Here is a 1,126,357-nt window from a genome sequence, read left to right as displayed (position 1 = left end):
CGCTGCCGCAGGGACCTGGCGGGCCTGGCCAGGGGCGCGACTGCGCAGCGTGATGCTTGTCCCAAGGCCCGCGGACAGGCTGCCTTCTGTGCGAGGTCTGCACCCCCGAGTCCCCGAACAGCCCCCGCGCTTACTGGGGTCCCTTCAAACACTGGATCGCGTGTTTCCCGGGATCTCTCCTCACCTTACATGAGAGGAACGTCCGTTCCACGTCCTTGCTTGGGGAGGGCGCGAAACGGTCACCGTCAGCACTGAATACATGTAGGAAATAGGATTTCAGACGCTAGAGTGTACTGCAGTGTAACCGGGTTATTTGCAGCATCCGCTTCCTAACTGCAGTGGCCGACATGGGCTCGGTGTTCCAGGACGAGCAGCCCCGCGTCCCCTCACCGGAGGGCTGTGACCTTCCTGACACTCTCTACTTGGCACCTAGAGGGAAACAACTCTTGAATTTAAAGTTCAGACCGTGAGTGGACCCAAAGCTGAGGGAGAGGGCAGCTGCGGATACGGCTGTCTTCGTGCTACCTGGGGAGTGTCCACTTGGTGGCCCCACGTGGTTGTGATCCCTGAAAACACAAGGATGGGTGCGTGAAGGGGCGGGGCAGCGATGGCACCTGAGCTCGGCCATTGGGTGGGAGAGGCCAGGAGAGCAAACTGGACCTCAGGGGAGAGGTGGTGTGGACACAGGCCTTGGCCATCTGGGCCCCGGCACTCTGGCCTGTCTTGAGCCCTCCCGTTGCGTATGGGCACCTGCCTGTGGATTCCCACCCACGTCCCACAGGGCCCAGCCCCAGCCTCCCACAGGAGCCTTGGGTCCAGTGTCTTCACCCTGGGACTTGTCACCTGTGGGCTCCTGAAGCACCCGCAGTGGCTGTGGTGTCACAGGCCGGGCATTAATTAATGCAGTTATGACGCTTGGCTGCCATGGTGCCTGGACTGGTTTCCAGCTGTGGAGCTTCCTGGTGACTGGGGTGACCTGGGGTATTAGGATAAGGAGGTTGCACAAAGCTGAGGGCAATGGAGGGAGGGGGGTCTGGGCTCTCCAAGGCAAGAAGGTTCTCTAAGTTTTCAGCTTTGGTTGCAGGGAGGAGGGGGGAGCCACCTTCCAGCTCTTCCGAGGAGGGGTCCACGCGCACCGCCACAACTGCAGCCCATGGAGGTCTTGGGTGGTTTCACGAAGGTGCCAACGAGAAGGGCTGTGGAGGCTCCAGCCTGACTGCAGCGGTGACAGGGATGGCGTGGCCAGCGGCAGGGAGCGGTGCAGATGGTTCCCTAAGTAGTGCCTAGACTCTACTGTCCTCTCCTGATGGTCCTCAGCGCTGGAGCCAATGTCCTGTCCTTGTCATGGGGGGGGGGGGGCACGTGGAGCTGGTGTCAGGAGGCCTCTGTCCCCCAGTCCCAGAGGCCTTCCCATCTCATGGGTGGCTGGACTGGTGGGGTTGCCGGAGTGGTGTCCCCCGCCCTGCAGCATGTGGGTACGGGCCTGCCAGAGGCCACTTCAGCCCCTCCGCATGACTGTGGGTCACTATTAGAAGGCTTGGCTTCAGGAGATCATTTCAAAAGTGTTTTTTTTCTTAGAAGACATTTAATTCTGATCCCAGGGGTGAGGGCAGAGTGAAGGGGGAACAGATCCTCTCCCCTCCTACAGCAGCTGACGTTTGGTTACCTCTCTAGTTCGGTTCCCTTGGAAACCAGGTAGAAGTGGGATGCCAACCGCTTCAAGGCGACGTTGCTTACAGTAAGAGTGAACCCTCCCTGTAAATCACCTGGATGGGGACGCTGGCTTCAAAGCCACGGCCCTGGGCCTCCCTATGCAGAGGCTCAGTGGGCCCGGGCCTCGCAGGGACCCGGAAGCGATGCCTCCAGAGTTGTTATGCCTACAAACTAGGGAGTTACGGTCCCTCGGGGCGTGATGCTGCTAGGCCAAGGTGAACCCCACTGCTCCCCTTGCACCTGAGCTGTCACCTGGATGATGGTGGGCTCTGCAGGGACTACCCCAAACAAGACTGCTTCATGCTGTCCTGCGGTGGCGAAAGTTTCCATCTCACAGCCTTCAAGGTAGCCTGTGGAAGCCCTGAGTCTGACTGGTCAGCAGGATCTGGGACGGCGGCCCGGGAGGGTGTGACAGGCACCCCTGATAAGCTGTGGAGTTTGGGGTCAAGTAGCTGTCCAAGCTGTAGCTTCCCCACTTGCAAAGGGTGTGGGGGGAGGGGCGGGCATGGTAGTCCCTCAGGGTGACGGTGAGGTTTAAACAAGACTGTGCATGAGTAAGTCAGCACGAGCAAGCTGGTACACTATGCTCTTGGCGACCAGCAGGCAGGAGAGGCGGGAGCTGGCCGGCTCCACCAGGGCAGCCCTGCAGGGTATCTGGCCTGCCTCCACGTGCTGGCGCTACCTCCAGTCCCTGCGTCTGTCTCTTGGGGAAGGATCACACCCAGAAGTTCATTGTCAGGGGTCAGTAAGGCTGTCTCTGGACGGACGGCACGCCTACCACACCCCATGTCCAGGAGCCTGTGGAGAAGACAGTCCTGCTCTGGTTCAGGAGCCTGGACCCAGACCGCACGACCGTGGTGAGAACTCACAGGGGCCAAGTGTAAAAGACATAAATTACTCCCCATGTTGACGCCAGCCATGGCGAGAATTGGCAGGGCCATCATCTGAAGCCCTCATGGCCACGTGGGCCCAACAAAGGGAAATGACCCAGCCAAAGCCTTACAATAAACACACTCACTAGAACTTCAACCTTGGCCTTGGTTTCAGAGTACTTGGCTCAAACACCTGCTTTGGTGCTTCCTGGGACCTGACCTTACATTTCCTCATCCAGAAGATGGGTTTGCTGTGAAGATTTAATGGGCCAATTCTAATTCCTGTGGAGTAGTTCACGGGCCCACAGTGACACAAGAGTGTCAGCTATTATCAGATTTTCCTGCATGGCGCCGCTGCCCCTACACCACCTCCGGTGACCCCAATAGAAATGAGGCCATGTGGCCCCGGACTGGAGTGGGCCCCAGGTCGCCACAAAGGGTAGAATGCAAGCTGGGTGAGCCTGCATCTCACCTCAAGGCAGTGACGAAGAAGATGAACCCAGCCACGGAGGTTCTCAGAGCCGCTGACCCAAATACTGTTCTTCCTTTTTTTTTTAATACTGTTCTTCCTGCTTGGACTTCGTGTGGCTTCTGTGCTCCCCACTGTCTTGCTGCACCAGAGCGTGGCCCTCTGAGGGCAGGAATGAGCTCCACACGGCCTTCCCAGTAGGCATAGGGAAGACAGTCTGCTTCTGGGGACTGCTGGAATCAGAAGGACTCTTGGGGATCACCTTGTCCACACACCTCCTTTAAGAATGAGGAAACTAGGGCAAGAGAGGGGAGTGCTCTGCCATTGGAAGTGCAGTGCTCTGTCGACTGATTAAAACCACACTGGCATCTATATTGGTTTTTATTTATAAACAGATTGACATAAAAGAAGTCTGGATGGCAGCAGGGGCAGCTGTGCTGCTGACTTGCTTATAAAGGAAGCATCTGGATGACGGAGAGGGTACAACTAGACTCCAGCCTGCAGACCCTTCCCTTCCATCCACCTTACGGCCTTCGTGACCTAAAATCATGGGGCCTAACCTCCTTCGGCAGTAGTTCTGGCCAGGGCAAGGAGCTATGGGGCAGGGGACTCCCATTCCCACAGTGGAGGTCCAGGGCTAAAGGGCCCAAGGGCAGAAGAGGGAAAGGTGACAGGGACCCTCTCCTCCCCCCGCTGAGTGATATGGTCATGGCCTGAAGGATCTGTCCATCCTACAGACAACGTGCCCTCGGGGGATGGCCCTGATGGCCTCTGAAGAGGGCCCATGTCTCTTGGGGACCAGGGCCAGGCAGTCTCCCTTCTCCTGAAGCCCAGTGTCAGGAGTGAGAGGAGTATGAGCTGGAGGGCTTGCCCAAGTGCCAGAAACAATACATTTAAACAATAAGAAAAGATCTTTTTTAAAAAAAGGTAGAGGTCTGCACCATGAGTTTGGAGTCTGGGGCTCTCATGAGGTGGTGGTGGGAGCTGCGGGGCAATGGGGTGCCACGCCAGGCCCAGCAGGTGGCAGGGGGATGGGGCCCAGGTGTCAGTCTAAACGCCCTGTGAGAAGCCAACCAGGCTTGAGAAATAAATACAGAGGGACCTCAGAGCTGAGGCAGGGCTGAGGGGAAGAGAAGCGCCAGCCCTGGGCCCACACTCTCCCCTTGGTCCTTCATGGAAGGACATATCATGGCAGGAGGGGGAGCGGTGGTGGCTCCGCACAGCCTCCGGAGTCCTGAGGCGGCCCTGAACTCCACTGAGGCGCCGGCAGTGGGCTGCTGGCCCCCCTTCCGGGGAGAAGAGTGCTGGCCCGTTCTGGGTGACCCCTCGGTGGTCTAGGCTGCGTCTCCCGGTTCAGAACTTGCCCTGCTTGAGCCGGTCAATGTGGAAGGAGAGCTTGAGTGCTGGCCCCAGCTTCAGCCCCATGTACTTCATCATCATGTCGCTGCGCAGCAGGAGCAGGGCCTTGCCGTCGATCTCCTGCGGGGGGAACGTGCCATCAGAGGCCTGGTGGCCTGACCCCCTGGGAGGTGCCAGGTCCACAGGGCCCAGTGAGTCAGCCCCCCTCCCCCACCCGCCACTCCTCCTGAGCCCAGTGGGTGCTCCTCACAGCTTTACTGCCCTGCTGCAGCCTGAGGCAGTGTCCCCACCCTCCCAGCGGCTGATGGCTGACCGCTGATGGCTGACAGGCTGACCTCTATGTTCCAGTTCCCGGGAGTCCCCACCCCCCCAGTCCTGTGCTGGAGCCCCTCTCCCAGACTGTTTCTCTGGGAGCCACCTTCTTCCTGGGGGGCAGGGACCCCTCTGTGTGAGCTAGGCCCAGAGCAGGCCCTTACTGAGCAGCTGTGAGACTTTCAGGCTTGACCCAAGGGTGCCCCGAAACCCACCAGCACGGAAAAGTGAAATGATTCATGAGAGGCAGCACATCTGTTCTGAGCGCCCAAAGGGCAGAGCAGCACCAAGCAGTGGGGGCTGCGGGGAAAGGGGTTTGCACCCCAGATCAGGAGTATGGTCGCTGCTGGCAGGTCCACAGCAGTACCTGGCTGCACAGCCAAATAGTCACAGAAGAGATGCTGCAGGCTCACAGAAGAGCAAGGACAGGATGGGGGCTGAGGAGGTCAGACAGTGGGAGCCATGTGACAGGAACTCTAAGTTGGGCTGAGGCCGCTGGTTCTCAGGCCATGGCAGGCAGATGTGTGAGCAAGCACTCCTAGGAAAAGAGGAGAGTCCTTGCCCTGGCCCTGAGGCCCCTGGCCATGCAGCCAGCAGGAATGTGACACTATAGGCACAGGCTGGACTCGGTGCCCAACCAGGGATGCTTGAGACCCAAGATTCTGGCTCTCTTTTCATTGGGGGTCTCCTGTGCTCAGTTCCATGGGGGCTTTAAGCATCTACAAGTTGAGGAAGCAAGGCTCCCGGTGGACACAGGACTGGTCGGGCAGGGGTACCTACATGTTTGCGAAAAAGGTCAGCGTGAGGTCCAAGCTGAGGATCAGCTTCCCGGACAAACTGCATCACGTCCTCCACTGTCCATGAGGAGGGGTCCCGGCCACTCAGTCGAGAGGTGTCCCGGCTTTCCAGGTATCGGTCCGACCCTGCAGGACAGGAGGGAACCTGCCATAACGGGTGGGGACTGGTTTGTAACGCCCCACCACTCTCCGTGGTGTGTCCCAAGGGCCCTGTGGGTGAGGCTCGTGGCAGTGCCAGAGCAGAGGAACTGGAGGTGACCGAGGGAGGGAAGGGTTTTTCTGCAAAGGGATGAAGCTCTGAGACTCTTCTTCAGTCAACTCTTTGTTCTTTTAGATCTGATTTTGGAAAGGGTCAGAAGGAATTTTACATTAAGGTTGTGGTTCAGCCTAGAACGGAGTCTGGTAACAGTGAGTAAGGGGATGACTTGGGTTCAGTGGGGGCCTGGTGGGGAAGGCTGCTTTTGTCCTGGCTCTGGAGACCATTTCTGGGGAGACTTTGGGAGATGGGGAAGGTTAAAGCCAAATCCTTGGGATCTAGGGAGAAAAAAAATGGTGGCTAATACCCTATGCCTCCTCCAAGGCCTGGAGAGTGGCTAACCTCGTCACAGCCTGATGATGCACAGAGGAAGAAGACAGCTTTGCCTGGGCTGCGAGGAACCTCGTTAATGTAGTGCTCTGCTCAGAGCTTCTGTATCAGTCTTGGCTCAAGTACAGATCCTCTCCTTTCCCTGATGGGATCTGGGCTCTCTGAAATCTGAACTCCTTACCGCGTGCATGGTCTAGAAGGAACCCCATCATCTGGCCCTTTCTACCTCTGACTGCATCTCAACCCCCTACTCCCACCCCTTCCTTTCCACACTCCAGACACACTGGCTTTTTCCTGCTTCTTGAATAGGCTATGCTTTTATTCTTTGACCTTTAATTTCCTCTGTTTGCAATGTTCTTTTCCTAGGACTTTGCATATCTGATTCCTTCTCAATATTTATCTCAAATATCAATTCCTCAGAGATCGTCACTGACCTCCTAGTAAAAGTACTCCATTCCCCCCAGAGCCATTCTCAATCCAATTACTCTTCTGTTTTCCCAGCACGTATCACGACCTAGAATAATTCATGTATTTATGTTTACTGTCTGTAGTCTATTTTCTGCCCTATTTCCTGGTGATACTGTGATTTTTTTTAAATACACTATTTTTTTTAAAGATTTTATTATTTTTTTTTAAATTTTTTATTTATTTATGATAGTCACACACAGAGAGAGAGAGAGAGAGAGAGAGAGAGAGAGAGAGAGAGAGGCAGAGGGTGAAGCAGACTCCATGCACCGGGAGCCCGACGTGGGATCCGATCCCGGGTCTCCAGGATCGCGCCCTGGGCCAAAGGCAGGCGCTAAACCGCTGCACCACCCAGGGATCCCTAAAGATTTTATTTATTCATGAGAGACAGAGAGAGAGAAAGAGAGAGAGAGGCAGAGACACAGGCAGAGGGAGAAGCAGGGCTCCATGCAGGGAGCCCGACGTGGGACTTGATCCTGGGCCTCCAGGATCACACCCCAGGCTGAAGGCGGCGCTAAACCGCTGAGCCACCCGGGCTGCCCGATACTGTGATTTTTAATAAGAAACATACACATGTGGTCTTTGTCCTGTTTCTGGCACAGAACCCTAAAATTCTTTGCATTTCCTAAATGGTAAGAGAAATAAAGATGTCTTTTACTATGTGTAATAATAAGCCCCTTTCAGTCGCACCTATGTTCATGAGCTCACTTCTGGAAAACCCCTGAGGATGGGGCTGGTTGCCGACCTCCCTGGGAAGAAGTATCGCCAATGACTTCATCAACTGTGCCTGTGTAATGAAGGTTCCATAAAAAACTAAAAGGATGGGGGTCGGAGAGCACCTGGGCTGGTGAGCACATGGAGGTGTGGGGAGAGCAGAACCCCGGGGCGGGGCGGGGTGGGGCGTGGAGGTCCGTGCCCCGCCTTCAAGCCTTGCCCTGGGCAGCTCTTCTATATCCTTTCATAAAAAGCTGGTAACTTAAGTAAGGAACGGTGTTCCTGAGTGAACCCGAGGAGGAGATCGTGGGAACCCTTGTTTACAGCCAGTCAGAAGCACAGGTGACAACCTGGAGTGCTGTGTGGCCTGGGGGCGGGGGGGGCAGGCTTGTGTGACGGAACCCTTACCCCGTGGGATGGGACACTCTCCCAGGTGGAGTGGCACAATCGCTTGGTGTGTGGAGAACCCCCGCATCTGGTGTCAAGGGTGAGGTCCTGCTGAGTAGAGTACTAGGAGTAGGGGAGACACACGGGGGAGCAGGGTCTTCCTTCACGGTCCCCAACATGTGAAAGATGCCTGGTCTGCCGTGGCAGATGTTCAAACGGGTTTGTTCAATGAATGAATGACCGCACATAATAGTTATTTGTGTATTTTTGTCTCCCCCACCAGACGACGACGGCGTTGAGGCAGGGACCTTGCCTGCTCATGTCTGTATCCTTACCACCCAGGAGATGCGGCACACAGCTGAGAGGTGGGCTGAAACACAGCTAAGAAAGCAGAAGGGTGCACTCTTCACCTATCTCTTACAAAGGCTAAAAATCTCCTCCATTTCCCTTCACTCTGGGTCCCAGGTCTAAAAGTTGAAGCACACTTGGCTTGGCCTGCTCCCTGGGGAAGAGACTCCAGCATGTTCTATCTTAGACTTCTAGCTGGGCACTGGCCAGGGGAGAGGTGTGCTGGAGCAAGTAGGGTGTTACAGCCACAGAGACTCCAATGGCCTTCAGAGCTGGTGGTCGGCAGGAAGCTGGAGGGCTCTGTGAGCCAGCCACTTCTCCTGGCCCGCCCTCACAGTCCACCGTGACGCTAACAGAGAAACCAGCTAGAGGTCACGGACAGCAGAGAGAAGATACATCTTGGGTGTGTCCTTGGACCACCTAAGCCAATTCCTCAGCCCCTGGGGACCAGAAATAAACACACACTCCAGTCACATATACTATACTATTATATATTATGAATTTGTCTGTCAGCCTTCTTCTGTTAGAATACACGCTCCAGGAGGGCAGGCAGCAGGTTGGGAGAGACATCTCTGAAATGATGATACCTGAGCAAGACCCTGAGGCAGAAGAGTGACTGGTACGTGTAAGGTGGAGCCAGGAGTAGAGTGAATCAAGAGAAAGGGGTAGGGGATAACATCTGAGAGGCAGTGTGTGTGACGGGGTGGGGGGCCTGGGGGTGCAGGTAACAGAGGACCTTGTAAACCACTGAGAAGCCATTGGCTTTTCTATGAAGTAGGTCGGCTCTGAGCAGAGTGACTTGAATCAGCTCACAACGGAAAGAATCACTCTCAGAGTCCATGCAGATAACAGGCTTAGACTTTGGGTAAGGGCAGAGTGGAGACCGGTACGCTGCTGTCACGGTCCCAGTGAGACATGGCTGTGGCATGCCCCAGGTGGTGGTGGTGCCGGTGGGGAAGCAGGGTCTGAATGTGAACATCACCAAGGAACCCTCGCCCCCACTGTCAGCTTGTTTGCCCCTTAAAACAGCCCTTGAAGGAAGTAGCATCATCTTCAGTTTGGAGATGGGGGGACGGAGGCCCAGAGAAGTGAATTGACTTTCCCAAGACCACATGGCTAGGAAGAAGGCAGGTTGGTGCCGTGAATCTGTCTTTTCCCATTCCTATTTCTACACACAGACTATAGCGGGCCTCTCCCCTGCTGTCCAGTGAGTACAGCGGCCCCTCAAGGAAGACAGGGAGTCTGCGTCTGAGAATGACTAAGGCAGGTGAGGTGCATCTAAGGCAGGACACCAGACTAACAAACTGATGCCTACTCATCCTCCATTAGTGAAATAAGAGGGACAGACAGACTCAACATCTGAATACTTTGAGGGAAAAAATCCTAGTGCCAAATGTGGAATCCTTCATAGCCTTATGAGGTTCTTCGAGGTCAGAAGAGATGTAGACCATAACCTGGTCAGCAGACTCAGGCATCCCACAGGGGGAGTGGAAGTGTCCTGGAGACAACAGTGGCCTCTGAGGCCAGTGCCGCACAGGGCAGCAGTCAAGAAGCACGGCTAACAGAGAGGGTCCTGGGAGGCAGAACACGGACAGTAATCCTCACACCTGGGCAACGAGTAAGGCTTCCCGAGGGACCCCATATCCCTGCTTCCATTGTGAAAACACCAGGCCACTATCAGCACGTCTGCTGTGCATGAGAGGAATGTAGGGGCCTGAGAGGGGAGTGGACGTCCCTCAGACTCAAGGCAGGGACTGCAGAGCTCCCCACGTTGCCTTGTGGGGTGAGGGCTAGGGGGTGTCCCAGCCTCTTCCCACCCTCCTCCTGCTCAGTCTCCCTGAATACTCTCTCTCCTGAGGCCACTTCTCTCCTCTGCAGGCCTTGTCAATGGAATCTTCCCCCTGTTCCACAGCTAGGGCTGCAGGAGGCCACAGCGGGGGTGTGGAGGTGGCATTCTCCTGTCTCTCCACGGCTGCTTTTAGGCCGTTCTCCTAGGAAAGTTCATGTTCTTCAGAGGCCAGATATGTCCCCAGCCATCTGCTCTTCCTCATCACTGCTGCCTGCTGACCCCTGGGCTTCTATCCCTTGCTAAATGAAGACTGTTTGCTACACTGGTCACTCCCTCGTGCTCCAGCCAGGTCCTATCATCATCTTCAGAGGCACACACCATTAAGCCACCATGCCTCCAGTGACCTTCACCTCGACTCTACTTCATTTTTTTTTTTTAAAGATTTTATTTATTCATGAGACATACACACACACAGAGGCAGAGACACAGGCAGAGAGAGAGGCAGGCTCCATGCAGGGAGCCTGATGTGGGACTCCATCCCGGGACTCCAGGATCACGCCCTAGGCCAAAGGCAGGCGCTTAACCCCTGAGCCACTACTTCAAATACCTCCTGCTAAGGCCACTGTCTGCTTCTTGCCATCACTTGGAACAGACCCACTTCAGAAATTCAAACATCCCTTTCTCTGATCCCAACCTTCCATCTCTGCAACTGTCCTGGACGTAAGTCCGTTAAACCCGTCACCTCACAGGGAGATTTAGCACATCAGACTTACAAACTCCCCCATCCTTCAGCCTTGTCCCAGCTGTGCTTCTTCCCTGCCCGGCCCAAATCCGGTGCTGCTAACCTAAACAACTGTCCCTCCATTGCTATCACTCCTTCGCACACTCCCTCAACCCAGCCCTCTGGCCCTCCTAGCTCAACAGAAAACTTTAATTCTCAGGCTTTTCTAGGTTTCTAAGAACCATAGAGGAAAATCACCTCTCTTGCAAACTGGCAGACTAGTGTCCAAGCACAGCTGGGCCTTTGGTATTTCCTGCAGGCCATTCCCTTCTCCTCACTCCATTTCCTCCCTCTTCTCTTGACCAGTCCACTCTGGGGGCACCCCTAAGCCCTCTCCTCCTCGGCCCCCTCTCTGTGCCCTTGTGGCCACTGTCAATCTTCCCTCCAGTCTCAGAGGACAATGCTTAAGACTGACCCATCTTTCTGTCTGTACCCTTGATCCCTAACTCTTCCCACCACATCCACACCTTGCTCTCTCCTCTCTCCTGTATCTCTTCTTCTTGGAAGGCTCAACTTGTCTGCTGATACCCAGTGCACTCCTGCTCTGGAAGACCTTCTTTTGAAGGTCACTAAACCCTCCCTAATAGCCCGCCATGCAACCTGTCCTCATCGCCTTCCACCACCATCAAAGCTGCTCTTGCTAAGGCTGTCAGCTGCCCTCTAATCTCCACATCGCAGGGGCGGGGGGAATCCTTGCTTTACCAAACCTTTGTATGGCTGTGCTATCTTTAAAATACTCTGTCATCCTGGCCACTGCCATATCAAATTTTGATTTTCCTCACATTTGGTTACTCCTTTGTCTCTTTCTGGGATCCTCTTCCTGAACCTTGTTGGCCCCAGGACCTTATCTTTGGTCAATTGTTCTTTTCATTCTACAATAATGCTCCTGGAAAGTGGCTGTCATTCACCCTACAGCTTCAACTACCATCTAGATACTGATGACTCCGAAATATTTATCTTTGATTCGGTCCACTTCCCTGAGAATCAGACCTGCAGAGCCAGTGCCTGCTGGGTATCATCTAGATGACCCATGGTCTCCTTCCCCTTCTTTCTCTTCTGTGGTTGGTCTCTTCTCTCCAGTGAGGGGCACCACCATCCCCCCTGCCACCCTCTAGAAACCGAGGAGACAGTCCTGCTGCCTTCTTTCTCACAATCCTTAAATCTGTTTAAATATACCATGTGAATTGTTTTTTAATTGATTCAATCTTCTATAAATCTATCACCATCCTAGTCTAGGCCTTTATTTGTTCTGGTTTGGTCCACTCTACAACCTCCTAACTGGTTCTCTGATCTGTCTTTCCTTAGATGCATCTTCAACACAGTAGCCTATGATCTACTGAAAACACAAACCTGTTTAGGTCTCATCTCTAATTAGAAGCCTTTAGCAGCTTCACATTGCCTGCAGGATCCACTCCAAACTCTACCATGGCATTTGGGTCCTCTATGAAGTAGCCTCTGACCTTTCCAGGCTTTTCTGCTTGAAGTCCCAGTATGACATTTTATGTTCAACAATACCAAAGTGCATGCAGTTCCATGCACACCACCTGTACCGGTTCTTATCCCTTTGCCCTTGTTCCTGCTACACTCTCTTTCTGGAGAGCTCTCTCTCCCCTACTACCCTTGAGATCACCATTTATACAGTCAAGCTTTTATTTATTTATTTATTTATTTTATTTTTTTTTCAGTCAAGCTTTTAAATCAGAGATGGTGTCACTTCCTCAAAGAAGCTTCCCCTGGACACCAAGCTTGGGTTAGGTGATTCTTCTTACAGTTTTCATACTACTCACAGCATATCTCTGAATTCAAGATGATGTTTTACAATTACGTGTTGCAGTACTGTTTGTTTCTCCCCTAAGACTGTGAGCTCCTTAAGGACAAGAAGTGATCCATTTTTGTATTCCCATGCCAAACACAGATGATGTTCAAATAAATGGGTAATAAGTGAATGTGTATCCCTTCCTGTCCCTTTGATTCTAGGTCTTTGGCTCTTAGTTTCCATTATTCTCAAGCCAATTCCAGAGCTTCAGTTGCCCCCCAGATACCTAGTCAGACACAAATGGGTCTAGACCCGAGTCCAACTACCAGATGAGGGGCAATCAGATCTGAGTGAGGAAGAAGGAAAGAGTGAGGGAGGGTGGGAGTGCTGGAACTCCGGTCAGCTTACCTCTGGAGCACAGCCTGCGCACAGCTGAGGCAGTACTCAGTGGGAGGCCACAGGATGGAAGCAAAGGCCGGTACCCATGGGTTCGAAGGTTTTGGGAGCCGCTGACAAGGTTGGTGGGATTCAAGGTAGAGTCCATTGAGTCTGAGTGTGGTTCCAAAGACCGAGTCAGACTATTCCCCAAGACAAAGCTTTCACCTGGAAAACAGTAAAGCCAGAGTTAGAGCAGGAACTACCCTGGAATGATTGGCAGGGTGCTGGCTTCCCAGGTACCTGTTTGGAGCAAGAGGCAGCAAAACAGGAAGCCCTGGGCTGTGTCTCAGGCTCTCACTAGGTGGCCTTGGTCAAGCCCAATGCCACTCTTTGGGCTTGGATCTCCTTAGAGATTCTTCGTTTTAGACTAGTGGTCTTTGAAGTTTCTTCCAGACTGGCTGTCTTATGCTTTTTCTGGATAAGGAAAACCTTAAAACAAATAGAGCTATTTTAGGAAGAGGCTGCCTCCCTGCACATGAGATGCAAGTGCAGGGGACTGGTGCTGGAGAAGAGATACACTTGCTTAGATGAGGGTACTTTAGAAGGTGACCCTCTCAGCCAGCAGGACATTTAATGTTGCTCTTCAATGCCTGGCTAAAGGTCTGTCTGTGAAAGGTCCGCTCCTATGTTCCCTCCCCTCCTTTCTTATTTGCCTTGCTCAAGAGAAACACTCCAAGGAAGCCAGGCTTCTGCAATTGTGAGAGTAGGGCTGTGGAGACCAGAATCAGGGTTAAAACTTGGCTCTGGCACTGAATAGGCAAGGTGCTTCTCTAGGAGCCACACTCTCATTTAGAACACGGGAAGTGCCTTTCTTTTCTTCTGAGGTCCAGCAGCAGGCAGCAGCCCCTGACAGTGCACTCCAGAACCTGAAGCAGGTTCCCTCTCATGACTGGGGTCTACCTGCAACAGGCCAGTTTCTCACCCTGGTCACAGCATCTCTGCCTATGGAGGGCATCCTGGCTCCTGGGGCATCATACCACTGTCCTCTGTGGTTTTTCTTAGAGGTCTCGGCTATTTAGGTAATGTTTGGGACTCACTTAGGGCCTGTGGTCAACACTACGGTTGAGCACAATGTCTGGCACATAGTAAGACCTCTGTGGATTCTAGGACTACTTTCTAATACTCCCCTGAACTTGCTTGGTAACCAGGGGCATAAAGTCAAGTCTAGCAGGAGAGAGCTACTGGCCCTTCTCTCAGGGACTGGGACTGATGAAACCCTTCCCCAGAAATGCTTCTGAAGAGAGAAGCTTTGGGTACCTGAACCACAGCCCACCCCTTTTTGCAGATGAGCTTTCAGATTCCTGTTTTCTAGAAGAGATGACCATAGCAGCATCTCATTTTGAGACAAGAACAGGCGCACAGACCCTCAGACAGGAGGCCTGCATTCTAGGCCTGAGCTCCTGCCTTTCACTAGGTATTTGACCTCAGGCAAGCTGTGTTTTCTCAGCACCAGCTTCCTCATCTGTAAAATGGGGGAAAAACATCACCCTTTGACATGCTGAAAACATCAGATGAGAAGATGCAATGGGACGGACTTTATCAAGGTGGGGACCTGCCATTTTTTTTATTCTTCACTCAGAGTTAGAATGGCAAACCCACGTCCTCTGCAGTAACTCAAGAAAAAGCTGACATCTAGTTTCTGCATGTGTCGGCAGGGTGATCTCACCTTTCTAGACCTCATCTTACCCAGCAAAGCCTGGGGCCAGTACCACTTGCCTACCCTGCGCTAACAGATGTGAAGAATTATTATGACAGTGCCAGGGCCTCACCAGCTGCTGATGCAAGTCAGTGTGTCTTCCTCTCAGCAATGCTAGGAATGGCACCTGAGCCCTGGAGTCTGAGTTGAGGGGCCTGGAAATCTGGATGGGTAGCACCTGGACTGACAATGTCATCAAACCTCCACTAATGAGATGTAGTGGCCAAATGAAGACTCATGTCTAGGGCTCTGGAAGGTCCTAGTCCACTTAAGGCCAACTGAACAAGGCCCTGGCTGCTTCAGTAAGACAATGCTGTATAGAACACTGCAGTGCTTTCAAACTGCTCCACAGAGCCCTGAGGACTTCCACAGGAAGGCCAGCTTCTAGCAGAATAGCTCTGGTTTTAACTTTTATACACCAGAGTTCTCATATAATCTTAACTTTGCAAAAAGGAGTTCTACTACTGAAACAAAAGAAACTTTGTAACCACTGGCCCAGGGCTCAGAAGTTAGGGCTGAAAGACTTGAGTTCAATTTCTGGCCTGATCACTGGTTGGTGATCACTGCCTTTTTTCTGGGATTCAGTTTGGCCATCTATGAAAAGTTGCCTCATAGGGTCAATTTATATTAAATTTTCTATGGATGTGCTAGAGACATGAGAAGAGTCAGTATGAGAGGGAGCTCATTCCTACATTCAACGAACATTTGTGTACTAGCTGCTATGCTAGGGAGGGGGTGTGCAGAGGTAAACAGACAGATAAGGAGCTTTCCTTACCCACTGATTTTCAGTTAGAAGCAGATTTTCTCTATCACCTTGCAAGGCTACCTTAAAAACTAGAGTTCCCAGGGGAAGATGGCAAGACTGGTGGGGAGAAGTCTAGAAATCATGCAAAGGAGAAAGAGCCTGGGAATATAGAGTCTGGAGAAAAGTCAGGGGAGACAAATACCCTAACGGCAGTCATAGGAAGGGAAGAGAACTGGAGGCAGATTGGCCTTTTTGAAAGGCAGAGAGTAAAATGGGGGAAAGGAGTTATAAGAAGACCAATTTTGGCTCAAAAGGGAAGGCATTTTAGCCATCAGAAGTGTTCAACAAAATCGACTGCCGAAGGAGAGGGTGAGCAACCTGTCATCGGGAGCACTTAAGCAGAAGTCAGATAACTACCCTCATCTGTTGGGCTAGACACTAGATCACCTCCAGAGGACTCTCCACTTCTGAGATTCAAGGACTCTGTGCTCACAACCACGCTTTCCCCTTCCAGGGGTGAAATGAATGAATGGACTCGTGCTATGTATCTAAGAAAATTCTTCCACCAACACAGGACCCAGAGTTCTTGTGTATGCTTAAGTTTGTCTCATTAAAAAAGAATCCTTCTCTGAACTGTATGTCCGACATTCTCTACTACACTTTCATTCAACAAATATTGTTAAATACTTGCTATGTGACAATGATGGATATGGAGAACGATGAAAAAACCAGATACTGTCCCTCCCCCTCCTCATGGAATAAGTAACCTAAGTGGGAAGGATGACAAGCACAAGTTTATAAAAAGTGAGAACCTACTATAAATATTACTAAGCAGGGCAGCCTGGGTGGCTCAGCAGTTCAGCGCCGCATTTGGCCCGGGGTGTGATCCTGGAGACCCGGGATGGAGTCCCACGTTGGGCTCCCTGCATGAGAGCTTGTTTAGAGGTTCTAGCAGGGGAGCGCAGCTACTCGTATACCCTTGACGAAAGAACGGTCCTCCTCTATCGGGGATGATCGTCCTCTTCGACCAAGCGCGCAGCTTCAGGAGGGACGCACATGGAGCGGTGAGGGAGGAAGGGGACACCTGCCTAGCCAGCCAGATTAGCCGAATCAACCCTGGCGATCAATGGGGTGACAGATGTTGCAGCCAGATCGTCCTCACATCCCGGGTTCCCTGCACGGAGCCTGCTTCTCCCTCTGCCTGTGTCTCTGCCTTTCTCTCTCTCTCTCTCTGTCTCTGTTTCTCATGAATAAATAAATAAAATCTTAAAAAAAAAAAAAAGCTCCCCTTGTTATTTTCTGTCTTAATATCCTATTCCTTTGCTTAGTGATATATTTTTAAATTTTTATTTATTTATGATAGTCACAGAGAGAGAGAGAGAGAAGCAGAGACACAGGCAGAGGGAGAAGCAGGCTCCATGCACCGGGAGCCCGATGTGGGATTCGATCCCCGGTCTCCAGGATCGCGCCCTGGGCCAAAGGCAGGCGCCAAACCGCTGCGCCACCCAGGGATCCCAGTAATATATATTTTTTAAGATTTTATTTATTCATTCAGGAGAGACAGAGAGGGAGAGAGAGGCAGAGACATAGGCAGAGGGAGAAGCAGGCTCCATGCGGGAGCCGGATGTGGGACTCGATCCCAGGTCTCCAGGATCCCACCCTGGGCTGAAAGCAGCACTAAACCGCTGAGCCACCAGGGCTGCCCAAGGGGAGCTTTTTTAAGATGAGGAGACCTTGAGAACTGTTCCTGACAAGTTGATGTTTAAAAGCTGTGGCCTGAAGGAGAGTCCAAGTGGAGGTGTGCTAGACAATGCTTGGTTTTAGGATTCACTGGTGGCCCCAATGAATCCCAAGCATTACCTAACCACTTGATCCCTAAGAAAAATTGCAAAGGACAGAAGCATGACCCAGGATGCCAACGAGAACAAAATCATTAAAAAAACAAAACACACACACACACACACACACACACACACACACACACACACCACAACTGGATTAATCCACAGGAAGGCAGAAAAAAACACAGGATAGATGGAATAAATCTCTCTACCAATAGCTTTTGTCTTTGTTCTTTGAGTTGCTGAAAGTATAGATCTGTGGGCTACATGGTTCTTTCATTTATATAATTACGTTGTTTTATTTATATAATTATGGTTACGAAAGACAAGGTCAGGGAAAACAGAGACCAAAGGAAATGAAATGATTGTGTATGATAAATTAATTTGGAGTTGCCTGCTGGTAGCTGGAAAAGGAGGAGGATGGAAGGAATAGAAAATAGAGAAGAAAATCCCCCAGGCCCAGAGTGGGTCCTGGAAATGGCAGCAGGCTGAGGCCTAAGGTGAAGGAGGCCAATAAGATATATCCTATAATAGCTATAGACATTACTTTTTTTTTTTGAGGGGGGGTTTGTTTCATTTAAGAGAGAAAGAGAAAGGGGCACCTGGGTGGCTCAGTTGGTTAAACGTCTGCCTTTGGCTCAGGTCATGATCCCAGGGTCCTAGGATGGAGCCTCACACTGGGCTCCGTGCTCTGAGAGGAGCCTGCTTCTCCCTCTCCCTCTGCCTGCCGCTCCCCCTGCTTGTGCTTCCTCACTCTCATGCCCTCTAATAAATAAATAATTTTTTTAAAAAAGAGAGAGCACATGAGTGTAGGGGGAGAGTTAATCTCAAGCAGACTCCCAGCTGAGTGCAGAGCCCAACGTGGGCCTCAATCTCATAACTCTGAGATCGTGATCTGAGCTGAAACTAAGAACTGGATGCTTAACTGTCTGAGTCCCCTAGGTGCCCCACTGATAAACATTAAGATTAAAACAAATATGTTAAAATGCTTTCTGTTCTTTGTGACAATTCTTTTTTACCTCCTGAGCTTCAAGTATAAGTTTATTACACTTAGCAGCCTTGTATTCATTTTCCCTTAGGGAAATGAAGGCTGAGGAACTGGATCAAAAGTTGGGACAAAGGAGCTTAGGGAGAGATGGTCAGCTCTGAGAGTGGTCAGGGAAAGAAGAGGATAAGAATTGAGTCAGAGCAGGGAACCTAGTCTGAATTACATGGGGTGGGGATTCATTTTATGTTATTCAGATTTGGATATCAAAGGAAAGGATCATCCCGAAATCTAAGAGGACTCACAGATCCACAAAAACCTCCAGCCAGTCTCCCTGCCTACCGTGTCTCTCCACACCAAGCCATTTACCCACACAGGATCCTGAGTGACCTCTCTGAAGCACAGGACTGACCGTGCCCCTTCCTTGGGTCCTTACTGCACAATGAGGTAAAGCCGCTAACATGGTCAGTTAGAGCTTTTCCAACTCGGCCGCTGCCTCCCTGACGCTGTGGTTCCCAGCCCTACAGACACCCAGTTCCTCTGACCTGGGTTGTGCTCCCATTTGTCCCTCACGGTCTCACGTGCTATTGAGTTAACTGGAGCATTCTTCCTCACTCCCCTCCTCCATCTCCTTGGGTCTGTGGCATCTTCACCTGATTATCTTGCTCCTTCAGGGCCAAGCTTAGATATATCATTTCTTCTGGAAAGTCATCCCTGACATCTGGTTTGAACTGCTGAACTCGGAACTTGTCCTATTAAAGTATATCACCACAAGTTCACTGTTCACTTGTTTGTTCCTCTTCTTTACTAGGCTGTAAACTTGGTGTAAGGACCTGGACTCCTAGTTTACTGTGGAACTCTCTGTGCCTAAACCAGAGCTTGGCATTGTGCAGTGAATAAATTCTGATTGACCGACTGGTTGAGTAATGGACTAAATACAGGTTCAATGAATTATGTGTCATCTTAGAATTGACAGTTCTACAAGGAAACTCTGTATGAGGATGAAGGGGCATCTTAACAGAGTTCACAGTTATTTGGCTTTAATCCTGTGAATGTTAGGATTTTGAAGGAGAACCACTTTATAAGCTCAGAAGACCTGGCATGGCAATTTAGAAAGACAGGCACAGGGAGCTTACCACCATGGGACAAATGAACCCCTTCCTCCAGCAGAGAGGAATCTGGGAAGTCTCTAAATATAAGACCTAGAGGTTAACGCTGGGTAGTTGTAATAAGATTAAGAGTTGGGATCCCTGGGTGGCGCAGCGGTTTGGCGCCTGCCTTTGGCCCAGGGCGCGATCCTGGAGACCGGGGATCGAATCCCACGTCGGGCTCCCGGTGCATGGAGCCTGCTTCTCCCTCTGCCTGTGTCTCTGCCTCTCTCTCTCTCTCTGTGTGTGACTATCATAAATAAATAAAAATTAATTAAAAAAAAAAGATTAAGAGTCTGTGGGACCAGCTATATTAGCTATCTCCTGTCTCACTGTTTGTTCTGAGGGCTGGAAGGAGCTCCTTGTGACCTCACCTTCACAGGCCTCTTACCTGTCACTGCACCCCTAATCTGGCACTGCCTCCCCCAGGAACTCTTTTTAACCTCCTCTTTCACCTTGCCCATTGCTCATCATTCCCGGCTCATACCACAAGTATGTCTACCTATGCCTCTCTCTTAGCTGGCACGCTTTCAGAGAGGGGATGGAGTCTGTTTAATCTCTGGCTCCTCAGGATCTGGCACAGAGTGTTTGACAACTGGCTTGGACTTGTAAAAATGCCAGTGTCATGTTATGGAAGGTAGAAAACAGTATGGAAAACTGCTGTAGATATAAGGGAACTAGAGATAGAACAACTAAATGTAGTGGATGACCCTTCACTGGATCTTGGATTAGGGGGAAAAATAGCTAAAACTACATTACTGGGACAACTGGGGAGACTTGATACAAACCATATATATATCAACTAGTAGAGTTGATTAATGTTACATTTCTTTTTTTTTTTTTAACGTTACATTTCTTGAGTGAGATAATAGTACTGTGTTCCCTGCTTCTAGGAGATACATAGGAAAGTTTATTAAGGATTAAGGCTCTCATCTGCAGTTAACTCTCAAATGGTTCAATAAATAAAAATATACAGGCACTAATATATGTGCATGTACTTAGAGAAATAAGTACAGTAAATACTGCAAAAAGTTAAGTGGTAAATCTAGATGAAGAGTGCATGGTTGCTCACTGTACTATTTGTACAGCTTTTCTGTAGGTTTGAAGTTTTTCAAAATAAAACACTAGAGGAAAAAAGTGAAGTCTCAACTTAGATATGGAAGCCTAATGGGACCTGCTATACCAGAAATGCATGGTCAGTCAGGTCCAAACCCTGAGGGCTAGGGTAGTGTGGAGACAAGCTGTAGAGAAGGGGGGGCGGGGGCTCCAGTAAGTACCTAGATAAGAGAGCTGGTAGCTTTGGGTGTTGAACTAGTATAAGTACGTAGCCAGGTAGAAGGGCAGCAGTGATAAACTCCAGATCCAAGGGGCAAAGCAAAAGACAGCCCTGTGCAGACCAAGCTGTTTGGCAGAGGCTGGGGTAAGTAAACAGGAAAGTACAAGAAATAACAGATGATCAGAGGTGGAGCAAAGGGTCAGTAAGGCAGGCAGGCAGGTAAGCAGGCAGGAAAGATAAGCAAAGGAGCATAGAGGAGTGAGAAATCTAGGCAAAGCTCTGGCTTGTCTGGGCACAATTAGAACGCTCACTTCAGGGAAGTAAACAGAAACTGGGGTGAGAGCAGCCAAGTTGCTGAGCACCCAGGATGGGCCACAGAAGTTACAGAGTGGGCAGAGGAAGGCACAGAGTTGGCTGAATCATCTGGAAATGAGGGCAGGAATAGGGGCAGCCAGTGGTGGAATGTGATAACCCTGGTCTTTGTCTCTTAGTTGATGAGGCAAGAGGGCAGAGTGGCCAAAGCTTGCTTCCTCCTATCTGGCAGCTGAATCAGAGAGATGCAAACTGAAACAATTCCCAGGAAATACCAGGCCTTGATTCCAAACTCCCTCCATGACTGCAGGCCCAATACACCCCTCCTGGCCTCTCCATGCTGCTACCAGTGTGATTCTCTTCGCTCTTAGTGATGATACTCCACTTAAAAATTCTGGATTCCTGGTTCTTTGAGAAATCTCTTTAGACTAGCAGCTAGCCTTGGTGCACACTATCTCCTCTCATGATATTCATCTTCCAGAATCTCAGGTAGGCTTCACTTTCATTACTGAGTGCAGCTCAGAGTTCCTGAAGGCCACCAGCTAGGGATATTTAACAACTGCCTTTGTCTGCCCCCCTCCCCGCCATGCCCAGCCCAGATCCCAGTGCAATATGATAAGAAAGCTCTTTTCTGTTCTCAGATTCTAATGATGAAAGCAAGTAGGGGAAGAGGTTAAAGAAGAAGTTCCCTCCCAAGAAATGGATCAGTGAGGGGGGCACAGACATGTCTGCAGGACCAGATGGTCTGGCCCTCCCAAGGAGTACCTGAAATTCAGCTTGTCTTTTTGCCCTGCAGGTAAGTCATATGAGCAGCGGTCTTTGGGGTGCACAGACATAGATGGAGGCAGGGTTGGGGAGCTGAGTGAGAAGTCACTTCCCCAGGCACGTTCTCTAGAAGTGGCACTTTTATCAGGAGTGACTCCATTAAGATGACGATAAAAAGATGCTGTGGAACAAGACTTGGGCAGGTCAGAGGCGTGGGCACCTCTCTGACTTTGGCTCCTTCAGCAATGAGCACAGCCCTGGCACTGATGGCACCACCTCTCTGCTCCTCTGCCCAGGATGAGTTCCACGAGACTCTTCTCAAGGGCCTTTGCTCCCTCTCTCCACAGTGACCTACCTCACTATGTGTGGGGCCGAGCTCTCCTCCCCTCCGTTCTGTGTCCAGGGCAGCAGATAAGCAATGCTGATCTCCTTTCCCTCCGTAACCACTCTCGGAAGTGCTTAGTCACTGATCTGGCCAGGGCCACGTGGCCTCCGCCTTCCTGCTGTGGGTCTGCTCTACTAACTGAGAAAGTTATTTTCCACCTCAGGTCGAGATGGCAGGAACTTGAATTGACTTGCTAGACAGGCAGTGCTAGAGGAGCTAGGGCCACGCGCCAAAGGAAAGAGTGGACGGCCAATCACGAGGGAGCGCATTTCTCAATCTGTAGCCTGAGACTAAACCTTCCTGTTGGCAAGGGAGAGCTCCCTTAGGCCTTTGCTGCCGGCTTCACCCTAGGAGGGGTGCTGTGACTTCATGGTGGCTTCACGTGCTGCGTGGGGCTCAGAAAGGGAATTGTGAACCACTATTTTCTAGGGATAAAAATCCAGAGGAGAGAAGGTTAATCCTAGAGATAGGAGACAAAATCCTGGAAAGAACAGTTTGGAAGAGACCAAGGAGTCCCAGGAATGGCAAAGGCAAGGAACAGAAGGCCAGGTCTCTGGAGCATAGGTACCAGGCTGGCAGGTGTGAGGGCCGGCCCCAGGGCCCTCACTGGCGCTGCTGCCAGCTAGCCCTGTGCCCCGTTCTTAGCCCCGGCCCCATCCCAGCTCCTACCTGGTAGGTACCTGTCGTGGCTGTGGCTGTATTCAGTGGTGGTGAGTGGCAAGTGAGTCTGTGTAAAGGGCTGGTTGCCAAACAGATTGTCACTGCGAAGGTTGTGGCAGAGTTTCTCCAAGAAGCGCAGGACGTAGGTGATGCTGTTGACTGCTGGGAGGTTGAGAGTATGCTGCTCACGGTCAAACACGGCTGTGGAATTAAGGAAACAGGGCCGAGCACGTCAGCCTGGCGGTGCAGGGCAGAGCGGGGCAGGAAGAGCCCAGCCTACTGCTTGCCTCCGGCTTACCTGGTTACACAAAGCAATCAGTGCCCAGGATTTTCCCCTCCCTCCCCTCCCTTCCCCTCCCTCCCTCAAGGGTTTGGTTTTTGCCTCCAACTCCAAAGGCCTGGCAGTAATGGGAGTGGCCAAGCCAGGTCTGCTGCAGGGGCTCTGGTGTGATTTCATTCAACTTGTGAAAACGACTGTGAACATGACTCTATCTGCTCCATCAGCTGGCTGGGCCTCCTCCAGGAAATCTGCTCATTTCGGGTTCTATTTCCCTAAGAACTGCCGGAGAACAGAGAAGCTGGGCAGATGAGAATACAGCTGTTGCCAGTAATGGTTTAGGTGCACAATCTGATCTGTATAAGGGTGCTAGAGTTTCAGTAACGTTTGGAAGCATCCCACGCCTGGTTTTATTTTACTCCCTATCTATTTCTATTCAAGGAAGTATCTGTATAAGCCTTACAAAGCAGGCTTTTGCATTTGTCTCTAAGGGCAGCAAGGTAATGAGGAGATAGGCCATTCCCAAGAACCAGTTTTGGAGCAGAAGAGGAACCCTAGAGAAGGTGTGGGCAACAGTAACTCCACAGAGGAAGCAGGGAAGGTCAGGTTCCCGCAGACTATACGGCACAGAAGTCTTCCTCAGAAGGAGGCTTGATTTCCCAGCAGTCCCTCAGGCTTCTAGAACAATGCCTTTCATGCCTGCTCCCATCCTCCACACAGCCAACTGCTCCCTAGCCTGGGCTCCCACACCACCCTATACACATTTCTCATACATCAGAACACCTCTCACCTATCATCTTTCCTCCCTCTCCCCTGGCCAGGATCTGGCAATAACCTCAGACATATAATAAACGTTCACTAAAGGTTTGCTAACAAAATAAGAATTATTTATTGGGTCTTCTAAAAGAATTCAGGTATTCATGGAGTCTTCCATGATAGCTGGGTTTCCTGAAGCTGATACTGCAACTTGTTAGAGGGAAGGGGTATGAGACTATGTAGTATCGTGCGGTTGAGACTGAAAGGCTCCAGGTCAAGTCTTCATGGGTTTGATGGGTAAGGAATAGGGTTCTGGACTTGGAAACACTGAAACAGAACCAGGGCACAGGAGAAAAAGTGAATATTCTCAATGACAACAAAAAACACAGTGCAGTTGAATCAGACACAGCAGGAGAAAGAGAGGAAATGGTTTTTCCCACTCTGCCCTGGGATTCAACTTCCTTGTAACAGGGCTGGCTTGGGACCGGGTGGCTAAGGAGTCAGAAGCACATGATAAGAGTCCTGTGGTCCCTCCAAGGCTAGGCAGGAGGCTGTGGCAGTCTGGAGAAGCTCCTGTTGCCACAGTGCAGCCCCTCTGGATTCTTTCTTCTGGAAAGCAACACACATCTACTTTCTGTATGCAGGGGCTGAGCAGGTAGCAGGACGGGAGTCTGCCCAGGGGCTTATAAGTGGAGTCTGTGTGGGTATTCTGCTTGGCAGAGGTGTGTGTAACGCTCAGAAGGGTCCCAGGAGTTGAAAAGCAGGACTCTCAGAGGAATGGAATCCCTTCCCATTTCAACAGAGCCTACAGGCACAGAGTAGGAACAGGGATACTTTGCCAGAAATCAGCCAGTGAAGAAGGCCTGCCCCTCTGACTAGGAGGCCACACTGGCCCAAGGGCACTTACCTGAGATAACTTCACCACCGTGGCCCTGTTTGAGGAAGCTGAAGACGGTTTTCTGATGATACGCACAGTCGATACAAGCCTGGACAGCCTGCTGCAGCACCACGGAAGCGCGGGCCGGCCCAAAATGGTCAGGGAGCAGCTGGACCTTCTTCTTATCTAAGTGGGGGCCTGGGCTGCCATTCTTGTTCAAGTAAATACAAACTGCAGGAGACAAAGAGCCAAAGCAGCTTACAGAGCGTCTGGGTTACAGAAGTGATAGAACAGTGCTCTCTTCTGTCTCTCGCACTCTGGGCTCTGGTCCCTCGCAAGACTCTCAGCTGCTAGGCTGGTGGAACACCAGGAGGGGGGTGGGGGTGGGGGCCTGCGTCCAGCTGCAGCCAGCCCAAAATGCATGACCAAAGGCTCTGGGAACACAGCCTGCTGGAAGAACAGTCCAGACCAAAAGCCAAGGCCCAGAACTTGTACTTTGTCTTCTGTGCACGGAAAAGGGAATCTAAACAATTCCTGCAGATGTATGCACTTTCATGTTCAATACTTGGTCACCTCACACATTCTTTGGATCTCTTATGTTATGTGTGTTGGAGTGGTAGGGACCATGGCAATGTTAGCCAGAATGTGTGCTTGTGTGTGTTTGGCCTTGCACTTAGAATGGTCACGCCACAGGTCACCTGCCTTGATTTTTGTTCTGGGGCTGGGAATCTATTTGTTATCTTCTGCATTAGTAGTCAGGCCCAAAGAAAGTGGTAAAATAGACAAATATGGGAATAAAGAAAACCATGGAAAGGGCTAGAGGGTCCCATGTGGAGAGTGTTGCTCATTTCAGGAGTCTCTCCTGTCAGGCCAGCAGGGCTCTCTCCTACTGCAGCCCTCTACCTGGCATGGTGCTAGGCAGGGAACAGAGTGGGCAATGGAGGTACTTTCTTGGTCTCCAGAGGGGACCCATGGCAGCCTGGCCAGTTATGACATTCTCTCTTCTGATGTGCCTTTAAGGCCCCATTTGAGCAGGGGTACTCTGCTTTCTCACACTGCCATGGATCACTAACTAAAGGAGGAGGTGGGCAAAGGGCCTTTCTTGCTATTAAAGGCAAAAAAAAGCTAAGTGCATAGCTGGGTTGGCTGTGGATGGACTACTGTTCTCATGCAGGGGGCCTCAGTTTTAGCCTCTGGAAAGTGAGGGGGCTAAGCCATGTGCTGTCCGAGGACTCCTCACTTAATTCTAAGGCAAAGCAAGATGAAGAGAAGGAAATGGAAAATAGTGAGAAAGGCAGGGTGTGGAAGGTGACAGGTGGAAAAAGAAGAAGGAAAAAAGGTAAAAGGTAAGCAAGAGGAATTGAAATACACATTCAACTTCCTTCTCTCCTAAAACCCTCTAAAGTGAGTCAGACAATAAGGGAGATAGCTAAAAACTTTGGAAGCTGGAAAGCAGATAAACAAAGTAGCAATTGACTGAGTGACTCCCAAAAAGTGGAATCCTTAACCAACAATGGGGAAAAATAAGAATCAAGCTGTTTTTTCTTATAATTCACAAAAGGCCCAAGAATGGGCAGGTGCCTCTGGAGGTGGGTGTGAGGCAGATCTACTGAAAGTAGCAGGTAAAGTGGGTGATATGACTCTTTCACTGGAAATAAAACAAGTAAAAATGTAGGAACTGAAAGGAGTAGGAAGAGTAGTTAAAATAAATGAAGACACAGATCTATGAAAAGACACCCATAAGAATGGTCATAGCAGTTTAGTCATAACAGCAGAAAACTAGAATCGACTCAAATGTCTGTCAACAAGAGAATACATATACAAATTATGGTGTATTCATTTATCAGAATAGCACTTAGCAGTACAAAAGAATGAACTATTGATAGGGTGCTTCTCAAAAACATTATTTTTAGTGAAAGAAAGCAGATACAAAAGGTATATATAATTCTATTTATATATTAAGTTGAAGAATAGGAAAATCTAATCTACAGTGATAGAAATCAGAATAAAGGTAGGAGAGAAGGCTGATCATAAGGATGTATGATATGACTTCTAGGGGCAGTAGAAATGACTTTTATTTTGACTTGGGTTGTGGTTACATGGTGCTTACACAGATTAAAACTCATCTAATTGTACATTAAGATACGCACACTTCACTGCATGTAAATTTTACTTAATTAAAACATATGAAAAGAAAAAATATAACCAGCCCAGTGATGATTATAAAAAGAAATTCTACATGAATTGAAGTGTGAAATACAAAAGGCAAACTATAAAACCTTTAGTATTATTTTTAAAGATATATTTTTTTATTTGAGAGAGACAGAGTCAGAGCGAGTGAGCATGAGTGGTGGGGAGGGGCAGAGGGAGAGAGAGAATCTCCAGCAGCCAGAGTCTGAAACTGGGCTTGATCCCACGACCCTGAGATCATGATCCGGGCCGAAGGCAGATGCTTAACTGACAGAGCCACCCAGGTGCTCCTAAACTATAAAACCTTTAAAAATGTGGCCCTCCCCACAAAACAACTTTCCGCTTTCTTGGGACATTCACTCTTAGAACCCAACTACCATGTGTGAGTAGAACCCACCACCTTGTGGCAAAGTCCACATGGAGTGAAATCCATAGCTACAAGTGACTTGTTAGCCACTTGGTGGAAGTGGGTCCTCCAATCCTTGTCAACCATGTCAGCTGACACTGTGTAGAGCAGACACAATTGGTGGTGGTTTGCTGTGTAGCAAAGGATTAGTGGAAGGGACTGTGGTACCAGAAATAGGGTGCTACAGTAATAAAAGCATAACATACATGGCTTTGGCTTTGGGACTGGGAAGCAGAAAGCAGCAATACAGGGCCATGAAAAGGGTAGGAGTGAAAGCATAAAGGGCTGAAGTAGAAGCCTGTAGAATGTGGCAGAATCAAAGGATTCTTTTTGTTTTGTACTGTCTCTGTCCCTGATAATGCTTTTACCAGAAGGCTTCTTTTAGAAACTTGAGAGTGGAAGCCTACAAGGTTTTGAGGAGGCTGCCAGTGAGCACTTAAGGCAAGTGAGGAAAATCTTATTGGAAGATGAAGGATGGGAGACACTTGCAAGGTAGTGATGCAGAGTTTGACAACACTGTCACCTGCAGTAACGTGGAACCAGGAAGTAAGTGTACCCGGTGGACTCAGTGAAGTAGATAGAGATTTCCAGACGAAGTAATTAAAGTGCCAGGTGGCTTCTTACTGCCTATGATAAAAATGCAAAATGAGAGTGATGAGTTTAAAAAAAAACATAAAAAATAAAAAAGCCCAGGACTCATAGATTCCACAAATAAAAGTGCTTCTCATTTCTAGCCCTTCCAGAAGACAAACAATTCTAAATTAAGAAAGGATCAAATACAGAGTGGGGCAATAAAATAATTTATTAAGGGGCTAGAATGACTTAAGACTATGCTTCATAGATTCCTTCTGACCAAAAGGCCCTCCATGAATCTTAAGGGTCAGCTTTGCAGATTCTTTCCCTTAAACGGTAAGTTTTTAAGAATCCTAAAGGCATTGTCTCCTAGCAGCCATACTGGAAGCCCAAAGTAGGGAAGGGCTTACCTTTAAAAGATTCAAGGTTGTGATTTTTGTCTAATGAAGGAAATCTCAATGGTAGTCACAGAAAACCCCTCAAGTTTCTAAGAGAATCATTCATAAACACTGTCAGCTCAGATTAAAAGGGACAGAAATGGTACAAAATGAAAGAATCCTTTAGACCCAAACCTTTTCCAGATGGGATGAAGACCAAGAAAGCAACCTTAGTTTTCTTATGGAAAAGGAAGGATGATTCAGAAGACAAAACTAAGACCCATGGAAAACCCCAGGAAAGTAGTATTGGATCTAATTAAGGAACTGGCAACATGTGCCCAGCTGGATTTCAGAATTTCTACAAGCCAGTGACTGTTCCCTTTTGAATGGGTATATCTGTAAGTTATCCTATACCTGTGGGGAGTGGACAACATTTTTCTTTAGTTCACAGATCTTCAGATTGAGAACAAGTACACTCAAGGAGCTACTAAACTTGAGAATTGCACCTGAGAGGTTTCATTTGCAACTGGATCTGATATAGCTGATGAGATCCTAGATCCAGAGCCTGATGTTGTAAAGGGATGGGACTTTAAATGGAGAATCTTGCAAGAAGAATAAATTTCCCAAGCAGGCAAAATGTAAATAATTTATGTCCAGAGAGTAGAGTGAAGGGATTTAAAAATATGGTCCATAATTCTTTGACCCTCTTCTCATAGAAGAGTACGGTCTATTCTTCTCTTGAATCTGAACTCTACGACTGCTTAAGTAAGTAGAATATGGTGAAAATGACACTATACTAATTTTGGGGCTTAAGTCTTAAATGGAAGCCTCCACTTCCTGTCTCCTGGGACACTTGCTCTTGGAATGCAGCCACCATGGTATGAGGAAGCACAAGCTACCTTTTAGAGAGGTCTGTGTAGAGGAACCAGCACCAGTTTTGCTAGCCATGTGAACGAACCTTCTTGGAACTGGATCCTCTGGCCCCAGCTGAGCCACCCCAATGATGCCATGTGGAAGAGAGATGAACTGTCTTAATTTTAATACAGTTGAATATATTGATATTACTCTTTTTGGTATATGAAAGGTTATATACCTTTCTTTTATGGGTCATGCTTTTGTCTTGTTTTGAAATTCTTTTTTTTTTTTTTGTTTTGAAATTCTTTCCCTATCTTAAGGTTGTAAAGATATTTATAACTGTCATGTTTTGGTTTTGTGCTGTGCCCATGAAATTAGAGGTTATAAAAAAATTGGAGAAGGATTCAGTATATAAGGAGCTTGGAAGTGGCCACTCCATCCTAACAACAAATGAAAAGCTGAACAAATGAAAAGATTAACAATCCTTTTTAGATCCATCAGAGGAGTGAGGTTACAGGATAAACTGCAGAGATAGGTGAGTACAGAAAATCACATTTTGCCAAGCAGAAACCTCCACAGTAACCAGTGCCAAGGTAGGAAAATCTAAACTGTAACTGACCAATTGCTGGAAGTTTAGTGTGGACGAGTCTAAGAGTTAAAGACTCCAGGGGGACCCACTCAGGGCGGGGGTGGGGATGTCCCATACTTTTCTAAGAGTTTTACCTTCAGGAGATCAACTAACATTCTCATAGTGAATATTGGAGAAAATCCCCTCATGCATTGGGCATGGAAAAGCATTGGGCATGGAAAAGGAACCATTTAAAAACATGCTAGAGTGTTCTACTCTTCTTAACAAGGCCTGCCCTCCGGAAAAATTATTTTACTAGAGCTTGCCCTGCCAGGATTTGGTCAGAGCCTAACCTAACTAGGAGAAGGGAAATACCCAATTCCAGCCCTCTCTAGTCATCCTGTCCCATCTAAGGGCAAGGGAGGATAAGAAATACTGGTGAAGTTCACAGCATGGGCCCCCTAAAAGACTGAGACCTAATCACAGGACTATAGAATACTTTCTCCCTCAGCACCTTATCATCATATTACTAAAGCCTATTTACAACAATTCCTTTTACCTACTACTTTATGTCTGGCTATCAAGAGTAAAATTACAAGGTATACTAGAGGACAAAAACTGCAGTTTTAAGAGATAAAGCACAAGCATAAGAAACTAGTCTTAGACTAGAAATCATAAGAACTAGACTCAGACATAGCAGGGATGCTGTAAGTATTAGATTGGAAATTTAAAACTATGATGAATATGCTAAGGGCTCTAATGGATAAAGTAGACAGCATGAAAAACAGATGTGCAGTGTAAGCAGAAAGATGGAAATTCTGAGAGAGACTCAAAAAGAAATGCTAGGGATAAAAAAATACTATAATAGAAATGAATGCCTTTTTAAAAAAAGATTTTATTTATTTATTCATGAGAGATACAGGCAGAGGAAGGAACAGGCTCCCTGCAAGGAGCCTGATGTGAGACTCAATCCCTGGACCCCAGGATCACAACCTGAGCCAAAGGCAGATGCTCAACCACTGAGCCACCCAGGTGCCCCAGAAATGAATGCCTTTGATGGGCTCATTAGTAGACTCATTAGGGGGCATGGACAAGAAAAGAATCACCAGGCTTGATGGTATTTCAATAGAGATTTGCCAAACTAAAAAAGGAAAGAGAAAAAAGACTGCAAAACAAAACAAAACAAAACAACCCAAGAGACTATCTAGGAATTATGGAAACACTACAAAAGGTATAATATACACACAGTAGGAATACCAGCAGAAGAAAGGAACAAAAGACATTTTTGAAGACAAATGACAGAATTTCCCCAAATTAGTATCAGACACCAAATCACAGATTCAGGAAGATCAGAGAATACCAAGCATGAAAAATACCAAGAAACCACCTACAATAAGGCATAGTATATAAAAATGCAAAAAATCAAAAATTAAAAACAAAATCTTGAAAGAAACCAGAGGTGAAAGCCCCCTTATGAGCAACAATAAAAATTAACATCCTTAGAAACCATGTGAGCAGGAAAAGACCACAGGGAAATACTGTGGTATAAGTGTTGAGGGAAAACCAACCTAGAATTCTGTACCTTGTGAAATTATCCTTCAAAAGTGGAGGAGAAATACTTTCTCAGACCAAAAAAAAAAAAAAAAAAAAAGAGGGAGTTTGCTGATAATAGGTTACATTGGAAGAAAGGTTCAAGGGACTCCTTAGAGGGAAGGAAAATAATACAGATCAGAAACTCAAATCTACATAAAGAAAGCAAGCACTAGAGAAGGAATAGATGAAAGCAAAAAAGAAACTTAATTTTATTATTCTTAACTGGTCTGACAGATAACAGTTTCTTCAAAATAAAAATAACAACAAATGTATTTGTGTATGCTTATGTGTGTGTATATGCTTATTTATACTTATGTATAAGTAAAATGAATGACAGCAATCATACAAGGGATGGAAAGGGGGAATTAGGATTATTTGTTATATCTGTGATGTGGTACAGTGCTGTTTGAAAGTAGACTTGGATTAGTTATGAATGTATATTGTAAACTCTAAGGTAATCACTAAAAAATAAAAAAGAAGTATAACATATACTAAAAAGGAGAAAAATTGGACTCCTATAAAATGCTCAATTAAAACCACCAAAGACAAGAGAAAAAGGGGCTCCTGGATGGCTCAGTCAGTTAAGCATCTGCCTTAGGCTCAGGTCATGATTCCAGAGTCTTGGTATCAAACCATGCACTGGGCTCCCCGCTCAGTGGGGAGTCTGCTTCTTCCTCTGCCCCTTACCCTGCTTGTGTTCTCTCTCAAATAAATAACTAAAATCTAAAAGAAAAAGGTAGAGAAAAGTGGAAGACAAAAATAGACATAAAGAATAAAGACAACACTGTGATGCCTGGGTGGCTTAGTGGTTAAGTGCCCGCCTTTGGCCCAGGGCGTGATCCTGGAGTCCTCAGATCGAGTCCCACAACAGGCTCCCTGCATGGATTCTGCTTCTCTCTCGGCCTGTGTCTCTGCCTCTCTCTTTGTCTGTGTCTCTCATGAATAAATAAATAAAATTAAAAAAAAAGAATAAAGACAACAAATAGAAAACTCAACAAAAATGGAAGCTATTTAACCAACTATAGCAATAATCCCTTTTTAAAAAAAGATTTCTTTATTTGAGAGAGAAAGAGAGAGAGAGAGAGTGAGCAAGTAAGCACAAGCAAGCAAGGGGAGGGGCAGAGGAGAGAATCTTTCAAGCAGACCCGGCACTGAGCTCAGAGTCTAATGTGAGGCTCAATCCCATGGCCCATGAGATCATGACCTGAGCAGAAACCAAGAATCAGACACTTAAGTGCCTGAGCCACCCAGGTGCCCCAATAATCATTTTAAATACCAATGTCCTAACTACACCAATTAAAAACAGAGATTCTGAAAGTGGACCAAAAAACAAGAACCAACTATATGTTGCCTACAAGAAATCCACTTTAAATATAAAGAGACATATAGATTAAAAGTAAAGAGGTAGAGAAGGATATACTATGCTAACACTAATCAAAAGAAAGTGGGGATAGTTATATTAATTTGAGATGGAGTAAACTTCAGAGCAAGGAAAGTTACTGCAGATAAAGAGAAACATTACATAAATGATATAGAGGTCATTTATCTAAGGAGATATATCAATTCTTACCTTATATGCAACTAACAAAGGACCATCAAAATATGAAAGGTAAAAATAGAACTCTAAGGATAGACAGATGGATCTACTATTATAATTGGAGACGTCATCATCCCTCTCAGAAATGGACAGATCCAGCAGGCAGAAAATCGCTGAGGACATTGAAGAACACAATCCTACCATCAATCAACTGGATATAACCAATATCTATAGGATACTTTACTCAACAACAACAGAACACATATTCTTCTCAAGCTCATATGAAACATCATGAAGATGAACCATATACTGGGCTATAAAACATATCTTAACAAATTTAAAAGAACAGAAATTGTACAATATTTGCTCTTAGACCACAATGGAATTAAACAAAAAAATCACCTGTAACAGAAAGACAGGTGGAAAATCCCCCAATACTTGGAGGTTAAACAACATATTTATAAATAACACATGGGTCAAAGAATAAATCTCCAGAGAAATTTAAGTATATTTTGAACTAAATGAAAATAAAAACACAAAATTTCTGGAATGCAGCAAAAGCCATGGATGGGAGGAAATATATAGCACTGTATGTGTTAGAAAAGAAGAAAGATCTGAAATCAACAATCTAAGCTTCTACTTTAGAACACTAGAAAAAAGAGCAAATTAAAACTAAAGTAAGCATAAGAAAAGAAATAATAAAAATTAGAGCAGAAATCAGTGACACTGAAATTGGAAATCTATAGAAGAATAAAAATATCAGGATCCCTGGGTGGCGCAGCGGTTTAGCGCCTGCCTTTGGCCAAGGGCGCGATCCTGGAGACCGGGGATCGAATCCCACGTCGGGCTCCCGGTGCATGGAGCCTGCTTTTCCCTCTGCCTGTGTCTCTGCCTCTCTCTCTCTCTCTCTATGTGACTATCATAAATAAATAAAAATTTAAAAAAAGAATAAAAATATCAATGAAACCAAAAGCTGGTTCTTTGAAAAGATTAACATCAATAACCCTTTAGACTAATTTCTTAAAAAGATGACACAAATTACTAATATCAGATATAAAAGAGAGGACACCACTATGGATCCATGGTCATTAAAAGGATAACACAGGAATACTATGAATAATTCTAGGCCCACAAATATGATAATCTAGATGAAATGGACCAATCCATGAAATCCACAATCTCTCAAAACTCATAAAGAAGAAAAAGATAATCTGAATAGGCCTATATCTATTAAACATATTGAATCAATAATTAACCTTCCAAAATAGAAAGCACCAGACTCAGATGGATTCACTGGTGAATTCTACCAAGCATTTAAGAAATACATTTTACCAGTTATCTAGAGTCTCTTAGAAAATAGAAGCAGAGAGAATACTTCTTAACTCATTCTAGGAGGCTGGCATTATCCTAATACCAAAACCAGACAAAAACATTACAAGAAAATTAAAGATCAATGTCTCTCATAAACACAGATGCAAAAATTTTCAGCAAAATTATTAGCAAATCGAATCCAACAATATATAAAAAGAATTATACATTACAACCAAATGAGATTTATCCCAGGTGTGCAAAGCTGGTTCAAAACAGTTAAAAATAGATTAATGTAATCTGTCACATGAGCAGGCTAGAGAAGAACTATCACATAATCATATTAATAGATGACAAAAAACCTCTGGCAAAATCCAAGACCCATTTATGATTAAAAACTCTCAGCAAACTAGGAATATAGGAGAACTTCCTCAGCTTGATAAATATCTAGAAAAAAAACTTCAGCTAACACACTTAATGGTAGGAAACTAGAAACTTTCCCACTAAGATCGGGAACAGGGTAAGCATGTTCCTTCTAACCATAACTTCTCTCTTTTAAAAAAGATTTTACTTATTTTAGACAGAGAGAGTGAGCAGGAGGTCAGGGGGAGCAAAGGGGTGGGGGGAATCTCAAGCAGACTCCATACTGAGCATGGAGCCTGATGCAGGGCTCAATCTCATGACCCTGAGATCATGACCTGAGCTGAAATCAACAGTTGGATGCTTAACTGACTGAGCCACCCTGGTGTCAAGTCACAACTTTTGATCATTGTATTGGAAGTTCTTACTAATGTAATAAGATAAGGAAACACATTAGGAAGGTATACAGATTGGGAAAGAAGAAATAAAACTATCTCTGTTCACAGATGACAGAAATGTCTATGTAGAGAATATGAAAAAATTGATAAAAAAATTCTGGAATTAATAAGCAATTACAATAAGGTTGTAGGATACAAGGTTAATACATAAAAGTCAATTGCTTTCCTATATAACAGTAAGGAGCAAATGAAATTTGAAGTTAAAAACACAATACCATTTACATTAGTACTTCTAAAAATGAAATACTTAGGTATAAATCTAACAAAATATGTACAGGACTTATATAAGGAGAACTACAGGGGCACTTGGGTGACTCAGTCAGTTAAGTATCTGCCTTTGGCTCAGGTCATGATCCCAGGGATTGAGCCCAGCATTGGGTTCCCTGCTCAGCAGAGAGTCTGCCTCTCCTTCTCTATCTGCCTCTCTCCCTGCTCATGCTCTCTCTCATTCTGTCTCTCAGATAAATAAAATATTTTCAAAAAAGGAGAACTAAAAACTCTGGTGAATGAAATAATAATAATAAAAAGCTCTTAATACAGTTAATACTATAATTAATATTATAATACAGACTAAATATAGACTATTAACTATAGAGAACAAACGGTTTGGTTACCAGAGGGGAGGTCGGTGGGGGGATGGGTGAAATAGGTGATGGGGATTAAAGAATACACTTATCATGATAAAATAAAATAAAATATAAAAGAAGAGAAAATGAAATAAATGGAGAGAGATCCTATGTTCATGGACGGGAAGACTCAATATTGTTAAGATGTCAGTTTTTTCCAATTTAATCTACAGATTCAATGCAACTTCAACTGAAATCCCAGCAGGTTATTTTATGGCTACTGACAAACTGATTATAAAGTTTATATGGAAAGGCAAAAAAACCTCTAAATAGTCAACACAATTTTGAAGGAGAAGAACAAGTCTGGAGGGCTGATACTACCCAACTTCAAGACTCACTATAAAGCTATAGTAGTCAAGATAGTGTGAAAGAATAGACAAATAGATCAGTGGCACAGATAGAAAGCTAAGAAATAGTCCCACATAAATATAGTTAACTGATTTTTGACAAAGGAAAAATGGCAATATAATAAAGAAAAACGTAGTCATTTCAACAAGTGCTAAACAACTGGACAGCCACATGCAAAAAAGAGACTTAGATATAGACTATACACAACTTTTTTTTTTAAGATTTTATTTATTTATTCATAGAGACAGAGAGAGAGAGAGAGAGAGAGAGAGGCAGAGACACAGGCAGAGGGAAAAGCAGGCATCATACAGAGAGCCTGACATGGGACTTGATCCCGGGTCTCCAGGATCACTCCCTGGGCTGCAGGCGGCGTTAAACCACTGCGCCACCGGGACTGCCGTATACACAACTTTCACAAAAATTAACTCAAAATAGTTTACAGACCTAAATGTAAAATTCAAAACTATAAGACTCCTAGAAAATAAACTAGGAGAAAAATGAAATGACCTTGCGTATGGCAGTGACTTTTTAGATACACCACCAAAGAAATAACTGATAAGCTGGATTCATTAAAATGAAAATATTCTGCTCTGTGAAAGACAATCAAGATAATGAGAAGAAAAGCCATAGAGTGGGAAGAAATATCTTTAAAAGGCACTCCGGATAAAGAACTGTTTTCCAAAATATACAAAGAATTTAAAAAACCCTCAATGATAAGAAAATGAACAACCCAATTAAAAATTGGGTCAGTGCTGTTAAACAGATACCTTGCCAAAAAAGATACACAAATAGCAAATAAACATATAACAAGATGCTCTCCCCTGTATGTCATTAGGGAGATGCAAATTAAAACAATGAAATACGACCACACATCTATTAGAACAGCCAAAATCCAGAACACTAATACCACCAAATGCTGGCGAGGATGTGAAAAAAGGAACTCTCATTCATTGCTTATGGGAGTGCAAAATGGTCCAGCCACTTTGGAAAAGACAGTTTGGCAGTACCTTGCAAAACCAAACATACTCTTACCATATGATCCAGAAATCTTATTCCTTGGTATTTATCCAAAGGAATTTAAGATTTATGTCCACAGAAAAACCTGCACATGAATGTTTATAGCCACTTAATTCATAATTACTCAAACTTGGAAGGAACCAAGATGTCCTTCAGTAGGTGAATAGATGAACTGTGGTATAGCCAGACGATGGTATATTATTCAGCCCTAAAAAGAAATGAACCATGAAAAAGACATGAAGAAAATGTAAATGCATATTACTAGGTGAAAAGGCTATACATACTGCATGGTTTCAACTTTATGACATTCTGAAAAAGGAAAAATTATAGAGACAGTAAAAAGATGAGTGGTTGCCAGGAGTTAGGGGGCAAGGAGGGATGAATAGGCATAGCATGGAGGATTTTTAGGGCAGGTAAACTATTTTGTATGATCCTAGAATTGTGGATACATATCATTATACATTTGTGAAAACCCATAGAATGTACAACCCCAAGAGAGAACCGTAGTGTAAGCTATGGATCTTGAATGATAATGATGTTTCAATGGAGGTTCATCACTTGAAACAAATGTAGTTACTACCCTGGTAAGGGATGTTGATAATGGAGAAGCCTATGCATGTGTGGAGACAGGGGTATATGGAAAATCTCTGGACCTTCTGCTCAATTTTGCTGTGAACCTGAAAAAACAGTCTAGTAAAAATTCAGAAAACAAAAAAGAGCTAGCAGATGCAAATATCCAAGAGTGGGGAAGTAGAGCATAAGCCTTTCCTAAATGTATGTGACAAATATCCTAAATGTATGTAAAATTCTTTTATGCAATCATTTTGCAGGACTGGTTTCCCACCAAACACCCATTGGAAAATGCCACTAGAGTAATGAATAATGATACTTAAAAGTAAGATGCTAGACATGAGAAACTCAATACAAAATTTGGAAGATAGAGTTGAGGAAAGCTTTGAAAAAAGTTGAGCAAAAAGTCAAAGAGAATAAGGAGAAGATTAAAGAGGGTTAAGAATATTATAGGACAGGTTCAAGAGGTTCAACATCATGAACAATGTGTGTCAGGAGGAGTGCAGAGAGACAAAGAAGAAGGAGAAAATCCCTGACGAAAGATTTTAAGAAAATTTCAAGAAACTAAATGAATGGGCACACACAAGGGCCAGCATGGCAGTGTCTCATCCTAGGTAAGACTGCAGAACACTAGGGATGAAGAGAACATCGAAGAAAACAAACAGGTTTCATGTAAAATTAAACATGCAATGTAAGATTTACATGGGAAAACAAAGACAGGGGAAGTAGCAAACTGGGAATAATACGAAAGGGAGGTAAAGAAGATGTCAAGGAACTCAGCAGGCTTCAGAAGAGACTCTTCATGACAGTATGAAATGATAGAATATATAAAGTGCTTGGACATAAAGAGATATGTACACAGTAGTGAGAGCTTAAGGTTGAATTAGTACTAGCAAAATACACACATAAAGAAATCAACAAGATTTACTCTGAAAACATGTGCAACAAAGGAAAAGTAATCATAGTACACTACTTGGCTCAGTTGAGAACAGTATGCCACAAATTACAATGACAAAATACTGGGCGTCCCGGGTGGCTCAGAGGTGCCACCTTCAGCCCAGGGCATGATCCTGGAGACCGGGGATTGAGTCCCACATCAGGCTCCCTGCATGGAGCCTGCTTCTTCCTCTGCGTGTGTCTCTGCCTCTCTCTCTCTCATGAATAAATAAAATCTTAAAAAAAAAAAAAGACAAAATACTGAAATCTAATCAAAATTATAATATCATGGTATTAAAATAGGGAAGTATGTGTGGGTGGGTAAGGGACAAGGAGATTAAGAAGAGTTAAATTTTCAACTTCTAAAGTGGGTTGTCAGTTAAAAAATACCTGAAGCATAAAAACAATTAGCAATATCAACACGCCATTCACACATCTGGAGGTAAATAAAAGAATAGCTGAATTAAAAGTGATTGCATTTAGTGAGAAATGACAGGTGGAAAAGGTGACCAGTCTGTTTTGTTTTTGTCGTAATTCTTAAAAACATATTGTTCCTTTAAATTATGAGCATGTATATAACTGAAAAAAAAAAAACTAACTCTTAAAAAGTGTTGTGCAGTTAAAAAAATGAGAGGGAGGTATAAAGGATACAGTGTGGCACATAGCTTTCAATCCATGATAGCTTTTACTGTTCACATTTGAAGAGTCTGTAAACGGTAACTTCATCTAATGTTTCCACTGCATAAGTGTGGAAACTGAGGCTTAGAAAGGGAAGTGATGTCAAGGACACACAGAATGAGCCAAGGCCCAGGTAGAGGATAGCCACACAATGAATGGTCAAAACTGCTATAGTCTGTCCAGGAGCAGGAAACAGAGATGGAAAGCAAGTTCCCACTTTTCTTAGGCTGTGAGAGTCAGGTTGAGGAAGGGATGCCAGCTCAGTGACGGTCAGATTTTAATGGAACCTGCATCCCTTAAATGGAATAGTGAGGTACAGTCATTGCTGTGGGTCTTCTAGGTAAGGTTGAAAAGGTGCACAAGTCCCTTAGTGGTATCTAGAATGATGTGGATAAACCAAGCAAATATATAAGCATCTAGGGGACATGCCATGAGGTTGGAAAACATATAATCAGTATGGTTACTAAGGTGTTTATCTGTTTTTTCTTCCTCATCCATGGAGCTTAGGAGCAAAGGCCACTGTTCATTAATTTAATGATACTCTTGCATGAAGCTAACCCAACAACTGGCTGGGCTTAGATGCAGATAATATATTTGGAGAAATTTTGTAATAGGACCCAAAGGTTATGTGGAGAAGAAACCAGAGCTGGCCTTCCCATGAAACTCAAATGTTCTAGGATTTGGGTGGAGACATACTTAACTCCTAAGAAAAAGACTCTGCTAACTTCCCTGGAGATCATTCCAATTGCTTAAAGAAGGTGGAGGATCTACAGAATAACCAGAGTGAGGTTTCACATGTCTCTTTACAACGTAAGAAATGAGTCTTGTTCTTTACAGTAATCCCATTGGGATTCCAGCGGTGTAGCTCTTCTAAAGTTACCTTCATAGATGGCTGGTTTATGAAATGGAAACAGATATACATAACCCTGGTTTACTACCTGCCCACTGCAGCCACCACACTGCTCTGAATCAAATGTTCACTGGCTGGTCTCCAAAATCAAGTTCACTCTCACAGTACCAAGGTTTGCCACTATCGAGGACTTAAAAGAAAAATTAGCCAGAGTTTTGTTTGGGATTTTACAGACTGGTTTTTGCCCTCATCATCCTGAAAAGAAGGTGAAGGCTCTCACTGGAAATGAACTGTAGCTCTGGATTTCAGTGTTGGTGGACGTTCTCTCCAGCTTTCAACAGACTTTGTGGAATCCCATCCTAAAATGTCAGCCAGTGCTCTCACGTAACTGTCCCATGACTTCTTCAAGAATGATTTTCTAGAAGTTGTGGATTTCTTGAAAAGTTTAACATTGAAGAGTAAAGATGAGAAAAATGGAATTCTTCAAGTTTCAGCTGCTAGTAAGAGGAATTAATAGCATTGTGGTTGGTGCCTCTTCTGCTTAATCAGTTGGTGTGTGCAGAGCCAGCAGCCTTTAAGAGTTTTCTTCCTCCCCTGCTTGACCCCATAAAAACAATGCACAGGGAAAAACCCCAGAACCCCCCTGCCTGCTCTTGCTGGCTCTGTTCCAGTCCTAGGTGAGCCCCGTGCTGCTCCAGCTGTTGAGGTGAAGCACATGTGGAACAAGCTGCTGTCCCACCTGGAGGCCAACATGGAGCGATTCATTCAGGAGCACCTGAAGAAAGTCACCTTGCCACACGTGTCACCAGGCTGGCGGGATGCCAGTGATTCCATTGTGGCAGTTACTCTTTACAGCCCAGCAATGCTGGTCTACTTGGATTAGAGGTGATGGTAGGAGGAGAAAGATATCTTCAAACACACTGTTTCCAGTTCTATGAAAACTATTGACCCTTCCTGATGGTGGATTTTCTTAGCCTACGTAATGTCCCATGAATGGAATCTCAGATGTAAAAAGTACCTCAGAACACAGTGAAAACTCCTTCCCATCAAGGTCTAAAAAGGCTGAAGAGGGGCCTTATTAGAGTGAGCTAAAGGGGTCGGCAAACAAAACTGTCCATGTATATATCTGCCCCACAGAAATGCTATGACGCTGCCAAGTCCTCGCTCACTAACGAGGAGATGCGGGATGACTTTGAGCTCAGCAGCTAAGACACTGAGATATACTCTGGAGGTGGAACCATGGCTGCAAAACCTATTACCTCGGGGAGCAAAAGGCATTTCCTCCTCTGCTTCCATTCACTGAAGAGTCCAAGCTTTTAAGATCAAGCTTACACCAAAAGACCAGTCTTGCACAAAGTGGGGATGAGCCAGATCAAACCAAGCCACTGAAATGTGTCACAAGAAAGGAGGCCTAAGGTTCCATCAGAACTGAGTTTAGGAGAGTTTACCAATTCAAGTAAAAAAGAAGCCAGTACAAGATCCTGAGTTGGACTGTTTTGCTGATACGATCCCAGAAATGAAGCCTGTAACTGCTATTCTTATTTTACCTGATTGAGAGCAAAGTTCTCAAGGATGATGTCTCACCAGTCATGCAATTTTCCTCAAACTTTGCTGCAGCACAAATTACTGAGGGAGGGCCTGAAGGCTGGGGAGGGGAAGGGACCTGAGCTAGGAAAACAATAACTATGACACTGTGTGGCAGTTACACTATAGGAAAAAGGATTCCTTTAGGGGAAAAAAATACCACATGAAACTAGTACCTCAAAAGCAGGCTCTGCAGACAATGCCCCCCAGAGCATCCTGTTTCTGCGGTAGCAGGAGCTCTGTGCTACCCGCAGTGTGCACCCCTGAGTGCAACTAAGAGCCCCAGGCAGTGAAGAGGCTCACAGCTCTGGTTTCTCTGAGGAAAGGCTGCGTGGGTTTGACTAGAAGCTCTGTGAAACACAAGTGGCTGTTGAAAGGCTGAATTCACTGTTACTGTTTTTCCTCCAGTAAAGAAAGAAAATAAATACAAAAAGCCAAGCTGATTAGCTTAGTTCTGTGCTATTTCTTTAAGTCAGAAGAGTAAGCTCTACTATGAAATAAAACTTACAGAAAAAATTTTATCTATAAAGTATATGAATGATTTTTAAATTGCTAAGCTTTTCCTATGCAGCTAATGGGTGTCTAGTTGTGCTGTCGAATGCATAGCCCTGTGGGCACTGGGCAGGTACTGACTGTCCCACATGTGTTATATTGTACCAAAGTTCTTAATGAGCAACATGTCCCACAGTCCTGTTTTCTAAATATTCCATAAAGACTATTTTCACTAGAAAAAAAATCAGAGCAATTGCACACATATTGGAGGGATGGCAGGATTATTGTAATGCTAGAAAGGATCAGTAAAAAGGGAGCACTCAGAACTGGAAAGGATGGGTATTAATACAAACTGGGCACGGGGTGGGGTGGGATGGGGGTGCTCCTGGTGCTAGCTCCACTTCCGTCCTATCCCCACACCCCAGCTCCCCAATTCCGAGTTCACAGGATATCTATCCAAGTTTCTTCCATTGTTTTGAAAGGATGAAGGTTTCTCTGAAACGATTTCAAATGCCAAAGATAAAACATCTGTTTAAAGATTTGATTTAGGTTAACTGGGGGGCTAACTGCTGGTGCAAGATAAGATAAAGGACAGATAGGGGGGCCTGGGGCTTGTGGCAGCTGATCCCATGATCTGCTCTTACCTGTGGGGGCCTGCATGGCTGAGCTGGGGATGGTGGCAGCATCTTGGGGTACAGTGCTGGTATCCGGTTCGGGGGTGCTGGTTGTTGGTGAGGTGGGTGGTGGGTTCAGCAAAGTCCGAGGCTTCCTCTGTCAAAATGGATGGGGAGAAGTTTGCTACCCGTGACAGGTAACTTGTCTTCTGATTCCTCTTTCCTAGCCCTTTATTCACCCATGGGATGGAAATATTTCTGTGGACGGGGCTGTGTTTTATCTTGGTTTTCCATACAGAATCTTGCTCAGCACTTTACATATAGTAGTGGCTTAGTAAAAATTTTCTAAACTTATGTATAAGACTCTGGGCTCCTATTGAGCTGGAGCTTAATGCACAGTCTTTTATACTAGATTCAATACTATCCTTTGAAATTCCAGGTTCTTTATCAGTTGAGCAGACAACAGCAAAAACGGGAAAAAAAAATGCTGAGGTTTTAAGTCTACTTTGATGTTATTTTGTACTTTGCTTCTCCTTCCCCTAACTACAAACTCGTTCTTCTGCCTACCTCTAGCTCATCATCTGCCATTTCCAATCTTAAACTTTATACTCTAAGGTTTAATCTCTAACTAAATTACTTCTCTAAAAACCCTGTGGTTTTACCTCGGCCATGCCTTTACAGTAATAAACTGTCTTTTCTTCCCGGAATGCCCCTTCTTTCTTTTTTTTACTTCATAAATATATGTTTTTCCAGGAAATATTTCTAGATTTCTTCTACTGTCTCTTTTGTGCTACCTCTGTACTTTGTGTTGAATCTGTCACAATGTATTGTCATATATATTTAGACACTGGTGTCCTCTGTTAGCCTGGAGCTCCTTGAGGTTCTGAGTCTGAGTACCATTTCTAGCACAGCAACTGCCATATAATAAGTCTCAATAAATATTTTCAATGAGGCACACAGTACAGAAACCCAATAATGGGGGAAGTAATGAAAATGATTCGAGAAAAATCTAATATCTTCTCTATGCTGTTCGGGGCAGTCTCTAGGGGAATAAGATCCCAGAAGGTTCCTTTCAAGAAATAAGTTTTCTAAAAGCCGTTATGAGTGCAAGAAAAACATAATCATCACTGAGATCCAGAAATCCCTTTTTTACTAAATGTCCTATGTAGGGTCCACTGCTGGGAGGTATATAAATCTGTCTGCCTTCTAGGAGTGTATTATATAAAGCAATAGTACCAGTGACAACGGGCATATATAAGATGGCCTTGTCTGTGGAAGCTAGCATGCAAACACTTAAGAAACATTCAAAGCATACATGGGACATAGACATTTCCTCCTTATTTTTTTTTTCTAATACTGCTAAAAGTAAAAGTCTAAATATGCAAGGGGTCAGGAAGGAAAGGAAATGGCAGTTCATCTTCATGGAATTAGTGGTAGGATTTCATGGGGTCCCTGAAGGAAAATGCCTGGTGCCCAAATATAGTAGTAGAAAACAGAGAGATGGAAGGCATTACTGTTTTGAGATAGGTGCATTTACACTCATTATATCTCTTCATATATTACCTCATATCCACTTTATTGGTGAGAAAACTGGGGCTCAGAACCTTATTCAAAGTTTCCCACAGTCACACATGTGGTAACAAATGGAGATGAGATATAAACCTGTTTGTTGGCTTCGAAGCCTCTGCTCTCATCATGAAACCACTCTGCTTCAGAAAGGAACAGAAAGGTCATGGGTTAAGTGGAAGGCATATTCATTTATAAAAGTAGGCAAAAGGATAGGAGGGAGAATTTGCGAGTCAAATGCCAGCCCATAAAATACCGGATAAGAGAATTCTTGTTTTCAAGAGGGTTGGAAAGAAAGGAGACTTTGGTTATTACTATGTTTAGGACTGCTTGAGGAAGCAAAGCAGAGGCAATCACAGAATCATAGGCCACTTAATCCAACCATCCCTCTCCTACTTCCCTCTTCCTGAAAACATCCCTCCCATACGGGTCATCCAGTCCCTGACAAAATGCCTCTAGTGATGGTACATCACTATTCCTCTCTCCTTCCTTCTCTCTTTCCTTTCCACCTTTTTTTATTTTTCAGGTCAATACATCTGTTTGGGATAGATTTAACTATTCCTCATATGTTGATACAAAGCCTGTCTGCTTGAGTTTCTACTTTTTGGTTCTGGTTCTGTCTTTGAAACCTTACAAGTTTTCTCCCTCTTTAATCTGATGTCCTCAAAATGTCTTCACATCATCGAATGCATGGCTTTTCTGGCCTTGGAATCTTTAGAGCCTTCAGTCTCTCTCCACAGCAGAAGAATAAGAAGAGAGTAGTGGAGACAAAAATGAATCAGGACCTGGGTTAGGAGTTAGTGGTAGATAGATCAGGATCATATGTGTTACACAGAAAGATCAGGATGTGATATCAAGAATTCAAAGCCAATTAAGAGATAATCCCAATTAGAACATCATAACTAAAATCATCCATCCTGCACATATTGAACATCTCCAAAGAGACTGAGATATAAGGTACCACAGGAGAAAAAGAGAAGAATAAGATTAGATTCTTGACCTTGAGCAGCTTATATTCTAGAGGAACTGAAGTCAGCTGAAGTTAATAAACAGAACAAAACCAATCAGTCAACCATTTAACCAACCAACCAAACTTAGGAAGGAACTCATGAGATTAGGATGGGGTGCCCAAAGAGAACTAGCTATCATTTCCACATTAAAATTGAGGAAGTCTAGTTCAGGAGGGATCTGCAAAGAAATCCCTTGACAAGAGGTGAGTGGAGAAGGTGATGCTAAAGGAAGCTGTAGAGAAACAGCTGAGGAATTTTCTTATCAATGGTTTCCCTAGGGAAGACATGCATGAAAAACTGGTCATGACTAAAAGGTGGTACTTGCAGTTACAGTGCTCAGTGAAGCTTAACTCAGTAGTCTTTTCCTGCACTAGAGATAACTGTTATCTTCTTCAGGAAATGTGGGAGAGTGCTCATGGTACCCATGGTTGGGCAGCAGTGACCATGGAACCAGAACACCTGGAGCCCCATCTCTGGCGCCTTTGCCATTTATTAGCTATGTGACCTTAGGGAAGTCTTTTCACATATCTAAGTCTCAAATTTCTTAACTATCAGATAACATAAACACTACTCATCTCCTAGGGTTTTGTGATCATTATGTAATATGTATGTAATGGTGTCTGATACAGAGTCCGATACTTACAAGTTATTCAATAATTCTTTCTTTTTAAAAAGAAGGGGCAGGGATAGAAAAAGAAATACATTTATAGAGTCAATTTTCTCTTTCTTTCTGTTCATGTGCCTGGGCATCCACTCTGGGTAGCTTAACAATTAGGAGTGGGGTCTTCCATCTAGGGAAGACATTAGACCAGAATTCCCGCAAATGTGAGTAGCTTTCAAGGTCAAAGTTTGTTTCTTATCCATACCATCCTATCTCTGATATTACTAACACCCAGATAAGTAGCTAAGCAGGGATGACAATCTAGGAGATTCCTGTTAAAAGCATACACAAGGTGGAAAATAGGGCCAGACATGCCCCTTTCCAAGATGGATGGATATGGGTGAGTTATCCCTTTAAAGCCCATTATCCCTTTCTAGGAAACCCACATTTTTACCTACCTTACTGCCAGGTTTGGGACCCCTCTTCTTTGGGAATTTCAAAGGTTCAGCTGACTTGGATGGGGTAGAGATGGGGTGGGGAATTAGGGGCTTGGGTGTCCGGCCCCGCTTCTTTCCTGGTTTACGCCCCCTCTGCCCTGGTTGATGGTCCAAGATAGTTTTGGTGCTGCTGTGGATGCTGGGCTTCTCAGTGTTCACATCAGATGCAGGATAGGGATTCTTTGGAATCACAACTGCAAGAAAAAGACTCATTCTATCACCCCCTCCTCCCACCTGTATTCCCATCCCAAAGAGAGGGGGAAAAAAACCTTGCTACTTCTGCTTGGGTAGTTTTATTTCAAGAAGCTAGTTTCCTGGCATCTGACCTAAATGTTAGAAAATCTCAGAGGAGAACTGAATTTAGATTGGTTAGAATTGGAAGTTTTAATTATTTCTGACAGATGCAGAGAAAATATTAAATTTTTCTCCCCAAGGCATCTAGTTAAAGCATATAAACAGAACCATAGGCTCAGAGATGGAATGACTTTTAGAAGCCTACAATCCCTTCCTGCTAAGAATGAAGTTCCAAAGCTCAGCAGAGGAAATGACGCCTTATCCGGGTTATACAGTGAACTAGGATGAGGACTTATATTTTGAAACTAGGCCCTGACAACCAAGTTACACATTTTCTTCACCAATCTACGTAAAGTTTTAGTACGATTATTGCAATGAGGAGTAGTGAAACACATGGAAATACATCTGACAGCATCTCTCCTTACTTCAAAAATCTTTGCTCCATATTACCTTTAAGGTAAAGTCCAAATTCTTTATCCTGATATCCAGGGACTTTTGTGACTTTACCCTTGCCTTGCTCTCTGGTGATGTCTGTTGTCACTTCTTGACACACAGCCCTCCCTATATTCTAGCTCAATTGTTTTCTGAAAACCAATTTATTCATATATGTTGAGTTCCCTATTCTTCCTAGTCAAGTAAAAATCAATACTCAGATTCCAGCACTCAGTTCCAGGGCCACCTCCTTACTGAGGTCTTGTCTGATTATTCCCCAAATAAGTCAGTATCACTCTACCCCCAAAGCATTCTGGAGACATTTATGTTAGAGTACTTTCAATTTTACTCCAACCATTCATCTATTCTTTAAACCGAGAATACTTCAAGGTAAGCAGATCTAATTCATCCCACAAATAGTTACTGAGCACTTATTATAAGTTAACAAAACACAGTTGCCACTCTTGTGGAGCTTACCTCCTAGTTGAGGAGACAGAAAACAGACAAATAAATATACTGTATAATGCCAGGTAAGTGCTATGATGAAAATTATGTGGGGTAGTAAGGAAAGTTCTCTTTGAGGAGATGACATTTACACAGAACTTCCAAATGAAATAAAGGCAAAGCCATGTGAAGATCTGAAAAAAAAAAACCCTCCCAAGTAGAGGGTACATAACAAGTGCAAAGATTCTGAGATGGGAACATGTTAGTGTATTTGAGAAATGGTAAGGAGGTCAGTACAGCTAGAATTGAGTGAGCAAAGAGAGGAGTGGAGGGGATTCAGGTTAGAAAGGAAGTAGCAATAAGATCGTGTAGGACTTTGCAGATGGTGAAAATGAATCTGAACTTATTATAAGCATGAAAAGAAGCTGCATGAGTAGAACTAGAGAGACTACTTCACAAACTAATTACAATGGGCAGGTAGAGGGTAACGTTGATTATGCTTCTAGGTAGAATGTAACAGATTACAGCAGTGCAGTGTTGCTGATTCAAAAATTAGGAAAAGTCAGATACTTCTTTGAAGTGACACTGCAGTGTTGTAGAAATCACAAGGACTAGATGAACTGAGTGAGGAGGGCTTCTGAGATAGTTGTCAATGTTTTCTTTCCTGAGGACATTTGTCAATTTGGGGCATGAATGGAAGTCAGAGGACCTCTACTGGAGGAAAAAGAAATCCAACAGGCTGCTGTGACAGATTGGGACTAGAACTCCGTGTGTGGCCAATTCTCCCCACGGGACATTTGCTGAGTTCTGAGCCTGCACATTGGACATGTGAAGCTAGGCTGAGAGCTTCTAGAAGGCAGAATGAAATCTCCCATAATCCTGTGACTTTAGGGGATAAATAGAGTCCCACTAGAAGGAGGGAGGTCTACCTCAGACATGTATCTCTTCTTCAAGATAAATGCCATATTTTGAATTTAAGAGGTTAAAGAACTAAACCCCCAACCTCTAAAGGTAGGACAATCTCTTGCAATTTTTCAGGGCTGAGGAGATAGAGAGACCTATTAGGTTCTCAAATCAAGAGCCCAGGAGGGCCCACATCCAAGAAACAGATATAAACTACAGGTATAATCCAGAGCTGAAGTAGCTCAATCCAGGATTAGATTGAGAGGATCAGCCCTTATCCTGTTAGCTTAAATAGGGGAAAGGAAGAATTCTTTCTGATGGAAGAGATTAGCTGATGCCTCAACAGTTCTTTTATATAAAATATTCGTATATCACAAAAAAATATTAGATGTAAAAAGAGGCAGAAACAAGTGATTGGTAATCAAGAGAAAATACAAAACAATAGAAGGAGACTCACATATGATCCATGTAATGGAATAGAGACTTTAAAATAAGCATAATTAATGTGTTAAAGAAAGTAGAGGAAAAGATGAACAAAATGCAAGAAAGGAAAACACCCAAGAAAATAGGAATCTACATAAAAAAAACCAAATGAACATTATGGAATTATAAACGTAACATGAGGGGATCCCTGGGTGGCGCAGCGGTTTGGCGCCTGCCTTTGGCCCAGGGCGCGATCCTGGAGACCCAGGATCGAATCCCACGTCAGGCTCCCGGTGCATGGAGCCTGCTTCTCCCTCTGCCTATGTCTCTGCCTCTCTCTCTCTCTCTGTGTGACTATCATTAAAAAAAAAAAAATTAAATGTAACATGAGAAATTAAGAACTCATTGGATGGATTTAAGGGAAGATAAGATCTAGCAGAAGAAAGGATTAATAAACTTGAAGAAAAATCCCATAAAACATCTAAAGTGAAGCAAAAATATGGAAAAAACATTAGAGGATTAGAGACATGTGGGCATGGTCAATGGATCCAAAATATGAGTAACTATAATCCCAGAGGAAGAAGACAGAGAGAATTAGGCAAACATAATATTTAGAAACAAATGAAAAGAGGAGCTCAGCAATCTAACAAGCAGAAAAAAAAAAAATCCCCCAACTATATCAAGTAACTGTTAAACTGCTGAAAATAAAGAAAATAAAATGAAATGACATAAAAAAATTTTAAAGTAGTCAGAGAAAAGAAGCATTACTCTTATAGAAACACCAATAATACTGATGGCTGACTTTTTAACAGAAACTATAGAAGTCAATATAATGATACATAAAAGGGCTAAGATTTATAAACTGCCAACCTAGAATTCTATACCAAGTAAAAGTATCTTTTAAAACTGAAGGTAAAATAATATTTTCAGACAAATCAAAGTTGAAATAATTTATCACCAGCAGACCTAAACTACAGGAAATAAAAAGGAAGTTCTTCAGACTGAAAGAAGGTAATCCCAGATAGTGAGATGGAATTGCAGGAAGAAATGAAAAGCATAAGAAAGGGAAAATATGTGCTAGATACAAAAGAACTAGACTGACTAAAGAACTAGACTGACTAAAGAACTAGACTGACAAAAGAACTAGACTGACTAAAGAACTAGACTGACTAAAGAACTTAGAACAAGAACTGACTAAAACAAAAACTTATAAAATGGTTTATAGAATTTATAATGTATATATTATAATTATAGTAAATTATATGAAAGCAACAGCATAAAGGATGGAAGTAGGGGATAAATTGAACCAAACTTTGTTAAGGATTTTACATTATTTGGGGAGTGCTTGCTAGTTACAAAGGAGTGGTTACAAAGCACTTATTTAAAGAAGATATTGATGAGTCCAGAATACAAGTTTCATAGGATCACTAATTAAAGAATGTATCACTAAAAGCTAAGGAGACAGAAATGGAATAATAAAATACACCTGATTAATCCAAAGGGCAAGAAAGGAGGAATAAAGAAATGAGGAAGAACTCTGACAAATAGAAAATAAAAAGGAAAATGGCAAAATTAAATCCAAATAAATAATTAAGATTAAATACAAGTGGATTAGGTAAAACAACAGGAAAAAACTAACATACTGCACCAAAACCCCTCAGTACCTAATAAAATCTGTTTATAAGAGGGCCTTGAAATATAAGGACATTTGAAATATGACACAGATAACAAGATAAAAACAAACAGATGGAAAAACATATACCCTGTAGACAGTAACCAAAAGAAGGCTCATGTGGCTATATTAATATCAAACAAGTTAGTCTTTAAGGGAAGAAGTAGGTCTAGATTAAAATGGAACATTTCATCAAGATAGTTAAATTTATATATATGTAATAACACAAAACATATAAAGCAAAAATTTAGAGAATGAAAAGGACAAACAGACAAATCCAAATTATGAGTTGGAGATTTTGAACATATCTCTCTCAATAACTGATAGGTTAGGAAGTTGAAAAAAATCAGTAAGGATAGGAAAAATTTGAATAACTCAATTAAATGATAAAAACATAAACAACCAATTAACCAATCAACTTAATTTATATCTGTAGGACACTATACCCAATAAGTATAGAATGCACTTTCTTTTCAAGTACTTGTTATATGCTGGGTGAAAGAGCAATCCTGAATAAAGTTCAAAGAACTAAAATCATACAGAACATGTTCTCTAGCCACAGCAGAAATAAGTAATTAATTTAGTCTCAGCCACAATCTTCAACATTTATTTTTAGAAAACACTACTGCTTTGGTGTTTTAGGAAAAGTTTTATAAATCATTCTATATTAACAAATTCCAATACAGCAGGAAGATAAACAAGTTAGTGTGTTCAGCTCTACTACCAGTAATGCAGAAAGACTTATAGCTCTAAAAACAAAGACCTGTAAGCCAGAACATAAGAATTTGCAGATTTTTTTGTACTAACTGATTCAATTCATAAATTTGCATTCATTTGTTTATTCTAATCACTGCTTAATAACTTTATGTTAATATAGTTATGCATAAACTATATGTCTATCTTAGAAGAGAAATGCAAAGTGTCAAAAGGAAGAATCTTAAAAAAAAAAAACAAAAGGAAGAATCTTAATATATTTCTGCCTTGATATCTTGCGGCTTTTTCTTTTTTTATTTTAATTTTTTATTTGAGTATAGTTCGCACACAGCGTTACCTTAGTTTCAGATGAACAACACAGTGATTCAACATCTCTATATGTTATGCCCAGGGCGTGATCCTGGAGACCTGGAATCGAGTCCCATGTTGGGTTCCCTGCATGGAGCCTGCTTCTCCCTCTGCCTGTGTCTCTGCCTCTCTCTCTCTCTCTCTTTCTCTGTCTCTCATGAATAAATAAATAAATCCTCCCAGACTCCCTTTCACCCAACCACAGTGGAATTTAAATAGGAATCAGTAACAAAAAATTAATTGAAAACCCCCAAATGCTAAGAAATTAAGTAACATATCCTTGTAAATAACTTAAATATCAGAGAAATAAAAACAGAAATAAGAAAATTCTTGGAACTTAAAATTCATGAAATATGACAGATCCAACTGTGTGAGATTTAGTTAAAGCAGTGCTCAAGAGGCAAATGTATAGCTTTAAATATTTGTATCAGAAGAGAAGAAAGGTTAAATATCAATAACCTAAGCTTCTATTTCAAAAAGCTAGGAAAGGAACAGCAAACTAATCTCGAAAAAAATAGAAGTAAGGAAATTATAGAGATGAGTGGATAAGTCAATGGAAAAAAGAAAGCGGACATACTACAGAGAAAATCAACAGCCAAAGTCTGATTCTTTGAAAAGATAACCATTTAACAAGCCTTATTAAGAAATATAAAAAGACAAATATCAAGAATGAAAGAGTAGATTTCATTATAGATAATTCAGGCATTAAAAAGATAGTAACGGGACATCATAAATAACTTTATGCAACTACATTTGAAAATTTAGATGGAACGGTGCAGCTTCCTTGTAAGAGCAGCTTATTAAAATGGAGAGAAGACCACAGAATATGAACAGCTGTATACATAATAAAGAAATTGCAATTGCAATGAAAAACCCCTCTGCAAAGAAAATTCCAGGCCCAGATGCCTTCATGGGTGAATTTAAGCAAACATTTAAAGAAGAAATAAAAATGACAACAAATTGTACGATATCTGTTCAAATAAATGGAAAAGGAAAGATTCCCCAACTCATTTTAGGGGCCAACATAATCCTCATGCCAAAACATGACAAAGATATTAAAAGAAACCAAAACTATAGACTAACATCCTTCATGAACATAGATGCACAATCTTTAACAAAGTATTAGCAAACTGAATCCAGCAATATATAAAAAGGATAACATATCATGACTAAGCAGAATCTATCCCAGAAATACAAAGATTTTTTTAACAATAGAAAAAAAATCAGCTGAATCTATCACATAAGCAAAATAAAGAAAATCCATATATCATCTCAATATATGCAGATAAAAAAGCATTTGACAAACTTTAACACTCATTCATCATAAAAAATATCAGCAAGTTTGGAATTTCCTTATAGAAAAGGTCATCTATAAAAAAATCAATAGAGGCAATAGCAAACTTAATGGTGAAATATTGAGTACTTTCCTACTGAATTATGGAACAAAATAAAAAAACATTCACTATCACCACTTCTATTCAACATTGTATTGAAGGCCAATGTAACAAGGAGAAAAAAAAAGAAATAAAAGCTATAAATACAGGTTGTAAAAAAGAAGCATTGTTTGCATATAACATAATTTTTTTTACATTAACTGTACCCCCCCTCCCATCTACAAAACCTATTAAAAAATGAATTTGGAAGGGCCACTAGATAGAATTCAAAATACAAAACTTTATTCTATTTCTATATATAACAATTAGAAAATGAAATTTAAAAACCCCAAGTCAAATATTCAGTGAAAGACATGCAATATATCACAGTAAAAACTGTAACACATTCCAAGAGAAATTAAATAAGATCTAGATACCACATGGCCATGAAGAGATATATCACAATCGTGAATCAGAAGATTCAAGTTGTGCTCTCAATACTCATCAAACTGACTTAGAGTCAATGCAATACCAATCAAAACCCAGCAGTTTTTCTTTAATGTGCATGTATACAAACTGACAAGTTAATTCTAAGTTTTATTAGGAAATGCAAAGGATCTAGAACAGCCAAGTTAATCTTGGTAAATAACCGCAAAGCTGGAGGGAGTATTTACATCATTAGAAATTAAGACTTATTATAAAGTTAGAGTAATTAAGACATGTGATATTGGTGTTAAGGATAGTCAAATGGATCAATGGAGTAAAACAGAGTCCAGAGATAGAACTAAAATATACACAGTTGTCTTATTTATAATAAAGGTGACCCTGTAATTCTGTGGTGGTGGTAGAGGGGAACACTTCTTCAATAAAATTGTGGTGAGTTGGGCAGCCTGGGTGGCTCAGCGGTTTAGTGCCACCTTCAGCCCAGGGCGTGATCCTGGAGACTTGGGATCAAGTCCCACATCGGGCTCCCTGCATGGAGCCTTCTTCTCCCTGTGCCTGTGTCTCTGCCTCTCTCTCTCTCTCTGTCCTCTCATGAAATAAATAAATAAAATCTTAAAAATAAAATAAAATTGTGTTGAGTCAAACATATCTATATGGAAAAAAGTGAGACTTGAACCCTGCATTTTATATCAGATACAAAAATTAACATGAAATCTAAAACATCAAACTTTTCCAAGAACACAGAGGGGAGTATCTTCAAAACTCTGGGGTAAGCAAGATTAAGCAGGACAAACAGGACACACAAAGATTAATTATAAAAAGATTGATTTCTAAAAAAGATTGATTTCTTTTTCTCAAAAGACATTAGGAAAGTGAAAAAGAAAAAGAAATCTTGCAAGTGGGGAAGGATATACAAAACACATGTCAGAAAAGTAATATGCAGAAAATATGAAAATCTCCTAAAAATATGTAATAAAGACTAACAATTAAATTTTCAAAAGATGAGACTTGAAGAACCATGTCACAAAACCGAATATACAAATAGCAGATAAAGATATGAAAAGTTGCTGAATATTATCAGTAAAATGCAAATTAAAACTATAAGACACTGTATCTCCACCAAAACTGCTAAAATTAAAGGGCTGACAGTGCCTATATTGGTGAGGAATACAAAGCAACTAGAACTGTTGTGCATTGCTGATGGGAATATAAATCACTTTGGAAAACCACTTAGCTTTATACTCTCACCCAGCAATTCCACACCTTGGTACATACCCAAGAGCAATGAGTGGCATGACCACCAAAAAGACATGTACTAGAGTGTTCACAGCAGCATTTTTCTGAAGACTCTCTGGGAGACATTGTAGGCATTATCTAAAAAAGTCTAAAAGATGTACATATTCTATGATTCTGGAATTCCAACTTTAGGTATAAACTCCAGAGAAATTCTTGAACATGTACACTTCAGATATGTGTAAATGAATGTTTACAGCAGTGTTACTGTAGTAACTGAAAACTTGAAATGATCCTATGTCCATTATTAGTAAAATGCACTTAAAAAACACAGTTTTTGGGCAGCCCGGGTGGCTCAGCAGTTTAGCACCACCTTCAGCCCAGGGCCTGATCCTGGAGACCCAGGATCGAGTCCCATGTCGGGTTCCCTGTATGGAACCTGCTTCTCCCTCTGCCTGTGTCTCTGCTCCTCTCTCTGCCTCTCTCTATCATGAAAAAATAAATAAAATCTTTAAAAAAAAAACAACAAAACCCATAGTTTTCAGAGTGTGCTCTGGGAGCTCCTTCAGGACCTTGAAATCCTTTTAGGGGTAAAATGAAAATTATTCTCATGATACTAAAACATTATCTCCCCTTTTCACTCTCAATCTCTCACAATGGAGTTTTCCAGACTCTATATGTGATATCATTATTTTGACAGCTAACAGAATATACACTTGTATATTCTTATATCTTGAAAATTCTAAGTTTTCATTTCTAATATAGTGATATGGATAATATCCACAAATAGAAGCTCTTTGGGGTCTTTAAAAATACCAAAGTTTCCTGACACCAAAGAGTTTGAGAACCACTGACCTATAATTATAATCACTTCCTTGCCCCTCTTTTCCCAACACGCATGCCTAGAAAAAGTCCCAGTCTAATTCTCTACTTATTCTACACCCAAACCTGAGTAACTAGACATGCCAAATAAAATATTTATTTATTTACTTTAAAAGATTTTATTTTATTCATTAGACACACACACACACACACACACACACACACACACACACACACAGAGGCAGAGACACAGGCAGAGGGAGAAGCAGGCTCCATGCAAGGAGCCTGATGTGGGACTTGATCCTGGGACTCCAGGATCACGCCCTGGACCAAAGGCAGGCACTTTACCGCTGAGCCACCCGGGTGTCCCCCAAATATTTAAACTGATTACTCTAAAATCCTAAGTTGTCCCCTGTATCTCTAGTAAGACCATGGAGTCTGAGTTGGGCAAGGAAGTAAGGGATTTACTTTGGAGTTCCTGCCATCATATGACAAGGTACCAAGTTCTTAGCTGGGACCCAGCACGTGTTTGTAGAATAAAAAAAGAAAACAGAGATGAGATGAATTGAACAGGTCTTTATGTGGCCTTCTAACAATCAGAAGATAGTTCTTCCCTTAAAGCTACACATAAACGTCCATGATGCCAACTGTCAGAGAGGCTGCCCTCTCTGACCTGAAAGATCTGGGCAGAAGAACTAACCAATTACATTCAATAGTTCAGAAAAATCAGGGCATTCAGGTCACGTGTGAGAAGCCAGCACTGAGATTAAGCTTCATACTAATTTAAAAGCTTCTTAATAATGGATTTCTTAAACTATCCTGAGGGACTCCAGGATTTGGAAGTTCTTCCCATCAGGAAGTCCTCTTCTGCCACATTCTAACTTAATTATCCTAGTTGGGGAAAAAGAATTGGAGTGATGTCAGGGGACTGGGGATCTAATTCTAGTTCTGTCCCTTATGGTATGACCTTGAGTTTGTCATTTAAACACAATCTTTTCTTATTTTTCCAAATGTAAATAATTAAATAATTTAATGACTGTCCTACTTCAGAGAAATTTCTGTTAGAAAGATCAGAATATTCTCCAACACATTTGATGCTACTAAGTTTGACAGGATTACACTCTTAATCAACAAAACTTTGACAAAATTCTTGCATATTCATGTAGCCTTCGTAACAATCTTGTGAGGGTGACGTATCATCTTTCTTTGACAAGTAAGGTAAGCAAGCCTCAGAGGAGTGAAGGTGGCAGAGCCATGCAAGATTCTAGTCTTTGGTGCACACATTCTGTCTGGTAGCCTAGGAGGAAGGAAGCAGTCTTTCTTCCTTCAGGAGTCCAGGAAGGGGCAATTCATATGTTAATTCGTTTGACCACATCAGTTGACAATTTAGTAAATGCTAAGTATCAAGTTTGCCAGTTGTCTAAGGTGAAAACCCAACAGGATTGTTGTCCTACAAAAGCACAATGTTGAGAAGGTTCGTTACCTTTACACAATAACAACTCAGTGGGTACGGACTGGGATCGGGAAGGTACAAGACAAACCTGGAACATACTGGTCAGAAAGTAATGGGGATGCTCAAAGAGCAATGGGGACATGTCAAGAGGACACCAGGAGCCAACTTCAAGGGGCTTCTACTGGCCAAATCTGGGACAGTTTGAGCATCAAAACAAATAATGACAATAAACTATTATTGAATCAAATAAGTGTGGGACCCTACTAAATGTAACTAATGCATTGAAAAAAAACATAGAAAAGGGGAAAGCTGTTGCTTATAGTAGAACCCCAACTAATAAATATGAAAGTGGGTGAAAACTTGGTGAGACACAGGATATTTATAGTCTCAGAATATTTCTCCACAAAGGAATGAAGTGAAGAAACTTGGTAGATACTGCCGGACCAAGTAACCAAAGTTACTATAGTAATGAAACGAACAGATTATCATGTGCTTTGAGAAGAAAGTCACTGCTAGAATATGTGTGTCAAAAATATACACTCTGAATCTAATCATGAGGTAACACCAGACAAACCTAAACTGAGACCCAATCTATAAGATAACTGAACAAATATTTAGAAGGAAATATTAATGAGACAAGTAAGAATGATAGAAAAAAACGGTTCCAGCTAAGTGGTTCCAGCTACAAGGACCTGATAATTAAGCATAACTCATGAACTCCAATTTTCTTATCCCCAAAGGACATCATTGGGACAACTAGCAAAATATGAAAAAAGTTTATAGATTAGCTACTGGTATTGTATGGCTAGTAATTTTCTATTTAAAAAAATTTTTTTTATTGGAGTTCAATTTGCCAACATATAGCATAACACCCAGTGCTCATCCCTCCAAGTGCCCCCCTCAGTGCCCATCACCCAGTCACCCCAACTCCCCGCTCACCTCCCTTTCCACTACCCCTTTTTCGTTTCCCAGAGTTAGGTGTCTCTCATGTTTTGTCACCCTCACTGATATTTTCACTCATTTTCTCTCCTTTCCCTTTATTCCCTTTCATTAATTTTTATATTCCCCATAATTTTCTGGTTTTAATAACATTAGAAGGTCTACAGATTATCTCTAAATACTAGGTCAACATTAATTTTCTGGTTTTTAAAAATATTTTATTCTTAAGTAATCTCTATACCCAACGCAGGGCTGGAACTCACAACCTGGAGATCAAGAGTCACACGCTCCACCAACTGATCCAGCCAGGTGCCCCTAATTTTCTGATTTTAATAATAGTACTATGCTTACAGAAGAGCATGCCCTTGTTTTAGGAAAGTATACACTAAAGTCTATCATAATAAAGGGACATTATGTATACAAGTGATTGTCAAATGGTTCAGAAAAAATATGTATTATTTATTGAGAGAGACTACTAAGGCAAATGTGCTAAATGTTAATACTTAGAGAATTCTTTGTATTTTTGTTACGATTTTTCTGTAAGGCTGAAATTATGTCAAAATAAAGTTTTATTTATTTATTTAAAGAGGCAGAGACATAGGCAGAGGGAGAACCAGGCTCCCTGTGGGGAGTCTGAGGCGGGACTTGATCCCAGGACCCTGGAATCACGACCTGAGCTGAAGGCAGACGCTCAACCACTGAGTCACCCAGGTGTGCCCAAATAAAGTATTAAAGGTGATTCATGAGTGTGGTACCAAAATGTATCCATATGCAGGGGTTTTAAGAATCTGGAGGAAGGAGTGACTAACTCTGCAAGGGAAGGGAGAGGGTGCAAGGGAGACAGGCAGGGGAGACTTCTCAGGCAAGATTTCATAGTGACATTTTAACAAACCTTTGAAGAATGACTAGATCTTGCATTAGGAAAAGGGCAAAGGTGGAGGGTGAGAGTACTTCAAACAGAGGAGAAAGTACATAAAAAAAGCACAGAGCTACAGAAAAGCATGTTCTGTGTGACTTACGTCCATAAGAAGGAGAAACAGATAAGGTTAGAGAGAGATGCTAAAGCCAGCTTGAGAAGAGTCCACAGGACATTTAAGGGGTGCTAACATACAATGATTCTGCCAACAGATGCAGGGTGGGTACTATGACCCTACATATGGAAAAAGTAATGGTGAGGTTCATCATAAAGGCAAAAGCACATCTAAGGCAGGTAGTAGCATATAAAGTTGTATAGAAATGATCTCTCCTTGACGAACTTTTTTTGATCTGTGCACAAATGTGTATATCTAATCCTTATTCCCTTGGCCATAACAATGACTAATAAAGTTGCTAAAAGGCAGACAAACTGTTAAGGCCAAGAATGGAGAAAAGAAGCAGTTTACAAATGGGTATCTCCTAATGATGCAATTAAATTTACTTAAATGGAACAGACATTTATTTATTGGGCACTTATGATGAAAGAGGCAGTAAGGCAATATGGACAATTATCATTGTCAATAAAATTTATTAGGGTGCGTAAGACCTGTATATACTGGCAGTTAAAACAATGGGCTTTGAAGCCTTGCCTATGATGCAAATGTCATTATTTCTATTTAATGGATGAGGCTACTAAAACTTGAGTAACTTGGCCAAGGGCATGTAACTAATGAGGCAAGGCTGGAATTCAAATCCAGAATGTCTACCTCTAAAATCCTTGCTCTTTCCATCATACCATTCACTCATCTGTACATTCATTCATCCAACAAACATTCTCTATTAAGAATATATTATGTGGAAGGCTCCAGTATGAAGCAGGAGTAGAAGTACACAAATTAATCTCAGATGGTGGTTAAGTGCTATGAAGAAAAAAACAGAGAATGACAGAGAGATCATCAAGAAAAGCTCTTAAGAGGGTGACATTTGACCTGAGCCTGGCACAACAAGAAGAAATCAAGCATATGAGGATCTAGGGCAGAGTGTTCCAGCAGATGAGACAGCAGGTGTATAGGCCCTAAGAAAATAATGAGCGTGACTTCTTTAAGAAACTAAAAGAAGGCCAGAGAGACTCCAGCAGAGGGAATAGAGGAAATAATGGCACAAGAGGGAGTCAGAAAACAGGTGGGGTAAGATCATGCAGGGTTTTTTGGGTCATGGTAAGAACATGATCTAATTTGCTTCTGAAATATATCTCCCTGGATGTTCTATGGAGAATGGATTATGGGAAGGCAAATATCGGAACCAGGGACATTGGGTAGGATGCTGACTGTAGAAGTCCATGCAAAAGGAACTGGAGGGTATTATGCTGAGTGAAGTAAGCCAGTCAGAGAAGGACAAACATTATATGTTCTCATTCATTTGGGGAATATAAATAATAGTGAAAGGGAATATAAGGGAAGGGGGAAGAAATGTGTGGGAAATATCAGAAAGGGAGACAGAACGTAAAGACTGCTAACTCTGGGAAACAAACTAGGGGTGGTGGAAGGGGAGGAGGGAGGGGGGTGGGAGTGAATGGGTGACGGGCACTGGGGGTTATTCTGTATGTTAGTAAATTGAACACCAATAAAAAATAAATTAAAAAAAAATAAAAATAAAAAAAACAAAACAAACAAACAAAAAAAACCAAAAGGTAACAGTGATGGAGATTAATGTGACAGCCATGAAGGTACAAAGAAGTGGATAAAGACAAGACAGGTTTTGTAAGCAGAGCTCACAGATGGAACAGAGGGAGGGAAAGTGATTCAGGATGAATTTTAGGTCTTTGATCATTCACCAAACAGGGAAGACAAAAGGAGTTGGAGGTTTGGGAGGAGGTGATTGCGACCTGAGAATCTGTTCTAGTTGTATCATGTGCATCATTTATGACTTAGATAGTAGAGATAACAAGTAGGTAGTCAAATAAATGAGTCTGGAGTTCTATAGAAAGGTCAAGGGTAGAGATAATTTTGGTATTAATTTGCATACAGACAGTATATAAAGACAGGGGACCGACTGAAATCACTTGGGAGGAGAAAAAGTATGTAGAACAGTACAGGAGAGGGCCTAGGACTGAGCCCTGGAGCCCTTTCCCAACCAGAGGCTGAAAAGTGGAGAAGTCTAGCTAAAGGAAACTGGCAACGCATAGTGAGTGGGACAGGAACTGACAATCCATTGTGTGTAACATCCCAGGAGCTAAGAGACGGTAATGGTTCAAGGAGGAGGGAGTGCTGGAAATACTGCACAAAATGAGGTCAGAGAAGGCTTTGTCAACAAGGAGGTCAATGTGTTCTTGCTAAGTGCAGTTCGCCAGAACAGTGGGGACTGAAGAGCAATTGGAAGGGGCTGCGGAGCTCATGAAATAATAGAAGTAGAATGATTACAGATCAGGTTTTTTTTTTTTTTTTTTTTAAGAAGTTTTATTGTGTGTCGCTGGCAGAATGGCCTTCAGCTATTCATGCCTTAATTTTAGAACCTGTAAATATGTTACATGGCAAAAGAAATATTGCAGATATAATTAAGGTTGAATTCTTAAAATAGGGAGTTATCATAAATTATTTAAGTGGGCCCAATCTAATCACATGAAGAATCCTTACAAGCTAAGGTCATTCCCCAGCTGGAAGTAGGGGAGATGAGGCATAAAGTGGAAATCAGAGAGATTCAAAATGTGCAAAGGACTCAATCCTCTGTTTTGACTTTGATGATGAAAGGGGCCACAAGCCAGGGGATATAAGAAGCTTCTAAAAGCTAAGTTTCTCCCTTTTCCCAGCAAGCCCCCCCGCTCCCCCAGACATCAGATAGCAGGGAAATGGAGATGCAAGCCTACAACTGCATGGACTGGAATCCTCCCAATTCAACCCAAATGAGCCTGGAAGCAGATTCTCCCCCAGATGCTCCAGGCTAGCTAATACCTTGACTCTGGCTGCGTGAGACTGGAACAGAGAACCAATGATCTCACTCAGACTTCTGACCTGCAGAACTGCGACATCATAAGTTTGTGTTGTTTTAAGCCACCAAGTTTGTGGTCATTTACGACAGCAGCCATAGGAAATTAACATACTGTGAAACTTCAGAGATGCACGGCAGAGCAGTCAAGGGAGAGTTTTGAAAGATGGAAGTCATCACAACTTGACCGTATGCTGATGAGAATGTTTCAGAAAGAGGTTGCAGTAAGAAACCAGTGAGGTAGATGAAGGAGAGGCAAGAGAGGATGCAGTAAAGGGAACAAGTGGAGGGTTGGCCTCTGTTAGGCACAGAGGCTCTTCATCTATTGTAGTAACAAGCAGGCACCATAAACCATGCCATGGCCTCCCTATGCTGCTCTGCCCAAGCCTGTAGCTGGGCAGTCAATGGTGATACTGAAACCCTTCTCTTCCAAGTGTTCTTTTGGCCCTTTAAATGTAATTCATTCAGATCCAAAGACCTTTTTGGAACACAGTGTAGGAGTGTACCTGACATTTCTTTGGGGCTTTTTTTTTGTAGTGAATCAATTCCAATTTAACCTGAATCAAGAACACTAATGCTTGTGCTTTGGAGTCAGAAAGACTTGGATTTAAATTCCAGCTCTACTACATAGTAGGTGTAGGACAGGGGGCAAGTCACAAACTCTGGGAATTTTTTAAAAATTAGGATTATAATATCTACCTCACAACACTAAAAGAACTAGGGATAATGTAAATTACCTTATATAGTACCTATCACAGAGCAGATACTCCTACTCAGCCTGTTCTTTTAAATGTTTGCAGTACTCTCCTATGGTGCAAAAATATTGGCAAAAAATAAACTGATTGATAGAGCCTAGTAAGACTGGTATGATTCAAATGTCAGACCTAGTGAAAAGTTTATGGGTTTTGGAATCAAAATGATCTGGTTTCCACCTTGAATCTGCCATCTCCAAGTGGTATGATTTTGTACAAGTCATATCTCATTTCTGAGCTTACTATCCCCTTTCTAAAATGGGGAATAATCTCACTCACAGAATCACAGCATTGTTGGAAAATTATATGAGCAGTTATAGTAAAGTGCCTGAGACATATAAACTCCACAACCAATGTTTATTTCCTTCAGTTCTTTCAATCTTCAGAACAACTGAACAAACATATACATGTTCTCATTAATTTTCTCTTGAGGTCTTGGAATCCTGATAAAATAAAGTTGGTATTTTGCTTTTTAGTTTTTCAAATTGCTAGTACTAGGCATTTCCTTTAGGAGGGAAGAAACAGCAAGAGTAGATAGATAATTCAGGTCTCTTGATTCCTTATTCAATATTCTTTTCCCATCTAAATGGGTACACGCATGTGCGCACACACCCACGTATTTCCTTTGGTATATTGGGTCTAAATCCACTCTATTGCTTTTTTTTTTTTTTTAACTTCCCAGCTTTGCCTGTTTCTTATCAAACTCTTAACTGTTCTAAACTTTAATTTGCATGATGGCCTCATTAATCTAATAGTATTTTGGCTAAATACTACATTAACATAACTTCACATCTTGGGGGAATAGGAGGAGAACTGTTCATTCTCTAATTACTTTCACTATTATTAAGTCTTATCTCTCCAACTAGCTATATAATTTAACCAGAGCATACTTTTTTTTAGTGCTAGGAGTATCCCCACCCATTTCAAATCTGCAACAGCAGGCCCACTGGATCCATAGTATGGCAATGTCTGGGAAACATCATTTAGACTTCCTTCATGTTCTATATGTTCTTTGAAATTTGTTATAAGCCTTTGGTATCTAGGCCTTGCTAATGCCTGATTCATGTACTTGGCTTGCTCTCCGACCTATTCTTCAACACAGCTTTGGTGACTGGCCTAGAGTTCCTAAGGTCTGATTTTGGCCTATGGTTTGTTTTCGGCCATACCATTCTCTTATCTATGTTGATATCCCAAAAGAACCCTATGGCCAAAGTTACATGGCATGTATCCTAACACCCTGAATTATGCCAAGCACATGTTATAGTAGTTCGTTCGAATGTATCAAATTGGCGGTGGGGAGCAAGAGAAGGTATAATCATTAAAGTAGAGGTTGCTCAGTCTCTCTGCAATAGGACAATGTGTAAAAAACAGTGTGTGAAGTCAGCCTAAAACTAGTCTAGAAACTGGGAAACTAATCACACTTTCTTGAGGAATAAGACATAAGGGAATAAAGCTTATAGCTATTTCCATGGAAACATATGATGGCTCTCTTTGGTATTATATAACCAACAAATTAAATAAAGTCAAATATATTGGAAAAAAAAAAAAACAAGAGACCTGGGGTCTTAGGAAAACTATTACATAAAGCCAGTATTCTGGAAGATCCCAAACCAAAAGATGAAAAGAAATCAGGGAAGGAAGAAATAAATCTCCAGCAATCACATTTCAATGAACTGTGGTACAATAAAAAGAATAGTGGCCCAGGACATAGCAAACATAATTCTGTTTCTGAAGCTAAAGTGTTATATCACTTTGGCAAATTTGTGCTCCATTTTTATGTTCTGCTATTCCTTCAACATGTATCTCTTCAGAATAAGGTAAGGGTATACTATTCCATATAAGCATCATAAACTTGCCACATGGAGTTATAAATATTTCTATATCCCCACCAAAATAGCAATTATTAGAGAGTAGAAATTATAGGAAATGCAAGGAAAAACAGAGTAACACTAGTAATACAATACTTTAACACACCATTTTCAGAATAAGACAGGTCAAGAGGACAAAATAAAAGTAAAGATAAAGAAGACCTAAACAACACAATCGTCTGAAAATCTATTAGTTATTCTGAGCATATGTCTATAGCTAAGCTCCTAGTTCTTCCACCTCTTGCCTTCAAACTTGTTCTTAGTCTTTTCTGCTTCATTTCATCTTCTAAAATGGCTCGGGCTAAAATCCTTGCAGTCATCCTTGACTCCTCTCTTCTCATATTCCATGTCCCCAGCAGTAAATTCCATTGGCCATAATTTTCATATGTCCAAATTTGGGCCACTGCTCACCACTTCCTCTCCTACTTCCTTGGGTCTAAGTCATCATCACCTCTAACCTGAGTTATTGCAATAGCCTCCTAAATGGTCTATCCCTGCCCCTCTAGTCTAATTTCAATACAGCTACCAGAGTGAGCCTTTTAAAACATGTCTCAGGTATTAGCATTCCTGTGCTCAAAACCTCCAATAGCTTCCTGTCTTACCCAGAGTTAAAGCCAAGTCCTCATGCAGACCTACTAAACCCAACATAATCTGATTCCTCATTACTTCCTTGACCTACTTTCCCACCACCTTCCCTCAATTACTCTACTCAAAGCTAGGGATTTTCAAACTGTTTGGTCTTGGAAACTCTTTAAATGCTTAAAATTTGGGGGGATTGCAAGGAGCTTTTGTTTATCTGGGTTAGATCTATCATATTAGAGATTAAAATTGAGAAATTAAACATATTAATTTTAACCTAACAAAACATGTTTACATAATATATTTTTATGAAATTTAATGTATCTTCCAAAAGAAAATAATTTAGTGAGAATGGTATTGTTTTACATTTTTGAAAATCTCTTTAGTGCCTGACCTAATACAGAAGACTGCTGGATATCTCCACTTCTGCATTAATTTGTTACTGTATATCTTTTTGGGTGAAGTATGTGAGGTATACGAAGAAAATATTCTGGAGATATGTAGTTGGAAAAGGGAGGTGTGTTTAAATAGAATTTTCAGGTAATCGTGTATATCATCCTTTACTATTATACAAAACTCACCCAGTGGTTGTTTTCTTACATGTTAGCTGAAATATGAAATCTGAAACCTTACTGATGAACTTTTCATATCCTGTTAATGTTAATATCCACTGGTCAACCTTATACTTTGAATGGATCTTCCATCCAAAGTATACATGCATGGATTTCGTAACATCATGCATTGGTCATTTGGAAAATATGGTTTCACTGAGTTATGCAGATTTCCCAATGTTGGCACATTTATTATGCAACATCAAAAATTTATAATACTTGACATCATCATAATCCTAACTTAAAAATCTGTATTAATTACTAGGAAGCTGTCAAGATCCATGGTGGCAGACACAAGTTTTCCAAAATTCAAATTTACATTTGAAAGCCTGAATTTTATCACTGTCAACAAATGCTATTAGTTGTCTTCCTTGAAGTGGCAGGCTCCCTTAGTTCATTTTTGAGAAAATGTCTGCCAGATACCAAATCTGAATAATCACAGTTTGCCTGTTAGTCATTCTTTTAAGTAAAAAAGGTGACCCATAAAAAAAGTAAATAATTCAACTGACAGCTCAATTTTACAAGTGCTTTTTCTAGAGACAACCAAGTACTTTGATGTAAAGCAGAACTGCTTTATTCATACTTCCCATTTCTCATACAGAATATTAAAAATATATGTACTCACAGATTGGAATTTGATAAAATTAACACATTTTACTGCTTCATCAAGAACACTCTTAGTGAGTCTGGCATCTCTGCCTTGCCCCAATGTGTGGTCATTGCCTTAATTTGTGCCAAGCTGCCAGCAGTTTTACTTTTACTCACTGTTGTATTTGCACTGCCAGTGCAAATATCAACTCAGTGAAAAAGGCAAATAGAGTTAGTATTATTATGAAAATACTTTGGATCTTAGATCCTGTGAATGTATCGTGGGGATGCCAAAGATCCAAGGATCAATTTGACAACTGCTGCACTAAACTCTCTATTGCTTTTGTACAGTTAAATTTGCAGCTTCCTTTGCCAGGAAAGAATTTCTTTTGCCCAATTATCCATATGGTACCTTTCAGTGAGGTTTTCCCTGATCATCCTATATAAAATAATACCTCCACTCACCCGCTGGATCCCCCATCCTCTGTCACACTCCACTTCCCGCTTTCCCTTTACTCTACTCAATCTTTCTACAGAGAAATTATCACTTGCTATTTATTTTCCATTTCCCCCAACTAGCACAGAAATTTCTAAGGAAAATGCTGTTATTGCCACCTCCTAGAATCATCCTTTATACAAGGTAGATGCTCAATAAATCTTAGTTGAGGAATTAATCTAACTCATAATCTAGCATTTGATTCCAGGATTTTGGTTTGCTTAGATTGCTTTTTTGGTTACTTATATCTTATTTCCCAAACAGAATATAAACTCCAAGACCAGAGGCTAATCTACATTCCATGTAGTCTCCAAAGCTTCTGGCACTTGTCTTGGACATACTATGTGTATTCTCTTCCCTAGGGAATATTTGTAGTCCCATAGTCAACTCTGTTCATAGCCAGTACACATGTGGAGGAGCAGAAAATTGGCAAAACTTTTTTACCTATTTCTTTCTGGTTTGCAACAATTTCTACTGTAGAAACACTGTAATTGGTATATAACAATGATGACCTCAGCTCAGTGGCTCTGTGTTTCCTAACCAAAAATGTGGGAAACAAAAAAAAAATTGCCATTCTGATGTTTTCTGGTTGGTCTTAACCAGAAGGTTCTTGGTTTAACATGCAAAGGTTTATTTTTTAAATGAGCACACTTGACTCTGTGCAGCCAAGACCTTTAAACATATTCTAATTCTTTGACTTAATCTTGCATTTCTGGGAAGCTAACTTAAGAATATGTTCTGCAGCACTGAAAAAAATGCTTACATGTTTATCAAAACATTATTATAAAAGTTGGACCATCAAACTAGGGGAATAATTAAGCAAACAGTTGCATATCCATTCAATCAAATTATGTAATCATTAAAAATGATGGCTATAAAGACTGTGTAAAATAACAGAACTAGGCAGATGACATCCTTTAAGTGAAAAACTATAAAACTTAATATTCAATGTGATTAAACTGTATTTCAAAAAAGTATTTGTAAAGAATAAAAATAAGAATAAAATATACAAATTGTTAACAATGGCAAAAGAGAGGAGGAAGATGGGAAGCTCAGATGAACAGAACAGATCCAATAACAAAAACAACTATATGAACTAATAGACACTAATGTATTATGTCTTATTCCAATTACTAACTCGATATATCCAAAACAGTCTTAGAACTATTTAGAGTTGGTCGGGACTTGACATATCATGTAGTTTAATCTCCTTCTTTTAAAAAAGAAGAAGAAACTAAAGATGATAGAGAAAAAAATACTTGCTTAAAATCTCCCAGGAAGTTAATGGCAATGCTGGAGTGGAACCACGGACATGTGGACATGATGTGTGATTCTGAGGAAGTAACTTCTTCACATCTTTGCACTATGGCTTCTTCATTTGCAAAACAGATAGTAGTATTTACCTAAGTGGCTACTGCCAAGGTAAAATGAAATAACAGGATGGGACCACTATAGTGCTGCCTGCATGGTATTCAATAAACATTAGCTCTTTCCCTTCTGATTCTAGAGAACAGTTTGTTACTATGCTGCTGCACAGGAGGTAGTAGGGGAGAGCAGGTTGGGGAGGGCTGGAAAGAGAAAGGAAGAGAGGAAAGCAGCCAAGGGACCCTGATAGCAAAACAGTACTTGTGATCCTCATGGTTCTGGGACCCTGCATAGATGTTATAGCAGAAAAGACAGACAAAGGGAGTCCTGTCCTAAGACTAAAGACGGCCACTCAAGACTGAAGAGGACAACCCAGGCCATCCTCCTATCTCCCCTTGCCTTGCTTTTTTGTGCTCATTCTCATGCTGATAATTACTATAAAGTTCTTCTAGTGCTTTCCACTTCACGGAGAGTAATTTGGGCAATATTTGGGACCAGCTGCTTTAGGGGATATGCACATTAGCAGCAATTTCTAGCTTTTTAACCTAGTTCAAAGAAATGCCATTTCTTCACATGTTAGCTTTTAATCATTCTGGGAACCTTCAATTCTGCTCCAACTCTGGTAATGTGCAGGATATCTAAGTGAGGAAAGGGCAAGTATATCTTATTTAAAACAATGGATGTACAGTAGTTATTTTAGTGTCTTTGAAATAAAAAGTATGTCTAGAAACCAAATTAGCCTGTCAGGAGGTGGTTCAAAGTGCTATGCCTTTAAGGTTGGAGAAATTGTATCTTTCATCACAAATTCATCTGAGCAACTGATCTTCTTGATTTGCAACAGTTGACTGATTTCAGATTCAGTTTTCTAGTTTTTCTGTCTGCCTATAGATCTGGCATATTCTGCTGATAACATGGTCTAACTTAGCATTTATTCTATTTACTTAGTTTGACATCAAGTCCACGATTTATAAGATTCTCTAGCACTGGAAGAGCAAAGCAATATGGCTCAAGAAAAGCATGGATTTTCCCAGATAAATTGTCCCCTGATGTTTCAAATTCATTTCTTTCACGCTGATCCCACCTGACATTACCTTAAATCAGAGTCTCATCATCTTTTGCCTTAATCACTGAAACGGTCAACTAGCTGGTTTCCCTCCTTCTAACTCACTTGCACTAATCATTATCTCTATCCCTTACGTGACAGGTCATAGAGAGCTGTCTACAACACATATAGGATCACATCAGTCCTTTGGTTAAAATCCTTCAATGGTCTCTTCTTATCTTCTGGGTCAAGTCCCCTTGAGCAGGCTTTGTTTATTATCCTATCCTTATTATCTGATTTTAGTTTTCTGACATATGCCTTTTTTACCTTGTGTCTTGTACCTGTGAAATCCCCTCAAATATGCCTCCCCAGCACTTCCTCAGGTGGCTATCAATTCTAGGTGTCCTTCAGTAAATGACACAAATCCCAAGAAGCCCTCCCCAACTTCCCTCTTTTCACTGATTCAATCTGAATGATATTTTGAACTTAATTTATTTGTGGGTAACTCTTAAATATTTTGTTCTATTTTTGACAGCTATTTTACAAGTGCTTATGTAACATGTAACTTACAAGTATTTATGTAAGACACATAAACTGAAAATTTTCATATGACCCATGAAAGACCACCTTATTTATCATCATAGGGAAAACACACATCATCTAATAGCTAATCCAAATAAAACCTGATGAAGTGACTTACTCTTCCTAGACCTCAATGTTCTTGTTTAAAAAATCACAGCCATCAAGCGAGGATGACTTAATAACTCACATTTTTTGGAGAGTTTAGTAGGTGCCAGCCATTGTTCTAATATACAAACTCATTTAACTTCTTACAACACTGTAAGTAGGAACGATTAATGCCTCCAATTTATAGATGACGAAACTAAGGCTAATAGAGGTTAAATAATTTGTTTAGTCACACAGCTAGTAAATCTCTAAAAAGCCCTTCCATTTTGAAAGTTCTATGAGAATTCTATGGTTCTAAAAATACTCAAATCTAAACTGAATGCAGAAGAAAGTCAAATCAGTAACAACTGTTTCTACTTCATATTCTATTTACCTATATCTCATCTCCTCTAATAAAATTATATTCCCTGTTATACCTAGCATACTGGCCAATACACATATGAACTCAATATTTTCTAATAAATTAGTGAAACTTCAATTTTTAGCATCATATATTACACTAAAAGCCAGGTACAGATCAAAAGACATTACTGGGAAAGATAAGATAAAGAAAATCCAACTACTCCTCAATGTTAATGTGGAAAGTAAAATTAACATTGTTTAAAGATTTTGATGGAGTTGGGGGTTAGCTTCTGCCAAGTTAATTAAGATGAGAATATTATTTCATTTGACATATGTTAACATGATTTTGAAAACAAAGACATGCATAAACAAATGAAAAAACAAAGTGTGGTGATACACTGTCACTAAAATGTACAAGTAACTAGATAAGTGTTGTCAGTCCCTATCCACATAGGCTTCCAGGTGGTATAAAGCAGAAAAAGGTCATGGACAGCTAGAGCAAGAGTAGGAAGAAGAAATAGAGAAACTTGCATGTACTCAAAATATCCTTGGGGGGGGAGGGGATCCTACCCAGTGTCCCTAGATGGCTTTCTCCTTCTATTTTACTTCCATGAATGTTAAATTTCCCAGGAATATCTCAATTGGCATAGTTGACTGCATAACTATATAATATATACAGGTGGCTCTACTCAATTATGAATGATTTTCCCTGTGAGAGCTACTATATTTCATTTTCCATGGATGAACAGCTGGCTATGACTGGCCTGGAAAACTGACTTCTGATGTTCAGATGTATAGTGACTAGCTATTGGTGCTTTGAAAGGTCTATCTTCCCACTCTCATTCCCTCTCATTCTACCCCAAACACACATTTCAAACTCATCCCACCTCAGCTGCTAGGGTAAAAATGGGCCCTGGAGTTTCTGGTCAATTTCACCATGCATTTCCAAAATCACTGATGGAAACCTCTCATATGAGAATCACACATCACAATTCTCAAATTACTTTAACATTCACTAACTCAATCTTATTCACAATTATCTCAGACTTATTTACCTAATGGGTATCTCTAAAACTTGTTTGAGGCATAGAGAAGTGTGGTACAGTAGAAAGAGCATAGATTTTGAAGTTAGAAACCCATGGAGATAGGTTCAAGTCCTTACAAATCATTTAATCCCTTTGAGCTATGGGTTATTATGAGGTTTGAGAAAGTTTGATGATGTGGATATGATAAGCGCTGTGTCTGAGATGACCTAAGGACTTTACTTCTTATCCCTTCTGGTAAACTTCCTGGCCTCAGTTTCTTCATATGTAAAACAAGGTTAAATATAGTAGTTCCCCTTTATCCACAGTTTTGTCTTCCATGGTTTCAGCTACAAGCAAATGATCCTCCTGATGTACGGTCAGAAAATCAACTATGTAACACTATATCACAACGTCCATCTCATCGTGTATGCATTTTATCATCTCGCATCATCACAAGATGAGTGAGTGCAGAACAACAAGATACTTAGAGAGACAGAGACCACATTCATATAAGTTTTATTACAGTATGGAGTTATAAGTGTTCTATTTCACTAGTCCTGTTAATCTTTTACTGTGTCTAACCTATAAATTAAACTTTACCATAGATATGTATGTACAGGAAAAATCATAGTATATATAGGGTTCAGTATCACCTGGGGTTTCAGGCATCTACTGGGAATCTTGGAACATATTCTTTGAGGATAAGTGGGGGACGATTGTACTATAAACCCTACAGGGGCAGTTGGGAGATTCACTGAGATAATGTATCAAAGTGCTGGCTGTATTTGGAACCTTATATGGGGCACTGTAAAGGTTAACTTCCTTTCTTATTAGAATGGTGCTCATTAAACATTCTTCTAAACGACATTATAAAAGGTTTAATGTAGTACTAAAATAGCAGATACACAGAAAGGTAAGCATTTTTGTTGGGACGCCTGGGTGGCTCAGCAGTTAAGCATTTACCTTCGGCCCAGGGCATGATCCTAGGGTACTGGGATAGAGTCCCACATTGGGCTCCCTGCATAGAGCCTGCTTCTCCCTCTGCCTATGTCTCTACCTCTCTCTCTCTGCGTCTCTCATAAATAAATAAAATCTTAAAAAAAAAAGGTAAGCATTTTTGTGATCTACATTCTTTTCCATGGAAAGTTACAAATAAGACTGTTTTAAAGTATACTCTATTGACCATGGGTACATGGGCAAATTAAGCTCTAAGGCCACCCTCCATGTTTCTACACAGCTGATACCATATGATCCCTACTGGTCTGAATGAGGAAAAACTATTCTTGGGAAAAAGGTGGAATACATTTATCTGGTGAAACTTCCCTGAGGAAGATACTTGGGTGTATTGCAATCTGGACAATGTGATTAAAAAAATTGTAAAAGCATGTTCCAAATCTTGTATTTACCATCCCTTTAGTGGCAAAGATAAAAAAACCACACTACCAGAAAATCCCTTCTCCAACATGGCCATTATGTTCTGAAGTTTGTTTCAACTTGTGCTGAGACTTGATAAGGGGTATCATTAAACATCTACTCTAACCTTTTTAAATATATAAAAAGAGACACAATGTAATCCCTTATCTTCAAGAAGCTAGACTAGTGGAGTCCCCTCTTAAGGGAAGTATAAGTGCCACTCCATCCTGCACTTGTTAGACCATTCCTGACGTGTTGAGTTCACTCTGGGCACAACACTGTAAGCTAAAATCAGTCAAGAACCGAGACCAAGCTGATGAAGGGCTCAGAAACTATCCAATTTCAGATATATCTGAAGAAAAAAGGCCCAGAGGAAAAGAGTATCAAGAGCTATCTGAAAAAGGTTTCAGGTGAATTAAGAAACAAAATTAGAGCCAAGAGATAGATAATGGGGGAAAGCAGATTTTAGCTCAAAATTTAAAAAAGAACATTTTTGGTCATTAGAGCTATCACAAATGGAAAAGGCTCACCTCTGGGAAGTTACGATCTCCCCATCTCTGGAAGAACTGAGGTAAGGGCTAGATGCATAATTACAGGGGATGCTCTCAAAGGGAGCCCTCAATCAGGTGGAAGTTGAATTTGATGACTTCTGAAGTTCACTCTAACCCTGAGATCCTAGGCTTCTATGACTTTTTACTCCCTGACACTTCATATTTAATATTTTTTTATTTTTTATTTTTATAAATTTATTTATTATTGGTGTTCAATTTGGCAACATAAAGAATAACACCCAGTGCTCATCCCGACAAGTGCCCACCTCAGTGCCCGTTACCCAGTCACCCCCACCCCCCGCCAACCTCCCCTTCCACCACCCCAGTTCATTTCCCAGAGTTAGGAGAACTGAAACTAACCAAAGCAACTTTGAGATAGAAGAGAACATGGCAAAGAGTGACTCTGAAGCCTTTACATATTGGGAAGATAAGCTCAGGTTGGTAGGTACAAGTATCCCCAAAATCTGATTTCACTTGAAACTTTAAATTTCTCATTTATAGTAAATGCTTATAGATTATCTTCCTTGAAGTTACCAGCTCACTTAATTTTGAAGGAAGAGTCTGTCAAATATCCAAGTCAGTTGTTCTTTTAATTAGAGATGATGTTCCATGAAAAAGTGGCTACTTGAGCTTGCAACTCAAACAATCCCACAAGTGCCTTTTCCTGAGGCAACCATTCTACTCGGATATCTTAAAGATGGAGAAACTGAACTCACAGAGGTTGCCAAAGCACACACAGCTACAGCAAAGATTTGAACCTAGATCTTTTTTGATTTTCAAAGTTCATGCTCTTTCCACTCTTTTACCCTAAAACTGATAAACAAGAGTGTATCCCCCAAATAAAGGGTAGAAGATAATGAACCTATAACATGCCTAGTTATAATAATGAAGGGTATCAGGGTATTACTGATTTCTAGGTTTCTCCAATAATCCTTAGTTAGGAGTCTTAGTTACTCAAAAGGATTCATTATCAAATCTCTCCTCTCTCTAGCAACAACACAGTATATGGGATTGGAAACTGATCTGTAAAATGTAAGTAAGTGCAGCTTGTGTGTGTGTGGGTATGTATGTGTCTATATGACATAGAACATGAACAATGGAAAAGAAAAAGGAACAGGGGGAAACCCATTTGGTTTATCAGTTTCCTGGACTGGGATCTTGTTTTCATTCACAGCAGTATATCATTGGCCTTGGCATAGTTACTTAGAGGATGTGTTCTTTATTAGCTTTGCTCAACTTGGCTGGGTTCATTCAGCAATGTGCTTCCAGCTGGGTTGATGCCAAGGCTGAAACTCCAGTCCTCTAAATTCAAGTTCACTTAATAAAGCATGGGTTTCCTTTTGCTCTGATCTAGCCCAATTAACACTTTCAGTTCTCCAGATCTAACTCTTCTCTCCCTTCTGACTCTAATTCCTACAGCATGAAGAGAAAACCTCTGCAACTATAAAGACATTTCATGTGTTCTTGGGGATTTTTTAGGCTGATAAATCTATAGAGAGTGAGGAAAAGAGAGGATAACAAAATCATACATGATGGGACCACAAGCCAAATTTAAGAACCTTCTACTACTGACATTCAAAGGAGTGACTGACCTTAGCTATCTAGGACGATAGGTAAGAGGATTTGGGACCAGTTTCTTCAAGTGTAGGGCTATTTGCTTTCAGAAGAAGATCTGCAAACTGGTCTCATGAAACTCACAGCCCTCCGAGAGGCAGTGTGAGAGCACACTATGATGAACCACACGCTGGTCAGCCATGAGCACATTCCAGCTGTCTTTAGAGTAAAACAATGAATCCCAAAAGCTTATAGTCAAACTCCTGATTTCTTGCTGTAGCACCCTCAAAATCTGTTTTTTTTCTTTGCTCTGTTGAAGAGTTTGCCAAGTTTTCCTCATCTTTTTTGATACACTTGAATGTTTATGTTTTTTTCCTACTTAGTAAGTCATTATTGAGATTATAACTGTAATATTTTCTCAAAAAATCATAGATTTAATTAAGGAAGAGAATGTAGTTACATGGAGTTTATATTTTACTGTTTCCAGTATGGCTTTCTGAAAAACCACATACCTTATTTAAAATAGGGGACTTTGCAAGCTGATATGTATTGCTGGTGGCACACAGTAGGTGCTGTATGTAATAAAAGCTTGCCAAAGAAAACTACATGAGTCTAAGAATTCTGAAGACAACAGCAAGTGTGGCCAAATCTATGAACTGCCTAAGTCGCATCCCACTATTTTCAGGAGTTTGAGAGATGCCAGTTGTTTCATTACATGTGCCAAAAATTTGCTACCATTCTCAGGCATCTGTGGCCTTCACAGCCAAGGAATTGCGCAGAACCTACATGCAGCTTAAGGAAGCTAGAAGAGAGGCCTGGGACAGGATTTTTCTGTCCCTTAGCAGATAGAATCAAAGGGAGAACCCAGATCCCCCACTTCATAATCCAGTGTCATCAGGTCTCTTCCCCATTTACCTATTTTTATTTGTGTACCATAAGCATCCAATGAAGAGAAAACCAGTTGGGGATCCCTGGGTGGCGCAGCGGTTTGGCGCCTGCCTTTGGCCCAGGGCGTGATCCTGGAGACCTGGGATCGAGTCCCACATCAGGCTCCCGGTGCATGGAGCCTGCTTCTCCCTCTGCCTGTGTCTCTGCCTCTCTCTCTCTCTCTCTCTGTGACTATCATAAATAAATAAAAATTAAAAAAAAAACCAGTTATGGGAGTACTGGTTCACTGTACAAACCTTATCTCTTAAGTATATGTATTTTTTTCTAACCAAAATAGAGCATTTAAATGCTTCTGTGCATAGTTCCCTTTTCTTGGGATGTCCATGCATCTCAATTCGGATAGAAATAACATATAGTGGGCATCTATCATGTGCTACTTGGTGCTATACATTTGCATGCTCTTTCTCTTATTTCAATTACTCACTCAACCTGGGAAGTAGGCACTTCTCTATAACCTCCCCTGAGCCCAGCATTACTTAAAGGAGACTGCTCTACAACTGTCGGGCACATGGATGAATAAAAGCCAGAGCTCGTAGGTGTGAGTCGAGTACCAGGCCGAAGCTGGAATAATGACAGAGATTGTATGTGCATGCATGCAAATGTGTGGAGGGAGGAAATGATATATCAGAGAAGGCAAGGCCTAGAGATAGAATATCTGAGAGGGTAAAAAAAACAGCCAAACTGCTGAGAGGCTGTCCTCATTAAAGGTACCAAAGAATTTGTCTCACTTATTAATCAGTGTGCCTGCACCTTTTCTGACATGGTTTAGTGAACACACCTTCTCAGGGGACAAGCGGGGTATATCGGCTGTGAGAAGTTTCCTAGAGAGAGGACATTCTCTTGTTTGCTGTGGCTTAGTAGCAAAAGAAGTTGGGTGGAAGGCAGCTATAGAGCTGTACTAATGTTTCTGGAAATGAGTGCTCTTTCTTTCTTTTTTTTAGAGAGAGTGAGTGAGAGAGGAGGGGAAAGGAGAGAGGGAGAGAAAGAATTTTAAGCAGGTTCCATACTCAGCACAGAGCCTGACACAGGGCTCCATCCTGTGACCCTGAGGATCATGACCTGAGCTGCAATCAAGAGTTTATTTCATATGTTTATTGCTAGTGTGTACACATCTAAATGATCTTTCTATGTTGATCTTGTATCACAGGATCATCCTGAAATTACTTATCATCCTTGGAATTTATATAGTTATATGTACATTTGCAGTGTTCTTTGTATTTTTCATGTAGATCACTGTCTCACCTGAAAATGGAGAGTTGTCTTTTCTTTCCTTATGGTTCTTTCTGGAACATCCAGTCCTGTGTTGAATAGTAATGGAGGGACTGGACATGCTTGCCTTGGTCCCCACCCTAGGGGGCGATGTTTTCATCTCCATGTGTGGAAGCTATAGGTATTTTATACTTTTGTTTAACAAGCGGAAAATGTTCTCTCTTTCTCATTCCCTGAGATTTTTTGTCACAAATAGGTTTTGAATTGTGTCAAATGCTTTTTCTGTATTGACCGATGAGATTATGGATTTTCTTCTATAGCCTGTTAATAAAGGAGATTACATTGATTGATCTGAATATTGAACCAATCTTTCATCCTTACAATAAACCCCATTTGGTCACAGAAAAAAAAAAAAAAAGAGTTGGTCACTTAACTGACTGAGCTACCCAGGTGCCCCTTGCCACTCTTTTGGTCGTGAGGTTTCCCAAATTTAAATAACAAGACATTAATTTAAATAGATTTGAATCTGCTATTAAAATGAGAGTAGTACTCTCACTCTTGTAATTAAGTGATTAGTGGCTTTAGATGTTGATGAATAGAAATGGCATCAGAAATAGCACAATCTGGGATGCCTGGGTGGCTCAGTGGTTGAGTGTCTGCCTTCCACTCAGGGCGTGATCCTGGGGTCCTTGGATCGAGTCTGGCATCAGGTTCTTTGCATGGAGCCTGTTTCTCCCTCTGCCTGTGTCTCTGCCTCTCTCTCTGCCATGAATAAATAAAATCTTAAAAAAAAAAGAAATAACACAATCTAGTTCATGCAACAAATTATTACTGAATAACTACCATGTGCTAAGTGCTAGGGATATAAAGATGAAATTAATAAATTAGTTCCATATAACGAAGACTCCAGGAAGTAATGAATCCTAACTTCCTAGACAAAACAAAAAGAAGAATTTTATTTTTTTTTAAAACCTGAATTTTTTAAAATTTTTATTTATTTATGATAGTCACACACACACATACAGAGAGGCAGAGACATAGGCGGAGGGAGAAAGCAGGCTCCATGCACCGGGAGCCCGACGTGGGATTCAATCCCGGGTCTCCAGGATCGCGCCCTGGGCCAAAGGCAGGCGCCAAACCGCTGCGCCACCCAGGGACCCCCAAAAAGAAGAATTTTAGCTCTCTCAATGTGCATACTGAAAAACTGGCAATATTTTACATTATAGGGGTAACTACTTGTTATATAAATAAAATAGTTATGACAGGTGTTGAACTGTAAGAACTCATATTTTGGCTCTTTATTCAAAGAATATGCCCCTCCCCCAATCGTTTTTCCCTTTTTACCATAATGTCACTGCCTCAATTCTTTCACTGGAACATTATAACAGCTTGTGAACGGACATCTCTGCCTCCAACTTCTGGAAGCCATCTGTCGTCTCACTGCTACCAGAATGATTCTGGAACACAAATGTGACTTGTAACTCTACTAATTAAAGCCCATTCAATGGCTTTCACTGCTTTTAAGGCAAAGACTCTGATCTTTAAAATGGTCTAAAAGGGAAGCTGTATATTTCCTGTGCTACTTCTCCAGCCCTTCCTCATTCTATTCCTCTCTTTATACTCTGCAATCTAGTTTAAACATTTTTCAGTTCCCCAACACATTTTTAAAAAAAAAATCTTGGGCCTCCACTCCTCTGCTAGCTAGAATTTTTCCCACTGCTAGCTAGAATTTTTCCTCTACCTCCCCATTTCTTTCAATTTCAGCTTAGAAGTCACTTCCTTCAGAAGCCTCCTCTGACCTTCACCTTCTATCCTCCAAACTAGGTTATGGGCCCTTCTGTACTTTATTACTTCAAAGCTATAATTATCTACTTATCTATATGCTCCCCAATCTGTAAACTCTAAAGGGAGAAGCTCCATTGATTAGGCCAATTACTAGCACTCAGCTGTGATTTGATAGAACTTGAATGAATGGCTGGCTGGCTGAAGAAAATCAGCCTATCAGCTAACCTACATGCCATGACCTACAGATTAGCCTGGGTTGTGTTATTCTTGCCTCTATCCTACTTTCCCCCTGCATATAGTTTAGGGTTACAATTCAGCCAATTCTTTTTCTGACCCAGAATCCCAAAGTGACTAAAGTATAGTTTCCTATGTAGTTTTACAAGATGAAGAGGCCATCCATAAAGTATGGGAAATACTTTTTAAACGTTTTACAGAAACAATTGGAAGAGACAGTCTAAAGTTTTGTTTTTAAGCTCAAATTCTTACTCTCTAGACCAGGGAGTATATGGAGAGCAGCCGGACCCAGCTCTACGAAGTCACAAGACAGTGAAGTATAATCCAGAGACCAATATATTAATTTATAATAAAAATGTAAATGTGGAATAGCTTGTATCTCATGTTCTCTTCCTATTGTAAAATTGCACAGGAAGCTAAATCAAGACTATAATTTAGAACGGGCTTGCCCAGCTTGAAAGCAGTGTGAGGGGGAGTTAGGTGGATTGTTATGATGGTGAAAAGTCTAATTTAGCATTATAGTCATGCCAAGTGGACTAAACATTGTTTTTCAAAATTTATTTATTTATTTATTTTTTTTGTTTTTCAAAATTTAAAGAGTAAAGCTTGCCTCTGTTTCAGTTTTATGTTAAGTTACACACACACACACACACACACACAAGCAATGTTAAAAAAAAAAAAAAAAAGCTTCTACCTTTTATAATCAACTACACCCTGGCTTAGTTGCAAGCCTGGTATTTGCTGCTTATGAGTGCTGGCTGGGCCCCAGGAGTTCAGGAACTCTAATAAGGATACTACTTCTTAGCAGAGGAGAAACAGCCAGCATGCAGGAATCCCTGAGAGAGGCAGAGCCCAAGGCCAGTGTGGACCTGGAACCAAGCAGGAGACAGTCACAGGAGACTTGTTACCCACCCATCACAGGGTGGGAGGGCCCTTAAGGGTCATCTAGTTCAAACTCTCACATTAGGAATCACTTGCTCAAAGATATAAGACAAGTTTGTGGCCCAGTTGGGATGAGACCCGATTTAAAAGCTCTTATCGTATACAACACCACTTTTTTTTTCTATTTTGTATCAGGAACTGGATGCCAAAATCCAGGATCTCATATGGAGCTTTGAAGAAAGCCTGAAAGAGAATGGGGAGGATACAGGGCATAAAGGCAGTATGACTCAAAACAGCCCCAACAGCTGGCCCTACTGGAAGATCTCCATGACTTCTCCCTCTAGACTCAGTTATCAAGAGAACTAGGTCACTTAATCCTCTGGACCTCACTTTTCTCATAAATAAAAGTATTTGAGAATAATTATACTACTGCAGAGTTACCAGAAATATAAATGAAATAATGCATGTAAAACAACATTAAATAAAATCGGTATTTCTTCCTACTCATTGTGAGCAAGAAACTATCTCATATTACTTTGAGGTTTTTTTTGTTTTTTGTTTTTTTTAACATTTACGCACTACTGACTAGAAGGTAGAAAGGGAAGAAGAGACAGTATGATTAGAAAGAGAACAGGCTTACACAGAGAGAACATCTTGTTTTGAGAAATGAATTGAGTAACCACATTTTTTCCACATTGGATCACTTGCTCCCTCGCCAGGACACTGAGGTGGCTAAAGTTCCGCTGTTACTGAAAGCTACACTACAGAACCTCCTGAGGGCATGAGGAGGGGGGCAAGGGAGTCACTGGAGGAGCCCTGGCTGCTGGAATGATGACCAAAGGACCCGCTGTGGAAATGCCTACAGAAGGTGGAAGAAGGTCTCTCTCCACCTTCTGAGCCTGGTCCTCCTGGTCACCTTCTGTTACAAATCGAAGCTATCCACAGACACACAGCAGAGGATGAAAACAGTCAGCAAACACCTCTGGAAGCATCAACCACAGAGTGAGTCATGCTTATCAGCATGGTATACAGTCAGAAAGGAATGCTCGCCCAGCAACTCCTGGGCACGAAGGCTCCCAGCATTTCTGGCTTTCGAGAACAGCCTAATTGCTCTAAGACATTTGCTGATCAAAATAAAAAATTCTCTATGCAAGAAAGTGAGAAAATCAACCTACTCACTGAACACAGCCTGGAGCACTGAGGGTTATCCTGTTTGTCTCAAGTAAACAAAAAATGACTCCGCTACCACCTCCGAGGCACGTCTCTTCTTGCTGCTTCCACAGAGATACCGCCTCACAGGGCTTGCAGAAGGACGGCAATGGATTTCTCATAGCAACCTCAGGGCACTTGTTTCTTGAAGCATAGAGAGGAATAGCACTTTCCTGAGGCAAGAATTGTGTCTCCCCACCTGCCTGCCCCCACCTCAAGGTCTCTCAACTTCAGTGCCACCCACCTAATTCCAGCAACCCTCACCTCTTCCTGTCCACTTAGCACGGCGCCATCCAATCTCCATAGCAGCCCAAGTGATTTATTTTTATTTATTTTTTAAAAATATTTTACTTATTTATTCATGAGAAACACAGAGAGGAGAGAGAGAGAGAGAGAGAGAGAGAGAGAGAGGAGAGGCAGAGACACAGGCAGAGGGAAAAGCAGGCTCCATGCAGGGAGCCCGACATGGGACTCGATCCCAGGTCTCCAGGATCACGCCCGGGGTCAAAGGCGACGCTAAACCTCTGAGCCACCTGGGCTGCCCCCAAGTGATTTTTTAAATGACAGCTTTATTAATAGATACTTTACATACCATAAGATTCACCCCCTTTTAAGTGTATAATTCAGTGTTTTTAGTAGATACACAGAATGGCAAGTATCACCCTTATCTAATTTTAGAGCATATTTATCATCCCTGCACCTATCAAAGTCACTTCCCATTTCCTCTCTCCCTCAAGCTGCTGGCAACCACTAATTTACTTTTGTCTATTTTTGCCTCTTCTGGACAACCCATACAAATGCAATCATGCCATGTGTGGTCTTTTGTGATTGGCTTTTTTTTTTTTAAATAAGGTTTTTCAAGGTATATCTGTGGGTGTAGCATATTGTAGGACTTTATTTCTTTTTATTGCTCAATAATATTTCATATGGATATACCACATTTTATTTGTCTGTTACATGATGGACACTTGCGCTACTTCGACTTTTTGGCTACTATGAATAATGCTGTTGTGAACATCCATGATATATTTTTCTGTGGAAAGATTTTCTATCTCTTGGGTGTATACCCATGAGTGGTATTCCTGGGTCACAGGTAACTCCATGTTTAACAATTTGAGTAACTTCCAAACTGTTTCTACAGTGGCTGTATCACTTTACAATCCCACTAGCCATGTATGAGTGCTCCAATTCCTCCAGATTCTTGCCAACACTTGTTACTGCCTTTTGGTGAGATCATACCCACAGGTGTGAAGTACTATCTCCTTGTGGCTTTGATCTGCATTTCCCTAATGGCTAATGACCTGGAGAATCTTTTCAAGTGCTTATTGGCCTTTTATACATCTTCTTTGGAGAAATTCTATTCAAACCCTTTGCTCATTTTTTTAACTGGGTAGTTTTTTTCATTGTTGAGTTGAATTCTGTATACAAGTACACGTGACTCTTTAAAAGTAAGTCAGATTTTGTCATTCCCTTACATAGTGCCCTTTAACAATTCCCACTATGTTTGGAATAAAATCTGAATTCTCACTCTGGCTTTCAGGGTCCTACTGGGTTTTGCTACTTTCCTCCTCACACAGTGCATTACAGTAGGAGTAGGCTTCTCTCTGCCCCTGAAACACATAAGCTCATTCATGCCTCAGCACCAGGGTGTATGTATGTCCCATCCCTGCTTGGAATGCTCTTTCTTGTTATTCAATTCAAATATCACCTTTTCAGACAAATGTTCCTGAAAAGAAACTCTATCTAACGAATCTCCCCCTCCCACCAAGAGAAAAAAGGAAACTTTTGGCCATGATGGATATGTTCATTATTTTGACTATGGTCATGGTTTCATGGATGTACACATATGCCAAAACCTTTCAAATGGCATACTTACAATATGTGCCATTTGTTTCACTTCAATTACACTTCAATAAAGCTGTTAAACAAAAACTCCCTTCACAATCACTCCTTCACTGCCACTACCTCACATACTTTAGTCCCAAGGAAAAACTGATCTTAAATCAGCTTATTTCTTGATTTCAGTGCTTATCAGCTATCTCATCCCTCTAGAACAGAAGTTCCAGGAGGGCAGAAATCTTTTTCATCTTTCTAACTGCTGTATCCTCAGCCTGGCTCACAATTAAGTGCCAATAAATATCAGGTGCCATGAATGAATGAAATTGACAGAGGTTTAGAAAAGAGACTGACAGACCACAGGAAGGGTGGCTTTCTATTCCCTCAGATTAACTAGTACTTTTAGACTTCAGGAATGAGATGCAGCTACCTCAAACTCTATCCTGGATGATGTCCAACTCTAATCATCATTAGAAATATAATTTACTATTTAACTATCCTGTGGTACTCTTCCAGTATTTCATATATACTCTTCCATTGGGAGTAGTTATTTTTATAATAATAGCATAATAATAATAATGTGGCATAATATATATTATATAATAATTATAAGAAATATAGCATATAACTATAATAATAACAGAATATAATAAAAACATTTGTTTAGCATTGGCTATCTGCCAAATAGTATGTAAGCATTTACCCACGTCATCTCATTTATTCCTCACAATAACTTTATGAAGCATGTGTTCTTTTACAGACAAGGAATTTGAGGTTTAAAGAGGGTGCCCAAAGCCACACAGCTGGTGAAGAAAAGGCAGAGCTGGGACTCAAACCTAGGTCTCAAAACTCACGCTTTTCCCACTGTGCTACAATGCTTCTCAAGTGTTCTGACGACATGGTGATACTTCAGCTCATATACAAAGCTGAGACCCAAGACAGAAGTGCACCCTGAGACAATACTACGCAAACTCTGAAACAGGCCAGGAACCAAAGTCACAGAGAGGAAAGGCTGGGTGCCTGAGAATAAACCAGGATCTCTAGAGCAAAGAACGTTTACTTTATCCCAAACTCCACGTCTAGCTTCCTTTGATATTTAATTCTTATTGTTTCTAATTACTCTCTGGTAGACCTTGGTTTTTACCTCAGTTGCTTACTGGTGAGGTTTACTGAAGAGATGCTGACTATGGGAGATCCAGACAATCCCCCTTCCCGACTTGGGTCCTGATTTCAAGAGCTCACAGATGAGCCTTTACCTTTCGTGCCAGGCGGCTGTAGGTTGTCTCCAGTCAAGGAGCACCAGCCCACAGGGAAGATGTCCCGGGAGTCGAAGCGGCACCAGTAGTCAAAGGCCCCTCGCCACCCGTCAAAAGTGACAAGCACCTCTGAGCCCCGCACCTCCCCAATAGTGGCTGGGCAAATGAAATGAGGGTTCTTCCTGTCCACAGCTTCTAGCTTCATTCCCATTTTGAAGAAGTTGTGGGAAGGCGATGGTGGTTCCTAGATGAGAAACAGAAATATGCAAACCTAGAGGCAAAGACAGAGGCTGTGTACGCCAAAAGACTGTCACCATATTTGGATGATGACAAAGTGACTGGCTGCTCTTGAAGACTGATCACGAAGGTTTAGTTTTAGTTTTAAAATTTAAAGTTTGGAATTTCAAAGGGTACCAAAGTATTACTTAAGTCCTAACATTTTACCACTTTTGATTCAGACTTTTAAGAAATAAAAGGTAACCGATAAAGTTCAATCCCTTTTGTGCCCATGCCTCATGCATGTTTTCCGATTTAACTATATATACATACATATATATATACACACACACATCCACTTACACACTTTAAAATTTCATATAAATGATATTATACTGTACATATTCTACAACTTTTTTTGGTGGTAACATTATGTTTTTGAAATTTATCTCTGTTGATAAATGCTAAGTGCTAACAGTATTCCATTATATGTATATATCACTATTAATTCATTCTCTTCTGATGGACATTTAAGATTCTTTCTAATTGTTCACTATTTCAAGATTTTTAATGACCATTCTTGTACTTGTTCCTCTACACACATGGGGAGGGTTACTGTAGGAGCAGAATTGCTGGGTTATAGGACTGATATATACATTTTACACTTTATTAAAATATTGTCAAATTGCCCTCTTAAGTGGTTTTAACATCGCACACTTTCTCCAGCAGTGTGAATTTGCAATGTAGTTCCAAAGATAAAGTTCCCAAAAAGTACTATACACTCTATTCTTTCCCTAGACTTAGACTCTGATCCTGCACCAATAACACTGTCTTACAAAATGGGTATCTGGGAGAAAAAGTCCCCTACTTTGTCATTTTTTGTATGGCTTTGGCTATTATTGATCTTTCACATGAATTTCTTATGATCTTTCATATAAGAGCTGATTTCAAAAAATAAGCTTTTTAAGTCCATAGAAAACCCCTATTTGGATATTTTGACTGGAATCCTAATGAATTTATAGATTTAGGAAGAAACCTTTGTAAAACTAATATTTAGCATTCTCATCCATGAACATGACAGTATTTTCCATTTACTAAGTATTCTTTAATGTAGATTTCTTCTTTAATATGAATTTAAACATTTTCTCCACCAATATCTCATGCTTTTTACTGACATTTTTCTAGGCATATTACAATTTTATTGCTTTCTTCTAAAATTTTTTTTCTAAAATTTTTATTTTCAACCACTTGTTGCTGTTAAATAACAATGCAACTGATTTTTAAAAACTCATCAGCCAATTTAGTACTGAGTAGCTTATGCTGATATATCAATTTCCTCATCTACCTGATTTATCAATTAATGAGAGATCTGTACCAATATATCCCGTAGCAATTGTAGATTTTCCAATTTGTCCAAATTCTGTCAAATTTTGCTTTCATATCTGAGGCACTGTTTTTCAGAAGCATGTATTTTTTTAATTAGATGGCAGCCTCTTTAGAATGTCTTTCACTAGCAAAGTCTCCTTTGCCTAATGTCAGTATGGTTAGGACTGGCTTCATTTTGATGAAGATTTTCCTGGTATTTTCTTTTCCTTCCAACATTTTGGTATCATATTTTAGCAGTGTCTCTTGTAAATAGCATGTAGCTAGATTTAAGAACAATCTAATGTATTCTGAACTGATGAGTTTAAGCTCATTTTTTATAACTGATGTATTTAAATTTATTACAATTATCATATTGCCTAGATTTCTATGTAACGTGATTTTTCCAGGTTCCTTTACAATCAATTGAATTTTCTTTCCTTTCCACCTCTCCATTGGTTCAGATGTTAATCATTTTCTTTATAGTTCTTTCAGTGGATCCCCTTAAGATTGTAACTGTATAGTTGACATAATTAAATCTAAGCTCATCTTTATGTACAGTCCCAAACAATATAAAGACTTTAGACTATTTTACCTACTCCTGAGTTAATAGGTGTTTGATAATTTAGTTCCACACTGTTATTATATTTAGTTTATATAGTTACAGGCAATGCTTGATTAGGTTTACCCACATGTTAAGCAATCTTTCCTCACCACTACTTCTTCCATTCTTACTTTCTGAGCTCACTCACCTACTTCCTGAAATATATTTTGTTGTTCTTTCTGCATCTATGTTAGCAGTTACTCGTATTAGTTTGTTTGGAAATGTTTTGATTTTACATTCATTTTGAAATAACATAGGTAGATATAAAATTGTAGGTAGACAGTAATTTTTTCTCAGTACTTGGAAAATACTGTTCTAATATCTTTTGGCTTGTACTGCTGTCAGGAGATGCACTGCCAGCCGACCAGGAATCCTCTGGAAGGTGTTCTGTGTGATTATTTGCTCAGATCTTTTCTTCGGGCTTCAGTCATTTTGTGATGTTTTAAAACATACTCGTGCTTAATACACACTCTGGAGAATTCTGTCAATACCTTCTTGAATATGACTCTTCCCTATCTTTCTTACTAATCTTTCTGAAGTTCATGTTCAGCATATATTGGACCTTCTACTATTCTGTCTTTTCTCTTTAATATTTTCCATCTCTTTATCTCTCTGCACTGCATTCTGGAGAAAATCGTTACACATGTCTTTCAGTTAATTCTTCACAGAAGTCCTAGTTTCTTATATTCCTACTCATTAATTTGTTCTTTTTTTTATTATTTTTTTTTATTATTATTTTTTTTAATTTGTTCTTTTAATCATTAAGTTCATTTCTAGATATTCAATTTGCTTGTTTTCAAATACTTTTGGAAATAGGGCTTTGTATTTCTCTCAATTTTTAAATTCCCTCTTTTCATTCTTTATTTTTAAATACTGAATTTATAATCTCTATCTGATATCTCTATTATCTGAAAGTCCTTGGGTTTATAGCCTTACTGCTTGTTGGGCCTACTGATGTCCCATTGTGTTGGATCTGTTTCAAGAGTTTTTGAGGGCTCTGGAATTCTGAAATGAACTCTCATTTTCAGGGGTGTCTCACTTTTGGGACTTCTAGGACATTGGGTTGAAAGCAACCAAACCATGTAGAGAGGCTTTGGGTTTGCTTCTGTAGGCACTCAGAAATATCTCCATACACCTCTGAAGTTCCCAGACAACACAGGCACTATATCTGAACCATGGACCGGCATGGGCGAAGACCGCTTTATTGGAGAAAGTGACTCCATTTTCACTCCTCCCTAGAACCCCAGTGGAGACTTCCCTTGCCAGTGTTAACAGTCCTTCCACTAAGTAGTTACCAGCTGAGGGACCTGATCTGGTGGTCTACATGGTAGTCTCAGGCCTGTTTCCCTGCCTTGCATGGGCCCAAGTGCTCATCTATCCTACTATGGCTGTTAAAAGACTAGATCCTTAGAAAGTAAGACTGGCAATGCCCCTTAAGGCATCTACAGATGTACTACATACATTTAACTCTGGTTCTCCTTCATTCTGGCCTCTGGAGAGTTTTCTACCTTTCTGATAGCTTGATAAAGCATTTCAAAGAGTATTTGTTGGTCCCTCTAACCCCACCCCACCATTTTGATATATTCTGTAGTGAAAGGGTTTTTAATTTGCCCAGTACACTATATATTCTGGTAACCATATAGTGCTCTTAGGGCTTAGACTTTACTAGCAGCACAGGTAATGCTAATTCAGTCCCCTCTACCTCATTAAATAATTCAGCTGAGAGCAGACTGATTGCTTCATGCCTTGAAAAACAAGCAAGAATGGATACAGGTTTTAATCCCTGTTCCACCCTACTAGCCATGTGATCTTGGGCAAGTTCTTTATTCAAAAGTATTTGTTTCCTTAATTATTAAATGAAAATTGCAACTCTTGCTTCAGAAAGTTAACTGTGGATATTAAATGAGATGGTGTATATCAATTCCAAACATACTGTAGACATTCAAAAAATAGTCTCCTTCCTCTTTGTTTAGCATATGGACCTTAGGGAATTCCAAGATCTAGGATAAGAATAGCTCCTTCAGATTTATATTATATTTTATATGTTTTACTGATAAACACATTTTAACTTCTTAACAACCCTGTGAGACAGAATCCCACTTATAGATGATGACAAAAGGGCACTGATTATTATTGGCAGAGCTGGGACCCAAACCCCAGGAATCCTGACTTATAGTGAAATTTCCTCGAGGGATAGTTGCTGCTTCCTAAGATACTAAAAAATCCTCCCACTGAACTAGTTTCTGAAAAGGCATCCTCAGGCCATAAATATAAAGTAGACATCAGGGGCTTAGTAAAATGCAAGAATGGAATCATGTGACCTTAAGCAAGTGGTGATAACTGAAGGACACCATACCTTGTGGAAAATCCTGATGGGAGCCATCTCTGCTCCATTTAGTGTCTTCAAAAGGAACATGGGCCAAGAGGAGGCATTCAGCCGAAATCCTGCAGCAAACATAATGGGCAACAGGTAAAAAATATGTTTCAAAGGGACTGGTGATATTAAGTTTTCCCTTGGCAATCCAGCTACTCCTGCCACAACCTATGCTGTGATAGTTACAAAATCATAGACTGTTAGGAAAGGACTTAAAGGTTAAATAGAAGAAATGCCTCATTAGACAGTCGAGGAAATGAGGCACGGGAGAGGGAAAGTAACTTGCCCAAGGTAATGTTGCAGATAAGCAGTGGAACAAAGTCCTCAATAAACTTTTCTGACTCTATGACAAGTATTATAAAATATGTATTATGATGTCTATAAAGCTTTTCTTGAAAAGTCCAAAATATATGTGAGATAAGATTAACCAATACTTAGAAATGATCTAGACAGTAAAGTGTGAAAGGGGATAGGATAACATCTTAAGAAGAAATCAAATATGTGAACCGATACACCCAATATATCAGTAAATCTTTTTGGTTTATTTCAATATAAACTAACTCACTATTTCTCTTTCTCACTTTCTCTTCCTTTCTCTCTTTCTCTCTCTCTCTCTCTCTCACATGCGCACACACACACAAAAACACAGAGTACAAAACACTTTCTGATATTCATTTTTACTTAAACAATTAAGGATCAGACAATAACGAAGATTTTACTCATTTTCCAAAAGAGTAAAAAGAAGCCCAGAGAGATTAACTGTCCATTGTCTTTCATTGTTATCATAGTTAGGCCTTCCAAGTAGAGCTCCGAATGCTTCCTTCTCTTTGGCTCCAACTCTCTATTCTGAGATATTCAAAACTAGTGCTTTTTGAGAGTCTCCCCATTGCCCTCAGCTTTCCCATCCCTGACAGAAGAACAGACAGGCTGCATCAAAGCTGCAGGGCTGGAAATAACAACTGTTATTACTGAGGAGCCTGCTGTGTGCACAACACTGTGCTGATCACTTTCCATAGACCACCTACTCAAGACAACCCAAGGAAGTAAATATTATCTTCATTTAATAGACAAGAAGGGAGGTATAAAATAAACTTCTTAAGATTTCGAAGTGAGCAAATAAGAAAGATGGAAGTGAAACCCAGTCCCTTAAGTCCACACTATGGACTATGCTAAACTATCAGCATGCAGGTAAAATGAAAAAGGAAGAATCAGCTTTGGGGATTAAGTATTAATTAATGACTATAACTGAGGAGGAGGTCATGAAAAGAGAGAAAAAAAGAAATAAGAGAGTTACTACCCCATTTGATTTAAACTTTACATCTCAAAGCTGGCTAGGCTAAGCCGAGCTGCCCACGGTGAGAACTCATTGATATCAACAATGTTGACAGCAATGCCGACGTTCCTATCACTTCATCTAAAACTGCTATTGTTTACTTCTTTGCTTGCCTAGTCTTTTTTCCCCTCTGGAAAAACCCTATGTGATTTGATGTCTATGGCATGACTCTACCAACCTTGCCATGGAGTAGAAAATCATGCCATTTGAGGGCACCAGATTGCCCCACACCAAGTTGACCCAAGCTGGGTCAACTGTTTTCTGACACCATAGGCATGTCAGATCAGAGTCTTTGGCTTGGCACTGCTAAATGGAAAGCATAACTGAGAATAAAGCCAAGGTAGAGCAAGAGACAGGGAGCCATGAGAGTGTTTAAAATCCTGTGTCCAAACACACTCAGCAGCTGACCTTAACTTCTTCGTTATACAGAGTTAGTAATTCCTCTTTCCTCCTTTTCTCCTCCTCTAACTTGGTGTGAGTTGAGTTCTTGAATTCACAGCCAAAGGAGTCTTGACTACTTTTCCTTTGATCAGGGTAAAAAAAAAAATTTTTTTAAATTTAAATTTCTTCAGAAATTCAGGCCTAATACGTATTGACTCCTTACTACATGTTAAATTCTTCACATGCAATTTCTTTCTGGATATCTGAAATAATACCACAAGGTATGCACTATTATTACCTTTAGTTTGCAGAAGATGAAACGGAAACTCAAGATAAATATCTTGTCCAAAGTAGTAAGCGATGAAGATTGCCAACATATGACAGTCTTACTCTAGACCTCAGGGTTTCTAACTATTCTGTTTCACTACCTCCTAGTGAGAGTAGCAGGGCAACACAGAAATGATACCAAACCAAAGAATTACTGAGGCACCTTATTTCCCCAACCCCCAAGGTGATGTGGGGCCAAATTAAAATGTATCCATAATCTGTCTCGGGCAGTCACAGATAGCATTTTAACATTGAAAGGGCCCTCAGAGACCATATAGTAAAAAGATTTTATGTTGCAGACTATAAAACTAAAGTCCAGAGAGGCTAAGAAACTTATTTCTGGTCACATAAGTTGCTCTTGTAGAATCAGGCTGGACCCCTAGGACTTTTCATTTGCTCCTCTTTCATTACACTATGCTACCTTCCAAAGAAAACATTTATTATGCACATATGATATGCTAGGCTCTATGTGCTATGCACTTTAAGTGGGTTACCTCATTTAATCACTACTACAACTCTGTGCATCAGCTATGAGAAGAGTAGCCAGGGAAGTTCAGGAGCCAGGCTGCCTCGATTCAAATCTAGTTCTGTCACTTAACTTACCTGATGTGCAACTTAACGGCAAATTATAAAAACCTCTCTCTGGTTTTAGTTTCTTCAACAATAAAGTGGGATAAAAACAGTAACTAGCTCAATGGGTTGTTCTAAGGATTAAAATAGGTTAAGACATGTGAAAAACTTAAAACCCAGCCTGGTATATAACAAGTGTTAGATAAATGCTAGCCATTATAGATGGAAATACTGAGTTAGAGAAATGAAGTAAAATATCTGAGGTTATTATGCTAATAAATAGCAGAGGCAGGATTTAAGCCCAAGTCCTCTGTCTCCAGAACCTTCATTATCAATCAGCAAGTTAAGGTCTTCAAATATTTCATCACTCACCCTGCCATAGCGTTCTCACTGGTAAAAGGAGTTTGGGTCATAAAATTGTGCAAGAGGGAAGAGAAGAATAAAAATAGTAATTTGAGGATCTCCTCAAATTAAGCAGTGGCCTGAGGTGCTTGTGAGGAAAAGAACAGGTGGGTCAGAAATCCCAACCTTTGAGAATGGGAGCACCTCGGTGCTCGGCCACCCATTTTCCTCTTCTTGGGTCTCCAGTCTCCTCTTGGCAAATAGAACTACCAATTTATATCCTGAGCTTAAATCCCTGCCCTGAGTGTCATGCTCAGATTTCCAACTGCCTTATTCTGTAAGTCTACTTGCATGCTAAGAGGTCTCAAAACGAGTAAGTCTCACGCAGAACTCTGGATTTGCTGCCTGCCCCCAACTTGCTCTTTTCTCCTGTCATCTCATCTCACTTAATGGCATCACTTATTTAAATCCAGGTGGCTGAGATCAAAAGGCCTAAAAATCACCTAGGATTCCTTCCTTTCTAGCACCCCTCAAATACAATTAGTCAGCAAGGCTTGATAGCGTGTGCATCTTCAAACCATTTTCTCACCATTCAAGATTTCTCAACAACCAATGACCACCTCTGATCTCACTGTACCTAAAATGCTCAAACAACTTTCTAGCTGGACTCTCTGCCTCTACTCTTGCCTCTATGGTTGTATTTTTTTTTTTAAACTATCAATCAGATCATATCACTGCTACGCTTACATCCCATTAAATAAACCTTCGGTCTTCAGGTATGTTAACAAGGCTTACATGGTCTAGAACTTGCTTACTTCTCATAATTCATCTCCTGACACTCCTCTGCACCCCATTCACTGATCTTTCTGTTCCTCAGACACTCCAAGCTATGTCCCTCTGCCTCAAACACCCTCCCTTTTCTCAAATCTTTGTTAGTTCTTGGCTGAAATATCATCTCCTCAGAGAGGCATTCTTAGACCATTTTCCCTAGAATAGCCTTCTAAATCCTGCTCCCTTTTATTTATCCTTAGCCCTCACTGTTGTCTGAATTTCCTTTCTTTTTTCATAGTAATGTGTATGCATTTTCCAACTAGAATATAAACTCCAGGGGATCCCTGGGTGGCTCATGGGGATCCCTGGGTGGCTCAGCAGTTTAGTGCCTGCCTTTGGCCCAGGGAGCGATCCTGGAGTCCTGGGATCGAGTCCCACGTCAGGCTCCTGACATGGAGCCTGCTTCTCCCTCCTCCTGTGTCTCTGCCTCTCTCTCTCTCCCTCTCTCTGTGTCTATCATAGATAGATAGATAAATAAATAAATAAATAAATAAATAAATAAATAAATAAATCTTAAAAAAAAAAAACTCCATGAGAGTCTTACTGAACAAAGGAAAAATGTCCATTTAGTAAAAAGGTTATCAAGAATTGATGGATACTTTGTTATTCCATTTAATATTCACTAAACCCCGGTGTGGCAGAGTTTATGAATGATCTAGCAGGTGAGGCAACTGAAGTTCAAGGTTAAAAGTCAAGGAAGAGCAACTTATCAATGGCCACATAACTAAACTTATAAGTGGCTGAGCTAATATGATAAAGCCAGGTCTCTTTAATTCTAAACCCAGGCATGCTACAAGTGTTCTGTGTTTGTTTACCTAGGATTTCTTTTAAAAAATATTTATAAAGAACCAGTTATAAAGAGCTTCTAGATATTCCCAAGACGATGGGACACTGAGTGAGTTAGGATCCAGCTGTTTAAACAAACTTTGACCTGAGGAAGCTCTGGACTTCGGCACAGATCAGCAGGTCTACAATTTAGTCATGGTTCATGCCCTCTGGTGGCGAGTGCCAGAACAGCACTCACACCAGGAACCACTTGGGTATGGGCTCCACTCTCTACCAGGCCATTGTCCCATCTAATAATTCCAAGCTTTGTGAAGTTATTAGACTTTATCCCTGTCAAAATGATGCTCAACTCATTCTCTTCTCCCACAGGAGCTTTACATAGATACATGTCTACAAATTCATGTACAGAAACATGCCACTCACTGTACGGCCCTGAACAACTTACTTCCCTTTCCTTGTTTCTGTATTTGTCAGATGACGACACTGAACTAAATAAAGCTATGCTTCCAAACCGAGGTTGAGTGGACTATCTCAATTTTACCCTACACATGAAAGAAAGGAGAAATGAAACTGACAGAGAGGTGCTGAACACACAGGGTGTCTTCCCTGAGGAAGAAGTGAAGATCCAGCCGGACTATCAGGGAAGACTGGATTCCTTTTAGCTCTGATACGATTCCATCCCTATATTGCTGGGAGTGTAACTCCCAAATATACTCTCAAACACAAGTTAACTCAGATTAATTTAATTTAATTGGTTGTGACTAATCTTGAGATAGGTATATACATGGGTCTGGCAGGGTCCTTGCTGTAGAGAAGAGGGAGTTTAGTGAATATTTTTTAAATTGTCTTTGTAAAATAAGCATTTAAGACAACATGGTTAAATAAACTTCCAAAGTTTTGGGCTATTTCTACCCCCACAGGTTTTGTAAAGAGTTCAAATTCTGTGATCACAAAAAAAGATGTGTATCTTTTTAAAACCCCTTTTCTATTGACAGGCCCTGGAGGTTACTTAGCAAATGAAAAGACTGGTCAGGGACAGAAATATACAAAGAGTTCCTTTCAAGTCAAGGTACCACATATACCCCAGAGCATGTGACAGCTTACTGACTAGGCCCTTGGTACTGGGATTCTGACACATTTCACTGGGGGCGGGGGAGGGAAGCCTCACCAGAAGCTAGCCTCTGTTATAGACCAGGGACTCTCAAATGTGGACACTGGAATCCCCTGGGGGAGCATTAAAGAATACACTGGTTCCACCCAGAATCAGAAATTCTGATTTAACTGATCTGAGGTAATGCCTAGGCACTGAAAGTTTTACGAGCTCTCTGGGTGATTCTAACTGGCAGCCAAGTTTGAGAACCAGTGATCCAAACAGTCTTGTTTAGAAGAAATAATCACAGTCTTGAGTAGCAGAATAGGTCAATAAAACAAAGGAGTGTGAGGAAAAGGTTGGCAGCATTGAGCTAATAATGTCACCTGAGGGTCATTCTACCTTTCCACCTTTTCCCCTGGAGGACTCCGTAAGGGAGTATGAATCTTCCTTTTGTGAACAGAACACACATACATACACATAAATCATACAAGATTTTACAAGAGAAGAAAGCTCTTCTAGAGCAATGTTTCCCAAATATAGACCAATTTTGTTAAGAGTCTGGGGAGAGTCATTTTACCATGCAGAATCCCAAGCCCCATTACCTAGAGATTCTGATTCAGCAACTCTGGGGAGAGGTCCAGAGGAGGCCTGGGGAACATGAACACACACACATATATATGTATAATTACATACATAATTTATTTAAACTTTTTATTTTGAAAAATATTAAACCTAGAGAAAAGTAGCAAAAACAGTACATGAACTATGTACTCTTCACCTAGATTCAACAACTAATAACATTTCACCATATTTGTTTTCCATCTATCTACATACTTTGTCCTCTGAACTATGAGAAAGTCAGAGACATAGTGACACTTCACCTCTAAATACACCAGTACATTTGTCCTCAGAACAAGGACATTCTCCTTTAAAACTGTAATATTGTCATACCCAAGAAATTTCATTAAAAATATCCTCAATTCTCTCCAAAATGTCCTTTATGGCTGTTTAATTTTTTTAAATACAAGAATTGATCAAAAATTACATTTTGCATTTGGCTGTCATGTTCCTTTAGTCTCCTTTAATCTACAGCAGTCCTGTTGGCTTTTGTTTTTCATGAAACTGATATTTTTGAAGACCGTGGGCTAGCTGTTTAGCAGAGTATCCCACAACTCAGATTTTTTTCTGATTGTTTCCTTATGTTTACATTCATACTAAACAGTTCTGACAAAAACACACGTGATATTGAATACTTCCCACTTCATTTCTTTAAGAAGCACATAATGTCAGTTTGTCTAATTATTGATGATACTAAATTTGATCACTTGTTAAGGAGTGACTGACAGATTTCTTCATTATAACTTCTCTTCGTAATTAATAGGTAATCAGTGGTAGAAAAACATTGAGACTATGTGAATATCCTATTCTCTGGTAAGCTTTTCTTACTCAATGCTTTTAGCATTCATTGATTATCCTCACCTGAATCAATTAAAATGGTGGTTGCAAAATGGTAATTTTCTATCATTCTTTCTATATTTATTAGCTGGCATTCTGTAATTAGACCTTTTCCTGAAACTCTAAAATTTTTTGTGTCTACACTAGGGACCCATGGATGTCAATACCACTGTTCTTTTGTTTTCATTATTCTTTCTGATATTCATATTGTTCCAATTTTGGCTGGTCAGAGCTCCTTCAAGCTGGCTCCTGTGTCTTTCTGCTATGTCCTCATTATTCTTTGAGACTTCTTTTCTTTCTGGCATAATAGAATGTTCCAAATTCATCTTACATTTTCTCTTCTGCTCAGCCTTGGAATAAGTCATTCCTCCAAGGAGCCATGATTCCATCTAGTGAAGAATGGGATTTAGAAACCACATTGCTACTAAGGTGTCATTACTTTTAGACCTTTTCAATGAACATAAGTTATAAAATTATAATACAACTATATATAAAATTATATACATTTTTTAAGTTTAGGAGTTCATATAGATACCTCCAATTTCAAATTCTATACTACAGGGTTCTTCACCTTCCACATCTCTCATTTGTATCTTATTTACTCATTTGCTCTATCTTCAATGCATGCAAAATCACTTCAGATTATTAAGGATAACCCACTAACATTAAGAAAACATCAGAATTTATCTGAAGTTTCCATTTTTTCTTTGAAATATGTCCCCTCAAGGGTATACTGTGAAGGTTTTCTTTTCAAGGTACTGGAATTAATTTTTTCTTCAATGTTGTTATGATATCCATTTGATACACAGTTCAGTTTGTTTCTGTTTGTAATCAATTTTAGGTTATGATTTTTCTTGTTTCTGGTTTAATTTTGTTTTTTGAGTAAAATATTTATATAACACAAAAGTCAAGAGACTATAAAAGAGTATTCTTAGAAAAGTCTCACTCTCATTGCTCTACTTTCGACCCTATTCCCAGACACTCCCAATAGGTGATCTTTTCTTTATTTTCTGACTTAACATTCCTATGTTTCTTCTTATAAAAGTATGTATGCAAAATATATAATTTCATGTATAAGATGTACATGTGTGTATATATATTTCCCTTTCTCAAGAGTGGCATCAAGGACATTCACATTGTTGTACAACTATCACCACCATCCATCTCCAGAAATTTTTCATCTTCCCCAAGTGAACTCCGTACCCATTACAGAATAATTTGCCATTCCTCCTACACTACCAGCTCCTGGCAACCAGCATTCTATTTTCTCTATGAATTTGCCTTAATTAGGTATCTTGTATAAGTGGGATCATACAATGTTTGTCCTTTTGTGACTGGCTTATTTCACTTAGCATAATGTCTTCAAAACTCATCTACATTGTAGCATGGGTCAGAATCTCTTTCCTTTTTAAGCTTCAATAATATTCCATTGTATGCATATGACACATTTTGTTTAACCATTCTTCCACTGATAGACACTTGAGTTGCTTTGATATTTTGGCTATTGTGAATAATGCTTCTAAATATAGGTATACAAATATCTGCTTGAGTCCCTACTTTTAATTGTCTATATACCTAGAAGTGGAAACACTGAATTACATGGTAATTCTGTATTTCATTTTTTGAAGAAATGCCATATTGCTTTCCATAGTGGCTGCACTATTTTATATTCCCATCAATAGTGCACAAAGATTCCAATTTCTCTATATCTTCACCAATACTTCTTATTTTCTATTTATTTGATAATAGCCATCTCAATGGGTATGAAATAGAGTATCAGTGTAGTTTTGATTTGTATTTTCCTAATGATTAGTGATGCTGAGATCTCTTCATGTGCTTATTGATCATTTGTATATCTTTAGAGAAATGTCTATTCAAGTCCTTTGCTCATTTTTATATCAGGTTGTTTGCTTTTGTTGTTGAGTTGAAGGATGGTCTTTTTGGTTTTGTTTTTTAATATTCTGGATATTAACCTCTTATCTGATACATGATTTGCAAATATTTTCTCTTACTCTGTGAGTTCCTTTTTCACTTTGTTGATATTGTCCACTGATGAAAAAGATTTTAATTTTATGTAGTCCAATTTAACTATTTTTTTTCTTTTTGTTGCCTGTGCTTTTGGTGTCATTTCCAAGGAATTACTGCCAATTCCTATATCATGAAGCTTTTCCCCTGTATTTTCTCCTACGAGTTTTATAGTTTGAGCTCCTACATTTAGGACTATCATCCACTTGGAATTAATTTTATATATATGGTCCAGCTTCATTTTTTTGTTATGTATATCTCCAGTTGGCTCTGCACCAGTTACTGAAAATCCACTGAACTGTCGTGGTACCGTTGTTGAAAATCAACTGAACATAAATGTATGAGTTTAATTCTGGACACTCAAACTTAATCCACTGATCTGTAAGTCTATCTTTATAACAGTCCCACATATCTTGGGCACTGCTGCTTTGTAAGAAGTTGTGAAAACAGGAAATATGAATCCTAGGTAGTATGCTAATTTCTGTTAAAGGTCAGATGACTTTCTTGCTTAGCTATCTTAATGTGGTGAATTTCACTAATGATTTCTCTAAAGTTAAACCTTCTTTCATTCCCAGAAAAAAACCACTATTTTGATTTGATAAATTATTGTTTTTTAAATATGATGAATTCTAATTCCTAATATTTAAGACTTTTATAAAGATATTCATACAAGGAATTGTACATATACGTGTGTGTGTGTGTGTGTGTGTGTGTAATTTAAATTAGGCTTGGGTATCAAAATTCTACCTGCCTCATAAAAAGAATCTGGATGTTTTCCTACTTCTCTATTACCTAGAACGGCACTGTCCAGTAGAGTAGCCACCAGTCACATAGGCTTTTTAACTTTAAATTGCAATTCAACAAAATTAAAAATCCAGGTGCTTCTTTAAAAAAAAAAAAATCGGTCCTTAGTTGCAGTAGCTTTGGAAAAATTTTCTTGTAAGTATTAGTTGTTTCATTGTTTAGTTCGTCTTCTTCAGAGGCTCTAATTATACATGCATATATACATTCACATATATGCACTGAATCTTTGTTGACTATGTTCTATATCTAACAGCTCCTTTCTGATACTTTTAAACCTTTCCTAATATTTATATTTATTCTCTTGGTTGTTTTTATTTCTCTTCTCAATGTCCCTTACTATATTTTCAGTTATACCTACTGTCCATTGGGCATCCTAGAATTGAGTCTGCAATTGAGATTATTTTGTCTTTAATTTTTTTCTTGAGCTTGGACAATTCTATTTTCACATCTTCCTGTATATTGTACATTTCTAGTCTGACTTTTAGAATTTATGATTCATGGTGCTTTTTTTCATACCTGTCAATACTTATTTAATTCAAATTGGGTTGTTGTGCAAGAGTTTTGTTCTGGTTAGTCATTGATTTTGGCAGAATTTTCAGTAGTAAAAATGGTTTTATCCTCATCTTTGGTTTTTCATCATATAGAACCTTTTAACAGATGTTGACTGCTATTTCTTAATAATTTGTAATGTCTTATATTTTCCTGGACCAGCAAAAACAGGAGGTTCTATTTTGGCAGGGATCTCGGGTTATGAATTTTCTGTTGACATAATGAAATGCAGTTTCTTTAGTAGATGAGCCTGTTGGGATAGGACAGGAAGACTGGTGTGCCTTTTGACTTTATGATTCTCTTCTGTTTCTGTATAATTCTGAATTACAACCCCTGCTTCCTTTTTCTCCTTTAACATAGATCTACCCTTCCCCAAAGACAGTTATCTTCTCAAGAGTGCTCTCCCTAGTCTCTCACACTTTCAATTTACTCTCTTCCTTTGGATTCCTCAGTAGCCAATGCTCTAATCAAGTAGGTCTTAGCTCTGTTCTCAGTATTTCCCACTCTAAATTGGACTATCTTTTCCTGGAGGTGATTTTGATTGTGTTAGGCCCCCATTGCCCTCCCCTCTTTAAATGCAATTTCTACCCACATAAAACTATTATTCTGGTATGAGTTAGGAACTAGCTCTAATGGTTTCAGACCTTTATATCTGAACAAGTAGACAACATGTAATTGAAATCTGTGGTATTTTTGACTCCCAGTAATATTTAAACATGAATTATGGGTGGGTTGGTTTGGTTTCCTTTTTGATCTGTTTATTTCTAGAGAATTTATCAAAAGATTGTGATTTAAATCATCACCATTATCCTCGGGAGCTTATTAGTTGATCCTTGAATGATGTGGGGGTTAGGGATACTGACCCTCCCTGAAACCCATGCACTAAAAAATCATGTATAACATCTGACTCCCCTAAAACGTAACGACTAAGCTTTAGTAGTTAAAACCTTAATGATAAAAAAACTTAATGATAATGTAAAGATATACTTATCGAAATAAATCTATGTATAAAATGGAACTGTGCAATTCAAACCTATGTTGTTCAAGGGTTAACTGTATTTTTAATAGCCTATCAAGATGTTTCTAAATAGCAATTCATAGAGCAGATTGAGCATTATACAGTGCTATGCAGGAATGAGAAATATTTCCATAGTACTAAGAAGTCATCTTTAAGATATTTCATTAAATAGAAGAAAACAAGGTTAAGACAGTATGTATAGTATGCTGTCATTTGTATTTAAGTGGGAAATATATATGTATATATGTACACACACAGACACACACACAAATATATTTGTATTTTAATAAATGGAGTACAAACTATAAAATTAAAAGAAAGTGGCTGCCTATGGTAGGAGAAAGGAATAAGGTGAAGGGGATTTCTCTGAACATACTTTGTTTTATGGATTTGACTTTAAGAATGATGTGTATAAAAAATGATGTATTCCACATATATATTTATAAAGGAACATTTCTTAAAAGCAATCTCTAATAATTTTTTAAAAATACAAGCAGGGATCCCTGGGTGGCTCAGCGATTTAGTGCCCACCTTCGGCCCAGGGCGTGATCCTGGAGTCCCGGGATCGAGTCCTGCGTTGGGCTCCCTGCACGGAGCCTGCTTCTCTCTCTGCCTGTGTCTCTGCCCCTCTGTCTCTCATGAATAAATAAATAAAATATTTAAAATAAATGAATAAATAAAAAATACAGGGGCTCTTGGGTGGCTCAGTTAGTTGAGTTTTACTCCTGATTTTGGCTCAGATTGTGATCTTAGGGTCGTGGGATTGAGCTTCACATTGGGCTCTATGCTCAGCAGGGAGTCTGCTTGAGGTTTCTCTCCCTCTGTCCCTTCCCCCACTCACATGCTCTCTCTCTCTAAAATAAATAAATAAATCTTAAAACATGCAATAAACGAACCTAAGTTTATATCAAGTTGGTGGCACTGCCACCCAGAGAGAAACCAATCCAAACAACCTTATAATGAATGTATTATTGACTATACTTCACCTGAGGGTAAGAAAAAAGAAATGCAAGTAACTCAAATACTGTCAGTAATGATTACAGTGGTAAATGTTTGTATTATTATTCTGAGACTCTTGTATGTGTACTGTAGGATAAAACAAATGGGTTATTTTGTTAATGACATGGAAAACTAGGGTTTTGTTGTGATATAGAGGAGAGACAGACTTAAGACAGTAAAGACAAAGTAAATAAAAACACCATTTGTCCTGAATTTTGGCAGGAAGTATCAATTATGAACTAATGATTTTATCTTTACTACTACTAATAAGGCAGTTCCTATCTATGACAAAAAGATGTAGAAAGAACGAATTAACCCAGTAGAGGTGAGCACTCTAGCGTTCAGATTATAGTCTCTAAATATCATTTCCCACTAAAAGGAACCCAGGCACTTAAAAGATAACTGACTCCATATTGGGGGTAGATAATATAGAAGATGAGCCTGGAACATTTTGAAATTTTAAAAATCCAAGAGAGCTATCAAGCAATAAAGAGTCAGGAGACCATTTGATGAGGCTCCTATACAGCCAATGATGGGACAAATCAAGAATCAATAAGAATAATTAGTGTAATGTAATAAAACATCAAATATGTATTAATTCTTGGATTTATGATACTAAACAGTAACAAAAAAACTGTCCTAAATATTTTTGAAGGATGGTATTAAGCCAATTCATTATTTTGAAAATTGGTAAATAAAGAAAAGAATCAAGCATTTAAGCTTTCTTCCATGAATGATATCCTCATAATATCCAAATAAATGATGTAAGTTTAATAGACATATTCCATTTAATTTATGTGGATGGGATTATAAGACTAAAATTCCCCATTTTGCAACCATAATGAATTGATTGATCTAAATCAGGGGTCAGCAAATTATAGCCAGAAGGCTGGTAATCTGTTTTTGTAAATACAAGATTTTGTTGGAATACAGCCTTGCTCATTTGTTTATGTATTGTCTATAGCTACAATGACAAAGCTGACTAGTTGCCAACAGAGAAATGTATGGCCAATAGGCCTGAAAGTTTTGCTGTCTAATCCTCTAAGAAAATGTGTCAACCCTTGATCTAGACCACAAGTAGTAATGGCTGCTACATTATAAAATGAAAGATAACAAGACCATATATGTTTCTTATTAGAAATAAACACCACCACCACCTATGAAATATTCTTATGAAAAAATTAAACCTGAACCTGATCCATCCTCTAGATCTAGCTGCCAATTTCTAGGAAAGAGAGAACAGAGAAACATGTCAAATGATACCACAGAGATATAATCAGCAAAATCTAATTGTGAGGGATATGAAAGACAAATTATTTAGGTTCTTTAACATGTAAATTGTGAGAAAAAAATAAGAGAGAAGGAGAACTCATGGATTAAAAGAGACTTAAAGGACATATCAACCAACTACAATATGTGGATCTTATTTGGATCCTGATTCAAAGAAACTTAAGAGAGAGAGAGAAAGAAGGAGAGACAGACAGACAGACAACAGGGAAAATTTAAACACTGAGTAAATATTTGTGGTTATTAAGAAATTATCATTAGTTTATTTACATATGATAATGTCATTATGATTACATTTTAAAAATATTATCTATGAGACAGAGTTACTAAATATTTAATGACAGAATGATATGATGTTTGGGCAATTGGGCAGGAGGGGGCAGGGAGTATGTGCAGGTACAAATAAAATAAGATTGATTATGTACTGATAATTATCAAGGATAAAGAATACATGGGCATTCACTGCGCTACTCTACTTTTATGTTTGGAATTTTTATATTACAAATACATTTTTTTTAATGGGGGATAATATTCAGTAACTACCTGTGGTCTCCTGCAAATGACAGCTGTCTCCTAATGCTCAATTTACTACAACCTTCTGAGGGGAACATAGCCCATAGCTCATCACCCATCTCTCTCTCTCTCTCTCTTCTCTGTTGAGACTCACTCCAACAGTGATTGATAGTAATTGATAAGATGGTCTAAATCACTTCGATATACTGAGGAGAAAAAAAGGTAAAATCTAGTGGGGTTATTAGTTTAAGTAAAATAATACAAAATTAATTCAAAGTGAGAATATGACAAGGACCAAGTGAGAATTTAGGGGAAAGGAAAGAAGGAACCCCAATAACAGTCATCATTTTACTGGGAAATTTTCTCTCACCTCTTGTAATCACTGTAGGATTTGGCAAAAGCTCTGTGGTTTTCTGAGGCAGGTTAAATGGTAAGACCTCCTTCCATTCTGTCTCTGAGGGTAAATAGGAACTGACAAAGAAGGATGGAAGGTGTGGTTTCTAGTTGGAAAAAGGAGAGCTTAAGCGAAGTTTGGATATCATAAGCTAATGTAGAGAAGAATATGTCCAGATTTTACAACTCATTTCATTTTGGGTGGGCCTTTTCTTTTGGCCATATGAGAAAGAAGGAATAGGCGGGGGATCCTAGGCTTTCCCATAATAGGATGTACAATTTTGGAAGATAACTAATTGGCTAAGGAGAGCTTGGGTCTAGTTACTCACCCAGAGGGGGCTGCAGCATACCCCCATTCTTCTCACAGTTCCCAATAGGCTGGATTTCAGCTGAGTCAACCAGCCGCCAGAAGTCATTCTTGTTGTCGCTACCATCAAGGCGAAGGCGGAGGCGGGCACCTGTCAGTCCAACTACTGTGGCAATACATGTGGATGTGGTGTTCCTGGGGTCCTGTGCTTCCAATTTCATGCTGATCTTGAACTCGTTGCTTGGAGGTGTGTAGGACTGAGAAAAACAAGCCATGGGGATTAGGAAGACTAAGAGTAAATGGCATTTTCAGTAAGGATGTTACGAGATGGAACCTGACAATTTATGTTTTGGACTGAAATTGGTTAGAGCTGGCCTGAGTCAACTGCCTTGAACTATTCCCTAATCCTTAGGAAGGGTTTCATGTAAAAGAGAGACTAGAAGGTAAGATGAAGGGGAAAAAAATTACTTTCCAAAGAAGCATCAAATACTGACTCTCACTAGTAAGAAAAGCACAGCAGTGTCTCAAATGGTCCTGATTTAAATGCTTTCTCATCCTATCTTCTCCAGCATCTTAACTCTCCAGGTAGTCATAAAATTTTCTTCTCAGAAATCATCCTATTAAAATCTCATATCCTTAGTGTCTCTTAATGGAGCATTTCAGTGTGTTGGTTTGTATACTCACCACACAGATTATTGGGGGTTAATATTTTTCTTCTTTTGACACTAACTTATAAATCAATTCATATTTTAAAACAATTTTAATTATAATTGACATACCATAAACTATACACTTTGTTAAATCTGGACATATGTATACACCCATGACAGCATATACATCACATACACCCTTGAAGCCATTACCACAATCAAGATAATGAAAATGGACACACTCCCAAGGTTTCTCATGTCCCTTTATAATCCCTGTCTAGCCCTACCCAGACTCCTGTCACTTTCTATCACTGTAGATTGACTGGTTTGCATTTTATAGTCTTAAGAGGAATCATAGAGAATATATTCTTTCTGTGTGTGTCTAGCTTCTTTCACTCAACATAATTATTCTGATATCCATATTGCTGAATATATCAACAATTCATTTTGTGTTTTAAAAGACTTTATTTTTTAGAGGAGTTTTAGGTTCAGAAGAAAACTGACAGAAAGGTGAAGAGATCTCCCATACACACCCTGGCCCTACACATGCATAGTCTCCCCTGTTATCATCCCCCGCCACAGCAGTACATTTGTTACAATGATAATTACCCAAAGTCCCTAGTTTATGTTAGGGTTCTCTCTTGGTGTTGTACATTCTGTAGGTTTGGTCAAATGTATAATGACATTTATTTGTGATTATAGGATCATACAAAATAGTTTAAATGCCTAAAAAAATCCTCTGTGCTCTGCCTATTTATCCCTCACCCACTCAACCACTGGCAAACACTGATCTTTTTAGGGTCTCAATAGTTTTGTCTTTTCCAGAACGTCACATAGGTGGAATTGTACAGCATGCAACTTTTTCAGACTGGCTTCTTTCCCTTAGTAATAGGCAGTTAAGTTTTCTCCATGTCTGTTCATGGATCAATAGCTTATTTCTTTTTAGGGCTGAAGTACATCCCATTGTTTGGCTATACCAGTTTCTTCATTCACCTACTGAAGGGCATCTTCATAGCTTCCAAGTTTTGGCAGTTATGAATAAAAGTGCAATAAACATCTATGCACAGGTTTTTGTGCAGATAAAAATTTTAAAATCCTTTGGGTAAATACCAAGGAATGTGATTGCTAGATTGTATTTAGTAAGAGTATGTTCAGTTTTGTAAGGAATCACTAAACTATCTTACAAAAACGGTTGTGTAATTTTGCACTCCCACCAACAATGAATAAGAGTTCCTTTTGCCCCACATCCTCACCAGCTTTCAGTGATGTTAGTGTTCTGGATTTGGGCCATTCTAATAGGTGTGTAGTGGTATCTCACTACTGTTAATTTGTGTTTGTTTCTCTGAGGATACATGATGTGGAACATCTTTCACATGCTCTTTTGTCATCTGCCTGTCTTCTTTGGTGAGGTATCTATTAAGATCTTTGGCCCATTTTTTAATCAAGTTGTTTTCTTTTTTTGAGACTTTAAGCATTCTTTGTATATTCTGGATAACATTCCTTTATGAGATATGCCTTTTGCAAATATTTTCTACGAGTCTATGGCTCAACTTCTTATTCTCCTGACACTGTCATTCTTAGAGCAGAAGGTTTTAATTCTAATGAAATCCAGCTTATCAATTATTTCTTTCATGGATAGTGCCTTTCTAAAAAGTCATTACCTCACCCAGAGTCATCTTGTTCTTCTCCTATGTTATCTTCTAGGAGTTTTATAGTTTTGAGTTAGACATTTAGTCTCTGGCCTGCTTTGAGTTAATTTTTGTGAAGGGTGTAAGGCTTCTATCTAGATTCCTTTTTTTTTTTTTGCATGTGGCTGTCCAGTTGTTTAAGCACTATTCATTGAAAAAACTATCATAGCTCCAATGTATCGGTTTTGCTTCTTTATCAAAGATCAGTTGTCTTTACTTATATGGAACTATTTCTTGACTCTCTATTCTGTTCCACTGATACATCTGGCTCTTCTTTTGCAAATACCGCACTGTCTTGACTCCTGTTTATTTACAACGAGCCTTTAAGTTGGATAATGTCAGTATTCCAACCTGTTTTCCTTCAATATTATGTTGGTTATTCCAGATATTTTCTCTCTCCACATAAACTTTAGAATCAATTTTCCACAAAATAACTTGCTGTAATTTTGATTAGGCTTGCATCGAATCTATAGGTCACATTGGGAAGAACTGACATCTTGACAATATGGAGTCTTTTTTTTTTTTAAGGTTTTATTTACTTTATTTATGAGAAATAGAGAGAGCGAGCAAGCAAGTGGGAGGAAGTGCAGAGGGAGAGAGAATCTCAAGCAGATGCCACACGAAGCCTGATGTGAGGCTCAATCACTACACCCTGAGATTATGACTTGAGCCAAAATCAAGAGTTGGCCGCTTAACTGACTGAGCTACCCCAGAACCCCAAGTCTTCCTATTCTTGAACATGGACTATCTGTTTTTAGCTCTTTGATTTCAACACCAGAATTTTATAGTTTTCCTCATATAAATCTTGCATATATCCTGTTAGATATATACCTAAATATTTCATTTTTGGAGGTGCTAAATGGAATTGTGTTTTTAATTGCAAATTCCACTTGTTCATTACAGTATAAAGCAAAATGACTGACTTATATATTAACCTTGTATCTTGCAAACTTGCTAGAACTGCTTATTAGTTCTAGGAGGGTTTAATTATGTCATCTGCAAAAGAGTTTTAATTTTTCCTTGCCAAGCTGTATATTTTTTATTTCCTTTTCTTGTGTTTTTGCAGTATCTAAAACTACCACTATGATACTGAAAAGGAGAGGTGAGAGGAGACGTCCTTGTCTTGCTCCTGATCTTAGTGGGAAAGCTTCTAGTTTCTCACCATCAAGTGTAATGTTGGCTATAGGATTTTTGTAAATACTATCACTCCACAAACTATTCTGATTTCATTCATATTGTTGAAGGCATCAATAATTTACTTCTTTTTATTGCTGAGTAGTACATCATGTTGATAAGCATTTGGTGTGTTTCCAGTTTTTGATTATTACAAATCTTCTATGAACACCCATGTGTAAATCTCTTTATGGAAATATATTTTCTTTTCTCTTGGGTAACTATCTAAAAGTGAAACGGGTGGATCATATGGTATGTATTTGTTTAACTCACATACCAGAAAATTAACCTTTTTACAGTGTATAACTTGGTGGTTGTTAGTATATTCAGAGTTGTGCAAACATCACTTCATCTAAATTTAGAACATTTTCATCATCCCTCCAAAGAATTCCTATACCTATTACCATACTCTCCCCATTCTGCCCTTACCCCAGTCCCTAGAAACCATTAATCGTCTGTTTCTATGGATTTGCCTATTCTGAAGATTTAATATTGTATGTGAGTGGTTCCTTTCTTTACTTAGAATAATGTTTTCAGGGTTAATCTATGTTGTAGCATTTATCAGTACTTCATTTTTATTGATGACTAATATTCCATTGTATGGACATACTACATTTTGCTTAACCATTTATCAGTTGATAGATATTTGTTTCCTCTTTTTGGCTATTATGTATAATGTACGTAACATGTACAATATTATATAACATACAATATATGTATAATGATGCCATTTGTGTGTGCTTCATGTGGTCATATGTTTCCCCTTCACTTGTGTATAACTAACAGTGAGAATCCTGGGTCATGTGCTAATTCTATGTTTAAAATTTTGAGGAACTTCTAAACTTTTCTAAAGAGGCTATTGCATTTTACAATCTAACCAGTAATATGAAGGTTCCAATTTCTTCATAGCCTTTTTATTTTTTAAAAATATTTTATTTATTTATTCGTGAGACACAGAGAGAGGCAGAGACATAGGTAGAGGAGCAGCAGGCTCCCCGTGGAGGGACTCTGGGATCACATCCTGAGCCAAGGCAGACTTTCAACCACTAAGCCACCTAGGCATCCCTATTGTCTGCCTTTTTAATTTCAACTACCCTAGTAGACGTGAAGTGGTATCTCACTGCAGTTTTGATTTGTATTTCCCTACAGATTAACGATGTTAAACATCTGTTATGTGCTTATTGGTCACTTGTGTATATTTGGAGAAATATCTATTCAAATTCTTTGCCCATTTAAAAATTAGGTTGTCTTGGGATCCCTGGGTGGCGCAGCGGTTTGGTGCCTGCCTTTGGCCCAGGGCGTGATCCTGGAGACCCGGGATCGAGTCCCACGTTGGGCTCCCGGTGCATGGAGCCTGCTTCTCCATCTGCCTATGTCTCTGCCTCACTCTCTCTCCCTCTCTGTGTGTGACTATCATAAATAAATAAAAATTTAAAAAAAAATAAATAAAAATTAGGTTGTCTTAACTACTGAGTTTTAAGAGTTTTTCATATGTTCAAGATACAATCCTTAACAGATATGATTTGCAAATATTTTCCCATTCTGTGGGTCATCTTTTCACTTTCTTGATAGTGTCCCTGGAAGCACAAAAGCTTTTAATTTTTATGAAGTATAAACTATCTTTTGTTGTGTTTTTGGTGCCATATCTAAAAAACCACTGCCTAATCCAAGGTCATGAAGATTTACTCCTACGTTTTCTTCTGAGGGTTCTACAGTTTTAGCTCTTACATTTAGGGCTATCATCTACTTCGAGTTAATTTTTGTATATCATGTGGAGGTAGGGTGCAACTACATTCTTTTGTATGTGCATATCCAGTGGTCCCTGCACCAATTGTTGAAAATACCACTGAACTGTCTTGGCATACTCATCCAAAATCAATTGAACATAAATGCATGAGTTTATTTCTGGACTCTTGAGTCTAATTCATTGATTTATAAGTTTATCTTTATGCTAGTACCACAATGTCTTGAGTATTGCAGCTTCATAGTAAGTTCTGAAATCAGGAAATGTGATTTTGTTCTCCATTTCCAACATTGTTTTGGCTATTTTGGTTCCATTGTGTTTCTTTAAGAATTTTTGGATAACCTCAATTTCTAGAAAGTAGCTACCTGGGATTTTGGTAGGAATTACACCAAATTGATTGATTATTTTGGAGAGCATTGCTGTCAACTGTCTGATTTGCCAATATTTTCCAAGACTATGGCTTATATTTCCCTCTTTTACCAGTGTCTTTTGAAGGGCAGAAGTACTTAATTTTGACAAAGTCAAAGTCAATTTTTTTACTGAATCATGCTTTAGGTAAGGTGCTTTGCATATCTGTCAGCTTATTCATACACACACACACACACACACACACGTAATATATTTGGAAGTTTTCCAAATAACTTTTTCATATTAATTTTTATTTAATTTCAATGTAACCGGAGAATACACTTTATATTACATATATGTATGTATATACCTATTGCAAATGCTGCTATTGTAAATGAGAGTTTCTTTTCTATTATGTCTTCTATTGAGTTACTTTTAACTATAGTACTGAGGTATAAACAGTTTTTCAAGTTAAAGATGTATTATTCAATTCCTAATTTTGTGGATTTTTTTTTGGCTCAGTAGTTTGAAGTTTTTTGCAAACTACATTTTAAAGCAATTAAATAATTGTATGTTTTCACCAGTACTTTATGAAAGTTCCATTTACTCCACATCCTTGCCACTATTGGGTATGGTCAGTCCTTTTTATCAGAGGCATTTAAATAAATGTATAGAGATATCTCATTATAATTTTTTAAAAGATTTTCATTTATTTATTCATCAGAGACACATAGAGAGGGGCAGAGACACAGGTAGAGGGAGAAGCAGGCTCCCTTCAGTGAGCCTGATGTGGGACTCTATCTCACAACCCTGGGATCACAACCTGAGCCAAAGGCAGACACTCAACCACTGAGCCACCCAGGTGTGCCTCTCATCATGATTTTACTTTGTAGTTCCCTAATGAAAAAATGTTAACCATCAATTTACGCACTTATTTGCCACCCACATATTTTCCTTGGTAGTTGCTCTAATCTTTCGATCAGAATCCCTTTCTTTCTTTCTTCCCTTCCAACCTCCCTTCCTTTCCTTTTTCTTTCTTTCTTTTATTTTTTTGCCTGGTCACATTCTCAGTACAATATTGAATGAAGTGGCAAGAGCAGACATCCTTGTCTTGTTCATGACATTAAGGGAAAAGCATTTAAATTTTTACCATTAAATATGATATCTTTAAGTTTTACATAGATGCCTTTTAGGGTGTAGTATTTAGGAAATTCTCTTCTATTTCTTATTTGTTGAAAGTTTTTATTAGTAATAGACAGTGGACTTTTTACATCTATTGAGAGGACCAGACTTTTTCTTCATTAGTGTGTTCACATGGTGAAACACTGATTGACTTTCGGTTTTTTTTGTCTGTTTTTTGCTTTTAAAGATTTAATTTATTCATGAGAGACACAGAGAAAGAGAGCCAAAGGCACAGGCAGAGAGAGAAGCAGGCTCCATGTAGGGAGCACAATGTAGGACTCAATCCCAGGACTCCAGGATCATGCCCTGGGCTGAAGGCAGACTCTCAACCATTGAGCCACCCAGACGTCCCACCAATTGACTTTTGAATGTTTAATCAACCTAGCATTCTTGGAATTAAGCTCCACCTGGTCATGGTTAAATTATTACATATCGTTAGAATTAATTTCCTAGAATTTTCTTTAGAATTTTTACATGTATTTTCATATGGGATGTTGCTTTGTAGTTTTCTTTCCGTATCTTTACCTGATTCTGGTATCCGCATAATACCCGCCTCGTAGAATGAGCTGGAATGATGTGTTCCCTTTTCTTAAACTTTTTGGAAGAGTCTGTGTAGAATATGTATTACCTTTTCCTTAAATGTTTGGAACAATTCACCCGTGAAGTCATCTAGGCCTGAAATTTTCTTTGTGGGAAATTTCTTAACTACGAATTCAACTTCTGTAACAGAAATAGTGCTATTCAGTGAACTTTGGTAATTTGTGTTATTCATGAAAATTATCCATTTCAACTAAGTTGTCAAATTTAAAGGTATAAATTTGTTCATAATAATCCTTTATTATCCTTTTAATATTCATAGAATCAATAGTGATGTTACCACTTCCAGTTCTGACATTAGTAATCTGTGTTTTATTACTGATTAATCTAGTTAGAGGTTTATAATTTCTATTGATCTTTGCAAACAATCAGCTTTTGACTTCAATGATTTTCTCTATTATTTTTGTTTCTTCTATCATTGGTTTATGCTCTGATCTTTATTATATCCTTTCCTATGCTTACTTTGCAGTTAACTTGATTTATTTCTCCCCTTCATTATTTAAAATGAAAGCTGAGGTCAGAAAACGAAACTCTTCTTTTTCATATCAGTGTTCGGCACTATAAGGACTGCTTTAGTAGCAATCCACAATTTTGAAATGCTCATTTCCATTTAGTTGAAAATATTTTCTTTCTTTTTTTTCTTAAAGATTTTATTTATTTATTCATGAGAGACACAGAGAGAGAGAGAGGCAGAGACATAGGCAGAGGGAGAAGCAGGCTCCATGCAGGGAGCCCAACGTGGGACTCAATCCCGAGTCTCCAGGATCACACCCTGGGCTGAAGGCAGCGCTAAACCGCTGAGCCACCTGGGCTGCCCTGAAAATATTTTCTAATGCCCATTTTTAATTTTTCCATACCCAAGGAGTATTTAGAAATGTGTTACTTAGTTTCCATATATTCGGAGGTTTTCCAGATAACTTTTTGCATTAATTTTTTTATTTAACTTCAATGTAACCTGAGAATATACTTTATATTACTTACATCCTTTTAAATTTATCAAAACTTACCTTATGGTCCAGAATATGGTCTAACTTGGTTAAACATTGTGTGCACTTGAAAAGAATGTACATTCTGTTGCTGGGGGTGCTCTCTACCTGTCCGTTAGGTCTGGCTGGTTGACAGTGTTGCTGATGCCTACTATTCATTTGTTGATTTCCTACTACTTGTTCTTTAATCATACAGGGGAGTATTAGAACTCTATCTATAAATAAATTTAGATGTATTAATTTCTTCTTATATTTCTATCATTTTTTGCATCATGTAAAAATGTCTGTCCCCTTTTCATGATGAAATCACCTTTTTTATCCCTGGCAGTATTCTCTACTCTGAAATATACTTTGATATTAATACAGTCATTTTAGTTTTATTGTGGCTAATCATTTTCCATCCTTTTACTTTTTAAGTTATTTATGTCCTTATATTTAAAGTATAATTTCTTGCAAGCAATATATAATTGGATCTTTTTTTAAAATTCAATGTGATAATCTCAACCTTTTAAATGGGCATTTAGACCAATTATAATTAATTTGATTACTGATATGGTTGGATTTAAGTCTACCAGCTGCTATTTATTTCCTACTATTTTAGTGATTGCTTTGCTGTTTATAGTTAACATGTTTAACTTATCAGTCTGTCTTCAAATAATATCATACTGTTTCAAGAATCTTAACAGTATGTTTAAGATTTCTCCTCTCTTGGGCATTTATGCTATACATTTTACTTATACATCTATTATCACCTCTACAATAACAATATGATTATTATTGTTTACACAATTATCTTTTGTAGAGATTCAAATAATAAGGAAAAATCTTACATATCTGCCGTTGTAATTACAATTATCAGAGACTTTTACTCCTTTTTATAGATCTGTAATTCCACCTGGTATTGTTTTTGGAAGATCTTTTTACTAAGTATAGAATTCGAGGTTGACAGTTTTTGCTTTTGGTACTTTCAACATGTTATTCAACTTTCTTCTTTGCATCATTTCCAACAAGAAAATATAATGTTCTCATCTTACTTACCCTGTATGTAGTGTCTTTTTTCTCTGGCTGCTTTTAAGATGTTCTCTATTGCTAACTTTTGAGCATTTATGACGTGTTTATGTAGTTTTCTTGTCTTTTATTTGGGGGAGGGGAATCTTAGAGCCTCTTCAATCTGTGGATTTACATTTTCCTCAATTTTGGAAATTTTTTAGCCATTAGATCTTCAGATACTTTTTCTGTCCCTCATCTCCTTTGCTTTAGGCACTCTAATTAGATGGTCTATGAAGTTATTCCATGGAAAGGGAAGTTATCCTTTGGCTCACTGATGTTCTTTTTCATCTTTTTAAGATTCTTCTCTGTGTTTCATTTTGGATAGCTTCTACTGCTATGTCTTCAAGTTTACTGATCTCTTCTTCTGCCATTAATCCCATCCAGAGTATTTTTCATTTTGCACATAGTAGTTCAATATGAGTCTTTTTATATCCATGTCTCTGCTTAGCTTTCAAACACATGGAATTAAAAGAAATGTTTTAATGTTTTTGCTTGCTATTCTAAGATCTATATAGGTTCTGAGTCTGTTTCAACTGTATGATTATTCTGCTTATGACTGATTATGTTTTCCTCTTTACATGCCTGGTGATCTTTGACTGGATGCCAGACATTTTGACTTTTTCCTTGTTGGTTACTGTTCATTTTTGCATTTTGTCTTGTGCTGTGCTCTTAGATGCATTTAAGTTACCTGAAAATAGTTTGATAATTTTGAGTCGTGTTTTTTTTTAAAAAGATTTTATTTATTTATTCATGAGAGACATACAGAGAGAGAGAGAGAGGCAAAGACACAGGCAGAGGGAGAAGCAGGCTCCATGCAGGGAGCCTGATGTGGGACTCGATCCCGGGACTCCAGAATCACGCCCTGGGCCGAAGGTGGCACTAAACCGCTGAGCCACCCAGGGATCCCCTTGAGTCATGCTTTTATAATTTGTTAGGCAGGTCCAGAGAAGTGCTCATTCTAAGGCTAATTATTTCCCATTACTGAGTAAGATCTTCCCAAGTTTCCCACCTGATGCCACATGAATTATGCGATTTTCTAGTCTGGCTGGTAGAATCAGTCAACATTCCCAGCCCTGTGGGAGTATGGGGCTCTATTCCTTCCAGTCCTGTCAGATTTTTTTTTTTTTTCTGGATTTCGGGTAGTTTCCTCATCTGCATACATGGAACAACATCACTCTGCTGAATACTTAAATAGGGCTCTCTGCAGATCTCTGTGGTTTTCTTTCTGTGCAGCTCTTGGCACCCTGTCCTCCAAATTCTAGCCACCTGGTTTCCCCACTCAGCTCCATTTCTTCAAATTAGAGAGCTACTGGGCTCACGCTGGGCTCCTCTTTAATGGGCCATTGTCTCTAAATTCTCTTAAGACAGCTGGGAAATCATAAGGGGCTCAAGTCATTGTTTTCATCCCTCAGAGATCACTGTGCTTGGCTGCCTAATATTCAGTAACTTGAAAACCACTGTTTAACATATTGTCTTTTATTATTATTATTTCAGGTGGTATTATGATTTTAGTCCCTATTATTTAAAATGAGCAGAAGTCCTAGATTTTTTATTTAGAACACAAAATTCAAAGTGAAATGCTGACAATGCGAGGAAATAAACACTTGGATAATAAAGGAAGGTATAAATATCTTCCTGATGTTTAGCTCTGTTTAGCAGCAGTACACTTCTTTGTTTACCAGCCTTATCATGCTCTGATACAGTCAACATTATCTATGCATTGTGTGGGACACTTAATCCTATGTGGGAAGCTCAGAGTGACCTCTAGTAAGGTCCTAACATACTCTCCAATGGAACTCGTTGCCATTATTCTGTTTTTTTTTTTTTCGTTGCCATTATTCTTATGGAAAGGTAAGACTGGCTGGGGCGTTGTGCAAAGAGAAATGAATACTGCTCCACTTGCAAGAACTGTCAAGGAGCTATAACTCTGTCTCCTATCTGTCTGAGTTAAGAGCTATCATAAAAATTGGGTATTGTTCTTAGTAGTAAAACATATTCTCAAAGGGGTTAAGAAAAGAAAAGGTATTATTTGGGAAGAAGTCGGAGAGACTGCTGCCAAAACTCATGAGTTTTGAGCCTTGAGCTGTATTCTTACCATAGAAGTTTACTCTAGAGCCTTCAGGTGAGAAGTCCAAGGACTCCTACCTCATGTTTTACTTGTCCTAAGGACCAGAACAAATCTACTTGTCTCCCACCTACTAAAGATGTTGAGAATCAATTACCTGCTTGAAGCAATGGACAGGCGCTGGGACTGAACATGTTTCTTTTAGGTATTTGTCCCAGGTAAAATGACCTGTAAAGGAAATAGAAATCTCTATCACAGTCAACTTCCTCAAAAGTCCTTTTGGGCTGTAATCTAGACTAAACATTAGGTGTAAGAAAAAACTTATTTTCCCCTACTGGGCTCAAGAGTAGAAATCTAGGGGTAGAAATCTAGGGGTAGAAATCTAGGTGACCAGAGTGGATCATTTTAGGTCAATGTTTTAACATCATGGTCTGAAGATGACCTTACATGTTCTTCATGTTAGTCCTTAAAGTGATCCAAATGCCAGAGCAAGATATATCAGAATCTCACAGAAATGTCCAGGAAGTTTGTGGACAGCAGAACAGCAGACATAGAGTGTGGGTGAGGAGAATCTTTCTGAACACCTGACTCCTGAACAGATCCCTTAATACCATCAAATGATAGCTTTTAACACCCAATACAGTTGGATCCCATCATCTTAGCTCAGAAAGAATGAAGGAGAGAATAGGGTAAAATGGTTTGATGGCATGAAAAGCCAGAATAAGTGAGATTATACTTGAATCCTTCCTCTCTCTCTCTTACCCATCCCCAATCCACTCCCATTCTTGCCACAGCTGTGCTGCTGAGGTGCAAAATGACAAAGATCTGGTACTTTACAGAAAAGTAGGTCCTTGGTAGCATTTCTGATGAGAGTAACTAAGAATAAGTTAGGGACTCTACAGGATCTTTTAGCCTCTTAAAGTGGCTTTCAGAGCCTCTCAAAATTTGAGGAACACTGCGCTAGAGAAAGTCTTCAAGGTAACACTGCTGGGGTCAGGGAAAACATTTTAACGAACAAGCGGTTAAATATATATATATCTATCTTATAAAATCACAAAAGATGACTAAGTTCTTTATTAAAGGTTAAATCAATTACCAATCTCCCCCTAATACCCACCTAGAGGTGACCCCATGATGGTGCAGGGAAGATCCCAGAGACTCTCACAAACTAAAATACTGTAGCAAACCAGCATTTCTTGATGTTTCCTCTGCAGTGGAGTAGCACAGGGCCACTTTGGACCATGTAAAAAGCACTAGATGTTGGGAATAAAAATGATTCACTGAATGATGAAATCTAAATCACTTCAAAGATGTTGCCAAGACTTTATATACTCTATTGACTTTACAGTTTCTGTTTTAAAACTGGTCCCTTTCCCATCATCCTTAAGCAAGCCAAATAGATTTGGCCAGAAATCACGATCAGTTCTGAACCACTTAATCTACTGGCCAGTGATTAACTATCGTGAATACAGAGTCCATAAGGTAAATGGGATAGATATTTCTTGGAATCAAGATTTAAAGAGCTTATCAGAATGTAATAAAGAGTTTGCTCTTAGCTGAGACATCCCTACACCAAAGAATGAATATATTTCATCACTATTTGCTGTTAGAAAAAGAAAACATTAAAAAGTACTATCCCATTCTTACAAATAAAGGTTGAGTCACATAGAAAGTCTGGGATTTGAGTGAACTGCAACTCCTGCAACTCCAGCATCTATGGCAGCACTGTCCACTAAAACCTCCTGTAATGACAGAAATGTTTTGTGTCTGTGTTGTCCAGCAAGGCAGCCACTAAGCCACGGGTAACTACTGAACACTTGAGATGTGTGAGTGAGAAATTTAAATTTAAATTACTTTGATTTAATTTAAATTCCTACATCTAGTTAACAGCTACTGTATCAGACAGCGCAGGTCTAGAGGTTTGGTCAGTCCTGGGTAATTGCTTGTAGTAGCTTGAGTTCTGACCACAAGCACCCAAGAGACTTTGGTTTTAAAAATTATGGCAGTATCAGGGGTACCAAAATAGTTGAGGTATTAATTATAGTTCTCTATTACACATCAATTTTGGTAATCAGTCCCTTGTTAGGCAAGAAACCTCACATCTTTCTCCATTTAGAGAACACCCTATTACCAACTGAATGAAAATGAATCTGTTTGTTAAAAGCAGTTCACCAACTGTAATTGAACCATACCTAGATTAGTATTTTTCTTAAATTTTGCTGCTTATGCTTCCTAGGGCTTAGTCTCTTAATTTCAGGTAAATTGCAAACAAGTTAATTTTTATTGACTCAATAAGAATGTTTGAGCACCTACTGTAATGCCCATAATGGAGCCAAATGTCATCTCCATATGTCTACTACATCTCCAACTACACACACAAAAATAGGACAGGCAGCAAGGTATAGATCAGGGAGGGGTCAGCAAGCATTCTGTAAAGGACCAGACTGTAAAAATTTTACCCTTTGTGGGCCACACAATCTCTGTCACAAATACTCAGCTGTGCACTGTAGCCTGAAAATGACCACAGATAATATGTACATGAATCAACATGGCTGTGTTCCACTAAAACTTTATTTATAAAAATAGGCAGTGGGCTGGATTTGCCAACCCTTGGCATAGATCATTGATTCCCAAATGTTACTTAGCACCAGAATCTCCTAAATAATTTTTCTCATTTCTTTCAATCAAGTTTTGGGCCCCATCTTCAGAGGTACTCATTCAATGGGCTTTGGGTGTGGTCTGAAAATCTGTATTTTCAAAGGTTCCCTAAGTAATTCTGATTCACATCTGTGTCTAGGAATTACTGGTGTAGTTAAAATAATGTAATATTGAGAGTCAGAAGAAGCTGGATAAAGTGTTGGGTTTTTTTTTTTTTAAGATTTTGTTTATTTATTTGAGAGAGAGAGAGAGAATATAAGGAGGGAGGAGGGGCAGAGGGAGAGGAAAAGCAGACACCCCCACCCCCCACTAAGCAGGGAGCCGAATGAAGGGCTCAATCCCAGGACCCCAGGATCATGACCTGAGCTGAAGGAAGATGCTTAACCGACTACACTCCTAAAGTCTTGTTTCTATAACTATCTTGGATAAATTATTTAATCCTTCCAAGTATCAGTTTGCTCATCATAAGGATAGAGATAGTATCTATCATGCAAAATTGTACACACACTTATTCATTCAATAAATATTTATTAAACTCCATCCAAGTACAAAAGCACTGTGTTAAATGTAAGAGGAATAAGACAGACATGGTTCCTAAATTCATGGAGCTTGCAGTTTAGAAATAAGCAGAGATATTAAATAAATAATAACAAATAATCTGATATAATTATGATAAATTTAAATTAATGAGGTAGTATAGATTGCCTTGAGAATGCAGAACAGGAAAATTTGATCTGTTACTGGGGTCAAGGATTACTGTGATGATTAATATTATTAACTCATGTAAGTATAATGTTTTATAATTTACAAAATGATTTCAATTATTCATTCAACTGATGTTTGAATATTCCTCTATGTGCCAGGTAGTATTCTCAGTGCTGGGATAAGACAAGTGGTCCCTGCCCTCATGGAATTTACATTCTGGTAGATGAGACACAATTAACACATAACCAAATAAATAAGTTAATAAGTGGTAAGTATTTGAAGGAAATAAAATAATGTGATGGACAGAGGCTAGGAACTATCTTAGATGGCGAAGTTATGGACAGATGCTCTAGAAAGGAATCACTGGACCTGAGACTTTACAGATAAGAAAAAAAGTCATCTCGTTTATATTACTGAATAACGCTTATGAAAGTATCTTATAAACTCTAATGCAGGGATCCCTGGGTGGCGCAGCGGTTTGGCGCCTGCCTTTGGCCCAGGGCACGATCCTGGAGACCTGGGATCGAATCCCACATCGGGCTCCCGGTGCATGGAGCCTGCTTCTCCCTCTGCCTGTGTCTCTGCCTCTCTCTCTCTCTGTGACTATCATAAATAAATAAAAAAAATTTTAAAAATGATAAACCTCATTAAAAAAAAGAAATACTTAAACTCTAATGCATATGACTTGATAGTTATACTTATTAGGAAGTGAAATCCCTGCCCTGAAGAGACACACTACATAGAAGTACCTTTAAAAAATTAAAAATCCCCAAAATGTCAAGCACAAGGATCCACCAAGTCGAATGCATAAATACCTTTCTTTAATACTCATTCATTCAACAAATACTTACTGCACACCTACTAAGTGCCAATCCTAGCTCTAGGCACTAGTGATATATAGCAAAGAATAAAATAGCCAAAGTCTCTGTCCACATGGAGCTTACTTTCTAAAGGGGAAGAAAAACAATAAATAAATAAATATGTCAGTTGCTTTAGAGGACAATAGAGAGACACATTTTATGTGGCCCCTGTTTGGCCTTTTTCAAATAAAGAGAAAAGAAAGCAAGGTAAAAGGGAAAGAGTGCTGAGGTTATGTGTGTCCTATGTTAGGCAGATAGTCAAGAAAGGCATTTTGATGGGGTGATATAAAAGTTGAGACCTCAAGCTCCCTCTAGCCTCTGCTTGAATACTTCCAATGATGATAAATTCCTTATTTATTTATTATTCCATAGTACAAATGGATAGACCTTAACCTTTATAGTCGGTCTAAGTCTGCTTTCTTTTAACCTCTACCTACTGGTCCCAGGCATAATATACACAACCTCTCTTTCTAAATATGTCCCAAATCCCTCAAATGCTGCTAATTTGACCTGGTTACATGAGGCACCTCTACTCATGCTGGTTACTATTTGGCCACATTTCTCTACAAGAACTCTACCCTCATTCCACCTTAAGTGTGGAACCTAAATTCCTAAGAGAAATAAAGATAATCATAGTCTTTAGGTCAGAAATTCTTCCCCAAGATTACTGTCTGAAAACTGTTCCACAGTTTATATGTGCCATAATTTATATTAGTTAACAAAAGTATCTGTTATATGCTCTCAATGGTCATATAAGCATTTTCTAATTGTTTTTTAGCATTTTCTAATTTTTGATGAGTATTTTTTGTATATATCTTTTAACATTTTTAAGATTATCACTTTAGGGCAAGTGGGGGGAATGAATGGACGAAGAGCAGACATATTTTATATTTTGATACAATATAATTCCTGCCAATAGTGCATAAGAAAATGTTTCTTTTTTTAAAAGATTTATTTATTTATTTATTTATTTATTTATTTATTTATGATAGAGAGAGACAGAGAGAGAGAGAGAGAGAGAGAGAGAGGCAGAGACACAGGAGGACGGAGAAGCAGGCTCCATGCTGGGAGCCCGATGTGGGACTTGATCCCGGGACTCCAGGATTGTGCCTTAGGCCAAATGCAGGCAAACCGCTGAGCCACCCAGGGATCCCCAAGAAAATGTTTCTTATATCCTTGATAAAACTGCTTTAATAAAAAAAAATAAAATAAATAAAACTGCTTTAATAATCTCTATACTTTGGTTAAATCTTACCAGAGAAAAAACAAAATACTATTACACTTTTATTTTCAATTCTTTGATTACTAATAAAGTTGAAGATCTTTTTAGGCTTTTTAGTCCATTTGTATTTTATTTTTATCATTTTTTCACTGAGGTATTCTTTGGTTTTCTCACAGATTCTAAGAGTTCCATGTAGATTAAGGATATTAATCCTTTGCCTGTCATGTATCTTGAAGACATCTGTCTCTATCTGCTAGAATTTACCCTTCAATTTCTCTGTCTTATTCTTTATGACTTCTTGGCTTTTACATCATGCTTTCTTCAATATTTAAGAAACACTAAACCATGTTTTCTTCTAGGATTTCTCAGGTTTCACTTTTTTTTTTTTTACATTTAAATGTCTGATCTATCTCAAATTTATTTTCAGAGATAAGGCAAAGATGCTGCTTTCTTTTCACCTTTATTCAATAAATGTGCTCACCACAATTTATTGAATAAATTACCTTCTCCCCATTGATTGGGGACATTGAAATGTCACCTTGATCACATATTAATTTCTTATATACATTTAGACCTATCTCTGGTCTCTGTTCTGTTCCTCTCATTAGTCTGTTCCAGCACAAGGAGCACTTCGTTTCATGTAATTTCAAAACCAATTTAAATAGAGCAAGTATTTTTTATAAGGCATACCCTAAACCATGTTTTTTTGGCACTTTCAAATGAGTAGTAAGTTATGGCATATCGAGCACTAATAAGACCTAGACATTTTTAAATGCCCAAAGCTTAAGTTTATGAATACACAGTGGTTCATTCTCAAAACAGTGTCCATAGGCCTTTGAGATTAGTAACTTGATAATTTTTAATCCATCATCTAAAGATAAAACACCATGCCAAAAAGAAATGTCTGACTCTCCCTGTTTCCCAGAACAAATCCCAACATTTCCTAGCTTCTGTAACATCCTGTTCATACCTTTATTTTCATACTTTTCACATCATCCATTTATTTAAGCTCTTTACAGATAGCAGCTATCTTTATTATTATTATTTTTAATCTTCATTGTTTAACACAGTGCCTGAAACTTACCACTGGCTCCATAAAAGTTTAGTGAATGAAAAGTGAGTGAAAAGTAGAAGCAAGCATGCAACAGTGCTACTCTTTTCTGGACTAGTGAAATCACACCTGGGATATCAAATTTAGTTCTAAGAACTAACAAACCAAAGCCTAAATGAAGCCACACAAAATCACATCACCTGAGGAACAGCTGAAGGATCAATGAACATTCAGCTTGAAGAGGCAAGCAAAGTCTTGGAGCCATTTTTTCATCTAACCATCCATTCATCTATCCATTCAACAAATCTATTTATCATGTGTATCAAAGCATTGTGCTGGGCACTGAAGATACAACTATGATCAAAATATTGTTCTTGCCCTTACAGAGCTTCACTGAGGGCCAGAAATTAAACAACCAACTATAATAAAGTATGATAAGTACTATAGTTGGCTACAGAGGGTGCTCTAGGAGGGCTTGTGGAAGGATTCCCAGAGGAAGTAACCTCTACACTTCTAAATTAAAGTGTTAAAATGATAAACAGCAAGTCGGCCAAGACAAAAATTTTTTTAAAGATTATTTATTTGAGAGAGAGAAAGAATGCACAAGCAGAGGGGAGGAGGAGGTAGACTCCCCTCTGAGCGGGGAGCCCAATGTGGGGCTGGATCCCAGGAACCTGAGATTATGATCTGAGCTGAAGGCAGATGCTTTAACCGACTGAGCCACCCAGGAAACTTGAGAGAAAATTCTTTGAAGAATCTTTTGTTTTAGTCTGAAAGAAAAGCATGTATAAAGACCCAGAAGTAAGAAAAGGTACCTCTAAAGACTGAATATTTTGGTATGGCTAATGGATAGAGTTTAAAAAAAAGAGAAGAAGAAAAAGAAAAAAAAAAAAAAACCCAAGACGAAATCAGAGAGGGAAACCCGTAAGAGACTCTTAATCATAGGAAACAAGCTGAGGGCTGCAGGAGGGGAGGGTGGTGGGGGACAGGGTAACTGGGTGATGGACATTAAGAAGGGCACAGGATATAATGAGTACTGGGTATTATATAAGACTGATTGGGGATCCCTGGGTGGCTCAGCGGTTTGGCCCCTGCCTTCAGCCCAGGACGTGATCCTGGAGTCCCAGGATCAAGTCCCACATCAGGCTCCCCGCAGGGAGCCTGCTTCTCCCTCTGCCTGTGTCTCTCATGAATAAGTAAATAAAATCTTAAAAAAAATAAAAAAGACTGATCAATCACTGACCTGAGTTTCTGAAACCAATAACCCATTATATGTCAATTAATTGAATTTAAATAAAATAAAAAATAAAAGTAAAAAAAATAAATAGAAACTCATGCTAAATTAAAAAAAAAACAAAAACAGAAAAGAGGTTTTAGATCAAAGTGGTGTTCAGGTATCAGAAAGTCTCCTACACCACATTAATAAGAAGCCCTGAAGGCTCTGGGGGAAGAGTCATTCTGTCTACAGTGTGAAGGAAGGATTAGAGGAGGACAAGGCTGAAGGCAGGAAGACTAATTAGGAAGCTATTCTAATAACCCAGGTATGAGATAATGGTGCTTCAACTAGGAAGGTAGCATGGCAGTGAACAGGCAGTCCCTAGAGGTGCTTTCTAATAACTAGAGGTTGGTGAATGAAAAATTGGCTAAACTATTCCATATTGCCCTGAAAGTTGTAAGTATGATTGACAGAAAATTTACAAAAAAACAAATCAGGGGCCCAATAAATATCTGTCTGAATATGAAGAGAGTTCCTGAGGATGCTGTAAGTCCCCAACAACTTTGAGGATTTCAAGACAAGGCATTTTATAAGATACTCAAAATGTCAAATTTGAAATGCTGGGCCAAGTTAGATTACCTTAAGGTCTTTTCCAAACTTGGAGATTCTAAAAATCTACTGAATTTCATTTCAGTTTGATATTTGGGGTTGCTCTCTATGCCTGATGGGCAAAATGAAACCTGCAGGATCAACTCATCAGAGGCTATGCCTGGCTATGCTTGTGTTATGTTGGCACAGCTTCTACTCCTTGTACAAGGAAAAATATACTCTCAAATTTTAACATTGCTCTATGTACTCCATGCTAAATTGAGTATCCACTTTTTACAATTACCTACCAACAAAATAGATTGTTCACAGCATACCTTGTCACTGAACCATATGTAATTGTTACCATATTAGCAACAGAACCAAAATCAGCAGCAGCTCTGAGTACCTTCCATTTGCCTACACCATGCCACACAGTGTTCAATATCTCCTAAGTTCATTATAACCAGAAAAGTATGTTTTATTGCCAGTTTAAAGATGAAGAAATAGGCTCAGAAAGATTAAGTAATTTTCTCAAAGTCACAAAACTGGTAAGTAGGGAACAGGGATTTGAATGAAGGGCTATCTGATTCTTATGTCTGTGCTATTTCTATCATACACCAATGCCTTAGCTTGAGGCAAGATTTAAGTCCTTAAAAAGTGATTCTCATTTATTGTTTATCAAGTGCTAGGCCCTTTACCTACATTATTTCATTTCAATCATTTTTTTCAGCTCACATTCATAGAACACTTCACTTCAAAGAATGTTCCAAGATTTGACTTAGAGTAATTATCTGAGGATAGTTCCTCAACCGAATGAAAATAACAACATCCAAAGGTGAAAAGTATTTGAGAGGTTTTAAGATGCTTTCACATCTATTAGCTCACATAATCTTCTTAAAAACCCTGTGAAGTAGGGAGAATGGGATTATTATCCCCATTTTCCAAGTTAGAAAACTAAGGATCGTCATCACAAAGTTATTAAGTGTAGCGGACTTTCGAAGAACCCAGGAGTTCTGACTCCTAGTCTAGTGTTCTACGCTATCTTTTTTGTCAGTTGGCAATAAAAGTAATGGTTTTGGAAGAAAAGGCAAGAGGGAATAAAAAGATAGTGATCATAATAGAGCTGAACACATGAAGTTGCAGTAACAAAATATATAAAAATATCTGAACAAAAACTGATAAAGGCATTAGGATAATAATATTTATATAATATAGATTTTAAAGGACTAAGAAGTTAAGACTGAAGTTTATGTAGAAATCCTGAAGGCTGATTAAGAATTATTAACATTAACATTATTTCTTGAATCCTAGTCCTGAGGTACACCCTGTAGGGATGAAAACTAAATGTAGTAGCACTTTGATTCTTGCTATTTCGATTGTTAATATTTCTGATTGTGTTTAGTTAAAATTTAAAGAAAATATTTAGGTTAAATTTCAGTTCAATATATCTCATGAATAATTTCTTTTGGGAAAACCCCACCAAATTCTGATTTATGGACCATCAGGGTTTGTTTTAGTTCTAGATTCAGTGAATTAAGAGTAACTTCCAGTTTGGGTCAGCCCCTGTGCCTCCCCTACCCCTCATCTTTGTTAGCTTGGTCTGCACCTCCTGATAAGGACTGGCTGCAAAGGCTCCTAAAGCAGATGAGCACAGGACTCACTAGCCCATGGGGAACACAGCATAGCATTCTTTTCCAAGTCACACTCTAATCTCTGGTTTGGTTAGTATTCATATTTAACAGAAATACAAGAAAGAAGTCTTACCTAGTTCCAGGATGTCAGTAGCTTCTATTAAAGAAAAAAATGTTACAGTGTAAGTCATGACAAACATGCCAAAATGATAGAAAGGTAAAGTTCTGGGATAAAATGAAGGCTTGAGAGTTTGTGTAATCCAACCCTCTCATTTTAAAAGATACTGAATGTGTTACTAGTAGTTGTGGAATATACCACCTAATTCTGCCTCACTCCTAAGGCTAAACTCTTAGAAACTGGAAATGCAGACAGGCCAAGCAATCAGGCCTAAGGCTGGGAAGCTAATTTGGAATTACCTGTATTTAGAGTCCTGATTTCTGGTTCAAAACAAAGCAAATTGCTTTTGATAGTCACCATTACAAACTCTAATGTTTGCTTGTGCTTTAATAAGTGAGTTCTTTGTACCACAGCCCTCTAAGAACAGAGGTTTCATGGTAAGAGATGTCAAACTAAATTTTTCCATGCTACATAGTTTTTTTTTTCCTTACCTTGATATTGGGATGCAGACTCTGAGAGATGACCATATTTGTGTTTTCTAACATCATTCCAGTCTATTACTGCAGGAAGAGAGAAAACAGTCACGTGAAAAGAAAATGCAAGATTCAATACTTCTCTAATTTAACAGTATGTATTAACAGATTTTGATAAAGTAATCCACTTATGAGATTGTATTCTAAGGAAATGCTCAAAAATACAGAAAAACGGCTTTATTTAAAAAGCATTAGTTTTGTTTATAATAACAAAAAACTGAGGGGATGGCACCTAAATGTCGGGAAGACTGATGAAGATACCACAATACATTGATCACTTGATAAAGTATTTTGCAGCTGTTAAATTTTTCCAAAGGCTACACAATGAAATAGGAAAATGTTTAATGTTATCTGGTAAAATATCAGATCAAAAATTATATTTATGGAATAATTGCAATTATGTAAAAAAACTGAAAACAAAGAACAGCCCTGTTATGAACTGAATTGTGTCCAACCTCCTTAATGTTCTAATGTGATTGTATTTGGAGATAGGATCTATAAGGAAGTAATTACATTAAAATGGGATCATTAGGGTGAGCCCTAATCTGGTAAGACTAGTGTCCTTATAAGAGGAAATCTGGACATACACAGGGACAAAGAAAAGACCATGTAAAAAAGGGGAGAAGACAGACATCTACAAGCCAAGGAGAGAGGCCTCAGAAAAAAATAACTCTACCATACCTGATCTCTGACTTCCAGTTTCCAGAATCATGAGAAAATAAATGTGTTTAAATGACTAAGTCTATAATTTTTGCAGCCCTAGCAAACTAATACAACCTTACAAAGTTACCACTAGAAAAAAAGAGAAGAAGAGGAAGAGGAGGAGGAGGAGGAGGAGGAGGAGGAGGAGGAGGAGGAGGAGGAGGAGAAGAAGAAGAAAACACAGCAAATATAAACATCTGATTATGGTTAGGCAGTGATCCTATTTTTTCCCCCTATCTTCTAATCTCATATATTTTTAAATTTTCTATAAAGAGTATAAGTTACTTTCTACTGACCCTACCACTTTCTTGCCATTAATTACCCATCATTTTTTACTTCCCTTCTTACACAGTTCAAATTCCATGGTCCCTCATTAAAAACACCTCCTGGCAAATACTCTTCTTTCCCATCTCTTTTTTGTCAAATTTGCCTAGGAAAGCCTCAGTCTTAACTCTGGTTAAAGCCACTTGTCCACTTATCTACCATGCCTAACCCAACAGCTCACAAATGCTGAAGAAAAACAAACGCAAGCTTACTGGTCTCACTTTAAACTCATGGCCATAATTCTCAAATGCAACTTGACACCATCGAGAAATCATACATTTCCCTACTGTGTTTGCTTTTCCACCTTCAAAAAAAAAATTCATATATTTTTCTCTCTTCTCATACTCCAAATATTCCCTCCCTCATTTTCACTCTTAGAGATGATGTTTTCCGTGTTCATTGAGAAAACAGAAGGGACAGGAACTTTCTATATGACTCATTTCAGGAAGGTAGAGATCTGATTATGTTTAGTGGTATATCCTCCATGCACAGTATAGTAGCAGGTGCTCAGTTAGTGTTTGGTGAATGAATAATCTACTCATTCATCATTCTTTCTGACTGCTCTCTATTGTTGTGGATGAAGTATCTATTTTTATCAAAAAGCAACCCTCCAGTTTTGCTCCAGATCTCATTTTTCTCGCATCCTCTCAAGGACTTTGCAAGTATTCTCTATCTAATAGACTGTTTGCATCCGCATCCTTACTGCTCCATCATCTCCTATCAAAACAAACACACAAAACAAACAAATACCCCACCTCCTACTCTCAATCCCACATATATCCCTCCTGCTATATCCTCTATTTCTCAGGGAAACTTATTTTAAGAGTTGTTTATCATCATTGCCTTCTCCCTTCTTCACATTATCTCTTCATCCAAATAGGTTTTTTTTTTTTTTTTTCTGGTTGGTTATTATTCCACTGAGATCACTCCCAAATCTATATATTTCTAGCATTGGCCTCCTCTTGGAATTCCATGCTTACATATATGACTACCTATAGGTCATATATGACCCATCAAATCAGACATTTCAAACTTAACATCACGGAAACAGAATGCCATGTCTTACCAATCTGTTCCTCTTTTGTTTTTTAAAGTTTTTATTTAAATTCTAGTTAGTTAACATACAGTGTAATATTAGTTTCAGGTGTACAATATAGTGATTCAACACATCCATACAATACCTGGTGCTCATCACAAGTACCCTCCTTAACCCCCATCACCTATTTCATCCAACCCCCTAATCCCCTTCCCTCTGCTAACCATTATAGATTGCTCTCTATATATAGTTGAGTCTGGTTTTTGGTTTGTCTGTCTTCATTTTTTTTCCTTTGCTCATTTGTTTTGTTTCTTAAATACTGCATATGAGTGAAATTATATGTGATGGAGATGCCATTTACTGGTTTTGGGGAAGATAATCTGTTCCTTTTTGTCTTCTCTAAACCAGTAAATGGTATCTCTGTTACCGAGTTGCTCAAGCAAAAAAATCCCTGAAGTTGTCTGTGATGCCTCTATTTCCTTCATACTCATACCCACTCAGTAAACTCTGTTGGACCATGTCCCAACCCATCTGTCACTCTCCTCCCATGGTTCACACTCCAGTTCCAGTCACTGTCCTTCTTACCTGGACTGTTATGACAACCTGCTAACTGGAATCCCTGCTTCACTCTTGGTCTATTCTAATCTACTCACCATACAGGGCTCAGAGTAAGCATTTTATTTATTTAAAGATTTATTTATTTATTTTAGAGAGTGAGAGTGAGAGAGAACAGGGGGAGAGGGAGAGGGAAAGAATCTTAAGCAGACTCCCTGTTAAGTGCAGAGACTGATTTGGGGGAGAGGCACTCGATCTCATGACCCTGAGATCATGACTTGAGCTGAAATCAAGAGTCAGATGCTCAACCGACTAAGCTACCTAGGTGCCCCAAGAGTGAGCATTTTTATTTTTTTATTTTTTAAAATATCCTATTTATTTATTCATGAGAGACACAAAGATAGAGAGGCAGGGACATAGGCAGAGGGAGAGGCAGGCTCCACACAGGGAGCCCCACGTGGGACTCAATGCCCAGACTCCAGGATCACGCCCTGAGCCAAAGGCAGATGCTCAACCACTGAGCCACCCAGGTGTCCCAAGAATGAGCATTTTAAAACACAAAACAGATGTCATTCATCTGCTTATGGATGGCTTCCCAATAGCTTCCCACTGAGTTACAGGTGCCTTGCACAGCAAATGCAGGATTTGGCTGCTGACACATCTCTGATCTCAGCCTGTATGGCTTTTCCCTTTTCCACTATACTCCAGTCACACTGGCCAGTGTTCCACCCTAAGTGTCTTCTCTCCTAGTTGGATGTCCCCTGTCTTTCTAATACCTGCCATGTTTGTTCTCCCCTAAATCACTGATAAAGATTACAAATTTGATCAGGCTAAAAAACTGGTGACAGAGACAAAAGATATTAGGGTATCATAACTGATTTTATATTAAAAAGTTTTCACAATTTAAAAAAATTTTATACTTAGGATGTATTCTTAAAAATTAAATATATAATATGTATTCCACTTATGTACCAAAGTTTTCACTATCATCACTCAAGTAAAGATGAGCTATCAGTATACGCAAAACAGATTCAGGAAGCCACAATAAATAGAAACCGGGCTATAAGATCACTAATAAAATAATTCAAAAGCAACCAACCCAATTTAGGAAAAAAATTCTCTAGTAAAGAGAAAAAACAAAAGCCAGACTCAATGATGAAGCAAAATGAACAAAATAATTAATAAACTTAACTGGGCAGAAAGGCATCAAATAAGGCTCCACAAGACAATGAATAAAGGAACTCCTGAGAAGAAATACTTGAAACTCCTGGCACAAAAAAGTGGAATCTGGAAAGCAGCCTCCAGAGAAGAAAAGGAGACAACAACTACATTCATTACAAATTGCTTAATTATTTTTTGTGATTTCTTTTTTTTAATTTATTTTTTATTGGTGTTCAATTTACTAACATACAGAATAACCCCCAGTGCCCGTCACCCATTCACTCCCACCCCCCACCCTCCTCCCCTTCTACCACCCCTAGTTCGTTTCCCAGAGTTAGCAGTCTTTACGTTCTGTCTCCCTTTCTGATATTTCCCACACATTTCTTTTCCCTTCCCTTATATTCCCTTTCACTATTATTTATATTCCCCAAATGAATGAGAACATATAATGTTTGTCCTTCTCCGACTGACTTACTTCACTCAGCATAATACCCTCCAGCAAATTGCTTAATTTTTAAGCATCACGATAAATTACTCAGTAGATTAGGGAATCATCCCTGTATCAATTCCTAAATGAACAGAATGCAGCCTCTGATAGGAAAAAAAAAAAAGGGAGTTAGTTATTTTTCAGAGCATTCTAAGATTAATGGCCATGTTTCAGAATATATTATGATATGTAGCTACTATTTTTAAACAATCAGTCTTATTTTATTCTGTCTCCCCACGCAGTATATTTCTTCTCTGGTCTTCCCTCTTCTAGTTAACAGCGACAAATCAGAAACCTGGAGACCTCCTTAATTGTCTGTTCTCTTTTGTCTTCCAGATCCAACCAGTTACCAAAATCTGTCAGTTCTCCCTCTGAAATGACCATCTCCTCTGTTCCTACTCTGAGTTTAAGATTTCATTCTCTCTCACCTGCCTGACAGAAACAGTTACTAAAGTCCTGTGTGGGACCCCATCCCTCTCCAAACCATGCTCTAGTGCTCATTTTCTAAAATACAGATTAGATAAAACTTGTCACTACTCCTTTAAATATCTTCAAAGATCAAAATCTAAACTGTCTCCATAATGAACATGCCATATTGTTTTCTGTGTCTGGACTTTCACTTTTCTACTTGGGAGATTCCCATTTATTCACTATGGTCCAGGATAATGTTACTTTGTAATAGCTTTCTGGCAATATCTCTAAGCAGAGCACTATTGCCACCTTCCACTTCTATACCAGCTCTACAGTGTCACAGCTAAATACTACTAATCCAGTTTTTGGGGCTTGGCACACAACACTCAAAAAAAAAAAGTTTGTCTTTTTGCCAAACTCAGAAAAATATTAGGCAATGTGAGAAAATCACACATATTAAGAAGTCAATGTTTATTTTTAAAAAAGATTTTATTTATTTGAGAGAGAGAGAGAGAGCAAGCATGAGCAGGGGGTGAGGCAGAGAGAGCAGGAGAAGCAGATCCCCACAGAGTAGGGAGCCTAACTTGGGGCTCAATCCCAGGACCCTGAGCTTACGACCTGAGCCTAAAGCAGCCGCTTAACTGAGCCACCCAGGTGCCCCAAGAAATCAATGTTTAAATGCAAGCTTTTATCAAAACAATTTTGACACATAAATGGATACTTAGATACAGAATCCAGCACAATTAGATATTAATTATTCATGTTAAATAGGAATAATAATTTAAAAACAGGTCATCTAAAACTGCATATAATAGACAAATCATTTATATACTGATTTTGGAACTTTTTCCAAACAGATTTACTATTTCAATACCTAGGCTAATATTAAAAACGTGCTTGCTATCATTTAATGCATACAGAGTTTCGGTTTCAGTTTTGCAAGATGAAAAAAGTTTGCAGATGGAAATGGTTGCATAACAATGTGAATGTATTCAATGGCACTAAACTGTACACCTAAAAATGGTTAAAATGGTACATTTTAAGTTCTATGTCTTTTATCACAGTTTTAAAAAAATATTTTATTTATTTATTTGAGAGTGAAGCAAAAAGGAGAGCCTGAGCAGTGGGAAAGCAAGGAGACAGAGCAGGGAGCCTAAGCAGGGGCTGGATCCCAGGACCCAGGGGTCATGACCTGAGCTGAAGGCAGATGCTTAACCAACTGAGCCACCCAGGTGCCCCTTTGTCTCAGTTATTAAGATTCATTTAATTTAAAAAAATGGACTTCCATTTCTGCGATGTCAGGAGGCCACACTGATTCCATTTCAGATTCTACCAACACCTATCATTACCATATACCAGGCCCAGCACCAGGCACTTTCACACATATCATCTCAGGTATTACCAACATCTATTTGCAGGTGAATAATAAGAATCTGAGGCACATAAAGTTTAATAGTGCCACAGAGGGGAAGGGTTGGTGAGGCAGCAGCAATGAAAGATGTGCAATAACTGTTCACAAATAAAAAACTGAATTGAATTAATGCCTGAATCTGGTTTATATAGACTTATTAATTCAATAAACATTTATTATTTGTTATTTGTCAGGCACTGTTCTAGGCACTGAAGATAGGTCTTTAAAAACAGATTAAAAACTCCTGCTTCTCATGAAGTTTACATTCTATACCACAGGTTCCACAAAACGTGATCTTTTGACTGGACGCATTTGAAATAGCATTCATTGCAGGGAAGCAGATGTCAGAATGAGAATTCCTGGCAATGAGAACTATCCTACAGAGAATGGGTTATTCATTCCTCAAAGAGTACAAATAGAGAGGCTGGATGATCACTTATCACCAAAGATGCTGAAATTTTTCCAAGCTGTGAAGGAATTTATGGGTAGGAAAGGGATTAATTACCTAACTTCTAAGATCCTATTCAACTTTGGAATTCTATTTCACTAAGCAACAAACAATATTATGAGGCAGCAATACACAACTATATCTTGTGTGTGTGTGTGTGTGTGTGTGGTTGAGCATATGCACACATTCTATGAACTATTTAGCTATAAATTATGTCTTTTTTTATATCAATTATGTCTTATTCCCCTTTACATCTCATGTGTTTAAGTCCATGAAATGAATGAATGAATGCGATGCCACAGGCCTATAAGACAGTAGATTGCTTCCTATTAAATCCTGTTCAATTTGACATTTAAATTCTATTTCCAATTTGCTATTTTCAAAATAACCCTCTAAAGTCTTTCCTATTTCCAGATTGAAATTATAGTCATTCACTCTTTAAACAAAAATTCTTTGACTATGCAAAGGTTCTAGCCTTGTGCCAGATAATGTGGGGTTCAAAAAGCAATAAAGTCTCCTTTCAGTCTAGAAGAGGGAGAAAGATACATGACTAAGTGTGATAAAGTATTATAGGTGCTGCATTAAAAGTATATGGGGGCTCAGAAGGTAGAGGAGAGGGGAGAAGACAGTTCTGTCCAGGGAGAAGGTGGAAGGAAAAATTAAGGCTATGAAAAAGTAATTGAGTCTTGGGGTTGGAGTAATAAAAGTTTATCACAGAGAGAATAATGTAAAGAAAGAAATGATGCCATAAAGACTACGTTAGACCTGCTCTGTCTAATATGGTAGCCACTAGCCATATGCAGCACCTGAAATGTGTTTATGTAACTAAGTAAATATTTAATTTTAATGTTTTATTAATTTAGATTCATAAATGACATTCAGTACAGCTATAGGAAAAACTTTTTTTTTTATTAGTTCCATAGGTAGAATTTAGTGATTCATCAGTTGCATATAACATCCAGTGCTCATTACATCAAATGCCCTCCTTTCTCCCACCTTGTTTGGAATAAAACTGGGTAAGAGAATCTACTTTTTCCAATGAAAATTGTTGAAATCTTTAAAAAAAAAATTGTTGAAATCTAAATATAGATAAAGTATTTCTGATAAAACTTGGTGTCTGAATTGAGATGTGCTATTAGTTGTAAAACATGCACCAGATTCTGAAGACTGAGTATGAAAAAAATGAATGCAGAATAGCTCATTATGTATCGTTATATTGGTTACATGTCAAAAATAGTATTTTAGATACACTAGGTTAAACAAAATAATTATTAAAATTAATTCCTCTGTTTCGTCTTTACCTTTTTCAATGTGGCTATTAGAAAATTTAAAATTATGTATGTGACTTGCCCTCTATTTCTATTGGACAGTGCCATGTTGGGCAACTGTAGTATAATGTGGCTGGAGGAAAAGGCATGTTAGTGGGTATGCTAAGAGAAGTAAAATGTGGTCAATGTCAGTGACTATATTTTTTACTATAATGGAGAAAGCAGATCTACTATGAGCAAAAATAAGCCAATGGGCAGAAGTAGAGGTGAGGGACAATGTAAAGAATACACTAATGGCTATGGGACCTTGGTTCTGGAGGCTCACTACACTCTTGCTTTTCACATGGCATAGCTGTTCAACCTGTCTAGTAATTAAAGGAATCCTAACTATTTCAGATGTACAGATAGATGAAAAGACTTTAGAGAAATTCCCATGATTTTCATGTCAAGTAGAAGAGCAAGATTAACTTAATCTTAGACAAGGCAAATCATCTCACCTCAGGAAATCCAAAGCAAAGGATAAAAAAAGGAGTAAGACATAATAAACTAGAAACCTATGCTTAACAGAGAGATTTTATATATTTGAAGATTCTTGATAAGGTTCTTAGTTTCTATAAAGCTAAAAGTTTATTTGGAATCTAAACTCTGAAACTTATGAGATATTTTTATTAAATTCAACTAATACTATTAAAAATATTGCTATAAAAATGGCAAGAATACATACCTTCCTGATATGGCTTTAAGTTTTAATGACATTTAAATATTTAAACACTAAAGAGTCTAGCGGCCTAACAGAGAACAAATTCATTAAATAATAGGTTTTTCTTTCATTTCTTAATAATCTTGAGTGTTACAAAAGTCTTTAGGAATTTAGAAAGCAAGTTCCTTCCATGAACTGAAAAAAAGACATCATGGCTAAAAGAAATGGATAATGAATGACAAAATTAGCAAGAAGAATTCCTAGAGTCAGTCCTTGCTAGATCTCTTAATCCCTCTTACCTCCAAAATAGGGTAAAAAGATACTTACCACTAGGCTGCATAGTCAATGGACTTAAAACTGGTCAAGGAATTAAGGAGTTTGGGATTTATCCCTGGATCCACCAATACCTTACTCTGACCTCTGACAAGTCAGTTTCTCTGTATGTTAATTTCTCCATCTGTAAAATGGGGGTGGAAGGAAGGAGGACACTTATTACCCCTTAATGTACTGAGACTTAAGTATTAACAAGTTGACTACATTATTTAAAAAGGACAAAAATTAAAAAATAAAAAAATAAAATAAAAAGTAAGGACATTTAAATATATCTTTTTTGCTTATTAGAATAGCTCAAGGTGGACAGTACCTTGTAACAAGTTACCACAGGTTTAACTTAACTAAGCCTCAATATTCACAGAAATCAAAAATACAGATATTTGCTACATTTGGTCCCATGCAAATACTGCATATGAATATAATTTCCAACTAACCAGGTTAAGCCAAAAACTCAAAAGATACTAAAAATCCATTATGGACTGAATGTGCTCCCTCACAATTCCTATGTTAAAGTCCCAACTCCCAATAAGACTGTATTTGGAGACAGGACTTTCAAGGAGGTAACTAAAGTTAAATGAGGTCGTAAGGGTGGGGTCCTAATTTGTCCTTATAAAATGAGGAAGAGACATCAGAGATCTCTCTCTCTCCACAAACATACAGAGAAAAAGGCTAGGTGAGGATGTGGCCAAAAAAGTGATTGTCTATAGGGTGAGAAGAGGCCTGACCAGAAACAAACCCTGCTAGCATCTTGATCTTGGACTTCCAGACCAGAAACTGTGAGAAAATAAATTTCTGTTGTTTAAATCACCCAACCAGTGGCACTTTTTTTTTTTTTTAAGTGAAAGTCCAAGCAGACTAACACACATGGTCACAGGACAAAAGAGGCTGTAGTCACTCTTTTTTAGAATAACTACCCCATGCAACACTATTCAGTTTTCAAGTTGCCCTAAGAATCTTCACTCTTTTACTATAGTCTGACTATAAAATAAAGCAAAACAAAATAAAAACAAAACAAATATCAAATTGGAAATTAAAATTCTATCCTGTTTTGAATGTCAGCAGTATTTTCCCTTTAAGGGTATTTTCCTTTTAAGATTTTAGGCAACTAACTTAACTGCACCGAGCCTGTTTTCTTATTAGTAAAATAGGGATGGTAATCCCAATGCTACTTGCTTTACTAGGTTGTTGTAAAGAACAAATGAAAAAAAAAATGGCTTTAAGAGTAAATAACACAGGGCAGCCTGGGTGGCTCAGTGGTTTAGTGCCGCCTTCGGCCCAGGGCGTGATCCTGGGGGCCCGGGATCGAGTCCCACACTGGGCTCCTTGCATGGAGCCTGCTTCTCCCTCTGCCTGTGTTTCTGCCTCTCATAAATAAATAAAATCTTTAAAAAAAAAAAAAAAGAGCAAATAACACAGTTAATAGGGATTATTAAGAAAAACTTGCTGTTTGCTACTTTTCTAAGAAGGAAAACTGAGATCCTGAATAATACAATGTACTTTAGAACCTCCTATTACTAGTCAGCCCCTAAGGATTAAAACACTTGATTTTTGAGCAGCGACTCTAAGGAATATCTGCTAGAATTATTTCTACTTTGCCTCTTTGCCTCTTCTCCCTTTGGCTTCCTCTTACTGTTGACTGGAACCTTTAAAAAATTATCATAATGCAATCTTCTTGGGGGAAGCAAAAGTGCCTATATTTATTCCAAAAGACTGTAATGACACTAAGAGACTGGAATAAGAAGAGTAACCTGAATCCTCAAAATGCATGTTTGAAGCCCTGAAACACTAAGAGAGAAATCTGTAGAACATTCTAGAAAACGTATCCTCTTTGCTTTCTGAGAAAAGAGCACAGGAACATAGACTAGTAATATAAAGTGGTGGTGTCCTACTGAACTTTCTTTGATGCCAGAAATGTGTTATCTAATGGGTAGATGCTGTGGCTCTTCAGCACTTGAAATATGGCCCGTGTGACTGAAGAGTTCCATTTTTGTTTGTATTTAATTTTACTAAATTAAAAAATTTCACTTAATTACAGTGGTGACTATACTGGATAGTGCAAGATCTAGAGAATGTAAAGATTCTGGTATTTCTGGAAACCCTTGAGAGAAAAATAATATGTAACAGAAAAATTTACAAGGCTATGGAAGCATCCTTTCAACACGTGGCAAAACAATCATAATAGGTCATCCCCTGAAGCAGGGAAAAGTAGAAGAAATTCTTCATATATTAAGAAAAAAATTTAATTATAAATTATCATTTATATATTATAACAGCAGTATTATTAATATTATATAGCTATTATTTTAAGTGTTTATTATGTACCAGATATTGTGCTAATTATTTCAATAAAACCTTCTTGTTAAATCCTCACCAGTATGATACCCCTTAGTATGGTATCATTATCCCTTTTTAACCTACTGAGGAAATAATACCCAGAGAGGTTGAATAAGTTCCTAAAAGGCTACAGTCAATAGAAAAGCCAGTATCTGAACCCAAACTTTGCTCTTAACTACACTGCTTCTCTCTCAAAAGAAAAAAAAAAAAAAAGAAAAAAAATACAAGAAATAAACCTTACAAATGCTTCTAACATAAAATAGCCCAACTTAGATATTCTACCCACTTTACTACAGTAAAGACTGAAGCACTGATCCTTATTAGTTTGACCTGAACACTGAATTAATATTAAGCATAGTCTAGGATTTAATGAGGCAAAACTCGATTAAATGGAGGATGTTCAAAGGTACCATGTTTTAAATATTCATTGAGCTTGGAAAACACAAAAGAAGTAATGCAGGCTTACATGCACATATCAATGAGGGGGGAGGGAGAAAGGGAAGAAGGGACAGAGAAGGAGGGATGTTTTTCTCAGAAATATAAACTGGAAAAGAGGAAAAAGAAGCATCAAACATACTCCTGAAAACTCATGAAGACAAAACTCTTTCAATGTTAGCAATGATAGTAGTTATGATTTTAATAAGCCATAATCCTATGCCAATAAGCACAGAGATCAAAAAGGAAACGCTGGGAGCAGCATACCTGCCCCACTGTGGTCACGGAGGACAAGCTACAAAGGAGGCAAGAGACAGACAAGGGACTAGTCAGGGATGTACCACTCTCTCTGAGCCATTCTCTCTTATTAGCAACTATTCCTAGTGCCTTTTAGCTGATTCTCTGCCTCCAGCTCTCCTTCATTTACTTTTATTCTGTTCAGAGATAAGTGTGATGAGATGGTAATATTCCTCTGGGATGATCTGCCAGAAGAGGGGGAAGGGGAAGCAAGCTAGGCAATCTCTTTCTCAAAGAGAGCAATAAATCCTGTCTTGTGCATGCAGCAGTTGTGAACAAAGAAGATGGAACAGATCTCTCCTTGGCAATCATCCCTGCCCCCACTCCCTCTGTAGCAATTATACATCTCTGCACGTGCACAGAGAGAGAAGAACCCCAGAGAACATCAGCATTTCCTTTAACAAGCAAGGCAGCTAGCAATGAATGGCTAATGAAAATGCAGAGAAGCCATAACTCCCTCTGTCTTGCAGGCAGACCTAGGAGACTTCAACTATGTATAATGTGTACCCCTTCCAGAGGCTTACAGAGGTGTGATCCAGAGCATAAGAGAGGCTGATGCTTTCTATAAAGCTTCTGGCTCATGTTTCCTGAACAGGGAAGAAGTTTAGTGGTACCAGTGGTGCCACATCATACTTCCTGGCAGAAATATATCGATCTCATGTCATGAACTAAGTAAGGCACCACCACCACCACCATCATTCCCATCAGTATCCAGAAAAAAGTAAATAACAGTACTGGATGATCTACACTGCCAGTTAGAACACTTTGGAGGTAGAGTTTTATGTTCAAATCTAGTTCCTATACTCTGAATGAGATATAGGAATACAATTCTATTCAAAGGAAAGCAACAAGGAAAGTAAAGGTTTAAGAAACTGTGGAGTTTTAACCAAGAGAAAAGAAGACTTGGGGGAAACAGGAGAGCTGTTTGCAAAAACCTGGTGTGTTCTCATGTAGAGGAGAGATGAGATTTGTTCTATTTGCTCAATATTACCCCAAGGGACAGAATAGGACTAGTGGGTAGAAGGTACAGGTAGACAAGCTTCAGCTCATTACTAGGAAGGACTTTCTGGCAGTCAGAGGTATCCAACTATCAGATAAACTGTTGGAAGGACAGGTGTGAATCTGCTATCATGGAGGGTATAGAAGCAAAGGTAAAATAACCTCTCAGTGAAAGTATTAAATCATGAAAAGGAAGAGGGAGGTTAGACTAGGTAACCTTAAAAGGCCTTCCAAATCTGAGATCCTACAATTTCATGGAGGTATGGACCTCCTGATTTCATCATTTTAACACTGTACAACTTTAGGTTTGCAGTATGGACAATATATATTTCTACAATACCAACTTTTCTCTGAAGGCTTACAGAAATGTAATGTGGGGGCAGAAGAAATAAAATCATCATCTTCTTCTTCTTTCCCTTCTGTGTCTTCATCTGCCATGTACTGGCACCACAGAAGGCACTTTACATACCTTAGCTCTCATCTTTGAGAGTCAAGTTCCAGCTAGGCTACTGTGAGACTGAGCCAGTAACACATGATCTTTGGTTTTTACTTCATTTGTAAAATAAAGAGGCTGAACTTCACTCATGATCTGTAAGGTCCCTTTTAAGTTCTATCATATTGTGAGTCTATGAGCAGCAGCATCAAGGAATCAGGCCAATTATTTACTCTGTATTTGTTACAACTTAAAACCAAGCAAATAACCTGAAATAGTTTCTTTCTTTGAAGTAATGAACAGTGTGTGATGCTTTTATTTTACATAATAAATACAAAATTTAATGTAAATGGAATTCTTTTATAAAAAACGAAGTCTATTTTGAGCACAACAAGAAATCCTATTAAAATAAGCTCAATTTCTTACTACAAAGTAACTTGTTCTATAAATTTGGATTTTATACATTGGATTTTCTCTTATACTACACTGTCTTCCACTCAAGTCATCCATGCCAGTCACATTGACGTCTTTTCCTTTGTGCTTGATAATCAGTCAGATGGTATAGGACTACAGGTTTGGAAGGAACAGTAAAAGCCATTTAGTTCAATGCCTCCTCCTCCCCTGCCTCCAATTCTACCAATCCTAGCCAGTGTTTGAATCTTCTTTCTAGCATGCCTACCAAGTCTCTTCTTATACCGCCATTGATAAAAATTCCACATCTCCCCAGGAAGTTCCTTCCATTCTTGGCTGTGGATCTTGGCCTTAGGAAAGTGATTCTTAGTATTTTTTCTATCTCAGTAACCACTAGGGAATGTCAGCATACTTTTATTAGTAACAGTAGTTTCATCTACAACTGAACTTTTAAAAAAGGTCTCTCAAGAGAACAAGAGAGTAATGGGAGGAAAACTTTCTCTTCATTCAGTATACTTCTGTTGCCAAATTTTTCACAGTGCTTATACATAATTTTAACACATATACATATTAAAAAGAAAAGTGGTTCAAAGGAGTAAAGGTTATCACAGCAGTGGTAGGTAATTAGACAGGAACAAGTCCCCTTAGGGAAACAAAACTGAAAGGGAGAGAATGGCATGTGTTTGATGTGACACCTCCCTTAGGACTCTAATATACTTGGGTGGGGGGAAGGTGTTGAATGTCACCTCCTTCCTTGAAAATCACTGCTCATCTCTATCACAATTGACTATGCCTGCTCTTTAGGCATTATGGGGCAGCTCTCAGGTGTGCAGGGAAAGTTACCTGCTTCCTGGTCTTATCAAGGTGAAACTCAGTGACTAACTATATAACCTGTCTCATTGTATAATGTATCTGCTTCTTGGTCCCTCTCATTCCACCTAATCCAGAGTAAACTATTCTGATTGGACACTCTGCCTTCCAACATTACTCATCTATGGTCTGTTTATTTTCACTTCACTGTGATGGGTTAGCACACTTCCTAATTATTTAGACTAATTACCTTAGTTCAATCTCAGGGATATTTTTACCAAATATCCCTAGATTTCCTTCCTCTCTTATGAAGATTCTACAGCAATACTGCCAGGGTTCGGATCTGGTTCTATCACTTACTAGTTGTATAACCTTGGCCAAGTAACTTAACCCCCTGTGCCTTGGTTTCCTCATCTGGAAAATAAAGACAATAATAGTAATTAGCACATTTAGGTGCAAGAATTAAATAGGATACATAGAAAGCACTTAGACCAGTTCCTGGTCATTGTACACACTCAATCAATGTTAATTTGTATTGTTGCTTGCTTCTTCTCTGTCATCATCACCCTCATGCCCTGCTATTAATTAAGAAACTTAATTAAGAAACTTACTACAGATCCAGACTGTTTAGTTGGTCATTTCCTTCCATTGAATTTCTATGTCCCTTCTTTACCAATCCAAAGCATTCTTAACACTTCAACAAAGCTCTTGTTGATAAACCCAATTAAAGTGGAACTTTCTCACTTAGCATATCTACTACTACAACCTGTTTTCATTACATTATGATATACACTCATGCTTCACCAATTCACGTTCCTTTTCTCTTCAAACCTCTATTCAAAAGGGCCAAAGAATAAATAATTTCAATTTTATGGAACATATAGTTTCTGTTGCAAGTTCTCAACTCCACCACTGTAGCATGAAAGCAGTTATAGGTAACACATTAAGAACAAACGTGGCTATGTCCCAAAAAACCTTATTTACCTAACAGGCAGCCCACAGGATTTGACCCATGAGCCACAGTTTGTTAATCCCTTATCTAGAGGAATTCGTCCCTAAATAATCCTGCTTGGCTATGATCATCCCTCTGTTCTACTTCAAGCATGTACCATGTTTATTTACAAGCTTCTAAGTTTTGTATGTGGTCAGTCTCCCACTAAGACTGGTATACATATCTTTAAGGAGAGCTAGTATTCAATTCTTTAAACAAAATGTATCTAAGCCTAGAAGTAATGTGGGGGCAGTAAGGACACAAAGAACTCACCGATTAGTAGGACAGATAGCAATACAAATACACAATCATCACATAACATGAATTTTGCTCTAATAGCGATGTGCTATACAAAGCACTCTGGGAAAACAGAAAGGAATGATTAACCCTGCTTAGGGAAGTGGGGAAAGCACCACAGAGATCAAGTTTTACTAGGACTGTAGAAGAAAGATGAATAGGCATTTTAAGCAAAGGGAATATAAAAGGTACTAAGGCATGAAAATGGACAGTGTGTGTGGACAACAACCAGCAGTTTATTATAGATAGAAAAGGGCAGGGTAAGCTACAGAGATAAAGTGAGAGGAGAATCGAAAAGTAGGAAGGCAGCAAACACAGAGCTTCATTTGTCACAGTAAGACAATGGTATATTACATTACATATTGAGGCATCTCATGTCATCTCAAAGATTACGTTAGACATTCAATATCATGATCTGACTTAATTAATGATATTTTACATCCATACAGGGATTTTAACTCTTTTTCACAGATTTTTACATACATTATTTCCCGTATTCATACAGCTGCCACACTTACTACTTCCATGCCTTCTAAATTCTGATACTGATCATGAATTTGTGATGGAGTGAGAAGAAAAAGATTTAAAGGCAAAAGATCTAGAACTAAATTATACAGCAGCACATAGTAACAAGATTTTGAATAAGTCTCTTAACCCCTCATTGTTTCCATAAAACAGGAAACGTAACTGTACCTACTTCACAAGATTACTGTAAAGACTATGTAAGACAAATTACATGAAGAGTACTTTGCAAACTATAAAGAGCTATATAAATGACATGCAGGATTTGTTAAAATTGCAGGATAAGTTGGCAAGAAAGGGTGAGATTCTTTTATTCGCTCTAATAGCTTTTTGAGACACATACATTCATATACAATCTAGTAGAGGAAAACTATTTCCATTATATATAAATACAGGTTCTGACCTTTTCGAGGATCCGATTTTTGCATGGTACCATCAGTTATATCAAATAGGAAAGTGTTCCTCCTTAGCAAGATGGAGAAATCTGGAAGTAAAGGCAGAAAAAATTAGAAATGTGAACTACTGTAGATCAAAGAAGACATGCAGTAAAATCAGGTTTTTATTAGAGGAAACCAACAGGCAGGACACCCGGACAGGGCTTCCCAAAGGAAAGGAAAACCTATCCAAATAGGATCCAATTTCCAGGATCCTTCCCTCAGCTTTGTGGGTTCAGAACACTGATTCTGTTAAAAACAATATATTCTTGAGGGTAGTTCTATAGGTCATTAAACAACGATGGGTAAATTAGAATGTTAACTTATTAATTTACTGTAGAAATATAATAGCCACATGAAGTAAAATATTGTATGATGAAAACTACAAAACACTGCTGAAAAAAATAAAAAAAACATAAATGGAAAGACATTCTGTGTTTATGAATTAGAAGACTAACATTGTTAAGATGACAATGCTACCCAAAGTGATTTAGACTCAATGCCATCCCTCGCGATATCCCAAAGATGTCTTTTGCAGAATTATAAAAAGCTATCCCAAAATTCATGTAGAATTTCAAAGGACCCTGAAGAGCTTAGACAACCTTGAAAATGAATAAAGTTGGAAAATTCACACTTTGTGATTTCAAAACTTACTACAAAGCTAGAGTAATCAAAACAGTGTGGTACTGGCATAAGGACACACACACTGACCAATGGAATAGAATAGAGGACCCAGAAACAAACCCTAATATATAAGGTCAAATGATTTTCAACAAAGGTGCCAAGAACATTCATGGGAAAAGGATATTTTTTTCAACAAGTGATGTTGGGAAAACTATTCCCATATGCATAAGAATGAAGTTTAAACTTTCCTTATACTGAATTCAAAAATTAACTCAAAATGCAAAGACCTAAACCCAAGAGCTAACATTATAGAACTCTTACAAGAAAACATAGGGGAAAATCTTGACATTGGATTTGACAATGATTCTGTAACATCTAAACCACGGGCAATGAAAAAAAAACAGATAAATTAGATTTCATCAAAATGAAAAATATTTGTGTATCATACGACACTATCTGAGTGTAAAAGACAACCTATACAGAATAGGAGAAAATACTGGTAAATTATATATTCAAGAAGAGATTAATACCTATAATATATAAAGAACTCCTACAATTCAACAACAAAAAACCCCTCAGACAACTCAATTTAAAAAAATGGGCAAGGGACTTGAATAGACATTTCTCCTTTTTCTATACAGATAGCCAATTAGCACATGAAAAGATACTAAGCATCATTAATCAATAAGGGAAATGCAAAACAACATCAGGATGAGATACCCCTTCACACCCATTCAAATGGCTATCATAAAAAAGGAACAGAAAACAAAAATAACAAGTCAGAATGTGGAGAAATTAGAATCTTGCAAATTACTAGTAGGAATGAAAAGTGATGCAGCTGCTGTGGAAAATCTAAAAGAAATAAACATAAAATTAACATATGATCCAGCAACTCCATTCCTGGGTATACATCCAAAAGAAGTGAAAGCAGGGACTAAAACAGATCCTTGTACACTAATGCTCATAGCAACATCATTCGCAATGCCAAAGGAAAGGAACACTCCAAGCGTCCATCAGTAAATGAACAGATAAATATGCTTTATACACACAATGGAATATTTATTCCATAAAAAGGAGTAACATTCTGATACTTGCAACAACACAGACACATCTTGAAAACATCATTCTAAATAAAATAAGCCAAACACAAAAGGACAAATACTGTACGATTCCACTTATACTTGGTAACTAGAATAAGCAAATTCAGAAATGGAAAGTAGAAGTACTAAGGCAGGGCAGAGGAGGGAATGGAGAGTGATTTAATGGGTACAGAGCTTCCGCTTGGGATGATGAAAAAGCATCTCCCCTGGAGATGGGACGCCTGGGTGGCTCAGCGGTTGAGTGTCTGTCTTTCGCTCAGGGCAAGATCCCAGAGTCACGGGATTGAGTGCCGCATCATCAGGCTCCCTGCGGAGAGCCTGCTTCTCCCTCTGCCTGTGTCTCTGCCTCTCTCTCTGGGTCTCCCATGAATAAATAAATAAAATCTTTAAAAAAAAAAAAAAAGAAAAGAAAAAGAAAAAGTTCTGGAGATAGAGAGTAGTAAAGGCTAAACAACACTGTAAATGTACTTAATGCCTTTAAGTGGTTAAAAATGGTAAATTTTATGTTTTATATATCTTACTACAAAATAGAAGAAAGAAGAGAAACAGGTAACATGTAGATTTGCATCACAGTCCCATTCAACCATCTCATAAGAGAAACACAAAAAGCTGCACAGGGACTTAAACTTACGTTCTGGAGTCATAACATTCTCTTTCCTGGGTAATTCTAGATGCAATCAGCCAACATCAATTTTCTTTATGACCTTCCATTTCACAGGTTTCTAAGCTATCTTCCCATAGATACATCCTTTCTTTGGATAAAATTACTATCTATATAAAGCATGTGGTACAGATGGGCTTTGAGTTTGAATAACAACTCTGTCACTAGCTTTGTAAACTTGGACAAGTTACTAAATGTCTCTAAGCCATAATTTCTGCATCTTTAATGTAGAAATAATAGTGTCTACTCCAAAGGGTTTATGAGGGTTGAATGGCATTATCTATTTTAATCAATGTATATAAGTAAGTAGCTAACAGGTAATAGGGTATCTAATCCCTGATGAAGTCAGTCAGGTCTCTCTCTATTGGCTCCATCAGCATTCACACAATCATTGCCACAGCTCTCTGTGGATTCAGTTAGGGCCTTGCTAGTCCTGGGATGGAGCCTCCATCAGGCCCCCTGCTCAGTGGAGAGCCTGCTTCTCCCTCTCTCTCTGCTGCTCCCCCTGCTTGTGCTCTCTCTCTGTCAAATAAATAAAATCTTTTTAAAAAATAATAAAATAAAGGGCCTTGCTAGTCCCTCTGTGAAAAACCTTCTCTTTGAAAGTCCAAGTTTTCTCTCCAAGAACAAAGACATCCAGAAGACCAAAAGTAAAGATAGGTTCATTTCTGCCTATCTCACAGACCTCTCCTGCAGGATTCTACCCCCGAGGGCAGAGACTCTAATAGGCTTATTTTATATCCCACACATAGCCTGTATCAGAAGAAATAACTTTCTGAGTTTTTAAATTGACTTTTTAACAATTCTAAGTTTTTTTTTATAACAAGGCTTTGCATAAATTTCCAAGTACATAAGTTCTGTTTCTATACTTATAGTACAAAGCAATAAGGTAAAAACAGTATGTATGGTTTTCTTTCAGTGATGAGAACTAAAGCAAAATATATGAGGTGTGACAGGGTGTGATGGTGACTATTTCAAAGCCTGCTATACTGTAATCGACTTGTATTAAAAATGCCAGAAATAAGAGAGTAAGTCCAATGTTCCACCATTAAAAAACTCAATAATGAACTTGATTTGATATCAGGCAAAATTAAAAATACATTTAATCTCCACTTAAAAAGCAAAATATCGGGCAGCCCCGGTGGCACAGCGGTTTAGCATCGCCTGCAGCCCAGGGCGTGATCCTGGAGACCCTGGATGGAGTCCCACGTCAGGCTCTCTGTATGGTGCCTGCTTCTCCCTCTGCCTGTGTCTCTGCCTCTCTCTCTCTCTGTCTCTATGAATAAATAAATAAAATCTTAAAAAAAAAAAAAAGCAAAATATCACATCAAGTAATCATCAGAGCATCAAATCAGAATTCATATTGCTGATTTACTCCTAAATCACAGCGGTCAGATATTCAATTGCACCTTACCTGACTGATCTAAACCTTCAGCTACACCAGTTGGGATTATCACTGTATATAATTATTAAACATGCCTAGGTATAAGATGTAATCAGGAGATAGAGGACTGTAAGAGAACAAAGAAACTGAGAGGTTGCAAGGAAAAGAGGTTAGGATCAGTTTGTTAAATAGACTTTCATAATGTGAACTTACAGAACCATCATAGGAGAAGGGAATCAACTATGTGCTACTTTCTGTACCAAGCACTTTAAAAATGACTTTTTAATAAAGTATAACATACTGAAAAGTACATAAATCATAGTATGAAACTCAATGAACTTTTACAATGTGTCGTCAAACCAAGAAAGAGATTGTTACTAGCACCTAAGGAAGTACTCCTTTGTGTCCTCTCTCAGTCAGTACTCCACCCAAGAGTAAACACTGTCTCAACTTCTGTCATTATAGAATAGTTTTGCTTGTTTTGAACTTTAAATAAAATATACCACATATATTCTTTCATGTCTACTTCCTTCCACTCAACATTCATCCGTGTTGCCCTTAGCAGGCACTTTTACTTTCATTACTTGACTTAAAGGACCCAACAATTCTAGCATTTCCCATTCAGTTAAAAATAAAAAATTAAAAAAATAAATAAAAAAAAAGCTGAGGTTCTGAAGTTAACGGAGTGAATTAAGGCATCCAAGGCCACATAGCTACTAAATGGAAAGGCTAAAATTAAAGACTAAAGACTAATGTCTAATTGGAAAGTCCATGCTCTTTCTGGTTACATTATGCTTGCTTACTGTATTTAAAAACAACAAAAATTTAATTCTTTCCCTGGTTTATTTATCATAGGCATATATATGTATATTTATCATATCATATATATGTACGGAGGCTTGGCAAACAGTCAAGTACTATGCAAATGGAAGAAAGTGTTGTTAGCACAAGGAAGGAGTTACCTAGTGCAACGGCTTTCAAATCTTTCATGACTGTGACCCACACAGGCTTAACTCCAGTCATTTATATACAACGATATGCATTCCTGAAAACCCTGCACTTTGTAAACATTATGCACTAAAAATGGTCTTGTGGGAAAAACAGTTAGGAATAGACTAAAAAGCCCACAGAGCTTTGTATCCTTTACACATACACACACCCCATAAGGATCTGAGTCATTAAGAAAAGATTAAATTAGGCTCAACAAGCTGAATTAAAAAGAAGAAAGGTACAATTCATTTTAGGATAATTTCCAACTAAAATGATTTTTAAAAATAAAGATTTAATGTATAATCGAACAAACCTGTAGCTATCCAGAACCTTAAGCTTCTAAGAGAGTCTTATTTCCCCAAGGTTTCCTTGGAGTGAAGATCTGAATGTATGTCACCATCTACAGACAGGAACCACTTAATAACAGCTTTTCATAGTGACAAAATTAAAATCTGAGGTCAGACTCAGATGGCTTTGGGGAACAGTAAAAGACTATTAACCCGTTTACCACTTTTTATCTGTTCACACTGCCCAAGCAGCCCTTTGAAAAATATCTACCAGGTACCAGAGATCTCAAGATCAACTTAGAATCAAGTTAATAAAATTGAAGTCTAAGAAGATAGAGTCCCGTACAGAAAACTATCTCCTCCCTAACCCCCCCAAAAAGAAAACTACCTCCTTAGACATAGAGTCTTGAGAATAGATTAAATCCTCACCTGCTTAGGTCACTGAGAGAGGTACATAAAGTAATTTGGGCTCCAGGACAGAGTGGCATCTATAAACCATTCTAGAAATCCCCCCAAAGTCTAGGGTCTTTTTTTTTTTTTTAAGATTTTATTTATTTATTCATGAGAGACACACAGAGAGAGGCAGAGACACAAGCAGAGGGAGAAGCAGGATCCCTGTGAGGAGCCTGATGTGGCACTTAATCCCAGGGCCCTGGAATCATGCCCTGACCTGAAAGCAGATGCTCAACCACTGAGTAACCCAGGTGCCCCTATCCAGGGTCCTGTATGAATCTTACAGAATTACAAACTTGAGGTAATTATAGTTTCTCTGTACGAAGGAACTGAGCTGCAGCTTAGGTCTAAACTTGGGCTGGTTCATTCCAGGTCACCGAGGAGTCCCTTCTTCAGGGCTTCAAATTCTTCACCAGAAAACTAGGAGGTGAAAACTCTATAGCGCATTCCCAAGCAGGTCCCATATTTACTACAAACAAGCTGCATGCCTGTTTTCTCATTATCCACCCTCCACAAGTGTCTGATTTTATGGCTTCATAGAAAATTCTGTTGTTAATGAAGTAAGGGAACTTTATCAAGTGCAGTTGTCTTCCTGCAAGCTACTTGGGCAACTGCCCTGACACCCACTTCTGGTTGGGAGTCTTTGAGACTACCTCTTTCGTCTCTGTATCAGTAAGGCCAGAGACAAAGGGGCTTCCAGTGAAATGTGTCCTCTGTGAGTCTGAAAGTATAGCAATCTTAGAAAAGGGCTCTCTTCTCTAGAAGAGACTGAAAGGGCATGGAATAATCTTTGAAATGTGGTATTAAATTGAGGCATACCACTGATTTTATAAAATTATTTGGGGATAATAAAGAATATAAACATTCCAAACAGCAAAGGCAGAAGAGTGGTGCCATTTGCTAATAGTCATCCATATTTACTAGGAACCTTTTTTGTGCTAACAAGTCAGAAAACCTTTCTATATAACCACAGAGCCGGCAGGAACCAAGAGGCATGAGAAGAAAAAACATGTTTTTTTCAGAAATTTATTCAGAGATAAATTTCTGGTTGCTTACCTTTTTGAGTGGGTTTTTTTTTTTTTTTTTTTTTTTTTCCCAATCCTGGAAATCTAGCTTTTAGGACACAAGATGCTTTTCTCAAATTCCTCAGCTTTTGACCAGCAATTCACTTCTTAATTAAAATCTACTTTAATTTTTCCTCATTTTAAGTCGCTGGGGTCCACTGGGCCAGGATTAGTGGTGGATTTTATTTCAGAGAACAATCTTACATGATGATACTATTCCAGAGAACTCCAGAAATCTACTTAATCAAAACCATTGATAGATGTAAAACCAGGCAATACACTTTAACACAGTGCAGTGATTCATAAATTTTTTCCCCACTCTGACACACCTGAAGAATACAAAACACTATCAGGATGGCAGGTTCATAAATGCACTGATTTTCAGCAAAAGGGTAAGAGAAAGGACTTCTCTGATGGGGAGTCTCCACTAGGTAAAAGTGTTTTGGAATCTCCAAGGGTATTTGTGTAATTACAAAAAACACCTCCCTCAGCTCAAATGCTTCTCCCACTGCTCTCCCTTCTGACCCACAGTCTAGAGCAATGCTGCCCAACAGAAATATAATTCAGCGGGTGCTTGGGTGGCTCAGTTGGTTAAGCGTCTGACTCTTGATTTTGGATCAGGTCATGATCTCAGGGTTGTGGGATTGAGCCCCATGTCAGGCTCCATGCTAAGTGTGGAGTCTGCTTAAGACTCTCTTTCTCCCTCTCCCTCCACCCTGTCCCACCACTCTCTCTTTCTCTCAAAAAAAATTACATGTAATTAAAATTATTATTATTTTTTTGCTTATTTTTTTAAACATTTTTTAAAATCTTTATTTATTTATGATAGTCACACAGAGAGAGAGAGAGAGACAGAGACATAGGCAGAAGGAGAAGCAGGCTCCATGCACCGGGAGCCCGACGTGGGATTCGATCCCGGGTCTCCAGGATCGCGCCCTGGGCCAAAGGCAGGCGCCAAACCGCTGCACCACCCAGGGATCCCCATGTAATTAAAATTAAAGAAAATTTACAATTCAGAACTTCATGGCTGTCATGGCTATCATGTTAGATCACCCATATCTAGAGGAAATAAATTATAAGCTTAAACATTAAGTACTTAATGTGTTCTTACCACTTTACTTACATTAAGTTGTTCAATTCTCACAACCCATTAAGGTAGGGTCATTCATTCATTCATTCATTTAGAGAGTGAGCATGTGAGTCGAACGGAGGGGGAGAGAGAGAGGGAGGGAGAGAATTTCAAACAGACTCCCTGCTGAGTGCAGAGCCTGACACAAGGCTCAATCCCATGACCCGACCAGAAATCTAGAGTTGGATGTTTAACTGACTGAGCCACCCAGGTGTCCTTGGGGGTACTATTATTATCTTCATTTTATTGAGGAGAAAATCCATACAGAGAGAGGTCTTAGAATTTGCCCCAAATTACACAGTTAGTAAATGGTGGAGCTGTGATAATTTGGCCAATCTCTTGTCTCTGAGGCTTGGGTTTTTTCCAGGAAAACTAGGCCATTTTAGTATGCCCTAGGAGTAAATGCAATCTTCTGCCTCCGGTTAGATGCTCTCAGCACTGGCAAATTTTCTCCATCATATGGCCCTATCCTGGTTATTTGTTAATATAAGTTAGATCATGTCCCTCTCCTGTTTAAAATCTCCCAAAGGTTCCGCCTAGCTCTTCAAATTAAATCCAAGTCCTTTATTACCCTGACCCCCATCATCCTTCATGCTCTGACCCCTCCCCCTACTCCTTTGCTCCTACATTCCTCCCACATTCCCGTTGCTCCAGTCACACTGTCCTCTGCTCCAGAAGCAAACTAAACTCCTCACTACCAGAGGGCTTTGGCACTACCCAGGATGTTCCACCCCATATTCATATGGCTCACTTCTTATCATTTAGGTTTCAGCTTAAATATCACCTCCCCAGAGAAGCCTTTCCTGACTACTCTATCTGAAGAAGTCATCCAGACTTCGTTTGATACCACGTTTAGTTCTCCCCAACAGTTAGCACTATGTAATATTTTCTCTTAAGATTTTATTTATTTATTTGAAAGAGCATGCATGTCAGAGTGTGTGAGAGAGAGTATGAGCAGGCAGGAAGGGTAGAAGGAGAAGCAGATTCCCCACTGAGCTGGGAGCCTGACATGGGGCTCTATCTCAGTACCCTGGGATCATGACCTGAGCCAAAGGCAGATACTTAACCGACTAAGCCACTCAGGTGCCCTATGTAATATTTTCCTTGTCTATTCATTTGTCTGCTCCACTGAGACTTCGTGTTGTCCATTCAGCACTGTATTCTAGCACTTAGAATAGTGCCTGGAATGGAAGAGGTACTCAGTAAGTATTTTTGAATGAAATGAATGAATGCTAATCATTAATAGAAAAAAGGCATAAAATATGAGAGAGAAACAGTTGAGGGCAAATCTCTCAAAATAGATCAAAACAAGCTGGGTCCTTTTAATATCTCTAAGTCAGTCTCAAATCTGACAGGACCATTACAAACAGGTAAGGAGAGGATGAAAGCAGTTGAGAGACATAATTATGAATACAACTTGGTTTTTCAAAAACTTTTCTGAATACAGTCCTCATAGCCCATTAAGGAAATCCACCTAACACTTGGCAGCACTGGAAAACAGGGAAGAGTACCATCAGAGAATCAGAAGCTCTGAAGAATTTCTGTCATATGTAATCTAAATATGGCTATGTAATGGAGAAAATCAATCAATGCTAAGGACTTGTAACCAAACATAGGTAAAAAGGTTGTATTTACTGGTAGGGCATACTAAATAGACTAACTATCCTGGGAAAAAGCAACACTCAGAAACAAAAAATTGGAGATAATGGGAAGTGCTGGGATACCTGAGCTCTGAAGACCTGGGCAGGCATTCCATTCTACACAAACAAAGCTTCTAGCTGTAGTGGTTGCCACCAGACACAGAATGCACACCATTGTTTCTTACTAATTTTTTTTAAATTTTTATTTATTTATGATAGTCACACAGAGAGAGAGAGAGAGGCAGAGACATAGGCAGAGGGAGAAGCAAGCTCCATGCAGCGGGAGCCTGTCATGGGATTCGGTCCCGGGTCTCCAGGATCGCGCCCTGGGTGGAAGGCAGGCGCCAAACTGCTGCGCCACCCAGGGATCCCTCTTATTAATTTTTAAAGATACTTTCAAAGGAGAAAGAGACAACAAGGAAGACTATGTAAAGCCTACTCTAAATATGACACTGCAAAGAGGATCAACTGAAGGCATTCTCAGGAAAATTCAATGGGACAATTTAAGGTTGAAAATGATAATGTAGGAGTACAAATAGTAGAGACAGATTCAAAAAATAAGTAACTAAAAAAAAAAAAAGAATAACTCAGTAAATAAAATTCTTCAGAGGAGCAAAGCAATGTAAATAAGAAAACTGTAATTTAATTACAAATATCTAAAACGGGGGCAGCCTGGGTGGCTCAGCGGTTTAGCGCCGCCTTCAGCCCAGGGCGTGATCCTGGAGACCCGGGATCGAGTCCCACATCAGGCTCCCTGCATGGAGTCTGCTTCTCCCTCTGCCTGTGTCTCTGCCTCTCTCTCCTCTCTGTGTATTTAAATAAATAATAAAAAATCTTAAAAAAAAAAAAACAAATATCTAAAACGTATTTGTACTCCTGGCTTCCAAATTAGTTAAAATACCTCCATTAAAAAACCTCCTTCAGCAAAGTCCTAGAGAATCACCAGAGAAATTTCAACATAGCTGGGTGGGTAGAGGGACAGATAAGCAGATATGTGACATTTACAAGTAATGGTAAAATTTTGGTGGTAGACATGGGGTTTTTCATTGCAAATCCTTTTTGATTTTGTTGTATGTTTAAAATTTTTCATAACTAAAAATAAACTTGAAAATATCCCAAAGAGGCTGCTGTCTCAAAGCTTAACATCAGGCAATAGTGAAAAGGTAGGTAACATAATGGAAAGAATGAACATTGTTGTTTTAGCACTTTTACATATAATGACCATTCATCACAACAAACCTGAGGTACATGACATCATCTCCATTACACAAACTACACACATACATCACAAACACACACAAACACAGACTCTGTAGGCTCAAAGAGTACTTTGACATTTACTTGGATATCAGTGAAAATATAAAAAAATGCATATATACTTAAAAATATACCTAAAACCTTAATCTATCCTTATCATTTATTTTCCACAGGTATCCAAGTGACTCTATTTTACCTCTGCTTGGAGAAGCACTTTAAAAATAGTAAGAACATGTAAAATGCACCTTGAAGCAACTGTTATAAGACAGTTATTTTTTACAATATATTATACAAAAATATGACTTCCAGTTTCAAAGTCCTTTATAATGTTCAGTGTTAACTGATTCACATATTATCTTCTTGGTACTAGAGTTATTTATGTACATCTTTTATAGTTCTTTTAATGCTATAAATCCCTTGAAATTAGGATCCACATCTGATTCATTTCTACATTCTTTGTAGTAGTACCTTGAATAGTAGTTTAGTGAATGTTTACTTATGGAAAGGATGTGACCCTCACAATAGATACACAAGGTAGCTAGGAAACCTGTTCACATTATTCTTATTAACACTTGAAGAAACAGAGGCAGAGTAAACTCTGCTGCTATTTCTTAGCTAAAAAGCTCATTTATTGAACTAGAGCTCCAGTCTTTTCATATTGCACCACTGACTCAAAAGGACCTTAAGCTTAATTCTCCAACTCAGAGTCTAGCAGGTTGTCCAAAAGAATAAACTTTAGTTACATTATTTTTTAAGTATTTGAAAAATCCTGAAAGATGGATCTAATGTAGATAAAAAGGTTTGTAAACCTCTTGATTTCTATTTTATTAAGAGAATGATACAAAGAAAATTAAAGTGCTTCTTGAAAATCGTAAACTCAGTTATAGGTTACCTAAACTCAACAAAACTAGAAGTTGATATGTAACAGCTAATATTTATATTCAGCTCTTTGGACCAATTCCACGTATACAGGTTATTTCATATGATTTTCCATAATACCTAGTGAGAGATTACTATTATTCTCATTTTACTGATGAGGAAATTTCAGAGTTGGAGTTAGTAGGTGGTTAAACTGGGATCTGAAACAATCTCAGTCACTGTTCTTTGCCGTATACTATGTTGCCATTTGCTTGCACAAAACTAGCCTTCTAACTGGTTTCTCTCTACTGTCCTCTATCATGTGTATGGCAACTGGAGTAATCCATCAAAAATAAAAATTCCATAACCTCATTTCTCTGCTTAAAATCCTTTAATGGAGGGACGCCGAGTGGCTCAGCGGTTGAGTGTCTGCCTTCGATTCAGGGCGTGATCCCCAGGGTCCTAGGATCAAGTTCCGCATCAGGCTCCCCACAGAGAGCCTGCTTCTGCTTCTGCCTTTGTCTCTGCCTCTCTCTCTGTATCTCTTATGAATAAATAGTATCTTTAAAAAAAATCCTTTGATGGATCCATGTAGCCTATGGAATGAAATCTACCAAAGTCCTTGGCATTGCATACATAGCCTCTCAAAACCAAAATTCTTTAAGATTTAGCCCCTGACTACTTCTCTGGCCTCATCTGCCCATCTTCTCCTTCTTACTTTACTTTCTTTAAGTTATTCTAAATGATCTACAGTCCCTCAACGCATCTGCAAGTCCCTCTTCCCATTATGCACTCAACTTACCAACTTAACAACTCATCGTTCAAAATTTAACTCAGTAATCAATGAATCTCTCCTTCCTCAGCCCTCTTGGATCTTTTCTCTAGATAATCATTTCCTTTTCTATTCTATGTTTATATCTGGTTCATACTAACAGCATTTAAATACTGTATTACAATTATTTGTTTACATATCTCCCCCGCCTATTTGACAGCAAAGCTAAGGGATGTCTTAGTCATCTCTAAATCCCTAGGGTCTACTACAGTGCCTGACAGTAGCAGGCATCAGATACATACATGTTTGTTGAGCTGAATTCAAATGAACTCACTTAAAAAGTACAAAAATATTAAAACAGGATTTGGATTTTTTAAAAATATAAATGTTTCAAAGGAAAAAAAAAGGAGCCTGAAACTCTTTAATAGAAAAGTGTGTAACAATGGCAATTGCCTGAAGGTCCCTGCTGGCACTCTGTGCCCCAGCTGGGCCTCCAGAAGGTTCATTACTTTCATATTATCACTGTGGCAATTTATTAATGAGCTCAACACAAGCAAGACAAATTGAAATGACAGCCCTGGCAACTAGCATCTCTTATTTATCACTAGAGCTAGTCTCTCACCAGCAGTGTCATGGGTAAGCTATTTTAATGCAAAACAATATTTATAGAGTATCTTCTAATAGACTTACAAACACTGTGATTGGTACTAAGGGGAATTCAAAAAAAGTACTGGTCCTCATTTTGATAGAATGTGTTCTTGAAAAATAACTAACTCAAAACTGAAAAACATAGACATCTATTAGAAGTGATGGTAAAGGACTCATTATGTAATCATCATTTATGGGTCAATTACCTATACAGGGGCTAAGTGAAGTACCACTGGGGTTCCTCTTGCTTCACCCTGATTGAGGCAGTATGCCTGAGAACCAAGAACCAGTACTAGGCATTCTGGCAGAAGGAAGGTCTGTAAAACTCAAGCCACCACTCCTCTAAAAGTTAGAAGGCTTCTTGTTACCATAGTATTCCTACCAATGATTTAAAATTGCTTTCCTGAAATAAAAGAGAGGCAAATCATAAGCTGTCAGCACACAAAAGTAAACTTTAAGTACAACTGGACATAAATATGGTTTTAAAAGAGGAACAGCAAGAAACCCTGAGGATATAGGCAGATACTACACACTCACGGTCTTTCATTGATGACTTAGTACCTCCCAGTAATACCCCTGTTTTGGCTTCTTAAGCCTGCCATAACAAAGTACCACCAACTGGATATAATAAAGGAAATTTATTCTCTCACAGTTCTAGAAGCTAGATGTCTGAAATCGGTGTGTGCTGGCAGAGTCAATACTTTCTCTAAACCCTGCGGGGTAAGATACCTTTCTTGCCTCTTTTAGCCTCTGGTAGTCTCAGGAAACTAATAGATTTTGATATTGATGAGAGTGGGGTGCTGCTCTAACAAATAGTTAAAAATGGAGACGTGCCTTCGGAATTGGATAATGATAGAGGCTTAATTAAAAAAACCTATACTGCCTTGAAACAATGTTTGGTACATATATGAACATTAAAGATGCTTCTGGTGAGGCATTTGAAGGAAACAACACGTTATTGGACATTGGAGGAAAAGTAATTCTTGTTATAAAGTGGCAGAAAATTTGTCTAAATTGTGTTTGGTCATTGGGTGAACTTGTGATAAACTTGGATATTTAGCTGAAAAAAATTTCCAAAGAAAGTGTTGAAGTGTGGCCTAGGTGCTTGGTGCTTACAGTAAAATATGAGCAGAGATAAATTGAGGAATGAACCATTAAGAAGGAACCAGCACTTGATGATTTGGAAAATTCTCTGCCTAACTAGACTGCTTGCTCTGGAAATAGGGCCAAGGGTGTGGCTGGACAATCGTTTGCCTGTGACTCATGGATATAATCAACCATCTCAAAAGCTAGGAACAGAGATATGGTTATCCAGGAAACCTCTTGTCAGATGGTTTGGATCCCTAAGAACTACATGGAAGACTGAAAGGTTTTTGAGAATTTAATACCAGCAGAAGTGCTGTCAGTCTGGACTGAAGGGAACAAAGATGGGATAAAATGAAGGAAGAATAACACAAAGGGCAAAGTCACAGAGGTCAAGGTCTGGGCCAGTGGGACCTTCTAGGTGTAAAAGGGTGGGGCTGCCCTATCAGGCCAGAAGACAGAGCATCAAGTTACAGAGAATTACTCTCAGGCCTTGAAACCTAAAGGAATTTGCCATGATTGTGAATTTGCTTTAGACTGGTGGCCTTTTTATTCCCTCCATTTTCCCTTTGTAATGGAAATGTCTTTCCTATGCCTGTCCTACCTTGTATCTTGGAAGCAGATAACTTGTTTTCTAGATCTAAAGGTCCATAGATGGAGAATTTCATACCAGGATGGACCATACCAGAGTCTCACCCATACTTGATTTAGAAAATGAGATTTGGGACTTTTTGAGTTGATTATATTTAGATGAGATGCTGGACTTAAGAGCTGATGCTGGAATGAGTTAAGACTTTGGGAGGATGTTGGGAAGCCTGAATGTATTCTGCATAATGAGGGGTCATGAATTTTGGGGGGCCAGGGTGTGGATGCTACGTGTTGAATTCACTATCCATCATATTATAAGTTGTATTCACCAGAATTATGTACTCCTGGTACCTCTGAATGTGACCTTATTTGGAAACTGGTCTTCGTAGATATAATCAAGCTAATGAAGTCATAGGGTGAGCCCTTGCCCAATCTGTTTGGTGTCCTTAAAGGGGAGGAAAGCATGTGGAGATAGACACCAACAAGGAGAACACCACAGGATGACAGAGACTGGAGTGACATAGCTGCAAGCCAAGGAATGTCAAGAATTGACAGCCACCACAGGCTAGAGAAAGGTTCCACTCAGTCTCTGAGGGAGCATGACCCAGCTGACTCCTGGATTTTAGAGTTCTGCCCTCCACACTGTAAGAGAATAAATTTCCATTGTTCTAAATCACCCATGTGTGGTACTTTGTTACAGCAGTCCTAGGAAACTAAAATACTCCTTAATACTAATATATACTCAGGACTTAATAAGTACGAGGTACTGTGTTAAGTGCCTTACAATTCATGAGGAAAATAAAGTAACTTTCTAACACACTATTCCTAACCACTATGCTAAACTTTCTCTCATGTACATATGCTGTATAATAATTTGTATGGTCTTTGTCCCAGGTTCTTGGCATAGAGCTTCTAAAACTCCTATAATCTTCCAAGTGACAAGAATATCTTTGTTATTCATAAGCCCCTTGGATCACACGTGACTTTGTACTAATAAGATGGCTCAGAATGGGGGCTGGTTGTCAGAAAGACCAATCATGCGATTAGAGGATTGGGGCTTTGGGCCAGCCTACCTTCCTGGCCTATATAATAGAGCCCCAATCAATAATCTGGACACTGAGGCTCAGTGGAGCTTCCTAATTGGTAAGGTAAAGGTAAAAATTGGTGTGGTAAACACATCAATGTGCCAGGAGGATGCCCTGATTCCATGGAGAGAGGATACGGAAGCTCCGTGTTTGGGACTCATCCAGACCTCACCTTATAAGTCTCTTCATTTGTACCAGATTTATATCTTTTATAACAAACTTGTAATCATAAGTATGGTGCCTTCCTGAATTCTAAATTGTTCTAGTGAATTACAAAACTTGGGAGGTCATAGGAACCATCAGATTTGCAGCCAGTTGGTTAGAAGTATAGGTAGTCTGAGGACCTCACTTGAGGCTGGCATATGAAGTGAAGGCAATCTTGCTGGGCATCATGTTCCCTTAAACCTATGCAATCTGACACTAATTCTGGGTGGTTAGTATCAGAATTGAATTGGATTATACCAGGTGGTGTCAGAATAGTTGGGTTAATAAAATGGAATATCATAACTGAGTCCTATGGTGGCCTGGTATACGTAACAGTAACCAGTGATAAAAAAGAGAAAACATGCTATCAAGAAAAAAGTCACTTGGTCTCTGCTATTTAACTTTCATGTATCATTCCTTTATACATTATATATTAATACCCTTAAACCTTATCATATGTAGAATCAGGCTTTTCATTATTTCTCTTAAGAGATAATGGTTTTTAGCTAATGTGTAGTGGAATGTCTACCAGGGAACGGAATTGGGGCATTTACTAGGTATTTGAGGATTGAGGCTCATTTGCTCATACAACACAAGGACTTCATCCTCAGCTGGAGGACTCCTTGCCTGACTCAGACACTCTTCACTGATTCCAGAGTGGCAAGTACCACTGGATTGTGGGCAGGCAGCAGCTGAGGGAATTTCACCAGGGGATATATACCTGTATTTGGAGGGACTGTTTCCAACCCCTTGACTCATGAAGTAATGATGGTTAATTTCCCCCGAAATGTTTTTTATATGAACTAAGCTTTAGAAGTAACTGAAATACAGGAGATCTCTGGGTGGCTCAGCGGTTTGGCACCTGCCTTTGGACCAGGGCGCAATCCTGGAGTCCAGGGATCGGGTCTCTTGGCATGGAGCCTGCTTCTCCCTCTGCCTGTGTCTCTGCCTCTCTCTCTCTCTCTATCATAAATAAATAAATAAATCTTAAAAAAAAAAAAAGAAGTAACTGAAATACAAAATGACTTTTTAAAATGAGCCACTTAAAGTCAATATGTGTAATAACTGACTCTAATAAGAATCTATTTTGGTGGGGCACCTGGTAGGCTCAGTGGTCGAACATCTGCCTTTGCCTCAGGTCGTGATCCTGGGGTCCTGGGATGGAGTCCCACATGGGGCTCCCCACAGGAAGCCTGCTTCTCCCTCTGCCTATGGCTCTGCCTCTCTCTGTGTGTCTCTCATGAATAAATAAATAAAATCTTTTAAAAAATCTATTTTGGTGATGGTAATTTTTTACATGTGTCATTTCCAACTAGACTCTATACTCCTTGAAAGCAGGAACTATACTTAGAGCTATCTTTATTTCAGAGACCAGCTTACTTGGATAGGAAAGAAGGGGCAGGTTGAGAGAGCATATAGTTTGTTAACATGCATTCTTATGACTTCTAAATACCAAGCCTATGTTAGACACTAGGAATACAAGAAAAAAAGATATGGCTGTTTTTGATAAGAGCTCATAACCTAAAGGAGTCCAACATAAAAGTTGATGTCTTCTTACTGGAACTTTCTTTGCACTACTTTTTGGAAATCTGAACAAGGTAAACTGGTGGAGGCCATGAAAAACAGGTATTCCCTTTCTGATGCTGTCCCAATATGGGCTGTAGTCAGGCCTGCTTCATCAACTTCTGGTGCAGTAGGCATAGCAGGCGCTTAGGAGAACACAGAATAAATTCTGCATCTGATGCTTCACATACCTGTGACCCCAGATAAATTTAATCTCCTTAGCCTCATCTTCTTCTACTGTCAAATGAGGATGGGTAGGTCATTTCTTGGCCAACAATGCAAAGATTAAGTAAACAATATGCCTGTCCACCCCCAAAAGTTAAATACTAATCGTTAGAATTACCATTACTATTATCATCATTAGTACTGCATTTCAAAATTCAAAAGGGCATGCAGTTACAAGAGAACAAATGTCTGATTCTCCTTATCCGAAGTTCCCAGAGGTTAAATTCAGAGGGCAGAATGGTAGTTGCCAGGGTCGGGGAGGTGTGGGGAGTTTTTGTTTCTGGGGACAGGGTTTCAGCTGAGGAAGATGAAAAAGTTCTGCAGATGGATGGTTGTGATGGATGCACAGCAAAAGAATGTGTTTAATGCCACAGAACTGTACACTACGTGTTTTTTTTAATTTTTTTTTTTTTTTTAATTTATGATAGGCACACAGTGAGAGAGAGAGAGGCAGAGACACAGGCAGAGGGAGAAGCAGGCTCCATGCACCGGGAGCCTGACGTGGGATTCGATCCCGGGTCTCCAGGATCGCGCCCTGGGCCAAAGGCAGGCGCTAAACCTCTGCGCCACCCAGGGATCCCTACTACGTGCTTTTTAGGAGTATCTTAATTCTCACGATAAACCTAATGACATTCATTATCATTCTTCTCATTTTATAGGGGGGGAAAGCTGAAGTACAAAGATTTTAACTTCTCTGAAGTCAAGAAGTTGATAATAAACAGCACATTTTCTGGGCTTTAGCTGCACTTTCATATCATCTGCTTCATTTGGTCCTCATAAGCTTGTACGGTACAAACGGCAAATACTAGTATCTGTGCATTAGAAATAAAGAAAATAAGGCTCGGACAGTTTAAATAACTGGTAATACACAGTAATTGCTAAATCTAGGATTAGAATATCTAAGTTATGTGACTTCAAATCTTGTACTTTTTCCATAGGCCAGTCTTTCTTGCCAGAAAGAGATCACTTAAAGGTCATTCATAAAACTGCAAGAACAGATAAATGCAATTAATATGAAACAAAACAAGAGTGCTATTTAAAAAATCAGACTGAAAGCTTTTCAATTAAACCAATTTCAAGGCTACTTCATTTTTACCCTCCTCTGTACACCTCCCACCCTCCTCCCTGGGAACTTTAAGGCATGTCCACACAAGATATCTGGCCATAAGGTTCTTATTTGTATCTTTTTCTTTAAAGTAGGCTCCACACACACTGTGGAGTCCAATGTAAACCTTGAACTCATGACCCTGAGATCAAGATCTGAGCTAAGATCAAGAGTTGGACACTTAACCAACTGAGCCACCCAGGTGCCCCTGTATTTTCTAAAATACATATTTCAACCCCTGTTATATATGTCATTTTTAATATACAAGTATAGGTTCCCTAGTGAGAAGAAAATCATCCAGCTTGTCCAAGACCAAATAAAAAGTTTCTCTGTCTGACATATGTACAAAATATTGATGACTTTCCCTTTATCCAATCAATACCTATTGAATACTCTATGTATCAATCTCTGGGTTAGGGATATAAGGATGGATAGGACTTGAACCATGTTAATTTAGAAGTGGAGAAAGTGCAAAATACATTACAACAGAATCTAACATATAGTTATCATAGGTATGTGAAAAGTGGAGACCAACTTCATCTAAAGGAATTGAAAAAACCTTCATAGAGGAGGTGACTTCTGAACCAGAATTTGGAGAATGCATCTTATTCCAGACAGAGAAGGAAGTTTAGGAAATTCTAACTAAGCAAAGGGAAGTAGAAAAGCAATAAGTAGTGAAAGGGCTTCTATGATGTCCTGTGGAAAATGATAGATAGCTCAAGCATAGAATATATGGCAGAAGGCAGTGACAGAATTAGAAAATCAAGTTAGAATCAGGGAAAGATCCAGGAATATATTCTGCAGACCTTTTTAAGTCAAAGAACCATCTTCAAACAAATTTTTATGCAAAACACAACAATATATAATGACTACAGAGCTTATTAGATAGAAGGGAAGCAAAGATTCAGTCTATACATTTTGTCTCACCCTGACACCCCATCATTGGGGCTCCCTTCACAGAAAACTGAAGTGGTGCTAGTATTCAGCATTGTAGTCCTCCTCAGCAAATGGTTATTAATTTGTAATAAGTAATTAAGAATAAGCATTCTGAAACTTTGTACTACAATTTAACAGAATACTTTTATGTTAATAAAATTCTGAAGTCTATACTTGGATTTTTAAAAGTTTCATCTAATATTTTATTTTTATTTATAAAAGTATCAGTCTAAGATGAATGGAAAATATTGCTCCTTTGCACCAGGTGTTGTATGTTAAGTGTTGAATCACTAAATTCTACTCCTGAGACTAAGTATTATCCTGTATGTCAACTAACTGGAATTTATTTATATTTTAAAGATTTATTTATTTATTTGATAGAGAGAAGGTGCACATGCATGAACATGTGAGCCGGGGGTGGGGTTAGGCAAGAGGGAAAGAAGCAGACTCCTGGCTGAGTATACAGCCTGACGTGGGGCTCGACATGGGGCTCCATCTTACGAGCCTGAGATCATGACCTTACGCAAAATTAAGAGTCCACTGCTTAACTGACCAAGCCACCTAGGCAGCCCAACTAACTGGAATTTAAATAAAAACTTGAAAAAAAGGGCACCTCGGTGGCTTGGTAGGTTAAGTGTCCTCCTTTTTTATTTTTTTTTTAAGATTTTATTTATTTACTTATGAGAGACAGACAGACAGAGAGAGAGAGAGGCAGAGATACAGGCAGAAGGAGAAGCAGGCTCTATGCAGGGAGCCTGACGTGGGACTCGATCCCAGGTCTCCAGGACCACGCCCTGGGCTGAAGGCAGCGCTAAACTGCTGAGCCACTCGTGCTGCCCCAAGTGTCTGCCTTTAAGCTCAGGCCTGATCCCAGGGTTCTGGGATTAAGCCCTGCATTGGGCTCCCTGTTCAGCAGGGAGTCGGCTTCTCCCTCTCCTTCAGCCCCTTCCCCTCCACACATGCTCTCTTTCTCTCTCTCAAATAAATAAAATCTTAAAAAAAAAAAAAAAGAACTTGAAAAAAAATTATGGCTCCTTCAACATGTGTAGCTTAAAAAGCACTGCCCTAGAGGTGCCACACTGATCAGATCTGTAATTTAGAGAATTAGAAAAATAACTTTAGTGGCTATTTAGAAGAGGAAGATCAACTGGAAAACATAAAGCATAAATAATATAAAATAATAGAACATTTCAGATGACATAAGGATAACCTGTGTAAATGTTAAGCATCTGGCAAGTGAATAAAAACATTAAAGTTCACAGAAAAAAAGATCTCTGCAAACTAAAATAGTTCAAGGAAGGCTCAGACATGTTTAGTAGATTTTTAGAGGAAGAAAGACCTGAAGCCATCAATTTCCAGGCCTATGGACACCTGGGTGGCTCAGCGATTGAGCACGTGCCTTCAGCTCAGGACGTGATCCTGGAGTTCCGCGATCAAGTCCCGCATTGGGGTCCCTGCGTGGAACCTGCTTCTCCGCCCTCTGCCTGTGTCTCTCATGAATAAATAAATAAAATCTTAAAAAAATTTTCCAGGCCTAAATTCATGAAGTCAACAGATTTTAATATTCTTTATTATATATGGAATGTTATTGACTGAAACACTGACTATATACCAGGTGCTGGGGATACATACTGAATGATCTCTGCCACCAGGGCAGACATTAGTCCACCAAAATACATAAATAGATGTGTCATTTAAAACTATTATAAGTACTAAGGGGTGCCTGGGTGGCTTAGCTGGTTAAGTGTCTGACTCTTGATTTCAGCTTAGGGTTATGAGATTGAGACCATGTGGCTTGATCTGAGTGTGGAGCCTGCTTGGAATTCTCCCTCTCCCTTTCCTTCTGCCCTTTACTAACCTCCCCCCCACTCTTGTTCAAAAATTAAAAAAATAAAAAACTATTATTATAAGTACTCACAGGAAAGTCGCATGGCACTATTAAATCATGTAATTTAAGAGATTAAATCGATTCTGGGAAATTAAAGCAGTATATCCTAAAGAAATGATGTTTTAGTTGAAATCTGAAGGATGAGTGGAAATTAACCAGGCGAGGAAAGGAAAAGAGCATTCTTGGCAGAGGGAATGAACAGGCATGAGAAAAAACTGTGAGGTGAGATGGGGCATTGACAGTCCACGGAACAGAAAGAAAGAATCACTAATGCACAGAAAGCAAGAAGCAAAGTGAAAAGAGGTCACAAAGGTAGATGGGCTAGGTCATTAAAAGTTCTAGAAGCAAAAACATTGATAAAGACATAAGCGAAATAAGGCAGTCACAAAAGGACTATATGATTTCACTCATATGAAGTATGTGGAAGAGTTACAAAGACAGAAAGTTCTGTCATAGAGACAGAAAGAATCGTAGTTGGAGGGGTGGGAGGGAGATACAGGCAGTTATCGTTTAATGGGTACAGGGCTTTAGTTCTGCAAGATGAAAAAAGTTCTGGAGAGGAATGGTGGTGAAGGTCACACAAAGTGAATATACTTAATGCCAACAAACTGTACACTTAAAAATGGTTAAAATGATGTATTTTATTATGTATATTTCACCATGATTTTCAAAATTATTTTTTAAAGTTCTATGAACTACATTAAGATCAACAGGAAGTATGTGAATAATTTTAGTGTAATTATCAGACTGTAAGTTTTTATTTCAGACTTCAGGTCTTTAAAAATTTACCCTAGAAACAACATGGAAAATGGATTAAAGGGAGTCAGAACAGTTGTAGGCAGAATAGTTAGGATGCAATTGTACTAATTCAGGGGAAAGAGGACAGAAGCTTGAACCAGGATGGTGGCAACGAAGATTCATTCATTCATTCAACAAATATTTAATGAATGCCATTATATGCCCAACACTGTGATAAATGCTAAATATAAGACTGGCAAGGGGATCCCTGGGTGGCTCAGTGGTTGAGGGTCTGCCTTTGGCCCAGGGTGTGATCCTGGAGTCCCAGGATCGAGTTCCACACTGGGCTCCCTGCATGGAGCCTGCTTCTCCCTCTGCCTATGTCTCTGCCTCTCTCTCTCTTTCTCTCTCTGTGTGACTATCATAAATAAATAAAAATTAAAAAAAAAAGGACTCATTATTGTTGATGTACGTTGCAAAGAGACATGGTAGGGAAAACGCAGATGTGATATGAATTGGCTCAATAGGTGGCCTTCAATCAGTTCCTATAAAAAAGAAATTGTTTAATATGAAATAAGGGAGATACTAAAAATATTAAATAGCCTATAAGGCCATACCAGTGAATAACGAGGAACATCAATCCTGAGTTAAGCTGGTCAATCTGAAAACACTGGGTAGGAAATATAGCTTTTCTTAAAAAGTTTCATTCTGCCTAGAACCTGCATAGGAGGCTTGCTGAACTGTAAAATCACCCAGGGCTAAAAATGGCACAAGGAAAGACAGAAAGGCAGGACCTACAACTATGGATAAGACTGAGACATAAGAGTCTTGATTCCCCTAGGGTCCTTTCAAGCACCTCTGTCTGTTATGCACTTCTTGCCTGATAAAGCTGAGATACAATCTAGAAGGAGTTTATTAATAACTCCCTTCCCCAGACCCTATTTCAAATTAATTGAGCCAATAATTTCCTTTTTTCGCTTCAATCCATGTTAGTTGGGTTTCTGTTCTTTACAATCAAAAAGTGTTAATATACTACCAACATTTAAAAAAACTAGTGCACATTTAAAAAAAACTAGTGCACTGCTTTTTTTCCAAAAGGATCACCAGAGGCACTAACCTCAAATCTACTAAAAACAGAATTTCCAACTCAAGGTATCTGTTAATTCTTAATGTGTGCTCCAGATGATCAAACAAATTGGGAAAACAAAAGTCTGGTTGTCTCTTCCCTTATTCATGAAAGAGTAATTGTTATTTCCCAGCAATACAGAGAAAGAATATTATAATAATTATTATTTAATTATTTATTTATTTACACTAAGAGCCCACCACCATGTCAGCATCCACATAGTATGCATATAGTGAGGCATGAAAAGTGTAAGATGTGGCCTTGCTTAACTAGGATCTTGTGGCCTTTAAGTCATGGAAAAGGCAATACGTACATATACATACAATGCTAAATGTGTCTGATCAATGGAATAAATTAAGTATCTTTTTGGTAGATTAGGGGTGAAAGACATAAGATTTAAACCCCTTTCCATCAGACAACAAATCCATTTTCAAAATATGGTCAGTGTAAAATACACTTCCCTCTTACTATAAGGTGAAGGAGCACAAAAAGGAAAAAAATGTACATAATGGAAACAGTTCATTAATTCTAATTTTGATTTAACCAACATATATTTGAGCACTTACTATGTAAACATTTACTGTATTAGGCACCTAAATATAGGTTTTCATTGATTACTAATATTCAGAAACACCAGCAAATTAGCAAATTGTCTGAAATGACATTTCTCTTTTCAGCCTAATGGTTTATTTAAATACCATCATTAAGGAATTTAACATATCAAAAGAAAATTGTCAGTGCTGAGAATAAAAAAGTCAACAAAAACATTACTTAACATTTTACCAAATTCAAATAGCAGGTTCTCAAAAAGACAACTTTGACACCTAAGTGTCCAGGTCAGCATAAAACATCATCCACTCATTGTTAAGGCTGTTAATAGAATTCAGCCCAAACAACCAATTCTTGTTTATTCACTAAGTTGCATTAAGTAATTAAGTCAGAGGAATAACATCTCTTGGAGAGTAAGTTCTGAAGCAAGAAATAAGCAAAAGAATTGCTGTCTCTGATGGTATTTGTTTAGCAATATTTTCTAAGCTTTCTATATAGAGAGAGGATATCTAGGGTCATTAATAATTATTTACAGAATGTGTTCTTGAAGATAGATTTCTATGAATGGTTATCTTTAAATGTAGGTACAACTACAACTGATGATTAAAATATACTTAGTAGAAAACTATAAACTCTGTAATTAAGCGACTTCTCAAGTTTTTTCTTGGGATGTCTGGGTGGCTCAGTGGTTGAGCGTCTGCCTTTGGCTCAGGGCCTAAGGAGTCCCAGGATCTGATGAAGTCCCACATAGGGCTCCCCGCAGGAAGCCTGCTTCTCCCTCTGCCATGTCTCTGCCTCTCTCAACATCTGTGTCTCTCATGAATAAATAAATAAAATCTTTCTTAAAAAAAGAAAGTTTTTTCTTAAAAACTAAATCCAGGACTTCTTATCAACTTATATAGCATCTGCAGAAAAAATAACTATGCAACTTACACACACACACACACACACACACACACACACACACATATATTGGCAATAGGTATTAGCGCTATTTTAGGGTCGCTCAAATAGCTCAAATACAATAACATTCCTGTATGAACAGCATCACTTTTGTTCAGAAGCAAATATGGGAACTTATCTACAAAAATTCTACCAAATAATGGCATGGTGCTTTCACAGGCAATATTATGCGGTAAGAATCTTTTACATTTTTCTGAGTCCTCCCTGTTGAGTAGCATTTGGCATATTTTTGTCATCTACATGTATGAGACACTGAGATTTAAAAAATTTATATGGATAGTATATGGATGGGCATCTCTGAATGGGAAGAGGGGAGCAAAGACTGGACGTAATGCTGGGAAGAGCACAATGGGACTTCAATTACACAGAAGTCCTCCCTTAACTGTGGTTTCAGTTAAAAAAAAAAAAAAAAAAGAGTTAATTCTTACAAGTCTACTTTGCCTCCTGTACAGAGAGTCTTAGAACTACATCACACTGCTTGTGACGAAGTGTGCACGGTGAAATGCAAAGAGGTCTAGGGTTGAAGTGAGCCTGGTCTGGGTTTGAAACTGAGTCCTATCACTTATAAATGCATGATTTGGGCCACATATCCTTTCAGTTTCAGTTTGCTTACGCATAAAGTGGAGCTAATAATACCTTTTTGCAGGTGGGTGAGAACAACATACACCTGCATGTTGGAATATGTCTGAAGGATACTCAAAAAAAGTTATTCTCTTTGTTAGTATGGTACACTACACAGAGTTGATATGCTTTAAATACATCCTGGAATAAAGTGGGATATGTATAAATAAACACAGAAGATACTGGCTGTTACTTTTATACTGGATAAATAAATTGTGAGACAATTTCACAAGCCCTCATGTTTTTTTCAGGTACCAATTATGTGCCTGACATAGAGAAGCCACTCAAATGTTTGATGATTCCTCTATTAGATTTCTTTGGTCAAGAGAATGAGATTCCTGTTTTATGACCCTGGACAAACCACATCCCTTTTCTTTTCTTTTCTTTTCTTTTCTTTTCTTTTCTTTTCTTTTCTTTTCTTTTCTTTTCTTTTCTTTTTTTAAAGATTTTATTTATTCATGAAAGACACAGAGAGAGAGGCAGAGACACAGGCAGAGGGAGAAGCAGGCTCCATGCAGGGAGACCGATGTGGGACTTGATCCCAGGACCTGGGATCACGCCCTGAGCCAAAGGCAGACGCTCAACCGTTGAGCCACCGAGGTGTCCCCCACATCCCTTTTCTTTCTTTTTTTAATTTTTTTTTTTTTTTTTTTTATGATAGTCACAGAGAGAGACAGAGAGGCAGAGACACAGGCAGAGGGAGAAGCAGGCTCCATGCACCGGGAGCCTGATGTGGGATTCGATCCTGGGTCTCCAGGATTGCGCCCTGGGCCAAAGGCAGGCGCCAAACCGCTGCGCCACCCAGGGATCCCCCACATCCCTTTTATAAGCCTCAATTTCTTCACTGAATAGTTGACTTAATAGTCATGGAACTTATGAGTTGGAAGAAATTTTAGACATCACCTATTGCAATCCCCTTGCCTAAATTAGATACAGTGAGGGGCAGACTGGGACTTCACTGGAAATCCCAATCACCAAGTCATAATTCTTTCCACACACCTCAGATCTCTTTCACCTCCTTATCTATGAAATATTGGAGACTGAAGTACTGATTGTTGGAATATTATCCATTTCTAAAAATCCACTAAGTCAATAACATCCTTACTTCTACCTTTATTAAAGCCAGAAGACAAAGAAGAATAAACAAAGCTGTCAATATTAATCCTAGTTAGCTAAAATGCTAACTAGGGAAACTATGATACAGACTGCAGAGGATTAAAATTTTCAATTGTGTTGATATTTCAAATACTTAAATATAGAGACGATCTATTTTGAATAGTCTGACTCCATCAGAGTGTAAATGGAATTACAATCACTAGTTCACAGAACTGGTAGATGGAGTCACTACTATTCTGAGTTATCCATCTATTATCTTGCTAACCCTTTACAAGATCTTACTCCTTCTGCCTTAGCAGTCAGTTGTTCTTGCCCTTGTGTTCCTATAGCACTCAATATTTCAATGAGAACACTATTTATAATAGATTGAATGAGGTTGAACCATTTGAAATTGCTTATTAGACCATTTTAGACCAATAAAAATAGCAATTTTACATGATTCATCCTAATAACATCTCTTTATATTTCTGCTACTCCCTTCCTCCCTGCATTACACTCATAACAAGAACTACACACTATTTTTTTTTAATTTTTATTTATTTATGATAGTCACAGAGAGAGAGAGAGAGGCAGAGGGAGAAGCAGGCTCCATGCACCGGGAGCCCGATGTGGGATTCGATCCCGGGTCTCCGGGATCGCGCCCTGGGCCAAAGGCAGGCGCCAAACCGCTGCGCCACCCAGGGATCCCCACACTATTATTTTTTAAAAATATATACATAATACTTTATATATAGAAAAAGTTATAAAGCATAATGGGCACCCATATATCCACAGCCTAGCTGAAAAAGTATTTGCCAGTACACTAGTCTCCCTTAGCTGTGGGGTAAATATGTTCCAAGACTCCCAGTGGATGCCTAAAACCACAGATAGTACCAAACCCTGTATATACTCTTTTCCTATACATACATACATACATACATACATACTTATGGTAAAGTTTAATTTAAAAGTTAGGCACAATAAGAGATTAACAACAATAACTGATAATAAAATAGAACAGTTATACTATAATAAAAGTTATGTGAATGTGTTCTCTCTCTCTCTCAAAATATCTCATGGTACTGCATTCACCCTTCTTGTGATGATGTGAGACGATAAAATCCCAGTGTGATGAGATGAAGTGAGGTGAATGACAGAGGCATTGCCACATAACTTTAGGCTACTACTGATCTTCTGACCATACATCAGAAGGAGGATCCTCAGCTTTCCGAACATAGTTGACTACGGGTAACTGAAACAGCAGTTAAAGGAGGACTACTGTATCATGTAAGCCTCCTGTGTGCTCCTCCCAGCATTATTCTTAGTCTTTTCTCCCTGACCTGCCATTCAGAAATACCCACTATACTTAAATTGATATTTATCAGGACCATGCAATTGTTCAATTATGATTTAAGTATGCTTCCCTAAATAATATATGCATGTTAAACTTCATGTAAACGTGTTCTGCCATTTGGTTTATTCACCTTGTATTTGTGATATTTATCCAAGTTTCTAGATAGGTCTAGTTCATTTTTATTATTGTATAGACTTCCATTAGGTAAATATACTGTAATATTTTCTCTCTTTTATTGATAGACATTTGTAATAGTCTGAAGTTTTTGCTATAATAAAGTTGCATGAATATTTTATGTCTCTTTATACATACACTGGAGAGTTTCCAAAGGGTACTGACCTAGAATTGTTGGACTATAGATTATATGTACTTTAGTTTTAATAGATACTGCTCAAATTGTTCTTTGCCATGATTGTACAATTTCTATTCCCATAATAGTATCCAAGAGTTCTAACTTCATATCCTAGCAGTGTTTGAAATTATCAGACTTCTTAATTTTTGCCTAATAGCTATGAAATGACCCCTCATTAGAGCTTTAATTTCCCTTTAATTATTGGTCAATGGCTAATAAATATTTAGGTTACCTCCTTTATGCCTTGTTATTTTTCTATGAATTTGTCTTTTTCTAATCTATTTGTGGGAATCCTTTATTATCACAGATAGTGATATTTGGCTGATTCATGTACCATATATATTCTTTAATTTTGTGACTTGTTTTTGCATTTTAAAAATTATAGTGTTAAAAAATATGGCACTCCTCTTTGTTACTGTATGTAGCACTATGTCTAGCAGTCAGTAGATGCTGAATATTGAATGAATGAATGAATGAATGAATGAAAAACTGAACAAATACAAAGAAATTAGATGTTTTAAAACTTCTATATTCCCTTAATTTGGAGTTATGATTGTCTATGCCTATTAGGCTTTATAAACTTTTATACTCCCAGGGCACCTGGGTGGCTCAGTCAGGTAAGTATCTGCCTTCAGCTCCTGTCAGGATCTCAGGGCCCTGGGACAGAGCCCCTGCATAGGGCTCCCTGCTCAGCTGTTCCCCAGCCCCACTTGTGCACTCTCTCTCTCTTACTAAAAAAATAAACTTTTACACTCCCAAATTCATATTTAAAATTCATTTATATTTAAAGAAAAAAATTTAATCTGGTTTGAAGACTTTCTGGCAGTCCCTGCTAACTGGAGGTAACTGGAGATAAAATAGCATACTAAAATATCAAGGTTGGAAGTCTAACATTCTAAATCATCTAAGACAAATGATTGCTCCCTTCTTAAATATCTCCAAGAACAAGTATACTGGCTCTCATGTTTTCTATTATACTTTACAGGACATAATGACTAAAATAGCCTTTATTTCCATCATGTTTGAATGCCCCAGAGGAAAATCTACACAAGCACGAGTGTAAAGCAATTATAACAAATAAGAAAACACTTGGAAATATGTTATAATATGCCAATGAGCAACAGACGTAGTGATTAAAATGAATGTACAATATGCATATGCTTTAATTTTGATAGCTAACAATTGTAGTATAGTAACATTTACAGTAGATGCAGAGAGAAAAAACAAATGCAGCAGCCTTAAATGTTTCAAAATATACAGAAATTAATACATGATGACTTGCAACAGAAACAGAAGTTCAGACAGCACAGGTCTTTTTTTTTTTTTTTATTTTTTTTATTTTTTTTATTTATGATAGTCACACAGAGAGAAAGAGAGAGAGACGCAGAGACACAGGCAGAGGGAGAAGCAGGCTCCATGCACTGGGAGCCCGACGTGGGATTCGATCCCGGGTCTCCAGGATCGCGCCCTGGGCCAAAGGCAGGCACCAAACCGCTGCGCCACCCAGGGATCCCAGACAGCACAGGTCTTAAAAAGGAAGTCACAGGAGGCAATGAATCATTCTGGACAAAGTACAAGATTTGTAGTAAGACGACATAGTTTTGAGTTGTTCTGACATTGACTAGCCATTTGATATTGGACACATCATTTACTCCACCTGCACCTCAGTTCTTTATCAGTATATAGAGTTCATAATGATCTAGCATCCTACCTAACAGGGTTATTATGCATTTCAATTTAAATAAGAAAATGTATGTGACATCCTTCAATAATAACCTTCCTCACATCCAGTGTCCTCTACATCATCCCTGAAACTCCCAGGCAGAACAAGATATAAAGTCCTCTGGAATGGATATTGTATTTGTCGGCTCAGGCTGCCATAACAAAGACCACAGACTGGGTGGCTGAAACAACAGGAGTGTATTTCCTCACAGTTTCACAGGCTAGAGGTGTTGGCAGGGTTAATTTCTTCTGAGGCCTCTCCCCTAGGCTTATATAGACGGCTGTTGTCTCCCTCTCTCTTCATTCACATGGTCTTTCCTTTGTGTCTGTGTCCTAAACTCTTTTCTTATACTATGACACAAGTCATAATGGATAAGGGCCCATCCATATGACCTCATTTTATCTTAATTACCACTTTAAAGGCCCTATCTCCAAATACAGTCACATTCTGAAATACTGAAGGTTAGGACTTCAACATAAAAATTTTGAGGGGAGTGGGAGTGCAGGAGACATAATTCAGCCCATAGCAAATACGTAGAAAGCAACCATGCAGCACCCACCACTGCTATAGCACTTAGTATATTGTAATAGAACTACCATTTTTGTCTCCTCTAGTAGGCTATAAATGCCTGCACAGAACTGAATATTTCCTTTTTTAAAATTTTTAAAAGATTTTATTTATTTATTTATTTATTTATTTATTTATTTATTTATTTGAGAGAGAGCAGAGGGTGTAAGGGAGAGGATCACAGGGAGAGAGACCAGCAGATTCTGCACTGAGTGCACAGCCTGACGTGGGGCTTGATTTCATGACTCTGAGATCATGACCTGAGCCAAAATCGAGAGTTGGACGCTCAACCAATTGAGCCATCCAGGTGCCCTTTGAATATTTCCTATTAATCTCACAAGTGTCTAACAGAGTGTATGTTCAACAGAAGGCTCCAATAAACTGCTGGTAACAACCTATGACACTTTCTATCAAGGAACAATTAGAACTAATCTAGCCTACGAGAATTTTTTTTAATGGAGTTTGTAATATGCCAGAGATTTAAGAGAGAGGACAAATTTTTCACTTTTATCTTTCCAAAAACTACTTTGTTGCCAAGTTCTCATCCTTTCCATCCCAGGCTTTATTCTCAGATTACGTATGTTGAACTTTCCTTAAGCAATGAACCTGGAGACTACATGACCACCGCAGAAGTCAGTGACTTCTCCTCCACTCGGCTGAACTTCTGGAGTGTTTAAAGAGTTGCATATAAGAGTTAGTTATGTGTCTTACCTTCCCCTTATAAACAGTGAGTTCCCTGAGAGAAAGGACTATACCTTAAATGTCTTGGAGTGATCAACAATAACTATTTACTGAATAAATGTAAATTTCTCTAAAACAGATTCACTCTTGTGGAAGAGAAATATTCTTAAAAGAGGTGGGGCAAGAAAAGTGGCAAGGTTGAGTTCAGTCTGGGACATACTGACTTTGCTTTAAGCATTATCTCTCACGAAATATCTTTTTATTAGGTCCATTTCAGTGTCGGAAGGTTTTCACTTAGTATATTAGGACCTGTAGTGATGGGACATAGTGATTTTAAAGTAGGTATGATACCTAGCTACTTGTGAAGCTGACTATAGGTAGCTAAATATATCGTTCTAACACTCAGAAGAGATTATCTTGACTATAGATAGAAATTTGAGTCATGAGCATATAGATGTTACTTATAAGTCAAGTGAGTGGATGAGATTGCTAAGGGAATGTACAGAAGGTGGCTTAGGACCAAAGACAGGCAAGAGAAGGGAGGCTCTCATCTGGGATGAGAATGGCACTGGATGAAGTGGCCAGGGAAGAACCAACGCGCTGAAGTGCATCAAAGCCAAAGGGGGGTGGGGGTGGGAATACCATTCTGAGGAAGAGGGAATTATCATGAATGTAAAATGCTGCTATTAAGTCCTGAAAATGCTTGCCTCCCCCTGGCATTAACAACAAGGAGAAGGCTGATGACCCTGATGAGAACAGTTCAGAGACTATACGATTTGGACTAGTTTCTAACTTTTATATCTTAGTTTCCTTTCTTTGCAAAATAAGGAGACTTGTCTCCTCATGAGTGTTTTGAAGATTAAATAAGTAGCAATAATAGCAAAAGTAACATGTGAATGCAACATATATAGCATTCTACAACATACTGGACACTGTACAGAGCTCTTTAATACAGATTCTCTCACTTAAAAAAATCACGCATACACACACAAAAAACACAAAAATCTTAAGGTACTATAGTACTTAATAAGTATTATTATCATCCTCATCTTCAGATAAGGAAACTGAAACTTACTGATAGAGACTAGAAACCAGAACTTGATGAACAGGTAAAAATGAGAGTTTATATATTAAATGTATATAACTCAAGAAGTTTGAGTTAAGGGTAGGTGACTAGATGGTACCTGGAGGGAAACATGGACTTAAGATTTTATTTATAAGATTTACCTGAAGATGGGAGACATCTATAAACAGATTTTGGGAGATTTAAATAAACAAAGAAAAGAGCCGGAAGAGGGAAAAAAGGTTGAAGGCAATGAAAAGACAGGGGTCAGAGATGTAGCCTTGGGAAAGAAGCAGCAGCAAGAAAACAAAGGTATGGTTTTAAGAAACAGGTTTGACGTAAGATCTCATAGAGACCAGGCAAAGAAATAACTAGGTATTGAATGGCCCAATGGCAATAATCTGTATAAGTGTGTGATTTTCTCCAGTAGGCCTCAGAGCTGTAACTACTGCTAAGAAGAAAGAGGTTCAATTCAACAAGGTTTGAGATTTTGCCCAGAGAAGGACAGAAGAACAGTAGAGCAAGGGAATAGAGGACTGATGGCAAGAAAGTGAATGAACTAAATTATAGACTGAGGAAGTTAAGCTGGATAGGGAAGGAAGTGAAGATAGGCCTCAATGAGAACAAACAGAGCTGGTGGGGATAGCCAAGGTCAGGCAGAGGCACTGTGAACAAAGCTGCATGTCTTCATTTATAGCTTCAGAGGCGGGCCATCTCTGGGTGATAAGGCTCATGGTGTGACTATGAGAGTTGATAAGCTAAAAACATGGTCACTTGAGTTGAAGAAGCTATTGTGATAGAGTAATAATAATCTGTGTGAATACTGAAGTCACTCAGGGTGAGGATGGAACCTGAGGTGGAGAGGAAGACTGTACCAGCTAGGTCCTAAGTGATGGAGAAGATCTACATACAAGATGACAAGAGTTACCATATAGCCCCTGTGCACCACAGAGCACAGGGATTTTAAGAGGATGGACAAGTAATGGTCAGTTAATAGTGGTGCACAGAAAACCACAGTCATCCTTGTCTCTCTCATTTTGTACAGTGTGGGAGAATGCACTGCCCCCTTTTAAAAGAATTACAGTGCAAGTGACAGTGTTCTCCATGACTCCTCAGATGAGAGGCCTGACTTCCATTTAAGGCCAGAACACACAAGAAACCTAGTAAGATGGGTAACAGGGTAGGAAGGAGGGGTTTGAGAGAGCAAATGGAAAGGTATGAGAGGGAACAAACAAGCAGGGAAGCAGGGTTGGGAGAGAGGAGGAGGAAGCCGAGGCAGCACAGGAAAAGCAGTACAGAAGACAAGTGAGTGGAAGGGATAGGACAAAGATAACAGATGAGAAGACTTGCTGGCTTTATATGGCCATAAGGTTATCAAAATAATTAGTTCTAGCAGTGCCCTGGTGGCAAGGGAGTTAGCACTAAGACCTTGGCAATGGTTTGAGGGGAGGGGCAACATCTGAGTGCCTATTATGTAACTGACATTATGTAAAGTGCTTTACACTTCCCATCTTAGTTAAACCTCATACCTAACAAAAATCCAGGAACTGAGGACCAGAGAGGCAAAGTGACCTGCCCAGGGTTGTACAATTAATATTTAGTGATATTTTGCATAAAAAAAGACATTTTGAAATCAGAGCATCCTTAGTCACTTTCTACCAATAAGGGCTTATATGTTTCTTAACTCCATTATGCCTACACCAAACAAGGTTATCTCAGGCATTAAGCTACAACTATAAAATCTGGGGCAGCCCGGGTGGCTCAGCCGTTTGGCGTCGCCTTCCGCCCAGGGTGTGGTCCTGGAGACCCGCAATCAAGTCCTGCGTCGGTTCCCTGCATGGAGCCTGCTTCTCCCTCTGCCTCTCTCTCTGTGTGTGTGTGTGTGTGTGTGTGTGTCTCATGAATAAATTTTAACAATCTTTAAAAAAAATAAAAACAAATCTGAAGAGTTATTTTTTGAAGCTAAAACTGGCCTACATATGAACTTATTTTCAAATGTGGAATTTCCTACTTGTTTTACTTCAAATAAAAATCCCAAGTTTCTGAAACTATAAATTTTAGATAGGAAACTGAGGTAGGGGAAAGAGAATGTACAATCTATGGTTCCCTAGTCTATCTAGAACCAAGTCCAAACTCCATAGTTACAGGTCTTTAATACTATGGCCCCAGCTCATCTCTCCAGTCATATCGGTCATTGCTGACTTCCACAATAATACTGAGATCTGTGGCAACGATCAATTTTTAACAAACATACCTGCACTTTTCCCTCTTTGTAACTCCATCTAACTACTTAATCTACTGAAATTTGTTCTCCAAAACCCAAATGAAATTTATTTTTAATGTGAAGCCTAACCTTGCTTCCAGATATTGAGGAATGATGGCTCCCTCCTAGGAACTCTGTATCCCTTTGCTTTTTCTTAGAGTACTTATTGCCTTATAGTTTAAATTAGCATGAGAAAAGTTCCACCAGCAGAGCATAAGTCCCCTAAACGTAGCTGAAAGAGAACATTTCCTTTAAATTGCTTTTCTAATGATTTTATACACATAATTTCATGTAGAATTTGTGACAACCTATGAAATAGGAATTTATTTTTTACAGGTAAGGACACTGCAAGTCACACAGGTTAGACAATATGCTTATAGTCCTAAAGTTAGTAGGTGACAGAGCCTATATTTGAATCTTGGTCTTTCTAACTCAAAATGTAGGCTCTTTCCAGAAACCATGGGTATAATCTCACTGCTTTATCTGACTGCTTCCTACCTACCTACTAATCATCAGTGGGGAAACCTCCATTGACTTTTGTCATTAACAATCAGCAAAAAGGATTGATATAGGGTATTCGCCTTCCTACTTTTGAAGACAAAGAACAGACTCTTGAGAGCAAAAAGAATGATTAATATGAGTCCTAAATAAAGCTGAAGAGATCAGAATCCTGCTCCCAAGAAGGAAAGTAAAAAAACACTACTTTTCCACTCTTTAAAAACTCCTCTTCCTTTGAGGTGTCCACCATCTGGCTGTATCACTCTCTACCCCTCCTCCTCATCTGTCATCCGCCACCCTCTCGATTAATCCCTTCCCTTCACTGCGCCTGGGTCACAATCTTCCTCTCTTCCCTAAATCACTTCACTATCCACACAGATGACCCATTCAATACAACAGCCTCGCAGTTGCTGTCACACTTGGTTTCACCAACCTTCACCTCTGCTGTACCTCAGCACAGAGACCGAGCTGTCACTTGGAAGGGCTCCACACCACACAAGTTAACTCCAATATCCCACCTTCTGACCACAACCTCCCTTTTTTCTGGCTTATTTCTGCCACATCTATTCACTAATTTAACTCAAGCTACTGAAAAATCTTCAAATTCCAAAATCGAATTCATCATCCAGTGTTTCTTGTCTCAGTTAATGTCACCACCATCCCCCTAGTCACCCAAACCAAAATCTGAGCATCATGCTGGACTCCTGGCCTTCTCATCTACACATCCAATCAATCATAAAGCCTCACAGATTCTCAAAACTTCAATCTTTTTTCTTTTTTTAAGGATTTTATTTATTCATGAGAGACAGAGAGGCAGAGACACAGGCAGAGGGAGAAGCAGGCTCCATGCGGGGGACGGGGAGCCCCATGTGGGACTCGATCCCAAGACCCAGGGATCACTACCTGAGCCAAAGGCAGACACTCAACCACTGAGCCACCCAGGCATCCCCAATCCTTTTTCCTCATCCCTATGACCACATTTTAAAAGTGTTATTCCACCACGTCCGATAAAAAAACCTCCAGTGATATAAAAAAAGAAAAATCACCCTCGTATACAAGTACAAGGTCTACTATCATATGGTCTCCACCTCTATTTGCAACTTTATAACTTACCATTTCTGTCTTTACTGTTATATTCTTAGCTTTCAAACTGCTTGTGGTTTTCTATGCAAGCCGTTCCTTTTCCTTCTCACATTGATGCCTTTCCTCGAGCGTACTTTTTACCCTTCTCTGCTTGCCTGGCTTCTACTTAACCATTTATCCTTTGGGTCAGGTGTCCTTTCTTTTCCAAAACTTCCCTCAAGTCCTAGGCTAAACACCCCAACGGTGGGGCAATCACAGCATCAAATGCATCTCTCTCACCTTTTATTCTGAGATGAGTTATTTGGGCATTTAATTTGCCAATTCCACAAGGATTGAAAATGTAATTTACTCATCTCAGTACACCCAGCTAAAGGCTGGTGTCATAAACATAGTGTCAGACGCAAAGTAGATACATAGGCTTAGAGCACTAAGTTTAGTAAATGCCAAGTGTAACTCTGCAGCAGTATCTTCACACCAGTTCTTTCTCATAGAGTTTTCAGTATTTCCAACCATTAACTTCAAGTTCTGTGAAGGGAAGGAACCAGAGCCTTTCCTGAGCCTGTATGGCTCTGTACAGAATGGTTCTATACAAAATTTACCCAAGTGACGTAAAAGGAAATAGCATTTGCACAAACAAACCAGAAATCAAAACCTGACGTGTGCTACAAACTTCAAAACCACTGACCAATTTAAAAAATAAAGACATAAAAACAAAGATAAAGAGCCAATTCTGACTGCTGGTACGTGCTTGCCTACATCATAAAAACAGTGAAAGTTTGCTTAGAATTTGAACAGGGTCCCCAGACACAAGTTTGGCATTTTATCTACACGGCCATCACATCTCTGCTGGACTTTAAAAATTACTAACCTGCAGGGCTGCTTAGGGTTGGACGTTAGGACGCTGGTAAAAGGCACTTTTAAAAATTTAACCCTCACATACCAAGGCTGAGTGATGAAAAAGCAAGAAAAAAATAATGCTGGTAAATGAGCAACAGAAAATGTTCTTTTTCATAGTAATTTTGGGCCTTCTGCTGGCAGTTAGAAACAGAGCAAAGAGTTCGATGTAATAAGCATTCCCCTCTCCAACTAAATATTGAACTGCAGTCTGGCCCCAAACTAGGTCTCAATCCTTTTTCAGGGTAAAAATAATCAGCTCTCCTATTTGCGCGCTGCACTGTCTGCCACACTTTGATACACATCGGCTCTCTCGATAAAGTGTTGACACAGTTGTTTGTTTTTATTTTTAATGAGGGGGGAAACCCAAATAGCTTCCTAAAACAAGATCTCTTTTTAGTTCGTTTGAACACAGCACTGGTCTTTTTTTTTTTTTTTTAAGTTCAAACTACAGCACAGAAATGAGGAAGGGGGGGCGGGGAGGGGGGCAGCCCGGGTGGTTCGACGGTTTAGCGCCGCCTTCAGCCCAGGGAGTGACCCTGGAGACCCAGGATCGGGATCCAGTCCCACGTCGGGCTCCCTGCGTGGAGCCTGCGTCTCTGCCTCTGCGTGTCTCTCATGAACAAATGGTAAAATCTTTTAAAGAAAGATAGAAAAGAAATGAGGAAGGGAATACTTTTTTATTATTATTTTTTATTTAAGCAGGTCAATCCGTGGGACCAAGGAACTTCTTGGGGAAACTTGTAGGTTTTGTCTCCTCACACAGCGAGAAGCCCTCCTTCGAGGCGGACGCGGGCAAGCTCCTTCAGAGGAGAGACCGGAGTAAACCGCGTTAAAAACACCCGAAGGAACTGGAATTAGCTGAAGAGAAGACACGACTCCGGGGACGGGATCCCTACCTCAGACACCTCACAGCTGCCCATGAGGGAGAAGAACCGCTTAGAACGTGGGACCGCGGTTTCCCTCAACCGGAACCGGATTTCTGGGACAGAACGGCTTTCCCATCCCTGGACGAGGTGTTCGGACGGGTTCGTCAAACGGGGAGGGTGTTTTGGGGGGTGTTTCCCCGAGGCCTCGGGACGCGGCGGGAGCGCCCCTCCCCGTCAGGGGCTGTTCTGGGGCTCACCCCGCGCCCCCCCAGCCCCTCCCGGGGCCCTCGGGCCGGCGCTCCGCGGCTCCACACCTGCTCTCCCCGCCCGTTTCCGGCCCCGCCGCCCGCGACCCCCCGGCAGCCCTCGGCGCCCGAGCGGAGCGACGGACCGACCGACCGACCGACAGCCGCTCGGACGGGGACCCGCCGCGACCCCTCCGCACGCGCCCCCCGCGTCAGGGCCGCTGAGGCGCCGCGGCCGCCGGGGCAGGGGGCAGGGGGCGGGGGCGGGGGCGGGGGCGGCTGCCGAGGGCCGCGCTCCGAGCGCAGCCAGGCCCCCGGCCCGACAGGCAGCGGCCGGCCGGCGGGCCCTCAGGGCGGGGGCGGAGGCGGAGGCCCGCGGGGCCCGTCGCCGCCTCCTCGCCCCGGGCGGCGCCCGCCGGCCCAGGCCCCTCAGGGCGCGCGCCCGCCGGGGAGCGGAGGCGGCGGCCGAGACGCTTACCTGCGGGCGCAGCGGCGGCGCGGGGCGGCTCACTCCCTTCCCGCCGCCATGTTTCCGCTGCGCAGGGAGCCCGAGCGGACGCGCGGAGGGGCGGGCGGGCGGCCGGGCGGGGGCGGCTCCGGGGCCGGCGGGCGGGCGCGGGCGGGCGGCGGGGGGCTCGACCGCGGCGGCGACGGCGGCGGCGGCGGCGGCGGCGGCGGCGGCGGCGGCGGCGGCGGCGGCGGCTCCCGGGCCCCGCCCCTCCCTCCCGCCGCGGGGTGGCGCGCGCCTCGGCCGTTGGGCCCGCGCGCGGGGGGCGGGGCGGCGAGGGCGCCACCGAGCGGCCCGGCCCTCCCCCCGGGGGCCCGACCCGGGCGGGTAAACTGAGGCCGGCAGAGGGCGCAGGGCTCAGGTTCGAGTCCCGCCGGGGGCGAGGCGGCCGGGCCACGAGCGTTCAGGTCTCGGCCCCGCAGCCCGACTGACGGGGCTCGGGTCCCCGCCCCGCCGCTGACCCGCCGGGTGATGGATGACCTTGAGCCAGTGACCTCGCTCCTCGCCCGCCGGGGGCCGCGTGTCACGTGACCGTGCTGTACTCGGTCAGCGCAGGCCCCGCCGCCCCCGCAGGGCTCCGCGGGCGCGCGTGGGCCCCCAGGGTCGTGGTTCCGGCGCCCGCTGGCGCCCCGCCGCGCTCCCCGCCGCGCTCCCCGCCTCCTCCGCCCCCATCCGCCCCCATGCGCCCCCATGCGCCCCGGATGGCCCCACGCACAGGGGGACACCGCTGGCCCGGGGTCCGCCGGCGAGTGAACGACTGAGGGGGGAAGACTGACCGCCGCCTGTCTGACCTCGACGCCTGCGTACGCTCCGCCCGCAGGGAGCGGTCGGCTCCGCGGGGGTCCAAGGAGGCCCGAGAGCCCGACACGGTCAAGTTGGCTCTTAGCGGAGCCTGCGGGGTGGGGGTGGGGGGGTGGGGGCTGATTTGGGGGCAGAGAGAGAAGGATGGATGCAAAGGCGTAAAGACGTGACGCCGTGTGGCTGGCTGGTGGGAGCGGCGTGGCAGGAGTGTGGAGACCTATGGACCGGGTGGGTGGTGATGCGGCTGAAGGAAGCCAGAACCCGGGAGGAGGCGTTTAGGGGGTCCAGAAGGACCTTGGATGTCCTTGTCTGTCTACCTTAGAAGTCACCCTGTAGGCCAGTGGTTTTCATCGCGTGGTCCCCCGCGACCCCTGGATCTCCCTCGGATCCTTCCCGGGGTCACTGAGCTCCGAATTATTTTCAGAATAATGCTAAATGTGGTTTGCTTGCTTGCTTGCTTTCTTTCTTTCTTTCTTTCTTTCTTTCTTTTTTTTTCACCCATTCTCCCACGAGTGTACAGTGAAGTTTTCCATACAACATAGGACATACTGGGAAGCCTGGGTGGCTCAGCGGTTGAGCATCTGCCTTTGGCCCAGGGCGTGATCCTGGAGTACCAGGATCGAGTCCCATGTCGGGCTCCCTGCATGGAGCCTGCTTCTCCCTCCTCCTGTGTCTCTGCCCCCCTCTCTCTGTGTCTCTCATGAATAAATAAATAAGAATCTTTAAAAAAAAAAAAAAGAATATAGGACATACGGTATTGCAACAACTTAAATGCAGAAACAGATTTTAGGATCCAGCTGTCTTCTTTTAAGCCAGTCGTTAAAGAAATTGGCACAAATGTAAGACGCCACTCTTCCCATTAATATTTTGTTATAGAAAATGTAGATTTCTTTTTCATTAAAAATGTGTTTATGTTAACATGTAATGAGTTTATTACTGTAATTTTTAAATAAATTAAAATTTAGAAATTTCTCAGTTTTAATTGCTAATGTGGTTAATCTTGACAGAAGGAACAAACTGCATAAAAACAAAAAAAGCCCCTCAAAATCCTCAATAATTTTTACAGCGTGGAAAGGGGTCTGGAGACCAAAAGATTTCTGAATGCCCCTGCTGGAGCATTAAGAAGCTACTGAAGTGTTAAATGGGGGAGTAACTTAATCAGCTTTCTTTCTGAAAGCTTCTTCAGAAAGAGCTTTCAAGACCCAAGCCAGGGCTTGAGGGATATGTTCCCAAGGCACCTGCATACCAGGCAGAAGGATAGAGAAAGGAAAGTGCAGGGCTGAGAAGCAACAGTGCTAGGACACTGGATGGCATCAGTCTTTTTATTCCTAATTTGGTGCAGCCTCATCCTCTGACAGGTCAGCACCAGGGCAAGTGTCTTATTCCTTTATTTCCACTGGGCCCCATGTACTGAGGATTTTGCTCATGTTTTCTGTGAATGCTACTCCTTCTGACCCCAGTACACCTTCCTTCTTATTGCCTGTTTTCTTGAGAAGCAAGTTGTCAGGGAGGTGGATGAGAGGAAGGGAAGAAATTGCTGAAGACAGCCTGAGTAGGCCTGGGAGTCCTGGCAAAGGGTCCTCTAAAGCTCCACAGCCCAGGCTATCCTCCACAAACCTCTAGAGCTCTTTAGGTAGTGAGGGGGGAAACAACTGAATTAAAAGCTCTGCTGTCTGGAAAGCTGCTTTTGAAGAGAAGTTCCCCCACAGTGCTGAGAGTCTATTCCTTTAACATTAAAAAAAAAAAAAAATCCATACCAGATGAAAATTTTTTAAAGGTGTATTAGGAACTTCCTAGCCATACTAAGTATGCAGAAATAGATTCATTATTTTCTTGATTTGTTATATGTTCTGGTAGCAATATCGCACTTTTTTTACAAAGAAATCCTCTTGAGCTGTTGGAGAGTGAAGGATTATATTCCACTTTAACAAATACCCCAGAATGCTATGCTTTGGGGTTCTCATGATGGCTTCTTAAAGTTTCAGGTTGTTAGCTGCCACTTATCTTATGGGCATAATGGTCATTATGCCCATCCCCTTCCTACCTGCTTCTAATTTGCTAAAGCCAAGAAGGTAAATAGTCCAAGCTCCCCAGAGCATCAAATAATCTCTGAATAAGGGTCTGAGGGACTGTCCTAGGGTGAAGCCCTGTGAAAGCCAGCTGCAGTGGCAGTAGAGTGGGGTGGTTGATTATGAGCTGTGGGGTTGGTTAGCCTTAACTTCTCTGGTTTCAGTTTCTTCCTCTCTAGGATAGAAGGGGGATAATCATGTACCTGTCACATCAAGTTGTTGGAAAGAGTAACTCAGAGCATGTCATCTAGGTCACCAGCCCCCACCCCAACCTTTTTTGTTCTTAGCTCAGTTCCATTAGACAATTCCATCCAGAGTCCTTAAACTTCATGGGTTAAAAAAAAAAAAAAATCATGACTCTCCATCCTAAACCTTCTCTTTCTAGTTGTGTTCCCCCGTTTCAGACAATGGCACTGCCATCCTCCCGGTCAGTCAGTCTTAATGCCATGATAGTGCTTTTTAAAATGCTTCCCTGTTGTCTGTCCTCCGCATCCAATCCATTTCCAAAGCACCCTGCCTTTTCCCTAGTGGAGGCTCCATTCCATGGACTAAATTCCAATTAGGTTAGGAATTGTAACCTAATTCAGACTCTTCTCCCAAACTTACCTCCTACAAGCTTCATGCCAGTCCCCAGTTTCTAAAACTCCGTAAGTCCTCAGTACCTATAGGACAAAGTCCAATGCCTTAGCCTTGAACTCAAGGCTCTCCATGATCTGGCCATAACTTTCCTTTCTAAATTCATTTCTCTCCATTCTGCTTTACTTGGCTCACTTGTACTTTTCTACATTTGTCCTTTGCGACTCTGGGCTTTTCCAGGAACTGCTCTGTCTTCTAGAATGCCTTTCTCTCTATTTCTTATATGTCCTGATTCTACCCATCTTTGAAAACTCTGATTTCATACTGCCTCCACAAAGCCTTCCCTGATCTTCCAGTTTGAATAATAAAAACCAACATTTTATGTAATGCTTACTTTGAATCAGGTACTTTTCTACATGCTTTACATGTACTATCTTAATTAATTCTTGTGACAATTTAATTTTCATAACAAACCTAGTTAGTAAGCATGACTATGACCTGCATTTTACAGATGAGAAAACCAAGGCACAAGAAGGGAAAGTAACTTGTCCAAGGTCACATAGCTAGTAAATGGTGGAGTCAGAATAGGAACCCAGGCAGCCTGGGTAGAGTCAGAATAGGAACCTCTACAGCCCATTTTCTCAATCACTGGACTAAAATGAAAGGACTTTTCCCACCTCCACTCCTGTTAGTGCCCGTGGCAGGCCATTCAAACATCTATTAGGGTCTTTAACCTTTTCTACCTCATTATCAGTTAGCATGTTTTATCTTGCCCTCTTACATAGTGAATTTCTTAAGAGCAGGACCAGTGTCTGATCTAAAACAGTGCCTACTAAATTTCTTGACCCTCTAAATATTTAGTAACTTTTTTAAAGGCAGACTATTCCATAGCAATAAGAATGAATGATTTAAAGCAGGATTGAGGGACGCCTGGGTGGCTGGGACACCTGGGTGGCTTAGTGGTTGGGCGTCTGCCTACGGCTCAGGGCATAATCTCAGAATCCGGGATCGAGTCCCACGTCGGGCTTCCTGTGTGGACCTTGCTTCTCCCTCTGCCTGTGTCTCTGCTTTCCTCTCTCTGTGTCTCTCATGAATAAATAAATAAATCTTTTTTTTTTTTTAAGCAGGATTGAAAATCATGGGTCTTTGGGCCAAATCTGGCCTGACTCCTGTTTATATATGGCCCAGAAGGTAAGAACATTTACCTTCTTTAATGGTTGAAAAAATCAGTAGAAGAATATTCATGACATGTGAAACTTATATGAAAATAAAGGTCTATTAGAACCCAGTCAGGTTATCTATGGCTGTTTTTTGTGCTACCATAGGCCTTATGATCTACAAAGCCTAACATATTGACTCTGTGGCCATATATAGAAAAATTTGCCAAACCCCAATCTAGAGCCACATGTAATAATATGAAAATATCTTAGAAGTAGCATTCAACCAAAAAGGAATAAGCAGCATGTTGCCACTTATATAAAGTTTAAAAATAAGCGAAGCATTATCAGTTTTGTTTAGGGATCGCTTCTCGGCCAATTTTGGCTAAGATCAAGTGTAGTTTTGTTTAGGGACACACATACACATGTAGGAAAACATAAAGACAAACATGGAAACTGTAAGTTCAGGGGAGTGGTTATCTCTAGAGGGCTGAGGGTGGAAATGCTATCAGGGAGAGTGCACAGTGAATTTTAACTATTTTCAAGCAAGGTGGAGGGTGCACAAGTGTTCACTGTGTTATTTTTTTAATATGAATAATAATGTTTCATAAGAAATGAATAGATGAGATTCAAGGGCTTATTTACTTTTATTTTGGCTGATTGAAAATCTATTTGGCTTTCACCTATAGCTGAGATCTCCCGAGAAATAGAAATCCCAAGAGCCCCGCTGAGATGGGTGTGGGTATTATTTAGAACATGGCGGGACACTTGGGTGGCTCAGCAGTTTAGCACCTGCCTTCAGCCCAGGGTGTGATCTTGGAGTCATGATCGAGTCCCCCACGTCAGGCTTCCTGCGTGGAGCCTGCTTCTCCCTCTGCCTGTGTCTCTGCCTCTCTCTGTGTGTCTCTCATGAATAAATAAATAAAATCTTAAAAAAAAAAAAAAAAAAAGAACATGGTAACTCTCAGGTCACACAGGGACTCCTGATTAACGATGCCTCTGTGAACAGTGCTCCTTGAAAACAAGTCCACCAAAGCCAAGTTTGGGGCTGCAGCTGGGATAGCTAAGGCCGAGTTACTTGGTTTGTCTGTAGAATAGGCCTTGGAGCACTGGAGAGAATGGGGGCCTCCTCCTTTTGTCTGAGCGTTGGGCCCAGCGTCAGTCTCCCCGCTTTTGGGAGGAGGGAGTGGGCAGAGTGTCTCAGATCTTGATCTGCATCCAGGTCCTCATCTGCATCCTCGAGTCGCCTTTAAACATTCATTTGATGGAATTTCAGGGAGTACCTGTCTTACTAGTAGCCTAAGGTTATGAGGATAATTAGATGTGGCCTGGATCCAAGGAGCACACAGTTGGGGAAACTGGTATATAAACAGCCAACAAGAAGACAATGTTGTTAAGTGCTTATTGCTTCATAACAAATTACCACAAATTTAGCAGTTTATTTATTTTAAGATTTTATTTATTTATTCATGAGAGACACAGGGGCAGAAACACAGGCAAAGGGAGAAGCAGGCTCCCTGTGGGAAGCCCCACACAGGGCTTGATCCTAGGACCCCTGGACCATGACCTGAGCCAAACGCAGACACTCAATCACTGAGCTACCCAGGTGCCCCACAAATTTAGCAGTTTAAAACACCACCATTGAGCAGCTCACAGTTCTGTAGTTCTGAAGTCTGGTGAGGCATGGCTGAGTTCTCGGCTCAGATATCATATAGCTAAAGTTAGTGTTGACCAGCTACCTTCTTATCTGGAGACTTGACTAGGAAAATGTCCACTCCAAGCTCCTTCTGCCTCTTGACCGAATTCATTTCTTTATGGTTATAGAACTGAGATCCCCACTGCCTTGCTGGCTGGCAGTTGAGGACTTTCAGGTCCTTAGCACATGGCCCCCTTTCCATCTCATCGACAGAGACTCTCTCACATCAAATCCTGCTCACTCTTTGTATCTCTCTGGTTTTCCCTACTTCAACAGTCAGAGAAAGCTCTGAGCTTTTACAAAACTTGTAATAAGGTCAGGTGAAGCCCGGTAATTCCTCTAGTAGAGGCCAACAATGCCACAGCACGTACACCTAATCTGGAGAGTAAAACATCATATATGCTGTCTTGGGGATTATGCAAGGTGCACAGACTAGGGGCCAGGAATCTTGGAGACCTTCTTAGAAGTCTGCCTACTAGGGACACCTGGGGGGCTCCATGGTTGAGTGTCTGCCTTCAGCTCAGGTCATGATCCTGGGGTCCCAGGATCAAGTCCCACGTCGGGCTCCCTGCATGGAGCCAACTTCTCCCTCTGCCTGTGTCTCTGCTTCTCTCTCCGTATCTCTCGTGAATAAATAAATAAGATCTTTTTAAAAAAATTCTGCCTACGACACCCAGGGAGAAGCATTCTCTTTAACGGTCTCTATGAACTCCCCTGGTGCTTTCTTCTGAAACTCCGTGGCATGATATGTGCTGTCTTGCCATTATTAGGGTACATTTTTAAACTCCTTTTCCGGGCTGAAAGTCTCTTGGGATCGGGAACCTTGTTCACACCTGCAGCTCCAATGTCTCAGATGAGGCTTCTTCTGGAGCTATGCCTCTGTGTTTGCTAAGGAAATAGAAAAGGGTAGATACTGTCTTTTGGATTCTGGCTTCTATTCTGTCCCCAGGTCAAAACGTCTCTGACACTCCTCAGGAAGAATTCCTTGCTCCCTCCTCTGTGCTGTCACTTGGTAAATATGTCTGCATGAAGTGTGTCATATTGTAGTGGCTTAGTCCATAGGGGAGCGCTTCCCATTTATTCCCTTTCGTATCCCAGGGCACAGCGCATCATAGATTTCCTTGTTTAATGTACGAATTTCTAAAAAGGAGACATAGTTATTAAAACCAAGAGGCGATGGAGAGTGGATTTGGGCTGTGAGCAGACCAGACCCTTGGGAAGGATTGCAAGAGGGGCAGAAGCCCAGAAGTGCTGAGGCAGCAGAGAGGGAGGAAAATAGGGGGAAATTTTTTTCTTTTTTTTTTTTTTTTTCCCCAAGAAAGAATGCTAGCAACCCCCAGGCCTGCTGTTTTATACATAGCATTAAGGACTAAACTTGGCAGAGCTGTCCATAAGGGACAGCAAGAAAGTGTTTATTTGGGGGCTGACAACCAAGGAAACAGTAGTTTTATAGTCCAACATTTTATTTTCACTTTTGGGTGGCAGTGATCCCCAAGGGAGAAGTGGTGAAGGAAAAGGAAAAGATGGCTTCTGGAGCTTAAGACAAGTGGGGTGGAGGGGGCTGGGGAGTGGGGCGGCCCTGAGACATAGCAGGCTCTTGGCCTCCACCTTGATATGGATGTTCGCCCTTTCACACCTTCCTCTGGTTGTCGGCCTTTAGTGACTCCTTTCTGCGTCAAGGCTGCCTAAGATCATTATGTCAACAGCTCTCATCTGTATACTAAGTCTGGCATCAGAGGAGCAGTTGGAAATTTTCTGATCAGGTTCACCAGGAGCCCTGAACCTCCTAGAAGCGATTATGAAGATAGGAGAACAGAGTGAGCTGCAGGAGCCAGAGGTGAGCTCCATGCCTCCCCTGGGTTCAGGACGAGGATGCTAGATGGCCAGCGATGAAAGAAGTCCCGTTCTCCTTAGATGAAGGTCCAAGGGCTGGTTTGTTTACCCAGAGGCACTTCACTTACAGCCTGTGTGTTTGCCGGGCAGCTGACCATCTGTTACTGAGTGCCCCTGTGCAAGACCCTTGGGAGAGACACCCACATAGCATGGCATTCTGCTCACGGAGCTTACAGTCTTGTGAGGAAAAGTATTACTATACAAGGCCAAAAGTTATTTTATTTATTTATTTATTTATTTATTTATTTATTTATTTATTTATTTATTTATAGTGTGATAGAGAGAGAGGAGGAGCAGGAGGGAGGGGCAGAGGGAGAAGCATGCTCCCAGCTGAGCAGGGAGCCTGATGCAGGGGATGTGGGCTCCATCCGGGGACCCGGGGACTATGGCCTGAGCTGAAGGCAGACGCTTAACCGACCGAGCCACCCAGGTGCCCCAAGGCAGGAAGCTCGAAATGCAGTCAGAATGTTACGGTGTTTGGAAGAGATTCAGGGAGGGTTTTATAGAGAAGGTGGTAGTTTTGGTGAACCTTGAATGACGGGTAGGAAAGTTAGGGGCAGAAGAGGGAGTGTTAGGGGAATGAAGCATTGTCTGGAGAAGATAGAGTGAGATAGGGACAGAAAAGTGAGGGAGCATGTAAGAAATGGCGAGGAGCTGTGTGTGGCTGGAGCAGAGGGTCCACGTAGGAGCAACGTGGGTCAGTAGGCTGGACAGAGAATGAGGCTCAGCTCTGGAGAGTCTCAACTGTCAGCTAAGAATCCTGAGAATGGGCAGTGTGGGGTGAGCAGAGGACGTGCAGGGGGGAGTGGGGCCGCAGGTGGGGGGAGCAGGACAGTTTTTGATTGGTTTGCAGGCTCTTGCTGCTTCCTTCGCCTGGGCTGCCTCTGCTCAGCATCTTCCTTGACATTTTGTGCACCCTGTGCCCATCACAAATGCCTCCTCCTCCAGGAAGCCCTGCTCCAGCCTTTCAAGCTGGCTCTGATCTCTCCCAACCCTGAGCTCCCCACAACTCACCATCCTACCCTTGTCAATGGCATTTATCATCGCCCACCCTGCCAGATAGAGATTTTAATCTGGGGTGTGTGTGTGTGTGTGTGTGTATGTGTGTGTGTGTGTTTCTCTCCTGAATCCTGCACACATTAGAAGCTTGGTAAACATGTTCAAGTCTAATAGAATTTACTTCCTCTTGAATACTTGGCCTGTAACTTGGGGAAATGGGACCATGATGCTCCATCAACCTGACTAGCATTTCTGTAAACATGGTAGACAGACCACAGAGTAGAATGCCTTCCCCTCGGTTAGGCCAGAGCTGAGATTAGGTGGGACCTTGGAATCCATCTAGTCCTCATTTTACTCATGAGGCCCAGAAAAGTGCAGCCACTCCCTCAAAGTCACACAGTTGAGTTGATGATCTGAAATAATGTGTTTTGCATGTGAGTGTTCTATCACAGTGCCTAACACGCCACACGCACTTGATAATCCTGTCTACTTCCTCGGCCTCTTGAAGTGTAATTAAACACCGAGCTGCCTGTAATTTTTTTTCCACACTCTGGGAACTTTATGCCTCTGAGGCTCTGCTCATATCTGGAACTTCTTCTTTCTTCTGTCTCTTCCTCCCCAGGTTAACTTATGCTCATCCATGAAGCTAAAGTTTCTCCTGATCCCTTGTCTTCCACCCTTGCCCAGGATAGGTTAAATACCCCTCCTCTTGGGGATCCCTGGGTGGCTCAGTGGTTTAGCGCCTGCCTTTGGCCCAGGGCGTGATCCTGGAGTCCCGGGATTGAGTCCCACGTTGGGCTCCCTGCATGGAGCCTGCTTCTCCCTCTGCCCGTGTCTCTGCCTTTCTCTGTGTGTCTCATGAATAAATAAATAAAGTCTTTAAAAATAATAAATAAATAAATACCCCTCCTCTTGCTCTCCTAGTAACCTGTGCACATCCTTTCATCATTATATCACTAGGTCATGTGCATATCCTTTGCTTCTGCACCTGTCTTCCAGCTGATGATAAGCTCCAGAAGGTTGGAACTGACTCTGCATTCTTTATTACACGCCCAGCACCTCACACCATACCTAGAACAGAATGATGCTCTGTAGATATTTATGGAATGATGTGTGCGTAGGGTCCTCGCAGGCCCAGGCCATAGACCAGAGGGGCAGCTTCCTCATTGCCTACTCTATAACTCACAGTCCCCGGCCCTACCCACCCACCCCCACCCTGGGACTGGCTGCTCAGATTCTGATGGTCTGAGGGCTTTGCAGAGGAGTGCTGAACCCAAATCTCACTGTTTATTAAGACACTTCTGCTCCTTTTCCTTCTGTAAAATACCAAATAAAAATAGTTCCAGGAAGCTATGTGGCTGAGAAATTCCAGACTCTCTCTGAGGTCCTAGATAAAGGCTGTTATTGTTAGGAAGTTGGTCATTAATCCAACCTGCCTTTTCTCTGTGCTGGGGTTCCACACTCTTCTAAAGGCATGGATCCTGTTTGTCCTCAGTTACTCTTAAGCCTGTCACTAGCTGCTAACAGGAAAAAAAATGACTTGACAGCAGTTGACGTCAAAATGAGCTCAACCTATCAGTTGGCCACAAGTTCACTTTGTGCTCTGGGCATGTGACTTCTAAGTTAACTTGCTCTCAAAGTACCTTACCAGATGGCTAATATCCTCATCTATAAGGCAGGAAAAATAGCACCTGCCTTGCCAGATTATTGCATGAGTGAAAGAAGATAAGATAGGCAGAGATGCCTGGCAAACAGAAATGGTTAAAGAAATGTAACCTCTGAATCAAACAGTAGGAATCCTCTTACTTTGTTCTGCTGTAGCCAGATTTTATCTAAGCTCCTGTTTGTCCTAAACATCATATTTTAAAAGAAGGATATTGACAAATTGTCACCCAGAAGAAAATGACCAAGATGATAAGACTCTGGAAATCAGACTTTTTTAAAGAATTTATTTATTTGAGAGGGAGAGAGAGAGAGAGAAAAAAAAAGAGAGAGAGAGAGAGAGAGAGAAAGAGCAGGAGCAGGAGGAGGGGCAGATGGAGAGGGAGAAGCAGACACCCCACTGAGCGGGGAGCCCGATCCCAGGACCCCGAAATCATGACCTGAGCCGAAGGCAGCCACTTCACCGACTGAGTCACCCAGGAGCCTTAAGAACCTGGAAATCAGGCTTTGCAAGAAACAGCTAGAGGAACTAGGACTCTCTGATGTGAAGAAATCACTAGGAAAAGAATGACATAGACAGACCTCAGAGGGGTCTTCGAGTAATGGATTCACATCCAGGAAAGGATTAAGCATCAGTCCTATTCCACAGATATTTATAGTATTCACTATTAAGTGTCAAAAACTGAGAATGCAAAGCAAAGTAAAATACAATCCCTGTTCTGAAGAGTCTTCTTAGACGATGCAGGACCTAACAGTGCAAAAGCGGGCATGTGTGATGTGCTGGGGGAAGGCAGAAAAAAATGAATTCTGCAGGGAGCCTGGAAGGCCCACCAAGGAGGTGACATCTGTGTGGAGCTTTAGGCAGAGGAAGAAGGGAAGGGCGTTCAGGCAGCAGGTGCAGACGGAAAGGCATCCTCATTGGCAAACCTCAGATGCCCTGGCAGGGTAGAGAGAAGAGACTTGCCTGCAAGTCCGGCAAGAACCAGATTGTCAAGGGCCTTGGATATTAAGGTAAAGAGCTTGGACTATTTACCTCGAGTGGGTATTGAAGAGCCATCAAAGGCATTTAAGCAGGGGATTTTTATTTTGAAAGGATGCTGTAGTGTGGCAGGCCGAAAGGCTTTATGGAAGAGAGACAGAAAGCAGAGGAGACAGGATACTCCAAAGAGTTACATGTGGGCTTGAATCTTCCACTTATTGTGAATGAACTTGAGCACATTATTTAAACTCTCTATGAGTCTGTTTGTCTTTTGTTTCTGTTTTTTTTTTCCCCAGTCACGTATTGAGATGATCACATCTGCTTTAGAGAGACGTGTTAAGAACCAAATGGGGTCATCTACCCAAGCCCCTCATCTATGCCTGGTACCTGAATGGTGCTCAGTAAGTCAGCACCCTTTCCTTCCTTCCCTTTCTCTTAATGGATGGAGTGGACGGAGAAACAGAGCTCTGCTCAATGATAAGTGGATTCCTGGCCACCCAGTGGGATAAATTCCCTTGGGAAAAGTAAAAGCATTACTGGATATGCTCAAGAAGGCTATTTCTCTGGTGGAAGGGAAGTTGAACAAGATGCACCTCTAAAATCCCTTTGTACTGGTAAGTCCTGTCACCTTCAGGGCCTGAGTCCTAAAGGCATGGTCAAGAGCTTGAGACTGAAAAAACCTTTTGGTATTGACCATGTTAAAAACGACCAATTGGACCTAAAGGAAATGAATCCTTTTCGAAACATACTGAAGTATACAATTTGAAAAGACCCACCCTAAACTTTTAACAGCCCCTCAGGAGTAGGCAACCATCATAGAGGAGAAAGAGCCCTGCCCAGACTTGATGTTTACAGACCTGCATTCCAGTGTCAGATTTTGCTGTATGGTCTTAAGCAGCTCATTCCCCATGCCTTGGCCTCAGTTTCTCCATCGGGAAGATGTGGAGGCTGAACTTCTGCAGGGTCCTCCCTCGCTAACATTCTAGGATTCGGGGAGTTATAGATATTAGGATCATGCAATTATAGATGTAAAATGTTAGACGGTTCTAAGAGCTCCCACAGCAACGACCTCCCCCACAGGTCATAATATGTCTCAATTTAATAGCATCACACTCTGTAAAACATATTTTAAGATGTATCTCATACGTGTGATTGGGAATGAGACTCATTTGACATTCTTCTTAGAATCAGAAACTTTAGAATTCAGTGCATTTCAATTCTCAGCACTAACTCAGCTGCAAATTGGATTATTTCATATTTCTGGTTGAGAGAGAAGGCACTTTCTCCAGTGTGACAAAGAAATAAAAATGTCAGTCATCTGTCACAGATGGAAGATGCCGTCTTGTCTCTATTAACATCAGGGCCTAGATGCCGCCCTGGATGTCTGGAAGCAGACAAAATGAAGACTAGGTGTTAGGACAACCTGCTTTGTGCTTGCTGTTCCCTCTGCCTGGAAGGTCCTTCTGGCCATTACTGCTCATCCTGTCTGAAGCCTTTCCTCCTCTCCTCCTCCTCCTCCTCCTACTCCTTCTTCTTCTTCTTCTTCTTCTTCTTCTTCTTCTTCTTCTTCTTCTTCTTCAAGATTTTATTTACTTATTCATGAGAGACACACAGAGAGAGGCAGAGACACAGGCAGAGGGAGAAGCAGGCTTCATGCAGGGAGCCTGATGTGGGACTCGATCCCAGGACCCCGGGATCAATACCTAAGCTGAAGGCAGATGCTCAACCACTGAGCCACCCAGGCGCCCCTCTTCCTCCTTTTCTGTATAATAGAACAAGTCCCTCCACTCACTCTGCTCTCCCAGCACTTCCGATCTGTTACAGCACTTGTCACAGAGGGTAAGTATCACCACGTGGCGAGTGATTCTCCGTGGGTCGGGCAGGGACACAGCACCTGCCATGGGCCAGGAGCCTATATCCTCTCACGTAACCCACACTGCAGCGCTTAGGAAGTGTACACTGTTATTCCCCATTTAGCTGCAGAATCTGAGGTCAGAGAAGTTAAATTACTTGTTCAAGGTCATAGAACTGATAAGTAATGGTGTCTGGCTTTGAATCAAACTTTTTGATTCTAAAGCCCATGTGCTTTAGATTTTTTCATGTCCTTTTCTTGTCTTACTTGTCTCTGTAACCTCAACTCTTAGAATAGGCCCGGCCTTTGGTATACATCAATTATGGTTATTGAATGACAGTCCAATTCTATTCAATCAATCAGTGAAGATTTACTGGCGGGAGCAAAGGGCTAGGGGAACTATTGAGGAGAATGTAATTGGGTGGGGATCTAGCTTGCCTTTCCTTGACTTGCAGTGAGCTTCTGGAGACATCAACTTTGAAATAAATACTCTCATTAACCTTGGTGGTGTCTCAGCTCAGCAGAAGAGACTGTGGTAGTCTCTTGACAAGGCCAGCTGGCAGGATAGACTTGTTTAAACCAAATTAGTTTCATATCTTTCTAATAACCCTGCTCTAAGGTCCTAGTTTCACAGGAGAAACAGAACTCAAAAGCAACGATCACACATATGAAAAGGTATATACAGCAGACTGAACGAAATCCCAGGACAGCAGATTGGGGGGGGGGGGGTGATTAGTTCTGCCTATAAGAATTAAGGAGGGTTTCACCCGGTGAAATGGTGGCATTTGAGCTGGGACTCAAAGGATCAGTGGGTTTATTTGTTGCTTTGTTTTGTTTATTTTCCAGGCATAGAAAGAGAAAGGCATTCCTGGTGGGAAAGTGCACATAGTTCTCTGTGATGGAACATACCAGGGGGAGATAGTAAAAGCTAAGACAAGAAAGCTTGGTTGGACCAGACAGTCAAAGGGCCTTGAATGTCATGCTAAAATTTGGATTTATCCTGTAGGTATTCCAAGACATTCCAATATCCACTGAGCTAGAATCTTCAAAGTGTCACCTAAATTTTTGTTTGTCTGTTGGCTCCAAAGTCCTAACAATAAGCGGGGAGAGAAGCAGTAGAGTGGAAATTGGGGGCGGGGGGTGTCCTAGATTCCAGTCTGATTCTGCCATCCACTTACCGGTGACTCAGTCTCTCTGGGCTTCCGTTTTCTCCTGTGGAAAGTGAAACGGTTATAGGGTATCCCTCAGACCTCTACTGTCTCCCAGATCTGTCTGCCAGCTTTACAAGGAAGATCCTTCATGAGTTTCATCTGAGTTCCTGCGGTGGACAGACCTGCTGGCATTCATGGCTTAGTGCAATTCCGCCCACTTGAGCATAGGCAGGATCTGGGACTTGCTGCTAACTGGTAAGAATATAACAGACACAATGGATTAGACGGGATATGCATTATTACATAAGTGGTTACCCGGTTACATGACTTAAAATTGTAGGACTCATCTTGCTGGCATCTCTCTCTAAGTCCCTGGCTGGCTTTGAAGAAACAAGCTGCCAGTCTATGGAATGCCTATGTTGGGAGGCGTATGTGGCAAGGAGTTGCAGCAACTCTAGTTGCTGAGGGCAGCCTCTGACTCATTGCCAACAAGAAAGTGAAGTGCTCAGTCTTATGGCTGCAAGGAACTGAATTCTGTTAATTGCCCTGAGTACAGAAACAGACCCTTCCCTAGTCGAGCCTCAGATGACATCGGAGCCCTGGCTAACTCCTTGGCTGTCTATTTGTGAGGCTCTAGGCAGAGGACTCAATTAAGCTACACTGGATTCCTGCTCCACAGAATCTGTGAGATCATAAATGTGTGTTGTTTTAAGCCTCTAATTTTGTGATAGTTTATTACGTAGGCGGTAGATTCAGCTTCCTACCCTACTACTTGAAACTCCTGCCCCCAAGCCCTGTGCTCTATTTACAATTTCATGTCACCTCTCTGTGAGTAATCCCATGCCAGTATCTGTGTGCATCTATGTGTGGGAGGCTTTATCTGTCTATATCCACGTGTACGCCATACATTCATATTCAATCACAGATCTTTAGGAAATACTTATTATGTGCGGGACACACACAGAGATAGGCAATCCCAGAGCCCTCTCTGAGGTGCTCATAGCCTGGAGAGGGAGCCGGTTCCATGGTGCTAGAGCTGGGGAGGGTCCACCCCGCAAAGAAGAGGACGCCAAGGAGATAAACGCGTGTCTAGCATTGTATAAACGAGTCTGCCTTCCCCGGGTTATTTCATTTAAATCTTATAAACCCCTGGGGAGGATGCTAAAGGCAGCTAAACCCCAGAGAAGTTAAGGGACTTGCCTTAGATCACACACCTAGGGGAGACCATATCCAGGACTCTAACTTGATCCTTCTGCTTCAAATTATTTGGACAATTGAAACTCAGCTATACGTTTTCTAGATTCTACTAGAACTTTCCAGTAGGCAAACTTACATGGAACTCTCTGGGAGGTGACATAGGTGGAATTTTGCCCAATTCTAGTGTCACTGTATCCCTGAACTCTCTACATCACCTCAGAGACAGGGGGAAGCAGCTAGAAGCAGACTTTCATCCACCCTCAGCTAACACATGGTGAACATTCAAGAATGGAGGCTGAATTGAATATTTTTGTGGGCCTAAACTCTGCCCTCTGTGTCTGAGCACTGTGTAGTATGGCAGTGAGGATGTACAGCTGTGATACTCAAACTCAGGAACCAAGAAAAATTCACCTGAGGAGACCTATTGAAATGCAGATTCCAGAGCCCCACCTGCAGAGCATCTGATTCAGTGGGGCGCAGGAGACATTTTCATCAAGACCCTCGGATTATTCTGACACAAATAAATCACCAAGCATATGGCTATTAGTGACAAAATCACAGCCACGCCAGGCTGAGGTTCAGTTTGCCTGTACTCTGGTGGGAGCTGTTCTCAAACACATCCCCGCTACTGTTCACAATTCCTTTTCCTTACGGGAGGGAGGAAGCCAGGGCTGTGCTAGTGAATGTTTTAACTGGCTCTCTTCAGAAGGAATAAAAACAAACAAGCAAAAACTCTGATTTATAGCATTTGCCAATATCCATGGTGTAAATGCTCATACCACGGCTGGTAGCAAGCTACCAAAGGGACATCGCTGAACACTGAGTTAGGATATGTGGCATGGCCCCTTGCAAGCTGGTAGGAATCAGCTCTGGCAGCTGTTGGAGGAAGCCCCGGTAGGGGAGGGCACTTACTTCCCTGGGCCTCAGTTTCCCCACTTATAAAATGAGAATGCACAAAGGGCTTCTGATCTCTGATAGAGTATGCTTTACTCATTTCTGATTAGTAGGCCTTACCCAGGTCTGTAGGTTTAGAGAAGCCAGATTTAGGGGGTCTGGTGTGCCAGGGCACTCAGGGACAGGGACACGGACTGGTCGCAGTTCTGCTCATTCCTTCGTCCTTAGGAGGGCAGAGGAGCTCACAGGCTGGATGGAAGGAGCATGGGCTTCAAACCCTGGCCAAACACTTACCGAGCTTCTATTTTTTTTTTTTTTTATAAATTCAGCATTCTTGCTTCTTTTTTATTTAATTTTTATTCATTTATGATAGTCACAGAGAGAGAGAGAGAGAGAGAGAGAGGCAGAGACACAGGCAGAGGGAGAAGCAGGCTCCATGCACCGGGAGCCTGATGTGGGATTCGATCCCGGGTCTCCAGGATCGCGCCCTGGGCCAAAGGCAGGCGCTAAACCGCTGCGCCACCCAGGGATCCCCTTTACCGAGCTTCTATAAGCCTCAGTTTCCCTATCTGTAAACTGCAGGAAATAACACTGTACCTACCCCCACAGAATGGCCGTAAGGACTAAATAAGATAAAGTCTGGCACATGGTAAGATTTCCATAAACATAAGTCTCTCTCCTTGTCTCTGTTTCTCCCCTTACCTGTGATGGTTATTTTCCAGATTTTACTAGAGCCTGGTTGGACCAAATAGCCAATTTCATTTATAAGCAAAATAGTGAGTCACCCACACTGTATGATTTGAGGTGAAGATCCTTCAGACAAAAGCTTAAGATATATATAATGTATATGCATTTGGATATACACACATGGGGTGTGTGTGTGTGTGTATGTGTGTGTGTGTCCCTCCACTACTCTAACATGGGGGCTGAACTCCCAACACTTAAGTCTTTGTAAATGACTTACAAAGCAAAAGACCACTAGGAACACACCTGTAGTGAAACAAACTTGGGGTCGTTACTTGCTGCGTGAAGGACACGGCACTCCGTGTGGCCACTTGGGCTGTGTCAGGGGGTCTAGGAGGGGCTGGTTGTAAGCAGGAGTTTGCTCTGCATTGGGTGTTGTAGAGCTGCTCTATCTAATATGGTGGCCACTAGGCCCAAGGCACTACTTACATTTAAAATCATTAACATTAAATTAATTTAAAATTCAGTTCCACGTTTCAAATACACAAAAGGCCCTGGTGGCTAGTGGCCACCAGATGGGACAGCACAGATACTGAATGTGATCATGTCGGTAAGTTCTATGGGCAGTGCTGTACCAGAGGCTTGTGGTTCTGAGAAGGGAAGAGATATGTCCCATCACAGAGCAGCCTCTCCAGCCTCCCCACTTGCCTGTTCAGAAGGAGATCCCCCAAAAGAGGGTAGAGTGGACACACCATTCTACTGCCCAGCCCCTGGTTCCTGTCACATGATGACCCAGCCCAAGAAGACAGGGGTTCTCTGTCCCTTCGTCAGTACACGCTACGTTCTGACTTCACCAGATGGAGACCTCTCATGGCACCTTGCCCATAATAGGGGACTTCATAAATGTTCAGCTAGTCCCCCCTACCCTGCCTCAGTTTCCTCTTGAGGAAACCAAAGTCCAGAGTAGCCTTGTTCAGGACTCAGACCTCCAGATTTCCGAGCTATCTAGAAGGATGAGATTTTGGGTACTTTAATGGTCTTAGGCCATTAATGGTCTCATTTTATCTTAGGCATTTCGGGTTTTATTTAAGTCGTAATCCAAGTGATGCCACTTGTATGTCAATCGTGTGACCTTTAGTGTTGCTTTATCTGGGGCTACAGGTGTGACCGTGCGCTGGAGCTCGCAGGAATCGAACAACGGAAAACGTTGTTTGTGCTGCACAAGACTCGTACAGGATGTGGCTCAATGGCTTGACAAAAAGAATTAAGTGGCAAGTAGAATCCATATTTTGTTAAAAGGACAGGAACTTACCACCTACTCTGTCTGAGAGGGCCTAACAGATAAGTTAGCACCCTGTAAGGGAGGGAGCGAGCGGCCTCATCGTCCTCCCTCCACAGACAAGGGCACAGAGGCTGGGGTACCCGACCTGCCCAAGACCTCACGACTACCAGGTGGTGGAGCTCGGTCTCACACACGCAGTGGCCTCAGCACCCAGAACATTCATCTGGACCAAGAACCCTCTTGACTCTGCTGGTGTTGAATATCAGGACTTGAGGGAGGTTCCAGATCATCTAGTCCAACCCATTTCCTTAATCACATGGATGGTGAAGACCATGGAGGGGGGCATGCCCAAGGATGGGAGGAGGGGCATCCTTCAGCACGCTTTTCAGGGCAGACTTTAAACCTGAGCGTGGGTCTCCCGACTCCCGTTTGGTCTTCCTTTTGCTTCACTACTTGCAAAGAGCCTAATAACTAAAATGACCCCTGAGCATCTTCTGGTTGCCCAATTTGTGCTGGATGCTTTTGTGGGAAAACCAAACCCAAACCTTGGACTGGCAGAGAGAAGCCCTGGCATCAAATCTTACCTCGGTTGCTTACCCAGGGACCTTAAGGGACTCGATTTACATCTCAGCCTCAATTTCTCCAGATAAAGAATAAATATCTGATTACCGAAGCAGAGTGCTTGGCACAAAGTAATTGCTCAAGAAATAGGAACTATTTCTGGGTTCAGAAATAGGGTTCTGAAGATGCAGGGCCTGCCCTTCAGGGTATGGAGGCAAGAGTCACAACACGCAAGGAGGGATTGGGGGACCTCAGGCTCGCTTGTCAGGTCAGACAATGAATGTTAGGATGATCAGGGGGCGATGGGGTTGGCTCTGTCTGGCACAGGAGCCTTTAACCTTGAGCTGATGGATTCTGGAGAAATCCTATGGAAAAGGCTGGCCTGCAGGAAGCAGATAGGACACTAGGTGGCACTGGTGGCCCACCTGGGAACAGGAGAACTCAGCAGGCTGCTCCGGAGCAGGGTGACCAGCGCTTCCATTACGGCTTCAAGGAGCAGAGGGATCCGGCTTCAAGGAGCAGAGGGATCCGGGGGTCTACAGAGGGAGGGACCCCGGGTGCTGTGCCCCGGGAAAGGATAAACAGGAATTTCACACTCCCTACCAGCCACTCTGTCAGGTATTATCTCAGTGTTCCACATAAGGCGCTGTGACTCAGAGAAATTAATTTTCCCCAAGGGATACTATGAAGAAGTGGATTTGGGATTTGAATCCAGGTCCTCTGCTTGCAAAGCCCACCATCTTTCCAGGAAATAGGTTGCTACCAGCCAGTGGAAATCCCTCTATTGAAAGAGGCCACCCAGGATGTTACGGGAGGTAAGACCAGGAATTAGGAGGCAGAATTAAAACCGCCTCCTCTCCTGTGATCTTTCTGCACTAATTCCCAGCCCCTTTCACATGGGCTGCTGCAATAGCTTCCTAATCTACTTCCCTGCTTCTGTTCTTACACCCCTAACGGTCTGTTCTCTAAGTGATTGTATTAAAATCTCTTAAGTGATTGTATTGATTGTGAGACCGCATTATTCCCCAGTTCGAAACCCTCCCATGGCTTCTTATCCCAATCAGAACAAATTCCTTACCAACCCTACAGGCAGTGGTGTGCTGGTAAATGCTTAATAATGGGCTCTCAGGGGTGGGGAGCCCTGATTTGTAGCATTTGCTAATTGTAGAGTGCCTTCTCCCTCCAAGGCCAGTTTCAAGCTTCCAGTATGACATCACTGGACAATGAGTGCTCCAGAGCCCGTCTGAGTTGGCTCCAGCACAGTGCTTCACCAAGGCCCCATGTGTAGGAACTGGTCCCAGACTACTTCTCCAGAGGAACTTCTTATCCTACTCCCCCTGTTCCCTCTGCTGGATCCCTGGGTTTCTTAATGTTTCTTGGATATAGCAAGCACACTTCTACTTCAGGGCCTTTGCACTTGCTCTTCTCTGTGTTTGGGATGCTCTTGCCCCAGATCTGTGCGTGACTTGCTGGACTTCATCCAGTTCTCTGCTCAGATGTTGCTGAGAGGCCTTCCCTGAACAACTCACCTAATATATATATATATATATGAACCCCTGCCCTCTGTCACTAACTCTGCTTTATGTTTCTGTAAGGGCACCAATCAGTGGTGATAAATGTTAGACTTTTTTATACTTAGTTGTCTAGGTCATTATTGTATTCCCATCCCTAGAACAGGCCAGACTCAAAGAATGCACTCAATAAATATTTATTGGATTAATAAATGAGTAACTGTCTTTCCTCTACATGGAAGGGGACCCACTTGCAGCTTGGGCCAAACCCCACTCAGGCTTAGTGACTAGACATCTGAGACCCTACTAGCATCACAGCGTGGGAGTCTTGAGTCATTGGCATTAAATGTGGTATGGATGAGGCCCCAGAGGCCTGAGGAGAAACCATCAAACCACAAGACAGGGTGATTATGTAGAGAAAAATTAATCTCACTTACGAAAAGTCTACATACTAAAATTCCAAAACACACGAGGAAAGCTAAAGCTAATAATGCCAACAAAATCAGTAACTGGTAGAATGACTCCACTACAGACAAAAGCAAGTAAAAGAATTATCTAAAAACAACTTCAAAATCGATGTTGAAGCTCTTCAAATAACATCCACCCATAAAAAGAGAAACATAAATTATAATATTAAAGCAGGAAGAAATGAAAACCATTTCTAAACTCTGGGGATGAGAAATACGGTCATGGAAATTAACTGGGGAGACAAAATAAATCTGGCTTGGACACACTAGAAGATAGGATTCATTATTTGGAAGAGAGAATTGGGGATCTCACCTAGGATGCAACAGGGATAAAGGGCAGTGGAGAAGTCGGAGGGGCTCTACGGGCCGCAGAGAGGTTGCAGCCCGGGTTGATGGGTGCCCCTGTTCCCTTGGCTGATCCTTGCAGTCACCTGAAGACCGCTCTGTACAGGACCACACCCTCGGCCTTTCCACCTGGGAGCATTGTCTGGCTGCAGGAGCCTGCTCAGCTTGCACAAAGGGTGGACAGAGTGCTGGGGCATTGGCCCCAGGAAAGACCCTCAAGCAATAGGGGACATTAACTAATGTTAATGGATAAATGCTTCACCTTCCTTGCCCCTTAGTGGGACAATTATGCAGCCTGTTTCACACAATCTCCCATAGCCTCCCCCCCCCCCCCATAGGACCTCAGTGACTCCCAACAGGAACCTGCTCGTGGTCAATCCTATATCTCTCCTCTGTCTCATTTCCCCACTTCTTCACTGCGCTTCCTGGCCTCATTTCCCAAATAAATGACTTGCATCCCAATCCTTGTCTTGGGATCCGTTTTGGGGAAACCCAAACTAAGGACAGGAAAATAACTGTGGCTTACACAAGATACAAGTCCATTTCTCGCTCATGGAGTAGTGGCCCATCATTAGGAAGTTTAGGGCAACCTCATAACGTCATGGAGACGCCTTCTATCTCAATTCTACTTTAAGGTCTAAGATGACTCCACCAAGCTCCAGCCATCTCGTGCATTTTCCAGATGGCAGGAGGAAGGGCAGGTCAGAGGGTAGCATTTGCTTTAAAGACATTTCAAGGAAGTTCCCTGAGACTCATGCTTTTACCCATTGGCCAGAACCCAGTTATTTATCCATTAAGTAGATAAAAGGAAGAAGTATAGTCATTATTCCAAGCGGCCGTGGGCCTAGTTACAAGTCAGAGATTCTATTTCTAAGGAAAAGGGGGAAAATAGATACTGGGGAACAACTTGCATTATATGCCCCCAAGCAGTGAAGAAGTTTAGGTCTACAGAATGCCATACAGGAGTTCCAGGAGGGCACGGGGAGTGCAGAAGAAGCAAGATTAAAAAAAATAAGGCTGAGAATTTTCCAGAATTAAAGACAGACACGAGAGCTCAGCGCTGAACGGAGCAAGGAGAAGTAAATTCACACCCAGATGTGCTGTAGTGAACCTACAACATACCAAGGATAAAGAGAAAGCACGAAAGCCACAGCAAAGACACCTCGGCCTCCTGGGGCCCCTCATCCAGAACCAGGCCTCATGCCGAGGGGTCACACGTCCGGTCACGGAACCTGAGTGGAGCCTGGGCCCGGCCCCACCTGAGGGTCCTTCAGCCCCTCAGCCCCCCAAGGGAGTTGAATTCCTGGCTGCTCCCCCGGCTTCTGCACCCACATCTCTAGCTTCCATGTTACCTAGCCTGTTGGGTGTCTCTTACATTTCTGGGCCTTAAAAATGTTTATCTTGGATTTGAGCACGACTTTTCCTGTTTTGAATTTATCTTTTTTTTTTTTCTTTAATCATTGCTCTAAGTTTAATGCATGGAGGTGGGATTCAGAACATGAACGTATAGTACCGTCTTGACCAGAAGTCTCTGGATCCTTTGGATCTCCCCAGAGTGGAGACCCTCTGCCTATGAAGAGGACTGTTTCCAGCAGCCAGGCAGGCAGATAGGGGGAACAAAGGAACCTGCCCTTCTGGAAGCTTCTATTTTCTTCTCCAAGGAGACGCAGGCTCTGGAGGACCCAGAGAGCCCCCCTGAATAAGGCTTCTTTGGGCCTCCTGGCCTCCCAGTCTCCTGGTTCATTGCCCCCTGACTGTCCCAAGTCATTCCGTCACAGGGCTCCCTGCCAACACTCCACCTCAAAGGTCCTCACTGATGCGGGGCTTTAGGTGTTCATGGCCATATTTGAATTTCAACAAGGGACTCATAAAGATGTTTTCATCTTTAAAATGTACAGGAATGGAATTCAAATGGTGGAATGACAGGCTGTGTGTGGGGTCGATTGGCTGGGTCAGAGACATCACACCTGGCTGGCGGGGAGAGCTTTCTGACGACAGGAGCTGTCCAACAAGGCGTGGGCTGCTGTCACTGGAGGAACTCAAGCGGTGGACGGCTGACCTTCCACTGGGCGCCGGGCGGGGCCCTGGATGGAAGGATCTGGAGGCAAGACGGAGGGTTCTGGGAGAAGCAAAAGAAGCAGCTGAAAAGTGTCACTAAGATGTTCTTACTGCTCTGAAGCCAGCCTCGCTCCCCATGCTGATACGTTTCCAAAAGCGTATCCTACGCTGGTACCCTGAGAATGGGGCGCCTAGGTCACCTTTTGGGGGTCTGGCCCCTGAATGACAGGGTTGGACTCAAGCACAGGGGTTCTCAGAGTCTCCACCAGCAGATCTTAGGGTCCAGGCCACGAGGAGCTTCCCCTCTGCTCCCCAGAACTCAGCCCCCTCAGTCTACCCCACGCATGCTCACCCACCTGCGTGACCCGTTCAGAAGAGGTGATCCCAGCTGCCGGTGCGGCTGTGCTTCAAAGCCTGTGTTATCTTTCATGTTTCACAGTTACCATAGCAGTCAGATTTATCTTCATCTTTTACAATTCAAAAATACTAATGGAATTACTGGTTTTGTCTGTGTTTTAAAGCCATAGCATCTTTTTCTTTCACTGCTATCCCTTAAAATGTCCTCAAAGGGATAAATGTAATCCCAGAAAGACCTTCTCAGGAAAAAAATGGGTATTTTCCCCCCAACTTTAGTGGGGTTTATAGCATGACTGGCAGCACAAAAGAGTTTCTATAGCATGATTGGTGTCATACAAGGGGGTCTCCTAAGGGCCCTTTCACTGTCCACCTCTCTTCTGGGCCCCGGCAGGTGAAGGCAGGGTCCCTGCCGGCCATTGCACTTGTCATTGCTGGTGGCTTCTTGGAGGAAGGAATTGTGTGCTTCGTCTTTACAGTGCAGTCCCATTCTTCCCATTTTACAGATGAGGAATCAGGGCTGAGAGAGGTGAAGTGACTTGCCCAAGGTCACACAGCCAGGGAGAGGCTGAGTGCCCTACTCTCTCTCAACCATGTTCTCTCTACATCCTCTAGTTGGTCTCTGTTTGACCTTTTCTCAGAGAGGATTTCTGCCTTTTTTTAAAAATAGTCTCTGTAGAGACTGGCAAATATTGCCAATGCTGACCGTATTTCAATTCCTCACCGCAGGGTATTGGGAAAAGTTTTCAAATAGCAATGATTGCACCTGGGAGAAACCGCATTTGCTGCAATCCTGCCACTGCGCAAAGCTTGGGAGGATTTTTGTTCTGCTTACGCAAGAATTTCTATGTGAATTTTTTTTTTTTTTTAGGATTGTATTTATTTATTCACGAAAGACACAGAGAGAGAGGCAGAGACACAGGCAGAGGGAGAAGCAGTCTCCATGCAGGGAGCCCGATGCAGGACTCGATCCCAGGACCCCGGGATCAGGACCTGAGCCGAAGGCAGACGCTCAACCACTGAGCCACCCAGGCACCCCTTCTATGTGGATTAGAGCCCTTAGGTCACGACACAGTGTCTTCAATTTTAGCTTTCAGCTGTGTGGCACTTTGCATTTTGAGATACCTTTTCTGATTATCAGTATAATATGCGATCTGTTCTTTGCTAACTTTTGGAGGATAACTCTTTATTTTAAAATAATTATAGATATGTAGGAAGTTGCCAAAAATAGTGCACAGAGGTCACATGACCCTTCCTCCAGGTTTCCCCCCCCCCCCCACAAAGGGTACCTATCAAATCAAACCCAGGAAATCCGCACTGGTACAATGCGTGGGTACAGTTCTGTGTCATTTTGTCACACGTATAGATTTATGTCACCACCATTGTAACCGAGATACAGAACATCCCATCACCACGAAGTTCCCTCATGTTGCCCTTGACTCTTACATCACGGACTTTCCTCCCACTCTCTCGAAGCCCTGGCCATTGCGAATCTTCTCCGTTCCCATCATTGTTTTCATGTCTAGAATGTCATATAAATGGAATCCCACAGTCTGTAACCTTTTGAGATTGCCTTTTTTCACTCAGCGTAATGCCCTTGCCCTCTGTCTGGGTTGTTGTCTCTATCCACAGCTGGTTCCTTTTTATTGTTAAGTAGTACTCCACAGGGCCGGGGGTGGGTACAGTTTTGTTTTGTTTTTTTTTTTAAGAACTTGGACGTCCAGAAAATATACAGAAAAAGATAGGGAAAACAATCCCAAGCCCCCAGATTGGAGGGGGGAGTCTCCTGGTCTCCCTCTGGCCCAGGTGAGGACTGGCATAGGGAGAAGACAAAGCCGCGTGGCTGCTCCCTCTCCTCCCCTCCGTGGAACTCCAGCTGGCTGTGAGGACTCTCTCTCTCTGCATCTCTCTTTTCTTTTTTCCCCTCTCTTTCTCCTCACCCCGTGTGTCTCCATCTGCCTCTCTGAGTCAGTCTCTCTCTTTTTCTCAAACCACAAAACATGGCTAAATGCAATTTCCATTGAGTGCAAAATCTTGTGTCTGTGCTTCATTATTCTGTCTGGATTCGTACATGTTTTCAATTGCATAATTCCCCTCCTTCCTCATTTTCTCCCCAAGACTTTCTCCCACATAATATGAGCATTTGGGGGCCAGCTTTTGACAGTTCTGCCTTTGAATGTTGTGAAAAGTGGAGCGAGTGCCTCTTTCAGCCCTGCACCACCAGGGAAGCTTGGTTGGCAAGCTCCCCGGGGCTGCTGCAGTGCTTTGTCCCTTAGGCCAGGCCCGGGTGGCGGGAGTGCCCCTTTACCAGCCCGCAGGAAGGCCAAGGTTGCAGCACCTGCCTTAGAAGAGTCCAAACAATATTCTGACGGCCAACTCCTGACCCTCCACCCCACTGGCGACCACAGCGTCAGGGCCAAAATCCCCTCCCTGGCTACTCAAGAGTCTTAAGCATCTGGACCGACCCTCTTCGTTCATTTAAGCCTTTGATCCTTTATGACTGGAAAGTATAGTCTTTTGCTCCAATAGCCACTGCAGCTTTGAAATGGAGTGTCTCAAAAATAACCTAGACATCCAAGAAGTGAATAGTTAAATACATCGTGAGATGTCCTATATAGAATCAAACATTAGAAAGTCACTAAAAATCATGGTTTGGTAACTCAACAGTTGAGCATCTGCCTTCAGCTCAGATGGTGATCCCTGGGGTCCTGGGATCGAGTCTCTCATGAGACTCTCCCTGCAGGGAGCCTGCTTCTCCCTCTGCCTGCATCTCTGCCTCTCTGTGTGTGTGCCTCTCGTGAATAAATAAAATCTTTAAAAAAAATCATGGTTTGGAAAGTTCTCAGAATGGGAAAGTATGCACAATATACCGTTAAAATCCCAATGATGTAAAAATACTTAAGTATGGAAGAATGGCTTAGAGAAAAAGCACCAAAGTGTTAAAGGTTCTTACTTCTGGATCGAGGGATTATAGACGACTTTTCAATTTTCTCTTAATGTTGGCAATAAACACGTTTTATCTTTACAATCAGAAACAAATATGCGTTATTAAAACTAGATGAAGGCTGCTGGATACAAAGTCACTTCCCTAACCCTCTAGTCAAGTGGTGTTGGAGAGCATCTCCTCCCCATGGGGAGGGCAGACCCTTGTCCAGGCACCTTTCCTGGAGCTTAAGCACCTGCTGCTGGGCCAGGCAGGTGGAGAGCAAGTGCTGGCTGCCCTGTCCCCACCCTCCCCACCACTTATATTTTTAAATGGACTTTGCAGCGGAGTGGGCAGGTCCTGCCTGGCATCTGCATTTCCACATGGCACTTCTGGAGCCAGGGACTGTCCCACATTTCTGATGCAGTGTCCTCGGTTGTCCTCATGGCCTCCAAGTGGATTAGATGATCCCCTTCACTCAGGGCAGCCATGTAGTCTGGTTTCCTGGGAGCTGGCATAGGCATTGGCCTTCCAGACATATGCATAGAACCCAGAGCTCCCTGGTTCCAGCTTGATGTCCTAGAAAGAACATGGAGTTCTAGAAGCCTGGACCCTGCCATTAAGTCCTGCCTGAGAGAAGGGAACCTGAGAGAGGACAATCAGTCCCATTTGCAGGAGGAAAGTTACATCTAGTGTCTGGGGACCATTTTCTTGACCCAGGGATTTTTAAGCCAGTTCTAAGTGCAAGCGACAGTCTGTAGTCTGGCTGCTGTGGTAATGACTTAGGGCTGGGCTCTGGGGCCAGCCTGCCTCGGCTCTAATCCCAGCTCCACCACCTTGGGCAAGTTTTCTTCCCCTCTCTGTCCCTCAGGTCCCTCAACTGCAAATCGGGGGTACCTACTTCATAGAATCATGGCAAGGAGTAATGAAGTTGATTTGTGTAGAGTCCTGAGAGCCGAGCAGCGTAGCCCACAGCGAATGTTAGCTATTATTCTTATTATTCCACCATGCGGTCATGGGAATGGGAAAGCAGGATATTCGACATTGGGGCTCTCCCAGAAAAGCCCAGATGTAAGTCTCTGTGATGAATGCCAAATGAGGATTACCAATTAAAAGCCCTGCCTCAAATCTGCTCCAGAGTAGGGGGGGTGGTATGAAGAAATACAGGCCTTGGTGTGGGTCTGGGGGGGTCCTGAGCAGTGGGGAGGCCAGGGGGCACAGCCGGGCCTCGAAGGAGGCTGGGGGCAGATAAAGGGGCTTGGCCAGGACGACGGGTAGGTGGGCGCCTCTGCCAGCAGAGCAGGGGGAACATACCAGGCGCCTTCAGAGAGGATGGAATTCCAGCTGGGGCCGGTCCCCATGGGGCAGGGACAAAGCCTCTGCTTGGGACACCCGGCCCTTTGCAGCTGCTTTCTTGTCGCAAGGGCCCTGCAGGGTAGATTCGCATACAGAGGAGGACATCAGGCTAGATGGGACCACGACTGGCTGGGGACCCTGAGACTGGGAAGGAGGGAACTGAGATTTGAATCCAAGGTTGCCTACCTTCCCCCTGGGGGTGTTGTGTGTGTTTGGGGGGGAATGAGGCCAGAAGGCTTCGGCTCTCTGGTGGGGGTAAGGAGGGCTGAGGCCTTGCGAGTAGCCTGCTGCAGGGATGGGGAGTGGCTGAGGGAAACCCAGCCCCAGGTGTGGGGAGCCCCCGCCTGCTGGGCAGCCACGTGGGGGAAGAGCAAAAAGTAGGTCAGTCACGCAGGAGACAGAGCATGAAATTAATGAGCACCCAGGAGCTGGAGTAGTCACCTTCCAGGAGGGCCCTGGAGGAGGAATGCGATCCCCAGGGAAAGGTAGTGGGGTCTGGGATGGGGGTCCGGGGTGGGTGGGGGAAGGAGGCCTGCCCTAGCACCGCTTTCTCTCCTGGCCCCTCTGCACTGGGGGAGCTTCGTGGGGCAGGATGGGAAACGATGGCAGAGTTCAAGGGGTAGAGACCTCCTAGGCAGGAGGGGCCTACCCGTAGAAGCCCTGTGAGGGTAGAACCATGACGGCTTCCTTTGCAGCAGGCTGACCCCTGCTGCCTAGGACAGTGTCAGGTAACTGCCCCACCTGAGTAAAGACGTGATTAGAGAGACGGCTTTGCTGTGTACGTTGTGGGTGACCCAAGGAAGGGAGGCCTTTGTTCCTCACTGGCATTCAGGGAGCTTTAACCGAATTTGGTAACATTTGCCAAGTACCTGCCACATCCTGGGCCCTTCCCTTATGAAGCTCACCATCTAATGGAAAGACAGGTTAGCACGTGATTATAATACCATATGCTAAGCAAGGAAATGGATAGAGACACAGAGAATAGACAGTTCTGTTGGGGGTGGGCTCTTGGTATGACTTCTTAGGAGAAATGACTCAATAGCTGGGCTTGGAAGTCAAGGACAGGGCTACATTGTGATTTTTGTGGTCTGAACTTGGCCTCTGTGGACCATTCCTTATGCGCGTGCACGCGCACACACACACGTGCACACATGCAAATAAATATACATTATTCAAACTAAATGATGCAATGATACACACAGAATTTAAAAGTATATTAAAAACAGAAAATATACATGAAAAAGGATATTTTACAACCGTACTAGTGTAAAGGCAATTTATTAATGTTACATCTTAAAACATATTCTTTGACCTGAAAGTTTATTTTTTTTCTTCTGATTTTAAAATAAATCAAAACAGGAACACCTGGGTGGCTCAGAGGTTGGGCACCTGCCTTTGGTTCAGGTCATGATCCTGGAGTCCCGGGATTGAGTCCCATGTTGGGCTCCCTGCATGGAGCCTGTTTCTCCCTCTGCCTGTGTCTCTGCCTCTCTCTCTCAGTCTGTGTCTCTCATGAATAAATAAATAAATCTTTAAAAATAAAAAAGGGAAATGAAAACATTTTCATGGGTTGCTAGAAGTGTTTTAGGCCCGAAGCACGATGCCTGTTAGGCCTAATGGATAAGCCAGCCCAGGTTAAGAAGAATTGGCTCAGCCAACAGGACAGGGAAAGGCATTCATTCCCAGGTAGAGAAAACAGGATGTGGAAAGACGGGGAGGAGTGAGGGTGCCAGCAGGTTCTAGCAAGAGCATGTGGTCCTGGGAGGTGGAACGGTAGGTGTTTAAAGAGACTGGCAGGCAATGGATAGGAGACTTCAGGTGGAGGTGCCCAGCCTCGAATGCCTTGTTATGCGCATCCCCAGAGGTTCTGGAATAGGAGCCAGAGGTTGCCTGTGAGAAGGGCCAGTTCCTGGACCTTGATTCCAGAGGCTGTGCCAGGAATGGTGCTAGGCACTTGCTGAAGTCTCTCCCAGCTCCAGGGACTCCCCCATACTGGCTGGGACTGGGTGTGGGGGGTAGAAGAGAGAGGATCCTAGCTGGCTCCTGGTTTCTCTCCATAGGGCAACATGGAGTCCCTTGGGGCTGGAGGGGCTTTCTCCTAGAACTGCTTCTCAAAGGCGCTTCTGACCCCTGGCTGGAGGGCATGTAGGGTGGTTCGGTGGGAAGGTGGTGGGCTTTGGTAAAAGACCTGAGCTCAAATCCTGGAGATGCCACCTATGAGCTCTGTGACCCTGGGCCTAATGCTTCACCTGTGAACCTCAGCTCCTTTGTGAATGTGGGATGTAGCTGTTCTTGGCAGGGCTGTTAAGAGGATTAAATGGGATTGCATACAAGGCCAGGACAGGGACCAGACACAGTCTGGAGCAACAGAAATATGCATTTGTTTTACCAGGTTCCAGATATTATATGATGGTGAGCACCAGGGATGTGCCCTTGATCCCTGTAGACATGGTCCTGTTCTCAAGGGGCTCCTTCCTCACCCCCACATCACCTCCAGTCGTCATGTTGGGGCCAGCTTGTTGTTGATTTGGGCCGGATCCTGCCTCAGAGGCGACCCAGACGCTCATAGCTTGACTGCGGCCAAGGTAAGTGGAGATTCTCCAGGAAGCGTCCTTTCCAGCTGGGAAACTGACTCTAAAGCCTATTGCTGGCTCTGAAACAGGGAAGACGTGGGCAGAGCTGGGGAACTCTGAGCCTGTGAACTGGCTGATTCGAGCCCCCTTCTCCTGGGAACTCCTCCTCACCTCCAAGCCCAGTTCTATCAGCCCTGCCAATGAGAAGGCGGGCGGGCCTGCTGGGTAGAGTCACGGGGACCCAGAGTTTTCTGGCCCTCAGCAGTCAGCAAATAGGAGGCCTTACACATGCCATGGTAGGCACTGGGTGTGCAGAGAAGAACCTGACACTTCTTACCCTTCTGGGAACTCACAATCTAGAGCAAGCTTTCTTACCTTGGCTCTCTTGACACTTGGGGCTGGATAATTCTCGAGGGAGGAGGCTATATATTACAGGATGTGTAGCAGCATCCGTGGCCTCTACCTGCTAGTTGCCAGTAACAGCCCCCCTCCAGTTGTGACAACCGAAGATGTCTCCAGACGTTGCCAAATGTCCCCTGGGAGACAAACTCTCCCCACTAGTTGAGAACTGCTGGCTTAGAGAGGGAAGGAGGCTGACCCATCAGTACAGTGTGCACTGTGGTGAGCATGGGTGCCTCGTGGCCCAGAACCCAAGAGAGGCTTTTGGGAAACGACCTGAATGATGGCAAGGCCTCAGGTTGTACAGAGCTGGGATTCCAGCCCAGGATCCCTGTGCCCTGCTCTAGTGTTTCCCTCCTGGGCACCTGACTTCTCTCCAGATCCATCTACTCTCCTGGACTACCCCCGCAGGAGCAGCTTCTGTCTAGAGAGCTAGCCACACTGGTTTGAGCAGTCTGGCTGTGTCTGCCCTGGGGTTGGTCTCATGGCCCTGCCATAGAGCTGGTGCCCAATAAGCTTTCACGCATGTTAAGAAAGGCTCTGCTTGTCCCTTGGGATAGCCCTCTGAAAGCTGGCTGGGTGGCCACTTAAGTACTGTGCTTATGCTAAGAACAATCCTTCAACCAAGTACTTCAGTGTAAGCATTTCCAGGTTCTCTGCTCCACAGAAGCTGCTGGAACGTGGGAAGCAGAAAGCTCTGGAGCCTCTGAGCCTGAAGACTGGATCCTCCTCGCTCTGCCCGGCACCAGGGGTGTGACCCAGACACAAGACCTCCATCCTGCAGGGCTTCTGCTCCCTGACCTTCAGAGTAGGCACGGCCACCATGCTCTTCACAGTTTCCTGGGGATAATGCTCAATGCTTTATAGGAAACCAGTTTTTATAAACAGAAAAGTCTTATACGTGTTCATTATTTTCTGAGTTTCCAAGAGGCATTGAGGGTTGATGTTCTGATTTTTCTCTTTCTTTCTCTTTCTTTTCAAAATTATTATTTGAATATTTGAATTGTCACCCACACATTTAACAAATATTTATTGAGCCCCGCCTATATGCCAAGAGCTCAGCAGTGAACACATGGAACAGGAGAGAGAATAAATAAGAGAAGTGAGTTACGTATAGATAATGTGTTAGATGGTAACAAATGTGAAAGGAGACAAACCCAAATGCCTGTGGGTTGGTGGGGGCATGTGTTGAAATTTTAGGCAGGGAAGGCCCCTCTGGAGGCTGACATTTGAGTAAAAACCCAAAGGAGGTGAGGGAGAAGCTTATACCAATGTCACTCCAAACAGAGGAACAGTAAACAACATACCCAGATGTTTAGGGATGGTGAAGAGGCCAGGGTAGGGTGTTGAGGATGAGCTGGGCAAGTGAGGTTGGCAGGATAGAGGAGGAGCATGGTGAGGGAGGTGAGGGAGGCAGCTCCCAAGTGGCCTCAAGGCCGCCAGAGGGACTTTGGCTCTTACTCTGGGTCAGGAGGCCAGGGGAAGGTTCTGGGTGCAGAGGGTCGGGGTGGCTCTGACTAACTTGCTGAGGCTGGTCATGTGTCCCCTGTTTCTCATACTTGGCTGCTAATCCTTCCAAGAACCCAGCAAAAAAGTCAAACCTGCTTTGCAGGTTGTTCCGAGACTTCTCTCAGGTGGGGGATCAGGATAGCTCAGCTGAGCCCTTGCTAAGGGCCAAGACTTGACCCCTAGTCTATCCCCCAGGTTCTGATGTTTTCACAGCCGAGAGCAAGGCCCCACTCTGCCCCAAGTGCTTGTCACAACGAACAAAATACATTTCACAGCGATTTAAGATGATTTCTGCCCCACTAGAGGGTGGTTGTTGAAGACTTACTCATCACTTATGTGTTAGCTATCACTCCACCAAGAGATACCCTTGGAACGGGGAGGAAGGAAAGGCAGAATTCTAGAGCTTGCTAGAATCTGGAGGCCTGGGCTCTGGTTTGGACCCTGCCACATGGTGGCGGCTTGACCTCCTCAGTGTCCTCATCTTCAGAATCCCTGACCGGCCCTTCTAGAGGCTGTAATGAGGACCCTGAAGACAAACAAGGGTCAGGAGCGTGCTCTGGTAGAGGAAGGAACCCCCACATCCCTTCCTCCTTCCTACCAAGCTGCAGTGGGAGCCAACTGCCCCTAGGTGGCGCAGTTTTTCCAGGCTGAACCTAGCTGCTGTCTCCCAAGGGGGTGGGAAGATTTGGGGGACGGTGCAGGATACAGATAATACTGGAAACCAAGGAAGTGGGCATCTGAGGTCAAAATCTGCAGCCGATGATCCCTGCTGCTCCTCCACCGGGCGCCATGGGAGTTAGTGGAGCAGGGCACACGCATTGCCACTCTGGCCATCAGACTCTGAACCTTAGGGGCCGCAGTCCTTGGGGTCATGGGATGAGCGACCAAGATGTATGCAGGGCAGCATCCATTCTCTTCTGGATGAGGAAGCTGAAGACCGGAGAGGAGGAGGCTTGCCTCATCACCCTATGACTCAGGTGCCCAGCTGGTCCCTCTGCTGACTGAATACAGGACACCTGATGAAAGCATGAAGTGCCACCCCCTTGGGCGGCCATCCTGCCTCTTGAACTTCTTCCCGGGCTGGCCTTCCTTCCTTAGCCTCTGTGGATGTTCTCAGAAGAGGCTGGGAGAGTGGTCTTTTGCTCCTCATATAAAGAATGGGTCTCTGGGCAGTGGAAGAACACAGGCTGAGGGACAGGAGGCTTGGGGGTACCAGCCACCTTGTCACTACCTTGGGAGCATGTGCCTTTAGCACATGGCTCTTTTCTCCCTGCCTCCTGTGTCCTTATCTGTAAAGTGCAGTGGGAAAGAAAGAGAGGGTTGGGCTGGAGAGCCCCAAGGTCAGTTTCCGACTGGGACATTCTGGGTTGCTCTTGAAGCTCTGGGTTGCACTTGAAGCATTGCTTCTGTCCATCAGGGAACAGGTAGGGGAGGGAAGGGCTTTGGTTCTCTCATTTAAAAACAGGGGGAGTGGACTAGATGATGTGTCATTCTGGCTCTGACATCTGCTTGGCAAGGATGAGAGGCAGTCACAGAGCCAAAGAAACCCCTCTGGGCTGCCAACACATGACGACCGCTCTGGAAGGTGCAGACCTGCTTCCTACGAAGGCCTCCAGGAGAGGCCCTGCAAAGTGGAACTGCAGGCCCCAGCAAGACTGGCCTCCTTCCGGAGGCTCCCTCTGGAGGAGAAGCTCTTCCTCCCCCTTGTAGAGCTGAAACCCATTGGCACCTCCAAAGGGTGTTCCTTCCTGGGCTTGATTACTAACTGTCTGCCTCCCTGACCAGACGACCTTGGGATCTTTCCAAAATCAAATCTTCCTTCGGAGGAGGCAAGAGATTGGTCACCACTCACCACTGAAGAAATTCAGAGATTGACAGCTGGTGGAAGATCTGCGGGGGGGGGGGGGGGGGGGGGGGGGGGAAGCAGCGCTCACTGTCAGCAGCCTGGTGCTAGGCTCCGCAGAGGCCCCTTCCTGTCTAGTAACTCGGTTAATCCCGTCACCCACAGATCAAGTATTTAAATGCCTTGTTTTCAGATGAAGGACCATTGCACAGCTAGTGAACTAAGGAGTTGGGCTTTGACCCAGGTCTCCGAATCCACAGCTCGCCCTTGTGCCACTTGAACATCCTACCGTGGGGGGAATAATAGAACATGGATCTGGAAGCCTGGCTCCTGGCTCCAGTCTGGGAGCCAAAGGGTCATGTGATGGCTAATGCTTGACAGCATTTTGTAGTTTCCAAGTGCCGAACTACTTAGTGTCTTGTTTGGTTCTCAGATCAGTCCATTGTACAGATGAGGAAACTGAGGCTCACTTGGGTCTACTGACTTGCCCATCTGTGCCCATGCAGTGGCTGGGCTGGCTTTAACCAGATCTTTTGACCCTAGAGCCTGTGCAGCTCACAAATAATTTTTTGACAAGTCAAGCCTTCTTGTCTCTTGGATTCATTTTCCCAGTCTGAAAAATAAGGGGTTGGATTAGATCAGTAGGCAATCGGTAGTTCCGGACCCCTTTATTTAAAAAAAAAATCGAGGAACTCATAGAATTTGGCAACATAAAATTGAGTAAGGATACTTAAAACAACATTTTACCTTCAAAAAGCTAGGAGGATATAATCACAGTGTAGCAGGGAGGAAAAAAAAAAACAACTGAGAACAGAATTCCTCTTAGGAATTAAGTAAGTTGTGTTTAGCATAACACCTTGATGAGCCATTGTATTCATACCTAATAGCTCCGTGGGTCTGGCTGGAGTAGGCCTGAGGGGAAATGGAACTTCTAGAAGAATTCTTTGCAAAAGGATGACTCTGCAGCTGAGGGCTTGGAAGGATGATGACCAAGTGAGTGACTTGAAGCGAAGAGGCTGAAAGGAGTCTAGACATAGAGCAGCGGTTAGACATGGGGCGTCTGGGTGGCTCAGCGGTTGAGTGTCTGCCTTCGGCTCACGGGATCCAGGATCGAGTCCTGCGGGCCTGCTTCTCCCTCTGTCTGTGTCTCTGCCTCTCTCTGTGTGTCTCTCATGCATAAATAAATAAAATCTTAAAAAAACAAAAAAGAGACCCAGAGACAACAACCCTGCAAGCTCTCAGTGGAAGGCAGAGAATGACCAGAGGACCCTTAGGAGAAGGGTGTCTGGTATGCAGTTCCAACTAGCAGGTGTCTGCTCTCCTGCACCAGTCACCCGGCTGATAGCCTCCCATCCGGTCCAGGGGCCCTTGCTCGGTACGTGCGGGGTGAGCAAGGAGGGTGGCCCCTCGGTGGGAATGCTTGGGGTCTGGCCGTCCCAGCTCCATCATTGGAAGTTACACAAGCTCTCTGAGCTTTAGCTTCCTTCTCTGTGAAATGGAAATAATATTCCCTGCCTGAGAGGCTGATCCGAGGAATAAGTGGGACCGTGAACTTAGCATAGTACTTGGTACTCAAGCCCTCAGTAGTAGCCACTTAGCTGCCTATTATTATTAACCACGGTTGTTTGGATATTTACAATTTAACTCACTGAGGTTGAGCTTGTGGGAGGCTTTTGTTTGTCATGTTTGGGGAAGGGGGTAACTTTTGCTGCTCTTAGATCCAGCCAGGATTCGGCAGGAGCCTCATCTGGAAGGAGAAGGAGGTGGGTGGGGTATTAAACTTGACACTGCACGCCTCCCCCCCACAACCCCCCCCACCCTCCTTGCTTTTTCAAGGCTGAGTGCTGTCTGTGTCTGAGAATCTGCTCCCTTGGAAATGACAGCATCTCCTTCCAGGGCTGAGCCCAGAGGGCAGGGCTCCTGCCAAGGACAAGGCTGAGGGTTGGGGGAGAGGGGGAGAGACAGAGCAAAGGGGGAGTGAGCAGGACAAGATGTGACGAAGAAGGGAAGGCGCTTCCAGGACTGACAAGCAGTCGCAGAGGCAGAGAGAGGATGCATGTTTGCACGCGTGCTGGAATATGTGACCACACGCGTGCATCAGGTAGCAGGTGCGTGTGGTGTGCGTGTGTGGGTGTGACTGTGTATGAATGAGCATGCACGAGAACCCATCAACCTATGAGCGTATCAGTGCCTGACTGCCGGTGAGTGGTGTGTGTGTGTGTGTGTGTGTGTGTGTGTGTACGGAGTTCATGTGCACATGTGCCTGGGGTCAGTGTGAGCTGGGCTAGTCAGTGGGGTCCACTCTCTGGGTGAGAGAGGAACCTCAGCTCTGTCCTGTTAGAGCACCTGGGCGGGGGCCCTCATATGTGGGGGGTCTAAAAGGAGGGACCATCTGTACCTTCCTTTGGGATCCCCTGACTCCCCGCCTCACCCCACCGCCACCAACTGACAGTCTCCCTTTGGGGGTCTAGGCCAGCCCCCCCATCGGCCCCCCTGCTGGCGGCTGGCCTCCACACTGGGTGGGGAGCGGGAAGGAAGGGAGGGAGGAGGGGAGGAGTGACCGGCCTCCTAGCCCCAACCCGCCTTGCTGCCAGGGAAACATCCTCCTCCCACCCCCCACCCCCAATCACCGTGATTCCTGCTGTGAGGGAGAGAGGAACCCTCCGTTTCCATGGCAACCTAGCAGCCCTGCTTCTCAGCCTGAGCCCAGGCTCCTCTGAGCCATGGAAGGAGTGGGAAGAAAGCCCCTCCTCGGGCTGTGGAGCCCCCACCCAGCGCCTCCCCTCTATCTCCAGACCCCCTTGCTCCTCTGGCACCCACGGCCCCACTGGGACGGTGGTGTGCATGCCCCAGCAGCACCCCTGGGGCCTGGGGACCTGTCTGGTCTGCACAGGACCCGAGCTGAGCTGAGCGGGAGCTCTGCAGAGTGACAGGATGGGCTGAATTCCAGTCCTCGCCTGTGAAATGGTACTGATGTCACTACCTCGCAGGGCTCTTGTGAGGAGAAATAAAATAGTGCTTGTGGAAGTGCTTCGTGAAATCAGAGCGCAGGGTCAGGTGTGGGCCGCGCGGTGGGCAGGGCGGCTCAGGCCCTTTGGAGGGGGGCAGCCTCTCCCCTGCAACCCCACCCCGGCCTCCATTCCGGCCTCCCTGCCTCCCTCCCTCCTGCAGAAACGTGCACTCAGGGCAGCACCCACCCCACGGGGCTGCTGGGGCAGGGCGCCCTCCGCCCTCTGATAGTGCAAAACTGGAAACAACCCCGACGTCCATCAAGAGAGAAGTGGTTAAATAAATCATGGCCCAGCCACGGCCGTGCAGTCTTCAAAAGGGAGTCGGTGCTGACAGGGCACAATCACTGAGACATACTGCTAAGTCAAAAAATCAGGTTGAAGGAGAGGTACAGCATGATCCGGTCTACTGGGGTGTGGGCGAGGGTAGGTGTGCAAATGCCTGGAGGGGCGTGAGTGGTCAGGCCAGACTGCTGGCAGGGGTCACCCCACGGAGGAACGAGCCTGGACAAGGGCCAGCGAAGGGGAACTTCGACTTTTCCCTCTATAGCTCTCTGATCTGTTTGGCTTCGCAGCAAACGTAATTTAAAAATTAGGTGTCACTGTTGTTATGGTTGAAGAGGGAAAACACCCTAGAGACACTCCAAGGACGGCACAGGGGAGTGCAGAATTGCAGTAAGTGGGAAGCTTGGAGGAGAGAGGGAAAGTCAGGCCGGCTTCCAGGAGGAGGAGGAAGGCGGCTTCCAGGAGGAGGAGGAAGGCGTGGAGGAAGGCCAGCTGGTTCTCAGAGCAAGAGTAGGGCCTGGAATCAGAGCAGAGCTGAGGGCGATCCAGGCACAAGGGAGAGGTCGGAGGTGAGGGTGTGGTCAACACTGACCTCAGTTTGGGGCAAAATGTGAAGAATCAGATAGATGTGAGATTGTGGTTAGTTTCTTTGGGGGCCCAGGGAGAAGCAGGCTGGGTTGCACCTTGGCCGTGGCCAACCCTCCCCAGCCCGATCTGGTCAAGGCCCACACTCACTCGAGGTGGTAGGACATGCGGAGCCAGCAGGAATTCTTAAGCATGGGAAGGAAGGGAAGATTCCCAAGATGACAAAAATCTTCACTGAGGATCCACGTTAGGCCAATCATGAGCTACGCAGGTCATTTACCTATTTTTTTTCAATCTGCACAGGCACTTCTTGGGGCCAGGATGCCCATTTTTACAGGAGGGGAAACAGAAGTTCAGGGAAGTTCATTCATTCAGCAAACACTGATTGAGCGGCTCCCATCCGGGCACCGTTCTGGTTGCTGAGCAAATGGGAAGTCCCTGTCCTCATGGAGCATACAGCCTGGTAGGAGAGGAGGACATGAAAACAACGTGACATCAGGTGACAATGAGTGCTGTGCGGAAAACAAAGCTGAGTGAGCATGGGGTGGGAGGTGGGACAGGTTGCTTTGACTTTAAGAAGAGAACTGATGGGAATCCCTGGGTGGCTCAGCGGTTCAGCACCTACCTTCAGCCCAGGGTGTGATCCTGGAGTCCTGGGATCGAGTCCCGCATTGGGCTCCCTGCATGGAGCCTGCTCCTCCCTCTGCCTGTGTCTCTGCCTCTCTCTCTGTGTCTCTCATGAATAGATAAATAAAATCCAAAAAAAAAAAAAAAAAAAAGGAAAAGAACTGAATGAAGCAATTAGAAGAACACCCGAGCAGAGGGGATAGCTGGTGCAAAGGCCCTGAGGTGGGGGCATGCTCATGGCAATCTAGGTGGTTAAGAAGCAGGTGTGGTTGTGGTGTGGGGGAGCAGGTGTAGTGAGAGAGAGTGGATGAGGTTGGAGGGGACTGAGGGATGTAGGGGTACAGACTGTACAAGACTTTGGAGGTCAAGCAAGGACTACGGATTTAATCCTATACATGTTGAGAACTGGAGGGGTTTCGACCAGGAAGGTGACATATCTCAGCTTTATGTCTTAAAAAGATCACTCTGGCCACTGAGAGTAGATAAGACTGTAGGAGCCTGCGTGTGAGTTCAGGGGTCATTTGGGATGTGAACATATGTGTCCTGGTGAGAAGAGAAAGATGGTTTGGACCATAGCGGCAGATGCAGAGGTGGTAAATGGAGTCAGATTTGAAATATATTTTAAAAATAGAACCAACGGGTGTTCCTGTTGGCCTAGACGTGAGCCACGAGATAAGGAGGGGTGTAAAGGGTGACTCTAAGACTTAGGGCCTGAGCAACTCGGGTCAGCGTTGGTGCCACTTTCTGAGAAGGGAGAGATGGGGGAGGAGCAGGATTGGGGACAATCAGGATGCACTTTAATTTTGAGATCCTGGAGACGGCTACATGGGGATGTCAGGCAGGTAGCTGGATGTATGTGATAGGAGTTCACGGGGGATGTCAGGACTGAAGATATAAATTGGGAAGTTGTCAGCATATAAATGTTTAAAGCCAGGGGACGGGATGAGATCACCCGGAGAGACAGAGAGTGTAGACAGGGAGAAGGGTCCCTGGGTGCGTCAGCATTTGCAGGCCTGGAAGAGCGGGGCCTCAGAAGGTTCATTGCATCCCGGGAATCATTCGTGCCCGCCAGCACCCCCGGGGCCGCTCCCCCAGGTCCGAGGTGGGGCCCAGGGCTTGCCGGGTGAGGCGGACACTGTACCTGCTGCTGTGGAGACCGCCCCTTGGGGCCCACCGCTTGGTCGAGGGGCAGGAAGCGTTGCCGTGACAGCGTAGATTTTGAAGCCGTGCGGCACCGATTTCCAACCCTGGCTCTACCACGATCTTGCTCTGTGATCGTGGGCAGGACGCTGCCCGTCCCTGAGCCTTATTAGTGTCCTTCTCTGTAAAATGGGGACAAGAACAGCCGTTATTCGGGGTTATGGTGAGGGCCAAGCCCATGAGCTTGTTCTCAGCTTCGAGCTTGGGGCCTAGACAAGCGAGGGTTCAGGAAATGTTATCTCTCCCCCACACACAGGAAACACCGGGGATCTGTTCATCCACGAGGCTCCGGGAGGTCAGCTGGAACCCGAGGAGAGACAGCCTGGAGAGCCCGAGGTCGCCCAGGGCGCGCCTGATGCCTGGGCCCCCCGAAGATGTGCAGTGCACTGCAGGGTCACCCGGACCCGGACTCCGCTGTCCTCCAGGAAGGACCCTCTGCCGTCCAGTCTCTCTCTCCCCCGCCCAGGACCCTTCGTGTCCTGACCCTTGGAGGGCTTCGTGTCCTCTGGCCTCCAGTGGCCAGTGGCTGCTTCTCCTCACCCTCGGCCCCCACTGCCCCCGGACCTGGGCACTCAGCCTCCCCAGGGAGGGAGCGTGGCCCGGCCTGGAGTCAGGCTGAGGAGGCCGGAGACAGCAGCGAGGGACAAGGGACGGGGCCAGCTGGCTCTCCCAGGGCCGGGGAGGTGGGGGTGGGAGGTGGGGGTGGGTGGGTGGGAGGGGTGGGGGGCTAGGGCTACGTAGCCAGGGGCCGAGGGCCTGTGAAGGGTGCCAGCCTCACGGTAGTCAGCGTGGGGCCTGGGCTCCCCACCCCCCCACCTCCCCACCGCTCCCCACCACCCCCAGCAGACCAGGCCTTCCTCCCTGCTGTCTGCGGGGCAGCGGGCCTGGGTGTGCTGAGAGGAGCCTGCCTCCCCATCCCCCGTCGCTATTTAATGCCGTTAACAATGGATTCATTAACTGGGATTAATCTCATATACCAGCTCTCTATCCCCTTGGCTATTAATCACTCACTTCATTAACAGGACAGCATTAGCCAACCTGGGAGCGAGACATGGCGCCCATACCAAGTACCTGCGGCTGCACCTTCTCGCCTTCCCTCCTCCCTGGCTCACCTGCTTGGTACCTTTCTGCGTCTGGACCGGTTTCCGTCTCGGTCAAGCAGGGTGTATGCATCGCTCTCCCCACGCTTCCCGCAGTGGCCTTGTCTCTGCCCCCCTGATTCATCCAAAGAGGGTCCATTTCTCTCTTTTTCCTCCCAGTCCGAGGCCTCCCAGGTCGTCGTGGGGACTCACGGCAGGTTGGGCGAACGAAGCGTGGGGAGATACAAACAAGGGGGCGCCGGGAGGCTCATTTTTCTTAAACTGCCTTTGCTGTTTACAAAGATAATATATGCCCACTGTACAAAATCCAAACGACACAAGAAAGGGAGAAAGGAGAACATCAAGGTTCCCTGAAATTCCCACCATCTCGAGATAATAACCTTTAGCGCTCGGTGAGCATCCTCTTGGATCTTGAGTGATATATATATAATTTTACCTAAATGGGATCATACGATGCATGCTGTTTTGCAACCTGCTTTTCCACTCAACAATATGTTGTTGAGCTCTTTCCGTATCAGCGAATATAATATACTCATACTTTTTTAATGGTTGCGTAGCATTTCTGCTTCACGGACACAAGATAATTCAGTCAATGGATCTCCTACTGATGGATATTGATACCGTTCCCAGTTTTTCTCTGATACATTTGACATGGGGAGCCACATCCCTGTATATATATCTCTGTGCGCTTGCCTAATTAACTCCTTAAGATTGATTCCCAGGAGTGGAATTTCTAGGACAAAGGGTTTGCACGATTAACATTTTGGTATAATGTGGCATAGCAGAGCCAGATGCCGGTACCAGTTCTGTCGTCGTCTAGCAAAGGGATGGTGGGCAAATTACTTAACCTCTCTGGGCTTCGGTTTCCTCATCTGTAAAATGGGGATAATAATAGGATTTATCCTGTGGGATTACTGTTAGGATGATGAAGTGCTGGGCACTTAGAACGATGCCTGGTGCGCGGTAAGGGCTGTATCTGTTAGCAGCTGCTACGGGGACACGGGCCCACCGGCCTCTGGAGCCCCGGGACCCGGGCTCATGTCTCCCTGCATCAGTGTGGGAGGGACCCCCGTCTTTAAACCATTGCCACAGGTGGACACCCTGGTCGGGTTTGGTTTCTTTCTTTTTTAGCTTTTCTCCCTCAATTTTTTTTTTTAAAGATTTTATTTATCTATTTGAGAGAGAGCAAGAGAGCATGACAGAGTGAGGGGCAGAGGGAGAGGGAGAGAAGCAGACTCCCCACTGAGCAGGGAGCCTGATGTGGGGCTTGATCCCAGGACCCTGGGATCATGTCCCGAGCTGAACGCAGACACCTGACTGACTGAGCCACCCAGGCACCCCTCATTTTTTTTTTTATTGTGGTAAAATACATACAACACAAAATTTACCATATTAACCATTTTTAAGTGTATAGTTCTGTGGCGGTTAGTACGTTCTTGCACAACCACCCTCATCATTCAACCCCAGAATGCTTCTCATCCTATAAAACTCAAACTCTGTATCCATTAACCACTAGCTCCCATTCCCCACCCCACCCGCCAGGCCCTGCAACCACCATTCTAATTCCTGCCTCCGTGATTTTGATGACTCTCAAGGCCTCATCTCAGCCGAATCATATATTTGTCTTTTTCTCGCTGGCTCTTTGCACTCATCATAATGCCCTACAGGTTCATCCACGTTGTAGCCTGGGCCAGAATTTCTTTCCTTTTAAAAGCTGAATAATATCTCATCATATGTATATACCACATTTTGTTTATCTATTTATCCATCAGGGACACTTGTGTTGCTTTCACATTATTCACATTTGAATAATGCTACCATGAACATATTTTTTTGAGACCTTAGTTTCAACTCTTTTGGATATATACCCCAAAATGGAGTTGCTGCATCATATGATGATTCTATTTTTAACTTTCTGAGAAAACGATTCAGTGTTTTCTGCAGTGGCCGCGCCATTTTATGTTTCCTCAACAGTGCACCAGGGGTCCAATTTCTCCATATCCTTGCCAACACTTGTTGTTTTCTGTTTTGTTTTGTTTTGTTTTTAGAAGCCATTCTAAAGGGTGTGAAGTGGTATCTGATCGTGGTTTTGCATTTTCCTGATGACGAGTGATGAACATCTTTTCATGTGCTTATTGGCCATCTGTATATATTCTTTTTTTTTTAAGATTTTATTAATTTATTCATATGAGAGAGAGAGAGAGAGAGAGAGAGGCAGAGGGAGAAGCAGGCTCCTCGCAGGGAGCTGGATGCAGGACTTGATCCCGGGTCTCCAGGATCACACCCTGGGCTGGCGGCGCTAAACCGCTGGGCCACCGGGGCTGCCCCCATCTGTATATATTCTTTGAAGACTTGTCTTTTCAAGTCTTTTGCCCATTTTTAAATCTGGTTGTTTTATTGTTGTTAGTTTTGAGCTGTAGGAGTTCTTTATATATTCCAGACATTAACCCCTTATCAGATATAAAATTTGTAAATATTTGTCCTAGTCTGTAGATTGCTTTATTTTTTTTACTCTCTTTATAGTATCTTTTGATGCACAAAATGTCTAAATTTTCGTGAAGTCCAATTTCTCTTTTTTTCTTTTTCCACCTGTGCCTTTCGTGTCCTATACAAAAAAATCATTGCCAGATCCAATGTCATGAAGTTTTTGCCTTGTGTTTTCTTCTAAGAATTTTATAGTTTTAAGTCTTACATTGAGGTCCTTGATCCACTTTGAGGTAACTTTTGAGGACATAATGGTAAGTAAGGGCCCAACTTCATTCTTTTGCTTATAAATATCCAGTTTTCCCAGCACCTTTTATTGAAAAGACTGTCCTTTTCGCATTGAGTGGTCTTGACACTTCTGTTAAGAATCGTTGGACTGTCTATATCTGTGCTCTCTTCTATTCCATTGGTCTATATGTCTGTGTCTATGCCCCTACCACACTGTTTTGACTATTGTAGCTTTGAAATAAATTTTGAAATCAGGAGGTGCAAGTGAGTCCTCTAGCTTTGTTCTTTTTCATGATAGTTTTGGCTTTTCAGGGTCTCTTGAGATTCTAGATGCAGTTTAGGATGGCTTTTCCCTTTCCTGCAAAAAAAAAAAAAAAAAAAAAGTCATTGCAATTTTGGTGGGGATTGTACTGACTCTGTAGATTGCTTTGGGTAGAATTGACATTTTAACAAAAGTGAATCTTCCAGTCCATGAACACAGCGTGGGAGAGAGCTCCTTTCCTTACTCGGTTGCCAATGACAGACCCCCTTGTCAGATTTTTTTTTTAAGATTTTATTTATTTGAGAGAGAGAGAGTACAAGTGGGGGGAGCAGCAGAGGGAGAAGGAGAGGCAGATTCTCCGCTGAGCAGGGAGCCCAGGGCAGGGCTTAATCTCAGGACCCTGCGATTATGACCTGAGCCAAAGGCAGATGCTTAACAGACTGAACCACCCAGGTGTCTCTACCCTTGTCGGTTTTTTAAAAAACTTTTGCCCACCTGCTAGGTCACAGCTGATACCATTTTTAAATTTGCATTTCTTTGATCACTATTGAACTGGAACGTATACTCAGTTCTTAACGGCAATCACATTTCACTTCTGAATTGTCTGGATCATGTTCTTTGTCCATTTCTCTACTGGAATATTTATCCTTTTTTAAAAAAAAAAATTGTATTTGCAGGACCTCTTTTACGTATTAGAGAGAATGGTCCTAATGTTTTCTACTTTGTCCTGACTTTCAATCTTATTTATTTTTTGTCTTTCATAAATACTTGATTCTCTTGTGGTCTAGTCTGCCAAGCTTTTCCTTTAGAACTCTTGTATTTTGTGTCATGCTTAGAAAAGCCACCCTTCCTTTAAACAATACAAATATTCACACTTTGCTTTAGTACTTGTGTGGCTTCACTTTTTTACGCTTGATGTTTTCACCCTTTTGAAATTATTTTTTTGTGTAAAGACTCCAGCTGTATTGTTTTCCAAATGGTTGGTCAATTATCTCCACAACATTCGATTATTCGATCTTTCCCCCAGTGAGGACAGAGAGGGAAAAAGGGTAAATAAACAAGGTTCCAAGACAGAAAGGGATGCCAGTAGGTCAAAAGAGCAGTTCAGACAGGATTCCCCAGTCCACTAGCAGCCAATCCCTGTGGAATCTCTCTTCACTGTGGACTCGCTCACTCTTAATGGGCAGAGGCAGGATGTTACAGGGTTTGAGACAGACCGTCATTACTATCAGAGCCCTTTCCAGAAGGCTCTACGTGTGCAGCCTTATTCCCAGCTCTCAGCAATTAAGGAGAAAATCCGACCTTCTTGTTTTGGGCTTAACAGTAGATTGCCGTGTAAGGTTGGATCTCTGTTAGACTGTCACCTCCTCCATCACCTCCCACCTTCATCTGCTCCAGCCACCACCCAGATCCTCCACACCACCACATGAACATATAAGGAAGTTGTGCCATCTTACTCATCCACCCTGCCACTGCCCTCCCAGTGAGCATTAGGCCCAGGGATTGCTCAGGAGCTGCCCGTCCTCCGCAGGCCACAGCCAGGGAATTCTGTGTGTGTGTTTGGAGGTGGGGAAAAGGGAAGGCAGAGTGATGGGAGCAGTGGCTTCCAGGTTGCTCATGCAGTAAGAAGTCTGGGTTCTCACAATTGGGGCTTACAGCCAGGTTCTGGCTGTCGGCATCCTCTTTGCCAATTTGTTGAAGGCAGCTTGGATGTCAACTGTGGTCTGGGTCTGGGCACAGAGAGGAATTTGTCCTGGAGTTCCTGAATAAGTAGGGGATTCTGGAAGATGTTGGGGTGATAGACACATCTTGTGGTCCTCTGTCCTGGGAAACAGAGCCTTATGTGACCTCTATCCCCTGCTCTCAGCCCTAGCTTTATTGACACAGTTTGGATCTGGGGCCAGGAGGACAGGCACAGCCAACCTGGAGCTTAAGGCAGGCGTATCGCCAGGCTGGACAGTCATCTTGTGGGCACTGAGGGTGAATTATGGCACCAGGGTCCACGGAGCAGGCACAAATCACGGCTGTCAGGAGCAGGGGAAAGGCGACGCCTGCCCTCCTCCCCCAGTAGGATTTATGGGTTCAGGGCCTGGGTCTGGGTTCAAGATGATTAGACTTTACCATGTTTCATTTCCCCAGAACATTCTTGGTGAAAGGCTTGTCGCCTAGGACCGTGTACGTGTGAGTATGTACGTGTATTTATCATTATGCATGACTTGCTGTGATGACGCAGGAGTGTGAGTTTCTTTTCTGCATAGCTCTCTGTGTGCTTCTGATTTTATTTTTGTGCGGCTGGACATGCATGAGTTTTGTAGGAGTGTGAGTTTTGTATTATGTGGCCAAATCAGCTGTTCACGGGGTGAAGATCTCATGGACCTGGGGCATCAGTGAATTCCATATGTGTGTCTATTGGGGAATGGGTTGGGGAGCTTGAGTTGGGGTGTCTAGGTAGCCGGTGTGGCTACAACCAAGAATAGGGAATTGAGGGGGGAAAGCAGGTTGGGAAGGACAGTTTGGGGTGTGATGAGTCTGAGGTCTTGGTAGAACATCAAAGGGACACATCTAGAAAAGCAGGGACTGGGGCTTAGGGGAGAGCGAAGGACAGGAGGGCCCTGGCTTGGGCTGCCTTCCAAATACGTTCAGATGACAATGCATGATGTGGCATTTGGCTAGAATGAGGCAAACACGGACACACACACACCCCTGAAGGCTGAAAGGATACGTGCTGTGTTCATCCTAGCTGGACAGCATTCAATAGGAAATTTCCAAGGGTGTTGGAATGGCATAAATTGTGCCCAATAGTGACAGTCAGGGAAAACTTCCTGGCAGAGGTGGATATTCAGTGGAATCAGAAGGAAAAGAGGATGCAGATGGAAGAGGAGTAGTGCTGTGGCATTAGGGCTGGGAGGATAGGGACAGGTTCTAGAACACGAGGGGTGGGGGTAGCCAACAATTCTGATGACAGTGAGCCCCTAGACCGAAGGGGCCATGGTGTCCTCATCACAGCATTTCCAGCACCTTGCCCAGGAGCAGGTGGTCTGTATATTGAGTTGACTTGAGTCAACATCTGAACCACTTTAACTCAAGAGAATCCAGGTAGTTTACTGAAGGGGAACTTTGAAATTGACACAAGATACTGGGTAGGGACTGATGGGGTGGGGCTGGGATGTTAGCTCCACACAGGGGCTATTCGGCCCTGCCCAACTCCTTCAACCTGGCCGAGCTGCCCCATCACGGACCAGTTTTTAATCCAGATAGGCCTCTATACACTCGCTTCCTCCCTGACTTGCCTCTAGAGCTCTTGGTCCTAAACCGCCATCTTGCATTCCCCTTCCTTGTTGCTTCTTGATCTTCCCAAGCTCTGACCTTTTTTTTTTTTTTTTTTATTTATGATAGTCACAGAGAGAGAGAGAGAGAGAGAGGCAGAGACACAGGCAGAGGGAGAAGCAGGCTCCATGCACCAGGAGCCCGATGTGGGATTCGATCCCGGGTCTCCAGGATTGCGCCCTGGGCCAAAGGCATGCGCCAAACCGCTGCGCCACCCAGGGATCCCTTTTGTTTTTATTTTTTTATTATTTTTTTTATTTTTTTTATTTTTTATTTTTTTTATTTTTTATTATTTTTATTTTTTTTTATTATTTATTATTTTATTATTTTATTTTTTTTATTTTTTATTTTTTTTAATTTTTTAATTTTTTTATTTATTTTATTTTTTTATCCAAGCTCTGACCTTGACTCAGTTTCCTGTTACAGCCTTAGCCAAGCTGTACATGTGTAGCAGCTTCTGTCTGAGCGCTTGCTGAATATGCCAGGGAACCAAAGAGCAGTTCAGCTAGAGAGCACCTGGAACTTGGGAAGGTTGTGTTTATTCTCAGTTATAAGGGCATAGATGCAAAAGGTACAAGTTATGTTTGAGGGATCCAAGGCCCAAGGTGTGGTAAGAGGTCTAAAACAGGCCTGCTGGGGGCTAGAGGGAAAGCGGCCTATGGTGCCAAAACTGGATCATCAACAAGGTGGGTGGTCCTGACAGGTAAAAGGGGAGCTGCCACAGGGACCCTGAAAGCCTGGGGTCGGCATAGGTATATATAAACAGAGGTGGGGGTGCACGTGGTGGGGGGTGGGGAGGTGCCTGAGACCAGAAGACCTCTAACTTGGGCAGCCCGGGTGGCTCAGTGGTTTAGCGCTGCCTTCAGCCCAGGGCCTGATCCTGGAGACCCGGGATCGAGTCCTACGTCGGGCTCCCTGCATGGAGCCTGCTTCTCCCTCTGCCTGTGTCTCTGCCTCTCTCTCTCTGTGTGTCTCTCATGAATAAACAGATAAAATCTTAAAAAAAAATAAAAAAGAAGACCTCAAACTCAGCAGCCTTAGATACTGAGAAAGAATGCATCCTCTCACACAACAGGACCTCCTCCTGCAGAGGGAGGGTAGGCTCCCATGTGGTGGCTCAATGATGTCATTAAAGACCCAGGTTCTTTCTGTCCTTTGCAGCTTTCTTGAGTGCTTTGATTTTGTCCTCAGAATGGCTCCTCTCATGGTCACCAAAGGGCTGCTCCAGATTCAGCCCCCCTATCCTGACTCCACAGTGTCCAGTGGAAGGAAAAGACCCTCTTCCTCTGGGTGTGTTTGAGTGAGAATCCTTTCCTAGAAGCCCCGGCTTGGGCTCCTCCTTGCATACCTGTGCCCAAGCTGGTCTCTGGCCGGAGTTGGGGATTGCCAATACTGACTCTCTCGTGCCAGTTAGGATTCTCCCTGGGGCTGGGGCTGGGGCTGCTGCTCTGAAGCACAGGTCCGATAGGAAGGAGGACCGCTCAATACAACCAGGCTTCTGTGAGGAATAAGGGGCGGATGTTGGATAGACAACAAATGATCTCAGTTCCACCAGGCCTCCACCAGTGCCGGAGAGATGGGTGCAAGGCAGATGTGCAGGAAGGTTTTGAGGCAGGAGCTCCACACTTTGGAACACCCAATCTAGGAACGAGTTATTTGAGATGAGGCCCTGTGTCCAGGTGGACTCAGCAGACAGGTCAAGCTACTAATCACAAACCTATTATCACTGTTTCTGCTCCAACATATCCCATGCCCACTTCAAGAACCAGAATCCCTCCCAAAGTCTACAAAGCCCTACATGATCTAGTCTACTTTTTAAGTTCCGTTTGGAGTTCCTCTCCTTTCCTTTCATATTCTGTGTTCCTTTCTACCTCAGGGTCTATGCACATACTGCTCTCCCTCAACTTTTCCCATTTCATTCACCTACTTCTTCCCTTCACTCCTCAGTTAGGTCACTCCTCTTCAACATACTCCCATAGTTCTCTACAAATCCCTTTGGTACCCTTAGGGAACTTGTCTATTTACCCTACTAGATTACAGGCTCCTTATAGTCAAGGAAGGTGTCTCCTCTCTAACCCAGGGCTTGGCACTTAGTAGGCATTTGATAAATATTTTTTGAATAAATGAATAAATGAATCCCTACAACTAGGAACAGACGTGGACCTACCTTTGGGCCAGGACAATGGGTAGGGGATTGATGAGGAGCCTGGTCTACTGGCAGCCCTTGATGGTTTCTAAGCACAGAAATGGCAAGTCCACCATAGGCTCGAGGGCAGTGAGGACACCAATGTGCACAGGATGGGTAAGGAGGTCAATCAGGACCCTGTGCTCATCATCAACCAGGTACAAGGTTCTAGTTACAGAACCATGTCTTGTGAACTGGCAGTGATATTATAGAAACAAGAGGAGTCCCTGGTGCAAAATAAGAATGGTATTTTTAAAAAGATTTTATTTATTTGAGAGAGAGAGAGAGAGAGCATGAGTGGCAGGGGGCGGGGGCAGAGGGAGAGGAAGAGGCAGACTGTCCCTTGAATGGGGAGCCCAACATGGAGCTCTAGCCCAGGACCCCGAGATCATGATGCCCAACCAACTAAGCCACCCAGGCGCCCCTGAGAATGGTAATTTTATTTACCAGCAGGAAGAGTAAATGAGATGAAGCATGTCAAGAACTTAGTCTACTGTCAGTAGGTGCTCAGCAAATAACTAAGCCTTGACTTTGCCCTTACCAACTTCTAATGCTAAATGGTTTCTTGCCCCTGTTCCTCATCCCAAGCCCAGATAAGCAGTTCTGAATTAGTCCTGGTTCTCTTTCTCATCCCAACAAGAACTCTCTACCAGTGTGGCTGCACCAGGGCTGTACTCTCTACCACGCTTAACCTTTCTTTTTTTTTTTTTTTAATAAATTTTATTTATTTATTCATTCATGAGAGACACAGAGAGAGAGAGAGAGGCAGAGACACAGGCAGAGGGAGAAACAGGCTCCATGTAGGGAGCCCGACATGGGACTCGATCCTAGGTCTCCAAGATCATGCCCTAGGCTGAAGGCGGTGCTAAACCGCTGAGCCACCGGGGCTGCCCACACTTAACCTTTCTGAGCTTCTGTTTCTTCTCCCAGTTTAACGGGAGTAAGTGCCCCCCTCACCCAGCTGGCATGAGGGTCAAATAAGATAACACATTTTAAAGAGTGCTTTAGAAGCTGTAAAGGACTGTAAGGAATCACTGTTCTTATTATTTCGTTGGAGTTGGGCTCATTCCTGGGCCTGGCATCTGCTCCGACTTTCCCAGTTCCTGTTTCTTGCTCAGTCTCCGTTTTCTTGTAGCCACCCACGTTTCTGGCACTGACAGCATAAGGATATAAGATGACATACAGGGAATGAGAATGTAGAAGAAAAAGGAAGGAACGTGACAACAACCAGCAGCCCTCTCTCTTGTTCCCCTACTTGAGGATGACCCCACCACCTTCCCCAGACCCCAAACCTGGGCATCATTCATGTTCTGGTTCGCTGTTGCTGTATAACAAACCACTCCAATACTTAGTGACTTAAAATAGCAATGTATTGGGGTGCCCGGGTGGCTCAATCAGTTAAGTGACTAACTCTTGACTTCGGCTCAGGTCATGATCTCAGAGTCGTGGGATCAAGCCCCACATGAGGCTCCGTGCTGGGCATGGAGCCTGCTTAAGATTCTCTCCCCCCATCTCTAAATAATAATTTTTTTAAAAAGAGAGTAGCAATGTGTTGTCATCTTCCATGGTTCTGAGCGTTGACTTGCGTAGGTAGTCCCAACTCATGGACTCTGGTAGGCTTGTAGTCAGAGGGCGGCTGCAGCAGGAGTCACCCAAAGGCTTGCCTGGACAAAACATCTGAAATGGCTTCTTTACTCGTGCGTCTGGTGCCTGGATTGGAGCGGCTGAAATAGCTGGGGGCTGGCCGGGCATCTCTCTCTCCATGCAGTCTCTCTGCATGGCTACCTTGGGCTTTCTCATAGTGTAGGGGTTTGGGCGTATTTAGCCATCTTACATGGCAGCTGGCTTCTCCCAGAGTAAGCATTCTAAAGGACTGAGGGGGGAGCTTTATGGCTTCCTCTGATCTAGCCAGAGAAGTCAGGAGGGATCACTTTTGTCACGTTTTGTTGGTTACAGGGCCGGCCCAGATTTGATGTGGAAGGGGAGTGCACGAGGCCCTGGCTGTTGGAAAGGCCTGGCTTGTGTGGGAGCCGTCTTTGGAGACTAGCTAGCAAGATCCTAGTCTGGATTGGAACACTCCAATGTGTTCAGAGGAGCCCTCTCAAAGTTCAGAGTTTGGGAGACCGGGCAGCAGTGAAACTGCTGAAGCCCCCCAATTTTATTATTTGATATTTATTTATTAGTTAATATTTTGGACTTGCACAAAGAATGTAATGATAATTAAAAGCTCTGAGGCTCACATCACCAAAGAAGTGATACGGATGTCAAATAAACATATGAAAATCCAATCAGCAACGTTAATCATTAGGAAAATGCACAAAAGTCACCTTCAGATATTACTATCCACCTAGCAGGATGGCTAAAGTAATAATAATTCAAAAAAAAAAAAAAAAACAAAACCCTGATAGTATCAAACTCTGGCACGAACGAGAAGAACTAGAATTCACACACATTGCTGGTGGGAATGCAAAACGCTACAGACACTTTGGCAGAGAATCTGGCAGTTTCTTATGAAGTTCAGACATTGCTATGAATCCAGCAGCTCCACTCTCAGGTATTTACTCTAGAGAAATAAAAAGATACCTCCACGCAGACCTGTGGAGGTCAATGTTCCTAGAAGATTTCTCCATAACGGCCAGGGAAACACACACACACACCCACCCACACACACACACACACACACACACACACCCAAAAAAAACAAACCCAAACCCAAATGTTCATCATTTAGTGATTGAATAAACTAATAGTGGCACATCCATACATTCAGTAATAAAACAGGCTGAATCGCTGATACACACAACGTCATGGATGCATCTCAACAGCATTATGCTGCGGGAAAGGCTATGCACTGGATGATTCCATTATGATAATGTGGAAAAGCAAAGCTATGGTGACAACGCAGATCGGTGCTTGCCAGGGGCTGGCAGCAGGGGAAGGGGTCGAGTCCAAAGGGGCACGAGGGAGCTTTGTGGAATGACAGACGTGATCTGACTTGACTGTGGTGGTGGTGACACCACTGGGCGTGTTTGTCAGAATCTGTCCAACTGTCCCTAAAAAGGGTAGATTTTCCTCAACACACATCACACAATCTTGAGGCTACCAGCTTGGAAAGGGAGAGACTCCTCTTTCTCCTGCATGCTCCCTGGGGTACCAGTCACTGAGCCCTGCTGGGGGCTGTTCTGGTTCCCAGTGCACCTGTGCCCTACACCCCCCCCACCTCCCACCTCTGCACCTCTTCTCTGGGGTCACCCTTCTCCCCACGCATCCCCTGGAGGGCTCTTACTTGCCCTTCAGGCTTCCAGCTAACTCTCAAGTCCTAAAGGGACTTTTCTCCCCCTCTCCCATCTAAATTCGGCATCGCCTTTTACTAGTTCTTCCTTCTTCGGTAGAAAATAAGCTCCACGAGGACAGGGGCGACGTTTTGTTCATCGCTGCATAATTAGCACTTGGTTCATTCCGTGAATTAATAAACATGGGGAAGACGTGCGCATCTCCCTCTAGAATTCCGTACTGCACGAATGTGGTTTTCTTCCCCCTTTTTTTTACATGCATGCGTCACTTTTTTCATTTTTGGGTATTTTTAAACTACTTGTTAAGAATTGAAATGATTTGAAAGTACACAGAGTACAAGGTAAAAAGTCTTACACACACAGATTTTAAAAGTAAAAATAAGGTTCCGCCTTGCCCTGTTGGGACGCAGAAATCTCACTCATTCTTTTTAATAGCTATGTAATATTCCAGAGCATAGTCATACCATTTTTAACATTATTTAATCATTAATGGCCATTTAGGGATTCCCCCTCCCCCCATGTTTCCATGTTTCCTTATTTAAAAATGCTGCATTATACATAGGCACATATGTGTGAGTATTGCTGAAGGATGGATTTCTAGAAATTTGAGCTGTTGGGAAAGAAGTTATATGTATTTTAGATGTAGAGAATATCTACCCTATTCCAAAAAGATGTATGCAAATTCATACTGTCACCACACTCTGAGAGAGCCCATGTGTCCACACCCTCACCAATTCTGGATAGCATCAACCTTGCCAATTTTCACCACTCAGGCTAAAATGCTATCTCATCATTTAAATTTGCATTGCCTGCATTATTACTGAGGCTGTGCATATTTTCATGTGATTATTAGCCATTTGTATTATGTCTTACACTGTGAATTCCTGGTTTTATCCTTTGCCCATTTTTATGGGGTTGTATGTGTTTGTCTTAATTGATTTGTAGGAACTCCTTGAGTATGTATGATATGGAAATAATCAGTTCTGAAGTTATAAATAACTTTTGGGGGTGATGGATATGTTCATTCTTGATTGTGGTGATGGTTTCACAGGTGTATACTTATGTCAAAACTCATCAAATTGTACACTTTAAATATGTGCAGTTTATTGTATGTCAATCATACCTCGATAAAGCTGTTTAAAAGAGAAAGTTACACAGTTAGTAATATCTTTGCTCCCACTTGTCTTTTTCTTCAAATTTCATTTGCTTTTTGTCATATAGAAGTTTTACTTGTCTACTATTTTTGCTTCTGGAGTTATCTTAGCTGTGTGACTTGGGCAAGCTAACCTTTCTGTGCTTCAGTTTTAATATGTGAAAGGAGGCCGAGAGTACCTAGTGCATAGGGTTGTCTATGTTGTGAGGCTTAAATGGATTAACACACATGAAAAGTTCTTAGAATGGTAACCACCACAGGGCATTGCACAATAAATATTAACTATTATCACTGCTTGGGATCTCAAGATCTTTTTAGGAAAATCTCTATCGCAATATTATAATATTTTCCTTTAATTTCTTCGAATAATTTTATAGTTTTGGATGTTTAGGTCTTTTAATCCACTTAAATGTTACTCTTATAGATGGTGTGAGGCAGGGATAAAACGATACTACTTTCCCAGTGGATAGACAATTGTCCTAACACTATTTATGGCATGACCTGTCCTTTGGCACTAATTTGAAATTATCATCTGATCTAAATAGTAAGCTCCCATGTACAAAGAGCTCTGTTACTCAATTGTAATTGGGCCCTTTGTGCGGGCACTCTCTCTCTTTCTATCTATAGATTGCTAATACTGGTGAAATTAGAATAGCTTCTCTTGGACAACAATCCCATCATAATTCTTGATGATGTCAACATTCAAATAGGTCACTTTCCCTTTACCTTGATCTCTCAGTTCCTTGATTTCTATTATGATCTAGTTTCTCATCCACTCATGGCCATGCTTGTGCCACAGACCTAATCATGACAGATAACTATCTGACATCCCCATGACCCAGTCTAAGCAATTCATCTCTCTTTCTAACCTTTCCAGCTCATTCCTCTTGTTCTTCTGCTCCAAAAATTCTTCAGCCCTCAGGGCCTATACAATCTGTTGACCCTTCTATATTCTCACTGACCTTATTCTGCCCCCTGCCCAGTCCAGAGCCCATGGTTCATCTCTGTAATAACTCCCTCAACTTCCTGTCCCTTACTCACCTGGGCAGCTATTCACTCTGACTTGGTCCCATTCTCCATATGCTCCTGGGTCTGGAAAAATGTGACATGCTGACCGATCTCATTTTAGTTTCATGGCCACTAAACTCAAGTGGACTCTTGGTGTTGCAGGTAAAGGCAAGTATCCTAAACCATTTGTTCTCCTACTCTCATTTAACACTTTCTCATCCCTCCTCAAAAGACCTGAACAGCCACTTCATAAAAGAAAATATCCAAATGGGCATGGAATATATGAAAAGGTACTCAGCCTTATCAGTCATCAAGAGAATGGAAATTAAAAGCTTGGTGGGGCACGATGACACATGCATCAGAATGGCTCACATGGACAAGACCTATGCCGGGGCCAGGTATCGACAAAGATGCAGAACTACTGATTGCCTTGCTGCTGGTGGTATAGATTGGTACAACCACTTTGGAAAGCTACTGGATAATGTCTACTAAAACTGAAGATAGGCCTACCCTAGTATCCAGCAGTTCCACACCTATTGTATATGCCAAACATAAATGCATATGCTTGTGCACCAAAAGACATGCTCAAGCATATTTATGGTAACATGAAATATAATAGCACAAACAGTAAACAATCTAAAAGCCTGTCCACAAGAACAGAATGGATAAGAATTTGTGGACTAGCCATAAAGGGCATCCTGTACGTCAATGAAAATAAATAGACTGTCACTACAGTCAACATCTTACAAGTGACGTTGAGTCAAAGAAGTCATACTATGATTCTACATATGGGTTTCACAACCAGCAGAATTAATTTATGGTTTAGAATAGTGGCTTCCCTGTGGAGGAAGAAGCAGGTAATGACTGGGCGCGAGGGACCTTCTAGGGCAGTGTTTTCTTTCCTGTTCTAGGTGGGAGTTACCTGGATAAATGAACTTGTGAAAACCTACTGAATGAGCACTGGGTGTTATGCTATATGTTGGCAAATCGAACTCCAATAAAAAAATATACTAAATAAATAAATAAATAAATAAAGGCAAATCAATCAACCAATTAAAATGGAATAAGTACAAAATAGAAATATCTCAAAAGAGGTCATTGAAATGGCCAACAGATATATGAAAGGTGCTCAACATCACTCACTAATCATCAGAGAAATGTAAACCAAAGCCACAATGAGATATCACCCCGATATCTGTTAATCTGTTAGAAAGACTATTATGAAATAAAATTTTGAAAAGCAAAAAAAAAAAAAAAAAAGAAAGAAAGAAAGAAAGAAAGAAAGAAAGAAAGAAAGAAAGAAAGAAAGAAAACCTACTGAGTTTAAGCTCTTGATTTGTGCACTCCTTTCCATGTATGTTATACTTGAATGGAAAGTTATTACATACGTATGTGTGTGTGTACATACATACGTGTAGATAAATACATATAAATACATATATTGGTATTCCTCTCTTGACCTGACTTTCATTTTCAGCTGTACACCATTTCTCTTCTTCATTTCACAACAAACTAAAAAAAAGAAAGTTTATCATTATGATCTCAAAGTTTTTCCATCCTCAACATTCTGCAATTGCTCTTGTTAGCGTCACCAGTGATATTCATATTGCAAAATCCTGTGGTCCATCTCAGACCTCATTGTATTTGATCTGTCAGCTGAATTTGACACGTACAACCCTCCTCTTAGGCACAATTTCTTCAGCTGACTCCTGGGATACCACTCTTCCAGTTCTCTGACCTCTCTGCTCACTCATTTCAGACACCTTTGCCAGCCCCTCATCTCCCTGTAAGCACTGAGGTGCTCCAGGGTTTAGTTCAAGTATGGTATGAACTCCACTGGTATGTAGACGAGTTTCTCAGTTTTTTCTTCCTATACATTCATGACTCCCAAATTTATCTGCATCCTCCATCTCTCTCGTGAGAGGCCCCATCCAGCCAACTGCCAACTCGATATATTCACTTGGATGTTTAATGGGAGTCTCAAACTTAACATGTCTCCTCGCCTCCCCCATCAATCTGCACCTCCTCACCAAGGGATGGCCTATTCTTCCAAGTGCTCGGGCCCCATATCTTGCAGCGATCATTGATTTCTCTCCTTCTCTCACTTCCCCCAATCTGTCGATAAGCAAATCACTCATCTCCATCACTTTTCATTACCTCCAGAGCTAAGAGTCCGGAGCCAGCTACCATCATTCCTCATCTGGGGATCCACAAGCCCTCTAACAGCCCTCCTTGTTTCCTTCTTTATCTCTTTCTTTTAGGCAGGCTCTGCCCAGGACAACAGAAACCATTCCATGAAGGAAGATAATACTAGAAACTGGTTATACAGGTGACAAAGAACTGAGAAGGCAAGTAGGACCAAGAAGCAGCCCTGAGATTACCAGCAGCAGGGAGCTGTGACCATCTGGAGACTGTAGGGGCAACAGGAAAAGATGGTGGTCCCCACACCAGGGGCCAGAGGAACCTTGAAAAAAGCTGCAAGCGAGGCAGGCCTGTTTGGCAGGAGCTAGGAACACAGAGCAGAGGTTAGTGATGCCTCCAAAGGCAGGAGGAAGGGGCTGGCTTCTGCCTCCTTCCAGGCCTCTCATCTCCCACTGAGCCTTCTCATTGGCTGGGTCCTCCTGGGAGGCGTTGACACAGGATCCCTGGAAGGAGCCTGCAGAGTCACTCCCCTGCAGCAGAGCAGGGGGCAGCGAGAAATGGGTCTGCGGCAAAGATGCCAAGAACTAGCTCACTCCCGCCCCCATTGTCCATTCACCCCCAGGACAGACCCAGGTACTGTGAGGCCTAAGGCATATGCAATTTAAGGGACCCTTGTTAGAAAAAGAAAAAAATAAAGATGAGAAATACTGAATTAGGAATGAAATGAAATATTTAGATGAAAAAATAAATCGTAGCAAATCACAAATTTTTAACAGGCCGATATGTACCACAAACATATGACACCAATCAGAAAAACGAAAAAATCGTATTTTGTTTTTTAATCAATTGCCTGCCATACCTGTACGTTACTTTCTCCCCTATATTTTTTGGCTTCATATCCTTTGTCATACCTTCTCACATGACAAAGACGTTTTGCAGAAAGAATACAGAAGTCTTCTTTGCTGCACTTGATTAATTTTTTTAATTAGTAGTTTAAAAAAGCTTCCTCCATTTACACAACTTGTTATGGTAAATTTTTAGAACTGTCAAGTTTGGGGAAGCTCTGTCAAGTTTCTTTTATATGTGAACTGTAAGATTTCTGGGCCTTTCAAATTTTCTTGTGAAGTGACTAATTTTTAAAAATTCTGTCAGCTGACAGCACTCAGTTAAAACTCTCTCATCACAGTCCTGGGCAACCACACAGTGGGTGGTAGGCGGATTCCTAAAAGCATTCTTGCTCCGGGACAGCTGGCGGTAACTTCTAAAAACATAGAAAGAACCGTGAACTGCACAAATATATCCTACTGAACTCAAACGAGGGGTATCGCAGCTCAATTGTCCCCAGCTGGACTCCCCAAAATGCCTGTGGCCATTGATATGGGAGAAAAATCAAGAAAGAGATCAGGGGGTCCTAACCCATTGTGATTACAATATCTGACTTTTGTAAGTTTTTATGAAGTGTGTGACTGCGTGAGCGCACGGCTGGGGTTTGGAAGGGGCCCAGGCAAGTGCAGGCTTCTTTATGATAGAGCTGGTGGTCACCCACAGCCCGCAGAACGGTCCTTATAAAGTATAGGGTGAATTGTGGTCCCCTCTGCTCTAGGTGCTCAGAGGCTCTGTCTCATTTGGCCCGAGAAACCAAATCCTTACAATTGCTTCGAGGGCCCCACCACTCCTCCCTGACCCCATCTGCTGGCCCCTCCCTCTGGGGCTTACTGCTCAACACAGCCTGGCTTTTTTGCTCCTACTCCGGCGTTCCTACCACAGGGCCTTTGCTCTGGCTTTCTGTTCTATCCAAAACTCAATTCTCCCAGGCACATGCTTGTTTTACACCCTCTCTTTCCCTCAGGTTATTATTCGGGTCTGACCTTCTATATGCACGACCTATTGTGACTATAACAAGTGACCACAAACGTACTTACTGGCTTAAAACAACACAGATTTATTATCCTACTCTTACACAGATCAGAATTCCAGAACGGGTTGGCAGGGCTGCATTCCTTCTGAAGGCAGACAATCTGTTTTCCTGGCCTTTTCCTGTTTCCAGGGGCCACCCATGTGTTCTGGCTCATGGCTGCATCACTCACCTCTCCTCGGACTCTGAATCTGCCCATAAAGCCCCCTGTGATTCATCGGACCCGCATGGAATCATTTCCTCCCTCAAGACTCTGAACTTCAGCACACCAGCTCAGTCCCTTTTGCCCTATAACCTAACACCTTCACAGGTTCTGGGATTAGGATGCCGATATCTTTAGGGGGAAGGGGCATTCTTCCCCCTACTGTATCTACCTGGTAACACCCTCCCCTAACATCCTTTTATTTTTATTTTTATTTTTTTAATAATAAATTTATTTTTTATTGGTGTTCAATTTGCCAACATACAGAATAACATCCTTTTAAAATGTTGGCGTAGTGGGCATCTTGTCTTGTCCCTGCCTGGGGCCGGGGTGGGGGGGTGCTTCGTGTGACTCACAGGTATGTGTGATGTTTGCTGCAGTTAGAGACCTGTATCAGTCAAGGCTCTACCATTGAAGTGGGACTGCTAGGAAGTATATAGGAACAGATATATGGCGATTGGGGCTTGGCCAGGCAGGTCCCAAATCCACAGGGCAGGCTCTCAGGAAGGGCCGGCTGGAACTCTCAGGCAGGAGCCGAAGCTGTGGCCCACAGGTGGAATTTCTTTTTTGCAAAGTCTCAGTCCTGTTCTTAAAGCCTTTCATCTCATTGAATCAGGGCACACCCAGATTATCTAGGATAATCTCCCTTAACTAAAGTCACCTGATTATGGACTTTAATCATACTACAAAATACGGTCACGGCTACGCCTAGATTAGTGTTTGGCTGCTTAACTGGGGACTGGAGCCTCACCAGGGAGACACATAAAACTGACCAGTGCAGGACTCTTTATCGGGTTAAGGAAGTGTATTACAAATTCTTATCATTTTATTAGAGATAGTCATTTGGTTTTCTTTCTTTAATGTGTCACTGTAGTGAGTCTAGAAATAAAGATTCGTTTGGAATGTTAGCATCTAGGCTGGATTCCTGGGATAAGACCTATTTGCTCATGAATTATTGGTCTTATAATACATGGCTAGATTAAATTTGCTACCATTTTATTTATGAGTTTTGCATCTGTGTAAGTGTGATTGGGCCACGTTCTTGCGTGTGTTGTCCTCGTTCGGCATTGGTATGCTGGGGTCAGTGGCTTCGGTTGAAAATGACAGCAAGTTCAGGCTTTGCTGATTCAAACAGTGGTTCAGGGAGCTGAAGGGTCTGGAGGGGAGGGCGTACCTGGAGGCATGGTTGCATCCAGGGCTCAGATACTGTATTCGATGCTCATTTTCTCTCCATCCCCTTTTTTCCCCTCCTATCTGCTTCCTTCTCGGGCTCCACATGGCAGGCAAGTGGCTGCTCCAGGGTCTATAGCCCAAAAGTCACTGAAAAATCTCTTGCATTTCATTGTTCATGACAGGATCACATGCCTATCCCCCAACCATCGCAGTGGTTGGGAGAGAGCAAAGCTGGTGCGTAGGCCCAGCCTGGAACCTTCCCTAGAAGTATACAGACACGGAGTAGGGTGGAGAGGGTCCCTCTGAGGATAATCGGGGTGCGGTTACTGGAAGGATGAATGAACACCGAGGAGCAAAAACAGCAGATGCCTCTTCGAGTGCTAGCCTAACAGAATGGATTGGGAAGTTTTCCATCTTTGTTTTCTAACCATTTAAATAGCACAAGTTATTTGTTCTTGAAGGTTTGCTATAACTCACTGTTAAATCTGTTCTGGGCCTGATGCTGTTTTTAGAAGTGTCTCTTTGATCATCTAATTTCTTCTACGTATATTAATTAGCATTTTTTAACCTCTTCTTGAGCCATTAAGGGAATAAATAAATTAAAGAAACAGCATTTGGTTTTATTTACCAAGTCTACATTTGCTTCTCATTTCATTAATTTCTGCTTTTATCTCTATTAATTCCGTATTTTTATAGAGTTCCCCACTCCCCATGTTCTTTTTCCCAACTGCTTGCATTCAATTCTCTTTCCGATTTTCTTATAAATGTGTTCAAGGCTATACATTTTTCCATAAATACTGCATTGGCCTTAACAATTGATTTCATTATATGGTGTGCCATTAATTTATAAATAATTTCAATTTTGAGTTTGTCTCTAACCTGAGAATTACACAGAATAGTGTTTTAAAGTTTCTAAGTTGCTGAGCTTTTATTACATTGTTTTGGTACTCTTTTGTCTTTGATGCTAATTTTTTTTTTTTTAACATTGTAGTCAGAAAATGTAGCCTATATGATTTCCGTTTTTTGGAATTAAGATTTTTCTTCTTGCCAACTTTAATGGATAGCCAATTTTTGTGTGTACCACAGATATTAAAAAAGAACATGTAAAAGTGTATTCTCAGTTTGGCAAATTTCTTATATAAATCTCAAATCAAACTTTTAAATTATATTATTCCAATTCTCCTATAGCTTTACTTCTTTTGTTTACCGGATCTATCAGCTTTTGAAGAGGCATGTAAAAATCAAATATCCTTACAAGTTCAACAATTTCTCTTTGTAGTTTTAACTTTTCTTTCTAAATTTTGGTACTCAGTTGTTTAAGTACAAAATTTATTTGATTGTCATACCTTCTTGGTAGGTTGTACCTTTTATAGCTGTTTTATTTTGAATTCTATTAAATCTAATACTAATATTTTATGCTTTTGTTTTGTTTTGTTAGCATATATTCATTTTCATTCTACTTTTAATCTTTTTGTATTGTATTGTTTTAAATGCAATTCTTTAAAATAATTGTATGATGTGTGGATATGTGTGTATACACATTTATGTGTATTATGTTGTTGAGATTTCTTTCACCCATTCTGAAAGTCTCTGTCATTAAATAAGATAGTTTAGCCCATTCACAATTATTGTGATTTTGGTATGTTTGGATGTCTCCCCACTTTCTGTTTGTTTGATTAAGTTTTCTTATTTCTATTTTTTGGAAAGTTATATGTACTATTTCTATTTTTTTTTGTCCTCTTAATTTTTTATAAACTTATTTAAGTGCTTTTTCATTCAAGTCTCTTAGACCTCCTCCTATCTTTCATATTTTGTTGAAACTTTAGCTCCAGCTATTATTATTTTACTTTATTTTGACACTTTTAAAATAAATCATTTCTTTAAAATTGAAGTTTTATAGATTTGTTTTCATTAATTTTTTAGCTTCTTGGCATTTACTGGTTTCCTTTCTTTAAAACATTTAAAAATCCATGACATTCTCCTTTTTGAATTCCTTGTCTTTCTGTAGTACATCATTATTTCTTCATAAGGAGTGAATGAATAGTACATTTTCTTTGTTCTTTTATTATCAGAAAATATCTTGGATTTATTTTCATGCTTGATAATTTGGCTGGTATGGAATTTTAGGTTCCAGAAAGATAATCCAGAAACATTGAGTATTTTTTTTTCATTTTGTGATTTAGAAATGCCACCAGGATGTGTATCTTTTTAGTGTTTTCTGCTTACTACTTGGTGAGTCTTTTTCTAGTTTGAGGACTCAGCTCTTTCTGTAGCTCTAGAAAATATTTTAAAATTACATCTTTAATTATTTCAACACCTCCAGTCTCTGTTATCTTGGTCTAGAAAGTTTATAAGTACTAGGTCATTTATTTTCTCATATTTTGTATGTCTTCATGTTTTCATTCCATTTTCTAGGGGATTTCCTTGATTTTATTTTTATATTTTTAACTTTCTTTTTTTAAAAGATTTTCTTTATTTATTCATGAGACACACACACACAGAGGCAGAGACACAGGCAGAGGGAGAAGCAGGGTCCATGCAGGGAGCCCAGTGTGGGACTTGATCCCAGGAGCCTGGGATCATGACTTGAGCCACCCAAGCATCCCATGTTTTTAATTTTCAAGGATAATGTCCTTTTATTTGATTGCTTCTTTTCCATAGAAATATTCTCTATTTAATTTATTTTTTTTAAATGCAGTTAGCCAACATATAGTACAGCATTAGTTTCAGATGTGGAGTTCAATTATTTATCAGCTGCATATAACACCCAGTGCTCATCACATCACATGCCCTCCTGAATGCCCATCACCCAGTTACCCTATCCTCCCACCCACTTCCCCTCCAGTGACCCTCAGTTTGTTCCTAGTAATCTTATTTTATAAGAGCAAATTTCTTTTGGATCTCTCTGAAGATGCAACCTAGAATTCTTTTAAAGTTCCTCTCTGTTCCTACATTGTCTCTATTTCCTCTAGGATGAATTATTTTGGTTTTTCATCTTGTTCTTTCTCATTCTCTTGGTTTGCTTCAAAGATGATCCAAGATGATCATTTCAGATTTATAAATTTAAAATTAGGTTGACAAATGTATTCAGGACTCTGCTATGAGTTTCTTTCATGGCTGTGTAGGCATGCTCTCAGGACAGACTTTCTCCCGGAAAAGAGGCTGTCTGCAGCTTTGTGTCAATGAAAGAGCAGGAGGGGCTGCTCACTGTAGGAGTCCTTTTAGAAAGAATGAGGGAACCACACATAGGCAGGCTGGGGGACTGTCATGATTACTGAAGCAAGAAAGACTTTATTGTGTGTGTGAAGTACTTTAATATATTTCTTTGCTGAGCAGGACTGCTGCATTGGCTTTTCCTTCTTTTCCCCTTACTACGTCCAGTGCAAACATTTAGTTCTGTTCTCCACTGGTCTCAAAACGTACATAGTCATTTCTCCTGTATCAGTTATTTAGTGCTGCCTAACAAAACACTCCATGACTTAATGTCTTAAAAGAATAATTTGTTATTTCTTGTGATTGTATGGGTTTCCTGGGTTCGTTCTTTTAGTCCATATGGCATTGGCTAGACCCACTCATGTTGTTACATTCAGCAGGCTGCTGGGCTGTGTTGGAAGGCCCAAGAAGGCTTCACTTTCATGTCTGGAATCTTGGTGCTGGCTGTCTGCTAAAACACCTAGTTTCTCCACCAGGTGGGCTCTGTCTCCACATGGATTTTTATTCCCCTTTCTCCAGAATAGAGTGGACTTTCTTACAGAATGGTGGTGCCATTCCAACAGGGGAGTATTCTAAGCAGACAAGCCCCAGTGATTGCAGTGGGCTTGCTAATGTCCCATAGACCAAAGCAGGTTACATTGCCAAGTCCAAAGCCAATGTGTAGGGAACTCCACAAGGATGTGAATACCAAGAGGCGTGGTTCATGGACACCAATGTGTCAGTTTATCGTACCTCCTAAGGTAGATCTTTCATTTTGTTTAGGAGGCAATCCACCAGAAGCAAAAGCCACAGCCAATCATTCTGTATACACTGGGAGAGAAAGGAGCTGCTGGTTGTTTGTTTACTCAACAGCTCTTTGCCTGTTGCTTGCACTGTTGCTTACACCCCCCACTCCCTATGCTAGGAGTCTTCCTAAGGTTTTGTTGGAAAGAACAGCTTACATCTTTTTAGTCATTCCTTCTGTGTTGATTTAACCATGCTAGTTTTTTATTTCTTTCTTAAGATTTTATTTATTAATTTGAGAGAGAACAAGAGAGTACAAGCAGGGGGAGGGGTAAAGGGAGAGGGTGAAGCAGGCTCCCCACTGAGCAGGGAGCCCAACGTGGACCCTGGGATCACAACCTGAGCTGAAGGCAGCCACTTAACTGACTAGGCCATCAATACACCCCTAACAATTCTGGTTTTCTCCATAAATTGGATTCTATCTGCTTTTTGTCTTCTAGAAGGTCTTCAAATTTTTCTGTTCTACTGGAGGCATAATTTCTCATTTTCTTCAGCAGATATGAATGTGTTCTTTTTATGTGTTTTTCTATTATTTCAGTGAAATTTGACGAAGGGAAGGGTTCATATGTACTTCAAACATTGTCTTGAACTACACAAAAAAGCCAGAGTTGAAAGTATGTTCATTTAATAAAAAGAAAAAGAAAGTAGTGGGATTCTTATCCCGTAGGTGTGCACTCACATGGCGGGAATGTGGAAGAGAAGTGGTGGTTGGACCAGACGATCGTTTTGCTGTTTGCCATTTCTGAGATGGTGCCGGTGCTGGCGCTCTTCTTCCTCAGGAATCCAGGTTGATGAGTTAATGCTGACCGTTTTTGTTCAAGCACCAGCTGAGTCTAGGATGGAGACCTTTGAAACTGGCTTTGAATCTAGTTCAGACTTCTCGCTTTGCAGCTTCAGAAACAAGGCATGGAGATGGGAACAAAGGTCATCCTGCAAATCAGCAGCACTACTGGGGTTTGACCCTATACCGCCTGACACCGAATCCCAGGATCTTCCCATCATGCGCTTCCCTGCATCTTGCCCCAGTCTGTACCACAACCATGGGGCATCCCTCAGAGAAGCCCAGGGTCTTACTGTGTGCCAGGGCCCCAGGCATACCCCCACCCCAGGATACCCAGAGATGAAGGATTTGAGGCTACAGTTGCCCCAAATGAGACAATGTCTGTCTGGCCCTTCCTCCCAGAAGACAATTATTTGAGCTGGAGATGACAGCCGTGTTTGGATCATAGATTCTCCTTCTCCCTCCAGCGCCCTCTCTCCCCTACTCAGTTATCTATTTACCTATCTATTTACGTGAGCCTTTTTTTTTCTCCCAATGAATTACGTCTGCAAGGCAGTAAAATGTTATGTATTTGCAAGGCCCATAATCTTTAAAAGCCCAGTGATGCCAGCTCCAGACAGCAGCGAGCTCCCTCCAGTATGTTAATAGATAGTATTAGGGCAATAATGAAAACACTTGAGACAAGTAAGCTCCTATCAAAAGCTGAGTAATAGGGCTTCGCCGAGTGAATCACAATGCAGAAGAGATTAAGACGTCTGCCGTTGTGCAGTGTCTATTCAGACTAACAGCTGCTCCGTTTCTGATTAAAATGGGGTTGGGGAGACCTTTTCGAGCAAGTCCCCTTTTTATCCTGCATTGTCCTCACCCTTTCCACCTCCACCTCCACACACAGGCACCTTCATTTATACTTAGCCGCAGCCATTCACACACACACACACACACACACACACACACACACAGAATAGAGTCACAAACACACATTGCATCACACACAGAGCCACAGCCACACACACAGCCATCAACGCTGACACACAGCCACACTGGTGCATCCAAGCATGCAAACATAACCACATCCTCAGGCACAGTTACACAGGCACCCGGGGAACCACTTCTTGCACACTCACAGCCTTGGCCCGTCTCTTACAATAAATTACAATCTGTCACAAATACAGTCTCGTGTATGCCTGAGATCACGACCTGCACACACATGCTCTTCAGTCACAACCAGATACTCAGAAACAACCTAACCAGAGTAACAGGACCTACGCATTCCTGGCGGGTCACGTCCATGTACAGCCCTAGCAAGCCCTTCATGTGCAGATTCACACTTGTGATCACAGTTAGTCACATACACGCAGCCTTCAATGACAGACCATCGGGAGCACTCCTACCCACACGCAACCACAGTCAGAGACACGCATGCATGTTCATGTGCTTACCCGTGGCCACAGCCCAGGCATGGAGGAAGTGATGCTTTTCCTCACACACAGACACAGAGCCGGTCTGCATCCCTGCAAACCCTCAGCCACAAGTGTGCATGCAGTGCAATTCACAAGAGCATCTGGGCACACGCACTGCCACAGACACGGCTCTGTACATCCCTCCAGAGAGTGACCCAAGAGGCAGGACTCTACTGCAAGCCCAAGGGATGGCCCCGGAGCTGGCTCAGAGACCTCTTGAGAAAGAAAGTCCTCAGGAGGCAGGCATCGGGCTCTCCATTTTCCAATTGCTACAATGCTGTCTCACAAAGGGGGAAATGGAGCTGTTTCTGTGGAGTCTCAGAGTGTGGAACTTGACCTTGAGTGGAACTGCAGAAGACTTAGGAAAACTCAGAGCTGTGCCAGGATGAATGCTACCTTAGGAAGGAGTGAGAGCTCCATCAGAGGAGGTGCCCACATGGAGGCTGGACAGCCCCTGGGCAAGGGTGATGAGGAGGGCCTCCTGCCTTGCACAGCAGTGGACTAGGTGCCAGGAAGGTCCATCCCAATCCCGATTCTGTGACCCATAGTCCTTTGTGTCCTTTCCCCTCAAGTCCGGGCCCATTAATGACTCCCCTTCCTCACTCCAGTCTTCAGACAGGAGAATCCAGGAGTCTTGACTTTCTACTTCTCCCTCTACACGACTTTTCTTCCAAGATCATCTTTAAGATGATGCTTTCAATCTCTTTCTTTAAACCTCTGAGACCCCAACTCTAGGCTCAAGGGCAGATGCTGGCATGGTAAGTTAGCAGTTATTCAGAGATTCAACTTCCACTCTGATTCCAAGAGACCTGGCAGGGCCTTTGGAGACTGACCTGGGTGTCTCCTGGATGGAAGGTGCTAGGTCATCAGAGCTGAGCAGCTAGCAGGATGTTTAGGAGGCATTTGATCAGTCCCAGGGCAGGCTTTGGAAGCATCTGAGGACTCCCACCAGACTGGAGCTGGTGTGATAACCCACTGCTCTTCCAGCCTCCTCTCCCTGGGCACCCATCTCCACTATGGGGGGCATCTCATTATATCTTTTCCCCCAAGTGGACCATTCCCTCAGATCTTGTGCTTTTGCCCATGCTAACCCCTCCATGTGCTTTTTGCCCATGCAGACCCCTCCATCTGGCTTCCCCTTGTCCCCAGCGATACCAGCATTTGTCCAAAACCCACCCACAAAACCTGCCTGGACCATGTGGCCTCAGAGGCCCTGGGCTAGAATCAATCCTTCCCCCATTCTTCCTCCCACTGTTATTGTTTTTCCCCCGTTAGAACAAGTACCATCTGTCTTCTGCTCCAGGGGTGGGGTTCAGCTGAGTGCTCATGCCGCTCAAGGGGTGGGGACAGGAGGGCCCCAGAACTGAGAGGACAGGCCTAGCAGCCAAGAGGGAAACTAGCTCCTCATCAAGTTGAGCCAAGGGCGTAGTTGGGAAAACGACTCTCAGATTCAACTATGGTGTGATTTGGAGCCTGGGGACGGAGTCTGAAGGGGCTGGCTACACTGGGTCTGTTGGGTAAAGTTGTTTAAAGTAGAGGAGTTTGTTATGTGGCCCAGACAGACCTCAAACAAAGGAATAAGGAGTAGAATAGGACTGGCTGGGAGCAGGTTCAGAACAAGGCAGAGGTGTCTGGGATCCTGCCCAGGAGCTCCATGGGAGTCTGCAGCCCCCCTGTAGGAACCTGTATGGATGGCTGCCTTGAAGAGTCAGTTTAAGCAGACCTCAAGGGTCATATCCACAGGGTGATACCCAAAACAAGAGAATTAAGACCTGAGGTCAGAAACCAGAAACTCAAAACCCAGATGGCCCAGAGGAGCCCTTCAGAAGTAAGGAGATCTTCTTTTCATGGGGTTTAATAGAACCTGGGTTCCACCTGCAGTGGGTCTCCTTCCAGTTCCCAGGACCAATCCCACCTGGCCTTTTGATGCTTGACCCCAATTGTGCTGGCTGGGCTTAGCTGGTATCGTCTCATTTGCTGTTCACGAGGTCAGGTCCCATTCCAGAACCCGTTGGACTTCATGGTTCTATTGATGGAATTTTGGCTTATTCCCTGTTTATTCATCCAACAAACATTCCCTCTACATTGCCATTGGCCACTCCTGGGTCTTCATCTCCCTGGAGCTGATGTAACTCTGATGCCAATGATCACATAATCCTTCTAAGACACTTTCTTCATTCATCTTCTTGGGTACCATCCTGGCTTGGCTTTTCCCTCCCCTTCCTGACCTCCCCTGCTCTGTCTCCAGTGTTGGTTTCCCCCATCTCCCCAGCTTCGTGTTGCAGTGCTCCGGGCTTCATCCTTATACCTCTTCTTTTCGCCCAACCTCATTTCCCAAGAGACCTCCTCCAAGCTCCAGGCGTTAGACGCCACTTACTTGCTGACCACTCTCAAGTCTCAAATCTTTTTTTTTCCTTTTTAAGATTTTATTTATTTATTCACGAGACACACAGAGAGAGGCAGAGACACAGGTAGAGGGAGAAGCAGGCTCCCTGCGGGAAGCCCGATGTGGGACTCAATCCCAGGACCCCAGGATCATGACCTGAGCCAAAGGCAGATGCTGAACCACTGAGCCACCCAGGTGTCCCCCAAGCCTCAAATCTTTGGTCAGAATCTTTGCCCTGAACTCCAGATAGGCGTATCCACCTGCTTGCTCAACATTTCCACCGGGATGTCAGTTAGGGCTTTAAACAAACTCCTGATTGCCACCTCCACCCTTCTGCTCCCATCGTCTACTCAAACTTGGTCCATGGGGAAGATCTCCACCAGTGGTAACTCTTCCAGTTGCTCAGCCCCGAGACTTTGGAATCACCCCTCAACTCCTGCTCAGACTAGGTAGAGCCACCCTCATGTCTTGCCCAGATCACTGCAGTGGCCTCACACTGGTCTCCCTGCTTCTACCCTTGCCCCTACCCAAGGCTTTGGCCCCTTGCTTGGTTCTTACCTACCCTTCTCCCGACGTGCCAACCGTCAAGTGATGGCCTCCATCCCTCCACACCTCTCACTCTCCCTCTCCCTTGTGTCATCCCCGACCCTCTGTTTCCAAGAACCTGGCTCCTGTTCCAACTTCCGGATGGTGATGTCATCTGAGAAGCAACAGAGCTGGCGCCTGTGATCCCCCTCTATCACCTCAAGCCCCATATTCTTTGCGCCCACGCTTTGGGGTCCAGAGCAAAGAAGACCAGGCTTCAATCCAGTTCCTTCACCAATGCCTTGGTCCAAAGGGGTCACTGAGAGGTTGGAACATCTTTAATCCTCACTGTAACTTCCAGAGGCAGGAATACTTTCCCCTTCCTCCAGGGGAGGGCCAGGAGAAGTGAGAACTCACTTGACCGCAGCTCCACCGCTAGTCAAGATTCAGGCCTATCAGTCTTCTGACCCCAGTGCTCCTGCTTCTTCTGCTCCTGTGGGTCCTCAGAGGTTGAGTCCCCATCCTCCCTTCCCTCAGTCGCCTGCCCCACATCCCATTCATAGAAGGGAGCACTGAAATGCAGAAGTGGGAGCACTATTCCCAAGATCGCAGGTGCAGAGGCTGGGCCGGAAGTAGCCCCAGCCCACGCAGAGGCAGGAAGGGCACGCACCCCAAGGCCAGGCCCTCCTCCCCTGTGGCTCAGCCTGGAGTCCAGAGCCCTAACTCTCACAAGCAATGCTGGCTCCCTTCTCGGGGAGGGGAAGGCAGCTGTGGCAGTTGTGGCGGGCGGAGAGAAATTTCCCCTTTCTGTAGATTGGATCAGTCACTCTCAGAATTGATGGCAACGGCTTCATCACGAAGATCTAATGCTTTAATTATGTTGTGACATGACCTGACACGGGGGTGGCATTTGATGGATTCTCTGGTGTCATCAGCATGGCCCTGACATAGGAAAGTGGCAGAAGGCGGGGGGTGGGGAAGAGGAAGGGCTCCCAGTGGGAGATGAGTCCTCTTAGGTCCCTCCACCTTTCCCTGCTCGTCTTCCAGGGCAGCGCCAGCAGGATGGGAGAGGAGGGCAGCAGCTTCTGTGGGGGTGAGGGTTGGTGTGCCCTTCAGGGATGGCCTGGGTCCTGGGAGGGGGCCCGGTGTGAGTGCGTGCGTGTGTGCGCACAGGTGAGCATGTGCCTAGATGCATAGGGATGTGTCTGAGCAGGTGAGGAGACTCGGGTCCAGGCTGTAGAAGCAACAGCTGAGTGGCCGTGTGGCCTGTAAAGAAGCTCTAGGAGGTGGAGGCTGGGGGTAGGTAGGTCCGTGGGTCCTGGAGCTGTCAGGAAGCAGAAGGAGCAGGTGCCAAGGGGGACCCAGGGAGGGGATCTCCAGGGAGACGGGCTTAGCTCAGCTCAGGCCGCCCTGGGAGGCGGTGGGCAGCTCGTACCTGCCAAGGCCGCCTGGGCTGAACAGGGGGCACCCCTTCCCCTGGTGCCCGCTGCATGACTAAGGGCCTTTGGGGCCCGGAGGCCTTGTATCGGTGGGCGAGCCACTGAGTGGGTTTCTCTCCTTGCTCTCCCCACCCTCTGCTCCCCCCACCGAGCCGGCTGCAGGCTCAGGGCTTTGCGGTGCGCTGGAGGTGGCCAGTGAGACCAAGAAGCAAGCTCTCAGCCCAGAGTTCTCTGGTGCTCTCCCCGTCCTGCTCCTGCGGCCCGTCCTTCCTCCCCAAGCTGGGCAGTCCCACGCCCCAGTGAGGGGAAGAGGGTGGGCTGCCCCTTGCCGGACACTCCTGGGGCCAGGGGCTGGGCCAGGCCCTCCTCGCAGCCTCACAGGGTCCTCGAGCCCACTGTGACCAGGTTGTCCCCGCCTCACAGGAGAGGACATGGAAGCTCAGAGAAGTCTACCTGCCTGGGAAGGAGGAGGGAGTCCATTGACGTGGCTTTAGCAGATGCTTGTTATGCGACCTGCGTGGCCCACCTTGGAGAAGAAGCTGCAGATCCAAATTGCAAGCTCTGTCCTCAAGAAGCACAACGGCTGCCCACACCTCCTTCTCCTTCAGAGGGCCCTGCTCTTTCCACTGCTTTGCTCTGCCCTTGCTGGGGGCTTGGGGGTGGCAGCCGGGAGCGGGGGAGAAAGGCTAGAACAGGTGTCTGGGGCCCAGTGCAGGGTGCCTTAGTCACCAGCCCTGGTTTGGGAAAAGCAGAGAACAAGAAGTATGGGACTGGAGGGGCCTTTCGAGCTCACTTCAATACTATGCTACCCCGCCCCTTTCCCTCATGGTGCAGAAGGAGAAACCGAGGCCTTGAGAGAAGAGACAGGCCCAGGAGTCAAGATTGTGAACGTGGGCTCCTGGGTCAATGCCTGACCGTGTCTGCACCCAGTGGGGGACCTACTGCCAGGCCCGGCCATGAAAGGCTTCAGGGGGAGTCTTGAGCTTCTTCTAGAAAGGTGTGTCGAAGAAAGGCTGACAGCAGAGGAGATTCCCAAAGCCTGAGAGGATTTTTGCATCCTGGAGAAAGCTCGGGAAGTCCATGACCAGCCCTAAACCCACCCATCCCAGCCTCTGCGAAGGATGCAGAAGGCCTGACTGGCTCAGTCTGAGGTGGGCTGGGCTGTGTCTCAGAGATGTCTAGGTGGAGAAAAGGTAGGAGCTATGGTTTGGCTGTTCTCTAAAATCCTGGATGCCCCGGATGCTCTGAAATGATGCTTGAGGAAGACGTAAGAACAGAAGGACCTCACAGGTGTGAGTGGAGCAGCAGCGCGTGTGTCTCGGCAGGGACAAAAGCAGGTACTCGCGCATGCTGCCCAGAACCTGCTGTCGGGGGGTCGTGGTAAGACTCCTCAGGAGCCCCGCAAGTGTGGAATCCGGGGTCTGCACAGGGGAGGGCTGAGAACAGGAGCTGGGTCAGAGGGAAGGCATGTGTTCTCCCAGAGGGGTCCGTGCCTGGATGTCACTGGTACTCTAGTGTGGCTGTGGTGCCACCAAATGTCTTGGTGCGCCCTGCTAGGTGACCACTACCCAGGGCTTAGTTATGGTCTGTGCGAAGGTGTGACCAGGTGTGACCAGGTGCAGCCATATCCGGCCAGGCCGGGGTGGACACCTGTTCCTGTCTGAGCATCGGGTGGGTGCAGGTGTGTGTGCTAGCCTGGGTGTGTACTTGGATGCAGCTGTGTGTTTAGTGGACGTAGCTCTGGGCATGGCCATGGCCCCTAACAGAGCTCTGTGCCCCCTCGGAGCCACATTTGTGGGGGATTATGTGGCCCCATTTGACTGTCTCTGGGGTAACCTTGGCCCTATGGTCTGGGGCTCTGAGCTGCCAGGGCTCTGTACCTAAGCAGCTCCTCCAAAACAAGGGGCACCCTCTGTCTTCCTAAACCATCATCGTCAGTTCGTTTCCAGTGTGCGGGCAGGTAGTCTGGGACCTAGCACCAAGACCCCCTGGGCAGGCCCAGATACTCTGCCTCTAGGTCCCTGGGCACTCCCAGGGCTTCTCTCAGATGGAGGGAAGGGCAAAGATGTCACTAAAGCCCTCCCTACTAGGTCTCATGCAGGGGGGCTTCATGAAGCATCTCCTCCAATGGCCTCATTGGACAAATGGAGACACTGAAGTTCAGACAGGAAGTCACCTGCCCCGATCAAATCCCAGGGGTATGTTCCAACCCTGAGAAAAAACAAATGATACCAAATGTGCAAACTACATTTGACGGTTTCCAACACAGGCCTTAACAGTGCCCATTTGTCAGCTGGGTATTCAGAGGAGGTATTGGAGCTGCCCTGGCCTGGAACTCTGGTCCTGACTCCATCACTCACCTGATATGTGACCTTGGATCCTTCACACCCTTCTCTGAGCCTTTTCTCACCTGTAAACCGAGAGAATTGATGTGTTTCCTTTTTAAGTGCCCTGCTCCAGCGTGGACCTTCTCAGTCCTAGAGGTGGGAGGTCAGTACAATGTGAGTGGGGGGTGTGTGTGTGCACCTGTTGGGTGATCATTATTTCAGGGCTTAATTATGGCTGAGTATGAAGCAAAGCCCAAGGGGACAGTTGTGAACTTGGGGTCACACAGTGAATTGCTGGCAGTATTAGGAGGAGAAGGAAGCCAGGCCTCCTGATTCCTCACCAGTGCCCCACCATGCCACCCCAGAGCTGCTCTCACCCTCTCTCTGGGTCTTGTAGGTACCAGGGACTTACTGATACAACCCCACGGGCCTCCCTGAAGCTATCTTGCCACTTCCTGAAGGCCTGTGCCTCCCATGTCCATTCCAGGCAGGTATCACAGCTTGTTCTCTCCATTCCCTTACTTAGTCCCAGCAGGAGCCCATTTTACAGATGAGAAAACTGAGGCTCCAAGGAGTTAAGAGATAATAATTGCTCGTATTTTTCGAGCCTTCCTTGGCTTCTTTGGCAAGACCCTGAGCTGGGCACCCACGGCGATGAGCGGAGGGGGACAGTCCAGCCTCCAAAATATCCCCCCGGAATAGCGCCAAGACCTGCATGGGATCTGCCAACCTGATTTAGACAGCAATTTGCATACAATTTACCCAGAAAGCTGCACTGTGAAAAATATAATTACTTTTTTAATATTCTTGCTCTGATGTGAATGCTTACCACCCGGTAATGAATTACTTGCTTAATGAAGATAAACCTGAATTGGAGATGCACTTTGGAGAGCCGCTGGGGCAGCCGACTTGAAGCCATCATTTGCAGCTGTTAATCTCTGAAATTGATGCCCTCGTTGGTAGGATCATAAATCGAGGGCAAAATCTATGAGCTCCAGCGTCTCCACTAACTTACTCTGTGACACTGGTGGAGTCATTTCGCGTCTCTGTGTCTCAGTTTCCTCATCTGTAACAACGGTATGGGGGTAAGATCGAACCATAGAAACGGAGGCATGGAATGGACCCTCATTCAGGAATGATTGAGCATCTGCGGTGCGTCAGATGAGAGGCAGAGGAAAGTCGTTTTTCTCCAAGACACATATAGACGGAGGGACTTGTGAACCAAAACTATGTAGCGTAGCCACGTCTTTGCTCCCAGGGGCTATACCTGGATCCTTTCTCCTAAATGGACTCTAAGCTGCCTCGTGGCTGCTGTGATGGAGGAGACCAACCAGGCTGGAGTCAGATCCTCGTAGGAGAAACAAAACCTGTGGCCAGGTGTGGACACTGGAAACTATTCTTGAACCTGATGCTGGCCATTTTCAGGGACCAATCAGAACAGAGGCCAAGACTCTTCAAGCCCTCTTCCCAGCATTTTCTCAACACATACGCCAGGTCAGGACTGGAGATTCCAGGACGACAAGTCACCAGTTTAGTAAATATGTATTCATCACCCTCTATGACAAGATATTACACAGGCTCTAGGGACACAACTGTGAATAAGACCAACAAGGGGATTCCTGGGTGGCTCCGCAGTTTGGCTCCTGCCTTCAGCCTAGAGCATGGTCCTGGAGTCCCAGGATCGAGTCCCGCATCGGGCTCCCTGCATGGAGCCTGCTTCTCCCTCTGCCTGTGTCTCTGCCTCTCTCTCTGTGTGTGTCTGTCATGAATAAATAAATAAAATCTTAAAAAAAAAAATAAGATCCTGCCACAAAGATCTGGAATTCTAGAAAAGTGTGGCAACCATCTAGAAATAATGAGTCAACTAAACAATAATGTCAGAGAGTGATAAATGCTATAAAATTTTTTAGTGGATAATAAGATATAGAGCAATTGAGATGATTTCGACTTGTTAGACAAAAAGACCTTGTAAGAAAGGTGGTACTTGGGCTAAAATCCAAATGACATTAAGAAATCATCCTTGTGGGGCGCCTGGCTGGCTCAGTGCAGGGAGTGCGAGACTCTTGATTTCAGGGTTGTGACTTCAAACCCCGCATTGGGTGCAGAGATTACTTTAAACAAAAAACAAACAAATAAAATTGGAAAGAAAGAAAGACATCTTTCTTGTAAACATCAGGAATGTGGTTCCAGGTAAGATCTGAAAAGTAGGCAGGAGCCAAATCACAAAAAGCCTTATACGTTATGGAGGAGACTTTGGATTTTATTCTTAGTGCAAGGAGCAGCCATTGGATGTGTTCATAAGGGAAATGATATGATTTATTGACATTTTAATAGATTACTCTGTAAGAAAAAATAGAAAATCTGGATAGCTCTATATCTATTAAAGAAATTGAATTTATAATATAAAAATTTCCCACCCAGATGGTTTCGCTGGTAAATTCTATCAAATATTTAAGAAATAAATAATACTAATTGTACACAAACTCTTTCAGAAACTAGAAGAAAAAGGAACATACCCTGATTCTTCTACTGTTATTTATTTTTGTACAACTATCCCAAAATGTAGTGGCTTAAAACAATAATCTATTATTTTTATATGTCATGATTTAGGCCACAGTGGGGTTGGCTTACCTGTGCTCTGTAATATCGGGGGCCTCAGCTGGGCTGGGGTGACTCAAATGCCTGGGGGCTTTAACAATTGGAAGCCGGCTGAGCAATCTTTCTCTCCCTCTCCACATGGCCTCTTGGTTGTTGTAGGTTCCCTCACAACACAGTGGCCTCATTTCCTGCATGCCAGATTGGGGCTCTAAGTGTGAGCAGTCCAAGAGGCCTGGGAGGAAGCTCAAAGCTTCTTACCATCTAGCTTTGGAAGGCACATCTGTTGGTCAAGTAAGTCATTAAGGCAGCACAAATTCAAAAAGAAACAAATGAGACTCTACTTCTCAATGGAAAGTAGCAAAGAATTTGTGGCTGTCTTTAATCTAACACAACTCTGAGGCCAAAACCTGACAAAGACATTACAAGAGAAGGAAATTATAGTTTAATATCACTCATAAACAAAGATGTCAAACTCCTTAAGAGAATATTATCAAATCAAGTGCAACAACATATAAAAAAGTGAAAAAAACATCATTACCAAGTATGGTTTATTCTAGAAATGCAAATTTTAACATTAAAAAAACAATCATTTTAATTAATCACATTAACAGAATCAAGAAAAATAATAACATAATCTGAATAGATGCAGTAAAGGTACGTTTGAAAAATCCAACACCTATTTATGATTTTTTTAAAAAAACGCCTCAGGGATCCCTGGGCGCCGCAGCGGTTTGGTGCCTGCCTTTGGCCCAGGGCGCGATCCTGGAGACCCAGGATCGAATCCCACGTTGGGCTTCCAGTGCATGGAGCCTGCTTCTCCCTCTGCCTGTGTCTCTGCCTCTCTCTCTATGTGTGACTATCATGAATAAATAAAAAAAAAATTTTTTTTTAAAATTAAAAAAAATAAAAAATAAAAAATAAAAAAACGCCTCAGCAAACCAGGAACAGAAGGGATAGAGGACATCTGTGATGGACCTACAGTTAATACTATACTTACTAGCCGAAAAAGAATGAATGTTTTTCTCCACTTCAGGAATAAGGCAAAGATACTTGCTTTCATCTCTTCTATTCAACATTGTACTGGAAATCCTAGCCAGTGCAATAAGGCAAGAAAAGAAATAAAAACTGGGAAGGAAGAAGTAAAACTGCTTTTATTTGTGGACCTTAAGGAATCCTTAAAACAGCCACCAAACTAATGAGAGAATTTGACATATTTGCTGGATATAAGGAAATTAATTGTATTTCTGTATATTAACAGTAAGCAATTGGAAAATGGAAATTTTGAAAACTTATTTATAATAGCATAAAAAGCGCAAAACACTTAAAAATATTTAGGAAAAAAAGCAAAAATCTTTGTACTTAATAAAATAAATCAGGGATCCCTGGGTGGTGCAGCGGTTTGGCGCATGCCTTTGGCCCAGGGCGCGATCCTGAAGACCCGGGATCGAATCCCACGTTGGGCTCCCGGTGCATGGAGCTTGCTTCTCCCTCTGCCTGTGTCTCTGCCTCTCTCTCTCTCTCTCTCTCTGTGACTATCATAAATAAATTAAAAAATTAAAAAAATAATATAAATCAGTGTTGAAAATGAATGGACTGATAGACTATGTTTATAGATTGGAAAACTCAAGATTGTTAAGATGTCTGTTGTACCTAAATTGATCTTTAGATTCAAAGCAATCACAATCAAAGCCCATAAAGTTTTTTTTTTGTGTGTTGTTGCTGTTACAATAACAAGATCATTCTAAAACTTATGGGAATATTCAAAGGAATTAAATAGCCAAGATAATTTTGAAAAAGAAGCAAGTTTAAGGACTCACCCTAGCTGATCTAAAGAAATACTTTATTTTTTAAAATATTTTATTTATTTATTTATTTATTTATTTATTTATTTATTTATTCATGAGAGACACAGAGAGAGAGAGGCAGAGACACAGGCAGAGGGAGAAGCAGGCTCCATGCAGGGAGCCGGATGCAGGACTTGATCCCGGGACCCCAGGATCACACCCTGAGCCAATGTCAGGCACTAAACCGCCAAGCCACCCAGGGGTCCCCTAAAGCAGTACTTTAAACGCAGTCCTTTAAAGGAACAGAAGAGACTGGATGGTGTGTTCTCTCTGCACCCACTTTTGGTTATTGGTGTGAACCAGATGAGAAAAGATGGGAAATCAGACTCTGGTGAGAATAAAGGAGATGGAGAGGAATGAAAAATTTGAGTCATAGTTTGGAGATCAAGGCAGTGATATTTGTAGATGATTAGAGGTGAGGGGTGACAGGGAAGAACCAAATGTGATTTTTGACTTGAGCAACTGGGAACTACTGGCGTGACTCAATGAGATGGGAAAATTGGTGGAGAAATGGATTAGGAGAAGTGTCAAGTCTCTGTTCCATACATATTAAGTTTAAGAGACCCAGGAGGCCCCTATGGCTCTTAAATATGTAGGTTTAGATTCCAAGGAAGAGATCGAGGACTTGAAGTACAAATTCTGGAGTCAGCGTAGAGATGATACACAAAGCCATGGGACTGGATGAGATCACCTAGCCTAGGGAAGTAGATAGGAGGAAGAGGAGGGAGGGCCAAAGGTTATTGCCTGGAGCACTCTCACCTGTAGAGGGAAGAAAAGCAGTAGGGCGAAGTGGGAGGGGAGTAACTCACACTCCTGGTGTCTTCCATGTGCCAGGCGCTGTCTTGGGACCTTCACGTGCACGGTCTCAGGACATTGTGAAGTGGGTATCACTGTTCATGAGGTTCGGATTGATGAAGTGACTTGCCCCAGTCATGACAGGGAGCCGAGAGCCTGGATTTTCAGCCGGACCCAGCTTGGCATTTCTTTCTAAAACCCCATGCTGCTACCTTCTGCCAATGCCCCCAGCAGGGGGTGTAGGACTGGGGGCAGCACTTCATTGTTTCTCATCTGTAGATACTCACCTTTCAGGGTTATGAGGATAAAATGAGATAATCTGTGTTAAGCACCTGGTTGCACTTGACCGAGTAGTGCCCTTGATAACCAACCTTGACTGTGGAGTCCCCGGGGGAAGCGAGGCCACTGCTGGGGGAGGCTGTGGGGGGCTCGACAGGCTTCCTGGAGGACATGCAGCGTGAGCCCAGACCTCCGCGATTCCAAACACTGGTCTGTGATGAAGTTTCCAGTGGCTCATGGGTGAAATGAGAAACAGGACCCTGCAGTGGGGTTTACGTAGCCAGATGCATTCAACGTAAAGGATGACCCCTCCTCCTGAGATTGTGTCCTCCCTACGTTGTGGGTATCACAGCATTCTTCTTATGAAGCGGTGGTGGAGACAGGCTGGCGGTGATGTTTTAGATATCCTTACTAACGAAGTGAAAACTTGGCAACCTTCTGTCATTCTCCAAACTTCCTTTTGAAGTTTTTAACTGGTTAATGAAATTTGAAAAAAAAAAAAAAAAGAGAGAATCTCGGGGATCCCTGGGTGGCTCAGCAGCTAAGCGCCTGCCTTTGGCCCAGGGCGTGATCCTGGATTCCTAGGATCAAGTCCCTCATCGGGCTCCCTGCATGGAGCCTGCTTCTCCCTCTTCCTGTGTCTCCTGCCTCTCTCTCTCTCTCTCTCTCTATCATGAATAAATAAATAAATAAATAAATAAATAAATAAATAAATAAAATCTAGTTCATTTAAAAAAAAAACGAGGATCTCTGACAGCTGGGAGTGGAGAGGGCCTTCTTGGCAGAGGGAGGGGGGGCGTGCAAGCACAAAGGTACAGGGAAAAGTGCAGTGTGCTCTGGAACCGCAGACAAGCAGCAAGAGTAGCTGGGGGGAGCTGGGGGGGTGGGGGTGGGACACACCTGAACAAGGAACCAGGAGGCCAAGTCCTGGGATTGGGATGGGGTGGTCTTCTGAAATTCCTACCCTCGGCCCTTCAGGTGCCCTGGTGACAGCAGAAGTCCCTCCTGCCTGAGACCGCTCCCCAGGGCATCCCAGGGCTCTGCCCCGGAGGGGGGATGGGGGTGTGCATGCATCCGGGGCACGTGGGCAGGAATCCTAGGTGGAGAAAGGAGGCCTGGAAGAGGGGAGCATTAAGGACTGAAGGGTCCTGGCCTAATAAGCCTTGAGGAGACTCGCAGGGCAGAGAGGGAAACCGGGGAGGGCAGCGGGGAGAGAAAAGGAAGAAGCCCAGGACCATCCGGGAGGGCAGCGTCCGCACATCTGGGCACCAGTGTGTATGTGCGCGTGTGTCCCTGAGATCGTGTGTGTCTCCGTGCTTGCACACTTGCACCCTACATAGTTCGAGCCTATTTCTTGCACACGACACTTGCAGGTGGAGCTGGGGGAGGGCAAATTCTTGACCCGGTGCCCTCTCCTCTCCTATCGAGACGGGGCTAGAGGCCTGGTCATGACCATGCGTGGGCCCATGGGTCAGGGGTGGCCCTTCCTGAGCCCTGCTCCCAGCCTGGTCCGGTCCGTTTGCTTCTCTGCAACCTCGCTGTTCCCCCACCCCAGTGTCTCCCTCAGGGACAGTGGTCGTGGGCTCCAGACTCCTCGCTGTCCCTGTGAGCCAATGGAGGTCATGTCTCCCCTCCCTTCTGCCCTTCCCTTCCCCTCCCTCCTCCCCTCCTCCTCCTCCCCTCCTCCTCCTCCTCCTCCTCTTCTCTTCCCCATCCCCCCTCCCCTCTCCCTCCTCTCTCCCGCCTGCAGGGCCCTCCTCCAGGCTTCTCCAGAGTCAGGCCTCTGCGGAGGAGCTGGGTCAGGGAGAGCCAGCTTCCCCCGTGGTGCCTTGCAGGGGTCACTTGGCCTCTGGGCCCAGGTCCAGGAACCTGCCAGGGGGAGTTCAGCACAGGAAAAAGTGGGTAGGGTGAGAGGGGGTGTCTGAGGGTACCCCGAGAGCACCCGTCCATGTGTCTGTGTGAGGTGAAGGATGGCAGGTGAGTCTGTGAGCAAATGGCATGTCCACCGGCAGCGCTGACGTGAGATGTGTGCAAGACAGACCGTGTGTGAAAGTGCCCCGGGAGGGGGGTGCGAGTACAAGCTCACATTTATCAAGCGCCCACTGTGAGCCAGACAGGACCTAAGTGCTCCGCTCAGATTATCTCATTTAATAAGTGTGACAGCGTGTGAGAGGGTGGGGGTGGGGGTGGCTGGCCGGGAGCACTCCCACACCGCACCCCAGCACCCGAGCACCCCAGCAGGGCCCCTCAGGCACCTCTGAACCATGCCTGAGTGGGGGAGCGACCTCTCAGCCCCTCCCGCATGGACACTGGCAGAGGAGGGAAGAGGCCACTCCCCGGGGTCCAGCCCGGCTCCCTGCCCTGCTGGGCCCCCCCATCCCCACCCCCACTCCCACCCCCCGGGGAGGGCCTGACTCCCTCCTGGGACAAGACTTCTCTCCCACCCTATTAGCACGGGGCCCAACTCAGCAGGGGCTTAACTGCGTGTTCTTTAGCAGAGGGTGAGGCGGACCCTGGGAAGGTCCCTACGTTGGTCCGCCCTGGCCCTCGCTCTGTAGATGTCACATGAGGGAAGGAGAACCCCCTGGGTCAGAAGCCAGGTCCCAGAAACGAGGGAGCCATGGCGAAGCTGTCTGAGTTGAGGCCAAGGGCAAACGGGGAGCCCGCACCCCATCCGAGGCCTCAGGGGCCCACTCCAGACGCCCGTTTGCTGCTGGGGTTTAGGTAAGAGAAGGTGCTTGCAGGTGAGGACTGTGGTCACTTGGCACCCAGGTGGTAACCCTGTGGGGACGCAGGGCAAGAACGCCAGGGATTTCTAGAGGAAAAGTGACAAGGAAAGAGGAGGGACGGAGGAGGAAGGGAAGAGGGAGGGAAACCATGCAGGTAATGGAGTGTCCCTGCCCCCTGCATCAACCACCCCATGGGGGCAGGGCAGTTACTCAGAGGTGAGTTAGAGCCGATTCAGAGGACCCCAAGCAGGGAGGGCTTCCGGGAGGAAACGGGTGAGCCCCGAAGCACAGTAGGGAGGAGCTCCGGGAAGGGCCAGCAAGCATGTCTGGAGGTCAGATGCAACCAAAAGAGCCATCAACTCCCACCCCCTCCCTGGGGTTGTAACGATTGTGCTTTCCAGAAAAATACTAATATTTGCTATCGTTTGTTGGGTTATTTTCAGAGAAATACATTATTATTCCTGTGCGAGGAGATCTAGGTTTAAAAAGGCAAAGGAAGGCCTTTGCCCGAGGCCACATGGAGGGATTTGAACTCAGGCTTTGGCTTCAAGACTCAGGTACTGACCGGCTCCTGGTTACTGCTGCCCAAGTCCCAGGCCCGCCCCTGCCGGGTCCCTGAAGCTGTGGACCAGGCCGTGCCCAGCCCTCGGGCTCAGAGCCTCATCATCACCCCTCCAGCACCACCTCCAGCAGGTGCCAGATTCGGGGTACGCTTCCTCCTCAGGTCCGGAGTCAGGCAGGCCTGGCTTCAGTCATGCTCCCTCACTTGGCAGCTGTGTGGTCTTGGGGAAGTCACTCAACCTCTCTGTGCCTCAGTTTCCTCTACTGAGGGAATGAAGGTGGCCCTGAGAGGATCGTGGTGAGACTCTAAGCGGTGAAAGCACCATGTTTGGCACAACAGGGAACAGGAACTATTTTTATTTCCGCTCAACCACATGCTGTGCTGATACCCCAACCGGTCACTCCTGCCTCATACCTTGCAGAGGAGCAAAAGGCAGACTGGCCAGAAATTCCAGAACACCGAGGTCCCTGCACCTGTCGGTCTCTAGGGCTGCCAGAGCCAAGGCCACAGGCCGGGGGCTTAAACAATGGGAGTTTATTTCTTCACAGTTCTGGAGGCCTGGAAGGCGGAGATCAATAAATCGTGCTGGCAGATTTGGTTTCTCTGAGGCCTGTACCCTCAGAACGCTCCCTGTCTCTCTGGGGCGGGGGGGTGGGGGGTGGGGGGTGGGGGGGTGGGGGGGGTGTGTCCAAATTCCTTCTTCTTACAGAGGAACCAGTCAGATTGGCTGAGCTCCTCCCATAGGACCTCCTCCAACCTTACTAACCTCTTCAGATGCCCTGTCTCCAAATAAGGCCACTTTCTAAGGCCACTTTCCAAGGGGTCGGGGCTTAGAGGTCTCCCATACAAATTTCACAGGGGACACAAGTCACCTAATAATAATACTGCCTTCCTTCCCTGGGTGTCGGCTCATGTTGCCTTTCTCTCTGCCCGGAACACTGTCCACCTTCTCTCCTCCCCCTCCCCCGAGCACCTCCTGCTCATCATCTAAAACTCAGCCCGAGCGTCACCACCCCCAAGAAGCCTTCCTGGCTAGACTGCTGCCTCTGCTGGTCTCCCACAGCACACTGTGCCTACCCATACTTTGTCATGCACCACGTCATGCTCTCGAAGAATTGTCTTTTCTTTTTTTTAGAAAAAAATTTATTTGTTTGTTTGTTTATTTATTTATTTATTTATTTAGAGAGGGACTTGGGGGGAGGGGCTGAGGGAGAAGAAGAGAGAATCTCAAGCAGACTCCCCACTGAACATGAAACCTGATACAAGGTTCGATCTCATGACCATGAGACCATGACCGGAGTGGAAATCAAGAGTCGGTCGCTCAACTGACTACACCACCCAGGTGCCCCTAAGACTCGACTTCTCATATTTCCGGTCTCCCCTGCTCACCTAGATGCCTGTTGTTTTGATCTGCACACCATCCCTGTCCCTCTGATAGTAACATCTTCCTCACAGGGAAGAAAGGACGTTCTGCTCTACCTCCCCACCCTTATGGCCTCATTTAACCTTCCACCTCCTCACAGGGCCCATCTCCAAATACATCACACGGGGAGTTAGGGCTTCAAGGTATGAATGGGTGTGAGGGAGACACAAACATTCAGTCTGTGACGGTCGGTGAGAATGTGGAGAAATTGGGCCTCTCCTAGGTTGGTGGTGGGAATGCAAAATGGGGCATCAGATCGTGGTTCCCGCTTCTTGCCACCAGGATGAGCATATGACTCCAATGAGAGTCCTTCCTGGAGCTTTTCATCCACGAGTGCTGGGTGAGAAGACTCTTCTGTTTCCTCGGGGAATCCAGAATGATGTAAGTCTGGAGCTTTGCGTGGCCTTGCCTTCCTCAACTCCCACTGTGAAGGGCCTCCATTCTGCAAGGGGCAGAGGGAGGCTTAGGTCCAGAGAAAACACCTACTATGGGCCAGATTCTTTACTGAAATTTTTGACTTTTCATATTTCAATTTCTAGTGTTTTGGATAGGTAACCCAGTTAAATCGTGCAAAAATCAAAATAATGTATAAAGGGGTGCCTGGGTGGCTCCGTGGGTTAAGCATCTGCCTTCAGCTCAGGACATGATCCTGGAGTCCCGGGACCAAGCCCTGCATTAGGCTCCCTGCTCAGCGGGGAGTCTGCTTCTCCTTCTCTCACTGCCTCTCTGCCTCTTCTCTCTCTTCTGCTCATGCTTTCTCTCTCAAATAAATAATAAATAAAATCTTAACATATTATATACAAAGCCACACAATAAGAAGGCTCAGTTTTATACCAGCTCCTGTCAAGCCCATTACCCACCTCTCACGACATGGATAATCACTTTGTTTGTTTTAGAGAAGGAGAGATGGAGAGAGGGGCAGAGAGAGAGAGAGAGAGAGAGAGAGAGAGAGAAATTTCAGCAGGCTCTGCACTGGGCAGGGCCTGAGGTCGGGCTTCATCTCACAACCCTGAGATCATGACCTGAGATGAAATCAAGAGTCAGACGTTTAACTGACTAAGCCACCCAGGTGCCCCTGGATAATCACTTTAAAATATTTCCTGTGGATCCTTCCAATGGTTCTTTATGGCAATATAAGCAAATAACAATAATATATATATTATTATTCCCCCCCTCTTTCTTAAAAAAAAAAAGAATACTATACACACACACACACACAATATTATATAGTGTTATAATAGATATAGTTCTACGCCTTGTCTATTTTCCTTTAACAATATATTTCTGGTGTACTTTCCATAAAATACCCTGGCTTTTGTCTTTCTTTTTTACAGCTACCTAATATTCCAATGTGGTCATGAACTACCCAGTTCGTATTGACATACCCTGGGCTTATTTCCTTTTTTTTTTTTTTTTCCTAGGCTTATTTCCAATCTGTTGCACTAAATAGACTTTGTATGTATCATTTTATGTGAGTACAAGAGTATGCGTAGGCTTAATAATAAAATGATAATCGAAAAAACTGGGCAAAGTAGTTGAATAAAAGGTATACAAATGGCTGATGAACACATGAAAAGATACTCACCGTCATCAGCTATTAGGGAAATGCAAATCCAAAGCATATGGAGATACCACTTCACAGCCACCAGGATGGCTATAATCAAAAAGACAGACAAATAGAAGTGTCCGTGTCTTAGTCTGCTCAGGTTACTATAACAAAAATACCATATATGGGTTGGTTTCAACAAGGGAAATTTATTTCTCATAGTCTGAATGCTGAGAAATAAGTTTCTGGTGTTGAAACCAACCCTTCTATGGTCTAAGATCAAGGTGTTGGCCAATTTGGTTTCTTGTGAGACTTCTCTTTCTGGCTTGTAGGTGGCTTCCCCGTCACCGTGTACTCAATGGTTTTGTGCAGTGCAGAGAGCTCTGAGGTCTCTTCTTCCTAGGAGGGCAGTGATCAGATTAGAGCTCCACCCTTATGACTTCATTTAACCTTTCACCTCCTCACAGGGCCATCTCCAAATATAGTCACACTGGGGGTGAGGACTTCAACATAGGAATTTGGGAGGCACAAGAACATTCAGTCCACAACAGTTGGTGAGAACGTGGAGAAATTGGAACTCTCCTACCTTGTCGGTGGGAATGCAAAATAGTGCAACCACTTTGGAAAACAGTTTGGAAGTTAATTCAAAATGCTAAACATGAAACTATCATTTGACCCAGAAATTCTATTCCTAGGTACACACCCAAGAGAAATGAAAACATACGTTCACACAAAAACTGGCAAGTGTGTGTTCAGAGCAGTATTATTCATAATAGCATTATTCAAAATATCTTTTTGATTTTTCTATCAAAAAGATAGAAACAACCTACATGTCCCTCAATTGATGAATGGGTAAACATGTAGTACGTCCATATAATGGAATATTATTCAGCCATAAAAGCAATGAAGTACTGGTCCATACTACAATATAGATGAAACTTGGAAGTATTATGCTACGTGAAGGAAGCCAGTCACAAAGGATCACATATTATATGAATTCCATTTATACGAAATTTCCAGAAAAGGCAAATCTGTGGAGACAGAAATTAGATTCATTGATGTCTGGGGCTGAAGGAGTTGGTAGGAAAGGAGAGGGACTGCTAATAGATTTGGAGTTTCTTTTGGGGAAGATGGAAATCTTTTAAAATAGATTGTACCATTCTGTGAATAAACTGAAGTCATTATATTTTACAGGTTAAATGGGTGAATTGTGCAGCATCAGAATTCTATCTCAATAGAACTGTTGGCATAATAGAGTCTTAGGACTGCAACTGTTGTGCAAAAGGGTAAATGCATTTAAAATTTGATAAATATTGACATATTTGGCTATGGCAAATATAACATATTTGAGAAATATGACATATTTCTCACATTTTTCACTCCTGCTAGTGATATATGAAGTATATCTTCATATATAGGCAGGTACTATATACCTGCAAGGCAGGTACTATTATCTCTATTTTATACAGAAAACTGAGGCATGGGGGCCCCTGGGTGGCTCAGTCGATTAAGCATCTGCCTTTGGCTTAGTTCATGATCCTGAGGTCCTGTGATTGAGCCCCAAATCAGGCTTCCTGTTCAGTGGGGAGCCTGCTTCTCCCTCTCCTGTTCCACCTGCTTGTGCTCTCTCTGTGTGTGTCAAATAAATAACTAAAATCTTAAAAAAAAAAAAAAAGAAAACAGGCATGGACAGTCCAATATCACACAATAAATAATATCCAAGATGCAACTGAAATCAGGACTGTCAGGCTCCAAAGCTCGCGCTATGCTGCATCCTATTCATCTGGTATTTTTCCAATAGTCATTTGATCTTCTAAAAACAGCAACAGGAACTTTTGTTGCATTGATTTTCCCTCTTATTTTTCTGTTTTCTATGTCATTGGTTTATACTTTCATCTTTGTTATGTCTTCTTTTCTGCTGACTTGGGCTTAATTTACTCTTCTTTCTCTAGTTCTTAAGGTAGAAGCTAATGACACTGATTTGAGACCTTTCTTCCTTTCTTTTCTTTTTTTTTCTTTCTTCCTTTCTAATTTACGTATTTGGCCCTATAAATTTTTTCCTAAGTATGTTTTTAGTGTCATTCCACAAACTCTGATATATCGTATTTTCATTTTCATTCAGTTCAAGATACTTTTTAACATTCTTTAGAATTTCTTCTTTAACCAATGGGATATTTAGGAGTCTCTTAATGAGTTTCCAAATTATTTAGGGGATTGTCTAGATATCTTTTTATTATTGATTTTGAATTTAATTTCATTATACTCAGAGGACATACTTTATCTAATACTACATTTATTAAAACTTGTTTTATGGTCTTGGTAAATGTTTTATGTGGATATTAATAATGTGTACTCCACTGTTATTGGGTGAGGTGTTTTATAAATGTCAATTAGGCCAAGTTGGTTGATAGTGTTTAAATCTACCATATTCTTGCTGATTTTCTGCCTGCTTGTTCTATCTACTATGAAGAAAGGGATATTGAAATATCCCCAACTATAATTGTGGATTTTCTCATGTATCCTTGCAATTTTATCAGTTTTTGATAGTATTTAAATTTATATTTAAAGTGGGTTTCTTGTAGGCAACGTGTAGTCAGATCTTGCTTTGGATAAACAACTTGACAATCTTGGCCTTCAAATTGTGGTTTTTAGACCATCTACAGTTAATGTGATTATTAATATGAATGAGTTTAAATCTACCTTCTTGCTATTTGTTTTTTCTTTGTTCCATGTGATCTTTGCTCCCTTTTTCCTATTTTTCTGATTTTTTTTTCCAATTTCATTTTATCTCCTTTATTATTTTAATTAGCTATATATATTTTTAGTGATTACTTTGGGGTTTATAGTATACATCTCTAATTTAACCCCATCTATCTTCATGTAATATTACACTATTTCATGTATGGAATAAGAATCTTACAATAAATTAAATGCTTTCATTTCCCCATCCCCCAGCCTTTACGCTGTTGTTGTAACACATTTTACTTCTATGTGTGTTATGAACCCAGAATACTTGTTATCTTTTTATTTGCTTTAACCAATAAATTATCTTTTAAATATATTTTGTGCCACATGGTGTGTTCTGATGAGAGATGAAATGATTACTCAGAGTCCAATACCTTAGAACAAAGAGAGGCCCGAAGGGGCTTACCAAGCATCACCAAGCATCACCAAGCAGTGCAGGTGCTGAGGTGAAGCCGAGTCTGGGTTGGTTCTTGGTTTCATTATCATAGAATGTAAAGTATGCGGAAACAAGGAAGGAAAAACAACTCAAGAAACCGATCTTGAGAGGGCCAGCAGGGAACTGCGTACATGACTATCCGCATGGGTCTTGGATGAGCATTAACTAGGGGGCTGCGGGGATGGGAGATCTGACCTCAGCAGGCCTGACAGTCTATCCAACATCATTGCTGTTTTCAGCACGTACTGTTTTCAGTAGGGACTGATGGCAGGAATAATTGGGTTTTGCCACACTCATAAAGCTGTTGCCATTTATGTGTGTCTTTGTTCTTATTGTTTCTTTTCCCTGCTCAGGTCCCGCTCTCCCACAATTTTTAAATAAGAAAAAAAGTATTCAATATTTTTCCACATAGTTACCATTTGTTTGTGTGTAGATCCAGATTGCTATCTGGTATAATTTTCCTTCTGTCTCAAGGACTTTTGTAGCATTTCTTATAGTGCAAGTTTTTAAAAAGATTTTTTTAAATTTATTTGACAGAGAGAGAGAGAGAGCACAAGCAGGGGGGAGAGGCAGAAGGAGAGGGAGAGGCAAGTTCCCTGTTGAGCAGGGAGCCTGACATGGGACTCTGTCCTAGGATTCTGGGTTCATGAACTGAGCCGAAGTCAGGTGCTTAACTGACTGAGCCTCCTAGGTTCCCCTCTTATAGTGCAGTTTTGATAGTGATTAGTTACTTTAGCTTTTTAAAAAAATTATCTTGGAAGAGGTCTTTATGTCACCCTGTTTTGAAATATATTTTCAGTGGGTATAGAATTCTAGATTGATGGGGGTTTTTTGTTTTATTTTTTATAGTCTGTACTTTAAAGGTGTTGTTCCACTGTCTTCTGACTTGAATTGTTTCTGATGAGAAGCCTGCTGTAATTCTTACTTTATTTCTTTGTATGTCATGTGTCTCTTATTCTCTGGCTGTTTTTCTGATTTTCTCTCTATTACTGGTTTTAAGCAATTTTGTTATTATGAGCTTATAATAATAAACTTGCCTTGGTGAAGTTTTATTCATATTTCTTGTGCTTGATGTTCTTTGAGATTTTTGAACCCCTGATTTAATTTTTGTCAAGTTTGGAAATTTTTGGCTATTTCTTCAAATATTTCTGCTCCCCTCAAATGTAATTGGATTTTGAGGACTCCAATTACATATATATTAGGCCTCTTAGAGTTGTCCCACAGCTCATTGATGATCTGTCCATATTTAAAAATTTTTTTTCTATTTCATTTGAGATCTTTCTATTGCTATGTCTTCAAATTTATGAATCCTTTCTCTTTTTTTTTGAATCCTTTCTTCTGTATCATCAAATACATTGTTAATCCCATTCAGTGTATTTTTCATCTCAGATGCTGTATTTTTTCATCTCTAGAAGTTAAATTTGGCCTTCCCCTTCCCCATTCTCCACTTAACATGATCAGTCTCTATGTTAGCTTCTTGAGCATATAGAATATAGCTATATTGTTTTAATATTCTTATATACCAAGCCTATCGTCTGTGTTATTTTGGAGTCTGTTCCTATTGATGAACTTTTCTCCTTATCATCAGGGTTTTATTTTCCTGCTTTTTTTTTCATGCATGTTGGTTTTTGGTTGGATTCCAGACATTGTGAACGTTACCTTGTGTGCTGATCATTTTAATATTCCTATAAATATTCTTGAGCTTTGTACTAGGATGCAGTCGAGGTACTTGAAAAAGAGTTTGATTCTGTTGAGATTTGCTTTTCAACTTTATTAGGCAGGACCGTGACCTTTTTTCCCCATTGCTGAAGCAATACCCTTCTAAGGAATCAATTTGATGCCCCATGACTTATGAGGTTTTTCACTCTGATTGGCAGGGATGCAAACCATTCTAGGTCTTATGTGTGCTTTGCAGATTGTCTCCTCTGCTCCTTTGGGATGTTCTTCCCTCAAACCCGGATAGTTTCCTCACATACAAGTGCTGTTCAATATTCAGTTGAAGGCTTGAGGTGAACTCTCTGTAGATCTTTGAAGCTCTCTCTCTGTAAGGCTCTCTTCTTTGCAGTGCTCTGCCCTGTGAACGCTAGTTGCTTTGGCCTCCCTAGACTCTGCTCCGTGTTCTCTATGCAGAGAGGCAGCTGGGACCCTGCTCCCTGTGCTGCAGCCTGGAAATTCTCCCAAGGCAGAAGCTAGCAATCAGAGGGCTCACCTCATTAGTTTCTCCTCTCTCAGGGGTTGCTATTTTGTGCTGCCTGATGTTCAATGTCTGAAAACTGTTGTTTCGTGTATTTTATGTGGGTTTTCAGTTGCTCAGAACAGAGGGCAAATTGACTCCCTGTTATTTTCCTCTTCCCAGAAGCCTTATAGCTGCGTTTTTGTATTTAATCATAATTATAATCTTATATATTAGGAATGATTATCCCCATTTTAGAGATGAGGAAGATTGAGGCTTAAAGAGTGAGTTACAGTAGCATTGGAAGGCAGAAGAATGTAACAGATTAAAAAGATGGATTGCGTAGCCAGACCCCGGGGTTTGACTCAGATTCCCCATTCATTAGCTGTGTGACCTTGGACAAATTGTTTAACCTCTCTGTGCCTCAGTTTCCTCACCTGTACAAATGGAATGATAATAATAAGAACAGCTGATGGGATTATGAGAATTAAATGACTTACTATGTAACTGCCATGCAGTCACTGTGTAAGTATTAGTTGTTATTATCAAGGTAGAGTAGTTAGACCCAGAGCTGAGTGGCGGGCAAACTCATTTGGGATTCCAGCTCCATCATGAACTTCTTACCAAGTTACACAAGATACGTGTATTAGTCAAGGTTCAGCTAGAGACACGGAACAACTAGGAGATTCTGACCAGAACTGTGCAGGAAAGGGAATTCTGGGAAATGTAGTGCAGTGGAACCCAGGTGCCAACATCACGGAGCCATCACACCACATCAATTATCTGCTCTGGGAATGTAGTTCCTCATCTGCGAGAAGGGATAATAATACCCTTCATTGGATGAAATAATACCCATGAAGCACTTGGCATGCTGTCTAGCACAGGGTCCAAGAAATGGTTCTTACTGCCCAGGGTCCCGCTGCTAATAATGGCCCGAGGCATGATCTGTCCCCGAAATCTGTTGCTCTGTCCCCCCTTCACCATGCAGCCTCCCCATGCAGGGCCTGGAAGTATGGAAATGAGTAAGCTGGTTCCTCCCCCCAGTGGAGGGGTAGGCCAGGGGCACCAACAAGTGTGAGAGAGGACTGGAGAAGGAAAGCAGTTGCCGTTCATGGCAGCTTCTACAGGCCTGGCTGGACCCTCTATGGGGGAGGCAGAGGAAGGGGCCCAGGATACACCCCTACTGGGTGCCAGGCGCTGCGCAGGACCATCCCGTTGAGACCTCACAACTGAAGCATGAGCTACATGTTCTTCTTCTCCCTGTGATACAGACAAGGGGACTGGGACTCAGAGAATTTAAGTCATTCGCTCTGGGTCACAGAGTGACCCGATGACAGACCCCTGCACCCCAGTCCCAGGAGATGGCTAGAACGGTGGAGGGAGCGGCATGGAGGGGTCATCCCCGGGGGTGGCGGCGGCCCCCTCAGCTGGCAAGCAGCCGGGGCTGGCTCTGAGCCCCCGGGCGGCCCCTGCGCCTGTGTCTGCCCGTGGGTGGCAGGCGCGCTCGTGGCTGCAGTGCCGGTGGCGGTGGCGGTGGTGGCGGTGGTGGCAGCGGCGGGCGGCAGCAGGGAGACAGTCACACCTCGCTGTTTTGTAAACTGTTTCTCACAGCTTGTTTGTTCCGGGTTAGGGCTGGAGCGGCACCGTATGGAAGTGTGACTCATTGTTTAATGTGGCAGCTCATTAGCAGAGCTTGTTGCTGCCTCTGATTTGTCTGCTCCCGCTAATTGGAGAGCCCAGTGGGGCCCTGGCTTCCCGGGAAGAACAAGCCAGTCCCCAGGGCTCCAGCTGGCCCTTGCCCCTCCGGCTCCCCGAGGAGGCCACCCCACTCCTGTGGCCACTGGTATCAGCCCGGCTGGGTTCAAATCCCAGCCCGTCCTGGCTGTGGAGCCTTGGACAAGGCTCCTCGTCCACTCTGCCTTTCTGAGCCTCAGTTTCCCCGCCCAGCCCACGGAGGAAATAGTAGAGACCTCATCAGAGTGGGTGGGAGGAAGAGTAGTAATGTGTCTCAAGTCCCCTGGTGCATAATAGATGCTCAGTAAGTGGGTATTGTAGTGTGGTTATGAGGCTGGAACCCGAGGGAACCCCTCTGTCCTGACCCCCCTGGGGCAGCCACCCAGCCCAAAGGAGGTCCCGAGGCTCCAGGAGTGAGGACAGCTCCCCTGCAGATAATCTAACAACACTTCTTCCTTCCCAGCCACCCCTTCTAAGGCGGATCTGGCTCCGTCCACCCTCTGCGCCCTCAGAAGGGGACAGACAGAGCGGGCCTGCCCTTGAGTGGGCACCTGCCTGCCCGGAGTTTTCCCTCAGGCCACCCAGAAAGTGTCTGCTCCCTGGCCCCTGGGGCTGGACTGTCCCCTTGCTCTTTGGAGACAGCGACCATGCCTCTCTCCAGGTGGAACCAGTCTGTGTCCTTCGCAGGTCCCTTCCGTGACATAGTTCGTGGGGTCAGCGGATGCGGCTCAGGTGGCCTGTGATGGCAGCGGTGCCCCTGGAGTCCTGCAATGCGATGGCCTGCCTCTGAGTCCCCTCCCTACTGTCCCCCCTCTCTCTACATATGCTCCTCCCTGCCCTACCCCCTACATCTGAGACCTGCCCTAATAGCAATATAATGCCAGCCCTGTGTGTGTTTACATTTCCTAGTAGTCTTTTATTCACAAAAACAAAAAAGCAGGCAACATTAACTTAAAGCTATATTGTCTTTGACCCGATATATCTGAAATAGGGTCATTTTAACACATAATATAAAAATCATTAATGAGTAACCCTAAACTTTTTTTTTTCGTACAATATCTTGGCCAGGGGGACGTACTCCTAGACTCCAGCTCTACTAATGTGGTCGGAATTGGCTTGGGTGTTGCGGCTGACACATCACTCTGATTCAGGAGGAAAAAGGAATCCAGGCCTGGGAGTTAGGGCATCTGGGAGGTCTGGCCCCCAGTGTGGGTTCTGTGACCAGCTCAGTCTGTATGTGACTGTGGATAAGTCACTGCTCTTCTCCAGACCCCAGATTCCTCATTTGACAAATATGAGGAACTCGCTGACGTGCTCCTTATATGTGCTCGTATGTATTTCTCAGGAAAGCCCCACAATGTGGGTTTTCTTGTCTCTGTTTACCAAGTGGGGAAATGGGAGCTCAGGGAGATCTGACCTCTTCCTCCCATTAGGGGCTGTGGATTCACCCAGCTGCTGGGCTGGTTGCGTCTGCCTCGCTGCCACCATGGATACCGCTGGGGCTGTATTGGGCAGGCAGCCCTCAGTCTTGTCCCCTTCCTTATTGTGATTCCTCCCCTAAGGACCAGACAAAGGGCAGGTGATGGCATCATATGCAGGTGTATACAGCGTGTGAGGGTGAAGATCTGCTGGAAGACAACGCCTCCATCTGCTCAGGTGTCTGCTCTGACTCTCCATAGCTGTCCTGCCACAGCGGGGGCCTGAGGTCAGGTCCTGGCCCTTCCCTGTTTGTTTCTGTTCCACCAGGATGTATCAGAGTAAAACCCAGACATCATCTCACTCAAGGCTCCTTCCCTCCATCTGCTTCTTCCCCTATTTCTTGAGTCCAGCTGACTCCTCCTTCCTGACCACAGCCTTGTCTTCTGATTCCAGAGCCGTCACCTGTCACCTATGTGACTTCAAGTGAATCACCTTATTGGACAGACTCTTTTCACTTCCACGTCTGAGATAGGCGAGAATCTCCCCTTCTTCACAAGGTTGATGAGAGAGGCAACCAAGTCAACATATGTGAACGTGCCTCGCTGGGTACTTTACGTAAATGTTAGTTGTGACTGAATATTGACTTGTCATTTTAAGAGCGACTTAGCTGTACTCTTCCAAACTGGACCTTGCAGGCTCTACTCTACAGTGCTCTGCACAGCTTTGTTCCCTTTCCCTAGCCAGCCAGCCTTCTTCGCCTGGCAGGAAGGCTCCCCACCGTCCTCTGAGTGGCGTGATCACCCACAGATGACCACTCTCTTTGGTGAGAGCACGGGTGATGGGGATGGGGGGTCTTGGCGGTCATACCTGGGGCACCTCATCACTAAGACCAACCATCTTCAAAAATAAGACAGAAGTGACTTTTTTTTTTTTTTTTTTTAAGTAGACTTCATGCCCAGCTTGCAGCCCAACTCTGGACTCAAACCCACAACCATGAGATCAAGACCTGAGCCAAGATACAAGAGTCAGACGCTTAACCAACTGAGCCACCCAGGAGCCCCAAGATGTGACTTCTGTTGTGAAACATTCTAACATATATTGCACCCTTCCCTGTGTCCCCCAAAAGAGGATAATTGATGTGAATGTAAGTTTTTCTTGATTCAGGATCATCATCACAGGGAGATGTTTTTCTATTACAATAGGAGTAAGAGCACCCACTCCCATTGAGCATTCTCTGCACACCAATCCCTTGCAATGGCACCATCCAGTTTTTACATGACCCCGATGTAGAGGTTGGATATCACGGCTTCTCACGGTGGGAAGAAGCTGAGGCCCAGAGCTGTGTAGACACTTGGCAGGGCATCCCTGCAGAGGGACCCAGTCTTACCCCACTTCCTGAGCGTGGCCTCTCAATGGCCTTCAGGCTCTTCTTCTAGGGCCCCTGACTGACTAGGAGTCCTTACGTGAGCCTTAGAGGTTGGCCTTGCCCTTGCTGGGGGCTGGGGGCATATACCGGGGGCAGCTGCTGCCTTGCTTGTGGGCCCCGCTGGGCTGAGAAAGGCAATACTGTGGCACAGGTTTCAAGCCTTTCCTTGACCTGGCTGAGCCACCTGCACTGTCCCCCAGTTCCTGCTTCTGTCACACGTTCTTCTCTTGGCTTTCACGAGCCCCTGTTTGTTTCTTAGCTCTTGGGCTGTGTTTCCCAGATTCCTTTGCTGTTGACCTGGCTCTGCTCCCCTTCATGTGCCGGCACCCTTCAGCACCCACTTTAGCTCTCTGCTTTCCCCACATCTTGCTCCACATCACCCCCAGGGTCTTAGCCGGGGCTAACACCATGACTTCACCGTCTCTGTGCCGCGGATTCCCAGATTCACAGGTCCTGTGCAGCCCTCTTCCCAGAGCGCCAGGCTGTACACAGGATGCACGCCTTCCCTGGCACCTCCAACTCTGCACCCCAGACCGAGTCCATCCCCCTACCTGAGGCTCCCACTCCCTTCCGTGACCCCCTCTTGACTCTCTCAGCCTTTATGATAATATGGCTGCTATTTCTCAAGGGCTTGTAGAGACTCATGCTAAGTGCTTCCATGGCTCTCACTTGCTCTTAACCCTGGAAGTTGCCAGTATTTTATCATCATCCCCATTTCCCAGATGCAGATGAGATCTGGAGAAGGTAGCAGAAGTTCCTGGCACATAGTGGGCACTTGACAAGGGCTGGTTCATTCTTCTGGCGTCTGGTTTTTCAACAGTCTAAACTCCTAGATGAAACCAGCTGAGCTCACGCCAAGCCAAGGCGCACAGCGGTCGTGGCCACCCGGACATCCACAGGGGTCCAGCCCGTTCGGTGACGCCAGCTTGGCAAACTGGACACCCAGGCTGGTTCCTTGTCCTGAGGTATCCCATCCCTGGCTCCCTCCTGCTGAGCTCCTTGCCTCAAGAGGCAGCTGCTGTGCAAAGAGAGTCATCCAGGAAGCTGTCCCCTCCCCAGGTAAAGCCACAGGTCACGTGATGGCAGCGTTTCCAGGTGTGTCTGCAGGTGGTGATCCGCGAGGGGTCTCCTCTATCTGCCGAGGCATCTGCTTTCCAGAACTGTCCCACCATGGCGAGGGGGCATGAGGCCGGGTACTGGCCCCCTGCATGTCAGTTGTCCTTGTTACAGTTATAATTATGATTCCTGTCATCACCATCATCATCCCCAAGACAGCCTGTGAAGCAGGTACTAGCAGCGCCCCTATGTAGCTAACATAGTTGGGGCCCCGGAGCTGAAGTGACCTGCCCAAGTCCACACAGCTAGGCCAGGACCCACGCTGGGCCTGCGGGACTCGGTGTGTGTCTTCCTTCGATGTGTGGTTTCAAGGTGATTGTTCCCATTAGGAGAGGAAGGCTAAATTCTTCTCGAAATAACCTGTAAGATGTAGGGATCCCCCTAGAAAAAGGCTGAAGTTTGGGCTCAGGGAGTATTTACTCAAAGTCCTGGGTGAGGCACATGCACCTGTATTGTTTCAGTTGTGGCTCCCACCGACCTTGTGAGGAAGGCGGGGGTGTCCTCCGATCCCAGACACGGAAACAGGGATTCCACCAAAGCAGTACCCGGGTTTGCTCCACGTCACCCGGGTGACAGGCCATGATGCTCTGGGATGGAAAGGCGAGCCTCTGAGACTCCAAGCCCAGTGCTCCATTCCCCATGAGACAGTGGCCAGGAACAGGTGCTGGGGAAGAAGCAGGAGGGAGCCTTGGGTGACCAGGCACAACAATCCCTTTTTCTGGGCAGGGAGGGAAACTGAGGCTACAGAAGCGTCGTACTTTGTTTGGAGTTCCATGGCCTGGCATTCTGCTCACCCTGCCTAGCTCTGCACCACTCGCTCCGTGGTGTGCTTGCCGGGACCACACGCTTTCCCCTCTGCACAGCCCCCCAGCCACAGCCTAAGGCCCTAACCTAGGAACCCCTGGTCCCTGTCTCTCAGGGCGGAAGGACTCAAGGCCTTCTGTCTTATCACCCCTGATTGTGCCAGCCACTGCACTAAGCACACTTTACATGCCTTACTTGTTCAATCCTCGTGACAAGCCTGAGAGGCAGGAGCCATGATCATCCCCATTTTAACGATGAAGGCTGGGAGCCCCAAACAGGTCGCGTGATTAGAAGCGAGGAAGCTGGACACTGGAATTTGCATCAGGGACTGACTCTGGACCTGAGTTTCCAACTACTACCCTGGGTTGCGTAGACACCCCCCTCTGAGGGGTACCAGGCCGTGAGCCCCGAGCACCAGACTCCCTACCTCCAGCTCCTCTCGCCCTCATTCTTAACTCCCTCCTCTTCGTAAAGCCATCACCACCCTACCCAGCACCATGGGTCTGGTCTCGCTCTCACTCTTTGGCCATTTCTGTACTTTGTCACAATTCTCACAATTGCCCTCAGGGTAGGCAGCGTGGTCTCCATTTCCCCGAGGATTTGAGTCTCTAGGGTGCCACAGGGTGGGCAGCAAGGTCCAAAAGCAGGTCGGTCTGTCTCTAAGACCCATGTCCTCTCTACTCACCGCACCCTTCCCACCTGGAGGTCTCGGGGGAGCCCAGAAAAATCCCCCACTTAGAATCGTGATGCCCAAATTCTGGCCACTCTACCCCTACCTGGGCGCCTCATACCATCCAAGGGACTCAGCTCCCATTCCGGCAACGGGCTTGGTGATTTCTAAGTCTCCTCCTAGATCTGAGAGCACGGGGTCCTGTCCTCATGGCTCTGCCTCGAATTCCACGGGGGGAACAGGGCCGAGCCCTGGCAGGAGACCAGCCTCCTGACCTCATGGCTGATATCCAGGCAGCTGGGGCCACCCCTGTGTCTCCAGCCTCAACCCTCCTCAGTGGAGGCCAACTCACCTAACTGTGGTTCCTCTGCATTCCTGGAACCTTCCCCAAGGCCCTCCCCATCAGCCTCTCACCATCTGCACTCATCAAGCCTGTCTCGTCCGAGGCAATGGAGGCAAGGTGATGAGGCTGCTGGAGCCACTAAGCCAAGTCACTGGGCTTTGCCGCTGGACTCTTTTTGGGGTACTGATCCATTAAAGTATGTACCCAAGGACAGGAATTCTAACAACTCTCTTCTTTCTTCTTTCATTACCCTTAATTTGTTGAAAAAAAAAAAATCCAACAACACAAAACGATATAAACGAAGACAGAAGGCTCTCGCTAACCCCCCACATCACTCTTGATTGGTCTAACTGTTCTTGGGACACCGGGGTGGCTCAGTGATGAAGCATCTGCCTTCAGCCCAGGGCAGGATCCTGGAGACCCGGGATCAAGTCCCGCATCGGGCTCCAGGCATGGAGCCTGCTTCTCCCTCTGCTTGTGTCTCTCATGAATAAATAAATAAAATCTTTTTTTTTTTTTTACTTTTTTTTTAAAGATTTATTTATTTATGATAAACAGAGAGAGAGAGAGAGGCAGAGACACAGGCAGAGGGAGAAGCTCCATGCCTGGAGCCCGATGTGGGACTTGATCCTGGGACTCCAGGATCTTGTCCTGGGCCAAAGGCAGGTGCCAAACTGCTGAGCCACCCAGGGATCCCAAATAAATAAAATCTTAAAAAAAAAAAAAAAAAAAAAAAGAAGAAGAAGAACTAACTGTTCTTAACAGTTTGGGACAATCCTTCGTGTATGTATATATAACTTTCCGTATATGTACGTATATACATATTCAGTGTGTAGTATTGACAGAAAGGGAATAATATTACACAGGGCCGGGCACGGAGTCGGTGCCTACTACTTTTCTGTGACTTTTCTTTCCCTTAATGCTATATCACGGCCAGCTTCCTGTGTTAGCACATGGAGGTCTATTTTTTTTTTTTTAGTATTTATTTATTTATTAAAGTTGTTTTTCTTGGGGCGCCTGGGTGGCTCAGTCGGTGAAGCATCTGCCTTGGACTCAGGTCATGATCTCAGGGTCCTGGGATGGAGCCCCACGGGGAGCCTGCTCCCCGCTCTCCCTCTGCCGCTCCCCCTGCTTGTGCTCTCTCTCTCTCTTTCTCTGTGTCAAATAAATAAATAAAATATTTTTTAAGTTGTTTTTCTTCGTTTTGTTTTTTAGTAATCTCTGTACCCCATGTGGGGCGTGAACCCACGACCCAGAGATCAAGTATTGAACGCTCTTCCCACTGAGCCAGCCAGGCGCCCCAGGTCCATTTATTTGTCAAGAGCTGCATAGTCGTCCTCTGTGTGGTTGTGTCCTCACATAATGGCCTCCAGATGGCCTCCAGTGTTTTCCTGCTACGACGGCACTGTCACTTCTGGGACACCTAGCTCGTGCCTGTCACTGCAGCAGGCCCATTACATACACATTTTTACAGACACATTTTTATGGTAAGTCATTCTCATTCTTGTATACCTTGCCTGGCATCTACTAGGTGCTCGAGAAACTATCAGAAGACCTCCCCTGCGCCCTGCGAACCCCCTCAGGTTCTGTACTGGGCCCCAGAAATGAGCAAGACTCAGACTCGGTGCCAGGGGACCTCACAGACTAGCAGCCAGACGTGGAGAGAAGGACAGAAGAGGAAGGACTGGTGTCCCTGCAGGTTTGGGGGGCAGGGGCAGGAGGCAGGGACGCTCTTGGAGGAGGGGACAGCTGAGCCTGGGAAGGGGTGTGGCAGGTATGCAGGGCCCTGCCTCGGTTCTGTCTACCTTCCATGGGACTGGCTTCCTGCATCTGTGCTTCTCACCCTCATCACCACTCATGCTTCATCTGCTTCCGAAAAAAAAAAAAAAAAGGATTGAGATGGATTCTGATTTTTATAAAATCACATACATAATAACAATAGGACCACTGAGTGAGGAAAAGGAGTAAGAGTTTTGTAATAAACTGGGAGAAGAGAATGACCCTCATCCTAGACTGAGGCTAGTTCCTGCGATGGAACACAAAGCAGACCTCTCCGCTCCCCGCGGCCAGAAAGGGCCACAGCCGCTGCACTCTGGGGACAAAGGCCCACCCAGTCCCATCTGCAGAGTCATGTCCCCTCCACCCCACACTTGACCCCTGGTTTATTCCCTGTGCTTATGGCTCCCTTGGGTTCTGGGCTGGTATTTGGAATGGATCGTTAATTCTGACCCGTTCACGTGACTGAGAGGAATAGATGAGCTGTGCATCCCACAGCCCCGGAGCACCTACTATGTGCCACTCCTTGATAACTGCTTCACTCCGAGACACAGACGGAGAAGAAGCCGAGGCTCAGAGGAGTTAGGGGAAAGGTGGGCCAGGCTGTCCCTGGGCCCCCATCTCCTGACCCCAGCCCTCCCTCATTACCAGTTCAGCAGGAGGGAGCCGGGGATGGGAACCAGCCTGGGCGTCCAGTTTGCCAAGCTGGTGTCACCGAACGGGCTGGACCCCTGTGGATGTCCGGGTGGCCAAGACCGCTGTGCGCCTTGGCTTGGCGTGAGCTCAGCTGGTTTCATCTAGGAGTTTAGACTGTTGAAAAACCAGATGCCAGAAGAAAGAACCAGCCCTTGTCAAGTGCCCACTATGTGCCAGGAACTTCTGCTACCTTCTCCAGATCTCATCTGCATCTGGGAAAGGGGGTAAAATACTGGCAGCCTCCTGGGTAGATTAAGGATCAAGGGAGAGCCATGGAAGCACTTGGCAGAGAGCTAGCTAAGTGTATCGATAAGCATTCTTGTTATTATGTTTGTCATTAAGATGATCAACCTCACAACAGTCCCGTGAGGTAGGGATTGCCAATGCTGCCTTACGACTGAGAAACTGAGGCTCCGGGAAGGGAAGTGCCCAAGGTCACAGAGCTGGAGCAGGAAGCCTGTTGGGCTCAATTTCCGCGCTGTCTCCACGCTGAGAGATGAGCCCAGGAGGTAAAATGAAGGCCCAGGACAGCCATGCGGAAGGCAGCCAGGCTTGGGTGAGTGCTTAACGGTGTCAGGCCCCACTTGGGTGAGGGGGCCTCCAAAGGGCAGCTGCAGGGAGAGCTCTGGCATGGGTGGCTGGCCTGGGCCCAGCAACTGGAGCTGCCGTCACTGTGGTGGGGCCATGCCTGGGCCACACACAGTCCCCAGAGGAGCGTAGAGAAGCGGCTGCAAAGTAGGCTGGGCCCAGGTCCCAGGGCACTTGAAAGGGCCCAGCCACCTAAGAAGGGGCCATCTCTTGACATCTGGGTGCTGAGAGCTTAGGAGGGTGGGATGGTGTCATTTGCATGGACCGCAGTTTTGGCCTGTCCTCACTTAGTCTGGCCTAGCTATTAAACTGCAAGGATTGAAATTCGAGTTTAAGGGTGTGGGCTGAGCAGGTTTCACAAAACGTGGAGGGGAGAGGAGGGCACGCCCCACCCCTGCTCTCCTGTCAGCCGCACTTGGCTGGTGCGCTCCGTGTCTTCCCCACCCCACCCTTATTTGGCCTCACCCACCTGTGCAGGCAGCACCCAGGTGTGATAAAGCAGTTGCAGCGTAAAGGCACCGGCTTTGGGGTCAGAAAACCCTGGAGCTCAGTGACTTGGGGAAGTTAGTTGACTTCTGTGAGCCTCTGCTGCCCCCTCTAAAGTAACGCCAACCTCTCACAGTCAGTTAAGGATCACGGAGGACCATGGAATCATCTAGCATAAGGGCTGCACTTAGGAGCCACTCCATGAGTATTATTATTGTATTTATTATTGTCATCGATCTCATCGCAGCCCTGTGAGCCTTCTTCAGCAGATCCTGCCTCAGTTTCCTTGGCAGATGCCTTGTTTCCTCACCTGCAGAATGGGACTATGTTGAGATTCTGAGGGTGCCTTTGGGGATGGAACAAGCGCTGGTGCAGGGCAGGCCCCCCATCACGGAGAGCCTCCTCACCCCTTCCCAGATGCTCCAATGGTCCTCATTGGCCAGAAGCCCACTGCCCCTCCTACCCCAGGCCCTCAGGCTGTGGGGTCTGGAGACCAAGAGCAGACACAGGGGCAGGCGAAGCTGTGAGCCTTGGAGAAAGCACGCCCTGAGAAATTCCTTGGAGGCTGCACCACTCCTTCTCCCCAACTTCTCTTCCTTCATTGTCCTGCCTGCTCTGGGGTTAGGTGTGGAGATCTCCATTTTGCACATGGGGAAACTGAGGTTGGTGACCAGTCCGGGGTCGCAGAGCATGTCCTTGATGGGGCTGGTATTGGCTGCCTCCCTCACCAGTACTGGGGCTGGGACTGCCGAGGGGAGAAGCAGCAACCCCTGGGCGTTGGGTCCTCACAGACCCAGGCTCACCAGCTCGGGATAGCCTGCTGCCTCTGGGGCCTGCTGGGCCGTAGGGTGGGGAGCGCTGGGGGTAGGGGACTGGAAGAGGCAGCCTTCTCCTAGACACCTCACTCCCTTTTGCAGGACTCCTTCCCCTAAGAGTCATGGCTCTGGAATTCCAAACGACTTTAGTATTTTGCAAGGAGGTCTCAGGGCTCTGTGAACGTCAGCCTCAGACTGAATCTTCGAGATCATCTGCTCCAAGCCTCCCATCCATTTGCCTAATCAGCAGACGGAGCCCCTGAGGAATGGAGAAGTGACTTAGCTGAGAGCAGGGCCAGTGGCAGAAGCTTGCCGCCCAACATTCTGAGAGCGTCACTGGATCGGGGAGATGACAGGCCGGGGTCAGGACATTCCAGAGGAGAGGTCACATGGGCAGGACAGGGCAGGACAGGACCGGGCAGGGCCGGGCTGGGCAGGGCACGAGGCCACAGTGAGACGCTAGGTATTCCTCTGCTGGGCTCTGCTGTCAAGTCCTCACTGTGTCATTTCCTTTGCACATCTCTGGGAGGTCAGGGCTGTTGTCCTCACTTCACAGGCTAAGAAACAAGACGCAGAGAAGTCCAAAGTCAAACAGCTTCTTAGTGAGGGAGGCAGAACGCAAACCTGGTGCCGCCTGTCTCCAACTCCTACGGCTTTTCCATTACGCCTCTGTACTAGGTTGAAACATGCCCCCCAGGGCACCCCCTAAAAAGTCATTCTCTTTCTAGAGCCTCAAAAATGTGACCTGCTTTAGAAACAAAGGCGTTGCCGATGCAGTTCGTTAAGATTAGGTCATAGTGGAGAAGGGTGAACCCTCAATCCAGGGTGGCTGGCTTTAGGAGAAGAGAGGTGCTGAGAGAGTGCCCCACGGAGACCCGGGGAAGAGACAGGCGAGAGCTCCACTTGGAGAAGGAGGCAGACACTGAAGCGATGTGTCCACAAGGCCAGGAACCCCAGGCTGGCGGGTGGTGACCAGAAACGGGAAGAGGTGACCAGGGATTTTCCTCTAGAGCCTTCAGAGAGCTTGGCCCTGCCGACACCTTGATTTCAGACTGTCCTTTGAAGCCCCCGCGGTGCTCTGTTGCAGCAGCCCCCAGCAAACACATATGCCTCCTTCCTGTTGTGCAGAAAGAGGGGTGACGTACAGGCCTCACGGCCCCCGGGCGTGGTTTTGTTGAGATGTTAAGAATATCAGGGCAAACGTATGGTGGAGAAGGACAGAGAGGGGCATGCGTCGGTCTGACCTGTGCTCTGGGCCAGATGCCTTACCCATGTGATCCCGCCTGGCCTGGGGGTCAGTGCAGCTGCCCCGTGAGGGTGGTTGGGAGAACAAAACGGGCTCACTCTGTCATTCAGCAAACGTGTTGAAGGTCCCTGTGTGGGCCCCTACTCTAGGTCCTAGGGACACAGCAGTGACCAGGACGGGCAAAGGTCTTGCTCCCAAGGAGGCAGATTCTTCTGGATCATGGCTGCAGGTGCCCTGCAGGGGCTGACCGGAAGCGCCCCGGGAAACGTACAGGGGTGTGAATGGGGCGGTGTGCAGGCTTGGCCTGGAGAGCCGCTGCGGCAGGGCCCCCGGGCCCAGGGGAACGCCTGGGCACCCAGCAGTCCCTGTCTGCGCTGCTTGCCCAGAGCCAGCAGAACTCTCTGCCCCGGGCAGGGACTGTGGAGGCAGCTCAAAGGAGGCTTGGGTCGTCAGGAGGGCCCCCCTCCTTGCCGCTCCGTCCCCCTCCGCCACTACACAGCCTCAGCTCGGCCCCACCCACTCCCTGACACTGTCCCTGGGCCAGGCCTGAGCCTGCTCTGGAGGCTCTCCCAGCTGTCCTGATGTCCCCTCTGGCTTCTGCAGACGCTCCCCATTTCCACCCCTGGAGGCCTCGTCTGGGCACCAGCCCCTCCCCTCCAGAAGCGTCCCCAGACATCACTCCTGTGCTATTCTTTTTTCCTGACAACTGTGGCATCAAATGTCAACCAGGCTCTGCTCAGCACCAGAAGGTGGGGGCAGGGGGGCTGGTTCTTGATAATTGTGTGGTTTAGGGGAGGGTCCTCTTGAGCCCCTGCTCCCCCCCTTCCCCGTGAGGGGCTAGGAATGGCCCTGGTCTGGCTCTGCTCCCAGATCACTGTGCTGCCTCCTCAGTCCTCGGTTTGTCTGAGCCACGAGGGGGAGGCAGGCTTCTCTGCCCTCACCTGGTGGTATGAGAATCAGGGGACACAGGCAGTACCCTGTAGGGCTCAGAGAGTGCTGGGCAAGTGGCAGTGGACTCCCCCGAGAGTGACTTCCTTCTAGGTGAGCTCTGGAAGAGGGTTCTTTGGGTGCAGAATGGCTACGCCCAGCAAACCTTAGAGAAGCCAGTCTTCCTGTCCTCACTTGCCCCGAGTGAGCCGGGACAGCTGGCACCAAGCACTGGGGACGCGGGCTCTGGAGGGCTCTGACAGCTCAGCAGTGGCAGCGCGGAGGTGGCAGTGGCCGAGGTGGCACGGGCTATTCTGAGAGTTGGGCCGGGCTGGGGAGCGACACGGGAGGAGGGGAGAGCCCAGGAGAGGACAGTCCTGTGAGGGTGAGGGGAGTGTCCCTAGGGCCCGGTGAGGGGGTGTCCGCCAAAGGCCGTGTCCGCATTCATGGCAGGGAGAGCTGTGTAACGTGCACTGGTCACGGGGAGGGGACAGAACCACTGGGGTAGCGAGGCACGCACTGGGATTGCTTGGGTGTCCAGGTATGAGCTTTGTGATCCAAGTTCGAGTTGAGTGGGTAAAGCCCGCAGCTGTAGGTGCACGAGCCAGCGAGTGTACAGGCATTGGAATGCGAGCGTGTTCGAGTGCATGGGAAGGTGTGAGCAGAAGCAAACGAGCCTGTGTGTAGAACGGGGAGGCACGCAAGGGTAAGCAAGTGGGGGCTTGTTTGTGCAGGAATGAACGTGGGAGAGGTGAGGAGGGCATACAGGGGAGAGCAAGCGTGGGGGAGGGGGGCGGGGTGTGAGAGACCCCGAGGCCAAGGGAACCCTCGGGAGGGTGTGCTTTAGGGACACAAGTCAAGGGATGTAGGCAGGTGCATGTGTGTGTGAGCGAACCAGTGTGCACCGGTGGAGGCCAGTATGTGCATGGTGAGAGCAGGGGGGATGGTGTGAAGCGGAGCAAGGAGGAAGGGAAGATGTGTAGGAGCCCCAGTAACCGTAATAAAAACAGCTAGCATTTACTGAGCACTTACTCTGAGCCTGGTGCTGGCATTTGTGATCTTGTTGAATTTTTTACATATCCTACGAAGTTAGTGCTGTGATGATACTCATTTGTAGATCAGGAAATAGTGGCTTTGCACAGCTAAGTACCTCGCCCATACTCTTCATCACTGTGTTATCCTGCCTCGTAATGAATGTGTGAGCAGGGGCCAAGTAGTGAGTAAAGAATGAGCGTCTGTATTTGTGGTAGGTGTGAGTTTGAGTGTGTGTGTGTGGGAGGCTGAGTGTGCCACACGTGGGTCCCAGAGGAGAGTCCCAGCAGCAGCTGTGGACACTGGGCGGGGCAGGGGCCCGAGCAGAGCCTGAGTCAGCCTCCACGGCATCGCTGCCAATCTGACTTCCCAGCCCTGCAGTGGCAGCCTGTGCCAGGCCCCCCAGCTAAGGGATCCTCCCAGCTCTGGTATGGCCCCCAGCAGGCCCCCGTCTCACACAGCGGGCTGGGCCAAGGCTGGAGACTGGCAAGAGGCCTGCGTGGCCCCTAGGGTACCCGGGGGGCTGCCCCCAGTGTGGGCTCCCCAGGCAGGCAGGGCATAGGAGAAAGTGTGGGAGGGGGTCCAGCAGTGATTTCAGGCCCCTCGTGACTCTAAACAGAACCACCTGGAGGGTGTGTGTATGTGTGTGTGTGTGTGTGTGTGTGCAGAGTGGGGGCAGCCAACAGTTCCCATGCCCACCCCTGCCTTTGGGATGTGACTCAGGCAGATGCCATGCCAGGCATTTGCAAGCTGGGCCTACTTCCACGGGGGGTGGGGGGAGAGCAAGGAGGAGCCCTCCAACCCTGCCCCCACCATCACCCTTGGCCCTACTCCTCAAGGCTTAAGCTGGAAGGAAGGAATTTTTGAGAGCTGGCTGTCTCCCGTGGTGGAGTCTGGCCCCCGAATGCCCAGAGAAAGAGGTAAGCTGCAGCCTCCAGGCTGGTCTCCAGCCTCTCCAGATGCAGTACCACCCTGGCTGGAGAGCCTGGGATCCTGGTCCTGGCCCCTTACCTCTGTATCCTGGCGGGCAAAAGAGAAATGATATACTTAAGGGCCGCAAGGTGTTGCTGGCAGAGCCACAAGTGGAGGGGGGTGGGCAGGCAGGTAACAGAGCTAGTGGTGGGAGCTGGGGCTAGAGAGGGTGTCAGGATGAACTGACGCTTGAGCTGAGCTTTGAGGAATGGGACCATCTCCGATGAGGGCGCTGAGGAGGGGAAAGGGTGTCCCAGGCGAGGGGGGGGGGCAGAGGCTGGCAGGTGGAGCGGTGGCTGGAAACGTAGCCCAGGACCCTGTGGGATGATGATCCAGTCAACCTCGGACTCCTCGGCTAGCCTGTGCAGTGGGGACCTCATCTGTGTCCGTCACCTGCCACTCTGGCAGGAGTGGCCCGAACAGTGCCTGGTGCATTAAAGGTGCTCAGTAAATGTCTGTTAAATCAAAGAGAAGTTTCTCCCCAAACAGGACGAACTTTGGGGCAAGTATGTGTCCAACAGCCCCCGCAGGAGCCTCCCAGAGGCTATAAAACAGCGGTTTGTGAACTGCGATCCGGGTGCATCACCGGGGAACTTGGAGAAACGCAAAGTCTCGCGCCCCAACGCAGGCCTGCTGGGCTGGGGCCCCGCAGTGCTTTAACGAGCTTTCCAGGGTGAGGGTGATTCTGCTGCGGGCCAAACTTTGAGAAGCGGGGCTCTTAAACTCCGGACACAGGTCCCCTAAGAAGGAGCCCGTGAGGAACCCGTGTGCAGATGCGGAAGCTGCAACTGTGGCCCAGTGTGCCCCAAACTCAGATATTCTGGATCCCCCTCCCCTGTCCCCAGCGCAGTCCAGGGCACAAAGGACAGCTCCATCCCGCGCCCTATCGGGTTTCCAAGATTGGAAACCGGGGTCGGGAGCCAGGGGGGCGGGGCACTCCCCGCGGGAGTAGGAGGCGGAGCCAAGCGCCCCGAGCCCCGCCCCTTCCCCGTTGCCCCGGGAAACCCCGGGTTGTAACAATAACCCGCTGACGCGCCGCCGGGAGGGATCCCGCCGAGCCCGTGGGCGGGGCGGCTCGGCCGCGGACCAACGAGAGGGCGCGGGCCCCGCCCCCGCGCGCCCCCCCGCGCCGAGCGGGGGGCGGGGTCGCTCCCGCCGCGCCTCCCCCGCTCCGTAGGCGGCGCTGTGGCGCGCGGGGGCCGCGGCGGGGTCGCCCCGAGCCGGGAGCGCCGCGCCCCCACCCCCGGGCCGCGGGCGGGGCGCCCGGGCGGGCGGAGGGCCGGGGCCGCGGGCGGGCACGCCCCGCCCCCTCCCGCGCCGGGCCCGCCCCCTCCCCGGCCCCCGCCCGTCCCGAGGTGCAGCCGGCGCTGAGCGCGGCGGGCGCGGGAGCTGGCGCTGGAGCCGGAGCGGCGGCGGCGGCGGCGGCGGCGTTCCCGGGGCGGCGGCGGCGGCGGCGGCGGCGGCGGCGCGGGCTCCGGCATGGTGCAATCCGGCCTCGTCCCGGGAGAGCGGGGCCCGCGCGCGGGGCGGGCGCCGGGGGAGCGGCGGCAGCGACGGTGGCGGCGGCGGCTGCAGGCGCAAGCAGGCGGCAGGTGCTAGGAGCGGAGCGGGGCGAGCTGTGTGCCCGCCGGGCCCCGGGGCCGCCGCTGCCTCGCCGCCCCCATCCTCCCCTCGCCTCGGGATTCCCAGCGCGCGCAGCCCCCCGTCTCGGCGTCCCGGCCCATGGCGCCCCGCGGCTGAGCCGGCGCCGCCAGGGACCCCTCCCGCGGGCCTCCCCGGGGCGCGCCGCTCCCGGAGCCGCCCGCCCGCCCTCCGCGGAGCCTCCCTCCCCTCCTCGCCCGAGCCGGGCGGGACCATGGCTGCGAAGCTGCGAGCGCATCAGGTGGACGTGGACCCGGACTTCGCGCCGCAGAGCCGGCCGCGCTCGTGCACCTGGCCGCTGCCGCAGCCCGACCTGGCGGGCGACGAGGACGGAGCGCTGGGCGCGGGGGGCGCCGAGGGCGCCGAGGACTGCGGGCCGGAGCGCAGGGCGACGGCCCCGGCCATGGCCCCGGCGGCGCCGCTGGGCGCGGAGGTCGGGCCGCTGCGGAAAGCCAAGAGCTCGCGGCGGAACGCGTGGGGGAACCTGTCCTACGCCGACCTCATCACCAAAGCCATCGAGAGCGCCCCGGACAAGCGCCTCACGCTCTCGCAGATCTACGACTGGATGGTCCGCTACGTGCCCTACTTCAAGGATAAAGGCGACAGCAACAGCTCGGCCGGCTGGAAGGTGGGAGCGTCCGGCCGCGGAGGGGGGCCGGGGGCGCCGCCGGGGCCTCCGGGGGCGCCGAGGGGAGGGAGGCCCTGGGGCACCCCTCGGGGTCACGGAGTGTGCGCCCGGGAGCAAGGGGCCGGCGGGCGGGGGCGCGCTGCGAGCAGCTGTGTGCGTGCTCTGGGTGCAGGGCGGGAGGTCTGGTGAGGTGACCGGGGACCGCCACTTTGAGGCCCACCCCCCCCCCGGGACGCCGCCACCCCGTGCGTGGCTGCAGAGCAGAGGAACCCATTCCCAGGCTTCTGATGTGTGGGGGCCCCCGCTTAAGCCCCCCGCGAGTTTGCTTTGTGCGTTACTCTTGTTTTACCCTCTCCGCCAGGGCACCCTCCTTAAAGAGCTGGAATAATGGCCTGGGGCCAGTGTCTGCTTTCTCCCCAGATCTCTCCCACTGCCCTCCCTGGAGCTGGCCCCAGGGTAAGGAGTGAGCCCCCGAGCCCCCGCAGCTCTGCGTGTGGTGCCAAGAGTTCACCCTAGGGCACCCGCCAGCCTGGGGTGGGGAACCGGTCAGGTGACCTGGAATCTGAGTTCTCCGTGGGGCAGCTGCTGTCTCCCCCCTGCCTGGATCAGCACGGTGGGCGGCCGGGTGATGACCTCTGCTGGTGTGAGGGCAGGGTGCTGAGGGCTGGGGACCTGTCCCTGCCCACCCCAGGCTGGCTTCCTGAGCCCAGATGCATTGGCGGGGGGAGGGGAGGGGAGGGGCAGGGGCAGGGGCACCCTAGGGAGGCCTCAGTGCCATCCAGTGGAAAGGGGGGAGCCATCTTGGGAGAGTGCAAGGGCCTGACTGGATTGTGGCCTCCAGACCCTCCTCTGGCCATCTTGTTGGGGGAGTGGGGATGGTCGATGCCTTTGCAGGAGAAGGAGGAGGAGGTTTGGGGGGGGTGGGTCTCTGCGAGGGAGGCAGGCCTGGAGGGAGGGGTGGCTGCGGCCAGGGTCAGAGGAAGGAGGTGTGCCTGGGAGGAGGCGAGCCTTGTGAACCCAGATGCTCTGGTCGCCCGGGTGCTGCCTTGTAGGAGCCTCGGTGCTCCGCCAGGTCCCGTGGCTCTCAGGCTTCATGCTGGCATCTTCTGTGTCTCTCTCTGGCCACCATGGGGTGGAGGCACAGGTTGGAGGCGGCCCCATGAGTTTCCTCCCACATCATCTCTCCAGCCTCCTTGAGCTCAGCCCCCACGAGAACACTTGCTCCTCCTAAGTGGGTACTGCCCTTGGGATTTGGTGCCCCCCTGCCTCCCTGTCCCCAAGCACTGTCCCACCTTTCAGTCGCTGTTGTCCTCAAGAGCACAGAGTTCCGATGCCTCTTCCAGGAAGCCTTCCTTGGCCCTCTTGAGCTGACTAAGGACTTCCCTCTTCCCTGGCCCTCTCCTGCCTGTCATAAGGCTCAGTCTTTTGTGTCCTGTTACATTTCCCCTCCCCACCCACCCGTCAGAAGACAGTGGCAGTGGCGGAGCAATCTCTGTGCCCACAGCACCCAGCATAGAGCCTGGCACTGAGAAGCCGCGGTGCCTGTCTGGTGAGAGTGTGAAGAAACGGGTGGCTGGTGCAGAGGATGCCGAGGCTGGGGAGGGTGCCGTGGGCCAGAGTAATCCAGGGAGGGCTTCCTGCAGGAGGTGGAGCCCCACCTGAGCTTGAGGGATCAGGAGTGGTGGGGGAGGATGGCAAGAGGAGACATGAGCTGGAGTTCACTGAGGGTCTCAGGGCCAAGGCAGGGCTTCCAGGGGCTGCTGGGTGGCAGGTGCCAGTCACCTTCAGGCGTCGGTGCCAGGTGTCTCCTTAACGCTCTCAGCAGTCCCCGAGGTGGCTGTCACTGTCACCATTTACAGAGCTGGGCGCTGAGGGGCAGAGCGGAGGAGTGAACTGCCCAAGGTCACACAGTCAGCGGATGGGAAGGCTGGACTCCAGTCCAGGTGTGTCTCCTTCCGAGGCCCCACGGAGCCTCTGCCATAGTGTCCTGCTGGCACTGGGTGTGGGAGGGGGACACAGATGGCTTTAGAACGGGCTGTGGGGTGCAGATCTAAATCCTAGAAGGTGGCTGGGAATGTGCTGGGAGATAATTTGGTCCCCTGAGTTCATTTCTGGGACGATGAGACTGAGGCCGCGAAGGGGAGGGAACTTCTCAGGTTGTTGGTGAGCGGCAGGTGCTGGACGATGGCCCAGGTCTCCTGCCTGCGTGTTGGCAGTGCTTCCCACGGCCCCACGCTGCTGGGGACACACTGGTTCTCCCTGCACCTGGCTCAAGAAGGAAGACGCCCTAGTGGGCTGGGGCATGGGAGAGGGAGCCTGAGGCTCCTGACCTGGGCCCTGGCCGAGACCACCCAGGCACTGGATGAGGGCTGTTGGAGGGGGGCCCTGGCCTTCCCCATCTCATGTGGTCAGTGGCTGTCCTCCTTCTACCCCACCCCCCATCCTTTTTCTCCTCTCATTCCTGCCTCCCCTTCTCCCACCCCACCCCCCCACGCCACCCCACTGCATTCCCATTCAGCATTCAGTCCCTCTGGGGAACCTGGTGGAGGAGGGACCATCCCCAACTCCCAGCTAGCCTGTGCTTTAGCAGAGGCTGTGGTACAGCTCAGGTGCCAGGGCGGGGGCTGGGGCCCATTGTTCCTTCCTCCCTCCCCTCCCCCACACAAGTGTTGCACCCGAATCCCTGGGGCTTAGCAAACCCTGTGTCAGATGGAGGGTGGAGGACCAAAGGGGAAGGCATGGGGCCTGCCTTCAGGATGCATCAGGGCTCCACACCCAGGCTGTGTATTCTACAGGCGGGAAGGGCGGGAGGTGGGGGCCGGGGGGCAAGGAAGGCAGGTTACATCCGCCCCCCCCCCCGGGAGCCCGGGCAAATGCTCACAGAGAAAGTGGCACTTGATCTGGGCTGTCTTCGCTGGGGGGTAGAATTTGGGAGAAAGTCTCTCAAGGGATGTTGACTGTAGACGCAAAGGCAAGGGGGTAGAGGGCTGGGCGGCCAGGCCGGAAGCAGCAGCTTCTAGGGACGGCAGGGAGGTGGCATGGGGAGGGCAGAGCGGCCCGGCCGGAAGGGCCCGTGTGCTTGGCTTTTGCCCTGTGGTCCCACCTGTGACGTGGGGAGGTAGAGGTGCGGTGGGTAGGATGGCCGCAGGTGCAGGGCCCCCAAGAGGCTGCAGCCTGCAGAGAGGCCCGCCTTGGTGGGGGGCGCTCCACCAAAGGGGCTGGCCTGCTTCCCTCAGGACACAGGGTCTCCAGGCCCCGGGTGAGGGCTTGGACAGGAGACTTGCCCTCACTCGCCTGTGTCCTCAAAGTGCATCCAGGTGGAGCCTCCGGGCTCCTCCCTGAGGCTCCAGCCCCACCTTCCCTTGCACAGGACTCCTCCAGGAAGCCTTCCCGGCTGCTCTGGGTCCTGGTGCTCCTTCCACTTAGCGCCCCTGGAGTTGTTCTGTCTGCTTTTGTGTTTCCTGGCTGCCAGCTCCCCTGAGAGCTCCCAGGCCAGGCCTGGGCACCTCCCATTCCTGTCCCCAGGCCTGATGGGGGAGGAGCTCAGTGGATGGGGACTTCCCTTCTCCCTCCGGGCCTGGAGCAGCCCCGCGGTTGGGGGATGGGGTGGGGAGGGCTGGTGCTACCCCCATGTGGCCCGGGCTGGCTGGCCGGTGGGTCTTAGGTGGGGTGGAGGGGGGGGGCCGCCCCGGATCCAGAGGCCAGTAGGAGGGTCCTGTTACAGGCAGGCGGAGCAGTGGCTGCGGGTGCAGAGGGCTCCCCCTTCCCTCCTCCCTCCAGCTTGCTCCAGCAGGGCTCCCTCCTCCTCCTTTGTCCTCCGGGGATCCCCAGCCCCAAGGGCTGGTGGGGGTGCGGGAGGAGGCGGTGTGAGCCCCGGTTGGGGGGTGTCCTCACCCCCCGCACTGCACGAGCGGGGGGCTGGCAGCTGCCCGCCTCCTGGGCACGAGCCCGTGCCAGCCGCTCCTGGCACAGTTGCTGGCACGCCCGGCAGACTCCCACGGCCACCTGCTCACACCCACCCACGAGCGCTGGCGCGCTGCGGGCCCTTCCGGCTTCCCGGGCCTCCCGGCGCCCCTCCCCCTCCCCCGCCGCCCGCTCGGGAGCCCCCACCCCGTCCCCTGCTCCCCGGGGCGCCCCCCCCACCCCGGGGCCCCCTCGCCGCAGCCAGGCCGGCCCCCTCCCTGCGCAACTTGGGGAGCTCCGGAGTCTGGGCCTCGGGAGAGGCCCCTGGGGTAGCTGCGGGAGAAGGAGGGCCCGGAGGCAGACAGACAGACGGACAGACAGGGTGAGGGCCCCGCCTGCCACCTGGCGCCGCTCCAGCGGGCCGATGGCGGGCAGCGCCGTGCCAGGCGGTAATTGCAGACAGACTAATTTAAAGAGATGAGACGGTTATTTTTAACTCGTGTTAAGGTAATGAACGGCGCGGGGGGTTTGCGGGTTCGAAAGTTCAGCGCCCCCCAACCCCCACTTTCTGCGGGTTGGGGCCCCCCTCTCTGCACACCCCGAGGACTCCAGCTCCAGGACCCCCTGGAGTTGGGGGCCTCTGCCAGGGACCCGGAGGGCTGAGAGGGTCAGGAGAGGGGCGCCCCCTGGCCCCGCGCAGATCCCTTCACATCCTGGCCACCGGCTCTCGGGGGGTGTAGGAGCATCCCTGTCCTCCAGTTGGAGAAGTGACTTGCCCCGAGGTCCCGTCCCTAGGAAGCGTCTGGCCTGGGAACTGAACGCCTTTCTGACCCCTTGACTCCAACTTTTTCCGCGCCACCGGGGCTGGAGGAGAGGGCTTGTGTTTGGATTTGAGAGGGCACAGGCCTGTTCCTGGCAACCCAGGGTCTTGTCTTTGAGTGGCAGCTGGTGGTGGCCGCCACACGGGGCCGCGGAAGCCTCTCTGTCCCCGTCGTCTGAGGGGCAAGGGGGTGTGGGTACAAGCTTCTGGGGTACGGACCTACTGGGTATATAGCAGGGGGAGCCCCCTCCTTACCTCACTGCCTCCCTTACCTGGTGGGAGGCTCACCAGCAGCCCCTCCCAATTTGCAGCCTGGAAGCCTGCCTCCCAGCTTGGGGGTGGGTACCTGGGAAACAGGTCACATACTGCCCCCCTCCCTTTCCACCTGTGGATCAGGCTTTGGAGGGCTCTAGGGTGGGGAGTCATGGGACCATGCATGACCTTCCGGGCCCAGTTCCTGGCTCACACACCCCTGGTGACTGAGTGCTGCAGCAGGAGTGCCCTTTCTATTAGGCCTCAAAGTTGTGAGCACTTCCTTCCTTCTCCCTGGCAGCGGCCCAGTCCCCCAGGGCATCGCTTCTGTCCCCTGTCTGTCCCCTGTCCCGGTGTATTAGTTCAGGGTTTGGGTCAGCTGGAGCGGTGGGATCCCGAGCGGTGGAGGGGTGCACAGAGCGCCCACAGAGCGCCCATCAGGGTTCTGATCCAGTGTGTGAGCTGGAGCAAGGCTCTCTCCCATTCTGATCCTTGAGGTCCTCATCAGCACCCAAAGGCCCTTCGCGGGATCCCTGGTTCTTTCAGGCCTCCGGCTGACAAGCCCTCTGGTTCGAGAAGCCAGGGGGGTCGGTTAGTTGGGACCTAGGCACGAAGTACTAATAGGACTTCTCAGGGGTGCGGGCCTGTGAATACAGGTGTGGATGGACTAGAACTTGGGTCCTGCTTGGGGAGGCCTACCCTGACCTTGGCAATACCCTGGTGCAAACATACTTTGGACACTATGAAGGGTGTGCTCGTGGCAGTCTCTGGGGTGGGCCCCCAGAGCAGACAGATGGGAGTGCAGGGTGTTGGGTGGGCATTGACTAAGGCTCTGGGGCCTGGGTAGGGCGCTCAGGGGGACAGCTGGATCTGGAGTGCCCCCCCTTCCTCCTGGCACCCTGGTTACCATGGAAACCAACTCCTGTTTGGGAGGGTTTGGCTGTTTGCTGCCTCTCCCCACCCCCCAACCCATATGTGGAGGTGGGAGGGGGGCCAGGTGGCGTGTGGGGGAGGGGCCTCCCACACCCTCCCCCCCCCCAGGGCCTCCCTCTTTGCAGAGAAACCTTTCTGGTCTCTGGGGGGGCGTTGCCTGTTGTGGGAAGGGGAACAGGAATTAAGAGAATTAACGTCTGGGTGCTAGGCTGTTGGGCACTTCACATGCGTACGTTCTTGTTTTACATCCTCCCTGGACCCTGCCAGGTATGTGTTAATAGCCCCATTTTTCAGTTAAGGAAATGGAGGCCAAGAAAGGTGAAGTCACTTGGCCGGGGCAGCATGGCTGGGACGAGGCTGAGGCTGGATTTAGACACCGGCCGGTCTTTCCCATGTTTCTCCCAGCGCTGTGCAGTCTCAGCCCCAAGCACCCCAGCCCGCCTGCCCCAAGGATCCCTCATGCTCCAGAACCCTCTGGGGCTCCTCAGTTTCCCCTGGGAGCCAGCCGAGCTTGAACTGCCCTCCTTCCTGTTTTCCCTGCTGCCTGTAACCTCAGGACCCCCTCACACTGCCACCTTTCCACCCCATACCCCCTGCCGTTGACAGATGCTCATCAAGGTGGCTCCTGACTCCTGGACTGAGCCCTTGGGCCACCCGTCAGAAACTAGGCTGGGGAGACTAAATACAGGCCCACCTCCCAGGTGATTCTGGAACCTACTACATCTCTGAGAATTCCTGCCTTAAATCCTTCGTTGTTGGCAAACCTGGTTGATGTTCAGAGTCACCTAGAAGCTTTAAAATAATACAGGTTTCCAGTTTCCATACCAGATCCTCCGAGGGTCTGATTTTAATAGGACTGTCTACCGATGGACCAGATTCTGAGCCAATGACTCAGATGGCAGTGTCCCGGGCTCCTGTGTGTCCCTCCCTTCTGCTCCCAGTGTAGACCAGCTTCTTCTCTAAGCAGGCTGTCCAGGTGGAGCCCCCCTCCCCTCCCTCTCACTCTTTTTGGGCCCTCCAGAGAATTGAGGGCCAAGGGGTGGACTCCCCAGCCCCAACACCTTCACCCTCCTGTCTTAGGTATGAACACAGCTGGAGGGGCTAGCGCCAGCAGCCAGGGCTGATGCCCCCTGCCACTGGGAGCCTGTGGCTGCAGGAGGACGCGTGCTGGTGTAAATACTCAGCGAGCCTCTGGAACTGGACCAGGAAGGGCCTGCAAGTCACAGCCCCTGTTCTCTGATGTGCACAGTTTGGTGTGTACAGTGTGTGTACAGTGTGGTGCTGTCCCGACAGGGCCCCCTCCAGGGACCTTAGCATGACACTCAAGCGCTTGGCTCCCTGGTCCCAGCGGATCACTCCACTCCTTGCTCTTCTGACCCTCGAATTAGCCACCCTGAACGGTTCTAGCTCAGGATTCAGCCGCCACGTGCCGTTACACACATGCTTTCATCGAACTCTCGCGGCACCCTGTGAGGCTGCTACTGTGATTCCTCTGTTTTAGGAAGAAATAAGGCTGGAGAAAGTGGCTTTCGTTGTATCCTGCTGTAAGTGACAGAAATAAAACTCCCCGGGCTACTCCTCCCTAGCCCAGTGTTCAGGCCAGGCCAATCCAAGCTCACACACACACACACACACACACACACACACCCCTCACCCCCCCTACACCATGTCCCCCCCAAACCATCCCACCATCCCCATCATTGTCTCTCTCTGCTCCCTCTTAAGAATGTGGCCCTGAGGCTTCCAGCCTGGGGGATGCTCCAGGGGTACCTGGCTCAGACCGGCATGCTTGGGTGCTATGCCGTGGTGTTCTGTGGTATACTCCCCTCTTCTGCACCCCCCTCTGCAGGCCCAAGGCTGATGACAACTTCCCCCATGCACTTCCATCCAGGCTTACACCTGTTAACCCCCCACTGCGGTGCTGCTCAGAGGAACCAGTCTGGCTCCCTGACCTCTCGAGTGACCCACAGGTCAAGCGGGGGAGATAAGATGAGGCCTCGTGAATTTGATTCGGGATAAAGATTGCTCAGGGTCACGAGGGGAGGCCAAATAATGAGCTCTGGGTATGTGGAGGTGGGGAGGGGAACCAGACAAAGGAGGTCAGAGCCTCAGGACTCTTTAGGAGCCCCCTGGGGTCTGGTTCTGTTGGTCAGAGCACAGCAGGACCTGAGGCTGGGGCCAGAGAGGAATGGTCTTGAATATCCAGCCAGGGGAGTGGCACTACTAGCTGGGGAATGACAGAGGCAGACAGATCATTCAGGCCTGGTGTGGACAAAGGGGAAAGAGTGGCTTTGGCCACCCAGATGCTGGGGACCAGGGAAGAAGGTGGGTCTGAGGGGGTAGAGGCCCAAAGAGTCCAAGAAGCAGGCCTGAGGTGCCCTGCAGGAACCTTTGGTACCTAGGGGATCTCAGAGGTGAGACGGTGGTGTGGTGAGGAGTCCTGGAGGCAGCAGGGAGGAGCAAACCTAGCTCTGCCGCTCACCATCTACGTGGCCTTTGGCCACTGAGCCTGTCTTCTCCTCTACAAAATGGGATAATAATAGTTCTCATGCCCAGGCTTTGTTGTGAGAGTAACAGGAGAGATCCGTGTAATAAGGTCCCCAAGAAATCCTGGCAGACACCCTTAGGGCTATAGGTTGCTCTGGGAAAGGAAAGGAATCCCTTCCCTGTTGGGGTGTAGGGTGGGTATCCTGGGTCCTGATCCTTGAGAGACACAGGCGTGTGTGTGTGTGTGTGTGTGTGTGTGTGTGTGTGTGTGTGTGTTGGGGGAGGGTGTCCTTCCTCTAATGCCTCCCTTACCCTCCCCAAGGTGGCGGCTCTTCAGGATGTCCAAGCTTCCACCTGCCTCTAGCTTGGCCCACTGTTTTCTGGCCTCCAGAGCCTTCCTCGTGGCCTTGGGAGGCCAGCAGGCAGGTTTAAGACTCACTATTTTCACAGATGAAGGCAGTGGTTTGCTCAAGGTCACCCTTGAACCCAGGGCCACCTGCTCCTGGACGCGGGCGTCTCTTTGCCCACGAGGAGGCTGTGTGACCTTGGACATGGCCCTTCCCTCTCTGGCTCTGAGTCCCATCTAGAGATCCCCTCCCCCAACACTCTGGGAAGCAGTGTTGCCTCCTCCACCCCGTCTGTCCCCTCCCCCTGTCCTCTGCTGGCCTTGCCGGCTCTGTAACCTGAGCTGGGGCTGTGGGGGAAGGGGGCTTGCCCTCTGCCAGAGGCACCTGCCAGCTGAGCAGATGTGAGGGGATGGAGGCCCCCTCCCCCCAGGGGATCTCAGGCTCTTAGCGCAGCTAGGCTGGGGCTTGGGCATGCAGGGCTCCGCACACCCAGCCCTGGCCTCTGGCCTCTACACCCAGAGCTTACCCTGAGCACTTGTTCATTTTTCAGCGGACGTTCATGCTCCAACATGTCCTGCAAGGACCTCTCAGTATCCAGAAGACAGATGGCAGATGAGGGCTGGTGCCCCGGTCTGGGTGGGCTGCCTTGGGCTCCTGGAGCCCCTTGGCATGGGGATAGAGGGCCAAGGGCAGCCCCTGGGGGTGAGGCCAGTGTCTGTGCTGGTGGCCATGCCCCCGGGAGAGCAGATGGTTCTCTTGGCGCTGTGCCCACTCTTCCTCTTTCCCCCAGGAGCCAGCCTACAGGGCTGGGGCACAGCTGCTGGGCCCTCCCCAGAGCTGGGCCCAGGGCAGGGCTGGGTGAGGTCACCGCAGCTGCTCCCAGGGCCTGGGGCAGGGGTGTTAGGGAGGTGCTGCATGCGGAGGGAAGGACAGGGTTCACACTGAGGAGAGATAGGGAGAGGCCGGAATGGCTTTGCATTTAGGGATCCCCTTTAATCTTGGATGAGGGAGGAAAGAATCTTTGGAGGACTCAATGAGCCAGGGTGGACAGCCTCACCCCCCTCCCACCCCCTAGAGCTGCTGTCAGGCCTGGCTCCTCCTCAGAGGCATCTCCGGGTGGGAGGCAGAGGAAAGGCCTTGGGTGTGACTCCCTTTCCCCACCACTAACTTACATCATGCAGCCTGGGGCAGCTCCATCTGTCTCCTGGAGCCTCAGTTTCCCAGCAGTGAAATAGGCACACTAAGCCAACTCAGAGAATTGTTAAAAAGACGGTAAGGTTTGAAGTGTCGTCGTGCCAGCGCAGCGCATAGCACGTAGGGAGTGTTCAGTAAATGGTAGTTGGTACTTTTCCTTCCTTTACTGAATTCTCCCCGGGAGCCTGGAAGTGCTGAGGAGCAGCAGGGAGGTGGCCGAGGCAGCAGGATTGGGAGCCCGAGGCAGGAGGCGAGGCCGGGAGCTCTGGCCTGAGGTTTTGGGGACCAGGAACCGCACGGGGCCCACGTGGCTCAGGGCTGCCCGGAGCCCCAGCCTGTGCTCCAAGGGCTGCCCCGCCGAGTTCAAGTGCGGAGGCCCACTCGTACCCAGTGTCATACCCGGTGTCGCACCCCGTGTCGCTCTGGGTCGTGGATATGTTTCTGCAGCAGCGCTGAGGTGGGAGCCACCACCTTTGGGACTTGGAGAGGGAAGTAGAGAGACATCACAGAGTTTGCCTCGGTGGAGCAGCAGGAACTGGTCAAGCCGAGAAGTGGGGGGCAGCGGGAGCAGAGTGCGGAAGGCAGGCAGTGTAAGACCCCCCCGGGTGGCTGGAGCCCGGGGAGGGGGCTGAAGGGCATGGGGCTGATGAGGCCGTAGAGCCTCAGGGCTCCTCTGTGTCAGTCTGGAGTTGGACCTGAGCCCCCAGGAGACGAGGAGCCATGGGGTTTGAGTAGAGGTGAGCTTCGACTTCTGCTGCTGCTTTGCCTGTACCCAGCCGAGGTGTGCGGGCTCTGCTCTCTCTGGGGTGGCGGTGTGGGATGTCAGGGCCTGTCCTTGACCTCATGCCTTGCTTTGGACATTTGGTTCCTCTTGGCCCCTGGCTGCCTGCTTCTGTTCCACTGCTGACCCCAAGCCCAGTCACCTATGGACACCTGTTGCCTGATGCCCCCGCCTGCCCTTCTGCTCCTCCTCCACTACAGACCCTGGTGCCAAGGATTTGCACATGGCCTCAGGCCTCTCCAGGTCACCCCCTTCTGCCAGGAAGCCTGCCTGGACTGAGCATCCCAGCTTTAGCCCAGGTGGCAGAGCAAGGGACCCTCAGAGAGACCGTGGCTCTGAGACAGGCGTGTCTGTCTGGCCAGCCTGGGACTCCAGAGTGGGGTGTGGGGTACGGGGTGGGACAGGGGCTGCTCCCGGGGCTCTGAGTCAGGGAGAGGATGAGATTCATGACATGCAGGATCCCATCTGGGTCCCAGCCCTCCCCATGAATATTGTTACCCTCTTTTACAGGGGAGGCCCAAGGTCACATGAATGAAGTTGGGATTCCAGCCCAGCTCTCAACCTTTCTTCATGCAGGGAGAGAGGAACAGAGGGAGGGAGAGGGCAAACAGGAGCCATGGAGGAGATCAGAGAACTCACATAGGCCCAGAGGTGGTCTCTGCCCAGGGATCATCACCACCCTTGGGTAGGCAAGGTCAGCTTCCTAGGGGAGGGGCTGAGCCAAACCTCAGATAATGATGGAACCTGGAGAGGTTCCCATACCCAGCTCTGGGCTTGGATGCGTGCAAGTCCTAGGACTGAACTGTAAGGTCCTGGGATTCCCCGGATGTCAGGAAGGCCAGGAGGTAGCATAGGACTCGTGGTGGGTGGGGGACACAAGACTTGGGTCTCCTGTCTCTGCTGAAAGCCAGGAAGCTTGGGCTTGAGAACCAAGGCAAGGATGGCCGCTGAGGTGGGCGGGATCGGGTCCCCTGCCACCCAGGTGGAGCGGGTGGGGAGCGCCCTGGCTTTGGAACCCGACAGCTTGGAGACCCCGACCTGCCTCCAGGACTTCCCAGCTTCATCACCTTGGTAGTCCTTCTACCCTCCCAAGCCCACTTCCCCACTTTGTCAAATAGCAGCGCTGCTTTGCAGGGTGGTTATCGGGACTGAAAGAAGAAATGTGTCTGAAGGACCCAGCCGGCGGGGCCTGGCGTGTGGTAGGTGGTGCCCTTCTGCTGCCTTGGTATTTGAAGCCCGTGCCCGCGGTGTGCTAGAGCTGGCGGCCTTGGCTCGGAAGAGCTGGTCCTGCACACTTCTTCCCAGTTCTGTACTCGGTGACGTCATGCTGGCAGCTAAAAATTGGCTGCGATGGGAGTATCCATGCCGCAGAAATCAGCAAAAGCTACAGATCAAATCAGGTGGGATCTTTTCCCTCCTGGAGAGCTGGAGGAAATCAGTCCTGTGGGCCCTTCTGAGCCTTAGAGGGGACAGAATGGGAAGTGGAGTAATGGTCGGGCACTGGCTGTGCTGAACAACCTAGGACTCGGGGTCCCTGGGCCCTTGCGGGACTAGAACTCGGGGTCCCTGGGCCCTTGCGGGGCGGGCGGAGATCAGATACAGCCTTAGCGCCAGGCAGCCCTCTGTAGGCAGGGGGAAGGAGCGGTGAGACCACTCTTCTCTCTAGGTCTTCCCTCCCCCCCCCCACCCCCCTGCACCCCCCCCACCCCCCCCCACCCCCCGCCAGTCCCTGGGACTCTGGCGGGCTCTGGCCTGGAGGAGGGCGAGCTATCAGGGAATGGAGCTGTGCGAGGAGGAGAAATGAGGTTGTAGTGGAAGATAAACGAGGTTGTACTGTCAGGGAATGAGGTGGTACTTGGAGGCAAGGTGAGGCTGCATTATTAGATAGATGAGGTTGTCCTGTCAGGGGATGAAGAGTACTTGTAGGAGAGATGACGTCCTGCCGGACCGGCCGGGTTACACCGTCAGAGAACACAGCCCACCACCGGCAGAAGGAGAGACTCCGACTTGGAGGATAAATGAGGGTGTCCTGCTGGATAGATGAGGGGGCCCGTCAGGTGAATGGAGTGCTGTTAGCAAATGAGGTTGTACTTGCTGGATAAATGGGACTGGGGTGCTGGATAAATGGGGTTGTGCTGTCAGATGAATGCATTACTGCTCGTGGGCGAAGGGTGTCCTGGGAATAAATGAGAGCGTCCTGCTGGATAGATGAGCTGCCACCACCAAATGGATCAGACCCTGTCCGTGAGGGAGGCACCGTCAGCAAGGAGGAGGTGGCTGTCTCCCCGCCGGGGCTCCCCCCTGGCCCCGGCGGGACGGGCTCTCGGAAACCTTGGCCCCAGCGAGCCCTGGATCACCCAAGCCTATCTGGGCAGCGGGAGGAGCCGGGCGGGGTGTGCAGGTGTGCAGGTGCACATTCCCCCCGTGAGGCCTTGCTCACCTCTCACGGAACCCCGGAGCCTCCTCTGCGCTGCTGTCTGTGGATCGGGCTGCTCCCCACTTCCTTCCACCCCATGCCCGGCTCTCATTCTGTGTTTGCTTCTCTCAGCCCAGTGTGGGGAAGCTAGTCGGCCCAGTTTTCTTTAATTGTCCCTGCACCCAGTCTCACCCCCCTTCTCTCTCTGTTTCAGTCAATCAGTGAACATTTATTAGATGCCTCGTGTGTATCGAACACCTGGGGTACAGTCAAAAGTGGACAAAAATCCCTCACAAAACTAAATAAAATTACATATTTACATATAACTCTATATTAATTTCTTAATATATATATATATATATACAAGCGATCTGTTAATTAAGAAAGTGATCATTGCTTTAGAAAAGTGGAGAGCAGGTAAGGGGGCCAAGAAATGGCAGGGAGGAGGAGCAAATGGTGATAGTGGTCGGGATGGGTAAAGGATCCCATCTGAACACAGCCTGGAGAGTGATGAGAGATTGATTGGGTATCTGGGTGAACAGTGTTCCCCTGAGGCAGAGGCCCCAGGGTGGGACCGCGCCCAGCAGGTTCAAGGAACTAGAGGGAGGAATCAAGCAGATCAAGCGGGACAGCGTTAGGGGAGGAGTCTGAGAGGTCGTGGAGGGGCTTGTGGGTTAGGGCAAGGCCTTCCTTCTTTACTCCGAGATGGGGAGCATCAGAGGGGTCCGGCAAGACTAGACTCTATCCAAGTTATTTAAAGGGCCACTCTGACTGCTGGGTGGTGGAGGGCTGTGGAGACACAAGAGTGGAAGCAGGTAGCTGTTTGAGGAAATAGAGGTTCAAAGCATCCTGCCCCAGAGTTGAGCTGCTCATGGGGTGCTGGAGCCAAAACCGGAATCCAGATCCAACCCAGAGCCCATGCACTTTACCCTGCACCAGCCTCCTCTCCCCCGGTGGCTGAGCCCCACGGGCCCAGCCTCCCTAGCCCCGGGTTCTGAGCGAGAGCGGGGTGGGCACGGATGTCCACTGCTGTGCCTTCCCTCTGCTCCGTGATGGTCCCCCTCCCAAATCAGCGAGGTCCGTGTCCCCCCCCCCCCCCCCGCTGTTAACCTGCTCCAGGCCTGCGGGGAGGTGTGGGAGGTATGAGGCTCCAGAAGCCAGGCCCAGCTCTGGGCACAGGGGAGCCCGGGCATGCCGGGGCTGTGGCTGTGGTGGCGGGTTGCTAGGCGACTCTAAGAGGGAGCCCTGGTTACTGCTGCCTGGCAGAGGCGGCTCCCTTCTCTGCCTCCCTCACCTCCTCCGTGGCCTCTGGCCTCCCAGGAGGCCTCGTGGGTGAGTTGTGATCTGTGCTTGCCACTGGGTTCTTGGCTGGGAGCTCTGATTGGTACCAGGTGGCTGGGCCCCAAGGAGCCTGACTGGGCTGCAGGGCCAGGACTTCCCTCAGGGGCCACAGCCTTGGTGCACACCTGGTGCTCAGCCTGGGCTCCGCAGTCAGGGGCCTAGGTCTTTATCCAACTCTGGGCTCCCTCCCTGGGTGACGGCAGCCTTCTAGGCCTTGACTGCCCATCCATCTGGCCTGCAGCCTCCCTCCACGGGGGCCTGGTTTCCTGTGAGAGCGCCAGGGGTGCTGAGCCAGCCCAGCTCCAGGCACCCTGCCCCCGCTCCCTGATGGCTTGAGTGTGACACTCCATTTTGCATTAGATTCCATTTGTGAACAGACTTCCACTACCTTAAAAAAAAAAAAAAAAAAGTTTGGGGGTCTGGATGGCTCAGTCCGTTAAGCTTCTACCTTTGTTTGGCTCAGGTCATGATTCCAGGGTCCTGGGATTGAGCCTGGGCAGGAGGCATCCGGCTCCCTACTCAGTGGGGAGTCTGCTTGTCCTTCTCTTTCTCTGCCCCTTCCTGCCCCCCCAAGTCATGCTCTCTCCCTCTCTCTCTCAAATAAAAATCTTTACACTTGATCTTACCCAAAAGGCCAAGAAGCAATCAAATAAAAATCTTAAAAAAAAAAGAGAAAAGTTTGAAAACCTGTGGACTGAATGAGTTCAAGAACTTTCAGTGTCATATATGAAAAAGTCACAGAGTACAGTTGGCACATCTCATCAGTGTCCAGGTGAGGAAACAGGCTCAGGTGAGGCTTGGTGGGGTGAGAAGAGCACCACACCAGGGGTCAGGTGGCCCGTGCTCAAATCCCTGCTCTGCTTCCAGGTCCTGGGCAACCTTGGGGGAGTCCTTTCTTCTGAGTGACCTGCTGTGGTTCCAGGCTGGGGCTCCAGCTCCCAGGGGTACCCGACCAGGCAGGAACACAGTGGGGAAGAGTGCAAACCCTCATAGGTGCAGAGCATGCGCTCTTGGTACAAATCATCTAAAACAGTATTTGTATATTCAGAAAGCTTAGATGCGCTAAGAGGTACAATGCGAAATCCCCCTGAATGCTAAAAATGAAGCCCAAGACTTAATAGGAAATTTTGACCTTGCACCATGCCCCTGGTCTTCTCATGCTGCCAACTTCTAGGGATAGTTTACATGGAAAGTTTGAGAAGCACTAGGGTACTGGCTTCCTAAGATTCTTTGGAAATTCCCGGACTCGTTTCTCTCTCCCGTGGCAGTATGTGACGTCCTGTAGACTTGGGTGAGAGTCACCTGAAATCAGTACGTGGCCCTGCCATTTGAACTGTGGGACTGGCAGCTTGCTTAACCTCTCTGAGCCTTACTCTCCTCATCTTGAGATGGGGATCGCAATCCCTGACTTGTATGGAGTTTGATAGAATGCGGGAGATAAAGTACTTCTAACACCTAGGGCCGAACAAGCAGGTACTGAGTGGGTGCTGGCACTTGGCGGTGTCCTTCCCTCTCTCTCCCCCCGCTCGCCCCGCGCCCCCCAGCACTCAGGCTGGCACATAGTGACACTGATGAAGAGGTGTTGCCTGCCCGACCTCCAGCTGGAGAAGCTGGGAGGTGGAGCCTCTGTGAAGCCAGACAGTCCCATGAGGAGAACGGAGGCCCCCGAGGCCTCTGAACACAGGTGTGCAGGAGGGGCTAGGGAGCCAGGTGCAGGGGCAGGAGTGGGAAGGGGGTATCCACTGGAGGGAGCACCACTCCCTGGGGCTTCCTCTCCCCCTCTTCACAGGGTCCCAGGAGAAGCCAGGCAGGGCAATGCTGGGAGGGGCCTTGGAGCTGTCACCTCCCAAGACCAGAAAGTGCCAGCGATAGGGAGGGAGGGAGTGGTGCCTGAAGAATCAGGTCCCAGGAGCTGGGAGCGTGAGTGGGGAAGGAGCCCTCCTTCTGGTGACTTGGTGGAAGGAGGCAGGAGGGAGGGCCCTCACTGGTCAGTGGTTATGGGGCTTGGTGGACAAACAGGTTAAGAGTAGGTCCGAGAGCTGGGTGGATCTGGAGTGGTACCTGGCATCGCTGCCTGTGGGACCCTGGGCAAATTACATCATGCCTCTGGGCCTCTGTTCCCCGGTACAGTGAGATGGGGTGATGCCAGCTTCCCAGACTTGCTGGTGCCTAGCACAGTTATACTCGGGTCACGACATTAAGGAGGTAGAGACAGAGCAGGTCTGCTGGGTGATCTAACAGTGTGGTCTTCTGGCCAGAGTGAGGCCTTTAACCGGTGTTTATGAGCACCTGGTGCATCCACCTAACAGGTGCCCACACACATCACCCCAGGCAGTGATCTAACAGCCTTCTGAGGCCGTTACTGAATGGTGCCTGTTTTGGTCAGCGTCGTTCACTGAGGCACAGGCTCACGGAGATGGAGTCAATGGCCATGGTCACATAGCTGGGTGGCTGCAAAGAGCCAGGCATCCCGCCCAGCCCTTCCGATAGCCCAGCCCATGCTCCTTCCACAGCAGTACCTGAGTCGGGAGGTCAAGGCCCCCAGGCGGCAGGCCCCAGAGATGGGGCAGGGCAGGTGCAGCCCCCAAGTCCTCATTGAGGTGCTTGTGGGGAGCCAGGTTGCAGGAGCTATGGCCCCCTCCCCCCTGCTCCCCTAACCCCGCCTTCTTGGCAAAAGCAGGCTTCGACACGGGGAGCATTAGAGACTGGAGCAGCAGAAATTTAGAAAGCGTGGACAGGACTGGGAGAGGTGGGGCCCAGGGAGGGACGAGCAACAGCAGAAGGGGCCGCACGTAGCCCTGGGCAAGCCGCCTCACCCCTCTGAGCCTTGGTCTTCTGGTTGTAAATGGGGATTATGCCACCTGATGGGGACTTTGTGAAGCTTCTATCAGAAGGAGGCTTTGGGGGCAAAGCTCCTCCGCTTCAGGTGGTTGAGGGGAGCACAGGCTGGGAGCTGGGCGGGCCTGAAGGTGGGCACTGAGCAGAGGTGGGGCCTGAGGTCCCCGTGGCTGATGGATGTGCTTTGAGGGGCTTGCTGGGAATCTAGGCTTCTATAGTTCTGACAGGCGCTCACAAGACTTGGGGGAAATTTCAGAAGAGTTTCGGGCCTGTCCCCACCTTGGGGACCCCCAGCCTTTTCTGCTTTCCCCGGCCAGGCCCTCCCAGCAAAGGGTTAACAGTCTTCTCTACCTGCAGTTGCATTTTAAAGACACGAAATTAAAGCAGGTAATTTATTCTCCCCACACACGAAAGAGCAATTAGTTCTAAACAGGGCTTAATCAGTCACCGCGAGATTGATTTCTGGAGCCCTGGGTTTTCGGGCTCCTGGCGCCATGCCAGGCTGGGGAGGGAGGGGGGCAGACAAATGAGCCGCAGCGGCAGGAGCCCTTACATAATCTGCTGGGGGGCCCTGGCAGCCTGGCTAGCCTCAGGCGGGGCTGGGCTGGGGAGAGGGGGCCCTGCTGCAGCTCCTGGGGAGTAGCCCTCCCGTTGTGCCACGCCTTCTGGGGACAGGCCAGGCCCAAAGCTGCAGCCCCACCCTCTGGGCCGCGTGTGTGTGTGTGTGTGTGTGTGTGTGTGTGTGTGTGTGTTGGGGAAGAGTGGAGCGGTGCTGGGGTAGAAGGTGGGTATTCCTGTCCAACCTTTACTTACACCTGTCCTCCCCCTCTTCACCCCATTCACCCTCCATCGTATGTTTCCTCCCATTGCCCCTTCTCCTTCCTCTTCTCTTTTTTTTCTCTGTTTTCTGCCCCTCGTCCTTCCATCGCTTCCTCTTCTTTCCTCCTGGCCTCCTCGCCCCCCCCCTCCCCCCCCCCCCCGTGTCCTTGTCTCTGGCCACAGAACTCCATCCGGCACAACCTGTCGCTGCACACCCGGTTCATCCGCGTGCAGAACGAGGGCACGGGCAAGAGCTCCTGGTGGATGCTGAACCCCGAGGGCGGAAAGACGGGCAAGACCCCGCGCCGGCGGGCCGTGTCCATGGACAACGGGGCCAAGTTCCTGCGCATCAAGGGCAAGGCGAGCAAGAAGAAGCAGCTGCAGGCGCCGGAGAGGAGCCCCGAGGACAGCCCCCCGGGCGCGCCGGCCCCGGGGCCCGTGCCCGCCGCCGCCAAGTGGGCCACCAGCCCGGCCTCGCACGCCAGCGACGACTACGAGGCGTGGGCCGACTTCCGCGGCGGCGGGAGGCCCCTGCTCGGGGAGGCGGCCGAGCTGGAGGACGACGAGGCCCTGGAGGCCCTGGCGCCGTCGTCGCCGCTCATGTACCCGAGCCCGGCGAGCGCGCTGTCGCCCGCGCTGGGGGCGCGCTGCCCCGGGGAGCTGCCGCGCCTGGCCGAGCTGGGGGGCGCGCTGGGGCTGCACGGCGGCGGCGCGGGGCTGCCCGAGGCCCTGCTGGACGGCGCGCAGGACGCGTACGGGCCGCGGGCCCGGGCCGGGACGCCCGCCTACTTCGGCGGCTGCAAGGGCGGCGCCTACGGGGGCGCGGGCGCGGGCGCGGGCGCGGGCGCGGGCGCGGGCGCGGGCGCGGGCGGGGCCTTCGGGCCGCCGGCGCTGGGCGCGCTGCGCCGCCTGCCCATGCAGACCATCCAGGAGAACAAGCAGGCCAGCTTCGCGCCCGCCGCCGCGCCCTTCCGCCCGGGGGCGCTGCCCGCGCTGCTGCCGCCGCCCGCGCCCAGGCCCGGCCCGGTGCTCGGCGCGCCCGGGGAGCTGGCGCTGGCGGGCGCGGCCGCCTACCCCGGCCCCGGCAAGGGCGCCGCCCCGTACGCGCCGCCGGCGCCCTCGCGCAGTGCCTTAGCCCACCCCATCAGCCTTATGACGCTGCCCGGCGAGGCGGGCGCCGCGGGCCTGGCGCCCCCGAGCCACGCCGCCGCCTTCGGGGCCCCGCCCGCCGGCCTCCTGCTGGACGCGCTGCCCGGGCCCTACGCGGCGGCCGCCGGGCCGCTGGGGGCCGCGCCCGACCGCTTCCCGGCCGACCTGGACCTCGACATGTTCAGCGGGAGCCTCGAGTGCGACGTCGAGTCCATCATCCTCAACGACTTCATGGACAGCGACGAGATGGACTTCAACTTCGACTCGGCCCTGCCCCCGCCGCCGCCCGGCCTGGCCGGGGCCCCGCCCCCCAACCAGAGCTGGGTGCCGGGCTGAGCGGCCTCCGCGCCCCCGGGCGCCCCCGCCCCGCCCCGCCCCGCCCCCGTCGAGGGCTCGTCTTCCCGTCCCGACCCCCTGCGCCCCACCCCGACCTCGGCCCCGCCCCGCCCCGCGGGAGGCCCCTGGGGGGGGCGCTGGAGGAGGGCGCTGGGGCACCTGCCGCTCCCGCCCACTCCTGAGACCCGGGCCCCGCGGGCTTGGGGCCGGTGGCGGTGGGGACGAGCCAGGTGGGCGCCGACCAGGAGGGGCGGCACGGGGCTGGGGCGCCTCCGAGCCTCCAGGCTTCATCTGCGCGCCCTCGCCGCGGCCCACCGCCAGCCCATCCCCAGCTGACCCCTTCCCGCCCTCCCAGCCTCACCCCCCCGGAGCCAGGAACCGCCTCCCGTCCCTGGAAGCACTCACACCTACCTGTTGGCTGTTCACCCCCAGCTGTTTCCCTTCAGCCCTGAAACCACCCTTAGGGTCCCCACTCCCAGGGCTCAGCCCCCCCCACTTCCCAGCCCTGCAGGCCCCAGCTGCCCCTCTCCTCTCAGGTTGGAGGCAATCCCCCTTCCCATCCCCGCCCCCCCCACCCCAGTACTGGTCTCAGCCTCTCCAGCAGGCCTCAGCTCCGGACCCCCCCCCCCAGCAACACCCCTGTCTCCGCCCCAGTCCTGCCTCCTCCCCCGTATTTATAAGTGTCCGGTCGGGGCGGGCTGTGGGCGCGGCGTCCCCGGCGCATATCGTAGGCAGTGTACCGTGGCCGTGCCGTCAGCGTGTGCGTGTGCGTGTGTGCCGTGTCGAGGCCGTGTAGAGTGCATTGTACAGCATATTTTCATGAATAAAATTGTTTTAAATATTTCCCGCGCCTTGGGCTGGGGGGTGGGGGGCCGGTGGTTGGCAGAGGAGGGGCATTGGCGGGGACCGCGCGTGGTGGGAGGGTGGGTGTTCCCGGGGCCTGAGCCCCTATTGTGGCTTTTGTGTCTGAGTATACGTCGGCGTTGCCTGATGCCTGTCTGCTCAACACACGCTGGTTAAGCGCCCACCGGGTTCTGGACGCTGGCGATGTGCCTGTGTGGAGCTCTGCACCTGTTTCTGGGAACATATGCATGCAGGAAGTTTCTGGTTTGGGGGAAATTCTGTCCTGAATACATAAGCCTCAGGTTGGGAGAGGAGGCACAGATACTCACTGGGAACCCGCTAGCGGCAGGGCCTGCGTTAGGTATGAGTTTTGTTCCCATTGTACAGATGAGAAAACAGGGTCAGAGACAGAAAATGGCTTGGGAAGGTGGGATGGTGGTGGTGGTAATGGAAGGGAGGCCTTCGAAGGCACACAGACTTCTCTTTGACTCCATTCCCTGCCATTTGCTAGCTCTGTGACCATGGGCAAGTTTTCAACCTCTTCACTTTCCTGGTCTAGACCACAGGATAGTAGCGCCCATTGCATGGACCTCTGCTGAGGAGTAAATGAACAGAGGTGTGCAAAGTGCTCACCCCTGCACTCATTCATTCATTCATTCACCCAGGAAAGGTTTAGTGGGCACCTTTAAGTGCCAAGGTCTCGTACCAAGCATGGGGCTGCCAGACAGAGCATCAGAGGCACGATCTCTGTCTCAAGGAACTTAGAGGCTCGAGGGGGACACAGGTGAGTAAACCGGTGATGATCGATCAGAGCTGTCACGGAGGAGACAGGCTGCTGTGGGAATGAATGACATGCCGCGCCCATTCCAGGCTCCAGGAGTCAGGGAAGGTACCTGGAGGGGGTGCTGTCTTAGCTTTGAAGGGTGAGTTGGGTTTGGGAAGGGGAGGGATTCAGACAGAGAGGGAATGGCATGTTGAGAGGCCCAGGGTGGAGATCCTGTGGGTTCCAAGAACCAAAAGCAGTTTAGTGTGGCCAGAGCAAAGAGCTGGAGAGATTACTGATGACAGGGAGGCAAATGGGCCGGAAGCAGGAGAGGGTCAGCGGCCAGGCCAGAGGTGTCGGTGGTGACTCAAACCAGGAGGGGTTGGGGAGGGCAGTGGGGCAGGAGGGGAAAGGATGAGTTCCCATAGATTTTGGATACAGAATCACTGGGACTGCTTTGGGGTTAGACATAGGGTGAGGGACAGGGAAGAATGAAGTGATGCCTGGTTTCTAGTTGGGCGCCTGGATGGACAGGGCCATTCCCTGAGAAGGAAGGAGAACATCGAGGCAGGAGGAGCCCTGGGGACAATGGGACGCTCAGCCTCAGACAGGCTCCATTTGAGTTAGATTTTATGGAACCCTTGGGATTTCGGAGGGCTGCTCAGCGGTATGTCTACGGTGTGGATGGCAGTCCCTGGCACTTGGCAGCGCGGTGGCCTGGAGAAGCCCAGCCGGATCACGCAGTCAGAAGCCCTGGAGAGGGAAGTTCAAGAATCGGGGGCACAGAGGTTGTCATGGAGGTGTTAGGAGTGGCTTAGGGAGCGTGCTGAGTGGGAAGAGCAGGGCGACCTGGGTCTGCTCCGGTGAACACCTAAGAACACGTTGGCACAGGAAGAGGAACCCACTGGCTGAGAAGGAGCAGCCGAAGGGTGAGGAGGAGGAAAACCAGAACACTGAGCTCTTAAGAGTTTGTGAAAAGAACGCGGTCCTAGAAATAACACCTAGTGCTTTTACCTTTCGGAGCCTCCCTTTCTTGGGCTGGAAGTTGGGGGCAGTAGTAGCACCTGTCTCAGATCTGTTTTGAGGAGTGAACGGGATCGGAATTATTCTCGGAGGTCACACTTCTGGCCAGGGGCGGAGCCGAGGTTCTTGCCCAGACTGTGTACCTCCAATGCCCAGGCTCTCCCGTGGGCCCCGCTGCCTCTGGGGACGTGGCTGTGAGCAGGGCAGCAAAGGAGCCTGGAGCCAGCAGGACCCACACAGGTCCTGGGCTCAGCGGTGGGAGGGAGGACCTCACTGTGGGGTGTGGTAGCTGTCCGTGCTGGGTGGGGAGCATATAGAGGCTGATGGACTATCCCCTGGGACAGATGCCCCAGCCCCACCCCACAGCCAGACTCCAGGACAGCCCAGCTGGGTCTGGGCTCCATATGGGCTGCAAAGCTGCCCCCACCCTGAGCTGATGGAGGGTGGGCTGTCGGTATGCGTGTGCAGGTCTGTGTGTGTCCATGTAGCCCCATATGCATTTGTCTGTGTGGCCCCATGTGCGTGAGCACTGGGAAGGGGGCCTGCTGGATGATGGTTGGGGTCTCCCTGTCTGTGCACATGCCTGAGTGAGCATGTGTGTGTGTGTGTGTGTGTGTGTGTGTTGGGAATAATAGCGTATCCACCTCCGAGTGTGCCCACATGTGCGCCCGGGGCTGGGGAGTCTGTGCCTGTGTGAGTTGTGTGTACTGCATGCTTCCTCTCTGGGTGTGTCTGCTGTCTTGGCGCACACCTCTCTCTGGGTGCACCAGAGCTGGTGTTCCCCTGCCAGGAGTGGCTGCTGGGCCGCTCTGCGGGGGGAGGGGGAGCAGGGAAGCAGAGGGACACTCCCAGCCCTGGGCCCGGGCCAGGCTCCGAGCCGGGAGCAGCGAGACCACCTCAGCGTAGAGACAGCTCTGCTAGGCTCAGGCCAGTGGTAGTTCCAGAGACGGCGTCTGTCTCGCTGGACCCCATCAGGAGAAAGGGGACAACACCCCTACAGCTGGGGGGCTGCAGCTGGCCCTTCCCTGCCAGCCTTGGAGCCCAGCAGACGCGCCCCCCTCCATGCCCACTCCCTGGGAGGCGGCTGACACATGATTTATTCATAAAAAGCCATTATTTGTGCCAAAGAACCAAGCCGCTGCTTTTTAAGTGGTGATAATGCTCTGGGCCTCCTTGCCTCTCCGCCCCCCACCTCCTGTCTCTCTCCTCCTCTCTCACCTTCTTGGGACTTCCCATCCTTTCTCCCCGCTTCCCTCAGCTCCCTTCCTATCCCTTTATTGTTCTGCTCAACTCTGCTCCCAGTTCTTCCTTCTGCCTCCACCCCACTCATCTGCTCCACAATTAGGGGAGCCGGGCAGGGCTAAGGAGCCTCAGAACCAGTTATCCCAGGTTGGGGGAGCCGGCCTGGAGCCCAGGGCTCCCCTCCCTCCACCTGAGCCTTCACCTCTTCAGGACTAGGGCAAGGTGGGGAGGAGAGAGAGCAGGCTGGGATAGTTCAGAGGCTGTCCGAGCCAGCTCCCCGCTGCTAAAGGCTGAGTCGCTCCAGCCCCCCCAAGAAACCTTCGGTCTAAAAGGCAGTGCACTTGCTGTGCCAATGCAGATTCTTGGCAAACTCCGGAGGCCCTGTCCCCCTCCCCGACCAAGTGCCACCTATAGAAATTCTGGAGCCACCACCTTTCGGGGGGTGCCAGGAGACGCTGGCATCAAGGGAGGCACTTGGGGTCCCGTCGCAGAGTACCCTCTGTCCAGACAGGAGGCAGCAGGATGAGTATCACAGATGTGAGCGTGGATGCAGACACATGCAAGTTTCTTGGAAGCAGACATCACAGATCCACGTGTGTGTGTGTGTGTGTGTGGTGCCCCCATACTCGCACGTGCACACGCACAGGCATGCACACAGCTACACACCTACTCATGCAGAAGGAGAGTCATTCCTCCCCTGAGCACCTGCAGCGGGGGCTGGAAACTCTTTCCCCATTCAGGTACCTGTTTGCTCATTCATTTGTTCGTTCATTCATTCATTCATTCATTCACCCTTTAAACCTTACCACTCTTTAAACGAGGGCCTGGGCACTGGGGTGGCCGAGATGAACACGATCGGGCCATAGGGAGGGGCAGGGGGCAGAGAGGGGAGTGCAGGCCCCTCCAGCAGCCCGGGGCTGGGGGTTAGGTGCCCAGCAGGCAAGGGGTTAAGTCATTTGGCATCCAGAGCTGGAGCCATTAGGCCTCCTAATTATGAAATTATCGAGGTCCTCAGGTGACTGCTAATTTCACACACACTGTTCCTCTCACGGCTAATGAACGCCCGCAGAACCCACGCCTTGTCTTTCCTGCTGAACGGTGACCTGCAGTTAATGAGCTCAGGAAGGCAGACAGGCCGCCGGCTGGGTGGGTGGGGCGCCAGGCCTGAGGAGGGGGCCTAGGAGGGCCTTGGGCCCAGCCCAGCGGGCCTCGCAGAGCTGGCTAGGCTGGGAGGGCTCCAGAAGCAGGGAGAGGTGCAGATGGGGGAAGGGGGGGGGCTTTGGGTCACAGGGTCCTGGCAGGAGCCTGCTGCAGCGGGGGGCAGAGGGAGTAGGAAAAATGGAAAGCAGATGATGGGAGAGAGCACTGGCCCGGCCTGGGGGGGGCGGGGGGGGGGTGGGACCGGGGCAGGAGAAATGGAACATAAATGCTGGGGAGGGGAGGAGAGCATTTCTGCAGGGTCCGGGCCTTAGGAGTTTGAGGGCTGGGAGTCACATCAGTGGAGCTTAAGGGGTGGGGATTGGTGGCAGTGGGGGGCACAGTCATCATTCGAGATGCTGGAGATAGACGGTGAGGACCCTGGGGGCTGGCAGTGCTAATGGCGAGGTGGCGACGCTGCTGGTGATGATTTCGAAAGTTTTGATTTTTTTTTTTTAAATTAAAAAAGGAACATAAAATACCACCTGCGAAATAGGAAGAAAAAAAAGTGACGCGGGCAGCTTGCAGTCCTAGGCGAGGGCTGTTCAGGAACCCAGGCCTCTTCCCCCTGGGGACACCACGGGCCGGCCCTTCAGGCTCCAAAGCAGGTGGTTTGGAAGGGCCCTGTGACCTGCCCGCCGGGGGGTGCCCCACCCTGGGGTTCCCCAGCCAGGTCAGTGCCAACCGAGCAGCTCAAATGAGGAGAGCAAGCGAGGTGACCCGGGGTGGTCTGGATCCACCTGTTCTAGCTTTTTCCTTGCCTGTGGCTTTGAGCAAGCCCCTTTCTCTGGGCCTCAGTTTCTCGGGGAGTAAATGACAGGGTTGGACTGGGGCTGTGTGTACAGAAGGGGTCAGGTGGGGCTCCCCAGAGTTGTCCTCAGCCCGAGCCCCAGCAGGGACCTTCTCCCGAGGCAGGCAGCCCAGGCCCGGGGACAGGTGAGGAATCCCCTCTGTACGTGCATATTTATGCTCGAGGTGCATCAAGATGTGCATTACTCGGGCCTTTTGAAGCTGCTCCCCCTCCCTCAGGAATAAGAGGGACATCCTGGCTTCCCACGGCCCTGACAGGTCCTGACAGCGGGTTCCCGCGCTGCCACCGACTCCCTCCCGTCTACTGCATCGAGGTTTCCCACCTGTCAAAGGTAGGTAATAGAAGTGTGAACTCACTTTGGATGTGACAAAGATCTCGGAGGTTGTTGCTGCTACTCTGTGACCCGGTCCTGGCCAGGTCTCCCCTCAGGTGGCCACAGGGTCTCTTCCAGGCAGTGAGCTCCATGCTGGGGCGGGTGTGGGGTGTGGGGAGTGTGTGCACCAGGGGTGTTCCCAGGGAGGAGCAAAGGATCGGGAGGGTGGGAAGGGCCTCTCCATCTGCACATAGGCACACACCGCTGCATCTTGCACATTCCTGCTCGCCCTTTGAGTGTATTTTCCCATTTGCCCCGCATGACAGCAGTATGAGGTCAATGCTTTTATCGCCTCCATTTTAGTGATGAGAAAACTGATGGTTGGAGCAGTTAAGTGATTATCCCAAAGTCACAGAGCTAGAAAGGACAGCGCCAGGCCTCAAACCCAGGCCTGTGGTCCCTTCACTGCTGTGTCGCACCTTGCCTCAACAGGTCAGACACAAACGCCCAAGTGCATGCATGTCACCTGCACATCTAGAGCCCACCCAGGGGGTCCATCTCCACCCCCTTCCTGCACGCACACCAACACACATATCTGCCCATGTCAGGCCTCCTCCGGGCTTAGGCGTACAGACCGGCACACCCACAGCTGCAATGAGACACATATATGGACTTTATTGGTAGATTTGCAAAAATTCACCTGTCCGTGCCTGCCTGCAAAGAGATGTGCACACGCAAACATGCAAAGCACATGAATGCATGCATAAACACACACAAACTCTGTTGCATATGCATGCAGACACACCCCCCAGGAAGGTGTGCCCGCACACCGATGCACGCCCCCGTGTGCACACTTGGTGGTATTTACCCGTGCACACGCACTGACGTACAAACACACGGGTACACAATAAATATCCTCAAAGGAACGCTTATACAGACACGTGGGCCCATGCAGACGTGTCCTCCACGTACGAAACAGGGCACACGGGTCCTCTCACATGTGCACACAGGAACAGAAGCACAGGCCGGGCACTCCGGTGCAGCGAGGTGAGCAGCCTCCCGTACCGCGGGTGTGATGGACGGACCCACGTCCTAAGTGACTATCAAAGTGTCGTGGTGTGTGAGGCGCAAACACCAATTAGTGGGGCCTTTGAAAGCATCAGCTCGTTAGAGGGGAAGCAGAAGAGGCTGGAATTGGCATAAAACACGGAGCTATTTAACTACCGTGGGGTGGGGGGGGGTGAGCCGTGGAAAGGCCTTTGGGCAGAGCTCCCCCTCCACTCTGTACTTGTTAGTGGAGAAGGACCCTCACGAGGGGCCTTGGCAGGCGGCTCTGACGCTCCTTGAAAGCGGGGGGGTGGGGGGCAGCCTCCTGCCAGTGCTGGGCTGGCACGGAGTGCGCGGGGGCTGCGCCAACTGGCGATCAATTTCATGCACATCGTAAACCTAAGTGCTTTCTGGAGAGTCGGGCAGATTGCACATAAAGTCCCCCTTCTGTCCCTAGCACACGGGTGGGCGGGTGAGGCAGAGGCTCACCCTGGTAGAGGGACCTCTGCTATGCTGCGAGGTTGGTGGGGGGCTGTGTAACCTGGTTCCTGGTAGGAGGTCTCCCTGGGGACGCGGGGGCTTCCCCCCGGAAGGCTGGCACTTCTGGGGGCAGCTGGATATGGGGACGGGGCCTGGGCTCTGGGCTGGGCCACACTCTGCTACCTCCCTCCTGGCTGAGCCACTTTGGGCCATCAGCTTCCCAGGCCCTCGGTGTTGTCATCTGTAAAGTGGGTTGATGTAAGAATTGGATGAGTCCCTGGCTGTGGCATGATGTGTCACCGAGCTGAGGAGCCTATGAGCCCAAGTGAGGTCACATCTGCATTTATTGTGAGGCCCAAGGGATTCAGGCTGAGTCCCCACATGCTCACGGCAGGGGCTCAGACCCCTCCTCGTGGTCCCCACCGTTTCTGGGAGGCTCCGGAGGTGGGGTCTCCCAGGGACCCACACACCTGTCTTTCATGAGAGAGGCCTACCTCTTATTCCACCCTGGTTCTGCCCAAAAGTCCTGTTGATGCCCATCTGCCCGCCTTAAACACGTTGAGGGAATCCTCCCCACGTCCCTCCCGCCATGCGGTGTCAACGCCAGGCCAGGGGGGTGTCCTCTGGATGTGCTCCAAGTTCCCTTGGATGCCAGAGCAGTTCTGGCTCTGCATCAAAGCCAAGGTGGCGGGTGGGGGTGGGAGTGGGGGGTGGAAGGGGTGAAGAGGTGAGGGGGTGAAGGGCAGAGGTGGCCGTGTTCTGTTCCGCCCCGCGCTTCTGTCCCCTGCGCCCCAAAGAGCCGTGCGTGTGCATATCACCTCTCCGACACTCTCAGGAAATCGGCCTCTTTGGCTTCTGCCCTCACCCTAATCCCGGAAGCTCCGCTCTAGGCCGGGCATGGGGCTGGGGACGGGCCCGCACTGCCCTCCTCCCACAGCCCCTACGGGTGGCACGGGGCCGAGGGGCAATTCTGAGGCCAGACTGCTCAGATTCAAATTCTGGCTTTGCCGTTTCTAAGCCGCATGATGTTGGGTAACGTACCTACCTATCTCTGCCTCAGTTTCTCATCTGTAAAATGGAGTTGATGACATTTACCTCCTAGGGCTGTTGTGAAAGATAAACGAATAAATGTAAGTGAGGTGCCTGGAGCGATACCCAGCGTATGTGCAGCACAATGTGAATGTTTCCTGATATCATTTTGAACATATTATGATAGTATAGCCATCATTCCGCTTTCTCCTGTGCCCTTTCTAGACACTCCTCCCTTCTTCCTCTTGTAGCAACAGAGGCAGTCTCCATATGTATCAGTGGGTTCAAAACAGAACTGACAGTGGAACTATGACAGGTTACTACAGCTCACAACTCCGGGGGGTGACGTCCAATTCCAAGTGTTGCCAGTGCCCCAGTTGTTCAGTACCCAACCTGAGCAACTGAACATAACATACAGGGATCCCTGCTGTCTTAGTCTGTTCAAGCTGCTATGACAAAATACGATAGACGAGGTGGCTTAACCAACACTCATTTCTCACAGATCTGAAGGTTAGGAGGCCTAAGATCAAAGTGCTGGTAGATTTGGCTCCCAGTGAGACCCCTTCCGGCTCACACATGGCCACCGTCTCACTGTTTCCTTCCATGGCAGAAGAGAGCAGGAGAGGGAGCTCTGGTTTCTTCCTCACACCATGAGGGCACTGATCACAGGGGTCCCATCCTATGACCTCATCTAATCCTAAGGCCCCCAGAAGCCCCCACCTCCAAAGACCAACCCACTGGAGCCAACGTATGGATTTGGGGTTGACAGAAACGTCTCTGTCCCAACCCTGCCCCACCAGGCCATCTCACACAGTCAGGCACTTCACAGTGGGCCTGGTGGTACGCAGGAGGCGCTCAGGAACTGACGGTGGACCCCCCTGCAGTAATCAACCCTCACGGTCACCCGGTGAGGAGCAGATGGTGGCCTCTGGACTAGGGATAGAGAAACTGAGCCTAGAGAGGCCTGCCTCGTCAGGCTGGGAGAGGCCAGGCCGTGGTGACCGGCAGCCCTGGAATCTCAGTGGGTGAGATTCCCAACCCAACAGAGGCTTCTTGTTGGCTGCTGCTAAGTGCACTGCAGGTCCTGGCATCTCTCACGGCTGTGGTCCTCACCGGGTGACTCGGCTCGGTGCTGCTTTCATCTGGAGGATCCATCATTCTGAAAAAAGGCTTTCTTGGTTGCCACAGCGGCTAGCAGGTCAGGCATGAGCTCTTGGCCAGGGAGTGACCCTTTCACCTCCGTCCCCAGCTCACTGGCCGGGAGAAGTCCTGGGACCCACTTACAGTCAGGAGCCCGGGAGACGCAGGAGGCCGGGTGTGCGGGAGGGAGAAGGGCGCAGGTGGTTCCTTGCGTCCAGGCGTGGACCAGGCAAGAAGGGCCCCGGAGCTTCGGGCAGGAGGACGTCCGGCCAGCCGGGGCAGATGGGGCAGAGAGGAGAGGCTTCCTTGGAGGGGGCTGGAGGCTTTGAGGAAGAGAGGCAAGGCGGGGTCGGAAGGCAAAGAGGGGAAGGAGGACGTGTGCCATGTGGGCCCAGAGAACGAGCAGACGCCTGCAGGTAGGAGAGCAGAAGATGCCTCTGGGGAAAAAGAAGAACATTCTGGCTTGAGCAGGTCTGTCTCGGGAGGGTGACGAAGCAAAGGGTGGCCTTTCAGGCCTTAGAGAGAGAAATATTTGGGAGGCAGAGCTGATGAATCAGGAGCCCATCACCAGCCCCTGTGGGGGTGTGGGGGGAGAAGGCGATACTGGTTTGACTTCCAGTTTTTTGGCTTGGGAAACTGGGAGGTGAAGGTGCCACTGTCATCGAATCAGAGACCCCGAGAGAAGGAGTCTGGTGTGGGGTCAGAGAGAAAGCTTGGTTAGGGCCATGTGGGGTTTGAGATGGGCACCCCCTCCAGGGAGGGGGTCAGGAGGCAGGGGACAGTTGGGTTCTGAGCTCAGGAGGAGCTGGGCCCGAGTGAAGGGCAGAGGGGTAGGCACACAGATGGCGTCACTGGAAGGGTGAAAGGAGAAGGGGGGCCCAGACAGAGTTCTGGGGAGCAGCCTTGTAAAGTGAGGCCAGAGGAGGAGTCCAAGGAGGTGCAAGCCGGAGGGATGGGGGCAAAGCCAGGAGATGTCATGGGAGCAGGGGAGAGCCAAGAAGAGAGGAGCTGTTTGTCGTGTCTGACGTCGTCCCGGCGTCCAGATGAGGAATGACCAGGGGACTTAGTGACAAGACGGTGGCTGGTGACCTTGGCAGGGATTGTTGCTGGGGCATGATGGGTAGAGAAGCCAGATTGGAGTGATCAAGTGTGGACAACTGTCTCAGAAGCTTCCCTGGAGGGTAAGGAGAGAGACAGCCTGTCAAGGGAGGCTATTCCTGAAAAAGTATTTTATTACTATTATTTTTCTTTTAAGAAGGGAGAGATTTTTTTTTTTTAAAGATTTTATTTCTGGGCAGCCCGGGTGGTTCAGTGGTTTAGCACTGCCTTCGGCCCAGGGCACGATCCTGGAGACCCGGGATCAAGTCCCACGTTGGGCTCCCTGCATGGAGCCTGCTTCTCCCTCTGCCTGTGTCTCTGCCTCTCTCTCTCTCTCTCTCTCTCTGTGTCTCTCATGAATAAATAAATAAAATCTTAAAAAAAACATAAAGATTTTATTTCTTTATTTGAGAGAATGAGAGGGCACAGCAGGGGGAGGGCCAGAGGGAGAGGGAGAAGCAGGCTCCTCCCTGAGCAGGGTGGGCAGGGGAGGGGGCTCGACCCCAGGCCCCTGGGATCATGACCTGAGCCGAAGGCTGTGCTTCACCACTGAGCCACCCCGGCAACAAGGGAGAGATTTGAGTATGTTGATAGCTGAGGGGAAGGAGCTGGTAGGGAGGAAGATGTTGGATTCAGGGGGCTCCTTGAGGAGTTGGGGGCGGTGGGAGGAATCCAGGGCTGGGCTGGGAGATGGGGATTCACCTGGAAGGTCTGCTGTGAGGAAGCCGTGGAGAATCACGGAGGCTCCGGGGAGGCCGGGGAGGGGGAGGGGGTGCGGTGGGGGGCGGTGGGAGGGGGCGATGCGGGTGTAAGACACCAGGAAAGTGGGCGCAGAGACAGGAAGCTGAAAATAGCAGTGAGAGGTAAGAGATGCACACACAAAGGTAATCAGAGAAATAAAGAGAAGAGAAGAGCGCCAGGGAGGGGAGGATAAAAGGCTGAGCTGAGGCTCAGGAGAGGCCCCTCAGGAGGGACTGGAGGGTGGGCAGGGCGGGGAGGGCCTGTGGAAGGGGTGTGCGCTCTTCTCAGGCCCCCTGGGCCAGCCCAGAGTTCAGACCCTCTCCCAGGACCTACTGGGGCCCAATCCAGAAATCCACCTGACCGGAGCCCCCCAGAGCCAGGGCCCTTGCTTCCATGGTGGGGGTGGAGGTGGGGGTGTAGGGGGGTGGGGGACCTGCCAAGCCTTTCCTCTGTCACGGGAACACCGGCCAGGCCCCTCGGTGCTGCGGATCCTGGGCAGAGGGGGGCCGGGTCTTCACAGAAGGGGGGGCGGTCCGGGCCTCTGGCCACCCAACAGGCATTGGACCCCACATCTGGTACGGTCAGGCCCGGAGGGAGAGGACAGTAGCCGCCAGCCCCCTGCCTTTCACCCCTCATGGCCCCAGGCCCAGGTCCCGGTCGGTCGCCCGGTGGGGCCTAGGCCACCCTGACATTCACCTAATTGTCTTCCCGCTTTGATGAGTGGCTCCGCAGAGGCGCCGCCACGGATCAAATTAAATGTGAGCCAAGCAGGCAGCCCCGCTGATGAGATGGGAAATACCACATTTACATAGCCCCGCTCCGGGCTGGGGGACCCAGGGCCGGGGGACCCAGGGCAGGGGGACCCAGGGCCGGAGACAGAGATCCAGGGACCCAGGCAGAGACAGAGGGAGTCAGAGACACAGAGACAGAGAGACGGGGGTAGGGGAGCAAGAAAGAGACGGGCGGGGAGGTGGGGGAAGGTGCGCAGAGGCACCATATCCAGGGTCCAGGTCGCTGTCGCTGAACTGAGCCAAGGGCAGTGGGGGAGGGGAGAGAGTGACCCAGGTGGACCCCGGCGGCCCCAGAGGTAGGAAGGTGGCCTGGCGCCCATGATGCAGCTGAGGCCCCCTCGGCCTGCTCCCAGCTGGGTCCCCGGGCAGCTCCTCTGTTCCACCCAGACCTCACAGCTGGGCTGCAGCTGCCTCTCCCTCAGCACAGCCGGGCGGTGGGTGCGGCTGTGAGCTTCCCCTCAGTTCACTTGGGGACATTCTGGCTGCCCCGGAAGGGTGTGTGTGTGTGATGTGTGTGCAAAAGGGACAGAGAGAACGCGACCACGTGTGGCACCTGCATGGGATGTCCTGTGCCAGGGGGACTGGCCGTCACCAGGCCTGACGCTCGGGGACGGCAGTGGATGGGTCCTCCCTCCCACCTGAAGGGCTGGGGCAGCCTGGAGGCTGCCACCGGCAGACCCGAGTCCGTGTGCAGGGCGCACGGTGGGGTCCTGGGGTTCCCGTCAGAGCCATCGCGCCACCAGCCCCTCCGGCCCCCAGCAGCCTGCCCCGGGTGCCAAGCATTGTGACAGCCTCAGAGCGACTCCGGGGGGAAGGCTGCTGCCATTCTTTCCTCTTTATAGAGAAGCAAACTGAGGTTTGGGGGGAGAGGTATGCCAGCCGGAGGGGACACAGCCCGGACGTGAGCCCAGGACTGTCCCTGGCCGCCCTCCTCTGCCGGGTTTTCTGCTGGTGGCTCCGGGTGTCCGGGGCTCCCGACGAAGGCACGGAGTCCTGCGGTTAGTCGGGGCTGGAAAGAACTCACTCATCCCTTCCTTCCGTTTTCTAAATGGGTTCCTTCCAGAAACACCCCCCTCGGCTCCCCCTTCGGCCTCGCAGGCCTGGGCTGGACACAGTATCGTACTGCCACCGTTGGCGGCGGTCGCCGGGCACGAGCCACGTGTGTCACTGAACCCTCACTTGGAGCCCAGGCAGGAGGCACCATCGTCAGCCTCGTGTGACAGCTGTGGAAACTGAGGCTCACTCGGATCCGGGAGAGGCGTCTCGTTGAGAGTCCATGTGGGGTCAGTCCTCCCTCCCTCTGTCGCTGACCCAGTCCCAGCCATCCGGGGAGGCAGAGGGACGCGGAGGGACGTGGAGGGATGTGGAGGGACGGGCCTTGCGCACACACTCATGTGCTCACTCACGTGTGTGGGCTCACACGTCCCTGCAGGCGTGTGTGAGTTCGGGGCTGGGCCCCGGCGGGACGCCCCACCCTGGGCTAGAGTCTGGGGTTTCCTCTTTACCCCCTTGAGTCCTCACGATGACTCTGCTCCCTGGCAATGGTTTTACCCTCATTTTGGGGTGAGCACTCAGTCTCAAAAATGAGAAGTGACAGCAAGTTAGCTCCAAGGCTAGTTCTGGGACCCAAGCGCCCAGATTCCCGGCTCTTTCGGGGGCCCGCTCGAGGCTCAACAAGCTCCCCCCCAACCCCCTTGGGAACTCCTACTGGGGTGGGGGGCCCTGCCCAGGGAAGCTGGCCCACGGAAGTGCCTGTTGGCTCCACCGAAAAGCCCTTCCCCCTCACCCATGGGGGCCAGGGCGGCTTTTACTGGGGAAATAATTAGAAATCTAATTCTTATTTCTCCCACTCCGCTAATTGTCTGTGGACAATTTGATTGTAACAGTCGTCACTGAAGCAGAAAAACCACCTTATTTCTGCCAGACATCCTCCCTGCAATTAACACCAGCAACTGCCTGGCTCCCCTCTCACCTGCAGAGCCCCAGGGCCCCAGGGGCCCTCACCTCTCTGCCTCCCAGCTCTGGTGAGGGCACATCTGGGGGCCAGGCCTGGCCGCAAGGGGGACGGGGCAGGTGCAGGTGCCCCAGGAAGCACCTACAGGACAAGGTGTGGTGGGGGGAGGGGGTGGAGAGAATACGAATGCTTGGGCATTTGGGGGAAAGAAGAAGGGGCCAGATGGAGACCCCCGTTCCAGGGTCCAGGGAGCTGCAGGGGGCAGTGGGGTCAGTACGACACAGACCCAGGGCAGAGAGAGATGGGGGACAAGGGAACGCCCGGTGGGGGTCAGGCCGAGGAAGCAGCAGCCAGCCCCTCCACCCCCCGCCCTCAGCCGAGCCCAGACTGTCTCTCTGCCAAGGCAGGGGACACACCTCTGAGACAAAACCAGACAGTGTTTTTAGGAGCGGGCTGCTGAGGGCTCCCCAGAGAGCCAGCCTCTGGTGGGTGGGATGTGGCTGATGAAGAAAGGAAGGTGGGGGAGGAGGGGATGGGGCATGGGTGGGGAGGGGGCTGGGAAAGGTGAAGGATCCAGAAACCAGACGAGCATGCAGATGGGGACGGACTGGACTGGTGGGACAGGACTGAGCGTGGCACAGACACAGTGCGGGGCTGACCTGTTGCCCACGGCTCTTCCACCAGCTGCCCACCCACCCCTCCCTGGCAGCACAGCCCTCAGGGGGTCAGACAGGCGCCAGTCCTGCTGCGGTCTCCCTCCAGATCATATCTCTGGAGCCTCCCACCCCATCCCCCTATCTCTCTTCGGGGCCAGGCCAATGGCAGTGGGTGGCGGTGGGAGCTCTGATCCCATACAAGCAGAGCCCCCTACCTTGGGGTGCAGGCCAAAGAGCTCACAGTGGCCCCTTGTGCCATGGAAGCTGGCAGGGAGGGACTCCCGACTGGTGGCACTAACCTGCTTCTGGGTGCACATCCCAGGGCATCCACCCCTGGGGTAGGAGGGTGCTCCGTGTAGGGGCAGGGGTGGCAGCCCCGTGTTGACGCCTAGGGAACCCTGAGCAGCCTCCCCCAAGGGAGGGAACCCCTGCCTGCCCCCCAGGGCTCTGGCCCAGCCCTGCTCCCTTAGCTAGGCCGGAGGGCAAGTGCCAGGGACGGAGGGGCAGCCTGGCCCCCCGCTTGGGTGGGAGGGAGGGGGGGGAGCCCAGCCCAGAGCCGCCTCCACCTCTTCTTCCCTCTGCGGGTTCTCAGCCCTCTCCTCTCCCCCCTCCCAGGCTTGTCAGGGGAGGATGTGGGGGGGCGCCGGGGGCTCCTGTCAGTCTCGAGCTGGAGAGCTCCCCGAGCTTCATTAACATGCAAATTAGCAAGTTCTGACTGGCTATGGCAGCGACGGGCAGCCACCCTCCCAGCCTCCCGCCCCTGTGTGTGTGTGTGTGTGTGTGTGTGTGTGTGCGCAGAGAGATCTGCAGCAGGGTCTGGAAGGGGGGAGAGCAGCTCTCCCGGCCCTGGACTCACAGCAGTACATGTGTGCGTCACACACACTTCTATCCACACACCTACACAAAGACACATACACCCATCGCGCACAAATATGATCAGTGTATACAAGTGCACGCCAGGCGGACCGGCACTCCGGGTTGCAGCCCGTCAGCCACATTTTACAGCCTAGGGACACCCGTGGACAATCAATCACCGACACCCAACTTTCCCCACAGTGGGTCACACCACGAGCTGTCCCAGGCAGGCACACCTGGCTCCAGCTCCCCGCTCCTTCCAGACTATGCATAGTCCCACCCAGGGACTATGCCCATAGCCACACTGTCCCCCCCAACCCCCCCCCAACACACACATACAGCCACAGGCACAGCTCGGCCATCACCTCACCCCAGGTCACACCCAGGCCAGGTGCAGTGGGAGGCAGGTAGGAGGCCGCACCCCACCCAGGCCCTGTTCCTCCCACTGGCATTGACAGAGACCCGCCCCAGTCTCCTGGCCCCGCCCTCAGGCTTGCCTTTCCCAGGCCTTCGCCCCCTCTGCCTGGACCCCCCACCCCAGTCTCCTTCTTTCCGCCCACTTGCACCCCCATCCTGCCCCAGCAGCCTGCCCTTGGCCTGCCCTTTGTGGGGTTGGGCTTCCCCGGGAGTGGCCCTGGTCACACTGCACTGTGACTGGCCTGCTGATGTGTCTGCCTGCACCAGGCAGGAAGCCTGAGGAGGAGGAGCAGGAGGAGGAGGAGGAGGAGGACTGGGTGGCGTCAGTCTGATGCGCTGCTCTGTCTCCAGTGCTCCGCTCACCCCGACCCACCCGCGCCGTTTCTGCAACAGGCTGGAGCAGGAGCCGGCAGGGCTAATAACGCGAACGGCTAATACCTGGTACTTGCTGTGTGCTGGGCCACACACAGCGACCCCATGGTGGGGGGCCTGTTAACAACCCCCTTGTTAGATGAGGAAACCGGGGCGCAGAGCGATTAAGGAGCCTGGTGGCGATCGTCCTGCCTCTAAGTGACAAGCCAAGCTGGCACCTGAACTCTGCGTGTCTGGCCCTGGACAGCCCTGCGTGGGCTCTTCCCCAGGACCACTCGGAGGGTGGGGGGCAGTCACCTGCAGTGGGGAGACAGAAGTAGGGGAGGGGAAGAGCCTTGGGAGGAGTTCCCGAGCCCTGAGGAATAGAAGGGGGCTCAACTTCTAAGGGGGTGGCCTTGCTCACTTACACCTGTCATGGAAGCTGGGGCCGTGAGGACCCAGGGCGTCAAGGGTGGGGGCATGACCAGGAAGGGCACTCCCCCTGCCATTATAGGGAGGGGGTGCCTGAGGCCAGAGAGGTCCCAAGTCAAACTGACCCCCATGTCTTTAATACCCGCTGTGTGCCAAGCCCTCACCTGACTGCCCCTTTATTCTTCAGGCTCGCCCACTTTCTAGCTTCATCTGACAGGTCAGAAAAGTGAGGCTCAGTGTATCTCCTCACGGTGGGGGGCAGTGGGTGGACACCTGTGGTTTAGTCTGTGGGGAACCATGCTGCCCCTGCTTCTGGGATGGGAGGTGCCATCTCTTAGGGCCCCACCCTCCTGTGCAGGGTTGATGGGGGGGTGTCAGTGACAGACACGTGATTCAAAGTGAGCCAATCGGTGCCCTCACTTGAGAGTTTTCACCTTGGGGCCTGTGGTCCAGGCTTTGGAGTTTGCAGCAGCGCGGACCCCCTTGTGCAGTGAGAGGAGGGAAGCTGCAAGTGCGCTGAAGGGAAGGGAGGAGGTGTGGCCACCACCTCCTGGAATGGGGCCAGTCGGTGTGCCCTCAGCGTGCCCTCAGCTCACTGGGCGGCCGCCAGCTGTGTCCACCTTGTCCGAGTCTCCCCTCCACCCCTCCATCACCCCTCTGCTCTTCTAGCGCCCACCATCATCACCCAGGGGGCTCCTGGGGACTGGAGCCAGGCATGAGGTGGCTGTGCCCATTGGAGGGCCCAGCGGAGGGCTGGGGCAAGGCTCAGGGCACAGGACGGCCTCACTCCTGCCGACAGTTTGTGGCTGAGTGGCTGCCTGGGGTCACTGAGGGGTCCTCACCCCCAACACTGCCCGAAGCCAGGGCCCCGGTCCCGTGTTCGCTGTGCCCCCAAACCGTGTCTGGCACACAGAAGGCCTCCGCTGTCTATTTGTGAAATGAATGAATGGCTGAGTCAATTGACATATGTCTCGGGCCTTGGCTGGGCACAGACTTCGTTCACCAGTGCGGGGCTCCACAGGTGGTCCTCCCTGCTGACCAGCCAGTCCCCTCCGGTCCCTTTTGCGGCCCCCCTTCCCAGCCTTTGAGTCTTTCATCTAGTCCAGGGGAGTGGGGCTGGAGGAAAGCAGCAGCCAGTTGTTTTTGGTCTTAACTTAGAAGAGTATCTTTTGAATGTAAAAGCTGAGACTATACACCTTTGTTTCTTGCTTCTGGTGCAGGAGCCACCCCAGTGTCACCCTATATGGTGAGGCAGGCTCTGAGGGCCACCCCCAACTCCCCGTGATGGAATGTGGTGGCTCAGGACTGAAGCTCACTGTGGGGGCCGGGAGGAAAGACCTTCGGAGAACAAGTCGAGACCTTTGGTGAGAGTGGGTGGGGGAAAGAGTGGCCTATTTTTTTAAAATTTATTTATTCATGAGAGATACACAGAGAGAGGCAGAGACATAGGTAGAGGGAGAAGCGGGCCCCATGCAGGGAGCCCGACGATGTGGGACTCGATCCCACGTCTCCAGGTGGTGCTAAACTGCTGAGCCACCAGGCTGCCCAAGAGTGGCCTATCGATAAATCATGCAAAATGTCATCAGGTCCCCTGTCAGCTGTTGAGCTGGGCCTCAAACCCAGGGCTCCCTGCAACCCAGGCCTTCACAGCCCCCAGTGTGGCTTTCTGAACTCCTCATTGAGAATTTCCGGCACTGGCCATTTGCTTCTGAAGTTGGAGTTGTCGGGACTCACTGAATGTGGCTTGGTGAATCCTGTCTTGACCCACGTGGGCCCCAGGTGGGGCTTGCCAGGGACCCACTGTCCCAGTTTGAAGGCCACTGGGAGGCCTGGGGCTTCTGTTCAGGGCTTTTTGGTCCAGGGGAGGGCCTCAGGTCCCTGGAGAGAGAGAGGGGCCCAGCGCCCCTGAGGATCCTTTGAGACTGCCCCCAAATTCTGCCGAGGCGGAACAGAGGTGTCCGCATCTCTGGCTCCGGTTCCTCAGCTTGGCAGCTGCCACCGGCATTTGGCACAGACGAGGCAGGAGCTCAGCATCCAGCCGGGGGCTCCGGGGGCCTAGCGTTGGTGGGCAAGCCAGGGCGGCCCTGCCCAGCCCCGGAAGCAAAGGGTTAACCGGCTGGGGAAGGCGGGAGCAGCAGTCATTTGGCTAAGGAGCCTTGTTAATTGATTCCCTCATTCCCATTTGTTCCTGCTAAAGAGAGACAGATGAGAGCGAGCCCGCCAGGCCCGTCTTGGCACCCGGCAGCTTGGCTGGGCACAGCTGTGCTCCTGGCGCTGGTGTCTCGGTGGGGGGAGGGCCGGTCACCGCCGAGGTGAGGAGGTGGGGCGCTCCTGGCCGGCCCGGAGCCCCCCTCTGTGCACCCCCGGACTCCAGAGATGATCGCCCAGTGCTTTCCAGACGACAGAGCTTTCCTTTCACCTTGTGACACCTCTTTGATCTTTTTGGCCTGCGCTGTCGCCACCCGTGGTCTGGGAGCTCAGTAGCCGAAATCAGAGGCCGCCTCTCAGCACGGGCTCACCGTGGGCTCCTGCCAGCCAGGGGCCCAGGCGAGGTTTCTGCCTGGAAGAGGCTCCGCTCTGATCCATCCAGTTGAGTTCTGCGGCTTTGTGAGGCGGGCTGAAGCCCGTGTCACAGAACTGGCAACCTTGTCGGGGCTGCAGGCCCCATCTGTGTCCCCTGGTCCTGACCCGTCTCAGACTCAATGTTTTATCTGAGCCTGCCCCACTGTCATCTCAGCCACACTCCCTGGTGCCTGTTAGATTGGGCTGCTTGGCATCCCTGGGTGGCTCAGTGGTTTAGCGCCTGCCTTTGGCCCAGGGCGTGATTCTGGAGTCCCGGGATCGAGTCCCGCGTCGGGCTCCCCGCGTGGAGCCTGCTTCTCCCTCTGTTCGTGTCTCTGCCCACCGCCCCCACGTGTCTATCATGAATAAATAAATAAAATCTTAAAAAAAAAGATTGGGCTGCTTGGGATTGTGCCAGATGAGGGCCCTGTGAGCGTCCCCTGAGAGGATGGCGCTTGGACCCCAATGCAATGGAGCGTGGAGACCTCTGAGTTCCAGTCCTGGCTCTTCGGCTTCCTCGTGGCCTCATTTGGACAAGATGAGTCTCAAGGTTCTCAGGTACAAATGGCAGTTGTATCAGTACCTACCGCCGTGGGTCGTAAAAGTGGCCACAACCCTCCCCTCTTCTCCGAGCCCCCATGGCAATATAACTCTGCAGCTTCTCGCATCCCTTTAAATCTGGGCTGGTCCTGAGACTTTGGCCAAAAGAATGTGCTGGAAGTGCCAGCGTGACTTCTGAGCCCAAGCCTCAAGAGGCCTTGCACGCTTTCACTTGTTCCCTTGGCACCCTGCCCAACTGCTGTGTGAAAAAGCCTGGGCTCTCCTGTTGGATGAAGAGAGACACATGGCTCAGTCACCCCTGTCACCCAGATGACAGCCGGGCAACTCCCAGAAGCGGAGCCATCAAACTGACAGGGAGCTGACCGCACACGCATGAGTCCAGCCAAGGCCAGAGTAATGGCCTGGCTGCATTTCCGAACCGTGAATTCGTGAGCTTCATAAGCGGTGGTTGTTTTCAGCCCTAAATGGGAAGTTGGGTGGGTTTCCTTATTACGCAGCAAAAGCTAACTGGTACACTATCTCGAACCATTGCTGTGTGGATAAAACTGAGCTAACGGGGCAGCCCGGGTGGCTCAGCGGTTTAGCGCTGCCTTCAGCCCAGGGCCTGATCCTGGAGACCAGGTATGGAGTCCCACATCGGGCTCCCTGCATAGGGCCTGCTTCTCCCTCTGCCTGTGTGTGTCTCTCTCTCTCTGTGGGTCTCTCATGAATAAATAAATAAAATATTTAAAAAAATTAAAAAAAAAACTGAGCTAACGTACTTCAAATGCGTGGTGGAACGCTCAGCACGTCAGGTGATCAGAAAGTAGAGCTTTTATTATTGTGGCTGGGGGTGCGGTGGCGGGGAGTCATGGACCAGGAAGCAGAGCCTTTTGCATTTCATACTATTCTCTCATAGACACTCAAGTTAAGGGAGCCCTCCTGGACCTACCCCTCTCCCCCCTTTTAAAAAGATTTTATTTATTCACGAGAGACACACAGAGAGAGGCAGAAACACAGGCAGATGGAGAAGCAGGCTCCACGCATGGAGCCTGACATGGGACTCGATCCCGGGTCTCCAGGATCAGGCCCTGGGCTGAAGGCACTAAACCACTGAGCCACCGGGGCCGCCCCACAGTCACCAGTTTAAATCCACGCAAACTGAGGCTTGGAGATGTGAAATCTAATAAATCTAATTTACGAGGGTGGGGTGGGGCACACAGCCTGTGAGTGGCTTGAGAGAAATCAATTGACCACCCTCCACTTTTGTCTGCTCAGCCAGTTCAGCTCCCATCTGCTGGCCCTTTCTGGGCAGCCCTGGTCTCTGGGGGGATAAAAAGATCTTTCTGGGACCTTCACCAGATATAACGGTTAGGCTCAGGTAGCCGCTCATCCGGCCGCTGCAGGAGCGTGGACGCTGCTCCCTTGGCCTCTCTCACGTGTGGACAGCATCTGTCGGAAGCCTATCCTTTTCCCTGTCCGGATAATGCTTTGTTATCCTCTGTTCTCAGTGGGTGGCTTTTAGGGCCACAGGCTCCCCACCTCCCCCCACCCCCACTGCCCTCCTGGGCCTCCAAATGTCTGCTCCGTTTTCTAAACTTTGGCCAAGTTTTCTTTGTTCTCACAGTTGCTTTCCATCTCTCTGGTCAGGAATTCAGCAGACGTTCACACCACGGAAGAGATACTGGGAGCCTATTGGCCCAGCACCTTCCCCCTCTCTGGGGAGTCACAGCCCCTACCCGGCCCCACTGGCCCTGCACCCAGAGTGGGAGGCCTCCTGGTTCTTACAGGAACCATCCTCTGGCTGTGGCGTAGGACTCAAGTCTCGCCAGGTAAAGTTCTCCAAGTTTTTCAACTGCAAGTGAAAGAGTCAGTCCTTGGAAGTTACAGGATGTAAAAATGGAAACGATGATGGTGTGTATTTTCCATATTTTATTTGTCGTATTTTAAACAACATTGCTTTCGTATGGGAATACTTTTTAGAATAGTGATTTTTTATTTTTTAAAATATTTTATTTATTTATTTATTCATGAGAGAGAGAGAGGCAGAGACACAGGTAGAGGGAGAAGCAGGCTCCATGGAGGGAGCCCAATGTGGGACTTGATCCCGGGACCCCAGGATCTCACCCTGGGCTGAAGGCAAGCGTTAAACCGCTGAGCCACCCAGGGATCCCCAGAATAGTGATTTTTAAAAAGATTTTATTTACTTATTCATGAGAGACACAGAGAGGGAGGCAGAGACACAGGCAGACGGAGAAGCAGCCTCCTTGCAAGGAGCCCAATGTAGGACTCGATCTCAGGACCCTGGGATCACACCCTGAGCCAAAGGCAGACGCTCAACGGCTGAGCCACTCAGGCGACCCATTTTTTTTTTTTAATATAGGTGCTTTTGGAGTAATCTTTTCCCTCCTCACAAACTTCATAATCACGTTTCTTCCTATTTTAGGTCAAAGGTAGCCAAGCGGGTCCTATCGAAGAGAAGAAAAATTAAAAATAATGCTTGATTCTTTCTTTTTTTCTTTCTTTTTTTTTTTTAATCATCAAAGATCCAGTGTTTCCTGCCTTGGGGAAGAAGTGGCTCTTGTGGCTGATGGAGTGGATGAGCTGGCCCTGGGACAAATGGAGAGCAGAGCAGATCCACTGCTCAGGGCCATTCCTGTGGGTTAATTCCTTGGATTCCTCAAGCCACTAAATCCTTCTTTGTACTTTTAGGAGTTGGAGTTACGTTTCTGTTACTTAAAAAGCTTAAAAAGCGAGAGTTCTGACTTGGGCTTCTGGCCGCACAGCCCCTTCCAGGCCCCCGGGGGACGGGGGAAGGGGAGGCGGCGTGGCCTGAGGAGTTGCTCTGTTCCAAGTGTGATTTCTCCCCTGGAGGAATAACCAGTGCCATGGACTTAAGTCTCATCTTCATAGGTGACTCACAAGTGAATGGGTTTTCCTGATTTTCAAAATTGGCATCACCAATCCCCTATATGCCAGACCCGAGACCCAGACATTACCTTTCTTTCTTCCCTTTCCCTTAACCCCCATATCTAGACCATGAAAGGGTTCTCACAGTTCTCACTCTCCTAATGATCCCAAATCTTTTTTTTTTTTAAGATTTTATTTATTTATTCATGAGAGACATAGAGAGAGAGACAGAGACACAGGCAGAGGGAGAAGCAGGCTCTCTAGAGGAGCCCGATGTGGGACTCGATCCCAGGACCCCAGGATCACGCCCTGAGCTGAAGGCAGATGCTCAACCTCTGAGCCACTCCGGTGCCCCAAAGATCCCAAATCTGACCCCTTCTCGCCATCACTACGATGATCTGACCCCATGGCTACGTCTGGGGTCGCAGCATCCTTCTTTCTGCTCTGGGTCTCTGCGACTGACTTTACCTGAGCTGGCCCCAGAAGGGCATTCTCTACGTGGCAGCAAAAACATTCTTAGCATGTGCATGGTTATCAAATCCCATGGCTTCTGTAAAGCTCCCTGGCTTTCCATTGCTCATCGCATTTGGAATAAAATCACCGGCTCACCCGTGCCTGTTTGCCCCGCTGCTGCCACAGTGGTCCTGTCCTGCTGACTCGCCTCGGGATGCTTGCTCTGTGGCTCCCGGGACCTGGAGCTCTCAGGGTCACTTAAGAGCCCAGCTCCTTCTCAGCTGAGATGTCACTTCAGTCCATCCCGATCACCTTCCTAAAATCAGCCTTTGGCCAGGTACTCTCCGCCCCCGTCCCTTGCTTGTGTTCTTCACAGGACCGTGGCAACCTGAGACATTTTGTTCGTCTGCATCTCTTTTTTTTTTTTTTTTAAGATTTTATTTATTTATTCACGAGAGACACACACACACACAGAGAGGCAGAGACACAGGCAGAGGGAGAAGCAGGCCCCATGCAGGGAGCCTGATGCGGGACTTGATCCAAGGTCTCCAGGATCAGGCCCTGGGTTGAAGCTGGTGCTAAACTGCTAGGCCCCCCGGGCTGCCCTCCTCTGCATCTTTATTTGGGGTCTGCCTCTCCCTAGGATGTCAGCTCAGAGGGGGCAGGAAATGCGCCCGCCTCTTGCCCGCTTGTGTCCCTGGGATCTAACATAGTGCTTGGTGCACAGATGGGTTTGGTGAGTATTAACTAAATGAGCGAAAAGTTGAATCCAGTGAGGGCTGCGGTATCAGCCCATTCTACAGAGCAGCAAGCTGGGGCTGGCGCGGAGCCAGGGAGTGGCAGGATGGGGGCTGAAGGCCAAGCCTGTGAGGACGGAGGCTTCGAGCTTTCCCAAACAGCCAACATTTGTGTCATGATTGAATTTACAAAGCAAGCCCATGCTGATTATTTTCATTTGATCTTTACAACCCAGTCCATTCTCTCAATTTGATAAACGAGAGGATGGAGGCTTGGAGATGGGCTCAAGGCTGGTCCAAGGAGCGTCACCTGCAGTACGGACCCCCAGGGTTTCCTGGGCTCTGGGGGCCCCTACACGCGCCATGGCCGGCCGGACCCGGCCTGAGCCCCCCCTGCCCATGGGGGCACCACCTCCCTCCGCCCTTGTGCAGGCTGCCCGCCTGTGTCTGTCACATCAAGTTCAAGTGATTCATGTGGCAGCAGCTCCTGGTCTGCCTGTCGGCACGTCAGCTAGTCCTGGTTACCATGACAACAGGATGCAAGGCACCAGGGCATCAGTGGGCTGTGGCTCCTGGAGGGGCAGTGCCACGGGCAAGGAGGGGCCTTGCTTCCTCCTCCTGGGGGGGGGCTTGGCAAGGGCTGGAGCCTCGGGAGCTGGGCGGCCCCTCCCTGCCTCTGTGCCTTGGCATTTCCTTCCTGCCATCTGTGCTGGGAGCTGGGGGAGGGGCTAGAGTGCCATCCCTGGTAGGAGGGGTCTGGGAGCAGATGGGCGGGAGGAACAGCCCTTCCCATCTGGGCTCTACCTCCACCACCCCCAGGTTCCAAAGACTCTTTTCCAGGGTGCCCTCCTGACCCCGCAGGCCACCGCCGTCTGCTCAGCCGCACCGCGGCCTTCCCTCCTCTCCTGGGCCCAGATGCCAAATTCAAGACCCAGTTCAGCCAGAAAAATTGGTCTCAGGGCTTGGAGCAGAACCCCGGGGCCTGGTTGCAAGGGAGGGGTCCTGAGGGACCTGGCTGGCTTTGTGCCAGCGCCTGGCTAGGCCCTCACCTCAACCACTCTTCCCACGGCCCCTGTGAGCTTCCTATTATGCCCATTTTACAGAGAGGAGAACTGAGGTTCAGAAACGTGAGGCGACTTGCCACAAATGGGCCAGCTGGAAAGTGGGAGCCCCAGGCTTCAAACCTAGGTCCTTCTGGTTCCCAGCCTGGCTCTTGCAGGAACCCCTGCTGTAGCCTCCGAGTGGGGGTGGCGGGATCTCCCCTGCCCCAGCTCTCCAGCAGGCAGAGAGGTGATGGCTGGCACTGAGCAGGTGGAGGGAGCACCAGTAGGTGAGTTGTTGCCTGGCTCTGGGGCCTGGCTCTGAGGGCCGGCCCCCTCGGGGCCACAGTCCCTGTGTCCGAGGCCCTACAGAATGGCTGGAGTAAAGGCGCTGCTCTACGGCAGACCCACGGAGAGGGATGGGGCCCAGCCTGGGATTGGTGACAAGGAGGGGGATGTGGCCAAAGACTCAGACCTCGCTGGAGGAGCAGGGGCTGGCTTTCCATATGGGACATGCTGACTCAGAATGCCTCTGAGGGTCACTGGCACCAAGAACCCCCATGTTCTAGATAGAAATGTTCATTTCTTCAGGCCTTACAAGGTTGGTGACCCCCAGCTGCTTCTGGGACCCGTGGTCCCCACCTCCGTGCTGCGCAAGGGAAGGAGAGAGAATGATGTCGGCGAGGCAGGGGGAGATGGGCCCTGAGGATTCCTTTGCAGGGATGAGGGGTGCCCCCCTACTCTCACCTTAGTTGGGTGAAGGGGTGATGCTTCAGGAGAAACATATGAACAAGCTGACACGCGTCCCCTAGGATTTGGGGGGGGCACAGCGGCCAAGGGCTGACCCTGGCTTGAAAAGAGTCTAGAGTGACTCAGAACCATCCGTGGTAGTGGAGGAGAGAGTCCAGCGAGCCCGGTTTCTCCTGTGAGTCTGAGTGGCCATAGCAGGGCACGCGGCACGAAGGGTCTGCCTGCCAAGAGTAGGTGACCTCTTGGAGTCTGAGTAGGGTGAAGCCCGAGAAATGAGCTGGGGACCGTCATGAGATTCAGCTGCGGCACCTACTAGTTGAAGGTTGCCAGCGAGGGGGGACTCCAAAGACCCACGAGAAATCTCTGCGGAGAGGACCTGTAAGCCCTACTCCCCCTGGAGGACCGGGCCTCCCTTCCTTAGGTTTCTTAGCCTGGGTCAGGCTTGAGCTAGGAAACGTAAGGAAGAGATGTTTAGATTGAATGAGAAATTGAAGTTTTGATGTTAGGTTAGATTGGAAATTTTAACTCCTAAAAATGAGACCAGTAGTGCCAGAGAGGATCCAGAAAAATTAATGGGATATTCTCCAGGTACGGTCCAGGGTCATGGAAATACCAGAGCAAGCTCTGGAAAAGAATGTCAGTAGTGCTGAGAAAGAATTAAACTTCCGCTTTAAGCCGGAGCAGCCCGGCCATTCCAGTCAACTGGATGGACCTTGGATTTTTCTTCGGAGGTGGGGGTGGCGTGGCTGCCTTCCAAGGCCTCCTCCTTCCTCCCGCCAACACGGCCCTCCACTGCTGGCCTGGCCTCAACAGACCCTGGGAGGGGTACCCTGAGGTTGTCTCTTCCCAGTCCCTATCCCTGTAGGGTTCCTTGCTCCTGTCAGCCCGGCCCCCAGAGCAAGAACCCGCTGCTCATTCCTCCCCTCTCCCTGCCCTCCCTAGAGCCCATTTTGGCTCCTTAGAACGGAGTTCACCATTGTACCTGGGGCGGGGCTGGGTCCCTATCCTCAAGTGGACCAATATATCCGCTGGTCCGATAGCCGCTGTTACAGATAGAGAAACTGAGGGCTGGGAAAGCAGGCGAACGTGCCGCAGGCCATACAGCAATCCTTGACAGAGGCAGCTTCAGAATCTAGGAGTCAGCTCCCTAGTTCTGGGCTCAGTGGAGCACCCAGGGTTCCCAGGGACAGGTGGCTCTCCAGGGCCATGCCAGGTCCCACTTGCCACCCCTCTCTGGCCTGCAAACCAGAAGGATCAGAGAGGATGGAAGGCTAGAAAGGTTCCTTTCCAGAGGATCACAGGCCCAGTTCAGGCTGGCAGAGACGTCAACACCTGCTCATCTCCCCCCACACCCAGCCCTGAGGTTGTGTGGGCCACCGGACCCTCAGGGAGCTAGGGTCAGAGCGGCTTCTGCATCAGCCGTGCCTCCTGCGCAGTGCTGAGACTCCGCAGGTGGGTGGGCAGGACAGGTTCTGGAGTCCGACCCGAGTTCAAGTCCCGTCTCCATTGATTACTAGTTGTGCATCCTTGGGCAAATCACAGGACTTCTCTGCACCTCATCCTCTCATTTGTGAAAAGGGAATAAGGCACGGACACTCGGTACGAGGACAATGAGCTAATGCACCCAAGGCACGCATCCAGTGTCTGGCCTGCCAGGCTGCTTCCTGGGCCCGCGGCGCCCTGGTACCTCTGGCTTCCCCCTCGAACAGTACGGTGAAGGCCAGGACAGCAGTCTCCCCTGCTCCCCTGCTCCCCGGCTCACCCTGCGAGGAGCCCCGGGGTCACTCCATCCATGTTTCCACTCCCTGTCCTCCCTCTGTCCCACCATTTCCATCCTTTTCATCCCCCTCCTCCCTTTTTTAGAAATGACATAATTAGAGGGATTTAATGTTCTGCTGCTGAAATCTTCATTTTCTTGGGTAATTTCCACTATTTCATCAAGGAATAATTAATTGCATTGTCTTTAATCAATTGTTTTACAAATCCAGCAGCGGGAGGAACTCCCCCACCATCTCCGCAGCTGCTTTCCCCTCCTGGGTGAGGTGCCAGCTCCTGCCAGAGAGAGGGAGCTTGGCAGCCAGAGCTGGGGTGGGGGGCGACTGTAGGGGAGGGACCAGCAGTCTCCTCAGCCCCCGGGGAAGGGGGACTGGAGAGCACAGGCGGCTAGGAATCCACCTGGTGGCCAAGCAGGGAGCACCCACCTGCAGGGGGCCTGCTCAGGGAGAGGCTGTGCTCACCTGGGAGTTCAGGTGCCCTGCAGCCTAGACAGGTGGGGAGGACTGGTCCCACTTAGCAGAGGCCGAAGCCCAGAGGAGGAGAGGGGGGCTCTGGGGCTTTAGAGAGGGGTGATCCGGAAGTGAAGTCTCAGGGAGGGGTCTGGTGGTGACAGGGAAGAGGACAGGAGTGCAGGGGAGGGACCTCCCTGGCAATGACAGCTGGTGCTTCTATGGTGCCTACGGAATGCCAGGTGCTGTTCTAAGTACCTCGTCATCACAGTAACCCTGAGAGCTAGGCCCTCTTATTACCCCTAGCTGGGGCTCCGAGAGGTCAAGAGATTTGCCCAAGGTCATACGGCCAGTAGGGGGTACAGTTGGGCCTTGGCCTCAGATATTCTGGCTCTAGGGACTGCAAGTGTTGATTCACTTGCCCACAGCCACCCTGTGAAAATGTCCCGTCTCACTCGGGAGAGGCCAAGCCCTGCCGTGGCCAATAGTGTCCATATGGTCCCCTTCTCTCCCCCTACTCTGCCTCTGGCTCATTGCTCCAGCCCACTGGTCTTGCTGCCCCAGGGCATTTGCTCCTCCCTTCTAAGCATGTGCTCTCTCCCTCCAAGATTGCTCTCAGGCTTCACCCCTCCTCCGAAGGCCTCCCCCTTTCTCTCTTACCCACTCACTCCATCTCCTTGCAAACACTGTGTTTTTCTTCATGACGCTTACCCAGGAATCTATCCATGGTGGGCATCAGTGCTTTCCACCAAGGACTCCCCATTTCCATCTTCTGGGTCAGAGATGGGCCTGTACGTCCCTGCCCCTGAGAGAAGATGAATGTAGCCATGCGACTTGCTGGTGGGAAGTGAAATAGGACAAAACTGTCATGTATCACCCCCAGGGCTGCGGCTGGGGGCTTTGTACGTACTGCACCCTTGGCCACGTTCTCCGTTGTGAAAGTTGGAGAGGGCGCCTCCTTCAGCCTGGGCCCCTGATGAGGAGAGCACGGAGCAGAGCCCCTTGGAGGGACCTCCAAGAACATACGGTATGGGTGAGAAAGAATTCTTAGTGGCTTTAAGCCGCCGGTGGCGACAGGACCTTGCCTATTGTGGTTGACGTCTCTCTGGATACATCATTGCTCCTCTATGGGTCTCTGTCCCTATAGTGTCAGCATCATGGGAACAAGGGCTTCGTGTCACATTCACTGCCCCTATTCCCAGCTCCTAGGACATTACCTAGGATCACGTAGTAGGTGATCACTAAGTATTTGATGAATGAACTAAGATCATGTTCCTTTAGAACTCACTAAGCTCTTACACGCGCACACACACACATTTATCTCACCGTAGCCCCACGATGTAGTCAGAATCTCCATTTTACAGATTCTGGAAATGACACCTGGAGAGGTTGGTTGAGTTGCCTCTTGACACGCAGCCCATTAGTACTGGAGCCGGGACTAGAACCCACGTCTTTTGTTCACTTCCCCATCCTGTCCCCTGACCATTTGCTCCTAGGATAAAGCAGCCAGAGCTATCGCCGTCCCCAGGCTGTGGGAAGGGGGATTTCCTTCAGGTGGAGCCCACGGTTCCAGGGTCTGCTTCTTCCTCCTCCCCCATGGAGTTAACCTGGCCACGGGGGGAGTCACCTGCAGGATCTCTCTGTGACAAGGACATTTCAGCCAGCCAGAACCAGCCCAGCCTTTTCAATGTCTTATCTCTCGGTAACTGTCGTATCTGGAGCGCGGCAGAGACAGGAGGGCATCGCAAAGCACCTGCACGGAGCTCCCGCCACGCTCTCTGGGGCCAAGGGGCTCCCAGGTCTCAGTCAGGGATGGGAGCTCTTCCTTTCCACGTGGCTCCACCAAGCTTGGCAGCCTGATTTTCCCGCCTCCAGTGGATCTGGTGTAGCAAATTAGAGGGGTAAGGTAGGGAATGGGTACACTGCCATGTAACATGCTGGGAAGGGAAGATATGAAAACGTGCAAAACTCCAAGGGCACAGACTTTGGGGTCATTTATTGCAGGGTGAGGGCTGTAAGTCGTCCTATAAAGCGGGAAGATCACCATCCTGCAGCCCAGACATTAATTAATGTTTATCACACAAGCTGCTTGATGTGGGCAAGTTGCATGATCTCTCCAGACCTGAGGTTCCTCATCTACTGATGATCTCCAAGGTTCTTGCTGAAAAACTCTGCACCTGCACGGGCACAAATCATACAGCCCCTCAAGCAAGGTTTGGTCAGGCCCCATTTACCATTTTAATTTTTTAAAATTTATTTATTCATGAGAGACAGAGAGAGAGGGGCAGAGACACAGGCAGAGGGAGAAGCAGGCTCCATGCAGGGAGCCCAATACAGGACTCGACCCCTGGACCCTGGGATCACAACCTGAGCCAAAGGCAGACACTCAACCACTGAGCCACCCAGGCACCCCCCACTTACCATTTTAAAAGACAGAGAGGTCCGTAACACCTTGTAGAGATATTTCCATCCAAAGTGGGTGTTAGGGGATCCCTGGGGGGCTCAGCGGTTTAGCACCTGCCTTTGGCCCAGGGCGTGATCCTGGAGTCCCGGGATCGAGTCCCACATCAGGCTCCTGGCATGGAGCCTGCTTCTCCCTCCGCCTGTGTCGCTGCCTCTCTCTCTCTCTCTCTCTCTCTCTCTCCCTCTCTCTCTCTGTGTCTCTCATGAATAAATAAATAAAATCTTAAAAAAAAATAAAATAAAAGCCTTAAATGGCAGCCTAAGGAGTTTGGACCTTATCCTGTGAGCCACAGGGGAGCCAGAGAAGGTTACAGGGCAGGTGAGCAGCATGGTCGGATGGACGTCTTAGAAGGTCTCCCCTTCCAGCAGCCAGTGTGGGGTGCGGAGGGGAGGCAGGCGCCAAAAGGTGGGGGCAAAGGGTGGGGGCCAGGAAGGCCTGGGGGTGGGGGTGGGAGGCTGCAGAACAGAGAGGGGATGGCCCAAGTGGGGACAGGGCCAGCAGGGGAGGGTTCCGGGTCCCCGGGAGGCGCAGGAGAGAAAATGGACCGGTTCTGGTTCTGCCAGTGACTGGGTGCTGGGGAGGAGGGAGGGGTGGAGGCCCACCCATGTGTCTAATCTTTGGCTCGGAAGGCCGCAGGGTGGCCACGGCTCAGGGTGGAAGGGGGCACCTGGGGGGATCATGATGAGCTCCCCACTGAATTTGGTTGAACTCGACTTTGGGGTTGAGCTCGACTTTGGAGACTTAAGCTTCAGGGGATCAGGAATCGGGACTGGCTTTGCTGGGTGGTTCTGGCCCAGGGTTCCTGTGCTGCCAAGATCTCGGCCAGGGCTGGGGTTGCTTGCAGGCTCACCCGGCGCTGAAGGGTCTGCTTCTAAGGTGACTTTGCTCGCACACCTGGCTAGTGGGTGCTGGTTGTTGGCAGGAAGCCCCAGGGCCTCTCCATCGGGCTGTCTGTGTCTCACACCAACTCCCGGGGGTGGGGGTGGGGGCGCCGGGATTCAGGAACACGCAGGGCAGAAGCCTCGTTGTCTTTCTGTGACCTGGCTTCAGGAGCCAGGTCATCTCCATGACCTCCTATGGTTTACACACATCGGACCTCTTCAATCATTGCAAAGGGGTGGGGGGCACCTGGCTGGCTCAGTCAGTAGGGCATGCAACTCTCGATCTCAGGGTTTTGAGTTCAAGTCTCACATTTGGGGTAGCATTCACTTTAAAAAAATAACTTTTAAAAAATGTCATGTCCATGCCAGGACATGACACCTGGGGAGCTCTTGGAAGCTGGCTAGCAGAGAGAGAGAGGCCACCCTTTTCCACTCCCTTGTTCTGTCGGGGAGGAAGTGGAGGCAGACACAGGCAGGGACTTGCCCAGGACCACACAGCAAGTTTGGGCGAGGGCCTGGGCTGGAAGCCTCGTCTACATAGGCCCAGTGTCCTCTGGGAGGCCTGAAGGTGGGCAGAGAGGCCCTCAAGAGGCAGAAGCCAGGCACCCAGCACCAGCAGGGGGTGGGGAGAGGAGGCTGAAGGACTGGCCAACCTCTCCAAGAGCTGGCTGGAGGGGGGAACCTCCCTCCTCAACCTCCCCTGGAGCGGGAGCCATAAAGCAGGGCTGCTCCTGCCAGACCTGGGCAGGCTCTCCCCACCTCCTACCCCACCCCCATCCCGCTCCATTCATGCAGGTGTACGGGGGGCACGTGTGCTTGTTCCTCCCTCTACCTTTCATTTATTCAGCCAACAAAGATTTGTCAAAACCCTGCCATGCGCCTGGCATTTCTATGACCCACGTTGAACATACGTGGCCATATGGGTTCCCCTGACCTTGTGCGTGAAGCTTATGGTCTAGTGGGGGAGACAGATGTAAAGCAAATAAAGACATAAAGGGAGTTATTCATACAGATTGTGAAACCTGTCTTGGAGGAGATTAGCAGGACACCTAGTTTGAATAAGGTTGTCAGGAAAGATTCTCCGAGGAGGGGACATTTAGGTCTAGAACAAGGGGTCAAGGCAGGCAAAGAGTCTAAGGTGTGGGGACCAAAGCCTGCCAGGAGGGGAAACTGCGGGCATGCTGAGAATTCAGGGGGGCCTGAGTGCCACCCGTGAGGAGAAGGGAGAGGATGCAGAGGGGGTGAGAGGGCAGGGCAGGTGGGGCTGGCGGTCCGGGCTCTCCCTGTGACTGCAACCGCGAGACGGGACTAGATGGTTGTGGCTGCTGTGTGACAAACGAGCCAGTGTGGCTCTGGAGATGCAAAACGTGGGGACTGGCAGGAAGGCTGGACTGTCACCAAGGTGGTCCTGAGCAGGACCCGCGGCCCCAGAAGACGGACAGGCCGAGCTGTGGAGGAGGGAGGCGAGGCCACCTGCCAGGAGGCTCGAGGGGGCTGGGGAGGCCAGAGCAAGGAGGGCAGCCTGCTGGGGGCCCTTGGGGACCTGAGAGCTGAGCAGAGCTCTGGCAGGGAGGAGACCCCCCCCCGGGGGCCAGAGCCTGGGGTTTCGGGGGCTCCCTGGGGGAGTGCCTCTGGGTGGCCTTGCCGGGGGAGCACGGTGAGCTGGGCGGGTTCTGTCCCTCACCTGCTCGAGAAGACTCATCACTCTGTCCAGGAGGCGAGCCCTTCCCTGTGGGATTGCGGTGACAATCCCCCCCACAGGACACAGCTCAGATCAGAAGGATCATGGGTAAGAAAGGGTCTTATTGACTGAGAAGACTGAGAAGCATCCCTCTCAACCCCCAGTGAGGATCTGGGGTTCGTTGTTCGCAAGGAAGCCGGTAAGGGCTGGCCTGGGCTCTCGTTAGCCCTCAGCTGGGGTGCCCCCAGGCCAGCTGAGTGTGGGCAGGGGGTGCTTCCGCGGGGGGTTGTGGGGTTAAGTGGGAACTAAGAGGATTAGAGGGTCCTCGTGAGCAGCACAGAGTGATCAGTGGCGGACACACACACACACACACACACACACACACACACACACGGCTGCTCCACGCCAGGCTGGGTAGAAAGGAAGCAGACAGTGCCAGAGGCTGAAGAAGGGGAGCAGAGAGGGGAGGAGGCAAGGAGTCAGGGGGAGGGATTCAAAAGAGCCAAGGAGACCCACCTGCTGCACCCCTACCTTAGTGCATGCAGGCGCACACACACACACACACAGTGCACATAGCACATGCAGGTGTACCTGTGCACACACATGCACTGTGCGTGCACACGGACACAAAGCACATACAGTGTGCACATGAGCATGCACACACACACGTGAGTGCACAGCACGCACAGGGCAGTGTATACACTACATACGTGCCTGCACACGTGACATAAGCACACAGCGTGTGCACAGACACACATGAGCACACATGCACATGGAGATGTACTCAAGTCCCCCCAGTCATGCCCTCCCGTGCTCCCCCACAGTCAGTACCTCATGCACAGGCTCCCCCGAAGGCCCACAGGCCTCCCTCTGTCCCACCTCAGTCACACAGACGCCTGTGACTTGCAGTGTCGCATAGCTCGAAAGAGCTGGGGCCAGGATTTGAACTCCTTTTAGTGTGTGCGTGTGCTTCTAAAGGGTGCAGGGAGACCAAGTAGTGGGGGCGGATCTAGGAGCCCCTCAAGGGCCACGCCCCTGCACCCCGGGAGGGGGAGGATGGGTGACAGACCGCACACCCTCTGGGGAACTGCCCAGACACACTTCCCGGGTGCCCCCTGCCCCATCCTGCCTGATGTCCCCTCTGGTTTTCCTTTTAACTCCCTGGGCCCATCTCCTGAGGCCCAGGCAGGGTGCTTCTGGCCGGTGCACCTGGAAAATTATCCAGAAGGCTCTGGCCAGCCTGACTCTGTGCTGAGTGTCCACAGGCCAGATAAAGGGGGGTGGAAAGGGGCTGGCGCCTGTGGAGGGGTGGCTGCTGGGTGCCTGTGGGATGCCGGCCTCTTTCATCTCATCACATTTTAAAGGTCAGGGGGCGGTCAGGGTTCAAGGGGCCAGGGTGGGAGAGGGCGAGCCCCCAATCTGCGCACTGTCTCTGGCTGCCCCCGCCGAGGCCCGAGGCCACGAGAAGGCCACGCATGAGCAGGCTGGGGGTAAGGCTTCGGGCTGGCGGTCTCGGGCATGGCCAGGGTCCTTGCACCCAGAGGATCCAGGGGATGCCAGGCCTTAGCTGGGGGGCCGGTTGGTTCTTAGATCTCCCCGCAGAGGCAGCTCCGGGGCAGGCTGGGAAGGGCTGGCACGCTGGCAGGCTCTGGAGCTCCCTGGAGCTGCCCCCCGCAGCCTGCCCGGGGCCCCCAGGCTGGCCAGCCCGCAGCCAGGGGTTCGCGGGGAGGTGAGCGCCAGCCTGCGGGAGGCCGGAGCTGCGGCCTCTCAGGCTGGGCCTCCACTCGGGCTTCAGGCTCCTCTCGCGTGCTGCCCAGGCCAGGCCGGAGCAGGGCGAGGGCACCAGCGGGGAGCACCGGCCCTCCGCCCTCCACCTCCCCGGGGCCAGTCTGGTTACTGACACTGAGGCTGGACGTGAAGAGCTGGGCTCTGGAAGACCCTTACGTGGGTCCCCACACCAGTGTCCCCGCGCCTGGGGTGGGAGCTGGGGCCAAGGCGCAGGTTCGGGGCTCCGTTTCTTCAGCTGTAAAATGGGGATAATGCTCATACCTGCTCCTGGGCCCTTGTGAGGGTTCAGTGGGTTTGCTAAAGTGCTAAGAACAGGGCCTGAGAAGTAAGTCGCTCTGGCCTGAGACCCCAGGGCCAAATCTGGCTTGGCCTGTGGCCCCGGGCTTCTGCCTCAGGTGTCTGTGGGCCTGGGAGGGCTCAGGGCAGCCCTTCCGAGAGGCTGCTGTGCATCCGAGGGGTGCTTGCTCAGCAGCCTCAAAGTGGGGCCAGGCCAGGGCCCCCTGGGAGGCGCTGCCAGCTGCAGCTCCTGCAGGCACAGGCTTCCAAGCAGCCTCCCATCCCTTCTCTGTGACCCCTTTAGGGCCTTGCTTCCTCTGGAGGACCCTTGGAAACAGATATTACTGATACCTTTGTTTAAAGAAGTGGTGCCGAGCTCCGAGCTCGGGCACAGGACTTGCCCAAGGGCGCGCAGCTGGTAAAAGGCCGGTGGATCCTGGGAGCTCCGTGCTCCTCACATGGGTCCCCACCCGCTGGGGCAGGAGCCCTGGCCTACAGTAGGTGCTCACCGGGCGCGAGTTCCCTGTCTTCACTGCCTCTTACTCCGCCGGGGCCCACAGGTGGCCGTGCAGAAACCGGGGCTAGGGGCTGGTGGGAGCTGGGGAGACCCGGGGGGATCCGGCCCTGAGCCCCCAGGTGACCCCCAGGTGAGCCCCCCGGTGAGCCCCAAGCCCTGCCCAGGAGAGGCTCGGGAGATAGGCTGGGGCCCTGGGCGGGTCTCCTAGCAACCTGGCCCTGGAGGGGCCCCTGCCCATCTGCCTTAGGCGCCCCAGGGAGCTCCGCTCAACCACCACCCCCAGGAGGGGCCGTCTGGCTGGCAAGCCTGCTGGGTGGAGGGGGTATGGGGGGGCTTGGGGGGCACCAGGGGGGCAAAGCTGCTGTAGGGTGGCCTTGGGGGGTGGGCTGCCCTTCTCCCCAGCTCTTTGTATGTTTGTACCCAGGTCTCCCTGTCTCCCTCCAGGTGTCCCTGTCACCTGCACCAGGCTCTTGGGGAGCAGTCTCCCTTCTCCCTCCACTTCCATCCTCCCTCTGTGCCTGTGCCCCACCTGCCTCCCTCCCTCCCTCTCCCCCTCCTCCCTCCCTCCCTCCCTCCACTTTCCCTCCCTCTCTCACTCCTTCCCTCCCTCCCTTCCTCCACTCTCCCTCCCTCCCTCCCTCTCTCCCTTCTCTCTCCCTCTCTCCCATGCACTTTCTCCCTGCCTTTGTCTCTTCCGAATATCTCTCCCACATCTCCATCCCTCCCAGGCCCCCCATCTTGCTGCCCCCCACGTTTGTTTTGTCTCCCTGTCTCTCTCCACGCAGCCCACAGCTCTCCCCACCGGCCCCCTCTCCCTGAGGTCTCCCCTCCATCGCACATACGCTTCTTCCCCAGCCATCTCTGGCCAAGGAGTGTCAGACATGGGCACCAGGTGTGGGGGGGTGTGCTAGCTCCCCAGACTTGGTTGAGGGGGGTCACCCCATGGGATGTTTAATGGGATATGCAGGAAGGTCCATCTGAGCAAGGAGGCCAGACTTCACCTCATGGCCGGGACCTGGCCTCTCCTACTCTCCCGCCTCAGGTTTCCCTTCTGTGAAATGGGTCTAAGGGCACTGGTGGGAAGGTCTAGATGCTTCTGGATTCTTGTTGGTCCCAGCCTGCGATAGACACGGACCGAATATCAGACCAAGGTGGTGGGGAGCGTCTCGTGGAGAAGGACGCACGGCTATGGGGCCTCTGCCCTGGCACCCCCAGCCGCTGGCCTCTGGCTGGCGCTGCCTTCCTCTCCCCAGCTCCTGCCCCAGGGGAGCAGCCCCGGAGGCCGCCGCACACCTGGGCAGCTTTGGCTGCGTCGTGGCGCCCTCTGGTGGCAGCAGGTAGACACTTCTGCCGCCGTCACAGCCGGCTTAGCCGTCTTCCAGATGCTTCTGTGCTCTATCTGCCTTTATCCTCTCCCTGCCCCGGGGTTCGGGATTCGCTCCATCTTGCAGATGAGAAAGTGGAGGTGAGCATTTCGAAGCCAGGCAGTGTGACCGCGGGCTTGACCACCTCACTCGGAACCCTGCCTCTGAAGGGTCTGCAGCCGATGCCTAAAATTCCACCATCGGTGATGACTTCGTTCTTTGGGGTCACCTTTTTAAAAAAATTCTTTTTTAATATTTTCTTTATTTGAGAGAGAGACAGCAAGGGGAGGGACAGAGGGAGAGGGAGCAGCAGACGCCCCAGCTGAGCAGCGAGCCCGACACCCCACTGCCCGGGCACGATCCCAGGATCCCGGGGTCAGGACCTGAGCTGTGGGCAGACGCCTAACTGGCTGAGCCACCCAGGTGCCCCTCTTCGGGGCTACTTACTTGTCTGACAAATGTCTATGTATACCTGCGGTGGGCAGTGCCCTGCGGGAAGCGTCAGGGCCAGAGGCGCCCATAGAATCCACGCAGTCTGACTACACCATTTCTCAGATGGGAAAACAGGCCCAGAGAGGGACAGTGACCGTCCCCAGGCCACACGGGTGAGTGTGTGTTTGTGGGCGAGCTGGCCTTCCGTGCTCAGTTCACTGCTCAGCCACCACGTGGGCCGAGGCAGCGTGTGACAGGCAGAGAAGACAGGGCAGCCTTTGGGGACAAACGAGTCCCCAGCGGGTGAGCCCGGAGGCCCTGCAGAGGAAGGGGCAGCTCCCGGACCCCAGGTGAGTCTCGAATTCCCAGAGCCAGTGTCCGGGGGCAGGAGACAGGTGTCGGAGCGTGGATACGGGCCTGGTGGGGGCGGGTGGGGGGCTTGCACCTGCGGGCCCGTGTGGCAGGTGTCCTGCGGGTCAGCCCCCAGAGCCAGCCAGGGGCCCGGCCTGGTCAGGGCGGCGGCTGTAGTGGGGGCGCCACCCCAGCCTTCTCGGCTTGCTCCTGCCAGCTTCCCTGGGCTCCCGCTCTGCCTGTGCCCCGTGTTGCCAGGGGACCCTGAGAGCCAGCCGGCTGAGCACAATCGAAGGGGCCCCTGACGCGTCGTCTGTGGTGGTGGGGTGGGGGCTTGCCCGGAGCTCCCCGGGTGAGGGACATCCCGGTGCCAACAGGGCGGTGGGCACCCACAGTGCACATGGCGAGCGGAGCCTTGAGCTGCACACCTAGGAAAAGCCAACTTTTTGTAAACTTCAGAACGAGAAGATAGAAATTAGACAGACTTTCTGCCCTGGATGTGGGAAGGCTGGAAGGGCCTGGATGGAGAATTCTATGGGGGCGGGTTGCGAATGCTGGGATCCCGCTCTGGGCAGGCAGTCTGGGCAGGGGGTGAAGCTTCAACGATTTTGGGAGGCTCAGGGATCCCTGGGCATCGGGTCTCTGGGAGAGCCTTCCTCTCCCCCTACCCTCCCCCACCCCCCAGAAGTCAGAGGGGGCAGGAAGCCCACGGAGAGCATGGAGCGAGGACACTGGTTAAATCTACCCAGGCCCCCATCCCCTCATCTGCTAGGGGTGCAAGGGAGCCCCCACACCTACATGCTCACAGGCTCCGCAGGTGACCCTGACTCTGACAGGCTGCAGACCAGTACCGGGAGCTCACAGCCTGAGGGACTCTCCAGCCCTTGGCGCCTGTGATTCCAGACCCTGAGATTCCCTGGGTAGGAAGGTCCTTTGGGCTGTGGCTCAGGCCTCGTGTCGCCTGGAGAAGCTGAGTCCCAGCGATGGCCTCACAGGCACCCCCAGCCAGAGCCCTAACCTCACTGCGTCTGGCCTGCCAGGCCAGGTTCCTGGGGCCAGAGAGGCTGACTTGGTCAGGCGACAGGAACTCCCAGGCTCAGGGGCCTCTGGGAGAGATGGGTGAGGCCCAAGGTCCGTGGGGGACCTCACCCAGCCTGCAGGGGCCCGGGTCTCAGAGGTCATCTTGGGCCATCAGGCACTCAGGGCTTAGGCCCACCTGCTGCCCCTGTGGCCCAGGGGGGTGTTGGTGGCCACCAGGGGAGGGGACGGCAGCCTGGCTCCGGCCTAGTGATGGAGGCTCTGTTGAGCGCCATCCCTGAAGCCCTGCCTACGGGCCTCAAGAGGACGTCAGTGGCACAGGCTGAGCCACTAAGGTCACCGCTGGTGGGAGAAGAGTGAGGGTGAGGGCACCCACCCCTAGCCTGGGCACCGCCCCCACTCACTCCTCCTGGGACAACTGCCTGCCCCTGGCCTCACCCCCGGCTCCTGAGCTCTGTGAGCCTGGACACGATGGTAAACCTCTCTGAGTCTCAGCTTACTTACCTCCAAAGGTGGATGGATCCCATCTCACGAAAGGGTGGTGAAGGCCTTCAGACCATCTACCGTGGGTTGAGCACCTCCTCCGTGCCAGGCCCAGTGCGAGGGCTTTATCGTCTTTATTGTCGTCGGCCCCAACGTACAGACAGGGCGCTGAGGCTCGGGGGAGGCCTGGTCCTGGTTGTCCAGCTGCAAGTGTAGAGCTGGGCTCTGGGGCTCCGAGAGGTGTGCTCTGCCAGGCAGCAGCGCCCGGAGCAGGGCCGTGGGCAGGGGGGTGGGCGAGGCTGGGACCTGGTCCCACACGTGTGTACGGAAGTTAAGATCCTGGGTTTGGGAGTCAGGCCTCGGTTTCCTCATCTGTAGGAAGAGGCCAGCGACAAGCATCCCTAGGGGTGGTGGTGAGTGGGGACAGACTAGGTAAGAGGGACAGAGTGTGGGACTGAATCTGGCCTTGCACACACTGCCCTGCCCAAAGCAGGAAGGACTCTGGGGTTGAGGTAGAGCATGACTCCGCCTTGTGGAGACCCTCATGCAGCAAATATGGGGGACGTCAACCCTAAATTGGTGAATTTTTCCTGCAGTCACTATTATAGATCCTGAGATCTGTGCCCGAGGGATGCGAATGGCTGCACACATCATTGATGTCCCCACCCAAGGCCTTGAACTTAGTCTCCTAAGTGCATAGTAACCCCACGCCCAGGGGAAGCCCCACAGCTGAGGGGCCGGGGTGGGGGTGCGGCTCAGCCCGAATCACACCGAGGTCCTGCCCCTCCGAGGTCCTGCCCCTCCTCACCCCACCGGCTTTCCCTCCCCAGGGCCTCTGGCTCCCCCCTCCTCAGGGGCCTGCATTAGCCCTGCAGAGCGCACCCACCTCGGTTGCCATTATGTGGTTGGGGGAGATTCCCACCCGCAGGTTCTAATTCACCCTAATTGACCCTGCAGGGAACCTTTCAAACTCCTGGGCTTTTACAGCTTCTTGGAGTTTTATTTTGGCTTTTTGAAAAATTGTGCCTTTATGCCAAACATGCAGGATTATAAATGCATGCCGTTCTGATTAAGTGCGGGAAGGCCAGCGCGCTGCGTGGCCGAGGCCCTGGACGCCCCCCAACCTCCCCGCCTTGTACAGGAGGCTGCCGTGGTGACAGCAGCTCCCCTTTCCGGGGCCACTTACTGAGCACCAACGGTGGGTGGGAGGAAATACCCGGGTGGTGAGGACAGTGTCCTGGGGCGGGGGAGGGGGGGGGGGATGGCTGAGAGAGTGCAGAGGGCTGGGAGGGCTGTTGGTGATCAGGGACCCCAGAACTGGGAACGGCAGGTGGCAGACAGCCAGACCCCTCGGGTGGGGGTGGAGGCGGTGACAGTGACGAGCCTGGGAGTCTCGGGGAGGGAGAGTTGGGATCCGAAGTGGGGCCACTTACCCAACCTGCGGCGCCTTCCCGCCTCCCCCCGGACCCCCCAGGCCCCCTTTGTACCCCACCCAGGGGATGCTGGTGCAGGGAAGTGGCTGTCTTGGTTCAAGTCCCGCCTCCAGCAACTCATGAGGTGCCCCAGGGAGGCCAGGAGCGGAGGACCGGGTGGAAGGAGCCCTGGGGTCCCCACTAGGGGCAAAGGCTCCTCTCAGATCCTCAAGGTGTCCGGCCACCTCGGCTGCACCACCCCGCTCTGCCTCAGGGCCTTTGCACACGTGGGTTCCCCTCAGGGTGGCCCACTGCTCCTTCCTTCTCCTCTGCCTTTTCCTTCGAGACTCAGCTCAGGAGTCACCTCCCTTCTTCTGAATTATTATTGTGACTTGATGCCGCCCAGGGAAGGGCCGGGTCTCCGTGGTCGAGGGGGGCCTAGGAGATGCCAGGACCGGAGTTCATCCCTGTCCTGAGGGCTTGAGTGCTGGCCACCCCCCAAGGGGGTGGATTCTAGCACTTTCTGCAAAACTCTGGGAGTTAGGGGAAATAACCTGCTCCGTGCTGTGTGACCCAGGCAAATCCCTGAACCTCGGGGCCATTCTGTGAAGTCCCTTACAATGACTAACACCTCGGTCATTTAATTTATTCATGTGCTTATTCAGCAAACTTTTGCTGGGCTGGGGCCGCGTGGCCGTTGGATGAAAAGCACCGGTAAAGGCCTTGCCTGGGGGGGACACAGGGAACCCCCCCCAGGATCCAGCTCCCGCTGGGAGGTCCCCTGGGGCAGCACCACACCCCAGGCGCTCTGGCAGGTGAGGCGCGGGCGCCCTCCTGTGGCTCCAGCGCACCCCGCACCGCCCCTCCCCGGGACCGAATCTGGGGGGGCTGGTCCACGTGCAGGGGGCCCTGGAAGCTCCCTCCCCTCGTCCTGCAACCCTGGGAGCCCCCTCCCCTCCTCCAGGAGTCCCCTCCCCTTGCCCCAGAGCCCTGGGAGCCCCCTCGCCTCACCCCGAGTCCCTCAAGCCCCACCTTGCCCCAAGTCCCTCAATCAAAACCACCCCCCCTTGCCTTGCAGAGGAGGCACCCGAAGCCCTGAGAGCGCTGTGACTTGACCCAGGCCACCCTGCAAGTTGAGGGTGGCCCTGGCCTCCAGCCTCAAGTCCTCACTTTGGGAGCCTTGGAGGGGGTTGGGGAGACAGAGGTGGAGGATGTGAGGTGCCCCTCCCTGCCCTCTGTCCGCTGCCACTCTCCTGGCAGGACACTCTAGGGTCACGGGGCCCAGCAGGTCCGCTAGCTCCTGGGGAGGCCCTGGAAATTAAGGATCGATGCAGGTGGGTGTTTGGGGGCACCGGGGGCCCCCAGGCACAAGGCGGCTGGCAGCCTGTGACTGCACCTCCCATTCAGGTGCCCCAGTCTCAGCCTGGGGGAGGGTGCTGGGCTGCCCGCTGTAGGCCTGAGGGTCTTAGGCCCGGCCCGGGGGCTGTGTGATCCTGGCAGGAGGCACACTCTCTGGGCATCTTGGAAAACAGGTCCTGACCTTGTTATGCTCAGGCTCAGCTGGGCTACGCTCAGGGGGTGTGGACAAAGCTCCCAGGTGAAGATGGCCCGACCCAGGGGCTCCCTTCTGCCCCTTAGCCAACCTGGGTCGTAGATGGCAAAGAGGCTGCCGTGCGTCTGTGTGTGCTTCTCCATGTGACCGTGTCCATCTCGAGGGATCCATATTTTTCCATCCATCCATCCATCCATCCATCCATCCATCCATCCATCCATCCATCAGACATAACTGGAATCTGTCCCAGGCCCTAGTCCTGCTCAGGGGCAGAGATGCTCACAGGTAGAGAGGCCAGATGTAGAGGGCACTGGGTGCTGCTGGGGTCCTTGGAGCCCGGAGGGGGGAGCAGCCGCAGGGTCGGACAGGCTGGGGGCATCGCAGGTGGGTGGTGAGGCCGGTGGGGGTTAGCCAGGCCAACTGGGCTCCTGCTACGGCCCCACCCCGTGCTTCATTAGTCCTCGGGGTGAAGCAGCCTTGTTTCCGCGTGAGGAAAGAGCTCCGAGAGGTGGTTTGAAATGTCCTAGACCACAGTCCCCGAAAGGCCCACCTGGGAGTCAGACCCCCATCTCGCTGGTCCGGAGCTTGTGTTTTAAGTTGCTCTGCAACTCAGGCCTCCGTGAGGGGGGCAGGCGGTCCTGGTGGCCTCAGGGCCAGGCTATGAGGGCAGTGGAAGCGGGGGACCTGGTCAGATTGGGGTTCTGGGGAGAGCCCCTTGACAGCTGATGGGGCTTTGAGTGTGTGTGTGTGTGCGTGTGCATGTGGTGGCGGCGGCAGGGGTGTGCAGGGCAGGGAAACGGGTGACAAGGATTAGCAGCAATCCAGAGGGGTGATGTTGGTGGCCTGGAATCCGTGCGACGGGGGGCACGAGGCAGAGATGGGAGGGTACAGGAGGGGCTCAGACAGGACCTGCTGGGAGACTGGACGTGAGTGGGGAGCAGGAGGGGTGAGGGTCCGGTTTGGGAACTGGGTGACGGTGCGGGTATTCTCGGGGCTGGGACAGAGGAGCAGACGGGGGTGGGGTGAGCTCGGCCTCGGACCAGACGCGGGGGTAGAGCAGGGCAGAGCTCCTGCTCACCGGGTGTCCTGTGGGCCTCTCTGAGCTGTCACAGACACGCGTGCACACACACACGCGCACACACGTCTTCCCCCAGGGTCCCAGGCCAGCACCCAGCCCGGCACTGACGGAGAACAGTCTGGAGGCCGGCCAGCTCCAGGCCTGGGCTCCCAGCGTCCCTGTGGGCTGTGGGGGAGAGGGTTCTAGACGCCATCCCACCAGACACTTGGCTCGGGCCAGGCTCCCTGAGGGGCCGGGGCGTCTGGCGCTGGGCCTGGTGGTCTGAACCTCCTGGAGATGATGGGTGCCCACCTCCCCTAGACCTCGTGCCACCCGCTTTCTCCTTCCGGCCTTTGGCTCAGGTCCTTTCCAGCAGCTGAAAGCCCCTCCTGCTGCTAACCTGAGTCCCTCTGGCTGCTGGGTCCTCAGTTTCTCCCCCTGTGAGACCCTTGCCGGCTTTTCCGGAGGCTGAGCACCTTCCCCGCCACTTTCCAAGTGGGTGTCCCTTGCGAGTACCGCAGAGCCGGTCCCACCTGCGGCTGGGCTGCCCCTGTGAGCCTCAGTTTCCTCAGCTGTCCAATGGGGTTAGATCGCTGGGACCTGCAGAGCCGTGGCCGGGCAGGTCCCTAGGACGGGGAGAAGGCACATTCCTCAGAGTGTGTGCAGGGGGGGCGTCGTGAAGGGCCCCTCCCTGCAGTGTGGGGGGCCGCTCCTCAGGAGGCTGTGGGCCCCTCCTCTGGGGCCCCTCCCTGGCCGCCTGCCAGCGGCTCTTCCAGGCTAATTAAGTTATTTTGGAGAGACTGTGGAGGGCGGACTCCTGAGCGACTGGCCGTGGGCCGTGATAGGTGCCAGGCCCCAGCCCCCGCCCCCGCCCGGCGCCCGCAGCCCTGGAAGCGCCAGGGGGCCGGGCCTCTCCCTCTGCGCCAGGCTGCGGGCTGCCTCGGCCGGGCACCTGCTGGTAGGTCCTCACCCTGGTCGGGAAGGGGCAGGGTGACCCCCTGCTTGGGGTCGCAGCTGAGACTCCCCAGTGCGGACCCCGGGCCTCTCCCAGGCCACCCCAGCTCTCCGCGCAGGGGGCGGCGGGGAGGGGACACGGGTGACTTTTCCCACATTCCTGCGAATCTGGAACAGCAGTGGGAGCGCTGGGGCCCCGCCTGGCCTGCCGGAGCCGGCTCCTCTGGGGAAGGATGTGCGCCTGGAGTCCTGCTCCTGGTTACGCTGCCAGACCCACCGGCGAGCGGGGGAGGGGGGCGCCCCTCAATGCCCCCTGTGTGCTGCGGCCCCTGGACCGGCCGGTGCTTGGAGGAACAGCTTCCGTGGCTTCTCTGGGCCTCGGCTTCCTCTTCTGCAGATGGGTGGCGAGGATCCCACTTGGGAGGGTGCTGTGAGGCCTCACTGGGGGGCTGCTGGGCCGGGCGGTGCGGTGAGTAGCACCACCCAGCTGCCGGTGTCCCACAGCTTCGGGCGTGCCCACCTGCTTGGACCTCACCTGGGGTCTCCCCGTGGCCCCTGGCTGCGCGTGGGGGCGCTCTAGGCCCTGCCTGGGCTGGGGGGGGGGCTGGTGGCCGCAGGAGGTGAGGCAGGAGCCGGCCAATGCTGAGTGTGCCCCCCGTGAGGGGATCCCCGGGCAGTGCCACCTGCTGTGACTGTGATGGAGGAGGCCTCCCCTGCAGGTCTCTAGCTCCGGGTGGGGGCCGCGCGGCCATGACCAAGGGGGAGGTCGGTGGGGGCCTCTCAGGGCTCAGGAAGGCACAGGTGCTCACAGCGCCCCGGCAGCACCGTCCTGAGCGCAGCCCTGCCTTCCCACCCTGCTCCTCAGAGGCTCCTGCCTGCACCTGTCACAGGGCCCCCCCACCCCTAAACACTCTCGCTGCAGACGGCTTTGCAATCACGCACACTGAGCACTCACGTAGGCACAGCGCATACGTACACACACACTCGCAAGTCCCTGGCAGCCCTGTGCACGCACACACGTGCACGCACACACCCCACCGTCCCCCAGGAGAGCACTCGTAGCACAGCAGAAACCTGGGCACCTGAGCCAGGGCAGGGGGCACGAGGGGCCGGCGGTGCTGTGCTCTACCTTGACCCTGGGTGGGCACTGCACGCGGGCACACAGCTGGGTCCCCCACCTGCTCTTCCCTCCCCAGGGGCCCCCAAGTCCTCTCACCCTCACAGCCTGCCCAGGGGCCCTCGGGAAGCAGCCAATGTGTGGGCTGTGTGACCTCTGGCAAGTGACCGCCTCTCTGAGTCCCTCTCACTTGTCAAGCATGAGCTGCAGTCGTATCCCCCCGGGGGAAAGTAAGAAAGGAGGTTGCGGGTGAAGCACGTAGTAGGTGCTTACTGAAGGTGGGCGCACCTCTGCCTCCCTCTGCAGGGAGAAGCTCAAGCCCAGGGAGGCACCAGGATGCCACTTGCCCACAGCGACAAGGCACAGCAGGCACACAGTAGGTGGTCAGCATGCATCCTTTCACTTCTGTTCCTCCTCGGGAGCAGCCCCGGGACGCAAACCCAGGACTCCTGACTCTCTGTCCAGTGCTCCTGGGCCAACTCTGTGCTGCAATGAGGAAGCTCCTACTGTATACAGGATGCAGCCCCTGGCTTGGCGCATGGACAGATGCCAGCCTCCCCCTGCCTTTGTCCCTTTAGGCCCCAGCCTCCTCCGACCTCTCACTCCGCACCCCCCCCAATGGGTACACCTCCTGCAAACACCCCAGGAGGCAGTTCTCCAAACCCTTCAAAGACCCCCTCTCATTTGCAGTGGGTTAGTGCCCATTCGACGGATGGGTCACCTGAGACTGAGGGTCAGTGACTTATTCGGAGTCATTTCACACCCCTGACTTCCCTTCGACTGGACTCCCCCACTCATCACCCCCCACAACCGTGCTCTCCAAGGACGGGGGCCACCGCATGAAGTCTCCTGACATCCAGCCGCGTCCCCCTCCCGTGGGGCCTGCGTCCCAGGCTGGCCCGTTCACACCTCCCCACTGCGGCCTCTGCTCACCCACCTGCTCCCTGGGGGGGTCACACACGTCTCTCTGCTTCTAGCTCCCTCCTTCCCCCAAGCACACGGCAGTGACTCCTCCGGCTCAGGGTGGGGTCTCGGGGAACCGGCCAGCTTCCCCTCACCCCTCCACCCTCGGCTCGCCGCACTCCCAACCCGGATCACAGACCACGCGTTCCCGCCTCTAGGCCTGTGCTGCTTGCGTGGCAGCCACGAGCCACGCCTGGTGCTTTAAATCTCATTAAAATGAAATAAAGCTAGAAATTCCACCTTCGGTGTGTGCTGGCTGTGGCACCGGACAGTGTGCATGTAGAGCTTCCTCGTCGGGTAAGGTTCCTGGTCCTGCCCTTCTTTCTGCCCGGTTCCCCGACCCTGATGTCAGTCCTTCCACCGTGAAGCCCTCCTCCCCGTCTAGCCACAAGTCTCCCTTCCCCCTTCCCTCCCTCCTCTGCTGACCTCACCATTTCTCTGTCCTCCCCACTCTGTTCACACACCTGGGGACGTGCCTGCGCGAGAGCAGTGCCCACGGCAGACTCAGCCACCCCTGCACCCAGCTCAGGGCTGGTCGCAGAGGCACCCGTGACTGCCCGCTTCCACTAAGTGGCTGAATGAAGGTCTACACATCGATACAACCCGAAGCACCCTTTCAAGCCATCTGCACCCCCCCACTTGCATGCCTCCCGCCACGGGAGGCTCACTCCCTTATGAAGGCTCCACTTCATCTTCAGATGGCTCTACTGGTCCAGAACTCTGCCCTGATGGTAAAGAAGGAGCCGCCTCTCTGCAGCTGCCCCTGGAGGGGCCTCTCGGTCCCCCTGAGCCGCACAGAATAGATCTGCTGTCCTTCCCCTTCGAGGAATGCAGAGTGCAACATCCATTCCTTGAAACCCCCGCTGCTCCAGGCTGAGGATGGAGAGGGGGTCCGCCCACCTGCCTGGGTTGCCATAGCCCCGCCCCGCTTGTTGTTCCCCTGGGGTATCCTGTTTCACCCCACTCTCTGCTATTTGCCCCCAGGCCCCAGGGCTCCTTCTCAGCCCTCAGATATCCACACAACGGTCTCCGCTTCAGCTGCACTCAGCCGCCCTGCCCTATTCAGTCAAGCCCCTCAGCCCGCTGGACTCCTTAACTCGTAGTCTTTATTCCCAAATCCCCCTGGAACGCAGGCCCTTGGGTGAAGGACTCCATCCTCCATCCTGGAGGCTCTCCTGGGGCCTGGTCCTCAGGAGGCTCAACGACAGAGTCCTGTCCCGTCACCGCAGCGCTGTGCCTGGCCTCTGGGGTGGCATGTGGCTCCGGGTCTGGCCTCTGGAGACAGATCCACCAGAGCCCAGACCCAGTTCCCAGGGCCCCCCAGAATTGAGGCTCTTTCTTGCACTCTCATGAGGATAGACTCTCCGTCATCCATGGCGCCCACCAGGGGCTGCCGGCACCGGGACATTCGCAGACCACGAGCATCACCTGTGTGCCCAGTGAGCTCCCAGCATTTCTAACAACTCCCAAGGCGGGGCATGATCGGAGCCCCCACTTTACTGATAAGGAGCCTGCAGTTCAGAGAAGCCAGTGTCCAGGCACACAACTGGGAAAGGTGAGTCTGGCCTGATGTCAGTGCTCTGCGAGCCCAGATCCTGGGCGTGAGAACTGGACGGGTTCTGGGGAAGTTGGAGCTAGGTGTGTAGAGCCGGCCCCCTTGAGAGGCAGCTCCAGAGAGAAAGGCTTTGGCTTCCTGGAGGAAGAGGCTCTCTCACCCAGAGCTGCCCCCGAGGCCTAATCCAAAGGTGGTGAGCTCCCCGCTGGGAGGATGCCAACGACATTCAGAGGAAAGCAGTTCTCACCTTCTGGCAGGAATCGGGCTCAGTCTCATTCACCCCCGAAGAAATGAACACTCAGAGAAGTCGAGGAAGCCTTTCAAGGACCCCACGGGATATGCCCGTCACGACGGTTCTAGTGTCCCGGCTGCTTGCCGAGCCGCGGCCACCGCTGGGCTAAGGGCCATACGGACGTCATTTCACACAATGTTTACAGCCCCCAGGGACAGCAGGTGCCATGACCATCTCCATTCTCCAGGGGAGGAAGCCGACTCAGAGAGGTGAAGTCACTTGCCCAGAGTCACCCAGCTAGTCGGTAGCAGGGACAGCATGACACTGCGAGAGACCTCCAGCCGGTGGGCTGCTGCTTCGTGGATGAGACAAACGTGAATCTCCGTATTCTCAGGGGCACCGGTCCTCCTTCCAGGGCCACCGAGGGGCCACTCACATCCTGTAGGCCGTGAGCAGAAGAGGGTGTCTCCCCAGGGCTATCCTCTGGCCATTTTGAGGACAGAGAATGTGCTGGGCTCCTAGGCCAAGGGCACGGACTCTGGCTCCCGGACACCAAGAATCCGTCTGTAGGATGGGCCTGGGGATGCAGACCTTCCACACTTTTGTGCTCTCTGGCCGGCCACCTGCTCCGACACCCATCCCAGGTTGCTGTTCCAGACTCCGGGGAAAGTTCTGGCACACACCTGCGCAGCAAGGCTTGTTCAGGAGAGCAGTGCCTGCGAACAGCCTGAAGGGAGTCAGGGGCCGCCTCTGGGCAAAGGACAGACTCAGAGCCAAAGGGACACGTGCAGGAGGTCTTACCTGAGCCAAGGGGACAGCACCCCCCAGGGACAAAAGGAAGTCACCGGAATGCCAAGCGGGCTCGTGGTGAGACGGGCGGTGTGGTTTTGCTCCCGTGCGCTTTCTGCTTGTTGTATTTTCCAGACTGATTTAATGAGTGCTTATTGTCTAGCGGGCGGCGGGGGATATGTTCACACAGAGAGACCTTCCCTTCGTACAACTAGATTGCTTCTGGACACCAGATCCAGGGAGGGCACAGATGCCCAGATCCAGGGAGGGCCCCGGGTGCCCAGGTCCAGGGAGGGCACAGATGCCCAGGTCCAGGAGGGGCCCAGGTGCCCAGGTCCAGGGAGGGCCCTGGGTGCCCAGGTCTAGGGAGGGCCCCGGGTGCCCAGGTCCAGGAGGGGCCCCGGGTGCCCAGGTCCAGGGAGGCCCCAGATGCCCAGGTCCAGGGAGGGCCCCAGGTGCCCAGGTCCAGGGAGGGCACAGATGCCCAGGTACAGGAGGGCACGGATGCCCAGGTCCAGGAGGGCACAGGTGCCCAGGTCCAGGAGGGCACGGATGCCCAGGTCCAGGGAGGGCCCTGGGTGCCCAGGTCCAGGGAGGGCACAGATGCTCAGGTCCAGGAGGGCACGGATGCCCAGGTCCAGGGAGGGCACAGATGCCCAGGTCCAGGAGGGCATGGATGCCCAGGTCCAGGGAGGGCCCTGGGTGCCCAGATCCAGGGAGGGCATGGATGCCCAGGTCCAGGAGGGCACGGGTTCCCCGCTGCCGGGGCCCACCAGGCAGTGAGGTCCAGTCCCTTCCCTGAGGAACCCTGGGAGCCTTGGTTAAATATGAGGTGCCAGTCTTGCCCGAAACCCATTCCTATGATCCCTGCTGTCTTAGCTCGCAATGGCCGGGAGGCGTCTTGGCCGTTCCCTCCACTCTTCCTCGTTCCCTCCAAAGCGCACAACCCTCCTCCATGACCCTGCATTCCCCCCGCAGGGTCTCCCTTGTGGGCCGGGGGCGGGGGGCCATGGGTGCGGCGTCCTAGCTGGCTGAGGTCCATGCTCGTGTGCCGACGATGCAGTCTGTTTGATGGCCTGGCTGCGGGATTTATAATTTGGGCACCCCCAGGTCCGGGGGCTCCTTCTGAGTCAGGCTGGGCCTCCACCATCCCCTCCAGACAGGAGAACCCAGAAGTGCCAGAGGCCCAGGCAGGAGCACAGAGCAGGCCAGGGCGGGCCCCCAGCCCCTGGCCTCGGCCTCCCCAGCCTGCTCCTGGGTCTCTAGTGCCCCCAGGTGCAGACTCCTCAGCTGGGCTGTGTGCTCCACGGTCCTGCGGGAGATCTTCAGGGAAAACCCGGCGCACCAGGAGGGCATCTGAGCTGGGCCCCTGCAGCCCCAACCCCAGAGGGAACCATGCTTCCAAGAAGCTGGAGCACTCTTCAGTGGGCTAATCCTGGGGTTCCCTGTGGAGGCGAGCTTGGGGATGGGTCTCTGGCATACAGTAGGTGGAGATGAGAAGCGAAGAAGGGCACAGAAGACCCTGTTCCTACACTTAGGTAACTCCTGCCCCCATTTTAAGGAGGGGGGAGACTGAGGTTTGAGGTAAGAGACTTATCCAAGGCCATCTAGTCTCAGCAGAGCCAGGATTATTACCCAAGATATTAGGCTTCCCAAGGAAGGGGTCAGGACCCCCAGAATGGCCCCTCACCACTGACAGCTCCCTGTGAACTGTTCTTACCAACTCGTTTAGTCTCAGACGGGCCCATTGCGCAGTAGGAACAGTCAATTCGTTCTCAGTGGTCTGTGCTCTAAAAAAAAGCATAGAGTCAGATAGACCTGGCTTATGCTGTGTGACCCTGGGCAAGTCGCTTAACCTCTCTGAGTCTTTCCTTTGCTGGGTACTAACAGTTGGTAGCAGGGGAGCTTTCGTTACGAAAAAGAAAGGGAAATCATATAACAAATTACTAAAAGTATTCCTGGCATTCTCCTAACCGACCGAGGGAGGTCCGTTGTGTGAGGGTAGGAAAGACCCGGGGTCTCCGGGTACCAAGTAGCAAATCCCGGATGTGAACCCAGGTGTTATATGAGCTCCAGAATCTCTGAGAGCAGAGGCCTTTGCGGGGGAGACAGCGTGACAGCGGGGGCTGGCCTGGCTCGGCCACCAGCGCACGCCCGGACCTCGGGCCCTCCATAGCCTGCACTTGCTGAGTCACAGTTGACCTCACCTGTGGCCGTCACGGGGCCTTGCCAGGCTGAGCACTGGAATAGGCCCTGGGAGGAGCGCAGCCAGTGTTACCTAGGGACAGGCCGCACCTGGGCCCGGCAGGCGGCGTCCCCTGCATGGAGGGCAGGACAAGTGTGTGCCTGACGCACAGCCCGACAGGCGGCAGGTGCTTGAAACATCTGCTGGGCAAGTGAAGCAAACCTGGCAAGTGACTGAGGTCCCAGCGCCGTCCCTGCTGCTTTTTCGAGCTCCTTGTCCCTGCAGCCCTTCTCTCCCTGGGAGAAGGCTCCGCGCTGGCCTCCGTTGAGGGGCTGCCCAAGGAAGGTGAAGGACCCCAGGCCAGTGGCTCCAGGGCGTGGGGACATCTGCCAAGCTGGTCCTTATGTCTGAACGCGTTCTTTGTTCCTTGTAAGGACTTTGTCCGTTTATTGAGCATTTACTACTTGCCAAGTGCCCTGCCCCTCCTGCATTCTCTCATTTATGCCCCGCGACGTCAACGCGGTGGAGGAAGTGCCATGAGCATCTTCATTTTTATGGTGTGAAGAGCAGAGGAGAAAAGCCTTGGCCAAGGTCACACAGGGCGTAGCAAGCAGGGCTCCAACGAGTCGGTCCCTGTGGACCGTGAAGCCTGCGTGCTTATTCCTGACACCGTCCCGGGTCTCCTGTGTCCGGGTTGTGTCTCAACCACCAGGTCTGACAGGCAGGTGCCTCCCCCGTCCCCTCGCTCCCTGTGCCTGGGTCCTGTTTTAGCCTAGGTAGCCTCCAGACCTAGGTCAGGGCGACCCACTCCCTCCAGGTCACCCAGCTTGATTTCTTCTGCGCCAGCACCCCCTGCTGGCCATGACCGCTGTCACTGGGTCCCTGTCCCCAGCACCCTCCCGCCCCCAGCCCCCAGTTGGGCCTTCCCAGCCCTGCCGCCTCCCTGCCTCGCCTTGGCTTGCGCACAGCCAGACCTTCCTGCTGCACCTGCAAGTCCAAGGAGTCACAGGACAGCGCGGGCCCTCTCCTGAGCTTGGCGTCCCCAAGCTGGGGTCGCAGGAGTCCCTGTTCCCTCCCTACCTGACGAGGCTGCCGCTCCTGCTTGGACTGCCTCCAGTGGGCCCGACTGAAGAAGTGAGGAGACAGGGGCAGGAGGTTCCCGTAAGCCTCCTTCCTTGGCTTACCTCCCGTAAGCCTCCACTGCCTGGGCCCCGGGGCCCCAGGCGCACTGAGGGGGTGATAGGGAGGGAGATGGGGCATCAGGTGGCCTCTGAGCCTAGGGCCTCTCCTTGGCTGCCCCAACCAGCCACTCAGCGAGCGTCCCCAGCTCTTGGAAAGCGTGAGCTGGAGTCAGCTATGCCTGGGCCCTTTCTGCAGGCTGCCACTAACTCGCCTTGTGACTGTCCTCTCTTCACACCTCTTTTCCTCAACTGCAGCCCGGGGCGGGGGCAGTAGCACCTCTTCTTGGGCGTAGGGGGCCCAGAGGAGGGCTTAGCACAAAGCTGGTGTCTGTACGTGTCTGTGCAGTGCATGGAGGGCTGGCTCAGTGGCCGTGGCTGCGAGGGGCCGGAGCCCTGCGGGTCCCCAGGCGGTCCTCCTCGCCCTCGTCTCCTCTGCAGGGTACCCCTGCAGGGCACCCCTGCAGGGCTAGGTCCCACCAAGTGCCCATCTGATCGATGCGGACCCTCTCCCTGCGGCCCCCTCTGCATGCACGTGTGGGTGGCTCTGTTTCTGGGGGCCAAGCTCAAGCCAGGGAGGCTTCCTGGAGGCAGCCTGAAGTGGGAAGAGCTCAGGGAGGGCAGATAGGGTTCCAACCCTGGTCCCGCCAAGGCCTCATGGTGGAACTCCAGGGAAGCTGTCTTCCCCGCCAGAGCCCCAGTTTCCTCATCTGGAAGATGAGAGCGGTGACACCTGCCATCCAAGGGAGCTGCAGCGAAGGGGTGGCTCACGCCAGGCCCCGAGGCCCAACCCAGCCCAGAGGCCGCCTCACTTCTGGGTCTCCACTCCTCTGAGCTGCCGCCGTCTCTCACCAGCCCCTGGAGCTCAGCCTCTTCCGCACGGAGGGGAGGGGAGCCCCCCTCTCCGCAGCGGCCCTGTCCCCCTGCCCGCCCCCTGCAAACCAGAATCCTGGACCCCGACTCCTCCCTCACCCTCACTCCTCTTCCCCAGCCTGTCCTTGCTGCCCTCCTGCGGCCCCCCAACCCCACCCCAGCTCCGGAGCACCCCCCCCCAGTAGGTCACACTTTCCCGGGCTCCCATCCTACCCTTTCCCCTCGCACAGCTGAAGGGCCTGCAGTGGCTTCTCAGTGCTTTTAGGATAAGGGTCAAGTGTCCCAGCTGGAGGCTCTGCATTGTCTGGGCCTCCCAGCCCTCCGTGCTGGACCTCGGCCGCTCTGCGCTCCCTCTGAGCTCCAGCCACCCTGGGCAACCTCCGCCATCCTTGGTACGTGCCATTCCCCCTTTTTGGAAAGCTCTTCCCTGGCCCACCATCGCCCTCCCGCCGCCCAGATCACAGTCCAGACGCGGAGATGCCTGCCCCGGGCCCCGGGTGGGCTTAAATGCCTCTGCTTCAAGCTCTCGCCAGCCTGCGGCCTCTTCCTTGGGCCTTTTCTTGGTTTATCACTGAGCATACGTCTGGGTGACCCTGGGCAGAGCCCTCCGCCCCAACAGCCCGCCAGCCCCTTGTGGGCAGGGCTGGGTCTGTGTCTGCTTTGCCACGGCCCCCTGGTCCCCACTACAGAACCCAGAATGAAGCAGATGCTGGATAAACACGACAGTGGATCCTTGAACCCTCTGTGGCCCTTGGTCCGCGCCCCAGGTTTTGGACATCGGCTGTCACTGAGTTCAGTGTGCTGGGGAGAGACTTACGTGGGAAAGGAGGGGAACTGAGGGAGACAAACCATGAGAGGCTCCTGACTCTGGGAAACACACAGAGGGGCACGGAAGAGGAGGAGGCTGGGCAGAGGGACAGAGGAGGTGCCCGCATCTAACTGGGTGACGGGCACTGAGGGGATGAGCACTAGGAGGCACACTCTATGTTGGCAAATTGAATGGCTCAGCGGTTTAGCGCTGCCTTCAGCCCGGGGCCTGATCCTGGAGACCTGGGATCGAGTCCCACGTTGGGCCCCTGCATGGAGCCTGCTTCTCCCTCTGCCTGTGTCTCTGCCTCTCTCTGTGTGTGTCTCTGCCTCTCTCTGTCTCTCATGAATAAATAAATAAAATCTTTTAAAAAAATGTAAACATGTAAAAAAAGGAAGAGACTTAGGTACTTAGCCCAAGAATTAAGAATCTCAAGCTCTAGGCCTGGTTCTGCTGTGTAGCACGGGGCAGATGGTTGCCCTCTCTGAGTGTTTCCTTCCCCCAAACCCGAAGAGGCTGTGTTCACATAGGCCCGATGGTACCTTCCCACGGGGCTGGTCCAGGAGGAGCCGGATGGGGGAGCGGGAAGGGGGAGGAGGAGCCCAGCAGGAAGGCATTCCAGGTGGGAGGGAGCCCGGCCCTGAATCACAGGTGGGGCTGGACAGAGGGTGGGGGTGGGGCCAGGGCGCCAGGAGGAAGCAGAAAGGAGAGGAGGAAAAGGCAGTGTGGGGAGCAGGGACGGATCCCGCCCCCCAAAGTCCTCTAGGGCCCCCACCGAGTAGGGTCTTTGGTCCCTTCCCTTAGAGCTGGGGCCCTAATTGCGCCTCCGCCTGGGGTTGGGGTGGGTGCGTTTCCTGGTCCCCGGAGCTGTCCTGTTAACAGTCCTGCCTCCCTGGAACCTCTCGAATCCTCAGCAGCGAGTCCCCTGGGGGATTCGGAGGCTCCTGCCTGCCGCCCTCCAGGCCGGGGCGATGGCATCACCGCTCAGGAACGTGGTGCCCGGACCCCCCCTGTTCCCAGCAGCCCTATCTAGTCTAGGATCTCGTGTCTGGCTCTGCCATCTCCTGCCCTGTGCCTCCCTGCCCTGCCCCCACCCCGGCCACCCTTGGCCCCACACACTGCCCCCCGCCTCCCAGCTGGCTCCTCAGGCTGTTGGGTTCTAAAGGGCCGGAGCTAGAGCCGAGGTTTGGGTGGGTGCTGGGCTCTGGGCTGGGGGATGGGCTGAGAGGCCCAGGTGCATGTGCAGGATGCAGCGGGCTGTTTGCAGAGCTGAGTGAGATGAGCTGGAACTCGCTGCCAGAAAGACCCAGGATCCTCCAAGCAGTGGAGTCTGGGGAGTAGGGAGTGAGGGTCTCCCCTTGAACACTCTGCCTGCCCAGGAGGCCCAGCTTCCAGGCAAAGATGAGAGATTGAGGCAGGTAAGACCAGCCAAGAAGGGGGCACTGTCCCCCTTCCTTCCCACACTTGAGCCACCTGGGCCTCCATTTGGTTTCTACGTGATCCCCCTGCCTCAGGGCCTTTGCACTTGCTGTTCCCTCTACCTATTTACCCTGCTCTTTGAATGACTGGGTTCTTCGTTTCAGATTTGAGCTCACACCCCATTTCCTCAGAGAGGCCTTCCCCGACCACGCCACCCCGGTCATTCTGCACCATGACACCCGGTTTTATTCTTTACGGCACCCGTGGGGGTCTGAAAAGATTGCCCTCACTTCATTAGCTGTTTCTTATTTGTCTCCCACAGATTACAAATTCTATGAGAGCAGAGACTGTGTGTGCAGTGTCTTCCCAGGCTCTAGCCTAGTATCTGGCACACGGTCTGTGCTCAATAAATATTGGGGCCCTCATGTCCTGGGCCTTAAATTCAAGGCAATTTGCCTTTTTTTTTTTTTTTTCCAAATCTCAGCTTTTCCCTGAGAAAATGACTTCAATGCCCAGCCCACGTGGACAGGGGAGGAGGCTCCCCTGGGCTCCCCCCTGGTGTGCGAGCATCATGATGACGAGCTCGCCAAGTCTGTGTGCAGATCCCCCGCCAGGGAGTTTCTTACCTGCTGCGCCAGGCTGTCCTGTTATTAGACGGTCGCCATCAGAAGCTCTTTCTTCGTTCGTGAGTGGCCCTCTTTTGTAAGCGTGTCTCCCGACTGCCATCTCTGCAGAGTCACAGCCCCCTGAGATGGGGACCCGTGGAGAGGAGCAGGGGGTCATAGGAGCTGAGTGGACACCCGGAGGCTGGTAATGGTGGTGACCGGCCCAGCAGGGAAGGCGCTCCCCGCCCGGGCAGGCCCGCTCCCCTGACCACCTCACTCCTGCTCAGCTTCTCTCTCCACTCTGCTCCTGGGTGGTCATAGCACAGTCAGCGCTGAGACCCTTGTGCAGGTGACGCGGTGGGGGTGGGGGCTCACAGGTGACACTGAGTGACTTCCCCTGAGTTGGACCCGGAAGGAGAGGGAGGACACTGAACACACAGAGTTGGGAGAGAGAAAGAGAAAGCAGAGACAAACAGAGAGAGAGGAGAGTGTCGTATTTATTGCACTAAAGATTAGTTCAGGTCATCGGAGCGTATGTAACTCAGGGGACACGGTGATGAAAACTGGGTGTCATGGTGCAGAATGACCGGGGTGGCATGGTCGGGGAAGGCCTCTCTGAGGAAATGGGGTGTGAGCTCAAATCTGAAACGAAGAACCCAGTCATTCAAAGAGCAGGGTAAATAGGTAGAGGGAACAGCAAGTGCAAAGGCCCTGAGGCAGGGGAATCACGCAGAAACCAAATGGAGGCCCAGGTGGCTCAAGTGTGGGAAGGAAGGGGGACAGCGCCCCCTTCTTGGCTGGTCTTACCTGCAGTACTAGTAATGGCGATAGTTACTGTTTACTGGGTGTACACTTTACACACAATGCTTTCTGTGTCTCCATCTTAATTTTACAGTAGGGGAAACTGAGGCCCAGAGAAGGGAAAGAGCTGTCCGGGTCACAAGTCTGTTGGGGCCCCTGTGTGCCCGGCTCCCGCGAGGGCTAGACCCTCCTCTGTGGCCGCCAGGCATGAGGCTGAGAGTCTGATGGCAGGCTCTGCTGTCCCTGTCATTGAGCACAAGCAGACACAAGAGCTTCGTTTTTGGAGGACGGTTAGCAGAGGCATTTGAGAGACCTCAACATCTGTCCTGGGAGGAACCTCATGATCACTGGCCATGCCCTTCCTCCCAGAGAGGAGAGGGCCGAGCTGGCACCAGAGCCCAGCCTCCTGGCTGCCCCCCATGCTGCCTCCATGCCCCAGGGCCTTCCACCAACTCTCTCACTGAAGCCTCACCACAGCCCCTCATCGCAGGGGACAGTGGCAGCCCGGTCACAGACACAGAAACAAGGTCTTTAGTCAGGCGCTGGCCCAGCAAGAAAGACAGTGGGATGGAACGGAGGTCTCTCTGGCTTCAAAGCACCAGCACTTAGATGTGCACAGCCCTTAGAGTTTACAAAGCCCTTTCTTTCTTTTTCTTTCTTTCTTTCTTTCTTTCTTTCTTTCTTTCTTTCTTTCTTTCTTTCTTTCTTTCTCTTTCTTTCTTTCTTTCTTCTTTCTTTTTTTTCTTTTTTTAAAAGATTTTATCTATTTATTCATGAGAGACACAGGTAGAAGGAGGAGCAGGCTCCATGCAGGGAGCCCGAAGCGGGACTCGATCCCAGGACTCCGGGATCACGCCCTGAGCCAAAGGCAGGTGCTCAACCGCTGAGCCACCCACGCGTCCCTACAAAGCCCTCCTTAATCCCCTAGCTCGTTCATTCTTCCATTCAACAAATATTTGTCGGGCCCAGAGCATATAGTTCCTGCACTGTTTCAGGGTACTAGGGAAACAGCACTGAGCAGCTCGATGAAGTCCTGACAGCACAGAGCTTGTGGTCGGCGGGTGGAGCAGAGCCTGTTGGTGCCACTCACACTTTTGCGTCTCCTGACACGTTGGGCTAGGTCCTATCCGGGAAGGGAAGGGCGCCATGGGAGCGCCACGCCCCAGTGAGGCCGGAAGAATGGATATTGTCTGGAAAACCGGATGATGAACCTGAGCCCCACTCGGAGGATTTCAGTGACTCGCTCAAGGTCACACAGCTGGCTGAAGTCAGGTGGGGCTCCAGCCGGGGAAGGTCACGTCTAACTCAGAGCTGGTGCCATTACCCCGCGACACCTGTAAGAGCGCTACTCACCGGACTTCCCTTGCCTCGTCCCTGCACACACATCCACACATGCACAGATGGGCTTCATGGCAGAGTGACCCAAGGCACAGGGTCGGCGAGGGCTGCCGTGGTGGACCGGGAAGGCTGGTGGCAGTAGCATGGGAGCAGGTCCCAAGCCCGTCATTCCTGCGGTAGGGGCTCGCCTGTGTCTCCCTGGCCCCCGGCTCATCCTCTGGCTTCCATACAAAGTCTATGAACTGCTGGATGCCTGTCCGATAAATTTATTTTCAGCATGAGTCAACCAGAGTTTATTTCTGTTGTTTGCAAACCAGAACCCTGATGAGTACGGATATCGGTGCCATAATTGGGGTGCAGGCAGAGACCCTGAGGGAATCTCGGGAATCTGGGATTGGTTACTGCCCTAGTTAGGGCTGAAGGCAGGGAAATAACAGCTAGTGTTAAGGGGTGGGGTCTGGAAGCTCATGGACTCCAGTGCTGAAACAGCTAATTAAAGTGTCCCTTGGGTTATTGAAAATGAAGTACCCACTGAAGCCAAGATGTTAGAGGCCTGCCATAGAGCAGCATGAAGGGCAGGAGGGATTCAAGGACTGGGGGCTGGAATGTCTGCTCTTAATGGCACTGGATAGCTTAAAGAAAGAAAATAATGAATAGAAATCCCTAGAGCCTTAGTGCAAGGCATGGACCAAAACTCAGGAACTCTCTGACTGGAGAAAAAGGATTTCATCTCTCACCGACGCAGGGCTGAAACAACCCAACGCCAGATGCCGGATCCGTTCTGGTGGGTTGCTGAATTAGAGTATTTGTTGAATTCTCAACCTTCGCAGGGTTCTTACACACAATTTAAGGAATTCGCCCAGAGAAGCAGAATGCGGATGACAGACGCAGGCCCCCAAGCCCCGTTGGAGCGTGCCCTGTTGGCCAAACTGGCCCTGCTCCCCTCCTAGACGGGGCTGCCCTGCTTTCGCTAAATTCTCCTTGCCTAAGAGTGCTATCTCGTGAAGGGAAACCAGCATTTCTCAATGTCCCTCCAGGCTCATGGCTAGATCAGATTCCAGCAGGTTCCTGGGGACCAATTATAAAGTCAAACCTTGGAGGAGAAAGTTTATTCATTGACAGAATTACAAGACTCTGCTAATGTATCTTGGCAAAATTCTAGGGAATATGTGTGGGGGTGAATTCTCAAAAGGAGTATCATTTTAAATCTGGAGGAATTTCTCGATGTTGATGAACCTGTCTGAGATCTGGATTCGATGCTCTGGTTTGAGGGGCTGAAAGAATTTCCTTGATGTGAAAATTCAGAAGAAAGGAGAGTCCTCGCATCTCAAACTCTGGCCCCTACGAGAGCGCAGAAGAGACTCCTTTCCCCAAGACCTTGGAAAAGAATCTCCAATGGGGGGGAAGTGCCAACCTTTTTGAAAAACCCTTCAGTGGCTGCTCTGTGGGCCAGGAACGCTGGTGGAAGTTGCCATGGTTAAGTGGACCCTTGATTTTCATGGGAATAGGAGGATCCTGGTGTGACAGAGACCATGGGTGGCACTCAAAGGTCAGAGGTTGGGTGGACAAGGTGACCATTATAAGGACCAGAGCCTCATGGTAATCAGAAAGGTCTGAACTAAAAGTTGTTGTTGTTTTTTTAACGTGGTTAATGATCATGCATTTAAGGCTGAAAGAGATGGGGAGCCCACTATGGTCCGTATTGATTCATACAATAAAAAAGATGTATATCCCATGGATGGAAAATGACTTGAGCCATTATAATAAAAAATTTTCAGAGCCTAACCCAGTCAATATGTAAAACCAGAGTCTATTGAACAGAGTGGGCCACCCCCCCCCGAGGAAATACTCAGCAATAATAATAAGGGTAATAATAATTTAATTCCTTAAAGCTTCTCTTGTCCTTCCCCAAAGCGATCTATGGCCATATTTCAGGGTAGCAGAGTACTGGCAAAGATCCTAGATCTTTCAGGAGTTATAGACCCTGGCCCTAAACTAATGCTAATTCCTAAAGACTCAGATTACCCCTGAGACTTGCTGATTAGGGCCCGGGTTTATTGTTCTAATGGATTATCTAATGGGTTATCTGATGATAAACAGAATGTTGATTTGAGACTGCTCCTTGGCAGACAGCAGCTCTATCTATGGCTGCTTACTCATGCTCGAAGTGTATCGTTAGAATAGATAACCTCACAATTGGCAGATTTACTACACTGGCTCCCTGACCATGGAGCATGGACAGGCCAAACGAAAGTTACCATAGGTTCCCAAACCACATCAAAATAGTAAGTCAGAGCAATAATACTTCTTTGGTGAAATCACAAAGATTAAAGCTACTGTCAGTGAAAGACACAGGGGTAGTGATGCCATTTACCCTCCTAGTTTGCATAAGGTGGATGAATCTTAAAAAATGCCTAAGATGGATGAGTCTTAAAAAAATCAAAATGGATTATTATAATTAATCAGGTGGTGATTCCAATTACAGTTCCACGATGTTCCAAATGTGGTCCCTGACTGGAACAAATGAACGCAAATCTGATATTGAGAGATTTTCCCTCTCTGTCTTTGTTATGGGGACAGGAGAAGCACTTTGATTTCTCGTGGCAGGGACAGCAGTACACTTTCCATCTTGCCTTAGTGCAAGCGGTCTGACGTTATGTCTAATCAACACATTAGTTCACAGTTGGTTCACACTTCATCCTTCCACAGGGTACCCCACTAGTCTAGCATGTTGGTGATACTGTACTGATAGGACCAAGAGATCATAACATGGCAAGTATCTTGGAGTACAGTTGTGTCTTGGAGGGTGGGAGGGGGGAAGAATTGCCTGAGAAAAAAATAAATGGAACCCAGCTAAGCTGCTGGGAAAATAGTAATCTGGGAAATTCAGAATATCCACTTCAAAACGAAGGCTAGGTTGTGAAACTTTGCATCCCTGATGGTTAAGAAAGAGGCACATCATCTGGTGGGCTACTTTGAATTTTAGAGGCAGCACGTACTGCATTTGTGTATACTACTACTTCAAGCCATTCCATGAGTGATCAAAAAAGCTTCTGGCTATAAATGGGGTCAGAGGTGGTTAAGACTTCTAGCCAAGTCCTTCTGATACATTTGATTCAGTGGTGCTTGAAGTGTCTGTGGCTGACTGCGATGCTCTGTGGAGTCTTTGGCAAGACCAGATAGGAGAATCACAGTTAATGGGAGACTCTTCATTTTTGGAGTGAGGCCATGCCTTCTCTGGCAAATAACGATCCACCTTTTGAGAAACAGCTCTTGGCTTGCCCCTTGGCATGGAGGCTAAACACCTGACCGTAAACTATGAAGCAATCGTCAGTTCAAAAAACCCTGCCATGTCATCTGGTCCACCTAGCCATTAAATTGCTCCTTCATTGGGGCATTGATATAAATGGGGGAATGGTATAAACGGGTCTGGACCCAAGCAGGTCCTGAAAACACAAGTACATTGCATAAGCTGGGGGCTCCACCTTGCAGCACGCTCTGTCTTTCTCGGCCTGCACTTCTTTCTCATGGGAATTCCCTATGGCAGCTTATTGAGGAGAAAACATTCTGAACTTGTTAACACATGGCTCTGCATGGTCTGCTGGCACCAGCTGGAAGTGGGATGCTGCGATATTGCAGCCTGTTTAGAGGTATCCCAGAAGGACAGAAGAGGGAGATCCTTCTAGGGCAGCACTTTGGTCTATCTCTCGGACTGGAAGAACAGAAGACCTACGTTCTACAATGATTCACGGTAAGTGGTAATGATTCTTCCAGATGGACTGGGACCTGGAGGAGAGAAGGCTGAAGGATCAGTGAAAGGGGAGTTTGGGAAAGAGGCAGGTGATTGGACTCTCAGAATGGGCCCGGCACCATACGCATACTTATGTCCTCTGAGAACAACTCACCAGAGGTTCCTGAAGACCCTGGAAGGGAGGGCCTTCATAAGCAGGTGGACAAGATGATCTCCTTGTGGTGCCAGTTAGTCTCTTTCCCTGGTCACCCCAGTGCTCGCTCAATGGGTTCAGTGACAAAAGCCATGGATGTCACCTGGTGGTGGTAAACAACATTGAATTTATTTCTTCATGGGAGGGAACAGCAATTTTCCGTCATTGGAATAGCCATTTATTCTGGATTCAGATTTGCTTTCCCTGCCTGCCATAATTCTACCAGCAGCACCATCTGCAGACCCACTGAACACCTCATCCACTGTATGGTATCCCATACATCATCGCTATGGACCAAGGACTTCATTTTATAGAGAGGAGTAAGTCAATGGACCAAAGCTAATTGGATCCATTGGTTGTACCAGATACTCCATTGCCCAGAAGCAGATGGACCTATAGAATTATGGGATGATCTAATGAAAATTTAGGTCTAGAGCCAAATGGAATTAAAAAAGACGATGATGCCAGGGGGTCATGCTATAGGATGCCATATACACTCTTAACCAGCCACCTATACATGGTGTTATTTCTCCGAAAGCCAGAATGCATGGCTTTCTAGGACCAAGGAACAGAGCAGGGGTGGCATGGCTCATAGTTCCACCTAATGACCTTTGCCCCAAACTTGAGGTTTAAAACTGTTAGTACCCCCCAAAAAAGGAATGCTTCCAGTAGAGGATGTAAGAATATTCGCACTCGAGTGGGAGTTGAGAATGCCAGCTGGCCATGGGAAACTCCTTGTGTCACTGGGCAAAGAAGCAGAAAAGGGAATTATGGTTTGATTGGGGTTAATGATTCTATCACAAGGAAATTAGCTTTCTGATACTCAGGGGCAGCAGGGATGGAAACTGTCCTAGGCTAAAAGGCCAACCCTGGGTGGCCTTTCAAGGTCTTAGCTCCATGGGAATGACTGTTGGGGTGACCTTACTGGGGCCTCCCAAGGCAGGAGGAAACCGACACACACCAAGTAGTGGCTAATGCTGAGAAGTAGAGGGAAATGTGGAGCGTTTGCCTATATTTCCCTTTTCCCCTTCTTGTCGTATATGTGCTAATATATTTTAATTTACTGGTTCCTCATCTCTAACACACCTGCAGTTGTCTGGAGAATCTTGTTAAAATGCAGATTCTGAATGAGGAGATCCAGGTGGAGGCCAGAGACTCTGCATTTCTAAGCAACCTTTCCTGACCTCTTTATATAAAGTGATTCTTCCCAAGTCACCATCTTTGTCATCATCTTGCTTTTTTCCCCTGAGCGGCAGTGATCGTTACCTGAGGTTATTTATTCATTTATTTGCACACTCATTTGCTACCTGTCTCTTAACGCTGTGCGAATCTCACAAAGAAAGAGACCTCGAATGTCTTGTTGTTCGTCTCTGTATTCACAGCCCAGAGGACGACGTGTGGCACACGTTAGGCGCTCCACCAATGAACCTAACTCAGGCATCACTTGCACTCCCAGGTGTACCTCGAAGCATGCACGCGTGCACACACACACAAGGACGTAAGTAGGCGTATATGAGGTATAATTAGAGTGGGAACACACAGGCAAGCGGATGTAGAGATTCTCGTGCACACACGAACACGTGACCCACGTGTGTGTGCATGCAGACACAAGCGCATGACACAAATGCACACGCACACACATTTCCTCCAGGAAACTCAGGCAGTCGGCAGAATGACAGGTGTCACGCGGTAGTCCCGCAGCGCTTCAGGCTAAAGCTCTTTCCCACCACTTTCCTGTCCCCTCCAGGCGGTCAGTGTCGCCCCAACCAGAGCAGAGAAAGAGCTCGGAGCTTGGATCCCCTCGCCTTCCTCTGGGAGGGTCCCTGCTGGTCTCCCTCCCTGCTGCCTGGATATGTTGGTGCATATCCATCAGTGCCCTGGGGACAGAGTAGGTGCTCCCTCCCGCTGCCTGGAAGGCAGTGTCCTGGCTCCTCTCCTCGGGGCTGGCCAGGCACGATGCGTGTGCCCAGTGGGTTGCCAGCCTGCCGAGGGGAAACTTGTCGCCAGAGAGAGGCAGGGCCTCGTCCACTGTTACGCAGAGGCGTTCCAAGGCCAGAATCGTAGCTGCTCCGAACCTGCGGGTTCTCCCTATGACTCAGGGCCCCGGTGCCTGCTCCTGCGTGCCCCGTCCCAGGCCCCTCTGGAGAAAGGGCTTGTAGGTCTGCCCAGGCCCCAGTCTATTCGGTTTGCAATTATCTGGCCAGGAAGCCCAGAAGCTGCTGTGAGCAAGTTTCGGCAGACAAACCCATGTCTCTGCCTAGAGATCGCTGCTCCTGATAATCCCCCAGGAAACCCTGCAACCTCACCTCCTCCTTGGAGCCCCCTTACCTGCTTTGCTTGGAGTCCCTGAGCAGCCGTGACTCAGGCCTGACAGGCCTCTTGTACCTATGGCCGGAGTCCTCTCTGCACCTTCCTAGGGAAGATTAGGGAAGGGTCGTCAGGGCCTGCTTGTACCTCCAGGGGGCAGGGAGTTCACCACCTCCCAAGGGTCCCCGTTCCCCTGACCATGGAGGGTCCTGCTTTCAGGTGACTCCCTCCCCACCTGTCCCTGTTGCTACAGGACAGCCCTTTAGAATTCCAAGGCAGGGCCTGTCCATCCCTGAATCTTCCCATTTCCCTGTGAACGGGACTTTCACTTCATCCAAAGAGGACATGCTTCCAAGTTCCCATTATTCATCCAACAATTTTTGATCTGACCAGTAGCGCCTGGGCTCCTACTATTGGGCCTCTGGCGAGCATAGCACATAGTGTGCTGCCTCGTGGGGCCTATGCTCTCCTGACACAGACAGACCATGGGGGATTTTAAAATACAAATGAAAAAATGATGTTGTGATCATTATGATTATATTCTAAGAAAGAAACAATGTCCCGGTGTGTAGGAAATGGTGAGGGGGACCCCACAGTACGTCCTGCGGCTCAGAGGCCTCTGATAAAGGGGACCTTGCAGCTGCGGTCAGAAGGATAAAGAAGAGCTGCTCTGAGAAGAGCTGACTTTGTGTAGCCTCAGGCCACTGCTCTCCTCTCGTGCAGCCCCAAAAAGAGAAATTTCTGGTTCTGGGTCCAGCCCTTACCAGCCGGGCGAATGTGCACACGGCTTGGACATCTTGGAGACTCTGTGTCCTCCTCCTATATTTATGTGCCCAGTTATGCCTACTCAGAGGGCTGCTAGAAGGAACCTACGGGATAGTTAAATTCCCTGCTGTGACCAGAATCACCCACCTCCCTGGTTTGGAGAGATTATTCACAAGTTTCTTAATTTTCTGGCTAATTGCTCAAATTCCTGCTTGTACAGCTTAGCAGGAGTCTAGTATCTCCTGATTGAAGCCTTTGCTTGCCCTTGTCTGTCCAAATGAACCCACGAATTGTCCCTGTCCAAAGAGGGGAGGGGACTCCTGAGATGCCTGGGTGGCTCAGTGGTTGAGTGTCTGTCTTTGGCCCAGGGGTCCTGGGATCAAATCTCGCATCAGGCTCCCTGCAAGGAGCCTGCTTCTCCCTCTGCCTGTGTCTCTGCATCTCTCTGTAGCTCTCATGAATAAATAAAAAAAAAAATCTACCCCCCCGCAAATCAACCAACCAAACAAAAAACAATCAAAAAGAGGGGACTTCTGCTTCCAAGGCCAGGGAGAAGCCAGTTCCCATCAGGCCGCTGGTGTTATGGCTTCGGTGGCTACCACCTGGGGCCGCAGTCGAAGATGTGTCCTGCCAGCCTCATGGACCCTTGTCCCCCTTGTGATGGAGCCTGTGATTCTGTGATCACCACAGACTGGCCCCAGGGTTATAGCTTTCTTAGGCTCACATCCACACGCTCAGCCGTTGGCCCCAAAGCAAGCCACCTGCCAGGTGAGGAAGGGCTTCTAGCCTCGGCCTCATGGGAACCCAGCACCAGCCGTCCTACCAGTCCCCCACACCCTGTGGCGACCTGGTCATCATTTCAGGCGCTCCCCTTACTCATGGAGAGTGGGGCTGGTCCTGGGGGTCTTTCCTGGGCCGTGGGTTATCGCCATCTTTCGGATGTAACACTGAACGCGGAGGATTCCTGGGCTCTATGCGGACTTGCCCACCAGCGTCTCTGACACCGGGTCCGCAAGGGGATCTGGAGCGGGAGATCCCTTTGTCAGGCCCCAGGGAGCCCGGCCCCACCCTCTCCAGGATGCGCCCCGACACCCCCATCCCCGGCTCTGTGTTTGGAGAGCTTCCTCTATCTACCCTGGCCGGCGACACTTGCCTGTTCAAGGGGCACGCGTGTGTGTACTTCCACAGACAACTAGGGGCACAACCCGAGGGAACTGCCTCTTCCCAGGTGACCTGGTACCGATGCATCCCCCCCACTTCATCCTCCCAAACCAGCCGGTGCAGAAGGTGCTGCTCTGAGGATCGAAGGGAATGGTGTATGGTTTGGGCCAAGAAGAGAGTGGCTGCTTAAGGAAGGACAGGTGCTGTTATTACAGGTGCTGAGTCCAGTCTGGGTTTCCCTTCAGCAATGAAAACACATCTTAGGCCCCTCCCTCACTTAAAGATTGCTTGGGACCTGCCTTCTGGACCCAGTGCAGCCCTCTCCATGGCGTGAGGAAAGAGCTGCCTCAGCGCCTCCCTGAGCCGAGGTTCAGAGGCCCTGGCCCCTGCCCCCTGCCCAGTGCTCGCCTGGACCTTTCCAGATGGACCAGCCAGGTCTTCTGCAGCATCAGGGAGAGGGAAGGGCAGCAGGGAAGGTGCACCTGGGGGGAGAAGCAGGCGTTCCATCTGGTAGGCAGGTGGGCCGCCAGATTGCTGAGCCCAGCCAAGGAAGGGGGAGAGGAGGTACCTTGCCGACCTGGCATTAAGGTCCCCATCCCTGCAAGGTCCAGGCGGTGTCCAGGGCACACCGAGCCACAGCCCCGCCTCTCAGATGGACGGCAAGTGAAGGCCATGCTGTACCTCCCAGCCATGGCGTCAGAGGCGGGCAGGGCTACTCCCCCCTCAACTATAGGGGGCTCACCCATGAACACATGGGCTCCTGATAACTAGTCCGATGTTGGCATGGACACCCCTGCACGTGCTCCTTCAAGAACCCCAAATCTGAGCTCCTTGCATCCAGGTGGGGAACCTCTGAATCCAGGGGGTAGGTGAGCAAAGTCCTCTTGGGTCTCTGAAAGGCATCCTGAGCAGCCGTAGAGACAAAACAAGCGCTTCCTGTGTGTCCTAGCGGAGCTGGGCCACCCCTGTGGGCTGCAGGGCCCTCTCCTCCCGAATGACCTTTGAGCTCCCTTCCAGATCTGACATCGGATGACATCAATGTATAGTAATAACAGCCAAGCTTTTTTTTTTTTTTAAATATGTGGGGTTTTTTCTTTCTTTTTTAAGATTCTATTTATTTATTCATGAGAGACACACACAGAGAGAGAGAGAGGCAGAGACACAGGCAGAAGGAGCAGGCTCCATGCAGGGAGCCCGACGTGGGACTCGATCCCAGGTCTCCAGGATTACGTCCTGGGCTGAAGGCGGCGCTAAACCGCTGAGCCACCCGGGCTGCCCAACAGCCAAGCTTTTGAGTACTTATCTAATTAAATCATCCTGAGCTGGTACTAACATCATCCCTACTTTACAGATAAAGAAACTGAACCTTAGAGTAAGTAAATAGCCCAAGGTCACTCACGGGTTAGGGGCAAAGCCTGGATTCAAACCCGGGACTCTCTGAGTGCAGAGGTCGACACACTTAACCCATCTGCTAAGCCATCTAGGTCTGCCTTTTGGGTAGTGTCACATTATCTAGCCAGTGCTCCTTTATCACTGGTCTTTTGCTGATGAGGGTTGCCCCATCCCTGGTTCTTGTTTTGTGCTTTGTGGCTTTAAGAAACCTTTTTTTTTTTTCTCTTCCTGCTGTAGTTTCTGAAGAAACTGGCCAAGCTGGCTCAGAACCGCCAGCCAAAAGAACTCCACGTAAGTCAAGCAGGCTCTTGCCTAAGAAAGCAGATGTGTGTGTGGAGGGGAGGGCCCACGGAGTAATTAGGGCGATATCTCCAAGGGGGAAGCATGCCTTCTTGGGGGAAGATGGTGGGCCCATCTGTCAACAAGGCCGCCTTGACTCTTCTCTCTGGGCTGGGCACCGTGGGGGGTACAGGATGTCAGGAGCTCAGCGAGCCCTCCCAGGTCTGAATGCTCTGACATGAAGACACCCCAGCTCTTCTTCCCTCCTGCCTCGCTCCCCCTCCTCCATGCCCTGGAGCTCAAATTGTGTTAGGAGAGATAAGATTTATACACACCAAAGTGAAGTAATAATAAGATGGTTTGTGCCAAGTGTGTGGTCTATCTACTCATTAATAAGCATTTATTGAGTCTTCTTGGGACCAGGCACTGGGCTGAGCAAGGAGGATACATAGAAGAAAGGGACCCAGCCTCCCTTCTTAGCACAGGACCAGTGGGGAGGACAGGGTCCTTAACCACCCATGGCCACAACAGAGGCAAGACGCCCAGGGCCTCATGGTAGCACACAGTAGGTGCCAAGCTAAATCCTTGGGCTCAGCCCTTCCTGTTGAGTTCCTAATAGGGACCAGTTCCTATTACTGGTCCCATTTCATGGGTGAGAGAACAGAGGCTTAACAAAGGTCAGCAACTTGTCCAAGGTCCTGAAGCTTGTAAGAGAAGGAGGCAGGACATGAGTCCAGGAAGCGTGGCTTGAAGGGCCAGGTCCCCTTGTGCTGGACTCTAGGCTGCCGGGCCCGTGCACGGGGGAGAGCTGAGAGTGAAGGCCGGGCTGGATCGTGAGGGGCCCCGAGTGCCTCATGGTTTCATCCCGGAGTGAGTGAGGGACACCTCCCAAGCCAGAGGGCCATGGGCTGTGTGGTCAGGGAACAAAAGCGTCCTGGGGATGGAAAGCATCACTGGGGATGGTGGGCTTGAGCTGGCCATTGTGGGACCTGGGGGAAATAGTGGGAGCAAGGCGAGGAGGGGAAGGGAAGGCTCCCCAGCATGGGTGGGGAAGGTACCTGTGCAGGGTTAAGGACAGTGAGCATTGGGAAGGCGAGTCCTTGAATTCCAGACTCGCATTTATCTCTGGGGTCATCAGCGCTGACTGTGTAGACAGGGATGGCCCAGGCAGGTGGGGCTCCGGGATGCTCTGTGCCAGGCACAGTGTGGCTGTAGGATGAGCAAGACAGACATGGCCCCTGGCCTTCATGGAATTTTCAGGGCAGGAGCCGAGACAGACATGAATCAAGCAACCACAGGCACCTATGGGTGAGTGCAAACAACCTGGCGGCAGATGAACCCCAGGGGCCCCGGGCGGGATTGTGGGCTGGTGGGAAATGTGAGAAGCAGCCCTTGGCCTGATCTCTTGGGGATGGGTCAATGGGAGACAGAAAAGCATTCTGGGAAGAGAAGACAGCAAGGGCAAAGCCTCGGAGGAAAGGAGAAGCGTGGTGAATTGAAGGAAAGCAAAAGGGCCGGGGAGGCTGGTGCTCAGAGAGCTGGGGGGCGGACGGCCCAGGGTGCCGCATCCTCGGGGGTGTCACTGGAGAACAGTTGGGAGATGGTGATGAACGTTAAGCAGGCAAATGACACAGATGTGTGTTCTAGAAGGATTCCTCTGGCTGCTGTAAGGAGAGTGCCTCTCCGGGGCACAGGTGGGGAGCCCTGGGTTTAGGTGGCAGTAGCTGGATCAGGAGCTCTGGATAAAGTGCACAGGCATTTGGAAGGTGGACTCTACAAGGCCTGGTGACCGTGTGTGGGGTGAGCCAGGGAAGGGTCAGGGACTCCCGGGTCTTCTGCTTGAACAACAGGGTGGGCGATGGGGCTGTTTATGGCCGTGGGGTCTTGGGAGGGGAGGCGGATTTGAGGGATGGAGTCATGAGATGGTTCTGAGGTGCGAGGTTCGAGTTGCCCTGGGGTTGCCCAGTGGAGGCATTTGGGCGCCCAGGCCCAGAGCTCAGGTGACAGGTGCGGGCTGGGATGTGGCCCTGGGACTTATTGGCTAGAGCTGGCAGTTCAATCCATGGGAGCACCAAGGGAGAGAGCTCGGAAAGAAGAGGGGCCTCAAGACAGAACAGCAATGCTTGGGATGAGGAGGTGACAACAAAGGGATTGAGAAGTTGTTGGCAGAGCAGAGGGGGGTGAGGGGAGAAAGGGGCGACAGCCAGCCCCCAGCAGGGCGTGGTCGGCTGGGGCACTGGTGTGGGAACGTCAGGCAGGTGGAGGACCACACAGAGCCTGCTGGGTTTGGGGAACGGAGTCACCGGTGCCTTGAGCAGAAGCAGTCTGTGTGGAGGGTAGAGGGGCGAGGGGCAGCCCCACGGGGTGGGGAGCAGGGGTGGAGCCAAGAAGAGATGCCCCTGAGATAGCAGGTCACCACCAGGACAGGGGCCGCAGCAGAAGAGGGCAGAAGGTTGGCTTTGTCTGCTTGGTGGTTGGTTTTTAGGATAGGAGGAGCTGGGGAGGTTTGAGGGCTGGGGGGAGGAAGTCTCTGGTTTCCTTCACAGAGTAGACCCTCGAGGCTAAGAACGGCAACAACAGCATCCAGAAGGGCCCTGGGAGAAATGGAATTAGCTTTTTAGCTGAGTCGCAAAAAGGCAAGCCAGCAATTGCCCTATGGCTCTGCCAGGGAAGGTCAGAGAAAGGCCTCCCCGGGGGACGGGGACGGAGAGGGGAAGGAAGTGAGGGGGAGACAAAGCAGCTGGAGAAGTGAGCTTTGCCTGGGAAGGGGGGGCATTCTCTAGAGGCACCCAGGAGCACTAAACCGGGGAAAGTTAAAAGTGTGGACAAGTAATAAAGATCCTTATATGCGGCTGAGGCTTTCTCCGGGTACTTTGAGATCATGTTTAAGGTTTGGTGTTTGAACTTGACTCGTAGCAGCAGCAGCTTGTAGCGGAAGGGTTCCGGCTGGGGAAACAGGGATCTGGCTTCCCGTCCAGCCCTGCCACCGACTGGCTGTGGGGCCCCGGGACTCAGTCTCCCATATTTAAGTCGAGCTGGTGGTGCCTCTGATATTTTCACGTGGAGGGCTTTGAGGGCCTCCCTACCTGCGGGTGGCTTGGTGCTCGATACGTTTAGGGCATCAAATGCTAACGGCACTGATCGTGGGAGTCTTGGCTGAAGTGTGTTTCATCTGTGGGATCGGCACTGCTGAGGGCTCTGGAGCCTGTGGAGGGATCATCGTGCCCATTTTATGGATGAGAAAACCAAAGCTCACTTGTCCCGGGTCGTACGTCTCGAAAGTGGCGGGGTTGGGACTCCCCTCCGCCACGGCTCCTCTGACAGGGGAGCAAGCACACGGGCCGCTTGTTCTTCCGAGGAAAGCACGCCCATGAGCTGGGGTCCCTCCTTCGGCCATAAGGCTGTGCAAGGGGCAAGGGCCAAACGAGGCCTAATAGGCCAGATCCGGAATTGGGGTGAGCAGGCCACGTGGAGGCAGCATCCCAAGGCTGAGGGTCGTCGTTGGGGCGCGGGGGAGGTAGTGGGGACCGAGGCCAGAGACCCCATCATGGAGATGCTGAGGCCAAGTCAAGGGTCTGAGCTGGAGCCTGCAGACAAGGGGAGCCATGGAAGGAGCGGGATCCACACGAGACAGGTGGGGACGAAGCTGGGGTCCAGCAGGGAAGGAGGGCGAGCAATAATCCCGAGGGGACTTGCAGGATCTGAGTGGGGAGAGGGCAGAAGGGCTGGCCGCTGGGGCCCAGGGCTGGCGGCCCACTCCCGGGAGGGGCGGGGAGTCTGAGCCCAGCGCTGAGGTGGTTGCAACACGTCTGAGGGTGTTTTCTCTGTGGGATTTTGTTGTCTGTGTATAAACTGATCTCCCACCTTTGGCTGCAGCTCCGTGTTTGTGAAAGCCCTAACCCGCAGCTGGCCTGGCCTCACTGCGCCCCTCGTCCCGCTGCCCTCGGGTGCCCTGATGGGTCACTGGCCTCCCCTCCGCGTGTTGCTGAGCCTCGGCTCTGAGGCCCTGCGGTCTCCCTGCCACCCACCGTCGGGGGCCTGGGTTCAGCCTCCGGGCACCTCCCGTGCGCCCCCCACGTTACAGCACTGCGGTCCCGGCCACCGCCCTCACCCACCCTGCAGTCAGAGCATCACTGGGGCCCGCCCCGCGCCCCACCCTTCTACTGCTTTTCCTCCCAAGCACTTTACCTCTGTTACGGGACCTCCTCCTCCAGCTGAGCCGGGTCTCCGGGTGGTTGGAAAGCGGGAACCGGGCCCAGAGCTCCTGCAGCCACCACTCGGGGCCGAGGGACGCTGCAGCATCTGGCTGGACAGAGGCCTGAGCCGCCGTCGTCCTTGACCTTGAGCACACCCTTCCCCTCGTCGGGCCGGCAGGGGTCAGGGCAGGCCGGTGCGGCTCACACCCCCTCAACTCTGAGAGCCTCTCCCGGGGCGCACAGCCCCGGGCCCCGCGCGTGGCCAGCCTGTGCTGGGGCTGGGGCCACCGCGGCAGGCGTCCTCGGGGCCCGTGTGGCCGGTCCCCAGGCCCCAGCAGGCAGTGTCCACGCGGGCTAGCGAGGGGCCTTGTGTCTACAGCAGGCCCACGTCCCACCCCCATCACCCCACCTGGGGTTTGCTCTCCTGCGGGCTTCTGACCCTTCCTGCTGTCCTCATGCACATCGCTCGGCTTGCCCTCCTCTGCTGCCTCTTCTCAGAGGCTCAGGATCTCCTCTGAGGGCGGCCGAGGCACTGCCCATGACCCAGGGTGTGGAAGGAGCCAGAACACCTCTCTGAGGTAAGCCCCAGGCCACGAGCCGTGGACTGTGCTGGTGGACCTGGCGCAGGGCCCCCGGCTCACCCTTGCTGACCTTGTCCCCGGGCCTCCCGTCCTCCGGGGTGTGTCCTCAGCACCCTCAGGCCCAGACCCACGTCGTGCCCCCAGCCCAGCCTGTGACAAGAACGGGCCGGCAGTGCCCCAGGTTAGGGGTGCACAGGATTCCCTGCCTCAGAGACCAAAGGAGTGGGAAATGTCTTCAACACCTTTCCCCCATTTGATAGGTGACAAAACTGAGGCCTAGAGAGGCCAGGGCCATGTTCTGAATGATTCACCCGCGGTTTCCGGGTCAGTTGGGGGCAGCGTGGGGGGCTGTGCTCCCAGACCACTGGGTCGAACCCCAGTTCCCTGCTACTCAGCTGTGGGGCTTTGAAGGGTTGGCTTCCTTCCTTTCTTGCGGAACAGAGCTACCCTCTCCTCCCCTGGGGTGACTGTGGACAGGCCTGCACACCACGAGGGCCTGCACCGCCACCGGCTGTGTGTCCTCAGCAAGTCCCTCATCCTCTGAACTTCGAGGCCTTGTCCAGGGGTGAGGCAGGCAGCACCCTCGTCACAGGGTTGGGGTGGGGGTTAGGGCGTGTACCGGAGCTGCCTGGTTTCTAACGTGAGCAGGGCTCTGCCGCGGGCCCTCAGTTGGCTTCCAATTACCCGCCATATTGCAAGCACGGTTGCACGAGTATCTCTTGGCTCTCAAGGATTATTTCCTACCGGTAAAGGCCTGGGTCAAGGTGCAGAGACATGCAAGTGCGTAGCTTTTTGTGATGAGCGGAGCTCTGGAGTCCGATGGACCTGCGTGTGGATCCCCACTGGGTCGTTTCCCAGCACACAGCCTTGGGCGAGTGACCTCCCGTCTCTCGGCCTCAGATGTCCTATCTGTAAATCTGTAACATTACCTGTCTCAAGGGATTGCTGCCTGACAGGAAGGAAGTGCCCAGAAACCCTATCTTTTACTACGCTACCCACTTGTTCGGATCACCCTTCTTCCATTGACCGAGGAGAAAACTCAAGCCGAGGAAGGGGAATGGCTGCATGACCAAGGTCACACGGTCTGTACAGTTGGTGGCCTGGACGTGTTTGGGACCTGTCCCAGCCCCTCCTCTGGGAGGGGGCCCACGCCAGGGCTGGAACGAGAAGGGGCAGGAGCAGTGGTGACCTGAGTCCTTATGCGGGTCGCAGGCCTTGGGAACAGGAGGACAGGAGGGAGGCATTGGATACAAGTCCCGGATGGCTCCCCGTGCCCTAAGCGATGCCTGCTGACCCTTGGCTCTCTTGCTGTCCACCTCCTGCTTTTGCTGCGCACTCGCTCCGCCCGGAGTGCTCTTCCCAGCCAAGCTGCCTTGGGCCGCCCGGCCCCTGTCTCTGCCATAGGACTGTGATGGCCGGGAGGCTCCTGCCTCTCCATCTCCCTGGGGCAGAGCGCTCCTCAAGGAACGAAGATGGAGTAGAATGAACATGGGCATCTCAGAGCTGGTCTGGCCCAACTTCATGTTTTTTTTTAATGGAGAAATGGAAGCCCCAGAGGGAGATGAGCTTTGCCCCAGGCCCCACAGGCGTCCATCACTTTGTGTCCTACAGGCCTCCTGGGTGCTCCGCACAGGCCGAGGGCTTGGCCAAGAGGTAGGTGTGGCGGACGGAACACAGGTTTGGGGATCAGAAGACTCCAGTTGACGTCCCCTGTCTGTTCCTGCCTCGCTGCACCTTGGGAGGCCCACCTGCCTCCTGAGGGTGGTGGCCGGAGGGATCGGAGACACTGTGCCCATGACACGTACCAGTGCGCTGGTGGTGACAGCCCGGCGGGGAGGGGCTGCGAGGGGACAGGAGCCTGGGTCAGGTGCGGAGGCGGGCAGGCCCCAGCTCCTCCACTCACTGGCTGTGTGGCCTGCGACAAGTCCCCTCTCCTCCGGGCACCTCAGGTCCTCCTCTGCTGCCTCCTCAGAGGGACCTTCCCTGACCCTTGGTCCCACGGGCCCCTCCCCAGCCTACCTCCCACCTGGGCCCTCGGATAAGCTGAGGCGCTGAGCTCTGCAGTTGCAGGTCCCTTGCGGTTACCTTGTTCTTTCCTTCTCTGTTGTCTCTCTCCCCCCTCCTGGGTGTCAAGGACCTTGTCCTGTTTGGTTCCTCGCTGTTGCTCCCGGCTCCAGCTCAGTGCTGGCGCGTAGTAGGCACTCAACAAATATTTGGTGAATGGGGGGGAACAGGTAAGTGAATGCAACCGAGTCAATCATTCCAACCCCAAGTGTGTTCAGAGGTGAAAGGACACTAGGGGCCACATGCTTCCAGCCCGCAGCGGTGGGTTGGGTCAGCAGGGAGGGAGGAGCCGCTGTGGCCATCCCGAAGGCGGACTCTGCAACGGCCTCCCAGGGAACCCGGCCCCCGGCGGGGGGCAGGCAACTCAGCCCCCCCTTCCCGGCTGGAGCTCGGCCCTGTAATTGTTCCCGGCTCCTTGGCAGCCACGGCCGCCGGCTAATGAGTTTGCACCCGACTGGCCCCTGGGCCGGGCCGCACAGCCCAGGCCTGCCTGCCCATCTGCAGGCAGACAAAGGCCCTCTGTCCTTGGGCTCTGCCTCCTGCCCGCCCACCGCCTCCCCGACACACCGAGGCCCCGGCGGCCAAGCGGCCCTCCTGTAGCGGAGGAGCCCGGGACCCTGGCATGGAGCACAGCGGAAGGAGCATTTGTCCTGGAGGGTGGGGCCCTGGCACCAGCTCTGTCCCAACTCCTGCGTGACTGGAAGGCCATGAGATGTCAAGACAGGGAGCATGGCCTCTGGGGCCAGCCTGCCCGGGTGGGAGCCCTGCCTCCAGCACCCACCTCCTCAGTCCCCGAAGCAGGAATAGGTCCCATGAACCTATAGGGGTGGGTCCCAGGTGCAGTTCCTGGTGCATGTGAGGAGCGACTGTCATTATTGGGGACCCACCTACTGACCCAGCATCCTCAGCCCTCTCAGGCTCGCTTAGCCTCGGCATGACTGATGATTGGGACTAAAACGTTCTTTGTTGCGGAAGGCCATCCGGTGCCCCGTAGGATGTTTGTTCAGCAGCTTCCCCGGCTTCCGCTGGCCCAGTGTCGAGGTTCCCTGTCAAATGCTGAAATTCTCTGATGTGCCTCGGGATCCCCAGAACCTCCCCCATGCTGGGAACCATTGGGATACAACCCTGACTTACGAACACCAGCTTGGAAGTCTTACTCCGCCCCCGGCCCCGGTCCAAAACAAAAAAACAAAAAACAAACCCCTCCACAGTCTGGGATCCCCTAAGTGCCTCGTGCTGCTGGTGGGGAGTCTCAGGGCTGGGAGGGTGATGGCTGCTTGTTCATGGAGAGAAACCACCAGCCACATCGTGCAAAACCTGCAGCAGGCCCGAGCCCCGAGCACCTGGAAGCTCCTCGGTGTTGGCTGTGGCCTCTCCCCCACCCTCCTTCTGGATCTGCTATGTCCCCATCCCAAGCTGGGCTCCAGCTTGTCCAGAGCTCCTGTCCCGCCAGGCCCACCCCTTGGTCTTCCCCAGTGCTCTCCGGCCTCCAGGCGTTCTGCTTTCGTTGGCGCTGTCCCTCCGGCCCGAGTGCCCTTTGTGGACCCTTCCTTGTCCCTCCAGGGGCAGCTCTGAGGTCCCTCCCCCGGAGGCTCTCCCAAATCCCTCCGTCAGGCTCTGCTCCGCTCCAGGCTCCAGAGCCAGCCCTGAGCTCACCACTCTGCAGGAACACACGTCTGCCCAGCATGGCATTGGGTTTATTTATGAGGCTGTCTGTCTGCCCCCGGTCCCGGGAGCCCCAGGGCAGGGCCCTGTCTGATTCATGGCCCAGCCAGGGTCTGGCCAGCATCAGGGAGCGTGTGCTAAGCAGCACTGACGTGAGCTGGCTCGGGGAGGAGGCATCGTGAGGTCTGGTTGGCACAGAGCTCAGGCCCAGGGGTGGTGGGGACTTTCTGATGCCAGGGCCTCCGGAGAAGGCTGGAAACTGCCTGGGCTCACTCTCCTTCACCATTCCCTCCCCTCCTTCCCGCAGTCCCTGACTCATTCACCCCATAACTCCTTGTCTCGTTCATTCATGCATGTGCCTGCTTCTTCAAGCACCCATTCACTAACGGGGGCTCACCCATTCACTTCTTCACCCTCTGTCGTATGAGCAACCTCTCCCGAGCTCTGTGCTATACCCGGTCCTGCTCTCTGGGGAGCTGCGGACGCCCTGCCCAGCTCGGGAGACCGTGCACTCAGGAGCAGTGGTGGGGCCGGGCTGTCCCAGGGGCGCCAGGGTGCCCCCAACCCCGCTCGTCCTCTCTATCGCTCACTCCTTCTCAAATAAATGAATAAAATGAAAGAGGCAGAGGGAGAGGGAGAAGCAGGGAGCCTGATGTGGGGCTCGATCCCAGGACCTCGGAGTCATGACCTGAGCTGAAGGCAGACGCTTAACCGACGGAGCCACCCAGGGCCTCCTCAACATAAAATCTTTAAAAGAAATGCCAAGGGAGGCTGGGGGGTGGGACTTAGAGTCTTGGGGAGGGGGAGAGGCAAGGTGACAGAGCAAGGGACAAGGTCCTCTCTGTAGCAGTCGGGAACTGGGAACCGTGTGCAAGGTGACTGGTGAGGGAGAGGGAGGGATGAGAACTGCACCCAACCGCCACCCCCATCCAGATACTGAACCTACACACACAGTCAGTGCCTGCTGGATGCAGGCAGCGCCCTCGGGACTGGGGACACAAGGACCACACGGACACCCTGCCCTCAAAGAGCTTACACTGCAGCGTGGGGAAGGCAGGCAACCGAAAAGCAAGGCAATGTGTGCTTCCAAGAGCCCGAACCAGGGGCCTGAGCCTCTGGTGAGGGTGTCCCCACAGATCCCAGCTGGGAACCCGAGCCACCTGTCGAGGTCAGGGACTGACTTCACTTCTGCATCACAGCCCAGCCGGGCTTCTCGGGGTGTTGCTTGGTCCAGATGCACCCCCTGCATAATTGGCAGCTGAGCCTTAACAGGCACCTAAGGGAACTCTGGGTGCCTTGGATTACTTTAAATCATCAGGATTTTAATTTATAGATGTAATTTATCCTTACTCTAAGATTCAAACATCACAGTAACCCCAACCTAGAAGGGGAGGTCCCCTTCCCTCAAATCCCCATCCCCAGAGATGACCACTGTTAACAGTTTAGGGGGTCCTCCCCCAGATTTTTGTGCGAATGTCCGTGTAATGTGGATAATTCCTTTGAAATCCAATCATGTGTATTTTTTGCCTCATACTTCCCTTTGTGACATTCTCCTGCTATTCAGCCTGAGGCATCCATTCCCCTCAGGGAGGGTTAAAATACAATAGTCATGCAAAATGGAACAAAGAACAATGCTTAGTTAGCTTTCAACTCCCCAAAATAGGCTCAATAGTCTTTGGTGAGTGACAGGTTGGTTAGGGTGCTTTGGGCTGCAGATAACAGGAAGTGCAACACAAATGGCTTCAACAATGAGATGTACCAGCTCAGGCAGCCAGACTCCTGAGACTGGGTGTGCTTCAGGTCTGGCTTAATCCAGCAGCTCCGAACCATCTCTCTGCAGTCCCTTGGCTGGGCTTTCCTCTATCTGATGGCTTCATCCATGGGCTGGCTGGCTTCCCTCAAAAAGCCAAATGGCTAGGCTACCCATTCATCACCATGATACTTAGAGAAAGGGACAGCATGTCTCTTCTGTTAGATCCTTCTTAAGAGCAAGGATGCACCTCTCTTAGAAGCTCCCAGAAGTCTCCCCTTGCATCGTGGCTAGAGTCACATACTGATGCCTATGGCTGGGGGGTGCACCCCTGCACTGGTACTTAGGCCTTAGGGTTTTTGGACCATCTCCCCGGCAAATGGGATGGGATTCCATGATACCGGTCAGAACCATCCCTGGAGCGAGGTTGGGGGGATAGCACGAAGGTCATGAGAAGGCAAGATGGGTTTCAGAATGAAAACGGATGGTTTCAAGAAGAGGAGCAGGGAAATAGAAGATGGGCAGAGGATCACCACCATCGACTACGAGAGAGAAAGCAGATTTCTCCGCTCCTACGTCCCTTCTGCAGACATCAAGAGTCAGTCTTGGTGGACTCGCGTGCAGTCTTACTCTAAGGCACAGGTAGAGAGATGTAGGGAAATTCTTGTCCAGCTTGAGAGGAAGTGGGCAGTGTTTCCACTTTGCAGAAGAGCCACTAGAGAGTCAGAAAAGCATATTTGGGGGAGGCAAGGGTGAGCTGAAGAGCTGCCCGAGGGATCCAGTGCCCCACCTTTCTCTCTGAGCCCCAGCCTGGCGAGGGGCTGTGGCGAAGCTAGAAGCCTCAGACAGAGGCCTCTGCCCACTTCTAGAACCCCAGGGCCCTGCTGGAGCTGTCACGAAGGATGTTTGGTCCACACCCACAGTGGAACAGAAAGGGCAGTAAGGCGTGGATATTAGTTTCTTGGACAAATGACCATAAACTTGGTGTCTTAAAACAACAGAAATTTATTCTTTGATAGTTCTGGAGGCCAGATGTCTGAAATCATGGTAGCAGTAGGGCTCTAGTTGGTTCCTTGCCTCTTCCAGCTTCTGGTGGCTGCTGGCATTCCTGTGGCTGGGTCACCCCAGTCCCTGCCTCTGCCTTCAACAGCTTTTTCTTTTCTCTGTTTCTGTGAGACTTCTTTCTGTGTCAAATCGCCCTCTTCTTTTTTTTTTTTTTTTTAATAAAGTCACATGTCATTGGATTTAGGGCCAACCAGATTATCCAGGGTGATCTTATCTTGAGATCCTTAATTGTGTCTGCAAAGATCTTTTCTTCCTCCCTCCCTCCCTCCCTCCCTCCCTCCCTCCCTCCCTCCCTCCCTCCCTCCCTCTTCTTTCCTTTCCTTTCTTTCTTTCTTTCTTTCTTTCTTTCTTTCTTTCTTTCTTTCTTCTTTCTTTCTTTCTTTCTTTCTTTCTTTCTTTCTCTCTTTCTCTCTTTCTTTTCTTTTCTTCTTTTTTTTTCTTTTCTTTCTTTTCTTCCTTTCCTTTCCTTTCCTTTTTTTCTTTTCTTTTCTTTTCTTTTCTTTTCTTTTCTTTTCTTTTCTTTTCTTTTCTTTTCTTTTCTTTTCTTTTCTTCTTCCCGGGTGTTATTCTATATGTTGGCAAATTGAACACCAACAAAAAATAAATTTACAAAAAATTTTTTTCTTCTTTCTTTTCTTTTCTTTTCTTTCTTTCTTTCTTTCTTCTTTCTTTCTTTCTTTCTTTCTTTCTTTCTTTCTTTCTTTCTTTCTTTCTTTCTTTCTTTCTTTCTTTCTTTCTTTCTTCTTTCTTTCCCTTGGTCAAATCACACTCACAAGCTTTGAGGGTTAGGATGTGGACATGTCTTTCTGGGAGCCAGCATTTTGCCCACTACAATGTGTTCACACAGAGAGAAGACCGTGGATAGTGCCTCCCCACCCTGCCATGATGCTCATCTCCTGTGTGGTGCAGAAGGGATGCCCCAACTTCCCAGCACCCTGATAAAGGGAGGATGCAGAAGGCCACTGAGAGCTCTGGCCAGTCACTTGCCAGTCAGGACCCTGGACAGGGATGCAATGACCCTCCACTTCCAGCCAGACCTCAAGGGATTCACTGTTGTGGATCTTGGTGAGCCTCGCTTCTCTGGAGCTTCCAAACCAATCCTTGCCCAAGTCAGAATGACCCTGGTTCCACCGGCTGCATAGGTAAGGGGACAGAAACCGAGGCTCGGAACCATCAGAATGAGACACTCCGACAGAGGGGGGTGACATGAGGCCAAGAGAGGCCTTTCCCTGAAGCTGTGAGTACACCGAAGCTTCCAGTCCTCAGACCCCACCTTAGGAGGGAGACCCTATGTGATGAGGAGATAGCTCTGACAGGGAGCTCAAGTTTGCAGCGACCGAATCCCCCAAAGAGAATGAGTTACCTTTAATTGCAAACAGTTTATTTTTCTTTCTTCTCCACCTCTAAGTATATCCATTATAAGCCTCCTGCAAATGATGGGATTGCCAGTTTTTTTAATGTGCTTATGCTACACATCTTGTTCTGCAAATTGCTTTTTTTAAAATACTACTTTATTGAAGTACAGTTGTGCAAATTGCTTTTAATACCTCATACATTATAGACATATTTCTATGACAGTCTATCTCAGAGCTACCTGACTTCTTTCTAAATCTACACACTATCATTTATTTAACCAGACCCCTACGGGTGGCCATTCGGGTGGTTTGTTGAATTTATTGGAATTAACAAGTGAACCAGTTGAGCAATGTGCAGCAATGCCCCTTCATGTTGCGGTTGCAAAAATGGCAATATTTTCTTCCCTTTCTCCAAAAGCAGTGTAGCTCTGACCCTCACATTTCAGCAGATGAAAGAGTAATGACATGGCTCCAGGACCCGTTGGTCAGAAAAGTGCACCACAGCCATGGCCACCTTCCAGAGCACTCTGGGAAGTCAGGTGCAAGGCAGCTTGCCAAGACACGTCCCTTCCAGTGTGAGTAACACTCTGAACTCTTGAACATAACCTGCTGGCAGCATTTGCTCTACCTTGTTAGTCAATTGTCATTTCTCAAAGAAGGGCAGCAGGACATGGATCTTTGCCTCATTGCAACATTCTAATTGCAACGGCCTTTAAAACACACACACACACACACACACACACACACACACACAAAACCTAACAACAACAGCAAGAAACTCCCTGCATATCTCTGTGTATTCCTGGGATATAAAGGTGCAGAAAGGGCTTGGCTGTTTTCTCACCTGGTGTTTTAATCAGAACCCTTTAGACTCCAAGTGACAGAAACCCTGATGAAATGTAAGCAGAGCAGGAAATGTGTTGTCTCATGCAAATGACAAGTCTGAGGAACTTCAGACATGCTGCATCCAGGTGTTTAATTGATGCCATTAAGACTATCTCTCCATCTCTCAGGCTTGCCCGCCTTTGTTTTTTTCCAGGCAGATTTTCACTATGTGATGCAAGATGTCCACCAGCTGCTACTGCCTCATCTTTATGTTCATAGCCTCAGAAGAGAGAGTTTCCAGAGAGTTCTGGCAAAAGTCTCAGGGAAGACTCCTATTGGCCTGGCTTGGGTCATGAGTTTATCCTCGAGCCAAGTGCCGTGCCTGCGGGGTGGATGCTCTGGTTGGCCAGGCCCGGTTCTGGAGCTGCCCTGCCTGGGCCTGTGGGGAGAGCGCCCCGACTGAGCCACACGGACGGAGTAGGATTAATGGGGGGAGACGGCGTCTGCCAAAAGCAGTCTGGCCTGACAGACAGGTGTCCCCAACGCCTGGCCTTCATCAGGGTTGCACCTCCGTCTGTAGAGAAGATGCTTGTTATTTGAATACAGAATTGGCTACGGCTGGACTCCAAACTGATAGCCACGCAGGGCGGTTGGGCCCTGCTCCGGCCTGTGTGAGGCTCCTACGGTCTAGTCGCCCTCAGGCTAAGGTGGTGGCGAGTGGGCGGTTGCCATCCAAGCCTGCACCCGGGGCCCAGGCTTTCCCTGACTGTCGTGCAGTGCAAACAGCCCTGACCTGGGAGGAGACCCCAGTGGAGCAGCCCCGTCCCAGTGCAGGTGGCTTGAGATTAAATACTAAGTGGCCCTTGTCAGCATTTCGGGATGCCCTCAACGTCCTTTGTTCAGGCCATCCTTGCACAGCCCCTGACTCCCCTAATTCCCATATAGTGGCCTGGGCCTCTACCGCCCTGGGAAAAGCCTAGTTCCTTTGTCCTCACTCTCTGGCCAGGTCCCAGGCCTGGCTTGCAGCCTCTCTGCTGAGAGTGGCATCTCTTGGCTACGGGGGGGCATGCTTGAGATTTGGGGGTGCTTGCTGTGCTGAGGACTGGATCAGAGAGAGTCAGAGGACAGGGGTGTGCTGGAAGGCAGCATCTGGGGATGGTCTTATCCCAGATTGGGTTTCTGGGCAGATAGGCAGAGAGATGGGGAGTCTGTCCTTCCCAAAGCCTCCAAGGGGGCAACCCTCCCATCTGACCTGCGTGGTGGGGCCTCTGCTGGAGCCCACCTCGGTCTCACCTGCCTCCCCTTCCCTCATGGCCCCAGGCTGGACAATACTGTTCCTTCCTCTAGGCCTTTGTCTATGCTGTTCCCCCTCCTGGCATGCCCTCTCCTGCCCACCGATCAGTAGGCATCCTTCGAAATCCCACTCACTCAAGTAGCCACTGCACACAAGTGGGAATTTGATCTATGGCCGTTCCTAGTATGTGAAGACGCGTCGCAGCATGTGCTCCTTCCAACAGCCAGCGCCTCCGGCTCGAGCCGCAGGGCTTCTGTGCAGCCTGGAGAGGCTGTGCTGTACAAGCTCCAGAGAGTCAACGTCCTCCCACACCTGAACCAGCCCCCAGCCAATGACCTACTGGCCCAGCGCCCTCGCTCCCTGAGTGGGATAACTCCGAGGTGTGGTTTACACAGTTTCCCAGAGTCTCCCTGCGGGATGAAAGTCCAGGTGCCCTGGGTGGTAGCTTGCTTGTTGACATACACTTCAGTGGCCTCCTCCTTGGTCTCTCTGGCTTCTGAACTCCCACATGAGTTTTCTAGCATCACCCGCCAGTATGGGATAAAGTATGGCACTAAATTGTGCCCCCCAGCTCCCCCTGTAACTGTATTTGGAGACAAGGCCTCTAGGGAGATAATTAAGGTTAAGTGAGGCCATAAGAGTGAGACCATAAGGATGCCTGGGGGGCTCAGTGGTTGAGCGCCTGCCTTCGGCTCAGGGCTTGATCCTGGGGTCCCGGGATCGAGTCCCACGTCGGGCTCCCTGCATGGAGCCTGCTTCTCCCTCTGCCTGTGTCTCTGCCTCTCTCTCTCTCTGTATCTCTCATGAACAAATAAATAAAATCTTTAAAAAAATAAAAAGAGTGAGGTCACAATATGATAGAATTGGTATCTCCTTATAAGAAGAGGAAGAGACACAGCAGAGATCTCTTTCCACGCATGCAGAGAAGAGGCCATGTGAGGACATGGCACAAGGGCTCCTGTAAGACAGAAAGAGAGGCCTTGCCAGAAATGCACCCTGATGGCCCCTCGATCCTGAGCTTCTAGCTTCCAGAACCGAAAGAAAATAAATGTTCCTTGGACCACATGGTGTGTGATGTTCTATTATGGCAACCCGAGGAGAGGCATACATTTGCCAGCTAACCAACTTGCTCGAATCCGTGTCTCAGGCTTGACTCCCAGGGAAAGCAAACTCAGGCATGTGATCCACTTCATCAGGTATTGGGGAAATGCAAAATAAAACCACAGTGTGACACCATTCCATGGCTGTAGGAATGGCTAAAAGGAGAAAATTTGGCCCTACCAGAGAATGTGAAGCAGTCACGTAACATCTGATGGAAGCGTGAAGTGGTAAACCATTTTGGGACACTGTCTGCTGGAGTCCGAGAAAGCTAAAAGACATGGGTATCCTATGACTCCGCAATCCCACGCCTGGGTGCCCCAGAAATTCTGCTACCCCAGCAGAAACACATACAGATGTTCACCAGAAGTGAGGTGCCAAAGGGCTCAAAGCCACACTATTTGTAATGGTTTGCAAACTGGAAACTGCCCACTTTCCATCAACGGTCGAATGAATAAACAAATGGGTCGAGTCACACAATGGGATACTACAGAGCACTGAAAAAGGAGAAATTTTGTCACACGTGACAGCACTGATGAATGTCAGAAACCCAACGTTGTCCAAAAGAGGCCAAGTGCAGAAGTACCTTCTGTCATATTTAACTTACATGAAGTTCAAGAGCATAATATTCACACAGAAAAGTGTTCAAGTCACAGATGCACCACTACATGAATAATTCGGTGAACTTTTTTTAGGGTATACACCTATTAGTGGAATTATTTTGCTTTCATTTCTTCTGCTGCCCTGATTCACTTAGGGTAACCAAAGAGGCCTCTGATTTCCCCTGCTGGCTGAAGTCACAGGGCCTCAGTTTCCCTCTGTGGCTGGAGCATGCTTGCCTCCCCCAGGTGCCATGAGGCTCTAAGAGCTTCTCCAGGGAGTAGGATCAGGTCATGGGCCCTTGGACCTACTGGCCCAGCTCCTGGCATTCCTGAGGCCAAAGGTATCCCAGGGGAGGGCGGATGCTGCGGGCCGAGCCTTAGCAGCTCCACCGGCCAGGTGCAGGAATAGGGCAGTGGGTGAGCGTCAGGTCAGGGCTGGGTCAGGGCCAGGTCAGACAGCGGAAGCTGGAATGGACAGGGCACAGCCCAGGCCTGGTGGCTGCCGGGCAGGGAGGCACAAGCAGATCCCAGACCGCTCTGTGCACCCCTGAGCAGGGCCTGGACCTCCTTAGTGCCTGCCTCCTCTTCTCTGGGCCTCTCTTCCCTCTTCTGTCAACTTCTGCTCAGAGTTGCCTCCTCGGCAGCTCAAGGATGAAAGGAGATTGAAGACGCTTCCCTGGGGCCCCTGGGACATTGTCGGCCCATTTCACAGCCGCAGAAGCTGAGGCTCCGAGAGGTTAGAGGGTTTCTCTGAGTCACACAGGATTTGAGCCCAAGTCTGTTTTTTTTTTTAATTAATACATATTTTAAAGGGTTCTTGGTTTTCTTCTTTTAAGATTTATTTACTTATTCATGAGAGACACAGGGGGAGGGCGGGGGCAGAGGCATAGGCAGAGGGAGAAAGAAGCAGGCTCCTCGCAGGAGCCCGATGCGGGACTCGATCCTGGATCCCAGGATCACGACCTGAGCCGAAGGCAGACACCCAACCGCTGAGCACCCCAGGCATCCCCCGTTTGGTTTTATTTTTTTTTTTATTTTTTATTTTATTTTTATTTTTATTTTTTTTATTTTTTTTATTTATGATAGGCACACAGAGAGAGAGAGAGAGAGAGGCAGAGACACAGGCAGAGGGAGAAGCAGGCTCCATGCACCGGGAGCCCGACGTGGGATTCGATCCCGGGTCTCCAGGATCGTGCCCTGGGCCAAAGGCAGGCGCTAAACCGCTGCGCCACCCAGGGATCCCCCCCGTTTGGTTTTAAAGCCTGTACTTTCCTGACCTGATGTGGCTGCCTGCCTGGGGGGCTGACATGGTGTGATCTGAGGGGCCTACGCCCCCAAAGTCAGGCTACACCTCGCCCAGGGCTTGAGTTTCCACCGTTAGAATGGGATTCCTCTGGGTAAAGCAATTCTGAAAGCTCGTAGAGATGAGGGGTGAGACTTGCCGCATCTAATGGTTTGAGTGTAAACAATTGCCTGGCAAGATGGGAGACCAGGGTCCCCCGAAGTGGTGCACTATGATCCCCTCACTCACTTCCTCGCTCCCACCATTTGATGACCGGAAAGCTGAGGCCCAGGGAGGGCACCGGGTTGTTGGGACTCGCACCCAGGGCCTAGCCCCCCCCAGCCAGGGGGGCTGAATGGGAAAGGGCTGGTTGGGGGCCCTGCGGCTTTTCGCAGGGGCCACCCCGAGGCCTGCAGGCCTGGGTGTCCGAGGTGTGCTTCCACGGACGGGTGGAAGGCCTGGGTGCTATCTCAGGCCCCGAGATTAGTCAGTCGCTGAGCTCACATGCACATCCTCTGTCCCCCAGAACACATGGAGCCCCACGCCCCGACCTGACACTGCACACAGCCCTGGCCTGCCGCTGGGCTGGGCTCCTGCCTGCTAGGCCTCCTCAGATCGCCTAGGACCTCCCCTGAGCTGCTGTGGACCCACACAAGCCTCACGGCCTCTGAGACAGGAGCCCCTTGGGGGGAAGGCCTTCTGGCCGCCCAGCCCCTCACAGCCGCACAGCTCCTGCCCCTCTGTTCTGGGCCGGGGACTCGGGACACTAGAATTTGAGGGCCTAGAGTTGACTTGCAAGGTGATTCTGGGAAGCCATAAAGGGTGCGGGAAATGGGAACAGGGAGGGAAGCCAACATATGGGCAAGTTACCAAGCAGCAGGTGGGGCTGGGGCTCAGCCCCCGTGGGACCTCCAGCAGTGGGTGGAGAGCCAGGCTCAGAGTTGTCCCCCCTGAGGCACCAGGGAGTGGGGGGCAGCTGTTCATCGACCCTGTTCTTCTTGCTCAGAGCTTGCTCCTGAGGGCGTGAGCTGCAGGCACCTTGGGCACCCCCCCCCCCCGTCCCCAGGACCCACAGATGCTTTGTCAAGCTTGTGGACAGGCAGGGAAGGAGCTTGCAGGGGAGAGAAGGGACGTGGGTGGAAAGAGCCCCAAGGCCCCAGGGTCAGGAGGGCCTGAGTCCCAGAGCTGCGGCTGCTGCTGAGTCATCTCTGAGGGTCAGTCGTTGCATCTATGAAATGGGAATAAAAATACTGCTTACTTCCCAGGTGTGTGGTGGGGAATCCAATGCGATAAGCTCTGTAAGTGGCCGGGAGTGGTGCTGGCACCGGGTGGGGAGTGATAAACGATGCTTTTTCATCCCTCCTCCAGGGCAAAGATCAGATGACTCACCCACGGTGCCCGGCACCGGGACCTGCCGCCGCGTGCAGGAAACACTGCTACTCCTAGAGCCTGTCCTCTCCCTCCCCTTTGCTCTTTATCTTCTATTTTTGAAGTCAAATAGTGACTGTTATCTAAGCCATGCCGTGTTGGGGTAGGCTCTGGGGACCCAGGAATGCCCTGAGCCTGTCCTTGCCCTGGGAGTTCACAGTCCAGTCGGCGAGACACAATATGTGGCCAGGAGGTGACCTGGGTGGGGGCTTTGACAGGGAGGTAGAAGTTTGTGGGTCAGGTCAGAGGTGAGGAGGGACTGCAGGCAGAGGGTGGAGCCAGAGGTGCTGGGGTGGAGGCGCAGAGATTGTTCTAGGGGAGGAGGGAGGTGAGCCAAAAAAGGCAGGCAGGTACAGCGGCTTGTAATTCGAGGTACCCTTGGTTACAGAGGAGGACACGGGGGCCGAGGGGGCTGTGTCAGAGCAGGGGCTGGCCAGGGTCCCCACCCCCACCTGAACCACAGCTGGAGGCCCCTGGGTCCGGGACGCTGGGCTTTCTGGTGTAGGGTGGGGATGGAGCTCAGGGCTGGCCAGCCTTGGAAACTGAGGCAGGGGCCTCTGTTGTGTGCACTTCCCCAGCCCGGCTAGCCCAGACCCCCCAACAGCTCCCTGGAGATTGGGGGTGAGAAACCCTCCACTTCCATGCTTTTTGTTCAAATTCTGTATTTACATCTCTGATATATCTATGTTTGTTCTTAAAATCAATACAGCTTATAATGACTTACTAGTGAGGCGGGCCGGGAGGTCCCAGCAAGGTGGGGTGGGTCCCAGAGGAGTCCCGTTTCCACACCTAGTTATGCTCACACGCGTACTGAGATACGCCTAGATCCACACTCGTGTGTGCACACTCAGGCACACACTCAGTCAACATTTATGAATACTTCATGTGCGTGCTCTTACACGTACCCAGATATAGACACGTGCACCTGGGTGTGTGCTTATGTCACTCTGGCGCCCACACACCCATGACCTATCCTTGTGGACTTGTACCCACATCATGCAGGCGCACTCACATCCTCCCTCAGGCACGCAGATGTAGCACACATGTGCACCGACTTACACACTCAGGGGCACTCGTAGTCACGTAGACTTGTCCATGTCAGCATGCACGGGAATGTGTACACGTGTGAATTGTGCACAAATACCAAATACCTGTCTCGTGAGACACAAACCCGAGTGCCTGTAGACATGCAGCAGTATGGCCAGCTCTGCACACGAGAGGACATTTCACACTCAGATGCACCCTCGTGGGCATGTGCTCAGGCACGGTCTCGTAGTAGCTGGGCGGGACTCCACTGTGCCAGGCTCGCAACATGCTGCTTCAGTCACAAGGAGGGAGCCTCGGGGGCCTGGCCCTGAGGGGGTGTGGGCAGCTCCCCTCCTCTGTTCTCCCTGCCGGTCCCTTGTCTCCCGGCTGCCACCTCCCAGGAGCTCTCCTTCCACCCTGGAGGTAATTGATACACATGGCCAGCGTGGAGCCTCTGCAGGGAGCAGATTCTGCACCTCCTCCCTGGGAGGCATCTGGGAGCTGGGAGCCTGGTGCTCAGAAGGGTCAGTGGCCCGCCTGGGTCCGCACAGCAAAGCCTGATAGAGGCCAGAGCAGGACCCAGTCTTTTCAAAGAGACCACTTTGGCTCACAGTCTGAGAGCGAACTAGGGAGCCCCAGGCTCCCCCTCTTCAAAAGACCCTGCAGGTTCAGGTGCCTGAAGTCTCCAATTCCACAGATTTTCTGGTGAAGATGTCCCCGGAGTGTGTCTCCAAGGTACACTTACCAGGGGACAGTGGGGTCAGCAGAGGAAGGAGCCTGGCCAGCCTCCGCTTCACCCCCAAGCTCCCTGGGGTACCAGCTGGGACTTACAGGGGGACAGGCTTACAGCCAAATGCGATCCTAGATACCAGCCCTGGGAGACGCTGACGGGCCCTCTGTACCCGCTGGGAGGGGTGGGCCATCAGGGCACCACCAGGCCCCTCACCCTCCTCAACCCAGGGGGCGAGAGGCATGGCTCTTGGACGTCAGATTCCGGGTGAAGAAGATGGTTTCTGCATCAGAGTTGCCAGTGCTGGAAGGGATGTTAGGGAAGGGACGCTCGTGCCCGGTGAGTGCATCGTTCTTGGCACAATACTTCAAATGTGCATGTCCTTTGACCCGTCTATTTCCATGTCTAAAAATCTGTTCTTCGTGGACAAATCATATAAATAAGCTGTTCACTGCAGCGTGTTTATAAAAGTGATAAATGGAGGCCGCCCAAAGGTGTCAGCAGGTGAATGGTTAAACAGACAGCGGTCTGTCCGGCTGTCCCAGGGGCCACCGTGGAGCTGTGAAAATTAAGACTGGGATGGATCCACGTGTAGTCTGGAAAGATGCCTCTGGAGTGAGGAAGGCAGGCTGTGGAATGGGGAGACTTAGGTCTCCGCTCGTTATTTTAAATACATCTAAGGGCAGCCTGGGTGGCTCAGCGGTTTAACGCCGCCTTCGGCCCAGGGTGTGATCCTGGAGACCCGGGATCGAGTCCCGTGTCGGGCTCCCTGCAGGGAGCCTGCTTCTCCCTCTGCCTGGGTCTCTGCCTCTCTCTCTCTCTCATGAATAAATAAATAAAATATTAAAAAAATACTTCTAAGAAGGTAGATATAAAGCCTGTATCTGAATCCGTAGGAAAAGGCTTCATACCTCATTCTCAGAGTGGTTACCTTGGGGTAAGAATCAGGGAGGAGACTTACTTTTTCTTTTATTTATAAATTTATTTTTTATTGGTGTTCAATTTGCCAACATACAGAATAACACCGAGTGCTCATCCCGTCAAGTGCCCACCTCGGTGCCCGTCACCCAGTCACCCCCGCCCCCCACCCACCTCCCCTTCCACCACCCCTAGTTCGTTTCCCAGAGTTAGGGGAGACTTACTTCTTAATCTACTTATTCTAGATGCTCCCCTATTCTCATTCTCTCTCTCTCTCTGTATATGTGTCTATAGCCACCAGCTGTTATCTATGTATTGTCTTACTTTGTAATGAAAAAAATATAAAAGAAAGCATTAAGGTTTCTTGTCCTGTGATTTAATAGGAGGAAGCCTGGCAGAGTCAGAGACCCACCCAAGGTCACCTATGGCCTTGGCTGTACTTGTGACCTTGACCTCCTTCCTGTGCTGCCCAGGGGCAGGGGAACCATGACTTCCGAGGTGGGGATGGGCAGAGAAACGGGTTCGGGGCTGCAGATCAGAGATGCTCAGCAGGGAGCAGGCCCCCTCGGGCGAGAAGAGATGTCCCGATTCCTAAAAGAAATATCTGTGTGCCAAGATGGCAATTCTTTATCCCTGGGTTTTCTGACGTCCCCCCTGTTCTAGCTTGGGGCCTTGCTTGGCAGCCCCTGGCTCTGCTGCCTTCAGAAACACTGCAGAAACAATGCCATCCTTTGCTAAAGGCCCAATGGGTGCCACGTCCAGTACTGTTTACAGTGGGCACCGACCTACACTATCTTATTTGCCTGAGGAGGCAACATTGCCCAATGGCCAAAGCCATCGCCTATGGACTCAGACTCCTGAGACAAAGCACCCCCCCCCGCCCCACCGGGTTCTGCTCACTTGCTAAGTGACCTGGGAAGGGACACTCCATTGTCTCTTTGTCTATGAGGACATATTAGCACCTCCCCATAGGGGTCATGAAGGCTAAACAGGGCTTAGGCCAAAAAGTGGAAGCAACCCAAATGTCCATCAGAGAATGAACAGATAAACCCAAAGTAATCCATTCCCTACAACATGGAAAGGAATGAAGTACGGACGCGCGCCAGGCCATGGATGAGCCTTGAAAACCTAGTGCTAAGTGAAAGAAGACACAAAAGGCCACGTAGTGTTTGATTTCATTTATATGAGATGTCCAGAGTAGGAGAAGCCGTAGGGACAGAGAGTAGATCAATCATTTCCAGAAGCTGCCCCCCACCCCCGGGATGTGGGGAATGACTGCCAAAGGCTATTCCTTTGTGGGGCGATAAAAATGTTCTGGAACTAGATGGTGGTGATGGGTTGTATAACTTTGTGAATATACTAAAACCCAGTGAAGTATACCCTTTAAAAGAGTGAATTTTATGGTGTGTGAATTATGCCTCAATAAAAAAATATGTAGCAAAAAAAGAATTAGGAATGAATATCAAATTTATGTACGAACATGGCACACAGGACTATTTTATTGGTGGGAGATTGGACAAACCTAAATGCACGCCTATGAGTTGGCAAATATGTTATGGTACAGCCTTATGATGATATATCATGTAGTTAGGAATAAAGTCTTATTTTGGAAAAAGATTTTTTTTTTAAGCTTCTATCCATTCATTTGAGGGAGAGACAGAGACAGAGACAGAGAGAGAGCATGAGCAGGGGGGGGGAGGCAGAGGGAGAGGCAGACTTTCAGCGGAACAGGGAGCCTGATGTGGGCCTCAATCCCTGGACCTTGGGATCATGACCTGAGCCGAAGGCAGATGCTTACCTGAGCCACCCAGGCGCCCCTGGAAAAAATTTTAAAATTAAATAAAACATTTAGGATGGTGCCTGACACATGGAGTGCTGTTGGTGTGGGCTGTTACTCAGGTTCCCCAGGACAAGCCTATGCAGCCGCCCCCTCCTCCCTGCCTGGCAGCTGGGGAAGCAGGGGCTGGGAGGTGGGATGCGACATGGCCACACCGCCCTCCTTCTGGTCTGCTTCAGGCCAGTGTGGGCGCCTGTTCCACCTCTGCCACTTTTTAGCCACAAGGCCCTGGTCCAGCCCCTCCCTGACCCCTTCAAACCCCCCTTGGCCTCAGTGTCTCCCCTGTGTTGGGGCATAGGGTCACTGGGAGGGGTCTCAGGGTGCGGGTCCAGCTGGTGGTGCTGTGACAGGGCCTCTGGGACAGGCCCAGGTGGCAGACCTGGCACCAAATTGCTGGAGACTCTAGGGGGGCAGGATCACTTCTGTGCCCCCCCCCCCCCCCCCCCGCACCTGCCTGGAGTAGTGAGCAGCGCATCCCTGGGGGTCACTGGTGGGCATGGGAGGAGAAGCCCCATGGGAAACCTGTGGAGGAGGCACCTGAAGCAGAGGCCAGGGGCACGGCCTCGCCTGCTCGAGGTTCTTACTGCATTTTCTATTCTGGGGCCCTTCGGAGGCGGCTGTCCTTGGGAACAGAATCCTACCTCCCTGGGCCTGGTTTCCCCTGCTGAGCCGCCCAGCATGGTGGCTATGACAACGCGCTCTGGGGACCCTGACTGCCTGAGTCCAAATCCCAGTTTCCCTGCTTATGCTTTCTGAATGCATGATCCGGGCAGGAAAGTTTACCTCTCCCAGCCTCCGTGAGCGTGAGCTCGTCAGCAGGCTGCAGATAACAGCCCCCACCTCACGGGGCCTCGTGATTCGCAGACGAGAGTGCTTGCAACCTGCTTAGCTCAGGGGCTGCCTCCCCCCCCCCCCCCCACCCGTGAGCCCTGGAGGCCTGTTGGCTACTACCACTGTATTTTTAGCTGGGAAGGGGTCGGAGGACACGTGTGTGCCCGGAGGCAAGGGGCTAGCCCCCTGAGCCCCTGGCTCCCGCCTCCCTGCCCGCTGTCCCCCTCACTCTCTCCAGCACTGAGTGATCGACAGGCCGGGCCAGTGGCGGCCTGGCAGGCCTGTCCTGGCAGCTGCTCCCACAAGGCGAGGCCCTCTGAGCTTTGGAGAATTAATTAGGCCACATTCCTCTTCCAGGGCTCCTGGGGCGGGCCTGCACACAGCCCCTTTCCGAGCTGCTGAGGGCTCTTGGCTCAGGTCCCTGGCAGGCCGAGGCGAGGCCCATCCTCTGCTCTCCCCTGAGAGGGGCTGGGAGGGCCTCGGTGAGTGGCATCAGTGGCTAGGGAGGGGACAACGACAAGCCAGCAGCCCCAGGCCCGCTCCTGCCCTGGCTTTCCCCTGCTTAGCCACCTTCTCTGGTTCCCATCACTCAAGCTCAGATTCCTGGCCTTGGATGCCATTCCCCGCCTGGCCCCTGCTGAGCAGGCCGGCTGCCTCTCTCCAGATTCTTCCAAGCTCTGGCCAGACGTACCTCACACCCTTCCCCTAGCGGCGATGCCCTTTCCCTCACTCCAGCTTGTGCAAATCCTAGCCTTTCTCCAAACTCTCCCGACCACCGCACCAGCTGGAAGGGCAATCTGGAACATGTCCCACCTCCTGTCGCTTCACTTTGCCTTGACTGTCTTCCCTGCCAGCCTGGGAGACCCTTGAGTGGAGCCAGTGTGGGTTGATCCAAAGGCATGAAGCGCGAGTGGAGAGCCTTTCAGGCACGGAAATATACTCCTGGGAGACACTGTCCGAGGCCGTGACGGGGGAGTCACAGCTGCTGCAGCCCTGCGCGGAGCCCCTTCTCCCACGCCAGGTGCTCCGGCTTGACCTGGGGCTCAGGAGGGCCCTGCCCATTGCTGTTTCCCTGTCTCCAGCCTTCCCCGGGCTCCCTTCTTCTCTGGCTCCCTGAAAGGGGCTGAGACTAGCTCCCTTCCCCACTGGGCCTATACCTCTGCTGGCCCATCTGCTCAGAACACTCTTTTTTTTTTTTTTTTAAGATTTTATTTATTTATTTATGAGACACAGAGACAGAGAGAGAGGGAGAGGCAGAGACACAGGCAGAGGGAGACGCAGGCTTCCCGCAGGGAGTCTGACGTGGAACTCGATCCCGGGTCTCCAGGATCAGGCCTGGGCCAAAGGCGTTGAGCCACCCAGGCTGCCCTGCCTGGAACACTCTTGTCTACTCTCCTCCTTCACTTGATTGATTCCCTTAAGCTTGGCCTAGCTGTCACCTCCTTCAGGAAGCCACCCCGGGCTCCCCCACCCCATGGACTCCATCACCGAGCCGATGTCCTATCAGAGAGGCAGGTCTTAATCCCGGCTCGGCCACACACTAGCTGTGTGACTTTGAGCAAGTGACTCAACCTCACAGTTACCTCTTCTACTGCAATGGGAACACTAATGCTAGAACCTGCTGCAGGGGCTGCTTTGCTGAATCACGTGCAGAGAGCGCTTAATGCATGCTCTGTAAGTGCTAGCTGTTATTATTATTATTATTATTATCTTAATATTTAGCAGGGTTTTTCTGGAGGGTGAGAACCTTGGCCTGTGAGGCCAGGAGCTGTGTCTGTCTTGCTCACTAGAGTCTCCTGAGAGGTGATTATTCATAAGCAGATGACTCTTCTGACCTGTGCGGGGAGGGCAGCCCGAGGACCCGCCGGGCCTGGCTGTGTAGTCCTGGATGGGGGACCACGCTCCCGTCCGTCCGCCTTGGCTTCCATCTGTACATGCAACCTGAGCAAATCTGGGTCATCCTGTGCCCCCTTCTGGCCTAACCCTGCCTGGTCTTCCAGCCCAAAGGAACATAAATTTGACTCAAAGCCTTGACAAAACCAGTTAAGTATTTATGGCAAAGGCAGAAAGAGGCAGGAAAAGGGGAGATTTCTGTCCTACGAACTCCAGACAAGCTTCCTAAAGGGCTGACATCTTGGCTTCCTGAGGTTTGCTTTGACTTGGCAGCTGCTCCCCCCAGATCTCCCCCTGCTCCTTCCCTACGTGGTCCCCCTTCTGGCCTATTTCTGGGGCCCCAGCTAGCTGCCGTGTGGTCCAGTAGCAGGCGCAGACTTGGGGCACACGTGACCCCCTCGGCCTTGCAAACTTCTCATCCTATGGAGACAGAGGTGACCCAGGAAGGCCAGAGAGGCCCCCCTAAAGGGCAGGGTCCAAGCCGGAGGTCCCCGTTTCCCGGGAATAAGGATCCAAGAGACTGCACCGTCACCCTCCTGGGCCTCCTCCCCTCCCTTTAATCATCTCCATGACTTAATCATTTAGGTCTCTGATCTCTGAACTCTGGCCAGGGCCACAGGGGCCTGTGCCAAGGGCACTGAATGCCTGCTTCCCTGGGCCTCTGACACACCCTCAGCCAGGATCTCGTCCTCCCTCCACCAGGCCTCCATCACACCTGCTATCCTGGGGTTGCCCTACTCAGCTGCCCACCCCACTGGCCACTGGTTATTGATTTGGGGCGTCCCAGGGGGCAGGGCCGTCTTGCATGCAATGCTGGGCTGCCAGGGAGTGAGACTCCCCTGGCATCAGGCTCTGCTGAGATTTGAGAGGTGGGCCCCTCCCCTGGGCCCCCTAACCCCAACCCTCACCCCCCAGGATGCACTGTGGACCCCTGAGGGCCGAGGGTGAGCTTGCTTCCCTGTTTACTCTTGCTTCCGGTGGCATAGTTCCAAAGCCCAGCTCTGACCAGGTCCCCTGCGACTCACAGACCCTTTGCGGCCCATGAGAGAAGGCCCAGCCTCCTGGTTTTGGCCTCGAGGTCTCTCTGGCATCATCTGCTGTGTTTCCCTTCCCATGCTCCAGCTGCACAGGGTCCTCCCTGGGGCGTCCTTTGTCACTCCTGCTGCCACGCCTTCACCCTCCCTCTTCCCTCTGCCTGGAATTCCCTCTCAAATTTCTTCCTAACTCATCTTTGGAGGCTACGGGAGCAGCCCCTTTTGTCCAGAGTCTTTTTCTGACCTTTCCTCTTTACCCCGGCTGCCCCGCCGCAGGTCCAGCGATGGGGCCGTTCTGCTCATCACAGGATCCCTCTGGGTGGCCTGACGAGCAGCCTCTGCCTCTTATCAGGCCCAGGGCCGAGCCCAGCAGTCTGTTGCGAGAGCATACCTGCCCTACAAGCTGGAGACTATTGTTTCCCATTGTGTAGATTAAAAGAAATTGAGGCCCAGAAAGAGAAAGACATGAATCCAGGTCATGCGGCAGTGATGATCCATACATTCAGTCAATAATATTTATTAAATACATCCATATATACATACATATCTACTCTGGACTCTGGGTTCAAATCCTGATGCCACCACTTACTGTGTGGCCTTGGGCGAGTAAATTGCCTTCCCTGTGCACTTAATTTCCTCATCTGTAAAACAGAGGTAATAAAACTCCCTCTGTCACAGGGTGGCTGATTGAGGTGGAGAAAATGAGTTGACATCGCTGAAGTGCCGGTAGACAGCAGGGTTTCCCCATGTGTGGCATGACATTCTTTGGTGAGGGGGTCAGGGCTGGCTTCGTGGACAAGGCAGGATTAGAGCAGTGTGTAAATAATTATTTTTCAATGCCAGCTCAGGCCGCCTGCCACTCCCAGCACAGGGAGGCCGGGGGCAAAGCGGACAGCTTGTCGAGGGAGGATTTGGCAGAAATGGAGGCTGTGGGTGCAGGCAGCTGCCGACAGGGGTGACTGCGACTTGCCGGCCATCCCTGGAACTCAGGGGGGCTGCTTCTTGGGCCTTGGCAGGATTGGGCGACCCAGTCCCGGATCCCTGGGCTTCTTCGGCCAAAGCTTACTTCTGGTTCACTCGCAAGGTCCAGGGCAAGGGACGAGCCAGGGCCAGGTCGCAGCTCCACAAAGCACCCGTCACTGGCCACTAAGGCTGAGCACAGTCGTGGAATCCATCTGGCCCTGGCCCTCACTGGACAGATGGACTGTGGGCCTCACGGACGATTCCTGGGCTGCTGGCATAGAAGCAGGTCTTGACTCCTTCCAGACATGCTCTTGGGAGAGGCCTGGCCATAGGTGACTGGCCTGATGGGGACACAGGTCCTGGAATCCTGGGTGTCAAAGCTGCAAATGGCTGTCCAGGCACATGACAGGCAAAAGCCTAGAGAGGCTGGGTTAGCAGCTAGAGGTGCCCAGCAGGGGCCCAGGGGTGGGACCCAGGGCTCCGGCCACCTGCCCCGGACCCTTGCTCTCTCCTTCCTGTGTCCCCCTAACTTCTAAGCTGCCCCGCTCCTGAGAGGTGTCTCCTCCCTCTGCTTCAGCCAAGACACCATACCAGCAGCGCACCATTTCACTGTTTATTACAAACACAAGTTCGCAGGTAAATAACTGAGTCTAAAAAAATACATTAAAATAAATAACTGGGATTCTCAAAGTTCTTAGAGCAAATAAGTTATATACAGACAGAGCAGGCCCTTCTCACCTGGAGTGTCCCCAGGGCAGGAGGGTAGGAGGACTCTGGGGAGGGGACAGACGGGGGCCACCCGGGACCCCAGGGCCCTCTGGGCCCCAGGGCCGGCTTCGGTCTGCGTGTCCACCACTGCTCGTCGATCCTGGTTTGTAGCCAACAGACAGGAAACCTCTCCGGACGTGGCCTCCAGGTGAGCACACTCCTCATGCGGTTCCTTCCAGCGGGGCGGTGGGGCTGGGGCCGGCCGGGGAGGCCACTCTGCAGCCTGGGGGCTGAAGGTTTTCCTGGGCAGCATGAGGTCGCCCTGCAGGGAGGCCAGAGCTTGTGCCACCCCGGCGGGCAGGGTCCCTGGCCCGGGGCTGCTCCTCTGCTCGCGGCTCCACACAGGCTCCTTGCCAGCGGTCCCTGGCAACCGGCGCTATCTCTTCCTCCGCCTTGGGTGTGTGGGCCTCAGCTGCCTCCCTGCCTCCTGGGGTCGCCTAGGAAAGCGGATCTTGGCGGCAGAAATGTTCCTGGAATCCAGAAGGGTCAATTCAGCATCCCGGGAGAGGCGGGCTGCCTGAGAGCTCCCTAGGAGAGGCCGAGCTATAGGACCTGGCCTCCTTGACCATAGCCGCCCTGGGCCCAGGGGGCAGCCGCAGCTGACCCCACAAACACAGTCTGCACTGCATGGATGGGCCTCACCAGGCCCAGAAGCTTCTCTGCCCACAGGGACTTTGGAGAAGCTGATGCTTGACATCGAATGCTGCCGGAACGACCAGAGTGTCTCCCATGACCTGCCTTCCCACCTCCACAGCTTTGCTCCTGCCGTTCCTTCTAGGCTCTTTACCTCCCCTCACTCAAATTCCATTGACTAAAATTCCCATTCTTCACAGTCCAGCTCCAGGTGGCTCAGGCCAGACGAATATGGGGTCCCAGTTGCTCTCTGAACTGGGATGAGACCCTGGTGGGGACTCCAGCATCACCCAAGTGGCCTCGTCCTGGCTCCAAGTGCTCTAGCCTGGAGCTAGGAGGCTGGCTTCTGTTCCCAGCCATGGGACCCGAGGCAAGTGTGGGAATCTCTCTGAGCCCCTTTTTTAGTCTGCAAAATAAACGCAGGCCTAGCTGGAGTGACGATGAGGACAAGTCAGCAGAGCAAGCTCTTCGCCCATCATGAGGTACCACATACTTAAAAGTCTTAATCTTGACTTTTTCTCATCCTCAGATAGTTCCTAAGTATATACTGGGTCTTCCCTAGCCCCACCATCCTGCCCTGTCTCCTGTATTTCAGTCTCTCACCAGACAGGGGAGTCCCTGGGGGCTGCAGCTGGTTTGTAGCCAACAGACAGGAAACCTCTCAGGAGGTCAGCTCCGAGGAGCCTCGGGGAGGGAGGTCTAAATGGTTAACACCTCCAGACTTCCCACGGGGTGCCAGGCCGTGTTTGAGGCGCTCCACATGCATCAGCTCATCCAACCTCACGACCCTCCCAGAGATGGATTGCGCTGATGGGCCTGGTTCAAATTGGACCCCGAAGCACAGAGAAGTTAAGTGACAAGTCCGAGGTCACAAAGGCTTGTTTGTGGCAGATCTGGGGTTCACACAGGGCAGCCCCGGCTCAGGAGCTGCCCCTTTAGCCACTTGGCTGCACAACCAAGATGTGGGCTCTCTAATCTCAAGCCAGTTTGGTTGGACAAACGTTCATGGGCATGTCCTGTATGCCAAGCCTCGAGCTGAGTCATGCTGAGGCTGCCGGGAAGGGGATCCCGTCTGGGCCAGGGAGGAGGGGACAGAATAGACAGCTGACCCCTCTGGACCTAGCACGTAGGAGATGCTCACAACCGACGGCCTTCCGCAGTCACAATCCCAATCTCTGGAGCCAGCCGGATGCCTGCCACCGACTGCTGTGACCTCGGGCAAGTGCCTTTACCTCTCTGAGCCTCAGTCCCTGTGGCTGCCCAGTAAGGACCCGGTCTGGCCTCATATGGAGACTGAGGGCAATGTGCAAGGCATACAGTAGGTGCTCAGTCAGTGCAAGCACCGCTTACCGCAGCTGCCGGAGGAGCTCTCCTGCGGAGGTCCACGTCCTGCCAGCCTGGAACACGTCTGCGGGGGACCTGCTGCCTGGGACGACCACAGCTTCGGCCCTGAATGAACGGTATTAGGACCCAAGTGAGGGGCTGCCCAGGGCGCTGAGAACACCTGGCTGTGGGCCCAGTGCCCCCTCCCGCCCCAAGCAGATCCATTTCCACCCCTGTGCACCTGGCATCCTTCCTTTCCCAGGCGGGGTGGGAGCTGAGGAAAACTGAGCTGCCGGGAATGCGTTCTTAGCCTCAGTAAGACGCAGCTGGGTGCCCGGCCTTCCCAGAATCCAGCCACCTGCAGCTGAGCACGGCCCTTTGCAGGGGAAACTGAGGCAGGGGTAAAGCCACCGCCTGAGTCTCAGAGGAGGAGTTTCGCATAAACCATCACCACGGGAATGGCAGGTTTGGGACTGGGAGGCCAGTTTCTGCTTTCTCCGAATGCTCCAAGTGGCCAAGCGAAGGAACAAAGTCTCCCACCCGCTCCTTTTACAGATGGGAAACTGAGACCCAGAGAGTTAAGATATTTGGCCGAACTCCACCCCCCCCACACACCCTCCCACCCCCAACAACTCTGTGACAACCTTGGGATAGTGCCACAGCCTCCTAAGCCCAGATGTTACTTCTCCACCAGAAAGCTCCGAAGCCCTGCATGTCACGGTCAGAAGCCACAGCCCAGTGCACTTGGTCAGACCCAGGCTGAAGGCCCAGCTCTCCCTCTGACCTGCTGGGCAGCCCCACAGGACAAGTCCTATCCCCTCTCTGGGCCTGAGCTACTTCAGCTGTCACCTGGGGAGACTCCCTCCTGCCCAGGAGTGAGGGTGGCATGTTCTCAGAAGCCCCCAGAGCTGGAAAGTGGGAGGCACTTGGAGTGACTGGTTCCCCACAGAAAGGGTCACTGCCCGTGGCCTCCAGGCAGCCTGTGGGCCCCCAGGAGCCTTGCCCGCCCCCACCGTTAGCCACCCTGCTCCTCCGCTGGTCTTCCAGACACCCTGCTTCCCTGGCCCCTGCAGGCTGGGTGCCCACTTACCAGGGCCGTCGATGGCAGAAGGTGGCACAGGCGGGGTCCCCGCCACTGGAGCATTCGCAGCGCTTTGGCAGGGAGCGGCGCCGGCGTCTTGGCGGGTTTCCCAGGCCGTAAGGAGCTGTCTGTCTGTGGGCAGGCAGCCAGCAAGGTAGTGGTGTAGGGTGGAGAGAGAGGAGGGGAGAGGGAGAGGGAGAGAGGATTAGATAAACTACGACCACTGGCAAGCAGACACTGTCCACGGTGCACGCTGGAATGGCCACCCATGCCGCCAGGGTGGAAGCAAAGGGTTACCAGCCCCTGACCTCCAGAAGCCCCAGCACAGGCTCCTCCCTGGGTGCCAGGTGGTCCTGCACAAGGGCCCTCCCCCTTCTGGGCCTCTGCTTGCTCCCACACCTCTGGCCCCTGCTCCGTCAGACTCCCAGCGTGGAGAAGGAGGGAGCGGACCCGTGCTCCCTCCCTAAGTCAGGAAGTGGGGAGTCCTCCCAGCTCCTCCCCTCCCTCCCAGACAGGAACTTGAGCTGATGGATAGAGCCAGGCTGGTCCCCCTGGAGGAGGGGAGGAAATGCCATCTCACAGAAGTAAACATACAGGCTCCCGGCTAAGCTGCCCTCACCTGGTCACCCCTTGCCTGGAGGGGTGATAAATGTGTCTTGGAGCTTTGACTTAAAAAATGGTGTGTGCAAGTGCCTGTGTGTGTGTGTGTGCGTGTGTGTGAGATCAGGTGGGATTGATTTCGGACTCAAAATCTGGCCAAGGCAGGCTGGGGGCCGGGCAGGGGCCCTGTGGCCGGTTAGACCAGCACCTTCGGGTGCCAGAGCTAATTTTAGACAATGTGGTTGAAGTTGTAATGACTCCAGGTAGACCCAGCACGCAGGGACTGGCAGGGTTCCCGCCCTGAGCGAGTGTTTGGATGCGGATTAGCTCCACACACGCTTACGTGCAGGGCTTCTCTTGCCTTTTGCAATTTGGGGAAGGGAGGAAAAAAAAAAAAAAAACACAAACACACAGAGAAACTTCAACTTGAAGTATGCAGTGGCCCGGAGGCAGTGCGGGTGCAGACAGAACCGACGGCACTGGGCTCCCACCCTCGCCCTGCCAGGTGACATGGGGCAGGCTTCTCATCTTGTCACTGGGGACGACAGCAGTGCCTGCCTCGTGGGGAGGATGGGGGATGCGTGAGCCGATAACCTGCAAGCAGGGCTTGGCGTAGAGCCTGGCACAGTCAAGACATGGGTGCTGTCATTAATCGTATTATTCTTGGAAGATCATGCAGAGGCGGCATGGAGAGTGGGTGTGAGCTCTGGCATCCGGGGGCCTGGGATGAAGCCTCCACCTACCACTCGCTTACTCCTTCCTGTGCAATCCTGGGGGAGGCCCCCAGCCTCTCCCGGCCTCAGTACCCTGATCTGGAAAATGGGGCCGACACCAGGCTGTCGTGAGAGTTCTCAGGAGCCGGCCCGGGGTTACCGAGGCAGCCCCCACGTGGGAGTAGGGACAACACCCAGCCGCTCTTCATGTCAGCTCAGCGATCCGTCTGGAGGCCCAGGGAGAGCTGTGCTAGCTACAGGTTCCCCACCCCCTGCCCCGCCTCTAGCAGCCCCGCCTGGGTCCCCGCGGGAGCTCACCCGGGAGTGTTCACCCAGATGATGTCCAGGTGGCAGAAGTAGACGCACTCCTTGTCGAGCCAGGAGCTGCAGGAGCAACGCCGAGGCCGCAGGTGGGAGCCTCGGGCCCGGGCTGAGGGTGCTGGATGCTCCGGGGCAGCGGCCACCTGGCCCTTGCCTGCGTGCGCAACAGGGGGACAGAGGCGGACAGGTGGGTCGGGGTGCCTGGCACCGCAGGCGGAGGGGGACCCGCGGGGCTCCTCCTCTTGCATAATCGAGGAAGTTGGCATCGTCCCGGCCCCCGAGCTCTGGGCCAGCCTGGGGAAGCCCCAGCAGCCGCGGCGGGAAGGGCCTCCGTACCTGCAGAGCTCCTTGCAGCCGCCCCCCTGCGGGCGCCCCCCCAGCAGCCCCCCGGCAGACCTGCGAGGACCGAGCCCTGGGGAGGGAGACCCCCCCAAGCAGACCTGGGGGTGGGGGGCCGCTGTAGCAGGTGAGGCTAGGGCAGCTCACCTTCGTGCAGCGCCAGGAGCAGGGCCAGCGCCACGGAGCACCAGGCAGAGGGCAGGGCGACCATAGCGGCGGGCCACGGGCTGGGCGGAGGACGGAGCCCAGGAGGACGGAGCGCGCCTGTCTGCCGGCGTCCTGCTGCCAAGCCGAGCCCACAGCTCACTGCCTCAGTGCCCTGGCCGCTTCTTATAACCCCAGCCGCGGCCCCGCCCCTGCCCGCCGGCCCTGCCCGCCGGGACGCCGCCTCCTCCCGGGGTGCCGCCCGCCCCAGCCTCCCGGTGGGGGGGACAGGGGAGGGTGGAGGCGGGAGGGGAGGCCCCGCTCCGCCCTCTGTGCCTGGAGCACCTCCTGGAGTACCAGCCCCTCCCAGCTCTGCTGGCCTTCCTCCAGTCATCCCCAGGCGCCCCGTCCCCCTTCCCCACTCTCCGTGTGCACGGCTGCTCCACGGGGCGTGCCCGGGGCTAAGAGTGGGAAGGGGGGATCCATGAGCAAACCCCTCCCTCTCCTTGGGGGGACACCCGGTCATCCCGCCTGCCACTGCCACCCAGGCTGAGGACGCCCCTTCTCTGCTGTGTGGGAGGGGAATGGGGGTGCTCAAGGCTGTGTGGTTTGGGCAAATCAGAGCCGTTTCTGGGCCATGAAGGACACAGCTCACCCCTGACGTCGGACGGGCCTGGAGTTGCCCCCCTCCCCAGGGCGTTGGGACAGGAGCTCTGGTCCCTTCCAGAACCTATGGCCTTCGTGGGAACCACACAAAGCACCCCTCGAAAGGTCTCCCGCCTTGGACGTGACAGGGTGCTTGGCTCACCTGCGGCCACTGTCTTCAGGAAAGGCGAGGCAGTGTTGGGGGTGGTGCACCCCGGGGGCCGGCATTCTGCTCCTGCCTCCTGCCAGCTCAGAAGCCGGGCTTTTCTGGGCACAGCGTGGGGTTGCACCGGTGCTGAGCTAAGCAGCCTGCACAACCGGCAGTCGCCCTCTGTTCCTGCCCAGGCCTGGCTCAGAGTCCACCTCCTGCGACGTCTTCGGGGACCCTGTCTCCGGGTACACCTGGAAAGCCCTCTTGTTTCTCGGAACTCCCAGAGCCTGGCTCTCCAGCCTGCCTGACTCATGACGCCGGGCTTATCTCCCCTGCAATCTCGAGGCCCAGAACTCCAGAGAGCGCCAGGCCTGGAGCCTGCCCCGCACACAGTAGGCGCCCCTGAGTGCACGCTCACAGAGGGAGGAGGGACTGCATGAACACACGCCTGGCTCTGAACTGTGGAGATCGGGTCCCCCAGGAACCCAGGCTGTTCAACTGTCAGCTCCTGTGTTCAGCAGCGATTTTGTCATCGGACGTTTCCCAAGGGGGAAACATGACCACGGAGACGGGCAAGCTTGCTTCTTCCTAGGGCGTGACTAGAGCGTGCATGTGTGTGTGTGTGCATGTGAGCGTGTGCGTGTGTGCCATGCCGGGACAGAAGGGCAGCCTTCTCTTCCTTCCCCGGGGCTGGGTCGGGCTGCAGTGGAAGCAGGAACAAACACGTCTGAGCACCTACTGTGTGCTCGGAGCATTTTCAGCCGCTCTCTGTCGTGGCCCTGGGATGCGAGGCAGCTGTCACGGTCCGGGGATTGGCACCACTACTGCCCGGGACGCTCAGAGAGGAGTCTGGCCTGGCCAAGGTCACACAGCTGTTAGATGCCACCGAGCTGGCACTGGGACTCGGATCTCCGTCCCTCCTGCAAAAAAAAAAAAAAAAAAAAAAAAAACAAAACCAAAAAACCCAGACTCCCCACGCAGTGCTCACCGCCCTCCCCCGCGAGGCACCTCTCTAAGAATTTAGAAGAGTATTTCTGGAATGAGGTGAGCAATACTCCTAGTCATTTCTATTAGCCTCGCAGAGAATATAAATACGGAATGAAGCAGGGTCAGGGTGGGGGAAGGGGCGGAGAGAGAATTCAAACTACTGAACCATGAAGAGAAGAGAGAAGAACAAGCAGGTCAGCCGGGAGCAGGAGGGGGTCCGGGTGGGGAGGAACCCAAACAGGGAGGCAGATAAAGACAGGTAGGGAGAGAGGGAGGACAAGGAAGCAGAGCCCAGCGCCAGAGAAAGAACTCGGATTTGAGAAAGTAAAAGAGAAAGACCATTTGGAAGGAGAGCGAAGGTTCTACTGCGTCTAATCTTTACACAAATGCAAAGTGCTGCTGAGGACAATAGGGAACCAGAGGCTCTGAGTCTGGGAAACATAATAGAAGAATTAAACAGACCAGGAGACAGGATCCCTCTCTGGTGTGAAAAGAGGATGACGACAGGGCAGGGGCCGCTGCCCGGGCCCCGCAGGGTCAGTGTGGGGAGCCGTGCCCGGCTCCGGTGCCCCTCCTTCCCCGCGCGCCACAAACAGGGCTCCTGTGAAATGGAGAGGCCTGGGCCCGGAACCTGAGCGAGCCCAGGTCCTAGGGGGTGAAAGCCTTCCCGGAACACGGCTACCCCACTGGCAACAGTTGGTTTCCAGGTAGAGAAAATTAAGCTGATTTAAAAAAAAAGCCAGCCTCGGCCCCACAGCTCCCCAGCCGGGCCCTGACCAGCTGCCCCTCCTGGCTGGCCTGGCGACATGGCCCCGACCCTACTGTTCTGGCTCCCATCAACGGCCCCCGCCAGCTGCCCCAACCCGACCTGGCCCTGTTACCAGCCTGGGCTGCTAAAGGCAGCAGGGATTCATCGAAATAACCCCCCATTGTCAGGATGTGGAGGGAGTTGTTTGGCACACATGATGTGCTCCACTCAGGGTTGGCCCCGGCCCGACCCAAGGAGAGGTTTGTGGGGAGGGCAGGTTGGCAGAAGAGTGAAGTTGAGGCATATTCTGGGTGGGACATGGCGCCAGAAACTGCCCTTCAGAAATTCTCTCCAGCCTCTGCTCCCATTTGCCGGATGGGATAACCAAGGTCCAAGAGGAGGAGCAACTTGGTCAAGACGGTGATGGGGCCAGACATGTCCTCTTGGCTATTGATCCAGCCCAATTCTTTCCAGTACACCCAGGAAGCGGCCAGGGGTCCAAGGTGAGCCCCTGGGTCTGTGTGGGAAGGGCCACTAGGAAGGACCCGGTGGCAGGAAGGCCAGGGCACTGGCACGGGGCTGGGCCATCTTCCCAGCTCCCTCTCCACCCTCTGCACCAAGAGTAAGTATCTTAGGCCGTCCAGCAGCCGAAGCCACAGTGTGGGACTGAGAGCGCACAGCAGGGATGATTAAATGTCCAACCCGGCAGCCAGGGGCGGGAGCAGGGGCCTGGTATGGTTGCAGGACCAACCAGCTCCGGCCCAGCTCAGCTGTGCACACTGTGTGGCCTTGGACAAGTCCTGCCCCTTCCCCGGCTTCCCCGAAAAGCTCGTGAGCTTTCCCACTGACGGAGCGGGGTGCTCTCAGCTCTGACGGCCTATGGCATTCCAAACCAACCTGACCAGAGTTTAGAGCTCCCTGGGCAGCCCTGCAACCTCTTGCTCCCAGCCTGGGACCGTCTGCACCCTCACTTCTGGAAAACCAGAAGGCAACCAGGTTGAAAGCAACCAGGTTGCTTCCCTGTTGCCGCCACCCTGGCCCCGCTAGGTTTCAGAAAGTTCTGTTTGCAGCCCCAGTGGAAGGGACACAGCGTCTTGGGTGCAAGCACATACCGTGCAGGCGGCTTAGCGGAGCGAGCAGCTGGGAAGATGGGGCTGGCCAGGGGGTGATGTCTGGAGTCTGCAGGGCATGAGGGGTTGGGGAGCGTTTGGCCCCGGAGCCAGCCCAGGCTGGGGATTTAGGGACTGAGGAGGTTCAGACATTCCCATCATCATCTGTCCCCAAGGCTGCAGGTCGGGGCTGCCCCCCTCCAGGCCTGGGGCCACTCAGCCTCATGGCCTCTTTCTGGTGGGTGGTCTGGGCCTCCTGCCATCAGCCACAGCTCACCCTGAGCCAGCAGGGCCTGCCACCACCCACACCATCGTCCCCACGCTGGGTCTCCGCAAGGGCAGGCTCAGCGCTGCAGGACCAGCTCCCCCGGTGTCCACGGCTTCCCTGGGAGGACAACCCATTGCCAGTTCTCCTCCTCCCTCTGCCTCAGCCCATTTGGAGAGATTTATATCTCCCATATAAACTGTACTTTTAAAGGAATAATTCATGTGCCTTGCTTGTTATTAATCAGGCCAGGGTCAGCGAGGCCCACGGAACTGCTGGAATTTCAGCCGAAAGTAGATTTTGTTCAGTCAAGGCACCCTTGTCGAGAGGCTGTGTAAGTCCTGCTGGACTTGCCAAAATAAGGAAACCAACTCAGGACTCAGCAGCATCCAGGATGGAAATCTCTGGATGCAAAGCTTTGAGTTACCTTCCAAGTGCTAAGGGCCCAGCACCCCCCCGACCCCCCAGCCTTTCAGGTGTGGGGTAAACACACACGTACTGAATATGTAATGTATTCTTAGCATCGTGCTAACTGATTCACAGGCCTCAGCTCCGTTAACAGACACGATATACCTAAGAGGTGGGACTGTAATTAGTCCCTATTTGAGGAAATTGTGTAAAAGCCTCACGACTGGCCCAATGTCAGACGGCTGGCAAGTGGCAGAGCCAAGATTACAGAGTGGGGCTGTGTGACTTCCAAGCCCTAACCCTGAACTCTGTGTGCCCTCCGTGCACTTTCCTGGCTCTGCAGCCCACAGGGGGCTCTCCCGCAGCAACTCTTCTCCAGGGGTTGTCCTCCCTGATGAGGCAGGGAACCCCATGCAGGCTGGGAGAGTGGGGTCCCCGAGAGCTGAAGGAGCCTCCCACCTGTGTCCACGGTGGGGGGGGGCTCACCCCTTAGTAAAAACACAGCACTCAGCCCATGTGTACAAGGTCAGTGTCCGAGGCCTCGTCACAGCTCTTAGGTAGACACGGACTGTCCATTCTTATTTCACAGGATACCCACAATAGACCCAGGAGGCAAGCTCGGCTCGTAATTCTCACTTTACAGATGAGGTCTTTCCAGATAAGATTCTCATTTTATAGATAAGTGAATAATTTACTCAGGGTCACACACTGAATAAAAGGCAGGGTTGGAGTTTTGGCTCAACAACCTATAACATGTATATCCAATGCTCCTTTCACCCATCCACCCACTCATCCATCCATCCACTCATCCATCCATCATCTAACCTTTCACCTTCCTTCTATCCATACGTCTACACAACCAGTCTCCCATTCATCCACCTCTTGTGTAAGAGATGTGGTTAGAGAGATTAGAAGGGTCAAACCTTGAGAAGCTTGGAATAGCACATACCTGTCCTGAAACTATCTGGTTATTTCCTGGGGAGTGGTGTGTCTCCTCACTGAGCCCATGAGCTCACCGAGACGTGGTCTTCTCTGAAATCACCAACCCCAGGGCTTACCACAGGCCAGGGCACTGTTGGTTTATGATGCCCGACACTACAGTGAAATGCAACAAGATGGCCTTGCCCCACCAGACAAAGCCTGGCTTTGCACACACATCTTCCTGATGAGGGAGATCTAGGCCCTTTTTCCTGCCCGGTACCATCTTCAAAATCTTCTAATGATGAAGACTTGAGATAATGTGTAAGAAAAAAAAATCAGACAAGCATCCAAAGACAGAAGGGCCCTTGGCCTATACCTAGATGAGGAAGCCAAGGTCCGGGTAGAGGAGCAGCCCGCCAGAGGTCACCCTGCCAGGCCTGGATGAGGAAACCCAGAATGCCTGGACTCTTTCCTGAGACCTATGCTCTTGTACTTGGAGGGGCTGGAGCCCCCACCTTCTCCCCCATCCCACTGCTACCACCAGCCAGGACATGCAGCTGGCGGTTTTTCAGAGTCACACCCACTCTGTTGCCTAGAACCCAGGTTTTCCAAGGCGCACCCAGTGCCCCACCAGGAGGACGCCTTTCCCCTCGGGGAAGGGGTGAGCCACCAGGAGGTCGGGCCACCAGAAATACAGTACGTGGTTCTAGAATTAAGCGTCAGCTAAAAATAAGTGCCTGGTGCCTATATCATCAGGGTAGCTTGGTGCCCAGCAGGCAGGCAAAGCTTGGGTTCCCCCTGTGATTCCAGGCTGAAATTCCTGAGCAGAGGTGTGCCCGGGATACTTCCTTGCCTGAAGGCCTTGGCCTCCCTGCCCAGCTCCTGGGAATCCTGAGCCATGAATGACCCAGGAGAGGCACAGCTGGGCTCTGGCAGGAAAGAGGGCGGTCAGGAGCTGAAGCCTCTGCCTGGGGCTGGCTCCGGGTGTGGGGGTGAGTCAGGGGCCAGCCCACCCCTGGAACCTCTGTGGCTTGGCAGATCGAGCTGTCAACTTCAAAGCCCTGTGACTCAGGCTTGAACCCCCTTGCTCTCGGCCCCCCACTCCACCCCCAGACCCCTATGGACAAGTGCTCAGTGCCGTGCCAGGATATGGGTAGGGTAGGGCAGGGGCTCCGTGGTTTGCAGCTGGTTCTCTTGCTCACTGGCCATGTGACCCAGGGCACACCACAGTTTCACCTTCTGGAGTGTCAGAGGCCGCATCCGTCAAAGGCATCCAAGAAGGAAAATCCTACCTCACAGCTACTGGGAGGCTTTGTGGCAGAGCCCATGGCAGGTCTGGCCCCTTGCCGGGCACAGGAGGGCTCTGAGCCAGGCTCTATCCTCCCCTTTGTCCCCCTGGCCTGTTAGGTGCATGTGGGCTTCTCAGTGTAGACCTGCTCCTAAGGAGGAGCAGGGTGTGTGTGTGTGTGTGTGTGTGTGTGTGTGTGTGTGTGTGTGTGCACGCGTGCTGGGTACTAGACATTGCACAATCTGCATGCCATGGGCGAGTTCCCCCATGAGTTGCCCCTCTGTTACTCCGGGTCACATAGTCCCTCCAAGAGCACTTGGCCACCTGGCTCGCTCCACTCACTCACCTCTGCTTTGGCACACCATACAATGCCACGCCAGACAAGGAGTGTTTGCACACCTGGGCCAATGCTGCCTTATGAAAACCAGGCTGCTGCTGGAAGCCTGCAGCCGGGACCCAGCCTGGTGTCAGGGTGCAGCCACTCGCCAAGCCCACATGCCCACCCTGGCATCCGGCCTGCTTGGGGTCTGACCCTGAACTATCTCCATCCCGTCGACGCTGACCTGGGTGCCCAAAGCTTTAGCCCACCAGACCACAGGGCTTGTCATTCCCTGGATACACCACAGACTTTCATGCCTCCTGGCCCTCTGTGCAGGCTGGGGCCTCTGGCCTCTTTCCATTCTTACCTGACTTATGCTGGCCATCCTTAAAGCTCACCACGAATGTCACCTCCTCCAGGAAGCCTTCCCAATTCCATCTAACATAGGAGAGCTAACCATCGCTGAATGCCTGTGTGGTTCTCATTTACAGCTTTGCTAGGCTCCGAAGTCTCTGGCGAGGCTTTACCCCTTGTGTCCGAGGCTGCGCTAAGGGCTCTGCCTCTGGGGTCAGGCCGAGCCGGGTTTGCATCAGAGGGCCACCTCTCATTACCTGTGCTCCCCTTCCCTCTTTCTCGGAGCCCGTCTCCTCCTCTATAAATGGCCATCATCACAGCATGGTGGCTGTGGGAAGGGTTAGGTGAGAAAGGGCCCCACCGGTGGTCGCTGTGGATCACACCTAATCCCAGAGCAGAGTCACGTTCTTGCTCTCACGCAATCTTTACAACATAACCCTCTGAGCGGTGCCAGTGCTTCGATCTTCAGATGAGATCTCACACTCCGGGAGCGTGGGTAGCTTGCCCTGTTACGGTCAGGGGTTCAAGCCCAGGTCTGCGGACCCCGGGGCCAGTGACGTTTCTCTTCCCTCTGTTCTCTGCCCATGTGACCTCCCCGGCCTCTGTGCCCTTGTCCAGACCAGATACTCAGTAAGGACTTGTTGAATCAGAAGTGGGGGAGTCAGGGATGTTTCTCCTGGGCCCACTCTTCCTCCACTGGCCTCAGCCCAGGCTCTCTGGGTTCCCATGTGGGAGCCCCAGCTTGGGGAGCTGCCTTTTGAGCTTCATGGGACAAGACAAAGACAAAGTCCTCTTGGGTTGATGCGGCCTAGCCCAGCGTTTCCTGTAGGATGTTCCAAGGAAAGATGCAGGTAGCCGGTGGGATTCCATTGCCAAAGGAGTTTGGGAAATTGGGTTTCCAGCAGGGCTTCCGAGAGCTTCCAGTGGGCAGATGAGCTCTGTGACTCCTCCAGGGGCTGTCTCTGACCCTGGCAGGTGAGGGTGTCCTGGGTCCAGGGAGGTGTCTGGGGAGGGGGGCGCAGAGGAGTGGCAGGCTCGGGTGGCTGGGTGGCTGCAGGCAATCCCCTTCTTCTGGCTGAATGAGGTGCTCCCTGAGTACCCGGGGGCTGTAGAGCGTGTAGACTTCTTCAGAGAGCCTTCTGGGATCCCCCTTGGGAAGTATAGTGCCCAGCCTGCAAAGGGTACTCTGGAGCTTCAGCATCCGGGGAGCCCTTCCCTGGAGTAACATCGGGGACCGTGTACTCTCCATCTCCCCATCATTCACCCTGAAACCAGCCTGGGCTTATTAAGTGGCTGGCACTTTAAGAATTAAAATCATCGCCACTGTTTGCCCCTGTAGACATTTACCCACATCTGGTTCCAGGGGTCAGACCACGCACAGACCTTTTGCACGTGTTGGCACAGTTATCACCACAGCAGGGGATATTCTCTTCATTACTCCCATTTTACAGATGAAGAGTCTGAGGCTCAGAGCTGTGAGGAAGTGGTTCGCACGAGGTCACACAGCCATTTAAATTGAGACGTGCCTGCCTCAGGCCCGCACCCTGAAGGGCTACGCTGGTATATGCGATGCCATACAGAATCCTCATGGGATTGCAGCTGATTATCAGTACCCTCCTTTTCCAGATAGGGAACCTGAGGTATCTGGTCCAAGGTCACCCATTCTAGCACAGAAGGAGCCAAGATCTGAACCCAGGTCAGCCTGTCCCCTTGGTCTGAGCTCTGATGCTCAATTCCAGATTTTCCTATCAATCCCCAAAAGCTGGTCCTGGAGGTGAGCCTTGGGGTCTGAGCCTGAGGGCATTGGGAATAGTCCCCCATTGGTCAGCCTGGCTGTTGGGGTGTCAGCAGTGGGAACTCTGGGAGCTTGGAGAGGGGAGGAGGAGGCTGTTTATGCAGTGAGCCGTGTGCTGGGTGGTGAGGTGAGCGGTGACTCAGGGTGGGAGGCCCCGAGTGGGCGGGCAGGGAGCGGGGGCAGCCCAGGCCAGGCCAGGCCATTGCTGGGGTCCCCTGGAGGAAGAGGTCTGGGTATGGCAGGGCTGAGTCACGGCAGCGAGATGGGACAGGGAGCTGGGATGGCCAATGACCTCACGCTTTCATGTGAGTCTGGCAAGGAGCCTCGGGCCCAGGCAGGCCTGGTGGGCCCACCCTGGCAGGCTGGGCACATACCTTCTCTGGCCACCCATTGCCAGGGGGTGTCTGTGAGGCCAGAGGGTCTCTGCAGGCTCCCTGAGGCCTGGTGCTGGCAGAGCCCTGAAACCCCAACAGATTGGGGAGGTAGCTGGTGGAGGGCACACAGCAGGCAGGGGGTTGGGGGACAGCTTCTCCCTCTACCTCTTCTGCTGCGTGACCTCGGCCAAGCCATCCCGGCTCTCTGAGCTTTGACCACCTCCTCTGTCCCACGGATTCAGGTGAGGACCTCAGAAGCTGATTCTGGTCCAAGCCCTGGCACGCAGCTGGTGTCCTAGGGGTGGAGAGAGGGAGGCTGCTGCTACCAGCCATGAACCCATAGAAAATGGGGGGCTAGAGCAAATGGGCTCTGACTGTGCTGGCTGACGCCCACACCAGTGTCCCGGCGGTTGGCTGTGTGGCTTGGGGTGAAGGCCTTCTGAGCTCTGCGCCTCAGTTTCCCTAAGTGTCACATAAAAATAATAACCGCAGGCTCTCAGAAGGATGATGTCACAGGGTTGCTGGAATCTCCTAATAGCCCCTCAGGGCGGATACTGAGGAGCAAGAGAGCAGGACCTTCTCCCCAGGGGCCCAGAAGCAGTGAGGGAGTCCCTCTGCCCCCAACCATGCCCCCATGGAAGGCATGCCGGGGAGGTTTGTGAAGTCACTGCCTGTCCCCCCACCCCAGGCGCTCCCCAAGGCTGGTCCAGAGAGGGTGAGGGGTGCCAAGGTCACACAGAAGCCAGCTGAATAGATCTATCATTCAGGGGCAGGGGGCCTTTATCTCCCCAGATAAGAGGCCCCGGAATGGCCTCGGGTTTGGGTGAGTCCGGTGGGGAGGGGGGGCCGGAGCCGGGCTGGCTCGGGCTGACCGTAAAGCAGCCGCTGCTCCCAGAGGCTTCTCCGCCTGAGTCAGCCCGGGGCCGGGGCTGCCTCTGAGTTCATCGGCTCCTGCCGCCCAGCCTCGGCACCCAGGCCCGGGGCGCAAGGCAGGTCCGTCCTAATGACCCGGTGATGATGACAGCCGTGCGGGGAGCTGTGCCCACGCGCCAAGCACTCTCTCCACTTTCCTTCAAACGATCTTCCCAGCGGGCCTAGGAGGCTGGTGGGACAGGCCTGCGTGGGCTGCCCAGGGTCACGCAGCCCGGGCCAGAAGAGAAGGGTCCCCAGGGCCCAGGGCCGTGCCTTCCGCTGCCCCGCAGCAAGCTTGCTGAGCCTGTTCTGTGTCAGCCCCGGGCTGGGTCTTTGGGTCTCTGGGCCAACTGAGATCTGGGGAGACCCCATACTTGCCTGGGAGGGGGACCTAGGAGCGTGGAGGCCTTGTGATAAAGGCTCTGGGCCTAAGGACCACAGTGCCCTGTGCCCAGCTCGGGGCTGCTCGAAAAGGAAGGATAGACACGGTGCCCAAAGACCCCGGAGGAGTGAGTGCTGCCTCTGCCTGCAGGGTCAGGAGAGCTGGTGAAGGGTCAGGAGAGCTTTCCAGCAGAAGACACACGAGAACGGGGCTCTGAAGGCGGAGAAAGCATTCCAGGTAGTTGGGGAAGCCGCGTGGGTGCAGGCTGGTGGGCCTGAAAAGGTCCGGCTTGTCCTAAAGGAGCTGCAGCGAACAGTGGGAGGGACCCGGTGATGGGACAGCAGCTTGGAGGCCCGTCCACAGGCCTTGAAGGTCCGGCCAGGAGCTGACCTTCCCCTGGGGTCAAAGTGGAGTCAGCTCACATCTGTGCCGTGGAGGTCCACGCCGTGGGACCCAAACCAGTGCCGGCTGGGGTTGGAGTTTCCTTGCAGGGCCTTCTGTGACTCTCAGATGAGCCCCAGGTGGGTGACACTTTAGCCTGGGGAGGGCAAGGCAGGCCACCTGCTGGCCATCTCAGTCCCGTAAACTCAGGGCAGGCCTCCGACCCCGGCACCTCACAGTTGCACAGAGCCCCACCTGCCCTGACATCAGACTGCAATGGGGGAAAGAGGCCAGGCTGGCAGAGCCAGGGGGCAAGGACCCTCCTGCCACCTCAATATTTTCTCAGGGGGTGGCTCAGTGCTCTTCAGCCTCCTGGTTGCCCTTTGGAGGCTCACGCCAGCCTGGCCTTGCCTGGCAGGTGGCCCCGGGCTTAGCTTGGCTCCTGTCTGTACTCTGGTGTTGGCACCGCGGAGGAGCACCTGGGACAATCAAACGGGCCTCGGCGCCCCCAATCACACTGGGATCCCCACTTGTCATTTCCCGGACCGCCCCCGGAGGGCGCCCTTCGGCAGGCATCCACTTTACAGGTGAGGGACCTGAGGGTTAGTGAAGTGAGGCGGGGCCTGGCTGCAACACCTAGAGGGGCGGGGGCGGGGGGGGGGCAGGGACGACACCCCCCACTCCACCCACCGTGGCCGAGACGCTGCTCTGCCTACTTCAGCCTATGGGGAGGGGGGAATCATTGCAGACCCCAACCTGGGTTCGAATCCCAGTCCTGCCACTCACTAGTAGGGGACCTCACGCCAATCAGTGCCCGTGCCTCAGTTTCCCTATTTGTAAAATGGTGATGATCCTACACGTTTCTCGTCGGGTTGGTGTAAGAATTCGTTGAGCCAGCTCATACCGGGAGCGCTTACGACCGTGCCCTGCGCATGCATCCCCATTTGGCAGACGGGGAAACTGAGGCTCAGAGACAGGCAGTGCTCGCGGGGCGGCTGCGCCCCCTCCCAGCCGCATGCGGTGCCCCCCCCCGCCCCCGCCTGACCCGCGGGCATCCCCGCCGCCCGGGTCGCTGCCCCCTCTCTTGCCCGTTTTGGGAAATCCTGGGGGGGCTCCCCGCCCCGCGCTCCCCGCCCCGCGCTCCCGCCGCGCAGCGCTCGGCCCGCCCTCGCTCGCGACCAATTTTGGGCAAAGCGGCGGCGGCGGCGCTACGTGCGGGCGGTGAGTCAGCGCGCAGGAATGCGCAGGACGCTTTGTTCCCGCTGCTCTGGGCCGAACGTGCTGGGACCGGGGCGCGGCGGGGCCTGACATCACCGCGGGCAGCGCCCCACGTGCGCCCCCCGCCGCGCCCGGCTGTGCGCGCGCCTCGGGGCCTGGGGACACCCCACGGGGGCCCGGCCTAGGGGGGTCCTGGCAGCCCGCGCCCCCTGCGTGGGTCCCAGGGAAACAGCACCTGCACGGTGGGGGTGCCCAGAAGGAGGAAGGCCTGTGCTCTGGAAGCGCCACGGTGGCACCTCGAGGGCGCGCAGAGAGCTGCCCTGGACCCTGCGGGAGCCCGCGCTCTCTTGCCCACATCTCGCAGGGCACGCACGAGCCCTCCAAGCCCTGCCTGTGTGTTTCCCCGAGTCACTCCCTGCCCCCCGCCGTGTCTGGGCCTGGGAAGCCCAAGAGTGGAGTGACATTGTCTTGCTCTTCTCCAGAGTCCCGTGCTGGGTAATGTGTCAAGCCTGGGAGTGCAAGGGCCTCGAGGTCTTTGGGAACCACACATGGCGAACGGTGAGACCTTTTGCGGGCAAGCCTACGCCTGGATCTTTCTAGACGTGGTGCCCTCTAATGATGAGAACCACCCTGAGTGGTGGGCACTGCTGCTGCTGCTGCTGGCGGACATTGAGGCTCAGAGAGGAGGAGTCATCGGCCTGGACCACACTCTGGTCCCCGGGGGAGCGAGTGGGAGCCTGGCGCAGTGAGAGGGGGCCCGTTCTTCAAGGGGATGGGCCCTCCTCCTGGGCTGGAGGGGCAGGCTGGGCACCCCAGGCTGCCGAGGGCTGCGGCCGTGACCAGGCCTGAGGCTCTACTTCGGGCTCTCCTCAGGAGCAGCGCTGGTGGCTGGAGTTAGAATCCTTCCTGCCCTGGATGGCTTCGGGCTTGTCACCGGCCTGCTGGGTCCTACCCTGACCCCACTGGCATTTTAGCTTCCCTAGGAGCTGAGTGGCCAAGCCTGTGGGTAGAGCCTGCAGGGGGCACGCAGGGTGGCCAGTCTAGCGGGGGTTCTCTGGATGGGATTTTGGTCATGTACTCCCTCCTTCCCCCTTCCTTCCTCCACAGGCTCCTACACACCAGGGCGGAGTGCATGTTGTCCCACCCGGGGCTGGAACATGGGGGACCCAGTTGGCTTGGGGACCTTTCACAGGGGTCTGCGGGCATCAGCTCTGGTCTCCGGGACTCTGCAACTGGGTAGGACCTCACTGAGGTCCTCACCAGCCCCTGTCCCTGCTCAGTCTGTTCTGGAATTTGTTGGCTTCTGTTCCACTGAGGCCATGTGTTCTTTATGGGGGAGATAGGGGATGACCTCCCCCACCCCGGGGCCAACAATGCAGAGGCCTTGTCCCCATCTTAGTGCCTGCTCTCTCTGGGTACACCAGCATGGCATACTGGTCCACCACCCAGCCTCAGCTAGTCCCCCATGCTGGGTGCTGGCAAAAGAGGCCGAAGCCCTCAGGTGGCCCTGTCCCCCCACTACCCCCGCCCCGTGTGGTCCCACCCACGGGTAGCACAGCTGTGACCTGGAGAAGGGAGATGTGGTGAGGGTCTTGGCAGGCCTTGGCGCCACCTGGGGCCAGGGATCCCTGCATCTGGGTCCGTGCTTCTTATGCTGCCCACCGTGTTTGGGCCTCACCTGCAGACCTGTTCACCTGCTGCGTGAAATGTGCCCGGTGGCGGAGGCCACACACGTGCACCGTGCTGGGCTGGGACCTGGGTAGGTCCCACCTGGGTAGGTCACGGCGCCTCGGATTCCGCATCTGTAAATGGAAACAGGGCCTGTTTTGCGAACACTTGGAGACTTGGTAGACACAAGTGCCTCCGCACACAGTGGCTGCTGGGTCAACGTGAGCCCTACCCAAGGAGTTCTGGTGCCTTCCACATGGTGTCCATCACCTCCCTTGAGTTGAGTCAGTGACTACACTTCTCCTGTAGATCTCTGTGGTCATAGGTGCTCTTGGGGCCCCCGTGAGGAAAACCTCCTGGTGTAGCCCCTCACAGCTCAGACCAGCCACTGCAACCCGGGGAGTGACGGGGCCCTGCCACACAACAGGGCTGGGCGGGGAGCACCTGCTTGCCATGTCGAGGAGAGGACGATGGTATGTGAGACCCCTTGGCCTGTAGGTCCCAGAGACTCCGAGGACGCTGGGGGACAGGAGAGATGGGAGTGAGCAGATATCTGCACATGCTGCCCCCACCCCAGCACAGTTCCTGGCACCCAAGGGCCCCGCCTCAGCCTGGCATGCCTGCCTGGATTCCTGCCCGTGTGGTTTCCCCTGGGCCTCTCCCTCACGTCCGCTGGCAGAGTATCCCCAGCTGTCTGCATTCCTCTGCTGTGAAGACGGCCACCTTAGGGCCGGGCCTGGCTGGGACACCCCTGAGTGTGAGAGCGTGCGTGCTGGGGAGGATGGGCAGGGACGCACCTGCAGGCACCTGCTTCTCTGTGCCCATACATGGGTGTGCATATGTGTGCACGGCTGTGCCCTGGGAGCCCATGCGTTCACGGACGTGTGTGTTTGCAGGTGCGCACGGGGGAGAGCACGGACACCCGTGCGTACGCTCATGAGTGCATGAAGGGTGCAGGAGGGAACTTAAGGATCCCTGGGGGTCCCGCAGGCCTGTGGGCAGGGGCCCGTGCACAGTGTCAGAGGTGGTGCGTGTTTCCCATACCTGAGCACCCTTGCATGCGTGAGGGTCACGTAGCTAGGTACCCCTTCTCTCAGGCTGGGCAGGTGGCCTGGAGGCAGCTGGGGGACGCAAGAGAAAGGGGGTTGGGATGGATCAGGTGTGGAGCGCCCATTTGCCTCGCTGAGCTCCACGTTTCCCACACATTTCCCTAGGTAAGCCTCCCACCAATCCCAGGGCGGACAGAGCAGGATTTGAGGCCTGGAGGGGGCCGCACACGGGCCCAGATTCACCCCTCGTCTGCCTGACTCTAGAAGCTGCAGGCAGGGCCGGGAGGGAGGGGGCTGCTGCAGGGGCCACAGCACAGCAGAGGCCTAGGCGCTGTACAGCCCTGGCCTGGGCGGGCGGGAGCCTCAGAGCCACCCTCCAGGGCCCCTGTGTCACAGCCCCCACCTGCCTCTGTGGGGTGATCGTAGCAAACCTGCATGGAGCAGTTGCTCTGCGCCGAGGCCTGGTGTAAGTGCTTTGCATCCAAACCTCCCTGACACTCCAGAAGGCTGGTGCCGTTATTGGGCTATTATTATTATTACATCGCATGTACACAATATTAACATTTAATAAATATAAATTTATTTATACATTTATACCATTTTATAAATATAGTAGATCATAATATATAATAATAGCTATTCTTATCATTCTCATTTTAGAGGCGAGGAAACTGAGGCACAAATATGTTAAGTAACTTGACCGAAGTCCCACCGCTGACAAATGGACAGCCGGGATTTGAGCCCACGCAGTCTGGCTCCAGCGTCCGAGCGCCCACGTCCCGCTCAGGCCCGCACCAGGCCCCTTCCTGCTGGCTGGTGTCCAGCTCCATCCGATGTGCAGGCCCAAGGCAATTGAGGACTGGGTGTGCCAGGCCCCTGTCTCTCAGAGGGGGAGACTGGGGAGACTGAGTCCAGGCAGATGTAGTGCCTGGGCCCGAAAAGATGACCTCGAATGCCAGGTGCAGCCCTAGCTTTGCCCGCTCCTGACATGCTGGGGGACTTGAGGCAAGCGCCCTGCTCTCTCTGGGCCTCGGTTTCTGTCCCGCCCCCAGAGAGCAGGTAGGAAGGGCTGTCCCAGAGTTTCCAGGTGGGGAGTCCTGGGAGGAGGCGGGGCAGGCCTGGCAGCAGGCACGGAGTGGGCAGGCAGGTAAAGGTGAGACTGGTCCAGGGCTGAAGTCAAGGTGTGGAGCCGGTTTTCCCAGGCCGTGTCTGAGTAATCCTGTGTCTATATTTATCTCCTCCTTTCTTGGGTGAGCAAACAGAGCCCAATGCCAGCCTGGCCCGCCCCCCCCCCCCCCCCATGGCAGCACGTTTCCCTCACCTGCCAGGTCGCCCTGGAGAGTACCACAGTCTTGGCTCTAAGCTCACCTTGGTCCATGTAGGACACATGGGGATGCTCAAACCTGGTGGCTTCCATGAGGAATCTAGTTGCCAGTGGTGGTCAAGGAGGCCCCACCCGGGCCTCTGAACATCTGGGCGGCCACAGCCGTGGCCTGGGGAACGGTAGTGCCTCCCGGGTCTGGAAAACCCTGCCCCACACAGGATCAAAAGGTCCCCTTGTCTCAGAAAGTCATCTTCATCCCTCCATATGCACTTTGGTCCAAGTGGTAGCCCCTGTCCCTCCAAGATCTGAAATTCCCAGAGGAGGAACTCTATGTATCCAGTGATTTAGAGTCGGACTGCTCTGGGGTTGAATCCTGGCACCCTGACCTTGGACAAAGAACCTCTCTGTGACTCAGTTTGCTCATTTGCCAAACGGGGCCAAGATGTTGTATTTGCCAGGGATCTCGTGAGCATTAGGTTGAAGCCACTAGGGGCTGACAGATGGGCTGAGCTCTGCTGGGTGAGGGGGATGGCTTCCTGTCCCTACCTGCTTCCACCCTCCCAGGCCCAGACCCATCGCAGTGACCGGGAGCCACACAAGGTCCACAAGGGGACGTACAGGTACGTGACTCTCACAACATGCACACACCATCGGACACCCCCACTTCTGAGAGGCTTACATTCAGGATGGATTAGGTAACTTGGGGCCTGGACCCTGGGAAGACCCCGGAAAGAACCAGATACTAACTTTGCTGAGACGCTTCCCAGACAGGGCCGGACAGGTGGCCAGTCAGGCCAAAGGGATGACGGGGACAGAAGGGCATCTTGTCCAGAGATGGCTCAGCCTGGGCCAGGTCGGACTCCATCCTCCTGACCCCAGCTGGGATCTCTACTGCCAGCTAGGCCCCTGCCCCACTCCTGGCCTCTGCCCTCATGGTGCCACCTTCCTGACCCTGGGGAGCTCTGGGCCTGGTGCACGTGCACCCTAGCCTTGCCTACTCCCAGGCTGGATTAGAAGGAGTCCGAGGACGTGCTGGGCTGGCAGGCTTGCGGGCGGGGCAGGTGCCGGCGCTGGGGCTGCCCTATGCTGGCTTGAGACTGGGCCGCAGCAAGGCCTTGTATGGCTCTGGCAGGGTAGCTCAGCTGGCGGCACCCATTGGCTGGGCTGGCACTCCCAGCCCGGGCCGCCGGGGCCCCAAACCACGGTAACCAGAGCCGCCAGGAGCTGATGGATTAGCGTGGCCACCTGCCCACTGGCCTGCCTGCCACTGGGGCTGCTCTTTTCCTTTCCTAAAAAGGCAGAGCTGGGCAGGAGAGCCAGGCAGGTGAACCTGGGCCTGGGGTAGAGGAGGGGTGGGCAGGGTGGGCAGGCTGTGCAGGTGGCTGTGCTGAGGGTTTGGGAATCCTAGCCCTGGCCCCGGGCCAAGCCCTCCTTGGCTCTGGACATCAATTTTCTCATGAATAAAAGGGTCTCCCTAAAGCAGCCGAGGCTTTGATGGGATCAGGGGAAACGTATGCGAGGGTCCCCCAAACCCAACCCAGATTCGAGGGCTGCTCAGTAGCAAAGAGGCAGATCCCCCTTCCATAGGAAGCCAACCACTTCCTGAATATAAGGGCCTGGTTTTAAATCCTGGCTCTGCCGCTGGCCACTATGACCTTGGAAGGCAGCAGCACCTGTCCAAGCCCCAGTCTTCCTCCTCTATGAATGGGATGGGGTACGAGCCCCCCACCTTGTGATGAGCCCATGGGGTCAGCCCCCGCCTGCTCTTTCTCAGCTGCCCTCTGTCCTCCCCTGACCCTACTTCTTCCTGGTTCTCTGCATTCATGCCCATCTCAGGCTGGCCTGCCTTCTGAAGCTGTCCGGCCTACAGTGGCCTGGCCCCAGGAGTCTCCAGGTCCTGAGCCCAGAGACGGTCCAGGCTTTGGGGTGAGGGCAGGATCAGCCCAACCCTGGATGGGGAGCCAGGCACAGCTTGGCTAAGGCCTCCATGGCCACAGACGGCAGCCTAAGCCCTCCTGAGGCTCTGGGGCAGGTCTTACTAGATCAGCGGCCCTGCCATGGGCCAGGGTGTGATTTGGGGCTCGACCCTTCATGTGGGGAATGGGGGCGTGGGCCCCATCCTGCCTTACTTCAAAAGGGAACGTGCTTCGTGACCTCTAGAGAGCAGCTGTGGGAGGCCTGGTGGCAGTGTAAATGGCTGGGAGGCCTTGGGCCTTGTGGCAGGTGGGCGAGGGCAGGTGGCGGGTCCTGCAGAGAATTCACATGCAGTGTTCATGCTCTGGAGGATGGGAAGCCATACCTGGGCACCTGCCGGTTGATCCCTGGGCCTGCGGCCTCAGGCACGGGGAAGCCAAGTGGCTACCAGGTGGCACTGCTGACAAGCCGGGAAGCTGCTGGGAAGAAGCCCCAGCCTGGGTGGGCCTGCCTGGTCCCACTGCTTCCTGGGCGGAGGAGGGGAGCTGTCTGAGACCCAGGGCTCCCCTCGGGCCACAGATCAGGTTGGAGAGAAGGAAGGAACCTGGACTTCCATGAGGAGCTGCCTCTGACTAGTGGTGCACCTGCGGCAGGTCGGGGTCTTTTCTCCTCTAAAAACAGGGACAGTAACTCGTCATTCTGGGTTGTCGGAAGGACTACAAGTCAGGTTTGCAAAATGCTAGGCACATGCTAATGCCGTTCTTTCTTTGGGGCTGTTTGGGACTTTTCCCAGTCGCCTAGGTTGAGGCCCAGGGTCTTCACAAGGACTCGCTCTCACGCACACCCCCACGATTCTAATGCCAGCTGCCATCTTCACTCTCTGGGGTCTCTTTTAGACCTTTGTTTTTCTCATCACCTGGAAAAATCCAGCATCTTTGAGGCCGATGTCATCAGGCCCTGCCCTGCCCCGTGCCAGCCCCGACAGCTGCTCATCTCCTGGGCACTTCTGATTCTGGGAAGTCCTAGCTGTGTGACCGTCACGAGGACTGCTTCCAGGTAATCTTGGTCTCTTCCCTTAGGCCTGGCCGCGTGACTTGCTTTGGCCACTGAAATGTGAGGGGCGGGAGGCTCGTTTCCAGCTGGACACATTTATGAGCAAGGGAGCGCAGTGCTCTTTTCATCTGCCTCTGAGGTCATGGGGGCGTGGAGATGCCCTCCATCAGCCTGGGTCTCTAAGTGGGGGGGGGTCAGTAGCATTCCCCTGCTGACCCCCATTGAGAGTGTGGCCAAGGGAAAAAATAAGCTTTTGCTGAGTCAGCCCCTGAGTTTCAGGGCTGCTTGTCTCTCCCTCTCTTGACTGCTGCTTACTCCCTGATCTCCCCCCGAGCCCTGCAGTGACCAGAGGTGACCTCCACACTTTGGCCAGTCGTCTCCTGGCCTGTTCCTCTGCAGTGGCCTCCTCCCTCCCTGCGCCTCAGCAGCCACGTCAGAGGCCGACCGTCCTCTGCCCACCTGGCTCGCCTCTGAAATAATGAGCTAGGACAGCTCACAGCCTTTTCTGTCTTCGTCCAGATGCCCTGTCCCTTGACCACTGGCCTCTCTCTGTGTCAGCCACCCATCTGCTTCCCTGCCCTGGCAAACTCACCTCTTTGTTTGCCAATATTCTCACGTCCTGCACCCCACTATCCCTCTGTCCCTGGGCTGGACATCAGCCTGGCTGTCCGCACCGCACCACAGCTGCTGAGCGCCTCGGGAGAAACCACGCAGTGCAGCACCCCGGGCCTCGGCGGTCCCCTGGCCAGCTTTCTCCTCCCCGCCTCCGAGGTCGTTCACCCCTTCTCAAGTCTGTAATCTTTAGGTGGCTTCACTTCATTCTCCGCAGGGCCGCCCCCAACTTCCTCTCCCCCAGCAGACACACTGACGTCCCCTGCACCTCTTCACAGGGTCACAGCAGTGCGGGGCAGTGGGTGGGGGACAGATGTCGGCTTCGTTCTCACCATCTCCTTCCCATCAGCACCCCCCTACCCTGCCCTCTGCAGCACTTGCAAGTCTTCCCTGGGCTGCATGCCCCCTGGAGCCCCAATCTCCCCTGGGAAAGTGTCACATCTGTCATCCCCGCTTCCTGTCCGCTATTCGACACGCAGCAGTACCTGCGAAGGGCTCGCTATGCACCAGGCCCCGTACTAGGCCAGGCTTTCCCTAAGTCCGCAGTGATCCCCTCAGTGCTGAAACAGCTTCTTAGCTTCTCAGTGCTGAACTTCTGGGCTGCTCCTTCTCATGGCTTCCTCTTCCTCCTCTGACCCTTAGGTGTTTTCCAAGAAAGGTCTCCAGGACGACTCAGACCCAGTCTGGATGAGAGCTTTTGTTCTCTCCTGTCACAGCAATTATGGCCACGTGATTGGGTCATTAATGACGTCACCAGGAGATAATATACACGCAATGATGTCATGAGGAGCCAATGTACAGGCAATGATGTCACGAGGAGGTAATGTACATGCAGTGACATCACAAAGGAGGTAATATACACACAATGATGTCATGGGAGGCAATTTGCAGGCAATGACATCATGAAGAGGCAATGTATAGGCAATGACATCACAAGGAGGCAATTTACAGGCAATGATGTCACGAGGAGGTAATGTACATGCAATGACGTGTTAGAATGTAAGCTCTTCGAGGGTGGGACTGTCTGGTCACTGCTGTATCCAACCTTCACCCCTCACTGGCGCTCAGCAAATTATGATGGAATGCAAAAGGTGGGGGGATCCATGCCTGCCTTTTCTCCCTGGTGTCCCCAGCAGCCCCCATAGCCACCTGCTCAGAGATATTTGAAGGCTTACTATGTTCGAGGCTCCATTAGCCACCCTGAGTACGCCATCTCACTTAATCCCCACAACCACCCTCCACATTACGGTTGGGCAATGGAGGAGGCCCAGAGAGGTTGTGTACTTTGCCCAAGGTCACACGGGCAATGAGAAGCTGTGTCATGGTCCGATTCCAGGTCTTACTCTGTAGTGAGTTTGATGATGGCCCTCCAAAGTGCAGCCCGTGCCCCAGTCCCCAGAACCAGAGCGGGACGTTAAGTTGGAAAAAGGATCTTTGTAGATGTATTCGTGAAGGATCAGGAGATAAGATCACCTTGGATTAGGGTAGGCCCCAAATCCCATGACCAGTGTCTTTAGAAGAGAAGGCCTGGGGGTGGGGGGACCCTACAGAGAAGGCGGGAAGAAGAGATCCGGTGACATGGCTACATACCAAGGCACACCAAGGCTCGCTTGCGACCACAGAAGCTGGGAGAGAGGCGTGGGGACGGACTTTCCCTCAGAGCTTCCAGAAGGAGCCAACCTTGCCAACACCCAGACTCCAGACTCTGGTCTCCAGAACTATGACGGAATAGATTTCTTTGTTTCTAGCCACCTATTCTGCAGTAAGTTGTTACGGCAGCCCCGGGAAACCCAGACCGCAGACCACACCGTGTGCTCTCTGGTGCTCCTCGCCAGGCCCGGAAGCGAGGGGCACAAGGGTCACCCGCTGTGTCCTGCTGGCCTGGTCACCTGCCTCCCCTGGGCCTGATGTCTCTGTAGTGAAAGCAGCACTCGATACACCGAGTGTCCCTCCAACCCTGACATTCTACAGCGTTCAAGAAAAACCACGAGCCAGGCGACAGGGCTATGTTGGGATTTTCAAATTTATTCCAACGTGCTGTGTCTTTTTTTTAAAAAATATCCTCAGGCTGAACACCCAGCCAGAGCTGTAATAAAGGCAATTATTATACTTGTAAAAACCTCTCATTCACAGTACAGATGTAATTTACAACAAAGGTCACACACATCAATACTGAGCATTTTTTTCCTTTTGTATATCAGACTCTGTGCTTTAGACCTGCATGGGTTTTTTGTTTTTTGTTTTTTTGTTTTTCTTTTTCACTGATATATACCATACCGACATTGCAAGATGCAAGTGTAGAAACTGGAGTTTAAATAAAATTACAGGCAAAACTACCCCATCCCAGTGTGGCTGCTGTACATATCTACAGGACGATTTTTGGAATGTATTGCCATTTAAGAACATAGAAATTCTCTACAGACGATTTCACATACAGAATACATACACCTTTTAGAAAAAAAAAGGCAAATATTTATCTTACAGAGAGCGTATATCTTACATTTGCCTACACGTTTCTTTTTTCTCTTCTCTCTCTCTCTCTCTCTTTCTTTTTAAACACTAGGTTTAGTAAAGTGATCATAAGTGCCGAAGCGGTTTTCTAATGGAAAGCAGACTGGAGCCACTACACGGAAGCAGAATTTGTAGGACAGGCCTTCGGGAACTTTCCCTGGTCAATGCTGCAGATCTGTCTCCAAGGCAGGACTTTTCCTTTCAGGAGGACTTTTTTTTCTTTCTGGAGAAAGGACTAGAGAGCACGTTCAGCTCAGATATACTGCTGGTTCCTATTCAGAAGTGCAGGGTGAGAATGAAATGGGGCTACAGGAATCGGGGAGTTGATTCTTTCGGACTTTTTCCGAAAGAGGGAAGCAGAGGGACCTCTGGGTTTGCAAGTTGGAGGTGATGGGAAAGGGAGTGAGGGGCAGCTTGTTGCTGTCAGGGTCCTGGAGGGTGTCCGTGGGTGGGCAGAGTGTAAGCCCTGGGTGGGAGTCTGGGGCTGAGCCTGGGGAAAGGTGACTTGGAGAAGAACGGGGTCAGTATCCAGAACCCCCCCGAGTGTGACGACAGTGAGGGCATCCTGGAGGGCCGGCCTGGGGGCTAAGTGTCTCAGGATCCCCAACAGAAGGCGAGGGCTGGCTGTGAGCCCTCTGCAATCTGGCTCCTGCCACACTGCCAACACCCAAGGACCCGAGTGAGCCTGGACCGAGGAGCCGCCGGCCCGCACACTTCGACCGAGCACCAGCAGGTGTCTATGGCGAAACCCAGCACCGTTTCGGCCCCGTCCCCCTTAACAGGGACAGTAGCGAGCAGCACACGCAAATTGCAAACGTGGGAGTGGTTGAGAGTGGGACGGGGGGAGGGCATGCAGTGAAGTCCTTTCCACATTATGGAGGGGTGTGTGTGGGCTGGGGCCCTGTGCTCGGGGGAGCAGGGGGAGAGTCTGGCAAAAGGGGTTAGCACTGTGCCCAGGGACATACGTCCCAGGCTGGTGGCATCGATTCCATCCCTCTGAGGATCGGTGTGGAGCAACAGCCCTTTGGCCAGATTCTATTTGTGCATCGTGTCCTTGTCATTGAGAAATGGGTCTCTGGTGACTCCCGGTGCCTGTCCTCTCTGCCCGTGCCTGTGGGCCGGAGTGGCTGAGAGGACTGTCCCCTGCTGGCCACGTTGTCCATGACTGGGTCTCCCAGGAAGGAAAGCTCAGTGGCCAGGTTCTTCAACAGGGAAATGACACGGAGGAGAGTTGGGGGGTGGTGCATGGCTGGGGGGAGGGGCGTGGCCACCCCCAAAGGTTGGGGCTGGGCTCTGCTAGCAGAAACCCCTTCTGGGCTGGACGATCTTGCCCAAGAGAGTTTCAAACCTGGGCTGGAGCGATGCTCTTTATCTAGCTCCCAGGGTCCAGTGTTACAAGTGTCCACTGGTAGGGCTGAGAGGTGAGGGTGAGGGAAGCCGGGGCCGGAACCGGGGCTGGGCACCTTCCCACTTCCTGTGAGGCCCAAACAGTCAAGGCTGGGCTTGCTGGCCTTGTCTCAGGGCGCACAGGAGCCCAGGACTCCGGGCCGGGCAGCTGAGACCTCCGGCTAACCTCACCCCCAGCACCCTGGAGCCCAGCACATCCCCAGGGAGGCCCTTCCCTATTGTCTGGTTTGTGTCTTAGCTGAACCTGGGGCTGGCCCATCTGCTCAGCAGAGGCCAGGCAGGGAAAGGCCCTGAACTGGCACAGGAGGGAATTGGGGCCTCAACCGGTGTCCTGTCTACACAACGGCTCAGGAGGCCCCAGGCTCAGGATTCACATGGCCTGGCTGAGGACTGGGGATGGTCAGGGAGTCTCTGCTCTGTAAGGTGGCTTCAGCACCTGGCCCCGGTGGGCCAGGACCATGGTCCCTGTGCTTTCTCCTCCTTGTAGAAACTAAAGAAAATAAATTCTAGAAGGTTGGGAGAAAACTCGCCTCTCCCAGGGCAGGGCAAACATGAGTTCTATATTTCAACTTGGGATTTTAATTTCTGGTCATATTATTTTTCTTACAAAGCAGGTTTTTGCCTCAGGGGGTCCAGGGCAGCTTCTTGAGGGAGAGGACGGGGATGAGGAAGGAGACACTGGCTAGTACTGATTACTTGGGAGAATTATTCAATTGACTCAGGGACAATTCTTCTAGGTCAAGAGAATCTGAGGAGGCTGGGAGAGTACCAAACACCATCCTTTCTTTTTATGCGCGCGCGCGTGTGTGTGTGTGTGTGTGTAATTTTTAAAAGAGATTTAAGCCAACACAACAAACAGGCCTGGGCACTTCCCACCAGTCATGGTTTTGGGTACTTCCTGGGGGTTGTGGAGGCCTGACGGTGCGTGGGGTGGGGATGGCGGTGGGGGGCGGGTTTCCCATCTCACCAAAAAGAGGCCCAGAAACAGGTCCCTATAAATGTTTGGGGCTCAGCCCTGGAAAAGCCCCGCCATGGAAGAAATAGGGCCCTTTGAACCCCAGGGACCAAACATACAATGAAACCCAAGCCCCAGCCTCAGGAACGGTGAGGCAGTGCACCTTGGATCTTGACCCCTATGGGTTGGGCCCTGTCACTTCGGCCTCGTGGGTAGTTTCTAGAACAAGGGAGGCAGCCTGTTAGCTCAGCCCTGAAGCCAGGCCTTCGTCAGGCGCTCAGGAACCAGGAGGTGAACATTCAGGGCTCCTTTCGCAGCTGAGGGGCTAGGGGTGGGGGGTGGAGGGTAGCAGTTGAGGGTGGGGAGCTGGGGGAGTTTGTCAGGATACGAGGATGGGCCCACAGCTCACACCACCTGGGTATCAGGGAGCCCGGGGGGACCAGCAAGCTCCTACCTTCTCTCGCCTCCTCCTACTTGTGTTGAAATCCTAGGAAAGGTGGCATTTTCTTTTCCTCGGGGGAAAAAAGCAAGCCGGGGTTTTCTGGGCCTGCCCGTGGAGGCTGAGTGGGGTCCCCCTGCCCGTGTCCCTCTGCCTCGGGCCTCTGGCCCTTCTCCCGGCAGCGAGGGTGGCCATGGCTGGGGTGGAATAAAGCGGCAATAAATAGGAACCATAAACACCTGTACACAGGAGTGCTTGCTTTTACATTTAATTATATGTTTTTCAAAGCTTCTTGCTTTTGCTTTTTTCTCCTTCAGTTCATCCCCCTGTCCCTCAGCCAATGGTTACCTCTGGCCAGCCTTGGGGGGATGGAGGGGGCGGGTGGCCAGCAGACTGCAGTGGCCCAGGGTGAGGCCCCACCTACACCCTTTCTCACAAAAGCACAAAATATTCACAGCCTCAAACTCCTCACGGGTTGTTGTTGGTTGTGTGTGTGTGTGTTTTAATGTGTGCGTGTGTTTTGTTTCTTTTCAAGCAACAAAAGGTATAGAAAAAGGCACAGGTAACTGCATACGTGGGAAGATAGAACAGGTGGGGGCGGAGCAGAAGCTGCTTGGACAGACGGACAGACAGGAGACGGAGCCCATGAGAGCGAGATGACTTCGAGGAGGCGGCCTGGAAACGTCTGCTGTTGCCGAACACCGGAAGCCAGATGCTGAAGCAGCCGGAGAGAGGCTAAGCGCTTGGGGGGCCCCTGTCCTGGGGCTGGCGTGGAAGTGCCCCGGGCCCCCCACTTCCTGAGGGCTCGGGGGAGCCCCGACTGGTCCTGGGCTCCCCGGACAGGTGCCTCCTCCGGGCCGGGAAGCGAGCGGAGGCCTCGGCCAGGCAGCCCACGGAGCTGCTGCGGTCCAGGGCGGGGGCGCAGGCCGCGGGGGGGGCGGGCTCCCCGCGGGGGCTCCAGGGCTCGGGCCTGCGGGCAGGGGGCGGCCGGGCCTCGGGCGGGGCGCGGGGGCCGGGCTGTGCGGGCACCTGGGCGGCGCGGGGCTCCCGGTCAGGGGGCCGGCCCGGGCCCCCGCTCGTCCTCCCCGGGTCCTCGGGGCGCTCCCTGCCCTCCAGCTCCGACGACAGCGTGAACTTGGATACCTTAGCCACGGGGGACACGGAGGCCGGCGAGCTCTCGGAGGGACTCCAGCGGCCTCGCTCCTGGGCCTCCCGGGCCCCCGTCAGGTCGCTGCCGCCGCCCGAGAAGCCGCCCACCCAGGCGCCCGGCCGGGCCTGCACCATCTGGATCCCGCCGATGGGGATCAGGGGGCACGGGGCCCGGGGCAGGTGCTGGGAGTGCAGGGGGAGGTGGCTGAAGATGTTCTCCTCTGTCCGCGCTGGGGTGTGGCCGTGGAAGTCGTGGGGGGCCGAGAAGGGTCGGGAGGAGGGCGGGGGAGCGGGGCCGGGCGAGCAGGAGGGACTCCGGGGTGCGGCCTTCTGCTGGGGTCAGAAAACAAGACGGGGTCAGGCGAGGGCTCCGCGCTGGCTCCCGGACACCCCCGAGGCCTAGACCCGAGGCGGGGGCTGGCCCGGGATCCCCGGCAAGTCCCGGGGGTGCTGGGGTGGGGGCTGAGCTCCGTGCTGGAGCACTGAGGCAGGCAGCCCACGAGGCCCCCGGTCCTCGCCGCCCCCCACGTGCCTGTGTGCCGTGGGCCTCCCCTGCTATCTTGGTTCTGCTGCCTCTCCTGTTCCTAGACTCGGGCCTGACCCTGTTCTCCCCTTGGACGTGAGCTCCCATTCTAGGCTCTTCACCTCCTCCCACCATCAAGAATTGTCATGTGACCCCAAAATTAAAAACCAAGATTCCCAGTCCGTGCCCCTCCAGGAGCTTGAGTCTCTGAGTGACATCATCTGTCCTGCTGGTAGTGGATGGGTGGGGGGGGGGGTTGGTTCGTGACAATACGTTGACAGGGGAGGCACTGGGAGGTAAAGGTAGGTTGACAGTGATGGTGCAGCATGGCGGTGGTGGGGACAGGATGCTACTGGGCTGCTGATGTGGCGACACTGGGGCAGCTGACCGGTGGTGGCAGGGGCTTGCTAGTGCAGTGACGGCGGACATGGCGTGGAGGACGGGGCAGGGACGGTTCTGGTGGTTTGGCAGGGATGGTGTTGGAGGTGGTATCTCTGAGGCCGCTGGTGACAGTGGTGCCGGAGGTGTGGGGTTGGGGGCCTGGGAGGGGAAGGGCACGAGCATTTAGGCCTGCATCCAAGGCCAGCCCCAGCGTCCACGCTCGGCTGCTTCTGAGTCTACACTGGCTGCCTCCGGGGCACCCCGCGTGCTGCCTGGCACTGGGTGCACCCCACAAACACTTGCTACGTTATCAGCAATCGCCGGGCTGGCCGGGCTGTGAAGCTACAGGTCTGACACCTCGGGGACGAGTGCACGGTGTCCCCCCCCATCAGGAGCACCCCGGCCGCTCAGGGGTAGGAACTCACCCACGTGGAGGCGCAGGTCTCGGGGCTTCTGCCGAGAAGCTTGTGAGGTAGAGGCGCGGGCGGGTGGAGAGCCCGCGGGGCCGGCCCCGAGCCTGGGCCGCGTTCGCCTGCTGAGGGGCTGCCCGGCCCAGCCCAGGCCCACTTCCCCGGCAGCGCTGACCGTGGCGGTGACTCGGCCTGGCCCGGGGACCGTCTCCTGGTGGGGGAGTGTCTGGGGGGGCCCGGGTCTGGGGCCCCCTTGCGTTCAGGGGGCGGATGCACTCGGGAGGGCAGTTCCCTCCCCAGGGGGCGGGGGGTGAGAGGAGAGAGCTCGAGTCTTGGAGACCCACAGGGGAGAGGGCCCGGCGGGGGGCCCGGCGGGCTTGGGGCTGAGGCCTGTGGCCCTCCGGCCGGTGAGTGTCGCTGGGGAGACAAGTCGCTTTTGGTTAGTGAGTGTTTGTGGGTCGGTGGTGGGCGGCTGCCTGCTTCTCTGCTGGGGGACCACGGCCTTCTCGGGGACACAGCCTTGGCGCTCGGGGCTGAGCCTGTGTCCTTCTCCACGGGGCCCGAGGGGGCCGGTCCCAGCGGGGGGAGGCACAGTGCGCTTTGGCTGGACGTGGAGCAGCTGCCGGCTGCCAGGCGCTCGGCGTCCAGGACCGAGCTGCCCCGTGTGGCCTGGCCGCCGGAGGTGGCATCTGGGGGCTGAGGGCCCGCACTGGGTGAGGAGTCTGCCGGCAGCGAGGCCGGCGGGCCGGGCGGGGGTGCCTCCGAGGCCGGTCCCGATGGCTCGTCCTGGCTCTCCTCTTCGTCCTCATCCTCGTCTTCGTCCAGGTCCGAGTCCGAGTCCGAGTCCTCCAGGTCTGAAAACTGGTGCTCCGCCACCGCCTCCGAGCCCTCTCGCCCTTCTGAGTCCTGGAACAGGTCATCACTGGTTCCTGAGGGGTGGACACAGGAGACCCTGGGGTCACTGCCGGCCCCGACCCCGCCGCCCTCTGCGCCCCCGTCCTTGTTTGCAGGCTGGGCCTGAGAGCGGGCTGAGAGGATGGGGGCCGTGATAGGTGCGGGAACATTTGGTAAATAATCACGGTGAGCAAGAGGGGCCTTGTGTCTACCCCGGGCCAGGGTCAGTTCTAGGACCTTCGTGTTGTTAATGCATCTAGTCCTCAAGTGATCCCGTGAGGTCGCCACTGTTCGTATCTTCACGTTACAGACCAGGGAACCAAGGTAAGCAAGATTAAGTAGCTTGCTCAGGAAAGATAAGTAGTAGGGCTGGGACTGAACCCCAGCAAACGAGACAGGCCTTTTTTCTTAGTTCGTCTTCCCTTCACTAGGATTTCAGTGCTGGCTCCCCCAGGAGCCCGGGAAGTCACCTTGCTGTGCTGTCCCCCCACTTTGTCAGACGAGCGTGTGATAGTCTCACCTCCCTCATGGGGTGCACTGGGAGGAGGAAATGCACACCTGGCACAGAGAAATGGCTCAAGTAACTATGGCCACTCCGTACGTTCAAGAAGAAATCTATCCTATTCTGGGGCACAGCAGCCATGCAGGCCGGTCCAGCGGCACTGGCTGTGGTCAGTCTAAACATGCATCTGCCATCATGGCCAGGCTGCTGCCGGCTGGTGCAAGAGCATCTGGCAGGTGGCAGGTCCTGGTCTCTGAGGGGCGGGGTGGGGGGAGGACTAAGGTGGCCTTAGATTGCAGAGCAGGGTCCTGGCCCAGCTGCTCCTGTCCAGAGGACGTGCTCCCCTTGCAGAGCTCCTGCTGCTCCCAGCCAGTGAGGAGTAGGGCTCTGCAGCACCTCCTGGTCTGGCTTCTGGCGGGGCAGCCCCAAGCATCTGGGTCACTTTTAACCTGACAGCAGTCTAGTTTGGGCACCCCTGAAAATGGGCGGCAATCAGGACTCTTGAGAGAGCCCTGCTAATGTCTGGCCTACCGATCAGGCTCCTGAGGATTTGGGTCCTGCCGGCCCCTCTCTGGGCTCATCACCCAGCACTTCCCTTGGACACACCAGCACCCATTCCACCGCCAACCAAGAGAGCTAGACACACAAGCTGACTCGGACGGTGGGTGCAGCTGGGCTTCCAAACTCTATCAGGCCCAGCAGCCCTGGGGCTGGAGAGCCTAAGCCTTCATGCTTCCACATAGCTCAGCAGGCAGCCGTGAGATGCATGAAGTGGACAACAGTGGGTCAAAAACCATGGGGTGGAACTGGGGTTGGCAGGTGAAGGGTGGGCCAAAGGACCAAGGGGCCAAGGTCTCCTGGCAGCTGGGAGCAGAGGGGAAGGCAGGAGGGATGTGGGGGTGAATATGCAAAACACACAGCACCCAGGCTTTGCCTTAGACCTATTTCAGACCCAGCAGGTCACCGGGCCTCACCCCTCATTTACATATGGGGAAATCCAGGCCCAGAGGGGGCAAGGGCTTCCTCTCCAAGATCACCAGGGAGTAGTGGCTGAGTCAGGACTCAGGTTTACAACTCTTGCGTTATTACACTGCCAGCATAAAAATGATGTTATGCGCCAAGAAGCAGGAAATGGTCTGGGTTTGGATCCCAGCATTATTACCCTTCCTTGCTGTATGATGCTGTCTAATCGGCTTTTTCTCTCCTTCAGTTTTCTCATCTGTAAAATGGGGGTAAGAGCAATAAAAGCCACTTCCTGAAGCTGTTGGGAGGATCGTGAGGGTCTGACACCTAGTTAGGCCCCAGTAACACTTAGCAAGTATCTCCAGTGCCCCAGCACCGTTGCAAGCATCTCACAGTTGATGGTCAGAGGGGTAGTACTACCGGTGAGGGAGTCAAGACAGTCCTCCTAAACAGCCTCTTTAGGGATGAGGACGCAGAGGCCCAGAGTGGCCTGCCCTAGGCTCCCAGGGCAGGGATGATGGGAGCCAAGGGGCCCCTGCCTGAACAGGGTGCTCCAGGCCCCCCACAGCTGGGCTCCTGCCTTGCCCTGGCGGCCCATTCCCCACACCCCTCAAGGCGCTGCTGGTCCACTGCTGGGATCACCGCCCAGGCTCCACCCGCCAAGGGACTGAGGAGACGCAGAAGGAAGCCTGCGACGGCGCCGAGGGGGCTGGACACACGGTGGCGCTGCTGCCCAACCTCCTCAACCTCCTCGCTGCCGCTGCCGGAGGGGCCTGGCCACCGGGAGGCAGTCGTTCCCAGGCCGTGTCCCCAGCGCCACTTGGTGTCTAGCAGACTCGCTCCTCCTCCCTGAATCTTCCTCATCATCACGGGAAGTGGCAATTCCGTCCTTCCAGTGTCTTAGGCCATAAACCTGGGCCTCATCCTTGGCTCCTTTTTTCCCTCACGCCATCACCTATCCTTATCCCACCCCCCCACCCCCCCCACCCCCCGCCCTGTGTGGTAGCCAATCCTGTGGGCTCCACCTACAGAACGTTCCCAGGGCCCTACGGCTTCTCCCCACCTCCACCCCATCCGGGCCAACATGCCCTGGGCCTGATAACTGCCTCCAGCTGCACCCCTTCTCCACTGTCCTGCACCCCTTCTCCACCGTCCTCCGCACACAGTCACTGAGAGTTGTGGGACATCACTCCAGGGCCCTGCCAAGCCCACCCCTTGACCTTCATGGCTTCTGTTCCCTGAGCTCATGTCCCCCCACTCTGGTCCTCGGGAGCTCTGTACCTTCTGCTCCCTCTGCAGGGAGAGCCCTTCTCCAGACCCCATCTGGCTTCCCAGCTTTCCCTTCCCATTCTCTGCTCACACCTCACAGACTGAACCCCCGCCCCTACCCTATTCCACATTTGTTCATTGCCCTGCTCCCTTGCAGGATGTAAGCTTCCAGGGGACAGGAACTATGTTTTATTCACTGTGGAATCTCCAGCATCTAGAAGAGGGCCTGGAATAGGGCTGGTGCTCAGTAATTATTTCTAGAAGAAATGCACCACTCATCTCCGCAGACGAGGTGGGTATGGTTATCCTTTTATGCTTCATTGGGAAAAAGAGATTGAGAGAGGGGCAGGGAGCAGCCCAGGGTCCCTCAGCAGGCCCTCAGTGTGGGGTGAGCCACCTCTTGACTCTGACCCAGGGAGGGCTCTGGGCTCTGGTTTGGGCTCCAGGTGCCGCAGGTCCAGCCCACCAGGCACCGGGGTGGTGTGTGGCCAGCATTTCTGTGTGACCTTGAGCAACTGCCTTTACCTGTCTGAGCTTTACTTTCCTCAACTTAAAATGGGCAACACAAGTTTCTGGCCCTAGTTATGAGGACGTGGTGAGACAACGAGTGTGAATGGCCTAAGGGACACTAACCCCACATTCTCATCTTGGAGGGAACAGCCCCAACTTCTTTGTGTTGAGTGCAGTAAAGGGGATTTATTCCACCTAAAAGGAAATGTGTTTTAATTCTTTTGTAAGACTGCAAATAGATCCTGAAATCAGAAAAACGCAGACGCACACACACACATACACCTTTCTTTGTCACACTCTAAATCCTGATTCTGATTTTAGGAATCTGGTCAAAGGGTTGCTGGGTACAAGGGGAATGCTTCTGGCTGCCCTGACCTCCCTTTGCTGGGGTGGCTGGCGGGGTGGGGGGACACTGCCTATGCACCTGCCAGAGTCCCTCTGGCCTCCTCCCTGGATGCTGCGGCTGGCCGGGGCCTTTGACTCACCTTCTGCTCTGCTGGGCTGTCTCAGAAGTAGGCTCTCATGTGCCTTTTGCTGATGGAGGGCTTTGGCCAGGGTGCGGTGCTGGGATGTGGGATGAAATCGGCAGGTGGCAAGAGGCTGTCAGGTCTGACTCTGGCTCTCTTGAAAGCCTCCCAAATTCTAAAAGGTGTCATGCTCCTGCCCAGAGTATGTAGGTGTGAGAGTGTGGGTGTGGAGTGTGTAAGAGTACATCCCTCGCAGCATCACCATGAGGATTTAGGAGACAACTCACAGCGTGTGTTTAGAACACGCCTGACCCGTAGTGGGTGATCAGTCAATGCTGACTCCAATTACTCCTGTGTTAGTTTATTCAGCACACATTCACTGAGCACCTGCAAGGTGCCAGGCACCCCACCTCCCTGGTAGACGGTAATGCGCACTCTCTATGGCTGCACAGCACATACTGTAAGTGTATGGAGGGGAGGGGGCCATCTCTCTGTGAATTTAACCTTTATCTCCCAGTAGGTGGGAGAACTGGCAGGGAGGGCTTGGGAGGGGGAGAGGAGGTGGGGGGGACACGGAAGGGGAGGGAGGGCGAGGGGGACAGGTGCAGGAGCGGGGCAGAGGAAGAGGGGGAGATGGTGAGGAGGGAAGAGGTGGGAGGGGGGCGTTGGCGGTTCCTTACCTTCTTCGGCCTCCAGCTCCTCCAGCACCCCTGTCTCTTGGCACTTTTTGCTGTGAGCCTTCGACTTCATGTGCTTAGTCAGATTCCCTAGAAAGAAACGAGAAGAGACTCAGGCGGGGCCGCTGGGCGGGGGGGCCTGGGCACGCCTGGGGCTCGCAGAGGCAGTGGGCTTCGAAGACCAGTCAGGGCCCTGCCAGCTGCTGCTGCTGCGGAGGGGCTGGGCATTCAGGACAGTACTCAGGAGCTGGGGGAGGAGGTTGGGGGGCGGGTGGGGGAGGGCAGAGGGTATAATGAGGAAGTGAGATGCTGGTTAAAAAAACAAACAAAAAAAGAAATTAAAAAGACAACTCATGTGCAATAGGTTTCTCCTGCATTTGATTTAACTCCGGGGCCCAGTTGCCGGGGACGCTCATGGAGCAGGATTTGTGACCTTCTCAGATGCTGGGATGCCCAGAGGGCTCCTGTTCACCGACGCGGTGGGTGGGTACTGACGATGCCCTTCCAGGTGAGGCCACGTGTGGGGCAGCCCAGCGGGTTTGGGAAGAGGAACCAGGACAAAGTTACTGTTAGAAATGGAGAAGGGGCTGAAGGGTTAGGGCAGTCTGCCGGACAGGGACCTGCGAGCCTTCCTTAGAGAAGTCACGTCCTGGGCCTCAGTATCCCCCAGGTCACCATGCGGTGCAGACACAGGTAGGGTATGCACAGGGAGGGCTGGGCAAAGGCTCCACCCACTCCATCCCTGCCCCTGCCCTAAGCGGCCAGCCCAGCCCCACGGCTCATGAGTAGGGGCAGCAGGTCTTCACAATCGGGGCGGGGGGGGGAAGGTAATGACGCCTTCAGTCTCTCCCATGCGTGCACAGCACATCCCAGGCCGGGAGCCTCTATGGGCAGGAACACTCTGGGAAGGGGACGCAGAGACCCCAGCCTGCTCCAGGAGGATGCAGGCCAGGTGCCTCAGGATGCTCCTTCCGGCTCAGCAGCTACCTCCAAGTTGTGATGTTCTCACTGTGGGCCTGCAGGTTGCTACACTTCCACATGATCGTTCACATAATAATCCTCAGTGCCCCGAGTTAGGTGCTCTGTCTCACTGAGCGTGGTCCTCGGCAAGTCTGAGTAGATGGACGGAAGAGGGAAGAATGGACACTTGAGCAGATACATAGAGAGACTGGTGGGTGAATGGATGGATGGATGGACTGATGGGTAGATGGGTAGGGGGCTAAGGGCAAAAATGGGGTGACAGTACAACAGGAAGAATAGGGACAGATGGATGGGACACTGGATGGTTAGATAAGCAGACAGATGGATAGACAGAGGCGGGAGGAGATGGTTAGATGAAAACAGTAAATGGCAGGCTAGTTGGAAAACGGGCTAATACACAGATGGGGAGCTGGAGAGGAGGAGAGAGACAGGGCCGACTGGGGCAGCGGCCGGTTGGGTTGCACATCAACTTGCAGCGGGGCAGACTGGACAGGTGGATAGAAGGACGGACTGGTGGGAGGACAGATGTGAGAAGAGGAGGAACAGGATGAGAAAATAAATGGAAAGGGAGATGGCCAGGAAGACCAACAGTAGATGGGAGAAATGGATAGATGGGTGGATAGATGATGGGTGGATGGGTGGGCAAGTAGGAGAGAGCCCGTGGGTGCACCAAAGGGTGCTTTCCAATCATTCTGAGAATTTTAAGGAATTTGCAGGGTTTTGCTGAGAGCGTGATGGGAACCTTAACCTGGGATTCCCTGAGGTACACAGGTCAAGGGCAGCAGGGGTGGAAGGTGACTTGTTTCTTTACTCTTCCTTCTCTTTGCTCCTAGTCTGTGACTATATCCTATAACTCAGATTTTCCTATCACCAGACAGAAACCTGGATCTTTTGCTGGCCTAAGGGAAAGCAGAGCCATAACTGAGGCCAGAGGGTCCCTAAAGGTCCCTACCTAATATTGGGGGCTTCTGCCCTCATTGCCATGAGCAAGTAGAGCTTGAGTGGGACGTCAAGGGGTGGGACAGGCCGCTGGGGCCTTCCATGGGCCAGACAGATCAATGGTCCCCTGAGGTTCTGGGATCAGCCCACTGTCCCCTGAGCCCCTGACCACAGAGGACTGTGAACACTGCTCATTCTGGCTTTGACATTATTTGTTGTACGTGTCCTGCCAGGAAGGTTTAGGTCTCTTTTCAACCAAGTTAGGTGCCGAGCACACAGTAGGTCACAATAACCACACATGGGCAACGCTGTCCTCATCGCAGAAGCAAAGCGTTGGAAGGAGCCTCACAGACCCTGTAATCCAAGCGCCACCAGGCCCAGGGTGGTGGGTGTGTGGGGTTCTTGCTTCTGCTCTAACTCTGGGCCCTGGAGCTGGTGATGCCATTAGATCCGATTACTGACTGTCTCAGCTGCTGGGCATGGGCAGGCTCCCGTTGACCAGCACGCTGAACCAGCCAAGGCCCCTTATTAGCACAGAGCCCCATTGAGACCCAGGTTTTGGGGCTCCAGGGGTCTTGCTCACTCCACGCCTGCCTGCACAATGCACCCAGGCTGCTCTAGGAGCTCGCCGGCTTCGGGTTTGGGTTTGGCCTCTGCTGCCTGCTACCTGTGTGCTCTGGGGCGAGTTTCTTAACCTTCTGAGCCCCAATTTCTGCAACTCTGAAGTGATACCTACCTCTCGGGGGCGCTGGGAGAAGCTGAGGAGGGAGCGCAGGCGAGTGGCAGCCTGGCAGACAGCAGACGCTCAGCACATTGGGATGTTCCTCCTTCCCCTGCTGGGACCCCACCCTTAGCCCCGTGACCACCACTCGTCACCGTCACCGAGTGCCGAGACCCTGCCACGCGCCGACGTGCTGGGTGTGGAGGACAGAGGCATGGCTTCCCCTCCAGGGTGGGCTCGGGGGCTCCCAGAAGGCACCCGTGGGCCCTGGAGGCTGCAGGGGGCACTCGGGGCATCTGAGGGGCTCTGCTGGGACAGGCCGGGTGGCTCTCAGGAGGCCAGGCTGGCTGAGCCGCCCTGGGGCCTATGGGGTACCCTCCCTGGCTTGCCCTCCCCGGGCCTCTTCTGTGAATCGAGGGAGGGGGACCAAAGGGCGCAGGCGTCTCTTTCGGCTCAGAAGCCACTTCTCTGGCAAGGGACAGAGGCTCGGAGGCCTGCGGGGCAGCCGGCAGCTTCTCACAGCCTTGCCGGCCCCCACCCGAAGCCCCACAGTCCTGGGATGCAGGAGGAAAGGCAGGCGGATGGAAGAGGAGGAGTGTCTGGAGGAGAGGTGGGGCCTCTGCTGAGAGCACCGGCCCAGGACTCTGCCTCGGTTTCCCCGGCTGGCCGCCCTCCTCCCTGCCCGCCCCTGCAGGCCCTGCCACCTGAGGCCTGCCCGCTGCTCTCGTCGCTGACCCCGCGGCGACTGGTGCAGGGGCCCCTACGCGGCACAGCCACCCCGCTGGCCTCTGGGGACCATCTGGGAAGAGGAAAGAGGACCCCCCAGACCGCTCGCCACAGGGCCGTCCTGGCGGCCTTCCCCGCACGGCCCCCGAGACGCCTCGGCTAGCGCCCCGGGGCCCCAGCTGTGCCACAATGTCTAACACGGAGACGGAGACACAGACGAGCAGACAGAGACGGACAGGAAGGGCTCGCCGGGCCTGGGCGCAGCCAGGGGGTGCAGATGGAGGGTCCTGAGGACCGCCAGGCCCAGCCGGAGCCCCAGCGGGAGAGGGCAGGGCGGGGATGAGGAGGCGCCGGAGGTTCCTGAGGGACGGCTGAAGGCCCACCCCTCCGGGAAGACGTGGGCACCCCGAGAAACAGGAGCCTCAGTGTCCCGCTGCTTCCCTCACGCCCAGCGTGCAAGCCTCCTCTGCTGCCACTTGCCGCCACCCACCCCCGACCGGCCCCTCTCCGCAGTCACAAAGGTCCAGGTTCCATCATTTCAGACTCGCTCACTGCTTCGGCTTTGAAGATGTTGTCTTCTGGAAGCTTCTATGAGCTTTTGAAGGGAGCTCAGCACGCTCCTTGATCACTGGCTGGGAACAGGCTGCTGGGCCTGGCCTTCGGGGCAGGTTGGGCAGGCCTGCACAGCCGGGACTCAGTCCCTCTGCTCCCGTAATGCCCTCTGGGCACCCCCCCGGGGCTCCATGCCGGCTCAGAGACACCCCAGAGGCACTGCGGGCAGGCCTGGCGTGGCTTCCAATGAAACAATGACAAGAGCTCTGGAAACGAGGCGTTCCTGCCCGGGACCAGGCCCTTTCTCGCCAGAAAGACAAGGGGAACTGAATAGGGCCCCCTCTTTGGAGAGGATGCTCTGGCTGGGAACTTAGCCAGATGGGTTTTTCTAGTCTCCCCAAGATGGTTCTCTGTGTGCCGGGCACGGGTGTGCTCCAGATGGCCCCGGGCTGGGACGTACTCTCAGGACTGGGCTCCTCACGCTGAGAGCAGAACGGGGTGGTCCCCTGATGCCGCCTGGAAACAGGGGCAGCGGTTGTGACCCGCTCCGGAGGCCACCCGATCGGCCACCTGATTTAGCCAGTCCTTCCAGGGAAACGGAGATCTGCTCACAGCGAGGAAGGTGATGGGGGAGATGCCCTGATGGAGGGGTCCTGGGTTCTAGGTACAGCTCTAGTACTAACAGTCACTTGGCTTTTGGGGGACCCACTTTCTTTACCTTCAACAAGAGGTTTTTTCTTTTTTTTTTTTACTCTGTTGTTTAAGACATAAGTCAATCATTCCCATCTCTCTTCTTCCATAAAGTTCCACTGGCCACCTAAGGCCAGAGGGAGTGGGGTTGTAGGGGACAGAGTAGGGACGGGGCCCACATCCGGGGCCAAGGCAGGGCCCTGGGGCTGGATGCACCCATGACACAGGGGGCTGAGCTCCAGGCCCGTCTGTCCTCTTTGGGGATCCTCCAGAACACTGTTTATGAGATGCCAAGAGAGAAGAAGCGCCTCTATGCTACCCAAAACCTAGGTGGGAAAGGACCAGCGAGAACGATGGCCGGAGGACAGAGGAGGGCAGGGGTCGGTGAACGGGGTTAGGACGGCCAAGATGGAACTTGGTCAGACAGGGGCCGGAAGTGGTAAACTGGTAAACGTGGTAAACTGCCCCCCGGACCCGGTACAGAGAGCACGGAGGTGGGGTGGGGGGGGGGCAAGAGGAGGAGAAAGTGAGGAAGGCTGGCGAACTCCACAGGGTTCGGCCCAGCCTCTCTGCCTGGGAGCAGCTTCCCCACCAGAAGGAAGGTCAACAAGAGGCAAAACTGAACCTGCTCTCGGGCTCTGTCCGCGGAAACAGCACATGGCTCCAGCGGGGGCCAGCGTGGAGGCCCCCCACTTGCTCAAAGGAGAAGGCGGGACCCTCACGTCCAAACCCTGAAACCCTGACCCAAGAACCTGCAGAGCACAAGAGGCTGAAGCTGTCAGGGGCACTGAGAGCCCCAGGCCTTCCTCTGCTTCACCTCCGTCCCCCGTCCCTCTGCTCAGCTACCAGGAAGCAATGCGCGAGTGCCCACGTCCTCCCCGCCCGGCCTGCAGGAACAGTCCACGCAGTGTGCAGGGAGCAGCTTGCTCCAAGTCTCACGGACTCGGCCCCACTTGCTCACACGGGGGGCCTGCAGCAGGCCAGGCCACGCCAGCCTCTACCGGCTGCCCTTCCTCCTCGCTCAGGTGGCCGCCAGAGCCTGCTGCCCCTGCCTTGGGGCCGGACTGTCGGGGCTGCCAGCCTGGGCAGGGCGGGGGGCGAGCGGGCTGTGCCGAGAGCTGCAGAGGAGCCGGGTGGGCAGGAACATGGTCTGAGTGGTGAGGCGGGTGGAGGCAGGGCGAGTCTGCCATGAGGAGTGACCATGTGAGTGTGCCGAGTGGCTCGGAGTGGAATGGATTTCCAAACGCAAGAGTGGTGGTGACAGGTGCGGATGCTGGAGCTCACCAGATCAGTGGGCAAGGGGCCGAGGAGACATGCAGAAGGACGGGGTGGAGGAGAGAAAAATCAAAACTGGGAACGGTGTGCAAGAGCGCCTCCGGGCGGCGGGGCAGGCGCGCAGGTGGAGGAGCTGTGTGGGATCCAAGAGGACAGGCTGGGCAGCCAGGGGGTGCCACTGCCCAGTCTGGAGGCGCTGCTCTGCCACTGGGGAGCCCAGGCCGTGGGGGTGGCCCAGGCCCCAGGCGGAGAGGTCCGGGCCCCTGCGCTCTGTGCTAGGGCTCCCAGAGGGGAGCTCCCTACGGTGGGCAGGGGCAGCGCCCCAGCTGACTGTCTCTTACCTTTGGTTTTAAAAGCAAAGTGACAGTGCTTGCACACATAGGGCCGGACGTCAGTGTGGGTGCGGATGTGTTTCTTCAGCATGCTGGGCTTCTTGCAGCGAATTCCACACTCCTCACAAACATATTTCCCTCGGCCGCGGCCTCGCACATATACATACTCTTCGTTTGATTTGTACCTATGAGCAACAGGCGTCATGGTAAAGGAAAAAAAAGGAGGAGAAGAGGCTGGTTCCCACCTCAGAAGATGCACAGGCTTCCTGGCCGCATCCAGCCCTTGGTGTGTTGGGCGAGGAGGACGCGACCCAGAGAGAACCACGTGGGGCGGGGGTGGGGGAGTCGCCCTGGGGATCCACCAGGGACCCCTTGCACCTGCCCTGCCCTCGACCAGGCACGGCTGCCCCCTCTCTTCCATCCGGCCGCAGCAGACCCCGCGCCTCCTGCCGGGAAGTGAAGCCATGCAGGGCCTGGGCTCCAGAGCCAGCCTGTCCCCACACAGGACAGCCACGCTGGGCCACCGGAGCAGCAACGCGAGTGAGAGAAGGGAACGACCACGCTCTAGCGGCTACCATTTGCCAGGTGCTCACTCTGCGCCGGGCACTTTACACAAATTAAATCACGATCCTGAGCACGAGCCCTTAAGAGCCAGCCTGAGGCTCAAACTCCTGCAGCCAGAAAGATCTAGAACTAAGATCCATCCGAACCTGCCTGCTCCAAAGCCTGTCCACCTCCCGGGAAGGGTAACGATCGCTAAAACGGTCGGCTAGGAAGCCACCCGGACACTGCTGGGAGGAGGTCTGAGGCACAGCCATCATTTCCCTGTTCTCAGAGTCAGAAACCAGGAGCCCTGCGCTCTCTCCCCGACCGCATCTCCGGATGAGCCGTGAAGCCCTGGGGACCCAGGTTCTAGCCACCTTGCTCCCAGGGAACACCTGGGCTCAGAGCACCAGGGCCAAGAGCTTTCCTAGGGTAGCCAGCCCACCTGCCGGGCGTCAGGGCCACTAATGCTCTTGGACCCGAACCAGAAGGCTGTGATTTCCACCTAGAAGGAAGCCCACGAGTCTCACTCCATACGATCCTCATCAAAATGCCTTGTTGGCCTAATGCCATAGATGAGCACGTCTCCCCCCTGAAAAGTCTATGATGGGGCCAGGGGAGGGGTTCCTGGTATGGTTCCAGGGGAAGTGTCTTCTGACTCACGAGGCCAGGGGCGTCTGAGGGCACGGGTGCCTCAGGGGCGGTGTGGCCTCTCGGCCAGCTGAGCGTGCCCCCATCACCCAGCAGGAGGCCTGCCTGTGCCCCACACTCATGCTGTACAACATGTCCCAGCCCAGGTGCCTGGCACTCAAACTCGGAGCAGGTGCAGAGGGGCAGGGAGGTGGCTGGGAGCAGGTGGGACAGCAGCTGGGGCTCAGTCCTACTCTGCATGGCCATCAGCTTATGGATGAGAGGATGTCACAGGATGACTTGAAAGAGGGGACTCTAAGAGAGGGGGCCAGCTGGTGGTGACAGAGTGATCACATCACACACTCACACACACACCACCTCCCCACTCTTACACTCAAGCACACACTCACACCCGTATACACACACTCATACACGCATGTTCTCTCACACGTGGGGCTGCTGTCCACAAGTCCCTACGGGTCCTGGTTTTTGTCACCTCAGTTTTGGCCTCATGTTGTCTAAAACCACCTTTTCTTCTCCTTAAGAGGCCCTGACCGGCCAGTTGCAGGCACCCTGTTCTCAGGTTAGGAGCCAACTTCCATCTGAACCAGGGCAAAGTGACATCTTGTGTTCAAGGGGAGGAAATGAAGGCTGTGGGGCTGGTAGGAGGAAGTGACTCTAGTCGCGCTTATGAAGAGCACCCTATGGGCAAACTGGGGATGTCTGTCTCCCGGTGACAGGAGTTCACCCTCACGCAGCGGGACTCCTGGACCCAAACCAGCGACCCACACCCGGATGTTAATTCCTGTGTCCCTCTGTGGCCCCCAGGACCCACTCTGAGATGGAGCACCCTTTTCCCAGCCAGAGAAGAAAGAAGCGAGAATGCCTTGGTCTCTTCTTTGCACGAGGCTCGGCCTCCACCTGGACAGGGGCCTCCATTCGGCCCTGCTCGGCGGGTCCGTTGACACTCCCTCCCCTCCAACTTCCAATGACAAAGGTGTCCCTCGGCATTCCTTCCCCTTCCCTCCACCCCGCTGGGGTGGCCACTGCGAGCGAGGCCCACTGCCACTCTGACTGCCCCTGTATTTGGGCTCCACCCTATGCTCAAGTCAACTCAGAGTCAAGTGCTAGAGTCGGTCTCCTGTGGCTGCTCTCAGATCCCTCATTTCCTCCTCTATAGCAAGCTCAGATGACAAGTGGTCTTCCCAGGCTCACACTTATGTGCAGAAAACACAGAAAAACCGTTTGAACCTTCAAGGGTTGTGCCTTGAGTTGGGTGTCTTGACCATGGAAGGTGTGTGGAACCTGCCGGGGAGGGGTTGGAGGGGCTGGGGAGGGCGGTGAGAGATGGAGGCAGGATACTCCAGGCAGGGACCAGGAGCAAAGGCAAGAGGTGTTAAGAGGCTGGACGGATTTGGTGGGTGAAAGCAGACGAGGTGGGATGGGCAGCTCGGACTGGATCACCATCCCCATCAGCCTTCGATGCGTGCTAAGAAGTTTAGACTTGGTCAAAGTTGTCCTAAAGATAAAGTCTCAGAGAGAAGATGCTTCCCTGGCACCACGGGGGAATGGTCTGGAGGATGAGAGACCTGGGGTCCCTGCCAGAGGTGCGTGTTCTAGGACAGGCGGTCGTCTGGACGGGGCGGGGATCACAAGGAGGCAGAAACAAAGACCAACGTTTTCAAGTTGGCTGGCTCAAGCGATTCCATCCGTGGGCTTGGAGGGAAGCGATGCAGGCCCCTAGGGCTTTGCTGAGTGTGAGATGCCCGAGAGGAAGCCGTGAAGAGATGCCCAGGACACGGCCAGAAGTCCTCGGGACTCACGATGGGACAGGCGGATTTGTGAGGAGGAAGGCGACTGCCCAGGAGAGGATTGAAAACAAGAAGGGGGCAGTGTGAGGGTGACCAGAAAGCCGGTCCCAACACCTACCCCCGAGCAGCGACTTCCTGGGAGCTCAGGAGGTTTGGAAGCAGAGAGAACGGGGCTGGGGTGGGCAGCAGCCAGCTGGTCCCACGTCATGGAGGACGCTGGTTCCTGGGGGGCCCCAGGACTTGAAGAGAGAGCAGTCCTGGTGGAGCAGCCCAGAGCCTGTGAGTCCTCTGCCCCTTGAAGGCCGAGACTGGGATTCATACAGCTCGACGGCTTTGTGGTCCCCAAAGGGCCCAGCCCAAGGACAGGCATGGGCCAGCCGTCCAGTGTGGGCTGGGTCATCCTCCTGCGTGGGGCCATCCCCCCACACCAGCTCAGGATCAGCCTCTCCTTCCCCAGCAGCTCCACAGCCTCTGCCTTCTGGTACATTCCGCCATCATGGGCCACACGCTCAGTTCAAGCTTGTCACCAGTCAACAGCCAACCTCAAAGGCTCGCTGGACCCCAACCCACTCCAGCTCCTGCTCGCTCTGCTCTTCCTTTCTCAGCCCAAGCCAGGAAAGGGCAGCCCACACCTGCTGTCCATGCCTCCTCACCACCCCCACTCCTGAGCCCCTCGACTCAGCTTCCCTGGCCATCTGTCCTTGCCAAGGTCACACGTTGCTAAATCCAAAGGACGGCTGTCTTTTCCTGTCTGCCCTCGCGCCCACCTTCCAGGGGCTCTTGCTTGGCTTGGTGACCCTTCTCTGCAGGCTCCTTCCTTGCCCCTGTCCCATGCTGTCAGTCCCCAGGCCCCAGCCTGCGCTCTCCTCCCCTCACCCCTCCCAGGCCTGACCTTCCACCTGGACGCCAATGGGTCTCCTGTTCTCTCCAGGTCTGACCTCCCTGCTGAACCTCCAAATGCCCCCCTCAGTACCCCTCCTAGTGGTTCTCAGGCACCTCACAGCCTGCACGCCCAGAACCACGTTTCCGGTCCCCCGTGCAGTACCACGTCCCCCTGGGTACCCGTCTCCATAAATGGAACACGCCGGGGCTTCCTCCTAGTGCCTCCACTGCCATCCCTCTCCGTGCTCAGCCTGTCGCCACAGCCTGTCCATGCTGTCCCCCCACCGCCCGAGTGTGGCCGAGGAGGCAGCCAGGGCCACCATCCTCCCTGTAGCCTTTCTTCACAGAACAGCCAGAGGGAGCGAGCCCTACCACATGCAGCCCAGCTGCTCCTCCCAGCCTGGGGGCAATGCTCCCTCACCCCCTGCAGGATAAGGCCCTGTCCCTGCACTCGGGGGACAGGATGGCACAGAGGCCCAGGACCCCACCCGGCCCAGCGACCTCTCCAGGGCCTCACCCCCTGTGCCAAACATCCCTGGGGGCCTCAGAGTTCCTTCCTCCAGCCTTCCAGCCTCCCCAGCACCAGCCCCCCCCCCCGACCAGCTCCTCTGCTCCTTCAGGGCTTCGCCGCAAGGTCCCTTCCCTTGGAGCCCTGAGCCCGCCGAGCCTGGGGTCCCACGTGCTCCCCTTCACAGCACTAAGTTGTGTGCGTGGTGACAGTCTTCTCAACCAGCGGAGTCCCCGTTATCCCCCCGAAGGAGGGGCCAGGTGGGCCTCAGCTGTTGGTATATCCCCAGGGCCTAGCACAGTGCCTGCCACCCAGCAAGCGCTCACGCTCCTCGGCTGCACAGAGCCAAACCGAGGCCTTCTTTCCGGGTCTGCTATAATCCGACTCTTGGCCTGGACATCCCAACACGACGCTGTGGCCTCCCCCTGGGCACGGCACAGAGCTAGGCCCTCCTAGCCAGGAGGGACTGGCTGGCCGAACGCTCCCCACTCCCTGGTAGGAACTATTCGGCTCGTAGGTCAGCATGAGACCTGGGGCCCAGTTCTGGCTCCTGCTTGACCTTGCTCGGTGACCTTGGGTAAGTGACTTCCTGTCCCTTGCAAACAGTTGTTGCCCCGAGGCACAGCAAGCACCATCACATGCCTGACCTCCACCGGTCTGCCATCCCCCTTTTACCACCATCCTCATTTTACAGAAAAGAGAACTAAGGCCCGAGGAGTTTGAGTGACGTGGCCAAGACCAGCCAGTCAGCGATCTTTCCACCCAGCTCCCCATCCCTGCACAGACTTGCTGCACAAATACTTTCAGATGATGTGGACCAAGGTTTCCTTAGCACTTTCCTTCTCCAGGATTCCCAGGGGCCTGTAACACTGCAGACAAACAAGAACAGCATCATTCTCCACCCAGCCCTTCCTGAAAGGGCCGCCAGCTCTGGGTGGGACCCGCAGGTGTTGACAGCTACAGAAAAATGCCCTGCAGAAAGCCAGAGCAGGAAACCAGAAAACCATGGTGGGGCCCCTAGGGGCACAGTGCTGCCTCCCAGGTCTGCTGGCTCCTCCCTATCCCCCCCAGGCTACTCTCCCCGGGGGGAGAAGTGACCGACCCCCTCTCAGTTCTGAGGCCACAAGACAGTCCCCACTGGCAGGCTGGGGTGCTGCTGACTCACACTCCCAGAACAGGGAGCCATTGCTCTGAGCCCCATCACCTGCCTGCCTTCTGCTGCCCTGACAAGCCAGAGGTGTCAGCCAGTCTGGGAAATGTTTAGTTTTGTTCTTAAAGAAAAAATAGCTGTTTCTGTGGATTCCAGAATGTCTTAGAGGGACCTTGAGACCCGGCAGCCCGACGACCCGAGGCCCAGACTCAGGTTGGCCATGCAGCAAGGGGCAGGCTGGTCTGACCCTGGCCGCAGCTCCAGGGGTCCCAGCCCCCTGCCTGGATGTGGCTTTCGGTTCTGCGGCCTCAGGTGGAGCCAAGAGCAAGGCTGCCAGGAGGGGTGTGGAGCCCCCAGAATCCTCCAGGTCTGTTTTTTTTTTTTTTTAAGATTTTATTTATTTATTCATGAGAGACAGAGAGAGAGAGAGAGAGAGAGAGAGAGGCAGAGACCCAGGCAGAGGGAGAAGCAGGCTCCATGCACCGGGAGCCTGACGTGGGATTCGATCCCGGGTCTCCAGGATCCCGACCTGGGCTGAAGGCAGGCACGAAACTGCTGAGCCACCTGAGCTGCCCTGTTTTTGTTCTTATGCTGCAGCAGTTAAGATTCGAGGACTCAAAGGAAAAGAGGAAGAGTCTCAAGCAACCCCTTCCTCGATCGAGGGGGTCTTCTAATACTCCCCTGATACAGAAGAAAACCGGAACAGAGAGGTCGGCTGGCTCGCCAAAGTTACAAGACAACTACGAAGTGGTGAAGCAGAACCCGGAGCCTGGTCCTGACCCCAGGGGTCCCACATCTGACATCAGCCGCTTCTCCTCCAGTCCTGCAACCCGGGGATGCCGAGCCGCCTGACGGTGAGCAGTCAGCACGTGACACCTTGGGTTGTGGTTCTAGACTCTTCAGAGGCCTCTCTGAAGCCCACAGCTTCTACCGAACACAGTGGAACACGGCGTGCACGGCGCCCCCCGCTCCGCTCCAGACGCCGGAAGAGGGAAGGGGTCGAGAATAGACGGCATTTTAGTCATGGTGATGGGGGACTTGTCCTTGGCTCCACCTCTGACAAAGATTCAGCAGTGAAGCTGCTCTGTGAAGTAGTGAGCTCCCTGTCACTGGCACTGTGACACCCTTAGAGGCCAGAGGAGCAGGCTGGGAGAGCCTGCAGCAGGAGGAAATTCCTGGTCCCCGCACAGGGACAGAAGGGGGATGGCTGGCCCACTCCTGTGACAGTGCTGTAAAATGGACACATTTATCCATTAAGTGGTTCAGATTTAGTCCCACAAAAAGAAATAGATATACCCATTCCTGGCTAAACGGAGGCCCAGGGTGCTCTATGGGGAGGGTGCCAACATGACGCAAGTGGACGAGGCATGGGGGGGGGGCACTGAGGTATGCGGGGAGGACACAGTCCCTCTCTAAAGGGACAGTGGCTACACCTTTCCAGCCCATGTTGCATGATGTCAGATCTTCCAGGTTTTCAAGAAAACCACAAATACAGATTTTAAAAAAACTGACAATATTAGTCTACTCTTCCATAGCCCTTCCTGGGTGCCGAGCACCATTTTTATTTTTATTTTTTTTTATGGAGTTCAATTTGCCAACATACAGCATAACACCCGGTACTCATCCTGTCAGGTGCCCCCCTCAGACTGAGCACTATTTTAAATGCTTCCTACGCATTCCCTCATTTAAACCTCATGGCAGGGGCTCTCTAATCATCCTTATTTACACATGAGAAAATAGAGTCCCAGAGAGGTTGAGTAACCTGCTCAAGGCCACACAGCCAGTAAGTCAACAGAGCCAGAATTTGATCCCAGGCCACATGTTATAAAGTTCAGGTGCTTAGAGGCCAAGCCGTTCTGACTAACACTTGAAATCACCTGTTTTAAAAGACACATTTCAAGGCAAATAAAATAGGAGAGGCAGATCCAGCCCACAGCTAAACTTCTGGCTCCAAGGAACTTCCCCAAGGTCATGAAGCCAGTAGGGGCCTGTCTGACCTTCAAGCCCATGACTTTTCTCTCCACCAAGCTGCGTTTTTCTCTTTAATGAGGGGGTAAACTCTGTGGCCTCCCAGTTACCTCCTTAATCGGAGCTCCTATGAGGCTATTCTGCAGATATGTTACTGACTTTTCCCTATACTATTAATATTTTATCATTAAATTCTCAACAATCCTCCAAATTTGCATATAATCACACCAAGCAAGAGGAAGATGTGATCGGAGAGGCGCACACTGTCGCTCTGAGTTCCACTTTTGCAGGAAGCCTGTGTCCCCGGAAGTGAGGTTAGAGCCAGTTCCCAGAGGTCACAGTTCCCTGGAAGGTCCAGCCACAGCGAGCCCATCAGCTGGTCCGCAGTGGGACACTGCTCTCCCAGTGAAACCCAAAGGGAAAGGATGTGGGAAGAGGGGCAAGTGCCAGGTGGCACAGCCTACTGAGCTGTGTATCTGTTACAAATGCTCAGCTGCCAAGAGGTAGGGGACACACCCTTCGGTGAAAAATAAACTAGGGAGGCTGAGCTGTGGGCCATGGGATGGGGCTAGTGGCGGGGGCATTCCTACAGGGTTCTGGGTACATCCTAGATTGTTGTCCTTTTGCAGGGTTCTGCAGAGGACATGACATCACAACATCTGGGGTGGGGGGCACTTAGTGCGAGGTCCAGGGACAGGCCTGCTGGGCCAGGAATTCCACAGCACATCTGTAAGACAAGCGCAGGTGCAGAGCCCACCTGCGGGGTGTCTATTTTAAGCAGTACTCCGTGTATTTACTCAACAATACCTACAATGGCCTGGTCTGAGCCCGAGGCTGGGCCAGGACCAGAAATACAAAGCTAAATAAGACTTTGTCCTTGGTCTCAAGTGTGAATAACATGTACTTACAAGATCATAAAATAAAGACAAACAGCAACCCAGACAATGGGTAAAGTGCTATGGATGATCAGAGGAGGACCAGCGGAGTGGGTATTAGGTGGTTTTCTCAGACGAAATGCTTTTCATCTGCTGACTATACGGAGTACAAGCCAGGGCAGAGGCAAGAGGAAAGAAGATGCAGATTCCAGAGGCAGTAGGGAAACAGGTCAAAGACCCTTCTTTTCCACCTTCTAGAAGGACGCGCACCACTAGAGCAAGTCCTTGTCCATTTTGCCGGCTTGCATTTGTGCCTTTGGGCCGTTGCCCTGGTTTTGCCGGAATGATTTTCCATTTTAGGGGCACATCAGCAGACAGCACCAGGTGCCCAGGAGACAGCAGCAGCTCTGGGCGCTGACCGGGCACACCTCTAAGAACAGGAGGTGCCTTTTATTCTAAGGACATCGGTACCATTAGTGGAGATGCTGTGGAGTGAACCACCAAGCGCAGACACCCAGAACCACGGAGGAGGCACCACGCCTGGGCTGATGCCAGCTGGGGTCAAAAGAATGCAGCCAAAGGCCCTGTTTCCGACCAGACAGGGAGATTAGGGAGAGAGGCAGGAAGCCAGAAGCCGGGCCTCTCGCGTTCAGAGAAGTGAAACTGCCAAAGAGGCGCGCACTCCCTAGACGTGCACATTATGTGGAGCTGCTCCAGCTTTCAGCAGGCCCTGACCCGCAGGGTTCTAGAACAATGGCTTTCAAACCATGCCTGGGACTCCAGGGGTGGGGAGGCTGAGGAGCAGCGGGGTTCTGCATCCCCTCCTCCCCCACCACATCAGGCTGTTTTTCAGAGTAGGCATCTGTGTAAACTGAACCCTGTAGCAAAGGGTTCTGTGAATTTGAAAACAACTGGAACATTACTGTTAAGGAACATCCAAGCTTGGGAGGACCTTAAAACCCCTGACTTCCAGGGAGGAGAGGCCTTGTGCATCCTCTGACGTGGTCATCGTCAGGCGGATCCCATTCCGCACCCTCCCGGGAATGCACACGCCTGGGCACCTGGGGTCTCAGGGTTTCTGGGCAGCACCTCCCACCTCTGGGCAGCTCTTCTCTGAAGTTGAAGGTGTCAACCTGTGCTCCCACCTGTGGTCTGAGCTCTGGCTCCTGCCACTCTTCTTCCACGGGACAGTCTCCTAAAAGGTGGCACTGCACTCAAGACTACTTCTCTCCAGGCTTATCACTTCCAAACCCCAGCTACTCCACTCAGGATGGATGCCAGATGCCTCCCTGGACTGTGCCAGGCCCCTCCAGGTTGTCCTTAGTAAGACCAAATGGCTCACGGCACCCAGGGCCCTCTGGTGGGGCTGGACCCAGCCCAACTGAAGCCAGGCTGTGGTCTCTTAGTCCTTCCAGCCTCACTTCCTTGTTCTCCAGACAGGAAGCAGGCCCAGAATGGGGACAGGACCAGATCCTGGAGATTGAATACCTGCCTATTCTTTACCCAAGAGCACCAGAATAAAGTCAGCCAGGGTCAGAAGGGTAATCTTTTATCTCGGAAAAAGAAAGGGCTGTCATTTGTTGAGCACTCACTCTGTGATAGGTGCTTTTTCCAGGAATTCTGCTGTGGAAGCCACGGCACAATTCTGTATGACTAGTGGCAGGAACTGTGGTGGGAAGGTCGTGTTGAGGCTGGCTTGGAAAAGTCTCAGATGCCAGCACAAAGGCTGGGACTGTGTCTCGCGGGCGTGGGGAGCTGCGTTCTGGAAGCACACGCTGGGGCTGTAGGCTGCTGCAGCTAGGAGGGACACCGACCAGGGCCGTCTTACCGCAGCAGGTGCTGAACTACGTGTATACACTAAGTGTCCCACCAATGCCTGTGAGCCAGCGGCGATGAACTGCCGTGCCACCGTGATCTGTGCAGCGTCAGTGTTCAGGCAGCACAGATGCCTGCATATGCATCGAGGTGCAAATAAGATAAAAAGCGGTGACGTGTATTCAAATGTCACCATGACTGCAAGGCCTCATCCTGGTCCTGTCCCCTGGTAATAGCTTTCCTAGGGGCAGAGAAGTGCAGCAGTCAAGAGGATTGGGCTTAGGAGCCAGAATTGCCAAGGCTGAAACCAGGCTCTGATCCTAATTAGCTGTGTAACTGTGGGCAGGTTATATAACCTCTCTGTGCCTCAGTTTCTTCATCTGTAAAGCCGAGGTCATGTCCTGTTTCTTGACCTGTAGATAACTGAGCATAGTTACATGGGTGTATTCCCTGCGGAATAGCTCGTGGCCTGTGTACTTGTGACTTGGGTTGCTTTTTGTATGTATGATAGTTTCCATTTAAACATTTCTGAACAATAATATTACGCACTCACAGAGCTACTGTGAGGTTAACTTCGTTAATACAAGTTACATGCTTAGAACAGCATGTACCAAGGGCTCGGTCAGTACTTGCCCCGTCTCTCTAGCCCTTGGCCTTGACAGCACTCATTACAGTTGAATTTATTCTTCAACAATGTAAGGAAAACCAAAAGGCCCCATTGTCCATAGACTGCGAAGCCTGGAGATGAGAAGCCGCTCACCCAGATGAGAAAGGAAGCCAATGGCTTGGTGCTAGGACGCCAGTAGAACCGTCCATCGGTGACCACACATGGACCAGCTGATAGAGCAATAAGCAGTTATGCCAGACCCCTGCCATCTTCTCCTCCTCCCTCGCCATGGCCAGTTTTGCAAAGGAATCCAAAACACGCTGATGGGGATGCTGGTGCCCTGGGAAGCCCCCCAAGACCACCGCCAAGGTGATGGTGGTGAGAGACAAGTTCCAGTGTTGAAGACGGAACAGCTGACTTGGAATGTGAAGCATTCCAGCATCCGAACTTTGATGTTGAATAATACAGGGCACGCGATCTGTGTGACGGGGAGCTTGACCAGTCTCAGACCCCAGTGGTCCACCCACGGGAGACTACTTTTGAAATGGAAATCAGTAGGACAAGGATCAAGGTCCAGATAAAGAGAATGCAGTGTCCTTCCGGCCTAGGAGCCTCAGTGAAGTTAACCAAACTATACTAGGGTAATACAGGTGCAAAATGGGCAACTGCTTTCAAAGGAATTCCAAGCTTCTGAATACAGGGATTTGCTTATTTGCATTTGAAAACCACAAACTTGTGACTCCCCTAGTACGTGAGACCAGACGGGCTTTGACTGTACATGCAGCCTTTCTCCAATGCTTCACCTTAACCCTGTGGCCATTCAACACTGCGGCCTAATTAGTGTCCTCACTAGGGGAGTGTGAGGAGGACGGGGTAGTGGCACAGCTATGAGCAGGATGGTCCCATCACGGACAATCTGCATCTCATCTTCCCTTCTGTTAAAATTTCCAATGCTTTGGACAGTCCTTAGCATGATAGAAGAGACACTGCATAGAGGCGGGGAGGGTGGGACACGTGGTAATCCAGAGCTCATCCATTATGATCAGCCTGGGAACTACTGCCACTGGCTCAGGTGGCCTTCAAAAATGCTGTTTCTATGAAACCTCATCAGACCCTAAAAAGCACATGGACCAGTTAGCAGAGGACACTACATCTGTCCCCAGCACAGTGAAGCTGAGTGTGACCAGGTGCTGGATGTGAGAAAGCAGACCCAGGGTACAAAATAAGGCGTAGGCTGCGACGGACTCGGTTCTTTTGAAATCCTCAAATGTACATGAAAGGGATGTAGAAGCTTCTTAACCCCCCGGAGAAGTTTCTCACTGGCTGAGCTCTGCACCTCAGACAAAGCTGTGGCCACGCTCCCTTCTCCTGACAGCTCACAGCCTTCCTCTCCCAGAGCCGGGACCCCCAGTCTCACCCTGGGTCTGCAAGCCTCAACAGATCCCAGCTTCTGACACAGCCTCACCTTCCGGTGGGGAAGCCTTAGGTCACCCTTGTGGTCGAGGTGAAGGGGAAGGCCTCCAGTCTGACGGAGTCGCCGAGTCATTTCCTGCATCGGATGGGCCGCAACAGCTACAATAATACAGACTGAGTATCTGTGATCCTTTAGCACCAACAAGACACCTGCCTCGTTCCGGGGACTCATTTATTCCTTCCTAGAGATCAGGGAGGTGCAGCATGTTGTGCCTCTTTTCAGATATGGCGGTGGAGGTTCAGAGAGGTAACATGACTTGCCCAAGGTCGCACAACCAGTGAGCAGCAGAGGGAGAGCATCCAACCCTCAACGCTCCTCTCTGGCTCCCACACCCTTCTAGTTCTCAGGGCTGGAGGAGATGCTGCTGATGGGGCGGCCATTCTCCAGAGCATGGAAGGATGGAGGGAATGGGGAGAGATGTCCAGCCCTCACCATGAGCCCTAGGGAAGCAGCACCAACAGCAGCAGCTCTGTGCATAAGCATTTGCAGGGGGTCCCCTTGGGGCCTGGCCCTGGGCACATGGAGGGGCAGCCACAGAGTCTCACCCCGAGCTTGCCATGCAGGTGACCGAGAGTTAGAGGACGCAGAAAGTAGGGCACCCCAGTGCGGGGGGCTGTGGGGGAAAGAATGCAGATTTGGAGCGAATAGGGCTGGCTTTGAATTCTGGCTCTGCTCCTCCCACCTGAGCTGTAGGTAAGTCCCTTTGCTGCTCTGAGCCTTGACCCCCTCATCTGCAGAATGGTCATGGGTGTGCATGTGTGTACGTATATAAACACACCTTAGCGGGTAGTGATGAGGGTTAGGGATTATGTGTGTGAAGTGCTTAGTGCTCAGTTCCGTACGGGGGCACGGCAGGCCGTCAACAGACAGGGGCCGCTGTTACGGCAGGTGAAGGGTGGGCAACAGGGCAGGTGACTGGGACAGGGCACCGCGCGCTGAACCTCAACCGGTGGCCACCAGAGCTTAAGTCGGCTACCTGCGGTCTGTCCTGAGTGTGCACAGTGAGGGCTACTGGGGACCAGGCGGCTGGAGCTGAAGCCACCTCTCCGTGGGAGAACCTGGCTGAGGAACGGTAAATCCCAGGCATGAAAAAGCAACGAGTGTTCTTCTCAGCAGGCCAGGAGACAACAGAGAAGAGTTCCAGCGACAGAACAGGAGCTCTCAAGAGGGTCTAGCGACACTCCCAGAATAGATACACCAGACAGGTCTTAAGTAAGGAGACCCCGGGCGTATGAGGGCCTGGGCCTCACCCAAGCTCGCATAGACACTGCCAACAGAGCCAGGACCGCAATGGACTGGAGACTCCAGCCTCCCGAGGCAGGGCTGATGGGACTGGGCGTGCCCTCGTCACAGATGACCGGTCGCTCCCCACACGCTTCCCTGCACTAGGCCCGGTGCCCAGTAGAGAACTGAGTCAACACACAGTGTCTCCAGAAAGCCCTGGGCAGCCGTCCAGCAGCACTGGCCTGGCCTGGACCAAGTGTCACTTACGCCTGCTATTTACGGCCCGGGGTGCTTTTCAGAGTGACCCTGTGGCCAGAACTAAGTCCAGAGGAGATGCAGAGTCAGCTCGGAATGGTTGAAAGAGAGTAGATCCCGCTAACGTTTCCTGCAGACCCGGATTTGACAAGAGCCTGCGAACTAGGGGTAGCAGGGACAGCGAGACGGAGCTCAGAGAGGCACGGGGACCTGCCCTCGGCCGCACGGCAACTCGGTGGCACCATGTCACACCAAAGGTCATCCTTACTGTGCCCGATGCCTACACAGGTATAAACTCACAGGTTTAAACCATACATGGAGTTCATTTAAGGGATTGCCCCTGCCTGTGGGCTTTAAGGCTGGCCATCAGGGGGAACGTCCTTCGTCTGGCGCAAGCAGGAGATAGAAACGTCGAGCGAAGGTAAGATAACAGGTCCTGGGGGTTCGGAGGGGGAGACGGGGTGTGGCAGGGGGAGGTCAGGGAGGCGCCGTGGGGGGGGTACTTGACCTGGGCTCGGGAGGACAGCTGTGAGGACGTGGAGATGCAGCCGGGGGGAGGGCCTCCAAGCGGAGGGAACAGCACAAGGGAACAGGCACAGAGGCTGAGATGCAGGGGCCACACAGAGGCCGGGGACGGGGAGCGGAGACTGAGGAGGTGGTGCTTGGGAGGGGACTGGGGCACCGGCAGAGACTTTCTGAGCCAGGCTTTAGGGCCAATGGTGTGGTCGAGTCACATAAATACCAAGCTTTGGGGATTTAAAAATAGCTCCGAATGCACCATGCGCTTACAACCCACGTAAGTCCCATTTGCTCGTCCCCACTCTCCTCTCACAAAAATGAGGTGAATAAAAAGGCACAGGGGACCTGCCCCAGCCACGACCCTCACCTGGGCCAGGATCCCAGGCCCCTGCCCGCAGCCCCACCCATCCTGTCCTGTCCTGTCACCTCCAACTCGCGGCCACTACTGGCCTCATTCCACCCTCGCCCGAGCCCTGTTCCTGCAGCCCCAGGCCTCTGCCTCTGCCCCTTGGTTCCTCTGGAACAATTCTCCCTCCGCCGCCCCTCCCCTCACACCTTTGCCAACTGCCGCTAGTCCTCAGAGGTGCTTCCAGAGCACTGCCCAGGCCTCCCGCTCAACGGCTGCCAGCGCTGGGCCATCCGTCCAGGGTTCCTGCAAGCTGACACTCGGTGCGTGCACGTGTGGTCACATGCTCAGTCCTAGGACAGCCCTTGAGGGGTCACGAGGACTCTCCAGGGGACACAGGGAGGCACAGAGAGGTTAATGCCCAGCAGGTGACAGAGCCAGGACTCAAACTCGAGGCCCTGCTCCCCGAGACCTCCCAATCCTGCCTTTGCCCTGCCCAGGGATGCTCTCCTTGGCAAACAGGATGCTGCAGAGCTTTGGGGGAAGGGGGTGGGGGTGTTTCCTTATTTAATCTTATTATCTGTTTATTTAATCCTCACCTCAGCCCAGGATGCAGCCTGTCACCCTCTGGATGAGGAACCACTGGTGCAGATGGCCTAACAGCTTGCCCCAAATCACATGGCCCATCAGGGCCCAGCCAAGGCCACCCCCAGGTCTCCTGGGCTCTGGAGGCAGTGATTTCCCCCGAAATCATAGAACAGGGCCCAGAGCGGAGGGCCCAAGCTCCAGCCAGGGTGCTGCCTCCCTCCCACTATTGCCACTGCCTGACCCACCGGAAGGGCTCTTCTGTGGCCGTGGTAAAGGCCTGTGGTGACGCTCCTGGGGGCTGGTCCCAAGGCCCCACAGCTCGGGCTCGGGCATCCGAGCTGGGATACAGGCCTCCTGACCACCTGCTTCTGGGCCCACCCCGCCGCAGCTTCATCCTAGGGACTCACAGTCACGGACCCGCAGGTCTCACGTGTTGCTTACATTTTTCCAACACACGTTAAAATAAGACGTGACGGTTGAAAGAAGGAGCATTTGTCCTGGTGCCACCTAAAATCCCCCGGACGGTTCCCATCAGGGTCTGTGGGGGGCTCTTGCCCAGGCAGCCGCGAACACAAAGAACCTGCTAGGAAGGAGCCGACACTGGCAGGAGCCAGGTGCCCAGGCGTCCAGGGAGGGGACGTGGCGGGTGAGCAGTTCCTGGAAGGATGGGAGCAACGCTCCGAGTGTGGCACGCTTGCACCACGATTCTTCAGAGGGAGAGCGACAGTGTGGCCTCCGTGCAGCCGGCAGCTGGGTGTGGAGAGCGTGCCCGGGGCCCCGTGGCGGACGGCCTGGCCTGTCTATAGAACTGCCAGGACCCCGACTGCTTCCTTGGGCCTCCCTGCAGAGACCAGCGCTTGACCCCCATCCCATCACTGTGCCGGGGATGCAGGGACCGTCAGGACCCCAGAGAGAGCCTTGCTACACTCATAGCAGCCCCTCCCCTGCCCCGGGTGAGGGCTGACCTTCAGAGACCCTTTAGAGGAAGGGGGCAGATGAAGGGCCCTACAAAGGGGAAGGGAGGGAGCCCAGACCAGTGTGGGGACACCCAAGGGTGCTTGCTCTGCTCCTCCCCGCGGCAGCCAGACCCCGGACGTCCTGCTGGAGTCTGGGCAGGGCATGTCCCTCTGCCTGGCGGGGGCCGCAGCTGGGCCCTAGTCCTGCCTCCACTGCCTCCTTCCATCCCTGGTGGGAGCTCCTGGGGCACTGCTCAGCCTGCGGCCGGCTCCTCAGGGGACACTGGGCTCCCCAGGTCCCAGACCCGTTCAAGCCACTGTGTCCTGCTGGGTCCCGAGGGGGCTCCCTCATCACGGCTGATCACAGAGGAGGATGCCGGTCTGCAGCTGCCTTCCTCGCTGGAAGGGCCTGCCACTCCCTGCGACGCTGGAAACCCAGAGTCCACAGAATGCCACCGCCAGTGGGTTACGAACCTCAGGAAAATCATGGTTCTTGGAGTCTGCTCCCGAGCTCGCAAGCTAAGCAGTCCCAGAACCTTCCGAGAGACGGATCTGAGGCGGCCCAGCTGCTAGATCTGCTGACGTTTTGAAAGTCTGGCTTCCTCCTCTTTGTGAGGGGATGGCTCTCCTTCCTTCTGAATCAGCCTGCGGCCCACCTGGCCCCACCGGGTGAACACGCTTTTCTGCTGACCCCTAGACACCCTGCTCCCGGCCGAAGGGCACAGGCTGCGGACAAGCCTCCCTGGCCCTCTGGACCCTGCCAGCTGCCTCCACTCCTTGCCACTGTCCCTGGGGAGGTGCCCTCCCTGCTCCTGGCTCCAGTCCCTGGAAGCCTGGCCCGGCCCCTGGCTGGCCGCCTCCTGGCCCCAGTCTGCCGGCTGCACTTGCCAAAGGGTCATAAGGCCTCGCTCACAGCCTGGCTTCTCCCTGGCTGCCTTAGGCTCATTTTGGCTCCTGTGTCCTGCCCGGTCTGTTGCCACCATGTTCCTGGGAACCTGCCTGCCTGGCACACCCACCCCCTGCTGCCCTGCTCTGGCCCGATCTGTCTCCTGCTGGCTGCTGCGCCCCAGGACACACTTCCCTCAACCCTCCTGCCAGCTGGGCCGTCCCTCTTTGGTCTGTAAGCCACCCACGGTGACAGATGACACCTGTCTACAGCACAGGTCCAAAATTCTGCCTGGAGTTGGGGCCCCATTTGTCCTTTGGTCTGATGCCTTTAGCTCCCCCTCTTGCCCTTGGTTGACTCCACACGTCCAGGAATCTGCCGGACAGCCCCTTTCAACCCTTTCCTCGATTTCTGGCTTCCTCAGTCTCCTTTCTTCTGAGCCAAAATGGTTCTCTTCTTTTATGCTTTTATTCTGAAACTATTGCAAACACACAAAAAAGTTAGAAGTATCATGAGAAAAACCACTTTCTCCCCAAAGCAGTGGAGAGCAAACTGCCAAGTCCTATCCTCCCTGAGTTCTTTAGTGCACGTTTCCTCCATCTAAGGCCACGCCGCTGGGCCTCACCAGCCTGGTCAGGCTCTGTCTCTCCAGCCACAGCCTATCCCCTTGGGTGGCGGGCAATGCCATCCTCAACCTGTGTGGGTCATGCTCCCTCTCCCCCAACCAGGCCACCCTCTGTTCTCTCTAGAACCAAAGGAATCTTCTGGGATTGATCATCTCTCTTCATGGGAGCTGAAGGCACTGCAGATCTCCAACTCAGTAGCACACAAGAACCGCCTCCCTGCCATCAGCGCAGCGACAGCAAGATGGCCCCTATCCTCCTACACATGGACCACAACATCCTTCCTCCCTTCCTCCCATTGGCTCCTTTGGAGTGGGGCTCAACAGGACGGCCTCTGTCACTAGCATGCTGTATTAATGTCTCCCTGGGCCATAGTTTCCTCATTGGCAAAGTGAGGAATCTGGGTGAAATGATTTTTGGGGGCTCTTCCATAATATGAAACATAGTAGACTTTCACTGAGTACTTATTACGCACCAAGCACTGGACATTCTTTACATGGAGCATCTTTTTTTTTTTTTTTTTTTTTTTTTTTTTTTACATGGAGCATCTTAATCCTCATGCAAACCCTTTCAGATGGAATTATTGTTATCATTTTCATCTTATAGATGGGGAAACCGAGGCACAGAGGCGTTACCTAGCTTACTTAACATCAGAAGGACACCCTGATAGAACCAGGATTCCCATGCAGGGCATTCGCCTTCCGTACGTTTTACCACAAAGTGCTTGCAGAAGGCAGAAGGTACCAGGAATTTACCCTTTACCTGAAGAGGCAATCGTATAAAGTAAATATTGATAAATTCACGGCAGACTGAGAGGTCAACTTACTGGGTGCGAGGCACTGTGCCAGGTACTTACAAACATTGTTTCCCTTTACTCTTAATAACTGATAAATACGGACTATTACGATTCTCACTTTTCCAGCTGAGGGGGCTGAGCCATGGAGAGGTTAGGTCTTTCCAACCAGTGGCAGAGCCAGGATTTGAACCCGGGTCTAGCCGGTGCCAAAGCCGTGCTGTTGCCACCGTGGTCTACTGCCGACCTGAGATGGGTGCTCTGCGCAGAGCATGGGGAGTGAAGGATGCCCCCCATTCCCTCTGATTGGCAGTGAGCTCGGGAGGAGGGTGCCAAGCTTCGGGCAAGAGTTTCCCAACAGCCTCCAGAGTGGAGAAAGGCACCCCAGGAGCACCACAGACCGAAGTAGGCAAACGTCGGGCAGCAGCGTGTGGCTGGCAGGAGGCATCAGTGTCTCCTGGGGCTGGGCCTCCACCCCGAGGACAGCAAGGGGCCGCTGACGCTGGAGGGGGAGACCCTGCAGCTGGAACCCTGCTCCAAGAGACTCCAGACCATGGAGAAAGAGCAACTCCCTTCCCATTGTTCTAAGCTGTGGGGCCAGAGAACCCTGGAGATTTAGCCTCTCTTTTGCCCTCCTCGTCCCTTTACCCATGTGTGCTCAGGCAAGCAATACCCAGTACCCAGCTCTGGGCTCCAAAAGAAATTCTTCCCGACAGATGTCTCGTCTCAGGCTGGGGCGTACAGCCAGAGGCCTCTGTCCAGGAAGGGGCACCCTGCAGATGAGCTGGGATTCGACTCTCTGACAGCTCGAAAAGGCCAGACTCTCCTCAGGAAGAGACTAGGGCTCGCAGTAGCCGGCACAGCTCCCTGGGCCAGGCCTCTCCCTGAAGACTGTATCTGAGCAACAGCTACTCTCAGCATCGAGTGCGGAGCTCAATGAGCTCATCCTCTGACAAGAGCTGGAAAGATCTTACACGTCGCATCATGACAGCCAGAGATCGTTCACCCAGGCCAGGTGGCAGTCATTCGTTCTACGGATAAGAACTGAGGTTTGAAAGAGCAAAGGCACCGAGCAGGATCTCAGAGCCAGTGACTGCAGAGCCAGCACTCGGACCCCAGCCCGACTCCAGGATTCAAGCCCCCTCCCACATCGTCCAACTAATTACCAATGAGGAAGCTGCGATCCAGAGAGGTGGACAGACTGACCTCAACGTGCCATGGCTGGGCTCACACTGTGTTACCTCCTTCCTGTAGGGACCTCGTTTCCAACAGTGCCCAAAGGTGGAAAAGGTAAGTCTCCTGTGATTTGCAGTGAATAAAATCCAGGTGGGCCTATGCTCAACCCCAGAGTCACACACTCCATCTCCCCCACAGCCATTGTGTCATTTAAAAATTTTTTTCAAAAACTAAAAAAATAAATAAAATAAAATTTTTTTCATTTTTACCATCTGGATCGACCAGACACAGAACTGGAGCAGACCTCCCACCCTCACCCTTCTGCTGTGCGGTCCACACGTGGCCCGGCCGGCCAAGACACCCTGGCTTACGGGCCTCAGCGGTTCTACCCACTGGGCAGAGAGGACCTCGGCTGGGGGAGAGGAAGGCGGGAAGGAAGAGAGGAAGATGGGAGGGAGGAAAGAACCACAAAGAAGGAAGGAAGAAGGAAGGAAGGGGCGCCTTTGTCGAGCACTTCCTGGGTGCCAGGCCGGCGGGGAGCAGCCCACACTATCTGGCCATTCATTTCTCATAAGCAGCCTGTGAGGCAGATGCTCCTGACCCTATTTTTAGGGACTGGCTCGTAACTGCTGGAGGTTGGGCTGGAATCTGATTCTGTCTCAGTCCAGAGCCTGAAGACTCTCTAGACTTCCTGGAAGTGGCACTTTGCCCCGTGCTCCTCTGACTCCTGGAAGTTGAGGGAGGTGCCAGAGGGGCTCCCGGGGCCTACAGGGGAGCCTGAGAGGGTGGATTTCCCTGGGATTCTTCAGAAGAATAAGTTCCATGGCTAAGACATTTTTAAAAACAACCCTACTAGGAGTCTGATATTAAAGAGGTGGGGAGATGTGGTTTATGTATACAATGGAATATTACTCAGCTATTAGAAATGACAAATACCCACCATTTGCTTCAACGTGGATGGAACTGGAGGGTATTATGCTGAGTGAAGTAAGCCAGTCGGAGAAGGACAAACATTATATGTTCTCATTCATTTGGGGAATATAAATAATAGTGAAAGGGAATATAAGGGAAGGGGGAAGAAATGTGTGGGAAATATCAGAAAGGGAGACAGAACGTAAAGACTGCTAACTCTGGGAAACAGACTAGGGGTGGTGGAAGGGGAGGAGGGCGGGGGGTGGGAGTGAATGGGTGACGGGCACTGGGGGTTATTCTGTATGTTAGTAAATTGAACACCAATAAAAAATAAATTAAAAAAAATTTAAAACAAAAAAAAATAATAAAGAGGTGGGGAAAGCATTCTTTCCTTTCTCTCTGCTTTTCTGTCTCCCCCACCACTCCCCACACCCGCTTTGCCTCCTCTCTCTCTTTGCCCTTTTCTCTCTGTCTCTCTTTTTCCTTTGGCATAATAAACCCACAAAGAACAGAAAGATAGGAGAGGATGCTGCCAATAAGCTTGCAGAAGCTGGACAGAAATGAATGGGTGGAAAAGACTATGTAGACTCAAGAAAACAGAATCCTGCATTGACAGTGGGGAATACGAGAACCGTCCCCACTTCCACCATAGGCTCCATCAAGGAAGCTAGAGACGGGGGTGAAGGGAATCAAGGGAAGGACGACTGCTAACTATTCATTCAGGGACAGCAATGAAGACTGACAGGAACTGGTGATTGATTGATTGATTGATTGATTGATTGATAGTAAACTCTACTCCAAACATGGGACTCGAACTCACAAGTCTGAGATCAAGAGCCAGGCACCCCCAGGATGACTGCTTTTATTTTCACTTATTCTTAATTTTTTAAATTTTAAGGTAATGTCTACATCCAACACAGGGCTTGAACTCAAAACACCGAGATCAAGAGTCACATACTCCACCAGCTGAGCCTGCCAAGCTCCCCCCAGATGATTGCTTTTAGACCCCCCATCCCTTCCTCAACTCCAGCAGCCAGGAGACTACCCCTCCTGTGCCCCAGAGAAAGTCTGGAAGTTTCTCGGCAAGGGATGAAATGGGAGGCCTTTGAGGAAGGCATCAGGCAAGCTGAGGGCAGGCAGGGGCACCCTAAGGAAATGAGGGTTGAAGCGGATGCATAACTGGGTGCCAGCGCTCCTCGCCCCTCCCCCTCCCACCTTTTCCCTTTCTGTGGCTCCCAAAATTGAAACCCTACACCCTTCTGTCAAGAAACTGGAGTCTTCATAGGGGTTCTGGATGAGCAGAAAGACCTGGAGACACTGCCACGGCAGGGACCCCAGAGGAAGGACACGCACCATTGATGCGTCTCTATCACACCAGGAGCTGCCAATCACCTGTGGGCCTCCCACTCTTAAACAAGTGAAGACACCAGAGGTCAGCAGACACCTGAGAAAAGGGACCAATCAAGGATCCAAGGGAGACAGAAACCAGGTAGAAAAGAAAACTAAAACCAAAAATGACCTCTGAGAGCTAAGAGAGGGTGCTGGGATCTACCAGATAAGAGCAGGATACTGTTAAAAAGAAACATCCAGGAGAAGAAAGGAGCTCTTGAAAATTAAAGACTGGATGGCAGAGAAAGGAACAAAACGGCTGGAAGACAAAATGGGAAGAAGTACGCAGAAGGTAGAGCAAAAGGGCGACAAGATGGGAAACGTGACAGAGAGGCTGGAAAATCGGAGAAGCAAGCCAAGAGGTCCAAGGCCTGGACCACAGGACGTCCAGAGGGAAGGGAGACAAGTCGCCAAGGAAGCACTGGGACACCATCTCCTAGAGCCCGAGTCCCCGTGTCATCAGACTGGAAGAGGCACTGCCAGGGGCGGAGAATCCTGCACCAGGAGCCACGCTGGGGACATCCCACAGCTCTGACAGGGAGGGGACGATCCAGAGACTGTCGCAGAGAACGCAATCAGAGCCAGCACGGACTGGGAGCTCTTTTTTTAAAGATTTTATTTATTCATGAGAGACACACAGAGAGAGGCCGAGACACAGGCAGAGGGAGAAGCAGGCTCCATGCAGAGAGCCCGATGTGGGACTCGATCCCGGGACCCTGGGATCACGCCCTGGGCTGAAGGCAGGTGCTAAACAACTGAACCACCCAGGGGTCCCCAGATTTGGAACTCTTCATAGCAACAAGGCAACTGGACAGCACCTTTAGGACTCCGAAGGTTCTGGAAACATGATTTCCAACCTGGAGTTCTGCACTTCAGCAACCAAGAAACAGAAGAAAGACATCCCATCATTTCCGGTCAAGGGCTAAAACACTTCGCCCAGCAGAGACCCCTTCTCTCCGGAAGACCATTCTGAAGGATGGTCTCTGGGAAAATGAGGAAGCAAATGAAGAAAAGGAAGATTATAAGTTTGCAGAGAGAGGACATCTAATAGGGGAGGAAGAGAATCCCCGGGCGTAGAGGGTGAAGGGAGGCCCCGGGGTGGCAGCTGGGCACCGGGCCGAGGGAGCCGCTGTGTGACCCGGGGAGGGGCCTGTGTCAGCACACGGAGTTCCAATAGGAGCCTGGGCAGCCAAGGGTCTGGAACGGCTTCGGGTGAGGTCAGAATTTGAGGGTTGAATCAACCCTCAAAATAAGTGAACACACACACACATCCATTTTTATGCACAGAAAAGATAGAAAAGTCGTACAGGAAAGAAACAGGAACCACCAGTCATTATATGACTTGGCTGTGAAGTATGTGAGCGCCACTCTGATGAGAGGACGGGGACCCGGGGACCTGGGGGGCATGTGGGGTGGCTCTCGGCCCACTAGTTCAATGCCTACGGTGGTAGCCGCCGGGCCCACCTGTCAGAGGTAGAAGGGTAAACAGAGAGGAAGGGTGCTGCTCTTTCCCATAACACAATTTACAGAAATATTTCATTCTTTAAACTCTGCGCCTGTGCAACTTCGATAAAATTACAGCCAGAAAGAATGAGAGAGGGTGTGCACCTGCCACCGTGTCCCTGAGAAGCCTCGGCTCCCACAGAAGAGATGGGGAGAAGCCAGCATCATCCGAGGCGCTGGGCCAGATCCCCCGGGACAGGAGCAGCCTGGACCCGGGCAGACACGGTCCAGGCCTCGCAGGTGCAGAGTCCTCAGCTCTGAGGGGCCGCAGCGCGTTGGGGTGAGGATCCCACTTCCCACATCCCTCTCCCCCTCAGGCTGAGCTCCGTGCCTCCTCAGATCCCCTGCTGGAACCTGGGGTTGGGGGGGCGGGTGCAGCGGCTGCTTGAGAAATGGATTCTCCTTTAAATTTTAATAGGATGCATTTAGGTCTTCTCTGACAGTGCTCCGGGCCCCGGGGACTCTGGCCCCAGCCCACTCAGACACTCAGTCTGCCCCATGATCAATATGGCTTTTCTCTTTTCCATTTTGCTTTCATGCTGTTTTTTTTTTTTTCTTTTTTTCCTGTCCATGACTTGGGTTTTGTAGTGACATGATCGGCTCTCTCTAATGCCTGGAGTGAGTGTTCCCTGGGAAGCCCTGTGAGGACTTAGGAGAAAGACAGACGCCAGGCCAGTACCTGAGCGTCGACCTCCCTCAGAGCCATAGCCAGGCACACCTCGGAGATATCCCAGGTTCACTTCTAGACCTCGCAATAAAGCAAGACAGACGGATTTTGGGGTTTCCAAGTGTTGACCCTACGCAGTGCGGAGTCTAGTAAGTGTGTAATAGTGTTAGGTCTGGAAGGTGCACAGACCTTAGTTTACAAACACTGTATTGCTACAGAAATGCAAACCATCATCTGAGCTTTCAGCGACTCATCATCCTTCTCATCAGTGCTGGTGGCTGCTGGCCAGTCAGGGTGGCGGGGGCTGAAGGCTGTGCTGTGGTGACTTCGTAAAAGAAGACAGTAATGAAGGTTGCTGCCTCCATGGACTCTTCCTTTCACGATTTCCCCGTAGCACGTGACACTGTTTGACAGCAAGTCACCCACAGGAGGACTTCTTCCCAAATCGGAGTCAGTCCTCCCAGACTCTGCTGCTGCTTTATCAACTCGGTGCATGGAATGTCCTAAATCCTTCGCTGTCATTGCCACAATCTTCACGGCATCCTCCCCGGGGAGGAGATCCGATCTCAGGAAACCACGTTCTTTGTCCACCCATAGCAGCAGCTCCTCGCCCGTTCAGGTTTGGTCACGAGATCGCAGCGACTCAGCCACAACTTCAGGCTCCCCTTGTCATTCTAGTTCTCTTGCTCTTTCCACCTCGTCTGCAGCTACGTCCTCCACTCAAGTCGTGAACCTCTAACGTCTCAAAAAACGACTCTCCGCAAGAGAAACGAGGTGTGCCTGTATTTTTATTGGAGGGGATAATTTTCACAAAGGAATAGCCTTCCCGGGAACCTCAGTGGTTTCCCAGGAACAGAAATTTCCCGCCCTTGTTTTCAGAATAGCCATTCTGATTGTTGGCCAAGACCCAGAGCCGGGATTGGGTCCCTCCCTGCTCCCCAGCCCAACCATCAATCCTGCTCCCACACCAGCCAGCATCTTCCCTCCTGCTGCCCCAGAGGAAGTGTCCCCTTCTCAACACTGCTTTGGCCCCACCTGCTCGAACCTTCTCCTGCACCCTGCCCCTTGCCAGAAGTCATGCCTCGAAGCACCAGGACCCCTTCGTTTAAACACTCACCTTCCACTCTTTCTAGTCCCTCTTCCCATTTTCTCTGCTTCCCTCCACAGCCAACCTCTTGGGATGGAGGTTTCCCTACTCGATGCCCCCACTCTTCATCTCAGCCCATGCCACTGGGATTCGGCCCTGACCCAAACAGCTCCCATCAAGGCCACCAGAGACCCCCCCCGGTGGCCACCTCCCAGGGACACTACCTGTCCTCACCTTCCCGGGCCTCTGAGCAGCACTCAGCACAGCTGACCACCCCCTCCTTAAACACCGTCTCCTCTTGGCTTCTAGGACCTCTCACTCTGCTGGGTGTCCTGCTCCTCTGGCTTTTCCTTCTCAAACTCATTGCACCTTTGTCTTGATCAGCCTCCAACTGCTGGTGGATCCCGGGCTGGGTCCTGGATGTTCTTTCCTTTTCTCTCATTCTATCTCCCCAGGGGACCTTCTTAGGGGACCCACTCCTTAAGTAGCATCCATGCATTGACAAATACATATCCCAGTGTGTGTTTCCAGCTCGGGCCTGGCCTCTGAATGCCAGGCTCACCTGTCGGGACTGCCAAACACCCCCCTGAACACCCGGATGTGTGACTGGCGTCTCGAAATTACCATGTCTACCAAGTCTTGATCTCCCTCCCCCAAACCTCCTTCTCACTCCTCAGCCCTCCCTGCGCATCTCAGTCAATGATACCACCATCCATCCACTGTCCCTCGAGCCGGAAGCAGGGTGGTCTTTTTTGATTCCAAGCTTCTCTTTCTCACCCTCCATACTTAATGCACCGGAAGGCCTACAGCCACATTCCCCATCGCAGGCACTGGATGTCTCACGTGGACTCTGCAGTAGCCTGCCCTTCTGTGCCCCACTCCTACCCCCTCCCAAAGTCCAGGTCACATTCCTTAGGAGAGATGGGGCAACAGGATTTGGGGAGGAGGAGAAAGAGAACAAGGCCCAGTGTGGGCACATGTGATGGGGCTCGACATTTGACTCCCCAGCCCTCTGGGGCCACACTCAGAGCTGCCCATCCACACTTATTATTTGAGAGAGAAGTCTGAGAATGAGGAGAGTCTAGGAAGAAGGCAGGGCCCCAGCAGCCTGGACTCATCTGGGCCCCCCAGGGTCCCCCAGGGCCACTTCTCTCCAGCCCCTAAGACACAGGGGGTCTGCTCAGCCTGGGAGCTGGCATCCCGAGAGCCAGCCCTTTTTGGCATCACATGTTTCATCTTGACCTTTAATGGTTGCAGGACAGGTGAGCAAGCAAATGACCTTGGCTGCCCAACCCAGACGCTGGCCCCATCACTGACACCATCTGACTTTCCCTGCCCTGGATCAAGCCTGACTCCAGGTGCCCAGCCTGGTTCAGCCCTGACTCTTGTCCTTGCTCCTTCCTGAGACCCAGAGCCTTGATCCTACTCACAGGTTCAAAAAAAAGCTGCTGAGACCAGGGACGTGCAGTCTCACCTACAGTCTCCTGACCAGGCTGGAGGGAGATTCCTTCATTTAATAAACATGCTCTAGCACTGCCGTATGTGCCAGGCACCTTTCTCAGTGTCAGGGATACGGCAATGACTAAAATACAACTCCTGCCTTCTCACAGAGCTTGCATTCTGGTGGAGGAAATAGAAACAAACTAGTAGATACATGGGAAAAAAATAAAACAGGGAAGGGGAATAAGAAATGCCAGAAAAGGGTACAAGTGGGTAGGTAGTCTGGGGAGGCTTCACTGAAGGGTAACTAAAAGAAGTGAGGGAGCCATGAGACTCCTGAGAAAAGTGCTCCAGGCACAGGGCACAACAAGTGCAAAGGCCCTGAGGCAGAAGCATGTCCGACAAACAACAAAGAGGCCACTAGCTGTAGGTGAGAGAGCAGGGGTAGAGTGGCAGCCAGTGGCCAAGGAGGAGCTGAGGCCAGCACACACAGGCCACTCGAGGGCTGTGGAGGGTGCAGGACAGCACTGACAGGGTCTGTTGACATTAAACAGGAAACAAGATCCCAATGGTTGCTGGGTTGAGAACACAGTGTGGTGGGAAAGGGGGGAAGCAGGCGATTATAGGAGGACACTGTGATAATCCAGGTGAGAAATGGCAGTGGCTTGACCCAGGAGGTGAGGGAAACAAATAGGAAGATTCTGGATATGGTTTCAAAGGCTGAGTTGACAAGATTCACTAATGGACACGAGACACAGCAGTCTGGGGCTGAACATCTGGAAAAATACGGTTGCCTGTGCAGAATCTGAACAAGTGACTTTGCTTCTCTCTTTCAAAAGACACTCCTTCCACCCCTGGTCACTTACACGACTTCCAGAAGGACATTCAGCAAGTGTGCAGTGATGGACATAGTTTCTCTACCCATACACCACAACCTGCACATTACCAACTCTGCAGTAGTATGCATTTTTCATTCCATTGTGGATTTTTAGAGTGGTTTACTGGATGAGATTTTGCTTACATCTTATCCCCAAAGCTTCAACTTATCACTATTTATTTGATTCAAAATTTAATCAATTTGTTCCTCAACACATATTACAGAGATAACAAATATTATAATTTTTTTTAGAGATAACAAATATTGCCAAAAACATAATTCAACATCGTCCTTAATCTGGAGTTCACAGGTCGGTGGGGCTAGGCAAGGCAGAAATTCGGAACTTTAGGATGAAAAATAATGATACACTTGTAGGCCCCAAAGTCCAAGAAGAAATGGGTTTCTGAAAAATTACTGAGAAAGAGAATCACCTTTAATTTTTTTTAAATGAAAACATATTCTCTCCAAGCGACTATTTCATAAGCACACACACACATGCACACACACACACAGAAGCTTTAAAAAATAGGAGTGCACCATAAAACGTGCTGCGTACGCCGCATGATCTCTCAGAATTGAATAAAATAAATTCAGCTATTAGAAATGAAAATACATGAGATAGAAAAGCACATATGTTCAAAATAAAACTCTCTCAAATGGAGCAACATTGGATTAAGTCGACTTTTAAAATAAATTCTGACAATTGTACCAAGAACCTGATGAGTAACCGTGGTCCTCAGCATCTGCGTGTGTTGTTCTAAGGATGAGTTCACCGGGCGCAGTGGACATTACACAGATGGCCGGAGACCTGACACAATGCCCCGGCGAGAGGTCCAGCTGGACATATGAGTCTGGGAGTCATCAGCCTTCAGACAGTATATCGAGTCACCTTGGGAGTTTAGAGAGAGAAAAGGGGTGTCCTGGAGACCGAGCCCTAGGAACCCTAATGTTTAGAAATAAGGAGATGATGGGAAATCACCAAAGACGATGAGAAAGCACCACTGGCAAAGGAAGAAGACCAACAAAGATGGTGCTCTGGAAACCAAAGGGTTACAAGGAAGGGGGAAGGAGGAGGGATCCACTGTGTCGAATGCTGCCAGCAGGTTAGGGAGGAGCAGAAGTGAGAACTGACCACAGAATTCTACAGGGTGGACGGCACCATTGAGCTTGATAAGAGTAGTTCTGAGGCGTGAGGAGCCCAAAGGCCCACCTGGAATGGACTCAGAGAGAATGGGAGGAGAGACAGGAAGGTGAGCGAGGGTAGTTAACAGCTTCTAGAGTTTTTCCTTAAAGGGCAGCAGAAAAATCTGGAGATGTAGGCCCTTCAGTCAAAGGAGTGTTTTTAGGGTGGGAAACTTTGAGTTTGGATATGCTGAACTGAATGGGCCAGGAGGGGGGTAACGGCGGCAGTGAGGGGTTGGGGTACACTGGGTAGGTGAGGATGGATGGGACCCAGCACCGTCCGACAGGAGCCCAGCTGCTTTCAGCTCAGCAGCTGAGTGATGCAGTTGGCAGGGTCTGGGACAGAGTCCTGCTGAAAGCCTGAAGGGCTCAGGGGACAGCCCTGGGGAACCCCGCGTCCATGAGTCACCCGATGGACCTCACTGGCCCACCCAGAGCGGAGCTGCTGTTCCCCTGCCCTGGATTCCAGTTCCGAGCTGAGGCTGGGCTCCCCTCTAAACACTGCCCCCTCCCCCAATCCCTTGCTCCCTGCCCATGGCCAGCTGTCTGCATCCCCACCCTGGCTGGGCCTGGCATCCCTGGCTCTTGTGTCTGAGCTCATCATTCCCTGCAGACCTGAGCACCAACCTCCCCAACCCTCAAGGCTCGAATGACCACTTTCTGCAGCCGGGTGGTTCTTACTCATTCCAGTCTCTCCTTCTTCCACACCAGCCCTTGGGGCTAAGCTCCCAGCTTTCCTTGCAACAAGTGAACTTGAGTTAGGACAATATAGGCATTACCCTCAATGAACAATATAACTTTGTATGTGTGAAAACAACATTCCCTAACAAAGGAGCCCTTCTAAAACAACCAGGGCAAATGCATAGGTGCTGGGTGAGAGCGCCAACACATTCCTGATGGGCACTCCCAGAGCCTGGCTGGAAAATGCAGGCTTTGTTTGGGTGTGGAAGTGATGGGGAATGAAGGGAGGGGGCTGTGTGCCAGGAAATGAATGCAATAAATGGGGACTGATGCAGAGTGTGCACAAAGCAAGGGCCCAGGACCCAAGTCAAGAGGGGTCCTGGAATGAACTTTAGGGCCAATGTTATTCCAGAAGGAACATGGAGAACTAGGGAGTGTGGGGGCAGCTGGGAGGTTAGTTAAAAGAGAGGGTTGAGTACCGCCTCTGAAGGCCAGAGAGGACTTGGCAGTGGGCAGAGCTCAGCCGGGCACAGAGGGTGACGTACAGCAGGGGCAGGTCAGACAGCAGGTCCAGGAAGACCAGCCTGTGTTTTAACTGGATTCTGGGGCTCAGGCCACCATAGGAAGCCCTGGGGCTGAAGAACCACAATCAAAGACACTCAATGGCTCCCACATGGGAGTCTGGAGAGAGGGAGACCAGAGACAGGGCACAGGGAATAAGGGAGATCACACCCGAGCCATGAACCACTTCGTGTGGACACCAGAATTTGTGGGCTCACTGGAAGGTGGGGATCAGGAGCAAAGGCACCCAAAATGATGCTAAGGTTTTGAGCATGAAGGTCTGGGTACACCATCTGAGGTCTGGACATAGAAGAAGATTCTGTTGGCCGCTTGGTTAGCATGATGCTGAAATCGAGGGGACCAGGAAGCCTCAGAAGCAAGGGGATATAGATGGAGACCCAGATTTAGCGTTGCTGGCGCAGGGACAAGGTTTGAAGAAGAGAGAGGTGATGTTGATGAGAGAGAACTCTCAAGGCCAAAAGAAATCAGTCCGACTGACCAGGTACGTGTGTCACCATTACACCCAGCGACCGAGCTACCGTCCCTCTCCACCTGCCCCAGTGTCACCCATCTTTGCAGGCCGAGCCCCACCTTGTCCGGGAAGCCCCTTGTGGCTGTCCAGCCCCAGAGGTCCTCACCCGCTGGGAGCATCTCAACACTAGCAGCCCAACCTCAGCACCGGGCCTCTGATGGCAAGTGAAACAATCTCCAAGCACCTTGAGGGCAGACCTGCGGTTTACCCCCTTGACTCTGGGTGTCTTCTGGCACAGAGCACCCAGAAGGCATTGAATAAATGGCTCCTGCTTGATGGATTGATTACTTGATTGATTGCTGGGTTGGAGGTCAGGACGAAAGGTAGCGAGACTAGTGAGTAGCTTGACTAGTGACAAAAAGACGCATGAGCGTGGGGCTCATGGCATCTACTGCTTGTGTCTGGCTTCTCGATTTATGGCTATGAATGAGATCTACACGGATCAACAAGGGGACATCTCAACAATACTGTTGAGTAAAAACAAGTTGCAGACATATGTTAAATCCACCAGAATAGTCAGCGCTGTCTACAAAATATCTCTGTGCCCCGCCCATGTGCACCTCTCAACCCAAATATCTGGCCCCCCATGTGCACAGTAGGACCAGTAGGCCTGCAGTCTTCCACTCTCACTGGGGTTGGTGAGGCTGCAGGGCTTGCCCTGGCCAGTATAATGGAAGTAGAAACTTCTGGGTGGAAGCTATATGAGCCGTTGCACAACTGACAATTTTTCATCTTTCTCAGTCTCTGTCGCCTTAGATCTCTTAGTGACTCCTAGGAACAGGAGCCGACTGCAGACCCTTGCCAAACGTGTCCTGGAGTGCTATGCCTGCTTGCTGTGTTAAAAAAAAAAGAAGAAAGAAAAAAGGAGTAAATGAGTCTAAGACAAAGAGGCCTCAGATGGGTGTGCTTGAAGGGTATATTCAATTCTGGGTGGGGGACACCCTCAGCGGTTTGAGGGGGATAAGGGGTTTCGTGGTTGGTTGACTGGATGGTCGCATTCTTGGCCCCATCCATGAAAGGTTGGCGGTGCCTCTAGTTACGTGACAACCAAACATAATTCTCCTCCAAGTTTCCAAGCACTCCTGGTGACAGATACCAGCCCCCAGGTGACCACGACTAGAGAGGGGTCGTCAGAAGCTGGGGTGGGAGGTGCAGCAGGAGCCCAGATGGGACAGCTGGGCTGCAGGAGAAGAGAATCTGATGGGTGACATTACACGGCCCTGAAGTGTTCCAACTGGCAATGGCAAGCAGAGATTCTGGAACAGAGCAGGTGGGACTGACTAAGCGGCAACCTGGGCGGGACAGTGGGGCGGCAGGTGTGTGTGTGTGTATGTGCGCGAGCACAACGCCCAGGCCGTAGGAAGAGAAGGGGACTCAGGTGTAACCTTTGGCATTGCAGCTGAAGGCAGACCATGAGGCAGAGCTTCTAGCAGGTGCCTGGAGCTGTGAACTCTCGGGGGGGCGGGGGTAGAGGCTCCTGCCAGCTTCCCTGCCCCCACTCAGGCCTCCTGGGGAAACCAGGGCAGCAGAGGGCCGCCTGGGGGACCCGATCTCAGTCTGCAGGCAGCGGCTTCTCAGGGAAGAAGCAAACCTCTTCCTGCACACCAGCTATCTCTCAGCAGCCCCTCGGGGCCTCACAGACAGTTCTGGAAGCACGAGGAGAGGACGCAAGTTGCTGTGACCAGACGCATCAATCCTTGGACGAAGTCTTAGGGGGCCTCTTACGTAGCCAGTGATGTGAGAACACGGAGACACAAGAGGGCGCTCCGTTCAAATAGCAGGAGACAAACTGGTCCTTCTCCAGTTGGAAAGAGGGTATTTCGAAAAACCTTTGGTCTAGTGGTTCTCAATGGAGCCGCTACTGGAACTCCCCTGTAGGGGATGCTTCTCCCCTAGACGGTGGTATCCCCACCATTGCATTTTTTTTTGCCATTCTGACTCCCTCCCACATCACTGTGACAACCCAACTCCCCAAGTTTTGTTGCCAAACGCCCCCGCTCCTGAGAGCCCAAGCTCCTCACTGCCCCCAGAAGATGCCCTCTGGTGGCTCTGGGGAGCTTGGCCACCTCTGCTGTCCCCAACTAACAGAGGAACTCAGCACCTCCCGCTTTGACCTTGTGAGTCAGGCACCCGCAGGCGCTAGAGGATGGCAGGCCCCCCCCAGTGACACCCCATGTTGGCTGGTGCTCACGAGGACTATCCTCCACGGGAGGGAGGTTTCCCCTCATGCTATCGTCCCTTGGGACCGGGTAGGATGAGGGCTGCATTGATCACACTGGGGACACAGACACAGGACCCTGAGACAGACACCACAGGCTCTGCTTACAGACACCCACATCTCAGGGAGCAAACACGTGGTCACACAGAACACAGCTTGCACAAAACTTCCACAAAGCAAGTCCGAAACAAGGCACCCTGCTGAAGCCCAGAGGGCCCCCCAGAGTGAGGTGTCAGATGTTCAGATCATTAGGTTTTCAAAGATAAGTGCCAACGGTAAAAATCCAGGGATGATATTCCAAATAGTTACCAACGAGCCTGGGACCGGTGTAGACAGCTGGAGTGGGCAGCGCGTTCATCATGAGCCCTGCAGACAGCCTGTGGGCAGGGCCCGAGTCCCCTGTGGGCCACCAGGCACGTCCACACGGCCGCTTGGGCAGGACAGAGGTGATTCTTTGGGAAACGTGCACCAAGGTAGGTGGCAGTCCGGACAGGACCGAGGGGACGCACTATCCGCCCCAATGCAGCGACTAGAAACCCGTGGCCAACGTCTGAGGCAAGGAGAGGCTGAAGAAAGACCCAGACTGCTGCAGGCCTCAGCTTCCCATCCCCTGCCAGGGAGCCCGGTGCTCCGAACACAGATGGCCTGCGAGTCCCACGAAGGTGGCATCTGCCGGAAAGCACCTGCGGGCCCTGCCCGGGGAGGCGCTGCCCGCCTCGGCGCAGACGGGACTGGCTCTCACTCCACAGGAAGCAGAAGCAAACATTGCAAACCAAACATGATTCTTACCCTCCTTCGAAGATTTTGATCCTCGCTGGCTCCCCTCTTTTGGAGGCAGGAGCATCCTCCTCCGGCTTGCCTCGCTTCTCTTCTTCCTTCTGCACTCTAGCTAGATCTTTCTGGCCTTCCGAGGAAACCAGCGAAGGGAGGTGAACCTGGCCCACCGCAGGAACGACAAAATCACTGCTGTTAAACGGGAGCAATGGGACGGCGCCCTCGATGGCATTGCATGCTTACTCTCCGCTGTGCCTGGCTCACGTACACTTCCCTCTACCCTGTGAAGAGGGGCTAGAAGCTGCGGTTTGCGGAAGGAAGGAAATGGACCCCCGGACAGGTGAAGACCCTCCTGCAAGGCCACCTGGTTAGCTGTGTCGAAATGGGGGCTCCCACCAGGACTTTCTCCTGGGAGGACCAGGCCTTCCCACAAAAGCTTTGTTTGCTTTCCCTTTCACACTAGCCTAGAACCTTCCGGGGACAGGTCCTCATCTTGGGTGTCCTCGGTCACACCAGCACCCAAAGCAGAGCCTGCCTCAGAGAAGCTAGCGTGAGTGATGTTGCGCACATAAATGAAGACTCTACCCCGGAGATTAACTGCTCCAATTCTGTCTTATAGATCAGGAAATCAAGGTCACTCTGCAAGTGAAGGGCACTGCCTGGAGCAGAGTGCGGGTCTCCTGAGGGCCCTGACCAAGGCTGTGCGTCTCACTGATGGCCACGCACCTGGACGGGGGTGTGCAGGCTCTGGCTGGTAGTCTAAGGGAACCCATGCTCTACAGAGCTATGGGCCTCAGTGGTGAGAGCTGGCTCAGGAGAGCTGGCTCATGCTGCCATCTAGACCCTCTGATGGCAGCAGCAAGTGGGCCCACCTTTGAATAGGGAGCTGTGATGCAGGGCTGGGGGCTGGGGCCAACAGTGCCCAGAGTGAGATTCTCATCCTACATCCTACTTCACACCACTGCCAATTAAGGTCACGTTTACAGCCAGAGGGAGAAAGCAACCACGTCTCCCGGTGCAGAGATAATCTAAACCACCGGTTCCTGTGCCAGCCGTCATGCCTGTCCCTATGCAGGTGGGTTGAGCTGAGCAGAAAGGTAGCTGGTTGGGAATCAGGGGATCTGATTCTTAGCACCACATAGGCCACCACTGCGTGCTGAGCCACCCTTGGGTGGATTGTTTCTCTCTCTGGGATTAGTTAATCTCTGAGGGGATTTAGATTATCTTGAAGATCCATTCCAGGGCCAACATCTATGACTCAGTGCCCTCCCACCCCACTCACACAGTTTCTTCAGAATTGGAGATGAGGAGTGCAAACCAAGTGAGGCCACGGATTGCTGCCTTGGCAGGAGGCAATGGACTTTGTGCAATGCCCATGGATTTCCAGAGCATGCTGTTTTTACTATCTCATCTGGGCCATCTGTGGAATGACCAAGGGGCCTTCCATAGGCTGATGGATGACTTCTCTCTCACCACCAGCTGTAATGTCTGGGCAAAGCTAGATGAGGCTGGTTTGGGCAGCAACACACTACTCTATCAGGAAACGCTGTTGGAACTGAGTGGGGGGCAGGGTGGGGGACCAGGAATCCATGTTGGCTTTTAAAGACAATAATATGATTGTCTTTGAATTGTAAAAATGATTATTGAGTGCCAGCGTGCCAAGCACTATTCTAAACACACTTTGTATATTTTAACTCAGTTATCTTCACAGCCCTGTGAGCTATTTTTAATATCTCCAGTTTATAGATGAGGAAACCAAGGCACAGATGGAAGAGGTAACTGGCCCAAGGTCACACTGCTAGTAAGTGAGGTAGTGGGATTCAAATCGGGGTAATTTGGCACTGGAGTCCTAGTTTTCAATCTGTTTGCAGTATGTGGTTGTCAAAAATGATCCCCAAGGAGAAAAAAAAAGCAGGAGAAATTGAGGAATGTAATGTGGCTTCAAAGTGATGTTTGTAATAAGCTTCGGTTTCTTCAGGCCTTATATATTTTTTTAAAGATTTTATTTATTTATTCATAGAGACACACACACACACAGAGAGAGAGAGAGAGAGAGAGAGAGGCAGAGACACAGGCAGAGGGAGAAGTAGGCCCCATGCAACAAGCCTGATGTGGGACTCGATCCCGGGTCTCCAGGATCACACCCCGGGCTGCAGGCAGCGCTAAACCGCTGCGCAACTGGGGCTGCCCTCTTCAGGCCTTATATATGGGAAAAAACTACCTGTGACCCAACTCAATCCTGATAGAGTAGCCTAGAACTACATGAAGACAGTTTGGAAGATTTTTAAAATGCTAAGATAGCCTAAAGGGCCTTTTCAGAGCTACTAACAAACAATGGAAGCTACAAGATGACAAACTCAGTAAAGAACTTTTTAAAGGCACTGCCCAAAGATGGGTTGTGTTGTACCAAGAGGTAGTGAGCTCCCCATCACTGGAGATATGCAAGCAGAGGCCAGAGATAGAGGCATGAATGTGGGAAGGCATAAAGCCATGGGCCATGCAGTTATGTTAAGGCACTGGATTGGTGCACTTCTGGTAGGAAACAGGCCAGTGAATCAAATGAATTATTCCAAGGAAAAGTTTGTAGGTTTCAGCTCATTTTATGAAAGCAGTATTTTATTTTATTTTGAAAGCAGTATTTTAAACAAAAGATTCCCCAACTTGATTAAGCTAAATTAACTCTTCCTTTTTTAAAAATGGCCTTTTAGTGTATAGTCATTAAAACAGAGAGGCAGTCCAGATCATTTGAAAGGGCTTCGAGGCGAGGTCTAGGTTTGAATCCGGGCTCTGCCATTTATTAACTGCGCACCCGTGTACAGGCTACCTAACATCTCTGTGAATTGGCCTTCTCCTCCATAAAATGGTGATATAGTACCCTTTCAAGGTGGTTGTGAGGATGAAAGTAAAGTTCCACACTACTTGGCCCACAGCAGGGGCACAAGAAGTCATAAGTGTGAATATAATTACAACAGTATCGTGGGCATCACCAGTAGGACACAATGGAGAGCACATTGGTCATGATGTTTACAGCAAAAGTGGACATCTCGTCTAGGGATGCCTGTAGACTGACAAGGATATTCAGAGAACATATGTGGGAAATGATCCTGTGAAGAGTCAGCTGAGCCAAGGACAAATTCTGAGCACAAAAGGCACTCGGTGATAAAAGGGAGGAAACGAATATAGGAGGTGCCCCTGAACACAGCTTTGTTCATGTATCTGAGATATGAATTTAGTTTAGTGGATTTATGCCTGATTTGATCAAAGTGTCTGGTCTGAAAACACATTGTTGAACATTTAAAAATCTGCAGTCACTTTTACGGTTTTCTTTCCTCAAATAATTGCAAGAAGAAAAATCAATCATCTGGAGTCAGACAGGTCTAAGTTCAAATTCTCGGTGTGCCCGTTACCTGCTGTGTGACCTTGACATCTCTCACCCTCTGACCCTTGGGTCTCTCCTCTATAAATGGGAGATGGTACTGCTGCCTTGCAGGTAGGGACAAGCACTTAATGGATTTGGCACAGTACTTGGCACACTGAGGGTACTCAAGCAACAAGCTCAACTCTTACTCCACAAACACCAAGTCGGCATAACATCGCATGGCCTGGATGCCCAGGCCAGCCTTCTCAGGGTACGGGGGTGTCATGTATCTGAAGCAAAGCTGGAATGATCAAATTTCAAACTTCCTGAACTTGCAGGGGTCAGTTACTCTATGGCTCCCAGAGCAGCCTCGGGCTAGAGGCCCTGGAGGGTGCATGTGACAAGCCCTCAGTCAGGGCCAGGTGTTCCCACACAGCACAGATGGGTCAGGCTGTGAGTGCTCTTACCCCTACTGGTGATGAGGAACATGGCAGTCGAGCTCTGTGGGCTATCCCACTCATAGGAGGGAAAGAGTGGGTATTTTGGGAGCTTCTTGTGTCACATTCTAGAAACTCGGGTACGAGAAGATTTTGAGTGGTACGAGAGAATGGAAATAGTGGGTGTGGAGAATAAGAAAAGCAAGAAAAGGCTAACAGAACTTGTGGGGTGGCATAAAATTCTGAAATTGCTGCAGGCTTTCCTATCAGCCAAATTTTCCTACACAGTCTTTTGGAGAGTTTTTTTTTCATGGCTCAGATGGCGTCTTTGATTTTATGATAGCAGCTAACGGGGATGCAGGATCACCTCAAAGCTCACTTTACTGAGATGTATCTAGTCTAGTGATGTGAGGAACACACCGACAAAGAAACCCAATAAATACATTTTTCCTTCTGAGGTGGCCAGTCACAGTGGACGGAGAGGAAATCTGCACAGTCATCTGGCTCTAGTTACGTAAACGGACCCTGAGGGGGACGTGGCCTTAAAAGCTCAGCAGAGGCTTGCCAAATCAGCGGGAAGAACAAGGCTGACTTACCTCTGTCATGCGTGGCTTGCGGGAGCTGGATGGCACAAGCCTTCCTGTCTCAGGATGCGGAGCTGTGGCCATGGTGTATGTTTCTTTGCTCACCTTCTGCTTAGACCTCAGGAGGGACAAAGCAGCTTTAGTGGAAACCCCCGGAAGGTTGGGGTTGTACAAACTTATGCACCAACCAGCGTAAACAGAGGACCTCCTATCTGCATGCTGGATGTGATTTGGCTTAATGTAGTTTAAATAGCACCAACTGACATTAGTGGTCGTGTGAAGGCTGGGGAACTGCAGTACCTTCTTTGAGTCCGTACCTTCTTGCGGCTTGGCTGGTCTTGGGGACGTTTCTGACAGAGGCAGCGAGCTGGAAGGTGCCAGTGGAGGGAGGTCAGGTTGTTCCTTGGAATCTTCTTTCTTCACACTCAGTGGGGGCAGCCCTCTCCGGTGAGGCTTACCAGATGGCTGGGCGTATTCCTTCAAAGCCTCTGAGCCTGGGGCCGTCACATGGGGCAGTGAGGAGTGAGGAAGGGGAGTCATTTCCTTGGGGTCCGATGGATCTGAGGATAGGCTGGACACCATTTCCAGCTCCCTCCTGCCCTGGCCCTGGCTGCCCAAGTGGGATTTCTCTGGCCTCTTGCCATCCTCCGTGCTGGTCAGCACCACACTGCACGGCTTTACCAGCTCGAGTTTTTCATCTGCCTTGGAAGCCTCCTCTTCCTTCACCCTTTTTTGCTGCTGGGTCTCCATGGTGAGTTCAAGGCTGCCAGCTGGTGAAAGGACGCGTTTGCTCCCCCCCACCGTTGAAGAGCTCCCCTCCAGGCTCAAGACACTCTCCGATGATAGGGAAGTGCCTTTTCTTTCAGGAAATGTCACAGGCACTCTCAAGTATGGAGTCGGGAAACCTCTGCTCTGCTCTTCACTTACCCTGGCCAATCCAGGCCCAGCCTCGTACACATCTGTCCCACACACAGTCGTCCCTTTGCATGGGGGCTCCTCGTACTTAGGAAGAGTCACAGTTGCTGAGCTGCCTTGGGACTGGGTGACCAGGATCTGGGAGAGGGTGGTGTACATGGCACTCCCATAGGATGGCATGTTGGTCTGAATGCGGACGGGCACAACCAGGGACACCATGGTGTCTGGACAGGCAGGCAGGGTCAGCGGAGGGGCTGAGGTGGGTGCCGAGCAGCTGGCTGGGGGAGCCACAGGGGGAAGTGGGATGTCACTGCTGTACTCTGTGCTGGGGGAGAGGCCGGTGGTTCCTGTCGCCAGCGGGGCTACGCTGGTTTTGATCTGGGGCAGATGGCTTTCCACATCGCCAGGGAGCGGAAGTGGGAATTGGGATTGCAGAGGCAGGAAAAATCCAGAAGAGAGCGCCGACGAGGCAGGGTACGGCACAGGGAGAAATGAAGGGGGCTGCCGGAAGGGGATGCTGGCTGGGTGAGGCATGAGCTGGGGGAGGTGGAGCTGGCCTGGGTGCAGAACCGTAGGCTGGAGAGGAAGTGGCGGGGCTTGAAATAGGGTAGGGGGAAGCGGGGGCATGGAGTACGGTGCAGAGAGGAGGCTGGACATGGCCTGGGTGGAGAAGAATTCTGAAGACTGTCCTGGCTCATGCTGCAAGAGGTGCTGGAAGGAGAAAAGAGAGACGGGTGGGGGCAGGTACGGCTTCTCGTGCAAGGGGAGCTGGGCAATGGGGTGATGGAACACCTGCAGGGCTTCTGTGTAGGGCGGAGTGGACCCCAGTGGGGGTCTGTCCTGCACCTGGCTCTTGCCTCCCGGGTGCCCGCTGTGCGAGGTGGCCGCTGAGGAAATCTGGGGCAACGAGCTCTTGGTGGAAGGCTTACTGCATGAGGGCTTTGGTTCCTCGCTCTCCTGTCTTCCCTTGGGGGTGCCCTCCGGCTCGGTCTCTGGAGGCCTGCTCAGAGAGGCCTGTCTCACCAAAAAGCACTTCCTTCTCTCTGGCGGGGCGGCCGGGGTGGCCGGGGCTGCTGGAGCCGCCGGGGCTGGCCCGGAAGGGCCTGTCAAGGACAAGCTGCCGTAGTCGAATGATTTGCTGCGTGTCTCGGTCATATGGGCAGAATGGGAAATGTTGGGGCTCTGCTCTGAGGCTGACCTCCGCATCTCTCGGGCATGCGGGTGGTGGCTGGGGACGGTCAGCATGTGGGTGCCCAAGGGTTTGGGGCGTGGGTCAGACGAGAGCCCGGGGGCCTCAGCTTTTCCGTGGTCATCCCTCTCGAAGGAGGCAGAGCGGCTGGACCCGCTCAGAGAGACACTGCTCTCCTGGCTAGGGCTGCGAGACAGGGGTGCAGAAGACTCAAAGCTGGACTCCCCCGACGACTGGGCCATCTCCGCCAGGCGCAGCCTCTTCTTCTTGGGCGGCAGCTTCTCGGCCGGGAGCTGGGCAAGTGTCTGGCTGCGCTGGGGCCACTGGAATTCCTCCGTCTTCTCGGGTTCCTTAGGGGGCGGCTCGGGCTCCGTGTCTGGCCGGTCGGGCTCCTCAGTCACCAGGATCTCGGGGACCTGAATGTTGGGCTGGCGGACCAGCCTGGGCTGTAGGGAGTGGGCCGAGCGTCCGTGCGGGGCGGGTGGGGGAGAGGAGAATGGGCCCGGGGGCTTGTCTTCCCCTTCCAAGCCACTGGGCTGCTCCAGAGAGTCGGACTTCTCGAAGGAGCTGGTGTGCTGGATGACAGAAATTTCTTTGGATATGGTTCTCCTCTCCTTCCCAGACTCTAGACCAGACCCTGGCTTGGGAGTCCTTGGCTGGAAGCCCGTGGGTCCCTCCAGGGAGGGCACTGACTTACTCGGTTCTGCTGGTGACTTGGTGGACTCCAGGGGAAGGTTCCGAGCAGCCTCGGACGGTCCGGGGCCGCCAAACTGACTTTTGGTGGACTCAAAGGCAGGTGGCTCCTCCTCATCCCCAAGGCTCTTCTCTTTCCTCCTCTTCCTCAGCGGAGTGAGCTCCAAGGTGGTCCCCAGTTTATAATGCATCATCTGGGGCCAGGGCTCGTGCTCGGCCTGACTCTTTTCGGCTTCTGGGGACGTGTGAGCACCCGCAGGGATGGGCTTCGTGATCTGAAGCTCCGAGCAGTAGTACTTCCTATGGGCCTCGTAGTTGTCCCGTTTCTTGTACCGAGCACCACATATGTTACATTCATAGATCACCCCTTTCGTTTTCAAACCCTTCTTGGTCTTTTTGGTGAGTTCGCTTTCCTTGGTTTCTGGCTCGTCTGAGGCTTTGGAGGCCGCGTCTTTGCTACTGGGCCCCGGCTCCTCGGAACTGTACTCCCCTCCCAAAGGTAGTTCGATGGCCGGCTGGCGCTTGAGCATCCGGGGGTGGGAGGTAAACACGTGACTGCTGCGGCTCAGGGCTTCAGAGTCGGTGATGTGGTCGTCGAAGGAGTAGCTACCTCGGAAGGTGTGGTGGGGGGTACTGAGGGTGCAGGTGGCAGAAGGCATTGAGTGGCTTCTCAGCAGAGGCACAGGGGGGGTGGTGCTGGGCGGGTGCTGGAGGCTCAGCAGTGATTGTTCGGGCTTGCTTGTCTTGTCGCCGTGGGACGACAGGGGCTCCCGGTAGAGGCTGGATTTGGGGGACTCCATGCTGCTGCGCCTGGACAGCGAGCTCCTCCTTGGCTTCACGCTGTCGATCTCGCTGGTGTCCACCACGGCCTCGTTGATGGTGATGAGCTTGGTGATGTGCTCAATGACCTGCGTCCGGGGCACAGACAAAGGCACCAGGCTGGGCTTGTCTTCGGAGGACAGGGGCAGGAGGGGCTGGGTGGAGGTGGCCGTCAGCATGGCCGTCCGCTGCCCGATCCGCCCGCACTTGCCAAAGATGATCTCGGCGTAGGACCTGGCGTTGGTGTTCGGGGGGCTGACCTGCTGCTCGGCGCTCTCAGAGCGGGAGAAATACCCAGATTCTGTGCTCCCTTTGCTGCCCGGGCTCAGAAACGCCTGCTCGTCCATCACCTTCTTCCTCTCACTCAGGCGGAGGGCCAGCTTCTGCTTTATGGTGTGGGTGTCTTCGGGTTTCTGGCTCAGGGGGTGTTCGGATGAGGGTTCCGTGAATGGAGCGGGGTCCTCGAGCGACGGGGCCGAGCTGGACTGGGACAGGGAGCAGCGATCGTGGCTGGAGCCCTGGCTCCCGGAGCTGTACAATCCGCTGGACAGGAGCGGGTGCTTGGGCCTGGGGGAGAGCTCTGCGGGGTGGGCGGACGCGGTGCCTGTTTCGTCCTCCGAGTCTGTGCTTTCCCCCTCGGTGGGCTCCTCGAACTCCTCCCCGGGGATCCTCTCCATCTCCAGCCCCGGGGGGTACATCTCGCCACCCACTCCCGAGGCCAGGCCGGCCTTGATGCGGTGAGCATGGGACTTCCTGTGCTTGTACAGGTTACTCTTGGTCTTGAAGGAGAAGCCGCAGGGGCCGCAGGGGTAGGGCCGCTCGCCCGTGTGCGAGCGGATATGCTTCTGGAGCACGCTGGGCTTGGCGCAGGGCCGGCTGCAGTACTGGCATATGTACTTGCCCGGCTTCTGCGGTTTCCTCTCCTTCTTGTGCGCCTCTTCTGGGGGCTTCAGGGACACCTGGGAGGGACGGGGCACGAAGACTTTGGGGATGCCAGGCAGGTCCTCGGGGGGGATGATGGAAGCATGGGAGGGGAGGAGCTGGCTTGGTGGATGGAGCCCAGGGGTCACGAAGGAGCTTGAGGGTCCGGGTCTCATGGGGTCCACCAGCTGCCACGTGGACCCCTCCAGGAGATGCTCCGGTTTGCCAGGCGACATGAATGCTGGTGTCAGAGGGTGCTGCGGAAGCTGCGAGATGGGGACGGAGGTGTCAATGGAGGACCTCTTGGAGGGCTTCTGCTGCTGGCCGGTTTTCTCCTGAGAGCCTTCCCTAAGAACCGACGGGGGGCCCGGGAAGGGCTGCGGGGCTAGGAGCTCTTGGAGGGGGCCCTCTTGGGTGGCGGCTGTGCTGCTGCCTGGGTATGGGGTGCTGGACGCAACGCTGGCCTGCACGGCCTCTCCTTTGGTCAGCCGCTTCCGGGGACTTCCCTCAGCCTTCTTGGTGCCCTTGACACTTTGTTCAGGATCCATGACCTCCACAGAGACTTCAGATGCTATTCAGGGAGGGTTGGGGCAGGCTGCATTTATGAATAATCCAAGTGTCCCAAGGAGGCGTCTGGCTTTGGCCACATTGGTCAAGAGTTACGGAAACCAAACCCAAGATGGGCTTTGGGAGGTGGTTTTTTTTTTTTTTTTTTTTTTTTTTTTTTTTTTTTGCAAGTGTCACTGGCTGCGAGTGGACTCAGAGCAGGTCATCGGGGCCCAAACTATTCACATTGGTGAGGCATGGCCCTCTACTTTGAAGACAGAAAACGCACCGGCACTTTCTGCCTGAATGTCTGTCGTGGAAACGTCATGAAGGACGTCGATGTCGCCATCATACTGTTTCAGTTGGCAGTGGCAAGTGGCCACCCACGAGTCCCCTGTGTGCTATGCGAACGGTTGGAGGCTAGAGACATCTGTATGCACGGCCCAATCATCCCTGGTCCCGGCTCTCAAGAAGCCACGCTGGAGCCTTGGGCAGCTCTGTCAGGTCCCTTCTCCCCTTTGGTCCCGGGATGGAGAACAGCGGCCGCCGAGGGAAATTCACGCTCTTCTACTTGATGAAAGCACACACGCAGACACACACACACACACACACACACACACACACACACACAAGAGAAGAGAGAGTTACTGCGATTTGTCCATGACCCGTGCAACTCAGACTCTGTGACACACAGTGATGTCCCTGGAAGATTAACCAGGGAGACTCGACCGAAAGTCACAGCCCCCCACTCTCTGCACCTGATCATGGCCCGAACCTCCCTCACCTGCATTCACAGGGGTGTTGGGTGCCCAGAGTGCCACCTGCGGTTCTGAGGACTGTGGCTGTGTGGGGTGGTAGGAGTGGAAGGGGAGGGGAAGGCTCTGGAAACTGCAGGACACTTGGGGATGGGAGGCCTCAGCTCTGCCCTGAGGTAGGTTCAGCTCCCGAAGGCTCAGTTGCCCAATCTATACAATGGGGTAACATCAAGTCCTGCCTCAACTGTGCCTTGGGGCTTCAATGGAATCCAGCAGGACAATGGCCATGGATGTCACTGGACAGATGTGGGCTGGTCCTACAGCTGGTGCAGGAGGAGGTGCGGAGGTGTTATTCAGGGATGAGCTTTCCAAGGGATAGATTATTTTCAGGTGACTCTTCTTCTTTCTCTGGCCCTGGGCTCTGAAGGTAGCCATGAGGGGCACCATTCATGGTTTTATTCTCCTTGCTAACCCAAGCCCATGTTTCATGGAAAAGCTAAAACCACCACCCCAGCCTGTGCAAACTCACAGTCTAACACAGCCGTGGCTACTCTGCCAAACAAGAGCTGGGAGGATCATTCTGGAAGGTTCCTCCAGCTTTTCCTGGCAGCCAAAGAGGAGAGGGAGATGTGGTCCATCACAGAGCCCTTAGAGCCAGAGAGGAGGAAATATCTAAGTTCTTTGCAGGAAGCAAAGTATTGCTTGCAGAGAACCTTTTCATGTGGCACTTCACACGGGGCAGTCAATGGTGCACGAGGTCACCCACGTCTTCAAATGACAGTCCTCCAGCAAATGCAGCGACTGACTTTTGTCGACAGAAGGTCAGAACTCGGCTATTCTTTGAGCAAGTCAAAGGCCTCCTTTAACGCAGGCAGAGAAGGCATCCTCACAAAGCAGGCCAAGGGTGGGGAAGGCTGAGGAATCTCATTCCCCGTATTCCTGTCCGTAGGGTGGACACCAGATCATATTATCTGAACTGGGGCACTTTTGAGAGTGAAAGAGGCAGTACTAATAATTATGGAAGAGCAAAAGGAATAAACCAGGGCTGTCCCAGGCAAGCTGGAACAAATGGTTTCCTTACAATGAATATTTACCTTGTGACCCAAACCAGGCACAAGTGCTGTCTCTGGGCGTCTGGTGAAAACTTTTCATCTTTGCTCTGGGGACTTAAATTACACCCCGGCCTCCTAGGGGATTCTTAGAGATGGAGTGTCTCATCTAATCCCCTCACTTGACAGATGAGGAGGTTGAAGCTAGAAGGATGATGTGATTTTCCCTCAAACTTCCACTGTGATGGTGGCATGGTCAGACCACCCAGTGCGTCCCGACCCCTGGCCAGGGCGCATCCCCTGCCTCAATGAAGAGATGTCCTCTAGGCCTTCTGTGGCTCAATGGGTGCTGCAGTCTGCAGCTCCATGTTCTACCAAAGCACTGGCTTGGCCCCAAGGGGCATGGCCGTATCCCTGGAAAGCATCTGCAGGTGTCTAGAGGCGTGACAGCAAAGGAGGCCTTTCAACTTACATTCTAGACTTGCTGTGACTTCTGGACAGGAGAAATGGGGGTCCCAGCTAAGGTTGAAGAGACCATGATGGTGGCATCACCCCCAGGCCTTGCTAAGGTGGGACAAGGCAGGGGTCATTCGCAGTGCAGGGAGAGAACTGTTCTCTGGGCTGGTCCAGAACTCCTGGTGGGGGCCCTTGGGTGCCATGTATGAATAATAAGGGGTTTACTGTACTTACAGTTTCTATTGACCCTTTCATTCAAGGATCTCAAAGCACCCCCCAAATTCTAGCTAGTGGTAAGCTCTGCTCCTTCCAATGGATGGATGGGACCCTGAGACATGACTGAATCTGAGTAGGAGTCAGTTGGCCAACTCTACATTGTTGGGTCCTGTGGTTGTCCCTTTACCCAGCCACAGGCTTTCCAGGGGCAGGTGGGGAAGCACCCAGTGGCTGAGGTTTGGAGCAGTTCACAGGCCAGGAAGGAGGGGTGGGTGGATGAGGAAGACAGTCAGGTAACTGTTGTGTCATCAGGTGACTCACTGGGCCAGCACCACGTGCCTAGGGTCAGCATCTGGCCTTCGCCCCCGTGGGCTGTGCCTGGTGCTCTTATAGGGAGGGCCCTCCTTCCTGAACCCTCTGAGGGAGGAGCGACCAGGATCCGTCCACACCATGGAGTCAGTGAGGCCTGTGAGCCGGAAGGCCCACGCCCTCGTTCTGCACAGAAGGCACCTGAGCCATGGTGGGCAGTGACTAGTCCAGGGCCATACTCGTCCTCAGATTCCTGGGACAGTACTCTCTTCTCTCCTGCTCTACACCTCGTGACTGGGCCGAGGTTCTTAATACAAGAGGCAGCCAGAACTGTGGGTGCAGACATGGGGCAAACCTACGAGAACAATGAAGGCCTCATCCTCGGAATGGATTGCGGTGCACACTGGTATAAACGCTTTCTTACTTTTTAACTCCTTTAGAAGGACGATTTCTAATCACTGTGACCAAGTGACACCCAGAGAGTGGTTTTTTTCTACCTTCTGTGCTTCTGAGGGTATGGGTATGATTTTCATATAAACTTGAAGTCACAGAGGACAAAGCTGCTTCTCCAGAGACTTGGTAAGGGCACCTGTAAAAGTCGCCAGTGACATGAGGTCAGAGGTAGAGGGTCTCCCTGACAGGGCCCAGGAGCCGGACCAACGGGGGCCTGAGCCTCAGGCCAGAGGGAGGACGGACACCATCTGCTGATGGTGGGAGAATGACCCCGGGCTCCATGTTGTGTGCCACTCAGGCCACAGCCTTCAGAAGCTCTGGCTTAGAAACCGGCTTAGAACAACAAGGAGAAACTGAGCTTCAAGAGCCAGTTGGTTAACACATCAGACAACTCAGCTTCTACTTCTGGAAGCTTCATAGGTCTAGCTGTCAGGATAGCCCAACAGGGAAGGGGGCAGGGTGCTGGGGCCAGAGACCCACAGAGTGTTAGAGTACCCTCTGCATGCTCGTGTGAGTGTAACAACAGGATCAATTCCTAGAAGGAGGGATACTTGGCTAAAGGGAAGGCACCTTGAAGCTTCTGATGGGTCTTGACAAAGAGGTCTCCAAGAAGCACCAATCTGCAGACCCACCGGTTACGTGTGAGGACTATTTCTCCACACTCCTTACTACCTAGAATATAACTGATCTCTTTTTTCATATTTACTAAAATAAGAGGCAAAATGGCTGAATTAGTTTCCACCTGCCACTGTCACAAGCTGTCACAGACAGGGGCTTAAAACAACACAACTTACCATTGTACAGTTCTAGAGGTCAGAAACCTGAAGTGGGTCCCACTAGGCTAAAAGCAAGTTAGAGCTAGGTTCCCAACCTTCTTTCAGGAGCCTCTAGGGAAGAATCTATCTTCTTGTCTTTTCCTACTTTTAATTAATTATTTATTTTTTTATAAATTTATTTTTTATTGGTGTTCAATTTGCCAACATACAGAATAACACCCAGTGCTCATCCCGTCAAGTGCCCCCCTCAGTGCCCGCCACCCAGTCACCCCCACCCCCCACCCTCCTCCCCTTCCACCACCCCTAGTTCGTTTCCCAGAGTTAGAGGAGTCTTTGTGTTGTCTCCCTTTCTGATATTTCCTACCCATTTCTTCTCCCTTCCCCTCTATTCCCTTTCACTATTATTTATATTCCCCAAATGAATAGGACCATATAATGTTTGTCCTCCTCCGATTGATTTATTTCACTCAGCATAATACCCTCCAGTTTTTCCTACTTTTTAGAGGCTGCCGGCTTCCTTGGCACATGGCCCCCTCCTTCTTCAAAACCAATGGCCAGCCACATCCTTCTCACATTGAATCATGAACACCGACTGCCCTGCCTCCCTTTTTCTCTTGTAAGGACTCTTGTAATGACATTGGGCCCACCTGGATAATCCAGGATCATCTCCTACCACCAGATTCTTAATTCAACCACATATGCAAAATTCATTTTCCCACAAGAGGCAACATAGTCACAGGTTCCAGGGATTAAGACGTGTAGGGACCATTATTCTGCACAGTGATATCTTATTTTTTCTTAAATCTGTGTTTCTTGATCTCTAGTGAGGCTTATAACTCTGGAACAACTTATTAACCCATTATTTCATTCAGGGAATTATGTTTCATATCCTTTGTTTATGTTTCTAGTAAATTATATTTTTCTTATTGGTTTCTTGTTGGTTTTCTTTTGATTTTGCGCATATTAATCCTTTTTTGTATGAACTGCAAATATTCCTATTTGTCAGTAATCTTTACCTCTTCTAACAGAAAAATTTTGTTTTTCTGAACAGAAAAATTTTGTTTTTATGTGGTCAAATGCATCATCAATCTTTCCCTTTTGGACTTCTAGATTTCATGTCCAAGATAATTTTCTAGAATGTCACCCAATTTCTTCTAGTTCCTTTATTAATTAATTTTTTCCCTTCCTCCCTCTGCTCCTCCACCCCTTTGTTCATCCATTCTTTACTTCCTCCATCCTTCCCTCTCCTGCTTCTTTCCTTTCCATTGGATCTTGGCTCCATTTGACATTTATTTTTGTGTAAGGAATGAAGTAGGGATAAAGCTTAATTTTTTCCAATACACTTATCCAGTTTTCCTAACATCATTATTGAGACCACCTCCACTCTCCTGAAATGCCCTGGGACATTTTCCGAAAGCAAAGGCTCTAGTCCCATTCCAGATCCACCAAAAAAGAATCACTGAGGCAAGGGCCACAGGAGCCATATTTTTTACAAATTTCTCCATGTAAATCTAACATACAATTTTCTTTTCCACAGCCTGGCATTTGGGAAAACTTATGAAACTCTTTTAAGTGCTTTCTGTAACTAATCACCTTGTCCCTAGGTTCCCAACATTTCCCATCCCACCCACCATCCATTGTGGAAAGAGAAATCTCTTCAATTGTGAACCTCACCCAGCCTCTCCCTCTGTCAAGAATGCTCAGGAGCGCCCCACTGCAGGGAGATTCAGCCAATGACATTTCAGCTCTCATAACAAGCCCTGCACAGCCTTCCCAGCTTCCTCTCTCCACTCTGCACTTTCACCATGCATCGCCCTCTAACTGGCATGCTCTTGACCTCTCTCTGTTTACACACTGCTGTTGCCAAGGGAACAAGCAGCGAAAGGAATCTGAAGACTGATCCCACAGAGGAGTTAGGGAATGCTTTGCAGAAGGAAGATGTGTTTGAGCTAGGCCTTGAAAGATGGGGAAAATACTGATGGTGAGATTTGGAAGGAAGGGATTCTAGTCTAGGTGGGAGGTACAGCATATGCAGAGCACAGGAGGCTGGAATGTGGCCACAGGGAATGTTGAGTTTGTGGCCTCTACCCTAGCCAAGGCTTTGGGGCTCCTGAGCCCAGAGTGTCTGGGCAAGGATCCCACACTGTGCTGGGGTGAGTTCAGGGCATAGGCAGGAGCTTCCGCACATTCCCTCCTAGGCCCTAGAATAACAAAGCAAAACAAAACAAAAGAAAAAGCCCCAAACTGTGAAGGCTCAGTTGTACCACACATCTTCTAACTGAGCTGGGGTTTGTATTGCGCCTTGGAAAGCAGGTGGAAGGCAGAGTCTATCCCATGAGATAGTCAGGGGCAGACTGATGGCTGGATAATGTTTTCAGGGCGACTAGACCCACACACGGTCTGGCCTGGATTCACTCATGGAAAATAGGCACTACCAGGGTCTGCTGGATTACCTGTGCCAAGATGAAGTTTTCCATTAATCCAATAGGTCAAATAGGGGTGCTTCCTTAAGAAGCTCAACATGTCAGGTCTGTGGCTTAACCAATTCATCAGCATCTTCCCAGCAAACCTATGTCTCCTTGGACTGGACAGAGACTGGGATTTATCTTCACATTTCCAGTCCCTGGCACTGGACCCAGTGCTAAGTAAAATATTGAAAATATTTTCAAAATACTTAAATGAGCACCTATCATGTCCCCAAACTATACTAAAGATTAACATGTTGATTCTCACACAGGTTCCCTTTTTGTAGAGGAGAGAACCAAGGCTCAGTGAAGTGACACCAATTGCTTCAGATGACACAAGAAAGGGCAGAGGTAGAATTTGAACCCCAAGAGCAGACTGCCACCTAACAAACCCCCAAGAGCACTGACTTTGATCACAAAGGCCCAGGTGGATTTTCTCTTCCTTCCCAGTACCCCAGATCCTCCAGGAAGTCTTCCTGGTTAACTACAGCCACCTCCACTTGCACCAAATTCTCCTCCCTGCGTGTAAATCCCTTTTCATGACCCTACTAACCTCAGGACTGAGTTTCTTGATAAATGTTTCCCTCCCCGCAGTGAGTAGTAGATTATTCACTGTCTGGGAGGTTCCCAAGTCATTTCCCTTGGATGACTGTGGTCTCTGCATTTCTAGTTTTCCTTCTCCTCCTTCCTAACCCCAAGACCCAGACAGGGCTTGGAATTTCTGCACAGTGGTCAAAAAGCCAAGTTTCTTCAGAACAAAGGGGAAACTAGACAATCCTGGGTGAGTTACACCAGGCTGGTGTTTGTCTTCCTGTCAGAGAGCACAGGGACCAAGGTGGAATTGACACTGCCGGGCAGACCAGGTCTCCAGCAACAGCCCCGAGGAATGCAGGAACCTGTTTCACAGTCAAGATCAAGAAATAATGCAGACAGAACTGTACTCTGCCAAACCCATGGAAGCCCAGACTTGGTCCTGAGTACATGTGGTTGTGACAGCTCAGGCAAAGAAAGTCCTAACCTATGTCTTTTGTCTAGATTGACAACCGAACTCTTAACACGTGCTGGGGCTGTTCCTAGTGTTCTAGTGTCAGTGTTCAGTGTCAGGCTGGCACTACCATCATCCTCATGTTGTGGATGAGGAAGCTGGGGCACAGAATCATGAAGCTGGTAATGGCACAGCCACAACCTGCAGTAGAGACCCTTAAGGCAGTAGAATCCTGGCAGACAGAACTCAGGTTCGAGTCACAGTCCTAACACTTGGGGAATTAAACCTCATTCCTAGTAGTTGGACTGGCCTTATTAAGAGCTTTGTTGCCCCCCTCCATGTAGAAAAGTACAATTTTAAAGTCTTGTTTCGTTGAGATTGAAAATGAACTGTAGTCAGGGACTGTGGTCTCGCCTCAGCAAGGGCTTGGTGAACCCCAGATGCTTGTAGTTGATTAATTTACTAAGTTCTCCATTGTTATAAATCTAGTTATCAAAAAAAATCTAGTTATCTATTCACCTATCTCATCATTTATATATATCCACCTTGTTTAGTCAAGATTAAAGGAGGCTTCTGGATATTCAGGAGAACTGGTGAGCTTCTGAATTTAACTCAACCTGCTTATCTAAGTGGTTCAGGAAGTACTTGCAGGTCAAAAGACTTAGGGAAGAACAAAGTCTGAAGTGAGCTGGGCCAGGGTGGGTATACTTGTTGGCCATTTCATTCTTCCAGTCTCTCATCAACACTGCCTAAGAAAGACCCACACATTTGATGCCACGGCCTGTTCTCTCGGTTTCCAGCAGGTCTCTAGCTGTTCCTTTGATGGCTTTTGTTTTTATGCAAATGACTGTGGTATAAAAGGCACACCTAGGGCAGCCCCAGTGGCTCAGGGGTTTAGCGCCTCCTTCAGCCCAGGGCCTGATCCTGGGGACCCAGGATCGAATCCCATGTCAGGCTCCCTGCATGGAGCCTGCTTCTCCCTCTGCCTGTGTCTCTGCCTCTCTCTCTCTGTCTCTCATGAATAAATAAATAAAATCTTTCAAAAAAAAAAAAAAAGACACACCGATCTACAAACCTCCTGGGTAGCTAAGGTTCTTAGGTCTACTAAAAAGGGCAATATACACAATATACTATAACACACACACACACATTATAGAATAAACCACATAAAGAAGAATGACTAGGGCGACTGGGTGACATATATAGTTTGTTCCAAAGTTGGACAATGACAAAAGTAGGTATTACCTGTGGTCTCCACCATTCTTGCCCATGTGGCAGGATGCATAGAAGTATACTGGTAATGAGATGGCAGTTATAATGATTACTTAACAACTCATTCGTTCATTTATTCACTCAGTCTGCAAGCATTACATGGGCCTTTTCAATGCCAGGCCAGTAATGTGAAAACAGATATAAATTATAGCTCTTACTATAAAGCTACAGTAATCAAGACAGTGTGGCACCAAAAAAAAAAAAAAAAAAAAGAAATCATCAATGGAAACAACAGAGTAATGAAACAGATCCCCTCATACAAAATTACCTGATTTGTAACTAAGGTACTATTGTACTTGGTGAAGGAAATGATAATCTTTTCAATAAATGGTGCTGAAGCAACTGAGTATCCATGTGGATAAAAAAATAAACCTTGGGCCCTACCCCTACCACATACACAAATTAATGTGAAGCCTGGATGCAAAAGATTAAATAACAAAGCTTACAGAAGAAAATAGAAGAACATATGAATTTGGGGCCAGCAAAGATTTCTTACACGGTTTATAAAACGCACAATCACATCATCATAAAGGAAAGTACTGATAAACTGGGCTTCATTAAAATGGAAAACTTTCTAAATATTGGCAAAATCTTCAAAGCCAGACACACGACTTCTGTTCATCAGAAGATACCAACAATAGAACAAAAATACAAGCCAGAGACTGGGAGAAGATATTTGCGATACATATTCAACAAAGGACTCATCCAGAATATAGAAAAGTCCTAAAAATGAATGCAAAAAGGCAGACAACCCAATTGAAAATGGCCCAAATTAACTCAAAATGGATCAAAGATCTAAGATAAAAGCTAAAACTGTAAAACTCTTAGAAGGAAACATAGAGGGAAAACTTCATGGTATTGGATTTAGTGATGATTTCCTGGATATGCCACTAAAAGCACAGGCACCCAAAGCAAAAATAGATAAACTGGACTTAATCAAAATTTAAAACTTCTGTGGGGATCCCTGGGTGGCGCAGCGGTTTAGCGCCTGCCTTTGGCCCAGGGCGCGATCCTGGAGACCCGGGATCAAATCCCACATCGGGCTCCCGGTGCATGGAGCCTGCTTCTCCCTCTGCCTGTGTCTCTGCCTCTCTCTCTCCCTCTCTCTGTGTGACTATCATAAATAAATGAAGAAAAAAAAATAAAACTTCTGTGCACCACAGAACATAATCAACAGAATAAAAAGGCAACCTACAAAATGGGAGAGACCATTTGCAAAACATATATATGAGAAGGGGTTAATATCCAGAATACGTAAATAACTCCTACAACTCAAAAACAAAAACCAAACAACCAGATTAAAAAATGAACAAAGGACTTGAGTAGACATTTCTCCAAAGGAGACATACAAATGGCCAACAAGCATGTGAAAAGATGTTCAATATCACCGATCATTAGGGAAATGCAAATCAAAACCATGAGATATCACTTCACAGACACTGGGATGCCTATTATTTTTATAAAAACCCAGAAAAAATATATACAACTATTTATATATAATATATAATATAATACATTATATATATAAATAGCAACAATAACAAGTGTTGGTGAAAATGTGGAAAAATTAGAACCATTGTGCACTGCTGATGGGAATGCAAAATAGTAAAGCCTCTGTAAAACAGTGTGGTGATTCCTCAAAAAAATTAAAAATTGAATTACCATATGATCTAGAAATTCTACTTCTGGGTATAAACTCCAAAAAATTGAAACCAGAGTCTCAAAGAGACACCTGTCCACTCATGTTCATAGTGGCATTATTCATAACATGCAAAAATTGGAAGTAACCCAAGTATCCGTCAATGGATGAATGGACAAACAAAATGTGGTGTATACATGCAATGGAATATTAACCTGTCTGCCTTAAAATAGAAGGAAATTCTGACACAGTCTACAACACAGATGAACCTTGAAAATATTATACTAAGTGAAATAAGTCAGCCACAAAAAAAAAATACTGTATGATTCCACTTACGTGAGATACCTACAACAGTCAAGTTCACAAAGATAGAAAGAATGGTGGTTGACAGGGGCTGAGGGGCGGGGAGGGTTAAAAACTGTTGCTTAATGAGTATAGGGTTTCAGTTTTGCAAGCTGGAGATGCATTCACATTGCACAACAATGCGAAAATACTTAACACTACTGAACATCAAAACAGTTAAGATGGTAAATTTTATATGTATTTTACCATAATTTTTTTAAATGGCAAAATATTCGAACAGGTATTTTAAATAACGGATTGCCTAAATGATCCATAAATGTATGAAAAGTTGTCAGCACCATTTCCCATTAGGGAAATATAAATTAAATCTACCACCCATTCACCAGAATGACTAACGTGAAACAAACAAAATGTTACCAAATATTGGCAAGGACATAAAGCAACTGGAACTCTTCTTGTACACTGTTGGTGGGAAGGTAAATAGACACAACCTTGGGACAACTAACTGGCAAAAATCTTCCGAGCCGAACACACACCTGCCCTATGACCCCCAAATTCAACTTCTAAGAAGACATCTCACGTAAGTGCATACATCTGTCTGTCACAAAACACAAACAAGAACGTTCACATTAGGCTTATCCAGGATAGCAAAAACCTGAAAGAAACCTAAATGCCAACAACGAATAGAACAGATAAATAAATTGCCATATATTCATACAAGAATTATTACATAATAATAAAAAAGTACAAGTACTGCTATAGAAAGAATATGGATGGATCTGACAGCTATAATAATAAGCAAGGAATTCAGACACAATAGACTATATACTGTATAATCCCACTTAACTGAAGTTTAAGAATAGGCAAGACTAATTTTATGGTATTAGGCATTAGAATAATGGGGATGCCTGGGTGGCTCAGTGGTTGAGCATCTGCCTTTGGCTCAGGGAGTGATCCTGGAGTCCCAGGATCGAGTCCCACATCGGGCTCCCTGCATGGAGCCTGCTTCTCCCTCTGCCTGTGTCTCTGCCTCTCTCTGTGTGTGTCTCTCATGAATAAATAAATAATAAAATAAAATAAAATAAAATAAAATAAGAAATTGGAATAGTGAATAGCATTGGTGGGGCAGGTGGATATTGACTAGAAGATTATGATAGAAAACATATGGATCTGGTTACATATATGTTACATATTTGTATATATGTAAAAACTCTGTGCTGTATACTTATGATATGTGTAAGTAACTGTATGTATGTTACGTCTCAATTTAAAAAAAAGACATAGGGGATCCCTGGGTGGCGCAGCAGTTTGGCACCTGCCTTTGGCCCAGGGCGTGATCCTGGAGACCCGGGATCGAGTCCCACGTCGGGCTCCTGGTGCATGGAGCCTGCTTCTTCCTCTGCCTGTGTCTCTGCCTCAATCTCTCTCTCTCTCTCTCTCTGTGTGTGACTATCATAAATAAATAAAAATTAAAAATAAATAAAAATAAAAATAAAAAAAAGACATAGTCTTTGCACTTGAAAGATACAAAGCCTTTAAGGAAAGAGACACAAACAAAACCAGGTAATAAGGTGTAGTAGACACCATGACAGCGATAGGTTCTGAGTACAGGTTGGTGGTGGAGAGAGGGATCATGAGGGTAGGCTATAGAGAAGGTACACTGGGCTCTGAAGGACAAAGGGATTTCATCAGGCAGGAAAGGGGATTAGCGTGGGCAAAGACAGGATGATGCTAGGGTAACCCTGAGTGTGGGAGGTGGTGGCCAGTCCAGCATTAGAAGATCAGGTAGGTGTACAGTGCACAGTAGGGCGGAGAAGCAGCCAAGGACATGAATTGAACAGGCTTCTGATATGTTTATTTCAATGAGTTCCCCATAAACATTCGTTGAATGAATGAATGAATGAATGAATGGGCCTTCCCACAGTCATGACACATCAGATGCCTGGAGTTGCAGAGCAGGTGTGTTGGTGTGGCAGCAAGTACTGATGAGATGCAGTGCTGGTGTGGTCGTGGAGTCCCTTTCTTCTAAAGTTATTAATTTCCCCAAAGTCTGATGTCTTCCAGGCCCCAGATTTTAAAACCATCCTCACTCAGTTATGGGACTGACCCTCTGCTCTGAAAGCTGAGTAATTTTCTGTATGTGCCCTCTCCCCACCTTCCTTCCAACCATCTTGCCATTTAAAAAAAATTTTTTTTTATGATAGTCACAGAGAGAGAGAGAGAGAGAAAGAGAGAGAGAGGCAGAGACATAGGCAGAGGGAGAAGCAGGCTCCATGCACCAAGAGCCCGATGTGGGATTCGATCCTGGGTCTCCAGGATCACGCCCTGGGCCAAAGGCAGGCGCTAAACCGCTGCGCCACCCAGGGATCCCCCATCTTGCCATTTTTGATAGTTACATATTGGTTGTCGTGGCAGTTGCCTCTGACATCTTCAAATAATATATTTTAATTGCTGTTTCCTTGTCCATCAACTTTAGACACTATCCACTTTCTGTTATGAACAATGAAGAAATGTGCACACACTCTTCTTTCCACCTCCTTTCTTGCATCCACCTTCAAATTTTTGTGAGTTATGTATTATTACTCCTACATTTCCTAAGTTTCATAACACATTTCTAGTCTATAGACTTAGGTTGATTTTTAAAACTGAAGCTAATCAACAATATGCTTGTGAAGATCTCACTCCCTGGGGAACCACTTAGTATGAATAGACTTGAGAAAAAGAAATTTAATTCCATAGGACTGAAACTTCATCACAAGAAAAGCCTACCATAATTTAAGAGCCAACACATATTCCTATAAAGTATTTATGGCTTCCTTCACTTCTTGAATCCCACATCATCACCTATTTGGATTCCATTTTTGATTGACAGAAATAACTCCAGGAGGTTTTCATTATTATTCCTGTTTTTTTTTTTCTCAGAAAAATATAGACGACTGAGTAATAAACTTCCTGAGCTCTTACAAACAAACAAAAATCTTTATTTTGATTTCAAAATCAGGATAGAATTTTTAGTTCAAAATCAATGTCTTCCACACTTTTGAGAGCACTGCTCCACTGTCCTTGGGCATCTTGTTTTACTGATGAGAAATGCTGATGTAAGATTTTATTCTCTCTGGAAGCATTTTGTTTTTCACCATTGTTCTGACATTTCAGCAAGATGGGTCTACATGTTCTTTCCACTAATTCCTGTCCCGAATTCAGTGTGCTGTTTTAATTTTAAACTCTCTGTGTTTCTTCAACTTGGAAAATTTCTCTTCTTATATCTTTGACTATTTCTACCCCTCCCTCTCCCTCGGCCATTGTCTGTGGTCTCTGCTTCTAGATCTCCTCTTTGATGGATTATGAACCTCCTAGATATGGCCTCTATGGATCTGAATTCTTTCTCCTTGATGTTTTGCTTTGCATTTTTGGATATTAGTTTTAACTTCTAGGTCACCAACTTGGTCTTCATCCATATCAATTATGTCATTCAGTTCACCCACTGATTTTTTTTCAGGAGTTATATTTTAAATTTTCAATAATTGTTTCCTTTTCTCTGGTTCCTCCTTTATAGCCACTGGTTCCTCCTTTATAGCCACTGGTTCCTTTCTAGTAAATGAAATATAATATCAATTATTGCCAAAGATACTAATGATTATTGATTCTAGGGTTCTCTTATATTTGAACTATTTCTCTTGGAGTGAGCTCTCCTTTTTTCTTTTTCTTTTTCTTTTATTTTCATTTCAGGCCTTCTCTTTCTGCTATTGGCTTTCTTCTAACATCTGATCCTATTTGTGAATGTAGGACTGCATTGTGAATTTGGTATATGTGCTAGGATATAGGTTCCAGTTCCTGCTACAAGGACCCAACTGAAGAGTGGCTTAGACAAGACAGGGGTTTGCTTCCATCTCATGTAACAGTCTAAGTGGCCATGGGTTGATATGTGGCTTCCCAGTGTGGGTATCTTTGAACTTGCTCTTCTTCCACCCACGGCATTTGGCTGCCATTATCCACCATCGTGTCCACACACTGGTCAGCAGAAAAGGGAAAAAGGGCATGGCAAGACTGGAAATTGTACATGTTATTTCAGGTCACACTACCAAAGCCTTGGTAACATAGTCTCTAGCTGGGTGGCCATGTACCCTGATCAAATATCCTTCACCACAGAAGAAGAGGAAGAGGCTATTGATGAAATAATTAACTGCATAGGGCTTCTTGTGAAGTTTCTGGTCTCTTTCCTGACAGGTTTGTCCTTGAATATGAGGGTAGAATCATGAGCCCATCCTATTGGGGGAAAGGCGCTCTATATAAGAGGGAAGAGGATTATGATGGTGAGTCTAGCAATCACTGAAAGAAGGGGTTGACTTTGCAGTGGGCATGGAGGTAGACTCCACTGGAGGCAGGGTGCCTATGCCCCCTGTGTGCTCCCTGCCCCCATACCAGGTTGGTAGGGAGACTGGATTCTCTCAGCTGGGCTTCTGTTAGACCGTGGCCCCATCACTTTCCTTAGAGAGTATCTCTTGGGCTTGGCCTACCACCGGCCACCTGCCTCCACACATAGAAAGTGAAAGGGGTTGAGCTGTATTTGCTCTTCTAAAAAGTTCTTTAAGGGACTCTTCAACTCTGGCAGCCCATTCCTATTCTTCATTTTGTTGGCTTCTGGCTTGAACAATGCTTGGCTTTTCTGGAGTAAAAAAAAAAAAATCACTCAGTCCTTTGGGGTCTTATCTGTAGTATCTTCTGCTCTGATTTCTCTGTTTATGCAATCTTGTGGGTTTCTTATCTTCCTAAGAGCTATCAACATTTTGGTCCATGAATGGCATTCTATCTTGTTTTCTAATATTAAGATGTCCTCCTCTCAAAAATGGCTTTATCTTCTGATAATTCCAGGATCTGGATCTGGACACTTGTGTGCTGGTGGTTAGGAAACTATGCATTGTGGTTCACTGAGTCACTGATGCCTTTTCCAGGATCCTGTTGCATTAGGAGGAATGTCAGTCCATCAGCTTAGAACCCCACAGTGTCCACCTCCATAGAGAATGCACTTGATGGTCCCAACACTGAGGCAGCAAAGCCTACCCACTTCCATGAAGGGCAGGAACAGCTCGTCCTGCTTGCCTGGGCAGCCTGTGGTCCACCAGGCAGTAGTAGTCAGTGACTGGACTGCCAAAGAGGCCTGAAAGCCATGGTATGGGCACCTGGCTTACTGGTTTTGTCCTCTTTCAGCTTCTGGGAAGAGCCTTTGGAGGTAGCTGATCACCCTACCCTCTGTACCTTGCCATCCGCAGAGCTGAGAGTCATGTAGTTGTCTGCATCAACTGTTGGGAGAAAGGGGCTCCATCCCATCCCCTGGGGGCTTCCCAGAGGCTGTCTCTGGTTCATAACAGCTCTCCTTCCTAAGACCCCTTGGCCTTCTTCCCACATAGTACAGGCTCCATGGCATGGTTCCGAAGGTCTCTTGAGGGGCTCCTGCTTGCATCTCCAGACTCATCTCACCCCTTCTCCTTCCAGCCTGTGTGTTCTCACCACAGGGAGCTGTAGACTTCTCAGAATGCCCATGGTTCCCACTGACCAAAATGCTCTGTCCTTCCTAGACATGTGGCAAACTCCTCAGTGTCCTTCAAACCCACTTGTGATGGTCAATATTATGTGCCTACTTGGCTAGGCAATGGTACCTAGACCTTTGGTCAAACATTATTCGAGATGCCCCCAGATAGGTATTTTGTAGATGATATTAACATTTATATATATATATATATATATATATATATATATATATATAAATAAACCCACAGAAGACTTTGAGTAAAGCAAACGCTTTCCAGAATAGGGGTGAACCCCATCCAACAAGTGGAAGGCCTGAGTAGAACAAAGACTGACCTCCCCGGAGCAGGAAGGAGTTTTGCCAGCAGATGGACAGCCTTTGGACTTGAACTGTGATTCCCCTGGGTCTGCAGCCTGCCGGCCCACCCTGCAGATTTGGGACTTGTTAAGCTTCCATAGTCGTGTTAGCCAATTCCTTAAAATAAATCTAACTATATAAATAACTATATGTATTTACATCCTGTTGGTTCTGCTTCTCCGGAGAGCCCTGAGTGTATACCACCCCAGACATCCAGTTCTTCAGCTAGCTTTGGGTGCCCCTCTAACATTCAAATATCTCTGTATGTCTCACACTGTGCTGTAATTTGTTTACAGGCTTTTCTCCTCCAGAGAGACAGGCTTTTAGGCCAAGGAGCCTCCCATTCACCACAAAATCCCTCGCACCTAGCGCAGCATTAGACACACAGATAAATGGTGCTTCATAACTAATGCTCGTCCAAGGGTAGGCGAATTACTGAGAACAAGAGAAGACTAAAGCAGGTGGTCTGAGGTTGGGGGTGGTTCTCACTGGCTAGAGGGAGCCAGGTCAAACTTTTGAAAGGGATCCTGTAAGGTGGGCCAGAGGGGGACAAGATAACTACTTCCCAGAAACCAGGCTCATAGAGCTATTTGGAAATACAAGTTAGCAAAGGGCTGTTCAATCTAGGGGAGGACCCCAAGGGTCAGCCTGTGACCAGTACAGCTTCTTGGGCTCCACCCAGGAGCTCAGTTTAATTCAATACCTAGTGGATCCCGGCCACAGTTTGTTGTCAGGAATTCTCACTTTGGGTCTTCCTTTTTTGATGACACCTAAGCTCCAGAAACACTTGAGGAATGCACTGTCTGTGACCTTGAAGGGAGCAGTTTTCTGTGTTTTTGGACTTGTCGACTGTTCTCCAAATCTCTCTAGTTCAGTCTTCATCAAGCAAGAAGATGTTGTCAAGTCTAATTTTTCTGAGGCCGAATTGAAAAAAAAAAAGGCTCTTTGTAATCCACACAGATCCTTTTCTCCATCTCAACTGAAACCAGACCAGGTGATTTTAAAACTCCCACCCCGGCAGAAGGCATGGCCTTGGGGGGATGCAGGGCGAGAGGTGGACCCCTTTTATTTCCCAGAGCTCCAAGCACAGGTCTCTGGTTGCCCAGTGCACTGTGAGCAAATAAGGGAGTGAACAGACAAATGTTAAACTGGACGGGTTATAACACATCCTAAGTTCTTCCTTGCAGAACAAACTAGGACCAACTGCCTTTAAAGATTTTATTTTTTAATTTTTATTTACTTATGATAGTCACAGAGAGAGAGAGAGAGGCAGAGACACAGGCAGAGGGAGAAGCAGGCTCCATGCACCGGGAGCCCGACGTGGGATTCGATCCCGGGTCTCCAGGATCGCGCCCTGGGCCAAAGGCAGGCGCCAAACCGCTGCGCCACCCAGGGATCCCCCAACTGCCTTTAATTCAGGAAAAAGGAAAAGAGTCAGAGGAAAAGATAAGCTACAGACAGACAAAGGGACTGGCAGTTTAAGAAAGATGAATCACATCTTGTGACAAGAGGACAAACTGAGAATCAACTAGGATAATTATGGGGCGGAGTGGGGGTGGGGGGCTAGCATTACTGAGTGTTATGTGCCAAGTGCTCCACTGAGTACCTGAAATGCATCGAGCCCCCAAAGCAGCCCCATGAGGCAGGGAGTATCTTTAAGTCCATTTTACAGATGAGGCAAGTCAGGTGAAGAAAATCACATGACCTGCCCAGGGGCACTCATTCAATACAGGGTTGGGCTGGGAGTCAAGGCTGGCAGGTGGCTCTGGAGTATGGGCTCCTAACCACCTCCCCTTATAACCTCCACCTGTGGCACTGGCAGCATGTGGTCAAGGAAACAAGGAAAAACCTGGATTTGGCTCAAGGTATAGGGGATGGAGCCAGGTCTAGGGACCTAGACACTTGGCTCTGCCCCTACCCTCTGTGTGTCTGAGGCTACTCATCCCTGATCTGTGTTGCCTGCTTCCATATTTGAAAAAAAAAAAAAGGGTATTGACCTTAGTTGGGTTCTGGGGACTTTATCCACCCTGGTACTCTGGATGCTCTCTGCTGGGCCTACCAGTTGCCCCAAGGCCCAATCACCCCAGAAGGCCTCATACTAGCCTACCCCAAACCTTCCAACTAGGCCTTTGTGGGTATAGACTCCCATTCCTTGCCATTCCTGGAGGACTTCGTCTTGCCCTCCTACTTGGTTGTGATGTTCATTCCCCATGCCCCACACCTCCCCAGCCTCCCAATCTCTCCCTTCCCCTTCACCCAGAGTACACCCACCCTTTCTGCCTCCTGGCCTTAGCCCTGACAAGTATAGTGTCCTGAACTCAAGAACAAGGAGGGGTTCATTGACATGAAAAATGAATTCACCAGAGCCTAGAATCACCCAAGTGCCTCCCTCCAGAATCCAACAATTCCAGGCCCTGCCCCCACCTTTCATCTTTACACCTGAGAAGATGGGCAGAGACCACGGAGCCCTGGTGTCTTTTTCCTTTGTCCAGAACCTCAGAAGACCCAATAGCGTTTCTTGTTTATCCTGCAGAAGTGGGGCAGCCTCTACCAGTTACAGGCCAGCACCAGTCTGATGGGGTTAATGCAGCAGGACACAGCCTTGGAGGCTCGGGGGCATCTAGAAGGGGGGATGAGGTGGCCTGGGGAGGGAGTGGTGGAAGGCAGCCAGGACTGCTGGGTGTTGAGTCATGTCCCCGAAGTGCCAGCCCTGCTCACTCACCTGTAGGGACTGCCCACTCCCTTCCCAGAACTTCCAATCCCTCTAACACAGGACAGTCCTCTTCAAACAGGTTTCCCAGTAAGTTTGACCCCAGTGAGTGTTTCTCTTTCCCAAACAGGATCACAGCCCTGCCCTCCTACACTGGGCATACACAACTCCCCTCTCCTGTGACCCCTTCTCGATTGCTTACTACATGCGGGGGGCTGGGCTCGAGGGGATTTATATCGTGTCCCCTCACTGAGCTAAGAGTCTCATGTGTCATATCTTTAGCGGCAGATTTTAGAAGCAGAGACTATGTTTAATCACCTTTATGTCCATTGCGCCCACCCCACAGGGACACACAGGTGCTTGTGAATGAACGAATGAATGAATGAATGAATGAGCAGAATTATAATTGTGGGGAAAATTCTAGCCAGTGAGTAGTTCACAGAAATTATCTTAATTCCTTTCTGGTGAAAAGGGGTATTTTCATCTCTGAAACTGGAGAGTAGATCAATCTGTTAATGAACAGAATTTTCTAAATGTTGAGTGTTGCTCTCATAAACATAACTTTTGCAACCTGCTGTATTACATAGTGTCTAGTATAATCCACATACTACAAATTTCACCCTTTTAAATGTACCATGATGTGGGTTTTAGGGTATTCATAAGATTGTGCAATCATCATCACTATCTAATTCCAGAACATTTCATCACTCCAAAAAGAAACCCTGTACCCACTAGCCATCACTCCACATTCCTCTCCTTGCTGCCCCCCGCCCTGGTCTCTGGCAACTATTAATTTATCTATCTCTAGGAATTTGCCTATTCTGGACATTTTATATAAATGGAATCATACAATCTTTGATCTTCGGTATCTGGCTTCTTTCACTTAGCCTAATGTTTTTAGTCATTTGTTTTAACATTATCACTATTTCATGGTGTTTCTCAGCACTCTGGGCCTCAGGGGTTCTAAGACCATAATGCCTATGTGACATGCAGGTCAAAAGTAGCCACCGTGAGCCTCAGGATGGCATGGGGTCTGGTAGCGGATGTATGGGACCAGGTGGTGTGGGAGTTGGATGGTTGTCACAGCACAGTCTGGGGCTGGCAACAGAACCAGTGGTTAGGAACCAGTCAGGCATGGGGAATGTTCCTTGGGGGTAGGGTGGGACCCCTCTGGTGTACTCAGGGAAGCCCAAGGGAATAGCTGCCTGCAAATCCCACTCTCTGGTGGGGAGGGCAATGTGTCAATGCCACCAGTCCTGGGCCTGCTATTCTGAGTTTGAAGGGAGAGTCCCATTTCTAAGATGGCCTCAGAGCTCAATAGCAGGTGTGGGTCCCCAGGGCTTGCCGGTTCAGATCTTGAGGTGCAGAATGGACAGTGGCCATCCTAACTGCTTTACCACCCTCTCTAACCTGGGCATCCTTTTAGCTGGGAAGTCAGTCCTGGCAGGAAATCCCAATAGGCTGAGTGGAGCCAAGAACACTTTGGTCTTAGGTAGTTTGTCCATGAACTGATGACTTAATTAACCGTTAATTCCCTTTTTGTGTTTTTGTTTGTTTGCAATCTTAACTTGCTTTATTCCACAGGGCATCTGATGTGGTTTACGAAAACAAAATAGGAGCGTGAATTAAAAATGATGAATCAATGCAGGGAAAATGGAAGATACAAGGTCTAGATCAGAGGGATAGAAGAACATGGATAAGCAGAGTAGAAGACCCCACAGCGTGGCTGTGTCTGGGCCCCAGACTCAGGGGGCAGCTTCCTGGCAGTAAGAAGAAAGGACAACACAGCTGTTCATTCTCAGTGTCATGATGGTAAAAACACCAGTTGCTTAGAAAAAGCTCGGCTCTTCTTGGTGCTAAGATCTGAAGGGAATTTGTCTCATGCTGTTTTCAACAGGGAGCCATCCATGAAGTTATTCCTCCAGAACTATGTGGGCTCCCATGGGCCAGGACTGGGCTGGGTCACCTGGCATCTAAGATGCCAGGTGGGCCCCACCCTTTACATCATTAGCTCTTGTTTGGGAAACACAGTGCCTCTTGGTGACCATCATTTCAAGTTTTGCCAGAAACAATTACCATCTGTTCTATTATTTATGTGATATTTTCATTTACATTGACTTGAATTTTGACTTGTTAAAACACAGGCTCCCCTAAGCAATAGGGATCACAGGTATAACTCCAGGATTTTACTGAACTAAAAGAATTACTCTGAACATAGAGAATTTCACCCTTGTTCCCTGAAAATCACCTCATGTTCTACTTGTGGTCTGTGTCCTGCACTTGAGAAATACGCCCCCACTCCTCACTCTTGATACCCTCGCACACCTCCCTTCATGGACAGCAACGCTCTCCCTCACACCCTCCACCTGATGGAGTGATGGAGACGGTCCATGTGCCAGCCCTGGTTCAGGATGTCTCATCAAACTCTAGCAAGGGATAGATGAAGATGCTCAGGGCTCAGGCAGCAGAAGGGACTTGTCTCAAGTCACAAGACCAATGACAGTGTTGGTGTCAGGAGCCTCCCGGTCCTGCCTTCACTACTGCTCCCATGGATGGGCAAACACTTACATAAACTGATGACTGGGACTCCCTGAAGGAGGCTGGCTAATAGAGGGATGGGGTCTCACTTAACTCCATGGCAATCCCCGTGAGGGTAGGAAACATTTCTATTTTTTTTCACCAGGATAAATCCAGCACCCAGAACTCAGCCTGCCATACAGCAGGTGCTCAGAAAACACGAGTGGGCCGTTACTGCCAGGTTCAGAATGATGATCACTCGTGGAGAGAGGGAGGGCCCTGGATTGTGCACTGGCTTCCAACTGTATCTGCTCAAGTCTTTTTCAAGAGGGCAGCAGATTTTCTGCTATTGGCTACGCTATTGCCTATTTTGTTGTTACTATTTGGTTGAAATATTTTTAAAAATTTAAATATATTTGTTAAATACAGGAATGAATCTAGTATCACTTTAATAAGTGTGTGTGTGTGTGTGTGTGTGTGTGTGTGTGCGTGTTTTCTCTGCTCACGTAACACATGAGCTGCAGCTCAAGTGGCTTTAACCAAAGTGGAAGAAATGACTCGGATTTCCACGGAGACCCTTGCAGATCTCCCCAGCTGGTCACCTCTCCTTCCACTTCCAAAGCCTATCCTGCTTGGGCGGTGAACCTGAGCATGAATGAGGCCAACCAAGGCAGAGGTTGCATCGCATACCTGGCCATGGTGTCACTGGTATGGCTCACACAAACCCAAGTGATCTGAGAAGACACCTGGAGAACCCCCAGGGCTCCGTGGATGAGGGCCCCATCGGGGCAACGACTGTTTCTGTAAAACCAAGCCACCAACCAGCATCTTTCTCCCCCAGCTGCAAAAGGACGAGTCTTGGCATACATATATTTTGTGAACAATGGACTATTTGGGGGGTCAAATGCCAGACAAGGACATACTTTGAGATTGCCAAAGTGGACCCGCAAAGTCTCAGAGTGTGGAGGCTGGAAGGGACTTTCTAGGGCATTGGGACTAGCCCCCATACAAGCTGCAAGCCTCCCTTAGGGGCTGCTCTAAGGAGACCACTCATGACCAGGGGCAACAGTAATTGTCCTTTTTTTTTTTTTTTTGTCCTGTTTGTTTGTAAAAATGGAATCACCCGTGCATATTTCCCTGCATCTAGCTTTTCTCATGGACAATCTTTCTAGGTCAAAGGCCAACATTTTTTGAGTAGTTAGTATACACCAGGCACCAGGCACAGTTATAAGCACCTCACATGCATCAACCCTATAGGGCAAGCACTATTATAATCCCTCCTCTACCGAAGAGGAGACTGATGGTCAGAGAGGTCATGTAACAGTCTGTAAGTAGTGGGAACCAGATTCAAACCCTGGCAATCTGTCTCTAGACCCTGGGTTCCCAGTCACTACTCTTTACTGCCTTCCTAAATAGATTCAGGGTCTGTCTCATTCTTTTTAATAGCTGTATGACAGGCCACGGTTTGGATATAACACCTTCAGACTTCCCTACTATTCACTTTTCATACTTTTTTTCTGATTTTTTTTTTTTTTTTTTTTTGCCAGTGGGATTTCGTAATAAACATCCTCTGTACACATATCTTTATAGACGGTGCTATTGTTCCAGAGGCCGGGTTCCCAGAAATGGGACCACGGGTCAAAGGGTATGTGTATTTTGCATGGGAACAGTTATGGGGCCTATTGTTTGCTGCATCTTCCTAAGAACGAGCCATGTGATTTTCACTCACTGGTTTTGACTCTGTCCTGAAGACACACCTCGGACCTCTCGTCTCCAGGACAATCCCTGGGATGGTTGAGGACAGTCTTCTCTTCCCTCATTTCCTCAAACGTTCCTGATAACATGGTTGTGTGTCCCCTGTGGCTGATCCAGACACTTCTTTAAGTCGAGTGCCCTCTGGGGTGACCTCGTCCCCCTTGAAGGACACATGGAGAGGGCCAGAATCTTTTCTGATGTCAGTGGTGCAGGGGTCCAAGCAGGTAGGGCTCTGAGTCCTTATCTTCAGCTCCCCGCCAGACACACTCATGCCTTGCTGAGAAAAAGACCAACCACCCAACAGATGCGACCCCCACCCAACAGACTGGAGCTCATTCTTCGATTGGGGCAAACACTGATGACTCAAGAGCCGGACAGACCTTCAAGCATCTTCTAGCTCAATGCCTTATTTTACAAACCGAGCCCTGGAGGGCCACGACCAGGCCAGGTTCACACGTGGGGTGTGGGAGCTGGGAGCAGGGTCACCGGGGGGTGCTTTGCTCCAGCTCCCTCGGCCTGCTGGTCCCTAGGAACCGTTTTACTAGAAAGGCACAGTGTAAATATTTTGCTAAGGAGCCAAGAGGGGAAACTTACCCAGGCTGAGCGGCCCTGTGCTGGGTGCTGGCCATGGACACAATGCTCAATGAGGGCCATTATCTGGGAAGGGAGGGCTGTTTGTTCCGCTTCGGGACGGTGCCAGAGCCCGGAGCCACCAGGCTTGCCACTCCGGCTGCCACACAGAAGAGTCTCCTTGCACTCAGCAGACTCTGTGGTTATGCAATGCTGGGCCGGAAGGTTAACTCTCCCCAGACGAGAGCCAGGCCTTGCTTCTTCCTGCCTGAGCGTGGCCATCCAAAAACGCTCACCATCGAGGGCCTCCGTGTTTGCAAAAAACGCTCGGGCCCTGAAACTGCTGGTTTCTTCCAAAGGGTGTCTCGAGTCCATCTGGCACCTTCCTACCGAGGCCCGGGGCCCCAGCCATGGTGACTGGCCACTGCCCCTCAGGCACCGCTCACAGGCCCCAGGGCCTGTCCCAGTAGCCGGCACCCCTGTCACCCTCCCTCCTCCGCCAGGGGTGCTGGTGGAGCCCCCCTCGTCCTCAAGCACACGTTCTTCCCCATGTCCACAAAGCCTCTGCTGACCACCCCAGCCGTCGATCCCAGAGCTCAGGGACTTAGTTTTCAAAACAAAGGAGATCTTGGATGTCATCTATCCAAATGCTCCATTTTCCAGATGAGGAAACCGAGGCTGAGGGGGGCTGATGGGCCTGAGCGCAGACAGAGTGGGCCGGAGTGCCATGTCAGCAGGGTGCTCCTGCCCGGACTCCCTCACACCTCACATCCCATCTGTCAGCAGCTCACGTTGGCTCGGCCTTCAGACCTTTCCCAGAACCCGACCACTTCCCACCACCTCCGCCGCCGGCCTGGTCTGCGACACCATCACCTCCGGATGGCGACAGGCCTCCCGTCTGTGCTGGCCTCCCACAGCGCACTGTCCACACACAGCCACGGTGGGCCTCTCCTCCTAGGCCTCCTCCTCCTGCTTCTCCCTCTGCCTGTGTCTCTGCCTCTCCCTCTGTGTCTCTCATGAATAAATAAAATCTCTTAAAAAGATAATATCTGCATACTTATTTTACAGATAATATAAGATAAATAGTCTGTGGCAAGGTAACTATGCAGGTGCCTATTTCCTCTACTACAATGCAACTCTAAGAGGTAGGATGCTGCTCTTTGTCACCTAGAAGGGTATGTGGCACCTTCTATTTAGGCAAAGCTGATTTTTTTAAAGGTTTTAAGAGGAGAGAGAGGCACACACAGAGGCAGAGACACAGGCACAGGGAGAAGCAGGCTCCATGCAGGGAGCCCGATGTGGGACTCCATCCCGGGACTCCAGGATCACGCCCTGGGCTGCAGGCAGGCGCTAAACTGCTGAGCCGCCCAGGCTGCCTGGCATGGTTGATTTTTAAGGAAGGTCCCCCTCTAAGGATGGATGACGGTGATGGTGCTCCTCACATCACTGTGCCATTGTGCACATGAGTTAGGAGTGGGCACAGGGGACAGGTTTGGTGGCACAGGCAGGATCGACGGAAGGAGAAGCTCTGAAAGCTCCAGAGAGGCCAAGAGGCTGTATGTTTAGGACATGATGGGGAGACACCAGACCCCGGCGCCAGTGCTTCCTGCAGAACAGCCAATTCCCAGAGGCAGCCACAGAGAGATGCCACCGAGGCACGCCTCGCCCCTCCCTGCTTTCAGGTATCTTGAACCTACAAGTCCAAAAATCTCTCTATCACTTTAAAAGTTCTCCCGTGGGAGCCTCACAGGCCCCGCCAGGCCGGGGGGACCTCAGCTGAGCAGCTCTGCACAGAGCTTTATTCCCGGTAATAAATATCTGCTGAGTGAATCAAGAGAGAGACGGAAGGGAAGGGGAAGGAGCTAAGACAGACCCAGGAGAGGAGACGAAGGCTCAGAGCAACACAACGATCGCAAGGCAGCCTGCCAGCCAGCCCCAGCAGAGACACAATGGCCTGTCCGGACAGGTGGGACGGGCGGCTGCGGCTCCCACTTGCTCTCCCACACCTGCAGCTACGCTGGTCGGAAGCACAAATCTCAAGCAAACAGAAACTTGTGATTTCAGTTTTATTTTGATTGACCTTTTTATTTACCCATGGCACAATTTCTTTGAGGTTGGCTGGTTTTATCCTAAAGAAGGGCCCAAACTATGTTCCCGGGTGACTAGCTGTTGACACCTCTTTTTCTCAGCCGGCCCCAGCCCATCCTGACTCCGCTCTCCGCATACTTCTCAGGCTCTTTCACTTGAGCCTTCTCTTCTAGAGGCCTGTGCGCATCCCTCAGGCTCTGGCCCTTAATCCCCTGCATGTGTCTCTTGCATTTCCCCACCTTGTCTGATGAGCAGCTTCGGCAGCTGCACACGTCACCTGCCCTGTCCCTGGAACTCCCCAGGCCTGCATTTCCAGCGGTGATGGTTCGGCTTGGACAACACGCTGGCTTCTTAAATTCCATATGCTTACCACCCACCTCATGGCTTCCCCTCTTGCTCTCCCCTACACTTCTGGGCTTGCAGCATCAGAAGCATCCCAGAACCCCACTCTTCTACCCCCATATCAGCCATTCACCCGTCCACCCCACCCATTCTCTCACTGGTTCAACACTTATGACCATGTACCCTGCATACCAGGCTGTCCTGGGGTCAGGGGACCTTCACCATGCCTGTCCCTCTTCCCTCTGTGGAACCTCCAGGACCACCCCAGGCCCTGAAATTGTGAGAAGAAGCCTATTCCAAACTAGCCAGTCCCACATCTGCAAGTGAGTCACAGAGTGATCTTGGCTACGTCACTTGCCACGTCTGAGCTTGGGTGTCCTTATCTGCTCTTGGAAAAGATCATCGGTTCCTGCTTCTCTCCCTAGCCTGGCGCTGACATCCCCAGGTGGTGTCAATCTAAGGAACGCTTATGATCATTGCCTTCAACCAGACTGCGGACTTCCTCCTCCTCCAGACCATGGCCTTAACCCCCTTCACCCTCCCAGGCCCCAGAGATTGGGCTATAGACTCCGCATGTTAAAGAAATATCCCAGGCGATTCTGTAGTAGGAGACGGGTGGTTGGTGAACCACACCTGGAGAAATTCTGGTTCACGAGACAGAGTTCAAACTCTCTCTCCATCCCCCCAGCCCCCCGAGCAAACCCCACCCTGCTTTCCAGGCACAGGTCCCAGTCTCTTGCAGGACGGCTCTCCGAGGTCACCAAGCTGGTCCGTCCACTCATTGGCCTGAACCCAGAATCCCTCTCTTGCCATTTCCCCAGCACGGAAAACCTTCCTGACCTCCCTCCCTCTGGAAGTCTCTTTCCTCACCCTGCGAGGTCCAACTTAAATGACTTCTCCTTCCTCCATGAAGGTCAGAAGCACCTCGTCATGGGGACCCCGGTGGACACATTCACTGTCAGTTCCCTCCTGAGATGCTGGCTGGCTTCTCACCAGCTCACATCTGAGCTTCCTATCCAGACTGTGAGCTCCCTGAGGGCAGCCGGCCTGCCTTACAGACCTCCGTGTTCACTAGCAACGCTTACTGAGCATCTACAAGTGCTTAAACACACACCCAGCGGCACACAAAGGAGGAAGGGCAGGATTCCTGCGTCGGGGGTCCCTTTGCAAAGCAAAGACAGAGGACACTTGCAGACCTGCCTGGAGTAGACATGCAGAGGGGGTACCACAGGGTCCCAGAGCAGAGGCTCCTAACAGCATGGGGGTGGAGGGGGGTGACGAGGGGGGAGGCCTGGAGAAGGAGACTCCAGAAGGAAGGGACTCAGGGGAAAGGATTAAAGTGGGAGGAACCCCTTTGGCCCCGAAGGTGGGGAGGAGGAGGAGGGAGAGGCAATGGGATGGAGAACAGGAGTGGGCTGGGCCCGGGAAGCTGAGCCGAGGCGACGGGTCACCCTGCAGGTCAGGGGTTGGCAGATCCAGCCTGCTGCCTATTTGCGTACATCACGTTTTACAGCCACACGCATCCCTTTACACACCTCGGTAGAGGTGAGCAGGTGCAAGAGAGACCGTGGGGCTCGCAAAGCTTAAAATAGTTACTATCTGGCCATTTCGAGGAAAAAAAAAAGTGATGCTGCTCCCTGCCAGGCATGTGGGAAGATGCTGGTGGATTTTAGGCAGGGGACAGCACGGTCAGATTTGTGTTTTCTAATCACTCGGGGACAATGTAGGGATGGGCTGGAGTTAGACAAGCCGGTGAGAAGGGAGGGGAAGGAGGCTGGGAGGTTAGTATATAGGCGTCCAGGTGGGGGGTGGACAGGACCCCCCTGCTGCTGTTTATCAAGAGATCGGTAAAGAGTCCCTGTGTGCCTGCCCTGGGCTGAGGCCTCGTCTCCCCTGCACAGCCACCCAGCTAGTGTGGTTCTCGCTGGGTCACAGAGAAGGCACAGAGAGGTGAAGCCACTTGCCCAAGGCCACACAGCGGAGACGCAGCGGAGCCAGGACGCACACCCAGCGCCAAGCCCGAGGTCTTCGGGGTCAAGCGTGTCTGCTTGTTGACAGAGCCCTTGGAGCTTCCCTGAGAATTCACAGAACATAAGTCCTCTGCAGGAGAAAATCTTCTCCCAGGCGAGTCAGGCAGGAAGTGGGAGGCAGGAGCATGGCTATTTTGGAAAAGCGACACGAGAAACCACGAAACTTCCTACCTGTCCCGTTTTGCTCCCATCTGTCTTCAGAAACAAGGCTGCCCCTCTCTCAGATACGAAGGTGTTTCTCCCCACCCGGTGGCTCTGCCGCTGGTGGTCGGAGAGAGCACTAAGCTTAGCACACGTTCGCTATTTTTAAAGGACTATATAAACAAACAGGGCTATGTAAATAAGAAAAAAAATGAGGTCATCTTTTTAAAATCTAAAAATGTTCTTCTCCTATGGGGTGAGCAGCAAAACCTCAGAAAGAACTGGTGCTTTTTTATCCCCGAGAAGCCGTCTCCGGCCCACGGTCTCCCAAGACACCAGGCCCACCCCTCCCTTCCTCGCACCCACCGGGGGAGGCAGGCAGCCTGCCTCTGTGGCTTCGCCTTGGATGCCCAAAGCTACTGCCCAACCCCGGCCACCACCTCCCGCGGGCATCGGTCCCCATTCCGGGCACCTATAAGACCCTTCTCCCACACAGACCTGCTTGGCATGCCGACCCACCTGCTCCCTCTACCCTGGCCCACACCTGGATCTGCTGAGTGGCTGCAAGGGGCTCTGCACGCTGCTTAGAAGCCATCTGTGTCCTCCCCACTCCATCTCCCTCGGCCCCATGCCTCGGATTTACTCTCCCCACATTTTTCCAGACCTCTTCTTCCAAAGCTGATGGCCGGAAGTCATTAGAGCGGTCCTGGGAGCTGCGTCTAGGTCAACAATCCTTAGGAGACACCCTTGTTTCAGCAGGAGCCCAGGAGGCTTCACGGTTTCCCAAGAACTTCTTCTACCACTGACCCCCCCACACCCCGCCTGTGACCCTCTCCTGCCATCAACAGCATCACTCCAGGGACGCCTGGGTGGCTCAGTGGTTGAGCATCTACCTTTGCCTCAGGTTGTGATCTCGGGGTCCTGGGATTGAGCCCCACATTGGGCTCCCCGCAGGGAACCTGCTTCTCCCTCTGCCTGTGTCTCTACCCCTCTCTCTGTGTCTCTCATTAAAAAAAAAATAAAAAAATAAAAAAAAGCAAAAAATTAGCATCACTCCATCCCCATCCTCCACGACTTGCCCCTCTGCCTTTCAGCCCCAGCATCCCCGGCTCTGTAAAGCACAGAAATGAGAACCACCAATATTTGCTGACGGGGTGCCTTTCAAATCATGTTCCACAGAGGTGTTTCAGAGGTTCTTCAAATGTCACTCGAGAGATTTATTCCAAAAATATAGTATGACTCTTACCTAAAACTGGCATGGAAATTGGGCCTGCACATTCAAACACATTCTATGGCACATCTCAGTGACACACCAATGACACACAATAGACGTGGCCACCTTAACCTGGTTTGTGCAGAACTCAGACTTAAGCCTGGGTAGATCTCGAACTTCAGTGTTAAAATATATCTTCGGGACACCAGGTGGCTCAGCGGGTGAGCATCTGCCTTCAGCTCAGGGTGTGATCCCACAGTCCCAGGATCAAGTCCCACATCGGGCTCCCTCTGCCTCTCCCTCTGCCTATGCCTCTGCCCCCTCCCCATAAATAAATAAAGAAAATCTTTAAAAAAATAAAAATAAAATATATCTTCAACTGGAAATATCAGAGCTCTTTACTGGGCATCTTTATGTTGTTGCTTCCCAAATTCAGGACTACATACGCTTCCATAAAACCACACAAACAAGTACACTCTAAAACTTCCCACGATCTGAGAACATAGTATGTGGATTATCCCAAAAACGTCATCACTGATTGTGGGCTTCCTGTCTGAGTGTGTTGTAATAAGAAGGGATTCAAGCAGCGTCTTGATAGTGTCAGGGATGCAAACCAGAAGTCCCTTCTGCTCCTTCCCCAAAGTCCATATAAAACTGAACGGAAAATCATTCTGGGTTGAAGGTAAGTTGTTAGAAGTCTGTCACCATTCACGTCACCGGATAGATATGAACGAGGGTTTTCTTAATACTGCACAACCAACCCAAAGCAAAAATAAAAAAGCAATAGTAGATGCTATAGTTGGTAAGCGATAAAATGATTATCTAGCACAGAAGCCAGCAAAATCTATAGAGGACCAAATACTAAATATCTTTGGCTTTGTGGGAGAGGATGTCTGTCATAATTAACTCCACCCTTGCAGTAGGACAGCAGCCATAAATAATGTATAAATGGATAGCATGACCATGTCCCAATAAAATTTTATTTACAAAAACCAGGCAATGGCCTGGATTAGGCCCGTGGGCAGTAGTTTGTCAATCTCTGACCTAGACTCTGAGGTCTCAGTGTGGTTATCGATGGGCTTTCGCTATGAGATGTCAAAATTTTGAATTGAAATGAGAAATGTTTATTAATAAACTACCACTGGAATCTGTTTCATATTATTGGCGTCCCATGCAGGATTTGACTTTTAAAAACAGCTTCTAAGGCCACAGAAGTTTGCAGACAACTGGCAGAGACCTTTGCTGCTGAGAAAACGCTTTAGTGCCTGTTTTCAAATTAGGTTCATCCCGACTTATTCAGAAATCACATGTACTCTGGAGAGAGCCCCAGTCCAGGTCACTAGTAACAGGGGTGGGGTGTGGGGGGGCCTGACCCTACATCTCCCTGCCCTCAAATAATCTCAAACATAGCCATTCCCAACTCACAGGGTGCGAATGGGCCTCCCCAGCAAAGGAGAGTCTGCAGAGCCCCCGGAGGCCCGCAGGCAGCTGGCTCCTGCCTGGGCACACCCACCTGCCCAGGTCCAAGCCTTCTACCTTCCTCAGGTGTCATATATAACAGACTCCTCCGTTTTGGCCGGGGTGGGGTGGGGGGCTGTGCCAGCAGTGGGGCCATGAGCACCTGGACACTCCAGAAGCCCTGAGTCAGCACCCCATTAATCACAGAGGCTTTTATTCCCCAGGGAGAGCACAGGAAGGGGCGGGGACCAGATCTCTTGCTGGAACTGACGGCTCATTTCCTTCTAGGCCAGTCCCATCCTTTATGGATTCTTCTACACAGCTGGCACAGCCCACATGGACAAAAAGAGAATTTAGCAGTGAAGGAGGAGAGGGCACATGCCAGGTCTGGAGAGGATCCCCCCTGCACCCTCCCTTATGGTCCTCTCATATCTCTCCTTGCATCCCTTCGAGGTTTCTGTTTCCAGCTCAGTTCCAGGATTTCTGCACACCTAGCTGAATAAACCCAGTTACTGCCCTGAGGCCGCTGGTGGAGGAGACCCACACAGGCAGAAGGAAACAAGCGTTAAACGGAGGCATGAGATGCCCCAGGATGCCAGGGAAAGGGACCCATTCATTATGGTGCTACTGATTCCTACTAAAATAGGGATATTCTCGGGGAAGGCTCATTCTTGAAGCTGTTGCTGCTTTTCTTCAGGAAGCATCCTGGTGGAGAAGACAGGGCCAGGCCAATTTTGCAGCCAGAGGCTCTTCTCCTGCTTGCGGTGTGACTGTCTTTAAGTTGCTGAGCCTCTCTGTCCTCAGTTTCCTTATCTCTACACGAAGGGTGATAGAACCAAGACTCCTGGGGTCTGTGCGGCACTCAGGTTCGTCTATAAAGTGCCAGGCCCCGTGTGCAGTGTTGGTCGCTTTACTTCACTCTGATGCTTGGGGACCGGATGGCAGCGCATGGCAGACATGTCACAGTGCAGCAGCCAGGAAGGCAGAGAGGTGGCCAACCTGCCCGCATGGGTCAGGAGGGCTGCCTCGTGTATGGGGAGCCCTTACTATGTGTCCAGCAACATTTAGGGGCCTTCCCTGAATCTGCACAGTGATCTGTGAGGTAGATACCATGACTTTCCCATTTTACAAGCGAGAAAGATGAGGCAAGGTGACCAAGCAACTTGCCTCCTCAACAGTGAATGCCTCACAAAACCGGTAAGTACTAGAGCTGGGATTTGAACTCAGAAAGATCCAGAGTCTCCAATAGGAAGCACTGCATCAAACCTCTCCTCTCAGAAGGAGGCACAAATGCTCAGTCCTTCTCCCTCAGAGTCCAGAGGGTGATTCCTCCAGCTGCGCTAGAAAACCCTGGTCACGGCCTGTGTCTCGCACACCCACGTCTGACCTGTGGGCAGAGGCCCGGGCCCAGCCACTCCATGGTTCAGGTGGCCACAGGGATGCCATCTTTGAGGGCTGCCGAGGCCCCATCCTCTTCTCTGTAAGTGAGAGAGCACTTGGAGAAAGGGGATGGGGCACTGCTCTCGGCACTCAGGCTGGCATGCCCCCCTGGCACTGGAAGCCCACAGACTCAAACACAGGGTAAGCATCACCAGAGTCCCAAGGAAGAGGCCCTGGAGCACCCAAACATTGGCTGGATCTGAATCAAAATGTAGATTCCTGTAGCCCGGCTCCCAAGAGTCTGATTCAGGGAACATGGGTGGGCCAGGGAATCTACTTTTTTTTTTTTTTTAAACCAGGCACCCCCCACAACCTACTTAGGTGATTCTAATATACCCCCAAAGCCGGACAAAACCTCCATATTCCCAGCCTGAAAAGCTCTAACACCACACACCTCACCTGAACCTAACCTGGAACCACAGCACATACCTGAAGGGCTAAATATATATACGCAGATACCTATACCGATGCTAGGCCCCTCCCCGGGCTAACTGGATCAGCATCTCTGCAGGCCGGGTCCTGCTACTGGAATTCTTAAAAACTTTCTGGATGATTCTAATGTGCAGCCAGGGCTGAGAACTCAACATCCTTTCAATTCTTCACCACAGGGAGGGCCCTGAAGAGATGCAGCTCAGTCTTCAACACCCACTGTGCTCCTCTGAGTAGGGAGGGGGTGGCCAGGGGTTCCTGAGGCAAGAGCCATCGCAGGGGCAGGTGGAGAGGGGAGCAGAGAAAGTGGTGGAGCTCTGGCGTGTGGGGAGGCTGTGATCCTTTGAGAGGAGTTGTTGCCAGGGACAGAATGGAAACTGAGGAATTGGGAAGACAACTGCATTTTGGGGGAGATGAGGTGGGGGCAGGGAAAGAGTGGTGGCTCTCAAGGTCTCTACTCCTGGCCAAGGAAGTCCTGGGGACTTCCAGTTTCCACAGAGGTTCAAGGAAGGCAATAGTAATAGTAATAATAATGATGATGATGATGATGATAATAATAGTACACTTGAAAGAGGAAGAAGAGTCACAAGCTCATGCAAGAAAGACCAAAATGGTGCCCCCAGCAAGCAAACTCAACGATGGCCCGTTTCTCACCTGTGCTGAAGACACCACTTTCGATGACCAAAACTAAAACACTGCTCTCTTTGGAAACCAGCGTTCATGTCCACTTCCACTGCGTGGCCTTCCTCTCACGCTCTGCTCTTCCCTCCGGAAGGGAGAGCTTGCCTGGCCAGTATTTCTTGAAGCTCCGCCATGAACTAGTTAGAGGCTGCTGGGTTCGTGCCTTGAATCCTGCTGGGGACGATCGGAAAGTACAGTCAAAGGGTTTGCTTGGTCCACTTCTTCAGACACAGAACGATCTCTGCCTGGTGCCAGGAGGCCCAGGTCCCCAAGCTGCTTGCCTGGGGCTGGGTCCCCATGTGCCCTGGGGAGACAGTGCAGCGTGGTGGCCCAGGCGCCCCGTTGTACCTTGCACCTGGCACCTAACATCTCAGAGCCCCTATTTCTCCACCAGAAGTAAGTAGAATTCCAAGGTCTCCCGTCCCCCTGGAGCACACACGCTGCCTGAGCCCCAGGACTGTGAATATGGTGGACTCCACTCTTGTGATTAGCTTATGTTACATGGCACGGCTGATCTCAAAATAGGTTGCTCCACAGGCTTGACCTAACCAAGAAAGTCCTTTAAAAGCAGAATTTTTCTCTGGCTGGTGGCAGAGGAGAAAGTCATGGAGATTAGAATCAGGAGAATTTGACTCTCAAGTCTGCTGCCTTGAAGATGGAGGGAGAGGTGGAAAGGATTGAGGACTGCCTTTAGGGGATGAGAGCAGCCCCCTACCCCACTAACAACCAGCAGGAAAATAGGACCTGAGTCCTACAACCAACAGATCGTGCCTGGATTCCAACAACAAGCAAAGGAGGCTGGAAATGCAGAGCTTTCCCCAGAGCCTCAGGACAAGAGCTCAGCCCGCAGGTACCTTGATTTCATCTCTGAGCAGAAAATCCAGCCTCTCTATAACCAGACTTCTGACCCCCAGAACCATGAGCTAACAAATGAGTGCCACTCAGTTTGAGATGCTTTGTTACACGGCGGGGGGTGGGGGACAAATACAACAGCACAAGTGATTTAGATTCAGGCCTGGGTGAAAATTAAATCCAACGATGAGACCTAAGAGCATTCTGTACTCCCCAACTCACTAACCAGAAGAGCACATTCAAGGCCAAAGGAGGTCTGGTTCAGGGCAGGGGCTCAACAGTGATTCCAGGTCAGCGGATGAATGGAGTGAGCACCAGTTTTTATTAATCAGCTTGCTAAGAACGGCAAGTACCTCCCAGGGGTTTTAATGATTCGGCTACACCGGTGGCTGGCTCTGCTCTGGGCGTTCCTTGGGCCACAGAGTGCCTGGGGACCTCGGTCTGGAGCAGCCTGCACACAGGCCTGGGGTACTGTCACCTTCCCTGTCATGGGCACCGTGCTGTTGTACTGGCACAGCCTTGGAAGAGTCTGTGTTCTGGCAACTACACCCCTCTGCTGATTGATTGCCACGGAGCGTGCAGGCAACCGAAGCCACTGTGCGGTCCCCTCGCTGCTCCAGAGTCCAGCCACACCACACCCCAGGGCAGCATCACACCACCGCACAGTGGCCTCCATCTATCATTTCATGATGCTGTTGTCCAAACCACCCAAGCTGGACACCACTCCTCGGTGTTTATCGGCCCCAGATCTGACCCCAGGCCCTTTGGCAGATCTCAATTATTAATACAAACAGCTGTGCTCCAACCCTCCCAGTGTGGAAACACTGATTTCTTAGAATACGCTATCCTATGAACACAGTCCACAATTCCCCACCTCTGAGCCTTGGCTCAAATGCTGCTGCCCTCCCCATCACAAGCGTGCCTACCTGGCCAAATCCGGCCCATCTTCCCTCAAAAGGCTCAGCCTGCCCCCTGAAAACCAGACATAAGTCCTGCCTCCCCAGAATACCCTAAGTGCATTTGTTGTGCCTCTTTTTTTTTTTTTAATTTTTTATTGATTTATGATAGTCACAGAGAGAGAGAGAGAGAGAGGCAGAGACACAGGCAGAGGGAGAAGCAGGCTCCATGCACCGGGAGCCCGACGTGGGATTCGATCCCAGGTCTCCAGTATCGCGTCCTGGGCCAAAGGCAGGCGCCAAACCGCTGCGCCACCCAGGGATCCCATGTTGTGCCTCTTAAGATAAATAACAGAGCCCACTGCACAGAGACTCTCGGAGTCTTGTAGGCCTTGACTGCACACACCTGGGCAGGGCCAGCCTGACCCACTGCCCACCTGAGGGACTGGGACAGGGTCTCTCACGCAGTTGGTGTAGAATAATTCTCTGTAGAACTTAACTGGGTGGCTCATTCATTGAACAGATACGCATTCAACAGCTATTTGGGATCAAGCCCAACGGTAAGTGCTTGGCATGCAGTAAAGATTCAGTCTCTGCCTTCAAGGGGATCACATATGTGGGGGGCCAGGAAGGAAGGAATGCAGGAACACAGAGAGTCACCAGTTCAAAGTTACTACACCTTGAAGGTGTAAAGAAAAGAGTGGTCCAAATGACAGCATCTGGGGTCCCTGGGTGGCTAAATGGTTGAGCGTCTGCCTTCCGCTCAGGGCGTGATCCCGGGGTCCCAGGATGGAGCCCCACATTGAGCTCCCTGCAGGGAGCCTGCTTCTCCCTCTGCCTGTGTCTCTGCCTCCCTCTCTGTGTCACTCATGAACAAATAAATAAAATCTTTAAAAAAATGACAGTGTCTGAATGGATGAGAGAGAAAGAGATAGTATTTTTTTTTAAGATTTTATTCATTCATTCATGAGAGACACAGAGATAGAGAGAAGCAGAGACACAGGCAGAGGGAGAAGCAGGCTCCATGCAGGGAGCCTGATGTGGGACTCGATCCCGGGACTCCAGGATCAGGCCCTGGGTTGAAGGCAGGCACTAAACTGCTGAGCCACCTGGGGATCCCAAGAGACAGTGTTTCAAACGGTAAGAAGTGTTCACAGACAGGAGAGCCCACACTGGCCGAATGTTCGACACGTTGAATGCTGTCCATGTGGCTGGGGATGAGGGGCAGTGAGAGCTCACGAGGCGAGAGCTCGGCAGGGGGAGAAGCTGGCATATGGAACAGCCTGGACTTGATCTTGCGGTGGAGTGAGGTCACTGAATCATTCTCAACAGTGAGGTAATGCGGTCAGGACCAGAAGGTGTGACTGGAGGGGGGAAGACGGGATCAAGTGGAGGAAGCGAGCCACTGCGCTCCCACCCACCAGTGGGGCCGGAACCACTCGAGCACCACTCCTGGCCTCTGGCAGCAGGTGGGGGAGCTGGGCAGACGCACCTGCATCCGGGTCACCAGGAAATGTCACACACACCTGAGGTGCTACATGGCAAACGGAGCCCATGAGCTCACCTCTTCCCCGCTAAACACCAGTGAAATAAAAAGAGAAATGTGCAAGTGAGAACAGCTCCACGGTAGCACCAGCTGGCCAGCAAGTCTGAGGGAAAGCAGACAAGGAGGAATGACAGAAAAATCAAATCAAAGCTACACCAGCCTCGCCCACCAGGGGCAGGGGAAGGCCCACCTGCCAAATCCCCAGGGGATCCTGTCGGAGACAGTGGGAGCTGCGGCAGGGCCGGCTGGCTGGAATTTCTGAAAACTAAGGATAATGAGTGAAATCTTTTGGGTTTCCAAAGAGACTAGAGCAGGAAGGAGAGGCGAACAAATACCACCTGCCCTACCCCTTCCTGTCTTCATTAGCATGACTCTTCTTCCAGGAGGCGCTAGCCCTGACAGGTGGCTTGATTGCTCACGACAGAAACTCCTGAAGGATCCTTCAGCTCTTCCATCAACGGTGTGTGCCTGAAGATTCTTTGAGTCCCTTGCCTTGCCTCAAAATTCCCCCTATTTCCCTCAGTCCCAGACTGCTGTATTGTTTTCTTTGCATCATCCTGATGAAGCCCCACATCGGTGTATCCATTTCATTTTATTTTATTAAAGATTTTATTTATTTATTCTAGAGAGAGGCAGAGACACAGGCAGAGGGAGAAGCAGGCTCAGGCAGGGAGCCCGGTTTGGGACTCGATCCCAGGACCCTGGGATCATGACCTGAGCCGAAGGCAGATGCTCAACCACTGAGCCACCCAGGCATCCCTGGTGTATCTATTTTATAGGAGACTTTCAATCCTCAGCAAATCCCGACCTTGCCTGCCTTCTCTGGAGATGCCAAAGCTCCATGGGGGTGATGTTACTCCTTAGCCAGGTGAGCAGCTTTGTCTCTGCCTGTCCCCAAATCCTGAGAATCAAATTGACATTGGACTTGACATCCCCACCATTAATTGCCAGAGGGCAACAGAGACTGCGGAGCTCTGAAAAAAATGGGTTAAAAGATCCGTTACTCCGTCCCCTCTCAAAGCCAAAGAGAGAAGTACTAAAAATAGTCTGCTACCCACTTATCTTTTCTTAAAACAATTACTCAAGGAATTTACTACAACAAAATAAAAACTGTATCAGAATAAGTAATTTGAGAAAGGGCAAGACTGGGTACACAAGAAACACTGATGAATAATAAAGTAGAAAAATGTACAGTCAGATCTAAGCCCATGTGGATAACAATGGTCTCATCTCATTGGGAATCAGATACCATTTAATTCTGGACGTTAAGAGAGAAGCATGGGTTTTAGGTTTTTAATTTAAGGGTAACCATTTCTAGAAAAAAAAATGAGATGCGGACCTTTTTTTAATTTTAATTTTTATTTATTTATGGTAGACACACACAGAGAGAGAGAGAGAGAGAGAGAGAGAGGCAGAGACACAGGCAGAGGGAGAAGCAGGCTCCATGCAGGGAGCCGGACGCGGAACTCAATCCCGGGACTCCAGGATCGCACCCTGGGCCAAAGGCAGGTGCCAAACCGCTGCGCCACCCAGGGATCCCTGAGATGCGGACCTTTTAATCACTATGTGTGAGAGGGAGGAACAAACAAAAAGTTCCATGAATTAATTCAATTAATTAAGCATCAGGAAAGGGACAGCTAGACAGGAAAGAAAAAAGTATCTTAACCTGAAGACATAAAATAAGCCCAAACATATCAATAAATGTAAGAATGTGACTAAATTAAATTACTCTATTTTAAGATAAGACATTAGGTTGAGTGAAAAAAAAAACAAAACAAAAATCCAGCCATATGCTGTTTGGAAGTGATACACTTAGAACAAATTGACAAAAGTTGAACTCAAAAGAAATGGCAAGGAGACATAACAAGCAAAATGGTAATGAAAACAATGTAGGAAAGTTAATATTAAAATCAGACAGGGACACCTGGGTGGCTCAGCAGTTGAGCGTCTGCCTTCAGCTCAGGGCATGATCCCGGGATCTGGGATTGAGTCCCACGTCGGGCTCCCTGCATGGAGCCTGCTTCTCCCTCTGCCCGTGTCTCTGCCTCTCTCTCTCATTGTCTCTCATGAATAAATAAATAAAATCTTTTTTAAAAAATCAGACAAAATGCAAAAATGTTAAATAGAATAAAAAGGGGGGCATTTTCGATGGCTAATGGATCTGTTTTTCCAAGAAGACACAAGAATCATGAACCTTGCCTTCGCCCTGAACTACAGAACCATAAAATATATAAAATAATATAGTTTTTTTGTGTTTTTTTTTATTGGAGTTCAATTTGCCAACATATAGTATAACACCTAGTGCTCATCCCGTCAAGTGCCCCCCTCAGTGCCCATCACCCAGTTTTAGAACCATAAGGAGAAGACAAATGCAGAACAGTATAGATCTTGAACACATTACTCTTAGTCTGATGGTATAAATAACTGCCAAAGAAAGGAATGGAGGATTTGAAGATACAGTTCGTGAGCTTAACTTCATCTATATGCAAGAAGCAGAGAAAACATATTTTTCTCAAATGTCCTCGTACTAGACTACAAGAAAATCTCAAATTCCAACATGTATACCACAGTCTCCGTTCCCAACGCAACAGAATTAGAAATCAAGAAACGGCAAAATATATATAATATAAAAAAAAACGTAAACTACGGACATGGCAATTTAAAAACACTTTTCTAAATAACTGGAGTCAAAGAGGCACAAGATTACAATTGCAGCATATTTATAAATGTGCAACACCGAGAACCCTGCTTTTAAAAAGCTGGGGAACATAACCGAACAGCATTAGGAGGGAGATTCAGACTTTAAATGCTTTGATGATAAAATAAGAAAGCTCAAAACCAATCGATGAAGCATCTAACCCAAGAAAAGTGAGAAAGGGGTAAAATAGGCAAAACGATCCGTCAGTATGAGAACGAGAAGCGTGCAGCGACCACCACAAGAGACACGGTTCTCTGAGACCAACGACAGGGATAAATCAACCGCTGGCTAATCTGAGCAGCAGCCAAGAGCGAGAGGACAGAGCCACCACCAAGAAGGGCGACGGCAACACGTATCCGAACACTTTTAAAAATCGAGAGAAATTAATACGTCACTTGATGTCAGTGAACTTGAAAACTGATCATTTTCTAGAAAATTATAAATTGTAAAAGTGAAGAAAGGGGAGAAAACCTGACATCGCAGGAATGTTAGGAGAGACAGAAGCATCTGTCAAAGGTGGAACGACAGTGGAGGAGGGATGCATCCCTTAAATGAGAAAGCTGGGACAACTGGCTGCCTCTCCCTTCAACAGGCAATGGCGAAGTGTCCACGACGACGTGGTGGCCGCTGTTCCAGGCCCTGGAGATCCAGCGGCAAACAAAGCAGAAAAGAAAGGCCTTTCTGGAGTTGAGGCTGTTGCCAGGGAAGACGGTCCCTAAACCTTCAACAGGTCAAATCAACGGTACGACAGCAAAATGGGATGATTCCAAGTGAGGGAGGGTGAAGGATCCTATTTTAAATAGGGTACGGGCACCATACCCACACACATGTATTTGGATTAAAGAAATAAAACACAGCAGCGAATCCACAAAATACCAGAACTATTACGATATTTGTGTGACATAGTGTCGGAAAATGACTTTCAGAGCCTGAACTGGACCTCAGCGTCCTTAAAGGAGGAGATGAATGCAACTACATAAAAATATTAAGCACCATATATAGCAAAAGGCCCCAGCAACAGTTACAAAGCAAATAACAGCCTACCTATAAGTATTTGTAACATACCAAAAAAAAAAAAAGGTTAATATTTATGATAAGTACTCACTAAATAATACGAGAGGCTAATAAAAAGATAATAAAGCACTGGGCATGGAGCCTGCTTAAGATTCTCTCTCTCCCTCTTCTTTTGCCCCTCTTCCCACCCTCTCTAAAAAAAAAAGAAGAAAAATGGAAATGCCTATTAAAGATCTGCAAAGATGCTTGGCCTCACTAATAATTAAAGGGCTTTATAGGGATCCCTGGGTTTAGCTATATAGGGATCCTCAGTGGTTTAGCACCTGCTTTCGGCCCAGGGCTTGATCCTGGAGTCCCCAGATTGAGTCCCACGTCGGGCTCCCTGCATGGACCCTGCTTCTCCCTCTGCCTGTGTCTCTCATGAATAAACAAATAAATCTTTTTTTTTTTTAAAGGGCTATATAAGTTAAGGTCCATATCGACTCTCCATTTGGTTGGCAAAGGGGGAAACGACTGCCACCATCAGTGTTGGCGAGAAGTGGCCAAAATTTATGTCAACCCAGCAGCTAGCTTCCCAAGCGCGCACACAAATGCACGTCATCTTACACAAACCTGCACACAGACACACGCGTGTGTGTGATCACCGCAGCAACATTTTTACCAGTGAACGCAGAAACCTGAATACCCATCACCAGGGAAGTGATTTAAGAAGTAAGTGATGGTCACTCCATCCAATGGAATAGTAGTGGGACAATAACTTTTTTCTTGATTAAAAATAATCAGATACTCCTACCAATAACAGAGATTCTTCATGGCTTTACCTGTGTGTTGAAGGTGGGGTTCAGCCCTTCTCCCCCCAACAGCCTGCGGGATGGAAGGCAGGACCGGGACCCCGTTTTTTCACACGAGGCTTAGCAAGGCTAACAGACCCGACAAGAGGTGGACTCCGGGGTGTCTGACCCAGGAACCTCCACTCTTAGCTACCGCACAAGCTTCCTGTCAGTGTGTGGAAGGGTGTGAGAAACGGGGAAGGGCAGCGTCACAGACACACACCCGTCCGCGTAGCTGTGAGTGCTGTGGACGGGACTGGGGAGTGATGGGCTTTGGAGCACACGTTTTCTTCCTTACCCGTTCCTATTTTCTTTCTTATATTTCTTCCTTACATTTCTATATGTTCATTAAAAAAAAAAAAAAAACAGGGATCCCTGGGTGGCGCAGTGGTTTGGCGCCTGCCTTTGGCCCAGGGCGCGATCCTGGAGACCCTGGATCGAATCCCACGTCGGGCTCCCGGTGCATGGAGTCTGCTTCGGTCTCTGCCTCTCTCTCTCTCTCTCTCTCTCTCTCTCTCTCTCTGTGTGTGTGACTATCATAAAAAACAGTAAGTTAAAAAAAAAAAACAAGCATGTTATCACTTCTAGGATTTAAAGATTGTAATTTCAAGATGATTTCAGAATGTCTTCTTTTTAGAAAAGAGCTGAACAGGGAAGCCCTATTAGGGCAAGAGGTGCAGGCCCCACCCAAAACCTCAGGGAGGGAGGGAGGGCTGTCCTCCCCACTCCCCACCCTCCCTGAGGAACCAAAGCAGCGCAGCACGGCCTCTGCTGGCAGGTGGAAGGCGCCCCACATCCGGTGTGGGCACTGAGGTTGGCATCGCTGTAGGGGAAGTTCAGCGGTGAAAGAGTTAAAGAAAACCCCCAGATGCCTGCAGGGGCCGGCCACCCTGCCGCAAGAGAGGAGGGCTGGCGAGGCAGCCAGGGGGCTAGGACTCCAGGACTGGACCTCACACCCTGACCCCAGGGAAGGCCCTGGCTGCCCTCCGGACATCCCACCTGTCCCTCCACCATGAGCGGGACATCTGCAGACGGGGCTGGCATGTGGCTACGCGGAGTTTGATGTGCTTGGGGTGGGGAACTGTGGGACCAATCTTTCTATTTTTTTTTTTCATTTCTGCTATCCTGTTCTGAGGGTCAATAAGAAAACGTGCACATCCAGGACCCCGGGACACACATGGCAGGATCACACGGAATAATCTTGGTGGGTCATGCTGTCTACTTAGCAACTGGGAGGGGAGACGAGGAGAACTGCTGGCATGCCTCATGTACCCGACCCCATAGAGCACGCTCAGTGCAGAGTATTGTCCCAGACATCAGCAGGCCCTGGCTTCAGACCCTGGTTTTACCCATTACTAGCTGTGTGGCCTCAGCTGAATTACTTAACTTCTCTGAGCTTCACTTTCTTCGTTGAGTAAAAAAGGAAAAACATCACCCTTCCTTGGGTTTGTGGTGCAGATCAGATGAGACAACACATGTGAGATGTGGCACAGCCTCGGCGTACGTGGGGCACTCAACCAATACCCACACCCTTCTCGTTACGGTGGGAAAACTTGCCCTTCTTCGGCCCATCTCTCCGCCTATAGCTCCTGTTTGAGGACTGTCTCTGCAAGGTTCCCTGCCACCTTCCCCGTGGCCAGGCTTGGGGCTCTCACTTTCCTGGGGTGCTCACCTTGGCTCCTTCCTGGCTCCTGGTTGCGTTCCCCAGACCAGAGGCTGCTCCCTCCTGTGGAGTAGTGAGGTGGCCCAGACAAAGGAAGAGGGCGAGGAGAAAGGCAGGGGCTCTCAGAGCCTTTGACATGGATAAGACGTACTCTGAGAATACTTGGGAAATGTTTTCCAGTAAAAAAAGCAGGGTTTTTAAAAATAGAGGATGACGGGATGCCTGGGTTGAGCATCTGCCTTCGGTCCAGGGCGTGATCCCAGGGTCCCAGGATCGAGTCCCACATTGGGCTCCCTGCATGGAGCCTGCTTCTCCCTCTGCCTGTGTCTCTGCCCCCCCGCCCCACCTCTCCCTGTCTCTCATGAATAAATAAATAAAAAATTTTAAAAAGTGTTTAAAAAATAGAGGACGGGGATGCATTTCCATTTGTACTGAGGATAGAGAAAGAGGAATGTCAAGTGCAGGATAACAGATTCTGTTTCATGATAGGCAGGCATATGGGGGCCCATTGCCTGTATTGGGGCCCGATATTCCGTTTTCAGGCACTCAGGGAAGGGCACGTAGAGTCCCGGAGACCAGAGAGGCAGGAAGATGCGAGCTGCCAGGGCCCAGGCGCAGAGCACAGGAGTCGTTTCCTGCCATACCGGTCCTTGGGGGGGGGGGGGGGGGGGGGGGGCTCTTGCACTGGAAGTCCCCTCGCTGGTACAGTAGAAAGCCCACCGGATTGGCCCACGTGTGGGGTCCCGCTGCATCCAGCCGAGTGACCCTCCGCAAGGTACTCCCTGTCCCTGCGCTAGGCCGCAAGGTGCCAAGGTGAAGAGGCCTGGCCCCTGCCTCAGGTGTCATGGATCGGGTGGGGAAGGTGGGCCAGAAAATCAGTGATCATGGCTCTTTCTCCCAAAGAACCCCGAACTTGGGTGGCTTCCTCCCAAAAAAGGCTCATAATTACCTTCCCCTGTTTGTAGAGACAGAAGGGAGGGGTCGGGAAGGAAACCAACGTTTGTTGAGAGCCTGCCATGCTCCCAAGCTGCCCCTGCACTCCCACTGTCGCACTGATGCCACGGGCAGGCTCCCCTCTCCACCGTGCGACAGCCCAGGGTGCGGAGCTTTAGAAACCAGAGAGATATGGGTGGGCAGCCTTGCACAGTAGGACAGCCCCAGGCTTTGGGTGCAGACGAAACCGGGCACCCCCGATCTCTGCCACCACGTGGCCTCAGGTGGCACTTAACCCTTCGGGTCTTAGTTTCCCCATCACTAAAACGGACCATGCAAGACTTCAAGGATACGGAGCTGACTTTCCAGAACGTGACCTCTTCTGGTTATTTCTGATCAGTTTAGCTTTACTTACACTTACGAGGATTTTGTTTGCTAAAAGAAGTTTCCAGATCCCATCACAGGAGGCACACAGAGAAATGAGCAGGTGGCGATCCCGGGAGACCCCCACGGAAAGCGGAACCTCAACCGCCAGGCCACCTTCGGGAGGAGGTTAGTGATCGAGGCCCGCCGGGAGGAAGGAAGCAGGGTGTGTGTGTTTGGAGGGACAATTGCCTTGTGTCCCCACAGTGACTGCCTCCCTAGCGCCAAGAGGGGAAGCCTGGTGACCCAGGACCCCCCAGGGGCCCAGCCAAGCTTCTGGTCCCAACCTGCCCCCAGACCTGCCCGCTGCCGGCCCTCCCCCACCGCCCCCAGGTCGAGGGCCCACTCAGGCAGAAGAGGTGGTGCCAGAGGAAACTGTTTGCTACAGAGCTCTCTGGGTCTGCTCTGCTCTTCTTCCTTTTTTTGGACCCTGTGGCTGATTGAGTGGGTACCTTTTTCCATAGAGTTTCCACTCCATCAGTTATCGACATCGCCACCACGTCTATGTAGGTTGTCAGGGCTGGTGAACCGGATCAGGCCCGTGGGGCCCTTCACCATTTACTGGTGGTGGTGGTGGGGGAGTTGGAAGGCCTGGATTGGCCCTCAGAGCCACTATAGTGGGGTGAACGGCGGGTGGGAGGGACGGCCCCTCCCCTGGCAGGGCCACCTCTTGTCTGCTCTCCCTTTGCGAAGACATTTCCACGGTGGGATTTAAGGGCACGAGCTCCTGGGTTTGAATCCTTCCCCTACCTCTGCTTCCCAGGGTCAGATCTCTGGGCCTCGGTGAACCAGTCTGTAAAATGGGACTAAAAGGAGCACCTACCTGGCTGGATGGTGGGGAGCCTCAACCAGGTAACGCACTTAGAAGGCTTAGAAGAGTGCCCGGCCTACAGCCTCAAGAAGTGTCAATAAGTGTGGGTGCGGTTCTTTCTCATGGCACCCTTGCTAAGACCCAGTGGCCGTCTCCCGATCTGGGCCGAGACGTAACAGGGTCTGAGCTGCCCTCCTAAGCTCACCCTCTCTATAAGGCCCACAAAACCGCCCTGATATCCAGCTCTCTCCCTCCCCTCTCCTGTCCCAAATCCTCCGGTGGTCCCTGCTGGAGAGTACAGGCTACACTTGGGATCAGCTTCACAAAAATGCCAAGACGCCCCTGACATCAACGTTCCCATACCAAACCCTGCCCCTGGAGCCACAACGTCTGCTCCGAGTGTTCATGTTCCCCTTTCAAGCACATCTCTGTCCCGAATGCTTTTCTCCATTCCCCCATGGCCTAATCCAACCACATCCGCCCGTGTGAGCCCAGCTCACATGCCACCTCCTCCACGAAGCCCTCCCTGACCTACCCTCCCGGGCCAGAAACGGTCTCTTATTTACAGCATTTGGTCTCTTTATTGTGGCATTTACCTCCTCTACCCCTGCGTGTGCAATAAAATACACACACATTCTTGTCGGCATCACAGACAAACCACACGAGCTTTGAGGACAGGACTGGGATGTGTGTGATTCATCTCTGTATCACTCACAAAGCCTTGAACATAATTGGTGACAATAAATGAGTGAATAAACACTGAGTTATCTCAATTTACTACCCCTGGGTAACAGGGGAAAATATCTGTAGGTGGGTTGGTGAAGATGAATCAACATCCCGACAGCATCCACACACTTTTTTTTGGTTCGTCTTGAGGGAACCAGCAGATGGGGGTGTCATCCAGGCACTGGGACCACAAGGGGCTCACAGCCCCACCCTAACCCGGTCTCCAATGCTGAATCCCAGGCCAGCAGCCCCGAGCCCAGGGTCAGATTCTAAGCCTCAGCACGGAGGTCTTGAAGGTCAGTCAAGCACCCTAAAGTCCAGGGGCCATCATGACCCTCTCCCTCACCCCCCACATCCCATGTGCCACCGGGTTCTCAGAGAACTGGCTCCTGAAGCGCCTCCAGCCTGTCAGCTCCTCTCCACCGCACTGGCCCCGGGGCCACCCTCCACGCATCACAGAAGAGGCACGCGCGACGGTGCCCCCTGACCATTCCTGAGGCCTGCTGACTGCCGTCAGGAATCAGATCCCTCTGGAAGGGGTCAGAGCCTCTTCCCCACAGGAATGACCATAAGCACCCAGCCTCCCCCTTCCCCTGCCATGCTCTCCCACCCCTGGCCTCTCAGCCATCTGAAAACACTGGAGCCTCCTCCCCAGCCTTTGAACCCTTGTTTGCATCATCCCAACTCTGAGGAGGGACCCCCCACCCTTAAGAGGATCCTCCCCTCCCCTTCACCACAAGCAGGCTCCCACCCATCCCCTGAAGGTTTGGCTCTGGCGAAGCCTCCTTCTGCACCAGCCCCACTGCTGTCTGGGAACTTTCTAGAAGCCCCATCTCTCATGCTCTGGCCCTCCGTCTGGGGCTCTGCTGCAACACACCAACCATGCAGCCCGTGCAGGCTGCCCTCCCCCATCTGCCGCCCCACAGACAGCAGGCTCAAGGGCAGGAAGAGCGTGAGGACCAAGCACACCTGCACCGGCCTGCCCCCTCCCCCACGTTGCCCCTGACATCACCACACCCAGAAGCTCACCTTCCAGGACCAGCAACAGGTGATGCTGCCAACCTGGCAGGTCCACGGCCCACCTGAACGACCCCGGGGACATCCCCGGGGAATCTGCCATCTCTCTGCGCTGCGGCCCCCGGGCCCCTAGCAGCTCTCCCCTTGCCTTGGTCTCTCTCCGGGACTCCACGTCCCCCTTCTGTCAAACCAAAGACGGAACATGCCCATCTCTACAGAACCCCTTCTGTTCTACCTCCCTGCTGAGGAGTTGGTATCATTTACCAGCCCGAATAACTCTCCCCCATCAAAGGAAAACAAACAGAGAGAACCAGGCCTCCTCCTCTGCTCCTCCAGAAAGCCCAGATGCATCTCTAGCTCTGCAAATATGCCAGGTGCCCTATGGATCCTCAATGGGATGCTCTCCGTAGGAGGCAACGTCTATGTCCTCGTGAGCCAAGGATTTAAAACACTGATGCATATCTGTTCCCTTTCTTTCTTTTCTTTCTTTCTTTCTTTCTTTCTTTCTTTCTTTCTTTCTTTCTTTCTTTCTTTCTTTCTTTCTTTCTTCTTTCTTCTTTCTTTCTTTCTTTCTTTCTTTCTTTCTTTCTTTCTTCTTTCTTTCTTTCTTTCTTTCTTTCCCTTCCTTCCTTCCTTCCTTCCTCCCTCCCTCCCTCCCTCCCTCCCTCCCTTCCTTCCTTCCTTTCTTTCTTTTTTTTCAATTTTCACAACTGGGTGAGATCGGCCTTTCTCACTTTCATTTCACAGATGCAGTGAGGCTCGGGGAGGGGAGCGGCCCCCAGGTCATCACCCCACAGCTGCCTGGGGCCTCACCCGACAGACAGGCAGGGACCTTGACAAAACAACAGCACACACCTCCCTCTGTGCTGTTCCGTGAGCTTTCTTCGCGCAGGCAGAAACACCCCGAGAGGTGAGGGCACAAAGCCCCACAGTGAGCTGCTGGCCGGGAGATGCCTAGATCCTAGAAGCCGGCTCCTTCCAGGCCCAACATTCCAGACAGTAGGCAATGCTGAGAACCCGATGTTGTCTCAGCTGAGAGGCCTGGATTCCGGCGCCCTTTGCCATCGCAGACGCCCAATCCAGGACAACAGAAACTGCACCCGTGACACAGGGCAATGCCTTGCTCTTCCTGCTGGTCTCCCAGGCCCTTCTGGCTCCCTCCTCTAGCACCCCCAGTGAGGGCTGACTGCATGTGAGAGACAGGGTAAGGATTTAGGGCCGTGATTCTGGGCCCTTCTTCTGGGTCTGGCTCTCTCACTTGTTACCCATGGCCTTGTGCCATTCCTTTGAGGACATCCGGGTCCCGACTTCCAAATTATACTACAAATGCTTAAATGGGGGCTCACTTAAGGCCCTCTGCGTGGACTCGCTCAGTGTATAACCCGCACGACCGTGCACAGCCCATGATGTCTCACCATCCCCGCACAGCACTCATCGCCACTGTAATTAAGGAGCTAATGCATGATTACTCACTCTCTCCTTAAAGAATATAAGTTCTCAGGGAAGAACCAGGCCATTTGTCTCATTCCCAAGCTGTAGCCCAGCCCCTAGCATAGTATCAACCAGAATAGGCACTCAAGAAATACGTGCTGGCGTGATAAACTCATTGAGCTACTCACTCAGGCATTGACTTGGAGGAGGAAGGGACTCGCCTGGGCTGAAGGAGACAGGCGGGCTGTGCTGGTCCCAGCTCTGCCCCGAGCTTCTCCCATGCCCTTGAGCAAAGCATTTCCACTCTCCAGCCCGCTTCCCTCATCTATCACATGGACTACGGGGTCACACCTTCTGTGCCACATTCGTGTGATGCTGAGGAGCGTACCGCCTTGACTCTGGTCCCGGGCACCTCACCGGCCTCACCCACGTCCCGACCCTGGTGTCCCATGGTTTCTCTAGGTTTTGTCCACATCCCGGCATATGGGAGGGGCCCAGGAAAGCAAGGAGAGAAGGACTCCCAGGCAGGGGGTGGCATATGCCCCAGTTGGGAGAGTACTTGGTGGGGATCCCTGGGTGGCTCAGCAGTTGAGCGCTGCCTTTGGCCCAGGGCCTGATCCTGGGGTCCTGGGATCAAGTCCCGCGTCGGGCTCCCTGCATGGAGCCTGCTTCTCCCTCTGCCTGTGTCTCTGCCTCTCTCTGTGTGTCTCTCATGAATAAATAAAATCTTTTTTAAAAAAAAGGTCACTCCTGGGCCACATGTTGGGGACAAGAAAAATGACACCGACAGTGACCTGACCCAGGACCACGGCCTGCTCAAGGGCCTTCACGTCAATCTTGCTCACCTCCAGCCTTGGCATGAGGAAGGAGGGAAGTGATCTCCCCGAGGTCAGAGTTAGCCAGTGCTGCAGCCAGGACTGACCCTGAGCGTCCTGTGGGCAAGTCTAGACCCTCAACACAGCGTGGCTCCTCTCAGCCTGGGCACAACCGGTTCCAACCAGCAGAATCCACTCAGCCTTCTGGGGTGCGGCTGGTGGGTGGGTGGGTGTCTGGGTGTGTGGGGAGGGGCAGCAGCACGCTGTTGGTTAAAACCCAGACAATACAAGTCACCAGAGTGACAGGTTCCCCAGGGGTGGCACTGGGCATCAGAGGAAGAAGTTACATAGAAGGGACAGGACAGGGGGGGCTTGAGGACCTGAGGGCTGATGGAGGGGATGGGGCTGGCGTCGTGGGCTGGGGAGACAACATCTGCACGGTGTGGTTGCAGGGGACCCTGCACAGGGGTCTAAAGAGCTGCACGCCCCCTGGGGGAAGTCACTTCCCCACCCGGACAGCGAGCTGGCCGGCGGGCACCTGTGATCAGACCCTGGGGAAACAGAGGAGCACGTTCCCCTCTGAGGAACTCCCACCAGTCCAGCCTCAGTTTCCCCCGTGTATGACCTGCTGTCACGCCAGCAAACTGCCACCAAACTCAGTGGCTTAAAACAACACCAATCTATTATCTTAGAGTCTGGAGGTCAGAAATCCAGAGGTTTCACCGGGCTACATCCAAGGGGCTCACAGGGCTCTGTTTCTTCTGGAAGCTCTGGGGAGAAGCCCTTGTGTGTTGACATTTCCAGGTTCTGGAAGCTGCCTGAATGCCTTGGTTGCTGGCCCCCTCCATCTTTAGGGCCAGCCCCGGCTGGCGGAGCCTTCCTCACATCTGACACGGATTCTCCTCTTCCTCTTCCACATGTAAAGGGCCTGGTGACAGCACATCATCCAGGAGCATCCCCCTATTCTACAGTCAGCTGGTGTGCAGCCATCCTCCTCTCTGCTGCCCTCATTCTTCTTCGTCATGCAAAGTAACTTAGTGACAGGTTCTGGGATTCAGGACGTGGACACCTTTTGGAGCCTTGATTCTGCCTATCATGCTGCACGGACGGAACTCATCTCCCCCAAATTTAGCTGCAGGAGACAGAAGCGCAGGCAGACAGAGGGAGGGAGAGATGAGACGAGGTGGTGGTGTGTGTGGGGGGGGTGCAGGGCAGGCCTACACGCACTCACATCCTACCAGCAGCTGCCGTGGCAGCTTCCTGGTCGCCTGCTTGGTGCACATTGCCCTTAGAAAACTCGTCATGTTTCCACACCGAACCAGGCATGTGCAGTTTCCACAGTGACTGCAGGAGCAGAGCCAGAAATAACCTCGCTGAGGTGGAAAACATCCCTTCCTTGGTGCTCCACTGGCTCTCAGACACTTACTCTCCCTTGTCGCTGTGGTCTTGCAGGTGCAAGAGGCCCTTCCAGGGCTTGGTGGCCACTTAGGGGGACGGGCGCAGTGTGGACTCGCCCCCAGGGATCTGAGTGCGGCTGGGCTGGCACCCTCGCCTCCTCATGCGCCCTGGAGAGCTGTCTACCCTCCTTCTTGGGCTCACCACCGCTGAGCTGGAGGGCCCTACAGCATCGCAGCCCTTCCTTCTCTGACGTCTGGCCACCAAACACTGGGATGCGCTGGGTACGCCTTTGGCCCCGACACACGTGCTGCTCAGCCCTTGCCCCTCCTCGGGCTTCCAGGATGCGACTGGATCCTGCCTGGGATGCGGGCCCAAACAGGGAAGCGACCACTCTCACGAGCCCAGGTGGTCCCCTGCTCTGCCATTGGGGGAGGGGTGGCAAGCCCACCCGCCTTTTGCATGTCTGCCCTGGGAGACCCATAAGGGAGCTGGCTCTAAACTCTATCTCCTCCCAAGGTTCCCATAACCCTCTAGGGAGGTTTCCTCTAAGAACAAGATCTCATCCCCTGTGGGGGCTAAAAGATGTGCTGAAGTATAGAGGAAGCCAACAAATATCTAGGCCGTGCTATCCACATGACACGTATGACATGGTGTCCTTGGGACCCTGGGAAATACTCGCCATGGCCTTCTCATGTTTTACCCATCAGAGGCAAACAAGAGTGAGCACAGCTTCTACGTGCTGGGTCGTGGGCTGAGCATTTTGCATGCACTTAGTTCACTGGCTCCTCACCTGGACTCAACCCTTATCAGTCCCATTTTACGGAGAAGCGGAGACTCCGAGAAAGCAAACAACTTGCTCAAGGTCACACAGCCAGACAGTGGTAGAGCCCAGACTGGACCCCCATGTCCCAGATCCCAAAGCTGAGGCTACTATAGCTACTGTGTCACTTTGGGGGGCGGGGGAGCGGGTTGGGGGTGGAGGTGGAGGGAGGAGGCTCACACTAAATGCTAAATGCTGTGTTTCCAAATTGCCTCCTAAAAAAGCCCAGAGCCATGCAAGTGTCTTCAGTTTTGTGTCTTTGTATATACTACGATTCCTTGTAAGATTTTGAGCGAAAAAGAAGTGAGGAGAGGGGGAGGTTCCACTATTTAAAAGGTTCGGCAGTCACCAACCCCATCCTTGCGCTGGGGACAAGGCCAAGGCCCAGAAGCAGACGTGTCTTGCTCAAAGGCAAGGCCTTCGCTGCCGAAGCCAGAGAGCTTTGCTTGTTTCTCCTGCTCCTGAAGGAGCCTCCGCTTATTCTCCATTCAAGCCCTCCGCACCGCTTGGCACAGAATTTAGAATCAGACGTGGTGTGGATCCTGGCTTGCTTTCGCCGTGCTGAATGCCTGGCGGCCTGGCAGTGAGGGCAGCAGAGTCTCCGTTTCCTCGCCTGTACCGTAGGGCCCGTGTGGGTTAGGCGAGAGCAGGCACAGACAGGCCGTGTGTCAAGCCTGAGCCGTGCGTCATGATCACGAGTCCTGAGCGCAGTGACAGGGTGAGGGAAAGAGCCCTATACTTAGAATCAAAAGCCTCTAGCAAAGCCCCAGCTTTGATACTCACCACTACGTGCCTTCAGCCACCCACTTGACTGCTGGGAGTCTTACTCTTGGAGATAAAATTGTCTCCATGAGGGATCGGGATGAATTTGAAATGAAGTAACGCAGGGAAATGCTGGAGGCTCGAGCAGCCCCTGGATGAGGGAATCCCAGCCTCCACCCTACACACCATCTGACTCCATAGCTGAGGGGCAGGGCCTAGGAATCCTGCATTTTCCCAAGCCCCTCTTCCCCCACCATCACGCTATCCCAGGTAGTCAACGGACCACATGGAGAAATCACTCCAGAAAGCCCTCAATATGTGTTTGTTCAACAGAAGAGACGAATCCTTGAACATCTGTTGAGCTGCACATGGCTTCTGGAAGGCATGGGCCGGAGGAAATAAGCAATTTTCTCCAAATACACTTCCTGTGAAGTCCAAATGATGGGAATTGGGTTGGGGCTTCTAGGAAGGGGAGGATGATGCAAGCCCTCCCCTCCCTGAGGAGCAGAACCCACGAGCTCTTCCTGCCCGACGACGATGGGGAGACACCTGGCGAGAGGGTCAGTGCCCAGCGGCTCGGGGTCAAACCCAGGGAGGGATATTCCAGGGAGCCCCCTGGGGACCCGTTCCAAACCCTGCTCCCTTCAGCATCTTCATGCCGACAGGAAAGAAAGAAAGAGCTGAAAAATGCTCATTAAATCTGCATCTGGCACTCAATTTGGCAGGGTTGCCAAAATTCTGTAAGACTTAGAATTAAATTAGCAAATTGGAAGTAAAGTGATTTTAAGCAGACATGATGGCATTCATGAGGGCCAGGTGGAAGCCAGTGGGGGGAAGGGACCCAGGAAAGCCCACATGCCCAGGGGTAGGAAGGCCTGGCCGCGGACGGACACTGGAGAGAACCAAACTGGTGAGTGGACCTGACCCAAGCGAGAAGATTCGCCCTCAGAATGAGCAGGTGCCAAAGGTGGCCCCACGCTGCAAGGTGAGGAGGGGCACCTGCAGGGAGACAGGAGGTGTGGGGGCCAAGAAGAGAGGCCCCGGGGGACTGCTGGAAAGGAGACAGGGTGGGCTCCCCAGCCCGGGCTCTCCTGGAGGGCAGGCACTCAGTGTGGCAGCAGGGCTGTAACCACTTATGAGCTTGTGGTTGGGGCGGGCGGGGGAGAACTCAGGGATGGATGGGGGGCGGGGGGGTGCCACGGGGTCTAGGCAGGAGGGGAGAAGGGACACGTACTAAGCTCAGGCACAGTATTGCATGTTCGTCAAGCATCACCTCTCAATGATCCTGTACTGCAGACATTAGCCTTTGCTCTTCTTTCTCTCTTTTTTCTTCTGGGCTTCCTTTTTTGTGTTCTTTGTTGAACAATTAAATTTTTTAAATTTCTAAAATTTTAAATTAAATTTTTAAAATTAAAAATAAATTTTTTGGGATCCCTGGGTGGCGCAGCGGTTTGGCGCCTGCCTTTGGCCCGGGGCGCGATCCTGGAGACCCGGGATCGAATCCCACGTCGGGTTCCCGGTGCATGGAGCCTGCTTCTCCCTCTGCCTGTGTCTCTGCCTCTCTCTCTCTCTCTGTGACTATCATAAATAAATAAAAATTTAAAAAAAAAAAAAATAAAAATAAAAATAAAAATAAATTTTTTAAATTAAATTAAAAAAATTTTTTTAATTTTTTAATCTTTTTTTAAACCCCACAGACGTATTTAACGTAAACTACTTAATGCAAAAAGGGGACAAACGTCCCTTGTGCTGCCCAGATGAAGCGACCACTCACACGGCTTCCCTGGTATATGTTCCCATTCTGCTTCCACGAGCACAGAAATGTATTTCAACGTGCAGACACATGCAGAATTATTTCACTTTCTCTGTATAAGAATGGGATTGCATTAAATATATCACACGGAAACCTTTTCCTGGTTAAGAGCACGTTGGAAATGTCTCCCCGGGTTGGGACTTAGATGTTCACTTCTTTCTTTTTAAGTGGCCACGACATAGTCCACGGTACAAAGTCTCCGTCGCCTTTCTAAGCATCGCCACTGCTGGACGTTGAGGTCATTTCCAGTTTGTCCATAAGGCAAGCAAGGCCGAAGGGCACGTCCTCATACGTAACACAGCTTTGTGCGTCTGCATTTTCCTACAGCTGGGGAATTGCCGGATTGAAGCAGGCACAGGACCAATGCTCTAACTACCATTAGAGGCATTTATCATTTTCATTGATACCAATTTAGACTTGCAAGTTCCCTTTGACCCTTGCCAGCACCACGTCTCTATCTGTTTTCTCACTGTTGCCATCTGTACGCCTTCTAATTTATAATCTTTTGGGTGTTGATGGCTAGCATTGGTCCTGTGTTTAACGGCCATTCGGAGAACTACCTGTTTATATCTTTTGCACACTTTTGAAAACTTGCTTTTTTTTTTTAAGGTGATGGATTGCTCATTAAGAGTGATGACTAAAAAAAAAAAAAAGAGTGATGACGACTAACAGGTAGCTTTCTGAGTACCAGGAACTGCTCTAGGTTCCCCACAAGCTCACAGCATTGACTCAAAACCCTAAGACAGAGGTGACAGCATCAGCCCACGTTTACAGCCAAAGGAAGAGAGGCTTCCTCCTCCTTTGGAGTCCATATGGAGTCCATAGACTCCATATGACGTCTCTGGTCACACATTTCAGATGCAGGACAGGCCGGAGTCTAAGAGATGAGCTGAACCAACCATGTCATCCTCAAATGAGATGTTTGCAAAGCTTCCCACCCCACCCCCCACCCTCCGCCCCATCTAAGGCATCGAGAAAGAAACCTTCCCCCCCCCCACTTAAATTTTCCCTCTTTCTGTTATTTCTCCTTGATTGTATTTGTGGAGTCTTTTAAGAGCGAATTGTTCTCATAATACCAGGTCAGGAAACTGAAGTTCAGTTTCTGACAGAGGCAATCACAAAATGGAATTGGACCCTGCAGGTTAGATGGGACACAGCCATCCTCAGGGATATGCCTGGAGGAGCCTGAGTAGGCTTTGGTGGGGGCAGGATTGGTGTGTGGGGACAGGAGTCAGGGAACGTGGCAGCTGAGGCCCAGCAGTTAGGGCTTGACAAGCAGGCAGGTGGTCTACGGGACCCTCCCCTGTGGGCCACATGGACCTGGGAAAGGCTGGGACCCAGGAGTGCTGTGAAGATCAGCCTCACTGGAAATCATCATCGAATCAAAGGGTGTCCTCACCTCCCCGGGCATGTCCACTGACGGGCACACGGACCCTAACAATGCCCTCCTTTCGGTGTGAAAAACACACCTGGGTATGTGGAAGCGCAGATGCTATTTGCAAAAAGCCATACTCGACAAAGACCCGATTTGGGCCTTTAGTGGCATTTTTTTAATGTGGTTCTTTTTCAGCTCCCCAAAGAGCCGTGTCACAAGTGGGTTTCTGGGTTAGAGACCCACCGCATGGGCTCGGTTACCCTCATCTCAGTGACATTACTGCTGTCTCCCATGAACACAGCACACGGCCGGGCGGGGGGTGGGGTGGGAGGAAGGATCATTTGCATGCCATTTGCCACTTTTCTTCTGAGAAGAAAGAAATTAAGTTAACAAAATCGGAAAAATGTGTGAAACTGACATGCTGAAACTAATATGCAGAACCAACTTTTAGAGCCACAGTTTAACATTCATGTTGTTTTTTTCAGCTTTGACCTCAGATGACTTTAGCATTTCCCCACATTTTCACGTGGAACTCCAGTCCCGCCACTCCTTTGACATATACACACATTCCTGACGCATACCCTCGTGTGTGTGTGTATCCCAGGTCTTACACGTACATCCACATGAGACATATATGAGTTCTCTGATCCACCAAGCATGCAAAACCGCACATAATACCTACCTACCTCTACACATGTGCACCCCATTCTCCTACACACACTTTTTTGGAGATTTCCAATGCACATCTTCCCTGATAAAGACCCCCAACTCCTACAGCATATGGCCCTTTTGGTACATGGCTGTAGCACATTTATTTCCTCCCTGTAACACATCTTTCCATCTCTCTGCCCCGTGTTCTCTGGCACACACCTTGGGAAGTGCTAGACTTCTTTATTTCACATGATCAGAGCCAAGTGAAATAAAAGGGCCCATCTTGGGGGCCCCTGGGTGGCTCAGTGGTTGAGCGTCTGTCTTTGGATCAGGGTGTGATCCCAGAATCCTGGGATCGAGCCTGCTTCTCCTTCTGCCTATGTCTCTGCCTCTCTCTGTGTGTGTCTCTCATGAATAAATAAATAAAATCTAAAAAAAAAAAAAAAAAGAAAGGAGCCCATCTTGGAGGGCCATCCTGCTCTCATAAACATTAAATGCTTTCTAACAGACTCGTGATGATGGTTTCCTGTCTGCCTGAACATCTCTGGCTCCTCCTCTATTTCAGGGTAACACCAAATGCTCACATGCCAAGGCGACATGTGGAGTGACTTGAGCCTTCTGGAAACCCCGAAGAGACCAAGTGGCCCAGGCAGGCGAAGTTATGTCGCTCTGCAGTTGTGCGGTGAGCCTGGACCAGTCACCTGCTCTGGGCTCAGAGGTTCTCAGCCAGGGGGGCCACCGGAGACCCACCTAAACTAGCTCACTTGTTTTGTGAATGGGGAATCCCAGCCAGAAGGGAGCAAACCTCAGAATCCCTTGGCCCCAGGCTCTTCCCTTCAATCCAGAAGACACCCTTCCCTGGCCGTAAATGTTTTCCACCCTAAAAGAAAACCAGATTCGCAATAATAGGCCCTTCCCATTCTCTGATTCTGTTCTCACTACCTGGCACCACTTCTTCCCAGCCATTACTCACTACGATTCATACAGTCACATGATACAGCTCTACAGATAAAACTAGGTTTCCATCTGTCTGCTATAGCATCAAGTGAAAATGAGCCGGTGAACTTTCATCACGTGTAAAGGGCACGCTTGGTAGAGCCTAAAATATAGGTCATACTGTGTACTAGAAACTCATTTGGGGGCAGTCTCCAGCGGAGATGCCTCCAAGAGAACATGATGCCACACCTCGGGTTATACTTTCACCTCTTCTCGCACAGGCCACTCTAGGTAGCACACCTGGGGTACAAATAACAGCAGGGACTCAATTACTTAATGACCTTTGAGGTTTTTCCTCAATAACCTTGAGGAGGCCAGCTAGCCGGAACATACGTGGATTTATTCATTTATTTTTGCTTTGGAATAATGTCATATTGACAGAAAAGTTGCAAAGATAGGGGAGAGTTCACATATACCCTTCACCCACTGTTCTTTAATGTTGACATCTTACATAACCGAGGCACATCTGTCAAAGCGCAGACAGTGCTATCAGCACACCACCATTAACTAAACTACAGGCTTTATTCAGCTTTCACCAGCTCTTCCACTGATGTCCATTTTCTGTTCCAGGATCCAACCCAGGATCCCATACTGCATTTTAGCCATCTACATCTTCTCCGTCTCTGGATTTATTTAGTTTGCAAGAAACAGTGTCCTCTACTGCATGCAAGGTGGGATGCTGGGTGCCAAGCTGCCCTGTAAGGAGACCCATGGCATCTGATGGGCAGTGGAGTCCGGGTTTGGGTGTCCACTCTACCCCTCACTTGGAATATGGTCCTGGGTTTGTCACTTCATATACAAGAGTCTTCCGAGGCCCCATCTGCAACACGGAAGTGATTCCTTCTACCTTGAAGGAAGGCATTCTGAGGCAGTCTATGCGGACAGGCATTTCGAAGGCCTAAAGCCCAATTCACTGAGAGCCCCAGCCGGCTCACTGTTATTCTTATTATTAGCGTTGCTATAACAACAATCACGAATTAAATTCGGTATCCTGTATCTAAAGGGGGATAGCTCTGAGTCTGAGCTGCCTGGCTGAGCTGACCACCTGAGCTTCAAAGAAGATCTTTCCATAAGGCCCCCACGTATACCACAGAGAAACAAAATTCTTCTTAAATTAGTCTGTTCAGTTCCACATTTCCTGCGTGGCTTTGCTCACGTGTCACCTTCTCAGTGATAATTTCCCTGAGCCTCCTACAAAGTCCCCTGATCCCTCTCCCTGGCATTCTCTGGCTTCTAACCCTACCTTGTTTTCCTCTATGGCACTTACCCCATTTGGCATTATTACACATTTATGTGCTCCTTTGTTCACTGTATGCCTCCCTCTGCTGGTTTATAAGCTCCAGGAGAGCACTGGCTGCTATCTGTTTTGGCCACTGCTGTATCTTTGGGCCTAGAACAGTGCCTGATACTTGGAAAGTGTTCAACAGATATTTGGTACATGAACAACTGGATGCTCAGTTTTACGCTGCATCTCTTGCATCCATCCTGATAACCCGAAAACAAACTCTTCTAATCCAAATGTACCATTTAATTCAAATAAGAGAAAAGCCACTTGGGAAGCAGATGGCTTTGAGGCTTCTAAGCCTTCTTTAAAAAAAGGGGGGGGGGATAATGCCTTTCTTTTTAATTTAATTTAATGCCATTAATACCCCTTCACTTGCCTCCTGTCCCATGAGCAGCTCTGGCAGTTAGAACCCACAGTCTCCTCCTCATCCAGAGTCGGTCTGCTGGCTTCTCTGCACAATCAGTTCCAGCAGAGCCCAGGCTGGAAAAAGTTGGTGAAATCCTCACACCCAGCCAACCTACTCCATTACTGTGGCCACTCAGCACTTGTACATCAAAGGCCTGCAGACCTCTCAGAGCAGGAAGAAAGCCAGGGGATCCTGCAGACTGGCCTTGGGGAGGACACTAAGGTCCAGAGAAGGGAGACGGAACTGGCAAATGACACACGGTGGCCTAGCGGCGGGTCCCGGACAGAATCCAGGATTGCCGGCTCTGCCCCCTGGTTCCCGATCCTTCTTGGGCTGGACCCACTCTCCCATGCCCACTTTCACCAAGGAGCATGCGCTTATTTCCTTGAGTTCCTATCTGGCTGTCTGCCCACCTGTGCCCATTCTTGGGTACCTGATGAGTTTGGGTGGCAATAGGTGGAGGTGAATCTTCAAAAGCAGCAACACAGAGGACAGTAGAGCCAAATGGAGAGGAAATGGGGGTCACATTTGTTGAGAGCCAGATACTCTTTCATCATTTCACCTAACACTCATAGTGCCCTGCAACAAAGGTGTCATAACCACATTATACAGTGAGGGAAAGGAAACAGAGAAGTTTAAAAATACAGCAAATCACACAGCAAGTGCGTAGCAGAGCCAGCGGCAGAGTGGAGTTCCTCCTGGTTCCTAAGCCCTTGCGCTCTCCCCAGCGGTTCTAGTAGAGACCCTCACACTTAGCACTCCAGAGACAGGTAGGTCCTTAAAACAACAGACTATTCTTCTGGAAAAGTAGCCAGAATAATCCCGTTCTGGAGATGCGGAAAACAGTATCTAGAGAGGAAATGCAACTTGTCTGTGCCCACGTGGCTAGTGAGCGGTGGGATCCACCAGGCTCCGAGATTCTTGAGGAAGCAGCCTCTCTCCTAGTGCTCTGCCCAGAGCTGAGCCCACAGAAGGACACAATCCACTGGTGGTGAACAAACGCGTGAATGATAGAGTAGGTTAGAAGCGCACCTCCTGCATCTCCCACAAGCCAGGTGTTTCCCCCCAGCTGCCCCGTACACGGGCGTCGGGGATGGGAGGGCCCGCTGATGTGGGGGGAGCACAAACCTCACTCCCCCTCTCTGAGCCAATGGATCTGTCAGAGGCATGGAAAGTGCTGCTGTCCCTGGTCCCCACTCGGCCCTCAGCTCTCCCCCAGAGCTGGAGCTCCGCAATGCAGAGGAGCGGAAAGAGGGCCGAGCCGGGGATGCTTCAGCCCAAGGACTGGTGTTTACGACCTGGAGTGTACCCTCTTTTCAAAAGTCTGCTGTTTGGAGCAAACTGGCCCATTTTTTATTGAGCCATGTAGTAGCCAATTCACAAATACTGTAGTTGTTTTATCATTATCATGCATGTTTTATATTAACCACCGACACTACTGGTTGCTGTGCACCTGCTACATGCCAGACACACACATCTCCTAAGATGCCTGACGCAGGTGGATTCCTATCCTCCATGCGGCCACCCTGTAGGTCAGTGTTAGTGTTCTCATATTACAGAATAGGAAACTGAGGCTTAGGAGAGGTAAAGGGACTTGGCTGAAGAACATGCCAGATAGGAGGAGACAGACTTGGGTCTGTCACCCTCCCACCATGCAGCTGGTGTGGGCCTGGGACAGGGAGGTTAGAGTCACAGCTAAGGACGTAGGAACTAGAGGCTGTGCCTGCCAGACTTCCGGGGCACTCAGGTGGCTGGGCTCCTCATCCCCAGGCTGAACTTCGAGCACCAGGGCTTCTCCACATGCCCACATGCCATCCTGAGACGCTCTGAATCATTTGGGGTGGGACCTGGAAGTCTTCCTTTAAAAACTGTCAGGTGACAGCAAAGGATGCCCTTGGTGAAGAACCCTGTTCTCAGTCCTCGGGGGCGGCGGGGGGTGAGTGGAGCATTTTCTCACATCTGTACCCTCTTCCAGAGGGTTCCAAAATGTTTCTTATGAAATCCAAAGAATTTCATGGTTTACAAAGAGTAGTTCAGAAGCTGAGACCTTACAATTCTCAGATTTTCAAGAGAGCGACAATAATTCTGATCATCCACAAGTGAGGTGTAAAGGTGTGTCTTTATTCACCATGACAACTGCTCCCAAACAGCGTGCTGTTTATGAAAAGGACTTTGGAGCCCAAAGTCCTGACTTTGAGTCTTAGGTCTGCCCTTTACTAGCTGTGCAACTCCAGGCAAATGCATTCAACAAAATAGTCATGCAGCCATCAGCTCTGGGCCGGGAAGAGTGAAGATACAAGTGGACCAGAAAAGCCACCACAATCTCTCTTAGCTCACAGTTCCTCATCTGTAAAAATGGGAACCAACAGGTACTAAGTGCCTATGACAACATGTGAGGCCCTGGACCCTCTGGTTCTCTCTTCACTCTCCCAAGGGCCTCAGGAGGCAGGGTCTCCTATATTCTGCTTTGCAGCTGAGGAAGCAGAGATTCAGGGGCCGGGTCAGCGGCTTGGATGAGCCTGCAGTGGCCGTGTGGTGGTGACAGAGCTTTCTCCCCACCCTAGCACACCCCCCTCGGCCGGCCCTCCCCCCCTTGGCAGATTAGCCCACAGAGTGCGCGGGATAATAGGAGAGAGTGCTCTGCAGCCGATCAGGAACTGCACAGATGTATGACATCATGGTTATTAATAATGGAAGCGGCGCAACTAATTCACGATCCCTCCAGATGGACCACCTGAATTGTTGTGAACCTCCTGCAAACAGAGCATCAAATTTTATCACGGTAGAGCTGGCAGGGGCCTTAGGAGTCCAACCCTCTCCTCATTTATAGGGTTTAGAGGTAGACAAGAAGGGAGGGCAGCTCCCCGAGAGCCCAGAGGCAGCCCTGCCCCCATAGCCCAGGACTCGCCAAGTTTGGCTTTAGTGATGGAGCCACTGAAATCAGGCACCAGCCACCACCCTCTCCAAGGGGTGTCGGTAAGGGACACGGCATGAGCTGCAAGTGCGGCGTCCCCACGGGCCCTGAGCCCAGCTCCTTCATGCTGCAGGGCCTTGAACCTGCTGTTCTTCTGCTCCGAATACTCCTTCCCCAAATCTCTGCATGGCTGTCACCTTTTCATCATTCAGATCTCGGCATAAATGTCAACTCCTCACCAGCGGACTCCCTGGGCCCCATCTTTAGCTTCACCCATTGCTCCCTAACCATCACACTTCCATGGTGTGTGTCACTGTTTAGCCTTCTCTTGTCCATTACTATTCATTCTCTCACCCACCCCCCAACCCACCCCCGGCGGAATGTGGGCTCCAGGAACAGAGGATTCAGTGGTTTTCCGTGCTGTAATCCCTAGAAAGGTGCCCGAGACCCAGCAGGCACTTAGCAAACACGCTCATGAGTCCCCCTGGATGTTGGTCTGGGTCACAGCCACCCTAGCAGCCAGCAGTCCCTTGCTCGCTCCCTCATTCAATAAATGCTTATTGAATCCCCTCCTCGGTGCCAGGCATTCTGCTGGGAGCTGGGGATTCCAATCAAACAAATGACACAAAATCCTTGCCCTAACAGAGCTGTGATGGTTGATTAAAACAAACAAGACAGAAGCCAGAGCTGTCAGTCACGTCACATGTGACCAAATGATAGCTGACCAGAAAAAAGAGAAAAAAGGTGGGGGGATCAGTATGGCAAAGATGGGAAAAATGAAACAACTCTGGGGAAATGCAAACATCAGATGGGCTCTGCAAGGGCTTCCTATATGCTCAGTACTCCTCCCGAGGAGCTGGTGCCAGGCACTCCCACCAGCTCTGGGGAGGTGGGGACCAGGGGACATGCCCATTGCTACAGGTGCCTCTGAGCTGCAGCCTGGAGCACCACAGGATGGATGTGTGTGAAAGTGTGTATAACGGTGGAGGTGTGTGTGTACAGAAGCAGGTGAGTGAGAGTGTGCATATGGAGGAGCATGTGTGTAGGTGTGGGATATGAGTGTGAATGAGCACACCGGGTCGAGTGTGAGCACATTTGTGCACAGGGAGAGAGGGATTTGTGTTTATAAATTGATATGTGAGTGTGTAGGAGTGTGTGTGTGTGTGTGTGTCTACGAGGTCTCTGCTTCCATGACTCTTTACCAAAGGTTCTACACCTTTACACACTAAAGTCCCCAAAACAAATGACACACAGTAGCGACCCAATGACCATTTGATTCATTCAACAATAAATCATTTAAATCTTTATGTTTGTCTAGTACATCCTGCAGAGTGTCCACACAAAGCAACAAAACTGGCTCCAGAAGAGAATGATCAACTTCTGGATATAACTGAAGGGGGGTGAGAGCACTGGATGAGGAGTCTGGGTTCTGGTCCCTGTTTTACCACTATCTTGGGATGCTGTTTAAGTTGTGTGACCTCAGAGGGGCCACTGAACTTCTCTGAGCTTCTATCTGCTCTTCATTCAAGAAGGCAATTACAACTTAGCTCTCGAAGTTTGGTTGCAGGTCTGCAGCACCACAGCATCACCGCTGGTAGCCCCAGAAGCACTGTTTCCTAGGACAGGAAGCACGTGGAACTTGAAAGGGCTCTGGGGTCAACAGGGGAAATGCTGGCCTTGACAATGTCAACCAGGTTCTTTTATTGCAGTACTTCTCAGAACCTTTAATTTGCCAATATGGATGGTAATTGTCCAGCGGGGGACCAAGAGCTTGCAGAATCTGCCAGACTTGTTAGAACACAGAAACCTTTACTCACCACACAGCTTTCAGAACTAATGCTCCACAGAACATGCTTTGGGGGCTCCGATAGCAGGCACACAGGACACTTATTAGAGCCCCCTTTCTTGCAGATGACTGAACAGAAATGGCACTCCATCTCCCTAAATCACAGAGCAGAGCCATGGCAAATGCCAGCCCAGAATCATCCAAACCATGGCAAGCGGCATGTGCACAGGGCTTTTAGATCTACAAAACATTTTTATTTACATGATCTCAGTTCTCCCCGACAATATTCACGTGTGGACCTTCCTACCCCTCCCCAGTTTGCAAATGATAAAATGCAGCTGAAAGAAATGAAAGAACCTGCCCAGAGCCACTAAGTGATGGGCTCAGAACTTGACTTGACCCGTTTGCACTGTGTCCTTGATCAAAAACCATCAATGAAGACATTATGGGCTTTTTTTTTTTTTTTTTTTTTTTTTTTTTTTTTTTTTTATGGATAAGCCATTGTAGCCACTGAGCGGAGCCCCCTGCAAGATGCAGCGGCTGACCCCACCTGCACCTGTTCTGCAGCCGCCGCCGCCGCCGCCGCCGGCACTCCGGGCACCCTGCACTGGCGGCGGGGAGGGGAGGGGAGGGTGCTCAGAGAGATGCCCGTGGAGTAGGAGCTGCTCTGGAAACACCCCGGCTGTGAGGCTGGGAGTAGCTCCCTGCCAGTCACCACACCCTCCCCACCATGCCAGGGACACCCCCGCCCCCCCGGCTGTACCCCTTGTGCCAGGTGCCATTCTGCAGGGTGAAGGGAGCGGGGGGGGGGGGGGGCGGGCAGAGCCAGAGCTACGTTGTTTAACTCACTCCCCAGAAGCCCGGGAGCACCGGCTGAAACTGCCACCGCCTCCAGGGGGAGGGCGGCCGGGCTGCCAAAGCCCCTCCGCAGGCCCCCCTCCCCGGGCGCCGGGTCCCCCGGGAGCGCCCGGCCCGAGAGGCGTGGCGGGGTGAGGGGCTGCCCCGGGCTGGGGGGCGCTGTGCCAGGCGCGAGTGTGCGAGGGACGCGGGAAGGCGGGAACGCCTGTGTCACCCCAGGGCGGTCGGAGAAGTAGCGTCCGGGAGGCGCAGGCGGGAGCGCGTGCAGCGGCGCTCGGAGTCCCCGCGGTCCCGGAGGCGCCCGCCCCGCGCCCAGCCCCGTGCCAGCGGCGCCCGGGGAGGCGCCCGCGGAGGTGCCCGGGGAGGGGGCCGGGGAGGCGCCCGCGGAGGCGCCCGGGGAGGGGGCTCGCTGCTTACCTGCCGGGCGGGGGCCGCCCTCCGCTGCTCCGGGCTGGGCTGCGCGGGGCTGCGCCCGGCCTCCGCGGCTCGGCAGCGCCCGCTCGCTCGGCTCCGCCCGGCTCGGCTCCGCCCGGCGGTGCCCCGGGCGCTCGCAGGCGGCCCACGCGGCGCGGGGTGGGCGCGGGGCGGGCTGGCGGGCGGGCGCGGCTCCGGGCCGCCCCGCGGCCGCTTGGAAGCTCCTTATTTGGGCAGTGATGTCAGGGGAAGTCGCAGCGCCCGGACCACCCACTTCTTTCCATTCACTCCCCAGAGTTTCCTGCCGCCCGGCCCGGGGGACCCCGGCGCCCGCCCTCGGGGCGCCCCGCTGCCCGGTCCCGCGCCGCTCGGGGTCCCGCGGGCCGGGGGGGGCGGGTCTGCGCGGGGAATCCCCGGGCCGGGCGGCGCGGGGTCTGCGGACAGGCCGTGCCCTCGGGCGCCGCCCCTCCCTCCCTCCGCGCCCGCCCCGGCCCGCGCTGTCATTTCCTCCCGGGCCCTCCGGGAGGGCGGCCAGGGAAGCCCCGCGGACCCTCGGCCGCACCCCGCCCGGCGGGCGCCCATCGCCGTCCCCGAGGTGCGCGCTCCCCGCCCGGCGCCCCGGGGCCGCCCGCTGCCCTCCCGAGGCGGGAACACGCGCGCGGGGCTCCAGCCCTGGGGAGCCGGTGCGGGGCACCCCGGGCTTCCCGACCCTGACTTTGCCCTCAATCACTCGGATCCAGGCTCTGGCCAGCCCCACTCGGCCCCCCCACCCCTCAGGGAGCACAGTGGCTGGAAGGGGGGCGCCTGGACACCCCTCGGGAGCCGCGTTTGCACACTGGCTGGAGCGGGCGGGGGGGGGGCGCCTGGACACCCCTTGGGATCTGCGTTTGCCACATGCGCCCCCTGAGGCTCAGCCGAGTCAGGTGATCTGCCCGCCGCGCGGACCCCAGGTCTGGCTGCCTCTAGCCAAGCTGCTTCGGGCCAGGAACAGCCTCAGGAGGGCCCAGGGACTGGGGCCTAAGCCAGGACTACAGCAGGGCGACCTCAGTGCCCAGGGTGCCACCTGAGGGAGGCATCCTCAGGTCCTGACAGCTCAAGGACCCACAAGGTGACAGGCCATTACTCTGACCAGGGAGGCCTGCAAGAAGGCCCCAGGAGGCCCTGCCCATCAAAGGGAGTGGGTTCCCCCTGCCCAGAGGCCACCTGGGTCCAGGGGACATAGTGACCCCGGGGGATTTCTGTGCCTTCTCCATACAACAGCACCCAGCAGAGGTTCCACCCTCCTTCCAAAGGCAGCTTGAGCAAGCAAACCCCTTCCAGACCACCAGCTTCACTGGAGGGAGCCCCGACTCCCAAAGGGGCACCACACTCCTAGGTTCTGGCAGGGGTGGGGGAGCTGGGGGGCAGCGGGGAAGCCATAGCTCCAGGGCTCGCAGGGTGAGAAGGGAGGGGGGATGGCGGCTGGACACAGTCACATGCACAACTGCACACCTGCCGCCAGTCGCCAAGCCTCCCAGCTGTGCTGGTGTGCGCCACCACCCCAGTGTTCCCCATCTTCCATCAGCTCCCAGAGCCTGATCTCAGCTGTAATTGGGTTCTCCCCTCTTCCCACAGGGAAGGACCGCACTCCCCAACCTGGAATGTAAGGCCCGGCAGCTCAGCGCCGCTGTGACTTGCCCAGTGCCCCGCCCCCACCCACCCGCTCTCCAACCTTGCACCAGTTTTCAGTCCTTGGGGTCTGCACAGACTTTCCTTCTGCCCGAGATGTGGTCTCCCCTCTTCCTGCTGCCCTTCACACCCTGAATCGAGTCTGCCCTCCATACAGGTCCCTCCCTCCTCCCTTGATTAGGGCAACAGGGACACGGTGCCCCCTGGGTCAGGTCCCTGTCCATCACTCCACTCCTGCCCAGTCTCCACTGTCCTGCTTTTCACTCCTGCATTTCTGGTGGGAACAACTCCAGGTGGGAGAAAGTGGATGTCCTGTCATGATTCATATGCCCCGAGGGGTGACTTTTCGTCACTTGTGCAAAGGCTCAGATGACAGCCTTGCTCCTGCGCCGTGATGAGCACCCTCCCCCGGCTCTGAGGAGTGGCCCTGCCCCACTGGAACCTCCCAGTGGATTCAGTCACCTTCCTGTGCGGCCACAGGCAGCTCAATGCTTCCTGCCTCTAGAGATGCACCCATCTCCCCAAACAGCAGTCCGCTGGGAGCGCTCTCTCCTCTCTCCAGCTTGGGAACAACAAAGAACTTCCATCTTGGTTCTTCTCTCCTGCCAAGACTGACAAGTTCACAAATGTTTGTTAAATGAATGAAAGGTCTTCCGGGGCAGATTGAAAGACAAAAATATGAGAAGGGGCAGGATGATCCAACAAAGAATTGTGGCTGAGGTGCAGGGGTGCAGGCTAGGGGCTGGGGTAGAGGGTGGGCTTCGTGGCCAGACTGGACTGGCTGCTCTGGAGGCCGAGCCAGGGTGCCATCAATAGAGTGGCTGCCCTGCTGGAGCTCTTTCCTTGGATTGCTCCTTTGTTCCAACTTTCTGTGGCTTGGGATTTGTCTCCCCACTCCAGACTCATTCCTGTGCAGCCCCATCCAGGCAGCCTGGGATGTCCCTACCCCAGTCCCCCAACATGCCATCCTGAGCTGGCCTTAGCAAGGTGGAGAAGGGAGGCAGGAAGGTGTCATGTAAGGAGCACTTTCACAGTGCCAGACATAGTCACACTGGCTCCATCCATCTGTGGCCATTCTCCAGCCTGGAAATCCTCATCCAGCTTCTCCCACAACTAAAGCCACCTACCCCCACCTGGAGACTTAGCTCCCATCCCAGTTCTGGTAAATTCTCACCAGAGACCAAAAAGGTGTTCAGGCCTCTAGCCACAGGGCTCAGGATGCAGGATGGGGGCAGACAGCCCTGCTTCAAAGCTAGCAACTGAGCCCAACTCCTCTCTGTGAGCCACCACACCTCCCCTGGGGCCTGGGGCACCTTTCCCATCCTGTAGCTGGATGGATCCCAGGTTAGAAGGCAGGTGGTACCAGGTGCCAGTTTCTTCCTATCAGCCTATCCCCAGCATCTAACTGGGCCAGGTCTTGAGAAATTTCCAGAGCTTGGCCCTGGGGGCCTTCTCACATTCCTTCATTCCTCACACATGAATCAGGCCCCTTCCCTGTTATGGGAACATACAACTCACAAACCTGTGTTGTAGGAGTTCCATCCAAGGATGGAGACTGGCGGGTAGATGGATCGTCCCCATAAGAACTTGCTAAATGCTACATTGCTATTTGCCAAGCTGGGGCCGAGGTGGGGGGCACACAAGGTGGGAGATAAGATTCATTCCACGTCTGGGGCTATAATTCAGGGAGGCTGTGGCCCAGGTATCCCAGGTTAGATCGCTGACTGCTTATTTCCATGGAAGTGCTACACACACACACACACACACACACACACACCCTGGGCTTGGTTCTGCTGTAAAGTCAACATCACTCTGTAGAGACTTCACAAGCTAGAAGAGATTATAGCAGAGGGCAGGCTTGGCATCTGATCTGTCCTCTAGGAGGCTGTCTCTCTGCGAAAGGTCGTTTCCAGCTCCTAACAACCAAATTACAGACACGGTTTGAGAGCACCTGTCATTGCTAAGGAGCCGGGGACTGCCATGGTGTTCTTGGGAAAGCTTTCCAAGTGGGGTTGAGCAATCCGCCCTGTGGGCCCTCCAGGTGACTGATGCTTAAGTCTTATACCTACTTACCAGCCATCCCCTCTCCAACACCCTGTCCCCTGTGGCTACACTCTTCTGGACTCAGATGCTTTGAGTCATTCTACTGTTTGTGTGTGCACAGTGTGCACAGGCGGCGGGTGCTCTCTCCATAGGTCACACGAAACATCAGTCCTCACTTCTCACGGAGGCAGCCACCTCTCTCCTAGTAAAGAGACCTACGGACTCTTACAGTTCACAAAGATCACCCTCTGGGGTCCCAGGCTGAGGTCCCAGCCTCCACCTCTCTCCCCAGCCTGGGGGCTGTGTTTCCAGCTTCCTGCCTCAGTGGGGGCACTCACGTCGTCCCTGACCTGATGCTGTGGGTAACAGAGGGGCCCTTAGAGCTACGCGGACCTGGGTTCAGATCCCGGCCCTATGCTTCCTCTGTGACCTTGGGCATAGTACGTATGTCACTGACCTTGACTTCTTCATCTCAAAGGGCTGCAGTAAAGCTTTGAAAAGCGACTGCAGTAGAGCCCTTGATGGAGTATCCAGCACCCAGTAGGTGCTCAATAAACAACAGTAATAGTTATTCTGTTTGCACACTGTGACCTAGAATCCTGCTCCTCCCATACTGTTTGCCTTCACCAACAGGGGCACCCAGCACCCCAAGATTGAAGCCAGAATCCCTTCCCCATGCCTACTGTCCACGCCAGGTCACCACCATCTCCCGGTTACGGCAGCCTTCTCCCTGGTGCCCTGCCCACCCCTCCCACCAGTCCACTCTCCACACAGGTGGAACTCCCTAGGACAAAGTCAAGTGGGTCCCTGCCCAGCCGAACTACCCTGTGTATTAATGCCTTTTATAACTGCACCTCAGTTTACCTGTCCCAGCCTCCCGCCCTCTGTACCATCCCTGTCTGCCCTCTGCTCCCACCATACAGAATTGCTCATTGCTTCTGAACCTGCCAAGTGCATTTTGCACATGCAGTTCCCTGTGCTATTCCCGTCACTCCTATCTGCTTGGCTGGCTCCCATTCAGCCTTCCAGGTCAGCTCAGAGGCCACTTCCCTTACGGAGGCCTCTCTGTTCTCCAGGTGGCAGTGGCTACTTCCCTCTCAGTGAACCTCCAGCACTTGGTACACACTGTCTGGCACGTGCCCAATGACATGTAGTCATCTTGTTGCTCTCTCTGTCGCCCCTTTTATGTTCTGCAGCTCTGTCCCCAACCACATTTTACTCAGGGCCAGGAATGTCACGGGTATTCAGGGCAGGCCAAGGACCCCTCTGGCCATCCTATCCAGTAAATGACTATAGAGGGCAGCCACCCTCAAGCCCATCGACTTTGTTTTCCCCAAATGACAAAAGCATCCTCTTTTCCTACACTTCAGACTGACCCTTTGGCCCAGCCTGAGCCCTGCATCTGCCTCATTCTGGCTTTTCAGCAGCATTTCGGGGGACTCCGTGGGGCCCAGGTGGGGAGGGCGGGGCCTTTGGTTCCAGGAAATCAGAAGATTAGTCAAGTCACACACTCTCCTGGCAGCTATGAGAACAGGTTTTCCCCAAGCCAAGGGACTGACTTGCAAGATCATCAATAACAATAAATATTTACTCTGCACATGGCTTTGACTTGCCAACGGGAGGTGCCGAAGTAGTGCATCAACTTCTAAGGCCTGGATAGAGACAGTCTGGGTGCAGGTCCTGACTCTGACGCTGACTAGCCACTGAACCCTGCTTAGCCTCAGTTTTCACAGCTATAAAATGGGAGGAGAACAGCTCTCAGGGAAGGATTGCAAAGATGAAATGGGAGCTGATGAAATTACAGGAGAAAATACATTTTAAGTATCAAGAGCAGAAGCTGGCAGCAGACACTCAGTAAAGGAACCCCCCCTTCCACTCAGGCTCTTTGGGGGATACTTTGATGCATAAAACTTAGTCTTTGGCAGTAGCTCATAAAGTTGGGGGAGAGAATTTCACCATAGCCCCATAAACACAGAGACAAGGTAAACAGTAACCGGTAAGACAAGAGAGAGTTTTGGGAGCAGCGAGGGGGAGAGGGGAATTCTGGGACGGCCTGAAAGCCCTCTCCCCTTGTGTGACTTGTATCCAACAGTGACTGCGGCCGCCCCTGAGGCCAGCCTGGTGCAAGGGGTGGCGGGGCGGGCAGTGGGCAGTCGGGAAGAGATCCCAAAGCCGGACCGGTGAGGCACGATGGAGCCTGTGCCCCTCACAGTCTGGTTCCAGAGAGGATCCGAACCCTTGGGAGATAACTACAATAACACACAGCACAGAACATACCAGAAGGGGACATGAATGTGGGACGGGGTGGAAGGCCTTTTAAAGCCTCCATCATCCAACACCAACAAAGAAATCTGGAAATGGTCTTGCTTCAGCCCTCGGAAGCAAGGCTCACTACTTTAGGTTCACTACCCCCCCGCCCCCCTCCCCCGCAGCCTTTCTGACCTCCCAGGGCCCTAGGTGAGGCCTCCAACCTCCATCCTTCAGCCTTGACGTCCTCCTGCAGGGTGGGCCCGGCCTGAGTGACGGCCACCAAGTTCCCTACACACAGTATGAATTTTCACGTTCCACGCCTTTGCTCATGCTGCACCCTCTACCTTCTGTGCTCTCACGTCTCCTCTTCCTGCACCCACCCTTCCCTTCAGCTCCCCTATTAACTCTCCTTGACTATGTCGTGAACTCACCCTGCAAGCTCTCCTTCAAATGCCTTGTTTTTCTTACTTTTTCCCAACCAACCCACCCTCTCAGTAGAATTAAAAGCTCCCTTTCCAATGTTCCTTGCTTTGCATACGTCACCAGAGCTCTTAGCATGGTATAGTAGGGTATCCGTGTCTGATGCCCCCACTAGGTTGGGAGAGCACCGAGGCTCTGTGCCTGACACCTAGTAGTTGCTCCACATCCAGGGCACCTGGAAGGCCTTCTCCTGTATTTCCCACAGCTGAGGAGTATAGCAGCCTCTGTCACTCTGCCCAGAATTGCAGATAAAGTCCTCAGTGATCCCTTCAGAGCTCCAGGCACTTAACATTGTCGTGCTCCCTCCATCCTGGAAATCTGCCCCCAAGCCTTCCTGCTGATTTCCAACCTGCCCCTCAACCCTGCCCTGAATCTGATGAGACGAGAATCCCGGCTATGTCCTGGGGCACCTGGTGGGCACCACTTAGAGAGGGCTGGGTCAGAGGAGCTAGGGATAAGTGGCCGTGTCCTCAAGGGTGGTGGGCTGAAAGAGCCCCAGGGACCTGGGGAGGGAAAGGCAGGCACATGGATTCAGTAGCTGGCTCTGAGCTTGGAGGTAAAGGATCAACAGCAGTCTGGGGGTGGGGAGGAGGGTGTGATGGTTAATTTTATGTGTCAGATTGGCTGGGGCACAGGAGGCTCAGATATTTGGCCACACATTTTTCTGGGTGTGTCTCTGAGGGTATTTCTGGATGAGATTAGCATTCAAATCTGTAGACTGAGTCAAGCAGTGATGGGCCTCACCCAGTCCATAGAAGACCTGAATAGAACAAAAAGGCAAAGTAAGAGGTAACTCCTTAGCGTGACAATGCTGAGACACTGGTTTTCTTCCAGCCTTTGGTCTCAGACTGAAACACCAACTGTCTTTGAGTTGCAAGGCTGCTGGCTTCCAGCCTGGAACTTGTACCATTGGCTCCACTGGTTCTCAGCCCTTTTTCCCGCTGGTTCTGTTCCTCTAGAGAACCCTGCCTCGTTACAGACAACTGGCGTACAAATTCCATGGACCTCAGGAGGGGCCCACAGTCCTTATTCAGAGGCCTACTGGTGCAGCGGCTCTCCAGAATGGGTAGACATTCCCCATCTCCTGGCATCTGGAGTTGACCGCACTCACCTGGAGAAGCTCACTGCAGATAGACGCTACCTGTCGCCCCTCCATGGGCCCCCAGCACCCAACAGGTGCTCAGTAATGCTGACTGAACAAATAAATACCTCATACTTATCTGGGTAGCCCTATATAGTATGGGGCACAATCTCAGCCTCATTTCCAAGGCTCTGAGATAGGCAGGACAGGGCCAGCAGCCCCGGTGCCACATGAGCAGGTGGTCCAAAGAGGACCTAGAGCCAGTCCTGACAGCAGGGACCCTCCTCTGGAAGGGCTGAGGAAGGATGCCGCCCTGGGTCCAGGGGCCTCTGCCTTGCCCAAATCCATACAATCTCACGTGAACGTTCAGTGAGCACCTACTACAGGCCAGGTCCTGTTCTGGGGACTCGGAGTAAGTACATTAGTGAACAAAATGGACAAGAACGCCTGCTCCCCTGGACCTTACACTCTAGAAGGAAAAGACAAACAATAAACCAGACATGGAATAAATAAGTGAGTTATATAACATGTCAGCCGGAAGTATATGCTTGCAGAAAGCACAGAAAGAACAGAGGAGGGAGATCAGGAACCAGGGGTGGGAGGCGGGTCACAAATTTAAACAGGGGAGTTAGAGGAAGCTGTGTGGAGAAGGTGGCACTTGAGCGATGGCTTGGAGCAGGTGAAGTACTGAGTCGTGCAGCTACTGCGGTGGGGGGAACCTTCGCGGGCAAAAGGAACAGTCAGAGCAAAGGCCCTGGGGCGAGACTGCGTCGGGCATTTTAATTACTCGGCGCCTCACAGGCCATTGTGAGCAGTGCAGCCCAGGAGAACTAAATGAAGGTGAGGGCCGTGGGCCTGGCCCCCGCAGCAGGCCTCGGAGGCATACCCTCCCTCTTCTCGGAGAGCAGGCTCCAGCTTGGGCAAGCGACGAGAGGGGCAGAGGATCCCCGGCGCAGGAGAGGGCAGCAGACAGAGAAGAGGCAGCGAGAGATTTTCCTTGATTACCACCCTCCTCAGCTTCTGCTGGACACCCCGAAACTCCCACCTGTATCATTCCCGGGGACCAGCCTCCTTGCTGCCTGACTTCGGAGGTGGGCTGCACACCTGCTGGGACGCTCGCTGCTGGGGATGATGCTGGACGGGTTGTTTAACCTTCCACGGGAAGCCTTCAATGCCTACAGACCCAGCTCTTGAGGGCTGGGTGGAGGCGGGAGTTGGGTGGGGTGGGGGCTCTCGGGGGATTTGCAGGAATGAATCAGAGAAGGAGCTGGAAAGCGCTACAGGTAGACTGTGGAGGAGCTCGGGCACCTCCACTGGGCCTCTGCGGGGAGGCAAGGGCCCCCTCTGCCTCTGCCACACAACGGCAGGTGTAAGAAGCAGATCCGTTCCGCAGCCTAGATGAAGTTGCAGTCAGCAGCCTAATTTTAGACTGGGCATCTGCTCTTCCGTCCCAGAGACTCGGCTCTGTCTGGGATTCACTCCGTCTGCAACTGCCAGAGAAACCAATCCTGTTCCACGGGTGCAGGCCCTGGCGGTACCCACAACAGAGCTGGCCCCGGGGCCCCCGCCACGGGGAGGCCCCTAGGAGCTGTGCTACAGCAGGACATCTGCCTCCTCCTCACGGGGCTCCTGTCTCACATCCAACGGCCGTGGGTTCCTGGGGGTGCCAGCTTTGGTTTCCATTCTGCTTCCCCCAAAGCTGGGGGAGCAAATGTGGGTCTGCCTCCACCAGCACGGGAGGGCCCATTGGATGGGAATGGCTCTTGGCCATCCCCGCGCGCCCAGCTCTCACCCCAGAGGAGTAGAGCCCAGGAGGACCAGGCCTAGGAAGGCACCCAGGAAGGGTCTGCTGTCCCCAAGTCTCCCCAGTGCAGGTGACTTTTTGAGTTGGACTTTGAAGGCTGGGTAGGTGTTTATTAGTGGAAAGGGCCACTGGGGTGGGGTGGAGGGTGGGGTGTTCCACCTGAAGGAACAAAAGCCCGCAAGAGCTCTGGATGTTTGGGAATGCCTGAAGGCAAGCGGGGGAGGGAGGTGCAAGGGGGTGAGCCACCTGTGTGTCAGGGTTGTTGGGCCCTAACTCTGAGCCAGACTTGGGCTTATGCCCCCAGTGGGAGAGCCTGTGACGGGCTTTGGAGCGCACTCCCCCTATGGGTAAGTATGGGGGCTCCCAGGTACAAAATCCAGGCCCCTCAAATCCGGGGGAACCATCTTCCTTGTCCCCTCTGTCCGTGTCCCATCTGGCCCCGCGGGGCCCGCCTCCACTTCCCTGGCACACTCAGGGCAGTACCAACCACAGGGCCCCCTCCCAGACCCCCACCTGAGCACCGGGCCACGCGTCTCCTGACGTCACACCCACCCTCCTGGCCACTGGGGTCACTGCTCCATCCTTGCCTCAGTTCCCAGTCCCACGGGCAGGATCCTTCACTACTCTGGACTCAACCTTTCCAGCTGGTGCCGCCAACTCAAGAGCCCTTGAGAATGACCCCACGGTCCACCTTGGCCTCCTCTTCCTCCCTCGGCACCGCCCTGTGGTGACCAGGAAGGTTCTGGCTTGTGGAAGGTGAGCTCTCGAGGTTATGGGCTTTCTACATCCCCTTGCTTGGGTCCTCCAGCGCCTCTTTGCGATGTTTATCATTTATCCCTTTCTACAGGTGACAGATCAGGAGTTTGCTGAGGTTAACTGGAGGCTGGTCACCCAGCAGGAAGTGGTGGAGCTGGGGGATGGACCCCCATCTGTCTGTCTTTCTTCCTCTCCCCCTACCCCTGAGGGCGGGGCCTGAACAGCTGGTCCAGAGCAGAGGCAGGCGGTCAAGCCCTCTGGCCAGTTTTGGTGGGTCGGGGAGACCTGGAGGGCGAGACAGCCCTCACCCGGGATCCCTACCTTGACGCCCTCCAGAAAGAAGGAGTTAAAAGCTTATGTAAAGAGATTTGCAAATAGATCCTACAAAACAACATTTGGATGATTTAAGTGTTAAGGAATCAGAACCATATGGATTAAATGTCCCTGACGTTACGTATGGTTTTAAAAATTAGAAGGAAATGTACTGGGAACACATACACGTATAAAATATGTAAGGCCAGACCGCATTTCTAGCTTTGTGGACATGGAGTTATTTGAAAAACACGACACAGCATTCACCCAGCTTCTCCCAGGCTGGCCCTCCTCTCCCCTCCCCTCCCCAGGCCCTGTCTTCTCCCCACACCAAACAGGGCTCAGCTCCCTCCCCAGGGACCCAGCCTGAGAAAGAGACTTCCCAGAACAGCAGGCCTGATGCTCTAACCACAGGACCACTGGAGCCAAACATCTGGGTCGGGAATGGCTGGGGTTTCCCCGGGGGCCAGACGGGGTGGTGGTCGCAGGTGGAGACGGGGTGGTGGTCGCAGGTGGAGGGAGCCACTGGGAATGTCCCAGAGGCCTGGAAGGGCTCTAAGAGGAGACGCTGAGACACTGTGGGGAGGCAGGCGTTCCAGGTGTAGTGCTTTCGGTTCCTAATTGCTTCTGTACCTCGCTCAATTCTTCTGGCAACCGTGGTGGGAAAGAGTCATCACCCCCACTTCACAGGAGGGGAAACCGAGGCTCGGGGTGGGGGTGGGGGCTGGGAGCCCTGGATGGCTAGCAGACAAGGCACCAGACCACAGCCTGGGCTCCCTGTCACTCACTCACCCGGGGCTGCTCACACTGCACCTCCATGCTTTGAAGCAAACCAAAACCGTGAGTCCACGTCCAGTTTAACTGAGCATTAAAAAAAAAAAAAAAAAATTATTTAAAAAAAAAGGCTGGGTTAGCTCCTCAAAGCTGGTGTATCTGGCACAGTGTTTTTGAGGACTCCCTACATCCCAGTAAATCGGGTTTGGTCGCGGCTGCAAATTGCATGTGGCGCTGGGTCGGAGGGGAGGGTATATAGTGGTTGGTTCTGGAAAAGGTAAACTATCAGAAGCCACCTGGTCAAATCCTGGTGCGGAGGAGAGGAGACAGGAACATGGGGGGGGGGGCAGGGGCATGGCACCTCCCCGACCCTCACCTGGCCCCTGCAGAAGGTGGCTTTGCTTCTCCTCTGCAGAGAAGGACACCCAGGGGTGGGCAGCAGATGCAACATCCCCACAGACACACAGCTGCATCCCGATCCAGGCCCCTCCGACACCGGGACCCCCCAGACGTTCCCCAAAGCTGGCCCCGGCTTAAGCAGAAGCAGGCCCTCCAGGAGCACTGAAGGCCCCCAGGTATAGGCCCAGCTCGGCATCAGGGGGGCGGCCACCGTGTCTGTCCCCTGCGGCCAGTGCAGGGCCAGATGTGGGTTCAGTGGGTTCAACGATCGGTAAACAGATGGGTGGGTGGAGGAAGGGGGCACCCCCCGCCCCGTGCTCCGTTCCTCACGCAGGACACAAGGATGCAGGACACAAGGGGAGGCCTTGAGGCTGACGGTCCGAGGGGACACATGCTCACAGCCCGTGCGGACTCCGGGGAGGCTGAGTTTGAGGCCGGGGTATCCTAAGGACATGGAACTCCCAGGGCAGGAAAGGAAAACCGGTATCAGGCGGGGGGTGGGGGGGTGGGGGAGTGGGGGGAGGGGGCTGCAGAGAGGGCAGGAGCCTCCTCCCTAAGCTGGACCCACGCCCCCTCCAAAAGGTGGCAGCAGATCCGATGCTGACGGGCTTCTCGAGACAGCCTCTTGACGTCCTGCAGTCGGCCGGCCCGGGGTAGAGACCTGCCCCTGGGCCCAGCCCCAGCCCCGCCGAGCAGCGCCCTGGCCCGCCGCCTCCCTCAGGGTCGGACCGCCCGGCCGTGCAGAGGCCCCCCGCCCCCGGCGCCCCCTCCTCTAGCACACCGGCTTCTTGCAGTTCGGGGGCTGAGTAGCCTGGGACCCCCTGTGAGACTTCTCATGCACAGAACCCACTGCCCCCCGGCGCCCCTGCTCCCTCATGAGCACCCCAAGTGATCCCTAGTCTCGGCTTTCATCCGCGTGCCCACAAGCCTCAGGCTGTCCCACTTAAGTCTTCTCAGTGACTTCCTTCCGCTCTTGAGACAGAGACCTCGAGTGGTCCCCATGGCCACAGTGCCCCCCACACCGCGCCCCGTCTCATGTCCGCACCGCTCCACCTGGGGCACAAGGGTATATTTTCAGCCTTCTTTGCCCCAGGGCCTTTGCACACGCCGTGTCCTTTGCTGGGAATTCTTTTTCTGGACAACTCCTCTTTCCTAGTTAACTCCTCTCCAAACTTTCATTTCATTTTGCATGTCGCCTCCTCAAGGAAGCTCTCACTGGCCCCTGGTTAAACCTGAACACACTCTGCATACTCTCTGTACACCTGTATACACCGTCTCTGCACACTGTACACTCACTGCACATTCTCTGTACACAGTCTGTATATCCTCTTATACCTGTATACACTCTCTGTATACACTCTGTATACCTGTACACACTCTCCCTGTACACTCTCCAAATACCTGTACACTCCCTCTGCACACTCTCTGTATGCCCGTGCACTCTGTATACATGTGCATATACTCTCTTTGCATATATATGTACGTACTCTGCATACTTTCTGTATACCTGTGCATACAGTCTCTGCATACCTGTGTACACTCTCTGCATGCTGTGCACACTCCCTCTGCACACTCTCTGTATACCTGTGGACGCTCTCTCCATGCTGTGCCCACTCCCTCTGCACACTCTCTGTATACCTGTGCACATTCCCTCCGCACACTCTCTGTATACCTGTGAACACTCTGCACACTCTATACCTGTGAACACACTCTCTGCACACTCTCTGTATACCTGTGCACATTCCCTCTGCACACTCTGTATACCTGTGGACACTGTCTCTATACCACATACTTCATCTTTAGGGCCCCCAAAGTATCAACATTTGTAAGTTCTTTTCATTTGTGTGCTGTTTTTGTCTGAGGACTAGCTTCCTCACTGAAATAGAAACCCCATGATTAGGGTGACCTGTATGTCTCCCTCACCACTGAATCCCCAGATCCTGCCACAGTGGCTGCTGGCCCCCAGGCTTTTCTCTGCACTCCCCAGGATACCTGGAGTGAGGCAGAAGATGGCTGCGGGTGTCACTGTGATCTCAATCTCCTCCCCCACCAGGGTGAGGTGGAAAAACACGGGACTCAGACTCCAGGCTCAGGTGTCTCCAGAATTCATTGTAAGAGCATGACAAGGTCACATAATGCTGCTGAGCCTCAGTTTCTGAATCTGTAAGATTGAAAGGATGTGCCAATATAGAATGACTTACATTTTGATTTATTATAGACCAAACTATTTCTTCTAGTCCTAGAGTCTGGGCAGAACTGCTTTCTATCTATCCAGGATCCTCTCTTCCCTTTCTTCTGGTAAGAGTTCCTTGGGGACTGTCGTCCCCAGCTCCAATCATGATTATGGCACAGGTTTCCATCATAGGACCCCCTTTAACCTGCCTGTGGCCACCTGTTTGGCTAAACACTGTAGTCCACTGGGCCAGGAGCCATCATGGGACCTATGATGGGCTCAGCGGAGAACCTCCCTGGGCTTCTGCTCACTTTAACAGCTGAAAGGAAAGGTTGCTTTACTAGCCGGGATGGTGAAGGCCAGGAGCCATCAGGGGCCCATGACCTTTCTCCACTCCCTACAGCTACTGTGTCACGTTGTACGGCAGAAAAAGCCCAAAAGAGCCCAGGGGCTCTTTTGCCTGTATCTGTTCTGTCCCAGTCTTGTGAGACCAAGGTCAACAAGAAAGTGTAAAAATAAAACACGTACGGAAAGTAAGAGTCTGATGACTTGATGACATTGTATCACTTCCTGGATTTAGCCATGCCTGACGTCCACTCACTCATCCATCCCAGTAAAACGAGGCCATAAGACAAAGCTCAATCGCTCCTCCTCGCCCTCACCCTCTCTTTTCTCAAACCAGGTAGAATTCAGTTTCTGTCCCCTGCATTTGAAAGAATGCTGTCCACTCCATCCATGTCCAAAGTTATCCCATAGTACTACATAGACAATCTCTTGGAAGGGAGTAGTAAGAAAAACAAGCATCCATGGGGATCCCTGCTTACTCAAACACGCCTCACGGTGTGTCCTGCTAATCCTCGTGACAAGAGTAGCCAATGATAGAGAAAGACATTGGAGTGATGGAAGATAAGGAACACTACGGTAGGGTGTTAATGACCTGCGTTCGAATCCAGGCTCGGCCATACACTAGCTGTGCGATGTTGAGCTGGTTTCTTAGCTTCTCTGGGCTTACCCTCCTCTATAAAATGGGCTGGCAATGTCTACCTCAAAGGTTGCCATGAGGAATCATGAGACGAACCAAGCAAAAGAGCCTAGACTGCTGTTCCGGGCTACGAAAGCCTTGATAATCATCTGCTGAGCCTGTCAGATCTAGAAGTCCTTTCTAGATAGTCCATGGGTCTTATTTCTAAGAATGGGTGCTGCCCATGGGTACAAAAGGAGAGAAATGTGTGAGAACCTCCGGGCACGTGACATTGGCTATTGGTTCCAGGTCAGCAGTGACATGAGGTTGGCTGACGGGTTTGCTTCCCCACATGTTGGCAGTCAGGTGCGTTCCCAGGGATGGCAGCTCCATCTGAGTGGTGACAGGTCACCGAGCGAGGAGCCTGTTTAGGGTTCCCAGAAGGGCCTAAGACGCTTCTACTCTCCCCTGGACAGTGTTGAAAGGATGGGCCAGGACTCCCCAAAGGCTGAACTTGACCCGAGTCCCCGTCTAATGTGTTCTTGGCTTCGCCGGGGTGAGGGCAGGGTGTGCCCCTCTGCGCTGGCCGGCCTGGGAAGTCGGACAGACTATGTTGCCTTCCAAAGAGCAATTCTGAAAACTGCTACTCAGAATAAATATTTTGGTTGCATTTTGCGATGTGGCTGTGGGGGAGATTTCCATTGAGTGTGGTTTGCAAGGCGATTCTCCTCTGTTGTTTACTCCCTGCGATCCCCACAGCCTGTTCCTGGCAGGCATCTGTGTCTGCTGCACTCCTGGGCCATTGGGACCTGGATGCTCTGCTCTGGAGAGGCTGGGCCGGCGGCCCTTCATGGGGGCCTGATGGTGACGATGCATTAGGCAGCTGGCCACCGGAGCCCTCACTCCCCAGCTCAACGTTGCCCTCCTTCGCCAGTCCCCGCCAAGCCTGGCACTCTCTTAGGAACCTCATTCCCACCAACTAGGGGAAACTGTAATTAGCTGAGCTGCTCTAGGCCAGGGGCTTGGAATTCCTGTGGGCCTAGAGATGTGGCCTTGTCCATTTCCTCTTCCCAGGGTGGCCCCCTGCTCCTGCTCCTTTCCACCCACTCACCTCTCCCTGAAGCCACAACCACACAGCAGGCCCTGTGCAGTCGGAGCCAGACCACTGTCTCCCACCCATCCCCCCCCGCCCCATCCAAACACCCTCTGGAGAGAAACCCTAGCCCCAGGGGCCTGAGCATAGCATGTTTCTTGGTTACGGTGACTGTGACTGCTGCCCCACCCCTTCGAGGCCAGGTTCCGAGGGCTGCCAAGGCTCTGGATGCCAGGCTTCGTGCTTGCTCAGATTGTGACAACCCTTGGCCAGCCAAGAGCCCATCCTTAATCTCAAAGACGAGGTAGGTAGAGGTGGGGGCATCACGCTTCCGAGCCAGCTCACCCGAGAGCTTTCCCTGCTCCCCGCTCCCCACTGCCATGGCCAGATTTCCAGGGAAAGATGGATTCATACGATCAGGGTCTGTCAATCAAGACAGAGAAAGGACCGGAGGGAGTGGTGTTTCCAGGCATGGGGGCAGGTGTTTGCAGCGTGGGACCCGTGGCCCAGGGAGGAGACGGCCCGCCAGGGATGGACCACAGGGATCCTGGCCAGGGGACCTCACATTGTGCCTGAGCATCTGGAATGTTAAAGACCCTTGTCGTGGAGGGGGGCCTCGCGGTGGTGTGAATATTGTTCTTTCTTCTATCTTTTTCACCTCCCCGAAGCCACCCCCCACCCACTCGCTCGACATGCATCCCATTCTGGTGGGTTAGGACCCACCAGTTACCATGATGAGGGCCTTCTGGGACCCCACCCCACTTTGTGGAATGAGGGAACAGAAGCTTCTGGAGGCCAAGGTCCATGCCCAGGGTCACGGAGCAGGGTGAGGCGGAGCCTGATTTGGACTCATTTGTCAGGACCCAAGTCCCACACTCCTTCCATAGCACCACGACTGCTGCTGAACACAGAAAGTGCCCAGGGGCTCTTTTGCCTGGGAGCTACCTGTAGTGGAAGCAGCCAGTCTGTCCCCACGCTGTGGTCCAGAGACCAGCTGCACGCATTTGGGAAGGGGCCAGGAGGACAGTCTGCACCCTAAGACGGAAGGGAGCTGACCACCCAGAGGCAGTGACGTGCGGCTGTGGTTCCACCGCTGTTGGGCAGACCAGGTGAGCCAGTCCTTACCCCCAGCTCCACTCAGCTCCACGCTCTGGGCTCAGCACCCGAGGGCTTAGCCCTGCTCATCACTGAGCTCATCTTGCACAGGCCTGGGAGGATGTGGGAAACCCAGGTCCATCTAGGGCTAGAATCAATCTTCTCATCATAAACCACATACAGTATGGGTGCCCTGGGCTTGCCCAGGCTCACCCACCATGATGTTATTGTAGTGTCCTAGGGGGGTCAGGGCATCTCTCTGGGGGTCTGACCTGAGGCCGGTCTTGCTGTCCTCATCAGAACTTCAGGCCCAGCTCACTTCACTGAGAGTCTGGCGCATGCCTGATTTCACAGCCACTCTCTGCACGGGCTGGGCCCTATGCCTCACATGCACGGCTACTATGTCTGGACCATGCCACGAAGTAAGATGGGCCAGGACCACTGAGCCCCCCCACCCCACCCCATCTAAGAGACACTGGCTGTCACAGGCAGGCCACACACAGAGGTCCCTACAGCCACAGCTAGGACACCGCACTAGCCATTTCTCTGGGGGCCAGCTGGGGGGCAGGCCTGAGGCTGGGCCACTTCTCTCAGGCCAAGCTGCTGAGCCCCCCAGGGAGTCACTCCACAAAGGGGTCACTCTGGCCTTGGCTGCATATACTCAGATTCCCTCCCGCCAAGCTCCACCTCCAGCAGGGTGTCACTCGAAGTGCCAGGGACAGTGGGGAGGGCTGGTGGCACTAAGCTACACGCAGGCATGCAATTTCCAGGTTCCCAGCCCAGTCACAGAGCCCAGCGCGGCCTGGCTCCCCATACAGACCCAACGCTATAGTCCATCCGCTTCTCCTTGAGCTAACTGCTGGGCCGTCTCTGTCCCAAGCTGGGCAAAGGGGTGTCTTCTCTGCTGGTGTTGCAGCCACCACTCGCCTCCTGCCCAGAAATGGCTCTGTGCCACCCTGTTCCCATGTGGGCTACTTACCCCGGGCAGGGCGCCCCAAACCTTTTAAAACAGCACGTGGAGTGTCAAGTCAAAGAGGACAAACTCCTCGTGGAAGTTCACCTCTTATGGAAATAATCATAACTACCCATTAGCCAGCATTTAACGAATGCTTCACGTTTCAGGTGTAGGTAATCCTCACAATAAAATCCGAGTTGTGGTGCAAATATTACCCCCATTTCACAGATGAGGAAAACAAGGCTCAAGGTCTGACTCGCTCAGAAGCCCTGCTCATCCCCCGGAAGCTGAGAACTGTCATGTGTCTTGTCAATGGGCTTCCAGGGCTGTTTCTTGGGGGCCCAGGGACAATTCACAGCTGAACTAAAATGTCCTGTGCTGTGTCCCCAGCCGGCAGCACAAAAGTGCTGAGCGCGGCTTCAGGGCCCCTGCCTGGCTGACTCTGGGGTCGGTTTAGGGGCCACAGGACACAAGGCCCCCCGGTGCTGTAATCTTCCACGGACACAGTGGGCCCGGTGCACGTCCTCTGCGCCAGCGCCGTGTGGAGCTGGCCTGTCCCCATCCACCCAGCGCCAGACACCTCCCTCACGGGGGTCCTGGCTGGTGAGACCCGAGGGAGGGAGGAGCCAGGAGGCCTTGGGTCCCCTTGCACGTGGATCCACTGCCACAGCTTGGGGACCATGGTGCCGGCTCCTCCTGAGGCGGACCGGCTGCTCCGGCTCTGATGTTCCTTCTGTCTGCAAATTGGTTCATTTACAAATCTGCTCCCGGCTCACCTCTGGGAATGGAGCACGGCTCAGACACATCTGTCCCCCTCTGAGGCTCTCCCAGATGACACTTCCTGGCTATTACATAATCAAGGAAGCCCAGCTCCCAGCAGCCAGGACTTTAATTGGAGAGCTCTCTCCCAAGGGCCTTGGGGACCTGGCTATGTCGGCCGAGGCCCTTTTACCTCTCGGCCCCTCTGGTCTCTCTGTGTCTCACACACAGACATGCCCCGGCACACATATTTGCACACCCCAGCCCAGTGGGGCAGCCGAGGACACATCTTCTGTTCATGCCATTGGCCACGTCCAGGGGCTTACATGCTTTGTGCTCACTGTGAATTATGCTGCCCTGGGGTCTGCCCCCACCAGGACGTCCCTCTGGGCACCACCACAGCTGGCTTAGGGCTGCCTCTTTCAGGCTTCCAGAGCCCTCTGTGTTTACCATGCTGCTGGGGATGCATCCGGCTGCTTAACTGGGCTAGGACCCCTCCAAGGAGGGGGCTGCGTCCGACTGCCCCCTGTGCCTCCAGCACCCAGCTCGGCTGGCCCTGAGCGGACACTGGGAGGGCTCATGAAACGGGCCAGTGAATTAAAGGAAAGATCTTAGCGAAAGCCCTGTGGTTGGTGACCTGGGCAGGTCTGCAAAAGCAGCCTTATGTGCAGATTAACCAGAAGCACCACAAAAAGTCAGCTCCTGAAAGACCCGTGAAATGAATCCAATGTTCAGAGGGGAAACTGAAACCCAGCTGGGGACAAGCGGCAGAGCCAGGGACTCAACCGAGCTTGCCCAGGCCTCTCTCTGTTCTCTTGCTGACCCTGAACCTTGGTAACCCACTCTGGGGCATTCTTTTCCCCAGAAATGAATCCATCACCTTCTGAGCCTTGGGCCCAGCCTGAGACAAATGCTACCAAGACCCAGTCCCGGTGCTCAAGGAGCCGTGCAGACATGTACCCCAAGAGCTGTAAGGTGGGGTGACAAGTCACAGATGTGACACCCAGGGCGATGGAAGAGGTCAGAGGAGGCATCTTGGAAGAAGTGATATCAAATGGGGTCTCCGAGGAGAGCCGGTGAGAAGGATGAAGCTGGAGGGGGCGAGGGGAAGTGATGGTCCCATTAAAGGACACAGAAACGTGGAGCGATCCAGCAAGATGGGGCATTGCCCAGGCCCAGCGGTGAGGCTGAAGCCCGGAGGACAGGAGGGGACCCGCGCTTTGAGGCTGGCCTGGGAGGCCCCGGCCACGTCAGGATGAGCTTGAGAGCCATGCTAACCCCACGGGACTCCGGCTCGTGGGTAAAGAACCTTATAGTTGGAGTCCATGCCCCTTCCTCTGTCCTCCCACCATCCCCAGAGCGGCAAGACACTCAGACAGATGCCATACCCTCTCTCTCACCTACCGAGGCAGTCGGTAGAGGAGTTACACGCCCTTCCCGGCTCCTCCTAGCCACAGATGTCCTTATATCCTAGAGCTGGGGCTGTGATATGTTAGGAACTGACACTTGCACAAACCGAGTCCACGTTGACGTCAGGACATGCTGTCTCGAGGGAGAAGTCTTGTAAACAGCTTTGGAACTCTGGATGGCCAAGGCAGCTTCTCCTGGGCCTGGTGCGCGGAACGGCTCATGCACGCCCAGGGCTGCAGCTGGACGCTGCAGGGAGCTGAGAGAGGCCCGTGTTGGCTGGGCGTTTGCCCACAAGACTGTATGTACCTGCGCTGAGAATCCTGGAGCATCTACTCGGACCCTTGCCGGGGCCCAGGACACAGTAAAAAGTCAGAAACAGGAATCACAGGAGACTGGCAGAGGACAGAGCCAACTTAGAAGAACCGTAGGGCCTGGAGTCAGGCCCCTTGTGACCATCATCATCATCCCAGAATTTGGAGGCCCTGCCCTGTGCTGCCCTCCTGGTCCCACCACCTGGTGGTGACACTCACGGCTCACGGAGAGGCCCAGCAAGTTGTGGGGATGCAGGGGTGCTTCTGTGGGGCCCCGGGCCCATTAAATCCCTAACTGATGACCAGCTGAGAGGTCCTCTGTCCTAGACTGTCTTCTAGGAGGTGCTTCCCTCTGCTAAGGCCCTCTGACTGACCTCGGAGATCTCGCCAGGCCTCTTGTATGACAGATGTGGAAACTGAGCCCCAGCAAGGGGAAGTGGTTGGTGGAGGGTCACGCGGCGAGGGGAGGGGGAGGGGGAGGGAGGACCCAGGGCTCCTCACTCTCCACCTCACCACCCCCACTTCCTGGAGGTGACTCAGCGAGACAGTCGCACAGGAAGGAAGTGGGAAGGGAAACCCAGCCCGCTGGATTCCAGGTCACCACTTTGCTTGTCCAAAGCCACCAACCACCTTGGCCATGCGGCTCTGCCTCATGCCCGTGACCTTGCAGCCCTTCCTTCCCAAAGCCCCAGCTGCTGACCGTTTCCTCCAGGGTCAAGCTCCCTCGGCCTGTCCAGCGTCTCCAGGGACTCCCTGCCACACCGTCCCCTGGTGCTTCCCTCCTGCTGGGTCAGGGGGTCACCTCCACAAGCTTGGTGAGGGGCCAAGCCCGTGTGGGCCAAAGGTTCCTAAAAGAAACGAGACAAGGTGCGTAACAGCAGCGTCGTGTTTAATGACCGGGACTCTCGAGCCAGTGTTCAGTTTCCCTCACCGGCTGGCAGGGGAGCTTTGGTGAACTCGGTGTCTTTGTAAGTCCATAAAATGAGGTGAGAGGACCCAGTCTGTGGGGTGCATGGAGAATGGGATGGAATAATTCACGGAAAGCCCGCCACAAACTGAGCCGTGCATGGCTCTAGCCCTTGTGCGCTTCGCTGGGTGGACGTACACAGCTCACCTCATTTAATTCTTATGACAAACCCACAGAGGAGATACAATTATTCTCATTTAACTGGCGAGACGCCCAAAGCTCAGGGAGGCGAGGGCACACAGCCTGTGGCTGGGAGAGGCAGGCTCTGCACCTGGTCCAACCTGATGGCGAAGCCCCAGCCATTTCCCACCAGTTCTTGCTGCTGGGTGGTCCTCTGCCCGTGTCTGTGCGGGCAGGGCTCCTGTCCCCTCCACCTGCGTTCCAGAACTGTCCCTGCCACTTCCTGGGAGGGAGGTTTGGAGTCTCTGTGCCTCTCTGGTCCCATCCACACACTGGAGAATGCCCCCGCCCCCGGCCTTCCTGGGAGCAGAACGAAGGGGGTGAGGGGTGCACTGCAGCTCTGCAAACGGGACTGTGCTGTCTGGAGGCCAGGCGCTGCCAGGTGTTGCTCCTGTGACCCCAACGACTATGGATCGTGATCTGTGTGGCCAGATGTGGGGGTCAAGCCCGGAGCAGCGTCTCCCTCAGCCACCACAGGAAATGTCACAGGCCCCGTTAGCCTGGGGCTTTCCATATGCTGAGCACAGGCCTCTGAGAGTGAGGAGAGAGGGGCTGTAGGTACGAGGCTCTGCTTCACTGGCCTAGAAGTTCCTCAAGGGGCACGACCTGCTCCCAGCACCTGGGGATGGTTGTGCGCCCCCGACTCCAGCCCTGGGGCCTCCTGCTGGGTCACCAAGCAGGCCAGCTGCCTCCCCTCCTCCCAGCACCAGCACCACCACCTCAGAGACCCTGACTCCCCAGGAAGAAGAGACCATTCCCCCTTCGGGAGCCCGTATCCCCGCCTCAACCACAGAATATCACCATATCATCGTCCCCAAATCTCTCTTGAAGCCTTGTCGGAATAGGGTGAGGGTTTGCATAAATGAATACACTTCAACTTAACTGTTTTCCATCTGTTTCTCTCGCTGGACAGTAAGTTCCCTAAAGATACATGCTGTGTGTATCCATCTTCATAATTCTCAGTGACTGGACCACCTGTGGGGGGCGGTGGTTGTAGCGCATTTCTCTCCCCATCCCATCTCACCAACTTCTCACACCCCTAGCGTGTGTTACAATTGTGTGTAACAGTGAAGGACAGGGGCAGAGGACCACCCGGTGGATTCTACTCTAGGCAAAGGACCCGGCTGACGTATGTTGGGGCTATCGGACGCATTCTGGGCTTCTGTCTGGGTTCGGGCCTCTATTTTCAAAGAGCAAAGTCCTCATTTCCGTAATCTCTTCCAGAAAAGTGAGCTGCTGTTTAAGATACTTTGTGGGGTGGCACCGAGGACTAGGAATCCATCAAAAGCTCCATGAACTTATCTTCTTTTCACCTTTACTTTGCTTCTGATGAGTGCATGCGGCTCACACTTCCAGGACATATCAAACACCATGTGACCCGGACATGGCTGGACCATGTACACACCCAGCCTGTTGCCTGGTGCAAGGAGCCTTGGTAAAGGCAGCGTCAAAGGCTTGCAGGACAGGGATGTGCAAACAAAAAACAGTAGAAGGGGGCAGCCTGGGTGGCTCAGCAGTTTAGCACCTGCCTTCAGCCCAGGGCCTGATCCTGGAGACCGGGGATCTAGTCCCACATCGGGCTCCCTGCATGGAGCCTGCTTCTCCCTCTGCCTGTGTCTCTGCCTCTGTGTGTGTGTGTGTGTGTGTGTGTCTCATGAATAAGTAAATAAAATCTTTTTAAAAACCCAAAACACGGGCAGCCTGGGTGGCTCAGTGGTTTAAGCACCTGTCTTCAGCCCAGGGCCTGATCCTGGAGTCCGGGGATCGAGTCCCACATCGGGCTTCCTGCATGGAGTCTGCTTCTCCCTCTGCCTCTCTTTCTCTCTGTTTCTCATGCATAAATAAATAAAATCTTAAAAAAAAAAAAAAAAAAGACAGCGGAAGGGATGCCTGGGTGGCTCAGTTAAGCAACTGCCTTTAGCTCGGGTCCAGACTCTAGGGTCCTGGGATCAGGCCCTACGTCAGCTGGGAGTCTCCTCCTCCTTCTCCCTCTACCCCGCCCCTACTCTCTCTCTCTCTCTCTCTCACTTGCTCGCTCTCTCATAAATAATTAAATCTTAAAAAAAAAAAAAAAAGACAGCTGGAGTATCTGAGCCCCTAGAACCCAGGAAGTGGTTCTAGCTGCTGAGTCTCTGGTTCTCGTCTGAGAAAGGGAGAATAAAACTTGTCCTGCAGAGTTACTACAGGATCGGCAGATTAGAGTTTGTTACAACAGCCAACTCAGAGCATGAAGAGAGGCGATTCATCCATTCCACAAATATTAATTTAGCACCAACCGTGGGCCAAGCATGGTCTCGGGCACCGGGAACAGTACTTAACAATGTCATGTTAGATGGTGATCAAGAAGAGCAAAGCAGGAGATGGCGTAGTGGCAGGAGGAGGTTTTGCCATTTTAAATAGGGCCCAGAGAAGGTTTTCATCAAGGAGGAGGCATTTAAAGGAAGGCCTGAAGGAAGTAAGAGAGGAAACTATGTTTACTATATTTTTCCTCACAGGGGAAAAGCACATGCAAAGGCCCTGAGGCCAGAGTTTGAGGAACAGTATGAAGGCCAGAGGATGGGGGATAGATAAGACGTCATTGGCGGCCACATCACGGGGGCTGTGAAGGCATTTATAAGACCTCTGGCTTTTACTCAGACACAGGGAGCCACTGGAGGCTTTCCAGACAGGGTCTGAGACAACCTGACTTTTATTACACTGATCAATAAGCTTCAGCTTCTCCTTCCCTTCAAAGCCTTTATTCAATACCCAGGCCTCTGCACCTCCAGCTCAGATGCTTTCTCCTTCCTCAGCTTTCTTCCAGCTTTCTAATTCTATCCAAACCAGAAGGGCCTCCTCACGTTCTGTCAAGTACAGGCTGGAAAGAGGCCTTGCAGAGAGACCGTGGTCGGGAGGGGAGAGACACAGAGAGGAGCCTTAGGTGGAGGATCCTGGCCTCCCCCGACGCCCAGAAGGCCTCGGCGTCCAGCTCGGCTGCCGTGTGCACACACGCTAGGTGTACGGCAATGCCCAGGACCCCGGCAGCGTCCCCAGTCATGCTTCATCATCTGGGACAGCTCGACCAGAAGCAGAGATTTCACCCAGCTTGCTTGCCTATCAAAAGGCAAAGCCATTTGTTTTCAAATGAAACAATTCTTGGGGCGCCTGGGTGGTTCCGCAGTTGAGCATCTGCCTTCGGCCCAGGGCGTGATCCTGGGTCCTGGGATCGAGTCCCACATCAGGCCCCCTGCATGGAGCCTGCTTCTCCCTCTGCCTGTGTCTCTGCCTCTCTCTCTGTGTGTCTCATGAATATAAGAATAAATGAATAAATAAATCTTTAAAAAAATGAATAAAACCATTCCTATCCCTATCAGTGGTTCATAACCACTCTAGGGGGTCATCGGGCCCTTTGAGAATCTGTTAAAAGCCATGCACTGTCTCTCCAGATGATGAACACAGGAGATGTGTTCATTCTCTTATAATTTCAGGGATATCACGGATCCCTGAACGTTCAGCGAAGAAGCCGTCACCTGTGCCACGACTTCCTGTTCTGTTGTTCCAACTGAAGGAATGAATGAGCGAGCAAACGAATGAATGGAGGGTAAAGAATCCGCATGCGAGTAGGGGAATGGCAGGGGATGGATAGGACAGCCAGAGACCGCCACCTCTGGGCACCAGGCCGCTTGCCGATCATTCCTGAAGCCTTCGAGGAAGCCCCCCAGGAGCGACGTGTGGCCCCCCCGGCCCGGTGTCCTGGGCAGAGCCGGAGCTCCCCTCCTTGAGCTCCATGGGTGCCTCTCACCCAAACCCTCTGGGTGCCCAGCCTCCTGGAAGGCATCACGCACTTTCCTGCCTGTCTCAGGGTGCCCTGAACAACACCAAACAGAACCTTTCCTGGGTGACCACAGGGCGACCGTGGGAGTGTAGGCCCAGCCGTGTAGAAGCAAGCCGGCTCTTCCACGGACACGGGCTGAGCAGCCGCTCCCGGGTCATCCCCCCCGGCTCTCAGCCCTCCTCGGACCCAGGCTTGGGTCACTTCCTTGTCCCATGGCTCATCACCACATCTCTCACTGGGAAGCTTTTTTTTTTTTTTTCTTTTTTTTTCTTTTTTTTTTTACCCAATCTCATTTTCTTCCAATCGTTGTTCAACGTTGCGATGCAGGGAGACCTGCAGAGGTGACCGGGGGGTTTGGGGCCTCTGACCACACGCGAAGTGATAGAGCAGAGTCCCCACAGCCCCAGGGACCTGGCTGCTCGGCCTCTGCTGCCCCTTCTCAGCATGTCACCTCCTCCTTGGTGCCACGCTCCAGCCACCTGGGCTGGGCCTTCCCCGGGCCGACCCCGCCTTCCTCCTCTGCGCCTCTGGTGTGTGCAGAGCCTGCCACCAGGAACAGGGGCCACCCTGCTTGTCCTACAAGGAAGCTCCCACGGCTCTGCCCACACCTCACCCCACACCTCACCAGACCCGCTTCCTTCCTCGGTGAATCCCGTGTCCTCACCTCAACGGTGCCACCTACTACGTTATATTCCCAGCTTCTCCTCTGAACCTTATTTTTGGGGTGAGGGGTGGACGGAAACAGTCAAAGCTTGGATAAATACACACACAATTGTTTATGTACTTGTCCATCTCCTGACCTGCGGCTTATTTACCTTTATTTCCCCAGCAAACAGCACCGGGTACCCTGATGCTCCAGTACACCCTTCTTAATAAATATTGCCTTTGTGGAGCTGTTCTCTTTTCACCCCTGTGGCTGGATTTTGTGTTGTAACCTCAACCCGCTGCGGTCGGGTCCCACCTCTCCCCACCCGGCCTCCACCTCCAACCTGCTGGAACCTGTTTGAATCGTGCATAAAGCAGGAGGAAATGGGCAGCGAGGAGCTCTCTCTTGAGGCCGCGACCTGACTTCCCGCAGGACTCCTCTCACCTCCTACCCAGGCTTCGAGTTACCCTGCTGCCCCCCATGCGGCTGAGCTTTCTGGGAGCCGGGTTGGTGAGGTCACTGGATGGGAAAAGTCCTCTAGGGAGTTGTCATAGTAACCATGACTTTCAATTTCATGCAAGAGAGTCCCTGAGAAGAAAACACCGAGGGGTGGGGGAGGAGGGGTCGGAATCCGTCAAAGGCCTCCTAACATTGTCCTCTCGTACCCTTTTCTTTGCTTCTTACTGGTTTACATGCTCAAGGTAGATGCCATTATGTGTGGGCATCTGAGTAGAAGCTGCTTAAAATAGCCACTCGACTATTTCAGGGAGCAGTTGAATATGCATGAAGCTATTTTAGAAAAGATGTCCGTGGCCCAGCCAATCCAAACCCCATCCTTTCCCTTGGAAATGCCAAGAGAAGCTGAATGGGACCTTTCTTAGTCTTTCCCACTGGGGTGGGGGTTTTTCAGAAGCCACAGAAACGACACCATAGCTAATGTTGGCCTCGCAGCCCTGTCAGCTCTGGCTCTTGAGTCTGTGGTCACAGAGGCTCCTGGTCACACAGCTCAGGCCTCCAGAACCCTCCAGAGCCTTGGCGGCCTTCAACGACAACCACATTACAACTCAGCTTGCCTAGATCTTTGCAGGGAGGGTCTTGGGCATTTCCATCTGCTTGTTTACCTGTTCACTCAACACACTCGTAGGGATAGATGAAATGCACGAGGAGCATACTGGGTATGGGGCGCCCAAAGATCTCCAGGACAAGTTCATGAGAGACCGGTAGATGGTTGGGTGAGTAGAGATAAGGGCCATATAGGTCAAAAATAGATGAGCGGCTGGGAGAAGGAGCCCTCGCTTCTTCCTGATGGCTTGAGAAAGACGATGTGTGAGCTGAGCCTTAGGGGATGGGCAGATGGCCCACTAGTGTGAGAAGGCACAGCAGGCTCGAGGACAGGGAGATGGCTGGGTGTGTCTGCTGGTGGAATGCTCCAGTGGGAGGGAGGGCATGCCTGTAAGGAGCAGAGACAGGAAAGGGAGCCAGACTGTGAAGTGCTGGCCAGTGTCACCTTCTCTAAGCCCTCAGGCTGGGCTGGGAAGGCCTCCCCCTCCATGAACCCGCAATGCCTGATGTGCCCCCATCACTGCTCACAATCTAGACCGGAGGTCTCTTGGGACAAGGACCTGGTCAGAGGCTCCGGGGGATCTCTGCAACCTAGCACCAGTCAGAATTCTGGTTGAAAATATGGCTTCTGGAGCCAGACTGCCTGGGTCCCAATCTAGACTCTGCCTCTTATGAAGTGAGATCTTGGGCAAGTTAACAGACCTCTCTTTGTCTCCATTTTCACACCTGCAAAGTGAAGATATTTATAGCACCTGCCCCTTCTGGTGAGAAGTACACGAATTAATAGACGTAAAGGGCTTAGAAGTGTGTGTGGCCCGTCAGAAGCAATAGATAAAAGTAATAGCTGTGTTCGTTATCCTAACAATTCTGGCTTTTGTCTTGACAATGGAATTACCACTGATGACAATTTTTTCCTCCCCCCGCCCCCCAAAAAAATAGAAAAAGAAAGGGATCCCTGGGTGGCGCAGCGGTTTGGCGCCTGCCTTTGGCCCAGGGCGCGATCCTGGAGACCCGGGATCGAATCCCACATCAGGCTCCTGGTGCATGGAGCCTGCTTCTCCCTCTGCCTGTGTCTCTGCCTCTCTCTCTCTCTCTGTAACTATCATAAAAAAAAAAAAAATAGAAAAAGAAAAAGAAAACTTACTGCTTTGACTGATACTCATACATGTCCACTATCTAGAGTTTTAAGCACAAGGAAGAAGGGGGAAAATGCTGGCCCTTGGATAACAACCACATTTCTAGATACGGTCAAACCTCATTATTCACAGAGTCTGTATCTGCAAATTCACCTACTTGCTAAAACTTACTTGTAACCCCCAAAATCAATGTTCAGGGTACTTCACGGTCATTTGCAGACCTGAGCAGGACGGTGAAAAACGTGAGCCACCCTACACGCATCTTTCTAGCTGAGGTGGAGAAACACAATGCCACCTTCTCATTTCAGCTCTCCTATGTCAACGACTGTTCCTTTAACAATCTCTTTAGTGTCAATTTTTTTTTTTTTGGAATTTTTATGCTTTTCGTCGGTGATTTTGCTGTGACGTGCCTTCCAGAGAAAGTACGTGTGTTAGATAAGCCGCCCTCAGGTATGAGTTACATTACTGCTGGCCACGAACTCAACGTTAATGAACCAACAATATCTATTACATGAGGTGTTTTTGACAGAAACACACGTAAAATAACATTATACATTGATCCTTTGATAAGAATGTTGTGACCAGAGGCTCGCAGGAACCGAATACTATATTCCCCGTAGGAACAACGGCTCAGTGTTCACTAATTCAGGGTTTGTGGGAACCTCATAGAACATTAACTACTGGGAATGACAGGAATCGACGGTGCTTTTCTAGATACACAGATGCATACTTTTATGCTTCTTGGAACATATCCTCCATATGCTTTTGATAACTTTTTAAAAACGAAAGTCACGCATGAATATGTCAAAGGTACCTTTCTGTGTCCATAAATACAGGTCTCCAGACAGCTGCCTCTCTGTGAGCATTTCTTCAATTATTAACCAGTAGTTCCCTACTGATGGCCAATTTGGTCATTTCCTGTTACTCACTGTTATAAGCAACACTATGATGAACATCCTCATTGGCAGTAATAAAGTAGCTAATGTTGACCTTACTGGGGGCGCAGCCTTCATTTTAAGTTTTATAAGTATTATCTTGGATGAGGTGCACTACAAGCCTATGGTGGTGATGTCATGATGATCCCACTTTACAGAAGAGGGCTCTGGTGCTCAGGGAGGTTAAGTAACTCCTCCAGGCTTAAAGTTAGGTCTCTCTGACCTCTGATGCTTCACTCTTAACCATCGTGCTCTGGCTGTCTTCCTCCATATACCATTGCAGGCACTTTTTTTTTTTTTTTTTTTTTGCAGGCACTTTAAAAAAAATTTTATTATTATTATTTTTTTATAAATTTATTTATTGGTGTTCAATTTGCCAACATATAGAATAACACCCAGTGGTCATCCCATCAAGTGCACCCCTCAGTGCAGGCACTTTTTGATGGTTTCCTTGGACCTCCTGTTCAGAAGTGGACTGCCAAGGGGAAGGTATACACATTTGAAAATGTGGGTACACACTGTTAAATCCACCACCCACCCCAGAAAACGTCTATCAATTCACAGCCCGTGAGGAGTGCCCAAGTATCCCTGGGACCCCCTTCCTCATCTCTCCAAGGATTCTTACTCTTTGAAATAGGCCCCCAGAAGTACATCTCAATTCTTTAATGTGCTTTGACTCCTGGGGACTACACTTTTCCTATGCTTACTATACCCTGTATTTTGTCTCATGCAAATTGCCTATTTGCAAGGTGCCTGATTGTTTTTCTACTGACAATCTGCCTTCACTTAATTTATGAGCTCTTCCGATACTGGTGGTAGTAACCTTGTACCCATCATATGTATCTTGAGACATTTCCCTTAATTGGTTATCACCCTTCGACCTCGATTATTGTGGTTTTGATTCACGGAGTCTTTAATTATTTCCTTCCATTACTTCTGGATTTGTTTTACAGTTCAGGACGCACTCTCCATCTCAATACAATACAGAAATTCCCTCACTGTTTTTCTTCTAATAGCTTTACGGCTTCATACCTTTTTTTTTTTTTTTTAATCACCCAGAAATTTATTTTGGCACCAGGACTGAGGTATGGATCCAGCTTTGTTTTGTTTCTCTTCTGCAAGTAGCTAGCAGGTTGTCCTGAGAGTTTGTTAGGAATCTTCTCACTTTTTTTTCTCTAATGCTAAGTGCTGCGCTCACTTACGGCTACTTCTAGGTGTTCAGTTCTGTCCATTGAGCCAAAGGCTTACTCTTTTACCAACACTGACTTTTTTCTTTTTCTTTTTTTTAATTATTATGATAACACTGACTTTTTTCTAAGCTATTCAGTCATGTTTATTTTTCCAGAAGTATTTTCTAATAATTTTATGAAATAAAATTTTGGGGATTTTATTTAATTTACAGACCAATCCACAGTACTTTCTTAAGTTTATTCTTGGGTCTTTTATGCTTCTATTTCTTTTGCTGCCACAATCTTCAGTGGAAACGTTTCTAACCAGCCCTGCAGGAAATGACCACTCCCTCACCCAACACCGTGCCTTTCCTATGTCACTTGTCACCCCAAATTACAATTATCAGTTACACGCTGGGCTCTCTAAAGGCAGGGTCCCCAATCCACCTATTAGCACATCCCTTGCCCACATATGGCATGTGGTCGGGGCCATGGAGATATCTGTAGGATGAATGAATAAACCAAGAGACAAATGAATGAAAGACACTTTTCTAGAAAGCTAAAAGGAAAGTGAAAGGACTCTATTACAAAAACTCACTTGTCCACAGACTTCCATCAGAAAACAAGAGGGGTTTTTCTCCCTCTTTCTTGTCTTTGGCTAAACCCCGAAGACCATGTCAGAATCAAAGAAATGGTCACAGTTAGCCCACAGTGCCACATGCAGCCCTTCACGCTACTTCTCCCTGAGGCCACCACCATCGCCGAGCAGCCTGGGCACTTTTCAGGGGAGGCTCTCGAGCTCTTGAGAGCCCTCCAGAAGAAGGAATGCAGGCATTCATGGTGTGCTTGCTGTTCTGCTACACTTTTTAAAAGCACTTTCCTATGAAATACAGCAACCCTGTAAGGCTGCTATCACCAGCCTCATTTTGCAGAAGGAGAGACTCAAGTCCATCGAAGTGGAGCCCAGAACTCCTAAGTGGTAGGACTAGCTGGAACTGAGGCCTTGGGACTCAGGACGGCCCTGCCTCTCCCATAACCACATCTAGAGCACCCAGATCTGGGAGGCTGAGGGCCCATGGCCCAGAGAAGAGTACCACGTGGAGTCAGAGAGCAAAGGTCCTGCCCTGATGAAGCCAGCATAGTCCCTAGAATACTTTTCTTCCCCCAGAGCAGCATGTGATGCCTGTGGATCATTCCTGAAGAGCATCAGACTTGGTCAAAGAGCCACTGTCCAGGCTGAGGACCACATGACACAGGCTGTATTGTTGCCAGGGGACGGGGGAGTGGAGGGATGGGGGAGGTAGAGGATCTGCCACAGGGACAGGGGTTGGTCTCCAGCACACATCTGGGGACACCCTTCTGTCTTCTTCTCCCCAGTCTGCACAGGGCTGGGGGCTATGTGGCCCTGCAGGTCCCCCTGGGAACCCAGCCAACAGCTACTTCCTTATTGGGCTGGCAGGTGCTGGGCAGGCCTCGGCTCATTTCTAAGCCTGGATTAAAGATCCGGTTTCTCATGAAAGCCTGTGGGCTGGGGGCCCAATACATTTACTGGGCTTGACAGGTTGGCCCAGTGTAGACCCCAGGGACATGCAGATGAGCAGCTTGCAGGTTTCCTGCCCGGGGAGCTCCATTCTGGCCGGGAACCAGATCATAAGGAAAATTTCCCAACTCTACCCAGGTGCCCTGAGAGAGAAATCTAAGTGCTGCAGGAGCCCAGATTCAGGGGGTCCAGCGGGGAGCAACCAGTGGAGGTGGGGTGTCAGGCGAAGGCATGGGGGCCAAAGAGAGACGTCCTGCATTTTGAAGCAAGAGTCTTCCATGATCAGATCTGTGCCGTGGAAACAGATACAGACCAGCTAGGTATAGGTATTTTCAATAAACAGGTATGACTTTTAAGGCGAAAAACGAAAAGATCTCCTTGCGATAAACAACACCAAACCTAAGGAAACACGGAGCAGATGGATACGGACTTGGTTGAGCGGCTCACCTAGATGGTGCGGATGAGTGGAAAGAGAGCCCCAGACTTGGAACAGGGGAGACCCACACTCATGCTCAAGTCTCTGCCACAGACTTGCTGGGTGACCTTGAGCGAATGACCGCCTCATCCCAACCGCAGCTCCCTTGCCTGTAACAGGGGAGCACTGTCACCCAAGACCCACATCATCAGGGTCAAACGGGATGTCAAAGGACACTGTACATTTGTTCATACTTGATAGAGTTACAGCATCAAGGTGAGGCTCCAGAAGGCTCTACCTACGCACCCAGGGCCATTTCAGACACCCTGCTGCCCTGCTGCAAACACACCACCCAGCAATTTCTCGGGAAGTCTCTCAGCTGTTCCAGCTCAAATCAAAGCCCGTCCTATAAAAACACGGCCCCGTCCACAGAAGCAATCACCCGTGTGTTTGGTGGGCCACCTGCCCGCCAGGTCCAGCCTGCTGGGCCATGAACATCAACAAGGCCCCTTCCTGGTGGGAGGAGGAACAGGGAGCCGGCTTGTTCTCCTAGAGCAGAGGACTGGCCGGGGACGGGGAACATTTTAAGGTGGGACGCTCCTTCCTGCACCGTTGGCAGCTGTCTACATAAGGCGTCCATTATGTGCAGGCCCCCAGGCCAGCAGGCCTAAGAGGCTAAGCTAAAATTAGTGTAGAATGTGCCCCCGCCAGTGACACAGAACATCCGAGGGTCAGATGTCTCCAGCGGGCCGCCGGGAGGGGCTGGGGGGGCCCCCTGCCCAGATCAGCTGTGGCAGCTGCCGCCTGCGGCTCCCTTGCTCGGCTCGGGGGCGCAGCCCTGCCCAGGGACCTGCTCCAGCAGCTCGGCTTGAGTTAAAAAATAGAACAGACTAGAATCCCAAATAGATTTTTAAGAAATCTGTGCATAGAACACATGCGCGAGAGGAGTTCACTAAACCCCTAAGAGGCCGCATCTCGGTCTTCTCTCATAACCGGAAGAAAGCATGAGAAAAGACACGATAAGCAGTGTATTCACGCTAGACGTAACTTAATATATATTTTAAATTTATAAAAAATGATTACATGGTCTAGTTCCAAGGCAGATAGTGTCTCTGTGTGTGTAAATGTGTTTATGTATCTAGTCGACTGGTGTTGGCAACTTGGAAGCCTAGGATGTCAGAGCTAGCCGGATGTCTTCCCGTCTTCATTTTACATTTTATGGAGGACACCAAGGCCCCGGCAACAGGGCAGGAAGCCGAGAAACTTCACGGAGTCCGGTCCTGTATAGGAGTTATGCCCCCACCTTGCCCCCCTCTAATTCTGCAGTTGTTTCTATCCCCGCTTTATGGAGCTGGACACTGGGGTACAGAGAAGCGAACTCATCACCCAAGGGTGCCCAGCTAGGAAGCCAGAGAGCACGGTCCCAAGCCTGGGTTTCCATTCGAGGCCCCCAGAGCTTGAAGAAAGGGGTCTTTGAAAATCACCTGCTCTTTGAAATCTCGGTGCGGAAGCAACTTCTTACAGGAACAAGTTTTGAGCTGTCTCTCCTGGGCCCCTCTTGGGTGGTGTATGCCTCCCCTGCCTGGGGGTGTGTGTGGGGCAGCTTGGGGTCCTGTCCCCGGGAGCCCTGGAGTCTGGGTGACAGAGAGTGGTGCAGGGACATGAAGAGCACAGCGCCTGCCCTTCCCCGATGTGGGTCGGGGCAGGTGGGGAGGCTTCAGGGGAAGGTGCCAGGTCTTCTGGGCAGGGACGGTCGGCCAGGGAGGCTGCCATTCAAATTCTCTTGTATCTGGCCCCATGCTCCAGACCTGCCAGTGACTGGAGGCAGCCCCAGCTGGGACCCGAGGCCCTTGCTCTAGCTGCAACCTCTGCCCGCAGTGCCTGTCCCCAACCCCGTTTTCCACCCCACCTCTCCCAGGGCCATTTCATCCATGCGTTTGTGCGTTCTAGTCAGTGAGCACGTTTTTACGGAGTACCTACTATGTGCTGGAGGACAGCAGAGTCCCAGGCCTGTCGGTGCCTGGAGTTCTCAGAGAGGGCTTAGTGTTTAGGCTGCCCTGGGTCATTCCAGCATGGACTCTGAGACCAGCCCGCCGGGATTCAGCCCGGCTAGGCTACTTCCCAGCTGTGAGTGCTTGGGACACTTACTCAGCCTCTCTGTGCATGAGTCATCCTCATCCGTACAAGAGGATAATAACAGCGCCTGCTTTGTGGACTTGAGCAAGTCAAGTGTAAAGCCATATAAAGCTCTAAGAACAGTGCCTGGCATGTAGTAAGGGCTAAGTAATTGTTAATTATCAGAACTGTTTTTATTCACTACCATCTGGCTAAGATTCCCTCCTTAGCATGCCCCCTGCTCCTGCCCTCTGGCTTCCCCTCCCCTGTGGTCCCATAGCTCTTTGAACGCCCCCCATAAGAGCATCAGTAGCTATGCAGTGTGGGCTTATGCAGGCCGCTCCACCTCCCTCTCTGCACTTGGGGCAGGGACCAAGTGTCACTCATCTCTGACCTGCTCCCAGCGCAGACACAGCAACATCATCCCCAGACCCCTTCAGAGCTGTAGGCAACGTACGCCCTCAACGCTAGCCAAGGAGAGCCTCAGAAGCTCCTCGCTGCTGGGCACTGGGGTTGCATATCTGGCCTTCTCGTGGAGCTTGTTGATGCTAATCTTAAACCGTGGAGACTGGCCCTGGATGTGACCCTCCGGAGCTGACAAGGGGGCAGGGTGCTAGGCTCCCAAGAATGCTTCTCTGTGACGGGGAGCTCTGTAGGGTGGGTGATCATAAACACCAACACCGATGCCCCACCCCACCGAGATGTTTCCTATGGGCTCTGCGTGGCACATACTGGTCCCTCTGCCTGGAACCCCCTCCGTCCCCTCCCATCTCCTGATCCCTCCGGCCGGCTCACATGCCCCTCCTCCACAGTGCTTTCCCTTTCTTACAGTGAAGGGAGAAGGGACCATCTTATCCCTGTCTGGATCCCCAGTGTCCACCAGAGCCTGGAACAGAAGGGGTGTCAGGGAAGTTCTGCTGCATGAACTTTTTAAAGGAAAATCACGTTAACTGACCTGCCTGCCTGTTAAGGCACAGGTGCTCACCGCGTATGTCACCTTTTGAGCCCCAAATCCCCAGGCCTGTCTATGTCCCCCTGCCTGTAAGACCCGCTCCATTGCAGGCATGTGAGCTAATGGAGAAGCATTCAAGGATGCAGAGTGGACAGGGAGCCAGACTTTCACCTGCTTGGGCAGGAGGTTTTGGAACCACCTGAGGTGGTAGGTGTTTCAGAGATGCAGATCCTGAGGCTCAGACCGGTCACACCGCTCCCCAAGGGGGTGACACGACAGGGCTGGAATCCAGCGCTGATGGGCCCCAGAGCCTACTCTTTCTACTCTCCCAGGGGATGACAGATGTGAGAGCATTCTGAGTTCTGCCAAGAGAGGAAACTGTAAAAGTACAAAATTGTGCAGAATTACCTACCACACAGAAAATGACTCTGGGGTAGGGCCACCTGTTATTCATGGACAGCAGAGGGCTGGAAAGGGCCTAAATAACAGCATTGGGTCCTTAAAGGGGTGTGGTGGGGGGGCATGGTCTTCAGGGATGGGGGAGGGGGGCAGGGAGAGCTAGTGGGGGGGCTAGGGGGTTCCGATGGCAATCCCAGCAGCCCCCGACCAGAGAGGTCTCCACCACGGGACGGGGGGCCTGATGCCCTGCACGGGAAGACCTGAAGGGCCCCAGCACTTCAGCAAGGGGTGACCTGCCCTGGCCCCCATTGGTTCGGTTTAGTGAGTTCTAACGGACCACCTCCTCTTAGCTCAGCCTCTCCCTGGGGCCCAGAGGCCTCTCCTGGCCCCACGGAGCCGAATTACCTCCTTTCCTTGATCATACAGGGCCCAACCCAAGCCCTTTGGCATACAGCCAAAAGCCGACCCCCTCCTGCCCTGTGCCTACATCTCAGCCACTGCTCCTTTGCACTTGCTGTCTCCTCAGCCCACAATGCCCTTCTTCCAGTTTTTTTTTTTTTTCAATCTGGTGAACTTCTGTTCATCCTTCAAAGCCCAGTTCAAGTGTTACCTTCAAATGGTCTTCTGTAAACCATCTCTATCACCAAACCCAGACAGAATGGAACCCTCCTGCCTTTCCCGGGTTCCCCACACTGTCACTATTTGCATAGCATCTCCCCCTTAGGATGCAACACTTTTTGAGGCTGGTGACGTGCCTTATTCATCTCTGGCTCTCAGTACCCTGCCGGCCTCGTCTTCCAAGCGGCTGTCCCAGCCTGCCCTGCAGTTCTGCCCATGAGCTTTGGCCCTGTCCTCACCCCTGTTCCGTCCAGGTCTGAGTGTGAGTTCCAGCAGAGTGTGCTAGACGGGACACGGGTCCTGCCCCCACATGCATACATGCACACACACAGCACACACACAGCCCAGCCCAGGTTTTCTGTGGCTGCGAGGTCCAGAGAGCAAACAAGCAGGGAAGTGGTGGACAGCTACAGTGGCATCTCCACTGCCTCTCTCTGCCGCCCCATGGCCTTGGCTGGGGCCTAGAGCAGCTGGCTTATGGCCTGCCCAGTTCACTGAGTCTCATTCTCTCATTTTTCAGACAGGAGAATGGAGACCCACAAAGGGAGGTGCTTCCTTGAGATTTTTCTGAGCCATAAAGGCAGACCTGGGGTCAGAACCGGTTCCCTGGCTTTCATCCCAGGATACGTTCCCACCACCATATGCTGCCATTTGCAGAAATGCCAGCTGCGGGACTCTGGACATTTGGTAGCTTTTTGCCTACGTCTCCGTAGAGTGTGGGGCTCCATCCTCCTGCCAAGGCTGAAGTCATTCCCACCTATCTCCTGGCCGCAAGCACAGCCCAGCGGCGTTTGGGCTGTGCTGAAATTGCTCTGTGTCCTGGGGTGCAGGGGAGAGATGGAGGGAGCTTACCTGCCAAAAGCCAGCCGTGGTCTCATGGTAGAGATGTGTCAGAGATTTCTAAGAGCTTAGAGGACTGTGTTGGAGGGAGGCCTGTGGGAAGTAGAGAAAGTGAGAATATTATTCTACTACCATCTGTCAGCTTACACTTGAGTTGGAAAAATGCATCCAAAAATGGTGAGCACAGCCCTGCTGAGAATGGCCTCACAGCCAAGTTCCAGTCACCTCCACTCCTCCAACATGGTCAGCACAGGGTCAAGGTCAGACTCCCCCAGGGACGCAGCCCTGGCCTCATGACCCCACTCACAGAGCTGCAAGTCCAGCCAGCAGCCCTGCATTCTGTTTCTGCTCTCAGGCTGAGGAACTCTCACTTTCAAGCACTCCTTGGGGAAAACATCCCCTCACGGGCTCCCTGAGCACCGTTCGTTGTAATTCACTCATTCTTGCTTTCATTATTCATTCATTCATGTGAGAATCTGATAGCCATTTGGGAAAGCTATTAGATGCTGGTGTCAGCTCTTATAGAGAGAGAGCCACTGAGAATGACAGCTCAGGACTTAGACATGCAGGACAAATGCCACAGGCTCCCAATCCCCATCCTGGTGGATTTCCTCCCTCCTCTGAGGGATCTCTGTGCCAGACAGCAGGCAAAGCATCCTGCACGTGCCATGTAGGGCGGCATGATGCTTCCCACCATTTTCAGCACTAGGACTCCTTTTTCTATGAAAACATTTCTCAAAACTCCCCGTAGCTATTCACTTAGCATCTTTTCACTGGGCAAAAAAAAAAAAAGAATAATACAAAAGCCACAATGAACATAATGCTTTACAATTAACTTGTATGTTAGTCATCACAGCATTACCACGTGTATTTAAATAATGGTTACACATGCTCATTCAAGACATGGTATTTATGCCTTCTGGGTTTAAGGTGTTGATCCTTTAAGAATCCATCCAGTCAATATCTGTTCAACAGATATTCATGGAACATCTCTGAGATGGCTGGACCCATGGCCCATAGGTTAAGGACCCTAGTATGGCAGAGAGTGGTGGCTCTACAATGAGGCATGCTCAAGTTTGAGTCCAGCTGACTGGATGTCTGCCTGTGGGCAACCCACTCAGCCTTTCTCCAGCTCAGAGTCCTCATGAGTAAAATAGAGATGAGATCCTGACACTGTAAAGTTGTTGTGAGGATGAAATGAAACAGTAGAAAGCAACCGGGTCAGGGCCTGGTGTAAAGCAGAAGCTCAAGAACTGGACACCAGAGGATTATCATCATTGTTGCCATCATCCTCATCCCCATAATTCCCATTGCCACTACTGCCACCATCATCATAAATATGGCCATCACTACCATCAATAGCAACAGCAGCACCATCACATCATTACCATCATCATAAATATCATCATTACACAGCATCATCATCATCATCACCATCACCATCACCATCATCATCACCATCACCACCATCACGACCATCACCATCATCATCATCATAAATTTCGTCATTACCACGAATAGCACCCATCACCATCTCACCATCATCACCGCCACCATCATCGTCGTAAATATCATCATTACCATCTACAGCAGCAGCAACACCATCACCATGATCACCACCACCATGATCACCACCTCATCATCATCACTACCATCATCATAAATGCCATCATCATTACCATCAACCATAGCAGTATCATCATCACCGTCACCACCATCACCATCATCACCATCACTATCATCATCATAAATATCATCATTACCATCAATAGCAGCAGCATCACCACCACCATGATCACCACCACCATCATCATCACTACCATCATCATCATCATCATCATAAATGCCATCTTCATTACCATCAACCATAGCAGTATCATCACCATCACCACCATCATCACTATCACCATCATCATCATAAATATCATCATCATTACCATCTATAGCAGCAGCAACACCATCGTCATCATCATAACCATCACTGCCACATAAATATCATTGTTACCATCAACAGCAGCAGCATCACCATCACCACCAACCACCACCACCGTCATCCTTCTTCCTTCTCCTTCTGATCCCTGAGAGGCTTGTCCTTGACCCTTTAGTAGGATACACAGTGGTTTCTATCTTATAATAGATTACTTGCATTCACATCTTTCTCGGGTTCATGCCCACCTCTATAACCTCAGAGTTGTGTGGACTTACATGTAAAGTGGGACAGTAATTTTAGCAAATTCACGGAACTGTTATAGTGATTAGATGAAATGATGTATATAAAAACTCAGCACAATATCCAGCATGTGGTAAATGCTTGATAATCGTTGGTCATCATTGCTTGTGGTGGTATTAGTAGTAGTTAATAGGATTATCATTTCTCTTCCTAGCCTGTGAATGCCGGAGGGCAGAGACCATTCCAAATCCATCTTGGTCTCCCCATAGAGTCTAGCACAAGGCCTGTCTCCCAACAGATATTAATAAGTGTTTGCTAAAGGCTCACAAAAAATCAGACACAAAAGAACTCAAGGGACAGGAGGCTGGGACATAGCCAAGGACAGAGGCCTGATGGGATCCTTAAAAACTTCAACAGATCTCCTGAAGAGAGCCATCTGTTACCCAAGCCAATCTGTAAGCCTGTCAGGAACATTCATTCATTCATTCATTCATTCATCAAACTGATCACATTTTCACTTTGGTCTAATAACAAATCCTTGCCTGGTGCTTTGCTTTTTTTTTTTTCTATTATGAAATCTTGTTTCCATCTGCCATGTCATCTAGTCTTCACAAAAGTACTTGGAAACATGTAGAATTGATACTAACAATGAAGAAATGGAGGCTCAGAGAGGTGACAAAACTTGCCAAAGGCACATAGCAGTCAAAGCCATGGTGGGGAGTGGGACAAGGTCCCTCTCATGACCTTGACTTCTCCCCAGTGGCCGTGGGATGTCAAGTACTTTACACACCCAGGATCATTTATTCTCATTGTCCAGTACACTTCTTGACAAACAAAACTGAATTAAATTATTTTGGAGCTATCATGCCTGCTAGAAAAGAAGGACTCTAAGTTCGATGAAGGCAGGAAGTACAAGAGCCACAACAGTATGGGGGCAGTCACACATTTTGATGCTGACCCCAGACTGCCTGGGTTCAAATCTTGCCTCTGACACTCATTAGCTGTGCGATCTTGAACAAATTACTCAGCCTCTCTGTACTTCAGTTTCTTCATCTGTCAAGAAAGGTAAGAGCTATCTATGAGTTCTTGTGAGTATTAAATGAGCTAATCCAGGCACCGTGTCTAGAGTAGTACCTGTACATAGTAAGGACTGGCTATAATTATTGTTCATGGTGCATCCCTGTACCTAGAACAAGGCTTGGCACATGGAAGATCCCTAATAACCGTTTGTTGGACCATTGAATGGATGAAATACTCCCTGGAAAGAAGTCAAGTGTGGATGAGCGAGTCAAAAGAGTAGCTGGAGCTCTGACCCCAAGGCATCTAGGGTCCCCCAGTTCCTGGGTCACAGCCAAATCCAGGAGGAAAGAGATTGGTTGTTCTAGGACTCAAAGACCCTTCTACTTCTCCAAGAGGTTTTATGCCCAATGAAGGGCAGTAAATATGAATGGTGCTAAAGAACATGGTCTCTCGAGTCAGATAATTAAATTCAAGTTCTCACTTGTCACTCTGTCACTCACTAGTTATGTGCTTACCTCCCTGTACCTGCCTCAGTTTCCTTATCTGTAAAGTGGGGACACTCACACCTATCCTGAAGGGATGCTGGGTGGATGAAATGTCATATGGAGGAGGTAAAGCCTCCTGTACCTGGTCCCAGTCCATAGTGACAATGATAAAGAGCCTCACAAGGTCAACAGCAGGTAACTGTGACAGGGCTCTTCCTAGGGACTGTCCTGTGCCAGGTGTTGCTTCCACCACACTCTCCTCCATGTGGGCTTTGGATGCCTCTGCCCGGGAGATGGCTTGTCAGAGCAGCCTGGGATCCACTCTTGAGGCCAAAACACTGCTGCGAAAAGGCACATTCTCTACTTGGCCCCAGTGCAGGTGGGCCCTGCAGAGGCGAGACAGCTGCTTGGGAAGCGGCCCCCTGGGAAGGGTGGTCTCCAGAGAACCCTCTTGGAGAGTCCCTCCTAAGCGCCAGTGCCAGCAACCCACAGCCGGCGTGCAGCTGCCTCCAAGGCAGTCCCTGTTCCCATGGGGGCTGCAAACCCTCGTGCTCAGTTTCCTCTGGCCAAGACCCGAGGCTGGCAGTGCATCCTGCTTATGGAAAGGAACAAACATTTACTGAGTCAGAAACTTTCCATTCCTTGTTTCATTCACCCTTGCAGCAGCCTGCGGGTGGGCACCCTGGTCTCTCCATGTGGCAGCTGTAGCTCTAGCCACCCCATGGCTCAGTTTCCTCATCTGTGAACACTACATAAATATCTCTATCTATTAAACCCATCCCGCAGCAAAGGAAGCAGAGGCATAGAAGGGGAGGTGCACCATCCAGGATCGTGCAACCAAGTGACAAAGCTGGAGCTGTTTGGCTTCAAAGCTCCATTCATTCATTCACCCAACGATTACATCTCGAAAGCCCACCATGTGGTAAGCACTGGAGCCATACTCTCCCTCTTTTTAAAAATACATTCATATAACCTATGAATATAGGTTCATATAACATATTCATATAACCATCACTCCTAAGACCCAACCGTCAAGTCGATTCCACGTTAGCCAAGACACCCGCAGCCCTTCCTATGTGCCCGGCACCGTGCGAGGTTCTGCTATTGAGGATCATGTGGAATTCTCATGACAACCCTGCGCAGTTGACTGTTTTACCCCCTTGACAGATGACAACATGAGCAATTCAGGGAGGCAAAGAACCTGCCCACACTCACAAATGTGGAGCCTGAGGGAAGCCTGAATCATCTGCCCTGCAAATCCACTCTCTTTCCTTCCCAGCATGTTGCTCCTTTCTCTCCCAACCCCCACCTGGCCCACAGGCTCTGTAAGCTCCTGTCCTCATGGTCCCTCCCTTGCAGAGAAGGGCAGCTATCAGCCCTACTGGCCAGTGCCACCCACACTGGGCCTTCTGTGCCTACCTGGTGTCCCCTGGTTGCTTATATCTTGCCTACTTCAAAAAAAAATGAGTAAGCTTAAAGAATAAAAGTATAGACTAGGGCTATACATCAGATGAAAGCAGAGTCCACTTGCAAAGGGGCAGGGCCGGGTGGAAGTAAGCGCCTTGAAGGATGATGCCCCATGCACACAGGGTTTAGGGAAACGGGCACTTTCACATCACTGCTGGTAGTGGAAGTTAGCAGAGTTGTTTTGGGAAGCGATTTCACAGCTTGCACCAAGAGCTCTGCCTCACAAACATCCATAGTTTGGGGCAGAGTCATCCCAGCTTCCAGGAGTATAGTCTAAGGAAAAAAAAAATTTCTGCAAATTCCTCGTAGCCTCATTTCCGAGACCGAAACACTGACTACTGGAAGCAAACCTAAGTGCTGACACGTGAAAATGGCTAACAGGTCTCTGAAAACCAGAGTACATCTATAGTGGAGGCTAAATCCCATCCGCAGCCTGTTTTATAAATAAAGTTTTATTGGAACACGACCACACTCACTCAGGCACACAATGCCCATGGCTGCCTTTGTGCCACAGTGACGGAATGGAAGAGTGGGGACCAAAATACTATGGCTCAAAACCCTCAAATATTTACTCTCCGGCCCTCTACAGAACGAGCTTGCTGACCTCTGATCTCCTTGGTGGAATATTATGCATCCTTTAAGAAGATGATGTGAGGTTGAGAAAAGCAAGCTACAAAGTTTTCTAGACTGGCTGATTTCCCTTACGTAAAAAGAAAAAAAACCCCCAATAACCCTGCAAACAAAATCACAGGAAACTGTACATAAACAGAACAACAACAAGAACATAAAAAGAAAGAAATAGATGAAACTATTTACGGGGTTTTTTGTTTTTTAGTAGATTCACAATGAGTAAAAAAAAATTTTTTTTGCTTCCTTGTACTTGTTTTTATTTTTTAATTCTTAAGAAATATGCAAATACTATATAATGGAAAAATATACACATGTTTTGAAAAGACAGCTGCCTGGCTGAGGATCTTAGCTCTGGGCATCCTCGTAGCCAAGCAAAGAGTCAAACAAGCGGGGTTCTATTATCAATAGTAGGACGGTGCCAGGGGACGAGGAAGGTCAAACTCTCCCAGGCCGGATTTCTGCGAGGGCTTGGTGACCACCGTCTTTGTTTCAAGAGAGCCAAGCAAAAACAGTGAACAACTTTCTCTATTTTTTTTACCAATATGCTTAACTGTTTCCTGCATACATGGCTATTCCTGGTTATTGGCCCTCAAATGGTGCCCAAGAGAGAACATTAAGCTTTGGTTCTGTAGAGGAACCTGTCTCAGGGACCCCAGTGATAGGAATTTGCATGCAAGGAAAATCTCGTGGAATCTTGTGGAAGAAAAGCATCCACGTCTCCAATGGACCCATGAGTTTTTGACAGACAGTCTTAAGAGAATAAAACTGACATTGAAGACTATGATGAGAAACAGAGAAAGACAAGGTGCTCTGGCAGCAGCTGAGTGGTGCAGCCTCTGAAGGGGTTCTGCAGAGCTTCCAGGGCTTTCTGGAGCCCAGTTGGCAAACAGCTCCATTGGACCCATCTCCCCGGGGACCTGTCTCTGGTCTTTCGCCAGGTTGAGGGCACTGACAAGAGCAGCAGAAAGGATGCTCTGCACTCACACAAGGCAGAGCCATATCCTCCAGAGACACACCTCTGAGGACAAAGACAAGGTTTCAAGATCAAAAAGTTGACCTTGGGGATCCCTGGGTGGCTCAGCGGTTTGGCGCCTGCCTTTGGCCCAGGGCGCGATCCTGGAGTCCTGGGATCGAGTCCTGCATCGGGCTCCCTGCATGGAGCTTGCTTCTCCCTCTGCCTGTGTCTCTGCCTCTCTCTCTCTCTCTCTCTCTCTCTGTCTATCATAAATAAATAAATCTTAAAAAAAAAAAGTGGACCTCATGATCATGCTTGCATGGCCTTCCATGGCCCTGGGTGACGTAAGGAAGGGCTTGACCTCTCCAGGACTGCAGTTCTAGCACAGTCCGAAGGCTCTGACAGGTGGTAGGTTGAAGTCCAAGGTGAAGAGGGTCTCTGGTGGGGACAAATGTGTGAACCATCCCATTTCTAGTCGAAGCAGGTGTGGAACAGTGTAGGGAAGTGACTGAAACAGGTGCTCCGGATCAGATTTGAATCCTGCTGTGTCACTTCTGGCTGTGCCCATGGGAAAGTCATCGATTCTTTCCAGGCCTCAGTTTCTGTTATCTGCTGCCCAAAGCATCCTGATTCCAGACCTGGGAATGTGTGCCCCAACAGCAGGCGGGGGCCGCAGCATCAGGGCCAGTGGCAGGAGGAAGCCCGGAGAGGGGAGCCCGGGGGTGGGGGCCAAGCCTGCGAGGTGGCCCAGCAGGGCCATTCATGGTGGGACACAGGCAGCTTCTAGCAGTGGCAATCTCTAAAGCTCAAAGAATGGCAGAGGCAATGTGTTTAAGTCAAGAACACAGCCAGCAGCTTGAGGATCATGGGAAACAGAATCTAGCCCAAAGTGGGGTCCGGGTGGAATGGTAATAGCCAGTCGGGGTCTCTGGGTCTGGGGTTCATGTGCAGCTCTGACCCTTGTAGAGAACTGGAGTCTAAGGCAGGGAAAAAGGCAGAAAGAAGCAAACCAGTTCCGCAGAGTCACCAACACAGCGGGGTTTAAGGGAGGCTACAGCTCAGCAGGCAGTACCCCACCCCCCACCCCCCCATCGACTGCCAGCAACCACGGGAATGCCAGATGCACAGTTCAAGGCAACCAGGCCAACTCCAGCCCCTGCCAGGCCTGGGCACAGATGAGCTTCTGACCACTGTGGCTCGGATGCTGGACAGCTGCACTGGAGGGACAGTGCCCGGAGCAGGGCAGGGCAGTCGGGGGCTAGCAGGCTTAGGTCAGGAAGCAATCTCCATCCGGAGTTGGGAGACCTCCAGCAAGATTTCCAGCTTCTGCTAATTTGAGTCCCATGGTGTGCAAATGACCCTAGTGCCTCAGAGAGACAGCCCTGCTTGAGACTAAAGGGATAGCAGCAAGACCAATGCTCCTCCCTCCATCCCACTCTTCATGCATCAGTCACGGGGGGTCAGGTTCCTCCTGCTACATTCACACCTGTTCAGAGTACCCATAAGCCCTTGCCTGACACTGAACATGCCCCAGAAATAATCCCTAGGGGTCATTTTCGGGGTTGGCAAGATCCTAAAAGGTCATCTAAGGTACCATTCTCATGTGATCAAAAGGGAAACAGAGGCACGGAGATGGGCAGGGGTGTGCTCCCCCCCTGCTGTGACCCTGGGCAGTCAGCATCATCTGAGGTCACACCACCTCTGACATTCCCTGGTTCTGCTTCAACAGGATGAACTTGCAAAATTGTAAATTGATGTTTCCGAGTCACACAGAATGGTGCTAGTCCTAAGCCCTCAGTGAGGGTCTGGCTCTCCTCTCCCTCATGTCTCCTCTTCCAACAGCTGGTCCCCTACCACTTGTTCTCGAACCAACTCTTCTCCCTCTTATGATCATCACAAGCATCTCAGGAATCTCTGGTTCAGACTTGCCTGCTCTAATATTGTGCCTGTTTCCGGAAACTGTGTCACTTTCCTGTTCCCAAGGCCTAGCACCCGCCTTACTGCTAGCTGTGGTCCAGTGCCCAGCTGTACCCCACAGCCCACACCCTGGCCCCCCGAGCTGGGCCTGTGCAGCTCGGTGGGGATAGGATGGTGGCCAACGGCAGCTTATGAAGCAGGTGCTTCCTGCTGGGTGAGACTTTTGTATGAATTCCTTGATCAAATCCCCAAAGAGGGCTGTCAGGCAGCGACTATCACTACTCCCATTTTACAGATAAGGGAGGTCAAGGCCAGCTTGCCAGAGGTCACTGACTAAGAAGTGGCAGTGCCGGGGTGTCCCCCTGACAGTCAGCTGGTTGGCTGGACTCTGTTTCCCTGGACTTTGCTGCAGGCCTGGACTGGATTCCTCCCACTGCCACCCTCTGGCCTTGAGTGCCCACTCTGCTCTGTGGCCATGGTAGGTTCACCTCCCGGCCTATCTCTCTCTAGCTCTTCAGGCTTCTGCTACGTCGTCCTCCAGGGAGGATGCGAGATTTAATGGCCCTAGAAGAACAAGCGGGGTATAGGGGGGTGAAGAAGAAGCCAGAAATCAAGCCTGGTTATCTGCAAACAGACCCCATAATAGCACCCATGAGGCTCGCTCCCTGTCTCACTCACTCACTGGGAGTCACTGGGCTGCAGCTTTAGGGGCTGGCGGCTGCCGACCATCACACCCACCCTCTGGGGGAAGCTGAGAAAGTCTGACGGTCCTGTGTTCGGATCCCAGCTCTGTCCCTCACAAATTCTACGAACTTGAGGCAGTTCCAAGTGAAGGGTAGCTCTCCTGGCCTCCGACTCCCGGGCTGTGAAATGGGGCCGATGACACCCACGGTGGGTGGCCTTCATGAGGATATACGGAACACCCAGGTCACATGCCTGGGCCCCAGTGAAGACTGGTTCCCATCCACACCTTTCCCTCCTTGTGTCCTGCACCGTGGCCAGGGCGATGGCCTCTCAGGGCTGAGACGCCTGAGCCGTCCCCACGATGCCCAGCATGTGGTTGGCAGGGGCGCGAGCACACTCAGCACGCTGGAGATAAATACAGGGTCCAGGCACCTGACTCTAAACAATGGACTATTCTGAGGTTTTAATTGCTCATCAAGGGGAAGGCAGGCTCTGGGCAGTGACCAGCACTGGAGAGTCAGGACAAGCACTGGGGCGGCAAACACACCAAGCTGCGGGTGCGGAAATGCCAGCCAACAGGTTCCAGATCCCAGAATGTCACCCAGGGCGGCTGCTTAACAAGGCTCTAGGGTGACCACACTTGGAGTGGACAAGTGGGGAAACTGAGGCTCAGGGCGGCGAGCGCTTTGACTCAAGGCTTTGACAAACGCTCATCAAGCACCTTCTCCAGGCTGGGCTCCGTGCTCAGCCTCAGGGATCTCACAGCGTGTGGGGACACAGATGGCACCCACACAATCACGGGGCCTGGTGACAACTGCCAGAAGGAGCCAGGCCGGGGCTACGGGAGCACAAAGGCACGCCACACGAATCACGTGGGTCCTGAATCCACTCCTTCATTCATTCACTCACCGATGTGCTCGTGCTCACATGTGCCAGGCACAGCCTCGGTGCCATCGACGCAGCCCTCAGTAAGTTCCAGTCTCAGGGCGGAGGGAGGTGGTCACACATGAATGAAGAGACAAGTGACAAAACACGGGGGCATGTGACGCTCTAGAAAAATACAGCAGCACAAGGGGACAGCAGGCACCTGCCGCCGACTGACGTTTTAGGTAGATGGGCAGGGGGATGCCAACGATGGCCAACTAATGTTAGCACATGAGGTGGGCAGGGCGACGAATGTTCTAGGCTCCAGTAAAGAGGGGAACCAAGGCCCAAGATGACCCACCTGGGGGGTCACAGAAAACCCGCAGCAGAGTCAGGAACCGCCCTGGGGCTCCTGCCTGGTAAATTAGAGCCGATTCCCTGCACAGCATGACACCCCTCTGCACCCCCCGAGCCTCCCCTTCCGCTCATCTTCCCCGGCTTGGTGGGGGCTGGAGCCAGGCCCCGCAGCTGCTCCTCAGGCCCTGCAGGTGCCGCAGGCCCCCCGCCCTCGCCACCTCCCGTGGACGTCGCTGGGGCCTGTGGTTCCCCCCTTCTGAGCTCTGCGGCCTTGACGAGCATCTGTCAAGACTGGATGTGGTGCAGCTGCCACGGATCCGCGAGAGGATTAAGCCAAGGAGGGTGCGGGAGGCCCCCGAGGGTCTGCGGCCCACGGCGGGAGCCTCCCCTCCCCACGTTGTCCCCCCGCCTGGGTGCCAGCCCAGAGCATCACTCCCTCTCCTGGGTGCCCGGGCTCAGACGGCCCCCGTGTCCTCTCGCGGCGACCGCCACTAGGCCCTGGACGAGGCTGCCAGCCCCCAGGGAGCCAGCCCTGGACCAGCAGAGTCCCCCCCAACCAGCACTTCACGAACGTGCCCCTTTCTGCTCCCAGCCCGGAAAAGCTGAGCCTTGAAAAATCAGGCAAAACTGCAGGTTCCGAGTCAGCTTCTTTAACAGCCTAATGACCCCGGACAAGTTAATTTTTTTTTTTTTTTTTGTAAATGAGGATAATAACCGGTGCCTAAGGTTCTTGCAAAATTATATGGTGATTTTAATATCATTGTTTCTGTGAAACAATCACAGGTAGAGGAGAGAGTATTCAATTTGTAACCTGGTTCTACGATCCTTCCCACAAGGTCCTGCCCCACCGTGTCCTCCTCTCAGCGAACCTGCCGCTGACAGGGAGCTCACTACCTGCTGAGCAGCCATCCCATGTTTTGACTGCTTCTGAGCAGTTAGGAGCTGTCTGTGGCTCCAAGACCTGCCATGCTGAGCTCTGGGATGGAGAGAGTGGGTGGTGAGCCAGCCGGGGGCGGGGAGGGTCTGGGGAGAGGTGCAGGAGGGTGGAAGGGGGGTGCAGGAGCTGAGAGGAGCACCAGGGAGCACTCCGGATGGAGCCCCTCACGGGCTGTCAGCACTCCCTTCCCAGAGAAGCTCCCACTCCAGGTGTGAGCTGTGCTGTAGCCCAGCCCTTCCAGAAGGCATCCTGCCTGGGCTGCCTCCTGCCCGGGGCTGCTCAGCGGCGGGACCATGGGGGCCTGGGTTCTCAAGGCCTGATGTATGATTAATGACTCTGATGAGCTCACCAGCCCGTGGAGGGAGGGCAATCCGAGGGGAGGCCAGAGGAAGGCTGGTTATGGATTTTAACCCTCTGATGTTGCTGGCTGGGAATTTAACATCAATAATTCAAGGCAGTGGGGAGGAGGGGTTGAGAAAAATGAGGAAGAGAGAGGGAGGTTAGGAAGGAGGGAGAGGGGCCAGGGAGGGTGGGGGAGGGACAGAAGCACAGACGCGTTCGGGGAGTGCTCCCCACGTGCTACTTCCGCCTCCCTCAGCTCCTCCAAGCCCCTCTGCCATCTGCACAGCATCACCCCCATGAACGGCCACCCTGTCACCGGGTTCAGAAACTGAGTCTCAGAGAAGAAAAGCCAGGGTTTCAGGGTGGTGGGGCAGGGCGGGGTGGGGCGGGAACAAACCCAGGCCCAGAGATTCCAGAAGCCAGGTTCTTCCTACTGCGCCCTGACTCTGGAGTGCAGCCAGGCCAGGGAACACGGAGGGTCCCCGCCAGCGTCAGGACACCCAGCCCGGGCTCACACGCCGGGCCCCACGTGTGGCCAGCGGAGTTCGTGGGGCTTTGCCCTGGGAGAGAAACCAGCCATTGGCCTTCTGGACGGCACCAGAACTTTGTTGCTGGAGCTGAAAAAATTAACTGCTATATTTAAAAGCATTGTTCCGTTGCTAAGGCAACAGAGGGCCTAAGAATAATATAAAAAGAAGATGATATGCCAGGTTGTCACTGGCAACCCAATTTTAAGGGTGTGTGTATGTGTTTTAAAAGAAGTGGGGGGGGGGTGAGGTTCAGACTGTCTTCCCCACTCCCTCTGGTACCATCTGCCCCAGGGACATATCCAAGATGTAGCCGGGCCTGGGATCTCACCGGGCTGCCCGGGTAGGGCGGGCGGGCTGGCACGTCCTGGCCCCAAGCCTAAAGATAAAGGTGGCTCCCTCCTCTCCCTCCCTGTGGTCCCCTCCGGGCAGCCCCCCACTCCCCTCAGCTGCGGAACCCCAGCCAGAGGCACGTCTCCAACACACGGCCCCAAAATAACTTCTTCTTCCCGACCTGGGAGCTTGCATCCAGCCTGGCAGGCTCCCCGGGGACCACCAGGGAACACAGATGGTTGGGAGACAAGAGCAGGAGGTGGATTTATTGATCTACAGAATGGGTGTCAGGGTGGGAGGTGGCTTGGGGCAGACATGGGCACAGGGTGGCCCGGGCTCTCAGAGGGGTCCTGGAGAGAAGCACGAGGTCTGACCTCGGTCTGGAGCCTGGGTCCCCAGGGCTCGGAAGGGACCCACCAGCAGGCCCCATGAGGGACGAGAAGGTGGATGGGGACCGTGGCCCCTTGGACACCAGCTGGCCACTTGTCGGGGCCGGGATGGAAGCTCTCGTGGGACACACAGAACTGGACGGCAACAACAGACAAACAGAGCCCCCCCCCAGGGCAGCTCATCGACAGTCATGTTTCGGGAAGAGCTTTGTCATCGTTACCTTTGTCACAGTCAAACAACATGGAAGAAAGCTGTGAAATCAGCCCAACTGGGGGCCGAGGCCAGCTGTGCCACACGCTGCTGTGTGACCTCGAGCAAGGCCCTTAGCATCTCTGAGCCTTGGTCCTATCATAGTGGTAGAAAGACAATGACTTTTTTTTTTTTTAAGGAGTGTGGCTTGGCCTTGATAAACTAATGTGTAATGTCCTCCATGGATGGCACCATCCACCAGGAGAAAGCTTTACCTTAGCATGTCTCCGTGTCAGGCCACCCTGAAGGCCACAGAAGTGCCTGGGGACTTTGGGAAGGAGAAGGGAGAGTGGCCAGAGGAGATGTTTGAGTGGAGGTAATCTGGGAAGGCTTCTTTGAGGAGGTGACGTTCTAAGAGGCTAATATTTCTAGGCAAATAAGTGAGGGAGGACACGCAGCTGGGGACCCAGAGTGGCCAAATGTTCCTGCGGGGGGGGGGGGTCTGGAATTCCAAAGGAAGAAGAAGAGGGAGGGAGAGACATTCCAGGCAGAGGGAATGATGTGAGCAAAGGCAGGGAGGCGGGAAAGCCCAGGGAGGGTCTGAGAGCAGCGGTCAGGCTCACCGGGCCAGAACCTCCAAGGAGGGGTCGCTGCAGAAGGGAAGTGACCAGATCTGCATCTCAGAAACAGCTCTGTGGGTTTGCGAGCGGGAGGCAGGGTGGCCCATGGGCACGCTGGTGCAGGCGTGCAGGCCGGATAAAGGAAGCCGGGCTAAGGCGCGGCGAGGTTTTACGGTTCATCAGGTGCATGCATGCCTGTTACCTCCCCGGATGGACAGACGGTACTGCCCAACCCCAGCTCTCTCCCACTCTTGCTTCCAGGGCCTCCCAGAGGCAAGAGGTACCTCCCCTGTATAGATCGCCCACCCTCTAGAAGGGGCGGGTCCAGGAGAGCTGCAGGGGCAGCGACGGGGAGGTCTCATGGGGGGGTGTGGTCGTGGAGGGCTTCCTGGGAGAGGAGCAGCAGAGGGCACTTTGGGAAGACAGGTGCAGCACGAGTAGAGCCTGGTGGGGGACTGGTCATAGTGCCCTGGGGACACAGCTCCTGGGCCCTGCCGCAGGGAGGCCCCGTCGGAGAGGTGGAAGGGGGCAGTTCGGTGACCTGGGCAGGGCTGGGTCATGGAGATCCGGCGCTGCAGGCTGAGGGGCTGCAACTCCTGCGGGCAGTGAAGGCCTGTGGGGAACCAGGAGGGGCCCAGGAGGGTGGGAGATGCGAGCTAGGCAGCTTGAGGAAGCCGAGCGGGGTCGGACACCAGCACCTCGCTCCTCTGCCCTCCTTTCCCCGCTGTCTGAGTGCTGGCACCAGACCTCCAGCGGCACATCACGGAGAATGGGGATGTTCACTCAACCACTATTCTTATTTCAACAGAAGACACCAGCCCCCCACCCCCAACACCAAGCCTCAGCCTTCCTGTTTCCCGTTGCAGGGACAGCTAGGTGCCTGGGCTTCCTTTCCCATGAGGGAGGTGCCCAGGGTGTGTTTGGGAGAGGGTCTGGGCCTCACGGAGTTCAGGCAGGGTCAGCACAGGGGCAGAGAGTGGCCCCAACGAGGCTCAGCATCTGGGGGACCAGAACCTGGGTGGAGGCTGCTGGGCCAGGGCCGCCCCATGAAGCTTGGCTCTTGCCTTTTCTCCTCCTTCGACAAATATTTATGGAGCATCTATTATGTGTCAGGCACTGCTCCGGGGGCATTGAACCAAACAAAGGTCCCTGGAAACTTGGAGCTTCAATTCTACTGGGGAAACAGTCAACAGTCAACAAATAAGCATCACGAGGTAGTAATGAGTCCTGTGAAAGAGCAACTTGGGGCAGCCCAGGTGGCTCAGCGGTTTAGCGCTGCCTTTGGCCCAGGGCGTGATCCTGGAGTCCCGGGATCGAGTCCCATGTCGGGCTCCCTGCATGGAGCCTGCTTCTCCCTCTGCCTGGGTCTCTGCCTCTCTCTGTGTGTGTCTCTTATGAATAAATAAATAAAATCTTAAAAAAAAAAAAAAAAAAAAGAACAACTTAAGGGGAGGGAAAGTGGCCAGAGGTGTTCGAGTGAAGGTGGGCCGGGAAGGCCTCCCTAAGGCGGTGGAATCCTAAGGGGGTGACATTTCAGCAGAGGCCTGAATGAAGCCAGGCGGCCATGGAAAGAGTATTTTGGGGGAAGAGGATTTTAGGTGGGAGGAATGGTACATGCAAAGACTTGAGGCAGGAATGAGTTTGGTGTGTTTCTCGGACTCCTCATCCAGTGCTCTTGGGGGGAAAAACAGACTGAGAGGTCAGGCGTCTTGCCCAGAGTCATACTGTTGATTAGCGGCCAAGCAGGGTGGGGGGACAAGTTTGCTGCCTGTTGGTCCCATGGGCACCTGGCCACATTTCAGGGCGTGGGCTCCAGCTGGAGTGTGGGTGCTGGCTGCCGACTGTCCGCGAGAGGGCTCCGCCGGGTAAGACGGTCACTCGGTCAACAGACACTAACCGAGCACCTACCACCTGCCAGGCGCTGGCTGTGCGGGGCCCCGACATACAGCAGGGGTCACACGACGGAAGCCTGGGCCATCGTGGAGCTGACGTCCCAATCACAGCTGCAGAACAGCCCAGAATCCGGGGGTCCCAGAATGAACGTGACCGCGTCGGAGCCTCAGAGGATTCAGGATCACTCAGGCACAGGTTCGCGGCCCAGGGCAGCTGGCAGGGCCCTTCCGCAGCACTTGGTCCATTTTAAAGACAGAGGGATTGAGGCCTGGTGCGCTGAAGGCCCCACGCGTGGCAGCCAGTGGCGGAGCCAGGACCTCACGCCCCTCCAGGCTCCCAGCCGAGTGGGAGGCGTGTGGGCGATGGAGATGATGAGCAAGCGCTTGGGAGCCAGACAGACTGGCTGCGTGCCCGCACCTCGCACCGGCTGTGGTGTGGAGTGCTCGTGAGCCTCACCTTCCTCATCTGAAAAATGGGACTAAGATGGCATCTGTCTCCAAAGTTCCTGTGAAAAATTACGAAAACATATGTACAGGGCTAGGCGTGGTAAATGCCCCAACTGCTCGCACTTGTTGTTATAATTGTTAGTGAAACTTCAAGGACACTAGTATCTCTTTTTGAAGGTGACAGAGATGGGACTCTGGGGGCTCTGAACAGCGGACAGGCCCCAGCTGGCAGGCTGAGTATCCCACAGAGGGTCTGCCCGGGTGTTAGCTGATGGAGAATGAGGGTCGTTTCACTCCCGCCTCGAAACAGAAACGGCGTGTGTGCGGCCTGCCCTGCATCCTCGCCATTCCTCCCTCCCCTTTTTTCCTTTTTTTTTTTTTTTAAGATTTTATTTATTTATTCATGAGAGACAGAGAGAGGCAGAGACACAGGCAGAGGGAGAAGCAGGCTCCACGCAGGGAGCCCAAGGCGGGACTCGATCCCAGGACCCTGGGGTCACGCCCTGAGCTGAAGGCAGGCGCTCAACCACTAAGCCACCCAGGCGACCCTCTCTCCTTTTTTCCACCCTCTTCTCTGTCTCTGTCTCTGTCTCTCTCACACCCACAGACACACACACACACACACACACACACACACACACACAGAGGCACATGCTGCAGTTAAGACCGCAAGACTTTAACCCACCACAGGAAGTGGGAGCCAAGACCAAAGGGAAGCAGAGAAGTTTCTAGAAGAGTCTAGCTTGGAGTGGAGGCACATGTTTTAACCCACCCTCTTGGTGGGGCTGAGACTAACCCTGATAGGGGTTGGGCCGGTTCTGACATCAGGAGGCTAAGGGCCTGTGGTCAGGAGGGGCTGGTAAGAAATACAGCATTGATATGGCAAGAGCCCAGGGCCCAATGGCCAGAGCGGGGGCTCAGCATGTGTACCACAGCAGCCATGCACGGCAGGTGTGCAAAAGGACTTTTGAGAGGAGGAGGAGGGAGAGGAGGGTTTCATTTGAGCTTCGAAGGACGAGGAGGATTTGGCCAAATGGACTTCGTTGCTCAGTACAAGAACAGCACTGCAGGCAGAAAACTAAACAAAGCACAAAAGCACACAGGTTGGGGCTTCTAGGGTGGAGAGCAACAGCAAGCTTCCAGCGGCCATGTGGGCTTCTTCTAAGTTGGAAGTGAGAAGGGAGGAAACAATAATTCTTCCATTCATGCAAATAACTCACTCACCTAAAAAGAGCCGGGGCAGCAGGACATCGTCCCTTCCTGCAACTGAATTGTTCTGTCTCCCAGACTGAGTGTGGCCCTGACGTGGGAGGGAGACAGCTCCAGAACAGATATTCCTGACCAGCAGGGGGTCACTGGCTGCGCCCAACTGCTCAAGAGACCCAGGGCCCATCTCCCCGTGCCCATCAAGAAGCCCCAGGCTCCTCCGAAAGCCTCGCATTTCCTGGGACACCCGTCCTGCTGGGGCAAAAGCCACGGTATCAGGTGGATGATGCAGTGACCGGGCTCAGGACAGGGACACAGCCAGAGCAGTTCCTCAGCCTCCCCTCAACCACGTGGCACCCCCAGTGGGATGATGGGCCATGTGCACCACGGCGGGGAACCGAACCTCAGAACAGTGCAGTGCCTGGCCTGAGTCCTATACCTGGTTAAGTGGCAGGGCCAGGGTCTGGAACCAGGACAGTGGAGCTCCCTTCCATCGGAGCTCTCTCACCCCTAAGTCTCTCACCCCTAAGTCACACAGGCCAAGAATGGAAGCCCAGATGGGGAGCGAGATCTGGTCCTACGAAGACTCAGACTGGAGGGTCACAGGGGCCCGGCCACATCTGCTACTCCAGGGGCCCAGCCTCTTGGAGACAGCAGGCTATGGCTTTCCTTTCAGCCAAGTGTCCTTTCCAAGCCACCTTGGCCCTTCCTATGGCTCCCCTGCCCAGCCTTAAACATCCTCTCAGGCCTCCATCTGGGTCCCAGATATTGAACCATCCTCAGGGCAGCCAGGGAACCCCATGATCGGTACACTGAACCAGATGTGCTCGCTATAGCACCTCCAAGCCGGCCCCGGGGCTGTTCTCAGGCCCCAGAGTGCAACTCTCGAAGAGACTAAGGGAGAAAAATGCTACCCCTTTCTCCACTTCCGGCAGTTGTGGGGCACACCCCACAAACAGAACGGCTCCTTCATAGGTTGATTCTGTTTGGACACCCCTGGAATAGTTCTGGGTCCCGCTAGAGAAATGCACTCATCTGGTCCTGGCTCCCCCACCTCAGGCACTGAATATCCCGCATCATCATCCCACCTTTTCCAACCCTATTATGTACAATTCCTAGGCAAGGTGTTGAAGGAGTTACAGGTAAAACAGGTAGGACCAGAGCCAGGCTCTGAAGATCAAGAAGCAGAGAAACTGGAATCCTTGGGCACTGTTGGAGGGGATGTAAAATAGCACAGCCACTGGGGGAAACAGGATGGTAGTTCATCGAAAAATTAAAAATAGAATCGCCATATGATCCAACAATTTCACTTCTGGGTATTTATCCAAAAAAAAAAAAATTGAAATTAGAATCTTGAAGAGCTATCAGCACTCCCCTACCCCTGCAGCATTATTTACAATCCAAGATGGGCATACAACCCAAGTGTTCACTGACGGGTGCGCGCAGAGAGAAAATGCCGCATGTACGTACAAGTGGGATATTATTTCGCCTTAAAAAGGAAGGAAATCCTGCAGTATGCAGCAGCACGGGTGAACCTGGGAGACATTATGCTAAGTGAACGAAGCCAGTCGCAGAAGGGCAAATCTTGTTTGATTCCACCTAGATGGGGTAGGAAAAGAGTCAAGTTCACAGAGACAGAGAGTAGGGTTTCCAGGGGCTGGCGGAAGAGAGAATTGGGGAGGGTGCCGTTCAGCAGGTATGAAGTTTCAGGTACACGAGATGAAAAAGGTCTAGGGCTCCGCTAACTACATCATGCCTGTAGTTAACAGACACTGTATCGCCCGCTTATGATCTTGTTGAAAGGGTACACTGCATGCTAAATGTCATCACGACGATAAAAAAAAATAAAAATTAAAGCTCATAAGCTAGACCAAGAAATGGAGATGGGGCCCAGGTTAACTAATAATGCTAATAGCGAACATTTATAGGACTCCTATCCCGAGGTTTTGCGTATATCAATTCATTGAACACCGGCGACGATACTATGGAGGGTGTCCCATAATCATCTCCACCTGACAGAGGGGTAAACTGAGGTACAGAGAGGTTGAGTGACTTGCCCACCATGACTGCAATCGCTCTGCTCCTGAGGACAGAGCTGGAACTGGAATCCAGGCAGGGATTCATATGAATTTCCCATAGACGCCAGGGCTGGCCCTGATGGAACCATGAGATCGGCAAAATAAATTTGGCCCACTCTTTCTTGCCCCCCCATCCCTCCCTCCTCCCTCCCTCCTCTCCTCTCTCCTTCCTTTCACTTTCAACAGCTATTCAGTAAGAATTCATTGTATGCAACAGCTGGGATATGACAGATATGACAGGACAGCCCCTATCTTGCAGCCCAGAATAGGGGACAGAGATGAGCAAAAAGACAATTGCAGAGTGACAAGTCCTGGTGTGGGGGTGAGTCCACGGGCGCAGAAGTACATTGGACGGATGGCTCAGGTGCGGAGGGGCAGTCAGGGAAGGCTTCCCAGAAGCAGCATCTAAACTGCACCCTGAGTACCGAGGAGGAATCAGTGTCACACGTATGTGTGCGTGTGCATGTGTGTGCGCGCGTGTGTGTACATGCATATGCCTGCCAGCTACGGGGAGGCAGGTTAGGCCCAGAGCTTTCTAGGAAGAGGGAAGCACGTTTGCAAAGGCCCGGGGGCACAGAACTGCACCACAGTCCAGGACGCTGTGGCACAGATGTGCACGGGGTGGGGGCAGGAGAAGGAGCTGGGCGTGATCCCCGGGCCCCTTGCAAGCCACTCTGAAAGGAACTTGGCATTTAACACTGGAGGCCACAGGGAGCTATTAACGGATTTTATGCAAAGGATGATGTGACCTGATTTGTGTTTTTGAAAGCTCCCCCTGGTGCACCGTGGAGAAGAGACTGGAGGGGCGCATGGTGGGGGTCAAATCCAGCTACAGGCTCTGAGTAAGACAGTTACTGGAAGCGGGGTGGCGGGGGGGGGGGACACCTGACTTGATTGCTTGGCGGGGTGGGGTGGGGGGAGGGAGGCAGGTCCTAGAGGAAGCCTGGGCCTGGGGCATCCCAGTCCTTCCCGAGCCCCTCCTCTCTACACACCATCTCCATCCTCATCCCACTGTCACAACTGGGAGCCAAGGAATTTGGGGGCGGGGGTGGGGGTGGGTGTCTCCATGAAATACTCTACTTCTGGCTCCATTCCATGACCTGGGAGCCATTTTACCAGCAGAAAATGTGTCCCCACCATAAAATCACAACCCACACGCATGCACATCTGCCCCACAAAAAAAGATGCTGTGGGGCTCAGCAGAACTGGCCAATTCTGATCATTCCTGTCACTATTTGCTTCACCGTCCGCGTGCACTCAGCCGCAGGCAAGCAGTACCAGGGGTCAGGAGCTAAAGAAAGGCCAATGGGAGAAAAAAAGTGAGAAAATTCCTAAGTAATAATTTTGTTCTTGACTACAAACTGGGGGGAGGGAGGTATCAATATAGTTCAGCAGTGGAATGGAAAGCAGCACAGGTTTCAGACGAGGGGTGAAGCGCTCCTGAAGGTTTCTCCTGGTCGAGGCTGGAGAGCCATCTGATTAGCTTATTCATGCTAAAGAGTGAACGGCAACAGGGTACCCCGACCGCCCCTAGAGCTGCTAGCAGCTTGGCTCGAGGAATGGAGAGCAAGGAGCTTTCCCCCCAACTGCCTCCCAATGTCATCGTCCACCTGGACACCCAGACAGCACAGCCTGGAGTGTCTCCAGGGATCACCACAGCCTCGGGGCTGCCTAAACGTGGCTCATCTTCTGCAAGTTTGCAGGGGCAAGCATCAGGTCGTGTCTCGGGATGAGCCTTCTCGATCCCTCCTACCACCACCCATGTCACCTTCCAAAGCCACTCTAAATAAGCAAACCAGTTAAGTTCAGAAATCCACCGGCAAGGTGGCTTGAAAACAACGGGAAGTTATTTCCCACACTTCTGGAGGCTGGGAAGCCCAAGATCCCAGATCCCAAGGCATCTGTGGTTTCAGTGTCTGGTGAGGATCTGCTTCCTCGTTCACAGATGGATCTTCTTGCTGTGTCCTCACATGGTGGAAGGGACCAGGGAACTCTCTGGATCTTTTCCAAGGGTGCTGATCCCAATCCCTCATCACCTAATTATCTCCCAAAGGCCCTGCCTCCCGATACCATCACATTTGTGAGCTTCCAACATGTGCATCTGGGGGGCACACGCAGTCTGTAGCCCAAGCACAGAACCTAAGTAAAAAGTGTGCTGACTCTGCAAAGGCAGCTTTAATATGAGTCTCCGGTACGCTCACCCCTGCCACAGTGCTGCCCGTGAACCCCTCCGAGAGCAGCTGGTGAGACTGGGTACCCCCAAGAGAAGAGGCCGCCTTCACATGCGACGCCTAGTACCGAACCAGCGCAGGATGGGCTTTGTTTCACGAGGCACTACTGCTGCCAAAGCACGTGGGTAAAAATGCTTATCCAAGAACACCATTCCGCAGATGGGAAAACTGAGGACCAGCGAAGAGACGTGGCTCAGATCACACACTCAAGAGGTTCCTGAACATCTGGCCACACCACCCTCCCAGATCCTTTGACACACACAAGGGAGACTGGAAGCATCCAGCTCTGAGCTGATGTCAGTCTGGGAGCAGGTAATTGTGAAGGGGGCGGAGCCTCCGTAGTGAGGTGTGATGCTAAGGTGCAAGTCTGGTGCCCTGTAAAGAACTGGAAGTCTGGAAGATCCCTGGGTGGTTCAGCGGTTTCGTGCCTGCCTTTGGCCCAGGGCGCAATCCTGGAGTCCCGGGATCGAGTCCCGTGTCGGGCTCCCGGCGTGGAGTCTGCTTCTCTCTCTGCCTCTCTCTCTATGTCTATCATAAATAAATAAAAATAAATCTTAAAAAAAAAAAAAAAAAGAACTGGAGGTCTGAGCCCCAGCCCCAGCTCAGCACGCGAGCGCGCGCGTGCACACACACACACACACACGCCCAGCACAAACTGGGGCAAGTCACTCAACATCCCTGGTTTCAGTTAGCAAATCTACACGGGCAACAAAGGCTGGGTTACGTGGGATCACTTCAAAGTCCGTCTCTGGTTTAACAAATCCCTGTCTTTGATTAATGCGTATGTCCAGAGCCCAACTATTACCTGCTGCTGATGGTCCTGCTTCATCCCAAACAGGATGCTTGGTGGCCTGGACTGAAGATCCGTAGGATCCGTAAATCAAGCTATTAAGCCAGTGTCTGTATGGAAACTGCACAGGGAGCCAGGGTCCCCCATCCTCTGTCCCTTCTCCCAATGGTCCTCAAAAGACACCACCAGAGATCCAGGGGAGGCTCAGCCACTCCGGGAAGCAGGTGTACTGTCCCCGTATTGCCGATGAGGAGCTAGTGACTCAGAGGCAAAGCGACCCGTCCCAGGGCCAATTTAAGACCCAGGTGCTATTGCTTTTGGAGGCCTCGCCCACATCATATAAGACACATCTCATTCTGCATGTTTTCTTCGGCTGACAAAAAAAAAAAAGAAAAAAGAAAGAAAAAAAAGAAAAGAAAAAAAAGAAAAGAAAAGAAAAGAAGAAAAGAAAAGAAAGAAAAGAAAAGAAAAGAAAAACAACGCTGATTTTTAAAAATAATTTTGCTTTTGAAATTATTTGCAGGCAGTAACTAATAAGATTAACGATCAGCTCTGCCTTCTTAGCAATCATCATCTATAATAAGGCACCTTGGCAAAGGCGAGGCACGGCCGCGAAAGAGAGGGCTGTTTTTATAAAACCAAAACCAAACAATTAATCATGTTTGAATATATTAACTAAACATTCATTCTGATCAGTCGTTATCATATCTTGGGGCCCCAACTTTTTTTTTTTCCATGTCTCAAATGTTTTTGTAAGCCCTGGATGGCCCATGATGCTACCTGGGTAAATCGGATGCCAGTGGGGAGCTGGGATGTGAGCACAGGTGTCATCCCAAAACCAGGTTCTTGGGCAGCCCGGGTGGCTCAGCGGTTTAGCGCTGCCTTCAGCCCTGAGTGTGATCCTAGAGACCTGGGATCAAGTCCCACGTCGGGCTCCCTGCATGGACCCTGCTTCTCCCTCTGCCTGTGTCTCTGCCTCTCCCTCTCTCTGAGTGTGTCTCTCATGAATAAATAAATAAAACCTTTGAAAAAAAAAAAAAAAACAGGTTCTTTCCTGACCTGGGAGCTGCACCCACGGGTCAAGGCTCCACCTCTAGGTTATAGGAGGGAGACCGCCAGGTGGACACCAGCAGACTACGTGGCGTGGAGGGGGGCTGGGAATGATGTCCTCTGAGTGGCTGCTAGGAATTGTAGGGGGTGGGCAGTGGGGGGAATGGGTGAAAGGGAGTCAAAAGGTACAAAACTCCAGTTAAAAAATAAGTAGGGCCTAAAATCAATCAATCAGTCAGTCCTGGGGGTGTAAATGTACAGCCTGGTGACCATAGTTGACAGCATGGTATTGTATATTTGAAAGCCACTGAGAGACTAGACCTTAAAAGTTCTCATCACCAAAAAAAAATTTTTTTAAACTAGGTGTAATGACAGATGCTATCTAGACTTATTGCAGTCAGTGGTCATTTCACAACATATATAAATACTGAATCATTATGGTGTACGCCTAAAATTAATACAACGTTATGTCAATTATTATTAATTTTTAAAGATTTTATTAATTTATTCATGAGAGACAGAGAGAGAGGCAGAGACAGACAGAGGGAGAAGCAGGCTCCATGCAGGGAGCCCGATGTGGGACTCGATCCCGGGACTCCGGGATCACGACCTGAGCCGAGGGCAGATGCTCAACCCCTGAGCCACCCGGGCGCCCCATACATAGACTCTTTTTTTTTTTAAAACCTTATTTAAATAAGATTGTAAATTAATAATCATTTTAATCATTATTTTATTTAGATTTAAATTTTTAATTAAAAAGAATCGTGGATGTTTGGTGTTGAACAAGCAGAGTGGTGGGAGGTGAGGTCACTGGGCGCTCACAATATGCCGGCACGTTATACATCTGCTCACGGGAGCCCCAGAGTTACCCAATTTGGGGCCTAGAGGGCACAAGGTCACCTCAGGCAGCAAGAGGTGGCGTCAGCAGGTGAAGTGGGAAGTCGGGCCCTGGAGTCCAAGGTCCTAACCACTGTGGAGCAGCGCGTCTCTCACGGCGCAGAGGGATCCTGGCGGCCCGGAGCGGCCGAGCGGCAATACTCCAACATCTGGAACAACGCAGGGGAGCAGAGCGGTCCCTCTGCGGGTGGCCCCAGGGGGGAAGGTGGCAGCGAAGGCAGGCAGGTCTCAGCTCACCAGAGGGAAGAGCCGTGCACCGAGCAGAGCTGGCCGCCGGTGCCTGGGCCGCCCTGGGGAGCACAGCGGGCGGTGGGTGTGCAAGGCGGAGGCCGGGCGCTGGGCACGCTGGCCGGGATTCCCGCTCTGGCCGGGGAGCTGTGTGAACGTGGAAGGCACCAGTGGTGATGCTCTCTTCCTTCCTCAGGCCTAGCCCGTGCAGGCCTCGGTGGCTCAGGAGCAATTCCTGCCTCTGGCCAGATGTGGGTCCAGACGGGCTGGAGGGGGGGAGATGACCACAGATGTAGGAGGCTGAACTGAGAGGCATTTCCTGGCGACACAGAACTGGTATTTATTGAGTTTTTCTAAATACTAGTTATTTGAGCTTTACATGTGTCATCTCATTTTCTCCTCACATCCTCTGGGGTTGGTGTTCTTACTCTCATTGCACAGATGAGGAGCCTGAGGCCCAGAGCAGCTCAGCCGAGAGCCTGGGGACGGGTAACCGCTGCCTGGCCTCTTGGGGCAATCTGAGAGCCACCTTCCCTGTCGTGCTGTGGGGGAAGGGACGGGGTGACGGCCTCTCCCCATCCCTGACACCCCCAGCCGGGACTCCGAGGCCTAGACAGCCCGGCCCCTGGGGATCTCAAGGTTGTAGGAGGGAAATGGGGGCACAGAAAGGACAGGTGGGGGTGCGATGGGGGAGACAGTGAGGGATGGAAATGAAAGTGACCTTGAAAAAAAGGAACAAGGGAAGAAAAGCAGAAACTAAAACAAGTGACAAAGAAAACGAGAGTATCCAGAGGAAGTGGCCAAGGGGCGCGGCGCCACCAAAGGAATCCCCCGCAGCCTGGTATTTCCTTTCTTCTCAGAGACTGGGGGTGGGGGACCAGCTGACCATCTGCGCCACCCGTTGTCATTCGTCACTTCTCGTCACTTCGGGGCCAGAGGCAGCCGAGTGGCTTTGGTTTGGGAGGCTTCCTCCTGTGGCCCAGGGAAGGAGCGCGTCACAGAGCTCGGAGCCCGGGGCCAGAGGCTGGCACGACACCTACCTGCCGGGTGCCTCAGCCACCTTGACCAGATCTCCCTGGGCCTCAGTTTCCAATTTCCGCCCTACAAGATGGGTCTAACCATCCCGAGCCCACAGTACCGGTGGGAGGACCTCCTGGGAAGCCCTCGCCCGTGCCGGGGGAAGCAGGCAGGAAGTGAAGGGTAGTGCCCAGAGCTGCAGGACGCACCCTGGACAGGCCTGGGGGTGCACACCTGGCAGGAGGGTCCAGTCTCATCACTTAAAACATTTATCTGAGGCTTAGTGATCCTTAATCCCTCTGTGCCCAGTTGGCCCAAGGCTGAAGAAGTTTCGGTCTTATTTTTAATTACAGGCTTTGCAGACAGATTCCCAGCTCCTTATCCCACCTCTCCCACCTGGTGGCTGCGTTACCTCGGGCAAGCGCCCTGACCCCTCTGAGCACCCTTCTTCATCTGTAAAGCAAGAATGAGAGGCATGCCTGCCCTCTCAGTTGTGAGGGTTCAGGGGGACTGTGTGCACAAAACGCCCCATCCAGGGCCAGGCGCACATGTCCACCAGCCTCAGCCCAGGCAGCACCCAGCCTGACAGGGAGCTGGACGCGGCAATGGTCTGAGTGGCACTGTACCGGCAGGGAGCATGAGGGACCGGGGCAGGGATGTGGGACTGGCTCTGCCACCGTGTCAGACTGGGCGGAGAGGACAAGGCATGAAGCACAATCCCAAGGGAACAGCAGGAGCAAAGGCACAGAGGCAGGGAGGAGGGGGATGAGTTCGGGCACTGGGGGATGGAGGAGGCCAGACTTGTCCTTATAGGTTGAGGAGCTCTCTGATCCACGTGGTCACACTGGCCCTGGAAGTGACATGGGCATGTCACCGGGGATGCTCCGTCAACCTCTGGCTGCAGGGCTGGCTCCCTCGGCCAACTTGCTCGGGCCGTAACCGCCTCCAGATGGGCTCCGGGAACTCCCCCGGGGGATGTGCATGAGAACTGGCCTGGCCTGGGACGCACAGCTGGAGTGAGGCAGCTGCAGTGGTGAAGGTGTCACAAGGCACAGGCTGGGGGCACAGGGAGGGGAAGGAGGGGGTTTCTCCACCATGTGTTTGCTCGGAGCTCGGCCTCGTTTGCATAGAGGGCAGCTGCTGCTCTTGCACATCACCTGCCTCTGCGTGGCTGCAGACCAGTCAGTCCCAGCCACCTCCCACACTGACTGGGGGTTACCCAGGCTGCCGCAGCCACGTGGCCCCCACTAGGCCATCCAGGGGCAAGCAGAAGTCAGGCCACTGGCGCCATCACAGCAGGGCTCCTGCTCACTTGCCCAAGCATCAGGGTCTCCATCTGCAAAATGGAGACACTACCCACACCCACCTCCCAGGAGCTTGTGGGGATGAAATGAGACCCCGGATGGGATGCACTTTGCAGCAAATCCACAGAGGTGATCCATCACTGGCAGCGCCTCTCCTTTCCTTGCTAATTGGTCCACTACAGGGGCCAGGGCAGACCCAGGCCTGCTTTATCCTGCGCTCTGGCTCTATGACTTGAGACAACTCACTCCTTTCTCTATATATCAGCTCACTCATCTGCAAAATGGGGAAGAAATCGAGTGAGTGTGTGTCCTTTGGGGGAAAAAAAGGCAGTTGGCAACACTCATCCGCACTACCCTCATCCACACCCTTTTACCTCTAGGTACCATGGGCTTCCCAGGACTCTGAACCCCCTTCCCAAACTTGCTGTTAGAAAAGGACCTGAATCATTGAAAGTCAGCCCTTGACACAAGGGTTTGTAACAAAAAAAAAGAAAGAAAGAAAGAAAGAAAGAAAGAAAGAAAGAAAGAAAGAAAGAAAGAAAGAAAGAAAGAAAAGAAAGAAAAAAGAAAAAAAAAAGAAAAGGACCTGAATGGGGCACAGGGTGGCTCAGTCGGTTAAGTTCTGCCATTGGATCCTGGGATCCTGGGATCGAGCCCCACATTGGGCTCCCTACTCTGCAGGGAGTCTGCTTCTCCCTCAGCCCCTTCCCCCACTGTGCGTTCTCTTTCTCTCTCAAATAAATAAATAAAATCTTTTTTAAAAAAGAGGACCGAAATAAGTCATTTATCTTTTAGTCTGAATGAGCCCCCACTGACTTTAGAGCTGGAATGTTCTCTACGAGGTTCAGATCGCTTCCCTCCCAACTCCCTACCCATATTACAGAAAGAAAAAGCAAGAAGAGCAGGAGACGAAGGGGTCCTGATGAGGTCATTAGCTCATAAGTAGCAGGGTCTCCTGAATTAGTTATGGTCATTGGGGCCTCACAGCCACTGTCCCATTCCTCTGATTATTTCAACTTAACCCAATGTCAGACGGCCCAGTATTTGATCCTGCGTTGAAAGGTGCAAAGTTCTAGAGTCCAGGAAGGGGAAGACGTGTGCCTGCACTTCCCATGTAATCTTAAATTCCGTGAGTTTCTCTCATTTCTCTCATCCACTACCTCTCTTGAGCCTCACTAGCCTGGGGAGGGAGGCAGGGAGGCAGAGATTACTGTGCCTGTTTTCCAGATGAGGACAGTAAGGCCGAGAGGACAAGTGACGAGGCCTGGCTCCCACACTCAATCGGAGCTGAGTGAGCATTTTTAACCCGAGGCAACGCAGCTGGGGGCTTTCATCTGACTTTCTCACGGGAGCGGGAGATGAAGAAGACCCTCATCTGCCCAGAATTCTCCTCTGTCCCCTTGGGGAGGCCTGTCTAAGCTGACAAGACTCAGTTCAAGGGAGTTCTCAGTGGGTGGGTGGTGGTGGGAGCAGCACAGGGGCCCAGGCCTGGGCCCCACCTCGCCCTGACCTTGAACAGGCTGCTTCCCTCCTCCAGCTCTGGCCGCCCGCTCAGCGGAGGTGAGGAGTAGATGAGCTGACCCCTCAGCCTCCTCCCCACCCCCACCCCAACGTGCCAGGCCTGCCCAGCCCAGCGTCCCCGGGGCCTGGCGCTGCCAGGTGCCCTCTGCTGCATGTGCGCGGTACCCGGGGAGCCAGCAACCCCATCAGTGCTGACTCCCGGGGCAGACCTTAGGGGGACATCACTGAGCCACCAGAGGGCTACTCCGACTGCTGCAAACTAATGCACGGGGGACGCCGGGGTGTAATACATCTGAGCGCTTCTCTCATGCTCTCTGTGCGTTAATAATGCATGGGGAGCCGGCGCACGGCCCATCACAGGCCTGAGGTCAGGTGGCATTAGGAGGCCTCTAATGGGCCTGATGATCTGGGGAAGGCTCCCAATGGGATGTGGGCAGCGTGGCGGGAAGCCAGGATTCCGGGCACTTAGACCCTACAGGTAGGAGGCTGGGGGCGGGGGGCAAGAGGACAGCTTCCACAGACCGGAGCCCTGTTCAGGGGATCGTATGGGGCGAGCTGAGGCCTCCTGCAGGGGGCTGGTGTGTCTGTGAGGAGGAGCAAGGGCCAAGCCCCTGCGGACAGGTCATAAAGTGGGGGAGTCTTAGAAACACAGGGCTGAGGGGAGGCCGATCAGAATCTCGCCCCCCGGGGCTGTGCAGCCGGTGCCCGCACACCCCTAGGGCAAGGGCACTACGACCCCTTAGAATGACACACAGCCTGTCTCTACGCAGGTGGGACCGCGGGGAGCAGATGTGGCTGTAGCAGCGGCCCAGGGAGGAGAGCCACTGAGCATGGGGTGAGGAAGCCAGGGAAAGAAGCTGATGTGGGAGACGAGGGTGCTGAGGGTCCCCTTTGTCCTCCAGCAGCTCCAGGCCGTCCACCTGACCAGCTTGCCCATCTCCCACGGGGGCAAAACCCCGCCCAGGCCCCGGGAGCCCGGGAGCCAGCTCCAGCGTCCCCCCTGTGGTCCTCGTCCCCCCGCACCGGGTGCAGCTGACCCGCAGAACCGATCGGATGGCTGGGAACAGCCGTGTGCCCTCCGAGGCCCCGTCCTAGACATGTGCTTCCCCCTTGCTCTCTCCTGGACCACTGTCCCTTAGGGGAGCCAACTGCCACACCATGAGGACGCTCGAGCGGCCCGGGGAGATGCCCAGCTCAGGAAGCAGCGAGGGCCCAGCCCACGCTGGCACACCAGGCCTGGGGGCGCCGCCGCAGACGTGGGGCCCGGGCCTCGGGGCAGAAGGGGAGCCGAGCAAAGCAGCCTTGCGTGTGGGGGGTAAGGAAAGGCCACACTGGGAATCGGGGACCGCGTGGCTTTGTCCGCACACACGCCTGGCCCCTGCCTGAGCCCTGCGTCTCCACAAGCCGCTCACTGCTCACCATTTGCCCCCGCTGAGATGCTTGTCTGGCTGAACAATTCTCTCCGGCAGCTCTGCCCAGGTGCCATCATCACACGGCACCGGGGACACGGAGCGCCACCCCCGGGCCTAGCCCCCCTGCTCCGGCCTGGCTGCCCCTCCACACGACTCCCGGCACGGCAAGCTACCCTGTCCAGAGAGCCCCTGCTGGGACGAGACGGGGCCTGGGGCGGGCAGGAGGGCACAGGGTACCCGGGGCCCAGCCCCCACAGGAGGCAAGAGCACCCCCGGCCCGCCTGGCCCCCAGAGTCACCGCAGGCTGCCCCGGGCCTGGTGCAGAGCGTGTGTGCAAGACATGTTCGCAGAATAAATGAACTGGCAGAGGCGAAGCTCCATCCTGCAGACACAAAGCCATTCGGGGCTTTCTGGGAGATCACGCAGAGGCAGTGTGGCAATGAATTTTCATGTGGGTCCCGGATAATCCCAGTCTTTACTGTCATCGCCCCCAGGGACTACTCGTATCTTCCTGGCTGCACCGGGCACCGGGCCACACGGAGTTGGGCTGAGACACTGTGGTGCGGGCGGGGCTGAGGACGAGGACACAAGCGAGGGACGGCCAAGGGCTGGGATGTCCTTGGATTCCGAAAACCCCAGTGTTGACAACTGCCCAACGCCCAAGTACTAAGTGGTAATTACTATAAAAAGCCAAGAGCCTGACAGTGCGGAGTGGCGATTCTGTCCCAGGCCTTCCTTCCTCTGTGTCCCCCACAGACATCATAGGCCTCGCTATCTGTAGGCGTCGCCCTCAGTGGCCATCCAGCCCTCTCAGTACCCAAGAGGAAACTGAGGCCCAGCGGGGGGCAGAGGTTCCCAAAGGTCAGTGAGAGTTGGTGTGGAGTGAGCACTGGAAGCCGGAGTTCCCATCTGCTCTTCCTTCAAGTCTCAGCTAATGTGGATCGTGCTAGGACTCGGGGACCCCTCCTCGGCCCCTGCGCTGGGGACAGGCCTGTGCCCAGAGAGTCTGGGCACCCCGGGGCACCAGCAATGCCTGTGGAGATGAAGGTGCAGCAGCACAGTGCCAGCGGGAGGATGGGTGGCAAGGGTTGAGGCAGGCCTCCCTGGTTCCTCACTTTGTCCCCCTGATGTCCTCTTGACCTCCTACGCCCCCTCCAGGGTCATGGCCCTTGCAGGCCACTGCCCCATTCCCCAGGCTCACCCTGCCCCCAGTCTCCTCCTGATGCCCCCTCCATCCTGCCCCCGGCCCTCTCTCCATCAGCTTAGCAGGGCCTAAGGCTCTCAGGGCCTGCAGGACTCACCCCACAGCACCCCCCAGTCACACTCCGGCCCTGGCCCCGTGCTTCCCTGCCTCGCAGCTGGCTGAGCCACCCTGCCACCTGCTCCGAGCTATCTTCTTCACGTCCCACCCTGCCACAGCTGCCGGGTCACCCCTTATTCCCTTTATAGACGGGGAGCAGAGGCTGTGGCTGCGTCTCCGTGGCTCACCCGTGTTGCCCGCGGGAGAGAGGGGACAGTGCCTTTGGCCGCAGAGACCGTGGCGTCAGAATCGAGGCCCCACCACGCGTGCTTGCTGGTGGCCCTGGCCAGCCAGGCTTTAGTCGGAGCAGTGACCCCTCCTTCACAGGCAGGACTGACGAGCTGCCTGGCGTGTGCAGGGCACGACACTTGGCCCAGAGAAGGTGCAGGACAAACGTTCACTCGGTGGACCTACCAAGAGCGGGTTCTTGGCAGACGTTCCCAGCCGTCCCCCTCTGTGCTCGGGGCCCACGCTGGTGTGGGACAGGGACACAAGCAACGGCCACCAAACACTCCAATGACTGACCACCTCTTGCCACAGCAGGGTGCTCAGGAGGGGAGTAAGGGACCCAGTAAGGGGAGTCTGGGACCCGGAAAGGCTCCTCGGGCTAGTCGGGGGAGGGCACCCTGGGGAACGAGCCAGAAACCAAGGGACCAGGCAGGAGGCAGCAGCATCGCTTCGCAGAAGAAGAGAGCGGGCCCGGCGCGTGGTGGGCAGGGGGCTGGGCAGCAGGGAGCCTAGCGAGAGACACAGAAGTGGTGGCATCTGGTCCCCCCAGACTGGGAGGAGCATGGAGAATGGGGAGAAGAACAGAGGGTACCAGCCACTGACGAGGTGCCTGCTGCTGCCACAGCTGAGATGCGGAGGCCAAGCCACTCGAGGGCCGTGGACAATAAAGATGATAAAATGATGCAACCGGTCGTTGGAGCGTTGAGGGGGTGTCTACAGGGCATTGGGGGCAAGTCACTGTGGGTGCAGCATTTGTGACACCGAATGCATCCTTACCCATCCCTTACCAAGATGCTGCCCCGGTGCCACTCAGAAATCGGCCAGCACCGGGACCCCTTCCTTGCACCCTCGGTGCCCCAGCACCCCTAAACCTCCAAGAACCCTTTGCAGAAAGAGCTACTGCTATCTCCGTGTCACAGGTCGGAAGCCTGAGGCCCAGAGGGTGACGCCACCTTGCCCAAGAAGTTATCGACAAAGCAGAAACAGGAGTCAGCGGCAAGTCACCTCCATGGGCCAGCTGGTGCACGGGGCGGCCCTCCTACCTACAGGCACCTGGTGTCGCCCTGTGTGATGCGTAAATGCCCGCCGTGAGGCGGCGAGGATGATGGTGAGGAAGAGGGCAGAGCCCATGAGGCTGGGGCTGACGATTTGGTTCTCCAATTTGTTTCATCCATTTGGCCACGTGGGGAGGAGGGGGCGGGGGTCCCCTTGCCCGGGGATGCTGCGCGGCAGCAGCGGGGGCGCCGGCCGGGGGGGCGGGTCCCGAGATGCCAAGCCGGGTCCCACGGGCCAGCCTCATCTGGCTCCCTGGCTGCCCTCGAGTGGGAGCTTGCAGCCCCACTCACACCCCTGCCCCCACCGAGCGACCTGCCACGGCTCTGGCCTCCTCCTACCAGGGGCTGGCAGCCTGGGGCTCTCTCTGCAAACCCATCATTTGGAAGCCAGGCGTTGCCAGAGGACTGAACCCAGCTCCCCTCCTCCGACACTAGGCGAGCTCCGTGACAGGCGGATGGAGGAAGTCTGTGTGCTCCCCGCCACCCACCTGCCATCCAAATTCACCGCCAGACAAAGCCTTCTCTTTGTCTGGGCGCCTCCCTCCCTCCCTGCCATTCAAGCGCTGAGAGATTTCATTTCCAGTAAGTGGAGGCTAGAGAGAGAAGCAAGCAAGCCGGGGAGGGGGGGTGCATAGAAGGAGGGGGTGCGGGTGGGGAGAAGGCAAGAGCACTGAATCAGGGCCAAGACTTAGCCCCATTGTCCAAGTGACAACTCATTAAAACAATGATTTGTCGGCTGTGCGGGGGAGACAGCTGCCTCTGAAGAGCCACCTTTCCCGTTCAATGAGGCAGCATCCGCAGCCGGTGCCCGCCCAGGGTGTCTGGGAGGCCCTGGTTTTCACAACAGCCCGGCTGCTCCCACTTAAGGGGGCAAACTGGGTGTTCCAGAACTCTGGTGCCGCCAGGCTCAGAAGCAAGCAGTGGTCAGGCTTAGGGCCTCCGCCGCAGCCGTTTCAGGGAACCAGATGGGAGTCTGCTCTCCATCTGCAGCTGGGTGCCCCCCCTTGCCCCCCTCCGTGGTGTCCCCAGAGCCTCTCCCTCTTGTGCAACCTCAGAGGGTGCGTCTCCTGTGGATGAGATTACAGGCCGAGCTCTTCTGGCAAACAGCAGAGGCTCGGAACCCCCTAGAAGGGGAGGACGGCCCAAGCAAGGGTAGGATCCTGGGGATGGCAAGGCTCCCTGGCTGCAGGACGAGGGAGGCGGGCCCACTGCTCACCAACTCCTTCTCTGCCAGAGAAACAGGGCTATCCAGGGGACGCCGTGTAGTTTCTGAGGCCTGGAGAAAATCCGTTTCTCTGGACCCCGGCTTTCTCCAGGCTGAACCGCACGCCACCCTTGCGCACCCCAGACACACTGGCAGCATTTACTATGGGCAGAGGCAGGACTTGGGCCCGGGGCGTGGGTTTTTGGCTTCCTTCCAGCAAACATTCATTGACTCTGCTGGATGCCCAGAGGGTAAGACGCAGAGAAGACCACACGTGTGGCCTCAGCGACTCGGAGTCTGAAGAGAGGAACAAACAGAAAGCAACGGCCCTGTGCAGGATTGGGGTACCGGATGGGCCCGTCAGAAAGGTGGGGCCTTGGAGGAGGCGCCCAAGGAGCAGAGGGAGTCTGGCTCCTTCAACAGGACACTCTACAGAGAAGTGGCGTGGTGGCTGAGGCCCTCTGTCCCCAGGGCTGACTCCCCCAGGCTCCAGCCCCAGAGCGAGGCCGCCTCCGCCCTTTCCTTTATCCACTGGGAAACGTGGCCCCTGGTTCCCACTCACCAGTGCGGGGAGGGAGGGGTGCCACCGAGGAAGACAGACTCTGGGTCTGTTTGAAGCCTGGCTGAGCCACTAAAGGCCACGTGGCCTCTCACGCAAGCTGCTTGACGTGCTCAGCCCAGTTTCCTCATCTGTGAAGTGGGGTGAGCTGCAATGCCTGGAGGGTAGCCTGGAGTACACTGTCTGCGTGGGGCACCGGGGGCCCAGGACGGGGCCTTGGCCTACACTCCTGCCATCTCCACTGCCTGCGAGGAGCCCACAGTCTCATTTTTCTTGGGTGATTCCAGTATCTTTCATATCTCAGATGAGACCTTGATCTCTGCCATGAAGGGTCCCTGACTGTCCGAGCCTGGCACCTCTGTGTCCCCAGATGGCCTGTGACATAGCCTGTGTTGGACCTGATGTCTCAGGCTACAGCGGGCCCACTGAGTCATCTGTTGTTGTCTCACTAGCCTCTGAGTACCGTAAAAATCTCTTGTTTACAGCAACTCACTTGCTTTAGCATCTTTGGCTTGCAGATGAAGAAACAGAGGCTCAGGGAAGATAAATGACTTGCCAAGGTCACGTGGCCAATTAAACAGAAAGTGGGGTGTGGAATTGAGCCCAGCATTTCTGTGTAACAACTGCATTTTAATAAGGGCTGACCGACCACACCTTAACTCAAAGCCTCAGTGACCATGAGGACCTCAGACTGGAAACAATACTGGGGAGGGAGATATTTTTGGAAAAGGAGCCTTTTATTGCAAAATGGATTACAGATTTTTGTGGCTCTGGGGTCCTAAGATACAGCAGGTATCTTTTATCTGTCCTGGCACATCCCTCCTGCCACTGGGCCCCATGCTGGGAATCTCTCCTACCCCTGCTCTCTTCTGTGTCACCGTAATCCTGTGATGAAGGCTCCAAGTCCACACCCGTGTTCATAAAGAACCAGAAAGCTCAGGCATGTGATTTGCCCAGGGCCACAGCTGGTAATACAGAGACTTAAATTTAGCCCTGGCCAGCTGTTGGGAGAGCAGGGGTCCTCTTCCACCTTGCTCTGGCCCTGGCCTGCGTCATCGGCTGCCAATGGAAGGATGACCAATTTGGAGCAGGCCTGGCCCCAGGCCTTTGCCCCAGCAAGGACGGGCCAGGAAGGGCAAGAATCACAGGCAGGTGTAGGGCGGGAGGAGGGCCTTCCAACACTGTCACGGTGTCCCCAGAGGCACACGAACGCACTGCGTGACCTCGCAGACCTCGGCCACGCATCAGGTACACAGAAATCACAGCCCTCAGGAATCATTCATGCCCCAGGTTTCAGCCCAGGTGGGGACCTTTGGCATTGCACCTGGGATACACAGCACATCTCAGAGCATCCCGTCGACTGGGAGAATTTAGGGGAGAAAAAAAAATTTTTTTAAAGTTTAAAACAAACACTGATAAAAATCATGGAGCAGAATATAAAATGCCATGAGAATGTTTAAGGAAAAACAAAACTCCCAAGAAATTCATTTACTCTTTTCTGGGGAAAAGCTTGAGAAATACTGAGCTAGCCTCCCCCTCTCACAAAGCAGAGGGAGAAACCGGAGCCTGAGACATCAGGTGACTGGCTCAAGGTCACACAGCCTGGCACTTGGCTCAGAAGAGAAGCACCAAAAAGCCCAGGCTGAGAGCAGCGGCTTTGTGGTCAGAGGATCCTGGGTTCCCGGGAAGGTCTGCCGCCCACGCACCGTCCTGCCCGGGGTTGGTCAACTCACTTCCCTAGGACTCAGTTTCCTTACTAATAAAATGGGGCAGCCGTCTTGGCAGAATGTGAGCTGATGCTGCAAGCGCCGCAGGCACATCACCCTGCGTCTGTCCTGACGCACAGCCAGCCTCCCTGCCCCTCCGGCCCCAGAAACAGTGTCAAGAGACCTGTGAGCGGAAAACCTCCGCATCGGCACCCGCACACCCGAGACAGTGGATTCCAGCATCTGGTCTCCGTTTGTAGTGGACCGTGGTGTCACTAAACCACAGCATTTCACACGGTTCCTCAAACTCACCGTCCCTATGATGATATGGGGCTTGGAATCATCTCCAAGCACCGGAAGCCCAAATTCCCTCGACGGCCCACTGCTCCTTAGAGAGGAAACGGGGACGTCTGCAAACAGAACCCAAATAGCTGCTCCGTGGGGCTAGCCAAGGAGCCCCCCTGCCGCCGCAGCCAGCCGGGGCTTTCCGGGCAGCCCAGAGCAGGATTTCGACATCTGGAGCTGGAGATCACATGCACGGAGCAGCCGGCGGCAAGCGGGGCACCCCGGCAAGCCAGGCAGTTTCGGAGAAGCACTTGGAGCCGGGGGAGCACTTTGGCAGGAGCCAAGTGAGGTCAGAGAGGCTCTGTTGTCCTAGGGGGGTGGTGGCCCAGAGAGGGAGGCCTAGTTCCCGCAGACCATTTGGAGGCAACCGCATGACAGTGCTGTCCTAGTGACTGTCCCCTGAGCTCTGGGCACGGGAGCTCTTCAGATGAGAATGGTGAGGCCCGGGAAGGTGAGTAACAAGCCCTCAGTAGTCACCCACCTCACAGGAGACTTGGGGATCCCTCCACCCCCATCTGCCTCTCTTGGAAGGAAGTCTGGGCTTCTTTATACCTTCCCCGACTCTACCCAACTGCCCCCAAATCCACCTATGTACATGGCTCCTCTCAACCACAGGCTCCCAGTCTTGTCTCAGGCGCTCACAGATGACCCCGGAGAGGCAGACAGGCTAGTCCTGCCCACTCTGCAGATGGGAAAACCCGAGAAGGTTCTCACAGACCACAGGACTTGCTTAAGGCCAAGTCCAGGCTCTCTCATCCACCTCCCCAGGTTCCTTCAGAAGAGGGGGCCCTGGCCATGACGCAGTGGCAGCGACAGGTGTTCCCACAGACCGCGTCTCGAATGCTTCCAGAGTGTTCTCCCAGCTACCCAGCCTCCAGTCATCGACAGCCCTTCCCCACCCAAACCAGGGCGTGAGCCTATCCTCATTCTAGAGATGACAAAGGGGGACCAGGGAATTGGCGTAACCTGCCTAAGGTCATGCAGCTAAGAAGTGGCAGGTCCATGACTCGCTGAGGTCCTCCGCCTCCCCGGGGCTCTGTCCATCGAACCATATGGCCACCTGGTAGATGGGATGAAGACACGGGCACCGGGATGCTGCAGCCCCACGGCCCTGAGCCCGTGCGTCCGAGGCCATCCAGAAAGCAGCCACCGCAAGGGCTACAGGGACAGGCAGCCAGGGATCAGAGGGGTGCACTTAGTGGACAGGCCTTGGGGTGCTCAGCAAAGTTCTAGAATGCCACCACCCACTTCTTTCTCAGGTCCCGGTAGGGTGAGCCCAGGACGGCATCCTTGGATGAGAGACGTGGTGGAGAAGAGTCAGAAAACGAACACGCACAGAGAGCCTGGCTCCGAGGGAAGTGCTCTTATTCATTTGTTGGTTCTACAAGGATGAATCCACACCCCCTCGTCACACGGGCCTGGGCTGGGAGCGCTCGCATCTCCTCCGTCATTGAGTCCTACAGCCAACACTTGGGAAGCCCACGCCCTGTGCCCCACACCGAAGACGCCAAGGAGGCGGAGAGGCAGGGGACCCGGGACCCGAGCACCGCACAAGGAGGCCACAGTCCTGGCAGCGCCATTTGTTCCCAGCTGGGTGACCAGCTAACCCTTGTGGCGCATGGGGCCCTGGTCCCCACCTTTCTGAAGCATCTGGTGGGTCCACTTTGAGGCCCCTCCGAGATGCCACCTGGCATGATTGTGGTGTGACTCAAAGTAGCACCCCTGCTGAGGCAGCCAGGTCCCCGGGGAAGCAGAAAGGGGTGGGAGCAGCAGGCGAAGGCTCTGTCCCCCTGTGCCTGCCTGGCCGGAGGCTGGCTCTTTGCTTTGCTCTCATCAGACTCACCCGGGGAGGGGACGAGGGAGTAGGGAGGAGCCAATTCCCAGGCACCTACCCCTGGCCCTGGCCACACCTATTCACATACGGTTTCCTGTCTAATTCCTAAGATAACCCCGTGAGATAAAAACTGAGGCTTGGAGAGAGCAGGTGGCCCGGCCCAGATCACACGCTGGGACACGAGGAGCTGCAGCAGGGACGAAGGTCTGTTTGCCGGTAAAGAAAGCGAGGGAGTCATCTCTTCTCTCTCTTTCCTTGCTGCCCCCCCTCCCCGCAGCATCCTCCCCCTCCAACTCCCCACAGCTAAAATGTGGTAGACAGAAGTGGAGGAGAAGGGGAACAGACCTGTTTCCCCACCCCTGCATTCCCCAGCAGATCCCAGGTCCCGAGCTACCTTTCCACACCACACCCTCAACCCACCCTCACGCTCCTCTCCGTTCTCAGTGACTAACAGGCCCCGCTGCTGACCACGCCGCCCTCCCTGGGCTCCCCGCTAGAAACAAACCCAGGCTCCTTTCTCTTTAGTCCTCACTCCCGTCTCTTTGACCTGGGGACTCTTGCCAAACCCTTCGTCGTACCTCAAGATAACCCACAACTTACATGAGTCACACTGAGGGTACAGCCACTCAGAACTGCTTTCCAGTGGGGGTGGGGGGGGGCCCAGAGAAATGACAGTCCTGGTTTTGATTTTTTGCTCGACCACCAACTGCATTGCTCTGCCTCCTTGACTTGTGCATGGCTAGTTTGAAAACTAAAAGTCATAATGTCTGTTGAAGGGCAGACTCATAGTAGGTGCCCAACTATCTAGGATGTACTGTGAAGACTGAGCATCAGGGCACTTGTGTACAGTAGTCGGCCAAGAAAAATGACAGAAAATCCCCTCCTTATTCTTGACTCGATTTGAGTAAAGATGAACAAGTGCTTCCTGGAATTGATCTTGACTGGTAATTTAGCCCTTAAGTCTACACCATTTTAGTTTGGTCCCGGAATATGTCTGGCCTCTGCAACCAGAAGTTCCATGTGGGGCTGGCACCAAATCCTATCTATCTATCCATCCATCCATCCATCCATCCATCCATCCATCCACCTACCCATCCATCCATCCATCTATCCATCCAACCACCCATCCATCTATCCACCTATCCATCCATCCATCCATCCATCCATTCATCCATCCATCCATCCATCCATCCATCCATCCATCCATCTATCCATCCACCCATCCACCTACCCATCCATCCATCCACCTACCCATCCATCCATCCATCTATCCATCCAACCACCCATCCATCTATCCACCTATCCATCCATCCATCCATCCATCTATCCATCCACCCATCCATCTACTCATCCATCCATCCACCTACCCATCCATTCAACCATCCATCCATCTACCAATCCACCCATCTACCCAACCATCCACCCATCCACCCATCTATCCATCCATCCACCTGTCCAATGTTTGAATACCTACTGTATGCCAAACAAGTGAGGATCTAAATGTCGGTTTCAAAGTTCCACATACCCCACTGCTGTCAGCTCAGACCCACACCATAGGCAACTAACTTACTTTTCCACTGGTTGGACATGAGAGAGAAAAAGGGCTGCCTTCCTTCCCAGAGTCTGGCTTGCTTGACTTTGCCTTTCCTCTGTTGCATGCTAGTGGCTTTCACAACATCATGGCGGAGGGTTTCACTAAAGTCCACCTCACTCATGTGCACACACACGTACTGCCCTCCCCGTTTTAATATTGTGTCCAGACTGCTTGTGTGCCAAGCACCAGGGGCTGGGGGGAGGGTGCCCTGCAGTTGATTCTTGTTACGCTCTCTTTTCTCCCTGTTGGGTCAGTAGGATGTTTTACGCAGAGGAAACATTTCCTCCCTCTATCATATCATCTTGATTTATTTTCAGCACAGCATCTCTCGCTGCCTAGAGTTTCCAGTTAACTGTGTTTGCCTGAGAGGCTGCAGGGTAGAAGAGTGAAGAGTGCAGTCCCTGAAGCCAGGCTCCTGGGGTTCAAATCCATCAGTCCGACTGTGCAACCTTGAAGAAGTTGCCCAACACCTCTGTGGCTCACCTTCACTATCTGTAAAATGGGGATGAGGAGCAGAGCCAATTTCATGAGTTGTTGTGTGGATTAAATCAGATCATGGCATGTTTCTAATGGGGAGGGCAGTGCCGCAGCCTGATGGGACATTTTTAACTGTGAGTGGGTATTTGAGGGTGTTCTGGTGCCTGGAAAAGGCCACGGGGAAGGGTGCCACGACCGTAGGGTGCAGGAACCAGAGATACTACATCTTGCAACATGCCATCCATCCTGTACGGCAGAGAAGTGCCCCTGAAAATGCACCCCTAAGCCGGATCTCTGCATGGAAAGGGCCACATCATGGCCTGGCACATGGGCGGTGTCCACCATATATGAACTGTGACTTGTTTGCCGTCCCCGGCCACGTAAGCTCCACAAGAGCAGGGAGGGACCGAGCCTGTCTTGTTCAGCGCTGCCAAGTCTCCAGCACCTAGGACAGGGCCCAACACATGGCAGGCACTGGATGAACGGACCAGAGAGTGAATCAATGCTATGCGTTCAGTCCATGATTGGTGAGGAGGCGTTTGGCAAAAACACCAATTGCAATTACAATCAGTGTTTCCTGAGCAGCTCCATACCAAGGATAAGGGGAGATGCTGCAGGCACAGCTGCCCCTCTCTGCAGGTCCCGCTCCGTCCTTCCTGAGCCCGATGGAGACGACCCCTGGGGGCTCATAGCTGTCCTTCACTGGTGAACACTATCTGTTCACAAAGGCTTTTCTCTGCTCCCTTACCACAATGTGGGGAGGGTCCTCCTCCTGTCTTGTTCTGTTCCTGGAAACACGGGGTTCTGGCCCTCAGCAGGGCCTGGCAGATATCGGAGTGCATTCCACACCTTTCTTTGCATGGATGCAGTCAGGCATCTTCATGTTTATTGAGGACACACCTGATCAAGCGGAGTGTTTGGGAAATGAAAAGGGAAACAGGTGAAGGGAGGGACTTCCTGAATGCTCCAAGCAATAATGAATTAACCAGAACACTCTATTCCGACTCTTAGCCAACGTTTTCCCCTCCTTGGTTTCCTCTCCTCCTTGGTAACACATAGAATCCTTCTGGCTCAGAGTTTTGAAATTATGTCACTAAACCTTTGCTAAGTGCCTACAGCATGCAGGGGAAGAATAAATCCAATCAGGTCCCTGATGCTGGAGGCTCCAGTCTTTGGGGAGATAGCCATATACCAAGTAAGACCATGATCCGGGGGTGCTGGCCAGAAGGGCAGGATGTAGAAACTTTAGATTATGTCAAATGTAGCTGAGTTACCGACACTCTTCAGAAGCTGTTTTGAGGGTTAAATCCCCAGTAGGAGCTTATGTTCTTGAATTTAGCTGGGTCTTCCTGTTTGTTTGATTTTTTTTTTTAATTTGTTTTCCTGCAAATTCTGTTCCATAGGTGGTACTGGTCAGGAAGATTCTGGTTAAGCGTGGTTTCATAGGGTGTGTTCCTTCGAGAAGCAAGGAGAAGTAGAGTTTACCTTCCAACACATACATATCTAACCTGTCAGGTGCTGCCAAGTGCTGAAGCAAGGCAAGCTTTGTTTGAGGATAATGGGGTGAAAGGCAGGGTGCAGGGGGGAGAGGGGTCTCTCCAATCAGGTGCCATGCGAGCAGAGGCCTAAAGGAAGGAGCCTGCAAGGGTGGCTCTCAGAAGAGCTTCAACAGCAGCCAGAGTTGCGTAAATCATGATTCTGGAAAGTGCTGGGTTCTGGACAAAAGCTGGGGCCCCAGCACCACCAAAAGAGGAAGATGGTTCCTTTCCTTAGTTTCTCCTGTCTGTGGACTTCCAGCCCGAATGACCCAGACACAGTGATTTCCTTTGATCCTCTCACAACCTCATGAGTAAAAAATAACCTCCCATAAGTCTGACTTATGTCTGGCATGAGGCCATTCAGCCCCTCTCCATACTCCCTCCACTGAGGAGGTAAAGCACAGGGCGATGCCATCCTCTGGATATCACTGTGGTAAAGTTCTTGAACTTTTCCACTAAGGCAGTCCCAAGGGGGAGGACACTGAAAGGTCTCTCTCAGGGAGGTCCAGGGACATCACCCAAAGCCGTTCCCACAAGTCCCCCTAAGGGGGACTAAAGCCCTCCTTAGTCTCCTGTTATATCTTTAAAATCCATGCACATGTAAAATTCTGCTCTGCGAACTCTGCATGTATCCATCCGTGGGATAAAATAGACATGTGTTCAATTCTTCAGCTGAAAGACGAGTCAAACCTATGCTGTGGTGCCCTAGGCCTCTGGCACTCTACATGGACATGGGCACCACATTCGAGAAGCAGAGGAAACCCCTGGCCCGGGGTTCCAATCTACAATTAGCTGTGGACAGGCCACGTGTCTTTCCTCAAACACAGGGAGGGGCCCCTGTGGTTCTTGGTCCCACCGTGCTGGGCGGCTCAGGTCTCTGAAGACACTAGTGAAGGGCAGGACGATGTGGGTAGCTAAAAGCCAGAACTGGGCTGGGTGTGCAGGCATGGGGATGTGGGAAGAATGTTCTAGCCAGAGGCTCTCCCCTCTTCACTGGAAAGAATACAACAAACTCCCCGAGAAGGAGGATGTGGCAATGCAGGCCTCCACGCCAGAGTTTTAATAAGTGCCAGTAGCTTCCAGGGTCTCGGGTGCCTAGTACAGTGCCTGGCACATAATAATCCTCAATCACGATTTGTTGAAGGCATAAAAGAATGAATGGTGAATAAACAGATGGATAAGTCACCAAGAACTACTGAGAGCTCCCTCGCCTCCGCCTAGATGATTCTAAGGCCCTTTTTGGCCCTAAGTAGCATATTTGAGGTGGCTACACCACCCATTCTGTTCCCATTCTAAATAAATAACTTGATGTACTGCCTTCTGGCTCCATGGTTTCTCTCTGTGGCGAATGCAGTAAAAAGAGCCATAGATTATAAACCACTAATTGTATTTAGACAAAAATTATCTCCCATAAAAACAACAGTAATAATGAGTACCAAATGCCTGGGCCTCTACTAATCACCTCACATCCATTATCCATTTACTTCTCACGCCAACTTTCCATCAACCCTGTGTTCAGATTAGAAACCAAGGACTTCTCATGGTGACATATTTGCTGAGGAAATGGGCCCCGGATAGTGGCTCTGAAGTCCTCACTCTGTTCTCTGCTTGGCAGTGGGAGGCAAGGGCAATGGGACTCGCTCCCCTACCCATCCCGACCTCCCCGTCACACTCCTCCCAATAAAAAGAGTCGAAGGGACTTAGTGTTATTTATGACCATGTACATGGTGGTAGGTCCCAAATGGTCTGCGGTGGCTCCTGACTCAGGGCATCTGTCCCTAGGTTGCTGTGACTCACGAATGGTCTGTTGTGGGGAGCCACATCCCCTGGGGGGTGATGGCACTTAGCTAAGCCAAGTCAGCCAGGTCGGCAACAGACGCTGTCTGTGCCCTGCGCACCCACCCATCCCCTTGTCATAGCAGGCCAGCCTGACCTCCAGAGCCAGCACTGCGTCTAAGCCCCTGGAGCTCATGGTCTGAGTATAGAGACAGCCGGAGGTGCCTGGGAATCATGTGTCCCCAACCACGGACCAATCCTAACTAACAGTATTCATACCCTGCCTCCATCACAGACACCCAGACCAGGAAATGAGAAAGTCAGGCAGGGCCAGCACGCAGGGGCCAGGGGAGCCATGGGTCAAGGAGCATGCTAAACACTAAATTACACCTTGACTCTACAAAATAGGCACTATGACTCCCATTTTACAGATGAGGAAACTGAGGACTGTGGCTATAACAAGATGTGAGCTCAGGTCTGTCCTATTTAAAGGCCCAGCACTGGCCACGGAAGAAGAGAAGGGAAAGGAATAAGAGAAGTAGCTCAACTGTGATGTGCAGACCGCAGGGTTAGGAAGAGGAGAGAGGGTGGAGATAACAGATGAGGAAGCTCCTCTCTCCATCCTGAGCTGCCAGGCCTGCTCATGAGAACCAGGGCCAAAGAAGGGGGTGGGGGGCAGGCCAGCAAGACTTCTGATCCTAAGAATGTGCTGGGCCAGCCGGATCGAGAGGCGTGCCCCCACCCCAGACCTGGGCCCACCAGCCTTCACCATGCATCACATGGGTGCCAGGTGCCCAGGACCTAGTCTGGCAGCTGCCTACCTCCAAGGTTACTGGCAACCCCCACCCACATTTCCGGCAGGGGGATGAAGAAGGCATTGATTTTTTTTTCTGATTATTAAGATAGTAGCTATTGTGAATATTTCAGAATGTATAAAAAGAAAGTAAAAATGACTTATAACCCCATCCCAGAAATTTCCATTGCTCACACTTGTCGTCCTTCCTGGTAGACCCTTTTCTACGCACATACACAATTTGGTTTCATATTAAATGTCTATTAGATGTGCAGCATTTTTCATTTATCCATATATTATCAGAGCCTTTTCGAGTCTTTGGATGTTCACATATGTCACCACTTTTAATAGCCACGTGGTACTGCATTCTGTAGATTGAACACATTTTATATAAACCATCCCTTACTGATAGACCAGTTGGATATACAGTAAAGAATGCTGGAGTGAACATCTTTAAAGTGGCATCTTTCCTTTTTTTTTTTTTTTAAGATTTACTTATTTATTTTAAAGATAGAGACTGTGAGCAGAGACAGGGTCACAGGGAGAGAAAGAATCCTCAAGCAGACATCTCACTAAATGCAGAACTGACATGGGCCTCGATCCCAAGACCCTGAGATCATGACTTGAGCTGAAATCAAGAGCCAGCCACTTAACCAACTGAGCCACCCAGGTGCCCCTAAGATGACATCTTTCTAAGGGCCAACTAAGATCATGAACCAAGAGTCTTAGAAAGGTACCATTTCCTCTGACCCAGAGGTTCCACCCTGAAGCATTCGTTCATCCTAAGGCAGTAATCAGATTTAAAAAAAGAAAGAAAGAAAAGAAAAGGCCACTGGTGAGGAGGACACAGAGGAGGGGCAGGACCTGGAGGACCAAGCATGTTATCAACACAAAGACTAAGGCAGCAATGGAAAGACATTCCATTGTTGAGGTTGGGGTCAGGACAGGAGCATGGTTTCTATGTAAATGTTATTTATCTTTTTGTCCTGAGTGCCTGGCATGGAGTTGGCACTTAACAAATGCAGAATGAAAGGTGATATTGGTCTCAAATGCAAGGTGGGAATCTGGTTAGAAGTCAGAATCTTTGCAAAAGCTGGCTGGAGGCTAAGACCCCAGCATACTGGTCTTGCATTCCTCTGGGTGAGGCCAAGGGGCCTTCAGTGTCAGGGAAAGCAAATGAAGATACCAGGGCCAGGTAGGTGGCCAGAAGGCCTGGTTTTATGGAAAAACAACACACCAGAGCTGAACGTATCCTTGCTTTGTCCCTGATCATGACCATCCCCCCTTCTCTCTGTCTCATTTCCTTCAGCTGTTGAACGGGAAACGGTGGTCCACCCCCTGCAAAAATCCATCTGGAAGGTAACATTTGAATATAGACTTTAAAGAAACACCAGCAGGAGAAGCAGCCCCACAGCAACTGTGAGAAAGGTAGTTAACATTCACTGAGCATTTGTTACCGGCCAGGTCCTATCCTAAGTGCTTCAGTTATGTTCACCTTCATACTGGCTCTATGGCATTGATGCCATCACAATCACGACCATATGACAGAGATGAGAAGCTGAGAGATCATGCAGCTGGCCCCACAGCTGGTCTGCTACATTGTTGGGGTCCAGTAGCCTCCTACTGAACCAGGGCTCCTAATCCAAACGCCACATGGCCTCTGCCCCAACTGCTGGGTCCTTTGAGCTGTTTGTTTAGCCTCTCTGAGACTTGCGTTTCCTAAGCTGTAATATGGGGATACTGGCTGTCAAGCAATCTCTATAGCCTGATGCACACAGGGGCATCTGAGAGCATGGTGCCTAGCCCCCCAAACCAGCTCAGAGCACGGCAGTTCTTCTCTGGGCAGAGAACCAGAGGCAGGAGCAATCAACGAGGGCTGATGCTGCTTGCAAGGTGATGTGCCCTCAGCCAACACACACGCTTGCCCTTCTCTTCCCTCCTCAGGCCACCGGCAGAATGAGGAGTCTCCTCCTACCTTCCTGCCTTCCAGCAAGTTCTGGACAGGGACTATCCCCCACTGGAAAGGTGTGGGTGTAAAGAGAGGTTTGTTGAAATGTGTGACTTCCCATTCCACCCTTCCAGTCATGGTGGGTCATCCATGGATGGCCATTCACCCAACCCCCGTCTGAGCCCTTCTCTCTTCCACCTGGTATGTTTCAGCAAAGGTGAAAACCCGTATAAGGATTCCCACCCAAGGGTTTCAGGTTTCTGCTGGGCTCCAGGGGCTTTCTATGAAACCTTATGACACACATGTGTGTCTGTGTGTGTGAGAGAGAGAGACAGAGACAGAGGTAAATTTTGGAAAGAGCGGCTGTAGCTGTCAATCCAATGCTACGATGCAGTGATTTCCCCCACGGAATGTCATTATAGAAGTCAGTCGTGTGCTCTCTGGGATGGGATGGCCCACATGGAACACAGCTCCCTTCTGTCCCACACAGCCGTAGCCCACTTTAGCTACATGACCTTGGACAAGGCATCTCATCTCTCTGGCTCCTGTTCCCCATCTACGAAATGAAGAAGTTTGTGAGTGGCTTTCAGCCTGTGCCCATGGAGCTCCAGAGGACAGGGAAGAGTGGTGGTTTGGGACGGGGCAAGGGCGACATTCCTGTCCAACCAGAGTAGCCTTGGCTCTCATAGAGCCTCCAAAAGGTGTTATTTGAGTCAATGTCTCTGCAGCTTAAAGCCAAAATTAAACCAAAGTCCTGGCACAACTGAACGCTCCAGTCCTTTCTAGCTTGGAGCCTGGGCTCTGGCCTGAACCAAGCTGCTCTGGCTTGTCTTTAATCCTTAGAGGTGGCAAAGCCACCTGGTTAAGTACCAGGTGTCTGGGTAGATACTGGCTCTGCCACTTACTAGGCACCATGACTTTAAGTATGTTGCCTAAAGTCTGCTTTGCCATCTATAAACTACACACACCTACCTCATCAGATCATTGCAATCACTGGACAAACTAATACAAGAAATATCAAGCGTTGGTGAAGATGTGGCTAAAGGGAGCCCTAGAGCACTATTGGTGAGAATGTAAATTGGTGCAGCCACTATGGAAAACAGTTATGGAGGTCCCCAAAAAAACTAAAAATAGAATTTTCATATGATCCAACAATTCTACTCTTGTGTATTTATCTGCAAAAAAATGAAAACACTAGCTCAAAAAGATAGACGCATCCTGATGCTTGGTGCAGGATTATTTACAAAAATCAAGACATGGAACCAACCTAAGTGTCCATCAGTGGATGAATGGATAAAGATGTGTGGTATGGTTATATGGTGAAATACTATTTAGCCATTTAAAAAGAAGGAAATTTTGCTATTTCAATGAAACGGGTGAACCTTGAGGGCATTGTGATAAGTAAAATCTGACAGAGAAAGACAAATACCATATGATCTCACTTAGGCGTGGAATCTAAACAAAACACAAAAACTGAACTCGGATACAGAGAACAGACCGGTGGTGATCAGAGGCAGGGGATGGACAGAATGGGTGGGGGTGGTCAAAAGGTAGAAACTTCTAGTTATAAAATAAATAAATCCTGGGAGTGTGATGTATGGCATGGGGACTATAGTTACTAAGACCAGGTTGCTTATTTGAAAGTTGCGAAGAGAATAGATCTCAAGATCTCATAGATCCCCACAGATCTCATCATAAGAAAAGAAATGTGTAGCCATATGCAGTGACGAATTTTAACTAGACTCACTGTGGTGATCACTTCACCACGCACACAAATAGTGAATCATTACGTGGCATATCCCAAACTAACATAATGCTATATGTCAATTATATCTCAATGAAAAATAAACCAATAAATCTAAGTCATCTTGCTAGACACACAGAAAGTGCTTATAAATGTGAGCAACCATTTTCTGCCTCAGATTCAAGCACGAGGCTTCAAATGTGGAAGCCAATTGATAAATGGCAGTTGAATAAATGAGGGGGTGAAGAAACAAATTTCCAGAGACCAAAATTCCATGAATTGACTCTTTAAGTGAGCACCACTCACAATACTAGTCCGGTGCTTTGTAAGCTTAAATTTGCACACGAGTCACCTAGGAACCTTATTATAATCAGAATCTGATTCAGCAGGTCTCAGAGGGCGCTGGGCCTCAGCATTCCCAGGCTCCCAGATGAGGCCCCAGTGCTAACAGGGCTGCGGCCACACTCTGAGTTGCAAGCCTTGGGTCCATTGGCAGTCAGTCTTTCGAGTGCAGGCTTTCTGTCTGTCTGCAGTTCACAATTTGCTCAGTCCAGAGCACTGTTGGCTGAGTTCTCAGGAACTGGTATGGAGTTAGTGAGAAACCCTGAGCTTATGTTTAGGCTCTACCCCGAGATGATGGTGGGCAAGTCCCTCAGCCTCTCTGGGGCTCAGTGTCTTCATTTTTAAAGTGAGTCCAGCAACACCCTCCATGGCGGCTCTCAGAACAGCTGAAGGGGTCAAAAAGTGACAACCGATGGGATTGTCCAGGGGTGAGGGGCTATGATTACTTGGAGGGGGGTGGCTTCATTTCCAAGTTCTCTGTACCCCCTGAAGTTTTCTTCAGAGGGAAACAGACAAGCACTGTTGTTTGCATAATGGCATGTAAGGGGACAGGAGAGGAAGTAAGGTGGCTAAATTTAGCAGGTGCTTACGCCCCCTCACCCAAGGCTCAGCCCACGCATTTCACCATGAGTAGGTGCCTTTCTATATTTAACTGCAGCCTGCACCTTCCACTAGAGTTCTGACACTGAAAACCCCAGGAGGATGTGGTGAGGAGAGAAGGGAAGTTCACAAAATGTGATCAGGGGCTGACATCACATGAGGTACCATCTGCGCCTTCAGGTGTGGGCTCTTCCTGGAAGACGCAGAAAGGTTCTTCAGCTTCTCGCCCTTTCTTCCTCTGGGAGTAGAAGACTCATCTGGCCAGAGTGTGCCCTTTGGAATGACAGCCCTGACTGCAGAGGGGGTCGGGGACCCCTGGGAAGTCCAGCAGAAGTCACAAAAGGCAAGGAATGACAAAGGCCCTTCATGCTCCAGGCACTGTGCTAAGCCCCTTCCCACAGGTCACCTGGTTCAACTCATACAACAGCATGGCTCCATGACTTCCTACTCAGGCTACAGGTGGAGAGGGGTGCTGGAAGCCTGAGAGTGGAGAACCCAGGCTGGTTGCCAGGTCCCTGCCCTGAGCCCACACTATACCCATCTTGTCCCTGTATGTCCTGTACAGGAGGCTGTCAGGAGCCCAGGGGTTCAAGTCTCACCCGCAGCATCAGTCAAGGGTGTGATCTTGAGTTAGTGACTCCTCTTCCTGGGTCCTCAATTCCTTGCCTGTAAAACAAACCTACTGGTCTGGATTGGTCTCATTCCCGAATGTCTTCTTGATGACATCAGAAGGCCAGAATCTGAGGGCCAGAGGAAGTGAGAGCAAAACCTGGGATAATTCTCCAACTTTCAAGCCATGGGGTGACCTCTACCCTTTGCTTCTGTGCTAGTCAGCACACATGAGTCTGATGCAGGCCCCAGGGGGGCGGGAAGGGGGCGCTCACTGCTCCTCATTCTTCTGGGGAACTTTCATGGAAGGCCTCCGTGCCAAGCGGTTCAACACACCCTATAGGGATTGAGATAAAATGTGGCCCCACACCAGAGTCCACCTCCAAATAGGGGTGAAAACCCCAGGAAAAGATTGCATAGTGTTGTTATGGAGTCCAGTGCAGTAAGGGAGCCCCCACAGGGCACAGAGGCTTGGGCCTGACCCAGGCTAAAGGGGATGGGGGAAAGGACCAGTAGGAAAAAGACAAAATAAACATCCATAATCTAGGCCAGCAGTTCTCAAAGTATGGTTCCCACATCAGCATCATCTGGTAACTTGTTAAAAATGCAAATTTGGGGGCCCCACCATCCCAGACCTACTGAATCAGCAGTGCATGCACAAGCCCTGCAGGTGATCCTGAGACTCTCTGAGTTTGAGAGCCATCGGCTTAGGGGGGACCTTTGGAAGATAGCAAAACCTTGAACTGTTGGCTCCCTGGGTCCTACTCAGAGCTTGGCTGGGAAAATTAACAATTCAGGAAAGTAGTCTAAAAAATCTGTCCCCCATTCTCTCCACCAGGCAACCTAACTGCCCCCTTTACAGGAGGTTGCGTTAGACTTCTAGAAAGCTCTGTGTCTGGACATCTTGCCATGTCACTGTTGGTTACATATCTGGGCTCTGCCTGGGGCTGTTATGGAGGATGGTGACAAGAAACAAGCATAGGAAGACTGTGTCTGGGCTGCTATAGAACGATTGGTTTTGATCCAGTTACATAAAGCTCCTTCTATAAAACTCACATGGAGTATACAGTGGCAAGTAACGTCTTGGCCAAGGCTTTCTAAAAATGACAACACCCATAGTGTTGGTGAGTGTGTGGGGAAAAGACACACTCACACGTTTCTGGTAAGCATGGAAATTGATACTGCCTTTCTGGAGAAATAACTGCCAAAAGCTTTTAAAAATGTACATCCCCTGACCCAGCAATTCAAATTTAGAAATTAATCCTAAGGAAACATTCATAACTGTGCTTAAGCATTTCACTTCAAGGATATTCACGTTAGTATTGTTTGGTACAAAAACTGGAAATAACCTAAATGTTTAAAATAAAGAGTTGATTGCAAGGTGTCACTCATTCATTCATTCATTCATTCATTCATCAGATATTTACTGAGCACTCCACTATATGCCCGGCAGTGTATCAATCCTGGTGACAGAACAGTAGGAACAAAATCTTTGTCCTTCTAGGAAGGAAGGCAATCAATTAACAAAAAGGCAAGTATAACACACACAATGTGTCAGTGGCTGATGGGCCATGAGGAAACAGGGCAGTGAAGGCAATGCTGGGGCGGGTGCTCCAATTTGGGACAAGAGGTGAGGGAGCCAGCTGTGTGGATGTCTGGGGACCCACTGCTGGCAAAGGGAACTTTCATCAGACTGATGGGAACAGCAAAAGAGACCAAGGTCGTGCCACTTTCTGGATGTGTTTGAGGAAGGGCAAGGATGCCACATGGCTAAAGCAGAGACTGTGGGGACGTGGGCCTGAGGACAGTAGAGGCCACTTAGGAACTCTGGCTTTGACTCTGGGTGAGAAGGGAGGATTTGAAGCATAGAAGAGACTCTGACTGACTTGTGTGTCAGACAACCCTCTAGCTTCGGGCTTGAGAACAGATCCCAGGGGACCAGCACGGAAGCCAAGACTCCGTTAGAAGGCTACTGTGATAATCCACGCGAGAGACAGCAGCATGCGAACCAGTGCACAGTGACAATGGAGGTGACGCGTAGTCAACTTCTGAATGTGTTTTGAAGGTACATCTGGGCTTTTCTGTGGAGGGATGTCTGCCTGGAGATGAACACGTGTGGCTGGCTGAACAGATGATATCATCTCTAGAAGCTGAGAACAAGAACCAGCAAGGAAGAGGGTGTGCAATGTGTGCAGTGTGGTTGGTGGAGGAACAGGAGTCATCATTGGATGCCACACAGACCTGTCTGCTGTCTCTGTTGGACATTTCTAAAATCTGAAACCTGAAGCTTCATGTCACGAGCCTACCCAACTTTTATACCTATCATCTGAGAGCTCTGGTTGCCTGCCTGCCTAGATTTTAAGGCAACCAAAAGATGCCTTAATTTAGGCAATTCAGAATAAGGATGTGATATAATTTTTCAGTTATCAGATAGGCAAAGATTTAACAAGAATGATAAGAGCCAGTGCTGGTGTGGGAGTGTGGAAATAGCACTCCCCTACACTGCTAGCGGAAGTTTACGTTAGTACCACCTTTGGGGGGCACTTGGGTAACATATCATCAAAGGCCTCTCAAAAGTTCTTGCCAAAGGAGCTAAAACAGCTAAGTTGATGTTGAAAAGGAAAAACAAAGTGAGAGTGGCCACGCTACCTGATTTTGAGGCTGATTATATAATTAGAGTAATTAAAACTTGGGAGTATTGGCAGAAGGATACATACGTACATTACTAGAACAGAACAGCAGACCCAGTCGTGGCTCTGCACAAGAAAAGACCTGACAAAGGAGCAAAACCAATTCCACAAAGTAAAGATAGTCTTTTCAACAAGTCAGGATGGAATAACTGACTACCCACAGGAAAAAGCAACGGGGCTCTGCCCAAACCATATACAGTACTTCATATAGGAGTTAGCTCCAAATGGGTCAGAGATTTACACATAAAATGTAAAGCCATAAACTTTTAGAAATAACATGGAAGAAAATATTCTAGACCCTGAGCTCAACGAAAAGTTCCCAGACATGACATCAAAAGTATCATCTAGAAAAGAAAAAACATCAATAAATGGGACCTCATCACAGTGAAAACCTTTTCCTCTGCAAAAGACCCTAAGATGGGATGAAAAGACTAGCTATAGCCTGGGAGGAAATATTTGCAAACTACCTTATCTGACAAACCATTAGTATCAAGAATATATAAAGACCTCTCAAAACGGAACGGTGAAAACGGTAATCCAATTAGAAAATGGGCAAAAGACATGAACAAACACTTCACCAATGAGGATATGCAGAAGACAAATAAGCACATGGAGAAGTATTCAATCTCATTAGCCACTAGCCAGATGCAAAGTAAAACAATACATCAAAATCATGACAGGGGTATTAAAAACAACTAAAGTTAAAAGTAGTGACAATATCAAATGCTGGCAAGGATGTAGAGAAACTGGTCTTTCATATATGGCTGGTGGGAATGTAAAATGGTTACACCCACTCTAAAAGGCAGTTGGGCAGCTTCTTAAAAACCTGAATGCACACTTAGCATATGATCCAACAAAAGATACAAACTTTGACCCACATACCCACATACCTGTTAGGATTCACAGCAGGCAAACCAGTAAAAAAAAAAAAAAAAAAAAAAAAAAAAAAACAGTGCTACTCTTCAAAAGGTGAACAGTTAAACCATGGTTACATAAAATACCATTCAGCAATTTTATAAAAGGAATAGACTATCAATGCCCACAACCACCTGGATGGATCTCAAGGGTAATATGCTGAGTAAAAACATTCACAAAAGTCATATAATGTATAATTTGGTTTACGTAACATTCTCAAAATGACTGAATTGTAGAGATGGAGAACAGATTGGTGGTTGCCAGCAATTGGAAATGTTTGGAGGGGAGGATGGCAATGACTAGGAAGAGTTAGCCAGACGGAGATCTTTGGGGTGATGGAATAGCTCTGTATCTTAATTTGGGTGGCTGTTCCATGAATCTAACGTCCGACAAAATGACATAGAACCATAGGCACACGTTGTAATAATGTCTATTCCTGGTTACGTAAGATGCAACCATTGGGGAAAACTGGATGCAGGGTATGTGGGACCTCTAGATACTTACTATCTTTGCACCTTCCAATGAACCTGTATTTATATTTCAAAATCCTTAAAAAAGAAATAGGAACTATCCTAAAAACAGAAAAGGAAGCACATGCCCTTTGACTTCAAAACTCCACTTTTGCTGACACGTTGTGTTTCGGCGACAGACAGGCAGACGCAAAACTCCACTTTTATGGATTTATCCTAAGGTAATATCAAAAAGGCATCAAAGACCACTGGATAAAGATGCTCATCTCAACCTTGTTTATAACAGTGAAAAATCAGACCAAAAACACTTTGTGCCAGAGTTGGTTAAATAGATTATTATATACATGCCCAATGGAATAGCACCTAACCTTTAAAATCATGATGTAGATCTACATTCATTGATTTGTAGAGACGTTCACAATATATTATTATTAAGAGGAAAAGGCTGCTTAAAAGAAGAACATGGTTTTTGAGGGTTTTTCCCCCCCAAAGTTTATGCAACTTTATCAGGTTCAATCTCCACAAGGGCAGGGATTTTTGTCTGCATCATGAACTTCAGGGTTCCTAGCTCCCAGGAAAGCACATGACACAGAGTAGGCACTCAAAAATATTTGTTGAATAAACACATAAGACACACATATTTGCACAGGAAAAAGAGGAAAAAGTCTAGAGAGTTCTAAAACATGATATTAGTAAAGGTTATCTTGAGTGTAGAGGGATTTGGGTTAATTAGTCACATTCCCTTCAGCTGATTAGTATTTTCTACTCTTTAGTGATGATAATTATGTGTCATTCATAGAATCTATTTTTTTAAAAGGCAACAATCACAAACAAAGTGTAGGATGTTTTGTGGTGCCCTCCAATCCGAACTGGACAAATCTGGAGTCGATACGGTTGGGTCATGCCCAACCAAGGCTGTCTACCCCAGAATGGACAGGTTTTGTGAGGTACCCCCCAGGCCATCCCCAAGGACTCAGGTTCCCAGACTTTGGTCTGAGGGACACCATGTTGAAAAGAACTCTTGCAAGAGATCTGGGGAACAGTGAGGCCCCAAAAGAACCAGAGAATTGACGGGCTGACATTCAGAGCAGGAGCAGTGCTGGATGTGGGGTCCACGGGGAACGGGAGGGCACATATCAACCCTGGGGTCAACCCCGGGGCAAAATCTGCCCTAGACTCAAGCTGAGGGCAGGTGCAGGACGGAAATCTGCAAGCGCGTCTCTATCCACCAGAGTCTCACGTGTGGCTTTCAACACTGCAGTGGGCCAGAGCACAGCTCCTACAGACCGGTCTGAAGAGAGGCCACATCACAATTTCCAGGAAGCTTCGTAAAATATAGGGTTCCTGACCTCAGCCCACGGAACCTGAATCTCTGGGGATGAGGCCCAGGGATGCGTCATTTTACAAAACTTCCGGAGCGATGGTGTTGTATGGAAAAGTTGGGAAACTCCACGCTGGAGGCAGAAATCCAAAACAGCATCATGCTGGACGAACAAATTAGTTGTTTTGCCGTTTGTGATGAAGTGATGTAAGACCTGATGATTACTGCTTTGTGAGAAGCCTTTTCTGCAGAGTTCAGGGAATTTTAAGGACGTTCCTAGAATCTTAGACACATCTCCTTTAAGAGAACCAGGGGAATGGTCCCCGATGCTTCTCATTAGAGTACTGTGACCCTCTGCTTTCCCAAAAAAGAAGTCACTTCCCCAGGGACCCCTCATCCCTGTGTATTTATTGTGGTACAGTATGTGTGACATAAAAGTTTTAACCATTTCAGTGTATAATTCAGTGCCGTTAAGTACATACACAGTATCATGCAACCATCGCCACTGTGTAGTTCCAGAACTTTTTCATCACCCCCAAATGGAAACGCTGTAATCATTAGCAGTAACTCCCTATCTTCCCCTTCCCCCCAGCCCCTGGCATCCAGCATCTGCTTTCTATCTCCAGGGATCTATCTATTCTGGGTGTTCTGTGTAACTGGAATCATACAACCCAGGATCCTGTGTCTTTCTGGCTTCTTCCACTTAGCATGTCTTCAAGGTTCATCCATGCTGTCGATTGTGAAGAATTTCACCCCTTTGGTGGCTGAATAATGTGCCATTGGATGGATATATCACATTTTGTTTATCTGCTCATCTGCTGATGGATACTTTGGGGTGTTTCCACCTTTTGGCTACTGTAAATAGTGCTGCTATGAACACTGGTGTGCAAGCTTTGGCTTGAACACCCGCTTTCCAATCTTGGGGGTATATACCCAGGAGGTCACACAGTAACTCCAGGTTGAACTTACTCAGGATCCTCCAAACTTTTCCACCGTCCCTCACTCTTATGAGGCACCCGTCATCCCAGCCTGTGCCCTGGTATCTTGGGAGATTATGCCCAAGTTAAGAGATCTGGGGGTCAGGAGACTTGGTCACAGGTGTGACTGTGACCCCTCCAAGCTGTGAGGCCATGCTCTGGTCACCCACAGCATAGTACCTTGGCTTCCTTGTAAGGATCTCAAAGGGTGTCCTGAATCTTGAGCCAGACATTAACCGAGACTAAGGATGAGAGTAGCAGAGTAGTGGGGGGGTCAGGGCTCGGCCCGGCCCCATCACTCAGTGATCACAAACTCTGGGCAGTTACAAAGCCTCTCGGAGAGCCTCTCAGTCTCATCATCTATGCAATGGGGCGATTACGAGCACCTGCCCCAGGGGACCACTATATTACATCAGTCAATCAGTCACTGCAAAGCCATGGTGACTTAGCTACTGCCATGAAATGCTGCTGCCTCTTAGCAATCCTGGTGGCAAGGGGCACGTGCTTGCTTACAGCTTGCACCCCATTCATGCCGCCCCTCCTCACTTTCTCTGCTTCTCTCTCATATGGACAGGTCCATGCACGACTGACCTCGGGATTAATCCTTCCTCTGCGCTCCATGCCCCTTTGTGCAAACTTTATTACCTTCGACTTGAGTGTAGCCTCCAGCCTTTTTTCTTTTTTTTTTGTGCATCTTCTCTAGGGCCTATTATACAGTAGGTACTCAATAAATGCTTGTTGACTGAATAAATGAAAGAATGAATTTCTTTTCCACCGGGGCACTGGCCCTGGAGCTGATCGTGGCATAGGGACTTGGGCCTTTGGGGTCCCTTCGTATCACTGGAGCAGGAATATGCTGGAATCCTACCACAATACCTCTCCCCAGCCCCTCAATCTGGCAAGCAGTAGTCAGAGGCCATGTCAGGATCCAGGAGCAAGCAGAGCAGAGCAGCGACAAGGCCCAGCCACCTGGTCCCTCCAACCTTCCTCGACACTCTTGCGTTTCAGAAGGTGGTGAGAGCAGACACGGGTCCTCCTGCACTGGCCTTCAACCCTGCCCCATCTGTGCCCTGCTTCATCTCCCCCCTCAAGCGAGGCCATGTTCTCCTTTGAAAATCAAAGATGCCCCGGGACAAAGTGTGTGTGGCCAGACGTGGAGGCACCGGGGCTACCACTCTGGTCGTGCAGGTGATCGGGACCCTTGGCAAAAACACTGCTGGTGAAGGGATCCTAACAGAGAGGGGTCCTGCCTGGTATGTGTATGCACACGTGCATGTGCGTGTGTGTGTGTGTGTGTGTGCACGTGTGTAGTGGAAGCTGCCCCTCCCTCCCAGAGCCCAGCCAGCTCAATCGTGCAGAAGCAGCCTAGTCTAGGCAGCAGGGGCTGCATGCCTGCCGATGGTGACAGGGTGCCTGAGAATGTGAACGCTGACATGCTAACTAGAGGCCAAGTTCGAGGGGAGTTCACACATCAACGGTGCCACAGTCACCTTGGGCACCTTCCCTCGGGCTTCAGCTTCCTGCCCATCAAATCTCCTGGGAGTCAGGGGCCCTCTCTTCACACTTCTTTATCATCTCTGCTCTGAGCTGCCACTGGGGACTGAGATGCACGCTCAGGGGATGCACTGCTGACAGCTTGCCCCATCCCGAGGCGTCTGTTCCCCAAGGACACAGCCTGGAACCCTGGCGCAGCCGTCCTGCCCAGCTGCTGCTCCCCTCCTGCTTGGGGCTCCGGGAATCTGTCCCCCAACCGCCACACTCAATCTGGCTTGCTGGGCCCCTTCCAGGGAGCGCTCCTCCTCTCCCACTCCTGCTCAGCTCTGTCACCTGCCTCCATTTCCAGCTGGGTGCCCCACCCCACAATCAGCCCCAGTTCTGTGTCCCCTGCAGCCTGAGCACCCTTCACTCGTTAGACCCGTGGTCTCCCAAGTGAGGCACACGTGACCGTTCTCATGGGCACAGGAATAAACACCAGAGCTGCTATTCTCATTGTTTTCGTCACATCCTTCTCTAGTTCCTAGTTTTAACATGTTTTAGTGTGCACAAGATACATTAGCGCAGCAGTTCAATTCATAAGTAAATAAAAAATGTAAATGCTGGTGTGTGTTGTCAAAAACACTTTTCTAGAGGTGTATGAAACCAATAAAGTTTGGAAACCACTCTAGGGGAGGTAAGACACATAGAGTGATAAATGTAATTCTATGTTGGGTGACAAATGCCAAGATAAAGATGAAGGTTCAATGCAGCCCAAGTTCAGAAAGCATGTGATTATCACCAAGAGAAGGAGGGAGGAGAGTCAGGGACGTCTCCCTAGAAGGGGTGGCTTTGGGGCTGAGCGTTGAAGGACAGGATGTAGCCTGTGGCCCCGGGAGGGGAGGACTAAAAGGGCCAAGGTGCCAGGGCTGGGAAGCCCAGGGCAGGCACCAGGCCTGGGGACCCCAGGTCGGGCTTACATGCTGGAAGAGCAGTAGGGGATGAGATGGGAAGGGTGAGCTGGGAGCAGATGATAGAGAAGGAGCTCTGAACATGCAAGGGACATTCAGGGAATGCACGGGAGAAAGGGATAACAAAGTGAGCAAGCTCCTTGGAGGAGGGAAGAGGTGCAGCCCACCTGGGTTTGGGAATCTGAACGTGGGAGGGGAGTGTGAGACTGGTTGGGCAACTGGCTGGCCAGTTGGGAAGATCCAAGGTGACCGTCACATCCAGCTCAAGAACACCAGAGAGGCTGCATCACCTGAAAGCTATATGACGGAAAGGCAGGGACAAGCTGAGGACAGGAGGGGCAAGGGAGGCTCACCCTTCACTGCCCAGCCCCCTGAGGGGGGCAGCAGGAGGGGCCCCGGGAAAGGGAATGCCACTGTCTAGAACAAAGATCTGAAGCTTAGAGGGTCTGGGTTGCTGGGTTAGTGGTTTGCAGAAAAAGATGAATTCTCCAAGGGCTAAAGCTTTTGGTTGGAATCTTTTTGATGGAAATAAGTCTCCATGTTCATTCTACCAATATTTTTGCATGCCTTCTATGGGAAAAGCATCATGCCAGACACTGGCGACCTCGGGAGGGAAGAAAATTCTGTCCCTGTCCTCAGGGGTCTCCGGTCCAATAGGGAGACAGCCCCATGGATAAGGTTTTGACAATCTGTCAGCTGAGGGCTCCAACGGGAGCCCAGAAGAGGCTTCACAGAGGTGACCTTTTACACTTGCTCCTGGCTCAGTAGACAGGAGTGTCCCGAGAGCAAAGCCAACCTCTCTTCATGACTCAAGGTCATCGTAATAATCAGCTTTTAGCCATCATCGCGGCGTGGGTGGCATGGAACAGTGACTGGTTTGGCATGGGCGCTGGGTGCCCGTGACCTCGCATTTTTGGAGAAGGCACGGCATCCATTGTGTCACCCTCTGCCAAGCCAGCTAACCTCAGAGTGTGCAGCACGTGGCTTTTGGATTTTGCAACCCCTCCCACTCTTATCTTTCAGGCTTCTTGCATGTCCTTTCATGTATTTCTGGATTTGGGGAGCTCCCAGAAATTTGTAGGGTGAAGGGTTCCAGCCTTCGGAGTGCTGGAAAAGCCTAACTGAGCAGTCTGACTAACTTTAATTAATTCTTTCCCTCCCTGGTCCTGTCAGCCTTGTTCCTTTTTCCGCCTTCCTCCTCCCCCCCAACTATTTATAAACCCTTCTTCCCCCAGTCTACAACCCTGTTCCTTTCTCACTCTTAGTTCTCCTTTGTAAGGTCTTCCCCAGGGAGGGAGGTTCCCCACCATCCAGCCCCAGACTCATCTCCTGTTGCTTAACCATGACACGTCCTGAAACTGAGCCCCGTGGAAATGGCACAAGCCTTCCAGTCAGCCAGATGTCAGTTAGTGCTTGGCTCCTACACCTACTAGCTGAGTATTTCTGGGAAAGTCTCTCTGAGCCTTGTACTCTTACGAGCAATATGGTTCGCCACCATATTCTTTGTTGGCAGGTTGACCTTTAGTTGATTCATTTTATAATCTGTGTCACAAATAATATGTTGGTAAAATTGGGGCAAGAAGCAAACTCAAATCAGACTCTTAGCTCTAGACCAGAGCAAGCCTCTTGCTGGACATTCTGTGCACAATTATGACCCCACACCTTCCCAGTCCCCTTTTCCACCTTCCCCATGGCATTTACCATGCATGACAAGCTATACATCAATCTCATTGTTTTCTGTGTACTGTCTCAGTCTATCCCCCTAGAATGTAAGCTCCATGAGGGCAGGGATTTGTCTGTTTTGTTCCCCGCTACAGACTCAGAACCTTGGACAGTTCTTTACACATCACAGACACTCAGAAAGCATTTACTGGTGACTGAATAAATGAATGACCACCATAGGGTTACTTGGAAAGCCAGTGAGATAATACTTGTAAAGTGCCTGTTACAAAGCCTGGTATATAGTAGGTGCTAAATAATAGCAATCCCCTTCCTCCTTCCCATCCCTTTGCTTTTCTCCATTTGTTTGGCAGTGAGGGCTTCATGGCATGGCATTTCCTTTGAGGGAGTGCCTTTGCCTAGACAATACTTTGCTCCTTCTCTCTTCCCAAGTGTCCCTCTGAGCCTGCACAGCCCACATTGGCTGAGATACACCTCTTGGACTGGTGACAGTTTGCTCCTGCCCTCACCTCTAGCTGGGCTTGGTCTGGTGTATGTCAGGAACCCAAGAATAACCAAGAGCACAGATTCTCAGCTGGCAACATTTTTGATCATCTGGCCTTAACTTTTCCATTCTCGGTGGCGTCTCTTCCCACTAGATTGCATTTGTCAGGTGAAGAACACGAAATTTTAGGCTGAGTTTGCTCAGGATTCATTGTTACCTTATTCTTCTTAGCCTAGAGTTTATCCTTTCATATCATTTGGAGTAGAAAATAGCAAACATCATTCAGTCTCACTTTAAAGATGGAGAAACTGAGGTTAAAAAAAAAACTTGCCTCCCAAGCTTGGCTCTGAGCCATGCTGCTCCTTGTTCCCTCAGGCTAACTTGTAAACTCTCATGCAAACCTCCCATGGAAACCAATCAGGCGCTTCTACCAATTTGCAAATTTGCAGAATTATAAACCATTGGTGCTGGAATTGATCTTAACACGCAAAGCACCCAGCTCCTTGGATGTACTAACCCTTGTTAGCCAGCTTCCCTTCTTGCAAAGTGAAAGCTGCCTTCTTGGGGATGAGAGGAACTCCTTTGGGGGGCCAGGAGGAAACCCACCAGTCCAGAAGAAGGAACTGCCTTTGTCTCATCCACACTGAAGAGCTGCTGCTTCTGGGAGTTGGCAGAGAGGAAGCTGCAGGGTTTTGACCTAGGCTATTCCAAATGTAACTTCAATAGTTCACTAGAAGTCTAAAACCTGCCCTGTTGGCTTTTCTGGGCCCAACCAGAAAGGTTCCAGTGAAATCTGATCTCTGAGCTCAGGGCTTCTCCTCAGGGCCTTGGGCCAGTGGCATGCTCAGGCATCCAGCTGGTCTCCCCACAGACTCCTCGTTGCAGCCGTTACAGGAAAGAACGGCTTTGTGATGTTCGGAAGTCCCATTGACCTCATGTCCATTCTGCTGCGGAAGCACTTGGCCAAGGTGTTGCAATGCCAAGTCCTTTCTGACCAGTCTCTCTCAACATCACGGCCCTGGGAGGCTGAAAAATCACACACTAAATGGTTCTTTCTTGCAGCAACAATCATTTCTTCCACAACTGACTTTCAGGGACCTCTGGCCCTGAAACAACAGAGTATCCAAAGCCGGCCACAGGAATCAGCCTTTGCACATGGAAAGCAGGATCCACTTCCCAAAGCTTTTCACATGCCTCAGCCTATCTGGTCAACCCTATGAGGGGGCAGTGACTTGGGGTTACCATCAAATTGAGCAAGGGGCCACACAGCAGACAGTCAAAAAGCAACTTCATTTTCGTCTGCCCCTGGCCCATTAAGTCTGTGCTGAAGAGCTGGTTCTCCTCTGCCCTTTGGAAGAATTCAGTGTATATCCCATGACCTTCCTGGTTCCTGGTCGCTCTCAGGTAATTAAAAGTTTCTAAGAACCTTGGAGAAATGGCTGAATCTAGCACTGGGGTGCAGAAAGTTACAAGTTGAGCCTGGAGCATCTTGCACTACCAGAAAGTAAGAAAGCATTTAAAAAAGAAAGGAAAGGAAGGAGGGAGGGAAGGATGGGGGCATGTCAGAAGAACTCAAAAGCCAACCAGAAAAAGCTCCCAATGACCAAAAGTGGGACCACGTAAGGAACAAAACAAATAACAGTAGTATTGTATTATAATGCAAAGAATAAAATAAATACCCACAAGTACCTACTGATACAAATAACTTACTGAATAAAGAAATCAGTGGAGGGAAGGGATAACTCTTTCTTTCAGAAGAATTCCAAACAGCAAATAGGCAAGCGAGGAGAGTACAAAATCACTACCAGACACCACAGTAACAGTTGCTACAAGCCATATCCGCTGGTGCGTGCTGAAACTGGGGGGTAAAACTTCAAGGACAAACAGGATATTTGCATAGCCTCAAAGTATCTCTCCCCAAATTGTAATTATTGTGATTTAAAAAAAAATTTTTTAAGATTTTATTTATTATTTATTTGAGAGAGAGAGAGTCATTGGGGGACGGGAGAGGGAGAAGCAGACTCCCCACTGAACAGCGAGCCCATTGCGGGGTCTAATCCCAGGACCCCAAGATCATGACCTAGTCAAAGGCAGATGCTTCACCGACTGAGCCACCCAGGCACCCCTATTGTGGTGATTTTAACAGGAGTTCCACAAAGTCCCTGCTATTCCTCCCTCCCGGAGGGGGGCTTAGTGTCTTCCCCTCCCAGCACGTGGGCCAGATGTGACTGGCTCCTAACTCACAGCGTATGGAAAGGGGAAGACAGTAACTGCACCGTGGGGACAGCTGGCAGGCACCACCTGACCGAGGGATCGGAGCAATAAGCTATGCTGAGATGTGCACCCCCGAAATGATGCAATGAGAGGGGGACAGCACCTCTACGGTATTTTCCCCTAAAATTCACATTCTCAGTCTAGTGCCAAGAAGACTTCGGACAAGCCCCAAGTGAGAAACATCCTACGATATACCAGACGGGCATGCTTCCAAAGTGTTGGGGTCACAAAGAACAAGAAAAGCCTGAGAAAGTGTCACGGAATGGAGGCACCCAGGAAGGCACGACAAGTAAACGCAGTCTGGGACCCTGGACGGGACACTGGCATGAGGAAAGGATGTTGGTGGGAAAACCGGAGAAGCCAAAACACATGGTCTGTGTGCCAATGTTCATTTCTTAGGTTTGACGAACGTGCCACGGTTGGGCAGGATGCTAACATCGGGGGAGGCTGGGTGTGGGGTGACCAGAACTCTCTAGAGCACGCGCTGTCAATGAGATGTTACCCCCAAGGGGCAAGAGTTGGTAGTTGGGTGGAAAAAAGTTGTAGCTATGACGATGGTTCGTGGCCATGGGACATAAATACAGACATAGCATATCTGTGGTATTAAGATTTCGGGGGGGGGGGATCAATGATAGAAACGAAAAGCCTAAAAAAGGCTCCTGGCGTGGGGGTGGGGCAATAATGAAAAAGGAGGTTGAGAAATGCTCTAGAGGGGGCCCAGCCCTGTGCAGCACTTCTGTCAATAATGCAAGAGTATTTTTTTAAAGATGTTATTTATTTATTCATGAGAGACACACACACACAGAGTGAGAGAGAGAGAGGGGGAGGGAGGCAGAGACACAGGCAGAGGGAGAAGCAGGCTCCATGCAGGGAGCCCGATGCGGGACTCGATCCCAGGTCTTCAGGATCACGCCCTGGGCTGAAGGTGGCGCTAAACCACTGAACCACCCGGGGTGCCCAATGCAGAAGTATTTAAATAAAACAATAAAATCCTCTGGTCACTTGTCTTCATAAAATAGTTTCACTTAAGTAATTAGTAAGGCCAGCCTGGCATAATAATAATAGGGGGGGAAAGTTAAGCTTTAACCAAATTAGAGCATTTCCCCCTTTGCAGCTGGGGCTGGCACCAGCCCTGCGAGAGCATTTTGGGTGTCATCTTGTCTCCTTGCTGTCCAAGTGTCTACCCATCCCTGCTGGACTGTCCCTGGCTCCTTCATGGTTTGTGGGGGGGGGGTGTGACTGGACAAGGGAAGGGGCAGGAGAGGTTGTGTCTGTCTGATGTTCTTGGGGGCTCATGGTGTCTTTCTCTGAGCTTGGCAGACATTCAAGCTGATTCTTCCTGTCTTGGGCCAGTTTGGGTTCTTCAGAGACCCCCACCGGTCACTGGGGGACTCTTGCCAATGCTCCCTGCATTAGTGATGCCATCTCAGGCAGGTCATGTGTGACCTCACAGTTCTCAGTGCCCCCGCCTCCAGACTGCACTCTTGGGGGAAGGTATTAAAAATTGCCCGGGCATGTGGCATTCCCTCTCTGCCAGTATCTCTCCAACCCTGGGCACGAACAAGAAAACATTTAGCCCCAGTTGCTAAATGGCATCCTCTTGCTTCTAATTACAAGGGCGATCCCCCTGGCAGGAGGGGAGAGAGGCGATGGAACTGGGTCTGCACGGCTGGTTGGGCCCTAAAGCTCTGCACCGCTCCACCTCTTCTGTGACAGCGGCTAAGCCAGCGCAACAGGGCTTTCTGTTACTTGCCCCCAAACGCATCAGAGCTCTCAAATCCAAGCCCCTGATGTGGGGATGGGGGGAGTTGAAAGGGAGGAAACAAATGAAGGACAGAAAATAAAGGAAATGAAGAAGAACTACGAAGATGACAGTCATCAGAAGTGACAGAGAAGGAGGGTAGGAGCAACAACAGCAAACCAGTACCGAGATCAGTGACAACGGGGAGTCCAAATAAGATTGCATCGTGTTCTCACGACATACAAGCACTTCTCTGAACAGTGCAGCGCATCTATCCACTCCTCTTATTTGTCCCACAGATCAATCCATTTTAGGAAGTTTCTAGGAAACATGTTCACGGAATTAGAGGGTGATAGAACTGGGACCCAAACTCAGGCCAAGATATGATCAGGTTTGGATGTGGATTCAGGAAACAGCTACCAGTAAGCCAGACACTGGGCAGGGGGCTTTCTTCCCATCACCCCATTATCTCTGTATGCCAGCCAGCTCTGTAGGATGGAGGCCATTTCCTGCATCCCATGGATAGAGAAACGGGCACATAGGGGTTTTGTAACTTGCAAAGTGACCAGTAGCACTAAGTCTAGAACTCATGTCTTGGGATTTCTAGTTTAATACTCTTTCTGCTTGGCAACTCTGCCTTTTTCAACTGCAGGAATAAGAAAAAATATCACACAGGACCGATATGTAGCTGGGATACACTGAAATGACTATATGGGTCGCTAAGATGCTGAACTACCTGTGCCAGTCGGTACCCAGCCACGGCTCTGGGCATCTTCAAATGCCACCCTGCCTCCTCCTGTCCAGACACCCCCAGCAATCCAGCGCCTAAAGAGGGACCTGGGGCCTCCACAGTGCTGCTCTGGTGCCACGGCCTGCATCGGCCTTGGCCAATTGTCCAACTCTTAGAACGCGGTCTCTAACGAACATGTTTCTTTAGTGCTTCCTCCTTCCCAAATACTCATGTGGCTATTACCTCTGACATGCACAGATGAGAAAGTGAGGCCCCAAGAAGACTGCATGGCTAGTTAAGATCTGCGCCAGGCCTGAGCCTAAGCCCTCGGACTTTCATTCAGTTCCTCCCACTGTATATGGCCTTTAATCACTCAGATAGAAAATGTTATATGTTGGTAACTGGAACTCCAAATTAAAAAATACCAAATAAAATAAAGAACTGTATTTATGTAATAATGCTAATTACATGGAAATGAAAATCTACTATATATGTAGGTATGTGTGCAAGTATGTATATCCATATACACATGTACTATATTTTATATAAATATACATATATGCACATATTGCACATTACAATAAACTCAATTGCTTAGTAGGAAAAAAAAAGAAAAGAAAAAAAAGAAAGAAAGAAAATTTTACACCATGCAGTGCTAAGATCTTTAAGGCAGGTTAAATTAGAGAAGATTACAGAGCAAGGATGAGCGTTCACAAAAGAGACTTGCTAGTTAAAAACAAATTTGACGCTATTTGCAAAGATTCAGTAGATCTGAGACTTAACCAAAAGATCCATGAACGTATTAGATGTGTGGTGGATTGAATTCCTCGCTATCTACTCTCTCCTTGCAGTTGGGTTCAACAGCCCTACTCCGTGTCATGTCACCTGCCTGAGTGTCGTGGGATCACATGTTTCTGCCTTGTTGTCTTTAGGCTTGGTCTTGGGATGCTTTCTCAATGAGATGCGTGGGGATGACGTTTGCCACGTCTGAGCAGAAGTTCTTTTTGATTGTCAGGTCCACCTCGGCCTCTCTTGAGCCTGCCCTCCGCAGCAAGAAAACAGCGTGTTCTAGATTGCACTGCTCCTTCAGCTCGGGGCCCAGAATAACAAGACATGTGGAAGCCTTTAGGGCTCAGAGATGCCACGGTCCTCATGTAAAGGGAGCATGAAATAAATGTTTAGTCTCATAAGTCATTAGTACATTGGGTTATTTGTCCCTGCAGCATAAGGGGACTGATACACTGGGAGCAAAAGACGCTTTGAAAATTTTAAGAATAAAAATGAATTCGGTTTTAGGTATTTTAAAGGTCTGCTACTTTTTTTAAGCTTTTATTTATTTATTAAGACAGAGAGAGAGAGAGAGAGGCAGAGACACAGGCAGAGGGAGAGGCAGGCTCCACGCAGGGAACCCGACGTGGGACTCGATCCTGGATCTTCAGGATCACACCCCAGGCTGCAGGCAGCACCAAACCGCTGCGCCACCGGGGCTGCCCAGGTCTGCTACTTCTACGTAAATATCTTTTTCGAGACAGAACCTGGGTACCGAATGAGCATGTACTTAGTAGATATTTGGATTTTTCAGAAATACTTTGACACAAACTTTTCAAAAAGGCTTGCAATCAATAACCCATGGACTGTATGTATACTGGAACTCCCAGGGTTTCTGTATAGGTTATTCAGAAATGGAAAAAAAAATCACATCTTGCCCAATACAAGGAGCTACTTCAGAGGATGATTAAATAATGCATTTAAAGGATGGACTCTCAGGGCAGCCCTGGTGGCTCAGCGGTTTAGTGCCACCTTCGGCCCAGGGTGTGATCCTGGGGTCCCGGGATCGAGTTCCTGCATGGGGCCTGCTTCTCCCTCTGCCTGTGTTTCTGCCTCTCTGTCTGTCTCTCTGCCTCTCTGTCTCTCTCTGTCTCTCTCTCTCTCTGGTCTCTCATGAATAAATAAATAAAATCTTTAAAAAAAATAAAGTGTGGACTCTTAGGAGCATCACATCCAACTCAGATCTTAAGTGGATTTTCACTTAAGATTTCACAACTACTATTTTTGGTACTAGAATATCTGAATCAAATTCTGTTTTGGGGATTGAAGCATGAAAACTTTGAAACAAACTTGCTCATATACTCATTCCATTTCTCTCTTTCTACTCTTCTACCCATCCACCCATCCACCCACCCATCCATCCACTCATCTATTCATCCATCCACCCATCCATCTACCTATCTATCCACCCATCCATCCATCCACTCATCTATTTGTCCATCCATCCATCTATCCATCATCCACCCATCCATCCTTCATGTTCTTGATACACATCTCTCTTTTGACAAACGTCTAAAGTCTCCCTTTTAGTAGTCATTATGGGAGAAGAAATTACTGTGGAGCATGTAACTTGAATCAAAACAGATTTCCTTAAGAAGAGCTTCAGACATACTGTTCTTTCCAGTAGTTGTTGGCTTCAGAATCTAAAATGAAAGACTCAGTTTACCCAAACAACTCTGGTATCTTCCAGATCACCTCATGGCTCTAGGAGGATGGTAGGTAGGAGTGGTTCGATACTTGAGTTTCCGACATGGAGACTCCATGATTTTATGGATTCACTGTGTGGCAAAATAAGCCACGTTGCTCCTGACATTAAGCCACCAGAAGGGTCAGCAGGTTACTCTGGCAGATAACCCGATGTCCCAGGGCTCTGCTTGCTCAGCTCTGGAGAGTTCCTGGAACTGTCCCAGAAGTTAAATGTGGACACAGTCATATGCCTCTGCACCCAATTTCTATGTGTTCACTGTCAGTGATGAATAGATCACAGAAGATCTAGCGCAAGGGGAAATCTACAAATGTTTGGGCTTCCTGCCACTGAAATAACAATAATGATAAAAGAATGAGCTCCTTGGCATTTAAACAAAGCCCTCAGTCAGAATGTGGACAAAAGGAAAGAGGCTGCTTGCTCAGGCCCTGCCCATGTAGTCCACAAAAGAAAATCTAATGGACTCCAGAGTTTTACAAAAGCAAGAAACCTGTTCTCTTGGTTGAGAACCAGGAGGGGCCCCAGAACACCGGCCATGTATCCTTGGAGAAATATGAGCGAGCCTTTCTTGGAAGAGGTTGTGAGCTCAGCAGCACAGACATCTCCTGAGCACACCCTAGTGTCAAGCACCGCCAGGCCATGTCCACACTTGAGCCCGTCTTTAGGTCAATGGCATACGGTGTGGGTGTGTGAGCGTGTGAGCATGCTCCAGGGGACACGGTCAGCCTGACCTGGCACCTGAGGGAGCCTCCTTCCACTGCCGGCCCTGGGGACCCTGGGTCTGTCTGTGGGTCACTCTGCCCGTCTGTTGACGAGAGGTGGCCCTGTCCTTAAGCGGGTGAAGATGACCTTGCCGATGAGGCTGTGATGCACTTCGGGGGGTGGGGGTGCTGGCTCTTAGGTGAGCCCTCTGCTTCACCCAGATCCCATTGCTCGGTGACAGTCTTCAGGGTTGGGGCATGAGGTTGTGGCTACCGGCTGCTTCCAGTAAGGAACGTGTTCCCCTCTTCATTTGGGGACTCTTGATTGTTAAGAGGGCTTCAGAGAAGGGAGTTCTGGGAACACGCACCCACTGCTGCCTTTCTGGAAACCCCTTTGGCCTCCTTAAAGACTCAAGGAATGGGAATGCCTGGGTGGCTCAACGGTTAAGCACCTGTCTTCAGCTCAAGTCATGATCCTGGAGTCCCGGGATCGAGTCCCGCATCGGGCTCCCTGCATGGAGCCTGCTTCTCCCTCTGCCTGTGTCTCTGCCTCTCTCTCTCTCTCTGTCTCTCATGAATAAATAAAGTCTTTAAAAAAAAAATAAAGGGGGATCCCTGGATGGCTCAGCGGTTTAGTGTCTGCCTTTGGCCCAAGGCACAATCCTGGAGTCCCGGGATCGAGTCCCACATTGGGCTCCCTGCATGGAGCCTGCTTCTCCCTCCTCCTGTGTCTCTGCCTCTCTCTCTCTATGTCTATCATAAATAAATAAATAAATAAATAAATAAATAAATAAATAAATAAATCTTTTAAAAAAAACAAGACTCAGGGAATACCTGAGTATTGCACCCCCCCCCCCCTTCCTTCTTTCTTGCACCCTTGACTGTGTGCAGCACATACCCTAGGTGGTTGGCAGAGAACTAAGTCTTCATCTGAGCTCCCAGGCAGTTGTGAGGAAGAGAGGCCAGGAGGAAGGTGACCTGCCCAAGGCCACACAGGCATGGTGTGGCAGCACTGGGGCCAGTCGGGATGCGGGCTCCTGGTTCGGGCTCTGGGTCCCCGGGCGGCGCCTGGAGTGAGCGGAGGGCTGCGGGAGCCGAGAGGCCCCAGAACACCCCGGAACACAGCCCTGGGTGCTGGTGGCCTGCCAGCGTCGGCGCGGAGGCCCACCCAGGGCTCTCCCCGTGGCTCTCCTTGGCCGGCAAGCAGGAAGCTCTGAGCCTGGGCTGTGGTCCAGAGGAAAGGAAAGGGGCTTCTCTGTGTTTCTGACTGACCCTGTGACCATCCAGGAACAAAGCAGGGCCTCTTGCTACCTCCTGCCACCAGCCTCCACCCAGCTGTTCTGGCTGCGCGGCCCCATCTCCCCGGCCTGTCTGCGGGAACACTGGGCGTCTGTCAGCCTCCAGGACCACGGCTGTGTGCCTGGGGTTCCAGGCCGCATGGGGCAGGCCGTGGAGCCTCAGGCCCTCCTGCAGATCCCAAACCCATCAGCCCTTGAAGCCAAATCCATGCTCCCCGATATTTATCTAGGATGAAGCTTAACACCCCACCGGGGAGGTGTGCTCCCTCCCTCGATCTGATCGAGTGAGTTCAAACAAGAGATTACAGTTCTGATGCGTGCCTTTGCTGGCCGTGCGGGGGACACAGCTCCAGGCTAAAGGTCAAGGTAGGTCATTGGCTAGACCTCACGGTGGCTCGGTGTCATCATGCGCCACACGGGAACAGGTGTGATTCACCGTAAGTGCTGATGTCTCCTGGGGGCCCCTTGAGATCAGGCATTTCCCGTGTACTGCATGCGTTACATGGGTGACCCTCATGACAGACCCCTGCTGGGGCTGGGCCCGAAAACACGTGGGGACAATGGGCGTGGAATCACCAGGAAGGGCATAACATGCAGTGGGTACAGACATCCGACAAGCCCGCTCATCCAACAGGTGGCTCTGGATCGGCCACCTGCGCCAGTCCCTGTGCACAACTGACAAAATCCCTGTCCACCCGGAACTTCCATTCTAGTACATTCAGCAAGGGTGCAAAGACCGCAGGTGACGCTGTTAGTCAGGCGCTGACACAATAGTTGACTTTTCCCCACCGTCAGTAACCAGGGCAGGTAGAGGAGACAAGCCAAGGGAGGTGTTTGTCATTCCCTGGAGTTGGGGTGAACGGGGTCTGCTCTGTCCCGCCTCCCACCCTGGGCCCCTGGAGTGCCCCTTCTCAGCCCTACGGACAGGGGAACTCGCTTCCCTGGCCCAGTGGTCCGGGCACTCAGGGTGGTGCTGGGGACCCACAGGCCTCAGAAGCAGAGACCCGGACATCCCCACCCTGCCCCAGGAGCACACCCTGCCCTCTGATGAGGGTACCTGAAATGACAATGAATCTCTGAATATGCAGTGAGGACCCTGTAGTCCCCAGCTATGGGCTCAGCCCTGCCCCAGGCAGCCAGCCAATCACACTGGTGGGGGAAGGGCCGGTCAGTGTGACGGATGGTCCTGCCCTGACACTGGATCTCTGTTCTAGGGACTGGGCTCTTGCTTATTCATTCATTCATTCATTCATTCATTCATTCACTTGTACAAGCAACGCTGATTGAGCAGGAGCAGGACTACAAGACAGGCACTGTCCTAGGGGCTGGGTATGTACCCCAGAGAGTAAAACAGGCCACATCCCTGCTCTTACAGACTTTATATTCTAGTGGAGGAGACATGTTAATACATATGCCAACTGCTGGTAAGTGGTAAGAAGAAAAGCAAAATAGGGCAAGGGGATGGGACCTGACAGGGGTGCTATGTTAAATAGGGTGGTAAGGGAGAGCTATTGGAGAAGGAGACACCTGAGCAGACAGGGGAAGGAAGAGTGAGAGAGCCAAGCCAGGTGTAGGTCAGCGGGAAGAGCATCACCAGCAGACGGAATAGACTATGCGTATGGCCGTGAGGCACGAGTATGCTGGATGTGTAGGAGGGATGGTGAGGAGGACGTCCCAGTCAGTCATCTCTGTTGCCTGGACAAGCCTTGTGACTCAGTTTCTTCAACTGGAAAATGGAAGTCTGGGGGCTGTAGCGAGAGCAAATGCATGACGCATGCAAAGTGCATAGGGAACGATGCTCAGCAAACATTAGTGGGAAAATACGAAGGATCAGAAGTCCTTTCTCCTACCCTTCTCGCCAGGTAAAGGCGGCCAAGGATGGGTGCGAGCTGCACGGGGAGAGAGTAAAAGGGCACAGGCTTTGAGGTCAGACAGATGTGGATTTGAGCCCCAGCCGGGCGCTCTCACACAAATGAGCTGCCCTTTCTAAACCTCACTTTCCTCACCTTCATACGGAGATGGTGTCCATCTCACAGCGTTCAGGAAAGAGTCGATGAAATGATGTAAGGGGACCCAGAGGTGGCGCAGGAGAAGCAGTTTCCCTGACGAGTGGGATCAGCCCTTCCGTGGAGCCAGGGATGAGGTTTGAGATGGATGATCAGGACCAGAGGAAGCACACGGGAGAGACAAGAAGACCCAGACGCAGAGGCCCAGGGTCTCGGAGGAGGGGCCGAAGGAGGGGGCAACCAGAGAGGCCCACCCCACGGCACCGCAGACACAGCTGGGGCTGTCCCAGGACCTGGAGTGGCACTCGGGTAAAGGGGCCTGGCCAGGCCACCACGGGCCAGCTGGGGGGCCTCTGCCAAAGCGGGTACCAGGTGCCGGTGCCAAGGGGGGACCGCCAGCCCTTGAGCATGCCGGGGAGGAGAGTCAGGGCACCTATGGAGGAATCCCGCAAGCCAGACTCGAGCCAGGTCGAGGCCGAGCAGGTGAGGGGCAGGAGGCAGGGACAGTACTGCGACTGGCTCTGAGGCTGCTCCACATCTGTCTTACAGTGGCTGTGGTCCGGTGGTCAGGGGCCACCTCCTGATCCTCCTGAACAGGGCAGGTCCCTTTGACACCCCAGCAGGAAGCTCCGGAGCAAGACGGGGGAGCCCTTCCTCCCCCACATGGAGCTCAAACCAGAGCAGAGACTCAAAGCAGACGCAGAAAGGGCCTGGAGGCCCCACCTAACCCCAGGGAGGCTGACCTGACTGTGTCCGGGGCGCCGGCAGTGGGAGCAGCCCAGATCAGCAACCAGGGCAGTCCCACAAACGTACGTGGGGGGGGGGGGGGCTTCCGAGTGAGAAGGGGCCCAGTGGTGAGCCAGGCGAGGAAGGCCGCATGGGGCTGATGCAGAAGGCAGGAGCAGCAGCGCGCTCCCCAGAGACGCCCCAGCCAAGCGTCTCAGAAGGAAAAGTATGCCGGCTGGCTTGGCTCCACCAACATCTGAATGAAGAGCAAGGACAAAAACTGAGAATTTTAATTACAAGTTCTTGCTTCCCATTGTTCGTGATTTGGTTAACGTCTCTGGATCTCCCAGTGGTGACAGAATAAAAATCTCCTAAAGTGACGCAGGGCGGGAGAGAAAATTTCCTTCGGTTTTACAGCCAACCTGTGGAAGGAGAGGAGCTGGCTGTGTGCCTTTGGGTAGACCGAGCCCCTCTCTGAGCTTCTCTTCCTCTTTCTGTTCAAATCAGGCCTTTGGAGCAGACCATCTAAGGGCCCTGAGAGCTGGTGAGTCTGCGCCACCAGGCAGGGAAAGTACTATCAGGAAAGTTACTGTGCGACACTGTCCAAGTTAGAAACCCCAGGGAATATAAGGGAAGGGAGAAGAAGTGTGTGGGAAATATCAGAAAGGGAGACAGAACATAAAGACTCCTAACTCTGGGAAACGAACTAGGGGTGATGGAAGGGGAGGAGGGTGGGGGGTGGGGGTGACTGGGTGACGGGCACTGAGGGGGGCACGTGACGGGATGAGCACTGGGTGTTATTCTGTAAGTTGGCAAATTGAACACCAATAAAAAATAAATTTATTATTAAAAAAAAAAAAAGAAACCCCAAGGACGCTTGTAATTCCTCCCTCCGGCTCATTCCACACTAAACCAGAAATGCCTTTTAAAAAAAGAAAGAAAAAGAAAGGCTTATTTATTTATTTTAGACAGAGAGAGAGAGAGAGAGCACATGGACACACACACACATATATGTGTGAGCAGGGGCACGGGGGGTGGGGAGAGGACCCTGGAGCAGACTCCCTGCTGAGCGCAGAGCCCAACGCGGGGCTCCATCCCAGGACCCTGAGATCACAACCTGAGCCGAAATCAAGAGTCGGCTGCTTAACCCATGGAGACACCCAGGTGGCCCTCCCTTTTTTTTTTTTTTTTTAAAGATTTTATGTATTTATTTATGAGAGACACAGAGAGAGAGGCAGAGACACAGGCAGAGGGAGATGCAGGCTCCATGCAGGGCTCGATCCCAGGACGCCGGGATCACAACCTGAGCCGAAGGCAGACACTCAACCCCTCTGAGCCACCCAGGTGCCCCAATAAATGTCATTTCTTAATGATCTCCTTACCCCCCTCAATAAATGGTGCTTGGAACGACATGAACCTGCCAAATCCAAATGGTCCCTCCGTCTGTCTTCTCTACCCTCCTAAAGAGCTCTGGAAGCTGCTGCCTCTTTTCCACACAACGGCCTCAGTTCAACGGCGTGTCCCACTAGGACCACGGAGGCCATCGCCTCTCCGGCCTCCCTTGTCTCGCCTCCAGCCTGCTAGTGTCACCCTCACTCTGAGACGGTCGCCCCCACCCCCACCCCCACCCCCAGGGTGAGCTTTTCCACCTTGCAAGGGCTCTTTAAAACCTCTGTGTGCTCCCCAGGGTCAGTGGGCTAGAGAAGCGGTGTCAGCCCTAAGGCCGGGCCCTGCTCCCACCCCACCTGCCTCTGCTGCACCCCAACACGCCTCCTCGCCCGAAGCCAGGCCCCGGCACTGGCATGTTTGGAGGGGGGAACCGAGATGCTCTGGCCTCTGAGAATGGCACATGCTGTTCCTTTTGCTGCAACGTCCGTCTGTCCCTTGTCATCCATCAGAGGTCGGCTCTGTTGTCCCTTCCTGCTGCTTTCAGGCCTCCTGTGCTGGCATCTTGGGGTGGGGGGAGCTATGCACCTCCTCTGGTCCACTGTGACCTGTATTGTAGGCTCTTGCTGGGCCAGAATTTTCCAACCCAGACCTCCCGGCACCAAGCCAAATCTTTGGGGCTACAGCTGGCTCTGAGTCAGCGTTTGCCCCCCCACCACCTCCCCCACTCCCCAGCCGGGGTCCTACATCTTTTCCTGGGAACCAGGTAGAGAATCAGCCCCTGGACAGAACCCCAGGAGTAAAAGTGAAGCCTTCAGCCGAGGACGCTGCCGTGGACGAGGCGTGGGTCAGGTGTGGGTGTCGGGGGTCAGGTGTGGGGAGGGGGCAGGGGAACAGGCCGGCAGAAAGGGCTCACCTCCAGGTTCATTCCCCCTCAAGTGAGCCACACTTCGGAAGTCTCGCATCAAAGAGATGAATCACACACTGACTCAAAGGGAGGAGGTTGCAGGGTCGTAAATCATCGGAATGGTTTCTATTTGTCAGAATGCTACAATAAATACCTTCTCCGCGTGCCACTTAACGAAGGGAGGGCGGGAAGGAGGGAAGCTGGGCGACACCGGCCGGAGGGGCTCGCAAAGCCCTTGGCGAGGAGACGGGGTGCTCTCGGGACGCTCCCCAGTCACGGGGGTACTCTCCTCCTCAGTGCAAAAAAAAAAACAAAAGAACCACCAAGATCATCTTCCCCCCCCACCTCCCGAAAGCGCTGAGTCATGAGGATGACAGCAGAAGGATAGTTAGAGCTGCAGAAAGGGCTTCAAGGTCATCCGCCTCACCCCTCGTGGATAAGAGGAGCAGGCTGCCTTGCTGGAGAGGACATCTGTGCGTGTTTTTCAGAACGAAGAGGCCAGAAAGTCACCCACAGCCCACAGAGGGCAGAGTCCCTCAGAAAGGGAAAACATAAGGCCCCTTGGGGCTGATGAAAGGCACTGTCCTTGCAACGGTGAGTCAGGGCGGGTGACCGAGGTCAGAACCGTGGCAGGAGGTTCTTTCTGAAAGAGGTGTGGGGCTGGGCAAGTAGCCCGTTACCCGGGGAAGGATATAGAATCTGATCCTTTGGGCTTCCAGAGCTTCAAAGTGAAGCTGCCTGGCCCTGCGGGGACCACGCAGAAAGGAGGGGATTCTGGGTCTGCAGGGAGGCAGATGGACACGGACCAAACCAGGCTGAGTTAGTCCAGGAAACCTGCTGCCTCTGGAGGGGGCCCTGTTTGCCGAGAGCATCTTTCCTGGAACAGCCCAGGCCCTGCCTCCCCTGCCCTCCTGCCCCCGGGGTGCTCCTGGGGAAGGGGGCTCCAGGCTCAGGGCTGCGTCCCCGGGGTGCTCTTGGGGGAGGTGGGCTCCAGGCTCAGGGCTGTGTCCTCGGGGTGCTCCTGGGAGAGGTGGGCTCTAGGCTCAGGGCTGCATCCCCGGGGTGCTCTTGGGGGAGGTGGGCTCCAGGCTCAGGGCTGTGCCCCTGGGGTGCTCCTGGGAGAGGTGGGCTCCAGGCTCAGGGCTGTGCCCCCGGGGTGCTCTTGGGGGAGGTGGGCTCCAGGCTCAGGGCTGTGCCCCTGGGGTGCTCCTGGGAGAGGTGGGTTCCAGGCTCAGGGCTGCGTCCCCGGGGTGCTCTTGGGGGAGGTGGGCTCCAGGCTCAGGGCTGTGCCCCTGGGGTGCTCCTGGGAGAGGTGGGCTCCAGGCTCAGGGCTGCGTCCCCGGGGTGCTCTTGGGGGAGGTGGGCTCCAGGCTCAGGGCTGTGTCCCCGGGGTGCTCCTGGGGGAGGTGGGCTCCAGGCTCAGGGCTGTGTCCCCGGGGTGCTCCTGGGGGAGGTGGGCTCCAGGCTCAGGGCCATGCCTGGCTGGGAGATGGGAGGCAGCAGCCACCTGCGGCTGCTGAAACGTGGCTCGTCCACCTTGAGATATGCTGTAAGGGTGAAATACACTGGATTTTGAAGACACAGTATGAAAAAAAAAATCACATCTGCTATTAACTTTTTTATATCGATTACATGTTGAAAATACAACATTTTGGATATGTCGTGTTAAGGAAAACGTATCATTACTATTCATTTCAATTGTTTCTTCTCATCTTTTTTTAAATGTGACTACCCAGAAAATTTCGAAGACACACATGATTCACATTTGTGGTTCGCATCATATTTCTATGGGAAGGCGCTGCTCAGCGGGGAAGCCCTGCACTGGGAACAGGAAAAGCCTTTGCTCCTGACTTATGCGCCCTTACGTCTACGGGTGGGGGTATGGAGGGTATGGGGGGGAGGCTTCCACTCACACATTCCGGGATGTGCTGAGGGATGGCAGCAACACCCCAGACGGAGAGGGGAAGGGTCAGGCCCGCTGGTTACATAAATAACGGGATGGGGAGACCTGAGTGTTTCCACGACTTGCTCAAGCCAGTGAATAAGATCCTGGCTTAGGCTCAAGCCTCATGAATTCTAGCCTGATCTTCCGAGCATCACATCCCAGCAAAACCCTCTTTTGAAACTGTGAGTCATTTTAGTGAGAGAGCCACAAAATAGGGTCCTGGTTAGAGCGTAAGTTTTTACAATTTCTTTTTCTAGCAGGTGATTTAATGATCCGCATTTAATAATCTCAAAATCCTGTAGCCCAGACGAAACTGGGCCTTGATGCCTGTCCCGGCGTGGTGACGCATCCAAAGAAACCCAAATGGAGTTTCCCCTGAGTTTTGAGAAACACTATGAATTCTCGAGTAAGGTCTCCCGAGGAGGCAGCCAAGGAGACGACCTGGCACGCGCCAGAGCCGAGCTTCCTTACTACCCTTGGCCATAATTCTCTCTCTAACACGGGTTGTGCGAGGCCAGCTGTTCCCATCCTCCTCCTTTCCCCTTTCTCAAACCTGCCCTGCCACCCACCTTCAGACTCCTCTCCCCGCTGGCCAAGCTCTTCTCGGCCCATCTCCCTGTGGCTGCCTTCCCTTCCCCCCATCCCTCCAGAACCTTCTGATAAGATCACTTCAGCTCCTCTCCCTGCCTTCCGTCCTCCCGTCTGCCCGCCCAGGTGGTCAGACCAACCTGAGAAGCCCGAAACTGACTGCGTGGGTAAGGAGTAGGGGAAGGGAGCATCTACACCCAGACTTTCACATTCTTCGAGCACCGAAGTCCGCTGCTAGGAATCTAGAATACATCAGTAGAGCAACAGACCAGAGATTTACCTACACAGATGTTTTATCAGAGCACTGTTTGCAACAGCAGATAAATTGGACACAACCTAAACATCCAAGCGACAAGGATTGGTGGTGAAATAAATCATGATGCTATAAAATGGAATGTGGGCAAGGAACAAAAATTTCTGTTTCTGAAAATACTTATTAATGGGGGAAATTGCCCATGATAACATTAAGGGAAACAACAAGGAAAACAGAACACAAAGCTGTACACAGACTATGATGCCAATGTTGTTCCAAGTTGCATACGTACATAGAAAAGTGCTTCTCTGATGTCCCCACTCCAGGCTTTTTCCAGCCTCCTTGGATCACTAAGAACCCAGGAGAAGGCACCTAGCAAGCACAAAGTCACGGAACTTTCTCAAGGTGCCTCCTCCTTTTCTGTGGCCTGCAATGAGGAGAGGACACAGCATGGAATCTGGCCCAGCTCAGTCCCCAACTCCCTGGGGCTGCAGCCGCCGGCACATCCAGGAGGAGCCGAGAGCACCTGGGCCCATGCCAAAAGGCATGGCCTCTGTCACACGTGCCAGGGACTCAACACAGGGAGGCCATCGAGACCCGGGCTGGCACACAAGAGCATCCCTTGCAAGAAAGGGAACACGCACAGTAGAAAGAGAAGGCGCCTGTGGGGTGGGTGACCTGGGCTGAAGGGCAGGCTCAGGGAGGGGATGTAGGCTTGGGCAAGCTCCTGTCCCTGCAAGCCCCATGTGCCCCCCTGGGAGATTAGGTTACGACCACCCACCTCGTTCGAGGGGAGGGAGAGGCAGAGAGAAAAGCAGGCAGCAGGGAGAGGCAGCAGAGCGTGCAGGCTCTGGGCCCGCCTGCCTGGGCGCGAATCCCGGCTCCTCATCTAGAAACCAGGGTTAATCACTTGGGTCACATGCTCAACAAGTTGTTGAGAGGATTCAAGGAGTCAGCACAAGTGAAATACGTGAAAAATGCCGGGCACATGCTAGGCACTGGGGCAGCGTGAACTTCCTCTGTCCCAGCTACCTCTCTGGAACACCTTCCTTCCTCCATCATCTGCCCAGTGCCCGGGGCTGCTCATCCCATCCTCATCTGCTTCCTGCGGCCTGCTGTTCCTCCAGACCAGGAGCCTGCACAGCGACTCACAGGGTGAGTCTCGTCCGCCACCCGCTTTTGTAAATAAAGTTTCATTGGCACACGGATCCGTACAGTCATTTCTGCACTATTCGTGGCTGCTTTGGCTTTACGCTGAGTGGCCGTGACACAGACCGTACGATCCACGCGGCCTAAAATATTTGCTATCTGGTCCTCTTAACAGGAAAAGGTCTCTGACTTCTGCTCTAGACCAACACTGTCCCATAAGATAGAATACGAGCAGTATTTATAATTTTCTAGTAGCCTCGTTAAAAAAACAAAACAAAACAAAAAAAAACAGGAAAAAGAAAAACACTGTGAGCTTAATTTTAGTAAAGTAGCTCATTTAACTCCATATAGCCAAAATACCATCACTGCATTGAGCAACAAATATCAAAAAAAATTTTGAGTGAGTTACTGGAAACGGTGCCAGCAACCGCCACCTGCACGATGATACTCCGGTAGTGTCAAGGTTAAGGTGAGCTGCAGTAGGAACTAAGCCATAAAGTGGGGTTACTGGGAAAACGTTCCATAGTGCTTTTGTTTTTAAATCCACCTTTAAATGAAAATTGCAAATCCAGTTTCTCTGTCGCACTGGTTACATTTCAAGTGACCATTACGTTGGACGGTGCAGACCTAGGCCATCACCCCGTCCCTACATATACTGTGCCATTTCTCCTAAACACACACACACACACACACACACACAGAGGGCAGGCCACTTTGTGGCTTCTTTCACATGCAAGGTGATTTTCAAGCTGGGAGAGAAGAATTTTTGGTGAGGAGCGGGGCAGAGGTAGTGAGGGAAACAAGGAAAGAGAGGGGGTAGCGGATGTCCCTAGGAGCACTGATGGTTCTGAGCCCCGGCAGAGAGAGAGAGACCAGAGATAGATGCTCAGGGGACCACTCAAGAAGCGGTTCATGAGACTTTGGGCCCAAGCGAAGCTGATCTGGGGCTCCAGTAACAAAGTGCCAGCCATCTCTGTTCAGAGTCCAGACCCTCCTGTGTGTGAGTCCTGGGGGGCTCGGGACCATCTAGACACAGTCTCCAGTCCCCAGAGGGGTGGAGGCAGGAACAGGGCCTCGCCAAGCAGCTTCTGGGACAGCAGATGTGCACAAGCAGGAGCCAGAGCAGGAAGGGAGGGAGGTGACCGCAGCTGGCATGTGGGGCTGGATACCGGGGACCCCTTGGAGGATTCCTCGAAGTCCCAGGAGACAGTTTGGGCTTCATCGAGATGAGCACAGACCCAGTCGGGGCCCCAGACAGGCTAAGTGGCCGCCCAAGGCCGCCCAGCCAGTAACCCCTAACCAAAGGTCAGGAGCCAGCACCCCGTCAGGGAGGAGGGGAGAGAGAGAGGCCCAGGCAAGGAGAAGGGACAGGGCTGTTCCCCTTCCCAGGAGGGAACGAAGCACAGTGGATCCTCTGTTCTGATGTGTCCCAGGCCCTGCCAAGTCCATTTGTCACAGGGAAGTGCAGGTGAGTCTGCAGGCGGCCCGGGATGCGGTCCAGGTAATTAGTGCCCTGGGCACGAGTTTCTCGATCCTGTGTCCCATGCCCAGGAGGGAAATCTGCGGAAGCCGGGAAGGGTGCAACCAGCCTGCTAGAGGTGAACCCCGAATGGAGTAAGGAAAACTCTAAACGGGTGTCTGTAAACTCGCCCTCGGACAAGAGGGCACGCCGGCCAGCGGCCCTTCCTCCCTCCCGGCCTTCTTCCCTCTCACGCAGCCCCCCACGTCCCCTCCCAACCTCCCAACTCCCAGGTCTCCTGCTCGCTGTCCCTCCAGGTACTCGGTGAGCCAGCCCCAGCCTGGTGGCCCCTGCAGGTGCCCTCCCCAAAAACCCCAGGGTGCCACACCTGCGGCCCTGAAGCCAGTCGTGGAACTGCAGCGCCTTGGACGGGGACTTGCCCCGAGCTTCCCAAAGCTGGCGGATCGTAAGGCTACTTCTAGGTGGACCTAGCTGTGTGATCTTGGGTGTGTTACCGAACCACTCCGTGCCTCGATTTCCCCATCTGCAAAAACGGGGACAGCCAGGTACCTACCACGTGAGGCTACTGGGAAGGTGGAGGAGCCCACACCTGCACGCAGCTCAGGGAAGTGCTCAGCTTGACGGCTGTTCTGTTCGACATCGTTGTTACAAACACAAATGGGAGTCTTTTATTTGGAGCTACCAGTTTATTTTAACGCGAGTCAGAGAAAGTCAGGGCAAATCAAACCCGTGACCTCTGCGGAGGTTATTGCTTATGTCAAAGCGGAGTTAAACAAAACAAAACAAACCTGACGTGAATATATTTAGAAGAATGTAAATAAGCTTCAGGACGAAGGATGGGCCAGCGTGGCAGGCGCTGTGAAGGTGGAGCCCACAGGCTGGAAACACGGATCCGGTCCCAACCCTCTGGGTTACTGGGGAGGGAACTCTGAACAGGACGCGAAGGGCTGGCCCATGGGCCACCTGTGCAGTTAGCAGGGTTGGGAGCAGACCACCCAGGGCTCACAGCCCTGCCCGCAGTCTCCCCTCCTGTCAGGCTGCCTCATGGGAGACTCAGGGCTTCATTTGAATAAGTACATTGAAAAGATGTTAGGAACCTGGGTGGCTCAGCCATTGAGCATCCACTTCGGCCCAGGGTGTGATCCTGGGGTCCTGGAATCGAATCCCGCATCGGGCTCCCCACAAGGAGCCTGCTTCTCCCTCTGCCTGTGTCTCTGCCTCTCTCTCTGTGTCTCTCATGAATAAATAAATAAAAATTTAAAAAAAAGTCTTAGGAACACTTGACTTGTCACTGGACAGTTTGACATATGACACTCAGGTCAAATCCGAGGTAACATAAGGCCAATAAAATTTTTTTTAAATCCCTTGGAATGAAAACAAGCCTTCGGTGAAACAGGGTCAGGTGCTGTCTTCTGCCTCCAGTGTCAGACGTGACTGGTGGAACTGGTTTCACTGGATCTGCACTTCCTAGCTGTGTGACTGGGGACATGTAGCCTAACCTCTCTGTGCTTCTGTCTTCCGATCTGCAAAATGAGATATGAAGTTTGTGGAAGTACTCTGTAAAAGGAGTTTCCTTTTTTTTTCCTCCTCCAAAAAGCAAGACCGAGCTCCCTTGTGGGAAACAGGCACCCACCGGCCGTGGAAAAATCCGTATTTGGGAAGCCCGTCTACAAAATCTTCGGGACTCCCTGTTTCTTACCATGGCACGTCTCCAGGCCCCTCCACACCAAGGCAGCTTCATCCCCCTGGTCCCCACGCCCACCCCAGGGTGCCGCATGCTCCCTCCCCACCCCGCCAATGACGAGATGCACCCATGCCGACCCCAGCGCTCCCAGCCCGCGGTCTCGGTCAGCAGCATTCAGACGCATCTGCGAAAAACCCGTATCTGATGGACTTACTGCCTGAACGTCTGCATGAGTCACTCTTCCCTGCAGAACGCAGTCCAAACTCCACGTGTTCCAGTCCCTAGGGTCCAGCCCCGTCCCCCCTCCCAGAACCCAGCCCAACCCCCTTCCCATCACCCAGCCGGGTATCCGTGCACACGCACACACACACACGCACACACACACACACAGGCTACACTGTGTACACTGTGTGCTAAACACACAGCTACTCAGATCCACTCTCTGTTCCCCCGACAGCCCATGGTCCTTCCTAGCCGCTCACCTTTGCACCTGCTGCTTTTCCCTGGAACGCCCTAGTCCCTTTCTGTGACAGAAAAATCCCTTTTGACCTTTGAAAGAAAGCCTTGCTGAAATGAGGCATTTTGTTTTGCAAGCTCCCACCTCCCCTCTTTCCTTGCAGCTAGGGAGCTGTGCCTTGGCCCATGAGACGTAGGTGCAAATCACTAGGGTGGAACCACCAAGGAGGCTCTTTGAAAGAGGCACAGAGCGCTGCATGCCCTTCTGCCTTTCTCTTGTCCCTTTACGTAAAACGGATGTGATGGCTGGCACCCTAGTAGCTATCTTGGAACATGAGGTGACTTTGAGGTGACTTTGCCATGCCCTGTGGATGGAGGGACTGGAGGGCAGGAGTTTGGGATATTGCTTATATGGTGGGAATCACCATTTACCAAGTCTAGGCTGGCTACTTTGGGTGCTCTATGACGAAAGAAAATAAATCCTTATGAGTCTAAGCCACTGTATATTTTATTTTATTTTATTATTTTATTTTATTTTTTATTTATTTTATTTTATTTCATTTTATGCCACTGTTATTCTAATTTGTTGTTATGTGTAGAAAATCTAATGCTGTCCAATACAGCAGACATACAAGCCATCTCCTAATTTGTCTCCTGCTCATCTCCCCCCACACACATTTCCTTTCCCCACTCCCAAACCCTGCCTCCAAACCTGCTTATTTATTTTCAATTTCCTCAAGCATCATGCTTTTCTCAGACATCACACCCTCTGCCCTCTCCTCAGCGCCCCTCCACAGACTGCCTGGGAATACCTCTCTGCTTTCCAGACCCTGCTCGAAGGACACCGCCTCCAGTAAGCCCTTCCAGACACACTCTCCACCCCCCTCACCAGAAAAAAGTGACCATTTTTTCGGTACTGTGTGCTCCCAAATATCTACCAGGGCACTTCCATCATGTCATCATTTACTTGTCCGCCTGCACCTCTTAGGTCCTGGGTGGCTGGAGGCAGGAGCTATGTCATTCATCTCGGTCTCTGGCATCTGGGCATAAAAGTTGTCAGGGAACCTCCTCTGAGACAGCTTCATCTCCCATGTCCTTGGGAGAGGATGAGGGCTCCCGCAAAGCAACGGGGCTGCTCTTGGGCACACTATCTCCTCAATACATGTCCCAGGAAATGTCTTCTGAGTGCATGAATGAATGTGCAATCCCACCTCCCTTCCAGCCTCCCTAGTGCTCATGGAAACCTTCTCTAGGGCTGTAACTTCTGCCCACCATGGCCCTGCCTGTGGCCACCTATCCCTCCCCAGCTCCCTTCCAGGCTGTAGGAGCAGGTGCTCAAGCCCCAAGACAGGAGGCTCACATGAAGCAAAGAGGAAAACACCCAGCCGCTGCCGTCCTGAAACCTATCCTTCTGGTGGCCACCAAGTGCCGAGAGCAGGGAAACAGCTGTTGCAAGGACAGGGAGCTGGGGGGAGGTGGGCAGCCTTGCAGAAATCAGGCCTAGGTCTTCCCTTCCACCATAACTCTGATGTAGAGAGAGGACAGCTTCCAGGCGATTCAGATGTACACCACGGCAGCTCAGCTCAAGCTCCGTGCAGGTGCCGAAGACAGCCGGACGGACAACGGAAGAACTAGCAGCACCATTCCAGGAAGTGCCAGGTAGCCTGAGTGCATTTACTGCCACCCCCAGCACCCTGCGGTGACAGAGTATGTCCCTAGAGGACAGGGAGATGACCCGCAGGAGAGGAGAAGGCTCAGGGACTCTGCATTCCGTTCTTCCGGACGTGGATGGCCACCATATATGGCAGGATGGCTGGACAACCCCCCGAGGTTACAGGGAGGAGAATCTCAGTTCAACCTAAGGAAGAACTTCCCCAGCCTCAGTACTGGCCCACACAGGAGTGGGCGGCCCGCACGGCTCCTGCCCTGTGTGCCATGAAGCCTGCGGGCATACTCTGAATCACGGGCCACCACAGAGAGCTCGGGTTCTGGGAACGTGGGCCCTGTCACCCTCCCCCGGGCCTTCCTAGCACATCCGTGCAGTCTGTTCCCAGGAATGCTCATCCCTCCTGACACCTTGACCAGTTTTCTGGGCTTCCTCTGCTTCATCTGGGAGGCTCCCTATTTGCAGAGTAACCCTACTCATGGCTTGAGTCTGAGGCTCAGACAGCTCTTTATTTTATTTTATTTTTTTATTTTTTAAAGATTTTATTTATTTATTCATGAGAGACAGAGAGAGAGGCAGAGACACAGGCAGAGGGAGAAGCAGGCTCCATGCAGGGAGCCCGAAGTGGGACTCGATCCTGGGACCCCAGGATCACACCCTGGGCTGAAGGCAGGTGCTAAAAGGCTGGGCCACCGGGGCTGCCCTGCTCGGTCAGTTCTGAAGGTCCTTTCCTTAAATCTGGCCACTTCCCTGGTCCTTCCCGTCTCTGCCCATGGCTTGGTCTCGGTGTCCCATGACTGATCTCCGCAGGTCACGCACAGAGAGGCAGAGAAGCTGCCCCCTGGAGAGGCCACTAGAGCAGGTGGGAAGACGCTGCGCTGTGCATCTCCCATCAGTGAAAAGCATATATTCACTCATTTATTCTCAAAACATATAATGGACACCAACTACGTGCTAGGCCCAGTTCTGGGAATAAAGCCACGAGAAAAATTAACGTGATCAAATAAATCCAGGGAAGACTGAGCTACTGAAGCGGAAAGACTTCTGTCCTGTACGACTCAGAACCTTTCCTATGGTAACAGGGGCACTGTGACCCCCACCCCCAAGAGGGGCTCAGCATGCAGGCCCTTTGAGGCGCAAAAAAATTTGAAAACATAGAAAACCGCAACGAAGAAAATAGAAACCACTGGTAATCCCACCACTCAGAAATTGCTCTTACAAGCATTTTGATATTTTTAAATATGTTTACACACACGTAATATATTTTCCCCTAAATTTCTATCATCCTGCATATGCATCTTTTCTCACTTATCATATCATGACTATCTTCCCATTTGTTCAACGGTATTATACGATACCATTTTTATTTGCTACGTTGGCAGGTCACTGTCTATGCATCGGAATGTACAGGACCAATTCCCACCTTCTTGTATGTTTGGATTGTTTTACTGTTGCAAACAACGGTGTGGAGAGCATCTTTCTAGGCAATTCTATCCATCTCAGTGATTATTTTAGTAGTATAAATTCCCGAGAGGCGAAATTAACAGGTAAACAAGCACAATTATTACCTATAAACCTCCATGCTGCTTCCAGGATATTTGTAGCAACTTTTACTTTTAAAAGGGGTTGTTAAAAAAATAATAATAAAATAAAATAAAAGGGGTTGTTTAGAGTGTTTGAGACCCGTGCCTGGCACAACTCTACGAGTATTAGGATTTATAGTCAAAAGCTTGGCAAGCTGACGGGTCAAAATGGCATCTCATTATTGTAACTTGCCCCTTTTTTATGATTAGGCAAGCTGAACCTTTCCCACGTTCACTGGGGTTTCGTATTTCTTTGGCGCATTGCCTATTTGCAAAATCTTACTTTGGAATAATTTTACATTCACAGGAAAATGGCAAAAATAGTACAGAGTTCCCGTAGACCCTTCGCCCAGCTTCCATCCACGTCACCATCTCCCCTAACCAGGGTACGTTTGCCAAAACTAAAACGATGAACTATTAACTGACACCTAGACTTCGTTTGGCTTTCACTGGTTCTTCCACTAGCGTCCTTCTTCAGTTCCGGGATCTAAACCAGGATCCCACATCGCACTTGGCTGTCACGTCTCCTCCCTAACCTCTAATCTGTGAGTCTTCATTCATCCCTTGCTTCTCACCCACGATATTTTTGGAGAGTACAGGTTGAGTCTGTTGCAGGCTGTCTCTCAATTTGGGTCTGTCTGATGTTTTCTCATGATTAGTCTTGGGTGATAGGCTTTCGGGAAGAACACCACAGGGCTGAAGTGCTCTTCCCCTTGCCCTATTTCTGGGGTCACATGAGAGCACCATGCGTAAGAACTGGTGATGTCAACTTTGATCACTTAGTTAGGATGGTTTCTGGTAGGTTAACTATGACGATGCTGTTCTCCCCACCGCCCTCTCCACTTTTGAAGCGAGTCACTGAGTCTAGCTGCCCCCCATCCCCCCGCCCCATCCCCATCAAGGGAAGGAGATTTAAGCTCCATCTGCTGGGAGCAGCACACATGAGATGCAATTCTGTAAAGGAGATCTGAGCCTTCTTCCATATTTACTCACTCATTCGATTATTCATGATAAATGTATTCATGCATCCTTTGGATTATAATCCCAAACAATCATGATGTACTTTTGCTGCTTTCATGATTCTGGCTTTGGCCAACCAAATTGGCCCTTGTGTCCTTGTGTCCTTTAGGCAAATCTCGATCTTCTGCTTTGTGTTTGTTTCTGTTCTGAAGCACTTCCCTACCTTCTGGAACTACATACAAGGTGTTTCAGGCTCATTTTGTATATTCCCTGCCCAGCCCCCAGAATCAGCCATTTCTCCAAGCAGTTCTGGTTCCTTTTACTGGAAAATGGTGCTTGGAAACTACGATCTGGCACTGGGTGCGCTCATTTGTACCAGAGTGTCACTGCTGGTGGGTACGGCTAGGAAATCCATGTGTGCATCCTCACCCTCGTGTGAACACCCATCTGTACGCACGTCCGCACCGCTCTGTAAGTATATTGGAAATACAGCCCAGTCCTGCCACTAAGCTTGCCTCCTGATAGATTCTTTCCCCGGAAAATTAAATCAGCTGATGTAATCGATGATGTACAGAAAGCGCTCCCCAGTGCTGGCCGAGTGAGTGAATGCCGGCTGAGGACGGAGGGCCAGCACGCGCCAGGACCCTTCTCCAGCTCAAATATACACACCACAACTTACTAGCCTGGCCCTTACCAGGTCTCTCCTCCACACTTTCTATATTTTCTAAATTTTCTAAAATAAACATGTTATTGCATCATTAATAAAATGAAATGAGTTTTTAAAACAACAGTATGTACTCTTCCCTAAAATTAGTAAGTACTTCATAGGCTCACACGGAGGCCCAATGTGGATCAAAACACACGCACGCTGCAAGTTTTTGGCATAAAGTAGGTACCTAATAGGTGTTGGCCTCCATGCTCCTACTTTTCTCTCTCTGATCCTTCCAGAAGCTATGTTGTGGAATTGATGGGGGCGGGGGGGGGAGTCTTCCTCTCCCTTTCTCTCCCCTAGTGGGAGCCAGGGTGGCCATGGCAAAAAAGTCATCATCAAATGAGACCCTTCTTTGTCACCCAGAGTCCTCCCTACCTAGGCTCCTCCTGAGGTGGAGGTGTCTTTGCCGGAACATTCTTGAGGAACACGGGGCACCCAGTACCAAAGCCCACACCTGGGCAAGGCTGTCCTCACCAGCGGGAGGCCCCAGCTGAGGCTCCAAACTCCTCTGCTCATTTCTAACCAGAGCTTGGCTGCAGTCACTCCCCAGAACTTTCAGGACTGGCTCCGGAAGCCCACAGGTGATAGGCTTTGCAGCTTCACGGCGAGCAGAGCCAAACACCCTCTCTCCAGGCCCCAAGTCTCCATCTCAGGGGCCCCAGCCTACACTCTGTGTTTCTATCCAAGATGAATTCCTCTGGGAGACTTTCCCCTTTCCCTTCTTCTAGGAGGCAGAAAGAGAGAGAGGTTTTCATTGAGACACTTCATTTCATTTAAAAGAATTAAAGAGAACCAGTGAGGAGGAGGGGGATTATTTTGCCCTTCTAGAACTAAGAGTGCAAGCATGTTCAATCATGGCAGCAAAAGTCACATTCTGGAAAAACTGATTATTTTCAGCAAAAGCCAAAGGGAACTAAGGGCTCTGGAAATACTGAGCTTATTTTTTAAAAATTAGCATTTTGTCAGAGAGCTTACTTGCTATACAAGCTACATTCCTTTCTAGTGTCTTTACAACCAAGCCCCTCTCTTTGGAGTATGCCTTTTTCACAGTATTAAAGTGCTTTATTCTTGGAATACCCTGTAGGGCTGGCTAGGTTATGTCTGCTCTGGGGTTGGTATGGGGAAAATCCTCCCTTTCTAGCCCATGGACAGAGAGCACTGGGCATTTCTCACCTGGAGCATCATTTCACCTACCCAATTGGTCTACTTCCTTGTTTTCTTTACTGCAGAACTTCTCAGAGCCTTTAATGTCCTGATGATCTTCCAAGAGACAACTATATGATGATAGATAGATGATAGATACATGGATGGATAGATGATAGATTTCCCAAACTTATGTGGTCATGGAATCCTTTACTTAAAAGACATCTATCAACATTTCCTAGGCCACTGGGTTCCGGTAACCCAGTTTGGAAAACACTGATTTATAAGCTCTTATATATATTTTTATTTTTTATTGGTGTTCAATTTGCCAACATATAGGATAACACCCAGTGCTCATCCCATCAAGTGTCCACCTCAGTGCCCATCACCCAGTCACCCCCACCCCCCACCCACCTCCCCTTCTACCACCCCTAGTTCATTTCTCAGAGTTAGGAGTCTCTCATGTTCTGTCTCCCTTTCTGATATTTCCCACTCATTTTTTCTCCAGCTCTAACCCCAACTCCTCAGATGCACTCAGGGCCTTCCATTGTCTGGTATATGGCTCCCTTTCCAGGCTCATTTTCTGCTTTCCTCCTTCCCTTTCTTCTCCTGCCACTCATATTTGAACTTCCTGCAGGCCCCTAAACAAAACGGTCTTATTTCCCAATTAATACATTTCTTCTTTTAAAAAAAAATTAGCAAGGATTCATTTCTATTGTTTATGAATCAAAACAATACTAATTTCTACACCTAAAACAAAATTCCTACTTTCTACACCCAAAACCTAAAACAAAAAATGCTTTAGAACATTTCTGGCTCAGGACACCTGGGTGGCTCAGCGGTTTGTTTAGCATCTGCCTTGGGCCCAGGGCGTGATCCTGGAGACCCGGGATCGAGTTCTGCATCGGGCTCTCTGCATGGAGCCTGCTTCTCCCTCTGCCTCTCTCTCTGTGTCTTTCATGAATAAATAAAATCTTAAAACAACAACAACCACCACCAAAAGAACATTTCTAGCTCAAGAAACACAGGTTGAAAATGAAAAAAAAAAAAATCAGATCTGTTTTCATAGGGGGATTAATGCTCAGAAAACTCCAGGAAAAAAAATCAGCAAGATCTGAGTGGTGTCTGAGGCTTTGCACGCACATCGGGACTTGGATGCTAAGAAAGACCTTTGTGAAATTCAAGGACTGTGTCCCCCCTAAGATGTTCACGTTAATCAAGAAGGTGGGTGTCCACAGTCCTTGGAAGCAGCCATCAGCAGCCCCACTCTGCAAACAGCCTCTCCCAGAGCTTTGGGTCTGGCTGGGACCAGGGCGCCAATCCCTAAACCCCTTAACTGCGCCCCTGGGCAGGATACTTCCTCAGAAGCCATTTCACAAAGGTCTCCAAAAAGAGTATTTTATCCTCCAAAGCAAATGAAGAAGGGGGTAGTGGGTCATTTCTAAAGAGGCCTAAGCCCTTTGCAGTGTGACTTTGTCATTCCTTTCATCAAGGCGTGGGGTCCACCCCCCCTCCCCTTGAATCTGGCTGCCTTTCATTTTTGCTTTAGCTCAAAGGATGTGGCAAATGTGATGCCGTGCCAGAGCTGGCCCAGGCCTCGGGAGACCTGGCAGCTTCACCTTCACGCTCTCAGGACCCAGAGAAGGCTGTGCTGTGTCCTAGCTGGGTCGGGCCTACTGGAGAATCACCAGGATCCAGAGCTGAGGCGTGGGACCCCGCTCCCCTGGGGCTCCTGGCTCAGCCTGAGCAAGCTCAGAGCAGCTACAGGAGCGAGCCCAGCCACACCACACACGCACAGAGCCACCCAGACAGAAGTAGGAGGAAGAGGGGCGCCTGGATGGCTCAGTTGGCTAAGCATCTGCCTCTGGCTCAGGTCGTGATCCCAGGGTCCTGGGATTGAGCCCCACGTGGGGCTCTCTGCTCAGTGGGGAGCCTGCCCCTCCCTCCCCCTTGTGCTCACTCTCTTTCTAATAAAAAAAATAAAATAAAATCTTTTACAAATTAAAAAAAAAAAGAAAAAATATCACTGGTTATCACTGGTTTAAGCTACTAAGTTTTGGGGTAGTTTACTATGCAGCAGCAGGAGGCAAAAACAGAAGGAAAGGCTCAGAGCTAAGGCGGGAGGCCCAGTGTGGCCAGGGAAGGGGGAGAAGATGCCAAAGCAGGGCCGGACCCCCCTTCACAAAATCTGCAAAGTATCGAGGAATCAGGAACCCAGGTGACAAGGAGGCTCCTGCGTGGGGAGCTCACGGGCCCAGGGTGACAGGGCGGGCCTGGGTGGGGGCACCTTCCCTGCCCCTCCCGCTGTGCTCTGGCCGGGACCCAGCCCGAGACCAGGAAAGGAATGGGCACCTGCCTAACCTCCGCCACCCGTTCTTCTACGCCGGCAGGCCCCGGTGGGCGGAGCAGACTATAACTCATGCTGTGTTCATGCACAAGGGGCTACAAGAGCCACGTCAAGTTAAATCAATCACAAGTGGCAGGATGAAGGCGGCTCAGAAGACAAGCAGAAGCCAAGGCCCAGTAGAGACTGGAGGGAGGAGGCAGATCCTGGCGGAGGGCCATCTGATCCGAGGGCGGGAGGCCTCAGCAGGAAGGGGGGCAGGAAATGGGAAGGAGGCAACAAGGGACGGGACACTCAGAGAGCAAAAGCCCCCCCACTCCCCACCCCTCCCCAGGTCCCTCAGGGCTTGCCATCTAGGCTCAGGGCTTTTCCTATCCCTCTCCCCGACCTTGTGCCCAGCCCTGGGTTGGCTTGCTCTGGGAAATTAATCCTTTGAGAAGACCTACTAAGACCCGAGGGTGCCCCCAGGTCATGGTTCGGGCCTTGGGAATTTAAGGACTCCTGCAAGAAATTAGTAACAACTTTTAGTATCTGTTGATTGAGAAAATCCACCTGGGAAAATAGATTGTTTTTGGGGGGGGGGGGGGGCTCAGAGGTTGAGCGTCTGCCTTCTACCCAGGGCATGATCCCAGGTCCCAGGATCAAGTCCCATGTCGGGCTCCCTCCATGGAGCCTGCTTCTCCCTCTGCCTGTGTCTCTGCCTCTCTGTCTATGTCTCTCAAGAATAAATAAATAAAATCTTAAAAAAAAAAAAAAAAGGAAAAAAATAGACTTTGGTCCTCCTTACCATGAGGCCCACAGGGGTCGCCCACTAATAAATGAGACCGACTCTTCAGAAAGGCCTTCACAGTCTGAACCCCAAATGACTTTGGCGGAGGTGGGAGTGGGGTTGTAGGGTCTAGAATGGTGTGGGAAGGGGTGCAGGGAAGGGGTGGGGAGGTCACAGAGTTCTGTGACCTGGAGGCCACCACCAGGCAGGGGGACCCAGAGAGGCCTCACGGCTGGCTGGGCCAGCTGGGCCAGGCCAGGGGTTCTGACTCTGTCCTTGGCCTCACAGGCCTCATCTCCCTGCCAGTTCAGAAGGTACCCAAGGCCGTCTGGAAAGCCAGGAGCCCAGAAACCACTAGTTACCTAACTTTTTGGTCCTCCTGCTAACTAGCTGTGTGAGCTTCTGAAGGATAAGGAGCTAGTGGCGGAGGGGGGGTGGGGTGGACAAGGAGCGGCGAGAAGCATCATCAAAGCCCCAAGGTCCTGGGGCGAGTGACTCTAGGGGACAGTTTCCGAGCCTCGGGCTCCTCCTCTGTGAAATGGGAGCACTCTGCAACAAACGAGGTGACAGTTGTGAAAGTGGCAGCCACACAGCAAGTGCCAATTACCCTTAGCTCTCCTCTCTTCTCAACCTTCCAGCGACAGGTGGCTCTTCCTCCCGAGTCCCGCCTTCCTACCGAGCCTCTAATTGGACCCTTGGGGACGATGCGTCCCCTCTCTGTGACGGGGGGGGGGGGGGGGGGGCTGGCCTTCCCGGAGTGGCCCTGCAGAAGCAAGTGTTCCTCGAACATGCAGGCACCCTGGGAGGCGGCTGGCAGGGCGCCCGGTGCCCCTGCTCCTTGCCCGGTGCTCCCGGGTTCCTCTCTGGCCCCTGCACAGCAGAGAGCGGGCCCGAGGCACAACAACAGGCCTCAGCTGGCGAGGCCACCTCCCTTCAGGCCGGGCACAGACAGCGACAACCACCCATTTTGCAACAAACAGGAAACCAGTTTACCAGCCTCAAAAATAGAACAGACAAAAACCCCAAAATATGAGGCTCTGACAGTGGGGCAGCTCAGGTTTCTCACATTGCTTCCTGACAGCCTGCAGAGTATGAGGGGTTTTTTGGTTGTTTTTTTGTGTGTGTGTGTGTGTGTGCTGTTGTTGTTTTTGTTTTTTTTCTGAATTTCATCCGAGAACATGTCTTGCAAGTGTTTACAAAAGTGATCAGCCTCTGGGGGCCAGGGCCAGGAGGCAGTGCGGCCAATGAGGCTCCTGGGGCTCCCGAGGGCCCGCCTTCTCAGTCTCCCACCAGCTACAAACGGCCCAACCACAAGGGCCACAGAAGCCCTGACCTCTGTCTCACCTCAACTCTCAACAGGTCTCCCACACCCCAGCGTCGCCCTCCTCGTGGATCCCCACCCTGCGCAGTGCCAGTCGCCCTGACTGCTTCCACAGGAGCCCAGAAGCCCCCGTGGGTCACCCTCATCCAAGGGCCCTGCTGCAGACATTTCCCTCACTGAACCCCTGATACAGACTGGGAGCTGGGCTCATGCTATTCCCTCTGCCAAGAACACTGTTCCCCGCCTGGCTTAATGGCCAACATGTTCATCCCCTCCATCAGCTTTATTTGAGTTTCTTCCCCTTATTTGCCTTATGCCTCATGTCTTCCTTTGCTTTCTCTCACCTTCATGCAGAACCTGTAAACCATTTCAAATCTTTCCTGGGAGTCCAGTGGGGTGTATGTGACGAGTAGAGCAAACGACTCTCACTCAAGTCTGCAAAACCTACTCTGAACGTGCCCACCTGTCTCCCCCGGAGCCTCCGTGGGGGCGGCCTTTCCCTCCCCGGTGGTCCCACAGGCCGGTGCCCACCGCCCTGGATGAGCACTTATCCACAGCACCGTACTTGGCGTGTTTTCATGGTTCTTTCCACCGTCACGTTACAAAGTTCTCGGGCGAAGCCAAAGAGCCCACCCTCTGCTGAGATTCGTACCCACTGCCCCACACACATCAGCCTGTTTCATCCTCAAGACAGACACACCTGCCAGGTAAGGATGACTCTGCCCATTTTACAGCTGAACAAACTAAGGGTTAGCAACATTAGATGCTTATCCAAGGTCATGGGCCATTAAGTAGCAGGACCGACACCAAAGCCTCGGGTCCTAACCTACCCTTGGCCTCGTTTCCCTAAGATGACCCAACATATGAGAAAGAGTTTTTTATGTGAAAGAGACAGAGAGAAAAGGAGAAAGGGGGAAGAAAGTTAGGTTTCCTTAGATTATTAAATAATGTACTGTGGACGTCAGACTCATCCACACCATTTGAAGCATTTATCATATGGCTTGGTTTATAAAAATCCATTCTCTACAACGGTCTTAAAAAGTTGACATGCATTTAACCGGGGTTCTCTCATGCTTACCCTCCCCTTAGAGAATTTAACTAATCACTTAGAGCGCTCCCGTTCTCCCCCCACCACACACACACACACACACACATTTTTAAATCTTGGGAAGTGGTTACAGCATAAAATGCAACAGAAGACAAGAGCTAATTCTGCAAGAAGCTTCCAGAACCAAGTGAACCCAACTTTCCAATTTCCTGGTGAGCAAGTGCACATGAACCACGAGGCCATTCATCCCCCAGCCCTGTAGCGCCCAGACCACGAAACTACATGAAAGGATTTTAAATATTTAATGTTCTATTTGGGAACCTAACTGGTCTGATGCCTTTAAATTAAAATGCCTTCTGGACACACACCAGTGCATTTCCATTCAACGAGGGAGGCAGAAAGACAGAGGGCTGCCTGGGTCTGGGACCAAGTGATCTTGGGCAAGTCTGGGCCACCTCCCATGCCTCAGTTTATCCCCTGTGTACCTAGGGGATGACTCTAGGATGGCAGTGAGGACAGGCTGGTCCAGGACAATGCTCATTCAATCACCACATTCCAAGCAAGAGCCAAGCCCCCCTTTCTAGACCTTGTGCTCCCTCACTTTAAAATAAAAGCAAGAGTTGAGGAGATAAGGGAAGAAGGCATAAGATGTTAGTAGAAGGGAAGGAAAATGTTTTCTTTCTTTCTTTCTTTCCTTCCTTTTGTTTTTTTTTTCTTTTCTTTCCTTTTCTTTTATTTTTTATAGGAAAAGGTTTTCTGAGCCACTTTTCCATAGAGCAACAGAGATCATCCTGTCAGAGGGTCTGGTTTCCCTCTTGGGGGGCTGTGTTCTGGGAGTGTGTGTGTGTGTGTGTGTGTGTGTCCCCTCTGCAGTGCTGCACATTCCCTGCACCGACCTGCTATGCCTAATGCACCCCAGGGCTCCCCCCGGGTGTGGTATGTGTGGCTGAGATTGGTGTTTGTTGGATGAGTAAGTGAGGGCAGGAGCAGCAGCTATCTCAGAGCTGGTGAAAATGAGCCTGTGGGAGTCCAAGACCCTGGCCCCTCATGGCCGTGGGCAGACCCATGGAGCAATTCCAGCTCAGCCGTCCACCAGCCACATGACCCGGGTAACTGGCTTATTGCCGCCGAGCTCCCATTTTTCCATCTCAAGTTTGAGCACGAGACATGTGTCTGGAAGGCACAGCACCCGGCCTAGGGTCTGGCACAGGACAGTCACGCGACAGGTTCCATCCTATGTCTCCCTGTCCCTGCCTCTGTCCGCAGGCCCCTGGTCCGTGCTGCTTCCCCCCTTCCCAGGGATAGAGAGGAGGCTGGGGCCACCTGCTGCGCTCCGGCTTCCCAGATTTGGTGTGGCAGGTGGGCTTCAGCTGTGGCTGTTAGCAGGACTCTCCACACGCACCCTCCTGGCACCATGTCCCAGGCTCCTTAGCCCCACGCCCACCTTGTCCCTCTTCCTTGCTGGCTGTGGACTCACTTAGATGAATACGGATCTAAGTACCCAGCTCACTCTCGGCCTCACCTCCCGGTGGTCCAGAAGCCCCTGGCCAAACCCCAGAGAGCTTCTCAACCAGACCCTGCCTACCCCTCCAGCTGCTTCTTCCAGAGGCCGGCCCATCTGTCTTCCCTGTCCCTGCGTCGGCCTGTGGTGCTGACCCAGCCCCCTAGCGCACTTGTCCACACTGCCTCCCTCGGGCTGCCTGGTGGACGATGGCTCACCACTCAAGAGTCAGCCCAAATGGGCATCCTTGTGCTCACCACCCCCACATACTCTTGAGTCCAGAGCCACTGTCTGTTCCACCAGAGCACCGGACACGTCCATCTCCGGCAGCAGGACGGCATCATACGGCCAGTGCGGCTCTGTTCACCTGCCTGCCCCCACTGCCCTGGGCTTCCTCCAGGCAGAAATTCAGACTTATCCCCATCTGGGCCCCCTAGTTCCTAGCATAAGTCTTGGCACACGGTAGATATTCCTAAGATACCAGTCCTCTCCGTCCTCCCTGCCTGATAAGGCCTCTGGAGCCTGCCCTCTGCCTCCATTCCTGAAGGTTCTAGGGCCTCCGGCTGCTTTCTTCTGTTCTCTGGGCCAAAACCTGTACTGTCCCACCAGGGCTCCTTTCAGCCTAGACTAGCTGCATCCCCCAGAGCTGCCCCCTCACGTCTCCTCTCCCCTTGTTGGCAGCAATGGTGCCATAACCTCAGGACACTCAGCCAAGGGTGACCAAGTTGACCACATAGAGGGGAACAGATGATCCAAAGATCTTGGCATTGTCTTTTGCTCTGCTCCCTACACCCCCTGAGAGAATGTCATGGTAACTGACTGCGTTGGGGGCCCACAGATTGGGAGTGGGTCCCCACTATGCCACTCACATTCTTTCAGACCTTGGGCACACAACTCTACCTCTGCGAACCCCTTTCCTTGTAATGTGGAATGGAGTAAGAGCAGCACGTGCCTCTGAAGGTCATGGTGAGAGGGCGAAGGGCCCATCCCTCGCCCGCACGGAGCCAGGGGCCAGCGAGGGTGGTTTCTGCCACAGTGGCCTTATGACTAAATGCTGGGCCGGAAGGACCACCTATGGGCTTTCCTTCCACAGCACTTCAGTGAAGGTGGCAGCTGGGAAGAGCCTCACTCAGATAACGGGGGGCGGGGGGCTGGGGAGGGCATCTCAGGAGGACTTCAGTTAGCTGGGGACTCCCAGCCTCAATGCCTTTCCTGCTTTTCCAAAGAAAGGTCAACCCAATAGGACCCAGATGTGACGTGCGCACCACCTCCACCCTCACCCCCACCTACCCACACACACCCTACAGCCCTCAGGAGGGTAGGGTGACTCATCCTCAGGTCATTCAGTCACTGAGCCAGCAGCTGGGGCTGCCGGGGGCCTAATTTCCTCTCTTCCTCTAGACTTATCCCACCCCCACGTCCCTCCCACTCTCGACCCCTGCCCCTTTCCTGTGCTCTGATGTGGGAGGGAGAGTGCCATTGATACATTTCCAAATTAAAAGTAGAGCACATTTAGTCTCTCCTGCGGCAGAGTAAGGCTGAGCCAAGCAGCGGGCCCTGGGCCCAGCCCCAGAAACTTCTCCCATGCTGCTTTGAGCCCAATTTACTCCTGCTCTTCGGGCTCATCCTGAGGGGCCCTCCCCACTATCAGACAGCCCTGTGCTAGAGCATGGAGATAGGAAATGAGGAGGGGAGATGGGAGAAAGGGAGATTCAGACAGACGTTGACTCTCATCATGCGTTAGGCCTTGTGGTAGATCCTGGGAACCCAAAGGACAGGAGAGGAAGGGCACTCAGAACCTAGCACATGTGACCTCTCTGGAGTGCCAGACCTCATGCCAGGTCAAGGAGACGGAGGAGAGAAGAGAGGGCAGAAGGGAACACTGTGACCTGCATAGAGACTCACTCACTGATGGGCCAGGTATACAGTCTCCATACAACCCTGCCAGATGGAGGTGCCCATTTGTAAGGACAAGAAGTAAGGGGAGGCTATTTCCCTAGGGTTTCACCTCTAGAGAGCTAGGGGCCAGAATGCACACCCAGATCTGCCTGTCTCCCATATGGCAGATGATGGAGACACACAAGAAGCCAAATCACTGGGGCACAGGTGAAAATGGCCAGTGTTACCAGGCAAAAGATGCTCTGGGAGGTCAAGAGACAGTCTGACCTGGGGGTGCTGAGGACCAGGAAGGATTTAGTGATGGTCATGATGCTTGGCCTGTATCTCAAATGGTGAGTGTGTGGGAATAGGTCAGGAGGTCAAGAGAGCAAAGAGGAAAGGCACAGAGGTGTCCAGCACTGGGGGAGTGGGGTGGGGGCAGATGGCATGAGTCAGGAGGCTCCAGCCGAGGTTGGAATTGTGGAGGAGGCACCCAATGGCCCCTGCTACCTTTCCGGATAACTTAGATCTCAGAAGTCACTCTGTTCCCAGAAAAGTAGAGTCATAACCCCATAAATACCAGACACCAAGACATTGTTCTAAGCACTCAATAAACATTAACCTGTTTAATCCTCACAGCGACCCTAGAAGGTAAGTCCTCTGATTATCCCCATTTATACACGAGGAAACTGGCCCAAAGAGGTTAAGTAACTTGTCCAAAGCACACAGCAATGTAAGTGCTGGGGCTGGATCCAAACCTGGCAGCCGGGCTCCGGGGGGAATGCTCCACCGACCGCTCCACTCTGCTGTCTCTGCAGACCTGCCTTCCTCCCCCTAAAAGGTCCATCTCTGCTCACCTCACCCACCAGACTGCAGGCACCTCCAAGCAGGCACTGGGCCTTATCCTCCCCCTGGGCGTCCGCCTGCCACACCTCACCAAGTAAAAGGACTTGACTGGCACATGAAGACCTGAAGGGGAAAAGTCCTAGTCGCTATCCAGTTTGGGCTGGGAACCAACAATTTGTTGACTTAATCAGGCCAATGCAGAAAGGTGTTGTCATGGTTGTGAGGATTCTATTCCAGGTGGCCGGGCTGTAATTAAATGTCCTGACCCGCACACCTCCAATTACTGCACAAGAGCTGGTTTCCCGGGCCTGTTAACCAGCAATTATAGAACCTTCCACTGAAATTCCAAATCACTTAGTAAAGGTCACTTCCTTTATTTATTTTTCGGATTTGGGAGTAGAAGTGGGGTGGAATATTGCCCAAAGTACAAATGACATCCACTATTTAAAATAGATGTATTCAAATAGCCAACCTGGAGCAGGCAACACCATCCTCAGTCCTTATAAATTGTTACAAGGGCTCCCACCTATGGATTACCTCCGTGTGTGCCAGGCACCAATACAGGTGCTTTAAACGTGTTATGCAATTTGATCCTTATAATAATAAGCCTGAGGAGGAGGTATTATTATTTCTGTTTTATAAAGGAACAAGCTGAGAATCAGAGTAGTTAAGTGACCTTCCCAGGGTCACACAGTACACCTAGAACATTCAGGAAGTATAGCCAAGTCTCTCTGGGTTCTTCCTGTCAAACCAAGTGGTCTCAAGCCAAGAAACGTAGTTTGAGAACTGGAACAGGGCTTGCTACATGCTGTGCAAGGAGTACTGAAAAGTCCCCACATATTCCTTTTCCCTGGCCTATCCCTGAAGGCCCAGTTGAGGAATGGGTCTCTTCTAGTCTCTGGGATGATCATCACATCAGAGTAATAATCCTTCACCATCGATGACTGAGGCAGCTTTTTATGTTGACAAGAGAGACATGAGACAGCATGAGGACGGTAGGACCTTGAAACAGAATTGGCTGGTGCCAAAGGCAGGCCACACGCCACCACTGGCCCCATGATGCTCATGGCAGACATCACGAATCACTCGGGACCCTCTTTCCCACAGAACCCAGTACAGCCTCAGGCTCATTCTCAACACAGCTGACTCCTCCAGTGGATTGAACCGGCCCAGGAGATGGAAATGATTTCCTCTCTCGGTCTTTGACATACGGTGACCATATTTCCTACATGCAAATCAAATCACACCCGAGTCCACCCCTGGCTGGGGCCTTTCCTAAACCTACCAATTATTTTTTTAAATGCCCTGTTCCAGAAGAGACATAGCCAAACCATATGCCCCATGTGATGGGAGAGAACAGCGTACACGCACACACCAGATGCATGTGGGTGCATCTCCCCAAAGTGCAGTCAGTCAGGTTTTATACCAAACTTCATCAGGCTCTGCTGTTCAGGGCCAAAAGCCAACCACAAACATTTCAAATCCTGGGCTCACCCTATGTCTCCTAGAGAGCCCCCTGGCAACCCAAAAGCGCTGGATGGATTGGGTCATCGGAGAAATCCGCACATCCGTGAGGCCAAAACAGCACAACTGCCGCTCAGCTTGTCCCAGTTTTTTGCTTCTGCCTTCGGGCAGCAACAACCCCTTCAATTTCTTATCTCAAACAACCAAGTCACCTCCACGAGAAGACAAATGTCACCAATCACCATTAAGGCAGCAAAACTCCACAGGCTGCCCAGTGGTAGGGCCTGGCTGACCCTCAAGCGGCGCAATGATCTCTCCTGGGTGCGGGGAAGAGTGCATCCAGGCAGAGGGCAGATGTCCCGTCTCCATCCCAGGCTCTTGCTCCCCATCTGCCACCACCCCCTCCCTGGGCCTCCGGCTCAAAGAAGCACCAGCCCTCGCAAGGTTGCCCACAGCAGATGGGGGCTGGCACCTGCTGGTCCTGGAGGAGCCGCCTCGGCTACTTGGAACCCCCTGGGAGCTCTCCAAGGTACTGACCCTCATTCCCCGCTGGGCCCCTAAAAAAGTGAGGTGGTGAGCAGGGCTTATTCAGAGGTTAAATATAGGACTACATTCCTTAAAAGAGGAATCGAGTCAGAATACAGTAAGCTTCATTGTACTATTTGCGTCTCATAGAAGCATACCTATATCTATATTCCTATCACTTAGAGAAGTGGCTTTCTGACTTTTTACCCCTCATTTATAATGGGGGTGCTTTTGAGAAGCCAGGAGACCTAGGTGGCGCACGGGCCATGAGTTTGTCTACGATGGCCCTGAACCTTTGATTTTACCAGGTTCTCACTTGCTTGGATCTCGCCTGTTCTGTATCTTGACCTCGGGTACGTCCCAACCCCTCCCCAGCAGCTCCAGACTCCTAGGATGCTCCCTGCCAGTCTCTACAGGGCCATCCGACTGTTTGTTGACCGGTCTATGTCTCCCACTTATCTCAGTCTTCCAATGACTGGATCCTTTTTATGCCTGCTGCAATGTGTGGCCCTCAGGGGCCTCAGTTAGTCTTTACTGCCTACTGGATACATAATGAATAATCCCCTGGCTACAATCCCATCTCTTAAACCCTTGGCCTGACCTGCTCTCTGTGGCCCATTCTGCTGGCCGGCAAGCTGGGGTCTCCTCCGGATGCTGGGGTGGGGGTCAGTGGCTAGTGGCCTGTGCCAGTCTCCAGAACAGATATCACTGGAAACTTCAAGATCCATGTCTCCTGTTTGTTTGCTCACTTGTTTGCTGTATTTCCTAGAGGAAACAAGTCTGGTGGTGACTCTGGGTTACATTTGCCACCTCACCCCATCAAAACACAACAGTAACAAAGAATGTTTTTTCTTTTTGTACACTATTTTGCACTATTCTAAGCATTTTACTTGCATTTGTCTATAACACAAGTGCTGACATTGTCCCCTTTTTACAGACAACATAGCAGACACGGAGCCATTATGTGACTCACCCAAGGTCACCTGTCTGGTCAGTGAAGACCCCGGGCCACACACCCAGGCTGCGCCCCTCCAGAGACATTGCCGTTAACCATTGTGTGATGCCGTTTCCTGCTGAACTCACAGTGTCTTCAGGGGGTGAGGAATAGCAAAACATCAGGAGAATGTTGATGCTTCAGGAAGAAACAGGAAGGTGAGGCATAAAACTAGGAAAAGGGTGAGTTCTTTTATTTAGGGCCTCAATAGATTCCACAAAGAGCAGCAATACTCACAAAAATAGCAGCTATCCCTGCTGTCATTGTAAGGATAGGTCCTACCTCCCAAAGAATCACATAATTCAGAGCTAGAAAAATCGCCTTATTTTAAAGATGAGCAAGCAGAGGCCTCGAGAAGCCCCCAAGTGCCCAAGTTATAAACAAGAGTGCCCAGAGGCACTTGCTTAAAAAGACAGATAGGAACTTGGTCAAATCTTTTGTACAAGGGTATAAAGAACCCCCAAGATGATATTTTACTAAACAGAACAACCGTGGTCATTCAATATCTGCTGCCCTGAGACAGACCCAGTAGCACGCAGCCACCCGGGTACGCGAGGTGCCTAATCACAGCGAGCTGTCCTCAAGGGGGAGCCAGAGACAGTCCTTGTCTTGCTTCACACCCACAAACACAACACAAGCGTACAACTCTATCTTGGCTTGAGATGCACAGATGTCTAACAGGATGCCATAGATTTGGAACAGAGGATAAGGCCAGCTGGGGAAATGGCTGAGTTCTAGATACTGCTCAGCAGCTTTCGAGCACCCCCTCTGCAACAGCTAGGTTACCTCTGTGTCGTGCTCCCAAATGCACACACCATTTTACCAATGACAGCGACAAGTCTGTCCTGGGAAGGGAAACTAGCAAATACCGAGATTGTGGGGGAGGACCTGGGGGTCCCGGGCCCAGAGAAGTGAGACCACGGCTGCTGAGAACCCCACCACTCAGTTTCTCCATCTGTAAAGTGAGAAGCCCCCCCCCGCCCCCGCCCCAAGACAGATGAGACACAGCCGTGAAGGTTCTCTGTCCTACAGATGCTGCCTGTTAGGATGGGCCAGGGCTCCACTCCACCTGGCTCAGAGCACAGCAATTTTCTGGACCTGGGTGAACCCAGCCGGGCCCCACGAGCCTGTGCTCTTGAGGCCTCGGAGGCCTCTTAGGGCAAGCAGGAGTCCTGGCTGTCTCCAGGTCCTCGTGCAATGCCTTTGTTGCAGAGATTAGCACTTTGCCGTCCCAGATCCCCAGGCCGAAGTCATCTGGGTCCCCATCTAGCACTCTTTCCACTTGGCCTGCAACCTCCACCAGCAGACGGCGCCGCTGCCATCAGACACGCCATGTCTCTCCGGTGACCCAGAGGCAGCACTGGCATGACAGCCTCCAAACAGTGACACACACATCTGCCAAGCAATTATCACCAGCTGTTCTTCCTCCCACACACACTGGGTAAGACCCAGTGACATAAGGGAGCCTGAGAGACTATGAGACCACATGCTGTCTTCCGGTTGTCTTTCTCTCTCCAGGCTCTTTCTCTCTCCAGGACCACAGTTGAGCAGACACTGCTGTGGAAATCTACCACCGGCCAAAGGGACTGTATCTTAGAGCCCAAGAGTAGAAGCCTTAGAGTCAGGGAGCCAGCAAACAGGAAGGACTACCAGAGGTCATTGAGTGACTAGGTGCCCTCTGACCCTGTGTATGATGCTCAGTTGTTCAAAATGTAATTCTAACACATACGAGAGATTGTTAAAACAGGAGAGCTGAGGCATCCCAACCATGCCACACAACCCCTTTCCTTTAATTCCAGATCAGAGAAGCGGGACCTGAATGCTGGGTCCTTCCCAGTCAGTCCCTCCCACAAAAGTCCCTCCATGACACTATGTGCCTCACAGACTCAGCACACCTCGTCACCGAGGCAGCAGATTCTTCCCCAACCATTCAGCCTGGCAGCCTGGTCCTCCCCACTTAAGGGCCACCTTCCTGCAATTTCCCACAGTGAAAGCCCCCTGCTGACCCTTGCACAGCCCAGCCCCCAAGAAGCTCTCGACCTCCTTGACCTTGAGTGCTGTTAATTCTGCTATCTGAAGGAAATCACCAGAAGACACTTGAATAGGAAGAGCCAAGAAGACAGGGGCTTTTTTGGGTCATGGATGAAACTCAAGCCCCAGGATGTCATGTCTGTGAGGCTTGTGGAAAGCTGGCTTCTGACCACAGAAGTTGGAGAAGGGTGTATGTGCCTCAGCCAGCGCTCAGCAGACATTTATCTGCATGACCTCTGAGCCCGCGCTGGCAGGGCTGGAGCCGCCTGGAGAGTAGCGGGGTCACAGGCTGGCCATCCCCACTCCCTCCCCATCCCACATCAAGCCAGTGATTGTTTCACGTGTACCGCATCCATCACCTCAGTTAATCTTCACAGCTCTTAGGGCAGTTAGTGCTCTTCACTTCGCAGACGAGGAAACACAGGCCCAAAACGATCCAGGGAGATGCCCAAAGTCACACAGCCGAGAGGATGCAGAACCAGAACTTGGACGCAGGCCTTGCTTCTCCAAGGCCTGTACCTCCCCCCTGCATTAAAGCCACTGAGCTTATATAACCTGGGTGGAAACTTTTTCAAACTCTATTTCAGAATCAAGACTTGGCCTAAAATACGCTAGGCTCAATCCCCGGTGCCTCCCACAGCATGCTAATCTTGTAATTATTACTCACTTATGATCACTCTCCATGGTGCTCTCAACCAAAAGCTTTATTATGCATTAATATGTTTTAGTTCCACAAATATTTATGTTTCAATTCCACTGGTATTTATAGGAACCAAAGAAGTTAGTTTCCCTCTTTAAGTGGAGAATTGCTTCTTATTTCAGTAAATCCATTTATTCAATTGCCCACTGACTAACACATTTATTGAGTGTATATTGTATACACAGCCCTGTTGTAGGGTCTGGGGATACAACAGTGGTCATGACAGATAAGGCCCCAACGAAGACGGAGCTTACATTTTTAGTAGAGGAGACAGACAGTGAAGTAGTAAATAAATAAGATAATTTCAGGTAATAAGTGTTATAAAGAAAATAGAACAGGTGACTAATTGCTGGAGCACTGAGAGGCAACATGTGAACTGATACCTGATAAGTCAGAAGGAGCCAGTCATGTGAAACTCAGGCGGAAGAAACAGCAAGTGCAAAGGCCCTGAGGTGGCAATGATCTTGGCTAGCATCAAGAGACTTCAAGAGCCCCATGAATATAGCGGAAGACGAGATGGGCTGATTCACACAAGACCTCCCAGGCCAAGCAGAGAGGTTTGGGTGTTATTTGAGTTATATGTCAAACGTGCCCCCAGAACTTAGGACTCAAATCGCCTGCAGAATTAAACCACTAAACCCCACACATTGTTGATGTAACTAGCCTCCTGTTGGTTCCCGGAGTGAGTACCCAAGAACCATGAAGCACCCCAGACTAACTGAGGTGGTCTCAGAGGCAGAGCCAGAATTAGCAAGTAGAAGGTGGCAGACCGAGCATCTGAACCAAGATCAGCCTGATTCCACAATCCTGAGTCTTTCTCCACTCCAGCCTCTCAGGAGCTCCCACGTAAAGCTCAGACACAGAACCTACATAAAGGTAGCAAGGAAGAAAGATGAATCCCAACATTTAGTAGAAAGCATAGTCTTGGGCAGTGCTTCCCTTGTGCGCAACCGGGGGTGGGTACCTGGAACACAGTCCCAGGAGGAGACCACTCAAACCTACTGAGACAGGAAGCCCGGCACTTCTCTTATTTCAGAACAAATCCAGAAGACAAATTTTAAAACAGCTAATAGCATCTGTACAGCACCTGTTGGCAAGTCACAATATGTGGTTTCACATGCGGGTCTCATCGCCCCGTGAGAAGAATGCGATAGAAAGCTGAATTCCCTTTAAAAACAAATATTTTACTTATTTATTTGAGACAGAGAGAGAGAGAGTACAGTGAGAGAGTGAGAGGGAGAAGCAGACTCTCCACTGAGCAGGGAGCCCGATGCGGAACTTGATCCCAGGACCCCGTGAGCATGCCCTGAGCCGAAGGGAGACGCTCAACCACTGAGCCACCCAGGCGTCCCCCAACTTGTTTCATCTTGAGGTGCTGCTGCCCACCTGGAAAGTCCATCCCCAACCTTGGGTCAAGTGCCAGCTCCTCCAACAGGTCTGCCCTGAACATCTCCATCTCCTTGCAGGCCTAATTAATCATCACACTCACCAGACATACACCGCATGTATCCGATGGCTTATTATGTCCACCCCCTTCACGCTGTGAACATATTGAGGCAGGATTATGTTGAGCTGCTGGTGCCCATCACAGCACTGAACACAGAGTCGACGTTTGTGGAATGCCTGTCGATGAGTCTGCTGCTGGCCGAGGAAGGTTTTCCAGGCGGCGCTGATGAACGGCCAAGCTGAGACCCACGTCCAGGTGTCAGACCACATTTCAGCCGTGAGAAGTACCCGCCCTGTACCAGGAGGTCTGGACAGAGGCGATGGAGACGTGAAAGGGACCGTGGAGGAAGTGATGCTGGAGAGAGGAGGCTGGATCAGAGGAACAGTAAAGAAGCTCAGAGTAACGAGGAGGCAAGGATGGGCAGGGAGGGACGGGAGTTGGAGAAAAGAGGGCAGACCTGAATCAGAGGTGAATTACGGTTCCACGGGAAAGGAGGACACAGCCTGCTGGGATGTGAGGCCGAGCAGGGGACATGGGGAGTCTGGGAAAGCTCTGCATATTCAGCTTGGCCTGTCCATGTGACCCTACACCACCGAGAGGACCTGTGGTTCGAGGCTGCATTTAGACATATGCTTAGTACTTGATAATGACAGCCAGGAAGGTGCCAGTTATGCTAAGGCAGGCAAAGACCATGAAGAGCTCCCAGCAGGGGCAGAAAGGCCTTTTTAAAACCATGCAACCTCGGACCACTCTCTTGCACCAGACACAAAGATCAACTCAAAATGGATGAAAGATCTAAATGTGAGACAAGAGTCCATCAAAATCCTAGAGGAGAACACAGGCAACACCCTTTTTGAACTTGGCCACAGTAACTTCTTGCAAGATACATCCACTAAGGCAAGAGAAACAAAAGCAAAAATGAACTATTGGGACTTCATCAAGATCAGAAGCTTTTGCACAGCAAAGGATACAGTCAACAAAAGTAAAAGACAACCTACAGCATGGGAGAGGATATTTGCAAATGACGTATCAGATAAAGGGCTAGTTTCCAAGATCTATAAGGAACTCATTAAACTCAACACCAAAGAAACAATCCAATCATGAAATGGGCAAAAGACATGAAGAGAAATCTCACAGAGGAAGACGTAGACATGGCCAACACGCACATGAGAAAATGCTCTGCATCACTTGCCATCAGGGAAATACAAATCAAAACCACAATGAGATCCCACCTCACACCAGTGAGAATGGGGAAAATTAACAAGGCAGGAAACAACAAATGTTGGAGAGGATGCGGAGAAAAGGGAACCCTCTTGCACTGTTGGTGGGAATGTGAACTGGTGCAGCCACTCTGGAAAACTGTGTGGAGGTTCCTCAAAGAGTTAAAAATAGACCTGCCCTATGACCCAGCAATTGCACTGCTGGGGATTTACCCCAAAGATACAGATGCAGCGAAACGCCAGAACACCTGCACCCCGATGTTTCTAGCAGCAATGTCCACAATAGCCAAACTGTGGAAGGAGCCTTGGTGTCCATCGAAAGATGAATGAATGAAGAAAATGTGGTTTATGTATACAATAGACGATTCCTCAACCATTAGAAATGACAAATTTCTAATGACAACCATTAGAAATGACATTTGCTTCAACATGGATGGATCTGGAGGGTATTATGCTGAGTGAAACAAGTCAATCGGAAAAGGACAAACATTATATGGTCTCATTCATTTGGGGAATATAAAAAATAGTGAAAGGGAATAAAGGGGAAAGGAGAAAAATGTGTGGGAAATATCAGAGAGGGAGACAGAACATGAGAGCCCCCTAACTCTGGGAAACGAACAAGGGGTGGTAGAAATGGAGGTGGGCAGGGGGTGGGGGTGACTGGATGACGGGCACTGAGGGGGGCACTTGATGGGATGAGCACTGGGTGTTACGCGATATGTTGGCAAATTGAACACCAATAAAAAAAAATGGGAAAAAAAAAACCATGCAACCTCATCTTTTAAACATCAACAGGGCTTCTGCAGCATTAGTGGCATTCTGGGAGGAACTACCACCTTCCTTTCTAGACACCCAAATGCCACCTTGGTGGCCAAGTGTAGAACTGTCCTCTCTGGGGAGAGCAGTGTGGGGGAGAGGGCTTTGGAAAGCACAGACTCTGGAGGGAGACAGATCTGGCTTCCAAGCCTGACTCTGCTCTCCTAAGCTGAGTGACTATAGGCCAGCTCTTCCGTCCAAGGAAGGATACCAGGACAAAGTTGCAGACACATGGAGAGACCAGGAGAAGGTATCTGTGATGTCTAAATTCTACAGAAGGTAAATTTCTAGAATACACAGGAACTCCTGAGAACCCATTAGAAAAAAAGGCAAGAAATTCAATAGAAAAAAAATGGCAAAAAAAGAAAAAAATGGCAAAGCATAGGAGACCAAAGGGGAAACCCACAGAAAGGGAAATCCAAATGGATAACAGTGTTTTAGGAGGCCTCCAAACCTATAAATAAGAAAAATGTCCAAATAAATGCAATACTATTAAGCTGTTATGTTGTCAATATTGGTAATATCTGTGTTGGTTAAGTATAGAGGGAAATGGGAATCTTCATGCCCTGTTGGAAGGCGTGCAAACAGGTGCAGCCATTCTGGAAAACAACCTGGCATCAGGATTTAGTTAAAATAAAAAGATGTTTATCTTCCCTGTGACCCAGAAAGTCTATCCTCAGCGATAAATCCTAGAGAGATGTCCACCGGGTTGTGTAAGGGACCACTTGTGAACACATTCTGAAGTCCTGTTTCTTGTGACCAGGGACTGAAAGCAATGCCAGCGTCCAAGACTAGGGGAAAGGCTGAGGTTTCGGCCAGACTCGGTGCACCACTCAATACCTCCACCCACTAGGAGCCAAGATGTACCACAGCCCGGAGCTACCCTGACACGGAACACTGAGTGAAAACAGCCGGGGGTGGGTGACACGCTTATCACCTTCCATGGGAGGACACAGGTGTTCACATGTCGTGCCCTTGCTGATGCACTCTGGGGAGTTAATAAATCTTGGTTCTTTTTCCTCGTGTCCTTCCAGCTCCACCCCTCTTTCTATACCTTTCCCTGACTGTCCCACGGGGGCATTTTAGAGCACCCGGGAGTTTCCCATGGTCCCCAGGGTAGTTTCAATCTTCCCATCCAAAGGTGATGGAGATGGTTTACATGATCCTGGGGCAAGCTGAAGTCTGGAGAAAGAGTTTTAAGCATCAGTGTCAGTGAAACCTTGGCCTGAAACCCCAGTGTCTGGTGAAGGAGGGAGCGTGGAGCCAAGGAGCCGGATGCTCTTATTATTATTTCCATCATACCGAAAGGACCAGAAGCAGAGAATCTAAGTAACTCGCCTCGGGGCACTCACTAATAAATTGGAAAACTGGTCTTAAAACTCAGGCAGTTCGAATCCAGAGCCCACGCTCTTTTTTGTTTGTTTGCACGTTTTATTGCACGTGCATGTGTATGCGTGTGAGGGGCTCTTTCAAACATACAGAAATGTACACAGAGGAAGAAAAAAGAATACATTGTGCCCATCACCCGCTCTATCCAGCCCTTTGCCATTTAACCACAAAGCAGTTTCATTGTCAATAATGTTTATTTGTTCCCTTTGTCTTTTTTTTTTCCTTGGTGTGTCTTGCCAAAGGATTCTCTGTCTCTTCTGTGTTCTGGGCTAATGGGTCTTTTCTATTGGTTGTTTATTTCCTATTTCATTAATTCAGTCTTTAGCGTTTCCTTCTCCTTTCTTTGAGTCTACTCTTTGGTTCTTTTTCTTACTTTTGCCTTTGATTCTTCTTTTCCAGTTTAAGCTCTTCCAGTTTAAGCTCCATTTGCTGCTCAACATTTTCCTCTGAGTTGTTCTAAGCCATCAAGATTTCTCCTTTGAGTCATTATTTAAGAAGCTTTTTTTTTTTTGTGACGATTTTATTTATTTAACGAAGAGGGAAAGAAAGAGGGAGCACAAGCAGGAGGAGAAGCAGAGGGAGAAGGAGAAGCAGGCTTTCCACCGATCAGGGGCTCCTGGGATCATGACCTGAGCTGAAGGCAGACACAACTAAATGAGCCACCCAGGTGTCCCAAAGGTTTTTTTTTTTTTTTTTTCCCTAATTTCTACCTTATGGATGGATTGGTTGGTTATCTTTCAATTACTGATTTCTGTTTTAATTGTTTTGTGGTCAGAAATAGACAGGATATTGTTTTTCTTTCTGTGGTTAGATATGGATATTGGTTACTTTTATTAGTTGAGATATGCTACATTATCAGGTTTTACAAATGTTCATGGTCATGTGATTGTTAGAGGAAGGCTTTGCATAAATGCTTTATTTTTTTATTTTAATTTTTTATTATTATTATTATTTTGCATAAATGCTTTAGATCACTGGTCAGCCAATGGTCTATAAAGGCCAGATGGTAAATTTTTGCAACTTTACAGATACAGTCTGACATAGCTATTCAATGCTAACTTTGCAGCACAAAAGCAGCCATAGACTATACTAAATAAATTAATATGTCTGTGTTCCAATAAAACTTTATTTACAGGAAGAGGCTGTGGGTTAGAAACAGCCCACGGCTCATAGTTTGCCGATTTGTACCTTAGATTAAACTTGTTAATTGTGCTGCTAAAATAGTCTATATCCTGAATTTTCTTTTTGCTCATCAGTTGTCGAGAGAGAGAGTTATGTTTCTCCCTTTATAATAATAGACCTGTCCATTTCTCCTTGTCATTTTGCCAATCTTTGCTTTATGTATTTTGGAGTTCTGTTATTAGGTAAAAATTAGTTCCAAAGTATTACGGCTTCATGAACCCTTTTTTAAAAATCCTTAATGTTCTTTGTTAACAGGCTGTTTTCTGATAATAAAGTTATGTCAGCTTTCTTTTGTTAGTATTTGCCTGGCAAAAAGCCATCTATTAAAATGCAAATGTTTGCAATATTTATTTTATATTTACTTATCCCCTCAATCTTCTACTCTTTTATTTTTTTTAAGGTAACAGTCCTGTGGTCACTTAAGACACAACATAAAATATCAATTTAAAAATGTCTAGTTCTCAATATTAATCCATTAAAATGTTAGCTCCACAAGGGAAGATATTCTTACGCTTTTTGTTCACTGCTAAATCCCCAATGTGGAGCGATGCATGGCATAGAACAGACACTCAAAACATCCTTATCGTGTGAATGAACACTTGACCCTTCAAGGTAAGACATCTTCTGTCCCTAAAGAGGCAGGATGTGAGTGGTGTCTCTCCTCCCCAGCTAGGGCCTATGGCAGGTGCAACTTGAGGTGAAGGAAGGGAGGTATGGTGAGCTGCTTTTTCCTTTCACCCTTTGGTCCCTAGTTTATTGAGCAGAGCTTTGGGCTCTTCTGAGGGAGGTAGAGTACAGAGGGAGGAGAAGCAAGGACAGTAAAGAACTTTCTGGGCTACTGGCTAATTCTACTGGCTTTGCATTCTCTGGGCCAAGCAGAAGTTATGGTTGATTCCAGCCTCAGAGAATTCCCCAGTGGACTCCTCTGGCTGCAAATCTCTTAAGGTGAAGACAGCATCCTATCTTTCTAGCTGCCTCACTCTTTAGCTCCAGGCCTCCAGAGGTCCAAATCACAGAGAACTGCCCTATCTTCCCAGGCAAGTGCAAGATATTAAGGCTCCCATGTGACCCTGTCTGCATGATCCCCATCTGGTCCACGGAAACCAGTCATGTATTCTTTGCCCTGCTGCAGGGGGAATGTAGCTACTTCCCAAATGCAATCTTGTACTCTCTCTTCCCTGCCAAAGGCCACTTTAGCATCTCAGTCCCATGCCAAACATCAGAGCAGATGCTGGAAACAAAATCAGGCTTTCTGATCAGTCCAGTTGCAGAGTTTCCCCCCATACACCACAGCACCGTTCACACTTAGGGTGAATTAAGAAGGTAGGCACCCTCACCTCTCCTTCCTGAGGGGACCTGACTTCAGGGACTCTCCCAAAGTCCTCCCACAAAATCCTTTCTTCAAAATCCTCACCCGGATCCCTTTTTAACATACTGGATATTGCTGATGGGTCTGAGTCATGTAAGAAAATGGAGTCATGGTCAAATATTTCCTATGGAAGTTCTGCATTTTGATCGAGCACCTATTTTGAAAGTAGTGTATAATTGCCTCTGGGTGCCCCTGTCAAAACTTCCATTTAACAACTTGTTTTAGTTGTACATCCTAATGCTTCCCTTTGTGGTTTACAGTTAAAATTTCTAAACGCACACAAAGTCTGAAGTTAGCTCTATTCATCTGCTGAATCTTACAGAACTTTAGAATGTTTAAATGTCCCTGAAAAGCTGTTTGCCTTAAAATTATTATTGTTCAATATTTTAGTTCTAGCTGGCTTTTATACCCTCTAATTTGTGGTTATTGTTGTTTTAAAAAGTGAATGCTTATTTCTATGAATTCACATGTTTACCAGTTTCTGCGCCCAATGTTATTCTCTTTTCCTCCCACCTAGGTTCAGCTTCTATCTTCCCAAGGTTTATTCTGTAGTAGGTCTTCTGTTATCCTAATCTTGAATGATAGGTTAGCAAGGTATAATATTCTCCCCTAGTTCTTTTCTCTCAGAAATTGAAGTATCATTCCATGGGAGTGGTGGGATGGGGCTTCCATTGTTATTGTGTTATCTAAATCAAATCATTTTTTCTTTTGTAGAGGATGTGTTCTTTTCCAGTTATTTTGCAATCTCATTTTGTCACTGGTGTTCTACAGCTCTACCACAATATGCACAGGATAGTATTAGTTTCATTTTTCCTGCTGGGAAATCATTGTGATTCCTTTAGCTACAGATTTACATCTTCAGTTACTAAAAGTTCTCACCATTATTCATTTGTTTATTGCTTCTTCTCCATTCTCACTAATCTCTCCTTTTAGAATTCTTCTGAGACATACTTTGGGCTTTCTCCCCTCCTTCATAACTTTCATATTTTCATCTCTCTGTGCTACATTTTGAAAATGTGGTTATTCCCTGGGTCCCCCTTCTAGTTTCCTAATACATTTTTCTTCTGTGTCGTATGAGATGCTTAATCCATCTACTGATGTTTAAAATCAGTAACTATACCCAGATGTAAAAGCACTAACTAAGCTTCTGGTATAGCTGAGTAAGTCCCTGTTAGACTGACTCTCCTTTAGATAGCAATATAATCAAAACAACAACAAACAGTGACCCAAAAGCATTGGAGAGTGAAAACACAAAATAGACAGAGTCTGGAGGGGAATTGACCGTCGGGGGTAAGTTTTACACTTTTGTAGCTTTTAGACTCATGGCAGGCCATACCACCTTGGAGGTGGCTAAAACACCCATACTGGCAATAATAGGAAGTGATTGGAGAATCCAAGAAAAGAGAGATCCAGAAATGTAGTCTCAAATTAAAATTTTCACCCAAATCTCTGGATCCATTAACCATGCATGTGCATATTAGACTCTGAGAAGTCTTGGCAAGGACAAAGAAATAGACTGACTTTTAAATTGTTAGCCAAGAGTTTGAGTTTTCAACTTGGATCCAATCAAGTTAATTGCCTGCTAAAATAAGTGAGCAAACAAATAAAGTCAACAGGCTTTTTGGAAGAATATATAAGAATCCAGAGTCTGTACTACAAAACATTAGCAACGTCCAGGATTCTTCACATACTTGTCCAAAATTGCTTGATACAGGGAAAGAGGAAAACATGATCTATTTACCAGAAAAAAGATAATCAACAGAGATCAACACCAAGATAACCCATATATTAAATTTAGCAGACAAGAATTTTAAAGCCATTGTCATCACTACACTTAATGATGTAAAAGAAAATATACTTACAATGAATGTGAAAATAGGAAACACCACCAGAGAAACATGAATTATAAAAGAAAGACCAAAAGAAAATTCTAAAACTATAAAATACAATACCTGCAATAAAAATTTGCTGGACAAGTTTGAAAGCATAATGGAGATGAAAGAAGAAAGAGACAGTGAACTCAAAGACAGATCAATAGACATTGTCCAATATCCAGAACAGAGAGAAAAAAGATTTTTTTAAAAAAATGTTATTTATTTATTTGAGAGAGAGTGTGTGTGTGCATGGGGGTGGAGGGACAAAGGGAGAGAGAGAGAATCTCAAGCAGACACTGTATTGAGCATGAAGCCCAATGCAGAGCTCGATCCCAGAACCCTGAAATCATGACCTGAGCCAAAATGCTCAACCAAAAAGAGTTGGACGCTCGACGACTGAGCCACCCATGTGCCCTGAGAAAAAAGATTTTTAAGAATGAAAAGAAACTCAGGAGTAGAGGGACAATTCAAAAAGATTTAGCATACACAGTTGGGAGTCCAGGAAGGAGAGGAAAGAGAAAAATGGGGGTAGAAAAAACATTTGAAGAAATCATGGCTCCAATTTTCCCAAATTTTGTAAAAGACATAAATTATAGATTCAGGAATCTCCGTGACCTTCAGACAAATATGTGGAAAACGCTGCCTAGATATCTCACAGAACAACTGCTGGAAACTAAAGATAGAAAATCTTGAAAATAGTCAAAGAACATTGACACATCACATACAGAGCATCAAATTTCAAGTAACTGCTCATTAGGAAAAAAAAAATGTAATGGCAGCCAGGAGACAGTGGAACAATATCCTTAAAGTGCTGAAAGGAAAAAAATTAAATCCAGAACTCTATATTGAGTGAAAATATTCTTCAAGAATGAAGATGACCCAAAACCATTATGCTAAGTAAAAGAATTCAGACATGAGACCACATACTATATGGGCCCATTGAAATAAAATGTCCAAAAAAGATAAATGTATAGAGGAAGAAAGTAGATTAGGGGTTGTCCGGGGCTGGAGGCAAGAACAGAGATTGACTGCAGATGGACTAGAGGGTTGTTATGAGGGGGGAGGGGAATGAAATGTCCCCTGACCTGGAGATGTGGCTAGTGGCCCTCAAATCCCTCCCCACAGTGGTCCTCAGAGCATACTTTTCATTTCCCATAATAACACTCAGTGGTTATCGTAATTGTGTGCTTAATATCAGTCTTCTCCAGTAATCGTGAACTTTATCAAGATAGGCTTTATTTCTAAATTGTGTTTCTTGGTATCCCTAGTTCCTAGCACAGGGCCTGAAAATGAAATCAGAGCTCAAATAAAAGTCTGTTGAATGGAATGTAACTTCTCATTCCCTGCTGGTGAGCCCTTTCTGCAAACTGATTTCAGATACATTTAACATGTGTTTTAGTAATTTTTCTCTTTCATTTGTTCCATTGTCTATATGAAAATCACAAACAATAGTATTTTTTTGCATTTTGCCTCCTCTCTATAACTATTTTGTTCGCGCATTTTGCCCTTCGCCCTTTCCTTCTTTATTTTATGCAATTTTGCCAAGCCAGGTCACTAATTTTTTGCAGTGATGGTTCTACTTGCTATTTCCAAAGTTCTGCAGTGGTACTATTATCATCAACTTCCTGCCTTAATTGTGCCAGTTCTCTATTTACCTCCCTGTTGGCTTTCTCTTATTTTTCCTCGTTTCATAAAGTCCATTTCTCGTGATTTCCACAAAAGCAATTGGCTAAGACAATCCTTTTCTGTTTATTGGAGTGAACGTTCTTCCAAAATGAGCTCTTCCTTCATCATTCTTTCTGTCATGTTCTATTTCTTCCTTTTAGAGAAGACAAAGATGAGGAAGCAGAATTTTTGCTTAGGTCTCATTTTTCTCCTTGGTTCCTTACCTTTGGTTCATCTCATTTCTGTCTGGGCCTGTTATTCTCCAAATGATATTGGTAGATTCACCTTAGGCTCCGCTTTCCTATTTCCAGGGCACTGGTTGATTCCTCTCCTTGGAACAGGAACTAGAGAGATGAGTGCCATGATTTGCTTAGTCCTTTGGTTGCCTAAGGAAGATGGAGAAGAGGAGGGTGGGGTTGGGCCTCGGGCAGTCTCAGTCCACACCACTGCCTCTGGGCACTCACTCACTTTAACTCTGTTCCTAGTTCCATACCAGGGCATTCCCTTGGGTCAGGTGCACCTCCAGCCTCTGTGAAGAGCTGGCTTCAAGTACACAGGCCATTCTGATGGGAAAGTCCCCCTATTGCCACCTAACAAGTGATTCCAAAATGGAGTGGCTTCAAATAACCACCATTTTACTGCTCCCAGTTTTGTGGGTCAGAGATCCGTGTAGGGCTCAGTAACTGGGCAGCTTGACTGGCGATGAAGGGCCCGAGATGGCCTCCCTCAGTCTGTTGGCCTAGGTTCTCCTCCATGTGGCCTCTCCCTTTCTTCACGTGGTCTTTTGTCCTCCACGGCTTCTCTCTCCAGCAAGATCGCCTAGATTTCTTTGCGTTGCATTTGGGTTCTGAGGGAACAAAAGTGGAAGCTCCCAGGTCTCCAAAGGTCCAGGGCTGGAGCTGACCAGTGTCACTGTCACCACATCATATTGAACAAAGTGAGTCACAAGTCATAAGGCCAATCAGATTCAAGGGACTCGCTTCTGGGTGGGAGGAGCAGTGGGTGTATCGAGGGGTGGGAGGAATTGTTGACAGCCATCTAGAAGCACTACCACTGTCCTTCTTTGGTCTGCTCGTATTCCATGCTAATTCCTGAGAGATCGTGCTCCATCCTTTTCATGGGGACAAAGAAAGAATAGCTGAGCAGTTAGAGGTTCGTGTGGCCTTCATCTCTGGAGCTAGTACTTACCAGGAGAGGGAGGGGAGGAGCTCTGAGGAGGCTGCTCTGCATCTCTCCCAGTCCAACCACACCCCTGAAGTCTCCAGACTGGGGGGTATCCGTGTGGTTCCTCAAAACTCCCTGCAGTCTCTTTCTACCACACAATACATCTTTTTCCAAAAAAAGGGGAGCTCTCCATCAACCCCAAACATCTGCCTGCCGTTTGGTCTGTGTTGCTCTGAATCTGGAAGAGACCTACTAATGCCTGTAGGATGTGGCTGAGACCTGTCCCTACTTTAAGCATCCAGGTCCTATTCTTTGGCATTTTTACTTCCTTTTGATGATTTTGTACAGTTCTACTCTCCCCAATCCTAAGGACCAAACTGTGTCTCCCAAAATTCATATGTTGAAACCCTAACCCTTCTTTGGTTAGAGTAACCTGACCAAGGTCACACCGCGAGTGACAGATTGGAGCCCAGTAGGCCTGGCGGCAAGGCCCATGCTCTACGTCCCGTGCTGTGAGGCCTCTGGTACCTTCCCTCTTGATTTGTAGTTTCAGAGAGGAGGCACCATCCCGGACTCCTTCGCAGCTGGTGGCTGGGTGCTCCTGGCTCTGCCCTCCACCTCATTCAACACCCTCCTTAGGCACCAGCCACCCCAGAGTGGTGACCTCGGGGTGGGGTGGGGGGGACGGACAGAAGAGGAATTCTGCATCAGTTGCACATTCCTTCCCAGGCTTTGGGGAGGGCAACAAAGAAACCCAATGAACACCCAGTGTGTAGGTGGGTGGGGAGACAGCGGCTTTTGTCTGTCCTTCTGGTGTCCCTGGGAGTACACACAACTCTGTCTCTAGGCCCTGCTCATTCCCCAAGAGCACTGGGACACCAGCACACTCCTGCCAGTAGCTCAAAGGCACTGAGACAAAATATTTTAAAAATCCATTTATTTCTCTCTTGGCACATAAAAGTCTGGTTACTTGCTATTTCCAAGGAGTCAACAGAAGCAAAGAAGCTGGTTTGTGGACTCAAGTAACAGATTTAATCTGCACAGGACTTTTCAGCGTTCAGAGCACGTTTATACCAATCTAGCTTTGTCTTCACGTCATGCCTAAGCAACTAGAAAGATATTTTTGGTGTCTGGGCTATGCTGTTTGTGACAAGCTAGTCCTTCCCACGAACACAAGGAACATTAACTCACATGAATAAGAATCAGAGTTAACCTTTAGTAGTGATCACCGATTCCAAACCCTGTTCTAAATGTTCTTTATATGCAATAACTACATTTACCTCTCACTACATTTGACCTTGACCTCCAGAGACACTTGGTCCCATAAACAGCTCCACCTCCCCGCAGTCCTGAGTGACAACCCATCCTGTGAATGACGTGCACCCAAAATTGTGCAGTGCGTGACCTGTACAATCAGACATGGCAGCCCTGCTCGGCTAAGCCATCATTACTTCCTTGTGCTGGTACAGGACTTACTTGAGGTCTTCTCTCTCCCAAATGGGGCTGCCCCTTTCTTTTCCAGAATCTGTGAGCTCGCTGCATATGTTATCACTCATTAATCAACATTTTGTAAAAGGTTTACTTCTCTTTCCTACAGTTGCTTCCCCAGGTCACTGTCACAGAGGCGAGGGACTGAGAACTGTCCTGCTGCTGGGGGAAGCTGTGTGAGGGATGGAGGCATTCTAGTAGCTGGGAGATTCTAAACGGGGTGCATGGACTTGGATTGGTGGCAGTGGCAGTAACTCAGGGTTTTAAATATGTGTGCTTGGGTGTGAGGTGCCCGAGGCTTTTAAGGATCAGGTAATGACAATGTGGTTTATCTCATAAAACAATTAGGCTGAACAACAGAGACCATAAAGGAAGAAGGGCACCAGACACTAGGTCAGGGGCTTTACTCCATGTACACAACCCCATTCAAAACTAAGAACACTGCCAAGTTCAAACTACTATCTACATTTTACAGGAGAGGAAATGTAACCTCAGACACTCAGACATCGTCCCTCTTTCCAAAACCCAGCTCAGGGGGTGTAAACTGATACATCCTTTCTGTTTAGCAATAAATGTCAGGACCCAGTAACATATTCCTAGGAATTTAACCCAATGAATTGATCAGGCCGGAAGAATGTGTAGACGGACGTTCGACATTGCTAATCGATATTCTTCATTATAATTAAGACTAGCAAAAACTGGGAAGACCTTAAATGATCACGGGGGAAATGAATACATAAGTTATGATGGATCCAAATGATAGAACATCATGCAGCTAATAATCAGGTTTTTGAAATAACTGTAAATTATTAAATAGGAAAATGTTGGTGAAAGGTTCGAGAAAAATAAGAGAATACAAAATTACATGTATAGTAAAAACCATTTGTGAGAATATGTTATATACACACAGAAAAAAAAAGACGAAGGAAATATATCAAAACATTAGCAGGATATTAATTTAATGTATGGTTACATTATACACATTAAAACATTAAAGTCACCAGGTGGAGGGATAATGGGTGATTTCCTTTTCTTCTATATACTTTGGTGTCCTTTTCGAATATTCTATAATGAACACATATTACTTTAATGGGAAGAAGCATCGGTGACTCTGAAATCTGTTCACAGCAGCAGAGTTGATGACCAGTGCCGCCGAGCCTCCACGCACCTGGCACCAGCGGCCTGTATCACCCCATTCCTTCTTCGGTGGAGAACTTGAGACCTCCATACCACAGGAGAAAGTGGAGCTCAGAGAGGTGTGATTTCTTCCCAGGTCACACGGAACCCACATGTGTCTGCCTCCAAGGTCCCAGCTCTTTCCTCTTCCTGAAGCCATTCCCTACCTGGGCCAACTGCTGCCCAGAGAAGGTGGTGACCAGGCTGCCCCAAAGCTCTGGGCACTGCTGACACAAGGATCAGGGATTTCTTCCTGAAACAGTCAAGGGACCTGGGCCTGGATGGAGGGAGAGGTGCCTTCTGGTTGTGCCACAAACCCACGCTACATTCTCTTCTTCCTCTGATCGCCAAGAGAATCTGTTCAATGTCCCCAGTGGCAACACTTAAAACCTCAAAACACTTCATTTTTGTTCCTGCATCAGTTTCCACCCTTCACACTATTGGTTGACTTTGTGACACCTCTTCCCAGACGCTACTTGCCAGCTTTGCCAATTCACCATCACCTACAAACTACTGCTCCTCTTATGCCTCCTTCTAGATGAGCCAGCTGACTTTACATCATTTCTGGGGACTATAGAGGCTTCAGGTAAGACCTTCGAGGTGCTACTGGCAACAGGTGGGCAGGGGACAGTGAGCACTGGGCCAGGCCAGGCCTACGCCCTCCCTCCCCTGCCCCTTCCAAACACAGCAGCTCTTTTCATCTTTGGGTTAATACCAGGCTCTGTTTGAAGAAGAGACCCAAGTGATTGGAGGCCACAGATCTAGATCATTAATAAACACATTAAACACTCCGGTAATTAAATTATTCCTGTAGAACCAAGCCACAGTGTAGAACATGAGGATGGCTCTTTTTAAGGCTGAACTTACATCTCATTGATTCTAATTCACTGGGCCATTTCAGCAGGGCCTGCTTTTTCTAAAGGCTTACTAAGAGAGAGTGTAGGGGGACAGGAAGGGAGACAGAGGTGCTGGAGGGGGAGGGACAGGGGGGAAAGAGAGGAAAAGAGGGAGAAGGTGGGCAGGGGAGGCACGGGCTAGGACCCCTAAGACACCTCTTTGGCTCCTTCAAACACTGGCATCAAAGAACACCTTTGAGAAGTATCGGTGATTTTACATCTTGTTTGCCAACAAGCCAAGACTCTGGTCTCTCCACCTTTGCAAGTGTTACTTCCTTGACCCTAAAAGCCCTTCCTGTACTTGTACAACCAGCAAACTCCCCAAGTGTCACCCGGGATCCCGCAACTCCCTCTGGGAGCCACAGGCAGTACCGGCGCTCCTGAGATAATGCCCAGCTCCCTGTGCAAACCGCAGTGGAAGCGGTCACAGTCATGAGTAGCTGGATGCCCCCTCCTTGTCCTTTCCCATCCCGAGCTGAATGCTACCTGAGGACATGAGACCCCCTTGTCACCTCTGCACTCCGGTCCCAACTCTGGGCCTGACATTGACTGTAAGTCCTTTTCACGGAGTCAGGTAGCCCTGGGTTTAAGGCTGGACTCCATCACTCGAGCTGCAGGACCTTGGAAAGTTACTTAACCCCCTCCAGAGCCTCACATAATATGGGTATAATGCCACCCCTCCAAGAGTGGTTGAAAAAACTGGCTGTCCTCCTCCCTCCTTGCCTTTGTCTCCACAATACCCATAACTATCTGAAAAATTATACATTAACTTGTTTCTTTATTGCCTGCCTTCCCTCACAAGAATGTAAGCTCTCTTTTTAACTCTTTGAGGAACCTCAAAGAGGGGGCACTTGACGGGATGAGCACTGGGTGTTATGCTATATGTTGGCAAATTGAACTCCAGTTTAAAAAAAAAAAATGCAAGTTCTCCAAACGTGAGAGGTCATGGGACAAGGACTGCCACCTGGTACACTCTCCGTAAATATCGTGGCATGAATGAATTGACTGAATAGATACGTGGACAGCCCCTCAAGCAGCGCCTGACCCAGTGGCTGTATTCACAAAGGACAGAGAGTTCTAGCCAGTGACCCTGGGCCTCCCCCACAGAGGCTGTCATCAGAAGACTGAGGAGGAAGTCAGCAGAACAATTAAAAGTGACCCACGTGAAAGTGGACCCTTGTATACTGTTGGAAGGGTTGTGAATTGGCGCAGCCACCATGCATGGGGGTCCCTACCATATGACCCAGTAATCCCACTTCTGGGTATTTGCCCAAAAGGATTGGAGAGGACCTTGAAGAAACATCAGCACTCTGTGCTTACTGCAGTATTATTCATAATGGCCAATGTGGAAACAACTGAAGTGTCCATCCATAGATGAACTGATAAGAAAAATCTGATAAATACATACAATGGAATATTATTCAACTGTAAAAAAAAAGGGGGGGGGAAGTCTTGCCAAATGCAACAATGTGGATGAACCTTGAGAATATTCTGCTAAGAGAAATAAACCAGTCATGGATGGGCAACTACTGCATGATTTTACCATTCGAGCTATCTGAAATAGTCCAATTCATTGAGTCAAAGAGATTCATCATCAAAGAATGGTAGTTTCCAGGGGCTGAGTGGGAGGAGGGGAAATGGGGAGTTGCTGTTCAATGGGCACAAATCTTCAGTTAAGGAAGATGAATAAGGCCTGCTATACATTTTGCCTACAGTTAACAATACATATTGTACACTGAAAAAATTGTTAAAAGAAAGGGTAGATCTTAGGGTGCCTGGGTGGTGCAGTTGGTTCAGCATCTGACTCTTGGTTTCAGCTCAGGTCGTGATCTCAGGGTCATAAGACGAGCCCCATATCACAGCTCCACACTCAGTGTGGAGTCTGCTTGAGACTCAGTTTCCTTCTCCCTCCGCCCCTTCTGCTCATTCTCTCTCTCTCTCTCTCTCTCTCTCTCGTAAAGAAATAAATCTTTTTTTTAAGGGTAGACCTCATGCCATGTTCTTACTAAAATAAATAAAATAAAATAATAAAATAAAATAAAATAAAATAAAATAAAATAAAATAAGTGATCCTCATGAGTAGCATTCTTCAGTCTCACAATTTCCTCAACCACCATCACCTGGCCAATTCCTGCATCTACTGGGCTATGTGTGCCCTCATGGCAGTTGTGTTAACCAGAGAAGCAGGGGGAAGATGGGCAGCCCTTACCAGAAGATGGATCTGGCACATCCCAACCATCTTGCAAGACTGCTCAGGCCTGGAGAGACAAAGGTCCAGGGCTATAAAGCTGGTGAGAAATAACGGGAAGGGGATGGAGCAACATAAAGGGGGCAATCCCTACCCAAAATCCATGCTGTGCACACAATACACTACCTGAGATCACAGGTTCCCTTTTCATAAAGTTCTTTCCACATCACAAAATATGTCTAAATCCAGACCTCACATCCAGCTGTGTATTATAGGAAATAATGATTTTAATTCTTTCAAGCGCACCCTGGACTCTGGCATGTTTTGGAGCTCAGAGGGTCCTCTGGAGGTCATGACATTGGGTAGTTATTATCAGCATCTCCTCTAGACTTCAAGCGCCAATTCCTAACCACATCATGGGTTTAACCTCCTTATTTAGAAGAGATCCTAACTCACTTTTTGAAACAATCCAAATGGCATTGCTGGATTTGATTTGATGGACTTTTGTTTTTCAATTATTTCCAAAGGGTGACCCCTCCTTAAACAATGAAGACTGATCTTTCTTGGGGAACTCTAGTAATGGACCAAATGTCTCTCTGAAGACATTTCTGAGATACATTAAGGCAATGGTTCTCCACCTTGGCCAGCATTGGAACCCACTGGGAGGACTGAAAACAAAATACAGACTTAGATCTCACTCTCAGAGATTCTGGTGTGAGAAGTCTAAAGTGTAGCCTGATGGGGATATTTTTGCTGCCCAGGTGATTCTACTGTCCCTCCAAGGTGGAGCACCCCTGCTAACTGCTGATGGAATCACTGGGACCATAAACACATGCAGTGGGCACTGCACTCCAGTAGTGGTAGGTGCGTACATGAACATGGTCAATTTTGTAAATCTGCAAAGGCTTCATTGTATAGTTGAAGAACCTGATGCTGATCAAGAACACATGGCTTGCCCAAGATCTTAGAGCTCAAAGTACCAACTCAAGCTCCTTTAATGAGATTTGTTGAGCATCATGTGGCCTCGTCAACCTAATTACCCACCCAGAATCTCTCCCACTGTGCCAGAGCTTGTATCTAGTGCAGCCCTTCAATCTCGTCTGTGGGTATGTTTTTCTCTGGCATACATGGTCTTTTATAAAATTCTGAGTTAGTTGGCGAAGAATTAGAAACTTTGCATTAAAGACCTGTATTTCTGGCTAATGCTGTGCGACACTCCCACAGGCAGGGCTCACCTGAAGCTGGCTCAGCCCATGCCCTCCCTTGGACCTGTAGGCTCTCTAGGGGCCACCCCTTCCCAACTGCATGGGTTGTTGACTTGACCTGCCTGGCCATGTCACATCTGTTTTTGTGACCCCTGCGTTACACCATGAACAGAAGTAAAGTCTTACTAAATGGGAATGCCATCTATCAGGCTTGCAGGAAACACCAGTCTTTGCTTTTATCTAAAGAAACTGGAGTCAGACCTGATACATAATTACAGAAATCCAAATGATAATGACAGAACAAAAATATCATGTTGACGCAGTGCTTTATCACTCTCAAATGCTTTCATGCACTTTAATCCAAAGGCTTTTCTTCTCTGTTCCTACTCTAACCCTGCTGCTTGTCCCAGGTCCTGAATATGGCCTGGATATAAGTCCAGATCAGTGGCCAGAGGCCAATCCAAACAGAAAACTCTGAGCACAGGAAGCCATTTTTCCTATTGCTTTCCAAAATGATCCTCATAGATGCAGGATTAAGAGGAAAAATGTGATCCCAACATGTAATAAAACTACAAAGGGACAATGCAATCTAGTACATTTGGAATAGATAGAAACTATGAAATATATTTTATACATTCAACAAAGGTCAGAAGGAAATCTGGGGGGTCTGCCTAATTTTAGTTTTATTAATTGGCTTCCTTTTTTAATTCCTTTCCTTTTTTGCCTTTATATTCCTAATTTTTAAAAAATGACTCAAGAATTCTTAAATTTCTTGCAATTTCCTCATCTATAAAATGAAGTGACAATAATATACGTCTTACCAAGAAGTCAGGAGGACCGAGAGCCAATTCACATGTGGGGCTCAGAGCAGCACCCGGCACAGCGTAAGGAACTCAACAAATATTTGCTATATTTATTATTATTCAGTTGTACAGGGCTATTTATCTCTCCCTTCCCTCCTTCCTTCTCCCAAAAGAAGCTAATCAAATGGGTTTATGAAATCCCCGTGACCTCTGTCCATTAAATAAGGATGAACTTATTCAGATGTGACACATTACGTAAAGCTCTCGTTGACGGATTTGAATGTTTAAGTGACTGCAGGATCTATTACAGAAGTATTTTTGTGCAATTCACGGATTGGAAGAGCTACATGGAGATACTTAACTGTCTCTCTGTCAACTTTTCTCTCTACCCAAAGACCTGTAAAGTCCAGGATGGGAACTGTGCCCAACTCGTTACTGCCCCTTTGGCCCCTTAGTTTGGAAGGCAGTTAAACATCATCAACGAATGTGATAAATAAATGAATATTCAGACAAAGGAAAAATAAATCAAGATAAAGATGTCCTCCTATCTCCTTCAGTGGTACAGCCCTACCAGCAAAAATTCTTTGGTGTCCTAGTGACAGGCTGTGGTGGATGCTATGATGCTGCCCAGAATGTGGCCCTCATTGTCCCAGCTGCTGGGAATGTTGCTGGCTCACAGTTGGATCCCTCCCTAGCACTGCCTTCAACAAAGGGCACTGCATTACCCAAACTGCATTACCAAAAGGAGCCACACACGCTCCCTAAAAGCAGCCTGCACCAATGATTGATCAGTGGCATGGAGACAAAGGACTGGCCCCTTTGCCTCCACGTGGGACAATGCCCTCCCTGGCAAGCCCCCTGCACACAGGTCTCCACTCCAGGGGACACCTAGAGGAACCTGACCTGTGACAGGTCGTGCCAGGATTAAGAACCACCACGTAGGAACAGGTTGGCTCCTCCTGAGAGCTTCTCATCCTCATACCTGCACAACTCACTCCTCGCTTTATTCAGAGTTCACCTCAAATGCATCTCAGAGAGGACTTCTCTGACAGTCCCAATGCCTCCCCGTACAAAACAACTGCTAGCATGTTACCCCCACTGGACCTCCTTTGGTGCAGTCATCAACATCTGAAATTGTCTTGTTCTTAGCTTCCTTACCTGTTTGTGGTCTCCCCCCGCCCCCCCCTCCCCCCACCAGGATGTAAGCTCCAGGGAACAGATACGTGCTACGCTGCTCACTGCCTATATGCCCAGCTTCTAAGCATCACCCTACACAATGCAAGCCCTTAAGGAATATTCTTAAGGGGAAAGCACTGGGCTGAGGGTGGGGAGCCCTCATCTTGCTCTGTTTCTGCTATTGACCACCTGTGTGACCTCAGACAAGTCCCTTGACCTTTCTGAGCCTCCCTTTTCTCATCTGCAGAATGAGGTGGCCAGTGTGGTGACTGCTAGGGTTTTGACATCCCTAGCATGCTATCATCTTACATGGTTGGGCAGCTCAGAGCTAGTCTATCAACTACATGGGTATCATAGAATTTCTAGGCTGGAAAGGAGCTTCTCGGAGCATTTTGCAGTGTCTGATGGGTATGGACATTCAGATGCCGATTTCACGGTTATGTGAGTGCTAGAAAAACTTTGTATCTAGGGATATGTTTAGCATGGGGGGTCAGCCAAGCCTTAGGGCACTATGAAATAACCATTCTTCTCTGTCCATAAATACTATGCCATGTGTTAAGCCTCTTTCTCAAGTCCTATGAGGTCATGATAAAACCAAACACTGGTTGGGGCTGCCCAAGTGGCCCATGGGACTTGCCTGACCTGAGCAAGCCCTCAAGGAACGTTGACCACTTTTAATGCAAACAACAGCCATTTTGAGGTATTATGCGCCTTGGGGTTGTAGAGTGAAGCCTGAAGAGATGACACAAGGTACCGCGGAGTCAAAGAGCTGACAAGCAGTAGAGGCAGAGTTTGAAGGAACAGGTCCAAAGCTTGGCCACACAGCTATGACACTATGCGGCCACCCAACAGTTATATGCTCCTGTTTAGAGCTGGGAATCCTGGCTTGCAGACAAGTCATCATTTGACTCTCAACTAGAAGCGATGTGCCTGACCTGCAGCCAAGCTTCTCAAACTATATTGTGCGTACACCTGAGCCATCTTCTTAAAATGCAGATTCTGATTCCGAAGATCCAGGGTCGGGCCTGAGATCTGCATTTCTAATGTTTTCATGTGCTGCCGGCCCCTGGATCAGGCTTTGAGAGGCAAAGGTACAGGGGAAGGAACTCCTGCTAAAAGTCAGAGACCAGCCTCTGGTCTAACCCTGGCGAACCCTGGTGACGAAGCCACAGCCAGGTTCCTTCTCACCTCTCTGGATGCGGTGTCTTTGTCCATAATATGGAGATGGCCCCGCCTTTATACCCACCGCCTAGGATGATCATGGTGGTTAAATCACAGGGTGTGTGTGAAAGTACCTCATTAACCAGAAAACTCATAAGGGAGGGGGCAGGAATTTGCTTGTCCACTGGTCTGGGGCCCTCCAGGGTAGGGGTAAGGGTCTTGGAGGGGTCTCCAGTGCCTTGCCTAGCACATAGCAGGTAACTAGTTAGGTGTTCAGTCAAAGTGCCAAGCACTTCAAATATTATTTGCTTTAATCTTCAAAGCAATCTCTGCTTCCCATTTTACAGATAAGGAAACTGAGACATTACCTACCACACCCCAGACCACCCAAGCAGTAAATGCTGGGACCTGGATTCAAACCAAGATCTGTCTGGTTTGCACCCTTTATCCGCATTGTTCCTCCAGCTGACAGGCCTGGACACAGGTTGTGCTTCTGTGCCTGTCACATGGACACTGGGCGTCCAACCCCTCTTTTGAATAAATGGGGCCTCTGAACTGTGGGCTCCGGTCTGGGGATGGATCTTACAAATGCAAGCTGAGGCTTGTCATTTCAGGGGCAGGAGGAAGTGCAGAAACAATAATCCGGCTCAAATAAACTCTTCGAGTGTTCTGCAATGAGAACCAAGGTCAGGGGCATCCTACTTTCAGGGGCCCCGAAGCCAGCAAGCATCCAGACTGTCAAAAGGAGCGTGTTAACCATACTGGAATGAAAATTAAAAACTTAATACCTAAAAAATAAATAAAGTTAGTTGATTTCCTTCCAAAAGAAGGAAAAAAAGAAACAAAAGAAGAGCAATGGTTCCCAAGGTGGGGTCCAGCAGGGTCTCCAGAGGGCCCTGCGGACCACGATGCTTTGTCCTCGACACGGCTTTACAGCTGCAGCTGCCGGCTTCCCACGCGGTGCAGGGCCACCTGCGGAGGCTGGTGTGTGGAGTCTTCTGTCCACGGACCAATTCCATTTGAGGCCCAATGGCTCAGACAAGGGAAGATGAAGGAAAGAATCTGAAGTGAGAGCATGGCATCATCTCTAGCTTAGACAGCGGGAGGTGAGGCCCAGAGGGGCTCAGGAGTTTTGTCCAAAGCACAGAGGTACGAATGAATGGGAGAGGCAAGGCTTGAACCCAGGGCCACCTGACTGAAATCTGCACCCTTCCCTCCACCTCCCGTATTCGTAATCACCACTCCTGCAAAGAGAGACAGGACCCTGCACCCCAGGAACGAGCGGAGAGGTGCTCCGGAGCCTCAGCTGAGCACGGCTGGCATCAAGCATCACGGTGGACACGAGCACCTCACCTGAGGCCACAGCAGAGAGGGGCCTCCCCTTCACGAGCCCTGCTGCGGGTGGCGTCCAGCTCGTCTGGACACTGCTGGACACAAGCCGGCCAGGGGGGAAAGCCAAGCGCTGATAAACTCTCATAGGAGGCTGCCCCTGAGGAGATGCAGCCCGGCGCCCCCAGCACGGGAGCCTCAGCTTGTGGACCAGCAGGGCCCCCCGGATGGGGAGGCAACGGCAGGAGAGGGGAGCAGTGCTGTGACCCCAGAAAGGACCTCCCTCTCCAGGGTCTGCTCTCCTGTGTGTCACAGCGCAGCCAGGAGGCCCCAGCTGAGCCACAGAATGAGAAGGGCCCAGAGCTGGAAGGGCCTCCTGGGACCAGCTGGCCCCGCTCCCTCCGGGCCTGTGGCTGGACCTCGCGTACCATGCCCTCATTCGACCCTCCTCACAGCTGGGCCGGAGAAGCACGAAGACACAGAGAACAGGCTGGCTGGTGGCTGTGCAGGCACCCCCATGGGAATTTTAGGTACTATCAGAACCTCCCCTTCCACCCAGAGCCTATCGCCCCCTGTTCTGTTCTCTGCAGACACAGGGACACCTTCGCTGAGACCCCCACTGTCCTGCTCCTGTCCAGCTGACACTTTCTTTCTAGATGACATGACTTTTATGTGCAGGAGCATCCCTGAACCAGTGAGTCCATAAACCCTGGTGCCTCCGTGACCGTGGGGCCACGGCCAGGCCTCAGTACCTGAGTTTCCCCAGTCTTCTAGCCATGACGAGGTCAACAACAGATGCACAAGCCAGAGACAGTGACCTTCAGGAGAGACATGAAGGACTCCAGCTGCCTGGGCCTGGGCCGGGCCTGAGGCCTCTGCCCCACGGACACGCCCTGTGGAGGACCAGCCAATCTGGGCAAAGTCTCCTTGCTGGGAGCTGGACGCGTGAGCTCCACAGAGCAGAACGCAAGGCCAGGGTGGCTTCTGGAGAACAAAAACAGCTGGGCCAGGCCCACGGACAAGTCACCAGTGTCCAGGGATGCCCCGGCCTTGAGGGCTGCCTGTGGCCCCCAGATGGTGAGGGACACACTGCAGTTCTCCTTGGGGCGCAAGGGGCAGCTGCCAGGGTGGTTTCTGGAACTTTCTCACCAAGCTGATGTGCTGATATCAACAAGACAATCTGAGCACGTTCTTTGCTTTCCGAAGCCAGAATGAGCCTAAGACCCCAGGTGAGTGAAAACGGCAGCAGAAACTCCCGTACCACCCAAGTTCCTGGGTCCCAGCCAATCCGCACGTATCCCCAGTGTCACAAGGACCCAGAACAGTGTGACCAGTGCCCTATGGTAAGACGTGACCGACAAACGTAAGGGCCACCCTGGCTTTTGTTCTTTCTGCCAACCTATGTTCTGACTACCGCTGGCTCTACTTCCAGAGTCTCCCCAAGTGCAACAACCTTTCCATCTCCACCACCAAAGTCCTAGCCACCATTTTGCCTGGACTGCTGCAATAGCACAGCATGCCCTCTACTTTTCCACTCTTGCCCCTCTGAAGTTCATCTCCCACACAGAAGATTATGTCCCTCCCCCACTTAGAACTTTCCATGGGCTTCTCAATACCAACTCCTTAGCGAAGCTTCCAAGAGCCTATAGGATCTGGCCCTTGGCCATCTCTCCCGCCTCCCCTCTGCCCCTCTACTCCAACCCCACTCCTCACATGCGATGGCTTTCATGTTGCCTCAAACACAAGAAGCTCATTCTGTCTCAGAGACTTTGTTTTTTTTTTTTAAGATTTTATTTATTTATTCATGAGAGAGATACAGAGAGAGAGAGGCAGAGACACAGGCAGAGGGAGAAGCAGGCTCCATGCAGGGAGCCCGATGTGGGACTCGATCCCGGGTCTCCAGGATCACACCCTGGGCTGAAGGCAGGTGCTCAACCGCTGAGCCACCCGGAGGCCCCCTGTCTCAAAGACTCTGTACCTGCTCTTCCTACACAGCCCTCTCCTCCTCGTCATTCAGGGCTTCCTCAAATGTCACCTCCTCAGAGAAGCCTCCCCTGACCACTCCAGCAAAAGCAGCCCCGCTCAGCCCCTCTGTCCCACTTTGAGCTTCGGTCTTCTCCACAGCACCCGTCAGCATCCAACATGCCCCCTTCGCCTTCTTGCCCCGTGTTTATTGTCTGGCTCCCACTGTACAACACAAGAATTCGGGATAGGCAAGTGGTTTTCTTCCCTGTGTCCCCAGCCCTGGAAGGATGCCTGCCCGACCAGCATCTATCGCACATCACCCCTCTGGGGATCCTGACTGGCCTCTGTCCTCTCTGTCTCTCGTACTGTCGTCCAGCACAGTGGCTCCCAGGCAGGGGCGGCCTTGTGGCCTCTGCATGAACGTCCCTGGAGCGGACGTGATATACCTGGGCTGCAGGGGACAATGCCCGAGCACTCCTTGCGGAGCACGAAAGGAACCAAATTCCACCTCTTTGACTCAAATGACCCCCAACTCCCCCTTTCTTCGTCCCCCTCCTAGGGTTTATGTACATATATAGCGTATATATATGTGTATACACTTTAATAAAGTGTAAATATATGTTAATAAATTAATTAATAAATATATAAATAAATATATATTTACACTTTATTAAACGTGTTGGGATCATGGTAGGTTGACACAGAGTTGTACGAAATAATACAGAGAGACCCCACGAACCTTCCTCTCGGTTTCCCCCAGTGATAACATCCCACAAAACTATATTATAATGTGAGAGCATCGAACCCCGGGCATTGGCATCGATACAGAACATTTGCATGAGCACAAGGAGCCCTCCCGGTGTCCTGGACCGGCCACCCTGCCCTCCCTAACACTGACAACCACAAGCTCTTCTCCCTTTCCACAATTCGGTCCTTTTGTCCCTTGCTTTCCTTCCACACTTTCAGACCCCACAGCGTGGCCGTCAGGTGCTTGCTTCCCTCGCATCTGCTTGCGCTCGGCCTCCACGCTGGCCTCCCCTTCCCTGTGGAGGCGCATCATCTGATCATTGCCCTGAAGTGACACTCTGATTTTTTTAGGCCCTTCTGATTCATGCAGGGTATTTACATTTATTCCCCGCTTCCTAAGGGGATGGCGTCTCCCTGTGCAAAGAGCATGGGCTTGGACTCTTGTCTCCACTTCTCTGGGCCTCAGTTTTCTCGTCTATAGAAGGGGTCAGTAAGCCCCAGCCCAAGCCGAGGAGATTAAGTGACACGGTGAGGTGACTCTGCCTGGGTACCTGGCACGGGGTGGGTATTTGATGCACACCAGCAGGGAGGGGGAACCGTGCATAACTTAGGATCACCTATAAACCTCGGCCAGTGTGCAAAATAAAAATAGCAACGAAACAAAACACCATTTCCTAGTGGGATTAAAGTCAGAAAGGGCATCTGATCCTAGAACAGAAATCCCACAGTTTGCTCGTAACAGCTGATAATCGAATCAAACTATTGTCTGTCAAAAAAAGGCGTCAGGGATTTGGGGAGGGCTCAGGAAATCTGCCAATCAGTGGCATTCATCACACAACTGGCTGCGTGCCCTTGTCGGATTTCTCTACCTTTCTGGACCTCTTCCTCTCGGTCTGTCAGAGGGGAGGCAGCCTTGGCCTGTGGTTTCCTCACCCTGTGCTCCGTTTGTGTGGATGCCCTTGGGTGAGGACGGGCGCTGACTCAGCCCTAACTCATGGGCACCCCCTGGAGGTGTGAGGACCCCAAGTGGCTTGCAGCATGGCTCACTTCGCGAAGCACAGTTAACAGCAGAGGATTTCATGTGACATCCTTCTCCTGGTCAAGGAGGGAAAATGGAGCAACGGTCGACCTTGCTCAGGTTTGTAAACACCTGATAACCACCCTGGATGCAAATGAACAGGCTCAAACTCTGAAAATATTCACATCCCCTCTTCTCTTAATCCAGTGTCCGGAGGGTCTGGGGCTACATTGGCCAATATGGTAGCCACTTGTCACACCTGAGTATTGAAACTGAATTTCAATCCAATTTAAAATCTAGTTCCACCGTGGCACTAACCACATTTCAGGTGGCTAGTGTAGTGGGCAGCACGGCTCCAGGACATTTCCAGCATCACAGAAAGTTCGACTGGACTGTGCTGCCCAGAACTGTCTGGAACACCTGAGCCCAGCTCTCTCCACACCTCCTTCTGAGAATCAGCTCACCATGCTCCCCGTATCTTCTTCACTTGTTCCCAAAGGGCCCAGGCTGGAGTGAATCATGACCCCCTGCCAACTTGGGTGTCCATCCAGACCTCAGACTATGACCTTATTGGAAATAGGATCATTGCACAGGTAATTAGTTAAGATGAGGCCATCCTGGATTAGAGTGGCCCCCACGTCCAACATGACTGGTGTCCTTTAAGACAAGAAGAAGACACAAAGACTCACATATGGAGAATGCCATATAATGACAGAGGCAGAGATCGGAATGACACATCTACGCGCCAAGGAACACTAGGCTTTGCCAGCAGCTAGGAAGAGGCAAGGATGGGTTCTTAGTGCCTTTGATGGAAGCATGGCCCTACTGACACCTTGGCCTTGGGCTTTCGGCCTCCAGAACTGGAGCAGAATAACTTGTCATTTTAACCCACCCAGTTCATGGCAATTTGTTAAAGCAGTTCTAGGAGACAAATATAGGGCCCCACCTGAAGACCCCAACATTCTCATACAACCCCCTCTCTCCCTCCCTCTCAGGCATCTCAAAAAGTAAACCCCTAGACATGACACCCAAGAGCCAATCAGATCCCCGGCCATGCCAGCCAGCCAGTCACTGGACGAGGTAACAGTGAGGAGGCCTGGCATGGGAGGGGTGCTTGCACGCTCGGCTGGTGGGGCTGCCCAGGAAGGAGTGGGAGGCCTGCAGGGAGCCTGCAAATCCCACACTTTCTCTCTCTTCAATTCTAAAACAATATCAGAAGCTTCCCAGAAAGCAACAAGCCCCAGGCGATCCAGTCAGTAGTTAAACAGTGGAGCCTGATAGCTTACTTTATTAACTAGCTAAATCAAAGGGCTGTTATAGTCTCTGTCCGGTAATAAAAAGCAGGAAGGAGCTGAATCACCCACCTATTAGGGTGGTGCTGGTGCAGTTAATGGTCGTGGCCTGGCTGGGCCCAGGCTGGACCACAACAAAGCCAGCCGGCCTGTCCACCTACAGACCCTACCACCTCTTCCGCCCATCCGGGCTCCACACAGCCCACCTGCCCATAGCCACCTGCCAGTGGATGACGGCTGCATCAGAACCTGTTTGTGGTGGCTTGCTTTTTAAGTACGCCCAGAATTATCCCTCTCACATACAGTCCTACTCAACTCCAGGATCCTGCCACAACGTCAAACAAAAACAAATAAACCAAACCAGTCAGAAATCCAAGGTTTATTAAACCTGTTCTTTAAGGAAGCGGCCAGCATCGAGTTTTTATAGTGTATCCTCAACACGTGCAAAGCCCCTAGAACCAAACGCTGCACAGCCCCGATAAACCCCGTCCAGAGCCAGCATCATCGTCCCACCACACAGAGCCAGGAAACACCCTGTTTTTTTGACATTTACCCCACTTTCTTGGGGCTGTTCTAGGTACTGTCTCTTCTGCTGCTTTAAAATGGGAAAGAAGGGGCACCTGGGTGGCTCAGTGGTTGGGCACCTGGGTGGCTCAGTAGTTGAGCACCTCCCTTTGGCTCAGGGTGTGATCCCAGGGTCCCAGGATCGAATCCCACATCGGGCTCCCCCAGGGAGTCCGCTTCTCCCTCTGCCTATGTCTCTGCCTCTATGTCCCTCTCATGAATAAATAAATGAAAATCTTCAAAATGGGAAAGAAGAACACTGCTGTGGCAAGACAGGCCTAAAACTGCTGCCTTCCCTCATGCAGCTTCCGGGCAGAGCCACTTAGCACAGCTTAGCTAGCGCTCTGAGCCTCAGTTTCTTCCCATGCAAATGACGACTCCAGTGGGAGCTTTCTCCTCCACCTGTGAGGTGAGTCTCTAAAGGGCTTGAGAGTTTGGTGCATCATAAACTCTCCATTAATGTTCCTCGTTAATGTAGCTTGTTGATGAATTAGGCGCCTAGCACATAGTAAGTACTCAATAAATAATAATCACGGTTATCATTTCTGGAGGGACATCTAGCAAACCAGACTCCAAATGCAATAAAAACTTTTTATAAAAAGCTCATTAGAACAGATTCAACTCTGCAGCTGCCCAAAGTACCTCCCTCAGCGCGCTCCCAGGATACCCAGAAACGACTGAGCCCCCGTCTCCCACCAGAGCTACAAGCAAGGCCCCACAGAGATCCACAAAGCCGCCTGGAGCCAGGGTTGGCAGGTGCTTAGGGGCTGAGCCATCGCTAGCCCCTCCTGCAGGCCACCTGACTTCTTACTGCACCAGGACAGGGGCTGTGGGTCCAGGAGCTCGACTCCATCCCCCTCTGTTCCTCTGCACCCACCCCCCCCAGGATGTAATCCCATGCTCCCCAGGCTCAGACCCACTGAGCATCCCGAAGAGGGAACTCGCACGGGTTCATTCCCCTTCCCAGGAGAAAAGAGAGCGGGGAGAAATGGGCAGGGCATTTTCTTGTCTCCTGGGGAGATGCTGAAGTTCCTCTGTGTTTGCTTCTCAGGTGTGCAGATCCCACCTGGAGCCCTGCCCTTCTTGCCAGCATCAGGAAGGCACGAAGGCCAACGGCCTCTTCTTTGCCTGTGATTAGATCTCTCTGGAATCGGTCCACCTGGCGCGGGCCGGGGGGTGACCTCAGATCCCATCTCTGCAGCTTTCCAGAACCGGGCTTCGCTGTGCCACCCAGTTTTGTTTCGCATGAAGGGTTTTCTGACACTCAAAAGCGATCAAGCCTGGAAATCCTTGCTACGAGGGCAGGACTGAATGCATGCAGGATGCGTGCCTTCAGCTGCAACGTCAGTCCTCCCTTCTCCCCTACAAAGCACCTCTACTTCCTCCCGGAGCAAAGATCTGGTGAAACACTAAGAGTGGGCACACACAGTACACAGCAAATCCCAAATTTCGTGGCATATGTGCCTTTCCAGATGACTGCATGGATACACTCCATAACACATTGTTAAAGTGATAATTAGCGATAGACTTGTTATGAATATTCCAAATAAAATTTCTCTCCCCAACAGTTGATGGAGACAAAGGGCATCACATGAAATGTAAAAAGTAATAGAAGGGGGTTTTGTATACAGTATGCATCTATTAAAAGGGGATTGGGACGATCACGTCACTCAGAAGTCGAGCTCAGCAAATTAAGCCTCTCAGAATCCATTTTCGGCTGCAGGTGCCCGAGGATGGCTACGTCCCCCTCCGTGTTGAGGGGACACAACGCCCCCAACAGAAAACCTAAGCAACAGAACTCCGGGAAGGGGAGAAGCCTCCAGGCCTCCAGCGCCCTGCTGAGCGAAGGATGCTAGAGATGGGTGGGTGAGGATGAACCAGGGGCAACGCTGAGCGATGGGCAAGCCTGTCGCTACCACCAAGGTGCCTCGCACTGAGAGTGAAAGAGAAAAAGCCTTTTACTGTGTTTAGCGGTTGGCTCCTCCAGGGACTTGCTCAAGGCCCCAGCTCTGCCCCCACAACCTCTTACGCGCAATCCGATTTTTAAATTCACAGTGATTTTGCTCCACGTGGAGCACTGGTGATGCCAATGGCCCGCTCCTCCTCCTCCCCACTGCCTAGCTCACCAGGGCAGACGAAAGACTCCAGGCACATGCACGGATGGAGGCAACGAGGGGAGGGACACACTGAGGCCAAAAAAAAAAAAAAAAAAAAGAACAAAGGAAGGAGCCCCAGATGCCAGCACTGTCCTGTCCACACAGGCTGGTGGCTCGGGGACAGGGAGGAAACCAGCCCTTCAAGAGCTCAAAGGAAACGGGGAGAGGAATGCAATTAGCAGTGCGGCCGTGTCTCCTCTGCTACCATCAGGGACCGGGGACTCACTCAGATGGAATATTCTATTTTAAGGGCCAAGCTGAGCTCCTAGTCCAAGAGGGAAAATCAGGTGGTGGCACGTATCAGCATGTGTGCAGTCGTGTGCGGGGAGAATCGCCCCTGCCCCCCTCGCAGGGCTCCTCAACATCCCCCGACACCACTTCTTATCTTGGCTGGTGACACAGTCCAAGAACAGCCCTAAAGCCACCTGAGTACACCCCGCCCCCTTCAATTTCTAAGTAAGGAAACCGAGGACCAGAGAGGATGAATAATGTGCCCAATACAAAAGGCCAGAACTCAAAGGGGGCAGGACTGGTTTCAGATTGAGGACCCCTTGAGCTCCTCAATCTTGCTTTTTGCTATTACAGCCATGCTACCTCTCCCCGCCGCCCCCACCCCACAGACACGCCTTTCCTAAGTTTGGCTAAATGAATATCCAAACCACAGAATTATCCTTGGAAGGAGCAAAATAAAACATTAGGATCAAAATTCAGAGAAAGGAAAAACACTATAATGTTAGTATAGAATAATCTCAACGCCACATCATCCCCCACACCAGCTTCTTCAGGCCCCAAGGGAAGCCAGCCTTAGTGAAGGGGTCACCAGGAGTAGCCCGGGCAGGGGTGAGGGGCAGAGGGGTGGCCGCTGGCAGCCTTCAGGCCTCACACTTCTGCCACAGGGCCTTTGCACTGCCTTCTTCCTCTGAGGATGCTCCTTCCCCAGATATCCACAGGGTTCGCTCTCTTATCCCCTCCAAGTCTTTCCTCATATGCCCCCTTCTCAACGAAGCCTACCCTGGCCACTCACTTTAAAATCATTTCCTGAAACTCCCTATCTCCTACATTCTACCTCCTTGTTTCCATAGTACTTACCACATTCTAACAGACTATAATTTACTTATTACTATTATGTTTATGTTTATGTTCATGGTCTAGCACCTTCTATTTTTAAACAATATCCATGACGACAAGGAATTTTAACGTGGTTCACTCCTGAGTCTCCAGGGTCTGGAACAGTAACCTGGCACATAGTAGATGCTCACTAAATACTGGTTGGAGACATGAATGGACGGTAGCTCTCTTCCTTTGTTTCTCATCCTCCCTGTACTACCTCCGCTAGCAACAACCACCTACTCCCCTTCACGAACGCTCGCACACGCGCACGCACACACACCATTCTGCCCTTTTGTCTCTTCTCCACCTGTACCCCAGGCCTGCCGCTAATATCAAGGATAGTTTAGGCTAAACTTAGAACATTCAGTAATAATACTGCCAAGATCTCCATTAAAAATTCATATTTTACGTACATACATGGCTTTATACGTATGAAAAACTCCAGAAGGGCTCACAAGAAGCTGATGCCACTGGGCATCTCCAGGGAACAAGAAGGCTGAGCCGTAGAGACTTCCAGTCTCTATGCTTTTGTACTATTTAAATTTGGAACAAAGCGAATATAATTAAACATTAAACGTATTTAATTAAAAATAAAAATTGGAAAAAAAAACCCTCCCATATGCCTCTGCTCTTGTCCTCAACACCATCTTAATACAGATTTTTCTGGGTGAAGGTCTACAATGCTACCAGCCCTGGGGTAGGATGCTGAAATGGGAGAACAGTTCTCCTTTTTCTCTGGTTCCCATATTTTCTTAAACGAGATCGTTACTTTCATAATGAAATATTTGAAAACGTTTCCATCAAGCAGAAGGACATGAATTAATGCAAGTTTCCCTACATACATAAAACATTGAGACTTTGTTTAAGTCATGAATCCCTTTACCTTTAATTTTGTTTCCTCCCATTTGGATTTCAGACTTAACAGATTTCAGAATACGTTGGGTAAGCGGTGCCAGGGTCTCCGGAGGCACACAGACAATGCCTTCAAGGAGGTGCTATCCAGTGAGGACGACCACAAGCACGTGTCACCGCCTAAAGGACACACTCAAAGATGACAGCTGTCATGAATAGGCCAGTGGATCAGGTGTGGTTTCATGTTTTTTCCTTTGAGACTTTTGGATTGTTCCAGATTTTTCTGCCCTGAGGTATACAATCAAGTTTCTCCTCTTACTATGCTATGGCGTTAAGTGTGTGTGATTAGTCATTGGCCTCTCTAGGTACTGGATCTTCCAGAGGATGGAGCCCCTGTTTCATTCACCCTTGCCTTCTCACCCTCAGCTTGGCGCCTTGCAACAGTGACTGCTCCATAAATGGGTCATGAAGGAATGACTACTTCGCAGCATCCAGTAAGGAACCATGAGATATACCCCAATACGAAACCCGGAGAGACGCCACTCCCTCATCCGTCATCTGCTTAGCTTAGCTGTCACTCATGGGTATGCTCTGTTGTGGCCAAGGGAAAGGAGGCCAGAGCTACCCAAGGGTGGATATATAAAGTCATCAAAGAAAGGGCACATGCAGCCTTCCCAGTGGCCCAGGCCCTAATGCGCTTAGGTGCCAAGCAATTAATGCAGGCTCCATACTCCAAGGTCTTTGTAACCTTCATCAATTGTCCTTTGATCTCCTTCTTGGGATTTACCTTAAGGAAATAATTGTATGAAAATTAACTAGAACCATGTTCATTATTATTAATGCTGCCTAAAACAGAGGAAAATCGGAAACCACCTAAACTTCAAGCCATATGAAATTAGGTAAATAAATGATGGTCTGTCTCCATAATTGAATACTTTAACATTACCATGGCTATAGACTCCTGCAATTCATGGCAAAAACAAAAGCCATGAGACGTGTATTCTTTGAGTTGTATCTGCTTGGCTTTGTTCCCTCATACTAAATGACTTAACGCCCTCATTTTTTGAAAATTACTCTATATTTCTGGTCTCAGTTGTCTCTTCTGTAATTAAAGGCATTACTTAATCATTAAAAAAAAAAGCTTGATCTAGAAAGCTAATGCTCATAAGGCATTAAATGACAATGTATGTTATCAAAGGACATACGTGGCATCGTGACATTGCAGTTGCATTTATATATATAATTATACACATGAGTGTATATATATCTGTATGCACACGCGTATGTGCAGGCATGTGTGTGGCATCACATCTATGCACAGCTCCTCAACAGAATCGCCATGGTTGTCTCTGGGGTAAGCGGGATTTGGAGCTCGTATTTTTTCTTTCTTTTTTGTCCACATGTCTGATGTTTTTATAATAAGGACATGCTGCTTTTCAATAACAAAACAAACCAACAAAAAAAAAAAAACAACCAACGTTACTTTTAACTGAATAAAGACAAGAACACTGTCCTGGAGAAGGTGAGAGTAACAGCGTGAGGCTGGAAGAGGAACGGCTGAGGTGAGGGCATGGCCTCCTTGAAAGCTACCAGGGATGGAGCCCTGTCCCCGTCTCCCCTCAAACTTAAAAAGACATTGGTTCCACCAGACCAGACTTTCTTTCACACATCGGGCCACAGCATATCCACTACAGACACGGTCCTCACCAGGAGAGGCAGGGCCCCCCTGCTGGGTGGGTCTCCCCTGGGATAGGATGGGGTGGGGCAGGGAGGACAGGGCAGCAAAGCACCAAGGAGCCTACCAGGAGGCATGCTGACCAGGCCAGAAGAGGACCCCCGCTCACATATGACACAAGTGTGCCATCAACTTGGCAACTTCTGAGAAACAGCAACGTTTAGAGGTGCTTCTAGCCTAAAATGAGCCAGTTTCGGGTGAGACAGTTTAATCCAGGACTCAGAGAGAAACAAAGTTCACACTTCCTCCTGGAGAAGGTCACCCAGGACTACCAGAGCTGAAACGAGAGCAACCTGCTTAGAAAGGCAGAGGCGAGATCTTCACGGTCCATGAGGAATGGCATCCGGGCACGATGGGACCCAGCGGGGCCTTCTTCTCACAACATTTGTTGGCAAAACTGGCTGTAATTCGGGAGATGGTTTTCTCAGGGCTATTCTGAAAATTGTGGACCCCCGCTGCTTCTTCGGCCTCTGTGGCCTCCGTTCCAGCTTTGGCCATTGCAAACTGCGAGCGAGCCGCTGTGCGTCCTCCACGCGCTGGCCCTGGGCGGACTGCTCGGGAACTGCTGGGGGTGGCTCGTGGTCACGGCTGGCATCTGTGAACAGGGAGAGCACTTATCACGATTGGACTCTACCATTCTCCTGCTGTCATCATGTCAACAACGGACAGAAACGAGGCAAGCAGGACGGAGTGGACAGCAGGCAGGACACAGCAGGGACTTGGGCAGGGGTTAACGAGGGAGGTGGGGCCGAGAGAATGACAGGAAGGACCAGGGAGGAGCAGAGATGAAAGAGTTCGGGAAGGGGGCAGAAGGCGTGAGCAGAGAGGCCAGGCCAGCTTGGGCTGAAGCACTCATGTTCCTCGCCGTGCCCTTGTCACCTCCTGCGTGGCCCATCTGCCTCCCAGCCTTCGCCATCCCAGCCCCACCTCCCAACCCCCACCTACTACTAACCCTCCTCTAAGCCCTGCCAGAGAAACAGACTTACTTCTCCCCTTCTTGGGCCTGCATGCCTCCAGCGCCGGCTCTCCTCGGGGATCCTGGGGGTGTGGGAGCGTTCCCTTCCGGCGTCCGCTTCCTCGGCCTCCAGCACGGCGGCTCAGTCTGTGCTTCCAGAATCTCCTTTCTTCCCATTCTTCAGGAAGGTGCCAGGATGTTTATGTCCCTCGACTGGACAAGATCCAGCAGGAGTGGGCAACGCAGAGCCAAATCCGAGACACCAGACTGAGAGGGACAGGAAGGGGAAACACGGGACAGTCCTGGGTGATTTGGACCATCTGGTCACCTCATCCTAGATTTATAAGTGGACATTTAGGCAAGAGACCAAACTGGATCCGAAGTCTAAGTTCACCATACAGCACGGTCACCAGATTACTTTTTATTTGGGACCCAAGACCTTTCGGCACCACTGATCTTCACAAACACAGGTGCACGCAGATCTACCCGCCGAACACGTCTACCGTCAGAACAGCTCCGTATTCTCAAAAAGTGTGAACACTAATCATAATCAACAACCTGCTCTGATCAAGCCAGACTCCGCGGAAGCACATGCAGGGGTGCCCTCACTCGAGGCTTCCTCTAGGATGAGCACACCCCCTTGCTAAGGCTCTCCTCCAAGCTGCTCCCCTGGGGTAGTGGCTGGGGACATGATGCCAACCCAAAGATCCCAGCACGGGCCGGGAGCTTTCCTTCTGCTTTACGGCCACAGGAGTGCTCACCGAGCCAAGCTGGATAAACATCTTACAAATATAACCATTTCTTGTGACCACAAGAATGACTGAAATATAAGAGCCCATCACTGGTAGTCCCCAAATCCTAAAGCACCTACTCTACACCAGTGGTTCCCAAACTTCAGTGTGTAGAAAGTCTTCCGGATGAAACACAGATTTTCTTGGTGACATCCCCAAGGTTTCTGGGGTAGAGGCTGTGAATTTGCATTTCTAACAAGTTCCCAGGTGCTGCTAGTGCCCGTCTGGAGACTATAGTTTGGGAACAGCTGGTCTACGCCAAGAGAGGTTCATAGTAGCACCTATCATGTTAAGGATCCGCTACCATTACGAATGACTCACTTTCACTTAGCATTCAAACCTCACCCACAGCAGAGGCTCAGAAAAGGCTACAACACAAAGAAAACTCACTGCTGATCATCAATGCAGGCATTTGAAGGCATTAACAGAAAAAGAATAAGAAGGCCCCTAGAATCCATCTGATGATCTAACCCGCTCACTTCATGCAGTATCACCAAGTTTAGGAAGGTTGACTCGTTCCAAGAGACAATGAAACACAGATAATCAATAGCAGAACCCGGACTAGAAACCTCAACAGCACTATTCCAGATCATGTATATGGGATCTTACAAAACCTCCTGACTTTTGCCATTACGAGAGTCACAAGGGTCAGGAGTTTCTGCAATTGGTGGTGAATTTAGGCTTTTTCTTCCTGTCTGTCCTTCACGCCAGAGCACTCATCCTATGCCACGGTCAGTTCTTAGCAGGCCTGTGATGGAAGCCGTTCCTGATTCTCCAAGTTCAACTGTGAATCTGCTGCCTAGAAGTCAGAACTGGTTTTCTTGCAGAAATCCCATTCCGCGTATGTAGGGTCCCAGGGTAAGTCCTCCCACCAGGCACAGTGTCGCCGGACCACAGTGATGACAGTCCACAAAATCAAACACCATTGTGCATATTATTTCCTTAAAATCTCCTTCTGGGTTTCCACTTGGTCCTCTGCCCTTCCCGGTCCCTCTTCCTGGAAAACTGCTGTCTCCACTTTTCTCGTGTCAGGCTCCTTCTGTCACCCACACCTTACCTTGGGTGTGTCCTCCTCAAGAGTCTCTCGTGAGCACCAACCCAAGCAGATCCCACTCCCCACGTATGCGGTGACTTTCTATCCCATCACCCTTCTGCATTTTCTGTACAGCCCCCAACACCACCTGAAACATTTTGTTTCATCATTGCCTTGCTTATCACCACCTGGCATTAGGATGTGAGCTCCAAGAGGACAGGACTTAGCCTGTCTTGTTCACTGTAACTCCTGCATCTAGAACAGTGCCTGGCACGTAGCAGGCTCTCTACACACACCTGGTGGACGAAGAAATGAATGTACAGAGGAATCAAACAGAGCATCTTCTTCCAACGTGGCTCCCAAAGTTGAAATTTGAGACTTTGCTTCGAATTTCTCACCCTCCCAACAGTAGGAGTTGGACTCCTTGTGCCTTAACACAATGTAGGAAGAGGAAATGAAGCCTTAGGCTGGCGTCCTCAATGACAGAAGAGAGCAAACAGGAAGTTCCAGGGATTGGGGTTACTGCTGAATCTGTCCCCTGCTCTGGTGCCCTTTCACACAGAGAGGGTGCTGTTGGGTCGGGTCTACCTGGTTGCAGGGTGAGAGAGGCAAACCCTACAGTGAGATGATGAGACGTTTTAGAGTCAAGATTTGGCTTCAAACCCTAGACAAGTCATTTAAGTCTCTCTGAGCCTCAGTTTCCTCATCTGTAAAATGGGGATGGCAAATGCTCCAGGCTCAGGGTACTTGGTAAAAGACTATAACTTGCTATTGAATTATTAGTAATCAGACCATGCAGTCTCTGGAGGGATCCAAATCTGCAAAATTTCTCAGGGTGTGCATCTCCACCCAGTCCTGCGTGGCCACCTCTCTTAGTTCTACCCACTGAGGGCAACTCCCAGGCTGCTGTGCGGAGGCCCCCAGGCCCGTGACTGCGGCCCTGGGGCCCTGGCGTGGGCCACTTGGAGCTGCCCTGCGGTGTCGCAGTCAGAGCGACAGCCACAGATGGTGCAGGCAGAAGGAGGCCCAGGAGAAGACCACTGTGGGAAGCCGCAGAAGAGCACGGGGAAAACCGTCAGTGGAACTGAACCAGGGCAAGTGGCAGAAAACTGGCTGACATCCCTCAACTTCTGGCCAAAATTCTCTGGATAACCCAGAGTCCCAGAGATGGGGACTTCAGAGAAGCCAAATTTCCATCTCATCACCAGGCTCTGGGTTCTTGAGGTCCCAGCAGGGGCTGGGGGTAGGGGTGCACTCCTTCCTTTCCCGAAGGTCTCCTCACCACCCCAGCAGCAACCAGGTTCCCATTAATCAAATTTTAATGCTCCAGGCAAAGAGGCCCTTGGCCATAGGGTGCCTTGACGTTACAGATGTCACCTCCTCTGACCCAGTCACTCCAGTCTCCACTGGACACTGTCTCTACTCTTCATTAAGTGATAACCTTAATGACAAATCTGCGTGCAAAGAGTAACCCCTCATCCCTTCTACAAGAGTTCGATTCAGTCGGGTAACTGGCTACTAACCACATACAACTGGGCATAGGCTTTACGCAGCGGCCCATCTGGGGAAAGACAAGCACAGCAGCCAGTTCCCGCCCTTGAGAGTCTGGCGGGGGGGGCACAGAATTCATCACAACCACCGAGAAGTCCTTGGTCCTGCCAGACACACAGGGTGCAGTATGTGGGGACCAAGGTTAGGGGCTGCACTAAGGTCACCTTCAGTAGCTAAGTTCTCTTCTGGCTCCTAAATGCTGCACCCATCAGGGTGTCTGGGTCACAGGCAAGTGCTTTCATTTCTGGCAGTGTTATGATGTGATGGGTGCTGGTAGCTGCTTGAATCTGAAAAGCTTCAGGGGCTACGTCATGCATCAAGGGGCTTCATGAATGGAAGGATATCAAGGTGCAGAAAGGGCAAGAAAGGGAGTTCCTGGGATGAAAGGGATGGAGGCTGGTAGTGTTTGAGGTACATATGAACTCTCCAGGGAGAATCGTCCAGAAGCTACAAGATCCCTCCCCCACCCCCGCCGCAACCCCTCAGCTCTGGGTTGGCTGACGATGCCAGTTGGGGAGATACCAGCCTATAAAAAATAATGAAAGCGTGAGTGTGCCAGGGAGAGGACCAGGGGAATTCATGTGCTGAGGACTGCTGGCTTTCAAGGAATGCAGAGACAAAGATGCTAGGAGAGGGAGGAGGACCATGGAGACTTCTTCAGCCTGTCCACTCACTGCGTTTGTGTTGAGGGCCACCCATTGCCCTCTGATGGAGGACACAGACCCACTTTATCCTCTCCATCTCCTTCTGTCCTCCCAATCTCCCTGGGTTCTGGGTTAGGGTGGGGAGGGACAGCAGGACTCTGCTATTCAAGGTAAATCCTGGCAGACAGGTCTGGGACTTGCTCACGGGCCCACCCTGCCATCGGGGCAGACACTGGAGGAGGGGCCTCCACCAGCTGGAAGTGGGTGTGAAGGGCCCCATGGTCTCTGGTTTGGGGTTGGGCAGAGCTGGCCATGCAGCATCCCACCGAAGAGAGAAGAGCCTCACTCCCAACCCGTTCAGGTTTGCTCACCCTGTCACACTGCACTCTCCTGCCCGTTCACCGCTCTGAGCTCCTACGTGAGCTCTTTGTCTGAGGTGCCCTTCCCAGCTTCATCTTGGCATTGAACTGCCTTCTCAACACCTGGTTCCAAACACCTCCATCAACACCTGACTCTTTTCATCAATATCAATCTTCTCCTCCTCGTGCTCCCAAAGTATACTGCTCTCATAGCAGTCCTCCTTAGGGACTAACATCACCTGTCTGTCTCTCCCACTGGACCATAAAATCCCTCAGATTAGGGTCTGCACCAGGGGTCACCGATTCAAACGCACATAGGATCACACAGGTCACATAAATGGGTGAAACAGCTCATGTATGGGACCTAGATGGTAGCTGTCTTGGTGGTGATCAGACAATTGGGAGCCTCGGGATCTGTGCTGAATCAGATGGGCTGGCCTTACCCAAAGGAGGCAGCTGCCCTTATGGAAAATACTACCACGTGGAAATGTGAGCCCATACTGCCAGAACTTCAGATTTGGGGGGGAGAAGCCTGGTATCAGCATTCTCATGTGAAATCACCCCATCGTCATGTGTCAGCAGCAAATTCAAATTTAAGACACCACGCTGCGAGCCAAATCAAATGCATCTGCAGGCCAGACTGGCTCAAGTGCCACCAGTTTGTAGTCTCTGGATTTATTTCTGCATCGTAGATACTCAGCAAATGCTTGCTGGTTGAAAAGCAACTGAAGGAGTGAATGAATGAAGAGAAAAGAAGGAGCAGATGGGTGAGAGAGGGAAAGCAGGATGGTGCCCAAGCGTCAAGATGCCAAGTGGCAGGTCGGGCAGCTCACAGTGACCCCACTGCCAAGCTGTCAGCGTGAACATCATGGTGGTCTTGCTTGCTGGCTGAGCGGGGATGAAAACCTGGGGGCCTCGTGAACTCCGAGCCGGCAGCCAGCTTCTCGGAAGGCACTCTACTAAAGAAGCTCTTGCTGCAGCCCAAACACAGACGCCGAAACCCAGCTGATGCGCACACGCTCGCGTGAACGAGGCGTGCGAAAGTGGAGGCACAGCGTGCCACGGATTCCACATTCCCAGCAAGACCCACCTTCTGCTGCATGTTACAGACGTGTTGAGGGAGGAGAGAAAGGATGGTTTTGCAATTTGGGGGTGCAGGGGGAAAAGAAAGGAATCATCCAGCCAGAACTCTTTGTTTCTGGCCAGAAACACACACTCTCTCTCTCTCTCTCTCTCTGCTGCCTCATTGTCCGCTCTGAAGCTTCAGGGAAGGCACAAGCAAGCCTGGCGCGGACCCTCGGCCTCCAGGAACACTATGAGGAGGGAGTGGTGTGCAAGCAGCCTGTGTGGAATGCCTGGGGTTGCAAAAGAAAAGTTATTTCAGGTTCAACTGAGTTATAATTTATTTTTTCTAACTGATCATTACTGCTGCCGGCTCTATAAATAACCACCTAGGGAGTCTGCTTTTCTGCTCCCAAATCCTCAAAAAGCATTGCCAGGTTCTCTGTGGTTTCTGGCCTGCCAAGCACACAGCACATTTCTCTTCTGTGCAGCCCTTCAGGGAATCCTTCTGCAGCGCATGCCAAGGAGTCTGCTGTGCTCTGCCTTCCCCGTCCAATTCCTCTCCCTCAGACAGGCCACCCGCCCCTCCTCCCCCACTCCACAAGAGGCCTCACTCCCAGGACACAGGAGGTTCCCAGGCCAAGGTCCCGGCTTCTCTCTGTTTACTCTGCTTCAACCCAACTGCAACCCTCGGTGCCCCGAAGACAAGAGTTATTTGTAGCGCAGAAATCCAGCTGCAGCATCGTTCCAGCTCGAGCCCAGAAGGGAAAGGAGGGTTCCATCCAGCCTGATAGTATCGCCAGCAAAATGTCAAGGGTCAAGACAAGCTCAGGAAGGATGGCTGTGGTCTACGTGAAATCAATTTCAATGACTTAAAGAAGAATTTGTCGGAGCATGACTCCGTTTAATCAAGTACATAAAAGAGAAAGCATGTCTTGATGGTATTCTGATGGATGTATGCTTACGTGCTTTCTGACCACATGGAGTTTTCTCTCTAAACAGAGGACTTCGGGAGGGTCTGACATTGGGAAAGACCCACCAGGCGCCAAGAGCTGGGCCTTTCACGCTCATTGTTCTGTTTCATCTTCACAACATCACAGCCCTGAAGCAGGTCTGCCCATTCTGTAGATGAGGGAGCCAAGAAAAGGGACTTGCTCAAAGTCATGCAGAAAGAGGCAAGAAGGAGACTCAAGCCAAAATTCACCAGACTCTAGCGTCCAAGTTCTTCCACTGCAATGCCTTATGGCCTCTCTAGCTAGAAGACCGAGTCTAAAGACATGTTTATTTTTCTATTTTTCAGATTAATTTTGCAGCTCAGAAAGCAAGGGCAAGTTGGATATTTAACCACAGGTCATAAATAGTCAGATTTGAACTCTTCAGAAATTAACCTCTCTAACCAGTCAACTGTGAAATCTGAAGTGCTCTCTCTTTCACCATTTATTAAGAAAATTCCCATAAAGACTACGGTCACTTACATGGCTTTAATGGCCTAAAAATAAAACCTTGTGTATTTCTAGATAGTTTTAAAAACAATAATTAGTAATATTAACAAAACAGTAAGAAACAGATGTTAAGTTTTCACAATTTTTCAACCCCCTAAAGCACGTTAGATAACCCTCTATATGCTCCGATGGCATTCTGCACTCACTCTGTCGAGAGCATTTATGATACCACATGGGAATGGCCTATTTCCTCATATGTCTTTCCTTCTAGGCCAATGGTCCCCCAAGTTTTTTGGTAATGTGCCCTAGCAGCAAACATTTGAGTATATCTGCATATGGGTTATATTTATTTGTAAATTATATTCATACTTCATTCAACGATTTATGAAATTATTCATAAAAATAGAAAGAATGATATATGCATGTGTGCCTACCTATGTATCTATGTGTCCATCTGTCTGTCATTATTTTCTTCCTGCCCCACAGTGGATCATCTCACCTTCCATGGCTTCCAATATGCATGTCGCACTTTGGAGACCACCATCTCCAGTAGCACCCATTAGGCTGGGGACTGTGTTAGGTACTGGGGATAGCAAAGCGAACAAAAGGACAAGGAACACATTTTCCATGGAGCCTACAATCTAGCAGGTGAAACAACGCCAAATAATACCAGATAGTGAAAACTGCACAAAGAAAAAAAAATAAGGTGATGTGATAGAAGTGATGAAGAATGCCTACAAGGTGACGAGACAAGCCACCCTAGACAGGGAGCTCAGTGAAGGCCTCTCTGAGCTGCATGATGAGGAGGCCACCATACACAGATCTAATGGGAGAGTGAGAATGTCAAGTGCAAAGGCCCTGAAGCAAGGAGGGCCTCTGTGGCTGGACTGTAACGAGTTAGGAGGAGACGCTGGAAAAGTAAGAAGCTTAGGCTAGGGAGTCCCTGCCAGAGATGAATCCAGGCCCCACTGCCTATGGACTGGGTGACCTTGAGGATTAAACCACATGCTGCCCAGGGTTACAAAAGGAACCATGTAAAGGACTACATACATGAGATATCAATCTCATTTGGAAGGATGCCTAGCATACAGCTGGCATCAATAAGTGGCAGCCCTTGATGGCTGTTCACTTGTTTCTCACTGGTCTCCCCTCTGGCACACAAGTTCTATACCAGCTAGGCCTGGCCAGTTTTCGACCTTGCTGATCTAGAACAGCTGTCACCATGCCTGGCTTATTGGAAGAGCTCAATGAAAATTTGGTAAATGAATGAGATGGGTAAAGGCTACAGAAAATCCGAGTTTGGCTAAATATAAAAAAAAAATAGATTGTTTTTAAGCAAAATGTTTCCAGTTACCAAATTAATGCCATGTATCTTCGGGTCTTCAGTATTTTAAACAGAAATGGGAGAGTACCCACATTCCACTTAGTACAGACTTTCTGCTTCACGTGTCTGTTACGAGAGGCAGTGGGGCGCATGCGTTAAGGATGTATGGGCTCTGGAGAGAGCGACCACCCTGGTGGACATCCTGCCACCACTAGTAGCCATCCAGATCATCTTGCTGAAGTTATCTGCCTTCTTCGCAGCTGTTATTTTATCTGTAAAATTGCCAAAATAACAGGCCTACTTTGTAGTGGTATCGTGAGGCTTAAGTGAGTTAATGAATACAAAATGCCCAAGAAATGCTTAGGATGTGGCACTACTGACTTAACCAAGCCCCAATTGTTAGACACTTGGCTACTCCTCAGGTCTTATTAGAAGCATCACCACTAGGTGCATCCTTACAGCCAAACCCCGCCCCACAAACAGGATTATTTTCCTTTAGAGAAAGCACTAGAAAGGGCGTTGCCAAATCGAAGGATGTATGGATTTTAAGGCTTTTAACACATACCAAGTGTTGACCCATTTCCTTAAATCTTCGTCTACACCGAGAACGAACCTTTGAGAAAATCTTTGCCAATTTGTTAGGGGAAAGAACATCTCATTGTTTTAATTTGCCTTTCTTTAATTACCAGGGATATTGAACAGTTTTTCATTTGTATTGCCTCTCCTGTGAACTGCCCTTTCTTATTTAAAAAAGGAAGTCCCTTTTAGTAATTAGAAGCAGCAACGCAGACAGCTCGAAGCAAAACCCCCACTGCTGAGAAGGGTCAAACAGGGCTCGATGGACACAAGTTGTGGAACTGGGCATCTTTTTACCTTGTGGAAAGTGGATTGATGTGAGCTCTGAGGTTCTTTCTAACACTGGGATTATTTAACTCTGGTCCAGACCAGCAAAGGAAGCAAGCAAATCTGACAGAAAAGAAGGCCTGCAGATCAACAGCTGGACTCTGGGGACCCACCAATATCAGTGGCCTCCATGTTTTCCCAAGATGAAATTCGTATCTCGACATCCCTCCTGAGCCTCTGCATAAGGACACCTGGGTTGTTTAAGAGAAGTCAAAGTGACAAGGCTAGGCCTCTAGTAGATAATTCTAGTAGATGAGAGCAGGGAATTCCTTAAGTCTTCCCTTGACAAGATGAGAAACTTTTGGAGGGGGCCACAGACTAAATCCTGCTACACCAACACCTTCCCACTCAAAGACAACATAGCACAAAGGCTTACAAGGTGCGGCCAGCAGCCTGTTTACGCAGCCACATTTGTAGGACTTTCTTCCTGGCTCTGCATTCGCCTTTGGTACAATCACTGGACAGGGAACGTTCCCCTCACCCCACTCATCCACAAGTATTCACACTGCAGTTTTCTCCCGAGCTGGTCGAAAGCCTGTGAGGACTTGGAGAATGCCCACTGTGCACTACTGTGTTCGTAGTAAGCAGACACCTGGCTTCAGACTTGCTGGCTGTCCGCTCTTACGGAGCTGTGCTTGGATTAGAAATCGGTCTGAATGTATCCGCATCCTTAGGCAGAATGCTGCAGTGTTGTCAGAGGACCTTCTACATTTTCACTAAGGGTTTTTTTTTTTTCCCCTCCCTAAAATCTGCCCCGCTTTGGCGGTCACAGCTGAAGCTTCTTGCTGGGTTTGGCCCTGCAGGCATAACGGCAGTGGCAAACACAACGCTCACATCTCTTAAATTACTAGTCTGGGGAAGAAGTCACATGTGGGGTGAGAACCTGGCAGATTTTCCCGTGGGCACACCTTCAACATACAAACCTGAAGCAGCAGAACAGTAAAGCCGGCAGCCAAAATAAAGCCCAAAGCAGAACATCCTCCAGGAGGGAGGCGGAATCAGATTGAGGCAGAGCCAGCACTAGGTTCTTGGCAACATGAGTGAAACTCCAAACTAAGAGGGAAGGGAGTCCTTACTGCCAGCCCCCAGGCCCACCCCTCGGATGGGGAGTGGGTGTGGGGAGGCCTCTGAGCCCTGGAGCTCGGCATGCGACCCTCAGTCGAGGACTGATTGGCTCCTGATGTCAAACAAAAGTCTCTCTCCATCCTCGTCTGGGGATCCTGCTGCAGCCTAGTGTAGAGTCACTCTGAACCTTGCTCGAGCACTACACCTCCCTCCCTCCAAAAGAACCTGCGAGCATGCTGCACCGGGCCAAGAGCTGGGGCCGATCAATGCCAAACCTCGTTGCTCCCACCGAGGGCTTGTGATTCAGCCGAGGAGATGAGAGTCACAGTAGCAGCTGGCGATATAGGACATCAGGAGACGGCAGCCAGCGCCACTAGAAGCCCCAGAGGGCAGCTGGCATAGTCAGGGGGAGACGAGCCCACCTTGATGGGAAAAGGGGTTGTGTCCAATGCTGCAGGGCAGGGAAAGTTTGGGCAGGTAGAGAAGAAGGGAGCTGGCAGGCGGGGGCAGGGGAGACTGACAGCAGCCTGGGAGGCTCTGAGGGCAGCCCACGCTGCCTGTGCTGTCGGCCCCCCGGGGTGGGGGGGTGCTGTAAGGGAGGCAGAGACGAAGAGAATTTGATAGGGAGGAAGGAGGCCAGATTTCAGAGAGGTCTGAATCCCACACAGAGAAGTCTGGGCTTTATCCAATAAGCAGTAGGGAGCAGTTGGAGTGGAGACGTGTGAACAGCAGATTAGCATAATTAAAGGAGAATCTTAAAGACTTGAGCTTTTTGTGGGGACACTACCTAGGCTAGAGGTGACAAGAACATTAGACAGCTTCTACAATGGCCCAGGCTGGCAGCGGCCAGGTGTTGGCCATAGGAGAGAAAGACACCGGAAAGATGCCGTGGAGCAAAGGCCTAAGGGGCCCGGGGAGGGATGCAGTAAGAGGGCTTATGGATGAATCTGGCAATGCACAGCTCGGTGGCTGGTGGCCGGGAGGTGGAGATGGCTTTGTCAAGCGTAAAGAGGCAGGCTGGAGCTGAGGGGGTAAGGAGTGTTCAGACAGTTTTGCAAGAACCTGAAAGGGCCCAAACATCCAAAAGGCAGGGCATCAACTAGGAACAGGAGGCCACGGACCAGGCCCCGTAATTCCGTGAAAGGGAATTACAGACACAGCTGAAGTTCTAGCCAGCGGTGCCTAAACAGCTGGCCGTCCAAACAGCCAGTCGGTCCCCACCTCTTCCGCTCTTGATTCTCCCCTGCCAGTCTGTCAGACCCCAGGTTGCGATCAGCCATAGAGAACAGGAACAGGGACACTCAGGAGCCCAGATTTCAAATTCTCTCTTCTACTGAAGCACAGAAGGACTTAGTGATTCTCACGCTTAAGCACATGCTCATAGCTCGGTGCTCAAGTACTGAGTCATTTCTTTCCCCTTCCCCTCCCTTGTCCCTCATCCTCTCCTATCCCCTCCTCCTCCCATCAGCTCCTCCTCCTCCTCCTCCACCCCCTTAACCCCTGCCAACATCCCGGCCTGCATTTTCTCCATCACATTACTGTGCGACTCTCCACATTTCCTCTTCCCTCCAGGCCTGCCTCCTACCTCTTTAGAAATGCTGGGAGTCCAAGGAGGTGACCTACAGATGCAGGGGACAGAGGACCACAGATTTCAACAAAGACAGGCAGCTAGTTGTGAAAGGAGCACTGAAGGCTAGTCAGGAGCCTTGGATTTTCAGAGTCAGGCAAGGGAATCAGATAGAGATCCTTAGAGACAAGGGGGTCTCATGATTCCCCAGCTTTGCTGACGTAGACACAAGTGTTCTCACTCCACAGATACAGATGGCAGATAAGCAGTTCCCTTTCAGAGAGGTAACCCCAAGTGCATGCTCACAGCTGCAGTTACTCTGAATGACAGTGGGAGGGAGGGAAGGAAACAATGAGTGCAAAAAAAAAAAAAAAAAAAAAGGCAAATGCTTAAGGTGGAATGGACTTGAACAGTGTGAAACACACACCTCCTCCAGTTCCTGGAAGACAAAGATGAGTCAAACAGAAGCTTAATTTCAGAGGCATTCCTCCTCCACTTGTCACACACATTCCCAGACACAGAATCATCCGTCCCTGTGTCACCCAGCATCTAGAGCTACCAGCCACCCCCTCCTTGTAAGTTAAGCTGGAGGCTCAGCTCTGCTCCGGCAGGGGAGCTGAAGGCAAATGGGGCCATGTAGGGATGCTTCCAGTGACCTGAGGGCAGGAGAGTGTAGGGGAAAGGCAGAGAAGGTTGGTATCATGGGGCTCTAATGCAGTAGCTGAAGATCACCCAACCCGCACAGCCCGGAATCTGCAGTTATTTCTAGTTTCCTAGACAACCCTGTCTAAAACAGGTAGAAATCTGAAGTCCATCCCGAAGAATAACACAGGCCCTGGGAATGGGACAAAAGAGGAGAGGCAAGGGGTCAATGCCGTGTGCCACTTCAGGGAATGGGGCCAGCAGGGGACACGAAGGTCTTCTTAATGGGAGCCGAAATCCCATCAAGCTCTGCGCTTCCCATAATCTCGCATTTGTGGCCAAGAGAATGACTCTAATTCTGGGTCACTGGATGGGGATGTGGGTTATACAGCTGCAAGAATTTGTCAAAACGGATCCGTGCATTTTCCTGTATATAAATTAGACGCCAGTAATTCTGGCTCTCCCAATCAATTGATTGTGGGATCTTGGACGAGTCCCTGGGCATTTGGTAGCCCAGGGTTCCCTGTCTGCCAAGCTGAAACCGGAATTTACAATTGTAAGGGCTGATTGTGGTCGGAAATGGGCAGTACATCCAGGTTAAGAAGGGCCATGATCGAAGCGAAGAAGAATTTCTGAATGGGATTAGCTGTCTGCAGAAACCGCCCCCCCTCAAATCATCCATCCTGGAAAAACAAAATTTTGGAAAGAAGTGAAGATGCCATCCTCTACATCACAGTGGAAAACAACTGTTCCCTTTGCAGTACTGCCTGCCCCGTCAGGTCCCCCGAGCTCTTCCGCCTGAGATCCCCCAGTGGCCTCAAGATGGGGGCATGCAGCTTTCTTTCCTTCCTTCCAAACTCCCCTCGCATCTTTGGCATCCGGGTCCTGCAGCAGGAGCAGGACTCTTCTCAGAGGGGCAGGTGAGGGGAGAAATGGTTCACACAGAGGGCCTGCCGTGTGCAGACAGCTGGATGCTGCAAAGACTCAGAGGCCCTCAGATGAGAAAAAAATGAAGATCCAGAAAAGTGGTGGAACTTCTCACTATTTCTGAAGCTCCCCCACCCCCACCCCCACCCCCAAAAGAACAATGAAGCTGCCCATGCCTATCTTTAGGCTGGTCCTCTCGCACTGAAGCGCACCTGCTTGTTCTACAGAAGGCCTCTGATGGGTGACTTTGGGACAGAAGGACTGGATCTACCACAACCAGGCCCCGAAGCATACCTGGTGATTGGTCTGGCTCACCTGCTTCTCTTCTCAGAGGGGCCCTGAGCCATGGTGAGGACCTCTGGTTATACAGAACGGAGCGACTGCTGCCACCAGGACAGAAGGGAACTCACAGAAGATGTCTTGATGGCAGCTACCCAGTGACACAGCTGAGTGGTGGCTGGCCCAGGGAAAAACTCTGGATAAGGAAGACTCTCAAAGGAACATCAGATCCAGACTGCAAATTGCTTTAGCAGCTAAAATAGGCATAAAGATTGAACGACTCGCTCTAATCCAAGGGGTTTATGCTTCGGCACTGGCTGCCTCTGGCTCTCACCCTTGACCCAGCCTATTCATCAGTATTTTGATAAGCAGATTCCCTTCACAGAGCTACTTAATCTGGGTTTCCAGAGAAGTCTTGCAGAGATTAATGAGAGCACTGCACTTCCTGCCGGTGTTTGAGGCTGGAGCAGTTCAACTGCAAAAGTGAAGGGACCTGTCATAAGGCGTACCAACTTTCGCATCACTGGCCTTGACCCCACTAGGGGTTAACTCAGGCATCTTTTCCATTTTGATACTCGGATCTCTCTCTCTCTCTCTCTTTTTAAATCCACTTTCTCCTCAGTATCCAGGAAATTTAAAGCCCTTGCCTATATCCTCCTTGATGCCAGCTTTTAGTCAGAGCCTGAACAGCATCTGGAGCTAAACACAGATTAGGGGCACAGGGCTAGGAATTACAGGCACAGACAGGAGGCCTGGCACTGCCAAGGGGCACCACCAGTGAGCCAGACCTGCATGCAGCCCTCCTGTTAAATGCCCTCTGCCTATAAGCCTTTAGGTGGTGGTGGGAGGGGAAGCTGGGGACTGGGCTCCCCAATCCTGAGGCTCATGGAGGCACAACCAGCACCTGCCACCCGGCCCCTGCCCTCAAAGGATGCTCCACAGAGTTGCCACCTCCCTCACTGCAGGGATGAGCTCTGGTCTCAGCCTTCTCTTGTCTTCCAACTGTTAAAGAGGGGCAGCTCTGCATGTTGCCGCCCCCTGTTAGGAATGACCTGGGGGGGCAGCCCGAGTGGCTCAGCGGTTTGGTGCAGCCTTCAGCCCAGGGCGTGATCCTGGGGACCCGGGATCAGGTCCCACATTGGGCTCCCTGCATGGAGCCTGCTTCTCCCTCTCCCGGTGTCTCTGCCTCTCTCTGTGTGTCTCTTATGAACAAATAAATAAATACATCTTAAAAAAAAAAAAAAAAAAAGGAATGACCTGGGGAAACTGTCTGCATTATACCCTGGAGAGATGGGAATTATCTTATAGCAAAGTAAGACATGACCAGGGCACTTGGGATTTGAATTCAGTTTGTCAATTATTGGTTAGGAGTAAAATCAGGTTTAGTAAAATCAGGTAGGGCCCGTACATTTGCTGTAAGAAAAAGACACAAGAATTAAAATGTACAGCTATGGCAAGAAGGAGGATGAGCAGTGGCAGCAGTTTCATCTATGGCTAGTACCCAGGTTAACACCATATGTCTCTTACAGGTACTTCAGGATTTGGAAACAAAACAAAAAACAAACTAAAAACCAAAAAACATAACCTGGAGCTTCGAGTTCCCAAACAGGCCCAAAGGAGTTGACCAGTCAACTAACAAGGCTCTTATGATGGAAAAGAACGTCAGAATCGGAGCCCCTCTGTCCCTTATCTCCCCTCCTGTGACTGCAACTGGTGTCCTAGCCCTGGCTCTCCAAGGACAGAGAGGGATAACCACCCCGCCGAGCTGAAGTTCACCATTGGAGGCAGATCCGGGCTGACATTCTAGGAATCTTCAGTGCCCTTGACACAGGCAGTTCTCAAAGTGTGGGGTGCAGGGGCCCTCAGTCTGTGGGCTCAGCACGGGGGGATGGACATGTCTGTAGGGTGGGGGCCGGGCCCAACCCCTCTGCCCCACTGCTCCCAGAGCCTGGGTCTTCACTTACCCCAGGGATGGGGACAGAGTGGAAACCCCTGGTGCCACTGCACTGGCAAAAGTAGATGCCAAGGCCCTTGTCCTTCAGCCAGAGCTGGAAGCCAAAGAGGTCAGGCTGACCTGCAGCTCGGAGTCAACCCCAGGCTGGCCACTGCCTGGCCTGCCTCCTGGCCTCCCTCTGGAGCCAGCCTACTCTCCGTGGCAGGCTACTTGCCAAGGATTCACAGTGAACTTGGCTGCTCCCTGTGGGATTTCCTGGGTCTGGACCCAGAACTGGCCTGGCGAGCCTGGACCAGAAGGTCAAATATGTTCGACAAGGTGACCCCTGCCTGCTACCTCTTCCTTCTTGCCCTCCTCCTTGGCTACCTTCCCTTCTCCAACTCAGTCTTCTCCTGGATCGGTTTCTCCCTGACCTTGGCTGATCTCTGGCATACTGGGTGTTTTTCCAAGGAGCACAGCTGGCCCATCAGGCCTTCAGAGGACATGAGGCTAGTCTGTTCCCCCAGCAAACCACCCCGTTCAGTCAGCAGTGTCAGAGCACGGTCCCTGAGACGCTAAAGGCTGTTCACAGGTCACTGAAGAGCTAGACAAGACTCTCAATGTCCCAACTCACCATACACAACCTGCCTTAAACCCAGACTCTGTCTCAAGGGTGCTCGATGCCAGGGCACCCATAACAGAAAGGGCAACCTCTGAGTATTTCAGGCACAACAGGCAAAACCATCATCTTTGAAGTGTATAAAATCCATGATTCTCTCATCCTCCAGGACCCTCCCCCCAGGCACCATGATGGGGAGCCAGGGCAGGCCCTTCCAATCATCCAGGTGGTAACTGGCTACGGAGGACCGTCCCTCCTAGACAGGGGTGCTCGGCAGGGACTCCAGGAAGTGTGCTGTCCCGCACCAGGTATCCACCTGGGGCACAATCTTCCAGAGAGTGGCACAAAGTGGGGTGGATGGGGTGGCCTCATCTTGGTCCCAGTTTCTCTAAGCCATCATCTGCCTACTGCAAGCTTTCCCTATAAAGAGCCAGAGAGGAACTATTTTAGGCTCTGGAAGGTCACATATGTCTCTGTTGTATATTCTAGTTTGCTTTGACCTTTTTTTTTTCTCTCTCTTTTACAAACATTTGGAAACATAAGAACCATTCTTAACTTGAGGGGTTGGGCAAAAACAGGTGGCAGGCAGATCTGGCTCACAGGCTGGCTGCAGTTTCAGACTCTCCAGCATAAAGAAAGAAACTGCAGCATTTTTTATTGCCCCCCCCCAACCAAGCAGCCCCTTGCCACCTCCCTCCCTGCCCTGACTCCTTCAGAGCCTCCCCCAGGCCCAAGGACTGCCCCTGACAGGCTCTAGCTGCACTCAGCCTCAGGGCAGGCCCCTGCTTCCCTTGGGATGGCCCATCTACACCATGCATTTCATTTCTTTCAGCGTGTATGCACATGGTGAGCCATTCTGTCTTCCTTGTGCCTAACGTGAGATGCCCAAGGTCCAGATGGCCCCACTCCCACCATGACATCTCATCTGACCGTACTCATGCAGCCATACCACCCATGTCCCCGCCAGGGGCACACCAATTGGTCAGTGGCCTACCTTGGGTTCCTCCCACCCTGTCACCTATGCAGTACAGGGCAGGCCGACCAAGGCCATGGCAAATCCCATCAGTCTCACCTCAAAGCACAGCCAGGACCCAGTCACCTCCCACCCCTCCACTGCTGTCACCCAGGCCACACGTCTCCGTGGACCGCTGCCACAGCCCCTCATCAAGCCTCCCTGCTTCCATCTCTGCCTTCTCCCTCTCCTTTGCCCAAAGGCCCCAGAGGCTGCCCAGCGCATGCAAAGTGGAAGCCAATGTCTCTAAACAGTAAAACAAATCCAGCATCAAGATGCTTCCTTTGGCCCAGTAAACCCCACCCCCCGCCCCCAGGGTCTGTGCTGGCCACTTGCCAGGCTCCCCTCCCACCTCTCTGTCCTGGCTGATGCTCTAACTCTAGCCACACTGGCCTCTTTCCTTTGCCCAGCTCTCTTTGTCCCCTTAGCCCTGATCACCAATAGTTGATGCGATTTTTCATGGGTTCTTTTTTTCTTTTGGTCTTGTTTTTGGTTTTTCTCACTAGAATATAATAAGCTCCATCAGATGGCGGTTTGACTTCTCCAATGTTCAGCACAGAGTAAGTGCCCTGCAGATGCACAGATATCTAGAATACGCAGGGAGAGGGTCCCCTGCTGACTGGTGAGAGATGGCAGCATTGCAGGGACAGGCTGTCCATTTGCACTGGGATACCTTTATGCAAAGAAACATCTCGCTCTTAAGCCCCCTCGGGTGGCCAGATGGACTAGCAAACAATGAAAAAAGATATACCCCTGAAGCCAACAGTCTCAAGTTGTTTATACTCAACCCTAGAGCATCCTCAGATTTCAGCCAAACTAACCAATTACCGATGGGGAGGCAGCGGGGGGGGGGGGGGGGGATTGCTCTAAAGGTTTAGAACATCCCTGCTCATGGCTCTTTGGCGCTCACCCCAAGCCCCTCCACAGGCACAGAGGGAGGGAAAGGGGGAAAAAGCTTGGTCTTCAGCAACAGGTCTGGGTTTCAAATCCTAGTGATGCCTTTACAAGCAGACTGATTCTGGGCGCGGTACCAAGTGCTCTACACCTCAGCTTCCTCGTCTGTCAAATGGAGATGCTAATACTTATTCTCTAAGGTTGATGAAAGGCCTATGTGAATTATTAAAAAAAAAAAAAAGAAAAAGAAAAACAGCTCTCAGCCTAATGACTCCATAAACACTAACATCTCCCCTTTAGTAAAGAGAAGCTAAAATTCAGAATATCAGGTGACTTGCCTGAGGCCCGAGGGCTTGCTCCACAGAAAGATGGGGCTCAAACCGGTGGTGTACGTTTTTCCTAGCATCCAGCCTCCCGTCTGTTTACATTCCACACGTTCCACGCTGCTTACGTCGGGAGGATGGAAGCAAGTGTTGGCCCTCCATCAACCTGCTTGTTGAAGACCTTGGAACAGGGCCTTCTGGCTTCACTACATGACACCACATTGGGTGGGGGGAAGGGTCACATCTCAACATTGAGAAATCTGATTGTCCCAAGGGATCAAAAAGCTAAAAGAACTCAGCTGCCCCGGTTGCTAATTGTCCCTAAGATATACAAATGGAAGGGGACTGCTTCCCTTTTTCCAACAGAGGAAGAGAAACCACCCTCAGTATGAGTGGGGTGAGCCAGGGAACCCCAAGACCAGCATCCCCCACGCAAACAGCAGAACCCAACCCAAGCATCCCCGAGATCCAATGCCAAAGCACAAAAGCCACATTCAACCCAAAAGCTTCCACAGAAAGGAACAGTCTTCATGCACAAGTAATGTTCTTTATGCAGCTCATGCATTCAGTAATCCTATCCATGGAGCAAGTTTTTGTACAAAGTGCTCTCTCCGTTAGCTTTCATCATCAAGTCGAAAATGTGTTCCTCCTGGAGGAAAAAAAAAACAGACCTCAGACATTATAAAAATGTAAATTATTAAGGAACAAACCTTTTAGGTGACACATTTAGAGGACAAATAACAAGGAGACAGCCCAAACAGTGTCTAAACAGATTTGAAAAGAAACAGAATGTGAATGTGTGTGGCCGCAAGAGGAAAAAGCTTCTCTCGGGATGTGAGTCCAAGTCAAGGACCTGAGGTCATTGGTGGCCCAAACTCAGAGCCCCTGCTGCTCGGAGAAGGGGGGTGCTGCAGTCCTGATGATCACTGGCCATCCTGCCACCCTCACCTGGCTGAGCCTGCTCTCACCTCAGACCTCAGCCAAAATGTCCCTTCTTCAAAGAATGACTGGGCCGGCCTGCCTGCCTGCCTTCCTTTCTTCCTTCTTTGACTCATTCACTCAACAATGATTACTGAGCTCCCACAATGGGTCAATGTCTCCTTATTACTGTCTATTTTCACTTTTTAACTAAATATTTACATGTACAAGACTCTGAGTTACTTTCCCTCTCCCTCCTGAGTTCCATAAAGACAGAGATCATATCTGATTCATTTGTTCGTTCATCCCCAGCACCCGACACAGTCCCTGGGACACCTCAGGTGTTCTGTAAGTATCTGCTGAACGGATATACAAACGTGTCAGTCAAAGCATTTAAAAACTCCACTCACATTCCAAAATTTCAAAATATACCCTGCTGTCTACCTCACACAGCTGTAATATGATGTCACAATCAACAAGACTTCTAAATTTCATAAAGGAGACTTATTGGGCAGCTGGGTGGCTCAGTGGTTGAGCATCTGCCTTTGGCTCAGGTTGTGATCCCAGGGCCCTGGGATTGAGTCCCACATCGGGCTCACCACAGGGAGCCTGTTTCTCCCTCTGCCTGTGTCTCTGCCTCTCATGAATAAATAAATAAAATATTTTTAAAACAATTAAAATAGGGACGTGTGGGTGGCTCAGCGGTTAAGCATTTGCCTTTGGCTCAGGTTATGATCTTGGAGTCCTGGGATCAAGTCCCACATCAGGCTCCCTGCATGGAGCCTGCTTTTCCCTCTGCCTGTGTCTCTGCCTCTCTCTCCGTGTCTCTCATGAGTAAATAAATAAAATCTTTAAAAAATAAACATAAAGGAGATTTATTAATTCATTTATAAATTTATTAATAAAGGAAAACACTAAGATGTCAGGCAAAAAGCCGAAAGTTCCTTTCCCCAGAGGCAGCTCTACGGTACAGATAGAGAACAGGCCTGTGGGTGTGTTCTCCTGGGATTGGCAGAAGGGGTAAGGGGTACTGGTTAAGAGCCAGGCGGATGAAGACAGATTGCCTGGCTTAGGGTCTTGACCCCACCAGGAGTCAGTGCGAGCTGTGCGACTCTGGGCAAGCTACTTAACCTCTCTGTCCTCCAGTTTTCAAAGCTGCAAACTGGGAATAATAAGAATAGTAACTAGGGGAGGTGGCTGGGGCAGAGGGGAGGGGATGGGGGAAACAGGGACAGAGATTAAGGATGCACCTGTCACAATGAGCACCGGGTGATGCATGGAAGTGGAATCACTATATCGTAATATTACACTGGATGTTAACTGGGATTGGAATAAAAACTTAAAAAAAAGAATATTAACTTCAGATGATCACATGTATAATTAAATGAGTTTGTACATATGAACAACTCAGAACAGGGCCTTGCACACGCTCAGGATGATTTGCCCACCTCAAGCATCTGTACGCGTGTTGCTGTACGTGTGTCGGCACTCCCATAACTGAATTCCACAGACTGGGGGCTTACACAGTAGACACTGATTTTCTCACAGTTCTAGAGGCTGCCACTCTGGTATTGAGGTGCAGGCAGGTTCGATTTCTCCTGAGACCTCCCTCCTCGGCTTGCAGATGGCCACCGCTCACGGTGTCTGTCCTCACATGGCCTTTCCTCTGTGCGTGCGTCCCGGGTACTGCCTCCCTTTCTCACAAACACACCAACCCTCTGGCATGAGGGCTCCACCTTTATGACCTCATTTGACTTCAGCTACCTCTTCCAAGGCCCAACCTCTGCATCCAGCCACAGTGGAGGGTAGGGTACCAACCTCCGCCTTGGAGGTGGAGGAGGGACAAGGATGCTTTAGCCACGAAGGAGTGACGGTTACCTTACCCACCTGCAATTAAGAGCTGGACCAAACGACCCGTCGAGGCTTCCCCGGGCCTAGAGTCTAAGATTTGATTTCACACATCCCACGGTGCCCAACGTGGTGACAAGCACACGTTTAAAGCCTAGAAAATGCTCACTTGATTACTCTATAAGAAATAAGGCCGAGCAAAGTATCTACATTCCAAAGTCTACACATCTTACTGTTCAGCATAGGTACCAAGCCCCAGGAGAACGGATGGCAAAAGTGAGGAGGAGTCGCTTGATGACACGGAAAGTGACAATTACCGCTGAGACCCCCCTCACATTAAGTGGACAATGAAAAAGTGGACGCAGAGTCCTCCCGATAACAAATCAGATGATGAATGCGCTTCCCCAGAGGCCAGGGGCAGGCCGATCTGCGCAAATGCCCAGAGAGTGGGGCCACTGCACTGTCTCTGCGACATGCTATTCCAGAGCGTGTATTTGTATCTGACAACGAAATCAATAAAATGATGGTCTTATCAACAACTTCACAGAGAGCTTCAACGGGCTGCTGGTAACAGACAAGGGGACTACTTCAAGGAGCCCAGAACCCTCTACGGCGAATAAGCCAAAAACTGGCAAATCGAGGAGTCCAGGCTGTCCACAAGCAAATCCCTCTGTGCTACCTTTTTTAGAGAAAACTTTTATGTTCCATTTATTAGGTTCCTTCATAAAAATCGACTTTCCTGAAGTGTAAGTTATATGTATTAACACACACACATTTCAGAGGAACAGTTGGGTGTTGTATATACCCAGGTAACCATTACCCCCGAATCAAGACAGAAATTTCTGTAACGCCAGAATGTTCCCTTATACCTCCTCCTCCTGGTGCACCCCTGGTCCTACATCCCCCAACCCCATCACAGGGCAGTAGGTTAGTCTTGACGATTCTAGGATTTATATAAGCATGCAGTGTGCACTTCTACATCTGGCTTCTCTCCACGTAACATGCAGAGAACTCACACCCACCCAACACCGCCTGTATCTGCCGCATGCTCCTTTTTATTACTGAGTTGTATTCCGGAATGCAAGTATTGGGCCGCAAGTCATTTATACGTGCCCTAGTTGATGGGTACTTGGGTTTGCATTCATTCCAGTTTGGGACTATTACAAATAAAGCTGTTGTGAATATCCGTGTACCCACCAATCTTTTTGCCAGTATAAATGTTCATTTCTCTCGGTAAACGTTTAGAAGTAAATTTGCTGCGTCATGTGCATGTATGTTTAGCTTCGTAAGAAAATACCAAACTTATCCTAGGTAATAGAAGTCATCAATATAGACTCCCTCTCAAAGTGCTTATTAGAGAGATTTTTAAAATAAGAAAGGAGGGCAGCCCAGGTGGCTCAGTGGTTTAGCACCTGCCTTCGGCCCAGGGCATGATCCTGGAGTCCCAGGATCGAGTCTCACATCGGGCTCCCCGCATGGAGCCTGCTTCTCCCTCTGCCTGTGTCTCTGCCTCTCTCTGTGCGTCTCTCATGAATAAATAAATAAAATCTTTAAAAAGAAAATAAGAAAGGAAAGCAGAGTAGGGAAGGAGGCACATGTATCCAGAAACACGTTGGAGCTGCTTTGATGAGGGAGCCAGCAGGTGCTCCCCGGCCCAGGGTCCTATCAGGACAGGTCCAGCTGGCTACCTCCCCTGTGTCCACATCACCCGGGGAAAAGGTCACCTTTGTCCCACCTCAGAGGAGGTGTGCCCTCCCCTCAGTGGTACTCTGCTCACTCTGTCTTTGGGGGCAGTGCTGATTGGCCCATCACCCGCAGACTTCTCTAGAAGAGCCTGGACTTGGAGGGGCCTCAGATCCAGGGGACAGGGCCCTGGATCTATGGCAGCATCAGGGTCATGGAGCCCTTCCCTTGGCCTATGGGGTGGGGGGGCATCTCCCTCTCTCCCCTCTGAGAGGAGCCAGGCAAGGCTCATGGTAGCGACTCCAGCACACCCCTCTGCCTGTCGGGGGGCGGGAGGGGGGCGGGGGGGAAAGCGTGGGCCACACCTTAGCCAGCCCTGCCCAGAACCCAGCACCTCTCCTCAGAACATGGTGGGGGGGTCCTCACATCCTGTCCTCACCTAGGCCGCGAAACGCCTCATGCGATGTTGTGTTATAAAAACACTACCAGGATGACACACACCTACATTGTTTCAGGGCTGTTCATTCTTTTATACAAGATAACTTCCTAAGACATCAAATTGAAATTTTATGAATTTCGATTTTCTGTATTCTCACTGACATATATTTCACAAGGGCCTTATCTTGTTTTCTGAAAGGCAATAAACTCCCCTGAAAATCCTTCCAGAATTCCCCATCACCTTCAGAATGGAAGAAAGCAGGGGAAGAGGACAAAGAGAAGAAGGGGGACTGTGATTTCTCAAAGACAGGGAATCTCAGGACTCAGAAGCCTTACAGGGGTTCAGGAGTCTGGTGCCAAGCGATGAGAGACCAAACTGTGGGGTGCACAGGAAACGAGGAGTCCTCAGAACACAGGGAAGATTCCCAGAGCTTCCAGCCCCAAGCCTTTGGTGGGCCTCACCCCGGGGTCGGGAACCCCATTCCCTCCTCCCCGCCCCTCCACACCTGCCCGGACAGCGATCACCCTATGACCCAGCGCTGCCAGCCTGAGCTTGTGGTGACTCAGGGGACAGCAGACTTTCCCTGGCTTCCCTGAAACCATCCTTTCTTGCCTGCAAAAGCGATCTGGAATATAGTTACTATGCCTCAAAGTTTCCTTATCACAGATATGAGCAGATCACACAAGCCTATTTGTATTTTTTTTTTTAATTATTCTCATCCAACTGGGTTTTTAAAGAGTAGTCAAGAGAGGGAAGAGGGAACATATTTATTTGCTGGGATTTCACTTGGGATGTTCCTCTGGAGAGGAGAATAAAGGCCTGAAGATTGCCCACCCGTTCCCTTCCACTTAGAGGGTTCGGCTGCTGTTGGGCTTGGCGGGCGAGAACACACGTCCGTCCGTCCGTCCGTCCGTAAAGAGAAGAGCATGCCCCTTGCTCCCCAGGGTGCGTCTGCGAGCCGGGCCTCCTCCGCTGCACGCAGGGCAACGCACACCCGAGACGGGGCGCCCTGGCCGCGATCGCTCCCCTGGGCCTCTGTCTCGGCATCTGGGCAGTGGCAAGGAGGCCAGCGTTCTAGAAGACTCGGACAGGGCCCTCCAGAGGATCCTCTAAGGAAACCAGCTGCAAGGAATCGCAGAGGCCATTCCCTCCGACTACTGATTTTGCCCATGAAAACTCAGAGCCCCAGACGGATTCAGTCAGTGGTTCCCAAATGTGGGTCCACGGGGACAGGAAACTCCTGACCCTCTTCCCCAGCCACCTTTTCCTCTGTCTCTCTCTCTCTCTCTCTGTCTCTGTCTGTCTCTGTCTCTCTCTCTCTCTGTCTCTCTCTCTCTCTCTCTCTCTCTCTCTCTCGGCCTTTCCACCTCCACCCAGCTGCTCACACCCAGATCCGGGGATCGCCCTGGTGCAGCCCACTGTGTCCTGTTCCCCACCACATCTGCCCCCACCCCCTGCACCGCCCTCCGCGCAGCGGCTGACCTGGAAGGCCCACAGCAATGGGCACCCTGTGTGCCGTGTCCAGCCAGCAGGGCAGCAGGCACGAGATCACAGGAGCGAGGAGGGAGGTGGAGACGTCAGGGATTCGTGCCCCAGCCCCAGCTCCCCGCCTCCCCGCAGGGGAAAGAGCCTGAATACCAGCCCGGCTTGACCCTCACTGGAGGTTCCCGCTCCCTTCATGGGTTTCATAACGTCCTCCCACCCTCAGCTCCGCTGCCCTGAGCCCCAGCTCCACCCCTGCCTGTGTAAACGGCCCCTCCCGAGTTGTCCTAATATGAGATTGTCTTTCCTGTTCTGACCCTGACTGGGGTAAGCACTGACTCCTGCTACCACTGCCCCTCCACGTCCCGGTCTACCTGCATCCTACCCTCAGCCCCTCTGGCCCCCCCACAGTTGCAAAAGCATCCAGACTGGGCCCTGGCTTTCCTTCTGGCCCCTTCTCATCTGCTCTCCCTGGCTGCAGACAGAGCTAGGCCACGAAATGTAAATCCCATCACGTCACGCCTCTGCTTAAGACCGTGCAATGGTTTCCACTGCACCCCAGTAAAATCAGAGTTCCTTTTCCAGGCACCTCCATACATTCTCAGAGTGGCTGCCCCAGCTGGCCTTCCCACCAACAGTGCACAAGGGCTCCCCTTTCTCCACATCCTCGCCAACACCTATTGTTTCCAGCATTGTTGACTTTAACCATTTTGAACGGTGTGAGGTGGGATCTCCTTGTGGTTTTGATTTGCATTCCCCGGATGATGAGTGATGTTGAGCCTTTTTGTTCGTGTGTCTGTTGGCCATCTGTAGGTCTTCTTTGGAAAAACGTTTCTTCATGTCTTCTGCCCATTTTTTAACTGGATTATTCGTTTTGGGGGTGTTGAGCTTTTTAAGTTCTTTATGTATTTTGGATGCTAACCCTTTATCAGATATGTCATGTGCAAATATCTTCTCTCATTCCGTAGGTTGCCCTTTAGTTCTGTGACTGTTTCGTTTGCTGTGCAGAAGCTTTTTATCTTTTTTTTTTCTTTTAGAAGCTTTTTATCTTGATGAAGTCCCAATAGTTTATCTTTGCTTTTGTTTCCCTGGCCTCAGGAGACATATCTAGAAAAATGCCGCTACTGCCAAAGTCAAAGAAGTGATTGCCTGTGCTCTCTTCTAGGATTTTTATGGTTTCAGGTCTCACATTTAGGTCTTCCATCCATTTTGAATTTATTTCTGGGTCTGGTATAAGAAAGTGGTCCAGGGATGCCCGGGTGGCTCAGCAGTTTAGCGCCTGCCTTCAGCCCAGGGCATAATCCTGGAGTCCCGGGATCGAGTCCCACAATGGGCTCCCTACAGGGAGCCTGCTTCTCTCTACCTATGTCTGCCCCACCCCCATCTCTCATAAATAAATAAATAAAATCTTTAAGAAAAAAAAGTGGTCCAGCTTCATTCTTCTGCATATTGCCACCCAGTTTTCCCACATGTTAAATCACTACATTATATACCTGAAACTAATATTACACTGTCGATCAACTGGAATTTACATAAAGACTTTTATTTTATTTATTTATTCTTTTTTTTTACATAAAAACTTTTAAAGCATCAAAACTCCTAACCTGGCTCTTGAGAGGGCACCAGAGCTGGGCTGTTCTTTGTAGCCCCCTCTTGGGCCCTGAGCTAGCTGGGGCAGCCACCTGGCCCCCTGCCTTCCTCCTGCCCCCCACCCTTCCTAGTCCTGTACTGACCTCATGTGCACTGGCTGGTTCCTTTGCATCCTCCCCCAACACACACACACACACACACACACACACACACACACACACACACACACGCTGTCTCCTGGCCTCCTGGGAGAGGCCTTCCTGAGCAGCGCACCTGCTCCCTCCCATTTTTATTCTCTACCCCTGAGCTGAGCTCATATCCTTAACAAATTTGCTATTATACAATTTTGTGTTTGCTTTTTTAAATTATCGTCTCCCCCACTGGAATGCCAGTTCCAACCTAAGTGGGAACTTGGTCTATTTTGTAAACCTGTCCCTTAGCACAGTAGGCATGTTCAAGGCACATTTGCCAAATGAATGACTAGGTGTTTGTTCAGATAACGTTGACAACTTTCCTTTCTCAGGAAGGACCATTCTTTAATCTGAAATTGTGTCCTTCTTCCTTTGTTGGGGGGGGGGGGTATTCATATTCTCCTTCCTTTCATGAAATTACAGTAAGAGTAAATGGGAGCTGCCAAAATTTTTAGACGGCAACCTTTGGCAGCTCTCCAAACTGTTTTTGAAACTTTGAGTCTATGACAGATATCCCTTGATGCAGCACTTGTTTCCAGGGTCACAGTGTGGAGCCCAAGGGAAGCGAACTGAGTCACAGAGCAGGGGCAGGCTCTGTGGTCAGACAAGAGTTCCAGCCCCAGCTCTGCTGCTTGGTAGCTGAGAAACTCCCAGCAAATGACTTAACCGCTGTGCCTCAGTTTCCCTATCTATAAAATAAGGATAATGCCAGGTTCTACATCAGGGGGGTTTTGTGAGAACTAAATGAATGAATACTGTTAGGTTCTTGGAACAGGGTCCAGCACACATGTTACGCTGAACAAAGGTTAGGGTTCTTACTACTGTTCGTCCTACCAAACCCAGGTCTCCTAAATCCCTGCCCAGGACTCCTTCCTCTTTCAAATGTTATCTCCCAGCATCACCTGGTCACCCCTCCCTCCAAACTTCACTTTGAAGAGTTTCAGCACTTGAAAACTCTCCTCCTCCAGCCAACCACATTTCCTCATAGCCAGGCACCCACCCTGATAAAAGGGATTCATGCTGGATACAAATGTGAGGAAAATATGTCCTTTCCTGATTCTCAGCCAACTCTGATTGGGGGGGGGGGGGGGGCGGTTGTTATCAGATGGTGCTGTGGAGCCTGGAAAATCCTGCAGGTCTAAGGCTCTCCTGGGCTGGAGCCTCTCTGCTCTGTCCTGCAAGGCGCTCAACACCCTCACCCCAGCTCTGCCTTCCTCCTCTGCAGAGAAGATAAGGGGGGAGGTCACCTGCAGAGAGAGGTTCATTTGGTCCTAATGAGCCAAGTGCACACACCGTGCTTGCTTCCTAATGCTTCCTATCCTTTTTTGGGTTAATAATTCACTCAGGAGTCTGCCCTAACTTAGGTTCCAGGTAAACTTCCCCCTTCCCCAACGCAGCCAAAACCCCAAGCCCCCACCCAGAAGACAGTGGGGTTAACACCTCAGGAACTCTGATGGGGGGAGCTCCTTCCTGGGGGCGTTCATGTGGCCAACAGAGCAACTGACCCCTCAGGCTGCTCCTGAGGCAGGACAGGCTTTGAAGTCGTGGTATTTCTGTTGGGTCTTGGACAAAGACACCATTCTTCCTCACAGCCCTTCACACCCTGATTCAAGCAATTGTAACTGAACCCTAGTTCCCTTCAACAGAAGCCTTTCTGAAGATGCAGACATTGGACGTGTGAACAAATTCTAGCATTTTACTTGGAAAGCCAATTCCACCAAATTCCGTGCTCTAACCCAAGTGGGTGTCACCTTTCTGAGGCTAGAACCATTCTCCCCACACCGGCAACATCATACACCCACACCCCAAAACACCAAGGGATATGGGTCATATAGCACATGGTCCATGTGAAAGGCGATTCATATTATATTACAGTATTCATTTATTTTTATTTTTTTGCACTTCCTTACAGCATTGTGAGATGCTCCAAGCTCATCTTAACTTTTTTTCTGCCCCAGCCTTAGAGAGTCTTGGACTGGAGGATGGTATTAGGCAACCTGGTTTTTGTAACTATCGCTTTGACCTGTTTATTCCATTTAGTAGATGACAATGATTGATCCAGCCATTCTGAATTTTACATTTAGGAATAATGATTTTTCGTGTTAATAAATCATTTTGCAAATTTTCCCTGGGAAAATAAAGTGGATTTTTCTGGGGAGTAGAGTAAGTTTCCAGGAGAAGAATTAATAGGGAAGGCTGGCTCAGTGGTCAAGCGTGCATCTCTTGATCTCAGGGTTGTGGATTTGAGCCCCACGTTGGGTGTAGAGATTACATAAAAATAAAATCTTTTAGGGACGCCTGCGTGGCTCAGTGGTTGAGCGTCTGCCTTTGGCCCAGGACCTCGTGATCCCGAGGTCCTGGGATCGAGTCTTGCATCGGGCTCCTCACAGGGAGCTTGCTTCTCTCCCTGCCTGTGTCTGCCTCTCTCTCTCTCCCTCTCTCTCTCACTGTCTCATGAATAAATAAATAAGATCTTTAAAAAATAATAACAGTATTAAGTTGATGTTAATAAGGCTAAGAATGAAAGATGGTGAAATATTCAAAGAAATTCTTATCTTTCTGATGTTGCTCACTATCTAGAACCCAGAAACCAAAGCCAATGCATTTTCTGACTCTAGGGTCTACAAAATTATCTGATTCCTAAACTGGTCCTGGAGTCTATTCACAAATAAAGAGCTCTGCTCTAGATGTAGAGAAAGGATGAAAGCATACATTAAAGACAAGAAGCAAAACTAGATTCAGGAACATTCTTACATTTGAGGTTTAAAGAAATATACATACATATATAATTTTACAATTCCCACAAAGCCTAATTTTATTTGTAAAGAACACCAGGGAATCCTAGCAAGTTTCCGTGGAACCGTCCAGCTAAGAGTGGTTTTTAATTAACGGCACATCTAGAAATCCATAAATAGGAATTAAGTACCCCCGAGTTAGCTGACCCTGTGGAGGATTCAGGTCTCTGCAGCCACAGCTCAGGCAATCTGGAAGGCTTCCTCTAAGACCCACGAGGACCCTGCCCCTCCCTACCGATTTTAAGGATGCCCTATTCTGCAGGGCCTCCTCTTCACCCTCTGCAAAACGGTCCTGCTGTGCTTCAATGGAACCAAACCCCTTAAAGCTCAGAAGGAAATAATTTCACAGGGAAAAGGGGGTGAGACTATCTCTTAACAATCACTTCATTAACATCAATCTGGATGTGTGATATTTGGTCATTTTGTGTTCATTTACAGCCACTTTCACAAGTGATAGCATTTAACTTGATGTTGGGGAGAGGGTGGGAAAGGAAACCAACACACACACACACACCACAGGACCCAAGTTCACCAAGCAGAGGTGAAAGCAGAACTGGTCTAAGCTGGATACAAAAAAAGACTCGCTCTCCCCCCTCCTTCCCTCTCTCCCTTCCTTCCTCTTTCCTTCCTTCCCTCCATCTCCTCCTTGCCCTACCTTCCCTATTCCATCAACAAAGCCAAGTGCCCGCAGGAACACCTCACACTCTCACCTTGCGTCAAAGAACAAGGGGTGGTTTGTGAGAGAAAGCAAGGACGTGGCCCTGCCAAGCTTGGGCCTGTCTCCTTCAGCACCTGCCCAATTGTAATTTTAATTTTTTTAAGATTTTGTTTATTTATTCATGAGAGACACACAGAGAGAGGCAGAGACATAGGCAGAGGGAGAAGCAGGCTCCATGCAGGGAGCCCAATATGGGACTTGATCCCAGGACCCCAGGATCATGACCTGAGCAAAGGCAGATGTTCAACTGCTGAGCCACCCAGGTGTCCCCACTTGCTCAATTTTAAAATTTTACTTCCTAAGTTACCCAGATCTGTAATCCACGAATACAGGCATCTAAGCATTTCTTGAGCCTTTCCTGGAAACCTGGAGATGCAAAAGGCCCAGCCCCTGTTTGCCCTCACATCCTCAGGGAGAAGGCAGCCCAGTGGGACAGAAAGCGTTCCTGGACTCACCTGGGATCCCAGCTGGCCCACAGGACATGTGCCTCGTGTCTGGAGCCGCCTAGAGGAGCGCCCCCTCCCGGCACAGTCACCGCTACATCAAGGGCTGCCTCTCCTAAGAGAACAGGATGTGCGACTCGCCACAGGAATCCCAAGCATCCCTTCCCATCACTGGGGCAGATCTCAAGGAAGACACTCCAGCCCTGCAAGACTTGGCCTCCTCTCTACATGTCACACATGCAGATCCCAACTTTCCAAGTTGGGATTACCCTGTTTGTTTCAGGCTGCCTTCTCTTCCCCTCTTCCCGAAGATACCATGAGCTTCTTGAGCGAAGTAAAACGAAACCAGTTCTGCGTTGACATGTTCTGGAACATTCCACAGCACCTCTGAGTCTCAGGATCACAGCATTTCAGGCCAACTTCCCCTGGTTCCTGGGACCCCAGTACCCGGCCCCCTCCCCAGGCTCCCCAGCCCCCCTACACCTGCTCCAATTCTGGTTTCCTTCACCTGGGAAAGTATATACCCGACTTCACATACTTCAGACCCAGGGGCACCGCACTATGAAACCTCTGCTTCTATTTCTTGTACTTGAGGAACATCTGAGCTTTTCATTCATTTTGCAGAAAAGGGAGGGAACTTTGTGGCCCAGGGAGTGACTTGATAAAGGTAAAAGGCAAAGCTAACTCCAGCAGTAAACTGCCCTGCAGCTCTGATTGTGCACCTGGTACAGTTTCAAACGCTTTATACCAAACCCCACCACAGCTCTAGGCTGTAGGTATTATTACCCTCATTTTACAGATAATAAAAGTGAGGCCTGAAGAGGCCCATTAAACTTGCCTAGGGTCGTGACATGAATAAGTGGTAGGGCCGGGGTTTGAACCTAAGTCCTCAGACTCAGTGGAACTGCCCACCAGGAGGGGGACGCTCTCAGCAGGACAACCGAGGCACCTCGGTGCCCCCTTCAATGCAGCACTCACTCTGCGGACCCCCACAAGCCCTGCAGATACACCACACGTGTATACCACGTTCAAGCCCATGTTCACCTGTCACCTTCAGAAAGAAGGTTTGTGGGGACAAGGAGAAGGAGGGGGAGAGGAGACTTCTGCCCTTGAGAGATTCTATTTTAATTTCTAAAAAGAGAGAGAGAGAGAGAGAGAGAGAGAAGAGACTAAACCCTGGATTTCAAGATCAGTTTTCAAGGTCTCCAGACATGAGGAAGTCATCTGAACGGGGAGGCATGACAAGAGTCTGACCTCTGTGCGGCCTCCTAGCTCTCATGGTGCTGGTTGCGGGGTTGCCAGCGAACAGGACAGTGGTGTCCCAGGAGCCAAAATCTCCGTCATCTTGGATCAGGTATTGGTACCAACAGGCTTAATCGGGTTGTGTAAGCAGATTCTCTAGTGCTAACACAGTGGCATTCACCTAATTTTATTGATAACCAAATTAAAACATAAAAGGTCATTACTTCTAGAAGTTCCAATGTAAAACTCAAGAACTCCCTTTGTGATCCTGGCTTAACTTCCCAGAAACACTGAATCACAGCATCCCACGATTTCAGGTCCTCAAACTCAGGCCCCTTTGCAGTAGAGAGCTGACTGCAGCAGGGCCCTGCCAGGGAGGGGCCAGCCCCTAAGGTGGTGACCACGATGCAGGTGGAGAGGCCAACGGCAGCTCATGCACCATCTACTACGGGTCAGGGCCCCTGTGGGGTGCTCTGCACGCTCCATCTTATCTAATCTCCACACCTGCTGTGACAGGTCAGAGCCATCTCAACACCCACTTTAATGAAGAGGAATCCGGTGAGAGAGGCCAAGTACCTGGGTCAAGGCATCCCGGTTGGGATCCGATATGAACCTGGGCCAATCTGATTCCACAACTTCACACTCTTCACCCAGTGCTTGTCTCTTCTTACAAACAAATCTTACAGAAAGCTCTAGAAACAAGGTGTGCTGATCACTCAAAATTCCTGGTAAGTACATATGCAGTCATTTCCAAATCCTCATCTGAAAACTGTCCTAAATGTTCGTGGTCCTCTTTCCTGTCTTAGTAAGTATAGTTTACTAAATATGTCCTAGCTATGTGCCATGCCCATGAGGTCTGATCGTACAGTATTTCAGATATAGATAGAGAAATTGAAGATGACCGTATTAATACAGAAAAGCCCACTGTGTCTGTGTATACATATCATATTTAAGATATATGTACTATATTATATATAACATATATAGGCGACATGTCTTCTTTATAATTTATATTACAATTTAATCTTTTTTATATTTATATCCTATTTATACTGTAATATTTATATTCTTACAATTTATATTACATCTTATTTTTTATAATTTATATATTTTTTAATACTCCACTTTCAGAACACACCCTGGTTAGGGGTATTTAAAAAATAAGAGCTAAGAAAATTTATTATTTGTCTTTTTCTTGTACAGCTTCAGTTAAACTATTTTGGTTGACAGGTAGACATTTTACTGGAGTGAACCAGACCCGTTACAGCCCGCCCACGATGTATTTAGAGAGATGTATAAGGGATGTGCTAAGAAACAGGAAGAGGAGCAAATGAAAACTTAAAAGCAAGAAAACTGAGCACAGACACTAAAATGACTAGCCCCTAACCCTAAGGAAAGTCCAGTTTCCCATAAGGGGCACTCAATATATTTTTACCTTGTGGCTCAATGTTTTTGCAGACATGTTAAATCATAAAAATCCAAGAAACCAGATCTCACCCCCAAACCACACAATGTATTTTAAGGAATATGTCCCTTTTCTAAGAAACTGCTTGACTTGCAGGAAGTGGCAAAGTGGCAGGTGTGTTCCCATGATCGGCCAAAGAAACCAAATAAACGTCCCACTGGGCAAACCTGTTTCTCTCAGATAAACAGCTGCCTGCTACACTAAGGAGGAAAAAGGAACCAAAGGACTGTCCCTATGCTTGGCTGGCACTTCTGTTTTTCTGTTCAATTTGAAAAGGAAGATGGCAGTGCACACCTATACACACTACTCTGTATGTAGCTGGGCCAACCCCAGGCCCTATATGGGCTGGAGGTTTCTAAGCCCCAGCTCTGGACAGAGGCCTCGGCAGATCTTCTGTCTTCCAGGTAGGCACAGAAAAGGATGGCTGAACTAAGAGCTTTGGGAGAAGCAGATTTCACATAAAAAAGAGATCATTATGCAGTTGGCTGTATGATGCAATAGGTAGGCTCAGGAATGGGGGGTGGGGTGTCCATCTTTACTTGCTCCCAAGGCTCCCCATACCTTCCCTCTCACATCACTCATCACACTGTAAATAACCACCTGCCCGTCTGTATCCCCAGTAGACTGGGAGCTCCTGAAGTCAGGGACTAAGGGACCAGACACCCCAGGCACATCATGAGCACCCAACACAGGAGAATTGTTGTTGCCACCACATGTGCTCAAGAAATATCCATTGAATGAATGGAAGAGTGGAAAGAATGGAAAAATATGACTTTCACTTGGAAAGTCTCTTGCTAAATGCTTGGCGTTAGAGTTCAGTGGCTGGAATAGGATCCACTCACTATATTACAGCTTTGGTTTGTTGTGTTGTAAGCAGGGCTAAAGAGGCAATTAAAATATATATATATATATATATATATATATATATATATATCAAAAGGAGCAAGACTGAACTGTCTGCTGGACATTCCAGATTAAAATGAGGGACCATCTAGGAGAAGAGAGCCAGCTGGCTGCTTAGGGAGCGTGAAGGTTAAAGCAAAGTCCTAATGGACAGAGTCTGAGGGACATCATCCAAGGGGTCACAGGAGCTCTGAGGACTCACAGACGCAGGCTGGCTACAATGGGGTTGGAAGGAAGCAGTGGGTCAGGCTGGGCCAGTTCCTTGGAGGTCCTGGCAGTAAACATCCTCCAGGAAAACTGTGCCTTGCAGGGAAGAAGCTGCTGTGAAAACGACCTAGGCAGCCATCAAACTGCAGTGCTGTGAGCCGGGGTGTCCTTCCCCCCAGCTAAGGTCTCTCAGGCTGCCTTCTCCGAAGCTGGCCGAGGAGTGAGAAGTGGGCAAGGACTGCTCTCGACCTCCTGCCATGGACCACCTCATTCGCCACGAAATGTGTATGAGGCTGGTGACATCGTTTGCATTACCCAAAACTGTACCTGAGAGCTGTAACTCAACCTACAATCACACAATGGTAAGAAGTAGAACCAGAACTTGAATTTGGGGCCCGAAGACCCAGAACTCTGGCCCCACAGGACCCAGCCCGCCCTCCTGTGCCTGTCCCAGGCAGCCTGGTGGGCCAGAGAATCTGACAGCAAGCTGCTGTTGGCACAGCTTGATCTTCTGAGAGCTTTGCGGGTTACTTCGCACAACTCACTGCCTGCTGGCTTCACCCTGCCTCTCCCCGACCTCTGTCCCAGAGCCACCTCCATCTGGAGACATCTTGTCAGAGCCTCACCTTGCCCTGCCGGATGTTCATCTCACCTGCCTCCTTCATGCTAGATCTATCTCTCCTGCCACTCCTGTTAGCCCAGCTCCAGACAAAGAAAGAGTCCCCAGGCCAGTGTTCCCAAGAGGGTGGTCACCGAGACGTGTGTGCAAACCAGCAGATTCCAGGCCCCACCCCAGATCCACAGGGTCAGGATCTCTGGAGTGGGGCCCAGGAGCCTACAGTTTTAACAAGTTCCCTGCATGATCATTATGCCAGCTAATCTCCCAGGGAGACAGGGGCTCCCAAACCCCTCCCTATGAACACCACCATCCCTCCCCCAGCTCCAAAATGGAAAGAGCCCATACTTAAGATAGAAAATTTGGTAGGGGGTTTAAAAGAATTAAGAATTAAGAAAAAAACTTTTTTTTTCTTAATAATAGAATTTAAAGAATTTTTTTAAAAATTAAGTGACCTGCGGTTTTACCAAGTAGAGAGAAACACTGTTCACATTTTGGATTAATTCCTTCCAGTATTTTTCTATAAACACAGACACAGATACAGTTTTTCTGTTTTTTTAAAAAAATGGTATTATGCCAGACTGTTTAGAGGCGTGCTTCTCCCGCTCGGCTGAGCATGAACACATGCAACCCTGCCATCTGGAAGGATGCACGGGCGTGCCTGCAGTGCCATCGATGGACAGTTCTCTGTGGCCATACTGACCACGCATGGGGCTAAGGCCAAGTGGTGCCGATGCAGAAGGGTGGGGAACTGAAATCAGGACACCGAGGGTTTGAAAACTTGTGTCTCTGCTGACACTACCCATCTCCCCACCCTCAGAAGGTTACTACCTGGAGGTGTTGATTCCAACCTGGCCCATAGTTCTCAATCCTAAAAGGTTAGGAATGGAAGGAATTGTAAAAGTGACCAGGGCCAGTGCCCCTACTTGTAAATGACAAAAGCAGAGTTGAGACAGATTTGGCCTTTGCTGGAGTCTCAAGGTGTTTCCACAGCAGGCCAAGAGCCCTTGGGGTTTGTGGTCTGTGCCCCAACTCTGCTCACCGGCTCACCGGCCCCCAGCGACCTGCTGTGTTTGAAAGAAGGCAGCAGCCACATAGGACAGGCCCAGGCGGGGCCCAGGGGCTCAGGACACATGTTCCAAATCCCAGGGATCACTCACCACCATCACCATCACAGCTCTTGGCCCAACAACCCATTTTCAGATCCAGGGCATCTCAGTCTGGCTGTGGAATTTGGGGGGGGGGGGGTGTCCAAAGGCATCGCTCCCCTACACTCACCACAGAGCAGCCTCTGTTACGGGGAAGCTTTGAAGCAGCTGAGAACCGTGTTCCAGTCTTACACCACCCAAGAATCAACTCTGGCCTTAATGTAATTCAGGCACAGTCCCCCTGAATCAGAGCATGGGAAAGAGTCGTGAGCAGCAGGACTGGGTGGAGGAAAACTTAACAAACGCTGTCCAGAGTCTTCCCACTCCTGCGAGCGGGGTTTCAGTTTCTGGCTCTCGGCTCCCCTTTCTGACCTGCGGAGGGAGCCTCCCTTGGGGTTCCTCAGCCGCCTGGGACACACTGCAAGGTCAGAGCAGGCCACTGGATGTAAGCAGATGGCTAGCAAACATAAATTCTATCACTGATCTGTTCATTCATTTGTTCATTCTTTTAAAAAAAAAAAAGTATTTAGAGAGAGAGAGAAAGAAAACAGTGGGTGGGGGTGGGGGGCAAAGGGAGAGAGACTCTCAAACAGATTCTATGGAGTCTGACTCGGGGCTCGATCCCAGGACCCTGAGATCATGACCTTAGCCAAAATTAAGAACCCAGTGCTAGAAAGAAAGAAAAGAAGGAAAAGAAAGAAAAGAGGAGAGGAGAGGAGAGGAGAGGAGAGGAGAGGAGAGGAGAGGAGAGGAGAGGAGAGGAGAGGAGAGGAGAGGAGAGGAGAGGAGAAAGAAGAAGAGAAGAGAAGAGAAGAGAAGAGGAGAGGAGAGGAGAGGAGAGGAGAGGAGAGGAGAGGAGAGGAGAGGAGAGGAGAGGAGAAGAGAAGAGAAGAGAAGAGAAGAGAAGAGAAGAGAAGAGAAGAGAAGAGAAGAGAAGAGAAGAGAAGAGAAGAGAAGAGAAGAGAAGAGAAGAGAATCCGGTGCTCACCCGACCAAGCCACCCAGGCATCCCTTATTATTCCCATTTTACAGATGAAGATCCTGAGGTTCTGAGCAAAGAACAGGTGAAGACTGACCATGAAACTAATGAAGAAAGCTTCAAAGCCTTTGCATGGGTCCCTTTCGAGGCTCTAGCAATGTATTTACAGAATCATATAATTTTGGGGGGGGGGATGTACAAAATCAAGCTATTTTAGTTGCAATTGGTTAGAAACAGTGCCTCTTTCCACTCTTCCATCTCTTCTTGTTGCATCTCCCTTTGTGTCAAATGCACTTAGAGTCGCTACAGGCATTTGGGGAGCCAGCTAAGGGGAAGCTGACTTGCAGATAAATTTAGTTTAGGTGTAGTGGGATCTCTCTGTGTGGCTCTGGCCCCTTCCATCCAGAGCAAGGCTATTGCTCGCTGCCTCCTCAGCTATCCCCCGGGCTTCCAGGAACAAGCCTACCGCCCACTGGGCCAGCTCACTGTCATTGAGACTCAAAGGTGCAACATCTGGCACCTCAGATATGTGGGCAGGGGAGGAAAAACAAGGTTTAAAATACCCGGAGCCAGAAGCTTGTCTTTGAACATTTCTTCCAGTCACGAGCCATGTGGAATTGTAGGAGGGTCATTTCGTTCACAATAATAGCTACTCCAAAAGGGAAGTTTTCTCCCGTCAGAAATGCATTTGATGAAACATTGAACACAGCCCCACCAATCCTCTTCCCCTTTTTGGATGGGAATTATGCAAAATAGAAGATTCCTGCACAGCAGGACCCAAACCTGTAGCCATACAGCAAAAAGTGGATGTCTGTTGATGAAGTCATATTTTATGCATTGCGACTATCAATAATAAAAAACAAGTTTCGTCAACCATGCTAGGAGAAAAACTAAATGATCTTTTCAATCTCCCTTTACAAAAAGTACAAAGTCATTATCATATGAAGAGGTGATCAAAGAGTATTCAGCCAAAGGATGTGAAGGGAAAGAAGTATAGAGGTTTGGTAGGCAAATAATTCATAAAAAACATGTGGTGATTTTTCTGGATTTTGTGAAGTTTGTGATACATGTCGGGCTTTTAAAACTTATGTTGGATGTGATTTCTTTTATCATTCTAAGTAAATTTTCACAATTGGACCTCATTCTGTATTTGTGATTTTATATATATTTTTTTTCTCTTAAACAGGTGCCCAAAATTTGCATAAGCTTCAAGCCCTACCAAAATCTCCATCCATCCCTGAAGGTGAAATAGTGCTCCAGCCAGGAAGTAGCAGACCCCAGACTGCAAGACTTGGCGCCCTGAGTTCAGGATTCCCTGCAACTCACCCCACGTGCACCCAGTCATTGGGCGCTCTGGGTTGGAACACAGAAGGGTGTAGGGTCATAAATTAGCCACAGGCTCTATCACCACAGCCAATGCATTAATTCGTCTTCTACCTCACCTGGGTAGGCAGGCAGGAGGCATTTTGAGGACCTGACACTGACAAAACTTGACCCTATTAATAATCAAGTGCCCAGATTAAGGACAGATCATCCCACATCCCCACACAACGTAACTGGCCCTGATTTGATGCTTCCAGGTGCCATATTCCCTAGACTTGCCCTGTCTAACGAGGCAGGCACTAGCCGTATGTGGCTATTTATACTCAGTTTAAATGACACAGAATAAAAAAAATGCAGTTCCTTATTTGCACTAGTGACATTTCAAGTAAGCAACAGCCTCGTGTGGCTGGTGGTTACTGCCCCAGACAGTGCAAATATAGAATGTTTCCATCATCCCCAGAAGTTCTATTGCTCAGCTCAACTGGTTTAAATATTCATTAATAAGACATATCTACGCTCTTCTCCCCCAAACAGAGGGCATTTTCAGGTGAGTATGGCAGACATGTGAGGACAGGAGGAGAAGTAGCAGAAAGACAGGCCTGTCCAGAAAGAAAAGCAAAGTGGAGCATCGTGGTGACACAGAAGAGCCAAGGGAACGCCAAAGAGGAAGTACAACCCCAGCTGGCTGACGTGGGGAGCCTCACAGAGAACAAGGACATTGTTAGACACATAAGCCAAGGAAATGATTCAAATCACACCCGAGGGGGGTGCCTGGGTGGCTCAGTCAGTTAGGCATCCGACTTGATTTCAGCTCAGGTTGCAATCTCAGGGTCCTGGGATGGGCTCTGCACTCAACAAGGAGTCTGCTTGAGGACTCCCTCTCTTCCTCTGCTCCCACCCCAAATAAATAAATCTTTTAAAAAAAATCACACCCAGGAAAGAATAAGGAGTAGAAATATTAGCTCCAAAATCCTGATTATTTGTGTCTTTACACACTTTCTCTCTCTCTCTCTCTCTCTCTCTCTAACATGTGCTTTGCTTGGGAGCCTTAGTCACAGCTGTGCACAGCAGGGTGTCTACAGACACCAAGTGCAGAGTTCCCGCTGCATCATGCCTCTCCCTCCACTGCCACCCCACTCCCCGAAGTGCCACTGCCAAGTCCAGACCCTGCAGAGGTGTCAAGGGTGGCACCCCCTTTCTCTGGGGGCGGGGGGGCTGAAGGGACCCTTGGCCTCCGCTCTCCTTCTGGCTTCAGAAATAGATCATATCCCCAACCTCCCATGTTCTGAGATTAAAGGGTAGAGTGGACGTTTCTAGCTCCTTTCAGGGGCTGCCAAGGGCACACGTTCCGTGAGTCCTAGAAGAAGAAGGCCCGGCAGAGGAGGGACCCACGTTTCTCCTACATTTTGGTGCCCAAAGTTGGGAAGGTGGGGAGCCCCAGAGAAAGGAGGGTATGGAAGTGCACAGCCCACAGCCACTCTCACATGGAGCTCCAGGAGGAAGAAAGGACTATGACGATGGGGACCCTGCTGACACCGCAGCGCCCTCCACATTCATCACTCCCATCTCACCCTCCTAAGAACCCTGACCTACACTCACTACTAACAAAGTAACAGCCCTAGTAGAGATAAGCGACTTGCCCAGCATTAACTGCTAATAATAACACTGCCCGATCCATTCACCACCCCCTCGAACAACTCCTAGGAGACAGCCTGCGGAGCTGGCAAGAGCCCGGGTTCTGGAGCAGCCTCGCTGGGCTTGAATCCTGGCTCTGCCAATTACTAGCTCTGTGCCTCCGGGCATGTTACTCAGGCACTCCATGCCTCAGTTTCCTTGTCTGTAAAATGGGGATAATAAGAGTGCACCTACCCATGGGTCACTGTGTGCATTAAATACATTTATACACGTGAAGTACTCAGAACTGAGCCTGGAATGTGGCAAGCATTCTGTGTTGACTGCCTTGTTCCAGACACCAGGTCCATAAAGAAAACTAAACCCAGCCCCTGCCTTCAAGAAACTTCCAGCTTAATGGGAGAACAGAAAAGTGAACAAGTTGTAGAGCATGCTTGGGGCACACAGGGGGGACCCTGAAGCCAGAAAGGGCCTGGGCAAGTGACAACTAACGTCTTGAAGAACCATAGGACAGGCACTGTTATGGGCCCCTTAAAAAAAAAGATTTATTTTGAGAGAGAGGAAAAGAGCAGGGAGAGGAGCAGAGGGAGAGAATCTCCAGTCGACTCTGTGCTGAGAGTAGAGCTTGATGGGGGCTCCCTCTCACGACCCTGAGATCATGACTCCAGCCGAAATCAAGAGTCAGATGCTTAACTGACTGAGCCACCCAGGGAACCCCATATAGGCCCTTATGATAGAGTTTCTCATTTAATCCTTGGCCATCTTACAAATGGGGAGCCTGAGGTTCAGAGAACTGAAGGAACACCCTCACCCATCACCTGACTGGTAAGTTGATAGAGCCAGACTTCAAGCCCTCATGTGCCTGATTCCAGCATCCTGACTCCAAGTCCCAGCAAGGTGTGCGCTGGCCAGGCACCTGCCTGGAACACAACCCTCTAAGAGGCTGTAGACCAGCTCAGGGGAATGAGAAATGTGAGGCAGTTAACTCTGGTCTCTGTACAAGGTTCCTTACATAACCCTGCAAAAAGTCAATGGGCCTGACCTGGGCCCAAGAGGATAGTGCCCTCACCTGGAAATAAATACCTGGCGCAGGCACCACTCGTGGGCCTCCCCGTATAAATGATCAGATAATCTGTAAAGAAGAGGTCTGGATCGTTAGCCTGCCTGGGAGGCCTACTGCTTCCCGGCAGTCCCGCTCTCACCACATGGGAGCCCTGAAGTGAGCAGGCAAGCTGGGCTGACCAGTACGCTGTCTTGACCCAGGGGCTCCAGGGTCCCCGGACTGCCACCGCCATCTGATTGCACTGAAGCTCTCAGCTGGAGGGAGTACCTCTGCCTTAGACACAACCTGGTCCTTTCTGGGGACCTTGTCTGCTGTCGGATTTATGTGTCCAAACTTGCTGGTCTTCCTCTTCGACCCCGGGGTTAGAGGGGCAAGCATTCCAGTAGAGGTGCGGGATCACAGACAAAACCATGGGAGCAGTAGGCAGATCACACAAAAGCCCCAAACCTACCTCCCCACCTTGGGTCTCACATTTATTTTTACTTGCAGAAGACAGCTGGTATCCAAATGGAGGGATTCGGAGATTTCATTTAACTTGGCCAAAAACACAAACTCATTTCCCCTCAGTGTGCTTCCCCACCGTAAGGCAGTGGCATCGGGGCAGTGGCAGGGATGACAGCATGCATTACTGCACCGAGGGCCATGCTCACTGAGGGGTCGCCCCCTCCTGCTCTGGGTATCTAGTCGACTTGGGTCCGCTGGACCAGGACCTCCCCGGGCATCGCTGGATCCCTGGCACAGTGCCCGGCTAGCATCCATAAATAGTAGCTGAACAAATGAGGCTTCCTCACTGCACGGTCCCAAGTCCTTGGCAATCCCCTTCCTCTCTCTGTTCTGAGTGGCCATTCGGGCTGCTTTAGGGCCCAAGCTCACTTGAGACACAGCCCTCAGAGGGGACCAGGGCTCAACTGTGTTCACTGAGGAGCTGTCTTCCACCACATACCCTACAAACCCGTCTTCCCGCATCCTGACTTTACAGTTTATACAAAGCCAAGGCCTTCCAACGGAAAGAGGGGAGAGTTGAACTCACGAAAGAGAAATTCTGCGAGGGATTTTCATGTGAATGGCACCTCCAGACCTGTCCACACTGGAGAACTGTCTGTTCCGCAGCCTCAATTCAACATGAGGCCAAATACCACCTTTCGGTTGGACAGGAATCGAGCATGTTGGGAAAAGAGCTTGCACCAGAACGTGGGAAGAGCAAGATCTGGACCAGAACCAAACATCTGGGACACCCAAGCCATGAGCACTGATTTAAAACCATTAACCGGGCAGCCCGGGTGGCTCAGCGGTTAGCGCCGCCTTCAGCCCAGGGCGTGATCCTGGAGACCCTGGATCGAGTCCCACGTTGGGCTCCCTGCATGGAGCCTGCTTCTCCCTCTGCCTGTGTCTCTCATGAATAAATAAATAAAATCTTTTAAAAAATAAAATAAATAAAATAAAATAAAATAAAATAAAACCATTGACCTACAAAAAACAATCATCTGCATAGGACCCTCTTTACATTGGCCCAAACACTACAGCTTTACCTTAGAGAAAAGAAAACTATCCTCTGCCCCTTACCTCCCCTACCCCCCGACTCCCACCCCCATCCAGAGCAACAGGTGCTGCTAACTCAGTTTTCTGACCACCTGGGCAGACACCGAGCGGCTGGCCAGCATAGTTCCTGCAAAGGGAGCATGGCTCAGCTCAGCTGGGTGCTCTGCACACATCCCACATCTGCCCAACACCGAGCCACAGCCCGTCACAGTCAGGAGGCAGCCTCTGCACTGCTGAAAGCACAGGAAAGTCCACAAGGTGAACACCAGCCCGGGAAATAGGCCCACGAGAGAGGAGGCGCTCGGTGAGGCGGCACCATGACACAGCAGCCACGGGCATGAGTCGTCCTGGTGTCTGCGGACCCTCTGCTCTGGGACCTTCACGACCCACCTCCAGTGAAAGCCAGCAGCTGTGCTTCCAGGGAAAGCCGGCCCCGTGGGTCTGGCTGCAACACCACCAGCGCTGCCTGCTGTGGACGGAAACTCCAAGCAGCCCAGGCTGGGCCTGCCTCCCTGATGGGCTCCCTCGTGCCTCCCCAGAGGAGGAAAAGAAAAGATGTCACAACTGTGGCTGAGCGGCCGCCGGCCTGGGCCCTGATGCAGAGACTTCTCGGCTGCTGCGTGTGTAGACAGCAGCCACCCGGGGCCCAGCCTTCTCCGACGGCTGGTCTATAAAGAAGAAAGGTGATAACTGGAAATTGAGCTTTTTGCCTTAGAACTGAAAAATGAGCCCGTTGTTACACCCTCCCAGGGGGAGTCCCTGCAGCCCAGTGGTTCTCGACCAGGAGTGGTTTTGCACCCAGGGGCCATCTGGGGATGTCTGGAGATGTTTGGGTTGCCACAACTGGAGCTGGGCTGTCGCTCCCGGCACCTAGTGGGCACAGGCCAGAGATGCTGCTACACACCCTACAAGGCACAGGATGCCCCCCACAACAGAGAATCATCTGGCCCAAGATGCCAGCAGTGGCCAATGTTGAGAAACCTCGCTCCAGAGAGCACTGGGTTCAAATCCCAACCTACTACCTACTAGCTCAAGGGCCTCATACAAGTGACTTACTCCTCAGAGCACGTACCTTGCACATCTTTAACAAAACTGACATAGCAGCTCCTAAGTGCCAGGCACTATTCAAATCACTGTGTACTGGGGCACCTGGATGGCTCAGCGGTTGGGCATCTACCTTCGGCTCAAGTCATGATCCTGGGGTCCTGGGATCAAGTCCCACATCAGGTTCCATGCAAGGAGCCTGCTTCTACCTCTCCCTGTGTCTCTACCTCTCTCTGTGTGTCTCTCATGAATTAATAAATAAAATCTTTTTTTAAAAAAAAATACCTAACTTAGCCCCTGCTATAAAGGTATGCAGCGAATGTGGCTTCTTGGCCTTCGTTTGGCATTAACCCTAGTTATCTGCACTAACCTTGAACCCTGAGATGAAGGATCATGCCACCGGCTTTTTCTCTTTCCCCTCCAACACCCAGAAAATGGCAAATGTTCAAACACCTCCATTCTCAAAACATGCGACTATACCAAGACATTCAGAAATTTAAAATTAGCAGGGTTCTTGCTGAAATTGGACAACACAGAAGCTTAGAAGTCGAATCCCAGTAGATAAAGGGCTCAGAAGAGTCTCGCTAGGGTTTGGTCTTGGAGAGATACTTTGTTGGGCTCAACCTCTGGGACAGCACATTTGTGGGTGACACCCAAACTCTTCAGGTAAGGTGGTTCCTTGAATGACCTACTTCTTCTGTGCTGGGGGGAGGACAGGGAGGCCAAAAAACGGGGCAGAGAGAGAGGGAAGGAAGGAGGTGCAGGGAGGAGGACAGAAGCCCAAGTGCTCACTCCCTTGGGTAACCAATGACATCTTTGTCTTACAGCCTCGGCCTCTCTACGTGGTAACGCAGCCCTGGTCATCCCTAAAACATTGGTTTCACCTGTCTTGTTTATTTGTCGCTCAATGTCTGGGTACAAAACTTGGAACCCAAGTTCTTTCCACATCAATATCAAACTAAGTCCGGCTCTTTCTATCCACCTAAGAAAGAAAAACTTAGTTTCCAGTAAACAACCGTTCCTGGGCACAAAGCCAAGACGACAGAAGGGGAGGCCTGTCCTTCCCAGCCATTCTTTCTCGGAGGTGGGATGGGGTGAGAGAGGAAGGAAGTCATCTGGGGTCCAACCCCAGAAGAAGTGCCAACGCCACACCGTGAAAAAGCATTGTCCTAGAGCAGGCTTGACTTCGCGCTCTCCCACAGCCCAGGAGGAAGGGTCCAGAACTCCTGTCTGCAGAGCTTCTGCACCTCCAGCCCACATCCCTGCCCTGGCTCAGAGGAGGGCTCTCTCAGGGCCTCGGGACTGAGCTGCATCTTCAGGTCAGCCTGCCCGCAGGTGATGGGCCACACACACGCATGTGCGGCACACATGTGCACATGCACACACCCACAGCCTTGCACGCTGGAGAGACAACGGGAGATAGAAAGGTTTCCTCTCTCAGAATTTGAGGGCAGGGGAGCACAGGGCCGCATCTAAGTCAGACTTTCTGAAAGCAACAACGTCTCTACAGGTAGGAAGAGAGACAAATCAAGCTTCCTTCCAGCTGAAGCAAACAGAGGCTTTATTTTCTCACTGGAGTGTTGTAAGAATTGATTGTTTGGGGGAAATAACATAAAATCTAAGCGCTCTGGTTCCCAGGCTAGAAGACAGAGCAGATCTATTCATTCAGCAAGCATTAAAAACCCACTGCTTAATTAATACACCAACCACTCCACCGGCTCTTTGCAAAGAGGAAGTGCAGCGCCTGCACTCCCATGGGCTGGCATCCTTGCCACAGAGGCACCAACCAGATGCTGAAGGGGAAACGCACAGCTACCACCATTGTGCATGTTCCCTTGTAGCCTCAATGAGCCAATACAAATAAAACTGTTAAAAATCAAACATCTGCTGTGATGTCTCGAATTATATCAATACGTTCCTTTTGGAACAAGGTGTTATGTTGAGGGAAAATATCCATTTTACTGATTGTAAAAAAAAAGGGGGGGGGACCCTGGCACCACCAGGAAATGGCTTCAACCAGAAATTTGGTTTCCCATATAACGTGGTTTCCGTGTTGGTCAGGAGCTTTCAGCACCCTCTTGTCTGTTCCATGGACCCCACTGAGGAGTGGGGTGTGCCCCTAAAACTACTGATGTTGACACTGCTCCTGAGGACCTCCGTGTGGAAGAAAACGTTTGTCACATGTCTATTACACATCATTTCCTCTTCCAGGAGCTACCATCCACTGTAGGGTCTGATGCTTAATGCGAATGAGCACAATGATGGTGGCATCACAGCCCTCCAATCACGATGCCCTCCCAAGGGTTCTCTCAAGTCAGTTTCTACCAAAATCCCAGTTTTACAATGAAGAAATGGGCTCCCTGACAATAAGATTCCCAAGGTCACATAAGTGATAGGTCTAGGATTCAAATCCAGCCCGACTTTTCTCCAAATCTACATTCTTGTCTCTGCACCGACCGCTTGCAGGCCCCAGTCTCCTCCCCTATCGGCAGGACCTTGGCATTCTGCTGAAGCCAGACCTTGTCAGGAGTGTTTGGGGGTTAGGTTTGAATTCCAAAGGCCTCTCCTAAAGCGAAGTCTTTGGAAGCACAGGCCTCATGAGGGAAAAACAGAACCAGATCACAAAGCTCGCTTTGCACCAGGCCAAACACAGCCACCTGCTTCAGGACCAGCTGCCCACGTTCAGGGCTTCCCCACCAGCAGTTCAGGATGTGGACTGACTTTGTCTCTTTGGTATCCTTAAAGTTAAAGTTAAAGTTTCCTAACCTTTAAAATGGATACAATCCTGCCTGTCCTTTAGGACTAGTATGAGGTCACGTGATTAGAATCCTAATGCATCTAACAAGCGCCTGGCACATGGTGGTCAATAAGCCAGGGTTCCTGCTACTATTTCTCGGTGGACTCCAGGAGTTACTCCTAGACCCAGGGAAGAGGAGGAGAACAGTCTTCCTCAGTGGGAAAAATTATCTCATCATCAGTATTTTTTAAAAATTTCTCATCCATGGTGACAGTAAAAAGCAGATAGACTTTTCACTGGTTTTATTATTGCATTTAAATTCTCTATAGACAATGGACCCCCTTCTTGCCTGCACCCGTGTTAGACATCACCCACTCCCTCCTCCCTACCCCCAGCATGCCACAGCCTCCTTGATCTCTACCAAATTTCCCAAAAGAGAGGGAAAAGAGAGATGGCAGTGGTCTCTCCCACCATCTCACCCCACCCCATCCCCATCACGACTGCAACACTTCAAGGAAAAAGCAAGGAGCTCCTTCACAAACAACGTGGGCCTGGCCACAGACACTTTCCAGGGAAAAGGAGATGCACAAGCAAAGCTCATACCTGGGAAAGAACACGCTGTTCAGGAGGAGGGGGGTGGGTGGCGAGTGGCAGAGAAGAGGCGGGGAGGTGAACAGGCTGTGTTAAGACGGTTCAGTTCTTTCATTCAGCCTCTGACATGATCGGGGCCAGCACAAAGAATAGCCTGGAAGGGTCAAGGCAGGTGTGTAGGGGAGCAGCACCTGGACAAGAGGAGTGGAAGTGAGAATGGACAAGTGGGCGCACTCAGAACCATGTCCTTGGGAAGAGGAATGGATGGCCCTTGGTGATAGAAAGCTCAGGTGTGATGGGCAATGGGAAGGAGGGAGGGTAAAGTCGTCTATTTTCTGGCTTAAGCACCTGGGGGAACAGGGGTGCCCCTTACTGAGACAGAGGATATCTGAAGAGGAGAGACTCAAAGGCAGGAGGCAGCGGCTGGGTGAGGGGGGTGGGGGGTGAGCAGACACTGAGCCAAGCTGTACCTGTGTTAAGTCATCCAGGTGGAGATGCTGAGAAGACGGCTGAATTGAAAGTCAGGTGTTCCAAAGAGTAGTCCAGACGGGATGCATGGAAACAGAAACCGTGGAGATGAAGTGTGCCCCCTGGGGAGAGGCCCCAGGAAGAAGAGTTTTCTGGAGGGGGGGGTACTCCCACTCTTAATGGCCAAGCAGGGGGTGGAGGAAAGGTGGCCACACAGGACCAGCCAGAAAAGGAGGAAGAAAATCAGCAGAGGGTCGTGCCTCTGAAGCCAAGAGAAGAAAAGAAGATTTTTAGAATTTTAATTAAACTTCATAAAATGCTACTTGGAGGGCAAGGAAGATGCAGCCTGAATGAGGTCATCCACACCGAGAGCCGCAGGTCACAGGTGTTCTCACTAGGAGCAGGTGTGGCTGGGAACCAACACGCGAGGCCTGAAGAGCAAGCGGGAGGTGCGACGTGGGCCTGGATCTCACTGGCTGCCCCCAAGCCTGTCCTCTGGCACATCACCCGGCATGTCCTGCCCAGCCGTCACCTCAACGTACGATCACCCTGCTTATTCATCTGTTTGCCGATTTACTGTCTTCCTCCCTCCCTGGAAGTGTAAGGGCCGCCAGGGCAAGTGCCTCGCCTCCGCGATGCACACGGTACGTCCCGTACTCAGCAGAACGCCTGGCACAGAACAGAGACTCAAGAAATACCTGTCGAATACTGAGCGAATGAAACAGAATCAGAGGGTAGAAACAAGCTGGGTTACTACGTGGGGGGGAGGGGCGCAGGGAAGGGGCTGGGCTGCCAGCAGAAGCTATGGATAGGGATGTGCTGGGGGTGAGAATGGATGCCCCAAGAAGAGAGAGCAGTGGGGCAGGTGTGGGACACTGGCACAAAAGCTTAAAAGAGAGACTGAGGGGATATTTTCTGTTTGTTTTTTTACGATTTTATGTATTTATTCATGAGAGACACAGAGAGAGAGAGGGGCAGAGACACAGGCAGAGGGAGAAGCAGGGAGCCAACATGGGACTCGATCCCGGGTCTCCAGGATCACACCTCGGGCTGAAGGTGGTGCTAAACTGCTGAGCCACCCAGGCTGCCGGATATTTTCTGGTTTAAATGACATCCAACCCACTGTCCAGAACTTAGGGCACACGCCCCCAAAGCAAGCCCTGAGACAGGGATCCCAGGGCAGGGGATTCATCAAAGAAATGTCCCCAGGAAGTGGGGAAAGGAATGGGGAGAGCCCTACAGAGAAGGGGAGAGGCCAGGCTGGGGTCTGACCCCAGGTGAAGTCCCAGCCTCTGCCCTGATCCCAGGAGACTTCTGGAGTATACATTGTGCCTCGTCCAGAGTTTGGCATCTCCTCCCCACGGCAAGGCAGCTGAGCTTTCATAGTCCTGCACCGGTTAATACTGGCCACCGATGCTCCAGCTCGCTTGGCAGGAGGACAGTGCTTTGGAGAAGGGGACAGGGGCAAAAGCCACAGAAGCTGCGGGGGACCCAGAGATGCACAGAACCTGTCAACGGGATCCAACGGTGTCTGGGCAGAGCGCCAATGATGTTTGCCACTCAATCGGGACAGAGTTTTGAGCGGATTGTCCTGGAAGAGCCCAACATACAAACGACTTCATTTCCAGGGCCTGGATGGTGGAGGGGCCGTTACTATTTAGAATCCTTTCTGTTCTGGAAAAGAATCCTTCAAAGGCAGATCTGCTCCTAAAGTGCACAAAAGTGTTCCTCTCGGAAAACCGATATGGGTGAGAATTTAGGGCAGCTACCAATACTGAATGCGGTGCGCACCTCTGAAAAGGTACTTGGAGTATTTAGAAATACTTACAAGTCAAGAAGTAGAAAAATGGAGTAACCTGTACTACGCTCCTGGAACACACTCACGATGATCACAGTCTCGGGATATAGCAGACCCCTCCGAAACAAAATCAATTTAAATAAAATAGAATCCATCAACCAGCTAATATTTGCTGAATACCTGCTATGAATCCAGCTCTGTGCCAGAGACGGGGAGATGGAGAGATGCCCCTGTGCTAAAAGTTAATCTATCACCAGATGACAGTCCTGGAACAATTAAAACACAAGGCAAAATAGGATCCCTGGGAGGCAGTTTAGTTTGATGGATTAAGAGTGAGCCCCAGACTCCGACCGCCTGGGATTGTGCCCATTTTTGCCACCGGACTCTCAGTGCTTCACATTCCCCATCTGAAAAATGGAATAATAATAATAATAGCACTTACTGCACAGGACTCCTGTGAGGATAAAAGGAGCTAATATGTGTCAGGCCCTTAGAGCAGTGCCTGGTGCATACAGCAAGCACCGAGCTCCTGGGAGTCCCATTGCCGCAGTTATTATGGGAGGCAGGGGATGGCAAAGATCACTACTCACCGCACTTGTCTCCCCCATCCTGCCCTGCTCAGGAAGGACCAAGACCCCATGCCTGGCTATGGAGTCACACTAGGAGAAAATTTTTAAAAATTAAAAAATAAAATAAAATAAAAACAAGAAAATCCACCCTTGCTTTCTTGGATCCAGATGTGACCAACCAAGGATAGACCAAGAGTTGCGGGCAGATGGCATGTTGCTCTCCCGAGTGGGCCAGGAGCCGAGGCCAGTGACTTTCTGTCCTGGAAGCCTTTCAGGCTCAGAGCACGCATGTGCTCAGTCTCTAAAGAGTGTTGGGTCAGCAAGGAAGCGCTAGGAAAGCCATCAGCATCTTTGTGTCCCTGTGGACCATTTCCTGCCCAGCACCAGGGGCAGATGCTGACACCTTTCGGATCAGCACACAGAATGGGGCGCCCTGTCCAAGTGCTGCCGTCATGCAGGCCTGCGCTCCTATCCTCCACCTCCACTCACAGATGTATGACCTTGAGCCAGTGACTTTGACCTCTGAAAGCCCAATTCTTTTTGTCTCGAAAATAGTTCCTGGTCTTGGTTATATGTTAAAATCGCTGGAGCAGTGTTTAGAATTCCAGGTGCCCAGGACTCACCCCAGACCAATAAAATCAGGGCACCCCAAGGTGGGAACCACTGCTCTAAGAGCACATGGCTGCTATCTTCTAACTCACTGGAGTGCATTAACTGAGATTAACCACGGAAACCGGGGGAGGGGAGGGTTGTTGTTTTTTTTTTTTTAAAAAAAAGATTTTTATTTATGTATTCATGAGAGACACAGAGAAAGAGAGGCAGAGACACAGGCAGAGGGAGAAGCAGGCTCCATGCAGGGAGCCCGACGCGGGACTCGATCCCATGACCCCAGGATCACACCTGGGCTGAAGGCAGGCGCTAAACCACTGAGCCACCCAGAGATTCCCCCCATGGAAACCGTTTAATGCCATGCTTTACCCAGAGTGCCCAGAGTGGTCACCACCTTGTCTTGCTCAGAGCTCCCAGCCTCCCCACAGACCCACAGAACACTGTACTTTGGATGCATTATTCTCGCTTTGGCAAATATCAAAGATCAATCCCACATTCTGATTTCTCTAGTTCTTTTCATCATCCTGGCCCAGAATCATCTTATTCTTGGAGAGAAAAAGGTCACACCCACAGAGTGTTTCCTGGAATGTAGGGCTGTTAGGCTAAGTCCTCGTTTCCAATTATGTACTCAGTGGGCCCCATATCCCTCACTCCACTAAGAGAGTCACCCCCCAAGGAGAGCTTCAGTTGTTACCTTGCAGAGGTGACAGGGTCAGGGATGGGCATCCACAACCCTGGCTACGATCAAGGCCCTGACAGTTACATCCTTGATGGAACTATAGGAAAATCTACCTGGGCCTATGCCCCCCTTGCCATATCTCTAATCAACCTAGGCCTCAAGCCCTGTGATATGAGAAGATTCACGCAAACCAGGGTGTGAGGACCCCAGAGTGTGGGAGGGACCTTTCCAGGCCTTGCTTCCTCTATGATTGATGTGTGTGGACCCAGAACTGAGGGAAGGATCTGGGACAAAGCAAACAAGTGGGACTCCCTTGCAACTTGCAGTTATGGGTTTCAAAGCATAATAACCACACAAGAGAGCCAAGACAGAATTTTAATTTAAGAATTAAAAGGAAGCAGCTAGAGCCCAAGTGAGAAGAGCTGATAGAGACAAGAGGGAAAAAAAAGTGTTATCTGCCCAGTGTGAAGGCAGTGCCTGTTACCCCATGGGAGCTCCAGTGTGGGGGTGCCAGGCAACACAGCAGTCGATGGGAACTGCTCTGGTCCCATCATGAGCCGCTAAGAAGAGCTCTGACCATGTGTGTTCCAGACCCTGATATCCCTACCCGGCAACAGCATAGTATTTATCATGGGTTAAGCATATCTATTATCAAGATTTTACAACCTCATTCAGTAGGTACTCTTTTTATCCCCATTTTGCAGATAAAGAAACTGAGGCACCTGGAAGTTAAGGAAAAAGGAGCTTGTCCATAGTCACACAGTTAGCATGTGACAGAGTTGGAATATGAATTCTGGGAGTCTGGCTCCAATGCCAGTGCTCTCTATCCCTGTGCCGCGTTGTCTCTAGTCTAGCGAGGGTATCAAACAGGTGGACAAACAGAACGCAATGTCTGAGGGATACACTAGGTGCTGGCACCAGTGGTGGTGTCCACATCCCTTCATTATTTCCATGCTCATCCATAAGAAGGGAAATAGAAGGCACCCCTGGGGGACAGGCTGATAGGCCCAGAGAGATAAAATGGCCTTTCCAATTGCTGGAGCAACAAATAAGAAAAGAAACTTGACTAAGTATTTACCCAAGAGGAAGGAAAAGATAGGTACCCACAAGAGCCCGTATGTGGATGTGCATGGTAGCTTTATTTATAGCAGCCCGAAACAGAAAAGAACCCAAATATCTATCAACAGGTGAACGGATACACTACATCCGAGTGAAGGAATGTACCGGGGCCATGCGGGAATGAGCTGCTGATGCTCACGACACAAGGGAGTTGCCAAAGCACTGTCCTGAGTAAAAGAAGTTCAGGAGCCATAAAAGCCCTTGTTTTAAGATTCCATCTATACGGAGTTCTGGAAGAGGCAGGACTCTGGCTTCAGGAAACCGAGCGGTGATGGATTGGGAAGGGAAGGGGGTGGAAGGAAAGATTCGACTACAAAGAGGCACAAGGGAACTTCTAGGGGATGATGGAAATGTCCTGTATCTTGAGAGTGGTGTGGCTACATGGGTAGAGATGTTTGTCAAGACTCACTGAATTGTATACTTACAGGGGTGAATTTTGTTATACGTCCATTGTGCACAATTTCAAAAAGAGACTTGATGTCATACAGTCCCACCTGGGAGGTTCTGGGCTCAGGAGTGAGTTATATACATTCTGCTTCCTTTGCTTCTTTCTTTTTTTTTTTTTTTTCCTTTTCTTTCTCTCCCTCTTTCCTTCCCCCTTTCCTTCTTTCCTCCCATCCTTCCCTCCTTCCTTGCTCCCTCCTACCTTCCTTTCTCCTTCTTTCCATCCCTCTCTCCACTCTCTCCTGAAAGTCTACTCTCTCCCTGTCCTTGCCAAGCTAGTGGCAGGCCCCTGAGCCCCAAGCATTTCCAGCACTGCCATTACAAATTAGTGGAAATGCTCAGACATCCAGGGAGACTGATTCTCAGCCTACTTCAGAGGGGCAGATGTTCAGCAAAACTGGCCAGTGACCCACAGAGAAGGCTGGCAAGCCCATGAGGCTCTCTCATTGGGCTCCTCTGTGGCTTCTGCCTCCCAGATAGAAAGTATGCATGTATTAGATGAAAAAGAGGAAACATCTTTCCAAGAATTACTTGGCCTTGGGAAGAAGGGCGGTCATTTGTCTCTGTCCAAGAAAAATATCATTCACCCTTGAATTGTTCTCTCCAAACTCTTTGGCAATGGGGTGAGGGGCTGCAGCAGGGGAGAAAAAGAGGTGGAGAGAACAAGGAAAGCAACTGCCACGCTGCTCTGGGGTAGCAGCAAGAGGAGCTCCTATCATCATAAACCCTGGAAAGGATGGAGAGAGAGAGGAAGCCTTCACCCAACTACTTTCTGCCTGGCTCTCTAACGCTTGGGGCGTCCCTGCCCTAGCCGGATGAGAGGTGAGCAGAGAAGTTAACAGGGCAGGCAGGCAGTAGGAATGGGGACAGAACAGGAGACTGGCACGGTTCCCTTCACTGGGCCTGCAGGGGGTCCGTGGCAGCCGGAATGTCCATCTGCTATGCCCCACCACTAGTAGGCTCACAGGAAGGGAAGGGGACAATGACAACCCAGCAGCCCCTCACTCAGAAATACACCAGGAAGTGAGCAGCAGGGCCCACCTGCCCAGGAGTAAACCACATGAGACTCACCAGTCAGGACTCTCTTGGACAAACCCCTCCTAGCAACAGTGAGTTATAAAGTCCCTCAGCCAAAAAGAATGCAAGTTGAGTTCAGCCAAGCGCAACCCAGCCACATGGGCAGTGGGAGGGTCTGGGGATGCCAGCTGTCCCCACGTCCTGCTTGCTGAAAGTTGAAAGAGCCAGTTTTAGAGAACTGGATACTTGCACTCCTTTATTTTTACCCCCAAAAGAGAGTTGGTCCCTAGGTGGGAAGGCCTATCATTCAATAACAAAGAATGAAGAGATAAGGGTAACATGGAAGGTGGGACTCTGGACCAAAACAGGGAAAAACAAAACAAAACCAAAAAAACAGCTATCCACAAGAGAAAAGGTAGCAATTCTGAGAATTTAGCCTTTAGTGAGCAGAAAAGCAAAAAGACTATCTCTAATCTTAATTACCTCTTATTCCAGGTTTGGAAAAAAAAGCTACATCCAGAAGAAATGCCTTGTCAAAACAGGGCAGCCAATGTGTGGAGCTGAAGATCAGCTAAAAATCCATCAGTTGTCCCAATTTACCAAAAAAGAAGAATTAACCCCCTAGCAGTGGATGAACTCCATTTAAAGACTAAGCTGTTGAGGCCACCTCAGTGGCTCAGTGGTTGAGCATCTGCCTTTGACTCAGGTTGTGATCCGGGGCCCTGGGATTGAGTCTCACATCAGGCTCCCCACAGGGAGCCTGCTTCTCCCTCTTCCTATGTCTCTGCCTCTCTCTGTGTGTCTCTCATGAATAAATAAATAAAATCCTTAAAAACATTAAAAAAAAACAAAGGCTAAACTGTTAACCACTCAATGTCACTCATTTCTATTCTGGTAAGACTCTTACTGACAGGTTTAAAACATACATATTCCAACCATTAGCACCAGTTAGTCTTCTATCTTAGCCTGGAAGAAACCTGTGCGAGTTACATTGCTAAGAACAACCATGAATGAACTGTATGAAATATAAATATGTATAAATATATATAAATATGTATGTTCATTCAAACTGAATGAACCATGGAATGGACCAACCATTGAAATAAATGTGTATAAATACATATATCCTGTCAGTAGACTCAGCATAGTCTTTCATGTTTAACAAGTATTAAGGCTTATTGTGGTATTGAAGAAAACTATGTAGACTTTTACTTATAAGCCCCATGGACTAGATATGTAGGCAATTCTGCTGAAAACAACAAAGAAAACTGGATACTAAAGAAAAACATTTTGAATGACTACTGAGCTGGGAAGTTTATAAGATATATTCAAGTGAAAAGCAAGTAAAAGCTAGAACTCAGAATGGGAGCCAAGCCCTAAAGCCAGTTTGAGGATACCTGCCAAACAAAGTGACCTTGAGGTTCATCTTTTGTGGCCTGAGGAGACAGGCTAAGAATTTCCCATAAATGATACTCTCACATGGATTATAGAAGTCTAATGAGTATGAAGTTTAAGAAATTAAAAGAAATATGCACCCAGGTGCATCTTTGTGAAAATATTGAACACCAAAGACAAAAAAAATAAACATCCAAAAGTAGAGAAAAAGAAAGATTATTCTCATAGGAAACACAAGACTGATGGCAGATTTCAAAGATGATGGTGGAAAACAGTAGATGTTTGAATACTATTTTCATTGTATTGGAGAGAAAATAACTGTCAACCTAGAATTCTACCCTGAAAAGAGAGCTCTCAAAAACAAGGGAAAATTTATTGTATTTTCTAGCAAAGAACAACAGAGAGCTTGTCACCAGCAGACCCTCACATAAGAAAATTCTAAAGAATGTGTTTCAGACACCTCAGATAATATTAAACAAAGCAAAATAGGTAGAGCTCTATTAATATCAGTCAGAATAGACTTTAAGCCTAAAAGAATCACTAAAGATACAAATACCACCCCATTATAAAAGATCCAATTCACCAGAAAGATAAAACAATTCTAAACTTGTAGGTACATATCAACAAAGACCCAAAATATATAAAACAAAAAACTGGCAGAACCATAAAAAGAAAGAAAAATCCACAATCACAGTGGGAGATTATAATGCACTTCCTTCAATGATCAAACAAAAATCAGTGATGACAGAAAAGATTTGAACAGTACAGTTAAGAAGCTTCATCCAATAGAGTTACACCGAACACTATATTTAACAATGACAGAATCCATTCAACGCTGTGAAAACTGACCACATACTAAGTCTCACACAATAAACCTCAACAAATGTAAATACAAAAGGTTGAGTAAAAAAATTTTTTTAAGATTTTATTTATTTATTCATGAGAGACACAGAGAGAGAGAGAGAAGCAGAGACACAGGCAGAGGGAGAAGCAGGCTCCATGCAGGGAGCCCGACGCGGGACTCAATCCCGGGACTCCAGGATCATGCCCTGGGCCAAAGGCAGGCGCTAAACCGCTGAGCCACCCAGGGATCCCTTGAGTAAAATTTATAAACAACATTTACCAACCATGATACAATTAAGTTAGAAATCAGTATCAAAAAGGTAATAACAAAGAAAAACAAAGAGAGATCTGGACATGAAGAAACACAGGTACACATAAATGATGAGTCAAAGAATAAATAACAGTGGAAATCTTAAAATACTTAGAACCAAATGACACAAAAATATTACATATCAAAAAATGTGCAATGAAGTTAGAATGGAAATACACAACCTGTAATGTTCATAATAGGAAAAAGGTCAAACATTCAACTTAAGAAGTTCAGAAAGAACAACAGGTCAGACCTAAATAAGTTAAAGAGAGAAGATAATAAAAATTAATGTAGAAATTAACAGACTAGAAAACAAAATAAATGACAGAGAGATTCACAAAGTTAATAACTCGTTCTTTAAAAGATTGATAAGATAGACAAAATTCTGAAAAGGGTATTCAACAAAGGTTCATAGAAGGCACAACAGTATTATAAATGAAAAGGAGATATTATCACCATAAATGCTACAGAGCTTAAAAGCATACAAAAGCATATCATAAATAACTTTATGGTAAAAAATTTTTAAAACTCAGACAAATGGATAAATTCTTTTTTAAAAATCTAACTTACAAAGAAAAAAAATTAAACCTGAAAATAGGCCAATAACTCCTGAAGAAACTGAATCAGAGGTTAATAATCTTGAGGGAAAAAAGAATCCCAGCCCCACATAACTCGTTTTGAGAAGAGATAAGGAGAACACATTCTACAGCTCACACTTCACAAGTCTAGCAGAATTGGATACAAAAGCCTGACAAGGATAATATGAGAAATGAAAATCACAGTCCAATACACTCATGAAGGAACACAGATGCACAACTCTTAAACAAAATAAAAGTAAAACAAATCTAGCAACACATAACAAAATGAATCCATCATGACCAAATCAGGTTTATTCTAGGAAAACAAAATTAATTTTACATTAGAAAATAGTTGACCAGACATTAACAAATTAAAGGAAGAAAAAAATTACATAAATTCTCTCCAAAAATACAAGAAAAGTATTTTATAAATATCCATTTATGAATTTAAAAAAAAACTTTGTAAACTATTGAAGAACGGTAATTCCTTATCCTGATAAAGAATATCAAATCCATAGAAAAAATCATTCTCAAGGGAAAATAACTAAATATGAAAGGCAAAACTAAAACTTTTAAAAGGCAATACAAGAGACTACTTTATGACTTTGCTGTAGGGAAAACATCATTAAAAGGACACAAAAAGTTCGGTTTTAAAAGAAAGATAAAATTTTATTACGTTAAAATTCAGAATTTCCGCCACTCTAAAAATACTAAAAAAGGATCCAGCAATATTCCACAAATTAGAACGTATTTTCAACACTAAGAAATAGTTTCCAGCATACATAAATAACCTCTACAAATAAATAAGAAAAACACAAACTATCCAAATTTTAAATAAATAGACAAAAGATCTGAAAGGCACCTCACACACACAGACACACACACACACACACACACACACACGGTCAATAAGCATATGAAGAGATGCTGAAACTCTTGAATAATCAAATGTATACAAATTAAAAGCAGGTATGATACTATTATACACCCACAAGACTGGCAAAAATTTCTGACAATATCCAACAATACATAAAGTACTAGCAAGGATATTGAGCAAAAGGAACAATTATACACTGCAGCTGGGTATAGAAACTGGCCAAACACAATGGAAATTAGCTTTTTTTTTTCTTTTTTTTACTGAGGTGAGATTCACATAACACAATGGAAATTGATTTTTTTTAATTGATTTTGAACCAGTCTAGTAGCCCTGAAAATGTCCACAGTCTCTGACCTGTAATTCTACTCCTATGTATGTTCCCTAAGAAAACCTACATACGTGTTCACCATAGGGGACAGCAGTGGCTTGAACAAGAATATTCCCAGCAGCAATATTTAAAATAGCAAAAAAACTGGAAATAACTTTAGTGTTTCTAGTAGAACATCACAGTTCAGCAAAGTGAAAAAATTTCAGCTACACTCAACAGCACAAACAAATCCAAGAATGAAACACTGAACAACTAGTCACCACAGTCAGACAGAAGGGATTCTCAGCATAGTGGGCCCAAGGCTCCCTTGCCATGCCAGGTGTGATCCCTTCCAAGGTGAAGGGACTTGAAGAGGGGTCAGGAGAGCACCAGGGGTGGGGGGGCGGGTTGCAGAGGGATGGCAACTTACCACCAACAGATTTGGAAATATCCCACTTGTTTGCCAACCAGTACAGCATTCTGGCCTGCATGGGCTAACGGGAACATGAGAACAAGGAATACCAAGAGTACGATTCCATTTATATAAAGCTCACAGACATACACAGCTAGACGCACTGTTTAGGGATGTGAAACAGAAGAGGGTAAGACAATAAAGAAAAGCGTGGGGGAAAAGAGAAATGTCCAGAAAATGGTGATCCCAAAAGTAAAGAGATGGGACAGGATGGATAGGGGTACCGTTCTTCACAGGTAAGAGTAACATTTCTTGTAAGAGGACTGGTAAGTAACTTTACACCATTATATACAGTTTGTAAGCGTTGTTTTGAATTTAGGCTATTTTATTAATGTTATTTAAAAAGAAGTTCATAAAAAAATAATAATAAAAAATTTTTTAAGTTCATAGAGAAACATTTAATAAGACACTCTTAAAACAAATTGCTGTTTCTAGTTGCTTGGCAAAGACGATCTCCTCAACTGTAATCGGCAGAGCTCTTAAACTCACTTAAAATTCTAGGAGCTTCCACCCAAATCACTCCAGAAACATCCTTGCAAGAACCTCTCTGGTAAGGTGCAGCAAGGCCCGGCCTCCAGAGTCCATTTGCTCTGACTCTTTTATTTAATGTAATCACAATCACAATGCTGGCTGTTTTTTAAATCTCCTGGAATCTTCTCAAATTTTGAAATCTTTTAAAATGAGGGCATGGAACAAACGACTAGGTCCTGTCTCTCTTGCCTAGATTTCGGTGGTGATGCTCTCATTTTTAAGTCCTTTACCATATGCTTCAGCTGTGTGATGCCCCAATTCTCTTCACGGAGATTTGCTGCCAGTCAGGGGAAGTTTCTAAGAGTGTATTAAGTATATATTGAGCACCAGGGAGTGCAGGGAGTGCAGGGAGGTTGCACACGTGTGATTTTTTTTTTTTTTTTAAGCAACTCCAGCCATGCCTGGTGTTGGCAGCTTCAACTTTCACTTTTTCAGCTATTCGTGAACAACCCCTAATGGCAATCTTCCTCCTCCCGAAGCACACGTGTTAACGATGCATCATAAAGCTACAGGGCATCCTCCCTTAGCTAGAGAGGGAGCCTCGTCAAAGCTCCCGGCCAGGGAAACAGAAACCCTCTGGAAGTGAGAGAAACTTTATTTCCTTGAGGGCACATTGAAAAGGCCCTCATCATCGGTGGGCTGTGAATAATCATGGGGACCTCTCCTCTCCCGCCAGAAATCTGATTCAGAAGCAAATCGAGAGCCTACGCAAATACTTCTGCATTTGCAAATCTGGGGATTTGCCAACAGGTTGAGATCTATCCATAGAAAACGTCAAGGAAAAAAAAAAGAAAAAGAAAACGTCAAGGGTCTGCTGTATTGACTCTTGATGGAGAGGGTTTTCAGAATTCTTCCTCTATCAAAACTAAATCAGTTCCTTTTTATCAGGGCTCCTCTGATCTCAAGATAGCTTCAGCCTCTAATGCCAAGCCTGAAACTCCCATGAATGGCTGAACAGACTCACGTTGGTGACAGAGGGTCAGCAGAGCATGTCATGTATTTATGACACTACTTTTATTTTTCTTCGTGGCTCTTATTTGCTTACCAGGTACGCACACATTCCTCACTTTTTTTAAAAGATGGCCCTGAACCCCAATCCAAGGACCCATGTGCGTTCAGAGTTTCCAAGATGCCTGAGACAAACTTCCCTGTGCTTCTACCCTGACTTCCCTCCCCAGATCTGAGGGGCATTCTCAGTTCATCTCCACTGCACCTCTGTGCAGATATAAAGCCCCACTCTTGGCCTTTTTCTCACAAGAATGCCCGCCACACCTGATATTTTGTAACACTTAGTAATGAGGGGAAGTATCACCTCACTACCATGCATGGCTTTCAGCAACAAGCTGGATCTATGGCCCAAGCACATATTCCCAAGTGTGACCCCTGAGTGGGGTTCTGTCACCCCCCCACATTACTTCCTCTGCCTTCCAAGCCCCCTGATTTTGGAGAACACTACCTTTACTCTACCTTATTACTCTACCTTATTACATCAGTAACCCTTTGGCTTATACATATGGAACTTCTGGACAGTTCTGAACACTTCTGATCATATTCAATGGCCTGCTATTGACAGCTATTGTTGTCGTTTTTTTTTTAGTGAGTTCAAAAATGATCTACCAAAACGATGAATTTATGTGCATCTAGAAATTGAACAAGTACTCTTCTGCTACTTTAAATTGGTGTCTTCACATTTCTGATATATGCGTCAGATTCAAAAATACTCTTTAAGAAGTGTCAGCATTCAATTCACTGTCCTCTGCTTTTGTTTTTGCTATCTGCATTTGTTTTTGGAATAAATTGTTAACTAAGAACACCGGCACTGGGTCAGGCAAAGTGTAGCACTGCTGGGGTAACTCAGATACCCCTCCAGTTTCGAGCACGGTGTCGGAGTTGCATCAACACCACAGTGCAGCATGAGAGTGTTGCCATGACAGCCTGGATTCATTTTTCTGATTCGCTTTTCAACAGCACACTAGTAGTGGGGAGTCCACATTGCCCACCCTGACGTTAGAGACACACGCCACTAGGGTTGTCCTCTCCTGCTTCGTCTTTTCTATCATGGGGTCTCTTCCAATTAATTCCAGCACTAAAGTCACCAAGCAGGAAGGCTCTTAAGTGTGTCTCTGGTCACAAGAAGACAGGCTGAGGTTCCCGTGTTTCCCTCTTAGTATCTTCTGTAGCATCAAATGTTAGAACATAAGCAGTACTAATACCAGCATAATAGTTCTCTGCTAAATTTCAGCAAAAGGTCAGAAAATTCTTAATTAATTTCAACCGGAGTGCTTTACAGTTATAATTTTGATCAGAAAGCCCCTGGTTGTCAAGAAACTTCAAGGATTCTGTTATCCTTCACAAATGCACTTTTTCCTTTAAACATCATGCTAAAAAAAGAAAAAAAAATCCTTTGAGGGACATCTGGGTGGCTCAGCGATTGGGCGTCTGCCTTTAGCCCAGGGCGTGATCCCAGAGTGCCGTGATTGAGTCCCACATCAGGCTCCCTGCAAGGAGCCTGCTTCTCCCCCTGCCTGGGTCTCTGCTTCTCTGTGTGTGTGTGTCTCTCATGAATAAATAAATAAAATCTTTTTTTAAAAAATCCTTTGGGGTTTACTGCAAAATCTCATGCCTTCTTACATTGGACACACAAAATGTCATTCAAACTGTTCTTGATGGGGGATCCCTGGGTAGCACAGCGGTTTAGCGCCTGCCTTTGGCCCAGGGTGCGATCCTGGAGACCGGGGATCGAATCCCACGTCGGGCTCCCGGTGCATGGAGCCTGCTTTTCCCTCCGCCTGTGTCTCTGCCTCTCTCTCTCTCTCTCTGTGTGTGTGTGTGTGTGTGTGACTATCATAAATAAATAAAAATTTTTAAAAAACTGTTCTTGATGCATAAAGGTCATCTTAAGCATCAGTTACTTGGCTACAAAACAGAGTTCTGAGGACCTATCAAAATACATAAAATTTCACTGTACTGCTTACATTAAGTACTTTTATTAGATGCCCTAAAACTCTATGCTTTTAATTCCCGTGCCTTTTAAATTTCATTTCATCTGTTTTCTTTTTCCCGTTTCTTACATTACTAGTACTTCTTACTGGCACTTAACAAAAAGAACTTTGATAACCCCTGTACAGTAAGTACTATGTCAATCTCTTCCAATCTGTTAGGGGTACTTGGCAAATTAAAACCAAGCCGCTTAGAGCTTTACATAAACGAAGACGCCTGAAAGAAAGTATGAAATGTTCTGCAGTGGCCGAAATACATGAACTGTAGCTCATGGACCTCAGCACATCTCTCTTGGTTTATACCACGAAGGTCCCAACAGGGTAAGTGAAATTGTGAAAATGTGAGCTTCAGATCCTTGTGGTGTTATCCTCATGCCGGCTAGCTACAGAGCCCATGTTCACGTCATTTTCTGCTCAAGACATTTCTGTGGGCTCGGTAAGGCTATGCTCATGATACCTACTTCACAGATGAAACACAACATTGGTCAACATGTGGCCAAGCCTGGCCTGAAACACCAGCTGCCTCTTCACCCAGCCAGTGTGCCCTGCCCTGCCTTCCCTGTGTGTCTGTAGCTTTGCAAACATGCTGTGATCCCACCAGAAATGGAACGAAGGACAGCATGTCAGGATCTCCCTGGTGGACAGTGTGGAGACAGAAAGAACCTGAGAGACATCAGGAACTCACAGAGCAGGAAGTGAGAGACGAGTTCAAGGCCATCCAGTTGTCACACAGCTTTCCCCACATCATCTCCCCGTCAAGCTGGGGCCTGGAACCTGCCAGGACTTCAGACTAAATGCATCTTCTACTTGCTGGTCCCTTTCACACACTCAACGCCTCAAAGGCCCACTTGGCAAGGACCCTGAAGGCAGCACACCCTTCTCCACTCCGAGGAGGGTGGCTGCCTCTGAAACACAATTGGTGGAGACAAGCCAACAACGGTGCCAGCTGAACACATCTTGCCCTGCTGCATTGTGTACACTTTAGTAGCTGGCTCTTAAAGGAGACCCACCAGGGTGCTGGGGGGAGAAGAAAACAATTTTAGCCTGAAGAGGCCAGACTTTCCCATCAAATTTAACAAGTCTACCCAGCGGCCCCGGACTGAGGTGCTAAGGGGTGTGATAAAGGAGCCCCATGTGACAATCCTGTGTCTTCTGGGTGCCTTCACCAAACAGAATGGGGAGGAAGAACGGAGAGTAAAGTGTCATATACATCTTCCTCTCCTGCCTGCAGATGCTGCTGCAGGATGGCTACTCTCCTACTTCCCCCCGTCCACCCCCCCCCCAAAAAAAAACCCACAACATTTTAATGCAAGAATGCCCAAGGTCTCCGGCCTCTGCAAAAGTCATCACAGTTTTAAAGAGCAAATGCCAAACATCTCAGCTGGCCTCAGGTTTTCTCAGGCCCCACAGGGCAGCCTAACCCCAGAGCAAAACTGAAACCCTAGCAGGGCAGGAACTCTTCCCCTCCGGGAGGCATGGCGGACAGCTGGGACCTAAAGCAAGTGAGCCTGGGCGGTCCCCCTGCACTGGGGACCGCCCTCCCCCTTCAGTTAGGATCCTAGGGGCTCCGCAGGAGTGGTTCACACCTTCTACAGGGTTCAACAGGGGTCGGATGACCGAAGGGAAAATTCAGACAAGCAATGACCAGCGGAAAGGGCTGTGGGAGGGTCTTCAGATCAACAGCAACCCCAAGTCCATCCCACCCTGTCCCCAGTACACACGTGCTCTCTGCCCCTGTTTTTCACAGAAGTTGCTCCAGTCCTTCCACGTCTCCCCACACTCTCCCTGCCCCCCTCCCCCAGCAGACACATAGTTACATAAAAACATCTTAAACATGGGACCCAGCTCCCTGGGTCCGGGGGAGGGCCGGGAGACCAGGGGGCGCCGCTGGGGCGCACGGGCTGATCATTAGTGGGGGTTACATAATCACCCAGACGAGCGCTGGAGGACGTCCATGGAGACCAGCTCAGCGCACACCCCGTTCTCCGCCACCCCCAAGGCCCAGAGCGCGCGCGCACGCTGTGGCTCGCGGCGGCGGAGGGCAGCGGAGGGCAGCGGGGAGCGGGGGGCCGGGGGCGCACCTGGCTGCTGCCGCCAGAACCCCGAAGGCCGCTGCACCCCGCCCCCAAAGTTCAAGGGAGGGCCGAGCCACGGAAGCGGCCGCACCAACCAGCCGAAGGCGCCGGGCGCCGGGAGAGCCGGGCCTCGCGGCCACCTGCGTCCCGCCCCGCGCCGCCGACGGACAGGTGCCAGGTGGCACCACCAGGGTCTCTACTGTGAAGAGACGGTAACGTGTGCGGCCCGGCTGGGCGGGCGGGGGCGGGCGGGGGCGGGCGCGGGGCGAGGCGAGGCGAGGCGAGGCGAGGCGAGGCGAGGCTCCCAGCGGGGCTGGAGTTTGGTTTCCGTTTGGTTCCGCGGCCGGGGAGGCAGCGCGCGGTCCCGCTTCAGGGTCGCGGGGGGCGGGGGCGGGGGCGGGGGCGGGGGCGGGGAGGGCTGCGCGTCGGTGCGCGGCGCCCGCCGGGCCGCTCGGGGCATCTCGGGGCCGCTCGGGGCCGCTCGGGGCCGCTCGGGGCGTCCGGGCCCCCCCACCCCCCCCCACCCCCCCCCGCCCCGCAGAGCAGCCGCTCAGCCCCGGACGCGGTGCCCGAGAAAGGCAACGACGAGATGGAAACGCAGCGCGCCGCTCGCCCGTGGCGGCCGCAGGCAAAAAAGCACAATCAATAAACCCAGGCGCCAGGGATCCATCCGCCGCATACAAGTCCCGAGCCCCCTACCTTCGGCCTCGGGGTGGCACGCTGCTCCCGCGTCCTCGGACCCCACCGATCCACAGCCCCTTCTTCATGAAATACTCCGGCCAGTCGGGGCTTGGGGCGGTTTTTTCCTGAACACCTGTTTCAAGTAAGGGGTAGAGACCTCATTGAGGGCACTGTGCGTGCCTCTGTCCATCCAGGCATGCACGCGTGTTTGTACACACACATAAGCACACGGAGTGTGCACGGGCATTGGAGCCCCAAACTAGGCGGCCGGATAATGGGAGAGTCGGCTGCTTGTGAGCATGCTCGCGCCGGAACAGATCCACCCTCTGTTATTCCTCTGAATAAATATAAATCACGATCAGAAACCCAAACAGTAGCATCCCTCTTGGATTCCTGCTGCTGAAAGGCACGGAATAAATTCAGCCCGCAGACACGGAATCTAATCAGCAGCTGTTTGCTGAAGCCGGAGCCAACCCATGCCTCGCTGGTCTTTGCCACTATGAGTCCAGACCTTTTTTGAAAGGGGTTTTAACCTTTAAAGATACAGTGCACCAATTATCACTTCTGAATAGCTACTCCTCCGAGCGCAGGAAGCTTAGTCCCACGCCTACAGCCACAGGGCCGGCTGTGAAATCATGACAGAGTGGTCGTGATTTCATTTATCTGTGGCTTTTTAACAAAAAAAAAATATATATATATATATATATATATAGAGAGAGAGAGAGAGAGAGAGAGGGAATGCAAACGCAAGGTGTAAAGCTAGAGACACACATCTATTGCAGTGATGGGCTTCTCAGTGACTAATCGGCATGTTATGTAAACGCTATGATCCTTCACTTCTGAACACACATATTCACAGGGTCAGACAATGCAGGGAGACGACTGTCAGCACAGAGGGCGCCCCTCGCAAGCCCCAACTGCTGTCATAGGACCAGGAAGCCTGCCAAAGGGGCTGGAGGAAGTGTGGGCTTCGCCACCTTAACAGTTAACCCCAGGGTGCTCTTTCCGAATCTTGCCCCATGCTTCAGGTGCCATGTCCTCAAACTAAAGAATCATGCTGGCACTATTTCAAAAGTATAATGTAATCTAGGACCAGATCTTATTCCAAGACATTTTCTTCCTCCAACCAGAGTCTGGAATCAAAACTACCACCGGAACCTTTAGAGTCTCTAAGATTCAGACTTAGGCCCTTCTTCAAGACTGTGTTAACAACACTTTTTTTCTTTTTCTGGGCAAGGCTGAGCATCGAGGTAGCAAAATGCAGTGGGGGAGGGGGAGATAACCCCTAGCCCAAATTTTAAAAAAAATTATTCATTAAGTATTTCAGCCACCCAGGTGGTATTTGTTCCAATTTTGTTTTAGCTTTTAAAGAGGTAAAAAAATAAAAATAGAAATAAAAAAAAAAATAAAGAGGTTAGCACCGAAAAGGAACCAAAACTCCTAACCTCACTTATGCCTGAAAGGAAGGAAATTGCTCCTTATAGTTTCTTTTTCACCCTGGGAGCCCCAGAGCTCCAGAATGGCACTGGCTGCTTCTCTCTCTGGTTCCCACCCAGCAGCAGCAGCAGCAGCAGCACAGCAGCAGCTTACCTGAAGAGCAACCCTGGTGTTCCTACAGCCACTCCCTGGGGCATGTCCCTCTAGCCCTAGTATCAGAGCCCATTCCTTCCTTTGGCAAACCACTAAAACCAATGGGCTGTCCCCTCCCACCTCGTGGCAGGCACTGCCTATGCTGAGCTCTCCCAGCCACACACACACTCTCTTCTCTCCTCTCTTCCAGGGCTCCTTAGCAGAAAATTATCATATTTCATGTGTCATCGCTCTAGCTAGCTGGGCCCGTCACCGATTGGCTGGGCACTGGCAGCCGGAAATGTCACCAGCCACACAGGTTGCAACTGGCTCTCCCACGGCCACCAGCGACCTGAGCCCTGGAGGCAATGTGACAAGGCTCAGACCTACCACAGGGGGCCCGGCACTCCTCTCCCTGGCCTGGCCCGGTGCCCTCTCCCAGCTTCTCTATGTACCCAGCCCTGGGGGGAGGGGACTGCCAGGGGATGTGGATGGAATCTCCAGCAGTGCTGGGAGCCAGGGCTGCCTCCAGCTGCTGGGAGAGGGAGCTGCTCAAATTCCTGTTCTTCCTAGCATGTTGGGGAAGAAACTGAAGATTTCTCCACTCGGTTTTAAAGATTTGGAAAAAGTGTTCCCGACAAAAAACAGTCTCTCACATTTAAAAAAAATACAATGATCAGTAAGGCTGGGGTGAAGACAAGATTTTTTTTTTTAAGATTTTATTTTTTTACCCTTGGGAGTTTATCTGCTGCCGTTCTTCATTCCACATCCAACATCACATGCACCAAGGTATCATAATCATGATATCCCAAGGCTGACAGGGAACCCAGGAGGTGGCTCAGTCCATCCTCTTTCCTTGCACAGAACAGCCCTGACCCTCCAGAAAACAACCAGAGAAGGAAGGAAGGAAGCATCTTCACTTGGCTTGGCAATGCCTCGTGATACCCCACAAGTTTTTAAGAGTTAAATGGTCTTCGCAGTGACCAACTCGCATCACCGTGGCTGTAATGTAAGCTTGGTCCCTCTTGTCCTGTCTTCAGCAGGTTTAATGTGTCTTGCCATTTGTCTCACCTTATTCTGTTCTCCTTGACCAAATTAAACCCTACCTCTCTGGACCTTTTTGTGAAAGTTGATTCTCAAACCTTTAATTATGCTGCTTTATTCTTTAGTCTTTAAAGAAAAGCTTCCTAGAGCTAGGCTGAAAGGTCATTTGGTCCAGAAACCAAATGATGCTCCCCTCTATTTCCACTCTGGGGCTTTTTTGTCTCTGGGATAATAAATTGGACACATACATTTATTCCCACTCCTCTGGGGAAAAAATTATATAACCAATATATGAGTGGCAGTGCTGGGAGCCAGAGAAAGATGCCATCAATAAGGCCAGCATTTTGGAAAATATGAGGAAGATGTAAAGTAGATGGAATGTGGGTTAGCAAGAGCTGATTAAAAGTCCTGATAAAAGTCATCGTTCTGCATAGACCTCCTAAGAAGAAAGTGCACAGGTTTCCAGAAAAAGTCCGGGAAAATCCCAAGCTCAAAGGATCAGAGAGTCAATGAGGGTCATGGGCAATGGTTCAGAAGCAAATTACAGGACATTGGGAACTAAGCTGATTCTGTCCACACAGAATGGCAGTCAGTTCACAGCATCTTTGGAAAATGGGAAGTTTGTCCCTAATATGGGTAGAAGTCAAAGGCTGGATTGGGGCAAGACCCCAGCTCATTAGGGAATGAGGAGAAGGAGGAGGAGGAGGTTATTTAAGTCATCCGATGAGAGACAAGATGTAACAGAGAGTTCCCAAACATCCAAAGTTAGTCTGACAGGAGTTCCAGAAAGAGACAACATTGTTTATGAAGGAGAAAGCAATAATCAAAGAAGAAAAAGAAGAGGGATGTCTGGGTGGCTCAGTGGTTGGGCACCTGCCTTCAGCCCAGGTCACGATCCCAGGATCCAGGATCAAGTCCCGCATCGGGCTCCCTGCAGTGAGCCTGCTTCTCCCTCTGCCTGTGTCTCTGCCTCTGTGTGTGTGTGTGTGTGTGTGTGTGTGTGTCTCATGAATAAATAAATAAATCTTTTTTAAAAAAGACTATTTCTTTGAGTTGAAGAAAGACTTTAGGCCTTAGAGCATATAAGTGTGAGTGCTACGCAGGGATATGCCTGAAAGAATACACAGTTCTAGGGCCCCTGGGTGGTTCAGTCGGTTGAGCATCTGCCTTCAGCTCGGGTCATGATCCTAGGGTTCTAGGATCGAGTCCCACATCGGGGTCCCTCAGAGAGGAGCCTGCTTCTCCCTCTCCTACCTGTTTATACTCTCTCGCTCGCTATCTCTGTCTCTCTCTCTCTGTCTCTCAAATAAATAAAAAAACCTTTTTAAAAAATACACAATTCTAGATGTAGGCCGATACTCCAAGAACAAAGAGAAACAACTACAAGCTTCCTGATAAGGGAGAAAAATCAGGCTGCTTAAAAGAAAAGAAAATCAGACTGATATCATATTTCTCATCTTCAATGTTCTACTAGAAGACAGTGGCACGATTTTAACAGACTTCTAAGAGAGTATTATTGTAACTCAAGAATTCTCTCAGCTGCCAAACTACAATTTCTCTCATATGTGATGACAAAAGAAAGACATGTTCAAAGACACAGAAATTATATCACCCCAATACCCTTTACTACATTTTTAAAAAATTACTTGAAGGTCTATTCTGGCCAAGAAAAAAAAAATAAGCCAGAATAATGGACTCAAGAAAGGAGAAGATAAGTTATATAAGAAATGTAATGAGGAATAAAGTCAATAAAAGGTATGGTTACATATAAAAACAATTAATAATGCAGTTCTAAAGTTTAATTGCTAGAAGTTTTGAAATATGAGGCAGAAAGAGAGATATTTGGAATTAAACATTCATATGATTTCAACAATAACAACAAAAGGAAAATCTCAATAGAGAGGAGTAAGTAAAATCACTAGAATAAAAAACAGGAGGAGAGGATCATTATGGGAGGCAGTTAGAATTCCATCTATCTCCCCTCTTCCCACAGCCATATTAAAATGATAATAAGGAAGTTTTTTCAAGTCAAAATACACAATAATACAGAAAACAGGAGAAGAGCCATTAGCCAAGAAAATTGAAAAAGAAGGGATCCTTGGGTGGCTCAGTGGTTTAGCGCGGACTTCCGCCCAGGGCGTGGTCCTGGAGTCCCTGGATCGAGTCCCGCGTCCCGCATCCCGCTCTCTGCATGGAGCCTGCTTCTCCCTCTGCCTGTGTCTCTGCCTCTCTCTCTCTCTCTCTGTGTGTGTGTCTCCCATGAATAAATAAAATCTTTAAAAAAAAGAAAATTGAAAAATAAGAATTGGGGTGAGGGGATTCATTTTACCAACTATAAATATACACTCTAATGCTATAGTAAATAAAACAGTATATAGAGCAGATCTGGAAACCTACAAAATGGACTAATAGAAATGAATAAAGTCAAGTAACAGATTCAAGTGTAACATTTGCTGAAAACTGCATTTTAAATCAATAGGGCAAAGAACATATTACTCAATAAATGTCAGACTGTGCCTATTTAAAAAAAATATTACTTTTCAATCATACCTTATACAAAATATATTCTATCTTCACAAAAAAAAAAACACAAGAAAAAGTAGATGTTATGATTGATCAATAAATCATAGAGTGTTATAAAGTTGGGTTTTGTTTTCCTAATAGTGTTAAGAAAATAATGTGGCTATCTACTCTCTGCTTAACTACCATATGGTAGGGCCCCAAGGATATCTATACTTCTTCATCTCTGGAAAACCTGACTATTATCTTACATGGCAAAAAAAAGTGTGGTTAATTTAAGGATTTTGAGACAGGGAGATTATCCGGAATTATCAGGGAGGGCCCTAAGTGTAATCAAAGTAACCTTGTAAGAGGGAGGCGGAGGGCAGAGAGGAGGAGGCAATGTGAGCAGAGAGGCTAAGACTGGGGCGATGTGGCCACAAGCCAAGGAAACTGGGAAGCCACCATAAACCCAGAAGAGGCAAGGGACAGAGTCTTCTCCTAGAGGCTCTGGAAGGAGCACAGCCCTTCTGATCTCTTGAGTTTAGCCAGTGAAACTGATTTCAGATTTCTGGCCTCCAGAACACTAAGCAAATAAATACCTTGTGTTAAGCTACCAAGTTTGTGGTCATCTGGTACAGTGGCCATAAGAAACCAATACGGGCACCATGATGAGACAGAGTACTTCCTATGGGATCTATAGTGATTAGGGCCTGCAAGAACACTCACTCTATGTCTGGTGCTACTAAATTATATACATACCTTATATATATATATACCTTATAATTATATACATTAATTTCATCTAATTTGCATGGGAGAGTTGTAGTTACCATGACCCTAGCACTTAGTAGCACGCATGCCCGGGCAAGTTATCAAACCTTCTAATGCTGCTTTATATCACCTGGAAGGTCAAGGTAAGAATGACACCTACCTGATGTGATTGTTGAAAACAAAGTACAATCATCTAAGTAAAGTGCTCAGTACAGTGCCTGGTGATAGGATCTCCATAAATAGTCCTTTATGCTGGGCTACAGCCTGTCTCTAGTAATCTTCTCTCTGATTCTAGTTCTTCCCTTTGGATACACAGTACCTAACATTCAAATCTCTGCAGACAATGCCTTCAAGAATGTGAGCTTCTCCAAACTAAAAGTAACCAATTCCTTCAATAACCACTCCTGAAAATTCATCCAGAGTCCGCTTCCATCCTGATCACCAACCCTAAACATGTTCTTGTACATCTTAGGGTTTGGTCCCAGACTCATCACCATCATCGTTTTGGAATAGGAGTTGGCAAACAATAGCCCTTCGTGCAGGCTACTTTTTGTTTATAATCTGTGAGCTAAGAATGGTTTTAACATGTTTAATGGATTATTAAAAAAAAAAAAAAAAAAAGCAGGGGCGCCTGGGTGGTTCAGTCAGTTGAGCATCTGCCTTTAAGTTCAGGTCATGATCCCAGCGTCCTGGGATCGCCCAGCAATGACAATAATGATAATGAGCGGAGAGCCCTCTCCCACTGTCCCTCCCCTCACTTGTGCTCTCTCTCTTTCTCAAATAAATAAAATTTTAGAAAAAAAAGAAAAAACAATTTGCAACCATACATGACCTGCAGGGTCTAAAATATTTACTATTTGGCTCTTTTTAGAAAAAGTTTGCCAACTCCAGTTCTAGAAGATACTATACTTCTATCAACACAATGTAACATTGCCCAAGACTTTTTTTTTTTTTTTTTTTTTGGCAAACAGATTGCATTATTGTATCATATGATTTAATTATAAGACTCCAAATTGTTCAATCAGTATCCATTCTCCTCTCCTTACCTAGCAATAGTGTTTTAGCTAGGTCCATGGCTACTAGTTAAAGACTATGTTTCCTACCCTTGCCTTGTAGGAAGGTATGGCCAGGAGGCTAGGTTCTAGCCAGTGGGATATAAGCAGAGGTAAACTGTAAAATTTCCTACTCCTGCTCTTAAAGGGAAGGATTGTGCCCTCTCTCCTCTCTTGCCTTTCCCAGTGACTGGAAACTTGAACCTGATAGCCTTGTGTACAAAGGGTAGCAGAGCAACAAGATACAAGGAGCCTGGGTTTCTGGTCCTGTCATCATTCCACCCTATACTGCTTATTCTCAGTTTATCAGAGACAAATACACTTTTCATTTATTTATACCATTGTTATTTTAGGTCTATGATAGCAACTGAGTCTGTGCCCTAACCAATACACCTATCAATTTCATCTCCCAGGTATTTTTCACATTTGTGCATGCCAACCACACATCTCTCCCATTCTGCACTCATGCAGTCATTTTCTAGGCCCCATCACAACACCTTACATTTAGCTCCATTATATTTCATAGCATGAGAATCAGTCCATCATTTTACCCTGACATCTGGGACCCAATTCCATCATCCCAAGTAGCTTCCATCCTTTCTCATCTCACATCACTCTTCAAAAGGCACTTTAGTTTTAGCACCCTAAAGCCAGTGCTCATCAACACCTGATCAAGATTAAGAATGATGTAAGGAAAAGGAGAGTGACCTCAGTTTATGGGGAAAGAAATAACAGATTAAGCTAAATTCAGATGAAGGAGGAAGAGAAGAAGATGGAGATAAGCAGTTATGAAGCGCTTACTACATTCCAGGCACTCTGTTGGGAATTCCTCCATTATTATGTCATTTATTAAATATTCCATTCACTCATTCATTCATTTTGAAAGTTGTAATTTTAATTTTCTGAAGTGGTAACTACAAACACCTCCTGCTGGGGCAGAAAACCACAGCTTATTCAAATCCCTCTTAGCCTGAGTCCATGTGCACACCCACCCTCCTTTGGCTACCAGCATTCCTTGCCAGGTTCACAGCCAAAGATGAAAATACTCCAAGCACTTGTCTAAGAATTGTCCAATGTAGAACACTAGACAGTATTTCCATAAACCTCTACTACACTGGGTCATCTTGAGACAGAAAAGAAGTTCATGTTGGCCCTCTGTAGAACTGCACAGCAGGACGGAGCAGGTGGCTTCTGAGTGGTGTCAGACCATCTGGATTCAAACTCTGTGGACCTTGAGTCAATTGTCTAATCCTTTCTTGTTTAATTTCCTTATTTGTAAATTAGGGTTATATTAGCCTTACCACAACCATCTAAGCTAGATTTCCCACCTAGCTTGCAGATGATGAATGTGAGGCTTTTGTTCTTTGTCTGAGGGCAGACACAGTGACCATCAGATGAGGATTCAACCCTAGGTTCATTTGATTCCCACCTCATGCTCTTTCCTCTTCCAAAAATAAAGGAAGATATGATGATAAAGGCAGAAAATAAGTTACCATATCATGCCAAAAATGGTGATCTGCCCACCAGAGAGGTAAGGTCAGATGACTCTTCATGTGAAGCCTAAGATGACAGTGAAATGAAGTTAATGGTGGTTTTCTTTCAAATTCCTTAGAGAAGATGTCACTGGTTAGAGTGGAACAATACCCCAGGATGGCTCAAGTCCTTCTTTCCACATGCTTCAGCTTGTCTGGAGGCCTTGGTGGGGTGGTTTCCAATGCCAGAAAAAAAACAGCCAAGGCCAAGATGTATCCCCCTTCTTGCTTTTGCTTACCTAAAAGTAAATAATTTGGTATCTAAAGTCACACACATGTACACACAAGCACATACACTCACAATAAAACTTTGGAGGACTTAAACCTTAATATGTGAGGAAGTCCATCAGGGACCCCAGGGACCCATGGCAGATGTTAAGTATCACCAGGAAGTACACAGATTCTCTAGCAGGAGTGTTTTTATGACTGGAAAATTTTATTTTTTTTTTTTTGAAAAAAAATTTTTAAAGTATATTAAGATAAATTAAGAAAATATGTGAGCTAAAGTTCCTGGCAGCCTGAGGATCCTGTTTGTGACTGTATATCAAGATTCCTGTAGACTTTTGGAAAAATATAAGATCTCCCAAGTTTCTACAGGAGGGCCTTGGTAAATGTACATCTTTAAAGTTCCATAGATAATTCCAAAAATCCTAGTGAAGAATTACTGCTGGCTTCTGCTGTAGAAATCTATGGTCTTGGGACTCCTAGGTGGCTCAGTGTTTGAGCATCGGCCTTTGGCTCAGGTCATGATCCTCGGGTCCTGGGATTGAGTCCCACATCAGGCTCCCCACAGGGAGCCTGCTTCTCCCTCTGCCTGTGTCTCTGCCTCTCTCTGTGTGTCTCTCATGAATAAATAATTAAAATCTTTTAAAAAAAGAAAGAAAGAAAGAAAGCTATGGTCTTATCAAATTTTGCCAAGTCCAGATACCAATAGAATAAATGTGATATAGAGACATTCTAACAGATGAAGGAGTCTAAAAATCACATCCATAGACTCAGTCTATTAACAGTATTACATAAATACCATTGGCTAAAGTCAGGATAAGAAATGGAGTTGGAAGGTATAGGGACAAGGGCTTTCTGATATGCCAGAAAGTTGGAGGCAGAGACTGCTCAGATAACCAGCTCCTGAAGTCTGATTCTACTTTTTCTCCCAGATGATGACATGGCCTTGCCAGATTGAGTTTGAATTCAAGAACCAGGAGAACCCAATGATGATAAGAATTCTCTTCTAAGGAAGCATTAAGCCACGTGATTGGAGAAGTTCCTCCCGTGTTGGAAGCTTCTGGAGCAAAAGGAGTATGATGTAGCACAAAACAAGCCTCTCAGACCTTGTAAAATCTTACATTGGGTAGCCAGTGACATGGCGGTCATGTGCCCTAAATGGGGACTCTGGGTGCCTACCAGTTCCTGTACTGACCGGCCACATGAATCCCACTCCATATGACCACCTGGCTTCTGGGCAGCTTGCATATCCATGCTAAATAAACTCCATGTGTGTATGATGTATGGGAAGGGGGAAGTTTCCCTTCTGGCAACTCACAGCCCACCCAAAAATGCTGCAAGGATAAACATGGGGAAGTCATAATAAAAAGCAGATTTAAGGCCACAACTCCAGAGAGGAATCTTAAAAAATGATAGGAGCAGGATCAGAAATCTCAGACTGGAAAAGGGCTCTGACTAGTAAAGATCATGAATAAACACCACAAATTATATGTAATTTATTACATTCACCTGGGATCAAAACTCACATGCCTTCGGGGACCATACAAATAACATAAGAGTATGAAACCGCATGGTATATGCAGAAGAGAGCTATAGCGATCATGCTTCCTTGCAAATCTAATAAACAAACAAACAAACAAACAAACAAACAAAAGCTGTGTTGGCTAGAAACAGTTTAAATCAGAAGATGAACTGCCAATTTGTACCCCCTGGCCCCAGTGATTAATCCATAAGAGTAGAGGAAAAAAACTTTCATCCTTTCTTAGATAAAAATAATTAACTTTAAAAAAGTATTTTAAAGTCATCATCACCTCCAAGACCTAGTTGAGACAGGATAAAAAGCCAAAGTAAGATCTAGAAAGAGTTAAGGAATGCCTCTAAAAAGAGGATGTCTTCAAATAAATTGGTCAGATCGTCCCATCAGTAATTCTCAGGCTGGAGTTCCAAGAGCACAGTGAATCACAGGGGGCCAAGGTAGTGTGCAGGATGCTCTTCTAAACAAGTCTCATTTACAGTCTAAGGGTGTCCATACTACTCCCTGATAGTACAAAAGAGCTTTTATTTCTTTCCTTGGAGCTATTTTATCAAAAGTTCTCCCAATTTTTTGTTTTCTTTTTATTTTTAAATAATTTTAGACTAATAAAAAGGTTGTAAAGATTACACAAAGAACTCCCACATATCTTTCACCCAGCTTTCCCTGAGGGTAATTAATATCTCATATAACCATTGTACAATTATCAAAACCAGGAAACTGACATTGGTACAATGCTATTAACTATAAATTTTCCTCTAATTTTGTCAGTTTTTCCACTAATGTTCTTTTTCCGTTCTAGGTTTCAATCCAGGATTGCACATTGCATTGAGTTGTCTTTTCTCTTGGGTCTCCTCTGATCTGTGGCTATTCCTCAGTCTTTCCTTGTTTTTTATGCCCTTGACACTTTAACAGAGCATTGGTCAGGTATTTTGTAGACTGTCCCTTAATTTGGGTTTGTCTGATGTTCCCTCGTGATTAGAATGGAATTATAGTTTTCGGCAACAATACCACAGAAATGATGTGCCTTCATACATCCAATCAGGGCGGGGGTCATAATGTCAGTATGTGTGGTGATATGAACCTTGATCCCTTGGTTAAGGTAATGTCTTCGAGATTTCTCCACTATAAAGCTACTATTTTTCCCTTTGCAGTTGACAAAAATTGGAGGAGAGTACTTTGAATCCATGCAAATGTCTGTTTCTCTTCAGACTTTCACTCACTAATTTTAGGATTCATTATGTGAACTGTCAGCAATTATGGCTGTGGTATTCCAATGGTGACTTTCTATTTCCCTTATTCTCTACATTTGTTAACTGGAATTCTTCTATGAGAAGAATTATCCTTTCTCCCCATTAAATAACCAGATTATTCTACTTTGGTTTTTACCAATATGAACTCATGGATATTTATTTTGTTTTTTGAGTTATAGCCTAATATATTGGGTTGTTGTTGTTGCTATTGTTGTTTGGCTAAAATTGCTCCAGCTTTGACCATTGAGACCTCTTTCACAAGAGCTCCTGTATTTCACATAATCCTGTTGTTTTAGTTGTTGTTTTGTTGTTGTTGTTGTTGATTAGCACTTCCTTATTTGTGGCACCACTGATGCTCCAGGATCACCTTGTATTTCCCCTTCTCAGTCTCAAAGTCTCTGGTTCCTGTAATTGGCTTTTCGAAACTGAGTTCTGGGCACTGAATGTGCTCATTACTACTAGGGTGCAGTTTCTAGGCAATCCCAGTGGTTGGTCCGTCTGGCTGGAGGTTTATTAATTTCATTGATCTTTTCAAAGAACCAGCTTTTGGTTTGATACTTCCGAATTGCTTTTCTGTTTCCAATTCATTGACTTTTGCTCTTATTTTAATTATTTCCTTCCTTCTGTTTGTTTTAGTTTTAATTTGCTCTTCTTTCTCTAGTTATTTTTAAGGTTGATGCTTCTATTAGTGGCTGGAGATCTTTCTTCTTTTCTTTTTTTTAAGATTTTATTTATTTATTCATGAGAGACACAGAGAGAGGCAGAGACACAGGCAGAGGGAGAAGTAGGCTTCCTGCAGGGAGCCTGATGCAGGACTCGATCCCAGTACCCTGGGATCACAACGTGAGCCAAAGGCAGACACTTAACCATTGAGCCAAACAGGTGGCCCTCTTCTTTTCTTTCTTTTTTTTTTTTATTTATTTATGATAGTCACACAGAGAGATAGAGAGAGACAGAGATACAGGCAGAGAGAGAAGCAGGCTCCATGCACTGGGAGCCCGACGTGGGATCCGATCCCGGGTCTCCAGGATCGCGCCCTGGGCCAAATGCAGGCGCTAAACCGCTGCGTCACCCAGGGATCCCTCTTCTTTTCTAATATAAATCATTTAACCTACAATTTTCCCCCTGAGCACTGCTTTGGCTGCATCTCACAAATTTGACATGTTGCTTCCTTTTCATTCAGTTAAAAATATTTTCAAATTCTTCCTCTTTGACATATAGGTTATTTAGATGTATGTTGTATATTTTCCATATATTTGGGAGTTTTCTGGGTATATTTCTGTACTGATTTCTGGTTTAATCCCATCGTGGTTCATAAACATACTCTGTATAATTTGTATTCTTTTAAAGTTAGGATTTGTTTTATGGCAAAAATATAGCATCTTGTGGTGAATGTTTCACATGCACTACAGAAGGATATGTTGTAAAGAGGAGTATTCTATAAATATAAATTAGGTCAAGTTGGTTGACATCATTGTTCAGGTCATTATATTCTTAACATTCTTCCTACTTAACACTTATAGAGAAAAAAACATTGATGTTTTCAACTCTAATTATGAAGTTGTCTATTTCATTTTTTAATTCTAACAGTTTTTGCATTATGTATTTAAGAACTTGGTTGTTAAGTACACACCTACTTGGGATTGTTACTTCTTGGAGAATTGAGCTTTTTATAATTATTTAATCACTCTTTATCCCTGAGAAAGCCTTTGCTCTAAAGTCTATTTTGTCTGATATTAATATAAAGACTCCAGTTTTATTTTGATTAGTGTTTGCATAGGTATCTTTTTCTATCCTCTTACTTTTAACCCATCTATCTTTATATCTGAAGTGGGTTTTGTATAGTTTGGTCTCGCTTTTTTTTAATCCAATCTGACAATCTCTATCTTTTAATTGGTGTGGTTAGACCATTCACATTTAATGTGGTTATTGAGATGACTGAATTAAAATCTACTATCTTGCTAGCTGTTTTCATATTTGTTCCATCTTTTCTTTCTTTTTTTAATTTAATTTGTTGTTGTTGTTAACCTGGTTTGGGAATGGAGAGAAGGAAGCGTTCTCTGTTGTTCTGATTAAGCCTCAGTCTTAGACAAGCACTGCATCACTGAGTCCTGGAGGTGTAGTCTTCTCAGTAATCTTACCCCACCTCTGGGTTACTTCTGAATCTAGTACATGTACCTTCATTTCCCTAGGAGTTAAGAGTTTTTTCCTGTTCCCTTTCTCTAGGTATAGTAGGATTTCACCAGTATCCTAAGGATGATAGTGCTCATCCTTACACACATACTACACAAATTAAGGCTTTTATTCATAGGGAAAAAAGGGTCCTAGTGGAACTTCTTACCCCTCCCACAGCAACTTCTGTTCTTCTTCAGCAATGTACCACAAGGGAGACTTTCTGCAGTCTCTCCCAACCATTTCTGTGAGCTCATGGTGGGTTCATGGAGAAATGCCTGCCAGAAGGCATAGATCTTATTTGTGGACCCTAGTTTCACCCTCTTTTGCTAGTGTGCACTCAGCCAGACTCCACCTATTCATCAATCACCCTGGCTGAATTTTTACAGGTGTCTGGCTGCCTCCTGCCCAGGTAAGTAAGTGCTTATGTCTCATTTCTCCCTGCAGATCCTGTCTCTTCCTATATTCTGACACTGATAGTTTCCCAAGAACCTCAGTACTCCAGTGGGCTCAAGAAAAGTGAATTTGCTGTTTGTCAAGACTTCTTTCACTGTAAGTTCAGGAGTAATTCTCTTTCAAGCTCTCTACATCTGTGAGTAGAAACGAGAACCCTACTTCTTTTAATGTGGCTCTTATGCATCTTTTGCAATAGCAATCAGAAGATATGGCAGGTGGTCAGAATAATCATTGCCTTCTTGGAAATTTCTCTAAGGGCCTTAGCAATGACAGATGTCCCAGAAACACCTCTATCTGTTGTTTTTTGAGAAATATAAGATATGGGGGAAAGTCCCATAGGAGTTTAAGTAAAATATAAATGATGTACACCAATTTTCATAAAGTAGAAGGTGGAACCTATATGAACTGACTATCAGTCAGCTATAATCCAGGACAATTGTCTGGCTGAAAGTACCTACCAGTCTGCAATTGCCTGGCAAAGAATATGATGCTACACAGCAAACATTATGGCTAGCTAAGAATAAATTAACTCTAGAGAATTTCTAACCCATTTAAGTCAATTTCAGAATTTTCATACATGTCACTATTTAGTGAGAAATACAACAGGTGACTGACTACTCAAAATTAGGCCAATGAGAAAAATGTCATACTTATGTTTTACTATTTATGATGTTTTTTCCAAAGGTAAGTCTTGCCATTAACCAGTAACTACTTCATTTATCATCATCATCATCAATAATGAAAATGGAACAATACCATTTAGTGATCGCTTACTACAAGCCAGAGACAATACAAATATTTTCTCATTTCATCAGATAAAAACTCAGTGAGAAAACTGGGACTCAGAGGGATTACAAAACTTGTCCAATATACAGAGCTAGTATGTGGTACAACCAGAATTAAACCCCAGGTTAGACTACTAAGATCTTACTTTTAACTGCTGACCTTGAGTGCCCCAGAATAATGTTAATTAAGATTTTGTGTTGCCCATTGAGTATTTCCTTCTGTCATTTACAATGCTGGAAGAGGTCCACCCTTGCATAAGAACACAAAAGCATCAGAAATGCCTTATTGGCTAACACCAGTTGTCTGACCAGAAAGACATTTGGTTTCAGAATGGTAACAAGAGACCATTTGTTGAGAGCATGACAACTGACCTTTATGAGGTTGGTTTGAAAAAAGGGTATAACTGCCCTCCATATTTTCTGAATTTCTCCCTCTCTCTCTGTATACATATATGTGTACATACCAAATATTCTTTTCTTCCTTAAAACACTACATTATGATGCTGTCATCCAGTAATTTATTTGTAGTCTGCCTGAAATTACATATGGTATAATACATATAACGTACACATATATCACAATTCTTAAGAATAGGGAACTCAAATTCAAATACAAATAAAAGATATAATTTTTTCAACTTAAAATTAATTTAAAAATAAAACTAAATAATAAAGAACTCTGTAACGTATCTACTATCTCTGATAAAGAGACTCATAACATGACCTTCTAAGCTTATCTTAAATATATGGTGTATAGTCACTACTAAATCTACAGGTGGGAGAGACAAGCTACACTCAAGCATAGTTCACTTTACCTAAACAACTGTGTAAAATAAGATAGCAAAAACAGGGTACCCTGGGTGGCTTAGCGGTTTAGCGCCTGCCTTCGGCCCAAGGTGTGATCCTGGAGTCACGGGATCGAGTCCCACATTCAGGCTTCCTGGATGGAGCCTGCTTCTCCCTCTGCCTGTGTCTCTGCCTCTTTCTCTGTGTCTCTCCTGAATAAATAAATAAAATATCAAAAGAAAAAAAAAAAAAAGAACTGGTAGCTTTAAAAAAAAAAAAAAAAAAAAAAAGACAGCAAAAACAATAAGAAGCAATGGCAATTGCCAGCAATTAAAGATTGCCACAAAGAGCAAAGGGCAGTAGTCATCTGGAGAAATTCAGTTCAAGGGTGAATGTAAAGCACCCTTGAAATCACCCCAAGATGAAGTACCAACCGAGGTGGCCCTGCCAGGATCTCGAATTTTAACCCAAAGCAATAACTAGTGCTTTCCTACCTTTTCCAAGTCAAGATATACATAGAAAATGATTCCATTTACATGAGACACTGGGGAAGATAGAGGCAATTACCTGACCCAGGGGCCTCTGTCACCCCAAACCCCTCCTGGCTTCCATAAGAGGTGGATCATATTTCCACACACCTGAAATCCATTCACAACACACCAGTGAGTGGCTGCCCACCAGGTGGAAAACTCCGCAATAACCTGTGTCCAAAAGTAGTTCAATTATGTTTGATTTACTCTACTTAAGAAGTTGGGAAAATATGCAATACATCAGAGCAATATGTTCATCAGAAGTGGTTAATATTAAAACATTTTGATGCTTAAAGGGTAAGCTTCAGTTATTAGAAAAATTAACTCTTGGAATGCCTTGCTTCCTGAGGATACAGAAATACAAAACGTGAATGCTCTGCAATTCATTGGGCTTCAAAGTTTCCATCAAATTGCCCAATTACTCTTAAGATATTGTTTTAAACTCTGAATTAACCTTATCAATATACATAATGCTTTAAATCCATGACTTTCTTAGCCAAACCAAAACATTTGGTTACCTTAGTATTATACTATTCCCCCCATTTGTTCTTAACCAATTTTTAAAAGACTTTTATTTATTTCCTTGAGAGAGATAGAGAAAGAACACGAGTGGGGGTTGGGAGAGGCAGAGGGAGAGGGAGAAGCAAACTCCCTGCTGAGCAGGGAGCTGGACATGGGGCTCAATTCCAGGACCCCAAGGTCATAACCTGAGCCAAAAGTAGATGCTTAACTGACTGAGCTACCAGGCCCCCTGGTACTAACCATTTTAGAACAAGAAAACCTTAGTTACCTATCCTCTTCTTTAAAAACAAAAATAACACAGTACATGCTAGTATCAAGAAACTAAAACCTGAAATATATAAAACAGAAAAAGAAAAGTAGTTCTCTTTGCAACCCTAGGAATCTCATTTCCTAGAAATAATTTCTACTAACAATCAGCTTTTCAGTCTTCCATATAGGGAGGACAGACTCCCCAAACACTATTACCCAAAACTAGATAACTGAATACCAAGTGACCAAAATAACAAATATCTATCCCACACACGGAGGTCAGGTGGGGTTTACCCCTTTCCTGCACTCCTGAGGTACAGCATATGATTTGGGCCTAAATCATGGAGTAAATCACTTTCTTCCTAGTCACAATGCTAATTCAACATAGTCACCTGATTTTTTAAAGCACCAGTGAGATGCAAAGAAGCTTCCAAAGAAGCTTCTGGAAGGTCAGCCTTCCAGAAGACAATCTGGTTCACTCTCGTGTGTATTGAAATTGAGAGGATCTAAGGCCTTGACAGCATTGTCCAAGATGGTAGCCACTAACCACATGTAGCTGTTGAGTATTTGAAATGTGACTAGTACAAATTGAGACACGATGTAAAATTCACCCCAGATTCCAAAACTTAAGAAAAAGGAATGTAAAATATCTCACTCAAAATTTTTGTACTGATTACATGTTGAATTGATGATGCATGTGACTCATATCCTACCTCTACTGGACAGCACTGGTCTAGAACATTTGAACATTTGAAACCTTGATAAAGCCAGACCTGATTTTAGCCCTACCCGTGGATTTTTCAGGTATCTGAACTAATAAATGCCTATTTTGCTAAAACAAATTCTGACTGGGCTTCCTAGGACCTGCACCTGAAAGTCCTAATTAATATAATGTATAGTCAAATGTAGAATGATACTACATATTCAAGATACTACTCTTTTCACTGAACAACAGATCATGGGCATTTATCCATGAAGATACCCTTAAAAGTAGTGAGGCCAGATTTGCACAAAGAATTCCGTACTGGACAAATCACATACTTCTTTTCTGTACTGGACAAATCACATACTTCTTTTCTGTTTATACTGCTGTGTCCAGGATATGGCACCAGCTTGCTTTCAGGACCTCTGGTATCAACACTCTTTTTTGTCTCAGGCCTTTGTACACACTTACTTCTGCTGGAACTTTGTCTTCTCTTTGCATTTGTCTGATCCCTCACATCACAACTTAAATGCCACATCCTCAAAGCTGAGTTCTCTTATTACTCAGTTTAGAGTAGGTCTTCCTATTATTGCCTCTCATAGCACCTCATCTACTCTATATGTGTGAACCAAAATATATCATTGATCCTTGAACAACATGAGGCTATGGGCACCAACCCTCTGAGAAGTTGAAAATCCATGTATTACTTCTGACTCCCCAGAAACTTAACTACTTAATAGCTTACTGTTGAATGGAAGCCTTACCAATAACACAGTGGATTAGCACCTATTTTATAGGTTATATGTACTACATATTTATTCTTATTATAAAATAAGCTAGAGATAAGAAAATCATAAGAAACAGAAAATACCTTTACAGTACTATGCTGTATTTGTCCAGAAAAAAATCCACATATAAGTGGACCCACACAGTTCAAATTCACGTTTTTAGGGTCAACTTTATATCAATTTCTCTAGATGTCTGTTTAATGTCTATCTTACTCCTTCCCACTACACTATAAACAGCATTAGTGTAGACCATGGGTATGTGGTTCAGCCTTTTATTCTCAGCATGTGGCATAGTACCCTACATAAGTGCTCCATAACATCTGCTGAATGCCAAGAATGAATGTAAAAGGGGACAGGAGAAAGAGGAAGGCCCAGAAGGTGAAGTAGTATGGTAAGGGAATCCAGATAATCCATGTAACCAAGCCACAGAAAGGGGTTGGTTAATGCTGTTTATCAGAACCATAAGGAAAGTAAGGGTGAGAACTGACAAATGAACAGCAGGTCTTGAAGGATTTGAAAGTCAGTGGTTCCCTGGATTTTCCCCTAGGCATAAAGTAAATGATCAGAGACACAAATGGTGAAGTCTGCAGTTCAAGAATTCCTGAACTTCACACAATAAACAGTCTGCCTCAGATTTTGTTTTCTGTTAGTGACAACATGGTTCTTAGACTCATTCTTATAACCTTAACACAATAATATGGGAGGACCTGGGCTCTGACTCTGCTCTAAGACAAGATCACACTCTTGACTTCTACTTTATGGAACTTCTCATGAACCTGGTTCACCCCAGTTATAGGCCAGCCAGCCTTTGTGGACTCCTTCAAAGTGAAGAATAGCTGTTATTTCCTTATATACATTCTTATTCTCACATGGGGTCTACCATGCTGGCTTTACTCTTTTTACTTTATACTTTGAGGAAGGAAATTTTATGACTGAAACTCTTTAGGACTGATACATATAGTCTCTTAATTATTCCTCTGGATGTGAAGCCTCTCTTTAAATGAGAATGTCTCTCTGTTTTGGTTAAATGTGATACATATGGGGCGCCTGGGTAGCTCAACCTCTTAAGTGTCTGACTTCAGCTCAGGACATGATCCCAGGGTCCTGAGATCAAGCCATGAGTCAGGCTCCCTGCTCAGCAGGGGAGTCTGCTTTTCGCTCTCCCTCTGCCCCTCCCCCATTTGTGCTCTCTCTCTTGCTCACTCTCTCTCTCAAATAAACAAATAAAGTCTTTTAAAAAATAAATGTGGTACATATTTTTAGCTCATTAATTTTATCACGGAGACGTTGATAGATATAAAAGAATTCAAACTGTGTTTATTATGATATAAAGAACAAAATAAAAAATGACATCCTTGAACCAAGCTCCAACTTAAGATCTAGAATATTATCCTTGAAGCCTTCTGTGTGGCCCTCTCTGGTTTCATGGCTTGTTTATTTTTTTATTTTTATTTTTTTTTAAAGAATGCAAACCACTTGATTAGTGAACTCCGGCAACCTGGGCTTAGAGGGGAGTGAACCTTAGAGGAACTGTGGTGCTGTCCACCGGGCAGGTGCTGACGAGTCTTGAGAAAGGTGGACAGCCTTTCTCTCTCTCTATCTCTCTCTCTCTCTCTAAATTGTCAACATTTCCTCTCTTTCTCTTAGAAGGACTGGGGAAGATTACCTATACAGAAAGCCAGAAAGCAGGTACAGAGCCCTGAAATTCTGTCTCCTGCCTTTTCTAACAGATGGCTTCCATTAGGGCTTACTAGGTATTTTTCTTTAACAGAATCAGGCATGCACTGGAAAAGCAAACATTGGGATCATAGAACTGGCAACCACTGATGTATTATAGAAATACAGAAATTTGATAGCTGGAAAATACCTCAGTGATAATTAAATCCAATCTCCTTGTTTTAGAGCTGAGAAAACCATGGCATAGTATTTATACAAGATCATTTGGCTAAATACATGCTTCAGTCTCCAAATCATTATTTTTGTTTCCTATTATTCAATTCCCATTATTGATAGATTTTCTTTATTGATAATTAAATCACACTATTGATCATATTTTACTTTAGTCTGAAGCACCTGGCCTGACCTAGAGTATTAATTAGTATTTTCATTTAGCAATATTAACAAAAATGATTTTTGAGCCACACATAAAAAGAAAATACATTTTCATCTCAATAAAAAAACACTATTTTATTCATAACAGCATTTCTGCTTTCAATCAAGTCATTAAATAATCTATCACACTTTTCTGATACCCTGAGATTCTTTGCCTCTTATTTCTACTTCTAATAAAGTATATAATTGAGCTGAATCTTTAAAAATATAAATGCTTCAGCATAATTCTAAATGGTGGAAGTGATACTCATTGAGTTCTCTGTCATATCAGCAACCCATAGGTTGCTACTATTCAATTGGTTAACCAAAAACCCTGAATGCCCATTAGGTGACCAATACTGTTGGAATTGGTCAAAAATGTGTCTTATTCAAGATAAAAAAAAAAAAGTTTTCAATTTTATATTTTCAAGAATACTTGTATTTGTTTGCTTGTTTATTTTATTCAATTGATTATATTTCTGTTATTCTCAGAGCACTTTACTAGGTACTGTTGGGAATAAAGCAGATGCAGACCCATCCCTTAGAGAATATATAATGAAGAAATAAAGGAAAATGTTTGTATAAACATCTACAATATATGACCTATGAGAGTGATCACGAACTCAAATGTCCACAGAGGCCAGGCAGATGATATCATGCATGAAACAAGGTGAGTGTTAGGCAACAGGAAATGCAAAATATAAAACAAATGGTCCCTCTAAAAGAATTTTATTCTTTGTTTTAAGAGAAAGGATGGAGAAAGAGAAGTTAGAAGCTGTGAGAAGGGCAGGGAGAAAAAAGTAAGAGAGAAAACACAAGAGAGGAGAGCATGAAGAAAGAGGAGAAAGCAAGAAGGGATAAAGATACAGTAGAGAGAAAGGGAATAAGAGGAGATGGTGAAAAGGGAGGAGGGAGAGGAAGGAGAAAGGAAGATAAGAGAAGGCTGGAGAGAGAAGAAAAAGGAGAGAGGAGAAAGAGGGAGAAAGGTTGGGGGCGGAGGAGAAAGATGAGGAAGGGGAGAGTACAGAGGGAGGGAAGAAGAGGAAGGGGAAGGGAGGGGAGAGAAGGGGAAAGTACCAGGACTGAGCCTTGAGGAACTCCAGGACTTCCACACTGAGAGGTCAGGTAGAGACCAGGGTGATAAAAGAAAACCCAGGAGAGCACAGTGTCCCAAGACTCACAAGGAGTAAGTGTTTCAAGATAGAGAAGATGGTCAACAGTGTCAAATTTTGCTGAAACTATCTATTGGATTTGACAAAACTGAGGTCACTGACTGGTAGCCTCGACAAGAGCAGTTTCAGCAGTGTAGTAGAGTCAGAGGCCAGGCTGCAGTATACTGAAAAGTGGATGGAAGGCAGAGAAAGAGACATTGCTTGAAGACAACCCTTCCAATAAGTTTTACTCTGAAGGAAACAAAGAAATTGGGCAGTAGTAAGAGTGGGGAAAAAAAAGAGTGGAACAAGCAGTCATGGAAGAGGTGGTGTTTTTGAAAGGCAGTTGGTACCAACAAATGCCAATAAGCACATAAAAAGATGTTCAACATCACTAATCATAAGGGAAATTGAAATCAAAACTACATTGAAATACCACCTTTAGGATAGCTGCTATTTAAAAAAAAAACAGAAAGTAAATTTTGGCAAATATGTGGAGAAATTGAGACTCTTGTGCACTGTTAGTGCACTGTGGGAAACAGTATGGTGGTTCTTCAAAAAATTAAAAATACAATTATCATCTGATCTAGTCATTTCACTTCTGGGGATACACCCAAAAGAATTGAAAGCAGGGTCTCAAAGAGCTGTCTGTACACTCATTCTTCGCAGCATTATTTACAATAGCCAAAACACAGAAGCAACCCAAGTGCCCACTGATGAATGAATAAGCAAAATATGGTATATACATACAATAAAATACTATTCATCCTTAAAAACTTAGGACACTGACATATGCCACAACATGGATGAATCTAGAGCACTTTACGATAAGTGAAAAATACAAATACTATACAATTCCACTTATATGAGATATTTAAAGTAGTCAACACATAGAGACATAAAGTAGGATGGTAGTTGCCAGGGATGGGAGGGAAGGGGGAATGGTGAGTTATTGTTTAATGGGTATGAGTTTCAGTTTTACCAAATGAAAAGACTTACGGAGATGGATGGTGGTGATGGCTGTACAACATTATAAATGTATACTGTATACTTAAAGGTAGTTATGATAAATTACATGTTATGTATATTTTGTCACAATTTAAAAATTGAAAAAAAAAACCCACTGATATCAATTCAAGTTTGTCTACTAAAGGGAATGATCCATTGATTGTGTTAAAGGAAGATGGCCAAAGGAGTCAAATACTAGAGGAGGGGAATGGAATACACAAGGGCAGTCTCTGATTGAAGGAGGGACACTTCTGCTATCACACTGCAGAGAGGTAGGAAAAGATGGGTGTACCAGCATGGTGATAAATTTGGTGGTGAAAATGTGAGGGAATTATCATCACCTGGATTTTTTTTCTACATATAATGTAAGGGAGGATGTCATCTGACAATAAGGAAGGAGGGTAAGAGATTTGCAGAGAAGAGAGAAGGGAGACAATAAGCAAAATATGTCAGTCTAAAAGTCTAAAAAGGACAAATACGGTATGATTACACTTATATGAGATTCCTAAAAAGAGTCAAATTCATAGAAACAGAAAGTAAAATGGTAGTTTCCAGGGGCCAAAGGTAGGGAGGAGTAGGGAGTTATTGTTTAGTGGGTATAGAGTTACAGTTTTCCAAGATGAGAAAAGTTCTGCAGATGGATGGTAGTGATGGTTGTATAACAATGTGAATGTGCTTAGTGCCACTGAACTGTAGTCTTAAAAATGGTAGAAATGGGTTGCCTGGGTGGCTCAGTCAGTTAAGTGTCTAACTTTTGGTTTCAGCTCAGATCATGATCTTATGGGTCATGGGACTGAGCCCCACATTGGGCTCTGCACTCAGCAGGGAGTCTGCTTAAAGATTCTCTCCCTCTGTCCCTTCCCCAACTCTCTCTTCTCCCTCTTCTCTCTCTCTCTCTCTCTCTCTCTCTCAAATAAATAAGTCTTGGGGCATCTGGGTGACTCAGTTGGTTAAGCATCTGCCTTCCGCTCACATCATGATCCCAGGGTTCTGGGATCAAGCCTCACATTGGGCTCCCTGATCAGCAAGGAGTCTGCTTTTCCCTCTCTCTCTGCTACTTCCCCTACTAGTGCTCTCTTGTGCTCTCTCTCTCGCAATAAATAAAATCTTTTAAAAATTAAATAAGAAATGCATCTTTAAAAAATGGTTAAGATGGCAAATTTTATGTTATGTATATTTTACTACAATTTGAAAAAAAATTAAGCAAAAAAATTAGCCATAGGAATATCTTTTAATGCTGGATGTTTTAATATCTTTTATTAATATGAACACAGTTTTAACCAGGGCTATCTTCTCCAAGACCATTGGGGATCACTTAGGAAAGAGAGATTTGACTTTTTGCTTAAAATATGGTACCGCACTCTCCCCAAAAGGGTATTTCTAACAAAAACTGTCTACCCTAGGATTACTTTGTCCCTTGGGGTTTGTATAACCAGGAGTTACACATAGCAGATTAATTTAAAAGATTTTTCTAAGATTCTGATGGTTGTTTCTAATCAGAGCTTTGTATGGGCACTGATCCATAATATCTGCTTTTATGCTTCTGACCAAAATGCTCCAGAGTGGAAAGTTCTATCCTTCCCCTCCATTCCCACAGGAAAAATTGCTGCACTGTGAGCTACTACTGAGGTTGAGAAGCCACTTGGGAAGGATTTACCTTCCCAAGGTAAAACTCTGCATCTTGTCCAACATTAATACAAGATGTAAATAACAGGAGAAACTGTGCAGGAAGGAGAGGAGAGAGAGTATATGGGAACTCTCTGTACTCTTGACTGATCTGCTATAAACCTAAAACTGCTAAAAAAAAAATAATAATAATAATGTCTATTAATTAAAAAATTAAAACTCTGCATCTTAAATTCTTTGAGTTGTTGGTGTAGCATTCAGTCTTATTGGTCTATTTGTATTGATTTACTTGTTTATTATAAGTATAAATGATGCTTTCTTATTAAGGAAATATAGTCTCATTTAAGCATGCAATAAATCTGGCCATAAATTTAAGGATATTTTGTGAGCTAGTCACCATTCCAACCATACTTGAACATTGGGGAAGGAAAAAAGGAAACATCATTAGATGCAATCTGTATGTATTATAAGCCCCTAGTTTCTGCTCCTGGTTACATTGAAAACCCCACATTTTTAACACATGGCTTTCCTTCTCTTGTACCACTGAGACAAGCACACATAGACACACTAAGGCCCTTGTCCATAAAGACAGTTAAATATTGGAAAAAGGAGGAGATTTTTTTAAACGTTCTTCTCAACATTACTTAAAATGGAAATAACAAGCTTATACCTCAAGCTATGATGGAGTAGCTGGTATCAGACTAATTCTGCTGCTAAAAACATCTACAAAAGCTGGCCAAAACAATATACACATACACATACATACACACACACACACATACACACATACACACACATACTCACCAGCTGCTTGATGACATTGGAGAACAACCGAAACAACTTGAGGAACTAAGATCCCAAAGAACATTAAGTGTTTCCTGAAGCAAACCCTCTGGCAGGATCACATTTTCCCATGGGGACATTTATTGATATACAATGCAGAGCCAAATAGTAATCAGCAGTCTCAGTGGGCTGGAGATATAAAAACTGAGATTCAAGGACCACTAGGAGGAGGGGTTCACTAAACACCAGGCTTTCAACTGAGACTCTGGGAGATCCATGACCTGTGATTAAGAAGAAACTAGAAACAGGATTCAGAAACAGGGGTGCCTGGGTGGCACAGTTGGTTAAGTGTCTGACTTTTGATTTCAGCTCAGGTCATGATCTCATGGTCATGGGATCAGGCCCCAAATCAGGCTCTACACTCAGCTGGGAGTCTGCTTGGGATTTTCTCTCTCCCTCTGCCCCTCCCTGCTTCTCAAAAAAAAAAAAAACAAATATATCTTTAAATTAACAAAGAAAAAATAAATAAATAAATAAATTAACAAAGAAAGAAAGAACAAACTAGAAATAGATCTGCCTAACCTGGATCAAAGTGATCTCTCCTTGCTCTATCTGGGAAAATTAAATCCTCTCTGAAGGGAAATATCATCCAGAGGCTCTATAATTTTTCAAATATAATGTTCAGCATTTAATGGAGAATGCCAAACAGTCCAGAAAACAGAACCAAATAATAGAAAACCAAGAGAAAAACAGACAGTAGAAACAGATCCACAAATGATCTGGAGTTAACACACATGGACTTTCAACTTAACAGCTAACAAAATACTTAAACCAACAACACTTCACAAGAAAAGAAGAATAACTAAGTGGCCAAGAAGTATATGAAAAAAAACTCCAAGTCATTAATCATCAGAAATGCAGGGATGCCTGGGTGGCTCAGTGGTTGAGCATCTGCCTTTGGCTCAGGGAGTGATCCTGGGATCCAGGATCAAGTCCCGCATCAGGCTCCCTACAAGGAGACTGCTTCTCCCTCTGCCTGTGACTCTGCCTCTCTCTCTGTGTTTCTCATGAATAAATAAATAAAATATTTATTTTAAAAGGGAATGAAAAATTAAAGCCACAACGAGGTAACACTACAAATCTTCCAGAATGGTTAAAAAAATTAAAATATTAAATGTTGGTAAAGAGATAGAACAATTTGTACTTTATAAATTGCTGGTATAAATGTAAATAGACGCAAACATGTTGGAAAACTGTTTTGTGTAAATTACAAAAATTAAACATACATATACCTTATGACTCTGTAGTTCCACTCCAGGGTATGTACATAATGAAAACGAACATTTATGTCAGCCAAAAGATAAAAGCCAAGAAGATTCACAAAAATTGTATTTATAACAGTGCAAATTATAAGTAGCCCAAATGTCCATTAACAATGGTATATCCCAAGGTAGCATATTCATCCAATAATATGAGACAATGAACAAGAACAAACCTCATCCACATGACCCATGATCATAAAGGTCATAAACATAACACTGGGGGAAGAAAAGAAAGAAAAAGAGAGAACATGCTGAATGATTCTACTTATGTAATGATAAAAACTAAGTAAAAGTAGCCTATGGCAATAGAGCAGATAATGATCAAGGGAGGCACAAGTCAGACTTCTGATGTGCTGCTAATGTTCTATTCTAGTTCTGAGTGGAGATTAGAAAAGTGTGTTCATTTTGCGAAAATTCTACAAACTCTATACTTAAGATTTGTGCATTTTGGTGTATATGTGATATACTCAAATAAAAAGTAACCAAAACATGGAGTCAGAAATACATGTTAGTTTGGGCAACTAAACATTCCCTGTCAGTGGAGGCAGAGGGAACCTGAACTGGAAGGTTCCGAAGACAGCTTTTAACTGTGACGCACTGGTCCTTGCACCGAGCAGCAGCTGTCCTTCAGGGCTGTCTCCCCACTCTCTCGTTAGCCCATCCACCTTCCACAACCAATGTGGATTTTACAGCAAGTGGTTACAGTTGTTTTATCAATTTAATCGCCAAGTCAACATATCCAAGATCAAACTCTTCACCAGCTCTTGCTTCTCCCTTAAGGCATTTCTTCCCGGGTTCCCTATCAGAGGTAAGAGGATGCTCAGCTTCCTGCTGCTTAAGGTGAGACCTCACCCCTGAGCCACCACTGTGTAGCTAGTTCCTGGAGCTTCCATCTCAGAACTCTTCCTCAGGTCCAAGCCCTCTTCTCCAGCCACGTTGCTTTCATTTGTCCTCTTTTATTCACTCATTCGTTCTTACATTAATCTAATGTGTATTTGTGCAGTGGTTAGTGCCTGCTAGGTCCTATGAGAGGGGCTGAGGAGGGTGGAGGCAAGTCAGATAGGGTCTCTGACAACCAAAGCCCTAGACTTTCACCTCCAAGTGCTTCCTATGCAGATGAGACTTCTTGCACTGTCTCACCAACAAGTTTCCCTCCCCACTTTGCTCCCCATTCTGCCCTGTCACCAACTCACAACTCCTTTCTCCAACACACGTGCCCTTTACACTTTATCTAAGCAAGACAAGCTCATTAAAGGAAATTTTGGAAACGATGTAAAATAATAAAAATAGACCCTATCATTCATATTCTTAACACTCAAAGATTTTTAATCACATGACTATTTTTCTTTATCATTTTTAAATGATGACTGTCTTTTTAGTGTACAAGTCTGATCACTACCCTCTCTTCCCAGGAGGAACCGAATCAGTCTGTTGCCTGTGAGACAGTGGTCACGGGCTGCGGATGTCAGGTGTCCTGTGGCATCCCGTCTCTGCTTGCACCATTCCCTATGCCTACAGTGCTTCTTCCTTCACCTCTCCAGCCTCAAAAACTCCCACTCATCTGCCGTGGCCAGTTTCAAACTTTACTTCTGCTAGGCCGTACTCTGACACCTGTCACAAGGTACTGTGGTTGTGGGGAAGGTAGCAGAGCTGTCAAGAATATTGACCCTGGAATGAAAGCACCTGGGTTCAAGTCAGATCTGTGACTTCCTAGCCGTGTGACTTGGGCCACTTATTTCATCTGTCTTTGCCTCATTCTCATGTGTAATAGGGGGGAAAATGCTAGAATTCCCCACATAATATCTGTGTGAAGATTAAATAAGATGAAAAAAAATAAAAAGAAAAAAAATAAAAAGATTAAATAAGATGACCCTGTCAAAGGTCAAAGAATCTAGCACAATGCCAGGCACATAGTAAGTTCAGGGAACGTGTGGCTTATTATGATTGTCAGATGTCTGTCTCTTCCCCCTGGACTCTGCACGTCCCCCAGGACAGATTCCTTTTTTTTATCTGTGTACCCCTGACCCCATGCTCAGTTTAAAGTGCTTTATGAATGTTTGAAGGATGAATGAATGACCTGCCAAGTCTTGACATGTTCTCTTGCTATACATATACCTTCATGGTGAGAAATCAAAAAAAGGACCAGGAAGATGGGGAGAAAGAGAAGAATAAAGGAGATACAAGAGAAGGAGGAGGAAGGAAGAGGAAGCAGAGGAGGAAGAAGAAGAAAATAGTAATGGACTGTCATTGTTAATAATGGTTATTTGACACTTGTGTGCCCAGAAAACAGGCATCAATCACAGCACCCCAGCCTGCGATGGCCTCTCCTGCTGCTGATGCTTTGGAGTCCAGGAAGATGTTGGTCCTTACACTTGATGCAAAGTTCAACATTACATTCGGGCTCCTGGGACAACTGATTTGTCACTGCTCAGAGACAGTCCCAGACAGGTCCCTGATAGAGTACCCCCAAGTAGACCCCCGAAGGTGACCTTAGGAGACAAGGACTGTACAGGGCCAACCCAGGTCATCTGAGGAGGAAGATAGGCATCGTCTCATCCCCCAATTCTCCAGGACAGATGTAGCCCTGCATGAGCGGAATATTTCAAGGTTCCCTTGTAGCTGAGGCATCTTGGCAAAACCTGTGTCTACTGACTCTAGATATACTGGCTTCTACTTCTATTCTAGAGTCAGTGATAAATCCCCAAGAACTCATTAGTGGTTCCTAGCACACATAAAAGTACAGAAAGCCTTTGTTTTGCTGATTAGGGAACCTACATAAATTTTTAACTGATTATTAAGAAATAAATGCCAACCTTTGCAGAAAAACACATTTTTCTCTGTCTCTGAATACGAAGGAGGCCTCTGGGGCCTTCACCTCGGGAAAGGCCTGGTGGTTTCACCCCAGCCGTGGGGGCCAGCTCCACCCCCACAGCTGTTTCCAAGGGCAGTTCACTCATCAGCAGAGGCCCCAAGTCTCGGAGTGGAGGATCATGGCCCTCGTGAGTCAAATCCCACACAGAGAACACACGCCTTCCTAGTGGCTGGCAGCATCACGGGCCTGCAGATTTTTGCAAAGTGATTAAATCATGAACTGGGAAATCAGTTAGGCATGAGTTTGAATTCCAGCTGCAGCACTTACTAGCTATGTGGCCAAGGGCAAGTTGCTCATCCCTCTAAATCTGACTTTCCTCATTTGTGAAGTGGGAATAATAATAGCATCTACCCTTCAGGGCTGTGGGAGGCCATTAAATACCCAAAGGGGAAAAAATGGAAAGTGTGCAGATAATGCACAATAAGGAGTCAGGATAGTACTTGGTACACAAGTCATGCTCAGTCTGTGATAGCTTATTATTACCATTATTTAGGGATCACTTTCTCTGCTTCCCGATTTTGTTCTGCAGCATTTCCACTGAGAGAAAGTCAAAGCTGAGGCTGAGGATGCTGCACAAAATTTAGAATAACAGCTAACCTTTAGGATGTTCCAGGCACTGTATGGGTGGTATTTACGGATTTTATCCAGTTAATCCTCTCAACATACGTACACTACCATGAACCTCGTTTTAGAGAGGGGTGTACAAGGCCCAAAGAAGTAAAATAACTTACCTTGGGGAAGGGGTGAGGAAGAAAAGAAATAGCCTGGTGGGCTGAGGAGCAAGGGGCGGTGGGGGCACGGGGAGACAGGGGAGGGGAGGAGGGGGTCTGGGAAAAACTGAGGAGGAAAGGACAGGAAAGAGTAGGCGTCTCTGTGGGTTATGAATTGGTTCCCTCTAATGTTCTCTCAGAGACAAAAGTTACAATTGGAATTCCTTTTTAATTAGTAGCTCCATTGTTAGGAGACCACCGAAGTTCACAGGGCACAGGAGGGAAGTACCAGAATTGGAAGCCGGTCTCCCCCAACAGCAGAAACTCCTGTGAAAGCCCAGGTGAAGGCCCTCAAGGCGGAAAGCATGGCGGCCTGCACCACAGGGCACACCTCTAGTCAGGGGAAGAGCTAACCGAGGCCTGCAGAGATCCAGCTCCGCTTAACCACAGTGATCCACCCCCAGGTTCCTCCCAGGGCACAGCTCCTTCTCGCTCTTTCCCTTTTTTCCCTCTCTTTAATAAGGAACGTGTGACTCAGAGGTTTAATGAGTTACCAGGAGAAGTTAACCAGAAGGGAAGCCCATTGAGTAAGCGCATAATTAAAACTGTGAATGGACAGAGGAATACAATCACTGTGGGGGGGGGGGGTGGTAGGGGGGAGCACACAGGAATGACTCAGGGCTCCGGGTGCTTAGGAAAGGGCCTCTGGGACTTAAATTATTTCTGGAGGTGATCTGGAACTTGAAGGAAAATTCTGGAATCCTTTCACAGTCAGAAGAGGTAGGCTGCCTGGACCTCTCCCTCTCCCTCCCTGAATGATCTAGACTGGTGGCCAGGACTCACTCCCAGCAGAAGCTGAACAACAGCTAAGGCTGAAGTCATCAAGGGACTCATTACCCTTCCAATGCTAACACCACAAGGCTTTAATGTCAATAACCTCCCTGGTGGAGATAAGTCTCCTGCAGATTATAACAGGAGAAGGTGAAAAAAAGGTAGCATCACGCTGGATTTTCACTCTTTAGCCCAAACCCAGGAAATATTTTGCTTGGCTGGGGAGAGGCAGTAAGGAAGACAAGCGTGTGCGGCCTTCAGGGGAGGAAGGCTGGGCTGTTATGGTTCACAGAAGTCCACACGCCAACCTGCAGCCGATTACCCATTTGTGTGTGGTCAGAATTAGAAATGAAACAGTCCAGGGGGCTCTGAGTTCTTAGGAGAAATGCAGGCTGATCCTAATCAAGAAATACAATACTCCCTGGGTCGGGATCTCTGTAAAACAACAGCAAGAGTAAGGACACTCTGCCAATGAATCCATTCTGGGAGTTTCCATAACTACAGCCACTCCGGGTCAGCCATGCTAATGGACCAGCGGTACAAATTTATGCCAAATATCAACTGTCTTGTTTCCATACAAGTGTGCTTTCTGCTTCGAGAGGGCCAAGGCTATCTTATCTCTCCCCCCAGAATACAGAGGCAATTGCTTTGGCAACGTGGAGAGACACGAACAACCCCAAAGTATTTCCGCCAATGGAAGCAGAAAGAGGTGTGGGCCCAAACATTATGTATGGAGTTTGAATTCATTTTCGGGTTTTGTTGACTATAGGAATATATAATATGTAGGTTTTGAACAGCACTGGAAAAAATCATGGAAGTGACGACATGAACCATGAAGAAGAGGGAACTGAAGCTGCTTCTGCTTTGGGGTCTTATTCACAGACATAAATTTTCCCAACTCCTTTCTCCACGCTGCAGGCTGATGAGGAGTGAATCACTTGGGTGGCCTAAGCAGTCTTACAAGCGGTGGAGAAGGCACCTAAAACTTTCTTCTAGTCAAAACTGTATGTTTAATTTTATAAAAGAAACACACACACGTACAACTTAAAAGGAAAATTCATATACGAAATTAATGATATTAGCGTAAAAGAATTCAATGATTTATTTTTCATCTTTACTCAACAAAACGAGAATTATTTATGTTTTTTACCATACTTGCTAAAAATCTACCTCCCACTAATCTGTAAGCCACTATAAACAAAAGTTCAAAGAACCACCCTGTGCCCGAAGAAGACTTAGTTTTGCCAGAATAATCTTTATGCAAATGAGTAGAAGTACATTTTGTCAAATAAAGTGGAATACAATCTAAAATTGTGACTATGTTAGTCCTGACCCAGTCCCCAAACACTGCTAAATACGTAGGTATGAGTTTCTCATCACGAGTTGTCAATAAATAGAAACAAATTCAGCCTTAGTCAGAGACAGCCGAACAGAGTGTGGGCTCTGGGACCAAGCCACTTAGGGTCAGGTCCTGGCTCCCACATATAGAGCTTAGGCAAGTGAATTAACTTCTCGAGCTAACTGCGTCCTTGATGTCCCACTCAACGCAAAGGCATCTGGGAGAGCTCCATCATCCAAGGACAAATTGGGCAGAGGAGAGCAAAAGTTCAAAATGCAATGATCCCTATTGTCCAGGTTGGACACAAAAAGAAAACTTAGAACTCCAGTGGAGGAGGATGACTTCAGAAGGGTTTGTTCATGGTCCAGATCTATTCTTAGCTAAGGAATAAGATGAATACCTAAAAGGTTATAATGCAATGCAAAAGCCTCCCAGATTTTGCCAGCTGAGTGTGAATCACTCCCTGAGTCAGGACAGGACAACACGCCGGCTCCTGTCCTTGAACGGTACGTTACCTGAGTCAGAGCCTATTTTGAAAAGCTAAAACTGATCTACATCTGGCATTTCAAGGGCAAGCCAATTCACCCACATGCAATCAACCACAGGTGGATTTTTCTTCTATTCATAGATATCCTAGAAATAGGTCTGCAAACACAGAGGAGGCAACACGGTGCCACGGGAATGGCAGGTACAAACTCCGCAACCACCACTTACTAGCTCTGAGCCCTTGAAAAAAATGTTAACCCCTGTGAACTTAACATCTCTCGTCTGGAGAATGGGTGGCATAGAAGGCTGCCGGCTTCGAGGGGGGCCCAGAGCAAGAATGCAGCTGGTTCATAAATGGAGCAGCCTAAATGGCAGGATGGAGGCCCCATAAGCTCTCGCAATCCACAGCTTCTCCAGCCTCTGCACCTGCTGGGCATTCAAGCTGCCGGCTGCAAAGGCCACTACTGAGCCCCTGCTACGATACATCCTTAGAGGAGACCGGCGAGCTAGCTGGCCATGAGTTGATTCCCTTCCACCCTATAAAGGGCAGTGTTTCATCTCGATTAGGACTGACAAATATTTGGGGTGTAGATCTGTCTGTCTTGCCTGTGGGCCTCGGCCACCAGGACTCACAAAGTCTTCGCTTGGCTGCTACTGCTGAAATTCCAATCAATTCACTTTGGACTAAGAAATCCATTTTGCAGCAAAGAAGGTGCACATGGGCAAGGACCGTGCAATCCACCGGTCCTACGACTTAGCAGACCACTCAGAAGCTGCTGGCTTTGCCTTCAGACCAGGGCGTGATCCTGGAGACCCAGGATCGAGTCCCACATCGGGCTCCCTGCATGGAGCCTGCTTCTCCCTCTGCCTGTGTCTCTGCCTCTCCCCTCCCCACCCCCGTGTCTCTCACGAATAAATAAATAAATAAATCTAAAAAAAAAAAAAAAAGGATGAAGAAGCTGCTGGCTTGACAAAACATTGGAAGGACCTTTTGAAAGCACAGCTAGGGAGTGCGTATGGACAGAACACCTCGCACAGGTGCAGTGCAGTCCTCTGAGTAGCAGCATAGACTCCTGATGTAAAATCAAGAGCTTTATATGAGGCTCATTTCCAATAAATAGAATACATAGGTCTGGGAACAAGCGGGCAGGGGGCCTGGGAGTGGCCTCACTCACTATTAATCCCAGTGTCACTGGAGAAATTTGTGTTTCTTACACTTGATACCTTAGGCTCTGTAGGTCTAGAGATGCTTCCAACTTAGGGCATAGATTTTGTTAAAATTAAAGATGTAGCTGCTGCCTGCCTAGTTACTGTAAGTTCCTCATCCTCATAGCAAGCAAAGAAGTAGAGCTAGTCTTCTGGGCAGGTGGGTTTGACCATGACCATCATGGGGAAGTGGGGGTCCTGCCATATAACAGGCAGGAAAGAATACAGATGACATGTCACTGATTTGACAGGTGATCCTCTGGGGTGTGTCTTGGTATTTCAGTGCCCAGTTTTAACTGTAAACTGGCAAATGCAACAACCACAGCCTGGTAAGGACGTGGTAACCGGGGACGCAGACCCCTCAGGGATGCAAGTCTGACTCAGTCCTAACAGAAGTGAGAGCCAAGGAAGGAGATTCTAGAAACAGCAGCCAACAAGGGACATGATGTGTAGCAGTTATGGCCTCGGAACCAGCTGTAACAGTGGGACTGTAGTTTGTCCCATTAACACTGAAATCCTGACCAAGAAGAATCCTAAAGAAGTTGTGGGAGGATGGAGGAAGTTTAAAGCAAGAAATAAGTGGATCTGAGAAGTACAGGGGATGAACTGCAGCAGATGTTATTGGCATTCCACTCAGGTCCCCATTTACCGGGCAGGTGTACCCATCCTCCTCTTAACTGCTGCAGGTGTTGGCTGCTGTGGCTCACACCTGCACTCCTCTCTGGAGGATTCTTCTTAGCCTCCTAAGAGAGCAGTCTAATCTAGAGATGTGTCTCCACCTCCCCCCAGGGGTACCTGTAACCTGCTAATGCAGGGGGATAAAAGGTCAACCCCCTTGCCTCCAGGCAGGAAAACCTTTGTGGTACAATCCCCCCTGTCCAGTTCCTTATGGGATTAAGTGGTCTTAATCTGCTCAGGCTGCTATAACAAAACATCATAGACCACACAGCCTATAAACAACAGAAGTTTATTGCTCCCAGTTCTGAAGTTTGAGAGCAGGGTGCCAGCATGGTTGAGTTCTGATGAGAGCTGTCTTCTGAGTCACAGAGGGCTGTCTTCTTGGACCCTTGCATGGTGGGTTTGCATGGTGAGGACGACTGCAGATCTCTCCGGGCCTCTTTTATAAGGCCATTCTCATTCATGAGGGCTACACCCTGATGATTTAATTACCTCCCAAAGGCCTCACCTAATAGAATCACATTAAGGGTTAGAATTTCAACGTACGAATTTTGAAGGGGAAACAAACATTCATTGGGTAACACTGGCTGAAGCCAGACTTCCAAGACCACACCTTTACCTAGTTTCTCCCTGTCCTGTGTTGTTGCTCTTACTCCATTAGGGGTTTTCCATAAAATCAGTTCCTCAATGAATATTTTGCATATACTCACATCCAGGCCATGTTTCTAAATACCCAACTTAATCCACTTACCCAGGATACATTTTTATGCATCCACTGTGTTTACAACCCCATATAATATGCTAAAGGTATGAGAGCTTGAGTTTTTGTTCAGCAAATACCCACTCTCCTCCCCTTCCACTGTGAGCAGAAAATCCTTCCATGCCTCACTGCAACCAACTGTATTTTTCAAAAAGGGCTACCACACTATTTCCCATCCCTCATGCACTTCTCTCGAAGTGACCTTAACACCCCTCTCATAGAGTGTTGGGATCTGTGTCTCTTCCCTTGAAAGTGGCTTTTGCGACTGCTTCAATCAAGAGTGGTGAAGTGATGCTATGTAATTTCCAAAGCTGGTCATAAAAGACAATGTAGCTTCCACTTGGTTCTCTGAAACAACTATACTAGAGTTCTCAACCACCTTGTATGCTGACAACCCTAGAGCCACCATGCTGAGTGAAAGCCCAAACAAGCCCACACAGAGTGACCACTGGAGAAGTGAGAGAACAGTGGGGAGTCCTGGAAACACTGGTCAGCCTCCTGCGATGCCAGCTCCAACACTCACCTGACTGTAACTTCACAAAAGACCTGATGCGCGACTGCCCATCTGAGCCCTTCCTGAGCACCTGACCCAGAGAAACCGTGAGAGACCATAAAATAATTGTTATTGTTTTAAGCCACTAAGTTTCAGGAAAACTTTTGCCATGGCAATGGTAACCAGGACATCTACTGTGATGTTGAGCTTTGCCAATGGAATTTGTATTCTGTACGTTTGCCATCATCATGAGAAGAGCATGTCTTAGGTATAAGCACACCACTCATGCAGGAAAAGTAAAAGACGTGTGTAGCAAGAAAACCTGCGGCCAGCCCAGATCAGCAAACCTTCGTCAAACTGACTTTCAAGATGAATGAATGAGAAATAAATGCTTATAGCTGCATGTTACCAAGATTTTGTGGGATTTTTGTTGTTGTTGTTGTTGTTGTTATGTAGCATTATGGCAATAACTGACCCAAGAGGAAAGATGAAAGCATTCCCTGTGCCCAAAGATAGGATATTTCATAATTTGTAATTAAGGAGGCTTTATGATTATTATCAATAAAAATAATGAAAACAGCAGCATTATCCAATAACATCTTTATCCTGAAATTTTAATATTCTTCTCTCTTCTTTCTTAAGCCCAATTAGTGATACTGTTCCTTTTTCTGAGGCCCTAAAGACATATGACAAATGACCTCATGGGCTTTAATTAATCAGCCTCTACAGAACGAAATGCTGTCACGTGCCTTGCATGACTCAAAAAGAAGACAATGGATAGATAGAAAATCTTCCCAGCAATTCTCAGCTAGAATGAGAAGCACCAGAAGCCAAGAATTAGTTTATAAGTCCCTTGAGATAAGAGATCAAGAATCTTATCAAAAAGGGAATGGGTAGTAATCCATCCAAACAGTGTATTAGGGTTATAAGTAAAAAGGCATCAAGAGATCCATTTAAGCCAAGAATATAGAAAATAAACTTTAATCCAAAAGAATAAAAACAATAGATATTTACCCACAGACACTCAGGACCACAGTGAGAAGCCATGAAAAAGACAGAGGAGCCAAGGCCCAGTTCTCCAGATCCAATCAAACTTCAAGGCCAGGCCTTATTGAGGGTTGCTCTTGGCCAAAAGGGCTGGGCTTTCCTGGGTCCAACGATACAAAAGAATGTTTGAAAATAACTGACAGTATATGAGGAATAATTATTACCTAGTGCCTTTTTAAATTTGATTGGGAAAGGAAATTTCATACCAAACTACTCAATGAATCATCTTTTGATTTTAATGTTAATCTCACAAAACACTTGTCATTTGTGAAAACTGTCCTTACTAAGTACCCCCTGGGGCTTCACTAGACACTGAGTATATGAAAGTTATGCATCTTTCTCTGGGCCATAAGGTATTCCAGTATCCCAAAATGGGATACTGGAATTCTTATTCAACTTTGAATGGCATTAGGGAGACTGATGAGTCTATATTCAAACTTATTTCATCACACTAACCAGACTGGCAAAGGTATTAAGAATATCAAAACATCTTAGACAACATTAAAAATCTTCTAAGAGAGGGGCACCTGGGTGGCTCAATGGTTGAGCATCTTCCCTTGGCTCCGGTAGTGATCCCGGAGTCCTCCTCTGTAGGGAACCTGCTTCTCCCTCTGCCTAGGTCTCTGCCTCTCTCTGTGTGTCTCTCATAAATAAATAAAATCTTTTTTTTTTTTAAGTCTACTCAGAGAAAGATGAACTTGAGTTCAGTCTAACTCAAGTATTTTATTACTACCACCCTAGACACTGAAGCACACAAAACCCATTGTTGCAGGGTTTCTCAACAACAGCACAGTTGACATGTTGAGTCAGACAGCTCTTCATTGTGGGCACCTGTCCTGAGCACAGCAAGATGTTTATTTAGCAGCATTCCTGGCATGTACCATCAAGATGCCAGGAAAATCCTGCCACCACCACCTCAGTTGTCATAACCAAAAACATCTCCAAACATTGCCAAATGTTCCCTGGGTGGCAAAATCACTCTTAGTTGACAACCATGCACTATCGCAGTCTAGTCTTAAAGGGCCAGCTCCTGAAGGATGAAAGAGAAACAAAGTCTTTGAGAAACAAAAGTCAATGTGACAAGGTTATATTATATCAAGGGTTCTCATATTTTCCTTCTATCTGGTAGATTCAAGTTCATAAGCATGGCACTGCCATAGACATATTCAGATTCTGACATAATATGACTATAGGTTAAATGCAAAACTCCACCAGTTTATTCTGACCCAAGAAAGAATACTGAAGTGCACATGACTGAAAATTATGGATTATTGTTATGGACTGAATGGTGGTCTCCTCTCCCCACCTAAAAAGAAAGATATGGTGAAGGCCTAACCTCTGGTACCTCATAATGTGACCTTATTTGGAAATAAAGTCTTTGGGAATTTCATCAAATTGAGATAAGATCATCAAGGTGGAGACTAATCCAATATGGCTGACATCTTTATAAAAAGAAGACATTGGGGGCACCTGGGTAGCTCAACTGGTTAAGTATCCAACTCTTTATTTCAGGTCAGGTCATAATCTCATGGTCCTGAGATAGAGCCCTATGTCAGGTTCCACAGTGGGCATGGAACCTCTTAAGATTCTCTCTCTCCCTCTCACTCTGCCCCTCCCCTCCCCCCACTTGCATATTCTTTTGCTCTCTCTCACTCCTAAAAATTTTTTTTAAAAAGGAGACATTTGGACATAGAGACATGCACCAAGGGAGGGCTGTGGAAAGAGTGGAATGGTGCTACCACAAGCCAAGTTAACATCTGGAACTACTAGAGGCTGAAAAAGGTAAGGAAGTGTCCTCTTCTACAGACTTTAGAGGGAACATGGCCCTCTGGACTACTTGATTTTGAACTGTTAGCCCCCAGAACTATGAGACAATACATTTCTGTTGTTCTAGGTCACCTGGTTTGTGGTCCTTTACTACAGCAGCCCTAGGCAATTAATAGATTTAAACTAGGAAAACTTACTAAATTTATTTTATTTTTAAAAACTAGTAAGTTCCAGGGCACCTACGTGGCTCAGTCAGTTAAGCATCCGACTCTTGGTTTTGACTCAGGTCATGATCTCAGGGTCGTGAGATTAAGCCCTGCATAAGGCTCTGTGTTGGGCATGGAGATTGCTTAAGATTTTCCCTCTCTCCTCCCTCTGCCTCTACCCTACTTCCCCAGTCAAGCTCGCTCTCTCTCTCTCTCTCTCTCTCTCCCTCCCTCCCTCCCTCTCTCTCAAAAAAAAAAAAAAAAAGACACCAACAAACTACCGAGTTCCATACAAAAATCTGCATACAGATGTTTATAGCTTTATTCATAACTGCCAAAACTTATGGAAGTCATCAAAATGTCCTTCAGTAAGTAAATGGATAAACTGTGGGACATCCAGACAACAGAATGCAATCAAATATTAAAAAGAAATGAAATAAAGGTTGCGGACGGGGAGGTGGGTGGGAGGATAGGGTAACTGGGTGACAGGCACTAAGGAGGGCACTTGATAGGATGAGCACTGGGTGTTCTACTATACGTTGGCAAGTTGAATTTAAATAAAAAAATAAAAGGAAATAAATAAGAAATGAAATAAAAAGAAACGTTACAAAAAGACATAGAAGAACATTAAATGCATATTACTCGGTGAAAGAAGCCAATCTATAAAGGCCATACACTGTATGATTCCAACATTCTGGAAAAGGCAAAACTATGGAGACATTAAGAAGATCAGTGGTCACCTGGAGCGGAGAGAGGGGAGATGAACAGGTGGGGCACACAGGATTTTCAGGGCAGTGAAAATACTCTGTATGATACGATAATGATGAGTAGGTCATTGTACATTTGTCCAAACCCACAGAACTACAACACCGAGTGTGAGCCCTAAGGTAAACTACTATAGTTTGGGTGATTAAAATGTGTCAGTGTTGGTTCATCCTTGGTCACAAATGTACCACTCTGGTGAGGGATACTGATAATGGGGACAGGGATATATGAGAAATCTCCATACCTTCCTCTCAATTTTGTTGTAAACCTAAAAGTGCTCTTTAAAAAAAAAAAATAGTAATCTGAAAACACCCACATTCTACTAACTTGTAGTAAATTACCTATAATGTGATCACAACTGATCCAAGGCACCAATGAGTCACAACACAACAGTGAAAACTGCCACAGCACAGGATATTCCGCTTTGGATCTCTGAAAAATTAGAGGTAGAACTTATAAAAGTCATTCATTTGGACCACATTAATTTGGAATCAATAAAAATGTATATAAAGGTAGTCCAACTACAAATGGCTCATCACTTCCCACAGGGCAAAATCCAAAACCCTTAAGCAGAGCACAGAAGCCCTTTACAACCTGGTCACAGCCCTTCTCCCAGGCTCATCTTTGCCAAATCCTATCACACCTGTCCTGTTCCATGTGGAGCTGATCCAAGGCCTCCCAGGGATACGGAGAAAATAATCATGTTTGAGGCTTCACCAGGGTAAAGAGACAAAGATCAACAAACTGGCAAACCTGCACCTATTCAAGGCACCCCAGGACACCACAGCACCCTACTCCATTCGGAAGTTCTGCTTTAATTCACTACGATCCTTCCTGCCTTTGTTTTCACACCACAAAGCCCTGCCTCTCCAGTTCACCACTCCTCCACCTCCCAAGCTGTTATTTATCCTTCAAAACCCAGCTCACTCACCATGTCATCTGTGATTTCGTTCCCATCTCTCCTCTGCTATACTCGCGCTGCACTCAGTACAGCCCTGTGTCGTGGCCCTTGCCATCATGCTGGATTGCCATTGCAGCAGCTCCACCCACAATGCGATCTTCCGGCGGGGCTGGGGGGCCGGAGGGGGGGTCCAGGGACTACTAGCAACAAAATAAGTCTACACTGATTCAACAGATATTTATCGGCCTCCTATTAGAGATAAAGCACTGGACCAGTTGTAAGGATCCAAGGGTGACCAAGGACAAGGGAGGGTCTTTGGCCTCCTGGAGCTCACAGGCCAGTGGGATTAATGGACATTCAACCACCACTCACACAATTCATTATTTAATTACAATGGTAGGGCATGTCTCAAAAGAAAAGTACAGGCATCAATGAATGCATATAATAAGTGGATCTGATCTATTTTGAGAGTCAGGGAAAACTGCCTTCAAGGGATGACACATAACAGATAAGCCCTGAGATATACATAGGAATCAACTAAGTGAAGGGTTAAATGTGTGGGAAAGGAGCATTCCATGTTCCAAACCAAGCATTCTGGTCTGAGATCACATCCATAGGATCTGTCATCCAGGGAGACCCTAAGTAAATGTTTATTGAATTAAATTGTTTTTAAGTTCTGAGTACCTTAACCACTTTGTTCCTAAATGAATTCCTCCAAATAATAATTTAAAAATCCTTTTCAATAATTCAAATATATTTATTGAAACATAATTATATGCAAGTATCTAAGCACTCAAGACAAAAAGACAAACAAGACTTTCCCAGGTGAAGGAGACAGAAGAAAGTGTTGTGTTGTTTTTTTTTAAGATTAAAGATTTTATTCATTTATTCATGAGAGACACACAGAGAGAGGCAGAGACAGAGGCAGAGGGAGAAGCAGGCTCCATGTAGGGAGCCCAATGTGGGACTCAATCCCGAGACTCCAGGATCAGGCCCTGGGACGAAGGCGGCGCTAAACCGCTAGGCCACCCAGGGATCCCCCAGAAGAAAGTGTTATAAGCAAAGTAGAGACCCCAGGAAAATCATGGAGGCTAGAGAGCCCACAGTGTGGTCTGGAAAGAATGTGGAACTTAGTTCAAAAGAAGCAAGAGGCCTTAGTAAGGGATAAAGAGATTGAGGTATTTGTTATCAATTGCTGAATAAGAAATTATCCCCAAAGCTGAGAGGTTACAACAACACACATTTATTATGTCACAGGCTCTGTGGGTCAGGAATCTAGGCAAGGCTTATTAGCTGAGTCTTCTTCACTAGTTTCAGGGTCTCTCACAGACTGCAATCAAGGTATCTCCTGGGGTCATAGTCATCTCAAGGCTCAACTGAGACAGGAATTGCTTCCAAGATCATCCGCTGGTTTTCAGCACTCATAGGATTCATTTCCTCATGGACTGTTGGACTGAAAGACTCAGTTCCCTGCTGACTGTTGGCTAGAGGCCATACTCAGTTCCTTGCCATGTGGGCCTCTGTAGTATGGCAGCTGGTTTCCTCAAAGGCCATGAGAGAGAGAGAGAAGAGAGAAGAGAGAGAGAGATTGCAGACAAAACAGAAGCCATAGTCTTTTGTAACCTAATAATGGAAGGGATATCCCATCACTTTTGCCCTATTCCATTCATTGGAAACGAGTCATTAGGTCCAGCCCACGCATAAGGAATAAGAGGGAGTGAAGGTCATTGGGGGTCATCTTAGAAGTATGTCGAACACAGTGCCATACCGTGTAGGGTCTTGAATGCAGTGAAGGGAACTTGTATTTTACCAGGTCGTAGGATGTCAGTGAAAGTTTAGGGGCACAGAAGTGACATGACCAGAGATTCTCCACAGGAAGATCATTTTCATAGATTACACAATGCTGTGGATGATGGATTGGAAGCAGAGAGTGTGACTGGAGTTGGGGAAACCAACTAGGAGGCCAACACTCTAGATAGTGAAGGCCTAAAGCACTACCTACCTTTAACATACATCATGTTATAAATACAAAAACCTCGTGAGCTAATCAAGTCACCTACTGTCAACTGTCCCCATTTCATAGGTAAGGAAATTAAGGGTTTGAGGTTAAACAACCTGTTAACCAATATTGAAAAGAAGGCCAGAATGCAAAGGAAGAGTCTGTTAATGCTTGGCAACTGTCAGGCTGTGGGGCAGGGTTGGGGTGCAGAGGGAGAAGAAAAAGAAGGACTTGTCAAAGCTTCAACTTTTCCAACAAGGATAAATAGGAAGAATGTGGTTCACCAAAATCAAAAGGCAGGAAGCAGCATCGGTATGGACACAGGACGAAGGATAATGGAACTTGGGAGTCTGTAGCACTGAGGAAACAACCAGGTTGACAAAGGTGCATCCCTTGGAAATGCCAATCCGGAGTTGGGGTGAGGGGAATGTCCACATGGGAATGTCAATTGAAGCCATGAGAGTGCACGGAATTTCTAGAAAAGAGAGAAGGAAGAGAGGGCAAGGGACAAAGTCATGGGACTTCCTACTTCTAGAGAAGTAAGAGTAGGAAGGACAGGAGGCAAAAGTGGGGAGATTAAGAAGAGAATCAAGAAGCCCCAGTTTCAGGAAACCCTGAAAAAGAAGACTCCAAGGGAAAAGTGGGCCACCAGAACGAAATGCAGTTGTGAGCCTGGAAGACAGTGACAGAGGAGGTCACTGAGAAAATCATCCATGCCACCTGAAGGAACCTCCACAGAAGAGGGTGGAAACTAGATCACGGCTCAGGAATGAAGGCATGTGAGGTGTGGACAGACCAAAAATGAGTGTCTTCAGGGAAATGGGCAGCAAAGGCAAGAGTGGCCTAGGGTAGCCACTGGAGAAGGGGACAGAGGACAGCCCTGAGCAAGGCTACAGCAGGGGATGAGGTTGGGGATGGGGCACTGGAAGAAAGTCCAAGTACAAGAGAAAAGAAAGGACGATGCCCATTTGTAGTGTGAGATTCCCACGGGCTCAGGCAAACATAAACATACTGACAGGATTTCAGACTAGAAGGAACAGAAACCATTGGGATTTCCTATTCCCGACTCCTCAGTTACTGCCACCTGCTCCTCTAAGCCCATCTCATGACCAATGGCTCCACTTCATCCCTCCCCTTCCCTTCCTAAACCTCCTCTAGGCCAGTTTGCACACTCGGTTTCAGGGTGCTGTCACACCTGAGCCCACCCCACCCCACCTCACCCCTACACGTACTGTACCCTCTGGCCATTCTGAACCTTGTTCTTTCCTCAAAGATATGATGCTCTCCCCTCTGGCCCTTGGGGTGTCCTGTATGCTGTGTTCTCTGCTTGGAATACTCTTCTCACACCCCGTCTTAACATGACCAACTCCTTATTCTTCAGATTTCAGCCGAGACGTGATTTCCTCCAGGATGCCCTCGTGGCACCCATGTAATCCCATAGGACCATAAACTCTGTACTGTAATCACCTCCTTTCTCGTTGCCCTTCTACAGGATTGGCAGTCCTTCGAGAGCAGAGGCCATGCCTGTGTTATTTACCATGGCCTCAGTATTAGACACTTGGTATCACTACCCTAAAAGGAAGCCCTAGGACATCTGTCATTATCTCCACACAGCCTGCCAAACAGGATTGAGGCCCACCTTCCCACCACTGCTGATGGCTCTCGGCTGACTCCACTTCTAGGCACTGCTCTGGACTGCAAGGGCTGCCTCCACCACATTCCCGGGGGCAGTCCTGGTGCCCACTGACTAGTAGATACAGGGGGATAAAGGCCCGTCCCCTTATCTCTACTCTGAGAGGCCATCCTGGTCCCCGAGCTTCCCGTGAGATCAGCCACAGCCTCAGTTGGGACTCCATCCCAGCTCAGATTCCCCCTCCACCCAGTCCTGCCTCCCTCATTCTCCCACTGCGGTGGATCCAGAGAACATTTCTTTTTTTTTTTTTTAAAAAGATAATATTTATTTATTCATGAGTGACACACAGAGAGAGACAGAGACACAAGTAGAGGGAGAAGCAGGCTCCCTGTAAGGAGCCCAATGTGGGACTCGATCCCAGGACCCCGGGATCACAACCTGAGCCAAAGGCAGATGCTCAACCGCTGAGCCACCCAGGCATCCCCCAGAAAACATTCCTAAATATGCCTCATGCCTGTGAATCTCCCTGAGACAAGTGGATAAACAGAAATGAATTTTGGCCGAACCACTCCCCAACACAAGTCTGCTATAGTATTTCTAGGCCTCTCCGGTGGCACAGGTAGACACCGACTGAATGAATCAATGTGGTTGTTTGGTCCTTGAATTCTTCTGGTGACTCTCCCCACACCTCTGGTGAGTGATTCCCATGACTATATTTCTTTGGAAGTGAGAAAAATCGATTTAAAGAATTTTCATCATTTTTCCAGCTGGTCCGTTACAACACGTCCATCCGAGCCAGCGTAAGTGAACGCCGCGGCTAGCTACTGCTAGAAGGGAAAGCGGATTGCCAGGGCTTGTTTTCCCACAATGTGTCTTTAGACCAAGTGAGTCCAAACTGGAGGCCGAGAGTCCCCAAGCAGCGAGCACGCAGACCAGGACCTGCTGCCAACACAGACGCTCTGTGATGCCAAATGTCCAGTGAGAATCATGCTTCGGCAAGAACTGACCCGTTGGAAGTGGATGAACCCACAAGGCCGTGTTCGGAGAGGAAGGGGCCCTACTGCGGGCTTCCAAAGTGGCGAAGGGTTCAGAGACCATCAGAAGCCCAGGCGGACCTGGCCAGCCCTCACCGGAGGGTGACCTGTCCTCCTGCTGGAATCAGCAGGTGCCACCCTCGGAATTCCAGGTCGAGAGCAGTGAATTCAGCCACCTGGTTGATTCTCTCTTTGAGGTCAGCCATGCTCACCTCTGTATCAATAATGCTCTCACCTCTACCCCTGTGATCGCAGCTATGACCCATGGAGAGAAATGGAAAAGGAAGGGGAAGGTCATGTTTTGTGTGTGTCCAGACCAAGTGGTGACTGAAAGCGCACCTTCCATCTGAGGATCTCTGAACGTTTACAGCGTAATTCATTCATGCCCACCACTCCCCTCTAAGGCATGACAGTTCACCCTCCCCAGATGGAGAAACCTAAGGCCCAAGAAGGCAAGTCACTGGCTTCAGTGAAGCCAAGGGATACCAGGAACCCAACTGGGCAATCCCACCTCAGCCTGCCTGGCAGGGCCTGCCGGTTCCAGAATGCTACCCCCAAACCAGGCAGCCAAGGGCCCGCTAAACCTCTGGTTTGTTCTCATTCTCATTCTAAGAATTCTCACCTGTGCATGTTACTACCCCTTTCCTTGCATCCTCCCACAAGTGTCATTTCCACCTCTTGCTCTCTTGCAGGTAAGCAAGGTCATCAAAATGTACGGGGAAAGTATTTGTTTACAAGCATTTCTTAGAAACTCCAATTCAGACTGTATCTTAAGTTATTTCTCACGGTAATGCAAAACTACTGGTAGGGACAGAGGCTTACTTAAGATGTAATTAGTAAAATTAAGATGAGATTATGCCGGCAGAGGGTGGGCCCCAGAGCCCGTATGACTGGTGTCCCTACAAAAGGGGGAAATCTGAACACAGATGGTCGCACAGGGACAAGGCCACGTGAAGACAGGAGCTTGTTGGCACAGCCAAGGAACTGCCGGAAGTAGGAGGGAGGCCTAGTGCCTTCAGAGGAAGCACTGACCCTACAAACTCCTCGATTTTGGACTTCTGACCCCAGAACCGAGAGACAAGGTCTTGTCGTTGTCGTTCTAAGCTGAGCCACCCACATTGTGGCGCTTTGTTACAGCAGCCCTAGCAAACGAATAGCGCCCAAGTTCATGGCTTCCGAACCCTTATTGCTCACAGCCCATCTGCTCACAACCACAGGGGAGGGATAGGGGAGCTGAGCAGTGGGAAGGAGATGGGCATAGGGTGTGTTAAACTAGGCAGCGTGAGGAGGGAGAGGGGAGAGGGAGAGAGCACGAAAATGAGACAGGGAGCTCAGGGCAGGACCAGGCAGGGACCGAGTGAGAAGGAGCCCCTCCCAGGGGACTCCACAAGGCAGAGGCTACAGCTGGGTCTTCCCAGCTTTGTGTGAGCTGCCACCTGCTGTGACTCCCCGCCAAGCCACCATCGCTTCGGCTGCCTTCCTGCCTTCCTCTCTCAGCCTCAGGTGGTCCCTGCCTGCCAGCAGGGGGAGGAAGCAGGCGCAGGCCAGGCGGTGAGCACAGCTCTCCTGCAGCTCCCAGGCTGAGCAGGAACAGAGGAGTCAGACCAGGCAGTTCAGGAAACCAAGTGATACCCAACCCACTCATCATACCATGTGCAAATAAAAGACAGGTCTCTGGGGTCATGTATTTGTTAAGAACCTACAATGTCCAGAGACTGCATCGTGGGGGGGACCAGATGCTGTCAGTCTCAAAGCATAAGGGACAAATTCCATAATTCCTCCCACCAGTGAGGGAAAACAGCGGGACGCCCTGCTGTGCCTGTCCCATTGTCTGCTTCCTCCAGCAATCCGGCTTTCCTGACCCCATTCTGGGCCGGACATCTCACGCGGATGCTTTAGCTCTAGAGTCAAATTTTAGAAGCATGGGAAGATTTGGGGTTATGAGCAACATGTAACTGATGAATAATCGCACGCAGTAGCACACCAGGGACTCAAGAAGAAAAAAAAAAACAAACCTCATTGTACCATCAGTAGGAATGGCTCTGTAGTAAAGGAGATGAACAGCTCCTTCTCAACACTGTGTCTGATGCATTTCTCCTAAGAAGACCTACACGTGGCCAACAAGCACATGAAAAACGCTCCACATCACTCGCCTTCAGGAAAATACAAATCAAAACCACCATGAGATACCACCTCACACCAGTGAGAATGGGGAAAATTAACAAGGCAGGAAACCACAAATGTTGGAGAGGATGTGGAGAAAGGGGAACCCTCCTGCACTGTTGGTGGGAATGTGAACTGGTGCAGCCACTCTGGAAAACTGTGTGGAGGTTCCTCAAGGACTTAAAAATAGACCTGCCCTATGGCCCAGCAGTTGCACTGCTGGGGATTTACCCCAAAGATACGGATGCAGTGACACAAAAGGGCACCTGCACCCCAATGTTCACAGCAGCAATGTCCACAATAGCCAAGCTGTGGAAGGAGCCAAGATGTCCTTCGACAGATGATGGATAAAGAAGATGTGGTCTCTGTATACAATGGGATATGGCTCAGCCATCAGAAGAGATGAATACCCACCATTTGCTTCGATGTGGATGGAACTGGAGGTATTATGCTAAGTGAAATAAGTTAATCAGAGAAGGACAATCATCATATGGTTTTGCTCACATGTAGAATATAAGAAAAAGTAAAAGGGATTATAAGGGAAAGGAGAGGAACTGAGTGGGAAAAATTAGAGAGGGAGACAAACCATAAGACTCCTGACTCTGGGAAACAGACAAAAGGTTGTGGAAGGGGAGGCGGGCAGGGGGGTTGGGTGACTGGGTGGCAGGCACTGAGGAGGGCACTTGATGGGATGAGCACTGGGTGTTATACTATATGTTGGCAAATTGAACTTAAATTTTTAAAAATTTTAATTAAAAAAAAAACTGGTGATATTTTAATTCCATTTTTTTTCCCCATTACGACTCATGCTATGTCTTAACTCAGCCTTTCAGTAAGGCACAAAGGAGTCTATTAGATGGGGTGTTCTCAACCTTTATGGCATCCCAAGCTGAGAAATATGACCCGCCCCACTCCCTGGTCAGCAGCCAGGATACATCCCAGTGGTGTTATGGGCTAAACTGTATTCCCCCAAAACTCATATGCTGATGTCCTAGCCTTAATGTGATTGTATTAGAAGACAGTGCTTTGAAAGAGATACCTAAGGTTAAATGAAGTCACAGGGACTGGGGCCCTAATCCAATAGGAGCGACATCCCTAGAAGAAATGGGTAGGGAATATCAGAAAGGGAGACAGAACATAAAGACTCCTAACTCTGGGAAACGATCTAGGGGTGGTGGAAGGGGAGGAGGGCGGGGGTGGGGGTGAATGGGTGACGGGCACTGAGGGGGGCACTTGACGGGATGAGCACTGGGTGTTATTCTGTATGTTGGCAAATTGAACACCAATAAAAAATAAATTTATTATTAAAAAAAAAAAGATGATGAACAGACACCGAGGATGCATGTGTGCAGAGGGAAGGCCGTGTGAGGACACAGCCAGAAGGTGGCTGACTGCAAGCAGAGCAGATTGGCCTCAGGAGAGTCCAAACTTACTAGCACCTTGCTCTTAGAGGAAGCTTTCAGCTTCCAGAGCTGAAAGAAAATACACTTGTTTATGCCACCCAGTCTGTGATACTTGACTGTGGCAGCCCTAGCAAATGAACAGAAATGCTGTCTCAGCTTTTACGCAGTCAGCAAATATTTATTGAGCACCTACTCTGTGCCAGGCACTCTTCTGGTCACCCAGAATAGAGCAATAAATAAAAACCATGGGGAGGGGAGGCGGGGAGCCCTCACAAAATTTTAGAAGCATGGGACACTGGCCCCTGTGCCCTCCCCAGCAGTTCCTCCCTCCTATGTCTGTGGCTCTCAAAGTGGCACCAGGAACTTGTTAGAAATGCACATTCTGGGATCCCTGGGTGGCGCAGCGGTTTGGCGCCTGCCTTTGGCCCAGGGCGCGATCCTGGAGACCCGGGATCGAATCCCACATCAGGCTCCCGGTGCATGGAGCCTGCTTCTCCCTCTGCCTATGTCTCTGCCTCTCTCTCTCTCTGTATGACTATCATAAATAAATTTTTAAAAAAATTTAAAAAAAAAGAAATGCACATTCTCAGGCCCCACCCTGACCTCCCAGATCATAAATTCAGGGAGTACATAAATAAATAAAATCTTTCTTCTTTTTTTTTAAATAAAATTTTTCTTTAAAAAAAAGAAAAAGAAAGGGGCACCTGGGTGGCTCAGTGGTTGAGTGTCTGTCTTCGGCTCAAGGCATGATCCCAGGGTCCTGCTCATCACGGGATCCAGATACTAAAGGCCAGACTGCATGCTCTTCTTCAGACCCTCACTGTCTCCTTTTCTCTTCCAATTACTCTCCCTCTCTTTCTTTTTTTCGTTTTTAGGCCCAGTCAGATCTCACCTGGCCTAACCGGGCTCAGCTCACCCTTCTACAGCTTAGCAGTATCTGCATTTTGACAGGCAGACAGACGCTCGACCACTGAACCATCAGGTGCCCCACTTCCCTTCTTTACAGGGAAAAAGTATCTACTATATAGAAAGAAAAAAAAAACTTTTAGGGCAGCCTGGGTGGCTCAGTGGTTTAGCGCCACCTTCAGCCGAGGGTGTGACCCCGGAGTCTGGGATCGAGTCCCACGTCGGGCTCCCTGCCTGGAGCCTGCTTCTCCCTCTGCCTGTGTCTCTGCCTCTCCCTCTCTCTCTCTCTCTCTCTCTCTCTCTCTCACACACAAATAAATACAATCTTTAAAAAAATAAAGAAAATAAAGAAATGCTTTCTTCTTGAAAACAAGGATCTGAGGGCATGAAAGGATGAGGGGGTAGCAGTATCCTGACCCCGCCTGTGAGTACCCCTATCCGTATGCTGAAGGATATGCTACTTTCAAAGTGGATTTCTTCACGATGGCATTTGATAGGCTTTCCTGGTTTGCTTGCTTTTCATTTAACAACAAACATACGGTATTGAAACTGGTGCCGTACCTGTCATTCAAGCAAAGGGACCAGGAAGGTCAGGATCTACTTGAGCGACAGCCACTTCTAGAGTTTCAGGAATGGACATACAAAAAGGAATTCGAAGCTAACAAGATTCTTCTTACACTTTGCTTTTCTTCTACCTTACAAACAAAACAGCTAACAGCATTGATGGAGCAAAGTCCTCAACCTACTGTGGAGCTCAAAGCCTCTAGAAAACATGAAAGCCACCCTTGCTTATTTTAATAAACAAGCTACAGCCAGGGTAAAAAGCAACATGGTTTTGATAAATCTGACAATTCTCATCCTTTAACAAGAGGAATTTACTTAACACTGCAGGTTTTATCTTGCATGACCTGCCCATCATGAGCCTGGGAAACCATAATTTATGTATCCAGTAAATGCAAAATTGATTAACAGGTCAGTATAAATGTCAATTTGGGGGGTTCAATACATGTAGTTCCACCAGGGTCAGTTCTTGCCCAGTACTATTTAACATTTTCATTAATTACTTGCTCACAGAATAGGTGAGAGAATTAGTAGTGTATCATTAAAGCTGCCAATTTAGAGAAAAAATAAAGTACAAACAAGTCTTGACAAACTGGAAGACGGAGAGAAACCATTTGGTATTTTCAGGGCTCTGCTTGGTTCAAAACAGGTGCTCAATAAATGCTGGCTGGACCAAATAAATGGCAACAAGACAGAAGCTCAGCATACGCGATTCCCTGAAGAAGGAAAAGGTACCCATCAGCAAGTTTTCACTGATGCCTCCTATGAATTTTAAATGAATCTAAAATTTCTTGTAACAACATAGCCAAAACTCACCTAAAGCAAGATCAACATATCAATAATGCACATGAATCTAATTTGGCTGGCAAGAGCCAATGTTATAGAGGGAACGCACAATAGTTTAAACCATAGTACATGCTTTGCAATTCTTTTCCTTAATTACAGTCAGACAGAGAGAGAGAGTGTTGGCAGATAATTCCCCTCACTCCCTCTCCTGCCCCAGTTGTGAATGAGAAGGTAGGAAAAGTATAGGAGAATAAGCACCAAACAGTAACAGTCTTAGCAGAGAACAGCAACAGCAAACAAAGGTGCAGCTGGTGAAGAAAGACAGTCACACCTAAGCCAGCCCCTGGAGCCACAGGTTCTACACTCGAAAGTGGCTGGCTTACCCCCAAGCAGGACAGGACAGGACACCAAAGCCAGAAGGACTCCTTAGGACAGCAGACCCATCTTCCTCTGAGCAGCCAAGTAGCTCCTACAGGTTTTGTTTAGCTGCATTTTGAAGTAGAAAGAAAAAGAAAAAGAAAGTTTCCTGCTGATGGCTATCCTACTGAAAGCCTCAGTCCATGGCCCACCTTCTAGAAGGACTTAACAAAAGTACAGACTCTCAAAAAAAAAAAAAAAAAAAAAAAAGGACAGACTCTTACGCACAAAGGGGAGGATTCAAGGGTAGCCAGATAAAGAAGTAGAGGAATCAAGAAAAATTCTTTCTAATGCTCTTTTTATCAAATAATAGTCCTAGATGAGAACTGTCCTTGGTTAAACAAAAAAAAAAAAAAAAAGAGCAAGCAGACAACAAATAAGGACTCTTCAACAACGAGAAGGAAAAAATGCGCAGAAGAATTCAAACAGTTCTGTTCTCTTTGGGAAACTTAAAAAAAAATATCTATCACCTGTATGGAAAAGAAAAACAAAGAGATTGAAGCTGTCTGATCAAAGTCGATATAACAGAGCCAAGGGAGAAATGAGGAGAAAAGCAACACCAACTCAGAACTTGAAACCGCCTGAGCAAAGTCCAGAAGCAAAATTAACATTCCAGAAAACATAAGCTATGATGGTAAGGAGTCCTGACTTAAGAGGAGAAGGAGAAGTCATCTAGGAGGCCAAAGGGAAGGATAAAGAGAAAGCATGGAGGACAGAGGGCAGAGAAGCTGAACGGGTACATTCACTTCTAACAGAAAGACCTGGTTTTGCTAATGGGTAGCTATTAGGTGGAAAGTCCACTGCAAGCCACAGGACAGAGAGCGCCAGGATAACAGAGACCCTATGCACCTGGCAGAAGGAAAAGGAATCCTCTCTGGAGCAAAGCATGTTCATCTTGGGCCTCAAAGAATTCCCCACAAATTACAAAAAAAAAAAAAAATACCCATGCACCCTAGGAAACAGCATGAGCAGAAGCAGACAAGATGTGCAGCATTAAAAATATGAAATGCAAATAATACAACAATCACGCTGACTTTGTTGAAAGAAATAAAGTACCACCCTGACAATATTTGCCAGGAATATTTCAAGAATTTGAAAATGACATCAAAGATTTGAAAAAAAAATCACCAAAAAACCCCCCAGAATTAAAAAAAAAAAAAAAAAAAAAAAAAAAAAAGCATAAGAGATCAGCAGCTATGTTTAACGACAGATTAGATGTTGTTGAAGAGAGAATTAGTGAAAAGGTCCAAAGACATTACCCAAGATATTGCAAAGAGAGACTATACTAGGAAAAAAAATACAAAAGAGAAATTAAGATTCAGAGAAGATGATGTCTAACATACATTTATTCAGCCCCAGAACAAAAAGAGAGAGAATGGGACAGAAGTGATATTTTGTGCCTATGTGTATGTGTGATGATTTCTATTTTTTTTAAGTTTTTAGTTTAATGCCAGTTAGTTAACACAGTGTTATATTAGTTTCGGGTGTACAGTATAGTGATTCAACACTTCCATACAACACCCAGTGCTCATCACAAGTGCACCCCTAACTCCCCATCACTGAGAGCTTTCCAGATGCCAATCGCAGATTCAAAAAGCCCAGTGAAACCCAATCACAAGAGAAAAGAAACCTACCTCCAGACACATTGTGCAGTAAAATTTCATAAAATTAAGACAAGAAAACATCTCGCAAGCAGCCAGGTGGGGGACAGAGGCTACAGATTACCTTCAAAGACTGGCAGCTGTCTTCCCAAAGGCAACAGTGAAAGCCAAAGACAATGGAATATCTTCACTGTAATAAAACAACTGCCTAGAATTATAGTCTCCATGAAAATATCTTTTTTAAATGGGAGCAAAATAAAATCATTTTCAAACAAAAAACAGAGAATTTGCTATCAGGAGATACTCATTAAAAGCGAATCTAAAAGAATGTTCTTTGGGCAAAAGAAAGGTAATCCCAGATGAAAAATCTGAGCTGCAAGAAAGGAAAAGAGCAGAGAAAGTAACCAACAGGTGAACAGAACCAAATTAACATGATTTGTATAAAACAGCAAAAATGCCTTGTGAGTTATTTTTTATATAAAGTAGGAATAAAAGGCATGACAATAATTCATAACCTGGAGGGAGGTAAACAGAGTGAAAGTGTTCTGAGGTCACTGTACCATTAGAAGGAGGGTAAAAATATTTATTAATTTTAGACTTTGATGAATAAACTATGCATGTTGTTATCTTCCAGAGTAACCACGAAAAGAACATAAATAGAATGTATAAATTCAGAACTAGGAAAGGGGAAATGATGGCAGGAGATAAATGCAAACAAGGCAAGAAAGGAAAGAAAACACAGACACCAGCAGAATGAATAACAAGCCCTAATAGGGATGCCTGGGTGGCTCAGCAGTTGAGTGTCTGCCTTCCACCCACGACATGATCCTGGAGTCCCAGGATCAAGTCCCGCATCGGGCTCCTCACAGGGAGCCTGCTCTTCCTTCTGCCTATGTCTCTGTCTCTCTCTGTGTGTCTCTCATGAATAAATCAATAAAATCTTAAAAAAATAAAAAACAAGCCCTAATAGGCAATGTAAACCCAAAGAGCTCAAAAGTTAACATTAAACATGAACTAAATATTCCATCTAAAAGTCTGATCTTTGGACTGAATAGAAAACTCCATCCAGGGCAGCCCCGGTGGCTCAGCGGTTTAGCACCGCCTTCAGCCCAGGGTGTGATCCTGGAGACCCAGGATCGAGTCCCGTGTCGGGCTCCCTGAATGGAGCCTGCTTCTCCCTCTGCCTGTGTCTCTGCCTCTCTCTCTCTCTCTCTTATAAATAAATAAAATCTTAAAAAAAAAAACCTCCATCCTGCTGTATATATATGCAATTGGCAGAAGACCCGTGTAAAACAGAAAGCTACAGAAAGCTGGGAAAGGTACATAACGCAAATGCCAAAAGAAAGTTGACAGAGGTGTCAGAACTGGACATAAATCTCTAACATGCATACTATATACACACTTACCTATAGATCCTACAAAATATTTTCATTCTCATGAGTGCATCAAAGGTGCTAGTAAGGAGGGAGGTGAGCTCAAGGAAAGATGAAGAGAGACTACCATGGGAGAGAGGAGAGCATGCTCCCATGCTCAGGAGAATGATCCAGCAGGAGAAGTAAAACTAGGGATGCAGGATGGAAAGGACCTGATGTTCTGGAGCGGGCCAGAACATGGCCAGGGGTTGTCCACAGTCGGGCAGGAAGGCGTGGCTGGGTGCTATGGGTGCTGGTGCCCTAAGATGTGGCGGTGAGAGGCTTCTCTTCTGACCACTTGCATGCTCTCAAAAAAAAAAAAAAAAATAGGAAACAGGGTCATCATGGAGAATGAGGGCAGAGAGGTTCTGTGGAAATGTTCAGAGGGACAGGACTTGAGAAATGAGCACCGATGTAGGAGCTCCGTCACCATTGGCCACGTGAGTGAATGGTGAGTAAATAGGGCACACCTGCCAGGCAGCACAAGGGTCCACCTGAGCGTCATGGTCATACATTTAAAGTGGCTCCATGTTCTTCTCCAGCCTTGTCCTTTGGGGCATATGGCCACACAGGGACAAGCCTGGGGACAAACCAACAAGCTGGGGATGGTAAAGGAGAAGAATCTTGTTAACCTGCTAAACCCACCCTCTCTTGGCTTCCTTTCCCTCTTGACCTCTTGTGCGTGAACAGGAAACATCTTCATATTTTCAAAAGCTGGTGTCCAGCGTGTCCCCTGCTTGCTGCCAGGATCATCCTAACTGATGCCATGTGACTGAGTATCCCACCCCCTCGGTCTCAGCAAAAAGGCCTCACATCTGGGACACAAGGTCCTTAATCGAACCACCTGAGGGTTCAGACTTCTTGGATTCATGTTTCTCCTTCAGCCCCATCACAGCATCAGGGCAAGCCAGCATGTAACATTCACCTCTGACCACAGACCAACCCACGCTGGCATTCAGACAATAAATGAGATATTTTGCCTTGGTTCCCATATCCAGACCTCCTTCACCCCCAACACATCACCCCCAACTTACTGGTATAAATGAGAGCCATTTTATTAAACTCATGGATTCTGTGGGTCAGGAATTTGGGCAGAGGGCAACAGAGATAGCTTGTCTCTGGCCACTATGTCTGGGGTCTCTCCTGGAAAGATTCAAACTGCTGGGGGTAACCCGAAAAGCTGCAGGCTAGGACCATATGGAGATATCTTCACTTATAATCTGATGCCCGGGTTGGGATGACCCAAGGACTGGCCCCTCGCAGCTGCTGACCAGAGCATTCACACCTGGCTTCTCCATGCAGCTTGGGTTGCTCAGAGTGGCATGTCCTGCAAGGGAGCGTCAGGGCAGAGGATGTTCCAGGAGAAATCAGGCCTTCCTAGCCTTATGTATTAGATTCCCCCTGCTGCTATAACAAGTACCACAAACATAGTGCTTTCAAACAATACAAATTCATTATTTTACAGTGTGGAGGTCAGAAGCCCCAAACGGGTTTCCCTAGGCTAAAATTGAGGTGTTAGCAGGGTCACATTTCTTCTGGAGCCTCTAAAAGAGAATTTGTTCCCTTACCTTTTCCAATTTCTAGAGGCCACCCGCATTCCTTGGCCGTGGCCCCTTCCCCCATCCTCAAAGCCAGCAGCACAGCATCTTCAAATCTCTTTTTTCCTCTAACACCCTTGCCTATTTTCTATAAGGACCCTTGTGGTTCCACTGGGCCCACTGGATAATCTTTCCATCTCAAGATCCTTAACTTAATCACACCAGCAAAGTCCATTTTGCCATGGAAGGTAACATACTCACAGATTCTAGAGATTAGGATGTGGCCATCTATAGAGGGGCAAGGGGAGGATGTTATTCCACCTGCTATACTGTGAAAGTCATACAACATCACTTCCACCGCACACTATTGGTCAAAACAATCACGGCCAGCCCCGAGTCCAGAGGAAGGGGCACAGACCAACCTCCCAATGGAAGGAGTGTCAATGAATTTGTGATCATGTTGTTAAAACTGTCCCACCACCATCGCTGCGTGGCTGCCCCATGCCTACTATTCAGGGAGGGGCTCCACTCTCACTCTTGACTCAGCAGCACGCAGACACAAAGAGACAGTCTGATGATTCCACAGGCATGATTAAAGGCAAAAGATACATGGTGCAGTCACATTTTTCTTGCCAACTTAAATTATGTCACATAGGGCACCTGGCTGGCTCAGTTGGTTAAGTGTCTGACTCTTGATTTCAGCTCAGGTCATCATCTTAGGGTCGTGAGATCAAGCCTTGCGTCAGGCTCCACACTCAGCACGGAGCCTGCTTAAGATTCTCTCTCTCTCCCTCTCCCTCCACCCTTCCCCCCACTCTCCAAAATAAATAAATAAAGTTGTATGAAACAATACGTCCTCTCACTAGGCACAGCTGAGTCAAGCAAATCCTACCTCTTACTTAGTTCTTGGGAAAAAGTAGACATGAACTGTATAAGTTTTGAATCATGTGAGTATTTCAGGAATGCATCCTTGCATAAACTGCGACCACCCTGTACCTGGTTGAATTTTGTAAGGATCCAAAATACAACACAACGCAAGGAAAGAAAGCAGGCGAGATGTGAAAATCACATTCAACTTTTAGCATAAGGATTAAAGAATCACCAGATGATTAACTTCCCTCAAAATACAAGTTTCCCATGCTGTTGGCATTGAAGGAATGTTTCTTCTGTTGAAATCAGGCATTATTAGTAAACAGCAGTTGTAAGAACTCGAAGTGGCTAAATTGTAGGCTTCACTGGAAACAGGCCTGAATAGAACATATTAGCATAAATTGTATTTTTTATGGTTAAGCTGCAGTGTTAAATATCAAACTGTGCTAAACAATTGCTCTCCATACAGCGGCTCAATCGAACTACCTGTTATATCAGTTTAGTAAATTGTCAAAACTGGAGAAGTCAGCAATTTCAACAGATGTGTTGGTAAAATATCCCAAGGTCTCTGGCTTCACATCAATGAACAAAACCAGCCCTAGAGAGTTAAAAGCTTGTCTGTTAAAAAGACAAGGAGTAGCAAAGGGGTAAATATAAGATTAATATCAAAAAGTAAAGCCAATCTATTGTAAAAAATGAACACTTCACATTTCATGTCAAAAAGAGTCTGTCTTCGGTCTTGATTTGCTCTGAATTAAGTTTTACATCAAACCATTTTTGTCTTACTGTCGTGCATTCGGGCAACTGGACATCGAATTTTGCCCAATTAAACTGACCGTTGTTATTTGTTTCTACCCACCTCTGATCCTGGGTATCTGGCACATTTTATTAAGTGGGGAAGGGGGTGGGGGCTTAAGAAATGTATACCCATACAATGCCATGGTTTTTGCTCAATTTTATATATTCTTTAAGAATACTGAGCATTTCAGACAGGCCTCTTTCTTCTATCTTCAATGGATGTTTGTACACCACCCAGCATATATTTAATATCCTGAGGGTTTGGGGATAGCTTAGTTCCGTCAAATGTAAAATTAAACATGTACACTAGACAGTTGTTGGATGCCCAAGCTAATTGTTGAAAATCTGACCATAAAATCTGAGTTGAGATCTGATTATTCAAAACTTAACCATTCGAAATCATGTGAAATGGTCAAGCATTAGTTAACAAATGGTCTGCTCGCCTCTTTGATAGTACAAGAAGATTGCTAGAGATAAAACTAGCTGGCTTAGCACTTCCCTCATCTGATTCTGCTACTTCTATTTTGAGCCCATCTATATAAGCAGGAATCACTTTGTTTGTTTGTTTGTTTGTTTGTTTTAAAGATTTTATTTAAAATCACAAGCTTAGAATTGGTATAGACCAATTCAGGTAAAGCTGGATCTAGGTGCTCAAAGGATGTGTTTGTTACTGTCTCTGCTTCTCTTTCTCTAGTCTACTCGTATCTGCTTCTCTTTGAATGTCAGCTTCATTCTTTCCTACAGTAGACAGATTCTTCTCATATCACGAGAAGACAGCTTCTGGTAGTCCCAGGCCAACATCCTTGCAACTCGCCAACGTAAGTGAAGAATGCAGTTGTCCCCACAAGATCTAGTAGAAAACCCTCCAGGTAGTATCTCTGTGGTCTGGATTGGGTAAATGCCCATCTGTAAATCAACCACTGTGACTGGAAGGATGTAGTAGTCCTAGGGTTGGCCTGGCATTGGTCACAGGTCCACCTGAGGGCACAAGGTGGTACCAGTCACCACAACAGATAAACAGCAGCACCAAGACCACATGGGGTAGGAGAACAGCTTCCTGCAGGAAGAGAAGGAGGATGGGAGATTATGGTAACCATCACCATTTATCTTTCAGATATTTGGGGGGGTGGGGTCTTCTACCCCAACAGTAGGGATCCATTATCACAATTATCCAGTCACCTGGGAAGGCCTGCAAGTGGATGACAATTCTCCTACAACACACACTGATGATAACTACACTAAAGACATTCAACTTAGCACCTAAAAGACTCTCTTCACGGTCAAAAGTCTTCACCAAATTCTATTTTGAATTCCCAAGACAGACAATCAGAAAATCCAATCACTCCCCCAACCACACACCCCCAGAATAAGAGCCACCTAGTTCAGCTCTCAGGGCTTATGTCAGCATATCTGAAATCTGGCCATTGAAATCAAATCGTCTGCAGAGGAACCATTCATACAGCAGTTAGGATTTGCCGGGTACTGTTCTAAGTACATCACATATAGTAATACTCGCAACAACCCCACGAGGCAGCACCTATTCTTATGTCTCCTATGGATGAGAAAGCCAAAGCACAGAGAGGTCACAACCCAGGTGGTCCAGCTCCAGAGCCATGCTCCTAGCCCCAAAGTTAGACTCAGTGCCTCCACTCAAGATAGATCATAGTGTAAAAATGGAGAACAAAACAGGAAAAAAAGTGACAGTGATGAACACCACACTGAAACAAAGTAATCTGCAAGAGAACACCAGAAAAAGCAGATACAATAACATAATCTAGACACTGAATGATCGGCTCAGAGGCACGCACCTGTCAGTGTAGCCTCAACACTGGCCGGGACACCAGAACACACTGGCTAACTAGGCTATGAGTGACCTAGTTTAACTAATCCAGGCTAAGGGCTCCTCACACGCTCACAGTAGGAAAACATCCTCTCCCTCCTGAAGATGGTGGGCGCACAAAGGCATGGTGTCTGGGGATAACCCTTCTACCCAGGACCTGACGCAGCATCAGCAACGGTGTTTCTTGAATTTTCAGGCAACTCTGGCTCCCTGTTCTTAGGAGACTCACAAAGTTTGAAAGACTAGGTTCAGTGATCAAGTATTTACTGAGCACCTTCTAGGTGGGTGGCTAGGCCCTGAAGACATTCCCAACCAGACAGACACGACTCAGTGCTCATGGCTTGTCCACCCAGCTCTGGCTTGTCCCGTACTCTGGTGGAAGTCAACCAGAATTTTTTACATCTTTTACAAGCAGATCTGGTATCTAGACAGTAAGCACCCCTACAGGCATATTGGTTGGTAAAATATGTTCAGTAAATAGCCACCGACTAAGTCTCCTGACTGTAGATCATTGGACCTGTGACCAATGCCCACCTTGCCCTGGCCCCTCTCCCAGGACCCCTGGGATGTCCCTACATCCATCAGCTAGAGGGATAACGCAGGTGCAGGAGGGGTCTCCAGGACCCCACTCCAGGACCCCACATGGGCTGCATCTGTTCTGATGCTGGGTGCCTGTGCCCCTCTTCATATGCACTAAATGCAGCCAAATTGTAAAAAGTGTCTTCCCTCTCTAAACAAGCTTTAGCCTCGCACTTTTCTGGTTGATGCCAGTTCTCTTTAGAAACAGTAGGTCTTTATTTTATAAAAAAGGAAAAGCATCCGACACACAATGTGACAATCAGCAACTGTCTGAGCACTAACCGTTGACGCAGAGGACATCTTGCCAAGATGGGACCAAATTACCTTCTCCTCCCCTGCCACCCACTGCAGAGCCTTTCAACAGGCACCTTCAGAATAGAGGCCTCAGTGAGACAGACCCAGAGGGCCGGGCAACCACGGTAACCAGAGGGACCTCTTGCAGGCCCAGGCTCCTGCTGGCTGTCACTCGGGAAGGAGTGGCAAATAACCCCCATCAGAGTGTCACCCACCCACTCACATGACAGCCTTCCTCACTGGGAAATCTCTCTACCTGCCCAGGGGCTAGGAGAGATTAAGACTGGCTCAGATGTGCAAAAGCAGGCTCAGAGCAGCCGAGTTGCCTGTTAACACTGTGTTCTCAACCCCTGAGAATCACCCAAGGGTGCCTTTGTGTTTTTTTAAGATTTTATTTATTTATTTGAGAGAGAGAGAGTGAGAGTGCACAAGCAGAGGGAGCTGCAGAGGGAGAGGGAGAAGCAGGCTCCCCACTGAGCAGAGAGCCTCATGTGGGCCTCCATTCCAGGACCCGCCTGGCTCGAAGGCAGATGCTTAACCAGTCGAGCTACCCAGGTGCCTCCCCCGCCCACCAACAAGTGCTTTTAAATATAGATGCCAGGCCCTAGCCAGGCACCAGCAGTGCTGACCACTTATCCCATGGGGCCTGCCATGGTGTAGGGGGCTCCAGGTCTGTGAACTGCCTTCATGGACCAGTCAGACTGGAAGGTTCCACTTTCCTATATACAGTCTACAGCCCAGAAGGAGAATGTCTGGATGTCATTCTGGCTCCAGGCTCTCCCACCCACCCTGCCATGTGCTTCTACAGCAGACTGAGCCATGAGTGGTGTCCCGCTTCTGCCTAGGGCAAGGCCCAGAGGGTAAACTGTTCTAGCATTTTGCCTACACATGATGACTAGACAGTGAGAACAAGGAAGACCTTGATTCAAACCCTCACATGAGGTTACAAATTTTAACAGTATCATTCATTATTGCCTTCCAGGGATTTCTGGGGTATTTTCTCACTGCTAATTTTTTTTTTCTTAAATATTAGTGACCTATGTAGAAATTACAATTTCAAACCTGGCTTTTCAAAGATAACATACAAAAATACAATGAAAATGATTCCCTCTTACCTTCTGAGCCCCTCTGCAAAGTACCCTGTCCTTAATTCAGCAAAGGGGTCCTGTCCACACACACTAATGTCAATGGGGCCACAGGGAAGGCAGGGATGACCAAAGACAAATTGCTTTAGGAAGAAAGTCCTTCAGGCACTCCTTCCTGGCACAGATCCTGAAATCTTGCGCCTCCCAGGTGGCTGCTCAGACTGGCAGGGAACCAAGCCTTCAAGCCCCAGAACCTCTAAAGGTCTCCTTTCTAAAGAAGGATCACATTTCCTGCTCTGCTGACAAGGAAACTAAGGTGTGGGGAGGTGAAGGGACCAATTCAACGGGCAAATGTCTTTTTAGGGCAAAAAAAAAAAAAAATGTCACTTTCATCATCTCAAGGGTACAGTAAAGAGAAAAACCTCAGACATGCCTTTGGGGAGACATAAACTTGAGATACCAGTGACATGAAGCTGCCTGCTGTTAAACGTGTAGTTTTTTTTTCTTCTCACAAATCCTGCCACCAAAAAGGAATCAAGTCAATACAGATGTCGCAGGCTAGGTACTAACCCCTGGCAGAATGATGAGACACGTCGTGTTGGAGGCCCCTGCACACCGCCCCTCCTGGCAAGCCGCCCTCACGGACAGGAGGGCCGCCAGGTGAGGAGACAGGAGAGGAAAGCAAACCACAGCAGCACACCAGGGGCCTGAGGAAGAAATGAGGAGCACACTAGTTCAAGACAAGCAGAACCCAATGGGCATTCCAGGCCTAAAAATGTAGCAAAGATATAAAGGGGACTTGGGAGTTCTGATTCTCTTTTATTTTTTTTAATATTTTTTTTATTTTTTTAAGGTTTTATTTATTTATTCATGAGAGACACAGAGAGACAGAGAGAGAGAGAGAGAGAGAGAGAGGCAGAGACACAGGCAGAGAGAGAAGCAGGCTCCATGCAGGGAGCCCGACGTGGGACTCGATCCCGGGTCTCCAGATCAGGCCCTGGGCCGAAGGTGGCGCTAAACTGCTGAGCCACCCAGGCTGCCCTCTAATTCTCTTTTAAAACTAAAATGGAAGCCCTTCCAATTAAAAAGTACAGATTTAAGTTTGTACATCCAGCGGTTTGGAAACAAGGAAGCGGAGGAAGCTTTACTTGCATTACTTTTGCAATCCCAGTGTCTTTTCGAAACCTTAAGTATGTGACTTGGGCCAGCCACAGCCTCTTTGGGTGTCAATTTCTCATTAGTCAAAATGGGGCTAGAATGGTAAAAAGGTAAAGGGTTGGCCCAGATGGCCACTTGAGCCTCACAACATATGACTGTATAAACTCCTGAGGAAAAGAAGTTATCTATGTTAAAGATACATTCCTAAACTAGTTGTCACTAAATTGTATCTAAAATGCACCACTGACTTCCCATCAGAGAAATCCTATTGTCAGGGCGCCTAGGTGGCTCAGTTGGTTAAGCAGCTGCCTTCAGCTTAGGTCATGATCCCAGTGTCCTGGGGTCAGTGGGGAGCCTGCTCCTCCCTCCCACTTGTGCTCTCTCTCACTCTCTCTCACTATCTCTCTCTCTCAAATAAATAAAATCTTTATTTAAAAAAAAAAAAGAGAGAGAGAGAAATCTCATTGTCTATGGAGCAGCAGTTCTCCAATAATGGTAATCAAAGAAGTGGCAACAGCATCACCTGGGAACTTGTTAGGAAGGTAAAATTCTCGAGCCCCAACCCAGATCTAGTGACTCAGAAACTCTGGGGGTGGGCACCGGCAATCTGGGTTCCCTGATGCACTGCCCTAGTGACTCATTTCATAAACAAAATAGCTTCTAATGTATTTGTTCCAAATATCAGAAATCTCTGCATGCATGACTTTTCCGGGGTTCTAGAGCCCTGACTTCAAACAGTCAGTGTCTCCAGGAGAGAGGAAGGGAACCCTCCTCGCTGTCCTGGCCACCCTCTCCTTAGGGCCCTTGCCCTGACCCTTCCATTCCTATCCCATTCAGGACCCAGCGCCAACGTCACCCTCTGAATGAGGCTTACCCTTTGCCCATGGTTCCTCTTACCCTGCTCTATTTTTCCCAAGGTTCTTATCTCCTTCTAAAGAACCTACAATTTCCTTATTAATATATGGGGTTTCCCTGTGTGTCTCCCTGTAGGAGGAAGTATAAGGTGCCTGACAGTGAGCTGCTTTGCCTGTTAAGAGAGCCCGGAATAGCGCCCAGCACATAGTAGGCACTCATATGTATTTGTTGAATGTATTAAAGGAATCAGACAAACTCCAGCACCAACGTCTGGGAGCAGCGGGTACGGCCTTCCTTTATCCTGTAAAGACGCCAATGAGGGCCTCCCTTGATGAACTCGAGAAGCTTCCATCTCCCACGGAAGGCCAGTGGACAATTGATCTAGCATGTACCTCGCCTAAAGACCCCATGTCAGAGGCAGCCCGGGTGGCGCAGCGGTTTAGCGCCGCCTTCAGCCCAGGGCATGATCCTGGAGACCCGGGATCGAGTCCCACGTCAGGCTCCCTGCATGGAGCCTGCTTCTCCCTCTGCCTGTGTCTCTGCCTCTCTCTATCTCTGTGTGTCTCTCATGAATAAATAAAATCTTAAAAAAAAAAAAAAAAGACCCCGTGTCGGTGCCCACAGCAAAGGCTTCTGAAGATAAGGGAGCGGCTGATAGATAATGTTTTGCAACCAACACCAAGGAAAGAGAGCATTGCTAGAACCACTCTAGGAACCAGCAGTGAAAGTGCTGAGCGTGGAAATCTTAGCCATCAATCAAATGTTCCACTTATCTGACAATATCTTTTCCCAAATAAACCCTAGGAGCACCCGGGTGGCTCAGTCGGTTAAGCGTCTGCCTTCCGCTCAGGTCATGATCTCAGGGTCCCGGGATTGAGCCCCACATTAGGCTCCCTGCAGTTGTGGGGGGGGTCTAGTTCTCCCTCTCCCCCACTCCCCCTGCTTGTGCTCTTTCTCTCTCTCTCTCTCTCTGTCAAATAAATAAAATCCTTAAAAAATAAAATAAAGACTATAATTAAATTGCACAACCATCAGAGTCAACTCAGATTCAATGCTTCCACATCAAGTTTAAAGTGGGAAATGTGAAACTGCCAAATGCCTATGATCTTTCAACAGGAATGATCTGGAAGGAGGCCGTCCAGTCTTTCATAACTAGCTTCTTTTTATGATATTCCTGGGAATTTCCAGTTTTAAATATTCTTTTTCTATAAAACGGCTCTACCCAGAGAGCTTTAAGGTCACCACAAAGTATGTGAAAGCTCATCACTAGAAAAGATGGTGTGCACAGTAGTTTCTGCCGAATCTGAGTTTTTCTGAGTAGTAAGTACACTTATAAAATATAGTGGCGTGGAGCCCATCAAGTACCCAACCTACATGGACATAAGTTCAGGCACCCCGCTCCTCACCATCCCCACAACACAGAGAGAAGACAGATTTTTAGAGCCTGAGCCCCTGCATGCTCCGTTTCTTTCCAAAAGCTTGTGGCCTCACAGGGTCATGAGGTAGGGATGTGAATCCCTGTTCCTCCTCCCAGCTCAGGTAGCGCAGTTCTCTCCAAGTGTAACGCACTTCGTCACCTTGAGTGGGATTCCGGAGATTAATATACTTTGGCTTGGTGTGGTGTGGTACGGTGTGTGGTAAGGTGTGGTGTGAGGTGTGGTGCGGTGTCACGTGTGGAGAGGTGGTGTGTGCCGTGGTGCAATGTGTAGGGTGGTATGGTGTAGTGTGTGACGTGGTGTGGTGTGGTATGGTGTATATGCAGTACAGTGTGTGGTGAAATGTGGTATGTGGTGAGGTATGATGTGATCTATGGTGTGGTATTGTGTGTGGAGAGGTGGTGCATGGTGTGGTGTGGTGCGGCATGTAGTGTGGTATAGAGTGTGGTGAGGTGTGATGTGATCAATGGTGTAGCATTGTGTGTGGAGAGGTGGTGCATGGTGTGGTGTGGTGCGGCATGTACTGTGGTATAGTGTGTGGTGAGGTGTGATGTGATATGTGGTATGGTGTGGTATATGGAGAAGTGTGTGGTGTGGTGTGATACATGGTGTAATGTGTGGTGTGGTATGCTGTGATGTGTGTGTGGTGTGGTATGTGGCGAGATGTGGTGTGTATAGTGTGGTGTGGGGTGTATGCTGTGGTGTGTGGTGTGGCATGATATATGGTGTGTATAGTGTGGTGTGTGGCGTGGTGTGGTATATAACATGTGGTGTGGTATGACGTGTGGTGTGGTGTGGTGTGTGGTATGTGGTATGCTGTGATGTGTGGTATGGTGTGATGTGTGGCGTGTAGTGAGGTATGATATGAGGTGTGGTGTCGTCTGTGGTGTGGTGTGGTTTGGTAGAGTGTGGCTCATAAACACAATCCAAGAGCGTCTTTGAGTGCCTAGTCAAAAAACAGCACTTGTGTGGAGAAAAGGCAGTTTTATTGAAAAGCTTGAGAGAAAGCACAATCTCCAGCCCTGCAGGTAAATAGAGTATTTGATGGGCAATTCGAGGACTTTCTATGTGATACTGACCTTCTACCGTCTCTGAAACTTCACCCTCACACAGTGGCAAGTCTCCTTACAGAGGAGCAACATCGTGGTGACCAGGATGCTTCCCGCGAGAGCAGAGGCCCGGGGGGTGCCAGGAGAGCGGGAGCCAGTGGGCATTGCTTACCAGACACTACACAGCACTGCCACACATTCCAGGGCTCTCAACTTTTCTAGTGCTGATGGCTACCAGAAGGCAGCCTACTCCACAAGACGCCAGTACCTGTACTCTACTAAAACGTTTATTGTAAAAGCAATACGTGCACTTAAAAAAAAAAAAAAAAAAAAGGTAGCAAGAAAGAGTAGAAAATGCAAAGCAGAAAAGTATTTTTCCCACTCCAGACTCCACTGTAGCCCAGAGTTTCTAAAAAGAAGAAAGGGGAGACCATATGCCAGCCTGAGTCCCTAAAAGTTCTCAATTCTACAGTACAAGTAATGGAATCCACTCTCTTCTCGAAGATATTCTTGACTTTGATTGTTGCTAGTTGCTTTCTAGATCTGCTTCCAGTTGTTACACTAGGATTTCTTTTCATTGCCCTACTGGATTATTATGGTTTCCAGATCCAATATTTTCATCATTTCTTGATTTATTGTTTGGCTAGGAAATAGGCTCCAGTAATTGTTCTTTTTTTGGAGAGACTACGGTGGAAGGCAAGTTTCCTGAGTCCCTACACATATGAAAATATTTCCTTGACTCTCACATTTAATTATTCATGTGGCTGGTAGAGCAGACACTGCTACATGTCATAACATTCATCTGCTCCCACCTCATTATGGGATCTTGTTTGGTGCAGGTATTTTCCCTCTCCACGTGTCCACGCAGGCTAATTCCTGACCTGTCTAGATCAATACGGTCACCCTATTATCGTTCCAATGATTGGCTGAGGAATAAACATGTTATAAAAATGTTAGTGAACAAAACATGAAGAAAAGCAGGTTAGCTTCTGAATAAGAGACATTCTTGTCTTTCCTCTGGAGATTGTTGTTTCTGGATGTGGTGCCTGGAACTACAGTGGATACCTTGTCACCAGAGAAGAACCAGCCTGAGTACAAAGCCAAAACGCTGAGGATGATGCTGCAGAATGGCAGAAGAATCAGGAAAGGGTTTTTTTTTTTTTTTTTTTGTCATTTTTCATTATTAAACCAGTGAATTCACCAACCCTTGAGATGCCCTACCTATGAATTTCATAGGTGTGAGATAATACATTTCCTTCTTATATAAGCCATTTGAGGTTGGTTTTCTGTTCCTTTCCATCAAGAGCACCCTAATTAATACAGCAGGGTATAGAATTCTTGGTTCATTGCCCTTTAGAAATTTGAAAGCATTATTCCATTGTCTGCTAGCATCTAATGTCGATTACTGAAGTGACGTGAATCTATTCCCCCATTTCCTTGTGAATAATCTGATTTTTCCTCTTGCTGAGAGCTCTCATAGTATCTATCTTCATTTCCAGAATAGCAGGACTCCATAAGAGCTTACTTAGTTTGGGTCTTTTCTCACTTATTCTGCTTAACACACAATGGACTCCTTTTAATTCAAGAATTTGAAGCTTTGCCCCAGAGAAAGTTAATTCTGCTATTTCTTTGATGATTTCCTTTGTATCTATTATACAGATACTGGACCTTCTCAAACCATTTTTATGGTCTTTTTACATATCTCTTATATACTATCTTCTTGTACTAGGTTCAGAAAGATTTCTTTCAACTTCATCTTCCTGTGTGATCATTTGTAATTTATCAGTGTCCTTTCTGTCCTCCCAACATCTTACTCATTTTTTTAAATTTCAACAATCATATTTTTAATTTCTGGGGAACTTCTTTCTTCTAAAACTACATCTTTTTCATAGCAATGTGTCATTCTTTTGGTCAGGTGAAAATCTCTGAATTGCTTTTAATATTTCCAGAACCTTTCAGGTGACTTCTTGTTTTGTTTACCTTGGTCTTTGTCTTTCATAATGTTGATTTCTCTCGGATGTCAGGTTCTCCTTAGTTGACCATTTATGTTTATTGATGAAGGACTTCATAGAAAGGATAGGCAGCTCAGTGCAAGTTTCCTTTGCAACTAAGGAGATCTATCTGCTCTGAATATGGAAGCAGGCTGTAGCGTTTGTGGGAGAGATCCTTCTCTTTGGAATACCTGGATGGAAAGCAGGCAAATGGATTTGGAACTCCCACCACTGTCAAGCAAAAGGGGGGGGGGGGCACTTAAAAGTATTTTCCTCCTAGTCTGAGATGGCTTTCCTTTTCACTCTCTGGCTCAACTCCTAGGATTTCCATTTTATCCACTGGGTCTGCTTCAAATATTATTCTGTCTTGCTCTAACTCACACCCTGAGCTTTCCTTCAGCAAATCTTTCAGAAGTTCACAAAAAACAGTTCTTAGAATTCAAACTGCTCTATACACATCAAAGAAAGGAAGGAGTTACTTAATCCAAAATGTCCTGAGGACATCTTTCCACTGAACAACCCAGACTGCTGCCTTGGAGCTCACTTTGATCCTCTATATGTACCAATCCCAAGCTTAGAGCCTCTCTGAAGAAAGTTTCGCTCCTTGGAACTGCCCCCCATTTGAGTTCTAGGCCATGGTTTACTATTAAACATATTTCCAATTATATATTGAACTTGAAATAATAAAATTCAAGCCCATCTAATCTCCATCTTCCAAAAAGTTGATGAAATCTCTTGTCTACCCCATAGCACTCCTTGTTTTCAGAGCTGTCATGGATTCGTTGTTTTCTACGTATCTTCAACTCTCATTTCAGTGGTTTCTAGGAAGGCTGGGGAGGCAAGTGAATATACACAACTCTTTTATCTTGAACCAGAATTCTTAATACATTTCTATTAACACAAACCAACTTTTTATTTCCATTTTTGACAACATGAGGGGTTTTGGAGTGTCTGGGAATTCCCTGAAATTCAATGCCAAATTCGATATGTATGTGCATCCACATGCATATTTCTACAGAAATATAGTTTTCATCACATGCTCAAGTGGTCTGTAACCCAAAGCAGGTTAGGAAACTAAGGGGAAATGGATAAGACAAACAACTGAATGTTCTTGGTGCAAGTGAAATCCATAAAACATGGGGGGAGGGAAGTGGGCAACAGCTTAGAAGTAAAAAATTGGTGTACTAAGTAAAAAAAAAAAAAAAAAAAAGAAAAACTAAATCAAAACAAAGGTACAAAGTCAGATACATTTTTCTCATATTAACTTTAACCAGAATTAATTTCTGTCCTGACAGCCCCTGCCCCCAATTCCCTCCAAAGCCAGAAATTCAATCTCGGTTATTTCCAGGTAAACACAGTCACTTCTGACTGAAAGCAATCATTTCAAGTTAAAAATTGGTGAATTCAAAAATATCACACTACTATCATCCCTCTTGCCAAGATTCTGTCAAACATGGCTCGGACATTTGGGCACCTGGTGCCTACCCTGGCTTCTATCGCACTGTCCTTGTCCCATTCAATCTTTGGTCATTGGTCTCTACCCCCACCAAATCCTTCACTGAGGTCCTTGGTTCTCATGCTGGCCTTCAAGCATCAGATCTAGAAGGGTCATCTGCATCCTTTCAATCTCATCCACACACTCCTTTGGGTTCACTGGCTCACTCATTCTCAAAGTCTTCTCCCACTTTTCTTTTTTACTTCAAAACTAACTTGAAGACCAGGAGTTTGGGACACTATGCTGTGCTGCTCTCTAATGTCAATCTCAAACATGTCACCCTGACCTTTTGCACTTTTGCTGGTGCTGCACCATGATGACACAAAGAACTTCTCTACAAGGCTTCACCCTGTGAAACAGCGGAAATAAGAGTGAGGTAATGATGCTGCTCTTGGATTCACCTCACCCCACCTGCAAGGATCAGCCCATGGCATAAAGATAGGACACTGGATCTCTTTCCATGAATCCATGGCCATAGAAGCTGCAGCACATCTCCTCTGGTTGTTCCGCATTCCTGCTTTATACCATGTTTAGTTGGTTTGCAGAACAAGGTACTTTTGTTTCTCGTCTACACTGCCATATTTATTGATTCTAAGATAGACATTTCCTTACGCATAGATATCTCTTAAATTGGAGTGTACCTTAAAACTCATAACATCTTAGATTTAAGGAAACATGATATTTCCAATCTGTGGTTTATGGCATAACCTTATCCTTTGTCTATTAGTTTACTAAGGCTGCTGTAAACTTTAAAAAACCCAGAAATTTATTGCCTACACATCTGGAGGCGGAAGTTCTAGATCAAGGTATTGGCAAGGTCAGTTCCTTCTGAAGGCTTAGCAGAGGATCTATTCCTGGCCCCTCTTCTTGCACTATGGATCATGTAACCTTTCCTCTATGCATAGCTGTGTCCATTTTTCTTCTCCTCTTTTACAAGGACGCCAGGCACACTGGACTAGACCCCATCCTAAAGACCTCATTTTAAGTTGACTACCTCTGTACTCCCTACCTCCAAACAAGGTCACATTCTCAGGTTTTGGGGGTTTTCAACATACAAATCATGGGGAAAACACACTTCAACTCAGAGTACATTGATTCCTTCCAAGAGATTTACATTTGATGTTCATTAACCAACTTTGACAAGTCAGAAAGCTTGCTGGTCTCTGCTATGCACACACACACACACACACACACAATCTCGATTGAATGTAAAATCTCGATAGAAACCCTGTTTTATTATCTTTACATTTCTGCTATTAACAATCCAAATGCTCCTCAGGCAATGAATTAATAGCAATAAGTAGGAGGACTGGGGAACTTTAAGGGATGGGGAGGAAAGAAATCTCTATGAATATTTCAAAGTTTTTTCCAACTTCATTAAATCAGCCCAAGGTGCTAAATTCACTGGGTCAAACTTGCAGCCATCTGCCACTTCCAGGGAATGCTTGATAGGCTTCTCAAAATTCTCCACTGAAGTACAGCAGAGCAGCAGAAAGACACCCCAGGAATTCTGAAGACATAACCCAAAGCAGCTTACTAGAAGCATGAAATTTTTATACCTCCTGTTTAATCTTTAAATGCCATGTGAATTTTATTCTTCAGCCCATATGTGGCAGCATTTTTGATGAGGAAGAAAAACTCAAAATGACTTTCCCCCAAAGTTCCAAGTCACATCCAGGAAGATGTGCCCAGTTTGTCCTATGATTTCATGTGCCCCTGGCATAACGCCCCATGTTTGAGAAGCACAGCTTTCACTGGAGGAAACAGGAAGTTCCACAGATAAAGGGGTTTTGTTTGTTTCCAGTAGAGAAAGATCTTCATTCTGGCACTGCCAGGAAACCGGTCCTTTTCCACCCAAAGGACAGCATTTCCTGAAGAGCAGATACATGTTCCTTCCCAGCTGGTGGAGAGTCCGCGAGGTGAAAAGAAAAAGGCATGCCACAAAGTTAACAATGGAGCCGTACTTGAGCAAGGATGTGCACATCACAGGAAAGAAAAAGGCCAGGGGCAAGTGGGGTCAGAGTTCAGGGAGAAGAAGAAAAACCAACAGCCAATGGCATAGAGCAAAGAGGTTAGCAGAGTGTGCAAAGCAGGAGCAGGAAGGCAGGAAGAGAAAGGGGGACAGAGCAGATGAGCAGATTAGGATTTGTGGCAAAGATCAGCAAAGTCTGAAATAATGGGGAGACAGCAGAGCACAAATAAAACTGGGCCACCGAAAGGACCTACATCCTGAGCTTCACAGAATCCCTCAAGCGGCTCCAAAGAAACTTCCTCTCAAACAGCCCAGTGCTGTCCTCTCATTCTGTCCTCTCCTTGCCACTAGCTTGTTGTCTTGTGATGTCCACTGAAGCAAAGCTTCTGGGCACCAATGGAGCTAAAGTTGCCAGGTGGTTTCCAGAACTAACTCCAAATTCTATGAACCACTGATAAACATAGGTCTGAAAATCACTTAACCCACCCTTGAATTAATGCAAGTCAGTGACAAGCATCTTCCCCTCACCCCCAAATTTAATGAGCTGAAAAACAATTCCTTGGGGTGCCCTGTTGGCTGAGTCAGCAGAGCACACAACTCTTGATCTCTGTGCCGTGAGTTCGAGCCCCATGGTGGGCACAGAGATTATGTTTAAAACAAACAAACAAACAAACATGGTTCCTTGTTGGTTTTCATTTGCATCTCTTGGATTGTTGGGCATCAGCTCTAAGGGCGCTGTATAGCCTTGTCCAGAAAGGTCCCTCTCTGCTGCTTTCATCCTTCCCTACTCTACTCCCATACAGCTGCAAGGGCTGCCGGACATACAGCCATACAGCCATACTCCCATACAGCTGTGGCTGCCGGACCTGCTGGTCCCCAAGAGCCCGTGGCGACCCCCACCTGCCCCACCCTGAGCAGCCAAGCAGGGGGGAAGGTGAGATGCCTCCTGCAGATCATACTTCAGGAAATCCCTGGGCTCCTGGCCGTCACACCAAGCCCCACGGCACCACAATCAGGGCAAAGAAATAAAAGCGAACCTCCTTTAAAAAAAATTTTTTTTTAATTTAAAAAAAATTTTTTAAAAGCGAACCTCCTTTCCTGATTGTAATGGAGACAATCCTCAGTTCTCAAACTCAGGTGTGCAAAGCATGCGCCTTCACTGCTCTCTAATCGGCTAATATTTACTTAAACCCTCCATGTGGCAATTGCACCCAATTCCAAGTCTCTCCCCAGCCTCACCTCCACAGGGTTAGATCTAAATTCCTGGGCCTTACTCAGTGAGCGCCAAGGAGCCAGAGGCAGAGGGGCACCTGGTCCCCCAAGCCGCCCCCACCCCCCTGGCCCCTGCCCACACCTCCTCTCTCCCCTTGGATCCCTGACTGGTCCACTCAGAGGACCACAGGGCCCTCCCAAGCACAGGCCTCCTCAGCCTTCTCTAAGCCAACCTCCAAGGCCCTTGCACCTCCCAGGAGCACGTTCCCTGCCCCCTGCTGCTCAAGGACTCTGGGAAATGCTGGGGGTAGGGGGTGGGGGGCTTCTCTGCCTCCACCGAGGAAGAAGCCACCTCTGCATGGATGCTCCAGGCATTGGGAAGCAGGGTCACACCATAGTCCTGGGCTTTGCCTAAATACAGGAGCACAGCCTTCCTCCGATATCTGGATCCCCAGACTCATGAGGATTTATGGGTTTATGTGGTCACAGCCCCTGGGGATTCAGCCTAGACACAGGTGCAGCCAGCCTTGTCAGGGGCCACTGACCTGGTCCTGTCGCCCTCCTCCCATTCCCCTTCCAAGGGCACTATTACCGCCCTGGGAAAGGGGCAGGGAGATTGAGGGGGGCTAGAAAAGCCTTCTCTTGCTCAGCAGGCATCCTTCTAAATCTACTGTCTATGCACTGAGCCCTTTGGTGCCCCCCTCAGGACTGGGCTTTGGAAAATCAAAAGCCAGGCATTGATTTCTGGAATCTGCGATGGCACTTGTCCACCCCCAAGGCAATGAACGTGGAATGCCCTGGCTGCCTAGGCAGGGGGGTGTGCCATAAGTAAATGGAACCAGAGGGCCGAAAACCCAGTGAGCAACTGGAAACGGTATCCTGCCATGCTGCCCATCGTCCTCCAGCAGCCTCACAGCTATGGTGATGTTGGCTTTCCTGTTGTGCTTTGTCCCTTTGGAACTGTCCCCTTCCAAAGCCCTTAGTGAAAACATCAAATGATCACATGCTGTAATTGCTGCTTGCCCAGGGACTGGAGGAAAGAGCAAAAGGGGCTTTGGGCACATAGGGGTGAAACCGCATGAAAAGTCCAAGAACAGCAGCCAGTAGAATGTGATAGGAAGTACTGGGCAAGCATTCCATTTGTGTTGAAAAAAAAGACTTTGTATCTGGATGTACATACTTGAGCAAAATGTACAGGAAAAAAATCGTGGGGGGGGGGGGCACCTGGGTGGCCCAGTGGTTGAGCATTTGCCTTCAGCTGAGGTCATGACCCCGGGAGTCCTGGGATCAAGTCCCACGTCGGGCTCCCCACAGGGAGCCTGCTTCTCCCTCTGCCTGTGTCTCTGCCTCTCTCTGTGTGTCTTTCATGAATAAATAAATAAAATCTTTTAAAAAAAAAAAAGGAAAGAAAGAAAAAGAAAGAAAGAACCGTGGGAGAGAAGTGAAACAGGGAAAAGAACTTCCCCCTTTTTCCCTCTATGCCTTATATTGTTTCAATTATTTCCAAAGCAAACGTATCTGTGTTCTGTAGAAAAATGAAAGGTAGGGTGCCTGTGGAAAAGAACCAGCAGATACAGGGAAATAGGCAAGAAGGATGGGAAAAAATGCCTTCGTTAGGGGTTTCATCCATGTCATGAAGCTGGTAAAATACAGACAGAATTTCATAGTCCTTATTAGTTATCTTTCAATTAATAAAGCAACACAAACTTGTAGGAAATTTGGAAAATGCAACGAAATATAAAAATGAAAATCATGAGTAATCTCATCCCCAGGAGACAGCCAGTGTGGACACTCTGGTCTACTTTTTACCAAACTTAACACATGTCCCATGAATATTTTCACTTATATGGGATCATTCTGTGCAAGAAATTTCATTTTGCTTTTGTGTAATTTTTGACACTTTTTCTGCCTGCTAGAGTAATATGCCCATTGTTGTAAAAAAAAAAAAATTCAGACACCTCAAGAAAGGGTATTTCTCCTAATATCCATGGTTAATAGTTTGGTGTATATTTTCCAATAAAATGTATATTTCTTTAAAGGAGATAATAAATGCTCATCAACTTACTCTTTTTATTCACCAGTCTCTCCTAGCCATCTGATTTTTTTCACTTGATACAAAGCAATATCATCCTTTCTATGGGACATAGAATATTTTATTATATAGATCATACCTATCATACCTTTTAACTAGTGCTATATTAATAGACACTTAAGATATTTCCAGTTTTATCACAAAAACTCCTTTAATGAATATTTGATCCTGATATATATAATTTCACACACTTATACAAATATTTTCTGAGATAAAATTCCTGGAAATTGATTGTGAGGTCAAATAGGATGTATGTTTTAAATTTTAAAGGACATTGCCAAACACCTCTAAAAATGCTGTAGAAATAGTTCCAACAACAGGGTATGAGAGTACTCTTCTAAAAAACCTTAGCAACACCTGGCATTATCCAGTTTTTAATATTTGATGACATGACTGGCAGACATAATATGTTATTTTACAAATATTTCCCTTAGCTTGACATTTACCTTTGGTTTAATTATAATTTTAATTGTGCCTTTTGAATGAATTTTTCGTTTTATGCAGTACAATTTAGGGTACACCAAGACTTTCAAAATGTTGACCCATATTTAATTGTGGAACTTTCATCTTATATTTAAATATTGAATCTAGCTGTAACTTGCTTGGGTTTAAGAACAGAAGTAAAGATCCAATATTGGATCTTTAAAATTGGATCCAATCCAATTTTTTTAAATCAAAAATTTAATGAAGCATAAGATACATACAGAGAAGTGCACAGAGCATAAATGTCCAGGTCGCTGAATTTTCAAAAGTAAATTTCATGCGTTCCATGCACCACACCCCTGCATGCCACACCCTGAGCTACATCGTCCAGTGCAGAAAACTGAACATAACCCATATCCAAGAAACCCCGTAAATTTCCCCTTCCAGTCATTACCCCCCCTAGGCAAGCACTATCTTGATTTATATCACCAAAAAGTAATTCTGTCTGTTTTGGTATCTGGTTTCTTTTTATCTCTGCATCATGCTCGTAAAATTCATCCATGTCTCCGTATGTAGTTATGGATAACTTATTCTTACACAGGAATAAGAATTCATACAATGGAATGTATGAATACACTATGATTTATTTATCCATTCTACTGCCTTTGGACATTTGGGTTATTTCTACTTTGAGGCTATTAATAACATAATAGGAGTGCCATGAACATTCTTAAATGACTGTTTATAACCATATATACACATCTCTCGGGTACATACTGAGGCGTGTAATTTGGAGTATGGGGTATGTGTGTTCAGCTTCAGTAGATATTACCAGTTTTCCAAAGTAGTTGTACACTCCCACCAATAATATATGAGTCAAATTCTTCATGTTCTTGTCAATACTTGATTTTACCTTTTTCATTTTGTCCATTCGAATAGATATGTAGAGATACTTATTGTGGCTTTAATTTGCATTTCTCTGAGAACAAATGAAGTTGAGTACCTTTTTTTTTTTAAGGTTTTATTTATTTATTAGAGACAGAGAGAGAGAGGCAGAGACACAGGCAGAGGGAGAAGCAGGCTCCACACAAGGAGCCTGACATGGGACTCCATCCCGGGTCTCCAGGATCACGCCCTGGGCTGAAGGCGGCGCTAAACCGCTATGCCATTGGGGCTGCCCAGTTGAGTACCTTTTAATGTACTAATTGACCATATGAAAATCCTCTGTGCAAGCTGTTTACTTACTTTGTCCTTTTTTATCTATTTTTGTACTGAGCTACTTGCTTTTCTCTTACTGGTTTTTAGTTCTTTACAACATTTCTGCCCTATGGATTGCCCTTTCACTTTCTTCACAGTGTCTTTTGATGATCAGAAGTTTTTTTGTTTTGTTTTGTTATGTGTGGGTTTTTTTTTTTTTATTGGTGTTCAATTTACTAACATACAGAATAACACCCAGTGCCCGTCACCCATTCACTCCCACCCCCCGCCCTCCTCCCCTTCTACCACCCCTAGTTCGTTTCCCAGAGTTAGCAGTCTTTAAGTTCTGTCTCCCTTTCTGATATTTCCCACACATTTCTTCCCCCTTCCCTTATTTTCCCTTTCACTATTATTTATATTCCCCAAATGAATGAGAACATATAATGTTTGTCCTTCTCCGACTGACTTACTTCACTCAGCATAATACCCTCCAGTTCCATCCACGTTGAAGCAAATGGTGGGTATTTGTCATTTCTAATAGCTGAGTAATATTCCATTGTATACATAAACCACATCTTCTTTATCCATTCATCTTTCGTTGGACACCGAGGCTCCTTCCACAGTTTGGCTATCGTGGCCATTGCTGCTAGAAACATCGGGGTGCAGGTGTCCCGGCGTTTCATTGCATTTGTATCTTTGGGGTAAATCCCCAACAGTGCAATTGCTGGGTCGTAGGGCAGGTATATTTTTAACTGTTTGAGGAACCTCCACACAGTTTTCCAGAGTGGCTGCACCAGTTCACATTCCCACCAACAGTGTAAGAGGGTTCCCTTTTCTCCGCATCCTCTCCAACATTTGTTGTTTCCTGCCTTGTTAATTTTCCCCATTCTCACTGGTGTGAGGTGGTATCTCATTGTAGTTTTGATTTGTATTTCCCTGATGGCAAGTGATGCAGAGCATTTTCTCATATGCATGTTGGCCATGTCTATGTCTTCCTCTGTGAGATTTCTGTTCATGTCTTTTGCCCATTTCATGATTGGATTGTTTGTTTCTTTGGTGTTGAGTTTAATAAGTTCTTTATAGATCTTGGAAACTAGCCCTTTATCTGATATGTCATTTGCAAATATCTTCTCCCATTCTGTAGGTTGTCTTTGAGTTTTGTTGACTGTATCCTTTGCTGTGCAAAAGCTTCTTATCTTGATGAAGTCCCAATAGTTCATTTTTGCTTTTGTTTCTTTTGCCTTCGTGGATGTATCTTGCAAGAAGTTACTATGGCCGAGTTCAAAAAGGGTGTTGCCTGTGTTCTTCTCTAGGATTTTGATGGAATCTTGTCTCACATTTAGATCTTTCATCCATTTTGAGTTTATCTTTGTGTATGGTGAAAGAGAGTGGTCTAGTTTCATTCTTCTGCATGTGGATGTCCAATTTTCCCAGCACCATTTATTGAAGAGACTGTCTTTCTTCCAGTGGATAGTCTTTCCTCCTTTATCGAATATTAGTTGCCCATAAAGTTCAGGGTCCACTTCTGGATTCTCTATTCTGTTCCACTGATCTATGTGTCTGTTTTTGTGCCAGTACCACACTGTCTTGATGACCACAGCTTTGTAGTACAACCTGAAATCTGGCATTGTGATGCCCCCAGATATGGTTTTCTTTTTTAAAATTCCCCTGGCTATTCGGGGTCTTTTCTGATTCCACACAAATCTTAAAATAATTTGTTCTAACTCTCTGAAGAAAGTCCATGGTATTTTGATAGGGATTGCATTAAACGTGTATATTGCCCTGGGTAACATTGACATTTTTACAATATTAATTCTGCCAATCCATGAGCATGGAATATTTTTCCATCTCTTTGTGTCTTCCTCAATTTCTTTCAGAAGTGTTCTATAGTTTTGAGGGTATAGATCCTTTACATCTTTGGTGAGGTTTATTCCTAGGTATCTTATGCTTTTGGGTGCAATTGTAAATGGGATTGACTCCTTAATTTCTCTTTCTTCAGTCTCATTGTTAGTGTATAGAAATGCCACTGACTTCTGGGCATTGATTTTGTATCCTGCCACGCTACCGAATTGCTGTATGAGTTCTAGCAATCTTGGGGTGGAGACTTTTGGGTTTTCTATGTAGAGTATCATGTCATCGGCGAAGAGGGAGAGTTTGACTTCTTCTTTGCCAATTTGAATGCCTTTAATGTCTTTTTGTTGTCTGATTGCTGAGGCTAGGACTTCCAGTACTATGTTGAACAGCAGTGGTGAGAGTGGACATCCCTGTCTTGTTCCTGATCTTAGGGGAAAGGCTCCCAGTGCTTCCCCATTGAGAATGATATTTGCTGTGGGCTTTTCATAGATAGCTTTTAAGATGTCGAGGAATGTTCCCTCTATCCCTACACTCTGAAGAGTTTTGATCAGGAATGGATGCTGTATTTTGTCAAATGCTTTCTCTGCATCCAATGAGAGGATCATATGGTTCTTGGTTTTTCTCTTGCTGATATGATGAATCACATTGATTGTTTTACGGGTGTTGAAGTGTGGGTTTTTTTTAAGATTTTATTTATTTATTCATGAGAGACACACACACAGAGAGGCAGAGACACAGGCAGAGGGAGAAGCAGGCTCCGTGCAGGGAGCCCGATGTGGGACTCGATCCCGGAACTCCAGGATCACACCCCGGGCCGAAGGCGGCACCCGGGCTGCCCCTGATCATTAATTTTTTATTTCAATCTAATCTAGTTTATCAATATTTCCCTCTATAGTTAGTGCTTTTGTGTCTTCTTTAAAAGATGTTTGCTATCCCAAGGTTACACAGATATTCTCTTATGTTTCCTCCTAAGACCTTTATTGTCTTACCTGTCATAGTTAGATCTACAATGCAGCTGGAATTAATTTTGTGAATGGTTTGAAGAAGAGATCAAGATTCACTTTTTCCATATGGACATTAAATTGAACCAGCACCATTTATTGAAAAGACACTCTCTTCTACATTTCAGGATTACCTTTGTTGCAAATCAGGTGATCATATAAGGATCTCTTCCTAAATTTCCTAATATGTTCCATTGGGCCCTTTGTGTATTCTGGCACAAATACCACAGCTTTAATTACTATAGCTTTATAATAAGTCTAGATGTCTTGGGCAGCCCGGGTGGCTCAGCGGTTTAGCGCTGCCTTCAGTCCAGGGCCTGATCCTGGGGTCCTGGGATCGAGTCCCAGGTCGAGCTCCCTTCATGGAGCCTGCTTCTCCCTCTGCCTGTTTCTCTGCCTCTCTCTCTCTGTGTTCCTCTCATGAGTAAATAAAGGAAATCTTAAAAAAAAAAATGTCTAGATGTCTGGTAGTGGAAGTTCTCTCAGCTTTGTTCTTATTCCTCATGATTGTCTTAGCTAATTTTGCCTCTTTTCCTTTCCATACAAATTTCACAGTTCAGATAATGTCCCTTTAAAAGTCTTTTATAATTTTGAATGGTTTACATAAATTTGGGGGAACTGACATCTTTACCACATTGAGTCATCCAGTCTATGAACATAGTATATCTCCCCATCTACTAAAGTCTTATTTAATTTCTCTCAATATATATTCTTATTTTCAGTGTAGAGATATTGTACATCTCTATTACATTTATACCTATAAATTTGGTGTTTTTGAGGCTATTGTAAATGGTATCATTTTTTAAAATTTGTTTACTATTCTTCGTTACTAGTATACAGAAATACAACTGATTTTTATATGTTGATCTTGTATCCATCAGCCTTGCTAAATTTTCTTATTAATTCCAAGAGTTTATCTAAAGATTCTTTTGGATTTTCTGGATACACAATCATGTTACATCCTAATTGTGACAATTTTATTACTTTCTCTGCCCTTGCTGCCACGGCTAGCGGTTCTAATGCAATAATAAATAGAAGTCATGCTAGCAGACATCCCAGAGAGAAAGAAGGCTTTCAACATTCCACCATTAAGTATGATGTTTAAGTTATTTGTAGGCACTCATTATCAGATAAAGAATTTCCCTTGCTAAGACTTATTCTTTTTATCATGAATCAATGCTGAATTTTATCTAATCTTTTTCCGCATTTATTGAGATTACTGTATGTATTTTCTCCTTATTCTGTTATTGTGAATTATCCTCATTTTCAAATATTAAACTACTTGTAAATTCCTGAAACCTGTCCCATTGGTTATGGCATATTATCCTTTTTATACATTATTGAATTCATTTTGATTATATTTTGTTTAGGATTTCTGTATCAATGTCCATGAGAGGGTTCAGTCTTTAATTTCCTTTTCTTGTGATGTCTTCATCAGGTTTTGATACAAAGATTTTTCTTAAGAATGAGTGAGCACATGTTACACTTTTTTTCTATTCTCTGGGGAAATGTGTAAGATTGGTGTTATTACTTCATTTAAACATTGGGAAGACTTTACCAGAGAGACCATATAGACCTACAGAGCCTCTTTGGTTGGTTGGTTGGTTGGTAGTAATGTCTTTAATAACGAATTCAATTCTTTAATAGATCTAGTTCCATTCAGATTTTCAATTTCTTCTTGTGTTGGTTTTGATATGTCAGGCTTTAAAGAAATTTGTTTTTTCATCTAAATTGTCAAATATGTTCACATAAAATTGTTCATAACATCCCCTTATTAATAATCTATTTCAGGGGTGTCTGTCTGGCTCAGTTGGTAGAGCATGCATCTCTCGATCTCAAGGTCATGACTTCAAGCCCCATGTTGGGCATGGAGCCTACTTAAGAAAATAGTAATAACAATCTATTTTATCTTTAAATGCCTAATCACTTTCTCAAAACCACTTGTTAAATAATATGTCTCTTAGAAACTATGATATGCCACCTCTATCATTCATGAATTTCATTTAATAAGCCATTCAAAAATATGTATCAGCTCAAATCATGACCCAGACATTATTCCAGTGCTGGGAATAAGCATTAAATAAGACAACATTCCTACTATACAAAGTTTAAACTTAGTGAAGAAAACAGACAACAAACAAGATCATGACAAGTATTCTGAGGAACAGAGCAGGATAAGGTTGTGAGGAGGGGGAAGGCAAGGACTATTTACATGCAAGAATCAGAGGAGGTCTCTTTGAAGAGGTTATATCTGTCATAGACCTGAATGACATGATGGAATGAGCCATAACAAGATCAGAAGGAAGAACGGCAAAGGCCCTATGGTAGTAATGTACTTGGGAAGGTCCAGAAAGAGCAAAGAGGCCAGTGTAACCGTAGCAGAGTAAGTGAGAGAGAAAGAAGCATAAGATAAATTTAGAAACCTAGGTAGGAGCCAGATTGTACACAGTCCTATAGACTCTGATAATGATTTGGGGTATTCTAAATGTAATGAGAAAACACTGGTTTTAAGCAGGCATGTAACGTGATATCTTTTATGTTTTAAAAGACTTCTCTAGGGGCGCCTAGGTGGCTCCATCAGTGAAGCATCCAGCTTTTAATTTAAGCCCAGATCATGACCTCAGGATTGTGAGATCCAGCCCCACACTGAGCTCCAGCACTGGGTGTAGAACCTGCCTTAGATTATCTCTCTCCCTCCCCTTCTGCCCCTCTAAAAAAGGAAGAGGGAAAAAATTTATATAAAATTTATAAAATTTTATATAAATATACTTTATGTATAAAATGTAATTTTATTAAATTTTCTAAAAAGACTCCTCTAACCATGTGTGTAGAATAGAATGAGGGAGGCTATTGTAATAATCCAAGCAAAGGATGGTCATGACTTGGATGATGGTGGGAACAGCTGAGGCCAGGCTAAGTGCTCAGATGCAGTCCATGTTTTGAAGGCAGAGGCGACAGGACTTCCTATTGGCCTAAATGTGGGAGTCATAGGAAAGAGAAGATTCAAGGATAACTTCAAGGTTTGGGGTTTGAACAACTGGGTAGATGGCGGTGCCCTTCTACAAGCCTGAGAATAAAGGAAAAGGTTCGGAGTAGGGAGTTCAAAATCAGGACTTTGGTATAAGACATGTTAAGTTTCAGATCTTGTCAAATGCTCCAGTATAGAATCAAAGTGGGCAAATGAATACATGGGTCTAAACTTCAGAAGAATGATGAAAACCGGAGATATAAATTTAGGAGTCATGTACAAATAGATATTTGATACCATAAAACAGGATAAATTCATCTAAGAATGGAGAAGAGTCCAAGGCCTGAGCCTGCAATACTCCCAACTTTAAAAACTGGAAAGATAAAAAAAAAAAAAAAAAAAAAAAAAAACTGGGAAGAGAGAATCCGCAGCAAAGATGACTGAGGAGCATCCAATCCAATGAGGTGAAATCTCCATATGTGTGTGTTTCTGAATTTAATACTCTTCTTTCCTGATCTTTCTGTCAATCCTTGTATCAGTTTTGAGTCCTTCAATTCCAACAAACAATCCAACTCCAATAAGCTTAGGCCATGAAAGAAAAACCGGGGATGGCTCTAATAGTGTCACTTGGATGCAGTTTCTCTGCTATGCTTTCCAACATGGTGGCTTTGTAGTTGGTTTCATGTAATAATGACAAGGCGGGGGTCCCACAACAAGAGGAGGGGTCACAATAGCAATCTGGAACCACCTCAAACCAAATTCATGGCTGCAGTTCTGTAAAATCAAGGTGGTAAAAAAAAACAGTCCTCAAAATCTATGCAAAGGCTGGCCAGTGATCACAACCCACCTCTTCCTTTTTGTCTTGCTCTTCTTTTTGTCTTGGGAAACCTCTACTATCTCTAAGTAAAACCACTTAGAGATGGTTTTACTTCTGGTTCACCTTTACCCTGAGTAGTTCCAGCTTTATATGGAAATAGTCTCCTATGAGACTCTCCACCTTGGGCAAGCTACAGACTTTGACTTCTAACCTCCTTGCCCTGCGAGGCTGCCAAAACCAAAGCCCTATTTTATTAGAATCAACAAACATTCTCAGGGCAAAAGCGACTGAAGCCTTCTAGTGACCTGCACATCCCTCTCGGTTCCCATCAGACCATAGATTTCCACTTGATTGCCCCTTTTTCTCTTCTCAGTTCTTTAGTGCTTTTAAGGAAATTTAATTTTTTCTAATTTAAAAAATATACCCAAATATTTTAATAGTTTTCAGCGGGAACTTTGGTCCACATAACCCTGCCTACCATTATCAGAAGAAAAAAAAAAAAAGGCTACCATTTCCTTCTTTGTTACCATTGAAGGAGTTAGTTTTCCTTGGCAGTTACAGTATTTGCATGAGGTTCCTCTAGCCAGGGGAGGGGAGGACGACCACGATACTCTTTCAAATGAGCTATTTTTTTGCAATCCAAAGGCTGTCTTCCTCCCTGCCTCCCACAGAGACAGAACAGTCCCCATAAACATGGTAGCTCACAGGTGTGGTTCTCCAGGTAACCCCATTTCTTTGGCTTCTTTGACCCAAACTAGGAAGGTATATTCCTTCAGCTACACCCAGTTCCCAACAGTTGCTACAAGCAAGGGATATAGCTTTTTCACATCAGGTTGCACTTTTTACCTTAAAGAGCATGATTTTCTAGAACTTTCTGAGATCTGTAGCTACAGGGCTCTCTCACCATCTCCATGCTGCCTCTCTTCATTTCCTCCCACATGGCTGCCACCTGACCTCATCAATTCAGGATATTCTTCACACACATTTTGAAGCCTATGAATTAAATTTCTCTCCTAATTTTGCCAAAAGTAGAATAGTTTGCAAGGTTTTCATTATTATTTTTTCACCTTCCTTTGTTGCTTTTGAATGTTTTTCAGGAAAAGAAGGGGAAATGCCAACTAACACAGCAATGTTTTTATTCAAAGGTTGGACTCATCTTGACTCCTCTCTTTCTCTCACATCTAATACCAAATATGTCCTCGAGTCCGGTCAATTCTACCTTCAAAATATATTCAGAACTTGTCCACTTCTCACCACCTCCACCTCCACCCAAGTCGAAACCACCATTGTATTTTATCTGGACTATCGCACTGCCTCCTAATTAGTTGTCCTGGATTCACCTTAGCTGCCTTACTGTCTATTGTCTATACAGTATTTACATTTTTCAAAACAGAAGCCAGATCATGCCACCTGTGCTCAAAAATCTTCCAATGGCTTCCTATCTCAGTAGAATAAAATCAGTCTTTAATAGAGATATGAGGCCCTACATTCTCTCCCAGTATTCATTGCATTCCAGCCACAATATACCCTCCTTGCTATTCTTCAAATAAGTCAAGCATACTCCTACCTCAGGGCCTTTGTACTTGTTGAACGCTCCGCAGGGAACGCAGCACCCCTGGGTCTCCTCATGGCTTACACCTCTCCTCATTCACATCTCTGCTCAAATATCACTGCATCAAGAGGTCTTCCTTGAACACCCTCTCTACCATAACAGCATTACCTCCAACATCCACTCTGTTTCCCTACTCAGTTTATATTTCTTCCTTGCACTTATCACCACCTTATATACTTTACGTTACTTCCTTTTTTGTTCGGAGTTGTTTTTTCCCCACACCCAAATATAAGCTCTATGAGAACAAGGCCATTGTCTGGTTTTATTCACTGATCTATCACAAGAATCTAGAATGGTGCCTGGCCCTATAGCAAACACTCAATAAATACCACTGAGTGAATGCAGTGGCTACAGAGGAACCCACTGCAGGAAGGATAGGGAAAGTAGAGACCAGGCAACTCCGCCGCCCTCTCTGCTGCCAGGCGCTCTCTCACCTGCCTGCCATCCAGCTTCTTTGCTCACTCATCTATCTTTCTGCTGTCACTGCTGTCAGCCCGAATCTAGAAGTCCTTCCTGCCTGAGGATCCTCAGCTCAACCGATTCAGTGTCCAAATCCCAGATATCTAATTGGTCCCCCTTAGTCCAAGAACCCATCCAGAATCCAATTAGCCATTGCTGGGGGGCAGAAGGAGAGGGTGGATGTGTCTGTTCACATGCCAAGTAGAGCCACCCTCTCTAGGCACCCTGCAAAGCGGAAAAATTGCTGGGGATCATTAATTTACATACAGAACAAGCCTCCACTAAAGCATCCCTGCCACCAGCAGAGAACATGTGCCTAACTTCCATAAGGGTGCCTCTAACTCAAATGCCCTCCGAGTCCTGGCGAGCAACACAAATGAGTGAAGAGGGCAGGGTGGCAAGACGGCAAGCTGGGAGCAGCCGCTGTTCCTGACTATTGCCAGGGAGGAATGCAGGCCTGGTGGTGCCCCGTCTTCTGAGGGTTCCCGAGAAGCCAAGAAATTGGGGAATCTCAGTGTGAAATCTACTACTTTCTAAATGATGACAATTAATCCAGTTTTTAAAAAATAAAACACTGTGCAGACCAAATAAAACACATCTGCTGACCAAATCTGGCTCAGGGCTACCAGTGTGTGATTCTGTTTTATACAGTCAGCTCAAAAATAGGACACAAGTAATTTATCACACTCAAAAGCAATGTTTCCCAGGGGGATTCAGAGTGAGGATTTCATTAGCTGGAGTAACCAGGCCTCTCAGCCCCCTTCACAGCACCTGCCCCGGCCTCTCCACCAACGCTCCTACAAACTCCCACCAACTTCTCACTGGGAGAGACAGGGTCTAGTGGAAACCACTCGGCTTCAGAATCAAGCAAACCTGGATTCAAAGCCGGGGCTACCTCCTGACATTCCTTAACCTTGTCTAGGCCTCAGTTTCTTCCTCTGCAAAGTGGGAATACTAAGTCCCACGTGGCAGGGTCCTAAGGAACAGAGTTAATGTAAGCAAAGTGCCTGCAACCTAACAGAGGCACAGAGTAAATGACCCCTGGTAACAGATTAGGAGCTGCTTTCCCCACAGAAAGGTGGGGAAAATCCACAACTGCAGGTACAGGATATTCATAATAAGCTGATGCCACCTAAACTTCTATGTGGAATAAAAAAAAAATGTATTTAGCAAGGCAAATAAGGATGGGAAATACAGCCCTTCAGGACTCCAGAAGCTCACACTAAAGTAGCTGCTTGTGAACCTCGTCCAGAGCATCTACATTTACAGAAGCCAGCACTAATTAAAATTCGTAGACATCAATTATCTGATTATCCAAGAACTCTCTCAACTTTTAAAGTCATTCTTTGTATGCATATTTCAACACAACACCCAAGTCAAGTAAACACATGCCACTTCTCCAACGGCCTAAAAAGATTTTTTTTAATTAAAAAATCAAAACTTTAATTCTATAGCTCTGGGAGACACAACTTAGAAAAGAAAGCCGTGTTTGCAAAGGGTAAACCTTAATGCCATCCCCATCTGGTGTGGACTGCCAGTGACTACACTGGGACAGCCCTCCATCTACCAACAAACACGGGGAAGCAGCCACTGCAAACAAGGATCTGCAACCACTGGCAATCCTGCCTCCTTCTCCCACCCCTACCCTGCCCTGTGCTTTCCAGGGAGGGGGCAGGCAGTGAAGACCACCCCTGCCCCAGGCCAGAACCAGATGCCCACACAGAACACTTGACTTCATACCACACAGCACCCAGCAAGTGAGTCATGAAAGAAGGGGTCATCCTATGAGGAAGTGCCCTCCAGGAACCAAGGGGAGCCTCAACTGCGAAATCCAGAAACATTTCTACCAGCAGAGACTCAAAGCAGGCTTGTCCACCCATGAGGCTTAAAAAGAAACTTGTCCCTAATCGCCTGTACTCTCCCGCCAAGAGGCGCTGAGCTCTTCCACCCCAGATACACCCAGGCCTATTCCTAGGTCCTAGGGCTCTCAGAATCCTACATGTCCAGGATCCACTGTGCTCCAGGGAGACCCAAGCACCGGAAAATCACTTCCCTCCTTCACTGCCAAGCCTCTCCTAGGAGGCAGGTGATCAGGAATTACATAAGCCATTTTCTAGATTAAATAAAAAAAAAAAAAAAAAAAAGGTGGGGGGGTCAGGAGTCTAAGACGGGTGGAGTAAAATTGAAGCTCTGCCAGGGGCTGACAATCCTTGAAGCTGGGCATCGGGTGAACAGGGGTCCTCTTTTCTCTATTTGCATCTATGTTTAAAATGTACCATAATAAACAAGTTGTTAAAGGGGTGTGGCGAGAGGACACTAGTTACAACCTGAAAACAAAACCAAGTGTCCTTTGCTCTCCACCCTGTGTTTGAACACAGAAAAATCTGGGAAGTCCTCAGCCTCTCAGATCCACAGGCCGGAGGGTTCATGCACTCCCAGGGCAGAGACAGCAACTTCTAAAGCACCACACATCACACTCGCTGTCCTCAACAAAATCACCTTTGAAAAACTCCCTAGAACTTTTCAAAATGATTCTGGCACGACCCAGCTTCCCTTCTTGGCCTGCAAACCTTCTGCCTCCAGAAATCACCCCTACAGCCTCATCCCACTACAAGGGCCTCTACTTCCTGTTCCAAACTAGTGTGTTGAGCAATCTAGCTATTGAAATAGCTCCTGGGTGGCAGACAAATGCCTGTGTTCCAGCAGCTCGTTTAGCTGATTCTCCTTCCTGGGGGCCAGAAGCCAGGGTACCATTATCACTTTCAGGAAGTCAAGGAACACTTCGTATAACCTCCTTCTTCTCCTTTCTCCTTCCTTTCTCCTTTCTTTCTCCCTTCTCCTTCTCTTTCTTCTTCTTCTTTTCCTGTAACTTCAACTTGCTCCTCATAAGAAATTGTTTTTATGATCTAAAGTGGATTTTGTCAATCTCAACACTGTTGAGATTGGCATTTGGGGTTACTAATTCCCGGTCTGGGGGGGGGCATCCTGTGCACTGTAGGATGCTCAGCAGCATCCCTAGCCCCCACCCACTAAATGCCAGGAGCTCATACCCCAGTTGTGACAACCCAGAATGTCCCAGACATTGCCCCCACGTTCCCTAGGGAGCAAAACTGCCCCTGTTTGAGAATCACAGGTTTAAAAGATATTGAAAACCCAAGACCAATTATTGTCCTGGGAAAAAAAAATTGAGGTTATACAATTTATTTCCACAGGCACTATTAGATAATATATGTCAACATATAAATTGGTAAATATGAATATTCAAGACATGCTGCATCCTAAGCCGGAAACACATAAATTAACAAGAGAAAATTCAACTTATAATACTCCTGACTACTTTTCCTGTCTTTGTGGTTTCCTGCGTAAATCTTGGTTCCTCCAAATTATTCTGTTTGCCTGTCAATGTGGTAATCATTTCACCCAGGCCTCCTCTGAAGTGCCCCATCATCTGCCTTAGAAGGAAAAATTTCTAATGACCCTGAGCACTCCCCAAGGTGGGCTGGCTCTCCAGCACTTATTTTACAGGTGTCATGGGAAAACAGAATCCCCCCAAAGAAGGTTTCCTAACGAAATGACAAAGACAGCATCACCAACAGGTCAGGTACAACTCCAGATAACACCTGATTCCCACCGTGACCAAGAAGCACCAGACACCACTGGTGGAGCCCAAGGAGTCTGCAACTCCCACAGGGACTCCAACCCCCACAGGGAAATACTGTTACATTTCTTCATTAGGCAGAGGGAGTTTCCCACTGTATTTAAATGGGACACTCCCTTCTAGAGAAGAAAGAAAATCTGTTTCCAGTCTACAGGGGCCTTCCCATTAAGCCCCAGTCTATTATCCAGCTTTGGGGAACAAAGGTAGCTGTCTCCCCTGCCCACCCCATCACACTCCCCAGCTCCATTCGGGGGTTCTCCAATGCCCCCACCCCACCCCACCCCAGGGAGACACTGACTTGTTCTCCCCCTCTGACGCTTGTGGACAGTCAAGCACTGGGAGGGAGAGGGGGTGGATTCCGTCTTTTGGGGTCCATTCCTCCCTCTGTTACCCCAAAGTCACTGCCTGTCTCAGTCTGGACCACCCCAATCCTAGATTCTGACCAAGGCTTCCTACCTATCTCCCTGGTTTCACACTTCCCTTCTAATCCAGGTTTTATGCCAATGATGATCCATCAAGAGCACAAGCCAGAAGGGCCCAGAATCCTTCTGTGGGTTCCCATTCCCTGTCACTGGATACAATTCCAACTTCTTTGGTGCACAGATTTGTGAAGCCCATCCAATGTCTGACCCACAAGGTGTCCGAGTAGGAGCAGGATGAGCACTGAGTGGGAGGGATTTACCCACTGGATTTATGGGCAGATGGAAGGGGAAAAGAGAGGAGGGAGGAGGGTGTCAAACTCAATGACCCTAAAGTTCCCTTTCAATCCTGACTTCTTGTGATTCTGAGAACTCCTGGGTCCACCACTCAGAGCCTCCCATCATCGGACCCCAAGCCTCCTGCAAAGTAATGCCACACTGTCCCCCACAAATGCCCCTCACACAGGACGGGACCTGGTTACCTCACTTCTACAGGATGACTTCTTTCCTGGTCGGCTTTCATTCTCCTCATTACAAAAGGAATGATGCTGGTGGCAACAGAATAAAATAATAGAGGAGTATTTAAGATGAAATCTCTCAACCATTACACTCCCATAATAGCCCCTAGCAGCCCAGAGTGCTGGGTATGCCCCTGTTCCTTCCCCATCACACACACACACACACACACACACACACACACAACACTAGTTTGAAACTTGATCTTACACAGTGCCTTAGGGAGGAGGACATTTAATTCTGACGTGCACTCACTCATCTCTCCAGCACCCCATGAGGTTAAGTCTAGTTAGTTCATCTGCTTCGACTGCTGCTGTTCCACCAATGAGGGAATACAAAGCAGGAGAGTGTGCATCCTGCTGGAAATCACACATGAGCTGCAGCAGAGTTAAGACCACAACAAGAAAAAAAAAAAAAATAAGAAGACAAAAAAATAAAAATAAATAAAAATAAAAATAAAAAAGACCACAAGAACCCGTAACCCAGTGTCTGCTGCTGCGCCATAAAGCACTCTTCACCCACGCTACAGAATGCAATGTCCTACAGACAGAAGGCAGAAATAAATACCTGTTGAAAGAATAATCTACGGAGGCAGGATAGCACAGTGGTTGGTTAAGTACTTGGACTCTGAACTCGGGCTGTCTAGGTTAGACTCCAGCTGTCATCTACCCCACTGTGCCACCTGAGTCCATCAACGGGACCTCAATTTCAGCATCTGAAACATGAGGTCATGACAGTACTTCCCTTACAAGGTCACTGTGAGAACGGGAAAGCACCCAAAACAGTGTCTGGTACGTGTGCTCATAAAATCAGCATCAACAGCTCTCACAGAAGCCCCGAAACACAATAAATGTCACCCTTCTTAAAATGTAGGCCGGCAAATCAAAACCACATCTTGTTAGCTCCATACCTTGTCCCAAAAGAAATCAGCATGGGGAAGAAACTCAGATGATACAACTCGAAAAAATATCTAAGTGACCCAGTGACTGCAACCCAGTGACTACTCCAGGGAGGAATGACCTCAGAGATCAGTAACACCTACTGCACCGAAGAATTAAAAAAAAAAAAAAAAAAAAAAAACCTTAACAGCCTTTAACAGTCATTATCCAAGTAAAGTGGGCTGCAAATCTGTTGGAGAACTGTTTTTGCCGTGATAATATTTCTAGTGCCTTGCTGCTTCTATACTAAACGTACTGGTGTTGCAGAACTGGCATGCTAATAGAATGATCATTGTAGGAACACTATTAACATGAATTAGACATTATTAAAGATTCAACGCTAGGACAGTGCCTCATTACAGAAGTTTCGGGCTGTATTGCTTAATGGGCAGATAAAAGTGCTAATTCTTAAGCCCACTCGTGGAGGATGTCTCCAGGCAGGTGTGGAAACCACAGGTAGCAAGAGGTCTAGGGACTAGAGGAGGAGCCGCCTTGCCAACCCCGGTGGACACAGTCCTATACGGGGAAGATGGGGACGGGACAGGAAGAGCCAAGGTTCCCTGCACAGGAGGGGTCACCTGGTGAAGCAGACAAGTATCCAAACTTGCCTGAGTCTCAGGTTGGTTGGTTTTCCCTGAGCCACTGCCTCGGCAACACTTCTGAAACCTCCTCTGCCTGCGTGAAGACGATCGGGGACCCTCAACACACGGCGTGAGCGAGAAGCACAGGAAAGCGACCCCTTCCCGGGCCACCAGAGGACCTGAGCAGCTCTCCCGCCTGCACCTCGGCCCAGAGCATCCCCCTGCAAGCAGCCTCAAGCTCTCGGGGGGGGGGGGGGGGGGGGGGGGGGGGGGGGGCTCTTGCAGAGTTGCTAGACCCGAGGCATTAGCCACGCGCTTCAGGATCTGTTTTGCAAAGCACCTGGCCAGGTATCAACTGTCGGGGAAACGCTAAGGCCGTTCGCCTACCTGGTCTGAATGTCAATGCTAAATTAGGAACGGGAGCAGCGCCGAGCGGGAGGGGAGGCTGAGCCGCCCGGGCCGCTGCAGCCCCGGGGCCGGGCTCCCGGCAGGACTTCGGGGAGGGCGACCTGGGCCGGAGCCGCCCCGGGAAAGGCGACGCCGCGCGCCGGGCGCATCCTCGCGGCCCGGCCTCGGTCTCCGCGCAGCCCCGGGGGATGTGCACGGGCGCCGGCCACAGAGTGAAACTTTGCGGGTCCCCGCGGGCGCGTCGCGGGGACAGGTGGGGACCCCCGCCCGCCGCCCCTGCGATTGTGTAACCGGCCGGGGGGCGCGCACGGCCCCGCCCCCGCCCCCGCCCCACGCCCGGCTGCGGAGCGCGGCCCCGGCACCCGCTGCAGCGCGCAGCCCGGGCCGCGGGGGGGGCGTCGGACCGCCCCCCGGGACCGCCCCCGGCCGGCGGGGAGCCGCGGCGCTGACACGGCCCGGAGGGGGCGCCCGCGCGGCGGAGCGAGCGGAGGAGGGGGCGCCGGGGCTCGGCAGGCGGCCGGCCTTACCTGCGCCCGGGCCGGCACGGCGGGACGCGGCTCGGGATGCCGGGGCGGCGGGCGGCGGGCGGCAGCGCGGGCGGCCACCGGGCCACGGCGGGTACGGAACGGCGGCGGCGGCGGCGGCGGCGGCGGCGGGCGCGGGACTGACAGCCCCAGGCCCCGCCCCCGGGCCCCGGGCCCCGCCCCCCGCGGCCGCGCGGCTGGCCCCGCCCCCTCCGCCCTCCGCGGGGTCAGGCTCGGTCCACCAGCCGGGCGGGCGGGGGCGCTCGCTTCCGATTGGCCCGAGGGACGCCCGCCCCGCCCACTCCCCGCCCCCTCCGCGGCCCGGAGCGGCGCATGCGCGGTGCTGGCGGGCTGGGTCCCCCGCGGCGGGCGCCGGCCGGGCGTCCTCGCCGGTCCGGGGCGGCCGGGAGCCCCGGGTGGCCCGAGGAGCCGGGAGTCAGGCCCACACTACGGGGTGCATGGTCCGCAGTCACCTGGAAACGAGTCGACGGGAGGCAACCAAACCGGAGTGGGCCAGGCTCTACCCAGAGGAGACCCCAAGATGTGACCTGCTGCGGAAAACCAGCCCCCAGCCCCATGCACGTGCGGCGAGTCCCAGGGGTGCTTTATCCGCGCGCTACATTGGCTGCCTGGGCAGCGGGAGGGATGTGCGTGCAGAGGGTCCAGTAGTGGAGAAGCGAGGTTAGGGCGTTAGGGTGGCGAGTGATGCTGAAGGCGGTGGCCTTCCCCAGCACCTACCCCCCCGCGCCCCCTGCGCCCCTCTGCGCCGATTCCTGCGCCCTCAGCCTGTGAACCAGACCGAGCCTCTCCCAGCCAGAATGGAGACCCAGCAATTTCCACTCCTGAGCATGTACTCAAGGAAACTGGAAACGTATCTATGCAAGAACTTGTACACGGACGCCTATTCGTAATGGCCCAAAGTGGAAACAATTAGAAGGTCCATCATTTGATGAAAGGATAAACTATGGCTTTTCCATACGATGGAACATTACTGGGCCGTAAAAAGGAATGGGGTAATAGGGATGAAATTTTGGAAACTACATGAGGAAGGGCAGATATGAATGACCCCATAGCATAGGAGTTCCATTTTTGTGACATGTCTGGGATCAGCACATCTACAGAAAGTAGATGAATGGTCGCCAGGGGCTGGGAGTAAGAGAAAATGGGGAGTGACTGCTAATGGGCATGGGGTTTCTTTCTGGGGTGATGAAAATGTTCTGGAACTAGAGACGAGTGATGATTGTACAACTTTTGTGAATACACCAAAACCACTGAATAATAAACTTTAGAAGAGTGGATTGTATGGCATGTGGATTATCTCTCTCTCTCTCTCTCTCTCTCTCTTTTTTAATCAACCTACCAAACACTTGAAAACAGAGATCCGCTAACTCCCTTGAGGCTCTACCCTTTCCAGCTACTTCGCATTTTCTCAGCCCTTCTTATCCAGGATTCTTGCAACATGTTTTCACCCCTCCCTCCTCATCTCCCATTTATATATTTGTTCCCTAGAATGTGGCTTCTGCTGGTACCAGAGCTGAAATCTCTTCTCTCCCTGGATCCTGAAGCTTTCTGTGACCCTGAAAATTCCTGGTTTTCCTCTTCCTCTCCATTCTTTCTGTCTTTTGAGCTTTCCTATTTTAATATTGATGTTTCCTGTGGCTTCTTCCAAAATCTTTCCTAGGTTCTATTGTCCATGTCTATGAGTTCGGTTATACTTCAAATTCCAGCATCCACCTGATGTGCCACGGGTTTCTCAAATGTAGTGTGTCCTAAACAATTTGTCATCTTCTGTCCCCCTGCTCTAACTTCTCTGCAGGAGGGATATCTATTGCTGCATGCTGGGACCTGGAAGTTATCCTTGATGCTTCCTTCCTTCTGCTTCTAGACTCAGCCACCAATTTTTATCCCATAAGTATTCTTAAATCCCACAATCTTTCTCTATTGGTGGTACTACCCCAGCCCTAATCTACACCCCCATCATCTTTTGCCTTCTAATTCCCTTCATCTTTTGTCCCCCTTCAAATCCAGCTTCCAAACAGCTGAGAAGGGGACACCCATTGCTTTAGCTGACATAGCTGGCATTCCTCTTTCTCATGATGGCAACACCCAGATCTTGCTTTGGGAAGCCACCCTCCCCCATGAGATATAGGCTTGGTGAGACTGTCCATCAAGATGCTGACCTTACGGGATCCCTGGGTGGCTCAGCGGTTTAATGCCTGCCTTTGGCCCAGGGTGTGATCCTGGAGTCCCGGGATCCAGTCCCACGTCGGGCTCCCTGTGGGGAGCCTGCTTCTCCTTCTGCCTGTGTCTCTGCCTCTGTGTGTATGTGTGTGTCTCATGAATAATAGGTAAATAAAATCCTTAAAAAAAAAAAAAAAAAAAAAAGGTGCTGACCTTACCTGACCCAGGTTCGGTGTGCCCTCGAGCTGAAGCAATGAGACAGTCTCCAACCGGAATTTGAATCCCAGGCAGAGCCACATAAAAAGTGAAAGTGGTTGGAACTGATTGTTCCCAACCAAGGAGACTCCCAGTCAATTCCTGCTACCTGTGCCCTGGGAGCTCCATTCAGAGCCTGGGTGCTGCAGTTTTTCCTTCCTGAATGACCCTATCTCTCTCCAGAGTATTCCTGCTTCGGAAATTAAGCAGAGTTGCCTGCAACCCTAGAACCTATTCGATAAAGAAATATGTCTAAGACACCAACCATGTCTTTACCTACTACAATTGTTTCGAAGCATCCCATCACCCATTGGAAAGCCTCCAAGCTGAGTCCCAGCTCCCACCTGCCTCTCCCATGCCTTTCCTCCCCACTGTCTGCCTTGCCCTTGCATTTCTGCCCTTCTGAATTACTTGGGCATTCATGGCAACACACTAAGGTTTCACGCCTCTGTGTTCAGGAGTCCCCTCTGTGTAGAGTGCCCTTCCCTGTTCTCCCCAGCTAACTCCAACCATCGCTTAAGGACTTCTCCTCCTGAAAACCCTTCCTGGCTCTCCCTGCTACCAACATTCTGTCCTCCTCTGTGTTCTTAAAGCACCCTGTTCTTCCACCTGTTACCACACTTACTGCTGTGGTATCTTACTTATCCATTTAATTATCTGCCTCTCCCACTAAACTTGGAGTTCCTTGGAGGCTTCCTTCCTATATTGTTAGAGCTTAACACCTGGCACATGGCAAGTGCTCAGAACCTTCCGTTCTTCTTCTTTGCTTGTATAATTACTGAATAAGAGAAAGAGATCTCACTGAGGAACATTAACAAGCCTTTTCCCCCAGAAGGATAAGAAGCAGAAATTCAGGCCTAAGGCATCTCATACAGGTCGTCCGAAACTGTATTCCAATTCCAAAAAATGTTCCAGAAGATGGCTAAACCCTCAGTAATACTGAGAGGCACTTATTTAAATGATGTGGCTCTCATCTTTAAAATCTACCCAATGTTGGGATCCCTGGGTGGCGCAGCGGTTTGGCGCCTGCCTTTGGCCCAGGGCGCGATCCTGGAGACCCGGGATCGAATCCCACATCGGGCTCCCGGTGCATGGAGCCTGCTTCTCCCTCTGTCTGTGTCTCTGCCTCTCTCTCTCTCTCTGTAACTATCATAAATAAATTAAAAAATTAAAAAAAAATCTACCCAATGTCTCCTGAAAACCTTCGTGGCTTAATGAGATGCAAAATTAAGTAACTCAGACAATTGTACTCATTATTGTGACTACCTGGCGAGGTATGTTTTTGTCTTTGCTTATAATCATAGCCACAGAATAAACTGCATGTAACAAGCAAACCCATAGTTTCATTTGGATGTCTATTGTGTAGCACGTACTACCTCCAGTGAGCTTATGTAGCCAATCATATGCAAATGCTGAGGAGAGCTGGGTTCTAGTCCCACTCTGGCCATGACCAGTTGCTTGACCTTGAATGAGTCCCTGCCCTTGGATCCTTGCAGTCAGCCTCCCCAGTACCCACTCCTTTTTTGCACCATCATCTGAACCACAACATTTCTTTGGAAACTCAGTTTTACTCCACTCTAACCCAAGTTGTCTTTCTTAACCTGACTCCAAACTTTAGGAATTAGGCCTAGTTGGCTTAAAGCCGTCATTCTATCCCATCTCTTTGGTTACAGAAATCGGTTCAAAGGAAGACATGGAGCCCAGTCAAGACAATGAGATCCATAAAAACATTTTCTTGGACTTCTGACAAAGATTGCTGTCCCTGCCATAGCTCTTGTCAATGCTATAAAGTCTAGATTTAATACAGGCACATGTGACCACAAGAATAGATACCAGATGCCAGACATTGTGTGAATCCTGAGGAAGGCAGAATGGGAGAATAGAAAATAAAACAGAACCTTGGTTACATTGCTGAGCAGTGAGCGACCAGATCAAGCCACACCTGAAACTGTTACTCCATACTTTCCAGTTACATGAGCCAATAAATTCCCTTCATGGTTAGAGTTTAGTTTTCTGTGTATAACATGCGTAGTCCTAATAATAATAACACTTCACAACCTACAAAACAAATGAAAATAAGCCTCTATCTTCTCATAAATAAAATAAAGATAATATGAATAATCTTGAAGAATCCTGCCAGCTTTCACATCCTATAAGTCTCTGAAGGGTAAATGTATTCATAAAAATGTAAGCACATTATCATTTGCTAGTAAGCACCAAGGAAAATAAGACTCTCCAACATAACCCAACAAAAGATAGCTGAAACTAGAAAGATAAACAGAAATCCTTAATATTTGCCTCTATCAGGAGTTACCCAGATTTCTACCCGCCCCCCTCATACTTCAGCCACTTGTTTCTAGGCTCTGAAATTAGTAAGAGAGGGAAGTGTGGTCTGGGAAGGAAGCATATAAGGAAGCTCTGCTTTAGAAGACTGGATTCTTAGGATGGTGCCTGTGGCCTAGACTCTTTGTTCAGATTCTGATCTCTTCTACCAAACCCTTTGACCTGAGCCCCACTCCTCTGTACCTTCTCTCTCTCCCGGGATCTGATTTCTGATTCATACATTTTACTTGCTGGCCACCCCCCTACCGCCCCCCACTCCCCACCTCACGTCTGCATTCCCAGCACTGACCAACTTCAATCAGTTGGACGTGATGATGTATTATTAGCCAACAACTCTGGAGCACAGGTTCGTTTATCCATAGCAACAAGGCCTAGAGGAAGGAGACAGGGATGGTTATTCAGTAAGGAGAGTCACTTAATAAAAGAGATTAAGCACCTGTAGAAGCCTGAAGGGTCGAACAAACTGTCCGTTTTACTGCACGAGCAATTATGTGCAAAGGCTTCACGCAGGGATACGCAGCCCATTTAGAATAACGTATCTGGACATGCAGTTGTTATCAACATCCTGATGTGAAAAGGCACTGCCTGGGTCCCTGTCCAATATTGCACTGGGACACCAGGCGCTGGGAACATCAGGAAGAGGTGATGTGGACAGAACCGGGGCTGCTTTCCTGGAAATAGAAGTTAAAAACATGCTGCTGATTAAGTTTGTTCTTTGTTCTGGCTTCGCGAAATTCATGGGAAAAGACAGATCTTCAGCACAGCTTTGATTGATTCATTTAACATTTTACGACCAGATAACCTTTGCATACAGAGATGACGAAGACAATGTTCCTATTCTTCAAGAGCTCAGGACCCGGGGAGGAAACGGACACTGGATCAGTCAGGTCACAGCAGGAAACAGAGCTCGCCCCAGATGGCTCAAGTGAAGATTTCAGTGAAAGGACTGTTTGGGGTCGGGGGAGGCACCCAGATCCCAACAACAGCAGGAAACCATTACCACCCCTGAGAGCGAAGAACAAGCAGAGGAAACAGGAGAGTGGGAATGTGGAGGAGAGGCTGCCGAGCAGGAGCTGTACAGTCGGGCAGAGATCCTGCCAGAGGAATGGCTTCAGAACGGAGCCAGAAGGGAAGAGGCATCTTGAACTCTTGGCTGCCTCTCATCCTCTAATCTGCAAGTGCCTGTCATCGGCTGACCTGAGCAGAAAACCCGCCAGCAAGGAAGGGGGTCCAGATGATGTCGTCCAGAGGGCACAGCTTCCCGGGGAAAGAATAGAACTGAGAAGGGTGGAGAATGAATCCAGCAGCATCAACAGAGAATCGGTCCACTACACCCCATTGACCATCCAGCCTCTAGTTTCCCCTTCATTTGAGTGACGAAAATCTCATCTCAAACACAAGGAGAAATGTGTCATAAGGCACTCTAGTATTACTGGTGATGTCATTTCAAGTGTCCTCCCTGGTGGGAGGTTAGCTACCTGGGTATTCTTCATTCAAGTAGTAGGAAAGGGGTGGGGGGGTGGGAATCAATTATGGGAAAAAAGAAGAATCCAGGGCAGCCCCAGTGGCTCAGTGATTTAGCGCCGCCTTCGGCCCAGGGCCTGATCCTGGAGACCCGGGATTGAGTCCCATGTCGGGCTCCCTGCATGGAGCCTGCTTCTCCCTCTGCCTGTGTCTCTGCCTCTCTCTCTGTGTCTCTCATGAATAAATAAATAAAATCTTAAGAAAAAAAAAAGAATCCATAAAATACGTATGGCTGCTAGTTCCCCTTCTGTAGCCTGTCATGGGGCCGAAGCTGATAACCACGGCTTCCTTCTTTCATTATCTAGTTTGTGTTTACCTTACCCTCTATAGCACCTCCACAGGTGGGGAGCACCTCCCACGTCTTCACGTCAGGATAATTGAGCCCTTACTCATCTTCTCTGTGTTGGGTTGCCAAGTCTTCCTCTGAACCTCATTATTAGAATGGAGGTTCTAAGTGGCTCCATGAATCCCCTGGTCCTGAAGACTCGGTAGTGCTGAGTGCTGAGTCTTCTCAGCACTACTGCACTGCAGCAACCCCATTTCTCTCTGACAGCCAGGACAGTGACCCCCTTCTCTTCCTGTCATTCAATGGCATGAGGAGTCCCAAAATGGCCAGGGATGAGCTCAGCTTCCATTTCATCAAAACTATGGCCATGTTTCTCTGAGGGGGCAGAGGGGGGGGAGAACATTCTTCTTCAGGAATATCAACACCCCAAATCTGTCAGGCCCAAGATCATAGTGATGGACACAACACAGCATTAAGCCAAGTACTCATTGCAATAATTAGAAGGACCCCTCCCGAGGTTACCTTTGGTTCCTACCCACATGTTCTCACTATGGAGACATCATCAGATATTGACAGCCGGGGGCAGGGGCGGGTGCCTGGGTGGCTCAGCGGTTTGGTGTCTGCCTTCCGCCCAGGGTGTGATCCTGGAGGCCCAGGATCGAGTCCCACATCAGGCTCCCTGCATGGAGCCTGCTTCTCCCTCTGCCTGTGTCTCTGCCTCTGTCTCTCATGAATAAATAAATAAAATCTTAAAAAAAAAAAAGATATTGACAGCTGGATGAGAGCACGATGCTCTGTCCCACGGGTGAGCTCAGGCCTTACGTGGTGTTGTAGCCCAGCTGGCCTACTGAGCCTTCATCTTAGACCTCTCAGAAGCCCCGTTGAATATCACAGAAACAATGTCTTTAGCCCTGGATGACAACACAGAGCAGAGCTTCCAGTAGATTTCAGAATTGTTATATATGAGAGAAATGCACACCTGTATTCTTTAAGCCATTCTCTAATGGGATCTCTTTGATTGTAAACATTACCCAAAGACCGCAATTATGGCTTTTAGCACAACCATAAGTGATGCTCTTTCCAGTGAGGCTGCCAAGAGGGGGGTTGGGGTGGAGAACAGAGAGAGAAGAGAGCCTCTAGCCCTATCACTGGGGCTCAAAAATACCTATTTATTGCACCTGCCCCAGTGGACAAACCTGTGCCTCAGAAACCCACCCTGTATTTCAGTTGCAGGGACTGCTCTTGCTCAGGTGTTCTCCCTCGACGATGGATGGGAGAGTGGGGGAAGAGGGAACGCTCAGGCTGGTAGGACTGTTTGAACCTGCTTTGACCCACTCCCTGCCCCCATCGAGGCCATCACTGCCCTGCCATATGTCATCATCCCAGCCAGCACTGACATGGCCCTGCTGTTTCTTTGCCTTGAAGAGATGAACCAGCCTAGGGAAAGAGAAAGACTTCGACTCAACTCAGCAGCTTTCGCCTGGCCTTACCCCTCCACCTCCTACCCAGCCCTCTTCTGTTCTGTGTCATCGTTCATCGTACAGAGACAGCCAGCTATGCTCTGTCTCCCCAAGGGATTCTCACGATCTCTGTGATGGGTCCCGAGATGCATCGACTTTCCTCTCCCTTCTGTGGCTTCATCAGGGAAGGGTTGAGTGGCCAGTGATGATTCCCCGTTATGTGCTGAGATGAGGTTTTGGAGGGAGGGAGGAGACAGAGAACCTGTAGCAGGATGAGGCAGAGGATTAATAGGAAGGCGGTTACCTAGCATATGATCCCATTTATATGACATTTCCAGAACAAGCCAATCTATAGAGACAGAATGCAGACTGATGGTTTCCAGGGACTCAGGGGAAGCAGGATGAGGAATGCCTGCTTAATGAGTAGGAGGCTTCCTTTCAGGGTGATGAAAATGTCCTGGAACTAGCTGCTGGTGATGGTTGCACACCCCTGTGAACGTACCCAATGCCACCAGATTGTATATTTTAAAAATGACTAAAACGGTGACTCTCATGTTACGAGAATTTTATCACAATAATAAAAAAAGAAAAAGCCAGGTCATTGGGTTTTATGTTCATAGGAGACAAGATGCTCAAGGTGTCCAGCATGAGTCTGGCTGTGACTGAAGTAAACGAAGCTCTAGGAGAATCACGTGACCTTGAACTCCTTCTCGGAGCATCTGTTTCCTTCAGCCTGGGGAAGTGATGGGGTGAACAGGAGCAGGGAGAGAGCAGGCCAAGTGGAGGATGCTAGCTCCAGAGAAGGAGAAGGGCAGGCGTCTGGGCCACACATCTTTCCTGGATTTTTTTATTTTTTATTTTTTTGAGATCATGGATTTTCTGTTGTTTTTGTTCGTTTGTTTGTGATTACTCAGCATTCGATCACCTTCTTATTGGGAGAATTCCAAGTGAGGGGGTATCCTCCTTTGTAAACCTTGGTGATGAGGAGGGGCTTTCCTCCCAGGACTGAGTGTGGGAAGGCCAGAGGCTCTCCCCCGGCCCCGCACCCCCAGCCGCCAGCATCTGGCTCAGCTAGCAGAGTACTCCTCCTGGGACTTCGAGTCACAGAGAGTGATGCCACGACAGAGGCAGCCAGAGAGTGCTCGGGAGAGTTGAGGCCCAGGATGAGTGTCCACTGGCGACAACAGAGGGTGGAGTGTGGGGCTTTGGCCTTGGTGTCTGGGGGCAGCTGCACCTGGCAGCATCTTCACCACAGACCCTGAGGGGTGACCTTGGCTGTGGCAGCCGCTGGGCCTCTTGCTCTGATCATCTTCTGAGCCCGATTTGCCAGCCTCCCTTCGGGTCACAAGCTACCTGACAACCTCCCAATAAACTCCTTGACTGTTCGAGTTACCCAGGGCTTCTTTCTGTTGCTTATAACTAGGGCCCCTGGCACTTTGATGCAGCCTCACCCTCCCTTCAAAACGGAAAACATGGTGCCTTCCTACTTAAGGCTGATGGCTCCTTGCAAAACTGAAGTGCTGTCTGCACCTTGATTCTTGTGTGTGTGTGTGTGTGTGTGTCACTTTAAACATTACAGATGTGAAAACAAACTGCATGTCCATGGACCAACCTACTGTAACTATGGTGACGGGCAGAAAGAGCACTGTTCTAGCAATTAGAAGACCGGGCCACGCTAGTTGTGCAACCTTGGGCAAGTCAGTGTCCTCTCCTTTCCGGCTGAGATGAACTGTGAGCCCCTTCCCACCACTTAAGGTTCTGGGATTCGGGAAATGCAAAGGAAATCATTGATGTCAGCACTGAGCCTAGGAAAACCAACTGTCCTCCCTCACAAAGAGGCTCCTTCTGATTCAGTGTCATGCCACTAAGACGACTTCAATTGTCTTTACTTCATCTATTAAATAATGCACAGCCTTGTAGACAAGCAACAAACGGTAATATCAGCGTCCTCTCCCCTTGGGGTGGGCCATCTGCAGTAGCACTACTAATGAGAGCTCCTGTGTGGCGAGCACTTACTGCATTCCAGACGCTGCTCTAAGAGTGTTGCACATACTAGTTCATTGAATCCCAGTAAACAACCCCATGAAGTGCTACTGTTATCCCCTGTTACAAAGGACGAAACAGAAGCACAGAGAGGTTAGGTAACTTGCCTAAGGTCACATAGCTAGTAGGTGACAGAGCCAGTATTCCATGGAGCACTCGTGTCTCCCGTCTACTCCCCCGAGCAAGGCAGTAGCAATGTAATTTCCCAGTGAGGATGATGGGATTATGGTGCGATTCATGCTATTAAATAGCTGGAATAGTCCGCTCCTTGCCTCCACAAAGGCTGCATTTAATCTTCACCAACCCAGAAAGGTGAGTGTCTATCACGTTTTAACACTTCCGTGGAGGATCTAGCAAGGGCATCCCACTCCTCTCCTGAGGGTTGGTTCCACCGTTTCATGGGATCCCATTTCTCCAGAAAGTCCTGCCGTGCATCCTCTTTCACATAGGAGAGCTTGCAACTCTAACCCTTATTTTGGGAGCAGTGGGGAAGATGTCGAAAAAATATGGTCAGTGAGTCACCTGGGTGGCTCAGTCAGTTAAGTGCCTGCCTTCGGTTCAGGTCATGATCTCAGGGTCCTGGGATCAAGTCCTACATCCGGCTCCCTGCCCATTGGGGAAGCTGCTTCTCCCTCTCCCTCTGCTCTTCACTCTTTCTCTCTCTCCCCCTCACTCTCTCTCAAATAAATAGATGAATAATCTTAAAAAAAAATACAGTCAATATTTCTTCTGCGATGATCCTTTGTGTCGAGTGCCTGGACCACCAAGACTTCACTCTACATGGTCTTGGGCAAATGATTACCACTTCTGAATAGTCTCCCCTGCGACATCCATTTGTTCAGAAACCAATGGTGGCACCTGTTCTGTGGCAAACACAGAGCTGAGTCCTGGAAACAGGGAGGGTTGGAGGGGTGGCTGGGTGGGTATGTGTTGGCCGGTGGTTCTCAGCCTGGTTAGGGGTCACCTAACGGAGCTTTTCAAAATAAATGCTCGTGTTCACTGGATGCTGATATCCATGTGGAGGCTGGAGCAGCAGGTGGATCCGGGGGGGATGTGTCTCCAAAAAGTCTCTCCCATACATATCTCATCTTCTTAACCTCACCTCCCACCCACCACTGCCCAACCCCTCATCCCAAGTGCACTTATTCTTTCAGAGCCATTGAAATTAGTGATTTCTGAGACTACTTGGAGCTCAAAGTAAAATTCTGGGGTTCATTCATTAATATATTTCTCAATTCCACATTTATGGAGTGCCTCCTCTGTGCCAAGACTGGAGATCCAGGGTGATAAGACAGGTAGACAGTCCCTGCCCCTCGAAGCTCTCAATCTGGTTTGGGGAGGCCAACAAGCAAACCACCAGTACCTATATTACCATGGAGGGCCTGGGATGCAAGGGGGCATTTTATAAATTGAATGTCCCTTGGTGACAGTTCAACTTTCTCTTCCCCAGAAAGAAGTGATTCCTTCGCTTTTTTTTTTCTTTCAAAGTTCCTATTTCCTAGTGACCAAATACAGCAGGATAAGAAACACCTGACAAGTTCTAACCCTAAAGCATCTACCTTCCTTCTGGTTTCAGATGCGAAGCACATTCTCCACGGCACCTGATACCAGTCACAAACCCTGCATGCTAAGGCCATGTTAATGAGGAACTTGGTTCAGGCATCAGCCGTAGAACATTAATATTCATGGTTAATATTTGTAAAAACCTTCATTTCAATCTTTTGTTTCTGTTGTGGGCACGGGGAGGGGGAGAGTCTTAAAATGGCCAGAAATTCCCAATTCCTATTTATTCTATCTAGGCCTTTTCTTTTTGGCTTCCATTATTTCATCAGGGTTGGCAAGGAAAGTTGGTTCTGCTCCTGTCCAAGTGTTAAATGGATACTCATGTGTCTCTTTGCCACACTGGTATAATTAATTTTATTGCAAATAGGATTTTTCTTTCTTCCCCTTTGCATGCAAATGTGCTCCCCTTTCAGTGTTTGCATAATAGCAGTAATTCTTTCATTTGTACAAAAGGACATGCATTATTTTGGCAGATAGATGGAGCTTTGATGGAGAGATTATTACATTTCCAAAAGCAAAGAGAATAAATCAGAATTTAGCCAGACGCTGACTAAACACCCCCTTCCCCCAACTGCACTGATCACGGGCCAAGTGGCTAACACGCTGTGCTTTCCTCCCGGAGAATAAACCTTGCAGAACAGTAGGATCTTGCTGGCTACTCTCTATTCTTTGCCCTTCTCTGCCCTGCTCTGTGCACTCTCTCACCTGGGCTCCCTTGCTGTCTGGCTTCTGCTTGGGTTTGGCCAATGGGAGTCAGCAGCGTGGAATGGAGGTGAGAGTAGAGGCAGGCTGGGGTATTTACTTCCCTGCTCCCTCCCTGTTTGCCAAGGCTCAGAAGGCGGCTGTACTCCTCCTAGGCCACAGCTCCTCTATGGTCACCTTTTTCTGCAATTCCAGCTCCCACTGGCCTCTGGGAACCCCCTTCCTTCCTTTTGCGACTCCAGGCTAGGCCCTGCAAGCTTCGCTACCTGCTGTGGGCTAACCCTGCCCACATCTATATAAATAGGCCTTTATGTTCAGCCTTTCTGAGTGTGCCTTTGCCTTCCAACACACTAACAGAACCACCATATTCCTAGGACGTCACTTGGTTCACTAGATACCTCCCCACACACACACGCGTGCACACACACGCACACGTTCCATAGCCCTGGGAAAGTGATAAGGAAACCCAAAACCACTGAAGTATAGAGGTGCCTTTATGTCTGTACAGAGTTTTTAGAAATTCCACCAAGCAGAAGAGGAGTTTTCCCTAGGCATGGCTAATCTCATGGAAGTCATGAAGAGATTTTGCCTTAGTCACCTTCTTCTGGTCACCGCCCCCTGATTTCCCTTGAGGAGCCATCTCTTCCCTGCTCTTGGTGCATGTGGTTTAGGGAGGGCTATTCTCTCCCTCAGCTGTGAGGAAACGTGAGACCCAACGCTGCCACTCAGTACACCACGTTCCCCCAAACCACAGTGTTGGTTCAGGGATAAGCATGTGATATAAGCCAGGCCAATAAAAACCACTTGGATGAAATTCTCAGACTTTGGCTAGGGCAGCTAGGAAAAAGGTGCTTTCCTTCCTCTGATGTTGCTGAGGACATAACCTGAAGTTTTGGTGCCCATCTGCCTTGAGGTACAGAGCCTGCTTGAGAAGTGACCAATCACGGTGGAAGCAGAGCTAAGAGAGGAAGAGGGAAAATCTGGGTTCCAATCATCTCACTTGAGCCAGAACCAAGCCTTGTGTTGCCTTTGCACTTACGTGAGCAAATGTTCGTTTGTTACATTTACTTAAGCTGGGTTCCTGTCCCTTGCACCTTAAGCTTGTTCCAGTGCACAGAAGATGGAAGCTCCGTATAAACTATCATGGACTGGGGAGGGGGCAGACAGAGAAGAAAAAAGAATTTACTATTTCTGGAGCATCTGTTGTGTGATCCAGAATAGAGCACATATAAATGTAGGTTAATTTATTTACTCCTCAAAATAACTTTGCGCAGCTATGTTGAGGAACTTGCCAATTGCTACACAATTAGCAAATGGCAGGGTTAAGTTCAAACCAAGGACAGAAGGACAGCCTGCTTGCAAAGCTATATTTGTTCCACTATAATGTGCTGCCATCACGATGCTCTTCTTCATCTTCCTCCTCACTATCATCATCATCATCATCATCCTCATTTTCTTCTTCTTCAGGAAGCTCAGTGAGGAACTAGACCACAAGATCAGGAAGCCGAGATTCTTGGTCTCCTGAAAACACAGACCCTGAAGCATATATATGCGTCTATACAAATAACTAGGACATGAAGGAGAGAGTGATCGGTGCCAGTAAAGAGGAGCAGACATCATATTGAGAGGGATTACTTCCATTTGAGGCATTGGAAGAGTTCAGACCCAGATGGCGGAAGGGAATCCAAACATAAGGTAAGAGTCTGAGCAAAGACATCAAAATTAGGAATGCCAGACCACAGAGAGATTCAGTTTGCACATTTACAAACTTCTGTCGTTCTCCAAGGTTCTTTCCTTGGCTGCCTTCTCAATTTTCTTTTTCATTTTGTTTTAATGTAGTATGTTAGGAACATTTAACATGAGATTTACCCTCTTAAGTTTTTTTTTTTTCCCTCTTAAGTTTTTAAGTGCACAATCAGTATTGCTGACTCTGGGTACAATGTTGTACAGCAGGTCTCTAGGGCTGATTGATCTTGCTTAACTGGAACTTTATGTTCATTGATTAATGACTCCCCATATCCCCCTCCCCCGCCCAGCCCCTGGCAACCCCACTCCACTCTTTGATTCTATGAGTGAGCGGATTTGACTATTCTAGATACCTCACGTAAGGGGAATCATGCAGTAGTTGTTTTTCTGTGGACTGGTTTATTGCACTTGGCAGGATGTCCTCAAGGTTCATCCATGTTGTTACACGTTGCAGAATTTCCTGCTTTCTAAAGGCTGAATGGTATTTCATTGAATGCATGTGTGTATGACCGCATGTGTGTATGCATGTATATATATGTATGTATATAGGATGTATCACATTTTCCTTATCCATTCATCTGTCAGTGCACATTTTTTTTTTAAGATTTTATTTATTTACTCGTGAGAGACAGAGAGAGAGAGAGAGAGAGGCAGAGACACAGGCAGAGGGAGAAGCAGGCTCCATGCAGGGAGCCCGACGTGGGACTCGATCCCGGGGTCCCAGGATCATGCCCTGGGCCAAAGGCAGGTGCTAAACCGTTGAACCACCCAGGGATCCCCTGTCAGTGTACATTTAGGTTCTTTCCACATCTTGGCCATTGTGAATCACGTTGCAATGAACACGGGCATGCTAATATCTCTGAGATTCTGATTTTTGTTTTGATAAATATCCGGAAGTGGTATTGCTGGATCATATGATGATTCTACATTTAATTTTTTGAGGAATTTGTATAGTGTTTTCCATAGCGGTTGCACCATCTTACAATCCCACCAGTAGTACACAAGAGTACCAAGTTCTCAACATACCCACCAACACTTGCTGTCTTTTTTTAATACAATAGCCATCCTGACATGTGTGAAGTGACTTCTTACTGTGGTTTTGATTTACATTTCCCTGGTGACTAGTGATCTGCATTTTTTTTTTCAGAAAAGAAATAACCAACAGTGTGAAAAGGTAACCTACAGAACAAGAGAAAATATTTGAAGATCAAAGAACCAATAAGGGGCTAATTTCCAAAGTATATAAAGAACTCCTACAATTAGGTAGCAAAAACAATAACTTGATTTTTAAAACGGACTGAGGACTCGGATGGACATTTCTCCAAAAACAACATACAAATGCCAACAGGTATTTGAAAACATAGTCTGTGTCTCTATTTTTCTCTTGATGTTCTTCCTTGGCAATAACAAGACCAGAACATGGATACTTCCAGTCTCCCGCTTACCATGGTGCCTGGCACAGTCCTTCTCCACTTGATGGCAGGGTGAGACGAACTCCTCCGTCCTCCAGTATAAATATACCTATTCTTCAAAGGAGTTCACCTGGAAGACACAAGCAACAGTGAACTGGTAACCATGCTAGCTGGTGTGAAAGGTAAACCTACAAGCCTTTGAATGTGTCCTTGAAGTCCTAGCATGTCAAGGGTCCTATCCAGCTTCCAAAGAAAAAGGTGTCATGTGTTCCAACATTGACACTTGTTCTAAATATGGTGTGAATTCAGCCCTAGAGACACTGCTTTTCCTCTGTTCAGCAGAAATCCTGCTTTGACCTCTCCTTTCTCCTACGGTTTGTTCATTACTCTGTGAACAGGTGACAAGCTTTCGCACATGCATCAATGCCTTGTTTTAGCACCCTTCCATCCCACATCCATTAACGAAAGGTGTTGCACTGATGTGAAACCAGGCAGACAGACCAACCCCCTACACCCACCGTCAGTGAGTCTGCTAAGTAAAACACACGAACACACAGTGCACTATTTTTAAAAACAAGTTAAATCAGGTGCTTTTAAAGTTGAGTCCTCTGGGATTGTATTGAGTCCCTAAGTTCTTGGTTTTGTGATCCCAAGGGACCAAGCAGGTTAGCTTTAATTGTTTAACTAGGCCACTTAAGCCACTGAGCCCTTGTCTAATAGGACAATATTTATAGGCATTGCATCATTGCAGAGTTGAACTGTTCTTCTCAGCTTGAGATCATCCTTCAGTTTGTTGGGATTTTTTTTTTAACTCAGGAGGGAAGAAATGAACTGTGATTTCATTAATAGAAACTACTGATAAAAACAGAAGAGTGGAAAGATGTCGAGATGCTAACTTGTGAGTGGTGAGAAAGGCAGATTCTCTCCTGGCAAGTTTTGACGGTGATATGGAAAATTTGAAGGTGATATTTTGACCAGTGGAAGCTGGGGCAAATTTTATTAAAATGACTAGTCTGGAAAACTCAATTTCACCAAATTTTCTTCATTGCTGTGGTTTGATATAACTATATTGTTCTGTGGTAGAGGAGACTGATGTGTTCATCGTTTGAACGACACATGATACGTTGTGAGTTTATTTTGCTATTATTTTTTTCAGATGAGCTTTCTAGCTCTGTCCTAACTTCATGGTTTGGTTGTTTTATCTATCAAGGCTAATTGACACATATACTCATGATTTAATCATGAAGATAACAATGCTTAACATTTATTGGGCACTTACCATGTGCCAGGTGCTGCATGTAAATACATCAGATGTATTATGCCTTTTGATCCTCAAGCAATCCTCTTTGTTTCTATTATTATCAACACATCAAAGATGAGGGAAATGATGCTTAAAAGGTGTGTACACTGCCCAGAGTCACACAACTAGTAATCAGTGGCTTCTGGGACTTTAAGCCAAGACTGAGGGATTCCCAGGGATTCCCAATCCTCTTAGCCACCACAGCGGGCTGACTTCTATCAACAAATCAATTGTGCACTTTTTCCATCCAGTCTTACAGTTGAATTATAGAATTTTTGAGTTGGCTTTGCTGGGGGCGGTACCATGCTTACATGAAGAACACAAAAATCCCCATCAAAAACAACAGATTTGGGGGATGCCTGGGTGGCTTAGTGGTTGAGCATCTGCCTTCGGATCAAGGTGTGATCCCAGGGTCCCCGAATCGAGTCCCACATCAGGCTCCCTGTGTGGACCCTGCTTCTCCCTCTGCCTATGCCTCTGCCTCTCTCTCCATGTTTCTCATGAATAAATAAAATCTTTTTTAAAAAAAGACCAACAGAATTTTTTAAGTTGCCTTATTTTCATTAAAACCATAAAAACTCGGGATCCCTGGGTGGCGCAGCGGTTTGGCGCCTGCCTTTGGCCCAGGGCGCGATCCTGGAGACCCGGGATCGAATCCCACGTCGGGCTCCCGGTGCATGGAGCCTGCTTCTCCCTCTGCGTGTGTTTCTGCCTCTCTCTCTCTCTCTCTGTGACTATCATAAATAAATTTAAAAAAAAACATAAAAACTCTTATAAATTTTGGGAATATCTTATAATAAACAAAAGTAAAAGTATTTAATAAAAATAGTATTTTCAATGTGTAATTATATGGCTATATATACATGTGTATTATATGGCTATAATATGTAGCATTCAGAAACTAAAATTAAATGGATATTTGAACAAAGTGGATATTTGTAATGTCTATCTTTACAAGGTAGACTGGACTTCCAATCAAGAGGAAGCACTAAAGATGAATGCTTTGATCCACCCCCTTTGCTCCAAACACATGCAATGATTGATAAAATATAAGAAGGCAGGAAAAAAGATAAACATCTCCACTGAGCAGAGCTGGCAGTGAATTACAAAGTGGTGAGTAGGTTTGAAGGCACAAGTCTGTTATGTTCCAAGTCTGCAAGTACATAGCGGCAGCTCAAATTTTGGCTTCTACCGCATAATGGGAACTAACAGTGCTTCCCGCACAACAGTGGAACAGAGCTATGCTCACTGCTCGAAGCCAGAGGCTAGATTGGGCTCCTCCTTCTAAAGGAGTCTGTTAAGAAAAATCAATTATCAACTTACTTCCTGAGACTACAATTTTATAGAGGATTCTTGGCTTAGAAAAGTGGGCTGTAGATACAACTTCCTGGCCAGGAACTGAGCCAGCCACCTGCTGCCCCATGACTGGATCTGTGATAGCCCCAACATCACTGCAGAGCAAATTCCACCTGGTGCTGTACTGGGGACGTGCAGGAGGGTCAGATGGAGGCAACTGTAAATCCCAAAACCGCTAGACAAACAGGATGAGAGAAACACACACACATTCTCTCTCTCTCAGACACACATTCAAAATGTGACTGTCATAGCAAATGAAGAAATCTAATACCAAAGAAGGAAGCCTGCAGAACCATCAAAATCATTCACTGAAACATGAAATGTCTAGAGATAAAATTACTTTTATGCAACAGTCTTACAAAGGCTTTAAAATAAGTATGTCTAAAAAATAAAATAAAATAAGTATGTCTAAAATGTTCAAAGCCATAAGCCAAGGTAATACATTCAATACTAAGGAGTAAGAAATCTGAAGCACACAAGAGACATGAATGAAATAAATCCAAGCAGGCATTAAGAAACCACAAACATGTATTTGTGGAGCTAAAAGAATGTGGTTACCAAAATTAAAAAAAAAAAAATTTTCAAAAGAAAAGAGAAACTCTAGGTTAGATCCAGAGAGTACTGAATTGAGAAATAGCTGCGAGCCACACACACACAGAACTTCGTCCTGAGTGACAACAAGCTGATTTTTTATTATAGTAGTTGACAGATATGAACGATGCCTTGAGAGGCTCCACCCTATATCTGAGAGATGTTCAAAGAGAAGAGGATGGAGAGAATGAGGGAAAGATAATATTTGAAGAGATTAGACCTGAGAATTTTCATAACTGCAAAAGACACGTGTCCTTTGATGGGAAGGACACTCTGTGGACAGAGCATGACACATGACAGTGAAAGTGCAGATCACTGTTGCTAAGAAGAAAACCCTTAAAGCTACCAAAGAGAAAAGACCCCCCCCCAAAAAAAAATACCCAGAAGTAACCAAGAGGTTGACAGTGATTTATTTTCAGTAACAATTGTGGCCACAAGACAATACAGTAACATCCTTAATATGCTAAAAGAAACTAGCTGTCAGCCTAAAATTTTATATTCCGCTAAATTATTATTTAAGACTAGAGACAAAAAAAGATGCTTCAAAAACATGAAGACTAAATGAGTCCTCCCACAGACAGCTCCACATCTACATACTTAGTGAAGGATGAATTTCAGTCAAAAGAAATGTGAAACTACAGCAGAAGTTGAAGATAGAAAGAACAATGAAATAACAGTGAGAAAAAATTCACAAAATATGTTTTTATGCCTAATTAAATATCGAATGTGCATACACTATGAATAGAAGGATAGAAATGCCAAAGAACAATGTGTTTTTTAGAATATTTTTTATTCAAATAATATATGTTAAAATTTTAGGAAAATTAAAAGATTAACAATCAACAGAGGAAAAATAAAAGGAACATTTAAAAATCAATTTGCCAACCTAATAAATAATTAAAAAGGAACAGAGAGGGGGTGAGGAGGAACACAAGGAAAATGCCAATAAAGAGAAAATACAAATAAGTTAAAGTATATCAGAAATCACCATAAATCCAACTGCACTAAATTCATTTAGTACAAAACAGAGGTCAACATATAGGATTGTATGGATTGAAAAAAAGAGATGGAAAAACTTATATATGTCTATCTCCAAATAAAGCTAGTAAGATGATGTTAATTTACTGCACAAAGTTAATGGGAATTAGGGGGTATTGCATAACAATAACAAGCAATCTACCAGGAAGATAGAAAAATTGTCAATTTACATGCATCTAAAACGTAGTTTCCAAATACATAAAGCAAAACAGAATTACAGGGAAACAGACAAATCCATAATCAGAGTTCAAAATTTTTGAAACACTTCTATCAAACACACATAGATCAAGTAAGAAAAAAATTAGTAAGACTATATATAGTAAATATGAAGAACAAAATGTAAAACCATGGTATAATATAGAATTTTCCAAATGTTTTTTATGTGGTCCCTTTAAGAAATATATTTTATAGCAAAACCTAGTATACAAATGGACACATACACAGATAGATGATAGATGACAAATAAATAATTCTATAAACCATGTTCATCTTTAATACAAGTGATACATTCTGATACAATTTATTTCGTTCCATTCTATTTCATTTGTTAAAAAACGTGAGTTGCAACCAACTAAAATGATTTCACAACCCAAGAATGGATTGTGACCTTTAATTTACAAAACACAGATCTTATAAATATATTCAGCTATGCCTCCAACAAGTAACAAACCTTCTTTTCAACCTGCAGTAAACAGTATCTACAATGGTGAGTCCACAGAAGCATACAAGCTGGAACAAGCAAGGATATTTGCTGTAAACACTTCTATTCTACATTGTACTGGAGATTAAAGTCAATTCACGATGGGGGGGGGAAGGAATCAAGAGGATATGAGTTTGAAAGATTGAGTAAGACAAATTGCAGCTGATTTTATTATCTGGTAGAAAACATAAGAGAATCTACAAACTTAGTAGTAATAAGAGAGGTCAACAAGGTTAACACAAGGATAACATAACAAGGTTAACACAAGAATAACAAACATTAATAATTTAATGCCTAGGGGCACCCAGGTGGCTCAGTCGGGTAAGCATCCAACTCCTGATTTTGGCTCAGGTCATGATCTCCGGGTCAGGAGACAGAGCCCCGCAATAGGGCTCCATGCTCAGTTGGGAGTCTGCTTAAGATTCTTTCCCCCTCTCTCTCCCCTTTGGCCCTCCCCCTACTCTCTCTCTCTCTCTCTCTAAAATCAACAAATCTTTAAAAAATAATTTTCTTAAATACCAGTAATGATCAATTATTAAATGTAATAGACAAAAGTTACCATTCATAATAGCAACAAAAACATAAATCACCAAGGAATGAATCTGGTGAAAGATGTGCATGGCCTTATAAAGAACACTATAAAATATTGTAAAAGATAGGGATCCCTGGGTGGCGCAGCGGTTTGGCGCCTGCCTTTGGCCCAGGGCGCGATCCTGGAGACCCGGGATCGAATCCCACGTCGGGCTCCCGGTGCATGGAGCCTGCTTCTCCCTCTGCCTGTGTCTCTGCCTCTCTCTCTCTCTCTGTGACTATCATAAATAAATAAAAATTTTTAAAAAAAGATTTAAAAAAAATATTGTAAAAGATATAAAGGAAGACCAGAATAAATGGAGAGGCATACCATGTTTAAGGATGATGACGATTTCATATGGTAAAGGTGGCAGTTCTCTCTAAAATACTCTGATATTGAATATAATTCCAATCAAAATTGCAACAGAAATATATCTACCCTGAAATTCATTTGGCAGAGTAAGAAGATCTGAGTAACTCGGATAATTTTGAAAAAGAAGAAGGATGGGGGGCTTCTCTACCAGAAAGCTAGATTTATCTGAAGCCATAACAACTAAGACAAGTGGAATTGGCTCAAGAATGCACAACCATATCAATGCAGCCAGAGAGAATGTAGGAACAGACTGGCACACATATGAAAACCACCTAGGGCAGAGGTAGCACTGTAATCAATGCAGAAAGGAAGGGTTGTTTGAGAATTTACACTGTGACACATCCAAAAGAAAAAATTAAGATGTAATCATCCATTCACATTCTATAAGATAAATTCCAGGTAAAGATTTACAATTAAAACTTTAAAATTTCAGGGTCACCTGGGTGGCTCAGTGGCCGAGCATCTGCCTTTGACTCAGGTTGTGATCCCAGGGTCCTGGGATCAAGTCCTGCAACAGGATCCTCGCAGAAAGCCTGCTTCTCCCACTGCCTATGTCTCTGCCTCTCTCTGTGTCTCTCATGAATAAATAAAAAATAAAATCTTTTTTTAAAGAACTTTAAATTTTCAAAAAATATATAGAATACATTTAAGGTTGTGAGGAAAGAAGTATTTAAAACAAGATTTCTTAAATGAGAAGCAAAAAGGACCAACCATAATGTGAAAGACTGGTATATTTGTCATTAAAATTAACTGTTGGGGGATCACAGGGTGGCTCAGCGGTTTAGCGCCTGCCTTCGGCCCAGGGTGTGATTCTGCAGTCCCGGGATCGAGTCCCACATCGGGCTCCCTGCATGGAGCCTGCTTCTCCCTCTGCCTGTGTCTCTGCCTCTCTCTCTCTGTGTCTCTCATGAATAAATATATATATATATATAAATAAATATATATAAATATATATAAATATATATATATCACAAAAATATATCTAATGTATAATACATATGATATAACATATGTAATATATACTATTATATAACATACATAATGGAATATGCTCAGCCATAAAAAAGAACGAACTCTTGCCATTTGCAATGACATGCATGGCTCTAGAGAGTGTACTGCTTAGTGAAATTAGTCAGAGAAAGACAAATACCATATGATTTCACACATATGTGGAACTTAAGAAACAAAACAAATGAACGAAGAGAAAAGGAGACAAACCAAAAACACTCTTAACTATAGAGAATAAGGTGATGGTTACCAAAGGGTAGAGGAGCAGGCGGTTGGGGGAAATAGGTGACAGGGATTAAGAGCACACTTGTTGGGCAGCCCTGGTGACTTAGTGGTTTAGCACAGGCTTAAGCCCAGGGCGTGATCCTGGAGGCTCAGGATCGAGTCCCACGTCGGGCTCCCTCTGCTTCTCCCTCTGCCTGTGTCTCTGCCTCTCTTTCTGTGTATCTCATGAATAAATTAAAAAAAAAAAAAAAGAGTACACTTGTCACGATGAGCACTGGGTGTTGTATGAAACTGTCAAATCACTATGTTGTATACCTGAAACTACTATAACACTGTATGTTAACTATGCTGGAATTAAAATAATAATAGTAATAATAATAATAACCCCAATTTAAAAAAAGAATGTTCACTGCAGCATTGTAATGAAAGCATAAAATGGAAAGAACCTAAATGGCCATAAATAGAAGAAAGGACAAATGAATTGTGGCATGCTTCTTCAGTGGATGACTCCATAACAGGCAAATAGATCAACGAAAGCTACCTATGTCCATAAATATTAAGACATGACACTGAATCCAGAAGCAAGTTGCATAATAATATGCTTGGGACAATAATAGTGGCAATAAGTTTGGAAACTTGAAAATTATGCCATCCGTAATTTGCATACACACAAATGTAGTAATTATATTAAAACAGGCACAGGAATGATAAAACCAAAATAGTTGATTATCTCTGGGCAAGGAAAAGGAGAAATGGGATAAGGACAAGTTCTCAGTGGCTTCAACTCAATCTTTAAATTTTTTTGTCATAAGAGAAAAAAAGGGAAATACGAGGTCTTTCCAGAGCTGAGTGCAGGGTACACAGGTGTTTGCTGTCACTCTCCATGTTTTTCTGCATTTCATCACAATTTCTTCAGCACAGAGGAGCCTGGGTGGCTCAGTTGGTGAAGCATCTGCCTTCAGCCTCAGGTCATGATCCCAAGGTCCTGGGGTGAAACCCCACATCAGGCTTCCTGCTCAGCAGGGAGTCTGCTTCTCCCTCTTCCTCTGCCCCTCCTCTCCACTTATGTTCTCTCTCCCTCAAATAAATAAATAAAATCTTTTTAAAATGGTCTTAGCTAGATCTTCTATAGAAGATCTATAGCTTCTATTTTTTAAAGATTTTATTTATTTATTCATGACAGAGAGAGAGAGAGGCAGAGACACAGGCAGAAGGAGAAGCAGGCTCCATGCAGGGAGCCCGATGTGGGACTCGATCCCAGGACTCCAGGATCATGACCTGAGTCTGAGCCGAAGGCAAATGCTCAACTGCTGAGCCACTCAAGTGTCCCAATAAATAAAATCTTTTAAAAAAAATAATAATTTCTTCAGCACAGAGATGTGTTAACCCCATCCTCTTCCACTTTCTGTTTATTTGTGGATTGTGATACCATGTGATTGAATTACTTCTGTATTAATAAATTGAAAGACCTAAACAAAACAAGCAAAATCTTTCTTGTATTATCGGTTCTCAAATATTCTTTGTCTTCAATAGATGCTTTTGCTTTGAAAACCTGTATGGTTGCCTCATTTATGTCACTCCAGTACAGATAATTCTCACTGGTTCATAAGGGTGAATTTGTAATCTCATCAGAAATCTATATTTTTAGTTGGTTCTCTTAAAAAAAAAAAAAGTATAGGGGCACCTGGGTGGTTCAGTCCATTCAGCATCCAACCCTCAATTTTAGCTCTGGTCATGGTCTCAGGGTCATGAGATCGAGTCCTGTGTCCTGACAAGTTCAGCATGGAGTCTGCTTGTCCCTCTCCCTCTGCTCCATCACTCTCTCGTGCTCTCTCTGTGTCTCTCAAATAAATAAATAAATAAATAAAATCTTAAAAAAAAAGTACAGAAGTAAGTAAAAGATTTCCAGGAAAGATGAAAGAGTAGGAGGACCCTAGGCTCTCCTTGTCCCTTGGAAACAACTAGAGAACACTCACATCAGTGTAAATACTCCAGCAAACGACCCGAAGACTGGCGGGATAAACCCCAGGACTAAATGTGGAGACGAAGCCACATCGAGGAGGGTCTGACCACTTACTGAGCTCTTCATAGATACTAATTGGCAAAACAGAGTATAGAAGTAATGTATAACACAATCATAGAAAATTTGGGAAATAGCAATCGCTTAAAATTCTCCTCTCCCCAAAATGCTATTTACTCAACTATTCTATCCTCTCATGCTTGTGTATGGGTCAGTGCACTTGTAACCAATTTGCACACTTAACTCTGTAGCCTGTGTTGTTTTGTTAAGTCAGTATTGCCCTGTGGTCTCCTTGCTCTTCCTATTTTTTTTAAGATTATATTTATTTATTCATGAAAGACACACAGAGAGAGGCGGAGACACAGGAAGAGAGAGAGGCAGGGTCCCTGCAGGGAGCCTATGTGGGACTCAATCCTGGAACCCTGGGGTCATGACCTGAGCCAAAGGCAGATGCTCAACCGCTGAGCCCCCCTGGTGCCCCCTCCCTGCTCTTCCTCATCTCTCTTATGTCTCTTTACTGTCTGTGTAATAGTCCAGCCCACCTTTCTACAATTATTTAACCTTTCTTCTATTATTGGACAGTGAGGTTTCTTTTTTTTCATGAAGTTTGTTTTTATTTATTTTTATTCTTTTTTAATTTTTTTTATTGGAGTTCAATTTGCCAACTGGGTGTTACAGCATAACACCCAGTGCTCATCCCGCCAAGTGCCCCCTTCAGTGCCCGTCACCCAGTCACCTCAACCCCCCCCCACCTCCCCTTCCACTACCCCTAGTTCATTTCCCAGAGTTAGGTGTCTCTCATGTTTTGTCACCCTTGACAGCGAGGTTTCTCTCAATCCACATTCATAGAAATAAAAATCCAAGACAAAAACTTTGTGAAAATATATTTTTTTGTATTTTGAATGATTTGAGAGCTAGGATATCTAGTTTCGGAACACGAATCTTTCCATGAATTGCTTCCCCAAACTGACCTTGCTGTTCCTTGCCCCCAGCGGTGTTTGACAGCACTGAGTGCCTCACTGTGGCTCTGGACTCCAAAGTTGCAATTCTGTAGCAATAATCACCAAATCCTACTTTTTTTCTAAAAGATTGTCTTTACAATCTTTGTGACTGTTGCAAGAAGACAGTTGACACGTCCCTGTTCTGCACTGTTTATAAAACTTTCTAAAAGATGACCTGAGACTATAGCATCAGGAATATAGTCAATAGGGACACCTGGGGGGCTCAGCAGTTGAGCGCCTGCCTTCAGCCCAGGTTGTGATCCCAGGGTCCCAGGATCAAGTTCCACATCAGACTTCCTGCAGGGAACTTGCTTCTCCCTCTGCCTGTGTCTCTGCCTCCCTCTATGTGTATCTCTCATGAATAAATAAATAAAATCTTTTTTTAAAAAAAGGAATATAGTCGATAATATGGTAATAGTGTTGAATGGTGACGGATGGTGACCACACATCATGGTGAGCACTGAGTGATGTACAGAATTGTTCTATCAATACGCCATACACCTGAAACTAATATAATACTGTATGTCAGCTGTGCTTTAATAAAGATAATAAAATAATAAATAAAATGATAATCTGAGACAATGGCCTATCAAATATATAATTTGTATATAATTAGAAATAACTTGTGTCAGTCCTACCCTTGAATTTGCACATCTTAAAACTCTGTTCAAAAATGGGGAGGGTGGGGCAAGGAGAAACATGTTATTTTTTTAATCTAAATTGTTATAAATAAACTTCTTGAAAGTTGAGTTTTTAAAAACTCTGTGCTGGGGGGGTTTGTATCTTTCCTTAAGTACAAGAAGAACATATTGAGAGATGCCAAAATATGAAAAATTAAATATAAATAAAGATATTGAAAGCTCAATCTGTTCTCAGGGTGATTAATTAAATGGTATTTAATTTAAAATCACAGCACATTTTGTTTTTTCTACCAAAGCAGGTTAATTGAGGCATATTTTGGAAGTAATTAAGTGGTGGTAAAACTTGCAGGGACATATGTACAAGGATGTTCTTTGCAGCACTGTGGAGGCAAAAAAACCTCAAAACAGAATGAAAGGCTGTCACTGGGAACTGGTTAAAGAAGTGTTGTCACATGCATGTTATGGAATGTGATGCAGGAAATAAAATGGAGCCTTCATGTCTGCCCACATCGTTGGAGAGATTTCCAGGCAGTATTACTAAGTGGGGAAGCAAGATCTAGAGATTATATCACGGGACACCTGGGTGGTTCAGTGGTTGAGCGTCTGTCTTCGGCTCAGGTTGTGATCAGGGTCCTGGGATCAAGTCCCACATCGGGCTCCCCACAGGGAGCCTGCTTCTCCCTCTGCCTATGTCTCTGCCTCTCTCTGTGTGTCTCTCATGAATAAATAAATAAAGTCTTTTTAAAAAAATAAAGATTACATCATAAAAACAAAAATAGTATGTGGGTATGTACAACTGTATAGGATCATGTCATTAACATAGGGTATCTGTGCATAGGAGGGAGGAAGAAAGAGGGAAGAAGGAACAAGAAAAGAAAGACTCCTTTCCTACAGACAAAGGTGAGCAAGCATTTACGTGAAACTGTGAATGAGCAGTAAAAGAAGCAAGAAGAAGAAATGTCACTCAAACAAGTGTGAGCAGCTCAGTTCAAAACTTCCCCAGAGTGACTCCTGGCCTTACGTCCCTTACCGGCCACTCCTGTTAGAGACTGACATCAAATTCCACTTTATAGCCTCTTTCTCTCCTTGTACCTAAGATGGTACAGCAAACAGCATGGAGTTCTTTAAGATGCATAAATAAAAATAAAACCTTACAGGATAAAGATAGACACGCGGTATGTATGAGTCAAGAGCTCACTAAAAACAAAAAAAAACAAGAAACAAACAAACAAACAAACAAACAAAAAGAGCTCACTAAAGAAGCAGAAGCAACAGGATAGAGACCGATTTTAAGGAACAGGGACTGACGAGTGGCAAGTGCAAACTCTGCAGAGCAAGCCAACAGGCTGGAGGCCAAGGGAAGAGTGGATGCTGCAGCTTCAGTTTGGAAGCTGCCTAGAGACAGAGTTGCTTCTTCCTTGGGGGACCTCAGTCTTTTTCTCTAAAGGCCTTCAACTGATTGGAGGCCACATCACGGAGGGTCGCCTGCTTCACTCAAAGTCTACTGAGTGTTAATCTCTTTGAGTCTTAAGTAGACTCAAAGTCTACTTAAATGTTAATCTCACCTAGAAAATGTTCACAGTAAAAAAAAAAAAAAGAAAAGAAAATGTTCACAGTACATCCAGACTGGTAGCGGACCAAACACCCGGATACCATGGGTAAGTAGGCAAGTTGACATACAAAATGAACCATCACGCTGACCAAACTCTCAGAAACATCAAGACCGTTTTCCTTACAATTTTCAAGTGAACTCCATGAGATGATCACACTTTCTCTCAAGTTACATTAGAAGATATAATCAGAGCACAAACAGTATTCAAGGTTCTTAAGGTCTGGCTTGGATCCTAATTTCCTTCACCGACTTGGCTCTGTGTGTGTGTGTGTGTGTGTGTGTGTGTGTACACTTGACAGTGTGTCTATTAGCAAATTTCCTGAGCATACGGGCTGGACTTACCTATGCTAAAAGCTACCTGCATGTGCCTTTTTGTAGGGTTAGTCCCATTTCTCTGACTTACTCTCCAAGCCATTCTCTTCACTCTCTTCAATAGCTCGGAAGTCCTCTGCCGTGGACTCAAGACTCAGTTCAGATATCCTTACTTCCCAGAAACTGTCCCATAACCACTACCACCGCCCCTCCGAGTCATGTCCCTCAGCCCAAGTCTGATGCGGTGCCCCTCTGTGGTTCCCACGGTCCCCTTCCACCCTCCCCTTCCCTACGCACACCCTTCTGTCCTGGCACCTGTCACACTGCATGATAATAGCCTGTCTGTGCATCTGTTTTAGCCCCAATTGGCTGTGTTCCTTGATGGCAGGGATGATATCTTATCCATTATTGCATTCCCATGCCGCAGCAGTATTTATTAGAAGAATTAATAATTAAATTCTGCTTTCCTTAAGAAGTTCTTCAAAGAACCTTGCCCAGCCCCTCCAGGCCACTACTGCTGAAGGCAGTTTCATCTTGCACTTTGAGGGATTGAAACAACCTCCTTTAAAGGCTGTCCAAGCATCTTTAAAAAAAAAAAAGAAAAGATTTATTCATTTATTTATTTATTTATTTATTTATTTATTTATTTATTTGAAAGCATGAGAGAGTACAAGCAGGGGGAGGGGAAGAAGCAATGGGAGAAGCAGGCTCCCCACTGAGCAGGAAGGCCCAACCCCACCCCACGCCCACCCCTGTGGGGCTCGATCCCAGAACCCTGGGACCAGGACCTGAACCAAAGGCAGATGCTTAACTGATGAGCCCCCACCCACCTCTCCACCCCCACCCCATGCACTTGTCCAAGCACCTTAAAGGTACAGCTGCCACCAATGCTATTCACACATCGTGAGTGTTTAGAAAGTGGTATAAGGACTGGGCAGTCTTCCAAGGGAGGATCCTGCTGTGCTATTTTGATGTCACTGAGGCAGACCTTGAGGAGGCCTTCAATGCTTTCATAAAATTACCACCTAAAATAAGCATTTTAGGGATGATTGGCCCAGCTCCTAATAACCCCTCCCCTTCTTCTTGGAACTGCCTCTGATCCCCCCAGAGCAGGCTGCCAGCAACCCCATTTGGACTGTTTGATGGCCTACAATTGGACCTGGGAGATCACCTGTCCCTGGGGCCCTCAGGTTCCCTCTGCCTGGCACAGAGGACCCCAGCAAATCAGTCCCTGCCTTAGCTACAAGTCAGAAGCCACGTTCTCTCCCATGAATGGAAGAGATAGAGAACATTTGTCACCAGTGATAAAGACCAAACCAGAGGTGAGGGATGGAGGGAAAGGTTTCCGCCCTTCCTGAAACCACAGAGGGGCACATTCTACGTTCCCACTCTGGAGGTCCAGGAGACACCCCTAAGTCTTTACAGCAAAGTCCCCCTGCCCAGGTAATGTTTACTCAACTGGATTTCTGTTCCTCACAACCAAAAGAGTGCCACTGACTTTTCCAGCCTGTGCAGAGCAAGAGCAGAAGGTTGCAGGCATCTTGACTTAACTGGACAAGATCACTGGTTATACAACCAACCTCACTCTTTCTCTCCAGAGAAACTGAACAGGGAAGGGAGAAGAGGGCATGACTTGCCAGTCATGGAGCCTCTTTGGTATCTCAGCTTTGCTGTACAAGCCTGACATATATCCCTGTAAACCGCCTCATGCTTCAGTTTTCCCCACCCGTGCAACAAAGATAATGTTTGCTGAACCTTCTCCCCAGAAGAGATATGAGGCTTAAGTAATAAATGTTTGCTCTGCATGTTGAATTTCTCAGATCAGAAAAAAAAAAAAAGACATGTGATATTCAGTATTACTTGGAAGTCTATCATCCAGGGAAATATATTTTCTAGCAACACCTTCCCTACGCACTCGGAAGGCTCGGCTGCATATTTTACCTAAATATTAAAGCGAAATCTGGGCCTGTGTGACCCCTCAACCTACAATTTCCCCACTTGAGAAATCGAGATTTGACACTTGGAACAAGTTCTGAATCGCCCACTGTCATATCAGAGAGGGAGAAAAAAGGAATTAAAACCATTTACATAGTTTCCACAGCCTTTGATTTGGACCGAACCATAGAATTCCTCTTCAGCAAATCCTAGTTTCAGTTTCCCTTCTTCTTCCAGGAAGAACAGGAAAGAAATAAGAGCCTCTGCTTTAAGAGAAGGGAACAGCTTGAGGTGTGAGCAGCTCACAGGACGAGCCTACAAGAATTCATAGTCGTGGGATCCCTGGGTGGCGCAGCGGTTTGGCGCCTGTCTTTGGCCCCAGGGCGCGATCCTGGAGACCCGGGATCGAATCCCACGTCGGGCTCCCGGTGCATGGAGCCTGCTTCTCCCTCTGCCTGTGTCTCTGCCTCTCTCTCTCTCTCTCTCTGTGTGACTATCAGAAAGAAAGAAAGAAAGAAAGAAGAGAGAGAGAGAGAGAAGAGAGAGAGAGAGAGAGAAAGAAAGAAGAAAGAAAGAAAGAAAGAAAGAAAGAAAGAAAGAAAGAAAGAAAGAAAGAAAGAAAGAAAGAAAAGAATGAATTCATAGTCGCTGCTGTCCTGTAGTATCACTACCTACAAGTGTTAACTGGGAGAAGGCTTCAAAGGGCTGGCGGTGAGAAAGCCCATCAGAAGCAAGAGTTCCCATGAAGCTACTGAGACTAGTATTTCAAGGCCCCTCCGGCAGGTAAATCCTTGTGTCCACTGGAGGTGCTGAGAGTGATGGAGGGTTCCAGAAGGAGAGGGAAGCCACGTGGTAATCAGAAACAACAGGCATTTCTGGTTGGTGGCTGAAAGAACTCCCAGAAGAAAGGGTCCTAGAGCTTCTGAACCTAGCAATTTGCTGTGATTTCCCTTTTTTTCCTTCTAAGAAAACACATTAGTACCTAACTTTATATTCATAGTCATTTTTCTGAAAACAGGCACCCTGGATTACACAATCTTCAGACCCACAAATCCTGGACATGCACCGATATTAGGACAGGTTGTAAATGACGTTGAAAAGTCCTTCCTCCACCCTCCCCTCCCCCGCCCTGGCTTCTAACTCCCAGGCCTTGCCAAGGTCAAGCTCAACCCTGCCTCTTCAGCTATACCCCACCATCCTTTCCAACTCCCTCCTCAAAACCAATCCAAGGGGTGCTGGCTCAGTCGGTAGAGAGAGCCAGAATCATGAGTTCAAGTCCTACATTGGGTGTAGAGATTACTTTACAAAAACAAACAAACACAGGGGGACCCGAGTGGCTCAGTCACTGAGTAACCAACTCTTGGTTTCAGCTCAGGTCATAATCTCAGGGTCATGAAATGGAGCCTCAAGTCTGGCTCCATGCTCAGTGGGGTGTCTGCTGGAGATTCTCTCTCTCTCTCTCTCTGCCCCTCCCCACTCTAAACAAACAAACAAACAAACAAACAAACAGAAAACAACAATCGCAATCTGGCCTGTCTGGTTCTTTTAGGACCATGTTGCCCCACTCGCATCTTTCCGAGATAACAAATTAGTTATCTAACAGACTAGAGCTCTACCAAGGGATCACAGCCTGAAAATGGGTTGGAATCATGGGTTACACTGAAGATACAGAATCTTAACCCAAATGAATGTACTTCAGTTGAAATAAATTTAAAAACAAAATTTTGTCGTTTATTTCATATTACAGATGTGGCGTATTTAATTGAGAAATTTTAGAAAATACAGAGAAGCCTAAAGAAGATTATAAATATCATCCTGTAAAAAAGCAAAACACAACACCAGTAATCCCATCACCCCTTACTAATCTCCCTAAACATGTTCTTCTGGACTGTTCATTTCTAAGCATATACACATAAACTATGAGTTCTACAAACCTGAAATCAGAATAATGTTTTGAAACCTAGTTTTTTCACTTAATAATATACTGTGAACATTTTTCCCTATCATTAAATATTGGTTTGTAGGCTCATTTTAAATGGCTGAATAACACTAAGTTTTGGGATAATCCATATAAAATGGGCAAATTCCTAGAAAAACACAAACTACCAAAATCAACTTAAAAAGAAACAATATATCTGAGTAATTGTGTAACAAGTAAAGATATGAAATTAGTAATAATATATTTTTTTAAAAAGACAACTTCCCACAGAGAAAAGCACAGCCCCCAAAATAATTTACTGGTTAAATCCACCAAACATTTAAAGAATTAATGCCATTCCTTCTCAAACTCTTTCAAAAAATTGAAGAGGAGGAAACACTTCCTAACTCATTCGATGAAGTGAGCATGACTCTGATACCAAAGCCCAAACATGAAAAAAAAAAAAAAAAAGGAAGTTACAGACCGTTGCTACTTATGACTATGCAAAATCCTCGACACAAATTAGCAGATCCACTCCAACAGCATTAAAAGGATTATTAACCGGGACCAAGAGGGTTTTATCCCAAGAAGGCAAGGATGGTGCAACCTAAGAAAATTAATCAATGTAACATTAATAAAACAAAGAGGAAAAAACCCACACAATCATCTCAATTGACACAGAAAGGGCATTTGACAAAATCCAATGTTCTTTATGGTAAAAACTCTCAGAACGCAATAGATAGATAGACGATAGATAGATGATAGATAGATAGATAGATAGATAGATAGATAGATAGATAGATAGACTATTAGCAAGTATTGCCAAAGATGGGAATAAGCCAGAACCTTCATATCCTCCTGGTGGGTGTGTAAATTGGTATACTCACTTTAGAAAACTTTTCAGGGGCATCTAGTAAAGGTGGGTATATGCCTGTGCTGAGACCTGATAATTCCATTGCTAGGTATATACAATAGAAAATGAACATATGTGCACCCGAAAGATGGGCACAAGAACGTCTCTAGCAATTTGTCATAGCACCAGACTGGAAAAAATACGTTTATTGGTAGAATGGAAAAAATAAAGGGTGGTGAAGCCCTGCAGTGAGCTAACATACAGCAATGAAACCGAGCCGGCTGCAAGCGGCCACAGCCGTGGATCTCAGAGATGCAGTGCTGAGCAAAAGAAGTCCGAGACACAAAAAGTACATTCTGCATGATTCCATTTGTTGGCATTTCAAAACCAGGCAGAGCTACCTATGCTTGGAAAGTAGCATAGTGGTTACCTTCGGGGGGATTAGTGACTCCCGGGAGAAACAGGGGGTCCGGAGTGCTCATTCTGGTCTGTTTCTTGGCCTGGATGGTAGCCACACTGGGGCACCCACCTTGCAATTGTAACTGAGCCATGCATTTATGATTTGTGCTTTCATGCGATGTGCTTGGCAAATAAAGGGAGATCTATTTAACTGCGATGGCATCCACAGCCCTAGTCGCTCCCAGCGGTGCGGCCCTGGTATCCGCTGGCATGCATTCTCAGGCCTGGAGAAACCCACCGGCCACTCCTCAAAATTTACAGAGAACCTAATACACCCTGGGCTTTAGCTCCTGTTCCTGAATCTACTGCCACCCAGCATGCCCCAGTGCCCACCTGCCACGGCAGATAAGGGGCTTGAGTGCCCGCACACCTTTCCTTTCCTTGGTCCCAAAGCACTCTGAATGCATACCCTCCTTCCTCTCAAAACCTGCCTCCTCCAATCCAAAAACCACACATGATTTCCCCCAAACCATCTGAACGTTTGGCCCTCATGCCTGAGAAAGCTTCCCACCCCATTAATAAGGAGAGGTTATCACAAAACCCTAAAGGGAATCATCCTCTCCTTGAATCCCATCTTGGCAACTTCCTGGCCGGGGTTAGTGGCCTTGGGTAAGTCACTTAACCTTCCTGAGGTTAAGGATTAAAAAATAATACCTGCTTTTCAGGTTTGTTTCAAGGATAAGAGATAAGGTATCAACAGTGAACACAAAGATTTGCGCTTTGCTCGATAATTTCATTTTTGCTTAAAAAAGAAAAACACAGCAGAAACAAGAAAGCACACTGTCTCTAAGCCCCGGCCTTATCCTGGGTTTAGGTGTTAACTCCTTACTGGTAAAGTAAGGAAGCTGTGTCAGAGCTCAGGCCAGAAACCAGAATGTAGAAAGGGAATGGAGGCACCATCTGGCCCGTCTCCTGAACAAAGCAAGACCCCCCCACAGGGACCACCTGTTTCCATTCTGCTCACCCCCAGAAACCCACCCCTTCACGATGCAGCCCAATCGGCATTATTAATACTTACAATTCATTCGGCAGATATTGATGGACTGGTATGTGGTCTATGCCAGACACTGTGTCATGGGGTTGAAGGTGCGGTGATGAGCAAGACAAAAGCCAACCCTATGCTCTTGCCACTTGGGACCTAGTGGGGTAGAGAGTTCTCACTTTTAGAAAGTTCTTTACATAACATTGTGTTGAACAAAGCAGGGCTTATGGCCCAAAGCAACTGTATTCTTGTCTTCCACTGTCTTTTCAGGTTCTGGTCACTCTTGGGTAACACAGGATCGCCTGTCCAGTCAGGAGGGCATCCAGTTATCAACTCTTCCAAATCCATTCAACACCACTTGCTCCCCCTCTGCCCAGCTTAGGCCCCTGGTGGAAAGCCCCAGACAGGCTTCTTTCCTCTTTCTCCGCCCCCCACTTGCTCCTCCCCCCAAGATCTGCAGTGAGTGGGAAGGGAGGAGGTTAAGAAGAGACAGGAAAGTTCTTATTTGATGGGCAACTGTGCAAGCGGCCTCTGGGCTCTCTGGAGTAGCCAAGGGTTTACAGCTGACCCTTCCTCTTATGAGTGTTTCTGTCATTTCTTCTGGGATGGCCCCCGACCCACCAAGGTGGGGCTAGCAGCTGCCATTCTCTTGGTCAAGCACCCCTGGTGTGTCTGTTCCTCCAGCAGCCCTATCAGATGGGACGTATCACACTCCATCTGCGGCCACTTGCACACGTGGCCCCAAGCTGGTGTGTATAAAACACTCAGCCATCCTTGGCCCTGAGCGCCTCTCTCGTCCCATTGGGCCAGCCTACCCTTCCTCCTTCCCCGAAGACTTCTCTGATGGGAATCAGACCCCAGCTGACCACCCTCCCCAGACTGCAAGCGCATAAGTTAACTACCAGAATTGCCCTTCTCTCTTGATTTAAGGAAAATGGGGAATCGCCTCTCCCCACATAGCAGCACACGGAGGCGGAGGGGTAGTAGGAGCTTTCTTCCTCCGTGTTGACACCCTGGTCAACAAGGAGGTGCACTGATTACAGAGAATTTCAAAATCATAATAAAACCAACCAAAGGTTGGTCTGATTTTTATCACCAACATGATTTGGCAATGCTATACAATACTTGTAAATACTTCTCCCCACTGGGGCAGACCACTCCCCATACACCTCTTGGTACACCGCTACCCCCGCTTCTCCCCTTGGTGTTGGTCTTGGGGGGCCCCTTATGGCACACCTGCAGCTCTCCCTAAAAGCCCTCTCCACCAGTGGTTGCAGTCTGGCCTTTTAGTACACTTGACATGGGCGAGGGCAGTAAGAGTCATCGAGCCTGTTTTATTATATCACCTTTGATAATGAGCATCTGGGACGAACCCCTCACCATGAAACGTATTTTGGTGCATCCCTTTAAATTTCCAATTTACCAGGCCGTCACCCTCACATCAAGCTGGAATCCCCCCTCCTGCCTCTCCTACTCCCCTCCTGGAGGTAATGACCTCTTAGGGGTAGGAACATTCCGGGGGAGTTAAGAGGCAAAGCACCTGGCTCAGAGTTTGGCACATGGCAGGTGCCCCCACCCCCACCACCTGCTCCCAGGGACTCAGAGGAACCTGGCAAAGGGGTGTCTTCCTCACCTGTGCTCTGGTTTCCCCCAAGCAGAGTGTCCCCCAGTCCATCCATCTGGGCCAAGCACATACTTCAACGGTCTCCGCTACCTGGAGGCTACATGGTTAACCTTGGCCACACCTTTCTTCAATAAAGCCTTTAATTGAATCATTAAACTCCACCCTAGGGCAGCCTGGGTGACTCAGCGGTTTAGTGCCCCCTTCAGCCCAGGGCGTGATCCTGGAGACCTGGGATCGAGTCCCGCATCGGGCTCCCTGCATGGAGCCTGCTTCTCCCTCTGCCTGTGTCTCTGCCTCTCTCTCTCTCTCTCTGTGTGTGTCTCTCATGAATAAATAAATAAAATCTTTAAAATAAAATAAAAAATAAACTCCACCCTATGTAGGGAAACAGAACCAGAGAGACCAGATGACTTCCCAGAGCGGCAGAGCTTGTGCAATGGAACGAGGCATGCAGGGGAGCTCTCCTGCCCCCCTGCTCACTGCCCATCTTGTGTCATCAAGCTGCCACCAGATAAGCATGCCTGTAGTGTCTTGGCAAAAAAGACTGTGCATTTGCCTTCTGCCTTTGTGCTCCCTGAAATCCTAACACACTTCAGCAAAATGATCCGCAGCAAAGTCCTTAGGTTCTAGGATGGCGGGCGTTCAAATAGCACACATTTCAATTCTGGTTTGATTGTATGTTGTTCTATGCTTACATAGAATAAAGAATGTGTGCGAATTCAAAGGAAATATGACAAAGACTTGACTGTGGGCAAATTGAGATTATGTGACATTGCATCAGAAGTGTGGCAGCGAGGGATGCCTGGGTGGCTCAACGGCCAAGCGCCTGCCTTTGGCTCAGGTCCTGATCCCAGGATCCAGGATTGAGTCCCCAGCATGGAGCCTACTTCTCCCTCTGCCTCTGCCTCTGCCTCTGCCTCTGCCTCTCTCTCTCTCAGTGTCTCTCATGAATAAATAAATAAAATCTTTAAAAAAAAAAATAAGTGTGGAAGCGAGTATAGACATTGAGGAGAAAAACTTTCAGAAATCAGATGTACCCAGGGGTGAACTGGTAAGCATTTAACAGATGGAGGGTGAGGAGGAGCAAAGGAGATCTGGCTCATGGCACTTGCTGCTTTCTGTGGTGTAAATACTGCCACTGTGGCCGATTCCTTGGCAGTTGTGACATCACAGGAGGTGGAGATGCGGAAAGACGTACACCCACAGCTCCACCACCAGGCATGAGCCAGCTCCAGCCCAGCACTGGGTGTAGCACCAGTACGTCTGTGACTGTTCTTAGTCACTTATTCTTTCTTATACCAAGAGTAAGCCAGGCATTGTGCTAAATATTGGAGATAAATGGGAGGGGAAAAGAGACCTGGTCTTCATCCTCTTGCAGATCAGTCTAGTGGTGAGATAGACATTCAATCAGAAAACCATGAAAAAAATGTAAAGTTGTAACTCTGAGAAGTGTTAAGGGGAGTTTATGGTGCTAGGAGGTCCTGGAGCGGGAGGACAGACAGCGTCAGCTTGCCTGGGGCAGTGACTGCTGCACTGAGATCTGAAGGAAGCTTTGGAGCATCATCATGCAGAGGGAGGAGAGAAGTGATCAAGCCAGAGGCTGGAACATGTGCAAAGGCCCTGTGGTAAGAACAAAGTTGTCTGGCACATGATAATGTATAGACATAACCACCTTGGTCCTTTTCTTTTCCATATCTCCTTACCTGGAAAGGTTTCAAAAACCCATCAGAGGCATCCTGGTTGCTGCAAAGTTGATTAGGATTTTTATATCAAGAATGCAAAGACAAATATTTAATGCTCTATTTTTCAACTTCTTAAAATAAGTTTCTGTGTTGAGCCCCCAGTAAGAAACAACAGTTCTGGGAGCCAACTTTTTAAAAATTTTTTTCAAGAGTTGGGTTTTACTGGGAGAAAAAAAAAAAAAAGAGTCTCTCTTGAGACTTCAAAAGGAAAGGATGCAGAACTCAAACCTTAGCTGTGGGATGGAGAGAGGAGAGAAGAGATCGTCCACAGCTTCCCTGGGCACTGAGGCGGGGAGGGGAGCTGGAGGGGGAGCCCTCCTCCATAGATGACACTAGTGGGTCCTGGGCAAGGGCAAGGCAAGTGGGAGCCACGCTCTTAGACTGTCATCGAGCCAGCCCTGGGCCACACAAACAGTGCCATCACCACTCTCTGGAAAGGAGCTTTCCCTGACAGCTCCTGAAGGTCGCCCGTGATGTACAGAAGTAGGACAGTCTTCTGGATCCCAAAGTTATGCTGAGGGTCATTGGAGCTGCCCCTTGGTCAACAATCCAAGTCATGCATAATCTCCAAACAGGAGGCGGTGTTCCTGACTCACAGAGGGGCCTGGGGGGCGAAGAGAAAGCAGGACACTTCACTGCACTGAGATGGGACTGGGAAGCGGTAAAACCTGCCCGGTGCACCCATCTGAGAAACAGAAATGTGGAACATGTGGCGGGATGTGGTGCACATTTAGGGTGGAGGGGCTGAGGCCACACCAGAGGGCCTTGTACACCTTGCTGAGGAAGGTGTCCTTAGAGACAGCGACAGGCCACTGGAGGGTCTCACCCAGGGGACAGCTGTGAGTTACCATGTGAGAAGAATCTAGAACTGGGATTCCTCCTGCTGCCCACTAGATGATGGGCCGAGTTGGTGGTGTTTCTATCATCCAGTGCTCTGTCCATGACCCCAGACTGATCCTGGGGTCCTGATTCTCTTCCCCCTGGAAAGAAATGATACTGAAACACATTGCTGGTGAGAAGGTGAGGAAATGGGCTCTGTCTACGTGTTGGTGAGGTCAGAAAATTGAGACCATACCTTGGAGGGCGGTTTAGAGAAATGTCCCAAAGATACAACCTAAATGTCCATTAGGAGGGGGTTAGTTACACAAAGCATATGGCACACGGGACATTCGTATGCGGAATATCATGCCACAGTTAGAATGAAATTGTACCATTTATTGACATGAAGAGATTCCCAGAAGATACCAGAAAGGGCAAACAGCAGGGTAGCAAATGATATATGTGGTGTGACTCGTGTCTGTGTGGGTCCGTGTGTGTCTAAAGCAAGAACATGTGGGGGGGTAATTTTAAGCCAATGGCAGTGGCTTTCTTTATTTTTTTATTTTATTTTTTTAAAGATTTATTTATTTATTTATTTATTATTTATTTATTTATTTATAATAGGCAGAGAGAGAGAGGCAGAGACACAGGAGGAGGGAGAAGCAGGCCTCATGCCAGGAGCCCGACGTGGGACTCGATCCCGGGTCTCCAGGATCGTGCCCTGGGCCAAAGGCAGGCGCTAAACCACTGAAGGGACATTTTGGGGAACTGTCACTTTGGATGGAATACATTTCTGGCCTCCCTGGTAGTGTATTCTTGCGCTTAAAGGGATGAAAAGCAATAAACGTTAAGGCTGTGTGGAAGTTGGAAGACAGAGAAGCCCTGCCAGATGGTGGAGAGGCTGCTGAGGACGGTGACCCCAGGGATGGGATCGCTGGGTTCGCTCTCTGCTCAGACCCTGGACAAGTCTTCCCTCCTCTCCAGGCCTCGGTTCCTTCGTCTGTACAAGCCCGGAAGCGAGTGTGAGACTCCTGGGAAAAGCTCAGGCCTGCATTCGAATCCTGACTCTTTCACATCTAGCGGATGACTTTGGCAGTGACCTCCTTTGAACTTTGTTTTTCCCATATGTCAAAGGGGAACCCCCCCCTCCTCCCCCAAGCACCCACCTCAAAGGTGCTCAAGAAGACCACCAAAGGCCTGGCCCCATCCTGGAGCAGCCTGGGTGCTTTTGCAAACCTGGTTTCCTTGTCCTGCCCTCAGCCCACCTCTGAGGCTCAGTGATGCACACCACTGAGCCGTCTTGCCTCAAAGCACCGCCTCGGTCAACCCACCTCCCCACTGTGAGAAAGCTTGGACTTGCCACCATGTACCCAAGCTACGGCAATTTTTTTTATGCTGCTATGTGCCCGGCTTCAAGAATTCAAAAGAAATGCTAATTTTGTGATTCTTCTCTTAAAACAATTCGCAATCTATACAGGACTGGAGAAGAGAGGAAGAAGTCTTATTTCATCAACTTAAAAGTGTTTCTTTTTAACCTTTTTTAAATCTCACAAAATGTGATCCTTTTCTACTATTCAAGGTCTTGTCAAAAAGGAACACTAATTATACCAAACGCTAAGAAACAGCTTTTAAAACTCTGGTTTTAACCAATTAATTGAAAATAATTATATTTTAGGGCACCTGGGTGGCTCAGTCGGTTAAGCGCCTGCCTTCAGCTCAGGTCATGATGCCGGGGTCCTGGGATCAGGGGGGAGCCTGCTTCTCCCTCTCCCCTCACTCCCAGCCTGTGCTTTTTCTCACTCAAATAAATAAATAAAATCTTTTAAAAATTATATTTCAAAGATTTCTTGCCTATCACAAAAGCTAACTAAGTTCAGTGAACTTCATTCATTTGTGCATTCAATGAGTATTCTGAGTGCCTGCTATGTGCCTTGGTTTTGGAGATGATTATTTTTTTTTTGAGATGATTACTTTTAAAACATACAGGGATTTTGAAAATCTTGACCCTTGTGGAGCTTACATCCTAACAAGGATGGGCGTTGAGAGACATGGAAAAAAAAACAAATAATGCAGTAAAGGAAGACAGAAAGCATCCAAAAATGGAGTTCTAATTTTAAATACAGAGCTTAGGTAAAGCCTCACTGAGACCAAAAACACGGCAAATGTACAAGAGCAAGTCGTGTGGGATAGTAAGTGCAAAGGCCCTGAGGTGGGAGTGAGCCTGGCATATTGAAGAAACAGCCACGAAGCACACCAACGCAGACGAGCAGAGGCTCAGGGAAGGGAGCGGAGTGATGAGTCGGAGGGCCAAGTCCCGAGAAGGAGCACCTCCAACACAGTCAAGAGCAGCAAGGAGGCCAGAGGCCGTTGGAGGTGCTTTCCCCTGGCCAGCAGCCAGCCCCTCACACCCTCCCAGGGGAAAGGAAAGAGGGGCAACCATATCTACGGTGATCACAGAGGGAGGCTGGAGCTGCCCTTGGGCTCGGGCACCGGGAAGCGCAGAATGGAGACACACTCCTGGTCTTGGATGCATCTGTCAAGCATCTGAGCATATGCTAGAGGCAGCCCAGCCTACTGAGAACACCTCTAAGGGCCTCCACGTAGCCACGTACCCAGGGGCCTGTTCTAAAAGTCTCTGTGGATGCAAGTGATGACTGCGAAGACTCAGGTGGCAACTCACGATGCAGGATGAAGTGTGGACTTGGCCTTCCCCATATGATGGCAACCACCCAAACCATCAGCACGGCACCTTTTTTTTAAGTAGCAAAAAGAATAAAGCCACCATGTGATTCTCTTAAAAAAGAGTGAGAGAGAGAGAGAGAGAGAGAGAGAGAGAAAGGAAGGAAGGAAGGAAGGAAGGAAGGAAGGGAGGAGGAAAGGAAGGAAGGAGGAAAAAAAGGAAGGAAGGAAGGAAGGAAGGAAGGAAGGAAGGAAGGAAGGAAGGAAGGAGGAAAAAAAGGAAGGAAGAAAGGAAGGAAGGGAGGAAGGAGGAAAGGAAGGAAGGAGGAAAAAAAGGAAGGAAGGAAGGAAGGAAGGAAGGAAGGAAGGGAGGAAGGAGGAAAGGAAGGAAGGAGGAAAAAAAGGAAGGAAGGAAGGAAGGAAGGAAGGAGGAAAAAGGAAGGAGGAAAAAAAGGAAGGAAGAAAGGAAGGAAGGGAGGAAGGAGGAAAGGAAGGAAGGAGGGAAAAAAAGGAAGGAAGGAAGGAAGGAAGGGAGGAAAGAGGAAAGGAAGGAAGGAGGAGAAAAAAAGGAAGGAAGGAAGGAAGGGAGGAAGGAGGAAAGGAAGGAAGGAAGGAAAAAAAAGGAAGGAAGGAAGGAAGGAAGGAAGGAAGGAAGGAAGGAAGGAAGAAAGGAAGGAAGGAGGAAGGAAGGAAGGAGGAAGGAGGAAAGGAAGGAAGGAAGGAAGGAAGGAAGGAAGGAGGAAGGAAGGAAAGGAAGGAAGGAAGAAGGAAGGAAGGAAGGAAGGAAGGAAGGAAAGGAAGGAAGGAGGAAAAAAAGGAAGGAAGGAAGGAAGGAAGGGAGGAAGGAGGAAAGGAAGGAAGGAGGAAAAAAAGGAAGGAAGGAAGGAAGGAAGGAAGGAAGGAAGGAAGGAAGGAAGGAGGAAGGAAGGAAGGAGGAAGGAAGGAAGGAAGGAAGGAAGGAAGGAAGGAAGGAAGGAAGGAAGGAAGGAAGGAAGGAAGGAAGGAAGGAAGGAAGGAAGGAAGGAAGGGTGGGGCGCGGTCGGGCAGGGGATGAGGTCGGAGGGCAGCTGCCGGGGCGCAGGGCTGCAGAGGCCTCAAGGCCCGAGCAGAGGCCGTGAGGTCTGGCTCGGGTCCCCCCAGGACCCCCGCCCCTGGCCTAGGGAGCAAGGCTGGACGGATGCTCACCCGGGAACCCACCCGGGCCACGAGGGGAGATCACGGGCTGGGGGGCTGTGGGTGCAGAGGGGCGGCCACGTCCAGGTGTGTGAAGGTGGAGACCATAGGATTGACCGAGGCACTGGGTGTGCAGCGTGGCTCGAGGGGACGGCCGAGCACCCGCTCAGGTGGGGCAGGAGCATGAGCTCACTGGGGACTGGAGTCTACATCTGCGATGTCTAACAGCCAGCCCCGTGGAAACGTCTCGAAGGAAGCTGGGCCCCTAAGGCAGAGTCCGCAAGACAGACCCGGGTGAGAGGCCAGAGCGTGTGCGGAAGGCATGTCAAACCTCACTGGGTGCGACCAGCAAGCAAGCGGGGAGGAAAGCAAAGCTCCAAGCCTGGGCCCTGGAACACCTCAGTGTTTAGAGGCTGGGAGCTGCAGAGGGCCCGAGAGGGAGGCTGCGGTAGGGGGTGGGGGCCAAGTGTCCTGGACGGCAGGGGGAGAAGCACGGCCGAGAACGGAGGTGGGTGCTTTAGCAACACCCGCCAAAGGGTCAAGCAGGGCAGTACTGAGCATTGACCTTTGCTGGGCAGCGGGGAGGTCACTGCCAACCTCGACCTCGGTGAGAGTAGAGCCACTCGGGGCAAAAGCCTGATCTCGGGGTTCGAGAGCTCAGGGGAGAAAAGGGAGTAGAGACAACATCCTACTCTTTTTTTTTCTTTAAGATTTTCTTTATGTGTTTATTTATTTGAGAGAAAGAGCGAGCAGCAGCAGGGGCAGGGCCCAAGGGAGAGAGGATCTCAAGCTGACCCGCTTCCAAGTGTGGAGCCCTGGGCAGGGCTCAATCTCACAACCCTGAGATCATGACCTGAGCTGAAACCAAGAGTCAGATGCTTAACCAGGTGCCCCGACAACATCCTAGTCTTTATGGACTTCTGCTACAATGGGGGGCAGAGAAGGGACACCTGCCCCTGTGGTCTGCTGGCCCCTGGGAATGATGCAGTGGGAAGAGGGGATGGATGCTGGACACAGGGGGATAAACCTAGGAGCCAGAAGTGGATGGGGAGGCTGGGCTCCATCCCCGCTGCAGAGCAAGACTGAACGCCCAGAATGGGGAGCAGGGGAGAGAGCAGAGGCCAGGGCTGCAGGTGCTGGCGGGTGCTGGCAGGTGCTGGCGGCAGTGCAGGATGTCCCCAGAAGTTTCTTCTGGCGGTTTGTTTTCTCTGACAATGGGTTTACCTACCAGTGCAGGGGCTGGAGGACAGAAGAAGAAGCATGGACAAGGAGCAGAGAAGTCACCAATCATCTCACTAACTGAAAATAGGAGGCTTAAGAAACGGTCCGAATTTGCCATTTCCAGTTTGCAAAAAAGAAGGGCCGAGTTGGATGCTCTTGGTGCACGTGAACCCTGGTGTCTGGTCCCGGGTGAGTCAGACAAGAGGGGCCCTAACTACGATCCTTGTGGGTGGAGGGAGGATCTGAGCTGATGCTCTGAGTATCCAGAATTCAGATATGTCGTGAGAAATCAATAATAATGCCAAGCACTCTACATTAACTAGGTCATTTAATCCTAACAAAAACCCATTAAGACGTAGCTATTTTTATCATTATCACCAAGCTCAGAATCATTAGCTGTAGGTCACATAGATTTAAGTGGTGAGGCTGGGGTGCAACCTGCCATCTGTCTGGCTCCAGAGTCCTCGCTCCTGAGCGTGCCTCCGGCCTGTTAGTGGGGAACCGCACAGGGAGCAGGCGTCTTGGGACCAGCAATTGAGTCTTCGGCAGAATTTACGGGTAGGATGAGCCCCATGTGGACAAATCCGGGAGATCCACCCAGGTACCCTTACCAAGGCTACGCAGAGGGATCCAAGGACACCGGCTTCTTAAGAACACTGGACCTTCCTGAAGACATTTACAGTCCAGGGATAGGACTGGTCCAGGCGGGAAGTCACCGAGCCCCATCCTAGGGTGAGGCCCATCTGCATTTAGAAACGTAAAACGGGGATCCCTGGGTGGCGCAGTGGTTTAGCGCCTGCCTTTGGCCCAGGGCGTGATCCTGGAGACCCGGGATCGAATCCCACATCAGGCTCCCGGTGCATGGAGCCTGCTTCTCCCTCTGCCTGTGTCTCTGCCTCTCTCTCTCTCTCTCTGTGACTATCATAAATAAATAAAAAATTAAAAAAAAAAAGAAATGTAAAACGTAAGGAGCCAGGATAGGAGAATCCAAAGGAAGAAACATGTCCAGGAGCTTTTGAGAGAAACACTCCCTACTCCTTGAACTTTGCTTAATATCCAACTTATTGATCCATAATTCTGCAGAGCACTTAGTATCGTTTACTACATTAGCATTCCTCACACAGGACTTGCACAAGATACAAATCACAACAGATGGATTTGCCAAAATGAAGATTCCACAAACACGAAAAATCTGATTACTGACTCATTTCATCTTTCTTCTGTTGAAGATTGTAGCTCTCATATCAGATTTTCTTAAAGATCTTAAACCCCTCAAATTTAGCATGTGCATAATCTACTTTATGCTGTTGTATTGAAATGCATTTTAAAATACCAAATTTAAATTTCATAATTAAATTTAAATTTTAATCATGTGCCCCTTTTTCTGGGGTTCCCTCCAATGACTATAAAAATGTTGCCAGGTATAGTATCTATACCTGCTTTGTCCAATATAGTGGTCAGTAGCTGCATATGGTATTTAAATTTAAATTAATTTAATTTAAAATTCAGTTCTCATTAGCCACATGTCAAGTGTTCAGTCAGCAGCGTAGCTGGTGGCTAGTATGTGGGGGGCATTGGTGTAGAATATTTCCACCACTGCAGATATTTCACTTGGATACAGCTGATCTATACCTTCTTTGGGTTGTAGTTATCTTTTATTAGACTCAAACGAAGAAACAAATACTGCCTCAGAAAGCTAAATTTGCACAATCTGGGGTGTCAAACTATTAGCTCTTGCTTGAAATAGGAGGCCTGGCTGCACGGCCCAAGGAAATTCAAACCCAAGTCCTCAGTCATTGGCCTGGGTTTCTTTCAGAATAAAATTTCACTCATTACATCAATGGAATTGATTTCATGAAAAATTCAGATTTGTGACATTTCCTCTTTCCCAGATGTGATGCACTCAAGTTTGACAAATTCAGAATTACCTAATTAATTGATTATCATTGTGATCTATTGACCTAGTCTGTTAGGATTATTGAAATTTTTAAGTGGGCCTTGTCAGATTCTCATTATAATTAGCAAGAACATCTAAATGAGAGAGTCTGTCTGTGTAATCATTTCTCCTCTTCGGGAAACTTGGCCAATTTATCAGCCTAGAACTCTCTTCAGACCTAACTGGAAATGACCGCTGATGCAGAATAATTGCTGACCCCTCATCAGCTTGATTCTTTTGATTGACCCATGATTGCAAACATTCCTTCGTGTCCTTGGTACCTTTCTGATTTTTTCCAGGATTTTTGGCTCATTTGCATGTTTGTGTTCATTCGTTCTTGCTTACATAGATTAAAACACTAAATGTGTTGGTTTAATAGCCCAACATGTATTTAAAAAGCACCAAAAACTCTAAATATTAAGATCCCTATGCTCATTTAAAAGAATGAAAATTAAGCATATTTGATTACACCCATCCCTTCTGTTGTACTACAACTACTCTCTTATACATTTTATATTAATTTTTCTCTTTTGAGTGTTATTAGGATCTTGCGGACTTCCAGGTACCGAATTTTTTCCAAATACAGTCATAATTACTTGTATTCTCTGTGCTCAGATTGTCACAACTTGTTGAGTAGGAGCCTCTGTAAGTTTCAGAAATTATCAGAAATTATCCTTGCTTCTGGAAAACAATACAATTTTCCAGAATCACTCTGATCTTTCCCACTTAAGTGGAGAATGATGTTCATTTATCAAAATCTGGACCTAGGTTGAGATTTCTTTTGTCTATCTGTTTTACTGAGGTATGATAAACATATACCAGCATGTCAGTGTCAGGTATGTGACATAATGATTGGGTATTTGGATATATGGCCAGATGATCACAAGTCTGGATCATATCCACCATTGCTCATAGTTACAATTTTTTTCCTTAGGATGAGAACTTCTAAAATCTACTCTCTCAGCAGCTTTAAGCTATGCAAAACCATATTTCATGGCCCCGTGCTTCTGCTACTGGTGGGTCACCTTTAGTAACAGGGCTTGAAAGATATTTCTTTCTAAGGTCATAAATTCACATTGATTTTTTTTTTCGGCATTCAACCTTGTGCACCCCTCTCCTATTGCCAGCATGTTTCATTTACCACTAAGACTTACTAACATAACTGGGGTGCCTGGGTGGCTCAGTCAGGTAAGTGTCTGCCTTCCGCTTGGGTCATGATCTCGGGTCCCAGGATAGAGCCATAAGTCAGACTTCCTGTTCAGTGGGTAATCTGCTTCTTCCTCTCTTTTTGCGCCCTCTCTCTCTCTCTCTCCCTCTCTCTCTCTCTGTTTCTCTTTCTTTCTCTCTCATTCACTCTCTCTCTCCAATAAATAAAATCTTAAAAAAAAAAGACTTACTAATATAACTGAATGAAACAAATTTAAACAGTCTCCTAGGTCACTTCTCACATAAAGAATATCTGATGTAATTTTTAGAAGAATAAAATTCTCTCATCCAACAATTCTGTTTCCATTATAGCAGGCTAGGTTATTAGACTGTCCTCCTGACTCCAAAAACAAAAACAAAAACAAAACAAAACAAAAAAAAACAGAAGTAATGTGTAAAATATTTCTAAAAACTTCCTTAAAGTATTATAGAGCCAGCAAGAAAACTGAGGAATTAGCAGGCCAAAACCAGAGCAAATGCAGGCACCCAGGAAAGTAATTAAGTCCCTCAAAGACTTTTTCAAATCCTGGCAAACTCCAACTTTGGTTTTGACGGCTTTGTAGGCAAGAGCTCAGAAACCAAAGCATATTTGGGGCAGGGTAATCTGATCCTCTTACATACCTGGCAAGACTCTCAAAGGACTACATCCTCAAGGTAAGACTGAGCCAAAGGAAACTGCCCTTGAAGGACCTAAATAGATGTTTCTCCAAAGAAGACCTGCAGATGGCCAACAGACATGAGAAGTTACTCAACGTCACTTATCATCAGGGAAATGCAAATCAAAACCTCAATGAGATATCACCTCACACCTGTCAGAATGACTTAAATAAAAAACACCAGAAACAAGTGTTGGTGAGGATGTGGAGAAAGGGGAACCCTCGTGCACTGTTAGTGGGAATGCAAGCTGGTGCTGCCATTCTGGAGAACAGTATGGAGGTTCTTCAAAAAAATAAAAATAAAAATAAATTTTTAATAAAAAAATAAAAAATAAATAAAATAAAAAATAAAAATAGAACTACCATGTGATTCAGTAATTCCACTACTGGGTATTTGCGCAAAGAAAATGAAAACGCTAATTCAAAAAATATATGCACCCCTATCTTATTACAGCATTTTTACAATAGCTAAGATATGGAAGGAGCCTAAGTTTCCGTCCATAGATGAATGAATGAGGAAGATGTAGCATATATAGGACAGAATATTACTCAGCCGTAAAAAAGGACAAGATCTTGCTATTTGCAACAACATGGATGGACCTAGAAAATATAATCTTAAGTGAAATAAGTCAGACAGAGAAAGATAACTACCAAATGATCTCACTCATATGTGGAATTTAAGAAATAAAACAATAAAGACGACAAAGCAGATTCTTAGACACAGAGAACAAACTGATGGTTACCAGATGGGAGGTGGGAGGATGAGTGAAATAGGAGATGGGGATTAAGAGTACACTTATCATGGGGCACCTGGGTGGCTCAGTTGGTTAAGCATCCAACTCTTGGTTTCAGCTCAGGTTATGATCTCAGGGTCCTGGGATCGAGGCCCACATTGGGCTCTGTGCTCAGTGCAGAGTCTGCTAGGATTCTCTCCCTCCCCCTCTGCTCCTCCTCCTGCTCACATTCTTTCTCTCTCTCTAAAATGAATAAATATAAATATATATATAAATAAAATAAAATGAATAAATAAAATACACTTAAAAAAAGAATTTAAAAAAAGACTACACTTATGATGAGCACTGAGTAATGTACAGAATTGTAGAATCACTATATTTTACAACTAAAACTAATATAACACTGTACATTAACTATACTGGGGTTAAAAAAAAAAAAAGGTAAACTGCCCTCATGTACTGGAAGTCCTTATTCACACCACCTAAGTGGTCCAATAAAAAAACAAGCCATACATTTAATTAAAGTAGTTCCAGACTGATAATAACCCTACACACTTGAAAGAAACACAAAACTCTTTGAAGAAAGTCATCCTAGGCCAGATGTTAGCAAACTATAGCCCACAGGCCAATCTGAGCCGCAGCCTGTTTTTGTAAGACCCACAAGCTAACATTGTTTTCACATGTTTAAGGGTTGTCACAAGGAGAAGGAGGAGGAGGAGGAAGAGAAGGAAAAGGAGTGACAGAGACAGTATATGGCCTGCAAAGCCTAAAATAAGTCTACTGTTCTTTACAGAAAAAAGTTTGCGAATCTCTGTCTGTGGCTTGGACATTGAGGAATATATAATCACAGAAAAACAAGAGCACACACATAAAAAAATCAGTGAGTAAAACCAGCAGACACCACAGACGTCAGAACAAAACCCACAAATTAGAAAAAAACAAAACCCACAAATACTGCTGGAATTGAAGTGATCAGAAAACTCTTAAGAATTTTTGCCTCGTTCTATTGCTGAAGCAAATGCAGCACTAGCTCCGATTGGAGGAAGGGAAAATCCTTCACCTGTAGGGAGGGCTGCAGACTCACAGCACAGAGGGGATGGATATAGGGAAGAACGGGACCTGGGTCCATTGTCTTCTTTCTTCTTTTTTAGTGTATTAAAACATACATAACAACATATGGGGCACCTGGGTGGCTCAGTCAGTTAAGCATCTGCCTTCAGCTCTGGTCATGATCTCAGGGTTCTGGGAGGGACCCCGTGTCGGCTTCCTGCTCATTGGGGAGTCTACTTCTCTCTCTCCCTCTGCTCCTCCCCCAGCTCATTCTCTTTCTCTCTCTCAAATAAGTAAATAAAATCTTTTTTTAAAAAACCACATATAAATAAAATTTACCATCTTAACCATTTCTAACTGTATAGTTCAGTGGTATTGAATATATTCATATTGTTGTGCAACCATTGCTACCATCTGCCTCCATAACTCACTTCATCTTGTAAAGCAGAAACCCTACGCCTGTTAAACAACACGTCCTCACGTCTTCCGTGCTGCCCCTGGCAACCACCCTTCTACCTTCTGTCTTTACTCTTTAGATGACTCTGAGCACCTCGTGTAAGTGGATCATAAGGCGTTTGTCTTTTTGTGACTGCCTTATTTCACTCAGCAAAATGTCTTCGAGGTTCATCCCCGTTGTAGCATGTTAGAGTTTCCTTCCTTTGTAAGGCTGAATAGTGTCCCACTTTGGGTACATACCCCATTTTGCTTATTTGTGGGTCAGTCGACGGACAGTTGGATTGCTTCCACGTTTTAGCTATTGTGAGTAAAGCCGCTGGAACGTGGCTGTAGAAATATTGCCTTGAGATTTTGCTTTCAATTATTTGGGGTTTATCCCCAGAAGTAGAATTGCTGGGTCATATAGTATTTCTATTTTTAATTTTTTGAGCAGCCTCCATATGGTTTTCCACAGTAACCATATGCACCACTGTACATTCAAGACTGGACCCAGTTTTACAATCAATCTACCACAGGGTGACTTATCTGAGTAATGTCTGTCTCCCCAAGGAGACTCTAAAGCCCTAGAAGGGTGGGAATTATGTTTTGTTTGCTCCCTATTTTATCCTCAGTGCCTAGCACAAAAGCCTCATATATCATACTTAAAAAACAGTACGCATTTACTTAGCACTGCATTTACTTAAAAACCATTTTCTTTTCTTTTAAAATTTTTTTCAGATTTATTTTTATTTATTTGAGAGAGGAGGGAGGCAGAAGGAGAGGGAGAAAGAGTCTCAAGCAGACTCTATCCCGAGCTCAGAGCTCAACAACCCCGAGGTCACAACCTGCATGGAAACCAAGGGTTGAATGCTTAACCGGCTGTGCCACCCAGGCGCCCCTCATAAACTATTTTATTTGTGTCTGATTATTTTTATATATAAACTTCTGTATATCTATTGTCTTTTTTTTTCTGACGGATGCCAGTCATGGCATCACGTTTACTCCACGATATGCCTGGTTTACTTTGATGCAAATGGTGGATGCTGCATTAGGAAAGTTGTTTGTAGGTGTAACCTGAGGCTTCAGATGATGATACCTTCCTCTGGAGAAGATGTATGTTTGCTGTTGCTGGGTGCCCAGCGGAGGAGGAGGTGGAGGGATGGGGACACCCGCAATCCAGGACCATCTTAATCCAGTTGCAAGAATTGAGATTTTCCAGGCCACCAAGGCGGTTTGAAGCTAGGCTGTGGCCTGGACAGGAGCTGGCTAAGCTCTCAATACAATAGACTATTTTTTGGTCCAGCTTGTCTCATTGTCTTTAGCGAGAAGATTGACCCTCTTTGACTAAAGGTGGAAATTCTCCCTCAGTACGTGTTTGTCCACTGAGACATGAGATAAATCAAATGGTCTCCATTCTTGGCCTTTTTGAAATAATATTTAATATTATGGGAGGAATGAAAACATTGCAGTTTTCAGAGATGCCTGTGGCTGTTTTTGCATGCTAGGGGTGGCAGCAAAATTCATCTATGGGAGAGATTCTCGCTCTCCTGTTTAGGAAATGCTTTAATGAGCCCCTTGAGTATGCAGAGGTGAGGCGAAGAAATTAGTCTGGAAAGGGAGGTCAAAACAGTGAGGAGATACCTGCGTTGCCAGAAAATGTGCAGTGTTCCTGGAGTGCTGGGGTTATAATGATGCCAACCACATTTTTGCTTTCTTGGGTGGGAGGAAATGAGGACTTGGGGCCCCAAGACTTGGGGGAAAGAGGATCTGGGTTTAGCAGACTCTGCAATGGGAAGACCTTCGACCCCCTGAGAGGACACAGTGAATCCTGTGCTGTGATTCCTCTGCGCTGTATGTAGGTCTTGGCTCCTTTGTTAGTTCTGCAGCCTGGTGTCTGTGGTACTAAAGGGAGTTAACCAGTCCACACTGGGGCAGCCTGGGGAAGTAGGGGGAGGAAGGGTGCAGCCTGTTGATGGAGGCAGGGAATCCGCACTGCAGCAGCCCAGAGAAGCAGCTCAGAGCCGGCAGCTGCAAATGGCACCCAAGCTATAGGCCTCAGTCTCTGACATCTCCTGTCACCCCCCCCTCCAGCCGAGCCACTTGTTCCCCTAAGCCTGGCCATATTATTCCTCAAAAAGCTCTTAAGTGTTTCCCCTCCTCTCAGGCCACGGCTCCTGCCCTTCAGGTGTCACCAGGTCCGACCTGAACACCTGTAGCCGCCTTAAGCCAACCCGCAGGTTCTTCTGCTCTAGGTCATCATCATAGACGCCAAGGGAATTTTTTCCAAAGCCCAGCTCTGGCTGCAAGCTCTTCCGCAGGATCCTTCTCTGCTACAGGGTAGCAGTCTCGGCGCTGGCAAAAGGCAGACAACGCTCTCCGCCATCCAGCCCCGACACACGTGCCCATCTCATCTCCACGGCTTCCCTCCACCCCATGCCATGTGCGTGGGGCACATGGTGACAGTGTAGAGGGGAAGAGCACGAACACCAGAGCCAGCCTGCCGGGGTTGGAATCCCAGTCCGCCACTAATCAACTCTGATCATAGGCAAGTGGTCATAGGCAATCTCATCTGGGTAGAAGGATGAAGGGGGCCAGCGTACCTGAAATCAAAGAGCAGCGCCCGATGTTGGTGCTACATCAATGTTTGCTAGTATTATTACCATTTCTGCTATTTCTGGACAGTCCCACTTCCTATTTCTCCACGCTTTTCCCTTCCAGAGACTTCTACCCCAATGTCCTTCCTATCTCATGTGCCTGACAAATTCCTTTTCAACTTTCAAGGCTCCTGTCACCTCCTCCATGAAGCTATCTCTGATCTTTCACGTCCCCATCCATTTTCCCAAGAGCCCTTGGCATTCACTTCCCATCTGAGGTCACAGATCTCTGTTCATATTTCTGTCTCCCTATAAACAAGCAGGCCCCCATCTTATCCCTGTCTCCCCAGTCCTTGGCACACAGTAGATGTGCAATAAGTATTTCCTGAATGAACCTCCATCTCCCATCCTAGACTACAGGGTCCCCCAAAATGGGACCACATCTCAATCACCTCTGTGCTCTGTTCTTAACTGAGCATGTTGAATTTTTTCTACCATCCACTGTCCGCACTCTTCGGCCAACCCTGCGAGAGTCCCAGATCTCTGGTCAGTCTCTGAAGAATTCTGATCTCAGACATTGGTTCTTGCCTGGTGAATGCTGGAAAGATCAGTATTTGACCTGTCGTCTACTCTTGCTATGTGCCAACTCTCACGCTCTTTTGTCAACAATTTATAGCCATGGGTAGAGAATTTAGAGAGTGTTTGGAAGATTGACACAAAAAACAAATGGACAGCTTTTCTTGTGACCCCAGTGCCCGCAGAATGCCAATATGCATATGATTTATTTAAATAGGTCCTGGGTTAGCAAGAGTCTGGAGAACTTGATGGGGGCATGGAAACAGAGCCAAATGGTCTTTGGAAACAAAATGTTTCGTTGCAAAGGAAAACATCCAGTTAACTGAAAGATAAAGCAAAGCAGCATGCCAACTTTATGACCTTGAATATTTATGGCACTAAACCTCAGAGTAAAGATACTATGTATGATTTCCAAAGGATGGTCAAGAATGTCCATTTCTAACATAGTCTGGGTCCTTTGGAAACTGAGGGAAGAGATTAATTCAGCAGACATTAGAAATAATCATCTTGTCCTGCCAAATGGCCCAACTATGACACTACAGTCAACCCCTAGTAGTGAGCTTGTGGAACGCACGCTAGCACGCTCGCTCTCCAGAACACGGCCTATTCCTGGTGACCAGAATCGATCTGTTTCCTATTGTCAAAGATTCTGGCTGTTAAAACCAAGAGCTCAGTGTTTCCAATGTCTCTTACCTGCACAGGAACGGGAGAGGAGAGATTCAGGGTGTTTTGAAAAGTCATTTGAAAAGTCATCAGAGGGGCACCTGGGGGCTCAGGTCACGATCTCTGGGTCCTGGGGCCAGATCCTACGTCGGGCTCCCTGCCCTGCGGGGAGTCTGCTTCTCCCTCTCCCTCGGACCCTCCTCCTTGATTGTGCTCTCTCTCTCTCTGCCTCAAATAAATAAATAACATCTTTGGGGAAAAAAAGCAAAAGAAAAATCATTAGAGAGAAACAGGCACCAAGAGTAAGGGATAACCCACGGGTGCTGAGGGAACACGGTACGTTAGAGTGGCTGTTCCATTTCTAGGTCTTGTCTCTGCTAGAGACACTCCTGTCTGAGGGACACTCCAGCCCCATGGTGGGCTCTCAGTAAACCAAATTACGAGACCCCAGGACTTGACTCAGAACACCAGGGTATTTGTCTCCTGTGGACACTCCTCTTTCCAATCACTAGCCTGGCTGCTCAGAGGTCCTGGAACACAGGCTTCTTGGAATAGAAGGTGACTCATGGAAAGGCTGGCCTCAGTCTGAATTGGGGAAGTATCTCAGGACCCATCACATTTTAGCAGGTCAGTGTTAGGCACCTCCGGCTAAACCTGGTCATCTTTTTTTATCTATTGAGCAGGGCCACCCAGCGATGCCTCCACTCCCTTGGTCTTCGAGTGTCCTCCACCCACGTACATAAAGAACAAGGAAGTCCAGGAAGGGAAGCTGGGTGCTGAGGGGCAAGAGTGGCAGGGGCACCTTGCCATCATAGCCTTTTCCTTTTTACCTTGAATTTTGTGCCACTTGAATATATAACATATTCAAAGAATAATAAAATTATAAAAAGAGTACCCATACCCTTGGCCTTATGAGCAGTTAGTTTTTGGAAAGAGAACTATGCCCCAAGCCAGACACTTGTTGATTTTTGCCAGAGTCCAGGAGAGAGATACAACAGCCATCTCAGGATAGCCAGTTGCAGGGGCCACGCAAGCCTGGGGCCGCCGTGGGGAGCTCCTGCAGGAGAAGGAAGCTGACACCAAGGGGAGGAGCACGGAGGGGTGGCCTTGTAGCAATGCTGGAGCTCCTTAATCCCCGCTCCCTCACACTTTTCAGTGACACGAAACTTTTCTGCCTTAAAAATAAATTAAAAGAATCTGTTTTACAAGATACTGAAGAACTTCTGAGCTGGTTTAGAGGGTTGTCGACACAACCATTTGAGAGAGTCAATGCGAAGGAAACAGCATGGCAGGGTGGCTAGGAGTTTTGGGACTCAGAGACTTCTGGAAATGAATCTGGCCTGATCACTTACCAGAAACAGAATTTAACTGGAACCTCCATTTTCTGGTTTTTATTTTTGTTTTTTATTTTTTTTATTACAGTTTGGGGCTGGTATTGGTACCTCTCCACTGGAATGTGAGCTGCCTGGGGACAGACCGTTGTTTCCCTCGCTCGCTGCTGTATCTCGGGGCCTGGACAACGCCTGCTACAGGTAGGTGTTCATTCCATAGCTTTCCAATCAATGATAAACACTTCACAGGGCTGTTCTCAAGATGAAACAAGAAAACGCAGGCCAAGTGTTTCGCAGAGCATCTGGCCCTCGCCAAACACGAAATAAATGTTGTCTTTTGGGTAAAAACTTCTTGAGAGAATTGTCTTTTCCCTTTTCATCTTTTAACTTGTAACTGAAGTATAACAGGCATGCACAAAAGTACAACAATATTTGAATTATTTGACCACAGCCCCAGCCCATCTCTCTTCGTCCAAGGACCCTTCCTCCAGATGATCCCCCCTACAACATATTGTTTCTGTCCATCCATGCCAGAGGTCATCCTCAAGCTAATTGGGTCAGTTACTTGAAGGCCAGTTGGCTTCACCTCTTCCACTTAGGAAGTGACAGGGGAAAGTCTTCATTCCCTGCAGATACCAGCCACGGCTTACTGAAGAGTCCGGTAATGGGCATCTGTCAACGTAGACGCTTAAATGTCAAGAATGCATCTTCGCTCTAGGGCCCTCTGTGGTTTCTGAGTGCTGCCTGCAAATGCGGCCCCTCAGTTAATGGTTTTGTCTTCTGCCCTAGTAAATGGGGATCCTGCCTTCCTGGTGACAGTGCCAAGAGCTATTAGATGATAAAATACCAAACAGATAGGGATAAACTAAGGGGTGGTCTTTGCAGATAGTCATTCATTCATTGCACACCACTTCGGTGAGTGGTATCACTGAGTTCTGTGAAAAAGGATAAAGCCACAAACAAGTTACAGTGCCTGCTTGATAGGATAAAGGTCTGCTGGGCTAAATGGATACTAAATAATTACAGGTGCGATGAGCATTATGACAGGGGAAGGCTGGGGTTCTTTGTAAGTATATATCGGGGGAGCTAACTTCATGGAATGAGGAAGGCAGATCGGGCAAGGCCTTCCTGAAATGCCAAAGATGTCCAGAGACCAAAGTGTGTGGGACCAGGTGAGGCCCACCTTTCCAAGGGGTCTCCCCCAGCCACCTGCCTCCTCTGTCTCTAAGCCACACTGGAGCCACGCCATGAAAATGCGAAAGAGTGCCTTGAAGTTTCCCGAGATACGTGCCCACGGACGTTTGGGAGTTCGGACTCGGAAGGGGAAGCCCAGACATTCACATCTAAAGCCCATCCTGCCTTGCCTGCCTCAGCTCTAGAACATTCCCCAATCTTGTGTGGCCAAACTTCCCTGGAGATAGATCCTTGTCCCTCCTGCTGTGTGGGAAGTCTTCCAAGCTGTTGGATCTTGATAGGAAAGAGTCAGCTTTAGATGTTCCAGGAAAATGCCTCCTGTCTCCAAAGTCGGCCTTTCTAGACTAGGCTGACAAACGCATTTCCATAAAGGGCCAGATGGTAAATCTTCTAGGCTCTGCGGGCCATAGAGTCCCCAGTCCCGATGACACGACTCAACTCTGCTGTGGCAGTGCAAAAGCAGCATACACAATTTGTAGGCGAATGAGCATAGCCTGTGTTCCAATAAAACTTTATTACGAAACCAGCCACCAGATTTGACCCGCGTGCCATCGTTGGCTCTTATTCTAGACCATTGTCTTTCCGTGGATTTAGAAAGGCTAGTTTGGAACTTAGGGTGAGCAATGATTTCTTTGCTTTAGGTAGTAGCCTCTTTCCTCTTTCCTGGGCAATGAGCTTGGTCTCCTAGCCCAGTCTTAAGGGCTGTGAGAGAGCGAAAAGTAAATTGCTAAGAAGGGAAAATCTATCAGGAGATTCTTCAAAGCATTATCCTGCGATACAGTAAAGCCTTAACCAAAAGTATTTATAGCATAAGAATGAAATCCCATCTGACTTTATTCATTGTTATAAAAGCCTGGACAGCTTGGAACTAATCTCCCTGCTTCTGTTCTTGCCTCCTTTCAACTCATTCTCCACTCTCTTGCCCAAGTGTCCTTTAAAAACACAAATCTGATCATGTCATTCTGCTGCTTCAAGCCTTACAATGGCTCCCCGTTGCTCTTGGGACAAAGGCTCCACAGGACAAGAAGTTCCTACCAGCATCCATTCTCCCCTTCTTCCTTGCCACCAGAGCCTGGCTGGCCCCAGGGCATGCATGGGTCCTGGCTGGTCCCACCCAGCACCTCAATCCTACACCAGGATCGCTGTGGGTTATGCTGGTGACACTGTTTTGACCCACAGACTCAAGAAGAGGGCTGCTGGGCACTTTAGGGAAAGTTCTTCTCTGATAAGAGAGAATGTGTAAAAGAAAGCTGTTTTCTCCTGCTCTCAGAACACTCCCAACACCAGACCCATGGGCTTCTCTGCATCAAGCAATTCTCAGTGGGCATTGAGATGGGCATCCTACAATTTAACTCAAATCTGACACTTCCTAAAAAAAAAAATATCTGACACTTCCTGCCTGGAGTTAGTGCAGACACCACAGGTTAGGAGCTCGGTCTCACAAGCCTGCCCCCCACTCAGGCTCACTTGCAAGTCTCGGGTTGTCACCTGTTCTTTTGACTGGCCGGCTATAAATCGAGAGTTCTAGAATCCCTCCTTGGGTGTGATGACTTGCTAGAATGGCTCACAGAATGCAGGGAAGCATTTATCCGTGTTTGCTGACCTATTCGGAAGAATATTACAATGGATATAGGAGATCAGCCAGCCCAAGAGACGCATAAGACAAGGTGTGGGAAGGGGGCACCAGTTTCCATTTGCTGTCCAGACACACCGCCCTCCCTGCACCTCACCTGTTCCCCAGCCCAGGTGCTCTCTGAACTCCATAGGTCAGGGATTTTTATGGGTCCCTCAACACGTAGGCATAACCAATTATTAACTCAATCAGCAGCCCCTCGTCCCTCCCCGGAGGTTAGGGGTAGAACTGAAAATTCCCAGCTTCTAATCAGGGCTTGATCTTTCTGGTGGCCAGCCCCCCTCCTGGTGCTATCTAGGGGCCCCCAGCCACCAGTCATCTCATTAGCATACAAAAAGACACTCTTATCACCCCCAGAGATTCCAAGAGTATTAGAAGCTCTTGTGTCAGGACCCAGGGTCAAAGACCTAGCACCCCTACCCCTCAGGAAATTCCAAGAGATTTAGGGACTCTGTGACTGGGAGCAGAGACAAAGATAAAGATATTTATTGTATCACAGCATGCAAAGAGGCTTTTTCACAGCCCCTTCCCTTCTGGTTGGGAAACTGTCATACAGGAAGGGCTATGCCTGGAGCTGCCCCAGCACATTGGATCATACAACACTCCTTTAGATAGCATGAAGTTGATCCAGAATCCCTTGGGACCCCAAAGGCTTCAGCTCCCAAGGTCTATCCCAAGGATAGCAGAGTTCCTAAGCAAGCCTAGACCAAATTTAGTCCTTGGTTGTATAGGAAGCAAGAAGATGAATGGACAAGTCCACGTCTCCCTGGGTCGAGGCTGACGGGAGCCCCTCTTCCCTTGCCACTAGCACATCCAGCATGAACTTTATCCTCCCAAGAGACAAGTTTAATGGAGAGTTGCCCAAAACTGTCCACTTATGGCAAGTCAGGCTCACGGCTAAGCACTGCTAGGAAACTTCTGCTTGAATTAGCATGCAGAGCTGCAGAGGCACTGGGTTTTATTTACCCAGCTCAGTACCCAGATAGATTTTCAAGATTTTGAGCTCTTATGTATACATGTCATGCCACCAAAGTTGCTATAAACCCTTGAGCAATTTGCAACATATCCTAGACCGGTCTTGGCTCCCAGGGGTCACTCTCTGAGGAGGTACTGCTGGGTTCTTGGAATGTGGTCAAAGAACTTAACAATGAAGGAATTTTCCAAATATGTGCATGGAGTGGTGAAAGCTGTGCCTTCTCCCTGCCTTGGCCCAGTAGCCTGGGGCGCTACAGTAGGCAAGAGCCAAGGGAAACTCATTTTTCTTCTCCTTCCTGCTGGGGTGGCACCTCCTTCCTTATTCAGACTGGCTTTAAAAGGAAGCAGTGTCGGGAGGAACTGTAAGGAATCCTGCTCTGGGAGAGAACTTGGGATCACGGTCTTTGGTGGAGTTCTCTCCCTGTGTCCCGTGTCTGCCCCCAACTCCTTCCTTTACGTTCTCCAGCTCCATGGAACAGAAGACAAAAATCCCAAAGGGGCTGGGACTTCCTCTTGGGAGAGGAAAACATTTAATAGAAAAGAGAAACACATAAAAATATACTGCAGATTTGTATTACGCTCAGAATGAGGAAAGCCAAGACCTCTAAGGTCGAGGGGTCCCCTGTCAGAAAGTTAATATCGAATGACAGCAAGCAGGTACGGTGGCCCTCCCACCCTGTTCCTTACTTTCTCCATCTAATAATCCATTTAAACATCCCAACAACCTTATGAAGTAAATGTTACCATTGTCATCCCCATCTTACAGATGTGGAAACTGAGGCACTTGGGGTTTAAGTCACTTGCCCAAGACTACAGAGGTAGCAAGCGATGGAGCTCAGATTTAGAGCAGCACTCTGATTCCAGAACCCTCTGCGACCTCTTAGGAGAGGAGATAAAACAGCAAAGATAGAGTGTGTATTTAAAATGCAAATCTAAATAAATAAATAAATAAATAAATAAATAAATAAATAAATAAAATAAAATGCAAATCAGGGGCCCCTGGGTGGCTCAGCGGTTGAGCATCAGCCTTTGGCTGAGGGCATGACCCCGGGGTCCTGGGATCGAGTCCCTCATGGGGCTCCCTGCATGGAGCCTGCTTCTCCCTCTGCCTGTGTCTGCCTCTCTCTCTCTCTCTGTCTCACATAAATAAATAAATAAAATCTTAAAAAAAAAAAAAAGGTAAAAAGGAACCAGTGAAATTAATTTGAATAACAGCTTATTTTACCATGTCCCTAAAAGATCATTTCCACATGTAGGCAATATAAAATTATCAGTGAGATGTTTTGTATTATTTTTATCCTACTAAGTCTTCAAAATGCAGCCTGTGCTTTACACACACAGGACATCTCTGTCACACAAGCCATGTTTCAAGTGCTCAATAGGCTCATGTGGCTCGCGGCTGCCGTACTGGACATGAGGCCTAGTCCAGCTCCTGCCCCCAGGGAGGTCCAGTGTGGCCATTTCACGGGTGATGCAATTAAGGTCTAAAGCGGTTAGTCCGGTGGCTCTCAACCAGGGTGCTCTCTCCCCCAGGGGACATTTGGCAATGCCTGGGGACAGTTTTGCTTGTCATGACTTTGGAGGGGTCATTTCGGAAGGTGCTAAAAGTGCTACACTGCGCAGCACAGCCCCTGACGCGAGGTTGGCAGGGGTGTGCAGGGTTAGAGGAAGGACTCTGGGACTCACGCACGCTCATTGCCTGCTCATTGTTCCCTCCTGCCTTCCGAGCCTGATCTTCTGCTGTCTACACCATGGGCTGTTCCACCTGGAGACTCACAACTCAGCTCCTGCTGAGCCCTCCTTTCTCCATCAGTCCCGCGGGGACTTCCGAGGACTGGCAAGCCGGGGTGGGGGGAATGGCACAGCTGCCCCCGGAGGAGGGTAGGGAGCCAAGTAGCATCTGCCTTGGGTCTGTATCCTACACACACACATACCCCCCAAGAGGCTGGGGGTGGAATCCAGTGGTGATTTCCATTGCAAACCATTTCTGAGCATCATTAAAAATCTTCACTTGAGTTGGTGCAGGGAGGGCAGGAGCACCAGACCGTGAACAGACGCATTGTCTCAGCCGAGTGCGTCCTCCCAGCAGCCAGGCTGCCATACGCCCGAGCCAGCCCCACGTCCCCGAGGAGCTGGGAGATGAGAGCACACGGAGCCAAGGCCCAGGGCCTGCCCCCCAGGACGCCCCTTCCCTGGCTGGCCGACCGCCAGCCTCCCCAAAGCCCACCGATCCTTCACCTTCCCCCAGTGCCTGGCAGGGGCTTTAGGGAAACACTCCAGGGAACTCCCTTTCTGGAAAAGCCAGGACAACACATCTGAAAAATGGAAAGCCTCTCAGAACCCGAGAACACAAAGTGGATGTGCCTCATCCAGGGCCTGGCCTCCACTGGAGACGCAAGGTTTTTGTTTTTTTTTTTAAGATTTATTTTATTTATTTATGATAGACATAGAGAGAGAGAGAGGCAGAGACACAGGAGGAGGGAGAAGCAGGCTCCATGCAGGGAGCCCGACGCAGGACTCGATCCCGGGACTCCAGGATTGCACCATGGGCCAAAGGCAGGCACTAAACCGCTGAGCCACTCAGGGATCCCCTGGAGATGCAAGTTTAAAAAATGGTTTTACGAACTAGGGGTGATGGAAGGGGAGGTGGGCAGGAGGTGGGGGTGACTGGGTGACGGGCACTGAGGGGGGCACTTGACGGGATTAGCACTGGGTGTTATTCTATATGTTGGCAAATTGAACACCAATAAAAATAAATTAAAAAAATAAAAAATAAAAAGTCGTTTTAATAAGCAGTAGTAAGCTAGAGGAAGCCAGCGCTGAACCACTCAGGGCCTCCAAGACTCTCAAACCCTCCACTCTTCACATGCGAATCTCATTTTTCCAGTTTTATTGAGGTATAACAGACAAAGCCGAAGATATCTGAAGCCTGCGACTGGGTAACTTTTGAGAAACGTATACACCTGTGAAGCCCCTGCCACGCCAGGTGGTAAACCTACCCTAAAATGTCCCCATGTCCCCTTCTCTCCTTGCCCCTCATCCCCCGGCCACCTGCTTCCCGTCCATTGGGGTTTGTTCGCATTTCCTATAATTGCGTATATTTTATTTTTTATTTATTTATTTTTAAGATTTTATTTATTCATGAGAGACACAGAGAGAGAGAGAGAGGCAGAGACACAGGCAGAGGGAGAAGCAGGCCCCATGCAGGGAGCCCGATGTGGGACTCCATCCCGGGTCTCCAGGATCACGCCCTGGGCTGAAGAAGGCGCTAAACTGCTGAGCCACCCGGGCTGCCTGATTGAAAATAATTCTATTGGGTTCAGAAAACCTCAGAAAAAGCCCACTGTTCGGAATTGCACTATATTCATATATTAATTTTGAGAGGCCTGATATTTTTAATTATCTTAGTTTTTCCTTATGATTAATTTCCATTTATTCAGGTCCTTTTTCAGTTTTAGGTCCTTCCATAAAGGTTTCATAAATTTAATAGTTTTCATGTAATTCTTAGGCCTTCCTCGGTATTTTATAGTTTTTGATACTATTGTCAATGGGACTTTTCTTCCTCTATTTCTTCTTTCTTTTCAAGATTTTACTTATGTATGAGAGACACACAGAGAGAGGCAGAGACACAGGCAGAGGGAGGAGCAGGCTCCATGCAGGGAGCCCGACGTGGGACTCGATCCTGGGTCTCCAGGATCAGGCCCTGGGCTGAAGGCGGCGCTAAACCACCGAGCCACCCGGGCTGCCCTATACATGGATTTTTGACCCTGCGGGAGTGTTCATGCGCAGGTGGCACAGGTGCAAGCAAACACATGGAAGCCTGCGCGATTTCATGAGGCTGGGGCTTGGATCGTTGCCTTGTTTGCCTGATTCCACCGATGTGAGCAAAATACTCCACCTTCACGGGAGGAACTGTGCGTTCACATCACAGTAAGACAGACGCGCAGAGGAGCGAGAAGAGGAACTCTCTGATGCACTCTACGACGGCCCGTCCCGATCGTGTCCGTTGAAGGACCCTGGCCCCTTCCGTATTGTGACTCTGTCGTCTTCCAGAGCCTTGTCATCATCGGCAACTGGTCAGGGAGAAGAGGAAAATGGGGATGGGGGAGGGAGGCCTGCTGCCTTGAACAACAAGCGGCCCCTATCACTTCCTCACACATCCCAGTGATGAGGGCTGGTTCTGTGACCAAGCCTAGCTGCGTATCCCCAGCTCGACAGGTGCTCTCCCGCCGTGGCTGCATAGTCCAGGAGGGGAGAGGGAATGGCAGCAGACAACCAGCCGTCTCTGACCCAGCAAGTGACTCACCGTCGTGCTACCCTAAATTCCTACGGGAATGGGAATGAGAGTAACAACGTCCTGTATCCTCGCACTGTCCCAGGTAGAGGTGAAGACAAACCCACATCATCAAGCCAGATGTTTCAGGGGGCGCAGGGAGCAATGTACGCACCGGGGCTCAGCCGGGCCTAGATGCTAGTCTCTGCAGACCTTAATGCAGCCGACAGAGAGCAAGGGACCAGACAGGGGACATCGTCCCTGGGCTACCCTCCTGAAGTTCATCCAAGCCGCCGGTGGGGCTTCTGGGAGGGGGTCCCCCTCCCTCCACACAGATGTCTTCCCCAACAAAGAGGATGCCACGTGACTGCTTGGGACACCCAGCCACCATCCAGCGCGACAGGCTCAAGCACAGGGCCGGAAGGAATCCCAGCACCCCCTGCCTGCCCCCTCTCCGAACCATGGCCCAGGAGCTCACGCCTCTGGAAAGCAGTGGGGCGGCTCGTCAAGCCTCTCTCCAGAAAGCCGAGACATGCCTCGAATGCCAATGATCCCCCACACCCGAGAGGAGGGGAACGCAATTACAGCAAATTCTGCTTACGGCTCAGATTCAATATTTGGAAGGGATGATCGTGAAATAAGAGATTGCCTGATTTCTCTCCCAAGCCCGTGAATGGTTCATTAGCTCCTATTTGACATTTGATGGTTGAGTCTGATTGGCTTTATTGTGGAGTTGGACTTCAAGAAGTCCCCAAGACAGAGCAATCAAGTTTCACAATGATCCCCAACTGCAAATTTTGAAACATAGATGGCAGCTGCGCCTTGGACATCGATCCCATGAATGCTGCGGGGACTTTGCATCCCGTCCCCACTTAATGAGACGCAGTCCTGCTTGCCAAAGCTGGGCCCTGACTCAGCACTTAGGATTTCCTCCGCGCTTCAGCCCGGGGACCGCAAACAAAGAACCCCTAGACTCGGGCATCAGGAGGGACCAGTGCGTCCCAGCCTAGGCCACCTAGGCGCGGGCGTCTGAGGAGGTGAAACCGAGCCTGTGGCCCCGGAGGGGACGCCGTCTAACTGGGGAGATGGGTCCCTTGCACTAAGAACATGATCATAAAGGCAGCAGACGCTCAGCTCCACGGTGGGGGCACAGGGGCTGCAGGGCAGGACAGGGGCAGGACAGGAGGGTAGGGGGGCCGTGGTCTGGGCTGGTGCCCCGGCAGGTGGGACAGGGCAGGGGGTACCCCGGGCATGAGATGCGAGCAAGGGGCTGGGGGAGCCTGACAGCTCCCCGACTCCACTTCCACACTGGAGGCTCCTTGGGGCTCCTGCCCCTGCTCCCTGATTCTGATGCGTGGCCTTGTCCCCCTCTGTCCTAATGGACCGGGCGCCCTTTGCAGGCAGGGACTGTCTCACGCATTTCCAGACCCTGGCTGGTGCCTATTCAGTGTTCGTGGGTGTCCCGTGTCTGGTCCCTATCTCCCTGTCGACTGCAGAGCGGCGCCCAACCGCATTGTCGCCCCGGGTGTGACTGTTACGTTGCCGGTGGTGTCATTACGTCCGCCGACATCCAGGTCTCTTCAAAGCGACCAGAATTCCAAGAGTCCGGGGACTTCTGTAGGGAGGCAGTGCTCACAGGGGGCGTGAGAGGTCGCGTTCCTCCCTCGATGGCTCCCTTTAAGCCCTAGGAGGGACAGAGAGCAGGAGGGGGACACTCACACAGACACAAAAATACACACATGCACATGCGCCTGTGCACCACTCGCACATGCCGGCTCACCCTCCCGTCGTGTGCACATGCCTGCACATGCTCGTACACACACACTCATATGCACCCATGCTCTCACCTCTAAAGATACAGACACATGAAGCACCCACATACCAACACACTATTCTCATATATGCAAGCGCACACACGCTCACATCACTCTCCCCACGCATGCAGATGCACACAAACCCACTCACATGTATGCACACACACATGTTCCCATACACATGCTTACAGGCATGTGGGTGTGTGCACACATGCTCACACACACACACACACAGACACACACACACACCCCTTGCCACGCCTGCCTTTGACCTCAGGGGAAGCAAGTCAGAAATGCCAGCAGAAGTCAGGGTCGCAGGCACACACCACCTCCTCCTCCCAGAGCAGCTCTGGTCTCTGGAAGCCTACACGTGTCCTCCTCTGTTTCTCCTGCCGCCTCAGCTGCCCCTTGGCTGCCCCCAAGACCCGATTTCAGTGCCAGGTCCCCCCACCCCCATGGCCTGAACTTCCCCTTCTTCTCCTCCCCATTTCAACCTTCTCATTCACCTCAGCATCCGCTATCTGGAGAGCCCAGGCCCTGGGCATCAGCCAGCTAGCAGGAACTTTTCCGGAACAACCTCACACATTTTTCCCTTCTGGCACCTCCAAGGAGTATCACCAACGGTGACCCTCATGATCACGCTGGTGGGACCACCTCCCACCCAGGCGTAGACGTGGAGACAGAGGCTCCGGACTGTGGCTCAAATCAGGGACAGCAAATGAGCTCACCCACGACTCTTCAAGCACTGCCTCAGAAGGATGGAGTCTGAGGATTAAGGGCTTTGGCTTTCTCTGCCTGCAGTGTCAGCTGCCCAACACCAGGGGGCAACCCTGATCCGCTTATTTGTGTTTAAACACTTCTTCCTCAAGCTGGAGAGAACATGAACAAACCAGAAAGGGGGTGGAGGGAATAGAGGAGATATGAGGAGGGGGATGGGGATGTGAGGCTGTGTGGGTGTCTGTGCGTAAGTGGGGTGGGGGAGTGGTGTGAGTGCGTGTGGGTGTGTGGGAGTGTGGGTATGTATGTGTGGGTGTGTGCATGGGTGTGGGTAGGTGGGAGGCCCTGGGGTGGGGCAGTGGGTGTGTGGGGGAGTGTGGGCCTGTATGTCTGGGTGTGGGAGGGCGGGGGCGTGTATGTGGGGAGCCGGGGGCAGGGGGTTATGTGGGTGGAGGTTGGGCGTGGAGAGCACCATCAGTAGGATATGGCTAGGCTGGGAGGAGCCAAAGGGGAAGACAGAGATTGAATGAGATTCAGTGTGGTTGCTAATATGGGGGTACATATGTGGTTCTAAGTTTCCTGTTGGCCATAGCACACACAGAACCACCCCCCAGGTCACCCACTGCTCCAGAGACAGGCCAAAATTTCATTTGAGGGGCTGCTGGGAAATCTACCACACCTTGGTTCATACAGCTCTCGGTTCAGGGTCTTCGGGATCAACTCTGCCCATGCGTTGGACCCAATATGCTGATCCTTCTTTAAATTTGTCATCTTTCGGGGAGCCCGGGTGGCTCAGTGGTTTAAGCACCACCTTTGGCCCAGGGCGTGACCCTGGAGACCCGGGATCGAGTCCCGTGTCAGGCTCCCTGCATGGGGCCTGCTTCTCCCTCTGCCTGTGTCCCTGCTTCTCTCAGTGTGTCTCTCATGAATAAATAAATAAAATCTTTAAAAATAAATAATAAATTTTTCCTCTTTCCATTTTAGCCTTTAACTTTAAAGTGATAGCTAAAAACGCTAGCTCTAGAGCCATAGCGCACCCCACCAGGTCCACTCCCTGTCCTCCTTTCCCCATCCCACTCTGCTCAGCTTTACATCTGCTCCTTTCCCAGAATAGATCTTCTCAAGGTCACCAGCCACTTCCACGTTGCCAAACCCAGGAGCAGTTCTTGTCTTCATCTTACCAGAGCTAACTACAGCCTTTGACCCAGAGAATCACGCGCTGGTTCCTGAAACTTCCTTCATTTGGCTTTGAAGACACAACACTCAGACTGGGCTCTAGGACTGCTCCTTCTCCATCTGCTTTGCTGGCTCCTGCCTCTGTGCCTTACCTCCCAATGTCGCAGTGCCCTATTACGGTTCTGTCATGGGACCTCTCCTCTTTCCCAGACGCTCCCTCAATCCAGGGTCAGAACTCACTGTATCATATACTCCTTGATGACGACAAGATATATGTCTGTGGCCCTCATCTTTACAGATGTCAAACAGGCATCTCAACACATCCAATCAGAGCTCCTGATACCCTCACTAGACCTGCTCGCTTCTGTTCCCCATCTCGATGGCAGCACCACTTGACCTGGGACAAACTTAGAGTTGTTTTTGACTCCTCTCTTCATTCACCCCTGACATCCAAGGTAACAGAAAATAATCCTGTGGTTCCAACCTCAAAGAATGTCTAGATCCAACACCTGCTCACATCTTAATCCCAACTCCTTGTCCAAGCAACCAGCATGGCTCGGTGGGCAGTGAGTTTGTCCATTGTGTTGGCTGCTGTATCTCTTGTGCCTAGAATGGCGCTTGTCACATGGTAGGCCATCAGTAAGTATTTGTTGATTAAGTTTTTTTTTCAAAGATTTTATTTATTTATTCATGAGAGACACAGAGAAAGAGAGAGGCAGAGACACAGGCAGAGGGAGAAGCAGGCTCCATGCAGGGAGCCACATGTGGGACGCGATCCTGGGTCTCCAGGATCACGCCCTGGGCCAAAGGCGGCGCTAAACCGCTGAGCCACTGGGGCTGCCCTATTTGTTGATTAAGTTATTGGATGCCTTAGAGTTTGCTATGCCCTGAAGACACAGAAAGAATCGTGTTTCCTGATAAACCAATGATTTCACAACGATGAGAATAATAATAACATTATTATTATAACATTATTATTATTAAATATATTATAATAATAACAATTCAGCATTTTCTGAATACACAGCATGGGCCAGGCCCCTTACATGTGTCAGGAAGGTGCTAGATGCGAGGAATGAGAGAAGTAGGAAACTGTCCAAGGCCAAACATCTAGTGGTTCCTGGAGTAGGTACTTCAAACACGTTCATTTATTCAACTCATCAGCTCTTGGTTGGGCACCAGCTATTTGGCAGATATTGTTTTGGGAGAAGAAGATAGACAAATTCCTTACTCTAACAGAGTTTATAATCTAGTAGGGAGGGAACACAAGAGACAAAATGGACATGTAGGACCAGTGCTACAAGAAAGCAAGGAAACAAGGGGTGATGGGGGAAGCTCTCTGAGGTAGGATGGCCAGGAAAGAGATCTTTGGCGGGATCCCTGGGTAGCTCAGTGGTTTAGCACCTGCCTTCAGCCCAGGGCGTGATCCTGGACACCTGGGATTGAGTCCCACGTTGGGCTCCCTGCATGGAGCCTGCTTCTCGCTCTGCCTGTGTCTCTGCCTCTCTCTGTCTCTCTCTCTCTGGGTCTCTCATGAATAGATAAATAAAATATTTTTTTTAAAAAAAAGAAAGAGCTCTTTGGGAAAATGGCATTTGAGCAGATACCTGGAATGAAGTGACAGATGAGCCATACAAATATGTGGGAAAAGAGCAAAGACCTCAAAATAAGCAACCTTTGGCATGTTTGGGTGGCAGCAAGGAAGCTAGTGTGGCCGGAACCCAGAAAGTAAAGGGCAGACTCTTTGGAGATTAGGTCAAAATCTTTGGAGGGGTGCCAAAGGGACCTTGGAGGACAGTGGAAGCCTTTGGCTTTACCCTAAGTAAAGTGGGAAGCTGTTAGCAGACTAGAGCAGAGGAAGGACATAGTCTGGCTTAGGCTGTGATAGGATCACTCTGGCTGCTGTGTGGAGAAGGGCCTGGACAGGGGACAAGAGTGGACACAGAGAGATGAGGCTCAAAGTTTCTCTTGGCCAGGCAATGGCGCCCCGTTGTTTGGTCTGGATGTTGCCGTGAAGGTAGCTTTTCAGATGTGATTGACATTTACAATCAGCAGACTTTGGGTGAATCATGGGGATGGGCTTCATCCAGTTGGGTGCAGGCCTTAAGAGCAAAGACTGAGGTTTCCCAAGAAGAGAGAAATCTGCCCAAAGATTGCAACATAGAGACCCTGTCTGCGTTTGCCACCTGCTGGCCTGTCCTTACCGGTCTCCGACTCAAGACTCCAACATCAACATCTGAAGTTCCAGACCAGCGGTCTGCAGTCTGCCCCACAGACTTCAGGCTTGCCAGCCCCACAATTAAATAAGCTAGTTTATTAAAATAAATCTAGATAGACAGGCATAGATTAGATGATTGATAGATAACTAGATGATAGGTAGGTAGGTAGAAAGAAGGAAGAAAGGAAGGATGAGATATGAATCATATATACATAAAATAGGATAGGATATATATATATATATATATATATATATGTATTAGATGTTGGTTCTGTTTCTCTGGAAAATCCTGACTAATACGCTATTGTAATAATTTGTGAGACTAATGATTAGTGATGAGAACTTGGACCTATAGGTAGCAGTGAAAATGATAAGTCATGGTTAGAGTCTAGAAATATTTTTAAGGTAGAGCCAATTGGATTTGCTGATGAATTGAATTTGGCAAATTAAAAAAAAAAAAAAAGGCATCAAGGTTGACTCTCGGATTTTTGGCCTGAGCAACTGGGTGACTGGTAGTACCATCGACTGTAATGGGAGATACTGGGCTGGTGAATGAAGGAGTCTGGACCTGAGGAGACAAGTCAGGTTAAGGGGAGAATCGAGAACCAGTGGGCACTGAAGTCCCTGAGATGGGATAAGATCTCTGGTGACCAGACCCAGGACTGAGCCCTGAAGGCCCTGGAGCATTCTGAAGTCTAGAGTTCAAAGAGGGAAAGAACAACCAACAAAGGAGCCTCAGGAGATGAGCCAATGAGATCGGGGAGCATGCGTCCCAGAAGGCAAGTGGAGAAGATGATTTGTTCCCAGAGAGACAGAGTGGTCGGCTGTGACAAATACTGCTAGGGAGGTGGTCCATTTAGGGGCAGGGAGGGTCACAGGTTCTGGGACACCAGTGGTGCCGGGGGAACCCAGTTTGGAGAGAGGAGCGCCCGAACACACACACACAGGTGAACTGTCACTCTGCCGTGGCATTTGAAGCTTCTACACAGAGACCAGAGTCACTTCCCATGTCCCTGAAGAAGGAAGTGCCCTGAGAAATGTCAGGGGACCCCAGCTGAACGGGGGTGGCAGCGTGGGTTTACGTCTATGCCAGTTAGTTTTGATGGATGGTGGGTCATTCAGAGAGCGATTGGGAGGAGCTGGGCTGAAATATGAATTTGAGTCATGTTAGACAGATAGGGAAGTCACAACTTGTTCCCAGGAAAAGAGTAACACATGGCTTCCTGGCTGGAAGAGCTGGAAGGGCCTCCAGATTTGCTCCTCGCCCTTCCTGTGGGGCGAGTGGGGCTGAGCTCGCTCTGGTTGAAAGAGCGAGGATTTGGGAGCCAAAGATCAGAACTGATCCAGCTGTGGGTTCAGAGATGGGGCCTGTCACGGAGGAGAGGCAGAGGCACCACCACTGACTACGTGGCCGCCGTGGACCAGACGTCAGCTGGAAAGGGGTCAGCTTGGGGCCAGGGAGAGTCACAGGTGCCCCTGGGATGGGACTGGCCAGTCTCTCCTCACAACAGCCACTATGACAATGTTCATTATTTCCTCTACTTACTGATAAAACAGAAGCTCAGAGAAGCTGAGTAAGGAACCCAAAGTCACATGGTTGAGAAGCGCTGAGATCTTCTTGCCTCCAGGGCCCGTGTTCCTTTTTCTAGAACCCAGTCAGCCCAGCAGATGCAAGAATTCCAGAGATAAAGCCTGCTGCCCCCTCGTATGCACATAGCACTTGACCTTTTCAGGCCTTGGGTTTCTCATCCGGAAAATGGGAGACAATATAGGGTTAGATGGAATGACGCGCACAAACCAGCCCTGAGCCTGGCTCTTGGTGAATGTTCCCAAAATGAAAGCTATTATTGTTACTGATGAGTATTTTCAGTTTACAAGTGAAAAACCCATGTAAGAGTCCATTGGTTCCTTCACATCCTAAAGAGTAAAGGCTGAAGTCTGGACCTCCAGCAAGACACAGGAGAGGCCAGAGCTCACCCAAGCCCTTTTCCATCCCAACCTAAGATACGGAAAAGGGGGAGATGGGCATGTCAGGCCGCTGGAATGCCCCAGCAAAAGCATGGGCAAAGAGGGCATCAGGGCGTGTGACAACATCACATTTTAGCGACAAATTGGAGACTGAGCCTCAAATAGTGGGCCTAGCTGAGCCACCTGGGCTTCAATCCGATGTCACACAGCAGGCCCCCTGTCCGGCAGAGGTGAGCCCGGGCTCCAGCTCTGTTTACAGCTGCCTGGTGGCAGTGGTGAAACGCCCTTGTGGACTCTGCCCTCTTCTCTCCGACTAACTGACGCTCGGCCCCAAGGGGTAGAGGGGTTAAGGAGTGGCGGGAGCTCCTATTACCCAGGAACTAAAGTGGGCCCGGCCCCACCATCCCCACAGTGACCTCATTATGGGAGATGCTGTCATTGTGCCCATTTGATGGAAGAGCAAAACAGGCTCCATGAGAGTTGGTGTGACTTGTCCAAACTCACACAGCCGCGGTGGGACCAGGATTTGAGCCTCGGTCCATCTGTCCCCAAGGCTGGCATGCTTTCCTCTTCCTCCAAGCCGATAGCCTGCTGGGTTAGGTGACTGGCAGGTGAGATGGGGCAAACACGGCCTGAGGGTACCCAAGCACCATTTGGAAGTGGCAGAGAGGCAGGCTGAAGGCCTGGGTAGGGCCCCATCAGAGGGATGAGCCTTAAACTGGGAGGCGGGGGAGGAGACACAAGGGTCCAGAGACACAGAGAGCCCTGAGGTCAGCCCTGTGCCTGCCCACCGTGCCCCGGACCAGCCTGTCTGTCTACATCCTTCCGCCAGAGAAAGAACAGGGGCCGGCCTGAGTGAAACAGGGGCCAACACTTGGGTCCCTGCACTGCCACCGACTAGCCTGGGGTGACTCTCCTGACCGGGGCCAAGTTTCTTCACTTCTTGAGCCTCACTTTCCCTGTCTGAATGGTCTCTCCATCATCCCACTTGAATGGGTGTATTATGGAGCTAAGGGCAGTGGCGTGTCCAAGGCCCTCCCACAGAGCACCCCCGACAGGTGCCTGCCACACAGTGTCCCATCCCTAGGTGCGCTGGGCCTCCCCGCCCTTATCACCCCCAGCCCCTTTCCTGGGAATGGGCTCCTGGCTTGTCAGAGAGACAGTCAGCTATCAACCCCACCCCAGCTGGCCAGTTAATGAGTGACCAGGGCACTGGAGCCTGGCCTATAAAGAGCTCCTCACCAGGAAGGCAGATGGGAGCCCGTGGACGGTGGCTGTGGGATACAGACAGAGCAAGATGCGCAGCAGGATGGTGTCAGGGCTCCTGTCCCGGGTGGCTGTGGTCCACCTGCTGCTGCTGCTGCTGCTGCTGCAGGACACACAGTCAGTCTACATTCAGGTGAGTCCCTCTGGCCACTGAGCCCTTTGCCTGAAGTGAGAGGCTGGGGTGGAGAGGGGATGCTAGGAAATTCATGGGCTATGGGGGAGCAAGGGCCCAGGGCTCACCCCAACACCGAATCACCCCAGGGACCAAGACAGCGGGTGGGTGGGGGCAGCCAGAGTGCCGATGGTGATGACGATGGTGATGATAGTGATAATAAACCACCGCTAGTCAGCATTGCTCTCTCAGAAGGCAGGTCCTGGTCAGAGGTCAGAAGGTGGAACAAGATGCAGTCCCTGCCCTTGAGGAGCCCGAAGGAGAGGGGTCTCCCCACAGCTCTCTATATTCACCCCATGTACGGGTGGATGGGGGATAGTCACCAGAAAGTTTCCCTGGCGGGTAACCGAGCTGACGTTGCAGGATGAGCAGGAGAGCCAGCCTCCGAGGACGTGGGCTGCTCCAGGCAGAGGGCACAGCGTGTACCGAGGCTCCTTCCAAGACGATGTGAAGCTGGAAGGAGTCACGGAAGCAGGGCCTGCCTGCAGGGTGGCAGGATGCCCCTGGGCAGCGAGGATGGGGAAGTCTGTGGCCCTGGGTGTCCGTCCTATTCCTGACTCTGGGTGAAGCCTCCCTGCCGGGGGTGGAGGAGAGTCAGCTTCCCCTGCAGCCCCGGCCTGGGAACCGGCCAGCTTGGGGTTGGGCATTTTACCATGTCAGTTCAGGGGGGATCACCCAGTTACTGAGTGTAGACTGACTGTGTGCCCTGCAGCAGCAGCAGCAGCAGGAGGACCACAGCCATCCCGGGCAGGAGCCCTGGCACCCAGTTACCCAGTGGCGATCACCCAGTGTGGCCTGGGTGCCAGGCGCTAGGGAGGCATCATTTGTCAGATGAGACTCAGAGTGTGGGACATACAGGTGCCAGCTGGGAAGAGCTGGGATGTGAACGGGGGTTCCACGGGTCTCCAAAGCCCATACCTTGACCCACTCTCCGCAGCGTCGCTGCGACCTCGTTTACAGGCGGGGGCCTGTGGTGCACTGGGGTGCGAGGTGCCAGGCACCAGCTCCCACCTCCCAGCTGTCCTTTGAGTGTGGCCTGGACCCTCCGTAAGAACAGGGAAGGCTCTGTGGGGTGCGCGGCGTCCTGGCCCGGGTCTGGATGCCATCTCATCTCCTCCCCCCTCCGGCCCCCTAGCACCAAGGCTTCCAGGTCCAGCTGGAATCAGTGAAGAGGCTGAGTGACCTGCAGGGGACGTGGGTGCCCAGCCCCCGCCTCCAGACCCAGAACCTCGTGCCCCCCGAGTGTCACCACCCGGCCCTGCCAACGGACCTCCAGCCCATCTGCACGACCAGGGAAGCTGCCAGCATCTTCCAGGCCTTGAGTGAGTATCCCCACCCCTACCAGCGTCCTGGCCCTCGCTCTCTGTCCTCCCCACACTCCAGCTCCTCCACTTCTCGTGCTCTCTAGTAAGCCCCCAGGGGAAGGAGGGTCACGAAGCTCAGCCCCTGGCCTGCCCTGTTTGGGCACCGCACCCCACCCCAGCCCCCAGCGCCCCAGACCCTTGGTGGTCCTGGCAGACTTCCCAGATGGGAGGGAAGGGGACGCCGGGCAACGGACCTGTAAGCAGGGACTGCACTACAGTGGGGGGCACGGGGGGCACGGGGTCTGGGAGGCTCCCAAGAGGAGGTGACATCTGAGCCGAAACATGAGGGAGGGAGCAGAGCCGGCCAGCGAATGTGGCCACTGACTGAGCACCCCCAGGTGCCTCCTCTCCTCACCACCCGTCAGCTGATACTGTCCATAGAACCCACGGGAAAACTCGGGCCTGCCCGCCCCAGGGAGGAGAGGCCCGGGACCTGAACCCCTGCCTGTTGAGAAGACGCCTCCCCTCAGGCCCCCCTTCCCGACGGCTCCTCTCTCCTGCCCAGAGGCCATCGCCAGCGACGACTGTGAGCTGTGCGTGAACGTTGCCTGCACCGGCTGCCTCTGAGGGGGCCGCTGCCCCGAGCCGAGCACCCCGCGCCCCCGGGGCTCCCGGGGTCATCGTCACCCAGCCGAGGCCCGAGCGGCCGGATGCGGAGCCGTGGGACACGTGGCTGGAGGGGCGTCTGGCCCCTGAGGAGGCCCTGCTGCCCAATAAAGATCCCCCACCTACCTACGCCCCAAGTCTGGCGTCCGTTTGTCCGCCCGGCGGCCGTGGGCACAGCTGCCTGGGAGGCCCAGGTGCCTGGGAGAAAGGTTGATTCCCTGAGGCTGCCGGGAGTTTCCCAGGCTATTTCCTAGAGGAGGGGGGAGCTGGGCGTGGAATGAGCCCCCCCCAATCCCAGGGCGGAGGGAGGGCGGGAAGCTGCCCCGAGGGTGGGGCCGCGGGGCTGGGTGGGTGCAGGGAAGAACCCGGGGTGGGTGCCTGCTGCCTCTGCCCTGGGGCTCCCGGGGGCCTCGGCCTTCACCCTTTACCTTCATCAGCTCCCCCTTCTCAGGCCCCCCAGGACCGTCTGTCCAGCTCCAGATGGGAGCCCCTGCCCCCCAGGCTGGAGGCCCGGGCATCATAATAGAGCCCCCATCTAGGGAGCATTGGCTACAGCTGAGGCACTGTTCTAAGCTCACGGAGTCCTGGAAACAGGCTGGTGAAGTGGGACTAGTTACTAGTTACCAGTAACTAGTTACATTAGAAGTGTTGCTAATAGGGCAGCCTGGGGGACTCAGCGGCTTAGCACCGCCTTCAGCCCAGGGCCTGATCCTGGAGACCCGGGATCGAGTCCCACGTCGGGCTCCCTGCATGGAGCCTGCTTCTCCCTCTGCCTGTGTCTCTGCCTCTCGCTCTCTCTTCTCTGTGTATTCTCATGAATAAGTAAATAAAATCTTAAAAAAAGAAGTGTTGCTAATAACCACTCCACAAACAAACAAGGAGACCCAGGGAGAGCGAGAGGACGGACTAGACCAGGACCACGGGCTCAGCCACAGCAGGCTTCCTCCCAGGCAGGGCCCCCCACGCTCCGAACCACCAGCCCCATGGAGGACGCCTAGCAGAGGGGGCTCCGGGTTCTCGAAGCTGCGGCCAGCTCCTGGGCCTGTCCGCGAGGTGGGCTCGTCCACAGCCCCTGTCCCGGGCAGCCAGAGAGGAGAGCCAGGCGCAAAGGGGCCGTGCTCCCCGAACTCAGCTCACCAGGGCCAAGGCCACAGTGAACCCCCCCAGGCCAGCTGTCCCCCTACAACTGCCCAGCTCTGTTGGTGAGCCCTGCAGCACCCCCCTCCCGCAGGCCACAAGCCCCAGAGCTCTAGCTCCTTCCTCTCCCTCACCCCACAGGCAAGGCTGGCTGAGGCCTTTGCAGTCCCTCCTGCGTCTCTCAGGCCCAACATGCCGAAGAAACACCACAGTGCTGCTCTGATGGGGGCCCCTTACCCTTCTGTGGCTCCCCAGTGCCCTTCTCTCAAGTCTAAACTGAGCCCACGCACCATTGAGCCCCGGCTCCCACTGCCCCCTTCAGCTGCGCTGGGTCCCCACCTGCCTGGGGAGGAGGCGGTGAAGGGAACTGCCTCTGACGGGCACCTGCTCGGTGCCAGGCTCAGGGGGAGCAGGGGCACAGGACGCGTAAGAGCAGCACCAGCAGAGCGCCCGCTACGGGGCCCCAGGAGCTTCTCCTGTGTTACCTTGGCTCAATCCTGCAAAGTGGGGATTGTTGTCATCCCTGTTTTACAGACAGGGAGGCTGAGGACTGGCTGCAGCCGGTGACAGGCTGTGCGGAGCCAGGATCCACACCCAGACTCCAGCCCCAGAGTGCGAGCAGTAAAGGACCCTGCCCCACCTGCGTCTCCCCAAACCCCCTGCAGCCCAGGGCGCTGCTGGGCTCTGTCAGGATCCCCATTGTCAGATGAAACCAAGTGGCACAGAGGGCTTCACAACTTGTGAGTGACATGGCCACGTCCAAACCCAGCCCTGTGTGCCTCCCGGGACCACCCCGTCCAGACCGGACCCCCCAGGGCCTTGGGCCTTCCCGCCTCTGTGTCTGCGCCTACTCCACCTTCCAGAACGCCCTCTGCCTCCTGCCCTCCAGACTGGCTTGTGATGTCCATGCCAGGCCCACAGCAGTGGTGCAAAGGCCCGCCTCCCCTCCCACCTGCAAAGCCTCCCTGACCTGACCCTAAAGAGCCTCACCAGGCACTTCCCTACCACCCAACTCCCTGAGAAATGCCTCTTTCCCGGTCCCCCTAACTTTGCTCACAGGCAGCCCTCTTAACGGCCTCGGCTTGAGCCTGGTTTTCAGCTTTTTTTGTTTTCACCATTTATTGAACTCTGTTCAGCCCCGGCCTGACCTGCGCCCGCACAGCATCCCCGATCCCGGGTTACCCCACCCCTCCGCGGGGCAGGTGCTATTGCACTCCCGAGTTTACGGGGGGGGGGACTGAGGCACAGAGAGGGCAAGCGGCTTGTGGGAGTGTGGGAGCGCCGAGGCTGGCCTGCGGAGCTGCGGCTTTCCCCGCGTGGGTGAGAGCCTCCCGCACCCACGGGCGCCGTGCGTTTCCCCACGACAGGCTTGCCCAGGCCCCGAAGCCCCCGTAGGGCAGAGGGCAGAGGCCTGCGGGGCCACGGCCGGTCAGGGTGCCCTCCCAGCACCCCGGACAGGGCGGGAGCGAGAAGACCCCTCCTGGGAGGGGAGGGACATGTGATGAGGCCAAGGGAGCCCAGCCTTGGGGCCTCGGGAGGGGCTGACCTGCTGACCTGGGGGGGGGGGGGGGCGGGCAGCCCCGGGACATGCAAAAGTGAAGAAGGTCTGCAGGCTGGGGGCCTCTGGGCCTGCGCGGGGTGGCAGCCCCCTCCCGGGGCGGGGTGCAGGGGCCTCGGGGGCGGGGTGTGCAGGGCCTCCCGGGGCAGGGCAGGCACCCACCACGCCGGCGCCCAGCCCACCGGCGGAGGAGGAAGGAAGCGACACCAGGAGGACTCTGGGAACTGGTTTATTGGCGGCGGGTTGGAGGGATCCTCGGGGGGCACCGGCAGCTCCTCGGATGGGCCAGGGCCCGGGCTCCCCAGGGCGCTCCCCAGGCCCGGTGCTCCGGTGCTCCGAGCCGGCCGTCCTAGCACCCGGCGCAGGCGGCGAAGGCACAGATCTCGCACGACCTCGGGTCCTGGGCGATGGACGCTGCGCAGGAGACACGCGGCGCCGAGGGGGTCAGAGCCCCGCTCCCCGCGCGCCGGGGCCTGGACGGCCGCCCCCGGGACCCCGGGAGGACCCAGGCCCGCCCCCCCCGCCCGGAGCGCTGAGGCCGCGCAGTGCCGGCCAATCACCGGGCGCAGCGAGGAGCGCCGAAGTAAGCTCCGCCAATCACAACCCGGGACGGCCTCCGGCAGGTCCGTCGGGCCCGCCAATCAGAGCGCGCCCCCCTCAGGGCGGCCAATCAGGGAGCTCCGCCCCGCCCCCCGCCCGCGCTCACCCAGCCTGCCGAGGATCTCCGGGGCGTTGGGCTCCTTGCAGAGCGGCCTGAGCTCTTCGGGAAACTGGAGGTGGCTGCAGGCTCCGGGGAGCGCGGGGCCGCCACGCTTCCTGCCGCTCCGCATGCTGCGCTCCTGGAGCTCCCCGAGGGCCTTGAGCTTCTTCACGGACTCCAGAGGGAAGGAGAAGTCTCCGTCCTGAGAGACACGTGTCGGCGCGTGGGGCCGGGCTGCAGCCTGCCAGCCTGCCCCGGGGCGTCCGCACCCGCCCGACGCCCAACACCCAGGCCGCTGCTCTGGCCGAGAACGGGGCTGGGGAGTAAGGGCTAGAATGGGTTCTAGCTCCTTCACTTCCCAGCCGTGTGCCGAGGGAGGGCCTTCTCCGAGGCTCAGTTTTCCTCCTCCGAAAAATGGGACTGAGCATCCCCATTTTCCCAGGGTGACCATCAGGCTTCCCGTGAGCAGCCTGGCTCGTGGCAGCCGCTCAAGAAATTGGCTAATCACGACCCCCCCCCCCCCCCGGCCTTTCCTAAATGGTATTTCTCCTCTCTCCTCCAAGTGTGAAAGGGGAAAGGGGTGTGGACGGGACAGGTTCCTGAGAAAGAGCCACACTTGAGACATACCCTCTGCTCCATCCCCAAGGGGACAGGCCCTGGGCCCTGGGCGCAGAGAGCCAGCGGGGCCCGGGGAGGGACAGAGGATGTACCTGCACGGTGACTCCCTCTGCCAGGACAGCCCAGGCCCCAAGGAGGCACAGTGCAGAGAGCAGGAAGGTGTTCATGGCAGCAGTGGCCAAGAGGGAGGAGCAGTTGGTTCTGGATGCCAGAGGGAAACAGTGGGGCTTTTTAACGAGGGCTGGGTTACTGAGTAACCTGGGAGCCTCGTCAGCACCTCATGGGCTTTCCCATCAACTGGGGCCTGATCAGATAAGGCTAAGACAGCCTTGCAGATAAGAGATCAGTCCCTGAGGCCGACAGAGTCCCAGCCCCGCCCTGGGCTCCCACTTTTCCCCACAGCCAGGCGAGGTCCTGCACTCGTTCGCCAAGCACACACACTCACTGACCCCCGCTCCCGGGGTCCAGGCCCCGCACTGGGGTAGGCCTGCACTGGGGTGGGCCTGCAGCCCCAGGCCAGCCCTTAAGGAGGGAGAGGGGTCCACACAGTGGCGATGCAGGGTGATCAGGTGAGAGGGGGGTGGTGGTGGGTGCGGGAGCCGCCTCATCCAGCCCAGGGCTTGGGGAGTTCAGGATGATTTCCCAAAGGAGGTTGTGTCAGCACTGAGTTCTGGAGAGTGGGTGGCATTTTCTTAGAAAAGGGGCGGGGGATAGGCCATTTCTTGCAGAGGATGCTCCACGTAGGACACCCAGGAGGGAAACAGGTCTGGATTATTCAGGAAAGTGTGAGTAGTTCAGCCTTGGGAGGAGAGGGGGTTACAAGAGGGTTTCACATGATGAGAGATGAGCTGTAGGCCAAGGTAGCTACCAGGTTGGGCCACTATGACTTCGAGGAAGGGCTCAGCTCTGCTGTCCCGTGGGCCTGGGTTCAAGTCCTACCTGCTGCATGATTTTTTTTTTAGATTTTATTTATTTAGGGATGCCTGGGTGGCTCAGTGGTTGGGCGGCTGCCTTCGGCTCAGGTTGTGATCCCAGAATCCAGGATCGAGTCCCGCATGAGACTCCTGCAAACAGCCTTCGGGACTCGATCCTGGGACTCTGGGATCACACCCGGAGCCGAAGGCAGATGCTCAACCACTGAGCTACCCAGGCGTCCCCCGCAGCATGATTTTAATGTGTGTGCACTTGGGCAAATTGTTTCTCCTCTCTGAGCCCCAGCACCCCTTGGGGGTATTAGTCAATTATTATTAGTCAATAATACTAATAACACCTACCTTGTGGCCTTATTCTGAAGATCAGATGATGTAAAAATGCTTCACTCAGTCCCTGGCACACAGAAAGCACTCAGTAAACGGTCATCCCGTTATTATTATTTTTATCACTAGCAGCAGCAGCTCCTGGCTGATGACCACCTGCTCATCTGAGCCATAGCCTGTCCTCATCCTGTGCCGACCCTGCCTGCCCGTCAGCCTCAGATTGTCCTAGAAAGAACTCCTCCCCTCTCCCTCCCAATACCCTTGCCCCTGCTCCCCTAACCTCCCTTGTTTCTGTCTTCCGACTACCCGTCCCATGTGTGCTCCCCCTTCTGCTCCCCTTCTTCCCCTACTAGAGCAGCGTAATCCCCCAACCCTGACTTTCTTACCAGGCTCACCTCGCCCACCCTTCCTGAACATGCCTCCCTGCCTTTGAACGGGCGGTCTTAGCTGCCTGGAAGTCCTTTCCACCCTTGTCACTAGCTGAACTCCTACTCAAACTTTAAGGCCCAGGCCAAATAACCCCCACTGCATGCCCAGCTAAATAACATCTCTTCGTTCCCGAAGAACCAGATACATTCCCCCACTGGGGATCTTGTTGCGTAGGATTACCCGGCTGTGTATTTCTGCCCCTCTAGACTCTGACCCTCGGGCTCAGTGTGTGTTCCTTGTGTTCTGTTGTGAGCAAGGTCCCCAGGATACAGAAGAAGGAAAGCCCTGGGAGCTCCAGTGTCCTGATGGGCAAACAAACCAGGCCAGAAGCCTGGCCAGCTTGAAGGAGGGGGACGGGGCAGGGTGGAGGGAGTCAGTACTGAAGAAGGGGCTGGAGGAGCCGAGGCTGATAAATGGGGTCACGTCCAAGGGAGGGGCAGGAAACACCTGCTCTATCTGCCCTCCTAGGCCAGTGCTCAGAGCGAGGGGGCACTTCCCTCCCCTGTGTGTGTGTGTGTGTGTGCGCGCGCGCGCGCGCGCGCGCGGTGCACCCTGAAGTGGGGGGCGGGGGTGCAGCCACGTGGTGGCCTCTGCTAGCCGAGCGCTGGGTGGGGGCACGCAGCAGGGGAGGGGGGGATGGCATGGGCTCTGTTAGGGTTATGGATGGGGCCCGGTGGAAGGTGAGACTAGACACTGGCACAAGGGTGGAGTTTGCTGTTATTGGGGTGGACGTGAACCCTATGTAGAGATCTGGGGGACAGCTGAGGTTGGCCCTGGGACTGAGCTGGGGTGGCTGGAGTCCAGCCGGGTTAGGGTGAGAGCTGGGGAGGGTCAGCCTGAGGTCCTGGGCTGGGGTTGGGGCTCGGCCGGGGCAACATGGAAGAACAGTTAGTGGGAGGCGTTCAAATCAGGACTCCAAGTGGGGGTTGAGTCCAGGGCATAGGAGCCAAGGGCTGGTGGGTGTCAGGGTTCGGTTTGGAATTGGGGAGCTGCTGGGGTTGGGTTGATGTCGGGATTGCAGGCGCTGTGGAGGCTGGTCAGGGTCAGGTTTGGGATCAGGGTTGGGTCGGTGTGGGGCTCAGGCGAACTGAAACATAACTGACATTAAGGATGGGGCTTGGCGGCTGTTGTGGGCTGGAGGGGGCCTGCCCGGGCTTCCAGTCCCTCCCCTCCCCGGCTCTGAGGGGCTGAGGGGCTTGGGCTCCTAACGCCTGCGCCCGCAGCCCCCGAGCCAGCCCTACCTGGAGCCGGAGCCTGGGGGAGGGGCTGGGGAGTGACGTGGTTCACGCTGTGGGAAAGAGGAAACGGCTCCTAGGACTCGCACCTTTGGGCCCTGCCCTACTAACTCCACCTCCGACGTCGGCCTGGGAAATGGGAAGCAGCTACCCTTCCCGTACCAGCCCCGGCCCAGGTGTGAGTTTGGGCGGCCTCCCCGCGCTCCTGGGTGCTGGATCTTGGGGCCCTTCCAGAACCCCGTGTCCACATCTGAGCCCCGAGGCATTGGCCCAGCCCCTCCACACCCCTCTTCACTCCCTGTGGGCAGCAGGTGGGGTGGGGGTGCTGGGCCTCCCACATCCACGGCCGCCTCTTCCGGCAAACTGGCTCCTCTGTAGCCTTGCAGGCGGTGCCGCCTCCGGGCCGGCCGCCCCACACCTCCAGGAGAAAGCCCAGGCTCCCTGGCCTGGCCTTCAAGGCCCTTCAGGGTCAGGCCCCGCTCACTCCTTCACCGGGATCCCCAGAAGCGCCCCGAGGAGCGGCCCGGGGAAGGAGGGCCCCCCTGTTGTCGGTGACAGTCCCAGCCCCTCCAGGGAACGGCTGCGTGGCCTTTCCCACACTCCGTCTCTACTGTCTGAAAACTGTAGACAAGGAGCGGCTTTCCGGCCATCAGGGAGCGGCCCCTCCGGCCCCAGCGCCGGCAGGGTGGCTGGAGAGCACCCCGCCTCCTCCGGCTGCAGCACCTCCCAACCTCTGTCTCCCCACTTGCCTCTGAGCTCCTGAAAGCAGAGCCCGGCTCACGGTGGGCACGACCCCGACTCCGACGGGCCTGGCACCTGCAGTGGGTGCTGCTGGTCCATCGCAGGTGGCCCAGTGGCCCGGGCCCAGCTCTGCTTCCTGGCGGGCCAGAGGCCCCGGGTGACCGCAGGACAAAAGGCCCAGAACGGAGCCCACGCAGGCACGAGTCTAGAGACTTCCATGCTGATCTGCGTGACCTTGAAGAGGGAGGGTGCGGCTCACAGGTCACAGCCTCCCCATCCTGCTTGTAAACGTGTCCTGGAGGGTGTGTGACATGCTCTGGTTCCTCCAAGAGCCCAGAACTGTCCGGGGAAGACTTGCAAGCCAGCTGGGGATCTGTGAGGAATAACTGCAGAGCTCCATTTTATCGATGGCTAAACGGAAGCTCACAGAAGCCAGGACTTTCCCAACGGCGCACGCGCGGGCGCCGGGTACGGTTGTCCTGGTAGCGCACAGCGCGGGGCACCCGGACAGCAGAGAGGTGGCTGGCTACCCGGCCTCGGGGAAGACACAACTTTCCCCATTCATGGCCGGGTGCGCTTGGCAGTAGCTGAAAGTCCCAGAGCAGAACCAGGTCTCACGGGACGCCTGGGGGCTCAGCGGTTGAGCGCCTGCCTTCCGCTCGGCGTGACCCGGGTCCTGGGATCGAGGCCCGCATCGGGCTCTCCCCGGGGAGCCTGCTTCCTCCTCGGCCTGTGTCTCTGCCTCTCTCTGTCTCTCGTGAATAAATGAATAAAATCCTTTAAAAAAAAGAAGAAGCCAGTTCTCACGAACTCCAAAGACACATTTACTCGGTCCATACCCCCTACATGTCCTCCCGGCCCCGGCCCTGGCCCCGCATCTTGAAGGGAAGGAAGAAGACGGGAGCAGCTGCTGAGTCGCACCCCATGAAGTAGCTCCGTGGTGCCCACTTTACAGAGAGGAAACAGGTTCTCGGAGGAGAGGGCCCAGCGCTACCCAGAAGAGGATGGAGTTGGACCTCGAAGGCCATTGGCTTGACCTGGCGGGGCTGGGCTGGCGGCTGGCGGCCGGGGCAGGTGGCCAGAGCTCCCTCCCGCAGCCCTAGGCGCTCGGGGCCTTGACCTCACCCCAGAGGCCCCAGGCCCGGGGAGGCCGCGGCGGGACGCCCACCGGGAGCTGGGGCCAGGTGAGGATGCCTGCCGGACGCGGGGCGCCGACGGGGCCTCGAGCCGGGCCTCGATGGAGGGACACGGTCTGGACCCACAGGGATGGGGGCCGAGGCCGCGGGTGCACCGGTGGGGGGGCGCTCCCCGGGGGGCGGGCCAGGTGGAGGCAGATGTGGGACGGGCTGACACCAGCAGGGAGGAGCGGCCAGGGGCCGGGCCGGACGAGAAGGGGGAGGAATTCCTTGGTCCACGCAGGCCTGACCCCAACGGAGGCCGGAAGCCCGCTGTCTCCCAGGCAAGTGACCCCAGGCTGTGGGCCCCTGGGGGTGGGGGGCCCAGAAGGCTCGGGAAGGGGAGGGAGGCTGAGTTGGAGCCGGAGCCACCTGCCCCCACACAGCCGGCTGCAGGCCCCTAGTCCGGGCAGGGACGGTTCCCACAGGAGGGCTGGGAGGCGCCCTCGGGCGGCAGGACATTGCCGCTCCGACCTCTGGGGGCCCTCTGGGGGCCCTCTGGGGGCCGGGGCAGACAGGGGCATCGCCCCGCCCTGTGACGTCAGCCCAGGCTGCTCCGGGCCGGGCCGGGCGGGGCGGGCGTGGTGGCCCCACGGAGGCCAAGGGCACCGGGCGGGTCGTCCGGCCTCACTCGCTGGCTGTGACCCGCTGGCTGTGACCCGGGCAGGGGCCCTCAGCCTCTCCACGGCCCTGGCACTGTCGGCGATGAACGGGACAGTGACGCGACCTGCAGGGCAGCGGGGGCTTAGGTCAGGTAACCCACGGGCTCCCGCACTGGGCAGGTCCTGGCGAGTGACGGCAAGGGTCACTCTACGAGGGGGGGTGTGCGGGTCACCAAGGCCTGCTGAGGCGACGCGGGGCTGGGAGGGCGCGCTGGGGGCTGGGGCCTCCGCACCTGCACCTGCACCTGCGACTCCGGGGGAGGCGGGTGGCCTCGGGAGCTCGGAGGGGTTGGGGTTGGTGGGGTGACCTCTGCCATCCTGCCCTGGGAAGGGGGGGCAGCGGCGCAGAGGCAGCTCCGGAGCGGGCCCCATCGGGAGGCTTCCTGACGACACCCAGGGGGCTCCTTGGCTCCCCCAGCATCTCTGATTGGAGAGAAGATTCTGGGGCCTGGCCGCTGGGCTCCCTAAGGCCCGGTGGGGAAGGCCCTTCAGTAACTGGAAGGGCACACAGCTGGCGGCCACGCGCCCTCTGCCGGCCGCTGCCGCTCACTGCAGCCTCGCTGCTCTGGTCTCAGGGCCCGGGCTCTGCGCAGAGCCGTGAGCGGCACATCCAGTGACCGGGCGGGCGGTCGGGCTGGGCGGCCTCCGTTTGAAATCCCAGCTCTGCTGCGGCTCCTGCTATCATCATCATCACCATCACCACCGCCGCCACCACCATCACCACCACCGCCGCCACCACCATCACCATCACCGCCACCGCCATCAGCACTGCCACCGCCACCACCGCCGCCGCCACCCCCACCCCCATCACCGCCACCACCCCCACCCCTACTGCCACCACCGTCACCACCACCATCACCACCACCGCCGCCACCACCACCACCACTACCATCACCACCATCACCATCATTCCTACTACTGGGAGGATGACCCTGGGCAAGTGTACGGCTCAGATTCTTCATTTACAACCGGAGCTTGAGAATACCATCTAGCACCTAGCTGTTTTGAAGAGTAAATACGACCTACAAGGCGCAGCTGGGAGAAGTAATATTAATAAAGGGTAGCTGTGTTCTGTACTTCTGGGGTCAGCATCACGTAGGGGCGCTGCTCTGAGTGGGAGGCTGGAGAGGGCCCTGCTGCAGCTGCCCGCCAGGTGTGTGCTCTGCACGTGCTGACTAGTCACCATCAACGGGAGGGAGACACACAGGGAGGTCAGTTCAGAATCACTCTTGAAAACCCTTTAGGAAGGAACCACGCTGGGGACAAAGACCCCGTGTCTCAATAAGGCCAACACGGCCAGTTTTTCCAAATGTGGGTTACAGTCTGCCTTTGAAGTAGCTGACTTGGGGCCAAAGGCCATGTTATGTAGAACACGGGTGTCTTCATCCACTGGGGTCGCCCGGTGACACAGGTGCTCACACACACGGCACAGGGTGGCAGCCCCCAGTGACATCCGGCCTCAGGTGGCTATTCAGTACCTCCGTCCTCCCTCTTTGGCCACGTGTGTACGACTGCCCCGGAGAGCTCTTCTGAATGCACGCCGGATGCAGCTGTGATGTGCCCGCCTCTCTTCTGTAAAATGGGACAGTAACAGTGCTGCAGCAAGATTCCTGCGCAGGTCAAGTAAGATAACGTGTGAAGGAATTTTAAATTCCTGTTAAATGTATGATGCTCTCTACGACTCCCTTTCCCCAAATCTTCCCCTAGACATGTGACTGAACAAGTCACTTCCCTCTCTGGGTCTGTGTTCTCTACAGGAAGATGCAGGGGCTGTAAGAGAGGATTTCAAAGAGCCCTTTTGGCCCGAAGCCTTCGAGATAGTCATGATTCTAGGCAGTTTAGATGCAGTCGACCCTTCCACAGCCCTTCAGAGGCACTGCTAATGACCAAAATTTACCTGTAATGTGAGGTGGGGGGGGCGGGGGGGACGACAGTTCCTCACTGCAAGAGACACACATGCACTGGTGGGTAGGCATTACCTCTGGCCTTGGGAAAATTTCCTTTTGGAAGGCAATAGGGTAAAAAACAAATGAGCTTTGGAGTCAGGCCCAGACTGAATCACCCCAGATTCTCTATTAGCTATGACAACTAGGGCAAGTTAACCTTTCTGAGCCTCAGTTTCCCCAACTGTAAAGTTGCAACAAATAGCTTTTCCTGGCAGTGATGTATGGGTTCAGTTAGAGATAGCAAGAGGCCCTGGGCAGGATTATGGGATTGGTAGGAAACCCTCCTCTGCTTGAGTTAGGCAGGGTGACGCTTCAGGTCCACTTCCACCAGTACCGTTGGTCTGCCCAGGAGTTAGCCTCTGAACCTGTTTCCACATCAATCAAGTTGAGAACTCACCACTTATCTCATATGATTGCCCTGCTCATATGAGAGGTATGCTCTCATTATGGTGATGAGACCATAATGGTAAAAATGGTAATTTTTGGTAATGGTAAAAAAAATTTTACCAGCAAACCGTCTCTTCAGCTTCCATTCCCCCCATGGTAGTCTAGCGTCCATGCCTGGCTCAGAGCAGTGGTATAAATAGAAAAACCTTCTCCTGTCTGTTCAGGACCGTCTGAGGACTCAACTCCAGTAGCCCATGCTAGGCTGAGGCCTTCCTGGACCGCTGCCTCAGCCCTCACCATAACCTAACTCCTCACCACCAGAATCTTGCCTTGCCAGGGCGCACCTTTGGGGCAGCTTCCCCGGGCCGTTCCCCTGGGCTGGTGTCCGTCGCCTGTCCTGGGTTAAGTCTGCACCCACTAAAGGCAGGAGTCGTGGCTTTCTCACGGGAAGGGTGACAGAGTGTGTGTGCTCAGCCAATGTTAAGCTCCACTTTCACTTTTGGGTGGTAGCCCTCTGGGAAGGCACATCTGGGGGCAGGAATGGGGTCAAGGACACAGGGAGTAGGGGAATTTCTTGAAAGTAAGAGGATGGTGTAAAAGAATCAGGTGACCCGGATTCAAACCCAGCTCTTATCACTTCTAATAAAGGATCTGGGTAAGCCACTGTACTTCTGAGTCGGAACCATCCTGGGAGATGAGGATAACAGTATCTACTTAGCACAGCACTTGGCACATGCTGAGTGCTTTTTCATGGCCCAGGTACTGTTCGAAATGTTGAAATGCATTAGTTAATTTAATCCCACTACAACTCTAGGAGAAAGGTATTACTATCCCCTCATTTTGAAGGCATTCCAAATGAGGAAAATGAGGCTCAGAAAAACTAAGTCAGTCCCCCAAATTCACAGAGCTAGTGAGATATTCCTAAAGGCAGCAACGCATGGGACACGATCTCTAAGGCCGTAAGGACTGTCTGCAAGTTTCTGCATCGGGACTGGCTCCAGTCTTGCTCCCTCGATTATAGCGAATGACACAGGCCAACTGGTGTTGAGAATAGAGTTAACATAATATATTTATTTTAAGTGCCATTCATGCATATCAGTTCTGGCAGCAACAATCCTAATGACACTTGGGGTATTTCTTTACAGCACTAAACAGTTACAAAGAATGGGTGCCGTTCATCATAGAGGCAAAATATGAAATCGTGCAATAGCAAAACTGTAGAAACATTAAAACACTGACTGTCCAACAGCAGTACAGAGAGCAGATTGTGTTTGCACAAAAAGCCAATGCATTTTCATCACATATATACAATATAGATATGTACACATCACCCTCTGAATGAACAATATCAAAATACTCTATTCCATTTGAAATAATCCCCGGATTGATTCCCTCCCACTTCAAAGGACATCTGAGAGACATGTATTTACAAGAACACACATGAATACATTTACATTTCAAAAACTGCCACAAATGCCAGTCGGATTATTCTCCTGGACAGAGTACCCCCCCATTTGATTATATGCATTTATTATACTTTTCCCCAAAAGTCTTCAGTCAATTTAAGCCCAAGACAGAACTTGCTCTGTATTAACAACTACCAACTGAAACAGCCACTAGAGGGGATGCTCTGCACCTCACCAGGTGGCTCTGGCTGGCTGGAGCCCGCTGTGAAGGCCTGTCCTGGGCTCCTGGGCCACCTGAATCACAAGAGTGCAATGGGACTGAGTGGAGGCTCTGCCTCCAGGGCCATTTGTGTTAAGTTTAAATTCTCATAAAAATATTGATCACTGCAAATCAGTAAATGATTGCCAAATGGGAAATTAGCTTCACAGAATTTGTAAAATCTTCATCAGTGGTTTCTACTCAAATCATTCAATGTGAGACTGCATTCTAATACCCAAATTGTTTAAAGTGCACATTGCTAACCAAGCAATTTAAAGTTTCAAAACAGCTATTTTGGTATCTAGAAAACAGTGACTTGAGCAGACTATTGAACCCCCCCACACCCCATTTTTTCAAGTTTTTTTCTCTGCAGGCTGCTATCTCATCTGGCCTCTAATCCGTGTAAGAGGGGCCTGTTGGTGGTCTTGCCAGAATCCTCCGATTTTCACTGATCCAAGGGGCTGGAACTGAGCTTCCATTTTCATGCCAAGCAGGGTCCAAACAACAGGAACATAAAGCCCTTCCTTTCTCCCCAACCTCACCAGCTTTACTATGGCTGGCTTCCCAGTGATTCATTAAAGGCAACACTCCATTAAAAAAAAAAAAAAAATACCCACACACACGTTGACAAACACTCTCACATACACACATACAGAAACAAAGATGTCTGTTTAGTTCAAGTAGAGAACACTCAACCACATTATCACTAAGGCTAATTAAAGTGATTTAAGAATGGCTGATAAAGAGACTAGAGATGCTAAAAAGCAACCAGTGAGCAGTTATTACTCCTTGATTTGATGGAACGTATCATTCCCCCATTATAAATGAAAGAAATTCTGCCTTTTTTTATGGTCTAAAGAACCAATTCAAAACCTATTCATTTAAAAAAAAATCTCATTTCTGTTACTTTTATAAAACTGATTATAAAACTAAGACAATCAATCCATGCAAAGTAACTATGATACAATATGAAACAAAACAAAAAACTAATAAAAACCCCAATGAGGCACACTGCATTTCAAAGAAAGTAACCCAATGTCATGCATACACAGACACACGGGACAAGAGAAACAGCAGACCACTTAAGGGTTTCTGCACTGAAGACTGAGGCAAATAAAATCTGTGTGTGGCTCTATCCTCCTTTCAGTGCTTCCTAAACAGAAAGTGAGGAAACTTGCATTATACACAGTGCCCTGCTGTTCTATTGCCCAAATGAACTCTGATTTGAATTCCAGAAAAATCCTATTTAGCTAATATGTCTCAATCAGCAGGAATGCTAAGATAGAGAAATATACTCACATGGTAAAATGAGCGATGATAAAGAGAATGACACAATCTCTCTGATTGTCTTGTCTGTAAACTCTTAAGAAAAACAATTCTGTGCTTTCAGACACCACACTTCTCCTTAATGAACCCAAGAGGAGCTGAGCATTCACAGAAGGTAGCAATAAATATTAAAATAACACTTTTGAATAATAAATACATGGGTGACTATGGAGGCAATGATTTTGTTAAAGAGCCAAGCAATGCTCAGCTGCTAACTGATCAAATACATTTTAGAACTGTTCTAATGCAAATTTAAGAAAACAGACATTGACAAGGTACGACATAAACTCTGTAATCCCCCAACCATCAAAACAAATTTGGTCAGTTCTTTATGCTGCTCAGGAACAACATGCCCCTCTGGATTGTTTGGAGAGTATCAAACTCTGGGTTCTTTGACTTGCTGAGTTGAACTCAATACCCACATCTCTGAAAAAAGATTAAATAAGGGGAATTGGGTTTTGAAAAAATCTATTTCCTTTCAGTTGCCTACATCAGTTAAAAGCATCCTGCAGAAAATAGCCTAATGAGGAATAAAAACTCACAGTAACTTTCTTTTCAAGACGTAATAATCCAATTAGAAAAATTGAAGCCTTTCAGTAATTTTTGTACATATATTTACACATATGTATCTATAAACTGCTTGCAGCAAAATAGGCTCTGTCTGAAAAATCAGTCTGGCACTTGTGGTCAACATCAAACTGACACAAATATGCAAAAGCTGTTCAAATCACACAACAGTTAGGAGCTACATAGGGCAGCTGGCAGGGAGACAAACATGTAGTACTTGTTTGGGTCAGATAAAAGCAGTAAGTTATCCAGCCAAAATCTTTTTGATTGTCTTCAAAAGAAATTTTGATAACATCGGTAAAGTGATTAACAACTTTGTTTTCTCAACTGGATTCTCTTAAACCTTTCCCTTCACTGCACAGAAAGGTGACGCTGGGGTCTGGTGCCTTGCAGAAACAAGCTCTACACAATTGAATCCCAATCAAAGTCATCCTGGATGTCATCTGGAGGCAGAGAACGTCGCATCTGGAAGGCTTGGGAAGGCATCATGTGCTGCTGGTTCATGGCTCCGTGATGGCCTGCAAGGAAGGAGGCAACGTCAGTAGTGACTTGGGTAGAGATAAAAGGAATTAATGAATGTCAGCTGAGCGCTTCCTTTGTGCCAGGCACTTGGTGCACATTAACTCCCTAGTCCACTCAGAAGCTCTCACTGAGGTGGCTCTTATGATCATTTTATAGATAGCAGTGCTTGGATTCAAAAGAATGGAACAAGTTACCCAAGGTCATACAACTAGGAAGGCGAATAGATTTGAACTTTGTTCACTTGACCTCCAAATACATATGCCTGTTTGGTTACTCCAGGAGGTAGCAAGGAGGGCATAAAAAGAACACTAGAGTGTCCAAATGCTGATACAACCCTCTCTCTTAGTCTGTCCTGCATCAATATATGTTCCAGTAACATGAACCGGCTCCCATGAGAATGGTAAAAGGGGAATGATGCCAGCATACCAGTGATGTCACACTGGGTCATCCTGAATTCTCAGCAAGTTAACTTTTGTGCCACCAAGTAACAGTGGGTGAACATAGAGGATATCAACACAGCTGAATGCAGGAAGCCATGGTGGACCAGAGTGAAGAAATAGGATGCCCACCCTCTCCACACTCAGTCTTCTTAGATTAGTGTGGCTGTGTGCAGCTTGTCCTCTCCCAATTTTGGTGCGTTCTGCCCTTGTCTCCACAGCTTTGTCAAACCCGATTCCAAGCCAGACTTTTTCTCTTAAGTGTAATTTCTATTTACTTGCAGAATTCATTATTTTATTAGGAATTAAACATATGCTGTTAATGTTGTGGAATTTTTACTGGATTGTTGCAGTTTTTGATTTTGCTTGATCTGATTACAAAGTTTCAAGTAGTCTGCTGCTAATCTTATTTTATTTATAAGCCCTGTATATTTTAATGCACCATTTTATAAAATGTTAAGACTTTCAATATATCACAGTGTAGCAGAAATGCCTGTATTTATTTTTTGACTTATTAATTTCTTACTATGTGCCAGGCACTAATTTAAGTGATTTATGTATAATCCTCATTTAATTCTCTTAACAACCCTAGGAGTTAGTGTTATGAGCTCCCTTTTAACAGACCAGAGGTTGAGCTAGGAGGATTAGGCAGCTACCAAGCAGCAAAGCATCAGAACACAAACTCTGGGAATCCAGTTCCAGAGTCTTAACTACAGTATCTTGCCACCTACAGGTTCCTGGTGAGCGCTGAGGAGAGCTCACCCCGCTGAGCACTTATTCCTGCACATTCATCAAAGTACAGGTCACTTGGCCCCAACTCCTCCTTCACTACTGCCTGGCACACACTTGTTGGGGGTTTTATTTTTTTAGGTGAGGGTGTTTTAAATTCACACCTGCAAATGACCTTTCTGTTCCTCAAGCAGCCTAAGTGGAGAAAACAATGAACTCTAAATCCAGTTATCAAGACTCGAGTCCTGGTTTGTTCCTTTAGCAAAACTGGTGGCTCTGGGTAAGTTATCTCCACTCCTGAGCCTTAATTTCCTCATCTAGATCCTCCTTAAGCTCCCTTCCACCTCCACCCTCATGCCTGCCTTTGCTGCCCTGATAAATGTAACTTATCCAGCATTCAGGAACCCAGGGGAACACTTATGAACTAGTGACTCTTGCAACTTACCTCCTCTGTAAGAGACATCCTTAGAAACTAGAGCTGGGGGGGCGGAGGGGGGGGATATGAGGAGAATGAATGGAGCAGAATATACAGGAGCTAATCAAACAAGTTCTTGAAGCCTGTTCAAGTCCTGTCGAAGTCAAAAAGCCTCAAAGATGCCTAAGACCCCAGGACAAGCCCTATGCCCCCGGACCTCTTTAGAAAGGCAAGACAATATAATTAAAATCATAACATCAAAGAGACTTCAGGTCATATGGTCCAAATACCAAATGTCACTTAATTCCCCTCACCCAGCACTAAAACCAAGTAACTGTGCACTGTCACCCCATCCTCCCTTACCAGGGAGTTCACTCCCTCCTGAACAGCCTCACACTGGGACAGCTAAGATCTTTTTTCATACTACACTCTGAGTACCAACTGCAACACAACACACCCCAAATTACCTGCAATTGTCGTTCCTGGAGTGCTGAGTGCCTGTGGGATGTGAGGGTAGCCAGGGGGCGGCATCACTGAAGGAGGGAGATTTTGCCTGGAGTCTATGTACAAATTTCCTAATCAGATTGAAAGGCAGAATGAAGGAAAACAGAGTTACATAAATAAAACAAGTCAAGCATTAAGACCTTAATAAAATTATTACCTAAAACTAAACTAAGCAGGTAAGGCAAGGAAGAAGAAAGAAAAAGTACTTCTTTCAGATGCTAATACCAAAGGTGGTGCCAGGCTTAGTGTTAGTACACTAATGCTAATTATGGCATTGCCTCTTTGTGTCTGAAAGCCTGCAGGCAAGTCATCTCTACTGCTGCTGTTACACTTCATAATAGTTCAAAAGCATTTTCATATCTACGTTATCATCTGAATCTGAGCCTTCCATTCAGTCCAAAATGAGGGCAAGACAGGGCATATCCCCATTTTATGGATGAGGCAACTGAGGCACAGAAAGAAAGACTAAGCTGACATGCCCAAAGGCACATCAGTTTGACAGGGCTAGCGTGAACATCCAGTTCTCCTGGATCATGGGCTCTAAGAAACACTGTCCCTCTCTTCCTTACTTTTTCACTTTCAAAGAAGACTTATATGTGTGCCCTAGCTGATTAACAAAATGAATGAGTAGAGGCACAGAGTGACAGGAAAGGCTTGCACACGTTTAAAAGAGCTACATCAAGTAAAGCTGATGAAAAATGTATTATTTAGAAGTGTGAAGATGGGAAACAGAGATCTCATTTGAATGGCATTTCTGAAGGCTCTTAATATATTTTCATCGACAGGAGCCATTAAGTGTAACAGCTCTAAAATGTCAATTATGCTGCATCCTAATGCAAAGTAGAAAGGGAAGGGAGCAAACATCATATGCTCCCCCCAGCCCCCCATTACTCCTGGGGAAGAAGAACCATAACACTGGCTCACATTGTATGGAACATCTGGAATTCTGGAAAGGCTATTTCTCCCTTAGGTATTCTACTGTGTCTAGAATTACATATTACAACTGCATTCTAGCAATGCTGTAATCAAACTAGAAAACAGCAACCATTTCCCAGAGGCAAGTAAAAAGATACTCAAGGTAGGAACACTCTATTTGGCTGCTCACAAGTTTTTACCTGTCAGTGGAATGTCAGACTGTCCAGGCTTAAAATAGCCTCTGAGACAGCCTAATTCAGGCCTCCCTCTATTCATGCAGATGAGGACGTTAAGACCTACAGAGAAAATGTGACAGAACCAGGAACAGAACCCTGCACTTCTGAATTCTAGCCACTGCCTCCCAAGATGACATGCCTTTTTGTAGTAAAGTTTACAGTCAGAACTAAGCTCTTTGATCAATTTACATAAGATTTAGGAAGAGAGAAGAGTTATACTAAATTGTAGCTCTAGTATATTCTTAGAGGAAAAATAAAAAAAAATTTTTTTTTAAATCTTAAAACAAAACAAAAGTAACCTATGGTATCTCAGTCTAGAAAGAATCCAGAAGAGGTGCTTGGCCACACGCACACGGGACAGCAGATGGTTAGTGCTTTTTCCATGACCACAAATGCCAAGTTCCAAAACCAAAAGGTACACTGGACCTTACTTAAAAATTTAGGTCACAAAATTGAAGAAAAGCATTACAATTTCAGAAAGGGGGAGCCACTGGCTAACATATACCATGGCCCTTGAAATAATCTTAAGACTGACCCACACATCCTTCTATCCTTTCCTAGAACTTCCTGATCTGCTGGAGGCAATAATCTGTAAGCAACATAGGTACCCACCCCCCACCGTGAGCATTTTAAGGCTGGCTGAGATGATCTGAGATGATCTGCAGAGAACATGGCAGCACTTAGAACTAACTTCATTATTTTGGTTGAACAGGGAAAGAAAAGAGGAAAGGAAAACCAACCAAGGGACAAAGGACAGAAGGGACGGTACACCTCTGGGATTTAATACAAGTTGGAAAAGTGAAAGTATCCTGAAAGGGAAAACTATAGGTTTGAAACCTATCAGATGATCAAAGAAGATAAGCCGTCTATGTACAAGAAGAGATAAAAAGATGAAATGGAAGAAAGCAAATCAGTGAAAATATATGGCAAGTTATACAGATCTTGATACTTAAAAACAAATATAGGGATTCTGAGAAGACAGTAGAGTAGGTAGCACCAGGAACCTCTCTTCCAACCTAGACAAAGCTACACTGGTAGACTTTGTCCAGTACCACAGAAAACCCTAGAGCCTTTGGAACTTTGGAACCCTGGAAGTCTGCTGACAGTTTACAATTTGTAGAGGATGGCTTAGAGGATAAATTGCAGTTAGTTTTGGTCAATTTCAACTCTTAGCCCAACAGCCATCACCTATCCATCCATCTCTACCGCATGGTAGGCAGCTGTATACATGTTCCTGGAACAACTAACACAGCTTACAGGAGGAGCCAATGTGGGCTAAAAGGCCATTGTGCTTCAACTACTGGGGACCTGTGCTCTGATCACAGAGATGCAGACACAAAGGAGGGTGGCCACTGTTGCACCTTCCACCAATGCTGCAAGCTTGTCCCCTCCACCTGAACTGATTTCCAGAGGCTTTAAAGGGGAGCTACTGCCTCCTCAAATAAATAAAATCTTAAATAAATAAATAAATAAATAAATAAATAAATGAATGAATAAATAAATAAATAAGGTTAGTCTAGAAAGTAGTATTATTAAAACTTTCATTTGTTAACTCCACATGTTTTTTATATAATTTAAGAGACTAATGCATTTAAAGGAATTATTAATATAGGTTTTGGGGCACACTATGTAAAAAATGTGACTTTGTGACATCAACAACCAAAAGGGATGGAGATGGAGCTATAAAGGAGCTGAGTTTTTTATGTTATAAAAGTTACACTGATATAAATTCAAATTAGAGTGTTATGACTTTAGGATGGTAAACCCCAATCCCCATGGTAACTACAAAGAGCTATATACAATAAACACAAAAGGAATACGAAAAAATTCAAACATTTCACTACAAAAAATCAGCAAAACAGAGGACTACAGTAGTGCAAAAATTAAGGGACAAGAAAGAATATATATATATATATATAAATAAAATAAAGAGCAAAATGACAAATCACTCCTTATTGGTAACTATTTTAAACATAAATGGGTTAAATTCTCCAATCAAGAGAAATTGGCAGAATGAGTAAGAATAAGAGCCTCATTTTAGGACCAAAGACACAAATAGAATGAAAAGTGAAAGGATGGAAAAGGCAACCAAAAGGAAATAGAGACTAATATCAGACAAAATAAGACTTTTTTTTTTAAGACTTTGTTTATTCATTTGAGAAAGACAGAGTGAGTGAGAGAGAGCATAAGTCAGGGGGAAAGGCAGAGGCAGAAGGAGAAGCAGACTCCCCACCGAGCCTGATGTGGGGCTCGATCCCAGGACTTTATGACCTGAGCCGAAGGCAGACACTTAACCAAATGAGCTACCAGGAGCCCCCGAAATAGACTTTAAATCAAAAAGGTGACAAAGAAGGACATTATGTATCAAAGGTTCAGTACAGAAAAATTATAAACACTTACACACCTAATAACAGACTGCAGCAAAACAAATGAAACAAAAACTGACAAAACTGAAAGAAATTAACTACTCTACAATGATAACTGGTGATATAAATACCCCACACTCAAATGGAAAGAACAACCAGAGAGAAGAAAATAAGGAAACAGAGGACGTAACACAATGAACCAACTAGATCTAACAAGTACAGAACATTCTACCCAACAATATGCACATTCTTCTCAAGTGCACATGGGACATATCCCAGGATAGACCATATGTCAGGCTGCAAATTAGGTCTCAGTAGTTTATAAATGATAGATATAACTAAGCATCTTCTCTGACAAGAGGATGAATAGCAAAAGTAGTGTCAAGGGGGAAAATTGTAACTACAAACACATTAAAAAACAAGAAAGATCTCAATCAACAACCTAACTTTACAACTTAAGGACCTACAGAAAGAAGAACAGAATAAACCCAAAGCTAGCAGAAAGGAGGAAATAATAAAGATTAGAACAGAGATAAATGAAACAGTAACTAAAATTAGATATGAAAGTGGGGACACTACAACTGATTATAAAGAGAACAGGATCCAGAAAAGGGGGAAGGAAATAGCATCATTTGCTATTGTATACCAGCATACTGGAATAACCTAGATGAAATGAACAAATTCCTAGAAACATAAAAACCACCAAGACTAAATTACAACAAAATAGAAAATCTGAATACACCTAAAACTAGTAACACTGAATCAGTAATAAAAAATATCCCAATAAAGACAAAAGCCCAGGACCTGACGGCTTTGCTGGTAAATTCTACCAAACATTTAAATAACACCAATCCTTCTCAAACTTCAAACTTTTCCCCAAAACTGAAAGACAGAGAGCACTTCCTAACTCACCCTATAAGGCCAAAATTAGCCTGATACCAAAGTGAGACAAAGACATCTATAAGGAAACCACAGACTAATATCCCTTATGAACACTGATCCAAAAATCCTAAACAAAGTACTAGCAAAATTAATTCAATACCATATTAAAAGGATTAAACATGATGACCAAGTGAGATTTATTCCTGGAATAGAAAAGGATAGTTCAACATATGAAAAGTGATCAATGTAATACACTGCATTAACAGAATGAAAGGGAAAAAACCTACATGCTCATCTCAACTGATGTAGAAAAAGTAACTGACAAAAGTCATCACCCTTTCATAATAAACACTTAACAAACTAAGAATAGAATAAAACTAGTTAAACATAATAAAAGCCATCTATGAATACCCCATGGCAAACATGTTCAAAGGTGAAAGACTTGAAAGCTTTACTTCTAAGATCATGAACAAAAGCAAGGATGTCCACTTCTAGTCAACATACTACTAGAAGTTCTAGCCAGAGCAACTAGGCAAGAAAGAAATAAAAGGCATCCAAATCGGAAAGGAAAATGTTTATCTCTGTTCACAAATATGATCTTATATGTAGAAACCTCCAAAGATCTTATATGTAGAAACTATCCAAAAATAAGTAAATTGAACATAGTAGTAGGACAAAGTCAACATGCAAAAATCAGTTCCATTTTTACACAATGAACAACCTGAAAAGGAAATTTTCAGAACAATTCCATCTACAATGGCAATAAAAAATACTTAGGAATTAATCAGAGATGAAAGACTTGTACAATTAAAACTACAACAGCAGGGGCACCCAAGTGGCTCAGTGGTTGAGCGTCTCTGCCTTTGGCTCAGGGCGTGATCCCCGCTCCTGAGATCAAGTTCCGCATCTGGCTCCCCACAGGGAGCCTGTTTCTCCCTCTACCTGTGTCTCTGCCTCACTGTGTCTCTCATGAGTAATAAATAAAATCTTAAAAAAAAAAAAAACCTACAAAAATATCATTGAAAGAAATTTAAGATGACACAAGTAAACGGAAACACTTTTCATGTTCATGGACTGGAAAACAATATTGTTGAGATGTCAATGCTATCCAAAGCTATCTATAGACTCAATGTAACCCGTATCAAAAACTCCTTTTTTTTTTTTTTTGACAAAAATATAAAATCCCATCCTAAAACATTATAGGGAATTTCAAGAGACACTGAATAGCCAAAACTATCTTGAACAAAAATAACAAAGCAGGGGGACTCATACTTTCGGATTTTAAAACCTGCTACAAAAATATAGTTGAAAACAGTGTGGTCATGGCACAAAGGCAAATATACTACAAACACTGGAATCAAACAGAGAACCCAGGAATGAACTCGTGATCTCTTGCATATATGGTTAAATGATTTTTTTAAAAGGGTGTCAAGACCATTCTATGGGGGAAAGGACCATCTTTTCAGAAAATGGTGCTGGGAAAACTGGATATCCATATGCAAAAAAGCACGAAATTGGATCTAATGTCATATGCAAAAAATAACTCAAGATGGGTCAAAGACTTACATTTAAGACCTAAACCATAAAATTCTTAGACAAAAACATAGGGCATGAGTTTCATGACACTGGATTTGGTGATGATTTCTTATATAGGATACCAAACTCATAGACAATAAAAGAAAAAAAAGATGAGTTGGACCTCCTGAAAAATTTTAAAATTGTGCACTGAAAGACACTATCAACACAGTAAAAAAGAAAACAAAATAATGAAAGAAAACATTCATGGGACACCTGGGTGGCTCAGTGGTTGAGCATCTGCCTTTGGCTCAGGGCATGATCCTGGATTTCCAGAATCGAGTCCCACATTGGGCTTCCTGCATGGAGCCTGCTTCTCCTCCCTCTGCCTATGTTTCTGCCTCTCTCTCTATATATATCTCTTGCAAATAAATAAATAAAATCTTTTTTTTTAAAGAATAATCACAAATCATTTGATAAAGGGCTAATATCCAAAAGAATAGAGAATTCCTAAAACTCAGCAATAAACCAAACCAGATTTTAAAATGGGCAAAGGACCTGAACAGATACTTCTCCAAAGAAGATACAAAAATGGCCAATAAGCAGATAAAAAGATATTCAATAATCATCAAAGAATGCAAACCAAAACTACAATGAGATACCACCTCACACCCAGTAAAATAGCTACTATTTTTTAAAAAAGAGATTAAAAAATATAACAAATGTTGGCAAGGATGTAGAAAAACTGGAACCCTTGTGCACTGTTAGGAGGGTGTAAAATGGTATAGCCCCCATAAAAAACAGTATGGTGGTTCCTCAAAGAATGAAATAATTACCATATGATCCAGCAATTCCATTTCTGACTATATACCCAAAAGAACTGAAAGCAGGGCCTTGAAATAATATTGGTACACTCCTGTTCACAGCATTATTATTCACAACAGCTAAAATATGAAAGCATCCCAAGTGTTCGACAAGTGAGTAGATAAGCAAATGTGGTATATACATACAATGGACTAGTAATCCAGCCATAAAAAAGGAAGGAAATCCTAATATATGCCACAACATGGATTAAGAAATGCTAAGTGAAATAAGTCAGTCACAAAAAGATAAATACTATAGGATTTCATTTACCTTAGATACTTAGAAATAGTAAAAAATCAGAAACAGAAAGAATGGTGGCTGCCAGGGGCTTGGTGGAGGGTCAGAGGGACAGGGGTTAAAATGGGGGCCTGTACTGTTTAATGAGTACAGAATATGCACTTTACAAGATGAAAATTTATGGAGATGGATTGTGATGACAACTGCACACTATGAGTATATTTAAAGCCACTGAACTATACACTTAAGGATGATTGGGATGGTGATTTTATGTTATATTTTACAATAAAATTTTTTTTTCAAAGAGTATTTATACATCCAAAAGATACCAAATAGGAAGTGACAAAAAGAGAGGGGAGAGGGAGGGAGAAAGAGAAGGAGAAAGGAGATAAATGAGCCATCAAAAAATACAGTTTAGTTGTCAGGCACATTGGAGGGCACTCAACAAGTTCAGCTAATACTAAAGTACCTTGTATATGCCAAGCACTGAATGAGGCTCATGGGTGGATGTAATTTACGAAATGAATGAGCCACCAAAATCAGTCACTGAGAGTTTCAAGTTAGGCAAACTATTCAAATGGAAGAAGCAAAGATGATGGAAGATTTCTATCAAAAGACACAGAAAGCTGCCTAGGTACCTTCGTCAGTTCAATGCCCGACTCTTGATTTCGGCTCAGGGCATGATCTCAGGGTTGTGGGATCGAGGCCCAGATTGGGCTCCATGCTCAGCAGAGAGTCTGCTTCAGATTCTCCCTCTTCTTCTGCTCCCACCCCCCCGCCCCCACATGCACTCTCGCTTTCTCTAGAATAAATAAATCTTAAAAAAATAAAATAAAAAAGACACAGAAATAAAGATTTCACATGAAAAGAATGCTATAGCATGGCTGGGGATCTTGAGAATATGGAAAGACCAAATATGTGAAATAAGCTAGGATAATGGTTGAAGAAAGCCACAGGATAGAAAAGAGACTTAAAAATGCATCAAATGTAAAACCAAAAATAATGAACAGAAAATAAGTCAACTTGGAGATAAAAGGTTGCAAGAAAATAAACAAAGAAAGCACCTGAATATTAAACATCTACAGAATGAAAAGGTGCTGCAATTAGAGTAAAATAGATGGCTACAAGGGTAAAGAGAAAAAGAAGAAAGTTAGGTGAAAAACACAAAGCATGAATTTCAAGTACAGAGTAAAACACCGAGACAATTTACCATTACTGTACTCTTTACTTGAAGCTTTGAATTTTAATCTTAACATTCTTAGAAGATATATAAAATAAGACATGCTGATTTTCACTGCAAGTCTCCACAAGTTTAAATAGATATAACTTCAAGACTATGTTCTTATAAAATTGTATATATCTTTAAAACACTTAATTCTTGTTTGAACTTAAAAGGTTAAAGATCACAGTCAACTGTAAACAATAATCATATAGTTCATGACAAAAGTCTCCTTATCTCAACTTTTTAAACATATCTTTAATATATAAATTATTTTATTTCATTGCATTTCTTAGAAATGAAAAGATGTAAATGGATCACTATCATACTAACAACATACCAAGCTGTCTCACTAAATTTCACACAAATGAGAAAGACAATCAGGAAGATAATTAAACCCATACCTGTTCCAATGTGTTGGGAAGGTTTTGTTGGATGCATTGCACCGTGACAAACATTTTGCTGAACATTACTTTGTGAGTGGATAAGGCCAGTTTGTGTAAAGAATTGATTAAGAGAAGAACAGAGATCAGCAAATTGAACCTGATCCAAAGACCAGTTCTTGAGATCTGCCTGTCTCATACTCTCCATCAAACCTATGAGAAAAGTATTAGAAATAGCACAGTTTGTTCTGCAAGCATTGCAAGGAATATAACAAGACACAATTTTTTTTTCCAGCCCTCAAAATTTCCACTGGTAATGATTAACTGTGCAATGAAGAATGACATTTAAAAATTATTCAAAGCTTAATTACTTCTAAATGTGGCCACACTTCTTTCAGAACTCTTACCTCTGATCCTCTGCTACATCTACTGACTGACTTAATCATGAATTTTGCAGTGTTGTTTTTTAAGCATACTATCAACTGCAAAAGAAACACTATATAAGGAGATACTTTACTACAAAGAACCATCCCTATGAGAGTAAACAGGATCATGTATTTTTGGTTCTATGTCAGAAAGAACCCACACTTACCTTGGAACTGTGAAAGGTCTACATCTGACCAATTAACACTGCTGGCAATTCGACAACTTTCTTTTAGCATGTCAAGTGTTGCATACCAGTCATTTGAAACACCTACAAAAATAATATTGACAATACTACATAAATCTTGGGTAGTGAAAGTCTGAAGTATATGGTAGGGGGAAGACAATGAGCTGGGCTTATTCCATCCAGTTTTATGAGTGATTCACATCCATCATATCATGTGTTGATGTCATATGTTGGGGCAATCGTCTCTGTGAAACAGGCAGAGGAGTCTTATTTCTCTTTATTTTATAAATAAAAAGAAACTGAACCAAGAGAGGTGGCATAACTTAGCAAGGTTACTATGATGAATCTAAACCTTGAACCTGGTGCTTCTAAGCCCCAGTCTGACAGCTTACAAACTGCCCTATCACCTTATAATGTCAAACTTGATTACTGCTCTTTACATTTGTACAGTACAAATGAATGACAGGCAGGGCAAGTCAGGCAAATCAATATATCCTCCCTCCTTACTATATGAAGTCCATTTTCCTGTCTTGTTATGACATTAAGAAATATGTTCTTTGTAACTCAGAGGCAAGTTCACATTTAGAAGTAACACACAGTATATTAAAGCACTGACTTAAGAGAGGCAAATTGTATAGCAATTATACAATTGTTATACAATAGATTGTATAGCAAGAGGACAAATTTCTTATAAGGCAACCCTGACAGAAAGAAATGCCTTAGCAGTCTTCCTGGCAAAGTAGCAAAGAAAGGACTGAGACATCTGTAAGAAATGTTGATGAATCCAAACCAAGGCTAGTCAGGAATAGTATCCTCTGATTGTAGTATCATCAGGAGGGTTAAGACTCCACAGTCTATATGTCAGCAAAGTGGTCACCACTCAGGGGCATGGGGCTAGAGCTGCACTCAGTGACAGTGCTGAGTAGATGAAGAAAATCCTCCATTTAGTCACTGCATCAGAAATTATTCTGTTATCAGAATCACCACTGGATGGATAAAGGTAAGAACTAATAAAAAGGATTTTTTGCTACATCACAGATAACTGTATCAACTACTGGTTATTTGGTTTACAAAATAACCAATTATGGATTTTTTTCAAATAAACAATGAACCAGAGACAACATGACTCTGCCCCCAGGGCAACTCATAACTAGAACTTTGTTGGGGAAAAGTAAGTAATGCCACATTCAAGTCTATGAGACTTTCATGTCCATGACCTATAATAAATGCTAACATGGCAACACAAAGCAATCTCTGCAAGACCCACTCAGTAAATGTTTACTGATTTAGTCCTTTTGGAATTACTGGTGTTATAGTCTTTGAAGTCCTGATAGGCCAAGATATAAATTCCAATTCTAATGCTTATTAGCTCTGATCTTAAGGCAAGCTGTTAAACTTCTTTGAGTTACACTTTTCCTATCTATTAAATGTGGTAATTTATAGTTGCTTTGAGAGGACAATAGGAGATAATGTATCTGAATTGCCTATCACACAATGGGAACTCAAACAACTGTTAGTTTCTTCCATTCCTTCCCTATTAAAGACAATTCCTAACTCCTCCAGGTGAAAGGCTATTTTCCTTCTCTGGCAAGCTACCTCTGGTATAGCAACAGGCCACTAAGAACACATGATGATGGATTGTTTTCAGTGGTAATAGTACTTTTTTCTCCCCTGGCAATCAGTAGAATTAATAGAAGCCATGACCAGAGCATTACAGACTTCTACTGACACCAAATCTTTACAATCATTAGTCAATCCTTAAAATCATATTAAGAACAAACTTAACTTTTTGAAGAGTGTACTGACATTAAAAAAGGAGGCAGTAGTATAACTGAAATAAATCAGAAAAAGCCAAGTATCATATGATCTCATTTACATGTAGAATCTGAAAACAAAACAAAAGAAACAGCTCCATTTTTAAATACATAGAACATGTGGATGGGGGGGGAGGGGGGATGAGCAAAATGGGTGAAATGGAGTGGAAGGTACAGGATTCCAGCAACGGAATGAGTAAGTCATAGATGTGGAAGGTACAGCGTAAGAAATAAAGTCAGTGGTATTTTAATAGTATTGTATGGTGACAGATAGTAGCTACACTTGTGAACACAGCATAACATACAGAGTTGCCGAATCACTATGCTGTACATCTGAAACTAACCTAACATTGTGCGTTAACTATACTTCAGTAAAAAAAAAAAAAATTTTTTAAGTCAACAATAGTGACTAACACTAAGAAAAGAGGGCACTACTTATACTTTTCTCTATGCATAGACCTATAATAATTTCAAGCCGTTTTTGGGGACTCATCATTATCAAGAATTATACCCAATTTTCAACTTTATTCTAGAACCTTCTTAGAATTATTATTTTTCTCCCTTAGAATTATTAACTGGGAAAACAAAATAAATTATGAAAAGGAATTTACTAAATTTGAAGTACCCTGATACGCATTTTTTGAACCTTATATGATTTTCCTCAAAATAAAAAAAAAAAAAAGGGCAACAGTTTCAGAAAAACTTAAGCTTTATAGCAAAGTCAGAATATAAGAGACAGTGTGCCCTATCTAAAGATCATTTCCCTGACAGTAGTTTAATTGCCTGAAATAATGATCAATTTTTAATTGTTAAGAAGTAGCACTATCTAGCATATAGAAATTGTCCCTCCAAGATAAAAAATCTCATCAGTGATTTGGTTGCTAAATGGATAGCCAGGCAAGCTATGGGAAGGATCTGTACTCTGTACAACTCCAAAGGGCCCCATTCACCTTGTAGTCTATGTCGGGGGCATCCCTGGGAGTTCTGCAGTGCAGATGCGTGGGCTGTGAGCAATGTGAATTCAGCATCTCACCAGAAACCATCAAGACCTATCTTAGGAGCAATAGAGTTTTTAAAAACCAGGATATGAAGAATATTTTCTTCCTTTGCAATCTATATCTCTAAAATGAGATACTTGGCAGCAATAAGCAAAGAAAGGAAGAGTGGGAACATTCTCTGAATACTTAAAGGCAAGGTACCAGCAGAGGCATTTCCTATTTGTATTCTCAATGCAATCCTCATAACAACACTGTATACCGCGGTATTTTAGTTCCATTTTTATAGATGAGGAAATAATGAGACTAAAAGAAGTAATGCACGAAAGGTCATAAGAGTCATAATGAGAATTTAGATATGTTTTTTCTGACATAACCTATATACTTTCTTCTATACCACACTGAATCATACTAGATTGCAGATATACTGTGTATCCCATTCTTTGAAATGCTCACTAAAACACTGGTTTTCCAGAAGGACAAATGAGAGTCTAAACCAAAACCTACAAGGGTTGGTCAGTTTGCCTATGTTGTCATGGTAAATTTTAATCAAGAAAATCTCCAGATCAATGTAAGGACTGAATGAGTTACAACTACAGGGTTACAACAAGGAAGCACAAAAGAAGACAGATGAGAAGGATTTCAGGAGTAAATATACATAAGCCTCATATAACAAAGAACAGATCCTAATTCACAGTCAAACACGAGTCAGGAGACACCAACTTACCAGAATTACAGGATACCTGTTGTGGGGTTGGGGGTGCCTGATGTGTTAACGTCTGATGCTGATGGTTCGGATGGTGCTGTATGTGTTGATGTGGAGAGGGGTGCTGGGGGTGAGGGGGCTGGAGCTGGCTGTGCTGCTGCGGGTGCGATGCTGGGTGCTGGGGACGCTGTGGATGCTGTGGTAAACCATGCGGTCGATGGGACGGATGTGGAGACGGCTGTGTGTGCATCTGGGAGTGGGGCAGTGAGACTTGTGCAACCGAATTACTGCCCGTGGTGCTGAGGCCACCGCCATGATTGTTGGACAGACTGCTTTGGTTGCTGTGTGGGTGAGAGCTCACTGTGCTGCTAGGAGAGTGCTGATACGAACACGAGGTGTGGGACTGCTGGGAAGATTCAGAAGGGATGGTCATCAAACCTAGACACAGAGAAAGCAAAAACATTCTGAGTCAGATTTCAGTTACATTTTATGGCAGACATTTACAAAATTATTTACAGAGCAAAGATATACATATCAGGAAGCAATGCTGACTCAGCTTAAGAAGTGTCGACACTGGGGATCCCTGGGTGGCTCAGTGGTTTGGTGCCTGGGCTTTGGCCCAGGGCGCGATCCTGGAGACCCGGGATCGAGTCCCACGTCGGGCTCCCTGTGTGGAGCCTGCTTCTCCCTCTGCCTGTGTCTCTGCCCCACCCCACCCCCTCTATATATATATCATGAATAAATAAAATCAGAAAGAAAAGAAAGAAAAGAAAGAAAAGAAAAGAAAAGAAAAGAAAAGAAAGAAAGAAAGACAGAAAGAAAGAGTCGACACTCTCCCCTCCTTCTCCCTCTCAGAAAGAAGACGAAAAAGAAAAAGAAATAGAAAAAAAGAAAGAAAGAAGAGATAGAAAAGAAAGGAAGAAAGCAAAGGCAGTATGTGAACTGAAATCTTGAAAGACTAAGTAAATTTAGGGGGAAAGTGGGAAAGGTGTTGGGTCACATTCAGGATAGTTCTCTACAGGAGTGAAGACCAAGAATTTGAGAGAGGTAGAGGAGAGAAATAAGGCACAGTTATTTCTGAACTCCTTCTTGGACAACTCCAAAAACTTTTAAGTCAAAGGTGGCCAGAATTCTTAAGACTAAGCAAAACAAAACAGCCATCTTCAGTGCTTTTTCATTCAGCTGGAATATTCTTTAGACCATACAGTTTAGGAGTTAAGAATGCATAATTTATAACACCAGAAAGTAAGGATTAAAGTCTTTGTACTGCCATCTGCACACCTGCTAATGCTGGAAAGTTATTAACCTCTGTAAGTCACAATTACCTTAATTATAGATGGGTATGGATATATCTATTTCACAGAATTATTGTGAGGATTAAATGCCATGGTGCAAGTGGAAGGTGAGGATTAGTTCAGTAAATGTTAGCTGTTAGGATGATACTGATGATTAGGCCAGAAGAGACTAATGTTAAAAATGTACTTTTGGTTTGCAGGTGGACACTCATTTTAATAAATCTTATTAGAATATTTGATCCAACATAACTAGGCTATTTTCAAATCCCAAAGGGATGTCACATACAATGTTTTACTGAATCAAAACAATGGATTTTATTAAATGAAAAAGAAAATCCTATAGCACAGTTACCATTAATAAAAGAATCAAATCTTTTAAATGAAAATATTATTCTCACATTGCCCATTAACAGTAAAGTTATATTGAAGTATATTGTAAGATAATCTTAACTAATAAATTAAGGTTTTATACGTAGAAGAGTTAATAAAAGTTCTTGTCTTGGCCCTGGAAAACTATCATTTGAAGGGAATTTATAGGGTTCTTACAAGTCAGATGAAAGAAAGCAGTTATTTCATTATCCATGTCTAATAAAGTCCTAGCATTGTAAAAAGGAACTCAGAAATGACCTAAACCAACATTTTCAATACCAATTTTTTCTTTTTTTAAAGTTGGCTCCATGCTGGACATGGAGCCAATACAGGGCCTGCATTCATAACCCTGAGAATTAAGGCCTGAGCCAAAATAAGAGTCACATAACTCACTGACTGAGCCATTCAGCTACCCCTCCAAACTGTTTTTAAAATAAAATTTAAGGATGTTGTATAAAATAGTGACCCACAGCTTACCACTAATCAGTAAGTTCACTTGTAAGTGCCATACATGAAATTGCAAATTTGGTGCTACCACATACCACCAGCTATGTCTGTGCTAATAACAGTAAAGACAAGAAAAGCACGTCTATTCCCGTGGTGCAACATTTACCACTCAAACACTTCACATGCTAGACATCACTAATTAACCATCGCAGTCTTTCCAGGCTAACTAATCTAACCATGGTACAGATGCAGTGTCAGAATTCTTCAACATGCGCTATTCCAGGATACCACTAGTAAGTGAAGTAGGTGTATGCATTTTTGTGCTATTATACAAATATATACAGGATATAGTAAAGGCACAAAGAATATTCAATTGTGACTATGATGATACGGTTCATGATTCAAGAAATTTAACAGCTGCTATGTGAAAATAATTCTTAACATTTTTCAATAAAAATACTTTACCAAATAGTATTTTAAAAACTCCACTTGAAATTAATAGGTTATGTATGTCAATTATACCTTAGTAAAACAAAAACCCCCACCCCCAAGAAAACTCACCTTGTTGACTAAGTGACTGCTCAAAAACTGACTTATAAAGGCTCCGAAATGAGGCACTGAGATCTTCAAAATTATATTCTGAGAAAAGTAGTTGTTTGTCTCGTTCTGGAAGGTTGTACTGTGGTTGCTGTTGAGGAGTTAATGACTGAGAGACTGGTTCTGGATGGTTTGTCACCTAACATTAAAAGAAAATACTACTAATTTAGTAGCTATATATATAAGAATTGGTCCGTTACATAAAATAAATAACTGAAAATATCAGAATAGATTCTAGAATCCAAAGGAAATAATGTCCCTATCTTTGACTTTCCCATCCTCTGTTAAGCTGGGTACACATGAAGGACAAGACCACAAAATCGTTACCCTGGATTTTGAAGATCCACAGAAATCTAATCCAACCCCCACATTTCAGAGAAGAAAGGAAAGAGTTCAAAGAATTTAAATGACCTTCCCAACACCATACAACTAAATAATAGGCTAGGCCTGGAACCCTTCCAGCTTCTGTACAATCTATATCTTCATTTCTACTGAAGCAATTTCATCTCAAACTCTACTATGATATTACTAACATTTTCATTCATTTATTCAAGTAATCTTTAGTATTTAAGCTCAAATACTGTTACTACTGTGAGTCAGGTAGTATGGTGCTGCCCAAAGCAGCAAGGAGCTTCAACACACCTAACTTTCATTTCTAGAGAAAAACATTTTTCAAATGAAATTAAAGGGAAATGAAAAATGTAACAGGTAAAGAGAAATGTAACATATAAAGAAGATTCTAAGAAAAACAATATAGCATGGCTTTGAGCTAGGCAAAGAAAAAAAAACCATCATTAACAACTAAAAAAATAAGAATTATCACCAAAGGTAGCACAACTAAAAATAAAAAAAGATCAGCTATATCTCTTAAAGATTTTATCAAGGGGTGGTAAACTGCCTTTTTGTTTTGTTTTGTTTTAGTGCTTTGAGAAATTAAAATATGAACAGTCACTGTAAATTTATGCAGCCATTCAAAATGATGCTCATAAGAAGTCTGCAATAACAGAAAAAAATATGAATTTTGAGTAGGGGAATGACTCCACCACTGGCATTCTGGTGACCTTACACGTCTCCACAGAGGCGACTGGAAGCAACGCTCAAATGGCAGGATGACCTAAGCCTTGGTGATTATCCTGGAACACGGAATGTGAGTGGTCTTATGAGGAGCAAATTCTTATTAAAGACAGTTTCTCATGTGCCTCCCTATTTCCAGTGAGGCAGGGGACTTTCTACTTTACTTCTAGGTATAGCTGTGAGTCATACAACTGCTTAGCTGCAGTTTGGAATCCATTCCTCCTTTACAGGGACCCACCACTTGTGGAGTTTGTCATCTGGTTCCTCCAGTTTGGTGTCATCTTGTGGATGTGGGGAGATGGCACCATACAAATCTGGTTTATACATAAGTAGTAACACTGTCTCTGTGCACTTGGGGGTCACTGTGTCCTCAAAGGATCAATCCATAAACATGTGGCAAGCCCAACCAGCAGCTGGCACTGTCCTGTTGCTTACAGAGCGTTTGATGACTACTTGATGTCTTGTTAAAGGAAAATGCACAGTATATGATGCCTAGCTTTGCACAGGAAAGTTTAACCTTCCTATGTGTACTGGCATAATAGACCTGTTCTTTCTTGTGTCACCTCGTTCTACAAATATAATTTTTTCTTTTTATTATATTTTGTAATACTGGACACTCTTGGTGTCAAGATTCTCCACATTTATATTATTTAAAAAACATTTTAAAAATTATTAAATCTTTGCTTAGTTTGCTTCAATGCTCCAACTAGTCCTCTGATATTATGATTTCATCATTACTGACTGCTTTAATTTAGTTTACCTTCTGATCAGCAATGTTTTTCAGGAAGGGCACATGAAAGCAAAGGCAGGAAGCTTTTTAAGCTCTGCATATCAAAGAATATCTCTCTTCATATATGAATGCAAATTTGGCTGGACATAATATTTATAAATCCAAACCTATTCCCTCAAAATTCTACATAAAGTATTATTCCATTAATCCTCCGGTACTTAGCATCATAGAAGCATGATTTGTGTTTCCCTGAATGTATCTAACTTATATCTAGTATTTATATGGGTGATAATTTTGGAAATTTTAAAATTTATCATGATGTGTCCAGGGACAGGTTTTCCTCCATTAACTTTTCCTACAACTCAGTAACCCTTTTATAATCTCTATTTCTTCTGAAAACTGCTTCTGCGCCAACTATTCTAGCTAGCTTCTTCTTCAGGGACACCTGTAATTCTCAATTCTCCAGATCTATTATCTTCTTGTACATAACTGTTATTCCTTTATCTGTAACTTCTACATTCTGAATATTTTCAGAATGTAGAATATTTTAGTTTCTTTCCTCCAGAGCACTGATAACAGTTTTGCTGAGCCACCTTTTCTTTTCATACATTCAATGTGAATTTTAATTCTCCCCTCTCATTTTTTGGTTTCCCTTGTGTTACTTTCTTATTTAAGGTTCCCGTCCCCTATATATCTTTGTCCTGTGTAAGGTTTTATCTATTTACTCATCCGGGAACAGGGGGGGAACTGGTGAGATCAAATTGAAACCAATGAACAGTGCAGTGTATGGCTCCTGAGCTCTGTTCTATCTTCTAGGGAGGACAGTTGCCAGATGATTTGAAAAGAGGTATCAGATAACACAAGGGTCATGTTCTTATAATAGGTAACAAAATCAGCACACACAGATCCCTTTATAGTATAGCTTTGTTTTCCAGACCAAAATTAAAAATATACGGCTGGTTAACAATGGAGTACCAAGTTGTCCTAACTTCTGAAGTTTGTAGAATTCCCTTCTCACATCTACAGCTGGAAAACATGGTAATATAAACATTCTCTAATTTCTTTTACCAAGGACTATGACGTATCATCAAATATAGCTTTGTTAGACTAAAGTACAACTTTTCTCCTATTCCAATTACTTTTCACAGAACACTGTGTTTCACTCACAGAACAGATAAAGTAAACCAAAATGATAAAACAAAAACATAGTATAACCACATATTTGTATCTAATCTGGTAAAATATAAGTACAATTAAAATATTATCAAGGTAGGAATCTACTTATCCAACCTAAATAAACTGATTAGCGAAAAATACACACATCTTCACTTTTTCATTTATACTTCAATAACATTTGGCTTATTTTTAAGCACTAAAGGAGTTCTCAGCAAAGAAGTTATTAACTTCACCAAGACTTACCGGTGTATAACTATGCACACTGCCAACACTGTTCAAATTAACAGATGCCAAACTCTGGTCTGAGAGACTGTTGTTAAGGCTACTGCGTGGGCTATCACTACCATCCTGATCGGTGTTGTACAAAGTTACCTAGAAAAGAAAAACATTTGCATAAGTAGTTCTCACTGTATAGAGTTCTTTCTAAGCAACTCCACAAAAAAAACCCAATTAGGATGGTATATGGCAAGAAGACAAAACGTTAGTGGTCTTTCCTTTGGTGCTTACCTACTGCAACTCCATGCCCTTCACTGCTAATGCCACGTTCGCCATGAAATAATTACTCTCAAACTGAAAAATATCTTATCCAGAAGCACATAAACTCAATATACTACCAGGTGTAATTAGTTCATCAACATTTAATAAGGGGATTAAAGGTTTTCACTGTTAAATATTTCTACAATGTACAAACTTATTTTTACTCAGGTGTTAAGCAGCACTGTTATTCTCTTTTATTAAAATATTTAGGCATCGAGGGATGCCTGGGTGGCTCAGTGGTTGAGCATCTGCCTTCAGCTCAGGGTGTGGTCCCAGGGTCCTGGGATGGAGTCCTGCATCAGACTCCATGCAGAGAGCCTGCTTCTCCCTCTGCCTTGTCTCTACCTCTCTGTGTGTCTTATGAATAAATAAAATCTTTAAAAAAAAAAAAAAAGGCATTGACAAAAGAACACAAAAAAGGAATTTTTAAGAATCATAGGCATTATAGTTATATTACTGAAAACTGGACACTCAACTATCCAACATACCTGCAAAACCATAGATAGATAATAATGTGGCTCCATTGGTTAAGCATCTGACTTAGTTTGGGCTCAGGTCATGATCTCAGGGTTGTGGGATTGAGCACCATGTCGGGCTCCATACTCAGTGCAGAGTCTACTTGAGATTCTCTCTCTTCCTCTCCCTTTGCCCCTCCCCCCCTCATGCTCTCACTCTAAAATAAACCTTAAAAAAAAATTCTAACATACATATCAGATGCCAAGAACTATAAATCAAACTGTTAACAATGGTTAACCAGAAGCAGGCTGGGCATTCCTGAAGATTTTTATCAGTATTAACATTAGAATCTTAAATTAGAAACAAACAAAAGTTTAGAACAGATAGCCTATTTATCCTTCAAGGTTCAATTCAGATGGTACAACCAACTTTCCTTTCTATGTTCCTATTTCCGTGGGTACAATATATTTAGCTTTATGGTATAACTAATTTTTATCCACTACTAGACTGTTAGCTCGAGTCCCCAGTAAGTAATCATAACCAACACAGTGCTTTCTATTCAGTATACAATTAATAAATATTTACTGACTTAACCAACTGAGCTATCACCGTTTGTGCTAAAAATGGAGTCACATTTGCCAAAAGAGACCAACTATGTAGAAAACTAGGCATGTATCCCGCTATACTGAAGGCAAAACGAAACTGTCCCCCATTCACATCAGCTAGAATAACATGCCTACAAACTAATTAGGGAAAAGAATATTAAAAAAAAAAAAAAAATCAAGCTTATGGTCTCCTAGCTCAAAAAATTACAAGCACCCTATGGTAATTTTCTTAGCCACTCACACTCTCTCCTATCCATGCTTAGTTATCTACCACTCAAGTAAGAAATCTTGGACAAAATCTTAATAGCTTATTTTTTATCTGCAAAGAGGATAAACATCTTTATTAAAATTTAACATGTACATAATAAAGTGCACAAATGACTAATTTATTACAAAATGGGCATACTTGTACAATCACCATCTAGAACAAAGCATGGAACAGTTCTCAAACTTCGATCCCAGAACATTTTGCAGTCTTAAAAATTGAAGTCAAGGAGCTTTTGTTTGTGCTGTTACATCTATTAATTATTGGCATATTATATACCCCCCAAAATAATAATTGGCACATTATATATTAAAAACATATTTTAATTTATTAATTAAAAATAACAATTATAAACCCAACTAAATGTTAACATGAGAAATATTTTCTGGGGCGCCTGGGTGACTCACAGTCAGTTGAGCTTTGGCTCAGATCATGGTCCCAGAGTCCTGGGATCAAGCCCCACATGAGACTCCCTGCTCAGTGGGGAATCTGGTTCCCTCAGTCTCTCCCCGTGGTCGTGTTTTCTCTCTCTCTCTCTCTCAAATAAATAAATAAAATCTTACCAAAAAAAAGAAAAAAGAAAGAAATATTTTCTCTCAATAAACAATATTAGAGTTTCCTTGTTTTACATTTTTTGTAAATCTCAATGCCTGGCTTTCAACAGGATCAGCTAAATTCTCTTATCCACTTTGTATTCCATTTGCTGCAACGAGCTGTTTAGGTGGAACTATACAAAGAAAAACCAGTATCACACATATATATATTTGGAAAAGGGAAGAATATTTTAACAGGCTTTCAGATTATTGTGAATGGTCTTCCCCAAAATATGCCAAGTCACAATTTTTTAAAGATTAGTTACAATGTGGATCTGAAAACGCATCAATTTTTCCTGTTACATTAAAATCATCTGTTCTACCTTGTACTTTGAATGGATCATTCATCCAAGCATGAATTTATAACATTATGCATTATACATTGGATATACAATATACATTGTATATAACATTATACAACATTAAAACAACACACTTGCTAACATTACCAGTGATTTCTTTAAAAAAAGAAGTCTTTAAAGTCTATTAGACTCATTATGATGGATAAAAGTTTTCTAAAACTTCCATTTTTTGCTTAAAAGCTCAAATTTTATCATTGCCAAAGGATACTGTCAATTATTTTCCTTGAGGCAACAAATTCACTTTGTTCATTATCAAAAAAATCTGCCAAATACCGAAATCTGAATAATCAGTGTCTATTATTCTTTCACGTACAATGATCCATGAACAAAAGCAGCTAGCTCCACATCCGACTCAAACAACCACACAAGAAGGTTGCTCTTCCTTGAAGCAACCACTGTACTTCAGCATGTGTTTTATGAATACTTTCCATTTCATCATACAGAATATTAAGACATGTACTCAAAGGTCACAACTTAAACTATTTTTCCTGCTTCACCAAGGAAATCGCTGTTAAACTAGTAACTTGTTTAAATCATTTATTAATTCTAAGAGTTTATCTGTAGATTCTTTTGAATTTCCCATATAAACAATCATGTCATCTGTGAATGACAGCTTTGTTCCTGCTTTTTCAAAGTTTATTTAATATTTGTTTCAGGGGCAGCCTGGGTGGCTCAGCGGTTTAGTGCTGCCTTCAGCCCAGGGCATGATCCTGGAGACCCGGGATCGAGTCCCACATTGGGCTCCCCGCGTGGAGCCTGCTTCTTCCTCTGCCTTTCTCTCTCTTTCTGTGTCTCTCATAAATAAATTTTAAAAAAATCTTTAAAAAAAGTATTTGTTTCATAACACTTCCCTTCTCCTCTACCTGCCTGAATACTATTGTCCTATATTTTACTTCTACATGTTTTACACCCACAATGTATTTTTTGTATTTTTGCTTTAAATAGTTTATTGTCTTTTATGAAGAGATTTTAAATTAAAAACAAACAGACAAACAAACAAAACACCCAAAGCTTTATATTTGCCCACAGTTACCATTTCTGGTCCTTAATTCCTTTCTGTAGATCCAGATTTCTTAGTTGTTAGCCCAGCATACTAATATCCTATATACTTTCTAGTCTTTTCATATGTTTTATTTTGTCTAACTTTTGTTGCTCTAATCTTCAATAATCCTTCCTTCTACAATGTCTAATCTGCTGTTAATTCCATCCAGTTCACTTTTCAAATAGACATAATTTTTATCTCCAAGAAGTCTGATTTGGATTTAAAAAATTATATCTTCCAAATGTCTATACACATGTTCAACCTATCATTTTACTCCTCCATGGAACACAATTATTTATAATAACTGGGCTTTTTCCAGCTTTATGAGATATAATTAACATATAAGTTTAAGGTATACAATGTGTTTGTTTGATACACTTAAATTCTGCAAAATAAATACCACCATAGCTTTAACACCTCCATCACCTCACATAATTGCCATTTCCTTTTTATGATGAGAACATCTAAGATCTACTCACCCATTCATTCATTGATAGGTTATTTCTAGATCTTGGTTTGTAATTGTTTGCTGTTTTATACTAATTCTATCATCTGTGTTATTCCTGGGTCAGTTTTGATGTTCTCATTATGTATTTTTTTAACTACTTTTTTGCCAGCCTGGTAATTTTTTATTGGATGCCAGAACACTGAGAATTTTACATTGCTTAGCACTGGATATTTTTGTGTTCCTATAAACATTCTTGAGCTTTTTTTTTTTTTTTTTTAAGGCGTAAATTTATTTGACAGAGCATAAGCAAAGAGTAGTGGCTGAGGGAAAGGGAGAAGCAGACTCCATACTGAGCAGGGAGCCCAGTGTGGGGCTTGATCTGATCATGACCTGGGCCGAAGGCAGATGCTTAACCAACTGAGATACCCAGTCACCCCACATTCTTGACCTTTATTCTGGAACACAGTTAAACTATCCGACCACAGGAATAAAGTATTGATACATGCTATAATACGGCTGAACCTGGAAAAAGTGTTTAGTGAAAGAAGTAACCTGGAAAATGTGTTTAGTGAAAGAAGATGTAACAAATTATGTATATGATTCCATTTATATGAAATGTCCAGATTAGGCAAATTCACAAAGTTAGAAAGTAAATTAATAGTCACAGGAAATGGAGAGAAAAGGGAATCAATGATCAATGGTAATGGGTACAGGCTTCTCTTTCTGGGGTGATGAAAATGTTCTGGAATTATATGCTGGTTAATGGTTGCACACCCTGGTGAATATACACAAAACCACTAATTATAAACTTTAAAAGGGTATTTTTTACAATGGTCTCTAAATTACATCTAAAAAATTAAAATCAAAATTTAAAAGTAGAATTACCTAAAAACAGATCAATCTTTCTGGGTTTTGCTTTGAAGGTACGTAGATAGGACCAGAGCAGCATTTTAATCTAGGGCTAATTTTATTCTACTACTGAAGCAAAATCTTTGAATACTTTACTTAATGACCTGTGAATTATGAAGCATTTCACTCCTGTGTGAACAGTCACTATACCTGGCCCTATAGGAGTAGCAGTAATTTTCCCCACTAATACTTGCAGGTGATTCTTTCTCTAGTCTTCCTTACTCTTGCACTGATAAATACCCAACTGAAGAATCGGATGGCACCCTCAGTCTATCACTGCAATTTTCTTTTGGTACAGCTTTCTCCTCTCTAATATCCTCCTGCCCTGGGAACTTTAGCCACTTTGGGGATGCCATGATCTCCCAGCTCCACTTGTTCCACTCAGGGAAACCTCTGAGCCTTGGAAACTTTGTCCGGACAGGAAGCTAGGACAATTTTAGGGTTGACCTTGTTTGTTTACAATTTCTCACAGATCACTGTCCTATGGCCCAATCTCTTAAAATCCACTGTTTCATATATTTTGTCAGTTGTTTCAAGTAGTGGAGTAAATTTAGGCCCTGTTATTCCACTTTGGCCAGAAACTTTATTAATCTTTACAAAGAACCAACTTCTTGTTTGTTGACTTATTTTTTATTATCTTTGTCTTCTTCAGATTTGTTTTGCTCTTTATCTAGATGCTTAAATCATTAATATTCAATCTTTCTTCTCTTCTGGTACACAAATTTAAGGCTAATACTTTTGACTGCATTCCTTCCACAGGGTTTCATATTTCTGTTGGTCATCAATTCAAAGTATTCACTAATTTCTATTAGGATTCTTTCTTTGTCCTTGGTTTATTTATAAACTATACTGCTTAATTTTGTAAACTTTGGAGGATTTTCTGATCATCTATTTGCTATTATTTCTACCTTAATTACACTCTGCTGAAAAATATGCACTATAAGGTGTTGGTCTTCTGAAACTTGCTGAGACTGCTTTTATGTTCTAGCATAAATCAGTATTACATGATCAATTTTGGTATATATTCTATGTGCACAAAAAAATGTATATTCTGGGGGCAGTCAGTTGAGTGTCTGACTCTTGGTTTCGGCTCACGTCATGATCTCAGGATTGTAAGATCAAGCCAAGTCAGGCTCCACACTCAGCACAGAGTATGCTTGAGACTCTCTCTCCTCTGTCCCTCCCCTCCACACTTTCTTGCTCTTTCTCTAAAATAAATAAATGTTTTAAGAAAAAGTATATTCTGCAATTGTTAAGTGTAATATTGTGTGTGTGTGTGTGTGTGTGTGTGTGTGTGTGTGTGTGAGACTCACCAAATGAGTCAAACTTCCTAATTTCCTGGTTCAAATCTTCTATATCTTTAGTGGAATTTGTTTATGTTTTAATTTTGATCTGCTTCTTCTACAAGTTATAGAGACATATGTTAAAATCTTCCTCTTTGGTCAATAATGACTTATCCATTTCTCCTTTTAGTTTTGTCAGCTTTTGAGGCATATATAAATTTAGTATTCTTATTGAAATGATCCTTTTTCATAATAAAGTATCTTTGTTTTCAGGAGTGTATCTTGTCCTTTAAAAGACGTATCTTGGACAGCCCTGGTGGCTCAGTGGTTTAGCGCCGCCTTCAGCCCAGGGCGTGATCCTGGAGACCTGGGATCGAGTCCCACGTCGGGCTCCCTGCATGGAGCCTGCTTCTCCCTCTGCCTGTGTCTCTGCCTCTCTCTCTCTCTGTATCTTTCAGGAATAAATAAAATCTTAAAAAAATAAAATAAAAGATGTATCTCTTGCAAGGCACCTGGGTGGCTTAGTCAGTTAAGTGTCTGACTCTTGGTTTCCACTCAAGTCATGTTCCAGGTTTGTGAGACTGAGACCCATGTCAGGCTCTGTGCCCAGTGTGGACTCTGCCTGATATTCTTTCTAGCTCCCTCTCCCAACTCACACTCTCTTTCTCTCTAAAATAAATAAATAAAATCTTGCTCGTGTGCACTATCTCTCTCTCTCTCTCTCTCTATATATATATATAAACACATACAAACACACATATATATACAGTCTGACAATCTTTGAATTTTAAGTGGAATATTTCATACATTTACATTTATTTCCTAACATAGTTCAATCTAAATACATATTTGCTTTCCTGTTTTCTTATCTCTTCTTTGTTCTTTTCTTTCTTGTCTCCTTTTGGATTTATTATTTTCCTTATATTCTCTTACTATTCTTGTAGCAAACAATAACATGACGAATATCTGAGTATTGTTAGAAATTCACATTTTCAGGGGTACCTGGCTGGATCAAGTGGTAAAGCATGTGACTCCTGATCTCAGGGTTGTGAATTCTAGCCCCATGTTGGATGCAGAGTTACTTAAAAAAATAAAATCTTTGAGGCACCTGGATGGCTTCGTTAGTGGAACATAATCTCAGGGTTGGGAGTTCAAGCCCCACACAGGGTGTGGAGATTACTTTAAATAAAATCTTTAAAAAAAAAAAAAAAAAAAGAGGGGATCCCTGGGTAGCGCAGCGGTTTGGCGCCTGCCTTTGGCCCAGGGCGCGATCCTAGAGACCCAGGATTGAATCCCACCATCAGGCTCCCGGTGCATGGAGCCTGCTTCTCCCTCTGCCTGTGTCTCTGCCTCTCTCTCTCTCTCTGTGACTATGATAAATAAATAAAAATTAAAAAATAAAAATAAAAAAAAAAAGAAATAAATTCAAATTTTCAGACTCCAATCCAATGTACTAAACCAAAAATTCTCAGGTGAGGCTCAGCAATCTGGGTTTTAACAAGCCCTTCTAGTTATTGTGACATATGTTGATGAACCACTGCCCTAAATATTACAACATGCTCTTGCCTTAATACTTTTAGTACTTCCCATGCAATGCAGAGACTTTAACTGTATACAGTTGATCCTTAACAACATGGATGTGAACCACATGGGTCCATGTATATACAGAATTTTTTCAATAAATATAGTACAGAGGAACCTGGGTAGCTCAGATGGTTAAGTGTCTGACTCTTAATTTCAGTTCAGGTCATGATCTCGGGGTTGGACATGGAGCGTGCTTAAGACTCTTTCTCCCTCTCCCCCTGCTCCTCCCTGCCTTAAAATAAAATATATATAAATAAAATAAAATAAATAAAATAAATAAAATAAAATAAAATAAAATAAATAAATAAAATAAAATAAAATAAAATAAAATAAAATAAAATAAAATAAAAAATAAATAAAATAAAATAAAATAAAATAAAAATAAAAATAAAAATAAAAATAAAAATAAAATAAACAGCACAGTTACTGGGGCACCTGGCTGGCTCAGTAGGTAGACCACGCGACTCTTGATCTTGGGGTTGTGAGTTCAAGCCACATGTTGAGTGAAGACTTTGATTTAAAAATATAAATAAATAGGGGTACCTGTGTGGCTCAGTCAGTTGAGTATCTGACTTTGGCTTGGGTCATGATTGGGATCCTGGAGTTGGGATCCTGGTGCTATCTCTCTCTCTCTCAAATGAATAAATTAAAATCTTTAAAAATAAATAAATAAAAAGGACAGTACAGCAAAAATGTTTTTCTCTTAAGATTTTAACACTTTCTTTAGCTTTATTGTAAGAATAACAGTATATAACATACAAAACAGGTATTAATCAACTATTTTGTTATTAGTAAGGCTTCTGGTCAACAGTAGGCTATTTATTAGTTAAGTTTTGGGGAAGTCAAAAGCTTTATGAAAGTGTTTAACTGTGCGGGGGGGGGGGGGGGGCGCCTTGGCATCCTTCAACTCTACATTGTTCAAAGGTCGATCATATTTCTTCCTGCCTTACCTGAATACTGTCATGTATTTTAACTTCTACAGTTATTTTAGACTCAAAGGTATTGTACTATGTAACAGAACTGCTATTGTAAACAGTCAATACATACTTAGCTTTATAAACAGACATACTTTTTTGGTGTCCTTCATTCTTTCAGCACAGGATAATTTCCATCTATCTGAAAAATTAATTCCCTTTAGCTGTTTAATACTAGTGTACTAGTAACGTATTCTCTCTGATTTTGTTTTTGTAAAAATCTATTTAACCTTAATTTTTCACAGAAATTTTAATTGTAGAAACTTGGGTTAGCAGTATTTTCTTTCAGCACTATACAGATTTCATTCTCATGTCTTTGTTTAATGTTTAAACATTAAACATTTAATCATTTCTATTCAGAAATCAGTGCCTGGCTTACTGTTGTTTGAAGTTGCCTGGTTTTGCCTCTAATTTTAAGACTTTTTTTAATCTCTGTTTTTCAGCAACTTGATTTTGACTGATAAGGTTTTCTTTTGATTAATCCTTCTTTAGGTTTTCAGAAGTTCTAGAATCTGTACTGTGTTATCTTTCATCAGTTTAAAAATTTTAATATATTGTTTCTTCATTCCTTTTTCCTCTCCATTGAACCTAATAACAAGTTTGTTAGACCTTTTCCCCTCTCTCCCACTGATCTCTTAAGCTTTCCTGTGTTTACATTGCTTTTCTTTGTGTTTCAATCTACATATTTTCTGACAGTTCTTCCAGTTTACTATTCTCTCCTCTAGTGTACCTAATCTGCTATTAGACCCACGTATCAAATTCTTAATTTCAATTATTATCGTTCTCAGTTCTAGAGTTTCCTCTTGATTCTTCCATACAGATTCCAATTCGCTGATAAATTTTCCATGATTCAACTATTTTCTTAGTTATTTCAAAATCAGTATCTAGTAGATCACTTGTAATATGTTTATGCTGTCTTTCCTTACCCATTCCCTTGTTATTTATTTGGTCCTGTTTTCTATTATGTCTACAATTTTTGACTGAAAGGGAAATCTTACTTATGGAAATTTGTAAAAACTCAGGATGATGTTATTTCTTCCATAAAGGATTTAGTTTTCTTTTGGCAAGTTGAAAAATATTAGCCACCACCCTAGTAACAATTTGAAGCTGGTCTATTTTGGTTTACTCTTACTCACAGAAGCCTTTTGAGGTACTGACTTGAAAGCCTGGAGGGTTTACCATAGATCCCCTCCTCCTTGAAGATCATGAACAATAATTTTGTTCCCTCCTTCTGAGACTGTTTAAATCTTAGTGAAAAATCCACTTCATTTTTCTATGCCTGAGCCCAAATACATGAGTTAGAATTAGTAAATGCTTTAAGTCAATATTACTTGCAAGAAGTTGAACTCACTACTGAGATTCACGAGGATCTCAGTCCTCAAGTCATGGCTGTTTGATAGCTTCAAACTCCAGTTTTCATCTTCCTAGCCCAACGACTGCTCTAGGTGTCTGCTTTCTGTTCAGCCTCTATGCCATGCATTGAGAACGGAGAAATGTCTCAAGGGAAATATACATGGCTTATCTCAATGTATTTCCCTTTTTCCTGGGATCTTCGCCCCTGAAGTCCTGGCTTTTCTGTTCTCTAGTGTCTTTCCCCTCTTTTTTATTGGTAGTGGGGATGGTGGTATTTTATGTAGATAGAAAGAAGGATTAATCTAATCTAATAGTAGCTATTCCATCATATCTAGAAGCAGAAGTCTGAAAACTCCAGCTCCTTTGACCCCCGTATTATTTCATAATGAAGTCTGAGCTTTACTATTTCCTGATTGTTTCCTAATAACCACACTATCTATGTTTAGGCCTCAGTATCTCCTACTTGTACTACTGCAAAGAATAGTATTGGATATTTCTGATTCTAACCCATGTGCTCCACCAGAAATTCTCAAGTTTAGTTGGCACCATTAGGGATGATTTCTTAAAGTACAGATTTCTAAACCCTATCCGTAAGTATAAAATAAATGAGTTGGCAGGCCTTCAGTAAAACCTTAGAATTACCACCAGCCCCACCAAACACACACATACACACGCCTTCCCGAAGTGATTCTGATAGAATCATTCCATGAATTGGTATTTGGAAAAAATCAATACTCTATACCTCAGCTGCCAATTTCCTTTCTGAATTATAAATCCGATCAGCCACTAAGATGATAATCTGCTTGTATTGGTTTATTATCCTTCTACAAATAAAAAGAATCTATGTATACTGTATCAGTATAGTTATGTATATACATAGGTGTATGTTTATGTGTGTGCATGATAAAGTGGAAGAGATAAACCAAAAACCAGTGTAAGTAAGGGGGAAAGGAAGGGAGGGTAAAAGCAAGGTATGAAAGTGAGAAGGAGCATGACTGTGAGACATATATGGCTTCAAGATGCTCATGGTTTAGTAAGGGAGGAAATACATGCATAAAACTTAGCTACTTCATGAACCTCCCAGAGACTTTTTAGGTTTTAAAAGATGAGCCTAAGAAATTACTTTGTAAAGAAGAGATATTTGTATCTCACTAAGTATCTAATGACTTGCATGAAATTTTGAAGTTCTGACTCTTGCTTCAAAAGGACAGGGAAGGAGAGGGGGGAGGCGGGGAGGAAAGGGGAAGGGAGGAGAGGGAAAGGGAGAAAGAAAAAAAGAGAAGGAAAGGAAGGAAGGAAAAAACAGCAGACTACTACATACTATCTCTGGATATGCACCTACACTTGAATATGAGTATCATGAAACAGGTTGACCACCATTCAAAGAACTCTACGAGTTTGTCTAAATTATTCATTTTACTGGATTCTGTTAACTCCTTGGGAATCTGAAAATCTTTTCTTCAAGCACATATTTAGAGGGTTAATTAATGGTTTTTGAAACAAATTGATTCAACAAATTACTGACTAAAAAATTCTATCAATAGGAACTGGCAGTGGCAAGAATTTAAATTAAATAGAGCTTCCCAATAAGCATCCTCCAACTTCTTTAGAGAAATATTTTCTTCTAACTGCATATACCTCAGAACATTGTGGATTCAAGCTTTCAAGCTCCCATGTATAGGATAGCCAAATTTGTATCATCTTTAAATGCAATCATATAGAACTCTATTGTTATTATAAAGGCAAATTAAACGTATTATTCAATGACATTTCAAAAGTGTTTAAAAAAAAACAGAATTACTTTGTTAGTCACAGTGTTGATTGCCAGAGTTGGAGAGGCACTTCCCGAAATAATACACTCCATTCCCAAAGAATCTGAATCTATGCTATATGGAGTTGAGGCCTAAAATACAAGAACAAAATAAATAATCATTAGCTTATATATCCAGCAACTTTAACACAATTTGAAGGTATTTCATCAAATTCTCCAACATCCAGTTTTGTGCTGTTTCTGAAAACATGAATTTAAATCCTTACTGAAATCTCTTGTACTGTATTTTAATATGGTACTGACTTGATATCACAAAGTCCATTGGTTTGGCTACTTTGAACCAGCTCTTTTAACTGACTGTGGAACAGCTGAGCAAAAATCCTAAACTTCTGTAGTAGAGACTGCTTGCGGTCATCTAATATCCATTTTCCGTCTTCTCCCTTTTAGTAATAAAACCCTATAGTTATTGACTTATGGCGGCTCTGCTACTACCACCTTTCCAGGCCTCATTTGCAACCAGTTGTGGCCATGTGACTAAGGTGTACAAGTGGCCACGTAACTAACTTGTGTAAAGCAGATGTGAGCAACAGTGATATGTGCAACTTCTGTCTACCTTTTTGAAGAACCTGCTTGTCTTCCACTGTCTTTCCCTCTTATTGTAGGCTGGGACACAGACATGAGGTGGTAAACTTGCTTAATCAAAAAGCCAAGGGTAATACCCTAGGGAACATCGAAAAGATGAGAAGAAACAAAAACATCTGAATGAACTTGTAGAACACAGCTGGTTGGTTATCTGTCTAATCTATCAGCTCTAATTATGTGAAAGAAATAAATCTCTGACTTAAGGTTCTCAGTTGCTTAATTTTTCTTCCTTTATCTGTTAGTGCAATAGAACAGATCTGAGTAACACAACTTCATACACATTGTTTATAGAGCTAACATGGAGGTCAAAATTCTACATTTAGAATCCAGGATATAAATGGTGATAACTTCTTTTTTTCGTAAGAGATGATTTATGGCTTTGGTGAGTACTCAAGAGCGTTCAACGTCAATGCCAAAGCTGAAGAAGGATAGACATAAACAATTTGTGGCTATGATGCTAGTTCTATGTATATTCCTCTTCTGCCCCCCCCCAAAAGCCATATATGGTCCCAAGTGAGGATGCATTTTTAAAACACCACACTAAATGAAAAAGAGGGCAGTTTCACCAAGACATATTTCTAAGATTAATCTACTTATCACTTAATCCCTCATCATGAATTTTTTTCTTCAGACAACTGAAGAAAAGGTAGGGACACGCAGTTTGATTGAAATGAAAAAAATAAAAGGCAAGCCCCCGCCCCCCCCCACCCCCCACGCGAAGACAGAATCTAGCACTTTTGTGCTGGGTACATGGGTACACATTGAGAGTGAGGCAAAAGTGGCAAAGGGCTTCAGAAATACAAGTGGAAGAAGTACAAAGACGATTTTGTCTATGCCTCAATTCTAGTGCCAGTCAACTTAGCTAAACCTGAATTAACATATAAGATTACTTTAAAACACTGTATCTCATGTTCCTCTAACTTAACTGAGTCATCTCCAATCCAACTATTGGTTCACGATTTCTCACTCCTCCCCACTCCTCCCCACTGGTAGGAAGAAGCAAGCATGTGTCTGTATGATGGCATGCAAATTATTCAACCTTTATGCTCTTTCACCCATCTATAAAAAGGAGGATTATGTCATTTCCTCCAGAAGTCTGTTAAGAGCATTAATGAAATAATTTATGCAAAGCTCTCAGCATGATACCTGAAACACAGTAAGGGCCAGCCTGTTGACTACTAGAACCTATCTGCTATTGATGCTGAGGATCTTTGAACGAGGGATATTTAATAGTGATTAATGAGAAAAGGGACAGATTTGATATGAGACACTGTTTTCCTACAAAGCTAGATTCATAGCTTCAGCTATTATAAATCAGATGGTAAATTTTAAAAATCTTTTAATTAAATATTATTTATGGACACTTCAGTCTGGTTCAATCAGGAGAATAAACAACACTCTCTTTACAACATGCTTTGATATGCTCAATAGTGTGGTATATATTTTTACTTACAGGCACACTGACAGACAATAAACAGTCTGATTAATAAAGCCAGGGGATCTAGGTATCCCAAAATGTATCTTGATAACTTGTTATTGTAGCCAAACCTCAAATTCTGGACAAAGAAAGTATCAATGAGTCTAATCTGGGGGAACCAGTCAGTTTATGAAAGATCCTTTCTGGCGTTTCCTCTTACTCCCTGTCAAAATCAAAATCCTACCCATTCAAGTTCTACTTCCAGTATGGTGATGTGATATCCCACAGAACAAGCTGGTAACAACTACAAACTAGGGGGGGTGAGGGAAGGAGGCACAGAGCATAAGATGACAACAAGCAGAGGATTCCAAGGAGTAAATATATTAGGCAGATATAGAAAAAAGTCAAAACTTGGAGACACTAGCCTCAGTTTCCTGGTTTCTTGCAGCTTTGCCCCAAGGCTGGGCAGTAGATGTGGAGGTAGGTAGCTAAAGTTGTCTTTCTGTCAGGTGGAACTAGGGAAAAGAACCCAGGTAAATAAATCTGAACAGGGTAGAATGTCAAAAGGGATACTCTAATACTATGTATGAGACACCACACAAGTCACAAAAGGTTGACCTGTGACTATGCAAATGCAGACTAGAATAAAGCAGACAGACTTACAGAATCAGATCGAAATTGGAACCACTGTCCATAGAAAAGAGAACTTAACAGTTTGAGACTAACATGGTTAACTGCCAGCTAAAACAGAAATACCAATATTCTATGGAAGATTGTAACAGAATCCAGAATCTATAAAACATTATTACTTACAATGTCCAAGATACAATCCAAAATTACAAGACATACAAGCAACAGGAAAAGACAACTTACTGTCAAGAGAAGAGATGATCTATGGTAGCCTACCACAAGAAGACTGAGATATTGAAATTATGAGACACAGACTTTAGCTAATTCTAATCATGCTCAATGAGATAAAGTAAAAAACAAAAACGAAGCACACTTGAATGAAAACATAATAAAGCAAATCTTAGTGGAGAAAATAAAAATATAAAAAGGAACAGAATCAAAATTTACAAAAGAAAACTACATTATCTGTATTTTGACAGTCAGAGGATAGGCTTAATATTAGAATGGAGATAAAACAGTAAAGAATCTGTGAACTCAAAGGCAGAAGCAACAAAAATTAAAGGACAAAAAGAAAAAAGATTGATTAAAAAAAATTAGAGCATCAGAAAGCTATGGGATGATCTCAATGGTGTAACATACTTAGAGATCAGGAAGGAGAGGAAAGAGAAAAAAAGAAAAAATATGCAAGGATTGATGACTGAACACTTCAGAAATTCTCTTAAAGACAAATGTATATATTTGAGAATCTCATAGTAAACCTCCATAAGACCTATTTTTTTAAAAAAATCCCACTTGGATATTTCATGATTGAACTACTGAAAATTAAAGACAGAAAGCAGCAAAGGAAAAATGGCAGTATCACATATAGAAGAATACTGATTGGAAATGATCAGATTTCTCATAAAAATGATGGAGGTCAGGGCACTTGAGTGGCTCAGTCAGTTAGGTGGCTGGCTCTTTATTTCAGCTCAGGTCATTATCTCAGAGTCCTAGGAAGGAGCCCCAAGTTGGGCTCAGCACTCAGTACGGAGTATGCTTGTGGATTTCCTCTCCCACTGCCCCTTGCCCTGCTCATTCTCTCTCTCTCAAATAAATCTTTTTTTATTTAAAAATGATGGAGGTCATTAGAAAGTAAACATCTTTAAAGTACTGAAGGAAAAAACCTTTCAATCTAGACTGTGTATCATAGGAAAATATTCTTTAGGAAAGAAGGCACAAGAAAGACATTTTCAGAGAAACAAAAACTAAGAGAATCTGGTGCCAAGAGACCTGCATATATTGCAAGATAGTTCATTAGGCTAAAGGTAAATTACAGCATAGGGAAATGTGAACCTTGAGAAGTGAATTAAATAAAGCACCAGAAATGGTAAACATCTGGGTAAATATAAAAGCTTGTTTTCCTCTTAGGTTTTAAAAACAGTATGATTATTTAAGGCAAAATTTGTAACATTGTCTCACAATATATGCAGATGTCATACATATTACAACTAGAAGGAATGATGAGAATAGGGGCAAAAGGGACCCATGTGGTTGGAAGAGATTTCTGCATTTTATATGAAATGGTAAATTATTATGTCTGAGTAGACTACAAAAGGTTAGGAACATATACTGGAATTCAAATATATAAGTCCCAATCTATAGCTAAAAAGCCAATAGATAAATTTAAATAGAAACCTAAAATACATCTAAGTAATCTAAAAGGAGGCAGGAAAGGGGGAAAGAAAGGAACTAAAAACATAGAGGTCAAACAGAAAACAAAATGAAGACCTAAATCTAACAATATCAATAATTACATTTAAGTTAATAATCTAAACCTCCACTAAAAAGATTATCAAAGATACTAAAAAAGAATCCGCTAACTGCAGCCTACAATAGTCACAACTTCAAACATACAGACACAGAGGAGATGAAAGTAATACATTCAAAAATATATACACTGTAAACAGTAAACATAAGGATGAAATGACTGTATTAATAGCAGATTAAACAGACTTTATGACAGAGTATACCAAACGATTAAAAAACACTTGATAGGGATGCCTGGGTGGCTCAGCAGTTGAGCGCCTGCCTTTGGCTCAGGGTGTGATGCCGGGGTCCTGGGATGGAGTCCCACTTGGGTCTTCCTGCATGGAGCCTGCTTCTCCCTCTGCCTATGTCTCTGCCTCTCTCTCTCTGTGTTCTCTCATGAATAAGTAATTAAAATAAAATAAAATGTAAATGTGACTAATAAAAGAGCTTCAAATTACATGAAGCAAAAACCAATTAAAATCAGTAAGAAAAACACTGGCATGCATTAGCAAAATGCCTTGATCTAATTGATATTAGAGAACACTATATCCAACTGTAGAATACATATTCTTTTCAAGTGCACACAGATATTTCACTATAATATAACACATGCTGAGCCACAAAATAAGTCTTAATAAATATGTAAAAGCTGAAATGAAAAAAAAAAAACTTTATTATAAAGCAGTAAGATATCTAGGAATATCCAAATATTTGGAATACTTGGAAATAACACATTTATGTAAGTAATTCATGAGTCAGGTAAGACTCACCAGAGAATTTTTTTAAATACTTTGAACTAAATGATAAAAAAAGATGCCATATACCAAAATTTGTGAGATGCAGTTAAAGCAATCTTAAAGGTAAACCTAAGCTGGACACAGCTAGAAATATCAGTAAGTAGAAGGAAGTAAATGATAAATACAGAAATAAAATAGAAAACAGACAACAACAAAATTTAACAAAGACAAAATCTGGTTCTTTGAAAAGACTAACAAAATTGAGAAACACTGAGCTATCCTGGAAAAAAAAAAGAGAAAATACATATCCTCAAATTCAGGAATGAAAGAAGAGTTATTACTACAGATTCTATAAATATTAAAAGAAAATATCATAAACCACTTTATACCAACAAATTCAACAACTTAGATCAAAGGAACAAATGCCTTTAAGAATATAACTTACCAAAAGCGGCATTAAAAAGAAAAAATACTAATAGTCTCATATCAAATAAATTAAACATCAAAAACCTACCCACAAGAAACCCTGCAGGGCCAGATGGTTTCCACTAATGAATTTTCTCCAATATTCAAGAAAGATATACCAATCTACAGAAACTTTTTTTAGAAAATAGAGGAAAGAATATCCCCAATATAAGGCCAATATAATACTAACGTCAAAACCTGAAAGACATTACAAAAGAAAATTATAAATCCAAATCCTTCATGAACACAGATGCAAAATTCTTTAACAACGTAGAGAAAACTGAACCCAACAATATATGAAAGGAATAATATATCATGACTCAGTAGGCTTTATTCAAGGAACACAAGGTTTAACACATCCTAAATGCAACCAGTGTAATTAAACATGCTAACAAAATGAAGAAAAGCCGTATGATCTATACCATTTCAAGTCGTATAGAAAAAATCTGATGAAATCCTACACCCATTCATGATTAAAAACTCTCTGAAACTAGGCTTACTGGAGACCTTCCTCAATTTAATAAAGGGTATCTACAAAATCCCAACAGATATGTCACACATGGGGGTGAAATACTGAACACTTTCCCCAAAAAAATTGAAATAAGGAAAGGATGCCCACTTTCATCACTTCTATTCAACACTGTACTGGAGATTCTAGTCACTATAATAAGGTGGGAAGGAACAAGAGTAAGAAGGACAGGAAACTGTTAAAGTGGAAAATCCCAAGGCACCATAAAAATAACTACTAAAACTATCAAGGTCATAGGATGCAAAGTTAATATATAAAAATTAATTTTATGGGCAGTCTGGGTGGCTCAGCGGTTTAGCGCCACCTTCAGCCCAGGGAGTGATCCTGGAGACCAGGGATTGAGTCCAACATCTGGCTCCCTGCACGGAGCCTGCTTCTCCCTCTGCCTGTGTCTCTGCCTCTCTCTCTCTCTGCCTCTCATTAAAAAATGAACAAAATATTTTTTAAAAATTAATTTTATATACTAGCAGCAAGCAACTGGAAAACTGATTCTAAAAAAATATATAGCTTTCAAAACCAAAATATTCAGGATTAAATCTAACTGGAAATATCCAGGTCCCCTACGCTGAAAACTTAAAAAACATTCCTGATAGAGAACTAATGAATGAAGAAACAGAACACTTGGATAATTAATATCCTTAAGATTTCAATTCCCAGGGTACCCCTACCCCACGCCCGCCACCATCAGGACTGCCTGGCAAGGAAAATGGAAGAAGGCATGAATGACAAAGAGGAATGAGGAAATTTTTGGTGGTGACTAAAATGTTCTTTTGACACTGGTGATAATTTCGCATGTGCAAATTCCTTAAACTATAAACTTTATTTGATGAATTGTATATAAACAATCTCTCAATAGTATTGTAAAATAGCAGAAAACTACATCCTACCCATTCATCCAAATGAACTAATGAAAACACTTCTAGCCTATAATCTCTAACTGGACAGGATTTCTTGGCTTTATAATCCCCAGGAACTTTTATTCACACCTACCTTTTAGAGGCAACATGTAGTTCCTCCCACATGATGTATACTCAGTACATGTTTACCAATTGAAATAAAAATTTTTTTTTCAGTTCTAGGAGTTCTAAAAGTAGGAATGTAGATTGCATTCCTTCTGCTCACTTCTACCTTTAACCGAATCCCCCCTTACTCAGGCTCAGAGATAAAAGGTACACAGAAGGGGATCACCTAACCAACAAAACCACTCTAACAATGACAGAAACTAAGTCACAAAATGACAACAATCTCAGATATGCAGCCAATGTAGAATATCCTGCCTAGAAGAATGTCCTCTTTTCTATTTATCCATCCATCTTCCAGTCATCATCATCTTTTTTTTTTTTTTAAGATTTTATTTATTCATGAGAGACAGAGAGAGGCAGAGACATAGGCAGAAGGAGAAGCAGGCTTCCAGTGGGGAGCCCAATGCGGGACTCAATCCCAGGACCCCGAGACCTGAGCCAAAGGCAGACATTTCAACCACTGAGCCACCCAGGTGTCCCATTCCAGTCATCTTTTTGATTAAACTTGTAATCGCCTTTGAACTGTCACACACAACTTAAGAATAAGTAATGTGTATGCCCCCATCTTTGTTCCAATAAAAGCTGGATAATTGCAGACTGTATGTTTTTTTTTCCCCCAGAGGCCAACACGTTTAAGATAGTGAGTTTATACAATACTTCTATGTATCTGGCCTTTACTCCCAAGTAATTTCCACAACAATGCATTGTAAGATTTTAGCTGAACTATCCATAGCAATTTCCTCCTTGTCTTCCTGCTTCTACCACTGTTCTCCTAGAGCAGCTAACAGTGTTCATGTTACAATGTAAGTCACATTATATCACTACTTTGCTTATAGCTCTCCAGTGGCTTTCTACCCTACCCTTCCCTTGGCCTAAAACCCAACTCTTTACAAAGGCATACAAGGCCCTGCACAATCTTCCTCCTACTCCCATTTATTTCTTTGATGTCAAGTTCTACTACTCTTCCCTCCTCCACAGGCTAGAACAGCCACAGTGACGATCTCGTTGTTTCTCAAGATTCCAGGTATGTTTCTACCTTGGAGTCTCTGCACTTGTGGGATTTCCAGGGCCCAAAGAGCTTATCGGCTCTGACAGCTGACAAGCTTGTCATTTACATTTATATATAAAGAAACTATGGCCAGAAAAATTAAACCTCTAAATTATAAATACAGTAACTTTAAAACTAGGTCTCCTAACCTTCTAGCTAAGTTCTATTTCCCCTAAATCTTGTAATCCATGACTTTGTAACATGACTTGATTTTACTTATAATTTTATTATGTTTTTACACAGAACAACTCTGGATGATTAAATGCTGCCAAAATATAACACAATCTACGGGAGGTGGGAGGGGGATGTTTTTGTCTTTAGAATTTCTATTTCCTACCACTGGCAGCACCCCAGGGGCATTATCTCCTATTTAGAACTCTCAAAGCACCTTACCAGTGCCAAACATACAACAGAAATACAGTAAACATGTGCCCTCGTTACCCATAAGCAAGTTACATACAACCATTTCAGCTTCTTCTATGACAATACTAAGTATGCCCACTTATTTTAAAACCCTGAATGAGGCACTCAGGCAAACACTAACCAGTGACCAGGAAGAGTCTCTTTCAATTACAAGAAACAATATAGTCAAAAAAATAAATAAAAAATAAAAAAATTTAAAAAAATAAATTAAAATAAATAAAAAAAGAAACAATATACTAAAAAAAATGCACCCCCAGTCTACTAATTTAACAGTCGTGCCCATATACACCTTGAAGAGACAAAAGATTTTTAAAAGATTTTTTGGATTAGATCCAATTTAAGAAATAAGTCAAGGGCTGTGAAAATGCAAGAGGCTGTGAAAAACAAAAGTGCACATAGATCTGAAAACACACATATTCAACCAATAGAAAAGAAGACATGTAGCAACCACATTCTCCTCTGTGTTCATCTCTAGCCTGTTTACTACAAACACCTATACCTCTCTACCTGAGCATATTTTTTCCAATTGGGGAACATGATTTGGCTTTGTGCAGGGCAGGCCAGAAGTACAAAAAAGGTAATGTCTCTAGTAACATCATCACTCAATGAAGTGGAAGAGCTGACAGCTCACTGTCCAGAACTCCCAGTGTTTCCCAGTTGGACTGAGCTCTAAGTGCTCACGGTGATACCTGACTTGTTAATCACCCCACCCCACCTTCCTAGTATCACCCCTCAAACTACCTGTACTGAATTCCTTGTCTACTCACAGTAGAACTCAAATCTTGACAGGGATCTTCTTTTCTCAAAAGGAATGTCTCCTGGGAGAGACAGGAAATCTTCCTTTAGCACAACAGTCCTCAAATTTTTTTATCTCAGGACTCCTTTGCACTATTACAAGTTACTGAGGTTCCCAAAGAGCTTTTATTTATGTGACTTATATCTATTTGTATTTACCTATTAGAAATTTAAACTGAAACAAAATTTATTAATTTATTTAAAACAGTGATACACTGCGTGTTAACATAAATATTTTGTATGAAAATATAGTGAGAAAATAAAAAACTTAGAAAAATGGCATTATCTTACATTTTTAAACAAGCTGCTTTAATGCTTTGGTTAACAGAAGTCTTCTGCATTCAATCTATTACAAAATCACAGGTCATACAGCCTCTGAAAAATTGTAAGTAAAAAAAGCAAAGAACATCTAATATTATGAACACAGCTTTGACCCCCTGGATCCCCTGAATGTGCCTCACACAGCTTTAGTATAACAGATTCCTATAAGCAAAGAATAATACTACAAATGACCAAGACACATGATTTAAATTTGAGGAGGGGGGAAGGCAATCAAAGAATGAACAGAGAATATGTTTCTGTGATTATCAACATGATAAGAGATGAACTATACTCATCTGAAGCACTCATTCTCTCTCTCTCTCTTTTTTTTTTTAACAAAGAACTGCTTAGAACAGGAGTTCTCTTTTCTGTTCCTTAACATTCAGTTCCCTTGGAACAGTTTCAGTTTTCCAGTCTTCAAGAAAATCACCATAGGTAATATCCAGCAATTTCTGCTTTTTCTACCCTAAAGCAGCTTCTAGTAGGCAGGGCACTTTTCATCAATATATCCGTTGGTTGAACAGAATAAGCAAAACCAAATTAAAAAAACAAAATAAATGCAAATGGTTAAAGAGAATATTTGTTAATCAATATAAAAACAGAAACTAATAGGACAGGAAAAAATGAAAGAAATTACTATCGTTGGACTCTATGCTCCAGCCATACAGACTAGCCAGTTCCTTAAAACTCTGGGCACTTCTTTTATTGAAGTTATTTATTGGGGGGTGCGGGGGAGGGGCACAAAGAAAGAGGGAGGGAGGGGGGGAGGGGTACAAGCTGATTCTACCCTGGGCAGAAGGCGGGTCTTGATCTCATGATTCCTGAGATCATGACCTGAGATGAAACTAAGAGTTGGATGCTCAACTGCCTGAGCTACCCAGGTGCCCCTTTGAGCACTTTTTTTTTTTTTTTTAAACAACTAGGCTTGTACATGTAATTCCCCTTGCTCTTTCACATTGCCAACCACCCTCATCTGCCTTATTTCTGTCCATTTACCAGGCCTCATGGAAACACCAGTTCTCTGCTTTATAGGTCCAAAGTTCTCAAGACCCTTATCTTTTATAGTGACCACACAATCTATCATCCAAATGCAATTTTGAGAATGAATAGGGAACTATTAATTATGCTGAGACAAGCAATATTATGAATTATCAGTTTAGATTTCCTGCTTAACTAAGAGTTTCAAAGGAAAGTCTGTCTTGCTTACCACTATTCCCCCAACACTTAGCTCTATGCTTACAATGTAAAAGGTGTGCTCTCTCAATAAATGGCAAAAATAATGCAAATTTATTTTTTTAACATTTTTTTATTCATTTATTCATGATAGACATAGAGAGGGAGAAAGAGGCAGAGGCACAGGCAGAGGGAGAAGCAGGCTCCATGCTGGGAGCCTGACACGGGACTCAATCCCCGGACTCCAGGATCACGCTGGGCCAAAGGCAGGTGCTGAGCCACCCAGGGATCCCCAATGCAAATAAATTTAAAAGAGGAAAACCTCATCCAGATAAAATGAACTGCTCTGTTCTCTCGCAAACCTGATACTATTCCACCCCTATATCTTATCTTCTTTGATCACGGATCTCTTATTTCCCTATCTGCACCCTCTCCAATCAGAATATAAACTTCAGGAATGCAGAAAATGTCTGTTTTGTTAAATAATGTTTCTCCAGCACCTAAATACAGTGCCTGGTCAGAGCAGACACTCAACACTCAAGAGTTGTGTGCTAGTGAATGCTCCTTTCCCCTGCCTTGCTGCAATCTCCACCTGAAAGCCAAGCCACGTAAGAAGCCATCCCAGATAGTCCCAATAAAAAAATGTCTCCTTCCTTTGCATATAGCAATGTGTCGTATTTTCTCCTAATATGTTTTATACATACTTTGTTCTTGTGCTAGAATTGTGTCTTATCATGTCTCATTGTTCTTGGGATACCACATAACATTTTAGCACAATGCCTGACACACAGTATCTAGAAAACAAAGTTGTATCAAATGAAACTGGTAAAATGGCAGCATTTCACACAATTATGAATACATAGTAAGAGACTGGATACTATGCTGCTCTTCTAGAGAACTTACTAACTCATGCATATATCCCTAGCCCAGACCATTGTCATTTTACAATGATATCTACTCAGCACTGAGGGGGTTCAGAACAAGCCATTTCGGAATGTGGATTATTTTGAGTTTAAGGCAAACCAGACCCAGGAGACTCAGGAAAAACTTTTTACTTCCTCCTCCTTAACTGCCCAAAAGAAATTAGAAAGGGGCCTGTATCAGGAAGAAAGTCACTACCACAGATAAGTTTTTATACCTATCTGCATGACAGGGCAAACATTTATTTACTAAACATTTGCTCTTCTCCCATCTTCCTGTGAATTGCCTTCTTCTGTGAAGGCCCAAACCCCTATGTCTTTCCGTAACTCAGGATGGTTTATAAACCTCAAATGCCTGGCTGCCCTGAGTCTCATATTTTTGTGGGACTCCCATAAGTACTTATGTAATTAAATTTGTTTTTCTCTAAGGAGGAGGGGGGCCAGCAACCTAGAAGGGCAGTGGAAAAAACAGCATCTTCCTCTTAAAAGAGTATTTTATAAAGAGATATATCTTTCTTAAGTGTTTTGATTCATTTCTCAACACTACAGGCTATCAAATCAAAGTAACTTCCTTAATCCCAAGGCTTTAGGCTTTCTACTCCTTATCTAAATGTCCACACCCTAGCCTAAACTTTACATGATAGTTAATAAAAAGGTTCTCAATTATGCCCACCTGCACTTCTTGCCCATCAATCATGCACACTGTTTTCTTCACGTGGAACAACATCCTTTACTATTTCTATGCAAAAAAAGTTACATGCTAAGCTTCAATCCTCTTCCCAGAGGCCTTTCCAGGACAGCACTATCTATTTTGAGTCACTTCAGCTATCCTTGCCTGGTCTAATAGATTTATTAGTTAATACTTGTTCGTCACTTGTAATCATATTTAAGCCCCCTAATCGTATATGCGTGTCTCTGTATGTATGTACATAATATAAATTTTATATATACATACGTTAAATGTAGGGATTCTCTTTTAAAATCATGGACCATTAGCTCACAAGATATGCATATATAAAAAGAAATCTGAAATTTGATTCACTGTTGTAGTCTTCAACATAGCAAACACTAACACCAGGAAAGGACAGTTGTAAACAGCATAAACTCTAAAGGCAGACTACCCAGGTTCATAATCCTGGCCTTGGTACTTACTGGCCTTAGTACCTTTTGATAACTTACTTAATATCCATACCTATCAGTTTCATTATTTGAAGTTACTATAAAAATTACAAGAGTTAGGGCAGCCCAGGTGGCTCAAGAGGTTTAGCGCTGCCTTCAGCCCAGGGTGTGACCCTGGAGACCTGGGGTCAAGTCCCACGTCAGGCTCCCTGCATGGAGCCTGCTTCTCCCTCTGCCTATGTCTCTGCCTCTCTTTCTTTGTGTCTCTCATGAATAAATAAATAAAATATTTTTTTAAAAATTACAAGAGTTCATATATTTAAAATTCTTTAAAAAGCATCTGAGGGGTGTCTGGGTGATTCAGTCGGTTAAGTGTCTGATTTTGGCTCAGGTCACGATCTCAGAGCCCTGGGATCAAGTCCCGGGTTCAAATCCACGTCAGGGTCTATGCTCAGCAGGGAGTCTGCTTGTCCCTCTGCCCACTCATGTGCGTACGTACTCTCTAATAAATAAAATCTTTAAAAAAATAAAAAGCATCTGGCACATAAACTCAATATAATTATTATTTTACAATGTTGTCTTAGCACAGGTTGCTAGAAAAAATAACTATAAGCTTGGTGGCTTATCAACAACTGAACTGTATTTCTCACAGTTCCAGAAGCAGAAAATTCAAGATCATGGTGCCAACACGGTCAGGTTCTGGTGAGAGCCCTGTTAGTAGGTATCCTCACTGGTTTCTCACATGGTGCAAAGAGAGCTAGCTAGCTTTGTGGCCCATTTTTATAAAGCCACTAATCCCATTCATGAAGGCTACATCCTTCTGACCTAATCCCAAAGGGCCCACCTCCAAATACTATCACAATAAAATTAGGGTTTCAAACATGAATTCTGGGGGAACACAAACATTCAATTCAAAGTAGCTGTTGAGACTTCCATCTTATTTTATAAATGGAAGTACCGAAACTCAAAAACAAAACAAAACAAAACAAAAACCAATTTGCCAAAAGTCACAAGAACAAGTAAACTATAAAGCCAGAAGAGAAACAAAGGACTCCTTCTAAAGGAGTCTATTCATGTCACCAAACTAAATTTTATTCAATAATATTTTTAAGGTCTCTAGGTCCATTTTAAGGTAAAGAAAAAGTGGCAAGAAGTTAGAAGAAGAAAAAGGAAACTGAGAGACATTTATATATGAAAGGATTAAGAAAAAAAGAAAGGAATCATGTAATGATTAAGACAGAACATGGGCTTATGTTCATGTAAATGGAAGGGACAAGGAGGTGGTCCAGAGAACTGAATTACAAATACTAGGTTGGAGATAACTATCATTCTTTATTTTTCATTTAGGACATAAAGATATGGTTACTTGCATTTTTAAAAATCCTTTCTCTTTAGCAGTTTAGAAGGCCAATTCTGTCCCACTAAAAGCTCATCTCTCTTCAAAAATGTGTAAAATATTTTGATTTTTCACATAGAATTGAGAAAAATATTTCAGAAACTTAATAAACTTTCAATGATGTCAACATACTTACCATCTGCATTTTTAAAACTTTTAAAAGTTTATGGGTGTCTGACTGGTTAAGAGAGCTTGTAACTCTTGATCTCAGGGTTGTGAGTCTGAGCAGCACGCTGGGTATAGAAATTACTTAAAACAATAAAAATAGGGGTACCTGTGTGGCTCAGCTAATTAAATGTCTGACTCTTGATTTCAGCTCAGGTCATGATCTCAGAGTCGTGAATCAAGCCCCCTCAGGCTCACACCTGGGCAAGGACCCTGCTTAAGATTCTCTCTCTGCCCCTCCCTCCTTGCTCACTTGCTCTTTCTAAAACAAACACAATTTTTTTTAAAGTTTCAACTTATGGGGTGTCTGGGTGACTCGGTTAAGCATCTGACTTTGGCTCAGGTCATGATCCCAGGATCTGATAGAGTCCTACATCAGGCTCTTGGCTCAGTGGGGAGTCTGCTTCTCCCTCTACTCCTCCCCCCACCCCGCCCCACTTGTGATGGCTCTTTTACACACTCTCTCAAATAAAATCTTTTTTTAAAAAGTTTCAATTGATGGCTCATGTTTAGTTTTTAAGAAGACTTTAAACTTATAAATATATTCAGAACCATCATTATTTGACTGTCATATGCATTTCCTTAGATAAATCCCAATGGTCATTTAAAATACAATCTCTGTTCTAATAAAACTACTACCTTCCTTCAACTCCCCCCCAAAAAACCCTCTAAATGAAAAATACAAATGTAACTAGTTTGTCAGAGCAAGAAATGATATTTTGTAAGAAGGCTGCCTTTCAGAATATTTATTAAACAATATCTGTCTGCCTGATTATATGTGGTCTGTTTACAGCTAGAATCTTTTAATATAGTTCCTCTCCTACAGCAGCAACCAATACAGAGCTCAGGCCAAAATAATTATCAATAGTACTAACCAAAAGACTGGCTATCTTATGAGACTACACTACAAAGGTAAGTTGTTGAAACTTTTACATGCTTTTCAATTCAAAATGAAGATAAAAAGATAAACAGTAGAAAATACAGGTCCAAAATATACATTCAAGAATACATGCTTTGTATATATAAAACATACTTCTGAAATCTGAATCCTTTATTTCTATGAATTTCCACTGGAAAACAGGTAATTTGGTCTTCGGGGAAAAAAAATTACTCTCAAAAGTAAAGAATGGTTGCTCTAAGAACTATGAAACTAATAATATTCAGAGTTGATATCCAAAAGGAATGCACAGTTGTCAATCCACCTACCAATTCAAATTTCCAAAAATAATTCAAGTTCCAGGAACTTCAGAAGAAGAGAACAAATGGGAGAAGACCATGATTCCTCAGCTTTCCAAGATACACATGCCGTTGATGCCATGGGTTGACAATGTGGATAGTTCTCCTCTTCCTTCAAATTCTTACAATAGATGCTAAATGTTTTCTACCCCATGTCCTCACACAATTAAAGTCCACGTACTAAGTCTCTTTTAAGGGATCCCTGGGTGGCGCAGCGGTTTGGCGCCTGCCTTTGGCCCAGGGCGTGATCCTGGAGACCCGGGATCGAATCCCACATCGGGCTCCCGGTGCATGGAGCCTGCTTCTCCCTCTGCCTGTGTCTCTGCCTCTCTCTCTCTCTCTCTCTCTCTCTCTCTCTCTGTGACTATCATAAATAAATAAAGAAAAAAAAATAAGTCTCTTTTAAAAGGCAGAATTTGGAGGACAGGAACTGAGGTTCATTCCTTCTCAAACCATTACATACATGGTTCATCAATATCTCAGTCTTAAAACTTACCAGAAGACCATCTCACCAATACTAAATTTTAATTTCTTAAACTGGTATGTATAAAACCAAAAACCATTCTGGCCTAAGAGTTCACCTCTAATTCAATACAGATTAGTACTGGAATATTGAATTCCCACCGCCGGCTCCATAAATCTGCCTTACCAAATATCCCACGGCTGCTATACTTCACGAGCTTACCTGATCCCAACTTACACCCAGCGTAAGGTCCTTATCTTTGAGATTGGGAAGTTCTCTCTACCAGGAATGGTGATAAAACAAATTTATCTGACCGATTATTACCCAGTTTCCTTCATCTTATTCCCTTTGCCCCGATTTATTCTGCAAACATTACGATCTTATTATGAGCTGATCCATACTAACACTGGAGATACAAATACATTTTCTCTGCTCTTAAGGGATCACAGTCCAGTGAAGGAGACAAATACAGAGACAAATTATTTCTACAAAGTGTGGGAAATTCTATAAAAAAACTGTAAAAATTCTACAAGAACACAAAGAAGTGAGGAAAAGTTTCACAAGATAGTTAACATCTGAAATGAGTCTTAAGGAATAGTAAGGTAGAATGGTGCATATATGTGTTTTAGTTGAGATGATGAAAATACAGATTGGTGAAAGCTGAAAGGTAAAGTTAGTATCTGATGACAGCCAAACTGGACTAAAAGTATATTGCAACAAATAACTTAGGATATCAACTAGAGCTCCTTTTCTCTTCTACTCTTACAAATTAATTTTAACCACAAATTTACAAGAATGATCTTATACAAACAACCACCACAAATTTACAAGAGTGATCTTATACAAACAACACATACAAACAGGATTTGGTACACAAAATTACTACTACATGGTTGGAAGCAGGAAAAAGCATTTTGAAGACGATCAGGAAAATTCAATATAATCAGACTGATTGCCTGCAGTGAAAGGCAGTAACTTTGTTACATAAAAGCAGTCTACAATGTTGTAGATACAGAGGAAAGGACACCAAATTAAAATTCAAGAGACCTGGATTCAAGTCTCACATTAGCTGTGCCCTAATTACAAAAACAAACAAACAAACTTTTTATGTAATTCCTAAACTGCCTACCTCACTCAAGGGGCTATTAAAAGCAAATAAAATGAGTCTGAAAGTGCTTTCAAACAACAGAAATGCTATACAAATAACATATTACCTTCATTAAGGTTGTACTTGTTATACTGGAAATGAATTTAAAAACCTGTACTACTAACATAAACCCTACCATACTAAATTTGTGATAAAGAGCTTTTTACCCGTTCTACAGATCGTGCTCTCTTCTTTGGCCGAGTAGGCAGCGCATCTTCCTTCGGATTGGTGTCTATTGCCCAGTAGGACCCCTAAAGGTAAAGACAGAAATCACATTAACAGTATATTACAGCAACCCCATACCATTAAAAATGGATTTTTATAATCCTCTGCTCCAAAAGCAAACATTCTGCAGATACAACAGTGGAAAAGTAGCATAAGAAGATAAACTAGCTTCGAGAAAAGTAAAGTTATATGAAGAAAAAACAGTCCATTTACAACTAGATTATTGCAGGAGAAAAAAATCGTAATCTGAAGTATCAAGGTCTGAGAACTTCTGGCACAGCCAAAGTGCAGTGCAATGAACACACTTTTAAAATATATTCGGATTCTTAATTGGACACAAATATGGTTAACTACAACATATGACATTCAAGTCTAATAGAGTTTTATGTATAAAGAGACTACACTCTGGGACCTCACAAATCCAAATGGTAAGTTAAACAACTTATAAGGACAAACTGCCTCAACACATTTTATATAATAAACGCATCCTGGGAAGCAATGGTCTGTACATAAATCTTTTATTGCTTATTCTATCACAACTTTTTAAATATTTATCCTCTCTTAGAAACAACTTTTTAGACTACTCATTTGAAAATACATATTTAGCACCTACTGTGTTCTAGGCACTCAGAAACTGTGATTCCTTTAAAAAAATATTTGAAAAGTATACCATTTGCACATTATTTTTTTTTTAAGATTTTATTTTATTTATGAGAGAGAGAGAGAGAGAAAGAGAGAGAGAGAGAGGCAGGCACAGAGACACAGGCAGAGGGAGAAGCAGGCTCCATGCAGGAAGCCCGATGTAGGACTTGATCCTGGGACTCCAGGGTCATGCCCTGGGCCGAAGGCAGGCACCAAACTGCTGAGCCACCCAGGGATCCCAGCATTTGCACATTATTATACAGATGAAGAAACCAAAGCTCAAAAAAAGAAATGGGTCTGTTCAACCAAGGGTATTGAGAACCAGGACCAGAATCAAGGTCTTAACTTCCTTTCTTGCTCAGTTACTTGTTTACACACACACACACACACACACACACACACACTCACTCTTAAGGGAGGAGGGCAAGGAATAAAGGAGAGAGTAAGAAAAGGAAAGAAGGGAGAGATGCATTTTAGCTTCCCAGGCTCCTTTTACAGGCAGTATTTGACAATGAGGGGAAATAAAGCGCTCACCTACCAATCCTCAAACTTTGTGTCCAACATCAATTAGCTGCTTAAAGTTTTTTAAGCATACCATGTCCTTTCACACAGCTCTGCCTGCCCTACATGCTGATCTCACGGCCTATAATATCTACCCTACCACCGACAACCTCACATTCTACCTTCAAAATTTAGCTCAGATCTTATCTAAAGGAATCCTTCCTCTGATCCTCCTACTACCCTTAAAAACTCATGACTCTCTTCCTCTGTAAGATCTCCATACCATTTAGACAACTGATTGCAATTAACATTTATAAACTTATTTATAGGTTTATATCCTTTCCGGGCTGAGTTCCTGACGGTGGAAACTCATTTCTATGTCTACTGTGCCAGGCACAATGTCAGACAATAGTAAGTACTCAATAAACACTTGCTGAAATGGGAAGAAAAGCATGTGAACAAACTGTGTCAACAATTTTAAGAGTACAGGGCATCATACTATGCCTTCCCAGATCCTAGCGTAAACTGGTACCTGAACTTAGCACTCATCACCCAGCCATTACCAGAAGATTTCTTCCATATCTTTTCAAAGTAATCACTGCAGTTTCAGCTAATGAGTCTACCAGACCTGACATAAGCCTGCTAACAACCATGTAATAAAATGTACATGTTACAGAAATTAAGCACCAAAAATGAAAATGATTTTAAGTTCAGCTAGCAAGTTTCCAAATAAACAAAGGAGGAAAAAAGTTTTATACTCAGTTGTTACATAAGTTGATAAATAAAGCGGGAAGAAAAATACCAATGCTCATCGGACAATAGTTTAAAATCCACTATTCATGGAAATGACAAATTACCAGTGTTTAGTATTGTTTTTCATGGGATTTATGTATTAACCTGGGGAAACCACTCAGTGTCCATACACCAGACTGACTTATTGTTAAACATTTTAATAAAACCATAAAAAATATACTTCCACACAAAATATGATTGGCTATAATTTATCACAAATATATCAAAAAAATTGTTCATAATCTGAACTATTCAGGATATACTAAAAAACCCTAAATGCCCAAATGCAAACACAAACATTGAAATTATTCACAAAAGAAACTGTACAATCTGGACACCTGCTTAGCTCAGTTGGTTGAGCATTTGCCTTTGGCTCAGGTCATGATCCCAGAGTGTCAGACAGAGCCCCACACTGGACTGACTCCCTGCTTGGCAGGGAGTACTCTTCTCCCTTCTCCCTCTGTCCCTGTTCGTGTGCTCTCTCTCACTCACTGTCTCTCAAATAAAATCTTTAAAAGAAAGAGAAAAAGAAATTGTAAAATCCTCCACCTTAAGTAGCTCTTACTAACCCACTGTCTGAATTTCATCTGTGAAATCACAGGTTTGCATTAAATAACCTCAACATCTCCCTTCACAGATCAAAACCACAAGATACCACTTCACACCCATTAGAAGGCCTATTAGGAAAAAAAAGACAAAAAACAGAAAACAGCAAGTGTTGACAAGGATGTGGACACCCTGGACCCCTTACACATCACTAACGGAATGTAAAATGGTGCAGCCACGGTGGAAAATAAGTGGCAGCTCATCAAAAAATTAATATGATCCATCAAGTCTACTTCTAGGTAGATACCTAAAAGAACCAAAAGCAAGGACCTGAACAGATATTTGTATCCTCATGTTCATAGTAGTATTATTCATAATACCTAAAATGTAAAGCAATTCAAAGGTCCATCAATAGATGGATAAATAAAATGTGATATATTTTTTTTTCAATGGGAAATTATTCAGTCTTTAAAAGGAAAGAAATTCTGGGGCACCTGAGTGTCTCAATAGGGAAAACGCCCAACTCTTGGTTTCAGCTCAAGTCATGATTTCATGTGTTGTGAGATCAAGCCCCATGTGGAGCTCTGCACTCAGAGAGGAGTCTGCTTGAAGATTCTCCCCCTCTGCCTCTCCTAATTGACTCTCTAAATCCTTTGATTCTCTAAAATAAGTCTTTTAAATAGATAAAAAGAAAGTCTGATATATGTATGCTGTAACATGAGTGAACCATGAAGACATCATGCATGCTAAGTGAAGTAAGTCAATCACAAAGAGAGAAATATTGTATAATTTCACTTAAAATAGACAAAGCCACAGACACAGACAGTAGAATGGTGGCTGCCATTAGGTGGGGGATGAGAAGATGAGGAATTACCACTTAATGGTTATAGTTTCAGTTTGGAAAGATGAAAATGTTTTAGAGATGGATGGTGGTGATGATTGTATAACAATGGTAGTATATTTAATTCCACTGTACTATATATACTTAAAAAATAGTTAAAATGGGGCAGCCCCGGTGGCGCAGCAGTTTAGCGCCGCCTGCAGCCCAGGGCGTGATCCGGGAGACCCTGGATCGAGTCCCACGTCAGGCTCTCGGCATGGAGCCTGCTTGTCCCTCTGCCTGTGTCTCTGCCTGTGTGTCTCTATGAATAAATAAATAAAATCTTTAAAAAAAAATTAAAAAGGTTAAATGGTAAATTTTATGTTCTGCCAAGCCACACAAAGGTTACCTTTGTTCTTCCTTATTAAATATTTCTCACAGAAACTGAACTGCCCAGATACAGGCTATCAACAAACACATTCCACTCAATTTCTTCTCAGAGTAAGGCCTGCACTCAGCAAGTTGCACTCTAGACCCATGTGTGACAAGAAGGAAACAACAGTTTTTTTCATGTGGTTTTATTTTTAAAAACAACTTTAATGGAGCATGTATTCTTTTAAATAAAGCACACCTATTTTAAGTATACAGTTCAAGGAGTTCTGGCAAATGTACACATTCATGCAACACCAAAAGCAAGATACAGAACATTCCCATCACCCTAAAAGGCACCTTTGTGTGGCTTGGCAAGCAATTCTCTTTCCTTTGCCCCCACCTCCATCCCATACAACCAATGACCTGTTTTCTAATATAAATTAGTTTTGCCTTTTCTAAAATTTCACATAAATGAAATTAGCCTGTCAAACTGTTTTCAATGCCCACTAGCAATATATGAGGTCAGCTGCTCTATGTCCTTGCCCACACTTGGCATTTTAAGTCTTTTACAATTATAACCCATCTAGTGAATATTATAATTGTACCTCACTGATTTTCATGTTATTTCCCTAATAAACGATAGTAGGCAGCATCTTTGCATGTGCTTGCCATCCATTTTTCATCCAAATTTTGCCCATATTTTATTTGGGTTTTAAGACTGGATTATTTGCATTATAAGAGTTTTTAAAATGCTTTTTGATTAACAAAAGATATAATATATTCTATCTAATATTTTCTCCCAGTCCGTGGTTGTCTCCTCGTTTTTGAAACAGCATCATCTAAGGAACAAAAATCTCAAGTTCAAAAGTCCAATTTACCGGGGCACCTGGGTGGCTCAGCCTTTGGCTCAGGTCCCAATCCCAGGGTCCAGGGATCAAATCCCACATCAGGCTCCCTGTAGGGAGCCTGCTTCTCCCTCTGCTTATCGCTCTGCCTCCCTGTGTCTCTCACGAATAAATAAAATCTTAAAAATAAAAAAGTCCAATTTATCAATTTTCATTTTGTGGTTTGCACTGATTGTTTCTTTTAAAAAAATATACTTGGTTACTAAAACATACAAATATTTGCACCCATGTCTTTTTTTTTTTTTTTTAAATAAAGATATCTATCTATTTGAAAGAGTGAGCAAGAGAGCACTGAAACAGTGGCAGAGGGAATGGGAGCAGCAGACTTTCCCGCTGAGCAGAGAGCCTGGAGTAAGTAAGGTTCAATCTCAGGACCCTGGGATCATGACCTGAGTGGAAGGCAGATGTCCAACTGACTGAGCCACCCAGGCACCCCTATTTTCACCCATGTTTTCATCTACATGTTTCATAAGATAATTTTAACCTTTATGTTAAGGTCTCTGATCCACTGAGGGTTAACTCTCTGTATGAGGCAAGGATCAATATAAATTTTCCTTCCACCCACACCACTCCTTGGAAAGACTACATCCTTTTCCCACTGAATTACATTGGCACCTCTATCAAAAATCAGCTGAATATATACATGGGTCTATTTCTGAATTCTATCCTGTTCCACTGATCTACATGTCTATCCTTATACCAATACCTCTGTGTCTTAATTATTGTAGCTGTACAAAAAATCTTGAAATCCGGCACTGCAAGTCCTAAAGTTCCCATTTTTCCAAAATTGTTTTTGCCTATTCTAGGTCCTTCGCATTTCCACATAACTATGAGAACCAGTTTGTCAGTTTAAGAAAAAAAAATTCCATTAGGATTTTTATTGGGATTGCATAAACTCTATAAACCAATGGGGGAAAGACTGACATCTAACAAGTCCTCTATTCCACAAACTCATAAACATGTTATAGCTCTCCATTTACCTAGGTTTTCTTTTATTCCTCTTGATAATGTTTTACAGGGTTTAGTGAACAGGTCTGCATTTATTTTGTTAAAATGTATCCCTAAAGTATTTCATGATTTTACAGGCTACTATAAACGGAATTGCTTTTGTTAACTTGCCGTTGTTCCTTGGTAATCTAAAAAAATACTGACCTTGTATCTTGTGACTTTGCTAAATTCACTTAATAGTTCTAGCAGTTTTTCCATAGCTTCTTTACATATGCAATAATGTTGCTTGCAAATAAAGACACTTTCACTTAGTATTTTACAATTTGGATGTCTTTTTCTTGCCTTACTCCACTGGCTTGGACTTTTTTTTTAAGATTTTATTTATTTATTCATGAGAGACACAGAGAGAGAGACAGAGAGGCAGAGACACAGGCAGAGGGAGAAGCAGGCTCCATGCAGGGAGCCCGATGTGGGACTCGATCCCAGGTCTCCAGGATCACGCCCTGGACTGAAGGCAGGCACTAAACTGTTGAAGCCACCCAGGCTGCCCACTGGCTCGGACTTCTAATAGAATGTTGCATAACAGTGAACGCAAACATCCTTGTTTGTTCTCAATCTCAGAAGGAAAGCATTCAGTTTCTTATCATTAAATATGATATAAATTGTAAATTTTTGATAGATGCCTTCTTAATCAAATTAAGGAAATTCCTTTTTATTCCTAGTTTGCTGAATGAGTGTCAAAATTTTTTTCTACATTTGAGATATGATTTTTCTGTTTTCTTCTAATATGTAGTGAGTTTTATGTATTAATTGGCTTTCTAATTTTAACCTGCAACACATCCCTGGGACAAATTCCACTTGATCATGACATATTCTCCTTTTTATATATCAATGAATTTAATTCGCTAATATTTTGTGAAGATTTTGGGTCTGTGTTCACAAAGGATATTGGTCTGTAGTTTTATTTCTTTGCCTGACTTTGGTATCACAGTAATGCTAAACTCATGAAATGAGTTGTAAACTGCTCCTTCACTCACTATTTTTTTTTTAAAGTTTCTGGAAGATTGGCATTGGTTTTTCCTTAAATATTTTAGCTTCTGGTTTCATTGCTTTTATTTGTTCATTTTCCATTTTCTTGATTTCTAATTTTCCTGTTTCCTTCCACTTACTTTTCGAATTTGCTCTTATTTTTCTACCTTCTTAAGGTAAACTTGCATAACTGATTTCACACCCTCCTGATTTTTCTAATTTAAAGCTATAAACTTCTTCCTTAACACTGCACTGGCTGCATGTCACAAATTTTTTTTTTTATTCTGCTCTCATTATCATTCGTTCAAAATACTTCTAACATTCTTATAATTTTTTTTCTTTAACCCAGAGGTACTTTAGAAATGTACCATTTCATTTCTAGACATTTGCGGTTTTTTAAATATATTTTTGTTACAGATTTCTAATTTAATTCTACCAGTCAGAAAACATACTCTAAAATTTCACCCCTTAGTAATCTACTAAAACTTGTTTTCTGGCCCAGCCTATGGTCTATCTTGGTGAATATTTACTGTGCCTTTGAAAAGAATATACTGCCTTTTTTTTTTTTTCAAGATTTTTATTTATTCATGAGACGGAGAGAGAGAGGGAGAGAGAGAGAGAGGGAGGGAGAGGGAGAGAGGGAGAGAGGGAGAGAGGGGGAGAGAGAGAGAGAGAGAGAGAGAGAGAGGGAGGGAGAGACATAGGCAGAGACACAGGCAGAGGGAGAAACTGGCTCCCCATAGGGATCCCGATGTGGGATTCTAACCTGAGGCTCCAGGATCACACCCTGGGCAGAAGACAGGTGTTAAACAGCTGAGCCACCCAGGCTTCCTTCCCTAGAATCTGCTTTTGATGAATATAGTATTTAGAGCCTTAAATACTTTGTCTAATTGTTCTATTATTTGCTGAGAGAAATATGTTAAAATATCTTCCTATAATTGTGGATTTGTCTGTTTCCCTTTTTAGTTCTGTTTTTTTGTTTTGTTTTCTCTTTTTAGTTCTGACAGGTTTTTTGTTTTTGTTTTTGGAAGCTCTAGCTTGTTGTTTTATCCAAGATATTATCTTTAAGTAATCTCCAACCAGTGCAGGGCTTGAACTCACAACCTAGAGAGTAAGAGCCCACGCTCCATCGATGGACCCAGCCAGGAGCCCCAAGCAGCTGTTTTTTGGGGCACACACATTTATAATTCTTATATATTCCTGATGCAGAGGTCTTATTTTCTGCTACCTATATAATATGCTGTTAGGGTCACTCAATGACATCCATTTAGTTATAGTTCTTTTCAGCTCTACATTCTTCATTGGTTCTTTTCATAGTTTCCATCTTTGTAATGAAATTCCCTATCTGTTCACTCATTCATTATTTGAATATACATTATTTTTATTCTTTCAACATGTTTATAGTATCTGTTTTGAAATTTGTGTCTACTAAATCCATATTCTGGGCCACTTGTTTACCTGATTCAGGAGCTGAGATAACTCCCAACACTTTCCGGTGCCATACTGACACCAGTCTCTTTCAGGCTATGAATTTTTCCCTGAATAATGAATGCATCATGCTGGATTCCAAAATAAGTACTATAATATTTAGAAGGTCAGCTGAGATAACTCCCAACACTTTCCGGTGCCATACTGACACCAGTCTCTTTTAGGCTATGAATTTTTCCCTGAATAATGAATGCATCATGCTGGATTCCAAAATAAGTACTATAATATTTAGAAGGTCATATGATATCCTGAAGAGAACATCTATCAATCCACATATGTGGATTTAAACCCCAGATGTGGTTCAAGAATTTTGAACAAGATGGCAAACCTTTGATCTACTTTTCTCTTATCTATTTCATAGAGTTATCATGACAATTAGCCCAAAGTATATACTAGGAAAACTAGTTATTACTATTTAACTATGAACAAGAAGTGTCCATGGGACAGAGAAGTTAGGTCATTTTAGAAATAACTTCTAGGATAAATAACAAGGAGAGTGGGAAACAAATTTATGAGATTTTTAATACAAATTTAAGTATAGTAAACCCAGATTTCCTTTATTTTTTTTTTTAAGATTTTATTTATTTATTATGAGACACACAGAGAGATAGGCAGGAACATAGACAGAGGGAGAAGCAGGCTTCCCATAGGGAGCCTGATGTGGGACTTGATCCCAGAACCCCGGGATTATGCCCTGAGACAAAGGCAGACACTTAACCACTGGGCCACCCAAGTGTCCCTAAATCCAGATTTTCTGTAACATATAATAATATATTTATTATATCCAAGTTTTTCTGGTTTTGGAAAAATATATACCAAAATAGTCCTGAATATAACTAATTGTTCATCAACTGTCGTGCATAAAACTAAAACATCTACCCAAAAATACTCATTCCAAATTTCCAATCTCTATATATACGCTCTACTTTTTATTACTTCTGGTTCTTTAACTTATATTTTACTATCAAAAGGCAATACTGATTTCAGATTTCAAATATATTGAATAGATTTAACATATTATTACTTCTGGTTGTTCTTATATTTTCAAAATGCAGTACTTTTGAGATTTTTGATGGCCCAGGATTTTGGTGAAGGATAGCCATCTGTCCCAAAATTACAAAAAGCATTCTATTTGGTTTATAAACACCAAAAAGATTGAGAACTCTAACATTTTTTCCTGTATCATATATTTCCTCCCAAGCACTTTTGTATACACATCTAACTTCAGGATTTGTCCTCTTACGAATTATCCGAGTTTTGGTGCAGAAATACCATAAAAGATGAAAAATCTGTCACATTGCTTTATAGAAAAAAAACAGGATGATTTTGATTCTAGTCACAAAATACAACATGAAGATTTTCTTGTTGAATGACTAAAGGGATGAGAATATTACATTATGTTTTTGTCCTCAGAAATATATCAATAACTCAGTATCTTTTGAGTTTGGGAAGATATATCTAAGATATTATTAGATGGTGATTATAAACATGACAATTAGAGTCTGAAGTGTTGCTCTCTTTGTATTCATTTTTTTCATTCTACAGATAAAAATAAACCATCCTCTTTTGTCAATTTTCATCTTTGTCCTTACAAAAAAAAAAAAAAAAAAAAACCCTAACTCTCACAATATATATTCAATAAAAGTTAAAAGGGGGAAAAAAATAAACTTAAAATGGCACCTATAGACTTTTATTATACATTCTTGAAAGTGGGCAACTCAATAAGAAAACTGAAGTATAACTGATGATTTCATTATTACATCATCCTTCTAGGTCATTCAATCATTCTTTTGTATTCTTCTGATTTTAATGTTTGGGCATATGGATAAAAACTGATGGGCAATGATGAAATAATAAAGGTGATGTAACCATTTCAAGATTTAGGAAAATTAAGATCAATAAAATTCTACAGAGACACCTGGGTAACTGAGTGGTTGAGCGCCTGCCTTCAGCCCAGGGCATGATCCCAGTCCTGGGATGGAGTCCGCCATTGGGCTCCTCGCAGGGATCCTGTTTTTCCCTCTGCCCATGTTTCTGCCTGTCTCTCATGAATAAATAAATAAAATCATAAATAAATAAATAAATCTATAATGCATGTTATATTTATAAAAGAATCACATGGTAATTGCAAGATAGCATAAGTTCTATTCTTTAGAACCTAAAAAAAGGTTTTATTTGCAAGAGAGAGCACAAATGTGGGGGCGGAGTGGTGGTGGTGGGCAGAGGGAGGGAGAGAAGCAGATCCCCTACTGAGCAGGAAGCCTGAAGTGGGGCTGGATCCCAGAACCCCAGGATCATGACTTGAGCTGAGGGCAGATGCCCAATGGACTGAACCACCCAGGTGCCCCTCTTTTTAAAAAATACATAAATTTCCTATTTGTTCTTCAGAAGATTTCTAAGAAAGAATAAAAGTCATAAAATAATCATCTTTACAAATTAAAATTGCTCAAAACAGATACCTGAAAACTGAATTGGGTCCAATGGACCCTGATGATATACAAAGGGTTAAATATATACGAAACATTTCCTCCTCTAGTATTTGATCACATATAGTTTTGCACTAATCAGTTAGTACTTTTTCTCATCTCCTACAATTTCTAAGGTAGAAGCATAAAAATATTTGGCAAATCTTACATTTTAAGGGCTGAAAAGGACCTATTACAACTATTACAACTTTCATTTGATTGCCAAAGAGACTTGTGCCTACAAAAGTTAAATGATTCTAAAAATTTATCTTTTCTTTTTTAAAAAAGACTTTGAGAGAGAGCACACGCTTGTGCACACACACACACAAGCAAGGGGAGGGAGAGAGAAAAGCAGATTCCCACTGAGCTCAAAGCCTGACCTGGGGTTTGATCTCTCACACAACCCTTAAATCATAACCCGAGCTGAAATCAAGAGTGGATGCTCAGTGTACTGAGCCACCACCGGGGTGCCCCTCATCTTTTTTCATTTAACATTTGTTTTATTCCTACATGCACAAGAAAAAACAAATTAATAATAACAGTCAAAATATATTTAGTGAAGCTTAATATCAGAAAGTAAATGTAAGAACAAGCCATACCTGTACAAAACCTAAATATTTATCTAATCCACTACTGGGAAAATGACACATGCTGAATCACCCAAACTGGATAAACTTCTCAAACTATGGGCAGATATCAGAAAGGTAAACAACCTTTCTGTTAATGACAGTTCATGAAGGGTTGATCATGTGCTAGTCACAATGCTAGCACTAGGAATATAATACAGAGAAAGTCTCAGTCCTCATCTGTGGTGAAAGGGACAGAAAAGATACCTGGGTAATTAACTCTCACCACTTTCATGTCCCTGTTCAAAAGTCACTTTCTCAATAGGCTTAGCTTGCTTATTACTCTTTTGAAAATGGCAATCCACACTGAATCCACTTTATCCTACATATTTTTCTACAGCATTTTAAAAAAGATTTTATTTACTTATTTGAGGGGGAGAATAAGAGAGAGCATGAGCACAGAGGAAGAAGAAGACTCCCTATTGAGCAGAGAGAATGACGGAGGATTCAAACCCAGGACCCTGAAATGATGACCTATGCAGACGCTTAACCAACTGAGCCAGCCAGGTGCCATCTACAGCACCTTTATTATCTAACATTCTATATCATTCTATATAATTTATGTATTTGTTTATTGTTACTCTCCCATAAGGCTGTAAGTTCCTCACGGGCATGGATTTTTTGTCTGTTCTGTTTCCTTACGTATTCAAAATACCTAAAATAATGACTAGCACACAGCAGGCAAATAAATAATCAGCAAGTGCTAAATGAGACAACTGGGCTACATCTCGGGATGATCAAAAGCTCATATGTGGAAGAAGGAAAAGGGAATAAAAACAATTTTAGGCAGAGAAAAGAGCTCAATTAGCATTTTTAACCTGGCATTCATGAACTCTCAGTCTATGCACAGGATTCAGGGACTTCATGAAACTGGGTAAGGAGAAAACACAAACTCGGCATTTTCTTCCATTATGAATGTAAGAAACAAACAAACAATATTAGAAATACCTAAAAATCAGTTTAATTCCTGTCACATTAATAGTTTTTATTTCAAAATGTCAGTCATTACTACTCATTACTCATTTCTACTTGTTATTTAATGCTATATTCCAAAAATAACAATGTGCTACCACATTCAATTTCATTATTTAATGTTTCTAAGGGAGCATATAGATTACTGTATCATAAATGTTATAATATTTTTATAACTATTTTAATGTAACTGTTTATCTTTTCAATCCTGTATTCTAGTTTAAGCATTTAAAAATACTCTGAGAGGGGGTTCCAAGACTTCAAAAGAACTGCCAAATGAAGCCATGAAATAAACTGTAGAGAGAATTCTGGTACTAAAGTCAAAGATCTATGAGAGAGAATAAGAAAGAATCTGTTCATTTGACTAGGTTAAAATAATCATAAGACATAGTAAGAGAGGGGTCCAGACAGCTGAGTTCTTTTTTTAATTTTTCTTTTGCTCCATTTGAATACTATTTATTTCCTTCAATATTTATGTGGCATGTTGATTTTAAGTTTTCTTGTAATTACTAATTCATAAACACCAAAATTTCATTTAAAATGTATTATATTAACCCATCCAAAATTCTAAGTCTTAATAGTCTTTAAAGTACTTACTTTTTAAATTCTCCATAAGCTGTCACAACAGGCAACACTAAAAAGTTATGCTAATATACAATTTATACTCACTGTTTTATATAGTGAAAGCTTTACACAGTAAAGACTAGCCAACAACTTCAAGAAATCTTTATCTCTAGGGGCACCTGGGTGGCTCAGTGGTTAAGTGTCTGCCTTTGGCTCAGGTTGTGATCCTGGGGTCCTGGGATTGAGTCCCGCATCAGGCTCCCCGTAGGGAGCCTGCTTCTCCCTCTGCCTGTGTCTCTGCCTCTCTGTCTCTCATGAATAAATAAATAAAATCTTAAAAAAAAAAATCTTTATCTCTAAATCTAATATACTGTATGAAATTCTGTTTATAAGTGATTTTCCTACCAGAAATTTTACCAGACCAGAAATTTTAATGGTAGTGATCTTATTTATCCTTAGATCTCCAGAGCCAAACAATAACTAGCAAAAGCTGTAACTTAATAAGTGACTGCCAAACTTAACTCCAAAAAATGTCTTATTTGTAAAATAATTAAAACATTCAGAACATCCCGGAGCTAAACAGGGCTTATTACATTCTGTAGCTCTACTTGCTTTTATATATACCCAGCATTTTACTCAAGTTAAGAGGAATAAAAGATGCTCACAGACTGAAAGATTTAATATTGTTAAGATGGCAATATGCCCCAAAGTGATCTCTAATTCAACACAATCTGTATCAAAATTGCAGTCAGTTTATTTGCAGAAACTGACAAACTGATCCAAAAATAAATAGGTATGTGACCCAAAACAGGCAAAACAATCTTGGGGAAAAGAAACAAAGTTGGGAAGATTCATATCTCCTAATTTTATGACTTACTATGAAACTACAGTAATTTGAATTAAGAGTCTAGGAAAAAAAATAAATGTATTTTATGGTCAAATGGTTTTCCAAAGAATGAGATAAAGCAACAGGGAAAGAATAGTCTTTTCAACAAATGGTCCTGGGAAAACTGGGTATCAACATGCAAAAGCATGAATTTGGGCCTCTTACCATCATGCATAAAAATTATTCCAAAATGGATCAGAGATCTAAATGTAAGGGCTAAAACTATAAAACTCTAGGGAAAGAAGTGAAAATCCTCATGATTTTGGATTGACTTCTTAGATATGACACCAAAAGTATAAGCAACCAAAGAAAAATTGATAAATTTATCAACAGACACTATCAAGAAAGTGAAAACACAGCCTGCACAATGGAAGGAAATCCACAAAACATATAATACAGTATTTGTATCTAAAATATATAATGAACATGTAAAATTCACTAATAAAAAGACATCCTGTTTTAAAAATAGCCAAAGGACCTAAAGAGACATTTCTCCAAAAGAGATACACAAATAGCAAATACACACATGAAAAAACAAGCATTATCGTGTCCCATTATAGAGCAATGCAAATCAAACTTGTCACAGAATGAGATACCACTTCACACCCACTGGGATGGCTATAATTTAAAAGATGTGATAAAAAGGGTTGGGGGTCCCCGGGTGGTGCAGTGGTTTGGCGCCTGCCTTTGGCCCAGGGCCCGATCCAGGAGACCCTGGATCGATTCCCACGTCGGGTTCCTGGTGTATGGAGCCTGCTTCTCCCTCTGCCTGTGTCTCTGCCTCTCTCTCTCTCTCTGTGACTATCATAAATAAATAAAAATTTAAAAAAATAAATAAATAAATAAATAAATAAATAAAAAGGGTTGGTAAGGGTACGAAAAAACTAGAAGCCTCATAATTGTGAGAATATAAAATAGTGTAGCTCCTATGGAAAATTTTGTATGGCAGTTCCTCAAAAGATTAAACATATGATCCCAGCAATTCCACTCCTACAAAAATGAAAATATTATACAAAAGCTTGTACAAAACTGATCACAACAGAATTTTCATAATAGCCAAAATAGAAACAACCCAAATGTCCATCAACTGATGAACAGATAAATAATTGTGATATATCCATACGGTGGAGTATCATTCAGTCACAAAAAATGGATGAAATACTGATACATGCTACAACATAGGTAGCCCTGAAAAACTTAGGCTAACTGAAAGAAGACACAAAAGGCCAAAAATTACATGACTCCATTTATACAAAATGTCCAAAATAAATCCATAGAAATGGAGAATGAAGTGGGAATGACTATTAATGAGGACAAGGTTTCTTTTGGGGTGATAAAGTAAAAATGTCCTGAAATTAGATAGTGGTGATGGTCCCACAACTTTGCAAATATGCTAAAAACCATTGAATCATATGATGTTTTTAAAGGGTGAATTTTATGGTATGTGAATTTTAAAAATACTTTAATTAAGGAAAACAGGAGTCATGGAGCTCTGATTTAATACAGTGGTATGCCCAACACAGTCAAATGCCACTTTTCACAAAACAAAGTCAGTGGTATTGCCCAAAAAGAACTCAACTCCCTTGATTTGTAGCTGTTTCCTGGCTTTCCTTTGGACCATGTCAATCTTTGATAAATATTCTAAACAGTCATTAATGTCAGAAAAAGCCAAGTAGTTCATCCACTTTAAGAATTCCAGATTCTCTCGGATTCAAAGTATAAGTGAATTAGTGTAAAATGGAATAAATAGTCTTGACCCTGCCTTTCTGACCAAAAGAGTAAAAAAGATGCAAAGTGACAATTTCTAAACATCTAAAAGCCAGCCTTAATTGAAAATAGCTAAAGAATTAATGTATAATTAGAAAAGTTTCCTTAAGAAGAACCCAACACTGGGGGACCTGAGTGATTCAGTCAGCTAAATGTCCAACTCTTAATTTTTGGCTCAGGTCAATCTCAGGGCTGTGTGATTAAGCCCCACTACTAGGCTCTGCATCAGTGGAGAATCTGCTTGAGATTCTTTCCCTCTGCCCCTCCCCCTGCTCAAATACACTCTCAATCTCTCTTTCCAAAAGTAAGTAAATCTTAAAAACAAAACAAAACAAAACATAAAACCAGCTACTACTTAACTAGGAAAAGACAAACATCATTCTTACAATAAATGTTTAAGCATCTATTATGTACAGATACTATGCTAGGTGCTATGGGGATATGAAGATGTCAAAGACCCAATCTTTATTTTTTTTAAGTTTTATTTAAAGCAATCTCCACACCCAATGTGGGGCTTGAACTCATAACCCTGAAATCAAAAGTCACATGCTCCTCCAACTGAGCCAGCCAGATGCCCCTCAAAAATCCAATCTTGGTCAACAAAAAAACACAACAGATTAGAACAGGTCAAAACACAGATGCCTACATCATTTAAGAACTATAAAAGTTGTACACTCAAAAGGTTATGGTCATAAAAAGAAAAGAGGTGAAAACAGGGAAAAAGAAAGAAAAAAAAGGTGAAACAGAGAAAAAGAACTGTTACTGTCTTTCAGAGTAATGTTGACATTTGAACTGACCACCAAAGGATGAATAAGATGGAAAGAAAGACTATCTTAAATAGTCTAAGATATAATATTTGAGATATGAAGATATCCTCAAAAATAAGAAGATATAAAACTGCGTCATAAATGCAAGAAAAATAATGCAGTACAACTTAAATATACAGTTTAGGGCATGAAGCTGCGGGCTAGAAATGAAAATGTGGCAAGAGAGACAGGTTTGTGGTTCTGTTTATCATACCTAAAAAAGGCAACACTAAAGAAGATCGAGCAAAGGGAAAGAGAAATTAGAGGAAAGAGACCAGTTAGAGATGACAAGTAATCTAACTTGTCTTAATTAAAATCAACTTATTTCTTAAAAATCTCACTTCTTCTAATAACTTTGTTTTAGATGTAAAAACACAGGATCTCAAAACATCAGTGATGATATAAGGAATCAGATGAAAGAGTGAATTAGGTTTGGGGCACTTGGGTGGCTCAGTCAGTTGAGCATTTGCCTTTGGCTCAGGTCATGATCCCAGGGTCCTTAGCAGGGAGCCTGCTTCTTCCTCTCACTTCTCCTCTCCCCATCCCACTCATTCTCATGCTCTCTTTCTCATGCTCACATTCTCAATAAATAAATAAAATCTTAAAAAAAAAAAAAAATGAAGGGCACCTAGGTGGCTCAGTGGTTGAGCATCTGCCTTTGGCTCAGGTCCTGATCCCAGGGTCCTGGGATCGAGTTCCGTGCATCAGGCTTCCTGCGGGGAACCTGCTTCTCCCTCTGCCTATGTGCCTGCCTCTCTCTGTGTGTCTCTCATCAATAAATAAATGAAATTTTTAAAAAATTAAAAATTAAAATTAAATAATGTTCATGAGCTTCCAAAACCTTATATGGATCAGGGACAATACTATATACCTTATTATACATCCTAACGTTCCAGCATCAGAGCACTTTGTTGAACTCATTTCACCAATTATCTCTTAATATACAGAAAAAAAGACCAATGGAAATTCTACAAATAAAAAATCCAATAGATGGAATAAAAAGTTCATCTCGTGCTTAATGACAAGACAGAGTGAAAGAGAAATCCTGGAGACAGATCAGTAAAAATTACCTAATATGAAGGGGAAAAAAAAAAAAAAGACAAGAGAAAATAAAGCCTCAATGACCTGTGAAACAATGTCAAACAGTCTATATTTTAAATGGACACTAAAAAGAGAAAATGAAGCCCTAATGTTTTTTAAAAGAACTAATGACCAAAATATCCCAAATTTGGATGAAAGCCTCTTCTGTAGATCCTAGAAGATTAGCAAATCCCAAGCAGAATGAATACAAGGAAAACTACACTGAGGTACAAACACCTTCAATCTAAAAATTGAGAGAAAAATCTTGAAAACCAAAAGAGACAAGGATTAAGAGGCACATTACAGTAGTCCTCCTAATCTACTGGACATACATTCTAAGACCCCACAGTGGATGCCTGAAACTGTGAATAGTATCAAACCTTATACATACTATTTTTTTCCTTTGATACCTTTGATACCTTTGATAAAGCTTAATTTAAAAGGCATGGGGTGCCTGGGTGGCTCAGTCATTAAGCATCTGGCTTTGGCTCATATCATGATTACAGGGTTCCTGGATCAAGCCCTGCATCGAGCTCCCTGCTCAGTGAGGAGTCTGTTTCTCCCTCTCCCTCCGACTCATGCTTGCTCCTCCTCTCCCTCTCCCAAATAAATAAAATCTTTTAAAAAAGAAAAAAAATAGGTTTAATAAGAGTTAATGACTAATAATAAAACAGAACAATTGTAACATACTATAAAAAATTATACGAAAAAGAAAAAAAAATTATACGAATGTGGTCTCTCTCAAAATATCTTATTGTACTCACCCTTCTTCCTGTAATGATGTGAGATGATAAAAACGCTTGTGAGATCATAAAATGCCTATGTGATGAAATGAAGTGAGGTAAATGACGTAAGCATTGTGACACAATATGAGACTATTATGACTGACCTTCTGACAGTATGTTAGAAGGAGGATCATCTGCTTTGCAACCACAGTTGACCACTGGTAACTGAAACTGCTGAAAATAAATCCACAGATAAGACAGGTTCTACTCTAAGGCAGGGGAGAGACACAACAGGACACACCACCACATATAAATGACAGCTGACTTTTCACCAGAAATAATGGAGGCCAAGGAAAAGAACATCTTCAAAATTCTGAAAGGTAGGGAAAACCCTGCAAACTCAAGATTCCACATCCAGAAAAAGTACTCAAGAGGAGGAAATAAAGACCTTTTCAGATAAATAAGAGCCAACAAAATTTGTTGCCTGCAGACCTACACTATAAGAAATGCCAAAGAAAACATCCTTTAGGGGCTAAAGGAAAAAGAGATCAGTCTGAAATTTGGATTTATAGAAAAGAACACTGGAAGGTAAATAATTAGGAAAACACTTTCTCCAACATAATTTCCTTAAAACGCAACTGTCTAAAGCAAATAAAACAATCCTAAAGTGAGATTTGTGATACAAGTAGAAGATATGACAACAGCACAAAGAAAGGGATGCACAGATAAATAAAACTGTACTGTTGTAAGATTACTAGATTTGTGAAATGGGTGGGAAAAGGTAAGCAGTAGGAAGTATGAAATAGGAAGTGAAAAGGTTTATTTACTTCTAAACTTTTAATATTACATATTAAGCTCTAGCATGACTACTAAAAATAAAAGGAGCACAGCTAAGAAGTCAAAAGAGAAAAAAGAAGAGAGTACTTTAAACTATTTGAGGGGGACACCTGGGTGGCTCAGCGGTTGAGTGTCTGCCTTTGGCCAGGGTGTGATCCTGTAGACGCAGGATCCAGTCCCATGTCAGGCTCCCTGCATGGAGCCTGCTTCTCTCTCTGCCTACGTCTCTGCTTATGTCTCTGCTTCTCTGCGTCTCTCATGAATAAATAAAAATCTTTATTAAATAAACAAACAAACAAACAATTTGAGGGATGCCTGGGTGGCTCAGAGGTTGAGCGTCTGCCTTTGGCTCAGGGTGTAATCCTAGAGTCCCGGGATCAAGTACCACATCGGGCTCCTTGCGTGGAGCCTGTTTCTCCCTCTGCCTGGGTCTCTGCCTCTCTCTCTCTCTGTGTCTCTCATGAATAAATTAAAAATAATAAACTATTTGATTAATCCCAAAACTTGCAGAAATGAAGCAACAAAGAAACAAAAGAAAAACAAATTGTAATCATATGAACAATCATTTTAAATATGGACTAAGCACCCTAAGAAGGCAGAAACTGTTAGATTGAATTTAAAAAGCATGAGCCAATGGCTATATACTGTTTATAAAATACAAGAGCATATATAGACTAAAAGCAAAATACTAGAAGATATATGCTGTGAAGCTACTTAAGAAAGCTGTAGTGGCTATATTAGAAGAAAAAAGTAAGTTTTAAAGAATATTTTAAGAGTATTTCATAAATATAAAAACAAACAGGAAGATTAAACATCACACACAAATATTAATTTTATTTAAGTTTTTTTTATTTATTTATTCATGAGAGAGAGACAGAGACAGGCAGAGGCAGAGGCAGAGGCAGAGGCAGAGGCAGAGGCAGAGGCAGAGGGAGAGGGAGAGGGAGAGGGAGAGGGAGAGGGAGAGGGAGAGGGAGACGTAGGCTCCATGCAGGGAGCTCGACGTGGGACTCAATCCCGGGTTTCCAGGATCACACCTGGGCCGAAGGTGGTGCTAAACCGCTGAGCCACCCGGGCTGCCCCAAATATTAATTTTAAATGAGTCACAGACCTAAATGTGAAATTTAAAACTATAAAATCTGTGGCACCTGGCTGGCTCAGTCAGTAGATCATGCAACTCTTGATCTTAGGGTCCAGAGTTCAAGTCCCAAAATGGACACAGAGATTACTTTAAAATATTATTTTTAATAATAAATAAAATTATAAGATCTACAGAAGAAATCATTGGAGAAACATCATTATGACCTTGGTTGATTTCTTGGACAGGACACAAAAGTCACTAAAAATTGGTAAATTAGACTTCATCAAAATCCAAAATGTCTACTCTTTTTAAGACACCATTTTATCAAAACCACAATGAGATACCACCTCACAACAGTCAGAATGGCTAAAATTAACAACTCAGGAAACAAGAGATGCTGGTGAGGATACAGAGAAAGGGGAACCTTCTTACACTTATGGGAATGCAAACTGGTCCAGTCACTCTGGAAGACAGAATGGAGGTTCCTCAAAAAGTTAAAATAAAACTACTCTACAACCCAGCAACTGCACTACTAGATATTTACCCAAAGGATATAAACAGTGATTTGATGGGGTACATGCAGCCCAATGTTTATAGCAGCAATGGAGCCAAAATATGGAAAGAGCCCAGATGTCCAACAACAGATGCATGGATAAAGATAATGTGATATATATATACATATATATATAATGTATATTACCTATATGTTACATTTATATATTACATATATTATATATATGTATACTGGAATATTAATCAGCCATCAGAAAGAATGAAATCTTGCCACTTGCAATGACGTGGATGGAACTAAAGGGTATTTTGCTAAGCAAATTAAGTCAGAGAAAGACAAATACCATATGATTTCACTCATCTGTATAATGTAAGAAACAAAACAGATGAACTAAGGGAAAGAAAATTAAAATAAGATGAAACCTGACAAGGAGACAAACCATAACAGACGCTGAACTCTAGGAAACAAACTGAGTGTTGCTGGAGGGAAGGGATAATTGGGGGATGGGCACTAAGGAGGGCCTGTGAATACTGAGCACCCACTGGCTGTTACATGCAACTGATGAATCACTAAATTCTACTTCTGAAACTAAAAAAAAAAAAAAAAAAAAAAACCAGAATACCTATTAATAGAAATCATTACATTCAGCAACAAAGATATAAAAATATGAAAGACACTATTATAATAAGAAAAAGGCAAACTAGTCTGAAAAAATATTTATATAGAATAAATCTAGGAAAAAACATATCCAGAACATATTTTTGAAAAACCTACAGAGCGCATGGATGGCTTGGTCAGTTTAAATGTCAGACTTTTTGACTTTGGCTCAGGTCATGATCTCAGGGTCATGAGATCGAGCCACATAGGTTCCACACTGAATGTTGAGCCTGCTTAAGATTCTCTCCCTCTCCCTCAACCCCGCTCTCGCTCTGCTCTCTCTCTCTCACACTCTCTAAAAAAAAAAAAAAAGCAAGCCTGTTGGGTTCATTAAAATAAAAAAAAAATTACAACTCAATAATGACAACCAAATTTTAAAAAGAAAAAAGGCCAAAAGACTTTAAAAGAAACTCCAGAAAAGAGGATATACATATGACCAGTAAGTACATTTCCATGTACTTACTCAATGCTCAATGTGGAAAATTCTATATTAAAACACAATGAGATACCACTCTATGTCCACTAAAATGACTTAGTCAAAGATAGATACATGATACCACCTGTTGACCAGGATGTAGAGCAACTGGAATTCTCATGCACTGCTACTGGAAATTTAAAATACACAACTACTCTGGGAAAAGATTTGGCAGTTTCTTATAAAGTTAATCTCCCACCTACCCTTTGACACAGTAAACACTATGTTAGAGAAATGAAGGTATATATGTATGAGAATTTCTTAGTAGCTTGTTCCTAATAGTCCCAAAATGAAAACAACCCAAATGTCCGCCAACAAATCAATGAATAAATGGAATACTACTTAGCAATAATAAAAAACAAACAACTGACATGTGCAATAGCATCACAGACATCCTGCTGAAAGAAGTCAGACACAAACAGAGGGTACAGGTAATCCAAGAACATGCTTGGGGGCACTAACAGCCCCCCACCTCTGGTTAAAAATCCACATGTTACCTTTGAGTCCCGCAAACCTTAACTACTAATAGCCTACTGTTGACCAGAAGCCTGACTGATTAACAATTAACACATACTTTCTTTTATATGTATTATTACCTGTATTCTTACAATAGAGTAAGCTAGAGGAAAAAAGTGTTTAAAAAAATTATAAAATACATTTAAAGTACTGTATTTATTGAAAAATTCCATGTATAAGTGCACCTGTGCAGTAGAAACCTTGTATTCAAGGGTCAATTGTACGCTGAATGATTCCATTTATGTGAAGTTACATTATGTGAGTTTTACACAAACTAACCTACTATGGAAAACTCTACTGTGGACTTAAATATCACAATCTGAAACTGGGGTTTGTTGTAAAGATTGAGATAATACCTATAAAATAACTCCCTAATCTGTAATGCAGTATACAAATGTAGACATTAATTCGTATCAACAATTCTGGTACAGCACACTAATGTTCTCCTGAAGGAGAGACTCCAACAGCCTACCTAGTGTGCAAAACCCCAAAGATCACAAATTAGAACTGTATAGCTTTGGGGATGCCTGGGTAGCTCAGCGGTTGAGCATCTGCCTTTGGCTCAGGGCGTGATCCCAGGGGTCCAGGCTGGAGTCCCACATCGGACTCCTTTCAGGGAGCCTGCTGCTCCCCGTGCCTGTGTCTCTGCCTATGTGTGTGTCACTCATGAATAAATAAAATCTTAAAAAAAAAAAAAAAGAACTGTACAGCTTTGAACACACCTTCTAAAAACAAATCAACTGCCAACTTCGAGATATCCTAAAATATGGTGCCTCTATCTGTCTTATCTGGCTCTGTTAGAAGAGCATGCAACTCCTGATCTTGGGGTCATGAATTCAAGCCCCATGTTGGGTGTTGAGATTACTGAAGAACAATACTAACAATTAAAAAAGATTATATATATCCATCCTAAAACAAAGATGGATTTTAGAGGGGGGAAAAATAGCACCCAATTGATTTTAGAGGGGGAAGAAAGTGGCACCCAATTAAAAACCAGGTAGGAATCCTAAACTGAAGTGATCAAACAATACTGATAATTCATCAATTTCAGGAAAATTAAGGTAATCAAAATCTAGAAAATGCATCAAAAATTAAAATGTGCCAAAGACCAACAATGGACTTAAATACCTTTAACTTCATCATTACAAAATATTTATCACTTAAAATAAAGTACAATTATCCTAATAATTTATTTCTGATTGAAATTTTATGTCAATAAGAAGTACCCTGCTCTATCACACATTAATTTGACCTTTCTTTAACAGCCTTCAGATTAAAAGCAGCCTAATAAAAATGCCATTATCTGGTACACTTTGCTAACTCAGTTGCTGGAGCATGTAATTTTTTTTTTTAAGATTTTATTTGATTCATTCATTCATTCATTCATGAAAGACACATAGAGGGAGACAGAGAGAGGCAGAGACACAGGCAGAATGAGAAGCAGGCTCCATGCAGGGAGCCCGACCTGGGACTCAATCCCTGGGTCTCCTGGATCATGCCGTGAGCTAAAGGTGGTGTTAAACCGCTGAGCTACCCAGGCTGCCCAAGCATGTGTTTTTTAATCTCAGGGTTGTAATTTGAGCCCCACGTTGGGTACACAGACTACTTAAAAAAATCTTTAAAAAATAAAGCCATTATCTGATTAAATATAAATAGAGGTTGTTACTATTTATTTCATATTCCTGGGGAAAGCAGTCCCTATCATAAATTACTAACCATTCCAAATGGCTAAATCTGTGAATTTTATGTTTTTGGTTTCAACTAACCCTATTGACAAGTTACACATTCACTGATAAAGTGAATCACCAGAGACTATTCTGTGTTCATCCTTAACTCTCAATGCCCATCATCAGGGCCTCCGACACATACTGAATCCCTTCTGTCCCTGACTTTTTCTTTGGCTTCATACCATGTCTCAATGTTTTATTTTTCTCCCAGTTTAAATTTGCCAATCCAGTTTTAAAAGTCTGTTTGTTTTCCCTCCAACATCTTAAGATGCTGGTAATTGCCCAGAGCTCCATGGTACAGCATTTGCATGTACTATATAGAGTAAACATACTTCCCAATTTTTGTCTTGATTTACACCTATTGCCTAAGCATAATTAAGAAACACCCCCTTTCATTCTTAGAAGTTTCTAGTTTGGACTAGAAGTTAAATAGTCACTCTACTCAGACCACAAAAATAGACTGTAAATAGTCAAATATACTCAAAGGCAGGCAGCTTGGTTGGCTAGCTGGCTGAATGAATGTTTGGACAAAAACTATCTTAATGATAGCTCAGGTCCTTGGAACATTTTTCTTGAACAAATACAGGCTTTTATTACTTTTACTTTTAAATATATTGATTACCAAATTAAGCTACGTGGTTTTTTTGTTTTTTGTTTTTGTATATAAGCTAAGTGTTATTCAGGAAAGAAGACTGTTAAGGAATTTACTCTTCATCACTGGATTAAAAATAATACATAATAAACATATTGATTATAGTAAACAGTTCCTTAAATGTTAAAGATACTTAAAAACAGTATGTCCGATTAAGTGATCAATAGTTGGTCGTATCTTGTTTTTAAATCACCATTGCCTTAGCTTAGTCCTTGTAGAAATTTTTTTTAAGTTGGAGAAAAATAAAGTTTTAATGTATCACAACTGATTTCCAAGAGACAGAATTCTCACCTATGTTTAACATAACCCACAAAGCAGTTTAGTATGGCTACTATGTTATTAGGTTAGGTTAATTCAACACTGTCTTGTACCTTAGTATTTTGTCAAACTAATTATTGACCCAAAGACCAAAAGATTTTGATGGCCAAATGAAATTATAACTGACAACAATCCACATATTCTTCAAATGGTGATTAAATGTGGTAAATCCATACAACAGAATACATAAAACAAAAACAATGAACTGCTAAAACAACATAGATAGAATCTCAAATACATTATGCTAACTGAAAGAAGCCAGATCCAAAAGGCCACTGTATGAGTCCCACTTACATGAACTTCTGGAAAAAGCAAAAATATAGATTGAAAACAGATCGGTAGTGGCCTGGGGGTGGAGGAAGAGGCTGACTACCAACGGACAATAATGTTCCATATCTTGGGGATCCCTGGGTTGCTCAGTGGTTGAGTGCCTGCCTTCAGCCCAGGGCATGATCCTGGAGTCTCGGGATCGAGTCCCACATCCAGCTCCCTGCATGGAGCCTGCTTCTCCCTCTGCCTGTGTCTCTGCCTCTCTCTCTCTCTCTCAATAATGAATAAATAAAATCTTAAAAAATATATATATGTTCCATATCTTGATCACAGTGTTGGTTACACTGTATGCTTTTGTCAAAACAACTAGAATCAGGGGGTCCCTGGGTGGCTCAGCGGTTTAGTGCCTGCTTTTGGCCCAGGGCGCGATCCTGGAGTCCCGGGATTGAGTCCCGCGTCGGGCTCCCGGCATGGAGCCTGCTTCTCCCTCCTCCTGTGTCTCTGCCTCTCTCTCTCTCTCTCTCTCTCTATCATAAATAAATAAATCTTAAAAAAAAAATAGAATTATACACCAGTGAATTTTACCATATATAGTTTTTTAAATTAATTTGTTGACAAGGCACGCCTGGGTGGCTCAGTGGTTCAAGCGTCTGCCTTCAGCTCAGGGCATGATATCGGTCACAGGATCGAGTCCCATGTCGGGCTCCCTGTGAGCATCCTGCTTCTCCCTCTGCCTGTGTCTCTGCCTCTGTCTGTCTCTCATGGATAAATAAATAAAATAAAAATCTTAAAAAAAAATTGTTGACAATATATATATATATTTTTTTTTTTACAAAATACTTTTTTTAAAAGTAGTTTAGAGATGGGAAAAAAATAGAGGAGGCCAACAAGAACAAACTGTGACTTCCCATCCTTAAAAGATAATGGAGAATATGGCATGTGGAAATAAAAGGCCACTCTAACTCAACTGCCTTTCCTGAGTATATTGTTAGGGCTCTGTGCAGCACATTTATTTCTGCAATGTTCTCTCTGAATAGGATCCTCATCTCATTCAACTCAGTCTTTCAAATCTCTTCAAATGCCAGTGCTTATTTACTTTTAGGCTTTCTAACCTTGCTTTGTCTACTGAACTGTCTCACATTCAAAATCCACCTTTGCCTTAACATGTATTCCCTGGTACTCATCCTTTTCTTCACTCTTGGATCTCATGTGAGTACAGTGGCCCCCTCTTTAACCCCAGTTTCACATCCTGCAGTTTGTCACAAACTATGGTCCTTCTAACATATCATCAGAAGGTCAAGAGTAGCCTAATGAGCCATCACAATCCTCCATCACTCACCTCACTTCATCTCATCACGCAGGTACTTTATCATCTCATATCATCAAAGTGGGAATAGAGTATAATGTATTTCGGGGGGATGACATTCACATTTTTCCTACAGAATAACATTAACACTGTTCTATTTTATCATAAGTTATTATCTCTTACACTATGCCTAACTTCTGAATTAAATTTTATCATAGGTACATATGTATAGGAAAAAGACATGCATAGGGTTTGGTACTTTCCAAGGTTTTGGGCATCCACTGGGGTTCTTGCAATGTATCCTCTGCAGATAAGGGCAGATTACTGTACTTACATTAATTCCCTTAATTCCTGATTCTATCTCAACTTTATACTCACTGGTCCCTTAGCTCAATTTGATCATGTCCTCTTCTCAGCCTTCGAGTGGGGCTCTTACCTACCACGAATTAAAGCCACAAAGGTTATTAATTTGATCTATCCCTAAAGTGCTTCAGAAGTGGCAAACTCTAAAATATCCCTGGGAACCCTACCAGTGTTTTTTCAATCAAATAAATAACATGTCCTTATTTTTGTCTAACCAAACTCTTGCTTTTATCGTTAAATCCCACTTCCTATTTGGTTTTATACAAAGAGGTCAAACTCTTCACAAAAATCATGCATCTACTTTAAGACTAGTATTAAAATTACACTCTTATCTTCTTTCCTCAGAGTAAATACCACATACCTGTGATTTCTACAACACTGTTAATCACTTAATGTTATATCTTACATACTTTCAAACCTCTCTAGTTCTTCTACATCTTTTAACAAATCAAGTGACCAAAATAGGATACTTATGAATAAGAAATAATTTATAAATAAATACAACACAATACTAACATGGCCAAAAAAGAAAACTCTTTGTAAAAAAGAGATCAGTCAACTATGCTATGGTCCCCATACTATGACAGTGGACAATAGAAAAAAATTAGTCTCAGAATTCCAGAAAATTCTCTAGCAGCTGTTTCCTCACAAACCACTCTGATTTTCACAGCCACCAAGCCTTTATGACCTTCCTATTTCCAAGCAAGAAAAGCATGCCCCACCCTGCCCTAAAAAGCTCTTCTTAGCATGAATCCACTAAAGTTAGTCTCTCTCAGAACAGGCAGGTGGCCCTCATAGTGTCTTCTTAGCTACTACCTCAGTTCTATTAGAACTCACTGCCGCTAATTATACAACTGTTGAAACCACTTCCTGTAATCTTTTATTTCCTTTAAAATCAAAGATTCATTTTTCTGAGTTGGAGAAGAGGAAAAAAGGTTGAGAAAAGATGAAGGCAGAAAGCAAAGAAAGAGATAGGATTTCTTTTCCCATAATGTGAAAACATTTACCTTCCTTTAAGATAATTAAGAGGCATGTGTAAGTAAAAGGCAGGATAAGAAGACTTTAAAGACAATTAGATCATAAAACAAACAGAAAACTAATAAAAATAGAAAAGATAAAAATAATTAAAAATGGAGATGGACTATAAGATGCAGAAACAGGATTGTAATGAAGATAAAAGAAAATAGACATCTGTCTTAAAACAGGCAGCAGAGTTACTGATGCAAAACATAATTTCATTTTGTGTTTCTTTTTTAAAGAAAGCAATATTGTGGCTATTTGAAATTAGTTTCAAGGAACATAAGAAGACTGATTTCAGCCCATTAATGTATATGGGGGAGATTCAAATATTCAGGGATTTCACGGCAAAGACTTCTAGAAGATGAAGGATTGAGTTAGGAATAAATAGCCATATAAAAACATCTGTAATTCAACAATACTCTTCTAGGTTTAGGCTGGCCTTCATATTTCTCTGGTGATACACTGAACAGGAAGCTATACAGATAAAAATACAAGAAGATGATACTGGATGCGCTACTTCTACCTCTATCTCTTGGACCCTTATGAGTCACGGCAGCAACTAGTAAAATCCTAAGGGGTTAAAGTCCACCCCATACCCAAGATCAAAAACTACTCCCACCCCACCTTGGCTCAATGGTTTTCTCCCACTGTGGTGAGGGTGGTTTTGGAAAAGCTCCTCAAATGCCAGGCAACACTGTAATACAAAAAGAAAAAACAATTCATAAGTACCAAAACTTAACTAACATTTTGGCCTCCCTCTCAAGGAAGATTGGTGTAGTAGAAAAAGCTTTAGTCTAGGAACCAAGGAAACCAAGGGTATTCTGCTTGTGCAGCCTTCATTCTAAGTAAGATGTTTGTTACATTCCAGGTAGGGGAGGACACCAAAACTCCCACCTGCTAAAGGTTAGTAAACTAGTGGAACGTAAATCAGAAGCTGCGGATGGTCATCATTGCCATTAACTGGGCTGATAAAAGCAGCCATCAGAGAAGCCGGTAGAACTAAGGGACTTTAGTAGACTAAAATGACACAATTTAAGAACCAGGCTCCAGTTCCTCCTATATAAATTTTCTCCCTTAGTTGGTCTGTAATGGGTTTCTGTGACTACAGGTAAGTCTGGCCAATACACTTGAGTTCTAATTCCACACTGAATCTGGACAAGTCATTCCTCATATATTAGCCTTAGTTTTCTTTTCTATGAAATGGGTTAGATCTGAGGTTTTTCAAAAATGTTTTTTAGGCAATAGTATTTTTAAATAAAAAATTGTATTTTGGTACCAAAAATTAAAATGACTTTATTCCTATAAATGCATTTTATTAAGATCCAATTTAATGTACTTCTGACCACAGAAAGAACAATGGATATTTAAATCTCACCTTGAGACTGAAAATAAAAATGTCTTTATTAATATAATGTACTTTATAAGATTAAATGTATGATATTCACTATTATGACCAAAATTAATTATAGCAATGACGTGCTTTGATTAAAACAAGACTTTAAAACTGGAAACTAATGGGAAAAGTTGAAATTTGTTAAATTATCAGGATTCTGAGAAAACATGTTTTCCACATACGCCTTATCCCATGATACTATTTAATTAAAGGTGGAGAAAGTTTTAGGTTCTGCACAAAAGAAAACCTGACAGCACAAGTTCTTTTTAAATAGATCGCCAATTGGTTAAGACTTAGTACATAACACAGTAAAGCAATCAGGTGTACCGGGCTTTTTTAATGATTTAAACGTCATGTAAAAATTATATCTGAACCAACTATTTATGGTATTAAATCAGTGCTCTCAAAGAACTCTACTAAAATAATCTCTAAACTCTTGTAGGAACATTTTCAGTCAGATTCATATATACTCACTGCCCATCAGAAATTGTAATGAAGCAAATATAACATTTCTTTTTTTATAATAAGCCTGCTTTAAAGAAAAGAAACACAACCTTAGAGAATTATAAACACAGCAAATAACTGAGTCAAATAAGACTATAATAATAATCTATTCGATCTTACTTAGAACCAACTTGATGGGGCACATCACAGAAGGTACTATAAAATATACATTAAGAGTGCATTCTTTATAGTGGAAATGATTAACTTTTTATCTCTAATCTCTAGAAGTTATCTATCTAGCAGAGGATACCATTCATTCATTCATTCATTCATTCAACAAGAGTATCTCATCCGTGAAACCAGCCACTGTGCAAGCAACAGGAGCTAAAAAGTATATGTGTGTGTGTGTGTGTGTGTGTGTATCCATACATATGTGGATATATATACACACACACACACACACACACGATCCCTACCCTCTTAAAGTTTAGACTTCAACCTAAGGACAGCAGATAGTCCATGAAGATTTTAAACAAAGAAAATAAAAAAAAAAAGAAAAGAAAATATAACAGGATAACATTTTTGAAAGACAGCATTGGCTACTATGTAAAAGTTACTATAAAGAAGTAGTAAACCCAAGGATAGACTGACTGGTTAGGAGCTACTACAGTGATGACCAAGTAACAGAAAATCAAGAGGGAATAACAGACTCAGATGAAGTATACGGAAACAAAAAAGCTTCAGAGAAGAAATGCTGTAGCTCATCAACCTTAAAAGACCCAAAGAGTAGGCCACACAAGTAGAGAAAGGGAGTTTGTGCCGTAGAAGATAATCATACGAAAAGCATGTTTGGGAAACTTCAAGCAGTTCCTCACAGTCAGTTTGAATATGAATCATAGCTAGAAAGGTAGATCAAGGAAAAGCATAAAGGGTATTTGATAACACAAGGAAACATCTCCAAGATACTGACCAGGCAGTACTTTTAAGTAGGGGTGGTAACATAGCCAGGTTTTAGACAGATTTTAGAAAGATTCTTCCAGGGATAGTTAACTTAAAAAGACTGTTTGGCTGGTTAGACTTTTTAACCAGCCAAACAATAGTGCATTTGCCAATAGATAAATACACTGTCTCAAAATCATCTAATAATGCATCCTGACAACCAAATTATGGCCCAAGAAAGTACTCTGAGCTTTAGAAACCAAGTAACTAGTACCAAGTTCAGGTCACACTGCAGTTGATATGGCTATTAAAACCAAAAAGAAGGGAAGTCCCTGTAGATAAAATACTAGAAGTATAATGGTGGCAGGAGATAAATAGAATGAAAAGGAAAAAACATCAACTAAGAAATTAAGGAAACAGAGAATTTTATTTCAGGGTAAGAATTATTGGCACTTCTGTCAAGATCTACCAAATATACCTCTTATATGCAATAAATAATGAATTGTGGTTCCTGACAAGCAATTCAAAAACCAAATAGACACTACTTAAGAAAATAAACAAAACTAGATTAGAAGCAGCAACCTATTACAGAGGACCAGCTCTACACTAGAAGTTACTTCCCACTGCTTAAAGAGAAGTGCCTGGTTGGTCCTTGAAGATTATCAACTAAATGGGGATGAAGTAGGGTAAAGTGAAGGAGCATCAGGAAGGTTCCTGACCAATGAATTAGACAGGTTCTTGAGTGCTCTCATTCCAATTCTCTTTCTCTATGTGTAACAGATTACTCAGATACAAACATGACAACAGATAAATAATGAAGAATCCAATTATTTTATCTTAAGATAATGAATCCTACCTTTCCGGGATCATCCTTTGATCGAGGCACTTTAAGGAAACACTTGTTCAGTGACAAATTATGTCGTATGGAATTCTGAAATTAAAGAAAAGCCACAGGGTCATTGGAATCCAAGAGACAAAATCTACTCTTAAAAACAGAATCAGAGGCCTAAATATCTCTGTGCACTAGAATACAATTCCAAGCTTCAAATGTAAACCTTTCCAATTTTTAAATTATCAGTGCTGCAAAGTAACTACTGGGAAAGACAGCTTCTAGTAAACTTTATAAAACTCCAAATGATGAAATATGTATCCCATTTTAAACGTTTATTAAGACCTTTTAGGAAGATCTAATCATAGGAAGATGCGCCTATGATTAATGTTAAATATTAAATACGAAATATAAAATTGTATATTACATCATGACTATGACTTTTTTTTTTTAAGATTTATTTATTCATGAGAGACCGAGAGAGAGAGAGGCGCAGAGACACAGGCAGAGGGAGAAGCAGGCTCCATGCAGGGAGCCCAACGTGGGACTCGATCCCGGGTCTCCAGGATCACGGCCTGGGCTGAAGGCAGCGCTAAACCGCTGAGCCACCCGGGCTGCCCCATGACTATGACTTTACCTGTGGTATTCATTCATTCATTTTTTTAAAAGTAGGCTCCATGCCCAACATGCAGCTAGAACCATGACCCTGAAATCAAGAGCTGCATGTTCTACCAACTGAGCCAATCAGGCAACCCCCATTCACTCATTCTTAGAATTACCCAGAATTGCAAAATGCTCAGTTATTCTACCTGAATTATAGGAGATAATTTTTTTCTTTCCTGCAATGTTCAAATAAGCTATAATGCACAAGTATTATCATTTTTCTAATGAGTTAAAAAAATGTTTAAGCAAAAACAATTCCACTGTTCCATTACAAGAATGTATAGAAGCTAATTAGGTTCTTACTTCAATTTGTAAGAAAACACATAAAACAGGGTAGCCCTGGTGGCGCAGCGGTTTAGCGCTGCCTACAGCCCAGGGTGTGATCCTGGAGGCCCAGGATCGAGACCCACATCGGGCTCCCTGCATGAAGCCTGCTTCTCCCTCTGCCTATGTCTCTCATGAATAAATAAATAAAATCTTAAAACACACACACACACACATAAAACAGTGGCTACAGAGGGCTAGCAAGAACATCTAGCTCCATCAATGCAGCAAGAAAGAATAACTATCTTGGATGGCAAGAAAATGCACTCAGCAACCTGAAGAATCTGTGAAACAGAAAATCTTCTCTTGAATAAGGACTGTGCCACAATTTTTACAAAAAATACCCAAAGGCCATTTCTTTTTAATACAATGTTCCAAAATCCATTCCATAATTTCTGTGCCAACATGGCCAGGTATTTAGTAGATAGAGAGGGGGCTCCAAAAGCATTTAGCCAATTTTAGGGGAGAGCATTTAGGGCATATTTTAAACATAAAATCCAGAACTCTAACAACAATGCCTATATGAAAACTTTCCTCTCAGGACACCTGAGTGGCTCAGTGGTTGAGCACATACCTTCAGCTCAGGTTGTGATACCAGGATCCTGGGATTGAGTCCCACATCGGGCTTCCCATAGGGAGCCTGCTTCTCCCTCTGCTATGTCTCTGCCTCTCTCTCTGTGTCTCTCATGAATAAATAAAATCTTTAAAAAAGAGAGAAAAACTTTCCCCTCGTAGAGGAATATCAGGATTACAAAAGTCTTTTAAAAATGACCACCGAATATAAATTCAAGCCTATCTTATTACCAAACATTAATTTCAAACTTAAGAATGGGAGTTCCACCTCTGCTTGGGATATAAACAGCTACAGAGAGTAATGATCACTCCCAAACAATGAAAAAACGTTTAATGGTAAAGCCAAAAAACAAAACCAAAAAAATCCTATTTTTGAGTCACATCAGAGAGATGAAGCTGCAAGGCAGCACAACAAATTAAATTCCTAAGAAGGACAAGCCCATTCAAGGAGAAAGCAGACAAACTGTCTCATCTTTTGGCAGAGTATGGGAGAAAGAAGTGGCCACCATCCAAGCATCCAAGAAACTAGCTAAAATTTGTAAGGTAAAGCATAGGCTGGTGTGTCAGTTTTTTTTTTTTTTTCTTCAAGATTTTATTTATTTATTCATGAGACACAGAGAGAGAGGCAGAGACACAGGAAGAGGGAGAAACAGGTTCCCCAAAAGGAGCCTGATGCGGAACTTGATCCCAGACCCCAGGATCACTCCCTGAGCCAAAGACAGAGACTCAACTGCTGAGCCACCCAGGCGTCTCCTATGTGTCAGTTTAAAGTAGCAAGGGCCCCAACCATAAGGGAAGTTCCTACTCACTCTTAAAGCTCTTTCCCCATGAGCCTTTATTACATGCTCACAAGAAAGAATGGGAATAAGAAGGGAGAACAAAGAACGTTTCCCTTGTAGTTCATAAGCAGGAAGGAGGTAATAGACAGTTGTAGTGGGAAATAAGGCCCTACCACCTTCAAGAGATCTCACAAAGCAACTTTAACTATGAGGCAGGAGCAGCAAAACTCACCGACAGGACTCTGGCAAAGACTGATTCTGAGGGAAGAATGGAAATGAAAACCCTCTCAAGACACAAGCGAAGATCTACTGATGGCTGGGAAGGAAGAGTAGAAGCAAACCCCCTTTACCTCTGGGAAAACTGTCAGAAAGTGCCTTGGACCCGGGACCCTACATTAAAAGAAACTACAGATACCCTAGTATGGCTCAAGGGAAGAAACACTGAAAGGCCATACCTCAAGTCCAAGGGCCTAAGTATGACTGAGGCTGAATCAAGAAAAGAGGGACACCTGGTTCCTTCAGTGGGTAGAGCAAGTGACTCTTGATCTTGGAGTCATAGTAGGGGCCCCAAGTTGGGCATAGTTATTTTAAAAAGGAAAGGAGGGATCCCTGGGTGGCGCAGCAGTTTAGCGCCTGCCTTTGGCCCAGGGCACGATCCTGGAGACCCGGGATCGAATCCCACATCGGGCTCCCAGTGCACAGAGCCTGCTTCTCCTTCTGCCTATGTCTCTGCCTCTCTCTCTCTCTGTGTGTGACTATCATAAATAAATTAAAAAAAAATTTTTTTTAAATAAAAAATAAAAAGGAAAGGAAAAGGAAAAGGAAAAGGAGGAAGGAAAGAAAGCAGAGAAAACTCAAAGCCCCTATCCCAAGCCCAGCAGTGAATAACAAGTGAGAACAGCCTATTGATAGAGGACAGGCAGGAACATGGAGAGATCCCCAATTGTAGCAAGGTAGGCAGGGACAACAAAAATCTAAAGAGAAAACAGGAAAACTGAGAAAATTCTATAGTACCCAGGCACCTCATTCCAAGCACAGGTAATAAAAGCCTATTGCTACAGCAATGTAAAGTCTGTGGTATACTGAAGGTAAAGATACCAACAACAAAACCCAAATCCAACTCAATTATTGACAAATTGATTCAACTCTCCAAACAAATGGCCTGGGGAGAAAGACACTTGTCCATCTACAGGTATAAACATTATTTACCTTGGGTTGCCTGGGTGGCTTGGCTGATTAAGCTTTGACTCTTGATTTTGGCTCAGGTCATGATCTCAGAGTCATGAAATCCACGCTGGGTGTGGAGCCTGCTTAAGATCCCCTCTCTCCCTTCTTCCTCTGCCTCTCTCCTCAGCCCCCACCAACCACACTCACTTGCTCTCTATACCATTTATCTCAATCTTGACCATTCTTCTATACATATTATCTGGCACTCAAACACTGCAAGACATGTAAGAAATGCAAGGGAAGAAACTCCACTGTCAAGACATAAAACTATCAATATTCAAATGAAAGGTGTTAGAACTATCAGACTAGAACTTTAAAATAACTAACTGATATGTTCAAGGACCAAGTAGAAAAGGTGGTAACTTGCATAAAGAGATAGGGAATTTCAAGGACACCTGGGTGGCTCAGCGGTTGAGCACCTGCCTTTGGCCCAAGGCATGATACTGAGTCCCACGATTGAGTCCCACATCATGTTTCCTGCATGGAGCGTGCCTCTCTCTGCGTCTCTCATGAGTAAATAAATAAAATCTTTAAAAAAAAAAAAAAAAAAGAGATGGGGAATTTCAACAGAGATGTGGAAACTGTAAGAGTGAAAAGTAAATAATAAAATTAAAGGACATAATCAAAGATAAAGAACTCCCTAAATAGATTCATCAGCAGACTGGACACAACCAGGGAAAAGCTCAGATATTTGAGGCTAGATCAAGAGAAATTACCCAAATTGACACACACGTGTACAAACTTTAAACACACACACAAGATCGTTCAAAAACTGTGGAACAATATATGTAATGGGAGTCCCAGAGGAGGAAAAAAAAAAGTATGGAGAAGAAAAATGTGAAGAACAGACAAGACTCTTCTGAAAATAATTCAAGACATCAAATCACAGATGCAGAATTTCAGAGAACGCCAAACGGAAGAAATTAAAAATTCACACACCTATTTTCATTAGAGGTCAAAATGGTGAAAATCAAAATGAAGAGAATATTGTGAAGGCAGCAAGAGGGGGAAAATTATGTACAGAGGAATAAAGATAAAAATTATAACATCTCAAAACTGTGCAAAGTTTTTGAGACATCTCAAAAACTGCAAATTAGAAGGCAACAGAGTGACATCTCCAAAATACTAAAAGAAAAAAAAAACATTCTGTATGCACTGAAAATGTCTCTCAAAAATGAAGACAAGATAAAGACTGAGAAAAGCAAAAGCTAAAAGATTTTATTTTTTATAGTGCCAGTTGGCTGGTAATGCTATATGGAAGTTCTTCAGGCAAAAATGTAACAAATAGGAACTTGGATCTACAAAAAGAAATAAGAGTTCCAGGGGCACCTGGATGGCTCAGTTTGTTAAGCAGCTGCCTTTGGCTCAGGTCATGATCCCAGGGTCCTAGAATCAAGTGCCATATTAGGCTCCCTGCTCACCCAGGAGACTGCTTCTCCCTCTCCCTCTGCTTGTGTGCTCTCCCATGTGCACTCTTTGTCAAATAAATAAAATCTTAAAAAAAAAAAAGTTCCAGAAATTGTAAAAATGAAGGTAAATTTTAAAAACACTTTTTCTTATTTATAACACTTTAAAAATATTAATTATCCAGGGACTCCTGGATGGCTCATCGGTTTAGCGTCTGCCTTCGGCTCAGAGTGTGGTCCCGAAGTCCCAGGATGGAGTCCTACATTGGGCTCCCTGCAGGGAGTCCTTTTCTCCCTCTCTGCCTATGTTTCCCCGTTTCTCATAAATAAATAAAATCTTTAAAAAAATAATAAAATAAAACTATCTCGAGAAAATATAACAATTATGAAGTTTATAATATAAAAGTAAAATGTATGACAACAATAGCACAAAGGATGGGTCAAAAGAATTAGAAATAGAAGGTTTATAATGTTCTTACACTATACATAAAATGGTATAGTTGAAAGCAAACCTTCATAAAGATGCGTATGGTAAAACTAGAACAGTCACTAAAATTTAGAAGGGGTATAACTGATAAAATAGTAGCAGAAATAAAATGGAATCATAAAAAATAGCCCAAATCTAAAAAAAGACAAGAAAAAAAAGGAACTAATTTAAACAAACTGGAGTTCATCTACCCACCTTAAAAGTTTAAGATGGGGGTGAAAAAATTTTTCTATATGGCCTCAGGGGAAGGACACATCTCTACTTAGGGCTTCCTCCTCTACAAAAAGCTAAGATGTATGTTGGAAATCATCAAGACTCCCCCCCAAGTCCTTTTTTCATTTCTACATTTGCTGCCTACGTAAATCTCATCTACAGCCATGGCTTCAATGACCATCTGTGATGATCTGGACCTCCAAACTACACCTGTCTCCTGAGTTCCTAACATATATTTTCAACAATCTACCAGACATCTCCAGAAACACCTTAAACTCAGTATGATTAAAATTAAACTCAATCTTTATCCCCACAGTGATCTTCCAGTTTTCTCTTCTCAGGTTAAAGACAGTTAGTTATTCACATAACAGCTCTAATCAGAAAGCATTAAGATAGGCACTTAGATGGATCAGCTGGTTAAGCATCTGCCTTCAAGCTCAGGTCATGATCTGAGTCCCACATCAGACTCCCTGTTCAGACTCCCTCTGCCCCTCCCCTCAGCTCATGTTCGTTCTCTCTCAAAAATAAAATCTTTGAAAAAAATTTTAAAAGAAAGCTTTAAGACATACTTAAAATTAAAACCCTTCTCTCTTCTTCACCATCTAAAATAAATGTTACCAGATCTTTTTTCTTTTTTAAAGATTTTATTTATTTACTCATGAGAGAGACAGAGAAGCAGAGACATAGGCAAAGAGAGAAGAAGGCTCCCCGCAAGGAGCCTGATATGGGACCCCGAAGTCATGCCCTGAGTCAAAGGCAGTCATTCAACCACTGAGCCGTGCAGGCATCCCAATCTGTTACCAGATCTTAAGTCTACCTTTGATCCACCTACTTTATTCCATCTCCCATCACTATCTCAATCCAGGACACCATTCTCACCAAAAATAGTACAAAGGCTTCCTAAGTGGTGTCGTCCTCCACCTTTCTCTCTTTGTCTCTCCCCCACCATGCTCAACTCTGCAGGCAGTTCTCCACAAGGTATTCAGTATTATTCCTTCACTTAAAACTTTTCAATGACTTCCCACTGCACTTAGGATAAAATCCAATAACCTTATAGCCTCCAAACTCCTTCATCTGACCCTACCCTCCTTACCCAACTGTCTATATTCATCCCCTCTAATGTTCCTTCTCACCTCTAGGCTTTCCATTTGTTGCTCCCTCAAAGAGGACTGCCCCCAGCATTACTCACTCTATCCCTTTCACCTGAGTCTATTCAACTTCAATTCATTCTTGGCTTAAACATCAGTTGTTTGTTTTTTTAAAGATTTATTTATTCATGAGAGACAGAGAGAGAAGGGGGGTGGGGGGGCAAAGACACAGGCACAGGCAGAAGGATACTCCCTGCAGGGAGCCTGATGTACGGGACTCAATCCCAAACCCTAGGATCATGCCCTGAGCCAAAGGCAGATGCTCAACCACTGAGCCACCCAGAAGTCCCTAAACATCAGTTCTTTAGGGAAGTCTTCTCTGACTTTTCTCAGTAGTTTAGGTCTCACTGTAATAAACTTCTCACCCTGGACTTCTCATCACACTTATAATTATTTGTTTAATGGTCTTCTTCCCACATACTGCATCCTATACCAAAATGTATGTAGGCTCCATGATGGTAAGGACCTTGTCTATCAACTCATAACCTAGAATATAATGCTTTTCATATGGTAATCACAAATCAGTTGAAAAAAAAAAACCAAAAGCATATTTAGAAAGTTAAAATACCCAGAGGAAAAAATAAAATAAAATAAATAAAATAAAATAAAATAAAATACCCAGAGAAAGGGGTGTCTGAGTGGCACAGTCGGTTAAGCATCTGACTCGTGGTTTCAGCTCAGATCATCATGTCAGGGTTGTGGGGTCAAGGCCCAAGTTGGGCTCCAAGTGGAGCCTGCTTAAGACTCTCTTTCCCGGGATCCCTGGGTGGCGCAGCGGTTTGGCGCCTGCCTTTGGCCCAGGGCGTGATCCCGGAGACCCGGGATCGAAACCCACGTCGGGCTCCCGGTGCATGGAGCCTGCTTCTCCCTCTGCCTGTGTCTCTGCCTCCCTCTCTCTCTCTGTAACTATCATAAATAAATAAAAATTAAAAAAAAAAAAAGACTCTCTTTCCCTCTCCCCTTCCCCCTGCATGTGCATGCCCCACCCCCTCTCAAATAAATAAATCCTTAAAAAAGTTTTTAAAATACCCAGAGAGATACGAAAGTCAAGACATGAATATATATATATATACACACACACACACGCAATGAAGATCCTCACATCTTGGCCAGACTGTAACTATAATAATTCCAAGAAAAGAAGTTAGGAGAATAGAGGTAGATATAATTTAAATGGTCTAGGTTAACCTGGAGAAAAATGGCCCAGGTTAAATAACTGATCAAAGCATACTGCTTGGCCTTAAAAATCTCAGCCCCAAAAGTGGTTTCTCAAAAGTAAAATTTATCTGGACTAAAATCACTTATAATGGTTTTTAATGCCAATTCCTAGGCTCTATTCAAGATGACTAATTCAAAATCTCTGGAGTTGTGACCCAGGAATCTAAATTTTAAAAACATTCTAAGTGATTTTTATTTTAAACTTAAGTTTAAACTGGTACCTCTAATTCAAATTAACCACCACATTCCTACCTGTATCTCGTTTTCCCCCTCACTGTGAGAGCCCTAGTTTCCCAACATCAAATATATGTACTCATGTATTCTATCATACCATGCATATTATATAGTTTTAGAATTGCTCCCAACTTCTCTTCTTGGGGTTACTGGAGGTAGAGACTGACTGCCCCTAGTGAAAAACCACTAAACAGAGCTATTAAGTAAACATCACGGTTTCTTTGCAATTCTTTTCAATCTTAGTATATGGAAATAATAGAATACTCTTTTCAAAAGTTCCTTGAATTTTTTTTGTGTGATTGTGTTATTCATTTGGTAAGACGTATGGCTTGTCTGTTTCTGCTTATATTCAATTCTAAAGTTTCCTTTTTCCATCCTTTTTGGTTCTCTCTCTCTCTCTCTCTCTATATATATATAGTGTAAAAACACATGGTTTAGAACGAAATAAAGTGTACTCAAAATCTTATTCTCTTCTATACTCCTTCCACCTAGGTTCCACCCAGGTTCCACCCAACCCCTTATAAGTAACTATATTCACTACATTTCTAGTTTATTATTTGTTTCTTTTTAACAATAAACAAATATAGATTTTTCTTTCTCTGCCCACATAAAAAGAATACACTCCACATACACATAACATTTTTTTGTATTTTTCTTTTTATTACCCTAAACTCCAGTAAGCTAAAAGGTTTTCTTTAGTAAAACGAATAGCACAAAAATTTAAATTTAGTAAACGAATAGCACAAAAATTTAAATAAAAATTAAATTAGAGGAAAAACTCTAGTTCAGATTACAAAATCATTCCATCATAGAAATTAAAATAGTGTTTTTTAAACTCTTCTGGAATATTCAAAGAGTTATTTTCAGTATATAACCTCCCTTCAATGCCCTAGCACAGAAATGAAAGGGAATTCTAACTAAATATTAAAGTTCTATCTGAATCCTTTCAAATGACCATGGCAATTTTCTCCTCTGGGTGACAAGAAATACTGAGCACCAGACTGTAGGAGTGTGCAAAACAAATCTAAGGAGAGCAAATTGTAAAATGTGAAAATAGAGTTAAGACCTGAGCAAAGGAGGTGGTAAACCAGTTTCCATTTGTCTCCATTTGCAATGTTTATTTTAAATTATTTCTCTGTCTACAGAAATAAAATTGGCAACAATCCTGGCAAGTTCTAAGCACCCTAAAATTGGGGTTTAAAAGAAAAACTATAAGATAGCAATCCCTGGAAATATTAAAGATCTGCCTAAAGCAAGAGATTGGACCAATCTCTTTGGTTCTATGAGGAACATACTCCTCCACCTATTCCCATTTCTTCCTTTTCCCCTTCTTTCCTCACTATAACTAAGCCATTATCTTCCAGCTAAAACTATCAGTTACTTCCAAACCAGTGTCAGGGCATGAGTTGGGCTGGCCAGCAGCACAAAATTCAGCAGAATGGATGTGGCACTCTCATGTGGACTTACACTTGAGCCAAGCTGAGGTCAGACAGTAAATGAGGTACATAATTGATCTTCATGTACTATTCACTTCAAAATTTGGACCAAGCTCTTCAGCTTGGCATTCATATATTCACGGAATCTCTGCATTCTGGCTCTATCCCAACTCTTACTGCTTTCTCTCAAGAACCCCTATAAGCAACTGTTTCCTGAATGTTTTATATATATATATTTTTTTAAGATTTTATTTATTTATCCATGAGAGACACAGAGAGAGAGAGGCAGAGACACAGGTAGAAGGAGAAGCAGGCTCCATGCAGGGAGTCCGATGCGGAACTTGATCCCGGGACTCCAGGACCACGCCCTGGGCCGTAGGCAGGCACCAAACTGCTGAGCCATCCAGGGATCCCCCTTTTATATATATTTTAAATAAAAACCCAAATCTTCCTCGTCTTCAAAATAGTGCTCAATTACACTTCCTCAATAGTTTTCTATTGATTCACCCTTCCTGTGTGCTCCTAGCACTTAGTCTTTTTGCCACTCAAGAATCTCATCACACTTGCCATAAGCTCTTCTAAATTCTCACAGCACTTCTTAACTTCAATCTTCATTTAACACTCTTTACTAAGCCACACATATACTGGATAGTATTACACACAGTAGGTGTGCCCCATTAGTCAATTCATCACAGCACAGTATTCTGTATTTCTCTATTACAGAACTGTTTACATAACATCATACTTACTTGTTTATAGATTATCCCCCTTATCCAATAAAGATTATAAGCTTCCTTAGGGGGCCTGTGTTAATAAGTTTCTTAGTACTGCCAAACTCAACATACTCACAAGAGTATACAGTAAGTAAATCCTTTTCAAATTAAAGACTAAAGTAGCTGAAAATAAGAGGATATGATCTAGGCCAGAGTCCACAGAATGAACTCAGCCAACAGACTTATGTTTGGCCTGCACTGTATTAAAGAGAACTGGAATTAAAATTTAAAAATTGGGAAACAGGGCAGCCCAGGTGGCTCAGTGGCTTAGCTCCACCTTCAGTCCCGGGTGTGTTCCTGAAGACCAGGGATCGAGTCCCACGTCAGGCTCCCTGCATGGGAATGGAGCCTGCTTCTCCCTCTGCCTGTGTCTGTGCTCCCCTCCGCCCCCCGTGTGTGTGTGTGTCTGTGTCTCTCATGAATAAATAAAATTTAAAATAAATAAATAAATAAATAAATAAATAAATAAATAAATAAATAAATAGGGAAAAAACACACAAAATCCAGATTTCTGAATTTTCAGGGGGTGGGGGGATGTAAGATCTGTCATATTCTCTAAAATGCAACAAGTGCCTAGAGCACAGCTGCCTTACATTAGACATGCACTCTTCTGTTAGGCATCTTTTTTGCTTTACTCATTTATGTCACCTGTCTGGTTTCAGCAAATATTTAGGTTTACAACCAGTTAAAGAGACCCATGAATCCCTGATGGGCTTTCTAAGCCAAAGCCACTTATTCAAATTTGGCATGTCTATTCCCTAGCCACCATATTTTTCCAATATTAAACAGGTTTATCAAAATCTGCCTTCCCTCATCCGAAATCTTGACAGAAGGACTCTACTGAATAGTAGTGCCTAAAGCCAGAGCACACAGTTTACATGGATCACTACTACTTGGTTAAAATGATGTTTTTTTTTTTATTCATGGATCAAATACTTTTATGTATTTCCTCCAATGAAATATTGTTAAGAGTAGACTCTTATTCATATTATACTGTTAACAATTGCTGCTCATACTGAGTTGGCCAGTTAAGAGACAGACCATCTTGGAAAATTAAATTCAATAAATATTTATACAGTGTTTACAAAATTATAGGCCTTGTGTAATGGTTAAGGCATGAGATTTGAAATCTCCAAATCTCCAAGTTTGTTACTAAATCTTGGGTTCCTGCATTCTTTGAGAAACTGTAAAGTTAGTTCTCTAAGCCTCAGTTTTCTTACTTTGCAAATTTGGACAGTAACAATACTTACTTCCTAAAACTGTTGTGTGACTTAAAAAGACAAAGATGTCAGAAGGCACTTGGGAGTAAAGCACCTGACACATAGAAATAAAAGCAACTATCACTTAAGTATTTGGGTACAGAAACAAAAACTAATGAAACAAGATATTTAAGCAAAAATCTAAAAGTCTATGATGCTGTTATTTATCAAGCATATGGAAACAGAAGAGATTAGTTCTATAGGGAGGAGAGAGGTAACACACAAGCTGAAAGACAAAATAGGATAATGCCAACTAGAAAAAAAGGCAGAAAGTCCAAGGACAAATAAGAGAAAATTGAAAGCAAGGAAAAAAAAAATCACAGCTTTTATTTCCAGGGACAGCTAGCAGGCTGGAATAGGCAAAAGAAAAAAGATGCATGAGAAAGAACTAGAAAAAAGTAAAGCTATGAAAGAAGGCTGGGACCAAGATTCAAGGTTTCATTTGAACCACATTTCCTAGGCTTACTAAATGGAAGCACTGTACTAGGACATGGAATAGAAGTGGATATGTTAAAAATCCCTTCCCTTGAGACACCTGATTATCTGACATGGTGCATAGCACATCATCAATGCATAATAAATCAGTAAATATCTTTAATAAATCTAGTCAAACAAAAAAGACAAAAGTGTTGAGACAGGAAGGCTTAAAAGAAACAAGAGTAATTACCATCTAAAACTCTAAACTCCCTTTTTCCACATGCATATACACATACCCTACATAGCATACAACTGGGTAATTCTCATATGGGAATATAAACAATATCTGCAGACACAAAAGAAAGTTAAATTGAATTATTTGTTGTAGAACATAAATTAGGTAGGAAACCAATTTGACAGTTCATCAAAAAGCTTAGATGAGGAACGAGGGCTTCTTAAAATCTGGTTGATTCTACGAGTGGACAGGAATAATACAAGATGAGCCTGGAACATCTTGTTGTGCCAGAAAGTTAAAAAGTGCTAAACAAACAAAATAACAGGGCCAAATCAAAAGGGCACAGGAGCCAACTTCTAAGAGCTCTTTATGGCCAAAGCTTCAACTATCTGATTGACAAATAATGACAGCACAAATAAATGTCCATGAATGCATACTATGCAAAATAAAAGACTGAATAAGTAAATAAAACGAGAAAGTAGAAGTCTTGAATACAAAAGAATCCCAATTAATAGAGAAGGAATAAAGGAAAAGAAAAAACTCGAAAGTACTGAACTAACATCAATTTCTCAGTTTTTATCACTGTACTATGATTACCTAAGATGTTAACATAGAGGAAGTGATTGAAGGACACAGGGGAACTCTCTGGACTATTTATGTAACTCTTCGATAAATCTAAAACTCTTTCAAAATGAAAGTTAAAAAAAAACCTTAGATGAGGAAAACAATACTAGTTACAATACTTTTTTTTTAAACTAAAGACCCACTATCCACTTACCTGAGCTGTAAGTATTGTTTTCCAGTAAATGCTAATTATCTCTGTTCTTACTTTATGTTCTCTCAGTCATGCAACATAATAAAGTTTTAACGAATTGGTATTCCATCAAAGATAAAATTAATCACTTAATAAAAAAATTTTACTTGTCTGACATCTTAAAAATGACTAATCATCAGAATTTCACTTTTTAATTATATAAGCCCCTACAAAGCTTTATCTTCAATAGAGCCATTTTTATGTTTATAGCATAAAAATAATAATTTAAATAAAATCCTTACCTTCCAACCACTGCCAGCCTCTCTATAATATGGGAAGTTATCACAGATCCACTGGTAAATCTCACTTAGAGTCATTTTCTTTTTGGGTGAGCTATTAATTGCAAATGTAATGAGGCTGGCATAACTGTATGGAGGTTTCCCATCTTTGTGCTGTTGGACTTCTTCTTGGTCCAGTGTTGTATTTGGGTCAAGGAGTGCATTCTTCTTGGAAATTCCTGTTCCATGTGCATTTTGTGTAGCATCAGATTTTTGGATGGCTGCTCTCATGGTGAGCTGTGGTAACCAGTCCATAGATGTTAGGCTGCTCTCCAGTTCAGATGTCATCCTGAAGGTAAATAGACTCCTTAGTCAATATCAAGGAAAGAACCCCTGCTTCTCAAAATATCCAATATTCACAAATCTAGGAGTTCCAAAGTGAGGGAAAGCCTGAGTTAAATCTGGAGGAAAAAGATTGAGTATGTTAATGACCAAAACAAATATTTAAGGGCTCAACATTTCCAATCTTTTTAAATTTTTTCCTCTCCAAAATACAATAAATTTGGTTTTAAAATGTTTAAGATTCAGAACAATACCTACACACAAAGTGATCCCAATGCCAATGTTTCTAAAAAAGACTGTCACTTTAAATAGGGCAACAGGATCATAGTATGAAAAATAAGTCTGCAGTCCAGCTCTTTACTCACCAATACCGCAGGCCCTTTAAAATCTTAAGACTGTACACTTGGCATTTCTTTTACACAAATTTTAGGGGAGTCATACAAACAAAAGACTATCCAAAGTAAAGAAGTCAGAAAAGTGACTGAGAAATAAGCACAGGAATTTGCAAGGAGAAAAGAAGGTAGAGCTGAGCAGGTGGGAGGTAGGAAAAGCAAGAAGCGTAGACAAGAATAGTAAGCAGACAAGCTAGCTGGGGGAGCTGACCGAAAAGAGGAATGCAAACTCAAGGACACTGATGAACAAGAGAAGAGGAGGATAGGCAGTACCAAGGCAGCTAAAAAAAATAAATAAGTAAAACACCACAAAAATCAATGAACAAGCTTAAGAAAACTAAAGATCTGGGAGTGTAGGATAGATGAGATAAAATCATATAAATGGATAGCAAGAAGCATTAAAAACTCAGGGCGGTCTAATGCAAACATCTAATGATCTGGATTCTGTAATGTATTTCTCTCCAAGGCTGAAAAATTCAGGCCATTACAACCCAAAGAAAGAAAAGAAAAACAAAATCTGCCAGGTTAACACATATTCCGGAGAAGGGAAAAGGCTGCTTGTAGAATTGAGGATAAAAACATAGAAACAAAGCTTGACACTTCACACTGGAATTGCTAACTTTCAGCAGAAGATACAAAACCTGTCTACCATGGGATTAAAGAAACAGGAATAATGACTGTGGTGATAGAGAAGAATCAGACTTCTAAATGCTATCAAAGTAACAAGAAAAAACAAAGTACCTCACCGAAAGGAAAAATTTTGTGGCAAATAAAATCCAATACGGGCCCTCATCCCAAATGGCTGCAAAAGGGACTCTGGCATACGTGCTTGGGATATGCACTTCTGGGAGCCAATACAGAACTGATAAAGAATGCAGGCTCTCAAGTCAGAGAGATCGGAGTTCATACTAATTCTACTAGTTACTAGGTCCAGGAAATGGAAATTAACATCTCTAAACTCCAGCTTTCTCATCTGTAAAATGAAACAGTAATAGTTCCTACAGTTAAAATATTACTTTGAGGGGGCACCTGCACCCAGTTAAGCATGGACTTCCAACTCAGGTCATCATCTCAGAGTCTTGTGATGGAGTCTTGCATCAGGGCTCTCTGCTCAGTGGGGAGTCTGCTGCTCCCTCTTCTTCTCCCCTGTCACACACCCCTGTCCCCCACCCTGGCCCCAGCTGGAGCACGCTCACCTGCACTTTCTCTCTCTCTCTCAAATCTTTAAAAAATTAAAATATTACTTTGAGAATTAAATGTGGTAGCATATACACAGAAGAAACATCCGTTAAGCATTAGTTAATAATAATATTACTCTAGGATTATCTGGCGAGGGTACTACTGGAGTATAAAGTAAACCAGATTAGGCAACAGTAATTATAAATCAAGAGACAGTCTTGAGGAGTCTATCTGTACTGCCAGTAGAGACCTATTATCTTGCTCTTTGGATATTTTCATCCACAGTTTTACCTTTTTCACTTTCTCAAATTTCCTCCATCTCTACTCTATATATTCCTCTAAAAATGTGAACTTTAAATTCTCTACACAGCACCTTCAGAGATTAAAAATAAAAACAAAAACAACTTACCATCCTGCTCTATAATCTCAGCATTATATGACATGCTCGTTGCCAGGATGAAATAAGTTATAGGAACTTAGGGAATAAAGAAAACGCAAGGGCGCCTGGGCGGTTCAGTCAGTTAAGCGACTGCCTTCGGCCCAAGTCATACTCCCAGGGTCCTGAGACTAAGCCATGTGTTGGCTCCTTGCTCAGCTGGGAGCTTTCTCCCTCTCCCTCTCCCCCTCCCCCAACTCATGTTCTCTCTCTCTCTCTCTCTCTCAAATAAAATCATTTCTTAAAAGTTAAGAAATAGGGCAGCCTGGGTAGCTCAGCGGTTTAGCACCGCCTTCGGCCCAGGGCGTGATCCTGGAGTCCCAGGATCAAGTCCCACATCAGGCTCCCTGCATGGAGCCTGCTTCTCCCTCTGCCTGTGTCTCTACCTCTCTGTCTGTTTCTCATGAATAAATAAATAAAATCTTTAAAAAAAATAAATTATTTAAAAAAATAAAAATTAAGAAATAAAGAAAACAAGATAATTTAGAAAGTGGGGTTTCTGTTTGCAAATTATTAAAATTTTTAAAAGATTTTATTTATTTATTTGACAGAGAGAGAGAGTGCACGCGCGCATGCACAAGCAGGAGGAGCAGCAGGTAGATGGGAGAGGGACAAACAGGCTCCCCGCCAAACAGGAAGGCTGACATGGGGCTCAATCCCAGAACCCTAGGATCACAACCTGAGTGGAAGGCAGGTGCTCAACCAACTGAGCCACCCAGGCGCCCACAAATTTTTAAATTTTATATATTCTTGGTAGTAAGGTAAAAAGTGCTTCCACTGCTGTGTGTCACTTGGTTGCCGCAATGGTTCTCCATTAAGCATGAAGAACACAAAAAATGACCATTAGATTTGGCCAGATCATCAGTAACTTTAGAAAGAAACCTCTTAATGGAATGGTGATGACAGAAGTCCACTTGTATAAGAGAACAGATGGTGGTAAATTTAAAAACAGCATGAGAGGCTCTGAGGAATCTGGTTATGGAAATCTGGTTAAGAAATGTCAGGCCCTCATTACCTCACCTCATTCCAAAAGCTTCCTAGCTGGCCTCCCTGACTGATTTCTTACCACTCCTCTCTGCTAATCACCTCCAGAGTCCATGCATACACTCCAAGAGAAATCTGGCAACACTATTTTCACGTCCTTGTGCCCCAAAACTTTTAATGGTTCCCTTTCTCCTATTATACTAAATCTAAACTCATTTTCAACTACCTTAGTTTTTATTAATCTTTTATTAATCCTTCTCTAAATTCCCAGAGCAATCATAACCTCAATATGGCATTTACCATGCTGTTTCATACATATAATTGCGTCATACACCTAAGCTTACTACACCCTCATTCCCTCTTCTCTTACCTCCCCATTGAGAAGAGTACCCATACTTCAGATACTAACTAACCCATGCCAGGTACATGTTATCTGAAAAATAACACAGAATTTGGATTAAAAACATTCCTTTCTGGAACGTCTTTTCCTTCTAACACTGCCTAGCTGGTTTCTACTTCTTTTCAAGTCTCAGATTAAACACCCCGCCAAAAGCCTGGTCAATCCACTCTTCTTCCATCTCCTAAACTGAACTAGAACCTACTCTCATAGTAGCATATCAACACCTCTATCCCAGGATTTACATAGAATTATAACTATCTTTATCTATCTCCCCAGAGACCATGAGCTCCTTGGAAGAAGAAACTTTCTTATTCTTTTCTCTCTCTAATGCCTAAGAACATAATAAGTGAAGGGTTAATGAAAAATGGTTAAATGATTGAACAGTGACTAGCCAATGAAGGTATGAATGTGATCCTTCCCAAAAAAAGTGAAATCATACACAATGACAAGCTAAAAGGAAGCAGTGAACGAAAAAAGGACTCAGTAGCATGAGGTAAGGATAATCACAGGATTCAAGAACTTTATGAATTGGAAAAAAGTATGACTCAGACTGACAAGTAGCACCACACAGGAACAGAGACAGTTCTGGAATAGCAGAGAAAAATAGGAAGATGGAAGCAAAGATAAAAAGATAATGTTACTTATAGGAGAAAACAGGGCATGGAAAATTGAAGTCTTAAATTCTTAACTCTGTAACAATATTTATTGCTAAAAAAAAGTTTCATGAGGAATCTTTTCTGCATAAAATGAGACTGTAAACAGCACTGAGATATAACAACTCAACATTAAGTCATGAGATGGGGGAGAGGAAGGGATTCTAATCCCACTTTATGAAACACTGCCACTGATATCTCAAATAAGCTTTCTGGGTACTTTAACATATTGCTTGGCCTCCCTCTGCAACCTCCCTAACTACCAAGGAGTAATCAATAATTACTCAGGAAGTTTTCAAGCTTTCAACAGTATCAAAAAGGAGGGGGGGAAAAGGGAGGGAAAAGGTAGAGATATTGTTGGCTTCCTAAATAAAGGTAAGACAACAACAAGGAAAATAATAATAATGAGGATAATGATGTCATGACCTAGATATTCTTGAATCCTCCCACTCTATTCCTAGCACTTGGCATTTCATCTTGAAAGACTTAAAGGGACGCCTGGGTGGCTCAGCAGTTGAGCATCTGCCTTTTGGTTCAGGGCATGATCCCGGAGTCCCAGGATCGAGTCCCACATTGGGCTTCCTGCATGGAGCCTGCTTCTCCCTCTGCCTATGTCTCTGCCTCTCATGAATAAATAAATAAAATCTTAAAAAAAAAAAAAAAAAAAAAGACTTAAGAACAATCACAAGACCCATTTATCATAAAACTTCTAAGAAAAACTAAGCAACTGAAAACTCAAAAGAAATTTCTGTAATTACCACAGCAATAATTCTGATCACATGCATCTCAAGGAATATATATATTTTCCTTTTTTTTTTTTAGAGGGAAGAGGGGAAGGAGTGAGGGAGAGAATCAAGTAGGCTCCATGCCCAGCACCACGATGGACTCAGGCTTGATCTCACATGACATGTGTCAAAACAAAGCGACACTTAACCGACTGACCCATCAAGGTATGTGTGCATACACACACACATACACACATATATACACACACACACCTTAAAATATGTGACTCCTATTACAGAACCTAGCACTCAAGGCAACAAGAAGTAAGATCTATGGCAGAAACCATCAACTGCCACCTAATATCTGTTTTTATGTTCTTCCTTAGGAATATAATCTCAATTTCATTCTGGATGGCATTGCACCTCTTTGCCATGCCTGCTCTCTGCAATGTGAACACAAGAGCTATTGCTCCAGCAGTCATCTTAGATCATAAGGTGATCTTTGAAAATGGAAGCCAAACACTGAGGATATGGGAACAGAGAGAAGGAATCCGGGTCCCTGAGTTTTTTGAGAAACAATTGTGAAGCTGCCATCCAAACCCTGAACTGCCTACCTTCCAGATTTCTTATGTGTCTAACTACTATAAAAAGATATCTACCAGCAGATGAATTCAATTCTTAACAAATATGAAATTTGGGACATGGAAGTGGGGTGATACAAGTAACAGAGACTAAAATAAGGCACCCTTAAGGGAGTTGATGAAGCAAACATTAATTCTGATATTGCTAGCTGGAAAACCGGTGACCTTATTAAAAGAGAGTGAAGGATTTGGTCAACTGTGGTCATCTACAGAAACTGAAACAAACCATATGTCAACTAATGCTATAGCAAGGAGAGAAATCTAGAAAAAAGAAATCAGAATGTTGGCATGTGCTGGCTTCTTATCACTTAAAGTCCTGAGAGAGAAATAAACTTCAGAGTTGCAAGCAGAGATGGAGAAAATGCAGATTTCCTAAGGGAGGGGTAACTCCCTGCCTATGGCCTGCAATTCAAGCTAATAGTCCTATAATTCAAAGTCTTGCATAGCTGAAAAAACACCAACTGCTTCTGAAGTAGCAAACTGAAGTAATTGAATGGTAGCTACAAAACTACAGCCTTGGCAGTAGGGAAGACTGGTACCTTACCACACAAAACTAAGGTCGTAAGGGTGTTGTCTTTCCACCCATGATTTCCACCATTGTTTCAAATGGCCTCATCAGAATCATCATTCCCTCAGAAGCCAGAAGAGGCCAATGAACTTGGATGGTGAAAAAATACTCTTTATTTCCACCAACTTGTAAGTGAAATTTAGCATTTCTTTTAATTATGAAATTAGACAAATCATAGTACTTATGACTTTGCTACCAATAAAAATCACAATATATTCTTCTCACATGCAAATGTTGCAGAATCTCAACTTTTTTAATTTAAACTTAATTACTTAAAAATTGTGCTATTATATTAGACTTGCCAATAGATATTTTATTTAGTAAGTTAAAAGCACATATTACTATGTTTCAAAGTTAATATTTTGCTAATCGTCTTTCAATATAACTGGTTTCCTTTGTAATCCTAAGTACTTTATTTTGTGAATTTTGAGACATCATTCTGAGATGGATCCACAGGTTTCACCAGACTGTTGAAGGGGTTCCACAGCACCAAAACAAGACTGGAAATTCCTGGGTAAACAGAGCACAAAGGGCACAATCTTCACACTGAAAAATTCTGTCTGGGCAGGCACTTTGGATCAAAGCAGCAAAAAATCTAGAAACTAAGTGTTTTGAGATAATTGTATGGGAGGTGGGGAGAGATAAAGAGACTAGACTGCAAAAGCCTCTTAAGTTTCCAAAATAATAACCAAATTCATCAACAAGAAGTGACCTATAAAAGCCGTACATTTCCCAGAAAGGGCATCTTCACTAATACCCATCTCAGGTGTGGTTATGGAAGACACTGGACAAGATTAAGACTTTCAGAAGGCATAGGAGACAATGGAGGCCCTATCAAAGAACAAAATCAAGTATTATACTATCAGGGAGTCACTGTCACTCCTAACCAGTAAGATTTTATAATGCACTTAATAATCCCCTTTTCTGAATAATAGCTTCAATCACCGTTATCCTAATTCCTTCCCTACCACTAGTATTAGTTAGAACGTCAATAACTCATCTTTGGTTTACAGAACTTTGAACCACAAAAACCCACACTACGATCTAATGAAAAAGACTGTGTACCAAAGGAAAAAAAAAAAAGACTGTGTACCTAAAGAGCTTAGATTTTCAGTTATTTATAATAACTGGATGAAACTCTGGGTTGTTCCCCTTTGGAAAGAACAAATAAGTTCAATATATAGGAGAAAGTACACATGAATATTTGTGTACCCACAGGGGCAGCTTATGGCAGAAATCTAAAAAGAAATAAAATAATCTACAGATTGACTTTATGTTTTATAGTCAAGACAAAAAATAAAATTTTATCTTATAAATGAGGTAAAAATTTAAAGCTACTTTTACCTAATTTAAAGGTAAAAATTTAAGCTATTTCCAAGCAAAAGTAGCTGGTGTTACTTTAGTTTTCATATACCAGCAAACTCAAAGTTTCCTAGTTTAATTTCAACAAAGTAACAGCGTCCTACATTAGATATGACTTAGTAATGAAGAACACAGACTCTTGAGCAAGTCTGCCTGGGTTAGAACCCAAACTCTTTGGCTTTAAGCTATGTGACCTTACACAAGTAAATGTCTTCAGTTCTCTCATTTGTTAAGATGAGGATAAAAATAGCATCCAACCCAAAGGATTGCTGTGAGGATTAAATGAGGACTAAATGAGTTAATACATACAAAGTACTAAGAATAGCTTCTAACATACAATTTTATTATCAGATTCATACTCTTCAGAATTTCCTAAATTTTATTTCATTTTTTTAAATAAGATTTTAAGTAATCTCTATACCCAATGTGGGGCTCAAACTGACAACCCCAAGAATAAGAATCGCAAACTCTACCGAACTCTACCGCACCAGTCAGGTGCCCCAGAATTTTCTAAATTTTAAATGATTGTCATTCTTACTCAGTAGTTTTAGACTTACATGCCCTAACTGACAAAATAATCATTTAACCACCTCAATGGAAATGAGCCCCTCATTCAATTATTTACACTAAAGTGACCCAGAAAGGATAAGGTTTTAAATTTTTGTTTGTGGACTACATATGAGAATTGAGAACATACTCTTCCCCACAGAAATTAGATGATGTGACGATGATTTCTGAAGCAGACCACAAAATCCTATTTATTCCATAAAGGAATTCTAACTCAACAGTTCTTAGAGTATAAAAGCCCCTGTTCGGGATCCCTGGGTGGCGCAGCGGTTTGGCGCCTGCCTTTGGCCCAGGGCGCAATCCTGGAGACCCGGGATCGAATCCCACGTCGGGCTCCCGGTGCATGGAGCCTGCTTCTCCCTCTGCCTGTGTCTCTGCCTCTCTCTCTCTCTCTCTCTCTCTGTTTTTGACTATCATAAATAAATTAATTAATTAAAAAAAAAAAAGCCCCTGTTGGATATCTTGGAGCAGAGAGACAAAGGAGTAATGTGGGGCGGGGGAGAAAGAAAGAAGCTTTTCCATTTTCCTGGTGCAAGATCAGCTTGTTCTTGACAAAATTTCAATATGGTTTATATCTGGCATACTTCTAATTACCCTCTATACCTTGGTTCTCTCATCTCACATGCCCTAAGCCTCTAATATTGGCCACCATGTTGGTATCATATAATGCATAATTACTTGATCTTCTCTTTCAGTAAAAACTCGCACCTCTTCAAGACAGTTGGTCTCTGCTCCATTTAGGAAATAAATGGACAGCATCAAACTAATCCCCACCAAGGTATGAATAACTGAGCCTTTAAACTTCCTATAAGCAATGACCTTTTTAAAAAAAATAAGCTGAAAAATCCTCACTGGTTTGAAGTGAAAATAGAGGTGAAGGAATCAATTTAGGAGAAGGAATCCAATACACAAATAGTAGAAGGTCACTCTTCAAACCTCATGACTTTCACAACTTCTATTTCCCCTCCTAAAATTCCAAGAATTTTCACAACACAGCTCAAGCAAAAATCTGGGAGATTTAGTCAGGCAACTGTCATTTGTAAAACTACTATGATTTCAGAGCTATTATCATAAAATCAGAGATGAAAAAGAATCTCAGTAGGTCATTTTTTAAAATCCTGCTATTATCTATTTTGGAGACCAACAATATTCTTTTAAGATCTTCAAGGGAAGAAAAGTTCACAACTTAACTCAGTCTGTTCTAAGGTATGTAACTCAATGAGTGTTGTTTTTTTTTTTTAATTTTTTACTGGCTCAGTTGATAAGAGCACGCATTTCTTGATCTTGGGGTCATGAGTTGACCCCACACTTGGCATAAAGACTACTTTAAAAATAAATTCCTTTAAAAATTAAAATTATTAACTGGCTAATATATATCCCCTTTGCTATGGGAAGTAAAATTCTTTAAATTCTCTCTTGGAAAATGAGAACTGGTCAGAATTCTATTCACGATACTTCACGTATTGTACAGTATTAACACAACTTGGAGTTCCTTTTTCTGTTAAGTTTAAAGTCCAGAATTACTCGAATAGTATCTGAATTTGGAACCCTAATATATTTATTGCTCTTTTCCAGATTCTCTCCAAGTTACCCCACATATGATATTAGATTCAAAAAACTGTATTCTGAATTCATACAAGCCATACTCTTAGAACTCCATTTAAGGTACAAACTTAGGGATCATGTGGTCAAAAGATATTTTCACACTGTATGTATAATTATCATCTAAGGTATCTTTTGCTCCACAATGTGAGAAGGAAAAATAAACATTTTTGGACATTAACCACTCAACTACATTGTCATCAAGTAAATACTGTATTTTACATTTAAATCTCACTCACCTACTAGAATCTCTGAGTAGTTTGGAAAGACTGATGAACACTAGTCCCTTTAACACAAGAACACTCGAAGTCACCTTTCTAGCTGTTATTTAAAAACCCACACAGGGGATCCCTGGGTGGCGCAGCGGTTTGGCGAGATGGAGAGATCCTGGAGACCCGGGATCGAATCCCACATCGGGCTCCCGGTGCATGGAGCCTGCTTCTCCCTCTGCCTGTGTCTCTGCCTCTCTCTCTCTCTCTGTGACTATCATGAATAAATAAATAAAATCTTAAAAAAAAAAAACCCACACAGGAGCACCTGGGTGGCTCAGTAAGTGTCCAATTCTTGATTTTGGTTCAGGGTCCTGGGACAGAGCCTCATGTAGGGCTCAGTGCTGAGCTTGGCGCCTGGCTTAGGATTCTCTCTCTCCCTCTCCCCCACTCGTGAGCTTGTGCATAGGAGCTCTCTTAAAAAAAGTTAAAAACCCATACAGAATCTGCTATTAATACTCCTTATACTTACTTTAAAATACGTGTGTGTGTGTATATATATATACACATATATATGTAGTATATATAATAAAAGTCCTCTGAGTGACACATATCACTAATTCATCCTCTCAGTGTTTATCCTAACCTCTTACAACCATACTGTTCCAACTCACCATACATTATACCAGTAGTTTGGCATCAGTGCTGGCAGAGGTTGACATAGTGGAAGGTAATCCCATCTTACCTTTTAGGGTTAAATATGTTGCACAGAAAATGTTAAGAAACAGCTTCAACTTCTACATGTCATGTCTCTGATTCAGTGATCCTAAAAGTGTTGTCCAGACACCCTTTCAGGGGATCTGAAGGATCAAAACAATTTTCATAATGAGATGTTATCTGTGTTTTCCACTCTCATCTCTCGTAAGTGTACAATGGAGCTTTTCAGATGCTATGTGATGGGTGATATCACATCAGAATGAACGCAATGGCAGAGATGAGAATCCAGCTGTCTCTATTAAAACAGTTTCTAAATTTGCAAAAATGTAAAGCAATGCCAATCTTATTCATTTTTTTTGTTTTGTAAAATACAGTTAATGTTTCATAAAACATGTTGTCTATATTAGCATATCGTGGGTTTACTGTTATTTTATGTAAATTAATAAGTATTTTCATTTTTTCCTAGTTTTAAGCCCTAATATAATAAATTTTTACAGATATAACACATAAACAAAAGCTCTTTGGATGCTAAATAATTTTTGAGAGACCAAAAAATTTAAGAACCATGTTATATGGCTAATATAACCTTAATTTTATAACTCATCATGAAGATCACAGTTTCCAATATAGTACAATGTAATGAAAACAGCATGGGGCTTTTTTTTTTTTTTTTTTTTTTTAAGATTTTACTTATTTATTCATGAAGGATGCAGAGAGAGAGAGCTAGAGACATAGGCAAAAGGAGAAGCAGAGAGCCCAGTGTGGGACTTGATCCCGGAACTCTAGGATCAGGCGCTGAGCCAAAGGCAGACGCTCAACCACTGACCCAAATAGGCGCCTCCAGTATGGGCTTTCCAGTCACTCAAAAAGATTGAATTCTCACTCTCCCACTTATTAACTGCATCCTTAGATAAGTCAAACAAACCTGTAAGTCTCATAGATTTCCTGTGAGTAGCAAATGACAAAATATATATGGAACACGCGAATACAGTTAATGCCTGGCACACAGTAGACACTCAACAAATGACAACTATTAGACACCTTTAAAAAAAAAAAAAAAGGGAAAGAAAGAAGGTTAACTGCAAAGAAAGGGGTCCCTCAGCTTAAAATCTCCAATCAGCACCATAACCTTTAACAGGGACCTGTCCATAAGCACCTATCCCTCAGATTCTCAAGTAAGCATCAGTATGAGGCAAAATAATCTTTCTGTTGTCCTTTTCTTTTATTGTTTCTATGAGAATCTTGAATGATAGTAAGCACATAATGAGTATGTATTCAATACGTATCTGTCAAAGTCAACAGAACTGGAACAAGATTCCAGTTCCAAATGCACAATTCTAAAAGGAAGGTGGCAATCTAGTCTCCCATTCACTACCCGTATGACTACAAGAAAAGGGTCTGAATCCTAAAAAAAAATCCTCTCTTGAAATCCTAACTCTTCTCACCCAACACTGGATACGTGCTGCTTTGTATCAGATATTTCCTGCAGTAGTTTGCTTAGCTCACCATGCCCTTTCTCAGAGTTATCTGCATCCCCAGGGCCCTGAAAGTCATATCTATACCAACAAATTAAAGGAGGAGAACCAGGGTTGACACCTGACCTAAGTTGTTCACCTGAATTTTCCTCCTTAGGAACTCAGAATTAGGACTGAAATTAGGTTTGAGATGGCCTCCTGAATGAAGCAGCTATGAACTTGAGAGGTATGGGATGGCCATGTGCCAAAAAAGGCAAAGAAAGTTGGTTTGTAGAAATGAGGAAACAAATTACAGTCTGAGAAAAGCAAGAGAGAAGAGAGTATACTGCCTAGGTTCCTAAGAACCTAAGTTCTAGCCCCTCAAGAGATCCAACTATCCCCTTGGTTCTGTGAAATACTCCCATATTCTCCACAAATAAATTTCTTTTCTATTTTGTTTAACATATCCAGTGCCAGTTTCCTTTACTTGCAGCCAAGCAGTTTGACTAAACTAAGCTTACTAAATCAAATCATAACACTTTTTTATTTTTCAGTACTATTTTTTATCTTATACACTGTTGACAGGCACAGATTTTATACTTAACTCTTTTACTTTGCCAACATACCCAGTGATGCTTTTTATTCCCTATTACCTCTGATATCATTTCCCCCACATACATGAATTCGTGACAACTCAAATTTCTCCATCTCCCTATAAAAAAACCTGCTGCCTTTCATAACAAGTTTTTTTTTCAATTTTAGAGAACGTAAATTCACTAGTTTTCTACTTTTCTCTCCAGTTTCCTGAATTGATATTTCCTTTTTATTTTAAAGATTTTATTTATTTATTCATGAGAGACACAGAGAGAAAAAGAGAGGCAGAGACATAGGCAGAGGGAGAAGTAGGCTCCACGCTGGGAGCCTGACATGGGACTCAATCCTGGGTCTCCAGGATCACGCCCTGGGCCGAAGGTGGTGCTAAACTGCTGAGCCACCCAGGCTGCCCTATTTCCCTTTTATAATTTTTTCTAGTATCCTCAATTAAGTAGAATATTTTTGACATCCCTCATCTTAAGAAAAAGCCTCAAATTATGATGAATACTGACAGCCAAGAGGCAGAACTTCATGATTAAGAGGATGGGCACTGGAGCAAAGCCTACATAAGAATCCCAGCTCTGTCCCTTCATTCCCTGCATATCCTTCAATTTAGCTTAACTTTTATATCTCTAATTCCTCACTTAGGAAATGAAGACAACAATGGTATCAGCCTTATAACAGAGCTGTTGGAGGGATATAATTAATATATTTTAAAATGCTTAAATAATGCCTGGTCTAGTAGTGAGAACACCATACATGCTAGATATCAAAGTCAATATTTAGTCGCAAAAGTTAACTTTTAATAATATCCTTAAGTCAATGACTAGTCAAGTGATACTCTTCAATACCTAATAATCAGAAATGGAAGCCCTGGGGCATTCTGTCATCTAAGATCAAAGATAAAATTACATTTAGGATGCTCAAGGCCAGAACTGTCCAATAGAACTTTCTGCAACAGGGCAGCCCCGGCGGAGCAGCGGTTTAACACCGCCTACAGTTCGGGGTGTGATCCTGGAGACCCGGGATCAAGTCCAATGTCGGGCTCCCTGCATGGAGCCTGCTTCTCCCTCTGCCTGTGTCTCTCCCCACCCCCTCAATAAATAAATAAATCTTAAAAAAAAAAAAAAAGAACTTTCTGCAACAATGAAAATGTATGTGTGCTATCCAGTATGATAGCCACTAGCCGTGTGTAGCTACTGGGTAATTAAAATGTAGTGTAACTAAAAAACTGATTTTTTTGTTTTTATTTTTATTTAATTTAAATAGTCACATGAGGCTAAGGACTACTGTATCAGACAATAAAGCTTTACAATATAAGCCAGAAAAATTCAAAATATGGTTTAGAAAAGTCTCTGTAATTGTCAAAATTGAGAGGGTTTCTCATTACTCTTTATTTAATTGGAATATGCCACACCTAAACACGCAAATTAATAGATTCTATCAATTCCCCCAAAAAGCTTGATAAACGTGGTAACAAGGATAAACAATGGCTATTTTTGCCACTGTGTGGGAGAGACCTAATAGCGTAAAATTATAAATATAATAAACATATAATATTCAATGTCAGCAACATCCTTAGCCTGAAGGCCTGCTGCAAACTTGAACACTACTGGCAGTTACTTTAGAATCTAAGAATTCAGAGCAAATAGAGGAAATCTCTCATGTTCTTGAGCTAACAGCAAAGGATACAAATCTGCCCTCTTTTATTCTAAAAATGATGATCCCTTTTGCTTTCTACTATTGAAAAAGAGAAAAGAAAAAATACGCCAGGTGACTTATGTATATATTTAATCCCACGAATCCTAACGGACCAGTGAGATAAGCATTAACAACCCTGTTACCGCAAAATTGGGAAAAGTGAAATAACTTTCCAAGATCATATGGGTAATTCGTGGCAGAAACTTAGGCCTGTATTTACCTAATTCTAAGACTATATACCAGAGCTGCCTTATTAATACCAAGCCTGTTACTAGAAATAAGGCAATAAGAGGTCTTAAAATAAATCCACCCTTTTCTGGTCATTCTAAATAAATAGTAAGGTCATCAATATCAAGAGAAGAGAAATGAGGAAACAGATGGACAGGAAATTTATCTGGGACACTAACACATGAGGTTCTCCTGTGCTAAAATATCCGTATGTGTTTCCTAGTATATCCTAAACAGACAGATTGGATCAATAATAAAAGGCATCTTTAAGGGAGAAGCATAAAAGGGTACCCTGGGTGGCTCAGTTAGTTCAATGGCCAACTCTTGATTTTGACAGGGTCATGATCTCAGGGTCGTGGGATGGAGCCCAATGTTGGGCTCTGTGTTCAGTGGAGAGTCTGCCTGAGGATTCCCTCCCCCTCTCTGTCCCTCCCCCAGGTCACAAAGGCAAGTACACACACACTCTCTAAAATAAATAATTTTTAAGGGAGAAGCCTAACAAAAAGGAAAAAGTGCAAAAATTCGGGTAAAAATAGGAAAAAAAAAAAAAAAAAAGAAAAAACGAGATCTCATGTAGAAGGTGGTGTCACCAGAAACTACTTATAGTGCTACTGATAACCACCAGTGTCCCAAGATTTATATACATGGGAACTGTAAAATCAATCCTCTATGCAGAAATACATAAAGGGCCTCAACTAAACAAGTCTAAAGAAACATCAAATTTTATTTTGCTTTAATCAAACCAAATTATAATAATCTATTGTTACAACATGCAAAAGAAGTAGGTTATATACACATATGTGTTTACTTGTCTACATAAAGGAAATGTCAAGGAAAGTTTCTACTTTTTTGGTAAGCTTTCGTTCTTACTCTGTAATTAGAAATAAAATACAGGTACATCTCAGGACTCAAATCTATACTTTTTTTCAAAAGATTTTATTTATTTATTCATGAGAAACACAGAGAGAGAGAGAGGGGCACAGACACAGGCAGAGAGAAGCAGGCTCCATGCAGGGAGCCCGACATGGGACTCGATCCCAGGTCTCCAGGATCAGGCCCTGCGCTGAAGGCAGCGCTAAACTGCCGAGCCACCCGGACTGCCCTAAATCTATCTTATACAAACTCAGGAACCAAGCAGATTCTGCTAAATTTTTAAGATTCTATTGTTTAATAGAAACCATATCAATCATCATCTGAATTCTCATTCTTGTTATCCAAAACTGAGGAATTGAACAGATGGAGAGGATGCACTATTCACTATCTAGACTCTTACTATCCAAACTCAGGATATGAATGCAATAGATTCAGATTGCAAAGAATCACTGTGAATCTTATATCAAATTTTAATATAATTTCACATGATTTACAAAATTAGGATTTTTTCTTTTAGCAACATGTAAGTATTCTACTAAAATCAGATAAACACTGGCTGCAAAACAGATCTGAAAAAGCATCTTTTTATACCCTACTTCTCAGTAGTTAGCTGGAACAAGTTATTAAGTTATTGCCTCTCAGCTCCAAACTCCCACCCTTCTTTCCAATCTGCCTTAATGATGCTGAAACTGGGATTCTGCAAACCATGTTTGCACTTTGCCAGGTGGTTGTCTCTCAGGCTGCCAAGAGCCAGTATTTCAAGATGGACTGAAACCCCAGAGTAGGAAAAAGATACTGGTGCCTTCCTGTCTGTTCTTTGGGCTTTACCCCAGCAAAGATTTCCTCATTCCTATAACAGCATATCCTCCCATAGTAGAAGTGAATCCAGGTTATAGTTCTCCCAAGACTTGTGAAAGACACCAAGTCCAGTCAATGCCCACTCCTCAAAGGTCTGAGGCTCAAACCTGTGGGACCCTTCTTTTGAGCTCAGACACCAGCACCAGCCATGTAGTGTCTTTTCCTCAGAGGTCTGAGCTTTGATTCTACAGAACCCTTCCTCCTAAGTCTCTAGGTTTTCCCTTTAGTCTCTAAGCCCTTGGTGCTGATAGATGCTTCTTGAAGTGTCTCTCTCCATGATAGTTTTATTTTTATCCTTTGTTACCTACTTAACAACTTTATATCTAGTAAATGATTTTGTTAAATCATTTTGTTTAACATTTTGTTAAAATATCTCTATTCAGGGGCACCTGGGTGGCTCAAGTGTCTGCCTTTGGTTCATGTCATGATCCCAGAGTCCTGGGATCAAGCCCCACATCGGGTTCCCTGCTCCTTCTCTCTTTCCTTCTGGCTGCTGCTCTGCCTACTTGTGCACTTTCTCTCCCTCTCTCTCTCAGTCAAATAAATAAATAAAATCTTCAAAAAGAAAAATCTCTGTTCAAACAAACGGTGTGGTTTCTGCCCTCTAACTGGGACCTGACTGATTTAAAAGAAAAAAAAAGGCTCATTATATAGAATATAATACTGTTACAGTAAGTTCTGTTAAAATTCAATGCTACCCATAATAACAAGCAAAGAAGTGTCAAAAGTAACTTGTTTAGGGGTGCCTGGGTGCTCAGTTGGTTAAGCAACAAGGGAGGCCATTTCTGGTTTGGAGAAGACTATGCAAAAGTAAACTAAAGTTCATTGTGGTTTCAGTAATCCAGATTCCTCCCCTATCGCCACCATCAAAAAAAATAGTCTTTCTTTTCTCCTCTTCTTTATATCATTAAGTTATACTTGCTTCCAGTTGCCAAAAAAAAGGAAAAAAAAAACCAACGACAAGCAACAGTTTTCTACCCTAACACATTTAAGAATAGGAACTCATGCTTCATAGATGGACCATACAGAATATTACAAAAATGAAAGATGTATATAAGGATACTAAATAATCCAACTCAGACACCACAGAGTACTAATTAAATGCTAAAGGTATAGCTATATGCACAAAAAAAATTTGATTCTAGAATATTATGCACAAGAATTATAATACAATATTACAAATGATCAAATAACATACAGTTCTTTTCTTTCATCATTCCTTCCAATTCTATAATTCTACCAAGCACAGAAGTTAGATATACATTATTCCTAACCCAATGTCACATATAGGCTTAAGCCTACACATAAATACTCAAAGAGGTTTAAAATCTCAATGACTTTAGTATAGGATTATTTCAGCATATCTCACAACTAAAATATCTTTTAGGAAGTCTAATCAGTAGATCAAAGTCTCCAAAATATCCCAATATAACCATATTCAAAGTTTTAAATATTAAAAAGGGGAGGGGGGTAAAATGACTCCTCCCATCATTCTGAGCACTATTAAGTCAATTAGTTCCAAAGCAGCTTTGGAAATCAAAGAAATGATGATAGGGGCACCTGGGTGGCTCAGTGGTTGAGTGTCTGCCTTTGGCTCAGGGCATGACACCAGGGTCGTGGGATCAAGTCCCACATTGGGTTCCCTGTGAGGAGCCTGCTTCTCCCTCTGCCATGTCTCTGCCTCTCTTTATGACTCTTATGAATAAAGAAATTTTAAAATCTTAAAAAAAAAAAAAAAAAGAAATGATGATAGTCTCTTTTTTTAAAAGGTTCTTTTCAGAGCTATATAGGTGTCCCTCATCTGGAGGTATGGACAGAGGACACATACACTCTAGCAAAGTAGAAAAGCAACCTCTCCATCTATTTCCATGATAAGCTGGAGATGCATTCTCAGGGAAAGAAGTGCCATAATGGCAGAGTAAAGCTTTTCTACTGAAGCAAAGGATAGCCAGCGTTGGCCTGCTGAAAATTCAAGTACATAAATATGCAAATTCAGGGGCACCTAAGTGGCTCAGTAGACTAAGCGATTAAGTGTCAGCCTTCAGCTCAGGTCATGATCCCAGGGTCCTGGGATTAAGCCCCGTGTCAGGCTCCCTGCTCAGTGGGGAGCCTGCTCCTCCCACTCCCTTTGCCCCGGCCCCTGCTCTCTCACTTGCTCTGCCAAATATACAGAAAATCTTTTTTAAAAATGCAAATTCATTTTTCTTCTGTGGCATTCTAGACCACCAGAATTGCTTTCAAGCCTTAGGATTCCCTAACTTCACATTCATAGCTCTAACAGCTTTTTATCTCTCCTCTCTCTCCTTCTGCCCTCCAAAACTGGGCATTCCCAACTCTCTTCATCACTTACTCTGTTCTAGCCATGCTGACTTCTTCATTAGTCTTCCAAAACACAAGGCAAGTCTCAAGCCTATCAGTTCCTGGATTCCCTCTGCCTGGAATGTTCATATTCCATATACCCCAAATGGAAGAATCCATCACTCTTTCAGGTTTTCAAATATCACATTTTCAGTAAAGCTTTCCTTGACTAAAATGACACACAACCCTATTATTTCCCATTCCCCTTCACTATTTTTTCACTTAGCCCTCATCACTGTCACTAACATGCTTCTTGTGCTTGCTCTGGCACTATATATACTAACAGATATTTCTTGTTTATTAATTATCCCCTCACCAGAATGCAGCTCCATGATTATAGGATTTTTATCTGTTATGTTCACTGCTGTAGTCAGCATTTAGAATAGTGCCCAACAACATACCCAGGTGCTCAATATACCAAAGAAATACATGATACTGCTCCAGCAGTTACTTGTAACCAGGACATGCTACCATTAACAGTTCACATTCTAGTCTGAAAGATTTCAATTAACAGACTAGATTTAGGTTATTTTTTCAAACTGTGCTCTGGGAACTGCAACAATACCTCAGGGGCAATTGTGAGGGTAGAACATGAAAACCTAATAAGCAAACAAAAAGTCCTGTATGCTTTTATTCACAGGATTTCACGTAAGATTTAATTTGTAAAAAGGATTTAGCAACTTCAAAAAACCTAAGACTACTGGATTATATACAACTTAGTTTCTACTTTTTAAGCCTTACTTATTTACTATAAGTGAGGATAATCTCGGTATATTTATATCATGATTTAGAAAGAGATAAAAATAGATAAAACTAGTCTTATTTAATCTGCTACAAAAGCAATCAAACTCTACTGTATACTTTCTAATTAAAACAAGTAGAAAGCAGAATAATTTTTTTAAAAAAAGTATAAAAATTTTGTTATTCCATGTATAAGAACATACGTAAATTAAGTAGTTGAAAATTAAAATCCAAATCCCATTACTACAAATATCTCCATACACAAAAATATCTCCCAACCCATCAAATAGCACTGACAAAACAATATTTTATTACGAACCTTACCTTGAAATTCATTCTAATATGACCTGACCAGATGAACTTTTAAAATATTACACATTCCAGTAAGGAAAAGAAGAGCACTCACCTTAATGAAGTTACAGATGGACAAGCCTGTCCATACAAACCCATCTGGCCACAAAGAGAATCTGAAAAGTAAAGAAAAGTTAGTTATCAGAAGCTCCAAAGTATATTAAACTATAAATAAGATTCATTTCTAATTAAAACACTCTGAAAACAAATAGAAGGCTAAAATATTCAACTCTACCTGAACACATACTTTCATGAATCAAAAATGCTATTATACAATGAGAGGAATTATACTGAAGACAGACATACCAGGAAGCATAAGAAAAACACACTATAATTCCAACTCCAAAGGAGCTGAAAACATAAAATTCAACAACTTGTTATGCTAAATATTATACAGAGAGTATAATAATGAGTATTGCAGGTTCCCATCCTCACATAATTGTCCCCTATACCATCTACTCTTCAGTCAAAACAGTGTTATCTTTATTGATTTCTTTTATACTGGACTTAAGACTTCACCTGAAGAAAGAACAGTTCCATCACTTAAAGTTAAAAATAGCACTCAAACAGGAGTTTTGAATAAGAAACTCTAGGTTCAAAATCAACTATGGGGGTCCCTGGGTGGCTCAGCGGTTTAGTGCCTGCCTTTGGCCCAAGGAGTGGGCCTGGAGTCCCAGGATCAAGTCCCGCTCGGGCTCCCTGCATGGAGCCTGCTTCTCCCTCTGCCTCCCTATGCCTGTGTCTCTGCCTCTCTCTCTCTCTCTCTCTCTCATGAATAAATAAAATCTTATAAAAAAAATTAACTATGACACTAAAAGACCTTAAAGAATTTATGTAACCTCACTGAACCTAAGATTCTTCATCTGTAACTTGGGAATAAATACTGCCTACATAATTCTATTTACTCATCAGGGATAAATTCCAGGTTTGTTGTTAGAATTAAAATCAATGAACAAATGTAATGTTGTCTATTAGTACTACTACCGGGCACAAGGATGATCCACAAATGTCTACAGGTAACATGAATGAGAGAACTTGGAATGGGCATAAGCATAAACATATGTATACACTGCACAAATAGTGGAGAGTGTGTACAACTAAAGAGAACATGTTCACACTGAAGGAGATGGATCAGCTGCTATTCCCAGTTCCAGCCAATTGCTGCTAAGGAGAATTAATTGCAAACCCAATATTCTAAGAACTAATTTTTCAAGATAAGCAAGATATCCAAAATTTTATTTGCATTCTCCTGATTTTTCTTTTCTAAATACAATGTGGACCAAACAAAACATTAGATTCTGTCCCAAGGTTATAACCTTTAAGCTAGAGGCTGAATGAATTCCTTGCATCTATTTGTTCTTGCATACACTAGAGAGAGACAAGGCACTTCTATTCCTGCCAAAATGACAGAATAGATAGCTTAATCAACATGTCACTGAAAATTACAAACATTGGATAAAATCTTCCAAAATCTTTAAAAATTAATCAATAATCCTGAAGGAAAATAACATCTGATCAAGGCCTAAAAACTAAATATAACAGAGAAACTAAAGAAGTATGCAGGGAACTGAAACCAGCTTTCATTCGCCTTCAAGGCATTGTGCCAAACCCTATGAATTTCAGCTTACACTTAGAAGGCCTAATGGGGCCCAAGGTACAAGAGGCAAAGTCCAGGTACCCAAGAGATAGCAAGGAAAACTTGCTTGCTTACCCTTGGCACTGAGTGCCAGCCAGGGGATGGGGGCCTATGATTGCAGTAAACCAGTATCTCCCCTGATACTGATAATCATAAGCTGACTCTCACCTAAGCTGACTCTCACCTAAGCTGACTCTCACCTAAGCTGACTCTCCCCTCTCACGGTTTAAAAAGCTTCATACTTAGAATTCTGTTTACAGTAGTCCTAGAATGGTATTATTCCCCACCTGTCCTTGAGAAAAACAAATGCAAATCCTCTCTGGGGAATCTGCCTTTGATCTAGGCCTAGAACTCCCAGATAAGGTACCAAAATAAATAAATTCACAATCAAAAATCACAAAACCCAGAAGGGGGGTATCACAAAACCCAGGAGGGACACCTGGGTGACTCAGCAGTTGAGCATCTGCCTTCGGTTTAGGGTGTGATCCCAGAGTCTGGGATCAAGTCCTGCATCCGGCTCTTCCAGGGAGCCTGCTTATCCCTGTCTATGTCTCTCATGAATAAATAAATTAAAAAAAAAAAAAAAAAACACAAAAGGAAACAAGCCACCTTAGAGTAAGATAAAGCTGAAGTATCAGTTTACAGAACCAAAACCTAAAAGATCTCCAGATATGGTAATTACTAGACCCTTAAAAAAAAAAAAAAAAAAAGATTTTATTTACTTATTCAATGAGAGAGGCAGAGACAAAGGCACAGGAAGAAGGATCCCTTCAGGGAGCCTGATGCGGACTCAATCCTAGGACCCAGGGTTCACAACCTGAGCTAAAAGCAGACACTCAACCACTAAGACACCCAGGCAACCCTACTAAAGCCTTTTTTTTTTTCTGTTTTACTTTATGAGTGATTAACTACTCCTCTGTTTCAATTACCTGTATGACTCTCAAATCTGTATCTCTAACAGGGATCAATCTCCTATCTCCGAACATAAATATCTAACAACATTCCATCCTGGAAAAAACAAATCTGTCTTTCCAAAGCAAAAATGATCATCTTTCTTTAATAAAGTTCCTATCATAAAATGACATAAGTCCTTTTACTTAAGAATGGCCTTTTAGCCTAACTCCTTTCTTTGCCTTTGTTAAAACAGAACACCTCTTTCCATTTTTTGATTTCTATGAGAAATGACTTCTCTAAACACTCTTGAGCTCTTAACCCACTCCCCACCGAAGAGGTAAGTAACTTGATTACTGGGTAGAGCTAACTCGGGACTCTACATCAGGACTCCACAGGCAGTGAGTGATCTGGATGCACTGATCTGTTGACCCTAACAATCTACGTATCAGATGGGCTGTCCCATGGTCTAGATTCGTAGGTAGGGATAAAAGAATGGAGAGTGAGCCAGCCCACTTGACTTTAAAATCTAAATCACATTCTGTAATATTCTACAACATCAGCTTTAGCAAAAACAAAGTTAACTCCTCCAAAAGTTACCATATGACCCAGCAATTCAATCCTACACACATATGTATGTATGTGTTTATAGAAAAGAAATCCTCTTGGGGATGGATAGATGGACACACTCACGCAGGTACATGTGTGTGCATGCCCAACAGAATTTAAAACATATATGTGCAAAAACTTGCATACAAATTTTCATAGCAGTTATTACTTATAATGGCCAAAAAGTGGAAATAAACCAAATGTTCAACTTATGAATGGATAAATGAAATGTGGTATACCACATTTGGTATATTGTGGTATACAATATTCATATAATATACAATATTATTCAGTCATAAAAAGGAATGAAGACCTGTTACAAGATACAACATGGATGACCTTGAGAGCCTTATGCTAAGTGAAAGAAGTCAGACACAATAGATCACATATTTGGAAAACAGATTAGTAGTGACCAGAAGATGAGGGAACGGCGGGGGGGGGGGGACACTTCTATCAGGCTTTTTTTTTTTGGAATGATGAAAGTGTTCTGGCACTCAATAGCAGTGACAATTGTACAAATTTGTGAATAAAAACCTTTAGTATAGAGGCACCTGTGTGCTCAGTCAACTGAGTGTCTGACCCTTAGTTTCAGCTCAGTCATGATCTCAGAGTCATGGGATCAAGCCCCACATTGGGCTCCACGCTCAGTGGCAGTCTGCTTGTCCCTCTCCCACTGTTCCTCCCTCCACTAGTGCTAATTCTCTCCCTCTTTTCTCTCTCAAATAAATATAAATAAAAATCTCTAAAAAAAAAAAAAACCTTCAGTATAAAATCACCCAATTATATGCCTTAAAATGGAAACTTTATGGTATGTGAGTTTGTAGCTCAATAAAAAACTATATTTAAAAACAGTAATTTTGGGATCCCTGGGTGGCTCAGTGGTTTAGCACCTGCCTTCGGCACAGGGCGTGATCCTGCAGTCCCCAGGATCGAGTCCCACATCAGGCTCCCTGCATGGAGCCTGCTTCTCCCTCTGCCTGTGTCTCTGCCTCTCTGTCTCTCATGAATAAATAAAATCTTAAAAAATAATAAAAAAATAAAAAATAACTTTTTTTCTTCTGTTGGTTCTCGTTAAACTCCTCAGTTCAAAATTCCCTCCTCAGGCCAGGGAAAAGGATCTTATATTTTGAGTCCCCCAAACATCAACAACCTTAGGACCCCCAATTAGTTACCATTTACTACCAACTCTAGCTCCCAGGTATCTTTCTGATTTGCTTTAGCCTCAATGCCTTAGTTTCAGTTTTTAATCTGAATTTTAATTCATTTTTAATCTAGATTACTCCTCCTAAATGGTGAACTCTAGGCTGGTTAACTGAAAGAACAAACATCTGCCAATCTTCTCTCTACCCAGCAAATGACCAGCAACATGGAAAGAAAAGAAGGCTAAAGTTTACAGTTCGGTCAGGAAAGTCCCAGTGTCCTCTGAATTACAAACTCACATTTCTGAAGCCAGCTATAGTTGAATATATTCATTCATTCATTTATATCCATAATTTATACAGTTTGAGCTAGTGTCAAAAGCACCTAGTAGAATTTTCTCCAAACCCTTTAAAAACCAACATACAAGTAGGTTTGTATAGAATGGCAACCAGAAAATGAGTGGTAAAGATGAATCATTCACTGATGAGTATGCTCCAATAGAAGCAACTGTACTCTATACCGTCACCAACACAAGATTATGGAATTCCTTTTAAGATAAGCAGTCTTCAAGTGTATATTAAATTGAGTTACAGGGGCACATGGCTAACTCAGTAGAGCATGCGAGCTTGATCTTAGAGTTGTGAGTTTGAGCCCCACAGTAGGCACAGAGATTACTTAAATTTTTTAATAAAATATATGAGTTAAAAATATATATATATATATGAGTTATAAAGTATTTACATTTAGGAAGATGTTTATCAGACTAACAGTAGTATAATAACGCATTATTTAGGAGCAGGAGGTGAAATGGGATGAAGTATTTTTAAAAAGCTCCCTAATTCTTATCTAATTTTCCCTCTCCCACTGACACAGAGATGTAATGCTTTATAAGTTTACAAAGAACTCAACATTCACGACCTTGAGTCAAGACATAGATTGGAATACCAACAGTGACCTTAGGTACTATTAATTTCTCTAAGGCTTAATTTCCTATTCTACAAAAGAGAAGATTCATGCCTCAGTTTCTCAGTGACTACAGCTTGAATGAAAGCATCAGTGTAACCTTAGAAAAAAGAACTACAAGTTTGTTTAAAATAAATGCTACAGCACTAGAGGTTAAGAGACTATTCCTTTTTTTTTTTTCTACTTCTGAACTTAGGCCTGTCTAATAAAAGACTTGAAAGTATAAAATTCACTAGCATCCATGAAGGAATAACCCCTTTGACTCATATTACTTAACTGAGCATTGTGACTTGTTATACCATTAGTCACAGGTAATTATTATTGCAGTCAAAGAAATTACCTATCTTAATCAGCCTGAACAAAAGAAATCTGCCAGAGGATGGAGTAAAGGGAAAAGAATCCTGCTGAGTAGCCATAAGCTGCCCATCTCACCTCCACCTGAAGGTATTGGAGCAGCTTGAGCTAAAAAGTGAGATCTCAGAGTCCTATGCTCCAGAAAGCAATTAAAATCATGTGAGAATTGGGACGCCTGGGTGGCTCAGGAGTTGAGCATCTGCCTTCATCTCAGGGCGTGATCCCAGGTCCAGGGATTGAGTCCCACATCAGGCTCCCTGCAAGGAGCCTGCCTTCTCCCTCTGCCTCTCTCTCTCTCTCTCTCTCTCTCTCTCTCAGGGCGTGATCCCAGGTCCAGGGATTGAGTCCCACATCAGGCTCCCTGCAAGGAGCCTGCCTTCTCCCTCTGCCTCTCTCTCTCTCTCTCTGTCTCTCATGAATAAATAAAACTTAAAAAAAAAAAAAAATCATGTGAGAATGATCAATTCACCACGGGAGTATTAAAGGAAAACGAGAGGCCAAACATAACTTTGGAGAGCTCTGATAATTAAGAGAAGAGGAACTAGTTAAAAAAAAAAATTTTTTTTAAGAAAATTGTACCGGAGATCGCTGCAAGTGATTTAATGCACAGGAAAAGCAATAATGCTACATGTTAAGATGGACACATGATGAAAACAGAATATTGGCTTTTATTAAAAGAGAATTAATAGTAAGAGGGTAGATTTTGTGTCCTAGTGAAAACAAAAAAAAAAAATAGACTGCAAAAGGGTTAAGAATTAAGACTGGGTTTGTAGCTAAAATACAGGTTTAGCTACAAATTGAACAAAATGAAAATAAATGGGAAATGCAATAAGGTCAAGCAGTCAGAGAGGAACAGATTAAGGAATCAGAGAAGGTGAATATGTTACAACATTCATCACACTGCATCCCCCATTACCCTGTTTTCTTTACAGCTGATCACCAACAGATATGACCTGTTTTACTGTTTCTCTCCCACTGGAAAGCAGAGAAAAAGTTTGTTTCATTCTGTTACATCCCCAGAACCTAGTATATAGTTAACTGTCATGTTTGTTCAATAAATGAATAGAACAGGTTCCACAAGCAGTGAAAAAAGAGAGTCCAGGTAAACTAAGAACAAAATCTGACTGAAAACTCACTAGACCTTTTAAATAAAATCTGCATCCATCAACTACCTCTCGCTACTTCAAGGCAAATAATTTAGGACCAATCTGCAGTTAGAAAAACAAGTATCCAGAATATATGAAAAACCCTTAAAACACAATAATAAAAAAGTAACACAATTTAAAGTGGGCAAAAATTTGGAGATACAGCTCATGGGTAGAGCATCTGACTGCAAAAATAAAAGGGCAAAGATAAAAGTTACTAAGATCTGTAAGTGTCCATTAAGCACATGAAAAGATTAATCATCAGGGAAATGCAAATCAAAACCACAATGATACCACTTCATACTCACCAGGATAACTATAATAAAAAAAAATAGACAATAACAAGTGTTGCAAAGGTGTAGAGAAACTGAAACTTATATATTGCTAGTGGAAATGTAAAAGAGCACAGCCACTTCACAAACAGTTGAGCAGTTTACTAAAAAGTTAAACAGTTACCATATGACACAGCCACTCCACTCCTAGGGTATATACCAAAGAAATGAAAACATTCATGCATAGAAAAATCTATACACAAATGTTCATAGCAGCATTAAATCTTAACAGCAAAAAAGTAAAAATCCAAATGCCCATTAGTTGATGGATAAGTAAGATATGCTATATCCATACAGTGGAATAGTAATTGGTAATAAAAAGGAATGATACATGCTACAACATGATCCTGGAAAACATGCTATGTGAAAGAAAGCAGTCACAAGACTACATGATTCTATTTACATCAAATGTCCAAAACAGGCAAATTTATATTAGTAGTTAGACTGTGGATCACTGGTTACATTTAATAAGATTAGTAGTTTCTTAGGGTCTGAGGAGTAGGGGACTAAAGGGGACTGACTGGGTATGGAGTTTCTTTCAGAGAGAGGAAGATGTTCTAAAATTAGACTGCAGTGATGCTTACACAACCCTGTGAATACATTAAAAACACTGAATTTCACACTTTAAACAGGTGAACTGTATATGAATTCTATCTCAATAAAGCTTCAAAAAATGAGAGAAGTTTAGAACTCCATCACACAAATGTTCTTAAGTTCCTGCTTCCTTCGCTAGTGCCACAGGAGCCACCCCCACCCCCACCCCCAAACTGGAACAGGAAAGGTAGAGTAAAAAAGTAATGACTTCACCAGAAAGCAATGCTACCACAGCAATATTTTCAAATATATAACCCCTGAATCATTAGTGGTTCAGGAAAGTTTGTTTTCTGGTGAGTTCCACTATTTCCAAACTGCACCATCTATTAATTAAACATGTTTAATGAAGATACCCTTACGGTTCACAAAAAAAAGTTTTATACAAAATTCTAGAGAAAATTCTACTAGTATCTACAAATCAACTACTTAGGTTAACTGCCACTCTCCTCCTAAAACAAGGACAAGTCTTGTTGTTCTCTAATAACGGAAGATTAAAAAAAAAAAAAAGTGCATGCCAAGCAACAATCAGCTTTTAGCTTTTTAAGACTGTTTTAAGACTAAGGAGTCTGAACTAACTGCCTCTTTCCTGAACTCCATAGTTTAGGTCTGGTGTCAATCAAACAGGTGGTAAATGTGGGGGAGAGAGGAGCTTCTTGGCCAAACAACACAGAACTATATAGCTTTTTACAAACCCCAAACCTTACTTCCTGCAATTTATGTAAACAGATCACAGGCCACCCTCTTCAAACTAAATCATAACCCAAGTAAATAACACAGGATTCTATTTCTGGGTCTGTCATTAACTCACTGGGTAATCCTGAAGCTTCAGTCTCTCTACTCTGCTCAATAACTTAACCACAATTTCCAGTCCTAAAATCCTATTATGTGGTCTAATAAAGAACTTGTTCCCAATTTATAGATTTGTTTTTAATGGAAAATCTGACAAAAGTATATGAAATTAAATATTATGTTCAAGTCACTTTTATTGAATGTACTGAAATATGAAAAATTCAAAAGATTGTTTACTTAATCAAAAATGTTGAACTCTTCCACTTTAAACTTTTAAAGGTATTCACTAAACAGAATAGGCTTTCAGAAGGCTGAAGGGTTTTGAGGCTTTAAATTTAAACTCAGTTATATTTAGAAAGCCAAGATGCCACCTCTCTGGATCCTGTATCTTTATCTTGGGCATTTGATTCATGTGCTTTGCCTGGTGTAATTCAAAGCAAGAGATCCTACCATATCCCTGAAAAGTAAACTGAACACATCAGAATGTACTGATCACCAGAGGAATGTCATACTGTACTGCAACCAAAAAGATAGGAAGCTACAGTCTCCCACTGCTAGAGCTGTTTAACAAAATAAAAATTACCTGTCTGGTCCAAAGGCAGTCCACAAACCACTGCCAACATTGTAAGAACAAATTTTATCCCATCACTAAAAACCCTGACTCAAGTCTAGGGTGAAACCTAGGGAATTTGTTAAATAAAAGTATATCAGCTGATTCTGATGCACAGGAACTACTGGTTTACAACATGGCTAGCAGAAAGGCTTCATATCATTTACCAATTATGTTCAATAGGTAATAGCTACCTGAAGTGCTACTCTGAGGAGGTCATGTCTAAAAACAACCAGTAATTAGTAGTTTGCCATGGACAAAGTGATGGGGAAATGGCCACATGCAAACCACGTATCTATCATCTGTGATTCAGACCACTGAAAGGGCTTTTATTTTTAAAGGAGGCTTCTGGGGTTAAGAGAAGAGACTAAGATCTGGATTATTTACTTTTAACTAGCAAAAGCTTTGGCTGACTCTTGTGTGTGTGTGTGGGGGGGGGGGGGGGTAAGAGGAAGCAAGAATAGGACCACTAGCATGGGTACCCATACTCTCCATAAATACTTATTAATATAAGCTTCCCAATATTACACAGAAAATAACAAGGTTTCTGCTCTCAAAATGTCAATAATCTTGTTTGAAAAATGAAAATTCTGCACAATTATATAAATTTCTTTTAAAAAAAAAAAAAAGGAGGTTGTGCCTTGAGTTCCACATCTGTTAAAGGTGGGAGCTAGTGGGAACACTGAGTACCAAGCAAAAACAGTATAATTTAGATAGATTCAAGAGGGAATCACCTGGGGGTTCCTCATCAATACATGACTAAAGTAATGGTTAAGATTCCACTGGCAGCATTTTCCAGGAAAAAAACCAAAAATATATAATCAACGCATGACACTGGAAGGCAAATAATCTGCTTTGTGTTGTTTTGTATCCATCTATCTCTAACATTGGATTGCTGGCTACTAGTGGTCCAGGTACATGTCAAATTAACCTTTCTGGGGGCACCTGGGTGGCTCAGTCAGTTAAGTGTCTGCCTGTGGCTCAGACCATGATCCCAGGGTTCTTGGGATCAAGCACCGAGTGGGGCTCCCTGCTCAGCAGAGAACCTGTCTGTCCCTCTCCCTCTACCCTTCCCCCAGGCTCATTCTCTCTCTCAAAATATTTTTAAGACTTAAAAAAATAAATAAAATAAGAAGAAAGAAAAGAAAGGAAAGGAAAGGAAAGGAAAGGAAAGGAAAGGAAAGGAAAGGAAAGGAAAGGAAAGGAAAGGAAAGGAAAGGAAAGGAAAGGAAAGGGAAAGGAAAGGGAAAGGAAAGGGAAAGGAAAGGGAAAGGAAAGGGAAAGGAAAGGGAAAGGAAAGGGAAAGGAAAGGGAAAGGAAAGGGAAAGGAAAGGGAAAGGAAAGGGAAAGGAAAGGGAAAGGAAAGGGAAAGGAAAGGGAAAGGAAAGGGAAAGGAAAGGGAAAGGAAAGGGAAAGGAAAGGGAAAGGAAAGGGAAAGGAAAGGGAAAGGAAAGGGAAAGGAAAGGGAAAGGAAAGGGAAAGGAAAGGGAAAGGAAAGGGAAAGGAAAGGGAAAGGAAAGGGAAAGGAAAGGGAAGGAAAGGGAAAGGAAAGGGAAAGGAAAGGAAAGGAAAGGAAAGGAAAGGAAAGGAAAGGAAAGGAAGGCTGTTGAGGCATATGTGGCAAATAGCTTAATGACAGACCTGTGATGGGTATATGAGGATTCATTATACTTTACCTACTTTTGCAAATACTCAGCAATGCACTTGTGGACCTTCCTGTTACTTGGTCAACTCCAGCACTGTACAATTAATTCTTTTTCTTTTCTTTCTCAGATTTCAGGAAGCTTAAGAATGACTGGTACTTCTGAAGAAAACAGCCTAGACTCAATCAGAAGAAAACCGGCATTCATTTGTTAGCTCTACTAATAGGAAATCTCTCTGAATCTACTCAAAGAACTTCTTGTAAATTAATATGAGAACTGAATATGAGCCAAGAGAGTGACTCAGCTGCTAAAAAGAAACAAAATACAATCTTAAACTTCATTAAAAGAATAGTATCCAGATCAAGGAAGGGCCCTGGTCCCAAGCACTCTTCCCTGGTTGGTTCACAACTGGAGTATTATACTCTGTTTTGAGCGTCACATTTTAATAACACTTACAAGCTAGAACGCTTGCAGGGAGAGATATCAACCTAGTGAGGAGTTTAGAAGCCAAATGTAAGTGCAGAATGTCCGAAAAAACTGGGTGTGTTTAATATGGAGAAGAAAACATTTCCCTGCTTTCCTTGTCACCTCAACCATAGAGACCCTGAGGATATTATTTTCCAGAGGATTTCAAGAGTTAATAAGGATTCCATTGTCAGGTAAGTTAAGTTTGAGATGAACTTTTTATTCTCTAACAGACTTACCATAGTGTTCAACATCCTCAAGTGCTTTATGATTCTTCAGGAAGGATGTTCATTCAGTATTTCCAATTGGAACCATTTGTTCATGCAACAGAAATTCACCAAGCCCCAAATATTTGCCAAACATTTCTCTAAGTGCTAGGGATACAATGAACACTTTTAATATTCTGGATGATACTTTGTGAAAAGACAAGTGATCCTCTTGCTACTCCTCTAACTTGCATTGTGCTCCCATATCTCTAGGTTTTTTATTATGCTATCAGCCTAGAACATCCATCACTAATCTTAATTCAAATATCATCTCCTCCACAAAGCTTTTCTGATCATAAGCAAAAACTCACTTTTCAACAAGCCAATGGCTTTTTTTCTGTATCAGTTCCTTGCAAATAGACTATGCCTCTTAATTACCTTCAGATTTCTCATAATGCCCAAGACAGTGTCTTGCATGCACAGGTGTTCAAGAAATATTTGTGGAATAATCACTGAAATACTTGAAGGATTATCTTGTTAAAGAACGCAAACTAGGTCTCTACTGTTCCACAGAGGACTAAGAGATGAAGTTAAAGGAAATGCTGCCTCAATTAGAACTAATGCAGCCTACCTTACAGGTGTTCAGTGACTATAGGTGTTCTAAGGGTAGCCAAGTAAGTATGTATGAAGAGCTTTAGAGGGAAATCTCACTGGCCTAAATAAAGGATTAACTCTTAAAATTTAGGAACTACTTTACTTCTATTTTAGACAAAAGAAAACTTTTGATAAAATAGATTTGTATCAATTTTAAAATTCCAGGGGCATCTGGGTGGCTCAGTCAGTTAAAGGGTCAGACCCTTAGTTTTGACTCCGGTCACGATCTCATAGCGGTTGTGGGATCAAGCCCCAAGTTAGCTCCCCACTCAGTGCAGAGTCTGCTTCAGATTCTTTTTCCCTCGCTTTCTGCTCCTCCCGCTCACTCACTCTCTTTCTCTCTCAAATAAAATCCTTCCAAAAAAAATCTTAAAATTAAACTTAAACATTAAGTACCCTTTCACTTACAACTATAGTGAATATATAATAATGCCTGTTAATGTCATTTACAGTGCTAAGTATAGAGACACAGTCTCTATTCTAAAAGAATCTAAAAGCAAAACATTGCTCCCAAAGCTAATCTGAAAGCATAGATCATTTACCTTAATAAAAACTGTTCCTTAGCGGGGGGAAAAAAATACTCCTTAGATGAGGAAATTCTTTAGATGACTGAATATTTTGCAGGCAGAGGAATAACTATGAAGCCATTCGCTCCTCTTAAAGATCTCTACAGACACCACTAAATACATTAAGTTCTTCAAAAACCAAAGGTAGCCATTCTGGCTTTTTAGTTAAAAACTAGAGAAAAAAAAAATAAACAAAATAAAAAACTAGAGAAGAAGATACCTCTACATAACAAAGGTTTTCTCTGCAGTCTCTCTCTCAAACTAAAAGCTGTAGTCTTTGCTGGCAAGAACCCTGTCTTCTACTTGTTTCCCCAGCATTTAGTAGAATGCCCAGGACATAGCACAAACAGTGAATAAATGAGCAACAAGTCAGAGAAATTAATGAGTCCAATGTCCCTGAATGAAAACAGCACCTTATGGGGCACCTGGATGGCTTAGTTGGTTAAGAGCCTGCCTTCAGCTCAGGTCATGATCCCGGAGTCGTGGGATTGAGCCCCACATCAGGCTTCTTGCTCGGCAGAGAGCCAGCTTCTCCCTCTCCCTCTGCCCTGATCCCCCCCTCCCCCATGCTTGTGCTCTCATTCACTCTCTCTCTCTCTTAAATAAATAAAATCTTAAAAAAGAAAAAGAAAGAAAGAAAACAGTACCTTAAAGAAGCACTAACAAGCGGTTTTTCTTATTAGAAACATGCCAGTGATATGGTAGCATACAAGCAGATCTTAAGTCTAGTTTTCATTATAAACCACAGTGCTATTTTAAGATCACTTATTGATAAGTAATTACTGTAAGTAAACCTAAAGTCTTGGTTGCTTCTAGGGAACTAAAATTAATTCCTTAATCAGCAAAGCTAAATGACCAAATTCTAATGTGAAGAAAACCCAAAACACTTATTACACCTACAACTTAACCAATAGATTATAATGAAATAATTTATTATCAAACTGATTTATGAACCTAACTGTCTAGAAAGCAAAATACTGTGATAGCACCAAGTGTTTAAAATGCTTTTCAAAAGTGTTATGATTCACATTTCTCTGAATCCTCTAAATTCTCATACATGTTTAATTGTTCTGATTATAAAAATGATATAAGCTCACAGTAGAGAACTCAGAAAATATAAACAGGTTAAAGGAGAAAATAAAGACTACTCATTGTGATGCTTTCTTTCAAAATTTTTTTTCTATGCAGTTGTAACTTCTTTATATACTATTACTCTTCCTACCCCCTAGGCAAGAGACAATAGACTCACATTATGACAGTAACCTAAGTTCCCTCAGCAGATTCATGTTCCAGGAACATTTTCTTAATGTCTACATGTTATAGATATGTACTTCCATAAGACCAAATCTGCTATTTTGTAATTCTTGAAAGTGTCCCTTTTGATTCTATCTCCCTCCTTGCCTCCAAAATTCTACAAAGACAAAGAAAGCAGACTCAAGTAAAAATATATCCAACAACTGGAAATAGACCCAAATTTAACAAGGGAAGAAGTTGTTCTCAATAGTTTTAAGTCCCTAGTCTGATATTATCACAAGACAAATTCTGCTCTACATAGCCCAGGTCCTTTGGGGTCCATAACCTCTAATTTCTACCTCAAAAATCCAAAGTATGTTCTTTATAAAAATTTTGCCAGTTTTCTATGAAGAGTACAAGACCAGAAACAGAATGCAAGATCTTTGTTCCTGTCTCTGCTCTATTAAAGGACTTGAGTAACACTAAGTCTTAACTTGTATCATTTTCTCTATTTATCAATAATAGGTGTATTATTTGCCCTACCACTATTACTGGGCTGTTGCAAGGTTCCAAAATCCAACAGATCAGAGAAAATGCTTTTCAGAAAGTATTATTCAAATGTAAGATGGATATTTTTCCAAAACACACATCCCCTATAATATAGATTATAAAACAGTACTTCCCCAAATATGCAAAATGCCTTTTCCGATGGTGATACTAACTATACACACACACACACACATACACACACACACATGGTGAGACAACACCATTAAGAACTCCTTACACACAGGGTAGACAGGTAAAGCATGTTATAAATTCACAGACCCAACCACACTAGCAGAAAATGATGCCATATATTATTCATCTCCTGCTAGGACAGTCAATTTGCTCCTGATTACAGCATATTTGACTGTTGTATGTCTGTACTTCCCAAAGTTCTACAGCCAAGGCACAAAACCTTTAGTCATTTTTAACAATTTAATAAGCATCCATGTGGCCACCAACCAAAATCTAGGATCTCAACAATAACTTGTTTTTACCATATTGTACTCCCATCTCTCTGTAAGCAAACAGAATTTGAAATTATTAGCGAGTTCTAGTAGTCTGACCCCTCATCCATTCCCCTCACAAATCTGTGTATCAATATACAGTAAAGACAGGTCTCAACTTTAAGAAAAATTCTAATCCTAATTTCTGAGATCTTTAAATAGGATAACATCAGCACTCTAACAATCAGATCAATCTTATTTCCTTGATATCATTGTACCACTGGGCAGGATGCTCTCCAGTAGGTGAATTCAGTTACAGCTTTTAGCTTTGTACTCCAGGTGAAAAGTTTAGCTGAAAGTTTACTGGGTAGTATCCTTCAAATATAGGGTCATCCTGGAATAATGGATCAACTCTTCAGTGACCCTCTCCCATATGTGACCCAATTCTTCATGACCCTCTCTCTACAGATGAAGATAATGAAAAAATAGTTAATGCTATGCTAGAGTTTGAATGTTTCTGTCCCCTCTAAAATTCACATGTTGAAATCCTCACCCCCCAAAATGATATTAAGTAGGTCTTTGGGAGGTGCTTAGGTCTTAAGAGTAGAGCCTTCATGAATGAGATTAGTAACCTGTAAGAGACTCCAGAGGGATCCCTTGGAGTTCCACTATGTTAAGGTGCCAGCTATGAACCAGGAAGGGGGCCTTCACCAAAAGGCAACAATGCTGGTGCTTTGATCTTAGACTTTATAGCCTCCAGAACATAAGCAATAAACTTCTGTTACTTACAAGCTACTTAGGCTGTGGTATTTTGTTGTAGTAGCCCAAATGGACTAAGAAAGCCAACATGTAAAGTTTATAGAGACTCTAAAAACTCCCACACAAGGACTTTGCCCACTCCTAAACTATTAGCATTCAACTCAAAAGAGAGTCCTCTAAGATTATGTTCCAACAACAGTCAGTTCCTCTTATTACATTCCATAAGTGGGAGTCCATTACCCATTGATGATAGGAAATAAAGTCAGCCAGGACAGTGGCAATGTAGGTCTGATTATACCAAAACAAAATCACTTCACATTTATGCTAAAATTTTTAAGAAACCAGAGTGGTTTAGTAATTATTAGATTCTACGCTTTATTAAATGTGTCAAAGTAAGAGTTCTTGGGGATCCCTGGGTTGCTCAGAGGTTTAGCGCCTGCCTTCAGTCCAGGGTATGATCCTGAAGTCCTGGGATCGAGTCCCACATCAGGCTCCCTGCGTGGAACCTGCTTCTCCCTCTGCCTGTGTCTCTGCCCTCTCTCTCTCTCTCTCTCTCTCTCTGGTCTCTCATGAATAAATAAATAAAATCTAAAAAAAAAAAAAAGAGTTCTTGAATACGGTCCTAATAAAATCATATTCTTATTTATCCTATATTTTACCTTGTCACAGTACAAAAGTCTGACATGTATAAGTCTCATTTGCTTTCTGTTTCAGTTGCTTTGTCTTAATTCTATAAAAAAGTAATAACCAGTTTGAAAGACATCACATTCTCAGGTTATCAGTTAGTATGTCATGTAGAATAGAAGCCGAAGCTACCTAACTACAAAGGTTACTTAAAATAAGTAGAATGCCATTGTTATAAATATAAATACAACATCTGGTTCCATATAACAAAGCTATTTCCATATCCCAACAGATGGCCCACAGTAATAATGCTTTGCTGATCTGGTTATAACAAATTCTATTAAATCCAAAATCCTGTATAGCAGATGCCTTTTCCAATTTCAGTGTAAGTCAATCTCTTTAACCAAAACACTGTGCTTTGGTTCTTGTTATTTGTGCACTAAAATCCAATTATGCCAATTAAGATGATCAAATTTTTTTGACAGTTGTTATAAAATGCCACTGCGATGTTTTCTGAGTTTTCAAGTGAAGGAGGGTAGAATACCTCTATCTAGGACTGAAACACTAACTGTTGAAAATGGAAAACGAAAATTCAGTTATAGAAAGGCTGAGGAGAGGTAAAAGTAAGCTTTAGCTGTCCCAAGCCAAGGTTTCTGAACAGCTGCAACGTGAAAAGCTAAGTGATTACCAAAGCCAATGGTGAAGAGCACTGAAAATAATGCAATTTCTGAGTTGAAAGGCTGTTAGGAAGGACAAACAAAAAAGGTGCCTGTAAGCATAAACAACATGTATCTCTGTACACTAGAATCAGGTTCGTAGTTTTAAAAAATGTGGACACAATGTCAGCTTTAATTTTGCTGTTTGCTTCCCCAACATACTCAATATCCAATCTTCATACTCTCATCATGCCCTTACTTGAAATATTACCCTCTATTAACTCATAACACAGTAAGCAGTACAATGTAGTGATTAACAGCCACTAAGTTCTGAAAATAGACTGCAGGCGTTCAAATCCTGCCTCTTTCCATCCCTGGCTATAGAATCTCAGACAAGCTACTTAATCTCTCTGTGCCTGTTTCTTCTCTGTGCCTATAAAATTAATAAAAATAAAACCTACCTTTTAGAGTTGTTATAAGGATTATATTAATAATAAACGTAAAGTACTCATAGTAAGTTTTGGACCCATACTAAGGCTTCAGAAAATGTTCTCTACTATTATTATCATCACATAAATACTCACTGGTGATCTGAAGAAAAGACAGGAATATGAAATGACTTCTCTAAATCACACAGCAAACAAGTGACAGAATCTGGTTTAAAAAAAAAATACACACACATACAGATTTCTTCATTTTAAGTCCTAAAGATTAATCATTAAAAATTACTGATTTACTAAGAAGATTTCCCAGCCCCTGTAATTATCCAGAAATTCACATAGGAATCCTTTAACTTAGACAATAGCACAGAGTAGCAGAAATGGCAATGAACATGGACTAAGAAGATCCCACAGCTCTATTACAGATTTAGATGTACAATCTTGAGCAAGTCACCTAAACTTTGAATCACTCATCTTAAAAAAATGCTTTGCCTACATCACAGGACTGTTGTGATATGAAATGAGATGATGTATGAGAAAATATATGTTAAGTGTTCAAGGGCCATGTCTTACTCATTTTTATATCCCCAATTCCTATTAGAATGCATAGCAGAGGTTACAATCTAAAAGAAAAGCCACTGGAGGAATAAGATTGACAAGTAAGGGCTAAGATGAAGAAAGGGAAAGGTTTTTACAAGAATAAGAAACCCAAATGTCCAACTAATGAAGGGATAAATAAAAGGTAGTATAGCCATACAATGGAGTATTATTCAGCAATAAAAAGGAATGAGATACTGATACAAACCTCAAGATGGATAACGCTTGAAACATTATGCTAAGTCAAAGAACCCAGATACCTTATGCTGTTATGATTCCATTTATATGCAATGTCCAGAACAGAATACAGACTTTCTCTTATGGGTTGATGAAATGACTAAAGATGACTGTGGTGATGGACGTACAACTTAATATACTAAATATACTAAAAACCATTGAACTGTATAATTTGGATGAGCAAACTATATACTATGTAAATTATACCTCAATAAAACTTAAAAAAAAAGAGTAAGAAAAGTTTGTGAGAACCATTCAAGTATAAAGTCACTGGTTTTAGAATACATTTGTTTCTCTTTTTAAGGAAAAAAAAAGTGAATTTTCTGATATTTGAGTAGCTCTGACATGTGGACAAGAAAGAGACTGGTGGAAGCATTAGGAAAAAAATCCTTAAAATTACAACACCGGGGCCCCCTGGGTGGTACATTAGCTTAAGAGTCTGACTCTTGGTTTCGGCTCAGGTTGTGATCTCAGGCTTGTAAGAAGAGCCCTGCGTCAGGCTCCACACACAGCACAAAGTCGGCTTTAGACTCTCCCTCTCTCTCCCCACCCCCTAAAATAAATAAATCTTTTTAAAAAAATTACCACACCAGACCATAATGTCTCTACAAATCCTTCTGTGGAAAACAAATCAAACACCTATTCTTTCCTTTCAAAATTCTAAGGTTAAAATTTATTTCCCAGGCCTACTTGAATAATAGTCTTCACCATGCTGATTGTTTTTGAACTTTCAGACTATCTCTGACACTTATCAACCATACTACTTCTCCTATCCTTGGCTTCCATATAGCACTGATGTACTTCCTGGTTCTCCTCAGAATGTTTACCTGTTAGTCTATAACGTCACCCAAAATTCCAAACCTCAAAGGCCTTTCACCATCATACTACTAACTTCCTATCACTCATCTACTCACCTGTTTTTTACTACCATCTACAGCCCTGGTCAGTGAACAATCAATATTTTTATCTCTATTAATCCTATAGTAATGTACCACAAATATTTCAATGTTACTCTAGTCATTCTTTATGGTCTTTTCTAAGGCTGGGAAGCAGTACTGAGGCTCAACTAAAATAATTTCTATCCTATTTCTATGTGACTTTGCAATGTGGAGTACATTTTTTTCTTCCAAATAGGTATCTGTTCTTCAGGGTGCTAGGGTGGCTCAGTTGGTAAAGCAGCTGCCATTGGCCCAGGTCATGATTCCAGAATCCTGGACTCCTCACTGGATGGGCAGCCTGCTTCTCTCTCTCCAATACTTGTGCTCTCCTACTCTCTCCCTCTCACAAATAAATAAATAAAAATCTTTAAAAAAAAAAAAAAAAAAGATGTTTTTCTAATTGTTTTGCTTAAACTAGTCTTCATTTCCAGAGTCAGACCAGCAAGGAGAAAAGACCATCAGGACTGGCAAGAAACTAGCCTGCTACTGAAAAACTGATTTTACCCCAATTAATGTTGCCCCACAGTGATACTTTCCTAATTTCCTATTATCAATCATCCTCCCAGGACTCTAGGCTTTTATCTTTTAATGTTTTATTTGCTATCTTCCCTTCGTCCACAATCATCACTAAGTTCAAATTAATTTTTACTCACACATACATCTTCTTACATATCCTATGTTTCTTTCTTAGGACAGTTTCATTTAACAATTAAGTGCAAAAGCTCAAAGATGAGACTGCCGGGGTTCAAATCCTGGCTCTGCAAGGATTTGGGACAGGTTACTTAACCTCTCTGTAACTCAATTTCTTCATAAGAATAGTAAGATCTCGGGGATGCCTGGGTGGCTAAGTGGTCTAGCACTGTGTGTGATCCTGGAGTCCCAGGATCAAGTCCCGTGTCAGGCTTCCCGCATGGAGCCTGCTTCTCCCTCTGCCTGTGTCTCTGCCTCTCTCTGTCTCTCATGAATAAATAAAATCTTAAAAAAAAAAAAAAAATAGTAAGACCTTTAAGAAGATTCTGAGATAAATACATGTAATGAGCTTAGAACAATCCCTGGCATACAGGAAATAATAAATGTTAGGTATTATTTTATTTCCATAATAATCATTACCTTGTATCAGACCCTCATCTTATTCCCCAAATTCTCCAAGACCATTCTTGTCAGTCTCCTCACTCCAGAACACTCCGATAATACAAAACCTTCCTCAGGAACAATATGCACTAACTTACTTCTAGTCTAGAATCCAATATGGTACCCCAACAAACTAAACATTACATTCTTGATAGGTCCTCAACCAATACCCACTCACTAATCCTGAATTCATTTATGACTACTTACCAATCCAGACTCTTTGTGCAGGTCAACCCGCTTGCTGTATCTTTTATACACATTGTCACTTCTCTATCTCTGTAAATACTCCTTCACTCTCCTAGAATACATCTCCTCCCCTCTGAAAATTCCTATCTTTTGCAAATCTCACTTATACTTTTGAGGTTGGGCATTGTTATCCCAATCAGGCGTCTGATGTTGCTTGGTGGTTTATGAACACGTATGTTACGTGTTGTTTCCCCATAGAAGTTGAAGCATTTATAGATAGAGACATATTTTATTCCCGTGTCTCTTCACACAGACTACTTCACACACAGCACAGTATTTTTCAGGACACAAATGCTGACTTGCTAAAAAAAAATATGCTTCAGAATACATCAGAAAAACAGTCTCTATTTTCCACTGCCCCACCCATACTTAGCATAATGAAAGCAGATAGAATCTGTATTTAAATATTTTTATTTTGCATAGAATACACTAACAATTGTACCACATAAAAGGAAATATATATATACACTCAAAAAGAATGCACAACGCAAAAAAAAAAAAAAAAAAATCAAGAAAGAGAATGCCAGCCAACTTGGAATCTAAAAAGTGACTTCGTAATATTAAGGATTTTTTTTATTTGGCCCAAACTAATGAACCAAAGAGAGCCAAAATAAACATGTCCTGACCCCAGCCAACAAACACCTCATAAATACATGAAAAGTTCCCAGTATCACAAATATCGGTAACGAGATTCACCTCAACTCCGAGACACTAAAAGAAAACAAAAATCCTCAGGTGTCTCATAAAAACGAAAACCTTTAAGAATTCAATCCCACCTCATGAATATATGCCATCCAAACAGAAAAGTGAAGGGAGATGCTGCTTTTGTATAAATATTTGCTCTGGTCTAGGAGGAATAAGGCTTCTCTCACTGCGAGTGCAGCCTGCGCCCTGTTAAGGGAGCAATCTGTGGTCACACAGGAGCGAGACACGGGAAGATGCAAGGAGCCCTCAACCTGGGACGCGGACATTAAAGGAAAACAAACTACCCCCAAAACGCGTTTCAAAACCAGTTTCAGAAAACAGAGGAGCGCAAAGATACTCAACAGAAAAAAAAAAAAAAAGAAAAAACAGGAAAAGTGATATAAAGGAGCTCCCACGACCTCTGGGACTCAGGGACACTACGGAGCGCCGCGTTCCAAGAGCCATACAGGTAAGCAGGTAAGTACTTCCACAACACGCACTCGTCTCGCTGGGAAGCAAAAAGGAAAATATAAAAAATAAAAATAAATGAATGAATGAATGAATGAATGAATGAATGAATGAGGGTCTGGAAAAAACAAAACAGATGCCCACCGATCGCTCGGTCCCTGGCCAGCCCGACTCCGCTCATTCGGGAATCCGCTTAGAGACGGAGACGTAAACTGGCGCGACACAGGAGGAAAAAAGAAAAGAAAAAGAAAAACCTCTGCCAACCAGACACACAGAAAGTAGAACGGAGAAGTGCAAACTGCACACCTCGGTGCATCAGCAGCTAGAGCACACTCCGGTGGAGTCGCAGGCAACGGATGGGGCGGGGGGGGGGGGGGGGGACGAAAACAGCTAAAAGCGCAGAAGGGAAGAGGTCTGGGAAAGTAAGCCCTGCCGCGTCCCCCGCGGCTTCCAGTTTCCGAGAGTACGACGCCGGCTTCTCCCGCCGCCCCCCAACCTAAGGTCGGCCGGGGCGACGCGCACTGACCCCACGACCAGCCTCGGAGGACGGAGCACGGCGCAGACCTCCCTCCTCGCCAGCTGCGAAAAATGGAGGGGGGAGGGGGGAGACACCCTACCACGTGGGCAGGATGCAACACACACGGGACAGCAACACGTCCGCATGGAGCGGCCGCTCGCCCCGGTGCCCGCGGAGGACGCGGCGTCGGGGTGCGCGGGCCGCACCCGCAGGGCACCCCCGGCGGCCGACCCCCCCGCCCCGCCCCGCCCCGCCCCGGGCCGGAGGGGAAGCAGCTGCCTCGTGCCGAGGTCGGGGGCCGGCGGGGCGGCGGGCAGGCCCCGGGGAGGGGCGGACGGCCGCTGTCCGCGCGCTCGGCGCCCCCGGGAAGCCCGTCCGGCGCCCCGGGGCCCCGCTGGGGGAGGGGCGGCAGGCGCGGAGCCGCCGCTTCCCGGCTGAGGGGCAGCAGCAGCTGAGGCCGAGCGCCGCGGGGGAGGGAGGGACGCAGCGCTCGCCGCCCGCCAGCCCCGCCGCCCCGCCGCACGGCCGCGGCCGAGAGGGGAGCCGCCGTCTCGCGGAGGGCAGCCCCTGCCTCCGTCCCGGGAGATGCCCCAGCCCCGCCTCCTCGCCCGCCGCCTCGGCCCCGCCGCCCGGGCGGCGGGCACTCACCTCAGGCTGCGCAGGCCGGGACGGCCCGGCCGAGCCCCCGGCCGCTGCGTGCGTCTCCGCCCCCCGGGAAAGGCCCCAACGGCGCCTGGTGCGAGCGGCCGAGGCCCCGAGCAGCGCCGAGAGCGGCTGCGGCGGCGGCGGCGGCGGCGGCGGCGGCGGCGGCGGCGACGGCGGCGGCGGCGGCGGGAGCAGCCAACATCCGGGGCCGCGCACCCGGAACTACTTCCCGGCCCGCTCCCCTCCCGCCCCGCCCCCCGCGACGTCGCTGCGTCAGCGCGTCACCGGCCCGGCGTCGGCGGCGTCCCCTCCCCTCCGCGGGATCGGCGCGCGCGGGATCCCTCCGCGGGGACAAGTAGTGCCCCGGGGCGCCGGGGGCTCGCGTCTGGCGGTTCCGAGCGCTTCCGGGGGTCCCTGCGCCTCCGAGCGGCGGCTGGGGACTGGGGGCGGCCCCGTAGTGGGGGACGGCAGGGACCCGCGGCTCCCGGACTCCTCGGGCCCCAGAGCCACGGCGCCCTGTGACCTTGTCCGCCCCCCCCCCCGCCCCCTCACGGTGGCGACGAGCGCCTCCGCCTCCGCCTCCGCCTCCGCCTCCGCCTCCGCCTCCGCCGGGAAACCGGACCCCGTTTCCACCTTTGCACGGCGCGGGCAGCTGGCGCGGTCGAGCCCAGGCTTCTAGACCCGTCCACCGAGCCCATCCCCGGTCGAGCCTTAGCTTCCTGCTGAGAGCACAGCACCGAGGCCCTTCTGATGCGACACCTGTTGTCCCGGTTACGGTCCTTGCTCCCAACAGGTGGAACCTGCACAAGGGTAGCTCGGAAGACGTGAACTCGGAATCTCCTTCTACGTCAATCTTCACGGTTTCCTTCTCTAGATTATTAGCCCTGCGGATCTGCCCTGTAATTTCATGCTTGATTACGTTCAGACCTCTAATCTGTTGTTGCATCATTGGGTCAGTCACGTCTCTAAAAGGCGAGCACCAAGCATGCATTTGAGCTCACAGTAGGTGCTCAGTGTTCGATGCGAATTGGCCCTAGGAACCTTTTTTTGACAATGGTCTGGTAGGGAATCGGATAAAGACCTCAGGTAGTTAAGGAGCTGAGTACCCAGCTCCTTCAGCAAACACTGAACACCTGCCATTGGCCAAACATTTCTAGGCGCTGGGCATTCAAAGTACTCCTGTATTCCATTTTAATTAATTAATTAATTTTTTATTCATGAGCATACACAGAGAGGAGAGAGAGAGATGCAGAGACACAGGCAGAGGGAGAAGCAGGCTGCATGCACCGGGAGCCCGACGTGGGACTGGATCCCGGGTCTCCAGGATCAGGCCCCGGGCTGAAGGCGGCGCTAAACCACTGAGCCACCCGGGCTGCCCTCCTTTTCTATATTTAAGACGCTAGCAAGTCTCTGAAAATAAAAAGGTTCATTCACGCATTTGTCCAACAAATACTTGCCAATTACTATTAAGGTTGTCAGACACTATTTTAGTGCTTTGGATGCATCAGCAAACAGTAGAGAGAGAGGAGGAGGAGGAAGCATCCTTCCCTTTCGGAGCTTTCATTTATTGTGGAGAGAAAGGCGATTAACCTAACAAGAAAATTATTTGGTGTGTTAAAAGGTATTCAGCGCTATGGCTGAAAAGAGACCAGGGTAAGAGATGTGAAGAAAACTGGAGGACGGTAGGGCTTGGGATTTTTTTTTTTTAACAATAGCAGTTTATTTATCAATATTAGTTTTATTTGGGGCACCTGGGTTATGCCAGACAGTTGGTTATACATCTGAATTCCACTCAGGTCACAATCTCAGGGTCCTGGGATTGCGTTCCATGTTGGGCTCCCTGCTCAGAGGGGAGCCTGCTTCTCCCTCTCCCTCTGCTGCCTCCCCTGCTCATGTGCTGCTCTCTCTCTAGTGAATAAATGAAATCTTAAAATAATAATAATAATAGTAGTAGTAGTAGTAGTAGTAGTAGGTTTATTCAACAAAGCCAAACCATGTGTTAGGTGCTGGGGCCTCAGTGGAGAACAAGCCAAAGCTCCGACCTGGTGGACTGTCCAGCTAGTGGAGACCACATGCCAGGTGCTTTCACGTGTCCTCTCATGCAATGCTTTCGCAAGTCTGTGAGAAAGGACTCTTATGCTCATCTTTGCAGCTGATGAAATTGAGGCTCAGGAGAGAAAAACCAGCTGGAATTCAAACCTGACATCTTCATAGTCCAGCTTCCTTTCTAGCTTCAGCTGAGGCATTTCATATTTTTCTGTTTCATTATACCTCACTTCTTTCATCATGGAAACTCATGTGTTAATCTAGGCGAATGGCCTTAGGCCAGTATTGAGGCAAAAGGGAGGGAGAAAAAGAAAATATTTAGAGGAGGAGAGGGAGGAGTTATCAAAACATCTAGATGTGTGGAGCAAGGTAATAGGGGTAAGCAAAGAGGATTTAGTGGAAGAGAAATGAAGGGAGATTCATTAGTATTCCAATTCTGGTTTTACAGGATGGGATCTTAAACAGCCATCAGGGAGAGCCCAATTCATGAGGTGACTTTAATGAGAAACTTGAAAGAGGTGAGGGAGTGAGCCATGCCTTTGTCTGGGAGTGTCCCAGGCTGAAGGACTAGCTAGTGGAAAGGCCCGGAGGCGAAAGCATTCCTGAAAGTGTTAGAAACCAGGAAGAATCCAGAACAACTAGAGCAAGGTGAGCAACAGAGGCAGGAATGGACAGATAAGGTCACAGTGGGGTCTTGTAGGCCGCTGTAAGGATCTTAAATTAAAAAAATCCACCACCAGGCTTTGAACAGAGGAGCAATATGCAGCTCATGCTTTCAAAAGACCACTCTAGCTACGGTGCTAAGAGTAGATGGTGAGTGGCCATTGGAAGCCAGAGGCTCCACTGTCCTGGTTCAAGATGATGACTTGGATCAGTAGGAAAAATAGGATACAGTCTCTATAAGAACTCACAGTATTGGGACGCCCAGGTGGCTCAGCGGTTTATCACCGCCTTCAGCCCAGGGTGTGATCCTGGAGACCCGGGATCGAGTCCCACATCAGGCTCCCCGCATGGAGCCTGCTTCTCCCTCTGCCTGTGTCTCTGCCTCTCTCTGTGTGTGTCTCTCATGAATAAATAAATAAAATCTTAAAAAAAAAAATTCACAGTATACTGTTCGATGCAAATAGATCTGACAATGACATTACACTATGATAAGGGAAAGAGTATCCTGGAATAAGCCCCACATCGGGCTTCCTGCTCAGCCAGGAGCCTGCTGCTACCCCTCCTGCCTGCAGCTCCCCCTGCTTGTGTGCTGGTGCATGCTCTCTCTCTCTCAAATAAATGCATGAAATCTTTAAACCCAGCCTGGGAAGGTAAACCTGCGTTTAATCTCGTGTTCCATAGCTTAGTTCTTGTGTGCCTGTGTATCAAGCAATTTAGTTTCACTTAGTCTCATTTTCTTGCCTATTAAATGGAAACAAGAACCCATAGCTACCTAGCAAAAGGGACCCATGTACAGGCTGCCATAAAATAAAGGCTCCCCCAGGGTGCCTGGGTGACACAGTCAGTTGAGTGTCTGATTTGATTTCAGGTCAGATTGTGATCTCAGGGTCATGAGATCAAGCCCAGCATCCAGCTCTGTGCTGAGCAGGAAGTCGGCTTGGGTTTCTCTCTCTCTCCCTCTCCCTCGGCCCCTTACCCCGTCAAATAAATAAATAAATCTTTTAAAAATCTATTTTAAAAATAATAATTAAGGGGTGCCTGGGTGACTCAGCAGTTGAGCATCAGCTCAGGTCCTGATCCCGGAGTTCCAGGATCGAGTTCCATATCAGGGTCCCTACAGGGAGCCTGCTTCTCCCGCTGCCTGTTATCTCTGGCTTGCTCCCTCTCTCTCATGAATAAATAAATAAAATCTTAAAAATAATAATCATAATAATTAATAAATAAATACAAATAGAGACCTGAAAGGCATTATGTACAAGATTGAGTGTCAGCTCAGAAGAGAGTAATTCATCCAGTCTTGGGAGGTGGGGTAGGCTGGCTCACAGTTGTGGTGAGCAGGAGAGCCCTCAAAAAGGAGAGCAACTCCTTAAGAGGAAATAGATTGCTGACAGCAATGAGATAGAGATTTTATTGTTTTGTGTTGTTTGTGATCTTTTCCCAGCCTCGTGTGGATTATAAATTCTCTGAAAGAAACAGCCCTGAGCTAGGCTGTAATTGCCCTACAGAAACCTTGATTCAGCCACACCGGCAGTACATCAGCAGGGTGTTCAGTGCTTCACGTGACCCACAGCCACTTAGACACTTGAGGTTTTACTTGTTCCTTTTCTCTCTGCATTTATTGTAAGAGGAAGGCAGAAAATGAGAAATGAATTTAAAATGAGCCAAGACCTACAAGAGGAAGAGAGAAAAACATGAGAGAGTCCCTCCTGTTATTCCCCAGCCCTGAAGGATCCTTCCAGATTCCCTGGATATCTTTAGATGATACTTTATATTTCACATATTCAATGCATAGTGACAACAACAAAGCCTATATACAAAGGCCACTGGGAAGCTCTCAGCACCACAAATGCTATTTAAAGATGATACTCAGCAGTTGGGTGTTGGACACTATGCATACTTGACTAGCGTTCGATAATCATTTATTGAGACCCTACTCTAGACCGTATATTGGGCTAAATACTAGTGAGTCAAAAGGGAATACATAAATTCTCTATTTTCAGCAAACTCCTAGGCTGCTGGAGATGCAGACATGTAAACAATCCCAATGCAATTTGGTAGAGATTTGTACTTGTGCCACGGAAACAGAGAAAAAAAAAACAAGGCTTAACTCAGATTAGATGGGGACAGGGGCACCAAAAAAAGCTGCACCCTTAATGGTAAGGTTAAGACTAAGTCTGAATAAATGAGTAGGAGTTTGCCATGTAAAGACAGAAGCAAGGCTGAAGTAGAGGAAGAAAATCT

General features: G+C 47.7%; 8 protein-coding genes, 9 long non-coding RNA genes, 1 other non-coding gene and 1 pseudogene across 55 annotated transcripts; 12 read left to right on the top strand and 7 right to left on the bottom strand.

The window, feature by feature from the left end:
• Nucleotides 1-3,417: 3,417 nt before the first annotated feature.
• On the bottom strand, nt 3,418-181,014 carry SCMH1 (Scm polycomb group protein homolog 1). 19 transcript variants are annotated; one of them, XM_025419732.3, is made up of 18 exons: nt 142,149-142,227; nt 134,211-134,340; nt 129,634-129,749; nt 125,339-125,407; nt 124,863-124,886; nt 119,013-119,108; nt 115,916-116,051; nt 114,956-115,026; nt 103,338-103,572; nt 88,285-88,373; nt 83,747-83,990; nt 46,085-46,317; nt 42,480-42,606; nt 24,540-24,740; nt 22,609-22,800; nt 12,757-12,951; nt 5,506-5,648; nt 3,418-4,533 (listed from the first exon to the last, which is right to left on the bottom strand). In XM_025419732.3, exons 7-18 carry the CDS (start codon nt 115,989-115,991, stop codon nt 4,408-4,410), a joined length of 1,932 nt encoding a protein of 643 aa, XP_025275517.1. In that variant the 5' UTR covers nt 115,992-116,051; nt 119,013-119,108; nt 124,863-124,886; nt 125,339-125,407; nt 129,634-129,749; nt 134,211-134,340; nt 142,149-142,227; the 3' UTR covers nt 3,418-4,407. The 19 variants fall into 19 exon arrangements, with proteins under 19 accessions (XP_025275517.1, XP_025275519.1, XP_025275510.1 ...); XM_025419734.3 differs by lacking the exon at nt 119,013-119,108 and adding an exon at nt 117,258-117,309; XM_025419725.3 differs by lacking the exons at nt 119,013-119,108; nt 129,634-129,749; nt 134,211-134,340 and adding exons at nt 116,446-116,540; nt 180,886-181,014 and having other exon boundaries at nt 142,149-142,229.
• Nucleotides 40,478-41,740, top strand: LOC112642287 (protein-associating with the carboxyl-terminal domain of ezrin-like; annotated as a pseudogene).
• Nucleotides 181,015-205,773: 24,759 nt separating the features above from the next.
• On the bottom strand, nt 205,774-205,914 carry LOC112642659 (U4 spliceosomal RNA). Its single transcript, XR_003125366.1, has one exon. It is a non-coding gene; the product is annotated as a U4 spliceosomal RNA (small nuclear RNA).
• Nucleotides 205,915-217,677: 11,763 nt separating this feature from the next.
• On the top strand, nt 217,678-222,082 carry LOC112642281 (uncharacterized). Its single transcript, XR_003125129.3, has 3 exons — nt 217,678-217,814; nt 219,888-220,083; nt 221,668-222,082. It is a non-coding gene; the product is annotated as an uncharacterized LOC112642281 (long non-coding RNA).
• A 24,400-nt stretch (nt 222,083-246,482) lies between these two features.
• LOC112642280 (uncharacterized) lies at nt 246,483-251,151 on the bottom strand. 2 transcript variants are annotated; one of them, XR_007402474.1, is made up of 2 exons: nt 251,065-251,151; nt 246,483-246,770 (listed from the first exon to the last, which is right to left on the bottom strand). It is a non-coding gene; the product is annotated as an uncharacterized LOC112642280 (long non-coding RNA). The 2 variants fall into 2 exon arrangements; XR_003125127.3 differs by lacking the exon at nt 251,065-251,151 and adding an exon at nt 249,985-250,559.
• On the top strand, nt 250,112-258,947 carry LOC125752575 (uncharacterized). Its single transcript, XR_007402475.1, has 3 exons — nt 250,112-251,357; nt 252,894-254,960; nt 255,324-258,947. It is a non-coding gene; the product is annotated as an uncharacterized LOC125752575 (long non-coding RNA).
• Nucleotides 258,948-289,312: 30,365 nt separating this feature from the next.
• Nucleotides 289,313-310,705, top strand: FOXO6 (forkhead box O6). Its single transcript, XM_049094311.1, has 2 exons — nt 289,313-290,246; nt 308,561-310,705. The coding sequence occupies exons 1-2, from the start codon at nt 289,833-289,835 to the stop codon at nt 309,860-309,862; spliced, it is 1,716 nt and encodes a 571-aa protein (XP_048950268.1). The 5' UTR covers nt 289,313-289,832; the 3' UTR covers nt 309,863-310,705.
• On the top strand, nt 290,714-297,272 carry LOC125752114 (uncharacterized). Its single transcript, XR_004805076.2, has 3 exons — nt 290,714-292,189; nt 296,761-296,855; nt 297,235-297,272. It is a non-coding gene; the product is annotated as an uncharacterized LOC125752114 (long non-coding RNA).
• A 95,493-nt stretch (nt 310,706-406,198) lies between the features above and the next one.
• Nucleotides 406,199-412,761, bottom strand: EDN2 (endothelin 2). Its single transcript, XM_025419723.3, has 5 exons — nt 412,586-412,761; nt 412,097-412,253; nt 410,475-410,597; nt 409,412-409,510; nt 406,199-407,898 (listed from the first exon to the last, which is right to left on the bottom strand). Exons 1-5 carry the CDS (start codon nt 412,647-412,649, stop codon nt 407,805-407,807), a joined length of 537 nt encoding a protein of 178 aa, XP_025275508.1. The 5' UTR covers nt 412,650-412,761; the 3' UTR covers nt 406,199-407,804.
• Nucleotides 412,762-412,892: 131 nt separating this feature from the next.
• On the top strand, nt 412,893-434,796 carry LOC118350736 (uncharacterized). Its single transcript, XR_004805063.2, has 3 exons — nt 412,893-414,559; nt 431,691-431,850; nt 433,102-434,796. It is a non-coding gene; the product is annotated as an uncharacterized LOC118350736 (long non-coding RNA).
• Nucleotides 434,465-893,609, bottom strand: HIVEP3 (HIVEP zinc finger 3). 10 transcript variants are annotated; one of them, XM_049093975.1, is made up of 13 exons: nt 893,510-893,598; nt 801,460-801,574; nt 736,736-736,971; nt 735,817-736,344; nt 596,840-596,920; nt 528,556-528,753; nt 489,576-495,213; nt 485,200-485,345; nt 451,742-451,917; nt 445,520-445,606; nt 442,793-442,849; nt 440,250-441,163; nt 434,465-439,253 (listed from the first exon to the last, which is right to left on the bottom strand). In XM_049093975.1, exons 7-13 carry the CDS (start codon nt 494,646-494,648, stop codon nt 438,507-438,509), a joined length of 7,200 nt encoding a protein of 2,399 aa, XP_048949932.1. In that variant the 5' UTR covers nt 494,649-495,213; nt 528,556-528,753; nt 596,840-596,920; nt 735,817-736,344; nt 736,736-736,971; nt 801,460-801,574; nt 893,510-893,598; the 3' UTR covers nt 434,465-438,506. The 10 variants fall into 10 exon arrangements, with proteins under 10 accessions (XP_048949932.1, XP_048949931.1, XP_048949933.1 ...); XM_049093974.1 differs by lacking the exon at nt 893,510-893,598 and adding an exon at nt 803,032-803,207; XM_049093976.1 differs by lacking the exon at nt 801,460-801,574 and having other exon boundaries at nt 893,510-893,600.
• LOC112642274 (uncharacterized) lies at nt 465,396-472,656 on the top strand. The gene is made up of 3 exons (XR_003125123.3): nt 465,396-465,895; nt 466,944-471,475; nt 471,647-472,656. It is a non-coding gene; the product is annotated as an uncharacterized LOC112642274 (long non-coding RNA).
• Nucleotides 497,458-516,859, top strand: LOC112642275 (uncharacterized). Its single transcript, XR_003125124.3, has 3 exons — nt 497,458-497,837; nt 515,503-515,730; nt 516,602-516,859. It is a non-coding gene; the product is annotated as an uncharacterized LOC112642275 (long non-coding RNA).
• LOC112642273 (uncharacterized) lies at nt 800,523-835,077 on the top strand. 5 transcript variants are annotated; one of them, XR_004805061.2, is made up of 7 exons: nt 800,523-800,972; nt 811,069-811,210; nt 815,540-815,644; nt 822,494-822,671; nt 824,306-824,432; nt 828,672-828,731; nt 829,304-835,077. It is a non-coding gene; the product is annotated as an uncharacterized LOC112642273 (long non-coding RNA). The 5 variants fall into 5 exon arrangements; XR_003125119.3 differs by lacking the exon at nt 811,069-811,210 and having other exon boundaries at nt 800,534-800,972; nt 824,332-824,432; XR_003125121.3 differs by lacking the exon at nt 811,069-811,210 and having other exon boundaries at nt 800,534-800,972; nt 828,672-828,699.
• Nucleotides 893,610-965,574: 71,965 nt separating the features above from the next.
• GUCA2B (guanylate cyclase activator 2B) lies at nt 965,575-967,859 on the top strand. Its single transcript, XM_025419667.3, has 3 exons — nt 965,575-965,721; nt 966,896-967,082; nt 967,630-967,859. The coding sequence occupies exons 1-3, from the start codon at nt 965,620-965,622 to the stop codon at nt 967,689-967,691; spliced, it is 351 nt and encodes a 116-aa protein (XP_025275452.2). The 5' UTR covers nt 965,575-965,619; the 3' UTR covers nt 967,692-967,859.
• Nucleotides 967,860-970,638: 2,779 nt separating this feature from the next.
• GUCA2A (guanylate cyclase activator 2A) lies at nt 970,639-971,993 on the bottom strand. The gene is made up of 3 exons (XM_025419666.2): nt 971,836-971,993; nt 971,132-971,327; nt 970,639-970,839 (listed from the first exon to the last, which is right to left on the bottom strand). Exons 1-3 carry the CDS (start codon nt 971,908-971,910, stop codon nt 970,775-970,777), a joined length of 336 nt encoding a protein of 111 aa, XP_025275451.1. The 5' UTR covers nt 971,911-971,993; the 3' UTR covers nt 970,639-970,774.
• Nucleotides 971,994-977,214: 5,221 nt separating this feature from the next.
• On the top strand, nt 977,215-979,108 carry LOC125752516 (uncharacterized). The gene is made up of 2 exons (XM_049093973.1): nt 977,215-977,328; nt 977,817-979,108. The coding sequence occupies exons 1-2, from the start codon at nt 977,285-977,287 to the stop codon at nt 978,169-978,171; spliced, it is 399 nt and encodes a 132-aa protein (XP_048949930.1). The 5' UTR covers nt 977,215-977,284; the 3' UTR covers nt 978,172-979,108.
• Nucleotides 979,109-980,625: 1,517 nt separating this feature from the next.
• FOXJ3 (forkhead box J3) lies at nt 980,626-1,122,371 on the bottom strand. Of its 6 annotated transcripts, none has more exons than XM_025419712.3 (13): nt 1,122,041-1,122,371; nt 1,098,699-1,098,759; nt 1,078,733-1,079,057; nt 1,065,312-1,065,386; nt 1,033,955-1,034,038; nt 1,016,382-1,016,483; nt 1,004,413-1,004,541; nt 1,001,154-1,001,328; nt 998,503-998,919; nt 994,949-995,050; nt 994,378-994,569; nt 985,703-985,810; nt 980,626-983,650 (listed from the first exon to the last, which is right to left on the bottom strand). In XM_025419712.3, exons 1-13 carry the CDS (start codon nt 1,122,354-1,122,356, stop codon nt 983,535-983,537), a joined length of 2,202 nt encoding a protein of 733 aa, XP_025275497.2. In that variant the 5' UTR covers nt 1,122,357-1,122,371; the 3' UTR covers nt 980,626-983,534. The 6 variants fall into 6 exon arrangements, with proteins under 6 accessions (XP_025275497.2, XP_025275492.1, XP_025275495.1 ...); XM_025419707.3 differs by having other exon boundaries at nt 1,122,167-1,122,371; XM_025419710.3 differs by lacking the exon at nt 1,122,041-1,122,371 and adding an exon at nt 1,121,411-1,121,622.
• Nucleotides 1,052,103-1,109,602, top strand: LOC112642270 (uncharacterized). Its single transcript, XR_003125116.3, has 5 exons — nt 1,052,103-1,052,326; nt 1,083,917-1,084,044; nt 1,084,206-1,085,156; nt 1,087,653-1,087,735; nt 1,109,480-1,109,602. It is a non-coding gene; the product is annotated as an uncharacterized LOC112642270 (long non-coding RNA).
• Nucleotides 1,122,372-1,126,357: the final 3,986 nt, after the last annotated feature.

Source organism: Canis lupus, chromosome 15, assembly GCF_003254725.2.
Source record: "Canis lupus dingo isolate Sandy chromosome 15, ASM325472v2, whole genome shotgun sequence".
Classification (NCBI taxonomy): Eukaryota; Metazoa; Chordata; class Mammalia; order Carnivora; family Canidae; genus Canis; species Canis lupus.
This window is presented reverse-complemented; position numbering and strand designations above follow the sequence as displayed.

Bases quoted from the DNA above. Each gene is read 5' to 3' on its own strand.
- FOXJ3 (XM_025419712.3), bottom strand. From the start codon at position 1,122,356: ATGATGCAACAACAGATTAGAGGTCTGAACGTAATCAAGCATGAAATT. The intron at 995,051-998,502 runs GTAAGTTGGTGT...TTATTTTTGTAG, and splicing joins ACAGGTATCCTGTAATTCTG to GTGTTTCAAATGACTGGTAT. The intron at 985,811-994,377 runs GTATGGGTTTAA...CAATCTGATTAG, and splicing joins TTCCCAACACATTGGAACAG to GAAATTTGTACATAGACTCC.
- SCMH1 (XM_025419725.3), bottom strand. From the start codon at position 142,173: ATGCAAAAATCGGATCCTCGAAAAG. The intron at 115,027-115,915 runs GTGGGTATTAGG...TTTCCTTTACAG, and splicing joins CATCATGGGGTCACCTCTAG to GTCATTTTACCTGGGACAAA. The intron at 103,573-114,955 runs GTAATTGATTCT...TGTTTTTCTCAG, and splicing joins CTGTCCATTGCTTCAAGCAG to TCCTACACACCTCCAAGCAA.
- FOXO6 (XM_049094311.1), top strand. From the start codon at position 289,833: ATGGCTGCGAAGCTGCGAGCGCATCAGGTGGACGTGGACCCGGACTTC. The intron at 290,247-308,560 runs GTGGGAGCGTCC...CTCTGGCCACAG, and splicing joins ACAGCTCGGCCGGCTGGAAG to AACTCCATCCGGCACAACCT.
- LOC125752516 (XM_049093973.1), top strand. From the start codon at position 977,285: ATGAACGGGACAGTGACGCGACCTGCAGGGCAGCGGGGGCTTAG. The intron at 977,329-977,816 runs GTCAGGTAACCC...CTCTGGTCTCAG, and splicing joins GCAGGGCAGCGGGGGCTTAG to GGCCCGGGCTCTGCGCAGAG.
- GUCA2A (XM_025419666.2), bottom strand. From the start codon at position 971,910: ATGAACACCTTCCTGCTCTCTGCACTGTGCCTCCTTGGGGCCTGGGCT. The intron at 971,328-971,835 runs GTACATCCTCTG...CGTGTCTCTCAG, and splicing joins CAGAGGGAGTCACCGTGCAG to GACGGAGACTTCTCCTTCCC. The intron at 970,840-971,131 runs GTGAGCGCGGGC...TCTCCTGCGCAG, and splicing joins GGAGATCCTCGGCAGGCTGG to CGTCCATCGCCCAGGACCCG.
- EDN2 (XM_025419723.3), bottom strand. From the start codon at position 412,649: ATGGTCGCCCTGCCCTCTGCCTGGTGCTCCGTGGCGCTGGCCCTGCTC. The intron at 410,598-412,096 runs GTGAGCTCCCGC...GCCTGCCCACAG, and splicing joins ATCTGGGTGAACACTCCCGG to ACAGACAGCTCCTTACGGCC. The intron at 409,511-410,474 runs GTAAGTGGGCAC...CCGTTCATTCAG, and splicing joins TTCTGCCATCGACGGCCCTG to GGCCGAAGCTGTGGTCGTCC.
- HIVEP3 (XM_049093980.1), bottom strand. From the start codon at position 494,648: ATGGATCCTGAACAAAGTGTCAAGGGCACCAAGAAGGCTGAGGGAAGT. The intron at 485,346-489,575 runs GTAAGTCAGCCT...GCGGTGGGCCAG, and splicing joins GCAAGCCACGCATGACAGAG to GTTCACCTCCCTTCGCTGGT. The intron at 441,164-442,792 runs GTAATAATGCTG...TCCACCCCTCAG, and splicing joins GCATCATACAGCAAGGAAGG to GAACCAGTGATGACCTGTTC.
- GUCA2B (XM_025419667.3), top strand. From the start codon at position 965,620: ATGCGCAGCAGGATGGTGTCAGGGCTCCTGTCCCGGGTGGCTGTGGTC. The intron at 965,722-966,895 runs GTGAGTCCCTCT...CCGGCCCCCTAG, and splicing joins CACAGTCAGTCTACATTCAG to CACCAAGGCTTCCAGGTCCA. The intron at 967,083-967,629 runs GTGAGTATCCCC...TCTCCTGCCCAG, and splicing joins CAGCATCTTCCAGGCCTTGA to AGGCCATCGCCAGCGACGAC.